Source organism: Sylvia atricapilla, chromosome 6, assembly GCF_009819655.1.
Source record: "Sylvia atricapilla isolate bSylAtr1 chromosome 6, bSylAtr1.pri, whole genome shotgun sequence".
Lineage (NCBI taxonomy): Eukaryota > Metazoa > Chordata > Aves > Passeriformes > Sylviidae > Sylvia > Sylvia atricapilla.
The window spans coordinates 17974706-19124251 of record NC_089145.1 but is presented as its reverse complement, the minus strand read 5'-3'; the positions used below and the strand labels follow the sequence as shown (position 1 = coordinate 19124251).

At 41.2% G+C, this 1149546-nt stretch overlaps 16 protein-coding genes, 1 long non-coding RNA gene and 1 other non-coding gene across 46 annotated transcripts; 7 read left to right on the top strand and 11 right to left on the bottom strand.

Moving 5' to 3' along the window:
* The first annotated feature begins 3833 nt into the window (after positions 1-3833).
* Positions 3834-81241, top strand: SLC1A2 (solute carrier family 1 member 2). The gene is given in 14 exon segments (XM_066321040.1): positions 3834-4286; positions 53353-53492; positions 54612-54640; positions 54642-54717; positions 54720-54764; positions 55335-55585; positions 58992-59151; positions 62050-62180; positions 64550-64782; positions 67061-67255; positions 70836-70970; positions 76446-76481; positions 76483-76675; positions 80113-81241. Coding segments are annotated over 14 exon segments (1716 nt in total). The 5' UTR covers positions 3834-4269; the 3' UTR covers positions 80188-81241.
* A 16708-nt stretch (positions 81242-97949) lies between these two features.
* CD44 (CD44 molecule (IN blood group)) lies at positions 97950-145597 on the bottom strand. The gene is given in 22 exon segments (XM_066322175.1): positions 97950-98770; positions 98773-98902; positions 100813-100892; positions 102147-102269; positions 105261-105446; positions 106323-106556; positions 107727-107819; positions 107822-107862; positions 107864-107885; positions 109020-109181; positions 110747-110923; positions 112576-112717; positions 114284-114492; positions 115164-115292; positions 116444-116566; positions 117246-117374; positions 120633-120725; positions 121643-121873; positions 122507-122578; positions 123969-124105; positions 127236-127401; positions 145389-145597. Coding segments are annotated over 22 exon segments (2862 nt in total). The 5' UTR covers positions 145453-145597; the 3' UTR covers positions 97950-98651.
* Positions 145598-197658: 52061 nt separating this feature from the next.
* On the bottom strand, positions 197659-228942 carry PDHX (pyruvate dehydrogenase complex component X). Of its 2 annotated transcripts, none has more exons than XM_066321020.1 (11): positions 228824-228942; positions 222427-222510; positions 217745-217845; positions 212935-213134; positions 211583-211681; positions 206796-206967; positions 205191-205338; positions 203010-203068; positions 201737-201895; positions 199475-199539; positions 197659-198227 (listed from the first exon to the last, which is right to left on the bottom strand). In XM_066321020.1, the coding sequence occupies exons 1-11, from the start codon at positions 228846-228848 to the stop codon at positions 197963-197965; spliced, it is 1377 nt and encodes a 458-aa protein (XP_066177117.1). In that variant the 5' UTR covers positions 228849-228942; the 3' UTR covers positions 197659-197962. The 2 variants fall into 2 exon arrangements, with proteins under 2 accessions (XP_066177117.1, XP_066177116.1); XM_066321019.1 differs by lacking the exon at positions 228824-228942 and adding an exon at positions 228554-228725.
* A 15-nt stretch (positions 228943-228957) lies between these two features.
* Positions 228958-758269, top strand: APIP (APAF1 interacting protein). 3 transcript variants are annotated; one of them, XR_010743805.1, is made up of 9 exons: positions 228958-229080; positions 231343-231443; positions 234324-234372; positions 235689-235806; positions 236827-236962; positions 239558-239725; positions 240265-240387; positions 241533-241770; positions 758256-758269. XR_010743805.1 is itself a non-coding variant. In XM_066321028.1 (8 exons), exons 1-7 carry the CDS (start codon positions 228976-228978, stop codon positions 240362-240364), a joined length of 777 nt encoding a protein of 258 aa, XP_066177125.1. In that variant the 5' UTR covers positions 228958-228975; the 3' UTR covers positions 240365-240387; positions 241533-241955. The 3 variants fall into 3 exon arrangements, 2 of the variants coding, with proteins under 2 accessions (XP_066177125.1, XP_066177126.1); XM_066321028.1 differs by lacking the exon at positions 758256-758269 and having other exon boundaries at positions 241533-241955; XM_066321029.1 differs by lacking the exons at positions 228958-229080; positions 758256-758269 and adding an exon at positions 229094-229327 and having other exon boundaries at positions 241533-241955.
* EHF (ETS homologous factor) lies at positions 294753-327812 on the bottom strand. Its single transcript, XM_066321005.1, has 9 exons — positions 327714-327812; positions 309206-309305; positions 306500-306745; positions 306119-306178; positions 303558-303626; positions 303399-303467; positions 300326-300385; positions 297738-297933; positions 294753-296960 (listed from the first exon to the last, which is right to left on the bottom strand). The coding sequence occupies exons 2-9, from the start codon at positions 309300-309302 to the stop codon at positions 296861-296863; spliced, it is 897 nt and encodes a 298-aa protein (XP_066177102.1). The 5' UTR covers positions 309303-309305; positions 327714-327812; the 3' UTR covers positions 294753-296860.
* CPT1A (carnitine palmitoyltransferase 1A) lies at positions 385133-424026 on the top strand. Of its 2 annotated transcripts, XM_066321003.1 has the most exons (19): positions 385133-385185; positions 398468-398622; positions 399638-399777; positions 400188-400359; positions 403485-403586; positions 404300-404437; positions 405297-405374; positions 406041-406148; positions 406984-407071; positions 409393-409588; positions 410132-410320; positions 411284-411389; positions 413174-413290; positions 414145-414309; positions 415018-415152; positions 416186-416338; positions 417403-417507; positions 419346-419438; positions 420920-424026. In XM_066321003.1, exons 2-19 carry the CDS (start codon positions 398482-398484, stop codon positions 421004-421006), a joined length of 2313 nt encoding a protein of 770 aa, XP_066177100.1. In that variant the 5' UTR covers positions 385133-385185; positions 398468-398481; the 3' UTR covers positions 421007-424026. The 2 variants fall into 2 exon arrangements, with proteins under 2 accessions (XP_066177100.1, XP_066177101.1); XM_066321004.1 differs by lacking the exons at positions 385133-385185; positions 398468-398622; positions 399638-399777 and adding an exon at positions 401272-401320 and having other exon boundaries at positions 400283-400359.
* GAL (galanin and GMAP prepropeptide) lies at positions 450298-458264 on the bottom strand. The gene is made up of 6 exons (XM_066321002.1): positions 458131-458264; positions 457892-457972; positions 457205-457259; positions 455730-455816; positions 452671-452748; positions 450298-450608 (listed from the first exon to the last, which is right to left on the bottom strand). Exons 2-6 carry the CDS (start codon positions 457970-457972, stop codon positions 450556-450558), a joined length of 354 nt encoding a protein of 117 aa, XP_066177099.1. The 5' UTR covers positions 458131-458264; the 3' UTR covers positions 450298-450555.
* LOC136363180 (uncharacterized) lies at positions 458480-467525 on the bottom strand. 2 transcript variants are annotated; one of them, XR_010743918.1, is made up of 3 exons: positions 467363-467525; positions 465564-465645; positions 458480-458898 (listed from the first exon to the last, which is right to left on the bottom strand). It is a non-coding gene; the product is annotated as an uncharacterized lncRNA (long non-coding RNA). The 2 variants fall into 2 exon arrangements; XR_010743919.1 differs by having other exon boundaries at positions 465580-465645.
* Positions 483425-534492, bottom strand: PPP6R3 (protein phosphatase 6 regulatory subunit 3). Of its 8 annotated transcripts, none has more exons than XM_066321009.1 (24): positions 534354-534490; positions 520475-520646; positions 512460-512692; positions 511293-511479; positions 510304-510441; positions 509717-509782; positions 508710-508822; positions 508129-508242; positions 507472-507601; positions 506276-506428; positions 504237-504386; positions 503673-503737; positions 501078-501193; positions 500599-500684; positions 499301-499387; positions 497611-497708; positions 495568-495622; positions 494772-494902; positions 494050-494168; positions 492576-492729; positions 491417-491523; positions 490318-490468; positions 486957-487079; positions 483425-485062 (listed from the first exon to the last, which is right to left on the bottom strand). In XM_066321009.1, exons 3-24 carry the CDS (start codon positions 512684-512686, stop codon positions 485011-485013), a joined length of 2622 nt encoding a protein of 873 aa, XP_066177106.1. In that variant the 5' UTR covers positions 512687-512692; positions 520475-520646; positions 534354-534490; the 3' UTR covers positions 483425-485010. The 8 variants fall into 8 exon arrangements, with proteins under 8 accessions (XP_066177106.1, XP_066177107.1, XP_066177104.1 ...); XM_066321010.1 differs by having other exon boundaries at positions 520475-520558; positions 534354-534475; XM_066321007.1 differs by lacking the exon at positions 520475-520646 and having other exon boundaries at positions 534354-534492.
* Positions 559937-660458, bottom strand: LRP5 (LDL receptor related protein 5). Its single transcript, XM_066321034.1, has 22 exons — positions 660058-660458; positions 645951-646148; positions 642228-642424; positions 639989-640120; positions 624353-624749; positions 623656-623827; positions 588099-588315; positions 586323-586612; positions 584097-584323; positions 583602-583786; positions 581048-581371; positions 580058-580260; positions 579548-579759; positions 577508-577698; positions 573888-574097; positions 572043-572168; positions 569116-569352; positions 568457-568567; positions 565244-565480; positions 563824-563963; positions 560900-560997; positions 559937-560391 (listed from the first exon to the last, which is right to left on the bottom strand). Exons 2-22 carry the CDS (start codon positions 646142-646144, stop codon positions 560130-560132), a joined length of 4362 nt encoding a protein of 1453 aa, XP_066177131.1. The 5' UTR covers positions 646145-646148; positions 660058-660458; the 3' UTR covers positions 559937-560129.
* C6H11orf24 (chromosome 6 C11orf24 homolog) lies at positions 729555-750388 on the bottom strand. 3 transcript variants are annotated; one of them, XM_066321021.1, is made up of 6 exons: positions 750234-750388; positions 749302-749424; positions 745769-745865; positions 733662-733900; positions 732518-732634; positions 729555-731359 (listed from the first exon to the last, which is right to left on the bottom strand). In XM_066321021.1, exons 4-6 carry the CDS (start codon positions 733816-733818, stop codon positions 730206-730208), a joined length of 1428 nt encoding a protein of 475 aa, XP_066177118.1. In that variant the 5' UTR covers positions 733819-733900; positions 745769-745865; positions 749302-749424; positions 750234-750388; the 3' UTR covers positions 729555-730205. The 3 variants fall into 3 exon arrangements, with proteins under 3 accessions (XP_066177118.1, XP_066177120.1, XP_066177121.1); XM_066321023.1 differs by lacking the exon at positions 745769-745865; XM_066321024.1 differs by lacking the exons at positions 745769-745865; positions 750234-750388 and adding an exon at positions 750005-750145.
* Positions 758270-814094: 55825 nt separating the features above from the next.
* On the top strand, positions 814095-841779 carry KMT5B (lysine methyltransferase 5B). Of its 8 annotated transcripts, none has more exons than XM_066320996.1 (10): positions 814095-814208; positions 821004-821240; positions 821865-822012; positions 831224-831389; positions 832589-832698; positions 834597-834763; positions 835408-835427; positions 835586-835722; positions 837456-837643; positions 838963-841779. In XM_066320996.1, the coding sequence occupies exons 2-10, from the start codon at positions 821087-821089 to the stop codon at positions 840426-840428; spliced, it is 2556 nt and encodes an 851-aa protein (XP_066177093.1). In that variant the 5' UTR covers positions 814095-814208; positions 821004-821086; the 3' UTR covers positions 840429-841779. The 8 variants fall into 8 exon arrangements, with proteins under 8 accessions (XP_066177093.1, XP_066177090.1, XP_066177095.1 ...); XM_066320993.1 differs by having other exon boundaries at positions 837456-837652; XM_066320995.1 differs by lacking the exon at positions 814095-814208 and adding an exon at positions 814601-814880 and having other exon boundaries at positions 837456-837652.
* A 30800-nt stretch (positions 841780-872579) lies between these two features.
* On the top strand, positions 872580-895121 carry CHKA (choline kinase alpha). Of its 2 annotated transcripts, XM_066320991.1 has the most exons (12): positions 872580-872956; positions 876230-876341; positions 883275-883328; positions 887086-887199; positions 887838-887971; positions 888241-888345; positions 888705-888768; positions 890885-890967; positions 891840-891948; positions 892423-892529; positions 892860-892941; positions 893719-895121. In XM_066320991.1, the coding sequence occupies exons 1-12, from the start codon at positions 872646-872648 to the stop codon at positions 893776-893778; spliced, it is 1335 nt and encodes a 444-aa protein (XP_066177088.1). In that variant the 5' UTR covers positions 872580-872645; the 3' UTR covers positions 893779-895121. The 2 variants fall into 2 exon arrangements, with proteins under 2 accessions (XP_066177088.1, XP_066177089.1); XM_066320992.1 differs by lacking the exon at positions 883275-883328.
* A 24999-nt stretch (positions 895122-920120) lies between these two features.
* RNH1 (ribonuclease/angiogenin inhibitor 1) lies at positions 920121-933004 on the bottom strand. 2 transcript variants are annotated; one of them, XM_066320989.1, is made up of 10 exons: positions 932928-933004; positions 929460-929565; positions 927652-927822; positions 925560-925730; positions 924765-924935; positions 923824-923994; positions 923162-923332; positions 922052-922222; positions 921118-921288; positions 920121-920909 (listed from the first exon to the last, which is right to left on the bottom strand). In XM_066320989.1, the coding sequence occupies exons 2-10, from the start codon at positions 929543-929545 to the stop codon at positions 920822-920824; spliced, it is 1371 nt and encodes a 456-aa protein (XP_066177086.1). In that variant the 5' UTR covers positions 929546-929565; positions 932928-933004; the 3' UTR covers positions 920121-920821. The 2 variants fall into 2 exon arrangements, with proteins under 2 accessions (XP_066177086.1, XP_066177087.1); XM_066320990.1 differs by lacking the exon at positions 932928-933004 and adding an exon at positions 931068-931166.
* A 5436-nt stretch (positions 933005-938440) lies between these two features.
* On the bottom strand, positions 938441-938513 carry TRNAA-AGC (transfer RNA alanine (anticodon AGC)). Its single transcript has one exon. It is a non-coding gene; the product is annotated as a tRNA-Ala (tRNA).
* A 91-nt stretch (positions 938514-938604) lies between these two features.
* Positions 938605-1014478, top strand: LOC136362469 (USP6 N-terminal-like protein). 4 transcript variants are annotated; one of them, XM_066321015.1, is made up of 17 exons: positions 938606-938690; positions 950689-950770; positions 983249-983531; positions 989249-989322; positions 989843-989928; positions 990760-990799; positions 991530-991610; positions 999454-999561; positions 999759-999845; positions 1002513-1002622; positions 1003205-1003253; positions 1004335-1004455; positions 1005356-1005450; positions 1006955-1007020; positions 1008407-1008506; positions 1009709-1009861; positions 1010051-1014478. In XM_066321015.1, exons 4-17 carry the CDS (start codon positions 989257-989259, stop codon positions 1011334-1011336), a joined length of 2448 nt encoding a protein of 815 aa, XP_066177112.1. In that variant the 5' UTR covers positions 938606-938690; positions 950689-950770; positions 983249-983531; positions 989249-989256; the 3' UTR covers positions 1011337-1014478. The 4 variants fall into 4 exon arrangements, with proteins under 4 accessions (XP_066177115.1, XP_066177112.1, XP_066177114.1 ...); XM_066321018.1 differs by lacking the exon at positions 989249-989322 and having other exon boundaries at positions 938605-938690; XM_066321017.1 differs by lacking the exon at positions 999759-999845 and having other exon boundaries at positions 938608-938690.
* Positions 1014479-1021947: 7469 nt separating this feature from the next.
* HRAS (HRas proto-oncogene, GTPase) lies at positions 1021948-1062006 on the bottom strand. 2 transcript variants are annotated; one of them, XM_066321030.1, is made up of 7 exons: positions 1061666-1062006; positions 1041268-1041335; positions 1032283-1032436; positions 1027471-1027649; positions 1025100-1025259; positions 1024259-1024383; positions 1021948-1022240 (listed from the first exon to the last, which is right to left on the bottom strand). In XM_066321030.1, exons 3-6 carry the CDS (start codon positions 1032391-1032393, stop codon positions 1024264-1024266), a joined length of 570 nt encoding a protein of 189 aa, XP_066177127.1. In that variant the 5' UTR covers positions 1032394-1032436; positions 1041268-1041335; positions 1061666-1062006; the 3' UTR covers positions 1021948-1022240; positions 1024259-1024263. The 2 variants fall into 2 exon arrangements, with proteins under 2 accessions (XP_066177127.1, XP_066177130.1); XM_066321033.1 differs by lacking the exon at positions 1041268-1041335.
* Positions 1062007-1081887: 19881 nt separating this feature from the next.
* On the top strand, positions 1081888-1140070 carry LRRC56 (leucine rich repeat containing 56). 2 transcript variants are annotated; one of them, XM_066320988.1, is made up of 13 exons: positions 1081888-1082023; positions 1091546-1091661; positions 1101283-1101370; positions 1108089-1108149; positions 1125394-1125490; positions 1125887-1126084; positions 1129972-1130149; positions 1132232-1132435; positions 1133775-1133839; positions 1134921-1135051; positions 1135771-1135934; positions 1138291-1138651; positions 1139382-1140070. In XM_066320988.1, the coding sequence occupies exons 1-13, from the start codon at positions 1081990-1081992 to the stop codon at positions 1139572-1139574; spliced, it is 1890 nt and encodes a 629-aa protein (XP_066177085.1). In that variant the 5' UTR covers positions 1081888-1081989; the 3' UTR covers positions 1139575-1140070. The 2 variants fall into 2 exon arrangements, with proteins under 2 accessions (XP_066177085.1, XP_066177084.1); XM_066320987.1 differs by having other exon boundaries at positions 1081983-1082023; positions 1091497-1091661.
* The last annotated feature ends 9476 nt before the right edge of the window (positions 1140071-1149546 follow it).

Sequence of the window (1149546 nt, the reverse complement as noted above, 5' to 3'; positions counted from 1 at the left end):
TACATAATGTATTTTAAGTATTTTTTTTTCCAAGTGGGTTATTTCAAAGAACTATGAAAACCTCAGGAAAACTTTCAGTTCCCATTAGTTCCCATACATTTGTGGTAAAACTACTCCTCTGTAGCTTTTCAGGGTAAAGAATAACGTCCAGGTCTCACACTTAGCAGGCATTTTTCTTGAACTGAGGCTGATTGTTCGACATCAGAGGGTAAGATTCTCCCAATGGGCATGTTGTCCAGGGAGACATCTGGGTGTCCTCATGGTCCTTAGTCACTGTTCTTTCACTAAGTCATTCTCTCTTCTCTATTCAGTCATGGCTAAAGACTAGGAATTAGTCCTATAAAAGCTGGGGAGAAGAGACAGTAATGACTGTCTTCCATCGATAATGATTTCTTGGTAAGTCATATATGACACCCTGGAGTTTTTAGGACCTTCAAATTATTACAGTGCCCACACCAGCTTACAGCAGTAGCTGGATGTGAAGGCTGGGAATCTGATGAAAAGATTTTGTGTTCTTACCAAGAAGGACTCAAGATTCTGAAGTTGTATTCAGTATTGCGTGGCTGTGGCAATTTGAAGTTAGCTAGTCTGATTTCAGCTCTGATTCTCTGATGCTGTAAAATCTCATTAAGAGTTTCTTAGCATTCAGTAGTTTCTACCCACTTTTGAATCTGAAAACTGCTGCTAAAAGGACAATTAGTATTGGACATCATTCCATGTAACTTCTTTTTTATTTTCTTGGAAGAAATACTTACTGTGTTATGCTTTTGCACTTTTCTTGTTTTCACTGGCAATAGGACCACATGATGTTGCTTAAATCAAAAAGTTTAAGGGCTACAATCAAAGTTTATTGCTTCTCTTTATCTTGTTTGTCTGTCTTCTCCTGCCAGGAGATTATGCTTGGCCGACAAACTGCATGGCAACAACAGCAACAAAAATCCTGAATTAAATGTGAAAAACATGATGTGTTCCATTCCTCTGCCGGGAGGAACACACGCCAATGAATGTGTGGTACTCCCCTGCTGACAGAATGGGTTAGAGCAAATTAGGTGTCAGTTTTGGAGAAGCACAAACTTGCAGAAAGTCAACATGTGTTTCCTCCTAACACTATTGACAGGGAAGTGAAATGAGAAAGCTCTTTCATGATTACATAAAATGAGAGTTTCTACACTCTAAATAATTATTGTATTATTTAATGATAAACAGAAATTGTAAAGACCTTTGAGCTGATTACCTTCTCAGTTATCACACCATGACTGCATTGCTTTCCATAGCATTATTGCTCTCTGCTGTTACATCTGAGAGACGAGGTCCTAAATGCTTTTTTCTCCCTTTAAGATTTGTCCAGTCCAAACAGACTGCAAAAGTCTGTTGTCCAGACTGCAAAAGTCTGTTTTAATTCCAGCCTTAGACCTCACTCTTCTCCTTTTACTAAAGATCAACCACATTTTAGTATTTACTGATCCTCTAACTGCTCCTCAGTGTTGAATCCCACCCCCATTTGGCTTCAAATCAGCTGAAAGTTTCTGGGCTTGGACAGCAACAATATAGCTGTTCACTAGCTGTATATCACACAAAAGTACATTCTTGAAGAGAAACTTGTAGGAATTCATGGAATTAAAATCTCAGGAGGTTGATATAGCTGTGCATGCACAGCACTATTCAACCCCTTCTTTTTACAGCCATGATGCTCTTCAAAGAAAGTAGAAGCAAGAAAATAGCCAGACACATCTCAACCCCAGGATTCAGATTTAGCACTGTCCTTTACAGGAGGAGGATGAGGTTGCAGCATTTGCTTCTATTTCTGGACTTCAGTCATGTTTAAACCCTAGATTCAAAACTGGCTATTTCTAAATGCCCACATAATGTTTTATTTCTCTGGTTGTATGACATAGGTATTCACATGTACAAGTGAGCAGTCATATCAACATTTCCAAGCACCTGTACCACATTGAGTATTCCCAGGAATTACAAGCCAGCTTGTCCATCCTTTCTGCCAGGCTTATGCACAGTAGTTTCCTGTTTACAGACTGAGCAGAACCATGCAGGGGTTAGGATCTAATGCCTATAATGTGGAAAAATAGGGATAAGTGTTTGAAAAAAAAGCAACGTGTGACCTGGAATTATTAATCTCTTTGATAGCTTGGCTCTATTTTTAAAATGTAGAACTATTTCAAACATCTCTTTCTAAACAGGTGAGGATCTGTGCCATCTGTTGGAGAAAGGGTGTGAAATAGCACAACACGGATAGCAGCTCGTTTTCTCTCCAAGAAAAAAGAGCTGTGCATTCTGGAAAGGCCATAAGGATACTGCCATGGAAAGAAGAGACCAAAACACTCTCTGCATTCTTATTCACTCCAACGAGTGTATGTTTTTCTTTTGTATGTTTTTGGGGCTGCATTAAATTACTTCCAAAAGCCAGCGTCCTTAGCTGAAAAATAGCACTGAAAGGAAATGGACATACTGAAGTACAAGCTCTTTTCAGGATTGAAACAGGCACCCTCAGTTACTCTCACAGAATTGCCCTTGTAAATTATTTCCATTGAAAGCCTACGTCCATGGTAAGACTACAAGAAAAAAAAAATGTGTATTTGATTAGGACTTAGGATTGCGTGATAGACTGCATCCTGCCATTTTTTAAGGGCAAGTAACTGGAATTGGCTTGGTTGCAGGAAAAGCATCCTTGGGGAGTGGGAGTGGTGAGGAGGGTCAGGCAGGCTTTGCTCGGCTGTGCAATCCCTGCAGCCTCCCGGCTCCTTACCGTGTCAGGGGGCTTCCGCATGGCTGCTGCCTTTCTGTGCCACCTCCGCGGCGCAGAGGGAACGAGCTGCGGCAGAAATGTTTGTTCCCCGTGAAACGGGACATCAGGTTGGTCAGACTCGGATGGACAGACAGCACTGAGGTTGGCGGGCAGAGCCCCAGCTGAGGGAAACGCAGCGAAGGTGCGCGGCAGTGTCTGGGCGTGACACGAGCGTTCGGTGTCCCAGCACCCGCGTGCGGGTACAGAACAGAGCAGAAACACCCTGCCCCGCGCCGCAGAAACGCCCTGAGCGACCCCCGCGTCCGCAGGGCCACGGCCACGCGCGGCGCCCCGGCGGTGGCGGGGCGGGGCGGCGGCGGGCGGCGCAGGTAGGGGCGCGGGGCGGGCCCGGCCGAGCCGCGGGGCGACAGCGCGGCCAGCAGCGGGCCGGCGGCCGCAGTCCGGGCCGGGCCGAGCCCCCGGGGCCGCCGGCGGCAGGTGGGGCCCGGGCGCCGCGCCGCGCGCACCTGCCGGCAGGGGGCAGCACCGCCCCGCGCCGCGCCCTGCGCGCCCCGGCCCCGCTCCCGCGGCCCCTCGGCCCCGGCGGCAGCGAGCCCCGGCCGGCCCGGGGGCACTGCACGGCGCGGCGCGGATAGGGGCCGGGCGGGCCCGGCCTCCCGGGAGGCTGCTGCCGCCTCGGCGCGGCGGGGCAGGTGCCGCGGCTGCGGGGGCGCAGCCCCTGGGCCGGGCTGCGGGACTCCGCTGCCGCCCGAGCGCCGGGACACGTGCGGGTGTGCGGCGGCGGCGGCCGGGCAACCCGAGCGGGGCTCTGTGCGCCTGTGTGTGTGTGTGTGTGTGTGTCCGCGGGATCGCGCCTTCCCGCTGCTCCCGGCCGGCTCCCCGGAGTCCCCAGCCTGCCCCGGGAGGCGGTGGCGGCCGCGGCGAACGGGGCAGGTCGCGGTGTGCGGCGCCCGGCCCTCCCCCTGCGAGGGGCTCGCCGCCCCCCCCGCTGCTGCCAAGGAGCTGTTGGGGGGGATTTATAGGAGTAACAACGGCTCGTGATGTCAGCCCGTGCCTAAAATAGAGAGGGATTGACTGCAAATCCACGGCTCGAGGGCTAAACCTTCCAATCCAGCCTCAGCCAGCGCCGCGCCGATGTGAAGTCGCCCCCCAGCTCTCGCACACAGCCGCGCATACACGCACACGCTCCCCGCGGCGAGGGGAGGGCGCCGGGGATCGCAGCCCAGGTGCCAGCGCCTCCTCGCCCCGCCGGCCACTGCTGGGCGGCCGCGGCGCAGCAGCGCCGGTCCCCGGGGCACCGAGAGCCTGCTCTGGGACGGCGGGGTGGGGGAGAGCCGAGGAGCGGAGCTGCCGGATCCTCGCCCTGCGGAGCCCCCAGGATTACAAGGAATTGCCTGCTCCTTCCCCAGACGTGAGCGAGGGTTATACCAAAGAGCCAACCTCCTTCGCGCCCTGCTGTCCAAATTATTCCCTTGGACCCTTGAGAAGACAGGGTTTTTTTCGGAGCCATGGCATCGACAGAAGGGTGAGGGGGACCATCTCTTGGGTGGGAGGAACGGGAGGATGGGGGAGATGCCCGGCATTGTTCTTTTGGTAACAGTTTCCTGTCATCTGCTTCATTGTTAATCCTTGCCCCTCGCCATTCCCTAACAGAATAATTAGGGAGCGAGAGGAAACGAGAAGCAGACGATCCACATATAGAAGAGAGCGAGGGAAAAAAAATTCAAATATGAGCCACTGAAAAGGTCTTGGTTTTCCTTCCCATCACTTCTTTATTTAACCCCTGGAGGGCAGATCAAGCTTAAACCACCTGCCTGAAAGAAGAGTACGAGTGAATGGCTCACTCAAAAGGGAGGGGAAGCTTCTTCCTGAATATAATAGCAATTTAATAATAATAACAATAATAATTAGTATTATAATTTCAAAAATAATCGAAAACCTGTCCCCCCAGCCAGCCCTTTAAAAGGCAACAAACAAAATCCAACTTCTTGAGGAGTTGTGCAATTTCGCAGTTCTGTGCCAAATGCGTTAAAGTTCTAGCAAGAGAAATGCTGGGAAGGGCAAAGGGTTCTACAAGAGGCTTTAAAGAAAAGCAAACACAGTTCAACTCTGATAGTGTCCCTTGGAAGGAAACTGTAGTCCCTACCCATGCCAGGATTGCAGGAGTTGCTCACTTCATCGCTCTCTGATGAGGCAGGGGGCTTGTTCAGTTTACAGACTTGCTGGTAGTAGGAAAGAAAAGAGAAGATTTCATTGATCTCTGCTTGCCCTCTTATAACACTGCCTAGTATTAGACTGCGTTTAGTGTGAGCCTCCCCTTTATCCCTGGATGTTGTCATGTTGTATCAGCATGATCTGCTCAGGATAGGACTCTCTAAGGACAGAGTGCAAAAGGAAGCTCTGTTTATATTGCCTTTGTGTCTCTCAGGCTAAAAGACTTGCTGAGCTGATTTAAATAACCCAACACATGTCTGGGAGGGTGTGCACACAAGTGTCCCATTACCTGGCCAGAAGAAGCTGGCTGGCTGTGCAGTGGCCCCCAAGCAGTTGGCTTGGGAGGAATGGAGGGTTTGAAACTATTGGTTTGGGTTGCTTTGGAAAAGAACAATCCCTTAGTCTAACAGAGGACAAATATGTGAGGCTCTTGGGCTCTTCATAGGACTGTGGCAGAAGTCATTAATTTATCTTTTGCTGTTGCCTTACCTTTGCAGGGAATTTCTGCACTGAATTTCTACATTTTTGTTTTGGTGGCAGCCCAGCAGTTTAATCTGCCCTATGTAGCTTTTCCTCTATTTACCTAGATACTGTAAACAAATGATCCTTCCTGCCTTGAGGAAGAAGCTTAGAGGTGGAAGGACCAGCCTAGGGTTGCAGCTCTTTCCCTTCTGTATCCTTGGACTACCCCAAATATGACTCTCCTTTGGATGGTGCGGTCATCTCTCTTTGCATTCCCGCATGAGATGGTTGTAGAGGTCTGTGCTTGTTTTGGACCAGTGGTGGAAGGTGGGATCAATTGTACAGGAGTTTAGTAAGAAGTGGCCGTGTTAGAGACATCTGTCAACTTTGGATGAAAGGAGGTTTTAAATGTGTGTAGAAAGAGAGGTGCTTTTAAAAGAATTTGACTGAATAGGCGGGCTACAGAAGATCAGAGTGCCAAAACCAGAAAGGCTTCAGTAGATGCATGCTTTTGTTTCTCTTATGGAACAGAGCGAAATTGTCAGGGTGAGAAAAGAAACTAAAAGTTTAGGCCTTGTTTTCAAACTTTGTAGGAAATTTACCTAGACTAAGACAAGCTGAAATTGTTGTTTGGTATGATTCAGTTAGCGGTCTGTGACAGCTGAAGGAGGTGTGGGAAAAGAAGTTGTGTGGGATGCATTTCAATTGTCAATCCGTGTTTACCAGTAAGATTTTCTTCCAAAACTGAATTTTCATCTTTCTCTCCCCTCAAGTGAAAAGCTGAGGGATGAGATTAGCTTTCACTCTGGCATAAAGGTCAGCAAACTGAGGCACCAGAAGGATCATCAGGGAAAGAGAATATTGACTGGACCTTGTTCAAGAATTGCTTTCCACTAGCACTGGCACAATGTGAGAATGGTGGCAGAAACACTGCTCTGCTTGCAGCAATGGGCACTATCTCAGGCACACACAGGTACATGGAGAGGGACCTGCTGGAGTTGGGAACAAAGGGATACTCTCCATATTTACATCTGGTCACTGTTGGGATGTTCAGCTAGATATGTTAGTTGAGATCAGAAGTATATAAAGGTTTTATTATGTGGTGTTAAAACTGCTCCAGCTACAGTCATTTTTGTAGTGACTTACTGCTTTTCTTACAGGGAAGCTTATGTAAAATCTTCAGAGTGAGGATGTCAGGTGTGTGACAGGATGTTTAATGAACAACAAAAGGCCCTGCTGTATATACAAAGGAAGGTAAATCTGTGCTCCATTGTTAAGAGTTAGTTGTTGCTCGCAGACAGGATTTGGTAGGAAAGATTTCCTTGTCTGTGCCTTTCCGGTTATTATTTTCTTTTTCTTTCAGTATTTTATTTGCTTAAGCTTATCCATGTATGGAAATTTGCTGCACAAATCTTTCTGTTCCAAGAGGATGGTCAACAAGAGGAAACTTCAGTTGGAAGAAAATGAGAAAGGAAACATTCAACAACATGGCAAATTCAGACCCATGTGCTCTCTGGGTCTACCTTACTGTAGTTCCAGCTAGTGGGGTTTTGGTTTACGCTGTCTGTATATTGAAGGTTTAGTCTTTCTTTCACAAAATCCCCTGATCTCATTACTAAGATGGATTTTTGGTGTTTAGCTGGTGTTGAAAATGGAAAATAGCCTGTTCAAGGAGGAAAGGCTAGCACCAAGTAGGGATACAGTTCAAGGTTTCTTGTTTTTATGATCTCTTTAAATGTCCTCTGCTGGCCATGACTGCAGGTGGGATGCTGCTGGGAGACCTGGCCTTCTGATCTGTGCTGGCATCACCTTTCACGAGTGCTTAGCGTGGTTCAAAGATCCCAGGACATGCATCTGTACCCACAGACTGTGGTGTCTGGTGTAGGGCTCAGTATGTGGTGGGCTGATCTATGGAGATTTACCAAAGCAGAGCATTTCAGCATTTCCTTTGCTTTTACAGGGTCTTGATAGGACCTAAATGTTACATGAGATTGACTTTGGTCGATTGATGCCCATGCTTACCTTCAAACCTTCAGACCTCTGAGCAAAGTCCTTGCTTCCCATGGTTTTATTATGGCTCTTGTCTCTCTCTTTAGTCTTACCAAAGACTACTATTTTTCTGGTTTTTTATTTAAAAAAAAAAACCAAAAACAAACAAACAAACAAACAAACCCAACAAAAACACCACAACACCCTTCCAGAGTGCTGATTTAGATACTCTAAACATCTAGAGATGTGTTAGTATTTTGTATGATTGTAAAGAGTGGGAGTTTCAGGTGTGAAGTTTGGATTAGGATCTGCTCCTTCAGGAATACAGCCACTAGGAGACACTATCACTGCATCTATAGAAGCAACTTAAACAGAGGCAGAGCAGGTGTGTGAGCTGGGAGCTCAGCCCTGTGTTCAAGTCAGCCCTGTGCCTTTGTCTGGGCAGCCTTCTCCCAGTCCATGGGCATGGATAGGGAGTCAGCATGGGCCAGTGGCCGTTCCCAGTGGGCACTTCGAGAGTGATCACTGTATTTTGCAGAGGTTTATAGTACTGATGTGGGCTCTTCCATTTCCATTAGTCTCAGTTCTGGAGAAGAGGTCCCAGAAAAGTTTATGAAAAGCACAGAGATGTCACCTGTTCACATTTGTGGTGCACAGTTAATGGGCACATCTGTATGTGTGTGTGTGTGTGTATGCACCCTGCTACAAAATAAATCAGTGAAGCGGAAGAGTGTGAAACATCACTTTGTTTGAATAGACGGAAGTGTGGTAATTGCTTAGTGTTATGGTTTGATTAGTGAAATAATGCTTCTCAATTCTCTGTATGCAATATAAATGGTGTTCATGTAATATGACATGGCACAAGTGCAGTGCTCCTGTTCTGCTCACAGTAGCATGGCAGGTACAGAGATCCCCACCTTGGTATTTGACTCTATCAATGTCTTACTTAGAAGGAAACAAACAAACAAAAAACTCCTCTCCAAACTTGGTTGTTTCTGCATTCTTCTGTAGATACTCTTATTTTCATTGGAAGTTGCACTGTCTGAAACTGCAATTCCACCATCAGGAGTACTATTTTTCAGTGCTAACAGATCACCAAACAATAAAAGTTTGGTCCAGACCAGAGAGCATATGATTTGATTTCTCCAAAATTAGCCACAGCTGTGGAACCCACATCGGTTTTATACTAGCTGTAGAGGGATGGTTATTAGTCAACACAAATTAACACAGGAGGCAGAAATAATAAAGCATAAAGCTCTATGAATACGGCTTACTGGCATAAAGCTCTATGAATACAAGTTAACCTGTCAACGTTTTTTAAACAGATTTAAATGTTAGGAATTCATTTACTACGGAGGAATATTTTTTTAGTCATGCAGCTGCGATAGTTTTGGATCTTGGAGCAGGAGTCATAAGCCATATGCTGCATTGTCAAGACAAAGCCTGAAAAGGAGATTGCCAGCATGTATTATGCACCTAGCCTGGAGACAACATGAAACACCTAGGTGAGACAGGAAAACTAACTTGGCATTTCATCATAGGGTTCAGGCACCTACATAGGAGAGTGGGTTTTCAGGATCTGCCACAATATATACAACAGGCACACCCACACATTTCTTGTCATCTGAGTTCTTATTCTGTGATTTACCCACAAAATTCCTCTACATAGAAACTTGAGGAATTATTCTGGCATGAATGTTTAGATATTTCAGAGGATGAAATCTTCCAAGTGCTCTCACTGTTATTTTTGTGCAGGATTTGATGAGCATCAGCATAGGATGGAGGTGTTTACTCTATGCTCTTTCTTAGATATTTTGTGGGACAGATGGAGTGAATGTAGCTTGGTAATTAGTCATATCAGCAGTGTCTCTGACCTCATTTCACTGTTGTCAATTGCAAATCTCTCATCAATTTCAGTAAAAGACAGTTAGGCTTTACAGAAGATAAATCATGATCCTTAAACAGAGCAATAGTTCTCATAGCCCCAGCCTTCAGTCTGGCCTTGAGATACCCTTTCAAAAAGTAGTTGTCACCTAGACAGTAACTCCATTTTTATACATATTCAGGTCATTTTATAGACACACAGAGATTAATATGTTTCCTATAAAGTCTACAGGTGCATATTTATTTTGAGCTTTTTGGAAATAGCAGGTTATATTATTGGATTAAATACATGAAGCCTGAAGGGGATTGTGCTTCCTTATAAAATGACTGAAGTTTTCAAAAGCCTTATCTTACCATAGGTTTCTGTGAGATAAATGTGTATGTACAGCCTTCTCCGTGGACATACGTGTAGATGTTTGTATACAATGCACTAAGAAGTCAGCATACAAAGCAGTACTGTATTGCTGTACTAGCAAATTACTGCATTTATTTTCTCTTCTTCATTTTCCTGTTTCCCCTTGACCTACAGGCTGCCCCAGTGAAGACTGGTAAAAACTGTAAATTTGTGAGCAGTGTTTAAAGGGTCACAGTTTTTCAGTTTAAAAAGGCTAGCATTAAAACTCTGTCCTCTTTCAGAGGCATTGTGGTTGGCATGTGGGTTCCTTCATGGTATAGGTGGCAGTGGGAATGCTGGGACTCTGTGTGGACGTGGATCCCACACTAACAAGAGTCTGCAGTGTTGGGCTCTCTCCGTGAAGAGCTGTCTCCATACCCAAGCAGTCTGTGTGTGTGAGGATGTGGGATGAAGCCTCAGTGCTAACCCATGGTCCTTTATCTTCAGGACCCTCCTGTGTAATACCTTCCCATTTTCTGTGCCATTTAATCCCCTTCTCCGGCAGAATAGTACAATGGCTGCTATTTAGAGCAATTTATTGTATGATTTCTTGAACACACTGGCTGGATGTGTCAAATCCATCATCTCTGTAATCGTCCATCCACTAATGAAACTCCTCTTTCGCCAACTCAGTACAATGCTTCACCCAATTTTAGCCTCCAGCTCATTACTTTAAAATGCTATTACCAGAGGCATACAAGCAATAAAAAATAAGTGTGCTTTTATATACTTAATCCTACTTCTGTATTCATTTAAAGGCTCTCAGTGTGCTTAAAGTTTTAAGACAACTACAATGCATTTCAGTCCTTAGGAAAGAAAACAGACTAAGTTCAAAGCTCATCGTATTTTCTAACTTCTATCTTCAACATCTTTGATCTTATGTAAACAATTCCAAACTGGGGATCCTTACAAGGAAGAACTAAAAAAGGACCAAGGCATAAAAGAATTAAGGAATACTCCTGCTAATTACAGGGATCTTTAGGAGAGAAGTGTGGAATTTAAGAAAATTTAATATTCCATGTTCACTGCTGTGTCTGAGAAATCAAATTAATTGAAACATTTTAAAGCAAAGAAGATAGCATGAGTTTCTAAAAACAAAAATCATTTAATTTTTACTTTTCAAAAGTAAATTCTTATTTTCAGCTTCAGTTAACAACACTAAAATGGTGGGGGTTCCAATACAAAGGAAAAGGTTTCACTGTTTTGTGTAGAGTAAGACAATATTTGTCTTTGTGTTTTTCAAGATGCCAGAAATCTCCTCTTAGAGACTTGTAGAGAGCAATAAAGTCCCCCCTCATCCTCCTTTTCTGCAGGCTGCCTAAAAAGGCGTATCTGATTCTGTCTTCAGCTGGTTCAGTCATGTTGCTTCCAAAATTTCCAGGAAGTTTTTAGCCTTTTTTTTTTTTTTTTTTTTTTTTTTTTTTTTTTTTTTTTTTTTTTTTTTCTGTCAATGTCACACCCTGCAAGTATATTTTGCAATGTTGATTTTCACAACTGCAGTTTTGCAGTGTTGGTTTTTAGTACTGGTAACCATACCAAGGCATAGAGGCTGCCTGCCTGACTGTTCAATGAGCAGGATGCTGCTGCCACTCCCAAAGTCATTGAGTCCCATCCCTGAATTGAGCTTTTTCATATTCTCTGATAGCTCACTATCAACTGCATCCATAAGAGGATAATGGACTGCACCTCTGAAGTAGGTATTTTGGGGCAAGCTTAAATTTAATCTGTCATCTCTATGGGGTATTGAGAATAACCAGAGATGTATCCAAATATAGAATCTGTGTGAGTGAGGAAATGGTCAGTTTGGTACTAGAACACTTACAAAGGTTAAAAGTAAAATCTGCATTCAAACTGATACTTGTCAAACGTGTAAATGCATTCATTTATCCCAGGGAAAACAGGTAAATGGGTCTAAGGGGAGTTACATCACCTGCTAGTTCACATTTCTGTGTGATTCACGTTAGTCTCGCTTAGCCCTACTGCCAAATTTGTGCTTCACATCTGCATTTCTGATTGACATGTGGCCTCCTCAAGCCATACCATGTGGTTTCCAGATGGTGGACTTCATCTCCCTTGAGGCAGGAACCCCTGGTGTTTGCCTTTCCAACTGTTCATTGTACTTTCTGTGCTGTCATTTACCCAGCAGCTGAATGAAGTTTAGATCTTGGAGATTTGCTTTCTCGCAGGGACAATGACAGAGATCACTGCTAAACAAGTCACATGCACTGCTAAGCTTCTGACACTGAACATCATTCACAAAGGCTGTCTGGCAGGTGCAGGGAATAAACCTGCTCATTCCTGCTCCTTTGGACAGGTATGTCTGATGCAGCACCCTCTTAGAGGGGTTGACAAACACTTCTGCTACATGTTTCCAATCTGGAGGAGCAACGTGACCAGGGACGAGTTTAGATCCTGAAAGTGGTGTAACTGTATTAGTCTGGTGTTGTGTCCAGGCTAATGACAGCCTCTAAGTACAGCTAATTATCTTAGTGCAGAAGAGCACTAGTATGGATCTGCCAGGCTAGCACACATGCAGACACAGGTACCCTTTGTATCCCAGGGTCAGTCCATAACAGAGCCTCAAAGCCTGTTTCTCAAGACAAGGGAAAAACAATCAGCATAATTTATGAGTACAAAAATTAGGGCCAACATTTGTGGGTTTTACAAACCACCAACTGCCTGGGGCCACAGCTTCCTTAATTGAAAAAGTGACAACACATACGTAACATGTAGCTGGCGATATGAGAGTGGAATAGAGGCTCTTCAGAGGTCCCATCCAACTTTAACTGTTCTGAGATTCTGTGCATGACAAATACATGGTATACAGCCATCTCCATGCAGTACCTTCGTATCCTAGTTCTTGGCTCTGGCTGTGATGCCATGTAATGCTGGCACACCATCCTGCAATACACTCATCCATGTACTGATTTTTCATGAGGTTGGATTCAGACTATGTATACATGAATAATAATACAACCCAACAGAGATAACTGGACCTGGTAAGTCCACACTGTGCTGGTTACTATGTGGAGAGCCTTAGGTGTGCTAGAGAACATTCCTGGTGTAGCTTAATCCAAACGTAATTCAGCTCCTTAACATGAACCAGAGCACAGCAGGTGGGCATCTTCAGGAAGGTCTCTCCAGAAGCTCACTTTGGACTAAATTGCTAATATAAGTTTACCCTCAGCTGGTCACTGATAGGCCTCAGGTAAGTGTTCCCCAGTGGGCAGGTGTTCCTGGCAGGTTCTCATCATCTCCTGGCTGCTGATGTGCATGCTGGCACTATGGCTTCTTCTGCAGCCACAAGCTGAGGTGCTGCCATGGCCTTCGAGTCGTTACCTCTGTAAGTCACTAATGAACATGCTTGGCCTGCTGGCCATGAGCAGCACAGACTGCTGAAGGGCAAAGCATGGCTGGAGATAAACCATGGGCTCCAATCACATGGAGTGTGGAGGCTTCTGTTGCAAACTCATGCCAAGTGTGCGGAGGGTTCTGGGCTGCATGCAATGGCAGAAGCAGCATCTCAAGTATACATGGTTTAGTACACTTCCTTTGAGGCAGAAAGCTCTCTCATTAATTAAGCATCTGGTCTTCATCTGTGTAAGACCTACTTTTGCTGTGGTAACTGAGAAAAGATTTGTCCCAAAAAGCGCACGTGTATATAAACACACGTCATCCACATACACGCGTGCATATGGGAATTAATTAACACCTGGTTGCTATTTATATCACAGAATGTAGGTTACGTAGTGGAAAACAGATCAGAATCTCTCACCCAACATTTCAGGAGACCTTAGAACAGTGTCCCATGCTGGAAACTGTCAGGAAATACTATTTCTATTGATATAAAAAGTGCCAGAGGAACCTTCACAGCTGTGTAGGGCAAAAACATACAAAACATGTCTTACTGTAATACCAAAGCATTTTAGTAGGAAAACTTCTGCTGCTTCCAGGATTAGCTGTTGCTTTTCTTCTTGTTTTTGTTTCTGTCCCATATGCATGTGTCTGTTCCTTGGTGGTCTCCTGAATGGGGCTCCCAATAAACCTTTCCAAGCTGAACCTGGGGAGGATCTCCTGAAAGATTTTGTAATGGGCTCAACATTTAGGGCAGAAGGGCCTCATCACAGCAGTCACCATCTCAAGTGAGTTGCTGGAGTGCCTTGAGGAGAACATTCCTGTCGCCTTTTCTGGTGACAGGTTTGTGTCACACGGTGGCACCCTTGCAAGCCAAATAAAGCTTGAACTCCCACTGCAGCCTCCCTCAGGGAGGTCTAGGAAGGCTTCACTCTCACTGGGTAACTGAGGCTTCAATGTCTTTTGAATGTTGACCCCCCTAATTGAGTGTGGCTTGAAATCGGTGAATAGGTGGAAAGATTTACTGGGCAGCAGAAAACAGATAAACCCACAGGGACAGTATGGTTGTGTAAGCCCCATTTTTTTTTTTTTTTTTTTGGCAGCCTGGCAGTAGAAAAAAGATCATAGTGCAAAGGGGGAAAATCCTCATCCGTCGGTTGGTATTTATGGTGATTATTTTTTGGCAGGACACTTCTTTTTTTCCTCAATAATATTTAATAATGATAGTGTTACTATCAATTGCAGTTAAGGATTTTGTGAAACGTAAAACAAGAACATATGTAGCTAAATTCATACTTAAGGAATCCCATTCTGGCCACCTGAATTCTGAACAGCTTCCTGGTTTAGATGGAGGTATTGTGTTACCGAGTGCTCTTAAATACTTACATTTTTTTGCCTTTCCACAAAGGAGGTACATTGTTGAGTTTAGGTATTTTGGTTTTGCAGTTGTGCATGTTTTGGAATCCTCTGCATCTTAGGAGACCAATCCACTCGAGCCTTTTGTCATTGTGCTGGCAGTGTCCAAAAGCCCAGGCTGGGAGTCAGAGCCCAGCTGTGTGTTGTTACATACATTTGCAGTAGGAAGACAGATAGTTGTCTCCTCTGGACAATTACACTCTCTTACAGATCTCCAGCAAGCTTCTGCAGTAAAGGTGTGGCAGTGTTTATCACCAGAACTCTTTGTGTGATGCATTTTTTTGTAGCTAAAAAAAGACACCTTCAGTTTTATGGCCCTTTGATGTAGTGCTGTGGTGATGGCAGGAGTAAGGTGGAGTCCAAAACCAACTCAATTTGTAGGAGTTATTTATTCACTAACCTACAGATAAATGTTTCTAATTCAAAATATCAGTGGTTACTTAATTTGTATGTATTGTCTAAGTCAGGAGAAAAGAGTGCATTACAATTGAGGGAATAGTATAGATGTGGTCTCGGAAAAGCTCAAATACCTGTGTCTTTATTTCTGTCCATTTTTAACTTGCTCACAAAATACCCTGTGAAGCCAGCATATGTAGCCCCTAACAATAAAACCATAAAAATCAATAATACTTAATTTGCAAAGTTTTCCCATGTGTCTGGATCACTCAGTCTGGGTTTGCCCTTTGTTTTGATAAGTACAAATGATTTTCTGCTATATGTCATGCTATTCAATGTGCATATAAAACTTCCTTATTGCCTAGACTTCCTTGACAAACTGATGAAACGACAGTGTAAGGATTGATACAATGAACTTGAAAAGTGTTAAGTGACAGTTTAATTCCACTGGGTGGAAACAGTTCATAATATTTTCTAGTCAGGCTCTTCATTGAGGGTACAAAATCACTGTGATGCCTGAATCAGTGTAAGAGCTGACATATTCCTCCTCCTCCTGCAAATACAAGAGGATTTAAGCAGTCAGCACATGTCTGAGATTGCTAGGCTGCTTCTGACAGCCATAGCCTGCTGAGTGCTGGAGATGATGAGAAGAAAAAGCTGGAGCTCTTACATCAAAACCACTGGCTTTACTTCTGCAGAGGGAGCACCAAACAGCGTCACTTGGAAGCTGGTCAGTGCTGATGAAAGGACCCTGGCAGAATGGGGATGGGTTGGACAGGCACATCAAACATCAGACTGAAGCTGCAGAAACAGCACTTGGTGCCTGGAGGTCAGATGTGGCGGCAAGGTTGAGAACAAAAAAGAGTGGCACAAATTAATTACCATCTCTTTTACCTGTGTGTTAATGCTTGGTAGTTGCCCTGGGTTACTCACTGACCATACACCATCCTGTAGGTGTTTTCATAATTTTGGACACCATAATGACATCACAATAACTTCCATATACTGTTTCTTCATTATTTCCAAGGAGGAGAGATAGGACAGAGAAGGAGGATTTTAACTTCTAGCCAGTTACGCTCTATTTATACTCTCTCTGCCATCAAGAAAGATGATAATTTGGTCAACCTCCCACCTCATCCATGATATATTGAGTGGCTACATAGAGGTGGTGTTTCTCCAGTCTGTTTATTAGTTATGCTGTGATACCAGTGGGCTCCAGATGTGCCTCTTTGTGGCTAAAATGACATGTACAGAAAGAATAATATCTCCTGATTTATCTTCCTGTGTTCACAAAGAAATCAGAGACAGCTTAAGAGAAGTAACGTACTCTCATCTTTATAGATGGAGAGTTAAGGTGTGATGTTTGCTCCTTGTCACAGCTGTGGGTAGGAAAATTTCATGTTGCCATGGGCAGTCAGGCAATGCAAACTCTCTGTGTCCCATATTTTTCCTCCCAGGTGATGTTGGTTATGCCTTTTCTCTGCTTGAGTAGAACAGATGGAGACCAGATGAGGTGCTCAGCTTACTTCTTTGTGTGGACCTGCAGTGGTTTCCCTCCTATTAGGAAAATACCATGTTGTCTTCACATTTGTTGAATTGTTTGAGAAAGCTTAGATTCTCCTTTTGCTTTCTCTCAGTTTTGGTTTTTTTTTTGTTGTTTTTTTGTTTTTTTGTGTTTTTTTTTTTTTTTTTTTTTTTTTTTTTTTTTTTTTTTTTTTTTTTTTTTTCCCAAGATGAAGCTTAAATTATCTATAAACCTGAAAATCATGATTCATTTTTAAAGGCAGACTGCCTTTCTCAGAACTGCTGTTTATAATTAATGCTGTGAACTGATGAGTTTATTAACAGTGGCTGATTTGTAAATCTAGGCTTTTACACATCAAGAGCACATACCTGAAAGATAGACAGGACATTTCCCAGTGATGGGAAATACACTGGCGCCAAAGGTACATCAAAAGCTGGAATGGAAAGATTGACAGGTGATTGGGTTATTACATTTTACTAATCTTCTGTCACTGTTCATTTTGCCGACTATTACAAAAGAGTACTCGGGAACAGGAAAGACAAAACCTGTCTGAATCTAGTTGTTTCTTTAACAGTTTCCTGTAATAATGTGTCATGTGTCAACATATACTTTCTTCCTAATAACTTACTCTCATGACATAACTTTAGATTCTATCTAGTAGGGCAGAGTAGGAGGAGACAGAAAAGGTAAGATATCAGTTGAGTAAGCAAGATCACACCCTACAAAAATCTTTTTTACATGACAAAGAGTAAAAGAACAGAATAGTGTGTTTTCTTGAAATTGACCATAAACAATTATTGTGAATTTAAAGAAGATGCCCTCATATCTACAGAGACACGAAAGATGTTTTACAGACAGACACGTACTAAAAGAAACACATTCTAACATGCTGTCACTGTAATGTCCCAAGTGGTAATCTGTCACTAAATTGTCAGGTATCTCTAGGACATAAATGACAAACATGGCAGAGTTGTAAATTATCCCACTGGATATACTGCAAAATTTACATTAAAGTGAAGAGGTCCTAGCTATCATTTGGTTTGTGAGTCTGAGTATTACTGACCTCAAAACACCTTTCTTAAAGTTTTATTGTGAAATTCTCTTCATCATGGTCCAAATTCAGTGTAAAAGAAGTGTTTGGGCACTGTGGAAGTGATCTTCACTGTCCCATCCTAGTATAAATTAGAATATTCTAGCAGGTGTTTTAATTTTCAATACTTTGAGATTGCTTATAATGGCTAGTGCGTGCACTAGACATCCTTATCTTGTATTTTCTCCTCAACATTTCCTTTGTCCAGAGTTTGGAGAAGGTGCTAGAGAAGCGGCTGAGCTGCGTCTTTACCTTTCTGTTCTCAGATGAGTATCCTTTTGTTCAAGAATTACACTCATAATTCCTTTTGAAATACTCAGATTATGTATGTGGAACAGAAAAGACTCCAGGTTTTAGCCTTAAATCCAGTACTTCTTTAAAATCGCTCATTCACATATTAAATTGAAGTTTTGTACAGCTTGTTTAGTGCCTGTGTGGACAGACTTTCCTTCTTCTGAAGACCCTCCCTGCACTGCACTCCTTGGTGGTTCTTGGCAGACTCATAAACAGACTGCCTCATGTGAGTGTGTGTTCTCTGTGGCTGTGAGTGCAAATATCCACTCTCACATGCACATCACTGTTCTCATTCACTGTTCTCATGTCCCACAAGTTTGCCCAGACATTTTGGCACTCTTCAGACCTGAAAATTTTTCGCTCCCCATTTTTTTGTACTGATCAAGTAGTGACCCTTGACAAAAACTAGAGTAAGATTTAACAGTGCTGGCTACCAGCTCTCTTCTGTTTACACTATAAGCCTCTATGTCATATTTTTTTTTCAGACTATTGGCAACAGTTGGTCACTTGAACTAGAACCAGGTAGTTGCTAGAACTAATTCCTTCTACAAGTGTCAGGTTTTAATTGAAAAGGAAGTGAGGAAAAAAGTTTGTTCTAGGATTTTCACAATGATAAACAAGTACTTCTTTTAATAGGTGCAAGGTAGGTATTCTGCCTGTTAGTTACTTTTTAGATCTTTACTCTTTGCAACAGCAAATAAAAATTAATTACAAAGGAATGTGAGGAAGGTGATGCACATTTAATTGCAGGTCTCTTGGCCAGCTTTGTATAGTTTACTGGGTTTGCCGGTACAGATTGTTCTGGATATTTGCCCATGTTGTGGCAATCATTTCTCATCAGTTGTAATAGTGGAAAATTTCATTTCAGGCTTACTCTTCCTTCAGCGAGGCTATTGCCAGTGTGGCTGGCAGCAAAAAAGCAGTGTCAGTGGAACATGCTGGTCTTGCTTAAGCCCAGACTTTCATTGAATACGTGAAATGTGTCACATGTAAATTCTAATGCTTTACTGATTACCTGTTACCTAAAAGTCTTTCTTTAGAAGTCCTTCACTCTCTCTGGAAGTGAAGTGTATGGGCTTGTCTACTGTGAAGCAAGTTATTTGCCAATGTGCTGTGCATGAGCTACTCTGCAGTAATTCCTCACAGATATATGATTACCTCAAAGCAAGGGGAAAGTAACTGACTATACCTTGAAAGTATAGGAGACCCGGCATGCTACCTTTGCCTGCACCACAATGGATTACCAGTGCAGGCAAGCCTTTAGAGCTGGAAAGGCTTTGCTGCCTCCTTCAAAAAGATCACATCTTCTTTCTGTGCACTGTGAGTTTCAGCAGCTTTGTTTTCCTCAGCTTGGTCCTAAACGGGACTGCCCAGATGAGGCCAGGAGATGGGGTTGAAGAATTGATTTTGACTCTGTTTGTTTCTGACTACCAGCTAGCAGTACATGAGACACTCTGCAAGTTTGAGCCTGGCAGCTAGTAAAACCACTGGATAGTGTGCATGAAATGAATTTGACTCATACTTGTCTTAGAAACAGTGTCAGAGCCACAGGCCTTTCTTTCCATGTTTCTGACTTTGCCTTGTTCCCTCTGTGGCACAGTTCCCTTGCACTGTAGGTGTAAAAGGAGCAGGGCACTTAAAAAACAAGTAGTGCATGATTGCTTGTGGTTCAGTGGAAAGAAAAAAAACAAAAAAAAACAAAACAAAACAAAACAAAACAAAAAAAAAAAAAAAAAAAAAAAAAAAAAACCCCAAACCATGTGAAGCTCAGTAACATTTATGTGATATTTCCCAGTTTTCCCTTCACAGAGCATTTGTTAAAACTAAGTGCTGCCGTACAGTAATACATAGCCACAAGGACCCAAAGGGCTGTATGGGAAGGTGTAATTAACACTAAAAAAAGATGACTTGAGAAAATAAAGACAAGCCAAATAGATGCTTCTCAATGAGGCTGTGAGGAAAGTGCTCACATATGGTAAGTGGACTTTTTTTCTGTAATGAAATACAGTAAATAGGCTAATGAAACTCCATTTAGTAATATGCTGATAATACAACTTCTAAGTTGCAGTTGTGGAGTGACATTTTTTTCCATATGAAATTACAAGCCTGGAATTCAATTCTGTTAGCAGATGGAGAGCAAAGATTTGCTGTATTAGAAATATATAATTCCAAATATTCAGATCTGCTTTATAATAGAAAATATGGCATAGTTTGAACTTTATGTCTGAATTTTTTTGTTTGCTTCTCAAAGCAGAGGAGAAAGATGGTTCATATCATCAAACTCAGCTAATCACACTTTTTAAGAAGTGAAGAAAGACGAGTCACTGTTCCTCCCTGTTTGCTTAATGCTGCTGCTTTTAGGCTAACGTGCTGGTAGAATGCGGATTGGGATGTATAGGTGGATGCTTGAGGTACAGAAAGAGGTGAGCTTGGTCAGAAACGGATTTAGAGAGCTGAAACTTAGCTATTGCCTCTTCATTCAACTAGCCTCAAGGTGCAGATCTTTCAACCCCTTGCTGTGCAGCTGCTCTGGGCTGGAGGGATATAGGGCAATTCCAGTCAGGAGAGCTGGGCTGCTGCATTAGCCCAGTGTTTTGGCTGTCAAATTAGCCTGTGCATGGTGCCATGGTAACCATTCTGGTCAGCCTGAGCAGGGGCGGTCTGTTTCTGCTTGTCTTATGATGTTGAGCCCTGGAGTCAGGGCTGGGGTGCAGCAGCCCTTCTGCAGGCTGATGCCAGAGCACCTTGTCTGGTGGAGCAGGAAGGACATGCTTGTGCTGACCTGAGATCTGATCTCTGCCAGGTCTTCAGACAAGAACCTGAACTCAAAGGCCAACCTGCCAAACTAAAATTCTGTCTAGACAATTAGATACTGTTGTGCACTTAAAACGTTTAGTGTGGATTGTCATATTCTTGTGCAATATAAGAGATTATTAACCTCACCTACCTGTTACTCTCTTCTTCCTACTATCTTATTCACAGCCCATCAGAAATACGGGCCTGCCAAGCTTCTCTTTACTCTTCATTTGCCTTTTAGATCTTACTCATACGTGGTTTCTCTGAGTTTTGTTTCTTTCCTAGCCTTAGATTTTAAACTGAACCTAGTTCCCTGATGGCTTTACTTTATGTTAGCATGCTTGTTGTCTCCTCTAGGTCAGTGTGAATTCAATGCTCATGAAGGATGCTAAATGATCAACCCAGAAGAATGGATTTGGGTTGGTATTTCTCAGTGGGTAGGAGGTCTCAGTGCTGCTGCAGTACCGTCTTTTAAAGAGGCCTCCAAATGTACAATGTACAATGTCTGATTTGCATATGCTTGAAAAATCTGATCTTGTCTCTTGCAGGGAGTGAATCCAGTAGCAACAGACATTTATCCTTTGGCTTCTCCCTGTTGTGTCTGCCACAAGTAATGTTTTTATGGTTTGTGGGACTGCTTTGTAGGAACTGAAATCACTCCTTTTACATATATCACAAAACTGCCGTTCGTGGTGGTGTGTTTCGGTCACAGCCAAGTCAGGCTGGACTGAGTCCAAGAATGATCCAAATTCCCCTCCCCTGGGCATCCAGTTCCACTCAGTTGCAACACCAACACCCTCCACTATGTAAAATTAACTCTGCCTCTCCCAAAATAAAAGACATTGCAATATTATACTGTGCTGTTGCTCCATCCATCATAGGGGAGTGGCCCTATTAGAGAAGCAAGGCTGACAACATGTGTGCAACTCATGCAGTAGTGAAGTATGTGTTGTTATAAATAATAATTACTTCAAGCTCGTAGAAATGGCCTTAACTACAAGAGACTCCTTCTGAAATCATGGTCAGCACCACGAAGCAAAACCATCTACCTGTCACCATTCCCTCTGACTTGCTTTTATGCTCCAGGGAGCTGAAGGAGCTGTGTAAAAATGTGACACAGACTTTTCTGGCCAAAGAAGACAGATTGAAGCTGTTCTAACTCAGCATTGGAGGTGGTTGTGTGAGTGCATTTGTGTCCATGTACAACTGGTCCTTCACTAGGAGAAGCAGATCCTATTATACTGTAAACATGAAACCAAACAAGGCGTTTCTAGGAAGTGCGGTGAGCGAGAAAATGGAAACAAAGAGTATTTCTTGTTACTTTCTCTCAGGCAGGTGACTTTGTGGACAGTGAGATATATTTTCTGTTTCTGTCCACTGATCATCACTCTACTGACTTCAGTACAGTTCTGTCAGCTTATGTCAGCAGAGATGTGACCTTCTGCTTGCCTTCAGTTTATAAAGATAATCCATCATTCGGTAGTTGCAGGCTGTGTTTATGGGGCAACCTCAGCTTCAGTGCGCACACATCTACCTGTCCTTTGTCAAGATATAGACTGTTCAAATTATTAGTGGTTTTCAGCAGCAGAAAATGCTAAATTCTGTTCCTGGTGTCTGTAGTGTCACGTGTTTTAATGAGAAAATAGTGCAGGAGTTTGGTAGCACTGGGATTTCATAGTACATTATGTAGGCTATAAGATTTTTTTAATATATATACTTGGAGCTTTGTCTCCTGCTCTAAAGCTTTAAGCAGCTCTAACAGTTTTTCTAACCATTAGGAGACAGAATGGTTTTTGTTTAAAAAAGGAAACTTCTTCCTCTGAACTTCAAAATTCCAATGCAAAATTCACGTGGTTTGATTTTTTTCATACAAGATACCTCCTGACAAAAATATTAAAAATTATTAAAAATATTAAAATATTAAAAATATTAAAAATATTGAAATCAGGTGGTAACTATAAAAATCAAAATTTAGGGGAATATCTGGATGCCTGCTAGTTTTTGATAAAGCTTTTCTATGCAGAATTGTCATGGTTGCAAAAGTATTGCAGAAGATTATAAGGGAGTTTTTGTATATTCAATAATCCACAAAATATTTTTTGACCAAAACATGTGTAAAGAAAGATTGTAGTGTTCTAATATTATAAGAAAATGGAAGCTATATCAATGAGCTCTGAAAATCTGGTATTGCACTATTTATTTAGTGTTTCCATAGTGGGTTTTAGTTGCTCAGATCTGCCTCTCCCAAGCATACTTCAAACATTTTCTTTTATAAAATTTCCTAGAAGTTCTTTTTAGGGCTTAGTATGAAAATTATCATGACGATAAGGAGATAATTCACTTGGAAATGAAACATGCCAGTGGCATGATTTGAGGACAGAGTTTTCCACCTTTAACAGCAAGATCAAGGTGTACTTCTGTTCTGGGATTGGCATGGGCAGCAGCTGTTCTCCAGAGGGTCTATTTTAAAACTATTTTAAAACTATTTTAAGCTTACAGAATTTGTTTTCACAATGCTTATTTTTTCAAAAGGTTCTGAATAACTTCTATTGTGGGTCTTTACTTCTTTAAAACCATTTATTGGTGTGATCCTTCCTACCAGTTTTTCTCAGTTTATGTACAGTCAGGTTTATTTTCTCATTCAGATTTGTCTTTAGTCTTTACTCCCTAAGGGATTTGTTTGGTGGCTCCAGGTTAGAGACCTTTCTTTCTCACATGGGTAGCTGAAGTAGGGTGCTGTGCATCACCCTTATGCCTCGTGAACAGGAATTTGTGTCTTTGGGTCAAATTCAGAGCTTGCTGTAGGGCTATGCAGCTTAATCAGTCTTACTTCAACCCCAACGCTTCACATTGAGATGTCTGGCATTCTCAGACATCACTGTAGGCTGATAATTATTGTGATCTTTATTAGCGCAGATTTTTCCACAGCTCTTCTTATCCTTTCTTAACTCTCCATCTAGGCTTTGATATGCAGGAATGAGACCAAAGACAGGTCTTACGTGCAGGGTTTGAAATCTGTACCTGATGGTCTAGAACAGATACTGTAACCTCATCAGCCAAAGAGACAAGAGCTGTGTCTGTCTGTCCATCACAAGCCCTTAATGAGTCCTTTGGGGAAAAAAAAAAAAAAAAAAAATCAGTAGTGTAGGATGCTTCACTTTGCCGAGACACCTGGTAGGTGGCATTGATCATTTCTAGGAAAAGCAATAAACTGAAGAGTAGGCAATTTTCTTGCCAACTATTCAAGTCAGATCATGCTTCATTGCAACTCTATAGAGGTAAACGTGTGATCCCATTTCAGAGGCAGTAAGGGAACTCATCTGTTCAACAAAGCTGGGAGCAGATCAGGCCAACCAGCTGGCATCAATGAGTGGCAGCACAGCAAGTTTCTTGGGTAAACTTATAGTTCAAAGCACAGACTTCTGCTCTTTGTCAGGTTTTTGTTAGAAATAAATTGTCTATCCTAGGCTACAAACTTAGATGGAGAAGCAGAGCTACTGTTACTGCCATGGGAAGGAGAAATAGTGGTATTAATGTTATTAGTAAGTTGCCTGTGCTTATCCCAAGACATCCTTCTATTTCTAGGAAAAGCAATAAACTGAAGAGTAGGCAACTTTCTTGCCAACTGTTCAAGTCAGATCATGCTTCACTGCAACTTTGTAGAGGTAAATGTGGGATCTGGTTTCAGAGGGAATGGAAGATTTCAGCTGTTCAGCAAAGCCGGGAACAGATCAGGCCAATCAGCTGAACTCAAATGAGTGGCAGCACAGTGAGTTTCTTGGGAAAACTGATAGTTCAAAGCACAGACTCCTGCTCTTTGTCAGGTTTTTTTGTTAGAAGTCAGTTTTCTGTCCTAGGCTGACAGAATTAGAAGGAGAAGAGCTAGTCTTTACCATTACTGCCATGGGAAGGAGAAATGACTCCTTTACTGTTTTAAAGAAGTAGCCTGTATCTATCTGGGGATATTCTACTGCTGGGTTCTGAGCTGAGAGATAATACTGCAGGTTGAGACAAATATTTCTACTGTGAAGAAAGGAAAGAAATTAATTTCCTTGGTCCTCATGAGATATAAGCAGGAATATTCAGATTAAAAAAAAAAAAAAAAAAAAAAAGAAAAAAGAAAAGGGAAAAATAAACTTGAATTTACTGGAAAAAATCCAAATGTATGCATGTTTTTTTGTATTAATGACAAGATTCATTAGACAGTTTTGGACATTTTTCAGGGGAAACAGTAGAAGATGAATTTCTTTAAAATTTTAATAAGCAGGCTGGACAAGTGACTCTGACATCACAAGGCATACCACCTGAATTGCTCAGGAAATGCTGAGATAACCTGCTAGACATCTGGTTTAGAGTTTTATTTGAGAGAAGAAAGGTCAAATTAAAATATATCCAGCCCTCCTTTTTCTTCTGCAGTAGGATGCTATTGTCCCTAGGGTTTTGAGACCTTCCACCACACTTAACATATTCAGCATCCACAATAGAGAGGGGAGCACTTGCTTATCTTCAGTTTCTTCATCACTGCATTATCTGTACCTCTGCCCCAAGGCCATCTCTTAGCAGGAACCAAACTATTCCTTCCCCACATGGAGTGCAGTCCATGGCTGGAAATGATCTCTTTACTATGGCCAAGGAGTGACACTGAAATGCGATCCACTGAAAACTGGATGGTGGGGAGGGAAGGAGGTGGCCTGTGGGGAATGTGTGTGGGACCATAACATTAGCAGTGGGGTTGTCCTTACCAGATGTTTTAGCTATTCAATAAACCCTGATAAAATTGTGATTCAGGAATATTTGAGGTAGCTCCCTCTTGCTTGTGACTTGAAATGGCAATAACATTTAAAATGTTATAAACAATGTTTTTTCAGGTTGAAAAAAGCAAAGAAAACTAAAAAAAAGAAAAAAAGGGGAAGAAAAGGATAAACAGAAGAAATAAAAATCAGTAAACCTTCATGAAAATCCACAAGGTTTGGGAATTATATGTATTTTTTGCTCTGTGTTGATTACCACTCAGCCCACAGGGGCTGGCTGTAATAAACACATACTGGTTTGGACATAGTCATTTCTTCATGACTGAGTTAAAAATAGAGAAGAAGTTCAGATTGTAACAAGAGCAATGCTGCTTTTTGCTAGTCTCCACCCATCCCTAACACTTGTATATTTTCCTGTGTCCTGCAGCCAGTTTAGCCATCCCTTGCAGATGGCTGATGGCCACCGGGCTCCCTGAAGGTTACCATGTGTTAAGTCCTACCCCACTCAGCTGATTTCCCTGCAGAAGCACTAGGAGGACTGGCCAGGGGATTTAAGAGCCAAAATTTATGCCCCAAGAAAGGCAAAAATGCTACAGCTAGTCTGGTTTATAAGATTTAGTCAAATATTTATAGAGACCTTTACTTGCACTTTCAAGGCATTTCACTGCCCAGAGTTCAATAAACATCTCAAGCTGAATAGTACATCTAGGTGTCATTTCACCAAAACCTGAATGATCCAGTGTTTTCTTGTACTTGTATCTTAGTTCCCTCTGTGAAGTGGAAAGGAAATTACTTAAGCATGGGGCAGAAGAGTTCAAGCCTTATTTTGCAATGCCTCCTCTTACAAGCAGTCCCTGTGAGATTACTTGGAAGAATAAAGACTGCATTCTTCCTGTCTGCAGAGCACATCAGGAAGCTGAAGCCAAGGGTTTTTTCCTTACTGAAGAAAATCAGACTATGGTCTGTGCCCAGAGACATGGTGAAATGGAGAGGTGCCTGCCAGAGCTCCCCTGTTTTCCACATGGCCATTACTCCAGCACAGATTAGGAAAACATATTTGGGTCTTTACCTCTGCCCAGCTGGGAGTAATCCAAGGTCTAGGCTGTCACTTCCAGGACAGATGGACTCAACTATTTGTCCTTCTTGTACCTCTTTAGTTTTAGTGTGTGAAATACTTTTTCTTGTACCCATATGTCTACCGTGCATACATGTGTATTTCTGCCTCTGGGACCTGCCTCACAGCAGAGGAATTCCTCCTAATTTTTATTGCATGGTGTCCAAGTGACCCTTCCATTCATGCCACCTGCAATACTCATAGCATTATGTTTCCTACAAGGGAAGAGGGCACTCAGAATTAGCAGCTACAAGGCTGTGAACATGAAAGAGGTCTCTCTGTGTGTCTCTCCATCTCTGTCTCATAGGCTCAGACTGCATAATTGCCAGTCACAGACTGCAGGAGAAATATTTCTAAGACTGTTGGTGGCTTTGATACTGTTTTTATTATGTAATAAAACTCCACAGTAATATGTATCCAGAATGCACCATTCTGTTAATTGAACTTGTTTCTCCCTCAGCTGTTTTTTTCCAACATCCTATTTAGAGAGCTGTAAGTAAGATAAAAGTAAGAAAATCTGTGCAAGTAAATCTGGTTCATGTTTTCCTCTCTCTTTGAGATGCAGTCAGTAATTGCAGACAGAGCTAAAAAATCATCCATTGTAGAGCTGCTGAAAAGACTGTGGTAAGAAAGAGAAGACAACTAAATGCATGTGGCTGCCCCATCTTTGCCAGGCTGCTCTAGGATCCCAGGGAAGTGTTGCATGCTGTGTGGTTCTTTCTGTGTCTTCCTTACCCTCTTCTAAAGGTAGATATAAAAGAGGATTGACTGAAAAAGCACTTGGTGTCGCCTTGCTCAGCCACCAATCTAAGCAGAGATTTATCAAGAGATCAGCCTAGTCTGTGGTGCAGCAAAGATTAGTCAGGCTTTAAAATAAAACTACTTGGAAAAAAAGTTCACTAAAAATAAACTGTCGTGCTTTTATCCATGAATAGGTGCTGGGACTACAAATAGACACCAGTGCTTAAAACAATGTGGAATCACAATCATAGAGCAAAGAACCTGCTGTCTTGTTTTGAGATATGACAGAGTGGAATTTTAATACCTCTGCACTGGGCTGTGGTATCCTGGGTTTTTGAAGAAATTAGGAATCTGGCATTATTTTAAATTACTAAATGGCATCATGCTATTGAAGAAGCATGTGTACAGACCTGTCAGTTGGAATCTTCCTGCTAATGAACATCACTGAAATTCTTGGTGCATAAAAATGCCATATTATTTGAAAAATGACAGAGCGTTTTAGATCTCAGACAACCCAGACACCACTGTAAGGGACTTAACACATCAAACCTGGTTCACAGAGAGCAGCATGACTCCTCTTCCCAGAATAAACTGTAAAACACTTTCACTGTCTGAGGCAGACTGATAATTAGTAGGAGATTAAATGCAATCAAGTAATCAAGGCCCTTTGATCACAGAAGCAAAGAATGGTTTGGGTTGAAAGGGACCTTAAAGATCATCTTGTTCCAATCCCCCTGACATGGGCAGGGAAGCCATTGCTAGATCAGGTTGCTCAAGGCTCCATCCAACCTGGCCTCCAGCACTTCCAGGCACAGGAAATCCACAGCTTCTCTGGGCAATCTGTTCCAGTGCCTCACCATCCTCACAGTAAGAAGTTCCTTCCTAACATCTAATCTAAATCTCTCCTTAGCTAGTTTTCAACCATTCCCCTTGTCCTTTCGCTGTCTGCCTGTGTATTAAATCCCTCTCCATCTCTGACTGTTTTTTGTTTAAACTAGAGGGTTAGCAAAGAGCACCTCCAGCCTCCACAGTTTACTTCTGCTGAGTAGAAGAGCTTTCGTAACACCTAAGCTTAGCCTCCTCACTAAAGGGTTTTTTTCCTTTGATCTACTACAGCCACAGATAAAAAACAGTTTCTGTCTCACAGAGCAGTCTGTTTCATAATGGAATGCTTTTCTGATCCCCACTTGGTGTTCTATCTTAATTTAAATACCTAATTTTTAATGGGAAGAGTTACCTTTCTTATATTAAAGCTTACAAGAGTTGCAGTACAACCACAGAATAAAACTGACTTTTGTTCCAATCATAATAAAACTATCAGTTACTTGGGTTTATAAGATGGTATTTTCATGATAGGTTGCTATATTCAGCATAACCGCTTTCCATTTCACCAGTGGGCTGGACTTAGGGCCTCTCTTGTGGGGCATTTCGAAGAGAGCTCTTGTCTGGTGAGAGCTCTACCTTAACATCTCTTCAGAGAGCCTACTTTAACTCCCAGCTTACAACTGGAAGTTATTTTGCTTCTTACTGAAAGGTGTCAAGACATCTTTTGTGACTGGCCTCATTGAGCTCTGTTACAGTGTTTATGTGTCTGGTGCTTTGGACCAAATGAGGTTACAGCCAGTATTCTGCACTTCACTGTGTGCTTTCAAAAGCATTGACTTGTGTCTGGAGAGAGAAAAATGGAAAGTGAGGAACTTTGTCTGATGGGATGAATAGCACTGTTCAGTGGGTCAGGAAGTGTTCTGCATCCTCACCAAAGAGAGTGTTGTTATTAGGACAGTAAGGCAAATGATGTTCTCTTTCTAGAAAAATCTTACTTCATTTGTCTTTCTACATTATAATAATATGGCTGCATTTTGAGAAGAGTCTTGAGTTGAAACATGATGATTTTCATTGTGAAGGGGATGGCAGAGTTTAACTTCATTTAAGCTTTTGCAAATTTAGGTGGCATATTCTGATTTTCTAAAAAGTTTCATTTTTGTTATTCTGCTTAACCACAAATGGAATTTAATTTGCTAGATTATCTTAGTTTCCTCTTTGTTTTCCCTCTGCAAAGACACCATTTGGGAAGTGTAATTAGAAGTAAATAAGAGTTTAGTATGTTGTCTGGATTAAAGCCCTGGTTTTTGATTAAAACTGTCTAGAATCCTACAATAGAAGGACAGTGATTTATTAAGTCTGTGGTAAAGCATGAAAGGAGAATGTTGAGGTGATTATCCTTGGCAGCTAAGTGATCTAATTAAGCAAACAGCAAAAAGCTGCACTGTTGATCACTTTAGTTTTATGGTGTTTTAATTCTCTTAAGCTGAGTGGTATAACAAAATATAAATAGAGGGAATAAAACCTGTGGTAACTCTGGCATAAGAGTGCTTTAATTTTCATTTAATGTGCATTGTTACAATCCCAGGAGTGAATCCAGTAAACTGATGGTCCATGTTCTCACTATAGATCTCATTTGACTCCAGGATGAATTTCTGATGCCAGCCTAAGGCTTAGCAAAATCAGACTTCTCTAACACTGATGTAAGAAACCTGAGGGTCAGGTAATTTTTCTAAGGTCAATATTTTTAAATGTTTTAAAATGCATGAGAGAAATTTATATGTCTTTTCTCTGGCAAATGCCTATGTATTCCTGTCCTTGTAACATAGTTCCTGAAAATAATTTCTGATTTTTTGGGGGTGGCTGGGACCAAGCAGCTTTAAACAGAAGATGCTGGATGGATTGTTGTGGAATAAAGTTACTAAGAAGTACATCAAGGTTGGCACTAGCTTCTCAGTATTGTGTCTAGGGTTCTGCTTTGGAAGAGAGCACCCAGAGAAGGCCACATCTACACAATAGTGCAAACTGAGGATGTACTTACACTCACATACTCACCTTGCATGACCTTTCCCATTGTTGATGATCTTTGAGATATAAGGAATGTGAGGAATATGAGTCTAATATTAACTTTGTAAAATTAATGTTACCTAGAACTGATGCCTATGTCAATTCCAACACAGCAAGCTGAGATGGAAGAAGGTGAGAAATGGAAAATTATTCTTAAGAAGCATCAGAAATTCTCACCAGCGTATATTGATAAAGCATTTTCTGTACAAGCCTTTAAGTTTTCCCTCCCAAGGCAAAAGGTGGGTAGTACAAAAGAATTTGGATACAAATTTGTAGAGATCATACCTGTGATTGAAATGAGTAAGATGTACTTCAAGCTGATTTGCTTTCTGGAGGACTGCTGGGAGGAAGAGGAAGGTAAAATTGAAAAACACACTGGCTTTTAGTTTGTACAGCCAGAATCATGAAGGGGTGCCGTACAAGGACCTTGAAGTTGTAGTAATGAGTAATTGGAAAACAGTCTGGAGAGAGCTCTGGGCTAGGTAGGGACTACTGAAACAGGTACCTTGTCTACTACCACCTGCCCAAGATAAAGGCTGTGCTCCTGTGCTTTCTCCTGGGATTCTGTTCAGAGGCTCTTATTTGTGTCATTTTCATGCTCAGGAGATTGTCTATGAGAAGAAAGTGGTAGAAGCCTTGAGGCTCTGCTGTGAGTCCCTCAGCATCTGGTGTGTCACTGGCTGGTTTGAGTCATTGCACTGCTGGGGGCTGGCATTGTTCCCCAGGGTGTGTGCCTGGCCTCCTCTGCCAGGGAGGGGCTCCTCCTGCACCCCCTCAGTCAGAGTTCCATGTTGAAGCTAAAGTGAAACAGCAGTGGAACCAGTGTAATTTTGTAGTGGCCTCAAGCATGTTTCAGCATCTTAACAGCTCTGTTGTGGGAAGCATTTAATTTATTCACTGCACCGGCAGGTGAATGGAGGTACAGGGAAGTTTGGCAAATCACCAAAGTAGCAATGATCTCGTGACAGAGTCAAGGACAAGTCTAAAGGAGTTATAACTCTTCAAAACGCTGGTAAACTAATTAATCATTAACCGGCTTATCTCCACTATTGCAAATGAAGCTGAGATGGTTTATTCCATTTAACTTTTTCTTTAGATGTGCCAAATTGTCCTTATAGTTTCCAATAGCATTTATATCCTGATTTAAATTCATAGCAGAGGAAAAACACTGATAAAAGAACAGTAGTGTGTATCTGTGTCTATTAGCAGCTATCTTGTCTCCTGTAAGGCAGTTGGTGATGCCTACAATGAACTGGCTTCAGTTGGGCTTCTGAAAGAGTTGCCAGGTGTCATAAAATTCTTGCCTGTAGTCAAAGATCAGCCTTCCTATCAAGTCTGTCGCACAATCTCTTTCTGGATGGTTGACATTTTTTCACAGGGTTAATCAGTTGTGAGCTTTTGTGTGGGTGGTTTTTTTTTTTTTTTTCCTTTGGCTAGATTTAAAAAGACTGCGCTGATGGGCAGAGCTGCCACTAACATTAGAGGGAAGAGGATATGATCAGAAATGCAAATCCTCCTTTCCTATAGCCATTGTAGTTGTGCCTTTAAAACATGTTTGAGTAGAACATGGAACTTAGATTTTTTTCTGGACTGGTTGTTTTTATGTGTTTTTCAAACTTGCAACTACATATATATATATATATTTTAGAAGGGTTTTTTTCCCAGATTCTCACGAATTTTATATTTTTTAATGAAAAAGAAACAAACAAGTGAAAACAAACAGAAATCCTGTTTGTTTTTTCAAACCCAGACTGGAAAATCCAGAAAGAAAGAACATATCAGCAAAAAGCTATGGTGAAAAATATTTCTAAAGGCAAATGTTTTGAAAAACCTGCGCACTACATGTGTAACTAAATAGGATTTAAAGAACAACTAAATAGGATATTTTCAGTGTTTGTGACTTCCTCTTGTTCTGTTTGCAAGAATGCTTCCTGAAATGAGGGGACTGATGGTTCTCTGGGGTTTATTTCAGTTTACGTTAATATTGCATGCTTTAAAATTAAATCTGTTTCTTCATTTGAAGTTAGCCCATACATTCCCAAAAAGCCAGAAAGTATTTAGCTTAAGGAAGTAATTAGTTATTTGTTTGACAGTATTGTATGGAACTCTTTTTTCCCCCTAAGACATTGAACACTATTTTCAGTATCCCCAAAAGGAATTTGTATAACAAATTATTTCCATCTCCAGTAACAAATGTATGGAGATGGAAATATTCTTTGATGGCATTGTAGATCCTAACTGCTGGGGTAAAATAAAAGGCTTCAAGCTCCCCTCTGCAGCATATCAATACCGAATGATTCTAGGTTTTTCTTACTTGAAATCTTCATCTCTGAGCTAGAGAAAACTGAGCTGGGGAGTGTAGTTTAAGTCTTTGGAAGATGCGTTGCAGAGAGGAAAAGTATGGGTTAGTATCTGTGAGATTGTAGAGAATAACTTCATGCTTGACAGGAATAGAATTGCTGCTCCTACCAGTTTAGTATGTCTACCTCTTTGGACAGACATGTAATGAATGAGATTTACATCTACAAAAGCAAGAATGGGGTAGCTCCTTCTTCCTACTCAGGTGAATCTTTTCTGGTGTGTAGCTCAGTATTTTCAGAGCCAGGAGCCCACATCCTCCTATCCGGCAGCCCTGAGGTTTGAGTGCTGTCTCCGAAAATTGCTAGAAGAAATAGGAATCCCCCATTAACTTCAGTATGGTTTGGCTCAGGTTCAAAAGTATGGAGTCTTAGAAGAACAGCAGAGGTCTGGGTTCTGTCTCAACTTGTCTAACCTTTAGCAAACCTCTCATGTTAGAGCCCTGCAGCTCTAAATGATTGTGCAATTCTGGAGAACTGTATCCAAGGGATGCATGCTCTGTTCACACCTGTAGGAGGATGCATGCTGAGCTGCCTTCCACACCTGGTCATCTCACTTGGCTGGCAGAATAATGGGGGCCTTCCTTCTGCTTCCTTTCTGCTTCCTTTGAAGAAGCTACTGCTTGAAATAAAGAGACCTTGTATAACTATAGCTTTAGATTTTTCATCAAAATATGATCTGATCATTGTCATGCTGCTGGCTCAGAAGGCAAATCAATGTCTGGGTAATGCAGTGCTGTGATGGGGCTTGGAGGGGCCTAGCCCATCCTAGCCAAAGATGGCAAAATCTGCATCTCTTATACTCCTATAATATTTTAAAATGTATCAAATGCCCTAGATCTTGTGCAGTTTTCCTGACAATCATCAATTCTGATCACTGTGGTATTCAGTTACTTTTCCTGTCTGTACCCTTTTTATTGGCTGTGGAAAAGGGCTCCTGAGGCATCTGCTAAAAAGGGATTGATAGCTGAATGATCTTTAAGGCAGTTTGGGTCAGGCTGAATAACATGACAAGCTCCTTTTCTAAAACCTTTAACATTATCATTTCAGACAAGCATGTGAGACCATGACACCGTGTCTTATGTACAGGCCTCAGCATTAGGAGGCTGCACATAGCTCACAAACCAAGAACTTGAGTCTCCACCTGCTGAGTTCAGTCTGTAATGGCTGAGTGTAAGGAAGATCTTTCAATGTTTCTTTTTTCTTTGAAACCAGAGGTGAGACTGTGCTATGGGCATGAGCAAAAGTGTATAAAGTGGATAACAGTGCAAAAGCATCCTTGTAAAAAACATCTTTCTTGTTATTTATCTCTTTACCCTTTGAGTGAACCTATAAAGGTCTGTAGGAGAAAAATATGTCAGTTCTAGAGCTCACCTGGTCTGGACCAGGGCAGACTCAGACTTGAAGTAGTTTGCATCAACTCAGAGCTTTCAGAGGCGCTAGCAAACTGTTTTCAAACAGCAGTTGTTTTTTTCCTCATGTTTGTTTTTTCTCTTAGTTTTGAAGTGTGAATCAAGGTTGTACCTGTTTCTCTATGAGTAACCAAACAAGAGAAGAATCTGCAAAAACCAACAGCTAAGCACAGAGAGTGACCACAGTGTTGTTTGCTGTCTGCTAACCTTTATCCTGAGTGCCAGTCAAAGATGCACCTCCTGAAGCATTATTAAAACAGGAGCTAAACCAAAGCTACTCCATCATCGAAAACATTTTGTACTCTGCAGCCCTTTTAATTGCACAATAGTACTTGCTTTGTGCCCTTCAAGGTTTTGAGGTTTGATTGTACCCAGAGTAGTTTGCTTTGGGGGAGTATTTTTCCCCTTTGTACATTAAAGTTAAGCAAGAGAAGGTGTCTTTCGTTATGAGGTTCTGTCCTTATCTTTAGAAGTTAATAGCTCCCATTAAAATTTCCCTCTTTCTGTTTTCCTTGTGTACACTCCTTTTATGTCAGAATGCAAAGTTATGAAACTGGAGTAAGGACATTCACTTGAATGGCCTTTGCAAAGAACAAAGGTGGTATTCATTCAAGTTGTTTGTGGTGTTTGCTTTCTTACTTCTATATTTCTTTATTAATAATCTCTCATGCTGCATCTTTATCCCACATTTCATACATCATTTTGGTTACAGATTGTTTGGCATAAGTACAGCAGATTCAGGTGTTTAAAAAAATAATTGACACCACGACCATCACCTTTTCATGACTGATTGCAGTAAAAAATGAATGTTAATTCAGGCCATAGAGATATTAAGGTGGAAAATCCCAGGCAAGGAGCAAGAAGAATTAAATACATGGGCACTGTGAGACTTATAGGTAATGTAGGATCAGACCAGACTTCAATCTTCCTTCAGATCTATACAAATACTGAAGCCCTTGCTAGCCAGATGTTACTCTTCCTGCTTCAAATACCACCTCTGTTCTAAAACTCCTCAGCTGAATGTGTCTCATCAATGAGGCATAGTTTCAGGATGATGCCTCAGTAATTTTTTTCAAAGCTGCTTTTTTGCCCGCTTCTAGGTGAGTAGAAAGGGAAGAGAAGGCATAAGTAAGCTGCTTCTGCTCATGCCACTGTTCTCTTGTCTGGCACAACAGGTGTCTCAGAACTCATGCCATAAGAGACAAAAGGGAAGAAAACTGGCTGGAGAGGAAAACAGACTTTGCATGACTCCAGGGCAGTAGAGTTGCAGGGCTTCTGTAAGACCTTTCTCATCAGTGCAGTGTCCTACATCTCTTCTGGCAAAGGATTTTAGGAACAAGCTCTCCTGCCCCAATAGCACCACATGCAGGCTGATGTGAAAAGGCTGCATATTTGCTCATTGAAAATGTCAACAAACAAGAAATGTCTGGTTATTATATATTCATAATATATAATTCCCTTCATATATATGTTTTCTTCATACCACTTGTTGGAGCCATGCTGACTTCATTGGTAACTGGCAAACGACACGTTGGGGGAAGTTGATGTTCTGGCCAAATTCCACTTCAAGTTTTATGCTAAGGGTCACTTTCACAACACCAGTTGTCATTTCACAACTTTTGTGTTGAAGAGTGTGAATGTTTCTATTGTCAAGATTCTTTTTCCCATTCTACATTGAAGGATATATGAATAGGAAGCATTTCATATTCAAAAGAGCCAAACCCACAGCATGCAGGTTGGGCTGCTGGAGCTGTGGAGGCAGACAAAAGCAAACAGTGAATAGACATACTGAACACTTTTTTTAAAACTCTGATTGTTTACATCCAGCACAATCTTCTGTATGAATTTCAATTTGCTGGACTCACATGAGGTTTAACACGGTAGATTTAAAAATATGTATTATATTTTTAAATCTGAATTACTATTGGCATTTTTGATTTGGTTTTAAGTTCATAACTATTCTATGGGCTAAATCTAATAAACACAGAATGGATGCAGCATTTGCTACAAGAAAGCACATAATCCAGCACAATGACCATGGAAGGAATGGGTAAATTAGGTTTTTCTGTTGCCTTTCTGGCAGGTAGTGGTGTGCCAAAAGAAGCCAAAGTTTTGGGTTTGGTTGAATCCCATTTGCTCTTCTCTACAGCTGCTGCTTGGGGAAAGACTTGAAGGACCCAGGTTACCATTATGTAATTTAGCAGCATGCTTCCAGTGTTCTTTCTTTCAGTTACATGTGGAGTATTTATTTTGCTTTACCTTTATGTAAGAGATATGTGTGAAAGAAACTGCCTGCAAAAAGTAAGGGTCAAGTACAAATTGTAGGAGAGGTGGGGAAGTTTGGCTGTCAAATTGTAGTTTTGTGTTGAATAATTTTCTTGCAAATGAATTTTCATCTTTCCTGTCCACAGTCAAATGCCACTTGAATACAGCTCTATTACATGGTTCTTTCTAGCTCATGCTTTTCTGAAAAAATTCTTATGACACTTTATTCTGCAAATGCAGAGTTTCAGAAGCTCTTAGAGAAACTGCAAATGCATTTCAGCATTAAAGAATCTTTTTTAACTTGTATGCCTTTAATATTTCTCAACAATGAAAGTCTTGGCTAGGAAAAAAATGTTCAAAGATGTGGACATGGGACACTATTGTATTGCACATAATTTGAGTTATTCTATTTGTTTGTTACAGATGACAAACACGCTTATTAGTATACTTTGGACATATTAGCATTCATTTTTATGTCTCTTCCTGAGTTAACCTGGTTTAACAACTTCTAGTACTATCTTTTTTTACATAAACATTTTTGTGTTAAGGCTGCTAAAACTTTCCCACTGTTACTTTACTTTTTGTTTCTAATATGTTTTGCTTTTGAGGGGAAAAAAGTAATAGATTTTATGCGCTACCATATATATGGATGTTCATAATATGTATCTATAATATATATGTATTTGCAAGAATAAACAAAATGAGCAGCTGTAATTTTCTTTTTTTTTGCTTTAGTATAAAGATTCACACTTCAACCTTTGTAATAATTCATGTGACCCCTAGTTAAGACTCTGCAGAGTAGAAATTGTAAATCTACTGCTAGTTTAACTCCTCTCTGAGGTTATACACTGAGGAGTGGTGTTATGAGTATGTATCTTGGCAAGTAGTGATGACATGCTTGTTTTGGTATTGCATATTTGCATATGATAGATCTCCTGGGATTTTTTCTTGCTTATATTTTATTCAAAGAGCACACGAGGACCACATATATATTGGTTTATTTGTGTTGAACAGCTGAGGGGCTTATTATTCAAAAGAAAAACATTAAATTGTATTAATGATGCTGTCACAAACTAAAACATAGGGTCTCCAGAATTCTATGTTTCATGTTTCATTTATTTGTCATACAAATGTGGCCCAGAGATGAAGGAAGTTTAAGAAAATTGATGTAATTTTGTGAATCTGATTTTATAGCAAATGTTTAAGCTGCCTGAAGGATCTGTGTGAGAAAGGAATGTGTTGACAGTTATCTTGGGGCATGCTTTCTTTTCCTTGTGTGGAAATCAATCACTTCAAGCTAAACTCAGATCAGAACTCCCCTGGCTGCATTATCAAACTGTCACAATGTGGTATTGCTGTTGTCTTGCCGTAGTAGTTGGGGTATTATATAATAATTGGGGTACCCAGAGGGTTTCCCATTCTTCTTAATAGCCTGGGCTAAAGTACGCAGTATGTCTGGTGATGGGAGGAGTAAATCACGTCGATGTGTCTTATGAAGAGGAAAATATGTGTGGACCTTAGGTAATCACAGACCTTTGTTTTAGTGTATCTAAAAAGGGAATGTGTTCTCAACTTTTGCTGGATTTTTCTCAAGTCTTGAATTTTGACTAAGCTCTGAACTAGGCATAAATAGGCCCTCAACTTAGGGTAATGTCCCACATGATAAATTCCTTTTTACCTGGGGAAAGATATTGCTGAGCTTTATGCACTCCTAATTTTGGTCACTCATAGAGCCGGGTCTTCTATTCCCATATTCTATACCTGTACAACCAAGAGAACGAAATCTGTAGAAGTGACAGAAAAAACAGAAAAGAACCCAAGGCAATTCCTAAGTTGGCTGAGGCCTTAAAAAAACTGTGTAAATATATATCCATCAATGTGTGAGAGGTAGCAGCTCAGAAAATAAATTAAACATAAGGAGATTAAAGGGGCAGGCAAGTGAGAGACAAAAAAAGAGATGTGATGACCTTGCTTAACTTGGAAAAGCTAATTAATAAAGAGGAAAAACACGGTTCAGGATTCAGCATGAAGGTGAGATTTCTTTTAGATGATGCTTATTAACAATCTGGGACATTACTGTACAGAATAATGGTCTGAAGGGCTATTATTTGTAGTAGAAGTAAGTGAGTCTAGACTGTAATATTCTAGTTCAGTGACTTTGTAGAAAACCTGTGAATTACTTTGTTCTCAGACTCTTTTAAGCAGAAAAGTTCTCCTTGGGAGGCATGGAGGACCAACCTTTTATGTTGCAAGGTAAGAGTAAAGGGAATTGAAATGTGATCATTGGCACACACATGAATAAAATAAAGGACATCTCCTTTCAGTTAGATGATGTCCATCTTATACAGTTGTAATGACAATAACAATTCTTTCCTATAAAGCAGGAAATGAGAGAGACAAAATAAGTAGATGTTGCCAGGGACATTGAAATGAGTGACAGAAGACTCATTTATGGAGTAGTGGATACCAAGTGTGTTGTTTTACTGTTAAAAACTGTAGTAACATTCTGGTGAATTTTCCCAACCCTCTCCTTCTTTAATTGCTACATGCAGATAAACCTTATTTGAAGGTTAAAACAGTACTGGATTTAACAAGTTTCACAAAATTGTGTCTGTACCATAAAAATTCTGTGTTAACGAAGCAAACCAATTTTCCATTTCATGACTTTAAAAGTAAATTTTCTGCTAGTGCAGGTGTACGTTTCATCATACCAATCTATAACACACTTCTGCAAGTGCACTAACAAGCCAAGTTGTTTTTAACCAAAGTCATGTGTGAGAGGAGGCAGGGCAATCAGAATAGTGGGGTTTTTCTTCATATAAACAACACAGAAAACTGTAACAGGTTCTGGCATCCTGTGGCCTTTGATATTAGTAGTGCTATCAATACTATCAGAGTGGATAGTCAGGTTCCATGTTTCTAGAGATGAGTAACTAAAACAAGGAGATAATGAGAAGATTTTTATTTGTTAAAAATATACAGTCAAAATGCACAGGTTCTGTATTTTCATTCAAAGGTCAGATTTCATACATGAATACAACAGGTTAAGGCCTTGTTTTATAGCTTTTCTCTCATGTATGTTTTCACACTTACCTGCCTATACCATCCTTACTGTCCATCCTTACTGTTCATGTTTCATGTTTATTTTTAACCATAGGTGAAAAATGTATTTTCTCATCTAACGCCTGTGCTGCCTGTTATAAATAATCCCTTGCAAAAAACCTGGAAGTCATTATTTGCGCTAATAAACTAGCAAGCAAGGCAGTATTGAAATGCGTGGAAAAAGTTAAGTGTGTAAAAACGTTTTGCATTAGTCTTTGCCATGGAAGGGATCAAATGACAAAAACTGGGAGCCAGAGGCAGACATGCAGAGGTCATTAACTGTGGTTCTCACCAGCTGCCTGGCTTGTGAAGGCAAGGTGGTAGGTGACTTGGGGTTGTGGCACCAGCAAGAGTGGTAGTGTGATATGCTGCTCTGCCCGAGCCACTGCTGCTTTCTGCACCAGCTCTCAAACTGCTGTGGGGAGTCAAGACAGCTGCAAGAAGTGTACCTCCAGCATAAATCTTATTATCTAGCTCCTGTCACTCTAAAAGTGGGTATGTCAGAGCACCTGGGTCATTTCAGATGAGTCTTCTTCCTTCTGAAATGGAGCTCTTGGGCTGTTCAGGTTTACTAAAAAATCACAGCCTCCTGCATCAGTTGAATTTTTTTTTTCCAATAAGTATTTTAAGCTTCTGTTGCTGAAGAGTCTAATGCAGAATAATGAAGAAGGCGGCAGAATAGGAATAAATCCAAGGTTAAAATAAAGTGATGTGTTTTATAAAATTATTTCATTGCGACCTGTCAATTAAAGCCCAGAACAGAAAAACTATAGAGGAGCTCATGGGTGTCCCCAAATTTACATTGGTCTGGGACAAAATTTAAGCTCCATGAAGTTCTTAGGAAACTGGATTTTACTTCAGGCCCGATTTGTCTTCTGATACTATACATCAATATATAAAGTGCTTGTTTTAGAAAAAACGCACCATTTGTTTTTACCAGCAAAAAGTGTGCCCATTCATCTCCAGTAGACCTCTGCTGTGTAGCATGAGGGAGAAGAGATCTTTCTCTTTGTAGGTGATGCTGTGATTGCCAGGCAAAACCCTTCTGAAATCTGGTAGAAATAAAACTTCATAACATGTTAGGAAAGCTGAAGACAGTATTTGTTCCAATGGAATTTATCTTTACAGCAGCTGGTAGGGAGAGTTTGCTGCAAGCAATTGAAACAAACTGTGCTTTTGCCTCTTGAAGGTTCAAGTGAACCTGTCAAGAAATATAAATGTAGTAATTATAGTAAGGGGAGTGATGCATTGTTTCTGGCTTGAAATTTTTCAAAATGTCACTCTCATACACTTCTAGAAGGTGACTTTTGCCTGAGTTCTGGGAAGCCTGCCTGTGTGTGCAGCATGGCACAGCTGGAGTCTCTCTGCAGGCAGCTGGTGGGGGACAGCAAGGAATGGGAACGGCCACCTGCTGCTGTGGAGGAGAGGACTGGGGACAGATGAAGGAGATAAGACAGGGAGAGAAATTGGTCAGAGAAAATGCTGAGGGCTCCTCTTCGAGAAGTTAATCTTTTGATATTTTCTCTAGAGAAAAGACTTTGATTTTGATGAATCTTCTGGTTTCCATCAGCTGAAGGAGCTTGCTCATAATTTTTGGGGATGGTCACAGTGCTTGTGTAAATGTCCTAAGGGACACTGGTGTATTCTGAAACATTCTCTGACCAGTGCCATGTGTAGGATGCAGTGGACAAAAGGTCACAGGAGATGTTTGCTTTGGCCACTCACTGAGCAATGGAGCAATATTTGGGCTGCACCAACAGCTTAAAGAAGCATTGACGGCAGAAGAAACTGAATTAGGTGATTCAAGAACTGTTTAATTGCATTACAGTAAATGCAACCGTGAATACATATAGTTTTAAGTAATTGGAATATAGCAGGGTTAGTGTATGAGACTTGAGCTGGGCACTGAAAGAGAGGGAAATAGAATTGAACAAAAATATGAGGTAACTTCGAGTCAATGACTCCATGATGCTTCAGGAAAGACACATGAATGCATGGTCACAGATTTTTCATTCCCAGAGCTTTTTAAATATTTCAGTAGTACAAACTTTGTGCTTTGATTGGTGTCACCTCTTAGTTAATCTGGCAGAAAAGTACCAGAAATTAAACAGATGTGTAACTGCAGGAAACTTGGGCAGGGCAACAGACTTTTAAAGAGCATTTGAAGAGAATGCTTCTTTAATAAGGTTTGTTGTGCATAACAATGTTTAAAACTTTCCCATTTAAATCTATATACTAAATATGTAGCCAAAGACAAGCAATTAAAGTAGTACATACTGTATTGTTTGCAGGGGTGCAAAGCAAGGTCATGTACTCTCTGGATCTTTAATAGCAATTTCTTCACAAGCCTGAAAGCAACAGACAAGTGCTATAAAACTTTGCATCATCATTTCAGTGCATGACTAAATGGATGCAACCACAGAATTGCTAGTCCAGTACATTTTTATGTGTCCGCTTTTGTGGCCGCTTCACCCCCTTGTTTTTGAAGGAACGATCTGCTGGTGAGGAAGAAGCTGTAAATGTAAATGATCAAGAAGACATGCACTGGCTTGCACTGAGGACCCCTGTGGTCACTGTAGAGACAACCAGAGCTTGAGTGAGAGTGCCAGGAATCAGAAACAGTATGGCCAGCTGGGACTCCAGCTCACTGCTGGCTACAAACAGCAGGACAATGGCAATGAATCATTGTTTCAAGCCTCCTTTGCTATTCAAGTTTCCAAGCAGCTAAATAAAAATGCAATAAATAAAAGCAATATAAGCTAAAGCCTCTCTAAAGTCTCCTAACTAAATAGTTAGAATTTTCTAGATGATCTGCATGTAATAAAAGTAATCATTAGGCCCTTTCAAAGCAGTATTAGCTTCAACGTCCGTAAGTACTTAGAAACCTAATATTTGGTCATCATTAAAAAGATAAGCTAGGATATGTACAGCCATTAGTTGTAATTTGATATTTAGGCATCAGTTGTTTTCAGTTTAAAACTTTTAAATTGGGTTTTTTTATGAGAAGTCACCTAGTAAATTCTAGGGCTGTATCTTCTTGTGGTTCAGTGGTTAGGGACCAGTTCAGTCAACCAGATAAACATGTACTTAACTTTAAGTACATGTGTAAGATCTGCCAAGTTAACACACAGCTGTGTCCCAGGAGATCTCTTTTTATTAGATTAAAAGACCAGAAGATTGTGTTTGGGTGTGACATGTTGTAAAGTGAGCTTCCAGTTGTGTGAAGTTCCCCTAATGTTGGCCTGGGGATGAGCCAGTGACAGCTGAGGAGTGTCATGCATCACACAGCTTTTCAATCCTGTTTCAAATTCGTGTAGAGACATCCATTGCTTAGACCTTAAGTAGTGTGCAATTTTTTTATTTCTTGACAATAATTTCCTTCAAAAGAAATGAGATTTCCCATAACTCAAACTTTATGTAAACACTCAAGTGACTTTAGTAGAAATGTCAGTAAAAACTCAGCAGAAACCTTAGGATTTACCTTATGGGAATTCATTATGGGGCATTAACTTTCTATTCCTTGGACTAAAGCACCCTGCCATACATCACCGTTTTGCTGGACGTGATGTTTACAATATATGCTTTGGAATTCACTATGGAAAATGTAGATATAGCGCATGTGGTTTGGGTTAAGACCATTCTGCAATTTATGATTGGAGATGTAGATGAGTATGATTTAAGCTAAAAGTCTGCAATCTTTCTACTTGTACAGCATGTTTTACAGAGGTTCCAAAAGCTATCTCAGGCTTGGTCACTCCTTAAACAATCTGGATTGTAAATCTCACAAGGTAGAATGGGAAAAAATTGCTTGTGGTTTGTCCTTTTGCTTCCTTTTTCTAACTTTTTATTGAAGGACTCATACAATTATGTCTGGATAACATTTGAAATCCTCAACCCACAAACCAATGAATGCTCTGGGGAATACTGTGCTACCTGCTTGTCTTATAGTCATGTCCTGGGTATCTAGAGCTGCTCAGTGCCAGAGATTTCAAACCCAATTAAATGACCCCTCTAGTTTTACCTGCTTTACTCTTTGTGTTAAAACACCATGGAATAAATGGAAAATTAACCATTTTAGGTTTTCACTAAGTGAAATATTCAAGTTTCCATATTTGAATTTGGCCAAGATTAGAGAGTCCATCCTAGTTTTGCCAGAAGCTCTTGGATCCTTATGCAGTGGCCGTAGTTGTATCATGCAGAAAACCAACTTCAGCAGCTCACAGAAATGCAACCTGCTGTTGAGCTTCACAAGTTTTGGATATAAAGATTTCAACACTATCTCATATTTTAGTTGAGGCTACTCCAAGTGGTGCTACAGTCCAGTGGACAGTATTAAATAAGCAAGAAAAATAAAGTGTTCAAGAAAATGCTTTGTTAGGATGGAGACTTATAGTATGCCAAAAATAATCTTATTCTTGCTGTTGATTAAATTCACTCAACTCTTTTGCATCTATAAAATGAGTGTAAGCAGACCTGGAGGAGACAGGCAGATCCGCTGATGGAGTGCTGCATGCCCTGAGGGCATCACATGTATAGGGTAGAAAGCAACCCAATCACCCATCTTCAAGTCAGTAATCCTAAATATACTCTACTTTCTGAAAGCTGTTTTGTATTTATGAGTTCCCAAATCGATGCTATGGGTTTTCTGGGTAAAAAAAAAAAAAAAAAATTCCAACAGACATCTCTGTTATGTTGGTAAGAAGTAACAATAAAAACAGATCACCCAAGCAATCTATTTAGCTGAATGTCCATTCCATTTCATGCAGCTACTAGAATAAATTACTAGTCCATGTGAATAGGAAGCTTTTCCCTCCTTTCACAAGGTTGTGGTCAAAGTGTGGTTACTACTATTTTTCATTTACTGTAAAGGCACAGTATAAAAAAAAAGCTCCAAATCCGAATTACAGAGGCACATGAGACAAAGAAGAAGGTGGTTTACACTGGGTGAAAGTCGTTGCTGCTTTTTTAGGATTTCCTCTGTAAGAAGTCTTTTTGATTCCAGTAGATGGCATGCACTCTTCAAAGCTTGCTGTGTGCAGTCACGAACACTGCTCCAAGGAGCACACGGAGCTCTCTTTTTAAACTGTATCCCAAGTGATTCTGCTGTGCCACACGTGATTTCTATAGTCTCTTTAATGTACTACAGGGAGTTAGTATGTCTTCAAAACTAAGTTTCTTCACTTTTTCAGGGCTCAGCCCAGGTAATTTTTGTTGAGATGTTTTTCAAAGAACATGAGCAGTTTGGCCAAAGCAATTTTTTTGGAGCAATAGTTGTGATGAAAATGATCTGAATGTCTGGCTGTAATAAATGTGTAATGGAATTAAAAGAGAAGCAGGCATTCTAGGTAAGAAAAGCTAAAAATAAACAAAAAGAAAAAAGGAAAAGAATGGCAAGATGTTTCTTGAATGGGACACATTTTAAGCTAAGTATGTCATATGGTGAGAGAAAAAGCTTAAAATGTCTTTTTTTTTCTTTTCACCCTGTGAGGTAATATCGTACTGGTGAACAAATGCAAACTGTGTATAATGTTATGCTATGAGACTTCTGCACTTGCATAGAGGTTTCTGGCACTCTGAGATTGCAGTAGTAAATTACTAGCTTTAGAGATGTAAGTCAGATTTTGGAGAACAGCTGAGAAAGACCATTATCTGTACTCAGAGGAGAATAAATATCCATTAGGGTATGTAGGAGCAAACTGGGACTTTTGAGTTTTCATACACTAATTCAAAGTCTGACATTTTCTGCATAGAAGTTCAGCTCTTTTCTTGGAGGCTTCCTAGTAGTTATTCTTTGTGCAGTTTCTGACTCTATCCACAAGAGTTTCCAGAAGAGAGCTTTTCCCCACAGGAAGCACTGAGGAATGTTTTCAAACAGAATTAGTGCTGGATGCACTGTTACATGCTACCTCATTGACAAACATTTCATGGAAATGAATGCATTTTTTGTGCTTTTTTGGTTGCTTTTTATCTGAAGCCTTGTCAAACTTGTATCTACCTGTGCACTTTGCAGGGTTTAGAGGAAAATACTGAAATGTGAAAGGTCAGCTATTTCAGACCTTTGCCACTGGCTGTCAGATTGTAGCTCTGATGGTTGGATTTCTTTATCTTGATTTTCCTAGTCTTCTGATTGAATGTGTATAGCAAACCTACCACTGTTCAGTCACTTCTCAGAAACCATTAAGGCCTTTTAGTACTCTGAGAAGCAATTTTTTGGATATGTAGATTCTAAAGCATATTGGAAAAGAAATGCAAAGTTTTGGTATGAATGGGAACTTCTGTTTGCAGGTTAAAGCAGTAACACCCGTGGTCACTGTTTTTAGCTGGAAGATACTTTGAACTGTTTTGAAATCTCTTGGAATTTTACAGCACAGCATGAGTAAGACTCTTGAGACATTAGATGGGCATTTTTGTGCTGGTGTGAAAACTACCATTTTCAAATTTCAAAGCAGACGCCAAGAACATCAGTCATGATGGGATGGGCACAGAGGGTTCTCCTAGTTTTTTGTAATTTTTCTTCTCATTAATACATATCATACATTTAAAATAAATAGTTAATACACAGATTTCGTGAGAAAATAAATAAAGCAATTGAGATTGCGTCCTTTTATCCCTAATGGTGTTAAGATGGGTGGTAAGATCTGTGTTCAGATTTATTTAAGACTTGCTTAGTTGTAGAGTTCTGATGCAGTAATTCAGCCAAGTCTGGGGGGCAGTTACATGGCAACTGTTTTTCTGTGTGAATGATGTGGTGAAAAATCACTGGTGAAGCCACCTGCAGTCACAAACCTGTGACAATTTGCTTCAGGAAGAAAACTGTTTCAAGAGCCATTACTCAAGAAGTAAATTCATGGGAGAAACTGCATTTTTTTTCCCTTGTCATGACAAATTAATTCTTTCTGTCTATCTCAATCAGAGCTCTTTGATCAGTCTTTCTGTGGACTATTCTGAACTATACACCCCCCCCCCCCCCCCCCCCCCCCTACTCTTCTACTCCTTTTTGTCCCTAGCTAGCATGTCTAGGAGCTGCTACATTTCTGGTCTTCTCACACTCTCACTGGCTTAAAATTTGCTCAGTGCCCTTGAAACTATGCTAATCTCCACTAATTTCATAGCCTTTTTCTTTGTGCTGCCTGGCACACCCCAAGTAGAAGCAAATGCAAGGTCATGATTTTACTTATTTCAGAGTTCAGTTCAGCCCTCAGCTGGATTTAACTCCAGTCACCACCGTCTCTGGGCACAGCCATCCAGCCAGATTTTAACCCAGCAAACTGCACCCATTCAAGCCATCAGCAGCCAGCTTCTCCAGGAGGATGCTGTGGGAAATGGTGTCAAAGATTTTACTTAAGTGCATGAAAAAAACATTCACAGCCTTTCTTTCATCCACTAAGTTGGTCACCTTGTCACAGAAGGAGATCAGGTTGGTCAAGCAGGACCTGTCTTTCCCAAGACCATGCTGGCTGGGCCTGATCCCCTGGTTGTTCAGATATGCTTGTGATTAAATTCACTCATATGATTACATTAAACTCACAGAATGTACTCAGAGGAAACAACATGGCTGTAAATAGTAAAGAAGAGTACTTTTTCCTGCTACAAAAAGGCAAATCATACTTCAGGGTGTTGCTTGTAATACCAGTGCCTAGGCCAAATCAGGCTCCATAGTAAATTTCCACTCAGAATTCATTACAGTCTCACAAATAAGAAGAAAAAAGCCTACATAATGCAGTTAAAATTCAATAGAACAGCTTAGTGGCAGCAGGCAGCTTAAAACCCTTGTTAATGCAGACTTTCTTGCAGGCTGAACCTTATGTTACTCTTATTTGTAGGAGTTTTGTGTGTTTGGCTTTGCACTTTTTTTTTTATTTTTGTGCAGAAGCTGAGACCTGACCAGATTGTTTTACTGATATATAACGCAACATTTGACAACTGAACATTACACAGCAGGAGTGATACCAAAGCTAATGTGTGTTTTCCACAATAAAAATATTTCACCTGCATGGCCTGTCATATTTTGGCTCTATATGCTGAGCTTTACCAGTTCCAGTGTGGTTTGAAAAATGTATCTAATACAAGAAATGAAACCCCCAAGCTATAGCACATGGCATGGCACAGTGAGACTGTATAGTCCCAGACTGGCTCCTTAAAGAAGCTTAGCAGCTGTTGTCATGATATAATTAATTTAAACAGCAGAAAACACTATTTGAATTCTAACTAGAAGTTTCTTGGTGAGCTCATGCTTGTGCCCTAATTTCACAAGAGTTGTGGCAAACAGTTTGGACTTCTTCCGTCCAGCTAGTGAAGTCCCTTTTGTTCTGGTGATATTCCATAGGTTTTCCTAGTCACTCGTCTTATATCTGGCAACCAGAGCATGCCTTTTCCTATATATGAGACAGGAGTAAACTGATCATGGGGTGAGGAAGATCCATACTCCCTCTCCCTGTCATGAACACAGCATGTAATCCTTAATAATCAATGTTATACCATCTCTCCAGGGAAAGGGGGAGAGATCCAACTTTCTATGCCTCCTCTTCTTTTCTTCTTTCCTTGAGAAGACCAGTCCTTCTAGGAACAATTGGACTTTCATAGCTGCTGTTCACTCGTTGCTTCAGAAGAGACCAGTGCTTGGTTTCACAACAAACATGTAGCTCTACAGATGTTTTTAAACCCAGATCTTTAGCCTGTCTGTCCAAAGTTGTTTTCTTAAGAACAGCTCTTGCTACCTCGATTGAAGTAATTGCTACAAAACAAAGCAGACTTTTATACTGAGAATACCTACTTGATTAACTGACAGAGCTGAAATACCTTGAACAGAATAAACACGATCTCTGTTAATTTACCTTGTCCCTAGCATCTGTTTTCACTAGCCTTGTTATGGTCTTTGTCTACATTTTTCATTTAAATGAAAGATTATTTTTTCCCTCTAGTCTGTAATCTAGGTTTATGCCAAACTGGGGGAGTATTTGAGAGAATGGAGAGTTCTTTCCCTGACTGAAAATAAAATGACTTTGTCACTCAAGCACTGTGTAAAACATTAACCCTTAAGTTTTGTGAGAAAAGGAGTTACATTTGGTAGCCAGGACACCGAGCAAAAGCCAACAATCCCCCCCAGCTTAGAAGCTTCAGTGTGAATACAAGAAAGAAAGAAAGAAGTTGAAAAGACACAGAGAGCAGACTATTCCAGAGAAAACTGAGAGAAAACCTAGAGAAAATGCTTGGAGGAAATAGGAACGAAAAATACCGGGGACCATGGTGCTTTAATAAATTATTTTCCTGCATTTTGACACCTTATGTATAGCAACCAGCAAGAGAAACAGACTACAGCCTAAAAAGTGCAGAAAAATAGATTATCTCATATAGCACAGTGTATCTTACATTCAAAACTATCTGTAAATATTTAGATAATGGAAATTCAAATGTTTATAGACAGATTCTTTTTCTTGTACCTTGTGCACACTGTGAAGATGAGGGACAGTAGCTAACTTCTTGATTATTCAGGCAAGAGATTGTTTCTTTGCTTAAAAGGGAGTAAAATTGAAGTTTAATTCTGATGTCAAGTTCTGTAAATGCACTTACATATCACCTTGTCAGGGTAAAGCATATTTGAAATCAGTGAAAATATAGACTGTGTTCACTTTGGGGAAGTTCTATACTGTACTAAGGTGAATAAAATCAAATCTCCTGGATCAAAGGAGTTTCTTTTCTAGGGAAAAGTGCTGCCTCAAAAAGGAGAAGGGTAGGTAACACAGCTAAACATAAGATCCTACCAAATTATTCAAAAGCTACCACATAATGACTAGCTTTTGGTATGTGCTGTTTGGTATGATCTACGCTTTCATGTGACTACTTGACTACTTATTTTCCAATATTTGGTTCGTTTTTCATAAACCCTGTCAATGTTTTTAAGCATCTGTAGTTAGCAGTAAATATAGTCTTTGAGGTTTCAGGACTTCTGTGTGGACCTGCTTTGAAGCTTAGCTGTTTGGCTGCTTGTCATACTGACACAGGAAAATAATGAGCAGAATTAATTTATGTTCTGGCCTCAGTGGAGTTGGACTAAAAGATGTTTTGGTCGGATGGGTTTCAGATAAGCATTCAGAAAGGATCCTTTGTTTGAATAACCATTGAAGCTCAGCACAATGGAATAATGATTTCTTTAACTAAGGTAATAATTTGCATGTTTGAGAGATCACAGCTGCTAAAATGCATTTTTCACTGTTCTGTGATTCTTACCTATGTACAGAAGTACCATTAACATTGAGATTAAATTAAAGGTTGTCAATTGTGTAGGAGGGCCTCTGGTTGTTGGTACACCTCTGGCTTTGTACTTGAGTACTCTGCCCATGTGCTGGGGTGTAGTCAAGCTCCACTCCATCATGCATTAATTTTATTGCATCAGCATGAAAATGTAAAGCAGAGGAAAGCCTTATACATGTTTAAGTCCCTTCCCTGAACGCTTTAACGTGGCACTGTGGCCTTCAGGGTATGAAGAAAGCTGTTCAAGTGTGCAGTGTCAGCAGGAGACAGCAGAGGAGTAGAACAGATCCAGGGTATCTGGTCCATAAGGGCCATACTCTGCCCTGACTCATATCTGTGCATCTTCCACTGACTGCAATAGGCACTTCTTACAGTTATCTCATCATATAACAGCAGGTGCAAAAATTCTGCATTCTTCTGGAGCTAAGTATTTTTTACAAGATGCAAATAGAGGCACAAAACCAGCACAAGGAAGATGTCTCAGTCAATAAGGCAAAATTTCTGAGATAATGAGATTTTCCTCTTCTAATAATTGGATAGAAAATTTCTGTGGCAAAATTCAGATTTTGTCAAGTGCTACACAAGAAGCTTCTCTTGCCCTTCACAGAAGGTATATATTTTACTATTTTTTCTTCTCCTCTACTCCCACAATATAGTCAAAAGCCTGGAACGATACTTCGTCTCTGGTCCAGTGATAAATATGTCATTATTGAAAAGCAGTACTAACTCCTTTATGGTACCATTTTTCATGTTCTGATATTCATCTGTCATCACTTTTTGGAGCATGGATGCACAGTTAGTGTATTTTCCTACTATGTTTTTTTCTTTAAAAAGCTCATACTCATCAGAATTTCAGTCCATGCTGAATGTTCATCTATAAACTTGAAGAGATGGAGAGCCTAAACTTTGAAAAGTGGAAAAGGTTCTGGAAACCAAACTAAGATTAGCCCAAATTAAAATCATCATGTACTTCTGTTCACTGATCCATTTCAGTTCCACCCAATTATTTACTAGTGAGCAAGACTCCAAGGTTTTCTTTTGAATTAGTTTCAGCTGTCCATATTTCAGAGTTTCTAAGGAATATATAATCAACCTGTAGTGAATAAGAGGTCAGAACAAGTTATATATTCATGTTTGGAATGCAACTGAAACTAGTTGTAGTCCTGAGTTGCAAATTTTGGATCCCAAGTTCCTTGGGTTTTGGCACATTTCCATCAGTGATTTCATGGCTTTGGGGCCCATGTGCATGAAAACTGCAGACACTGTCTTATCTTCTTGTAATTCCTCAAGTTTTGCACATTATCCCCTGGCTAATCCTCATGTATCTGTGATCTTTGCATGGATAAATCTTCAAGAAATAGGCAAGCCTCACATTTGAGCTGTCAGAATGTGTACTGGTATTCTTTGTTATTTCACTGTCAGCAGCACATTTTGCTGTGACCACTTGTGCTGTGAAATATTTTTAAAATTGCAGAGTAAAGATTACAGCACTTGGAGGGATTTTCCCCCTTAAAATAGAAGAAGGGATATTCTCTAATGTGTTTTAAATGATTCTTTTTTTCTAACCATCAAGTGTGTTGGAAAGAAATGCAATTTCAATTTGAAAGGGAAAATTGTAGAAATATTTTCATCAAAATTACTGGATTTTTATTTCAAGTCTAATAACTTCCTGTTGGAAAAGTTTACAAAGACAACAAGCTGTACAATATAAAAAAATGTTTGGATTCATTGGAAATGGCTCAGTACTGAGAACACTGGAAGGTTAGCTATCTTTTCATACCTGTTTGAGGTCTGTAAACCTCAGTCTACTGTTGTAGAGGAAGATTTTCTAAAATCTTGTCCTAATCTGGCAAAAGCCTAGATCGCAAAAAATAGTAACAAACAAATAAATAATTTTTTTTCCTTTACCTATTCCTCATGTTTTCATAGCCTTAACTTTTAGGGGAAATGTTTGATTCATATTAGCATTTTTTTTTCCAAAAATTTTAATATTTTGTATATAAAGAGGGAGTCTATTGCTAACAATTTCTCAGCTATTGAGAAAATTAGAGGCATGACTTTTAGAGTCCTGCACTCATGTGTGTATCACTTTGTATTGGGTTTGCATGGCATGCTTTTGGTAGAAGGGGGGCACAGGTGTGGCTTTGACGAGGAGCTGCTGGAAGCTTTCACCATGTCCCTTTGGCCAATCCCTGGCAGCTCCAAAGATGGACATGCCACTGGCCAAGGCTGGGACAATCAAGAATCATGGTAATGCCTCATGATAGCAGATTTAGGAAAAAAGAAAAAAACCTTATTGCACAGACATAACTGTGGCCAGAGGACAGTGGGGTGAGAACATGTGAGAAGAACTGCTCAGCTGACACCAAGGCCAGTGGAGAAGGAGGGGCAGGAGGTGCTCCGGCCACTGGAGCTGAAATTCCTCTACAGTCAGTGGTGCAGCCCACAGTGAGGCTGTGCCCCTGCTGCCCATGGGGATCCATTGGGATGCAGAGACCCAGCTGCAGCCCGTGGAGGAGCAGGTGAATGCTTGAGAGGTGGCTATGAGCCCATGGGAGACCCGTGGAGAGAGGAGCCTTGTTCCCATGCTGAGGCAGCCTGTCCTTGGAGGACTGCACCTGTGTAAGAGGGACCCACACTGCAACACTTTGAGGGGCACTGTTGCCCCTGGGAGGGACTCGTGCTACAGCAGTTTTGGAGAGACTGTGTGCCCGTGGGAGGGACTCACATTGCAGCAGTTTTGGCAGGAGTGCTGCTTGTGGGATGGAGCCAAGCTGGAGGAGTTCACAGAGAAGTGTCTCCTGTGGGAGGGATGCTGTGGTGAAGCAGGGGAAGGACTCCTCTCCCTGAGCAGCAGGAGAAGCCTTGGGTGATGAACTGACCATAGCCACCATGCCTGTCTCCTTGCACTGCTGGGGTAGGAGGGAGGGGTGGCAGGAAGGCGTTCTTGACTTACTTTACTTCTCATTATTTTACCCACTCTTTGTTAGTAACAAACAAAGTAATTTAACTTATATCCCCACGTAGATCCTGTTTTTTCCCATGATGGTATTTGATGAATGATTTCTCCCCTGCATTTCAACCCATGAGCCCTTTGTTAAATCTTCTCTCCCCTGTTCAGCTGCAGAGGGGTGTGTGAGAGCAGCTTTGGTGGGTGCCTGGCATCCAGCCAGTGCCAACCCACTACAAACTTCCTCAAATATAAACCAGGACTAGTAAAAAAACTTCTTCCTCTAACCACTGCCAATTCAATGGAACCAAAGGTTTTCTTGGGAAATGCTTAGTTTTCTGACCAATTTTCAGTGGCAGTTGTTCAAATCTCATTATAACCAAGTTTAAAGTATTCTCTTGATCTCATCATTCTGATTATATTAAAATAAAATGTTAATGTTGAAATTAAATGTTTTCAAAAGATTAAGCAAATGTATTGAATGCTTTATTTTGCAAATAAATCCTAATTTTTAAACTATTATCAGTTGGAATTAAAGAAGGTATTAAAATCTACATTTCCTGCTATTAAAACTTTGTTCTTCACTGTCTCTCCTACATATGTAAACAGCCATGGTCTTTGGGGAAACTTGAGTTTTCTAGCTCCACACCAGTGGTTCAGTCCATGAAATATTTGGGATGATATGTCCAGTGAATTAATTCTGATTGTATCTCTACCATTTGAAAAATAGCTACAAAAAATACTGTGAAGGCTACACCTTTAGGAGGACACACCACTGCCATTTCAGAGACTTTTTCAGAGCAGTAAATATGCAGTGTTTATGAAATGTGGGAGGTGGTGGAATATGCGTCAGATTCCTCTCTTATATATGATGGAAGTAATCCAGACTTCCCCTTTTGGCATCTTGTGCTATAACTTCTCCTTGATTTTCGCTTTTTATTCCAGTGCCAACAATATGCCTAAGCAAGTAGAAGTCCGGATGCATGAAAGTCATTTAAATCCAGTGGAGCACAGATCCAGGAACATATGTGTGCAGTTCTGCCAGTCCCTCCACAGGAATCTGCTCCTGACTCTTACTGTGTTTGGTAAGCTACCTCTGCTGCTCTGGACACTGTGTGTATCTGCATTTGTTCCTGTGGCACCACAGCCCCTGTCTGTGGTCTTCAGCTGTTCCAGCTGAACAGCCAGAGAGTAAATAGGATGCCCATGGGCACTGCTTGTGTAGTTCAGGTGAGCAAGGTATTCCTGACACAGCACAGAGCAAATCCACCCCACTGAGGTATCTGGTTTGGACAGGAATGTGATTTAAACCCTAAGGCCAGTTAGGTCAGTGCCATCCAGTAGAACTGAATCTGTTACACATTTTTTCTCTCAATGATTTGAAAAATAGAAAAGGCAAAAATTCTTCAAAATTTTCTTTTATCTCTCAGTTTACACTTTACTGGTTTTAAGGTTTGTATTTCCTCTCCATAGCTGTAAGCCAGTGCTCCATGATCTCATCCTGAATATTGCCTCTGGCTTTAGCAGGGTCCAAATACGGAACAGTTTGACATTTTATTGTGGTTCCCTGGCTCTTTGCCTGTTTCTTTTTCACTGAAAGCCCAACAGCCATATGCAGCAAATTTGTAGACATACTCTTGTTATTGTTTAAAAACCAGCTGCAACTGGTCTTGAGCTGCAAATTTCATCTTGATATTTTCAGTCTGTAAAACCCCATACTGCTGAATTGTTTGTCTTGAATTACCTCTCAAAGGTGTACCTGATGCTGTCCAAGAAAAAAAAGTTTTAAATACACATATATTTTTCATTATATCTAAGAGATACTTCATAGTCATTGTTGCTGCAAATCACAACACAAGCTTTGCTATCATGTTTTATTACACTTGGGCTTGGGATCAGGAAATAAAAGGCATCCTGGATGTAAACATAAAATACCTGTTCACAAAGATCATGTTATGAAAGTAGACATGGCCTTTTTTTCCCTTATCTATGCTTTAACAGCCTCAATCCTGAGTGGGAGGTTTGAGTTTTATCACTTTATCCACATAAATGATGAGAGGTTTGTTTGTGATTTGAGAACATCAGGACAAGGAAGGAATAAGACATGAGCCATAAGAATCAAGGTTTTTTTTCAAAGATATATGCAGTATTCCACATCAGGCAGTTCCTTCCAAGGCCCACCTGCTCCTTTGTTTTTCTTCCAGGTGTTATCCTGGGTGCAGTGTGTGGGGGCCCTTCTTCGTCTAGCAACACCTATTGACCCTGACATCATCATGTTAATAGCCTTCCCAGGAGATATACTTATGCGGATGCTAAAATGCTGATCCTCCCTTTAATTATTTCCAGTTTAATCACAGGTAAGGTCCATTAGCCATTAATACTTTCAGTTGCTTTTTACAGGTATCACCTGGTTTCCTTTTTGTGATGTAGGAAGAATAATGGTGTGATCCTGCAGCATTTTGCAGTTGCACGGGTATTTCAGAGTAAATTTCTGAATAACTTGGTTGGCTTTAGTATGTATATGCTCCAGTGAATTTATTTCCAAACATGTGTGCACGTGCTACCATCAGAAATTTCTTAATACGCTGCTTGATCTAATTTCTGGATTGACCATGTCTTGACCATGACCAATTTGCAGAAGTCAAGGCTAAAAGGTGGTAGAGATCATCTCTATTTTTCAATGTTTCCTCTGCAATTAGATGGAGATTTAAATGCTTCTCTTCAAATTATTAGCAGTAGACACTGCACACATAAGAACCAGAAGGAGAAACATCAGTAATTTGTCTTGTGGTGAGAATATCAGAGGGATGAAAGTAGGCACCCATAGGTAGTCATTAAACTTTGAAAATTATGAAGGATTTTGTTTTATAATTACTGAATTGGATATTGAGTGTCCATATATTTGTTCACATCTTAAACGCCTGCAGGACTGTCTGGATTAGATGCTAAAGCAAGTGGCCGCCTGGGGACGAGAGCCATGGTCTACTACATGTCCACCACTATTATTGCTGCTGTGCTGGGTGTGATTCTGGTTTTAGCCATCCATCCAGGGAATCCAAAACTCAAGAAACAGCTTGGTCAAGGGAAGAAGAATGATGAAGTATCTAGTCTGGATGCCTTCTTGGATTTGATCCGAAACTTGTTCCCTGAGAATCTGGTTCAAGCATGCTTCCAGCAGGTAAGTCCTTCTGCTCCTTGGTAATATTCTTTACATCTTTTACTTGTTAGGGTTGTCTGTAGAGTTAATGTCATTCTTTAGGTTAATCAGAGAATGATGATTTAAAGAGGGGTAGAGGTCTAAAGTCTTGAGCAGGTAAATGAAAGAACATTATTTATAGTTGCTTTGGTTATTTTGTAGTTATTATTTAAATTCATGATTTTTTTACAAAGTTTATTTTAATTTTCTTATTAAGTAAACTTTAATTTTCTCCATTCTTTTCCTACAGTATCTATGGTCATAAATGCGGCTCGGTTTTTCCTCCAGGTTGAATTTTAACTTGGCTGTTAGTTAGAGAGATGATGGTTCTGCAGTGCCCTGTTTGGAGCAAATGGACAATCATCATTCCAGCTCGTTGCCAAAAATGTACCCCGAAACCCAGCCTCTCATAACCTCTATTGCTGTGTTAAGAGTCCAGATGAGATGGGGATAATAGATCCAAAGGGCTGACCCACCTACAGGTGGCTCCATCTCATCACCTTTGGAGCATGCTGGGAAGGAAGGATGCTTGCACAATGTGTTGCTTGCTTTGTAGGGAGATAATTTTGTCTGAAAGCATTTCACCAGTGCTTAATCAAAACAGCATGACTTTAAGAGGTAAAATAAGCTTAAGCATATTTCTTGTATGTAAGGGGCTTTCCATTCCAACTGAATTGTTTGAAAGTAATGCAGACAGGGTTTTTTTTGGGGGTGGGGGTTTTGGTTTTCTTTTTATGTAACAGGATTTGCTGCCAAACCTGTTCTTAAGTGTTGCTGTGTGAAATGGTGTGATAGCTGGTGCTGTGGTTATAGCCGAAGAAAAAAGTAAAGAGAAGAGGGGGGAAGGGAGGAGAGGCCATGGGAGAGTGGAAGAATGGAGGGTGACCTAAACTGCCAAAAGGGCTTGGATTGCTTCACTTCTTACATGGACTTAAAAACATATAATCCTTGGGGATTTAGAGAGAGAACATTCTCAATATTTCCAAATCATCATGGGAATGTCAGTCATGTGGTCAAGCTGGTGGTGGCTAACATCACATGGAATGCGAAATGTATTTTTGCAAAATTGAGTGAGGGAAAGCAGGGTGCTTATGGCTTTTTCTTCTTCTCCCTCATTTGAACTGTGAAAGAGAACAAAAATCAATTTCTTGTTAGTTGAAAGTGGTCAAAGGGACAAAAAAAGCAGAAAAAAATAATTAAGGTACCTGTGTCAGATAGAGTTTTAAAAAACATTAGTAGTATTTTATCAGCGTGTATAATACCAATGTTCAGGTTACTTCACTAGTTATGGATCACCAATTTCACTGATTATTTTAAATTTAGTTTTAAAAAAAGATATTTTGGGCTTTTTATTGGTTGACTTTAGTAGATTCCAAACTAATTTCTGGTGAATACTTCTGCCACAAAGCTACGTTTCATTTGTGAAGTGTGACTAAATGGAACTTTGCTTCTCTTAGCCTTTAATTCCTCTGTAAGTAGTCAGGCTTTACTTTTCTCTCTCTTTAGGAGGAAAATTACCTGCTTTAATGGTGTGAGCATGTATTTTCTGTCCTACATTTTTACAGTCTCTCTCCTGAGACACTCAGAGTTTCCAGGTAGCCTTAGGAGGAAGGAATGTTTTGCAGTAATCTTGCAAAGAGTGGTTCTGAGGGATGTACAGCAGTGGTGCTGAACAGTGTGGGGGGAGGTTTTTTGTGCATTCCATTGCCAGGAGGAGAAACACAATGAGGAGATTCCTGTGCAGCTTTGGAGCTGTTCATTTGCAAACTGGACTGTAGGGCTATCATGAGATTTCAATCTCTCCTGAATTTTAGGATAAGAATGTTTAAATTTATAATGAAAAATGCTGTCTAAGCAAAAAAACCATGGGACCATCTGTAAATTGGCATTTAAACAGTTTTTTAGTCTATGATGGGGTCAGAATCTAAGCTTTATGTCAGGCTCAGCATTTTAGAGACTGTGGCCTTGTGCAAAGGACTGCTAATGACCTTGACTTCCACTGTAGTGGAATTTTGAGCATGAAGAGTCTAATATTTTAAGTTTAATTTCTATTACTCAGTTCTTACATTCTGAATTCCTCACATAAAAAAGTACTGTGTTGACAACATCCTCAGATAAAATTTAACTCTGAAAAAAAGTAGGCATGCAAGAATGTTAGGTGGTTTCAGGACAACTGAAGAGTTTCCTCATGCAAAGCTATGTAGGTCTTCTCTCTATATCCTCCTCTCCAGATTTAGGCAGCAGATTTTAGAAGGAGAGATGTAAGGTATTTTAAAACCATAAGTCTTTAAACCATATGGATCAAATCTGGATCATCATCCATAGTACTACAATGTCCATGTCAACAAGAAAGAGGTGCAAATGTTCTTTGAAAAGCTAATACACAGTTTTTGTTATCTGCTAAGTGTTTCTAGGAGCAAGGGCAGTAGGGAGCAGGTGGAAAAAACATGGCAAGCCAGTCATAACTTCCAACTATTTTGCCTGTCCCTGGACCACGAAGAGGCAGAAAAAGGGTCAAGGTGTGAAGTGGGCGGAAAAGATCCATCTAAAAGCAGCAAATCTTTTTCTACTTCCTCCTCCCTTTTTTCCTAGCTGTAACCTCAAGCTCACTTCTCCTCCTACTGCTCCTTCCCATCTTTTCCTTTACTCTGCCTTTCATGTGCTGGGAGGGCTCAAATGCATTTAGAAGCTGAATTTTTTTCTTTCTTTTTTTTTTTTTTTTTTTTTTTTTTTTTTTTTTTTTTTTTTTTTTTTTGTGGTCAGATTTATATCTGGCAACACTGGTAATTTTTCTGTTATCTATCCCCCACAATCATTTAATTACAGAGCTCAGGGGACTGTGTATATTCCATTTTGAGTTCTTGCAGTCAAGAGCTCAAAAATTGTAAGAGAAGTACTGAAAATGTCCTGAAATGTCCTGATTCAAGTTAACCATCAAACTGGGAAGATTTGAGCTGGACAGACCATCCTGAATAACAGGCCTTACTGCAGTGTTGCTGCCATGACTGATCTTAAATGCACTTGGCTTTTGGTACTAAACAAATGGTATCAGCCTGTATCCCAGACTCTGGGAGGCACCCTTTGTGAAGTGCCTGGCCAAAGGGACTATCTGTAAAATGTTTAACTGTAGCGATAAAAAACATGCATTTGCCATACTTTTTGCACTAGAGTCATGAGGAAGACTGCCAGTACTTTGTAGTACTTGTAACTGTTGAAAATAGAGTTCGTTTTGGAAGAATGGTTAAGAGGCTGTGGAATGCATATGTCCCATCCTTTAAAAATAAGTTCCCTGGATTTCAAGTGAAGACTTTTTATTATTATTCCTTATTTACCCTATGGATGCATTCAGTCCTTTTCCATTCTCATCCTCCCTTTTCATTGCCTTCAGATCCAAACTGTCACCAAGAAAGTGCTAGTGCCACTACCTGTTGAAGAGCCACCTAATGTCACTGATTCTGCTATTGCTATGGTGAATGAGACAGCACCACCTGAAGCCCAAATGGTCATTAAGAAGGGGCTTGAATTCAAGGACGGCATGAATGTCCTGGGTAAGAAAGTTTCCATCTGTCCAAATATATACATCATATTTATGTCACAGCTTTTTGCTGTGGCTGGGTAGTCAGTGTTGTCTGATCTGGTCTTCAGTGCGCATTTAGTCTTCCAGATAATCACCAAGGGTTATCACCTACTTGCTGTCCCTTGGTCTCTGAGATATCACAGAAACTCAGCAGTGAATTGTTCTGGATTGGCAGCTTTGTGGTTATGAATTGGAGGAGTACAGTGGCAGAGCATGTAGGAGGTACCCAAAATATCCTTTCATCCTGGAAGAAGCTGACCTAGGCTAATACTAATGTGTACTGGCAAAACAGTATGTGGGAGGGCTCCAAGAGCCAGTGCTTCACACACCTCCTGATGGATCTGAGCTAGGTTGTTTCCAGTAGGTGTCTCGGGTGTGCTGAACTAATTTGGCTTGAGCAGAGCCTGAAGTGAGAAGTGGAGTGTGAACCACACCACCCAAGAAAAATCCCAGAAAGGCTTGACACATTTTGAGTCACAACTCCCTCTCCTTTTATCTTGGCTGCTGACCTTTACCAGCTGCAAATGCATCATGCCATCTGTCAAGCCAACAAGTGGAGGTGGTAGGAAAACTTTCCCTATCTCCCACCCTTTCCTGAAGCAACTGGGATGGGGGCACATGAGAAACAAACAGCTTCCACGCCACTTCTATTTTCTCTTCTGTGTCTAGAGTCCCTGTTTTTGTCAGCCCAGAGAGGAGTACTCCTCCTTCAAATCCTTCCTTTCTGCATGTGGGTGAAGTCAGTCACAGATTAGCTCTCAATTCGCAGCCTCACACCGACACTCAAGATGCTCTGAGGCTGACACCTCGCTGTCTATAGCGTTGTCCTCAAAGTGGGACAGTATGTTTGGGGTACCTAATCCCCTGCTTTCTCTCACCACTGGGCCATAACCTTTGAAGGGCCAAATGGCCTCTTACAGCTGGTGAACAGCTCTTGCTGGCACAGTGGCTGCTGTGTCCTGCAGACCTTCCTGAGCTGTTGGTGAGCTGGTTGGCTGCTTTGCTTAGATATAGGGGAGAAGATAGCATCTATAAGCTGCTCTTGTTTTCTGTGAAGCAGCCTGCTCTGCTAGAGCTCTGTATCCTGCCTGCCTTCATGGCTCCTTTTCTTTCAGCATCTGTGGGCAGAGGAGCCACTTTCAAAGCTGCAAGTTGCTTTTTTGCACCAGGCATTTTGCAGCAGCTTGTTGCCAATGCCAAAACCCTCACCTGTTTTTTTTTTCTCTCCCAGACTTACTGCTTATGCATTAAAATGAAACAGTTGTTCTGACATGAGAGATGCATTACATTTACTGTTGGGCTTGTTTTGTGCAGACTCTGTCACAGAAAAGAAAAAATCCAGAAGGCTGAATTACAGTTTCTACAAAAAAAGAAAGACACAGTTTAGCTCAGGGATTTGCTGTGGTGTTTGACCATGACTCTCAAATGTTCTTGAGTTTTTTGGGTTGGTTTTGATGTGGGTTTGATTTTGATTGAAGAAATGAAAATGTTGTGGGAATTGCCATCCAGTTTGGATAAGCTGTACACAGCCAGGCAAATTCCTGCAAATAGGAACCAATCTGACTCTCATGACTAACGTAACAGCTCATTTGGATTAATGAACAAAACTACCTATTAACAGTTCTAATGCAGATTCTGAATGTCCAGGAAGGAACTTGGTCTTTGAAAAGCTTTTCATCATTTCTCTATGCTCTGCAGCACACAAACATATGCTTCACTTCCCTATTCAACTGACTCAACAAAGATAGCTTGGTTCTAAAGAATGACTTTGTATCCAGGAAATTGGATTAAAAAAAGAAGAAAAAAAAATCTTGTTGCTAAACCCAGTGTGAGGTTATGGGACAGCCTGTCTTTTCCCAGGGTATTGGCAGCTCATATTCCCTTATCTTGAATGTGTCCCAATAATTTCTTCCATGGAATTTCCCAGATGAGTTTACACATTTGTTAAATACTGGACTCATGTGATGACTGAAAATTTAGCCTCAAAGAATGACAGAGGATTCAACCATCTCTCAGTCAGTTAATAATCCAACTCTGGACACTGAAAATTTCTGGATGCAGAAGGGTAGCATTGAAGAAACAGCTCCAAAGTAATCCATGATGGATGCATCAGTTGTTTTTGTCAATTGATAGTTCAATGCTACAGATATTCACACCTTGGCATTTCCATTTAGGAACAAAATATTACCCATATTGAATGCTACAATTTTGTATCTACTGATAGCCTTTTCAGTGAGGTTAATCTGCTTATTGGGAGTTCTGTGGTTACGTGCAATACCCACCTTCTTCTCTCACATCTACCTTCTTTATTTAATGGGAATTCTCCTAGCCTACAAAAGTTCTTGGTTTTTTCAACTGTTCTACCAGCAGAGTTACTATGCAGCCCTGTGTTACCTTTCCCATTTGCCAGGGCTCTAAGGTTTTCTAATATTTCTTGAGGTTTCTAACAGCTGAATAGCACTGAGAAGATTCCTGTATCTGTATTTTTTGATGATCTGATCAATAAAGGGAAAAAACCCAAAAAAACAGTAAAACCATGATTGGGCTGTGAAATTGGAATTTAGTAAATCTTTGAAGAATCAAAGATTTTCTTGATTTGATCATGATGGTTAAGGATGAGTATATATTAAAGAGCCCTAAGACATGTGTAATCCCCTATAGTCCTGAAATCCTGAGCAATGTGCTCTAGGATGGCTCTCCTTGAGCAGCAAGGTTGACCCACAGATGACCCACTGTAGTCCCTTCCAAATTTACCTAAACTGTGATTCTGTGCTTCTGGGAAATCTGGATTTGCAGGTAGCATCAAGACATTGACTAGGTGCAAAAACTTCCTAAAAGCCTTTTTTTTTCTTGAAATTTTTCCCAATAGGTTTGATAGGATTCTTTATTGCTTTTGGCATTGCTATGGGGAAAATGGGAGAACAGGCCAAGATGATGGTGGATTTCTTCAACATCCTGAATGAGATTGTAATGAAGTTAGTAACCATGATCATGTGGTAAGTTTGTAGTTCTAACTCACGGAACAAAAAAGTCATTTTTAAAAAGCCCTTATAAAACCTTAATATAGTGATGCCAGTTTGTTAGCAAACAGTATATTTAAATAGTTGGCTTTTTAAAGCCTTCCCAGGTATATTAGAACCACAGCAGCATTATTTCTATGTGGTGAGGATTATTTAGGATCCATTTTGAAACATTTCTGAAGCGAATCTGTTCTTTGTGTGCTGAAATACAACACGTGCATGTACCAGCAAAGGCCTTCAAATGCTACATTGACTGTGGAAGTTCATTATATAGGAGAGCACCTAAACAAGCAAGAATGGCCCACATAAGAACATCCCAATCTTCCTGGGACATTAGCATAAGCCCAGGGTATTACCTAAGAGGTATAATTACAAAAAAGGCCTGTAGACACCCCTTATTCATTGCCTTCTTTGGTAAAAATACTTTATCATCAAATAAAATTCCATTAGTTTTCAGTGATGTGTAATCCTTTCACTTAAAATTTTTGCAGAATGTGTCATACAACCTTGCTGCTATGGGGTCACTGGAAGATACCTGACCTGTGTCCTTAAAGGAAGTGACTTTCCCTAATTAAGTCTGAGCCCTTATTTACACTTCTGAGAGAGGACTCTATTTTTTTATTTTTTTTTAAAGTGTTTCTTCTGAGTGCTTCCCCAGAGCTTTGTATGTCAAGCATGGTCATCTCACATAAAGCCAGTTTTCCAGAACATACAAATGCATTGTTGTGTTTGGCATTGAACTACTGCGTTCCCTAGGTCTTTGAGAGCAGAAACAGTCACTCCAATGTAACACATGTATCCTGGCTGGGATTCCCTGGTGTCCCTGGGAGAGATTTCTTGCATTACAAGACTGCCCTGTTATCTAGAGGTCGATGAACACAATGTAGAGGAAAGGGAACAGGGTGCCTGAAGCAGCAGTCATCAGCACCATAAGTGTTTCAGAGGGACAGTGTTAGACAAGAGTGATGCAGACAGTAACAGCAGTGTGGAAATGTGCAGAATAACAGAAAGAACTTCAAGCAATGACCTTGCATTCCTGCTATGCTTCTGCTTTTCTGGAGATTATCTTGCTGCATAAAACCAAAGTTGTTTTTATTCACAAAGCTTTCAATATTTACTCAATCTCCACTTGATAGAGAGGTAGTGAATATACTCCCATAACCCCCCAGGAGCTACAATTTACTCTTACTTAACACCATTTGGTAGAGCCAAGACATAATACCCTGCCTACAATATAAACGTTCTCTAGTAGTCAGTGTTGCAACAGCAGGAAATCTTTCAAGTTTCAAGAAATTCACTGTAAATATTTCTTTTTATTGATGTGCTTTTTATTTCTCTTCTCATGAAAAAAGGAAATTGATGTTGGGAATTCCTTTTGTTCATTTCTGTTTAGAATTTTTAAAGATTTGTTGAGGCCAGAAGCAAGAGGGTTTTAGTGTGTTTATAAAGAAAAATGCTGTTCCTTGTGCTGAGTTGTATTTTGTTTGGTTTATGATTTCTCAGAACAGACATCCGTAACTCCCATGGCACCTACAGACTCTCAGGAGCATGGCATTGCTACAAGAAGCTAAAACAAAACAGACATCTGGCTCTGACACCATGTAGCTCTCTATAAGAACTGTATTTTGTCAAGTGCATTGAAACGTGGCATTTTCTGATAACTGGTATAACAGCTGGCCTTGGATTTGAAGTGATTGAAGGCTTTCCAGGCCTTGGGCACATTGCTTGAGAAACCATGAGATTCTAACAAAAACCAGGAAGCGCTTTTATTCTGAAAGTCTTTGTATTGTTTTAATGATTGAGGAAACAAAAACCCTACTGTAGGTGACAAAAGCACATAATTAATGAAGACTCCATAAATTAAAAAGCATTTGTCTGAATTATTGAAAGAACGTAGTGGAAACATTTTCGGCCTTTAAGATATAAACAGTTCATTTCAACAAATAGTTTGACTGAAATAAATAATGCAACCTCCTGAAACCAGATAAACAATGGGTTGTAAAAGTTATGTTTTAAAAAAAATCTACACCATTCTTTATAATGATACAGACCTGTGTAACATTATCATGTTCTCGTACAATGTTATTTCAGGATTGAAAACTATTCAGGAAAGGCATATTCCGTTTGATAGGATGGAAAATGAAGTAGTTGGGGAATTTGCTGGAGATGGCCATTACTTCTAAAGAAGATGTGAAAACTATCCCTTGAATTTCCATCAATTCTTGACGTGTACCTCAGTGTTGAGCCTGAGTGCTCCCTTCTCTTCTCCAGTCTGTATTTTGTTCAGCACAAGTTTTTATGACTGCACTGCCAAGATGAGTTCTGTCTATGCTTGTTTTCTTTCTCCAGGTATTCCCCATTGGGTATGCTTGCCTCATCTGCGGAAAAATCATTGCAATCAAGGACTTAGAAGTAGTTGCTAGACAACTTGGCATGTACATGGTCACTGTGATTGTGGGTCTTGTCATCCATGGAGGGATCTTCCTGCCTCTGCTCTACTTTGTGATAACAAGGAAAAGCCCATTTTCATTCCTTGCTGGGATTTTCCAGGCATGGATCACAGCACTAGGCACAGCTTCCAGGTACACCTGAGAAATACCAGTGTGTTTTAGTTTCTAGCAGATTATTACCTGCTGTTTTCACATGGCACATCTGCTGTTCTAACCTTCACTGCAAAATCATTTTATGCTAATGAGTGAAAACTATTTTTAATATAGCTGTGTTTTAATAAATCAATATACCACTTGCCTTCAGGATTCTCTAGAGAAGCTGTACAGCCACCTGCAGGCATCTGAGACACCTACTTTTTTGCCATATGCCTAATCCCTGGTGCAAATTGTGTTAATTCTGTGCTTGTTTCCTCAACTAGGAAAAAGTGATAATTCTATTTATTTTTAAAGCATGGTAAGACCAGTCTCATTTTGTTTAAGAAAGAAAAAACAAATATTGTTAGGTTTCACAACAGAAAGGAAAGAAACTCTCAGTTTGTATTTTAATCAGTTTTGGCAAAATAATTGGACTTCAGTGAAAAGCTGAGCATTTTAGAGTTGTTGATGCACAGAACAGACTCAGAAAAGTCTGTAAGTAACACAGCTCTCAGCAATAAATTTAAAAAAATCAAAAATCGGTGTTTTGCATTGGGGTAGTCAGTAGATCTTGAGCTGAAAATGTTTTTCAGTTAAATACCTATTTTAAAGTGTTTTCCTTCAATAAATGTTTTATTTCTGAAGAAAATTTAGTCTTCCATTTTAATTAAAAAGGGGAAAACAAAAAACCCTAGTTCAAAATGGACCACCAGAAAACTGAGCATTCTTGATTTGACGAATGCCTTGAAAGAACTGTGATCCATCTGTCTCTTTGGGTCAACCCAAAGCACTCTGCTGAACAGCTTCTCCTTTGATGAACAAGTTTCTGGGGGACCTCAGTGATATGTATAAATATTTAATGGGACATGCTGAGAAGATGAAGTGATGCCCATTTTCAGTGGTGCCCAGTGTCTGGAAGAGAGGGAGTGTGCACAAGCTGAAACACAGGAAGTACATCTGAACACAAGAAAACTCTTTTTGCTGTGATTTACTGTGACAATGCATGAATGCTGACACAAGATACCCAGAGGAGTTGTGGAGTCTCCATCTCTGGAGATCCATTAAGCTGTCTGGGCACAGTCCTGGGAAACGTGGGAAACCTGCCCTAGCTGCTCATGTCTTGACAAGGTGGTCAGGGTGGAGTGTATCCAGAGATACACTCCAACCTCAGTAATTCTGTGGTCCTGTGATAAAAAATGTTGGATTATAGGAGATCTGGTCTGGCCAAGAGTTTTCATAAATTACAATTTACTAATGGCTTTTGTTCACTGAAGTGTTTGAGTTTCCACTTCAGCAGTATTTTTGGATGGCGGTGTTTTAAATTGAGCAAGTGAATGTAATGACCTGAAATGTTCCCACAAAAGCAAGGCACTGTGTGTCTTTGCAAAGAGCTGTTTTTTCCAGCCATCTTTTGCATCTTTTCCTATCCTCCTACTGTGTTTCACATCCTTTCTTCCTGTCCTCCAGTGTCAGGGAACAGCATGGGTTGTATTTTTTTGCCTGGCTTTTTCAGTTCTTAATGCCAAACCAATCTCTCCATTTAGAGTAAATTCATAATCAAAGAAATTTAAAATTTGTCCCTACACTCAGAGGGCTGTGTATTGCGCTCAGAGGTCTGTGTAGAAGTGCTGCGATTCAGCTCTTAAAATTGTTAAAAAAGCCTCTGCACAAATTAAGGGGCAAACAAGACCATATGCCAAAGTCAGTAATATGGATTTTATTAAATGGTAAATAGGAGAGAGAGATAGAAGGCAAGGAAGAGAGAGAAAAGAAAAGGGATGGGGAGACAGAAACAGAGTGACAGGTTAAAGAAAGTATCACCACTCTGTGGATCCCACCAGCATCTAATTGACACTGTCCATCAAGTCCTTGTGGTGGTGAAGGTCCCCCAAAATCATAGAATACGATGGATTACTATAAGTTCAGCCAGGTGGGAATGCCCTGCTACTTCCCCCAGGGAGGGAGCAGTTTGACAGTCTCTTGCAGCAGACTCTAGATCTGTTGTATCATGTGCAGTGGGTCTGAAAAATTCATCTAGGCACTCTCAAGCTCTCATTCTGCATCAAGTCACATTCATGTCTTGGCCTCAGTCCCACTTCCAGCTAAATGTAAGCCTAATTTAAAAATTGTCTAAAAAAGGCTTAAATCACAGCAGAAAGTGGAAGTAAAAAATGTAAACAATGGTATTAGAATTTCTGACTTTTGCTCCCTTATGTGTATGTGGTATATTGATTTTAATTATGTCTTCTTTATGTTATTTGCTTTCTCTCCCTAGTGCTGGAACATTGCCAGTCACATTCCGGTGTCTTGAAGAAAATCTTGGCATTGATAAGCGTGTAACAAGGTTTGTTCTTCCTGTTGGAGCAACTATTAACATGGATGGAACTGCCCTTTATGAAGCTGTGGCTGCCATCTTCATAGCACAGATGAATGGAATTGACCTGGATGGAGGCCAGATAGTTACTGTGAGGTCAGTTCAAAAGAGTCCTTTGTTTCTACGGACTGTAAAATGTGAATGCTTTGGGTTGGATGTCTTCTCAGTAGCTGAGTTGTCTCAATTGGATTCAGTATGAAATCCATGGATTTCTAATAATGATATACAAATGAATTTTTATATATAGGTCCAGATTCTCTGGTGACGTGTTTTATATCATTTGCAACCTTAGTGCATGCTGGTGGTGTTTTATACTTCTGCAGTTGACAATTGTCATGGTTTAACCCTGGGCAGACACCAAACACCACACAGCCATTCGCTCACTCCCTCACCAGCAGGGTCAGGGAGACAATCACAAGGGTAAAAGGAAACTCATGGGCTGAGGTAGCAGTAGGTCAACAGGGAAAGCAGAAACAGTGCACAGAGCAAAGCAAACCAAGGAGTTAATTCTCTGCCTCCCACGGGAGGGCAGGTGCTCAGCCATCCCCAGGAGAGCAGGGCCCCATCAGGTTTAACAGATTATTGGGAAGAAAACTGGCATCACTCCAAACTCCCCATTTCTCCTTCTTCCTCCCACTTTATGCACTGATGACATATCATGTGGTGTGGAATATCGCTTTGGTCAGTTGGGGTCACCTGTCCTGGCTGTGTCTCCTCCCAGCCTCCCATGCACCTCCAGCCTCCATCCCAGCATGGAAAGCAGAAAAGCATTGGCTCTGTGTGAGCCCTGCTCAGCAATAACTAAAACATCTCTGTATTACCAACTTTGTGTCCCGCACAAATCCAAAACACAGCCCCATACCAGTCACTGTGAAGGAAATTAACTCTGCTCCAGCCAAACCAGCACACAATGTCAATTGTAATATAAAGCATTATCTGTCTAATGAAATGCCTTTTTTTTTTTTTTTTTTTTTTAGTTTAGGAGTATGCTACAGTTCATATATGGGCCATTAGCTTCCTAGAATATATTTGTTTATATACTCTGGAAGAAAAAAGTAAACCTAAAAAATCTTTCTATGTGTTTATATTTGCCTGTATTTTTCCATGGCTTCGGTGAACAGGAAAAAATAATGAACAGAGAATAGACCTCCTGAGGGTGAGATTGTCTGTGGCATGGTCTGGATCCTCCCAGACCTTTTATCTCTAACCCAGCAAATACTAACTGTAGTCTTTTCATATCAAACTGTCTTATCCAGAAGAAAGCTGACCATCTGTAAGGAAAAAAGAATTATCCATTAAAAAAGGATAAGAGTGATTGAAGACTGTTTACTGTAAGGGAGTTTTAACTTGATGAAGACAGCAGGTCTAATATTTTGAATAGTTAAAATGGAAACCACAAGTGACGTCTACCAAGTTTGTCTTCTTCCTGTCGTTTTCACCCACACAGTTTTCTTTTATTAAACCTTTTTAACACTAAAGAAATTCCTGCAAAGGATGTCTAATTCTATGTTTCTTGCCCAGCTATACTAGTCCTACATTTTCCATTCCTTTATTTCCTGCCCTGACTCCTGAAATAGTAAAGCCAAGTTTGTAAAAGGTTTTCAGGGCTGCTTCTAATGAAGGCAGATGCTAGACCTGCATGATCCATATTTGTTCCTAAAACTGAAAACAATCATTTCAGAGATGCCACATATTAAACTAAATTGAGACCAGGGAAATTCAAATCAGGAATCTGCTGTTGTCTAGGAGATTTGGTAGGCATTAACCCCAGTTACTCATCTTCTCTTCCTCTGAGGGATTGACCAATTGCCTCTTCTTGATCTCACCATTTCAAGGCTGCTGTATCCAGCTTTGTGATTGACATTTACAAAGCAAGGAGCAACTTGGTCGATTTGTAAAACCACTGGTTTTCCTCTTCATGCATTTTTGCAACAGCAATATGACAAGAACTATCTCTTGAGGTGATAATACAAATGAAGGAAAGGTTATTAGGTTTTGTCTGATATATGCGCTTTGTGATACCAAGAATATTCAAATGATTCAGACATAACCTCATAAAGTCTTAGTTAGCCTTTTACCAGCCTTAGTTTCTTCATACTGGTCGTTTAATTCCTCTGGTTTTCTGTGTTCTTTGGGAAAGGGTGATTTGGTAGCTATGACAGGTTCTGTTTAGTTCTGAGCATTCCCCTCCAGGTCTCCCAAAGCTCTGCTGTGGGAAGGTGGGCAGGAGCATTTCCTCACAGAGCTTGAAGGAGTCCCTTATCAGTTTAGGCTGGAAGTGCCTGAGGATCTGGCATCCCATGCAAAGCCTGAGAGCAGAGCAGAGCATCCTGCCTGCACACCTGCTGGACCTATCTGAGTGTTTAGTAAACCAGGCTGCACTCTAACCCAGACACCTGACAAACACTCTGCAGCCTGGATCAGACCCAGCCGGACACATCTGGCAGCTCTAAATTGGGCCTAACATCCTCTAATGGGCAAGTATTTCCTGTAGAGTCTGTTCTCTCCTACTTCTGTATTGGAAGCACTTTCAGATTTGTTGGGTATGAGGGGTGGGGTGAGCCCCCGCACCCTCCAAGAAACACGGAGAAAATGGCACCCATTGTGGCACAGTCACTTCATTGCTTTTATGTGCTAAGGCTCCACCCACAGCCCAGTTTCCTGGGCATTTTTACCTGGGCAGCCCAATTGTGGAACTTTCCTCTGCTCTGGCTGGCTGCCAGATGAAGTCCCCCCAGAGACAGTGCCTTCCTCCGTTTTCTGCCTCCCTAAAACCTGGCATGTGTTAGGGCTTTCAGCATGCATACAGCCACTATAGTAGTTTTCCACCTCATGTATAGCATATGTGAGGCATAAAAAATAATCAAATTGGTCCCCTCTCACCTGCTTCTTTTTTTTACCCTCCTCCTCTCCCTCTCTGTTTCTCCCTCTCCTCCTTCTCTTCCCTGTTTTCTCCCTTGACTTCCTCTCTGACAAATTTATTTTCCATTCTTTATAGGGCTGCCCAATGATGTTGATGTTGTTATGGTCTGTATGTATTTCTACAAACATTTGAAGCTCAGACGTTCACTCTACTGATCTTCATCAAAATGTTAGAGGCAAAACAGACATAGTTTGGATTTATGAAACAGTCAGATCGATCTTGTTTTTCATCTAGGGTGAATTGTATCCAGGCTTGGTACACTTCTAGCTTGTATTTTGGGAGTTTTGGATACCAGACTTTTATTCTTCGTTTAATAATAACTGTTTTCTCTCAGCCTTTACCTCACCATTCAGTCTTCAGGTAACATAAATAAACAGAAATAAATCACCCTGAAAATTCAACCTGTAGTCACTAAACTTTGACATATCTGGATGGTCAAAACTCAGGATTCAAAACCCTGGATGAGTTTGTCAAGTTTAGAAAACACCACAACACATATTTGAATGTCACCACTAGCTTACAGACAACCCTGTTCCAACTTTTGGAACAAAACCCATAGATCTGGCCTCCCCTAATAAATATTACTAGAGAAACACAAGAGTGAAAAATATGACCTGAGCTGACCTTGATTTATCATATAGTTGTTTTATGGGAAGAACACACTAAAAACATTACCTTCCTAATGGTCACATGAGTATGCAAGTAAAGTGTGTGTTCTCTTCCTGCTACTCCCAATTGATTTTTGTTTTGCAGTTTGACAGCCACCCTTGCAAGTGTTGGAGCTGCCAGCATTCCCAGCGCAGGACTTGTCACTATGCTGCTGATCCTGACTGCAGTGGGTCTCCCTACCCAGGACATCAGTTTGCTTGTTGCTGTTGACTGGCTTTTGTAAGTTGTGCCGACTCCACTGCTCGGTGCTGAATAGGCAGTGAAGTAATGTTTGTCCACAGTGCTTTCCAGCCATTGGTATTAAAGAACTGTAAGTCTCTCCTCTAGAGATAAATCAAATGAGGAAATGGGCTGGTATCCTCTACAGATAAATCAAAGGAGGAAATGCAACCAGCCATGTAGAAATGGAAAATTCAGTGAAGTAGGAGATACTGAAAGCAGCTTCTCAGCTGTTACAAACTGTTACAGAGCTACTGAAGTCAGTTTCCATGCGCCAAGGGTCTTCCTGGCACACTTGTGAGCTCACACTTTTGTATTATCTTCTTCCTAATGATGCCTTTTGATGACTCAAGAGCAGTTTTCTAATCTTTGCTTTCATATTTCCATTTATTATAGTTCTGGTCTAAAACAAAGGATGAATACTGAAAATGCAAGCTCCATCAAAATGTTGCCAGCAAGTTTGATTTGGGCATTTGTAGTATGAATTTTTTTATACATGTTGGGGGGGAAAGTGGTTTCTTTTCATATATAAGAAAGTAAAATACCTTTAAAAAGAGTCTGTTCCAGGGCAGGACAAAGACCAAAGACAAGTAAGAATGAAAACTGAAATAAAGAAGGTAATTCCCTGGTTTCATTTTACTGACAGATCACTCAAACTAGAAAGAATGGCTTTCATATCCAAGAACTTATGATCAAAGTCCTCTAGTGCCACTGCAAGATGTCCAGCAAAACCAACCCACATATTGTTTTCTGAGGCTACTGGTATTCAACACTTGAATACAGAAGCCGTAAATACAGACAGAGGGTGTGCCAGGCCACATAATTTCCTTGCTGTCATTTGACAGCTGGAATATCCTTCTGTCATTTGTGCAGAGCTGAAAGAGACTCAGTAGCCCTTAAGTTGTACTGGCCTCTAGAGACATTTTCACATTGTCCTGTATTGCTGCAGCACAGTATATTCTGGTATATTCTGGTCAACAGCCAGCTCTCCCCTAATATCCTTTTAAGTACTAAAGATATTTGGTTTTGTTGTTCCAGCTGTGGTGCCCAGAAAGGGAGACATAAATATAACTGTACTATTTGTGTTTTCTCCTACACACTAGCAGCCTTAGCTGCCTGCTTCTGGTAGCTTTCAGTTCCAGACACAACAACTAAAATTATGCAAGAAGAAATAGCAGAGTTGAGAGTTCTGCAGATAAAATAGAGGTTTAATTTCCTGTCGTTATCTTTTGGCTTACTGAGAAGAATTCAAGAACTTAATCCTCTGACATGTATTTTGGGTCTACTGGCATGGTCTATCTGTCACTAAGAATTTTGAAGGATAACATGCAGTTCTGATTTCTGCTTCAGGGAAGAAAGAGGAATTTACAGCTCGAGTAGGCAAAGGGAAAACTCGACTTATATGATTTATATATAACTGAATTTCATGATGTCATGATGCAGAATGGTGAAATGAGAAGGTGCAGCAGGCATAGGGAAAAATGTGATATGCAGTGGGTTTATTATATATGATGTCATAGTTGAAAACAGGAAAGTGGTATAGGAATATGCAGCTGGAAGAAGGAGGAAAAATTATATAAAAATATATTTTTAATATCTTTTTTCTTGGCTCTCCAAGTAAGGCAAATAGGTAGGTTTCTGCAGCTGGTAGGAGGATGTTCAAAATGAGCCTGTGGTTTGTTTGGGTTTTTTAGGGAAATGTATTTTTAAAATATTCCTGTGGACTGAGAAGCTCTGCCTACACTAGCAAGCCTCAGAGCTGTAAGTTTATCAGCAGTTGTGATCCACTAGTGGGTGTTGCATTTCAGCAGCATTGTCCCTGCTGGCTAATCCAAACTTGCTTAAGAAATAAAACTTCTATACTGTGAGGCTGAAACCATGATGACTGTAGGAAGAGGAAGGATAGGAATTCTGAAAAAAATACTTCGAGATGTCTTTCCAAATGAATGGAAGGCAAGAGAACTTTCAGCTTCAGCAATTGGGTTTGGATCCTCATGGCCTACTGATCAGCAATGCCAGTGCAGCGTGATTCAGACCTGAAAGGTAAAAGGAAAATAGATAAAGAAGAGGTGAAAAGCTCTGTTTCACGCCACTGGTGCTGCAAAGTCGAGATGCTGTTTGTTGGTGAGAGTGCTGTAGTTACTAATCTATGTTCAACTACTAGTACCTTCATTTTCCTTCTTCCAGTGGCTGTATTGTGGTAGCCATAGTGATCTAATGTACTATGAAAAACGATGCTGCTGATATTGCTATGTTAAGAAAAGGCCCACAGGCCAACTTCTGAGCAAGCTTTTGCACACACAAACCAGACCTAAAGAATATCTGAAATGAAATGTCATATAAACACATTTTCTTTACTTACAAACATTAAATAATGTTACAGCAGTATTTCTAAAAGAATGTAGCACAAAAAGTTAATAAAATATTTAAGACCCAATTCCAGCCACTTTTCTGGAATCCATGAGTAAATGCAACCAGCCATGTAGAAATACGTGGAACAGCCCTTCAATTACATTTCAATTCAGATAAAAAAGGTTTTAAAAATATTCTACTTGATTAATTTTTAATTTTTGATAAAAGCAGATATCAGAACATAGGTGATTTTACAGTATTTCACCATCTGAAATTGTGGCCTTAACAAAACCAGTTCTGCATGATTTGGTCATTGTGCAGCACAAAGATCACTTATGTAAAATCCTTAAACTTGGCACTCTCTCCTTCAAACTGGAGCTGAAAGGTTTCCATCTCAGTTTTTTTCTCAGGCCTCTCCAGTATCTATTGTGTTGTTCACTCTTTCTATCTCCCATCCATACACAGCCAGTGTAAGCTCTTTCAACCGGGCAAGTTTCCCAGGATTTCATAACTCTTACAGTCTCTTACAGCTTAAAACCAAGCACAACACAGCAGTGACATTTATTAGGACAGTAATTATATGCCAACAGATGGAATAAAATGAGCTTATTTTGCTTGAGCCACAAACTGGGTACTCTCCAGATGTGAGCTGACAGGCTTAGCAATATCAGTGGTACCAGATTAGTGGTATATTGCAGCAAAGAGAGAGGAATTAGGGAAAACGAGCTTGGGCAGCTGATCCAGTACTTAAACCTTCATTCAGTAACTCAAAAAGATTGCTTCAGTTCTGACTCTGGGTCTGAATATTCTGATCTGATCTAAGCCGGCTTAGATCTAGATTCAGAATATTCAGACCCAGTTGAAGTCTGGATGTTATGGACAGGGTCGAGGCTGCAACTTTCCTATACTTGTTTTGTTTACATCATCCCACTACCTGGAAATAATTGGTTTGTTGGTTTTAACAAAAGAATAAGTGCAATTTTCTTTATTCTTCAGAGGGTGTTCTTTGCCCCCAGAGAGGTCAGTGGCACTTTGCTGTTGATCCCTGACAGCTGAGACTTTGCCATTTCTGTTGTAGGGACCTTCCTGGTTTCCTTTGGATCATGCAGTGCAGTTTGTAGTGCTGAATCTCTCAGCTAGTAGTACCTGTGCATGAGCTGGAGCATCTCCTCAAATGACCCTTTCAGAATTTGAATTCTGCTTCAATTATATTTATGTATTCTCTCCACCTTGTTTTTGGCATCCTATACTATCCCTCTGTCATCTGGCATCAGTGAATTCTTTCAGAATTTAATACCACTCATGCAAAAAAATTAAGTAGGTGTGTTTTTTGGTAAAGTTGCATTGCGAGATTCAGTGTATTTAATGGTCTTAATTAAAATCACACCAGAAAGTCTTGTTTTCCTATTCTACCACTCTGACCAGTTTAAAATTCTTCACAGGCATTGGATGACAACTGTATAAAGCATTTAATTTTTGTGAAGCAAAACTGGAAGGACATTTTCCTCCTATAGGTTGTTGGCTTCTTTCTCAGGAGAATTACTGTAGAGTTTTTTCCCTTCTGGGTATTCTTTTGAAGCCAAAAAAAGAAAACTAACTGCTTCAGCAAAGATATTACACCACAAAGTCTGTAAATATGTAAGGATGATAATGTTGAGAGAGAGAGGAGAAACTGAGTGGGACTATAATTCCACAGCTGAAAGGCAGATTTACCAATGTGTAGAGCAAAGATGTTAAAATGGGCTCAAAAGTTTATGTGGTCATGAATAAGCATGACTAATGAATGTTTATTAGTTGAGATTTTATATATTTAGATATTTTCTTCTCTGTTCAACAGAAAAAGGAGATTTCACACAAATCTAGTACTAGATATATTAGAAAGATCGTTTTGAAATTAATCACTGTCTTGGGAAATGAGGTCTTACATTCTAGCTTTTGTCACTTGGCAAGTGTTCACACTGCTCAACCTGGCCATTTTGTGTAAACGAATCTTCATGAATATACATCTGAGAATTAATCAGTGTAATCAGTTCTCTGACCTATTTGGCAGAGCTAGACTCAGTTGCTTTCAGTCAGTTTAATGTGCAACCCTTGGTCAGAAGGTTTTTAGGAGTTTATGTTTAGTGCAGATATGAAGAGGCAAATGAGGTTGTAAATGATTTTAACACATGTGCTGCAGCAGGAAAGATAGGAGGACCCGGCTCCCATTTTTGCAGAATTTTGGTTGGGTTTGGGGCAGAATTCTGAAGTCAGGGAAAATCCACAACTATGACTTCTCTGTTGACCGATAGAGCCACACTGAAGACGAGACAGGAGAAAGGTGGCATGGCTGTTTAATGGCATCCTGTCCAGAAAGTGCCAACAAACATATTTCTTTGTAATGATGCATGTTAGCATGCTTCTGTTGGCACTCTCCTAAAACAAGGGGCACTCTTTAGTGAAATGCTGTCACAGGCTCATAATTTTGTAGGCCATGACCTATATTTGAGTTCCTCATATGCCAGGCTCTGGCACACGTAGTGTGAGTGGGCATGCTGCCACACCAACAGATGGCCATCTGTAAAGATAGTGCCAGGAGAGGAGCTTCAATAGCCTAGCATCATGGAGATATATCAGGCATTTTTGTTCCCCATGGTTTGCTTACTAAGAGTAAAGGGAGAGGCCTTTGTTAATTCAAACTAGAAATGAGAGCAGCTCATCAGAACCAAAATCCATTTTTCTGGCTGCAATTAAGTTCAGTGCTCTGATAAATTTAGATTAAACAAAGGGCAGGGTGTGAGCCTGGCATCCTCATATTGAAACCTCCAGCTCCAGAAGCAGGCACTGGGGTCTCTCAGTCAAGCACAGCTCTGCAGTTTGGCTGTGATCTACCATACATTCTTTGCCAAACTTCATGAGAATAAGCAGCTGGGACATGAGAATTTGAACATCCTCCCCTATCTGAATAAGTCCCTTTAGAAAGCAGACTTTTCCCATTTCCCTTGAAAGCTCCCATGTCTCTGTTCAAATGATACCTTAAGTTTCCTGAAACAAATGCAGTAACTGTACCATAAACAGGGCTGCAGTGTCCTACTTTTTCTTCCTCTCATGCCATTCAGCCTCTGTCTTTTCCTTCTTTTGTAGGGACCGGATGAGAACGTCAGTCAATGTAGTGGGGGATTTTTGGTGCTGGCATTGTTTACCACCTTTCCAAGGCAGAACTTGACACCATTGATTCCCATCACAAAGGGCATGAAGACATTGAAATGACCAAGACTCAGTCAATCTATGACGACATGAAAAATCATAGGGAAAACAACTCAAACCAATGTGTTTTTGCAGCTCACAACTCAGTCATGGTAGATGAGTGCAAGGTACCTTTCACATTTATGGATATTGAGACATGTATAGCACTGCATGCTTTATTTTATCTTATTTTTTAACCTGCATGTATTTTTCAAATTGTTCTGCAAATAACAATGTGACAACAAGGTCCATGAACCCCAGACATTTTGAATGTGTTTGAGCAGTTCAAAAGATGGTTTTTTTGCACTCTTCCTAAAACTTGTCATTTGATGGGAAAAAATCATGTACTTTGTTTACATATCAAAAGGCAAGATGCAGCGTATTATGGAATATGCCAAGGCACAGAGAATATGGCATCACCTTCTGTGGACATTTACCTAATTTTCTATGGCAACAGAGAACTTAATTGCCAACCCAAATGAAGGATGGCTGCAACTCAGATGCAGGTGTTGTCACTTGCTGACTGCCTTCATGATATGCTGTTCAGAGGTCGACATGTTGAATGCGCTTTAGCATGAGAATGCTCCTGCACTCACACAGCACGCTTCTGTTTCTCCTCTGTCAGCCTTCCTTCCTGAGGCACCAAGGCGCACTCTCTTCCCTCTGTAACCCTTGCTGTAACTAACATGCAATGTTAATACAATAATGATGTCTTGATCAGAGTGAAGTGAGCTTGAGCAACCTCACCAGTTGAATGCGAAGACAGTTCGGGAGGTTAGTGGTTAAAAGTTCACTCAGAACCCACCACTGGGATGGGGCGGTTTAAAATACAAAGAGAGCTTTTGAAAAGGAGGAGAAAAGAAAATAAAACAAGGTGGAACTTCTAATTTCATAGTACTTTTTTTTTTTTTTTTTTAAATTAATGTTCCGGTCTGATGCTGCTGAACAGTGGGTTTGCCATTCAGCCTACCTTAGCCATTTATCCAAGCAGATTCTCTTCTATCTTCCAGTTGCCACAACTGAGCCAGTATCTAGCTGTGAATGACTGCACTAAGTCCATTAGCAGACTATCATTTATATTGAAAGTATTATCCTATACTGTAATTTTTACTTATATCTAGCCTGGCTGGAAATGTTCTTTAGAATTCTTTTTCTAATGCTTACTTTTGAGAATGCAGGCCAAACCTGAATTTTTCTGGGGAAAAAGTAATGCTGCATTCAGGGACAAAAATCAAACAACATTCATCTTATCTTCAATTTTCCCCTGAATTTTCCAATTTTCCAATTTTCAATAAAATTATGTTTTTAAAAAAATAATATGTTTTTTCTGACATGGCTCTCCCCTTTCTTTTCAGACACTCTTTTTCTATTTAAAAATTTAAAAAATAAGATCTGAAGCGGAAAGAGAATACACGCTTACACAAAATTGAAAATTGTCATTAATTTATATTTCTTTAAAAAGGGAAGGACATGAGATTAAAATGTGAAGAAAAAAAAAGAAACTCTCGGGAAAGAAAGATAGAGAGCATGTGCACACACACTTTTTGGATAACTTCTGGAATTTTTTGAAAACTGTTTTCAAGTTAAATAGCCAATGATGGGTTTAAGATTATGTTTATGGAACTGAATATGATAATTTAATCTCCTCCCAGTTTCTCAGATTTGCAGAGAGATCCAAATCAAGTTAAAAGTAGTAGCCTGTTGATGCAATCAATGCTTGCTGCACTTTCTTTTCTCCTTCAGTTTCTCGTATCATTTCCCTCAGCTGAGGCAAGAGCTTGCCTCAAAACCATGGATTGATTAATGATGTTGTATGTCATCCAAAGCACACCCTTCAATTCAAATTTGGGACCAGTGATTTATGAGCTAGAAATGTTTGTTCTCTTTAATTGTTTTAGGTTTTCTCTGCTGACAGTCTCAGTTTGCACTTTTAAACTCGTGAAAAGGGCCAGGCTTTACCGGATTGAGCACAAGACTGACTTGGAGCAGGTCACTTCTCGTCTGTCTGCAAGCTGCCAAAAGGATGTGTTGTTGTGACCTAACTGATGAGCTATGAATATATGCTGGCACTTGCAAAGCATGTGGATCACGTTGAAGTGGTCTACAACTCCCAAGTGTTAGACTTGCAAAGGCAACAGAGAGTAGGATCTGGGGCTTTGAAACAGGCAGCTGTTAAATTTGAAAAGCCATCTCTTCATCCTGTCCAATGCGCTGGGGGTTGAAAAGCTTACTGCAACTCTGGTCAGGATATGGAAAAGCTAATCCACTAGCATTCCCTTTCTCTTTACTTTCTGTAATATATACCATGTATAACACTAGTAGTTTATGATTTTGCATGGTCAATGTACATAATTAACAAGTAGTTTACCTTTGTATGGGGTTAGAGTGGTTGTTATTGCATGATATTTTTGTATTTTTTTTAATATATTTCACATGACTCTGTGTGATTTTCATTTCTGAATAAGCTGTTCATTCCTGTAGTTGCATGTTTTCCCTTTCCAATTATCTAAAAAAAAGCTTGACTTTGTTTCAAAAATCAGTGCATTTTGTCATGTTTCCATGTCCCAATGCTTCCATGCATCCTGTTTATCCAGCATGGGGAATTTCAGCTCTGTCTTTAAGTTTTCATTTGAAGCTGAAGATGTTAACTGACAAGGTAAGTTAGGAAAAAGTAAGCCATCCAATTAGAATTAAATGAAAGATTCTCTCACATTATCAAGATCTACATCACTTTTGTAAAATTAATTTGACATTTTACCTTTTTGATTTTTTAAAGTCATTTGGCTGGAGATATCTTTCTTGAAACTTGGGTTCATTTATACTGCTGTCTGGAATGGAACATATTATCCACTGTTCACTGTGAGTTGGTAGATCTCTATAGGTTTTCTACCATACTTCATACCTAAAAATTCCAGCATCACTCTCTACAGGAAAGAGTGAGGTTTGATCTACATCATGTAGACCAGTTTAGCACTACGGTGAATTTTAAATTGGACTATAGTCAAAACCTTTCACTACATTGTTATAGGAGTATGAAATACTTTCACAGCATGTCTTTTTCTTCCATTTCTTTAAAGGTGATGTAATTGTAGGTGAGTTTGTGGATACACATCTATGATTGTTTTGGCCTTGCATATTTTTCATGTTGTTGCATCAGGTATGCAGCTTTGTTAGAGGAATTCCACTGAAAAAGTATGACTTTCTACATTAAAAAAAAAAAAAAAAAATCTGTTTTTGAAATAATCCAGAGAAATCTACAAGAGATAGAAAGGGGTAGAATCTGACATACTTACTTAAAAAAGAGACAAAAATAAATGGCAGTGAAGGTTAAGAAAATGTGGAACATTTTTCTACTACTGATGTTTTCTAGTCATTATAATAAATAAATGAACAGGAGTCTCACTGTTTGGGAGTGTTGTGAATTCTGAATAAATACATTTTATTTATATAATAAGTAACAGTGTATGTAATTCCTGTAAATATCATAATCTTCCATATACAACTCACTATTTTTCTTGTCAAAGTGCCTTGGCCTTTAAGTCGCTTGTTGGATAATTACTTGCAGGTAACACTGGCAACCAATGGCAAATCTGCAGACTTCAATGTTGTTGAAGAAGAGCCTTGGAAACGTGAAAACTAAGCGAAGAGATTCCTAGCTGCATCTTTAATAAGTCCTGAAGCTATCTTGTGACAGAAGATACCATGATTAAAGAAGATTTCTCCTTTTTTTTTTTTTTCTATTTAACAACTACAGTTTCTGCTTAATTTTGTAACTGAAACTTAGCAAAGATCTCATCAAGTCATTGTAGTGTCTTTGCCAAGCCATGATCCACAGCCATCTGTCTCCCTTGTGTTACTGTTTGGATGATGCACCTGGAGAATGCTCCATGCAGTGCAATGTGCTCTCACCCACTTCCCCTTTCATTCAAGACACAGAGAATGTAAATGCTGCAAAATGGGAAGATCAAAGTGCCAGTACAGTTCAACAGGGACTCAGGGTCACAGATACAAGAGAAACATAACACCACGTAAGCCTTCCAGTGTTTTGGTGACTCTTGTGGCATACCTGATCTGTTTGTCACTGTATGGCTAAAATACCTTTGGAAAACATCCATAAAGATTTCTATTTGTTTTGATAATAGCAAGCACTGTACTCTTGTGCCTAGTTGTACTTTAAACTGAGCTTAAATCTGGGGACAGGATTACTGCATAGAAGTCAATAAATTATCTCAGACATTTTGTTAGATCAGTACAACTAAAACTTAGCATCAAGAGAAGTCCTTAGATTTGTATGTGCATGCCATGTGTTTTTATCAGATGTCGCAGGGCAGGTGCAGCCTTTGTTTTATGCTGGGGCTGTGCTATTTTGTGACCACAATGCACCATACATACAAGGCAGTATAATTACAGGGGTGGTAGTTCCTTCGCTAAATCTATGGCCAATGTGCAAAATACAGAAAACCATGGACTCAGTTGTGCCATTTTTAATCAAAGTAGGTGGTACCTTACTATTCACACTGCTCCACTGATGTCAGAGGGGTTTCTCACATGGATGGGATACTCAAGTAAGGTACTACTAAGGTTGATTATGGATGTCATCACTGGGTACTTGATAATGAGCTGCAAATGAGTTCTGAATCTTACAGAATTTTTGAATGTGTTCATCAGTAGGATTTGCTATGAAGTGAAAGCCATCTTTCAATGTTTCAGAGTGGCTAAATCCTGAATTCATTGCTAAACCAAATTGCATATAAGGTTAAGAGAATTTGTCCAGGGTTAGGACTGAATGAAATGAAACCAGGATTTCAGGATTTAGCCCAGTATGTTGAATTTACTCTGTCTCTTTTGCAGAGTAATAAGTATGTAACTCCCTAATGTCAGGGAAATGTTTATTTGAGCTCATGGCATCTGAATTAATGAGACAGTGTTTGGTCAATATGGTATATCTGACTCAGCCTGTCAGAAGAAATTGCAGTGAGAATAAACACCTTGTGAAATTTTTTTAAAGGTGCTTGTTAATACTCAGCAATTTCAAGATACTGATGAATACCATTATATCGTTAGCAATGTTCCATAGCAAAGCTGAGCCACATGACCTTGGAAGGTTCTACTCACAGAACAAGCTTTGTGCGATTTTGGGGGGAACTCTCAGAAGTTTTCAGAATGAATCAGAACATGAGCATATGGTGAACTTAAAAACGGCAAGAAACAGGCCATTCAGTGTCTGTGCTCAGACCTGTCATGGGTTTAAAGGAGAATAATGTGTTTAACTGTAGAGTGCTATTTGGCTCTGTAGAAGCTATTAAAGTAGAAATATAATCTGCTTTTGTTCATCTGCATTCATATAAATATCTCTGAAACTGCACATGGGCCTAAGCCAGCCAAGGCTACTTGCATGATTAATGATGTGCAAGATTAAGTCCATTGTTAGAGTATCCCTCATTTAAGCATTTATCATGGAGTACTTTTCTTACCACTGTATTTTTGTCATCACTTGAATGCCATGGCCAAGAAAATCCTAAGCAAAATGGCCTATATGATTTAACCGTACTGAACCACTGTGAATTCTGTAGGCCTCTAACATCTATTAGAGGGGGCAGCCTTTCCAAAGGCCTCTTGAAGGATGTTGAGGATTTAATTTTTTTTTTTTGTGAAAGATGGAATTGTAGGTTATTCAGAGAAGTGGCAGGCAGGTTGTATTCTCTTTTCTTCGGTCATTGCTATTAGTATATCCAGAGTTAACCTCTGTCTAACTATTGCTTCCCAAGTAGCATTCACTGGGTTATGTGCCAGAAATGTGCCAGGGATGGTGTGTAGGTACTGTAAAATGTTCCCTGCTGTGAGGGTGCTGGCTCTCATCAAGGGAAATTTGCTGTCACTTGAGTGGTAGTTATATCCAAGAATAACACACAGCATTTACCCCGTTTTATATCCAGCATTCTTGAGCTGTTTCATGGCACAGCTCACCCATTAATAGATGATTTTTCTGCCTCTTCACCACACCACGGTTTCTTAGGAGCAGCCACTCTGATTGCTTGCATTGAAAGTAGCTTTAGAAAACTGGTCCATATACTTTTAGCTGTCATTTGAAACTGTTCAGCAGTTGGAAACAAACAGGAATGTCAGCAACATGTGACTAGGCAGCTCCACAAAATTACATATTGAGAAACACTTAGAATATGCTTACAGTTATCCACTTGGGATGTAATGTCCTTTGAAGAGTGCTTCTTTGGATGTAGACTAGGGAAGGAAGGAATGCAGTGCTAGAGAAACCCCACCCACAAACGGGAGAATAAATTTGGATCTTTTGATAGGATTAGAATAGCAGACTGTGATTTTAAAGTGGTAATTGTGTAGATACAGTAACTCAGGGATTTTTCAAAATATAATTATGATGGTATTTCTCTATTTAAATGTGGATGTGGGATATGGAGAAATGTTGGGTTTCGTCTATTCCTCTGCTTGTAGTCTGACTGAATATTTAATATAGTGTTACTCCAGTGCAGCACTGTATTAAATCATCAAAAAGCTTTCCATTTCTGTGGGAAAATGTAAGTCACTCTTGGCTTTCATTTCTTGATTTGCTCATACCACGAGGCTGGGTTGCTACTTAACTAAATAAACAGAAAATAACCCAGAGACCGTGCGCTTCAGCTAATCCAAGGTTCATGTTTCAGCAGACAGTGGTGGAAAGGCCAGCCTCCTTTTGCTTTCACTAGGCGTCTCAATGCATTAATTTGCATCTGGCAATTTTTTTTTTGTATCTGCTCATAGTGCTGAGGTGGCAAAGCTAAAGAAAAAGCTCAGTGAAAAGTCATTTGGTTTCTAGGTAGTTCATATTAACGTTGTTTTCTGCATTTGGTGCTCTGTCATTTGTCTGTGCAACTGTGGTATCCTTTGGCCTTTGGATTGCTGGCAGCACATTGGCACATGGAAAAGTCTAGACCAGGCAAAGCCTCAGTTCATTGCATACATGCTTACACATTTGCTTTATGCATTTGCTGCTGAAGTTGGGTCAGCATTCTCTCATAGTATCTGTTCACTGAAAGTAAAGCATGCTGTATGTTAGAACTGCAGGAGAGGTGGAGCACTTTGCCACATAAATTGTTTCTTCCTTGCTTCCCTTGGAAAACAATGGCTGCAACAGCCTTTGGAGAAATGTGTGTAGGTCTTACACAAAGTTTCTTCAAATAGGTAGGGCAAAAGCCACTTGTTCCTATTACAGTATGTGCTCTTTCCATTTGAATTGGTAAGAAACTCAGTATGTCTTTGAAAAACGGTTTGCAGTAGTAAAAACTGTGCCTGCGATGCTTTGGCTACGTGAAAGCCCCATTGAAATCTGTGGGAGTCACAATGTTCCAGGAAAAGTCAAGTCCCTTCCTGGCTCTGTTAAGTTATAAGGCATTTCACAATCCTAGGGAATAGTCTTTGTCTGCTATTTATAATGAAGTTGATTCTCACATCCAAAGATTTCTGCCAAGATACTTCTTTTATACTTAATTGTTTCAGTGCTACAAGTCTAGCACTGAATTTGAACTCAGCACAAAAACAAGGATCACTCTCATTAGAGATTTTTCCCATTTTTTTTCTGAGATATAGCTGATCTCCATTTCTTTCTCAAATCACATGGAATTCCAGACTTTATGCCACTTTTAAAAGTAGGGGTAATATAGATTTCTAACTTGTTTCCATCACTCTGAGGGTCACTAGTTTTCCAGCAGTTGACAGGCAGAAGAGTAGACTGTTCATAGAGAAGCTGAGACATCAACATATGAACAAATTTATTCTGGTGACTTGCCTAGATTTTCTTTGCTTCCTTGCCTTCACTTGTGTTATTGCAGCCTTGTTGTAGCAACACAGCAGCAGTTGCACAAATCCCCTTAACTATAGGCAATATTAAACCTCCCCTCTAACATTCATTTCTCTTTATCTTTAAAAAGGCTCTGAGCTTCAGTACCAGGCTCAGAAGAATCCTTTTGTGGAGATGTAAAGGTGTAACTGTTTCACATCTTTCAACTTCCACTCAGCTCTTTTTGTTGCTGCATTTGAATTAATTTACAGAAGGATAAATAAGGGCACTTTATAAAACTGTACTGTAATATTATTCTGTTATGAGCCTGAAGACTATCTTGATTTTATTACTGTGACTTTTAAGGCCACAGTTAAGATATTTTTCATATTAGCCATTATGATAGGTATAGTCCATTGGGACAGTTCACCTCAGCTATAATTCCCCTTATAAGATTATGTAAAATCTCCTGTTCCCAGCAGAAAGCATTTGTGGGAAGATGAGTTATTTTCTTCTCTCCAATAATATTGGTGACTTTGAAGGGAAAACTTACCAAGTTATCTTTGCCTAAGGAAGGATATAGAGAGTGTGGTTTCACGTACTAGAAAGAACAAAGGATTTACAGTGAAGTGTCAAAGAAGGCAGTCAAGCTGTAAATGAATTGTTCAGCTTTGCCATGCTGTTTTGGAAAATGTATTCTTGCTCATTATTTTCCTCAACAATGTATTTAGTGCGTATTCCTTCTAAAGTCATCAATCTTTCTTCCCCCATGGGCACTAAGGCTGTGTGTCCCCTCCAGACAACGCACAGACTTGAGGCAGGACTCCTGGCAAAGCCCCCAGGAGAAGTGCCTGGCACAGGCTCTACAATGGGTGCCTCCCTCAGTTTTCCCTCCTGGTCATACTTCATGTCCAATGGAAATCTGCAGCTATGAACGCTGCTGATGCCCAGGTGCTGGTAATTCTTTTATTTCTCTTTTGAGTGGCCTCCCTGGCACAAGGTTCCGAAGAGCTGTCCCTCACAGGTGCCCACCATCCTAGAGACATCTTCCCCTGTTTAGGGGGAAACCCAGTGACTCTCCACTAAGGGGTTGATGATACGAAACTAACAGATAAAGTGGTTGTGCAGTTGCAGCTATGAGTCTTACACAAAAAGGCAGGTTCAAACATGGGAAAAGCCTAGAGCACATGATTGAGCCACTGAGTAGGTCTCTACCAGTCCAGGATGGAAATAATCAACAGCCTAATGCAAGATCTGGGGAGGCAAAAAACAGACTCATTTCATGCAACCTTTGATCCCCTTTCATTTCTAACCCCATCCTGCTGCAGAGCCAACGTTGATCATGCTAGAGCATCCAGTCCTTCTAGTCTTCTACTCAAAATTCAGGAGTCCTGCAACTGTTTTTAGTGATGCTCTGTGACACACCATTGCACGAAGGGAAGCTGTCATAGGCAGCATCATACAACCTGGATTGTCTCATACTTGTATATTGCTTTGTACATAAATAGTGTAGTCTGCTGGAATTTTTGTATCGTTCTTTTCCATTCCTTTTTCTACAGTTTTTCAAAGACTGTATGCAAAATGGCTTGCATATTGATTTTGAAGTCAGTATTGTAGATTATAGCATTTCCATGTTGGCATTTTGTATGGACTTGTGAGTTCTTGTATACTATAGGTTGTCCTTCCTACTTAAAGACAACTGCATACACTTCCATCCTCTATATCCTGCTCCTTTCTTAAATATATCTTATTTCCTATGACCCAGTATGAATTCTCGCTTGTAGAACGCATCAGAAAAAGCTGAACGTGTATTTATAGTGTTAAATATTGTGGTTCAACACTGATTTAGGTAAGAATAATACAGGTTTTAGGGGTTTGTACTTGTTCTCTGGAAACTACAGTGTAGACTGAATTAAATTATCTAGTATCTGTAATTTACAGACACACAAATATTTTCTTAGAATGTTTTCTATGGGATCATATAAGGTAGGGAAATAATCCTTTTAAGGTGATCAATACCTTAGAACAAAAACAGTTTTCTTATGACATTTAGAATCAATGAAATATTTTTGTGTTATGTTTGGTGATGGAGTATAGACAAACAAAATGCAAAAAGCAAATAGGAATTTCAAGATGTCCTTAAATGCTGCAGTCCATCATGGAACAATACTATAATAATCTGAGCAATCTTCTAGATTGACTGTCTTGGGCAATCGTCCCTCACTTTTGTAATTTTTCCTGATGTTACCTTTGCCAAATCCTGCAGTTCTTCCTTGGGACCTGTTAATGTATAACTGACTGGCTGAGAATGCCGTTTATAGAAAATAGATCTGGGTAGGCAAAAAATATGTTGTAAGGTACCGCATCCACCTTGCTACAATACATTGTGTGTGAGTTCAGCCTGTGGAAAAAGTTCAGGATTTTGCCACCTAATTTTGCCTTCTTGAAAAAGGACCAACAGAACCACCATGGGACCAATGTAATTGGGTAGCACCCATGCAAATACCTCCTGTTTTCTAAGTATTTTTAAGAGTAAAACCATTTTTCCACCCAAATGACAGTTACTTCTCATTTTGGTAATTTCTTCCCATTAGGCAAATACCTGTTGGCATTGAGGCCGTGGCTATAATAATTTCAACTTAATTAATAAGGAACTGTTTTTAGGGAATAAAAATAAAATAATATAAATACTCATAACAACTATATAACAAAAAAAAATTCTATGGCCTACTAGCTCTTTGACTTTTTTCTTTCAAAAAAAAATCATCTAATAGGAAGGACTGCTGTCCCAGTGTGACTGATACTGGGTATCTGGTATCTCTTCAACTATTCAGAAATCTGTGGGGCCACATTATTCTGCTGAGGTTTTGGACCCTAAGTTTCTAGTAGATATATATATGTAGGAAGTGTGTTGATATACCCTTGTATTTTGATCTATATTGTATTTTAAATCAGATGTAACAGGTATTAACTTAATAGGAATCACAGGTAGAATAGTGCTGAGTTACTAATAGCTGTAAAACCTTATTGATACCAGTTTTGACATTTTGTTGAAGCATGATGTCCAGTGCCTCTCTGCACTTAGTGTAGATAATGTAGCTATCGACATGTAATTTCAGTGAAATGGTGTATACAGTATGTGTAGCTTTAAATTAATTTAATTGGTTTCTGTGTGTTGAGCCATAGTAGAAAATTAGACTGTGTTTTAAAATTTTGTTCTACTTTATGTTTTTCATTTGTATCTGGATTTGTTTCTTTTTGACTGTTCAACTGATTATGTTCCACAGCTTAGTAACTACTTTATCTGTCTCTTATGGAAGACTCAGTTTTCATAACATTCAGAATCATGTATGCAGCCAGCTCATTGTAAATATGTTAATTTTAGTTTTCAACTATCTAACCAGTATGGTGTGTGTTAGAAGCTGCATGTTGTGGTTCCCTGGCAGTGAGTGAAAGTGATCTCAGCATAAATTCCCTGCCTGGTGAATACACTTGTTATGACATAAAGAATTAATGTTCACCTGGAATGATAAGTTTCTGTTTTATTTTCTTCTTGTTTGCTTGAAATGTTTGGGCTCTTTATCACCAGAAGCTTAGTAAGTCACCATTTAAATTGGCACAGTGAATGAGGGGAAGTCCATCTAACTGCATTCCTGTTGGATGCTTGGGCTGCTTCTGGCTCTGTGCATCATTCAGCCCTTAGTCACATCACGGCATCACAGGATCCCTCTGAGTCACTTCCAGTTACTCCTTGACCACAGATGCCAGGAAAGCAGTGCAGTCCCAGGGCTGTGACTGGGCAAGCCTGCAGGCAGCAAGGGGCTGCCAGTTCTCTCCAGAGTGCCTGAGAAGTCCGAGTAGGAACCTGCTTCATCCCTTAGCAGGAACAGTCTCTGAGAAAGATGAATACACGCACAGGCAAAGGGGCACTGTTTCTTTTGTTGTTAAAAAGGGATATTAGCAATTTTTTGGAAAATAAATACCAAACTAAATGCTTCTAAAGCAACCGTGGATGTTGTACAGGCCTGTTATTTACAGAAGTATGTCTGATCATAAAAAAAGACAGATCAATTACACAGTCAGTGGCAAAAATCTTCTGAAATCAAAGCTACAGTTCAGATCTATGAGAAAATAGAACCTTGCGTCAAGAAGTCGATTCATTCCTAGATACTCTGGACTGGGTTCTTATGAATATAATCATCCCCTCTAGGCAGAAAGAATAAAGATTAGGCCCCAAAGCACAGAAACTGTCCTGCTTGGTGAGCCCCATTATGCTTCAGGATGAATTGCACATTGGACTACTCTGTGCTGCCTGCTCATCATCCCTTGCTCCTTCTTTAAGGTGACCAGGCATGAACTGGAATGTTTTGCAATGTTCTATTGTAAAAAGAATTAAAAAGAAGAGGGATAAGGTTGGTCTTTTCATTCAGAAAGTTCTAGAGACTTTGAAATACATACTGTACAGTATCTATAGCACAGTTTGTTTAGAAATTAATAAATGCAGATGATAAAATTTCTCCCAACCCTGATCTCTGTTCTTGTATATTGTAGTTGGAATGCCTTGTTGACTTACTCTATTTTTGTAGTTCAGATCCTTTCCTCCTAACAAGGATTATTAGTCATTTGCTTAATGTTTTCTTACAGAGTGGACTGATTTCTGTAACTTTCATGTATAAAACAAACTAGACATTCTTTCTATACTGGAAATAGTCATGAATATAATATTTCACTAAGTGTTGTACCTCTTATGTACATATCATCAATAAATGTTGATTCATAATTTTCATGTCTTACATCTGTGAGTTTTAATTTCAGCCTGGCTCAATATGGGAATGCTTTGTGTGGAGTTTAGATAAAGCAGTCTGATGATGAACAGCAGACTGCCTATTCTGAGAACTATATGTAGGGTAGAAGATGGACCTGACTTTGCCAAAGAGTTAGAAATCTGCCCCTCATTTATCCTCCAAATATTCCAGGATGCTGGCTGCAAATGAGCTCATTTCCCACAAAGGCCAGGATTCACTAACTTCAGTTCTTGGCAATGAAGCCTAGAGAAGTGAAAAGACATGTTAGAAGAGTAGGAGGACACAAATCAATGGTTGCAGTTGCTTTAGAAACCTACTCCCCCCCCGGCTGCTAAAAAATAAATCTTTTATTCATAGCCTTTCTAAAAAAAATAATAAACAAAGCCTGTAGCGGAACTTCGGGAGTTCTTTATAAAGAAATCAACAGTATTTAACACATAAATTAAGAGATCCCATGGAGTGCACCATGGCCCAGTGGAGTGGCAGTTGCCAAGTGTGGAGAGAAAGCTCCAAGGTTCCTGCATGCTCGGAATAGCAGGCGCTACGGAAATAGCACAGCTACCGGTGTGTGATAAAGGCACAGCCGAAACCTCGGCTCTGAGCACTGACTGTGTGCACAACCCTGGGCTTATTTCTTCTTAATCATCCACTTGAGAAATTTCCAAAGAAATCCAGGCATGGCAGGAAGTGGCTTTGGCAGTGCCTCATCTGGCAGTCTGCCCTCTGAGTCAGTAACGGACTAAGTCCTCATGTGGTGGCTAGGAGGATCTTTGGGCAAAAAGTAAATCTGATTTACTGAAAAAGTACATCTATCTGCTGCCATTTTGTACCAGAGAAAAATGTCCTGATCTGGCCATCCAACAAGTGTTGTTAATAAATGCATTCTGCTCACATGAAATTCCTCACTGAGGTTTTTCCAAGATTCTCATCACACATACTTCATGTGCACTCTGTACAAATTCCTTCCATAAAAGGAATTTGTCTGTTTTTCTGTTACATTACACAGCAGAATAAAAGTTTAAAATTAAAGGCTCAACACCAACCTGTGTATGTTGCTTTTTTCAAAGCAGTGTTTCTGCAAAATGACCTAAAATAACCAAGCCATGCAGGAACCAGTACTGCAATTATGTGAAGCTGATCCTTCTAAAAAGGCTGATTCTCTAAGCCCTTGCAAGCCCCTTGTACCCCTTTTCTCCATGTGTAGCCTTAGAGAAAAAGATTTTTTCAGGAGTGTGTTTGTGTCTGGAATGTGCTCCTCTCTACAGGAAAGAATCTGCTAAAAGGGGCTATAAAACCAGTGAGTTATGAATCACGGACCCATATTAAGAGATATTTCAGTATCTCCTCTCAGGCATGAAAGAAAAACTGAGATAATACTTCAGGGTTGTTAGATCGGAAACAATCTTCTTTGTATTAGACAGTACATGTGACCAGGACAAGGTTATGAAAGAAGCAGGTGGCCCCAACGTACAGTGCCTTAGGAGGAAAACAGCACAAAATTACATTCAGTTGGGCTGGAAGGAGTTATTTGCAGCAAGCACTTGCTTTGCAATTTTGCTTCCAAAGCTGTGCCAAGCCCTGTGCAGGCACCCAAAGCTGAAGCAGCTTCCCAGATGACTGCCTGCTGTCTCTCTTGTGCAGCTTGCAATGAAGGCAGGAAGGAAAAGAGATTGCATGTAAGATAAGGTCTTGTGGCTGCAGTGGTTTGGCCAGGCAGGTTCTCTGGTATAACAAGATGTGTCTGTGGAGACAGATAAATGACAAAACTGACTGCTGCCCACCAAAACTACAGGAACAAGTTCTGGACAAGCAAGACGTCATACTCTTGGTAGCGCTTCTTAAGTGCAGGGATGAGCATTTAGAAAAACAACATAGGGCCTGTTTTACAGTGTTGTGCTCTTCATTCTCACTCTGACTGAACTAAAAATGTATGCTTTTTTGTAGTCATTTGTAAAACAGATCTAGCTCCCATTTGGCTGTTTTCTTACTGAGGATGCTGCATGGATCACTCTCCTCTGATCCCTTGAGAAATGCTGCTCTGCAGATGTGCAAGGGAGAAAAGGCTACTGACTCCCAGTGCAGTGAAGGGACAAGAAGAGGGACCAAGTTAGGAAATGCACTCAAAATTCATTCCACTATTTCACCCAGGTTACTGGTGTTATCTAAATTGACTGGATCATTTCAGCTTTGTTTCTGACCAGGCTTCTCCCATTTTTTACCAGCCAGTAAACAATAGGCAGGCTTTATATTTGTCCTCTTCATGGGCGAGGGGGGAAGTCAACCTTAAACAAAGGGTAAGTTTGTGTTTAAGTCACTGGCTGAACAAACAAGCATCACTATCTTGAGTTCATTTCAGACTTTCATTTGATTAATGAAAGAAAGATTAACTAGAAAATAAACCACTAAAGAACTGCAGGGAAATACCTGAGAACTATGAAGCTTGTGAATCTCAAGACCTATTGCTGGAAAACAAAACAAGCTGAACTGAGGGGATGATTATGAAACAGTTTTACAGGAAGGCAAACTCCATGTACTTGCACACTAGGTTACAGGTAGACAGGCAATGCTTGAACAAGGCCAAAACAGAGATTAATTTGAGGATCCAAAAAGTAAAAGGAGCCCAACCTTTGCTCTGATGTTTGTATTATTGATGGCTGTAGTTCACAGCATGTGCAGGAAGACTCTTCTCTCCCTTGGTGTGCTGTTGTCAGCTGAGATCACTGTGTCCCACGAATGTGTCTCAGCTGTTGTGGACTCACCTGAAATAACTCAGCTGCAGAAAACTGTCTCCCTAAGTTAGCTCTGGTAAGGTTCTGCTAGCAACCTGCAGCAGCAGCAGCCCTGAACAGGGTGCTTGCTGATGCACTTTGATAAAATATAAACTCAGACTTCAAACTCCCTTCATGGGGCAGAACAGTTTATTGCTGTTTCTTAGGAGAAAATAGAAGTGTGGAGTCTCAATACGTGCAAAGTAAAATGTGGTCACTGAAAATGATCTGAGGAGGTTTTTTAGATTTACCCAGGGAAGAAAATCCTTCTGTCCTGACAGAAGATAGATGATGTACACCAATGACTACAAGTAAATTTAGAATTAAACTCAGCTGTACCAAAGCCGTTGGTAACAAAAGGTACCAAACAATTTATGCACTTCTACATGAGACTGACAATATGGGTGTTAAAACTGACTCCATCCTACCACAACGGGCCAAGGCAGGGCTTTCAGATGCCAAGTACAAAATTTAGAGCCTCCAGAGAAGTGGAAACTGCCTTATTGCATCCTCCTGTGCCCTGGCTTTCTCTGGGAGTTATAAGGACTTCAGGACAAACTCAGCAGACCTGAATGTTTCTGGATATAGAGTCTCCGCTGCCTATGAGCCATATGCTGATTTAACACTGCCAGCCTACGTACCCCTAATCTCAGCTGTGCCACAGCACCAGCAGAAAGCTGCTGTTGACCTAAATTGAAGTGGTTGTTTGAGTGAGACTTTTCCTAAATTTTCTAAAAAATGCTGGAGGTTCTTCTGATAAATACACTTAAATTTGTGACATCTTAGACTTGAACAATCCTGTTTTGTTGTAGATTTGTACATACTTTTTTATTTTTTTTTTCAGTGGGATCATACATTACTTCTAAGAATTTCATTTTAGTAGAAAGGGAATTCCCCTCCCACCTCCCCCAAAAAAACAACCAAAAAAGGGGAATTTGTGCAGCTCTATTGTGTATCTGGAATATTAAAACCAACAGAAAATATGTCTGTTTCTGAGAAAAAAAGTCATCTTCTTTTTGGATAGTTTTTGTGGACTTGTTTTGATCCAAAACTTCATAATTCTTAATTTTTTTAAAAGAAAAGTTAAAGACATTCACATCCATGTTCAGTGCACACCTATTTGTGGCAGAGAATATAAAGATGGATCTCATTCCCCCACTTTTTCATCCAAAACCCTTTTGCCTGTAGAGTAGGATATAAATCAATAAATTCCTTTTAATAAATCTTTTCTAATAAAAAGCCTGAGACTCCTTGAAGGTGTCACTCAGACAAAACCCTTCTATTGCTTGCTGGAACCATCCAGACAAAATTGAAAGAAGGCTGTGTTTAAAGCCTGTGTAAAGCTTTCACTGCCCCTGCTTTACCTGCACTTTAATAATCAACTGCCTTGAGGTCAGGAGAGCTGCTTTGATGGTGGATTCTGTTCTACAGCTTTAACTTTCAAAAAACCCCTATTCAGCAGCTCATTTGAATAATGTGAAGATCTGATCAGATAAGCAAGAAGCAGAATTTTCCTGTCCCACTGTAAGGAGAGTCAGGGAGGATTCATTTTGATTTCTCAAATGGAAATGCCCCAAAGCAGCAAATATTGTACCTGAGAACCATTTATGGATAGAGAAAGAATATGGTTCTGACCACAGTGGGATAGAAAAGAGACCAGAGAGAAAAAGAGAGATGGAGAGAGTAGCATCTTATCTGCTAAGGCTGCTCCCACAGCTCCATTTCCATTTTTTCCCAGGCATCCTTAACACCTGGCACATGTTAGGACTTTCAGCACATGTACAGTCCCTACAGTAATTTTACACCTCATGTATAACATATGTTAAGACATAGATAAAAATCAAATGAGTCCCTCTCAGAAATGTTTTTGAAATCTTGCCTTTACTAGCCTTAGTCCAAAGGGATGAATAAGAGGACACAATAAGTGCAGTCCCTGTGCTGTACAAAAGACACTGTTGCTCATCCTGGCTAAATTTTCCTCTCCTCTGCCACAGCTGCTTGTCCCCAGTATTGGGGATGCCACATGCAGCACGGCATAGCAATAGTGAGAAATAAGCTACTAGGGGAAAATTCAAAATCAGTCTTCAAATGAGGTGTTGGATGTAGAGGATGACTTGGAGGTGGGGGAGGTTCAAAGGAAAAGGCTCTTTTTTCCCACTCAGAGTTGTGAAACATTTGAGTGCCCAAGTCCTGGGGGTTTTGAAGGTACTTTCCCAGTTGTAGTAAAGACATTTATGTTGGAAAATATGAATGTTTACAGGAAAGTTTTACAGATATGATTGTTTAGCAGAAGGCTCTCTGAATGTGGAACCTGTAAGTGAATAGAAATGAAAACAAGTTTTGATACAGAAGAATAAAGGATGTCTAAAGCTAGAATTGCTGAGCCAGTTGTTACTGGACAAGTAAGAAGGCAAAGGTTAAGAGGAGTTGGAAAGAGGTTTATGGCTAGAGCAAAGGATATGTTGACCACAAACAAAGAAGATGTTTTAACAAGCAAAAAGAGGTCTCAAGAAAAGCAAAAGATACTATAGGCAAACAAAAAACATGATTTTATCAAGTAGAAAAAAGGTCTAAGAATTTTCCACTGCAAGAAAACAGAAAAACAACTTTAAGCTTAAACCGTAACATGATATGGTAATGATAGTAGTTATGATAGGCTAGAGGTAGTAGCAAAGGTATTGTGAATGATGCTGATTGGCTTTTTTGTATTAAGATATTTAGTAAAGAAAACTATATAATGCATTGTAACCAAAGCTAACTTGGCTTTGGGTTTTGCCCATAAGCTGACAGCAATAACCTTGGCTCTGTTACCCACGGCCCATGACTGCTGTGACTTCAATCTATGAAATAAACAGCACCTTTAAAGAGCTGCCTGGAGTCCCATAGCTCTCATTCAGGCTCTTACAAATTTCACTTTCCTTTTACATCCTTTCCCAGAAATTGCGTTCTCGCTCGGTCCTGAATCCCACAGAGCTCCACGCCCAAAACACCTTTACACAATTCTTTCCACCCTTAAGGAACAGGAATTTTATCACCCACTCCCACACAGCTGGAACCGCACCCCAAGGAAGTGCCCTTTTCCTGCCACCTTTGTCCTTTCCCCCTCCACAGAGAAGTACTCACAACCTGTGGTTACTAAAAGGACTGGTATTTCACTATCAGAGCTCTTGCAGAGACTCAGAGGCATCAGATCCTTGAACTGTTTAATAAAGATTAAGAAATAATTGTTGTCTGGTGGCCTAATATAGCTTAAAATAAATCCATTAACTGCTGACTTACAAAATGCCCTGGCGTTCTTTTGTATGTGGAGGCAGAACACTGTTGTCAGAGGATTTATTTCCTTCATCTACAGAAAGAATGATTAGGACCAGCCCATAACCAGAATGATATGTGCTAAAGAGACACTTGGCAATTGTCTACCTAAAAATATTCCAGGCAACATGCTTCAAACGAATTAGTGCAGAGGCTGTTGTTGTTGACAAGGGACACACAAAAACCATCCCTATCATGTGACAAACTCTGAGAGTACAATATTTGGAACTGTACTGTGGAAAGGGTTCACATCCACAACGGAGACATGACAGTGCACATCCTTTCTCTGCTTTAATCAAATGTTCCTTTTCAGAATCTCAACAAATACAGATGAAACAACCAGCCTGCATTGCTTCATGAAATATTACATCTCCCATAAACTACAGAACCTCTCTTAAATTATGCTTGGCTGCTTTAGACAGATATTCCACTGGTCTAGATCACATTTATGTTGCAACTTTTCAAGACAAAGGAATACCACAAGCCGATCGCCAGGGTCTGACCCTTCCTTAGCATTTTTAGGAGAGAGAGACTATTCTTCTTAGGCACAAGGATAGACCAAGACACCAGTTGTCTGTCAGCACAGGCGGAAGGCTGGATCTTGCTCGGTGCTGCACTCTCCAAATGCTGTGTTGGTTCAGTGAGCCAGGAATGGTCGTCAAGATCTTACTGGGCTGATCTTAAATGAACCAAGTTGTAGCTGTTGTCTGCTTCTGGGGAAAGCTGAGTTCATCACTAACTCCAAGAGCATCTGCGGAAGCCCATGGGGAGGCCAGCAGAGCAGGACAAGGTCACACAGCATTCAACCTCAGCCTGGCTTGGGATTGCAAGCAGAAGAAATGATCACAATATCCACACAACTATCTGTTGAATACTTCTTTCACACTAACAGCTGGACTTACATTTATCCTCAGTGTGGAACTCAGTTTATTTTGGAAGCTTATTTTAAAGGTCCGATTTTTTTTTTTTTTTTTAGCAATACTATTTCTAGTTACAATTTAGAGATGGCATTTTTCTTTCAGTTCTGATTAAACTGTTAAATAATAGGCAAATATATCAAGTGCTCTATATAAAAATACATACACACAACAAACAACCCCCTCATAATAAAAGCAAGATTAATAAAATATGTACTGTATTACACATGAAATGGCTGTTCTAGTTTTGAACTGTAATGAAACAATTACACATAAGCACAGGACATAATCTAAAAGAATCAGCATATATTAAAATGATGGCATTGCCTCTTGAGCATCTCCCATTTTAAAAATATACAAAGAAGCCAACCAGTGTTGTCTGTGCTTTTATAGCTACTGGACTATAAGACAAATTACAAGAAATTTGTGGATTTCTTCATTCAACATCTGAATAAGGAAATGAATAACACACCACAGATTTTTTTAAGAGAAATTTAGCCTCCAAGACAATGAAATACGTCCTTCTCCTGAGACCTACATTCAGTTAGGATTTAAAGAGAGGAGTAATTTTTACTCTGCATCTCCACACTTAGTGGAATGAGTACCTAACACCAATCTAAACACAGTCTTCAAGGGATCGTTTTGATTTCTAATGATAAATAGAAATGTGGGCTAAAAACATGAACAAAATCAATGCACGTTCACAGATGAAATATCTGACCTACATAAAGTCAGAAAACATCCTATATGGATTTTAAAACATCACCTTGTCTTGGGACCTTTTGCCCAGGTGTAAATTGCCCTGAGGAGATCTGCCTGCAGACACCAGGGCACTTGAGCCTTTCCATGAAGCATGAGGGAAACTGCTGGAGGGCTGTGACTCAGAAATATAATCAACAGTCTTGTGCTTCATGTTCTAGTAAAGATAGTGCTAGCTAAAGTCAGTATTTAGCCAGCTGAATATTCATCCTCCAAACTGCTTCAGATGAGAACAAATAACATACTTTAGCAGAACAGTATCAAAGATAGGGGCTATGGTCAGTGAACAGAACTCCTGAGTACCCTGCTACAGCCCATCCACATCCCACAGCTGACACAGAGACCAACTTTTTCCCTGCATTTCTGGGGGCAGTCCAATTAGAAGTTACAATTCTCCCTCCATTCCAAGAAGCTCTCTCAAAAAGGGCACAGACCACTAGTAGTAAATATTTTTTTCCTGACAATTCTTATCAATATAATGCACAGCATCATAGCTTAATACAAATACTTTACATAACAGACACAAAAGGACATAACAAAAGCAGGTAACAATGCAGCTTAGCTACTCTATTATATTACATGGCTGGGAAGAGTTTCCTTTCATTGCTTTCATATTTTCCGTAGAAATTGAACTTCTGCTACCAAAAAGCAAGCATGTTTCTTTTTGGTGTTTTTAAAAATCAGATGGAATAAAAGGTAGATGAAATATAATTCTGAAAGAATGAATAAGGTCATAGAAAAGCAACTTTTAAAATATCAGCAATCTCATATAATATAATAGCTATAGGGGAAAATTTTAATAGGCTCAGCATCTCCTTAGTAAAATGGAGCACAATATAGAGACCTATTTTCAGGGACAAATACTGTAAGCTTCACCATTGATCTCAATTGCTTGATTTGTGCAATATATGATAGAGCTGGGGTCATTTTGTTTTATTCATTATCTTAACTAACAGGCTCATTAAAACATGCACAAACTTGGACCAATGATAAGGGGGGGTGGGGGGAGAAGAGCAATGAACATCTCATAAACTGCAGGATAATTTTACAGGTTTGCTGAGATATTAAAGAATACAAGTTTATTATGTTTCAGCTCATGTTTTCATGCCTTTATTACCCCTCCCGAGAAGACTTGCTGTATGTCCATAGATATTTAAAAATAGAGATAAATAAATTTTATCCTTCTGGGTTTCCCTTGTTGCAGACCAAGGCACATATAATTATAAAATGTCACTTTTGTTTATATGGCAGATTCTGAATGTACCCACTGCTATTCCTGGCTGGGAAGGCATTTCTGAAGGATTCTGATGATGCAGACATTGTAGAAGATGCCTTTGGGTTTAACTTGATTTTTTACTCTTGACATTTTTCCTCACTTACTTCTGTACCATGGCATGTTTATACTTTAAATATCTGTAGGATGGAGTGACTGGATACTTCTTTAGCTCCACACAGTGAAGATGTTCCATCTGGGGAATAATGATATAAACTTGTATGCCTCCTAACATCCAGGACACAGTGAGAGTCCTCTGTGAAGGGACTGGGAACTGAAAGCATTATGCAACGCTTGGGGGTGCAATTCAGAAAGCACATGTCAATTTTAAACTCAGACATCATTGCAAAGTGTTTAAAAAGAACAGAACTTATGTTTATGTTCAAAAGACATCAGTAGCACAGTGCATCTGTGAATTCCTGTTCAAGTTCCACATGATTTTGGTTTCCCCAGCCCTGATCTGCTTGGCAGTGTGGTACCATTACACTCCAGTCTTCATGTCAAACTCGTGATGGTTTTGTGTTTCATTAACAGTCAGGAATTCATCACATGCTTGTGTTCGGTCATTTGACTGTTCTTTATGAACCAAGTGCACCATTCTTGTGATTTGCTGATATCTCCGTTTAATTCACTTGTCTTCCTGTCCTCCACTGCCCCTTTGCCATTGTTAATCACTAGCTTTTTCTCTGCCCAATCTAGAAAGAAATAAAAATAAAATAGTATAAATAGAGTCTAACAAAAATAATAAAATACTGAAGGTCAATATTTAGGAAAAGGTGATTGGAAATTAGCTTGTGTTTGCCAGTGCAGATTTCTACCATACAAAGTGTAATGTTTCTCCATATTGCATATTTATTTTTGAAAGTGTCCACCCTTATATGCATAAACTTTATCAGGAGCTCGCTTATCTAATTTATATTTACTGTTACTACATATAGCAATAACATTCATTACTGAACGCTAGAATTTTTTTTCTATCATTTTAGTATATCCACATTTATGAACTTTATAAACACCCCCACTATAAGGATACCATCTAAATCCAGGCTTGGGACCACAACTTTGAAAATGCATAAATTCTTAAGCAAGCAGAAAACCTGGATCGAGCTCTCACCTCATTAAGGACCTCAGTAAGGAAATATGGAGAACTACTCTTGCTGCTGTCTGCAAAGAGCTCCCTGGGATGTTCAGGTAGGAAATAAGTACTGTGCTTTTAAAGTTACACTTGTTGCAGGGCTGCCCAAGAAACTTTATATGTAGCTCTGGATTAATACACACACACAAACAATCTTTTAAAGAGTCACCAGTCCAAAGCTGATGCACACTGGTTATCATGGACTGGGTATTCTTCACTGTAGGAAAAACTACTTACACAGCTGTCAGATTTACTGTTTAGATGACTCTGGCTACACAGGGCTGGACATCCTACTTGTCCTCAAATAGCCTTGTGTAAGCTGAATATGCACAACCCAGCATGCCTAAGAGGGACAATGTGTCTGTGAAGTTGGACTTTCAAGTGCTTTCTTCTTAAATAAAGGATATCTTTTCCTGAATGACTAATCTGGCTGTTCAATTTTACTATTATGCTTCTGAAATACCATTTTTTTCATGTCTACTGACTCATAGATGAGGGTTATTTTATCTGAAGTAGCTCAGTTCACTCTGCTAATGTTACACATACCCTTGGGAATGATTTCCTGCTCTGCAGCCATAAAATGCCAAAAGACTCCAGCAGGAGCTGTGGAGCTCCACAGCCTCTTAAAAGAGCAGCTCAGAGCGCTCTGCACCAACAGAGTAGGAAAAAATGTGCTCACTGCTTCCTGAACAAAAATCTCCACGTATTATATGGTCATTCTGATAAAAAAATACTTAAAATCCAACATTCAAGTAGCAGATAGCTACTCTGTTTAAAAGCTCAAATTTAACATTCAGGTAGCAAAAAAGCTGTTGAAGACAGTTGGGAAGTAGCCTCAGAACAATCCCCAGAGAAAAGAAAGAGGTTAGAATATTATAGCCTATCCTTTAGGTTAGGATTTTTCCAACTTCCCAGCTAACTCTGCACAGATCACAGCATTACTTTTCACTCCTCAGCTTCCTCATCTGTAAAACTGAAGTACATAAAGCTTCTGAGAACAATGCTAGCATATATGCTTGTGACTGCCAGCTGTGGTACTGGCTCTTGTTTGGAAGGAACAGACAAACAGGTTTTCACAGAATTGCTGTGATTGTCAGACAAGCCCTTCACACTGCACACACACAATGCTTCAACGGTGGAGGATCATTCCTGGCTCATCCTGTGGTTGTCTATGTTCATCTCACAACTTCCAGGCTCTGTGAACACGATTTTCCCATTAATAATTAATAGACAGAGGGGTAATTAACTTGCTGTGATCTATATACTGTTAGTTTCCATCTACAAGACCAAACAGTGCACATAGCTGCTGACTTCATGTGAGTGTGAAGGCTGATACGTGACCTGTGCAGGATATGGTGACCTGGGTCCCCACACTCCAAGCCACAGAGCCTTGTAGAGGATTCTCTTTCCTGTGGCTTGCTACTCTGCTCTTTGACAAAACTTTGGAGGCTCTCAAGGAAGAAAAAAGCAAGGCAGTGTGTTTTGGAAATGTAAAGGTGTGGCCTTACCTTCTGCGACTGTTAACGGCAATGCACACTGCAAGGATCAGGGCAAGCACCACGAGAGCTACAACGATGATCAGCCAGTCTGCAGGGACAGATGAGGGAGGGGAAGAGACCATGTGAATGTATCAGAGCATGTGAATGTATCTCATGTGGTTTTGCCACTTCACAGAGCTGCTTTTCTACTTCCTTTAAGCTATCAGACTGTTCCTAGCTTCCATGAATGTTTGCTTGGTTTACAAAGTCTTTCTGTGCAAATCAAACACATTTTCATCATTCAGCTATACGCAGGCAAGCTCAGATTAAGTACCCCATCACCATTGCAAGCACTTTGGTGGGCGTAGGTGAAGAGGAGCTGTTTCACTGATTTATTCCACTGACAAAAGAAAAGGTTGAGCATGACAGACCTACAATCCCAGGCACAGTAGCAGGATGACTTAAGCACGTTTTTAGTAAAGCAAGTTTCAAAACCTTCCCAGTAGCCTACTCTCTACTACCATTATAGCTCTGCTATCATTACAGATGGGGGTCCTCTCCCAAGTGCTATGTCCTGTATCTTCTTTGTTTAAAACAACCGTCCCTTGTTTAACAAGACTCACACATTTCATTTAAAGCAAATTACCTCTTCTAATGAATTAATTATTAGTGCTCCATGGTGAAAAAATTGATAGGCATTTTTTTCATAGCATGCTCTTCTTATATATCCCTTCAGTTTTCCCTGAAAATGATGAGTTCTTCAAAAGGTGCTTCAAAGGTTACCTTTCCAAAAATTTCTGTGTGCTCGTCTCCATTTTTTCCCTATGTGGCTAATGCAGTGCCTTGAACTGAACACAGAGTTTCAGCTCTACACTTGCTAGGCCTAAGTAGAGTGGGATAATTACTTCCTCTGTTTTAAAAATTACTTTACCGCTAATAAGTTCCAGAATATATTTGCATTCTTTTGCAGCTGTATCATGGTTGGCTTCTTTTTATTCTGTTTTGGTCTGCAAGCTCTATTCTGGAGAGCTGTCTCAGCTGTTATTTTTGCTGAACATTCTCATGGATATGATACTATGCATATAACTTTACTGAGTTTTGCCTCATTTAATTTCAATTTATAGAAGTTAATTGAATCTTAATCCCATTCTCCAAATGTATGGTTTCTCTCATCCTAATATTGCTGAAAAATTAAGTGAGTTACAATATGCTCCATTTTTCAGACTACTTGCAAAATGCTGAATATTATCTGATTCAGAGCAAAGCCTGAACAACTGTATTTGACCTTCATTTTCATCTCTTCAGTTCACAGGAAGACAAATCTATACTTGGATTTTTAAAACATTTGACTTCAAAATCCTACCTGGTACAGGGGATGGCGGCGGTTGTGAAGCTATTTTTGTTGTTGTGGCCTCTCCAGGGGAAGTCGTGGATTCATAATGTCCCTTGTGTGGTCCTTGGTTACCATACTCACCAGAGGCAGAGCCTAAAGAACAAAAAGCCCCACCCATTAGGCCAAATATGCTTGATGAATATTTAACAGCAATGTGTGAAGACTGTGATTTTAACAATGTAAAAATCATACTCCAGGAAGTCCATGCTGAAGCAATTAATGAGTGTTTATACTGAAAACTATCACATAGACTATAAATGCTCATCTGAACTATGGCTAGCTTTAGTATTTTGAGAAGCAAAACTCATGGCTTCCCCCTCTTGTCTCCCTCCTATGTTTCAATTCTATTCCCACCCAGGATAAAGCTGAACACCTAAAACTCTAATGCTGTGATAAAATAGAACAATAATTCTCTGAAAGTTTATGATTTTGACAGCTACAGAGTGGGACTCTAAAAATTAAAAGTATTTTTTCCTAATATGAAAAATTGTTCTCTGCAAACTTAGATGTGGATCCTCTTGTCCTTTTCAATAAGGTGTGTAATTTGGTTCCAAAGTGGTATTATATCTTAAATCAGTCTCTTATATTTTCTCTACTAGCCATACTGCTAAAACTTTTATGCAATTACATTCCTGGACCATGCTATTACCATAAGGGTAACCCAAGTCAAAAATTATCAGCAGACTACAGATACAGTAATTTCATTTGGGACTACTGCTTCATTATCATCACAAAAAATACATATATTACAGGTTTCCACCTCTCTGAATTCTTCCAGACTCTAAGAAATTAGACACTAACTCTAATCAGCTGTGAAGTTATTTTTCTTTAACACACACTAGAACTAATTTCTGTCCAGCATTTCTGATCTCATTTCCTAATAACAGCTGGAAACTGCAAAACTGAGAAGCGTGTTTAATTCCCTCTGTGAAGTATAGCCAGCAAGCAGTTCATGAATTTTCCAGATGTTTTCATTATTTTTATTAACAAGAAACTTATTTAGGGGAGTGTTGTTTATTGCTATCTCACAACAAAGGACAGAGCACAAATTCAACAAGAGCCTTGATCTACTGCCAAAGAATGCTGACCAAGAGGGACCTACTAACTTGTCTACACTACATCTCAGCAGACTGTTTTTAAGTGCTTTGTATCATCTTTGAAAAATGCCAGAGCTTTTCCTCCAGAAAACCCCTTAGAAAGGCATTCAGATACTTACTAAAATGTCAGTGCTTAGAAAACTGCTACATTTGCTGCTTCCCTGAGCACTGAGAAGAAGAAGCAGGGGTCAGCCACATTCCCTGCTGTTCTGGCTCTGGGGAGGTGCTTGCAAGTGTCAAAAAGACATCCTCAAAAGCTCTCTACAATTAGTTTTGGTTAACATACTAGATGTTTTTCTTTATGGGCAGTTATTTTTTGTGTTCCTTCACTGGGCTGACTTGTTATTCTATGGACACTTGGACACAGTGTGATGTCAGACCACAGGTCAAACACTGCTGTAGAAAAATAGCAAGTGAAAAAAAGTGGTATGGTACATCAAACCATTCATTTGATCAGAGAAGGCCTTTAACAATACATTCATTAATCTTTTCCATTCCATTTCACCTGTATTGGGCAACATCACAAATGAATGAACCCTTCAATAAATAAGCTTTTTGGTGACAATGGTAGTCTTAGTAATTCCTGCATACTGTGTTCTTAAAGCACACCAAATGAATGTAAGTGAAAAAGGGAAGAATTTCAAGAAAATTGCTTTCTGAGCCTTTTGCCAGAGTACTGACAATGCAAAGATTCAATGCAGATATTCCCAATGAAAAAGATTCAAACCAGTTCTTACAGGTTTTACGTGCTCAAAACAGAAAGGTAGCAAATATTTTTTTGTAGTGTGTAATGTCTGCACATAAAATTAAGAAGGCAGCTTAGATTAATTAAGTGAGTAGGACCTGTGAAATTAAAAAAAAGTTTTAGTAGGAAGACATTATTAAAAACAGCTTTAGCTGTCAAATAAAATTCTCTCAAATAAGTATTTTGCATCTATAGTACTATGCCTGTGTCAAAAGACTATAACCAGGCAATTCTATTAGAGTTGAATTTACTGATTTATAAAAAAAATATTGAAAAAATAATTAACCCTAGTTCTACCTTACAATATATTAATTAAGATTAATGAATTATTAATGAAATTAGATTTCAAGAGTTTTCTGTATAATGCTGTAAAAATATAGGTACATAATCTTGTTTATGTGCAATGAATGCCCACAGAGCATTGGCCAAATTCTACTCTGGAATGGTTCCACTAACTTCCAAGAAAGTGCCTGAAAACAGTGTTTGGACTAGCTGAATTGGGAAAAACCCCCTTGCTGTTAGGATGGTTATTTGTATGGAAACTACATTTGGGAATAAGGAAAAGTCCCTTCATTTCCTGTATTATTTGCACATGGCCACACAAAAAAGAAATACCAAAGGCTATACGGAGTATAATAAGCAAACACTGTTAACTGCACAAACTTGATCAGAAGAATGACCCTTTGAAAAACAAGGCTGTTCACAACTGAAATGTCAGTTATGGCCCACTAACAGCTACAATTAATCACTGGAAAGATACCAATAGAACATATAGCTAGGGAAAAAATGGTGTCACAGAGCATTATCGTTCTTCTATACACATTCAGCTAATGTAGAGGCATTACAGATGGGGAAGAAGTGACAGATAGTTAAGGATTACATAGCTGTCACCTGTGGCCAGCAAAAAAAGAAAGACAAAATGCTCTCACAAATGTATGGGCACAAGCAGAAAGTTTGCACTTCTCCATTTCAGTAATTGTGTTACCACATTCTGACAACAGAATACAAAAAAAGCTTATTTGCAAACCACAATTTTCAGCCTTTTAGCTAATGCTTTTACCGGAAAGAGATACCATTCATGACATCTTATAAGCAGGTTAAAACCAATAACAAAACCCAAAACGGAAATCACATATGAGAACCATTTAAAATTATGTTTACTACATATTTTTGGACAATAGCCGTTGTCCTCAATAACAACTGGATGGATAAATGAAAATGGTTATAATTCATTGTTCTTACTGGTAGTAAGAGGAGTCTGTAAGGGAATAAAATGGTCCTCAATGTCTGAAGACACTTCAGGTATCCCATGGATGTGGGAATCATCTGTGGTGTTTGCTGGTTCACTTTCCCTTCCAGGTGCAGTACCAGGTGTCAGTGGCTCCTCGGTTGCTTTCTCTTCGTCGGCATCATCCATGGACTCTACGACTGCCATGATGGTGCCAAGATCAGGGAGCACTCACAAAAACCACCACCCACATCATTCCCTGGGCCACAGCAAGCCAGAAAGCACCTTCACCTTCCTCATGCAAAGCACGGAAGGAGGAGAGAAGACATGAAGGCCTCTCCTTCTTCTTCCACACTGTCACTGGCTTCTGAGAGGCCCTTAAGCTCCGTATCTGTGCTCAGAAAGTTGGAGCAAGATGCTGGTGACATATACAGATCTCAGTGACAGATGGGAAGGGGAGACCTTTAGAAGAATAGACTTCAGCAGCAACAACCTGACCCTGTAACTCAGGAGTGAGCAGAGCCTCACCTCTGTCGGTCTTGCCTGGCAATACACAGGGGAAGAGACATAAGAAACTGATGGCAGAATTTAAGGGATGTAATTCTTCTACGAATGCCCTGCCCTCACCACTGGGACACCACTCCCCAGTGATGGCGCTGCTGCTGAGTTACAGGAGCAAGTCATCTGATTAACCTGCCACAGCACCTCCACCACACCAGCCATGGGGCCAAAGCATATCCAGCCTGCTTCCACTGATGCACAGGAAAGTAAGAGGAGACTGGGGATTCAGAATCACCAAAATGCAGGTCTCGTAGAACATTTAGATCACCCAAAAACATGCTTCAGCAAAGGACAGAAACCACCAAGTGCACCAGCAAGGAGTCCCTTATGCCTTGTTCACAGATCCTATGACAGATTTTTCACTGCAAGTCCACACTAAGAATGAAGATCCCCAGGATGAGAGAGATAGTGAAAGAAGACATCTTCAGCAGAGATAATGCCTCATTTCACACCAGACATGAGAAATGAGTATGATCCATTATTCTTGCTGGTACCCGTCAGAAGAGAGTCATTACCAGTTTTGGTCACACCGGTTGTGGTCCTGTGGAGGACTTCATCTGTGGGTGTATCCGTGGGATTCGTGATGCCACCAGTGCCCTGTCCTGCTTCACCATCCCAAGGCAAAGGTGTTTGAGTTGGCTCTTGGTGGTGGGCACCATCAGGAGAGGAAGCAGCTGTTACCACAAGGTGAGGTGCCCATGCTTCCTGGGTTGTATCTTCTGGTGCCAGAATGTCAGTGGAGGCTGTGACTGCTGTGATGATGGCTAAGTTAACTTCAAAACCATTTTTAAAATGCACCTTACATATTACTACCTCTTCATTTTCGTAATCTCTACCTGTTTTGTTTATTAGCTGATGTAGACTATGCAGTGAGAAGAAAAACACAAAAAACCTAAACAAACCCACAAACAAGGAATATTCTCTGCATATGACACACTTTTTGGGGTGTCTCTTCCTTCACTAATATTCACAATTCAGTCTGAAGTATTTGTTTTGAAAGCACCTAGTGAACACTGTTCAAAAGCAAGAAAACAGCAATATTATTTTCAGAATGAGTATAAGAATTCCTGTTGGTACATAGGAATTAGATTAGAATGACTTAATTTAAAACATTTGAACAAATTGCAAAATCATATTGGGTTTTCATATTTGCAACTGACCCATTCATATTTAGAAAATATGAGTAGATGATAGAGAACACAACTATATTTTAATCCATAAACTGTATTTATAATCCACACAACTTGTAGTTTTTATAGCTCTCAGTCAAGTCTAAGTGTTGAGGACTAAATAATCCAGATAAAAATGGATTTTGAGGAAGAAAAGCAAAAGGATAACTGCTAATTTTTCCTTATAATTTCTTTCCTAGAAAATTCAGGAAGAAAACCTGTGAGAAGTTCCAAACAAATATAGTGTGATAAAAAACCATCATATTGTATTAAATAAAAATCAGTATTTTGAATGAGGATAATTTTAAATGGATAACATGCAGAGTCTGGGAATTTAAGTTAGAACCTTGAAGTACTACATGAATAAACTCCAATAAATTATTTCAAATTTTACAGTATTAAGAGAATTTGTTGAAATATTAAGACCAGGAATGACCAGATATGAAAAAGAAACATTTACACTACCAGCCACCTCCAAAAAGCAACTGCTTTCTCAGTTAAAAATACAGTTGAGGAAAGTCAGAGGACGCAGGAAAAAAATCCTTAAACAGACAGGAATTCTTGTTGTGATATTCACATGCAATAAAATCATAAAAAATGCAGTTTCACAACAAGAATGCACACTTGGAAGATGAGAAAGACAGGGAAAGGACTCAGTTTCAGAAGAAATAATGTCTCATTTCACACCAGATGTGAGAAATGAGTATAATCCATTATTTTTACTGGTGCCCATCGGAGGAGAGTCATTACCAGTTATGGTCATAGTGGTTGTGGTCCTGTGGAAAACTTCGTCCCCGGAGGCATCCATGGGATTCATGATGCCTTCGGTGCTCATTTCTGGTTCATTATCCCAAGGCAGAGGTGTTTGAGTTGGCTCTTTGTGGTGGGCGCCATCAGGAGAGACAACAGCTGTTGTGATGGTTTAATAACAGATGATTTAAACAGATTATTTAATAGCTGTGAATTCCACGTGTGTGCTGCTGTGGCCTTCCCATAACCATCCCATCCAAGCCTCCTGTTCCCCTTAAAGCACTGTTACCTTTTTCTCTCCACAAAAAGGGCAGAAAAGTGAGACCTCGTGTCCTGTACATCGTCACTGCTCTCTCACAGTTTTGGTTAGACATATCCATTTGCTATTCTTGTCTGCTTTTTTACTTAAATAAAAAGATTCCCAAGGGCAGTGGAGACAGGGAAAGACACAGAGGCAGCAGTCAGAAGGATTCCCTGACCTGCATTTCCAGGCTACCCACAGAGTCTCAGCTTTCTTGGCATAGTAACTTGCTGTTACAGTGTGTTTCACATTACAGGTGTCAATACTGACAATCAAGAAGATAGGAAGGCCTCTGCTTCCTCCTCCACACTGTCACTGGCTTCTGAGAGCCCTTAAGCTCCACATTTAAATTCAGCATGTTGGAATGAGATGCTGGCAACCCAGTGGCAGATGGAGAGGGGAAACCTCCAGAAGAAGAGATCATACCATGTTTCTAGAACATTATTTTGATGTTACAAATACTGCGTTATATGAGAATGCATCCTGATGCTGTGTCATGCCAGTTTTATAGATTCCTGCCTTCATCATTCTATGAATGAAACAGAGGGATAAATATTTTAATGAAGTCTATGAAAAGAACATTCTTTTACCAGGTGAATATTCACAAGTTAAAAGGTTTAACCTCTTGAGGTACAAATATACATAAGTACGGATTCAACTTTATGATAAAGACAGTCTGGCAGCACCAAATAATATAACTTATGTAATGAGCTGGATGCAATTTCACAGCCATGCTTCACTAAGGAATGAAAAACCCTATAAGTGGTGTTGGCAAGTGAAGAACAAATGTTTTATATGGAGCTAAAACTGAAATCCTGTGTTTCACCACCATTCAGACAGAGCTCAGAGAAAATGAATCACTCTACAGCTTGTCATTATTTTAAGGGATCAGTAATTATTCCTGTCCACAAGTTCATACAATATCTTTCCAGGAGAGGCCATCTGAGAGACAGAAGTGATGCAACGTACATAACAGACATTATTACTAATACCTGTAGTGGAAGACTCTCTTTCATGATCGCTCTCTCTGGAAGGAATAACTCTATCCGTTACAGCAGGCTGTGTGGCATAATCCTCTCCCTCATCCCAGCCCGGGTACACCAGTGGGTCTTGTGCTGAGTCGTTCTGTTTGGCCCCACGGCTGGGGACCACAGCTGTGATGATGATGGTGAAGCAATTATGAACTCAGTATATAAAGATCCATTTCTCACATTATTCTTCTCTTCAGTTCTTGTCTCTATGACAGGCCTTGCTCTCATGTTTACTACATTTAATGGCAAAGAGAAGTAAAGTAGTTTTGCTTCTCATCCTGGTTTATATTTAGGAAATCTGCCTACTGTCATAAGTAGGACCAACTCCTTCCTCAAACTGAGCATATGCTTTTCAGAACCAAGGTGTCTTACTGTTTTTCAAAAGTATTTCTCTGAATCTTGCTGTTGACTTTGTATTGTTGAATGTCAAACCAAAATTCACTGATTAAAAGAATTAAAAACTCAAAGACATAAATAACTGCAAGGATATGACCCATCAGTAAGATTTTAATCACATAATTTCAGTGTGTTAGCTATATCAAATTTTTCCCCTCAAAATTTCACTGTTTCATTAGTTGTAGCATTCCAGGAAAACAGACAAGGAAGTGTGACAAAGGGGAATGCTAGGTCATGCTACAGATCTGTGGATGGTGCACACAATGAATAAGACATCATTCAGCTGGAGAATAATTTATAGTGTAGTTATTTAGAAAAACACTATCCATATCAACCAACCTGCACTTTTTATTAGACAATCATAGCAAAAGAATATCAAATATTGTAAAAAAACATAAACCTTCTTAACCCCTTCAAGCCAATAAGGGGAAAAAGAAAAGCAAGAAATTTGCCACAGTGTGTTACAATTTTTCTTGCAATGAGGTCATTATGTATTGCTATAGTACTGTAGTATAACAGACTATCAGACCTGTATTTGATAACCCACAAGAGCAGATGATGACTGTGGTGCACTCACTGTTGGCAGTGCTTAGTACAGCACATCTGTCATTAACTCCTAAGTTTGGTATGTTCGCAAGAACAGAAATCAAAATATACCAGTTTTCAGTTACCACCTTTACAGTATAATTTGATCTTTTATGTTTCAATTGATTCAACCAATGAAAGACAGAAGCCTCTCTCTTATTCTACATTACGCTTTGTTTTCTTCCCTTCATCACCAGTATCATCTTGCCATAGTTCAAAAGTGGGATAAGTAGATATTTTAGATAATTTTTTTAGATATAATTGCCATTAGTGAAAACTGGAAAAAAATAATCTCAAGTCCAATAATGGCTTCCAACAGAAGAGTGAACACAGTCCCCAAAGGAGTGAAAAATGCAGCAAACATTATTATTTTTCCATTTAAACCTTCTCTGTTTCCTACACACAAAACACAGGTAGATAGCTTGATGAAAGCTTGTGACTACACAACACACAACACAAAACATAGGAGACAGTTACAGAATTAACCTACTAAAGGTCTTGACACGCAAGACAAAGAGAAGATAAACATCTAGGAACAAGTCTGAAGAATAGACCAGTTAAAAAAATATATACAGCATCAAAATTGCTCAAGTTTATTCATAGAACTTGTGTTATGGCCTCCGTATGCAAAAATGTTAGTAAAAAATCCCAAAATTAAATCTTTAGAAAACCCTGAAAATTTACTAGAATGTGACCTGTAATATTACCTGTAGAAGTTTCCTTTCCAAAATAATTTTCACCTGCAGTAGTAAATTCATGTTGTTCAATAATGCCAGTGGTATTTGCAGGGTTTTGCTCTTGACTGATCTCTCCAGAATGAATGCTGTGTAATAGTGGATGTCGAGTTGGTTCTTGATGTTTTTCGCTTTCACTTGTAACTAGTGCTGCTAAGATGATGATTGAATCAATAAGGATCAAAATACTCAACATTATCCTTATCATCATGGTCTACATAACAAGGGTGTTTGGCTTTTGCATTTTGGGTTTTTCTTGGTTTTGTTGCATGCATTTCATATGAAATGAAAGATGAAAGAAAACAAAAGTCCTTCAGACACTTTGTCACACAAAAGCAGTCCCAGGAGCAGCAGAAGATTTAAGCATACTAAAAAGGATCCCAATGACCAGTGGAAGATAAAAGATACCCGAGAAGCAGAAGAGCTCACAGAAACAACAGCTTGCATCTCTGTTTAATATTTATTAATACTAACTTAACTGTTGAGTTTTTCTGGGTTTTTAAAGTAAAACACTGATGAACTTCCTCTTTTGAGTTATCTCAACTGCCCAATTACAAAGCTGGCCATAAGGAAATTGTAATTTCTTCTGAGATTGGATGAATTAAATAAGTAGGTTCATATAAGTAGATAAGCATATTTATTTTGAACTCAATAATAATTAAAGCTCTTAAAAATAAAATTAATTAATTGCTTACTCTTTAACTTGCTGTTCTCTACACAGCAGAAGATGCAGTCAGAAATCAGCTGAAGAACCACCACCACAAGAGATGTTCTAACAAAGATTTGGAAAAGATACATCAATAAACCTAAGATGAGCATAAGAACTCAGCTGGAAATATATTTGCCTTAAATTTCAAACATTTCCATGAGTGGTATATAAAAGTAAATCTAAGGTCCTTAATCAGAGCATGCAAAGAGTGAACTGGATGTGTTCTATATGTCATAAGTCACCAGATAGAGAAACTATGCAATTTCCCAAGAAGAGAAAAACTGGAAGAATATTTATCTTCACATTCAGGCGATGAAATACTTGTAAAGAGAGAACTCATGCAAATGTAATTCATTATTCTTAAATTAAACCTAATGCATATATATAGTCTTACAAAAAAAGGAGGTTATATTAATCAATGTATGAATACAACTGATCTAACAATACTTCACCACTAAAAGAAAGTTATCACAAAAACCATTTCTGTGTGATTATAGAACATGTGCTAATGATAATTGTATAAACTTCTGCTGTTCAAAACAATCTCAGAACCAGAGAGACACAGAAAAATAGCTCAAGAATGCACTCTGTAAGCTTTTGCCTACAGAAGATTTTAGAATTGAATGTTTTGGTATCTCAGTTGGCTACTGGCGCTATCGCTGGTAACAAAATGTTCACGTTCATCTGGAGGTAGTATATTATCCTTTGTAAGACACTTTATGTATTTGAAACACTAGCTCCCTTTCTTGTCTTTTGTCTTCAGATTTTATGATAGAAATTTTTAAGTGGAAAAAGGGAATTATTTTCTCACCAAGGTTATAGTCTGCTCAGTTTTATTGAACACTACAGGCAGTGCAAATTTTAAAATACCAGAGATGTGAGGAAAAGTGGCAAGAAGTGAACTTTAGATGTGCAAGATAGACTTGGAGTGACAGATGAATGTCACAGATGCCACCTCTGAAAGCTCCAGTAAAGGTGTACAACAAACTGAGGCTAGTGGTATGGGTATCACAAACAGTCACATCCCGGGTATCATACTTCACTGAATTATATCAGAAATCTGAGTATTATCTGAAATGCTTGGTTGCTTTACCCTTGCTAGCAGAGCTAGGATACTGCTCCTCTTCATCTGTAAAGGTGGGGTTCCAATGGTCTTGTGTGGTGATTTCCAGAAGTGTTTCATGTTGTGAGTCCACAGCTGTTGGGACAACGGAGGATTCAATGCTGACTGTGCTCTAGATCTAATGTTCTTGTGTGCCATAAAGGTTATGGAAAATGGAAGTTCTTGCATAGTCTAGCTATAGTCTCTTCACTCTTTTATCAAATCCCTTCACATCAAACAGATGTTCTTTTCTTTGCATTTGATAGATGCAAAGTTTCCCAAGAAAAATGGGGGGAAAAAAAGCAGCAGAAGAATAATGTACAGTAGAAACAATGCAAAACCATGAGAGCAGTTTTGCAGTCTGCAGAAATGCAGACTTATGATTTAGGAATAATGCTGGACCTAAGGAATATGGCAGATAGCTCAAAACATGTAAAACATGCTTGCTAAGTACTCAAGAAGTACTCAAGAAGAACCATGTTAGAATATCCCCGACTGAGCAAAAAAGCGATGGTCAGCAAAAAAATGAGAGCACCTTGACAACCACCAGGAAGCCAGTATTATAGAAAGAAAGTTATAACAGAATTAAAAAGATAGAACTTCTACAAGAGTCTATGACCAGAGACTGAATACACTTCACCCATGGATCATGCAGCCACCACTAGCCATCAAAGGTATGGAATGCAGTACACCTCTGGGACAAGTTACTAATGCAGAGTCTCAAAGATAAACACCAAAACTATCCAAAGTATAGGAAGAAAAATAAAAAGTCCCAAAGCAAGATGAATTCCTGATTTTGCAGTTTCTACTAAAATGGAAACCACTGCTGAAAAAAACACAAATACTGCACTATCTTCAAAAAAATAAAAGGCTTATGAACAGTGACTGCTGAGTAAATAAGAGCACAGACAACAGACACATTAAGATGCACTTAAATTAAATAAAATTACAAAGAATGGAATAGATTACTATCTTTGTACAAATAAGAACATTAGAATATAGTCATTAACAGCAATATCTATGCTAAATAAAGCCCCAGGCTGGGGCCATTCCCTGGTCATAAAGCCAATTAGCAGTTTGTGTACTTCAGTGACAACACAGCATTTAGCTTTGACCTTAATATATGGTATTTTTCTGGTTTTCAGACAAAATCATTTAATCTATAGATGGCTTTTGAATTAAAAAAGAGTTCTCAGATAATCATTGAGGGACTATTCTTATCAGGAAAATAAGGCTCTATAATAAAATATCTCAATTGTAATACTGGATGATGCCTAGACATCTGAGGTCACAAAACAAATGAGATAATATTAGAAGACTGCATGGAAAGTGTACAGAAGGTAGAAAAAATGATACTGTTTTGTTGACAGTTCCTAATGAAAAAGAGACGTGGGGTTTGACCTTTTCAAATTGTGCCTGAGCATCTGCCACAGACAGGAGGTCTGCTATTGAGTGGCTGTAGGTTGCATATAACATGAACTAGAATTATTTTAACACTTAAAAAAAATTAACAAAATAGAAGGTAAACTTTCTTTGTCTTGGAAAATCATGAGTAAATGCAAACATGAAGCTAAGATGCTAATTTTAAGTAGTGAAATGAGAGACATTATTTTAATCATAGGCACCTGAGATAATTTTTCAGTCACAAAAGAGATATTTCTGAAGGGAACAGCTGATGAGAAGATCATCCAATTTTCACACAATATATGGCAAAAGGAGGATGAGCATCAGGTAGGATAGGAAAATTAAGGAAGAAACCATCCAAAGACAACAGAAATTCCTTACTCAGACTTGGAGCACTCTCGTCCTTGCCCACACTCCTGCCCCAGCCTGGAAACACTGTGGGGTACATCATCTCCTCAGAAGAGTCTTCATCATCTGAATCACTGCCACTGGAGGTCACATCTGCTGTGATGATGTTAAATCTGCCATGAAGCCCTAACCCACAAGGCTTTCTGCTGGCAGCAGTTCAGCTTTCCTGCCTCCCCTACTCACAGCATAACAATCCCAGAGGAGAACTCACAGCCCCGTGTTTCCCAGGGCCATAGCTGCTCTTGGCCTTTTCACTCACAAGGGGTGCTCCACTCTGACATGGCCCTTGCTGAACCTGCCCCAATAGGGATTTTAGATACATTTAGGACCCTTTGCACGTTCACAGCACTAACCATGCCCTGTCCTCTTCTAGCAGGTAGAGCAGAGTGTGCTGGCTCGAAAACCCATCCTTCCTCTCTCCTACAAGTACTTCTCACTGGAAAAGTCTGCTCCTAAATGGCTTCCAAACAGGAAAAAAGACAGGCCCAGGTACATGCTTTACAGAATGACTCATCCCTTGCAGAAAGGCAGGATGCCTCCACAGCCCATCAACCGGCTGGACAACTGCTCCATTGCTACCACATGTCCACTCCGTGAGAGAGAGCCCAGGAGTTTGCTTTTCCTACTTTAAGCATGACGTAATGCACAGCAGTGATAAATGCCACACATTTACTCCCCATTCCACTTAGTGTTTGTGGACCTTGCTGCCTGGGTCTCTGCTAATTCAGCCTCTAATCAAACCAGCCTCTTAGCATGGCATTCTTTACCCTTGGTTGCTGCTGGTGTGGATTCTTGTGTCTTCTCTCCAAGATTCGACCACAGCCAGTGGTTTAAGAGTGGATTCCACCAAGCTGCGGTAGTGGTTGTCTCCAGGTTGTCATGATGAGGCCCAGGAGCTGTTAGGACATGGCTCATTTAACCAAGATCTTGTGATTATTTCTTCAGAAGCAACTTTTCCTCCAGCAAAGTCAAGTCCCCCAGCACCAGCACCTTGAGCAGGCTCATGCCCAGAGATGGATGTGAGAGCACGGCGAATGTATGAACCCACGGTGTCATTACATTCCTCCAACACGTAGCCAGATGCAAGCACTGTGTCAGTCCCAGGAAAGAACACGCTCCCTTGAGAGCAGCCATCAAAAAGCCCTGTGGGACTTTTCAGCCCTCCACGTTCCATAAGGTTAAGGAGCTCCTCACAGGCTCTGACAGCAGGAGAGAGTAGAGAGTCTTTGAAATACAGTCCAGAATGAGGAACACCCACCAAGGTGACATAAAATCACTTTCAAAAGATATAGTAGGTATCCATGATAGGCAAGAAAGGGCACCCAAGGATAAGCACACCCAGAGAAGAAAACTGGTTGTCTACTGAGAGCCCCATGAAGCCAGTGCTGCCAAGAACCTGAGCTCAAAACTGAGGCCAGTCCTCTCAAAAGGCACATGCACTCCTCTTGACCTGATGCTGTCAGCTAAACGCACACCAGAAACACCTTTCAGAGTAGGCATTAGCGCAGCATGAAGAGGAGCAGTTTTACTTGTATCCCATTACCAATGCACAGCTTATTCTCAGAACATAGCATATCAAATAGCAAGATACATAGACATATGCCCATTATTTACATTATTTACAGATGGAAATAGACCTCTGCATAGAAAAATCACAGGAATCTATAGCCTTTTCATCTACCATGCTAGGCAAGCCAACTAGTTGTTGGCAGGCAAAGAGAAATCATTATGCCAGTTGTAGGAGGTTGGAAATTCCCTCCAAAGAGAAATCAGTTCTTCAGCCCCAAGAAGTCACAAGGAAAGTCAACAAATCAAATGAGAATGAAGACAACAAACCAAAAATCAATAGAAGGTGGCAATTTTAGATATATGGAGCCCACACAATCTAAAATGGGGCTTTATTGTGACATGGGAGATGTGTTTGAAAAAGAGCTGATATTATCAGCCAATATTCAAACAACAGATGCGCAGCTAAGGAGAGGATGAGCATCAGGTAGGATAGGAAAATTAAGGAAGAAACCATCCAAAGACAACAGAAATTCCTTACTCAGACTTGGAGCACTCTCGTCCTTGCCCACACTCCTGCCCCAGCCTGGAAACACTGTGGGGTACATCATCTCCTCAGAAGAGTCTTCATCATCTGAATCACTGCCACTGGAGGTCACATCTGCTGTGATGATGTTAAATCTGCCATGAAGCCCTAACCCACAAGGCTTTCTGCTGGCAGCAGTTCAGCTTTCCTGCCTCCCCTACTCACAGCATAACAATCCCAGAGGAGAACTCACAGCCCCATGTTTCCCAGGACCATAGCTGCTCTTGGCCTTTTCACTCACAAGGGGTGCTCCACTCTGACATGGCCCTTGCTGAACCTGCCCCAATAGGGATTTTAGATACATTTAGGACCCTTTGCACGTTCACAGCACTAACCATGCCCTGTCCTCTTCTAGCAGGTAGAGCAGAGTGTGCTGGCTCGAAAACCCATCCTTCCTCTATCCTACAAGTACTTCTCACTGGAAAAGTCTGCTCCTAAACGGCTTCCAAACAGGAAAAAAGACAGACCCAGGTACATGCTTTACAGAATGACTCCCATACTCATCCCTTGCAGAAAGGCAGGATGCCTCCACAGCCCATCAACCGGCTGGACAACTGCTCCATTGCTACCACATGTCCACTCCGTGAGAGAGAGCCCAGGAGTTTGCTTTTCCTACTTTAAGCATGACGTAATGCACAGCAGTGATAAATGCCACACATTTACTCCCCATTCCACTTAGTGTTTGTGGACCTTGCTGCCTGGGTCTCTGCTAATTCAGCCTCTAATCAAACCAGCCTCTTAGCATGGCATTCTTTACCCTTGGTTGCTGCTGGTGTGGATTCTTGTGTCTTCTCTCCAAGATTCGACCACAGCCAGTGGTTTAAGAGTGGATTCCACCAAGCTGCGGTAGTGGTTGTCTCCAGGTTGTCATGATGAGGCCCAGGAGCTGTTAGGACACGGTTCATTTAACCAAGATCTTGTGATTATTTCTTCAGAAGCAACTTTTCCTCCAGCAAAGTCAAGTCCCCCAGCACCAGCACCTTGAGCAGGCTCATGCCCAGAGATGGATGTGAGAGCACGGCGAATGTATGAACCCATGGTGTCATTACATTCCTCCAAAACGTAGCCAGATGCAAGCACTGTGTCAGTCCCAGGAAAGAACACGCTCCCTTGAGAGCAACCATCAAAAAGCCCTGTGGGACTTTTCAGCCCTCCACATTCCATAAGGTTAATGAGCTCCTCACAGGCTCTGACAGCAGGAGAGAGTAGAGAGTCTTTGAAATAGAGTCCAGAATGAGGAACATCCACCAAGGTGACATAAAAGATGAAAGAAGTATCCACAAAGCCAGTGCTGCTAAGGACTTGAGCTCAGAACTGAGGCCATTCCATTCAAAAGGCACATGCATTTTGACATGATGCTGTCAGCTTATTTTACACCAGAACCACTTTCCAGGTAGGCATTAGTATATCACAGGGAGAGAGATGAAGCTTTACTTGTATCACATTACCAATCCACAACATTTTCTCAGAACACAGCATATCAAATATTACATTCTACATGTTTGTGATAGATATTTCTGAATAGAAAGATGTTTCTGCTTTGAAAAATTAAAGGAATCTGCTGCATTTACGTCCACTGTGCATCCAAATAGGTATTGACATGCAAATAGATATAAATCTGTCTATCACATATGGATGAAAAAAAATCAGTCAGAGTTACTCTTCATGTAAATAGCTTATTAATCAATAGGAGTCCTATATCTGATTGATAGCACACTTCGGGATGAAGCATAATTTGCTAATAACAAAGGGTAAAACTTATTTTGGCAAGGACTGGTCACTGGTAAATGCTGATGGTGTGTTATTATGGACCATTAACTTGATGGAGAACACTACCAGTGATGTCCAAATCCACAGAATTAATACATGTGTTTGAATACATGTGTATGAAGAACAAGGAGCTGTGCCAGTTGCTCATTTCAAACCATAGCAAAGAATTCTTTAAATTAAGCTAGATTTTTTTTAAAAAAACTTTAATTTTCCAAATGAATTGTAGTACAGCTGGAGAGCCACCAATTTTGTTTCTCACTTTAATTTTTTAGCCATCTATCTGGAGATATACAACAAATACTTTACTTATTCCTTGATTTTCTACTTCCTTGTCTGTGAGATTTTTCTCTGGGTAATTAAATTGTGGCCAGGATATTCCACTAAGGCTGTACTGCAATACAAGCTAAATAGCAGATATGGGGCATGGCCTTATCCTGTTTTTTGGACTGCTCTTCATGTCACTTTCTCCTGTGCTACTCAATATTTGATGACTTGTCAGAGAGAGGCACAGCTCATGCTTTACCTCTTTCTAAACGGCGTGCTAGGCTACTAATTCATTTATAATACAGTAAAATTAAACTAAATGATTTAAACACTTCGGCATTAAAGTGATGCTGCTGGATAACAGCCAAAGCTATCAGAAAAGCTCAAGTGCATTATTTTTATTCTCTTTTTTTTCCCCCAGAGAACCAGTTATCAATCCTAACCCTGTAAACAAATATGCTCAAAGCTATCACTTCTGTGATACACATTTGTCAGTATTTGACACACTTTATCACACTGCTCTATAGTTTCTTTGATCTTTTCAGATCTTAAATATCTCCACTTTTCCCTCAGTAAAACAGTCTTGCCCATGACATAGAACTGCAAGCAACAGGAAGTGACACACGTATTTAGGACCAACACATTTGACAATCAAGTATTAACATGAAAGCAGAAAGCTTTCCTGTACAGAAACAATGTACAAATTTTTACAGTGGGTACAGAAACACCAATACAAGGAAACACTAAGTCACATGTGCACATAAAAGCCAACTTATAGGAAGGAAAAATCACCATCAGAGTCAATCAAACTTCCTACTGTTACCGGGTGGGATTTTCTGCACCCTCCACCCCTTACAGGTAACATTTTGTAACAAAAGCTTTCACTGGAAACAAGCACCAGAAAATTCTCTTCTTTTTTTCAATGTTTGGGGTAAAATCAACCTAATATTTCTTTTTCCATCTACATACTTGCAAGGTGTTACTAACCTTCCTGTTTTCTGAGAAAAGATGCTTGAGTTTTATAATTTATGTCTTTTAGCAAAGCTTTTGCTAACTGTGTAATGCTGTGTAATGGTGATTCTTCCTCTATCCTGTGATTTCTAAATACAGGGACAAGGTCACCATTTCTCTATGTCACTTAGACCATTTGACCAACTATCAGCAACCAATAGACAATCAAGCAAATTCCTCATGGATTCCTCTGATGGGAAAAAAAAAAAAAAAGAGCCAGTGGGAAGAAACTTTCATTTCTATCAGTTTGATCTTTACTACAACACACCTCTGTAGATTTCCTCTGTATAATTAAAATGTTCTCCCTTTAGGTTCACTTTATTTTCTGAGGTAAAGATCTTTATCACTCTAACCATAAGAACTAGTGTGAACATATGTACATTATTTCCACTTTAAAATGTGGAAGAGGACTTCAAAAGCTTTTTATTTATTATAGCTGCTGTGCACTTCATACTTGATAAAAACATCACAAGCAGTTTTTCCAACTCAGTAAAGCTATTTAAGGACAAAGAAGAGAAAATGGCTACTGTTCTTTTGGGTCCTCAAAGACTGTGGAGCCATCACAGTCCCCAGGTTTTTTTCTCATGTATATTGCCAACAGCAAGGATGAAAATAGTTTTTGCAGTGCACAAATGGCTTGGTAGTTGGAACTGCCCTGGTTAGTAAGGCCATGGTATTGACAAAGATTACCTACATTCACAACCATAAATATATTAGAATAACATCACGAATCTACAAAGGTATCTTTTTCTACCTCAGAAATAAATTGACTTCAAGTGATAATAGGTTGTACTAATTTGTGATGCCTCATAGACTAAGTAAGTGTGATAAAACACCTGTGGAAAACTCAAAACCACAATCTTTCTGAGCTCAGGTACAAGTATTGAAGCAAACATACTGTAAATGATTTTGCTCCTCTTGTCTCAGAGAGTGAAGTTCATTTCCCATTTAGCCAGTCTGGAAAGTAGTGTATTTCAATGTCTTTCCAATTTTTGAGGAGTTGTATACTTCACTACTTACCAGAATGCCCTTCTGGAAGAAGAAAGCAATTTTAATGTGATCTACATGCAATGTAGTTATTATGAAACATAAATCTTACTAGTACTTGCAGGGTACCATCCACCATCTTCATGGAAATCACCAGCCACCGTCCCCAAAGAGATGTCAGGTGACATGGATGGAAATTCATCATCTGTATGGTGATGTATAAATCATTACTATTTCATTAGCACAGCTGCAATACAGTACTCATAAATACTTCAACTATTCTACCCTGCAAGCTTAATTCCTTAATTTTTTGGTCTAGCAGAGAATAAAGATGCAGACCCCACGTAAGCTTACCTTACTGACACAGTAAGGTTACCACTCAAACAGATCATTTGAAGAGGAGGATGTATTACAGTGATAATAAACAGTCTGGCAACCACCTGTTCATGTGATACAAGACCTCATTGTAGCTGTATGCCATGAGGACAGAGATCCTAGTGCAATGAGTGAAGTTATTTCTATTTCTCTCTGCTGAGATGTATTCTGAGGTTTAGTCCAAAAATCTAGACTATACATGCAAGCAGAGCTCGTAATTGTTGCAATGGTAACCAACAGAAATACACAGCACATACCTTGAGGAATGTAGGGAATGTTTCTGATACTAGTTCCTTAGCAAGAGAATCTTAGGATTTATCTTTCATGGTGCTAGCTACACGTCAGAACAAGCACAACCATGCCATGAGTATACTACCAGTGAAAACTAATTTTATAATCCTAATGCTCTTGTTTTTGGTGGGGGTTTTTTTGTTTGTTTTTTGCTTTTTTTTTTTTTTTTTTTTAATTTCAGTATGTCTTGAGGATAGTGATGCAAAATATTGGTATCCTTCACTGATAACTTACTAGTGATTTTATAAAAAATCTGTAGTCACACAGTAAGCGTTACTGTACTTAGAGGATGACTTACATTTGTATCCCTAGTGTTCAATGGGAGCAAGTCTTTAAGACCTCTGATAATTTCAGCCACAAAAGCAACATAAAAGATTAAATAAAATAAGTAGACAATAACATGGCATTTTTATTTGGCAGGGCCCAATGAAATTAATGTCAACGTACAGTCCTTACCAGGAATTTCTTTTTCACCTCCTCCAGAAGTATGATCTGGCTGCTGTGAGACTGGAGTAGGACTTCCAAAATACGAGGGGCTGGATCTCCTGATGGAGGCATCCATGGGAGTTGTCTCGTGGGTTGATCCACTACCTGCATTTTCATCATCCACCCCTGAGGTTGAGGACTCCCCACCGGTGTGACGTGTGCCATCCACATGGTGGCGAGAACCGTCTGGATTGTCAATGACTGTGGAAATGAATCAAACAGCCAATATCAAGGAGCTATACAGCTAAAATAAAGGGTAACACCTATGGATTAATACCACTTCACCCATTTTTGCCCTCCTATCTAACCTAGATAATACATCACTAAAATATGTTTAATGGTTATATGCTAATTTAAATACTTGTTGCATCTGTAGGGCCTGACTCGCATCACTTATTTTTATCAAACTGATTGATTTTAACATGATCTTGGCATTTGTAAAGTCAATTAGAATTTAGAATTGGAAGAAATTATTTGTTATGTGTCTTTTTAAAGAAAGCTTCCAGCAGCTTTCCTGACAAAGAACTCAAATTAGATGTAGGAAGGTTGCAGCCTTAAGCAAATTCCTGTATGTCAAAGGGATGTTAGCAGCTCTGAGGTGCCAAAAATGTCAAATACCTATATAAAAAAATGCTTGGTACCCTGATATATACCAAACTCCATAGGCTTTAGGAGAAGACAAGTGAATAGTTGCTTTAATTTCTATCGAACATTTCTTAACTTCTTTTTCTTATGTTTGGCTTGTCTTTTTCAACATTAGTGAATTTTATGTAAAAATAAGGTAACCAGTTACTAAAAATTGAGCAAGTGCATTCTTTCTAATCAGTACAGTACCTGTTTCATCCTGATTACTGAGTAAAGAAGTATCTATTGTTACAACTGGCTCACATGATTTTTCCTCTGTTTCTGTGAAAGAAGGAAAATAGAAAGTATTAACTTGAAAAAAATGGATTAAAAAATCACATCAATTGTACATAATGACAAAACATCAGCTTCAGATGAGGAGGATTGAAAACAAATTTCCAAACATACGTTATTCACTGATATACCACCTTCCCAGGTGGGGCAGTTCAAGATGGTTCTGTGAACTAACAAGGAGATTCCCCATTTCCATAACCATTCCAGAAAATGGCTGCAATCAATGCCAGTTAAAACAGCCTTATGACCCAGTTTCAATGCAGTCAGACCCACTGTCATTGTGGCAGTGGAAACTCTACCCCTTGGCAAGGCTCCGTCCCCTCCATGGAGGGCTGTGCAGAGGCAGTGTGTGCCCTGCTCAGGTGAGCACTGCTGGCTCCTGTGGGCTGAGCTGCCCCACCTGGGGCTGGTGTACGAGCTACCTACTCACACTGATGGTAGGGAATAACACTTGGGAGGAGTTATAAATATCTGGAGGGGATTGACATCACCATAGTAGTCATCTGTGAATAATCATCTGTGAGTGACAGAAAATGGCAACTCACATGATACTACAACAATGCAGAGATTTTTCATTATATCACTAGCAAGAACAAAATCAAAAACTATCACTGCATTCAAATCATCAATGAACTTTTCCTACATCTCTGTGTAAGAACTCTCTGCTTCCACTATGAATGTCACAATCTACTGAAATTAAAGATTCTTGAAGTTAATTTAGATTTTATTTTCAAATACTGTGTTCAGCATCTGTCATCTATTCACATTTTCCTGATAATTTACTATAGTATGTCCAACTATTAAAAAGTTCAAAACCTTAGGTGAAAGCAGTCTGCTGCTGATGCACATTGCTGTCCAGTTGCCTCATGTCTACATGGAGATTTCCCTGAGCAAACACTGAATGGATCTGCAAACAGGAGAGCAGCAGTCATGTCCCTGGGCCTGGGGTGGCCAGCACAGGCCTTGGAGCTGCTGCAGGTGGCAGCCACCCCTAAAACACAAAAAACTGCTCTTGGCTGTAAAGCTCATGTCTGCAGGAACAAAAAAGAGCTGAGTGCAATGGCTGACAACAGTTATATCTTTCAGATTCACTGCTGCAGTGGTTCATTTCACTAAGCCATTATAATGAACTGTTCTGAAGCTGCAAAGTTTATCCCAAGGCCAGAAAAATTATTTCATTCAAAACACACTGATGACAAAATGGTCACTGCTGACATGACCGATACACATGTAGAGGCTGACAAAATGCATTTCTTCTCAGTTGAAACCAGGCTATGTTTATTTTTTAAACCCTCATTCCACTACCTTAAATAGGAGATTACATATGTTATTTTTAGTTAATCTGTTTCTAAAATGCGTCATAAAATCATCTCTTTACCTGTTGCATTGTAGCAGTATGCATCATACCGAACAGTTGCATTCGCTGAAATTTTGAGGATGCCAGTGTTATTTGCTGCACAAAGATGATAGCGATTGATCCGTGGGATAACAACATGCCCCACCACAAAACCATACCTGTGAAGAACAGAGGTAAATAAACCATATTACTAACTCTAGCAGATGGCACCTTAAACATTAAGAAGCTACAAAGAAGCCATTACTTTTTAAAAGCACATGCATTTATTCATACTGTTTGGTTGCTTTTTTGTTCCTTTTTCATTTGAGTGCTTCTTTCTCACATGCAGCTACATCAGCCTCTCGTCACTCAATATTATTTTGTGCTTAATTTCTAGACCTAAACCCATTTAAATTAAATATACATCTTATTTGCTAGCTAGGGGAATCAGTTCCAGAGCAAGGGACTGAAAGTGAGGTAGGTGAATGCACTTTTTGTTCAGTGTGAATTTGTATTACCTGACACTAAATTCCCACTCTTTAGGGATTCACATTTTCATTGCTTTGACATAACACACTGCTCAGTGACACTTCCCACAGAAATGTTGAGGGCTCAATTTATGGTACCTGAGCAAGTTTAAAGAATGATTGCAACACACAACATTTTCTGCAAAGACTGACAGCCTAGTAAAATATTTGAATACAAGAATCATTCATCCACAAATTCTTACTGTGTCTTTCAGTTGAACAGTGTGATTATTGTGCACAGAGCTCACATAATTCAGTGAAGACTGCAGTTACATAAGACACAATACATTATTACTATTTTGCAATCCTGTAAGACCTGATTGATTCCAATGTATTTAACTGGAGATGTGATAGCACGGTAACAAGAACAGGGGTTTGGTTTGGGTTTTGTTTTACCTCTTGAGAAGAATAATTTATCAGGGAGGAGTAAATGTCACAGCTTTGCAGTTTTTTATCTATGAACATCATTCCAGTTTCATGTCTAATGTGCAGATACTTGCAATTCTGAAACTCTCTTGTAGGTGGAATCATAAATTACTTTACTCACACTCCCAACTAAGCTTACAATGCTGACACTTTACGAACCATTACTGATCTACTTGTGTTATGATCTGTTGATTCATCTTATTCACATATATTTGGATGGTTATATGCAGCATATTTTTCCTCTCCTACTCATGTTTAATAAGAACTAAAGCTTACTGTTAAGGACTACATCTAGCACAGGATCAACAAATGAAAATAACAGGGTGGGAGGGTTGGCCAGAAGGAAAGGAGGAAGAAATCCTATCTACATGGCTTACATGTCCAAATCTGTCCACTGGTAAATTGTGAATTAGGGAAAATTGTAACACTAATTAAAAATTACAGCTTCTCCATGAGGAAAAAAAAAGTCCCTCTTCTTCTTTAAATTGCCTTTGTATTTTAGCTTTAGAAAATACTTTCCATAATTTAGAATACACATAATTGCTTTCATAGAACTCTCCACCCCTACGCATTATTTAAGATTTGATCTCTAAATATTGTGTAGTGCAGGGCAATTCAGCATGCTGTGTATGTTCATGTGCTAATGTCAGAAAAAGAACATGCCTACTGTGTTATGAAGGATTTTCTCCTCAGAGTAAAGAACTGTTTCTAGCCTTTACATGATACAATTTTAAATTATATTTCACTTCTGATGGAAGAATCCTCTAAAAATTCCCTGTTTACATATTCCACCGCCACAATATTTTGTGAAATGAACATGCCAGAACAGAAAAGAGTTGCAAGCAGTATTGGTGTCAGTACTGTTTCTCATGGTACCAAAAGTGAAAGTCTTAAAATTTTGAAGAAATGTGCATTGCTGTTTAAGTTAAACTGCAATAAAGGTGAAAATCTGCTGACATTTATTTAAACTCCAAAATGATGTGCAACCATGAATCTCCTGGGCTGCAGTGATCATGCAGCGGTGGAGTTTGCAGTCCTGAGAGAAATGAGTGAGAAGAGTAAAGTCGAGACCCTGAATTTTAGGGAAGTAAACTTCCAGCACTTCAAGGAGGTAGTCAATAGGCACTCCTGGGAAACTGCCCTCAGGGACAAGGGTGCAGAACAGAGATGGAAGGTCTTCAAGGATTCCTTCCACAGAGTGCAAGAGCTCTTCACGCGGTTTAAGAAATCAGGAAGCCAAGCCAAGAGACCTGCACGGCTGTGTTGGGACTACAGGACAGGAAGGAAATGCACAGGCAGTGGAAGCAGGGTACCAATACCATCTGGGATATCAACACACTGAGAGCAGCCTGCCCAGAAAAACCTGGGAGTACTGCTGGGAGAGAGGCTGGACTGAAGCCAGCAGTGCCTGCTTGCAGCCCAGAGAGCCAAGCACACCCTGGGCTGCACCCAAAGCAGCATCCGAAGGAGCAGGTCAAGGGAGGAGATTTTCCTTCTCTGCTCTGTTTTGCTGAGACTCCACCTGAAGTGCTGTGTCCAGCTCCGGGATCCCCAGCACAAGAAGGACATGGACTTGTTGGAGCAAGTCCAGAGGAGGGTCATAAACTTGATCAGAGGGACAAAGCACCTCTGCTATGAGGAAACACAGAAAATTTGATTTTTCAGCCTCACATATTTTTATATTAGTATTCACTTAATTTTTTTTAATTAAAATTTTCTGTAACTTCTAGTCTCCTAGACTACAAGTTATTTTTTGAGAAACTGGGGAGTATGTATCATCCACATTGTTGCCCTATACATCATTAACTGTAGCAGGTTATTAGGTCACTTGACAATGTGATTTTGGGGTTTTTAGTAACAACTGTAGCTGTCATTTGAAACATCTCCATTCACAGACTACAAGAACACACTAATACTGTGGCCATTTTGTCACTGGGATGTTGAGTCCATCCCTCATTGTACAACCTGCTGCTTTTTACTGTTGCTTGGCAAGACCAAGTTCCCATACACTGCATTCTCAGCCTTTGACCTCACATTGGGTCCTTACTTTTGATGTATTTATCTTACCAATTGTTCAGAGACACACTGGGATCTGAATATTTTCTTAATTAGCTAATTATACTGTCAATCTTTTGTGACTTTTAGATTTTATCTGTGAGAGGTTATGATTTATTTTTAAAGATAGGTGGTAAAAACTATATGCATCAAAGACTTAGAGCAAACATACACATGCACAAAGATGTTATGTTCATTATAGAATATAACTTATTTAACTAGTCTTGACATCGACAGTAAATCAAACATAATTATTACACTCATGTGTCATGACATATTATGTTTTCAAGAATTTCTTTACCTGCAAGTTTCAAATCCAAGCTCATGAGCTTTTTTCACCTGCTCTAGTGTTGCCAAGGTACTGTTGAGAGCTCTGCAGAGTTCAACTGCTTCAGATCGTGTGAGACTGTAGCGACCATTTTTTTCAACATGAAAAACTCCTGCATATCTGCAACTCACATTGAATTCTGGTATCAAGGGAAAAGAAAAAAAAAAGTTAAAAATTTAGATCTAATGCTTCACTGAAAACCTGGAAATTATTTATTTTCAAGTATAAAGCTTTCAAAGCAAACAAACAACAAGTAACAGCTACCAATTCATTCAGAAAAAGCACTCCACTCTCAGTCACCTTTTTCATACTTCCCCTATTTGGGCTGAGGCATGAGCCAGATCCCTAACCTTCCCAAAATGAGCAACACAACATGTTTTTGGGAGGTGTCTATGACTTTAAACATATCATTAACAGTAAAGAGCAGAAGGGTTAATAATTAAAAAAATAATAATATCAATACAAATAAAAATGATCATGTGCATAGAGAGAAATGGGGAAACAACAGGACACTTCAAAGCAATGTGAATTAGTTTGCTTCTGCCCCACATGTCCCTCGAGAGCAAAAAACAGTTGGAACTTCTGACTAGAATGACAACAGAGAAGCACACTTCACAGGAGTAGCTATTATTTCCAGTGCGAAGAGGAGCATGATTCATTTTTATCTTAATTTTAATGGAAGTTCCATATACAAGAAAGGGAAAAATGGAGCTCCCTTTCCAATATTAAAAGGGTGTGTCCTTACCATCTATTTGAATAGAAAGATGACACATAAAAACTGTTCTTCGAAATGCAATTCACGCACATTTGCATTGACACATTATAAATAATGAGCAACTTTCCTAATGCAATTTTTGCTTGACAGCCTCTTTTGTTCTATAGCGTAGATGAGAAAGCAACTGATAGTAACCAAGGCATGCACTCTTTCTTTAATTACTTTTGTCCATTCAGAAATTGAAGGTATGCTATGTACAGGGTATCTAGTCAGTGTAAACCACAAGGAACTTTCCTTTCCATAGCTCAGAGGAAACACTCAAGGAGATAAAATACCCGATTAGATGCAGACTGGCTGATGCATGAGAAGACAACCAAAGCATAGGTAGGAGTTCAATAGTACTGATGCTTGCTTGTCCAAAGGAGCTCAAAAGCTATGCATCCAATCTTGAATATTTATAGCACAGGCAACAGAATTAATTGTTACTGTTATTTGGATAACCTTTCCACAAAAAGAACAGAAAAAATACCCCTTCTCCAATCATTTCCCCCTCTCCCAGTATATTGGCTGACAAAAACATTTAATTTAAACAAAATCAATTTGTATTTCAGAGTTGTTTAACAGTCTTGCTGATTACAGTTCTTAGCATTTTTAGTATTTTTATTTTCATATGTCATAAAAAAACATATGGCCCTTCTGCCACTCCTTGACTACTGCTCTCACATATGCCATGCAAGTGACTTCTACTTTGGCCCCAAATATTTCATATTCAAAGCCTAACATTTTCTTGGAAGTTGTCAGTAGCTGTATTAAGCATAAATGACCAAGACAAGAAAAAGGTTTCTCTTGAGTTTTCCCTTCTTGATTCTCTCTTCCTAAAACATATTCTGTGAGGCTCAAGATTTAATATTAAATATGGGGATCAGATAATGAAATCATATCTGATTAATTTAAAGTAACGAGCTCAGTGATTTTGGAGATAAATTTTCTTGGAGCATCAACATCTTTTCTGATAATTTTAGGGTAATTTCTAAAAGGTTTTTGCCTTGAAAGCAGTACCACATACACTTGCTTTGGATTCCATTTGATTGCACTTAATCCTAGATTCACTGAAATATAAAGTGAAGTTCACTTTTGTTTAGAGTGAGTTGATTTAGCTATCATCAAACCTCAGCCCATTCCTGGTTTTAAACACTACAATTTATGCTCCATTACCACTCTGAGGTTCAGTCATAGTCAGAATTCCACTTAGAGAGTCAATTACTTAGACTTCTGCTGTTTAAAAAAAGTAGGCTTATTTACACAAATAGGCTTAATGGAACTACACGTGGGCTACATGCCTACACACGTGTCCATTTTCCATGGAAATGCTCAGCCTGAGTAGACCCTGCACACCAGGACACTGCTGGGAGACACCAGGCTTACTGCACGTGTGCTGCCCAACTGCACTGCACTGCATGCACACACAGGAAGCCTTGCTTGTGCAGCCTGACAGATCATGTGGGTGTCCAGGAAACCCCAGGAAAAAATGTAGCAATCCAGTTCTCCAAACTGGGTTTTAGGCCATCCAATTCACTGGCACTGTACCCTAAGTAATGCTGAGACAGCACCTTTGTTTTCACTTTGATGATATCTTTTACGCCTACCATTCCAAAAGTACCACTGCTGTAGCAGAGACACTCTGTTCATGAAGAGCTGAGTACAGAAAAAGGACCAAAGCAGTGCCCAAAACTCACGTGGTATTTCACAGTCCAAGCAAATTGCGTAAATTCAGCATCTACTCTTTGAAGGAAATAATTACCACATTTTAAAAATGACAAAATACAAACCCAGAGCTATCAGAGAACACAGCATTTTTACTGTATTATCTCAGATTTCAAAGTTCACACAATGGTGGCCCTTAACTGAATTAACAAAAAATTTCTGATTACAACAATAAATACCATATAAAAATAAATGATGGGATATAAACTGAATTAACATCTTAAATCTTTTTTCCCATGCTAAGGCTTATAATTTTGAATTAAGGAAGAAACGTGACTGTCAAATTTAAATCAAAACATATTTCACCTTTTACCATATGGCAGGAAGGTCAGATTCATTAATTTTATGTTGATGTTACTTAGCTGGCTTTAACACAGTTATGCAAAAGTTGGGTTCTTATTGTGTTCCAAGAACCAAGACAATGTAAAACTCATTCTGCGTGATGAACTATTGCTGATGCTTTTAACATTTTTGAAGCTTCAAAGGGGCTGACTCAGAGTGGACTCACAGTGAAATCACCAATGGCACGCAAACTTTCCCTCCTTCCTCCTCTTAGAGCTGTCTGCTTTGGAGCCTGACAGGACACAATCTTTCTTTTTTTCCTTCATCCACATGATTTGCTACAGCTGTTTAATAATAGCCCTTGAAGAACGCAACAGTATGAAATATGTCTGAATTGTCATAATCATTAATCTCACCCAGACCATGAAATTGAGTGACACAAACCAAAGCCATGGAATGCTCCTTCGTGCTGAGATTTATGAGCATGGAAAACATAAACTTCCATATAGGCCATTTCTCCCCATCTTTGCTGGGATTTCTGGTGCTCTCCCTCAAGCAGCTGCATGCAAACCTTTCTCTGCTATCCTCATTCATGTATCTAAACCAGGTTCAATTAATATTTGTCAGCCAAAATCACTAACTTTGGTTCCCTAGACAATGTGCTAGCTAGAGCCCACTGGTGCGGTAGAATCGCCTCACACAGACTAAAGAGCATTGTCCTGTCAGAGAAGTGTGAGTTACACCCTGATAATTAATAGGAGAGGCTTGTTAGAAACTGTCACTGTAAGAAACCAGGTGCAATTTCCATTTCCACCCTGATTCTGCAACCTTTATGTATAATGAGTAACACTGACTCACGCTCCCTCTTCCCACTGGAATTGATTTTCCATGAAGATTTTTGGTATACTGTATGGATGTCTCATGCACTACTCCCTGCTTTTCATTGTTTTTGAGACACCACCTGGGGGTTTCATGCTCAAGGTGGACGCTGTCTTGTATTTGAGGGGGAAGAAAAAAAAGCAAAGCAGCTCTTTTAGCAACTGCAGAGATACATCAAAGGAAACCAAGAGGACGATTTTCGAACACCCCGCCCACTTGAACGAAAGTGTGTGTAAGACTCGTACGTGTTAACAGACTTCTCGGTAAAACCGCACGCTGAATTGCATGGCAACCAGGAAATGTTGGGGGTTGTTTTCGTGGGGATTTTCCTTTTCAGTTTGCGGTTCTAGATGATTGATAGGTCACCAGGATGTGCTAAACTGGGGCTGACAACAGAGACAGAACTAGAGGTTTGACAGTGCGTGGAGTTTGCATTCTCCTTGTTTCAATAGAATATTGGATTTACATTTACTGTAAGAACTTGGTTCTAAATTTATTAAACTGATTTCTAGCTCTCGGCAGATTTACTTGGGTAGATGTTTCCTTATAATCACAGTTTATTTAATCTTGTACTGACATTTCAGAACAGGAACAACCACCAGCCGAGCACCGATACTTACATTTTGGATATTATCACCTGCTTTAAAAGCATGCTAGTAATGAAGTAGGAAAAAGTAACGTACTGGAAACAGGTTAAAATACATTTAAAAGAAAATCCAAGTAATTATGATTTCTCTTCAGGCAAATCCATGAATTGGGCCATATGAATCCTAAAATCTGAGGAGGTCCGGATGATCCAGATCTCATCATGCAGTTCAGACCTATCTCTAGTTATGCCTGGTTTTTCATTCTTTCTCATGAACACTACCTCATGGCTAAATAAGAATGCATATTTTATTTCTGACTTGAGGAAATGGCGTGGGAATACACAATTTCATATGGGATGGATTCACGAAACATTTAAGTATCCAAAACATTTTGTCAACGTGTGTATTAAGTTAGTCTGATTACTGCCATTTTGACATCTGCAAGAACTTAAATGTACAAAAAAAAAAAATCATTCAGCGATTATCTAATACAGTACAACACACATGGGTCTGGAAGGCGTTATTTGCTGATTATTCTACCTTTTTTTTGGAGTCTATTAGTAAAAATCTTCACTCAAGCAACTTGCAGCCCAGGCAACTCTAACAGGATACAGAGGCCTTTACCTTTATGTCAGAAGCTGGACTAAAGCCCAAGTCAGTGATGAAAACCACTGGATAGCTGTTTGCTAGGTTATGTAAAATGATTCATTAATCCCAGCCACAGTCACTAACAGACACGTGTCGACATCATTAAAACACACCTATACTTGAATCCCTCGGGGCTTGATGAGGAAAGGAAAACCCTGCTGGGAAAGTAGGACTCAAAACTAGGATGACCACACACTGATCAAAATTCAGAAGTCAAATTTGCAAGATCCACGTGAACGAAGCAAGCAGTCCTTTACCATCCCAACATACAAGTGCCAAGGATCAAGCCACATGTACCATCATTAAGTGTGGCTGGTTTTGTGTTCTTCCAGTTACGATATTCTTGTTCTGCTAAACACCATGCTCTAAAATAAGTAGAGTAACAAATCTAGAAATAGACTACCTCCACCATAAGGAAGGCTTTTCCAAATATTGACAGTGAAAATGAGTCTTCACAGATTCTTGGGGCCTGTCTGATGAAATACTTTCCTTGGAGTATTGCCAAGTTGTGAAACCTACAATGATTTATAGGAAATACATTTCCAGATTTAGTGGCAATAAACCATAGTTTTGGTTTTTGAAGTATCCCTTGTGGATACTTAAATAAAGCAAAATAAGGGGTTTGTTTTTTCAGTTTGAAACTACCCTTAATTCTGAAATTCAAATAATTCATTTGCACAAAATAAAATAAAATCACTTAAGAAAGTTAGGTTTAAATGTTTACATGGCTGCAATACATGTAGGTGGTTTAAGGAACCCAGACAAAAGTTTGCCTCAGGGATTTTTTTAAAATGTCATATTTTCATTTTTGTTTGGCATAGAAGTATGTTTTAAGCTATGAAAATTTTAATGGGAGAGAAAAACCTTAACGTAATTATATTCCTAATAGATTTTCAGAGAGTGAAAATGCTCTGCACACCTGGCTTTTTAAAGACAGCAATGTCCAGGAAAACACTTTAAAAGGGATTTACCTGCATGTTTGCAAGGAGTTCCTGCTATAAATAGAGACAACATATTCTTAGTAGTTGGGTGTGGTGACAAGAAAATGAAGATGACTCTCCATAGATCCAAAGGTATAAAGTCCTAACTTTCTTTGAAGTTGTGCCTAAGCTATTCCTACTACCCAGTTATATTTGGGTACCTAGTAATTCAGTCTGAAAAAAGCAAATAAGAGTGTAGCTTTCCCACTTTCCTGTGTGCTGCTCATTGCATGAAAAGTCATGAGACAGCCATGCTAACCTTGAGGTCCAAGGCTGACGTGGATCTGTGCAGCAAAAAAAAAATCAGGCTGGAGGCATGCACAGAGGCCAGAGCAGGATACAGTGCTGCGGAAGGTTCTCCTTTCTCCAACAAAAATTAGCAAATGTTCCTTGCATTTCTGTCTTACTCCTGGGAGTGCACGCTGGAAATGAGATGTGGGACAAAGCCCAAGCTGCTGACTTTCTCCTAAATTATTGTTCCTAAAGAACCTATCTACTGATCATCAAAGTCATTGTCTCTTCATCTGTTTACTGATGGACAAAAATCTCCAATCTCTTAACTGACGACTCTCCTGGCTACTGCTTTAAAACAATGGGTGTGGGAGTAGTGCTATTAATAAATCAAGAATTCACAGAGTCACTCAAAATACAAGTAAGTGCAAGAAATATGCTTCAATCCTCAGCAGTTGCTGTAGGAAGAAAAGAATCTGCTAATGCATCTTCCAATCATACTTTATCTGCATGGCAACTGTTGCTCTGGTAAACATCCTGAGTGAGCCCATACTGTGTCATCACTTATGATAAACCTCCTTGCTGCTGACATTAATATTAGTCTTTTTGTAATAATCTCACCCAATAGGGAGCTGAAAGTTTTCAGACTCCAGCAGAACGTAGTACAGCTGCGTAGCACCTCGGGGGAAAAATTGCAGGCAGTGATATCACAGTGTGCAATTAGTTATCTGATATGCCCCCCCAAAATGATGAAAACATAATCATTATTGCCAATACAAAGAGAGCTCCAGGCTGTACAGTGAGTCGTCTAACCCCAAAGACTGAGTAATATGGGCTGTGAGGACAATCAGTTGGGATCAGTTCCATGCAATCCAGGTGAAGAAACACATGAAACAAAGCTGGAGAGTAATAGCTGGAGTCTGATTTTCACTGTTTGACTGATTTAGTTATTTGGGACAAAAGGATTTGACACACAGAGTGGCTGAGGAGACAAATCCTCAGTCTGGAGCCCAAAGGGCCTTTATTCCTATTTGCTGTTCTCTCACTTATCCAATCAAAGAAAGGAACCTCAGGAATCTTTTCAAAAGCTCTGCCAGTTAAAACAAAGATAACGTTACTCTGATAGACATACTGGAAAAAGGAAGGCTGCTCAGAATATGCCTTGCAATGTAGAACTTGATCTATAGAAGTTAAAGTGAAAGTTCTTACACAAGCTTCTGCTGATGGAAGAGAATATTGTCACATCCACTACCCCCTTTGTTTTTCCTCTGATACAAGAATGACAGAATCCCATTGCCTGTAACCAGATTGCCTAGGTCAGCAGGTAACTTCTCCTGGAATTTCTGGTGGCAAAATATTTCCATTTTCTGGACTCTTTGTGACTCTATCCACCCATATACTAGGGTTTGAAGAATCTTGAGATTTATACTGAAAATGCTGACTAGCAAGTAACTTTCCTTAGATGTATGCAGGCTATTCACACACTAAGCTACATGAGCAGTTAAATTGCTTTAATAATTCTTACAGTCTTACTTATAAATCTTTTAGAAGTGGTTTAATAAAAAAGCACATTTAATAACTAGAGTTTGCAATAAACATTAGTATGTACACAATGCTGTTGCTATCACAAATATGGTGGGAATAGTGATATTCTTCCTTAAAAAAATTTTAAATTTAACAATTCATAAAAGGCAGTGAAGATTCTCTTGTTTGACGGAAGAATGGGAAAGAAGCACTGGCACTGTGGCCTTGATATTCTGTGATTTCGAATGCTGCATTAAATCCTACATGTACTTAGGCAGCAGAGATACATAAAGGAAATCCACTGTTGCTTGCACGTAATCATCATCAAATAGTGAAGCATCGTTTCCCAAAAGTGCTGGAATCATTGTGAAGCAAGTGATTTTACTGTGATGCTCATTGATTCCAGTAATTTGTTTTAATGAGATATAGCTGGATTTTACAAAAATATCCAGAAACTAAATCCACATTTGAATCGTAGATGATACAGTGGCAGACCTCAGTTCAGCTATAGAGTTCTATGACACTGGATTCATTTTGAGCAAGAGTCAATTCAAACATCAGTCTGGGAATATGCTATCTTAATAAATACAAAATTTGAGACAGTTACTAATCAATAAAGCACCACAACAGTTTTTCCCCACCTAGGATATTACTTGAAGCAAAATTCATCAAGTGGTTTATGAAGAGCACTAGACAAAACATCCATCCAGGACGTGAGTACAGGCTGGGAGAAAAACTCATTGAGAGCAGCCCTGGTGAGAAGGATTTGGGACTTGCCATGGATGAAAAGCTAGATATGAGCCACTTGTGCGTGCTCGCAGCCCAGAAAGCCAAGAGCATCCTGAGCTTTATTCAAAGGGATGTGGCCAGCAGACTCTTTTCCTCTACTCTGTCCTTGTAAGACTCCACCTCGAGTGCTGCATCTAGCTCTAGGGTCCCCAACATAAGGACATGGACCTGTTGGAGCAAGTCCAGATGAGGGCCATGAAAATGATGGGAGGGCTGGAGCCCATCTCCAACAAAGAGAGGCTGAGAGAGCTGAGATTCTTCAACCCAGAGAAGAGAAGGCACCTAGAAGGCCTCACTGCAGCCTTAAAAAAACCCTAAAAGGTTGGGTTTTTTTTTTTTCCAAGAGGGAGAGTCTTTTACACAGGCAGATGGTGATAGGACAAGAGGAACAGTTTTAAACTAAAAGAGAAAGGATTTAGATTTGATGTTAGGAGCAGGTTCCTTTCTGTGAGGGTGGGAGGAACTGGAACAGGCTGCCCAGAGAAACTCCAGCCCAGGTTAGATGGAGCCCTGAGGAACCTCATTTAGAAGGTGGCATCTCTGCCCATGGCAGGGAGTTGGAATGAGGTAGTGTTTAAAGTCCCTTCCAACCCAAGCCATACTTTGATTCTGTGATGTCTTAGAAACAGCAGAAGTAGCTGATGCAGTGAGAAGTCACTTTTCCAGGTGATTTGCTACCAATCATTGTGGATAGATCCTCTTGTCTTCCTTGAACAGCCTAAAAACATGTCTTAGACACACCTTGCTATAACAAACTGCTAATTCACCTGACTCATAAAACCACTTTCTCTGAAAGGCTGGAAGATATTGGAGTACTTCTCAATACAGAAATTAATCCAAGATGCCAAAACCAGTAAGTTAAAAAGGAAAAGATAGGTTTCGATTAGACATGTTGCCATGACTATCGTGGATATACTTGTGGCTATATTCCATCAGGAGTGGAAAAAAGGTGTCAATACATTGCCTTGCAATTGCTGTGAGTCAACAGTAATGTGATTGTGACTGTGTTGATAAAATAGCATGACCTGAGCACTATGAGTAATAAAGCCAGACAGAAGACTGATACTGTTAAGAAATTCAGTGTAGGTCTACAAAAAACTGTTTGCATGGGTGTTTCAAAAATTAGGAAAACACTTTCTCTTACTCATAAGGAGTATTTTCTCACACGTATTACTTGGCTGAAGGAAGGGTTGCACAGCCAGACTCAGTGATGGATTGCCAAACAGTAACTGAATGAAGCTTCCTGTTTTCAGGGTAACAGTTTTCAGAGAATGCTCTGGTCCTCTGTGCTCTTGTTCACTTCTCATCCAGTAGAATAATATTTGTACAAGAACATTTTTCTTACAATTAATCATAATGCTCCTTTCATCTGAAATAGCCCTGTATGTGAAATCATACCTGCTTTCTGAAACTGAAGCAAAAGAGGCACTAATCCCCTTGGTGGGACAAGGGGTTGAGAATTTGGAGAAGAATTCACAGCTGCATCACTGTCTCTTTGTTGTGCTACCTGTGAGCTGGGGATAAAAAAAACTGGGCTTCCCATGGGCTACAAAAATCACAAATCATTCTTTTCTGCTGGCAGCATGTTTGTCAGTTCACTTTCTGCTCACTAGCTGGGAATATTCTTTCTCTGTTAAATACTACTAGGTCTAAGCTTCAAATTTTTGTTCTAGGGTAATTGAAATACATTCAGCCTGACTCCAGCTCTGCTGAAGGTGTTGATGAAATCCACCAGATAAGGTAACTCACTCTTGACCAAATGTGGTAATATTTATGTTAACGCTGTGCAATGCAAGGAAAAAACAAAAACAAAACCGAACAAAATTTCAACAGAGACACTATCTATTTCTGAACTGATACATTCAGAAAGATGTCAAATCTGTTTCAAGAATTTAAGTTCTTCTACAACAGTCACAAGAATCCAGCAGATGACAAACAGAAGGAATACATCTCAGCATGTGCTGGTGTTGAAATGTTTGAATGTTTAAGGCACTGTAGGATATATTGAGGAGAGATCACTTGTTTTTGCTACTAATGTCCACCTTGGCTTTGAAGAAGTGGATGTGTATCAAGTAAATGTCATCAATAGATACTTTTGCAGGTTATTAATGGAGATAATCCTTGCTGGGCCCAAGATTTCCAGTGCTGTGGCTATGCTGCTTTTTAAAGTAGATTTGTGATAACGCAGAAGCAATTGAAGCAAATATCATTGTTTATATTTTATTTTGAAGAGTAGCCTAGTCAAGCAGAGAGAGCTTTTTAAGTTTTTCGTTTCCTCAGCAAAAGAAATTAATTATAGACTTTATTCATTTGCAAATGCAAAATTCTGGACAGAAATTCTACTGTTCTGTAAGGGCATTGTTGCAACATCTTACCAGTCTTGCACTGTTCTTTATGCAATATATTGTTTATGCTGCACTAATTTACAATAGGTCTGGTCCCCACTGGAATAAATATAAGTAATAGGAGTTCTTAAGAATTATAAAAGAAGAAGAAAAACCATCTCTGGCTCCAGAAAGAAACATAAACTACTTGTTATATGTACTACTTAAATGAAAATAAAATCCCATCAAAACATTATCAGAAAGCAAGCTCAGATTTGGTCTGGTTTTAACAATCTCCCACTCATGGGATATGCTTCCTCCTGGAATACTGGACAATTGGGCTTTTTCTAATCCACATGAACCCACAGAGACAGAAAACACTTCCTAGCCTACATGCCTAGATATGCCCTGAAAAATCACCTGAAAACCTGTGCTGATCTTGCTCTCCCACGATGCTCTAAGATTGCCCCTGCTTCACTTTTTAAAATAACAGCTAATGCTCTATTCAGTGTGAGCACAAACAATATCACAATTGGCTAATATGTGAGACTTGGCAGGTCAAAAATATACTGAGAAAATAAAGCAATACTACTGTAATCTTTTCTCATTCAAAAGCAGCCAGGAAATTAAGCCATAAGAATAAAAGGAGAAGAAGAAGAAAAAAGAATGACTAGAAGTGATCTTGTAGAAATGTCACAAGACAAAAAATCATCATAGACACTCTTAGAAGAGCTTTGCAATATTTTATACCACAATAGGGAGCAAATGGATGCAGGGTTTTACTGAGGCAAGCCACAAAAGCAGGAAAGAAACTTCTCTCTAGGCAGTCACCATGGGAATGTGTCTCACATGCACAAAATGTCTGGCAGTCACTACTTTAATACAAGAATTGTCAACAGGATAAGTGCTTCTCTGAAACCTTAGCTGTGCATGCTTGTGATGAACTGGAACCACCAAGTATCTCTTCTCAGTAGGCTATAAAATGATTTGGTTACATTCTGGAAAAGAGGAGTTTAAAAGTTTAGAGCTCAATATGCAATTTCAAGGAGGACATTTTTATTTTCTGTGCTAGGAGAGATTTTGCTCCTCACAAGAAGACAGGGTTGCTCTGACTGGTGCAATGGAAGACTGGTATTTTGTTAATACCAATCTTCCAAAGTCACTGGACACTCCAGCCCAACAGCCTTTCCCAGAGCATCAAGCCTTAAGTACAAATCCCTCCAGAATCTCAATAAGACAGTCGATATTTATCACTAGGAAGTATTGGTTCAAACAAGAGCAAAACTTGACTAATTTAAGGCATTATTCTTCAGCTAATTATTAAATAAATTTTAAAGTTCTTGAACCTAAAGAAGTGTTGACTCTCACAGTAGGACAAAAGATGTCAGTTCTCACTTGGCAAACTGCTTCAAAGATCCCTAATCATAAATCTATAAGTAATGAGTAAGAACTCTTTAAGGAAGCTCTACTTGGCATTTACTGTTGTCTAGCAGGAAACAATTGCTATTGAACTGAAAAAAGCAGATAGTCCTCAGTGTGTATATATGTAGAAAACACACAAGTAAACAGGATAAAACTGTCAGAGAAATAAAGTTTTATCTGATTTTCATAGTACTGCTACTGGCAAAATTGATTTAAACAAAATATGTATTATTTCACTTCCATGTTCTAAGTATTCCTGTTATAAACATAAACAACATATAGGAACATTTATAAATATTAGCAAAAGAAGCTTGTTTCCTACATTTGCACACTTGTGTAAATGATGGAAAAGGGAAAGGACATGAAAATAATGAAGGACAGCTAATCAAACAGAAGGGGGAAAAATAAGGAAGTGAGTGAAAGATGCATTCAGGCCGCACCCTCAGTGTCTTCATTCTTAATGGATCATGTTTCTTTATAATTGGCAAATACGACTTTCCCTTGAACCTGCCTGGTTAACTTTCCATATTCCTTGTGCAGAAGCTTTATCCGGAGCACCAGGGTGGAGCTGTGAAGACCTGGCTGTCCTTAGCAATGACATATTGTGTCACTCCCCCATCTCCTCACTCCGTGATAGGGACACTCCACCTTGTCTCAAAGATGCGAGTTGGCCGATGGCAAAGAGTAGGTAAATCACTCCCATCACAACCACCCCTGCAGCAGGGCTGAACTATTGCATTTACATGCTGCAGGAGGAGCATATTCCAGTCTGTTGAGTGTGTTTTGAGTGGGCATGTGGGCTGGGAGCTCTCCCTGCAAACAGCCACAGCCTCGCTGCCCTGGCACGCACCATCCCAATCCCTGCTGATACGCCTCCCTGCTCTCTCTGAGAGACTGCCAGTTTAAGGCTGGTGCTCGGCTTTTAGACACCAGTTTGGTCAGCAGCTTTACTTGCTGCCTGTGAGCTGGCTCACATCTGCTCACAGGGGTCTGGGTGCCCAGAGAACATCCACTGGGCTTCAGTTAACCTCTCACTTTTGTATGGGAAATCTGCAAGAAACTATTCATTACAACCACCCACACACACCACACCCTGCTTCTTTACAGACACCTATCCATTAACAAAAATAACAATAAAAAAGCCCCCTAGGGAAATGTACTTCTGAGAACCTGTTTTGCTAACATGCTGTCACTGTGAGACATACATAATTAACAAAAGCTATGCCATGGCAGGTTTCTTTTCACTATTATACGTTCTGTCAGAGGCAGCATCTTATTTACGAAAGCAGGTATTCAGTAAAACAGACATTAATTGTGAAGTTGAGGATTGCAGGCTAATGCCCTTTTTCTAGGCAGCTGTCAGTATGTACCCTGGCAACCTCTTTTATAACCCTCTCACACTGCTTTTGGAACAGTATCATTAGCAGAAAGAGAGATGGAAGTTCTAACACAGCTGCTGCATGTCTGGCGGTTTTTCTTTCTTTCTTTTTTTTTTTTTTTTTTTTTTTTTTTTTTTTTTTTTTTTAAGACACAACACAGTCTCTTAGAGTTTCCAGCTACTAAGCTATATCAATCATCAACAGAAAAGGAAAAAAAAAAAAAAGTGAAGCGAAGTATTTTTCAAACTCCAAATGTAAGTAGAATTCAGGCCTTCTCTGTGATTTTTACTTTGAGTTAGCATACCCTGCTTGTGCTTTCATGTTTTTAATGGCTAAAACTGTAGATTATTCTTCAACTTGGGTTTTTTTGGTTGGTTGGTCGGTCTTTTTGTTTTGTTGGGCTTTTTTTGTTGTTTTTTTTTTGCGGGGGGGGGACTTTTTTTAATGTTTTACAATATGAGAATTTAAGGTTATTGTACCAAAATAAGACTGCTGTGTTATATAAAATTGCCAGTGTTGTCATGTAGAGGAACTGGAAAGTCCCAAAGCCATCGCTTGCAAAAGAAAGTTCAATTATGTTCCTAATTGAAAGCACAGACTCAAAAAATGACTGCAGGTTTCGTTAGGCAGGAAACAGTCATGGAGGTTTGAACTTTAAATTGAAATTAGCTCAACTTTCTGTCTGACTGGAAAGATTCTCCAAGGAAAACCCCTCTTTTTCTCAGTTGCCACTTCATATTACTGCCTGCAAACTCTTTATTCATATGATGAGCTGCTCTGCCGTCCCTTGGGCGGGGGCAGCTCTGGCAGCTGCAGCAAGGGAGGGAAATCACAGCCAGCTGCTACTGATATTACTGCCGAGGCACTGCGGGGAGGAAACTGATAAACACACAGCACTGACACAATCCTCTCTGTCACTGCTATTAGCAGCACCCATAATGGCCACTGATAATTACAGTGTCTGATAGCTTTGACATTATTATTACCTCTCTGGGAGGGAGACATGACTGTCTGTTAAGAGATGATGGACTCCTGGAAAATGACCAGCAACTACACCAAGCTGGCTTCCCGCCTGCAGTCATGGATAACACACAGAGAACGGTCCAAACCACCAGGTTTGTCGCTAGAGAAACCCTGAGAGGTAAAGGCAAAACACTGTGGATGTGCTCTACTTTCTAGCAAGTTGGAAGTTTCCATTTCTCTATTTTAAGAATTCAGTTTAACGCTGACAAATTAAATCAGCGTGCTCCCAGATGCCAGCTGATGCTGAAATATTATGTGTTTTGAACATCATTAATTGTTCCAGTGCGATGTTGCATTGTTTTCAGCAGGCAAGATCACTGTGATGGCTCATGTTTGTTCCACAGTTTTCCTCTCTGTGCAGTTATATTTCACAGATAACTATATACATTTAGCCTTGGTCCTGGAAAAACCAATTTTAGAGGGGAGCTTTACAGAACTCCCTCTCTTGTTCTCTCACATAGTATTGTCTTGAAATAAAAGACCAAACAGTGATATATGAAGGAAGAATTATCATCTTCCATATTGACTATCTTTTCAAACATTTATCCCTTAGTTCTGGAGCAAAGATGTGATGCAAGAAGACCAGAAAACAGATGGAGAAGGCTTTTTACAGCATTTGGAATGTCAAAAAACTTTTAAAGTCTTTGATTTACCCTCCCTTTATAAAGGAACTCTACGTTGCTTTTTCTTTGCTTCTCTGCAAGGTGTCTTACCACCAGTCAACTACACTCAGAACTAAGATTATCAAATATTATCACATCTTTTCATTAAGTATTTTAGGAGTTATGAGCTCATGGTTCTCTCTTGTGTTTATCTGTCTATCAGCATGTCGTGATATCTCCGACTGCTGGCACGTTCTTGATACAGTCAAACCTCGTGCATGTTTAGGTGATAGATGAATAACTGCAATATTCACACTATCTTCAATTCACGCCCATAAAACTCATGGGAATTCTTCTGGAAAGAGATACACCACATATGGATGAACATTTTGTTTAACCTTGGCTAGAGCTGCCAGTGGTTTTAAAAGCATTTACTTAGAAAAGTTCTTCCTGAATTGTATGATGCTATCTGTCATCATTAAGCCTTTCTCCAACTTCCTATTTTCAAGGTAATGGCTCTTCTTTGTGGTGAACACCAGTACCTAAAGAATCTTCAAACATTTCTCCAAAGACTGCAAAACAATCCCCTGCCATGGTTTGTTGGCTCTGTGTGTGCCAGTGTTTCCAGCGCAGCTCCATTACCCTTCCACTAAACAAGGATGGAAAGTTCAAGTGAACTCTTAATAAAGTCTAGTTACTTTGTAGCTTTGGAAAACTGCCAAGATACACACTGTAAGGATGGAGGGGAAATAAACTAGCACAAAGAGCTTCTTCAAACTGTTTTATTTACAAATTTACATGATAGATGTGTAAACCAAGGGGCAGGCAGGTCTCTTCCTCTGTGACCAGCAGCTGCAGGAGCCCTGTGTCAGAGCCTCACCTTGTAATGGAGCTCTGGCAACCTCTCCAGACCTAACAGCCAAGCTCCTTCCTCCCACGGGTAGACTCATTCTCCCTCTTTCCATTTCATCTTTACCACTACTACTTCTGTCCCAGTTTCTTCCAGTTTGTGGGTCAAAATTCTAGGATTCACTTCATGTTAATCGAAGAAAACTTTGAGAAAAATATTTCTACAAATACATAATGCTCACAGGAGAAAATCTCCTCCAAAAACATCATTAACAAAGATGTCAGCATCTATATCCTCCGGGATCCAGACTCCTTAGACAAGTCATGTCAACACCATGAGTAAGAAACATATCAGTGACAGTATAGTCACAACACCACAGGAATCAGGATGAGTAAGTTTTTCAGCTTTCTCTGTATCTCATTTTTCCTTCTGAAATCACATTAAGAGTAATTCCGGGTCCTCTATAATTCCATAAAATTCTATACTAAAAGAATCAAAATTCCAGTTCAGGAGTTTCCCAACAGCAATAACCATTATTCTGTGATACACAGCAAAAATCACTGGCTAAAAAAAGAAAACACCATCATCAACTGCTGTTTTGAAATCATTAGTGACTACAAAGTCATGCTGGAATGTACTGTACACCAACTAAAATATACTGTAGCTATAGTCTAATACCTTACTAAGCCAGTAAAGAAACTTCCCTGGAGGGCATATGTGAAGTTTGACACACTTTTTGTAATTGTGCTGAAGGCTCTATTATGGGGCTTTCTGTCTCGCTGTAAAATCACATTACTCCCAGAGTCAGTGCAGACCCTGCTCTCCAGGACACTGCAGGCAGCTCATAGAAGTAAAAATCAGTTGAGCGGGTATAATATTTACACAGTGCACAAACATGGACCAAGCCAAGGATTTACACACGTCTTAGACCTACATTATTTGCCTACAGTAGCCCTGTCCTTTCTCTTAAAGCTGTGTCTACATACCTGATCTTAGCAAGAGCATTTTGGTACAATGGACACGCGATTTTAGAGAGAAAAGCAATGAGGCTGCTTCAGCTATCACAGAAGCACTGGGAACTTGTTCCCTCTGACACACCCATTCACAGCCTGGCAGCGCTGCAACCATTACAGGAGTATCCCCTGCTGCTCAGGCAAATGAGACATATATTTACCATACACACACACACACACACAGAGCCGTTGGGTAACAATGGCCATAAAATTGCGTTTTTTAGACTCCTGGAACTGATGAGCACAAAACCAATATAGAAGCACAACTGTTATCCCTAACCACAAAATGCCTCGAGGCAGTTGCAGTCACAGTAAGAGTCTGCTAAAAGTACATTCGTCCCCCTAAAACACGGTTGAGCCTGCACCATGTAAAATTTCAAAAGCTTTTGGACATAAATATTTTTTTTTCTCTGTATTAACCTTAGATTTTTTTAAATACAAATACTTGAAGCAGATAACTAAGCTGCAGGAAGGTAAGTGATAAACAACTGAATATTGTCACTTCTCACCCCCTTTGTTCCAAGAGCTCATCAGTCAGCCCCAAAGAGACCTCAGAAAGTCAGGAGCAAGCATGCTTGGCATAAAAGCTCTCCAAATTTCAGCAGAGATCCCTGCAATTTTTCTCCTGTTCAGCAAGGCTGTGCCCAAATGCAGTTTGTTTCAGCTGTTGGTTCAGCTCACATAAACTCCAGAATGCAACTATAAGCTGGAGGAGGCTCACCCCTTCCCTCTGCCCCCCTTTTCCCTGCAGTCTGAAGCGGAGCTGGGAGAGCAAACAACGTTTGTAACAGCAGTCACATTGTCGAGCTGAGCTTTACCAGAGCCATCCTGAATTCCCTAATGTAGTTCTGCTCTTAGTTTAGACTTCATTCTTTAATGTTCTGCTATTTAGTTTTTTATAGATCTGGAATTGCCCTTTACAAGCAATACACAGCTTTCTGTGATTGTACAGACCAGCACAACTGAGATTACACTTCAAAAACATCTCTGATAACACCTGAAATAATAAAAGTATATAGATGCAAGAAAGCTGTTAACTGTCTAGCAGAAGCTCACTTGCTGTCTGAAGCATTAACTTAACAATCACAAATGTTTTCATTCATAAAAATCTTACCTGTTTCTGCTAGACAGAGCTTCAGCAAACATAATCCAAAAGTTGCCCATAAGAACTTGGCCATTGTTTTCTTGGAACTGTTTTGCAAAATCCAAAGATCCTTGCAAGCTGCAGAAAGGAGAAAAGCCCCGACGCTTGTTAAGCCTGCAGTCAATGAGTCTGAAGTTTGCTGCACTTTTTATTCTGATTCAAAGGAACTGAAGTAATGACATAACTGGGAGGGGGAAGCTCCATCAAAAGTCACACCCATATTGCAACAAAAGTTACCGAGCAGCAGAAGAAGGAGGAGTGGAAGGAGAGCTAGTACTGACTAAGCAGGCACTTAACTTTTAAAGAGCCACTGAACCTTCTCTTCTTACACAAGTCTAGTCAAAAGTTATACTTAGTGTGCTTGTAGGAAAATTTGTGTAATCTCCCCTGAGTTACCTCAGAAATGCACTGTTTGTTATAAGCTTTTCCTCCTGCATTTTAAAATGTCTCCATTATTGCAAACAAGTGAACATAAAAGCACTAGAGTTTCTCAACCCTGGTAAAGAATTTCTAACATCCAAAATTTCACAAATATTTCCCAAAAATATTTTGCTTGTTTATTCCTATCTCACTATTTTCTCTTTTTGTGGTTCAACTAAGAGAAAGTAAAATGCCTGCTCTGCAGTGAAGCTTTCTGCAATGTTTTTTTTCACTGCTGGAGGATAACATCATGCAGAAGGTAAGTTGAGGCAATTCAATTTCCCACAACCTGTTCTACCCTTGATGTCCCTGCACAGGCTGCTCCAACAAGAATAATGACTGAACAAAAGTAATGAATAATGCCAGTGCCAGAAGTGAGTGATACTGAAGACTAAGGCTGATATTTTATTGTATTGATGGCATAAGGTACAGAAGGAATTTTTCCTCCTATTCCCAATTCAGAAAGCAGAGAAACAGGATAAAAAGGTATGAGATCTTTGAAGTTCAGACAAGGTCTCAGTTCCTGAGGGACATATATTCACTGCAGTGTGTGGTTTTGTTTGGCTCTTCATGAAACCCCTGGTGAAAACCTCAAGGCCTCTGTAGATAAGCAAAAGGCTTGTCTCTTGCATGCCTTGGAGATTTCCCGTGGTGTCTCCATGCACTGGCTTCTCTTTAGAGCTGGAGAATTCTAACAGTGGTTCCTGCGCCGTGGGGTGAGGGGTTGGTCAGGCATCACCAAAGCCACCACTTCTCACCTTTAACCACCAGCATGTGGCAATGACTGACAGCCAGAAATGCCCTGATTTCAGTCTCCCTTGCCAAATCTGGAATGAACAGTTCCATATCAGATTACCATTTTGTCGGTCTTCCCACTTGAAAGAATTTTCTCATTAATTTAATCTCCGTTAACACAAACGTTGGGAAAATACAGACAGGTCTCCCCAGCCACAGGCACAAGAAGGTCACATGAAGAGGTTTTGAGGACTTTCCCTTTTTTTTGCTTTTTGACTTAGAGATTGCTGGCTATCCTTTCCTCAACCAGCCAAATTTTCAGCAACAGGTTCCAACAAGCTTTTCCTACAGGTATAGAGTATCTGATGGGACAAAGTTAAAGTGAAAAATCTATCCCTTAAACACAGGGAATCTTTTTATTACGAAGCTAACAACTTTGAAATTATGAATAAAACATTTTCATTAGCAAATATGCTACTCTTTTTTTTTTTTAAGAAATGTCTTTCAAAGCAATTAAAAAGCAATCTCCTATATACCTTATTGTCTAAATTGGAGAGACAAATAGCTCTGTAAAGTCCTGTACATTTATATCTATAATATTTTTGGCATCAAAATCCATGAATAAAGTTTAGTGAGATTTCAAAATGCTGGCACACAGTTAATGAAGGTTTTAAATTTACTAAGTATATCTTTTTCTTCATTTGCTACATTACTTTTAAAATTCAGGTCCTATGGATGAAACAGAATAATTCAACATTTAATTAAAATTCAGGAAATTTTGCATCCCATTTTCAATAAACATAAATTGCCTCTCCATTAATGTCTTGTATTCATGATAATACGGAATTTTTAAAAAAAAAAATTTCTTTCGTACAGGTAGAGGGAGAATAATGTCCATTCTAGGGATAGAGGCAGAGTCTTATTTAACCAGGAGTGGAAATTCTAATCTCTTCATGGTCTGAAATTTCTAATTTTAGCCCTTCTGACACCTGATTATGAATAGGTTGTTTTCTGGATACTAAAATACTACTTCTTATTCATCTCAGTCTTTTCAATTCTTCTGCATTTGTTCAGCAAGGGTGGGTGGTATTCCGCTTTGGAAAGACTCTGTCTTGCTTGTTGCCCTGAAAAATTGGGCTAAGATTAGACACATTTAGACCACCTGCATGGAGGTGCTAGTACCTAATGCAAAGGGAAAACACAGATCTGCACATGAAAAATAATTGAAAACATTAGGTCATTTCATGTGCTAAATCACAGAAACAGGTAATGAGCTGTCTGTATGTGGCATGTGAGCTTGGCCATTCCTTGTGCCATCTGCCTGCTTACACGTCTAGGACACACACGTGGATTCCAACAAAAAATGACACAAAAATATTTCCTTCTTTCCCACACAAACACAGTCAGTCTCGGGTAGACAGGAGTCCCAATTTAGCCTGGATGCGGGGCATAATGCTGCTTAGAAAATTCAGTCAAAGCAGATGTACAACTCTTGAAAAACTGCTGGGTTTGGGGGCTGGATTTTGGGTTTGTTTTTGGGATTTCCTTGTGAGAAATATATAACTTCTCCTTTAGATTGGGGAAACCTTATTACACAGGGACAGAAAAGTTGTGAAGCAGGTCTTCTTCTGAAGGAGAAATGCAGCAGAGCATCCCTTTTGAGCATGTCAATAGAGTTAAATACCTGAGATTTGGAATTTGCTTACCTCTTTAGCAACAAGGAAAACTACTGGCACCTAAAATTTGAAACATGATTAATGAATTAAGTTTTCAAAAGAGAATGATACAATAAGACTGAAAAATCATAAAACCTCAGCATTTAAAAGAGCGTTTTTCTGTGATGCCTTTGATACAGTGAATACTGACTCTGTGATGGTAAAATATAGTACAGGAACCCCAAAATAACTCATTTGTGATTTTATCACATATGTGAACTGTAGGCAGCACTAATTAATTTTGATAAAAATCCTAATAGGGAGTACATATGTTGGAGCACTAGAAAAGGAACATGCATGGATACAGTGATATAAAAAGTTGGGGTTTTTGCAGGAATTCACATAGAGGATGAAATTCTGGCCTAGCTTAATTGAAAGACCAAAATTCTACTGAACTCAGTGGTGCAGCCTCTCTCTAAAACGAATATTTATATTTTATTTTGTGGACAGACAAGAAAATGGAGGTATCTGAATGAACCTGAACTTATGATGTAAAAAACAGTATCAATGGAGATTGATTTCACTACTGAATGAGAGAAATTGAAAGAAGGGTAGAATGGAATTTTGTTTCTGTGAAAATAGCTGGCATTTGTCTTCTGAAATCCCAAAATTTCTAAAAATATACAGCCCCTAATTTAAATTTTTTTCTATTATCACTAGAAATACTATTTTTTTAATTAAAGCAATAATTTTCTGAGCATAATTTGGTGCATATTTCAAGCTTGTTATGGGGAGCTGAACAGCAACTGGTCTTAGTGACTATTAAAAGCACAAATGTCATTAGGTAGTTCTAGTCATGTATATTTTATGTAGACTACGGGTGATCTGTGAGACTGGCTGAAAATCAGATTACGGGAGCAAGGAGGATTTCATACCCACTTATCTGTAATATCAATAAAATATGCTATTTTTAATAAGATTTCCTCCATGTCCCTAGACTGCAATCTAGTTTCCTGCATTTCAGACTGAATTCAATTTCAGAGTAGATTTAATTTTCATTATCAATCCTGAAAACAGGTTTTGTAATGGCAACGGTTGTAAATGCTCCAGCGTGGCAAATGCTGAACTGCACACTTGTCTTGGGCTCTGAGTGCTGATGGGAAGGCAGAAGAAGAGCCTGTGCTGGTTTAAGCAGAAAAGCTGCTCCTTTGGCTGCAGGGCAAAGCACTCCCTTGGGAAGTTGAGCGCCCGGTTCTGCTCCCATCCAGCTTTTGTTCCTAGATGTAATTTACAGCCCGTGTCCTGCAGAGAGTTAGGAAGATGAACAATGGCTCCTAGTTGTTTACTACTGAAAAAGGCAGCAACCCAGATTGGCACCTACAGTGTGGACTCATCAGCCTGTTTTACTGGTTTGCCCCAGATCCCTAAACAACTCACCGATCCAACAGAGGCAGAAACCTTCACAGCTGGCATGGCTTGAGCAGGCTTTAAGGAATTCTGTCAGACCATGTGGCCCCATCATTTTTCTTGTTCCCAGCGCAGTGCACGTAGGCCCTGGCTGACCCTCGTGTGGCAGCCGTGCACAGGCAGCAAATCCCAGTCCCCAGGGACAGCTCTCACAGCGCTCTCCCCCCTCAGTCACTCAAGTGTTGTCGGAGATGGAGCTGGAAACCTGCCCCCAGCCGGGCCAGCAGCTGTCCCAGCCCGCCTCAGAGACACGGAATGCGACAGTGACCCACCGAGTCACCGGCAGCTGTGTAGCCGGGGGTGGGGGAATACAGGGGAAACTGAGGAAAGAAGGGCACACTCATGTTCTCTGTAAGTGATCTCTGTCTGTCTCTGCCCCCTGGCTGGCCTTCCCAGCACACATCATGCCAGCCCCTGGAACTGATACATCCGAGCAAAAGAAACGAAAGTGGGAATACAGGATGGTGAGCATGAACTCTTTGTGCTCAGCATTCCGTATTCACACTTTCATTTCTTTTGTTTGCAGCTATATAAGAGGTGAATCAAGCTTATACTAAGCTATTTCCTCGATGTACTCTTTCCTCCCTGTAATCTCTCCATTTTCTTCTACTTCATTTTGCTCTGTGACTTCTACCTTGATTTCTCTCTGTCATCTCCACTAATTTCTCTGTTTTCTTAGCCCTCTCTCTCTTCTTCTTTCTCATCCACTCTCTCTTCCATATAGCATATTATTAAATCAAAAAATCAAAATTAATTATAAAATCAAACATTTAAAGCCCCAGAAGAGTAGGTGAGCTTTACAAAAGCAAACGTTCAGGAAACTCAGGAAACACTTCATATTTACATAACCAAACTTTTACATATAGATGAACTCTTAGGGGCCCTTGTGTCAATTCAGACCTGACCAGAGGAATCCAAAGTCAAAGGAGGTTTTTCATTGATTTTGAGAAATTTTGAATCAAGGCAGCTGCAAACACTGTTTACTTCAGTCCCAGTATCTCTATTATGATAGATAACTGCCTACTGCATTTCGTTTCCCCTGTGTGTGTGTGTTTGTGTATATATATATATATATATATATATATATATATATATATATATATTCTGAGAGCATAGAGGGATTACATCAGATTTATAGCCACTGATAAAGTATTTTCCCATCTAACGAATTTAAACCCCAAATTTTAGCTGGAACAATTTCTGTTCACATCAGCTCTGTTTGGGCCACTCTTGCCACAGCCACACATATCCACAATTAGACTGTGTCTTAAACATAGCAGCGTGGGAATGAGCAGCTAAGCCTATCTTTTTCAGTTACAAAGAGCACTAAAACCAGACCCTGTCTGTATATAAACAGAAACGTACTAAATTTCAGTAGTCTCCCTGTTAGTCAGTTTTATGATTCCTTTGAAAGTTGGAAGGGAAGGAAAAGCATCTTAATTTTAGACCATAATAAGCATGTTTGTTCTCAGAGGCAAGGGTTCCAGCTGTTTCCAGCATGGCTCTAGGAGGGAAGATGCAGGTGTGCACACATCATAGGATGAACAGGGTGAGGAGGCTGACAGGCACAGAAGTGCTAGATTTTGAAATGCTGAACTCGCTGGGTAAAATACACACAAAGCAGTCTGGCCCTCATGGACTTTTAGGGACTGTATTGCTACAGCAATGGCATCTTTTCCTCAGATGGGCAGTCTTTTTGCCTTGTTGGATGTGCAGGCATCAGCTGCAACCCCTAAACCCTGTAAGTTGTGCAGGTTAAACATAGCCAGAAATGAATTAATTGGTGGAACAGCAGCACCTTGTTTCCTACAGTTTGATTCTTTCCACCTGGATATACCCAGGCAAAGCCAGGGCTGCTCTCTCTCTGAGCTCAGCTAGAAAACAGGGAGCCTGAGGGGGTATCTCATGTTCTGGTGGCACCAAGTGTCCCTTCATGGATGGAGAATGCATAAGGCAGGAAAATCTTCCTGATTATTCCCCTTGGAGCCTTACTTCTGAGCTCTACATAATTGGAATTGTCAAGTAGAAAAACCTATGACTTCTGAGGGAATTTCCCTTCTCTGTAGTGTAAACAAGTGAAAGAAGGTAATTCTGGGTGACTGAAGGCAGGAGTTTTGTGTGAGGCTGGGACAGAGGCACAGAAAATAGAATTTATAAAATTAGTGAGACGGAAACTCTGGTTTTGCACATCTCCATGTGCCTGAATTTCTGCTATAGAAATAGGTAAGGGAGGACCTGAGCTGTTACAAGACAATGAGTTTTTCTTGGAACTGGGAATTGTCACACTACACTGCATGTTCATTGCCTACTTAAAAACTTGGCTTAAGTAACAATGAAAGCCAACATTTTAGAAACTAAAAATAAATACCCATTTGAGATATTCTTACATAGTTGGTAAAAGTTCAGTTATGGATTAAATTTCTCTCATTAGCAAGAAATTCATACATAGAACAACACAGCTGTGTTTGAAAATGTACCTTCTTTACTGACCAAAATTTGGTTTATTTGCTTGGTCTTTTCTTTAGTAAGATTGAGTGATGATAACTAACAAGTTTAAGAAAACATATTACTTTCAATATGATTTTGAAAACGTGCTTCCATTCAGTTGCAGTCCTTTTGGGTTACTTTTTGAGGGATGTTTGGCAGTATTTATCAGCAGCAGATATTAACCAGACAGAAATTCTATATTGAAAAAAAAAAAAAACAAATTCAATGTTTTTTATGCAATTGTACACTACAAAATTTGCACTATGCTGGTGAGTTATATAAATACAGTAATCATCAATTTACACACATGATCATCATAGCCAAGCAATTCCGTATCATGTTTTGGTTCATGGAAACACCTTTTTCAATAATTTGTGCTTCACTGATAAAGAAAACATTACTTCATTAATTCATCAATTCTTAAGAGTAGTGCATGTCTAAAATACTTGCAATGTGTTCACAAGCATTTTGTTTGCAGAAATACAAGTGGTAATAAATACGGGTTATTAGTTCACCTCTGAAACATTACTTATATTGTCTAAATATTTTACTGAAGTGTTGGAAGAATTAAGCAGGTCATGTCTGAACAGCTTTTTGAACAAGTCAGATCTGGAAAGCTATTAAGACTCCTTCAGATGTTAAAGTTTCAGCCAACTTGCACTGAATTTACAAGAAATTATCTATGTCTGAGTCAACTGATATTTCAAAGATACACAGTATGAGACCAAATTCAGTGATATACAAGTAGATATGAAAACTAGCAAGAGAATCTGTAGTTTATCTGCTGTCCATTGTACCCAAAGTCTCATCAGTACAATTTCCCTCTTCCTCTCCTTTGAAAGAAACATTAAGATAAAGAAGTACACATGAAGATTTATCTGAGGTTCATACTCCCCTCACTTTGTTTTCTATAACCAACCCATCCATAATTGTTGCAATAACTTAATAAAAATTTTCCCTAGGGGAATGGGTAGAGAGGCAGAGATAATAGAAGGAATAAAAAACTGTTCTGTCAGTCTGATAGATCTGGTACTATAATAAACTCCACACAACCACTATCTAGCAAGCAGGAACTGCTAGACAGTACCACAGGAAGTGAATCATACTAAACAGTTTTTGAGAATCTTGAGACAAAATGGAATGTGTTGAGTGCACTCCTGTAAAGATTTTTTTCCCATATACAGGAGAGTCACTGTTTGCTGGCCCAGGAAGGATAGATCTACATCAACATCAACATGATCTCTGACAAATATATTACTCCTTAAGTGATTAATTATACAAGGCATATCTCAAGGGGCACAGATGTGAGATAGGCTATGAATGTTCAAGAGTCTCGTTCAAATACAGATAGAAGGATACCAAAGCTTATCTCAACTATTTAAGGATTCCTTTTTAACTTCTCCTCCCGTATTCAAATTTGGTTCTTCAATCCCAGTCTAGCTAGTTTTTCCTCTCTTCTTAATCACACAGTTCTGTACAGACAGATATATCTGAAATACAGTTCACATGGCTCAGTCCCTGCTGAACTTAGCAGTTCCAGAATACTTCATGTTTTTCTAGCTTTAGAGAACTAACTGAAACACTCATAGAAACCTGGGTAATAAAAATGCAAAAATACAACACACACTGCTAGTCACAAGCAGCCAGAAGCCCTTGCTGGATGCCCAAGGATGCTGAGGCTGCCTTTACCTGCTGTAAGCATCCCAACTACAGCTGCTAGTGGACATTTGGTCCCCTGGGTGTCTCTTGAGCAGTCACGTTGAAGTTGCTCCATTTTGCTCAAACAAGAAATATTAGGCCAAAATGAGAAACTGAACCTATGGCTGATGGCTTTGTTTGACACTCTTGTATGAGAATTGAGATCCTCCTTCCTTCAGGGAGTAGGCAGCTTAGCATGCATTTACACATCTGCATAGCAAAGGCAGCTCTAGCCTGCTGTCAGCTGAGCCTGCCTCAGAGCTGAAAACACTGTAGCCTCGCTAGTTTGGCATTGCATATGAGCTAATTAGCCTTCCAGATGTACCTAACTAGCTAGGACCAGCTACACTCTGGTAGGGATCTATGGCTTTCAGGAACTCGTGTCTTTACAGACCTGGTAATTACAGCATGTGGAAGTACCAGCTGGGTACAGCTCTTCACCCTCTTCTACTGAAGTCATGTCCCCTCATCCCTTGAGGTGAGCTTACCTAAAGAACATGTCTCATTGCAGGATTTAGTCACAAGTCACCTGTCAAGACAGCTTGTTACCTGTTAGATAAGGAAGAGTCTATCAAAGAAGCTGTCTGTGCTTTCCCCACCTCTCTACTCTTTTTCTTTGGCAAGGATTTACAGGATTTCGGATTTTGGTGGCATGGATTTTGACTGAAGCCAAAATCAGTAACAGATTTAAAGCCTAAAGCCAACAGATTGCAAAGCCTATTCAGTAACAGATTTTGGTCTTGCCAAATAAATTCTTTGCCAAGCAGGAAGTCTGGCCAAGCAAGACTAGGAAAAACTTCTCCTGAGGCTTAACGGGAGTAAGTGGTAAAATTCAGACAGGAAAGGAATTAATCTGAGCATTAGGAAGGTCCTGTTGTGAGACCAGCAACACAGTGGAATACCTTTTGAGAACATGCACACTCTTGCAGAGGAATAGATGAAATGACTAGACCCTTTTAACTATGACTCTGTGATTCACTTTAGAGGATCCCACATCTCAAATGCTACACTTGGATCATCTGAACAGTCATTGAAACCAGTATTTTGAATTAGTCACACCATGGTAGGATTTGCCACTCCTCAGAGACTTTGCTGCAGACAAGGGGTACTTTCAGTCACACAGTTTTCAGACTAAAACTCAGCTAGTAGCTTTTCCTGTTTCTTGAAACACAGGTTTTTTCCTTATGGGTTAATTTCTTTATGGGAAGGAACACTTGTATTTTAATTTTTCTCTTCTCTATTTGTGTTATTAACCATCTCACAGACATCCTCCTTTTACATTTTTCAATTATCCATTTAGCAACCCTGATGGATGGGATATTATCAGTAGAATTACTGACTGAAAAATTAGAAATAGTCTGTGTATGAATTTATGAGATTCATTTTTAATTATCTCTTAGTTTTTTGCTCCAACAGAAACACTGACTTATTTACACTTTACTCCAATCAGTGCCATTGTCATGGAAAGAAGGTATTATGCTCTGGGTACTGCAATGCCATCAGAACCTCATAGGATCAAATAATTTCTGCTCCCTCAAAGATTCAGTAATTGCTTCTAACACAAGAAAAAACATGTGGGTTGATGCAGGGCTGAATGGAGAGTTCAAGACACAGGCATTTTAAAGAAAAACATTTGTACAAAAAAGAGTTCTCATAAAGAAATGTATAGTGATCTCCTAGGTCAAGTACACACTCATTGCTGTGCTATTACACATTCCTCAGTGCTTTGCATGCTGAGCCATTACTTTGCAAATAATATTTGCTCTTTAGAACGGCAGGCAGTGCTAAAGGAATATTGGGATTAATAACTGTGCAGCTCTGACTTTTTTCAGAAATTCCTGTGAGTGGAGTGGTACAGAGTGAAAGAAACAAGGGAATAAGGACTGGGCTGAACACATTCTTTTCTTATTAACATTATTCTACTGAGGTCAGTGAATCCCTTCGGAGCTGGAGCTCAGAAACGTGAAATATATAATGATCTCTTGCTATAAGTATGGAAGTGGAGAAAGGAAAAATGAAAGATCTGTCTGGAGAGGTGTTGTCACTGAGAATATCAAGTCTAGAGACACAGAGATCTGAAGCAAAACGTACTTATATAATGTTCTTCAGATGACTCTTTACAATGATCATTCATGAACAGTCTCAGCCGTGCAACACTGATCATACAAGTAACACTGAAGAATCTTTGTAAATCTGGGAGTCACAAGAGAAGTTATAGAAAACGGGAAAAAAGGGGAAATTACAGAAGTTCACATGATGGTGGCTCCTTTTTCTTGAGATAGACCACAGCCTTACACAGCAATACTCTCCTCAACCCTTCTTTTCTATAGGCAGAGACCCAAGTCCACCAGATTTTTTTGTTCCAGCCTGCTCCCTCTCTATTCCAAAATAGTCCCAAAATGAGCCAGAATTTGATCCCATCTATGTTTAGGCTCTGGCTCCTGAATGTAAAAACTTCAAGACAGATTTGTCTTCTCAGAGGTAGAAAAGTAATTTTTGGTTCGAGTAAAAGTTCCTTTTCTGTGTCAGTGTAAAAATACCTTTTTTCCAGGACAAACACCATTTTTGACACTTTGACTCTTTTTTTTACTCTTTCAGCATTTTGAGATCTGGGTACTGTTTGTCAGCCAGTTTCCAACTGTGGAAAGCAGTTTGAATTCAGATGTTCAGCCCATCTTCAAAAAAATTACGACCAATCCAAAAGGCAACCAGCTGTATCTGTCAATGACCTCAAACTTAAAAATAAAAGGAGAATAAGATGCAAATTAAACTCTTAGAAGTTTGGTCCCTTCCATGCTGAAAGTATTGAAGTCAAGGAGCTTGTTTTCCCCATTTCAATTGTAAAGTATAGCTTTGTTTAGGAATTTAAATCATGCCTAAGGCTGAATACTTACAAAGGTAGGACTATGTTCAGTAAACCAATCTGCTTTGCTAGACAAAACACTATTTTGACTTTTCGCCCTATGTATACCCTAAAACTTGAAAGATTTTAGAGGGGAAAAGAAATTCTAAAGTCTCAAGAGTTTCTATAAATCTCATTTTGCCTTCTCTCTTAAATCAAAGACATGAGTGAATTTGCATCTCTGATGATTGCTATGAGGTGGAAAGACGTGCAAACCAAAGCAGTTGTGCTGAGCAGAGAAAAGGGTAGCCTGGAGAAAATTCAGAAATCTTCTACAAGTCATAAAATCTCAAGCTTTAGGAAGGAGACAAAAGCCACGATATGAACAGAGAACTCAATTCCAGCCAGCAATTAGGACAGTGTTGCCTCAATCAGTAATCATTTGCATGCAACCACCTCCTACCCACTTTAATTCTGGATAAACAGAACTTCACTTAATAATTTTATTTTTTTTTTAATTTGGCATCGAACACATTTGCTTAATTATTTTAAAAATTTTTGAATTGGAATCAGAAGCCCTGTGTGGGGTTTATAAATGAACTCCCATTTCCAAAGAAATAAATACTTATTTCTCAACTTCCACCTTAGTCCAATAATTTCTTTCTTCTGCAAGTGGCAACATGAAGAGTAAAGGAAAGTCATAAATAACATGCCAGGTATTTTGCAATGAACTCTCTCCATTACAGTCAATAAATTGCACATCAGATGAGAAGCTCCAGAACAATGTGTTACACCAGGTTTGGGCTTTTTTGTTGGGTGGTGTTTTTTTAGTTAGGTTTTTGTTTGTTTGCTTATTTGGGTGGGTTTTAGTTACAATTTACTTTAAGAAGAAATCCTCAGCATCCTCTTAAGGGAGACAAGAGTCTCAGCTATGCAAGTAGATTACAGAAAGAGCCAGACTGGCATTCAAGGACTGATTGGTTTAAATATTGTTCTATATTTCTCTGTGCTCATAGCACAGTTACTATGCTGTTTGAATTCCTATGCAGATATTAACGGTGTTTCACTTTTGTGGAAACATTTCTTTTAAAAGGAGATAAACTATAAGAAATATAATTTCTGATTTGGTTGTAAATGTCCATCATATTAATGATCCTTAGAAATAAAAAAAAAAATACCTTTTTGTGATACCAGGTTTCTTCATACCTGTTTTCATTTTGGGATGCAAATAAAGGCTGAAACCTCTACAGTAGCATGTAGTTGTCCAAATATACTTGTTTATGTGTGTATATATATGTATTTCTAGAACTGTGTATGTTTGTGCGTGTGTGTAAAACTAGAAACTTTGTGAATCACCCATCACATATTTAATGAGCAAAACTCTAAGAAAAGCAGAAAGAAGAAAAACGCCTTCAAATCCTGAAGGTCTTTATTAGAATCCAGCATTAATCCAAATCAAGGAAACACTTCTTTGTATCTGTTGTGACTCCCCAGTTAGGATGCCAACTATTCCAATTTGTCATGAAAGAGTGGGTTAGTCTTGCTCAAATAATCACTGTCAAAGGTATTAGAAAAAAATATTTTAAAGAAATTTGTAAAAATGCAACCCAACAAAGCTGGATGGCAAGGTTCCATCAAGTGCTTACTACATTAATGAAATATACAAAGGAAAATTGATTTAGCATTGATTTAGAATTTACACACAGAACAAAAGATGCAAAAGAGTAAGGGAGACCTTCTCATTGAGTCACAAGGTTCAGAGTAGACCCCCTTGCTTTCTAAACTCCGGATGTAACTTGGGTGTGGCTTGGTCCAATCTGCATAACTCAAGGAATTATAATGATTTAGTCTTTATTTCTGCCACTGACTCAAAATACAGTAAAATAAGTTTTCCTTTTATAACACCGCATTACTGCATTTTCCTGCTGTCAGAAACTGAATGTTTAGTGCAGTGGGAAGCACAGAGAATGTCCCCATGTCTCAGGGTCCTGTCTCTATCTCAACAGAATCTATAATGCCACAGCAGCCATATAAACTACAGAGAAGCACATGTTTGGGGTTTGTTTTTTCCCTTTTGTCTAAGAGGTCTAAAATATGCATTCTTGTCCAGTGACTTCTCTTAATAACTCACTGAAGGAACTTCTGACATCTCATTATTTTGATTTTTGAATTTCCCCTTTCTACTCCCTAAAAGACCCCGTGACAAGTAAGACGAATCTCATCACTTCCATCACAAAAAGTACCCAACATTTTTGCCTAGATTTTAGAAGTCAGTGTGTCATTATTTTTCGGTCTTCAGTTAGGTTTTACCAAATTTGCATCAAACCTGGTTTTTTTCCTGGCAGAAAGTTAGGTTAAAAATTGAGACCATATAAATCCTCTTTGAAAAATTCTTTCAAACTCTTAAGAGAAGATGTGTTCAACAGTGAGCTACCCATAATCTCTGGTGTTCCCACACAGTGAGCAGCCTCACTTCAGCATGTGGTAATCCTCGGGATATCTGCAATGACTGATGGCACATCATTGCAGGTAGTGGATACAGAGACATGTTCTGTCACATTCCCTCTGGGGTGCAACTTCCTGTATTACTGTGCAGTCATCAATAGCTCATGATCCTGGCTCATTAAGTGCCTATTTCATACTCCAGGCAGCTTCATTTATTTGTAACTGCTGCTGGGAAACCCTTGATGACTGCATACATTATTCAAATAAAAGTTCTCAAGACAAAAAGAAATTTCCAAAGAGAAGGACAATTGTTGACCTTCTAAAGAATCTCTGAAACATAACTCTTTGCTACCTTTCATAATATCACCTTGTACAAGAAGGTACTGTACTTCCTGCTTGTGGTTCCACTCCAACAATGGCACAATTTTTTTTCCAATTTACTCATTGGATTAAGGAGAACTATGTCAAAACAGACAAAAAAAAAAAGAAGCTGTGTTAACATGTCAGTTCAGAGAAACTTTCTGCCCAGTCTGTTGCCTTTTTATCTTCCTGATTAACTAAATTTAAAACCTAAATTAACTAAATTAAAAAAAAAAATCTTCTTGCATGCTCTCACTTTTTTTTAGAGATATACACAAAAATGTATCTTTATGATTTGGGAAACTTGTAAATATTGAATAGTATAAAATGGGATCCCTTCTTTATCACTGGTCAAAATAATTTTTAGAAAGACAATTTCCCCCCCGCTTTATTTTCTCACAGCACTTCAGGGCAGACCCAATTACTGTGTTAGCAGAGAACACATGGTCCAAGCAGCAGTTACTGGCAGTGATGAGATTATTTCCCTCCTCACTTAGCATATATAAGACATGTACTCCCAAAGCAGCAATGACTGCAGCTTTTCCACCACCCATGAGATCACAACCAGAATTAAAGAATTTCCTTTTCCATTACTTACAACATTCTTTCTTTTTATTATTTCCTCAATTCTTCTGGCTTAAAGCACAAAATCTAAGCGTAAAATATCTCTTTCCCTAAGCACTTTAAGCAAAGTGGATATTAATCCCTCCCAGGGATCTCTCAACTTAGAACTCTATTTTAAGGAAGTTTGAAATTCTGACCTATATATTTATAAGAATATATGTTTACATTTATGTTCCCATTTATGAATATTCAGATCTTAATGGAAGAAAGTATTAAATTAAACAGGAAATTAAATCAGTGATCACCAGTGGAGAAATGTTATTGCTGAGCCTAATAGTTTCTCCTTCAAAGGGCAGGCCTAGATATTAATCTGTGCAATGAAAACAAAACTATTCCTCCAAAATGGATTTTCTCATTTGAAGAGATGCATTTAAATTTATTTATTCATCAGCTCTCTCTTACTATATTGGCCAGAGAAAGGAAATTATATTCTACTGCAATTAGAAATAACTGGATGGGTCAGTATTACAAAAATCCTTCACAGCACCTTTAAAGAGGAGGAAATAAATGATTTTGTGCTCTATGCTGATGTATGTGGCCCCATTGGCTTGAGAGGGAGTGCACATAGGGACAATATTTTCACAGCATTTGAGAAAAAATTTCAGACATTGAGAGGTGATTTCTTACACAGTGGCAAAGGGAATGATAATAATAATAGAGTCCAGCGAAGAAATGGGTAACGCAGAATACTGAAAATATTCTTCCTTGCCAGGACCAACAGATTAATTTGCTTGTTTAAGCCACATTGCTTTGGCCACATGTGGAGATGACCAACTTAAAAATGAGCTCAAATAGATAGACTGCTTTGCTGAGAAAATCTGAAGATGCACTGCAGGGCTTACAGGAATTTTGCCTTTATGGTAATGAAGAAAATTATTTATATAGGGTCAGAGAAGATCGGGGGCTTATAAACAGACAATGTTATCTACATAAATACTAATGCAAATGATGATTTGACAATCTTCATACATTTTTTTCTACCAGCCTACATTAGGCAAAACTAATTTTTTTCCGTGACCAAGGATGCAAACATTTTTTCAAAAAGTCTCAGGAACAAACCTGGTCTTTCCACAGTAAGATGTTCTTGGAGTTAGCTGGTATTTTTCTAAATAAGAAGAGTCAGTAATGATTTTAAAATTCTGTATGTCATCCACTGAAGGTGTAGATAGCCTTTCTTATATTCATTTCAGGAAAAACAACAAGCAAGCCCACAAAAATTTGCTTAAGCCAAAAATAATAGGTTTTATAGGGAAATCCAATGTTTGCACCAATTTCATCACACATGTTTTGGTCTCAAATAAAGTGGCTGCCACCCAGAAAAAAACTCCCTTTTAATATATACATCCATTTGGGCTCTTAAATTGAAGAATCAAAGCTTCTTAAGGTTTTAGTCAAAAGATCCTGCAGTTACCCAAAAGAGCAGCAGCAGCTGAACTACTGCTTCAAAGCAGCTCTCATAGTTTATATGGCCATATTTTTGCTTTTCTGTGATATTTGTTTAGCATTCTTGTTGAATATAAAAAATGCTTGTGCTACTGATACATTCATTTTCCCAGAACATTATTAAAGTTATGAGTTTAACCAGTTGCCGTAATTACATCATATTTGCTTTCTGTCAGGTAAACTGAAGTAATTTGAAAGACCATATTACCAATTAAACAGATTATTTGTAAGGCTTTCTTTAGTCACTCTAACAGCAGATCTCAGAAGAGTATTATGATCTTTCTATTTGAAATTTAAAACAATAAAGATGAAAATAATCTACTTACATGCTCAGTTCCAGGATTTCTATATTTCTTTTTCAGATTAGTTTACTCTACCTTATTTATTTTCACATCACTCAATGTCAAGTGAATGCATAATGTATTGCTCCTCAGTCTTGATACATCAGTGCTCATTTTCTGTCCATCATTAATTATATCTGATGGTCTGGGAGGACATATACTAGATAAAAATTTGTTCAGCTTTTATTTTCACTGAATTAAATACTGGGACAAGGGAGTAATTTTCCACCAAGCCAAGACCTGTTAATGGACACAGCACTGCAGTTGTGGCCTCACCAGTGCTGAGCAGAGGGGAAGGACTACCTCACTTGACCTGCTGGCAATACTTTGCCTGATGTAGCCCAGGACATCATCACCTTCTTTGCAGGAAGTTGTTCTGGTTTCAGCTGGGATGGAGTTAATTTCTTCTCAGTAGCTGGTACAGTGCTTTATTTTGGACCCAAAATTATGATAATGTTGATAGTACACTGATGGTTTGGATATTGCTAAGTTGTGATTATCTGAAGTCAAGGACATTTTTTGTTTGTGTCTCGCTCTGCAGTGAGGAGGTACATAAAGGAAAAGAAACTGGGAGGAAGCATAGCCAGGAAGGGTGACTTGAACTAGGCAAAAGGATGTTCCACACCATAGAATGTATTTTCCAATACATAAACTGGATTGGGGCATGACCTGGAGCGAAGGGCAGGGGGGAAGGACAATTTGGGTTCAGGAACAGGGTCTGGCACTAGTCAGTGGGTGGTGAGCAATTGTATTGTGCTTCACCATTTTTTGTTTTGGCTGGTTTTGGTTTTGTTTTTGTTTTATTAAATTTGGTTTCAGTTACCAAACTGTTTCTATCTCAACCTACAAGCCTTACTTTTGGTTCTCTGCTCCATTCCTCAGGGGCGTGGGGGGATGGGTGGTGCTTAATTTCCAGCTGGGCTTTAAACCACAACACAAGGGCACATTACTGTCTCACGTATCCAGTCTGCCCATCATTTTCAGTGTTTGTTTCTGTTGCAATTCCTGGAGAAAATATTATGTGGTCCAAAGGTCAGCTTAAATGCTACCTGGACTGTCAAACAGGGCATCAAGCATCTCCCACAATTAGAAGGAGATGGTCCTTAAGAGCTACTAAGTTTTTGGTCTTGTTTTTGCAAGCAATCAGGGAAAAAGAATTTTAATGGTTCAGCCCTAATAATGGAAAGTTACAGGCTCACTTCTAAAAAAGTGATAATTTTACATTAGAAGTAAAGCTAATACTTAATTGAGCAAGACTTTGAGCAAAATGAAACAGCTGAATCAGTCTGGAACAATGTAGTGTTGAAACAGGAAGGAAAAAAATCAAAATATTTACATTTGGAAGGACAAAACAATTTAAATGTCTCTGTGTGATTTTTTTGTTGTTGTTGTTCGTTTAGGAGATCCTATTATCAAAGCAATAGGAGCAAAAAAAAAAAAAACAAACCTGAAAAGAGAATAATTATTTAGCTGTAGGTGTGGTCTAAGGCCAAAATTATACCACAATCTCATTTCCAGTTAGTTAGTCATCAATCATAAAAAAAGAGAAACGCACATTGCTGTTTGTGGGATTCAGTTTCCTGTCTAGTAAACGGTTCTCTGCTCACAGCTCTAAAATATCACATGCAGCTGTACTAAAATATAAGGTACAGGCCAAACATGTGAACTATAATGGAATCTGTATAATGGATGTCTGACCATTTTTTTACTGCACCCTCTTCTCCATAAACTTTATTGGAAATGGCTTTATATTCTAATACTCATTAAAGAGGAAAATATTAAATAACAAGTGAGCCAAGAAAACAAAGACCTCTAGAAACCTTTCCATGTTCTAATGATTCTCTTTTTACAGTTACTTTTTTCTTATACCTCAATTAGTGAGATTTTTTTTTCACACATGTGCTGCATTTCATTTTCTCCCAAGTTTTCTCATTTTTCTCCCAAGTTTTCCTGAAGTGGTTCCTAGAGATCTCAACTCTATGTGCTTTTATGCTGTTCCTGCTATTGTCAAAACTCCTCACCACCTGCTAATGTAAGAGCTGGATGGTACCAGCTCTCTCCCATACTCAGTAGGTACCTGGGGAAGACATAGCAGATTCTTTCACTCTAAAAGTCACTGAAAAGAGATTAGCAAAGGTTGTATTAAAATTGTATCAAAGGGATTGAGAATTCAGTTTGAAAATCAACACTGTTACTTTATTAAAATATCATGATAATATAGATTAAAAACATTTTCAAACTATTTTTGACTGCTTTTATGCACTAGGCCTTCAGCAAGTTCTCAATTAAATTGTCCTTAAATACTGTTTATGAGGAAGTAATGCAGATCAGCTTTTTTCCTGCCAGCTATTAAAGTAAGCCACTCCATTCATACAATTCATCTATTCAACTGCAACAGGGATTATTTAACTAAAACTTTTCTCTTTGACTGATTTCTATGTTTCAGTTCCTCTTCCTTTCCTTCCTTTTTTCTTATTTGTTCTCTTCAGTTGTTGAATTCACAAAAATTTATTGCAAGAATTGTCAAACTTACACATTTGAGGACACAATTTAGATGGTTTGCTTTACTCTGTGTATTTATGTTTGACATGATCTCACAAAAAACTCTTATCATCAACAAACTGCTCTCAGATTTTGGACTTCCCATTTCTGTGGTTTGTAAAGCTGAACAGAAGGAACCAAGCAAAAGAAGTTGAATGACGTAAAGACTATTTGCTCCTACGATAAAGAACACCAAGCTAGGGAGGCAATGAACTTGTGAGGTTTCCTGAGGAAACTACCTTGCCATAGCAACCAAAGGCTTTTTAGGGCTAACGGATGAAAAGGTTGATTCTTGACATCTGAGGTGTAGCTCTTATCACCCCTCTCATGCCTCTACATCAAAGCGCTAGATCATTTAGCTCTAGAATTCATGGTTCTAATCATTGATTAAAAATCTTAGAAGAAACTTAAAAAATGCCTACAGCAGGCAAAACAATAGTGACACACCTGAACAACAATGGCTTTCTCCTAGATTTCCATGAAGAAATGCACTAGATGTGTAATCATCAGAACTCTGTCACTGCAGTCCTTCCCAGCCTAGGAATGACCAAGTACCTTTTCCATGGAGCACTAATAGGAGCACAAAGATGCAGCTGAGATTTAACTAAAGGCAGACAATGCTCTAAATGAAGACAGAGAATGTTCCTGCATTCTCTCAGTAGTCTTTTTGTTTTCACTCCACAAATGCATGAAAGAGCCGTTCATTGTACTGGTGCTGTGCCAAGGAAGAAAGTAATTCATGTTTTTGACCTTCAGTGGATTGGGACCATAATACTTAGGCTAAATCTCTCCTTCACCACATGACTGACCTCCCACGTGCTACCCAGCAAACACTGAACCTTTACACTGTGTTTTCCTATTTAGTTCAAGCATAGAAAAATACTGCAGAGTGTGTTCCTAGTTAAAAATTACTGGTGAAAAGAGTTACTGTCTCTATCAGGTCTGATTAAATGGGATTGGATTACTAAGAAGCTGATAAAGGAAGAATAAAACTTCATGCCACATTTCAATTTGTACAGTACAATCTATATTAACAATCTATATTATCTCTTCTGTAACCACAAGCCCTCTAAGCCTCACACTTATATTGCCCCATATTAACCAGATTTTAGTTGACTATGCTTGTGCACTTCTGCAACTACAAATTGTTTATGCAAAAATATAAGCTATAAAACTTAAAGGATTACTATCCCGAGGAGGAACACACTATAATGTTCTGGCAGCAGATCAGAAGTTCTTTGCCACAGTTGCATTAAAATAAAAAAAAAAATAAAATTGTCCTCTGTCCAAAAACCCACCCAGAAACAACAGAGGGTTAAGGTTAAGGGTAGAATTTTTAGCATGTAATAATTGCTTACCACATCTGTTAGACTAGTGGGGAAACTTCCAAATTTCAGATATGTTTTGAATTCCAATGAATAATATTACAAATAGTATTCAATAGTATGCCAAAATGTTCTTTCAAAAATTACTGCAACTAGGAAAAAAAAAGCAGCGAAGTTTGCATGCAAAACTCCTTCGAATAAATTACATTAAAAATTAGTTCAGGTCAAGACTGGAAAGTTCTCCCTTAACAACTATATACAGGAGCACAGTCTGGAAACCAGAAACCACTATCACTTCTGGATCATGTCCACTGCTGCATCTTTTGAGCTATTCCAGGCTGATTTCAGACTGGTTATCAGCAGGAAGTAGAACTAGCTTTATGTTTTATTCAGTCTCTTCTACTGTATTTTGGTGATACCTCCACTGCCAGTTTCTTTCAAGCATTCTGTTGCCTGTGTCTTCTACCCTGCACTTGTGCTGCATCACTTCTGGGAAGTAGGACTTTCAAAGAAGAACAATTAGGTTTCTGCCCAGTAGGAAACCACAGGTATTCCAGGTCTAGGTAATGGCAGAGGGATTTTAGGAGCAAGGCATGCCTTGCTCACCCTCGCTGCTCTGCACCCAACTGGCACTTCTTAATTTGTTAACCCTCCTGCCTGGCTCTTCATGTTATGTCTCTTTATATGCAAATACACACCATCATAGATATTTTAGGGGAGCAAGGCGGGTGGACTAAATTATCTCAAGAGATCTATTCCAACATCAACCAGGTTTCTAAAAAAGACCAGAAATGCAAAGTCTTTTAGGATACCAACTCAGAGATGAGTCTGAATGTACTTTATGCTTCATTGTCCTATGTCAAATGTTCTAGAGAACAGTCACAGTCCATGCAGAAGTCCAAATTTATACCAACATAATCAGATGGCATTTAACCAAGGCACATTTAAAAAGAGATTCATATGACATGAACAGGCCAGAGAGGATATGGGCAAATTCTATCAAAAATGTATAGTAAACAGTTCTTTCAACTCTTCTTCTGGACCTGAGAGAGTGACTGAAGGTCAATTTTAAACCACAAATGGTTACTTGTACCACAGAAAAGTAAAGCAACCACTTTGAAACAAAGCCAATAAACATGTCTGAATGCAGCAGCTGAAAGTATGATCAAATCCTACTGCTATGCAGATTCATGCAAAGAATTGAGGAACTATTTATAAACATAAACCCACTGAAATTGTAACTTATATGTTCACAAGAGCATCTATTATGTCCCTCTCACTGCTTACTCCCCATGAAATCAACCTGCATAAGTACTAAAGGCTTTTGAGAAAGCAAACAAAAAAATTCATGAAGGGTAATATAGAATAATCAGTCTAGAAATCATTCTTTCTGCATCAAACCTCATCCACTTACAAGAAACCTGAGAGAATCAGCTACATCATCTGCAAGAACTTAATTTTTTCATTCCTCAGTTTTTGCCACACCTCTATGGACTCATCATATGGTCTTAACCCTGGACTTTATAAGAACCTTATTGCCTTATTAGAATGGCAATCAGAGACAAAGAAATGGAAACACTTTTTTGTTGCTGCCTTTTACTTCTTCCACTCTAGTTTAATCATCACCTGTCACTTAGGAATACCATCACATAAGATTTGTATCTATAACAGCAAATTATCTTGTAAAAAATTACTTTGTGGGCTTTACATGTCGATTTTGATGTGCTCCTTCCAGAAAAGAATAACATCATTTTAGTTGATATTATATGTGCTTCCTATGGGGAAGTTTCCAATGAGCAGAAAGTTGATGGCTTAGTTTCATCATTCAAAACCTCTAATATGGTTTCCAGAATTTTTTTAGTAGACAGATGAAAAATTATTGAATTTCTGATGCAGCTTTTCTCAAACATGCAAATTTAGTTATTTCTCCTGTATAAAATTTATTAGACTGAAACCTGAGGAATCTCAGGATTATCAATGTCACAGAGAGAAAAAACAATTTTTAAGGTAATTCATACTCTTTATGAAATGAGCAATAACTATTGCTTTTGCAGAAGTAAAATGCCTTCTAAAAATGAAGATATTTTTCTAACTTGGGGCTTGAAGATCTAAATGAAGAAAATGCCAGTGAAATTATTCAACCCCTTGCTGGGCTAGGACACATGAAGTGAAATATCAAAGTAGTTGAGACTAAGTACATTGTTCTGTACTCCCTCCCCTTTATCTATCCTGCATTTTTCAAGCCTCTCCACAACCATCCTAGAATGTTTTCCTTTGATTATCACTTTCCTACATAATAGGAAGCAATTCTATTTGTGCAATTCTACCAATTTCTCATCTTCTGACAGCCACAACTGTCTCCCCCACTCAGCATCCAGCACAGCAAAACTAAATTGTGGCTATAAATGCATGTCCACTTTCTGACAGTGTAATGCACTGACAAAATAAAATCTTCAAAATAAAATTGCAAGATTTTTCTGAAGTGAGCTAAAGAACAATAATGAACAATAATGTAATATTTACTTTAATAGATCAACAGTACATGTATTTTATTATTTCCTACATGATATATCATTTTATGCACTATTTACACATAAAAATTCCTGGCTGACGTAGCCACTCTGGATACTCCATTAACTCAGACACCAAGAGTGGCAAACTGCCCTTGGAGCCCCAAACACCACCTCTGAGCTGACCCTGAGGCACTGGGAAAATGAGTTTTTTCCCATGGAAAATGGCCACTGTTCACACCCAGTCGCATGTGGACAACAGTGGGGTGCCACCTCCTCAAATCACAAACTTTGCTGATTTTCTCCCAGACCAAAGCTGCCAGCAACCAGGACTCTGGCTGCCCTTGGAGCCCCAAACACCACCTCTGAGCTGATCCCGAGACACTGGGGAAATTAGGGTTTTTCCCGTGGAAAATGGCCACCATTTCTCTCCAGTCACACGTGGCCAGCAGCGAGGTGCCACCTCCTCAAATTGCAAACTTTGCAAGATTTCTCCAACCAGGACTCTGGCTGCCCTTGTAGCCCAAACACCACATCTCCCCATGATATTGTACATACCTACACTAGCAAGATAAATACATGGAAGATGTGAGACAGATCTTGGTCCATGGAAGGCAAGAGTTTAGCACATGATTTTTATGCACTTCAGCCGTGCAGAACAGCTCTGCTGGTGCAGCAAAGCCAGTCATTTCACCGTCTGTGGATTATACACAGTGATGTCCTGTGCCACACATTGACGTCTTGGAGGAGTAAAAAAATCTTTCCAATTATGAAATGGGGGGAGAAGGAGATGAGTAACAGAAGAGTAGTATAAAATAAATAAATAGTTAATATTTAAGAGGGGCATTTTTTGCTTGTAATTTAAATAAGCTCAGCAGGATGAAATTTGCATGTTCCCCCCTTTCTCAGACTTTGTCCTGCGCAATTCCTCAGACACAGCAGGCCAGCAGTTCTTTGAGGAGACTTTTTGTTGTTTTGGTGGCTTATAGTATCTAAAATGAGGACATGTCATTCAAATAAAGTAAAATGAAAGGGTTTGGGTTTTTACCTGCAGGATCTTCCATACCATTGATAGAGGTGAAAAAAGAGTAGCTTTTTTTCCTTGCCTACTACTGGAAATGCTACTTAACCCATCAAATTTATGAATAAGTTCATTGTTGTGTTAACAAGGATGAATCTTGGGAAACACTTACGGAAAAGTGTGTTTATATGGAAGAGCTAAATAGCTCCTGCATTGTAGACTGAGTGAATTGGAGAGAGGAATCAGAGACTAACTATTCACAATTGATTTAATACACATTTAGACTGCAAGTTTAGGAAGATTTTACAAGCTCACCCAAAGCAATTTCCTGTTCAAACAGTCACCTAGGCACAAAAGTGATTTTTCATATTATTCTGATCTCTATCTTAGAAGTCCCATGAGTACTTTGGACTATTTCCAATGAAGGGCTCCTCCAGAGCCTTCTTGTTCTCATTTTCAGATTCCATACAGACAAAGCACCTCTATCTGTTTGATCATGTGTTCTTTGGTGTAAGATGTCATCTCTTGCTACTGGTTATCCTCAGCATTCATGTGCAGAGAGAAATATCCCCTTTTCCTCTTTGTCTTTCTAGGCCAAGGAATGGAAATTTCACCTGACTGTCTCCATTCCCTTAAGCATCTGTTGTGCCCTTAATTGCACCATTTTCAGCTTCCATCAGTTGTTCAAATGCCCACTATCCTTACTAGAAATGCTTTGGATGATATCTCCCAAGACTTCTTTTCTTTTCCCAGGGTTGTATATCTTGTCAGCAACTGATAGCTGTCCATTCTCTCACCTAAATTCTGCAATACTTGCCCACTATCCCTGTGGCAGTGCCAATTCAGAGTTGTTTTGTGATTAGTCTCTCTGTTGAATGCTTTTCTCTGCTGTACTGTTGAATTTTATCTCATTTATCTTGCTCCAGTATCCAAAGCAACCAAGCTTACCTGTGTAATTGTGATGACAACAGATTAATTCCTTTGTCATTATCTGTCCAACTCTTCACTCCCAAGGTGCTCCTTTATCTCTCTTCTCCTTTACCAGCTTCTTCTCCATTTTAAGTTTTGTATACATTTTCTTCTTCGTGGATAGCCTCCAGTCTGGTCCTATATATGTTGCATTTAATTCAGATAAATCAGATTCTCCCCACTGCCAAATAGTTCCCTGATGTTCTAGAGAAAGAGATAAAAGATTTATGTGGCACAAACTTCTGTTTGCAAAATCATTGTTTGAATTATTTCAATCTTTGAGTAATCTTGTCCTCCAAATTTGCACTTAAAGGCTTTTTTCTATTCCAGGTTAAACTAATGCACCTACAGATATGCAGATATACCCCTTCCTCTGTAGGTGCTGATAAAAACATATGTGTGTCTTTAATGTTAACTTGACCATTGTATAATAAAACAATGCAACTTACAGTATCCTCACAATTTTTTGCATGCCGGTCAACTGGGAAATTTGTGAAAGATTGGGCACTGATTTAGGTTTTGAATCATAATAGAGAAATAGCTGTACTCCTGACCACATCCTCACTGCATTGAACATTTTTCACTATAAACCTTTCAGTTCATATGGCTAAAAGATCTCTTGAAATCTACTCTGTTCTTCAGAAGGTCTGTCTCAGCTGGCTTATTGTTGATTTTTCCACTAGCCATATACCTCATGTCTAAGACATGGGATATTTTTGGCAAAGAGACTATTTTCCATTCTTTCCCAGCTCTACTTATCTCTCTGGAGGTACCTATAGTCTATTAAGGTACAGAGTGCCTTAAGTTTTTCCTGGCAAAACATAGAAATTCTTGATGATTCCACAACATTCTAATTAAGCAAGGGTCAGTACTGTCTACATGCAAGATTCTCAGCTTTCCTGCTCAAATAATTGACTAACTCATCCCCATTCACCATACAAGAAAATTATTCAGTTTTGTCTCTCAAAACTGAAGGCCTTATTTACAGATGTTCTTTTATCGTTCCCTTAATTTACAGCAGATCAAGCTGACATAATTCAAATTACAAGTAAATTCTGTGACCAACTCCTCTAAAGTATATTTGTAGCATATTTTATTATGCACCCAAAAAAAGCTAAATTACATCACTCCTTTCTAATTCAGGTATGTGATGAGATGCATTAACTATCAAATCTTATAATTTCTAAGGCTCATCATTGTAAGTAGGACATATTTTCCAACTCTTATCAGGAAAGGCAAACATATCAATCATGCAATTTCCAAATGTATTTCCTAACACCATTAAAAATCTGAAAAAATCTATACAGATTTCAGTATTGGCACACAACAACTTTGATTTTACTGTTTTAAAATGGATTTAATTTTGATTCAAACCTATTCCACTAAAGCCACGTTACTTCTTTTTTGTTTATTTCTGATCATGTTCTGAATACGTTGCATTCTCCATCTGCCTTAACAGTGAATAAAGAATGGGGTTTGCATATGGCACGCATCTCAGTGCCAACAACTGGTACCAACATGATTCTTATTCCATGTTCCTCTTGTCCTCCACTCGTCTAGTTTCATTTCCCCCACAGCTCAACTTCCTCCCTTGTGTTACTATGCTGTGGTGTTGGTGTATAAATATTTGGTTTCTCACTGACTACACCCAGTCTCTGAGATGACATGTAGCTTCTTCAGTACCTATAGTGTTCCCTGTTTTTAACTGCATATTCCCCTTGCTAACTTTCTGTCCACTGGTCATAATCCTTTGCATTTTATTGTATAGTTATTTACTTGATTTAGGCTCTTGGTGAGTAAACACTGAGCCTCGAGATCACACAAGTCTTTATTTCTCCCTCAGTTTAAAGTTCATATTTCTCATTATCACTGCAGAGATTTCTCCTGGTATTGGATTAAAGATTATTTTTAGTAGGTCAACCTTTAGGTCTTTATCTTTTTTACATGGCTTACCACAGAACAGTTCATGATCAGTAAAAGAACAGGCAGAAGGGCAACATATCAGTTCTCTGTGAGTGTTAAGGTCACTGGCAGAAAAACACTGCGGTGGTAGGAAGTCTATAAGGCTCAGATATGACTGCAGAATATCCAGGTCTGATGTTCAGGCTGGTTCCTGAACTATAATTTTTAGACATGTCCCCACTCTTGTTTTTTAAGTCTGCTTTAAAGCATTTTGCAGTCTCATAGTTATACTTCCTCGAAATTTTTCAGGTCATTAATTCTTATAGTACTTCCTCTACATCATCATAAATTCTTCTCCTTTGGCATTAATGTGCTTCAGCTTTTGAAGAATCTTATCACTATTCCCTCTGAGCCATCATTTCACTTTTTTCCTTCCAAATCCAGGCAATAATAATTTTGCTGCCATGGCTTACTCTAGGATTTTTGCAGTTTATGTGAGGCTTACCAAACATGCATTATTTAAAAGCAATGCTGATTTTTTTTTGCTGTCATATTTATGATTTATAGTCTCTTTACTGAACGAAGCCACAGAATTGTAACACTCTTCATGACAACTGACTTAAGCACTGCTTGGTTTTTTTGCCCTCTCAAGGTTCAGTCATGCTTTGTCTCCTGCAGTGCGGTGCATCTTTTGGGGATGAGAAAAGATGTTTTTCTGTGATGTCTCTGTGTCTCACATCATAAAATGTATACATTGATACATTAGGGGGACCACAACCACTAAACAGAAAAGAACATACAGTGGCCACATGAAAATATCTTGTATATAGCTATAAAATAAAATACTGGTGACTTTTTTTCTTGAGTTTCTTTCTTTTCTACTCCTTGACATGGAAAAAGGTACAAATGGTTTGGTACCTACACAGTATAATGAATCTTGAATGGTTGGTTACTATGCAATTATCCAAGGTTTCTAAATCTGCACTTCAACTCTCAGAGGTTGTTCTTACCATGAAGTTCTAAATAATTATAATAATGACACTCAAACAAATATTAGGTGTCTTAATGAAAAGTCAACACCGGTGAGAGAAAACTGGCTTTAGCAGCATTGACGAAGATCATTTCACTCAGAAAAAGAGGGCATATACACTTGCATTAACCTCCAACTGCAGTGCTGATTTGTAGATGAAGTGTTCCAAGTGTCTTAATCTCAGAAAAAAAGACTACAAATAGGAATTAATTTTCCTTTGCAGAGACATTGGAAGAGAGAGAATATTAGAAAGGCCCTCTTTGTCCTTTCCTCACACAGCAGTTTTTGTTATGAATTTCCTTGCAGTTCTATTACTGTGCACCCAAGACCTGGAAGTCACATTCTAAGACACTCACCATGAAGTGTGTGGTCGTCAGCTGTGAAAATACAAATATAGCATTTTGAGTCTAGTTTCTTCCAAACAAGTCCATCCTTTCCTTCACGGACACGAAAACAGATGTCACATGTGCCTCCCTGTGAATGGGATAGAAGGGATTAGAAATTCTTCAAAAGCTCTACAGGGAATTTCTACATGGTGGAGAGGGGGGGTTTTTCCTTTTTAACAAAGAGATACTCTTTTGATTTACAAGTAATGACATACAAGCTTAATAATCTAATCCATGATTTGACATGAGCAATAACATGAGTAGTATAGAGGAGATAAAGAGTTGTGGAAAAGAGAGAGAGAAAAAATAAAAAAGAAGAAATGTAGGAGAATAAGAAAAGGGGGGGGAAAATCAAGGGGGAGGGAAAGTACAAAATCTTTCCTGTGACTTTTAACACTGGAGTATATTTAGGTACCAATAACTGTGCAACAGACACCAGAGCTATGCACTATGAGCACTATTGTATATTTGACTTATTTTGGTACAAGGGTGTACAGCACTCCCTTGAAAATACTTCAGGTAATCCAAAGGGAACATTGGCTGCTCACAGAAATCCTAAAAAACCTGGAGAAGTTCTAAGACTATTTTTATCTTTGCCCATCACTTTAAAACAAAATCTACCAAAGGAGAATGAAATCTGGTTCATTTCCTCTGCCTGTATGTTTCAGAACTTTGCAAGAATATTTCCTTTTTCTTCCTCCATTCAAGAATCTAGAATCTAGTTGTTGTTTTGTTTTTTGTAAAGTACTTTTAGGTTATGTTATTACAAAAAATAAAAGCACTAAAAAAAGACAAATTACAGCTGAAAAATAATGAAAAATTCTATATATGAGGTTTAACTAATAGGTCCAGTATCCTCCTACATCTCTCTTTTTGAAGGATGCCTGGCAAGACTCAGTTTAGTTTCAACACTGTAGATCAACAAAAACAATTTATTAGAGTAAGGAAGGAGGAAGAAAAGGGGGGAGACAAGACTGGCTATGTTGTGAATTGCCTTCTAGTGAGGAAAGAAAATCCTGAAATAAATATGTTTTAAGACTCAGAGATTGGAAATAAAACACATAGTCCTATAATTTTAGATATTTGCTTGGGTTCCAGGTCAGTCTTTTGTAGATAGAGGCATAGTTCCATTTGCTGGTGGCTTAGTAGCTACCATATATGTAGCTCTACCTATTAAAGTCATGTACCAGTATCTATTTTAAAAATCATATTTTTAGGTCTAAAATTTTAGGTGCTAAATTTTGAAATGAATTTTTTTCTGTGTGTGCTGTGTAAAGTAACTTTAGGTTTTGGAAAAATTCAACCAGAATAGCTGGCTTTTTTCAGAGCATAACATTTGAAAAATCTAGTGTTTTATTCAAATATCCATACTTCTGACAATTTTTTCTCCCAATTCTTCTAACACCCACCTACTTTACAGTTTTACATGATAGCGGTTGTTGCACCAGGAGTATGACATATTCCAATCCTCTGACTGCTGCTAAAATTCTAAGAGTAGCCGACTGCCATATACTCTCAGTGGCTCTTTGCAGCCATTATCAAATATTCCATCTCCACAGGGCATGCCCAAGCACAGGGCTAAGCACAACTATCTCTGAATCTGCCAAAATCCACACAGCCACACAAACTCCAGGGAAATAAAGAAGCTGCCAGAGTTAAGGAGAGGATAAGAGTTGACCTATATGCAAGTAGACTGCAAAAAGAAGCATGTGGAAAGATCTGGCAGAGAGAGAAGACCTGGGCTGACTCAGTAAGGAAGAAGGACAGAGAACAAGAGGGAGATTGCAGTGTAGAGCAAAAGGAATAGAAAACCTTAACTCCTTTGAAATAAATAAATAGTGCAGCTGTGTCTACACTCATACCATTTCTGTCCTGCCAAAATCAATGTCCCACTGGATGTACAGTAAATGCCTTCCAAAAATATGGTCACTCTACAGTATAGCCTCTCTGTCAGATACCACTCTCTCATTTTCCCTCTAGTGATGGTCTGGTTGCAATCATCAGCTTACCACAGGTAAAGAGCACTGTTAATGCAAAGACTGATAAAAACTCAACTGGAGGAGGAAAGGTTCCAGGGGGATCCCTTAGATGCCTTCTGGTACTTAAAGAGGGTTTATAAAAATAGGGAGTGACACTTTACACAGACAGATGATGGTAGGAAAATGGCTGAAAATAAGAGGAGAGATTTAGGTTTGTTATTAGGAACAGGCTCTTAATTCAAAAGCTGGCGAGGCACTGGAACAAGTTGTCCAGAAAAGTCGTGGATGCCCCATCACTGGAAGTGTTCAAGGCAAAGTTGGATGGAGTCTGAGCCACCTGATCTAGTGAAAGGTGTCCCTGCACATGGCTGGGTGTCAGAACTGGAAGATCTTTAAGTTTCCTTCCAACTCAAGCCTTTCTATGATTCTATGAAAATGGGGAAATAACAGTATTCATTGGTGTATATTCATAGATCAGTTAATGCATCAGTTCTTTATACACATAAAGAAACCACCTTCACAATTTCACAGTTAATACTTTATTCAGCATGCAGGCTACAAAACACTCTGGGAAGACAGGAAAGTTCCAAAGGAAGTTATTTCTCTGCCTCATATTTTCTGCCTGAAACTGGAGAAGTGGCTTGATCTGATATTTTATTTTTTTTAAACAAATGAAATCTGCATGTTAGTTTCTGGGTATCTGAACTGCAGCTGCAGCTCCAGTGAAAAAAAAATCTCATTGGCTCACAGCTGTAAGTGAAGTTTGAGAGAACTATACTTTGAAAGTATGAAATTCAGTTTACTCCTACACATTCTTAAACAAGATTTCCTGCATGTTTCAGATTTGTCAGTACTAAACTGTCTCAAATCAAGCTAATTGTTTCTTTTAATCATAAAACCTCCTGGAGGTGATAAGATTTGCTTGTCTCAGGGACCTTTGTGAAGACAAATTGCTTTTGAAGCATCCAGGCCCTATAGAAAAGCACAAGTCATCTCAAAGCACATCTTGGTCATCAGACACAGCCTTTAACACCAACCACAGAAAAATGAGGCATAAGCAAAATACTGAAATTATGATTGTTAAGTAAGCAGCACTGTGTATGTCATGCAGTAAGCATTTCTGGGGTCCTGTGAGGGTTAGGAGGGAAGAATCATGTGGTATGCATTGAAAAAGAGAAGTGTAATCAGAAGTATAAAGAAGCTAAAAAAATGGAAGCACAGGTAATCCTGTTTCTGCTACTTCCTTCTGCTTGAGTATTTGACTTTGGGAGTGTCTCAATGTTCTCTTCAGACTTCATGTCTATAATTATCAGCTTATTTCCTTTTCTAGTTCATTTCAAATTGTTTCTTGGGATACTTAACGGGGCACCTTGGGTCCTCTACTGCCAGGTTAAAGACCGTGAAAATGGGGAAACCAGAAATAAGCAACAGTGAGACAGCGTGATGAGTTTTAGGCAACTGAGATGTGCATATTCACATATGACTAGTAAGGAGAGAGATTAATATAGAATCCTCCATTTTCCCTGGAATTTCTGGATTATTTACCAAGCTCACATTTAAGCAAGAGAACTTACCCCAGTCAAACTGGTTGTGTCCTCTAAGAACCTCTACTGACAAGATAGAATTGAATGGATACCACTTTTACACGTTGGAGCATCTCTCACCAACAAACTCCTTATTTCCTTCATCTAGAATAAAGTACAATCTTTTGCTAAGGGGCTAAAACTGCTCTGCCTGCACACACCCATCTCCAAGAAAGCCTAGAAAATTCTGCTGTGATTTTCTCCTCCAAACACCATTTCACTGTGAGGCACCACTGCAGGGCAGAGCAGCAGAGGCCCATTCAAATGAAAATGCCACTTTAATACCTCAGCTGCAGTACTTTTAGGCACTATCAGAGCTCTTAAAAAAGATAAATCCAGTAAAGATATTCCTGCTGTACTGCTCAGTGGGAGGAAATCCTTGATAAAGAAATAAACCATGCCTCACTGTGGAGGATTTTTCTTCTCCTGCTCCACAGTGGGCATTTTCCAGTTCTGACATCCCGTATCAACTGGGGAATGCCCTGATACAATTAGCACGACATTTAATCTGAGGGAATCACAAGGAGCTGGAGACAGCAGATCACATGTGCCCAGAGAGAAACAGAGAGAGAAACTAAGGAAGGCTCTGTGGACTATTAATAAAAATTTTATCTGATTGCACATTAGCTGATTCTTACTACAGCAGATTGTAACAGAATGATCTTAAGTTGACAATGGGAAATTACATCAAACTGGGAAAATCCTAAGTTCTGCAGGTGTTTTAAATGCTTTCCCCATAATTAGCATCCACTAAAGGCAGATCAATCAAGTTGCATATGAGTGATAACCACCCAAAACGTGAACTAGTAAAGATTCCTATGATTCACATATACAAGGACTTTAAAAAAAAATCCTGAAGGGCATATATAAAAGTTTGACGTTTTAAAGGAATGAAGGAATTAAGTTAGAGGGTCTTACAATGTAGTATCTTAAGTGAGCAAAATGTGGCAGTCTAATAGGGAAGAGAAGAAGACCTGGCAACATATATTCTTTCAAGCACCAAGAATCAAGTAATCCAGCTATTAATCTGTTCTACTTATAGAACTCATCACTACTGATCTTTAGATCAGTACTTTCAGTACTTTTAGTAAATTAAAATCAGGAGTATTTTACTTTACCATTTCTAAAGTACTGTTCAAGTGAGCAGGATTTTTTTCTTAATTAAAAATCCCTGTGCATTCCAAGCTGCCAATCCAACATTATTCATCAGAAATTTAATAACATAGTAGCTTCTAATAAGGAATTTCATTTTCCTATTAGGTTTACTTTCCATTCTAGCAATATTACTTTTTTTCTTTCTTTTCTTTTTTTTAATTTCCTGATCACTATGTTCCAATCACTAACATTTTTGTCTCTTTAAGAGACCTGAACTTTATCTTAGTATCTTTCTTATTTTATACCTAATGAATCACAGGATTTTGCTGTTACCTTTTGACTGGCATGAAGTAAACTAACTTAGGATGCTGTTTGGCATTCATATCAGATATACTACATAATTCACATCTCAACATTAAAACAACCAATTAAAATATAAACCCCATCAATTTCATTTTTCTCAATCCACCAGTTTTTTTACACAGCAATATCTAGTCAATGTTTATTTTATGGGTACTTATAATGGACAACAATTCCTGTTTATCTGGCAGTCCATCATCATTAATTCACTCTAACTGCAGGCTACATTTGAGGATAAATTTGTCACTGCAATACAGCAACTGATTGAAAGCATATTGTTGTGACAACTGTTTATTTCAGATAAACAATAAAGATATGTTAGAATCTAAGGAGGAAGAACATGGTCACTTGAAATCTGATAGGAATTCTGGATCCTGCTCTTAAATGCAAAGAAATGTTCATTGATGTTCATTGTAGAGCTACAGCAAGTTAATCATCAGCATTCTGTGTGCAGCTGATTTAATCCTGGCCAAAACCAGATGCCCAGCCAGATGGACAAAATATGTGGAGAACCTTTCTCAGAGTCAGGGGCAGGATGCAGAGAATGAAATTAGTTCCAATGTTGGTCATCTACACCCCAAAACTTCACTGTCCATTATTCAACAGCTCCTTATTCATGGGTGGTGATTGCCACACTTCCATGGCATAAGCCTTCTCTTCCCAGTCACACCCAAAGCTGTTTTTCTCACTCAGGAAATAAACCAGAAGCAGGTTGCTTTGCTGCTTTTCTGGTTTCAACAGTAACTTATTTTGTAATGCATTATATAATTACTGCTTCTTTCTGGACTGTTCCCGTAAAGATTAAAAAAATGTAAAAAAATTCCAAAACAAGGTTATGATGCATTGAGTGGGGAAAAAAAGGAGAAAATATGTAGGAAAGAAGTGATTGCTTTCTCAAGGGTTAAAGATCCTAACTGGTCCTTTTCCACAGAAAAATATTTTAAAACAAAGTTTGCTTTGAAGAAATACAAACCCAGCCCCCAGACATATGCATAGACATTTTTGTACCTGCACTCCCTATGCTATTTTTTTCCAGCTTCTTTTTTTGTCCTCTTTCAGGCTTGCATCAGCAGGATTAAAGCTCGTGGTACCCTTCCCGTAACAAAACCCCGAGAGATTTAACTCATGCTTTGCTCTTTCAATTGCTCTGTGTCCAAACACCAGCTAAAAGTGATCAATCAATGCCTAGAAAAATCGAACCATACATGATTTGCATGCAAAATTCTGTGGAGGTACTAGACATAGTACATCCTAAAGCAAATGTGAATAAATGCAGAAAACAAACTGCAGATGTGTCTATCATATAAAGTTGGAGTACAGGGGAGACAAGATTTGTGAGAGTTTTACCCAGTCAATTTATATTTTAAGAGCTCCACGTTGCCAAAACAGCACCTATGTGTTAATTATGAGCTCTCTGTTGTTATTTTTAATCTTGACCTACCTGCAGTTAAATGCCAGGCAGACACCATATAACTGTGAGCAGTTGCAACTCCTGTTTCAGGTTTCACAGGTGTTTGCTTCGTCTGATTTTGTGTAAAAGCAAACAGAAAAGGGTGTTGAGAATTTTTTTTTAAAAAGGGTCGTATAATAAAATAAGAGTTCGAAAGAACAATTTAATTTAAAAGTTTATGTGTATTTTGAGATTAAACTGAAGCCCCAAATGTTCCTGTTTGCTGCAGCAAGACCTGCCTTTGCAAGCAGGAAAGCAAAATTAAAGGCAACCCAGCAAGCTGAGGCATGTTATTTCTTAGGAGCTGGTTATGGTTATTTTGTGAGGAGAGCAGCCTTAATAGCTGAGCAGTTATTAATTCAGCTGCTGCTGCCTGCTGTGACGCTGAGCAAACCTCCTACTTGGTAGCTCCACACTCAGTTATAGGAATGTTTACAGTGCCAGCAGCACATCAAGAGTACCCCGAGACAGCAGTGGTCTGCTGGCTCCAAGCTTGCATAACGCAGTTTTCCAGAAATGGAGGAGACACTTTTTAAAGCAATTTAAATTAAGGAAACCAGCGTTTCTATGTTACCAAGCACCAAGGCTGGGGAATTCCCTGCTGTTCCCTTTCCATACTGTAACTCTTACCAGCTGCGAGACAGTCACGAGCCATTCCACAAGTACTTAGGCTGAGATTTACCTGAAACTGAGAAATACAACAAGAACTGCCTGGATTCCTCTTGAGCACACCAATTTTTTTGTTGCAGAATAGTTTTGTCAGTGAAACAACAACAGTATTTAAAAATGAGTGCCTATATTCTTCTTAGAGCCATTTTAAGATAATACTTTTTTAAAAAAATAAACCTACCCTTGCCTCATTCTAATTTTTGTATTTTCCAGTTACAAGAGTATATCATTGTCCATTTACACACAATCATACGGGCAGCACGCAGGCAGGATTGTTTTCAATTTACCCAGTGGGATTTGTTTATCTGTTTGTTTACTCTGATTTAAATCAAATGACTACTGCATTTCAATACTGATCAATCAATACTGATTTTGTTGTTTCATAAACATGAAAATCTGTCTTTTCTGTTAAATAGCACACACAGCAATGTGCTCTCATACAGATAGCTTTCTATTATAAACTTCTCCAATAAAATGATACATACACAGAAATACATATAAAACCAAATCCTTTTGATGACATCACATAAAAGCTTTAGCTAAGAACTTTCAAAAAAATCAGAGAAAATACCCTGGACTGTATAGTTATAATAAAAAAAATTTTTGAAATAGACGACATGATAATCAACAACCTCATATTTTAATCATATCAATATTTAAAATTCTTTAAAGCTTACTGGCTATGATTTATCTGTTGTGATACAAAGTTGCCTTTTCATAAAGTATAAAGAAGAAGTACTTGGACTTCTGCCACGGAGTTACTATGTACCAATTTAAAAATTATTTTTCCAAGCACAAACAACCTGGAAAAGTCTTTTGAGATAGAGGAGTTCTCTCTTCCTTAAAGGGCATTCTTCAATTTACTAAAAAAAAAGACCAAACCAAAACCACCCACAAAAAAAACAAACAAAAAAATTTACTGGTTTGCTAAATTGTTCTCTTTCCTAGTTAGTATGTGCATGAATAATACCAGCATGTCATACAAACCAGGTATTTACTCGGTACTTTCTGCCAGTAGACAGACGGACCCCAACAACAGTCCTTCAGTCTCACATTCTCCAAGCTTACTCAGAAGATAACCAGACACATCTGGAAAAGGGAAGACAGTTAAATGACTCAGTGAAAATTATCAGATTTCCAAAAATTGTCTCCCTGATGTAATAAAAATGTCTTTAAAAGAACAAATGAGTCATGTTGCTAAAGCAGGACAACGTTTGCGTGGATTGTAGCTATGTAGTATAATCATGGAAAACTTTGTGGCAGGGGGATAATCATCCTCATGTAACCCATGCACGCAGGCTTTGCTATTATCTCAGTCTAGCTCCTCACAATCCAAAGGTTCCCTTGGCTTCACTTGTTGTGAACCATCACACTCAATATTTGAAAAATTCCTTCACTTAAACACACGTCATCTTTGGCCAGGATTGTTCCACCCAGACAGACTGATAGTGAAGCCACAGTGTGCTGTAATTCAATTGGCACTTTCAAATGTTTACCTCTCTGATGCTACATTTAATGAAGAAACACGTGTAGAAAGTGGTGTCAATCATCTAGAAGACAACACTTCCACCTTCTCCCATTAAGTATTACGACTGGAAGAAAGAGGATAAGATATTTACACTTTCCTTTTGGAGGAGACATCACTTCCCACTGAAAGCCAGGCTGCAGGCAGGAGGGTTATGTCTATTTTCTCTGAAAAATATTTGGCTCTTCTTTTCTCTAGGACCTGAAATGACAGAACACTGATTCAGCATTAGACAGCAAACCCAAGAAATGTATGCCTACAAAGAATCAGACCAAAACAGACTCATAAAAACCAGGAAGGATTCAGGGAGGTCTCAGCTGAAGGCTGTGACTTCCAACAATCTAATTTCAGCTTTGAGAGACATTAGACCTATGGCTTGTGTCCTTTAAATGATTTTGGTTCCCACTACTGAATATGCTCAGAAAGACCAATTAAAAAATTCACCAAGATCATGAGACTTAAAAGTGTGATCAGATTTCTTAACACTGGTGGGAAATATTGATTTTACTGTTCAAACAAAACTGAACAGTAAGATAATTTTTATTTAGAGGAAGTAATAATTAATAAAGTATAGGTTTACTCCTGAGCAAGTCTAAATCAGATTTCCTTTCAGAGGAATGCATGTTAAAAACTCCACCCCACTGAGCCAGAATCCTGACTGAAAAAGCAAAATGGGCCTCTGAACTCCAGAAGGGGGTTTCTAATCAGGAATTTCAAGTTTTCATATACTTCTAGGAATGACTAAGGTAGAATTCCAAGCACAGAAAAAAAGGTCAAATTTAAGAAGTACTTCTCTACTGGTGAGAAGTAGAGAATATAATTCTCTATTATTCTGCCTTAAACAACCAGACTGACTTCTAGCCCAATTGTCCATGTATTGCAGGATGCTTAATGTCCAGATGTTCCTTTTACATCTGAGACTTCTCTCATTAGCTTCCAAGATTTTCAGTAATTTTGACAGCCCAAGAGACTAAGAAATCCTAGGGCATGAATTAGGAATATAATTGTTAGTACTGGGACAGCTGCGTGCAAAATATGTGGGAAAATCTCTTACAAGAGCATGTACCAAGTTTCTTTTTCTGAAAGAAACAGTAAATTGATTGCCTTGCTTGATCATATATTCTCTCAAAATCTGTAAAACAGAGTGTTGAAAGTCAAGAGTGTCTCATTTGCCCCTTCATAATGTTCAGATGCTGGATGGCAAGAAAATACCAAATTCTGGGTTCAAAGTTCACCAAACAGGACCATTACAATCATAACAAAAACATGACCTGTATTCTTCCCTCATTTGTAGCTAACATTTACTTCACAAGATTTCATTGGAATGAGAAGCCTCCTTGCAGGCACCTGTGATCCCAGTCTGAGGAGCGTTACATCCTGTTCTAAACGATGAGTGGATTCTTCCTCTTTACGCCTTTGAGAAGGAAAAGAAAAGCCTTTCTGAGCTTTGTCAGCTTTCATTAAATACTCTGTTTCCCTCTATATCCACAATCAGGGGCAATTTCAGGTGAGAACTCAAATAATATCACTAGAGTGTGCTCTCCTGATTATGATCCCATAGCTCTATTAAGGCACCAGAAAACACATCATATAAGCACAAAGACAGCAGCAAATGTTGCATTGTCTGAATTAGAAATGTCCATGTCTGGAAAGTAGGTGAACTGCTGCAGCACATTTCATCCTGAAAATATGACTTCTGTTTGCTAAAATGCAGTTAGTCCAGCATGACATGAAGTCAGTTGGGAGGATTAACTCATCTCTATTTCTGTCCTCATGTTAATACAGGGCTGCAGTCAACATTTCAAATAGTTACTTTCAAAGGAGATGTGACAAGCATAAAGAGGAACTATTAATGTTCTACTTTTTTTCTTCTTGATTTCACTCAGTTTGCCATGCTAGGCTGAAGTCTTTACTTTCAGATGGAAAAATATTCTTCCATTAAGTCTCTAGAAATGTGTTTAGAGCATCAAAACAAACACCAAAATAGAAGGTCTTAAAAATTATTTTACCACAGAGATTTCACACTAATTGACCTGTAGAGTTTGGTGTTGTCAGGAGATTACCTGCTCTGTGTACTGAACAATTTATAGTCAAGATCACCATGCAAGAACACTACCATTTGCTGATCTGTTTAAAAACAAACTCAAATCTAGGTGACATTCCAATTTAAGTTTTGGACAAAAAGGTTGGTATTCCAAAGAGGTTTTGCCATTTAAACTAGTGGTTGTGATAATTCTGTCTTTGCTTACAATGCCAGATTTGAACAGATGAATTATGCAAAGAGGTGTCACAGCCGAATAGGTTTACTCTGAAAAAAGCTGTATTTTAAAGATGTTATAACATGGGCTGAAGCGTGAGCTAATAACTTGTACAAGGTATGTATTGAAAAGGAGAAAGAAACTTCTGTAGCAGATGAAAGTATCAAACAACATGAAATTGAAAATTCAGTTGCTGAACACAGAGCTTGATTCTCATAGAGTTTGTTTCTCAGAGCCTGTTGCATTTAGGGAAATACGGTATTTGTCACCTTCGGAAGAAACTTACACAAGAAATTCCCTGAAGTGGAAAGAAAGACACAGACCTCCTCAGAACTGATCAGGGGAGTTAGCTATGCAAACAAATTTCATTAGTTATCAGACTGTTTTGGATAATTAAGTCTCATGAGCCAGGGTGTAATCACTGGAAAATTCCCTCCCTCTCCCCACCTCTGTGTATAACTTAGAATAGATTCCTCATGTGTCTTGTTCCTGTTTTACTTTAGCTCATCTGTCATACCACACTACAGAGGACAGGATGCAGAGGTGAACTTTCATCTCCCAGACTAGATTGCTAGACCAAATCAAGTGACTGGAGCTCCTATTCTAGTGAACCTAAGCTCTCTGCACCTGTGTATTTCTGTATTCAGAAGAGTCCACAGAAATAACTTAATTTACCTCTATACTCAGAGACTGGGAGGGACATACAGAATAGTGGTCTAGATTGCTGTAGGTGAAGGTCACACATAGGCTTGGATGAATCCATAGAACTGGCAGCACAGCAGCAGGCAGATCATTGCATCAGGCTTTTGACTGCACCATGAGTGAGCTGCAACACAGTGGAAGGCTGCTAACCATTCCCTGGATCAGCACTGGAAAAAAAGAGCTTTGAATGAAAAGAGCTTAGCAGTTCTGCAAACAGGCCCAGTCGTCAGAAAAGAAGGTAGTGGAGAGAGCATAAAACAACCACAGATTTGCATGGTCAGCTAGGTAGGAGAACACCTGAAGGTGCCATTGGCCGTTTGTCAAGGCAGCTGCATCCACAGCAAGCTGAAAAAACTTGTTTGTCTTGCATCTGCTAATGAGCTTAAGAGAAAGAGAATGTAGGCCTGAACTTTGGGCCTACTGCCATTTTCACATTTTTATTTGAAAATCCATAATTAAAAACATGTACATCTATGTACATCCAAAGGGTCTGTTTCAGGAGGTAAGCTACCGACAGCCAGGACCAAGGTCTGTAATCTGCTTTTCCTAAGAAATTACTTCCTGCAGTCTGGGAAGCTTCACGAGGAATTTAAATCATTCTGGAGCTCTTTCTCCAGGTAAGGACTTTGCTGCAAGTAACATGCTCAACAGGATTATTTTCTGCATCTTTTCTCTGTACTGACTCCATGGTCAGTCTGAGGCTGTTGCAAGGCAGTGCACACCCTCAGAAATTTATTTAAGCACTCTAAAAAGGGTGGTTTTCCTTAAGAGCTCTCTTCTGCACAAATTTATAAAGATGATGTCTTTTGTTGAAGCCCTCTAAGGGTTTCAGCAATATTGCATATATGATTTACCATGGTTCCTCTGGAGGTACTGTGTCACCATAAGACCCATCCAGCAAAATACTTACAGATGCCAAAAGAGAGCAAAGGAGGAAAACTGCCTCAAGAGAAGCAAGTAAGGAAAGAGATATGAGAAAAGTTGAGGCAGTCTGGAGTAAACACAGCTTGTTGGAACTGGAAGGGTCAGCAACAGGTAGGACAGGTAGATTCTGCAAAGCAATTTTCAAACAGAGGCCTTATGGCTACTTCCATACAAATAAAACATTAACTACCAAAGAACCCTTCTCTGGTTGCATTCAGCAGAAATGTGCCCCTTGTTCTGGCTATCTACCCCTGACTTCAGGGACCCCTGAGTGGAAGATTGAGTTGATAGCTCTTGCCTTGTTTTAGTTGCAGTCATCAGTCACAACGCCGTGGTTTACCACCACAGGTCTACCCAGCACAGCAAAGCTCCTGCTCTTCCCGGAGTCTATGAAAACTGCAAAGAGGAGCCTGGTGTTCACAGGTCATAGTGCATTTGTGCTGCTAGCAACACATTGATTGGCATGTTATAACAATTCTGCTGCTGAGACAAAAGAGCCATGACAGCACTTTTCTTCCTCAGAAACAGACGGCAAATAATGAATCAGTGAGACACAGTAACACTGTAGTAAACATTAGAGATGGAGCATATTATTTATTAAGCACAATGGAACTTTTTTCGATACAACACAGCAGTGTTGACTCTCTCTCTCTAATACACTGCTGTCTTTTCCTTAGCTTATTTACTGCCATAGAAATTAATCTGCTGTTTTGGGGATAACAGTTACTTTGGTGGTTTGGCAGAGGATGTAAATATCAAGGATGGAAACCCTGACATTCTTAAAGCTTAAGATAGTAAATGTTTTTTTCTATTATGAGTTGAAGATTAAAAAAACCCTGTGGAAAATTCAGATCACAACAAGAACCAAGTTTCTTCCAAATCTAAGGGACAGCTGTATTACAGGCTCTGATTCTTTTTTCTTTCTCCCCACATTAAAACTTGAAAACTTATGAGTGATGTATCTATGTCCAATACTTAATTGCAAATGACTCATTTTTCAGACATCCTTCTCTGCATCACTCCAGCTGTTATAAGGTTATATAGTAAGTTAGTAGGTGGGTTTTTTAAAACAGTCTTAGGTATCAGCAATTCTCTTCCTCCTATGTAATTCTGTTTTCTGTCCCCAGTGCAGGCATATTTAGACAGTTTTCCACACCCTTTGGTGCATTCCAGAAAACAGAGCTTACTTTACATTAAATTAAACTGGACTTGCTTGGTGAAATAGGTGCTAAAGAATATTTTAACATCAGAACATGAGGGTACACCTGCTTAAAATTCTGGCAGATTAATGATAAACAAAACACTGTTGAAATGCAGCCTGGAAAGTTACAACCATTTCCAAAGTTCCAGAAAGAATGAATGATAACCCCCCCTGGAGGGTAATCACTCTACCATAGGGATGACATACAATTACATGTATGTAGCTATTATAGAGAAATTCTTTCCTTCACAAGTACCCACCCTACTGTTAATAATTTTGAAAAGATTGTCTTCGGTGTAAAAATCAGATTATGTTTTCTTCCAGCTAAAGAGCAAGAGCAATTTTGTGAAAGAATCTGCCATATGAGGCATTGATACCTGGATAAGAGACTTGACTCTCTGAAATGCCAGAATTAAATAAAATGGCTGGAGAAGGTAAAGGCAGAAAATCTTTGAAGCACAGTGTTCTCATGGGGAATACACAAGTGGACAGTGAACAACACTAAAGCAAACTTCTTCCTTGGTTCCCCAGACCTGCTCTGCTTCCTACAGTGCCAGCCAGGTCACCTGCACCTCTATTTTTGGTATTCATCTCTAGTTTCTGGCATAGTTTCTCCAATTGGAAATCCATAACCCTCTTCTTAGCATGGTCTCCTTCTGGAATCTTCTATCTCAATTTCTGGCAGGTACTCCCCCTCCAGATAATTTATCTTCCTTGGAATACAGTTGGAATTGCATTCTCCTCTGTTCTGAAAATCAGACCTAATTACAGACTTAATTACCTAACTTTGAATTACAATAATGTTAATTAATTGTTAATTCTTATTCCAAATAATCAGCTGGGATGGTGGTGGGGAAAAAATTCATTGTGTGGCATTTTATAGCAATTAATTTGCTTTGGTGTTTAAGATCAAAGGCATTGGTTTGATGATGTTCTTGGTTTAAGACAACAAAGCTGGTGTGTTGCAATCAGCACCAACATGTACATGCATCTCTTGCTTTCCTCCCATGCTATGCTCCTGCCCCAGTGTTAGCCTACTATTCACTAAAGAAACATTTTATTGTGTACATGCAAGTATTTAAGAGATGCCTAGCTAATTATCCTTAGGTTTTGGAAAGTGATGCATGCTGCAAAAAAGTCTGTATACTTTTAGTGAGATTTTTTTGTCTTTTTTTATGTCTAGCCTGAGGGCTTTTTCATTTAGGAAAATAAAAAAAAAATTCATACAGAAGAAGTATCTATATTTCATATTAATTTACTATGCAATGCACTTATACTGAGGAGAAGTATTTAATTTAAACTTATTTCTACTCTACATACCCAATAAAGAAGATGATTGTCTTCTTGGCTGGATGTATTAAATATGAAATCAGAGCATATTTTTAATTTACTGTTTGAACATACCTTATACAATTTTAGTAGCAGTTACGTGTTTTTCAGTTCCTGATTTTCAAAAATTTCTGTGTTTTCTTTCATATGTGTCAGTATATCATCTGGTAAGTACGTGCTGAGCAGGCAGTCCTTGGAAATCTGGGGTGATACTGCATTTGAAGTTTGGAGTTTCCTGGGCACCTAAAATTAAAACTCAACAGTCATCTGTACACAGTTAGTCTTGTGCCAAGGACTATCTAGACAGAACTTTCCTCCTGTTCGAGTCATGATCCAAATCTCCTACCTAAAGATAACAGTAGCTGATGATGAAGATTGGATGGGATTTAATCAAAAGTGAAGACAAAAGTGTCTCCTGTTTCTATTTCATTGAAATTCAGTTCACTGCTATGAAAGATCTGAGACCTACCAGAACAATAAAATCGAGCTGTTTTCCAGCAAATGCTGTGTCATCCAGTTGAGAATAGCATCCAAAATTACTTCTTACCTTTTATGGTGAAAGTACAAAGGTCCTGTCAAAAAAACAAACATTCAATAAAAAAAAATCATTCAAGCTTATTCTCTAGGGAAACAAGGAATGGCAAGTCCAAACCTAACAGTGGTTTTTCTCTGTGCTTAGTGATGTAACTCAGCTATGAGTTTGTTGTTTACATGCAAGCCTCTATGTTATTTCACACACCTTTGGATATCCCACCTGGTCTCCAGCTGCTACTGCAGAAAAGCAACTATTGTCCCCTATTCCTGTAGCTTTTTTTTGCTTTTTTTTTCAAATCAGATGTAAAGAGCCACTACATTACAACATGGCTTGGGGGGTAAAGAAAAATTAAAACAGTAAAAGAAAATTATAAACCTTGCTAGCTTCAACAATTTATTTTATATATTAGTCAGTGAACAATTTCTAACAAAGTGATTTGGCAACAGTCAGAGGTGCTCTACTCTAAAATGTAAAACACATTATGTTATTAATGAGCCCTACTTTCGTGAATCTAAAAGAATTAAACGGTTCATGGATAGACAAAGGAATTCTTTTGAAGGAGTGGCAAATCCTGCTGGATTACATGAACAGTTTACAAAGGAGGAAATAAAGCAATCTTAATATTTCTCCCTGCTTCACAAGCTTTCAGTACTTAGCTCAAAACAAACCATTCAAAGAGTTTTCTGGATAGGCAAATGAATACAACAGCACGCACGTATACACAGAAAATAGTCACCAATTCTTACTTAAAGCCACTGCTTTACTCCTTTTGCAGAACTGTGAAGATAAATATCAACCAGTTTCTGCCACAGTGCTGGTTAGCACAGGAGATAGCTTCAGGGAGAAACAGCACAAGCAAGGATCAACTAGAGCCAGTGGTAAGTGGACTTAATGACTGAGAAGGGACAGCAGCCTGGGCTTACAGAGGAGGCAGCAGGGCTGTGGGGGTTTTTGCCATAAGATTCCCAAACTGGCTGAGATTTCAAGACCTACATCTAACATGAATCAAGTACCTCTAGATCATCTCAGTCACAAAAAGAATGAGCTCAACACCAGGAACATTCAAACCTCACATTTATAATGGTGGAAAAATTGTTATTACTTAAGATACAGTGTACGAGGAAAACATAAATCTAGTTTCCTGTAAAATATTTCTCACCCTAATTTCTGGAATCTTTAAAATGTCCCCAAGTAGCTGAACTAGATCATAGAATCATTAAGTTTAAAAAGATCCTCAAAATTATCAAGTCCAAATGTAAATCTGCCACTGCCAAGTCCAGCACTAAACCATGTCCCTAAGTGCCACATCTACATGTCTTTTAATACCTCCAGGGATGGAAACTCTATCATTTCCCTGGGCAACCTGTTCCAATGCTTAACAGCACAGATGTAACTCCAGTCACCACCATCTCCAGGCTCAGCATCCAGTCAGCATCCTGTCCAAGCCATGAGCAGCCAGCTTCTCCAGGAGGTTGCTGTGGGAAATGCTGTCAAAGGCTTTACTAAAGTCAAGGTAGGAATATCCACAGCCTTTCGCTCATCCACTGAACAGGTCACCTTGTCATAGGAGATCAGATTGGTCAAGCAGGACCTCCCTTTCCCAACCCATGCTGGCTGGGCCTGATCCCCTGGTGGCCCTGCACGTGCTGTGTGATCACAATCAGGATAATCCTCTCCCTGACCTTCCCTGGCACTGAGGTGAGGCTGACAGACCTGTAGTCCCCCAAATCCTCCTTCCAACCCTTTTTTATAGACGGGTGACACTTCTGCTGAATTCCAGCCAGCTGGAACCTCCCTGTGTTATCCAGGACTGCTAGTGAACATTTGAGAGATGCTTCAGCTTTCTGCTGTGTGGTCAGTTATTTATGTCTTCTCACAGTTTGATTACTTGAAAGAGGTGGAGCAGCCTCAGGAGACTTGAAATACATGAATACCAAGGGCTTCCTCACTGATATTTCACATTATCACTGGAAGCCAAAAGAAGCTTTCTAAGATGTACTTTGAGCTGCTATCCTAATCATTTCAATCTCTGGGCACCTCGGTGGACAGTCCCAGCACTATTTTTATTTCAGAAATCTACATTATCTTTGCATATTAGCAAGACTGTTAGGAACTCATGATGAGGTGAGTCAAGGCGAGTCAAGGTTTTCTGGGATTGTCGTAAAAACCTGTTTACGCATTGCCAGATAAGAAATTCCTCAAATTATTTAAACAGCTGCCACATAGATGACCTCTTACTAAATGACCTCTTACTTTAAAAGTGGTGGTCAGTACTAAAATAATCTTTATGTATACACTGTATCATTTACATAAACCTACATCTCAAACAAAACTTGTGCAATTGAACATCTTTGGAATGTCCTTCGGAATTCTAATGAAAACATTTTTATGCATAGACATAATTCAAAATTTTGTAAAAACATCACTGTGTTTATAAATGTTTTGATTAACAAGGTCACTAATTCTGTCAGTGCATTGAAACTAATTTTAACTGGGGAAAAAAAAAGGAAATTCAGGAGGAAGAAAATTAGATTTTGTTTTCACATGGTTGAGAGCCTTTAAAAAGGCCATCTTTACATCTCCTATTGTTGGTGACAGGGGCACCTCATCCAGAAAACTTACCTAGCACTTGCATACTTCAAGCAAAGAAAATTGTAATCTATGGTTGCTTAATTTGTTCGCCACTTATGAAACTCCAGCCAAACATTCTAAATTACCACAAAAATAATGGCAAAGCACATGAAAACAATTATTTTAAATACCACAAGAACTTCAGAAGAAACTCCTAAACTTCCAGAGTCAAAAGAATGTATTCTAGAACTTTTAATTAGAACTTGTGCTTGCTATAGGGAAAAAAAAATGTCACTTATAACAAACCCACATTTTTCTGCATTTAATTCATCTAAAACTGAAAAAAAGAAAAAACAAACACTCCCCACAGTCTTCAGGTATGCAAGAATCCAGAGGTCTCTTGTCACTGAGTTCTCCACAGAGTTATTGTTTTCCTGTCCTAATGTCACTTTCTGCCATTAGTTAGGCAAAGTCTTGTCTCAGTAGAGCATTATAGCTGTTCAGGAGGGGGTTTTGGTTTGCTGTGTTTTTGTTTTGCTTGTTGATATTTTAGAGATGGCCTTTTGTGTGGCATTGATGCCACAATTCTGAAATTAAAATGCCATTCATGACTAGATCCATTTAAATGGTATACACAGACACACACCACTGAGCAGTATATAATGCACATCCACAGGAGGACAATTACCATATTAGACAGCTTAAAAATTAAACTGGAAACTTAGAAAACCTTGAAAAGCACAGAGGAAAATAATGCCTTAGCCTATATCTAAATCAATCCCAAGACTTGTTTTCTAGACTGTTAAATTTATCTGTAAATTAGTAACTCTGCAACAAATGCAAGTTTTACTTAGTTAGTTGTCTTTTTTATTACTTGACAGCAACAACAAAAAAGTTTAAAACATCTTCAAGTGCATTGGACAACTTATTCTCACATAAGACAACTCTTCCTTCCTTTACTAGCCCCAAAACCCTGTAATGAGGTAGGTACAAGGGAAGGCTGCTTTCTCACCCAAAGATTGCTTCACAGATTCCTCAGGGTATTTCTCTTAGCCAAGAGGATTTGCTCCCAGCTATCATTACACCTGTCTCATCACTCGTGTTTGAGCAACAGATTCGATGGTGCAATTACTCTCTTCAAATGTAATCAGGGCAGGTTTCTCTCAGGCCTCCCCCAGTGTTGTGCCTGTACACACACACACACATACACATCGAAACATGAACATTAAAGCAGAAATGTTGAAGTCTCAGCAGGGGAATCCAGAAGCCTGCCCCTGTTCATCCTGTAGCCGAAATCTGAAAGGCTTTAACAAACATGGTTGAAGAAGCAGCAGGTGGTTTACACCGGTCCATCTCTGCACATACAGAGATTGGGAATTATGCATTTCCTTTAAAATGAGGTCCAAGAAGTAAAATTCCCTTTCGAAATGCATTAGGGAATATTGAAGTTTTGAAGTATTATTTCCTTCAAAGTTTGCCTGTGACAATTACATAGTCAGAGATCATCTGCTTATATGTTATGGCTTAAAGAAATCCAGACACTCCTTGATAATGAATAAAATACAGATAATGCTACACAAAGAATGCTGTTCAAGTATAGGTGAAAAAGACTCCTTTCTTTTGACTTTCTTTCATCTCTTCTACCCTCCACAGTAGGGATTTTCTTCAAAATTAAAGATATCTTCCTGCAACTGCTTTAATGTAGTCTTTGCCTAAAATGCCTGTCTCAGCTCAGACTACACTTAAAATTTCAGCCATGTGAATATCTGAGACAGCCCTGACAGGTAAATTTCAAATATCACTCCTCTTCTATGAATATTACCCACTTCATTAAGAGGGCCTCGACCCTCTGTTTGTGGCCCCTGTCTGCAGCTGTCAGAGAGCATACAAATACATACAGATAGCAGCCAAGGAGGTACCTTAGAGCATTGTTTCAGACAACTTTGCATATCCAGAAATGTTTCTTCTGCTCTAGCCTGGGAGTCACTTAGAATCATTAGCCCTTGTTATGAGCTTGAGTAAGATGCCGCCTGCTTTGAAGACTATGATAGTTATAGTAGGTTCAAAATATGAAGCACAGAGGAAAGACTCCAAACCTACCTGAAAAAGCTGTAATTCCTCTATATTTGTCAACAGGGAAATGCAAGGTATTAAAACATCTGATGAAATTTCCCTGGGTGCAACCAATTAACTTCTGAATTTACTCCAAAAATAACTGCAAATTAGTTCTCTCTCTAAATACTCTTGGGGGTGGGGGGTGTGGAACTGAATGTTGTTTTCATTTGAATCTGCATATTGTTTGTACTTTAAAGGAATAGTAAAGGTGCTGTAGAATTCTTTCCTAGTATCCTAGAATGAGGTTGAAATTTACACCCTAAGCCAGAAGTTTCAAACCTCAGAAGAGTTTAAGATTTCTTTTCCTGATCAACCCAGGGATCTGTGGTAGCTCCTACTCTTCAGGCAAGGAGGAGGAAACAGCATGTTGCTGTCTGCCAAAACCTCCCCAAAGTCAGTGCAAGCTGCTAATGCAGACTGGGACATGACACAGCATGTAAAAGCATCTGCACAAGCAAATGGCCTCCTCGGATATGTAAGCTTAAAATTTATTTGACAGAGAAGAAATTAAAAGTGTACCAAAGCTGCAAAATGAAACATAATTATATTTCTTAAAATAGGCAACTGAAACAGGAATTAATTGATGGCTAGGTCAGTGGAGAGAATCCTTCAACTGCTCAGATCCCTGCAAAGTGAAGTGAAGAGTGTCTTGTAATGCACATCACATAGATAACACAAAAATCATGAAACTGCAGGAGAGATCTACTGCTCAAGCAATTCACTTCATTTTTCATACAACAGTAAGCAGAAATAAAAATGTTCACAGCTGCCCTTTCTTCATGTCTAGGTCTAAGCCATGAGAAAAACTTCCAAAGTATAAAAGGGAATCTTCTCTTGTTCTCTTATCCTTAAAGGAGATAAACAGCAGCATTCATTAACGTAGCATGAATCATTTTCCTTACTACAGGTACCGAACAAACAGAAATGTCCGTCATTTTCCAGCTAGTTATTTTCTCATAATAACACAAATGTTTAACTTGACAGGTAGGGCCATTATTAAGGAGAAAGGGAAGAACAGTATGGTTATTGTGTCTGAATGATGGTGTACCATGACACCTACAAGTTGAAACAAAATTGACGTAAAAGCGAAGGAGCGCAAACTGAGTTCAAGCAAACAGTGATGGTTTTTCACAGATAAAGATGAAAGATGTAGATTTGGTAAAGCAAACATGCAAAGTAGCCTGTCAAGCTTCCCGTAAGTGATTTTCACTCCGGTTTAATCAACATGTAATTTCACCTGAATCCTTTCTGTGTTTCTTGGACATGTTTCTACACGTCTCTAGCAGGCTACCATGAACATCCTCCTGCTTCACTCAAGCATGACTAGAGAGAAAGAAATTAAGTTTAAAGTTCAAAACTTATGCTTAACTAAAGAACATGCTGAAAGACACTTTTAGCTTATCAGGTTTTTTTCCTGTTTAATCTATTATGGATCTAACTGCTATACTGGCTGAGAGGAATCTGCTTTCTATGCCTTCAACATTTTAGGGACAAACGGAATAGAACATGACTGCATATGAGTCAGCAGTGTGTCCTGGAATCCAAAAGGGCCAACTGTATCCTGAGGTGCAGGATACAGCATCAAGCGGGAAGATAAATTACAGATATTTTATTTCATAAGATTGTAGGAAAAATAAAAAAAAATTCCCAAAGGTCAAATGTTCTGACATTACAATTAGGGATTAAAGTGCGACATACAATTCAAGATTTGCCAACAATCACAGTCAAAAATAGATACCTTTATCTTTTTTTCCTAATCATGCCTCTTGTAATGGGAAATGATACAAAGATATTAAGTATCCTAAAGGCACACATTTCCAGCACATATTAGTATACTCCATTTTTATGTTTTTAAAAAAAATACTCAAGAAAGTAGACGTTTTCATTTCTTACTTTGGTATGTAAAGAATAGGCTGTCAGAAGGCATTTGAAAGAATAAACCACTGAAAGTTAATTTTTCATCTGTGAAAATTTCACTTTCAGGAAAATTTGCTTCAAAAGCAAGCCTACCCATTACCAATTATTCACTTTTCAGCAATTTAGCCATTGTTCCTAACCCAAATCATCAAGAAGATACCGAGTATTTAATCTGTATGGGCAGGTATTTGCTGTCTCACTCCTGCTGAAGTCATAGATGTTGCCAAAGGGTACATTTCCTCTGAATTAGGGAGATCTGACTGCTATCACACGTCTGAATTCCACGTGTTTCCTTCACAGGCTGATGACTGACAAATTATATCCACTTCAAATAACAATGCTGGCAAAGCAGGCAGGTGCAAAGATACTGCGATTCCAGCTTCTATTAGCCTTGCTCAGCTCCAAAGGTTTATTTAACCTGGAGAAGCTGAGCTGCCTGCCGAGACAGCACAATGGACGTGAGCACCCACACTGCTGAGACGGGACACACATCCCATCCCATGCTCACATGCAACAGCGCCTTCCAGTGGCTCCGAGGGCGCAGGAAAAGCACTGGCTGGCAAGAAGGGATTGCAGTGCATGCAGCGCTGCAGCGGCACAGAGCAGCCATGCAGCCCTCACCTGCGGGAGCACCACCTCGGGACGCCGTGGAACACACAGCACCACTGCAGCAACACGCGCACGAGTGAAAAGCAGGAGATCAGATTTACCATTTCCCTGAAGAATCTCCTGGGCAGAGCAGATTCAGCCAATAATGAGAGCTTCTTGTACACTAAGGACAATATAGAAATTGGTCCTTTTTTTTTTTTTTTTCCACAGGAATATGAGGTTGACATTTCGGCTTTGGAAAAAATGGAAGCCAACCATTTCAGATTCCAAATTAATTCTCAGGAACCAATCTTTAATATGGTTTATCAGTATGAAACTCTTGGAAATACAGAACGCGTATGTTCATTCCTGCACAGTAAATTATATCTGGTAATCAAAATCTCTCCCTATAGTCACACTAATAATTTGTGAAATTTATGATATCAGAAGAAGATAAAAAAGCAAACTCATTTAGCAAAAACTCTCATCTCAGTGTTAAGTAAAGGCTGTCTTGCAAGTAGCTGTTTACTTGATGAGCTGCTGCCATAATTAATTCCTACAAATCATTAGGAAAAAGCAGTTGCACAAACCAGAATAAAACAAGCTCCATAATTCTATTGACAATTTATATTCTCATGAGGTCCTGTAAACACAGTTATTTTGTAACATTTACATGCAATACGTGGTTCCATATTTATATGTAATAAAGATACCAATTTAATTCTGTTAATCTAAAATTCAGGCCACTGCACTTGAGCCTCCGAGTTACATTTCAATATACACTGATGATGAAACACTTTCCACTTACATCTACATTCCGTCCATGCAAAGAACAGCATTAGTCAGCAACTATTCAGTGTGCAAAATTTGACCTTTCATACTGGGACCTCTATGAGAACACTGCTTGCACAATTAAGTTCTGTGTTTTTCAATACTTAAAGGAGGCTTTTAATAAAGATTGAAACAAACATTTTAGCAGGCCCTGTTGCAGTAGAAGAAGGGGTGATAGTTTTAAACTGAAAGCGGGTAGATTCAAACTCAATATAAGGAAGATTTTTACAGTGAGGGTTGTAAAAGACAGAACAGGTTGCCCAGAGAGGCAGAAGACACCCCCCATCTCTGGAAATATTCAAGGTCATCATGGGTAGGGCTCAGAAGACATCCCTGCTCACTGCAGGAGAAGCTGAACTAGACAACCTTTAAAGGTCCCTTCCAACCCAAATTATTCTATTATTCCCTTTTATATTTCATAAAGTTTTATTAAGTTTTTTTTACAGATGAGATTGACTTTCCTATGCAAACATGTGCCATTGGTGCTATGTATTTAAAGAAACGTGGTATGTTAACTTTAAGGTCTTTTCGCTTTACAGTACGAAACCTGGTTATTATAGAAGACCAAAATCATGAGTGTTTCACATTAATTCATAAATTAAATATTTTAAACTGTCCGTCTTCAACTATTTACTCCTCTATACAGAAAAACAACCTTAAGTATATAGTAGTTATCTATGTTGTCAAAACAGGAAGCATTCTTCACTGAGTTTAATTTAAGGCCAGTCGCATTGGATTCTCTATATTGGCTTTCAAGGTCTCCAGAAACTTTGAAGCCAGTTCATCATCTACCACCCGACCATCACTCGAAAGAGTCACTGTCATGAGTTGACGCTGCTCAAGTTTCTCATTCCCTTCTTCATCTTCCACAATCTTGAGCTCTGGTCTTGCTCGGCCCACAGCGAGGATGCAGGCCTGAGGAGGGTTTATGACTGCTGTGAAATCACTGATGCCAAACATGCCCAGATTGGAGATACTGAATAAAACAGAAAAGTTTCAGTAACATCGGAAATAACATATTCCCTACAAGAAATAATCTATATTCAACAACTACAATGATTAAATCTCCAAGGCAAAGCCATTAAGTTAAAAATAGATCTGAACTGTTTTCAGTTGAGCACACTGAGGCTCTCAAGGGTTTGGAATTTCTGCAATTAAAAATAATGTACCTTTTAAAAAGTCCCATTTCTTTACAGCAATATATTCTTGCACTGCACACACTGAAGCCAGAAAGAAAGCCAGCAAAGCAATGTCTTTAAATATATTTTGCCTATCCCTGTTTCCAAGCCTAATGTCTTTTAGACTGAACCTCAACTGCAAGTTACAATGGCTGCTGGTACCCACTAAGCAATAAAATTTGGGCATCTAGGCATCATTCAGGCACATGAAAACATTTCTGTCCATGTCACCACCTGAGAAGCAGTATATTAGGAAAGGCTTGGACTCTTCTGTGACCAGTGGTCTGTGGAGAAAGCTGGCCCACCATCTCCTCCTTTCTGGTTATAGTTAAAACAAAGAGTGGACAAATGATCATATGGCACAGTCCAACCATCAAATGGCACCACTGCCATGGTCACCACTACACCAGGTCCTTAAGTGACACATCCACCTGCTTTTTGAACACTTCCAGGGATGGTGACTCAACCACTTCCCTGGACAATCTGTTGCAATGCTTGGAATTTTTTCCTAATATCAAATCTAAACTCCCCCTGGTGCAAATTGAGGCCATTTCCTCTCCTGTTACTTACAACCTAGAAGAGACCAACCCACACCTCACTACAACTACACTCCTTTCAGGCAGAAAGAGTGAAGAGTGAAAAAGTACCCTCAGAGACTCCTTTTCTCCAGACTAAACAATCCCAGTGCCCTCAGTTGTTCCTCACAAGACTTGTAACTCAACAGCTTTCACTAGCTCCACTGCTCTTCTCTGGACACACTCCAGCACCTCAATGTCTTTCTTGTGGGGATGGAACCAAAACTGAACACAGAACTCAAGGTGTGGCCTCACTAGTGCCAAGCACAGATGAAATGAACCTGTACCAAGATAATTATTTCTCCTTGATACAAGATATTCAGTCTAGGTTTGACCCTCAGAACCATCACACAGAGTATCATCCTAAACAGAGCAGGATTTTAAAAGCAATGCATTAAATGTCAGCGGAATAGCTAAGGATAAAACAGTTCTGAACCCATGCTGCTTGTACTAAATGCTGCTAGTTTTACCTAAAAGATCCTCCCTGGTACTCTTCTGGTAACAGTTTTCCATCTCTGGCCTTCTTTGCTAGAGCCTAAAGAAGACAAAACAAGGAAACAGGCAAAGAAAAAGAAAGAAATTAGTGTGTTGTAACAGACTAATTCATTTTATTTCAGTAAGACATTTTAAGTAGCACACACATTGAGTCTGTATAAGTCACCTGCTTTTCAATTTAGGGAAGCACCTCAGCAACACTGTTGTTGTACCTGCAGTCATTTGGCAAAGAGACTAGGGCAAAAATCTTCATTTTCCCACCAACAGTGGCAGTTCCATAAAAGCTGTTCTCTCATAAATATTGTGGCAGTTCCATAAAAGCTGTTCTCTCATAAATACTGTTCCAGTTTTTACAATGGAACCACCATTCTCCCTGGTGGTTTTACATTATCTAGCAAAATACTCATGAGATAAATTCACTAACATATTTGTTAGGAGTATTCCTAACATATTTGTTTAAAGAAACTGACATGCACCGTTTCAGAACTTTCTAGCAGATTGAAAGAATGTATTTCTCCAAGCTGAACACTCAACTACCTTTTGAAGGCTGCCTTTAAGGCCACTTCTGTGATCTCCATGATATTTGTGAGACTTTTCTTTGAAATTCAACAGAAGAAGTGTTCAAATACAGCCCAAGAAGTTCATACTAAGTTCCAAAATAAGACTGCAGAGTTACCAAACTTTAAAATTTATAATACGCAAGTCAAAGGGTACACTGAGCTTTATTTTAGGCTTTTTCTCATCTCTGAATAATTAGTGAAGACAATAGCCATGGGAACAGCATTCACACAACAGGGTCAATATCAGCATGATGCATTTGTGCAATTGCTTTATTTGAATGATGAAAATACTGTGCTAGGATGCACATGACCTGGAAAGAAGTCAAAATTAACATGCAGCAGAAGGGGATATATAAGCAATTACACAAAGAAATGCCCAACAACAGGAAGACTGACAGAGAAGCAGCTGCAATTCCAGTGTGTGCCTCCCCCTTGTGCATGTCAGGTATGTATTTATTTAAGTAATTCAGTGAAGAAGTTGAAAAGCAAAATGATGTTGGTGTGGACACCTGTGTCACACACATTCCACTTGAAAGGCAAGGGGAATACTCACTATCATGGCCCCACTGAATGCAAATCAAGCTGTATTTCCATCATGGGAACTCCAGGATATTGATTTGAGGTAAGAGAGGTTTGCAGTACTGCACACTATTACACATAGTGGGGATGCAAATGAAAGCACATCACTGAACAATGCTTTTCTTTGTGTCATTCTATCACTAACCTCACAACAGTCTCAGCTGACCTTCCTCCTCAACTGGCTACTAGTGCAAGGAATTGTTTTCACAACACATTCAGCATAAAGTAAGCAATATGGACTAGAAAAAAAATCTTAAAAATACCCATTTATGAATGTTTTGTGGTATTTTTTCAGCTACAACCTTTTGGCTGTTCCCCTTTGTCAACACAGATTATTATGCTTTCTGTAGTTTTACACAAAAGGCAAGAATTTACTAAGTGCAGTGATGTCTAGTTTGGGGACAGTTTTATGCCCTAAGACCTCCTTCTACTGCATTCCTCAGATGCCACAGGCTTTGATTAGCACTCATCAAATGACAAAAAAAGGCCTGTTTTGGGACATTTCATCATCCATTCTACTTTTGCCTGCCAAAACGCACTCCTTTATCTGGCAACAACTGCCAAATGTCACTCTGAATGGCACCTGGTCTATGCAAAATACTGCTCATTAGACTGAGGAGCTTAATGCTATATCCTTAATTGAACTGCATATTGAAAAAAATGCAGACAGAAATATGTTCCATAACATAACTGCAAAGACAGTAAAAAAAAGCAGACATGAGACATTTTCTGGGAAAGCGAAAAAATACAAAAAAAACCAAAATCTCAAACCCAAGACTGGAAATACTAAAACAAGCATTGAATAGTTTTCTCTTGAGGATTAAAGAAATACAATTATATTAAATTGCAAAAGTCTGTACAGGTTTATTTTTCAAGCAGTCTAGCCACCATTCAACTAAATAGCAGGATATTATTGTAGATTAAAAATGAAGAAAATTGCAAAATTAATAAGAATTTTGAAGTGTAAGTAATGATGCAACTGCTTTAGATGCACTGCCTTTGTTATTACTGATGTGTATCTGGGTCACGCTACATTTTCTGCTACAGAAAACCATACAGCTGCTCTATTCCTCAGCCTGCTGCACATTTCAGACCCACCTTTGCAGAGGCAGCAATTTCCATTATTCCCTTGGCAGCAACATCTTTTATGATTGGCGTAATGAGCCCTCGGTCCGTTGCCACGGCAATGGAGATGTCAATGGACTGCAGCCGCCTGCAGACTTCCCCATCCCACGTTACATTCACATCTGGCATTTGCTAAAACACAGACACACAATAAAAAAACCCCACAGCTGTTAGAAGAATAACACTGCAATCAGTTATTAAGGAAAAGGAAATTCCTTTAAAACACATAGCTACACACAGGCATTCACCAAGTGAATTAGCTTGCACTGATTTTATTTATATTTACTTGTCAAAAAGCATGAAATGTATGCACCAAAACCTAAAAATGGCAGGACACACAGAAGTTTGTTTGAGGTTGCTAGGAAAAACCCCAAATTACTACAATCTTCATTGATTCCACCTTATGATGGCCCAGCATGCAAAGCTTCAAAGCAGTGCAACTTCTCCCACAAAATAAATTACAGGATGCTGAATTTTAAAGCATGCCTAGAATCCTATTTTCTGTCTAAACTGCAATTATACTTAAATTAAACATTACCATTAAGCTATACCTCATAAAATTATACATCAACATTTAGTACATGTTCAGCTAGAAATCTGTTAGGTCTTTTCCATTCCAGTGTTCTCTCAATTCCATATCTCCATAGGAACAGAAATAGTCCCCCAACTTAAACATAACTTCCTCTCTCAACTTTTAAATAGTTCAAATTATCCTCACAAATGAGAAAAACAGCTCTCACATCCCTTCCAACATTTTTATAACATTGTGAGGTAATCCAGGCAATGAGAATTCCTAGCAATGAGCAAAGAGTGGTTGCCAGAAGAATTTTTATTTCAAAGTGGGTATCACTGAATGCGCCATCAGAATACATCTGAGGTAATAATAAGGTTGGTATAAGACTTAAATAAATGGTTGTTTGTAACTAAAAGAAATAAGATGTACCTAAGACTGGATGAATGATCTCGACAATGGCTTTAGTCTGCTGACAAAGCAACTACTGTGATTTGCAGATGTTAACTGCAGTAAGTGGATCTTCACTAAGATGTTCTCATTTTTACAGTTAACAGCATAGACAAGGAAGAGAATTTTACATAGAAATCTAAAAAAAACTGACAATAAGCAAAACAGAATTACCAGCTTTACTGTGATCCCATTCATATCTCCACATAGACTCACAAAATACTTTTCTTGTCTCTTTGGCAGTTTACTGTTAAAATGTATTCTTAAAGTCAATTATTTGCTTACCCTCAGAGTAACTGCTGTTGCCTTGATAATAAAATCATTTACAGATACTTTAATGTCATCTGCAAAAGGAAACAGAAGAATTTTAAAAAGGGTAACAGTCATTGTTTGTAAGACTTGCTTTATCAGCATTTGTGTGATGACAAGATTCCAGTGATTCAGTGATTTCCCTCTTGGGACAAAAGGCAAATCCATCAAGAAAAATCTCATGCAGAGACACTCAGAAGGGTTTTCAGGAGAATGAAACTGGTAACTAAAATCAGGAGCGGCAGCAGAAGCAGGGATAATAGATACAAAGCAGATTAGGCCATAAAATTACCCTGAAATGCATGACATTTACACAATATTAAACACACTGTTCTCACAACTAAAAAAAAACAAACTACAGTACCCTTCCACCACCATCACTACTGTCAGCAAAACTGATCAAGCAGCAAAACTGCTTAATTTTCAAATCTGGTTTATGGCATATAACACACACCTTTAGAAATATTCTTGCAAAGGAAAATAATTTACAGATAATTATATCAAGTGAAACATTCTTAAGTCATCACAAATTTAGAGGAGCGAACCAAGTATCCACTTACCTCATAACTGGCCTGCAACATTTGCCATGATTAGTAATCTATGTATAAGAAGAGAGACAGCATTCCAACAGAATATAATGGAACTTGCAATTACCATGCTGCACTGACAGAATTTCGTATCAGACAAACCAGTACCTTGGTCATAAATATACACTGGTTTCTGTTTACCTACTACATTCCTAATCCTTGGCAAAAATGTCACTGTCCAGTAGTAGGACAGGAATACAATTAAATGATCCACATCTCATAATATTTTACCCTGCATCACTGAAGTTTATAATAGAAAATGAGGTATAATAAAGTTTATAATAGAAATTACAGTAGAAAATACCGCAATTTCCATATGAGGAAACACAAATCTACCAGGACAAGCTCTGCAAAGCAATTTCATGCAAAGACATATGGCTTTGCCACCTCTGCATTTAAAGGAAATATTCATCAAGAACCAACAACAGCAGGAGAGGTGTGAAAAATTTCGAGTGAGTATTCCTAAGATCCTTTTTTGGCTCATTCTTTAAGAACTGCTGCTGTTGAAAGCAACTATCAGCATCAGAAAATGTCATTGACATTCACTTGTGAAAAAGATAGCACTAGGAAAAATAACAGGTAGAAAAATTATCTGGCTAATGTTGCATTAAAAATTAGTCACTCAAAACTCTAGTGGAAGGAGAAGCAGCTCCTGCATCATCACCTAGGAAATCTGAATATACCAAGTCAAATTTCATTTTAGACCACACAAACAGGTAAACAAACATGGGCTAGTCACTAGTACAGAACAGCTGGTCTCAGTTTCTCAACAGTACAGCAATAGAAATGTAAATTAAAACCATTCTGCTGTTTTATTCTGAATGTAGAGCTCTCATGGCTTAGGAAAGCCACCATTTGAACCTATAAGCTTTCAAACCATGACAGCAATTGTGAAACTTTACATCAAAACTCGAAGTGTCTTAGACCTAAAGTTATTCATTTTTCATTCTTCTGATAATGAGGCAATGAGGAGAAATATCTCAAAGCTGAACTACTGAGAACAAACGACACAAATGGTACCAGAAAAAATAATTAATGGAACAACACAAAAAAAATCCACATGAAATTTTTAATGTACTTTTCTCTTGTGCAGACAGCTATATTCTCCCATGAATGTCTTCAGCCTTTAGAACTAATCTGTGGTCTTAAAAAAAAAAAAAAAAAAAAAGTAGGAGAAAAACCACACCATTGTTTCTTCATTCTATAATGTAACAGGCCTTCAGATTTTTTTTTACCCAAGACACAGACTTAGTACCAGTCTAGGAGGTGCATATCTCCATCACCAAACAGACCATCACTACTTATTTACGCAGCTTGGTCATTGTGGAAAATAAGACTTCAGAGTGATGTGTGAATTGGCAAAGTAACACCTCAGTTTTCCTGTATCCTGAAAAGTTGTCCAGTTCAATAATTGCTGGGAACTACAGCTTGACCCTAACATACAGAACACTGAAAAAAATTACTTGAATGCATAGTGGTCTACCTATACAAAATCTACACCTCCTGGGGAAGTTTATGTAAGCAGGACAAATTATACATTAGTATAATCAAAGTAAATCATACTACTAACCTTTGGCCAGTTCTTTTCTTAATTTCAAAACAGCATCAATGGCACAGTCAGCAGCAGCATATGCATGAGGTATGGTGGTTTTAGACTCTGTTAATCTTTTAGCAATAACTCTTCGGATGTTGCTAGCTGGGATTTCTGTGAATGTGCCCTGAAAGAAATCATATGCTGCATATTAAATATCAGGACAGCAAACACATTTCCCCTTTGCTGAAAGTACTCCAGCATTTATGCATTATCATCAGTGACTCCTGCCCATGCCAACTCTCCCCTAGGTATCCAAAAATGATACATTCCAACAACTGAAATTAATACGACCATAACCATTGAGTGTTCTAGTGTATTCCTATTAACTGATATCAACACAACAGGCTTTACAGAATAATTCCATTTTACAGCATAGGATTAACCTTGTTAAAAAAAAATCTGAATACTGAGGCATTTATTTTCAGCCAGAGTATCTAAGCACTATTCCATCTTCCAGGCCTGGCATATGGCTCAGATTATGCTTTGATCCATTTAAATTATAAAAGAGTATTTCCCCAGCAAACTACTGCTTTTTCAATTTCCTGTGTAGTCCCTCAAGACAAGCTTTACTGCATCTTTTCTGTTATTCTCCTCTTTCCTTCCAGATATATCCAGTAATGTTTCAATGGCCAACTTTGTCTTAGAAGCAGGTCAACTTGCAAGAAATCTCTTAAAATACTAGTGACTATAGAAAGCAAGAAGATAAATGATTCTGTAAAACATAATTTTGTATACTTAATTTTTAGCACATATCCCTTGAACATATAAGGATTCATAGAATCCTTAGTACATATTCAACAGTACTCAACACACAATAAATTGCAATATGTATGTTCTGGTGCAATCATAAAAATTTTTTATTCTGTAATGGATCTAAGTCTGAGCTTTTGAGTTCTTTGTTTGGCTCTTTGTACCGTGCCCCAAAAAAAAAAAAAAAAAAAAAAAAAAAAAAAAAAAAGGGAGCATTTTTTGATTATTATGAATCTTAGCTACATTGTAAAATTCAGCCTAAAAAGAGACATCAAATTTAGTTCTAGAGCCAGAAAATGTTTTTCACAAAAGCTTTTCAATTCCTACTAATGTATATTTCAGCAAGGGCATTTATTCTTTTAAAAAATATTTTCTGATATTTCTAACATTTCAATTTAACATAGAAATTTATTTAGGTTCTGGAGTTTGCCCAATTACTTTCCAAGGAAACCACCAAAAAGCCTTTTCCTTCCTCACTTCTTGACAACTCATTAATGGACACTTACATCTTGCAGTAAAACAAACAAATCAAGTATACTAAAAAATAAATACTAATTCTAGTTTCACCAATGCCTGCAATATAAATTTTTTCACCACTTCCTTTTGCAAGCTACACAAAACAGTATGCAGCCCATCATTTCAAGGGTTTCACAGTTTTAATTACACTGCCTTAGAATCACTGAAACATAGTCAAAACTGCCTATCACTGAGCTTGACATGTGAGTGGCCTTAATTTCCTTCCTCTCTCCAGATCTAGAAATCTCAGAGCTACTGAAGCAGCTACTGCACTGTTCAGCTGCAGCAGTGCTGAAGCCTCAGCAGAAGCGTTACCGGCGCAGGAGGCTGTCCTGGTGTGGAAACTGGTGGAATCGCTGGCCTTGGATAAGAAGTCGTGGCTGTTGCTTGTGAAGGAGAAGGCACTGCAGCAGGAGCTGGAGAAACCACAGGTTTCAACTCACCGGGTTTACCTTTCTGCTTCTCTTGCAGAAGTTTGAGAGCATCCCTGGTGATTAAACACAGTGAAATATTAACAAAAACTATTTAACAATTACTTAAGCATTACTATTCCATCACTTATTCTGCTTTATTCTGTACATTTAAATTTCTGTTATCAAACCAAACATTAAAAAGGCAATTATACTAATTCTGTGTTGACTTTGTGGTATCTTTTTAGTAAATTCTCACGATTAACTTAACTTCCACGAATAAAAGGGCCTGAATATGCAGCAACAGAAAATTACTGTGTTAAAGAAGCATAACAATCATCATCACTAACTGTAAGCATGCAAAGTGATTTTTGAGTTGCACTAACAATTCTTCTAAATAAAAGTATACATTTATTCAGGCTATAAAGTCTCAAGTAAAAGCTGTTTCATTGGTTCTATTTGTAATAATCTGAATTTAATGTAATTATTTAGAGGTGCTAAGTGAAAATTGAGTAATACATTTATCACTCACTTCTCTGCACCTTTCTGTCATAAATTTGCAGAGTCAGGTGCAGACGTTACATAGGCCCATACTTCCTAACAGCACATACTTTGGAAAAACAAAGTCGAAGCATTCTCCAAGGATTTTTTACTGATACAGCTACTACCATAAAATTTTGCTGTTGTGGGCACAGTATGACAGACAGGAGAGACTCCCATCTCTAAGCCATGACAGTGTGTCCGCTCCGGGTGCATTGCATTCATAAAGCAACAGGCTAAAGACCGGCACTGATGAGGCTGAACAGAAATAATTGCATTTCCACCACACTGCCAACTGCAAGGTGAATCACTAGCAGATCTCCTCTCTGTATTCTCCAGATCTGCTAACAAAAGCCTGTGCCATGTAACCTAGATAAATCTTTATCACTTCACGAAAACACAGCACGTACACGAAAGTTCAATTCCACAAATTGGCAGAGGAAATTAAAATAAGTTATAAATCAGACTCCTTACAACCCTACAAAGGTTTTAAAACACAAGGCATAAATACTAAACAAAGCTATCTAATTTCAGTAATTACTGCTTGAGAGACTATTTTTGAGTGACAGCCAAGAGCTGGTTACTAAATTTTTACAGAAAGAACAAAATTTCAGGACATTATACATTCTTAGTTCTTCCTAAAAGGTAGCACTCCAGAAACAAGAATTGAAAATTGAAAAGCTCTACAGAATTCCTTTTCCCATTGCTGACTTGTTTCAATTTATTCTTACCTTCAACACATACTACAACAAATGATATTGAAAGAAAAAAAGTGAATGAGCTTAAGATAAATTCTTTTCTAATAAAAAGTTATTACTTGTTTTCCCAAATTAACATACTAGTCAAAATTTGTTTTAAAATTAAGTGTTTACTATTTGACACAACTACTCTACAAGGGAAAAAAAAATTAGATTTGTCAGAATGACCATCATTCACTACTATGACAATTTCAGACATAAAAAGTAACTGCATGACATAATGCAAGTTTTTTGGTTAACATATTAGAAGCTACCAAAACTTTGTTAAGAGTTTTCACTTGGCAGTTATAGGAGAGACCATCTGGTTTTGGTGGGTTTTAGTGTGTTAATTGGAAAATGTGTGTTAATTGCCAAAATTGAGCTTATTTTTAGATTAAAAGATTCGCTCAAGACTTTCTGAAACTAACTTGTACTGTATAAAAGACACATACATAAAAATCAAAGTTCACATATATTTGTTACACATACATATGAATAGAGATCCCCACATCAATTCCAAATGATTTAACTGGTTAAGTAAAACAGGTACAGCAAAGTTATGACTGTCATAGCTGCAACACTGCAAGCCTGACCATAAGTAGAGTTAGAAGATGCATCAAAGCAAATAAAATTAAACAGGTTTATGTACAAGTAGGTAAATAGATATTTTATTACAATTGGAAAAGGAAGCATTAGTCACATCTTTCCAACAACTCTATAAACTTCTATCAACATGGATCAGCAACAGAGAAAGAGAGGTAACTAACATGAAAGAGCAGCCTGCTTTGCAAAAAAGATTTGCGAGTTTAGTAAACATTTATTAAACAAAAATATGCCTCATCAGATTAGAAATATGCAGATTCTAGCAACTCTTTTACAATTCAGTTTACCATTACTACAGAAATGTGTTGTCTTTTCACTTCATGTTAGCCAAAATCCAAAGAATGGTGAAAGTAAACTGAGTATTTTGTGTTCAAAATATACTTTTCTTGATACAGACAGGTTACACAGACACCTAAGAATAATTGAGGATCCAACGGTGCAACAAGAGATGCATGCATTGATACAAGCTTCCTGTGGTGGCAGTGACTGTTATTAAATTATACCCAACCCCTTTCCTATGATTTATCTACCCCTTTCACATGTTTACCCCTGTTTACTCAATTCACAGATTTCCTGGAAGAAGGCAAATGGTTAGCAGAGATTCAGAGGAAAACTCCCAGGTATCAGACTTACTGTCTGTCATTACAAAAGGAACTCATTCCTCCCACGTGGCAGCTAACATATTGCACACAGCAGAGATGCCACGGTCAATTCATTCTCAATACATGCATGTGGATTTAATCTTCAGAAAAACAGCACTCCATGTGTTCTTTGGAAGCTGAAAATGCCTGAGCAGCTCAGAGATTCCAAGACACACTGACTTAACAACAGCTGGGAGCAACACAGCCTCAGAAAAACACGGTTCTCAGTAACCTGCCTTTTCATGGCTGCATTTATAAATCCCTAGACCACTATGAAATAGAATGGGAAAGGGCAGCAGTAGCTGAAACAATCAATTTTAATACAGCCCTCCCAAATAGTGTCTGAGCTGATGAGTAGAAACATGGTACAATCTTTGACAGAATTTGTGAGTTACTTTGTACTGGCACACCAATTTTCTAGGGCATTTTTGAAGAAAATTCTATTAGGTGATATAAGAGGATATTACTCAGAAATAACAAATAAAAAAACCCTGCCACTTGATAAAAAAAAATCACACACAAAACCAACAACAACAAAACAGGCAGGAGAAAGACAACACTAACTCAACCTTGAACAGACACATAAGAGGAACAGAAATAAACAAAGTATACAGATCAATAAAATAAAGAGAACACCAGTAGAGTAGAAGTTCCAACTACTGTTGCAAGTTTTACAATGAATTGAATCTAAAGATAGAAAGTTAGGGGAAAGAATCTTCCTTGCTTACAGAATTCGCTACCTTTCTTTCTTTCTTGTAATCTGGTAAGTGCAGCAAAGGAAGTATTTCCCTGAATATCTGCAGCAGCTCTCTATAAAAATCTGCACATTTCATTTCAAACTGAACATAATAGCAGTCTGTAGGCATCTGAAAGATTAACCCCATTTCAAAAGAATGGTTAGAAAACCCCAGACATTCATCATCTAAAACTGACATTTCATAGTCAAATCTTCTGTATGAAAAAGAAAAGTTTTAAAAAGAAATTATTTTGCTAGATAACAGTCATAACTACAGAAAAATCTTTGCTCTATCTCCATGACAACTAGGAAATGTTAATTTGTTAGCTCAAAGTCCTAGAGAGTTTCCACCTGCCATAGCCTTGTTACACACCATAAATTACCATTACACTTACATAATTAAGAAAGAACTCTCTCTGAGGATTTGCTGTTACATAGCATATTCTATCTATCCAATTCCTTATTACATCTCAACTAGCCAAAGTCATAATAAAGCTTTGAAAAACTGCCACTTTTCTGGGTCCAGTTCCAAGTTCCACTGACCTGGTCCTGGTTATCTTTGAATGGAACTAAAATAACAGCAGCCAGCAAAGTCTGTGTAACTGAATAACGGCATTTGTCAAAAGGAATAATTTTACTGAGAACAAAAATATTTATTTCTGCCAAAATCCTCACTTTCAGTAACATACATACTCATGTGAAGAGAATGCATCATTTCGAGGCTAAATGCACTGGATCTACCACATCTTTTATACTTGACTTTCTCACTCAAAGGCTTGAGTGCCAATCATTACACTGGAATACTCAAAAAGGTATAAAAAACTACTAGGTCACAACAAACCACAGCTTTGTAAACAAACATTCTTTAAATCATAGAGAGGAAAAAGAAAAATGGGAGAAAAACAGAATTCTGCAATTTCTTATCCTCACACTTCATTCCTCCTCCAGCCTAATAAAATAGGAAAAAATGAAATCCTAACAGATTTCAGAACAGAACTGCAGCAAAAAAAATAAAAATATCTGTACTCCTTGAAGAAAAGGAGTTGACGAAAATAGGCCATTGGTATTTTATTTTGGCTCTGTATGCAGCTTGAGAAGTAAAATTCTTGAGATCCACAGTGGCAGCTAATAATGGTGCTTAGGAGGCAACAGTCACCATTAGGCTGAGCTGCAGGAAATGTGACAGCAGCACTACACAGGTGTAAGATGGGACTTTAAAAATACAAATACATGTTTTGGTCTTCTTCTAATTAGGGGTTCTTCCAGTACTTCCTAACCCAGTCTCTCTATCTTCTCAACAGGTTTTTCAAATTTAACTAAACCCATCCATACCAAAAAATAGAACAAAGACATGGCTTTTTTAATAAACAAACTTTAATCTAATAGAGGTTGCTCTAGTATCAAAAGTTGTAGGTTTACCAAATTATCTACATACTCTTTAGTGAAGATTCCTCGAGGCCCAGTAGGTGTAACATTGCTTGGATCTAGTCCATGTGTCTCCAAAATGTTGCGAGCTGCAGGACTTAAGCGAACCCTGAATAAACAAGGGGGAAAAAAGGAATTATTTAAATAGTAAGGCTAACTTCTTTCATTAATGCACATCACGGGAAACTACATTTCTCTCTGGTCAACTAGAAAGCACAGTACATTGGTACTGAGTACCCAGTGCATCTTCATATGATTTACTTTCCAAAATGAGGAGAAAAGCCAGCCACAGAGAAAATGTTTTAGAATGCTTAGATACAAAGCAACAATACACTCATAAAATAATAAATACTTGGTTTCAAGTTTTTCCACAAAATCTCCTATTCATTATTTCCTAAAGGAGACATATTTGCACCTCATTGAATTTTAAGAATGGTCCATTAAGCCCTTGCAAAAAAAAACTCCATGTCAAAAATGATCATTTGGTTCCTAACATGCTGATCCATCTCAAACAGTTGCAGTGAAACAGCACTTCTGATGTTCTTTGGTATTAAATGAACGACCTAATCCTTTCAAGGATCCTTTTGTGGATCATCCTCCTACTACAGGTAATGCCTGGGCAATGACCTCAGTTGTCTTCCGCTTGCATGAGAAAAGCCTAAATGCTGGCAGCATTTAGAACACAGCAAACCAGATAGAAAAGGTAATGAGGTTTGGGGGGGGCTAAGCACAAATAAGGAGTGATACCTGCAACAGGACATATCCTGGGACACCAAGTGATTATTGTTACCTGACTAACGCTCTGGAGCTGACCCCTCCTCCAACATGTTTGCAATGCTTAGAATACCAACAGATCCAAACCAAATTAACAAAGAGCACATAAACCGACTGTTTTAAGTTTTTTGCTCTTCACTGTTATGAAAATACTAGAATAATTTTTTTCTAATATCAAAAATGCAAGAGCTTGGAGCATGCTATTTCCTTGTTTATTTTTTCTCCTCAAATAAACAGAAAACAAGTCATAGGTACACTTAGCAACTGATGCATAAGCACTATTGTCCATCCTGTATTATCACAACTTCTTTCCCTCTGGAAGCTTAGAATCCTTCAAAATTCAATTGGAAGGCAGAATAAAAGCATATTTAATTCTAATATTGTTTGAATTGATTTACTGGGCTTATGAGCAAAGAAATAGTCTGGGCCTGCAAGGTTTATCACCTCACTCATACTAAAACACTCTCCAACTAACAGCCTATTACTAGGAAAAAAGGGTCAAAAAATATTTCTTGGTTCAGTTCTACTGATCTAATGTTCTACTGATCTAATGAAGAGCTCCATCTCATAACAAACATAGAAACTTACTGCAATTTCCCAGGTTGATGTTGTGGTTTAGGAGGGGCTGAAACTGAAGGAGCTGCAGGAGCTGAGGCAGGTGCTGGTGCAGCCACAGAAGATGGATCACCAGTATCAGCTGGTATTTCAACTTGCTTCCAGTCCTGTCCTTCCTCTACCAGCAGACCAATTAGTGAGCCCAAGCGAACATTTTTGCTTCCTTCTTCCATCTAAATTAAGAACATTAAGTTACATATCACACTGTCTGCCTTCATATGACTAAAACCAGTAGACGTCAAAGTTTCAGGCATATTAATGACAATTCATCAGAAAGATACATCCCATTTTATTGCTACTATTAATAAGAAACTTCAGGACTGAAATTAATTATAATTGCTATTATAAGGAGAGGAACATTAAATTATGCCCCAAATCCCATACACCTAAAGTTAGCACTCAGAAATCAAAGTAACTTTTTATACACACAGCCTTTACAACCCAGAACAAGACTAGAAAAAGAAAAATGGTTACAATTTTGATTAACTTTTCATCTCCTGGATTTTTGAGTCACTGCTACATTTTCATTACTCACAATAAAAAAAAAAACTCTCCATAAACCCCAATGAACCCTAGAATCTCAGATGTAGAAAGAGCTGAAATAAGTAGAAGGACTTTAGAGTTCTGGGATGAGAGGCTGGACACAAACCACCAGTGTGGATTTGCAGCCCAGAAAGGCAAATGCAGGAGCATGGCCAGCAGGGCAAAGGAGATGATTTCTGCCCCTCTACTCCACTTCTGTGAGAACCCACCTGGAGTGCTGTGTCCAGGTCTGGAGTCCTCAAAAAGACATAGACCTGTTAGGAGTGTGTCCAGAGGAGGGCCACAAAGATGACAGAGGGCTGAAGCACTTCTGCAAAGACAGGCAGAGAGCTGCGACTGCTCAGCCTGGAGAAGAGAAGGCTTTGGAGAGATATTATAGCAGCCTTCCAGTACTTAAGAGGGTCTTATATGAGGGAGGGACATATATCTGCCTTTTTATACAGGCAGGACAAGGGGCAATGGTTTTTATAATCAAAGGGGGCAGGTTTAGATTAGAAAGAAATGCTTTACTCAGTGGTGGTAAAGCACTGGAGCAGGTTGTCCATAAGGATTGTGGATGCCCTGTTCCTGGAAACATTCAGGGCCAGGTTGGATGGGGCCCTGTGCAGCCTAAACTAGTGAATGGCATCTCTGGTACAAGATGATTTTTAAGGGCCCTTACAACCCAAACCATTATATGATTCTATGGTTCTACGCCATAGAACCTTTAAATGTCTTGGGTTTAACTCAGGAAGAGTCAAAAATATCCTAGTTTTGCTGACAAACCAACAAGGCACAGGTGACCATGACAGGGAGGAAAAATTAAGAGATAACGTGAACAGAGAAGTAAAATTCCCTTGGGGCTTTTGCAACTGCAGAATAGTGCTTTATTCACAAACAAATATATACTAAAGTAAATATTTATTTCCTCCACTGGGAAGAAAAGGGGACAGAATTTATGCTTTGTCGCCAGATTGACCCTGGGTTTCCCATAGCAGAATCTCAGACACCTGGATTCCTAAAGCAATTTTAATTGTGGCCCAGTAACACAAAGCCAGCTCGAGCTGGGCCTCTGGAGAAGGGCCACAAACAAAGGAATCCCTGTGCTTTTATACTCTCAGTCTGTGCTGCCAATAGTCTGGGGTACTCCTGCTGAGCCCTTGACTCCTGCTGTGCCCCAGTGTCTGGTCACCTGGCCAGTGCCACAGGTCCCTGTGCCCTTTGCTGTACAAAGGGTCAGCACCAGATCAAGGCCCCTTTTCTGGTGCTCCCACCATGTCCCCCACCCCGGGCACAACCTGCAGCTCCCACTGCAGCGGCACATCCAGTACCTGCTCTAAGTCTATTCCTGAACAATTAATCACAGTTCTTAAACAATCATTCATCATCTGTTTTGTCCAAATTGAACTGTAAAGTATTTTAGAGAGAAAAAAAAAAAATTAAAATCAGTGTTAATTTCAGAAGCAACTCTGCTGAAAGAATAATCATCATTCTGAAATAACCCTTCTAATATTTCATTCAGTTACTTAATCTTCTACCGCATTTTACACTGACTCAGATGTGATCATTAAAAGACCTATTCAGATAGAAAAGAAATATATATGCATGAGATCCTATTTTACTGTTAGCCTGCTCTTCCTAAACCATACATAGATTATACAGTCAAGAAAAACCAAGAAGGGTTACAGAAGTTGATTTCATTTAACCTAACGAACCTCCTATATTTAAATGCAAAACCCAAAGCATTAAGCAGACAGTGAGCTCATTTGACTTAAGTTTTCCATACTGAACGCTGTCAAGACGGTTCAGAATTGTAGCTGGCATCAAAAAGCACACCATTTTTGTATTATTTCTTTTAAGAAGTGAGTGAAATTCAGCAAGATGCTAGCTCAGAGGCACAAAACATTCTTCAATTCCCATCAACTACATCACATGTGAAACTTCTGAGTGGCCCTTGGAAGGACAATCTTTTCAATAAGTAATCATCACCCCATCCACAAACCTGACATAGCTCATTTTATAATGAGCCTTACACAAACATCTACTGAACACAGAAATATCCACCAGATACTGCAGAAAAACCAAGGATCACACCTGAGCTAGGGAAAAAAAAAAAGAAAAAAAAAACAAACTGAAAATTTCTGATCTTAGTGCTCTTCTTGTTATTTTAGTTTCTGAATCATCAGTTTCTTTCTGTACTTTTTAGGAGACTGGAATAAAAGCCAATCTATTCTGTACTCTAATTCTCAGGCCCACCATTTCTAGATTCCAAGGATTAAAAGAATTCATTAAAAAATGGGTTTGCATAATGAGTTGTCCACATTACTCCAATAAAGCTGCCTCTCTCTTCTCTTATTCTGAAAGATATAATAGTTATTTTATAACTGCTGGCATCTCCTCAGGTTCAGCTCATGGCATTGGATTGTTACAGGATGATATGGATATAACTAGGGCTGAATGTCACTGCTCCATGACACTGATATCATGCAGCTGGAAAGTCTGGCTTTGATGTATCAAAAAACGTGCCACAAGAGCAATACACACAGTGAAATTTTGAAATTTGCAATGCATTTGAAATACAAGAAAGGAAATAAAAAACCCACAGCTTCTGAAACACTAATATTACTTGTAGCCATCATTAATTACTATTAAAGAAATTTAGCAAATTTCAATTTTTTAAAAACCTCTCTCTAGGATTAATTCTTAAATACTTTTGACAGAGAGAATCCCCATATCTCCCCCTCACATTATCTAACAAAGCAGTGTCTGCAAATGCAGAATAGGTTGCACAATATTTTGTCAAGGTTGTTAAGGGCAAGCTGATTTTCAGAAACATTCAAAACTGAAGAGAGATTTAAAAATAGTGACAGCATTGCCCAACAATTGTTTAAATAACGACATGGAGACTAAACACAGATTAAAAAATGGTTCTGATGTGAGACTTTATCCTGGCACAGCAGAATAGATCCTGTGAAACCTATTAAACGTGTTGTTCCATGGTTGAACACAAATTTAGCAACGCAATTAAAAGAAAGAAAAAGATTTTAAAAACTCTAGTCTATATACACTAGTGCTTAAATGCAAGTTATCCTGTAGAAATTGAACACTAATGACAGTTTTTGTAAGCCCTGACAGAGTTCATTTACAGCTGAGTTCCATCTTACACCCCCTCTCCTCCCCACCCCAGCCTTCTATCTCGAGACTTTCACTCTTGCAAAGGATGTTGCCTTTGCTTATACAAAAAAGGAAGATACCAACCAGAGCATCACTTCTCAAATGCTGCCACACAGGAAACTACTCCCCCTTTTCTATTTTTACAAAGGATAACTGAACAAATACATGCTGATGTAAGAAAATGCAACTGTAGCAGAGATAGGAAGTCTAATCCAAAAAGCTTTTGTAATAGCAGCAGAAACACATGCCCCACTGTACATAGCGTAGAATTTTCTCACAGCTCCAGGAACCAGTTTGTACACATGCTCATTCTGCTGTTTCCTAAATAGCTGGACTGCAATTAATACCAGTATGCCTAATTTGAATAATGATGTGATCCATACCACATGGGTAGATAGTCCTCAGATGAGACCTCCCTAACCAAATGACACAATATTTACTGAAAATACACATCTCTCATATTTTTATTTATTTTATTCCAAATCCTTCCAATTCAGCCTGTTGTTTAATTACCGTGGAGGGAGAGAAGAAACAGCTGCAATACACCACCAGCTGAGACTGGTTTAGAAAATTTCCAACTCATCCCAGTTCTTGCTCTTTATATTAAGCTTAATCAATCTAATTTTGATAGAGGAAATGATTAACTCCAAGAACTATTCTCTACGTCAGCCCATCTTGTATAACATTCTACCCTGAATGACTGGCACAAGACAATCCAGCACAGAGGCAACACATCCTGGGTAAAGTACCAGCCAAAATTCCATATTGCAACTGATTGTTAATTGTTTTCCTGTAACTCAGAGTAAGAGGTGTCATAAACTACAATACTCGCCATGGACATAATTCACCAGGTGTAAAACAAACCAAACAACCAGGTTAAGTGAAAATCCATTAGCTGTATACAGAATCATGTACCAATAGTCTGGTACATGCATGGCACAAATACAGCAATTATTTCTCCCCAGGAATGCAAGCAACTGCGTTTTTCAAAATGCTGAGCAGAAATTTAGCTATCTAGTTTTTGAAGCAATATGCTAAACAACAGTCTGACGTTACAATACCCTACTGAGAAATGCAGGATTCCTACCAGTATTTTAGCCAATATGCCATCCTCACTTGATTCCATGGTAACCACTGCTTTGTCCGTTTCAATTTCACACAGAGCATCACCAACATTCACTGTGTCACCTGCAAAATAAAACAGAACTTAAGAATACTTATCCTAAACTTCCTTTCAGATTTAACCGTTGAAGATCGATATTCACCATATAATATAGTCATTTTCTATTCTTTAAAGTCGATCCCCCATCATTACTTATCACATTGTATCTTTCCTTCCCAAATAAAAACACCAAGATTCAAGAAACACAAACTGCTGTGGCAGAACACTGACACATTCCAGGTACTGATGTTTACAGTAGGCTTCCCAAGAGGAAGTACACGCACAATGAAATTTATTTCCAGAACCTCACACTCAGTAGCACTGCCATGAATAAAATACTGAGCCTTCCATATTCACTGCTAGCCACCAGTCAGAGCAAGCTATCTAAAACTGCTTTGGACAATGGTATCATAGTTCTGTAACTGGTGTCTACATGGTTAAAGACATTCAAATAAAAATCTCTGTAATTTCAATGTCTTTGGGAAAGCATAGCTGCAAGCTTGCTTAACTTCCTATATATTTCAGAAAGGTATTTTTAAGCATTCATTCATACTTCGTGAAATAAAAATATGCGCAAGTGCCAGAAATTGCTTTTGCAACATTACACAAATCCGAGATTAATTCTGAAGCATACTCTTCCTCTGCTTTTGAAGAATATCTGTATCTGCTAGCAGACGATAAAGGTATTATATGTCTGGATTATTTCAACAAATCAATACTGACTAGATGTCCAATATTAAACCTAATGTTACGTTAAAAGCTATGAGGTAGTTGAATGTTTTGGTTTCCAACAGAATACAGCTTTTTCTCCTTATAGAGACAACACATACAAGCCTAAAACATGCCTATAATTTTATATAAAGTAAAATTTTACTATTTCCCCATTACCAGAAATGCTTGCAACAGCATTACCTGTCTAAGCATTTAGCTGAACTACTGATATCACCCTGCTTAAGTAGCAGAATTAAAACCTAGTGCAGGTTACCACCTACATTTAGGTAAGAAACAACACTATTTAAAAAAAATTCATTTCCTCTTTCAGGATTACATGAATTAGAAAGGGAAAATTAGGTGTGTACGTCACTTTTGTTGAATGAAAACATCAAAAGCTCAGTCACCTGCATCGTTTTATAAGTCATAAACGTTCCTGTTACAGAAATTGGTAGAGAAATATACTTCATCTTTTTAATGTAATAATCTAACAGCCCCATTCCACTTCGCGATAATTAGAGCATGAAGAGTTTATAAGAGGAAGTCTGTACAAGTATTTTAATTTCACTGGATCATTAATTCAAGTAGGCCATATATCAGATCATTAGGCAAGTCTTTCTCAGCTGTTAAGAAATCAAATTGTTGGGCAAATTCTGTAATTTACAGAGTTAAGACTGGCAAGCAGTAAAGAGGTTAATGCTGTATCTTAATCTGCCATCAGACTGTAAGCATTCTGCACCATTAAAAAGAAATCTCAGTGCTCAGAGACTGAGAGCAATACTTCCAGCAGGGTAGGCCAGCCAAGCAAATACCTTCATCCATGTGTTTGTCACATGTCACATCTCAACATGGTTACTTGAGGCTGTTCATGGAAAATTAACTTTGTCTTGCACAGGGAGGGCAACAGAAAAGTCTTCAGACATTACTTCTCCACTATTTTTTTCTTTCCTTTCATTACTGCAGCCATAAAGTTACCACAAATTTGAAAGGCAATTGAATAAACGCAGTATAGGAATTTGTCAGAATTCTCTTCACTGCAGCAATCCAAGTCCTGTGTGTGTTTCAGTACCCAAATGCAATAGAAAGGACCATAGTTATTTTCCTCAGAGATTGCAACACTTGTGATCGCTCCTAACTGATGTTCAGTTTGATGTCAATTACAAATCAGCTTTCCCAATAATTCAAATTGGAAAAACCACTTTTGCAAAGGCTATCTTGGCTCTTACACTTTAAACTGAGAGAGCAGTATTTGCCTCAACCAGAGCTCTCTGAGATTTTATATAACGCCCTCAATTTTTGGGTGGAGTTCAGGTTCTTTTGTTTGTTTTTTGGTTTTTTTGTTTCTTCATTTGTTTTTAGTTCTAATGATTAAACTCCCATGGCTATGCTGAGTGGTTAGGATCTCTACTGAAGCAGTTTCCTTCCAGGACATCCAATTGGCATCCAATAGCCTTGGTGCTCTGTTCAATTACTGACAGACAAGAATACAAATTACAAGATACAAACTGCATTTCTTAATGCTGCAAATAAAACCAGAATTGACTGAACATAGATACTGAAGTCCCTGGAGCTGATCTCTCAAAAGGTTACACTGCGTGTAGATGCTGCCAGCACTGTTGTATCTTCTGTTTTCTGCCCACATTAACAAGAGGATTTTGGTCTCCTGGGCTGTCATTCTACCATCTTTCATCAACATTAAATTCATACATAATAAATGCAAGTTTTTAGAAACATAGTTTTATCTTTGTGAGAATGACTTTATTACCCACAGGAATCAACATGAAACTGCATTAACAATGAGAAGGAAAAGTAAAGCTATCAATTAAATTCTGTGCTTTCCCTTCTGCAGTGATGAAATTATCTGTCCATCCTGTGAAACGGTAAAATGAAAACATTTGATATTTACACAAAGAACAGAAAGATTATCAAAATAGTATTATACTGACCTCTTCTGGTTACACAGTGACAAAAATATTTCATATGCAAGTGGCTTGCTTCTGTCAACTGCTTAAAAATATTTATTTTCTTGGACATTAGATTGTGAAACATTTATATTCAGCAATAACACTACTTTTACATGGCAAACACTCTAGAGAATTAAGTAGTTAAGAGCATCCCTTGCAGAGAGGTGTATAAGCATTAAATCACTTCACTATTTTATTAAAAACTTATCTTCTCTTTTTTTAAATATTGTCTTTATGTTTACTGTCCAGACTCTTAGAGGAAACAAAAGTATTGACAAGAACTAATTATGGTCATAGATATGGCCAATAAAATAAAATACTATATTTGGGTTTGGTCTTCTTTCTCAACAGAAAACAGTCAAAATACTAAAATATTCAACAATCAAAATACTAAAATAATTTTCTTTCAAAGTCTAATCATCAACTAAGATGTGATTTTGATTTAATTAAAATAGGCATAAAGCTTTCTTTTCTTTTGTGTTAGGATGGAAGGCTAGTGGAAAGACTGAGAAAAAAACTGTATCACTTTTACTTTCTAACACTTTTTTATGAGGAAAGTGGATTCATTCATATTAGGGAGCAAACTGGAATCTACTTCAATTCCTACCATGCTCTCTCTGCAATTTTCTGTAGTTACTGTAAAGCAGGCTACTGTTGATATTTAATGTTTTACAATTATTGACAACAAATATAAAAAGGACTTTGGATCATTCTTTCCTCTCTGCATCATCTTGGACTTCATTAACTGAAGTTTCAAGAACAACAGTGCAATATTTTTAATAGACAAACTTCAGAATTGCTCCCAGTAAATTCTGCAGAAATTCTTATTGAAAGTTTCATGAGCAAAAGGCCAAGTCCATGACCAGAGCAAGTAGCTGCTTTCCAGCCACCTCTCAAAATGAATCCAAAATGTAGGAAAGCAAAGCACTCCAGTAACACAATAATGGAAGCTGTATCAACACTTAAAAGGGTAAGCCAAAGGAAAAGGCTTATCTAGGCACAATTGTCAGAACACATTTAGCTACCCAAATTGTGTCTGTCAAAGATAATAAGCTTTAAGATATTTTCCTGCAGATGTATTTGTCTCTTTAGGAAATCTAAAAATGCCTGTGAACAAGATATATATTCCTAGTGCTATCCAAAACCCTGCAACACATCCTATACCAATGGACAAAAGCTATGTGGAATCCAAAACTACAGTCAAAATTCAGGTTTAATATTAAATTGGAGAAGGGACAGGGTAGGAGTAAACAGGACAAAAGTGTCGTGACAGAGGAGGAACTGCTGACTCTTCTACAGATCATTTTTCATTTACATATAACCTATGTAAAGACAAAACTTGACAGAGTTTTTATCCAGTTGCTCCAAAATATTTTAACAGAAGCACATAGTAGTCAGAGCACAGAGTTCAGGCTTTTTTGGATGAGTGGTTGGTTTTCAGATTGGGGTCTTTTAGGGAAAAAATTCCTCATTTGGTACTACGAAAGTAATGAAAGTAATTTACATTTCTCTCAGTTTTAACTGTAGCCTATAATTAAGATATTAAAGACCATATATTTCATGGTATTCCATACCACAGCAGAAAAATGAAAGAGAGACCCTCCCCAAAGTCAGTGGCCCTCAGACTTCCAAAGCTACTGAGCAGCATGACAACACTGAAAATTCAAAACAGCACACACACACCCTGGAACAGCCTAATGGAAATGTTTCAAAAATATGATCAATATAACCTTTTGGAAGACAATTAAGCAAAAAACGTTTCAAGAATGAAAAATTTCAAAACGGGTATAGTTCATTATGACAGCATGCATACACAAAACACTTTGTTTCAAAATACTGATCTATAACCAGGAAGAATTATCTTATTTTTACAGAACAGATTTACATACTGAAAAATTACAGAAAATGTGACCACAGCAAATGCTATCTTACCTTCCTTTTTTAACCATTTCACAATGTTTCCTTCTTCCATTGTTGGAGAAAGTGCAGGCATAAGAACTTTGATACCAGGTGTACCTGCAAAACAAGCACATGGCTATCAACTGAGTATTCTTTCAGTATAATTTTTTTCTCAGTTAACTGCTTAACACAAATGAAACTAAAAGTGCATGAATCTGAAAGATAATTGAACAAAAGATTCATTATGAAGCTCTTTTTTTAAGCTTACTTACAAGCATGTACCCCAAAGAGCTCAAAGAAAAAAGGCATATTAGAAAAGAAACTGAAATTCGCAAACTCTGAATTCCTAGACCTGAAGTTTTGTTGATCATCTTGAAATCCACCAGAAGCACTATATCCTCCTTTCTCCTGTCATCCTTCTCCTCCTTGACTCAGGCTGTGGAATTTTTTCCAGATTAAACCATGTATTTTAAATTAATAAAGCCTTTGTGATTCTAGTATTCCAGACTGATGATTTACCCCTTTCACTGATGAACTTTTTTAATGTTTATTTCTTCTTTTTACTAGAAAACTGTATCTACTTTGCAGAAATTGCTTGATTTCAACTATCAATGATTTCATCTTGGCTCAGTAAACCCATATGCAGATGCAGCACTGTGTAAAAGCAACTGTGTGCCATGTTAGTGGGATTCTTCTGAGGGCAGAGCTCAGGATACAGCATAGTCCTTGGCTTCAGAGCAAATTACACCTCTTGTCATCTGATCCTCTATATCAAAGGAGCATTCTGACATTAATATGAGAGATACTACCTTTCTGAACTTTTAAATATAGTTATGAAGCAAAATAAAAAGAGCATCTTTTTAGACCAGTTTTGTAAAAGCAGCTTTCCAGTAGCTGATTTTTGAGGCTCTTTCTTGAACTATTATGTCTGAATTTGTGTTCAGTTACAGAACAGAAATAGACACATAGAAGGTGCACTGTATACAATGGCAAAATTCATTTCTGCTTCATATTCCCCTTTCTCTCACACCCAGAATTAAGGATTGCTATCATTCAATAGGAAACACCACCACATTTCTCCCAGATGTTTTACTGCTTGGAGTAGTTAGAAAGAGTTAAAAAGAGACACTTAGAAATTAGTAATTTTTTCAGTTCTTTCTTTATTATCTGCTTTTCAGCTCAATAGTCTTCTAGTTTTTTTCCTTGCCTCCTTTGTTTCCCAAAAGTAGTACTAAGGTACATGGAGGACAGGGAGGTGATTCAGGACAGCTTCACTGAGGGCAAGTCCTGCCTGACCGACCAAGTGGCTTTATATGATAGAATGACTACACCAGAGAACAAAGAAGGGCTATAGATGTCACCTCTCTGGACTTCCAGCACTGTTCTCTGTAAATTGATGAAATAAGGATTTGCTGGGTGAACTGTTTCATGGATGAGGCATGGGTTTGATCCTGGGGAACTTGGTCATCATGTCAATGCCCCCATGGCCATTGGTGACAAGTCTCTTAGAGGTACTGGCAGATGAAAAGCTGTCATGTGGCAGCTTGTGGCTCACAGAACAGAAGGCAAACATAGCCTGAGATAAATAAAAATCAGTGTGGCCAGCAGGTCAAGGCAAGTGATTCTGCCTCTCTATTCTGCTCTGGTGAGATCTCACGTGGAAAAATGCAACCAGCTCCTGAAGCCTCAGCACAGGAAAGACATGGATGTGTTAGAGGGGGGTTCAGAGGACAGCCACAACAATGATGAGGGAGGGAACGCCTCTTGCATGAAGAAACATCTAGTGAGTTGGGGTTGTCCAGTCTCAAGAAGAGAAGGTTCCAGGGAGACCTTATTGCAGTCCTTCAATAGTTACTAAAGGTGGCTTTTCAGAGGGACGGGGACAGACTTCTTAACTGGGCCACTAGCAACGCAACAAGGGCTAATGGTTTGAATTGAAAGAGGGAGGATTTAGACTGAGTGTAAGGAAGATTTTTACAGTGACAAAGGTGAAACAGAAATAGGCTGCCCAGAGCGGTGGTGGATGCCTCATCATTGGAAGCATTCAAGGTCAGCTTGGATGGGGTTCTGAGCAACCTGGTCTATTTGAAGATGGCCCTGCTCATTGCAGGGGGAATGGACTACATGACCTTTAAAGGTCCCTTCCAAGCCAAACCACTCTATATTTTTTTTAAAATGTGAAATGGAAACATTGTAGTAAACCTCTAATGATCTAAGCAGCCATCAATGATCCTGACATTTTAAAATGTACTAACAGCAGAAAGTGAGTTAGTTATTCCCTAAAGCCCCCAAGACAGCAACACAATCAGGATCTTGCTGCCCGAAACACTTGAGTTTTGTGGAAACGAGCTCAATTGCATGGCTGATGTTCGCAGAAGACTGCATAAGCAAATACACTTTTTTTTTGTCTGAGTCTTTCCATGGTAGTTTCAGTTTAATATTACTCATGACTGTCATGTTTAGAAATATATCCAGACAATGTTCTTTGTAACACTCACAATTCCCATCTGAATTACCCCCATGCACTTTCTTTAAAAAGTTTCTTGCAACTTCTCATCTAGGACTAATATACAGAAAAATTAACTATGTTATGTATGCAAATGCTTATCTGTGTTCATTTACCAAATAAAATCTTGTAGTATTAGACAAATGATTGACAAATTAAAGCACGAGTTAACAATTGTCTTATACTATACATATTGACTCAAAAATAATTTCTCAAAAACAGCAAGTAGAAAACATAATACATTATATGACACATTATAGGATGCAAAAAAGCATTCTCAGTTTCATTAGTATAACTTGACAAGTCTGACTTTCACAAGCAAAACATTATTTTGAAGTCATATCCCACAAATATCTAGAATTATTGAGAATTAGTGGGCAGACCTCATTTCAAAAAGTGAAAATAATCCACAGTTTTAATGAAGAAAAAATTAATTTTTAAACATGGTGGTTCATATTTCTCTTCCCTAAAGAGCTACTTGATCCATTTCCCAGAACATGCTTCATACTTTGGCACAAATACAAAACTGAGCAACAAATTTGTGCCACTGTTAACATTTTCCCTTCAATGTTATGAGCAACTAGCACAAAACATACAATCCAATCTGGTCCTTTCAACAACTTAAGAGAGGAATTCCAGCAGCAAGCAGCTATGAAATGGACAAATAATTAAATAAAACTGGATACAAAGTAGAAGACAGGACCTTGTGCATACATTTAATGCTTATCCCCAGAGAAGTTCAGTGCTGCTGCAATTAAGAGCCTTGTTCTTAATTGAGAGACACAAGAACACCAGCCACAACAGCCTTTCAAAGCTGTTTTAGTTGCTTTTTAGTTCATGACCACACACATACAAAAACCAGGCTTAAAGAAAAGCAACCTTACAGTGTAGAATTACCTCCACCAAACGTTATTTGCCCTCATTCAATTAAAAAAAAAGGGATAGTAAAAGGAATTGTTAATTGCACTGTACATGGAGCCCTTACAAGCACCTTGGGAAGTAAACACTGTCACTTTGCAATTGTGGGTCAGCAAAAAGTTCTGGCAATTTGCACAGAATGTCAAAGCTCATTGGCATATTAGAATTTAGAACCATAAGCAAGTAAAACTTCTAAACTTTCAGTCACCATCCACTGATTTTTACTTCCATCAACAGCAAATATGTTATTACACATCAGTTATCTGAATATAAAAGCAGGAACATTTAAAAAGAACCCAAACAAACTTGACATGAACAAGACACTGCTATTTTCATGACAGTGTATCTCTGTGTATCGAAGAGAATTTATTCTTGGTGACATGTTTTAACCATCAAGTTGAATCTGGGAAGATTTCTGCTGCTTTCCCTCTCCGTGAAGGGATTTAGTGCATTTTTAACCTGTCCCACCAGAGAGATACTTCATAACTTCCTACATACACTCTGTAGCCAGTAGAAAATTGAAAAACTTACTGCAACTTAACACTAATGATAAGATTATAAAACAACAAAAAGAAAAATTGACAGACCTCTAACATAAAGAGGTCATTCTATTATTTCCATTTTCTCCTTTTCCCCTTTCTCTGTGACCAACAAACTTAGAATTCCATTCTGAATTAATTGTTTTAAGTATGCAAGACAACTTTTCCTCTACCAACAACACAAACAAGGACAAAGATAGAAACAAAAAATTCACATGACATGAAAAACTGACAAGTGGCTTTTTCAGAAACAGAAAAGCAGAGAAATAAAAGTAACACTAAAATAAAAATTACTTATATTTACATTGTCAAACTAGGAACCAAGAATGAGTTTTATGTCCAAATGAGCTGTATTTTGCCAGAAAAGTTAAGACTTCTTGCCTTTAATTTTCAAGGCAACAATAAAGTTAAGCAAAATGCTGTCACCAAAATATACACCACCTTGAAAAGGTGTAAATACACTAGAACGGTTGCATGAGGAAAGCCTGAATGAGTTAAAGGTGTGATCCTTACTGTAAGGAATTAAAAGATTTTAGTCATTTGCATGTCCAAATTTAGTAATTTAATTCCAGATATATATTAAGTACTCTCAACATAAAAAACACAATAGATTGTCTGGGAGGACTATAGAGAAAAGCTATTTAAGGAGCTAAATAAGACAAATTTAGGAGTAGTTTATCCTGCATTATATTGTATTTGCATACTGTATGTAGAAAGAAGCAAACTTTTTCTAATAAAACTTTAAAACAAATCACATTTATTTCAAGAAAGGGATAGACTTCGCCGTATTACCCACAACAGGTTTTACAAAAGAAAAGATTTTCATGCTGCAAAGCAGCAAAGGCAACCAATGCTGGAAAGAAGGGAATGTTGAGGTCTAAATATGATATTAAACTGTCTCTGAACTGCTACTGAGTTTTATTCTATAAGGTTAATGAAAGCTCATTTTTTTGTAAGTGCTCTTAAACCCCAAAGAGTTCAGGTATTTCATGCTCAGCATCACAGCAGGACCTCATAAAAATGCGCCTTATCACTGTTTAAACGTTTTACAAGCTGTAACTCATAGAGCAAGTAGGGAAAGATCACATTTCTTTTCAGGATCGGTAAGTCCCACATCTCTTAGAGACAGAAAAAAACATGGAAGGGCAAATGATCTGCCTGATAACCGTGTAACAACAAACCCCTGAAAAATACATCTCAAAAAGGTGTTGTCATGCACACCTTGACTTCTATGTAGGAAAGGATGCTAGGCATGCAACTAATAAACCCTGTTTTTCCATTAAAAAAATCAAATATAATTACATAAAAGATACATCACACACCCTTCTCCAGTTACTTGAAACATTACCAGGAGAGTAAGATTACAGAAAAGTAGTGGAACTGCGAAACACACATCAAAATAACCAAATAAAAAACTTTCTTTTTCACTGTTTAGCTATACTTCTACTTAAAAAACACACTCCTGTTTTCAACTTTTTCCTTACCCACAACAAAATACTTTCACATTTGAAGGCTTAATTAATGTCCCTCTCTACATTTCCATTTGTTGCTTTCTAGACCTTTAAGAAGTCTCTCATCTCTCCGAGTTTTCCCCTATGAGCCCGTACACACCCCGATGTGCTTTGAGCGCCTGCAGAGCCCAGCCCAAGCACAGCCCCGCGCAGAGGCTGTCACCGCTCTCCCCGCTCACTTCCCACACCATGGAACCCGCGGGAAGGACTGGCGCTGCAGAAGGTCATGGAGAGCCTTCTCCCGTGGGAGGGAGCCCACGCTGGAGCAGGGGAGAGACCCCGACTCCTCTCCCTGAGCTGCGGCATTAACAACACGGGATGAACTGACCGGAACCCCTCATTCCCGTCTCCCTCCGCAGCTGGAAGGAAGGACGTAGAGCAGGGTGAAGGAAACGTGGTTTGGGGTTTTTTTCCCCTCTGTGCATTATCCTGCTCTGATTCTGATTGGCAATAAATTCCATTAAGATCCCTAAATCGAGTCTGCTGTGCCCATGACAGTAATCGACCAGTGGTCTCTCCCTGTCATTATCTCAATACATGAACCTTCAGCTCTATTTTCTCTCCCCTGCCCAGTTGCGGGGAGCTGTAGAGGGGCTTTGGCCCGACATCCAGCCAGGGTCAACCCACCGCAACTACCGCAGCTCCCCGCAGACACCCCTAGAGCAGGGCACCCGGCCGCCACTCACCCAGCAGCTCCCAGGTGCCGTGCAGGTGCCTCCATCCCGCCCGGGCGGGCAGGGAGAGCCCCGCGCCCAGCGCCGAGCGCCCGGCCCGCAGCAGCCGCAGCACTCGCTCCCCGCCGCCGCTCAGCCACAGGGACGCCGCCATCTTGCTCCCCACCCCCCGGCCGCGCAAGGGCTGCCCGCTGACTGCCTGAGCAGAAATAACCCGGCACGCCCCCAGCGTGTGCTCGGCTTCACCGAGCCTCCGTGCCCCGCCTGCCCTTCCTGCTGCACCTGCCGTGGGATTGGCCGCCTCCATCACCCCAGGAACGGGCAAGTGCAACCACGCGGTCACACGCGCCCAGCCCGGCTGCTCGTCCCCAGGGCGCACCCGCGTCTCCTCTAGTCACTGCCGGTTCCCTCGGGTCGGTGCCCGCGGCCGGGAGATGCCCAGCGCTCCGCAGGCAGCCACGCGGGCCCCCAAAGAAGGCCCCGAGCAAGGACCCCGCGCTGGCCGTGCTATGGCGGCCGCCGGCGGGGACGCGGCGCAGGTAACGGGGGCCGGGGGGCGGCGGGGCCGCGCCACCGCTCCGAGAGCCCCCCGCGACCGCGGGGGTGAGGCTGTTCTTGAACCCTGGCAGTTAGGCAGCAGCTTCGTAATGGCTGATTAGTAGGGAGGTCCTGGGAGTGTTGGTGGATGGCAAGTTGACTATGAGCTGGCAGTGTGCCCTGGCCGCCAGGAGCAAATTCAGCCAGCAAGATCCAGGTGGACTCGGTGTCCAGCATTCCAGGAGCAATGTTCGTAAGCTAAACCACAAGTTCCACCTCAATACGGGGATGAACTTCTCTACGTTGAGGCTGGCAGAGCCCTGGAATAAGCCGCCCAAGAGAGCCGTGAAGAACTCTGGAAACATTTCAAACCCAGCTGGAGGCTTTCCTGTGTCACCTACCCTAGGTGACCCTGCCTTGGCAGGGGGATTGCGCTGGATTATCTCCAAAACTCTCTTCCAACCCTAACTATTCTGTGCTCCTATATAAACATGTTACAAAATTTAGTACAGTTTCCAGAATGTTGCCAGCTGTCCGTCTGGCTGCAGCTACGGGACTCACGGCTCTTTTTTATGTTAACTGGGGTTATTTGGGCTTGTTTTTCTTGTGGTTTTTCTGAATTGGTCTTTGATTGAGGGTTTATATATCATCACAGCCAGAACATGAGCTGGCAGTACTGTGTTTCATCAAACACAGTAAACATTGGGCATATGGAAGCATCACTTGGACAAGGCTGAGAGCACTTCTCCAGTTTGTAAGTGACACTGGTGGAGAAACCAGCCCATGATTCAAACCAGCATGAACTGATGGCAGGGACATGAGAGGTATCAGCGGCCTAGATAATGTGGCCTGTCAGGAAAGAGGGAAAGAATTTAGTTCATCATAAATAAAACAAAGTAAAAAAAAAAAAAAAGAGCAGCAGATTGAGTTGTTCTAATACATAAAACATTGCCACAGAGGTGAAAGGGAAGACCATCCTCTGCATGTCCGTGATCTTTGGAAAGAGAGATCAAATCTTGTGACTCACTGCCATTGGAGGTTGTAAAGATGAGGTTAAAGTAGGAGATTCTGAACCTTGTCAAACATTCCCCAGGCTGCCATCTCCAGTCATTCGCCTTCCCAATCTTGTGTCTTAGAACCACTGCCTCATGTTCCTATTCCATGCTGCCTCCCCTCCCTTAGTTCTCCAAGTCCAGCACCACCTGGAAATACTTCCTTCTAAACATTTCAGCAAAGGTATTGGCACCAAGTAACCACCTGCCTACCATTTTTGCTGTGGGCTGCTTTTGCTTTGGTTCTCTCTGTTCTGTGGTGTTGACAAAATACTCCCCCCAAATGTGGATTCTTGCTGCTAAACAAAATATTTTTCTTGGAAATATTATTTGATGGGCTTAATGACCAACGTGAGCAGTAAAGCAGCTAATCATTTGTCATTTAAGAAAAACTTTTAAAGCTTCTGGTTACTGCACTAAAAAAAAAAAAAAAGAATCCTATAAAAAAGGCGCACCATAAAAGCAGCTGTTTTACTGTGGTAATGTAGGTAGAAATGTTACTTCTGACACCAGAGATACCTTTGGCTAATATACAGATATAGATATTAATGTAATAAACAATGGAATATAGAAAAGTACAAGATTTTTTTTCCTTCTAAAGAAATATTAAAATAATGCAATTTGCCTTCTGACTAAACTGCCTGTAAAGTAACTTTGTGTTCTAAAAATGTAGGAATGTAAAGTTCATAAAATAATTTGCATGTATTTTCTGTGGTGTTTTTGAATGTTGTTTAAAAATATGTATTGACTAATAAAATCTACTGAAATTTGAAAATCAAGCAAAATAAATCTACATAAAAGCTGATGTAATAGGAAAACTATTAGTCAAGCTTTTAAAAATAGATAATGTTAGTTGCATTTATTTTCCCTTTTTTTTTTGTGCAATAGTCCATTACATAACCCTGCTGGTGTAATATCTATGGGCCACTGCACTTGAATAAATTTTGGATGGGACCTTTCCTGTGAAGGATAGTCAGGCATGCACCTTTTTTGGAGGTTTTGTTTGTTTGTGCTGTCCCTGGCAGAGCATAAAGGGTATTGTGTAAATACACAATTATTTTGTAGTTAAAAGTTCACTGGCATAAATTAGGCCATTTTGCTGCAGTGTGAAAGGTCTAATCCTTTTAACTCAGTTTGAGAGCTTAAATACTTAGGTTTGAGGTGTTTCTGATGGTTTCTCGTACATTTATTTTATTTTTAATTCCTTTTTAGGATGAGTTACATCCAAGGAATCTTATCCCAGAGCTTTGTAGACTCTTTTATGGTTTAGGCTGGGTAACAGGAACTGGTGGAGGAATCAGCTTGAAACATGGGTAAGTAATGATGGAAGAGAAATAATGTGATGGTGAGAGAGAGGCTGGCTGTGTTTAGTAGTTGGTGGGGGCGTTTCAGTTCCATGAGAAATGTTTGCAAGTCATCAATGAGTAATAAGTTAGTGGGGGAAACAAACAGTATGCCAAATTTAACCATACAGGAGGGAGCTGAATAGTCTGAATGAATCATTGCAGACCCTTCACTTGAGAGAGACAACTTCAGAGAGCGACCTTATCCCGTCCTTTTCCTACCTTTGTTTAAGGTACATGAATTGTCTTTAAAGAACAGTTTGTTCCCCCTTTTTCATTTCGATGACCGTTGAATTTAGAGTGGCTTACATCAGGCACACAGCTTTCAAATGCCTGTGGTTAAATAAGATCAGTCTCACCCTGGACATTTTGCATGCCAGATATTTCCTCTGAGACAGAAATTGCTGTTCTACTGAGGTGATTTTGAAGGAGACTAATACTTTACATGTAATGAAATCACAACAGGTAACAGCAACAATTTTTTGTCTGTATCTCCTACAGAGAAGCACCACTTTGTGTTTTAATTTGCTTGTCTCCCTCGTATTCATCATCCCCAATCCTTTTAGTGGAAACAGAGCTCCTCTCAGTGGCCACTGAAAAAAAGTCCTCATTCTGCAAAAAGCCTTGCACATTGCCTGCAGTTCTGTACCCAGTCACAAGTTTGTGACATGGGTCTTGAAGTATCTGACCTGTCATTTTTCTGATATATACTTGCATGCCTGCCATTGCTATTTAAATATGGATTACAAATATATATATGAATAAAAGGCCCTAAATGCTCATACTTGTGCTGTTTGAACTTTGTGCAGATCATTTCACCTCCCTGCTTGATTTTGCAAGCAAAGCAACAACAGTAATAACAATGAGATTAATGAAAACAGGGTAAATTCTTGTTTTTAAAGTTGTCTGCAGGAAGATCTTTCTAGCACTAATTTGTTATCAGTAGCTAAACGTAGCCTATTTTCTTTATCATTCCAGTGCAGCTCCTATTGGTTGTGGCAAGATAAATGGCATTATCAGAAAATGCACTAATATAGTAATATAGTTTTCTTTAGTAGTTCTATAACTTATTTACTTGGCATTGTTAGAAAGGAAAATGTAAAAGAACAGTTGAAAATTGATATAATTATATCAACTGTTTTTACCAGCTGATCTTAATCAACCCTACTCACTGTGCAGTTCTTATCAACTATCAAGAAAATAAAATTCCAATTTGGACTTGGCATAGCATATTAAAAATGGATGTAGAATTCTTTGTGAGGTATCTTGTATTTGAAGACTATTTTGTCACCAGATCTTCTGGTTAGGTTCTAAAAACTATAAAAATCTGGTTGGAGAAAAATTTTATGTCTGTCATAAGTAACTGAATTTACCACTTGATTTCTCCTCTTGCTCATGCATATGAATCAAGACTAAATTAATGCAATACCAGCAGTGTTAATTCAGGAATATCATAAATTACAAATATGCCAAAGCCACATTTTTCTGTGCTTCACAGACATTTTAACGCTGTGAGTAGTACATCATCTTAAGAGTTTTATTTCTAGAAGAATAAAAATCACAGTATTGTTTAGGGTGGTAAAAATCCTTAATATCATGGAGTGTCCAACCATGAATCTACCACTGCCAAGTTCTCCACTAAACCACATTCCTAATCACCAGGCCTAAATGTCTTTTAAAAACTTCCAGAGATGGTGAGCCAACTGCTTTCCTAGGCAGCCCATTCCAATGCTTGGTAACTCTCTCAGTGAAAAATTTTTCCTAATATCCTATTTAAACCTCCCCTGATGCAAATTCACATCATTTGCTCTTGTCCTGTTGCTGGTTACCTGGGAGAAGACACCAACCTCACCTTGCTGCACCCTGCCTTCAGGCAGTTGTAGAGAACAGTGAAGTCTTCCCTGAGCCTCCTTTTCTCCAGGCTAAACACCCCCAGCTCCCTCAGGTGCTTCTCACAAGACTTCTGCTCCAGACCTTTCCCTGGCTCCAATTCTCTTGTCCAGAAGTACAAACATCCCATGGTCCATAGGAAATGTACCTGTAACTTGACTAATTACTCACTAGATGTCTCTGTGCTCCTGAATTTAGTACGTGACTGCTGAAGCCAAATAGTGATTGCAGTTCAGGGAGAGAATCTAGTTGGAGGGTTTGTGCTGATAATGAAAAATGCAGTACCATCTTGAAATCATTTTAGTTTCGGTCAGTTTTTACAGTGTTTTGTTCATATAGTCCCTGCAAGAATTAACGCACTTCTACTTAAATTTCAGTCATTTAATTTCATAAATTTCATAGCACTGAATTAGTGCTATCTATTTATCAACACAAATAAACATGGAACTACACTAGAAACCTAATCTACACAGTTAAAAAAGAAAGTATTTACAGCATTGAGTGTTGCAGATAGTTATTACTGTTCATAGATAGTTCATGGATTTTTATGCAATGGTTTTGTCACCTGCCTTGTCACACATCAGTATCTGCTTGCAATTTCTCATTTAATTTTCATTCTGAATTCTAGGAATTTGATATTGAGTTACTGCAGGGAGAGACTGTTTCGTTTTGTTGGGAAAATAAGGCTGCACTTCTTACATGTGTTTCAGCTATCTGTCAAGCTTAAAGCAGGGGTTTGTACCCCTGAAAGTTAGAGATTTTATTTGTCCTTGTACAATTTGGTTCTATTTTGAAAAGTATCTACCTGTTGGTGTATGGAAAAGAGCAAGAAAGTTTTTAAATTGTGAGGGTCTAGATTTGGTATTTTCTTTTCAGTGGCTCAAGAGCTTGAATGCCTGTACAGTGGAACAGTCATCTCAACTGTGTTTGTTGACTTTTCTCATCTGCAACTTTTCCTAGGGATGAAATCTACATCGCTCCTTCAGGAGTCCAAAAGGAAAGAATACAGGTGTGTTAAACTGCACTTCTATCTCAGAGCTCATCTTGAGATGGATGGAAGTGCCTTTCTTTAGAGATTCATTTTTGCTTATGTGAAGTTACAAATTTGTTATACATTACTGAAACAACTGATGATTTCTCCTAGTACTCCACTATCACAGGAAGCCAATATGTGTTTCAGTGGCCAGTGTAGATTAGTCTTGATGTTCTCCTTGCTTTAAATTAAGACAAAGCAGTGTGAGAGTGGGGCATTACTCCAGTCTGTTTTTATTCTTTGTCAGACTTGGTTGGCTGTACCTGTCTGGCTACAGTTTCAAGTTACCCACGTAAATAGACATTAACACCTCATCGATGTGTGTTTTCATTTGAGTGATTGCAAATATTTGTCTTAATATTTTCAGTAAATAACTGGGCTCTCCCCTTGAAAAGGTGACCTTGTCTGTCTGTCTGCTTTCCAAAAAAACCCAAAATGTAAGAGGAGGGGAGAACAGTAAACAATACCTATTTTATGACAGCAGGAATTCCCCCAGAATAGAGTAATGCATGGAAAGGATTTGTCATCTCATAAATCTGAGGATAAATAAAGTGAGGAGTGAAAGGAATTTCTTCACTGATAGAAACTTGGGGTCCCACAGCAGTGTTTGCTGGGGATGTGGAGAACTAAGGCAGACAAAGGTGTTTGAGATAACCACGATGGTCTGATCTGTGTTCAGAGTAACAGAGGATTAAGTGCACTCAGAAAGGAAATCTCCTGCAATTGTATTTTCTGCTGATTTTTAAAATAACATTAGAATTCTATTATTGTCCTGAACAATTCTTTGTACTATTATGAATAGCTAATTGATGCAAAGGTAATATTCATGTAAAGCTACTAAAAGCAAAGTTTAAAAAGAAGTAATTCTACAAGTTAAATGTATCATTGTTAAGTTTAACTCATGTTGTTTGCTGATTCTTTTAAGTAGGGAAGGAAAAGTACATCTACGTTTCTTATTTTGAATCAGTTGCTACTTTTCCTTTTGATCTATTGTTATTACTGAGCTACACTATCTCCTTTCTGAGAAAATTGTAGATTTACAAATACCTACATGGCATCAGTCTGAGGAAAAAGAATACCTAATATTAATTTCCTTTACACAATGTCAGTAAGTACTATTAGAAGCCGAAATAAATGTGGAGCATTACAGCACTTTTATAAAGTTAAAATCACATTCTGTATTAAATACGTGGTTTGTATATATTTGTTTCCCTAGAGGGAAAATAAAACTATTTGAGGTCAAATATCAAACAAAACTATCACAGATCAAAATAATTTGTTCTTTCTTACAGCCAGAAGATATGTTTGTTTGTGACATGAATGAACAGGACATCAGTGGTCCTCCACTGCACAAGAAACTAAAGAAAAGCCAGTGCACGCCTCTTTTTATGAATGCCTACACTATGAGAGGTATGTAGCAATGTTTGCAGTTCAGCAGTGACTGAAACACTGTAAATGTACATTTACAAAATTGCTATTCAGTACCATATTCCTTATACATAGAAGTTACAGTGAAATAAACATGAAACTATAAAATAAATTGATTTGCAAAGGTATATATACAGTGGGATATAATCCATAGTAACACCCTGTCGGTATCACTTGCAATTTCTTGTAGCTATGCCTGTGATCATGTTTTCAGCACTGATTTTTAGTGCAGAATACTGGTAGGTTACAGGGGAAGCCCAGGATTACAGCAGTTTTATATCAGTGGTTTTGCCATTTCAGCTATTACAGTTTAAATCCTTCTGCATCCATTTCTAACAGTTAGAAATAGGTGAAAACAGTATGAAACTTTTCTTTTGCAGGTAGACAGTAAAAGAGAGCTTTTGATGTTGTGTAAAATTTACATCTGTTATTTTAGAAAGGATTTGAGGAGTCTCTTCCTGCACAAACAGCTTACATGTGTACTCAAGAAATAGCAACACTGCATCTTTATAAGTAGATTATAATTATTGTTTACCTATCTTTCCATCATGACACAATAAGATAATGATGAATATTTTTTCAGAGAATCAGCAGATAATTAAAACATAAAAAGAAAATAAAAGGCTTTAAACTTCCATCTCACAAATTGGGAATTCTGTATAATCTCAGAACTCTGATAAAATTAACAGTATCTCAGACGTTGCAGAATGTAAAGAAATGTACAAGTTATGTTTCTGCTTGAATGTGTACAAGTAGTGTCTCTCCTGGAATTTGTCACTAACTAAAAGTTAACACAAGTGTCCTAAGACAATCCATAATTATCCCTTATATATGAGTAATTGCCTCATACCTTCATTTAGGTTGTTATATATTTTTCCTCTCATACAGCAGATCACCATTTGCTAAGATACCAATCAAAGGAAATTAATCAAGTATGCAAATAAAATTTTCATCATAGACACATTTTAAAATTAATTCTAAAGTTTCTTTTTCTGTTCTTAGGGGCAGGTGCAGTGATCCATACACATTCCAAGGCTGCTGTTATGGCTACCCTTCTTTACCCAGGGAGTGAGTTCTCTATTACCCATCAGGAGATGATAAAAGGAATCCGGAAGTGTACTTCAGGAGGCTATTACAGGTACTTCTCCATATTTAGGAAAAGAGGCATGATATTTGATCATTTGTTTTCAGCAATATAAATACAAGTTATATACTTGAGTATATATACTTTATATACTTTGAGTTATATACTTGAATGTGTATAATATAAAGTATTAGGAATAAGAAGTAGAAAGACTTCTGGAATGAATGAGTCACCACTGGCTTTCTGTAAGATCTAAAGCCTATGGAAGAGATCTGAGACAAAATCTTGTAATGTCAAGGCTGCTGTGGTCTGTTGAGCTACAGGAAGAAGCCAAATAAAGAGCTACATCCTGAGATGTTACCACATCTGTACAACATTCAGCTGAAACTGGAGCCAGCCAACACCAGGTTGGATATATAGCATGTACAAACTACATTTGGGTGGACTTCACATATCACTGCCTGTGCTAGTTTAGGGCATGTTAAGAGAGTAGAGGATTTCAGATTTACTTGACAGAGTTTGAAAGAAAATTCAGAATAAACAGCTCATTAAAGATAATGTTATTACTTTTCAAGGATGAGCTCTGAGGTAAGTGCTGAGTTATTCCAAATTATGTGTGATGGCTTGTTTTGAGGTCTCCACCCACAGAGTGTTGAATTGGGATCTGCAAACAACATTTATATAACATGTGACAAGGAGATGAGAAATTGAAATGCTAAATTCTTTCTACTTTTTGATGTTAATTTTTGTATCTAACTATTGCCCTTTGGCAAGGGAGCAAGCCATATGTGATTTTACGCCCAGGCATATTTTATTCCATTTTGCTTGACTTGCCAACTTTACTTTCTTGTCACCATTAGCATGTGCATTTTTAATGTGGTAAACTACAAGCCTTTGTATTGAATTGTCTAACAACACTGGTTTTTAAAAAAATCCACAACAATTTTTTAATATGCATTTTGAACTCTCAAGCACTCCTAAACATTAGTCAGGAAACACTGTATTTATGGGGTTCCATACCTCCAAGTTTTCCTGTATCATTTTATTAATTTACCAGAAAAACTCAAGAAATCAAAGCTCCAGGTTATATGGCTCATAAGCACATATTCATCCATACTAGACTGATTCTACTGACTTCCCTCACACAAGTCTCCCTATTGAATTCAAAAGAAAAGTGAGACCTTGGGTTCAAAATACAAAACGGAACTTTTCAAAAAAGGGATTGCAAGTTGTTTCTAGTCACATAAATATTTTCTGGAATCTGTCCAGGAAAATGCTACAGATAGAATAATCAGAAGTATATGTTGGCCTAAATATGACTCCAGTGATCTCAGACTAGGTTTACCTTTGATTACCATAAATGGAGAATTAGATCAGTAGTAAACTTTGAAAGTCAGATGGTCACAAGGTATTTTACATCAAGGTTTGACTAAATGTGGGCTGCTTATGTTTCAATTTAAGAAAGAGATCCCACATATTTAGTTCATTCACAGTCTTCTGGACATTTTTTAGATATTAGTTCTTGATAGAAAGCTTATGGTCCTGTTTAGGAATCAGTTATGGTATTTATAGCCGTTTCCAAGCCCAAGCAGAAAGCAGAACCTAGGAAGTCAATCGATTAACTCGATTAGTCTCATTAGTAACAAACACTCCAAGTGTAATTTTAGTGATCAGAATTTATAAGAGTCAAAGTAAAGCTTCAAATACCACCTTGCTTTCTTCATTCACTGTTTTTATAGCCTTCCTTGAGAAAGTGTCAGCATTGAGAACTGTAAGGGATGAGACTTTATCTTCTGAATATTTGATTTAAAATACAAACTGCTGGTGTTGAGTTTTTTTACCATTGCTTTCTTTCTGTGTTTTACAAAAGAAAGTACTACTAGCATCCGTTTGTGAAATATCTATGTGATCTCAATGATAAATCTGAACCTGAACTGGGGACTTATTAAAACTATTTAAACAAGTTTCTGCTAGTGTTAATTAAGGTTCAAACAATGCCAAATATCCCAGTCCTCCTTCAGAAGAAACTCTTAGGCAAGTTCCACTGAGTAACGTGCATCATCTTGTCTTTGGAACTGGGATTCTCAGGCTCTCTTAAGATCACTTGTGGCCCACCAATGACTCCATCGCAGAGAATTTATTTTTCATGTGTTGACTCTACCTTCTATTTATATGCCTTAGCAGGACAATCTTCCAGGGGCTTTCTGGACTACCTAAATTAATTTTTTCTCTCTCTCCAGCAAACAGCTTCATTTCCGTCTTCATGATATGATTCTTTTAAATAATTTAATCTGAGGTAAAGCTTGTAGATGGATGCCAGTACAGGATGAAAAGTTTGAAGAAGTTGTAAAGGGACCCAAATACAAAGTGGTATGGGAATAAACAGCTACAGCTAATAGATTAAAGTGTTGTTTTCTTTTTGTGCCTCAAGTGTAGCTCAGGTATTGCCAGCGTAATATATGTTTGGAAGTGAGAGATGTTCCTGAGAATTCCTATGATACAGCATGACTTAGGAGAAAAAAGCATAAAATCCAGTGCTGGGAATTTAACATTTCACACAGTCAGAGGATCATCTCTTTCCTAGGGAAAAGCTTCATACATCCAAGCACAGGGGTTTTCTAAGCACATGAACATGGCTTTTTTTTATAGATATGATGATACCCTAGTGGTTCCTATTATTGAGAATACACCAGAAGAGAAAGATCTCAAGGAGAGAATGGCACGTGCAATGGAAAAATACCCAGACTCTTGTGCTGTCTTGGTCAGACGTCATGGTGTTTATGTATGGGGAGAGACATGGGAAAAAGCCAAAACGATGTGAGTACACTTCAGGAATATGCTATCTCTTGCCTCAACATCTTCATGAACTTAATGCTGTGATATTTCCAGCCCATGGACAGTAATTCAGAAGATTAAGGCCTCACTGCATATATAGGGAGATTTTGGGAAAGGATTTATCCATGATTCCATTGCTTGATTTTCCTTTCATATCAGTGCTGGCTGATAGGGTTGCCAACATTTTCCTTTCAGACAAGTCAGCAAGTCCCTCTTCATATGAAACATGCAGGCAATCTCTGCTTTTATATGACACCTGCCAGTACTGTTTGTGCAACCCTCCCTACTCCCATTTTTGGAATTTAACTCATCTGCTGATGGAAATGCGGCAAATCAATATTAGGTAATAATGGCAAAATGGCACTTTCCATTCCACAGCATTGGAAATAAACAATAATAGAGCTGTCCAGTCAGATTGTCACATTGGTGATAAAATCTTAAGGAAGGAAAATACTAATTTTCATGAAACGTGGTAAGACTTGAGCTTTACTTACATTGCATTTTTCCCCTATTTATTTTAGGTGTGAATGTTATGACTACTTGTTTGATATCGCAGTGCAGATGAAGCAGCACGGGCTAGATCCTTCAAAACATCCAGCAGGAGAAAATGGGATCCTGTAAATGTCAACAACACTTATATTCAGGTGTGAATTTATCTGTAAGGATGATCTGTTTGGAGGGAGAGACTACAGATGACACCATCACTTCAGTCTGCTTTCCCAGTCAGGAAACTTCAGTACTGCTCATCTTCCCCCAGTCTGCTCCATTACCACTGCAGTTGTTTCTATGCCTGAAATAGTGCTCCTTTTCCACACAATGCAACAAAAAATATATGTATTAATAGCTAGATATGTCTGTTGTCTATATTTAGTACCAATGTACAGCATGGAATGTGATTTCTTTTTAAAACAAAATAAGATCAAGCATTTTCAGAAAAGCCAATGAACTAAAAAGGCCAGAGCCTAGTGAGCTGATCTGTGCAGAGATGTCTGAGCACCCACATTTGTTCTGCTTGCAGGATCAGGTTTGATTTCAGACCATCTCAGTGATATTATTTATATAATGGGTTTGTTTTAGAGGATTTGTTTTTTTTTACTTCAGCAGACTTGACTCCTTTGAGTTTCACTGATTAGTGTCACTTGTTTGCCTTATGCAGGAAATCACATTGACTTTGTTTTCTACTGTAGCAGTGATCAGTTTTGTAAGTTTTTGTAAGAAATTTTTGAAGTTAAAACCCATAGATAACCCATAGATCAGGGTGTACTTTACATAAAGGGTACCTGAAACAGTTCTCACATAAGTAATGTACAGATTTTAATGTACAGGCAAAGCACAGTGGTAGCATAACATTTCAGAGTTGGAAAATATAAGCTTAAAGGTACCAGTACTGTGATTATAAAAGAATTTCTTCACCAAAGCAGTAGTATAACACAGGATAGACTAATGACAAATGCTTGCTCAGGCAACATGAGCCCAGAACAGACAGGGACTTGGCTCCTCAGTCTTTATGCCCACCTTGGAGGAGGAAGCAGTGGGACAGGAGGTTTGCTGTCAGTGGCCTCTGCCTTAGCAGGTATTTAGGGTGCTGCCACTGCCTACAGTGATGAAAACACGCAGGCTGCCACATCTGCACAGAGCTACCTCATGGCCCATGAGAACCATTCTAACATTACTCCTCAGCCCCTGAAGTTGGATAAGTTGGGCTACTGTAGTGGCATTAATATTCCTTTGCCTATTTAGAATAGAAGTTTTAGAATATTTTTGCTTTTGCTTTGCTTTTCCTGTGCAGGTTTCTTACATGATGATGGGAGTTCCAGCTTTCACCCCACACTATTGAAGCCAGAAGGGGGTGCTGATCCTCAGCTGATTGACAAATGTCAGAAGGAACATATAACTGTTAAACGTACCCAAGAAGAAAAAGAGGGTTTAAAAAACTCCAACTGCTGAACAATCATTGCAATTTACTAGTCCTGTGGAATGCCACGGTAGGAGGAATGAAAATTCAGATGCAAAAAGACTTTGAAAATGTCGCATTTTGGTTTTGTGCCTTAAAAACTCATATTGCGACAACCTACATTTGTTGATCCTGCTCTAATGCTACATTATTTAACTTGAATTAATTCTCCATTTCTGAAAGTTATTGTAGTTTTTATTCTTTGGGAAAAAAGTGAGGAGAACCCCTTAATTAAAAGAAAATAAAGTTTAAAGCATTGTTTGGACTGTTGATTCCTTCATACCATGTTCATGTTTTGGGGTGGTTTTAATTTTTTTTAAATTAAGCCTGTGGCATATGTATTTTTAAATTTTCCTAGTTGTCATTATAATGAGAAGATTTTAGAGTATGTATTTTGTAGTTGTTATTGAGGGACTGCTCTGGGTCTTACTACTTTGAATAACAGCTTTTTATGACCTCTGCTTAGCCCCCCCAAGGTAGATTTAATCAAAATGCTCATTAAAATACAGTCTCACATAATTATGACACTTAGTGACTTCTTTCAAAATCAGGAATGGCCCACTGGTGGCATCAAGTGTAAGCCTGGAGTGACCAACTTTCTAATTGAATGTTGAGACCTCAGTCCCAAGGGTGAAGTGAGACAAGCTAAGTGCCAGCTGACCCTGTTTTCTGCTAGGGGCCATGCATTTCCACCACTTCCCCTTCCATCATCTCTGGCACTTTTTTTTGAGGTTCCATAAGGTGAATTAACTCTTCAGCCTAAGATAAAACTATTGTGGGAGCGGGGGAAAAATGTTTTAATTATTTCCTACTAAACCACTGGTAAAAACACTGACTCAAGTCCAAGGTGGGTCCAAAGAACCAGAGCCAGGGCAAGGGGAGATGGCAGATGCCAGAGATGGCAGACACCACTTCCCCCTTTTCCTGGGGATGACAATTAAAGTCAGTGGTTTGTGTACCTTAGGCATGTTTGCCCTTCCCTCTTGTGCATAGCTCAATGCCTGCAGTGTGCAACCTTTAACCCTTAGGGGGACCTTGGTTATTGTGAAATAATGATTATCACTAAGTAACTGCAGGTTGTTGGCTATATGTTTACTGATGTGTTTTTTCATTATTAGACACTTGTTTATCAGTGTCTTTGCAGTGATTCCACAGCTTCTAAGTGTATGTGGATTGCAGTAAGATCTTGTGTGAAAATGCTATTTTTGGACCAGAGAGTAACTGTGGACAGGCTGCTTCACTTAAACATAAAATATCTCTGAAGCATGTTCAAGACTTGAGAGGTGCAAGCAGAAGGGAAAGCAGACTGTAATACTGACCTGAAGGAAAAGCAGACTGTAATTCTCTTAGCTTTTCTTCCCTGTGGTTGTAGTAATAAAAATACTTATTCGTGTGACAGTCCAGTTAGTCTTGAAATCTAGTTGCCATCTATTCATTGTGGCCTTTAATTCTTTATTTAAACTGCCTGATTTTTGCAAAAAATAACTTTTTTTGTATTCTGATGTCGATGTCAAAATAGGCAATAATTGTATCATTCCATGATACTGAAGTTTCATAAGGATAAAGAACATTTTGCATTTGATGGGTTTTTTTTGTTTTGCATATAGAATGGCAAACCATAAAAGAACACTCATGAGGAAAGGTATTTTTCGCCAAATATATTCCTCTGGGGTTGTGTTAGTTACAATATTCACTTGCTCGTGCAGCTACAATTTGCCACTCTGTAGCCTTTCTAAAATCTGTAAATCATCACACTTCTACAGTAGTAGTTAAGTTCTTTCATACAGGATTCAGAGTCCCATTCAGGTGTTTGGAAATGGATTAAATGCACCCTTCTCATATCTTCTCAATTGAACCCTCATCACAGAAATTAATTCCTTCACAACTTTGGTGGCTTCATAATCCTGTGAAATGATTCTTGTTTTCTGAAGTGCTCAGAAAGCTCTTGCCGTTCAGCTCCAATTATGTAGAACAAAAATAGGAAAATGTCTTATACGATTCAAAGCTTCCTAACTCACATAATTTTTAAGTTTATCTCTTTTCCTGATGTGAATAGTAGGCTTATAAGACAGTTAGGTATTTTTCTATGTTTGCAGCAAAGACTTGATCTCCATCAAAGCTGATTATCTAGGTTTAGTATCACCAGATAGGCTTGTGGCAAAATGACATAATTCCCATTTAAACGGCTCATCCAAAAAGCTAAGTAAGTTCTAGCATTTCTCAATAAAAGTAACTTCCTAGCAAACATCCTGCTTGCTTTCCAAGAAGGAAATAAAACTGCAGAATACAGGATCTTGAAATGTTGAAGAGATAGAACTCTTAACTTACTGTAAGCAGTTATGATGCCAATATATGTTCTGTTGTGAATCCTGCAATGCATGAACAATTGGCATTGTCTTCAACTCTGAAATTAAAATTTAAAAATTAACGTTAAAAAGAGCCCACTGACTAGTAGAACATTACAAATATACCAGTAGCCTTCCTCTAAATTGTTTTGGGTTTTTTTGCCGTGCATTTTGGTAAACAGGTTTGTAACAATTTTTTTTACTATTTTACAGAAGATAGAAAATTGGAAAAAAGATCCCTTGAACATTCTACTTGGATTACTATCATACTGAGGAGTAGAAGAAAATATATAGTTTGCTATTAATCCTTCCTGATTTCAAAATAGTTTAAAAACCTCAAAAATGCTTCATTTTTCAAGCCAGTTCATATTTGTATCTAAGTTTTGTTCTAAGGGGAGGTGAACCCTTGCAGGCTTTGGTTTTGTTTTGTTTTCCTACCTGTTAGATGAAATAGAAATTGTGCCTTGCAGAGCCAAGTTCTGTCCAAGGACAGCCCTATGAGCCGAGACATACTTTTGAAACAGCACATAGAGGAGCCTGTGATTGCACTTTTCTACCAAATAATCTAAGCCTTCATGGAGCTGGACATTTTCTTAAATTTCAAGTTGGCTTAATGTTAAAGTCTTAATGTTACTCCAAAAGAATGCTGCCTGACCTGATTTTTAAAAGAGTGAATTTCTGGGTCCCTGAGTCTGCAAAAGAGCTCTCAGGCAGTTGCCCTGGTAGTGCTCAAGGTTTTGCTGCGTATAATGGATGGTAAATAAAATCTGGCTTTTGGCTGACTTGATTAGCACAAGGTTGTGTTTTTGCTAAATATTAGTGCAGGGATTTCAGCATGTACTGAGTGGATCATTGCAAAATTATTTTAGAGGTGAAACCTCTAGTGGAACCACAGCCATTGCCCATTTCTTAGGATTTTAATCTATTAAAATCAAAAGCAATTCCAAATATTAAATTTTTTAATTTTTCTATAGTCTTCAGACTTAATCTAGCATCTGCTAGTTTTTGGCTAGAGCAGTCAAAGAAAACCAATGACTGCCTAATGCTCAGTACAAAAAAATGGATTGAGTATGTTTGTCTGGATGGGCAATCATGGAAGTTCATATACTCTGAGTAGCATCGACAAACAATCTCTCTGTACTTAAAAATGTGTGTTGGGTTGTTTAACTCTTGCTGTTGGACTAGCAAGTTTCTCCCATCTATGACAGATAAAATTACAGGTTAATCTCCAGAAACCAGATCAACAAGAATTTATTTAAGTAGTTAAGCATAAATTCTTGCTCCTTAATGAGCCTCAGATTAGCTTCAATTTCTCTAATGGTAATTTCTGGTTATTACAAACAGAATATACTGGATATAGAAGGAAGAATAGGTCTTATACTTAAAGAGCTGGAAGTCTAGATTTGTGGCTGACTGAACTGTTACCATAAGGTCATGCCTTGAACAGTTCACTTTGATGGGAGTTTCAAAAGACCTTGAATGAATCAGATACTACCCTAAATCCCATTGGAAAGTTAGGGGATTAGTTTCATTAGGCTCCCCTCTTAACTCCAAGGATGTAGGTGTCTTTATTTCAATCAGGAGTAAAGAAGAAAAAAACAGAAGGAGTCACCTTGAGTGCAAACTGCCAATTTATCACTGCTGTATCCCAGTTTGATCTCAAATACCTAACTGGTATTTTTTTTTCCATACTTGAAACTTGTAGTTAAGAAAAAAGTTACGTAACTTGATTTCACCTAGAAGGAATTTACAAACTCGAGAAATCAGGAGCTGAGCTGTCCTGCTTACTTCAATGTACATTAATACTACCAAAAGTAACACAGCACAAGTTTTGTGACTCCAACCCCTCCCTTCCCAAAAGATATGAGCACTCTCTTTCCAGATGAAACATCTGTTTTATAATGTCATTTTTTAGTTCCTGTTCTCCAGACAAAGCAGGTTACCCAGACACCATTTCAGGGCAGTTCCTGGGAACACTGCAGTAAGGAATACGTGTGAATGATGACTGCACATTACCTGGGCTCAACAGGTTGCTGGGCACTTAACATGGATGATTTCATTTCTTTTGTCTTTATGCTTTGTCTAATTTCCGTGTTTTATTCGGTTTTAATCCTGCTTTTCTGTAAGATTTTCTTTCTTCTGGTCTTTTCCTTACAGTCTTTGAAACCAAATGTATACTTAGTACCATTTGCATTCTGGTTGAACTTTCAAACCCAGGAATATTTTTGTGTTAGCAAACATCTCTTTCCTGATTCATCTGCTACATCCCTGACATATCTGGGCATGTCCTGTTATTGTCTGTTTGCAAAATTTTGGTACTTAAAACAGTTAATGTGCCTTTTGTATCTCAGACACACTAGGATTTTGCAAGCAAGTGTCTGTTGATTGCAAGAGCATATGAGCAAGTATGAGACTAATTTCCTGTTAAGGAGTCGCTACATTAAAAGGATATTTGCATAATCATAGGCCAAGATAATGTAGGGAAAACCCCTGATATCATTCTGCTGCCAGGATTAAACCAAGCCCAACATGTAATTTATTTGAATGCATGAAAGCTGCTTCTTATCGTTCACTTCTATCTCGAGTCTCCAAGCACTTTAGTTGGCAGCAGCAGGCTCTAACTCCTCCTGGGTAATTCATTATCCTCAACAACTTTTAAAAGGGTTATTTTAAGTTTAACTTAACAGTCCCTGCAACTTAATTAATACAATAAAAAAATTATTCCTTTTATGACTTTTGTCACGTGTTCAAAATCAAGCTGCAGCATCTTCTTGGGTCATCATTTTATTTGATGCTCTCGCCTTCAGGTTATGATAACTTCAGAAATATTGCATGCACCACAAAAACAGGGATTCAGGACTACACCTATGAAAAATGTAGGCAAAACCAATGAGATTTCTTAATGCAGGTACTTTTTACAACTTGTATATAAATAAGGAAGTGTCCACATAGGAGTTAAGCAGAAGGGCCTCAGAAGAAAATACACTAGCAATGAAAAATCAAGGCACGTACTAGTGCTATTTCTGAACAGATTAATACGTAGGGCTGGAGGTTCTTGATTTCCATTTTAAATTCAGGTGCATGCTTGAAATTTTACTTGGAAAATCTCATAGCCAAAGTAAAGAATTTGTCACACTTGCCACCTCGTACTTCCTCCAGGTAAACAGGCTTAGAGCCTTATGGCTAGAGCGCTGTAGTGGTGCCTGAAAGGTTTGGGGTTTTTTTGTGGTGGTTTGTTTGTTTGTTTGTTTGTTTGTTTGTTTGTTTCTTTTTATTCGGCTTGGATAAGTAAGTTATTTGAACCCAGAAGTCCAATTGCCAGGAAAAAACCAAAAAGGCAAAAAAATTCCAAGGCTGCTGTCATGCTTGCTTGCCATGGTTAAAACAAATGGCGATACAAAGAGATGTGTAGGTGTAGCAAGAGGGCAGCTGCTGTTTGTGAAAAGCAACTGAGGGAGGAGAGCCCATCCAGTGGCATTTCAGGGACAGCTCAGGCTATCAAGCCTCGAGCCATAGCACAAGAGGGAAGTAACGTTTCAAGTGAGCAAAGAGCAAGAATTATGACAACAAATTAGTAAATTGTAGGAAAGGCAAGAGGAGAGAATATAATTAGGTCTCAGACACCTAAATAAAAAGCATCTAGTAGCAGTGGTAGCACCATTAGCAGATAAGCAAACAAATAGTATGATGATCACTGTCCATTTCAGTTCAAACACTAATAAAACACTTCCACTCTACTAGAAAATTGTACCATGATTTACTATAACTATGACTAAAATAGCACAGCTCTAGTAGCCTGAGTATTTAAATATTATTAATAAAAACATTGTATATTAACCTACATTAAGATGTATTGTCCTGTTTGAAACTTCTACTCCTCAGTAAGGAAGACTATTATAGATGAAAAAGAAGGTCTAGGCATTTTAAGTAGTTCATAAAGCACAGATTCCTACTAAGTTTTTGAAAGGGCAAAGCAAAACTATCCAATACTGAAAATTAGGAACTAATTCCATTCCAACCAGAAGGGACAAAGGCTGATTGAGTAGACAATAAGTGTAACCTGAGTGTAACCCTTGGTGTAACTCGAAACTCACATTGCACAAAATGAATTACCAAAGAAAACAAAATGACAATACATTGCAACCTGTTCCCATAGGGAGACAACAGACTGAAGACAGTAATCCCGGCTATATTTAATGTCTCTCCGTAAAATATAGCCTATGTTTAACTCTAACTTGATAAAGGTTCCCAAGCTGATACACTGAGAGCAAAATTGTGGCATTATGCCATATAGCAGCATTAAGCAAGACATGAGCTTTCCCTTATCATCTTCCTGTGCCTTTGGAAATCTATGCAGAAATTGATATGAAGAAATTTATCAGAAGGCTTAATCTCTGGGGGAAAAAACAAAACTGAAAAAAAATCCTGAAACTACTTTTATTATTTCCTTTATTATTAATGATAGGCCACTCACAGCTTCACTTTCCAGAAATCCTCCAAAGCTCTGCAGCATTCCAATCTGCTTTACCCATCTTTACAGGTCTCTGATTTTTTTTCCCCTCTTACCATATCCAGAATTGATCCTAACAACACAGGGGACAGTTCTACAAGGACTTCCTCATAGAAGTGCTCACACATGAGAACAGCTTCAGGATTTAAGAAGAAATACAGAATATTCATAGGTAAAAAAAATCCACCATGAGCATGAGATTCCTGGACAGAAGAATAGGGTGCAGATGAACAGGAAGGAGCATGCTTAAAATACCAGAAAATCAAAGTAATACAGCAGGGATCACTAAAATGCTATTATCCAGGAGAGGTAAAAGTCAGAATAGTTTCATAAATTGTATGAAACTATTTTTATATCTTGCCAGCTCTGCACTGAAAATGTACTTTTGGATATAACTAATTAATTAGATGGACTAATTCAATCCATAGAGAAAATTATCACCATTTTCTGCACCTTTTAAATTGACTAGAAAGACTAAAGCATTAAAAGGCTAAGATCAGGCCAGGGATAATTTCACCAGGATAAAAAAAAATGTAAGCAAGTAAAGACTTCCTTGCAGAACTCTTGTACACCCTCCTTGAGGGGCTGAGCACAGACAGTGATTTCAGGAGCAGGAGATAGAACACTTCCTCAGGATTTGCAGATGTCATTGGGAATTAGCTTATATAGCTCTTATAGCTTCTATAAGAGCCCAAACAGGCTCTTGGGATTACCTAAAACATTTAGTCAATTCAGATTCAAGAGCACAAGAGCAGTATAAACCACAACATCCTTCTCCAAACTATAGCTTCAACACTTGACTTCTTAGAGGAGCTCTAAATTCCTGTTGTGGTTTAATCCCAGACTAAGCCCCACCCAGCCACTTCCTTACTCTTCCCTGGTGAGCTGGGAAAGAGAATCAGGATGGGAAAAAAAGAAATTCCAAGCATTTAGATGAAGACAGTCCAATAGGTAAAGAAAAAGCTACAGGCACAAGCAAAGCAAACCAAGCAATGAATTCATCACTTCCCATGGGCATGTTGAGCTATGCCCAGGAAAGCAGGACTCCATCACACAGAATGGTGACTTGAGAGGAAAAATGCCATCCCTCTGAACGTGTCTCTCTCCTTCCTTCTTTCCCCAGATTTATATGCTGACCAGGACACCATATGGCATGGGATATGTCTTCAGTCATTTGGGGTCAGCTGTCCAGGCTGTGTCCCCTCCCAGCTCCTTGTGCACCCCCAGCCTCCTCGCTGCTAGGGTGGGGCAAGGAGGCCTCACTTCTATGGAACAGTGCTGAGCAATAACAAAAAACATCCCTCTATTATCAACAGTGTTTCCAGCACAAATCCAAAACACAGGCCCATACCAAAGAACCATTAGGAAATCTAACTTTATCCCAGCCAAAACCAGAACAAAGGTGTGATTTCCAAGATGGGTGCAAATCAATTCCTGTTCAGAGAAGTGATATCAGGTGTTTGACTCCTCTGTGATTTACCTAAGCTCTGTAAATGTTTTGTTCTTCCTTACACATCTTTCAAGCATTTATAGCTTGAAAGTGGTATCCAAAAAAAGAGGTAGGTTTCTGATATCTGTAATGAACTGCCTTGTAAAAATTTTGTATTCAAAGGTAGAAGAAAATTTACATTTTTAAAATGCAACCTGTATGTGAAGTAAAATAAGAAACCAGTAGCACATAACGAGAGCAACAGTAGGTCTTTAATCTTGAGCCATATCTGGGTGTTAGACTGAACAGAGCAGAATAGCAGCCTCCTCCTATTTGAGAAATCTCAATCTAGAATCCATTCCTAAAGTGGATGACTAAGCACTGTCTTTGAATATAATGTAACCAGGGATTTTTTTTTTTTTTTCCTGAGGAGAAGGAAGTACCAGTTTCATCAAGTTGCATCCAAGGCACTTATTCAAAATTATGAAAACCTGGTACCCTTTTGTAATGAGGAGGTACAACCAAGTTTCTCCCATCTCAAGACAAGAGCTAAATCTTTAGTTATTTTAAATTTGGTGGGAGTGCTCTCATTCCTTTTGGCTGAAAATGCTGTGAAATTATTCACTGGCTCAGAAAGAGATAGCAGTGAGTACCTATGAAACCTCAAGCAACCGATAGGTCACTTATATGGGACAGAGGAGTCTTGAAGTCTATTCTGTGTTTAGTTTATAGATAGGTGCTTGAATCTCTGTCCTAATTGTCTGGTTTTGTTTTTTTTACCTTGAGCTAGAGGAAGATGAGTAAGCAGAAGGAAGCTAAAGTACTGTCACCCAGCAAAGCTTTTGTCATGGGAGATGCAGGAATGAAGACCCTCCAGAAGGAATCAGAAGGAATCCCAGTGTACTCCATACTGGAGATTTTTGAATGAGTGTCATTTATCTAAAATGGAATTGTAAAAGCTTCTTTTCTGTGTCAGTTATGAAAAACATTTCATTCAGAGCCTGACCCAGATGTGCTCACACAAAGACTTATAAAGATTTTGGTTCCTGACAGGGTCCAAGTTTAATGTATGTCGTTGATTATTCAAGGTTTTTAATTATTGCACACAGTTCCAGAAGAAATTCAGACCACAAGGAAAAGAACCTATGGATTAGGTATCTCTAATACGAATACTTAACAAGCTTGAGAAAAGTCCTTGATCTTGAAATGGAGGTTTGAACAGGCACTTTAGAATAAATCTAAAGAAATGAGCAATTACAGATTCCAGGCCACCCTTTTAACAAAAACCTCTTTTGCTTTCCATGTTTCTTATAATCTTCCTTTGGTCCAATCATTCATCTCAGCAAATTTTTCATTTTTCAAATTAGTAACCTTTAATAAACACACCCCTGTAATTTGCATTGATAATCCTTTTCCCTAGAAGAGTGGGTGTTGCTGCAGGAACATGTCCAGAAGTTGCTCTCCAACCAGTTACTACGCAAAAAAACCCTGTGCCAGTAGCTATTATGACTCAATAATAGATTGAAATCTCTTGTTATGTGTTAATATGGGATAACAACTCCCTTAGAATTTCCATTAATAATGAAGCATCTTAACAAAATACAGACAGAAAAACAGCTGCTGTGAACTTCTAGTAGATACTATACCTGCAAGATCTCTGTATTACATTAGCATTCCAGACACTGAATCCCAATCTTCCAGACACCCAGAAAAAAAGATATCTGGCCCAATTCAACTGCTGACATGTGTAAAAATGAGTAAATGTACTTTCAAGATAATGCAGTAACAAAGGTAGAAGATGCCTCTGTGAATGTGGTAACATTACAGTGTTAAATGCTGGGGTTGTTCTGAATAGAAAGGGGTTAAGTTCACCTGAAATAAAAGCAGAAAAAGGCCGCTTTTATGGTATGAAAGCAAGGGAGTTTGTTTTACCCATGTAACATCATCATTTTAACTGATTTAACTGGAGTCTTCTGTTCTAAAAGAAGCGATTTAATACAGGCAAGTTTTTTTTCTTGGAATACAGACATACACTTAGGATTTGAATAAACAATCTCTTATTCATACCCTACTTTATTTTGATGGTGACCCTTATGTAGACTTGAACACGATTTTTTCTGTTAACATGCAACCATAAATGCTAAAATCCACTGATTTTAGTCTATTCATTCAAAACTTCTTTTGAGAGAATTGACACAAAATGGCCCCTTCCTTAATTTTTGGAAAGCCTAAAGATCAAATTTTCTCTCTTATCAGCCAAATATTCATTTCCAAGTTAGAAACTTCAAATCTAATTATTAGATCTATTGCATATTCCATTTCCACTCCCATTAAATTAAGCTGATTCTATATTGCTCTCAGAACTAGAAGTTGAGGTTTTGAGAGTTAATGTCACCCAGAATAAAAGGACAATAGTCCTTTTGCTTTGTAAATGAGATCGAGCATAAATTTCACCATGTAACTCAAAAAACCTGTCCTCAACCAAATCATTTGCCACATAAGAGGACAACAAAACCAAAAAGATTGTTTGATCTTCATTTATACATGTCAATAAAGTACCTCTCTTCTTCCTCCTTTTCCCCCAGTTGTGCACCTTTCCCTATTGCCCTACAGCAGTACATGTGTAAAATTAAACAAGGGTACTCTATTTTTTTCCATTTATTTTTAATAAGTTATTATAAGAGTTGTCAGTAATGTTTAGAGAGGTAGTGGGAGTAACATTTTCTTGCCGGGTTAGCTTGGGATTTTTTGTGCAAGCATTCCTCCAAAATATCATTTTGAAATGTTTAAATACCAGTCAGTTACACGATTACTGGAAAATAACAAGCAGTGAACATGTTATCTTAAGTTAAACATGCAAGTGACTGCCATTGCTGATAGAGCCACAGAATAGTTACTACTAAATAATTAATTTCAGTGGAGGTTTTTTTCCACAGCAACTATGCAATTAACTTGTGCGTATAGTGTTATTTCAAGATGGGTGTACTGTTCAACTTGCTTGAGTTATGCAATACAGGTGTTCTGTATTTGATGAAACATCCTGTAACCTGAGATCATTGCTACTGAATGGGTGGGAAGGTATCCACTCAGCAAAGTGGCCAGGGGTTAGTGCTGTTCGCTCTGGAAAAGTACAGAAGAGAAAAGAAAGTGTACACAGAGGGTGTGGTTAAAAAAAAAAAAAAAAAAAGGCTGATAGCTTTGTATCTTTGTATCAGTGGGACTCATGAACAATTTGGGTTTTCTGGATTTTCCCAAGGCTTTTGATACTGTCCCTCTCAGTATCTTTCTGGACAAGTTGTCCAGCTGTGGGATGAGTAGGTACACAGTATGCTGGGGCAAGATCTGGCTGAAGGGCATGGCCTCCAGGGTTGTAGTGAATGAGGGTTCATCTGCCTGGCAACCATCCAGCAGCAGCATTCCTTGGGGCTCAGCTCTAGGATCAGTCTTGCTCCATATTTGTATCAATGGTCTGGGTGCAAGAGTTGAATGCATCATTAGCAGGTTTGCTGACAGCACCAAACTGGGAGATGCTGTTGACTGGCTTGAAGGACAGGAGGTCTTGCAGAGGGATCTGGATAGATTGGAGCTTTAGGCTACCTTTAACGGGATGAGATTTATCAAGTACAAATGCTGGTTTCTGCACCTGGGATAGAGGAACACCGAGCACAAGTGTAAATTGGGAGAGGAGTGGCTTGAGAGCAACAGGGATCTGGGGATGCTGGTTGGCAGCAGCTCAGCAGAAATCAGCAGTGTGCCCTGACAGCCCAGAGATCAAATTCCATTCTGGGGTGCACCAAAAAGCATCCTAGATGGTCAAAAGAGGTGATCAACCCACTGCATTCAGCTTTGGTGCAGCCTCACTCTGCTCAGTGCGGGCAGTTCTGGACCCCACAATTTAAGAAGGATGTGAAAGTGCTTGAACATAGCCAGAGAAGGGCAAAAAAATCTGATGAAAGGGCTGGAAGGAATGTCCTATAGCAAGGAGGCTAAGTCTTTGGCTTTGTCTGTTGGGGAGGAAAGGAAGCTAAGCTGTGGCCCCCTTGGTCTTTACAGCTTCTTAAGGAGGGGAGGTGAGAGGCAAGTGCTGATCTGTTCTCGGGTATTGAGTGATAGGACAGGCTCAAAGCAGAGTCAGGGGAGATAAACCCTTACTCGATATTGCAAAGCATTTCTTTATTGAGAGGGTGGTCAAATACTGGAACAGGCTTTCTAAAGGGTTCATCAGTGCCCCAAATCTGTCAATGTTTTCAGAGGCATTTGGGATTTTCCCTAACAATATAGCCACTTTCCCTAATAACAGATTTTTACTTCTCGTTAGCTCTGAAAGTGGTCAGGCAGTTAGACTAGATGATCATTGCAGGTCCCTTCCAACTGAAGTATTCTCTCTTATCCTAAAGATCTCAACCCCAAAAGCATCTGGTTTCCTTTCATGGGTTAGGTCAAGACACTGACTGGACAGAGCCGTGTTTCCCTTATCTGTGAAAAGAGGATAAAATTCCTTTCTGCTATGCTTTGTAGATTGTGACCAGTATAATATGTCCTCATGGTAGAAGGTCAGTTGTGGTCAACTGAGGCAGCTTAAGTGCAGTTAATAAATAAATATAATACTGGGGGAAAGGGAAAGGAAAATGGAACAGAGAATAAAGGGAAAAAAAAAAAAAAAAAGAAGGGAAAAGGAAACCTTCTGAAAAAGTCAAATAGGATAAAACTTTAGATGCCAAGGGGACATTAAGAAACACATACATGGAGAAAACACTGGGGAAAATATGGGGTGAAGAACTTAGAACAAGAGTATCTAAAGGGCAGAAAAATTGTAGAGCTTAGAAAAACATTTACTTTATAAAAGTATTTGATAACAGAAAAAACAGTGGCTCTGTGATGAAACAATGAGCACTCTGTGGCACACCATGCATTTTCCCCACGCTGGAAAAACAAGTTTCCTTCCTCTGTAATTGGTTGCATTCCTCTGTGATAGATGGTCCATGCATCTTGGACCCTTCTTGAGAGGAGAGCTCCACAGTGCAGACTCCCAGAGAACTGAGCTGGTGAACCCAAAGTACTTGCAGAGAAGGGCTACTAAAGGAAGTTGCCCTGAGGGCTAGTAAACTTTAGCACTAATTAAAGTGTCTGTTAGCAGCTTTGTGGTTCCAGTCTCCCACAGGATGTCCAGAGACAACTTTCACAGTTTATTTCTGTGTATGTAGTGCAGCTAACACACCACTCCTGATCCCCTGGAGCAAAGGCAATTACTTTTCCTCCTTTTCCCTCTCTATGGAAACTTCTAAAGTTAAATGGAGTCTAGGCTTTTTGTTGGTGTTCTGTAATTCACCTGTACTGGCCCAGATACTACTGACAAACATCAGCCAGCCATGATTGAAGTGATTTGGTTTGACTTGCATTCTTAACCTTCGTGTTGGTGTTGACTCAGCTCAATCACCCTTCCTCGTGCAGGGTAAGCTTCATGCTATGCTAAAAACAAGCACAGGGAGATGCTACCAGCCTGCCACCAGCTCCCAAGGTAGGGAATGGCCAAGGGCTTTGAGCTCAAAATATGTCTGTGAGCTGTAGGAACAGCACTCAAAGATGGGAGAAAAGGTAGGAGTTTTGAGGAGCAATGAGCTGGAAGAAGCCTTCCATGCCTGGCTGAGAATTATTTACAAGTTTGGCATTGAATTATCTCAATCTCAACAGGAGATTGAGACATTGATTTGATAGAAACCTGGTGGTTCTCCCGCGAAATTAGGTTCAGGAGTTTTAGAGGTTTTTTGGTTTTTTGCCTTTTGGTTTTTATTTTTGGGGGTTGGAGGAGGGAGGGGTGTGAAGCTTGTTATTTGGAGGGTGGGAGAGTCAGGGAGGGGACGATTAAATAAAAAAAGAATCCTGCTTTGCAGAAGAAAACCCTAGAGTAATTGCTAGTATTTCCCCTTTCTCATGATGCTGCATTATTTTCAGACAATTACATTAATGTTTTCCAACATGACATCTGCTTTTATTTGCTTATGTCTCATTCCACATGTCCTCTACCTGTGTTAATTCACAAAAATTTCTTGGTGCAACAACTACACGTGTGGGACACATACAAAAGCTACACATATGTTTTGGGTCAGAAAAGTGATCCAGTGAGACAGTGTCTGTAACAGGCTTCTTAAGGCAGAAGGCCAGCTTCAGTCCACTGAGTATATAGTTTTAGCAAAAATGACTTTGTTTTATCCCTGTGGATGTCTAATCCACAGCCTGGGGGCAAAGTCAGGGCCTTGATTTTTTCACCAGGTCCTACAAGACTGTGAGATGGAATGATCAGGCCAGCTAATTTAGAAATACTGAAATGTGAAATGGGGAAGGATGAAGCCTGTTTTCTGAAGGGTTTACCTAGTTTCTGCTGCACTGTGCAAACATGTCAGTATCTTGCTCCCTTCTACCAGTCTACGAAGAAAAGTGACACCCAAGCATTAGGAAAGGGACTGTCCTCAATTTGTGCAAACAATTACTAGAAGCAGTCCCATAAACTGGGGTACTGAAGTACAGAGTGCAGGTATTTTTCATACAGGGTAAATATATGAAGGAATTATTCCTTACTTGACCTAGGGAAACACCACTCCCACTCTGCACACAATTACATCTTTTATGTTCTGCATGAAAGAATATACTGCAAATGAATCTTAGTACAAAGTTTAAATAAAGAATTGCCAAGTAATAATTAACTCAGTCTGTCATTTATTATGATTAGGCACTAAGGTAAGGTCAGTTTCCTTTAATGCTTTTCAAAGAATGTGCTCATTTTAGAACAGGTATGACCAGTTACACAGACTTCTCAAAAGACATAGTGTTCTCCTCCTGGCTTAGTGTTGCCCTGGGTATTCATTTTCATTGCCAGTTTTGACTTAATTATCAATATCACAGCCATGTTGACATGCTAAAAGCCCAGTCACACAGAAATGACCCGGCACTTTTCACCTGTAACCTCTCCTGTAAGGTTTCACTTCAGTGATGAAACACTTTTCACAGCAGGACAAGATATGCTATTATGGCCCCAGTGTAAGGAATCTCAGGTTACACTTTATTCCTAAGCTCTGGTAATGTGGGAGGCTCTTTGGGCAAAGGTGGTCAACCAGAAAACCAATAAAACAGAACTAAGTATGTGGAGAATATCTTGCTGAATACTACAAAATGTCTTACAATGGAAATACTTCTCATTCTAACTTCCTAGTTTGGATGGCATTATGAGAACAAGCTGTACAGACTTACACATGCACAGTTCCACAAATCTATTAACATTCCCCCACATTAGTGGGCAGGATTTTTCTGGTGCTGAGATTCTGTTGTGGCACCCCAGTGCATTGCACATCATCTACTAATGAAGCCTTATTTTAAGATTTTTGGGCTAGAGATAATGATAATCTCACAAAGTTATTATTTACTGTTTATATTATAGTTGCAACTAGAAACCCCAAATGAAAGGATTCCATTTAATTAGGCGTTTTGCAAACAATAATAAGAAAGAGTTCCTGCATCACAGATCTAACAGGGTTCTTATCGGACAGGATAAAAGCAATGGATGAAAGATATGAACAAGGTGGGAGTGGATTGGAAAGACTGCCTTACAGTTGTAAGGCAAACAGACTTCACTACAGCTCACTACTTGCCTAACTGATGGGAGTGGTTCATGAGCATCACAGCAGAAAAAGGTTTTGAGGAGGGATTTAGAGGAGGATAAGGCACAAGGCTTTATGGATTTTGGCAAGGACTGGTTTCCGCTGCTAGGCACTGCAGCAGAGAAAAGATGTGATACTTTTGCTTATCACTGAAAGAAGCACAACTGCTTAAGAAGTTGCACTAGGTGACCATCCCTCAATTTAAAATTAACTGCCATAACGTAGGTGAAAGATGATTTTTCTAATTGACTCAAGCCCATTTGACATCTATAAACTGGAAAAGAGTTTTAATTTTCATCTCCTGTGAGTACATGTAATTATATCCTCTCTTTGTTGTTTATCCTGAGGTTGATCATATTCCAGTAGGGCTCAAGTCCAGAGAGCATAACTGTATGTTGAAATGCAAATTGCACAATAACCATTGTTATAGAGACTTAAATGGAATATTATGAGATTTGTTATGATCTCGTATGGCTTTAGAGGCTATTTTAAACAAAAAAACAAAAAAAATCATTTTACGAAATAGAAAATATGACCACATTTCACAAAAATCTCAAGCCTTTTCCACTGCAGATTCAACAAGATTGTTTCTTTCCCATTTACTTCTATGCTTTCAGTGGAGGCAACCAGTGTTAAATACAGTTATTTGGGAGTAAGTAATAACATTTTATTCCCAATGCTATCTGACTTATGTTGAATTAAAATAAATACCTAATTTAAATCAAGATAAACCCTTAAGAATATAATAATTGAGATCTCCTAAGACTGATGTGTGTGCTATTGTCAGCTGAAAATCCTTTCTTGTATAGTATGCCCCACTCACACTGTTCAGGGTTCCTGGATGCTGCTCTAGGTTTGGCTGTGCATTCATTAGCTCCTCATCCCTGGCAGGAGCCTCTCTCTGCTACCAGTCAGGAACTTTCACTCAGCCAGTCATCCTTAACCACAAACTTAAACCCAGACCAGATTTGTTGCTTCGGTTCCCTGTGCTGGTGGAGCTCAGAAACTAATGAAGCATGATGCCGGTCAAGCTCTCAGGCAGGTGAGTCAAAAAATTTGTATGCAAATCTCTTCTCCCTTGCTCTTTAATTACATCTAATCTGTTTGTTTTGATTTTCCCCCTTTATTCCCTGCTGCTTAGCTTCTGTCATCAATCTGCAAGGCATTTTTCAATTGATTAATGGCTTACCCATACAATATGTACCCATGCTAACTCCAGTCATTTTCTGCACCATGGGCTCATGCCCTAAGTTTGATCACTTCCTAGCTTTCATGTGCTTACTAAAACAAATACAGACCCTTTGATGGACTAAATAAACTGGCTAAATGATCTCTAAATCACCCCTTGCTACCCAGTCAACCTCTCAAGCACCCCATTACTTTTGCTGAGCGGTTCCAATAATCCAGTTTTCTATTTTTTTCTAGGTCTCAATCACATTGTTTTCACTGACACCTATAAGGTCTTATTTCAGGAAACTGGAAAATTAACCACAATCACTATTTATTTACATCCACATAAAATAAATCCTAGCTAGAATTGTTAAAACACCTGGCACAGATTTAGAAACATAATTACAGTATCATAGAATCAGTCAAAACACCAGCTGCTCTTTCTCTCCTGTATCTCTTCCATCAGCTACATATCATTCATTATTTAGTAAGAAGATTCAGTACAGATTAAAACTCATCCTAAACCATATCTATTATGCAATCATAGCTTTACCTTGCTGGTATAGTTAAGCGTCTCTTGGATAATCTTTGAAAAGAGGTTATGGGGAATAAACAAACAACTTCTAAAAACAAAGCATTCATGTTGTCTTCTCGCATGTAGCTTGGATCACTACACCCATGGCACAATCCTGCCACTTCTATTGCTCAGAAACTCCTTTAATATAATTTTGAGAAATGCATTGAAGAAGTCTACCCTCCACACCACGTTGAAGAGCAGAGAATTAATCATCCACATAAGATCTAAAATAATTCCTACTATATGCTATTATCTGATAGATAGCAAAAAGTATTTTCAAAGGTCATTAGAGAGGTGGAATGCAGAATTAAATACTGATTAGTCAGGATAGCACTGGTGGTTAGAACAAGAGCAAGTTAACCACCTAGTCCTGTAAATAATTACTACTCTTGTCAATTTAACATCTATGAGTACAGCAAGAGAGGCATATGTTTAAAAAAAAAAAAAAAAAAAAAAAGCCCATTTCAATACACATGGAAAAAAAAGTATTCAACAGTTTTCTTCTAGACTGTCTGGCAGGGGGCATGTAACAGTTGGGTATATAATACAGCCCAGGTATATAAAGGTAGCCTTATAGTTTCACCTAGGAGGACACTTCCAGGCCAGCCAAGATATCCCTGCTGATCCAATCTGAATTTACACCAGATTACATTTTGTCTGATATATGTTCAGAAATGCAGGGAAGCCACAAGATTTGAATTGTCAGTTGAATACATAGGAATGTGTATTCTGTACACTCACTTTCAGATGCTCTTCAGAGGATGGGAGGTTGGAAAAGGATGCTCAGGTTCACATTTGTGCTATCAGGATGGAAAATAGGCATGATGTGTGAAAATGTGTACCTGAAAAACACAAATGTAATCCAGAAACCTTAATAAATGCCTGCTACACTAAATTTGATTAATACAGCCATTGTAGATTATACTTAAAATCAGCTTTTTGTGAAATATTGGATACATCCTACTACACATTACACATCCTATTGTTTCTTTTATCAGAAAAAAAACCTTATCCTGAAGTGGGATAGTTATGGTACTTACCTGTAAAATACTTTCCAAACTGCCTAACCATTCTCTGCATCAGCACTAAATTTTGTTATATTTTCTTCCCTTTTGCTGGGGGAAAAGGCTATGCAAACATTTCTCAGTAACATTAATAAAACCTTGAAACCTCAATGCAACTAAAGATTGGAGTGTGAGCAAGTGTCTCCAGGCCTGCAGTTGGACCATACACTCTGGGTTATCTCAAGAGCCTGAGAAATTTCATTGATTGCTTGGCTGGCTGTTTTATTTCCCCTCTTTAGTTTAGCCACATCTCTACAAAATCCAGGATTCCCCTCATCCCTTATTTTTTTAAGGCAGCTAAAAACTAATAAATATCTGTCAGCAGGGAGTTCTTCAAATAGCAATGAGAAGCTTTGGTATATCAAAGGACAAGAGATCATAGAACAGGCATTTGTCTAAAATGTAGCCAGAATTTCCAAAGAGCTCAAGGATAATTTTTTCAAGTTCTCAGGATCCACCTCCATAGGCAAATTTTCAGAAGTGCTCAAAGCCATATGTGCCACAAGTCTTTAAGAACATGGTGAGTTGATTTGGTTCTTAAGGCAAAGCCAAGTTTTTGAAAATCCTGTCCCCTTTGAAATATTTTTGCTAAAGGCTATTCCAGTATCCTTCAGTTATTATTTTGGATTCTATGCATATCAGTACATCTCCTCAAAAGAATCTTATTGTCAACTCAATATTTTGTTAAATGAAAAATAAACAGATTTGCTTTAGAACATAACTCTTTCATTTTGTTATTTTTGAAACAGTTTCCTAAGCAGCCTTTGTATGAAATACGTCATCCTTGAGTTTTGGAAACTTTTTATCATAAAGATATATCATTTTTCCCTTGCAATAACTTATAAAGCAGGCATTCTTTTTTGTTCCCTTTACTGATATATCTGTTCCTAAACTAATGCCTATTTTCCCCACTACAAATACTGTGGCTTTTATATTTTTAGTGAAATTATTCTGCTGATGTATGGGGCACTACAACTATATTTTACAAACCCCTTAACTCTGAATAAAATATGGAGAAGAGCCTCAGAAAAGAGGCTCTGATGGATACAACTACTGTTGTAGTTCTCGATAAGAAAATCCAAGAAACTGGAAGAAAAACAGATTAGAACTTGAAAAAGGGTCGTGTGGAAGATGCTACATTTGCACAGATGTTGTTCAACTGAATCAAAAGAAAACAAGGAATGACCATTTAAAAAACATTTTGAGTACATGGAGGCAGGTAATCTACCAAAGCCCAGGCCACATTTGATTAAAGATTATGCTGCCACAACCAAAAAATGAGAGACTGACATCACCCTTGGATGTGTGAAGCAGAGCACAGCCTGACAGACACATGAAGTATCTGTTCTCTGTGTTTGTAAGATTTTAGCTGGAATACTGAGCCTATGGAACTGATAATCCCACTTCAGTTAATACGACATCTCAGAATGACATAGAGGAGAGCAAGCAGGGATCTTCAAAAGACTGCAAGAAAGCAAGAAATAGAGGTTGTTAGCTAAAAACCAAAAGTGCAAATAAATGTGCCCTACACTTTCTGCTGCAAAAAGGATAGGTATCATCCATTTATCAGCAACACATCCGTCTGGGAGGAGCACAACTCCCAGGTGATAATCAAGTCTGCCAGAACTCTGAGATTCAGCAATATATTTCAGGAAGGGAACCAGTAGGTGACTCAATTATCCTATGCCAATGGAGATTAAAAAGAGGAGGTTTGCACTGGTGAGATGGAGCAGGAAGAGGCTCAGTTCCTTTTCAGCAGCAGGAATGCAGAGAAAACAGAGGAGCACTGAGCAGGAATGGCAGTTTGGTGGCAGAGTCTGTTGTACACCAGGCTCTGGAAGCAAATCCCCTTAGGAGATGTCACCAAGGGCATCTGATGTCAATATCATGACAGGAAAGAAGAGTATTCACTGTAGGAAATTCCAGTCTCCATACAAATAATGCAGAAAGACTGCACAGTGTGGCGACCATGGTCATGTAATGTGAAGTATTTTTATTAGAAACTTATCAACACTTTATAAAATTACTCATTATTATAAGACTAAATTTGAAGCAGTTTAACACAAGCATTTGAAATAAGCTTTGTTAAGATGCTACTGCAAAGACTTTTTTTTTTTTTTCCCCAGGTTTGACATTTAAACAGATTATCAGTAGGCTGGAAAGAAAGAGGGAAGGTAATTTGTCAACATCCTGCTGACCCAAAACTGGAGAAGTCTGTTCTACCTTTCAAAGCTCATGAGACAATTTTTGACTGCTGTTTCTGCTCAAACATAAAATGAATCCTAGAAGACTACTAAGTACAAGATTAGTTTCTGGCTGTGTGCAAAGGGAAAAAACATTTCAATGACAAAGTGAAGTGTCCAAACAGGTCACTGAGAAAGGCTGGGGAGCATGTGGTTTTGAGAGCTTTTGAGATCCATCAGGGCAAACCTTCTACACCATGGTCTTCTTTCATAGATTGCCATTCTTTGTGGTGGAAGTCAGACCAGAGACCTCCTGGGATCCCTCCCCACCTTTATGATTGTGTGCTGATCCTATGGATTCACCTTTCCTTGAGGTTACCAGCCTCGGAGGTGACTTCTCTTCTAACTGCAAAAGAAGAATCCATTTTCAAGAGAATATTGATGGGTCAGTGGGCACCACGAGGGCCCTGTCTGGGGTAAGTATTTTGGGAAGAGCCATCTCTGCACACAAGCGTGTCCAGGCACAGACACTCTGGACACACAGGGCAGTGACCAGGGGCTGCCTTCAGACTTGTAGGCTCTCCAAGGCCGCAGCGTCCATCATATAGATAAACTTCAATGAAAGATTAAAAGAAGTACTTGTGTATGGCTTGGCTCAGAACACCCAGGAAGGAGAGGAGCTATCCTGAATTGCCTGTGGGAATTTATGACTAGGAGCAATGGGGGTAAAGTCAGGTAAAGAAAAACAGTTTGAACATCAGTAAAATTTTCTAACTGTGAGTGTTATTAGACTGGAATAATCTCCCCTAAGGGAAGCAATAAAACCAACATCATTTGCATCTTTGCAAACTAGACCAGACAAAGCACTGGGAAACATACTGTGGGGAATAATCCTGTAAAATGATTGCACTAATTTTTCTCATCTATTCTTTCTTCATAGGATTGCTTCATACATGGAATATGCCATACTCTTTTTCCTGTTACTTTATTCCCTTTCCTGTGGGTTGAGTAAAAAAACCCTGAAGGAAATTATACCATTCTAACCAAAAAGTAACATATTAAGACAATTTGCATTTTATTTAAAAAGACATATTTTATCTTTAAAATATAACCAGTGATAGACACAAGAGCATAATCTCTAGGATAATGACACACTTCAGTACACTAGGCAATTAGGTTTGCCTTTAATTATTTATGGTTTGACATGCTGCTCATACAAGTACTCTGTGTAACAGGAGGAAGTCAGTTTGACCTTAATTATTGCCTGTAAATAATTCCTGAATTGTAACTAAGTAGTGCCTTTTAAAATGTAATTATTGTAATACCAGAGTTACAGAGCTCATTGATTTATAATTACTTAATTGTTTCTACCCATTAAACCACAGCTGTGATAGGTTCATCACTAGCCTGGAAACAGAGGAGTTACGGCCAGGAACTTGGACTAACATTATCTCCCACAGTTAAATGGCTGAACAATCATTCCAGTCTGGTCAAGGTTAGTAGAGGTCATCAGATGGCTGAGAGATCCTGGGCAATGAGCTGGGCATTTCAGTACACATCCTTCAGAACAGCAGTGAGAGGAGAAGGAAATACAAAACATCCATACCTCCAGGGTCTTGAGGTCTCACCAGGTAAATTTGACAAAAAACTACTTCTTCGTGACTCTGATTTTACAATTTTGGGGTCATAATGAGCTATTTGGGCATACTGCTAACTGTGCTGCTGTAATGTAATTTTTTTCTCCACCTATCAGCACAGGTTATCTAGTTGTTTGCACATTTGTATGGAAGGGAGAGACTGTCATTTTGCTTCCTGTGACTTGCACTTTAATACTGTAAGAGCACTTCACAGAGAGAGTTCAACCCATAGTGTTGTGATTCAACGCAGCCACTAAACCCCACAGAGCTGCTTGAGTCCCTGTGTTATCAACAGTTCTTCCAGTACAAATCCAAACATAGCCCCATTTAGGCCACTATGAAGAAAATTAACTATCCCAGCCAAACTCAGCACACACATGATGCTCTTGTCTTTAAGACGTTCAGTTCTTTAGTTCTTTGTGTACCACTGTCTGGTAATCTCAATCCAAACCACTCTGTTGTCACTCTGTTGTATTACATGTGTTTCTCTGACAGGGGAAAAAAAAAAGAAGAAAAAAAAAAAAAAGGAGATATTAATAATGAAGCATTTTAAAGTAGTCAGCATGTGACATGCTTTCACTTAAATTGTGAATCTCATCCGCCGGAGGAGCAGAAATGCCAGCACGTTTCTCAGATGTCAATTCTGAGAAAGTAAAGATCCACATTCTACTGAAAAGATCTACTATATTTTGCTCAAAATAAAGCAGTATTTAGGAATAATCTCTGTGGATTTTAAAAGCATTAAAACTTTGATTTAGTTCAAGTAAGGCTTGGTTCAAATCTTTTGCTGTCTTACAGTGCAGTCAAAACCACTGGCTAAGAAGCGTGTAAGTTTTGTGTGCTAGAAGGAATGTTAGAACTGTGATCTGACCACTCAAATAACCATTCATAAAGCAGGTCTCAGGAATAGGAGATTACTACTGAGTAACACAGTGAGTATGTTCTCAGTATTAATACATTTTTAATGCATTTCTTAGAAATGCAATGGATATTGAATGCCTGAGAAAACCTATTCTGTGTTAAAGAACACAATAAAACATAGAAGTTAAGAGCCATTAAAGAAGTTCTTTCTATGAATTTCATTGGAGTATGCTCAAGACCCTGAAGCTGAAAATGAAGATTTTTACGCAAGCTGTAGATACACTTTAGGGTTTAAAGCAATTAACCCTTTACGGATGTGTTCCAATCTCAGAATTTTATAGTCTGTACAGTGCGGAGGGAAAAATATACCAGCATGGTTCATCTCAATTTCTGCATGCCTAAAAAAAGGAATATTAATCATGTAGGTTCACCAGTCAGGTTACATCTAAATTCCCCGTGGTAAATGAGACTAAAGAAATGCAAACTATTCTAGTGCTGTACAGTCCAGATGTAGTGATAATGCCCTGCTTGTTATTACCAACATTCCACAGCAATTAGGGAATTGTGGAAGAATGCTAAATCTATAGGAAGAAAATCAGATTGCCTCAAAGTGTGGTCCTGTCCCATCATGTGACTGAAAGTGTAGGATTAAAGGAATCACTATCTCAGTGTTTCTTGTGCACTTTTTAGTTCATAATTGAAAGCGGTCTTTATTCAACTGTCAGTTATGCAATTACAAGACAGGTTCTTGCCCTCCTGTGTACCCTTCCCAGTCATCCAGGCTTTGCAGCCAAACCCTACTCTCAGTTCTACCTGCAGAGACCTATTCCTGTCAGTCTGTCTGTGATATACCAACAATAGGCAAAGAACAACTTGCTCAAACGTAAGAACCGTCCATTCCGTTGGAAGTGTTGATTCTCTTGAAAATGTGATAAGTTTCTCTAATCTATTCTGCTTTTTCACATATAGCATGAAGAAAAAGCATAAATTTGGAAGCCCTGTGGTTTGAGTACATGCACAGAGGTACTTTAAAAACCACAGTTTCAGAGATTACTACTTGATACTAAAAAAACAACAAAAACCCAAATATATCAACACATGGGGACTGTAAGCACTCAGAAATAAAATTTTTCAGGTCCCTGGTAAACCCTTATACTGGGACAAGGTAAACAAGTAAAACCTCCCCCAGCAATTCCTAATAGAAGTAATTTATTAATTCATTCCATGATTTTTATTTTTTCCCCAGTAAACTACAGGGACATAGCAGTGAGGTATTCCCCAGTTCTGTTATCAATCCCTGCTCCAATATTTAATGTGTATCTAGGAAAGTCTTTTTGCTTCTCCATCACCCTGCCTGACAAGGAGAAAACCTATCTTCTTCCTCAACCCACGTAGGCACACAGGTGTAACATCCTGCACCTGCACCATCCATACTGTTAATGGAGAAAACCAACAAATATATTGAAACTGTCCACTGATGGTGGTCAGGCACATCCTTAAAGAGCACTTCCATAGGAGGGAAGCAGGCAGCTGAAGGGATGCCCACAGCCAGTAAGACCACATCATACAGTTCTAAGCTTGTACATCGCATGTCCTAAAGAGACCTGCTCTTTCCAATTCACTTGCACAGGCTTGCTTTCTTCTCCTCCAGTACTGCATGAACTCACTCCAGTTTTCAGAAACATTATATATATATAAAAACAACATGTGCACAAAAAGTTACCAAGAAAACAATTTGAATTATAGTAGTACCAACAAGGTAGGGCTTTCTTTTTTTTTATGCGTTTATGTACATTAAAAAAGGATAGCTACTACAGGAGAAAAAGAGTGTGATCAAAGAATAAGATTAACCTTTATAATTGACAGTCTTACTCGAGGACTCCTAAAACCAAACAAATAGAGACACCTCCCTCTATTTCACATCTCACTTTATCATCTCAGATGGGAGGTTCTGTAGGTATAACATCCTTTTCACACGGGCCTATTAGTACATGGTCTAACATATTTCTTACCATCTTCTAATTGAGACCTGTAAGTAGTGAAATACAGATTTAATACCCCTCTTTCCACCTAGAGAACTTTTCTGTCAGCTTGAGGGAGCACCAAGAACTGTCAAAACAGACACCTTGAATTAGCACAGAAGTCACATATGTAATGCAAGCAGACTGTCCCACTTTTCCACCCACTGAATTTTTGTTGCTAATTTAATTAATACCCTCTGATTATTTCAGATGGTCACTTGGCAAGTGACAGCAAAGATAAAAGGCTGGGGCATGTTGTGACATGTACCTCAGTTTTATCTGCTGCATTTCCAACACACTTTCTTTGTGTATTTCTCTCCTACTCTATTACTGTTGTTACTGTTGACCTCCTACAAACATGACACCTCTGCTTCCCAGGTTTTGGGAGTATTGCAACAAAAAAAAAACCTGGTTAAATTGGACAGCAAATCCATCCTTTTGTTTTCCCTACATTTTTCAATTTATCACCTCTGTTTTCCTATGTGTCCCCTCCCTTTTTTGCACCCCTTTTCACCTCACCAATACAACTTGGCCCTCATTTTGCCTACAGGCTTCTCATGCAGCTCTTGCCAACTCATCCACCACCCACGGGTACAGTGTCAGTCCAGAGGTGACAGTGAGGGCTGAGGGCCATGCTGGGCTGGGTAGTATTCACAGAGCAGGAGGACAGCCCTCACCTCATCCTGGAGATCCAAGGGGTAAAGCAAACAAAGAGGATGCACATTTGGTACAATATTTGCTTGTTATATGTTTGGCCATATTCAGGCATTCCAGGAACAAATAAAAGGCATTGAAGGGGCAGGATGGTGGCTCCTTTGTCAAGGATAAAGAGGATATATTTTCTCCTCCTCATTATCCTACTCCTTCACCTCAGACTGAGGCTAAATAAAGCCATGAACAGCTATAGTGAAACAAAAAGGGAAACTACTGGAGTTTTTGGACGTGAGATGGTTTTGAATTTTTTATTTAGCATTGACATATTTTCAGTAATAAGAGAAGATGCACAAATACACACAGAAAAGAGGTGCCTTTCCAAGAGAAATGGTGTAGCAAAACTCTGACTGTAATTCAAGAATTAAAGTTAAGTAGTATGTGATAGATCTCACAAAAGAGGATCTCTTGTGACGTTCTGTTACAAAGGGAACAAGAAAAGCTGGACAGACACAAGAGCAGCAGAGAAAAGAAGAGTGTCTGCAGAATGGATCAGTTCATGGAAAACTGAGGGTGTACCAAGAGGGATGAGTGGATCAGAGTACTCTGGATGCAAACGTGGTGGTTGTCAACCTTTTATATCCACCATTCTTACACTCCTTGACTGACTCATCTGCATTGAGAAAGCACTGCCCACATAACTAACATTGTTCTTATAAAACATCTGATTCAAATTCCACTTTACTCAGCTGGAAAAAAAAATAAGGAAATTGTGAAGACATCCCAAAAAGTTAAGTAAGGCCCACTACATGAGTGCAGATAATAAATCCAGTTTTAATTTTTTTTTACCTGAATTTCCCATGGCAAGAAAACAGATAGAGTATGACTAATAAGGTTTGTATGAAAACATAGCCCTTGTATTATAAAAATTTCTCTCCTTATTTAAAGGGGAATAGTATAGCTATATATTTTATTTTCTACAAACTCGACTAGAGTAGAGCAGAATTCCTTAACAAAAAGGCTCAAGAGTTAAACTGTACTAAGCCAAATATTTCACATAGGCCTCATTATGTTGGAACAATTTAACATACTGCTGGCAATAAATACAATAATTGCATTCAGTCAGACAGAAAAATAAAGACAGAGGCCCTGAATTCTTTATCAGCATGGGTCTTTTACTATCTCAAAAACATTCCATCATTATTTGCTCCATCCCATTTTCTCTTTAGGAAGTCACTAGAGGGCATCATCACCTACCCAATCCTGCCTGCAGACCAGGTGAGATATGTCATGCCCTACCCTCCAGAAGCTATGCTGTTCTCTGTAGGAGTGCCTTCTGTAGAGCTCTGCAAACTCAGATTCCAGTTGTTCTCATAGCCCTAGCAGAGGAGGTCATGCAGGGGCACAGTAAAAATGGTCTACTTTGGGTTACAGCAAAGAGGAGAATTCTTAAAAATGGCACTAGTAAAGAGACCTGTCCATTGACTTCCTTCACTTCTTTGTGGGATTATTTGTAAAAGTACTCACATACCAACTCTTCCAAACTGGCCTGACCATTTGGAAAGACAAAGTGCTGACCAGAACATGGGAAGATGAGTAGCTTTGTAAGACCCAAGGTAGGAATTGTCTCCCACAGATTCCCCATGGATGCATCTACTATGCAGCACTCCTAGCACAACCCAGGTCCCATTTTTCCACAAGGGCTCTTACAGTGAACACAAGACTTGAAAGGTCTGGGTGTTGCATTAACTAAAACCATAGAGGAGAAGGTCCATCAGCTCCATTCTTTATTTATCCTTTTCTCTCTTGCTTTCTGTGCTTCCCAAAAAGTCCCACAGGGTATCATCTCCACAGCTTTGAATTTTTAACCATGAGCACACCTCCCCCACTACCCCAGAACCCTTAATAACATCACTACTTGGACAGCTTTCCTGTTGATAAAGCATGCACACACAGCCTGGGAGTCAGGGAGATTTTAATCCCTTGAATCTTAGGACAGTGCTACACACATACACTCACACCAGAATGAAACCCAGGTACAGGCTGCCCCTTGCTTATCATCCTCATGTCCCAGTCCCACAACTCAAGTATGGGGAGGATGTGACAGGGTCACAGGACTTGTGTTCCCCTGTCTGTGCACAGGGATGGCACAGGGAGCACTTCCTGCTCAGCTAAATGCAGGCAGAAGAATTTTTGTCAGTATGAGGCCTCACTGCTGGCATTTTCCAAATTAATCTCTTCAGTGGGTGGAAAGCTGTAGTACCTTGAGAAAGGTTTTCATCTGTCAAAGGACATGGAAGGAAGATCCATTTTTCATGAAACTATGGAGCTCAGAGGGACTGTGGACTAGTGACACATTGTCTTATGGCATGCAAAATACACCTGTCTCACAAGGGTCTTCCAAGAGCAGCTTTGGACCACCTCCAAAGCCTGGAGCAGCACAAAAAGCACTTGAATTTCCAGTGTTGGAAACACCTGTTATACAAGAAACAGGTCCATAGGTCATAAAGAGTTTGTTGCATATTGATTTTCACCTGGGATTTTCCCTTCAAAGGGTGGGTACTTGGAGCTGCTCTATCCATGCTGACTCCCAAGTGCATACTTCAGTATGGAGGGAATAAACAAGCAGTAGGTGAATAAAACCCCTGCTCTGCACTATGAGCCATGGTGTACCTGGCACAATGTGCAAGACAGCAGCTTTATCAACTTGTTTACCAAAATAGATCAAATGTTGGAAGTACAACAGGAACTGGAAGGGACATTGATGCCTACCACTAAAATTGTGGAGGAGCAGTACTGTAAAAGGCAAGTAAGGTAAGTAGATAGGTAGGCATGAAAAGAAGAATGGGAAAACATTAAAACTACATCCCAGTTAAAGAGGTAAAACATTCAGACTGAGGCACAAATTATCTCAACAGCTCCATTTTCGAAGGCTTGGAAAAGATAACACATTTGTATTAAGAAAAATTAATAAGCTGAGCTCAAGTGGAGTCACAGTTTTGGGCATAAGAAACTTCAAATATGGTTAAATACCTCCGTGAACATTTCACTAATTTTTGGGGGATAAAAATTATCAACATTAAAATCACACTAGAGTCAAAACTGACTGTTTTTCCTATATGTACTGAGAGGCAAAGGTTTCTGTGGACAGGAAAGAGTGGCTCCTACTTTTCTGTGTACAGACAATGGGAGGACACTTAGCGAGTATTATTCACCAAAGCAGAGGTACAGTCTCAATCATTCTAACAGAAACCCACCCATTCCCAGACCTATAGTGCTTACTCGCAAGCCAGCATTTAGATATGCAAATAACAACATATTGTTATCAGCAGTTTGTCCAATAATATTTCCTTTGTTTCATCAAAAAGGCGTATCAGTTTTGTGCAGTTGGCAGTGAATATGCAAAGAGGAATTTGAAAAAGCAAGACCAGCCAGAACAGCAGCCTCTGCCAGTCTGATTGCAGGCATTGCTGATGTCAGACAATGCATCAGAAGGTTAGGGTGCTAATGACTTGTTGATGTGTTTGACATTATGCAGCTATCTCTGAGCAGGTATTTTCACAGTAAGTGTTGTTTTTATAGATGTTTGCCTATTACTCATGAGCTGGAAGTTTCAAGGGAAAATTTTGAAAACAAGATAAAAACTCAAGGGGGCAGGGAAGAAGAGAAAAAACTTGTCTGAACCCTCGCATTACTTAGTCCAAAAGAGAAATATGAAATACCATGTCCTTAGTCACAAGCTTGTTAATAAATCAGAAATACTGGACACAAACTCATCTTCTCAGCTAGAGTAACAGAGTGGTTGAATGGTTTGGGACCTTTAAAGGTCATCTAGTCCAACCCCCTTGCAATGAACAGAGAAGAGTAATTTGTTTATATTCATGTATATGAATGTATACATAATCAGCTTCAGTCTTTGAAAAGGCATTAGAATGCATTCAAAAGAGAGGAAAGAATTTGAAGTAATAAATCTTGAAGTTATCATCATGAAATAATCCAGCTAGTTTATCTTTGGGTGGTTTTCTTTTTTTTCTGTCTTTCCTTTGGAGATTTGCATGACAGTTTTTAGAGCCTAATTAACTTTTTGCATGAAGATGAAGTCCTTTCATTTTAGAGAATTAATCACATTTCATCTGCAGACACTAGCCATTATAACAAATCTGTCTGTCCGCTGTAACAGCGGGATTATGAAAAAATAAATGGAAAGTGACATTCACATTAGCCTAAGAGTGTTTTTGGCAGTCATCAACTGGCTTTTCTAGTTACTGTGACTTTAACCCATCATCACTTTTTCATTACAAGTACCCAAGCAGTGGAGTTGGTTAGGCTGCCAGGCGGCTTTTTCAGGCATTTTCTGTGGCAGCAATGTTTATGTTTGAAATGATCAAGCCCCTTCTGAGTGAGTTGTTGTCTTCAACGCAGAGTTTCATGCTGTCAGCCAGAGACCAGCTGTGCGGGGTGCTGGCAGAGGCAATGTCCTTTAGGCACAGAGGAGCGCAGAGTCGATGGCAAATGGGAGCTTCACGAGCGCATTTTGAGCTGCATATCCAAAGAACTTTGTTCCAGGACAGAAGGTGCTGGAAGAAACATTTTCATAAGGGACTTTGCATAGAAAAAAAATGTGTGTATCTGTATGAGAAGGCAACTGAGCAAAAATACCAGTGCAGTGAAATATGTCTAAGAAAGGGGGGCAGGGGCTGAATGGAGGAAGGTGGAGGGGGAAAGAACAAATTCTCTGTAGATAAGAGGATTAAGAACTATGGAAAATATTGCCATAACCATGCCCAAGAAAAAGAGATACATTGTTATATTTTGCACTTCAGCCAGAAGTGCAATCAGTACTTTGCAGAACACATGCAGAAATATGGCTGCCTAGGAGAGTATGTGTTCTGGGGTGATTCATATCAGCTAAATAAAGGTAATTAAAGATATAAAGGACTGAAGCAGTAAAAACAGGACTGAGCTATTTAACCAAGTGTGACAGCTTTGCATGACTGATTATTCATGAACTACTCCTAGGCAGTTAAGAAACATAAAATGTGATTCATTATCTTTAGAAAGAAAACAAGCTATTTATTTAGAAATCTAACTTCGTGGTGCTCTTAAAACTAGCATAAATATTTGAATTTCTGTCTAAAAAATTTCTCAAAAACATGAATAACCCATTCATCCATTCATGTAAGGCACATATGTATACACACATCAATTTCTAAGCTGGCAGTTAGCAGGTAGGCATGAATATATGCAATGCAAATGCATATCCCAAATGCATTATGCAATTAGTTATTATTTCTACCTAGTTCTTACCATGTATTTTTATGGAGATCAACTCTATCAAGTAAGAAATGCTAAATCAGCAGGCCTTTATGAAAGAGAAATGATCCACCATATTATCCTCTGATCAGGCTGAAAGCTCAACTCTTCCCAGGTTTGTAATTGTGCAGTACACTAAATTATGATCATAAAGTGTATTAAAAACTCTTCATTAACTCTTCACATGCAGTAATTTCAGCTCGTTAACTTCATTAGTTAGCTGCTAATACTCAGTGCACTGAAAGCACATGTACATGGGGGGGTTAATGTGAGAGCCACTGCACTACTATGAATTCCCAGCTCATGGCACAGCACCGAGAAAATCCCTAATTACAGCTCACAAGCTCATAATGAACCAAACATATATAATTCTATGGAATAATCTGTTAACAAAAAAAAAGCTTACACTAATTCTTGTTTATTATCTGGGCATCACAGCTGGATAAGAGATAAGTGCTCATTTACATGTCATTTGGGCTTTTTTTTTTTTTTTTTTTTTTTAGAATTCTCCTGCCCTTTCTGCCACTAAGCATGACTCTTTCTCTAGGTTTGTTGGGATTTTTCTTTTCAGTTGTTGTTGAGGTAGTACATAAATATACATATTATAAGGAGTCATGCCAGTAGAAGCATGCTTTATTATGAGCCTGCTTTAAATTAAATGTAAAACAAACACCAGGAAATTGCTGTCAAAGGTATTTGCCATAAAATAATGTTGCTTGACTATTGAGTGCTGTAACTGGATATTGCTACAGTTGCCAGTGCATTTGCAGTTGAAATATTTTCGTATTATATGGAAAGGATTTTCCTGGAATGTCCACCTCAATCAACCAGTAAGTTTCACAGGCTAAAAACTTAAACCAGCTTTTCTTACAGGATAAAATAAAGCAACAGCTTCTTTAGGATCACTTTTGGAATCACTGTGTCTTAATACGGTTTTCCTTCATCCCATGCAACTCAAATTGAAGAAGAAAAATAAGATATTTTATACAAGCACCAAAAAAACCCCCACCCCTACCTCTAAACCCTCTTCACATTGATTTCTAACATTGTTTTCCACCTCATTTTTTTGCTACAGTATTTCATTAATAATTTATAGTAATATTTCTATTGTATTTTGATCATGACTACAAAGTTTCCAGGAACAAAACAAAGCTTATATTAAAAAAAATACTTTATATCATATGAATATGGAAATTACTTTCAGAAATGGAGTGGCCCTTTACAAGGTTGCTGCTATGTCTGACTCCACCACAGCCTTACTCACTTTTCTTTGCCACCAATTAATACCTGCAGCTAAGAGAAAAGGACAGATTTTGCAAGGAATCTGCAATGCAATGTTCAGCTTTCTCTCCTTTCATTGGCTAAAGTTTTGTTTCTCTTACTATAGCCTGAGGATATAACGGCATATTTTCTCATTTTCCTCATGGAAATTTTGTGGAATGTAATGTTTAACTTTTCTGCAAAAACTTTAAACTCCCTATGCAGCTCTGCTACAGCAATATTCCTCTTTAAGGGTGAATTACAACATCCTATTGAAAAAAAATTATTTATGTATGACTTGAAAATATTTTTACTGGACTTTGCAGGATTTCCTCCCTTCATCTGTTCAAGATGACTTATCCACAGACATTAAATGCAGTTTTGAATCCATGTCCTTGGATGTACTAAGAGAGCTGTAACACAGTGTAAATAAAATAAAGGTAGACCCATTTCCAGAAAAACATGAGTAGTTATGCAAAGCATAAAATAATGTTATGCTTATGGGATTAGATGTGGAAGATGGAGGCTGCTTATGCTGCCTCTCTTTTCGTGAGGGTTTGAAACCTCTAGAGACAAATGTTGCCAATACCAAGGACAGTATCTGTGGTTTCATATGGTGCCTGTCACTGGACAACAGAACATCTTGTTTTCTGAGCACCTGCTCTGCATTATCCTCCAAACCTGCTTTGTTTCAAGAGGTCTTTGTAATGGTAGAACAATTAGGCTCAGTGTTTTTATAGTGCAACATCATCAGCCCAAGAGAGGAAGATACACGATGCAAATGATGACCTGAGGACTCGGGAATTTAATATGCAAAAAACACCACATGCAAACTTCAGTGGGTAGAGATCCTTTGTAATATGTATGAGTGCTGGGTTTAGAGCAAGATGGAGTGATCTTGCTGGAATAAATCATTGCATAAGTGTGGAACATCCTTCTCTGACCTTCTGCATTCAGGCAGCCTGGCTCTGAACATGCAACACTGACCCCAAAATTACTATGTGGATAGTCACAAATACCCTGGAAGAAAGCCAGTGGTCTGGGTTTTAGCTGGAGTCAAGGAATTTAGGCTATATTACATAAACGTTTTCATTGCATGATAAAAAGAGTTTGTGGCATCTAATAAACTCATTATCTGGTTCAGGCAGATACTCACTCCTGTTATTATTCTTGTGGTTAATAGCAGCAGTCCTAATAACAATCTGCCAGTCTTAGCAGAGACTGGGCTTTGTGGAAGAACAAAAATGGGGAGAACAAGTCTCAAAGGATTTATGCTGGAAATAAAATTTCAAAATCTAATTATTTATTTATCGGGGGGGGGGGGTCATATGTCACTGCTACACACTTTCTTAAGGCAGAGTAGCATAAAACAAAAGCAAAAAAGCAGCTTGTTTGTCTTTATCAGTATATGACCTGGAGAGTGCACAAAGCTGACACTCTGCCTTTTCTGTGGCACTGTTGCAGGGCAGTAACAGACAGACAGGTGTGGCAGCCCATCATGCTGTTAATCTCTTTTATCAGCCCAGCATGAACGCATAGAGCTCATGAATCAGAGTCCAAAGGGTGGATAGGAGAGAATTATCTTGCTGCTACCTGGAGAAATGGAGGTGGCATTTCTCCTGTAAGCAGGACCATTTAATGCAAGCTGCTCCTTGCCCTCCAGACTACAGGGGCCTCCTTGCCTGGGAAAAAAGGAGCAGAATAAACTCAGCACTGCAAGGACAAGGAGCTATCTATTTGAGATGGGAAAAGAATCTCAAATTCTCATCATAAAGGCAAAAACCACAGTGCTGCAAGCTCACCAAGGGCTCAGCTAAACAGGCAACTTTCAGCCTGGGGTGTCCAAAGGGCCAGGTGGTTTTGTGACCCCTGCAAAGCCCATTCAGTTTGCAGATCCTGCCACAATGTCCCTGCAGGCAAACTAAACCCTGCAGTCCCCAGGACCATTGGATTGCCTCTCTCCATGCAGACTCCTAGCAGGGAGCAGCCCATCCTAAAACATGCTGGGAACCTCTGGAAAAGTGTGCCAGGGATGTTGTGAAAGTGTAATGGCATAAACAAGCAAGCAAGGAGTGTTCCTTCACTGTTCAGTTTAGCAGCTCAGATATAACCACAGAGGCCATACGTATTTAGTTCCCATCAGAGCTTCCCAGAATGATTATATCCAAGTGTCAGCTCTGTGCAGAATGGACCAAATCCACCTCTGCTGACACCTAATTCTTTTCAGCAGAATTATAGGAATTTGGTCAGATATGAGAAATCTTACTGGCTTGTACTTTCCCAGTTCTTGAGACTTTACTGGAAATATTGACTGGGAAAGAGACCTGATACTGGAAAATCTTTCATAATTCTCTCCCCGAGTCTGGGTTAGATGTGCTTTCTGATGTCCTCCGGACAGAACTTTAACATTTTGCTTTTTTATCATTTTGTTTCAGCTTGAAGTTAAAACCAAAAAAAAAAAAAGGTTAACTTTTAGAAACAGATGAATACATAATGCTTGAATGGGTAAAGGAAAAGGAACTTTTTCTTTTACCAACGCACCAAAATTAATTTTGCAGTGAAATTATTCTTCCCTCAATTCTGACTTTACTTATTCAATTGAATTCACACTGAAATAACACTCTTAATCCCCAAGAAGCATCAATATTTTTGCTGTAAAGCATTGCACAACTTGTGGTATGGACTAATGCCATGCATTAGCCATGAAGCAAGGTTTGACGTAGCTAAAGAACATCAAGTACAATACCATGTTTTATCAAAACCAAACAGCAGAACAATGCACACAAGGCTCTCACAAATATACCAGACCCATCAGATTTCAATCTGATAAAGTCAATACAGAGAAGAAATATAGGGTACAGTCAGTCTTCATTAACACAGGAATAGGCACAGCAGTTCCACTCTCCCTCTGCAGCATGCCCTTAACCCAACAGACAGGGATCAGCCTCTTAGCCTGAAATATTGGGAGTTTAGAAGTCGAAGACTTGTGTTTTTCCACCAGAGCTCACATCCCTAGGAAATGCCCTGGAAGGGGCTCGCCCTCCCCCAGGCAGCATTTTGTTTCCTGGGAGCACCTGTCCAGAGACCTTCAGCAAGGGACTGACCTCTATCCCCATCTCTGCCTGTAGCTAAAAGGGAGGCACCCACACAGTTCATCAGTTAGCTGGCAGAGCCTTAACATCCATCCTATGGCCTACTGTGGTTTAATGTTCCCCTTGTAACAAGGAAGAAATACATTAAAAAAGAATGTGGGGTGCACCACAGTGAAGAGGTGGAGAGCAGCAGAGGCTGAGTCCTGGCCATCAGAGTTGAAGCACAGTGGCTCAGCAGTGCCAGAGCACAGCCATCCCTCTCCTTCCTGCACTGGCTGTCAGCACCAGGAGCATCCAGCACACTGGGGGTGCATCCCAAAGGCTCACAGGAGGCAGCACAGTGGGGGCAGACCCCAGCTGCTTTCACCCAGAGCTTGGAGACATAGCTGTGGTTGAATGGAGTGCTGCACAGGTTAATTGCCCAGAGGTTTCTCCCATTTCCTGGGAAGGTTTTGCTGTTGGCCACACAAACACAATTCAAGTGCCACCAGTACACGAGCACAGTAAATGAAAGCCACCTCGAGTGCATCTGCATGTCCCCCTGGCATACTGTCATATCACATGGGTTGTCTGCCTTGCCAAGATATGTGCATAAATGTCCATGTGCCTTTCATTGGCCAGCACAGAGGCAAAAGATCTGATCAGATGTTTCAGTTTGCATGTTCAGGGTGACAAGCAGCACCATGCAAAATTGTGCAAGCCAATCCAAACACCAGAAACAACATCACTCTTAAAACAGAGATCCACCTAATGATGTAAGAGGTGAACCCTGCTAATTAAGGAGCTACAACAGCCCTGGGCAGCAGGTGAGAAACCACAGGGGATGGATTTCTGCTGCACTGGGTGCTGTGCACAGGCAGTTCAGCGGAACAGCAGTGCTAATTTTGTGGCCAGCCTAGTTCCACAAAAGCCTTCACCCAGCTTGCTTGCTGAGGATGACCCTGGGCACCTCAACACTACACCCTGTCCTGAGTCACACCTGAGCTGAACTTGCTGGCTCTTACATGGGGGAAGCCATGTAAGAACATCAGAATTGTTTTCCTAAAAACACAGCACTTACCGGCATCATCGTGTTCCTCACACAATTTTTCTACTCATTTTTTGGGAAAGATGTATGAGATGAACCTTGCAGAGGGCCTGACTGCACTGCACAGTCCATGCTGGGGTAGAGCATCCCTTTGATGGACACCAGAGTGTTGGGGTTACACTCCCCAGAACCTCATTGTCATGGTTTGCATTCTGGCTCATGCCTATGGTGAGGGCCCAGGGGGATGGAAGGAAAAGCATTGACTCTCAACACTGAAGCTTAAATAACTCACCATTGACATGTTTAATAAAATAAACACCAAACATCCTGAGTGTTAGGTACATGGTGGTTGAAAAGTTTAAGAAGAGAGTGAAGTGCTAAAGTGAAGATAATTAAAGAAGCAAACACTGCTGAAACTCATGTTATGACTAGTTTACAGTAGACACAGGGTTTTTCTTAGTCCAGTAAATATCCTAATTTAGACACCAATCCAAACCTCATTTAATGAGATGTATGGAAATACTCCAAGAAGAGCCTGTCAGTTCTCCTGACTTTGAAGAGTTTGAAAGTTATACTGCAGGACTGATTTTCCCCACCATGTTTTCTCTTTCAATCATGATTGAAGCCAGATAACAGAAAAGGTAGGTTCAAATGTTTTTAAAAGGAAGAATTTTAAACCCTTATTTCACTTGTTATGGGTGAAGATCTAGTCTCCCTGAACAGGTTTGTTCTATGTAAAAACCAAAATTAATTATTTTCTCAAGTCTCATTTGAAAGGGCAGGGAATGGACATTTTGGTTTTTCATTAAAGAAGAAATGCACAGAGACCTCAGGCTGCTCTGATTTACAGCCGGGCTGCCTGGTGTATGTTATGGCTTGGATTGACATGAAGCCACTGGGACTTAGAGTAAACTAAATAGGGACCATAAATGGAAAATGTTTAAAAGGCCATTACATAACTGACTAAATGGGCTGAAAATCTTGTCTGCATGCCTCTCCCACGCATATTAGCTGGGGATGATGGTTTCACCTGAGATTGAATCTCATCTGTTGCCGCTATGTGTACTGCCAGGCTACAGCAAATATTACTAATCACATCTAATTATTTTTTAAAGAGCAGCGAAGGAAAACAAATACAATCAGATAAACTGATTTTTTTGCAACTTCACCAAGTTTGTTCTTAGCATCATTACATGTAATGTAGACAAGAAAATGTCAGATATAAAGAAAATTACAATTTTTCTGTGCAGAAATTGCAGGGGACACCAGGGCACAAAGCTTTGCCTCCCAGGCGCTTGGCTTAGCATCCACATTTCAAGGGAGCCATTGGGTTATGCCACCAGCCACCAGTAGAGAAGCCAAGCATTTTGGAGCTGACATGGAAGGAAGTGCTGGGTCAGAACACAAGGGACTGAGAAAGAAAGCCATCAGCCATGCCTTCTGCCCAAAGCTGTGCCCTGTCACCTCTGGGAACATGCATGACTACAGCATCTAAACCAAGGGAAAGAAAGTCACTGCAGGAAAAAACTGCAGCTACTTTTGGCTACTTGATTCAAAGCAACCACAGCATTGCTGAGCAAGCACCTGGGGGAGAGGGGCAAGCTTGTGTGACCAACAGGGACTCTGCCATGGCACCAGCAAGTGTCCAGCCTCCACCAGGCACTGGTTTACTGCTGAGATATTGTTCAGAGGCATTGGGAAGGCCACAGAGATACAAGTGTTATTCCTCGGCAGCTCCCCAGTGACCTGCACTTTTTTTCCCAAGTCTTTCCTCCAAGCCTTTAAAAAGCAGTGGTTGTGGTATTTTCTTAGGAAAACCTCTCAACTACTTGATCACCTATGTTTATTTATAAAATTCTTCCACTGCTTCAACTACCTCAAAAATTTCACCCATCTGCCAGGTCTTTGTTTAGACTGTATTCTTCTATATGATGAACAGAAATGTATTGGATTAACAGAAACAAGCCACAGGAATGTCCTCATCCTGGTGCTGCCTGTGTGGCCTGGGACAGCCCCTGTTGTCCCCTGTGCCAAGGTGCAGATCTGCCCTCAGATCTGCTGTTTTTCACTGGGCCAGGCTCAATTATGTGATGGGTGCTGTGATGATGGTTGCAAGGTGCACTGTTACCAACAAGTGCCATTTAGGGATGCTTTTTTGCTTTAAATTCAAGTATCAAAGCGCATTGCCTGGCATCTCTGTGCACCCCTTCTTGGCAGCTTCTGGGAAGGGCTTAATGTTTCTCCATCAGCTGTGATGACTGATTCTCCATGTGCCTCTACAACTCCACTTTACAAAAACAAAGTAAATCTGTTATCAGCTAATAATTAAATAAATATTAGTCTAAGGTACTTAATATAAATGCAAATAGCTGTTTGTGAAGATTTCTCCCACAACCAACTTGGAATACCTCTTAATTTTGATTTTTCCTGACAACTTCATTTCAGTGAAAAATTCAACTGAAATGCAGACTGAAAAGTTGTATCACATCTGAGATTCTGTAAATAATAGAGAAAACTCTAAGTGGGAGAAGTTTCAGTTTCTGTGCCACAGTGATTTTACAAAGCTCTCAAAACACGGTTGAACTATTTGGTGTGGCAAGAGGCAATCCTATTGATTCATGGTTAACAAATTGCCCTCTTTCCAGAGAATCAAGATCAAAGTATGTTTTCGTTAGAAACTTAAAACCTTGATGGGTGTTGGATAACTGAGCAGTGAGTAATTGGGATATGGAATCTTGCACCTGCAGCAGTCAACTACTATTCACAATTCATGTTAAGAATGACTAAAACTTCTTGCTGGATGGTGCCTATCATCCCTGGTGTACAAAGCTGGTGCCTAACAGGACTGCCATCTCCAGAACCATCTCCCCAGCCCTCCTCCTGTATCCTGCAGTTGAGAAGCGGTGACGCAGGAGCTGATTTTAAAATGACAAAATTTACAGAGAATCATAAGCAAAATTTTACCTTAGCAGTTTCTGGAAATAAAATGTTTCATGCTGAAATATCATGACTGCTTCTCATCTCAAGGAGAGGAGGACAGAGTTATTCACAAGCTACAGATTTTTTTTTCCCAGGATGATGGAAATATTCAGAGAGTCTTAAAGCTCTGAGTATCATAACTATAAGCAGATTGTTCCGCCACCTTTCCTACATTGCTGAAATCAACAGTGTACCCATGAAGTGAAACAGCAGTTCTTAGAGAATTTATATATTTGTGATAGCTCTGCTTTCTTTTATCTTTTAAATACTTTTCATTGACCTTTTAGGATTTCTGTAACTTTTTTTCCCCCAAGAGTAAGCATATGCAAATTATTTTTCTGCTCTATTTCCCTCATTAGTAATATGTAACTTTACAGGCTTGTGTGTTTAAATGCACACCTATATCATAGCTTGTGGTCAAGATGCCAAGTCTTCTTCCATATGTATTTAATTTCCTGGGATGAAATGCTGATTCAAGTGGACTTAATAAAGAAGTAAATAATTTAAGCATGGAAATGAAGCTGTTGCTTGTGAGAGATCTTCTCCAGTCATCTCACCAGTGCATACCAATGGCGCAGTTTAATCTCTACATCTGTTGTTTGGTCTGATTAGGCATAGCCCAGTTCTTATTAGGCATCAGGAAGAGAGCAAGTCACCCTCAGAAGATAGCAGCATGAGACTTAGTCCTTGCTTCCTGATATATCCAAGCCCGACATCATTTCATGTACCTGAGGATGACAGTACCAAGTGCCAAATCCATTTTGCTGTGGTCTGGCAAGTGCAGTAAGATGGTTACTCTTGTTAACTCTTGGGTCATCATCTCTCTTTTGATTTGCACTGGAATTCTCGAAATGCCAACGTAGAGAGAGCCTTGTTCTAGGGAATAGAACTTAGTAGTGCTAAGTAAATTAGTCATTAGGACTTATCTGTTGTTGCTACAAACTGATCTGATCTGACACCACAGCCGGCATAGGCTTGCTCTTTCTTTGCATAGGATTTTTACTCTTCCTGCAATGTCGTGCAGAGTGTGCTGCTGACCTGCAATGTTTGTCTGCTGACTCTCCCAACACAGGCATTGCACATCCTGCATGTCTCAAACCCACATGCAAACAGAAAAACTGCTCATTCACTACAGACAATCCTCAGACAAGCAATCTTAGTAGGCTGCAGCCAGCCTTCTGCTTCTACATAGCAAGGATAACTCAGCTTAGAAGATGGACACTAACGCATTTTGTTTCTATCAGCTGCATGGCTAGATCTCCTTTCCTTGTTCCTTTTTTCATAGTGATATGTAAGTTCAATGGTAAAATTCCTCAGCTTCTCTCTTAAGCTGAGAACTCAGCTGAAGACTAAAACTGGAGAATGAAACCAGAGAATGAAACTGTTGCAAAAGAGATGATCTACAGGTGAAAGAAAAAAAAAATAGCACAAACTCCTTTAACTTGTTCTGTTTGTTTTGAAACAGATTATACATACTCACCTTTCACTGAGTGTCTACCACTGGTCAACAAGTAGAATGGGATTGGCTAAAAGTTTAAATTTCCATGAAACAAAAGCCAACTAGGCACGCTGATTAACTGGATGAATGGATTAACTGGATGGATGACCTTTTCTGTCAAAGCAGAAATATCTATACTACCTTTCATATTTTAAGGTTAAGAATTTAATTTTTTTCAAACAAATAAACAATATTTATTTTCTAACACTTTCAGCAAAAGCATTTCAGTAGAAATGAGAGCGCTTCATGACAGCTAAATGAAAGAAAAGGACAATCCCAGTGCAGCTGCTTGCATCTGGCAGATGCATTTGCATTCAGGATCTATTCATATGTCATTGAGGAAGCTGATTCAGCTCAAGTCTACACAGGCATGTACATACACATCTCAAAAACATCAACTAGAGACTGGCATTCTTCTGTGTATATAAATGGAGTGAGGATTATTGTACTCCTGTTTCTGACAAAACTATTTTGGAGACAGGATTGAAAGGTATTTTAGGATGCTGCAGCAAGATGGCTGATGAAATTGTGTTATATGCATACAGGAACTTTTTTGTTGTATCTTTTTGTGGATAGGAGGGCAGTTATCTGCAGCACATGATGCTGCCAGTGGAGCAGTATAAACCAATCTAGGTTAATGCTCCCCACAATCTAACGAGAACAACAACCTCTCAATTTCTTTTAACATTTGAACTTTCATTATCACTCACCTGCAGGGAAACAGTACACAGTAAACAATTTCCTAACAGGTTAGAAAGGTGAGACTCAAACATGACTCAGAGTAGGTCACTGTGAGCTGTTCTCTCACTTGTCCTCTGCAGCCAGTTTGAATACTGCACATATTTCAATTTAAAAGGTTTGTCTACCTGCTACTCTTCTGTCCAAGAAATGCCTATAATTTCTCACAAAATATAGAAAAAATGGCCAATTGCAACAGTTAAATCCTTACAAAATCCAACTTTATGAACTGTCAAGGCATGTTGCTTTGTCAGAAGATTTTGAAAAAAAAATTTTATGGAGATATTCATGTTTTATCAATGCTTACATGATTCACAAAGACATATTGCAGAGTCATAAAAAGCCAAGCTGGAAAAGATCTGAGATTATGCCAGTTCATCCCTCACCCAAAAGAAAGATTAACTGCACTTATGTAACTCCCCAGGATGTTGGTCTAACTTGTTCTTACAAATGTCTGCTGTTGGGATTCCTATCCACACAATCATGAATCTCTTGCGTACATGTAACTCAAATTTTATCCATTATAATTTTGGCTTGTTATTTCTCAGTTTTTTCTCATTAATAACAGGGAAATGTTCATTTTTTTCCTCACAACTTTTTACATGTTTGAAGACTGCTACCATTCTTCTGTAAAATAACCCTGGTTTTCCAGACTTTCTTCATAAAACATCTTTATTAGCTCTCTATTCCTTCTTGCTGCTCTACCAGGCAACTGGTTTTGTTTGGGTTTTTATTTTTAATTTTAGAAGATGTCCAGTGTCTAAAGGTGAATTTGTTACTCTATCTAAAGCTAGTCCCACTTCTGCTGAGTAGGCTGGAAGGGCTGTGTTATTATCTCACAGCTGTCACACCTATTTATATGTTCTCACCTATTTTTCCACAGCAGCATGGCACTGCCAACTCGCTTATAACCGGCGACCCACTGCAACACTGCATTCCTTCTTTTTACAAAACAACCATCCAATAAGTCATTTACCACCTCATATTTGTGCAACTTGCATATTTGTGCAACATATTGAGCCATTGCTCTTGCCTTTGTTTGTCTGGGATAGCCTCTTACTTATTTACTTATCACTTCTCTAGTGTATCGCCACTGTTCTGAATTTTCATCCTTTCCTTCAAAGAGCTGGCTGGCATGACCTACAAACTCAGCAAACTGACTGTGTTTTTTCATAAGCAAAGTCATTAATGAAAATACTGAATAGCACTTGGCCCATGAAAGATCACAGTGGAGTCACATTTAATTCAACTTAGTTTGACAGTGAATCACTAATAGCCACTTGTGGAGTACAATTTTGCAACTAGTTTGAGCACAGTTTAGAGTAATTTCATTAGGATCCTGTTTCCATACCTTGTTTATGAAAGTATCTATGAAGCAGTCAAAAGACTAGCGCAGTAAACCCTAACATGTTCTCTCTCCTGTGTATAAAGAAATGTCAGGCTGTCATGCTAACATAGTATAAAAGTCAAGGATTGTTCTTGGAGATCCATCATGGCTTTACATGTCTATGGGTAGCAATTTTGGAGAGGTTGAAGTTACACTTTCTGACCTACATTTGAATTGGTCCTCTTCTCCATCCCCTTTTACAGTACAGTTTCTGTGTTTATCTTTTACTGTTTACCATAGATCTGATTTTTTTGTTTTGTTTTTTTTTTTGAACACACAGTTGACAACTCAAAGATCACCTCAAACACCTTCCTAAGCCTATTGAACAAATCTTGGAAAGACCTGCTGATGTGAAACTTTCAGTTCATATGCTTTTAGCATTCCATTCTGAGATGTCATTTCTTTTTCTCTGATCTTAATTTGTGTGGGCATCCTGATCAGGAGTCCAACCAATTTCCAGCAGGAAAAGTTTCAAAAGGCTCTCACTAGTCAGATGGGTAGAAGGAAAAAAGGAAAAATAAAAAGAAACCTATTCCAAACTAAAAAACAGGTAGTTTTTATATTGTGGTATATATTTTTTTAAACTTTCAAGGTATTTTTAAAAAAAAGCATGCTAAAATTTTAGGTCATGACTGCTTTTATTATTTGCAAAATGCCTTCTGGATAAAAAATAAGTTTAAAACCAACCCAACACAAAAAACCATTTTGATTAAGAGCCTAGTATTTTTTTCCTGTTTTTTTCCCTGAGACATGCATCAAGGAAAACCTATTAGCATAAATTTTCCACTTGCATACCATGCTCATGTACAAATATACTAGCCTATAGTGTGTACATAATGAAATAAGACTGACAGGCCCAAAGTAGAGTTAAAAGCTTATGAGCAAAAACTCCAGAGACCATTACCCTAGCTGTCTCATCTGTGGGTTATACTGGGTCCCTGTGGCAAACTATTGCTTTCCCCATATTAGAGCAGAAAATAAAGCTGTAAAATAAAGCAAAAGCACTGCAGAAACAGTCTTTACAAATATATCACACTCCAGAAACAACTCAGTGAGAATAGGTGCATCTCCCACGTACATATTTGTAATAAGCCAGCTTTGTGCTTCAGCTGCAATCACCTGAAGCACTGAGAAAGATCTATGTCTGAATACAACATGGCTCTGTGATGAACTGCAGAGTCTCCGCCTGAAATGGTTGGCATCATCCACTGCGCAATCTCTCCAAGTGGCCAAAACCAAAACCAAAACCAGTTCTTTTTATATTCCTGTGCATACAACAAAGTCCCTTAATAAGTAAGCACACAGCCCTTCACAGAGGTACAAGCACACCACTATCAAAAGCAGAAGTCAGGAGAAACACATTTGCAATTACACTAAAGGAAATAAGAACGCAGCCTCCAATTCCATTATCTCAAAACAACAGCCAGAGGAAAAAATCAGACTTTGCCAGTGAGAAAATGAGAGAATGCATTGTGAAGTGATTGGCAAGTTTGGACTCCATATATAGGACAATTTCTCTGGGAACACTCTTATGTATGAATCACATGTGTGACACGTGGGTCATGGCTACCTTTCCACATGCGGGTAATGATCCAGGTCATAGTTAGCATTTATGCTTTATGATTTATTGCATTTGGTAGAGTAAAAACAACATACTCCAGGACATCTCAAGATAGCAAAACTTGAACTCTCTCAGTGCTATCCCTTTCCACTGCAGTGAGTGTACCTGTCATTTCACCAGGACATAACAGGAAAGAGAGGATGGGCACTGTTACTGCAGTATCTCGGCCTTCCCTAGCTATAAAGAGATCCACCCCCACCACACAAACATTTGGACCATAGACCTCATAATACCTCAAGCTCCTTAAGTAGGATATAAAAGGATACTTGTAACTGTCTTGCTTCTAATAAACCCACAAACTTACTCTAAGTCACATTTTCCTTCTTAACTTTTCCTGGTATGAAGTAGCAGCATCTACTCCCCACAGGGCAGCTTCCATCTCCCCTTATCCACCACCTGAGGCAGAGAAGCATTGCTATTGCACCTCTGTGCCCATGCTCATGAGTGCAGAAGAGATGTCTGTCCTGGACACCACACCCAAAATGAAATTCATAGTTGCTGCTCAGCATTAGGTAGGAGATGCATTTTTCTGTTTCGTTCCTTTGGGCAGGTGTGTAAGCCCTGGGAATAATCTAGCCAAAAGAAATCAATTTTCTGCAACCAAGTCTTTTCAGGGTTGTGATGATCCACTTGTGGTTTCTCAGGGTTTTTTTTAACCAAGCATTTTCAATGGGCTGAGGAAAGAAGGTGTGGGAAGCAGAGGAACTGAGCTGTGTGGGTTGATTACAGAGTATTAAAATATATATATATTTACTGGTATGTCAGGTGAACACAAAGAGCACAATCCCAGAAGACTGAAATGGAAAAAATACATAACAGGTCACGGCTATTCTATCCTTCTGCTCGCACCAGATTGTTATCTGCAGTTTATTTTCCGTCTTCATTTTTCACAGGATAGGTGATTGTTCACTGCCTCTGAAAATCAGGCCCCTACTGGTGCTCAGTGATGGGGCCTCAGCCATTTCCCTTAGGAGAGATGAGGTAATTGTTCTCAGATATTAATAGGCAAATGCAGCATCCAGAGTTCAAAAGGACTTGATGCCTCATACTGCAATTCCAGTCATAACAGTTAAAATATTTTCTGATTCTGATGGTGCACTGCAGAATAGCAAGCACAGAGCAGCTCTGCAGACCAAGCACCTCCTGTTACCCAACCTGCCCTTCAGAAGTACAAATTGCACAGTCAAGAAGTAATTCCCAAAAATCATCTTCGCAGTTTCTCCTTTTTAAAATTATATTCCACTACTTACATCTCTTTATCTTGGTGATACGGATAAAAAACACCAACCCCCCCAACCCCAATTATCAGTAGTTTGATTCTTTCTTCCCTTACTCCCCAGGCATGGCTGTCAGAGTTTCAGAGATCCTTGTGACTCATGTGACCTCCTCAACATCGTGTGAGGACACTCACTAGTAGGAGGTGACTTTCTCAAATGAATACCCTGTGTTACTGACTCCCAAAAAAACTCAGCTGTGTTGCTTGGCAGAGGAAGTATGCAATACCCCTGGATTGCCACATTTTGTGTTAGGAGAGTTTCATGCCCCAATCTCACTGGTCCCTGGAGATTTGTGCTTTTCTAAGCATACAGAAACTCTTAAGGCCAGAGAAACATCATCACGAAAGTAAAACACAAAATAATCTCATTAACATACAAAATTAAAAGAAAGGTGTTGCTACTTTATGTATTTATACGTATCATAGGTGCTCACACACACACACACGGGAAGTTTCTCCATGAAACAGGTGATCACCTGAGGTTTCACAAATTGGCTTACACTGATATAACCGAAAGAGTTGCCAAAGGGGTAGGAAGTTATCTCCCACTCCTGTTCTTCTGACTGCAGGTTTCCAGTTGTTCCCTTGAGTTGGGACTAATGATCCTGTGGCCTCAGCATATGGAGATGTAACAAAAAGACTTACCCTTTTTTATTTCAGAATAACTTCTGGATCTGGCAGTGCTGGTACAAACACTAGTCAACCAACAGGCAGAGAGAAATAAGATGAGGGAGCCAGAGATGCCCTTTCAGCAGGATTTCAAGTCAGCTTGAACAGGCTGTGACTATTATCTGCAATCAAGTTCAAGATGTTTCACATGGTGGATGAGCTGGGCTATATGTTTGTGATAAGGCTTAATTTCCAGCCTTGCCTTCCTGCAAGCTGAGGAAAGGCTTGCTGGTGTACATCCTTTTTGGGGTGGGGGGATCTGCTTAAAGCCTCTGTGGCCACAGGTCCTCAGTAACTCTTCATCTTGGTATCCAAACAAAATATCAGTTTTTAACAGCTTTCTCACAGTGTTGCTGGTTTTTACAGTGTGACTTCTTTTTCTGAAACATAAAGAGTCTTTAAAAATGCTAATGACCCTTGGGCGTAGCTGCATGGAGTTATTATCTTGTGAAACCATTTATTTAAGGTGACAGCAAAGCTTATTAGCTGGCTTTGTTCTTAACTTGAGTATAAACAAATGGGTTATCCATGCATAGTGAATTAAATTCTTTCTACACACCAGGAAAAAAATGTTTTAACACCACCACATAATTTTTCCTTGTATGTGTATTTAAAAATTACATCAGATGAAAAGTCTGGGGAGGTAGGAGGGTGAAGTGTGTATGTGCCTTACAGCGGCAGCAAACTAAAAAATTGGATTAGCTTCATCATCAAACTCTAAACTTTCTTGAAAGTAAATAGAACTTTTATTAACCCTTCACCCCCAAACCTACTGGAAAAGTAAAAAGTGTCCATAAGGCAAATGTGATTGCATGACAGCTGCTGCTATGCCATGTGTCCCCATGCAGGGTGCCCTTCATGAAATCCCTCCTGGCATGCCAGTGCTTTCAGTCTGAACATGCTGAAATGTTTCGCTCATGAACTATAAAATACTGAAAAATATTGGTTTGGCATGAATAAGTGATGAATCATCGGCATTTGTAATTGTTTGGGGGTATGGAGGTAGTCTTGGCTTATTTGTATTCTGATTTCACATGAGAACATTGATATGAAACAGCAGTAATTGAATCTGATAAGCTGTGGTGAGCCTTTCCCCAGGAGAGGAGGTATGATTTAGAGAGAGATACAGGAGTAAAGAAGGAATTCTAGAAGGATGCATGGAGAGTTGCAGGTTGCCTCACATCACAACTCATAGATTTTACACACTCCTAAAATGAGCGATCATCATCTCAGGCAAAGCTAATTACCTGAGACATTATGATTCTATCTGCTGTGAGCAGAATGAAATTCAAGGTGATCTTTTTTTTTTTTTTTTTTTTTTTTTTTTTTTTTTTTTTTAATTAATTGTCTATCTATTTAAGCTTTCTTTGAAAATACAGGGATCTTAGACAGCATAAGATTCCAGTCTGTGAGTATTTGGTGGTGAATGTTGTTTCTCCTTCTGTCGGTGTTTGGGCACAGGCTTCATGGGATGACTGTGTTGAGAAGCACCATATTCCACAGGAAGCTGGGCAAGATCAGACCTGTGGTGTGAGCCTCCATCCTCTCTGAACTTCACTGACTCCCTACGAGAGCCCCTGGTTACAGATTTGGGTTCCACTTTTGAATTTCCCCACCTTGGCAAATAAACAGACTATAAAGATGTGAACTAGAGCCAAAGGGTTTGGTCTTAGCCCACGAAAGCCAGCTCAGAAGACAAACATTTTACATCCTCTTCCAAGGAAAGAGGAGTTTCCATGAGTACAGCCCGTGATGTTACAACCATATCACTTGGGAAAAGGGGATGTGAGAAAAAAATGGAGACAGAAGCTGCCAATGGAGAGCAAAACTGGCAAGATTTGAAGAAGAGACAGTCCCCTCTCCCAGACTACTTCAGTATCTCCAGCTGGCAGCTGTGTCTTAGCATCCTCATGGCAGCATCACCTCCAGGAAATTTAGCAGTGCCAGTAATCCTCTGACCTTTCTGCAGCACTCACAAAAGCCTTTGGGATGCATTCTTAAAAGTCTTCTGCCTCCTTTTGCCTTGGCACACCTGAGAAACGCAGATGAAGGTGTACAGTGGCCCTAGACCTCAGTACCGAGTGAGTGGATTCATACAGAGCATTTCTCCTCACCCACAGGCTGCGATGAGGCCAACCTGCGCCGTTCCACAGTGAGCTGGGAAGTACAATAATCCCCTTGCCACACAATGCCAAAGGCTGCATTATTGCCCAAAGCTCTCAAAACACAGGAGCTTTAGAAAGCAGTTTTTATTCAGCCTCTCAACATACTCAGGTATAAGAAGATGGCTTTCATAATCTTCATGCTATGAAGGTCTCTTCACCACTCCTACAGAGAGACAGGGGGTTCCTCTGCAAAATTCACAAGATCTGTCAGTGATACTGGTATTTTTCCCCAATTTCATATTTTGTTCTCAGGAACAGTATAAATGCTACATAAGGAACCAAAAATTTAGAAAGAAGAACCTACAATTTGCCTATTTGCTTTAAAATACTTGCTACAACAATACAGATCATCCATGTCCTTCTTCATTCCCCCTGTTGAGATTGAATCTTATTGTTAAATTTCAAACCAAGATGAAAGCAAGGAGGGTATCACACCATACTGAATACAGAGGGGAGAAATTCTTCAGCAGAAATAATGCTTCAGTCATTTTTCATAATTGAATTTTTTTTAGGTACACAAGATGATGCAGTACACACATTGCTATAATTTCTTGTTCTTCTAAAAGTTATAATTAAATTTGTAAACAATAATTTATGTTTAATTTTTGCAACCAACCCCTGATGGAAAGACTATAAATAGACTGACTTGGATATTATTAAATTTTTTACACATCCAGCCTTTGTATTTCCAACCGGAACTTTTCATGCATTAAGACCTGGTCATCGACTCAGTCTCTTCCTCCTGCTTTATTTTTTTCTTTTCCAATTATATTCTCTAACCCTCAAGGACTGAAGGAGCTAAATATCTGGGGAAATGGTGGTTGTTGGAGAAAATTCTTGGCTTGCACAAAGTTTAGGACTTAGACTGCATTGTGCAAAGCTTCATTGGCAAGGGAGAAAATACTGATTACCTATCTTCCAAATCATTGTATAACCCATTTATTGGAAGCTATTAGTATTGGTAATCCTTAATCATCTTTCTTTTTGGTAGTTTCACTTACCAGATTTCACTTTCACCAGATTTCCATTACCTGAAGCAATTCTCTCTTGTCTTTGATGCAGACATGCACCCAAATTTATATTACATTAAAATGTAGGTAGACTGTTTACTGCACTGCTCTTATGTGTTCTTAATTTACATAGGATTTGTAAACTGAATTTTGCCTTGAATTTTTATTTCAGGCGGCCTTAAAATAAAGCTGAAAGTTGAAGTTTTCATCAATTTTAAGTGATAACCAAAGAAGAGTATTGGTTTGCTTGAGGTTTTTTGTGTATTTTTTGTGGGGGTTGTTTTGGTGTGTTTTTGTTGTTGTTGTTGTTGGGTTGTTGGGGTTTTTTGAGGGAGGGAGTTTGTTTGATTTTTGGGGGGGAGGGGGTAATTGTTGGGGTTTGGTTTGGGTTTGGTTTGTGTTTTTTTGTAGGGGGAGTTTATTAAGTGTATGCTTATTTGCATGTTTCCAAATAACATTCTCATCTGTTTTTGTCTCAAATATTGGCCTCAGCTTGCTTGAAACAAAAGCCCCAACCATTTACTGGAAAACCAGCTGTGCTTATTTAAATCTAAGTCTGAACTTGCCTGAAATCTAGTTCCAATTCCTTTTGAAACCTAGTATGGGACTCCCAAGTTCTCAAACTATCACCACTCTTTTGGGACACTGATTTTGCACGCTAAACACAGTGTTTGTACCTGTGTTCAGAATTCAAACCCATTCTCCTACTTATGTGTACACAATATTGGAGCCCCTTTGAAAGTACAGGTTCAAAGACAGACTGATTCAATATAGACTGAGCACTCCTAGAGTGCTCAAACACCCATATGCATCACTTCAAAGGCAGGGGAACCACTCACTTACTTAAAATTATGCACATTTGCAGATTATAGAGCATGATGCTGTCACTTGTCCTATTGCAGTGAAGCTCCTGATTGAGATTCCAGCCCAACTCCAGATGTGCTAGCACAGCAGATGGCTCAGCTCTGTGGGTCAGACTGGCTGCTCAGCTCGTGTTGCCAGCCTGGGACACCCAGCAGGGCACCACAGGGGCTACAGGGTGGCCCCTCACAGGCCATACACAGCACCCTTGCACCCAGCTGGCACAGCCACGGCCCCCAGACTGCAAATGCCACAGGAATCTGCCTTGACTTGCTTTTAATTGTAGGTGTTTTCACTTTTTTACCTCAAGCTACAGAGTAAATCAGGAGAGATGTCCCCTTTTTGTAGCCACCACTTAGATGGAAAAATAACGTGAAGGACAGGATTTCATTGTTTTAGCTGCTTTGATTCGGTAAAGGAAATGCTCAGTGTGAGTAATAGCATCCTTAATCAGCCTAGCTCTTGCACACACTTCAAAATACCTTGAAGTTAAATCAGTGCTGAAGTAAGGCCTTTGTTAAGTTTAGCAGCCAAACAAGAAAGACAATCTAGCTGTGTTGACATAATCCATTATTTTGGTGAGGCCTGTGAGACATAAAACAGGTTTGGAAACCCAGTATCTTCACAACAGATCGGGTATTCAACATATTAGTAAATATAAGCTATTGAATTTTTTGTAGCTACAGCAGACCTTTCATCAATATTGAAATACTCTTCAGTACTGAAAGAATTCACATTAGTCACTTCCAATCACAACACATAAAGAAAGGGAAGATAAACATTAATCAAATAATTTCTTTCATGAGTGTTTTATTTGAATTTATATCATATTCACAAAAATAGAAACGCTCTTTAGAAGTATTTTGTGAATACATCGTCTCCAAGCTGAGATTTACAATGGCAATAGTGAAATATCTAACTTGCATTTGTTTCCACATGTAGACATTGAAGATGATGCTGTGAGAAGCAAGCAGGAATTATGCAATGTGCCGCAGAAAGAAAGATGAAAATGTAACTAAACATTTTAATGTCTATGTAGTTCAACAGCCTACATACAGTTTCTCAGGATGTTTTTAGAGCAAGTTGCTCTAATTTTGTGCAGAAAATATTGAGAGTGCTCATGCCAACCCTTTGACATTGTGATTTGCATGTAACTGTATAAATACAATATACTTTCCTATCTAGAGCTTTATACATATGAAAAATTATGGTACAATAAAAATCTATACACATGGTGCTACCAGTTCAGCAGCTGCTAACTTAAAGGATACATCTAAAAATATGATTGCTCAGCCTCTGAAATACAAAATAAAAGAGCAATCAGAAATGCTTTTTGTTTAAATAGCAATTTACATTAAAATTCATCTCTTCATTTTCTCCGTTTGCTTAGGCCTGGTAGAAAGACTCTCTTTGGTTGGTTGCATCTGTCCTTGGCAAAAACTGTAGTTTTAAACAGTCCTTTGTGTTTGTCTTAGGCAAAGGTTAATATATTTGTAAAACAAAGTAAATGTTGGCTGGTTTCTATTCCAACTTTGCGTTACTGTAATGCTGAATGACAAGTACCTACTATACTGCAAAGTTCTGCAGGGTGGAAACAGAAACTTGCATGATTTCCACGTGCTGAAAGATGTGACAGTGGAAGACCATTTATACTGTACCCCAACATAAACCACTCTCTCAATTTACACAGTATGCTTCTAAGTACAGTTTTATCTTTCAAAACCTTTAAAAGCAGGTTTAGCTGCTGCTCAGCAAAGAGGCAGCAACACGCGTATATCACAGGTTCATTTTATCTCCCAAGACATTTTGTGAGAGATCTAGAAAGCAAATTCATGAAGTATTACAATCCATTGCTATAAGATATATATTAACCTGAGATAAGGTACAACTACATTGCAGATCTGTGATGGTATCACTGATCTCAGATTCTCAGTCAAGGTGTGGAGGTGATGTGAAGAGCATAGAGCAAAGGGCTACAAATAACCATCAGGTATGGGGGAAGAAATGGTCTTAGGAGCAAAGTGAAAGTGCTCTCCTCCTCTGGCGGCCTGATTCTTACTATATGAACTACAAAATGATGGTAAAGGAAGTGAAATGTAGCATATTAAGCTAAAAAGGTAATTATTGAGTTGCACAAAAGCAAGCAAGGTTAGCACAGACAGTCAAAAAAAAAAAAAAAAACACCAAAGAGAGATAGACTGAGGAAAAAAAAATGCTTTGAAGTACACAGGCTTATTATTTGATTTGTAAATAAGATGAAGCTCTCTCCACCCAGGTTATGAAAAGTAAGAATTGTCATGTATGGGTAATTGATGGTGACAGCTCCAGCATACACAGTGTAGGAGGTGGTGTTATTGTTTAACATGCCCTACATGTGTAGATAACAAGTCAGGCTTTCATGTTTGCCTACAAATTGTTGCTAAGCACATTTTATACCCTTCATATTGATACTTCTGTTGGTTTCATCTCTATTTCCTTTTAAGACAAACAAAAAGGGAATATTCTGCAAACTCCAGGTGTATCTTGCTGTATTTCAAGCTAATATGGATTCAAACCCAGAAGATGCCTCAGGAAATAGATGATGGATGGATTTAATATTCTTAATTTTCCTTTTTCTTTCTTTTTCTTTTTCTTTTTTTTTTTTTGATCTTGGACTTCTCAGTCCCTGTTACTGTTTTCCAAATTCCCCATCCCTGAAAAAGTGATTTGAAATTGATCTTGGTTTCACCTCTGTTAACATCACCAAGACAATCCTGTTTCTCGACTCCCACATCTCACATGCTCAATGACCTGGTGAAGTGCTGCCTCCTCTAGCTTTTATTTCCCTACGTTCTGCATATGCTCAGTGCTGGCAGAAAGCATTTGTGAGCTGGAGAAAGGAAAAGCTGCCAATGAATGCTCAGCATCTGCACAGAGTTGCTAGAGGTGAACGTAAAATACTGACCCAGATCTAAATGTCCCTAAAATCTCAGTGCCTTTATGTTGATGGTGTTTTTCCTCCAACTAAGAATCCCAAGCACAACTGACAAATACCAGCACAGTATAGAGTTCGACTAGAGGAAAGCAAAGAGAACTAATATTTTACACATGGTTTAGCTTTGCATTTCTCAAAGGTTTTTTGAAAGTATCCGTCCAAGTGAGATTTGACCTTCCAGGAGGACCACACAGCTTGAAGTACTTGGGAAGACTGCTTCCTCATGTCAAGGGATTAATAAATGTTCTGCTTGCCCACCTCCTCACTGCTCCATATGGCACAGCTTTGAAAGCTTTAATTAGATGTGCAAGAGAGTGAGAGGATTATTAACATTCCTACTGCGAGACCAGTGCCTTTTAATAAGTTTGCCCAGTCAGAAAACAATCTTCCTTCAACACCTTTTGGTCCCAAAGATTGTCACTCTTCCAGCAGTTCACCCCAAAGATATTAGTTAACAAAAACCAGCTTTTTCCTGGGGTGAGCTGAATGTTCATTGGAGGTTAGGGAGGACACTGAGTATCAGATAAGGTCTGGTCCTAAACGTCTGCCCCAAAAAGGACTCAGTGGTGGAGGTAGTATGGGTTCTCCAAAAAACTGCTGACCGCCACCTTGCAGAGCCACTGTTCATGTGGCTGGGGTAAGCCAGCTGAAGAGGAACCCACTGTCTAATTCAAGAAAAGCAGCTGAAAGCCAGAAAAGTATTAAAACACTCAGAAATCAGAGGAGGGAAGGAACAAGTGGTATTGGCCAAGGAAAGCTATAAACCATCTGACTATGGAAAAAGGCTACTTGGCTCAGAGATGCTTTACTGTTTCCTCCACTTATGTTGCCTTCCAAAGTGGATTGTCCTATTCCCTAAATGCCCTAATATTTAGCTCCTTCCCTTTCTTTACATGACTCATAAATCACATTATGCCTGTATGATTTAAAAAAAAAAAAGAGGAAAACTTCACAAGAAGGGAAAAATAATCATAATTCTATAATGTTAACTTATATCACAGAAAACTGTGTACATTTTTTCCCCATACAGGACATACTTCAAATAAAATAATTTTAACACCAATAATGATAATGTTTTTTCTTCCCGACAGAAGCAGAATTGTTTTTTCACCCCAGTTTGGTACATAAATATAAGAAAATAGTCTTTGAATATTTACATCCATGTGTTTTAAATGTTATTTCTTGATATATATTTAATTTTCATTTTCTCTCCAACCACGGGCATTCTTTCCAAATTTATATACTAATCTCCGACCATCCACACGCTCAAGGATTTCTCTTTTGTAATAGTATCTGTTAAAATAAAAACAGAAAAAGATATGAGTAAATTCACCTATGGTCCTAAAAGACCACTGCCAACTAGACGATCCCTTAGCTAGCTTAAAAAGTCTTCATTTTCTATTGAGATATATATAGTATCTAAGATCATTATAATTGAATGACAGAGAAGGAAAAATGAATGTTTTATTTTTCCTTTATATTAATTAGCTTCTGAGTTTGAATTTCACCATGTTTCAGGTCAAAGCATATTGCTAGATTTATCACACACTCTTATGAGATTTCACAGGGTGTTCTATCCAGATAAGACAGATCTGGAAATCAGACTGGGAAAGAACCTCAGAACCCTTGCAAAAATACATTTTGAAGTTTCAGAGATTATGGAAAAATTCTCAAAATGTTGAATCAAAGAGGAAAGAAAATCCTAACATCTATTTTAAGAAAACGGATATGGGGCATGCCTAGTTTCTGAATGTTGCTGGAAATAACAAGGTCTCCAGCCATTACTGGGCCATTTAAACATTCTCAGGTTTCTGCAACTCTATTCCCTTCCTACACTGGTTGTTTGGATGGAACAAAACAAAATTTATAGATATATGTAAACAATTATTTGTGTTATATGCATCATATAATCTACAGAAACAGAAGAACAAAACATAATGCTACAGTCTCAAAACTAGTCTGACAGACTGTCAAAGAAAGCAACTGCTGCTGTTGACAATAATTTTCAAAATTCTCCATCCAATCGGTCTGTGTTTGCACCACAGTCTACCTCAGCAACATCCAGCTCACCTCATAGCCCGGCTGAGTTTCTCATAAGTCATGCTGCTGTTGTTTTTCTTCTTTCCCCACAGCTGAGCCACAGCTTCAGATTTTAAAAATCTGAAGACACCTTCTGACCGGTCTTCCCACTTGATTAATCCTGGGTTTTTCTCAGGATTGAGAAGAATATCTCGAATAAATTCCCAAAGATGAGTTCCTCGAGGGTCTGAAAAAGGCAAGAGGGCAGGAAGGAGTGTCTCAAGAGTTCTCTGGGCTGTGCTTGCAATTTTTCTTGTCATCTACAGAGGGTGAACACTCAGGCCATAGTTTCTGGAGCACAAGACCCCCACCTCAGAGATACACAGGTGAAAAACACTGGCAGCCTTTCAACTGCAGGTAAGTGTCAGCCTCAGGCGGTCTGAGCCCTGTGGCACTCACGTAGGAGCCCCAGCTACCAGGGGAAGCAGAGTCCAAACCCACCCACTGCTTCCTTCTGCCTTTGGCACTGTTTCTGCCCTGAAGAGAACATGTTTAAGCCTTCCCCTCATCTCATTTGCTCATTTCTCCTGATCCCTGCCTACAGTACAGCATGTAACATATTATTGTGTGGCACATGAAACAGCTGAGATTACCGTGAAGCAGGCACTGAACCTCCATGCATTTAAAAGACAGACAGAAGGCACGGGAGGTGAACTGCCATTCTGCATGAATGAATGAGTAAGAAGGTGTAGAGTGGGTAGGACAGTGACAAAACTGGCCGGCCAAAATTGTATGTAAAAAGGAAACCAAAAACAATTTGACCACAGTGTAGAAAAGATGAAAACAGATCTCCAAGTTCAACAGGTAGACATCTCAGTTTAAGCATAAATATGTCTCACAGTTACTGTAAAGATAGCATCAGAAAGTCCAGGTTAAAAAAAAATAAAAAAATCCACCAAGTCAGATGAAGTAGTTTACAAATGAAGAATAACAAACACAGTGACAAGGTGAGCCAGAAAGACAGCAGTCCTTTGGTCTGACTTCAAAAGCATGCAATTAGACCAAATTAAGAAGGAAACAAGCCAGTCAAAGACGTGAAGGTAACTTGAAAATGCTATACAGTGCAGTATAAGTAGAATTAGATTTCAGTCAACTAATCCAATATTTTTCTTTATTATTATAATTGTTTTCTGGACCAATCAAAATGTGGTGGACCTAGTCTATCAGGACATCAATAACTTATGGTCATGATAGAGAGCAGGACTGAAGAAACTGGAAATGAAGGGGATTAGCCCAGGCTGCCAATGTAACCTGTTTTGCATGCCCAAGTTGTGACTGAGATATTAGAATCCCAGAATGTCTCAAGTTGGAAAGGACGTATAAAAATCATCAAGTGTCACTCCCTGCTTCTCGAAGGACATCCTAGAACTAAACTATATGACTAAGAGCATTGTCCAGACACTCCTTGAACTCTGTCAGGCTTGGAGCTGTGACCACTTTCCTGCAGAGCCTGTTCCTGTGACTGACCACCCTCTGGGTGAAGAACTTTCTCTATTGTCCAGTCTAAACTTTCCCTGGTACACCTTCACTCCATTTCCTCATGTCCTATCACTGGTCACTAGAGAGAGGAGATCAGCACCTCTACCTCCACTGCCCACCCTGAGGAAGCTGGAGACTAGGATACGTCAACCTTAAGCCTTCCCCAAGCTGAACAACTGAGACAGATCTCAGTTCTTCACAAGTCTTTCTTCAGACCAGTTGTGTCTAATCCTTTCATGAACAACCTTTTTATACACACACAAATCACCCAGATGTCTGTGTACAGATATGAAGTCTGGGAGTTCTGTTGGGGCAAAGTGACAGAACAAGAGTAAAAAGAGTCAGGAAGAGATAATCTGGAGGTCATATTGAAACAGGATGAACCCAAACACCGTAAAATGCAGTCAAAGACCAATACTAAGCTTTCCTGATATAATCAGGGAATTAAATAGGATGGAAAAGACAGACATAGAACATTTTCAGCATTAAAAAATCTCAGTAAAGTACATTAATTGAACTATGTACAGAAATCACAATTATGGTATCTTGTCTTCAGAGTCAGGTTGAATAAAAACAGCAGAAAATTCAGGTGAAGGGAGTGGAAAGACTGTCATATCAAGGGTTAAGAAGGTGGCAAGACTGAGGCATAGGTGCTTGCTTGTGATGTTGTGTGAGAAGTTCTGCAAGGAGATGCTGAGCAGGGTCTGTGGTGTGTGCTGCACCTGGGCAGGCACAGGCACGAGCATGACTGTGCCCACGCACAGGCCCTCCTAATTTAATCCTGGGTCTTCCTCATCATTCCTTTACTCCACTCCACCAGTCCAGTTCAACACAGGGCAGAGGAAGCTGGTTTCTGGTTGCTTCCCCATAGGCCCTCACTGATATAAACAATTTGAAAAGTTTGACAACACTGAGTCAAAAATTATGTAAACAAGCAGTACTAGACAGTCAGATCCTTTCAGAATTCAATCACAATAATGATTTAACAAGTTTTGCATTCAAAATGCTTCCTCTTCCCTCCCAAATAAGATCTGATTTTCATTTGTTTCTTTTTCTATCAATCAACTAACCGTCCATTATAAGCATGGATGTTGACTTACTGTGCTTCTTGGTGTGAGACTTTGGGGTATGATCTTGCGATTTTTTTGCATCTGAAGAGTCTGCAGAGAAGGAAAATGAAGCCTATTTGTAATTTTTATTAAAGGCTTTCCATTGACTAGCAGGTTGAAAGAAATAAAACCACAAAAAAGAACAAATATCTCTTCTAAAGATAATCACTTTTCAGAAGGTAATCTAAGTGAGGAGGGAGAGTTTTGATTTCTGTACTATATGTTAATCAGCACACTTCTCAAAGAGACCATTGATGAATAAAGAATGAATGCAGAGGTAAACATTTGGCTTTTGAAAGCTAAATTTGATTAACAAATACCTCACCTCATGTTGTGTGTGAGAGAGAGAAAAATAGGATCATCACATCTGTAAAAGGAATCCTGAATTGTCCCATTATCTTAGTCTTTGCTGAAGCACGTATCTTTGGGGGCTTATTTGTTTCTGAAGAGATGATCTAATGGGAAATGTATGTGCTGGTACCAATGCACAGAACACCTACCTGACTAAAACATAATGAACTGGCAAAGCACTATTGTTTAGGGGGGCAGGGTGGGGGAAAGGGGCTGCGCTGGTAGGAGTTTTTGGCAGCAGGACAGGCGTATATTTTTCTGTGGCTCAGAGCCATAGGAACAAGCCATTTCTCATCAATGGTACTTTATCACCTGCAGCCAGCCAGAGGAGGAATAGGGTTTCTGGCACAAGCATTTCTTCAGAAATGAAAAAAAAGAAGTTCTGCCTGTTCATGACTGTAACTTACCTCGCAGTCTGCACGTTCAACCCTCCCGCCCCCAAACCACTGCAGCCTGGCTCTGCTCTTGTACTTAATGAATAGCTTTCATCTGATTGCTCCAAGTCTCACAAAATCTGTGGGATAGACCTGAGAGGGAGCCCCTTCTGTGTTTGCTTTTCAGCACGCCTTGTCCCTGAATCCCATAAAGCAAAGCTTAAGGTCCCACGCATGTTTTCCCAGCTTCTATGAATGCACAATTATCATACTTTTCATGGAAACCAGGCATTTGCATGGGAAAATGACTCACAGGAAATATTTATTTGCATAGAAACTTGTCAGATTTGCACAAGCTACTGCAATAACTGCATGTGAAAAGGTAGATGCAAAGTTATTCACACACTTGCTTTATTCATACATAACTGGAAACATAAACTGAACAAGACCGTGGGGATAGGCCAAACCTCTGCTATTCTAAGTCTGATAAATTACTGTCCTTGACCCCCAAGCAGCAAACGTGCTCTGAGTCATTTTGCCTTCCCACTCTCAAAAGAGCAGGAACTAGCCTGAACCTCACTGAGCTTGGAGGGGAGTGTGGGGGAAGTAAAATGAGCCTGATTTCATTGCCTTTCCTCAGATTATGATTCCCCATATGTTATTAAAAGCCTGTGGGAACTCCAGGTAACGACTGCAGGACTCGGTTCTTTATTTGCCCTCATATAAATCCTTCTCATTTTAAAATCCCACAATTCGCTTGCAAATGTTTGTTATGCTCCACTTAGCTGGAAATTTATTCTTGGAAGTTCAGTCGCCTTCTGCCTAGCCAGTGATTTATTCTGGATTTCAGCTGTGTAAATAGCCTCCTGCTCTGCCACAGCTCCTGCGTGGAGACTGGTTTCAAACATGCCATGTGAGGAGGCTGGGGCCTGACAGATGAAAAGAGTTATGATGCAGTTTCAACAAAGCCGTCTTGCAAAACTTTTGACAAAAGGTTACACATTATTTGCATATGATTCAGGAATGAGCCATTTTTTTACGGGATATACAAATTTAGTTTTTACAGCAGGCTGTGCCCTCAGTGTGCCACCCTAGCTTTAGGCTTAAGCAGTCAGCAGATAAACACACCGTGCCAGGATCTGGACAGGTCCCCAGCCCTGCCAGAGAGCCCTGAAATCCTGGTGGCCATCTTGAGAGTGGGTGGAGGTGGTGGAGAAAGCAAACAAGGTGTTTGGTTGGGGGAGGTTTTTTAAGGTTTGGTGGTTTTCTTCTACTGGTCAAGTTTTCTTTCTCTCTCTCTCACCTTTTTTTTTTTGTTTGTTTGTTTTTTGTTTTTTTTTTTTGTTTGTTTGTTTTTTTTGTTAAAATGCGTGGCTGAGTGCATTGGTTTAGACTGAACGCCACTTGGCAGCCCCGCTCAGGAGGCTGAGGAGCAGGGCATGGCAGGGCATGGCAGACACAGGCGCTGCTGCCGCTGCCCCCATGCAGCAGCGCAGGGCTGCCCCCAGTGCAAGGCTGCGTCCACAGCAACCTGCTCTCCTTTCTTATCCTCCCAGGACTCCCACTGCTTTCCCCCTCAGGACGCTGCTAAACACCCTCCTAAGAAGAACCCGCCTTTCCCTCTGTGCTTTACTCTTTTCCCACTGCCTTGCTGTCCTCACCTCGGTCCCGGTGCCAGCCCCCGGGGACAGGCCCACAGGGCCTCCGCACGTGTGCTGAGGCTGCACTTTGACCAGCACTACAGCAAACAGGTTTGCTCTGCCTTCTGCTCTTCAGCATTTGAGCTCTCCCTCGCGGAAAGGAGAGGAGGACCGGTGAGCACCCCGCTGTCGGCTGAGAGAGGCTGCGGGAGGAAGCCCTTGTGCCGGCACATTCTTGGGCACAGCACTTGGTGTCTGCCCCACGGCTTCCCCAGGCCTGGCCCCAAACCCAGCAACCTACTCAGCATGAATCACGGGGAAACACGGCCACTTCTGGGGAGGAATGGGGCACTTGTTTGCCCATGCCCTTCCACACCACAGAAAAGCGTGGTGTAGCTGGAATGTCTTGTCTCTCTGACACTAATGTTTACCCCTTTGACTCAGTCACTTTAAAAGATATGTGAAGATCACAGATTATTTGATCATCTTCCTCTTGACAGAGAGAAGACAGAAGCATTTCTTTAAAGAAAGCTATCGAAATAATGACAGCTAATAAATCTGTCAGAATCATCATTGCTTGGTTTAAAATTACTGGAGGCTCAGATGCAATCCTACAACAGAAGACCACAGAGACTATTACATGTCGGTAGCTCTGGGACAAGTGACAAACAATTAAAAATATAATTACAAGTTTCTTACCAGAAGATTGGTGACTAGGTGTCATCATGGAAATCTGAGCACGACAGAATGTTTTACTGTCCAATAAATCTGGGAATTAAAAAGAAGACGTTTAAACTAATAGCCTCAGACAACAATAAAGCCATCTCAGAATGCATGAAGTATTGTGATGTTAGTTACCTACTGTGCTACCATAGCCACTGTCATAAAGATAATTCTCTTCTTTCCAGGACACCATTAATGACGGATCTGAAGGCAAAGGACCAAAAGGAAAATCAGATCACTAAAAGAACGTTTTTTTAGCACAGAGGTAAATATTGAGCACTGAAAGAATTAAAAAAGTGGAAAAAAAATAGCTGACAAGGGAACCAAGAAGTGAAGGAGCTATGTACAAAATTACTTCCTTTCACTCAAATTATGCATGGAGCTTTTCATATTCAGGCAAATGTATTTACACAAAGCACTGACTTTTAGAAAAAATGTGGTATGCTCTTCCTTTTCCTGACTAGTATATAATTTATGCCTGGCCTTGGAGGAGGTTTCCTATGCCAGATCAACTCTAATTCTACCCAATCCAGTCCTGAATTCTCAGTCCCTGATGATTATGACAGTGAGTTGGAGCCACAGAGATGAAAGTCTTCTCAAATATCTAGTAAAACAGAAGGATGCTTATGATGAGTATTTATTTCTACAATGGTAGAACTCGAAAATCCTCTCTGAAACATGGCTTCATGTTTAAGCACATAGTGAGAAACATCAAAGCCTGATCCTAGATGAAGGGCCATTTTATTCCAGGCACACTAAGTCCCCATCCTTAACCTAAAAACCACCTTTGTGACTGAAGAGGAATAATTTTTAGTGACCTTCTGGTCATATGGATCAATATAAGCAGACCAGAAGTACTGTCTTTATGACCTATACACTGGTCTGGAAATTACTTCCTTCACATCGCATTTTTAAGGTCAGAAGACTTAGAAATCTCTTTTTCTTTTGAAACCAGATCAGAAGGGATGACATAGAAGGTTCAAATCTAGGTTAAACCTAATTTTTTTCATGTTCATATAAATGAAATCAAAAACCCCAAAATGAGTTACAGCTAAATAATCATGTTTGGCCAAGTTACCACTTATGACATAGGAATTTAGCAGGCATGCTAACTAATAGCTGCATGTTTGGGCACCAGAGCCTGCGTTCCTACAATAGCACACACCCTTGGCTTGCTTGGACACCTGATCTGCCTAATGCTGCCTCTGAAAGCAGGCCTTAGCCAGCCAGAACACGGGGACAGTTTCCCGTCTTGGCCTTTTTCAATACCCATGTTTTTGCAACTGTGATGGTTTACTGGCGTGAGCTGGGCTTCCCCTCAAAACCACCAAGCCTGTCCCTGCTGCCTCACAAGAAGTAACTTTCTCAGCAGCACTAATCCACAACTCCTGCTCCCCCACATGCAGAAACTTAACCCACTCTCACTGGCCATGGGTGGCACCACCAGAGCCCCACCAAGCCACTCCTGATCCAGCACATCCAGGAGAACCGTCAGCCAGTTAGTCCTTTCCAAGATGTGCAGCTGAGGTACTTTGCCCTCATCTCTAGTAGGAGGAGGAAATGATACCAAAATCTCACAGATCAGGACTTAAAGGATTACTGGAGTTACCTCTATGGAAAGCAGCAAAGCTGCCTCATGCACAGCTCGCGTACCATGCAGGCACAGGCCAGGAGTGGATTGCAGACAGCAATCCTTGCCTGATGTAAGGAGAATGTGGGTAATGTTCCTGGCTGGAGAGGCTGGGCTCCAGCAGGTTAGGTGCATAAACAGACTGACAGTATTTGTTGGAGACACCCCATGCAACAGATCTGTATTTGTTCTGCCAGCAGATAACAAAATGCGGCTCATGGACACACCTACACACAAAGAGGCTGGACTAGTGGGATAGAGAGTGTGTGGATATGGACAGGCGTGATCTGGCAAAGGAACAAGGAAAATAATTGTGCTTGAAGAAGACAGTTGAATCAAACTGAAGTTTTTTTCTCAGTTAAACAAAGCCCTGGGAGGAAAGGGAATCTAGCTATAAACACTCTTAGAAAATGAACTGCAACAGCAAAATTGCAGATTTGATAAAACCAAAGTACTGTCTCAATTTCAGTTTCGTTGAAACCTGTGAAGAAATTAAAATGTAACATTTTGTTTTCTCTCCAAGCTGTCTTTTTTTTTAAATCTCGTGTTTCAAACATTAACAGTACTTCACCACAAAATATTTTTCTTCCTTCCTTTCTTCCTATTTTTTTTAACGAAGAGAGCCAGTAAGAAAATGAGCAATAAACTAGTCCCTTTTGCAAGTTCAGCTTTTTACAAATGAAGTAACAAATGAAGACTTTTCTTTCGCTAGGGCTAATTTACTGGAGTTTCAGAAGTGAATTAGTTCTACTGAATAGTTGTTCTGAAATCAGCTGAATGAAGCATAGAATGAAGTCCTCTACAAAGCTGCCTCTGTGGAGCACCTCAAACTATTCCAACTCTGAACATCAGTGCAGACTGCTGATACTGCAGAGGTCTCCCAGGAAAAGTTGTCACATGCGTGTGGTATCACCTGAAACTTCAGAAATAGACACTGACTGACATTTGTATTACTTCTTTAATTCTGCATGATACACTTTCCATTTTATTTACTGCCACTTTTACTTGTCTCCCTTGGAAGGAAGGTCCCCCCTTTTCAAAAGAAATTTACCCAACTGCTACTCACCTGTTTGCTCTGTCTTCACAATGACATTATGAGGTTGGTACATGTCACTTCCACACTGACCTGCAAGACAGCAAATTGGCAGATAGGAGGTTTGAGCATGAGCACAGAGGAATCAAATGTATTAGCTCCAAGCAGCAACTTCTACACCTGAGCCATAGGACTGATTTTGGAGCAGAAAGCATTCCCTCTCCTCCTCAACCTCCAGATTTCTGCCTTAAGTCATATCCAAAAAATTTAGAAATACAGTAAATGAGCTATAAGCAAAATAGCAAACATAGCAAATATAATCTGCCAGGCAGGTTTCTGGGGCATGTAAATGGCTTCTGAAGATCTCAATATTCAGACCAATGTACACATTGTCTCTCTCTAATATCTATTTACCATTCCATTTTAGGTGCTGGAGGTTGCTGTAAAGCAGTTGTCCTGCTGTCCCAGCTGCCTGAGTGAATTCCTGCAGGCTCATACTACACAGATGTTCCCCATTGATATCAAACTCCTGAAAAGGTATGCAGTTGGCATCCAGTTGGTTGGTATCAAGGAGGTGCTGCAGCCACTCCCAGACTTGAAACTTAGTCCAGTACTGTGGGTGTATTTCGTGCCACTGGGTTCCATAAAAGCTACTGGATACTGGAAAAGAAAAAAAAATATTTACTGTCTCTGATAACATCATAGTCATCAACAATAAGATCTATAGCCAAACTGCATGTCTTGGAAGTCTACAGATCTAGGCACTTTTCTGAGTCCTTAACATTGGCTTAGTAGCTGTTGCTAGAGAAGATATTGTGGGGGTTTTGGCCTCAGTTAAAAAAATTGGGCAGTATTTCATCACACACCTCTTGGCTGATTGATTTGCAGGAATTAACTCATTAATGTTGGCTAAATGCACCAAAATTCTCTGAGGGAAGATACTTTACAGAATTCCTATTGAAAAGGGGTGTGCGGGAAAATCATTTTATTGCATCAGAAAATCATGGAAAAGCCTTGCAAAACTTTCATAAGGTGACGTGAAAACTTCCTTTCAATAAGAACTTAGTAGGGCTGAACATGAATTGTGGAGCTAGAAAAAGGAAGGTTAAAAGCACTCTCATACTCCTCCACAGTAAAAGCCTGTCAGTGTGGGTCATGGTTTCATGACAGAGTTGCCATTCTGATGGTGCAGATTATTGCTGTAGTCATGTAAGGTGGCTTCTGAATGTAGTTGTAAAACTCATCTTTAGTTATGGAAGCTGCCTAATTTTCTTGTTAGAATGTCTGAGTCTTTTCTTGGCAATCTCTTAAACTGCTCTCAGTTGTATGTCATTGCACGACAGTGGTTTGCATGTGCAAATGGAAGAAATTGTACATGGGATGGGATCATTATGTAAGATAAGAGCAAAAGCAGGACTGCTTTGGTCTGTCCTCACAGAGTTCAGTGCAATTTATTCCCTGGGAAAGGAGGGAAAAGGCTGTCTATGACTATGCCAGACAGAGGTGGCTGTGAGATAAAATGTTCACAAGTGCAAGAAGGGTTTAAGGAGGGAATGAGAGATTACAGGAGGAGAGATTGCCGTGGCCTAGCTCTGCAGTGACCCCGCTCCAGGATATGGCACCAGTCTGTTCCCAGTCTCCTCTAAATAAAAGTTAACCACACAGTGAGAAATACTGACAACAGTGGATATCACTAGAGGACCACAAGCACCAGAATTGGCACATTTTAGGAAATCACCTTAACTCAGGTGCACTAGACCTCAGGTCTCTTCAGCTGAGGTACAGGACAGTTTCCAGGTAGCATAAAAACAATCCCCACAGTTATTTAGCTTTCTTTATCAATATTAGCCAACAAGGCTTGTGTAAGTAACATAGGGAGTTTGCAGGACTGTTCCTCATCCTCCCATTAAAGGATTTGGGGAAATTATTAAAAGTATGGTATGTTAGAGAAAAATGTTCATTGGAGCTGTCAAATATCCCCTGAAAAGGAGGTTGATTCCTATTCTTATCACTTCAGAAGAGTAAAGTGATTTCAAAGGCCACTAGAATCCTAATTTTAGCAAAGATATTTTAGAGAGAGGAGAAAGTAACTTAGGTAAAAATAAGTGAAGTGGTGAATTACTGCACAGGCTGGTCTAAGCTTTGAGCTTCCTTTTCCTCTAAAACATAAGTGAATGCTGAGGAGTTTCACCCTAGAAATTCAGTATAGACCCCCACCATTTCTCTTCATGAAATCCTGTGGAAGAGTGAAACCCAGACATGACTTTTTTTTTCTGTATGACACTGTAATAGACAAACTGGCACATTTATTAAGCACATGTTGACATATTCCTGCATGTTTAGAAATTACACATAAAAAAAGAATAAGCATTTCATTAAGTGGGAGCTTTAATTGTAAGTTTTGTTGTAGTATTATTTGGATCAGAAGGACAAGAGCAGCATGTGATTGTCCGCTTGGATTTTAAGTTTTACCTGTCCTTTGAATAATAAAAGAATTCTAAAATTATGTCTTACATTTATAGAGATATAGGTTTATATATATACTTTTATACTGAGAGAATATTTATGAATATATTTTAATATACACAGATATATAACCAGAAAACAGTAAGAAGAAAAAAGGAGAAAAAATCAAAAGCCACAAGCTGTCTAGTGCTCTAATGGCAGTCTAATTAGAAAGCTATCTAGTAATTTAGGCAGAAAAAGCAAATACAGCAAAGGAGCAAAAATACTACTCCCCTGGAAAGCCAGAGGGGTGATTAGCATTAAGCAGTAATGTTGGTTCAGAGGAAGCACAAGGGGTAAAGGTACAAGAGAAATAATTCTGGACTGAGAAGAGAGAACTTCTGGCACCTTCAACACCATTAAATTTTAAGAAAGAGAGCCAGTAAGGAAATGAGCAATAAACTAGTCCCTTTTGCAAGTTCAGCTTTTTACAAATGAAGTAACAAATGAAAACTTTTCTTTCGCTAGTGCTAATTTACTGGAGTTTCAGAAGTGAAACTCCAGTAAATTAGTGCTATTGAAAAATAATACTCATACATGCTTAAAGGTGTAGCAGCCCCTTTCCCCCAGCCTCCCATGAAAGAATATGGCTCAGAGCAGTTGAATTCCTCCTACCGTTGCATGTGGAATATCCGTCTGTCCAGGAAGGCTGCTGGTGGAGTAGATTGCTGCTGGAATTGATACTCATCCTGCCAGCTCCTTCCAAAATCATGATCTGTAAGTGAATCAAATAGCTTGCTTAGTGAGCGGTGTCTAGTCCGAGAGGTAAATGGCAAAAAAGGCAAAAAAAAAAATCCACTGAAGGTAAAGCAAGGAGGCCAATTCCATTTGTAGAAGAAGATACAACTGAAATCAAGAACATGTTGACACAAACCCTTTTCCACTGCCACAAAATCTCCTTATGATAAACATTACCATGATTAATTTGCATACGCAAGAAGCAAGTTTCTACAGCTGCCCATCCATAAATGAATAATCTGTAATCAGAAAAGAAGCCGAATGAAAAGACAAGGCTCCTGACAGAGCAATACATGAAAATTGCCAAGCTTTGAGAAATGAAATATTAAATGGCTTTACTTTTTTTTCTTTTGCTTTAAAGAGAAACGTGATTTAAACATGTTCTTCCTTTTTCTTTTATTTTTTTTTTAAGAGAGAGAAAGAACTTCCCAATAATTGAAAATGAAACTATACAGTAGACTACAAGCCATGCTCAGAAAATCTTTTACACAGGAAGATACACATAATGTTACAGGGAGGTAGCCTTACCAAGGGAATATCTTGTCAGCTGACCCAGTTTCTTATCTGATCTGTGTCAGCAGTGTCTATAACACTTCTTGGTAACAAATATCACAGATCATACATTTCAACTCACAAAAAAAACAGATGGTCAAAGATCTTGTAAATGAGACTGCCATGGTTGTAACAGAATCAATATTTTGCAGTGACGCCACCCCCAAGACAGCATTCCCTGTTTTAAGCAAACTTTCCTTTACATGTATCTTAGCAGTAGCACCATGAGCAAAATTGTCCTTTACTTTTTTATATTAAAAAAAAAAATCCTAGTTGCATGACATTGTAGAAAAATGTTACATTTATCACATGCTTAATCATTCCAATGAAAGTATACAGAATTCCCCAGTGATGGATATTTCTTGATGTTTTACATTATCTTTCAGAAGTGTGAAGTTGTAAAGTTTAAAAATATACATTATAACCAAAGATATTATTGAGGAGACTGGGAAGGTAATTTGTTAGACATTACAAAGGCTTTGGATTGCAATTCTTATAAAACCAAACCCCTCTTCAAAAATACTGAATGCCGCAAAGTCTGTATAAAAACAAAACATTAGACATCAGGATGGCATGTGCATGCAACAAGACTTCACCCTAGAATTAAAAAGGTTGTGAAATACAAAATGGACTTGTGAAGGGTAAAGTCACTGGTCTTGGCTGTTTATCCACTGAGGCCAGCGAAAAAACATCCACTGAGAGCACATCTCTACCTCCTACCAGTTCATGCCAGCACCCTTTTTGGTAAAAGAGAAGGAGTCAATAGAAACGCATACAGCCTTGGTTTTAAAGGAACAGTCTAAAAATGACCTAGTTTGGTATTTTCCTCTGTCATTTAAAATAAATCATGTAACTTAAAATTTACAAGTATCTATTTCTTCCCCCTCACCTCTCTACCTCCTTATGTATCTAGAGAGTGAAAGGGAGAGAGAGGTTACTGACAATTGCTTAAAATGCCAAAACCTTAGGAAGTTTAAGGAGGTTTGTCACAGGGAATGGTGCTTTACAGTAGCACAAACAAACTAATGTAGAGCTTTTTTCTTTTTCTTTTTTTTTTTTTTTTTCCTTTTATTTGCCTTTTTGTTGTTTTTTGTTTGTTTGTTTTTGTTGGGGGTTTTTTTGGGGTTTTTTTTTCTTTTTGTTTTTTTTCCAATAGCTACATGGAATGGCAAAATCAAACTTGGATGATTTGGCAGTCGCTTTCCACTCTAAATTCTAGCCAATCTGTGACTCAGTGACTGCTAGCAAGAAGGATTTAATTTCTCATAGTAGGTACAAAACATTAACAATTCAGATACTTTTTGTCCTATTCTGGCCAAAGGAAAGATGACCATCACATCAGTCAGTACATTTATATAAATTAGAAGAAAATTTTTTAGCCCTGTGTAAAGGCCAAGTGACTTAGTATTGTGAGTGAGTTGTGAAGAAGCATTCAAATTCAAGCTCATGATTATAAACATGTTCAACCTATAACGTATATAAATTCTGTACTTGATGTGTAAGAACTTTTAAGCGATAATCTATGTTTGACAGTCAATACAAACACTTCTGAGGTTGTACAGGTTGATGATGCATCAAGTTATTTCTTTAGATTTGGTTTAAATTATTAAAACAATTAGTTATGACTGAATGAAATATTAGTGAAAAAGACCTTATTACGGTATCAAATAGTGGTGAGGTAGAATACTAGCTATTCTGGGAAAACAATCAAACTTGAGGTTTAGGAAAACACGCTTAGAAACTTAGTTTGTTGAATTCACTTATTTTTAAAAAAATTATAATGTGCACTTCATATGCACTTCATAACTTAAATCCATTGATCTGAAGTCACATTTACAGAAATTATCTCAGAATTTACAGAATATCTCAGAAAAGTACTTGTTATGTGTTCCAGAACACATAATGCTTTCGTGTTTGTATTTCACAGCTTCTGTAGTTTCTGGAATTGTACATAGATTTCATAACTTGTGCAAAATGCTTACAAGTATGTCTGGGAAAACATGTGCATATGTGAATTTTTTCTGTGTAATTTTGCCCTGAAAATCCAGTTAATTTTTTCTTCTTCATAAATAATCAGGTGAATTTCCAAACCAAAAGATCCTATGACAAAAGATCCTATGATTCAGCAACTGAAGTTATGGATAGTTAAATAAACCAAATCATGTGTCTTGCATAGTTTTTCCAACCCAGCAGTAACCAAACCCAATGTACATTAACGATCTGAAAAGAAGAACTCTGACAGCCTCTTCCTGAGATCTGGATTTTAGATTTTTTCTTTTAAAATGTCCTCTCCCTGTCACAGTCCAGCAGACAGTTGCTCTTCACCATATCCTGAACAACATTAATATTATTTTCAAATAATGTCCATGGAACTTGCTTTACAATTTAATCAGTCAATCTTCCCAGTTTTGGAAGTTAAATAAATTATCTCAAGCTCAATAACTCAATTAATTTCCAGTATCACCTGTAGGAACAATTGTGCCTAAGAGGGAGAATTTACGGTATGACATTAATCACAGAAGGAGGACTGGATTTAGCTTTAACCTAAGCTTTGCCGAAGTTCTGCGTATTACTCAAGGAAAAGGTTTTTTGGTGCCTTGAAAATTTTCAGGTCACCTCCTTTATATTAATGCAAGGGTGTTCCTTTCTTGGAAATCATTCTAGTACTTTGTTCAGGAGGATTATAAAGTCCGACTAACAACTTCCACACCTTTGCTTGGAAACATACACCATTACACTCAACAATATTTTCTGTTTGAAAACTAAACTGGGATTTTCTTCATGTCATCCTGTTTATGCCTTTCTTTGCTAAAAATTCATGGAAGATTTATGCTTCTACCAGTGGCTCATCCTATGCTTGAAAATATTTTGAGTCAGGATATTAGAAGCAGTTTGTTCCTCATTAGTCCAGGGCCAAATGCTCAAATCTCCCCAGTGTACAGACAAACCTGGTTGAAGGGTGTGAAACCTCAAGGGGAAGGACACATAAGATGTTCAGTTTTCTTTTAATTATATTCCATGTATCAAAGTGAATTGTGGAACTAATGAAGCCTGGTTTCCTATGAATGTGTATCTTGTGGTTGGATTCTCTAGTGTCTAGTAAGATGTGAGTGCTGATTGAAGTTTTTCCCACGGTTGGGGCATTCATAATATCTCATTGTTTCAAAGCAGTGAGCTCAAGCGTCACTCTTTCTTTCAGATCAAGTATTAATGTATTTTCCTTCTGTACTTGGCAGCCAGTTTTCATTAATCCTGTAAAAACTTCATATCTCTGGGACTTCTACCTCCGTATCAAATTTAATTAAAATTGGCAATGAAACTCTAAGATTGTTACAGGCCAAATGTAAAAGCCAAAACACAGAATTACCACAAAAGCCTCATTTCCTCTGGAAATCATATTAAAAGGGATTCTAGCTGAGGTGATATTTTGGAAAAAATATAAAAAGTCTTGAGATCTATCTCTCTACTATGACATGGTACATTATAAATGAAAGCATAGATGAAATATCATTTAAGCATATAATTACATGTATTTTTATAGACATACATGCACACATGTCCATGTCTGTGCATGGCAAGTGTCTGTACACACAATCCCATTCTGTTCCTCTGAAGAGGTGCCATCTCTGGAGTTATAACACTACACAAATAACACTACTCAGCCAGCACAGTTAAATGTAGTTGTGTGCTGGTGTTTAGCAAAATTCTTTCTAGAGAGTCCCATTAGAAGGGATTAATGAGTAAAAAAAAAACTTTCATCAACATCAACATTCATGATATGAGGTGGTATTCTAAGACCAAACCCTGAAGGCCTCTCTTAGTAAAAGCTCTCACTGGAGTCTGAAGCCACAACCCAGCAACTTGGCAGTAGCAGGAGGTCATTTGCTCTGCTCTTCTTCTCTTCAATGACCACCTGACTACTCTAAGTAAACAGCGGTAATGGAAAGAGCAAGGAGCCACGTCCTGCCTATGGAGCAAATCCAGCATTATAGAAAAACATATTTACAAATCCTTGAACCTTGAACACTATATAGTGCACTCTATGCGAATTATTTTATTGCACTACAGGTGTGCTCTGAATATAAATTACTCTGACCCCCATTTCCACATTCAATGCAATGAATCTTAACATCCATATAGAGTTTCTCTTTTTTTGAACCAGAATCTTTCAAGAACAGCTTTTACTAAATGACACGAAAATTCCAAACACAGGAAAGGTGAATAAGCAGTTCAGAGAAAGCGACTGAATCCTGGAATAGTACAACCAGAGTGATTGTTCTGATAACAGTTTTTATAGTTGCTCATGGACACAACTCTGAAGTGAGCTAAGGGGGCATGGAAGGAGACCCCATAAGAGCAAGGAGTCCATAGGGGAAGGGGCTCCCAGCCCTCCCGCTGGTAAAGCTGTGCACTCTGCGCAAAACACAACAACGATGTCTAGGGCAAAACACACTGAAACTACTAAGCCATGACTCCACCTGTAAGCTATGCAAAGTCTAAGAGTGACTTCTAGCTGAGACAAGCTCTATGCAGCTCCTCCTGGCGTGTCCAAAAGGGTGGATCTCTTTTGGCATATTTACCTATGGGATTCTTCCCCATTTTTCCCCTTTTACCATCATGGCTGAACTTCAAATGTAGATTTCACCTGGGCCTATTTTCTTTGAAGTGTGTTATGTACACAGTGAAGACACAATCCCTGCTTTTCAGGACTTGGAGTTTATGGAACAAGTATCTACAGAGTATGTTAAATATTTTAGATCATTACTGCATCTTGGATTACAGTCAAAGACTTACACAGTAATCTAAAATAAATAATACCAAGTGATAATTGCAACTGAAGAGGAACAAAATCTGGATTTTTAATCCTTTTCTTGAAAAATCAAAAGACTACCAAGTGGGCAGACTTTCAAGACGTCACAAAGGACAGCACGTGGACTTGTTCTACACATACAGCTACTTCGGAAACATAAATGGCTTGTACTTTTAATGTATAAGATCAATTAGCTGCTTGGCGTTCCAACCAGCTCTTTTACATCTCCAGTGGTGGTAAGGGCAGGCACAAACTGCATATATAAATGTTGAAAGCCTGTTTGCATGTTACTGTGAGCTTTGGGTCCTCTGTTATGGGGTTTTTCATTCCCCTTCATTTAACGTGCATTGCTACCTGGGCTCCAGGGTCCTAGTTTGGGCCAGTGTGTCTATACACACAGCTATGGCTGACCTAAAGATTGCCCTGTGATCTTTATCTGTCTAATTTGCAAAGGTCTCAGGCTCATCCCTGGTGTCTGTGCCAGACTCCCACATAAGATATCATCCTTGCCATGGCTCACTTTCAGATGTGACCTTTTCTGCAGTATGTTAGCATCTCTTTTAGTCATGTAGATTCAGTTGTAGCTAGCACACACTGCCTTGTTTCCATACCTATAGTGCCTATAGAGCAGAGAGAAGCCTCAAAATAAACGACTCATCTGCAGGCTGATTACTCACAGGCATCTGCTTTACAACAAAAAGCTCAGCTTTGCTTTGGCATTCAGGTGGTAGTCTATGCAGCTTGACCTGTTTGATGATAACCTCAAGACATACTACTAAGAGAACAGAAAAACTCAGCTTTGAAGAAAGTTCATATGAAGAAACACTCTGATCACACTCAGTATTTCCTGTAAAACATACCTAGCATTTGATGCGTTTCATTTTTAGTCCATCTCATGTGCCTTTGGGCCATAGTAACAAAATCTGTTTACTAAATCACATTATGACTATAAAGTTCAAGAAATCATTTTTATAAGAAAATTTTCTAAATAAATTCAAAATTTGTAGTATCCAGAATTCTGGTTTGGGTCTTTGGGGCTAATCTTATTTCCTACTACACCTCTCTGCAGTGCACAATTCTATGGTTACGTGTTTGTGGAGTATAGAGCTGTGGTTCATATGCATAAAGCCAACTTTGTATGTGCAAAACTGGTGAGCTCCTGGTGAGCTTTCAGAGACTACATTGAGACCTTGATCATTTACTGTTGTGGGCTTTTGGAAAGGAAGACTTTGGTTTATTCTTTTGTTTCTTTGAACCTTGTACATTAAATGTATACATGAAGGTAAACTGAAAGACTAGAAAAAGGAAGATGAATAGGAAAGGAGTGTTTAACATATACCTACATTACAGATAGGATTGTGATAAACAAAATCAAATAAAGCTTGATTGGAATATTTTATTACTAAAGATCGTTTTTCATGATGCACTACAAGGCAACTTTTGTAAGAGATATGTGGTGGTTGTTTAAACATGTTCATATGGATGCTTCAAAATCTTGCATATATATTTTAACTAAAGAGAACCTTGGGTAGAAAAGTTAGTATCTAGATCTATATCTGAGCTATACCCTCTGCTCCAGGCTTTGGGTTTGGTTCTTATCTCTCTTTTAACGATGTAATTTAAAGACAAAACCATAGTTCAGTTTCCTTTTTGAGAGAGAACAAAGTTCACTTTATGAACGCAAAGAAAAAAAATTACTTGATGATATGCAAAGTTTCATAGGTTGTTTTACTCTGACCCCTTTTTTTCCCAATAATCTTCATATGAACTGACTTCAATTTTCAAGGTACTCATTAGTAAAATGAAAATAAAAGGAAGAATTTTAAAAGAGGATTTTGTTTGTTTGTTTTTCTAAATCAGAAGCAAACAGAAGGCAGATTGTGAACAGAGTCCTCAAGGCATAGATGTGTCTGACAGTGTTAACTACCATGGGTTTATACTTCAAATTTTCCCCACTGTCATGTTACTTTAGCAGAGAAAACAGTGAAATGGAACCTGCTACTTAGCAAGGATATGGTGTTTCAGATCCATGCTTTCCTGCCACATCACAGGTTAGATGGGCACCTTCTTGCCATGCCACTAGTTTTTCAATATGAAAAGGATAATATCATCATTTATTTTACTGTCAAGAACTTCATCCTCCTTTTTGCAGAAGTTCTGTGCACAGATCCATATAATATTAGTGAAATTGATATAGAGCTGAGACAAAAGTGAGTCAAGAAAACGTTTTATTTCTTGTGAGAGACATTTGGATTATATTTGCAGTAATGTATTCTTAGAATGTTTGGAACAAGTAGACAGATTCACTAAAAACTGTCCTAAAATAAAGTGGGCTATTCTTTGTTTTTCAGAGTTGGCTTTGACTGGTATATAGCAATGCTTTCATTACTGTCTGCACCACCTCAGCAAGTTCATGATAATTTGGGTCAACCATTTTTTCCTGAATATTTAGAAGACATTTGCCATAGATTCATCAGGCTAGCCTCAGGGATACAGTCTTGGAAACACAATAATGGGAAAAACTGCCTTTGCTCTTTATTCTTCTTTCAGCACTTAATACCACACCTCATGGAACAACTCCACACCTCCTTTCATGTCCTTCCTATCTCTCTGGTACATCCTTCCTCTAACCAGGAGCCAGCTCATCTCCCTAATCTCCTTTTGCTAAACACCTTTCTTTTGCTTACAATACACTAAATATACAAATGGCCAAAAAGCGCTCTAGATGGCCCTGTAACTTGACAAGCCACACGTCTATAATTACGCATGAACCTCATCAGCTAACAAAATATTACCATAATGTTCTAACACCTTCTCCTTTTCCCTTGGCTCTGGTTCCCCAACCACTTCCCTCTACCTTCCATGACAGCTTCTTTTTGTATTGTTTTAAAGACTAACAGCATATTGAGGGAAATGTTTTCCATACTGCTAATACAGCCTGTGTGACTGTTCAGTTGTTAGTGAATAATGACAATAATAACAGTAATAATTGTGTTTGTATTCATGTTTGGCTCTCATTAGATGCTGACTCGTTGCTGACATAACAGCCACTCAGATATATATTGCAGCAGCACCCAGTATTTCATGTGGAAGTTCACTTTAACCACTATCACCACCAACACTTGTCTTTTGTTATGGGACTAGTCTGGTTTTCAACAGTAACAACCACTAATTTGCCTACTTAAAAAAAAAAATCAATTGTGTTTTTTCTCTTTTCCTTTGTGTAAACTCTGTTTCATATATTTTGTTTTAATAAAGGTCATCTACTTGGAAACTACAAGGTTCCTCTTTAGGGCTGGTTTCTGAGCGAGAAGCAAACAGAATAAGGAAATTGGGATGGAAACCCAAAACAGCAAAGTGTCTTGGGGAATGTGCAAATTTTTCCCACTGAACTACTGTTTTTTTACATTAATTGATTCATTCAATGAGCAAACTGATTGTGCTTCTTCATTAAATACATGAGGGCCGCAGCACAAATTAACTAGGGCAGAGAAGCTGAAAATTAAACATAAAGACTTTTATGCTAAACTATGCAGCTTTCTGGGTATTCAACCTAGTTCATAGAAGTATTTATACCATGTTACAACCCACTGCCTGACTAACCACAATATGATCATATTTTTTGCTGATGGAATAGGAGAAGCATATTTAAAAGAGGAGATGTAACAGAGGCAATGCAGGGTTCATGATGGGAAGAGTCATTCTGCAGAGGTGACAGAGAGGTTTATTTGGCTATTAACTCCTCTACCACATTCCCTTATACCAAGCTGGAACTTGCTGATCCCACCTATGAGAAAGCTTCATGCAGGATGCCTGCTTGCCCTGCATTCCTCCCCAGACTACCAAATATCCCAAGGTGAACCTCTGTCTGCAAAGAAGTTGTCCCCACATGGGTGGCTATCACTGAAACACTGACCCTGTTTCAGACAGCTGCTGTCAGACCATTCATGTTACTACCATTCAGTCTTTCATATTTGTGGTTTTGGTAAACATTTACTTGGAGCCCAGCTCTATCCATGCAGCTTCTTCATACTGTATTTGTTGAGGAAAGAGTAAGAGATTGCAAGAACTCTTCTTTGGCATCCCACTCCAGTGGCTGCACAAGGGCTGTCTGCTTTACCACTGGTGCAGCAGCTTCCCCTCTGCTCACAGGACTGAGAGCCTCCCAGACCCACATGGCACTGGGACAGTACTTTACACATATGCCACCACCTGTTTATGCTCACTGCCTTTATTAAAAGCAACCAGAAGATGGGGGAATGAGGTTTCCTTGCTCTGTAGCCACTTTCTACAAGTAAGTCAAGAAGTTGTGGGAAATTGTCTCTGCACTTCTGTAAAAGCCAAGAACACCTTCCCACCTTCCTTGTCTCCCTCCTGCCTGTGGTTAGAAGAGCAACGCTTCCGTGGCGTCACTCCTTCTCACCTGGCACAGCAAGAGCTGCCCATCCTGTTTCCATTGATTTCTCCAGTGGTTGCGTTAAACAATACAATGGAGTATTTATGTGTCAGTGTTAGGAGCAGGTTATTAAGTAAAACCCACCGTAAATAGAGCCGTTAATTCAGTTGCTGGCATGGCTCTCTGTTATCTCCTCAATACCTCCCAGAGGGTATTAGTCTTACCCTTTCGTTTGAGTTGGCAGCAGAGTTATTTTTTTGCACCTGCTGCTCTACTCCGATAACAACACAGGTCAGCTTTGATTTGTTGGAATATAAACAAAAAAAGCAAAGCCAGGCATCTGCCTCAACAGCCGGGGCTGGTTTGACGGTAGAGCTGTTCCCTTTGGGTTTTGTACAAATGTGCTCTTTCAATTCTTATGTGAACTCTCTCCTGTTTCACAAATAGTCCTTTGCTACAGAATAACCTGGTGTCAGAAAAGAGCTTAATACTATTCCATCAGTGGAAACAGTGAAAGCAACACTCTGTCCTAAGACTGCAGTCAGAAGTATCATGCAAAATACACAACGAAAAAGCAGCTAAGACGCAGTGGTTCAAAAATTACTAGGAAAAAGCAGTAAATTAAGTGTAAACAGTAAAGGAACTTTCTTGAGAGATAAAGAAAACCTGAAAGACTGGGAGGGTTTGCTTTCCCATATGAACCCACACACACTCCATCTCTTAATTTACTATTTCACAGGAAAAAAAACCCAACATTGAGTCCATGAGAAGTAGGCACTCATCTGGGAACTGAGCTACTTTTAAGTTCTTCTGAAAATTAAGCCTGCAGGGTTCATCTACTCTAATAGCATCTATGGTGATGGAAGAACTGTAACACTGACAACCACTAAGCAGAGAAGAAAGAGTCCACGCACACAGCAAAGGCAGTAAATGGCACAAAACATAGAAATGAAAGAAGGAACCAGCATTGCCTTCACATTACAAATAGGACAACGGAGACACCAAGCTGAAATTATTCACTTAAGTCACATAACGAGTCAATGGAGAAGTCAGTCCAACTCATCTCTTCCAGCTCAAGCTCCATTGCTATCCATTGCATCACATCTCTGGGAAATCTTTCAACATGCAGATGAGTTAAGTTGAATGTGGTTTTTTTGAGGGCAGAGAGAAGGTATTAAACAAGAGAAAGAATTCTCAAGAAAAAAAGGAGACCTGTTCAGACTGAAAACAAGATTCTTCTATGCATCATGGCTATTATGTGACTAGTAGAGATTTGAATGATAAGTTAGCCAAACAATTAAACCTACACTTGAGGTATTAAATCAAAAAAGCTGCCCTTGACCTATGTATGATCCTGAAAATGAGCTAGAAATTCCTAAGCAGAGCTGGCTGAAATTCAAATTTCTGTTCTATGGAACAGTGGCTATCTCTACAGGGTTTTTTCCTTCCTTTTTGTTTGTTTGTTTGTTTGTTTGTGGGTTTTGGTTGGGTGGGTGGGTTTTTGCTGCTTGTGTGGTTTAGGATTTTTTTTTTTTGTTGTTGGTTGGGTTTTGGCTTTTTTTTTTTTCCTCTTTTAATCACAATCAAAGAAAGGAATTTTTAAAAGAAAGTTCCCTGGCAACAGGGAATCAACTGACATGTAAAAATGTATATTCAAGTTGTTCAAGGATCAAATGTTCAACCCTGTTATGTGGAATTGTTTGTGAAAGACAGAAACGTGAAGCATAAAACTGTGGTACACAGGCAGTAAAATCACCCCAGAGCAGCTGCTGCTGGGAGCAATAAACTCACCTAACATGGCTATTGTGCATATGGTGACCAGGGAACCCTCTGCAGAGCCCAACCACGCTAATCCTGAAATGCAGGCAGCCTCAAAACCAAACTAGGATGGGAAGGTTGTGATCCCATTCATTCTTTTTCACTGAACGCCTTTATTCTTCATCTTCCTGCTTATTTCTTTCACTTTTCTTTTTAAAATTTTTCTTTCCTTTTTTCCCCTCTCTCTTTAATTTTTTGTCTTTTAATTAATTAGACTGGTTGACCAAGACAAGTAATTTTTCTTCAATACCTCATAATCCTGTAACCAGTAAAACAGAGTAAAATATTATCTTCAAGTATCTATCCGTGGCACAAGAATGCCACGTCTTACAGCAACTGTGGAGTATGTAGCTGGTCTCTGGAAAGGAGGCTGAAGGCACCAAAAATGAGGAAAAAATTTGCTTCCTCCAGTCCTTTTTGCTCCCCTGTACTGCTATATATCTCAGTCATCATTGTAACTGGAAGAGAATTCCCCAACAAAATCAATGAAAATATTTCCAGACTATTTCGAACAACTACTTTCCTCACAAGTAGTTTTTTTACCATGAAATTGTACCTATTTTTACAAAGTTCTGAGAAACGAGTATTATCAGAGATCCTTGTAACAGCTTTTGCAGGGGTTGGAGATTTTTTTTTCTTTTCTTTTTTATCTTTAATGATTAAATCTTCATTAGATTTTTAAACATTGAAAATGTGTCATAGCATAAGCAAGGCTGATGCTTTGATCTGCTGCTTGGAGTCCACAGTTTGGGGAAGGGCAGTCCTGGGCACCCCAGCTCTCAGGCCATGCATGTGTTCCTGCAAAAAAATCCTACTGCAGCACAGGGCAAGACCCACAGACATGGAAGTGGAAAGCAGCTCTTTCTAGGACTCTTGGCATGAACAGCCCCTCACTCACTACAAGACAATGCCACTTATGTTATGTCACTTACACCTATTGACATAACAGATACGCCAAATCCCAATAGCTGTGCATTTTAAAGGATTAACTCAAGGAGCTATGCAGATTAGAAAATAGACTTGGTTGAAATTGGGAAAAAAAATTTGAATTCCTCTTTTAAAAGTTATGGGAAGCCTGTGAAGGAGACCAGGAATTTCCAAGTCTTTTGACGAGCATCTGAGGGAATTGGGGTTTTTTAGCCTGGAGAAAAAAAAAGGCTCAGGGGAGACTTTATCATTCCACAACTACCTGAAAGGAGTCTGGGTGTCAAGTCTTTTTTCTCAGGTGACATGTGACAACATGAGAGACTATGGTCTCCAGCTGCACCAGTGGGATTTTAACTGAATATTAGGAAACATTTCTTCACCAAAAAGATTAGCAAGCATTAAAACAGGCTGCCCAGGGAAGTGGCAGGGTCTCCACACCTTTTAAAGATATTTAAAATACACAAAGATATGGCACTTAGGGACTTGGTTTAATGGTAGACTCAGCAGTGCTGAGTTAATGGTTAGAGATCTTTTCCAGACGAAATGAATCTATAATTTCATGTACTAGAGCAAAGTGTTTGTTGTGACTGTTGGAATCAGCAGCGGGCAGACAAAGAAATTTACGTGATTGACTCTCGTCCAAAAATATTCAATCATTTAGGATTTTAAAGAAGGAAGGGAAGTTTCTGCCTGTAGTTACAAAGTATTATAGCTCGATCATTAAAAGTCTTAGAGAGGGTAAGGATACCTGCAAGTCATAAAATGTAGGAAAAATCCTGCATCTATTTCATTTTGTACTTTCCAATTTTGATAAGTCTGTAGGGATATCTTACTAATCTAATCACTTATTAATTCAGTCTTCTAAAATTTTTTCATCCTCCTCTGTCAGGGCAGGTGCCTGGGAATATTAAGAGTCTTTTATGTGAGTACTGTGTTAGATCTCACTACAAAAGAGATGAGAACAGCACCCTTGAATGTGTCAGAATTTGACTCCCTGATAAAGCCCCTCCAATCTATGAGACAACTGCTTAACCAAGCATACTTTGAAAATGCATCATCAAGATGCAAGCTTTTAAACTATTGTGTAATAATAATTACATGTTGCAGAAAAAATCATTAAGAAAGTTTGGGGGTAATCGCTATATCATGGACTTAGTCTGATTCCCGATCTTGGGAAATTTTACAAGGGTTCTCTAACTATACAGCAACAAAAATTAGTTAATTGCTCATTGTTAAATGAAAGAAAACCTGGAACAGTTTTAAAAAACAAAACCAATTTTTCTTGTCATGGCACTACTAATTTAGGCAATAGGATATATTTTTACACATAGTTGCTTAATCCGTACAGACTTACAGGCACTCAGGAGACTATTCTGGCTACATCTGATTGTCAGTTGAGAAAATATCTCAAATGTTTATGTCTGTATCCTTCCTCCATAATGGTTCCAAATAGGAACTTTTATTCCACATTTTTGTAGCTCCTTTAGATAAAATTACTTTGTTTCCACCACCACAAAGTAATTCTCTTTTATTACCCCATCTCATTGGTCTATAACCAGTGATTACCCAGCTCCACTTGGCCGTTCTATCTACTAGTTCTCATACTCTTTCCTGTGAAGCACATTTCACAAGATCAGCAGAGGAATAGGTAATGATAACCATGTGCAATGTCAGCTTTTGGAAAGGCAGCCTTTGAGGGCTCTTCCTCAGAGGGAGACATGCAAAATGCCAAATGCCAGTCGATTGCTCCACTGGCTACATGACTCCATGTTTACTCATTCTCACCTGTCTGTAGACCAATGATCAACAAATGCCCCAAGTATTCTAGGCATTCAGTGAGGGATTTGGGGCAAACTGCAGCCCCACTAGAGCTCAAAGGAGCTCTCATACTAAGAGTCCTCAAAAACCAAATTAATTCTTACTTTTTCACATACCAGTTGTGAGAACAAATCTTTCTTTCCTTAGCCTTTCGATCAGCAGTGTTACTTAGGAGTTTCACTGTTACCAAGTTTACAACGTACCCTTTTTCTTGAAAACTTACTGAAATACTTCTGGGATCACCAGAGACAATAATACATATAAGCTGCAGAGTGTGCCGAGGCAGGGACAGTAGAGGGAGAGATGCAGCCATTTGTGGTTAGAGGTCTTGAAGTGCCCTTGGACACTGGCTGAGTGGCTGAAGCCAGAGCACTTTGCTGAAGATGGTGTAGGGCATCACCAATGTTCACAAGGCACTTATTATTAGGAAGAAAATTCCATGCGCTTATCGCTGAAATTCAGTAGTAGTGAAGCTGTGAAATGGGACAGAGACTTTACTTCATTAAACATCACAAACTATGCTAGCTACAAAAATAGTGTTTCTGTTCATTTCCTTGTGGACAGCAAAGCCATTACATTTCATTCTACCACATCCTAATATTGTGTGTCATTAGTAATGACAAATGACAACTAAGTTTGTCGCTGTTTTCTTTTATGTGCTGCTTGTTGCAGGTATGCCTGTACCTCAGCAACACCTACTTTAAAACCATAGGAAGGCTGATGAGAAAGAGAGCCCTGTAAGACCACAGAAAATCCTACAGAGGGTGGGCACACTATCCCCAGATTAGGAACGGGTCATTCATTTCTATCTGTCTCTTGATCTCAGCACTCTGATGAATTTTAAAGCCAGACAGGTCTGTCCTGGAGCACCCACTTTCCAACCTGTTTCTCTGTACAGTAGGTCATCACCCCAGTTCACAGAGATGGTATTCATAGTATTGCAGAAAGAGGTCAGACAATTTTGTGAGGATTGACTCTGAACAAGTTAACAGTGACAGAAAGCATATGACTGTAGACTCCACTGAACAGATCCAGGCTACATTATGGTTAGTGGGAACTTTTCCCAGTTTGGTCTTGTCACTAAGTTAAACATATTTATAAAAAAGCATGGAAGGGGTGAACAAGGAAGGAAAGTTAAGCACTGACTCTGGAAAGGTGTCATGGCTCGTGGGCAGTTCTCTGAGTTTGCTGAGTCAATAAAATCATTAATCCTTTTCTGTGAGAATTGTACATAAATACACACTTCTTCAGCAGGTGTAGAATTCCATCCTCACAGGAGACTTTGGTGCAAATTTCTGTGAGACATGCAACAGACTAACATGTCAACTCTGTCCGAACACAGACGCACCTACAGAAATCCTTCTTTTTCCTCTCTAATCTCTCTCCATTTGTGTTTCTGGATGATTCTTTTTTTTTTTTTTTTTAAGTTTTATCTTCTGCAGTTTACTGCCTTGAATTTCCCAGACAGAAAAAGTACACATTTAACAAGAAAATTCGTTGGGAATGAAAAATAATTAAGGAAGTTGAGTGGGAGCCAAATTATTTAATTTTTCACCTGTCCAACTGTTCTATTGTCTGTTTCCACCGCTGCTGAAAACCCACAACACCCTGAGAATATCTAAAGTAATAAGAAATTCGTATGGCAATACTACAGCAAATTCTCTCAGGCGACAAGAGGGTAGTAATATCCCATGTTAAACAGACCACATTCTACTCCCTGATCTCACCACGACTGGGGTAAATATACAGTTGTCACTCTATAGGTTGCTGTGAAGCACAACCTAATTTGTGCTGGGGCAAGCAAAGTGATATTCTGATTTATAGGAGAGCCTTTATAATCAGGACATGGGGAAAGCATGTATTTTTACCATTGTTACAGGCTTTACAAGTGACACTTGGAGTAGAAAAAAAATAGAAATGCTAAAAGGAAACATCGACTCTACTAATGATAACCTCCTCTCTGCATATAGGACCAGTGCTCAAGGGGGAGAAGGTGTCTGGAGAATGGCGGCTCTAAGAAAGCCTTGGGCACACTTCATAAACCCCTGAACTGGAATTCCCAGTATATTGACTCATAATATCTCTGTTTGGCACTCTACAGGCTCTGATCCATCCTGACATCCAAATTTCACAGCTAATGTTGAAAAATTAGAGGAGAGCATTGAAGTGATTAAAGGATGGAAAAGCTTACAGTGAAACAGGGTGACATCCTTCACTGTGCTCTAAGTTCCTCCATGAAAATGAACAGGCTTTTGGAGCTCAGACTAGTGCAATTATCAGAGACTAGGCTAAGAAAGAACTTGTCCCCAGCTAACTACACAAGGAACACAAATTTCCTACCCAGGGGAACTTCTCAATAACCATCAAAAGACAACAAAATCAGGTGGCTGAATGTTAAAGCAAGACCATGTCAGACAGAAAATGAGATAAAGTATTTTTAGAAGAATGGTATTTAATTTCTGGGGCACTTAAAAACATTCTGGGGAATTTCCCATCACTGGACTTCTGGACTTGTTTTTTCAAGATTGGAAGTTTTCTAAAAGATAAGCTCTACTTGAAATCATGTAATTATCTCTGAAAAATTCTGGCAAGTCCTCTGTTGTTATTGCAACCATCACTTGGTTTTGAAAATTGTATGGGGCAGGAATTAAACTGTCATTGTGATATTTGTAAGTGAAACACCTTAATCCTGTTGTTTTTCTAGTTTTAACTGCAGCCATTTTCTTTAGTTTCTGTATTGCCTTAAATATAAAACTGCTATATTTTTCCAACTCTGGTATTTTCTACAGTGCAAAATAGATGTCAGACAACTGGCTTAAACTACACCCTGCAAATTTCCTATATAAAAAAAAAACAAACCCAAAACTTAAAGGAGCGCATTTTTTAATTTCACAAAAGTGTTCACAAATTGCAGGAAATGCTGCTGCATGTTAGATCTGTTTAACATGGTGCCAAGTGAGACAAGTATAAATAAAATCATTAAATGAAACTTTTACCACAAGGTACATTTCTGTCATGAGCTTGTTTAATTCTAATAACTGTTTGGTTCTAAAAAAAAGCAAAGGTAGGAAAGAAAGGATAGTTGGATGTACTTTAGAAGCAAAGGCAACATATACCTTTAGATGAAGTTATCAAAAAGCACATTAATGATATAATTGAATATAACAATATACACACAAGTATGTGCCTAAAATGTCTCACAGGGTGAAATGCAAACATTTGTCACTATGCCCATTACACGTATTTTGCAAAATCAACAGAGATTTGGAGCAACTTTTTCTATACATTCTCTTCTACAACTACTTAAACAACTGTGTCTATACCTTAAGGGGCCAGTTCTGGTTCTATTAAAATAAAATTAACATTGGAACAGAAACAAATTAAACAAGCAAAGACACTGCGGGCCTCACACTATGTTTACCTACACAGTGCCTGAGCTGGGTTTTGTGCAGTGTTTTTGCTTAGGCAGAACTAAGATCAGCAGAACCTCCTTCACCACACAACTGCCAAGAAATAGCCTTGAGGCTGAAACCAAGCCAAATTATTAAATGTACTTTAGGGGTTTTTGTTGCAAACATCATGTCCATCAATATCCTCATGACTAAAATGAACTGAAACACGATCATTGTGGAGGGTATCCCAGTTCTGTGACACAAGCACTCTCAATACCATTGAGAAAGTCCACTTTTTCTCTCCTTGTCTTACTGAACAGATGACAACTCTGTTGACAAAAGTAGCCAATTTAGGACCCAGAATATTATTAGATACATCATAATAGAAGCTATTCTCAGGATCTGGCCCCACTCAAACATAAATACAGCAGAAATACTTAAATAGAAAATACTTAAATAGAAGTTCAAACCAGAAAAGCAGAAGTCTTTATTACAACATTAAAAAGCCTTTTGATTAAATGAGTTTAGATGCTGTTCCAAAGTGGGAAAGGAGAGGCTTGGTATAGTGACCAGGAGTCCAGAAGACATTTTTTTTTTTAATTATTTTCACTGGTGTTATTTTAAAAGAAGTGCATTTAAGGAAAAAAAAATAACAAAACCCAAACACCTTACCTCATTTAGCTGCAAATTCTGGAGTGGAAATCCTGAAGCAATGGGAAAACTGTATACAGAACAGTTGGTTGGGTAAGCACAGGTACTAGGTTATGTCAACTACAGACTCCCAGGAGTGAAGATAAATGGATATGATACTAATTTTAAAACATTTTGCTGAACAGTCAAGTAGCCAATAGGGGAATTCCTTAGGTCACTTCCTGTTCATTTGATTGGATCTGCAACGACAACAACCAAGATGAGGTTGAGAGCGTTTGCATAAGGCCAGCTCAGTCCTCGGCATTCAAAGAGAACAGGTCTAACCGGGTTACACGCGTGGCTCCAGAACAAAAGAAAAACCTGGTAATGGATGAGGGATTGATTTCTTTGTAGCTGTTTTTGTTAAGATCATCCCTTCATTTTTAATTTTTTTTTTAATGGAGGTTATTTCAGGTAGATAGGGAAATCATAATTAAAATGAAAAGCAGGAATATCCTAAATTAAAATTAGTCTGGAAATAACATTAGGAGATGATGTATGGTGTGGAGTAACCCTCTGCTGGCAGGGAGGTGGACTGGATGAGCGCATGTGATCGGCTCAATCCTTTCTTTTATAGATTGAATATCCTGAAAAAATGCATGAAAGGGAAGTTTATTGGTCTTTCAGCTTCTCTGGGTATTTAAGAATAGGTAAGAAATAAAATGAGGAAAAAATCATCAGTGTGGGTATATGAGGTTGAGTATGAAAGTTCAGTTATATGCAGGTTAACAGGGCAGAGAATCAGTAGATGTGCTCAGTCTTAAATTTTCCTTGGCCATGTGTGAGTTACTCTTCCAGCCTGCAACCATGAACTTGAGCAGGAAACCAGGTGCCCAAATGAAAATAGGAAGCCTCATCTGCTTCTCTTTATTTCACTAGTCAAAAAAAGGCACCAACATGGAAACAGTTAAAAATGCACTAAAATGTGGGAAGGTTCTGAGGTATCAATAATTTGTATGCATAAAACAAGAAATGCTAAATACTATTATTCGGTGACTGTTCAGTGATCTGTATGAAGTGAATTTTCTAGTCTTTGCTCATTTTTGGTCCCAAGTCTCATCATAAATCTTCCCCTGACAGATGCTAACAAGAGTTCTCAGTGCTAGACTTAGCAATGAATGAATTGTCAGGGAATGAATTGTCCTTCAACATCCAGAGATACTATTAATTATTAATCAAGGCTCATTGTCAATGTAGGGGAAATATTTCACAAATATTATTTATGCTGAACCTGATTTCAAGATAAATAATGGATCTCAGACTCAAGGAATGTCACCTTTGTTCGTATCATTCACACTAACACCAACTAAAAACTAAGTTCCTTTTGTTCACATAGATAAGGTGCACCTGTGTCCAAGTGTTGCTTGGGAAGATTCAATTATTTCTCACCCAGGTTAGGTCATTTCCATGGCTTCATTGATTCTCACCTATGAAAGAAAGTTGTCCTTGAGGAAAAAATGAAGACTGTAAATACCCATCTTGGAGAGCTTCATTGTCTTGCAGTTACAACACCAAGGGTTGAAGTTGTTCGTGCAGACAGCTAGGCAACTATTTTGGTAGGCCTAGCACCTACAAGATTTCTCTAAGCATTCATGTCACTGAGTCCAAGTATTTGCATACCAGGTCATGTCTTGGTAGGTGTTTATAGCTTTCATCACCAAAATAACGCCTTAGTACAATATCAGCATGAATGATCAGTCCAGAGCAGGAAAAGCAAAGAACAAGCAAGCAGTAAAGAACACTTCCCAGGAAGAATACCTTTAGCAAGAAACCCAAGTGTTACATTATATCACTAAGCAAAACATGGGAGATTAAAGAATCACACTGAAATACATCTTATCTATATGCTGCAGAAGCACCACAGGAGGATGCGGCCACTGGATCTCAATACAGACAGGGAAAGCAAAATTTTCCTATTGCTAAATAGGACATCAGCAAAAGCAGAAGAAAAATCGTTCCAATGTGGTACTGAGACTGGAATGTCACTTTCTGTTTGTGTGACTATTGGCCTTTTCTGTTTCAGCTCCTAAGGGCAGAGACAGCTTTGGTTGCTAAGACGCAGAATACTTCCAGACAGACAAAAAAGCACATTGTACCAACAGGTCTGGACAGGGTGAAGCTAGCTTGGTCGGCACACCAGCATGCATTATTTATTACTGTGCTATTTTCAAAGGCAGGGTGCCACACAGGGTGGTGGCTCCCTAAATTTACTGCCCTACCTGGCCAACTATGCTGCCCCCATGCTCCCAAGTATGCTTATTGACACTTACATGTGGTTCAGCACAGAGAGGATTACGGGTGGCTTTCGGAGACAGTCAGACCTTTCCCTCTGCATATCCTTCTTTAGCACTGCAGCCACAAAATTAACATGAATTTGGTCCCCACACAGTTCTAGGTGGCAGAGAAAACATTAAAAACTTTATAACTAGAAACTTGGATGCCACAATCACAGTATGACAGAAGTGCCAGAGCAGATTCCCAGAATTAATTTAATTATAGGCATCAAGGAAATTACCTAAATCTGTCTAGATTCTTAAATTGGCGTCTCTTACTGTAATGTCTGACACCTGATGAAAACAGAGAACAAATGTATGGTAATTTCTATTTTTTCATTAATATTAATCTCTGCTTCATTTGTTAAATTCCAGTGGAATATCAAAAGATGGGTATAAAGCTGATAGGTAGGTTAGACATGCCAAGCAATTTGAGAATACAGAGTATGAGATTCCTGCCTTCATTCTGCTGCAACAAAATCAGAAGTGATTCATAAACTTTGATGGAAAATAATATGCTTTCTGTAAAAACATCACTAGAGAAGCCAGAAGAAATAGGACAGATACAATTTCCAAGCTGTGTTCTATGTTGCAGGCAAATGCCACCTGTTGCTAAGGTTGCCCATTACTTAGGCTTGCAAGACCTTGTAATTTTTTCTTCACAATTTGCTAAATTTTAGCCTTTAGCTCTTTGGCTAAATTGAAGTTTTCCATCATGGACATTTGCTTTGCGACTGAATTTTGAGTAACTGTCACCCATACTGGTAAATGTTTCTCTGAAAAATTCAAAAAGGCTAAGTACTGTACTTTGTATTTATAGTAATGAACATTACTGTCTTTTCTTTGGAAAGCTCAGGAACATTTATGTTTGAAGCACGGATTGATTAGAATAGGCTGTCAAATTAATAGTGTACTGTTAGCCATTCCAAATAAAATCCAACCAAAGTTAGCCAGTTTAAAGCTTATCAACAAATCACAGAATCACGAATGGTTAAGCTTGGAAGGGGTCACAGTCAGTCTTCTGGTTCAACATTCAGGGTCCATCCCTAGAGCCCAGGGCACAGGATTGTATCCAGAGAGATCTTGAGTATCTCCAGTGAGGAACACTCCACACCCTCTCTGGGCAATCTTTTCCAGTGCTCGGTCACCGGCACAGTAAAGATGTTCCTCCTCATGTTCAAGTGGAACTTCTGTGCATCAGTTTCTGCCCATTCCTTCTTGTCCTATTGCTTGGCACCACTGAGAAAGGCCTGGCTCCATCCTCTGATACTCTCCTTTCAGATACTGATAGACATTGATAAGGTCCCCTCTGATTCATCCCTTCTTGAGGCTGAACAAGCCAGACTGCCTCAGCCTTTCCTCATAAGTGAGATGCTCCAGTTCCTTAATAATCTCTGTAGCCCTCTGTTGGACCTGGTCCAGAAGCCCCCAAGTCTCTGTTGTCCTGAGGAGCCCAGAACTGGACACAGCACTCCAGATGGGCCTCACTCACCAGGGCTGAGGAAAGGGGCAGGATCACCTCCTGTGACCTGCTGGCAATGCATTGGCCTTCTTGCCCAATGCTGGCTCTTGGACAGCTTGTTTTCCACCAGGAGCCCCAGGTCCTTCTCCACAGACCTGCCTTCCAAGAGCTCAGCCCCCAGCCTGTGCTGGTGCCGAGGGTTATTCTTCCCCAGAAGCAGGACCCTGCACTTGCCTTTGCTGAATTTCAGAAGGTCCCTCTCTGCCCATCTCTCCAACCTGTCAACGACCTTCTGAAGGGTTGCACAGCCCTCTGGGTTATGGGCCACTCCTTCTGGCTTTGTGAGGAGGCCTCTGCCCCTTTCTCCAAGTCATTGATGAATTAGTTAAACAGGACTGGGCCCAGTATTGAACCTTGGGGGACACCACCAGTGACTGGGCTCCAACTCGACCCTGTGCTGCTGATCACAACACTCTGGGATCTGCCACTCAGCCAGCTCTCAACCCACCTCACTGTTCACTCAGCCAGTCCACATTTCCTGAGTTTGCCTATGAGGATGTTGTGGGAGACAGTGTTGAAAGCCTTGCTGAAGTCCAGGGAGACAACATCCACTGTTTCCCTGAAATCATACTCCACATAATGGATTCAATGAGGCAAAGCCTCGTTACCTCAGCTTTCTTTTGCAGCAAGTGTTCTCCACTTCCTAGCTTCACAAGGCTTTCCCTGCAGATAAAAAAGCCTATTCCTGTACATCCACCAACTTGAAAAAGCAGATTTTCCAATGAGTCCTCCATTTGGTCCAGCAGCTACTCTCAGTACAACTGGCAGAGGTCTGTCGGGGGAAGCTAAAGGCTTCATTCATGGGATTAACCCACAGGCTACTCAAGGCCGAAACAGCCATCTCTGCATGCTGCTTATTTAAAACCTAGAAACTGCACACAGGGAATAGAACTAAGAGAACATGATTAACATTGTGACAGTTTGGGAGGTGCAGTACTTAGGGCACACACTATGGGGTACTCATTCAAAGGGAAGCTGCCCAAAACCAAGCATACAGGGAGTGGCCCTGAGATGTATTTGCTGCATATGAATCAAACTTGTGCTGAAAACTTCTGTTCATTTCCTCATGAGTTTTTTTATGCTATTCATCCTCATGGTATTTTAGGTATTATAGTTACACATGTATTCATAATGTAAATAAACACTTAATATATGTAGATTAGTGTATTACATTGTACTAATGCATTAGCACTAACATTGCAATATTAACACAAAAACATATATTGATCTTTATGAATCCCTAGTGGGGTAAGAAAGTAATCATTTATTGTCCTTATTTTAATGGAGGATCCTAAAATGATCAAGACAGAGGTGTTTATTAATTCAAGGTATCCATTTTGAGCTGCCTGAGCACCATGTATTTAAAACGCTTAGTATTCTATAGTTATGTAAAGTACTGAAAGCACAGCTACCATTCATTCTCATTTCAGATCTTAGTAGTTAGCAGTTCTGTAAATCAGACTCCTTTTCACCAAGAAAAGAAGGAAAAAATGGACTTTTTTTTAATATTACCAAATACTGTCCTGAGTCTAAAAAACAGCCTAAGCATTTTGTCTGCATTTTTCCAAATATAATCAATCTCAAGAAAAATCCATTACAGTTCTGCCTATCACTGTCTAGATAAATTATAAGTAAAGAAAGTGATGATAAGGTTGACGATGGTCACAGCAGAATATGAGCTTTGCAGACAATTCTGTGAAGATTCAAATTTTAAACCAACACAGCTACATATCTTTGTATTTCTATAGCTTCTTCACACATATAATAGTCACCAAAGAGACCCTGACTTTCTGTTAGTTGATTTGATAAACTGAAAATCATTGAGTAACAAAGTTCTTTGGTTCTGTATATTCTCCCCAGGAGAAGGATGTATCCTGAAAATAAAAGATATGCCTCAAAAGACCTACTGGATAACCTGATGAACAAAGGGATAAAAGCAAGCACCCTCAAAATCCTTTCCCAGAAATCCATCTGCCAACCAGAAAATAACATTTAAGCATCACTTCTCCTGTTCCTAAGGAGAACCCCTGCTACCCTGACCCCTTGGTATCCTTGCCACACATCTCAGTTCAAGAGTTGGATTTTTTTCTTGAAAACATTACAGCAGTTTCTCTCATCATTTCAGTCTAAAGGTACAGAAAAGGCAAAATCGAGTGTTCATCCATTGATTGAAGGACTTTCAGAAAAAAAAGTCACATAAGAAATTTTGCAAGGATCACCACAAAACTGTCCATGCTCTGAGAGAGATTCTTAAGAAAAAACACATAGACATCTGCACTGAGAAATAGAATGGGGATAGGGTAGAAAGAAAAAAAAAAAAAAAAAAAAAAAACAATAACATATTAAGTTTTCCATGGAAAAGATAAGGGTGATAAATTGTCAGAATGAACTGCCAGAGCAAACGCAAATTGCTTATACAAACACTGAAAGAAAGAAATGCAAATCCTAAAGATAATATAGGCTTATAGGTAGTTATTTATTTGTTTTAATCTCCTCAGTGCAGGTCAAACCAACTCAATGCACCATTGTTGCACAAACTATTGGGAATAAACTTGTATGAGAAACAGGGAGACAAAGATTAATATTAATAGATTATGTCTGTGACAAATTAAAATTATGTAGCAATGGGGAGGCCATTAAGTGCAGGGCAGCATCAGTTATGTTATGCTCCTGATTTGAAGGAAAAATGTCAATAAATTTGTAAGGAGTCAACACTATCAATTGGTAAGAAACTATTATGAGACTATCTTTTGCCCATATGAGCTGGCACACTCCTCTGGATTTCTGGGAGATTTTGACAATGTATATCTAATAGCAGTTTTGTATAGCTGTGTGTACTGCCTTCTTAGGACTCCAAAAGATTTAATTTATTACGAAGCAATACTAACTGTGTAATGATGTCTCAGAGGAAAACTTCAAAACTATGCAATAGAGGATGTTAAAAAACAAGCAGGCCAAAATGACCTAATGGATCTTTTCTATCTGTTGTGGTTTGAATCTCTTAGCAAACACTTTGAAGCTGCCGGAGCCAAAGCAAAATTATGAGAACATAAAGAAGGCAAACACAAAATAATGCACAAAGATTAAGAAACAAAGGAGTACAGATATTGTGTGATAAACTTTTAGTAGGCCTCAAATACTTCTGCTGTTACATTAATAAACCAGGACATGATAAAACTACGAGGAATGAGGAGAGGCATAACCATTCCTGCATGTTGCACCTCTCACTCCCAAAATTTGGTGAATATAGAAATTAGAGATTTGTGCTAGGATCACAGAGATAGGAACTGGAGCACAGCTCCAGTTAGAAGAGGTCTTGTGTCATATGGATACCTTGACATTGTAGTACAATTATAAGGAAAGGAGGAGTAAGCACAGTAAGTAGCGACTGTATTTCACAATATACAGAATATATCAAACACTTTAGGAAACCTGCAAGTGGGTAAATGGCTCCCAGACACAAAGTGCTAATTCTTATGATGCACTGTGTATTACCAAATTAAATTTTTCCCAGTTTAAGAGTGTTGGAGTCCCTAAGAGCCCTATGGAGGCATTTAAAATCTAAAGGGTTTGAATATTCCCAAATTTAAAAACCGTTAAGAGGAGAATTCAGGTTAAACTAATCTTTGGATTAGCTCATTTTGGTTGTAGGTTTCTAATCTCTAGAAGAGACCTACAAGGAGCATGCAGAATTTCTGTTATGTGCTGGGAAAATAGAAAATTAAAAGAATAAGGAAAATAAGATGCTATGAGAAGGCATTAGGAGCCAAAAAAATCAGATTGAAAAGGAATGGCAGGTCCAGTTACATGAAAAACTAGGAATTGTTCACAGTGTAATCAGCTACTTGCAAGGCTGTCACCCTTGTAATCCGTTCAGCATGGGAAAATGAAACAGAGATGAGGAATCAAGGACAACCCTGGACACAGTTACCCATGTCCAGATTTAGTTCAAAAGCAGTTTAAGGTCGGGATGGCACAACATGTGTCCTAACTGAGAATATAGAGACAGACAAATTGAGGTGCAGAGCAACTAACTGAGAAATTACAGATTTGACTAGTTATGAGGGATCTAAGGGAGCACTGCTACTCCCCTGGGTTGCTCAAATAGGAATATGCCCAGCAAAGACCCACGATAGCATGAATATGTGGGTGCCCAAGATCTTCAGCGTGAGTTTCTCACTCTTCATGGCATTGAGGAGCAGGATTCTGGATGAGTGTATTTTCGTGCACATCTGTGTGCGTGTGAGTGAGTATTGCATGACTGAATGACTGCAGAGGGGATAGACTGAGAAACTTCTTATGCACATTTCTGTCTTGGTGTATAAATGTGAGCCGAGTGAATTTAAAATAGTACATTCATATGTTTGGGAAAGAGTATTAAACAAGATTCCAAGATTTCAGCATTTAGAGTCAGGCAGTGGATATATCTGCCATTAGGTGAAGTTGGAATAGCTTCACAGAAATGAATGAGGGGGGGGTCTAAGAACTATATAGGTACAAAGGACAATAAAAACCCAACCCTTCATGGTTCGAGTTAGCCTTAGGAGTCATATCAGAAGAGATCTTTTGAGCACATCTCAAAGCAAGCAGCTACCTGCAAAATGGAGATGTGAACAATTCATAGGCTAACTTCCAATCTTTGTGATTATGAGAGGATTTCCTTTGCCAACAATCTGAGCAGGGGTGTGAGGGTTAACCCTTGAACATAGCTACAGCAGGCAAATCTTTCGAAACCAGTTTATCCCAGTTCCAGTAACTACACAATGTTCAGTGCCTGTGTGATGCAAATATCGAGTTTATGATTAACTGTGTTAAAATTCCATGGAACTGCAAGTAGTTTTATTTGTTTGTATAGTGAAATTGAGACAATGCACCCTTTCCTTACTATGCTTTAACTTTAATAACATTTAAAGAAAATCTTTCACTGGATGCATTCACTATATCCCTATATGTTCAAAGAGTTTTCTTCACATCCTTTAGTTGGAAGGGGAGTTAGTTAGCACACTATCTGCCAGGGAATATGCATTTCTGATGCGTGTGTGACCAGGGAAAATATCGTTCTAAGGAAGATGTGGGATAGAAAAAGCAAATATTTAACACTGACCTCATTGGAAGCCAGCTGGTTCCCACTACAAAACTTGCACTGTGGAGAGAGACAGGAAAGAGAGAGGACTTCAATGGCCTGGGTTATTCCTCTGGGTTCAGTCAGAATCTTTCAGCAGTTTGTCTCCCGAGATCTCTCAGTCATGATGCTAAGGAGGCTACCCTTTCTTTAAACGGTGTAACACTATAAAGATGAATACATTCTTGTTCATGAGGCATTCCAAGTTTCAGTGGTTATGTCTGGAGATGAAGACTCGGCAGAGTTTATTAGTGATGCCATAAAGGGAGATCTTGGATATATCAGACTATGTACCAGGCTATTGTACTAGCACTTACCATGCTAATTAAACTTGAGGGCCACAGAAGTTCAGCCTTTATCCTTGTAGTTCACCTGCATTAGCATTTGAGATGGGCTGTCCATATCTGTTAGCCCTGATATTTTCCAGATGCCTTTTACTTGGCAAAGATTTCATGTTTCTTATGGCACCTTGTTCTCAGATCAAAGCACATGTACATCACTTTTTCCATGAGAAGTGGACAATTTAATTCAGTTCTGTAGGTGTTTGCACTGAGGAGCTTCATCTGCCTCTTACAAACCAAACCACTCAATCTGGAAGGTGACCATGTGAACAGCATCTTAATTTCTGCAGTGAGGCACACTGACTTGAAGCTGGCACCCCATCACCCCTGTATAGGGTTACTACGCAACATTGCATTAGTCATAATTAATGACTTGATTCATTTTAGAAAGAAAACCCTTCTCCCAGGTTTCTCCCATGCCCTTTCTGAAATGGCTTTTAGTAGCTGGCATTCTGCATCTGTGGGAGGAAAGGATGAGAAGAATTGTAGTGACTTTAGTAGGATTTATTCTGTGGCTTGCCAACAAGGCTCAGTGACCCACAGCAAAACAGCCATGAATTTCAAAGGAGTGAGTCTCTCCTTGAACCGCTCCCTAAGACAGTGAAAGCCTTGGAGCTGGAGTTGTGATCTCCAGGAAACTCCATCACTGCTCTCATGCCCTGCAGGAGATCCTTCTACCTACATGGAGACATATTAACAGGGAACAATGCCTCTTGCAATCATCCCAGTGGTGGGAATCAGTCCCCCACTGACTGACACAGGTGGCTTTATCATGCACCCCCACACACTGTGCAGAAATACTTCTCCAGAGCATACCTGAGGGAAACACCTACTGGGGCTGCCAAATCTGGAGGAAACAATAGACACAGACACAGATCTCCTGCACTAGGAGATTGCAGTATTGCTACTAAAATGGATTGGATATTCTGGGGTTTTTTTGCCAAGTACATAATTTAGGTAATTATGGCACAAGACCTATAGATCTGAGCATTGTTGCATATGGACAGAAAGAACACAAGAAGCATGTTCTTGGATCACAACACAGGAAACACAGGAAAATATGTTAGTATTTCCAAAATTTACAAAAGAAGAAATGTGGTGGAGAAGAAAAGGATAGAGGTGGAAAAAAGGGGGATAAAACAAGATGTTTCAACTTCATAGGAAATGGTACAGTCAATTTCCATATTTTTTTCTCCACACTGAATTTGATTGTTTGTTTGTTGCTGTTTTTGGGGGGGTGTTTTGGTTTTTTTGTTTGTTTTGGGGTTGGTTTTTTGTTTTGGTTTTTTGGGGGTTTTCTTTTCTTTCTATTTTTATAGATGGCCTGCAGTGGTCCTTTCTGGCCTTAACCATTCTGTGATTTCATAGGACACTTCAGGCTCTCAGAGACCTCAGAATGTGTCTAGTTTAGCCTCCTGTTCAAACCAAAACCAGGTAAGTAATCAAACCAGGTTGCTATAGGCTTTAGGGCTTTTTTGTCCCTTTAAAGCAGTTTCTTGGTCAATCAAGTGTATTTCATTAATTGAAACTGCTGTTATAACTATCATTGTAACCAGTCTATCATCCAGACTAGCTTTAAATGTTCCTCAGAATGGTGCTCATACCTCTTCCTTTACAGACTCTTCAGAGGTTTAATCACATTCTGGCTCAGTTTTGTCCTGATCATGTTGAAAAATATACTCCAGTTATAACACACTGTCATAGTCCTCTCACCATGTCACTTCATATTCTAAACTGTACCTCATATCTCTTTTCACATCTCCAATAATATGGTAGATAGAGGCGCAAAAACACCATAAAATCCATTGTCCACAAGGATATGAGTTGAAAGAAAGTATCCACCTGTTCATGTGCAATTCTGTGCATTAAAAAAATAAGAGAAGCAAATTCCCTTGAAAATAATGGTTAATTATATGTGAGTCCAACCATTGTTAAATATTACCTTCAGCATTTTTCTCCACATAGCATAGTTGCATAAAATAGATTCCATTCCCAGCATCAGGTCTCATCCCTGGAAAATCAGTGGCAGTGGAGGCAGGTAAGCCATGATATGTTCATGCATGGATTCATTGAAAGATACAACAAAAAAGAAATTATACTAGAACTCAAAGGCATATCAGCCATCTTACTATTACAAACATTCATCATATAAATATTGTAGCACATTAATTTGATGTGAGTTTCTAATGACATAATTCTTCAGGGAATGTGATTTGTTTATAATAAGAAATACAGGATGTGTCATAGAATCCTGGCATAAAATAATTTGGTATGCAACTTCTAAGGCAGGAACATAATGTTCCTATTTGCTGTCACTGAACTGTCATTTTTTAAATACTGAAAAAGATGGGGGAAGTAAGGGAGAGAGACTGGCAGTGATCTGTGAAGCACCATTTGCTAACTATTACTCATCTTTGAGATGCAAGTTGAAAACCGCAATCTGTGTATAAAACGAAGACCACATTTTAGAATCACCATCAAGATCAGATTTCAATAATTTAAAATTCAAATTTGATTTCTATTTTATAAATAGGCATATTTTATATATATATACATTTTTTGACTGAAATTTAGCTGAATAGACATGACCATTTACAATATTTGAAAATTAACAAAAGCTTTAAACTATACCATGTTTTTGTGGAGAGAGACCTGGTAGAGAAGAATTATTTGCTATTCACTTCTGACCGAATATGCTGTTAGTAGCCAGGCTAGCAGATTCAAAAATTCACCTTCATTGGCTTTTTTAAATGCCCTGGTAACATGAACTCTCATTCCCAGTCATGGGTTTCACAACCTGGTTGCCTGGGAGTAGAGGAAGGAGCCTGAAGAGTACACCAATGCTCTGATGATACTCAGTTCAGCCCTGGGGCTGGCTCAGCTCTTGGGTGCTGCATTTGTCTATTTAAAATCAGCTCCTCTTTACCAGTACCCAGTGGTGTCACTGCAAATAGCTGCATCACCTGGCATTTTTCAAATCGTTTCAACTGCAAATTTTATAGACAGATGTGTCCCTTGGACATAAGTATGAAAATAACAAATCTCCTATACGAAAGGACAATAAATAATGACTCAGGTGACTCACTCCCTGCACAGAGGATGGAAAATGAAAGAGTAAGCCCTTGAATAAGAACTGACTGAGACCTGAGTGAGACCAGTTGCTGAGATAATTAGCAAAGGTCTTTTCATTTGTACATTAATGAAGCAGAAGATCAAAGAGTTTGGCTAGGCCTGTAACCACGACTGCAACATTGTCTTGCTATGCAATAATGAACTCATTATTAGCTGCTTTCATAAATTACATGTGGTAGACTATTTTATTTTTAATACTGTATATAAAGCACAAAAACAACTACAATGCTGTTTTAGAAAATTTTAATTGCTAAGCATGCACTTTCATGTAATAAGTGCATTCTTACTTTCAGCTGATTGCTGCTACCAATTTTGTCCTTTCACAAGGAGTTTCCTGACAGGTGGCAAACCTTCTCTTATTTTGTGGAAGAAAGGGGAAATAAGTGACTGAATGACCAAAGTGAACTTGAAGTATGTTGCATCACTTCAGAAAAATCTGTAAAATCTACCTCAGAGGTAGGAAAAACAGATTAGCATAGTAAGATTACGTAAGATTGAGAAAAGTAAATATTCTAACAATCAAATTCACCCCGTCTTTTTGTGCCAGCATGTTTCTGCCATTTAACATATTAGGGACAGATATGTCTAGACCCATGACCGCAGAGTTGATGTTTAGCTTGGGAAATTATGTACGTAAGGCTCTGGAGTTGATCTTAGGAAATCTGGAATGTTTTTCTCTTTCTACTGTAGACTTGCTGCAACACTGAAGGCAGGTTATATGATATTTATCTTCCAGGTCTGGAGCTGTAAAGCTGCTCACATTTTACACAGCTGCTGGGAGAATAAATGTATAAATGTTCACAATCATATCAAAACGTTCACAAAATGTTGAGAAAAGTTTACAAGCACGCATCTGATTGAAACTTCCAGATAAAATCACAGCAGTTCATGAAGGAAGTTGCCGACTGTTACTGTTGGCAGTAAGATGTGATATGGAGAAAAACTTTGTCACAAATGGACAAGTTATTATTATGTGGGCATGTTAGTATATGTTCTCTTTTAAAAAGGCATAAGAAAGAAAGGTATTTTATCTGTTGGCAAAGTTTCTGATGCAAAAATGATATATGTATTCACATTTATTTATGACCCACTCAGAAGATCTGACACTGCTGGGGAGAAGTTTAAGCTTAGGCATTAAGCCATCAGTTGCTACAGTAACAGCAATTATTCACTGCTCTGGGACATAGGGTAAACCTGACACATTGATTGCCACCCCTCCTCTCCCCCCTGCCCCCTAAATTTTTTTACTTAATGATTTACCTTCAAGCCGATGATCAGATGATTCACAACTCAGATGAAAATAAGGTTGAGTGGAATCCCAATATCGAACAGTTTATTCGAAAACTCTTCTAGCCTGGAAATCATCCACAAGGTAACATTTTTTCATGTGCTTCATTAATTTGAATTGCTCTGCAAACTTATGTCAACCCCCACAGTTCTCACCAAGTATTCACCAAAGCTTTTGTTTCCAGCATGACTATTCATAATGCCTTATTCATCTGTGACCTCAGTAACATGTTATGGTTGTTTTTCTCCCTAACTGGATGACTTGAAAACCCACAAAGAAGAAGGCTGCAGGAATGCTTCCACTGAAAATACTCGTGCATGTCAGAGCATGTCATTGCAGAAGTGCAGCAAGGTGGATGTTTATGGCTTGTCCCTATTTCACAAACACTATAGTAAACAAAATGGCAAAGCCAAATGCAAAGCCCAGCAAGTACGGTCCTGGGTTGTTATTAAAATATATGTTCCCAAAGCTCTTTGAGTGACTTCAAAGTTCCCTTGAGAAAGACATGGAGAAACTCATCACTGCTTCACTAATGTGCAGGACCTGTACAGCACAGTTTTGGTGTGCTCTTCTTATGTCCTCGAGAGAAAAAGGGATGTGGTTGAGAGACCTTCAGCTAGATGTAGTTCCCCAGGAAATGCTCACAGCCTCTAAAAGATGTGTCAGCCATAGGAGCTTTAATGTCTCTGTGGGTGCCAAGAGGTACCGTCACTGCCAGTGCTGCAGAGTACCTTCTATACTGCCTTTGGAAGCCTTTTGTGAGGATTTTAGTGATGAATAAGAACTTGGTCTAGACATTGAGCTCTTTTTGCTAAACAAACAGAATGTTTACTGCAGTGTCTATGACAAAAAAAAAAAAAAAAAAAAAAAAAAAAAAAAAAAAAAAGAGCCTCCTAACACCCAAATCTAAGTGCAGGGGGCTAAGTCAGAAGACAAAGTCAGAAGACGAGTGCCATCAGCTTCAAGGACACCTGCAATTGATAACATTTGCCAGGAGCATTGCCCATCTGAGCTGCATAGCTGGAGGCTTTCTGGAAAACGTTCTTCTTTTGTCAGTTCAGCTCTGAATCACAGCTGTTCCTTGGTTACCTTTTGGAGGCAGAGTCCTCTCCTTCCTCAGAGGGTCCTGCTTCACCTCCACTCCAGCAATAGCTTCTGTAGGCTGCTAATTTTGGTGTTGAAATAGAACTAAGATGTTAGGTTAAGCTGACACTCTCTTTGTCAGTGCAAGACTATCTTCATTATATATGTGAACCTATGAAACATCAAAAACTGTTTCACTCTGTAACTTTTAGCCCATTAATAATCACTAAGCATGAAGAGTCCACATTGCTCCAGCCCAGCAATGGAGTTATGCTTCCACTGTCCCCATTTGGCTGGTGCAGGGAGGAAGCAGGATCTCTAGACCTGTTCCAGATTTTAACATTGCCTTTTCTTCTGCCTGCCCATGCCTGAAATTGGTAATGAGAAAGCTATTCATTCCTTTGCTCTCAATACAAAGCATTGTATTAGCTTGCTGTCACTTTGAGTGCTAGCTTATCTCTCTCCACCTGCAATTAAAATGTCTAAGGAAGGGCAGCACAGTCTTAAACTGTGCCTTGAGATAAAACCACTTTTTGTTGGATTAACTCTTCTGCACACACACTGCACAATTTGTGTTCTTGCATCACAAACAAGTATTTCCTGCAGTCCTATTGTCCCATCCTCATCACAATTTTGACTGTTTCTAAATCAGTTTTCACACCAACCACTCAATATTCAAATTGTCCTCTGGCAAAAATCATTCCCAGAGACATGTGAATCAAGCCATTCTGAATGAGAAAGAAGAAATAGCTTTAGCCACAAATACTCTAAAGGTTTGTTGTTCTTTTTTTCTCTTTGGTAGTGAATCAGATGAGAGCATAAATTCTTCTAATAATTTTCCTTCTCCTAGAAATGCATCATACTATTAAGACAGCTAGAGAGTGAAGATGAGAACACTCCTCTGAAATGTTTCTGAAATGAAGCAAACTTCTAGGTAGAAAAAGACCAAAGTGAAATAGGCTTTCCAATCCATACTGACATACTTGAGCCATAACATTTACTGTCATTAATCCTTGAAATACTTGGCACAAAGGCATGGAATGGCTGTATTACTAATCATAACTGTGGGAGTATATCTTTGCTCCTTTTAGCTTAAAAAGTGGATCTGACTGTGAAGGTTAGAACATCCAGGCATTTTAAAATGTAGGACATACAAACCTCACAACAGAGGACACGATCTGATGCATCACCAAGACATCAAGGAAAACTAAGCTTAGAATGAGTCTCAAGGTCTGTGCAATCAGTCACCATTCCTGCAGATTGGCAGACTGTGAAGAAGCTGTTACTAGGATTCTGCTGCTTGACAGTGAGTAAAGTATAACGCTTTTTGCTATTAAAATTAAATATCTAAGATTGCACATAAATAAGGCAGGTAATGAAAAAACATGTAATCATTAAAAAAAAAAAAAGGAAAAAAAAAAGGAAAGTAAAATTTTCACAGTTGAAAACCTTTTTTTCCCACTAAGTAGTGAGGGAAAAAAAGAAAGAAAGAAGTAGAATAGAATTTTAGTTTAGCTTTTAGCAAAAGTCCTAACTGTGTTTAAGCTGGGTCTTGATCTATGGATGTAAGGACTTAGGTGAATTAGCAACATCCGGCAGGAGAGAATAGGATGCAGCAGTTACAATGCTTAGGTTTGTTATAGGCATCTGGTTTCACTGAGGTTTTCTTTACTCATTTTAATTCTCTTTTAAATCATCTGTTGTTACAGAGTCCCTAAAATGCACTATGGAATTGCAAGCTAAAGCCAAGGCATACCCATTCAACAGTGACTCACTGTGTAGCCTGGGCAAGTGTCTGTCTCAGTTCAGGAAGAGGTGAATGGGGCAGTGATAGTTCTCAGTCTCATAAAATAACTTCAATAACTTCCTGTGAAAAGGAGTAGCTCTGTCACTGCAATCTCTTAACTGCCTCCTTCCTAGTCCAGTAACATAGGGAGAGCAAAGGACAAAAGCCCTGCAGAAAACAAACTCCTCCTGCTCAGCATCTGTTTATATCAGACGTTGGAACCCATACCCATCCATTCCTGACACATCTGGTAAGTGTGTCTCTTCGACAAGACCAATAATGTACCATCATGGGGGAGTGGGAGGTAGGGTGGGGACTAACAGTAGGATAAATATACTGAGAGGGAGAAAGAAATTAAGGGAAAGTCTTACAGCAAAGTATATGTTCAGTAATTTCAGGAGTTTTCTTAATAGCAAGTCCATGAAAAAGGCAGAGGGGAGGGCTATGGAGGGCTGTGAACAGGCTGAGGATACTGACAGCTGAAGGACAGGGCTGCAGCTGGTCCTGCTGTGTCCACTATGCATCCAGTGGCTGGAAGCTTGTCAGGTCCCAGGAGCATTACTTGTGGGTCAGTGCCTTTACTATTCTGTGCAGCGTCACTCCATACATCTAAAATGGCAGAGAAAAAGTAATTGGATTTTATCTAAACTTTTTATGCTTTTAGTAGAGATAAAGGAGCTTTTACAACATCCTTTTCTGGCTGTCTTCCTGGTCCTAGATAAAAGTAGAGGTTACAAGAGTACTTTGGTGATCTGCTTGGGGTGAGCCAAAGTGCCTTGGCTCTAGCTGGTGCAAGATCAAACCCTCCGCAGGGAGCAGGGTCAATGTAAGAGTAGCAAGTGCTCTGGAAAACACAGGATACAGACACTGCAGAATCAGTTCTGTGTCTTGCTTGACTCAACCTTTGTTTTTAATTTGCTATTGTCATACACTTGTTTACACTGATACAGACCTAGTCTGGAGAAACCAATCCGTGATTTCCAAACAGCTAACACATTCCATCAGGGGTCATAATCCCACGCTTGACTGATACATCACGGCCCATAAGTCATGCCAGTGTGTGCAATTGCGCCCATTCCTTGGTTTGTTACCACCATTCACATTCACCTTTGTGGCACTGTCTGAGACAAGCAAAGCATTGGGATGCATTGATGCAACATGATTGGACTCAGCTGCAATATCACAGTTTCATAATGCAGAAGGCTTTGAAGAACCAAACAGACCCCAAACATCCTGTGAAGCACAGACACAGGTCAGAGCTGGGAAAGCAGTGTTGGCCAGAGGGAGACACCCAGAGCAATGTATCCAGGAATACAGGGTGGGTAGAGACAGATGCAGAGGGTCTGATACCGACAGGCGTTACTCGATAGAAAGAACAACCTCAGGATAAGGGAAGGAGCACCATCTGGTGGAAAACTGGTCAAAATTAAAAAGCAGTGATTCTCCTTATCTTTTCTTTATCATCACCTGGCGAAGAACAAAGGAATTGCTATCGCTTCTAACTCACTTCATACAACTCTGGGAACCCCTGATTTACTCTTCATGGACTATCAGATCTGTCTCAATACATTTAATCTGTGCAGCTCATCACATGACATGAAAACAAGTATGTGAGTCTGGGGAAGCTTGAAGATTTAGGATGGTTTTGATCTGAATTCTTAAGCAGAATGAGATCCAAGTATGACATGTTTTGTTTTTTTAAAAAAAAGTCTCCTCTTTTCTCACTTGACCATTTCCTTTCAACCTGTGGTGTCCTTGCGACTCCTACTCATGTATCAAATATAGTTAAAACAGGTCAATAGCTAAAAAAGGTCCAAGAAAGCAGACAGAAAAATGTGCATGAACTTAGACACACACAACCTTTATTAGGAAACAAGAGTTCAAAGAAGCCAAATGTGAGCCATTAACTCATCTGCTTTTTCTGCAATGAATGGATCTCAGTCTAGTAATTACAAGAGTATTTCTGTAAGAGTATTCAACATACCAGCAAAAGGACATCAAGCAGCAATTTGGTATACAATTCAAAAGAACTAAGTGCAACATTCATTAGAATTAATGGAATTAGTTAAAAATCAGGTCAATTCCACTGATTCTGTAATTTGGAAAAGAGGAAACATGTAGCAGTAGTTTCAGAGTTTAATATTGAGCAAACACCATTTAAAGTTTCTGCAATAGTGAAGATCCAAGGGTCACCTGAAAAAACTTCAGAATCAGCAGCTTTGCAAATTACATTAGAAGGAGGCTATACCAAGTTTCTTAAATGGTTTCCTCAACTGAGGTCAGTTTCTTTTCCTCCCTTTGATTTTAACAGCGTTTAGCTGTGTTGTACTCTGTCCATCAACTTGCTTACTCCCTCTTGGTGGGAAAAGTGAGAAAACTCATTGACTGCAATAAACACACTTTATTAGGTAAAGCAAAAGCTGCACACACAAGCCAAATAAAACAAGGAATTCATTCACCACTTCCCATCCGCAGGCAGGTGCTTGGCTATTCCCAAGAAAGCAGGGCTGTGTAACAGCTACTTGGGAAGACAAATACCGTAACTCTGAACATGCCTCACTTCCTTCATCTTTTTGTGGATTTATGGATGAGCATGATGGAACCTGACCAAAGGTGGGGTCAGCTGTCCTGGCTGCATCCTCTTCCAGCTCCTTGTGCACCCCCAGACCGCTCATGTGTGGGATGGGGAGCAGTGAGGAGCAGAAAAGCCCCTGGCCCTGTGTAAGCACTGCTCAGCAGTAAGGAAAGCATTCCTGTGTTGTCACAACAGTTACCAGCACAAATCCGAACTTAGAACCATGCCAGCTACTATGAAGAAAATTAACTCTATCCCAGCCAAAACCAGCACAATGCTCTTTCAGAGCATATGTGTAATATTCTGTAGAACAGAATATTACACAGACAATATTTAGTCAAATATTGAGTTATGAAGGTTGTCCTTGATAAAAGGATTAATGATGCTACGCACTCTTGGGTTTTCTCATAAATATTAATGATACCCAACCCTGCACATACAGTATCAAATCTACTTGTAGTTGCACTCACCAAAATGGTATTGACAAATAAATACATGTTTCTCCAAGCTATCTGTATCTCACCATCTTACCTTTGCTGTTTACCATGCTGGCAACCACTTACACAATAGTTACAACTGCACAAGGAAACAAGCCTTCTGTTTTTTCACAGTTCTAACAACAGACATATGCAGTCCTTTAAAATCCACCCTCTAATTTGGTTTAGGAATGTTTCTTTTGCACTTGTATTCCTTCACTAAAAAACAAGACCCTTTTTTTTTTTTTTTTAATTGTTTTTTAACTGGCAAATCACAATTCAATGGAGGAAGTATTCTCTTACATGGATTATAATCTTGGACATCTTCTGCTCTGAGAAGCTGTTTGCCCATCCTGCTATTACCACTTAGCTTCACATGTTTGAACCAAGTAGAATTTGTAACTGTCTGTTTTGACCAAGAATGTCATTTCATGTAATATTCTTTTGAAGTTGATATATTTTCACAAAATATTACAGATTTGAACAAAAGGGATTTTTCTGGTGGAAAAAATGCTGCCATGGCAGATTCCTCACCAGCACTGCGTTCAAGTACTTAGAAAAAAATGCAATGAGTATCTAAAAAAAAATTCCTAACCTCTTCCTAGGAACTCAAATCTTCTGTCTCAACAAGGAGTCATAAGGAGGGTGGTTAACCCTTGAGCTAAATTCCTCACTGAGAGTGCTGATACAGGATACAGGATACAGGGCCCTTACAAGGGGCCATGCAGCTTACACCACATCTGCCAAGCAGCAACTGCATATTCCAATGAGAAATTTCCGGAACTAATAGTGAACTCAGACCCGGAGCCAATGCTAAGAGAAGTAAGAATTTGACTCACTTGCTGAAAGTATTAGATCAGTCCAGCCTGCTCCTTGTTTCAGCCTGAGACCCATGCCTGCCTGGGTTTGTTTAATGTAGTCATCTTGCTTTTTTGCAGGTAGTTGTGGGTTCAAGATATGTATGTGTCCTCCCAGAGATATTCTCTTCTTTTATTGTTTTTATTTTTAAATAGAAATAGAATTTAAACAAGGAGCTACCTTTTCCCACTCTGCAGTTAAATGTTAAGGCTTCATAAGTTTAAGATAGGTATATCTTGGTTTAAAACTTTAGGCTTCAGGATTTGTATGTAATTATATTATGATCTCAGTGAACAATCTGTTTGCTTATTGCATTCTTTACTGAAAATTCTCTATCCAAATTGAGTTTGAAGTTTCTCATTGCCACAAGATATTTCTTTGTCTACACTCTTATTCTTCTGCTTGTTGTTTGGGATCTTTTTTCCATGATGAGCTAATAAGAGGGATGGTTGCAAAATGAGTGTACAGGTTTCGTGTAAAGCTACTGCAGACAGTCAGTTGAAGCCATTTGTAGCTAATTGATTAAGATACATGACAAGTTTCAGATCAGAGTTCCGTTTTTTGAAGTAGTTACATGCATTTGCAGATAGATTGATAGACAACACAATTTTAATGGAAGGGTATTCAAACCCTTGGAGCTCTATCCTGAACAAGCAGAAAGGAACCTTTGCCGTTGATAATTCTCCATATTTTATCCTTGTTCTATAGGCAATTATAAACAGGACTTTCAAGCAAATTGAGGTATCCAAACCTGCTTTTTGTTGAGGTTTACAAACAAATTCTCTTCTGAAAATTCTAAGTCATGGATGGTTACTGTATTTTTTTCAAGAAAAAATATTGAGATGACAGGTGAATCACTTAGAAGATACCTACCATTTTATACTTAGTAATGCACATGTCTTAAAGGAGTTGATTTATCTTTAAGGCAGCGACACGCTAAAATGTACCTCATCATGTGTCTAAATGAAGGACTGCAGCCACACTAAGTACTGAAGACTTTTTCTAGGCATAATTTACAAATAAAGGGATTGTTCTTATTTGAAAACTGAAATTGCCATTAAAAGTCCATTAAATGCTAGAGATTCCTTCCAAAAGGTAATGTTCACAGTTTTACAGGAAAAGAAACCCCAAAGAATAGTATTAACTGGGGACTAAAAACTGAAGTAAGAATGACAAATGGTCCTTGTGGCTGTAAAGCTTACACTGTTGAACATTGCAGAAGCACTATCTGATAACTCTATCCCACTCTCACATGCTGCCTAATCTATGTCACAGCTGATGCTGTTGTAATGCAGACTCTTGGTTATCCCAAAGGGAAATCTGAAGGTTTGAAAACACCATTGCACACCCCAACACTAAAAATATACAAACACACTTCCCTCATTTTCTAGGGGTTTGGCACACATACAGGATGGCAGCTCCCCATTGCTCCCTGCCTCTGCCCTCCCAGGGCACCTCCCTGGCAGCTCTTCCCTTACAGAAATGTACAGACACTTATTAGAGCAAATGTTCTTCAAGCATGACAACTGATTACTATCTGACTTGGCTTTGATACAGCTGAGCGTGTTAAGACCTGACAGTATTTCAGTGTTGTAAAAGGAATTCAATGTGCAGTGAGGACATGCCTCCTAAACTTCACTAAGAGTTGATTTGGGAGAGATCTGCAAGCCAGCATAACAGAAAATTAATGCATGGTAATAGGAGGAGTAGAACATGTGTAATCCTAGACAAATTCATAAAAAAAGAAAAACATAGCAATTGTTGTAGAAATTAACCTGGCACTTGCTAGCTCTCAGTTCCACTCTCTGGCTTTCTGGCTGACCTCTGACTGTCATCTGTGTATTCAGAAAAGTGGACATGAATTAGTTAAGTGTGTGAAGTCATTATGTATATCCTAAAGTAAGTTAAACCTCCAATTTAGTCCTCTCATGTAGCCTTAAATCACTATAGCCCAATCCTGAAGAGTAAAATTATGCTATTTAACTTTCTTTTAACAAGCATAATTTATCCTAGCCTAGCTGTCATTCTATCTTCCATCAAGTTTTTGCAGAGCTCTAGTCATATACTCTTGGATTCTGATCCTTTCAGAATGTGAGGCAAATTAGAAAGTTCAGATGTGAATCCTTTTGAATGGAAAAGGAAAGCCAAATGCCCCTTCCCCAATGCCTCTTCCCTGCCCCCCTAGAATATGCAAATGTTCTTTTGGGGTGTGTGAAGGGTTAAGAATTGTACTTCATGCATAACAATGTGCATTTATCTGTTAATCCTTTATGCTCTATTCCTGAAATGTCAAAAGATTGTTTGAGCCAACAACATCGGCAGCATTAAGATTTTTGTATTGCCCAACATTCCTGAGGAACAGCAGACTCAGAAATGTTCATTTCTTTCTGGAAGCTGTCTAATTAAGGGTTAGTTTCAGCTGAGTGCTGCACCAGCAGCTTTCAGGGTCATTTCAACATGAGAGAAATTCAACAAAATGAAACAGATAAACAGCCTTAAGTGACCTTTCCAAGTAGTCATGGACTCCCACTACGCTTCTTTACAGAATGAATTACTGCTACCCCAATTTTCAGGATTAAACCAAGGCAAAAGGTCGAACGTGCGCATTTCTACAAAGAAAAGCATCACAAGACAAGAAGTCAGGCACCAGTGTCCTGGTTGCTGGCTGCTCTCAGTGGTTCCTGAGCTGTACTTCGAGTTGTCCTTCTCTGTGTTCCAAATGAAACATGCATCCCTCTGAGCTTCCTGAACATAGTTTGAAAGGGCTTTTGAAGCAACACTTTCTTCCAAGGAATTAGTGTGCAGTCTTAATGGCTTTAGGAAGAAGAAAGTTTTACAATGAAAAGAGGCCTACTTATGTGACCCACCATCTAGACAGCCTAACTTGGGCAGAACAATTGGTCTTTTCCTGTCATGTCCTCCAGCTGGATTTCAGTCAGGATGAGTGAACATTTTGCCTTTCTATCTTGTACCACAGAAGGTGACAAAAACCTTGTAGAACTCCAACTGGTTACTTGGTTAGTTCCATTCATTTGCAAGTCCTTTGGTGATCACAGAGTCATGCAGGATTTAGTAACTCTCATAATTGAGTTTTCCAACTTGTGCCTCAAGTGGTGAACATTCCATGAAGTTTGAATACTATCAAGAGAAAAGCCTAAGAAAGATATTATACTTGTTAGAGAGCACAAAACACCTTGTGTTTCTCATCCATAAACAAGAGAGGGAAGAGTTTATTTAATTGGAACAGTTCACAGGTCTGTGGTTGAGACATATTTGCTTTTCTGGTCACTAAAACATATGAGATCCTTTCCAGGCAGTGGCGAAGGCATACACAGGTTTGTGTAGCAACTAAAAGGTTACTTTTCTGTGCCTTTGAGTTTCAAGGATTTTGAAACAGGTTCAAACACTTTCTGAAGTTTCATCTTTCATTGACTCCCTTAATCCCCCTAAGCTTGGCACCATTTCTCACTCATGTTTATATTTTAATCTCAAGTTTCTCGCTTGAGAGCTATATTGTTTAAACCTTAGCCTGTCAGTGATGGTGCATCTGGGAGTTTTGTTACACATTTTCCAGCAGCTTCTCTTGATTCAGGGTGTGTGTGTGTGTGTGAGGAGGCTGTGTGTTCAGGGATGATGTGCATGATCATGTTCATGATAGCTCATTTAGCTTTGCATGTTTTGTCACTGGGCCTGAATGCCTGAATGCCCATGAACCAACATGGCAAGTAATACCACTAAACTCTCCAGCCTGTTACAGTCCTCTGGATATTATCCACTGCTGTCTTTTCCAGTGGGCAGTGATGAAGAAATCTTAGGTCAATCAAGAGAGACCTCATGGCCTAGTTGAAGGATCTGAAGTGCAAATGGTGTTCTCCTCAATCCTGCCAGTTGCAGGGACTAATGGGGGTAGAAACAGGTAAATCACACAGATGCCTACAGCCTCACCTGGCTCTGAGCCTGCTGTTAACAGCAGAATTTTTGATCATAGGTCAGTTTACATGACACCAAGCTTTCTGACACCAAGCAACAGACAGAAAAAAGAGATCTTTGTCCAGGAGTTAGAAGGTAACCCAGACCTGAAGAGAGAAGGAGATAAAACTGGGATCAGTATGGATAACCACCACAATTTCTGCTCGTTTTATATTCTACCCACCAAAATATTTCCAAGCATTCTGCCTATCCTCACTAGGACCCAGAGGCATCCTTTCTCATGGACCATGCTGGAGGCGTGCAAACCCAAAAATGTCTCCAAAACTTGCCTAGCACAGAGGGCTTCAGCCAAACCTGCCACAGGGCAAACTGTTCATCAGACCAGGTTGCTCAGGGCCCCATCCAACCTAGCATTGAACACTTCTAAGGATGGGAGCATGGACTTTACAACAAGGGGGTCTCAAGCTTACAAAGCTACAGAATCTGCAAAGTGAAAAGAAAGGTGTAGCTTTGTTCAGACTTACCTAAAGCTTCATTTTCATGCATTATGCCCTTCTAGGCTCTGGTGAGTAAGAACAAAAAATTTGGCCTCAACTTAAAAAGATTAAATGTATTTTTCTAAGACACAGACAGATTTGTTAAACCAAGAAACCTATTGTGTGTACACATCTCTGAATCAGCCTTTCATATTGTCCCACATTTTTTAAACAGAAAAGTGAAAACATTTTCAGGGAGCATCAAATGATGAGTAGCACAAATTAATATAGATCATGGTCTCCAGGTCAGAATAAATATGAAATTCTTTACCTTTGGATACTTTCCTTATTTGCTTTTACCCGGGATCCTTACTTCCATGTAAAAGTTGTAGTGAGGTGGGTGTCAGTCTCTTCTCCTGAGAAGCAAGTGACAAGATGAGAGGAAATGACCATAAGTTGCATCAAGGGAAGTTAAGATTGTGTATTAGGAAAAATTTCTTCACTGAGATCTTCTTCACTGGCTGTCAAGAATTGGAACAGGCTGTCCAGGTATGTGATTGTATCACCATCCCTGGAGGTATTTTTAAGAGCTGTTGATGTGGTGTTTACAGACATGGTTTAATGCTGGACATAGCAGTGCTGGGTTAACAGTTGATTTTAGAGTCTTTTCCAGCCTAAATAATTCTGTGATCTCCTGTGTAAATAGGAATCAAATAATCTTCTTGAATATTGGCCATCTAGACTTCTGAGAGAAATAGGCACTTTTATTTTGCCTTTTTAATGGGCCTTGTGTATTAAGAGATGAAAGGTATTTTTAAATGGTGATAATTTTTACAGCACTAAGTTGATCTCTCCTGTTTTCTAACCCTTGAGCTGTCTCAAAGGGTTAGATCAACCCTATTGTTTCCTAACTTCTCTGACCTTAGTCTGTAGGGGAATTCCCATCATATTTCAAAGGTCAAAGACACACCCTTGATTTTTCATCCCCTTTAAAAAAATAACAGAAGGTTGTGCAAAGCGTTTTGACCCTCATTTCTGCTGACATGAGAAAAATGTATGTCACTCCACCTGATACCCCTTAGCAGGGCTATATCTGCATACTTTCATTTGTTGGAGCAGCTGCCCACTCACAGTATCTGAAACTGGGAGGCAGCTAATGTAGCTAGAAGAGTGGGATCTGAAAGTTGAACCATTTCACATCCTGGAACTGGATTTTGGGTTAAGAGACCAGTGCCTGTGGGAAGTCTGTGGCCCTGCTTCCTTTCTGTCAAGTAGAAGGCAAGAGAGAAAATGAGTTCTCCCATAATGCAGTAAATCAAATTTCTTGAGTTAAAAAGGGCACAAAGTCTTTTTGGCCCAGTCAAAGTGAATCCAGAAAAGCATCCTTTTCTGTAGAAAAGTCAAAATCATACCTAAAGACTGGCTGGAGAACCAGAGTTTCCTTTCCAATCCATCTCCAGCTACAAATGTAAGCAACTTTTGCCAAACAAACTCAAATATCTCCAAGTGCTGCCCATTTGTCATTACCAAAGCTCTAGTCAGACTTTGCTTTTTCTCAGTGTTTCTTTCTGTAGTTTTAATTTTAATACTAAAAACTTCCAACATTGTCTTCTCACAAGAATTTCTGAGAGCAGAAAATGTGCAGCATCTGAATCTTTAACATACAGTGATCATTCCACATAAAGCCAACAAGAATGCCAGTGGTTCCATCATTCTCCAGCCCCACCCTGTATGGTGTAGACTATCTTTAGGATGTAAGGGAATGGAGACCTGGGAACTTGTTCTATGATGCAGCCTTGTTTATACATGTTCCTGGTTTCTTTCTACTTATGGACTCTCCTGTCTCTAGTCAGCAACACTGTTTCTGTCTGGGATCACACCAAGGGAAAAAAAAGTGGAAAATCTTTACCTTTTCAGAGGATGGAAAACTTGTGGGTGTGGCTTCTACAAAACTCAGCAAAAGCCTGGATAAATGCTGAGTGTGGTATGATTGTTATTTAGAGGATTTACATGTGTAGGGGTAAAGACATAATGCAGTGTGTTCATGACATCCTCTGCTATGATTAACGTTGAACTGTTGGGTGTTCATGAGTTCTGGACAGAGGCAACAGGGTTAATCAGGTTTCTCTGCTTCTGTAGGTTAAAAAAAAGGAAACTAGATTAGTATTTATGGTATTATCATCCCCACATTTCCTACATCATATAAATCAAAGTCTCGGGTCACTCTTATGATGGTGAGTGATCAAAAAATAATAACAGGTTATAAACTAGGAAATATCAGATGGAGCCAGTTTAATAGACTGTGAACAAAGTCCAGTTTTGCAAATCAAAATCAGAGATGTATCTAAATCAGAGACATCTCACTGTGAAATTCTTCAGCGTCCATTTGCACACACCAGCAGTCTGAAAAGCTCTGTGATTGACAATTTTATTAAAATCTGTGAAAGATTGTGTCATGGACTAATCCAATGATAACTTTTTCCTGCTAATCCCAAGAGTTTAGTCAAATTTATTTAAATCTGTAGGCCTTTGTTCATAAGCTGAGCACTAAGGTTCAGGAACTTCTGTGCAAAACCAAGTACACAGCATGGACTAGGGCTGACTTGAAAATTCACAAGTGCAGAAGCACATCTATAAGACTGTATCAAAAGAGAAGTCTTTTCCCACTTAAGAAATGAGGATTTTATTTAAATATCTGCATGGAGTAGCAGAGAAAGGAGAGGAAATATTTTTTTTTTATGGCTGATTTCTTAGGGTTATACCTGTACATATACATTTTGCTCATAAAGCCTTTGAGATCCCATCTGTAGTATGCAGAAACTCCCTATTTATACAGTTATTGATGTTTACGAGGTTATGAACAATTTCCTGTCTGGATTATCCCACAGTTTATATGCTGCTTTATCAATGCAAAAGCCAGATTGCGAGAAATCGGACGGTTGCTTTGGTCAAGGTGATAAACTGTTGCACAACCTTACATGTTTGGTCTCACAGACTGCAAACTGAGTTTCTGGAAAGATCTTTCTGCAACAGAACTGCCACGGTATACGTGCATTTTCCCTACTAGTAGAAGCAAATCACATCATTTTTCCATTTTGAAGGAAACGTGAAGAGAGAAAGACAGAAGAGAGGTATGCAGAGATTAAGGTATGCAGAAAATTAAAAAGAAGCACAGAGTAGAGAGGTTAGTCAATTGAAGGAGAACAAGGAGAGTGCAGTGGGAGATGGAAGGAGAGTCCTCTAGGGCCAAAGCTTTGCCAAAAAGGAGCCTGTAGACTTTAGTCATGTTTGTCAGCCATCATCTTGTGTAACAAGACGTAATTCTGCTGGGACAATGTGCTGTTCTGAAATGGCTGGCTGGAACACTGCACCCGGGTGGCCCTCAACCAGCTCCATTAGCAGTGTTCCTTGGCATGGCCCCTGTTGTGCTGGGGCGGTAGAATGTGGCACTCCCTCTGAGTCACCTCTCCTTGTCTTCACACCATGCAACATCACCTTGCATCAGAGGTGCTTCTCTCTACCACCATATCACACCACCAGCATGAGCTGCACTAGACAGAGCATGGTGAAGCTCATGAGGCACCTTGTAAGCACATAATGGAGCAAAGAAATGCCTCCACTTGAAGTGATACATGCCTATTTTTTTTTGCTCTTGCTGTTTATGCAGGCATCCTCAAGAGGCTGCTAATTAAGATAGAGCTCCGAGGCACAAAAATCAAAATTATTCCTATTTTATATTTTTGAAAGTACCATATTATGTTAGATTTATGGTTTTCATTCACCAGTTCATTCTCACTACCTCTAGTGTCTCTTATCTGTTGCTTCTAATCATGCCAAGCATCCGATCCATTAATCCTATTCAAATATCTTAATGATCCTTTCAGACCTAAAAGCAGCTGCATCTGGGCTAGAACCCAGCAGGCTTTTGTGAGTCTAACAGGCATGGTGCTCAGGCAGAGATGTCACCTGATCTCAGGTGAGAATTGTTCATTTTCTAGCACCCACAGTGGTTTGCTGTGTTGCTTTAATCCAGTTACTTTTCTTCATCCTGGTCTTTGCCAGATGCAAACAGTGAGAACAACACCTCCTGGGCCTTGAGAGCTCTGAAAAAAATTTGATAGCCCTTCTTACATGCTATGGTCATGAAAGAAGGAGTGAGACTCTCCTTAGCGAGTGCTTAAACAGCAGGTTTGCTTAGGTGATCCATAAGCCACACTTGCAGAAATCAACAAAGAGGAATTAGACAAAGAGGGGGAAAAATCAATACAGGATAAAGGTAAACTTTCTGTAGTTGAGAATGTTTCTCCCCCTGTCTTTGGGCCATGCTACAAAAGGGCTGTGTGTAAGAACCTGAAAAACCAAACCAGCCTGTCTCTGAGGTGTTCCACATATCACAGTCCGCAGGTGGCTTTATTCCTAAAGTGCTGGGCTGTGCTGCTGTTGAAGCCTTCTGCTCCCCCTTGCTCCCACGACCTACTTCTGGGCTCAAGTGCTGCATCAGGAGTAATCACCTACCTAAAAGTAAGATCCATTTCTTTACTGAAGTCATTGTTTATAAAAGAGCTGTAGGCTGCCAAAATGCTTTTGTTGTGATGATTTTATCAGGCACTCAACTGATGTACTTACTCCCTGCCACTCTTATTTCTGCATCACCAGTTTTCTCAATGATAAACAGCTGACTTTGCTTCAATGAATTAATTGTGGAGACAAACATGAGCCTCAACACCTTTTAATAAATTAACAATCTCAGCCTGTATCACTAAATCAGAAGAGATTGCAATGTGAAAACTAATTTATAGATTTTGTGAACACTGCACCAGATGGAGTAAAACTGAGAACTGTAAAGCTCTCCTGTTATTTGACTCTTCCACTTTCTGTGTCTCCTAAGTGTATTTAAGCAGATATGTGCACACATAAACAGCATTGGTTAATGGTGAGATACAATTTGATGTGACCCAAACCAATATCCTATTTGCATAAAATGCATAAAAATATATTGAAATATATATATTTCTAATAATACTAATAATTGCCATTAATTTCTGACACATCCCGAAATTAATGGTAATTAATAATATCTTTCAATATGAGTAAAACAGGGTTTTTCCTTCCCAAATAGCTTTTGCTGCCTGTAAGGCATGTGGTCAAACCTGCTGATAGGATTTGAAGCTGGCAGCTTTACCACACAAACTGTGAGCTCAAATCTAGTCCTCAGCAGAGACTGAGGGTGTCATTCCACTTCACAATTTCCCAGCTTAGAGAAATAAGTTATCTTCACAATAACTACAAAATCAAGCCCATGCCTAGTTCTAAGTTTTGGTTTTATATTTTAATCCAGTGGCTTTGGAATTTTTTCACACCCTTTGCTTGTAACAGTTCATCCATCTTCCCAGATATTATTTCAGCTTTATGATATCTACTTTCCATGGTTTGGAGATTCTGGATTTCATTCCAGACATTAACTTGTGGAAAATCCTACATACTTGGAAGCAGGTATAAAAAGTGAATGAGATTTTTTGAGCAGGTTGTCTTCGCAATTGTTCTTAAATTGTGTCTCTCCAGTCATCTGTGGAGATACTCTTCTCTCCAAGATGGCGATTTGCTTTCAGGTGCTTATTTCTGCCCACTGAGCTGGCAGCACCACACAACACAGCACTCCAGCTATTGAGTATAAGTGTGAGATTTAGTTCCTAAAATGCTCTGCAACTTGGCAATGAAAGCAGTGACCAGGTAAATACCCACTTGGCCTTGCATTTCCTGTGGGGAATCCCAACTCTGTTTGAAGAAATTCATTCCAAAGGTTCTGGTGTCAGGTCAGATCCATATTCAGAAGCTAAAGTAAACACCGCTTGTTAGAAATCTTCTGCTTTCTAAATAGCTGGTTCATATTCCTAAATGGTCCTGATACTCTTCTCTGCACTCAGGCTGAGTCATTCAAGGGGCTCTGAAAAGGGAGGTAGTACAACCCACTCATGTTAATGAACCAAGCTTTTGGTCAGAACCGGGGAAAAATTATGACTGCATGCAACAGTTTTCTCTTCCAAAGCTACTTTCATTCTTTTACATGACAACACTGCTGGTCTTATGGAAAAGATCTTGCCTGCCAATACACAGTTTGAATAATAACAGTAATTTCTACATGACTAATCCAAGACTACCAATCACATACCATTTTTATATCACTAAGTTTGACATATGAGGTAGAATATAAATTTTCTTCCTTCAAGGAAATAGTTGTTTTTAAAGCCCTGAAGGAATTGAGGTTTTTTAAATCATATTGTTTTAATATTAGTTTTCATTCTGTCCTAGAATGCAATTCCAAATTTAATTTAAGATTACAGAAATCACAGAAAATGTTCTGTTCTAAAATGTAAACTTGCATTTTAAATATCTGATGTCATTCATTTGAGGTTAATTTTGGATCACACAGATGAATTGCTTTGATTTTTGTTAAAGCTTTGCCTATTATTTATTTACTCTTCTTCCACTTCTTTAAACAAACATATAAAAACCCTAAATACAAACTCCACAACACTGAAATTGAAATAATCCCTAGGGAACTTGTGGTATCAGCAGATCAGCAATTGCCAAAGGCAAAGCAGCCCAGCTGAGGCATTTTGGCAATTTCTAACTTTACTGAGGACTGTCACTTGTTATCAGTATAAGGTCTGTGACACAGCAGCTGCATAGCTCTGACTTCATCCAGGTGAACGGCACTGCAACATCTACATCCCAGAAAATATGCTAAATTGAATTCCATGTGTGGCTGAGCATAAGCTCCCTCCACTCTTAAGAGATGCAGCTTTACTCAACAGTCAGGTCAGGTGCCTCTTGCTAAGCAAAGATGAGCTGAGGAAATAATGAGCCTTCTGTAACCAAGGAATGCTTCTTCCTCCACCTGTTTTCTGTTGCTCACTTCCTGATGCTTTTAGGCTTTCTAGGAGTCCTTCACGGTTACAGTAATTTCTTTCCAGAATCAAATTGAAACCAACCTTGGGAATTCCCTTGTAATTTCTTCCACAGTAGTCTAGAAGTACATATGACATGTTGAGCACACACACACACACACAGATAAAGCCACTACATCAGTGCTACCAGCATGGCACCGGCAGCCCTTGAACAGATAAGTGCTTTGCTGTGCAGCCAGAGAAGAATGTAGGTCAGCATAATAACATTCGACCTACACTTTCCTCTGGTGACAGTAATAAGCGTAAGGATTGTGACCCTGATGCCTTTTGAAAACCTGTTTTGTGTTTGGTAGAAACAAAGTAGAAGGTCAATTAAAAGAGATGAAACTGTGGTAGCAAGACTGCCTAGAAAGAAATAGATGAAGACAAGTCCACTGATTTACAGGCTATTGCTTTCTCTTCTAGAAAGCACACTGCTCTTTGAATTACATGAGCCCAAAGCCAGCTTCTAAAATACTTTCTGCAAAAATGTGAAATAGTTCTGGCACACCTCATCAGACACAGGACCCTGGCTTTAGAAGGACTCTCATCTGGGCCACTGCAACCACCCTCCATGTTCCCATGGGATGAAATACAGGGTAAGTTTGCTTTCCATTCCCCCACTGGTAATTTTAATGTTTTTATTTTCTGGAAATCAGAATATATCAACATTTATATTTGGGGGCATTTTTTTCAAATACTAACTGGAGTATGTTAAAATTTGTGACACTAAAAATATGGTGTAGTTTTTCATTTCTTCTCTTTGTTTTCCAGCACTGGTTGAAAAGAGGAAGATCACCTTTAAAGGCTGGAACAGGAAAGGTCTGAATTTTATGTTTTTTCCTCCATCCTCAGCTATTCATCATCATTCTGCCAGGTATCTTGCCCCACACACATCGAGCTGTACTTGAACAGAATTGTACAAGAACAATTCTGGCATGTTCCTGTCACAAGGGGATGTACTGGCTCTTATGTTCTTGTACGGTGGTATGAAATTCTACTTGCCCCTTTCTTTTTCTCTAAAAAAAACCCTGAAGTCTTTCATAGACCCTTTGGCTTTGGCTGATCTTTCCCTCCTCAGTGGCATAATACCTTGATCAAGTTCATCATTTACAAAACAGCAAAGCTCCCTGAATTCTTTAGTCTGATAGGAGATATAAAAGGTATGAGCACATCTGAAGGTGAGGTCTCAGTGTCAGAACCTTTAAAATGCTCATCAAACACACCACTACTACAAGGGCTGTGAAATATTTGAAAATAGTTATCTGAGTCTTTCCAAAACCAAAGCAAAGACAGAAACTGGACCAGGTGAGTGCTGCTCTATGAATAAAACATGTCATCCCATTCATATATGACAGTACAAATATTGCCAGAGAAAATATTTATCAAAATCAGATTGAAATTTTAAGCCTAATGGAGAAAGTATTTAAAGGTTATTCACTGTACCTGTGGATTGGCAGAATAAATACTTCTGCTTTTCTCTCATATTACCTTTAGACAGAAGAACAAGGAGCAATCCAACACTCGTGTATATAGAAAAGCAATGTCATGAACTTTTCACTTGGCTGTGTATGGAAACACAGATAAAGGGAAAGGGTCTGGACTGGCCTGTGACAGGAGCTCACAGGGCAGCCCCTGAAACACAGGCTGGATTCATGCCCAGCCCCACAGGGATCCTCATCTCCTCTAAATCTGTCTCATTGAGGCTGTTATGATATTCTAGTTTTCCTAAGGGAGGCTGCAGGCTGTTGGCAGAGGATTAGAAAAAAGAAGAAAGAAGTATGCCTGATTCAGAGAGGGGTCGGTTCAGCCTTCTGCTTTTCTTGAGCAGCCTCTAACTGTAGACTTAAGCTTAATTTTAAAGCTTTTTATTTTTTCCTTGGCAAAAGACCTGTGGCCTGCACTCCCATTCTCCCCCACAGAAGCCTTCAGACCCTGACATAGCCAGGTGTGTTGAGTCTGCAGGGCTTATAGAGCTGATCCAACATCAAGCTCATCTGATTTTCCTTTTAAATAAGGAGGTGAATGAAATCTGAGATTCAAATATCCTCAAGGTATGGGTCTCAAAAGTCAGGCCCAGAGCTTCTGCCCACCTCTTGGCTTTGCTACAATGTCACAGTAGCATCTCAGGGTTTAAAACACAGCATGCAGGGTATTACATTAATTCTGTATATGCATACATATGAAGATATTTATAGCATGGGAATGATTCATGAAAGCAACCACAAATTCCTCTGTAAACATTTAGGAGTTGTAATTAAAGTAATTAGAAGTATTAATTACTTTACAGAAGCCATGTAGTATTCAAGATCCATATTACAGTTATTCTGTCACAATTTCAAGCCCTCTGAATTAATATTACTCTGGAAACTCCTCCAGCCTATTTGCATCATTTTGCACTCACTGTCTAGACAGACACTCTTCACTTTGACATGCAGTGCTATCATAAGCCATTTGGAATTACAATTTCATATAAGCAATGCCTAAAATCAAATATTCTGGATTCATTTGAAACTTACATAGTGAATAATGGATGACTGGACTAAGAAACTGTGAAATACAGGTCAAGTGTAAGATGCTGTGAGATGTGAAAATAGCTAAGCATTTTCAGATTTCTTTAGACTACTTTCATTCACATCCTTGATGGCCTTCCTTTCTTTTGCTATTTACTGTTCTGCAACTGCCCCACTCAAGTGATATAAAAAATATTACAGATAATATATTCAAAATTAATTTAGAATCCCTAAAGCTCCTAAAGCAATAATTCCTCAAGTCTTTGATTCCTGTAACTGCTTAAGAATCAAAGCTGAGAGAAATTACTAGTCATCCTTAAAAAGTGAAATACAATTAAAAAGCCTGTATTTTGATTCCAGGGGGGGAAAAAATTCTTGTGTCAGAAATTGTTTGTTAGCTGCAGTATATATGTATCATGCCAGGTCTAGATTTTGTAGTTAAAATATGTTTTTCTGGGTGGAAAAAAGTTTATTGCAAATATATACATATTTCTACCCATTTTCCTGGTAACTGCATTGCTGAGGAGAGAAGCCTGCTAAAAATTTTGGAATTTAATTAGCTAAGTACTTTTAGGCTATAATTGGCAGGGTTACTTGGATGCTCTTTGTCCAGCGATGTGTGGTAAGAGTAATACATTTTTCCTTTTGTAATATAACAAAAAAAATCCATATGATGACATTATTTTAGATTAAATGAGTGATAGAACTTGCTGGAATTGTATGAAAAATTGTATAAATTAATGTAAGTTATCTATCTGCCATAAGGCATAGCTAGGTGGCTTTGACTGAGTACTTTCCCATCTAAGAGTCAAGTTATTTCAGTCTAGGAACACATCACTGCTTTTATTAGAGTTCTACATTCTCACAAATTCTCTTATTTGACCTTTTAATTTTTTTTATTCCAGTTTTAAGAGGAAGTTTTTATTTCCAGGTGACACACTTTCTCTTGAAATATCTCACACAAAATGAAGTACAAAAGGCTGTACAATAGAAAGCAGAAAAAGGCCAAACACAGGGCTTGATGTGCTCTGGAGGAATAAAGAAGGAACACTGCAGTCAGGAGAAAGCAAAGGGATAAGTTTTGCTTGAAATACGTTTATGTGAATTTTTCATGGTAGTTTTTCTTTCTTGTCAAATTTGTTACAGATTCTAATTCTTACTGGACATCCATCCTCTCACAATACTGGAGTGAGCACAATGTCTGTGAGTGGTTGCAGTTTTGCTGTGACCAGTACAAACTAGATGCCAAATGCATTTCCTTTTCCCACTTTGATATCAATGGCTTGCAGTTATGCAAGATGACCCAGGAATAGTTTGTGGATGTTGCAGGCCTTTGTGGAGAATATTTGTATTTCATCTTACAGAATAGCAGGATACATGGTTAGTGCTCCAGAAATCAAATGCAAAACACAAAGCATTGCACTTTTGTGTGAGTTTAACAAAAAATGTGGAATCCTAAGCATTGAAAAAAGATGAAATACAGAGGCCACATAGATGCTACACAAGGAGTATGCAGAAATAGGGCAGCAATCTGCCCTATAAGAATAATAAGAAAACAGCAATCTCACTGCAAGTTTTGGCCTCACAATCACACACAGTCCAGGCTCATCCTTGGGAACCAAAGATCTCCAAAGGGACACAAGCTCTGCTCTCTCCTTTGGTTTTTCTACTCGAAATTACCAACCTGAATGCTCCAAGGGAGGTTTGAATTCTGACAAGATGTAGAAAGAACAACACATTGTTATTCCTGTAACTCAAAGTGGTGAAGATTGGTCTGGTTCTTAAAGAGTAAAGGAGAAGTTTTGTTTGATGGTGTTATCGTGCATACTGCACTGATAATCCACCTCATTGTCTTGAAAGATTTTTTTTTTTTGCTTAAATTACCTGAGATTCAAAAATTAGGCAATTGATTGTCCACTGCAAGTGAAATAGAAGTGCAGTTGCTGCCGCAGATACCCTTTCTTGCTATTCACTCCTGCCAAAGATCAATTAGTGTGCATGCCAAGCTTTGGCAATTCTACCCAGCTCCATTGTGGTGATACAAACAAAAGAGTTTCCACTAAGCAGGGAATTTCAGAAGGTCATTTCCCTATGCCCTAGCAGTGAGAATCTGAGGATCATTTTAGCTGCTCAAATCCCTCAGCAGCTCAAGCCTTCTCTGGCTTAGGGGAGTATTTGACCAAACTGGAGTTTTATGACTGCTGGAAAAAGATTAAAGGCTTAGGCATGCAAGTCCTGGAGGATCTCGTGGGAGCTGACACTGCCAGAGGCTCCCAGTGGTGAGCACCTGCTTAGTCACAATGTGCTGGAATTTATCCATCCCTCACTGGTCCACTACCCACCTTTGAACTGCCCAGTGGGGAGTGGAGGCTGGCAAGGCAGAATGAGAAGCAGAGGGTGACCTGGGTACACAGTGAACAGGGAGAGGCAGGCTGAAGCTGAAACAGGATCACTGACAGACTGGGAAGACCAGAGGCAAAGTAGAAAGAAAATTTGTGGATAAGCTTTGTCAAACGGCAGCAGGGCTGTGCAGCAACTGAGTTGTCAATAGGACAGGTAAGGCTAGGAGAGGTGAGCAAGACTAGAGGCTTTCACAAAAACAAAACAACCCTGTGTTTAGGTTGGCACTGCTCTGCTGTGGGACTGACCATCATCACTTTCTTCCACACAGTGTTCATATATCTTGTCAGAGAGGCCATTCCAAAGGCAATTATTAAATGTAGGAGATAAGGAAGATATTAAGGGAATTAAATAATACAGAGCTGTAAAGAAAATCTTATTAAGAAAATTAACTTGTTATAGTCTGTAGAAAGATTGGACACTTGTCAGGAAACAAACTACAACACCTCATGAATAACCTAAGGCCTGTGAGGAAAGACAGTGGTCCAGCAATGCCAGAGCTTACTGCAGCATAATCAGTGGATCAAACCATGGCTTAATTCTAGTTTTTCCCAGTTTTGTATGCCACACTCACAACATGAATTAAGTTCCTCGAATGCAGATTTGTATATGCAGTCATTTACTTACGTTTTGTGGATGTAATTACTCTTTTAAAAGGTGATACTGTCCTAATAATGTAGACAAGTTTCAGCCCCGTGAAAATCTGATTTCTAGCATTAGAGATGATTTTTACTTAGGGAAAGGAGGTAGGGAAGACTGCAAGAGTAATTTTCAAGGCACAAGGAGCTGAATGAGAAAGAAGTAATTTAACTGTAAAGAAAGGGAGAGAAACTGTGATATCAATGATGGCACAAATGATGTGCCAAGGGACCACAGGGCAAAGAAACAAACTCCATCAATCATAAGAACAGAGACATAGAGATACAATGCAAAGGGTAAGAAAAATGCCCCAAAAGTTTTAAAAAAACCTAAAACACTGACATAGCACCCCCCCCCCCCAACTCCCAGGTTTTCAGGATAGTTATGAAAGTTATGTCAGGATGTCCTCTCTTTCATAACTTTCCTGACATAACTTTCATAACTTTCCTGAAAACAGGAGTTGGGGGAACAGTTGGGTCGGTGGTTATTTTCTTCATGTTTTTTTCTATAGGTCATGAGGTACTACACTGAGAAGCACTAAATTCTGCCCTATTTCACTGCTTTTAAAAGAGATTGTTTAGGTACATTTCCCAGTTAGGTTCCTATACTTTGGAGTAACACAGAAAATTTTGTTTCATTTCATAAGGAAAAGCTTTTTGATTCATTGTACCCTAAACCATTGCATTTCTTAGGTATGCTAGAATTCAGTATGACATCCAAAATGAACATTTCAATCCTCTCTATTTGTCTGGATTGAATCTGCTACAGTCAACCAAGTTAACAAATAAAAAATACTCTATTCTGGATTATCAAGCAGCTATCTTCCTTGCCTACTAATCTCATCTATACAAATTTATGAATCCATATAAATGTGGCATATTTCGGTTTTTAAGCCAAAAAAGCATTCAATGCAATTTATCACTCTTCTTTGTGCTGTACTGGGGAGTTGCAATTGCTCACATGATGTCAATTTTGTTACAAGGCAGAATGAGTATAATTTTTATTACAAAGAATTTTCAGGGAAAATATCCACATCACCAAAATCCAAGTTCACTTTCTACAACTTCCCATGCATGTAAGTTTGAATTTTCTTCTACTAACCCTTTTGAAGCTGGATTCAAGTAACCTTTACATTTGGAAGAAGCAGTTTTGGAAAGGGTATAAGCATTTGCTGAAGTAGATTAATTTTGAAATGCAAATTATTATTTGTGGCAAAGTTTCTTAAGAACTTTTGCCCACATCTATGCAACCATAGTTTTAATTCTTCAAAGCAGTCTATGACACAGTTTTACATATACCAGTAACAATTAGTGTGCAGTAAGTGCTCTCAGCTGCTCCCTACATAAACTTCACAATAAATACATTAGTTAGAATGAAACATGATATATGAAAATTCAATTATATTTTTTGAAAGCATCACAGCTGTTTGGTAGTTTTTATGGACACTGGTTTTTATACTCTATAAATTAAAGCAACAGCAGTAAATCCATCAACAATTTTAGGCTAACCACAGGTGACTTTCTGGGCTCTGATCTTGCTTTCCAGTGGACTTCTTTGCAGCATGTTATTCCACATAACCTCAGTTCATTGTTGAGTTCCTTTCTTTTAGTCCTAAAAATCTCATTCTTGAAAATCAGAAGACTATGGCCATACCTGGAATAGCAGTTCTGTTTTACAGAAAACATTTGGTTTAAGAAATGGATTTATCAAATTAAGTGCTGCTGCAATAACATTTTAGGCTGGTACCATATCACACAGGGTTAGTGGGCAATGACCAGCATGGCTCTTACTGACTGTAACTACACCTGCATCACATCCTGGCTTCATCCCTACTGACGAAGTGTTACAGAACTCAGAGAAGTAAGGGGGATGTGGAGGGCAAGAGGTAGCGAGAATGAGGGGGCAGGAGGGAATAACACTATAATGTGTTAATCTCTTACATTTTGTGTCCCTTTCTGTGTGGATTTGAGAACCAAGTGCCATCCTGTGTACCCTATGGTCCTCTGAGTGCCCTTCTTCACAAAGCAGGGACCCCCATGTACACTTTGGTTCACTTTTTATCCCTCAGATCACTTTCTGCGCAGACCTAGAGCCAGCAACAGCTCTCTGTCCTGGAGCCCTTTTTTTGTAGGGAGCAGTCGCTGGACATTTTCCATTTCGGAGCTGTGTTTGGTTTGATTTGGTGCCAGGGTACATTTCGATTGCTAGGCAAGTGCATCGCCCCATCTAGTGGTGCTGAGGAACAGGAACAGCAGGAATGTAAAGGCCAGCAAGGTCTGTCTCTCCGGACAAATTTTGTGTGGTAGCAATGCCTGGGCACTATCAATCTGGGAGCTGGGCTCTGATGAAAGTAAACGCTGTGATAGTACATTTAGGTGGGAAGGAAGGCACGGAGTGCCAGTGCTGGTCATGCCGTTTATGGGCTGCAAGGGAAGGTGGAGGTAAAGTAACAGCTTTCTGTCTGGGCAAATTTTGTGTAGGAGCAGTCACTGGAAGTTTTCAAGTTTGGAGCCATGCTTGTGGTTTTCTTAGAGAGTGTCATTGTACATTTATTTGGTTGGGCAAGTTCACTATTTCTGGAGTTATTTTCTGAAGTGTCCCACCAACCCGGGGACTATATGCCTTCCTTCCCTCATACTCTCATTCTGGAGCCCAGCTCTGAAATTGTAAATGTTCAGTGGCTGCTCCCACAGTGAAGGTGTCAGGACAGAAAGCTGTTGCTGCCCTTCCACTTGTAATATCCCCAACAGCCCTTCCTCCCCACACCAGGCCACACCCCGTGTGCCCCCACCCTGCCCAGAGCAAACGCTTGACCCACATATCTGGGGCTCTACTATGGAAAACTGGAGGCTGAAGGAAACCTTGTCTGACTGTGTGAGTGTGGGGAGTCAGGAGGGGCACCCATGGGATCATTGGAGCCACCCTTTGTAAGGGGGCCTCAGTCCCAGCAATTAAAGTATCTGGAGCTGGGATCATGACTGCCAGAGTGGCTGCTGGGTGGTCAGACAAGAAAGTTTCCTAACAGTAGATTTAGGTGGGAAGGAGAGCACATAACCACACTGTTTGTGGTGCAATTTATGGGCTGCAGGGCAGAGTGAATTCCAGCAACAGCCTTCTGTCCTTCAGCCTTTTGTGTGGGAGCCTTTGCAGGACATTTTCTGGTTTGGAGATGGTCTCTCTCCAGAGTGATCATGTGTGATGATTTAGTTGGCCAGGGAAGTGCATGGTCCCCAGTATTAGTCGTGCAGTTGACACTCTACAACAAAAAGGTGCCAGCAACATCTTTCTGTCCTGGAAACTTTTGTATGCGAGCAGTCTCTGGATGTTTTCAATTTTTGAGCTGCTGAGAGTAAATAACGTGATGATATGTTTAGGTGGGAAGGAAAGCACATATCCCCAGAGCTGCTAGTGCAGCTTATAGACTGCATGGAGAAAAAAGGCGAGCATCAGCTTTCTGTCCTGGCACTTTTTGTGCGGGAGCAGTTGCTAGACTTCTTCAATCGTGGGCCGGGCTTTTCCTGGAGTGGAAGTATGCGATGGCACATTTTTTGGGAAGGAGTGTGCAGAGCCTCAGATTTGGTGCTACAGTTTAGAGAGTGCAACGGAAAAGTGCAGATGAGCAAGAGCTGGCTCTTTACCTTCCCCCGATGCCATTCCAAAACACCACTAGATGGTGGTATGCATCTGCCTAACAATCTAAATGTACCCTGGTGCTTTTTCACCAGCTCAAGTGCAGCTCCAAAAATGAAAAAGTCAGGCAAATGTTCCCACACAAAAGGAGGCAGGATAGAAAGATGTCGATGGCCTTCAGTTTCCCACTGCAGCCCATAAGCTGCATCACCAACATTGGAGCTAAACATTTTCTTTCCCACCAGCAGTTCATCTTTCCATGTCTAGATATAAACATCTCCTGATGGAAAGCTGTGGACAGCCACATCCAAAGGAAGAGAGAGTCTGCCGATTGAGATACCATGCAAAGAGGACAAAACCCATGAGAGAGAGAGAGAGAAAGAGAATAGATAATTTCTCGACATATTATGATCTTTCATATGCATTTGATCACCTTTCATCATCACAGTATTAATTGGATGCAATCTGCCATACAGAATTTACGCCCCCTCTAGCACAATGAATAATGTGGATTCTCAGTAAAGCAACATATAATACCTCTACCTAAAATTTGACAATTTGTCTTGATAATCTGATTCAACCTCTCTTCTTTTTCATTAGATTGTTTTCTCCAGGGGGTGTGTAAATGCCCCTTAAACCAAAGGGAATAAGACAATCCCTGAACCACTTCTTCAATGAAATGGGGTCCATTGTCTGAAGCTAAACTCTCTGAAATTCCAAATCAAAGAATTCTTTTATTAAAAATTTTGACAACCTCCCTGGCTCAGCTGGTGCAGCAATGGGAAGCTTCTGCACATCCAGAGAAAGATCCTTATAACATCTACATTTAGATAACTCAGAGAAATCTATTTGCCAGTATTCCCCTGGAGCTATTCCCCCTTTTACCACTCCTACAGAGGTTTTAGGATCATTTGCATGGCAGATTGATTTTCTAGTGGTTGTGAGAATTTGCTGATTCAAAGTGCATGATTCAAAGTTCACAGGCAGCCAACCATAATACCACAAACCCATAGTTAAAACCCTTAAAAAGAGTAAATCTGTTTCTGTCGTCTTGCTAACTGGGGTATCCCCAAAGCGACACACAGGCACTGTCGAACTTTTGCACGCTAAAGCCTCACCGGCCTGCTGTTCACTCTGCTTTATCAAGGATTATTCCCAGCTGCTTGAGCAATTGACAATATTCCTCACCTTTAACCCATTCCTCCCAACATAGTTATCCACCAAATCACAGAAATTTATTTTGTTTTTTGAATGTCTCAGTATTTCTGCCAATCAACCTTCTTTTATTCACATATTGGGATGGAATTATGTTGTCATTGTTACCTAACCACTGTTCCAGTTCTTTTGCAAATACATTACCAAACAGAGTAGATCTGTTTCTTGATCTCTGCGGTAGAACTGCCCAGCATAGCTGCATCTTTCCACCCATTGTTGGATTTCTGCTCATCCACTAGAATGCAAAAGAAAGCATCTTCTAAATCCATAACAGTCAAATAAGTATTTGCCCATTATTTATTTGATTTTCATTTGGATTATTGCTCTTAAATCCTGCACCAGCCTATGCTCTTCAGAATGTAGAACTATTAAATTCAGACTTACACTTTCTAAGCAGCATTCAATACCACATCCAGGATGTCATTCTCAGGTTCCTCCAAGCTCTGGTTCATTCATTAACAAGATCGAGCCTTCCATGCCTTTTTCTGTGGGACCTCAACTATGCGGAATTTCCCAGCTATATGAGGATTTAATTTGCATAATAAATCACAACCTCTTTTTCTATCCCTGCCTCAATGTTATATAGGGTGAAAAGGATAGAATTAACATTTTCACATCTCCTGGCTCATTCTCTCTGTAACACACCACAACACATGTTGTTGTTTTTACTGTTCTCCTTAATACAGGGCATCAGCACAACTCCTCCCAATTCGCACCAGTACCCTGCTTCTCCCCTGTCATCTACTCAGCCACCAATGCCATCATCAAAAGCTGGAAGAACCCTGCTTCCTGCTCTCACACAATCACAACAGAGCCACCAGTGAGACTGTAAACACCTGCCAAACCCAGGATTTCCATTCATACACAAGCAGCTATTTATGTTCAGCAAGGACATCACAGGCAGCTGTACAAGGCATGGAAAGCACATATAGCCTCCGTGTCTGAAGTGCAGTTTATAGGCTCCACAGAGAAAGGAAGAATAGCAACAACTTTCTCTCCTGGCATTTGTTGGGGGTGTTTTCAGTGGCAGATGCTGAAAGTTTTCAGGTTTTGTGCTGTAATCTACTGGAAGTATATAACAGCATGGTATAGTGAGGTAGAAAAGAAAGCACACAGCATTGGGTATTTCATTTGTGGGCCACAGTGCAAAATTGAAGGCCTGCAACTGCTTTCTTTCCAGATACCTTTTGTGTGTGAACAGTCACCAGACATACTCAGTTTTGGAGCTGTAATTGTAATAGGTTAAATTGTGCCCTGGTGCACTTAGTTTGTTAGGCATCTGCTTTTTCCCATCTACTGGGTTTGTGGTTGGGCAACATGGATAAGGTAAAAGCCAGCAGCAGCTTTCTGTCTTCCATACTTCTTGTATGGAAGGACTGCTTGAGTGTTTTTCATTTTGGAGATGGGTTCTGTGGAGTGTAAAATAATGTGATGGTTTGTTTCCTTTGGATGGAGAGTGCTTAGCCACAGTGGCAGTGGTGTAATTAATAGGCTGCAAGGCTAAAGAGGTGAGCAACACTCAACATTCCCTAGGACAAGGTTGTTGAATAGAAGGCACCAGGAGATAGGTCTGCTTGGGAAGACACACCAGACATGCAGCAAGTAAATTACAACAGGTTGAGATCGGTTCTAGTGGTACATGGCACATACCAGTCTTGGTCTTCCCTCTTTTAAAGCTTGCCAGGCTTTGATTGTAACCTGTGGAATTTTCTGGGTTATAGTTGACTTGTTCTGCTAAAGTGATAAATGTTCCTGGCAACACTTAAGTACTTCCAGGAAGTAGATAACTACGCAGTTCCTGTAGTTTATAAACACACCTCAGTTTAATAAGTCATCAGTTACAGGGAATTCTTACACAATCTTTTGCCTTTGGAGCTGAGTCTGCATGTCTCACAGCAACTTGTCCCGTACTTCATGCTGTTTTGCTTCTTATCCCTGTATATTGGGGAAAATTACTTCTGAAAATTAACTGGTGGTGGCATCTAGCAGAGAAATATATTTCAAATACCAGACATCCATCAAAAATACACATTGAATTCTGTCTTATTTGTCACTCCTGATAGTGAGATTGGTGGTCTTGTAAGTTGAAGGCCAGGTTCCTCTCTCTAACGTTGCAGAGCCTAAAAGGAGGCTTTAGAATAAAAATCACTGCTGAATATAGCTGTTTGGGCATGGATGTCGCTCAGGTGGAAGGCCTGAAAATCTTAAAAGTGAGAAGTTTGAATACCATGTTTTCGTTTAATACTGCTCTTGTTGTTACACGTCACCCAGTATGTCAAGGATTTGTTCTCTGCAGCAGCCATCAAAATGCAGGCTCATCTCCAAGCATGTGAACACTGACATAAGATGCACGTATAAATGGTTTGAACGCTTTGCTGGATTGGAGCCAAGGACTCAACACCTCACAGAATGGACTTCTCTTGGGAAGATGGAGGATCTGCAACTGATTTTGGTTCTGTCCTTGATAAGATCCCATCACTACAGTGGAGAGGGTCTGCCCCAAGAGTCAGGACAGGACTATGCTTATTTAAATGTCACCAGGATGCAGGTGCAGTAAGTACAATTAACAGTTTTGATGAAATGCTGTGGTTATTTAGGCTGTGTGTGCACTATGATCTATAGCCTAGAAGAGCATGGATGTGCCTGAGTGTGCTACTTGGCACAGTCAAGATAATCAGCTGTCAGAGAAAGGATCTCAGCAGGCTAAATTAGCAATCTTTCGGTGTGGGTGTAAATCTTTCTACAGCAGAGTTTCTTCACCCAGCAAGTCAGTGTCTTTCATGGAGTGTCATTCACCTAAGCATTCCCACACCGTGTCTCTAGCTAAGAGAAATAAGTATACTGGGCTGCATTTCAAAGGAGACTGCCTCAAATTGCAGATATTTCTTGGGATCCCTTGTCATTTAAATGAAGATAAAATGAGTCACTGCAACTTTCTTGCTTCATTAGGGTAAAATATTTTGCTTTAAAGTTGATGTTGTGAATCACCTCCTTTTCTAATTAAATGTTTCACTATTTCAGTTGCTACATAGACACAGTACAGATTATAGTCAGAAGACCAAATCTGTAGCTCTAACCCCCACAGCAAAACACTTTGCTCAAAATGGAAGAAATGGACTTAGCTGCGGTCATCAGTGGGAGCAGGCAGCAGTATCTGGCCATAAATAAACATTATTGGACTAACTTATTTGAGAAGGAATCCATCTCACTTCATTTTAGGTGTCTAAGAATTAATTTTTAAGTGTAAGATAAGTGTTGTGGGCTCCTCTCTTAGCCTGGAGAGTCATTGCAATGCCTGTGGGGCATGTTCCAGCTGCCTGGAAAAGGATGTGCTGCCACTGCTCAAAGGAGGACCTGGGATCAGATTTAGTTGATTAAGTATCAGAGAGCCACCATGAGGTAAGAAAATCTCTGTCATGAGGGCAGTGTGCCTGGATGTTGGCAAATTTTCACTAAACTCAGTTCCTCAGCCTAAAAAACACCTTGGCTTTATGTACCCTCCCTTTCTAAAGTGGGAGGTTTTTCACTTAGCACCCTGTGCTTTCTCCTTCTGAGGCATAAATCATAAACTCCCCATGTACTTGAAAACACCAGTGCCCTGATTAATCTGGGTCTGGGGCCATGAGAAAAACCTGTGCCACCCTGGACTGCCCCTGGGAGCTGTGGCACCAGCAGTGATGCTTCTCTAGTGATTTTCCCAGCCAAGCACGTAGCTTCATTTTCTTCTTCTTTTAATTTGTGTGAACTTGATCAGTTGTTAAGCCACTTCTACCATGACTGGTTTGTATTTGGTGGGATTTTGCTGAACAAGATGTGATTGAGCCACTCTTATCCATCTTTTCTGTCAGCAGGCTGAAATGTAAACACTAGCATAGGTGATAGTGTCCTAGCACCAGTATTTACAGAGAGAGAAATAAATAAGTTGCTAAACCTCAAACCATGCATCTTGTCCAGTTCAAGAGTCCATTTTGGGCAAGGGTGCCAAGTGTTTTCATGCCTATGGACTTCTCTTGAAACAACAAGCTTTTTGAGAAAGACTTCCTCTGTTTGTCCCCACCACTTGTTTTTAAAGGATGATTCAAAGGTCTACTGTTTCTTGTCTGCTGCAAGAATCTATGTGAGGGAGGGGCAGAAATGGAGAACATGTCCGAGTTTTCCCAGTAAAGCCAGGTCTTATAGCTGATATTTACCCTACAGGCACAGGGACATATGCATAGCACATGTGCAGCTGCAAATGCTGTAATATCCAGTACTTAACACGCCTGGTAAGGAGTATGGCCAATGTCAGCATCCTACACATGAGACTCCAGGCAAGGACATCTTTGGTGGGTAATGGCCCCTCATGCAATGCTGCAGTTTGACAGGTGACATTTTCACTGGAAGGCTGCAGGTGCAATGTGAAAGGTCAAGTGTGAGCTCATAGGGCTGACACCGTAATCAATGGAATCACCAGGTATTAGAGGAAGGTTATGAAGGTGTGCACCCTGTGAAAAAAAATTGAGATTTTGAAACCTTATCTCTGTTGCAGCATTGTTATTGCTATTGCTATGGTTATTTGTGTTGGTATTGTTACTGTTACTGTAATTGTTACTGTTATTGTTATTATTGCATTATTATTGCATGAAAAGTAGTGATGCCTATAGCCAGAATCCCCTCCACAGAAAGCTAGTGATGAAAGGGGGTGAGGGAAGTTAGCTGATATCTCCAAAATGTCCAGTCATATTTTCCTCAATATTCATGCTCCTTGTACACTATCACAAGACACCCAGAAAAACTGCACACTTCTATCTCTGGAAATCATATCCAACTCAAATCCCATGAGAGGGGTGAGAACTGCAGATATCTGTGAGAAGCGCGCATTGTGAGGGACTTTTTACCAAGATAAAAATGAACAAACAGGCAAACCCCTTTGGCTGTCAAGGGGCTTTGAAGAAGTACACTCTGAAAACGTATGAAAGCAGAGTAACTCTGAGTTTAGCTAATTTCTTAAATGCAGTAATCCAAAACTATTTAAACATATCTCATGCTGCGATTTAAGAATACTGACCTCCATGCAGGTAGTCCTATGCTACTGAGAAAATGAAATAACCAAAGATCAGTCACAAAAGTGATAGGATGAAAAAACGAGTCCACCATTTCCTTCTTGTCTCCAATCAGATGAGCTAAAATGCCTCCTCAATACAGAAGAGTCCAGGAAAAGGTAAAGGCCAGACAATGTAAGGTCAATGGGTCATCTAGTCAAGTCCTTCTTGAAAGCAGCTGCTCAAAAGGCAAGAGAAAAAGTGAGAAAATGATGCAGTCAGTGTTCTGGGAGTGCCTCTTCTTGGTAGTTACGTTGCATTAAACTCTGAAGTGTACACTTTCCCAGGCCTTTATTTATTATTTATTTTAGCAACAGCCACAGGACAGCAGTATGACCTATTTTCTACTGAATATGTTGCACAAAATGCTTGTTCAATAACATATGCATTGATACTTGCACTCTAAAGACCTAATGTGACATAGTGCAATACCTCACCAAGTTTTCAAAGTGAGGATCATTTTGAAATCCTGAATTAAATTCAGGATTCATGAAGATAAGTACATTTAGGGACATGGTATTATGGCCTTTTTAAAATGCCTTTACTCTAGAGCATGTAACTTTCTCCAATGCATCATTTCCAAAGTAATTTTCATGCAATTATTTCTAAAACCAAAATCTGCTTGGCATCAAATTGATGATTCAAATCATATTTTATTCCTAGAAGCCACATAAAATCAGTCACTGGCAGAGTCATTCTCGCTTTGTTACAAATACTAGACCTGCATAAGATATCCTGAGGAATAGCACTCTATTATTTTCATGATCTTTGATAGAAAGCACTCTTTCCTTGCATTCTGTGATATTGGTTTTCTCTACTTTTCTTAATTTTAAATCATTAAAAAAGTAGAGTCTTTGAAGGAGAGATGCAACTGCTCTCCCTTCTCTAACCAGTTGATTTTCTTTTATATTGTCTTCTATACAGAAGACAACAAACTTCTGAGCTTTTGCTTTTAATAATTCCACGTACCCATGCCCTTTTTTTTTTTTTTTTAGCCATTTTGCCCTTGACCCTAAACTGCAGATATTATTCGAGTCATTCAGCAGTTCATCTGTGCCATTGTTAAATTCATTCACTTTCCAGTCGCAAATGCAAACTAGGCATGTTCTCACACACAAAACAAGTGTGAAGCTCCAGCAGGGAGAACCCCGGGATTTGCAATAGTCACACCCTGGCTGACAGTATTTTGACAAGTAGCCTGGCAGACATAGATTACCTAGGGAACTGACCTGCCTTCAGGTGCATAAATAGCCCACACAGTCGGGCATATTGTAATTGTTTAGGTCCTGAAAAACTTGTTTGTGAAACAAGTTGTTGATCTGTGCTTCCAGTCACTTTTACTTATCTGTTCTCAGCTCTTTATGTGGTTATAATATGTGTTTTAGATCCATGTAGGAAGAATCTGTGCTTTGTGTATGACCACAAAACTGAGCAGAATTACACGGACGAGAACTGTTCAGTCACAAACATGAACAAAGTCCACTGGATGCTTAGGGTCATTCCACATACCAGCCAAACAGCAGTAAAGGACTTGTGCACTTGGTTTACTTTCTGCTGCCCATCTGGCTATGACCTGAACTTAATTTTGGTAAATAGATTAGTCAAACATTTTGCTTTCTGTAACAATTCTTATTGCTCATTGAGATGTTTTGATAAACACAGAGTCATTAAACGTGACTAAATAATTCAATTTCTCCAGAAACTGAAAAGTATTATGGTTCACTTCTTAGCTGTTTACCCACAGAGCCAACCTTTTACCTGCACACGTTTAGGTGAATTGTACCACAAAATTCACTACTTCTGCACCCAGTACAAAACACCTTTTCCAGACTTGCTTTTTCTTTTCATGCACATAGATTCAGCAATGTTCTCCAGAAATGTTAAATTACAAAAATATGAAGGCAATACATTTTGCCTATTAAGTGAGGAAGGAAGACCAATATGACAATTTGATTGCTCTGGGAAAAGCAGGGCTTATAAATCAAAACAGTAAAACAGACAACTATAGAGCAAAAGAAACTAATACCCAAAGTAACTCTTGCAGCAATTCTTTTCCTTTAAACAATTTTGCTCTCTAATGAGACCTTGGTGGTAAAACTAGCCATTGACTTTGCTGGTGCTAGTGTCAACTTCTGATGAGGGGAAAAAATGCAAAAAACCCATCTTGCTTGATGTCAGATATTCCGTGGCAGATGTAAGGAAGATTTTCACTTCTAAGTTAAATATTCATGAGCGGTAACCAAGATCCTGGTTTAGAAGCACACATTTCTTCCCAGTAAGGATCTAAGAAGTTTCAACACGTCATCAGGGACATCAAAGGCAACAGAACACAATAGAAGGGGAGGAATGCTTTCTAATGCCCAGTTTCTGAAGGATTTTTTTCCTCTTCTTAACCATTCACCAATCTGCTTTGCTTGAGTTAGTGGTACTATAGAAGCTAAAGGAAACACATCACAAATAAATTGTGCTTTATTATTATGGCTGCAAATCTAAAAAGATAAGGAAATTCAACAGAAAAGGTACAAAGGTGGATTTTAATCACATGTGTACACTCAGCCTTGACTGAAGATGAGACTTGCATACACTGCAAATCTACAGGGCCTTAAAATCTGTTATGCATTATACATCTGAAAACAAGTCTAAGGAATTGAGCTCATATTGCACCTTATTTATGGAAATTACTGTTGTGATCTGAGAAAAACTGAATACTTTTACCTTTTCTGAAAGAGTGGTTGAGGAACAGTCTTTATTAACAGTAGCGCTGTAGATCTTAGTTTGATTGCTGTGACCATGATGTTCAACACTGGGTATTTTATCTGGCTTAGTTTGGAAACAGTTGTGGCACGGATACTAGATGCCAAGGGAATCTGGATGGGGCACAGTTGCTGTGATTCAAATTTCCTGTATTTTCTGGGAGGTATTCTGAAATACAGAGCCAAAAAATCAGAAAGCTCTAGGCAGGATGGAAGAGTACATCCTCACACTGCTGTACTCCACACTAAAGAAGGCATACCTGAGTGAGAAGGAAATTTAGTAAGGAAGATGTGTGGATGTGCTGCAGTCAGGCAGGCAGAGATGAACTCTGGGGTTTGAAGAGAAACAGGAGGCTACAGTGACACAGAAACGCTATGTAACCAACAGTAGTCCTAGAGAGTGTTGCAAGGCTCAGAGGCTTTATTTTATCAAAAAGTATGAGGAAAGACACTTCAAATCTTTTAACCCACTCAGCATGTAGTATTACCCTGAGCATTTCTCATTCTGTCTAAAATGGCAAACCAGGTGAAACAAATGGACTTTTCCTTACTCCCCATACGCAGAGATGAGATTTTGCACAGCCTTCCCATGTCCTCTGTTTAACTTGAACTAAAGGATGAAGTCAGCTGATACTCTTCGACTGTAAATTAGCGTAGCAAGGAATTGAACTCACCTCCTTCATTTAAAGTTTCATCCCTAAACAGCAGTTCAATCTACTTCAGCCTCTGAAACCAGTCTAAGAACTACTGTAAGGCACGTAATTGGTACACCAGCTATCAAGCAAATAGTCAGAAATAATTAATATTACTCTCCTTGCAGACCTAAGTGGGTAACAAAGAGTTCTGCTTCCATCCAGGAGACTGGAGTAGAAAATAGTACATATAGTATCTGTGGCCCAATGAGCAAAAAAATTCAGCAATGAGAACCCCTTCAGTTTTGGCTGGCATTTGAAACTGTTAAGGAAAACTATGTGATCAGTTTCAGAGTGACTGCTAGTCTGTGTTCCAGATTTTCTATTGACAGTCGATTACTTTAAATATTTTATGAGTAGACATAACAGTGTCTTTCCAAAAGTATCTTCCAGATCCACCAATCTGAAAACCAAGCCTCTAAATAATTTTCAAAATAATCTCTAAATACATCTCTAGTCTTAGCTAGAAATGATGATGTGTATTTTCAGGCCACAGAGTTTTCTCTCTCAAAGTTATGCAGAGTGTCATAAACACAATCACCATTAGGTTGCAAAATTCACTGTGGCTTTTTCTACTATACAGTAACCTTTAGTACTGTATTTTTGACTTGTTCCCTTACCTTAGAAAACTTCCAGCTACATATTTTCTTTTCAAAGCTTGGAAAGGCTCCATTTTGCTACTATTAACATAACCGTAAGCATATTCTCTGAGGCTTGTATGTAATACCCTTTAGACACAGGATGTCCTCCATCTTCTCACATCCAGGATGGCGTCAGAAGATCTGTATTCCACAGTCCAGTTAATGTGACTGTGAAGGACAAGGTCAGGAGCCATAAACACATAAAGCAACAGATAAGAAGTGAAACATCAGAAGGAGAGAAATGAAAATCATGAGATCTAAAAATCTGCATGTGATGCACATCTGTCACTCATTGCGGGTGTTGCCACCAAATGGCCTCTTGACCCATTTTTCTGAGTGGAGTATCCTCTATGAACTTGCCCAGCAGGGATCTCTCTTCTGTGTGCTACAGCAGTGCTTCCATTCTGGTCTTACTGGTCAATATGTATTGAAAATAACTTGGAGGAACAGTGAATTACTTGGAACATTGAGTATGCAGATGTCACTTAATTTCTTTTGCACTCTTCTGCCAAAGATGCTCAGGCACTTTTAAGAAATCCCAATGGGGTCTACTCATGTTTAGTTAATTAAAAATTTAAACATTCCTTAAAAAACTTAGGTACCTGTTCTGTTTATGGACATTTTGATCAATAGTGTATTAGACCTATGCTTGCCCACTTCCCAATGGATATTGATTAATGCTTGTGTTCACTTGGTTCCCGGGTTATCTCTTTGGAGGTATTGTTACAATAGGTGAGACTATCTCAGCTGTTCAACATAGTAATACCAGAGACTGGAAACATAACCGTGGGTGTGGAGAATTATTAGAGAGGATTTAATTTCTAAAGCAATAATGTGTTGCTTAGGGGTTAAAAGGCACCTGCACTTTGGAGACAGACTGCAAAGTCTATTTAGTTTGACAGAGCACTTGTTTAATTTGGATTTAAACTCCCATCAAAAGTTGACGTGTTTTCAGTGATTTTGCCATTCCTCAAAAACGAAACACCTGTCTCACTCAAGAAAATGAATAAACTAAAAGAATTCTAAAAAGGATCCTGGTTAGGAGAAGAGAGGCATATTTATTTTCCCAAAACATCTTTCTGTTGTTGCAATCACAGATGCACCCCATATGTTCTACGCCAGATCTGACTATCACAGGGTAGTCTGATAACCTTGTTGACAACTCAGTCAAGTGAGGTTAATTCTGGTTAAGGAAAGCAGTGCAAGACATGTCAAGACACTCTGTTCTGCTTAAATATCTGCTGAATTGCTACTGCATCTTCATTAGAAAGTATTTAAGAATGGAAAAAGATAAAGCCAGCTCAAAGTCTGAGACATTACTGTGCTGGCAGAGATTGGTGTTACTCAATATAACAACAGTGGATGAGATGGTTGACTCATACCAGTGAGGGCCTGGGAGACAGGATTGGTCTGGAACATATAAGAGAAGGAGGATGTGGCAAGGCATGGCCAGTATTTGTGGTATATGAAATCACTAAAAGATTTTTGCTGGTCAGTAATGTGCACTACAGTTTTGCAACTTTTTGATCCTGACAAAACATCTTGTCCCTTCTGGATACTGATTTTGTAAGGACTTTCACAGAAGCATTGTATATGCTGAGTTGGAGAGAGACTCATCAGGATCATCAAGTCCAATTTCTGACCCTGTGCAGGCCACTCCAAGAATCCCACCAGGTACCTGAGAGCATCGTCCAAAGACATCTTGAATTCTGTCAGGCTTGGTGCTGTGACCACTTCCCAGGGGAGCCTATTCCAGTGCCCAACCATCCTCTGGGTGAAAAACCTTTTCCAAATATCTAACCTAAACTTCCCTCAACTCAGCTTGATGCTGTTTCCTCGAGTCCTGTCACTGGTCGTGAGAGTGAAGAGATCAGTGCCTGCCCCTCTGCAATGAGGTGTCCCCTCAGTCTCCTCCAGGCTGAACAGAGCGAGTGACCTCAGCTGCTCCTCATGCAGCTTCCCCTCAAGCCCTTCACCATCCTCATGGTCCTCCTTTGGACACTCTCAAACAGCTTCATGTCATTTTTATATTGTGGCACCCAAACCTGCCCCCAGCGCTGGAGGTGAGGCCGCCCCAGCTCAGAGTAGACCAGGACAGTCCCCTTTCAGTCCTGGCTGGCCATTCTGTGCCTAGTGTCCCCAGGACAGGGTTGGCTCTCCTGGCTGCCAGGGCACTGCTGGCTCAGATCCAGCTTCCCACAGACCAGGATCCCCAGGTCCCATTCTGTGGCACTGCTCTACAGCCTCTCATTTCCTAATCTGTACACACAACCAGGGGTTGCCCTGTCCCAGGTGCAGAATCTGGCACTTACCCTTGTTAGACTTCATACTGTTGGAGATTGATTTACCATCTCTCTAATTTGTCAAGGTCTCTGCAGGGCCTCTCTGCCCTCCAGGGAGTTGACAGTTCTTCCAATTTGCATTATTATTTGGAGAACAAATAAATTAATATTTTCCTTGCATCATCTCATGAAAGGTAAATGCGGCCATTTGGTGAGACTGCACTCATGTATTTGCGTACATTGTCAGGGCCCTGAGCATATCCTCCCTTCACCTCTCCCAGGCTTTTGGGTGCCAGACCTCTTGGCCTCCTTAAAAAACGGCGCAGGTGTCTGGATTTTAAATGAGCTGTTGGAAGAATCTGCTCTTCAGGGTCCCAGTGGGGCTCCCTGGTTAGCTTTTAAGCACACAGTTTCATTCTCAGTGCCTTCCTGCAGTTGAGTTGTGTCTGGCTGTTTTCCACCTTGACAGCCTTGGACTTGCCCCACTGCTGAAGACTCGTCTAATGATCTGGCCAACCCAGTTTTCTGTCAGAGGACCTGTCCTGCTCATCTTGCTCAGATGACATGTTAAGATGCTCTTCTCAGGGAGGGTCCTGTCCAGCCTGCTTTGCCCTCACCCTTGGTTCCTGCCATACATGCATGCATACACTTATTTTTCTCTGCAAAGTTACATTTTTGAGCTGTTCTTCATTTCATTTTCTACCACCTTGTGTTGCCACTCAGGCTATCAGTGACTGGAACACTGACTTACCTGTGCTTACATTCTAACTATGGACACCTTCATTTTTAGATGCCATGGGGGATAACACGAAAGGGGAAAAAAACCCACGTGTTTTTGGCCCTGCTTAAAATGAAATTGCAGTGATGCTTTCACTAGCAAGCAAACTGGAAAAATATCTGCTCAAGAAACTGAGACTGTACCAAATAAATCTGAAGGTGTTGAATAATTCAGTTGCAGTGATCAGACTAATTCTGTTATCTATATTAAACTGCTTCACATAAGCAACTTGAGAAACTGAAGTAATTTTTTAAAAATACACAAAACAAAATTGCAGTGGAGATAGCCAGGCTTCCAAACCAGATCCAGGCTTAGGGTATGATACTTTGCCACGTCTTAAAAATAGACAAAAGTAAAAATAATGAAAGGTAGATACACTGAGTAAGAAAAGCTGCTACAAAGAAGTCATGCTGCATGTACAGAAACCAAAATGTCTTGAATGCCTGGGGTAAGACAACCAAATATACTTAGGTCAATTACTACATAACCATTGTGGTAAACTGATATTATTTCATTCTGACAAGACACAGATTATCATGACCTGTCATTGATTATTTTGATTTCTTTGGATTATAAGGATCAGAATTAATTACAAGAAGTCTTACAGCACCAAGTATGTGGTCTGTGCTGCTGATACTTTTTAGATGCTGATTTTTTTAGAAATTAAAAATAGGCCAATTAAAGGGGAAGAAATTGAGTTAACTTTGCTGAGCAGTGCAAGATTGCTACAGAAATACAGGCCATGCTGCAGACATGCAGAAAATTGCAGTTGCAGCCATGGGTGTCAGAATCACCTTGTATCTTATCACCTTCTTAGCTGAAGAAACACAGTTAGCAGAGGAGATAGAGCATTTCAGCAGTCTGCACTGCCACAATAAAAGGCACAAAACGTTCTGATTAGGTTGTTCCTACAGAAGTACCAAACTGGCATCTGTGGGCTAATAAATAGACTCTGATCTAGATGTCAGTGTCAGGACCAGTGGCAATTACTTGCAGGATTATCTGTGACATTTACACTTGCCAGCTAAACAGAGCCAAGTTGGTCTAGCTAAGTTGCAATCATCACAGCTTTATGTAAGGCAATAGTTTCCATGTCTTTACTAAGGTTATCTGCATGGGGCTTAATCATGCTAAAGTAAACACTATGTCATGATGCTCCCTAATTTATGACAGCTTACACAATTATTTGGAGAACAAAATAATTAACATCAACATATGTTCTCAGCTGACTGATACTCTCCTGATTTCATATGTAGGTGAAAACAAGGATTGGAGATGGATATATATATATATATACACAATATATATACTGGTAGAATGAACGAAGGCAGATTTGTTATTTTTTGTTCTTTTCTTTTTATACAAATATCTTGATAGTAAATACACGTGCAAGATACAATAAATAAATAAAGGCCTAACAAGATGGTTTAGGTTGCCTTTGTGCCTACTGAAAAACACACATGATTTTTCTCACCCAATCATCTTATTGTAACTGTCCACTTTACATTCCTATCCACTATTCCTCTCCTAGTCAAATGTATGTAGATATGTGTGCTGCTGATGGGTGTAGCTGATGATTTATTCTTTTGTTTTCTTTCTCCCTCTGCTGATATTAATAGAACTGAATGCTTCTGCTTTTTCTTCTCTTCGCCTTGCTTTTTTCTAGGCTTTATGTTCCTTCTGAAAGAATAACACCTTAAAATTGCATCATTAGGCATGCAACACTAGAATGGAAAATTCTGACCAGAAGTGGTTGTTGGTTTTTTGGGTTTTTTTTATTGACACTGCGTGATCTTCAGTGTAAGGGAAAGATTTAGTCTGTAGTGTCCATGCTTCTGGATTTCGTCCCGTTTGTGTATTTGGAAGCTTTCAGCCACATCCTGGAAATTGCAGCAGGGAGGACTACATGGCTGGGTGGGTGTGCCCACAAGAAAAAAATGTAGGAATCCCAGCTCTTAGCAGCTCGAAGGAGAGACTCCATACTGACACCACTGTAGTCAGACATGCCACAACCTCCTTTTGGGACAGAGTAGTCTCCCAGCTGTTATCATGTCAAAATCAAACAAAGCATCCAATATCCAAGCTCTTGAAAGTGGCATGCTCATTACAAATTCAAAAACTAGTCCTTTTCAACCTGACAGCCATTCTGCCCCGAGACTGGCACCTTTGCATTTAATTTACTTTCATGATTTTTGCATTTTTAAAAGAATGTCGTCTCTTTTACCGAGATGTATTGAGTGTACTTATTTCCCTCCAGTCCCACTATTTGCCGGAGCAGAGTGGGCTGGCTGGTCCTTCCCGGGGGCGCTCCGTGCTGGGGGTCTCACACAGAAGGGGCCAGGACTGAAACCTCTTGCCCTTGCGCTGCCTCGAAAGGATATCTCTCACCTAATGCCTTGCGCCAGTCAGAACCCAGGCTCAAAAGAGGAAACTCTAATGACCCTCCAGCCAGGGCTCCTGAGCAAAAGCAACCAGGAGGGAGAGCTGTTGTTGTCCTGCGCCTTCCCTTGGAAGCTCCTTCACACCCCCATCTGCACTTGCTCTAAGATCTGATCCTATCCTTGCCAGAGCCCCGGAGAGCCATTGCCTCGGGCTCACAGGGGGGCTGCGGGATCCGAAATCTCAGCTTTCCTTGGCAGTCCCTTCACCACCAAACAGGTGCCCCACGCGCAATGCTCCTCCAAGGAGCACGTTTCTCCCCCCTCGTTTACTGTCCCGGATCCTTTCCTCGCAGTCTCCGAAGCTTCTTTCCCGCGGACGCTTGCGAGGCCACAGTCTCCCGGCTCCTGTCGCGACCCAGCACTGCCACCCCCACGGCCACACTTCCACGCGCGTCCGGCTTGCTGCGCCCCGCTCCACCGCCCAGCCCAGGCCGTGCCACCCCTCCCAGGCACCTCCCCGCCCATCTGTGCTCCGCCTCCGCGGGGCGTGCCGGGGAGCGGCCGCCGTCCCATCGCTGCTTCCCGAGCGGCCGCCGCGGCACCCGGCCCGGTCACCGCCCGTCGCCGCCGGTCTCCGCAGGTGAGCGGCACGGGGCCCGGGCTCCGGGGTCGGGCAGGGGCCGGCGGCGGCCGTGTGCCCGCCGTGCCCGGCTGATTCACCGCGGGCTGCCGCTCCCCTCCCCCTTCAGCCGGGACGCTCCCGCAGCGCGCCGCCGTCCCCTTCCTTGGGGCTGAGGAAGGGCAGCATCGGGGACAGGCGGACGGGCTGGCTTGCTCCGGTGTTAGCCTAATTATTGTTCCCGTTGGGTCGAGCGCGAAGTTCCGTGGTGCATGTGCGAGTGCGCCGGGCGCTGCTTCCTAAGCGGGGGTCGTCCTCGCTGGAGAAAAGGGTGGAAAGGCAGGGAAGGGTGGCGAGCGCGGTGCTGGCGGGCACTGGAGAGTCCTGGAAAGGCGCGGTGTCCTTGGCATCGTGCTCGCCATTTGCCCCGGCTTGAGGGCTAGTGCCTTAGTGCCGCAGACAAGGGCGGGGATGGGGGCAGGGAGCGGTGTGACACAGGTACACCGGGAGATTCGCTGAATCTGTGCCGCCGCCGAAACAAAGGTGACACTGGTGACCCCCAGCTTCGTGGGTTTGACTCGGACCCGGGAGAAGTTCCACGTCTGTGGAAGGGTGCACAAGGCGTGGCGTCGGTGGTGGGTTTTCAAGTGCGGAAACGAATTTATTGTGTGTGTGTGTGTGATAGAGAGAGATCAGTCTATACGTCCGTGTGATTCCAGCCTGTAAAACCTATAAAAACTGCAGTCACTACAAACACAGGAAATGTAGTATCTTTTTCAAGGCGTGACAGGTTTACTGCGTGAGAATGCTAATTAGACTTCTTGTAAAAAGGTAGATAAAGGTTCTTGCACCATCACGAAATTACATTTTCTCGCCCCGTATTCCCACAGCCTTGGTCTTTGCGCTGTGTTCTCTGGTTTAAAATCGAAAACTGAATCTAAAATATTACTTGGGCCGTGATCCAGCTGTAATAGATGTGTACTAGTGTTGATGAAACTGTAACAGGAAGCACCATTTTTTGGAAAGAGAAAAGTGCAAAGTGGGACCAAGACAAACGTCTCATTCTTCCTCGTAACCTGGCAGTTTGTCAGCACTTAGAGGACAATCTGCAGTCTAAAGGAAATTACAGTACAGAAAACTGCTCGTTTCCTTTTCACGTGTGTGTGTAGGGGTGTAGCACTGAAAATGGAGATCTAATGCCTTCGTTCTTCTTTCAGTATGTTTTCCCGATTGTCTGACTGATTTCCAGATCTGCTAAATCCTTTATGCTTTTTCTGACCATCAGGACTGGATGTTATTTAAAACAATTGTTGAGGGCTTCCGTGATAACTGGCGGGTTCCTCTTGTAAGCATATCGCTATAAACTAATACAGTTTACAAGAGCACAGGTGGTGTCGTGCAGATCTTTGTTAGCCTAGGAACTGTAACTTCACATGGTTTACCCAGGTATCGGGCTCTGTCACAGCCGTGACTTAGTTTGAAAGTTGAGTTGATCTGAGTGCTTTATAAAATTTTGGGCTGTTTCAGCCCTGCCTGAAGAGCCTCTTCCTGGAGGAGATCACCATTCCTTGTTCAAGAAAAGCGTAACCTTGAACAACTGAGGCTTTTTAGCGCTGAGAAGCTGACTAGAAGTCGCTGAGCCGCACGAGCTGAGCACGCCCTTTTCCCCCCGCCCGCCGAGAGATGCGCTTGGCTCCTGCCATCGCTTGCGGTCCTCTTCTCTGGGAACTTTTGTTTGGCAGCGCCTTCCCGGCGCGCGTGGAAAGGCCTGGAGCGGCCGGGGACGCGCGGGCGGCGCGGGGCGGGGCCGCGGCGCCGCGACCTTTCACCCACTTCTCGGGAGCCGTCACGTGAGCGCGCCCGGGCAGGGGCGGGGCGCCGGGGGCGCGCCCGCGGCTCGGGGACGGCGGCGGCTGCCCGCGGTCCGCGCTGGGGAGCGGCGGGCGCGGCTGGACCCTGTGCCCCCCGGCTGGTGAATCCCAGCTTTTCTCTCCGAAGGCTGAAAGGCGGCTTAAGCACGTGTTCGTACCAAGAAGACAAACAAGTAACACCCCCACCCCCCGAAAAAATCCACAAATAGAACCCCAGCCAGTCATCAAAAGTCCAAAACTGTGTATTTTTATATTTTTTAACGTTCCAAACGCATTGTCTTTGCCCTGCAGATGCTTGTACTATAGTCCTGAACGCCACGTGTTTGGAAAAACACGATCCGAATGACTGAACCCTCTTTCTTAAGTCTGGGTTAACTTTAATGTGGATGTCAATTTGAATATTTTTGCGAATCTTTGGAACTGGTTCTTCAGTCTTAGAGCCTCGTGCAAGCTGAAAGACTTTATTGAGGTCTTTCAACCTTGTGCAGTATACGGTCACTGAACTAGTGTGAGTGCAATTAATTCAGTTTGCTTTTTCTTAACTGCTTTGTTGTCCATCTTCCAGCATCTCCTAAGTCCTAAAATGTGACATCTTTTATGTCTTGTAGAAGTCCTGCCACTCCAGAAACATTTGTTGTCATAGGGAAGATAATAACTTTTGATTACTGCAAGAGCACAGAAGCTCATTAAGAGCTAAAGAGAGAGAAGGGTTCAACTTGTATAATCTAAATGCATGGGTATGTCTTTTATAGCAGTTAAAAAGAACTACCCAGGTCTAGAGCCTAGTTTTTATGAGGTTGGGGAGGTTTCTGCATGGTATGATAACTGTGCAGTGTTTTAGCAGAGTATGCTTCTCTCTTAGATTATTCTGGATTTCTAGAAGGTCAGAGGATGTAGCTTGCTGGGATGTGGACAATATAACGTGTATTGCAATACAGGCTAGAATGATCTAAGAGGCCTAGGAACAGTACAGTATGGCCTGTATAAGGAAAAAATATCTGAAATAATCCAAGAGCTGTAAGTTTCTGTTTTGATTTTGGAGAATGCTGGTCGTTTGTGTTCTTTAGGGATTTTCGGGGGTTGTTTGTTTATTTGTTGAAGTGTACATTTTGGAAGCATCTTCTACAGGAACATGCTATTGGGAAGAGGAAAGAGATCATATGGTCCAGAAACTGTAGGGATTAATATTCCTTAGGGTTAGTCTAGTAATTAATTAACAGATTGTTTGCAAATCTCCTTTGTTTTGCCTGTTTCCAGATCAGGTGAGAAGACAACTTACTAACTGTGGCTTTTCTCCTTGAAGTGAAGAAAACAGTCTGTTCTCCGAACACCTCTCTGAGAAATCTTGATGGCATCTGTGTTGAGTCTAATGGGAGTTTAAAGCCTGCAGACAAACACTTGGTTGGATGTCTTAAACTGATTACTGAGCCTAACACTGGAGTCCGGCCCCTGAAATTAACTTGCTTGTCAGAGGAGCTGGCAGTCACTGCTGGAGCCCTCAGAAATAACTGAGTAGGGAGCACATGAACTTTCTGTCACTCCACAGTTCCTCACCATCTTGGACGTGTCCAGTGTAAACAGCGTCATTCATGTAATGGAAAATAGGGTTTCAGAACTGCTGCCTGTGACTATTTTCTCCATTGGCATCAGTTTTTCTGAAATGGTTCCAATCTGATCCAGCCCCTCTGAGCAGCTGAAAGCTGTGTGTGAATCAAAGCTCACACTGTTTTTCTTGACTTTCTGTTTGACAGCTACAGCTGAGTGATTGCCATTGCTGTAGTGTAGTATCTGTTAGGAGCTAGGAGCATTGGAATGAGCCTGCCTCTTGATGTGTCCTAACTTATTCAGGACCCCAGGGGCAGTGAGCTTCTGGGATAGAAGGTTTGCGTGGTGACAAATAGATCTCAAGCCTGCTTTTAAGGAGGTGGTGTTCAGGTATGTTTATGTTGTATTCATTGGTCTCTGTCATTATCTCTTTCCATTCATATAGACCTGTTGCTCCAGTTTACCATCTAGGAAGAGAATAAGAAAATTGGCCCAAGATTCCAAATGAGATGTCTGCAGAGGGTGATGAGTATATTCACCCACAGGTGATCTTGGAAAACTGCTGAAGTCAGTATTTGCTGTCCATGGGACAGCAAGTTACTGAGGAGTTCTTACCTGTTCTGATTTCAAACTCTCTCCTGTGGATGAGGTTTGCTGTGGCTCCCAGTGTTGCTGTAGCTGGGCAGATACATGTATTCAGCTCTCCACCTTGGCTTGAGAGACAGCATTTGTTCATCTCTTAGTTGTGAGAAATTCTTAACGACATTCGCAATTCCAAGAGACCACACCTGTCAGGTGTAGGTGAGGGTGGGAAGGGTTGGTGCCAACGATTAGCAATAACCAAATATGAGAACTTGTCCCAACTAAAGTGTCATTAGAACACCTGTCAGGTTAATTTGGTTTTCATCAGTGCTATGTTAATTCAGCTTTTAAGGGAGAGTGAGTCTTCAGTTTCTGTTTTATTTGTGTGCTGTAGTTAATAGGTTCACCTAAGAAGCCTTAAGTGAACTTAATCCTTGTGGCTAATTTTTGCACAGATACGATTTGGCTTCACTCCTCTCATATTCCTCATAGAGATTTTGTGTCTGTAAAATATGATTAGTCATTGTAAGATAGCTGAGTTATCCCTAAGACTTGAAGGCAGTGAGTATCTGTGTCATTCTGTATACTGAAGCATGATTAGACATTATTGAAGATTAGTAGGCAAAGAAGCAATTTAGAAATAGAAATTCTCAAGCGAATAACTGTGTCTGGTTAATCTTTGTAGTAAGTTCAGTAGTCAGCACCTTGTGGAATGTCACATGAGCTAAGTATAAACTCAATGAACTGCTCTTTTTGAGGCTTTGGTATCTTGATACCTTTTTGCATAAACGCAGTATACAGGAAGGTACCATTAACTAAGAGAATATCCAAGAAACAGATATGAGAGACCAGGAAGTCATTTTGTTCATATGTTTAAATGTTTCAGCTGCATATTTTATACTGTTTACTGAAGATTCTGTAGAACAAGACCTGAATTTCCTTTGAAAGGCATGAAACTCTAGACAAATTTTCTGCTTGTTTAGATTTCTCTTAAACTGAATGCTTTTTCTATGCTTTAGTTTTAATTTTGCCCAACTATGCATCAAAGGAGCACCACGTGTAAATACGTGAAAGCATTTTTGGCATCCTTTTGGCATTCTCTGGTTAGCTGCCTTACCTTATTGATCTTCTTGCAGCAGGGCAGAATTTTGGCATTAATGTGAGTGACTGCCTCCCTGCTACTTTCTGACCCAAGAGTATAGGGAATAGGGCCTTGATTTACTGAGTCAGTGCTGGATGCTGCTGTACAATGTATACTTCAGTGCCTGAAATTATTGTATTTATAGCAAACCCCTTGGAAAACCTCCATATACTTTACTGAAGTCACATCCCTTTTCTTACTGATAATTTTTAGCTTGATAGGAGCGGTCAGTGTTTTCTCTAGACTGGTGTATATACATGTAACATTGAATTGCAAGCTTATTTTTTTATTAGGACCTTCCAGGGTTTCCCATCATATCACTGCAAAATACAGGGCACTCAAAGTCATCTTCAGAAATCTACCTGCTGTCTTAAGACTGGCAGAGTTCCACTGGGCAAGGTAGTGGTGTTTAAAGTACCAATATGCATTTGAAAACCTGGTATAATGGCACTTTTGTGCTTTTCAGCAAAGGCAAAGTTACTGGAGTATTTCTGAAAAACTGAGCTGAATCATTTTCTAAAGGGTTTTTCAAAGTCCAGTTCTTCTTCTATCCTCCAAACTACTAGCATATTTTTGTCAGTTGCAGAAAACTTGCTCTTTTCGAATACTTGGCTGCTAGTACCCATTTGAATTTCAAGGTATGCTGTTCATTTAAAGCAATTGAAATGCAAGATTTCTTGTTCAGACCTTAGTGCTCTGTAAGTTTATTTCTTGCAGCAGATGTATTACAAAAACTTCTCCATTCAGTTTCTTAAAGCATCTCTGCAGTCTTGATAATTCAAGCCCTTAATCCTCTTACCGGCTCTTCGCTGGACTCTCTCCAGTAGTTTAATTTCTCTCATTGAGGAGCCCAGAACAGGACAGAGTTTTTGAGATGGGGCCTCTCACCAGCACTGAGAATGGCAGAGTCACTTCCCTCAACCTAGTGACAACAGTCTTCCTAATGGTTCCCAGGATTCTGTTAGCATCCTGTGCAGCCTTTGCTGCAAGGGCACCTTCTTGGCTCATGTGCCACTTGCTGAGCTTTGATCTCCAGCCAGGCAGTCGCTGGTGTGTGGGGTTAGTCCTCCCCACCTGCAGGACTTTGCACTTCTTGTTGAACTTCATGAGGTTTCAGCCTGCCTGTTGCTTCAGCTTGTAAAGGTCCATCTGGACGGCAGTGAAGACCTTTAATTTGTCAGCCACTGCTCCCAGTTTCAGTCCCTGTACTTGTGAATCCATCAGAAGTTTTAGTTTGGGTTTGAGGGTTTTTTTTCCTCTGGTGAGTGGGGGTTTTGTTGGGGGGTTTTTTGTGTGGTGGTGTTGGGGTGGGTTTTTTTTGTTTGGTTTGTTTGTTGTGGGGTTTTGTTTATTTGTTTTGTTTTTGTTTTATTGGGGTTTTTTTTGGTTTTTGTGTGTGTGTGTGTGTGGTTTGCTTGGTTTGGTTGGTTGGTTTGGTTTGGTTTTTTGGGGGGGTTTTTTGCATCCGCTTCTGGCATGACTGTAGAAGTCAAACTGTAGCAGATGGCAAAGTGTGGAAATAAACTAACAGGCTAGGAAGTTATCTGAGGATGTTGGCACTGGCTTTGTTGTGCTTCACTATATATCATTTCGTTGCAGACACATTGTCTAGGCAAAGTTAGCTGCCACAGTCTCATCTGAATACTCTGTGTAGGTGGTACTGAAAGTTTGGCCTGACAGGACCATCAATAACAGAAATCCAAGTGAAATGTGATGTAGTGCCTGATATGAAATCAACAGATTTGAGCATACAGAGTTCTTTAGTGGTCTGTCTAAAACAAAATACATTCACAGTTTTGGCTTTCTGGGAGATAGAAAAGTGCAAATTTCCATAATAATGGCTTACACAGCTGAGAGAAAATACTTGGTCACTGTCTCAGCACAAACACAGTGGTGCTGTTCAAGTGTTTAAATACTGGCTTTAATTTCATTAAGTCTGTCCTCAGACTCTTAAAATTCAGTGACCTACCCTAAAGTGTCAAAAATATACGTAAACATACAAAATAAATCTTTTGAGTTCCTGTTTTCTTTTAAAAGCTGTAGCAAGCGCACCTCCTGAAGGGAGATCTGATGTGTGGACGGCAAAATACTGGATAAAATTTCTTTAATATTTTCAATATTTAAAGAAGTTTCAGACTTAAAGTCTTTTACGAGAACTTTTGAGAACTCCAGAATTATGTTCTAGTTCTCAGTAGCTGCGTTTGACATTCAAAGAGTAACACTTGCTGATTTGCATGTTAATAGAAATAGATTCCCTCCCCCACACTTTTCTCTTTTAAATAAACTGGTTTGGGGTCAGACCAAAACTTTGGGGTACTTGTTTGGTTTTCCAAAACCATTCTTCATTCAAGGTGTCTAGCTTTAAATGGAAATTTTAGTATAGTTTTAAGGAGGTTTACTAATTAAAATTGGGTTTAATGTACTTTCGTCTGATATTTTTCTCCACGTCCCGTCTTGAAAGCTTCCTTAAACAATGTCATTTTAAATAGTTTAGTGTCACACTTTTCTCCTTACCAGTCTCTATTTGAAACTGGAGTGCCAAACTAAAATTTGAAGTTGTAAGTTTATTTTAAGAAAGGAATGAAGAATTCTTCAGGGTCAAGTTTCTGTTGTGGTTCGTTGGGGTTTTTGTTTTGGGATGTTTGTTTGGGTTTTTTTTTCCTTCTAAGCTTGCCCAGTAGGAACTTGGCAGGAGTTATAAGACAAAGACTTTGTCATAAGATGCTTGTCATTGCTTTATTGTTGGTGCTTTGTGTCTGCCTGAAGTTATAAGGACTTCCAGGTAATTTTGAATTCATGAATGTTGTGTTACAGGAAATTCTGATTTCAGAACTACCATCGTACCTTTAATGCTGCAAGTCTACCCATCATCTGTGAACACTCTGTGGCTTGGGGGCCAAGGATGTCTGTTGGAGAGTATCAAACCTCTGCGTGGTGGTACATAGCCATGTTCTCAGAGAAACTATATGCAGCAGCCATTGCTTCTTGTAGAAAACTGTCAATTTTTGATTATCCAAGTAGAATAATTGGAGAGAATTGTTTTGTGAGTTTGGTGACTGACAGTCATATGCCCTGTGTATAAAAGTTAATCTATAAATAGATGTCAGAAACCTGTGAGGAGAAACTCAGATTATCAATGTACCTTGGAAGCGAGAGTCATAGAATTAAGTCTTTCCTCGAGGTTTTTGCTGTTTGGCTCATCAGGTGAATGAGACCTCTTCAGTTTTCCTCTGCATTTGTTACCTTCCTTTGCAGGAAAAGGAGCTATTGTTGTGAAGACTGTGTTTAAGTAATGTCTCTTTTTGTTGGATGTTTAGAATCCTGAAAAGGAGAAATGGCAGGGGTTTTTCTATTAAAGAGGAAGAAAAAATGGGGGGAAAGTGAATTTCATGAACCAAGCAATGTATAGGAAGCAAGTGACATCCTCTAAAAGCCTAGATTTGCGTTTGTTTTGAGGTGTAAGTGGTGACTTTTTTTCTTTTCAGCACTATCACGTTATCCATGTAAAGTGTATGAAATCTAGAGAAAAATTAAAAGATTCATACTCAATAGTGTTTCCAGGAGTAACTGCTTCAGTAATTAATACCTTGTTTTGTGCAGTGTGCTGTAATGCAATCAGCTTTTGTATCATGGCTTGTTGCTTTTTAAAATGCACATGGCAGTTCTTTCACTGAGCTTCACAGAGACGTTGCCAGGGACTGGTAACTTCTTGCATGCCTGACTTAAATGGAAGCATCCTGCACACAGAACTTCTCCCAGCCTCAGATTTTCCAGAGCTGAAGCTTTTATCTCCTTCTGTGATTGTGGGAGCATGTAAGCCCTAACACTGACTGTTCAGTGTCTGCAGCCTGAAATCATAAGGTCTGTGAGTGAAACCTCAGTCTTTGTGGTGTGAAATGTCCTGAAACTGCAAAAATAGCGCTGTGAGGATGCTTTTTGCCTAGTAGATGTAGCAGCATAGTTTTGCTGACCATCAGCACATAGACTTTCTAGTGTGTAATGTGTTTTCTTGACTTAAAAGTGACATCCAGCCTAGCAGTGCTTGTTTATAACAATGAGGGAAAAATTGTGCTTAGTTTAGTTTGGCTCAAGCAGAGGTATGAAAAAGGAAGAGGAGAAACATCTGCAACTGTTACAACATGTTTGAATTTAAGTAAAGCCAGATAAGATCAAAGAACAGGCAGCTTGCTTCTTTAAATAAAAGTAAAAAACAATCAAAACCCAATTTTTAAGGGGCAAATGTATGGGGTTTTTTTAAGGCACATTAACATTATAAGAGAACGCTGAAAGGAACGAAAATAGCAATTTTCAGATTAGTTGTAGAAATGACTGTGCTGAGACTTGGGTTGGTTTTTTTTTCCCTTTGAGTAAGACCGTGCCAAGCTGCTAGGAAAGTCAAAAGCTGTTGTTTATGGCTCTCTGTGGGGAAGGGAGTTAATTAGTATATGCTGTGCAGAAATATGCTGCAGACCCAAATGCCCGCGGTTGGAAGACGCTATTGTTTCAGCGCCGGTGGAGCGATTGATGTGGGCGCTGCCTTAGGAACAGTGGCAAGTCAAGTTTAAAAGTCCAAGGCTCCGCCTGTGCCCTTTCCCCTACTTTCCTGGCGAGCACGTGGCAGCGCAGGAATGCAGCGAGGGGAAGTGTACCGAGGCTTATGATTAAATTGGCCTTTAAGGAGGAAAACAAGTGTTCAAAGGAGCGGACTTCGGGAAGCCTTTGGTATCCCGCCGTCATAATTCAGGGCAGTTTTAAAGGCTTATGGCTTTCTTAAGTAAAGGAAAAGAATATGAAAAGAAACAAGGCATTTTATTGTTTCGTGTCTGAATGACAAGCAGTACAGTCCTAGAACTGGGCTGTATTTGTTTTCAGGGCTCCTTTGCGAGATTCAGGATTAATACTTGCTGGATAAATTTATTTTTTTTTCATTTGGGAATAAGGAATATTTTCCTTAACGAAGCTTATTTATTTTTATAAGAATGCTATATTTTAATTCATTCAAATGTCGGGTTGACTGTTAATGCTTGATGCTATTTATAATATTTTTCTGCCTTGGACAGTAAAAAAAGCATGTGCTTAAAAATCAGAAGGTTCCTGAAATTCTTTCCATTCAGAACCAAAGAGGAGGTTAATTACAAATTTCCAGGCTGAGAAGTCACAGAGGAGTTGAAGGGTAATGGAAACTTGCTGGTCGTATACTTAAGACACTGGCATTCCAGAATACAAAATTCCATGAGTGAACTGAGCAGAACCTGTTGGTCCTTCTTGAGACAAATCCAGGTGCCTGATTCTCTGTGTGCAAATACAGTTGAGTTCTTCGTACGTGTTTGTTGGAGTTTTATCTTAATAGTGCCACTAAACACATGATAAATGTTTGACTTTGAATGCTTTTGCAACCCCTGTGGAGTTCAGGTTATATTATTCCCTGTATAATATACCCTGTATTGCTGCTGCCTCTGCCTGTTTTATTACTCTCTTGTCAGCTGGTGATGAACAATTTAAATGAATGAATAGACAGCTGACTTGAACTTCCTCATACTTGCCTGCAGCAGAGCCCATATAAGTAGTTGTTAGTGACAGAGTCATTAAGTACTACAAATTGCAGTTGTTACTCGGGCACTCAGGGCTTGTGTTAAAGCTTTTGAAACTGGCGTTCAAAGCTGATTTGAGTTCATCTCCTTTGTTCTTTGTTATTCTAATCAGACACCACACACACATAAATCAGTTGCACACTATCTCTGTAGGATACTCTGAGCTTTAGGTGTCTTGATTCAGCCAGCACACAGCTTCTAAAACCTGAGCAGTGGCTGATGGATTTGTGAGATCTGTGAATTACCATTAGGCACTGTAACAGTACTTGTACTGCAGAGGTGGATCACTGTAGGCTGGTGCAGGAACAGACACATTAAATATTGCAAAGAATCAATGCCTGTTGGTCAGCAACCTTAATAGATGATGTGCAACAGCACTTACCTCATTCATCTCTGCTAAGTGTTCCTTTTCTTCCTATATTGTGTATTTATTTCCTAAACCTACTGTTACTGCTGCATTCCAAGTGCTTGGTTGTCTGCTCATACACCTTGGCACCCATTCTTTGTGTTTCAGATGACTTTGATTAAGTAGAGTATTTATAGACCAGAGGAGCAGAACTCCAGTTATAATAAACTGCTTTTGAAATACCCACCTAAATTGCACTGGTTAGTCCTCATGTGCTGTTCAACAGGGGATGACAGTCTATAGGAATTTAACTAGCTTTAGGTTTGCAAACAAAATGTAAATTTTAGCTTTTAGGATTTAAAAAGGGTAAAGTAGTTGTACTTTTTTTGATTTTGCTTACATGAAGATGCCAATGCAAATTTAAAACACTTGGTATTGATAACCTGTTTTGTACCAGTGAAAATCTCAATCTAAAACTTGCCCTTGAATCCTGATCCACAGATGGGGTAATAAATTCCACTACCATTTAGTCATACTTCTAGAAGGGTATTGTTTTTCAGGCTATGCATAAAAGATTTGGTAAGCTAGTAAATTCAGTTGGACATGACTTTGTTGTAATCATGATGGTCTCCTCAGGAATACATAGTTTTGACCATTTCAGTGTTATACATAGTCTGTCTGCAAACATCTACTTTCTAATTCTAAGTGCTCAAAAAACATTAGTCTGAATCAATACTTAGTAGGAGTAACTTCCAGGGTGTTTATGTGTAAGTTCTGGTTACAGAAACTAAGAAAAGCTATGGAATTACCAACAAGTTTAACGAGGATGAGTGCCAGATTCTGCACCTGGGACAGGGCAACCCCTGGTTGTGTGTACAGATTAGGAAATGAGAGGCTGTAGGGCAGTGCCACAGAATGGAAGCTGGGGGTCTGGTCTGTGGGAAGCTGGATCTGAGTCAGCAGTGCCCTGGCAGCCAGGAGAGCCAACCCTGTCCTGGGGACACCAGGCACAGCATCACCAGCCAGGCAAGGGAGGGGACTGTCCCCTTTGCTCTGAGCTGGGGCAGCCTCACCTCCAGTGCTGGGGGCAGGTTTGGGTGCCACAATATGATATAAAAGAGAGAAGGGACTGAGGGGAGACCTCATTGCAGTTACAACTTCCTTGTGGGGGGGAAAGAGCAGGGGCAGGCACTGATCTCTTCTCTCTGGTGACCAGTGACAGGACCTGAGGGAATGGCTGAAACTCTGTTGGGGAAGATTAGGTAAGATATTTGAAAAATCTTTTTCACCAAGAGGATGGTTGGGCATTGGAAGAGGGTCCCAAAGGAAGTGGTTGCAGCCCCAATCCTGACAGAATTCAAGAGATGTTTGCACAACACTCTCAGGGATATGGTGGGACTCTTGGGGCTACATTGGATTTATATTTCTGTTTCAATTTCCAGTGGTTTCTGTTTGAGTCTTTTATACCTGCCTGGTATAATTGTCTTCTGAGTATATTGGCATGGTTGTTGGTATTTATTTGGTCGGTTGAACTGAGCTACAACTTCATGAAATTTTATTATAATTCCAGATTTCTTTGGGAAGGTAATTTTTCTGTCACTTGTGGTTTGGTTTCCTTAACACTGCATGAGTTTGATTTTTGCATTTATTTGCCAGTCATACCATGGAGCCACAGGGAATATAGTCTCTTACTGCTTTGAGTAATCATCTTAAAATTAGGATATGAAAAAATTTTGGGAGAAGATATGGGCAGAAGCAGCTTTGTTTTTCTAGCTGAGGTGGAAACTTCAGATACCTTTTCTTTCAAATAAAGCATCTTCTGAATCTTCTTTAAAATGTGGGATACTCTGTACCTGTGATATGCTTTTTCTAAATGTTTTGGCTTTCACTTTCTGTTCTGCTCTGATTTTTTTTTAATGTATTCCGTGTAGGGGTGATATGCAGCTATCTGTGATGCTGCCAAAATGCCCAAGTTACATGAGTGTTTTGTTTCCATTTGCAGCTGTTTTGGTAAAAAGAGGAGCCTTAAGTTAACCTTCAGGACACTCAGACTGAAGTGCAAGCAGAGCCTTTAAGGAAAAGGCAAGTGCTATGTGTAAATATTTTATACTTAGAAATCTTTGCCAAAATTATGGTGTAGAAAATATCTGGCTAGGAATGGACTAACTAGCTCCTAGTTCCTTTGGACAAGAAAGAAATATTTTTTTTGAACTTTGTTTTTTGACAGAACTCTCTGTGAAAATGGCGGAAGCTCATCAGGCAGTAGCTTTTCAATTTACAGTAACTCCAGATGGGATTGACCTGCGTATGAGCCATGAGGCACTCAAACAGATTTACCTGTCTGGTGTCTATTCATGGAAGAAGAAGTTCATCAGATTCAAGGTATGCTAAACCAGTCCAGTCCATCAAACTTCAGGGTTATTTAATGTTTTATGAATTTATTGAAGTTTTTTTTTAGGGAAAACTGATTTTCTTTTTTCTTTATAGTAAATGAAGTTCTTCATTGTGAAAGACTTACGGGGGTTTTATTTAAGACAAGGGGAACTGAGGAAGGTGGCACAGGGTGATACCATAAAGACTGAAAGGGTGCATCTTTTTTATTTATTCTATGGAAGCAAGATGAGGCAGATGTAGAAATTAACTGACTTCATTCTCTTCATAATTCACCATATTATTATGTAATCTTTTAGCAGAAGTCAAAAATATGACTAGTTGTGATTTTTAGTGTCATATGTCTTAGAGGTACAAGGCTACACTCTTTACTATAGCTAAGTAGTATTGTATTTCATGAGGTATTTGATGTAGATTGCTGTGAATTTATTGTTTTGTTCATGGGATAATTGTAAGCATCTGTTTCATTAGTAGCAAACTACATAAGCTACATGCTGTCTTCAACATCTCTTTCAAAATGTAAATGTATTAACAGAAATCTTACTAAAATTTTCTTACAAAGCCATGAGAAGAACTGTTTAAGTTATATAATTTAAATATATATTCTGGTTCTCATTGTCTTGTTCAGTAGGATATTTTTGCCATGTATTCATGTAGAAGGGTCTAACTCAGTGTAAGTTGAAATTATTGAAATGTCATTTGTCTTAGAGTTGTTAGTTAGTTTCAGTATTTTTAGTAAGACTTGCAGCAGGACCAGTGAAGTCTACAAGAGAATGTAAAAATTACTTTCATTGTTGATATCATTATTACAATTTTCTGTAGTATTCAAACTTAAGTAAATCCATTCCCTACTCCTGAGATAATCGCATGTAAGAAAACATTGGATAATCTGAACTACTTGTTTATAACTAAAGGACTTAAATGTGTTGATTTTTGTTTCTTTCCATGGTAATATGAAGTCAGTCACTTTGGTACGAAAAAATTATGTGAAGGCTTTTCTTTCCAGAATGGAATTATCACTGGCGTTTATCCTGCTAGCCCATCTAGCTGGTTTATTGTAGTTGTGGGTGTGATGTCAACCATGTACGCCAAAATTGATCCTTCCTTAGGAATAATAGCCAAGATCAATCGAACACTCGATACAACGTAAGTAGACTGAAAGGTTACTGTTCCTCCAAAGGGAAATCAGTTTTATTTGCCGCTAGTCTTAAAGCTATTCCTGTTAAAATGTATCAGGTTTGGAACGCTACCTTTGTGGCATGGTAGCCAAATAAGCAGATGTATGAGAATATGAAATAGAGAGGTTGTTGTACCAGTATTGCTGCAGTTTTCTGGGTATTTGGGAAGCCCGTTTGGGAACTTTTATGGCCTTTGATGTTGCTGCATGAAAAGGTGTTTGGAAAGTAATTTATGAAAGCAGGATAAGCAGGCATAAAGCTTGTGTAAGGCCTTCCTGTTACTATGATTTGACTTACATTTGCAATACCTGTTTCTCTTTGGAACTTAAATGTTCTAACTGGCACTAACTGGCATATGCTTGCTTTTGTTTTAAATAGTGGCTATATGTCAAACCAAACACAGAACATTGTGAGTGGAGTACTTTTTGGCACAGGGCTTTGGGTTGCCCTTATCGTCACAATGCGCTACTCCCTGAAAATGCTGCTCTCCTACCATGGTTGGATATTCTCTGAACATGGCAAGCTTTCTGCTGGCACTAAGTTTTGGATGGTAAGGATATGTTGGCTTCCTTTCATCTTAACTGATCAATATTCAAAGCCTTAAAAGAAAATCTTGTAGTTTTATTCCTTTCTTGTGTTTTTTTGTGTCACGGGAAAGGAGGCTGTTAGGTACCTATTTTTGCTGTCACCCTTCTAATGCTGTAAAGAAACTATTCATCGTGGTCTTCTAGAAGGAAGAGTAAACACTTCAAGAATAACTTCTAAATTTGCCAACACCCTGGCAAATTAAGTGTGCAAATTATTGTACACTTGGGAAATTATTAAGTGTGACTCAATACCTACTTTTTCTCTATGTGCAAGTACAGCTTAAAGAACTTCAGCTGCAGCACCAAAGAATCTTGTCCTCACAGAAAGTGCTCCCCTAATTCTCTGTTGTAATGTTAGGATTTCTAGTCATCCATTATAAAATTATTCTTATGCTTGAAGAAAATATTAGAGAGTGTCCTTTCAACTGATTTATTGGTATGCCTCCAAAATGAGTTGGGGAAGAAGCATAAGGTGTAGGTAGCATGTTATGCAGCTTTCAGAAAAGGAAAAGGTGAGAGTGGTATGTCTCCTGTGGATTGTTGTGGTGCTTTGGAAAAGAATGGTTAAAAGACAGGTATAAAGTGAGGAAATGTAGATGTTGGTGCTGCAAGACATTAAGTGGGGTTTTTCTACTTGGGCTCAGTTGTTTAATCTTACTTTTGCCTGTTTGTGGTAGAAATATCTTGGTTTCGGTACTGTGATAAAATTAGTCTCTGCAGCCTCAAAAATTAATGGATGTGTGTTAAACTAAGCACAGGTCATGATTTACTATGGGAGCTATTCAAGGACAAGTATCCAGAATGGTGTACACTAAAATAGAGTTTAATGTTTGTCTCTTACAAATGAAATTCTAATTGATGGTTTCTCCTGGAAGCGGTGTCAGCCTCATGACTCAAATTGGTGCAGTCCAGAGGCTCTGAATGGTAAGGCCTTCTGTCAATTGCTTGGAGCTGTAGCTGCCTTGGTTTTCAGCATGCTCTACCAGATAGATACTTCAAAGCTCTTAATATTGCCTTATCAGCCCTAAAACAGTATGAATTGTAATGCTACTTACCATGCTTTGTTGCATATTGTATTTCTCAATTTTTTGTTTATCATATATATCGCATATGTATTTTGTTGTGTATTGTATATGTTTTGAAAGTACAGAACATTGAAGATGTATGCCCAACAGTGTCTCATCTATACTTAATATGAAGGTCTATTTAACTAGACCCAGCAAAAGAGAAGACTGGCTTCACCAGTAAAACAGCTCCAACTACCTTAGCTTTCTATTTTATAATACTATTTTTTTCTTCCAATGATCATGCAGACCAAAACCTGAACTCTAATTTCAGTCACAGTACAAAGTGATTTTTCAGACTGGTTGGAAGTCTGGTGGCACTGTTAATCAGCATATTTCACCTTGTAAAGTCAGAGTTCCTGTATCAGTTTATGGGGGAAACCCAAATATTAGTTGCCATTTTAAAAAATTGATTGAAAAGTAGTAATCATGTGTGAACAGATGCGTCATATGTCAGAATGACATTATTTGCTGTGTCAGCATATGAAATCAGAGGTGTAATGAAGTGTGTGTGTCTGTCAGAGCACTTTGTTGGTCTCAAGCTATTATAAATTCTCTATTACAAGTTTTCTTAAGAGGTAGACACTGTGAAATGTGTTTGCTGGGTTTTGTCAGTTGAGCAGTTACTCCCTTAAAATATTTTTAGCCTTTTCTAGCTTAGGAGTTTCGGAATAAAATTATCTCCAAGTATGAAATTAGATTTCCAGATGAAAAGCTGAACTTTTTCTTTCCCACCTGTTTCCAAAGTCATCTTGTCCTGAAGCACAACTGGATTTCATTGGGCAGATCACTTTGGTGCATCCCGTGTACATCTGATGGCTCTGATACTGATCCATTTGCAGAAAGGTCTTTGTTGCTGCTAATACTCTGCAATTCTTAGTTGTTTTGTGCTGCCTAAAATTATCTCTTTTAGCTGTGCTGACCCAGGAAACTGAGAGGGAGGAAAAGCTCTACATTCTAGTAGTTTTGTTAGGAGAAGTTTTCAGAATTTAGTAGTGAAATGACATAATCTGTTTTATACTGTCTTGTCTGCTGGCTTGTATATACTATCCTGTGTATTGGCCCAGGATTACACTTTGACAGTTAAAGTTCCACTGGATTGTTGGTATAACACTTCACTTGACTTTCATGCTGAAATAGGGTGGCAGTGTCAAAATCCTTTCATGACTAGCCTAGAAGTTGCATGGTCTAGAATTTCAGCTTAGTGTGTGCTGCAACTGAAAAGTAGTGGTGGACAGAAAAGCTGCCTCTGTTTTCACTCTCCTGTGGAACACAGGGGATTCTGTAATATCTGAAGCTAAGTTCTCTCTGGCTTTTTTGTTTTGTTGCTGGGAGGTTTTTTTGTAACACAAGCACTGAGTATAACACTGGCATGCTTGCACAATTTGGTGTGTTGAAATCATGCAGTAGACTACCTGAGATTGATTCATGCTTGAATTAACTCCCTGTAACATTGCTCCTATTATTGATCTTGAGCTGTAACTTTGGAAAACATTAAACCATGATACAAAATCAGAATTACTATTTTTAAAGATTACTGTAGTTATCTAGAAACCTTAGCTGAGTCACAGGCTTGATAATGATTGTGTTTTGAAGCACAATTTAGAAACGTTTCTAGTATCTACTTTGAAATATAGTAAAAGGTCAGCTGGTGATATTTTTAGTCTTTTCAGGGGGAATGGATGAAGAAAAGAAGTGCTAAGTAACTGTGTTTGTACTGAGATCAAGGTGTGCCCTACATAAACAGCAATATTGTCTGTGACAGGATGATGACTGGGAAGTCAGGAATGACCATGACTGTCTTGCTCTTCCACTGACATGTTGTTTAAACTTTGGGAAGTTTGTTTCTGTCAAGGCCTTTTTCTACTTGTGAAACAGTGATAAATATGGTAGCTTCCTAAATCTAGTACAGTATAATTTACCAGTGAAAAGGGCTGTGAGTTACATTATACATTTACTCTGTCATTTTTCTTTCATTGAACCTAATAATTTGGTGTGTGTATTTTGTTTTTGCTTCCCTTCAGACCCTTGTAAAACTTTTCTCAGGGCGTAAACCCATGTTATACAGTTTCCAGACATCTTTACCACGATTGCCAGTTCCAGCTGTCAAAGACACAGTTAATAGGGTATGTACATTCACCAGTTTATTTTCTTCAGTAACACAGAAATCCATACCTGGATGCCTTTTTGGGGTGTTTTTGCCATTCCTCACAAAAAACTGCATAGTGGTATTAATATGGTGTAACAGATTCCAATTTCTGCATGGAAATCAAAATAAAGGCTGTGACAAACCGGTGAAACTGGTGACATTTTGAAGCCAGTGTGATTCACATTGGATGACATACGGCCTGTTGTTGTAAAGCTGTGCCACAAAGTGTGATTTCCAGGGTTTTTGGAGCACATCACTTCTGTTCTCTTTCCCAGTTGCATAGTGTTATTAAATGTGTGTGTTATATATAACACAAAATCTTGTAGCAAAGTGTGTAAATATGACAATATGTCACAGAAACTGAGGGTTTAATTTTTCGAGGAGAAAAAAATAACATCTGTCTGCTACTGAAGAAGCAGCATGTCTTACCCTTTGGAGTGGAAAATCTTTAGAAAAGTTACCTCATCCACTTGTGTTTTGCTGACAAATGTCTGAAAAAGTATTTTATTTTTTGAAGTTTGCAGCAGATGTTTTGAAGAGCATATACTCTTATTTTACAAACATGGTATTTGCAGCCTTGTGGTTTGAGACTGGATAATATTTGTTTACTCTTAAAGGGCTTTATGTAGGAATGCTGAGAAGCTATGTATCAGTTGCTGTACTGATGCTGATTCTTTTGTTGTGTTCTAGTATCTGGAGTCAGTTCGACCACTTATGGATGATGAAAAGTTCAAACAAATGGAAGGTCTTGCCAAAGATTTTGCATTTAATTTGGGACCAAGGCTTCAGTGGTATTTGAAGCTAAAATCCTGGTGGGCCACCAATTATGTAAGTAGATAAATAGCAGGCTCGGTTGTTCAAATTGCATTACTTGTTCCCTGGTGTTCTTTTTGGCTTAAATTCCATTATTTCTTAAATGTAAAAGAAGGAAATTGGAGCGACTTAATATTTTTTTAAAATATGTATGATTTTGCATGTAAATAATTTGTGTGATTTGGTAAACAGCGTGGTGAGCAAAGATGAATGAAACTTGAAAAAGTGAATCCTTATTTTGCATTTTGTTATTCTGGAGAATTTTGTTGTTAGGATTGCTTTTGGGGTTTGTTAATTTGCTTGTTGAGCTTGATAACTCAATAATGGGCCTAGATATCCAGGTAGCTTAGAAGAGTGATTTAGAACAATTCTTTTAATACAGAGCAGCTAAGGCATATATAAGAAAAATAAAGAACTGTATCAATTGAGCTGTTGGTATATCTTTTCTTTTTTTCTTTTTTTCGTACCAAAAATCAATCCAACCCTCAACAGCATAGTGATAACTGTAATGTTAATTCCTTATCTAACATACCTGTACCCAGGCAGCCTAATCTGTCCTGGCAAAGGCTGTAATGCCTTCAGGAGATCTGATACATTTTAAATATCACGCGGAGATCGTGACTTCTTTGAAACCTTATCAGAGACATATAGCTGAATTTAATTTAGTTCTCTCACCCTTTTTTTCCCTGTTTTCCCTGAAGTCTGATTAAGAAATTAGCAGGGCAGGGGATATTGCCTTTTTGAAGTAAGGAGGCAAACTAGCAGTTTCCTTCCCACTTCTGCATGGAATGTTGTCTTGTGGAGCCATCAACATGGAAGACAAATTGTGGAAATGACGAGATTTTACTGACTTTGTTTTTCCTTCCTGCTGCAGGTTAGTGATTGGTGGGAAGAATATATCTACCTTAGAGGGCGTGGACCAATTATGGTTAATAGTAACTATTTTGCAATGGTAGGTAAATCCTGTGAATATCTTATGTGCCAAGCACTGTAATGTTTCTGGCAGGGATCTTACTTCATGGGGTCTTTCTGTTTAGAAATCCATTGCCACTGAGGATGCAACCTTTGTTTTTCTTCCTTCTTGTATAATCTGCAGCCAGTGTCTACAGATACCTTCAAATATGTCACATACTTGAAGTACTTCAAGTACACAGTTCTTAACAACCCTAACACAGCTGCCATTTTGGCAAACTCGTGCAGTAATGACTTAAACAGTTTTTTCCATACTGTAAAAAGCAATCTTCCAAAAGGTCCATGTGAAACTTCATGGGTAACACAGCTGAAGGAGGCGTGCACTCATACTAGCAAACGTACATACAAGAAGTAAAATTGTAAAAGACTGAAAATAAAAAGGAAAAAAGAAATATGATTGGCTTGGATCAAATTTTATATAGCACTGTCTTTTCTATACAAATGATTAATAATGTGTAAGGAGATTGTGACTGCTGAAGGAAAACTTCATCAGTTCACTGCACTTGTCCGCTTCATAAATTTTAAAGCCTTTTTCTACATTGTGCAGAATAAACTTCTAAGAACATGGGTGAGAAGTACTATCAGGTTTGTTTCTTTTTAATGTAGCCTGGTAATCATTAACTTACAATTCCTATCTACTTTGCAGGACTTCCTTTCTTTATGTCCCACAACCCTGCAGGCAGCTAGAGCTGGTAATGTTATCCATGCCATCCTGCTCTATCAGAAAAAACTGGACAGGCAAGAAATCAAGCCAGTATGTATATCAGTTTAAATGGCTTTTGATCTTTTTCCAGCACAACCTGTGAGAAGCTGACCAGTTTTCTGAATGGGAGAGGAATGTCTTATTGTTGTGAATTTTTGTGGTCCAAATTATCTTGGCAATCATTTGAATTGCACATGGACAGAAACTAACCAACTGTCAAAAACACAGGATTGTATGGATACAATACAGGATGGTTGCGATAAAGGTCTGGAGGCCACTTGACAGGACGAGCGTGCCAGCAGGAGCTTAAGATGATGATAAAATCCTGTATTGCACTAATTTCTAGGTAGCAAAGATAGGCAATTCCTATTTGAGTTTCTGTACTATCCAATGGCTGTGTATTGTAGTAAACAAATCCTGTGGAAACGATTAAGTAGGTTTTTTTCAGGATCTTTGAAGGGATGTGATTCATTGTGTGGAACTACAAGTCTGAGAAATGTGAACTTTTGTTCTACACACCCATAAATTGCTTAAAAGAATGAATTAAAGGGTAATGCATGCTACAGGTGTAAGTTTTGCATCCAGACGAGCCATGGAGAACTCCTTGGATTTCAGGTGTTAGCTAGCTTCAGGCTTCCCTCCTGAAGGGTGAGCTTTTGATAGAAGGGGAAAAAATAGGGTTTCTGGAATGTGTATGAATATTCACATGTAGTTAAAGGAAAGACCATGAACAGGGAGGAAAAAACTCAACGCTGCATTAATGTGTTATAAATCTTACTATTCTGAAGCCTTTGTTTAACCAGATCTTGGGGGTTTTTTTCTTTGCTTTTTAATTTTCTAATTGTGTATGTGCAAAATTGCATTTTAATGTACGTTTGCTTCACAGATTCTTCTGATGGGATCTACTGTTCCACTCTGCTCAGCTCAGTGGGAAAGGATGTTCAATACTTCCCGTATCCCAGGAGAGGAATCAGGTAAGCAAGGCCAGCCAAGAAGAGTAAACACCTTCATGGAATTCAGGGCTTGGTGTCTTTTCTACTAAAAATCTGGTTTTCCAGATAAGGATCTGACTGGCACAAGTGTACATCAATACTGTGTTTTAAGACTCAAGATGTAATGGATTGTAGAGTTTTTGTAGAGCCTAGATGTTTTTCATTTTAGGGGAATTTTGAAGCTTTTTTTAGTGATTTTTCTCCTTTACTTAAATTAAAAACCAACTTAAAGATAATATTGTCTGCCCTGTTTTTTTATTTATAAATAACCTTTACTTTTATTTTCCCAAGTTCAAGATGATTTTTGAGGTCTTAATATTAAAAGTGGCATCTTTTAATTTTATTTTATTTTTCCTTAATTTATTTTTCCTAAGTTTTGTCACTATAAATGAAGTCAGATTGCATCTAGAAGAACTTACCATTTCTAATCAGCAAGTGGAAGAAAACATTGCTGTTCATTTTCCTAGTCTCTGAGAACTTCACAACAGATTTTGGTGGAAACATGTGCTCTTGTGTTTTCCTACAAAAGCTTAAGCTCTATCTAGGCTTCTCTGATCGTGTCATGTGCTGAAGAGCCTCTTAGAACTGATTTCACATGTTTACCCAATAGTGCATCATTGTGGCAGCATCACAGTGAAATACAAGCAAGAGTTACTGTTGAGTCACCTCCTTTGGGAGCTCGTATGGGCTGCTGCTTGAAGACAGGATGGGTTTTTCTTTTACTTTCTGTGAGGCCTGTAACTCACTTTAATGCTTCAAACTGCCTTCAGACTTCTTACTCCCACTCAACTACGGAATTCAAAACAAAGAGCTTCGAAACAGGCGCAGGGATCTGCCCGCTCTTCCCTGCTGGAGGGCTGGCGTTTGCTGTGCTGTAAGAAGTTGGATAAGGGGGACAAGTGGCATTGGGTAGTGGATAAAGCAGTAGGTGCACATGTCAGATAAGGACTCTGCTCTCAGTTCTGCTGCTGACCTTCACTAGATTGTTGAGGAATTTTTTTCCAGCTATGCCTCAGATGGCTTTATGTGCAAAGTGAGGGCAAGGACATCCCTCGTGTCATTACTCTGTGTCATATTCAGGAGCTTAAATAGACAAGCAGGTTTTTAAATATCTATTGGACAGCTTTAGTCTATGAGCTACTGTTTAGAATACTGCAATACTTCAAGTACTGAGAGTGTAACCCTTGCCCCTTCCCTGTTATCAGTAAAATAAAAAGTATAAACAGTTTGCATTTAGCCTCAGATTTGGTTTTCTTTCAGTCTAAAATGAATTTTGCACAGAAGTGTAGAAGTAGCTCATTCTAACTAGCACATGATTAAAATACATCCTGTATATCTTAGTGGCTCTCCTCAGTTACTCCTGTTTAAAGTCTTTCAAATTAAACTACACTCGATATAATAATTACCATATTTTCCTCCTAAGCTTTTCACATTTCCTATTATACTTTTTCCATTTTTCTTTGTTTCTGTTTTTCTAAAGGAAAAACAATTGTGTCATTCTGTATATGTCTAAGTGAGTTCCAAAAACATTTTAGCATTTTTTTAAACATTCTCATGAGCAGCTTGACTCCTTGTCCTCTGATTTCAATTACTTTATGTATATTATAGTTCCTAATGAAAAAAAAAGTTGTCTTCATACTAATTGGTGGTAAAATCTTGATGGACACTGGATCCTGTCACTTGAGCAGTTGTTAAATAGTCATGATTTTTGACAAAACATGCTATGGAGTGAATGACTTCACCTGTGGTTTGATACAATGCCTTCATGACTAAATTTAGGCTTATCCCAGTTAAGCCATGGGGATAGTAAAAGGAGGAAAAAAATGTGGCCTAGTTTTGCTTCACATAACATTACACGTTTTGGCCATATATAGAATATTCACTCTACATCTGCCAGGAAAAACATCAACAAAAGCTGATGGTATAAATTTTGAGTTTCTTAAGACTTTCCGTGAGTTGTCTAGCACCTGAATGCAAATGATGTAAAAATACCTTTCCTGATACTCATCTAGGTGTTCTTTGCTGACTGCTTCACCAGACTACACAACTAGTGCTCATTTTTCAGATAGAGAAATAAAGATTTAGTTGCTTGATAGTGGCCTCCAGTGTGGAAACTGGTGATGCTATATGTGCAAATGATTGCCAGATCTGGGTATTTGGCTGTTTCATGCAGGAATCTTTATGATGAAATAACATGGGGTGCTGAAATAACTTTCAGTGCATGCAATGGGTGTCTGTGTCATTTAGTGCATTAGTGTTTTGAGACTTCAGCTTTGTGTTCACATAAGTGATTGCAATTCTAGATACTCTCCAGCATGTGAAAGACAGCAAACACATTGTTGTGTATCACAAGGGCCGTTACTTCAAAGTGTGGCTGTACCATGATGGCAGATTGTTGAGGCCCCGAGAAATTGAACAGCAAATACAGAGAATTCTTGATGATAATTCAGAACCTCAGCCTGGTGAAGAGAAACTTGCAGCTCTTACTGCAGGAGATAGGTATGATGATTATTACTTTTTAAATAAGTTTAGTGTTTAGAAATCATTGCATAACATAATCATTGAATATTGGCTTTAGAATTTTAAAGTAGTCTGCGGTCAGTTGTATAATTGATTTTGTATAATGATGTTGTGTAACAGTGCTTCAGTCACTTGTAGTTGTGTGGAGTTAAAAAAATTTTGCAGTTGCAGTTCCTATATGTGGATTATTATTTTTACTCTTCTCTTCTTCCTTAAAATAGAGACTTTATTTTGTTTCGTTTTAGTTGTAGGTGATCTATGCTGTAGGTATTGCATGTGCAGAAATGTTGAGTTTCTGAGGATGAAGTTTTGCACCTCATGATGATGAGTTGAATTGGTTCTGAGGCTTCCGCTGTAGAAGTATTGTCAGAGCTTTTCACAGCTCTCATAGTTTAAATGCAAGGAAAGTAGTTGTGTAAAATTCCACAGACGTAGGAGGAATGTCTCATAGTGATTTTAAAGGTAATCAAACATTGACAAATTTATGTAATCTGGCTATAAACCAATTTTTTTTTTTTGCAGAGTACCATGGGCTAAGGCTCGACAGGCTTATTTTAGCTGTGGGAAGAACAAACAGTCCTTAGATGCCGTTGAAAAAGCGGCATTTTTTGTGACATTGGATGACTTTGAGCAGGGGTACAAGAAGGAAGACCCGGTGAGATCACTGGATGCATATGCCAAATCACTGATCCATGGCAGGTGTTATGACAGGTGAGGTATTGATGCCTTGGAAAACGCCTTCCTTTTTTTAGAATTTGGCCAATGCGTATGAATTAATGATGACTTTTAAGTTAAATTCCACAGAATCACAGAAGGGTTTGGGTTAGAAGGGACCTTCATCTAGTTCCAACCCTCTTTGCAACAGAAAGGGACAAGTTTCTCTACATCAGATTGCACAAAGCTCGGTCCAACCTGACCTTGGACATTTGCAATGACAAGGCATCCACATCTTCCCTGGGCAATGCTTCAGTGTCTCACCAGCCCACTGGAAAAAATATTTCTCCATTATAGCACATCTAAATTTACCCTCTTTCAGTTTATATCTGTTGCCTTGTGCCCTGTCACTATGAACCATGACAAAAAGTCTTTCTCAGCTTTTCTTATAAGCCCTCTTCATGTATTGAAAGGCTGCAAGAAGGTGTTCCCAGAGCCTTCTCCAGACTGAGCAACCAGCCCAACCCTTTCTTCACTGGAAAAGTATTCCAGCACTCTTGCCATTTTCATGACTCTCCTCTGACCCAGTCTAACAGTTCCATGTCCTTCTTGTGCTGAGCACCCCAGAGCTGGACGCAGCTCTCTAGATGGGATCTTACCAGAGTGGAGTCAAGAGGCAGAATTCCCTCCCTCACCCTTCTGGCCACACTGCTGCTTTAGCAGCCCAGGGCATGGTTGGCTTTCTGGGCTGCAAGTACACCTTCTTTGCAGGGCTGCTAAATCCATTCATCCTTCAGTCTCTTGATACTGGGCGTTGTCTTGACCCAGGTGCAGAGCCTTGTAGTTAGCCTTGTTGAACTTCATGAGTTTCAAATTTCTGTCTATTTATTTGAATGTTCTTAAATAAAAATGGATAAATTCAGTGCATTCGAATGTGAATTTTAGAGAGAGAGGAAGTTACAGTACAAAAACGCTTTTGAAATACACAAAACCAAAAAGAAGTCTTGATTTCTTTTGTAGGTGGTTTGATAAGACATTCACTCTTATAATATTCAAAAATGGCAAAATGGGTCTGAATGCAGAGCACTCCTGGGCAGATGCTCCTATTGTTGGACACCTGTGGGAGGTAGGTGTTTGGTACAAAGAGCTCACGCAGAAGAAAATGTGATACAGTCTCAAAGCAGCCCTGAAGGTCAGCAGCTGCTTTCAATCCCTTCCATTCACGTTGCTGATGAGTGACTAGGGGCCTATGTCTACAGCAACTGTAGAATTTGAAAAAGATCTCAAACCCTTGCTTAAGAAGCTGCTATTTTTTGAAGGACAGCATTTTACTGAGCTTAAATGCCTTTTCTGCAAAGTGATACAGCTCCCCATCGAACCTTAATGTTTTAAATCCACAGATTATTGCCTCTTTAATAACGGCATTGCATTTTCATATCTACATGCTCCTAAAGCTCTTAAGCTTTCTTGTGCTATAAAACTCCTATGCTTAATTTCAAAATTTGAAAAATTGTACACAGTTTAACTTTTTGTCTCAGCATTGTTTGCCGAGATGAAGACTGATATGCTGTTGACATTATCTCTTGTATTTATTTGCAATGAATACAATGAATTCACTTTGTCATGTCTGTTCATCACATGCTTAGTTTAATTTTTGAAATCCTATTTGATTTTTTTCCTTTTTTGTTTTGAAGCTTAAGCCTACACACAGTTACATGACTCAATTAAAACTATTTTTTAAATATTAGTTAATTTTGATTTTGTATGTATTTGTGCAAATGGGTCTTGGGTCTAACTGGTCTCCCAAGTAATTTCCAATTTTTGTTATAGAAGTGTTTTATTATAGAAATATTTCCATGTGTACCAAAAAAAAAAAAAAAAATTGCATTCCCCACCCAGGGAAGAAAAAAAGGCCAAACTGAGAGTGACATGACAATGCATTGTAGACTCTCTCAGTGAAAGAGGGGTACTTTTTTTGCTTTTAATGAATGATATTATATGCTTAACTCATATAACTGTGCTTAATATTAGTTGATACATTTTCTGCTAAGAATTAAGATGACTGGAACAAGATTTAATTTTCTAGAAAGTTATCTGTTGTTAGCTCTTTAAAGATTGTCTTATTTTTAGAATAGAATGGACTGAGCTTTATTTCATAGTTGTCATGTTCTGATCATTAAGTGAAATCAAAAAATGAAGAGATAATTAAAGTAAGAGATTAGAAATCATCAAGCTTTTTTTTTTCCCATATTAAGCAAATTCAAATCTTTTGGTAATTCTTTGTGTTTTTATGTGGGTTTGTTGTTTCTGGACTTTTTTGTTAGCATTGAGGATGCTTGATACCTTGTAAGACAGGGCCTTTTATGTCTGTTGGACTTGTGTTGTTCATCTTGGAATCATTGTTCTTTCTCACCCAAGAGCTCTAGTGCACATGCAAAATAAACTGCAGTTTTGAAAGGGATACAAATCTTACAAAAATAATTGAGTTCTTGCAGAGATTTGAACTTACTTACTCTGCAATAAGTTATTCCTTGATGAATAAGTTTTGACAAATAACAAACTTGAAGAAATTCTCTAGAATCTAAATTGAATGAAGGTTGTGAAATCTGAGACTGAGTTTAGTTTTTTACTTCTGCTTAGTTTGAGGTGGGTTTTGAATTGAAAAATTTTTGGTTAAATCAGTAGCATCTAACAAGATGCACCACTGTAATTGAATAAGTGTTTCGTTCACATCTGGTGTTCTTGTAAAAGTGGGGGCTTCACTTCCAGTTGTTTTCACTATTTGGAAAGGGACTGTATATTTTCTTTCACTGTGTAGTGAAAATGGGTTATATTGCTTTCACAATGAAATCCTAATTCTGCGGCAGTAAGTAATGTGTTGCAATTCTGAAGAAGTATCGTTTTTTGCAGAATGTGATGGCAACTGAGTATCTTGAACTGGGCTATTCTGTAGATGGACATTGCAGAGGAGATACCAATCCAAATATTCCTATTCCTACCAAACTGCAGTGGGAAATTCCAGAAGAAGTAAGTACATAAGATTTAGTGGTATGAGGAAGAAACTTCTCTTTTCCCCAGTGGTCAAATCATTTATGTGATTATTGATAACCCTATCAATCAGCTTTAAATTCCTTTGAGTCATGTAGGTTGTGTCCTTTATGTGTAGCCATTGCTTAGTTTACTTCTGGGGATTTTAATATCAATCTTTAAAAATTCTGACTGGGAAATGCCAGCATTTTACTAGAATCTTTCTTGGTTGGTAGTATGTCAAAGATAAGTGGCCAGCTCTTTTAAATAATGACTGTATTAAAATAAACTTACTTGCTGGGGTTTCATTACTGTAGTCACAACAAATACTCTTGTCTAATAGTTCCTTTAGAATAGCTGTCTTTTTTGTGTGTTCATAGTTCTGTATACGTGCCTAATAACGTTTGATTTTTAAAGGGGTTTTTTGCCTGAATTTCTAGAAAAAGTGCCATCACCTATTTGGATTTTAGTTTTGAATTAAAAGCTAATGGTTGGTGATGTATCTAATTAAGCGTGTGTGGAAGCTTGGAAGCCACACTACTATTGCCTTTCTGTAACTAGCCCATTCGTTTATATTTTCCTGATCTGAACAGTTTTAATGCTGGTGGGTTTTTTAAGAGTTATTTTTGGATGGGAAAAATTTTATTAGCTTTTGAATTTTAACTTTCTAGCAAAGATAGCTTCTCTTCTTTCTCTAAAGGGAAATCATTTAGGTAATGATGTTCCTGGCATGCCTAAAGGCAAGCATTTCCTGTTTATCAGTTAAAAATACTTGTACTTTGTCAGTAGTTCTCTCAAATGCCATGAATGCATGTTTGTATACATACAGGTGTGTGTTTGTTTGTTTGTTTAAGTGCCAAGAAGTGATTGAGAAGTCTCTGAGTACTGCTGTAGCTCTGGCAGATGATGTGGACTTCTGTTCATTTTATTTTGATACTTTTGGGAAAGGACTAATAAAGAAAGTGAAAACCAGCCCTGATGCCTTTGTGCAACTTGCCCTGCAGCTTGCTCACTATCGGGTAAGAACAGACTGTTTCTGGCTTACAGAACCTCATTAAGTTGGGTGTAATGGGGTTGTGACTAAAACATGTGACTGTGTGATCTTGCACTGGTTGTACAAGGTTGCTAATGACTTTCAATGCAAATTGATACAAACCTTAAGCAGATTTTTAGCTAGAAATCAATTCTGCAATAGTTCACATATTGATACACTCCTAATTTTTTCTCTTCTGCTTAGTTGGCCGATCCCTAGGCACTTTGGACTAGAAAGAAGACATGGAATGTCTAGTAGCTTTGTTTATAATCTAAACAATGTTAAATTTACCTTTTAGATTTGAGTCACACGGGATGCTGTAGTCATGGACACTCCCTAAGAGGATTAACAGAAATGCTTGCCTGTGTTTTCTTCTGTAATGTGCTGTCAGAAAAGACCAGTGTAGCAACATTCAGCTTCTTTTATAAACTGAAGCAAGTTGAATATGAAATGCAGAGAACAGTCCTTGCTAGTCTGGTAGTTCTGTTACTGTTTATCAAGTCCTGCTGCTAATCTTATTTTTGCCTTTATTATCTTCAGGTAAGTGGGCTAATGGTGGGCTACTGAAAACTTAAATGTTGGATTTTATTTGTGGAGTGATTCATAGCCTGTGTGCTTAGCTTGGACTGTTGATTAAGAAAGAGGGGCCAAGTCTCCCTAAACCTTAAAGTTCTTATTTTTTCCCTGTTTCAAGGACATGGGAAAGTTTTCTTTAACGTATGAAGCGTCCATGACCCGCCTGTTCCGGGAAGGCAGGACGGAAACGGTTCGCTCGTGCACTGTGGAGTCCTGTCGCTTTGTTCAAGCCATGGAGGACCCAACCGAAAACGTGAGTTTGGTGCCTTGTACAACTGGGAGAACAGGTTTGGATTGGGGATTAGGAATAAATTCTTTGCTGTGAGTGTGCTGAGGCACTGGGATAGGTTGCCCAGAAAAGCTGTGGATACCCCATCCCTGGCAATATTCAAGGCCAGGCTGGGTGGAGCTCTGAGCAATCTAGTCTAGTGGAAGATGTCCCTACCATGACAGGGAGGTTGGAATGAGATGATCTTACAGATACCTTCCAACCCAGTCAACCTGTGATTCTGTCATAATTCATAAGGCAATCAGTTACCACGAGATAACCATGTAAGTCCCCAAATAGTTTTTCAGCATTTAGAGTGATGCTTTTTTTTTTTGGACGGAAGAGCATGAGGTAATAGTCCACGTTTTCTGTCAATAAAGCAGAAATTCTGGGCCATACCAAAAAAGAATTAGCCAAATATACTCTTATTTACCTGTTTCTAAACTCCATTAAACTGATTTCTTGTGAAATTTTTGTGACTTGTAAAACTCAGACATAGATTTGTCTAATCTCATACCAGTTAAGCTTTCCTTTCTGACAGGGATGCAAGAATAATTCACAGGAAGGAACTTCTGATGTGTTGATTTTGATAACCAGCATTTATGGGCCTCTGTATCTTCAGTGTTGGCAGTTTGGCTTCTAAAATAGTTTTGACAGTTCTTAAATCATGTTGACATTTGCTCTCTATAATTCTTTAAGACCAGTATCTATAGTAGCTATAAATAATGTAGTAAACTTGACTTGTAATCATGTTTAATTGTTAGATAACACTTAAAATACAAATTAGTTTTCATTATGCAGCCTACAGTAGGCAATAGCTGACACTTGCTAATACCTGAAATTAAATCCATGAGGTTGAAAAGCCAGAGGATACTATTTGAGATCGGTTGTCTTGTACTTGACCTTTAAGTGCTCAAGGCTTGAGAGTTATTGCTATGACTTAGTTTCTGCACCTCCATCCTTAATGTAGTGTAGTTCCCTTAACTGAGTTTCCTGAATCTTTTTTTTTATTTCTTAGAGAGAAAACACGCTGAAGTTCTTTCGGCAGGCAGCTGCCAAACATCAGCACTTGTATCGCCTTGCCATGACTGGGGCCGGCATTGACCGCCACCTCTTCTGCCTCTACGTCGTGTCCAAGTACCTCGCTGTAGATTCTCCTTTCCTCAAGGAAGTAGGTGACTTTTATTGGGAACTCTTCATTACCATGAATAGTCCTTTGGTTAGTTAGTGTTCTGTGGTATCTGCTCAGCACACTTGTACAATTCCAGTTTTCCTAAGAAAAAAGGTAAAATTTCAGCCAGTGCTGTTTAACATCTGCTGATAAGTTAAGTTAGTTTCGTTTTCCTTTATGTATACATTTATTGATTGACTTATTTATTGAATGCTTTCAGTGAGTCTTTTAGCATAATAAATGTTACTTAAATTTGCAAGAAATATATAGTCAGTATTGAAAAAAAATTTTTTTGCTTATGGGTTTTTTGTGTTTTTAAGGGAGTACAGCAGAGGCTGTGTGTTTTCTCTGAGAACTTTCTTGTGAAACTGAGAAATTGAATTCCTTTCAAGTTACTAAGAGTTAAAGGAGTTGTATATGGCATTAATGTCATTGTTTATTACTTTGTCAAGTTATAGTTAAACTAGATTTTAAAAAAATAATTACACTGCACTTGTTGATTTTTTTCTGATTGGTAAAAGATGTGTTCCACCTTGCCTCAAAATTAAGCTGCTCACGCTTGTCTGCTTGCTCTCCTAAATATGGCAAGAATAAAACAACTTTCTGTGTTTTCCACAAACTGTCAAGATGTGCTGTTAAGAGATTTTACAAGCTTCTAAATTGATGTAGGATCTTCCTGGGATTTGAATATGACTAATAATGGTCTTGCTAAAACAAGACCTTTTGTGTGTAAGTTACAAGGCTGTAGACCAGATAATCTTGTTTGAAGTAGCATTTCTATTGAAATTCTGTTTTATTCTCTTTGAGGAATTGACATCACTTCCTCATATGTTAATGGTTTCCATATCAGGACAAGTTTAACTGTTTCATTTAAGCTTCTTAATTTTTCATTCCGTTGAAATGGGAGTTATCCTTAATATTGCTTTATAAAGTGTTTTCTAACAGTTTATAAAGCAATATTACACTTGTTATAACACTTGTTTTCTTGACTTTTTTTTTGAGAATGCTGCATATTCTTAAACAATATTTTCTACTTGTTTGCATCTCTTTCATATCTAATAAAGGTTTTGTCAGAACCTTGGAGGCTGTCAACAAGTCAGACACCACAGCAATACATTGATCTGAAGAAGAACCCGGAGATGTTATCCTCTGGTGGAGGGTTTGGACCGGTAGGTTTCCTAAATACAAGTACCCACTAAAACAGTTTTATTTTCAAGACACCAGTAAAAAATTTCAGATCTGGAATCCCTCATTGTTGCATATCAAAGGTGCAGCTTGTGCTTTTAGATGCATGCATTTAATACTTTCCTGTGGCTGTTCTCAGAAAACTCTGTGTCACCTTTTTCTGGTGTCCCACTACAAGCATGGATTATTCTTAAGGAAATACACAGTTGTGAAGTGTGGTACAGGGCTCCATGGCAAAGAGATCTGATGAAGTTGGGGTTCTCTCTTATCACATTACCTGTGCCCAGATCTTCTGTACATCAGGCTGTTACTGCAGTGGCAAATGCCACTTGATTACTTGATGACTTCTTTATATTTCCTGCTTGATTAATAAATGTGTTCCTACATTACTCCAGATTAGGCTGCTCACATTGTTCTGCTCCTAAGTGTGAATAATGGCCAGCTCAAGAATACAGCCATGTTCTGTGGCTTCTGTAGACTTTGAGGAAACCAGTGTACTGCTGACAAGCTGCTTACTTGCTGTGATATTTTATTGGTATTTGAGCTTGGCCATTGATGAGAATATTGGTGTCAACAAGACCTCCTAAGCAGCCTTTATGGAGCTGTTGTACTAGATTAATCTGTTTTCAAAAAGTGTTTCTAATAAATGAACAATGAGAAGAGTCACAGGACTGGTCTTTGCCCCACAGAAATTAGGGTGACTAGTCCAGTGTATTTTGGCTGGTTTGTCAAGCTGGAAGATGGGGGTGGGAGGTGAGGTGTGTTGAATTGTGGTTTATTTACTCATGTTTCTGATACAGCTTTCAGTACTTTTTGAAGTTGGAATGAATTTGACTTGCTATGGCCATACTGCTTGTTCTTGAGAAACTGACTTCCTCAAGCAGATTATGAAGTCGGTATTCTGAATGCCCAAAAGGCAATAGAAAAGGGTTTTGGCTGCAGGAATTGCTAACACTGTTTTCCCTTTGTTCTTGTTTACAAAACCTGTGCTTTGGTTAGCTGAAGTAGCCCAGGGATTCAGTACATCAGCTTTCTGTACATGAGTTTTTTGTTGGTGTTGAAGGGTTTTCTTTTAGGCATTCAGTAGAGTTTATCTCTGTGGCACTAACTCTCTGTGAGGAGAGTGAGAAGATTCTCAGACTGCTTAGCAGCAGTGCCAGCAAAGAGATGGAAGGTTGTGATCTTTTGAGTTAGAGAAGATGTGATGAGGAGTGACGTCAGGATAATCTGTGTTTACCAGGCATAGCTTGAATATAACATCAGACTGAAATTTGGGACAGTTAGTGCTGCTAATATTGAAATTGGATGAGACCTCTGCTCTTGTTACAGGTGTTCAGGATCACATTTGCTGTAGAGTCAGAAGAAAACTTATATTTGACAAGTTTTCATAATACAAGGCATTCACACTGTGTTTGTTTACATCTGCAGAATGATCCTAGTAGACTGATTTTTTAGGTATACAACTGAACTGTTTGATTCCTTGCTGCTTAAGCACTGAAGCTGTATAGCTGCTTAGGACCAGGCCTTGATAAGAGAAGCTCTTTGAATAAGTATTTTATTTCAAACTGTTAAAGCTGGGAAATATTACAGACAAATATTGAGAAAATGGTTATTCCATGCACTTCAGATGAGGCTAGAACTATTCCTTCTGTGGAGCCAGTCTTCAGAAATTATGCATTAAATGTAGAAGTTGAAGTTTTACTTGAGGAAATTGCAACTGATTTTAAAAACGGTAACAAATTCTTCATTGTGCATAAGTTGATTGAGAATGAAGGAGAAAGAAAAAGTTTAAAATGTGTTTTCCTCTTCTTTCTTCCCCTAGGTGGCAGATGATGGTTATGGTGTTTCTTACATCATCTTGGGTGAAAATTCCATCCACTTCCATGTCTCCAGCAAAATATCTTGTTCTGAGACGGTAAGAGTCACTCCTTTCCTATGGTTTAATAAATCTGTTCTGTTGTGTGCTCACAGAGCTGTTCTACTCATTGTCTAAAATACATAGTAGAACTTGCAACATACTGTTATAGTGTGTTTTTTCTTTCTCAATATAGGCTGTTTTGCTGGAGTTTTGTGCCTGCAGTTGTGTAAATTTAATGTTTCATGAACCAAGGATCCCATGTTCTGTTTCACTTACGCTTTCAAGCCTAAAGAAAACACATGGCCGGGGATCATCTTTACACATGTGTAGTTCCCTGCAACTCATGTGAAATGAAACAGAAAGACAGGCATATCTTGGGTTTTCTTTTTACAGTTTTGATTGGTTTGTCTCGGGCTGCAGCTGTAAAGACAGAGTAAAATGTATGCTCTCTAATTTAAGCCTTCCGAGTTTGAATAATACTGAATGAAGATGAACAATAAATTATAATCCGTGCTTAAGAAACATAGCTAATCAAAAATTTATTGAAATAACACCCATTATTAGAGTATAGTAGGTGTCATATGTTGAATATTGTGCTGTTGTGGAGGCCTGCTTTGAGTTCAATTCATCCTTCCCCTTTATATTTTTATAGCCTTACTGAATATACTGAGTTCATTCAGGGTTACATAGCTGACCTAGTTTTCCTCTTTTGACCTTAACTTGTCCAGGAGATCATGGTGCTTCTGGTTAATCATTAAAGATGAGGAAATACAGCTTTGTTTTTTTCATAGTTGAAATTGTTCTTCATATGCCTGTTAGCTTGTACTTTAGATTTCACTCTGTTCTATTTACTTATTAGTCAAGTCAAAGGTCCATCCAGAAAAGGCAGCATTTTGTGTGTGTGGCCTTGATATTAGTAGGGTCATTGTAGTAAATCCTGTAATGTGGCTAATAATTTACATCTGTAATCTTAATTTCTTCCTTGTACCATTCATGTAGCACGTTAAAAAAAACCAGAACAAGTTCCTGTTTTGTTTACACTTAAAACGTTGTTATTTTCATTTTCAATACTTTTTTCAATGGCAAATGATGCAACATTTCTGATAGCAACTCAAAAATAATTTTCCTGCTTATTTCAGTACTTCTTGGTCATTAGTTTCACACTCACTGAACGATCCTTTGTTTTCTGAAAATGAGCTTTTGCAAAATTTTGTAGGAAAAGCAATATCAAAACCCAGCAATTTTAAAGTAGCAGAAAACTATGCATGCATCTGATTTCAAAAGGATACGATCTCATTTTTGACTGTAGGAAAGTAGATGCATAATGAAGAACTCATTGGTCAGTAATAGCATAAACCTGGGTTAATCTGTATAGCATGAAAATTTCTGTTACTAAGATCCCCATTGTATGGTAAAATACATGCCTGAATTCCATAAGCTCCAAAACTACGAATTAGGAAGTTTCTTCTTTTGCCTAAAAAAATAACTGTTGATGGACAGTACAAGTATTTGGTTTTGGTTTTTGTTTGTTTTTAAAGGATTCTCATCGCTTTGGAAAGAACATCCAGAAAGCGCTGGTTGACATCATGGGTTTATTTAACCTTAGTAAAAACTGTACAAAGTGATCTGCTTAGTGCCAAGCAAACTCCTCTTGGTGGAATGAGAACTCTTCTGCACAGTGAACAAGAGCAAGGCTTGTCCGAGAGTAGCTGGAGAAGAAACTGAGTCAACACCTCCTTGATCACCTATTAAAGCCTTAGCAGTATATTAAATGTGTCTTTTTTTTGTTGTGGTTTGTTTTGGGGTTTTCTGGGGGTTTTTTTGTCAGTAGTATGGAAGAGCTTATTTCGACAAAGGATGACTTTAAAAGCTTCTGTGTTTCTAGGGAGAGGAAGCACAGTATCATTGCATGAAGTCATGTATATTCTACCTTCTGCAACTTTCTCTTAATTTGCATACACTTTCTCTATTTTTTTTTAACTTTAAATTAGTTTACTTGTTTCCAGAATCAAAGGGATAAAACACACCGACTTAAATACTAGAAAAAGTTAGATTTGCTATGTATTGATAGCAGAATCTTTTTCAATGTATCTGCTGCTTTATGTAAATGAGTGACAAAACTTGTGGCCATTTGCCTTCCTTGGTTTCTTTTTAGAGGTAAATTCTGTAAAACATACCAAAAAATCCCTTGTGTAACCCACCTTAACACACTAAGTTGTAGAAAATTTGTGGTTTTTGAAAAGAAAAAAAAAAAAAAAAAGAAACCCAACCATTGGATAGTACAATGTGTCCCCTCATTAGCAGGTATCACATTTTTCTTACTGCTTCCAAGCCTGTTCTTGACGTTGATTTCATTTCTGTATAAATAAATGGACCTGTGTGCTTGTTCATGCAAGTGCCTTAGAAAAACAAAGATCCTTAGCCCAGGAAAAAGGCATATGCTGGGAGTTGTTTCAGTGGTGAAAGAGGTAAAGCTGTAGTAATGCAGATCTGGGTTTCAAATTACTAATTAGGATGAAGTGCAGAAGCTGAGGTGAATATGTTCCCAAATGGTGCCATCAGGTTTAAAGTTCTAATGAAATGCTCCTGTCTTAGATAACAAAGGTTGGTCCTTAGGAAGGGCAAGACTAACTTTTTTTGGGATTAACAGATATTCATTTATTTGCTTTGGTGAGTGGAATTGGTGGTCACTTGGGTTTCTGGGTCCTGGGAAATGTGAATTGAGAGTCTGCAAAGCAAGGCTGCCTGTGTAGGCTCATGGATTGCAGTTTGCCTGCTTTCAGCCTGGAAGGACCACTACTGACTGCATTGCCAACCATCTGCATGAGAAGGGCAAACTGCTAAAGCCATGGGAAATAGCTCCAGAGTGGGAAAAGCATGGCCTGCTCAAAGCCCCTCCTTGGAGATGCTCTTGGTCAAGCAGTTTCTAAAGGATACCAGGAGGAAGGGGAAAGCTTTTGCACTCAGAAAGGAGCATGATGTTTCCAAGTGCAGAAATTAAATGGCTGCTACCAAATGGAGTAACTTTTCCATGATGCTTCTGTTCCCTAGGCTTTATAGGTGTGGTACCTTTTTTACATCCTGCAGTGCAGTAAAGTGTACTTGTTAGCACAACCATTTTTTTAATTATTATTATTTTATATAAGGTACATAATGGTTACTAATACAGTGAATGATGCTCCTGAGCTCGACCGAGTTTAAAAGACCCTTAGGGTGGATAAAAAACTTCTCATTAGACTTTGTTTTCTGGCCAGTATTTCTAACTTGCTATGCCTCTTCATGTTTTTTTTTACTCTGATCTAGCTATTAAAACACCTGTGTATGTATGCTCGAGGTTGGAATCCTCAAAAATCCAAGATGCATCCTTAAGTGACTGCATGCTTACATATGGGAATCCTCACAGGGACTGATCAAAGACACTCATTATTTGATTAGGGTACAATGTGTGGGAAAGGACACTTGGAAATGAGCCTTAGTGCACCTGGCAGGCCTGGCACTTATCAAGCTATTGCAACAATTTTATAGTGATCTATTTTTGGAGCTGCGGAAGTAATGCACTGGGGTTTTGGGGGGTTGTTTTTGCTGTTGGCTTTTTTTTTTATTGACCACTGACCATTCTGTGTTTAAATTAACATAAGGGCATATTAGCTTGTGGGATTTTCTTTTAAAAAAATAAAAAAGGTTTAGATTTGACTCTCAGGTCTTAAGTGTTTCTAGTCTAATTGTAGTTAGTGCAATTTTGGATTCTTGGAGAGTAAGTATGATTGGCACAGAAAGCTGGTTTTTATTGTAAATGTTTTGTGGTGTTAAATGTATCTTTTTAAATTTTGGGATAGATATAGTTCCTAAACAGATAATATTTTATTTCTTTTTCTTTAAAATGTCAGCAGCATGTAAATAAAATATGTTTTTTGGATGTAAATCTTAGAAATCCACAGTGAATGTAGGTTATTAATGAATAATTTAAATCTTGATGTTCGATATTGTGTACATACAGTAAAACTGCTTGGAGGTTTTTTTGCTCAAAGCCATAGGAATGTAACTGAAATTACCTAGATTTGAATGAACCTTCTAGTATAGTGTATTTTATTGTAAAGTTAAATGTTCATATTCCAGTAAAAGTACTAATTTGATACTAAAACCTTGAGTCATTGATTCTTAATTAGTGATTTAGGAGATCAGACTTAAGGTTGAGGAGGTGGCTAAAAGTCAGGTTGGATGATGATAATTTTTTCTGTTTATTAAATAGCAGTGTGGAATTGGTGGGATATACCTCGAATGAGCATTTCTCAGATTTATTATTTCAGCTATTTCATGGCAGAAGTTAGGAAAGCATGAAGTCCATTTACAGGGTGCCATTGTTCAGGATTGATACCATTCACAGCTGAATATTCTTTTAAGGCTTGAGGCTTTTGAAGGACTAGGGAAGTGTGTGCCTGACCTTGAAACTCATGGTTCTAATTCAGCCTTGGTACCAATTGTTTTCTCATGTAAATTGTATTAATTTAAGGTAGCAGATTTTTTTATCTAGTTTAGTTACTTTACATCTGTTGTTGGTTATTTACATCCAATACTTTGTCTCTATTTTCTACTTTCTTCTGTGACTTTAAAAAAAAAATGAAATAAAATTTCACGATTACCACAACTTAGAACGATGTTTAATATCTTTTGTATCTTCTTCCAAGTTCCCTTGCTGTAGTCCCTTGACATTTAGACTTGTGAAACCACTGCTGTTAAGTCCGGTTGGGAACAGTAGCAGTGAACTATTCAATTTATTTTAGCAGTGCTTTAAACATGTCTTCTAATTAATAGGGAATGTGTTAATGAACAATTAAAACTACAAAGAATTAAATCTCCCAAAAGAAGCTGAACATACAGATTCACCCTTGTCTGCCATCAGATTGTGTTCACTTTCTTTTTTCTGTAGTGATGCCACATTAAAAATTTCAGTGTTCTGACTTCAAGCATTCTCTCTGCAGAAGGAGCAGTCATATAGATAATGAAGATGTGATCAGGTGGAACAGTTACTTTCTTGAAAGTTGAAGATAATGAAAGTTTGTTAGTCTCTGTACGAGGAGCTAAAAATGGGATTTAGAAAAACCTTTCTGACCAGCTCCCTTCCTCATATCCTGACAGTTTATCACACTATATATGAATGTTTCCTTCCTTTTTCTTGAAGGTGCTAGAGCAAAATTCTGATCAGGTTAAAAATAATCATATTGAAGTAAAACTTACTGCTTGTATCTACATTGCTTGCTTACCTTCCTAAACTGCTCGCTGTATCAGGAGGAACCACAGCACACAGAGATGGTGAGCCAAATGTCAAGTTCAAACAATTTAAATTCTGATTTGAAACTAGAAAACCCAGCTGTAGTTGGTTTCTGTCTTTGTTCCATTTTCTGTTTGGTTGGTTTATTTTTGAAAACACAAATGTAGGTTTTAAGTGTGATGCTATTATAGTTGTAAATTCATCTGAACCAGAACTGTACACTGAACAGAAAAAAAAAATAATACTCAAAATGTGTAACAGTATCTGGCAAAGCTGAATGGGCCACAGCATTTATATCCCTTGTTATGTCATGAAAATGTGTGTAGCTTCCCATTTTAACATCACTAAGTCATATTTTTTGTTTGGTCCTTTGGCTTTTTAAAAATGAGTCATTAAATACATAAAACAGTTATAAGTAAAAATTTATTTTCTTCAGATGTTCATATAATTCCTATCTCCAGTTGCAGGTCAGAATAAATATTTTTGCTTTAAAGACATCAAACAAACTGTTTCTCCCAGCAAGTCTTTTACAAAAGAATATTAATATTTCTTTCACAAGAATGTAATGCTTTAGTGACATCAAAATCTTTTATTTATGTTACAAGGGAGTTCTTGGTTAAAACACTCATTTTCTCATTTTTTTATAAACAAGACATGCATTATTTTATGTACTAGAATTCCCTCAGTGATCTCTCTGGTTTTCCTCAGAGTTGTGCTTCTGTGTATGTTTAAATAGTAAGTATGCAGGCAAGGTTTTATGCTAATTGACAGAATCTGTCCAACCATTGACGGTCTAAAATGGGCTTTATTCTAACTGCTGGAGGCTAAGAAGTTTTCAAACGCTGTCCTACCTGATCTGTTCACGAAAGAGAGGTGAAGAAAAATGTTGCTCTGTAAATTTCCTCCATTGTGGAGCAAGGCAAAATAGATCTGGAATTTTTGCCTGTTTCTGGTTCTCAAGGCTCAAGTCTAATTTGCTCGTGTCTTTGACTGGCACGTTCTGATTGCAGTCCAGGACAGTTAGGTAGGGGTCTTCTCCTAAGGCCACCTGAACCTGAACTGCCACATGGGACTGCACCAAATAACCCAGGGCAGCTGATTAATTTGTGTTTGAGCTATTTTCCCATGTGCAGTGTACGTAAAGGAACAGGGCTGAGCATTCAGATCTGCCTCTAACATCAGCACTCCCTACCTGTGCAGAGATGTTTATTACAACTTAATTATTCTCGTTAAATTATTGGGTTATTCAAATATAAATTCTGATCTATGTGCAAGACAAGTTATAGAAATTTGGGCTTTTCATGAAAGATGTTTCTGAAGGGTACTGGAATTTTGTTAACAGGATTTTTAAGGTTGTCTATTCAAGGATTAAAGTGTGTACTGAGAGAGGCAAGGCTTAGTCTAGAAGTGTGACTTCCAGGAATATGATACTATAATCACAGAATCATAGAACATGCTGAATTGGAAGGGACCCATCAGGATCAAGTCACCTTGTCCCTGCACAGGCCACCCCAGGAATCCCAACCTGTGCCTGAGAGCATTGTCCAAACACTTCTTGAGCTCTGTCAGGCTGATGCTGTGAGCACTTCCCTGGGGAGCCTGTTCCATCCTCTGGGGGAAGAGCTTTTCCCTGATACCCAGCTTAAACCTCTCCTGATAGTTTTCATGATGTTCCCTCAAGTTCTGTCACCGTGGAGAAGAGATCAGTGCCTGCCCCTCCTCTTCCCCTCAGGAGGAAGTTGTAACTGCAGTGAGGTCTCCCCTCAGTCTCCTCCAGGCTGAACAGACCAAGTGACCTCAGCTGCTCCTCATGCAGCTTCCCCTCAAGGCCTTCACCATCCTCATGGCCCTCCTTTGGACACTCTCAAACAGCTTCATGTCATTTTTATATTGTGGCACCCAAACCTGCCCCCAGCACTGGAGGTGAGGCCGCCCCAGCTCAGAGCAGAGGGGACAGTCCCCTCCCTTGCCTGGCTGGCGATGCTGTGCCTGGTGCCACCCTGAGGCACCCCAGGACAGGGTTGACCCTCCCGACTGCTCTCTCAGATTGAATTCCCATTACTGAGCTGGTGGATTGGCAAGGTAGGTGAAAGATGGGTTTCCAGTAAGTGCACATGGCACCACATCTGTGCTGGAATGCCACGGCACACAGTTGTTCATTCTGGAACGATCTGATTTATGGGACAGCTGACTTTATTGCCCAGTTTCAGGTGATTACTTCTTACTTAGACTAAATCCCAATTAACCTCAGTCAATTTATATAATTCAAGATAAGGTATTTTTATACATACTTAGTTGTGACTATTGCCTCACTTCTTCAGGGCTATTTAGAAATAAGAGGACGCTTCCTGGTGCTGAAAAGAGAATATGAATGCCATTGTTACTCTGAAGTATGTCACTGTTCATTGTCATTCTTTAGGAATATTTTTACTTGAAATACAAGCAAAAATCATTCTGCCACTGACAATTAAATTAACTATTCACAGTGTTACACTTGAACACAATCCTTGCTTTAAAAAACATGATTTATGCAGAAAAAAATATGGAATTTATTGTGTTTCTTTGAGATTTAAAGTCAGTTTTAAAGCACACCTCTTAAGACTGAAAACTTTATATTCCAGGCTGAGGTAAGAGAGGCAGTCAGTATTGTCACTGAGACAGCAATTCTTCAGAATACAAGTGTTTACAAGTCTGAATGCAAGTTATTAGCGTTGCACAGTGTAGCAGAGGAATCCAGATGTTCACACAGAAATCATTCCAACCCTGTGGTAATTACATGCTGTAACTGATAGCAAAATTATATGCTAGAGAAAATTGCCTCATTTGTACCATGCTAGCATAGAAAGTCACACTTAGCAAGTGCCAGAGCAAGAATAATAAGGTAGTTCCTTGACTCAATCTAAATTTTATCTGTGCTATGCTGCTACATAAAATAGAGTGCTATTTTATATATATAAAACGTGTTACTTTCTATTTAACAGCAGGAAACAAACAAAACAAAAAACAGCAACAACAACAAAAACCCACCCAAACCCACAACTATGTGAAGATTGCTTTATCCAAAAGAAAACTTGATTTATCAGTCACAACTAAATAAATGAAATGAACTGTTACAGTGGCATGTTAAAGAGCTACAGTTTTAGATCTCAATAGGTACTTCCAGAAATTAAGAGTGAAGAAGCTAACATCTTAATGCACAGTGATCCATTTGTTTGAGAGGTTCCAGTCTGTGATTATGAAGCTTTGTAAGATAGGTGGTATTCTTAAGAAAACCTTTATATGCTTGGAGTTACAGCTTTTTAGATTAATCATTAGTTATTCATTCCAGGTTATCTGCCAGTTGGAAGTAGGCACTCAAATGCAGTTATGGCATTTATAAAATAATATAAACAATTATGGCACAGAGAAGCTAAAATTAGTTCATCTAATTCCTGACTATCATGACCAAAATAATTCTCTTCAACCAGGTATAATAAACCCAAAAATTATCTCTGTGTAATTTGAAATTATATAGATACGGATTTATTTATCTGTCTAGATAATATACTGCCAGGTAGTATATCACAGATTGTTAATTTGCAACTGCTTGTGTTTGTGTTCTTAAACAGCAATGGGCAGATGAGCCAAAGGTAATGCAGACACCAGCACTTATTATTTTAATTTATTTTTAACTGAAAAATTGCTAGGCACTCTCCAGGGCCATAAGAGCAATGGATATGTTAAAGTCATTGGAAGTTTTAATATAGATTATTTTCCATATAAATCACATTTAGCACAAGTTCCGTAATACTTTTGCATTTACCATCATTCACCAGCAAGGGACACTGTTTCTCTATAAATGAAGAGAAGCCTTGAAGGTTATGGGATTTTCTTTAGTCTTGGGACTTGGAATTCTCAGAAATATTTAGATAATTATGTGATCTCGAAATCCCATCAAGTTGTTTAAAAAACCCTGGGCTTTGGGGTCCTAAAGTTAGTGCTATTTAGATGGAGTAGCACGTCTTCATTTAAGCAGCAACAAAGTACTTGAGTTTCAGTTTTAATGTACATAAGTATTGCTTTACCTAAACATAACCTCCTCAAAATATTTTTACGTGCTTTATTTCCTTATTTATTATTATAATAGTATATAGTCTTGTATTTTGATGGAAGTTGAAACACAAAGCCTTTTCATGTTAAGCACCAAACAAGGACAGATACTGCTCTCAGCAGCAGCAGGTGCTGAGTGTGGACATCTCTCAGCAAATGCTCCAGGTGTGGAGCCTGCTTGCTTTTGTTTGTCAGAAGCCGTCAGAAGGATGACACAGGCACATTCGAGTTAAAGGTCGTGTTCCTCTTGAAAATCCAAATTTTCGTGTATTTGCTGTGATGGTAGAGAAGAAAAACCTGAGGGGGAACATGCCAGAATATGTTCTTCGGTTTTTAATTGCTTGAGCTTTTTTCTGTTCTGCTCATCTTCACAGCAAGTACAAAAATTAAGACAAGGAATTAAAAGTTTCTCAGGATTATTCTCTTCAGATTTTGAGTTGTCCTTTGGTTCCCTTTTTTTTTTTTTTTTTTTCCCTTCTTCTTCTTTCCTTAGATGAGAAGAAATTAAATGCAAGTTCAAGATTCCTCTCATCATCTTACAATGTTAAGTACAACATATATTCCTTTTCCTCTTTTTAAGACAGGTTTTTAAGGCTATAGTACTGGAAAGTAACAATACTGGAAAGTGTGTACTTTCTAAGCACTTTAACTGGCTCTCAGCATACTTTCTGCATATAATTGTTTCTGGTTTCAACATTTGCTAGAAGTAACACCAGAATTAAAAACAGAGTTTTCAGTAAGAAAAAAACATTTATTTCACTTGTGAACCTTTAAATTTGGTATTATATAGATTATGCCGTTTCTGAGAACCCTTTTAAGACTTTTTAGGGTGAACAAAAGCACATTGACTTTTACCAAAAAAAGGAGAATATTTTCTTCCATTAGGATTTTTACACATATTTCTTTTAATTCAGGTTTCTTAGTATCAGTGCAATCATGCAGTTCATTTGCCTCAAAAACATTTCATTATCTTGCTTAATTGAGATGTTTCTAAATCTAATTAGCATGTGTTTAGCCTGCATTTTTAGCACTAATGATTTCCTTTAATATTTAATTGCAGATCATTTTTAAATAAGAGGCAGACTTGTTAGGTAGCAGCAATTAAAAAGAAAGATTAAACGGTACTTACTGTTTCAAAACTGTAGAATAATTTCCTTGTATTTGTGTATGTTTTTTCTTTTGGTTTTTTTTTAGCCTGTGCAACTTATCTTTTGCTTTAGGGAGTACAAAGTCCAAGAAACCACATAACTGCACAAAATCTCAGCACCTTAAACTGTAAGTAAAAATATACTTACAAAAAATATAAAAATATACTAAAAACTCTTAAACATTTAAGAGTTACTAATTGCACTGTGTAGGTGAAAGGACAAACATACAGGATGTGTGCTTTAAGACAAACATTATGTTTGAGTTAAAAATTATTCATCTGATACTGAGGTAAAGATCTTCAATTGATGTTGATTTTGTGTCACAGGAGCTCAGAATTTTTTGCAGGGCTGAAGATGACTCCATACAATTCATAGCATGAAAGATAAGAAGTGAATCTGGAAGTATGTTTGGAAAATCCTATGTAGAATGCAAATGCTTTATACTAAAATGAAATTTCTCTGTCTTGATGATGCTTTCATACATGAATAATATGCACAGAGATGTGTGTGTATAATGCATACAATAATTAGGTTTGATTCTTCGATGGACTAGGTGTATTTTACAACATGTAAATTTGATAGAGAGAAACCCTGTGTCTATATTTGGATGTGGTTAAGTTACATAGAAACAATCCTTTTTCTCTAGTAGAAACTGAACATTCTGCCTAAAAGTAGAACTTAAATTTCAAAACTTAAACCAGTTAAACTTTTTTTATGTTATTTTGCATGGTTAATCATAAATATTGTGATTGCTTTCCCAGTGGTGATTTTTGCAACAACTGAGTTCATGAAACTGGATGATCAAAAACCGGTAAGGTAAAAAAAAGGAAAAAGAAAAAGGTACAGTACACACTGGTATCAGCTTCATGTGTAAAAAATAGAGTTTTTTCTATTCGTTAGTATTTGAAATAGGGGTTTTTTAGCCTAAAGAAGGGTAACCATTGCCTCTGTATTATTTTTACATAAAGAAATGTAGGGATGTCTTTCATTCCCTTCATAGAGTGTTGGATTAAAACCAGTCGTATGTTAACTAAATGATAATTTTTATTCTTTCAAGGAAGCATTCTACCCCAAAGTTAATTTCCAGAAGTTTTTTACTTGAATGGAAAGATATAGTCTCCCAAAGTCAGACAATAATTAAAGGACCTGAGGCAGGATCTGACTGTTGCATGCAGATGGAGTAAGAGACTTTTTGTTTAACCTTTCCCTGCCTGCACCCATTCAGCAGAATTGATACAGTTTAATTATGTAGTGAGAACACAGTCTTCCATATGATAAACTAGGAAAAACTCAGAAGCAATCTGTTAGAAGCAGAAGCTACTCAGTGTAGAACAGAAATCCACTTCCTAAAATTCCCAGTACAATTGAATTTCAGTAGGATTGTTACCAGTAAACAAGAAATTAGGGTTAGGACTAGTGACGCAAACATGGATTAAACGTAGAAATTAGGAGTATAAAGTAAAAATAAAATTTAAAATTACTGAGATAGTAGAAAAAGAGAAATACATTAAAAGATGAACTTAGAATTCTTGAAAAACTGAATTTGGTGTAATACACTCTCATTATCAGATACATCTTTATTTGAGAACCACAGCAGAGAACAATGCCATAATATAAAGTGTAAAGTTATTAAGTTCAAAAGACAGACGACCTCAAATGATGATGGGAAAAAAATAGGAATTTTTCTCATCAAGAGGTAGGAAAATAATAAAGAGATAAAAGATCACGGGGAAAACTTTAAAGAAATAATAGAGAGAATTAAAACATAATCCACTCCATTAGATATTTACATCAAAATTGAAAGCTGCTATTAGCTACCCTCCCTGAAGTTAGTCCCTGCTTGATTAGACCAGGTGACATCAAATCTAGTCAACTATACTTAGTGTTCTTAGGGATTAAATATTTCCTTTTCAATGTAGAGATTATAAAAAACTGTAACACATTCCGACAGGATGTGTTCTCTTTTTACACTACATGGTCCATTGGAAAAACTGACATATATGGACAGAAAAAGAAAATGGTTAATGTCAAAAGGGCCCAAGTTTTAATAAAAAAGCAGAATGCAGAGGAACATGAAAGGCAATAGAAATATAAGAGACACACCTCAGGAGGAGTGTCAGCTGGAATAAAGTAGCAAGATGTAAGAAAGAGCTTCTAATTCTGTATTAATTTTGTACTGGTTTGAGGCAAGGACAGGTAAAAAGGAAGATGTGAATTAAATGGTGAATCAAAAGATCATCGTCAGCTACCACTCTTTGTTCATATCATACAGCTATGTAAAAGCTTTATCTTGTTCTAGGGAATACTGGAAAGTATATTTTTAGTAGAGGAAGGAAGATATTTGTAGTATTTTATAAAATGCTGGGAAGTCTCCATTTGGTTTACTGCGTACAGTTCTGGTCATCTGTGCTCACGCAAAAGAAACTGGATTTGGAACAGATGCAGTCCTCAAAGTCTCCTGGGACACATGAGAGAATGGAATATGTGTCTTTAATGGAGAGAACAGAGGAGTTTGATTTAGTCTAGGCAGATTAAGTCTGACAAGATAGATGCTTCCTTTTCATAACTGAATTCAGAAAATCAGTACTGAAGAGGACTAGAAGTCATTAAATGATACATATCACTTAAATTTAAAATGGAAAGGAAGTTTTCTTAAGTGCTCAAAGAGTAAGGTTCTGAAATGTTCTTCCAGGGAGGATAGTGTGATCCAGGAACCTAAACTATTTTAAAATGGAACTTCAAAAATTGTGTCATTAAAACAGATTTCCTGGAGACATTAATTCTGTGGTACAAAGTTTTGGGTGTCTGTACACATTGGTATATTCAGAGGATTCTGAAAGGAAAGACAGAAGATGAAACCATTTTTCCTTGCCTGAATCACATACTTCAAGACTTTTACTAGTCACCCATGGTACTCAAAAAAACACTTCACTGATATGTCATTCTTAGAACCAGTAAGTACTGAACACTAACAGATGCTGAGGCAAAATGCAGGCAGTGTGTATTCACCTTCCTGGAGATATTGAATAGTCCTGTTTAAATGCTAAGCTTGAATTGGTCACACACTCTTTTGGATCATGAAGAATTTTCAGCTACAACTTTTGTAGCTGAAATAGGGGGCGTTTTTGGTTGCTTAGTGGTTTGGGGGTGGTTTTTGGTTTGGATTTTTTCTTTTCTTTTGTTTTATTTGGGGGGTTGGTTTGGGGTTGGTTTTTTTTTATGATTCTCTGTGAAAGAATTTGGAACAATGTTAATGTTCTGCCAATTTAAAGATTTACTTGATGTTCTCACTTTTACACTTTTAATACTACCTGTTTTACTAGGCTTTGTATTTATTTTGAAGCTTGTTTTCCTTTTTGCTGTTGTTGTTTGAAGAGCTGGGGGTTGCATCCTGACTTTGGTCAATGACTCCAGTAAATCTTTTCTTTCTTCACTCAGAGTTCAGGATACTTCTTTCAGTATTTTTAATCTAGACATTTTCTCCTTTTAATGTCATATAAATATGGCCCTATATTGGCCAGCTTCTGTTATCTGCAGAATCTGATTCTTTCTCACAGCCTGTTGTGTTAACCCTGGCTAGGTCTGGCCTTCTGTATACACACCTTTGTAATTAATATTGCTGAAAGTGACAAATTTGGTACTGATATGAAATCATTACATTCTTCTCATTCTGTTATGCTACACTATTAGGGGGAGCAATCATTTCTTAATGAATGACAAAACTCTACTGTCACCTTTTAACCCCTGTGTTTAGGTGATTTTAGTTCATGTTTTCAGTAGCAGGAGCAGCAAAAACAAAGGAGCGGAAAAAAGACTTACCATACCTGTGGTAGTGACAGTTCTGTGCATGTTTGGTGCTCTGGGTGGGTCTGTGTTTCTGCTTCTGCAGTGAAGACATTCTGTAGGGTCAGCTCATTCTGTACAGCTACTTGTGAGCAGTTGGTCTCTACCCCAATGGTTTTTATTCCAGCTGTTGCAGTGTGGCAACCTGCTGTGCCATATTTTATAGTGTTTATTCATGATGGTGGTGTTTTTGCAATCATAGTCAATAACTAATTAAGCTATGTCAGGCCTTTTGAGATGTGCTTCTAAGTTTAAAAATTTACTAGTTACTTGCACGCTACAGACGGAAATTATGTGGTGTGTGGAAAAGGAGCTAAAGAGGGACTTTGAAGATCTGAGTTCACTTTTGCACAGTGTCACATGCTTCTGGGCTGGTCTTGAGATACTCGCTGAATTTCCATGGCTTTGACTCAGGAAAATATATTTGAGTGAATGCTGAATAATAAAGTCAGTCATGTTGGCAAGAGCCTTCTCAAGTTAGGACTCTTGGAAGTGGGATGACAGGCCCCTGCCTCCACCTTGTTTTCCCTGTAGTCTGTCATTTAGGAGTCTATAACTCACCCAAACTCTCCCTGTTTACTTCAGCAAGCTTGGGCTTTACTTCAGTGACTTGGGCTTTTAAAAGAATAAGGAATACCAGGTCCTGACCAGGTACCTCACAGAAAGGCACCCTGAGCCCAGCTGGGGTCTCAACTGGAACAAAAATTATATGTTTGGAAAGAGAAGAGGTGTATAATTAATTTGCAAAGCCCAGTCGCTGTCCTGTAACTACATGCCAAAATAATGCTTTCATAAATCTTCATTACACAGTGGATATTTGCCATTCAGTATTACCCACTTCAGAGACCAAATGTGACTCATTATTAAATTACTTCAATCTGTGCTGATGTAGAAGCACCCCTGACACATCTCTTTGTGAGCCATTTCTTCAGAGTAATTGCATTAGTAATAGCCGATTACACAGCAATCTTATGTTCCTGCAAAATTAAGGTAATTACTGTAGCTAAAAACACATCCCTCTGTATTCTGTCCTAGCAAGGAAGCTGGTAAAAGGCAGAGTAATGTTTCAATTCTTTGTAACAAGAGAAACATTAAGGTATAATTACATTATTGCTGCGGAGTAGGAGAAGTTTTCATATTTGAAAGGAGCATGGAAACAAAATAAGAGTTTGAAGCTATAAAATCTTAGTCTAGAAAGGGAGGGGAAGATCTTTTGCATTTAGATGCCTTAACAAGTATGGAGGACATGTATTTGAAATACATGAATGAGTTTGTCTTCTCTACTTTGAAAGTATTAGATGTCTGTCTTGGAAATAGATTTTGTCATGCAAAAGTGCAATTTTCTTGGTTCTAGAGGTTCCAGAGAAACTCATATGGTTATATTTTTTATACAAAATAAATGGGTTTTGATTTTTTCATTTGATGGCAAACCTCCTGAATGCTGAGGTCATATTGTAATTAGACTGAATTTGATTTGTATTTTAATTTTCACCTTTCTTTATGTCTTTGAGGGAAACTTGACACTTCACATTTTCTTAAATACAATATTAGAAATTTAATACAGCAGCTGAGGGAGAACAGACAGGCCATTCCCCGTACACATAGCTAAGTAATTAAAACCTAAATATTCTAGTAGGGATATTGAGAAATTAATCTCTTCGGAGGTATTATGCAGTGTCAAAATTCATAGACAGAGGGTACCACTGGGTCATGAGAGAGTGGCAGTTTGTGTTTGGCTGGGGCTGATGAGAGTCTGTTGCATGGTATAAGTACTCCTTGCAGATTTTGCTTTCTGTAGGATCAACATGCCAGGGTTGAAATGCTGAGAGCCCTCCAGCGGAGAAGAAATGTTCAGTTGGGGAATGTATTTTGCAATATATCATATGCAAAACTCATAAGATTAACGTGGCGGTCAGAATTGTTTTGATTACAAAGGTAAGTCCTAGCAACTAAACATGGATTTTTCAATTGGCACAGCAGAATATGAGAATGTGTCAGGTTAGGGTAAATTACTTTTATGCAAGTATCTTAGCAACTGTTGTATATAGTTTACACCTATTAGGAATATTCATGAGGAAAGAAGTGGCTCTTTTAAAATGTTTACAAATTAGAAGTCTTGTGGGATCAGAGTAACAACTTCAAAGAGATTTTTTTGCAGGAAGAGAAATTATGGAAGGTAATACTGTATTTTTCTGTTACATGCCACCAGCACTGGGGACAAGGGACAGCAACTGCAGCAGGGAGCTTTCCATAGCTACGTTTTTAAAGACAATGTTATCACTCCCACATGTTGTGTTGTGAAAGGTGTTTTTCATCTGCTGTGTCAGGTAATCACAAAGACAGTGTGTACATGGAGACACCTGCAGCAGTTCAGTTCCTGATAGGCCCAGGAACAGAGAGAAGCTACATGTAATTAATCATGGAGTTGAGTGGCTGTTGTTGCATCATATGACAGGTTTTGGAAGGAAGCTCTCTGAGCATGGCAAAGACATATTTATCTGATATTTTTAATACTGGTGCTTCCCACAGACAACTTTGGAAATTAGATGGGCAACTATAAGCTTTTAATTTATTTAATATTGTCTCATGCATAATGTAGGGAGAAGAAAAGATGAGCAATATTAGTAAGCCTCTAGCTTTCATAACTCTCAGATGTAACTTTAATGAGATAAAAGGAAGTTTCAACCTGGAACAAATTGATTTAACACTTTCTGGTCTTTAAAGAAACTTATACTGTGACTTCAAAATAGTTACATTCAGCTGACTTTTTTGATTACTGATTTTCAGTGTGAGGAGGGGTTTGCAGCAAACATCAGGAAAGCTTTATTTTATTAAAAGCAGCTTATGTATGTATACTGTTCTTTAAATCTTCTTTTGATGTTCAGAACTTTCCTTGGTGTTGAACTCAGGTTTTTTAGTCTAAAGCCCAAAAGTGCAGGTGTTTCCTGGGCATTCTGCAGAGACCAATGCTTAGTATCTATGATTAATTTTCCTAACCTATTATTGCTGCTCTGAGAACAAGAAGTTTCCTCTGACATGAGCAGATGTTGGGTTTGGGTCCTACATCTGTACAGCAGCTGCTGCAGACATCCAGCTGTTTATCTTACAAGCCTGGGGTACTGTTCTTGCTAAGCTTTGAAAGAATCTATTTATCTAGTCCCATACCAGGAGATGAAACCCAAATCATTCCATGGTTCTGTGATAATTACACTGCTTCACAGCATCCTTATCTTGTCAGGGATGTTTCTGTTTTCTGCTTGTCATCCTGCTGCTGTTCTTTAGGATGTGGGAAATGCATTAAACTGCTGTCAGCCTTTTCTCTACCTCAGATACACAGAAAAATGACAAAAATTTTAATTTGGTGAGGGTTTTTTTTCCAAAAAATAATTGAATTCTTAGAATACCACTGGTTTTGGAGAGAGAGCAGCAGTGTGCTGAGTGCATTATGCTCTTAGAGAACTCAGATTGGGACTGCCAGCAGAGACAGAATAATTCAGACTGCTTTGAAAAATCCTGACCTCCCTCTGCTGTCCTGTAGATTTTAGTTGCCATACCAAACCAAGGAATGGATTCTCTTTAGTGTGAATAATCCTGTGTACTTAGAACTACTTACACCATCAGAAAAGTATTTTACTTTTCATGTGATAAAAAGCAGTGAGTATGTAGCTTGTATACTGGTAAATTACATAGAGTCTTTCTTTAAAAATTGCTTTTGAAAAGCAAAAATCCTCCAGAATAAGCTTGTAATATTGTCCATCATTATCAGAAGCATATCTTCTGCCATCTAGTAATAATGAGAGCAAGAAACAAACAATTCAGGAAAACTATTCCATTAGCACAGCACCCAGTTCAAGGCAACAGGTATTAGGCTACCTGCTGTTGGCCTGCACTGGTTTTCTGCCAGCACAAATGATTCAAAAGTGTAGAGAAGATTATAACTTGCTGCCGTTCCATACAGCTTTTCTGACACCTGGGACAACTGTGGAAGAATCATTTACTCCTTATCTTGGCATTCACTGTTCCAGTGAGAAAAAAAAACCCAAACAACTGGAATATGGCATTATGAACATCTCAATTCTAGCCAAAAATGGTCCTGCTTTGACAAATGGCTGGTTAAATTCACCTCAGGATTAACGCATATACACCTTCAAAGTATTTTGATTTTTCAAAAGTTGAAACAAGTTGAACTGCTCCATGGTCATTGTAGTAATGCCTCAATCTAGAATAAAACTTCCTAGGCAAGACTGACCATCTTTTGAAAAGCCAGAAGATATAGAGTATTACAGGGTTGACTCCTGGATCATCACTCACTCCTTGAAATTGTTCCTGAGATATTGTACGTAAATCTTAAAAGTCAACAGTAGGTCAGATATAATCCCCAGTCTCTAGAGTAAATGCCACATGAATAATATCTGAAGTAGGTGTAGCATTCTCTGTTCTTTAAGTGACTTTTTAATTCAAATGTCTTGGTTTCAAAGATATTTGTGGAGGGGCTGCCTACTCAGTGACATTCTGTTGTCAAGAGGCAGCAAACTTCACATTCCACTCCATCATTGCTCACAAGCACCTGCCTTTTCTCAGTTAATATAATAAGAACCTTCTTCATATAAGAGGAAGGTTGCATATCATGTAGATTCCTTTAATTAGCAGTAAAAAATACCTACTTACTTTTTAGCCTTAAAAGTCCTCAGAACTGGTGTTTTAAACCCTGCAATAAGGTGCATAGGTCTGTTTCCTGGTAAAAAAAACAGGTAATTAGTTATGTTTGTCTGTTTTTGACAGCTTGACTACAAGCAGAAACATAAGATAAAAGGTAGGCTTTAGCTGTGTGCCAACAGTAATCTTACCATTCTATTGCATCTGCTGGCACTCCCTTCTGTCATTCAAATACTGCCCAAGTCTTTAACCTGTAAAATAGCTAAAGCTCAAAAAATATATAAATCTCAGCTCAGGTAAGAACTTCCCAGATTCTGTCTCACAGTGTTTGTGTGCAGATTAGTTTGTGAAAATTAGATATAAAATACTAACCTACTTTTGTGATTATGTGCCAGGCTCCATTATATCAGGGTAGTTAATGATAGTTGATCCCAGGAGATCTGGAAAGAATCTGTAGCTGAAAGGAAAAAAAAGTCACAACACAGAACGTCTAAATGTCAGGTATTCCCTAAGTGTTTCAAGGATGTTGTGTGCTGATGTACAAGATGACTCTCTGTGCAGTGATAGAACACTTGTAAACAGTGAAAATGGGATCACTTCCTATGTCTTAACTGCAGCAAGTGAAACTCAGCACAGCTTACATTTTTATTTCTCTGTTCGCATGCCTGGCAACAGAGAAAATACCAAACTGAGGGAAATACAGGAGTCTCTTCCTCCCAAATTTCCCACAGAAGTGTTGTCTCTAGCTGAAGATCTGAAAGTGAAGAAAATAATTTTATTTCTTGCCTGTCTTTTCTTTAGCAAACTGTAGTGATCTGTAACAGCTTGTCCAAACAAGCTCCCACAGGTCATTTCAGTCCCAGCTTTGATAATTTATTAAAAATTTAATCCCATTTAAATCCATCCTACACACTAATGATAATCTAATTAATACATGGAATTGGCAGGACTTTCCTCAGTATCCACTCACAAATTCTTCTTTAGGTTAATTCTCTTTTTGATATTCTTAATGCAGGATTGAAAGGGAGTTGATTATGTTACTCTGATGAATACAGAAGGAACATCAGAGGAGGTATGACAAAGGAAGACACAACTTTTTAAATTGATTTCTGTGAACTAGATATTTCACAGCATCTCTATTGGGATGACCATTTCAGGACAATAAGAACTCTAATTACATAATGTGGCACAATACCAATGTATTCACTGCACAGAAGAAAGATGTAGCATTTACCTATACAGAATATGCTTTTATATTGAAAAAGCTGAGGGCACCCAAATCCCCTTTAATCTCTGTCAGAAATGTTGCATCCTGAATGAACTCCACAGAGCTGTTTTTTGATTTAAAGTTTTCCAGGTAGTCTAATTTGAGTATGTATAGACACTGTGAGGAATAACATTTCTGTTAAAGAAGTCTCTACCTGAGCAGCTGCACACAGACCACCACAGACTTCACCTGCTGTGACCTGAGTCCATTTGCACTTCCTTCTTATACAGACTTGACCCTGGGTCAACAGGAGCAGAATCTCAGGTACTGGATTTATAAAAACAAAAAATTCAATGGCATGGTACAGCAACAGGTTAGCTTGAGTTACCCTCAAAACTCATGCAGCCACCCCTCCTCTGCTCTTTAAGCCCTTTGCATGTACCTCTTGGTGGAATGGTAATTTTTGGTCTGGGGGCTTTTAACACCTTATTGCATTTCTTTTTCTCTGCAGGTCATGCCTTGGTCTTATCTTGTCAAGTTGCAGCTCCTGCTGATGTTTATAACTTCTTCATCTTCTTGTTTGTTCCTCTGGTACAGCTGCTTGCTGGTACAGCATGGGAAACTATCAAAGCCCTGGGTTCAAGACAAACATAACTTAGCAGCCACCAAAATGTGTGCTGCCAATTTCCTTCTCGGACTGAAGACAAAACACAGCACTGTGCCAGATAGTGGGAAACTTAGTAAAAAAATTAGCTTTATCCCAGCTGAAAACATATCTGTGTGTGAGCTCACAGTTTGCAGCCTAAGGTTTCAGAAAATCACACTACTCCTTAGTCTGCAAACAAGTAAAGTTAACAAAGAACATACCAAATCACACAGTACGATAATCTATGTAACTCATTCTACTTAAAACTTACTTATGCTGAACTTTTTTCATTTATCAGCATATGGGCAGCTCTGTCCTATTAACAAGCAAAGGGATTATATGAGGTCACTGTTATAAAAAGCAAAGGACTGAACTTGGTGGGCTAAGAAGTTTTTGGGTTTTGTACCATCCCTGACAGTAAATCTGTGCTGTGCAATTCTGCATGCCCATTGCCCAGTACTAATGTCTGACTCTGCCTCAGCCTACCTAGAAGTTGTTTATTCTTGCTGCAAGTGACACTCCTGAGAATAAGAGGTCCTTGCTCTGACAACTAGGCACAGAGTTCAAATTCAAGTGTTGGACACAATTGTCTGGTTTCTCCCTGTTTACAGGCTTGAAGGCCACTGCATTGTTACCTCTTTTGCAGAAAGAGGCATTGTAAACCTTAGAGTGGTTAAAACCAAGATCTTTAAATGGGTCAATGAAGTCACAAGACAAAAAGTGGTTAGAAAAATTATAATTAAACTTAAAAAAATTATTGAAAAGCAGCACATGTAAGGTCTTTTTAAGGAGACAAGGAGAAAAATGAAAGCCTTATGATAAAGTAAACTAAATGCTGTCCTGTTATATGCTTAAGGGAGAATCTCTTTGTACCAAGACAAAAGAAAATTGCTGTGGGTCAAGGTAGTGTGATTTACTTTTTTTCCCTCTGATTTGCTACCTTCTGCAGAGATGACAAGCTTAAAAGTCACATCATTGCAAAGCCTGTTTCTTCAGACTAAATGAACTCCCTCACGAATGGGCAGCGACTTATGAGTTGAGTCCTTTTGCTGAAGGGTGCATAAAGAGCATTCACTAACCATGGATTAGACAGCCAGAAGATGAGTGAACTATTACACACATGATTCAATGATTTAAACATCACAGGTAATTGATGCAATCCTTCTTTATTTGGTCATGGATAAAAGGCCTGATTCTAAAACTTTCAGTGAAAGCATTATCTAGTTGTGGAAATAGTGCCTTGACTTAACATGGGATGATTTAAAAGTCTGGACTCAGAAGTGATGGTAAAATTCAAATTCTTACTTTTCCTTTTGTTGCAGCCTGTTCAGAACATTGTGTGTAAAGTCTGCCATGGCTAGCAGGGTTTAACTGTAACACAAGAAGGATTACTGATCCTTTGTGAAATGATGTGAAATAAGTTTTAAATTGCATTGCAATAGTGTTCTTCAAGTATCATCTTAGAGTAAGTAAAACCTTGTAATGGAATTGCTTGCCCACATAATAATTGCAGAGCTGTGTGATTAGAAATTGAAGTGTCACTTTGCATGTGTCATAGTCTTTCTTCTGCATGAATATAGCTCACATCCGTGGTCTGGAATTTTTTTTCCATGCAATTTTAACACCAGGGTGTTCCTTGGAGTCTACAGACATATGCTGTGTTTTAGAACAGTGTTCTAAATCAGTAATGTTTCTGTTCATTAATGTGAATGGTCAGGCAATTGGTTTATGCCTGGGACTGATACACTGTCTACAAGCCCATCTATCCAGATTTACTATTCTCTAAATCAATAGGTCCATCTTACATAAAACAAATGTACATAAATAAACACATGTTTTATATATATAGGATATTTTCTTGTGCTTTTAAGCATTGAAATGTTAAGCCCTGCTCAGCAATAACAAAAACAGCTCTGCATTATCAATCCTGTGTTCAGCAGAAATCCAAAACACAGCCTCATATTGGCCACTGGGAAGAAAACTAACTATACCTCAGCTCAAATCAGAGGAGCTGTGAGCTTACTTATTTCTAATGCAAAACTTATGAGTGTTTTTCCCCCATTATTTCTCACTAAAACCTTGGCAATTTACTCAGACAGCCACTGCACGACTCTTGTGGATTTTATCACCTGACTTGAATCCCATGATGTTCTTAATGTTTGTCATGCTACTACAAGAGCACTTCTTAAATCCTAGTTTACTGTCAGTGTGTATCACTGAGCTAGGGCATTTCTCTCTTAGCCAGCACACAGTGTTCTGCTAGAAATTTTCACTTCCTCATTTCCAAATTACAAGTTCTTTGTAATTATCATTCTTAGCAAATCAGACATCTCTATAGAGTTCACCCTGCTCTGCTGAACACGCCTGAGCTTTGCCATGAAGAGCACTATTACCACCTTGTGGCTACTTAAACCATCTATTACACTCAGAAGAATGGTGCTGGAGTATTTTGCAGCCTTCTAAATTGTCAGCCTTCTCTGCATTATCTTTGACTTCACCTGCATGCACAAGAACTAGAGAACCAAAGCATTAAGAACAAAGAACCGTAACACGCGCTACATAGTATTTTAAATCAAAGAAAATAAAACCACAACAACAAAGCTGTAAGCCTTGGTCCTCCAAATATCTGAAACTTTTCCTCTGGAAACCCTTACCATTTTTTCTCCAAAGTTTACCAAGTTGTGTTTTTTTTACCTTTTGGAAAAAAGTCCAAAAGGGTTGTGATGCAGGTCATAATAACTCTCCTGAAACATACTGGTTTAGTTAGAGCAAAGGGAAAAATTATTCCCATGTTCATGGTCAACAAAATAATTGCTTGGTAGAAAAGGCACAACTGAACAGAAAATGACCCCAGGAATACAATGTACCTGTCCCCTCAGGTTGTGATTTTGCTGGCAAATGGCACCAGGGAGCTCTAAAGGGAAGTGCCATAATACCAGGCAATGAAGAAAGATCATGCAGAGAGGGTTTCCTGGCTCTTTTCAGAACATACAGGTATATTCAGTGTTCATCTTTTTAGTCACACCTTCCTTCTTCTAAAGGGAGGTCCTTCGTGTTGCAAGCTACAGTTTTAGCTTTTAGGATTATTAATCCTAACAGGAATTGAAAGTTCTGTAAAAATTTTTCCCAGTCTGGATAGCATCAGGGTAAATTTTTCAGAAGGTGATGCAAGTCCCTAGCACAATTTTAAGCACTGTGCTGCCAAAGTCTTATAATATTTGAGAGTAAATTTAGGTGATAGCATAAGTTAATAGTGTTCTCCATGCTTTCACCTATAGAGGGGATTTATTTTGGCATTCTAAGATGTTTATCAAGTTGGATTTATAAGACCACATAAGTTCTTGCTTTGATAATGATTCATGTAGCATATAAATAATTAAAATTTCAAATCTTCTTGGTAATTCAATACTTGACTTCCTTGTATGGTCTAATAGATCCAATCAAGTGTGTTTCTGCATCGCAAAGTAACTTAACACCTCCAAAAGAAATAGTCCTCAAATCATTCTTGAAAATAAAGGATTAAAATCTTTTATTGCTTTAATTCTTCTGAAGAATGTATCCCAAGTCTGTCAACAGATGTGACTCCACTGTGAATTCACAAAAGGTAGTGTGGTAAAAAATATTAGGGTTTTTTTCCCTACAAAGGAAAAAAATTCTTTCTTTTTTTTTCTGCCTTTCTGTCTGGCTGAGGTGAAGAATAGTGCTTATGCTTAATAACTACTTCAGATGATAGAAGGAAAAAGCAAGTTACATCTTCCCTTTATCCAGTCCACAATATCTGGTTTATGAACAGTGTCACAAATATTAATTTTCAGTAATTACTATGTTTTATGCTAGAACATAGCTAGTATGGGGAGAAGAATATCAAAATAATAATTAACATTCCAAAATTATTATGTCTAATTAAACAGATGTTCGAGGGCTCTGGTGAACAATAAAATACCATCTATAATGTGCACTGCGAAAGGAATTCAAACAAAAATAGACTAGACGACAAAAGAAAAAGTAAATATTTTGGGGGGAAAGGATCCTATATATTTTGAACTACATAAAATTCATAAGAATTTCACAGATGTGGAGATCTAAACAATATTCAGAGTATAATTTCTTTAATGGCTAGAATCAGTAGATGGTTCTGATGGCACAAAGTGACAGTAGGAATTAATGGACAACTTGCTTTGCAGCAGGTGGAAGAAAGGGGTATTGTTGATGGACTAAGGGTGAGTATAGTTTTCTTTCTGAAAATTTATTTTTTATGTATGATCTGAGATTGGTTAAAATTAATTTATTTTAAAAGCATTGCTGCACTGGATAAAGCCAAACCGTAGCTGATATGAATAAATGTACTTTCAAGGTCAACAGTACCAATGCAGTTAGTTTCATAGGTCAGGATTTAGCCCTTGTATGTCATATTTGATGAGCTTTATTTTTAAACAGTGGCTAAGTGGGTAATCATCAGGAAAGTGAAGCAGGCATAATTTGCAAAACTGTGTTTTGAAAAGTGGTGCAAAAATGTAACATCTAGCTGTAAAAACATGGCTCTTTTTCCTGACTGCTTTCACTGGTTCTCTAAGCCTTAGGGCCTGGGTTCATTCTGCTTCATTTGAAGAAGGAAATCCAAATGCCTCATTTAAAAGGTGGTTCTGGATTCAGGGCCAGCACCCATGCTCTGCTAGCAGGGAGCAGATTCAAATCTTCATTTTTCAGAGCTGCACTCTTCAGTTCCAGAGGTGAGAGTGCCCATGGAGAGCCCTAGAAGCTGTTACTCAATGTAAGTGTCCTCAAACTCTGATTTGCAGAAAAATTTCACAGAAACCTTTGGAGAATACTTTAAGTAGGATTTCAATTGCTGCAGAGAGCAACAGATATGAAAATTATCAGAAAGCTCATGATTCCTAAGTCTACAATCTTTTAGATCAGAAGTTGAAGAAGAATTAGGCAACATTATCAAATTGCAGAAATATCTTAGGGAAGCAGGGTGTGATCCCCCTTCACTGTTATCTGAATGAATAGTAAGCAAAGAATACTCCAAAAGACATGACATAGGAACTTACACTGATGTATATAACTGAAGTATCACTTGTAGATTTTGTCAAGAAATGCTGCCTTTAATATTGATAAATGTAAATAATAGCCATAAGGGTCATAAATCTGATAAATTATTTTCCAATAAAATGATTTTTAATGGAATGGAATAATTTCAAGGAAATGCATTATCTTGTGAATACTCTGAAGGGGAAATGATAGAAGCATTACGTTTTGAATTAATTATATATGTGTTGGTAAGTGATAAATAGGCCACATATATTTTAGAAACTGTAAAAAAAATCCAATCTGAATGTAACAGGTATTTTAGAATTTCTCCTCAGCCAGACTTTCTGTGTAAGTCTCATGTCTCCAGAACTCAGAAAGGCTGTACGATTTATATATACTTAATTAGGAAAAAATCCATGGAGATCAATTAAATTTGAAAAACTTGAGTAGAATCTCAAGGGAATTTGGTAAAATTTTAGGAAATAAGTTTTTTGCTAAAGTTTTTGCTCCTTTACAAGCTCGGACATAAAATAATTTTCATCTTTGGTTCAACTCTGTCTTTTCACAGCTCATCTCTGGGAGTTTCTGAGTGTGGCACATGATTGACAAATGTCCAGTGCTCTGAGGTATTAAAAATCTTAAAAAATTGATATTTGTATACCCAGCTACTGAATCTGAATAGTAAAGGGATCAGTGAGGTGCAGTTTTTTGTGGCTGGGTCATGTTCACTCCTCATACAATTAGGTATCAGAACTATTATTTGCATTTATTTGGAAATAAGTGATAGAACACAAAATACTGACAGAAGTACTGCACTGTTAATGTACTCTGTGAATTGCTGAAAAATTGTTCTGCTAATAACACTTGAGTCTAAACTTTCTTTTAACCCTTTTAAACTTAGAAAACTCGTGATGCAGTCTGCATTCTGGACTAACTGCAAAATACTTCTCTAGCTTGCTTCCATTTTGTGCCACATATCCTGAAATAATGTTGGGGGGAGTTGTTAACGTGTTTCTCACATGCTATCTTGTGTCATATCTCCTCATCTCTTTGGCAAAAACAAAAGAGCACTCTGAATGTGTCAGAATCTTTAGTAAACAGACTCACACGAAGCTTCTCTGTGACCTCAGGCAAAAGGAGCTGTAGTTTGAACCGTGGTAACATTAAACCTGGAAGCAGGATTCTGTCAACCCCAGTATCAAGCCCCCTCAAACATCCTCAGTATACTGAGTCCTATCTAATTTTTCTATGCTAGTGTTGCAGTCTGACCTTTACCTGAGTAGACAGGTGGGAAAATACATGTATCCTGTCAGCTCCCTAATGACTTCCTAATCTGAATAGACTCTTCTGTGCCAGCTGTGCCTCCAGAAATTCCCCCTTTTATGCTGAAGTGATTTGCATTTAAACAAGTTTAATGAGCCTACCACGCAGGTAGGTGAAACACTATATCAAATTATAGGAGGGGTTGTTATAGGTAGTGCTCAGAATTCAGCATTTCTCCAGAATTTTTAGCCAAATAGATGTGATTTCTGAGTTTCTGTTGTGAACTGGCATCAAATGCTGGGCAGCCGAAGGAGTCCTGTTTAATTAATCCCTGGATCAGGTTCTAAGGGTTGTTTTATAGCTCTGTGCTCTCATATCCCTAATTTGGTCTGAAAAAAATTTAATTTAACATTTGGACCTTGAAGGAATTTTTTCCATGAATGTAACTGTTTTAGAACCTATGGCTTCCACAAAGTCCTGTGCCATAATTTCATCAGGAGATGTATGGAAAGGGCCTTCTGGGTTTTTCCAGGTGTGAAGTTTAAAAGTATTACTTGATAATTTTGTCATCATTTGGCCTTTAATCATCATACCTTGGGTTACAAGAAAAAGCACTTTTAGCACAACATTTTGGATTCTCATCTCACACCTATTTAGTTTCTCTGTGTATGAAAATCACTGTAAAAATATTTGTCACTTTTGCCTATGGCTTTTCTGGCCGGACAGTGATTTTTTTCTCTGCAGTGAACTGCCTAGAACTGCTGTAGGTACCAAAATTTGGAATGGTATATTTTCATTGTAATTCCTAGTATTCCCTTTGGCTTTCTATCCACTATTGAGGTTTAAAAAACATATTTAGAGGACTGTGTACAATGAATCTGAGTTCCATTTCCAGACATAATTTGGAGCATCAGTATGCGTATGTAAAATTAGAGTTGTTTTTCTCTGCGTACATAATTTGCTTGCATCAGCATTTAATCTCATCTTCCATTTTATTGTCCAGTCATTGAGCATCATGCAAGCCTTCTGTTCATTGTCAGAGTTAAATTTGCATGAAGGGTAATTTCATACCACTGGCAAACATTACAAGAAATGTTTATTCCTCCTTTTTTTTTTTTAATTTGGCTTTTGTCTATAGTCTAAATGTATATGAATTTGAGCTAATCCTACACAACAGTGGAATAGAATATATGCAAAAAAGCAAAAAATGATACAATGAGATGGAAAAGGGGTTTTCTTGATTATTATTTTCTACTGAAATGTCACAGTCTTTTATTGTCCCCATTGCCCCATTGAAACTTACTGTTTTCAAATTGTGGATTGAAGGACATTGGACATTTTTATCAGGTGTTTGTCCAAGAGGTTGATTATAGAGATGTTATTCCAAATATCTGCAGAACTTTTGCTTGAGATGAAGTGATTTAAGACATACTTTAAATAAAATGAACATTAATAAAATAGCAATGTTACTGGAATTGCAAAATTGATCCAGAAAATGGCCCCTTCCTGTGGTTTTCCCCCTTTGTATTTGCCAAGATGAGAGGCATTACAAGGGTGAAGAAGCAAGCTGAAAATTTTACCTGTCTCTATTTCAGAATATTGTCAATATGTGTTTGAATGCAGAAACTATGAAATGAAAGTATGTGGACTGCTTTTGGTAATTTAGGTTTATTAATTTAAGTTTAAATTAAGTTTATTATATTCTGATTTCTATAATATTTAGAAATATATACAGTGCAGCACAATGTAAAACCTTGTGAGCCTCCCTGTTTAGACAGTGCTGTAAATAGTGAGTTTTCCACTATTTCAAATAATCTCAAATTTCAGAATTTTGAATAACCATTCTAACAGGATGACTCCAACTCTAAGGAGGTATGCTGATTTAATATCTAGGTATGAAAGTATGCTAATTTAATCAAAGTAATAAGTGTTTTCAAATTCTATCCTATTATTTCTAATTTCTTACCCTTTCTGAAAAGAAAAGAAGTTCAATGCTAAAATGAAATTCCTTTTATTTGATCATGGATTCAGCTGCTTTGCCAGAGATGGATTTCTACTGAGTTCCTCAAATAGATCCTGGATTTTAACAGTCAATGAACCAAAGTTCATGGGAGTCAAAGAAAAGAAAACCTTGATTTTAGTGAGCTCTGCTTCAAGGTTATGTGAGAAGTGTGGACATGTGGAAATGAGAGTTTGGACTTACTGAACTCTACTAATTCAGAGGGTAAATTTCACTCTATTCTTTTTTTCAAATTTTGAGAAGCCCACAAATTGCCAAATACGTATATTAGCAGTGTATACTTTTTTCATTACTTTTAAAAAACAAAAATAAATCCAGTAAAACACAGTATGACAAGTTTGCTGGGAGGCTCACTGGCTCTGATGTAAAGTGTATTGTCACACTTTGGAAAGTGAAAACATCAGACATCAGCTCAGAGGCTGAGTGATTATTACAGGAAGAGCACAGCCTGAATGACAGAGTGGGATAGCTGTGTGGGTACAAAGCACACACTAGTGGCTTGGCTTTTAGAATTCTGCTAGGCTCAAAGTGAAAAACAGATTAGATAATAAAGGTCTGCAAAATTTCTGTCAGTCTGTGCACTCCAGTGCACGTCAAGCATTCTGAAGGGATGATATTTCATTGCACTGTGAAGAGGCTGAAAATCATCTAAATATGAAAAACCTTTCTAAGGTTCTGTATCCTCTCAGACCTTTCCCCAGTCTTGATCTGACATTTATTGTGTGCAGGCCTAGCATCCTGGTCCAGTACATCAAAGCTGTTCTGCATGGATTAAACATGGATCCGAGTGCTTTGCTAGATCACAATAAAGAATCTCACGAGGTATATTTTTAATCTTGCATCAGCCAGGAGCATTTCCTCATTAAGGCGTGCAGCCCCAGTGTTCTCAATGACATGGGAATCCTACCCCTAAGATTTGTGCAAACCTGCACAGAACACTTACATTTGCATTGCTTCAAGGTATGCTCCAGCCAATGGGCCAGTGTAGTACAGGTGAACAACATGGAATTTATTATGAACAGGAGTTTATTTCATGTCCATGAAAATATGAAAAGGAAGTAATGTTTCCTTGATGCACAGAGGTATAGACAGATCTATGACTTCAAACGATTCTGCATGGCAGCACTCTGAAGTCACTGTTGTTTCTTGTTGTGACAGGTAGAAGAATTCTAAAAGAAAAGCCTCATAAAATCAGGCCTGCTCTATTAAATTAATAGCTGGCCTATCATCTCTTCTAAGTGCAGTCAAGCAATTGGCAAATTCCCATGTGAAACCAATCTTGGTATGAAAGGTTCGTTAACAACCTATTCTTGGGTTGAAAAATAAATGCATCTGTGTAAACAGTAAGATCTATTCCATGAGACCACATAAAGGAAAAATGTAACCGACCTGAATCTTGGCACATGCTAAGATTCATATTACTGCTGTGATCATTACTGTGATCACCTTCTGACCAAAAAATGAAGCAGTAAGAAAACTACCAGCCAATAGGTGCTGTGAAAACTGTATAAAATCAGTGATGTGAATAAAGAATTGGCTTTTCCCACATGAAAAAAATGAAGTCTCTGCTAACTTACTACAATAGTTTCTCTGTTTTTTAAAGTACCCAATAAATAGTGGATATATTTTATTTTGCTCTAATATTGCAGAGTTAAGATGCAGTGTAATCTTACAATTTATCCCGGGCTTTGTAGATGATGCACTGTGTGCTGGTCTGTACATAATTTAGAAATGAAACAACTTAGTTGCTCTTTATTTTTATTTTCTCATTTACCTACAGAAAAATTTTACCAAAGCAAAATTATACACTATAACATTGCAGGAGAGGGAGGGAAGGGAAAAAAAAAAAAAAAGGGCAAAAAATAATCAAACAAACCAACCAGGGGGCAGAATGCTGTTCACCATTTATGAGATAAATACTTCTTAACTTCAGGTCATTTTGGTATTTTGTTTAGAATTCAGTCTAAATCTACACTGCAACAAAACAGAAATGCATTCTTCAAGACTGGTTCATTTCCTCTGGTGTAGGTAGCTTGTCAAGTGCTCCCGCCTCTGCAAAATAAGAGAAAAAAGGATAATTAACACCTGCATATTTATCTTAAAAATTAAGTAATGAGATCTAGTTTCAGTAATATAATATTTTTAATACTTTTCTCAACTATAAGAGACGAATCTTTGAACTTTTCATATTTTAATTTATAAAAAAACTGGGCTTTTTTGTTTTGAATGTCAGTAATATCTTCTTGATACTATTTCAACATTTTAGAAACAGCAGTGACAGAAGAACAACTATATTAATTTTATTATGTCAATTGATATTGCTGGATCCCAGTATCTCATAAGACTTAATATTATCTAATTACAGTTGCCATCCTACATGTTGCTCTTTATGAGAAGCACTTAAAGCTGGAGGGAATAATTTCCAAGAGAAAGAGATGAAGGCCACTTTTAGTTATTACCAAGGTACTTCCTAGCAGTGAAAATACTGCCTTTTTCTTGCAGATTAAAATGTATATCGAATCTAAAAAACTATTGCCTGAATCTGAACCCCATGTGTGGGGTTTTTCCCCTTCCCCCACCAAGGAATATATCTAAACCAATGAAGCTAATGTAGAAAGGTTTCATTTAAGCAAACATGTTAAAGGATGGCTTGCACTTGCTTAATTAACACTTCTGGGTTTGTGTAAGAGTTTGTACTAAGCCTTTCCAATAAATATTCTTAAGAGATAATATGTGATAACATTCTGTGTCTGTTGAAACCTGAGACTACAAGAACTATGTCTGGGAGAAGCCAGATCTGGAGATTCATTTTTTCTTTTTTCATGAGGACATGGTAATACCAGCACCTTCTCTGAATGAAAACAACTGTTTGTCATCACCATCCTAAGAAGGGAGCCTTCTCAGCTCATTTGTTCCAGGGAAGAAGTAATTAGTAATTCTGTGAGAGGCTTTTTTATTTTTTTGTCTGATTTAGCAGCTTTTAGCTTACACAGGGTGTATGTGCTTTAGCTTGTTTTACATCCTTTTTGCTGTGTCCAAATATTGATTTTACTTCCTAGGCTCACACAGCAGAGTAAAGGAGGTTTTTGGGCTCTACACAGTGGTACAACAAACTACTACTTTGTCCACAGTAAATATGTATGCTAATAATCTAAATATGTATTTGAATTATTTCAAGCCCTTAGGACTAGCTATAAAGAGGTTTTGTTTTCAAATGCAAATTCAGTTCAATAAACACTGGGTTCACATTTTCAGTAATGAGAATTATTTTCCTTGGGTGGATACAAATAATTCAGAAAACAATGAGGAAAAAGCATCCCAGGTATGCAGAAAATGAGCCAATCTGTTGAAAGTCTCTTTTAATAATGAAATTAAAACACAAATGTACAGACAGTTCTACAGCATACACTTGCCACAAAGTTGCTTACAATTCGTTGTATTCAAAAGTAAGAGTATAGAAGTGACTAATTTATTGAATTGTCTACTTTTTGAGACAGGAACACTCCTCAAACAGTTTGCAGCAGAATAACTTTTGTCTACTTGTTGCTTTCTTTGCAACTATGTATTACGGTTTTATACATTTTATAGACAGTTTTAGAAGAGCTGAAAAGGTTTTTAAAAGCTGAACAGTTTTGTTTGGGATTTTTTAAACAAAGTTTTTTGTTTTGTTTGGGATTTTTAAAGCAAAACTAATGAAAACTCAGAAGCAGATAAATTTCTTCTTCACTGAATTCCATCGTGAACTATCATTCCTACAGAATCAGCTCAGCACTACAACTCTTGTCACACTGTACAGAGTTTTTACTTCAGAACATTCTGAGCTGGTTGCCAGTGTTGTTGCAATTCTATCATGGAACTCTATTGTAGAATACATGCAAAAAGGGAGATGTATTTCTTTTGTCACAAGTGATGGAATGGTATCAGAACTCTGCTATATCAGATCTCTGCTGAGCTGCAATTTTTCAGGATCACTCTGTGTGTGTGTGATGCCAGAGGTGCTATTCCGAGTCTTGCACACTCAAATCTGCAGCAGATGTGTGCATTAAGGGATAGCCTTGTCTCCTCAGTAAATTTCCTACCAGAAACTGTGAGAGATTAAAAGGTCTTCACTAACCTTTCAGATGCAAGTAAGTCAAAAATTCAATGACTGTGCGCACGATGTTCTCGTCAGCCATGGGTCTTCCAAGGTTCCCTGTAAAACAAGCTGGTTGTTACTCAGAGTTAACATGGTTCAAAGAGACATCATATGAGATATTGTGGCTAAGTTTATGAGTATTCTGGGGAGGGGAAAAAAAAAAACCCAAAACTACCTGAAATTACTTTTTCCTTAAAATCCTTGATGGAAAAGCTCATTTCATGGAAGGGCAAAGCCCCTCTAAGGTAGGTAACTGCAATTCTCAGAATCAAAATCCCCCATCTTCATATGCCATTGCTGCTTAGCAGCTGCTTTGACACCTTAATGGTTGTGGTCTTGTGAGATCTTTTGCAGAAGAGAGTTATCCTCTGTTCCCAACTCTCTCCCTTGTGTCCACCTGAGCCTGCAGTGATGGTTAAATTTCAAATTTTTGCAGCAAACAAATTCATCAGATTTACAGACTAGTTAAAATTTGTTCATGTAGCCTGACTTTGTTCCAAATAAGCATTTCAAATGATATAGTGATCTGTAGTGATCTGTAGCCCAAAACCTAGGCCTGTGTGTTTTTCTAAAAGTCCAGAAAGCTATGGTTTTACATAGGTATCTAATCCAAGACACTTTGAGCTTGCAAAAATAGCTATTGGATGCTATTTTGATGACCTAATGGGTGCTTGTTATTGCACTTTTGAGAAGGAAGATTTCTGCATCTGTTAATGAGAAAAAAAAATAAGCAGGGGCTTGGAGGAAGACACCTTGCTACTTTTAGGAGGATGGAGAACTGCTCTCTATTAAGAACAAATGGTAAGTAATTTCCCCGGGATTTTTAATTCTCTGCACACAGATGTGGGTACCAGAACCAACAGTCCATTATTACATCACTGAAAACATTATCAGATGGGTCAGAAGGCAGACTGAGCTCTGTAGCACAAATGAAAAACATTGCTGAGGGTTGCAAGAGACACAAAGCTTTCTGGTACAAAGAGAACAAGGATTTAAGAATGCATTTAATAGGCTTGCACCTAAAAATCTTGTCTTCCAGTCTTTGAACTCACACAAAGATGTTACTTTTATTTGCATTATTAATACTCCTTTATTTGAATTTTTCCTTAACGTTTATTCCCACCAAACCTGCTATGGATTTTATTATTATTGTATGACTCACATTTTTATGTGAGATTTTATTATCCATGTGATATTTATTGGATAAATATTTTTCCTCAGTGACTGGGAAATATTGTGCTGATGTATTGCTCTGCTATTGACCTTAATTCTGCAAAGTGGATAACTTGCAGATTTCAGTAAACAAACCATTATGATCTTGTAACTTGAAGATTTGACTAATGGTTCTCATAGATGGTTGTAGTTTTGTTGTGGGTTTTTTTCCTGGACCTAGTGCTCAGTCCCTAATACAGCTTACAAATTTTTCTAGGTTAGCTGGAGAGCTCATGCATTTTGCAGCATTCCTTCAAGGAGAGCACAGTCCTTTGCATGAACTCTTTTTACATTAATAAAGTAATATGTGCATATATTGCCATTTGAAGGGACTTTTGCAAATAACCATGAGAAATCCTTCATTTTCAATTAAAATAATATGCTGATTACCTTATGCATTTTATTTATATATATATATGTCTATATTTAAATCTCCTTTGAGTAAGAACTCTAATAAACTTCAGCTTCAAAGACACATTTGGTGAGGGAAGATAATGAAGCTCATAGCAGAGGCAGCTGTACAGTTTCGAAGTCTCATTCTGACAGGTTTGGTTGGGTTTATCTGCAATTGTGGAGGCTCAGCAACACCCAGCAAGAGTGTTCCATACATCCATAAATTCATACTCCTGTAAGGGACCTAGTATATGCACAAATGGCAGCATGTTGCAATGTGATCTCTACTGCTGGACTACAATTCCCTTACTTGTACATTGGTTTTGACTGGCCATATATTATTTTAACACTGGTATCTGAGACAGCGGGATTGGGGTTTTCCTTAAAGACCGACAAGATAACCAAAGCACAGCACCAAAAAAATACCCCCACTCTGTAATTGTGTACCAGAATTGAACTGGTCCTTCAGGGAGCATTAACAATTAAGAAATGTATTAATGTTTCTCTTCTCTTCACAAAGTACGTATGTATGAGATTGTAATTAAGCACATGTCCTTTATTTATGAACTTACTTAGTGTTAACTATGTTTGCACTGTTCTGGGTGTATTTCAAATAGGCTCCAAGACCTTTGTTTTGGCCGCATTAGTGCAGTGATAAATGTACTCAGTAAGTACTTTTATCAGCCTAAGGGTGAGATTCATCCTAGCTCACTTTAGATGTCTGCAGCAGGTTCAGTTTCTCCCTAGGAGATAAAACAGGTTTTTCTAGAAGTTTCTGCACCTTATCCTGAAATAGGTGTTCAAAATAAAGCCTAAAAATTGTCAGCTTCTCTTCATCAAGGGAGTCTAGACACATATTTTAGAGACCCAGCTTTGGATGTCAAATCCAGAGCAAGGCTGCACCCTTTTCATTGCCATTTACTAAATTCTGGCACATCCAACATCTAAGCATTTTGACTTCAGTTGCGACCAGGTTCTCAATCTTTTAATGAACATAATCCACCTTGCTTAATCATAGGAAGTACTGAGACTTGGTATATGCTATAGCCTTCATAACTGAAAGACACCTTTATGGACACTCTTCTTTGCCAAAAAGAATTAACTCTGGAGTAGCTAGAGTGACATTTGAAATACCTGTTTGAACATATGGAAAGAGAAATAAGCCTAAGTTTTTTCAAAGCAATACAATCTATTACACATTTAAAGCAACAAAATTATGATACATTTTCCTAATTATTTACATGTTGTAATCTATGACCATACAAAGATCACACTGAGTGGCCAAATGTCATTTTTCTTCCTTTCATATGTTTATTAGGATTTCTGTTGAAATGCAGAAATAGTTTTGTAAGCAAGAAGTCAGTTCAATAGTAAATAAATTACTTAACATTAAAAAAACAGTTTAAAAATGCTGGTTTCCAGACTTTCATTACCTGCTTTAATATCCTCATCAGGCGGTATTTCACGTTTACCAGTGAAACCATGCTTGTCATTAAAAGATCTGTGGTTATCTACTGCATCTGATAAATAAATTAAAAATCAGAGGAGTTAATTGACTTAGCAACAACCTTCCCTATATTGCTTGCTTTCATTGGATTTGAATGAAAAGTCATGATGGGCAGTTTTGATGTAACAAAATAAGTTGGTGTGTCATTAAATACAATAACCTTTCTTCTAAATTTGTGCTTATGATTTATCTAAATTACAGACCCAGTCCTGTGCTACATACTTGCTGAAACTGTTACTGGATTCAGAAGTTGTAAAGAAAAACGTAAGTATATATCTGCATACAAACTGGGAATTTGTCCTTACTACTCTTTTCTGTGTCTTTAAGAGAGTGTTGCTGGTGAGTGTGCTTAAAAGGAAACTGCAGCTAGTTTACATGAATAACCTTCAGAAACTATCTTACATGCCCCTGGTGCCTCTTCTCCCACCCTTGCAATGGGCATTTCCTTTGTCAGTAAAAGCTGATCAATATGACCTGCAACAAAGGATGATTCCAAATATCCACTCTTAGATGTAAAATATAAGTCTTTGACAAGCACATTTCCCCACAGTATTTTTTCTAATATGCTTAGATCTGCTTTGGGTAAATATACTTCCAGACATTTACAGTTAATACATTTAAGATGCATTTAACTTCTTTTCTATTTTTTATATACCCCTAATAGTTAGCTAAAAAGAATGAAGAGTGTCAGTGTCAGTATGTGTACTATTTGTCTATGTGTTACTGAGACTGAAAATATAAAAACACTGGTGATGAATTTTACCACATTCACAAGAATTAATGGTAAAAGGACAAATATTGGAGATAGCTTAGTTCTACAATACTTTTCTTACAACTTGCATTTGTTATCTTCATCTGTAAACCAGTACTACTGTATTTTGAACACCATGTACATTGATTTTTCACACAGTGAGCAGTCTTGAGTGTGCAAGTTACTGTTTTAATTAATTTTGCTTTAATTAAAAAAAAAAGTAGTATAATAATTTCAAGTAGTGAAAGTTTGTAAAAAGATTTAAAGGTGAAATCTGAAATACATGGAGAAATATCAAATGCCACATTTTGTCGTTCTGCCCTTGACATCTAAAGATGCTGTAAGATTTTTTAGCACTTCTCACGGTGACGTATTTGTCATATGAAAATTACAGTTCAGAAGCACCAAATGTGAGCAGATATATTTCTGGGCATAAGGCCTCCCATCACACTTCTTTAGAAAAGAACAGCTGTTGTCTAAGACAACTCAGTTCTATGATAGGCATGTAACAAACATCTAAACGAGTGTTTTCCCAAATGAGTTCCTTCAGTCTTGCAGGTTTAGATAAAATTACTGTCTTCAGAGAAGTGAATAACACAATTTTTGCATTTTGAAATAATGGGGGAAAAAAAAAAAAGTGCCTCACTTACGTGGCCCAAGCAGATAACCAGCACTATTCAAAGTCCAACCCCTTTTGTCTTTCGCCTTAAAGAAAAGAAAACGTATGTTATTCCATGACCTACGCTCAAAAGGACAGACATTCTCTTAGCAGAGTCCTCTGAAGGCTCAAAATCAAGAAAAAATATTTTTAAAATAAAGCCAAACATATTGAAGTAAATATTCAGGGTGAGCTCTTGCCCCTCCCTGTGTAAGTCTTTAGTGTTGCTATTGACACCCATGTGGTTTGACAGTTTCACACCACAGAAGTGATGGCTGCAAATCACACTTCGGATGCAGAAATTTCTACTTGATACTTGAAGTTTATATTACCGCCTGATAGCCACCTTAGCAAACAGCAATGCTTCTTTTTATTGCTTGGATTTACATAACAGCCTCTTCATAAAAGAAGTCCATATATACATCATCTTTTCTGAGGCAGGTGATGGGACACCCATTCAATTCTGGTCTATCTACCGAACTAGACATTCTTAATCATAGTAATTTCTTACAAGGGAGCTAGTATTTAAAATCTCCAAATTCTCAGCTGGAGAAAACCAAAACCCAAGCAAACTGTTTATAGCCCGAAATGGTTTTGAGCGCTGCAATCCCTCTATCTAAGAACAGCGTGTATCCGTGGAAGGTTCACGGCTCCTCGCTCCTGAGACACGGATACTTACTGAGAAAACCAGCCCGAGTGTTTCCGAGAGGGCGGCACAGAGGATTAAAGACAGAAACAGGAAACTGGTGCACCTCTGCATCTGGAAGAAACCGCAGCGGGGTAAACGCTTTGCCTGCCCCGGCCCACGGGCGGCTGGCTGGGAAGCGGGGGCGAGCCTTCTCCCCACTGCGGCTGCCGGGGCTCGGCAGCCCAATTCCCGCCGGGAGAAGGGCCGGGGGTGACGAGGGGGGAAAGTACCTTGATCCGGGGCGGCGTGTCCCTGGCAGAGCTGCCGTGGCGCGGCTGGAGCGGGGTGGTCCCACGGCGGGCTCTCACTGCATGGCCGCGGCCTCGCCGCGCTCCCGCCGCGCTTTATGGGCAGCGGAGCGGCCGCGCCGGCGGAGCCGAGAGCCGCCCACAGCCTCCCCCCGCCTCCCCCGGGCCGGCTCCCCCTCGCCACCCGCCGCTTTGGGCAGGGCAGAAATCACGGCAATCCAATTAGGGGCCCATGGAAGCACGAGGCAGGGAGCCGGGAGCTGCAGCGCGGGCGATCGCCCCTGCCCTGTGCCCGCGCCTCCGCCCGCCCGCGGCATCGGGGACACGGGCGGAGCGGGCTGCGGAACCGGGACGGGCATCACTGTACAGAGGCTCAGGGACGGGAGCAGCGCTGAACACGCGTGTCTGCCTGTGCTGCTGGCGGCCAGGAGTCACGGCGCTTGGGGACGGCGAGGACTTGACACAGCTCTGCTCTGCTCTCTGCAGCTCCCTATGGCTCACTCCCCGCCCTGCGAAATCCCTTTGACTCGTGCCCGGTGCTCCAGCATCAGTGAGAGGAGCTGCCCAAAGTCTGTACTTCCTGCAGCTCTGCACTCGAGACAGCACTTCTTTCAGGGTTAGACATAAAAGCCACGGATTTAGCTCTCTCCAGTGACTAAACTAGCCCTGGCCTGTGCTTTTACAGCCGGTGGAGTTTCATCAGTTTGCTTACCTTAGTTGTGGTTACAGCTGGCATCGGGATGTGCAAAACTGAATTAAAAAGCAGAGATTCCAGTATTAGTTCCATTTCCCAACCCACCCCGCCAAACTGTACTTTCTTTACAACAAATTAGTTTGTTCACTGCAAGTCCCTCAAATTAATTTCTCCCACAATGAGAAAACATCGCAGATGTTGCACAGAATGTTATACTTACAGCTCCTTTTCCAGAAACTGCTAGAGTCTCTGCAAACTTTTGAACAACACACTTATCATTCACTAGTTTAAAAGCAAACTTTCTTTTACTTTAACGTAGCATAATGTCCAAGCTAGAAGCAGAAGCTGTGTCTTGTATTTCTATTTCCTACCCTCTTTTGTTGGATGCAGTAGGTTTATTATAGTCTAGCTTTGTCTTTGGGTCTCTGAGCAAAAACTGCTAGGATAAAATTTATATTATTAATTCTTAAATTCTGAAGTACATGCATGGGAAGGTCAGCTTTGCAGATTTTATTCGATACCTTTTATTATTTGCTGAAGGTGTTGCATGATCCTCACAATTCAGATTAGATGGATATGGAAAACAGCAATATAATGTTTTCCAGGTGATGTTTTCCTTTACCCTATCAAAAGTGCATTTTTGGCTGAAATTCCCTAGCTTTCAGCTGTTACCTTCCACTAAGTATTTTTGAAACATGAACCTTCTTTGTGACACAAAATGTTTTCTTTTTATGTTATTTGAAAAAAGAAAACAAAACATGGAAGATGATTATATCATGAGATATCCAACTTGGCATTCAAGAAATGTTACAAAAATGTGTTAATTCTGTGAGCTTTGGCTGATTTTATTTTTGATGTCCCTTTAAAATATATTTGAAACATTTTTGAACCTGCAGATTTTATTCTGATTTTTCATCCACAGTACTTGCACCTTCCTGTCAAATTAGAGTGAAATGATCTCTTCATCTCCACTGGAGTCAGATGCAAAAGAAAGCCTTCTTGTATACCGAAAAGCTTAATCTATCATTTGCCCATCATACTTTTTTGTCTAAATCTATCTTTATGTTAGTGTCAATTAAATAATTTTATCAGTCATTCCTACAATTGATGCTCTCATTCCCACAGTTTTCTTTCTCAAGAATACTATTAGCCTTTTTTTATTTTGTTCCATGGAAATTTCAAATCTCGCTGCTCAGAGAAAAAAAATGAGTATTAGTCTGAAGCCTGCCTTTCCTAGTTTAGCCTGACTAATGGCCATCTCTGTGACTGCACAGCTTGTTTTCATTGAGGAGACCCGTCAGTGTACTAATTTCTCCATTGATTTATTTATTGTCTGGTTCATTGTAAAGGCTAAATGCAATTTGCAGTAGCTGTTAGGTTATGCCTAATCCTCACCAGAAGCCCATTATCAGATAAACTCACAATGAAGCTCATCTAAAATTCACTCAAGTCAATGGAACAAGAAGCATTGATAACAAAACTGTCTCTGATGTCTCTAAACTCATACATGAGAGACAGGATTGGCTGTCTCACACAGCAACATGTATATGCAATTTTATAGATGTGATTGTAACTGCAGTTCAAAAACAATTAAAAGAAAAACAGGGAAGAATACTGTTTGGAGCCAGAGCAAAAAGCTTTGAATTTTTAAGGAAATGCTATTATGGATTAAATAAATTAAAGTATTGAAACACTGGACTTGGGAAATAAAATTATAGCATTTTTGGCACTGGAGGTTTAATTTTGAGAACAAACAGTAAATCCTACGGATTCTACCATGTCTTTAATGATAAAAATTTCTCTTGGCTACAGTTGGTGAGGTAGGATGGACCATTCAAATTTTAATTAGAAAAAAAAAATAAACCATACAGAATGGCTATCTTGTATAGTAGGAAAAACACTGGACAAAAGTGGATTTTGCATTATATTTCCAAAGGGTCTGGAGTCTACAGTTGCCTCCTTTCACAGCTGAGATTACTGAGAGATAATGAATGAAGCAGGAAAAAGCATGTCTGCTATTTCTGTGTTGAAGTTGTCTAATAGGGTTGTTTTCACCAACTCACCAATGAATATTAAAATATTAGAAACTTCTGCAGTCACAGAGATGTCCATCTGTACTAAAAATAAGTGAGGTTTTTTCCTGCTTCCCAGGCAACATCAAGTTTTCTCAGGTATGTACACAAAACCTCTAATATTACATGAGGAATTGTAATGAATTCTAGGCTTGGGAGATAAATTATCAGAAAAAATATATGAGTAATTCAGTGAAACAATGACATTACAGAAAGTAAATGCTTTATTGGAGGAGTGTCATCATCCAGCTAACTAGAAAAGATTGGTTGCAGAAGTTTCAAGATGTCTATTTTGAATCCTAGTCAATATTTACCAGGTGATCACTAAAATGCAGTGACACCAGTAATTTACATTGCTGTCTTTTCTGCATTGGAAACAATTCTAAATTTTTGAGATCAGCGTTTCCACCCTGAATAGAGAGATTTATTTTGACTCAACATGGAGAACACAAATGCAAGATTTTCTGTGGCTAAATCTGAGTGGGAAAGGCACAAATCTCTTTCTGACAAGAGTATGGACACAGAGATCTGAGTATCCAGAAACAAAGAGGCATTCCAGTTGCCATCAAGGCTGAGAATTGCTTCACAGATCTAAAGACTTATTGCTGTTCTCGTGATAAATGGATCTGGTGGTTCTGCCAATGCTGAAAAGTTATTTAAAGTTTTTCTTTGAGCACAAAACCCTTACCCCAGCCCTCAACATTTGCACCTCAGCTGCTCATTGCTAACCTAAGCAGGGAGAAGTTGCAGATGATGCTGTCTGCATCTGAAGATGACAGAACTTCAATATACAACTATCGTTTTGTAAGTAGTTTGCTCTTAAGTCTTAAAGAAACCTCCTGATTATTCTTTCCTGTACATGCATAGAATTACTTCCTTCTTTAATGGAAGTACAACAGAGAACTGGTTGTGTTTTTTGGGTTTTTTTTTAAATAATAAGGTAATTTCCTTCATCCTTCCAAACCCTTTGCTATTGTTTTTTCCCATTTTGCAATTTCTGTGCAATGTAGGCAATTTTCACTGAGTGAACCTGTTGCACGTTTTACCACCTCAGCATCAAATAGAACTAAATATTATAGATTTCTTCTGAATGAAAGGTTATTTTCTGTTCTGAATTACACTGATATCAACCAACAATTTCCTCTTATTACATCATTCAGTGTGCTACCAGAGCTGTTATTCACAAACATATACCATTGCATCAAAACTGTGACTACCACATGTTAGATCATCTCCTGTATTTTTAAAATGGTTTTTGATTCAAGAAGCATGGTGATTTTTAGACTAATTGTGTAAATATAAAAAAGAAACCACAGAATAAACACTTCAGAGAAAAAGTCTAAAAAGTTAGGTACTACACACATCAATAATATTGTGATATTGTGAGAAATGATAAAAAAAAAAAAAAAAAAAAAAAAAAAAAAAAAAAAAAAACCACTAAATCTTGATTCTTGATTCCTTACAGGCAAATAACTTGTCAATTTGGGTAAGATAAGCCAGTAGGTTCAAACTTGTCATGGACAGATTTCTCACCAGCACAAAGACACAAGCTTCATTTCCTAAAGAAGTCAGACAGAACCAGAGGCTCTCCTGATGACAGTTTATCTGAGTAGAGCATTGAGAATTTGAAATACTCTAAGAAATGCCATTTTCAGGGGTTTCTGGAACAAACAATAGTGGATCAATACACATTGCACACCCTACTGCCATTCCCAGTCTGTGCATCCCCAGAACACTTCTATTTGGGCAAAGAGGATATATGCAGAAGGCTCACTGAGATTTCAGATTAGCCACTGCTTCAGCTATTTCCTTTATAGGCCAAGAAGGATGGGTGAAAGGCACTGCTTCTCTCAGAAGCAAACACAGCTTTATATATATCTCAGCTCTGTAAGGGACTGAGTTTGGCACTCAGCTCCTGCTAACATTAGAGCTCAGCTTCTCTGACTCTCTCTGAGTTCAAGTGGGAACCTCTGACTCAAAGGGCTGATTTAGGATTTATAGTTGCAGAGGCTCCTTTACCAAACTCTGAATTCTGAGGGTTGTCTGAAGGAGGCTGGTTCTTGGCTTAGTTTTCCATTTAATTCCTCACTCAGCAATGACTTCCTCCTCTTTGATCAGCTTCAGGGGAAGCTCACACCTACCGAACACAAGGGAGTTTCAGATCCTGCAAGATCTCAGGAGGAATTCCTGCCTACCCAATCCCCTTAGGGCTGCATGCTGTTTCACATCCTCCTCAATGGTCTGGATGATGGGATTGAAAGCACCTTCACCAAACCTAGTGGTGGCACCAAACTGGGTGATGCATTGAATATGTCAGAAGGGATGTCTTACAGGGAGAGCTGGACAGGCTGGAAGAGTAGGATAGAAAGAACAGTATGAAGTTTAACAAAGATAGGTGCAAGGCCATGGCCCTGGGATGGCCTCACCAAAGTTCCCAGGACAGGCTAGGATCCATCTGTCTGAGGAGGAGCCTTGGTGAAAGGGACCTGGAAACCCTGGTGGACAAGATAACATGAGCCCTCAGTGTGCTACTGCAGCAAGGAAGGCAAATTGGATCCTAAGCTGCATCCATGGAGCATAACTAGCAAAGACAGAGTCATGATCATCCCAGTTTAGTCAGAACTTGTCAAGCCACACCTGTAGTACTGTGCCCAGTCCTGGTATGCACCATTCAAAAAAAGCATAGACACACTGAAGATGGCTCAAAGGAGGGCCACAAAGGTGATCAAAGAGCTGGAAAACCTGCTCTGTGGGGAGAGACTTAAGGAGTTAGGTCTTTTCACCCCGGAGAAGAGAAGGCTCAAGGGAATTACATCATCACTTTCCAGTTCCCAAAAGGCAGCCACAAAAAACATGAATGCTCTCTCTTCACAAGGACACACATGGAGAGGACAACGAGCAAAGGGCACAAGCTATACTCAGAGGTTTCATTTTGATGTAAGAGAGGAATTATTTACAGTGAAAACAATCAATGTCCCAGGGCCTTAGTGGAGACCCCATCATGGAGGTTTTAAAGTCAAGTGGTCAGGGTGCTAAACAAGAGATGATTTTTCAAGGTCCATTCCAACCCAAGCTAAATTACAATAAGTGCTTTACCAAATTATGTGTACTAAAATGAGACGCCAGAGGAAGGTAGGTCAGCGCTTTCATGGCTCCTATTTTTTAACAGGACACAGTGCCAGCTGCTTCATTAGCAAGTATGTTGCAACCTTATAATACAAAAAAGCCTCACAAGCAGGCATTTCAGACATGAAATGCATTCACAGTGATTAAAAAAGGAGCTATAGAATAATACTTACATCACATATTTTCCAAATGTACTTTTATATTAAGTTTCATTGAAGTGTAAAAAAAATAGGCAGACCGTTACAATAGATATTCAGCTACAAAATGCGCTTCTGCGTTTTGCTTGTTACTGGTTTTTATTTTGTTAAAGCCTAAAATAGAGTTAGCAGGATGATAATATGCAGCCTTTATTATCATACTGTAAGTGCACCCTGTTAGTCTTTTTCTGCTATGATAAGAAATAACCCATTCCATCTTACAGGCTCACTGTGTAATTTGAAAACAGGTTATAGAAAATTGGTTGGAATACCTCCCTTGTTGTCATCCCTTACTATGTTTAATTCCAAGTGGTCCTCAGCATTCCTCATCACATCTCTGCACACTCTGACAATGTTCCTATATTCTTCCCAAACAGCCTGCCCCTTTTTCAGCATTTAGTAAACTTTCTTCTTCCTTTTGGTTTTTGCCAGAAGCTCATCCATGCAGGTCTCCTGCTCTGCTTTGTGAGATTTCTTATTCATAGGGATGCACCGGTCTTGAGGTTGGAGGAAGTGATGCCCGAGTACTAACCAGGTCTCTTGGACACCCTCACCTTCTAGATTCCTAACCCATGGGATTCCTCCGAGTAAATCCTTGAGGAGGCCAAAGGCATCTCTCCTGAAGTCAAGGGTTGTGAACCTATTCATTGCCTGGTTTCCTCCATGCTGGATCCTGTACTGGATCCATGGCACTGCAGCCGAGGCTGCCCCCAACATTCACTTGGTTAATGGTTGGACATGATGAACCTGGAGGTCATTTCCAACCTTAGAGATTCTATGATTCCCCAGCCTGCTACATTATATGAGCATCTTGATTCTATGCCCTTTTCAAAACTACCTGTTATCACTGGTAGCCAAACATGAATTTGCAGGCTTCCAATTGAGTGTTTCCTCCCACTTCTATCCAAGGAAAATAAATGTTTTCATATACATATATATATATATACACACATGTACATGTACATACACATATATATATAATCTTTTCTGATACAATCTATACACTTTATACAATTTTTTCCAATATTACTTCAAAGGACTTGAACTCCCAGAAGAAGATGACTCATTAGTTTTGAAGGAAAGATTAGAGATTGCTATTAACTACTAGCAAATAGTTGCAAACTCTTCAAGAAAAAAGCAAAAAACAGTATCTCGTTGAGTCCTTTGGATTGCCATATTTGGAATTATTATGACTGTTTATTATGTAGCACCAAGTAAGTCCAGATAAAGCCTGCATTTTATCCTTCCTATTTTCCCCATCCACACCCATTTAATTATTTAATGCCTTTTTTTATGGGTAAAAAGGAATAAAAGTGAAACACTTACCAGAGAAACATGTTACCTTGTTTCTGATTGTTGTCTTCGTTCTGTGTTTCCTAAGAGTTACTTGGGGATATTTTGTTTTTACCTGAGGGAAAGAAATATTTCTTTTATTTTTGAAGTAACGAAAATCATTATTGGGTTGAACACTTCAGCAGGATTGTAAAGTTTAGAAGTACTGTCCTATGGGTGTATTTTAATCAACTTTTGCTTCTTTATTATCAGTGTAAGAAGGCCATCAGAAGGTTTTTGGATTGTTTTTAAAGAGTTTGAACAAGCAGTTAATTTTTAATTTCTTTTGCTTATACATGTAAACATGTATAAGGCAAAAATATTGAATTTAGTACTTACCAAGTCACTCCCACTGGATCACTTCTGTATGTTGCAACTCAGAATGAAATTATTACCATCTTAGTCAATGATATTATATTGATTTGGGAAAAAAAATACTTCATACCTCTTTTGGGACTACTATTTCAAACTGTTTATAGGCTCATAGAGGCATCATCGCAGTTCAGGTGTATAAGTACCTCAGTCAGGGATCACTGAGGTCTCAGGAAAGGGATTCTGCCTATTTGTTAGCAGTTTCTCTCTCTGCTGGAAACATGAGCAGCTAAGAACTTGTATTGAGATTCTTGGTTAAATTCTAAAGATTAATGGTGTAAATGCCTCTTTATAAAAAAAAAAATTACACTTGTCTATATTACCTAGAAGCCTTTAAGAAGAACAGATTAAACAGAACTTCAGCTCCCAATACCTGATTTTATAAACCAGTCTTCACTGAAAGATTATACTTCTACTCTTTTCACAAATAGCAGAAGTTCATCATTCACCTCAAAATTTAATTCTCTAAATGTACAAATGCTGAGGTAAAACAAATGGGTAGTTTTTCTTTAGATTGGTTCTGTGTGTTTATTCTTTCTTTCAGCACAGCAGTTCAATTATTACTGAAAATTTACAGACTCCATTTTCCCCAAATAACTGAATAAAGCAAATTAAATAAACCAGAAAAAAATCAGAAATATGCCTGTCAGGCAGGTACCTTACTAGTTTTCTTGGATAATTTAATAGTATTTATAAAATAAGCTTTGCAGACATTGAAAAAACAAGAAGTACTATAAACTGTGAAAATAATTTTGCCTTATTAGAAATATACAGAAATTTCATAAAGGTTTCTGTAATGAACACTTGTGTCAACGTAGACTTTCCCAGCATGATAAAAACAGCAATATTTATGCTTATTCTTTTTGCAGTTGGTTTTTCTCTGTGTGTCCTGGGTATCACTAATATATCATTGCAAAAAGAATTAATATCAGTAGCTGCAGACCCATATGTTAACAAGTAAATGAATATGAGCAGTCCAAAGCTTTGCCTCTTTGGGTAAAGATATGCACACATGCATAAAATAGACTTTGCTTTTCCATCTGTTTTTGGCTAACCAAAATGGCTTTTTCTAGTCTTTGGAAGTTAGTAAATACACACTCACTCTGTTGAAGGTTATAAGGAAATGTTTCATAATCAAAGCCTTCATATTGAAAAACTACACATTTTGACAGACATCTCAGTAGCAAGATGACATTCTGTGGGCAAGAAGAGTGTTTCGCCAATAAGAGGTTTTAAAATACTGAGAATTTTGAAGGTTGTATCAGGTTTTTTGAATTAGGAACAACAGGTAGGTGAAGAAAGGTGGATTGGGGCAGGGTAAGAGGGGACAAAGTTGTCTTTTTACTTGCAAATGGCTCTCTAGGCCACAAAAAAGACATTTAAATGAGTTTAAATTTTAAACATTTATTTTGCCCACCCACCTTTAGGCAGCTGTGCTGAGCTGCTCAGTTACCTTAGTTCCATTGAAGAGACTGCTTCAACATTGGAACTTAGAATGCAAATCCATCTCTAGATAACTGTGTACTTCAGGATGGGATGTATCATTTTCTGAATTCCACTGGCTTGCTGTCTTTCAGATACAGTGCCACCTTGAACAACGTCTTATGTAAATACGCTGCAGGGTGGACATGGAAAGTTATTTACTTACCCAGTGGTGGAAACGTGCCAGTTCTAGTAACTTTACAGAAAATGAGAATGCCATACTTGTTTATAAAGGGAGGACTTTTGTGCTCCACCAGCTTTAAGTTGTCTATTCAGACTTGTCACCTTTGTAGGTGTACTGGTTTGGGCGGGCATAGACTTAATATCCTTCATAGCAGTTCACATGTTTGAAAGCACCCCAGTGTTTCAGCTATTGCTGAACACCATCAAGGCTCTCATTGCTTCCCATTGGAGTGTACAAGAATCCAGGGGAGGGCCCAGTTGGGATACCAGTCCCTTCAATAGATGTTCCATGTATATCAGTATTCTTTATATCTGACTGGTGTGGCAGACTGTCTGCTCTGGCTTCCTCACTGACTTTGCCAGAAAATTTGTTTATGTCAAGCAAATGTAGCCTCCTTTCAAAAATTTATGCTGGAAACTGGTATTCTAGGCCCTTGTAAGTAGAATCAGCACAGCAGTCAACTGTGCTAGGGAAGTACCTTCTGCATCTTTTGTAAGCACTTATCCTCACTGATGAAGTCAAGACTGAGGTGAAATTGGACTTCAGCTGAATTTAGAGAAATAGGATGAAGTAACAAATTTGAAAAGAATGTTGTCACACTTTAGCTTATAATCTTTTTCAGTTTCTTGTACTAACGTTAAAACAGTCTCTAGAGTCTCACAGGCAAACAGCTGGCAAAGGCTTGCCATTTGTATTTTAAGAGCTAAACTTGAAGCACCAGTGGTTGCAAGATGTCTCTGCATGCCGTGGGGAAACAAAGCAAGTGCTTTCTCTGCCTTATTTAGCAGCAGACATCTTTTGAGTGATTGGAGAACTTCCCTTGACCTTCCTGCAAGAGAAAACGAGGTCAAGGGAAGTTCTTCCTTTGCTCCTCTCATATATACCAAGATGTATCATATACACTAAGATTAGACACTAATCAAAATGACAGTGTTTTCCTTATTTAAATTTTTTACCATGCAAGCAAACGGAAAATGCAAAAATAAGTAATACCTTTGCCAAGGCATTCTGAAGAATATTACTTTCAATTAATCCTTTTTCTGTTACAGACTTCAATATGAAGAAAACTGGTTCATTAATAAAACAAACCCCCTAACTATGAAGCTGAAGAATTATTTTATTGTTTCCATTCATGAATGTGGTTCCAATTTTCAAATTCTGCTTGTTAAAATGTGGTTTTTTCCTTTTTCACTTGTAACTCAGGTAAGAAAAAGTCAGTTAATGGAAAAAAAAAATGCTGAAAGACTGTGCACACAAGAGCACAACACACATTAGAACTGGTTTCTTCTATTGCAAAGGTCCTATAGATACTGTGCACATAATACTTTTAAAATGTATTTACTGTCATTTTTGAAGGCTAAGAAAAGAACTTATCCTGTGAAGTGGCAGTTCTGTTTTTTTCTCACATGAACCACAGATATTAGAAATAGCTAGATAACTTTCTCTTCTATGATTTCTGTCACCACAGAGATCTTCCTCTTGGTTTTTTTAAAAAGCATCACATTTTTCTGTCAGTTTGCACTGTGTGGCCTACAGTTAGAAAATTACATTCATGGTTTATATAAATGAAATTTACTCATTTTGTGTATATTTATGGTTAGCTTGCTTATTTTATTAGCATTTTATTCCTGCATTAACTCTTATTTGAAAAATGTATGTGATATTTAGGGAAATTTTAATGCTTTGAAAGACATTTCAATACTTAGAGTTATCTAGAATATTTTTTATTAGACTTTTGTAAACTAAGACCTTTAAAATGCAATTGGTGTCAACCATGATGCCTTGTGAGTCATTCTGGGCTATTAAGAAGCGGATTCATCTTTTCTCAAGATGGCATTTTTAAAATAAAGTACTAATTCATAGAATATTCAGAAAATACTAAATAGCGAAATAGTCCTCTCATTTGCAAAATAATCCCACTGTAAGCAATGTGAATTACATTTGTTTTTGTGCACTTCCATGCATCCTGATCACTTTTCCAGACACTACTTTATTGCTCAGTCTGATTCATTGAATATTCTCCATATTGAGTTTTGCTGAAATAGTTCTCACCCTTTGCCTCTTTGTTTGCCTTTTGTTTGTTCTGAACTTCTCCCTCCCCACTCTGCAACCCCACCCTGGCAATGAAACTGCTCATAAAGCTTCAGGACTTGGCTGAAGGCTGTATTAACACTCCTTGGGACTGTAGAACTCTTGTCCCAGTCATACATCAATCAGTTCTTTTAAAATTAGCCTTACCTGTACAGCAAATGCAATATGGAGAGGTGTTAACCTCCAAACTTCCTTATTAAGCCATGTTTAAATAGATTTCAAAAAAATAAATCCATCAATTTAGGGTTTTAACTCTGTATTAGGGTACCTTAATATATTATTTGATTACCTGTGAATTCTGATTAGCCTCTTTGCATCCACTTGCATGAAATATTATGGGTTTGTAAATTTGTGATGGTTATTCTTTGCAGCTCCACATTTAGTTGAGATGGGACTAAGAAGGTCCAAACTGTCAGTCTATATCCAACCTTATTTAGGAAGTATCTCCAAGTAGCTTTACCTTATAACACTCATCAAGCATTTTTAATTAATGCAATTTAAAACTACTACAGTCAGATTTAAGAAAAAAATTATATAAGATTACTCTTCCTTCTCAAAATATTACTTTGGAATGACATTCATCATAACAATCTCCCATTCATCCTCACTTTCCCCTCCTCTTTGCTTACAAGACAAATAAGGAAGAGTGTCTTTAGTTATTAGCATACATAGGGTCACAAAAATTAATCCAGTTTCAGTCCCTGTTAGGATCATTCCTTTGGCTTAGCTCCCATTTGCTGCATTCCTTTCAGCAGAGCATGACCACAACACCTCAGTGCCATTCCATCCCTTGTTCCACATCTCCCTTGTCACAGTACACAAAGCTCCCTCTGTGTTTCTGCTCCTAGGCTGTGCAGACAGTTTGTCCCTGATGAACCACATCCAACACAAGCATGACCTCTTACTGAACTTTGTTTTTCAGTATTTTATCCACAGCTGCCCAGGGAAGTGGTAGGAACATATCTCCTGGAAACATCCAAAGAATGTGTGAAGGTGGCACCTGGGGACCTGGTTTAGTGGTGCTGGGTGGAGAGCTGGACCTGGCCATCTTAGGGCTCTTTTCCAACCTTCACAATACCGTTAATGAATTGCATTCACTGGTGTTGCTTTTTCAACCACGACATTCACTGTGATGCAGTACGTGAATAAAAGCACATAATTTCATGTGTATCTTTGTTAGGCTAACAACGACCGTGTCTGAGTGAAAACAGGAAAATTGGGATAAACTATAATTACCCAGACTGGCCTTTGAACACAACACAGAAATCTATGGTGCATTCACGCAATGAGTATTGTGAGATGTTGATGAGTGCAGGCACACAGACAGAACAGCTTGTTTGGGAACCCAGCCACAGGAGCTCCTCCTCTTTCAGTGTCTGCCCAGTGCTTAACACAGCCCTAGCAGGCATTCAGGCTTTAGCTTTTGGCCTTGCAGTGGGTGTCAGTATGAAGCTCTCCATGTACCTTGAGTACAGATGCTGTGCAGGTTGTATGGTCTTGACTTCCCTCCAAGCCATTGAGCTGTAGGGCAGCCTTTCTCTTAAAACTGCCCTTACCCTACACCTTCCATTTTTTGCTGGATATATTTCCTTTTCCGTGATTTTTCATTTATTCCTTTGCTTGGGGGTTGTCTCATTACCTATGTATGTTTTCAAACTTTGCCTGTTCTGTCACGGGCACATGCCTGTCATAAAGGTTCATCCTTACTCTGTATTGAATAAGTAAGGATTTGGATTGAGATCCCCTTCAGGTGCTTTAAATCTTAGGAAATTTCAATGTTCTTGGTACACATTTTGAAATAACCTTTTTAAACAGTATCTTGGGATGTAAAAGTCAACAATCCTTGGCACCAGTACTGAACCCTCTTTAATTTTTACCTGATTTCCTGCAACTTGTAGCCCAAAGTGGGCTGACATTCATGCAAAAAGGAGACAAAAAACCCCAGTGGGTCCCGAGGAGCTCCTTCACATCACTGTAGAACGAACCTTTAACTCACAGAATGGTTTGGAAAGGACTTTTAATGAACACCCTGCTCCAACCCCCCCTGTTGTGGGCATGGACATCTCCCATTAGATCAGATGGAGCTCAAAGCTCCATCCAGCCTAACACGTTCCACCCCTCAGTGCTAGTTCTTCCACACAGCACAAGCCACAGACTTGTTACTCCTCCAGAGTACTGCTTCTGCAAGACCTGAGCCTGAACAGAACAACAGCAGCACAAAAGCCAGCAACTGATATGGACTCTCTTTAAGACCTCTCTAAATTCATTTTTTGAACAGTGAATATCTTGTCCAAAACAAGATTTGCAACAGGAGGATTAAAAGAAAGATTGCAAATAGTTATTGGAAAAACATGGGGAATATGATTCCTGATCCAAGTTCAAAATATCTACAGACATAAAATATAGGAGAGGTACGTTCTGTCTCTTGAATCTATTACCTTTTGAATCAAGAAATACAAATTTCTGAGATCTATAAAGTCTTAGGAGAAACTATAAGGGAAAAAAAAAAATCTTATTTTGAATTCTTGCTTCCACAACATAATGATTTTCATTTGTGCAATTGCTTTGTGAGCCAGTGGGGTAGTGTCAATGCAATCAGCTCATAATACAGCTCTGTTTCATTTGCTACAGCAATTTTGAGTAACATAATTTTCAAAATTACTCTTTTTGCATTTTCCTAATGAAATGATGCATCCTCCACTCTCTGAAGACTGTATTCCAATATGCAAATTTTTACCTATGTCACAGATAACAAATGTATCTTTATATGATATAAAAAGGACAAAATAAGCTTCTTGTGCAGCTTGGAGTCTGGATTGGGGTTTTTCTGTCCTAGATAACTTTAGCCTTATTTTTCCCATACACTTTTACAAGATGTTTTTTGCATTGCAACCACCTAATGGTCATAATGTCTTGTCTTAACTCTAATGGTAGTAATTTTGTCTCACTCATGTCCAGCTTTCAGACAGAATTCATACAATAGCTTTTGTCTTTTTACAAAAAAGTAGAATAGTAGTAAAATACTAAAATTACTGCCAGATTTTCATCACCTATTTTTTTCTATTTGCATGGCAAAGTCTTTTTCCTCAGTGTTCCTGAAATTCTAATGACAAAGAGGGTTATGATTAATTTGTAGGTAGAATACCCCTTTTGTAAAAGCATACTGCTCAATAAATGAACAAGCTGCTTACAGTAATTAATGTCATGCTGTGCTCAAATTGCTTGTGCTAATAAAGCTAATTGGCAACAGCAAGCATTAACTGTGATTAGTCATATGCATCTAATGTCATCACCAGTGCCTATAATTCTCTACACACAGGGAATTTCACATCTGTTTCAAATCACTTGTCTGTTGACTGCATTGGTGTTCTTTCTGATATTATTAAATCAGAGATTCTTTTACTACAATAGACGATAAAAAAGTGGATTTTTTTTTCAAAGAAAGAACTGCATTGTAGAGGGTAAGATATGAAGCCTTCCCAAGTAATTTATTCTAGAATAAGTGCTCGATTTCAGTTAAATTAGCAAATTTGCATTTTCCTTCTTTTTCATACAGTCTGATATTCCCTTCAACAGAACATAGATTATTTGCAACAGAACATTCATTTTCTCAATTTAGAATGCACACTGTATTGCCCCATAAAATGGATGAGTCAAAAGATCCATTTTGTATTTGTTTTGGAAATTTGCAAGCAATCATTATCAGGAAGACAACCTTTTGCACCATACAGTAACTCTTAGCTGTAAATAGAACAGTAATTATTTGCTGTGTCTATCCAAAAAGGTAAACATTTAATTATCAAGAATCAGGGGGCTGAAAATGGAGTTTTAGAGACCAGTTATCCAATAATTCATACAAGTGTTTTTCATGAGTTACATTTACTAGACATCTCCAATTTGCATAGCTTTTTAAGTTCTCTTTCCAAATGGGTACATTTTTCTACAAACACAAAAGCATTCTCAAAAGCTGAGGTTTTTTCCTGTGCTGAATGAATATTTCATGCATTAATCTGTTTGCTACAGTTCTTAGTTTGCTTTTGTCCAGCTGCTTGGATTTATTGATGTCTGTTTAGCTGATGTCCAGCCTTACAGCATACAGTTTCATGGACTATGTAAAAATGTGGAGTTATCCCATCACCTCAGGATCAGCAAAGGCAAACCAATCCACCCCAACTTACACACAGAGTTATCTCAAGGAAAGTAAAGAGAACATGTGCTCTATAATAAACAGCTCTAGTCATCCTTTTATTTTTTTACAGTAATTTGCCTGACTTTTTCCATTTCAGATTTCAGTTCTATGTCCATTATTTAAAATGCTACCTAGCTGATTACAATTTCTTTTTTTCTATCCCATTTCAGAGTATGATCAGGTCAGGACTTTTTTCATCATTTTTCATTTTCTAAGACTAAGTTCCAGACGTACTCACAAAAATCTTCAAAAATTTGGTATTTGACATGATTATACTCATATGCATCACTGTGACCCAACTCTGTGGTAAATGTGATAGTATCAGCACTCTTTTCATAGAAGAATCTTAAGTTTTGCAATGTAACTTAATTGTAAGGAGGTAAATCTTTACCCATAACAAAATGTGCAGTTTTGAATCAGCTTCCATTTTTCAGATTGCTTTTGCTTATGTAGACCACAAATGGTTTCCTTCTGTTGGGGTTTTTGAGAGATCCAGTAAAAATCAAGGATAAGCATTTTAAATCACATCTAGAACCGCAAGTATTAACTTCCATTTTATCAGATGACAACATCAACATTATATATATTTTAAATTATCTAAGCAACTTGTTTGTGAACTCAGAGGACAGTTATCATATGGCTCACTTTTACCTACATGAGTGAGCAGCTGCGTGGTATTTAGTTGCTGGCTGGAGTTAAGCCATGACAAGCCCAAAGACTGCAGGCTTTTTTGACAGCTTGGATAACTTTGCTAGTTCCCAGAGCCTTGGTGATGACAGCAATACTTGTATTTTAGGAAGTAGTAATTCTGTTTGCTTAAGCACACAAGATCAGTAATTGACCTCTCTAAAAAAACCCCAAGGTTTTACCCATGTATACCCAAGAGTATTCAACATTTGTTTTTTGAGCTCATCAGCACCACTAAAAACCAGTTCACTCTTTCTATCGATATGGTGAGCTCAGTTACTTACAAACCCTGTCCAGGGAGCACAGTTAGGACTCCTGGTCTTGTGTGTGACTGGGCACAGGTGGGTAGCAAGAATGTCTTATAACTGAAGATTTCAGGACCCCACTTCAAATGCTCTCTGTTACAGAAGTTTACTATGATTGAAAAGACAAAGAAAGCACGTGATCAAATATGATGCAACCACAAAAATAACTGAGGTTGAGACTGATCGTGAAGAGACACTGCTTAGTCTGTAACCAAAACTGACACTGCAGTGACAGGGGAAAGTTGAAGTTTTTCATGTTTTTTTTTTTTTTTCAGGGGGTTTGGGTGGATACTCTGCATTGGTTAATACAGTGCTGTATTTGTTGTAATCTGCCTTCAAAAGGGTCAAAATTCCTCTGACATCAACGCTGTCTGTCAAGGGCAAAATAAAGAGTAGCTAGTTTGGGCTGATAAATACTACTTTGTGCTAGAGGAGTGGAAAACCACACAATAGGGCCTATTTTTAATGGGGCTTTAAGGAGACCAAGCTAATAACAAGGAGGCATAGATTGTAATAAGGAATAAAATTAGAAAATAAGCAGATAAATGCAATCTTTTCGGCAAACATGTAAAGTTAAAGGGAATTTGTTCCTCACAACTGTGAGATTCAGCACTACAAATAGGGTTGTGACCTTTAAAGCTAATCCTAACAACAGAAATAAAACATACATTAAAATAATTTTTTAAAATTAGAATTCATATGCATCTGAGGTGCTTGATTTGTCTGGTGCTACTTTAAGATGTCACAGGAGAGTTACTTAATTCCTTTAAACTTTTCTAGTCACTGATTCATCTTGCCACTCTTCTCAAAAGAAAGCTTTAAGGTTTTTGCCCTCACTTTGGATTTAATATTCTACAAAGTTACTCACGATCCTAACAGGTAAGTGGAGCAGTAAGGGGCAAGTTGACCTACCTGAGAAGGAAATGCAGCACACTGCTTCTTATGTAAGTGCTGTTCAGTGCTAAAGAGTATCACTTATATTTTATTGGTACTTAATGTTATGCTGACTAGGAAGCAGGAAATTTGAAAGCATGATTGCAAAGCTGGTCTTTCTCTTGCCTTCCCCAACACAAAATCAATCTATTGCCACAAGGATGGAGGAATGGGAGTAAAGAGCATTCTAGGGAGAGAAAACTCAAAGTGTTTTTGTGAAAGGACAGTCTGTACCACTTAGTCTTAGTTAATGTAATTACACCATGACACATTAAAGATATTTCCCTAGGCTTTCCTGATAATCATTGGAGAACCAGGTTCCTCTAGAGGATCACTCAGGATCTACTTAGTGCAGCTCAGGAATACTGCCTTCTCAAACATTAAGCCCAGTTAAGTCACTTCTCTCAGACTAAATAAATATGACAAGGTACTAATAGATGGATATAGGCAATCAGGGTTTTAGAAGTTAATCTTACATCAACTAATAATGTTTGCTGATGCAAACAACACACCAGTCATTCACAAAAAGTGTTATCCTGGGCATTGTTCAAAAGTTTTCTGCAGAAAATTTTTCACCAATACAAAAATGCCCTGTTCTGACTAAATCTCAGTTTAATGACTTGTCAGATGTTTTCAATTTTAACATATGGGGAGCATTATCAATTCCCTGGCAGTACTTCAGTACTTACAACCAAGACTTCTGAGTTTTTCTTTTTGTTCTTTAAATATGGAATTAGTAAAATTATTCTGGTGTACTTCATTAAGAATTTTTTTAAAATTCTTCTAAGATAAAATTGTCCATCTTTTTCATCCTTATACTTCCACAGACACAAGAGTCAGATTTATATCAGCGATTGCAGCATGATGGATGATATGTGCAGGTGAGGAGTTTTACTATACTGTTTACTGTGTGTCCTCAAATTGTGAAAAGGGGCCATTTTTTCCCTTTCCTGGTTTTGGCATGACTGCTGTGTCTTTCTGAATCACATGAACAGCTGCTGGAGAACATGCCACTACTACTGATTATCTGAAGTTGTAAATAGCTGTAAAACTTGATGACAATAACAAAAGCTTTGATCTCAAACCCATTTAAGCATTCTTATTTTTATTTAACAGCTCTAACCTATTACAAATAAGTTGGGATTTTTAACTTAACAAATGCCTTCCTTTAAAGATACTGACAGTAGTAAAATATACTATAGGAAATGATTTAGAAACTTTTAAATACTCTTAAAAATGTGTAGAAATGCATCATGGAGGGAAAAAATACGATGGGTGAGCTGAATGGTCATGTTTTCCCTTTTCACTGCATTATAACTTGGCTGTGCAGCTCAGAAGGTTTTGAAGTATTGGCTACTACTATCTAAGCAAATTGAACTGTACAAACAAAGCCTCACTGAACTTCATGTCATCCCACTCCATTTTATTGAGGGTTCAGAATTTCTCCTTCTTTTTACTAGCATTTCATTTCTTCAATTTCTTCTCCTGTCATTTAGTTTCATATTCTTCCCTGAATCCAGCATCTCAGTAAGTATAATTTTGGTAAGTTTTACTTATTTTCAGTCTCCCACAGAGGAAAAATACATTCTGTGTGGATTTCTAACATTTTGTCACTTCTCAAGAAGTGAGTGAGGGCAGGGAGGAGAAATAGAGTAGGAATTTAAACATCAATGATCTTGATTATGCTGCATGAAGTCAAGTTAAGTGGAGCTTTTCACAGCACGTGACAGACCCACAGTTCAAGCTGATCTAGAATGAAGTGAAATTCTAGTCTTTGTAACAAAGATTTGTATAAGAGATATTTTTAATTACCTCTTGCAGCTTTACTTAGCAGACATCACATCTGTTGAACTTGTAGCATCGATGAAAAACGAACTTCTATTTCATAAACACCTATGCCTTGAATACGTGGTTCTTGCAGCCCTAGTAACAATCCATTCCACCTTTCCACAATCCCAAACGGTTCTGTGAAATCTTCATGAGACATCAGGCAAAAGAGAATGACAAACGCAATACTGCCAGGATTGTTAATGGAAGAAAGTAAGAAAGAGCTTCCTGTAAATAATTCAAAATCCGCAAATATTTATCTGTCATCCTCTGACTGAAAAAAAACCCCCCATTTCTAGCACTGGGTTTTTTTCCTTTATTTCTGTAAGAAATTGTCCTGATAAAGCATTTGGAGAAAAAGGATACAAGCCTCTTCTAATGAAAAGCATTGGGAAACAGTGACATGGATTCTGTTCTCCCCTTTGCTTCTTAGACTAAGAGCAGTTTGTTTCAAAGTTCAAGTATTATTACTGTAGGATTTCATCAGTCTCATCCTCAGCCACCACAGAAGCTGCTATGGCAGCAGCAGCGAGTGACTCCTAGACACATTCAATAAACTGAACACCTAATAAATGCCTGTCAGCTTAGCAGTCAGTCTCATTACCTTTATTTCTCAACAGAAAAGCTGTAACTAACAAAAATGCTTATTTCTGAGTTTCTAAGACACTCTTAAGAGTTTTATAGCACACACCAAGGCCATACATTGTTTATAAACAAGTCATTCTTGCTCCATTACCCTTTCTGCTCCGAGGTCAAAAAAGCTTTTTTTGTCACAAAAACATACAGTGAGGATTGTCAGAGACAGTGGTATTCAAGCAGTGAAATAAATACTGGCGTGTGTCAAAGCTGGAGCAAATCAGAAGTCCAGAGGCCATACTAAGTCCTACAGTCAGGTAAGTGCCTGTGGAATACCTGGATGACAGATATGGCTGAACATTATGATAGTCACAAAAATAATCTTAAAAAATTAACTTGCTACTCTTTCAAGCATGCCATATTACCAGTTGTATCTTTTATGAGTAAATGAAGACTAAATTCACAGTCCTCACAGCAAGTTTAGGCAGAGGAAGGTTTCATTAGACAACCGATGTTAACACAAAACCAATAACCTAATTTTGTCTAGCAGCAGCAGTCATTCAAGTTTCTGAATCTTCCTATTAAGGGCCAGATGTCACTACACAACACACAGCCACACCATGAGTATGAATTCCGACTTCATCACACAACTTATTCAGATGATTTTGTTTGTGTGTATTCTCTTCTCCTACTGCAACTCACAACTTCAGTCTTTTCCCTTCACGAATAACGTGCCACAGGCATCACTGCCATGAATTATGAAAAAGAATTCTCCCAGGAGCCCAAGGCCATTTGAGGATTCTTGTTAAGAGCAATGCATTATTTCACAGGCAGGCAGCCAGAAAGATTTCATCTTTTTCTAGCTCACTGAAGTATTACAATGACCAAGAAGTGAAACGAGGCCCTGCCTGAGATTAAGAACTTGAATTTGCCTTCCCCTGCAATCAAAGCTTTGCCATTTCCCTGCTTTATTTCTTTCAAGCCAGTATCCTGATACTTGAAAGCAATCACCTTTCCATTTGAGGGTTGCCTACCTACAACCTTTTTGCACACTTGTGAACACGCGGACTTCTCGCTCCCAATAAATGTCTTGATGCGAGTGGATGATCTGGTTTCTGTACAAGTGTCACACTACACCACCATCACTTTCTTAATTTCCTTCCAGACACTTGGCCTGAATACATATCCAGAAGTAGCATTTACTCCTCTCACTGGAGGAACTGGTTAGTCACTTAACACATAATCCATACCTTCCTACATGACAAAAAAGGATACTGGAGAACAGCTCAGATGGAAGAGCACCAAGCATGCATATATATAATGCCATGCTTAACATAACCCTTGCCCGGCATTCAGTTTTACAATCCAAGTCCTTCCCTGAGTTACTCCATTCCAGATGGCAACTGAGATTGAAAAAGAGACTCCCAGTTGGATATGCCTTACCACAGGCTCATATCTATCAAGTAGCTGGACTAAAAGACCATCAGAGAAATCATCTGACAAAAGCTGAAGTTTGCCTCCAACACCAGAAGCACCAGTTCCTCTTCCCATCAAGATACCTTCAGCCTGGCCAGAGACCACTGACAATGTCTACACATGCAGACACAAGCCTGAAATGCTTTAGAATGGGCTGTAACCTGTTATTCATCCTTCCTGGTATTCTACAGTTCAGTGCACTTTGGAAATGCCCCAAGGGCACTGCACCGGCCATGTTGAGAGAATGTATCCTACACACTGATGTGCATGCACATAGGGGTGAATCTATAAATATTTATTTAAATAGTTCAGCTAAAAATTGTTTTCAGTGCTTGTACATAGAAATAGGTATGAATTCCACATGAATTGTGTAACTAAAGCTTGAAACAATTTACTTACCAGGAAGTCACCCACCACTTTGCAGGTTCAGAGATTTATCTTTAGAGTAGTTCAAACCAGACAAGCAAAGTAGCATTAAAAAGACAAGTGGCACATTTCATCAGCCCTTTTATCTTTTCAAGCTACTTTACTTTGAAGGGACTAACGAGAAACAATAGGGCCCAGCAGCCCCCTGAATATCTCACAGTTCCTTGTTACTACCTTGTCTGTTAATATGCACAGTCCTCCACGGCTCACTCCAAAGCAGAGCCCTTCTCATCTAAAAGCACAACTCAGAATTCTAAGCTTAGCAGTGACTAAAGAGATTCAACCCTTTATAACAAATACAGCATTAACAAATGTTTCTATAAAGATTTAGAAGGAAAGATGCTTTAGAGAACCTTCAACAACAGAAAACAAGGTCACTTGAGTTTTAGCAGTTCTAGCTTATCTTAGCAATCTCGTGCCTCTGTCTGATATGAGAATCAGTAGAAGACAGTCAACATTTTTTATCTTTCATCTGAAAAAAAAAGCAAAGTGATTTCCCAAACACTTAATTCTGCTTGGTGTAAAGAAAAGCAGGTCTTATTTACAATGTCTGCAGTCAGGCTTCAGTGCTTCTGCAAAAGACCCAGACTAGTGCATTACCCAAGGTGAAATTGTGACAATCTTTGATAGGTAATTCATGTAGACAAGGGGAAGGGAAGATAGAAGTGTGTAAGGTGTAAGAAACGTAAGAAAGACAAAAGTGTGGCACACAGTGGAGTTTAAAAGCAGACCTAACTAATCTGTAACAGGTCCAGGTATCATCTGAAAAAATTATGTCTGTCAGACCCTTGAGAATCAAACACCCATCTACCTAAGTATCATCCACAGATCAAAAGATTGAGACAACCAGATAAACTTCCCCTGTGCAAATGGGCAAACATTGTATTTCATGGGACATCAGCTACAAAATCTACACAAGCACAGCTAGGCAAGGTGCAGCTTTCTTACTGGTTGGTGGCTGTATGCCAAGACAATCATCAGCTAAATTACAGTCTTCAGAATCATGATTTGAGAGACAGAAAACACAGACCAGAGGGAAGCACCCACATCATACGCAACTCAAATCCAGAATGAGGCCCTACAATCAGAATTACAGTATCTAAGCTATGGCCAGAGAGAGAAAGGGAATCCCACCTCAATTTGCAAGGTACTTAGAGAAGGTAAAAATACATAAAAGGTTCCCCACTCCAATAAAAAATACAAAAACACTAAGCCCAGACTCATCTGAAAGAGAAACTCTGAAAGACACTATCAGCAAAACAAAAGGTAAAGTTTGGGTCCGAGTGCTTTAGCTTGTGACAGCAGAATAAGAAGTACACAGATTTCCTCTGGATAGCATTAGAAGCGTGATTACATCCAAGTCATTAACCAAGACTAACCACAGGGCAAATCACAATTTGAAACAAGTAACAGAACCTGGTCTGAGCAAGTCCAAAAAACGTCATGAACTGTCCTACCTAAAGGAGACAGAAAAATGCCCCTTATCTTTACAGTAAGAATATTTTTTATTTTAATTTTATTGCCTTCATCTCCTTTCATGCCCTACATACTCAAACAATAATGGAACAGCAAGATGCCAAATCCTTACCTGGTGGCAAGTAAGATGCAGAAACTAAAAGACAGATGTTAAAATTAAAACCTTGATCAAAAAAGGGTGTTTTGCTGCCACAGCAACAGTCATTTTCCATCCTGGTTTGGAAAACAATATAGACACTTTCATAAAAAACTCAAAGCACTTATACTACACTGGAGAAAGCACTATTTATTCTGAGACAGCCAGAAGTGATTAAATCTATTAATAGCACCAGTTATATACAGTAAGTACTTCCTGATATAACTGTATGAGACATATGTCAGAAAACAAAATCTCCAAGGAAATTAATGCTTTAAAATTTAAACAGAAAGGTAAGTTTATAATGAATGACAGGAAGAATCTGATTCATCTTCCTCACAAGTCTCCTCAATGGATTTCACACAAAGAATGAATGTCACAGTAAGTTTCCACAGAAGTATGCAGATGACAACACAGAACTCACTGTTTTCAAGAGGTAGATACAAGGTTTAATAGGTGCAAAAATGTAGACTTCACTCAAGAGCATGGTCACACGGGATTCCATGTACAAAGACATAATGAGATTGCTTCCACTATCCTGTTATTGTTTCAGTGAATTAAGAGCAATGTTAGTCAAGATGATGACTTACGCTTTTACTTAAATGGAATAATCCTGCTATAAAACTAACTCAGGGCTTACACTTAAGAATAATGGTTTCACTGGTCAAGAAGGCATGATTCATCCGCTCTGCCAGGTGGGAAGAGGCAATGCACTACTATAGATAGTACTGGTCTAGCCACTTTTGAAACAGAATCTTGCTTGAGTAAAAATCCTTTACCAGAGAAATCCTGAGGGTTACATCCACTGCCCACCGACATCAACAGACACCATTATTCAGTTTCAAGTGACTGAGCCTCTAGTCATTTTAGAGAGCACTGTGGAATGTGGCAGCAGGCAAGTCTTTCAAAGCAACCTCATTTCATCCTAATTGCTGCTAAAAACACTGTAGGAACTCAAACCTGTACAAAGGTATTAGACTTCAGTCCACGCTGCAAATGCATTAAAATACCTTTTCATAAAGACGAGTCAAATCCCATTGCATTCAAGTCAAATCTGATGAGAGAGGCTGGGAACAGCTTTTCAGGACTCTCATACCATGTTCAAACCTTTGTAAGGCTATGAGAGCAGCACAGCAGCAGGGATGATAAAAGATGGCAAAAGAGCATGGGTGTTGTTTACACACACCCATACACCCTCCCCTCCCCAAACACACCTCCAATGCTTTCAAGTTCAGGATTCCTTGTGCAAGTCATAGAGTGGGTAAAACACACCCTACACTGCCTCAAAACAGTGGACTGATATGACAGTTCGTGAACAGAAGGACAAATACAAGACTCTGCTGAACTGAAGGCAACAGGGCCCAGATTCAATTTCATCTACTGTGTTCTCTGTTTTCACGGCTACAGAACTAGATAAATCAACTTTTTAGCAAGGGACAAATAGTTCCATGGGAAAGGACTCAAGTTTTTCTCCTTACAAACTTAGGCAAACCAACTTGCTGCTTGCCTGTATTTGGAATTTCTACTTCACTCCAATCCTGTGTTGAAGTGAGCAGTTTTGTTTCCAAAGCTGCTTGTTCAGTAACAGATCAAAGTGACAAGAAGACAGCTGCCAACCTTAAAGCTAACACACAAAATGGTTTTGGTCAAGCTGATCTGAAAGCAATTCTGAACTGATAAAGAAAACTTCGAAACTGACTGGATTCCATCATTTATAAAGTACAAATAAAAGGGCAACCATAGTTACCAATTCCACTTATGATAATTGAGGTTTTACATTTTCACACAACTGATCAGTTTGCAAAAACTTCCAAGGACAAGTGCACTGAACCTTGTAGAAAATGCAAAAGAGAAAGCAATAAGGGCAGTGACATACACGTGGGATTTTTATTTCTGAATGCAATGTAATGTTTAGGCACGTTGTTTGGGACGCCTTCTAAAATAAATCATTGGCCATTGTTTAGAATATCCTTTTGGCTTTAAATACTGGTCAGGAAAACAAATTATGTAAAAAATAAATGAATATAACTATTACAGAAACAAAAATGGTTTTGTGTCTAAAAGTGCAGGAGTATTTTAACCCTTTCACCAGACAATGTGGCAATATACAGTATATTGCTTCTGTTTGTTTGAGAAGGCTGTTGGAATTTTACACTGACATAGAAAATTATAAATTACACAGAATTAGTTTCCATAATCACTATATATATACACAAACCAGCTGTGAAAAAACTGGTTTAGAACATACAAATGAAAGCCTCACACAGATCAGTACAGTGAAATTACCAATTAACATGCTCTGCTGCCAAAATTTGTATTAAAAACACTATTTACTTTTAAAATGCAGGTACTGTAATTATATTAGCAGCATGAGCATTTCTTTTACTTGACTTGTCTAAAAGGATTACAGCGTTTTAAATACGCAGATTGTTCTGAAATGTTCCATTGTATAATGCTTGGAATTAAACTAAATCCTGGTGAACTGTTTAAAGGCAGGTGAACCACTTAAACACAACAAGCCATGTGCACTCCAAATATTCTAGTGTTTCACCCAGAAGGTATTGTTTCAAGCAAACTAGACTTAACAGAACATATGGCTTTACAGTAACATCAATTTGTCAACTAAGCTGTTGCAATAAATACTTTAAATCTCTACCAATAGACTTACATTTTTTGATCTGTTTTGAACAATACAGAAAACAATTACCAATTAAAAAACCTGTTGTAAAATGTTGAACACCAAAAAATTCTTATTTAAATCACTTTTGTAAGCTAAACCAACCAAAATAACATTTATAGGGCATTTCAGTTTCAGAAAAAACATGAATTTTCTTTTTTCTTTTTTACAAGGTGAAAAATGTAAGAAAACTGCTAAATACTTTGGTCACACTAATCGTCAAATAGTTATGTCTCAAATACATTAGATTTTTGTATTCACTTTTTTATAAAACTATTCTTACAGCCATTTTAACTATAGTAACACTACTGTCATCATTACATGGGTAGCAGGATCTTATTTCACAGGCCCCCCGTTATTTAGAACAATACAATATAAACATACGCAAAAATTATTGGTATTTCTCAATGTGCAATATTTTTACACTTATGAATTTCTGTACAGTGTCTTAAAATCTAGAATATAAATGTTGCTGGTCCTGATTCCTTGCGAAATTAGTGCAGCAGTGACTGGCTTCAACAGGGTCTAGATGATATCCTCAAGAAACACTCAAACACCTGGATATCAGTTCTTTCTCTTCAGCCAAGGTAGTAGACATCACATATCATACAGGGCCATTAACAGATGCCTCTCCTAAATGGGTGTGTTGATCAGTCCTAAGAGGCCAAAAAAAGAGATATAAGTACACAAGAAAAATTCAAATCATATTCAAGTAGGTATAATAAAAACCAAACCAAAAACCAACAAACCCAGATCCTGTGTGGCATAACCCATGAACCGAAGGAAGGAAAAGTGCTAATAACATGCGCATTCCAATTATCTTCCGCACTCCAGCATTTCTGGAGTCCTTATTTCCTAATTAAGCACTCAATTAACTGAGCACACCACTGAAGAATGTGTGATCTTCATTAACTGAGATAATAAGTGATCTCTAGAGACGTGGTATCTCAGAGAATTACTAATAAAGAGCACATTTCTGATACTTATCCAAATCTTATTCTGTGAGGCAAAATGTGATACCAGGAGTATTTAAGGTTGCACTGGAAAGCCAGCAGCTACGACACAACAGGAAAAACAACAGCATCTTAAAAAGTTGCTTTAGTTATTAATCTAATCTACAAAGAGCCTTTCACAAATACTTTCAACATCAGTCCATTAGGATGAAACATTCATGAAGTATGGAAGAAAATGGAGAGCAAACCTACAAGAGTGAAAACAGTAACAGTATATACATTTCTAGATAAAAAATTTAGTTTCAACATGGGCTCAATTGCTCTGGACTGGCACAAAGAGATCAAACCAATGCATGGGGACATGAGAAATATGCAAGCAACAGAGGCAAAAAAGTCTCAGGTTCCATTCAGTGCAAGTCTATGGAATACATCTGAAGATTCTGTTAAAGAATGCAAATACTGCTTGAAACTACAGATAAGGAAAGTTACCTGTAACTCCTGTTCTCTGATGGTGGACATCACAGAGAAGCCACTCTGGGGTCCGTGCTCTACATGCACATGACCAGCAGGAGCCCCCTAGCTAAGTCTTTGGCTGCTAAGCTCTAAAAACACTTTTTAAAAAACATGTCAACATTAGAGAAAAGACAGAACTAGACAAAAGCAAACTCTTTAGAGAAATCTGGAAGGCAAGAAACAAATGTTGCACGGACAGGAAGTGTGACAGTCTGCACAACCATCACTCCCTTATTAACGGAAAAGAAGTCCATGACAGAACAGGGCTCCTAGCAGAGATTACTCCTGCTAGCCACCAGCCAGAGACCTACCTAGGGGACCCCTTCCACTAGTCATACATACATGGAGCCCCAAAAGCACCATTAGGTTTATCTTGGTATTTATTCTGTGCTTATGCGGATCTACTGCAACAGCCACCTTTAGAGAAAGTTCTGAGCTTTGCTGAAGTCAGCAGGATTCAGTGAAAGGAGTTCCTTGAGATTTCCCACAACCTAAAGGCAATCTAGCAAACTGCTAGCTCTGAGAACCCTCTGTTGGTTCAGATAAGCATCTTTACTCAAAAGATAATCACCTAATACCCAAGGACTTCTTCCCTACAATTTAATGTTTATCAGCATTATAAAAATATTGTTGTCTTGATAAAGAATGTCTAGGACAATCTGTGAAAGAGTTTTTGAGTTTCCCCACTTTAAGTATCTTGATCAAGTTTAAGATTTATGCAGAGCAGTAAGTTAGAAGAAAGGACCTAGTTAAATACTGGCTCATAAACAAGTCTTAAAAACCAGAATCTATATTTGTCAAACATGCTAATATCTTTTTAGCCTATATACAGTATAATCAGAACATGCACTACACTTCTGTGCAGCTATTCACTATTCTAAGTTGGTAAGAGTGTCACAAAACAGAATGGGGATATTTACAACTCCCTGCAGGAAAAGTACACCTTTGATGACTCAGGAGTCAAAGAATCAACTGAAAACTCAGCTTGTGAGAATCACTAAACTCACTCTTTTTAGATCAATCCTATTAGAAAAGCACACAAACTGCTATTTAGAGAATTGAAAACATTATTGAATGCAGTTACCTCTGTTCTGGACTGCTGTTAGTAGGCTGAAGACCTGAAGGGACCTCCTCTGCAACCTCTGTATTCTCTTCTACTACATATTTACAAGAAGGATCCTGCGAGGTAGTCAATTTTCCTTCCTCACTTAAAAAAGAAAACAGAACAACAGCAAGTTATTTAATGTATTTAACCTTGAAGTTTATTCACAGGGAATTTCAGGCAACAGGAAAAAACTGAGACTGGTCCATATTTCACATGCAAATGGATTTTAAGTTATGATTGCAACATGAAGATCAAGCACATGGCTCTAGACTTTACAAACACCTAATGATGCACTGGTGTTTACATCCATTAAAACTTGACTGGATAAAAGAGCAGGAAACACAGTGATAGCAAATAAGATCAGAAAGAAAAAAAAAAAGGAATGTATGTGATGCCTGAAGTGATAACAATCACAATCCTTTACTATACATACCGATAGGATTTCAACACTCTGAAGCCAGAAGTATGCAAAAATGGAAGAAAGTATAAAAGAAATTCAAGATTCCCTCAGAAACCGGCATTAGTAATGTCTGTCCATGAAATATACCAGCAAAATCATTAACTCATCACTATCTTACATAATAAATTTCCTAGTAACTCCACAGTGAATACTATGTATGATTTACGGGGTACAAAGACTGCAGCCCAATCTACTTCACAAACTTCCTCTTGCAGACAAAAAGTTCAGTGAAAAAGCTGTACACTCACACTGTGTAAAAAAGTACCATGTAACCAGGCAGCCTCAAAAGTCATTAGCTAACAAATCTTCTGGTTTGCCTCTAAACCCAAACTTTTCTGTCTCTCTACTCCACCCTCTTCCACCTCAATCACACCATTATGAGCAAACTAAAATATAAATTTGAGCATATATACCTGCAAGAGATAGTTATAAAGTAGCTCTGAAGTAGACAAACATCAATCTTATACCTCTGTGGCAACAAATCTATTTATTCAAGAAGTGCCAATCTCCTCTGCTGGTTTTCTTCCTATTCTCACAGTTCTCCTTTCCATGGGTCCTTTAAATTTCAATGAATCCTTCTCTTTTCTCCTTCTATCCTGCAGAGCCTGCAAAAATACTGTCTTTTGCATTGCAATCTCTCATCAAGTTTTCCCCAACTACTCTCCCCATCTCACTTGCCTTGATACTTTTCACATTCCTTCCAAATATAATACCTGTTCCCATCACCACAGAAAGTGATGTCCTGGTTTTTTCCCTACTTGTTCTTCACTCTGAACTAAGTTCAGAAATCATAATTTTGTCCTTTGCAGCTTTCCACAAATTAACTACTGCACTTATAAATCCCCTCAATGTTGACTTCAATCATCAATTTTCTATTGACAGTAACCTAGATAAAACTGAAGTCTGGAAGCATCCACTTTTAAAGATGCATCCAACTTTTTATCCAGTTCATACAAACAGGCCAGAGTAGGACTTCCCATCACTACTCTAAATGTCCCTTAATTTAGACCTTTTCCCAGCAAGTTGGTTTAAAAAATGCCAGTTGAACACTGACTCACTATGAAGCTGCACATCTCTATCAGAGTACAACAGTCTCGACATGTAAGACCTCATCTTTGAGCCCCCATGTGTGTTTATTTGACATTTATTTCCCTCCCAAATCAAGACCTCGGAGTCCCCATTACTAGAAGTTTTCAATACACAGTCGGACAGAGAGCCTGGTAATCTCATCTGGGCTCCCTTTCCCATAAAAGACTGGCCCAGATAACCTTTCAAGGTACCTTCTGACTGAGGCAATTCCATATTGCCTCCCTTTGCACCTCTATGTCCTTTTAACTACAGTTCCAGCAGGTAACTCCATGGACGTAAGCAGGAACTGTCACTAGATGCTGCCTCCTCATGTCACAAGTCACACAACTTGAAAGTGCATGTAAGCTAAACTAGGTTAAGAAGTTTAAAGACACCAAGGATAACTAAACCAAATTTGTAAACATCTAAGAGTGAAGACCATGTAAAAGCATTGTGCAAAAGACAGAACAAACTGGAGAGTAGACACATTGTTTACTGTATCAGCAACGCACTATGGATAGCTTAATGTCACATCGATCTGCACAGAGACCTAACACTTCTCTAAAGTGCTGTGGTGCATTCCTCTATCAATGCCATTCGATTTAGAAGCACTGTGCAGTCACATATCTTCCCTCCTCTGTGCTGAAAAACCATACAACGTTAAGTCACTCAGGTAATCAAAAGGATGGAATCAAAAACAAAGGAAAGCTGCTTGGTTTTCAATGCCTATTAATTTTGGATGGTTCAGGAATTATCTCCTACCACTAACGAGGTAAATTAATTTAAACAACAGGCAATGTAACGAGTAACACTGGAAAAGTTTCTTATACTGGAATCAACTTGGGTTTTTTTTTTAAGCAACTTCCAAGATATATTGACAATTTCTTTCTAGTATATAAAGCCAGAATAGGGACAGATATTAGGAAGTTATTCTAAAAGAAGAAGAAGAGAGTTGCATGCCAGAATTCTCTAGCAATGTATTCCAATTTGTCAACATCAGGGTGGAGGCTGGACACACCAGCTTCAATAAAGGCAAAATTTTGCATGTCATACTGTTTTTGTAGCCTCTGTTTCCCTACATAAATATTTGATACTAAATAAAAAACACTTGGTCATTAAATCTGAGATCACAATATCTTAGTAGATAGAATGAAGTAGACAACACTGAAACGCGCTTTACTCTCATAAAAGGATCACAGTGTTGATATACATATAATATACAATTTGACTGTGTTCTAAGACACTTATTCCTTAATCTTTGTATTAGAAGATAGCAAAATTAGGAAGTTATTCTTCCAGTTATTCTAGAATCCCATGTGCCACCTGCAGTCCAGAACAAATTTAACACCATCATGCATACCACCAACAGTGATCACCCCAGTGTCTCAAGAGCTGCACTCAAAAGCAGTGCCTGGCTGGTCTTCAACTTTTGTCTTGCATCTCCTCCTGGATGAGAAGAATGAAATCCCAACCCAAATCTAAGAATTCTGTGCAAAATTTTAAAATCTAGTTTTGATGTGCAATGTTAAAAGATCTGTACATGAAAAATGCACTATAATGTGCATTAGGGACAAAAGCTAACTCAGTCTTCTGCTAGTAATACTCAGTCTTCTTCCACTGAAACTAAGTGTTGATATGTAAAGTCGCACGTTACAGTAACTAACTAGAAGTCAAATTTCAAAACAATTACTTTGAAAGGTTTCTAGTTAAAGCCTCAGGAATTATAATTTAAAAAGAACTCTCTGATGATGCAGTGTTCCATCAACAGTCTTCTGTTTATATGGTGGGAAGACAATAAATAGGCATTTTCACCTTTTGAAAACGGCGGTTTCAGTTTTGGCATCTACAGTTAGGCTCAGTGTCTCCTTCATGCTGCCATTCATGACTGTCTCTGTTACCTTGTCTGCATTTTCCACATCATCCTCTCCATCTGAGCTGGCCTCCATAGCAACACTTCCTGGGGCTACAAGTAGAAATAGAAGCAATTTAATACAAGGCTGGCTACGTTTTTATTTCATGTGAAAGTAATTAAGCCTATATATCAAGAACAGTATTTCTGCAGTTTTGCACACTTCTCGAATTCTACCTTACAGAGAATGTCACCTTTCTGCAACACAGAGAGCATGAGTATAACTTACAGATGGCTTAAAAAAAGCCACAGTCTCCAGCTTTTTTCCTTTTGATACAATGGTTACTGCAACAGTTTTGCCTTAAGAGGGCCTTTGTAGGGTTACTGCGAGGAATTATTTTTCTGTAGTCAAATTCACAACAAGTCTACACAGTACAAATTTGACTCTAAGCTTCCAAGCACTGGAAGATCTTTGGGATGCCCAGTCTGCCTGGACTTCTCGCCTGCACTTCTTACTCTCTCTGGTAATTATAGACACAAAAAACGCTCGTGAAAATATTTTGGTCCAGTTCATACATGTAGAATAAACAATTAGGGCAGGCATAGTGAAAATGGCTTCACTACTAAGAAAGGCATGAGCAGGAAGGAGAAGCTTGAACACAGTGAGGCTACTGGCCTCTTGCCACACAGGACAAGATTGGAGGCTACCATTCTTTTTGGGAATCAGCTCAGCTAAATGAATACACAAGTGAGAAGATTCTCTAACAGAACAAACTTGGTTCCTTTGTAATGCTCTTCTGTTCATGATATGCAGACCTTTTGTCTGGTATCATCAGTATCATCAGTGAGTCAGGTATCAGTAACACTGTCTTTTGTTTTAAATTGGATCCTATTTAAAATGGTTTATAAATTCTTTGAGAAGTCACTTTTAATACCTGTCAGAACAGCATCGGAGCCAGAGAAGAGTCTCTGGAAACCTAAAATTTTAGAGTTCTAAGAGGTTTTTCTTATGTACAGCTCCTACAATCAAGCCCTTTGCATCTGGGAATGCAGTTTACTTACTCTCCAGCTGTGTTGTCAGAGTAGTTGCATTTGCACTCAAGGGATCACCTGGATCTGTGTTTGTCTCCATTTCCACAGGAGAATTACTTCTTAAAGAGTCTTTTGAGCTTAAAGTAGATTAAAAAAATTTTAGAAACATTTCTGAACAGCAAAACGAAGTGTTCTTAAAACAGTATTAGTTTTCTATGAAAGCTGTAAGGACTAGAACTATACTGAAAATTAATTACAAGTTTGTTTCTAAGAGTGCTGGAAACACATGCTAAATAGAAGTTTATTCATGCAAAATGCACCAGAACTGAGCTGATGGTGTTTGATGGTCATTTTATTTTTACTTGATTTTGTTACATTACCAGTACTATTGGACATGCCCCTCACAACTAAGGCATACCTATATCACCAGCACCTAGCACAGTTTCCAAGTATTTTTGACTGTTATGCTAAATGCATTTTTCCAACTTGACAGTTCTCTGTTCAGACTGCCAGTCATGAACTGTTACAGAAGTGATTTCACTACTTGATTTTATATACAGTGTAGCTACAAGTTTTTAATTTTAAAGAAATTCAAGTGACAAGATTTGGCCACTTGAAAAACATCTCACCATTTACAGAATGTCTCTTCTATCCAGTTACGTGGCAACTCCAATTCTTCATTTTCTACACCCTTAATTTGATTATCAAATTTACCTGCCTCAAATCATGAAACAAGACTGTTTTATGCTGGAAAATGTCTTACATCTGGGCTGTTTTAATGCCCAGACAAAAGCTAAATGTCTAAAAAAAAAGTCTTCCATTATGAGGTGGAATTAGTTCTCGATTGCCAATATTTGGCAACTTAAAATTTACATCTATTTGATTAAGTACACGCACAAGACTTAAGCAGAGTGTAGAGTTCAATCCAAAAAAAGAACATCATTATTTTGAGTGTTCTCAAAATCACGCAAAACTACTTAATCGAGTTATCACAGCTGCATAACAAAATGAAGTTAAAAACCCCAAAAGACTAATACCCACTCATCCTGGAAAGGGAGATCATACAGACACATGCTGTTAGAACACACGGCACTTTTCAGACACTTTATATACACCAGCAACATAGGCTTGTGTACAGATGGACACCTCAAGAAAACCAAACTCACCCTGAATAACTAAACATTCTTACCTCAAAGAGGATGTGAAGTCAGAAAAGGAAGCCCAGCCAGTTTCTTTAGCTGGCACAGGTGCTTCAGTACTCCATACAGCAGAGCCAACAGAATCCAGACTGGCCCCGTGTGCAGTCTCCATGGGTACATCGAAGTTTGCTGACCAGTTAGGTGCTGAAAAGCCATCATGAAGTTCATTAGAAACAAATTTCTATAAAGAACATGAGTGCACATATGCCTAACACACTGATTCTCTCTATGTACATTCCATAAAGAGAAGCAAGATTTGTCACTAGACCTGAAAGCACATGCAGAAAAGTCCTGTACAACCTGTTTAAAAAATGAATATATTCCCTAAAAGGAAAATTCTGCTAGTAAGGCAGAATTTCAAGATCAGTAATTCAGAGTACTCTGCTAAAAAAAAAAAAAGTTTATCTGAAGAACAAAACTAACAAAACACATGAAATCACAAATACAATCCTGCTTTATCCTTTAAATTAACCTCAATATTTGCTACAATTTTTCAAACTAATTTCCATAATAATGAAAATCTTAAGAGTTTTCATCCCTTTTTCAATTTCTTCAAATAATTTCTCATGCACTAACACCACTGCTAAGTTTCAGAAAAGTTTAAGGCTTTTAACAACTTAAAATATTTATTGATATTTTAAATTTGGGAGCAACTGTGAATAGCATCTAATTTAGGATAGGTCAACTCAAAATACTTCACCTACCCAAGGGAAACATGTTTTTCATTAACACTTACATACAAAAAAACAGGCTGAAAAGGAAGCTCTGACTAGCAATTAGAAATTCCAACCCAGGCAGATATGGGAGGAGACCCACATGGATCAAAACTTGTTTGACACACAGATGCCAACGACACCAATCTGACAAAAGAAAAGAAAACCCTTAACTTTTCCTTCTAATTTAACTCCTTACAGTCTAGATAAACACAGGGCTTTTACCTACAGACATTGCCAGTTTAGAATGACTTGAATGTGAAAACTTGTCAACCTATTACATCAGTTAAGATTCCATGTAAGAGTCTTCTGATGCGTATCTTTCATTCACATTTGAAACCAAAACAATGCAAGTTCACTTAGCTTCTGTAGGAAGTCTTCTAAAAGAGCACTGTTAGACAAAAAGCTGGTCTAAAAGGCTTCCAGTAAAAATACCATCTCTTGGGTTTGGATAGTAATGTATTAGGTCTTTGTAAGCACTCAGTATTTATAAATGAGTATTTAATCCTTCCCTTTCTGACCACTCTTCCTTTTTAACTCTTGGATAGTAGAAACATGAATTTTAGAAAGAGCAAGCAATTTAAGACATGCAAGAAATTCAAACTTCACAATATGTGCATGCTCTCTGGCAAATGGGAAAGACTACTTTAAGAGAGAGTAAAAACAGTTAGCAAGGGAACTCCTACAAAATCAGGCTCCTGGATCTAACAATTTCCTATTACCCAAAGCAGCAGGGAAAAAAGCTACATACGTTCACTTAAGTCTACTTCCATTTTGTCCTCTGTATTGGTGTGGGATTCGAACAAGTCTTGTTTAGTTCCATCCTCTTCTTCTGAATCTGTACTTTCTTCACTGTCTGTACTGCCCGAACTTCAAATACAAAGAGAGAGTTTACATTCTGTTTTTAGTATAACACCCTGGGCACAATGAAATACTGCAGTTTCAGGCTAGAGAGAATTAAAATTATTTCTGACAGATTACTTGAGGTATAATCTTTAGCTCTTAATACTCCCCTCATTTCTCTCTCAAAGAAACAAGGTTTAAGACTTCACTTGATCACATGAAGAGGCTTTCAGCAGATATTGAGGAAGGCAGCATAGCCCTGAGTTTAGGGGACTAGATGCTCCTTCTACCCAATGCATTTTCATTTGTTCACAGCCATACTGGTACTGCAGTGAGGACAGCAAGGGCTAACAGAGGTGTGGAGCTGGGCTGCCTTGTCCAAAGCAAGGACAGTTGGGCCAATTTAAAAAAAGAAAGAAAGAATACATAGCGGGGAAAAAAACCAAAACCAACAAGCTATGAAAGCCAAAGAGCATCTTTTGCAAACTATGGCTGGTAAACAAAGCATTAGAGCCACATCTCCACTCATTTCTCCACAGAATGGAAACACCTAGTTATGCAGAGAGAACCAGAGGACAGGTGCGTAAGTGCAGGCTCACAACACTGCTGGATGAGAAACACCCTTCTCACCTGGAACGCCTCTGGGACTCTGGTGCAAATGCAATATGTTTTTCTTCCCAAATGTCTTCTTCATCAGAGCCACCATCATCAAACTGCTGTATCCGCTCCTTACAGCAGGCCTCAAACAAGGCTATATTCCCCTAAACACAGCAAAAGTATAAAATCCATACTGCATTAGTAAACATCTTGAAAATACATATTCTGAAGAGAATCTAAAGCATTTCTCTAAAACCACCAGGAAGCCAGAATGTCTTAAAGCTTGTCAAGAAAATATGCGGTGCTGCTTGTTTTACTTGGCTACTAACAAGCTGAATGGACCAAAGAACACTTAGAAGCTTCCATCACGTTTAAAAATGGGATATGGGACCGCAAAGAGCTTTCCACATAACCAGAGCACAAAATACTCCAGCTTTATTTTCTGTAGTGGGGGGTCATTTTAGCTCAACCAACCAATAAACATCGAGGTTCAGTGATTCTGTCCTTATTTTCCTGTCACTACAATTGCATGAAGATTTAAATAGCTTCTAATCATAAAACACAAGTGTGCAACATGCACAACTCAGATCTCAGCGCAATTTTAGACACAGTTATACAAATCAGAAGCAATTCTGCTTAATACTAATCAAAAAGAAAAATAACAGTGTCTTCCAATTAGCAAATCTCATTATATGGGAATACGGTAGGATAATTATTTTCCAGTGATTTCCACATAAAAGGAGTAAATATAACCACTGCCAAAACATTGAGGTCATGCCAAAGTTTAAAAGACAGTCATTTTTCTGATACTATTGGAACACATACTTACACTTTCATTTGTATTGAGGGTAAAGTTGATGTCCGAAACTCGATCAAAAGAAACACTACAAGAAAAAAAGAAATGTACTCAATAAAACAGGATTTTCTAGTGTGACATGAAGACATTTAATTTCTCTTTGGTTTCTTATTTTCCAGTAATCTAAAAATAGAAGATAAAAGACAAAGTAGCCTCCAACATAAAACAGTCAAGAATCCACACCAAGGAGGCCTGGCATTCCTGTGATTTTTTTAACTGTTAAATATTTTAAACAAAAACAGAACATTACCATCTACAGTCAGATGCAAAGATGCAACAAGCCTAAACGAACATAACTGAAATTACAGACCCAAATCTGAAATACTGTATTGCCATGCACTGGAAAAACTTAGGCTGAAAGAATGCCTAACCTGACTATGCTCTACCATGATGTACCTCAAAATCCTGCAAATATCTGCATATGTAGTCCTTATATATTTTAACTGATTTCACCCTTCTATCAAAAGACCTTTTCAACAGGAAGGGACAAAATGAAAAATATTCAATTCTGTTTCCTAACAAAAGAACCCCAAAAACATACATTTTAACTAATCACTGAAATATTTTCCCAAACATAATGCTATATATTAGGCTTGATGCATCTTTACGTATCAGAAGAGTTCATATATTCTGTCTAGTCAGGAGTGCATTCAGCAGAACACACACTACTCCTCCTCTAATATTCATTGCATTATCAAGTAGGGAAAAAGGTGAGCAGTCTAAAGGAACCTAAGTTGCAAGTGTGACTGTATTACTATGCAAGACACCATCTGAATTACTATACTATTGACACTACTAACTACTGTGCTATGCAGGCAATTTAAGAGTGTAATTGATTCTTGGACAGAGGGCATAACTTCAAAGTAATTTCACCTACAGCTTAATTCAACTCATGAGTACATCTCAGTGTACCTGTCACAAGTCTTGAGACCTCTTTACATAAGTAGTCATCTTTCTAACCAAGAGAACAGACTTCCAAAGGCATGAACTTAAAGGAATTCCTACTCCTATCCTTGCCAAAATCCACTTGCTTCTGACAAAGTTAAGGAGTATCTTGTGTCACCTCCTGTACCATTATATCTTAACCTCTAACCTCAGCAGGTTCTGTGGTGTAAAAAGGCAGCAATGCCTCTTGGATGGAAGATACAAGCTTCAGTCAGACATCACTTACTAAGTATGCCTTACAGAAGAGCACTGAGATTATTATAAAAATAATCTTCTAAAAACCATCTTGACAGAATGCTTTTTATTCCTACCTGCATGTTCTGGCATCCCAAGCCATGGAATCTTATAAAAAAACATTATCAACTCTATGATCAGCAAGAAGCCCTATTCTCTCCTCTTCCCTTTACTGTATCCATTTACTTATGAAGAAAGATACTTGCTTTTGTGAGGGGTGTTTTCTGTTGTGTGCTGGGTTTTGTTTAGTTTGGAGGTTTTTAACCTGAGAGAGACTGTTCTCATATCTTCATCTTTCACCTAAGACTATTCATAGAAATCAGACTTAACTGCCTCGACCTTATAAACAAAGGTAGATTTACAATGCCCTTCCTTACTCTCCCCTACAGAAAGCACACTGAGAAACCCATTGCTCCTGTTATCTTTTCTAGGAAACCTAGCAGTAGAGCTAATCATCTGGTCATCAGCAGGGGAAAAAGTCCACCTTGAGTCAAAGTGAAAGTGACCCCAACAATGGCAGGTCAACAGAGAGCCATAGCTCTCTGTTAAAAAGACTCTGGTAAAAAGCAGAGCTATAATTAATTTTTTGTTCACAAGCACAGCATTCCCAACACTGGAACAACCAGGAGATCTGAAAAAGAAGAGAAGCTGCTGCTTTCCCCTGTTCAGAGAGGTTTCTATCGATGCAGAGAGATGGCACAAAAAGACAGGACTGACTGGCAGCTGCTTCACATCAATAAATGTTTGTACTTACCATCAGCAAAATGACAGCCAAAAACACAGCAAGACAGAAAACTCACAAGACTATAGCCAAATTCAGTGTAATATTATACTCACTTGCCAATGTCATCTTGATCAGCAAACTTCTCATCGTTGAAGCCAAACTGGTCAATAAAATTGGACGTCATTTGTTGCATCTGATAATCAGAAAAGGCCTGGCAACCCCAGGACCAACGACAGTGATATAATGATTCTACTAATACTCTAAAATCTATTTGCCCATTTTGCTTCAAAGAAATAAAAGTCTTATCTAAACTAAACATTAAAGGACAGGAAAAGGATTTGTCTTTACCTCTGAATTTTGAAAGGTAGCATCAACTACAACCCTACTTACATTTACTGACTTGAAAGCCAATCTAACAGCTTTCAGTAAAAATTTAAATGTGTAGTTTAACCACATTAACCAGCACCTTTCCAAATGCACCCCAAAGAAAAAGAGAAACACTGTATAAAAGAAAAAGCTGTATCTGCTCAAAATAACATGAAGTTATAAATAGTAAGAATCAGAAAAGTAAACTATATGTAGATACTAAAGCACAGCTGCATATATATTATGCAGGTACCATTAGCAAAATCATTCTCAGGCACACACACCAGCAACATCTATTAAATATTAGAAGAATGAAACCATTGAACATTTTACACCTCAGTGCAGTGTCAATGACACAACCGTGCTGGTTTTTTAAAAGAAGATGACAGTGTTAAGTGCCAGCAGATCAGTAAATACATTAAGGTACATGTGGGCATCATCTATCCATAACAATAGCCTCTGTCCCTTATTTCCCAGGACTAGCATTAAATTATAAATTATTACACATCCTCCAGGGACTTTTAATAACATTATTTCCATGTGTAAAGTCAGCCAACACTAAGATATTCTAGGAAATAAAGCTGTCATGTCAACTTTTGGTTTCTTGCCCAGGTAGCTGAGGAGACACAGTATGGTAGTAAAGTTGAACAATGTGAATATGGAAAGAAAACAAAAGAACGATTAAAAAACCCCAAGTTTAGATTAAGGCATTATGAAAACTGAAGGAAAAAGAAAATATATATATAAAAGGAGGAGGTATACAGCAAGACAAACTTGAAAGAAGCAGCACTGGACCATCTGCATTTCTCCAGATTAACTACCTGGAACTGCTGGGATTGCCTAGGCACAGCAGGTCACTAAGGGGATGCATGAAAAGCACAGAGATATTAGAAGATCTTACTTTCTCACTAAAGCTGCTACAGATAGCACCCAACATATCAAGTTTTTGTACAGGTGCACCTTACAGGTACAAAAGCACTTAATCAGACAAAAATGCATTAGATTCTAAGATTGAGCCACCACCCACAATTCAAACTTAGACAAGCAATTACTTATTATAAAAACTACAGAAAATGTGTAAAATACCAAAGTCAGTATTAGACTAGGTAGTTACTACACAGCTGTTAAGTGTGATCTGAAAGATTCTGGTTAGTAACCTAGACAAATAATGCCATCTAAAACAACTGATTCCATCTAAGTGATCTATTGGCAATCTTGTGCCACAAGGCTCCCACTTGTTCACTATCAGCAGAAGAATTCAAAGAAATGCTTATGAGTCTGGTAAGACACAGTTGTGTGCATGCACACATGCCTAGGTTTTAAATTAAACTAGATTTATATTTGCTTGTGAGTCAAAAGTTCCACTGCTTTTTAAAAAATGTCTTAATTTACTTTTACAGAAAGAGCAACTTAAGCTGTTAAAAGAATTCAACTCACCTGCTGCAAAGAAGAATCCTGTGAGAAGCCAGTTTCTTTAAAGTCAATTTCATCATCACTGGAAGAATGAATGTGGCAGGTAGTAACCTACAGAAAGAAATTGGGTCATTGGAATAGTATATAATGTATTTGTTTATTTCAGATAAAAGAAATTGTTTTAGTGCTCTGTCTTTCTATTCTACTGCAAACTGAGGCGTTTGGAGACAAGCTTTCAATTTGGTTATACTGTTATTACATCAAGTACCTCCAAGTACATCATCATATAGCTGAAGAACCAATTAGTGCCTTTTTTTATAAGCCTAAAATTCTTCCTCCTTATATGATCCTTCTTTTGGTCTTGACCAAGAAGTAGTTTCTACACAGAGGAAAAATAACATTCATCTGCTGGCTGTACACACTTCTTTGCATTCACAGGCTCAATAAAAAATGCCTTATATATATATATATATCTTTTGGTCCTGTTCACAAGTTGCAGAGTTTCAGATGAACTTTCTACTGGTTCTATTGACACCTGTTAACATCATGCTCCAGTTAATATTTATGTTGAAATAGCAAATTAAACAATTATAGTCCAAATAACATAGGACTAGCACAAGTTAATGAAGCCACATGCAAAGTACTGCATTTCTGGAGAAGTCAGGTAAAATAAAACTCATTAATTGGTCTGTTGACATCAGAAACTGCCTCTGCTTATTAAAGTCTCCAAGTGATTACTCTTGGACAGTATTTGTAATATGATTATACAAACCTCCTCTACTACTAAGTGTTCTTCCAAAAGTCTAATTGCTACAGCTGCATGCAGAAGAAATGTGGCAGGTGCACAACAGTAAGCAAAGTTACTTAAGCAAGGCCAGTAACATGAGCAGTGGAATGCAGGTAGCAGTCTTCTGTTAAACTTGTACTGGGTCATTTACATCCTGTAGATAAAGCAATCAACACCAGCTCTTGCACTTTTAGTTTGCACTCTCAAACAGACAGGAATTTTCAAGGACAATACCTTGAAAGAGGTACCTTCTTTACCTTGAAGAGGTAAAGAAATCCTCCTCCTTGCAGACTGCCTGGGATTAGCTACACTAGGTAATGAGCCAGTTAGCTATTACAAGCTGATTGTCTGCATTATGGCTGCATAAATATTAATGATATGGCTTTATTTGAGAAGTACACGGAAGAATTATCAGTTCCACAGCTCAGCAACTAGAGGGACTCCTTACAAGTACAGTGGATCTTGTAAGATTGACAAAAAGAAACTGTCCAAGTAAAGCAGCAGCCATTTTCATACCTTACCCATCACTACTTACCAGATCCACTGTATTCCTCTTGTTGGTTTCTCCTAAAGAGCTTGTGCAGAATGTTTCCCATCGCTCTCTGACCTCCTCTGGAAGCTCTAGCACAGGAAACAAAAAATCCCAAACCAATTAGAAACTACCGACAATGAAGCATCACTTCATTTTCAAATATTTTTTTCTGCTCTACCAAAAAGACTGGTAAGAACATATACATCCTCTTAAATCCATAAATGTAACTCCACCTAGCAAACAATTCCAAATTAAGCAGATCAGCACCCCTTTGCATCTATTTCAGGGAGCTTTAACACTGTTTGAAATGAAAATAGTTAAACATTTGTTTAAGGATGATTGTTTTAAATTGAATGCTTCAGAAGTAATCCAGTCATTTTCTTCTTTAATTCAACAGCTGCCTTCTAATTTAAATTTGCTTAATTTCCTCAGCATTTGATAATGAAAGCCTTCAAGATAAAATCAGGACCATAAATGAATACCTTTGATGAGCTGCTGGACTAGTGTGCTGTTTGGCCCCTTATCTGTACTGTGCACAATGCAGTTTGCTATCCTTGTCAGGTGACCCATGTAGCCATGCCTTCTTCCTCCTTCAGCCCTGCAAGAGACCAAGAGCTCAACTGCTGCACTCACAGCAACTCTGATGTTGGTGTAAAACACTGCCAGAGTCAAGATGCCACACAACACAATGAACTGGGGTTCTTAAGTTAGAACTGCATCCTAAAACTGCAGGTTCACAAAAATACTTAGAAATTTAGATGAAAAGTAAACGAAAGAATTATCAGTTCCACAGCTCAGCAACTAGAGGGACTCCTTACTGGTTTGACTTCACTGAGCCAGTTTAGGAGACTTAACAAGCACATAAAGTACCAAGAAGGACATACGAGCATTTGTACTGCTTGTATAGAAAGCAAAATGCACAGCATTAGTAAAATAATGACAGAATTAGCAACAGAATCAGAGCTTTTAGGAAATTTCTGTTGCTGAGAGTATTTCAGAAAACCCCAAACCATCAAATATTCCCCCATTTTTCAGCCTATGATCAAAAGGGAAAAGCATTCTTAACTACGCCTTAGTATTTCAGGGCTTCTTAGCATACCCATTTAAGTTAGGGTCATTGCTTTCCTAAAGTTTAGGAAAAACATTTATGTGCTTACCAAAGCTAAAATTACAAAGCCATTTAAGTATTTCACACAGAACTGCTCTGCAGAAACAGGAATTACCAGATGTTAGAATAGTGCTCTGAATACCTACTGCCAGCTGGAACCATTCTAAATCTGACCAAATAGCCATCATGAGAGATCCAGCTTGAACTGACTCTCTAGTATTTGGCTGCAAGCCAACCAATCTTTTGTTGCATCTGTTTAAGGTTTTGTGTTTTGAACAAAACCCAAGAAAGACCCCCTCACCCAGTTAGACAAACCTCCCATGAGTGAAAACTTTGTAAAGTGACAGCAGCTCATGAAGTACCTTATGTTATGCAAACACGGATCACATGATTTTATTTTCCATTATCATCTAACACACGAGGTAACTGAAATTATGTCTGTGCAAGATACCATGAGTAAACTACCACACTGTTTACAGCCTGCTTAGGTAACAAGCACTTTCAAAACAAGCAGCATGTGATAACAGCCAAGGTTATAGTTTCTAATACAGGATATGACACAGAGCCCTTCTGTTTGACAAACAAGACTGACTTGTCGTTGCCTAGCCAGAAAGTCTGGAACACAACTGTACATTTTGTTAGCAAATGCTCATTAACCCCAGAGAACCAAACAACTCTTGCTATGTCAGATTTTTACCAGCAGAAAGCAATCACCTTTAAGCTTCTAGAGCTGCTTGAAATACCATTATGTGATAGAACACAAAAGGACTAAAAAAATACCTATTTCCTGAAACAGCTAAGTTAAAAGTACCCTTAAAGATTTATCTTTTACAGTTGGAACCACACCTGTACAAAACTGGATAAAGGAGTGAATTCAAGTCTGTTTCCAGCAAAAGCACTGCCCAAGGTTTGAAACACTATTTTTTTTCATTAGTATTGCAAAACAAGATTAAATATTTAATTAAATCATTCATATGGTAAGCACTGGATCACAGTCTTATCCAAATAAAATATAAGTTTTAGGTTGGAATTACGAGAAAACTTTTCATATTTCTCTCCTATGAGACCCTAACTGCCAGTAAAGCTGGCAATTCTCTATAACCTCAGGAGAATTGATATAAAATAGAAGACATTCAGGAGAGCATGTTTTCTACAGTAAAATTTAGCACATTCCTTTTTTATTACCCCCCCCTTTTCACCATCCTTATTTCCAAGTCAATTACATTAGCCATATATTTACTATCTGATTGACTTAAGACAGGAACAGCAATGTTTTGGGGACTGGAACTGTCTCAACATTCTATCAAACCAGCAGCACTTCCCCAGCTGGTTAATTCAATATTTTGACAGGTCAGAACTAACATTTACTGCTCAGTATCTCCAGAGTTAAAATTATTTGGCCTTCATGAGAACATTTTACCACCTCAGGCGACGACTGAAGGATTTTTTTCTCCTGCTACAAGAACAGTTTCAGACAATATTAGCCACTTGAAGCTTACATCCTTTCAAACACCTAATTTCAAAAGGTATTCTACTGGTGAGGAATTGGCTTTTGCTATTTAGGAGTCTGATGCTCCCTAGTATGTGATAAGCTTTGATGTGTTCACAAGTAATTCTTAACTGCTTACTGGGGAAAAGTATCTCCTGTCCCCTCAAAACTCACACACTAAGCTTCTGTATTCAAACATGGGTAAACTTTAAAGATCACAGTAATCTTACACCTATATCTTGCCATGGCAGGATATACATATATCTTATACATGGCAAGAATGGTACCTCTTGTGCTCTCAAATGGTCACAGAAAAAAAATAGAATGCTACCAAAAAGTACAAGAGAAAGCTTTAACCCAAATATTAACGTACAAGTGATTTTACAACTGGCTAGATCACTTCTGAATTGGTTATACATTCATTTCACAACTCAAGTCTTATTTAGACAATTGCAGGGAATGAGGAAACTAATTACTCACTGTTTCTTCTCATTCATCTCCCACGCTTCAAGTATTCTTTCTATTAATCGGCACTTAAGGAAGAGCTGTCAAAAAAAGCAACGTATGTATGTGCTTAGTAGCAGTAAAATGGAACACTCTTTATGCATTTTACAGTTGATACTAAAGTCTGCAAGACTATTAATTTCACATTCAGGATGCATACTTTCATTGAAGGGTTGAAAGCCCAGCAGTCAGAACACAACCTGAAACCTAAAAACTAAAGCTGTATTAATTCTACACCTCTTTCCAAGTACTGAGTTGTTGTAGTAGCATAAAGCTACTGAAATACCAATTTTAAGCCTTAAAAATAGAAGGAACTTCAGGGAAAATAAATACTTGCAGCTCCCCAGCATGTTCACTTCGGGGCAAAACAAAACTCACTCTATGGCAGTTTCAGGGTTAACACCTTGAACTAACATTTTAAGTAAAACCAGAAAGACATTCTTTTCCATTCTATACATAAAGCAGAATTGGGGCGCATTTTATATAAAATTAACTGCACGGAAACAGGAAAATTCAAGAGACTTGCAAAACACAACTTACATGTTTTAGTAAGAGATTGTCCCCACTGGACTCCTGATCTGTAATTGTGCCATTTTCCGTGTTTTCAAGAGGACTTGCAAGAATCAATGCAATACAGATTTCTACTTGAGTATGCAAAAAGTTATTCCACGTATACTTAAAAAACATGTCCTGAAAAACAAATTCAGCAAGGTTTACACAAATTAAGATCTTTTCATTAAACATGATCAACAGTCCCACCCATCTAATCATTTGACTAAGTACACTGGAAGAAATCTTTTAGTTTTACACTTATTATTGTACAAGAGAAAATTTGTGACCCACAAAACCAGTAACTTTTGTGCTTGCCATTATCTGAACACAAGGAATACTATACTGGATCAGAACAAGAATGCAACTAAGTGGATTTACTGCAGGGGTCACCATTAATGCACTTTCAGACTATGAAGAAAGGGAGAAATAATGCTCCCCACTTACATGCCTTCTGCCACCTGCAGCCCAGAAAGTCCCAGAGTCAGGAGTGTTATTTATGACCTTAGAAGTCCTTGACTTTTTTTAGTTCAGTTAACATTCCTAGTATCTATAATACCCTTTTATAAATGTGCTCCTCACTTCAGTGAGATTCCTTATGAAATTTCATCTACCTGTTTCAAACCCATCATCCACTACCTCAGATAATCTAGAAGCAGTATAAGATTAATAAAGCACCAAACAAATACTGAGATTGAGACATTATCATCCATCATAAAACAGCATCCATTTAGTCAAGTTCCTGCTTCTCCCCATCTTCTCTCTTATACACAGGAAAGATTTTTGTGGAGACTAGTTATTTTAGGCTACTCATTGCAAAATTCAAATTACTGTTGTCACTGGTAAAATGTAATGAGTTCTGGAAATACATGCAGTGATTAGAACAGTATTGAACAATGTTAGTCTCATTCAAAGTACAGCTAAGTCTTCAATCTATCTTCAGTCCTCCTGACCTAATGACATTCTCCCATAACTTTTCCTACGTCAAGTCTGCCCAGTAAATCATGCTGTCTCAGCACACAGCTTGAAGCACTGAGATTTCTATGGCTGTAATTACTTTTTGTCTTATGTAAAAACCTGCAACAGAAAAATGTGTTCAAACCTCACTGAACTTAGTTTACAAAATAATCTATTTACAAGAACGTGCATCCACAGTGTGTATGTTCCCTTAGACAATGGATCTAGGAAAAACTTCAGCGACAGTGAAGTCAGCTACTTGTATAAAAGTTAGTACTTGTCTGCAAACCCAATTGTGAAGAAAATTTGAGATGAAAACATTTCAATCACACTGTATTAATCAGTCACAAGAAAAAAGGCTTTTGGCTTAAAATCAGGGAAGAGAAGGTATTTACACTTCAAGCTTGCAACTGCCAACTTAGAAGTTTACATACTGTTATTCAGTAACTAAGTTAAGTGCTACATGATTTGCTAGTTATTTTTAATCAACCAACATTTGGATTTCTTGAGTGAACCTAAGCACAAAGAATACATCTGTTATAGTAGGAAGTACTCAAAAGTACATGTTCACATTAGCAAAGCTATGAGTTAGTTAACTGAGTTTGTTGTACACCACCTTGCTTTGAGGTTTGAAGGAGTACAAGCTACCAAGAATAATTGTTCATTTACAAGACATTGCTGAGATACCATTTTGTAGGCCATATATTAAGTGAGAAAAAAAGGCTTTGAGGGAACAACTTAGGGAAAAAAATTAAAATAGAAATGAAGCCTTGACATGGCTGAAAACTTGAGGACATCCTATTGAAAATAAGCTTATTGAGAAAACTATTTCATGTATTTATGAAGGTGTAGCAAGTAAAAACCATTCAAACGGTCAGAGGAAAATGCCAACCTCAGATTGATTAACAGTAAAATCCAATATTAAGAGTTCTTAAACCAACAGACATCACACTACAAAGATGCTGAAAAGTCAGGATGGAAAATAAGTTAGACTGGAAAGTTACCTGCAGAGTCAGAAAAGCAGACAATCTTAACAGCAATCCATAAAAATAAAGACAGTGTAACGTTCTTACCAGTATTACTCCTATGCTGTTAAGTTCTATAAGCTCCTGATTCACACTGCTCGTATTTGTCTGTAAAAGGCTAGATATTAACCTAATCACATTTAAACGTGTGTTTCCTACAGGTGGATCCAGTACACCCCAGGTTGTCTTCATGACACTTTTCTAAAAAAGAAAAAAGTTTAAAATATCTTTTGAGAAAAGCAGCTTATCATTACCACATACAAGGACTGGGTAGTGCTTTATATTTAGTCCTTGAACAACTGTCTTGCCTTCATCCTGCAAAACCACCCTATTTTTAATTCTAAATACTGTACCTTATTTTAATTCCACAGACTGGAAGCACTAAAACTAGTCACATGAAAGCAACAGCTTGGTAAAAAAATGATTGCTAGCTACAGACATGACCTCAAAGTAGATGAAGTCTACTCAGCCTTGACATAAATTAGGAGATAGTTCTCAGAAATAATTCTCAGTCATTAATCCAGCTATATTCTACATTACTACAATATACACAGAACAGGTAGGTGGACAGTATAAATGTATTATATAATGCCTCAGCAACCCTAACTTCATATATTTAAAAACATTTTCAGGTTCATTTCTCTGTTAAAATCTGCAGCACTGAGTGAGGTGCTCCAACTGAAAATCTGCCAGTGAAAATGTGAGTAGAAAATACAAATGGATCACAGGTAAACTCCCTATTTACACTTTTTTTTTATCTTTGGCAAGAGCATGACATAGGTAAGTTGCTTAAATCAGTTTAAAAGCCCAAGAAATTTAACAAGCCTGGAGTCCAGGGATGTGTCATGGAGCTAATCTACTTGGGTCCTAGGAAAGTCCAGAGAATCACAAGAGACTAATGTGGGCCATTCCCAAGTCTCAAACAACTGCAGGATCTATAGCCTGTGTTTCCTATCCAGACCAGATTCCCAAACAGAAAATAGGACCTCCCTTGAGAATATACAGCAAATGAAGTACTGCTCCAAGGTTACTTGCCTAATTAAACAAAGTTTGTGCTGGAAAAGCACAAAACATTGCTGTTCATTATTACTGTCTGCCTGGACCAAAGCTCACAACAGGCTACAAAGCAGCCTGGGTGTTTGCCTGAAAGCTGTCAGACTGGGTTTTGTTTGTTATAATCTGCCTAAAACAGACACGAGGTAAGTTTTGCTTCAATTAATTTGTTAACACAAGATTTCACTCACTTTTGGAGGCTCAAGTAGGAGCTCATGGAAGGACGAAAGTCGTGCTTTTATGGCTTCTAAAACGCTTTTGTTGACAGAATATGTGGAATTGCTCATGCCTGGAGGACAGATCTCTATATGGCCTTCAAATCTAAAATGCACATAACCCAAATCAATAATTAGTACCAAAACTAGTTGTAAAACATCTCTGACATATGTAACAGCTCTGAAAAGGTTTGAAAATAATAGAGAGGCAAAAAATGCAAAAACACAGGTTTACATACATGTAAAAATTAAGTGTGACATAATGGTTGAACAAGAAATTGTCCCAAACACTAATCCTCCTAGATTGTCCCAAACACTAGCCCAACATTACAACTAACTTTTAAAAGGGTCAATATTCAGTCACTGCACTAACCATATTTACTCTATTCCCTGTATCCAGAAACAAACTTATAATGTAGTTAGTCTGATCTTTTTATTGGTACACACACTAGCTCCTAGAAAAAGCTGCAGAAAGACCAGTCATTTGGTGAAAGTGTAGTAATGCCAACCACAATCAATTGATTTGCATTTTTACTCCTTCAGCTACAACAGGTCACAGAAATGGTCTGGTCACAAGCACAAGGAAGGCATTTGCTACTGCAGGCACAAACCAAGTGAAATAATAATACTTACGTCTGTCGTCTTGTCTCAAGTAAGGTCAATAGGATTTGGATTGCACTGACTATTGCAGATTCATTTTTTTCTTTATGAAAAATATTAGACAGAAGCTGCTCTATGATTTCTTGTCTGAAAAGAAAAGCATTGGCAACAGATGAAACCACTGCAGGATACAGCTGTTAGCAGAAGTAACTACCATTTGCCTACATAAAAAAGGGAGAAAGGAATACAGGAGAATCTTTTCTGGCAGAAACATACACTTCACTTAACTTAAAACAAGTAACAGAACAAAGCTGAAGTCGCCCGTATTTAGTCTGCACAGTATGAAGTTGACCTCCACATATAAGATATCACTCAACTGGGCAGTACAGGAAATAATGTAATGAGACAAATTCTCCCCCACATTCCTCACTAAAAAATCCTCCAGGTGTGCTCTGCTTACTTGCCAAGTTATTTTTCATTACACAAACAAAAGATGGGCAGTCAAGAAAATTCACCTGAAAAGAGCTTGCCATTTCTGAAGGTTTTCAAGGTCAAAAGTTAAAAGCTAGTTTCTTATAAAATGATAATAAAATCAAAAATTCAAGCCAACTTACTTCTCTAAACTTGCAAGCAGTGGATCTGGTTCTGAACTGTTCTGTACTTGTAGCATCTGGTCTCTGCTTAGACGAATAATTTCACAGAGCGACTGTGATGCATTTGAATGCCTCTGAAACAGAAAAACAGCACCTTTCACTACAAGAGTAACAACATGCTGCACTCTAATTCTTCAGTTAGAAAAGGTGAAAGCTTCAACATGGACAAGAGCTCTCCTACCCAAAAAACATTCAGGTAGTAGCTTTATGCCATAACTAACTCTGAACAAAAAAAAAAAGAAAACAACCTTGAAGCATGAGGCAAGAATTTATATCCAATATTAAGGTGACAAAACATGAGAGCTGAATCTTCCAACAACTCCAAGTATGCCTTATCTTCAATATGGATCTCAAAAAGGGGGGGCTGGGAGGTGAACGAAACCACACAACCTCCCTCAAACAACCACGCTTAATATTGAAATCAGCTTACTGAAAAAAACAAGCAGAAAACAGCAGAACTAGAGATCTAGCACCATGTTGTAGAGCCAAACAGACAGATCCAGGAGAGTGCCAGTGATGCCTTAAGTTTCAGCTTTTATATTTTTCAGATCCTGTACTGCATTAGTGTGTAACTCTGAACTTCATATAAAATGTTAGTAAGCTCTCTTCACGTTTTGGTCAGACAAAACAATTCTTCCAGGCCTAAGAATCAAAGTCCCCATCACAGCTTCAGGCCCAAAAAGTATAAACAAAAGTGAAGTGGGGAGAGAAGCAAACCAGGGCAATGTGACTTCATTACCTGAAGCTATAACCGGACAATTAACCTCAGATATGCAAATAGATCAAACTTACATCTGTCTGAGAAAACTGGTGACCACCTTCCACGTTGGGTGTAGCCTCTGCAAAGCTCCTGCACTGGCCAAGGTGTATCTGTTCAAGGCCTTTAATAAACACTCACTTTATTCTCTAACCCTGTCCAGCCTCTGTTCTAGGTAGCCAGTCCAAGGCATCATGACACCTATACTTACATCTTCATCTTGAGAAGGGTGTACAATTTCCACAAGCCGCTGGATAATTCTCTCCTCATTCAGCCACTGTAAAAATGTTTGTGGATGTTAATAAGAATTTTTCCCAAGTGAATAAATTAAATGAACTCACAAAATTGAAAGTAGCCTTTAGACAACTGCCACAAGTCATAATGTCAATACTTCTAAATAAAGATTAACAGTACTTCAGAAAAAAAAAGACAAAGTAAAATCAGCATTTCGGAGCCATAGTAAAAAAGAAAATCTTAGGTTAAATCTCAACAAACTTTGATGCCAAAAGTGTGTTTGGTAAGGCTCAAAGCAATTTTAAAATTGCATCTGTCAGGTATAAGTTAGATATTAAAGACCACAAGAGACCAGCCACTCAGGTTCTAAGCTGTCTCCAGGAGCACCGGGGTTTCATTGGAAACGTACTGGCAGCTCAGAAAAAGAAACAAAACCAAAAACACACAAACAAAACCCCTCACACCTATTTTCAGTCTATTCAAGAAATAAACTTAGTAAAGCCAGCAGAAGTTAAGCCAGCTCAGAGTTCACGTCAGACTAAAGTTCCATGACATTTTACTTACATTTAGCACTTCTTGCCGAGGCTGAGGAGGTTCTATGCAAGTCAGTAGCCTGAGCAACAAGTCCATGATAGCAGAGGTCCCTATGTGCTTAATAATGAGGTCTACAAAATCATGCTTCCTCTTTAAAAAATCCACAATCTGGAAATTAAAAAGTAATATTTGCTTTAAAAGTATATTTTCTTTATATATTTTACATGATAAATTACATGAATCACTTTTAATTTCACTCTCCTACCAAATTGACAAAATAGATGAGAACTTCTTAAAAACTTCTGCCACTTAAAGCCTGCAGTACAAGACAAATAAAATAAAAACCAGGCAGAGAAGAGCAAAAGTGGCACAGGGTAGATCCATACTACATGCAGTGTGTCCTGTGTCTCCTCTCAAATCCAGCTTGGTGACCATCGCCTACTTATAATCCAACAAAGAGTCAGGTTTTCTTTTTAATATGAATCAGTCTCATCTCTACTTAGTGGGCAAAGCTCAACACAGCCAATCTCTTAATACAAACAGTATCTCAGGTTTGAGAGTCAAGTCATTGCAGCTGTTACCAGTATTGGACCACATGCACTGAGTACAAGAGCATTTCTGAGCAAGGATTCCAAATGTTTCTCCCCTTGTTCTAAATAGTTCTTCACACCAAGTCAGAACCACTATCACTGATTCAAGTAATTTACATTCGCCTTTAACAGCAATAAATTCAAATGTGATCATATAAAACACTGAGCCCAAAGTAAGGCAAAAAAGTAGGAACTCACACACTGATTGCATAAATAGCTCAGGCAAATCTGAATCAAATACATCCTACTCATCCAAGTGTATTTTTTAATTGTGTGCATAATGAAAAGGTGTCCTCAGCTAGGATGGAACCCAAATGCTCTCTTTTGACTCTGCTGCTATCCCCCAATCGTGTAGTCTTAAAGCAGAATTGCTGAGTACTACAGCTTTATCTGAGCACTTGTTACATTGGTAAGTTTGCAAATAGTTACCTGTTCTGGTTTTCTGCTGATAAGAATACTTAACACCTTGCTGAAGAAACTGGCCAGTAGAGGGTTTAGAGGAGATTCATTTAAGAGGAAGCTGTACAGTTTCAGGAGTAAGGATTCTTCTTCTCCCAACCTATCATTGATCTGTGAGACATCTGATGTAAGCAGCTCACATGATATGTTTGGGTATCTGGGGAAAGAAAGAATCATCCATTACTCATACTTCGGAGTTCTCATACTTCCAGCTCTGAATTCAGAACCTGGGACTAAATTTTCAAGCAGAATTGGTCTATACTAGAGTAGCAAACTAAGACAAAGTAATAAAACCACACATTCAGCCTGTAAGCTCTGTTTTCATTTAAGATGGGCACTATTTCAATCTTCAGAACACCAGTAGGGAAGTTGAGAAAGCTTTCATGTCAAGATCTATTGTTAAATCAAGTACTGACTTCTTATTTGCTTCAATTTCCAACTCTAGTAGAAACATTTACAGGAGCTTGGTTTACCAGAAATCGACAAGTTCTGAAACCAAGAGGGTAGCTTATTTCACATTATTTAAATACACCATTTTAAGAAAAAAAGCAGCTTTCTGTATAGACAACACTAAAACAGGTCAAAAGTAGTAGAAGTGCTTTTCTACAAACTGCTAGATGGATTTTGAGTTTGAATCTTCTCAACAAGCCAATAGTCATAGCCATAGTCCAGAAAGGAAAACCCTTTCATTTACACACAGCATTTCAACCTTAAGGACATTGTTCCAAGGACTATCACAAATCTTCTAAAAGGCATCTTCAAAACATCTTACAAGTCATCAAAACAAAGCTAACCATTCAGTTATTCTACCCAAAAAGGGTTTCTCATTCAATTATTTTCTTAATCACAACTACAGGATTCTTAATTTGAGTTCTGGCTGAACCTTTTTCGTCAGCTCCTTTGGACATGAACTGAATTTGGAAGCATTTGCAGATAAAAAGCTTCCATTTGAAAACTATGCATATATTACAATGATTTATTTAAAAGTTCCATGAAGCCTCTTGAAAACATACTTAATCTAAAACACACCAATATTGTACTGGACACCAGCACACAGAGATTCATGCTATCCAATTAACTAGATTTTAGTTCTCTTTCCACCTTCCAAATCTCCCCCAACCCCAAAAGTTTTCCTACTTATATCGAATTTTTTCATCCATGTCTTGAGACGGCTCTTCAATAATAAATGAAACTAAGTCTTCCAAACATTCTGACTTCAGCAGAAACTCTATAAGTTTGCGATTCTGAGCCTTGCACTCCTGTAGAACATCCTCTTCATCCATCAATTCCTTCAGTGTTACATCTTCTCTCTCTAGAAGTGTATCTATGTGCGATGATGAATGGAGATCAAATTTCCAAAACATGCTGGTCTGTGTAAGAAGAAATGCAGTATATTAGCAGTAGGCATTATTCTAACATCCAAAGGTAAGAGTTAGGCAGGGTTTTACTTACATGAAAGGAACATGCTGATTTGCATTAAAGAAAAAGGTATGAAATTTGCTTTCCCCGTTTCTTGTTTTGAATCTATGCATTGAGTCAGAGATTTACAATGATTTGCTCAGCAATTAATCAAGCTGGGCGAAGATGAAATGGTCAGAGAATAACTGCACTAAAATACCACCTCCACCACTGAAGAAAACATCCAAAAGTAGAGGAAATAAAAGAATTTTAGCTTGCAGGGAGCACACTTCAGAGTGCAGGAGCTAATTTCAGCACTAAGCTAATTGTCCCTACCTCTACAAACTTGACAGAGGAGGAATATCAAAGGTCAAGATGTGTTACACAAACATGTCAAGGGCAGTGGCCCCAACCACTGAAACACCCTAAGAGGCTGTAACAGGTCTGTGAGAATGAACAACTTCATCTTTTCCCATAAAATGTTTTGGCACCTCTATATTAACTCTGTTTCTCCAAGACACCTTTTGAACAGTTGCTACTGAGACAACTGTGCTATCAGAAAAGAGTATTTCAGTCTACAATATATCCAATAAATTCTTGCTTTCACCTCTTGTTAAGCTCCATACAAACACTTCATTTCCCTCCAGCCCTGAAAACAGGGCTTTTACATGACATTTGACCTCTGACACAGAATTAACTGGGCTTATATGAATGCAGATTTGAAGTGGACTGAAAAGAGGGCAGAGACACTAAAACACAGCAAGAAAAACTTTCCTTTCCTAACAGTTGAAAGTAGCAGTTTTCAGTAGTACTCAAAGAAAGAAAGAAACACTCCTTTTGCTCCGTTAGTAAATATTTTCCAAAGGTGAAAGATTAGTTCGATGTATTAGTTACTGCTGTGCATTAGCAATATCAGCTGTGAGGACATGTAGTTAAGGCAGGGAATTTCAGTGAATAGTATTATTTTAGTAAAGACACTTCCGTAAACTGTACGCTATATACAGGAGCAAGCTTAAAGGCAGTAATCCAACCATGCTGTTGTCATACACTCAAAACACCCCATAAAATTAGAATAGAAATATCCAATTCTTTTGTCACTAAGAAGTAACATTTAAGCACTTATTTCCAAGTTGAAATTGATTCAGCATGCACAATACAGCTACTTAGGACAGCTTTGTGTCAAATTTAGTACTTAAGCAGCTTGGAAACAGAAACAAATTCAAGGATCCAGCAAAACCTTTGTGTGCACAATCTTTTGACTAGCAAGACTTTCAGTATTCAGCCTAAATATTTTAAAGCTCAGTATATTCACTATGGAGACATTTTAATTGCTTTGAGGGTTTTAATTGTTGCTTTAACCACTACATACTGATCACCTTACTCTGCTTAACCTTTTTTCCCAAGTTATAACATTCGTAACTGGCCCTAAATTACATAGCTTTATGTTTATAAAGACATGGGGTTCAAACAAAATCAATCGGGCAATGTACAGATTTATTCGACTGCCATATTGGTACTAATCTAACATCCCATGCAAGTATTAAATGATTAGGAAGCAGAAAAAAATTATTTTGTACTAGAAGCATTAGTAAACTTTCAAGCAGGGTTTAACACACTTGCTCTTACAAATTAGCTTAAATCAATTTACACAGTTATGAAAAACACTAGTCTGTGGGTAATGCAAGCTATATATACTTATTGTAAGGAAGTGTAACCAGTGCATTACTAAAGACAGAGGATATTTTTTGATAGGGATTTTTAAACCTTTAGAAAGTAGATCAAATCCCTCGCCTTGGTCCAATCAGTGAAAGTACCATGCTCATAACTAACTACTGTCAATGCTAATTCCAAATGTAAATACCTCTGTAGTGATTAAAGCTCATTTCAGTAGCTTCAATGTATTTCTCAGTCAGTTATTTCAAGAGAAATTCAGCAATGGAAAAGAGCAATAACAAAAAAAGAGGCATACTACTGCAAACATGTTACTGCGTTATTTCACAAACTGTCTCCCAGGCAAGCTCTTTTAGGGGCTGCTCCCTCAACATGTCAGGTGCCGGCCACAGATTATTCCATCACTTCTCAACAGGAGCCCAGGTCCTTTGAAATAAGGAAAAATAAACAACATAAACTGTGCCAAAAGGAAAGTCCAGGAACCCTGAAGAGAAGAGAATTTTCTTAGGCATTATTACTGACAGTAATCTGAAATCAGCCTAGCATAGTTTTGATTGGAAGTTTTAAAATCAAAACATGTTACTGTTATTTTTCTCAGAGCCTACAGTTCTACCCTCCCTCCCAAAATCTACTAATTCAGAAATTCTGAATCATCATCATGCTTTTGCAGATTTCAGTCCCATTAACAGAGTCAGCATTAGGCCTTCTGCCTAAACTCAAAAGTGTGCTCCTTCCAAAACTTCACTACCTGCAAATTTACAGAAAACTCCCTGGGTCAAATGTATTACTCCCAATGTTACTTCATTTTCAGTCAGAGCAGAAACAGACATTTGGACTCAATGCAAGATACAAAAGACTTCCAAATACAAGACATGCTCAAGATTAGAAATTACAAGAAGCAAAATAATCCAAGATGATGTTAAAAACTCTCAGGTATGGAAAGACAAAATGTGCTAAAATGGTAAAGATGCTGCATGTATTTGACTGTCTTTTGTAACATGCTAGTTTTCTATAATCTCTGGAAGTTCCTGGTCAGCAAGACTGACATCCAGTTTATTAAACAACACTTAGGAAAGTTTAAATCAACTTGCTCATGCACAACTTATGCCAATTCAAGATCCTGAGTAACATCTAATATCCAGAAAAATATTGCTTTGTTTTTTCTTAATTAATATTGTTAACAGATTCTTCTCTGAATGAATGCTGAATAGCATTCCATGTAATAAACAAGTGACTTAAATCTGAAAAGACAAAGGCAGTTCAACAAAGCAAAGAAAGCCTGCTTTCAACTGCTGGTATACAGGTAACTGAAATTTTCACTTCTATTATGTGCTAAATGGAAGAAATAAAGCTTACAAACAACAGTTTCATACCAAGAAAAATTAAATCTTCTGTCTCTTACAGGGAAATAAAACCCCACAAGCATTTTTAACAGTAATTCATCAGTGGTTCTTTCTGAGGGTCAAGTGCTTAAGTGGCATTTCCATCAAAAAAAGCTGGTAACAGTTGTATCACAAAGTCCCTCTGTAGCTTCAAGTCATGGCAACTGTCACACACCTTTCCTGAATAGACACATTCCTGTCTTCAAGCTACCGGACTAAGATGTGAACTCTAGTCAGAAAAGCGTGTGGTTTAATTTTGGACAATGTCTCCTTGAACCTTTCACAAAACAGACTAGCAAGTCTTTAAGGCATCCAGAAGTCTTTTCAGTAAATAAGAAAACTAAAGTAAGCTGTTCCTTTAACTTTTAAGCATCATACTTTGGTTAAACAAACATGAGAAGGTTTTTTTTCACTGAGCTCCCTTCAACTCAGTACCTCAGATTTCCACATAAAAGTTGAGTATTGGCAGCTCCAGGCAGACATGGGCATCTAGACCAGTGTAGAAGGAAAACCAGAAGGATTTCAGTAACCAGCTGAAGGTTCTTTACCTGACAACTACATAGATGTCAAAGGCAAATACACAGAGCTTCAGGTAGCAACTTCGCAGATTTTACTGCAATGCCCAGTTTCATTTTTCAAGCAAGAGAAACTTCAAGTGTATCAGCGTCAAGCTGAAGATGCTGTAGTATGTGAAATTCTGAGAAATGCTACATATAGAGTTGTAACAACCACTGCATTAGAAAAAAATCAAACTCAGAATCTGTCACTTTTCTTTGTGCACTATTATATTTTCTTTCTATAGGGTTCAAGTACACAGATGGAAAAGAAAATCAGTTACTTTTGCACCAACAAAGATTTCCATAATTGAAACACATCTTAAGTGATGTAGCCTACTTCAGCAACACAGGATTTATAATTTCTGTGCAGCAACAAGCGAAAGACAACCTAGTTGTTGGATGCAAGGAGAAAAACCACCAAAAGAGTCCTTGGTTTTAAGAGAGTCTTGCACTTCTTAATGATAAAAACATTTCCAATGCAAAGAATCCCTTGCCTCTTAAACACCAAGTAAGGAGGCAAGTCTAAGGAAGGACAAAGTAGTGATGAAGATAATTTATTATGCTTTTATAAAGAAAAATTTTGGTAGATTATCTTCTAAGACCTTTATACATTAAGGGATGTATTTCAAATGCCAAGCATGCCCTTCTGCCAGCTTCACATAACCTCACCCAGTTACTATCTAGGTATGTTTAGCTAGATTCCAGTTTGGGGTAGATGGTCCCCTTTCTCCAATCAATGAACAGTAATAACACACTGTCCCAGCATTTACGACGTGCTTATTTTGACACTGAAAGTGGACCATCTGTTCAAAACAAGCATAAAAGCATGTCTGAAAAAAATTCAGAGCTAAAGAGAATTACCAGTGAATGAAAATGACAGAAGATACTCTAGTTGCTGCTTTTTAAACTGCCTGTTGTACTCAGCAGAGCATCACCCATTATTACCCATAAACTTGCTGTCTACAACTGCTGTCCTAACCTACTTGGAATAAATTTCTTTTCAATCAGAGCAGTGAGGTTCACTGAGTGCTATTAGCTAGAAAGATGTAAGTGGGTGTTCAAAATCCCTAGATTTAATTACAGTACTTTACAATTATACCCAGCATTCACAAAAAAATAAAGGCAGTAATAAAAGAGAACTTTCACAGTACAGTTGCTACATTTCTTACACAAAATGTAAGATCAATTTCACATAGAATACCAGTCTCAAGGAACACAAAATAACATGCAACTGTTTCTTCAGTGTCAGAACAGCCTATTCACATCGCAAACCTGAGACCTAGTGGAAAAGAAATACTTCACTGTTTATACCAAGCTAGTGAAGTTTCAAAGAAACTCTGTGGAGAAAGGAGTGAATAAATGGTTTGAAATTAACAGGAATTAAATAGAACAGAAAATAGAAACACCTATACCTCAACAATTTAATACATACTTCTAATACCATGTACATTCCTTCCTAGTCCACAAGGATAACAAACTAGAAGAGATACTAAAAAGGAAACAAAACCAACCAACAATTCTTTCATGGAAGGCTGGGAGATCTTGTGCAGGCTGGCTGCATTTCCTTCCTCACAGCAGGATTTCTGGATGCCTCATCCTCTTCTCAGCCACTGCTGGGCACAGGGAGGGGGCTGCAGAGTGGGACATTACCAAGGATCTCTGACCCTTCTGCAAAATTGCTGCACTGTCTCATGCAGGGGACCCCAGACTGAGGATGAAGAGCAGGCTGAAGCTTAGGCACATGAGGGGAGGCAGAGGACAGTCCCTGTGCCCAAGGAGGGGCAGGAAGGGGGAATGATCCCTGGAAAGGGGCCCTCAGTCTCCCTAAGCCTCCTTCTCCCATGTGAGCGCATCCATCAGGCCACAGCCTCCCCGGCTCCCAGGAAGGAGCCATACATTGGCCCATACACTGCTGCCACTGGCCCATACACTGCTGCCACTGTGGCCTCCTGATGTCATGATAAGATTTCCTTCCAGACACCATACTCATTCACAGCACATATGCTCCTCTGCTAGCTACTAATACACTTTCAGAGGGTCACTAAATCCTCTTGAGAGAAATGCAAGAGATGCCATGCGGCAGTCTTTTTTGACTGGGAGAAAAACATGCCAGAAAACTGTATGAATTCAGCCAGCCATCTCCTAACACACTCTTTAACAAGGTGCCACCTCCTACTGAGGCAAGTTATTAAGCAGGGACTTTAACTCCCCCCTCAGACATGAGAAGGAGGAGCCTGCTATTGTTACAGAACAGTTAGGAAGCAAAGTGAAATCACTTCCACCCTTACTTATCAACCTAGTCTCCCTTATTTGTGAATCCCAGCTGCACTCCTACCTAGATGAAAACTATAAAAACACGTGTGTGGATGAGTCAGCAATGTACCCTTGTGGCCAGGAGAGATAATGGTATCCTAGGGCGCATCAGGAAAAGTGTGGCCAGCAGGTGGAGGGAGCTGATCCTGCCCCGCTATTCAGCCCTAGGGAGGCCACATCTGGAATGGAGTGCTATAATCAATCTAGTCTCCACAGTTCAAGCAAGAAAATGAACCACTGGAGAGGGGTAGTCCAACAGAAGCTACAGAGATGGATTTGAAGTCTGGAGCATCACTAATGAGGAGAGATTGTGGGAGCTGGGCCTCTTTAGTCCAGAGAAGAGAAGACTGAGAGGGCATCTCATTCTTGGATACAAATATCTAAGATGGGTGCCAAGACAATGGTGCTGGACTCTTTTCCATGGTGCCCAGCAACAGGCTAAGGAGCAATGGCCATAAACCAAATGACAAGAAGTTCCACCTCAACAGGAGGAAAACCTTCTTTACACTGAGGGCGACAGAGCACTGGAACAGACTGCCCAGGGAGGTCCCGGAGTCTCCCATTTAGGAGACAACCAAACCCCACCAGAGCATGCTCCTGTGTCACCTGCTCTAGGTGACCCTGCTTTGGCAGGGGAGTGACCTAGATGATCTCCAAAGGTTCCAACCCTAACTATTCTGTCATCCTATGACCTTTTACATAATACATTATATAGCCACATAATATACATCATGGGCATATACACCCTCCCCACAACTGAACGCCTCAATAATCAATAGTTTTGACATGCTGAAGTATGCAAATAAATCCAAACTAGTTAAAGTTCAATCCAAGACACCAATCTCCCAAAATTCAAGAGGTCATAACTGTTCAATTGAAATAGAAACATCAGGTGACATCTACAGTCCTCAGTAAATTTACAAGAGCAATTTTATACCAAGCAACAACTATATCCTCATCAATTCCTACACTATCTCAAACCCCAGGTTACTAAGTGTTCATAAATAAAGATCTTAATGACCTGCAATAACTACAAATTAAGATACTACTCTCTCCTGCCCAAGTAGAGAAGATTAATAGTTTTCTAGTAATTCCACATCAACTGCCAATTACAAATTTAAAATATTCAATGGCCACAGAATTCAGTTAGATTTTTCCTATTCTGAATTCTTCCAATTAGCTTCAAAACAAAAATGAAGATATCTTCGCTCTAAGAAATGTACATGATTCCATAACAATATAAAATACAAGCTGAACAGTGCATAGCTATCCAGAAGATACTTCTGCACTAAAACTTTAAGTTTAGTACCAAAAAACTCAATTGCAGAAGACAGTATTACTTCAATATACTAATCTATAAACATCACTCATACCTACTATATGTCAGTTCATGAACACATTTGCTTTGAAACTCTTTCAAAAAGCTTGGGCAGCAGAGACTTCCTGGCACAAAAGCAAAAAACTGTCAGACAAACAGAATATCCACAATAGCATGTCTGGAATACCCCTGATTGTCATAGTAAACCAAAGCAGGGTGGAAGAAGACAGTGCATGAGCAGGGTAGGTTAAAAGACCAAGTTAGAATCAGCCAGCTAGAAAGTAGTCAGAAAAAAGCTGCAAGCAAAGGGAAGACATGGCCACAAAGCCTGAACTGAAGAAAGAACTGCAGCTTAGAAAGTGGTAAATGTGAACCTACGAAACCAGGTAACTTTAGTGGACATCAGGGACGTGAAAAGCTTAAATTTAAGTTGTTTCTGAATGCTTTACGATAAGGCTTTATAGATGCAGAAGCTAAATCTACTGCTGTAGGTGAAGTTTAATAGTTTCTTACCTGTTAAACACAAAAGTTTTCTAAAAAATTAAAAAATCAGAACGTTTTGTATTCTCTCAGGCTTCTTGCCCATTACAGGGTATCCTGGCAACAGCAAAAAATCTTTCAATCTACAGTACTAGCAGATTAGCAGGACTGAATTAGCACTGAATTAGATGAAGCAGATTTCTTCCTACAACGACAAAAAAAAATTGTATAATTTAATATTGTTAATGGGTTCAATATCTCAACAACTGCATGAACACTAAGGACTGTTTTGCAACAAATACAACACGTGAATAGAGGAAGGAAACAACTTGCTAGGAAGAAAAGTGTCAGTTCAGCGGAGCATACACTGAAAATAAAATGAAACGCAGCATGTCATCTGAAATACTTATTTACTTTTAAACCAATTTTAACATCTCTCTCCATTTTTGGGAGTCAAAGGAAAAAACATCTTTATCTCACACTGAAATGAAACTGCCTTTCTAATCTGCATTTCACCAAAATCTAACACAAATTCAGACTTTTAAAAAAGAACTATTAGCAATTTCCCATAAAGAAGCATCTTCATATCTGGAAGATCTGAAATACCCATTACTAGAGCTTTCTGCAGTAGTTTTCTTCCTACCTTGATAACTATTCCCTTATATTAATGTCATTTATCCACAAACCAGCACGGAAATAAACTGAGAAGCATTAAGAATGCCTATAATGTTGGCATAAGTCTATAAAGAATTCAGCCAGTTTCAATCTGAAAACAGGTCAACTTCAAAAAACCAACACAGACCACATCCAGGCTTCCAAAGTAATAAGCTGAATTAAGACAGCATTCAGTCACCATTACGAAAATCTCTACTTTTGATAGTTTAATGTTTCTTTGCTTTACACTGGAAGAAATGAAGAGCTTTATTAGGTATCCTTAACTGGCTTCAGTCTGACACTTACCTGTCTGTGCTTTAGTCAACACTAAACAGGCAAGAAAAAGCATCCCACGAAATAATTATTGCTTTCAATTAGCTCTTTGTAGTAATTGCAGGAAGAATTTCTACAACAAAAATTAACCTTCACTTTCCAGCACTTTGAGGGGCTTTTTGATTTTGCTTTTTAACACAGGTTTCAAGCAAGACAATACTTTGGTTTCTTTTGGGAACATGGGTAATATCATCTATGGAAAATAAAGTACTAGCAACTAAGAAGGGTAATGAAATCAGGGCAGGCTTATTAACTCAGGTTAGTGACTACACCCAGTACTTGGCTGAGAAGCTCTGCTACCAGTTTGTCACAAGTGTATCTTCAGCTAAAAGCCTCAAACTATTCACCTCAAAAGCATTTCAAGTGTTCTGCCAAAGAGAAGAAGGATTTTGCACCTTCCATATTAAAGATAAGGAGATGTGTCTTCAAAGCTGTTTTTTGATCTTTGCAGATGATTTAACAGACTGTCTCTGACAACCTAAAGATCATAGATTCAAAGAATAACTTTGGGTTGGAAAGGACCTTAAAGGTAATTTCTTGGGTTATTTTAGTAACCAACACAGACGTGAACTGAAGCTCAGTGTAACACACCGACCATAATTCTCCTAAAGGCCTTTTAAACGCATTTTTTTTCACCCACAGACCTTCAGGTCTCCATGCCTGACAGATCTGCCAATCCCCTGTGAGTCAAGTGATGGACTAGAGCAGAAAAAGTAAACAAATCTTCTGGACTCAGTTCACTTTACTGAAGTTTTCTAGGTTGTTGTTTCTGCATTTTAAAAGTATACTTATGTTCCAAAGCAGCCCCCAAAAAGGGAGAGAACATCATTTCCTCAGTTATGTCATGTGGAAACAAAGTAAGAAGCCTGCTTAGCTTAATGCACTTTCAGAAGAGTTTACACATTCTTGACATGCACAGATTTCAATTGCTAACAGAACTATCCAAATGAAAACCACTATTATTACTCCCCTTACAAGGATGTCTGTTATTTCTCTACTCTGTTTCTTCGAACTCTTTCTATTTGAAGACTTCAGTGTCTAAATACGATGGCCTAGCACTTGGCTTCTGAATTCAATACAGTAGGTTTACATAGTAAATTAGAGACACCAGTGTAATCAAAATCAGCAAGATACTTGGCGTGCATGTGTTATAGCATACCCTGTGAATGGTGTGCCACCAGAATCCTGCTTTGATCAATCAGGACTTTTTCAGTCCACCTCAGAATCTGCAAGAGTAGAGAGGCTGGTCTAAAGATTTACACACAGTGATACATATGGTTTATTAAGTCAGACTGTCCCTCTCTGCAGTAGAGATTAGGTATTGCATTATGAACAAAGGGAGAAACCCCCACCCCTAAAAACCCACAGAAGTTCTTTCCATAAAATAATGTAAAAAAAGAATCACCTGGCTGGATGAGGTTCAAGTCCATTTAAATCTGACTTCCCTACATCCAGGGACAGCTTACATTCAGCAATAGTTCAGCCAAGTTAATACAGTCCTGTCATAAAGAAGCATCAAATGATGGAAGGTCAAAACCTTAGACCTGAAGGTAACATGCAAAGGCAGGATGGAAATATTGTCATGTGTACAGACAGATTACACTCAAACACAGAACTATAAAGACTCACAACCAGGACCATGCCCACATTAATGTTTATCTGATATACCCAGAAAATAAAGCAAGACACAACTACCCAGGGTATGATCTATCTTCACAAGAAATGCAATAGCATGGCAAAGTCTGTTCTAAGTATTACCTAACAAACTCTGTTCACACATTTTTGGATAAGAGAACTACTACATGACCAGTTGCCATAAAGAGGACTAAGCTAATTTTATTAACGCTGCATGAACTGGGCCATGTCAGTTTCTGAAACCATTCCCACGCATTTCTATTGGCCCAAACACTCAAACCAAGCAAATGTCTCTATAGAAACCAATGCAACATTTGTGCATCCCGGTAAAAAAGTGCAAGAACTGCAAGTTCCTGAACAGTGCTGCTCTTACAGTAATTCACTGCATGGATTAACTTATATAACTTCATATATCTGAAATAAAGTTGTTACATAAACTTGACAAAACCACTAGCAGAACACCAGCATCTGTTCTGGAATGTAAGGGTCCGTACTGCAATTAATAAAGGGAAGCACAGGGCATGGGATGGTTTAGTTCCATCACCTCTCTGGCCCAGAACAAGCCCAAGAATTTTTATGCAAAACATATGAAAGACAGCTGAAGCACAAAATAGTAGAATCTCTTCCCTTCTTCCACTGGCTTACTAGCCTATAAAGATCCCCCAGTAAAATTACAGCCTAGCAATACAAAATTGTTTAATGTAATATTGTGCAGAGCACTGTGAAATTGTAATTTAAGACTCAGCATTGCTTCCTACCACACCTCTCCAAATGTCAAGTGAGAAAAAGCCAAAGTACTGTGTACTCCTTAGAACACTCGAGTTACCACACAATCTGGAACATCTCCTCCCGAAAACAATTAAGTAACCCCTTGGAGAGATGGTTAGCAAAGAAACTTGACCTGAAAGTGTTGACTACAACCATCAATTTGGTCGTGGTGAGAGCTGAAGGGCCAAGACATCGGGGCATCTGAACTAGTGTAGAATTCTCATTTGTGAACTAAGTTCACAGAAAAGTCTTCATGAAAACCAAGGCAAATTTTAAACACTAAGAAGTGTACATCACTTAGGTCACACTTAAACTTTGAATGGCTACCGGTTTCCAACACCCTGCTTATAGGATACATTTGTATGCTGAAATGTCATCATCCACGTTCAGAATGAGGACTGAAATTCCTCATGGTCTCTCACAGCAGTGCTTTAGGATGCTAAATTAGCTTATGCAAAGCAGCTATGTTCTACCCCTTGCTGTGCAGTCGTGCCCTGTTGTCTCCCCAACACTGATGAGACCTCTGCCAAGACATTTCCAAACGAAAAAACCTACCCCAAAAGTGGCAAATGCAGGAGGAAGAAGGGAAGAGAGTTTTTCTGCCATGCCCATGAGATGAAACAGCTCAAAGGGTCAATCAATCACCAGGGCCAGTGCAGCCAAGGAAGAGGGACAGTGCACCATTAGGGACAGTGCAGTCAGGATCTGACTGTTCCATCTTTGCCCTAAATTGTATCACCTCAAGCCTGCTCAGGAATACAGAGTAAAAGCTCTCCTGAATCCAATAAATAAAATGAGTGATGTTGAATTTGGACAATTCAGCATCAGTTCTACTGTTGTCTCAACCACTGATAATTTGCAAGTGCAAAAGTGTCCTGAATTCCTGTACTACTACTCTGAAATGCAAAAAACCCCAGTAACACTGACTCACTGCTCTAGCAGTAAACTTCTCTGTTTGAACATTTTAGAAACAACTACTGCAACTCAAAGACACAGCCTTAAGTTGAAAGGCATGAATTTTACCAGAGGTTTCTTTTATAAGCGTGTATTTTATTCTGTTCACTGCATTAGTTCAAAGACAGCATGGGTTTGGATTTTTTTTCCTCAAGTTCATCCTCCTATTCCCCTTGTGGATTAGGCCTTGAAAGTTGGACATAAATCAAATTTTGAGGCACATGAAAAATACATGGAGGTAAAAGAAGGCTACTTCAGCAACTTTTAACCAGGACAACAGAGTCTTTTCTGTATAGATAGTATATTCATGCCTATTATTTCCTTCATTTTTTTTCATGCAGAATTCCAGTCTTGCTAAAAAGAATACTTAAAGACCATGTGCAGTTCAGAAATGGAAGTCAGCAGCTTCTAGGAGCACATCAGTGTTTTGCCTCCTGAAGCTCCAGCCAGCTACAGCTGCTGCCAGAACTGGAGTGAACTCTTGCACTAAGATAGCAACTTCAAAATTAAATCCAAAGCAATTTGTAACTTCTCACTTAACTCTTCATTTTCATTAAAGTTTTCTGGGACCTGTTGTTCAGGTAACCTGAATTTTCATTTTAAGTTACATGAACTGCATTAGTTAAAGGTTCTGGGCAAGAGTATCTTCCTAGTTTTCCTCATGCTAAGCTTCACAAAGCCATTTAAACACGTTTTGACAGCTGCAAGTTCTCAAGGTCCTTTAATTAGGATATCAAGAAATGTTACCACATCCTGGAAAAACGGTAGAACTATTCAACCCACCCTACATGCATACAGAAGTTAAATATTCCCTTAATGACAGTATCATAAAAAAGTTTTGCTTTTCAAAATGAAAGTTAGAATGCCTAATACTCTTCAAAGAGTGATCAAATCTAACATCATGAAAAGAAAAGCTGAAGATATTACTTCTTTTAATCTTTAATTTAAGCAAGTTAAAACATCTTTTATTTTGATTTGCTCATGGGCAAAGACGATTAGAAGGATTTGATTTACCAGAGCTTAAGCCCCATCTATACTTTTTCTACAATACCAGCATTTTCAAGTTTAACAATACAATCCCTAGGAGAAAAGTAGAAAAGTTCATCCAATGCCAAACAAGAGAAATAAAACACAGAAGCAGCACCTAGATACAAAGGGAGTGATGCTACTTTAGCATCTTCACTCCTCTAGATTTAGGTATCTGCATTTAACAAAATGCTTTAGTGCCACCTGGAATCTTCCCCAGCCTAGTGCCAATCTTACAGCTTTATCTGAGCCTTTAACCAAAGAAGAACACCACTTTCCTCCACAGAACACACCCTATATATTCAAGGAAAACAGTTTCCCCACCTCTCCAGATATCCTGAGGATGAAGATAAGAAGTTAGAAAAGAAAATTATTTTAGAACATATGGAATGTCAATTAAGTACTTGATGCCAAACAGTCAAATTAATCACTCAAAGACTAAGACATCTGAAGAGTGACTCAACATCCTCCTTCTGTAATACAGAGTGCTACAAAGACAACTGTCGAACGTTACTTAAAACAACGAGTATTAAAAAAGCATGACCAGCTTGACTTTTCTGAGACTCATCTTAGAAAACTAAGAAAACAATGCTCTACATGGGAAGATTTCACCAATTCTCACCTACATAAGTTTAATGAATTACCATCATTTTTATTTAGGTACTGGCACAAATATGTTCCAGAAAAGAAATTAGAAATCCAGCAAGATTATAAAACTTCAGTACAAGCAGCCTTCAAAGTGGAGTTTGAAGTGATTATTAAGCTGATGTTTAATCTTTCTTTCCTATTCCTCAGTCCCACAGGCAACTTATATTTTGGAGACTCCAATAATGTAAGCTTTGCCACACTGTGCTTTTACAAACCACATGTCACAGAGAGTAATCACACATTTTTTAGGCACAGGTGCCTCTGATGTCTCAACTGACCAGAAGTAATGCCTTCCCCATGGAACTCTTCTATTTTGCTGGACAATAGTATAGCAATCAAGATTGCCTAACAGAATAAGACACCTTCTTCCAAGTGCAACACTCACCCTAGTTTAATGAAGAAAGAAAAAAAAAAAAAAAAAAAAAAAAAAAAAAAAAAAAAAAGCTGAAGTTCCATTTAAAAAATGCCAAATCTACTATTTTCCCTGTGATCTTCAAAACAATCTTTTTAAAAATCTACTTCAATGCTTCTCTCTGCAGTATTAGAGAAGCAGATCTGAGTGCCTTTCAGAATTCTACTGCAGTTGCAAGTGGCAACAGTGGGGCAAGTCTGTCTCAAAGATTTAGCAGCAGTTCTTAATAATATTGTTTCCAAAGGGTGATTAGTCTGAATTTTTATACTGAAGTGATCATCAGCTGTGCAATACCATAAGGACACTAGTATGTACTTGCAAAAAGAGTTTAAAAAACCCATTCAAGCAATATGCCACAGTTAAGGGACATAGTGTCCTTTTGAAATGACTCTTCTTCAGCTGGCTGTCTTCTCTTTCATTTCCTTTTGTGCCCTTTCAAGAGAGGGCTACCACAAAATAACTCACCACAGTACTTTCAGCATCCATTCCCTCCTACAAGTTCTTTCTCTTAACTACCAAACTCCCTGCCAACAGTTTTCTCCTGCAAGAAGAGCCTCAACCAAGTGTTACTTTTCTAACTAGGAATTACTGAACACACACTGTTAAAACTAATCCCAATGCAAGACTGAAAACAGCACTGATAGGTTACAGTTACACAAAACTACAGCGATACTTCTGTGCCCTACGCCTACTCAAGGGATTTAAAGCATAAAGTTTCAAAGAAGCCAAGAAATTTAAAATGCAAGCTCAGAACTTAAAATGGTATTTATTACAGCATTACATGATAGAGCCCTAACGAGAAATACCCTGCTGAGCCAAGGACTTAGAAATCAATTTACTTCAGACCTTAAGTCTTCTATCCTTTTCAGTAACATTTAAGGGTCCACACAGACTTTTGTCAAGACAGTCTTATTACCACTTCAAAAAGCCAAGTTACTGCTATGCCAAGTGGCACAGAAATTAACTTAGTTTGAAATGCCTTGAAATCTGTAACAAGACTTCTTAAGTGGCTTCACTCAATGCTCACTACCTACGATATTTTTTTTAATTACACATTTGGATAACCTATAACCAATCCCTTCTTCTTATGAGGATGAGATCAGTACCATATTAAAAATTCGTATTTTTCTTATAAATAATTTCATTCCTGGCTGCATGGGGCTACAATTTCAACCTGGGAGGGAAAAATCCCAACCCCACTGCATTCTTATCTCCAACCTTACAAGTTAATTAAACTTAGAATTCCCAAGTCCAGAAGAGGGGAAGACTGGACCAGCGCATTCCAAAGTAAAAAAATCTTACACAAGTATTAACATCATTGCTTTCCCTTATGCCCTAAAAGGCATCAGTTTCCCATAGTGAAAAACATCTGAAGGTGTTTCCTATAATAAATATATAAGTAAATACATAAACCCCATGAGTTTTTCAGACTTTGAATTTTTTTTCCACAGACACCCTCATACATAAAAGATTCAGAATTATTCTTGTCTGCCTTAAATATTCTACCTCTCCAATTCCAATCTGGGCAACTAAATTCCCTACTCAATAACCAAGGCACTAGGGATTAATTTATTCTTATAAAATAAGAATCTTGCATCTTTGAAAATTATAAATTTGCATTTTTGAAGCAGAGCATCCAAGCCAAGTGTAGCCGGTACTCAGTCCTGCTATGTTTAAGTTTTTTGGGTTTTGGTCTCAAAACAATTCAAATTTAAGTACAGCAGGAGGGCATACTGGACATGGCAAACACAGGGAAAAAAAAAAACAAACCCAAAACATGTGCCAATCTATGACTGAAGTCATATTAAGATAACTGCACCTGGCACAACTACTGAGTAATTAAAGCAATCAAGCATTAATGGGTCGAGAAACTGTAAGTTCATTCTTCAATCACATATTATTTGTATCAGAAGAATGTATAAACTTTTATATTGTGACTCTAGAAGAGAGCCTTAGCCCTTACAGTGCAGGCAAGAAGCCTGAAAAGACACGTTTAGTTTTTTTATGTTGGTCATTAAGAAATGCAGATCTTTCATTAACATTACCTTTACCATCTCCTTTTATCAAACAAATTTCACTAAACACAGTGTTCAGTGAACAATTTTTCGCTATTTAGATGTGGATTAAAGCTGTAAAAAAAGCCCGTCATCAGCATCAAGTACGCACTGAGAAGGATCCTTTGATGAATGTTTGCCAAAAGGAAAAACTGATACTTCACAGCCAGATCACTGTACCTTCTACAGCTGTCCCTCAGAGACCTGAGAAGACACCTACATGTCATTACCCCTCAGAGCCGCCACGAGCAGTGACAAACTCCTTTGTAACAGCCAGAAAGAACAGAGAAAGACAAACATGGCAGATGGGAACAAAACCCTTGTGCTGTTGCAACTTGTAGCTGCACTTCCACCTAGACTGCCCAACACTGACATGAAATGGATGCTGAGTTCCCAGAGAAAGGAGATGCTCACATCCATAGGAACCCCCCTTACCCAAAAGTGGGTCTGTTCCTGCCAACACCACAGCTTTATTTTACCTGTCTCTGAATTTTCCATCCTTTTCCAAGAAGTTTGGTGACAACAGCTGAAGTTGTCAAATGTAACATACTACTTTTTATTTTCTAGAAGACTCCTCTTTCAGTTACATCGACATCCAGCAAGAGTCCATCAAGACAGCAGCAGAAGAAATAACATGAATACAAATTCTGCAGTTCAAACCAGACCTAAAGTTTACAGCTGAACTCTTAAGACTGGGAACTGCTCACAGTAGTAGGTACATGGTAAGCAAGAACAGAATACAGAGAGCATTACTTCTGCAAATCACAGAAAGAATGAGTTTTCTCACCAATACCTCACCTATGATCTTTGCCTTAATGAAACTTAAGAGTAATTGGAAAAAAAACCACACCACAAAAAAACAAAACAAAACAACATAAAAACCCCCTTTCCCTGCTCCCTGCACTAATTATATCAACACAAGACTTGGTTTTCACTACACTTACAAAAAAAAAAAAAAAAAAAAGCAAATAACACTGTATTTTCACCATTTCTTTGGGAATCACTAGTTGTATAAGCTCTCTGCTACAAAGATGCAGAAATCCACCGTGCGGAGGCAGTGGTTTACCATCCTTTCACAAAACAAACAGTACTGAAATAATATCAACTTGTAGCAAGGCAGGCCTTGAGAGTATCTGCTACTCCCTTGTTTTTTGTTCTAACAAAGGCTCAAACCAGTTACAATACAATGGAAAATGCAATCACACCTGAACCAGCATTGCCTACAGCCACTGCATGAAGCATTACTTGAAGCTTTTAATCTATCAATTAGGTTACTCCCACAAGAGAGAAATGTGCAACACACAACTGAGGATTAGAGTCTCAGGCTTTGCTCTTCTAAAGGAACATCATACACATTTACAGAGTAGTTTAGGAAAAAATGGGATTCACTTCAAAAACCCACAGCAGAAGTTAAACTTAAACAACAAAATCTTATTTTATATACTGGTATCCAGTTACAAATCCTGCCAATGGTCACTCAAGAAGGGAACTCATCCACTGTCTAATAGGGGTGGGAGGCCTGGGATTCACTTCTGTAATTAACAATCAGAATGCTTTTAGTACTGAAATAGCTATTCTAGAACATATTAAATTAACTCAGAAACTACTTTTTACTAAGAATTTTTAAGTTTTCATCCTCCATCGCAACTGAGCTTTGTGACCAAACTGGAAATCACATGGCCATCTCTCAAGCCTCACCCAGGATGGGCCTGGGCATCCTAAAAAGGCTTTAGAGATTTCTCCATGTTTAAAAGCACTTTTTGGCACAGGTAACAAGAGATGGCCTAAAGTGTTCCTGTGCCATTTTCAAGAAGGCCCAGTGGACACAGAGAAGGCCCAGAGACCACGAGGCCACGTCCTCCACCTCCTTACAGATGTACAATCTAAAATGCAGAAGTGTTTGGAACCATCCCATTCAAAATGAAATTGGATAAAGTTTTAAGAACATTCCAAGGAAATTAATCAATCCTCAAATCTCACCACTAGGCAGTTTCTGCTTGTGCACATACACATTTTTTTATTTTCCTTTTTTTGTCTCCTTCCCTTCATTAATCAAATCCCCACTATGTATTTCCCAGGCACTCTTCTCTGCCATTCTGCCAACATGCCTAACAACATCAATCTCCCCTCCAGTGGAGTGTTACAGCTTCACTATGCTGAGGTGCTTCTGCTATTCTTTTCCACAGCTGACATGCAACATACCCCACAGATTTGTCACTGAGCACTTCAAGTTTTAGAGGAAAAGATATAACCATTTAACAGAATTAAAGGATGACTATGTATGAACTAGCAGCAAGAAGAAAAAAAAGTTAAAAGGTTAGGCAGGAACTTTTTCACCTACTCCAAATCACATAGACCATTTCAAATGTGCTTCCTGACATGTTATATAAGCCATTAAATAATCATGGGTCCCGAAAAGTCTTGTATTTCATACCAACAAATTTTTTTGCCAATATTATGTGAAGAGCTATTCCATAAACAGGCAAGCTTAAACCACACGTCCTCCCAATCTTCTCAAATCAGTCTACTCCACTTCCTGAGAAGTGTCCCAAACTAGCTATAAAGCTACATATAATATCCAAGAGTAGAAAAATATTTTACTTCAGTTGCTTAGTAGCATATAGTTTCTAAAACAGATGCTGGCACCCTGACACACTACAGAAACAATTAAACATGCTATGCAGAGCTTTCAACACGATGTTCATGTTCTCCATGTGTCTTCTCCTTGATCTTTCAGGCTTGCTTCCCACCCCAAAAATATCAGAAACACTAGTTTCTCAAGTTCTTTGCTCTCTTCCTCCAACTTCCCAAAATAAGAATACACAAGTAAGACATTATTTCTCATTTACCTGTACTTGTTTTATTACTGTGAAAGGTTTTACCAGTAACAATGGCTCTACATCCTGCTCTTAGGACAACCCAACCAGACATCTGTTCTTCTAGAATTTGGGTGTGAGATTTTAACTTGAGATAACACAGTATTCCTAAGCCTGGCAGATGAGATAGAGTGCACAGCAAGCTTAAGGATCACAGGTGAAGGTGCTACTACAAAAGACTAATCTAGAGGGCAGACAGTGTGCTGAAGCCATCCTACCTTACCACAAAAAGAGATCACTATGCTCATACCAGCACCTCTTCTGCCCAAGCACAGAAGCCATGGTTCCCACCATGCTTTCAAAGGCCATAAATTAACTCAATTACCCAAGAAAAGTGAATACTAAAGTCTCCCACCTACAAAGATACTGTGTACCATGCTGAAATGCTGAAACACTGAAGCTAAAAAATGGCTTATTGCAATATAGTTACAAAGAGCAACCTTTAATGTAGAGTTAAGTACATACTTCAAGGCTTTTTAAGCACTTGGACTAAAGAGGACTTAATGGACAGAAAGGAGAGTGGACCACACGCTTCTTCAACACATTTCTCCCTTCTGTCTCAACCTTCTGACTGGTCGGTTTTGAGCCAGCTCTTCAGCATTTCACAGTACATGCACACTAAGCTTAAGCTGAGTAAATAAGCAAAGATGTTGAGCCATAACAATAGAGTTCACTCTCTAAACATCTGTCACTACTAAAGCCACATACACCGATTTTTGCTCTAATACTGCTAAATTCAGGTTCCATCTACTAACTCACTTGAATTTCACTCTCAGAACATGATCCGATTCTCTGAGTGGTACACAGGCTATAGCATCATATCCCTGAAGTGCAAGACAGAAGCATTCCAAAGGAAAAAGTCACTTCTGCTCACTCAGCAACTCAGCAGAGGTGAGCAGCATGCAGGCAGTATTGTGAAGAGACACAGAAACTACTCAGTATCTTTAATTCCATAGGGGCATAACAGGTAGTTGAACTGTATTTTTAAAAAATCCGAAGCTGTGATGCTCACAGCAGTTTACATACAAATCTAACTGGCTTGTAAAGAAGCTGTAATGCACTATCCTACTTAAAGGCATTCCTGTTAAACAGGTTGTTTTTCTGGAATTTCTTAACTACAGCTTTCACTTAACTCAACGTTTTCTTTGGTCATTGTAAACAGACCTCATCAACAGTTCTTCTGGCCCAAACAGTATTTCCAAATAGTTTTAGGAAATAAATTCCTTTAGTAACACAAGACAGTGCAGGATTCAATGCCTATATATTCTGCTTTTCAAACAGAAAACAAATAAGAAGAATCCTTTATGTTCAAATAGTATCATAGATGGACAAAATAAGTAACTTAAGTGAACACAAACAATTACTTAAAAACACAAACTATCAAGAAAAACATATAAACTGGATATCACTTTCACACGACATCTCATTAACAATTTACATATTGAAAGGTAATTATGCAGAGTTATTTTCTACTCGCATAATAAAGGAACTATTGCAAGCTTCAGTTAGCCTATGTCGTGCTACTGAAAACAACACAGAGCTAAGTAATCAGAGTCTTATTTGAGTGTATGTTGCATTGGAAATACACCATTCAGTTCAAATAACAGCAGCAATCTTTCTGGAACACTGAAACAGAGAGACTTCCCATCTTTCAGCATCCCGGAGAAAAATAAACACACAGGTATTTGTGCAACCCAAAGACACAATGCACAGTTAAGAGTACATTTAGACTCATTTTACATTTTAAACCTAAGTAATACCAGCAGCAGTAATTTTTCATTTTTAAGTTGCCAGCATCTCAAAGGATCCCTTCCAAAAGCTATCCACCTACTCCTAAGTTTTCCTCGCTCTTCCGCTCAGAACACTTATTTAAAATAGCAACACACTCATTCAAAGTATCCCATTGCTCTGACTTAAACAACATTTATGCTGACAGAAATGATCTTTAGCCTCAATTGCACTTATGTCATACAAGATAGTCTCATACGATACTAAGTAGACTAAAACACTAATTCCCTCATACACTTCGGAAAGTTCTTAGCAACCAACACAAAACAAAACCAGAAAAACTGGCAGGTTCTAAGCGAGATTTTGCCAAACGTATTTAACAGCAGTTAAAGCTTACCCAAACACTGCTACGCTCTTAAAACATTATAGTTCAAAGAAGCCGCCTCGTTAAAACCCCAGAACAACCCAAGCGTCCCAGCAGAGAAGCCCCGCGCGGCACCCGGGGGCAGAAGAGGCGGCGGGCTGGGAGGGCTCCGCGCTGCGGCCCGGCCCGCCCGGGCCTCCCCGCCGCGCCCCGGCCCCGCGTCCCGCGGCCGCGCCCCCGCCGCTCCGGGCCCCGCGCTGCAGGTGCGGGAGGCCGCGCACCACCGGCCCCGGAGGCCCCGGCAGGGCAGGGCCCGGCCCGGCGCCGCCCGAGCAGCGCCCGGAGCCCCCGCACGGCCGTGAGCGGGCGCCAGGCCCGCGCCGCCGCGGAGGAGCCGCCGCCGGAGCGCTGCTCCCCTGGAAGCGGAGGAACGGAGATCACGGCGCCGTCCCGGCCGTACCTCGGCAGCGCGTCCCACACCACAGGCCCCGGGTGCCTCCGCTCAGGCGGGAAAACCTCCGCTCGCCACCATCACCGACGCTCCAAGATGGCGGACATGGCAGCTCCGGCGAGCCCTCCTCTGCCTCCGCCTACCTGCCAATCACTTCTCCCCGGCACCGCCCTTCTCGCCGGTTCGCGCCTCTCTATTGGGCGCTGTGCGGAGCTCGGCCTCTCACTGGCCGCCTCGCCAATGTCAGTCACCCGGCTACGCGGCTGCGACAGGGTGGGACGCGGCCGGCGGCGGGCTCTCGGCTTCTCGTTGGCCAGTCAGCGCATGGGGCGGGTGCACCTCGATTCCCACCTTCCCGGCCTAGCAACAAGGCACCGTCACGCTGACAGGCGTCTCCCTCGGCCAATAGACGAAGCTGATTCCTTTTAAAAATAAACCCGTTCGGCCCAATCCGGAGCCGAGGCGCTCGGAGGCCGCGGCGGGGGGGCGGGAGCCGGCGGCGGCGTCCGTCCCGCAGCTTCACCCGCCGCGCCTTGCCATTGGCCAGCGCGCCCGGCCACGCCCCCGGGGCGCGCGCGGGCGCCAAACTGCCTGACAACAGGCGGCGGGGGGGCCGGGGGATGGGGCCATGGGGCTGAGGGGGGGCCGGTGGCGGAGGTCCGCCCCTGGGATGCGCCAGGTAGCGGGATCCGTGCCCGCTTCTCCACCTGCGGGATTTGCCTTTTCCTGAGCCTGCCTCCGGGCAGGTGCCCGTGAGGCCTCCAACGCCGCCTAAGACACGTCAGAGTGTGTTTTATAAAACCATAGGATCGTTAAGGTTGGAAGTGACCTGCCTTTAAGGTGATCAAGTCCACGCGTCAGGCAGCGACACCACCTTGCTTACCACTAAACCATGTCCTCAAGTTCCACCTGCCTTTTGAACACTCCTAGGGTTGTTGATTACACCACCTCCCTGGGAAGCCTGTTCTAATTCATGATCATTTTTTTCAGTGAAGATATTTTTGCTAATACCCAATCCAAACCTCCCCTGGTACAACTTCAGGCCATTTCCTCCTATCCTGCATGTTGGCTTGGAAACGAGGCCAACCCCCAGCTCTGCCTACAGCCTCCTTTCAGGCAGCTGTAGAGAGCAATAAAGTCTCCTTTTCCCCAGGCTGGGCACCGCCAGCTCTCTCAGCTGCTGCTCACAGGACTTGTGCTCCAGACCCTTCTCCACTGCCCTCCTCTGGACACCCTCCAGCCCCTCAGTGTCCTTATTGCAGTGAGGGGCCCAGAACTGGACACAGCGCTCAAGGTGTGGCCTCACCAGTGCCCAGCACAGGGGGACAAACACTGCCCTGGTCCTGTGACCGCACCGGTATGGGGAATGTTGCTAGGGAATATTCCCAATACAGCCCAAAGTGCTCTGGAATGAACGTGTGGAGATCCAGGGTGGGTGCTCAGCCGTGCCAAACCTCCCTGGCTGCCACCTGAGGAGGTGCTGGCGTGGCTGCTGCGCTGCAGCCCTGCTTGGCTGAGCACGGCGGGCAAGGGCCTCTGCTGGAAAGCTCAGGGGACACACCCCCGACCGGGCAGCCTCTTGTGCCCCACAGCTGGCACAGGACACCCACCGTACGTGTTGAGCGCCATGTGCCTTAAAGGCATGAACAAGTCCTGGCCAGCCAGGATGCTTTTGCCTTCTGTCACAGAGCCTCCTGAACCACCTCTGCCCAAAAAGGTGGTGACCCCTCTGGCTCCAGCCCCTTGGCCTCTCAGGGCAGCCATCCTGGTTTCAGAATGTCACTGTCAGGACGACATCCTTGTCCCTGTTGGAGACTACCCAGCTGTGGTCAGCAGCACATCACCTGTGGGCAGCAGGTTACCGTCAAGTACCTGCCTGGCCTGGTGTTCACAGGTTTTGTCTGGTTTTGGTGGGGTTTTGCCTGGCTTAAATGGGATTTTGTCAGGTTTCAAGGTGGTTTGGGCTGGTTTTTTATTAAGAGGGCATGGGCTAGTTAAGGCAAGGACTCATTAATTAATTTATTTACACTGGGGGAAGAAACAACAGATCTGAAATTATAGTTTAGCATTAGGGTAGTTCTTGCAGGCCCCTGGTGTAGTGGATGTGAAAACTGGAGGGTAGCACTGTGTTTATTTCATGTACTGAAGGGAGGGGAAAACAATATATTTCTTTAACTTCATTATGAATCAGCAGTCTAGGATAAAGCAACTTCACTGCAAATGATGTATCTTCACATCTTTCACATGCTCATCTGACAAAGTAAACTCAGTACAGCTGTGCTTACATCTTACTGAAAAACAGTCAGCAGGTCCGCTCCCATTAAGACAAAGCTAGGGATATTACAAGGAGATAAATATTGAGGATGCTGCTGCAGAAAGCAGCACCTTTTTTAGGAGAGAAACAGTGATCTGAGCTAGAAATGGGCTCAAAGCTTGGTATACAAGAATAAGGTGCTAATGGGAGCCTGTCTCTACATAAAACATCTTGGGGTTTGGACAAAGGGATAGTGTAATAGCAGTGTAAACGCTTTACACCGTTTGCTTACCTTTCTGTGTGTGTCCTTTTCAGATCAGAGGGACTCCACATCTTCTCCTTCACAATGGTGCTCTGTTCAATAATTCCAAAATAGGATATAGGCTTCTTGGGCTTTCTCTAAATACAGAAAAATAGGTTAAGACTCTTACTTCTAAGGAAAAGGTAGCTACCAGATTTATAATAGCTGCAAACAGGCTAACGTGGCCTGGCCTTTGTGCTTTGTCCAGAAACTCTTGCCAGCTGCTCAGGTGCTTGGTTTCGTAATGCTGATTGCATAAAAAGCTGGCCACAGTGTCAGCTTTCTTTGTGCTCCTGCGTCTTTCCTACCAGTTGACCAAGCTTTGGCTCCTGTCCTCTCTGCAGGCATTACTGGTTCTCCTGAAAACTGAGTTGCAGCGTGCCTTATCCTACTAACTGTGCCTGTGCTTGCTCCCCTTCAGTATATGATGGCACATCCCTGTTTTACAAAACCTCTGTGAACAGAAGCCCTCCCCAAGCCATGAGCCTGGTGGGTTGCTTCTGTTCATAGGATATTGTTGGCTGCCAGCACAGGCACATGATCATCTCATTCTGCCTGAATAAGTTAGTGGAGCTGCAGCAATTATAGATACATGTGATTTTAATGTGTCACAAACACATGGTAAAAACTCAGCAGTATGAAATGTATTTGCTGTTATCTACTGAACAGAGTTACACAGTTAGGTCTCTGAGTACAGAGCCTGGCTTTTGCTTTCTTTTTCATGCAAGCAGATTTATTTAGTAAAATGTACCAAAAAAAAAAAATTCCTCCAAACAATCAACATGAAATGGGACGTTGTTTCTTTATTCATCATTTCAGCTGGTAGTCAGTCCAGAAAGCTCTCTAGACTGTGTTTGTTCCACATTTATTTTAGCTGTCTCCTTGTTGTTTTCTTTCCTTTCACTGTGTCTGTATTTTGGGTTTTTTTGTGGGGTGGTTTTGTTTGTCATGCCACTTGCATGTTCCAGCAGAGAGTACCTGCACCACCTACAACACATGGAGATTTCACAATATAAAGTGTGTAGAGGCAGTTCTGGTTGTGTTGTCAATTGCAGTGTGTAGGAAAGACCCTGGAAATTGTGAGTAGAGACTTAACAGGAAAGAATGGGTCTAAACAATGGATGGATGAGTGTACCATGTTAAGTGGCATCCCCAGGACAAACAGTGGGTTGTTAAAACGATAATGAGATTGTAAAATATATAAAGTAGCAAGCACCAGAAGTGGTATCTGGAGAGGAGATTAACAGTTTGAGTGTAGAACAACTACAACAGTATCATAGATACCTAGTCTGGTTTCTGTAAATATTAATTATGTCCTTACAGACAACTAAGTGTCAGACTGTGCTGCTGTGGACACATCCTATATCAAACGTGCCCTGGCAGCAAGGAATGCATCTCAACTCAGAAGAGGCAGGATAATATTTGCACTGGCACATATCTGATTTTCAAGGGTCTTACCACCACCATCACAATTCCAGAAAAGTTTGGGAGTTCATAGGCCTTGTTTTTATCTTAGAGCTTTCCTATCAATATATTTCTAAGTCTTGATTTTGTGCAATTATTTTTTGAAACAACTACTGTCCAGGTGAAACTGCCATTACCCTGTAAGTTGCTAATGCCAGGGCACTACTACCTCAAGGTAGAAACACTTCATGTCTACAAAGGGCATCTCAAAACACTAATGAACAGCGGGGGGAAATGAGAGGGTTATGTGGCTTGCCCAGCATCACACAGTAAACTGAACCAGAGGCAAAAGAGTAAAATCCCAGCCCTTTATCCCTGGGAGTTATGTACAAATCTGAAGATCTCCTCACCATTCCTGTGCCTGTGACTACAGGCAAATCAGAAACAAAAACCTAGCCTGCTTCAGGTGACTGTCGTATTTTATTGCTGGCAGGGGAACTTTTACTTTTTGGCAATGGACTCGAAGCTTGATGGCATTTTGATAAATCACTGGGCTAGGGTTTCAAGTTCCAGTATGTTAACTTGGTGATATCCACTGCCTGTTGCACTTTGAGAGACAGCACTTCTGATGAATTCCTCTACTCACTCGAGGAAGCCACTTCCTCAGCATAAAGTGATAGGCAAATTAAAAAATTACAAATAATCAGCCTGCTCAGTCACTGTCATCCCATCAAAGGATGCTGAGCATGTTTCCTCAGTGTGCACCTTAACCCCTCAGCCATAGCTGTGCTCTCTCCAGGAGCTGGTGGGCTCCCTGCAGCTGCCAGGGGAAGCATTTCTTAGGGCTTGCTGTGACTCAGCACCTCTGCCACACCTTGGAGAACAAACTTGTCTTCCCAAGAGTGGCACAGCCTGCCAAGCCAGCTTGTCCCGTGGCTCTGCAATTGCTGGATGTGACAGCAGAGGAGAGCAGGCAGGACTGTAGCCTTTCAGCAGAATTTCACCATTAGCTGCTGCTTCTCTTACAGAGCCATAATGTCAGACCATGAGCATTGAGGTGTGTTTCTCCTTCAGCTTTGCCAAGTCAGCCACAGTCCAACATGTTGTCTTCCTTTTGTCCCCCTGGGGCAGCTGAAGGACCCTATGAGGGGTTATTTGTTTCCAGTTTACCCAGGTTGCAGGCCTGGGTTTCCCACAGGCACAGGGAAGCACCAGTGCCTGCAAGGCAATGGGAACACCTGCACACAGGTCTGGAGCTGAACCTCCCCACTGGTGATACCTGTCTGTTCAATCAACTCAGGCATAAAATGAAGTCCTAGCTTAACCTCTTCTAATCTGGTTGAGGTTCACTCTTCTGAGCACTGTTCCCTGTAGGAAACAGACTTAGAAAACCCAGGACAATTGGGTGGCTTGCACCAGAGTCCCCATCTCTGTTAACACTGAATGAATATTTGTAGAGTAAGGTCAGCCAAGACAGAAACACCTCTGGTTTGAACATAGCCCTTACAAAATCCATTGTTCATCTTATGGTTCAGGAGAGAATAAAGTCTATTAAAGAATTTTAATGATTTAATGTTTAGCCCAACATCTTATTAAAATTACGAAAACTAAGTAGCTTTAAGAAGAGAGAAGGAGCATTTTTGAACAATAACTTCATGGTTATGCTCCTGAGGGTGAACACGGATGTTTGACTGCACCAGACCCACAAGTTAATCCATTTAGTTGAAACAAAATGTTCAAGTTCAGTTTTTTAATCTCATTTCAAGCATTGATCCTATTAGCATTTCTCAGGCAAAGCTGCTGGGGAGTAGGGTAGAACCTCCATACCGTGCTTGTAGCCCTGCTGGAAAGAACGTAGGGTTGGAGGGAAGTTTTGGCACGCACACACTCACTTGAGGGCTTTCACCATCCCCCTTCTATCTCCATGGGAGGGCATATATCAGTATTGGTCATCCTTTTCTCCTACCTGCCCAGTACTAGCAATCAATGGCGTATCATCTGAGAGCAGAAAGCAGACAGAACTTGTTAGCTTTGCTGACCTGCCAGCAAAGTGCACAGTGTGGGCCCAGCATGCAGGTGTGGGAGCCTGCTGGGTGGCTGCACAGGAAAGCTTTCCTGACTAACCAACCCCATCCCTCTTGCAATGGATCCTCTCTTTTTCCGAGAGGATGCTGAAGGCTGGCAAGTGTGTCAGCAGGATGGGCAAAGCAATGATTTCTTCCCCTTCATTTTCTAAAGGAGCAGAGGAAACAGTGGTTGGTGAGGGCATGGTCAAAAGGCAGTTTGACATAACTTGTTGGAAAGTCCATATACCTTATTACATAGGAAAATAGGTGAAGAAATGGAAGCCTAATGATTCTAAACATTAGGTCCTGGTGCTGCCACTGTCCTCATAAGACCCATATATGCAGGGTGGTTTCCCTTGAGCCTTTAGGTTATTTTGTTCAGATAAAAGGGTTGGAGGCTTACAGTTTATTTCCCATCCAAACATAACACTTAGGAATCATGGGCAACAGGGGAAGACCTGGTTACATCAGTTATTAACATCAGAAGCAAATTATGCTCTAGTAATAAAACAGGGTGTGTACTGTAAGCAGAAGAAATAATGTATAAATTCCAACAAGTATCTGAGGCTGAAACTGAAGTCTAGGGATAAAGGTGACCAGAACTTAATTTAATATCCATTAAACAACATACACGTGCAGCACCCAGTGCAGGTACAGAGAAGTTGTCCTGGATGACTGGCGTAAAGCACTGCTCTTCCTTCTCTGGTCCTAATGACCTCTCAGGAGCCTAGCAGCACATTCCCACCCCAGCAGAGCTTGTAATCTGGTGATTATAAGTACATTTGGGAGGTGCAACTTGAAATTTCCATGGCAAAAGAAAGGAATGGGAGCTAAACCACAGTCTCATTAAGACTCGTATAAAAGCAGCACCCATGTCCATTTCTTTTCCCTCTGGCTGTGCTTCAAAAGAAAACATACCTAAGGATTCAAAGAGTCTGGTATCCTGGCAGTAGGCCTAGGATTTAGGATGCTGACCAAACTGAACTCCTGGGGACTCAGGCCAAATGAGTCTGCACCAATCTGCACCATGATTCAGATGTCACCTGTCAACTGGGAGGGCCCTCCCAGTGATTTTTTGATACCTTAAAGTTTACAGAGCAGCTGAGCAGGAGGATTGCGAGGTTGCAATTTTAGACTGCAGTGTCTTAATCTCATTTCAAGTAGTTAAATGCTTTTGATATAGACACTAATATGACAGAGGAGAAAAAAAGAGAAAAAAAAGCTGCTAGACAAGTACTTGAATACAGATCCCAGGAGACAGAGTGTTCATTTTTCTTTTGCTTCATTAGACGTGCACTGGGTACTGGTTTTGTTATGTAGTTACCCATTTAAAAATGTCACACTGTTCAGCAACAGTGCTAATTACCAGCATAACCACATGACCACTCTGGTCTAATGATAGTCCTAAGCCCATGTTATCTTTTAATAGCTAAGCTGATTAAACTAGCACAGAGGAAAAACAAGTTAGAGAAATTACCTTCATGGTAGTTCTCCTAGGAAAATTAAGGTGCTTTTCAAGTGTGCAAAGTGCATGTATTGTGCTATTTCCCAACCAGCCATGATACAGCTGCCTAGTAACTACTGAGTTTCTATGAAATGGTAGCAGGGGACTGAAAGAGATGATAGGAACAGGCTGGATTACCCAGGCAAACTTGTGAACACAGTCATCTAATCAGGTGCATGTCATAAGCAGCAGTTGCAGGTTATTTTTGCTTTAAGCTTTTCCTTTCTCTTCTCTTTCTTCCCCTTTAACTCCACCAGTTTGGGAGTCATTCCCCCAAACTGGTCAAAGTGAGAACTTGTACATAGTTTAGGTACTGCAACATTGAAATACAGAGGCAAACTCTGGTTTCAACCCATTGTTCCACTGGATAGGAAGGAACAAAGGCAGCTGTTTCCCTGTCTCAGTGCCAGGAAGGACCACTGTGATCAGCAGACCCATCTTTTGAGAACTATGGTGACTAAAGGAGCAAAGAAAAAAACAAAGTGGAAAGATTACCATCACAGTACTTCAAGAAGAAATATGATGCTTTCTTTATCTCAGCCCCATTCTCTTCCCATCTGACCTGCTGCCCTCATGGTGTGGAACATGTATGCAAAGATGAGGAGTGCCTGTCAAAGGGATTAGGCTCCTAAAAAGTCTAAGTGAGTGCAATTAACTCTGCAGGTAGTTCCCATCTCTAAGATAGGAAATGTCTTGCAGAGACTTTATGACCCACTTGACAACACTATTTAAGCCTTTTTAAATTAGGAGAGTGGCACAGGCACACTAAGGATGCCATATCCAGGCTGAACAGAGCTTGAACTAACCTTAGGATGGATCAAGACAGATGCCAGAATCCAAGGGTGGTTCTCCAGCCCCTGCTTGAAAACCAATACCTCCAAACTCAATCGATCTCACCAAGGACTTGACTGTAGCAAATGTGTAACACTCCCTGAATCCCCCTCCAAGTCTGGATTTTAGAGAGCTGATTTAATTCCTCGTGTATGAGGATTTCATCTGACAGCTTCTTTCCAAAGAGGAATTTCATTTCACTGCTGGTGTGAAAGAGATCAGACATCAATGAATAAGTTTTTAAATTGTGCTTGGAAACCCCACACCAGAGAGCTCTGAAGAGTCCCTGGTAACTGTTCTGTGACACCCTCAAACAGATAAACCCACCACCTATGTTTTCTGCAGCATTTGAAATATTTCAGAAGTTTCTCATCAAGGCATTTAAAAATCTATAAAAATTAGGAAATATTCTGTTTTCTGAACAAATTATACAAAATAATAGAAGTCCATTGTTTTTTCCTACCTGAAAATCTTCTGTGTTACATTGAGCCCAATAGCTTTCATCCTTTGGGGATAATGTGGTGTCAGGAATAATCATTATGTGCTGGGACTGCTTTTATGTCTATCAGAATTTGTCCTCAATTTTATTTTTTTTAATAAGTTAGAAACTATAAAAACTGAATGACTCTACCCTGACCTGACTGGAGAAACCCACCTCATTTCCTGTATCTCATCCTCTTTCCAGCCCATCTGTCTTAACCTTCATTCCCCCATAGCATGATTAGCTTCCTAAAAAGTATAGGTGATTGGAATTAACTGTTCATGTAATTTCAGCATCTGAGGAAGGGAATGCCTTGCAGAGACCACCTGACCTGCTTCAGTCATGCTATGGACATTTTTCATGTTAAGAGAGATACAGGCACACTGAGGACCCCAGCCTCAGAAGTATTTGCAAGTGTCTGTCTTACAAGGTTGCACAAAGACATCAAGAGGACTTAGTACTTAGCCTTGGGAGTCTAGGCCTAAATAATGTGCATAAGGCTGCTGAGAAAAACCTGGAACATCTGTCCAAGCCTTGCACATGGATAATAAGAGAAATTCTGCTTTTATTGGGTGTTTTTAATTCCATTTTTTCTTTTTCATTTGCTCCTCCTTTTATGTGATTGTATATACGTTTGTGTGGGTAAAACTGTACTAATTTTTAATTAGTCTTAAATAATAGCTCTGTATAATGTGTTAGAAGAGCTGTGTGTGTATTTGGAGGATTTCTGTCAGGCTTCTAAGGCTGGTTCCTTGCTGTATTACTTGGCTTTATTTGTGCATTGATGTAGTGTCGATTTTCAATCACTCCCCACCCCCGAGGCAGAAATAGGTGACCTACTTTTTAGCCCTGGACATCTGCTAATGCAGCCATCTCTCCCTCTGTCCTTTAACCCCTTCTTCCCTCCTTCCCTCTCTGCAGAGCCTCCCAGGGACCTGTGGCTGTCCTGCAGACTCCTTTAGGACCGTGGGGGCCACTCAGCAGCAATAGGCAGACAATCTAGGAGGCAGTGCTGGGGCAGGACTACACACACGACATCCAAGAGGGTTACAGCTCTGCCTCTATGCTACAGAGTGTCATCTCAATAGCATCCCAAAAGCCATCCAGGCCCAGGTACCAGCTGAAAAATCGCAGGACACCTCACCTCCTTCTCACAGCCACCCAACCACTTCAGGGCTGGCCAAAAGTTAAAGCATGTTAAGTTTTTAATGGTGTCTCCATTGGGGATTTTCCCTTTCACAGAGGCAGTGCTTCCTCCCTGAGGCCCCCTCTGTTATCACTGCTCTTACGAAGCAGATATTGGGCGTTGCCTTGTAATCTGCTTCAGCAGCAGTCTTACTGTCCTGGCTGGACCCTTCCTTGCCCCGTTAGGACCTTTCAGCTGGAGGCAGCAGGGGAGTGTGCTTGCACTGTAGGTTTTTTTAGGCAGTGCCAATTTCATGCTTTGGCTCTGGATGGTAGGCAGTAGTCTGCAAGGTTGTCCAGGCTCTGACCCTGCTGGCTCACAGCATTTGTGGATTTGCAGGTCAGAGGTGACAAAGGATGTGGAAAAGAGAGTGCTACTTAATGCCTTCTTTGCCTCGGTCTTTAATAGCAAGACCAGTTGTCCTCCAGGTACCCAGCCCTCTAAGCTGGAAGACAGAGATAAGGAGCAAAACAAAACCCCCATAATCCAGGAGAAAATGGTCACTGACCTGCTACCCACCTAGACATACACAAGTCTCTAGGGCCTGATGGGATCCACCCAAGGGCACTGAGGGAGCTGGTGGAAGCATTTGCCAAGCCACTTCCAATCATCTGTCAGCTGTCCTGGTGAACCAAGGGTGTCCCAGCTGGCTGAAGTCAGCAACTGTACTGCCCATCTACAGGAAGGGTTGGAAGGAGGGTTTGGGGAGCTACAGACCTGTCAGTCTGCCCTTGGTGCCAGGGGAGGTCATGGAGCAGATTGTCTTGAGTGCCAGCATGTGGCATGGACTGGACAGCCAGGGGATCTGGCCCAGCCAGGATGGGTTTCTGAAAGGCAGCTTGACCAGCCTGATCTCCTTCTATGACAAGGTGATCTGTTTAATGGATGATGGAAAGGCTGTGGATGTGTCTGCCTGGACTTCAATAAAGCCTTTGACAGCTTTTTCCACAGGATTGTTCTGGGGAAACTGGCTTCTCATGGCTTGGATGTGTGCACTCTTTGCTCAGTAGAAAATTTCCTGGATGGCTGGGCCCAGAGATGGTGGTGACTTGAATTAAATCGAGATAGTGGCCATTCAGAAGTGGTGTTCCCCAAGGCTCAGTGTAGGGGCCAGTCCTGTTTAATATCTTTATCAATGATCTGGATGGGGGGATCCAGCACCCTCAGTCACTCCACAGATGCCATCAAGTTGGGTGGGAACATTGATCTCCTGGAGGGTAGGAAGGCTCTGCAGAGGAGTCTAGACAGGTTGGATTGAAGGGACAATGCCAATTGCATGAGTTTCAAGGTGAAATACCAGGTCCTGCCCTTGGGTGACAATAAACCCATGTAATGCTACAGGCTGGCGGAAAATTGTTTGAAAAGCTGTCAGGTAGAAAAGCACCTGAGGGTGCTGGTTGACAGGAGCTGAACATGAGCCAGCAGTGGCCAGGTGGCCAAGAAGGCCAATGGCAGGCTGGCCATCAGAAATAGTGTGGCTAGCAGGACTAGGGAAAGGATCTGTACTCGGCACTGGTGAGGTCACATCTTGAATCCTGAGTTCAGTTTTGGGACTCTCACTTCAAAAAGACATTGAGGTGCGGGAGTGAGTCCAGAGAAGGGCAACAAAGCTGGAGAAGGGTCTGGAACACAAATCTTATGAGGAGCAGCTGAGGCAGATGGGGATGTTCAGCCTGGACAAAAGGAGGCTCAGGGGGATCTTACAAGAATAGAGAGCTTGTCACAAGGTGATAGTTGATGTCTTCTCCCAGGTAGCAAATTGCTCCAAGTTTCAACAGGGAAGGTTTAAACTGAATATCAGGAAAAATTTCTCACTGAAAGTGTTGTCAGGCATTGGAACAAGCTGCCCAGGCAAGTGATGGAGTCAACCATCCCTGGAAGGGGTCAGAAGGCATGTAGATGCAGCAGTTTGGGATAAGGGTTTCGTGGTGAACACAGTGGTTCTATGCTAATGGTTAGAGCCGATTACTTGCAGGTCATTTCCAACCTTAATGATTCTATAATTCTGAGAGTGCAGTGTTGCCAGGTGATTTTTGTACGAGGGCCAAGTTCAGGCTCTAACCTGTGGCACCCAGGATTTTGACTGGTTTTGCAAAGCAAATACAATTCCAGTTTGGTTAGTTTATGCACCGGCTTTATTGACTATACATGTCTCCCTTCTGACAAACAGCAGGTGGCATGTTTTGATCAAGAATATAATTGCTCTATCAGACTCTGGGAGACAGGGGAAGATGCAATGTGATAGGGAAAAAAATAATGCAGTAGAGATGCCCTTTCACTAATTTGTCATCTTAACTTCAAGCTGCCACAAAAAAGATCTATTCTTCTGGGGCAGTCCTACCTCTTCTTGCTAGTGATGGTCCAACAGGAGGGGAAGTGTAGTGTTCCCCTTGCAGCAGCCCGGATGAAGGTGCTCAGTCACCTCAGCCTGTGGGAAGGATTGAGAATATAATAGGTCCATGCTGACACACTGCTGCTGCATTTTAAACATTTGTGAAGTTCAGTGGTGAAAGCCCACGCAATGTACAGAAGGAATTAACAAGGGGGCCAGGAGTAGACACTGAGTTCTAACTACTTACATGTTCTCATTTAGGTAATCAGTTGCTGCACTCCCATATGCCTTATGTACAGAGTGTGAGTTCACAGACATTTCAAACGTCTGATTTCCCATGCAAGGAGGAGGAGGAGGTCTTCAGGTATTTCCTCAGCTGCAAAGAGTAAGGTCACTCAAAGTAAGTCTCTATCCTCTTGACAGGAAAAGCAAAGCAGCTCTAGAAGTTGATCTTGTTTTTGTTGAATTAAACTCTGAACTTCTGCAACTGATAAACAGCACAGTTTGGAGCAGGCTTGGCTTGGACACATTATTTGCAAGCACCCAACCCTGAGTCTGGCTCTTTCCAGCTCTGCCAGCTCCTGCAGCAGCTTTGGGACCCTAGAGAATCATACTTGTGTCGCTGAGGTTTGATCTGCCACTTGAATGAAGCCTTCACAAAGGACAGGAGGCTCAGCACAGCCATTTAAGCCTGTGGCATGGAGCAAAGCTCAAAGATGGGACAGTACACAACTGATGAACAGGGGAATAAATGTACGTTTTCTACACGGGAATCTGGCTTGACTTGGGATATACACAGATGTTGATTTCAATTCAGCAGAGTCAAGGATAGTTAGTTAATTCCTACGATTCCCAAGCATTGACATCTAAGCATATGTAAAAATTATAAATATATATCTAGAGAGATATAATACACATAGCGATTTCATATACATAACCTCCAAAAAGGGAGAGTACAGAAGTGAGGGGCAGGGAAGAAAATGTGTATAGATAGGTAATTATTTTCAGCAACACCAAAAGGATCAGTTGTCAGAACTTTTTAACACCACACAGATGTGTGTTATTGCTGGGTGTCTTTCTTTTCAGAATAACAAACTCAGAAGTAACAAAAGCGAAACACCGGCTCTTCCAGCCCAAAGGACCAGGATGTCTGTGGGCAGGTTGGGCACTGGCATATTTCTTGTTAGACAGAAACAAACCAGTCTACATGAGAGAAATTTTTCCACCTGCTGTCGAACAGCACTCAGCCTGCAAACAGAAGTAGCTCCAAGTGTCTGCACTTACTCCGTGGTAAGCAAGAAGAAAAGAGAAAATGGTAGATATGCTGATGATTCCCTTTACTATGCTGCTTTTTTCTGGTGATGCTAAATCCTCCCTATGCCCTTGACAAATGCAGGTGTCTATGCAAACAAGTGCTATAAGGACATTCCCTTTTTTTTTTTTTTTTTTTTTCCCTTCTTTTTTTTCCCCAAAGGTCATTTGTCCCCTCTGGGCATTCTCATCCTGAGATGAGAATCTGGATTTTTCCAGATTCTCATCTCAGGATTTTCATACCTTCCACATTTCCCTCCAAAGAAGAAAATAAAGGGATAGAGAAATAGATGGATTAACTTGTTCTGAAAACCTGCGTAAGTCTCATGATATTAATGCTGAAATCAGGCACCAAACAAACTGTTGCCTAGCAGAGATGCTGCTTCCATCAGCAAAAAAGGGAGTTTACTCTTACAGATTTTCTAGGGCTGAGAAAAATTAGCAGAAGCAGCAAAATATTGCCATGTAAGTATTTCCATAGTAGGGTTTTATTATATAACAAAAATCTCACTCTCAGGAAAGCTACACCCACCATCAGAGTTTACTCTGGGAAATCGAATGCAGGGGTGGAGAGGCTGGGTGGTTCCCCCTTGAAAAGGGAAGCTCTGGAGCTGTGTTTACTTCGGGAAATGAACTTGGGTGAGCAACTCTTCAGAGCAGATGACTGTGCCACCTTGTGGCTTTGCTTAGTACTAAGCTCTGAAGTATTTCTGCATATTTTAACATGGATGTCGCCACATAAATGTCGGATGTGCCCAGGAGACACAAACAAAAACCCACAACCCCAACAAACAAACCCAAAAAAACCCCATCACTAACCGACCTTCAAAAGATACTGTAATTTAAAGTGTTTAAAACAACTTCAAATGACATAGAATATATGAAGGAAGTGAAAATTCCTTTGAAAATTACCATCACATTTTTCTCTAGGCAGAGAAAAAGGAAACTTTTAGCAAAATAGGAAGAAATTATACTGTTCCTTTGACATCTGCCCTCTCTCTTTTTTATTTTGTGAGCAAACTGAAAAGCCATCCTGTGCCTCTTCAGGTCTTTCTTCCCCAGCCTTAAATGCAGTCATGGCAATGAAATCCAATCTTCTGTTGTAAGACTGAGAAGAGGTTGTGCCTACACCTGCTACTGTCTTTATAAGACCTAACCTCTGAGAAGTACTTTTGGAACAAGACTGAAGACAGGGTTCTAAATGTTTCCTTGTTGGCTGCACCTCTAAAAATCAGCACGTTCTGGAAATAAACTAGACTCTTCAAGTGCTCAATTCACGAAAACCTCCCTCAGCTCTAGATGGAAGCAAGGTACGAACTTCTAAAATGAGACAAAGTACAGTATCTCTCACAAGGCCCGTTTAGGACAGGATACATATATTCCTCGATCTCATTCATCACCAATTCCTGATATTTCAGGTCTGGTCCCCAAGCAAGTTTACAAGTAAAGACAAGTGGATTCCCATTCAGCTTTCAATTGAAGTGTGCTGCTCCATCCTGCACAGATAAAGCAGTCAGCTTTCTACATTTTAGATTCTCAAACTTGGAACTTCCCTAAGCCCTGTTTAATTCTTTCAGAGTGTGTTCCCACCCAGCATTCATCCCCCAGGTAACACTGCTCCCCAGGAACTGGCTGTAACAGGTCCTCTGACCACTTGCTTACCTTACCTCTAGATTTTAGACTTCAGTATTTCACGGATACAGCAACCAAAACTGCAGAGGAAGGGGCTAAGAATGAGGACTGAAATCCATGAAATATTCACGTATCTGCCAGGATTCCTCATTAACCTTCCTGTAAGGGCTAAGCTTAATATTCAGGTTGAGAAATGTTAACCACCTGGGCTTCAGTTAATTGCTGGCTCCTGTTGTATACCAGGCATTAACAAGAAGGAATGGGAACTGAATGGGAAGGGAACCTTTTAACCTTTCCCCCTCACGTTTGAGAAGAAAGGGTTTCTTTTCCAGCTGGGGAAAATTGTGGCAAGAAGAGGGAAGCCTTCCACCATTGGTTTTCATTATCTCGGGCTTGGCGAGCATTGTGCATGTAAATCACCCTCTCTTTGTCACATTTTTACACTTCTGTTACAGTGTTGTTGCTGTCCGGGTGGGGGCACTGAAATGGAGAGAACCATTCCTAAACCATGACGGCACCTCAGCTCATGAGCTCCCATCTACCTGAACATTTCTGTCTAGTCTGGATCCAGGGAATCCAACTACTGAACCCTTGCCAGTTGTTGGCAAAGTATTGTTCCCAGCATCTGGGCTTTTGGTACAGCCACATAAAACAGGAAAGAGAAGCTAAGGATATTGACCCTTCCAAAAGCTGCAGGCTATGTATAGCTTGGGAAGTGACAAACTTTTGAAGCCTGTTGTCCAAATTCTATTCTCATTTTTGTGACTGCTTATGTACAATGTCTACAGTAAAATGAGCATAAGCATTAAATCTGTTTCCTTACAACCTAGAAGGAATTCAGATTGCTATGAGAGAAATTGTCTAAGAACTAAGTCCTAATTAAATCTGTAACAATAGCCTGTTAAGCCAAATTCAAATACAAGGGAAAGCATTGTCCCTGTTCTCATGAGTGTTTCTTATACCCTTGTAGGCCATGCAAAGTTCAGTAACAAACATCGCTCCCCAAGTAATAGATTGTCAAAGCTGTTTCTGTCCCTTAAGTCAGATTTATTGCCAAAGTAGCTCTGCCTTTGGGAAACTGTAACAGAAGGCATTAACCTCAATTAGGGCAAACCCAGATCCTGTCTTTGCAGGTTGTCCAGAATATATGTAAACTGTTGATATTTTTCTATTCCAAAAGCCACTCTAGCTTCAAGCTTATTTACTATTCATGTTAATTACAAGAGACCAGTCTCTTAACTGCCAGAGGAAATTCAAGACCTTATCCTGCCCTTGCCATGTCTCTTCCAGCTGTTGTGTTCTGTGAGGAATCCATTAAAACCCAAACTGGACAAGCCCAAGTAAACTGCTAGTCCTAATCTTCACGGTAGCTATGATCTTAGCCAGTTGATCCAGCAATAACCCTTGCAGTTATGATCCTTGCCTCATTTCTTCAATATACTCAGAGTCCAGCAACTAGCCTGGCTCATCAAGCCTCCATTTCTCAGATGCTACCCTTGTCTCCAGTCTTAATTATCCAGAAAGCCTTTTTGTGATGCCTACAACCACAACAGCACTGGCTCCTGTGCCCACCAACCCTCCTTCTATCTGTCCTTTCTGAGCAGATCCCAGCATCCACCTGCCCTCCTCAGTGGCAGGTTGTGTGCAGCCCCGTGCTGTCAGCAGGGGTGTGGGCAGCTTGCTGCAGTGCTGCTCCTGCAGAAACCACAGAGCATGCACTGCCTGCCCTCCGCCCTGCTCTCCACAGCACCACGCACAGCCTCAAAGGCTGCCCCACCATTCCCCAGCTGGTCACTCAAAGGACAACCTGCAGTAAACCCCTCAGAGCACAGGAGGATGGAAAGCAGCCATTATCTGGGCAATACCTGTCCTAAAAAAGGATTAGTTTCACATGAACTCCTCCCCATAACTCTGTGTGACCTTTTTGGCAGCGTGTGGGCACAGTTAGCTCACTGTATTGGCTCTGCCTGACATGGAACTCATTTTCCCCAGACCAGCTCTCATGGTGCTGTGATTTGCATTGTTGGTAACACCCCGGTGTTTTGGCTACTCCTGAGCATTAGTGCTGCCTCTCCAGCATTAACCCCTCACCAGTACATTGTGGAGTGGGCAGGATCTTGGGAGGGGGCATCCCCCACACTAAAGGGCTATAGTCCATATGATATGATGTCTGCTCAGCAATAAAAGCTAGGAGAAAGGAGGAGAAAGGAAGGGCAGTAGTTATTTATTATGTTTGTGTACAGAAGCTTTGAGGCTGGCATAAAGCATGGAAGGAGATCCATGGAGCTGAGCAGGTTAGGACCAGGCTGTTCTTGAGTGCTGCTGTGGCAGAATGCATTTCAAGCGCTTTAGCCACCTCCTAGCACATCCAGACACAGTTGTTCGGTTCAATCCTCAGTGATGCTGCACAAAATCAGCCAAACACCTTGCTCTGCTCTGCCACAGACAGTAACAGCTGGGGCAATTTCATAAAAGATCAAGACCAGTGGATATGGATTTAGGCATCCTTCCCTGTGACCACAGGTTCAGCCCTGGGAATGTATTCAGATCACATTCAGACAAATGATGTATCAGAGCTTTATTTCTCAATTACAACATTAAGAAATCTGTAAACTGTGGGAGTGTAAGGCAACAAAGATCCATCCAGACAGCTGAGCAAGCCTTTCTGGAGCAAAAAGAAAATACTGTGTCCTCTGGTTTCAAGAAAAATCTGGGATTAAGGCACTCGAGGAGTCGGAACGATAGATATGCTGTGCAGAGATCTGTATTATTGTGTGGGATACATGTATCAGACACCTCCCTGCAACCCGGCAGTGTCAGACAGAGTCCACTCCAAGAGGACCTTGTGCATCTTTTTAGGAGAGAAGCCTAGCTACAGCCAGGAGAAAAAAAGAGTGGGACTGTTCTGCTTCAGGCCATATGAAATCCTGAAACTCTTTCTGTACTTCTGGATAATTTGGTCCAACTTTTTTAACACAACAGGATGATGGAAGGCTTGTTCCAGGCTGAGAAGAACACCAGTAGTTCACATTTGTCATTTTCCTTCAAGCTAGAAATCCATCCTATCAGCAATGGTATAAATCACTAGGTCTAGGCAGTCATCATGTGGCTGCTCCAGGTTCTATTTATAGTAGAACCAGGTTCTACTTGTATTATTAGCAAGAATAATGTGGCTAAGAGGAAAACTCTTTTGACATTTTCTGGTTCAGTTTACTGCAAAACCTGGAAGAACTGTAGGAAAGAAGCAGGTCTCTGAATGTATGCTTTTTTTTTTTTCCCTCTAGCCCAGAAAAATCAGAAGAAACAGAACTGGACTTCACAACTGCTGATGACTGCTCAGGAACACTTCAGTCCGAGTCCCATCTAACCAGCATGCAGGAGAAAGGGTATCTCCACTAAAAATCATTTTGACTTCTAGGTTATATCTCACAAATCTGAGACCACCAACACTGACTGTACAAATAAAGACGAAATTAGACTCAATGGAACTACTTCTCAATTATGTTCACCATTAAAAAGGAAGTCATTACTGAAAGTTTACTAAGACATCCTATAGCATGTTTAAAAGATATCATACAATTAAAAAAGAAATACAGATCAGATTAGTCAGAACAATTGAGATTTTTCCTACGGAGTGTACCAATTTTTGTAAGGTCATGATGCTTGTGGTAAGTTCTGTAGCTAACAACTCTAATTCTAAAGGTGATTTGCTTTCCAGCTCTCACTGCTATTGTACATTTTAAAATTTAAACCAAGGAGACCATGCACAATCCTTATCTTAAATAGTATCTAAAACAGTTGTGATACTGGCTGGTTGTCTCTACTGTAGGTGATAAAACAGCTTTGCTCATAAAATGGCTGCTAAGCATTTCTTTTTAAAGCATTTATTATAAAACAAAATCCACATAATCTATAGTACAAAAGCAGAGTCTGTTATCTGTACAAATATTTATACAAAATACCAGTTACTTCAAACAAGCCTTTGGTTTTGTTAACATAAAGAAACACTGCAGTTTCATGACCAGAAACTTGTTAACATACAATGGTCTGAAGTGATGACAGCCTGAAAGATTTTTTTACAACAGTATTACCAAGTCATTTGTGTACTAGAAGGCCATGTTTAGAAAAATAATTGATAAAGACATTCTGTAACACAGTAAAGATTTTATGGCTCTAATGAAAATTGTGACATGCTGAAAACAGCATTAATTCAATCCCCAAATATGTGAATATTAGTTACTGGCAGGCATTTTTTTTAAATGCTACGTATTTTTGATGGGTATTGGGATGTCTGTTGAAATAGCTATGAACAAAGTTAACTTGAAAGAATGCATTTGAGAGAAACGCCAATGTATTACAAATTCAAAACATGCATGCTCTAAAAAAACCTCCAAAATTGTAAGCTTTCAGTTAGTTCCACAACTCATGGCTGTATGTATTTTAACTGAAGAGAACCCTAACAATAATACAAAGCTTTGTTAAAACCAGCGGAGTACAATCTACACTGTTTTCCCCCTCAGTTTATATGTTAATCTGTTTAAAATACACAAGGCACTGAAGTATTGGTTTGGTTGTCTTTTGAGGTAACAAATGCTACAAAATGATACACATATAAAGCTGTAATTATTAGGCTGTTTGCAGAATACATGATTTAATATAAATATAAAAAGATTACATGTGGGTTATATAAAAATTCTTGGTACTCTTTGTATATTCCTGTACATTTACAATAGCAGCAATTGCGACACAAGTAGGTGAGTAGGAAAGCGGTCTGGGTTAGAGTTGACTTTATGACACCCCCCAAATTTCACACAGCCGTCCTCCTGCTTTCAACATTTTTGTTTTACCTCCACAGGCTGATGAGTTCCACGTACAACTATTTACAGGCTGCAGGATCTCTGTACAAACCAAACAGGAATATGGCTCCCTTTGTCAAAGGCAGTCATCCCTGGAATGCTGTCACCAGAGCAGCCTCGTTCTTATTTACAGAAAGGTGCATCAGGGGCAGCACTCGCTTTTCAGAGGTGTCAGTGGTGCTGAAATAGTCTGTCACTGGAGCTGTCAAATTTGCTTTTCTCTCCTGACAAGCCCTTCTAAGCACATTTTCTGCATGCATTTTTTCAACAAAAACCAACCTGTTAAGGAATTGTCATTGTGGTCTTCTATCCACCAGGATTCTGTGTTGGCTAGTGAGGACCTAGCCTTGACTCCAGAAGTGGGCTGCAACAAGGGCTGTGGTTCATGCTGGGAGCAGCCAGGATGTGGCAGCTTGTCACAGGTGGTTGGGAGCACTGTCAGCATGTCAGGACATGGCATTTTGAAGGATTTTGTTGTGGAATGCAGAAGACATATCAGACTGGTTTCCATCATTCCTATCAGCAGGCTTAACATTGATTTTAATTTTTTTTTCTTCCTTGCAGAGAGTATAATTCTATGTGAAAAAGCCCATAGCATAGCTGGCCAATCTCAAATAAACAAATGAAAGAAAATCACCTTTTAGAAAATCTAGAATAAGTGTTCTCAGGAAGGAGAGGTAGAAGACCTAACAGGATTGAAAATACTTCTGCCTATTAAATATTTCTTTTAATGTGCAGCAAATACCTTAAGCTATTTAGCTAAACTTACAACTGCTGTAGAAAGGGAGTTTCACATATAATGATGAACGGAAACTGTTGCAGTACCTAAGGGAACAGCAGCAGACACAGCAATCACCTCTCAGAGTTTAGGATTCAGCCTTCCATGAATCTCTTAGACATGACAAATTTACAAGGAGTACTCTATTTATAATCCAAAATTGATTCACAACACAAAACAGCCACCAAATGACTGAGCTGTAAACAGTTATCTTTGACTGTTGTCTAGCTTGTCTAAGGCTCTGTCCACACATGGACCTTTATAAAATGTCCTTCAGCACTGTAACAGCAAATATATTCTAATTCAGGGCTCTGTGCCAGGCAGTCGTGCATGTTACTAATTACTGGGAACATGTTTGCCTTCTGTTTTCATTTCCCAACATGAATGGATATCATTTGTTGTACAGTTGTAAGCACAGCTACTCATTTGGACTGACTCAACATAAACCCCAACAAAATGACAGAAGAGATCTGCTTCCAAAAATGCTTGAGGCCAACAGGACACACAACTTTTGTGAGGTTTAACTGAGCACACTTGTGAAGTAGCACAACATGCTGGAGAGAATCTAAGGAAGGGCAGCACAAGAGCCCTCCCCCAACAAAGGGATCTGCCCTGCAGGCCATGGAAGAGTGACATCAGCCCAGTGTGACCAGCTCTTACTTGAGTGCTCCTGCTTCCAAATCCTTTTTCACTGCTGTGCACAGAGTGTCAGAATGTCAAAACCCCCAGAATCCAAGAGGCACCAGTTGGTGTAAAAATGGTGAGAACATCATGAGTCCTGGACCTTGCATGTGACATTCTAGATACCAGATGGAAAACAGATCTAGGGTTAACAAGCCTGGAGATTTCCAGAAAGCCCATCCTAGGTCTGTAAAACAGGTACTGAGGGAACAGACCATTTTATTGCTACTTTGAAAAGAAGCAGAACTTTTTAGGGAAGTGCCTGTACCTTTGCAAACGACAGAAATGAAGGCTTATTACCGAAAATCAATTCCATTATTCCAAAAGAATTTTGTTTCCCCCTCATTTCTGCTGTTCTCTTTAGAATATGCTGATAATGGCATAATCTCATTTTTAGACACAGAGCATTTTGTACTATAACACTATCCTGAAGAAATTATTATTTGTCATACATACAGATTTAGCCTAAGTGCTCTCTAGTGATCCGTCCAGACAAAAGAAATCTGAGTAAGAAATCTAAGTAAGGCAGCTGGGATAGTGCTCATGAAGTTTCCTCAGACTCATCCAGAACAAATTCACTACCTCTACTGCCATTTTAAAGGTGCAGTGGCTATAGACCAGTCTAGCTGAAGTCAAGCTGTAATTTGCACAAACTGTTCCTTGAAATGAAAGAATCTTTGACTGTCAAAGATGATCACTTGTCCATTTACCTTACAGCCTCACATTGCTGCTACACCTCCCCTGCAGATGGGACAAATTCTACAGGAGGGAAGACCCAAGTGGCTGCTTTCATGACAGCACTGCAGGACAGGTAAGCTGCTCTCTGCTGGGCCCTCTGTCCTTTAAATCTAACACAGAATCAACCATATCATTTGCCCATTACTGGCTGCTCTCCAGACACCATTCCTTGTAACACCCTGAGCTGTTTTAAGTGCTAATATGCAGTCACAATGGGCTTGGAAAATAGTGGTTGAAAACACTGATTCAAGTACTCACAAGCTCACACAGGTAGCTGAATCACATGTATCCCTCTGCAGGTTATTAGGGTAGAACTTTTTAAATGTTTCAGTCAGCTTTCTCACAGAAAACTTCTGCGTTATTAAAACCATGCTTAAGTCTCACCAAAATTCAACTTCCCATCCCCCCATTTGCTATTCATCCCTGAACTGCCAGAATGTCTCATATGCACTCACTAATTTCCTGCGAGTCCTTCTTTCATCCTTATATACAAGAAAATAGCACCTATTTTCAATGTTTTAGCCTGAAAGTTCACAGGATGGAAACCACTAAGAACACAGTGAGGATATTCTGGAAAGAAATCTGTTGCTCAGATTTTCTTCCTGGTCTTTTCTAACATTAGGAGTGCAGTAATCCTTTTAAAGTATATAGTCTACAGCAATCAAAAGTAATATTTAGTATTAATGTCACTAATGTGGAGCAGTGTGGGGCTTTGATTTTCATCACCAAACTTCAAGTGTCTCAAGAGAAGGCAATTCCTCAGCAAACATCAACAAGAGACTATGAATGTTCAACTGAAATAAAAATGTACACTTAATCCACCCAATTCAGCAAGTGCTTCCTTCCTTCTTAAAACGTAAGGTCCAAAACAATGTGACTCTTAAGATAGTTCAGCTCTCAGTAAAAATGCTAATTTTCTTGGACTCAATTCCAATGTTTGTAATAGGATATAAATCTTCAGATAATGTTGTTAGGATTCTTATGATTATGGCTCTTTAAAAAGATCAGTGGTTTAATAGAAAAAAAGTAATTCTGCCTCCAGTGTCATCACAGGAATACAGGAAAATTAGTGTGGTACATCTCTAAGGTAGAAGTGTGACATGAAACAACTAATGAATTCATTATAAACAGTGAATAGTTACGAAGCAGAAAATTACATATGATATGAAATTGGACTACCAACTGCTGTAATACAGAACAAATACTCTTTTATACAATTCACGTGGCACATAAAATATCCTGTGGATGGACATTCCTAATTCAGTTAATAGAAACATGATCACATGAGAATTGCTTTCTTTCACCAAACTATCAGTTCAGGGACTGGCTAAGTCACTCCAAGAGTAACAAACTATGACCTTGCCCATCACAGTATAGTAAAAAACTGCTAATGTTGATAGGAAATGAGGAAAGAACCCATTCTTAAACTCCACTTCTGTACTTTTCTCTATGAAAAATCATCTCCTTTGTGCTTAATCTCTCAAGTAAAAATTTAGACATGAAGGTAGTAAAAGCTACTTTAGGAGTTTAGTAACACACCAGTGACAGCACAAATCCTATCCTTGAACTATGCAGACAGGAAGAACAGATCTGGACTAATAAATCTCAAAACACAAAGTGGATCAGAACACTGTGGTCCCAGTCCTTCCACCACCACAACAAAGACCTCTCCTGGAGTTGCAGGGTTCCTCTTATGTGCTCTCAAATAACTTGCTAAAAAGACCCAAAGCCAAGTACAATTTTAGTTCAAACGAGAAAAAAATTTCATTGTTGCCATCAATATTAAAGCTGTTGAAGGCCCAACACATCTGTTACTGAGCAGCTGCAGAAACAGGTGCAAGTTTGCATATTCAGAACTTCCCTCAGATGCCCCAAGCAGGCACTCACATTATTATCACCGGCGCTGAATTTATAAAGAGCCATACAATACTCAACCCTTTTTGCTACAGAGAAAGAGCAATTAAAACAAAAAATTGTCTTCTGAATTTGAAAGGGACTGACTCTAGTCCCCCATTCTCTAATGGGGTTTTTTTTGTAGGAATGGGAGCAAGGACTTTGCTGATCTTGATGTCCTGATGTTACAGCAGTTTCTATGAGTTATTCATTTTTATACCAACATGAATAGAAAAAATGTATTTGTCTTTTCTCCCTCCTCTATTCTTTGTTCTACTTATTTTTAAATCTGAATCAAGTGGCAAATTTTTATGAGGTATGACTAAACTGATTTTTCATTTGAGCTATGCAGATACCATTTTTTACAAGCACCATTTAAAACCAAAATGATTTTCCTCATTTGAATACAAGTCACCATTTCGTTCCACTTTGGAAAATGAGTATTAAGAGAAGCAGCAATTCTCTGATCAAGTCAACACGGGTGAACACCTCAGAAATCTGGCACAGAGATTACAGGACTTTTGAGAAAAAGAAAACTAGCACTGTGTTTTAAGAAGCAGCTGACTGTTACAGCTTCTTCCCAGTCACCAAAGCTTCACAAGGAAGGATGAAGGAGCTTGGTTCCATTACTATTAAAATGGTGAGCATGACCAAATCTGCAGTTTGTTGGGCATTTCTCTTAGATTAAATATCACTTTAAACTTGACCCTTGCTCTCACCCACAGGTCAGTACAACTGCTTCTGCTACCACTCAGCCAGTCAGGTGGGGAAGTGGTTGGTAATAAACCAAGTTTTTTAGGACTGATCTTATTTAGCCTGAATCAGTTACAGAACTGGCCATGTGCAGAGTGCCACTGGCATGAGGTAGGACATGATGCCTGCGGGTTTAGTTAAGCTGGAAGGTTTGGCCAAGAGAAGTTCTTTCAGTTCAGTGCTAAGCAGATGGAGAGGGAGGTTTGAAATTCAGGTCTTGGCACTCAAGTTCTGCTGGGAAGCACTCAGCTCACTTGCAAACAGGAGCATCTAAGGGTTGTGATCCTGCCCTTTTTTTTTTTTGTTTTTTTTTTTTTTCCAGTGGTGATGAAGGGATGATACTGACAGTTGTATTTAGAAGGGTTTTTCTTTTCTAGGAATAAGCCTGCATCTTTCTTTAGACGACCTCCCCTTCCCACGAGCCACTTAGTTTTCTTGTCTCACATTAACAAGAAGAACTACATACACTTTTTGCATGTAAAAAGGAGACCTATAAATGCAGAAAGTTTCAACATTCCCTCCCCAAATCCTTTGGAGACTGAGTCAGTTACATGACTTCAAAAAGGCAAATATGGCACAAAAGAATGGAAATTAAGTTAAAAAAATCAATTTTATAAATATTCTTCCTCTGTACAATTTTTCACAGCCCCACCCCTCCCACCCATTTTTATTCACATTTAGTTTTGTTTAATTCCCACCCAGATTTATTTTTAAATCATAAAATATATATTTTAAATCTGTTCATATTTTAAAATATTTACAGGAAAAGTTCCTTCTGTTGAGGTCATGAAGAGTCTGTACAAGGAGAGGGTGGAGGGGGGTAGAGGTGAAAATAGCTTCGTTCCGTGGCAGGAGATGGAGGGCAACTTTCTTCTGCCGACATGTACTGACTGCGAGGTGTGGGTGGAGGGGGGTAAGGGTCTGAGTCTGAATTTAAATCTATATAGTATTTGTTGGCCTTCCATCGACTCGTAGTATAGTCACTGTCACAGACATCTGTGCTGCATGGGGTTGTGGGTGGAGCTATCCCTCGTATAAGGTACGGCCTGCACGAAAACAGAACAAAGAAAAAAAGCACATGCATTAGTTGCAATCTGGGGGGGAAAAGAAGGAAGAAAAGAAAGAGATTGAACAGCTCTGTGCGTTCAGTCAAAATCTCTGCTCATTAATACTACATGAGCCTTCATTCAGACTCTCAGAGAAATCCGACAAAAACTACCTGAACTGTGTTAATTTTGAATGGCACAATGACCTCAGCCAGTGGCACATTCTTCCAGCCCCGAACTACCAGAGCAGACCACTATGACCATTTAGCCCAGTCACTAATAAATAGGTTGACTCATGAAATTGTTTTAATATAAGCTTAAGGGAATGAGCAGAAAACACCAACCTCTATACAGGATGCTCAGGGACTGCTACATAGCAATATAATGTACATAATTGGAATGGTCATTTATTAAGAGAGGAAAATATTTTTAAATGAAGTCTGAAAAAGAGCCAAAACTATAGGCAGAAAAATAGAAGATTTAGCAAACCTTTTTTTCTGAACTGTACCTGTAAGATCTTGTGTTTGAAGGAATGTTTGAGGAATAGAACATCTCTGCATTGTATAAGGAGCGATCGGTAGCTGGGGAGGGTGGTGGGTTTAAAATCTAGAAACAACAGGAAAAAGAAGTATGAAATTTTAATTGTATTAATTATACAATTTTACTTAGTTTGAAAATAGTATTTATGCCTTCACTCTGTCATTCATCCTTATTCTAGTTTCCTCTCCTAGCTGCTTGGATGTGTTAATGCATTTCTTAAGATCACAGATGTTCATTACAAGTCTTTACTTTGGACTTAGGTATTGTGCAGGCCTTCAAAGTTTTCAGTACAGGGAATTTTCTTCCTTGCCACATCTGTTATTATGCTGGAAGGCTGGAATAAAGCTGGAAATGAACCCAGCTGGGCTGAATCTGAGTGCACTTCCCTGGACATAAGGACTGACAGCATCCTCAGCAGATGCTAATGCGAAATAAAGTATGTGCCACTCCCAGACCCTAAACATGTCCCTAGTCAATAGCAGGGTCAGGAAGCCAAGTTCCTTTACTGTAACTATACTAACTTTACTATAACTCATTCTTCCCTGAATGCTTCATTTTTACTCTTGTTCTGTAAACACGCTATTTTGGCAGAATTCACAATGCAAAAAGCCTGTGAGCTAAAATACATTTATAGCCTGTCTGTGTGTACGTACATACAGACAGCATACACACATATGGCTCAGCCACGAGTGCTTACACATGGCTACTGGTAGCCTTCACACAAGGAAGAAATTTAGCAGGCTTCAAAATTATTTAGGATTCTTCCACCAGCAAGAAGCTGAACCTCTGACACAGCCATTAGGACATTGGCCTAACCCAAGAAGAGTATTTTATCTCTTCCAGTGTGGAAAATTACACCATTGCTACTGATGTGCACATCTTGTACACTGCCTGTCCTGGGCATTTGGCCAACTCATGGCTTGCCCCATTGACAATCCTTCCTCTGCCTCTGCTCTTCTCCCCCAAAAAAACTCTGAAGTCACTGGAGTGGGGAATCACTGTTTGGGTCTTTACTGTGCAGCATCCAGCAAAGTGATTCCTGGCCTTTGAGTTGAGCTCACTGTTACTAATACCAACAAGCCCTGCACCCACATTCATCTGAAGGGAGACAAGCTTGAATTTCCCCCTTTGCCAGCTGTGTGGAGTGATGAGTAACTGCCCCAAGAGCATCTTTCAGACATTCTCTTCCTTAGAGGAGCGCTGCATGCTACTTGTGGATTCACTCCTACTGACACCCTGAGCTGCATCAATACCTCTTCGCACTGAGACTAAATACAGCCAACAGTGTCAGCCAGGATGCCTGTATCCAGGTTCTCAGGTATATAAACTGGCATAACTTCATTGACACTGATTCCTTCCCAGTCTCTATTCACTGGAGCACCTCTCAGTATCACTAAGATGTGTTAAACAAACCAAAAAAGCCAAGAAAACTAAGATGCTCAGATCTGTCCTTTCAATTATTAACATAAAGCTTGGCAATTAGCTACCAGGCAGAACTCACCAAAACACTTGGATTAAGCAGTACCTTAATGTAACAAAGCCCTTGCAATTTCCCTCCTTCTAAGAATCCAGCATGCCTTTCATGAAGGAAATGCTCTATCATCCCTGCAGGCCCTGGCTGACATAAGGAAAAAGAATTCCAAGCAACAGTCAGATTAGTTTAGGCCAGAAGTCAAATGGAAGAGTTGATCTTTTGGCCAACACAGATCCCATAGAATCACACAGGCAGATGAGCTCTTGGGCTTCTTTTCTCTTCCAAGCTTTATTTAAGTAAGTGTTTTTTCTGTTCATCCTTTTTAGTGTGGTGCTGACACATCAATCAGGTCTAGCATGAAATTGTTCAGCACATTACAGAGACACTGGTGATGCATGAGACAAGCTAAATTAGGAGGGCTGCTGAGTTCCAAGCAATACAAGAAATAAGTACCCAATTGTTCCTTGCCAACAGATAAGCTCACAAGCCTCTCTTTTCTATTTTTTGCCCTTCTTAAAGGGAGAGAAAGTACCTTGGTAACTGGGCAAAATGCTATCAATCAAAATGCCAACACAGAGCATAACAGCTTATGTGTAAACACAAATGTACGTATACCCACACAGCATGTGGCCTCCTCCTTCAGTACTACACAGAAATCCCCTCCATAGCTGGCAGATCAACTCTGGTAGCTTGTTGTGCGTACCCAGAAGCCAATGGAGGTATTGCTTAGAAGCACAATGGAAAAAAATGTCATGACAAAATATGCTGGCAAACAGGAACCTTTGTATGTCTCTCCTACAAATGCAGAGAGGACTCTTTCCATTCAGAACATACATCTTGGAGTCTATGAAACTGTCACTTCCAACACTCAAAAATCAGAAATGGAGCTAAATTATAGCTGAAAAACTGCAAGAAAGTAACCTCTGCCTCAGCCTGCTGTACCAGTGTTTCCTTCCAGTGCATGCACTTGGTTTTCTAAATCAACGATCGACACTTTATCTAAACAGCAAGTCAAGCTTATTTCCTACACGTTTGCATTCCAGTTCTGTTTTGGTTGCCTTATTACTTATTCCATGTGTGCCTGCAACATCAGGCAGTGCAAAATGTCATTGGGCCACAGCCTTCAGAGTTAACAAAGAACAAAGGAGATGGCATCTCCAAGGGAAGAACAGAAGTATCCAGGAACAAACCAGCTGAGTATCACCCTGATAACCAAACATGTTGGACATCACAGAGCACTGTATAATCCTGATGGACTACAACAAAGCCCTTTTATGAAGTTCAGCAAGTGTGAAAATGGGCTTGCATGTAATAAACAGTAACACTTGTTAACATCTACTTAGCAAGCACGAAGTTACACCTTTCCTTTGCTCAGAAGCAGGAGATTCCTAACTCACCAATGTACTTCCAAGACATACCTGTGGGTAGAAAGTGGCTTTAGTGCTGGATGAGCTACTTGAAGATGCTCCAGTAACATGGTTTCTGTCATACAAAGGGGCACCACTGCTTCCTCCCATGAGACTCATGGAGCTGATCATGGACTTTCCACAAGAGATGCCTGCATTTAAACAGAGAGGAAAACAAGGTTAGATAAACCACAGCATTATCTATCAATGCCAAACAAACCAAATCCCTAGCTTTGCAAACCCACACAACGATAATGGTGATACTTTGGTAGTGATAAAGAGTGCTTCATGTAAAAACTTCAGGATTACAAGGTAGGACACTTAGTAAGGAAGGTATTTCACCCTCAGACCACCTCTTGTCTCACTGCAGCACTGAACTCTTCACAACCTATTATCACACTGCTGAGAAAGGAATTTTCAGAACAGCTGATCCAAACTGTTCACCCAAATTCACTAAGAAATTTTCTAATCAAACAAACCTAGGAATCTGCAAAAAAAACCCCATTATATAATGCCCCAAAAAACTAAGCTCGAGGCCCCCAAAGTTTCAATTTCCATCACAAGAAATTCCATCTAAAGTACATGAATAACTGCAAAACCCAATTATTTTTATTGAAAATAAGCACAGCTAAAATTAAAAATCAGCAGAGACAAAAGGAAGGAAACCTGAGTTAGAGGAAAATGGAAGACATCGTTCTCCAATCTGTTTTACGACAATATACTCTTAACTCAGATAATTAACTTTCAGCTTTGTGTCAGGCCATTCAGTGCTAATGTAAGAGTTAAGTCTGGGAAGTTTTCAGAATCTTTTTTTTTTTCTTCAAATGCAGGAAATATTTATTACAAGTAGAGTAAGTATTTATAATCATCATTCATGACTCTCTGTCCTTGTCAGAAATGCCATGGTATTAGAAACATTTCTTTCCTTTAGAACTAACACAAATAGTAAGATTTTCAGCCATTGTAGCTTGTCACAACAATATGGATTAGAAAAAGCTAACAAATATGCATGAGAATCAGAATGACAGCTTGGTTTAGCACCTACAGAAGTACAGATGAAAACCACTGATACTTGCTTTAATTAAAAAAGCTTTAGTGTGAAGTCCAATTTAAAATACCCCTGTGAAGATCTCACCTGCAATTATTTCATCCTCTAATTTTATTTCCTACCACAAAAACCTCTTGATAACCATGGTAATATAATTTAAGCAGGAATAGCTGACCATAGCCATTAAAGTGCAAGAAAAGCTAATAGATTTTACATATTTGATTCAAATGACAGGTTCATCCCAAAACCATTGAGCAGACCAACACCTAATTTCTGCTCTTTGAAAACTCTACAATCCAGCAGCCTTAATAACGTGTGAAACTTGAAATCCAGACAATGCAATGGTACTGATCAGATGCAAGGTCCTTAGCACAGCACCCTTACCAGTGAAAGTGCCATGTTGAGAACTTCCTGGAGCGATGAAGTTGAGAGGGACATGGGGGGTACCACTGACATACTCGTGTGGAAAAGGACTGTTGGGCCCGGCGTAGCGCTGGCACACCACCCGCTGGCAAACAAAGTACATTCCTCCCATGACAAAAAGGGACAGGATTATCCCAATGACAGGACCGATGGCACTGCTGTGGGGCTGGGACTCATCTGAGGCTGGCTTTGATTTTTCTGGAAAGAGAGGAGAAGATTAAATGTGGTCATTCATTGCTATAGGACACAAAAGACTGACTCCAAATATTTCAGAAGGCAAAGAGCATAGAAAAAGAAGGCTTTATTTTATAATTCTTACTACCTTTTATAAGTTGTTCCAATAACATGATTGGTGAATAGGAACAACACCCCCCTAATCCCATTGGTTAGCTAGAGAAACACCAAAACACCACCAGGAGAAGGATTGTTTTGAGAAAGGATAGTTGTTTGCCAAGATTGTTTTGAGAAGAAACTTTCTTGAGAAATTTTTCCTTGGGAAAAAGTTAGCAGCTGCTAGCAGGCTAAAAATCTTTCAGACTCTGAAATCTCAAGCTCACAGTCATTAAACATGGAGCAGTGTAGATGGTGCTGTCCTGGAGCTCATTTAGCAAATCAGTCAGCACACAGCCATTCACAGAGTGCCTTTAAAAGCATCTGTATCACACTCTGGAGTCAGTAACTCCAAATATTCTGATTCAATACACAAGACTTCGTGCCTCCTCTTCCCCTCCATAAAGCAGTATGAGCAAAGTACTCTTCTTTTTTGTCTAGCAATTCATCTTTTAACGAGATTACTTATCTTGATAGAACAACAGTCAAAAAGTTTCCTTTTCTTCTCTGCCCTCCAAAATCAACAGGTCAAAGACAGAGGATACTTATAAATATTAAGTCCTTAATCAGAGAGTATTGCTCTCTCAAAAGCCATTTGGGCTAGCAATAACATAAAAAATCAAGAAAATTTACCAGTAGGGAAGCTACCAGATATAGTAAGCAGTGGATGTCTTCCTAGCCAATACAGGTCTTAAAACAGAATACTTTTCCTTCCTAAAATATAACTTGCTTTCAAAGAAACCCCACCTTACAAACTGGAAGGAAAACAAAATCCAAAATATCTCAAATATTATCTACTCATTTTTTTTTCCTCCCTATGTAGCTGAATGTTAAATAATAAAAAGTGCTGCAGTATTTGACATAAGCTATACCTCATATCTCCCTGTGATTATGGGTAACACATTCAAAATTCTTGCCAGATAAACCTGACACCTCTCTGTTTTTCACATATGTGATGTTCTTCAGGGAAAGCAATTTTTTCCACATGATTCACACGTTTGTAGTTTTATTCTTTAACATACACTAATAGATACATTAAAAAAGTGAAAAAGTCTAAATATACTTGTCCTAATTTTACATGTTCAGTTTAAACTATATGAAGTTGTAAGAAGTGAGAGTTCATGTAACTTTCAGGCCTTCACTTGATAAAAATTTTTGACAGTGGTTCTGGTTTCCACTTCAGCGGAAGGGAATGAAAAACAACTGAAATTTGAGAAAGAAGATAAAGTAAATACAAAGATCTAGCAATAAACTGTTAACAGCTCAGCAGCAAGAACTTATTTCTGTCTTAAAGTCTTTATGTTTTTTTCCACACTTACTAGTGAAAGACAACTTTTATGTCAGCTAAGGTCCTAATTTTCAAACAGATTAGTTCAGCCATGATACCAAAAAAAAAAAAAAAGAAAAGCCAAAACTAAAATATGTTCCCAAATTAGCTATTTTAAAATACACAATTCTCATTTTGGTAAAACCTAACTTCTTTTGAATACAAGATCCTTATCTAGAAGGTAGTGACCATTTTTATTCCCTATTTGAGTTCTTTTCCTCTGTCAAGTGGGAAACCACAGAATGCTCTGTTCCACAAAGAGGTTCAGAGGACACAATCCTGTGTCTGCATAAAGACACATTTAAATCAGTTAAGACCTAATTGCAGGACTGCAAACAGGAAACAGCTGCATTAACTTGGCAGAATGTAAGTTTGCCAAGTGCACAAAGAAACTGGGGGGGGGGGGGGGGGGGGGACGACGGGGACGGGCTGGGGGACGAAGCAGTGGCCTTATATTATCCAGGAAACTGGAGGAACTGGATGAAAGCTGAAGAGATAAATGGAAGATGTGGGAGAAGCATGCTCAGTCTGAAATTTCTAACAGCTTCTGTCTCCATTATTTTTGCCTTTTTTCTTTTTTTCTATTCACAGCCAAGGCTCCTTTCACCATTCTTACTCATGAATACATGAGTATTTCCTTGCAGTATCCACCACAAAGATGAAAGGAAGAAACATGGCTACCTTGGACCAAACCTGGTGAGCCCTCCTCTCATCCCAGCAGTGGCACAGCTTCTGACAACTGGTGCTTCAAAATGTGACAAAATCTAAGATTAAAAACTTCACAATCTGCTAAGGTTGGTCCTACAGGTAATGTAAGTGCAGCACTTCTTTAAACAAACCCAGTGCAAGCTATTTGTTCAGAAGGAACTACAGACAGACCAGCACATCTATTTGCTTTTATTCTAAAATGCTTTGTTCCAACTATTTTGCTAAATCACTTGTGTGATTCTAAATGCTTCTTCCATTTGCCCCATTGCCTGAATACTTCATGCTCTAGTCAACCCAATGGTGCAAAACAACAGAAATTGCAAGAAGAACAAAAGTAAGTGAATTTTAGTGTCCACTTTGGACTGCAAAATAACAGACTCTCTAAGACTAACACAACACCTGCCATCAGCATGTCTGTAACTTGCATATATCTACTACCAAGAGAATTCAAAGTTACATTTTTCCCAGAAAAACCAACATCTCTCCATATATTCTTTTCACACCTGCACTGGTTTGTGGTCTCTTGTGGACACTTGCTCATTGCACGTTAACTCCTCCACATAATTAGCCTCCAGTTATCGCAGTGGATGGGGCTGCACATTTTTAAAAGCCACTTCAGGCTTGCCAGCAGCTCTGCTAGCTCCAAGGTACTGAGCACAGTCAAATCAGGTTTCTCTAAGGATAGTTCTGAAGGCCCTTCTGAAGTACTCTTCCCTGAAAGAATATTGCTCTGCAAAGACCAGGGCTCTGCACAGGGGTTTAGAACATGCCCAAACACAGCAGCTGAATGTCAAGAAAAGACATCTCACCACACATGAGCTCGTCAGAGCCGTCGATGCAATCTGGAAAAGAGTCACACTGCTGCTTCAGGAGGATGCACTGCCCACTCGCACATCGGAACTGGTTGGGCAGACAGATTGCTGCACAGAAAGAAAGGAAAAATCAAGTACTGACAGCACAGGAGCATGTGAGCCTCTTGAGAAAACTGAAAGAAGTGAGTTCCATATTATGATCAGGTAGGCACCACAACACTGCTGTGGGCAATTGCAAGCCTGTATATCTCCTCTGGTTCTTCCTCGTTGTTGTTATACATCTTACTCAGTGGAGCTAAAATAAAATTCTGGCCCCAGTAATTCCCAATCCTCTGTCAAATCAGTCCTGCAGGGGCAAAACTAAGATCAAATCAGCATGAATCTCTTAAAATACCTAATAAAGTGTAGTTGAACACCTGATATGTTAATAAAATGTAGTAATGTGGCATATTATAAAACTTACGTACTCCATACCTATCTTATGTATGCATAATAGATATATTACGTGTAATATATCCTTGCTAAGTAACTGCTAAATTTCTTATATTCAGGAGCTTCTGTCAACAGAAAGGACTTGTATCTACACATTTCAAGAACTGTTAAAATCCCAAAGGGATGCTTGTGTTAGAACCATGAGTTCTAACCAATGATCTTACTATCACAATCTGCTTCATCAGATTTATCTTGACAGTCGATTTCTCCATTACACCGCAAGTGTGCATCAATGCACTGTCCCTTCTCACACTGGAACTGGGATGCAGAGCATATGGGGCAGCTATCTTCATCACTCTGGTCATCACACTCAGGGAACCCATCACACCGCCATGCCATTGGGATACAGTCAATCTCGCCAGTTGCACATGTAAACTGGTCTGGGGAACAAGTTGGAGGTTCTGGAGAAAGAGAAAACAGATCAGATTTGTATAATCAATCTTATCCCTTTCAACAGAGTAAAAGTATGACAGAGTTTTTCAAGAAAAAGCACACTTATTTCTTCCCTGGAGTTCTTTTGTGGCTACCTTAAGATTCCAGTTTAGAGGAAAACATGATTTTGCATAGGAATGAAATTTTACCAACTTCGTAACAAAAATTGGATGCATACTAATAGAAGAAGTTCGCTTTAGCAGTCAAGCACTGAACTAAGGACGGGAGCTACAGATACCTACTCTGTCTCTAACAGACACCTTTTGACACTGTCCTACACATAAATTCAAAAGAATAATAATTTTCTGATTGCAAACCAGATTCTAAACAATTCTAATCCCTGCAATTGCATTAGCCTGGACCAACTCTTCATTAAAAAACCTGACAGATTGCCATTTTTATGTTTTTTGGACCTAAAAAACCTGGGACTTCCTTCAAGTTTGACTTTTCATGGACCTCAAGATTCTGGTATCACTCCTTTTTACGTCCATACTGTTGTTCAAGTTGCAGTGAGGCACTGGATAGCATCAGGCAGCAGCTACAACCCCATATAGAGATGCAACAATTATGCTCTTATGAGGCATCCATAGTTGCTTTCTTCAGAATGTCAGGAGACAAACACAGTCCAGATCAAGAATCTAATGCAAAAAATGCTCCAAACTCTTACATACAGCAAAGTTAGCACACAATTTTCCACCATTGTTATCAATGAAAGAAACAGACAGTGGGCAAGTCCACTCAGTTGTTATCAGTAGCAACTGATATTAGTATTGACTGTATTAGTTATGGTCAAAATGTGGGGGCCATCTCAAGACACCCCTGCAGCAATCACATACATTTCCATACATTTCAAAAGGTGCTGGGTCAAAACCCTGTGACATAATTAAATCATTTAGCAGAGGCAGCCACTCCTCCCCACAGCTGCTGTTGCCCAGTAATGCTCTGAGTAGATGCTTCTCCCCTTGGATGAAGAGAGAACCACATCATACCCTGCCTATAACAGCAGTATGATCAAGCTAGATCATACTGTTGTTATAGGCATGCTCTGGCACTGGATGGTAACATTCCTCTGGAAGCCCAGTGGGCTTTTCTTAAGATTCAGGCTCAGGAATGGACTTCACAACATAAGGAAACCCAGCATAAGGAAAGTTTCTTAGCTGTATGAGTATTTTTTCTCCTGAGGGTGGTGTTAAAATTCTAGAATAACATGCAAACAGTTTTCAAAGTGCTGCTGTTCTTTATCCATCAGGGAGACAAAGTTCAAGGATGAAACAAAATTATAAACAAGAGCTTGAAAAGCAAAATGCAAATAAAAATCAAAATGTGCTTGGGTTCTGAAAAAAATTAAAGTTCCTCATTTATGATTATTTGGAGGAGCAATATGAGAATTACAAATGTAGCCAGTGACCTGACAGCTGTAGATAAGATAAAGATGCCAGACACACACATTAAGGTAATTCTTGAATTAAATTTTGATACAAGTGTGCTGCACGGATAATTCAACAGACAGATCACTACTTCTGCATTTAAAGGCACATTTAATGTTGCACTATGGTCGCACTTGGCAAGCACAAGCTTGGGTTAAAAAACTTGACAAAAGCATTCGTAAGGATGGCCAGAACACAGGCAAATGTTCTCCAGCCAACTAAGCTATTTTGAAACACTGGGCAGTGGCTGCTACTAGGACAGACAAGATGGGTTAAAAAGTAGTTGCAGGCTTAGTGAAAGATCAGAATAAAAAAGACACTGAAATGAAGGTCTCTGAATTTTTTAGATTTATAGCTGAAGGTCCAGAGGAGTGGAATGTGAGACTCTCTCACTGCCCACATTGTGCAACAACACTACAGCAAGAAGTATAATTAGATTGATCCACCCTGCCCTCCCCATGTAACCACCACTACTCCAAAGCCACATAACGTGTTGTGGTCATGGGAAAGAAAACAGTTTATCATGGAAATGACTGTCCCATGGGAGTTCAGAGTTCAGCCAGAAAATGAAATCCACAGCAAAATAAATACATGAAAAGAAGTTAAGAGGACCAACAGTGCCAAACAACTTAAGATATAATGCCTCCCAAAAAGAAACAATGTTTTGTTTTGAATTCCCTCTGCAAGTGTAATGTTAACAGTTTTTTAAAATACTAGTATGGTAAAAGGGAAGGCTAAAGGAAAAGTCTACCATGAGGAAAGAGGAGAGCTACCTTAATTAAAAAGAATCACAATGGAGCCTACATTTGATAAGTAGCTGTAACAGTGTTTCAGGCTACAAGGCCAAATTAATGTCAAAGACTGGAGTCTCATACTGTGGGAATCACAGGCACAATTTCTGCTGCTAGGTCATCACAGGTTGATGCAACATCAGCTTATAAACACTTGTTTAAAGCACAAACCTGTCACATCATACAATTATAAAAAATCTCAGTAGAAAATGCAACTATTTTAAGGTCAAAGACGAACATTCTGCTCAGAACGAGAAGTCACATGTGAGCAAAACCTCAAGTAGAAAACAGCTGGTAAAACTACCAAAGACTAATTTAATACATTGCAGCACAACATGTACAGAAAAACTGCATGTAAATTTACAGTTTGGATTGGAATGCAACCCCAGCTGCCACGTTTTTGATGCAAATTGATTAGCAGCGCTGTTAAACATAACTCACCTCCACACGTTAAGAGATTCTGTAGAAGCACAAGGTGCTCAGGGCATGAACATCTCGGAGTTCCATCCCCTTTGGCAATGCAGATGTGTGAACAGCCACCATTGTCACGGGAGCATGGATGGACAGCTGGTGAAACAGAGAGAAAGAATATTATGTAGTGTAAAAGAAATTATAACTATTCCTTGATAGGGCAAAATCAGAAACTACTCACAAACCACCTCTGTCTGAGTGACCAAGATTTCCCAACAAATTATTAGGAAGATATATGCAGGATTTTTCAGTTTAGTGCTTGAAAGTGGATTTATTTCTTCGTAAGGACTAAATTTCTCCCAGTCATAGTAATAGAGCAACCTGATCAAGTCAAAGATGTCCCAGCCCATTGCAGGGGCTTGGAACTGGATGACATTCAAAAGGTCTCTTCCAACCCAAACCATTCTATGATTCTATAATATAGAGACCTTTCAGGAACTTCTAAAAAGAATTTGAGAGCTGAAGTGAATTGAAAAGGAAGTTTGAGAAGGCTGCATTTATATCTTATCTAGATACCCCACCTGCATTTCTAGGGTAAGCATCAAGAAATAATATATGTCATTGCAGAATGCCAACCTGCAAAACTCTCAGGATTTCTCCTTAAAGAACTCTTAATATCTAGTTCCTCAACTTCCCTGTTCCTCACAAAACTGCAATATAAGCACAAATATTTTTCTGTCTTTTTTTAAAGATAGGAAGCTACACATTTGTGTTCCAAATCAGTTACCCAGAAGCACTGAGAGGTCCTAAAAGAATGATTTTTAATGAACATTAGGTGGATACAAAACAGGCACAGAGATGGGAGGTCACTGTCTGATGAACCCAGCCCAATAGAGTCAGAAGAGACTCAGTCTCTTGTCTATTTATTCAGGTTGATAAGTGAGCATCTGCTACAGCAATTTGTGGGGCTACAGCCTGTGTTATTTGTGATGCTGCTCAACAGTGCATTCTTTCCTACTGATCAGGAACAAGAAATTGTATAGATACCATAATTTCTCTGCCAAAGTTGTTTTCCAACTGTCCAGGCTTCTCAGCAACCTGCTTTCTACGATTAACAAATTTAATAGTTTAATACAGTGTTTGAGGCGTGAGTTGTTCACAGAAGTGCATGCATATATACCTGCATGTGCATATGTATATTTACACATTTTGTTTGTGATTTTGTATTCTCTTTTACAATCCTGTTAAGCAGGAGGAGCTGTAGGTTGTCACTTTGAGGAGTGACTACTTGAAGAGGTTTCTGTACTCTTTACAAAGCAAACCACAGTAATTTGGACCACTAGACCAGAAAAAGAACATCCTGCATCCATGATCCCTTTCAGATGTGAGCACCTAAAATGCTCCACCTCTGTTGGGAGAAAAATTCCACATCCACAGTATAACTCATTGTAGGAGCTTCCTCCCCACTTTGCCTCCCTCACTGCAGGCTTTTACATCATCCACTGTGCTGAGTCAAACCAGTATTTACACAGGAGTCTGAAGCACCTGGAGACAAGGCAAGTACAATCCTTTTGGTTCTTATTAGAGGTTTTTCCAAGACCTATTACTTGACTGTACTTAGAAAATTAATAACCAGAATCTTAAGTAGCTTTTAGCTACTTAAGCTTGTACAAAGCTTGTACAAAGCAGGTAACTCAGTGCCACAATATCACATGCTCTAGCTGTGCAGCAATAGTCCCCTCTCCTGCAATCCCGACTGGTCAAGTTGAAAGCATTCCATGGCTTATTTGAAGCCCACGAGCAACACTATTACAATATCCAGCTGGATGAGGACTTTGAGATGCAATGACCAAGACATCAGATACTGAAACTCACAGAATTCTTCCATATCAAGCTCTTCCACAGCATGGATGCCTGTTAGGTGAGCAATCCGGCCTTGGATTCTAGTCCTTTTGTACCCATTCACTTTCTCCACTCTCTCAATCATCTGCTGCTGACGATCAATCCAATACAAGTGATTCCCCAGCACAGTGAGTCCCATGGGCTGAAGAATGTTGGAGTCCTCCAGGGTCACGCGGTTGGCACCTGAGACCAACAAAAACAAAGACATCAGGCGACTTCAAAGTTACTCCTTAAAAAAAAATCACAAAGCAATATCCCAGCTAAAACCAAACCAAACCTTGGAGAACCAAACCTTGGAGACAGCGAGCTACAAGGTCACTGACTTCATCTGTCTCTGCAGACCAAGGTTCTGCTGGTTCAGTCTGATCTCAGGTAAATGCTACCAGGTGCCACATCCTGAGGGCAAGCAGATACAACATGAAACCCAGCTCATCCCAGCACAGCCTGGCTGGTCAGCCAGCCATGCCCAGCCTCACACTGGCATCTCTGAAATGTGCAACTGTGAGCACTCCCAGAAGCTGATACAGACTCAGCTCTTAGGCCAGAAGTTTTACAGTGCACTCACACACGGAGCAGTACATTTTTTCTGGAATCTATAAGCAAGAGTGAAATACAACCAATTTAGTTTAGTAACTGTTGTTACTCAAATAAAACATATTCAGCATGCAAAGCAAGAGGCAAGTACCAAACACTGTCACAGCCTATGTGACAACCACAGATACATGATCAAAAAATAACACCTCTTAAAAAAACTCCGACTTTTTTTATTTAGTAACCCATCAGAAAATTCAAAGTTTAAACTCAATATGCTCTTAAATAGGAACACTGTCAAATGTTCAGGCTTCCTGCTTTATAAAAATGTGTAAAAATCTGTTTTAAGCGAGTGAATAAAAAAGAGATCAAGTAAAAATGCATTTATTATCAGTTTTCACTTTAATTACTTGCAGTCCTCTACTGTGCACTGCCCTATACTTAGAGTCACTTAATAATTGCTTTTATTATTCTTCTCTAGAGTGAAGATATTCCAAATTATTCTATGAATCCTCTGAAACTATTCTGACCCTGTGTATGCCTATGTAACTGGATATATTTGATTTTAAAAATGAAAATTTAAAACAAAATCATAACTTGGTGCTGCTTCTGCTCTCAAAATTGATTTTGGAAATATGACCTTATATCTGCCTGTATATAAAAAAAATACAAGTTTTTAGTATCTACACAAAATGAGATTATAGAACACACATAATAAAAATATTACAAGAATTGGATTCAACTAATTTTCTGCTATTATATAATAATAAATTATCCAGACCTCAGCCAAACACGAAAATGTAACATTAGCAGGTTCTATTAGTTTTGCACATGGACCTGTTAGAACAGCTCCAGGAGGCACATGAAGATGACCAGAGGGCTGGAGCACCTCTCCTATGAGAACAGGCTGAGAGAGCTGGGGTTGTTCAACATGGAGAAGAAAAGGCTCTGGAGAGACCTTAAAGGAGTCTTTCATGATACTTAAAGGGAGCTTAAAAAAAGAGGGAGAGTGACTTTTTATAATGGCAGATAGTGATAGGACAAGAGAGAATGGTTTTAAACTAAAGGAGTTTAAAACCAACTTTTGGTCTAACTCCAACTGAAAACTTCCAGAACCTTGTGAAGAAAACTGTTACATGGGTTTATGGTTCTTTCATCCCACTCTGAAAGTTGAGCACTGGACATCTGAGGCTATGCCCTGATTTAGCAGGATGGTGTTTTAATTAGGGTACAGTGCCAACTTCAGGAACCTCCATAACCGTGTCACCTCTACAAGTCTACAATGGAATAAGGGTGTCTAGACCAGTCTAATCGGCATGAAGGATGCTATACACAATTTTGGTCCCATTTATTCAGCAGCCTCAGTTTATGCTAAAAACCTTCTCCTGACATGGGCCCATTTTAAAGTATTTTGCTCAGAAAACACTGTTTAGAGGAAGTAATTCAGATCAACATCACTTTGGCTCTCAAATTTCTTCTGAAGTTGTGATGCAAGAATGAAAAGCATTTTAAAATAAAAATATGCTGCTAAGTCATTAAAAAAATCAACATTTCAGTGAATCAAATTAATTTCAGTGAGCTCAACTGGATCAAATATAACCACAGTTTTCTGGCCACAGATATATCACTCTCTAGTTCAATAAACACTGTTTTTTTCTAACCCTATAGCTTCCCCCTGTGTTTATATTACTAGAAGCTTTGATTCTTTGGCTATTACTGGATATAATTTCTATATAATTTTACCTGGTGCCTCTTGGATACCACTCCAGCATACCTGCATAACATGAAACCTTGCCATCTTGTCATTTCAATTTTAAATGTCTTCCTAGAGCACTTATTTTATCACTAGGAAAGCCCCTCTCAATATCTCTGATGCATTTTGTGTTATGTGTCCCAATTTGTCACCTTTTCTTCTCAAATATGGTTTGTTTCATAGGTCAAAGTCTTGTCTTCCTCTTATCTTCTTCTTTCCTACAATTTTTTGTAGGTTCTCTGATGCCTAACCAGGACTGAACATTTTGTGGCTGCTCAAGCAGTTTGACAATGCTCTCCTATTCAGCTTGGTAACTGATGAAAGACATGGGCTGCTCTACCTTCCCTTCTGCAGCTTCATTGTTTTTTATCCCCTCTTTGTAAGAGTCCAACCTTGAGTCAGTTTTAGGTGCTCAAAAGCAAACTATCTTTGTAAAATGGTGAACAGCTCTGTGCTGTTTTAGTTCATTGCTTCACTGCAACACAAGGGAAGGATGTGACTACATGGCAAGAAGAGTCACCAAAATTGGAGATTCAACCCTCTATCAGTATAACAGCCCAGCTTCTATTGCTTCACACTTGTCCCTTCTCTCTGCACTTCATTTATGGATTTCACTTCTCATCATGGATGATGATGATGAGAGAACAAATCAGGAGACAGAAAGCAGGGCCATTGCACCCTCTGTTCTATACTGCTCACCAGGGCAAATTTCTCTACTTCTTCAGCATTATCAAGTACTTTTAAAAGTCAATGGTGAACAGTGGTCTTTAAGATCCATGAGGTGCTATTGCTTTGTATGTGGAGTAATGCCTTACATTACTGATGTGGGAAAACTGTGATGAGTTGACATCTCTCTGCTGTGTTGCAATGATGCTATTTTAGATGAGCTGTCTTACCACCCAGATTAGAAAAAAAAACCAACATTGCCCTTTCTTCTGTTTGCTTTTTTTTCAAGCTACCTTGATTTACTAAGCTGAAATCTCCAGAGAAAGAAAAATTGAAAAGTATGCAAACTTTTCAAACCACTAAGAAAAAATAAGGGGGACAGAGGAGGTGATTCAGGGGTTCCATGACTAACAATCCTTTGAGAACACATCAAAAGTCAAATGGCTGTTTTGGAGGGTGTCAATCACTGCAGTCATGTCTATTCTAATTACATCAAAGATGGGAGCCCACCAGCACTCGCTGTCTGTGACTGCCTACACAGAACTGGCAGGAGTGGAGATGAAAGTCACCAGGCTCAGCATCAAAGGGGGAATGATGTCCTGTACATGCTAACACTGCAAATATTTAACTTCATACCACATACCTGACAGGTCACAGCTTTCGATGCGCTTCAGATCTGCATCCACCCAGAAAAGCTTTCCAAGTTTGTTGTCAACCACCAGTGCCACGGGTCGGATCAAGCCAGTTGTAAAGAGCACTTCTCTCTCTGTGCCATCCAGGGCTGCACGCTCAATCTTGGGAGCTCTCTCCTGCATGTTGGTGAAGTACATGTACCTGAGAACACAGACAGCACCGCTGAACTGGGAGCTAAAGGGACAGGCAATGCCCTTTTGTGCACAACGTCTTGTAACCCACAGCGTAAGTGAGAATGGTTTCACAGGCGTGGCTGGGGTGACTGCTCCAGCTGCAAAGATCCAGAACCAAACATCTGCTAACTGACCACTCAGCCTGAAATTAATAGGATTTATCTCCAGGCCATAATGTGCCTCAGCAGTGCTGCACCAGCAGCACTGCTCCTGCACAGGATTGGGGGTTTTAAGAGACTAGCACAGAGCTTCTCCAACTCTCCCTGGGTAAAGCTGTCCCCACTTACAAATCAAAGTCCAGAAGTCCTTTCTGACAAAACTTAAACTGCCACCTCCTCTCCTTCTAGGTTACCTTCCCTCCTCAGCAAGTAAAATTTCCTACCAAACTTGAGAAAGGATTACAGAAGAACAACTGAGGATGGCACGTTCCTGACATCTCATTTCCATGAATTCTTTGTATCTCTCTAAGCCAGTTCAGTTGCAAACAAAAGCAGTCACTGCCCTCCTCATGCACAGAGACAAAAGGGTTTGTGCACCCCCACGATGAACTGAGACCTCTTTAAAGGAATAGTCCACTATTTTTTCAGTGGTGAGTAACATGGGCAAACTCTCCAACACCATGGGCTGCATTGCTGCACAATCTTTCCTTATAGCACAAGGCGGGGAGGCAGCAGTCAGAACATGCAGCCAAGGAAGAGGTGGAAGAAGGAGTTTCTGTAACCGTGGCAGAAGTTGTTGAAAATCACTCATTCAGCTCTCCCAGACAGTCACAGCATTTAACACAGTGTCCTCCTTATTTTTCCTCCTTTAATTTTTAAATGGATTTAGTGTTAAGTCACTTGAAAACCTGACTAGAAAAGTTGAGAGTTTTAGAGCTCAACAAACCCAAACTCCCATTTTAATGGAAAAAGCAGATAAGCTTTTATAAATACAAACTATATCCAAGTGACTTAGTCCCAATAAGATTAGAATCTTTCCTCTAATCCCCCTCTCCCCACAACAGCTTTTGAACTGTGCAGAGTACATTGGTATAAAACACCAGTCCCATAAATGCTCCAGACAGTCTCTGAGTACTACTGTATCCATGCAGTTGTGAAATACTGTGATTCAACATCTGCCAAGCACATGGTAAGCCATTTAGCAGTAAATTGGGATTTGAGAATCTATCTTACTAAACAGAACAGTAAAGGACCATATTTGACATCAATCTACTAACTACCAGAAGCAGAGAGAGTGTCTGTTGAATCTAACCAAAACTGCTTTTCAGCAAAACAACATTTTCCTCCTGTGGTAGATCACTCTAGTGCATCCTACCTGCCTCGATTATTTCAGATGTTTTAAAGATACACATTACAGCAGAACTAACTTAAACATAAGGGGTTTAAGTGTTTAAGCTTTATGCTGCTACATTAGCAGGAATAGTCGTACCAAATTAGAGGCTCGTTCCTTTACCCCTGGAAGTATTTGGTTTATGATGACTAAACATTTTTGACCCAGACTCTGAGGTGATACAGACTCTCTTGTTTTTCCTGTTAGGTGGCAGGGCTGTGCATTCACACAGAGAACAGGCCAAGGTGGTTTTGCTTTGCTGTCACCACCTGGGTGAGTGCCTCACACATGACTGTGAGAACAGAGGCAAAGGAGAGAACAGGAAGAGATACCTTCAGAACCCAGAACCGGATAAGCAGTCACCTACACCCTGAACAACATTCTAAAGTTCTCTTTGTGAAAACAGAAGATGCAGCCCAAGATTCCCACACACAGAGCTGGCACCCGTCCCTGGAGGGCTCTGTGCCAGGTGTGGGAAGGACGCTCACCCTCGCTCTGCGTTCACCACGATGGCTCTGGGCCTGTCGTGGTCCCCGCGCAGCACCATCCCGATGGACTCGCCGTTCAGCCGGTGCACGTTGACGGAATTTGTGGCCTCGCAGGTCCAGTACAGGGTATGGCTGTATATATCAATGCTGAGGTCGTGTGGCTGCTTCTCCGGGTTCTGACTTTGGTTTGGGGTACTCATTACAGTGAAGGGCTGCAAGACAACACACGGGCAATGATTTCCAACCATTATTCTGCTGACTGACTGAAGAAAGAACACTGATTGCACAGAAAGCATGGTTTACCTGCCCAATGGTTTAGAAACCCCTAAAACCACAATCCTAAAATATTCAGTAATTCTCACATATAAATAGAATATCTGTGAGTACATGCTGACAAGAGCAGTTGACTGTGACGATCCATTGGTGTGGCAGATAGAAGAGGAAGATGAAGTATAAAATAAAAGCAGACAAAAAGACTGACACTAAACTATATACAAGATGTACACTTGCCTGGGTGCCATCATCTTTGGCTCTTTTTATAATATTCTGGCGTCCATCCACCCAGTAGATCAATTTATCTAAGGGATCGTAATCAATAGCCTTGACATTTCTCAGACCATGCATAGGTAGGATGATATCTGGGCTTTGCTGATCATCAGGAATCATCCTGCTGATGGCAGATTTCTGGCTAAATAGCAGGAAACTAGCTGGGGCTGAAACAAGTGAAAACAGAATGCCATGAGAAAGTACAATTACCAAAAATATATCCTCACAGAAGAAAGAGAACATTTAGAACAAAGTCACAAAGAGACACTAATATTCACAATGCAACTTAAATAACTCCTATTTGCTATAAAAAATGTTTCTTTCTATAGTTATAGAAGATCAGGTTAAATCTGCAGGACTTGCCTTTCAAAAAATCACCCTTTCATTCAGTTAAAATTGCCTTATATGCTACTATGCATCCATTTTCTATTCATGTGCCATTTTTACTGGACACTTAAGCCCTGTTGGACAACCAGTCAACTGGCAGGCTCATAATATCACATGCAGGGAGAAAACAAACTTACATGTATTTCAAGTGCATCTGCAAGTTGGGCAGACTACTTAGGACTTAGACTACTTTACTGAGTGTTATTTTAGCTGACTTTATCAAGCATGTAAGAAAAAAAGACATTTTTTTGTTGGAAATTTCTTTTCCACCCACCTACACACTTAGGTAAGGAGTGGGAAAGCTTCACTCACACTGAATCACCTAGAAAGCACTTCTGGTAAAACAAGAAAGACCAGATTTGATAGTGCTGTCATTTCTAAGACTAGAAATACAAATCTTCATGCCTAGTACATGTCACAAAAATAGATATAAAATCCCATACTCTGTCTTCATATTCAAAGATGACTTTTAAAGCCAGAACCTTTGAAACACACTTAGGACCCCATTCCTTTTGCACCTGGGAGCCACAAACACTGAAGAAAACAGTAGCAAATAAAAAGGCTTACAACTACAGTTCCTGCTGTTGGGATCCAAGGTGTAATGAGCAGCACAGCCACACCTAAATCCATTTGGGATGGCAAGGCACAAGTGACCACAATGGCCATTATTCTGCACACAATCATTCAAGCCGTCCTGACGAGAAGAATGGAAGACCAATATATCCATCACAAAATCCAGGTGGCCCTGAATAAGTGTCCTGTTCTTCCCACTGGTCTTGTCTGCTCTTTCTATGCTGTGAAGATTCCAGTCTGTCCAGTAGATGTAGTCACTGTACTGGGTTAATCCAAATGGATGAGGTAGATCATCTGCTATGATTTCTCGTTCTTGTCCTGCAAAAACAAGGATAACCAACTAAAGGACAATTCCTGTGGCATAAAATGAAGAGTGCAACTGGCATGCAGAAAAATATTTTCCTTCTTTTTAAAATAAAACCTAATTTTCCAAATCAGCATCATGGGATTCTTTATTAACTAGCATCTGTTCAAGAGGTAACAAACAGTTGCATTGAAAAGCACTACCTTGATACCCTCTTGCCTACAGAGCAATTTGAAATGATGCCAGTCTATTGTAATCTAAATAAATACTACTTCATATGTCTCATGCTTATCAACCCAAACAGACATTGAAAAACATTTCCAAGAATACTATCAGCTCCAGTAATCACTTAGGCCAATAAAAAAATCCATTAATATGCATGAAAACAACAACAAATTCGAGATTCACAGAGAAACTGCTATGAGAAATTATGGTGCTTCACTCAAGGAACAAATCTTTTGCAGTGCCATTTAACATACAGCTATCCCAGGAGTTTAGGAAACCATTTGTTTGGCAGAAATCTCAATACTCCCACACTCAGTGGCTCAGCAACATTTACAACAGATTTAACACCATCTAGAGGACGGTCTCTGACAGAGATGCATTACTGAAGTAGATAAAGTCTTACTTTAAACCACCTTCCTGAACATTTTCAAGCATAAACCTCTATGAATTTCTGCCATCAAAGAAGACATAACCTTTAACAACACCTTCTCCTTCTGTCTCAAACATCTAATGCTAGACTCTAGAACACCTCACTTTTCTTCCTCTGCTCCACTTCCTATTTCAGCAAGACTTGAAAAAGAATAAAATAACCATAAATCAGAACTTGAGGCCACTTTCTTATAACCCACCAGACCTAAATATACAGGTAACCTTCCCATGGAACTTTTGGACATCTAAATTCTCAGAGTTAGGGGTACAGATATCCTGCAGGCTCTCTTCTTAGAGCAATTCTGGTCCTTACTGATGAATTCAGGAGAAAGACTCTTTTGAAGGAAACAGATAAGTTGTATAATTGAATTTTCATAGTAGATGGAAGAAAAGCTCCCAAAGGTGTGATTTTTTCCCCCTGCTATTTATAATGTCCAAGATTAAGCTGGGAGCAGCATTCCGTCATTCACTTCAGAGTGCTTTGCTCATCCCTTAACTGATGAGCCCACTTCTTACAAGTCTACCTGAGTCTTTATAATCTGCCGATGACAAAGATGTTGTACCATATAAAAGTGAATGAGCACAAATCTATGGGGCCTGATGGGATGCATCTCAGGGTCCTGAGGCAACTGGCTGATGAGGCTGGCAAGCCACTGTCCATCGTATTTGAAAAGCCATGAAGTTGACAGTGACTGGAAAAGAGGGAAACATCACTCCTGTTTTTAAAAGGAGGGAACTACAGACTCATGAGCCTCACCTCTGTGGCTGGGAAGATCATGGAACAGATCCTCATGGAGGCAATGCTAAGGCACGTGCAAAAGATGAGGAGGTGATCTGACACAGCCAGCACGGCTTCACTACGGGCATGTTGTGCCTGACCAACCCTGGGGGCATTCTACAGTGGAGTAACTCCAGAATCTCAGAATTCTGAAGACATGCACACATAATAACACCTTAAAAATCTCTCTAAAATATCTTTTCACAGGTTAAAAAAACCAACCAAACAAAAAACCTAGCTGCAGTGAAATTATGCATACTGTCAATCAGAGCACACCCCTTATATATATAAATGAAATTACAATGGAAAACATGAGAATGTGTAAAGTTGTATCTGTAACATACACTGCAGAAGTAGCTGCACAACCTTTCAGCCTCCACGAAATGCAAGAAGTATTTTGGTTTAGAACTAATACAACTGATCTGAAGTCAGAAATAAGAGGTAGTACTTCAAAAGAATATTAGTATCCAGGCTAAAATGTCAGGGATGATTTACAATGAACCTGTAAGTTGTCCTCACCTGGAGTACTCAGGGGCCATCTCCGCTTTGGTACAACACAGACAATTTCACACCAATAGAGAAATGACATCTTATCTCACCACCATTATAAATCATCATATGGTTATTAATTTATGAAAGGTTTTTTTTTTTTTTAATTTTCTCAAACACTTAACCCTCCATTTGCAAGAAAACATACACACTGATTTATTATCAGTTATACTGTTCAAATTTCATATTATTCAATCACTTTACTATGGCCAGCACATATTTCTGTATAATAAAACATTATATATAATAAAACATTAGATTACCCAGCATATTTGATGACTCAATCATGCTTGTGTCCAAGTCAGTCCAGTAGAGCCTTTGGTCCACATAGTCAATAGTGAGGTCATTGGCACGCCCCACTTTGTCCACCAAAGTGATGCTGTTTGTCCCATCCATGTAGGCTCGAACAATCCTGGGTTTACCTCCCCACTCAGTCCAGTACATATACCTGCAATGAGAAGTGCAACAAAAACAGGACATCAGCCAGGTATGGCTGCACACTTTGCCTTTCTAAATTTCTTGGCAGCACTTGAAAAAAACAAAACAACCCACATGGTTATGTGCAGCATCTCAATACTCCTTTCTTTATACAATGGCAGAATAGTATTTTGACAATTATTAATTTTTCATTGTAATCCATGGGACTGTGGAAGGTTTACTGCCTTTTCAGAGGCTCTGAAGACACAGAGCTGTGCCAAACAATTTGTTACACGCAAGAACACACACACAAAGCTTTGAAAAACAACAGAGTCCCTTACCCTTTGGTGGGATCAAGAGCCAGAGACCTTGGGTTGTCCAAGTCCTTCCACACAAGGACCTGCCTATACTGTCCATCCAGGCGGGCGACTTCGATGCGATTGGTTCCAGTATCTGCCCAGTAGAGGTTCTTTCCCATCCAGTCTACAGCCATTCCCTCTGGATAATCTAGCCCAAACTCAATCACATGTTCAACAGAGCTCCCATTCATGAAAGCTCGGCTTATGGTCTGGAAAACAATGGTGCAAAAATATTACAATGCTTATGGACATCCCAGTGAAATAAAAAAATAATTATCATCATATTTGGTGTATGAAAATAAATTAGTACAAAAAAACTCCAGTCACTTTTACATTTTAAACAACTAATTTCTGTTGTCAAAAGTTACATAAAAATTCTCAAGAGAAAAACACCTGAATTTTCAGAAAGGTAGTGGTTTCCGATGGCCAGACTAAGACATTTGAAAAGGACATGATTTTCAGAAAGCAGTATGTAGCTGCAGATTCTTCCTTGAACCCTCTCCCTCTCTTCTATTTGCACACAAGAAGCTGTTTTTAAAAATTATTTAATTTGCTGTAATGTTTTAAGTCTCAGAAACACATCTCAGTGACATCTAAATTAAATTGTTTCTCATAATCAGTCACCTGGAGCACATTTACTGATCCCATCTGCATTTCATTCATCAAAGTAGGTCATAGGGCAAGGACTGCACACATATTAAGTCATTCTTCGTAACACTGAAATAACCCCCAGGTAAACAGTAACTTCCAGGACCAAATACCCATCCTTGCTTATCAACACTGAGCTATCAGTCTGCATGCCTGCCAACATTTCAGTTATTGATTTCTCAGTAATTTGATACATGAACGTATCAAATTATTAAGAAATCAATATGAATGAATGTGTAAGGGTCAGAGACATTTTATACTTTTGAAGGTAAATGTCAAACCCTGAAATCACGTAGCGTAGTTTTTGAAAATGTGTTCTCCTATAACCAGAGGCAGGCGGAGATGAGGGAAGTGGTGGTCACCAAAGAAAAGAGAGATGAGCGTGAGCTCTGAAGTTATAATACCTGCTACTAAGCAGCTAGATGTGGGGGACAAGGGGAATGAGAACCTAGAGGTGCTGGAAGATATCTGGCATGTATTTGAAAATACAGTATGCTGGAAAATTCAGGAGGCAGCAAACAACTAAATGTTTTCCAGTCTTGCATGAAGTGAGATGTACTCACTGATGCAGCTGAAGTAATGTGCTCTCCAGTACAAATGGTGAAGATGCCCATAATTCCTGCTCTCCACGTGCTTGTGTGAGATTTATTTAGTAACTGTGTCTACACTACGCTAATTTATGACATTGGCACTCTTCCTGAAGGAATGGTATCCACACCAAAAGCAGCACTGTTAACACTGAAGCACAGCCCTCATTAGTCTTCACAGAGAGGCTACGGAAACTGCCCTGCAGGCTCCAAAAGTGACCTTTGCCATGTTATAGCTTGGGCACACTAGCAAGGAAACTCTGACTGCTCTTGGAAAACCTATTAAGGGTCTAAATAGAATAATTTAGTTCCAATGAAGTGGATCTGTCATTTTCTACCATATACTTAGTTCACTTCAAGAGGCCAAGTAACTATACTGATGAAGACTGTACTATAACTGCAACCCTCAGTTAGCATGCATGTGGATATGTACCAAACATCACAGGAAATGGGTTCTGAGGAACACACTGAGCTAGAGCAGGGGGCAGGTGGGCCCATAACACAGTGTGGACAAGTTCCTTGGCTTTTACTGTGCCAAGCTGGAGCCACAGATTAACAGCAAACAATCCAAAGTCGATTTGTCAATTGAATACAGTTGCCTTTCAAGTCAAAACTGGAAGAGGATAGAAAACTCAGGGGGCTGCTGAGCTCAATGTTTAAATTACTCTACTCTCTGACATAAAATCAGCTTTTCTACAGCAGATACATATATGGATGCAACACATCCAGCATCCAAGATTTAGGCATTTGTAACGAGCAGGCACCACTGTGGATTTTTATTTGAAGCAGGAAGATGCCTGTCATCCTACTGTGCATTCAGCAATGCAACTGTCTTCATCTCCAAGGGTCTCCTTGGATGCAATTCAATGACAACACTGGCAACTGCAGGACAGATCATGTAACAGAGACCTTTGTTAGATCAAAGCAACTGCTCTGTGGCTTTATAGTCAAGGAATTCACACGTCAGTAATACCTTCAAACTAACATCAGTCCAATAGATTCTGTTATCAGAGACATCAAAATCCAGAGCAGATGCTTCCTTGACTCCAGTAAGAGGAATAGCAACATCATTATTATTGGTTTCAAGGGAAATCCTATGAATTGCTGCTCTGCTTGTGAAAACTAAGAAGGCTTCAGGAATGATGCAAGTCTTCATGTCACTCAACAGCTCAAGGCCAATGGGACAGGCACACCTGGCCTCCTGGGGTGTAAAGAAACACAGATGGCTGCAGCCTCCATTGTTCTCTGCGCATGAATTAGTTCCTTTAAAAAAAATAAATAAACAAAACAACAAACCAGAACAGATATTAGTTCATTGAATTAGTTCCTTAAAAAAAACCAACAAAACAAAACAAAACAAAACAAAAAAAAAAACAACAACTAAAACAAAACACATATTAGTGTGTTGTGAAGGTAAAAGGGAAAGGGGAGCACAGGAGGTTGAGCAGAAAACACAGTATAATTTTCCAAAATAAGTAACACTATGAGTTGTCAGCAGGGAATTCCAAAAAAAGACACTCCAAGTGGATACTTTCTGTCTACCCAGGATTACAAAACTGGACCTATTCTTCCTATTATACAAATACCATCTACAAACAGATCTTTCTTGCCTCCCCAAAAATTAAATTCATCCACTGAAGACAGATAATTAATTAGCTATTTTCACCAAGTACTCCATCTTTGTATCTCTTTGAAACCACCAGCTTTTACAAATGTTCAGTGATACAAAAGGGTGAGAAAAGAGCTGGATAATCGCAGTTCTTTCCCACCTGTTTAATTTAAAGCTGAGAAGATTCATTAGCAGAAGCAGTTCCAACAAGATCACCACAATCTCACACTTATTTTCTCATGTGATGGGGATGGAATGTGTAGGGGAAAGTAAGGACCAGCACACAAATGAGTGCCTCTCTCCATCTGCTGGAACCAAGGATTTAGGTATTTTAAGAATGCTACCACACACACAAAAAAATTTCTCAAAGATCAGTGTCAAACAGGGTTCTTTTCATTTTCCCTTTTTTTGGGCATACACACTTTAGATTGATGCTGTTACTCCACTGCGACCCTTCTCTGTAGTTTTAACAGCTGACTAATGAATCTGTTTATTGCTATGCCCAAATTCTGGTGTTCCAGGTAGCTGGAAAATCTGTGGTGAACTGAAGCCAGGAGGTCCTGTAACACATTTGCTGCACAGGGCCAGCAGAGGACCTGAAACACTGGCTGCACCTTTCAGAGATGCAATGGAAGGACTTGGAGATCCAGCTGCTGATACTTTACTAACAGCAAGTTTTAGTTGTTAAGGTTTAGGTACAAATGAGGTGTTAAGAGTTAATATCTATCTAAGTGCTACATGCTTTGGGGCAACTTTGTAATGGTGACTGACTGTGCCTATACCACCCAACAGTGAAAAACATTCTGCTAACTGAACATCATGGGACTTAGCTCTGGAGAGAAGAGCAGCAGGAAATAGAGCATTTCTGTGAGACTAATGATCCCTGCAGCATAGAGGAATAAAATCCTAATAAAAATTCAAAGAGTGGAGTGAAAGCTGTGGAAGATTTATGTCACTGAAACTCGGGAGCAACTTCTTTTACAACACTGTATTTTCCCAACTTTAGAAACAATAGGTGCCATTTTCCTTTCAAACCCACCAGATCTCAGTTATTCTCTTAACAAGTGATCAACAGCTGCTTAATGAAAGCAAGGCCATATAAAGACTCCTACAGACCTGTGCTATGCTGCCCATGCTTACCAAACACTTTGGTGACACTCGTTGCCTTGAGGCCCATTAAATCGGGCAGCTGATCAATAATGATGTCTCTGCTGGCCTTTATCTTGTGAACTCTTTCAATGCTTCGTCTCTGCCAGTCAGTCCAGTAGATGTAGTCCCCAAGCAGTGTGAACCCAAAGATATGTGGAAGCTTGTCTTCTAAGAGGGTTTTCCTCATTGTTCCATCAACATTTATGACCTGTGGGATGCCCAAAGAAAAAAAGGAAAATATAATCTTCTCTAATGTGGGTACAATTAAAACGGCAATATCAATTGTGTTTTGAACAGCTACTGCTATGCAATGAGCTCTTGAAACTCCCAGAATGTCCTTCTCATGATCTGTGATTGAGATTTTAAATAGCCTCCTCTTTGCTATTATTTGGAAATTGTTTATTCAGACTCATATTAAACTTGTACCTTTAGGTGATTATGCTTCCTTCACCATCCAGTGCTTATATTTTCTTGTGATTTAAGGATCTAACTTTTAACTAAGTGTTTGAGTAATAATTATTTTTTATTACAAATATGTGTAAATATAATGTAGCATAATATTAAACCATTAAATGCCTAAATGTGGGCAGTCAAAATCAACCATCATTTTTACCACAATTTAACAGAGTTGTAAGGCTTTGTTCACATGCAGTAAACAGCAGAAAATTAATTTTTTTAACATGGCAAATGATAATTACCACATCTTTCTGCACTAGCATGTGAATTTCCGTACGTTCATACACACACAGTAGATATCCAAATAAATTTAAATATGAAATCGCCACTTTCAAACCATACAATACTCTAGAGATTTGTGAAAGCAATATGCATTTTAATTTGACTGGACGTAAATGAAAGTAATTTCCCCAAGTTGAGCCTGTTTTGCCTATGACAGTAACTGCTGAGTGATGTCTCCCTGTCCTTATCTTGATCCATGAGCCTTTCATTCCATTTTCTTGCCCCTGTCCTGCTGGGGACTGGAGTGACAGAGTTACTTTGGTGGGCACCTGGCATCTAGCCAAAGCCAACCCACAGGAGGGACATGCACTGGATCTTTCACCAGCCAAAGAGCAGAGGTGAGCAGTCAGCTACTGCAGCTACTGTACCCACCTCTGCTGTGCAGGGAAATCATGCTATAACAGATGTGAATTTGAACAGAGGCTACAATGTACACCTCTGGACTCCTTCCAGACAAAAAGCCTCCTGCTGGAGACAGTTAAAAATAACACTGGCATTCCTGCAAACTAAGTTTCAAGGGAGCTTTTTGTATCAGCCCATCAGCTTATGATTCTTCCACTACTTGATAGAGTAGCAGAGACTGAAGATTAATATTTTTATTTTGTTAAGCTAAATAGAGTACATTTAAAAAAAAAAAAAAAAAAAAAAAGCTGCATCAGTGGTTAAAAGCCAAATGGTTCTGCAATTATGTCACTACATCATGTCCAGGCAAACCCCAAATGCTGACTTATTTAGAACACAATCAGTCCTACAGGCAACACTGCAGGTTCAAAAGTTCGTCATGCATACTCAGGTGCTGGAGCCAAACTGGTGCCACACTAAGTAAGCAGGATACCATTTCCCTTACAACAGTGAATCAGCAGGATGAGGATGAAACTCCCACATTTCCATCTACTTTTACAGAAATGGACAGTAGAGGTATAATTCAAATACTAGAGCTCCTGACTAAAATGTATAAGAGAAGACTGAATTCAAGGATGAAGACACCTCCCATGCACATCTGTGGATGTTGCAGCCAACACCAAGCTGTTGAACTTCAGGAATCTCTTGAGATTCAACAAGACCAAGTACAAGATGATGCACCTGGGTCAGGGCACACCCTGGTATTGATACAGGCTGGGGTGTGATGGGATTGAAAGCAGCCCTGCTGAAAATGATGGCATGCTGGTGGGTGAAAAAAATCTCCATAGGCCAGCCATGTGTGCTCATGGGCCAGAAAGTCATGTCCTGGGCTGGATCCAAAGCAACATGGCCAGCAGTAGAGAGAGGTAATTCTCCCCCTCGACTCTGCTCTGGCAAGGCCCCACCCGGAGGGCTGCATCCAGTTCTGGCGTCCCAGCACAAGAGACTGAGAGTTCAGAGCTGGGCCACAAAAACCATCAGGAGGCTGGAAGGCTTCTGCTTTGAAGAAAGGCTGAGAGAGTTGGTGTTGCTCAGCCTGGGGAAGAGAATAGAGACCTTACTGGTGAGACTTGACTGCAGCACTCCCAAATTATAAGGCTGCTCAACACAGTGGGAATGGAGGTCCAAAATGTAGAATCAGATAGCAGTAAAATGTTTAACAGCTTACATTTTGGCTAAAAAAATGATGGAATAAATGTTTGCTGCCTTCCTCTCCCAAACATTCCTCCCCAATGCTACAGGAGGAACACCTACAAACCCAAGCAGGCTTCGCTTGGATGCAGAAAGGGCAGCTCTGACTTGGGAGGATTTTTCTGAGCTGAGACCAATTGAGCCCTCTAAGTGGTGGTTACTTCATGGCAACAATCAGGGAATGCTAACTCTCTCCCTGAGATGATCTTACAGTAGGAGCCAAGGCAAAGCTTCAACAGGGAGGTGTCACATGCAGGTCAATACAAGTACACGTACACAGTATTTACTTCAAATTTTGCTGCCGTCCACCTTTCCAGAGATACAGCTCCACTCTAGCTAGCAAATGAAATCACAAGGATTCAAAGCAAAAATCTACAAACAGGCCTCACAATATGACCAAAAGCACAATTCCTGTTCTTAAATCAGCACTCCCCAGTTCTTCAAAGGGACGGAATAATCCTGTAAGATCTTTACCCTCTCCTTTCCAAATTCAAACATCTTCTCAATCCAACACACCACTAAAGTTCTGTGGAAATAGCACATCATGTAAATATTTACCATGTTGTTCTTCTGCTGGTGATATTGGGACTGCAAGAACCTTTATAACATACATGTACAACATGGAGGAAAGACAAGAAAAGACAGTAAAATACCATATTAACTCATCTTTTAATATCTGACAACTAAGCCCTGCTGATTGCAGACAAAAAGGAAGACTTTAAGGTGCAATCCTTATAATTTAGCACAAATTGACTAGAATAGGCTTTATTCTACTCAGGGTTTTCTTTCTCTCTCTGTAAGTGATAAATGGATCTCAAAGGATAAATGAAACACTAAATGTGTTGTGCTTTACACACGAAACACTGAAAGGTCCCCTTGAACAGCGTCACACGCTGAACGCCCATGATTAGTCTCAAGACTTCAATGACAAATCTCCTAATGAGGCCTTGCCAAGCTCAGCTGAAATCTGTTGTGGGCAAAGTGAAATCAACATCAAACGCCTTAATGAACTGAATTACACAAAAAACACAAGGAGGTGGTAAGGTGTGATTTTTTTTTTTTAGATGCTGCTGCAATGTATGCAAAATGATTTTACAAATATTTCTAAATATAACACTCATAAGCTCTTGCCTCTTTGAAGAAGATTAAAGTAAAACAATGCAATTAAATTCTAAACATCAGCATGATTCATGTAGTCAAGCCGTATTTCAGGTGCATCTATGAAAAAAAAAGCTATTCAGCATAGATACAGGACATCTTTTGACAGAACAACAAAGAGACCTCTAAGACCTTACCCTTATATTTCAGTCACTAAGATAAAACGAAATTTATTCGGTTGCTAAAGACAAAGATGTAGTCAAATGGAAATCAGTTCTTGGGCTGAGATAGATCAATACGTGAGCAGACACAGCAGGCTGGCAACAGTAAAATGACGTGACTGGTATATTGTGGTGGGCTTGCAGATCTGTGGGTCTAGCAGATCTTGTGGAAAGCTACACTTTGGCTGTGAAGGTGACTGAGAACTGGAACAGGTTGCTCAAGGAGGTTGTGGAGTCTCCACCGTTGGAGCGATTCAAAAGTGATCTGGTCATGGCCCCCAGCACCCATCTCCAGGTGACCCTGCTTGAGCAGGGGCTGGACCAGCTGAGCTCCAGAGGTCCCTTCCAACCTCAACCCTTCTCTGAACGGCTTCTAAGGATTCTCACCAGCAGACTCTGAAATGGCAACTCAAGTGAGCATACCCAGCCTTCTCTGGCTCAAGAAAGAACTTGTGAGCCAGACTAGGTAGGCAGCATGGAAAAGAAAACAGGAAAGTCAGCAGGGTAAGAAAAAGACAAAGAAAAATGGAATGACATAGAAGACTCCTATGGGTAAAGAAACCTGCCCCAAAAAGAGAAGAGTGAAGCAGCTGTGAGCAGTTTATACCACAGCCTATATTCAGCTGAGTGTAAGCCATTAACTAATATTTCCAACTGCTGAAACAGTCACCTTTTATCGATGCTTTAGGATAAAAGTGAGAAAGTGAGCACTTTTTTTTTTTAATGTCTGAAGGGGCTTAATGTCAGGCAGATACTGGCAAGTAGAAAAGGGAATAACATTCAAACAACAGTACCAGAACCCATGTATCAAAAAAGAGATGGATGGTCATTCTCCAAAAGGATGAGCTCATTGAGTCTCCCAGCAAACTGTTGCCTTCAGTATACTCAAGCATCTGTAAAGCAGTCCCTCATCATTGTCCATAGTTCTGCCTCCCCTGACAATATTTTGACTACCTGGTAAAAGCTGCCTCATAAACAACATTAATCAGGTTTCTATTGCTATTATTTACATTTCACGGATTAGTCCTACATGGACTATTGTGGCTCTTTTGATGATGACATACATCTGTATCATTATTTTCTGAATTCTTACATTGCTTGGTTGGTTACAGTTCCAATCTATCATCATCACCTACATTCAGAGAAAGCTATGAACCAAGAGAACACAGAGAATCAATCCCTACAATATGTGAGTGCAACACCCCTGTTGAACTGTGAATAACCATTTGTTGCTTGCAAATACACGTAGTGACCTATCACAACCCTTTTCTCTCATATTCTTTTCTTTTCTTGAAGAGACATTTCTCACTTCTCACTGAAGAACATGTCATTTTACCTTGCTGAAGAGACAGCACCACAACATACTCCTCCACGGCTACACAGATGGGCCATATTTTTACTCATAATACAAAAGCCACTTTGAGATGCTCAGCAAAGAAAATTCCAAAAGGATCACTGAATGTCAATACTCTTTTTTTCTTGACAATCGCCCTTCAGAAGTACCTTTGCAGTCTCCTAGAGCTAAAACACAGCAGTGGTGGCAAACCATTCCTGGTGCTTGGCTCTCTCTTGAAGCTGTGGTGGTGGCCTGCCATGGTTGTCAGGGCAGATGTGCCAGTCCTTAGACAGGCAAAGCAAAGTAGGTGGTGTGAAATACCAATTATAGCCATTGGTAAAAGAGCCCACTCTCAAATGTTTTTCTGACAGTCTTACAAACAAAATTCTCTACTATCTAGCAATAGCAGCTACTTGACAGAATACACTAAAACTTTGCTCCAAAGGCAACGATTCCAATGTACTTTATCACTTCGTAATGTCTCATGCAAAATTAAATCTAGGCTTATAAATTAATGTAAAACAGTTAAGTAATGACTTGTTAATAAGCCATAAACCAACCCAATCATCTACAAAGATGACAGATGCAACAGAATATAAATCTACAGGACAAAAAGTGGTAGTTTATAGTGATCCACCATTTTCTCTGGGAATAATATAAACAGAACAAACTCTAATCCTTGTGCTCATATTATCACCATGTGAAGCAGTTATTTATTTGCAGTGTTGAGCTGTTCATATTTTTCCATACCAAATCTCCATCATATCTAGAGTCCTTTTAGGACTTCACAACTTCACAATTTTTTTAGCTCCACAGAGAGTAGTGCATTTTCAGACAGACTTTCCAAAATACGAGCACATGAAATAGGCTCTAGCAGACACTGATAGATTAATGAACTTCCTCTTATTGGAAAGGCTGTGTTAACATGATTGTGATTTTGAACCTGCTTATGTTTTATAAGCTCCTCTACGAATAGCTAATGTTCTTCATGATTTACATCAGCCTGGCATTTCCAGAACATTTTTTCTGCTCACAGGGTATCAGAGGATTAAGGGTGCAGCTGGTCAATTTTGTAACTTATCTCTCATAAGCAGGAACATGATCACATACTTCAAAACTACTTAAAAGGGGGAAAAGTTAAACACAAAAATAATTTATGGCAATTGGTGGCTAGACCCTAAAGCATGCAGAAACTACTGAATTAGTATTCCAGTTTTATTTTTAGGTAGAAGTTGCTTATTTAATGCACCTGAGGGAAATTTTACCTTCTGTAAATACTTTTTCATTCTCGAATTCTGACCACTGAGTTTTAAGGGGCATGCAACAACTCTGACATTTAACCAACACCCATTATGAAAACAATATGCCTTTCCAACTTCCAGATAACTAGTCTGGGAAAGGTGAAGAAGAATTTAAACTTTTTACAGGAACATTTTTAAAACTCATGTATCTTAGTTTTTTCCCAATTCTCTCCTGATTTCCCAGTACTTCCAAGGGACTGGAATAATCCCGTAAGATCTTCTCTCCTTTCCAAATTCAAACATTTTCTCAACTCAATAGCCCGCTAGAAGTCTGTGGAAATAGCATATCATGTAAATATTTACCATGTTGTTCTTCTGCTGCTGATACTGGGACTGCAAGAACATCTCTAATGTATATGGACATCATGAAGGAAAGACATGAAAACAAATGAAACGAGCTTGATGTGAAAAAAAAATAGCGGTAAACTTTTGAGTCCAAAAAAGCAAATCAGCAATTTCAGCAGCCAACAGGAATTTCTTAAAAAGTCAAAAGGATGCCAAGAACAGCAGCTACAATAGACCTTGAAGTAGAAAGTGGCACCAATACTGGTCAATCTTTCAAAAAAAAAAAAAAACAAAAAAAAACAAAACCTCTGTCTCCTGTCCAATGTTAGCATGCTTAACATTAGCCTGTAACAAAATATAAAGATAAATGCAGTATGTACTACTGCTATTTTAATCCTTTTTGTTTCCTTAACCCAAAATACATGGATTTTAGTGGGTTTTTTTCAAAATAATCTTTTATGTCACAGACAATGAGAGGTTCCTGAACAACTGATTGAGAAACACTGGTCAAATCATGCCCCCCCTCCCAAGGCCTTACAATGCAAGGTCTCCTGCAGTCAGCCTCTGTCCACAGCAAACTGAGATTCAGCTACTGGTGTTTTGTCCAGCACAGTGGGAACTCTTGCCCAGAACTCAGCTTCTTAGCATTGTCCTGGAGAATCATAACAGGTTCTTTTTCTCAGCCTCACCACAGTGCAACCATGTGAAGTCACTTGTAGCTCTTCACACCCTCTTCATACCGTGTTAGGCACGTACAGTGCTTCAAAGAGCTCAGTAATGAATCCCTTATGCTCTAAGTCACCACAAGTGTCATGCACAGAAATTCCACTGGAAGTCAAAGGCTAAAGAATAGATCCTAGATTAGCTGACATGTCCATTTATGGCACCACACCTGGAAGAATGGATGCTTTTATCCTCATGTAAATACCTATCAGCCAAGCCTCATGTACCTTCCTTCGTTATTCCTCAGAAGCTAAATCAAAGCTCTCTCATTAAATATTTCTGTTAAGGGAGACATGAAATATTAATCCAGTACAAACACAACCAAAGGCAGAGGGCATGCAATGCCACCTTGGAGGGAGGCAGTGAAAGTCTAAGGACTCCTGTATGCATTTATGAACATTCATTCCATTCCTCGTCTCATGAAGCTTCCTGGCACAAGTAAACAACAAATGCTAATTATTCCCTTCTCTTTGTACCATTTATAGAAACTATATTGCAATAGACTAATCCAGTAAATCCAGTCTCACATACCACCATGCAGGGTGTATGTCAACAAAGCAGAAGGAAAAGCCATGCACAGAAACCCAAACCAGGTTGTCCACAGTCAGCTGGAGTATCTACAGCTGCATAGAGGCCAGGCTACCACACAACTTCATTGCCATCTCCTGCAGAACTAGCCCAGGTGCCTCTGACAGCTGAAATGGGTCTCCCAAAAGAGCAGATAACATCAAGGCCTCCTGCCTTGATAAGAGCCTGCACTCCACTGTCACTTGGTATAAGCCACACCATCAATCATATCTAGTTGAGACACTTAATATTAGTAAGTTCTGCAAAGTAGTATTCAGAGAGCTTATGGAAAAAATGCACTTACTAGATGGTCTCCACTCCCTACAAATGGTTAAAAAAGCAAAACCTTTAACTTTTAGCCAGCACAATCTTGATCTGTTTTCAAAAGAAAGCTACCTTCCTCATTGCCAAGCCTGGCAAGACAGACTCTTAGAGGATGTTCTGAAGCTCAGCCCACAAGGCTCCCCACAGGAAACCAAGTCCTGCAGAGCTGAAGGTCCCGTCTCTGATGACTGTGGTACAGAATGTTCTGTGGTGTCACATACCGAGGGCGCAACTACTCCTGCAGCCAAAACGTGCAAGTCTCTGGTGGGGTAAATGTAACACAGGAAGATGCTCCATTACATTGCTATCTCTTCATCAGCTCTCTCTGGAGGCCAGACCATCACATAAATTACCCAGAATGTTACACTCTTCATGTAGCTCTCACAGTCGTATAATCTAACTGACCCACCCTGAGGTGGGTTCCTTAACACCCTGAGGCTCCTGACAGAAAATTCCAGTAAGGTTGTTCATGAAGAGCTTCCCAGATCAAACCAACATGAAATAGTGGAGTCAGAAGTTTAGTTGAAATTCAGCATGTCCTTATAGCCTACAAGACAAATTTTTAGGGCATGATTCCCTGCACCTCTATGAAAGTAAATAGAAGAGCTGTACTTTGCCTCTACTGGTAAGAGAAGAGCAGATATATGCAACACCTTCAGGCAGTCAGCTACAGTCAACTGCAACTTGCAAGCTGCTTCTCTGGCTTTATCAGGCTGGTCTAAGGTTACACTTAAGAGTTCTAGTCCAAAAGAAAAGTACCTAAGAGTTCCTTCTATTTGAAGTTCAACAGTTAACTCAGGTATCAAGAAGATGATTTAGTTTTCCAGCTCAAATATTAGACAAAGAGAGATCCCAGTGTGTACCCTCAAGTAAGTCACCCCATATCTCCAAACATTATTTCTACACATGCGTGAAACAGATAAATTCTCTCCCTCTCTTCTGAACCTTGCCTTGTCTGTTCAAACTGCTAAGAATTATACCAAATAAATACCAAAGAAAGGAGACAAGATAACATATCTTTCAGAGCAGTTTAGAATGTGCAGGCAGTGCTGCTCAGTCCAGTTCAAGCAGATGCCACTCCACCTCCAGCCCCTCTCTACCCTGTTCGCATTGACACCTTCTTTGCCATGCCAGCACAACTACTTGCGTGGCAGAATAAGTATTAGACTTAAAAATATAAACGTTTTTGGCTGGTTATTTTTCAGCTGGATCAGTTCCCTGCTCTGTTTTTCCACATGGCTGCACAGACTGCTATGCCAGCCAGGACAGAGCAGGAACATGCCATGAAAGAGGAAGGGCTGGGACTACCTCCAGGTACTGATGTGAAGAACTTGTGTAACAACAAACCCGTAAATAATTGATGACTAACATGTTACATAGTTGACAACCTTACCTTGGAGGGCTGACATTAAATTAGAAACATACCATAAAGCTTGTACTCTCTTAATCCTATGCAAATGCCCCAAAAGCTCATATTTAATGTGAAACCAGCATTATCTAACAACACTTAATCCCAGGTAAAAGGGGCAAAACACAACCTGTGCACACAACTGAGTCACCCACAGAGTAAGTCTGCAAAGCCAAGCAATGAAAACTGACCCAACACCAATCTCATCTGTAATCTCCCAACTAATGACTTCCTCTCTGAGTAACTAAAATCCAACATGCTACACTTGCTTTCACATTATTTGTTACGCATGAAAGGTGAGGACCCCAATGACAGGGAGAAGAGCACAGCTATTTCACCCTGAACTTGAAGAGGAGGCAACGATTCCACCTTCTTGCCTTCCAAGATTTGTCTTTTAACTCTGTATTCCCCTGACTGTGCAAACACTGGATTGGGGTAAAACCTCATCTTACCAAAGATTGCAACATGATGCTTCCTGATGGCAACATGAAGTCTAGAAGGCTTCAGCAGAAAACCAGGATTCAGTTTTAAAGAGGTGAGGATGGGAAATCTACATTTTAAAAATAATTAATTAATTGCAGCATATCCCTCCCCTGAAGGGCAGGACAACTGAAAACCTGCTACTACAGGAGACTGGATTTCTTATCGGAGGACAAAGAAACATCAGTAACTACATTTTCACTCTTTTGGATTGGAGGGCTTGTATTTTCAAGGATGTTTATTTCTAAAAGAGTTCTTTCTGTAGCTGACAAGCAGCTGCTCAGGCTAGAGCAAGAGTGATGGAGTAGCAGATGAAAAAAAGAAAGCATTTCGTGTGAGCCACAAACACACTCCTCTAACAGTGTATTTTAATGTAGGTAAAGGCAGAAATGCTGATGATTCAACTCGTATCTCCCAGGCACCCAAACTATACGGATTAACTGTTGCCCTGCCATGTGAAGGGAAAGCCCCTGAGCTTAAAATTAACTGAAAGATGAGAGAGCTTTTCAGGTAAATAGCATATGGATGCCCAGCTTCTCTTCTTCTATAGATACCTGGGTTGATTCACTGTTGGGAGTTAGAAACTAGGACCAGATGGACTTTGGCCTCAGCCCACATGCCCTTTTAAAGTTCTAAGTGGGTAATTTAATAGAAAGTCCTGAAAGGAACAAGAAGCAAAGCTGACTTAGAAAGAAAGGCTACAAATGATCATCTGAGGAAAGTATTTCCTACCTTCTGATACTAATTAGGAGGGGAAGAGTCTCCAAACTGGAATCCTCAAGGCCCCTGAGGTCAAATATGATTTCAGCAGTATTCAGGCTCTTAAAGGAAAGAGAGGCATCACAGGAGATCACCAGCTACACCACTGCTCCTTGCCGAGGTCTTACAAATGTCTCTTCAAACAACACAACTCTCAAGCGTAAGAGGAGAGAGAGCTTGAACTGATTAATGCCAACCCAAAACTGCATCCCACATTAACAGTAGAGAGAGTTCGCATCTAGAATGGATATGACATTTCTGGTTCATAATACATTCAACAGAGAGAGGAATATGAGGTGAAAAGGCCAAGCCAATGCTGTCCAATACTCGAGGCTTTGAAGAAACTCCACCAAATATGATATCCATATGCAGCAGTGAGTACAACAACATCCAGCCTGGATGCAACTTGCATCCGTTAAAGTAACACAAAATCACAGAATGGGAAGGGTTGGAACATAAAGACATAACTCTACTACTGCAGTCATTCGTGTCATTATCATTAGGAATATATGGCATGCACGGCCGCTTTCTTTTGTTTAAAGCAGTATAAAATCACATATTCTAAATTAAACAAAACTATCTGTAGTCATGTTATCAGTCTACTTTCCAAAACTTGTACAAAAAGTTTTCAATTAATCAGAAACACATGCCTAAACTTTATTTAAAACTGATGGACCTTCTGACAACAATAAAAAAACTTTAAGGAATCACTGGTAAGCTGCCTATAAGAAGACACAAAAAAATTCTAAAATACTGCATGAAATTCTTGAAATCCTGAATGAAGGCTTACACAAAAACAAAAAACTCCAAACAAACAAAAAACAAACAAAAAAGAGCAAGCAGTTCATTTCTCAGTAACACAGAATGAAGGCAATGCAAACTTTTTTCTCATTCCTTAAGGAATTAGAGACAAGTTTATTCTCAGCTTAGAAGAGGCCAATGGCAGAAATGAAAGATGCTGCAAGAGTATTCACAGAAACCTCCTCAGCAGTCAGATACCCAATATTAGAAATCACATTCTACTGGAAAATTAATTTAAAAGCTGTTTCTGTGAAAACAGTTATATAATCAAAGAATGCTTCCTGAAAATACTTTTGTGTAAAAAGAAAAAGGAATCTTAGCGTTTTTCAGCCAAGAAAAACCGAAGCATGGTAATTCAAACAGTATTATTTCTTCTCAGGTTAGTACCTCTAGAAATGCATATGAAGACTTCTAGCTCTCTTTGCTTTCTTCTTAAAGGCAAATAAAAGAAACTGGTTCTCCCGGATCTTGTTGCTACCAGTGCAACACTATTTGATAAGCCTAGGAAAAGTTCTTAAATTTGATTCTCCTCTTGCTTTCAATCAAAAGCTGCAAAAGCCAGTGTTGTTCCACAGGTATCTAGAAGAAGTGTTAAGTCTTCTTTTCCCCAGGTGGATGCTTGGCTCCTCTTGAGAAAACTGAAGCCAGTAGTAAAGGTTTAAGATGCTTGTTTGCCTCTCTTAAGACAGCCAAGGTTATAAATTTATTACACAATAGCCCAGCAACTTCATGATCATTTTCAGCTGCTCAAAGAGTCAGTTCAAGAACCTTTCCTACCCATCAAACTTTGCAGCTCATTCTGATTTCCTCCTCTGCCAGCACATGCCTTTCTGTGACTGCACAGCCAGACTAAGAATTTGATTCAATGTAAGACCTGAAACTTGTCCTGTTCTCTCTCACCTATAGTGCTGTGTGAATGAAGTCCAGGTTAGGCAACGCAACCTAAGACTGAGCCCCTCTGAAACACAAGAATGGCACACTTGTCTCTTGAATTCCAGTTTCAGACTTCCAAAACAACTGAAAAGTTGCTTAAAATGACAGAAATATGGTTAAGAACTACATCTACTGGCATTCATTTATTTTTATGGGTGTAATGCACACTAAATCTTATGAATACAGGTAGCTTGATTACCCTTGGACAACGCATTCACACAGAACTTGAGGCACACAAAACACTAAGTTTTCATTTACCTTTTTTTGTGGCAAGGTCAATGACTGTCTACATAGACTGTACCAAAATATCCTGCACAGGAGAACAGCAATGCCAAGGCAGCTGCACAAGCTGGGTGCCATCCAGCTGGAAAGCAGCTTGGCAGAGAAGGGTCTGGGGGTCCTGGTGGAGACCAAGCTGAATATGTGCCCTTGCTGCAGGGAAGGTGATGGTAATCTGGCCTGCATCGGGAGGAGTGCTGCCAGCAGGCCAAGGGAGGCAATCTCTACTCAGCAGTGATGAGGTTTCCCCTGCAGTACTGTGTCCAGTTCTATGCTCCTCCACACAAAAAGATGAAGATGTGCTGGTGGGAGTATAGCAAAAGGCTACAAAGCTGATTAACATCTTTCTTATTAAAAAAAAAAAAAAAAAAAAAAAAAGCTAAGAAAAGAAGGAGGTGTGTCTGTTTAGCCTGGAGAAGGCTAAGGGGGAAATCTCATGAATTTATGTAAACACCTGCAGGAAAGGAGTAAAAAACGCAGAACCATACCACTTCTCGGTAGCACCCAGTGACAGTGAACTCAGACCCAAACCCAGGTGGTACCCTCTGAATATCAGGAAACAGTTTTTCACTGTGAGATTGACCAAGCCATAGCACAGGTTGCCCAGCAGGCTGTGGAGTCTCCATCCTTGGAAATACTCAGAAGTTACGTGGTCTGAGCAACCTGTTCTGGTGGCCTTGCTTGAGTGTAGGGGCTGGACATGACCTCCAGAAGTCCCTTCCTGCATCAACCATGCTGGGATTCTGTGTGACTGCTGTTTAACAAAGCCCTTTTAAACTAAAAAACAAGGAGATGAGTGCTTCCCACCTCCACTATTTGCACTCCAACTTGTACTCTGTAAATCCCTTCATGTTGTGGTCTCCAGCACATATGGAATCCATTGTGAACAGACAATCTGCCAGCTCTGAGAACAGCAACGCTGTTATAAAACAAGAAACTTCAACCCTGGTTTTGGCACAATTATGTTAGTAAGTCTCAAACATAACCAAAAGAGAGGGAAAAAAAAAAAAAAAAAAAAAAAAAAAAAAAAGAAAGAAACCCATGCTCTGCATTTTTTTAAGTTTGAATAATTAGATTAAGGCAAAAAAAAAAAAAAAAAAAAAAAAAAAAAAAAAAAAGCTGAACTGTGGCAAGTTATAGAACTTCTAATTTATTTTCCAGATTAAAAAAAAAAAAAAAAAAAAAAAAAAAAAAAAAAAAGTACTTCAGTACTTAGTCTTACAGTGTAAACTTAGGTTTCAGATATATTTCCAAGCATTGTTTAAAACTAATGTACAATTAACAATGTAAAATTTCTGTCTGGTTTTGCTATCTAGAGGTAATTACCACTCCACAGAAGTAAAGTATCTCACATGTAGCCTAAAGCTGCATCTTTCTAGATAGTCTTTGTAAGCATATTCTGAAGTCAAAATAGGTGACAACCCACTCTTGAAATCCTGTTTCTCTTCCTTGCTCCACACCTTCTCATACACTTGACAGAATATTTAGTAGTAGAAGAGGAAGAGCATCTGCAGTATCATCACAGACTACAGAAGACTTTTTGTCAGATCTATGTGGTTTCATTCAATTATAAAAACCTCACTGCAACACATTAGGAAAATCTGAGGAATTGTTGTAGTTGGGCAAACCTGCATGCCACATGTCAGACTCGCAGGAGACTTCACACCAAGGATGTCCTGGATCTAAAAGTCATTTTGACATAGTAATGAAAAAACCTTTTGACAACGACAGACTGTTACCAAATAGAAAAGCAAATACATTTCTCTCATTCAGTACTACATGGGTTCAGGAAACACTTGTGATCATAGTCTGAGACATGGGTCAGACCCCGCTTTTGATATATCAAGAAAACACACTACTAGTTAACAAATATTTCTCAGATAGTACATTATTACCCTCCTCTTAGTCTACATTCATTTTAGGAAAGCACTTGCATGTTTTAAATTTGTTCTTCCTAGAGCTTGTGGTGAATGGAAGCAAATGACTTAGCTGCCTTGTCGTTTGAATTATTGAAAAAGCCTAAGACTGGAGGCACAGGAGAGCTTCCTAACCAAAGGCCATGGTTTCAGTGGCTCCCAGTGCCCTCTTCATGGCACTACGTATTTCCCTCAGTGTCTGCAGGCTCATGTACCTCCTCTAAGCATACACATACATTCCATTTTCTCTAAATGCCATCTCTCCTCACTCTACGTGGACAATGCAAAAATGCTTCTCTAAGAGGTTACTTTTTACAATGGAATGAACAACAAAAAAAAGAAGCATAACATCTGATTTTGGTGTTGCGGTCACTGTCTTCTCTTTGCAAACTGAGTACAGTTTGATATAATTAGATTAAGGCAAAAAAAAAGAAAAAAAAAAGCTGCACTGTGGCAAGTTACAGAACTTCTAACTTCTTTTCCAGATTAAAAAAAAAAAAAGTACTTCAGTACTTAGTCTTCAAACTAAGTATTCAAACACCCTTTTTCAGCTGTGTGGTCAAGATGCAGTCTACCTCAACATACCACAGCTAATATTCCACTCACTCCTACAGCCAACTTTAAAACAAAGCAGCTCATAAAAAGGCTAGACAGTCTGTTTTAGCTACCTTCTGCCTTTTCATTTAAGAAGTCTCCTGCAAAAGCACAGCAAATACTCAGAATGAGACACTGTGCTGCATTCATAGTTCTTAAGTACAAACCATTCCCTCAAACCTCTTACTCAAGGGTCAAGTCCAGCTCCAGAGAACCATGGCTGAGATGCGTGTCTTGGAAAACATCCCACCTGCAAGGTTCTAGGTATTAAGCTCCCAGTACCAGCTGAAACATGACTGGACTGTGGAAATACCCCCTCTACCCTTTACCACAGACCTCTGTCAACTCTGCATGGTATTTAAGTAATTTCTTATCCATCAATTTCTTATTTAAGAAATTATTATTATTTCTTATTTAAGCAATTTCTTATCAGTAATTGCAAGTGTTTTTTTATTTTCATGATAATCTCCACCAAGACTGCAGGCCTGCAAATGGACACAAATATTCAACTTCTTTTCTAAAGTTAGATTTAGACTTTGGCTCAAAGGGCAGGGCCCCCACACTTGTGAAGCATTCTACTCCTGATCCAAAAAGGGCTCAGCATTCCTGCTTTAGCTCCAGCTATCCTTTTAATCTCATACCTTGCACAGCACTCCTGGCTTTATGGCTGCTGTCCCATTCACTGGAAAGCACAGAATAAAAGGGTGTGTTTCAGGGATGAGACTTGCCTCATCAAAAAACCATGTCCTTGGACGTCCACCTGCACATCTGTTTTTCAGTCTGCTCATGTTTCATTTTTATTTATTTATAATTTGGTGAAAGTCATTAATTTGTATACACCAATTCATCAGTTTCCCTTGTGCAGGATCTCCCACTGAGGCACTCCCAGTGCCCTCACCACTGCTGATGGAACAATGGCAATGGGGAGCTGCGAGCCAAAGACCACCTAACAGGTTCTACTCTGACACAGAGGGAAAAGCCAGCCCTCTCAGCTGCGAGAGTTAATGCCAATCACCTGATTTTTGGAAAGAGGAAGCAGACTTATATGTTCAGAAACAAACAACCTGTGGATAGGCACAGGGTTCAGTTCCAGAAAACAGAAAATACCTTGCACTGCAGCTGCTCTGTGTCCCAGTGTGTCCTTCCCCACAGAGCACAGAATTCTCAAAGTAGCTGTGAAGCATCAATAACCCCTGCGTAGTTCACTGCCGCTGTCAGCAGTGCAGATGCACTTTTTTTCTCTGTGCAGATCTGGACTTCAATACAAAGTTTTGCTGTTTTTAGACTCTATTAGAACATGGCACGTTGTGGTCACTGCTCATAAACAGCTCAAGATGGGATCTGGATGGTTTGCAGTATCTGAGAGGGGAGCAGCTGATACCTGCTTCATGCGTTGGGGAGAAAGGAAGATCTTTTTGCCAGTTTACAGCACACAACACCCAGTCAGAACCGTGGGATCTGACTGTGCTCACCTTGGCTGCTGCAGGTCACAAGATCTTTCTCCTCTTCATCAAGCCACTGCTGATATGACCACAATCCACATTATACCTTCAAAGTTTGGTAGAGAACCTTTGTCCCAGCAGAGCTCAATGAAAGGAGCAAAGCAGAACCAGGGTGACAGATGTAAAAGTGGCCGACAAAAATGAGCCTACAAGTCTGGTTGGGGCAGAGCAGAATGCAGCTGGGAACACAGCCAACATTAAATACTTATTAAAAAATAAGCAATCAAGAACTGAATCATTAATTGTACCTCCTGTGTTAACATTCATTTTGTCTAAATGCCATCTCTCCTGACTCTACAAACTTCTGGAGACTCACAAGCCTTCTGTTTTACTCTGCGAGGAAGAAGAAGGATGACTTCTTCCTTTGTTCCTGCTACTGGCCACCTGCAAGACTGAACTAGTCTCTTCATTTCAGTGCTTGTGTCTCTTCCTCTCCCCTCTCGTTTTGCCTATTTAGCTATTTAGCTTTGGGGCTTTGTGGGTGGTTGCTTGGGTATTGCACTAGGTTTGTGGGTTTTGGGGGTTGTTTTTCCTGGTTTTTAAATTTTTGGGGGGAGGGGAATGTGTTGTAATTTTTATTTGGCACTTTCCTTTTATCTTCAGTTCTCGGGACACACTGACTGGGACGGAAATTTGGCCTAAATTGAAATATAAATGTTTTAAGTACTGTGGGTTTCAGAGAAATTCCAAAAATGTAACATGAATCCCTGAAAGGCTTCAAAGATAAGGGCAAAAAGCAAGCTACAAAAAGTCATTTTAAGTCCCCACTTTTAAGCAGATCTTTAGGAAGAAGAGCTGTTACACGCATGAGCTGCACTGCCTGGGGCAATGGGACAAACCCCGGGTCTGGGTTTAGCAACACTGGAACACCCACACACTGTGTTTTCAGGCTGTCACTGGCATCAGCAACTCAAATTTTTAAAAAAACAGACCTTCAATTTCTCCCTATCAGGAACGTTCTCAAGAAAACACACCTTGAGTAAGGGCTGAGAAGTTTCAGGATCTGGCTATATCTATGCATGTGCCTATGTATCCACACAGATACACACACACACACACACACACACACACACACACACACACACACACACACACACATATATATAATTTTTTTTTCCTCTGTGTGTGCATGTATGTGCACGTGCGTGTTCCTACTATGTTTGCAGAAATCCCATTTCCTGTTGGAAGATTCAAAGACACGAATAACCCACCCATGGACAAATCAGTTTCATATTCTTTACTTCTCAAGCCAAATTTTCCTGGCGATACATAATGAGATTTTACATTCTTTGTGCTTCATTGACTAATTAGATCAATGCAGGCTACTCCCCCTGTCCCTCCCTTTTTGTAGTAGGGACTTTCATCGCCTGTAGCTACACAAGTGTGGTTGCTTTTGCCAAATACTTGGAGATACTGCTAATGGCTTCATTTGAACTCTGCATTGCTGCATATTAGCATGGAGGAGGGTGGGTTGTGTATTTTAATCCATACTGTGATTGCTTTGATGTTGTTTGTAATGAGGAATATGGGTTTATTTATACATATCAGAGCTGTTATAGGAATTTGTGCTTCCCAAAGGATTAGATTTCCACTATCAAACAAAACACAGTGTATACTTAGAAGAAGGGGGAGGCTAACTAGAGGTCAATTTTCCACTCACAAACTACAGCGCTTAGCCTCTCTCAGTTCTTTCCATCCACGGATCCAAACACTTTGTACAGAAAGCTATCGGTTACCCCCACGTTGCATGCAAGGAAACAGTCAGGACACACACACTACTGAAGTTCACAGGGATGGTTAATGCAGCATGAGTGAAGCCACAGGAGCCACTGCTGCCTCCAGATTGACACTGCCACGCATAGATTTTTAAAAAACCACACAGGAACTACCAAAAATAAGGACGTAATTTTTACATCCTTGTAAATTTACATCCTTTACATTCTACATCCTTGACAGACAGTGGATAAGAGGTAGCAAGGCTAAAGCTGAAGGGAAGGGTTGGCTGACCATGTTTTTAAAGGGAATACAAAAAATTTAACCCAAAGACTATGTATGGCTCCTGCTACTCCTTATTCCAAATGCTGAGACCACAAAATGACAGAACTACTATCTTCTCCCTTCAGAAGCTCAAAGTCAATGTACAAATTAATTGCAATTATTTAATCCTGAAATTAGGCACTTATGCCAGAGGCAAAAATGAAACTGCATCTCCACAATATAGAAAAATGATATCTCACTGCTAATCTCCGGGGTCTAGTACTTAGTACCCAAGAGACAGAGATAACTGTTCCAAAAAAATAAAAATAAACTCACCGTTGCACATCTACAAACTCACTATTCATCTACTGGAAATGTATGGGGGGTTTGAGCACAAGGACATGGGAGGAGGCAGCCACTGTGACTACAAAAATATCAGTTTCCTGTTTAAATCTGGGACTGTATTTAGACTTGATGGCTTATCATAGTCTCAGAAGTTTCTCTGGATATAGGGAAGGTTGGTTGGTTTGTTTATATTAAGGGTAACACAGTTTCCCGACTTGGATCACAGTGTTTATATTTGCCAATTTCACGTCAATTGCGAGTAAAAAAAATCAGCTAATTTACTCAAAGACTGCCTGTGGTGAATTTGTTCAGAACAACCTTGATTCATTTTATAAAAGAGTTGGCCATTTCTACACAAAAGGTATTTCAAATTTTGGGAATGCCTGGACTATGCAGCTGTTATGCAGTAAACTACTAGATACTTAGAGGAAATTCCTCTCAAAAAGGAAGCTAAAGTTGGTTTGATCATAGATAGGAGAATTCCCATGACCTTCCACTGCCTGTATCTTAATGTCTGTGTCAGAATCCCAACTCTATATTCAACACATGAGACTCTTTACCCCCTGACCGTGAACAGCTGGCACTGTCTACTTCATTGGTTCTCTAAGGAGCTGCCAAAAGAAACTGCAACAAAGACACAAAAGTAATTGCAAAAAGCTTGGGTGAAAATTTTAACTCACTTATACAGAAAGATACCAGGGTGAGAAGCTGACAAGCGAGATGCTTTTGGCTTGCCTAGTACTCACCTCTCCCAAGCAGAAGATATCTAAGAACTTACGGAAATTAATTTCATTTCACTCTTTGCTGAGGTGCCTAATGGAGAAGCTCGAGTCAATTTACTTTAAATCACCAAGACTGAAAAAGACAGTGGTTCTCAAGTTGATTCACCAATGGATTTGTTGCTCAAGAACTCAAAGATGAGCATGGACCTGGATGTTATTGGAATAAACTGTCTGAGTCTCATGTGCTGACATAAACCTGTCAGATAGTAACAGCATACAGATGCAAAGGGCCTCTTCATCTTCTCATACAAATGCTTGTTTTGGCATAGAAAATTGTGCATTTATACCAAGTTTAATCCGGAGAAAAAGAAATTAACTCATAGCATGAGGTATCCCATTCCACTTTGGAGATGAGACTTACCTGACATGTTTAAGAAGTCTGTCTGCTGCTCCATTACGAAATGATTCATGTTTTATTATCAACTTGTAGCAGCAAATTATCTTTGACCTCAGCCATTTTCCCCTCCCAAACGTCACTGACAATCTTTTGAGAATCATTTGTCATGTGTTTTCAACTTCTTTGTCAAGATGGGATATCCACCAACAAAACTTTAACTTTGCACTGACAAAGCTGTCCTGTGCTACTGGGTGCCTTATCACAAATCCAAACTTTCAAAAGCTAGGAAATAGATAATGAAGGCACAGACTGATAACCCTTACTGTGTTCTTAAAAATGGTAACAGCCAGCACTGATTTTCATACATTGTAGCACAATCAACAAGTAATTGATAATTACGAAAATAGGAAGGAAAAAAATTTGGAAAGAAAAAAAAAAAAAAGGAGAGTTGTCTTACAGATGTCAGAAACAGAAGAGAACAAAAACCATGGATGAGAAACTCTTGACCACATAGAGATGACATCAGTGCACTGGTTCTGTGGAACACATGGGATTCCTCCTTCCTATGAACTGTGTCCACAGTGGGTACAAACAGGTGACAGACAAGGTAGAACAGTCCCAAGGATGTTATGTTCACAAAAAAAGAAAATCTCATTCATGCATAAGCACCATACAAAGTCGACAGACCACATTCCATAATGGCATGACTACAAAATGTCAAAGACAAGGAGAAGACCATGCTGCTTTTCTTGCTTGCATGGCCATGCCAGAAGCAAAAGGCAAATGCTTCTACCAAGAACAATTGTGACATTTGGTCTGCTGGTGGATCCTCAAAGGTGGATTCACAAGGTCAGAACATTAGAAGAGTAAACCATAGAGAAGAAAGAGCAGAGGCCAAAGGAGAGGCTGTGGCACTCTGCAAAGACGCCTTGAATCTCATCTGCTGGCAACACTAAGTTTGTATAAATGTAGCATTTCATATACCTTAAATTAGTAAGGCTTTAACAAGCTGGAAAACACTAACCTTCTTCCACTGCAGGGGCACAAGATGCTGAAGCACTCAGCCAAAGGTCTTGCAGCAAGTCAGTACAAGTACCACCTACTTTTGTCCCCTGGGGATCTACTTTATGCTGGAAGATTTCCTCAGTGCAGCTCTGCCAGAAACTCCCACTAGCAGAGGAACATCTCATACTGAAGGAAGGAGGAGTGATAGTGCTCTGAGGACAACACAAATGCTCTGAGCAAGCGACCTTCCTGGCCCTCGCACAATCTGAGGGATACGACTTCTTCCACACTCCTAAACCTTCCCAACTCCTAGACCTGGCCTGAGTCCCACATCTGACCACCTCCCAGCAGTTCACTGAATGTCTCAATTTAATAATCTCTAAAGTTAAGCAGGGAACATCACTGCCCTTCATAAGAGCTCTTCAACTTTGTAGAACTGGGTAGTACAAACTTCAGTCCTTCTCTAAATGGGAAATACTAATGTTTCATTGCCTCACAAGAATCTCTAAAGAGTTGCTGCAAAATGCAGTATCTTCCTAGGGAAACAAATCCAAGGCTGGACCTTATTAAACCTCTTCTAAACACAACCTGTATATAAGAAAAAAACCCAACAAAACCCCAAACCCAGGAGTCTTGCAATTACAGCTCTGGGAGAATCTTCAGAAAGTTCTAGTTCTGACCTCTGTCACCTCCAAGATTCCCCAGTGAATCTGGCCTTAATTGCTCATTCTTCTGCACCCAACATTTCTGAATCACCAAGGTAACGTTCCACCTTAGACCAGTTTTTAAGGGCCATTTTTAAGTAGGAATTCAGCAGGCCAGTGCACATTTCTTGTACTTTTTTTTCTAGTTTGGACTAACAGAAATTTCCAAAGCACAGCACAGCCTCTGAGAGTAACTTCCAATCTAAGTATAAATTCACAGGCATGAGGTTTCCCAGCTGCAGTGGTTTGTACACAAGCTGTCCAGGCAGTGACAAGCTGGGTGTTGAAAATTTGCTTAAGTTGACATTATTTTTGTGGGAGCTGTGCAAACAAACCCAGACAATTCTCTTTTTAATTCTGATGATAAATATTTCACTTGCATTTTATCAAAGACACATTTCTGTGATTCTAGTCCAGGTCCTGCTTCATGTTGCTACATGCAGGGACTACTGGTTCTACATTCAGCTGCTGGTTGCAGCTTCTCTCTAAACCATTTTTATTGATTTGATTTAATAGTATGCCATCTGTTAATATTCTGATCTGACAACAGACATGGGCAGTTCTATTATTCCCAGTGAGGATGAACCTGCACCAAAAATTTGAGTGATCAGAAACAGCTAGAACAAGGTATATATAGATTATCCTACGTAGCTGTACGACAACACCATTTATCAGTGGAAAGCACAGAACTGTTTTTTGAAAAATAAACACAACTGCTTTCCCTTCCAATGAAAAAAACTGACACCTGCCAAAACACCAATTCATTAAATGGTTCACAGATGTCCATCTCAAAACCATTTAAGAACATGAAGTCCAGGTAAATTCACACACTTCTCCACACTGAGGTCCCTCTAGTGGCACTGAATGTCACCCATTCACATGCCACAAAGATGCATAGCTCCCACTTCTATACCATGGTAACGGGAATAGGACCATAGATCAGGGGCTGGACAGCAAATTATAGGGAATATTCCTTCCTAACCCCAATCCTTCCGAGTCTGCATAAACATTAAAGCACACCAAGTACCTCTTAGGTAAGAATTTTCTGTATCACCTCAGACAACAGTGCCAGGCCTCCAGATGTGGCCAAGGTGAATAGTCTTCTTGGTTACACACATGACACAGAAACCTTCTGACTACAGGAATGCAGCCGGAGCTGTGAGAGCTAACAATACTGCTACCTCACAGGGTCAGACTGAAGAAAAGTAAAGCAAAGACAAAACCAAAGGAACACAGAATGATTCAGTAAAAACGGTGTTAAAATAAAAGAAACATTTTTATTTATATATTTCCTCACTGGAAAAGGCAATTACATCACTTTTATTGTTCACAGGTAGCACATAATTTGGATGAGACAGACAGCCATGGTTTCTGGGTTAAGAAACACATGTGAGAACAGAGAGGACCAGAAGGTAAATTACAGGACTGAGCAGAATTTGTAAAACCATTCTAACTGCTAAGGGAAGTGAGACCTGAAATCAAACCAGATCTTTCAGCACAGACATTCACGAAATCGATGCATGGAGGTTATTAATTCTGATTTTCTGACAAAACAAAGATGCACTCTGAGATGTTTTCAAGAGGCATGGTGTTTGAGTGGGGACTTTGCTCATGTAGACCTGTATTAACTGCTGGGGTCTTTAACAGATGGGCAGGCTAAAGGAAAGGCAGGTGACAGCAGGGTAGCTGGGCCCACAACCTCACTGGCTGAACCAGCCTGATAAGGAGAAACCCCAGAGAAGAGGAACAAAAACCAGTTCAACTCTCCTAGAGACTGATCTCACCTGACCTCTCTCCAGCTTTTGTGACTAGGGACTCTCCAGCACTTCACCTGCCAGGTGACAGCAACAGGGTTTTCAACATCAGACTAAAATATTAATGTGTTTGACAAAAAGGAGGCCAGTTTTACATTAGAAGCAACTACCTAGGTTCTAATGTCCTATGGGTTCGAATGTCTGATATCCTTCCTGGAAAGTTTCTTCTTGCCTTAAATTTGCCAAAGAAGTTTGATATTTTAACAAGGAGTAAAACCAGACCCATAACTACGAAAAAAATGCACTTTGTCCTTGCCACCCATTTTAGAAATCACCATGTTTTACTTTTAAACACATAGTATCATCTTATCAATAAATTTAAAAAGCGCGTGATCCAAAACTTCATATAATCATGAGCTAGTGGACAACATAATTAAAAACAAACCAATGCAATATTTGATCTGGGAAAAAAAAAAAGTGGGTGGGTTTTTTTTTTTTTTGGTTGGTTGGTTTTTTGTTTTTTTGGGGTTTTTTGTTTGGTTTGGTTTTTGGGGTTTTTTTAGCTGAAAAGTAACTTTAAGTCAAGTGAAGAACTCACAGGCAACTCAGATGAATAACTGGCAAAATATAACCTGAGTAATCACTTGTCTGATTGAACTAAGAGCTCTGCTCAAGGACATTTATAAAGGTAAAATATCCCACGAAGCAAAGTCAGTTCAAATTAAGAAGCAGGAGAAAATTTACTGTAAAAGTATAATCTAAGATGGGAATAGTACCAGGCAAATTTTACAGCTGTGAGTGGATGATAGGTGACATCTACAAGGTGGCCTTAAAAGTTGGACTGAAGTCCCTAGAGGCAGGGCAAGATGAAAAAGAGCACAATGCCTCACAAGAGGTTCCTGGGAACAGCAAGGTGACAGAAAAACCTACACCAGCTGCAAATGCAAGAGGACATTAGAGGCCCATCAGAGGTGAAGTCAGCCAGACAATAAAGGTGACAAGGGAAACACACAGCACCCCAGACAGAAACCAGAACACAGACAGAGGTGAAATGACAATGATGAAATGACAAGGATCAAGATGTCCTGGTAGTCAGAATCAAGAGAAGGAAAATTACCAACTCGACTGTATTTCTCTACAAAGTTTGTTATTCATTTGTCCAGCTATGAAAAACTCAGTTGAGTGACACTGACCATCAGTTTGGAGCTAAGAAATTTACAATTTAGAAAATTACAACGAAATTAAATATTACAGAATCTCCTATCTCCTTAGTCTGCTTGGTGACCGCTTAAAAACTGCTTTCCTGGTCTTGCTGAAGAGCACATTTCTTTTTCTGCTTTTCCTCCCTCCTACTAGAAGTAAGACCAGTACTGACATACTGCTCCCCTTGTTTCCTGTCTGTTCGCTGTTGCTCTCATTTTTACATCAGCACTAATGCAAAAACCACTGCAAACCATGCACAGGCTGGGCTTTAAAAACACAAGGTATTTGTCAACCTTTTAATTCCTCTGTTAAACAAAGGAAGAGAAAAGCCACTCACACAACTAGGTTTCCATAAGTAATGGAAAGAGCAATGCAAAGAATCTATTGACCCATTCTTTCAAAACTATGAACAGGGAAAAGAAGACTATGAAAAAGGCTGCCCTTGCTAGTTTTTTGAAGGTAGAAAAAAATGTGAAACAAAAGGTCTGAGGAGAAAATAAGAAGCAGCTTTTAAAATAACACCACACAAAACACCACTGTGTTAGGATAAAAAAAGGGGAAAGGGTGGAAGAAAAAAGGAGAGGAGAAAAAGAAAAAATACAGAGGGGAAAAAGGAGTGAAAAGAAGAAAAAAAGCCAATCCAACAGCTTGAGTGCTAGGATCTTTAGCAGTGCCAACTCACAAACCTGTCAAACATTTTCCTGCCCATCTACTATGTCTTTCTTCAATACTATAGTCCTTCTGAAAAGAGGAGGCAGAAGAAAAATGATTGCACTGAATTTACATAACTGCACAACACGGGAGATTTATCAGCATATTTTTACAGCCAAACAAATTGTCTGTAGAATTGCAACAGTAACCTATTGCAGCTCTCACCATCGGCAACATCACAAGTGTGTTGGGAGAATCAAATCTTTTATTATAAAAATCAATCACAATTCCCATTCTGTTCCTCGATCCCTTAAAAAAAAAAAAAAAAGCCACAAAAACCTGAGTGCTGCTAATTTAGCCTTCTCACTAAAGAATGAATACCAGATAAAAAGGGAGCCGACAGCTGGCTCAGAGCCAAAAAGAAAGCTTTCAGGCACAAAAATTGCCGAGAACAATGTTCTGCACTCAGAATTTTTTTTACATGCAACTCTGTACAGACAAGACAGGCATATCTGGCAACGTGGCTAAGAATATACATTTATGATGGAGTACACTGCCTTTTAAAAGGAGAAATAAATTAGAGATTAACGCCTTTTATGCAAGCTGCAAGGAGAAGAATTCCTGGAGCAATTCATTTCAGCTCAAGGAACAAGGCTTCTTTCAAAAAGTCACCCTTTAACTGGGAAGGGCGCTTCTTTGCAGGGAGTCTGAACTGAGAAATACGCAGCTCCTTGCTTCCTATTTATAGTCATTCAGGCAGTGAATAGCCTCATTCCAAATGCCACAAGGCATACTCACAACCTTTTATTCCAGAGACCTGATTTGTGTTTCATTTCAAAAAGTCCAGCCTGATGAGGGGGGAAAAAAAAAAAAAAAAAAAAAAAAAAAAAAAAAAAAAAAAAAAAAGAGTGAGAGAGAAAATCGGCAAGGCGTCTTGCAACAGAAACACTTTTTTCCCCCCAACTTTTGCTTTATGAAGCTGGTGCTGGAGAGTGTGGAAAAAAGGGTGAGTTTTCATTTCGAAACTTCCCTATGCGAAAGGAAAGAAAGTGCGAGCTTTGGAAGTGGATGCATTTTTAGTCATTTAACACTGAATGCCAGTTGCCCTGCAATTTAAGCAAGTCTGGGGGAAGGAGAAAAAGGAGTGAGGGGTGAAAGCATTTCAATTACTTGGCTTTGAAGGACCCTTCTGAATGAGAACGAGACAGAAAACACTTGTCAAATGCAAGTTCAAGTGAAAGCCACTTCTGCCAATGAAGTGTGCAGATGGCTGTGGGGGTTCCGCTGAACCCTAACTGGGCCTCTATTATGTCTTTATTGCTCACAAAAAGGCCAGGGTCACCTTCAGTTTAGAATAAGTTAGCATCCTTTCCCACAGAATGACTCTGGTCAATCAAGCCAAGCAAAGGAAGTCTTCCTTTGAGTGACTGCTATCCCATCAGCGCACTGAAGAATTTTTAGAAAGGATAAATAGACACAAAAACCTTTGGTCTCATCCACACTACCGACATTTATCAGAAAAATTTCCCACCACTGCAGGCAATCTTGGGAGAACTAGGGTAGGCTGGTGGTGGCTGTCATGTATGTCTGTTAGATTTCTCTCTCGTCAGGCCTGGATCATACAAGTCTAAAAATGGCACTGACAGCTTTCAAAATTTCACTAATAAGATGTGGCATGAAAAGAAAGTTCCACACCTTTATTTGTAGTGCGAGTTCTCAGAAACATGGGAACTTCACCAGGCCAGCCCAGCATGCCAGTTTTCCTCTTTCTTACAGCATCCACATTTCACGTGTTTCACGAGCAAAAACTGCAGAAATTTGTGCTGACAGGCACCTGTGGTACCATCACCTGCCCTCCCAGCGCTGCTCAAGACAATCCAGCTGGAACATTCCAATATGAGGTTCTGTGGTGGGGTGAAATGCCATCACCAATGCAGATGGCCTTCAAAAAAATGACCCAACAAAGCTGAAATAGGAGGCTGGAATTTGTGTTGTGGCAAAAACTCTGTATTATTCATTTAAGAAGTTCACACCTAAGATCACTAAACACCAAGAAAGGGTTCAAACAAGAGCAGGGGGAGGACTTTTTCCCAGTGAAAGGTTAGTTCCCTAACTATGGTGACAAACTGCATGTCAGCACAACTATCTTCAAAACATCAGAGAAACAAGTCTCTTTCAACACTTCTACAAGACAGTATTCATGGAATCACAACTGCTGGCAGCAAAAATCACCTTCCCTCTAGGTTAGAGGTAAATTCTATGGCAAATTCAGCATTGTTCTTGGGAAAATACAGAAGAAAGTAGAAAAATGAAATCATAAAAGGTAACAGTATTTCAAGGAAATCACTCATTATATGGCAAACAATATAGCAAGCAACTTTGAGAAAGTTACTAAGTTAAAACCTCTGTCAACTATCCAACCTGCTAGTCTGACAAACTCAAAGTTACTCCAGCTTCCACAGAAGCCAATTTTTTTCTCAGCAACTGGAAAAACACATACTTATTCTGTGCTAGAATATACACCAGGTCCTCTTAAAGGGGGGCTCATTTTCACACTTCACAGGTACAGAAGCTTTTGTATCACTACATACAAAATCCCTCTTTTAAATACAGGAAGCTGATGCCAGCAATGGAAGTAAAGCAGAATCCTCTCCCTAGCAAGAGGAAAAGGGTGATTTGATATCAGATAGCCTAAAATAATTCTTCAGGGAGAAAGGAGAGGCCCAAACATGTAAAACTCAAATAATTCTTCAACTTTGTAGTTTAATACATCCTCAGGATTTCCTCTTGATAAATATGGCAAAAGCTGCACATACAGATGCAATTTCTGAGCACTCCACAAAGACTAAATTTAGAAGCTGCCTGTCAGTTGCTTCTTTTTTAAGCTGTCCCTTTAAAAGAGTAGTACAAGACAAAAGAGTTCCTGGATAATTACACAAGATTTAGAGGGTTTTATGGCAATACAGCAGCTCTAATAAATCACAAATTGTTATAGATAAATGTAAGTTCATACTGGTAGAAATTTGAGTGTAGAATGACTCAAAGGAGTATTTAAACTGGAGGTATTTAAACTGTATTTTTTTCCACTTTGAAGCTATTTGATACAGTACCAAGGGAGGCATATAAAAGTTTAACAGAATCTCTGATCAAAACCATCCTATGGAGGGACCTCATTCAATCAAAACATTATTTGAAAGTTTTCTACTAGTGCTTTAAGTGACATGACTAACACTGGCCACATCATCTCCTGTATCATCTTGGTGGGACAAGAAGCCTCTGCTGCAACTGCTTCTACACAAGGGGGTTTTGCTGCAGGGCTGGCTTTGCTCTACTTCTTTATGGATGAGAATTTCTGGTTACTTATGATGCTGAAGGCAAGGTCAACTAATATGAACCTTGCACTTGGAACAGAGAAACAGAACTCCTTGATGTTTTCCAGTTCCTGAAAATTGGGGAAGGGGGAAAGTGAGAAGGTTAATACAGTATTTCAGCAAAACCTCTAAGAAAAAATTATCTTTACCACAGAAAAGATTTGCCTTTATTGTGGAAAATCGATTTATGCTCAACAGTAGCCCAGACAACAGTCTTCACTTCAGACACGTAGCTGCCTTTTCCATATGTATGGCCTAGGCTGCGAAGAAAAGAACTGGCATCTTGAATTTGATTTGAAGTTAGTTATCTGGGAAATCTCAGCTTAAAGAATTAAGAATGCACTCATGGCACCTCATGCTACCAAGGAGACATGGAACATACCTTGAGGACTGAAGTCTCCACACTCTTGTCAACTAGGCTGCTGCATTTCAGCCAAAAGGTGATAAAGACCAGACTAATTGAGGTTAGGTCATCATTCACCTGCAGAGGCACTCCACCATCCCATCTCATCCTGAACAGCAGAAAAAAATTTTCCCAAGAAATATTTGCTGAAGAATGGAAAGTTTTATGTATCTCCAAGAGCACTACTGAACACAGGATGGAACCAGCCATAGCTTGGATGTGTTTCTTAAAATAAACACTTTCTTCTTCAACAGTGTCATACCTTTCACTTGCTCAGGGCTCAGATACAAGTTCATCTGGCAGCTAATACTGAAAAAGGACAGGAAGAAATTCACTTTCATAAGTTGATCTTCTTCCCTTCGGTCAATAAGTCTCTCTACTCTGCGAACACTTCCTTTCTGCTTAGCTTAGAGCAGAAAGATGTGACCCTTCTGTTCTGATCTAAAACATCTCAATTCTGTGGAACTGGAGCTGACCTTCTTCAACAGCTTCCACACTCAGCAAAAGCCCTCTCAAAAGTAAACAAAGCGCATGTGGTGCAAGGTATAAAATAACATACTGAAATGCCTATTAAGCAGTAAGTAAAACACAGACAAACTGATTTTGTAATCAGGAGAGTGGAGCAAGAAGGCTCTATGCTTCTGAACAGGCTATGTGCATTTTTTGTTGGCAGGTAAAGGCTGGCTATATTTCTGTGTTCCAGAAAGAGGTAGTATCACACCAGGAAATCCTGAACAACCTAACAGAAGAGTTTAAATTCATTAAAAGCCATTAAGATCTGAAATCACTCACCAGTCTGACCACTGAACATAACAGATCATCGCATGTCATCTCAGCAGTCTGCTCCACCCTACAGACTGGTGTTGCACAAACTGCAACATCATTTCTGTGACAGCAAATTAGTCAAGAAAGATTACTCCAAATATGCATGAGTAGAAAATTCTTCATTGCAGAGGAAGCTGAAACTCCACGAACATCCCTGGAAGTCTGAACCAAGGCGCTTACTCCTGACCCCAAATCTGGTGATGAGTCTGGTGTTGCAAGCAGAACACAGCCAACAGGCAGATGAGAGAGTGAGGATTCTTAAACAAGAGAGAAAACAAATCCTCTTCCCCTGGCCGCCAGGTTTCTCTCTTCTTCTTACAGGTGCACACCCCTGTGAAGCCTTACACAATTTCGTAGAGCTAGAATTTGTTTTTGTCAAAGATACAGCCCTCTTCCCTCCCAGAAATTCTGTGTTCCATCCCAGCAAAGTTCCTCTGGGAAAAGCAAACATAACTGATTTGTCACCAGTCTAAACAGGAACTAAGAACTGCCACAGAATTCACATAAAATGACTAGGTTAGAAGAGACATCCAAGATCAGAGAGTCCAACCCATGCCCAAACACCTCAACTAAACCATGGCACCAAGTGCCACATCCAGTCTTTTTTTAAATACATCCAGGGATGGTGACTCCACCACCTCCCCAGGCAGACCATTCCAGTACTTTATCACTCTCTCCAAAAGAAAAGAACCTTGTAACAACATTTTAAGGTAGTCCTTCCGCCAAATGACTCCTCCTATCCTTTCTACAATGGCTGTGTGGCTCCTGGTGTAAATCTGGTCCCAAGCTCAGCAATAGGGATTATACCCCTCCAGAAGTTTAAAGACAGTTGGTTATACACCAGGCCTTTTGACACTGCTACAAACCAAGCTCTCATGCAATAAAGTTTGCTGAGAAGCTCTCAGCAAGTGAAACAAAAAATCCCCATCCACCTACAACAGCATTCATGCTTGCTGATTCCTCAAGCTATTGCAGAGCAACAGAGAGTAGCAACAGCAACTTCAGATATTAATCTGAAAATTAATATATGAATACATTAATATGTAAAAATACAGTGGTATATAATGCTCACAAACCACACAGACAATCCCCAACAAAAAAATATACCAAACAGCCGCAAACATGCGCACATGTCACTCCTCCAACAACACAGCTTAGTGCCAGTCAGAACAGCAGTGCACTGCAGACAGAAAAACTAGAAGTGGAAGAAGAACTAGCATCCAAAGGAGCTGAACAGAGGAACTGCAGGGACAAACATGAGGTTTGCCAGCCCAATTCTGACATGTGTTATTCAACATTAACATAGAGTATGTCAACATCATGTGATGCATATACCTTCAGATATGTAGCACTTGAAGCTGGAAAGGATGTAATTTACTAATTTATCATGAGTAAAAAATACAAGATGTAGTAAAAATTGTAGGAGATACATATCTTGTTCATCTAAGGACCACAGTGTAAGCTTCAATTAATAAAATTTCTTTGCCAGTTTTAAATTGAATTGAACCAAATGTCACTGAAGTTCCAAAAAAAAAAAAAAACCTCTCTGAAATGAAGGCTCCCTCACTATTATAAATCAAAGTGATTATATTAATGCATCTGCCTATTTAGAGTGATCTAAGACTGTAGATCTGTTCTTTCAATTAAGAGGATCCCTCATTCCTTATTTCTATATCCATTTAACTTTTCTGTTTTCATAAGTTAATATAAACATGCAGTGTGAGAATTATTTACATTAATATAAGTATAAACTAGATCTTCTGAAATGCATTTATATTTATAGAAAAACAATGCTTTGAGATTTTTAAAGCTAATTAGCACGTGGCAGTAAGTTTAAATTAGTTGTTCTGCCTGTAAGATTTGCTTGTTTCAGTAAACTAGTCCAGGATATCTTCCAAGTAGTTTATTACACTACATAGGTTTTTTTTAATCCTTTGCTGAAAAATGAAACACACACACAAAACCGTTTCAGTTATAGGAGAATGTCTCATGTATAAACTAAATACTGGATCTTTTAGGTCAAACAACTGGAAAACAAAGTGTAATATGTGAAGTATACTTGGACTTGTTTAGAAAAAGCAGCCTTAAATTCGTTTAATTATTATTTTTTCTCCCTAGTACAGCTGACTTCTACAAATCCTACTCCTATATTTAAGTTGCAAATTTTTCCAAATATCCTTTTACATTATTTATGGAGAATGTTATCAACAACACACTAATTATAAAGCTTGTTTCCTGAAAATTCAAGGACAGCCCACACAACCACACCTTGGAAAGAAATTTTGGTGAGCTCCATGATCATCATCTGGTGCTGACTTACACTTTAAACTGAAAACACCCAATAAACTCGCAAAGCCTTACTGTATGTGATATGCTATTGTGCATGTGATGGTTATGTGATTATGAATCTCCCACAAAGAAAACCAAACTAATGACATTTGTCAGCAGAGGGGAATGGGAAGAGGGGGATGAGGGAAGCTGCCAGAATGGATAGTCTGCCGAATACTTATTCCAAGAATATTGCACAAGCTCAACTAAAATGCATATGTAATGACAGGCAGCTGAAAATTTCATAATTGCTCATTATGCAACTATACCTCAGGCACTTTAAGCAAATACTGAAGAAATAATACATGGGAAAACCTGGCTTGCCACATATTTTTTGAAAGGAGAATCAGGAAACTATACACGTGGGTCTTTGCTTCTCTCTCTGCTGGAACCCTGTAATCCTTATTAATCTGCTGTTTGTTCCTGGAAAGTAACTTTTCTCTGTCAGTAAAATCCAAAGTTCAGTTGGATTGATCCATGCCCTTTACTTGTAGCTGAGGCTGTGCGGACAAACACGATTTTGACAGACGGGACTCAAAATTTGCTATTTACTTTCTATTTGCCATACTCTTTGTCAAAAGTAATTTTAAAAAATAAACTTAAAACCTGGGAACAATGTTACCACAGGGTGCCAAATTTGCAGCCAAAGCCCTGTAGGCTCCTGTCACGCAAAATTTTGACAAGCCTTGCCAAGTGGTTTCTTCAGGACGCAAACTGCTTGCAAAGTGACTGGGCCCTTTGTGTTGCAGCTGAATGCTGCAGACAGGAGGGTTAGCAAAGGGGTTTTGACAGGAAAGGGTAACTGCTGTTTTCACCCTGTGAAGTTCTCCACGCACACATAAAAAAACACAGTCCCCTGGTACAGGGTGATGCTTGGTGCACCCTCAACAGCTCTGCAGAGATTATTTTCTAACTGGGGAAGAGTACACTCAAAAGTAATGTCACAGTGTGTTACCAGAACTGAACAAAACCACCCCTGAAACCAACCAACCAACCCACCCAGGGGCACCCACAGGACAATTCAAACCCAAGGTCCAGGAAAAACAGGACAGATGCCTTCAGCCTATCAAATTTCCAAGCTGTACAAAGTTCATTCACTGTTTAAGAACTTTAAATTCAAACAGGCCTTCTCAGTGAGAATAAGATGACTCCCTGAGATCTAAAATACCAGAAACCAGAGCAGAATACCAAGCAGGGATACACACAAACATGCACAAGTTTTATTCGCTCTTGTGTTATTTTTTATGTAGAAAGCAGCTGAAGTTATGTCATGTGATAAAAGCAATTCTCAATTACCATCTAACAGGAATTTGGGACCTCATCTTCAGCACAGACAAGGCAGCACCTTCTTTGCCCTCTACAGCACAATGACGCTGCTGAGTGCAACTTTCTGAACTGTGTAGGGGCAAAATACTTGGTTGAATGCTTCCTTCTTCAGGAGCACTCAGCATAAATCTGGAAGTTGTTTAAGAAGGAGCGAGAACTCCCTCCTTGCAGTGGAGCAAAAGAGTAAACCACCCAAAACATCATCAGCTCTTTTTCTTCTCTTTTCCTACCTAATGAGCTACAAAATAGTGAAAGCTTCCTATCTACCATCCCATTTATGCTGGTTTTAGATGATAACAGAAATTAAATTTACCCAGTAACATCCTTCGAGGTAAGAATCCCAAAAAAAGAAAAATCCCAATGCCCAGCTGGGTCAACTATATTATAAAACAGAAATACATATCCTCGACTTGAAGTCAGCTTATTTTTGTTTCTGACAACGTGCGGATGCAACATACATCCATCCATCCCTACAGAACAAATCACTGAGACACAGGGGCTGCTAAAATGGCATGTTCTTGGCTACTAAAATGGCATGTTCTTGGCAACAAGACACGTGCGCGGGAAAATGAGTTTAGGCCAAGTGACTCCAGCAGCAAGTGAAACTGGAAATGTCCCACCTCAGACAACATACAGTGAGGTTTAGTGTGTATTAGGATCAGTAGAGTAGCACAAAAGACAAACTGAGTGAATCAAAAGCCCTTACATTGGTTTCTCTGGTTTTCCTAGACTTTGATGTCAAACCAAACAGGATCGCTGGATTTGCTGCCTGACAGCGAAGTGAGACAGACTGAACAGATTGCTTAACCCCATGAAAAACAAGGCATAACTTCTGCCCCAACCATAAAAGGTGGCATCGGGAATAATCCCTTATCCTGCAAGCTGAAAGGTAAGGGGAGACAGGATCTCCCTGGTAGTCGTCAAACTCAGTATTAGCTACTGCTAAACACTGAAGTTAAATTCCTGGAGCTATCAGACAGTCTGGTTTCCCCTCTTCCTGATGGCAAAATCTTTACAAAGCAGTCATTCCTCAAAATCTATTTATCTAATTTATTTATCAAAAAAATGTTGCATATGCTACTACCCCAAACAACATTAAAATGCAACTGATTTCACAGGCGATGACTAAGGCAGAAATTTCCCTCCTCAAATTCAGGTGCAGACTGCCTGTATTTGTTTTCAAAGCAGTAGGTACATTAAAAATTACTTCTCGTCCACAAATCTGGACACCGCATTATCATTAACATCCTGAAATATGGCCTTCCAGGGCCCCCACAGCCACTGGCTCCTGTACATAACCTTGCACTGTCTTTTGCATCCCACAATTTTAGATAGCAGTTCCAAGCACCACAGACAAGCTGAAACACCTTTTAAACAAATTTTACCTGAGTGTCCCAATTTGTTGCAAAAGCCTCAGGTAAAACCCAAGATTTCAAGCAATTAAATTGCACTTGAAGCAATGTAGACATAACAAACATACCATTTCTTGCAGAAATTTCCTGAACCACATGAATGTACTTCCTTTCTTCTCAAATATGTCTTGTTATGCTAAATACCATTTTAATATTAATGAAACAACAGACTCTTCCAAAAATGGGTAAATGTACCCAAGACAAAGCTGCATATGAGCACTGCACTTGTTTTCTACAAATGCTCCCAAGTATGGCTCTGTTACTCACCTCAATTTTATCTGTTTTTGCATCTCCCCAGTAAAGCTTGTTTTTTTCAAGATCCAGTGCCAAGCCATTAGGCCACCCAAGGGATGTATTCACCAGAACTCGCCTTTCTGAGCCATCCAAATAAGCACATTCTATCTTTGGACTTTCACCCCAGTCCGTCCAATACATGTAGCTGTAAAAGAAAGAAGAAAGAAAAAAAAGAAAAAGAAAAAAATAGAAAAGAAAAGAAAAAAAAAAAAAAAAAAAAGAGGGGAAACAGTTAATGCATCCAACAGGCAAGACAAGAGTTAAGGTTTGTGTTGCTTTTGAAAGAATTTGCTTTCTGCTTCCCCAACAGCAGCAATCAAGCCAACTCAAACTCTAACCAGTGAAGATATTATAAAGTTGGAGAAGTAAATAAATTAAACTACTGAAAACATGCAGTGGCCCAATTCTTTCATACTTAGAGGAACACTGAAGATGCATAGAAAAAAAAATTCAACCAAACACTCAATGTATATATTCACTATATTTAGAAGTCACCTTTTATGTACATATACAGTTATTTAAGGGATGAATCAAGGGAAAATCAGTCATTTCTTGAATATCTGACAAACGGTACACATATCATCCTGCAAGTTGCACATTTTCAATTTTAGGAGACCATGAACTGGATCCCAAGACCTGTCCCAGGGCTCTCCCTAAACACAACACTTACCCCATTACAGGATTGAGCACTATGGCTCGAGGTTCATCCAGGTTTTCCGAGATGAGTATTTTCCTTGACGTCCCATTCAGCCGGGTCACTTCAATGCGGTCCGTGCCAGTGTCAGTCCAGTACAGGTTCCTGGCCACCCAATCCACAGCAATACCATCTGGATGGTTGATCTCCGTGGTCACCAGAGTCTGGGCTCCAGAACCATCAAGATAGGCCCGACGAATGGCCCGGACATCATCATCGGTCCAGTAGATGTAGCCTTCCACAGGGTCATAGTCAATGGCAATTGCATGTCTGATGTTGTCTATCTGCAGAATAATGTCAGTGAAATCCGGCGTGTCCAGGGAAATCCTCCTCAAGTCAGTTCTTCTAGCGAGCAGCAAGACTTCCTCAGCACCTGGGGAGAAAAGCATTCACTGCATCATTTCCATTGCTACTGATGTGAAGATTTCAGCAGAGCACAGCAGACTGTGAACTGCTACTGTGGCTATAAGAAAAAGAGATTTCCTTAAATAAGGACATCAAGCTTTCATGGAACTACAGACTTGCTTATATTTTAGATGACAATTTCTCCCAGCCTTCTAAACTAATACTGCCTCTATCTGTCTCTAGAATCTAAAAAAACCTATTTGGTGGGTGCAGGTCCAAATATTTCATCACATTATAGAGACTTGCTCAGCCAAATGTCTCACTAGCTCTATCAGTGCACTAGACAAGTTTTCACACATGCCCTATGCAATAAATGACAGGGGCTAACAGAAGACTGGAGTATTTTGTAAACAAATTCCATTAATCATTTACTCCAGACAGTCCAACAAGAAAACAAGTCACAACCACAGCATGCATTTATCATTTGGCCCAGGCTGATGCAAAACAATTTTAAGGCAATAGGACTGTTGTTCTTTTCTCTCCTCTATTCTTTCTCACCATTGCAAAGTTTTCCAGCTTGTGGAAAGGGTGCCAAACAACAACTTGGAGTACATTTCAAGGACAAATGGCATCTTCAGTGTTTCCTGACAATGAAGTGGCAGCTTCTTTTATTAGTGATAAAAAGAGGACAGACAGCAAAATGTGCAGTTGCTTAACGAAGTTTTCCCACATCCACCCATGTATACTTCAGTATAAAAAGAGAAGTATATGGGGTTTTTTCCTACTTCTGTTACCAGGCTGATGCTATGCATTTTGAAAACTGACAAGGAAAATTTATTGTTTAGCAGTACTCCAAAACTGGAAACCTGAATAAAAGTCATTTGCTGTATTTCATCCAGACCAGCAAACACCATGAGGAATTGGCCATTTCCAGTTCCCCTCAACAGCTGAGATTGAATGAAAATGGGCAACATGGGGACATATCATTTGAGCCAACTGAGAATAACAGAAATTCAAATCCTCATGAGAATATTCTAGAATATTTCACACCTAGACATCCTAGTGTAGCTCTGGAGACACAGAAGTTGAATCTAGTGTACAACACAACCAAATTCACATTCACTATGGGTGCTGGTTTTCATTTTGAGTTTGGAAATCGTGGTTTGGCCTCCACATATCATCTCAGAAGCTCTGAAAAGAAGTGGTGCTCAGGGCACAAGTGTATAATGACAGAAAGGATATAAAAGAGCAGCATTTTAATATCATTTAAGCACCTCGAACTACCTCAAGCCATCACAACTCTTGAATGAAGCAGTGCTGCTCTCCTCCTTGCCATGGGCTGCTTGTTCTCACTTCTGTATCACCTGTTCTCACATGCAATGCAAAGTATGGCCTTGTACAATGGCTGTGTGCTGCAAACCACACCAAAGAGCTGATCCAAACGAAAACTAACCCAGCAGAAATAAAACTATCAGCCTGAGTTAACAACCAGACCTGCAGAGCTCCACAAACACTTGTGCTGGCACAGTGAGGGGCTCCAGCAAGAATGCTTCTCCCAGTCAGCATCAGCTGACAAGGTCTGATAAGGACAGCATCACTTTGAGGGAAGGCTTAGATAGAAGGAAACAACTCAGAGCTCAAACCCCCCCAGAGAAAAGGGAGGAATGAAAGCCCAAGCACTCATGACAGCAACCAAAAGAGACACAGCAACTACAGCAGAATCAAATACCTCATGTAAAAAAGTTTCATGTCTAGCTTCTATGCTTCTGAAATATTTCATTATGGGAGTCCAAATAAAAACTGTTTAGTGGAAGTTATGAAAAAATTCAGGCCTCAAAACTGAAAATAGAAAGGGGGATGTATCTGTTCATGTAAGTGTTGTACAAACAAAAGACAGGCAAGATACTGGAGTTATTTTTTAATTAAGGGAACATTTGGAACGCATGGCACTCTGTCTCAGGGAAGAAGATGAGCGAGTCAAGACTTTGTGGGTTAGGATTAAAGAACAGACCAGCCAGGGTGACACCGTTGTGGGTGTTTGTTACAGGACACCAGATCAGGAGCAGCAAGAGGATGAGGTCTTTTGCAGACAACTGGAAGGAGCCTCACAGTCACTGACCCTGGCTCCTATGGGTGACTTGAGCCACCCCCACCTCTGCTGGAGGAACAGCACAGCTGAGCACACACAGTGCATGAGGCTCCTGCACAGCACTGATGACAAATTTCTAACACAGGTGTTGGAGAGGCCAGTGAGGAAAGATGTGCTGCTGGACCTTGTACTAACTGACAGCAAAGGACTGGCTGGAATGTGAATTTTGGGAGTAGTCTTGGCTGCAGTGACCACAACATGGTGCAGCATAGGATCCTGCAATGAAGATATGGGGTCCTGAGTAAGGTCCTGGAGAGACAACTGATCTCTTCAGGCATCTTCTCGAAACAGTCTCATGGGAACATGCCCTAGAGGGAAGAGGGGTCCAAGAGAGGCAGTTAATACTCAAGGAAGAGCATGGCAGCTGTTCATACACCACGAGCACTCAAGTTTATATCCACCTTAATTTCTGAATTTCTACTATAGCAATGCGTCTGCAATCATAACCTTAATATTTAAGTACACGTACTGTGAAGCAGAGGGCCATCAAATACATGCCTAGCAAGTGATAACACAGCAATTACCAATATTACATGTATTTCTAGGATAATCAACATTACAAGCCTCATTGCATGGGAACAAACAGATAAGAATCAAATGCATATGTTTTGCCTCTGCACAGAAGGGATTGCAGGTTCACCTCGGTTCACTGTGAACAAGCTCTGAGGAAGGAACCATCAGTCTAAGGCACAGATTATGTCTAGAAATGCTGACTAGACTATAGTCTGAAAGACACTGTTAACACCCCCTAAAATTCACAAGTAGTACCAAAACAGCCTTCACTTCCTCACAGCAGCAATAATTAGACTCAGATTTCCCTCATCCAGCTCTGTGACAGGTTCACTTCTGCATAAGATCACATATTTATTTGCACACATAGTACTATTTTGACCAGGAACAGGACAGCCCAGACACCTTGAATCAACTACATGACTAGAATCTTCTTGCAAACCAAAAGAAACAATTTGTTTTGGACACACTCAGCTGCTCTGATTTTTTCTCTAAGCAAACACACTACTGTAGATATATTCCCAACCTCAGTTCTGTCCCATGGACATATATGGCTAAAAATAAACCAGAAGAAGAAAACTTATCCCTGCTGATCTAGGAACAAAAATAAAATCTTCAGTTGACAATTGGGATGTTTTGTTGGCAGCTGAATGGGATGCCTCTTGGTAATTTCTTCTATTTTCTAACATACCTCTAAATGAGGCTTGTGGGGGAAAAGAAATAACAAGGGGAATGAACTACCTGGCCGATTTTGTAGGGATGCTTAAAATTAAGTGAAATATTATGCAAAAAGACTCTTGACAGACATGCACCTACATCCTTGAACGTTTAAAAACACGTGAACAGAGAAAATGTTACCACAGCATGTATCACTACACTACAACCCCTTCCCCTTGGAAGACCCTAATAAAATTGTTATCATGGTAATTTTTGATAGGTGCAAAAAATCCTGTCTTCTTTTACAGCAGTTTTAAATTACAGTTGGTTATAACTGTATTTGACTCCATTTCTGCTAGAGAGAAAGAGCTGGCAGCAGGCTCTGAGCACATCACCAAGAGATGAGAACTTGACACTGGTTCTTTCTAAAAACCTGGACAAACACGCTTGTCTGGCTCATTAGTTTTATCTGTATCATGGAGGTATTTTGATTATTAATGTTGGTAGGAATGTTTTCAAGGCTGCAGAAGTGTTGTGCTGTGACTTGCCCAGTGTTATCCTAGATACCGTAGAATCTGCCTAACACATTACAGCCAGCTATTTACCTAGTGCTAAAGTGATATAACATATATTTAATTAACTTCATCTTCAAAAACCTCTCTCACTGCAGTCACTTCTCTAACCACATGATCAAGAGATTCCCAACAGAACTGCTAACTGTTACAGCATGGTCATTTATAACACCACACAATGAACAAAAGCCTTTTTGGAGGGGAGTGAGTAATGCAAACTATTCCAACATAACAATTGCAGCAACCAAACACTTCAGCAAAAGTTTATGGGAAGTTTTATATGCAAGCCATAAATAGAAAACCAGGAGAAACTAGATCGATCTAAAATTTCCATTCAGAAAGTATTTTAAAATATCCAAATTCAAACTGTTTTACTTTTTCAACTGGTTTAAATTTTGAACTGCTAATATTTCTCTACTCTGTTCAGCCCAAGCTTTCTGCAGACCTTCAAGAGAAATTTTCAGTAGACCTAATAACCGTAAGAGCTGATGAGCTGTTCTGGCTGACGTACAGTCACAGAAAGGTTTGGGTTGGAAGGGACCTTGAAGATCATCTAATTCCAACCCCTCTATCATAGGCAGGGATGCCACCCTGGAGATCAGGTTGCTCAGGGTCCCATCCAACCTGGCCTTGAACTCTTCCAGGGATGGAGCATCAGAACAATATCTGAGTTTACAAAGAAACCAAATAAGAAGACTCTATACTCTATTTGCAATTAATAAATCCTAGAGAAGCAGGTTAGGAGACCTTGTTTTTTTACACACTTACACAAGATGCTTTCCTGTCATACCCAGAAATCAGTATTTTTAATATCTATGCTAGGATATCATGCTTGCTTTGATTTGGTAGGTTTGTGCTTTCATTATTAAAAATTCATGTTTCACTGCTGGAAATGGCAACTGTACTCTATTTGCAAAATTAACTGCAATCAGAGCTGACAGCAGCAAAACAGGCCATCTCAGCAGCTTGACAAGACCCTTTTTTATTCTTCCCCTGGCCCACTTCACATTTGACAAGTAACAAGACATCTATAACACAGTAACAAATGCTCCAATTTATTCACCCAACCTAAACATGTGGACTGCAGTGGCTGCCTCTGTTAATCTTTGCCAGAAAAGGCCATGCTATTCCTTTCCCATTTGTCTGTCTGCTAATTAGGCTAGAACAATGACCCATTGTAGGACTCATCCCCCAGTTTTATGTATATGCATGAGCACGCACCTGCATGCACAGACTCAGTCTCATGAAATCAACTCTGGAAATCTCTGTACTTGTGGGGAGAAAATCAGATACACTGTAAAAACAGGAAAGATTTTAGCTCTGCTCCCAAGAACAAAATGGTGAGTGCTTTTTGAAAGGAGTCTGTTAGAAGTACTTTGACTGCAGGCAACTCCTTTACAAGCTGTTCGAGCGCAGCTACCTCAGCACTCTTGATAAACAAAAAAGATTTATCAAAGAAGCAAGTGATTTTGTTGGTTGCTGCAGTACAGTGAATTACCTGGCAAAGTTTCAATGTATGGCAAAAGGGGGCCAGAGTATGGTTCTGGTAGAAAACATGGAGCATATGAGTACTGGTAACATGCCATGCTGTTTAATAAGCTTTCCAGTATTCAAAACAACTATGACACCTTGAACGTTAGTCACTCTTCACACCAAAAGAAAAATGATGTAATGAAACTGACTGGATTTAAACCAACAAAACTTTGTAAAATCCCCCTCTTGTTCCTCAATCTCCCTAGAAAAGAGTTAATATTTAAGGAGTTGAAAAAACTTTAGCAGTACCCAGAAATAAATGGAAAATCTTTTTATACATTCTTCTTGGTTACCTTACTGGAGCCAGTTGCAACATGAACAGTACTGTGCATTCCAGTTTAGGCCTTTATTTATCTTTCAGACTGAGAGGAAGACAGGACTGCTTCATCTTACTGTGTGACAGTGGTGGGCTGTGAAAGGCTGGCCATGTACTCTCCAACTGGACACTGCACATGCAATTTAAAACCAAGGGCTGTGTGCAGTGGGAGTGTGCAACCAGCAAAATAGAAACAGGAAAGGTTTCTTTGAAAGAATGTTTTGAGTGGCCACATTCAGACAGGGCTTGATTTAATTGAAAGGTAAGTAAGCATAAGGAAAACTAACAATTGTGACAAAGAAAGGAAATACCAGAGCACTTACATAACTCATAAATTACATCATATCTGTCTGCCTGTTACAGTGAAAAGCTATTGTCTCCTGTTTCTTCCACTATCATAGCAGCAGACTTCTAACTTTGCCTGAACCAGAAAAAACACCTACAAATCAGAGTTTTGACACATTCACACAGCCACCAAAATGAAATCCCACAAACGGAATCTTAGTTAAACTGCACAGCTGATAAGATCATTAGCACAGAGCAGCTGACTAGGACAAAAGTAACATTTCTTCCAAAAAAAGCTGTTGCAAGACAGATATCACAGTTACTCCGTTCCACTTAAGGACAGAGCTTCTGTGAGACATATTCAGTTTTACATGCCCAGAACTACACTTGTGAGCACAAAGGTTTGAGAGGAGTAGATAACTCTTAGGAAGATTTACTCAAAGCAGCATTAATGTAAGTCATAACTCCATTGGTATTAAGCAGAATCAAAGGTCAGCACAGCCACCTGGCTACTGCTGTACCAAGCAAAGAAGCTGCCCTTACACACAGGTTTCATCCAAAGACCTCAAAGCGCTTGAACAGCTAAGTCCTATCCTGCCCTGGGGTCCATCTATTCTTCATGTGCTTTAAAGAAAGAGAAGAGAAAGCTGGAAATGTTAAGTGGTAAATCTGACTGTTACCCTACAGATATCATACTCTCAGCTTCTAGTCTCTATTAAAAAAAAAAAATTAACATTCCTTTGCACAGAATTCTTAATAACAGCTCACTGCAAGCCATAGGAAAAAGGATGGGCCAAGAAAAAGTCTGTCAGAAATCCCTGCTGCTAGAAAAAGGGTAGACTTTGGATTGTGGTGTTTCCTCATAAAGCAAGGTTTTAAAGTTTAAATGAACCTGCTCTCTGCTGGAGATACACAATTCCACTGGCTCAGAGTAAGGAACCACTGACTTTAGAACTGACATCCATTTTGACATCTATTTTACCACCTAGTTTCTCTTAAACAGAGTTTTGCAGTAACACCTCAAATGCACAGAGGCAAGAATCAAGAATTCATCACAACTCAACAAGATATATTATTAATACATTTAAAAAACGAAGAGAAATACAGTAGGTTTTCTACAACGCCACTTCTATTGACTTCTAATTGCAGATGTTTCCCATTCAGCAAGAGACCTTGAACATATTAAGTTTTCTCTGCAGTGCTGTCATTGTTTACACAAACAGAAATAAATACACCCCACGAGCCCTCTCTGAGGCTGAAAACTGTATAATGCTTTGAAACATAAGCATTATTTATTATGTGCCAAGTCTGATGGAGCCCCAGAAAATTCAATTCTGAGCTGACACAATCAAGAGAAAAGCAAAACAGCAAAACAAAACAAATAAAAAAGATACAAACAGCAGCAAACGGGTTCAGAAATCTAGGGAGAGTCTCAATCTCACACTGATGCAGTAAAACAGAAACTCAGCCACCCAATGCTGAGAGAAGCAGTCAAGCCACAGCTTAGGCAGTCATCACTGCGTCTTGGTGACTTTGCCTGTGTATGTTCCCAGCACATAGTGAATGCTAGATAACAAAGTTTACACATAAACTTTTTCAGCGGAGACCCAGGGTGTGGTTCTTTTGCAGCATAAAACTAGACTCAATCTGGAGACTCAACAGAGCTGGAAAGGGAGAGCGTTGCTATTTCCTTTATACACACACATGAAAAAAAAAAGAAACCAAAACAAAAAACCCCTAACCACAAAAATAAGCTCTAACTAGACAGTGTTTCAAAGTCCTGGAAAGTAGTCATCAATTTGAAACATGCACCAACAAAGCCTGAAAAGAAAGTTTCATTCACCATAGCCCAGGAAAACTACCAACAACAGAACCAGAAGATGATGTGGCAGACCTTCAAGAATGCTCCTAACTCCCTCCAGGTTTGTTTCTTATGGCATGTTTCTAATGGCTTTTATCCAGTGAAATTATAAAGCAAGCCATTTCCATATGAGGCTATATCATTTTGTCACTACACAAAGTAGTCTCCATTGAGTAGCATAAAAATTGCTATGAACAGAAAATAATTTAATCTTTTCATATACATCATATAAACTCATCAACATAACACACTAAACAAAGCAAGGGGAAAACAGACTCAAAACAAAGATCTACACATGAATGAAAGGGGAAAAAACCACTCACAAAATGGAGTAGAACAAGGAGAGGTAGATTTCCCTCTAGATTTCCCAGATGCTCAGGTACCCATTACTGAACAGTTTTTAATTACAAACTTGCAGTTTCAACAATTTCTGGATAAGCAAAGGAAGCACAATACACCTTTGGGAGTACAATAGGGAGAGAGGGAGTGAAGAAAAAGTCCTCCAGCTTCTGGATAACATCTCCCTACAGTAGTTAAACACCAGGCACAAGACAGAAGACACCGAAGAAATCAAAGCATCTTGCAGCCAAAAGCCCATAGTTTTCCACAGAGCTGTCAACAGGGAGAGACAGACATCCAATTGGCTGTCAAGGTTCAAGGAAATAAGGTAAAATACAGTTTTGGTTTTGCTTTTTTTATCTTGTGACAAACAGATTAGGACCTGAGTGCTGCTTCCCAGTACAGCTCCAAATCAATACTAGAATGTAATCAGAGTTTATCTACTGATACACCAGGTTTCTCTCCCAGCATCATCCAAGTGCTAGAATACTCCAGTTACTTACACAATGCCAGCAGAAGCTTTATCAGGCACTTGAAAGAACTGATTCTACAGCAGTAATCCCAAATACCAAACACCTCCCTGGCTCCTCTCTTTCTCAAAAAGGCTGTCCTTCTCAAACCAGTGGCTGATCTACTTAATCAGAAACTCTGGATTAATTCATACTGTTCCCCTTTGTTACAGTTTTGCCTGCTAGCCCCTAGGGTTCCAACACCCTTTATTTATCAGGAAGACATACTAGCAAAGAAACCACCTCTGGTGGTTATATGGCAGGAGGTAAGTACTTCACCATGAGACAGTACTTCACTGTCAGCTTGTCTTGCTTGGAGGCTTAGCTGCTGTAATAAATTCATGATCGCTCAGCAAGGAACTGCAGACAAAACTTTTAAAATGTATGATGTGCACCAAGAAATACACAGGAGATGAGAAGAAATTGAGAATAAAGTGCCTTAGCATTTCTTCCTTCAATAGTCTTCTATCTCCTCCGTATAAAAAAAACACTACATGCCCTGCAGTATCAGGCAGCAGGTCCCAAAATCACTGTTTTCTATTGCACAATGTGCAGAACAGCAAAGAGAAACAAGACACTGGGAATAGCAGCCAACCCTGATCAACTGCCTCAACAACAGGATCAAGGATAGAAAAGGGTAGCTGACTCTTCAAACACCTGAGGCAAGTACTTTCTCTTCCAGTCATGAAAACATGGGGGCTTTTTTCTGGTTTTCATTTGGGAGAACAGAATTTCCTCAGTTATTTGAGAAACTGCAGCTGTCACACCTTCCTGGCAGAAACCCTACAACTTCCAAAACCACACCTGACTAACTCACAGCCAAATTCTCCCATTTTCAAGCAAAGAACAGTTGCCTTCCACTGGAGAAATGCCTCTGGTGAATTGAGGTCAATGTACCATGTCTCAAATGGCCACTTATATTCTAACATAGCAGAGATGATATTATTACTAAAAGCAGCTGGCTAGTTACAATATCTAGACTGAGATGCCTAAAAGGAACCAGGTTTCTACAAAGTACCTATCAACTGAGGTACATTTGAGGAGCAGGAGCAGAAGAGGGAAGAAATTCTCCTTGCTACCACTTTAAAACAACCAAACTCCTGCCACTGAATATATAAGTTTCTAAAGATGAGTAACTTTTTCGTTTGACTCATGTTATGCCTAAAGCTCAATATACAGCAGTGGTTCTCATGTTGGCTTTAAGAAATGCTCATGCTGATGCACAGCAAGAGTTCAATTCCTGCATATCAAGCAGTGTAAACCTCCTTTTGTGTAAGGGTAGATTTGCTGTGGTAAAGAAGCCACTAAGACAATTATGAATTCAGGTACCTGTCTCACTGTCAAATCTGCCAGCCACCTCAGCATTAAGGCAAGTCACTGGCAGGAGTCGATGCAATCTTGGATATTTATCCCTAACATACTTTTTGCACAGCCTTCAGAAGAAGACCCCCTATAGGAGCAATCCATTACCAAGCATTGCACGGATAGCATTAGCTCACAAATCATAAAATGCCAGTACACAGGCATTTACTTTTTCTGAGTGCAGTAATAATATCTGTGTAAGCACAAGCTAAAGTGCCATAACTATATGGTTGTTTTTGCAGCCAAATTCTTTGTCTTCAGCTCTGGCAGAGGCTCATTTATGTTTCTATTGCCCTTCCTAGACAGAGTTTTGCTCAGTCTACTTAGAATCATAGAGTATCTCAAGTTGTAAAGGACTTGAGTCCAACTCCCTGTTCTTTCCAGGACCACCTAAAACTAAACCCTATGACCAAGAACATTATCCAGACACCCCCTGGCTTAGATCTATACTTAGATCTTTAATACACCGAGCCAATGCCTAGTGCATTGAAGGAATACACTTCAGTTGGCACTGCCCTTATTTCCAGGCACCACTCCTTTGTGAAAGCTTCAGAATATCAAAAGTGTTTCTCCAAAACTATGGCAAACTTGGATATCACATTTGTCACCTACTCTTTGCATGGCATGCAAATATCCTAGACCTCAACCATCCTTATGCCTTCTTACCAAGAGGCCTCTCACATTGCTTTCAAACATGAGAGAGGCAACAGAATCAAGATCTTTCCCAACACAAGTGGAAAGAGAATAAATCAGAGTAAAATTAAATCGCCAAGAGATTCCAGTGTCACAGAACCGCTTGGCTTGTTTTGGTTTGTGTTTTTATGTGGAAGCAAGTAAAAAAAAAAGGTTCCTCTTAATAGAGACTTAAATTTGGTTAGAGAGGAATTTAGATATGTAAAATGGATCAAGAATTAATGACACCCATGCCATGTCAAATTGCTACAATGAATTTGCATAATGAGTAAAGTAAAATTCTGTAGCATTAACTGAAATATTTTATCTATACAGTGCAGCAAGCATTACATATTTAATGAGAAGTAAAACAAAATCCCCCCAAAATTTTTTTTTTAAACTAGGGGTACACAGCTTTCAGCAGCTTCCAGAAGCTGCATGGATTGGGACAAATCTGGCACTGTGTAGTTCTGAGTATCCTTGCTGAAATTAAAAATACAGAATAAAAAAAGAACATTAGCTGAAGTCCAGTTTATCCTACTTGTTAAAGCTTCACAGCCATAGAGCCAAGCTAGTAAAGACTTGGGAGAGCTAAGTGTATAATGTTGAAAATATTTTTCAGGTATCAGCCTTGGATAATAGGTTTTAAAATGCTATCCAGCTAATTCTAGTTCATATACTTTAACTAACTTGACTAATTGATACTACAATATCACAAAATTACGTGCAGTGAGAGTAAGAACCTTTGGGAATGCAACACTGACAGGCAGAGGGAATTTAGGAAGTCAGAGTGATAACTTACAGGCAATATATCCACTTAGAAAAAAGATGAGGGTTTTGACATTCCTTTAGAAGGCCTGCAGTGATAGCTGTATGCCATTGACACGGAACACAGCAGAAATAAATTACATATTTTCCAGAAACTTAAGAGAAAACATGCTGCTGAATGCTGTTTACAAAAACCAGCTCAGTCTTGGAAGGATGCACACACATAGCTGCTGTACAAGAGACTGGGATCAGGGTTTAATCACAGTTAGCTGGCAAGATACACAAAAAACATCCAGACTTCCCTGAATGTCATTAAACTGAACCACATGGTCAAGTCACAGAAGGAAGAAAAAAGCAGGGGGAGTCATCCAATATTTTGAGACTGCAGCTTCACCCAGCAAAGCAAAACAAACCTGCTCCACAAAAGCAGAACAGGGTGCTAGGATCCAGCTCCATTTTATCTGGAAACGTTCACTTTAAGTAGTACAAATTATACCAAAGGGGCACCAGAGCTGGAGTGAGAAACAGCTAAATTCATGTCATTCACTGTGCACTGTGGAAAGTGAGAAACATGAGGAAGGTCGATCTACCCCAAAGAGGTGACAGATATCACCTGAAGTCTCTGCCCCACAAGGTAAAAATGGAGCAAATAATTTACTGTTGGAGACAAGACAGTAGCCCTTAATACATTTGTCCTTCTCACAACACTCCAAAGCACCACTGGCCCAACAACAGAGCTCACTAAATACCAGGAAGGGAACCCAATGAGAGGAGGAGAAGGAACAGGTTCTTCAAAGGAGACATTGCACATGGACAGAAGACTCATGAATCAAAATATTTCTGTTCATGAAGAAAATAAATGTGATCCTTAAACAATGAAAGAAAGAAGAACTTCAGGATAGTCCTAAATTAGCAAAATTACTAAGACAAGGTTCACAGAGTTCCACCCTTTTGCTCTGCTTTTAACTGGCCTATTTGCTGGTAGAATTACACAACCCTTCTAAATCACTGCAACCAAATTTTGGTTCCTTTCTCAAATATTCACACAATTGCTCAAATCAGCTTAGGAAAAGCTTTCAAATAAATGAACAAAATAAACAAAAAACCAAACAAAATACAAATCAAGAAAACTACCCAGTCTAAGAACTGAAGCTCCATTTGGAGACATGAAATTTCACAAGTCAGTTATTCTTGAAAGTTGCAAGGTGATACCAGATACTACTGAGTAGGCCACCCTCCACAGGCACAACTAGAATAATCAGACTCTGACAGGCTTTGCTTCATTACCTTCTATGCCAGCAAGATTAAGTTCAGACACCTATCTAAAATCATGTATTTGACACATCCAACAAGACAGCAGTGGTCTAACACAACCTCCTAAGTAATTTCAAAGACCAAAGTTTGAACGTTCACTTTGCAAAGAGTACCTCCACGGTCAGGAGCAGCTGATTTACTTTCCAAATTTGTAACTCCCTTGCTTGTTGATATGGGAACTTCAAGGAAGTGCAGAACATTTTCAAGCCAATAGAGGAAAACAGGCTTAGCACCACAAGTCTGCAAAACAATAAATTTACCTGCACAAGACACATATGCATTCCCAGAGGGGAACATATGCTTGATGCCAGTTGCCTGCTATCTATCTGTCTATCATCCATTAATAGTGATGGATATTTACTGCCAAGGTAATTTTTTTATTTATTCCGAGCAGCTCTTTAGAACCAGAGAGAAAGCAAGAATGAATCAATACCAAAAACTAAAACAACACAAAAATGAACTTTTATTTTAACACAGGCACAATACTTAAGGTTCCAGCATATCAATGATTAGTTTAATCAAAGTATAAAAATCCAGAGTTTCAGGGTTTCATTACATACAGATGTAATTCAGCAAGGCAAATACTGGCACAGCCTGCCCTTGAATTAATATTTTTTGTTAATTACTTAGGCCCTTTAACATTTGTAAAGAGCTACAGAGGGCTCTCATCTGAGCATTACCAAGGTATGTATACTTCAATATTCAAGAGAGCTAAAATTCAATATTCAAGAGAGCTACCTAAGCACCCCAGGGCTTTTCTGCTCAAGAATTCTTTCTGACAGATATATACAGTAATATTAAATAGTTATATTTGAACGAGTAAACTCCCCATGTGGACAGGGATTTTGAGAACAGAATGCTTTTTCCTTCTGCAGATAAACCCGCAGCAGCTTTTGTGTGATTCACTTAACAGCCTGAAGTCAAAGAAGCTCTTGTGCCCAAGTGACTTTGTGCTTTTGCACCTCTGCCCAAGCCAACAGGGAACAAAATGAAGAGGTGGTCACCACCCGTGGATCTGTAGCTCCTGCTACAACATCACTACAAAGGGCTCATGTGGAGAACAAAAAGTCAGGTCCTTGCAACCAAGGAGTTAATTAGTAAGATGGGAAAGAGAAGCACATGGATGCTGGCATAAAGCAGACAGGGCAACAAAAGATGTGGAGCTTGGGAAAGAAATAATCCATAAAACTGAACCAAAAAGCCACATTCTTATGCAAAACCAGATTTCCTGTTCTCATCCCACTTTTTTGCACTCCTTTGACAGAAAACCCTTGGCAGGCTGTCTGGCCTGACAATGGAAAGGTGAAAGCACAGTATAAGCAGTCGGTCCTGCTTGTGCTATCTGCCAAAGTGCCAAAAGCAGGGTGAACTTAATTTCTGCTGCCAGAAACAGGAGGTCAATATGAACGTCTAAAAAGGTTGTCCTGAGCATTCAGTGAGGTTTTCTCAAAAGCTGTGAAAGGGAAACTTTCCAAAGCTGGAAGGAGTAAAGGGAAAAGTCTTTTAGCAGCTGCAAAACTACCTTAAAGCCTTTCAATTACAGCAGGGTGAGCTAATAAAGCCGGCCCTTAAACCCTGGAGATTCAGTGTTTAAACTGTACTGCTAGTTTTCAAATGAAAGGCATCTCTTATGCTTGCTCTAGTACACAGAGGAATCAAGCCTCATCAGAAAATGATTATATTATTCGACTAGACTCAAAAGAACACTGGAGACAGGCCGCAGAGTCAGAGAACACTCTCCAAAACCTTGCCTCCTAGTGTTCTACTACCATATCAGAGTTAGTTGCCTGCTTTTGTAAGACGCATTTTTATAAGAGACTTCTCAATCAATGCAAAAAAAAGCTTTCAAAATATACCACAAGGGTCACTCAACCTGTGGATATAAAAGATGCATCTATTTACACTTTCTAATTAAAGGACATAGTCTAGCTATTATTCTCTAAACAGCTTTTTATTGGCGATACACAACCCTCTCCTACTTCTCAGGGACATGGACAACTCAGCTAGAACAGTATTTTCTCAGTTATCCCAACAACTCAGCCACCACCACTTTATCACAGATCTCTTCTGGACAATGAATGGGAGGGAGCAGAAGTTTCTCCACTATCCAAATGGAAAGATGTCCTACATGAACTTACTTCTAATAAAATGCTTCAGCAATGGGTTCCACATACTGCTTTGTTCCTACAGAGAAGTGGCAACCCTAAATACAGACAAAATTCTCTGATTTCTACTACAAGGGATTAGTTTAGTTCATAAAAATCATTGTCTTTGGCAGCTTGGTAGAAGGTTTGGATTCAAAACGACATTTCAGTATATCAGGCACCTCCTCTCAACCCCCTTCCTCAGTGATCAGCACTGAAGCAGTGAACCCAAAACATGCCCACTCTGTGACTGTAGAAAAAACTCCAAGTTCCTACCTGCTTTGCATGTCCTGCCATCATCTTCCAGCTGCACACCAGTGGGACAGGCACAGCTGTAGAAGGGGTCCCTTGGAGACAGCAGGCACAGATGGGAGCAACCACCGTTGTTTTCTTCACATGGAGTGTGAACTTCAAGAAACAAAACAGATTTATTCTAATTGTTCTTGAAGCCCATAAGCCCTGTTTTCTCCAAGAAAAAGAAATTATAGATTCCCAAATCACTGGCATAAGCTTTAGTGCTAAAAAACAGATGAATCACAATATAAAATGCTTGATTTCCCCCTCTCCCCAGCATCTTAGCTCTAGGGGCACTTAAATTGAGATGCATGCAACTGATGGGATGACCAGATCTATGAAAGAAAAGAAAACATAACAATTTGGACAATTCCTACATTACAATACTGCTGCATGTACAGGACAGGGATGGACATACAACAACTGAACACTCCTTTCTCTTTTAGATGGGGAAAAAATGGCAGCAAGACATGAAACCATATTAATAAGTAATTATGGATAAATATTGACACTTAAAAAAATTTGCAACTTTTGCAAGATTTCTGCAAAACTGTAGTTTGAATCATTGTCTGAAATATAATTCTTTATTACAAGAGCACAAAATGTCTGGCTAATTTAACTTTTGTTACTTCCACTGACACTCACAGAGCAAAAAAAAAAAAAAATGGTGAGGAAGGAATCCAAGCCTGATCTTAATGAAGTCAATGGCATCTGAGCTATTTTCAGCATATGCTCTTTCTCTATGTGCTGTATTTTCTTTGTGACTGACTCAAATACTATGACCCTAGGCTGGGACATTCCTGGAGCTAAAAGCAATGACAAGAATTCAGCACAGACAAACTCTTATCTGGAGCTGTGAGATAGACCAGGGTGCTGTGCATACCCAACAACCTCAAGGAAAACGTGCACACGTCCACCCCCAAGATGATCTCCAAATTCCTTTTGTTTACTTTCAGGCCTATTTACTCATATCCTATAAACTTCATTGGAATAACAAATGTTATCTCTAGGGAAGCAGATTTTACACTTGTCATAAAGAAAGAAGCCAGTCCAAATGGCAAGAGTATGTCCTCTGGACAAGACTTGATTCTTCCCAGAGCTACTCAGTTATATGCGTTTGACAACATTGCTTTTAAGTCCCATTCTCACAGTCCTAAAGAAAACTCCAAAACCTAGAATCACATGTACATACAGCATATATGCAGCTCTGCTCTATTTTCAACACTCTACTTCCTTTCAAGTAGCACCAAAGAATATACAGAAAAATAGAGGCACATATGTGTTCATATGAAATATCAAAACTAAAACCCTTCCATACTAAGACATTCACAAACTATTTGATGCGTATTGAAGATAACCATGATCAAGTCTGGACTGCAAAAATGGCACTTATAAATACAAAATGAACATTACATATCTTGTGGCAATTGTACTTATTTTTAAAAAGGTACTTATAAGCATTTCTTACAGTTGTCTTTAAAGCAATGGCATTAAAAAGATGCCAGGTAAGTCGGTACCGTTCTTGTTCAAATATTCCCAACCAAATGAAGGCACTGAAGTACTGCACTGGATTCTGGGTTTTGCGACCAACTGGGACAGTGAGTGAGTTCACACCAATTTGGGCCGGAACACTCAAAGCAAGGTACAGGATTCAAGCACTTCTATCTTTAGCAACTGATGCCTTGGGAAGGCTGACCTGAAACTGAAACTGGATAGAGCTAGAGAATAAAGCAGATATTTATTGAAAGGCCTTCAGGGTACACCTTGGGCAGTATAAGAGCCTGACCAGGGCTACACCCAAGGTGGACTAAAAAATGGACAACCAGTCATGAGGCCTTAAAATTTTATAGGGTTTTGGTCCGTTAGCATCTTGGGGTTTAATTGTCCAATTGCAGCTTCAGGTTGTGAGGTCCCATCCTTCTTGTTTCTCTCTTCAGCCCACTGTTGTTTGAGCTTTTGAGCCTGAAAGTTTGCCTTAGTCTACAGCAGGATTTGTTTTCTTTACCTACTCTGTGAAGAGAGCTTACTGGCACTTAATATGAGGCTCAGAACTACACCCCTAGGCAGCATAGAACCTGGAATAAAACTTTAGCCATCACAACCAACCCCCAGACAAATGTGCAGAACTTCGGAACGCCACACAAACAGCTTTAGTGACTAATGTTTTCCCTGATAGATAAGCAGGAGTCATGCAGGGGGTTTGAGGGGAAGCAGGACGTACAGTAGGGCTGCCGCTCCGGGCTCAGGACCTGGATGTCCATGGGTGAGTAGAGGGCAGACAGGATCTCTCTCCTCTTCTCTCCTGTCCGTTTGTTACAGGCGTGGATGGAGCGCGTCTGCCAGTCCGTCCAGTACAGAGTGTCCCCCGACAGTGTCAGAGCAAAGGGGTGAGTGAGGCTACCTTCAACAACCTTTTGCCTTTTTGGGAGAAACAGAAAGGATCAAAAAATTGATTGGTTCCTGTTGTTAGCACACATTAAAAAATTTGGCTCTGTAGTAGCTTGTGTAGGAACTGTTGTCTTTCAACAAATTCATGGGACCAAGAGATTCACTTGGTGATAAAAGTGAGAAGCAGACTGAAAAAGGTAAAATAAGGTTTTATCCCTTCACAGCAATAAGGACACAAATATATGGGTTTTCAGAGCATCAAAGTATCTGATTCAGGCTCTACACTGATCCTTTAAGTTCCTTAACCTCAAGAGCTGTGCATATACCCAAACACAAGTGACTTTTCAAGGAAACTTAGGTCCAAAGAGTACTCCTCTGATTAAAGCAGTATATGACATCTTTGCCCTGAACTTCAGTTGCACTCAGTCTCTTCTTCTAGCAGAAAAAGGCAGAAATTACCTATGAGTCTCATTAAATCACGCTTCTTAACTTTGTCTGCAGTAGAAGTAAGTATTTTTCAGATTAATTTTTTATGTAGAGCAAAGGTCAGTTACAGTTTTCCTAAAATTAAATATTTATAATTAATACAAATCAGAAACATTTCAGATTTTTTTTTTCAATTACATACAGCCACACCTCCAGGAATTAGCTGAACTGAAAGCCAAAGAATAAATAACATTTCTAACATGTTTTCATGGGATCCCAAAATTTATACCTGGTGCAGTAAGTGTATATAATTTAGATTCAGTAGTTTTGAAGATACTTATTAAGTCAGAGGAAAGATGCTTGACAATTCCTCAGTCAAAACACTGGTACTCACTTTTCACAAAATCCATGCATTTTATGTATACACAAAGCTATGCACAGACCTTTCAAACCAGTGCTGGGACACAGCAAAGCACTATTCAAAATTTTTCATCATACAACTTTGAGAAAGCTTAAGTCCCAGTGTCATCCTGAAGGAAAATGACAAACTTTATTTTCTTATACCTACATTAAATCTGCATTCAATTTATTTCCACTGAAGATATTTAAGGAAAAACAAGCTAACATTTGGCAGGGAAAGGACTCTCATTTTGAGCAGCATAGGTGATTATCTCCATTTTCCAGGGTACAAGAGAATAAAAAGTACCCCAAAAATTCTTGAAATATATTGAGACACAGACAAGTGTAAAACAGACTGACACAAGCACACAAGTACCAGCATATAAATGAGAAAACAAAATTAGTAATAAACTTTCTCTTCTAGAAATGAAATTGAAACGGTTCTAAAAATTCTGTGTAATTACCACTACTTCTAACCATAAAACACAAAAGAATAAATACAAATACTAATTTCACTTTCTCCTTCCACTCTCACCACTGCTCTTCCTCTTAACTAATAACAGCAGTGATTGTATCCTAATATCGTAACAGCTGTTTTCCACTAAGTATTGCCCCTATTTCCATCATTCTTAGATATCAAGTCTCCCTTTCTCCTGTAATTACATCCCTTGAAATAGTTCCAGAAAATGTGGTTGCAAATTGAAGCTTGCTAAGAGGCAGATTGCTCCAGTAACATTAATCCGCCAGACAGAATGCAAATTTACCTTTTATTTGAATTTTGAGGTAACCCTTAATGGATTCTGGGATGGGAGGGGTGGAAGCATCTGAAACATCAGAGATTTCTTTATTGTCATGTATGAGTGAAATTTGTTTGCTCCATGTTTAAGGAACAGTTACCATCTAGTCTGAGCCCTTACTGAAGTACACCTTAGCACCAGAATCTAGGAGTCCCAACTGCACAGACATCTGTTTTAACACTCATCAGTGGAATGGAAAAGGGAATAAATAAAAATTTCACTTAAAAGGAGTTATGATTAAGACCAATCTTCATGGCATTTTATCAATATCCGTAACACTTCAGAAGTTTTTATGTTGGACAATATCTAAAAGTTCATGTGCAGTCAGAAATCAGGAACTTCCAGAATGCACCCTGTACAGGGATATTCTGACCTCAAGCATGCATTTACATGCTCTAGCAGCTGAGTAAAATATGCAAGAGGGAGCCAATTTTTTCTTAATGTAAAATACATTATTTTTCCTAAAATACTACTTGATTTATGGTTCAACGAAAATCTGTTTGGGACATGCAGCACTGATCTATCATGAAGTAATTTGGACAGATTACTGGAATTAGTGTATTCAAAGTCTTGCTCCCTTTCAGGTGGCCTTTCTCTACCTTAAAATGAGCAGAATATATTTTACTTGCCAATTACAACTTCAAGATTTACACACATGTGCAAGTAAAGTCTGCACAATTTGTATGTGCATGAAAACCACAGAAACAGCCCGGAAACCTCAAACTCTGCCACTTGCCCCCAAATCAGACAAACATATTCATGCTGAATTATATGAAAATCTTTCTTTCTTGTCTACAAACCTGCAGCCAGACTTGGAGCTACCACTGCCTTCCACAAAGGCCTTTTCCCTTGTCTCTACTTTGGACTGTCAGTCAATACTTGTCACTTACTACAATGCCACCATTATCCAGCTCTTACACAGTGCTCTCAAAGGAACTTCAGAGTGTTTTATAAAGGATGTCAATATTGCTATTGCTCTTTTATGACTGTGAAAATCAGGCATAGAATGCATCTCAGTAAAAAAAATGAAAAACACCATGGAAAATGTTTTTTTTGGGAGAAGGCATATTCTATGACACAGAAATGCGTAAAATAGAGCTCCTCCAACTTTTCACCAAGGCAAAAACAATTTTATTGACAAAGGCATTTAAAATGTTGTAAAATCACAAAAATGAAAATGTCATTTAAAGCTACCTGAAGACTAAATCCAGACAACAATGCAGAGATTACTTTGGCAGGACATTTTACTGCATGTGACACTCCACCCTCTTCAGGAGCAACACAACCTGCCCATTGAGCATTGCACAGAATTGAAGATGCAATCTCAAATGCCTAAGTCTGCCCTGCCTGAAGTGTCACTGCTCAATGTCTACAAAAGCCAAAACATAACAGCACACTCGGACAGCAGCTACCAAAAAACTTCCGCACTGTGCTTTCCAGCAAGCTTTAGGAAAGTCTGCTTCCTAACTGCTTGTTGTCTGAAACAACCCAAAATCAGTTAATTAATAGGCATAACATAAAGGACATCTCTGGGTGGGGCCACAGACAAGTGTGTCTCAATATGTATTTCTTGTTGGTAAAAAAAAAATTAACAATATTGTAAAATCCCAGTTACAAGTTAAATGTTATACTGTCTAGGGTCAAAAATAAGCATCTCCAAGTATTTTCAAGACAAGTAAAAAGAATCCTGCTGTACAAAAAGGACATGAACAGTCTATAGTGAAACATTGATACAAACAGTCTTATTATTAAAACCAGTTTTATAGTATGTGAGGTTATTTTTAGCAAGGCTATTAAGAACTGCATTTAAAAAACCCAAATTTTTGTAGGTATTTGCGTTATTCTAGACTACTGAAGGAAAAAAGTCTCATTTCAAAAGGAACACAGGAAGTGAGAACTAACTTACACCTTTACAAAGATGAAAGGAAGCTTACCTAAAGGAACCATCCAGATTTGCCCTGTGAATGAAGCTCAGTTTTGCATCAGCCCAGTAGAGCTTCTGCTCGTCGAGATCGATGGTGAGTCCATTTGGCCAATAAATATCGGAGTCCACAATGATCTTCCTCATGCTGCTGTCCATTCCTGCCCGCTCTATTCGGGGCGTTTCACCCCAGTCAGTCCAGTACATGTATCTGAAAGAGACACACAGACACAAATGAAGCCACAAGACACGCTGGGATAGCGGCTCTTGGCAAAGCCTGCAATGGTACATACATACAGCAGGGTACAGACACTAATGTTTACTCCCAAAAATTTAACAGACTTATTAAAGTAAATCAAACCCCACGCCCACAGGGCACAAAATAAGTCCTTCATGAAATCAACTCACAAGCTTTCCCTCTGTGTAATGTATTTACCAGTCCCTTCCAATGCTGAGCAGTACCTGATTGTTATAAGCATTTACAACTGAGTACCACCCTTGTGTGGTCAGTTATTACAAGTTAATGCCCTAAATCACATTCTGAAGCAACTGGTTACCTATCCAAGCAGACAGTGACCACAGCTTAACCTCCTTTTGCAAATCCATTGAGGCAAAAAGAACAAAGTCAAGCATCCTGAAATTTGTTTCTGTCAAAACAAATCATGAATCCACGAAGACTTAGAAAAGACATAAAATTTTTGGATGCTTTATATCCCCTTCCCAGGCAATTTAAGTAGCCTGAATAGACATTAACAGCACATACCAATTGGAAAGGATCAGATCAAAGTGTGGCAAATCACACAACATCTGTGTGAAAAGTTGAGATTGTACAGCTACAAGAGAAATGATCTAGTGAGAAGAGGTCAGCCAATTCACAGCTGGTAAACATCACGAAGCCTCACATATCCATCCTGAAAGTTTGACATGCAAACACAACACAGCCAACTCTTAGCACAGCTGCCTCAGGCCAGTCAGAGAAGTGACGCTGCTTTCCCAATGCCATTACAGCCATCTGGGGCACGGGGCTGTGTGAGAAAGCCTTTGCCCTGAGGAAGCTCTCAAACAGAACCAGGTGTCTGTGCACTGGACCCATCACCTCCCCAAATTCCCCAAACAGTGCTAGATCAACAAGAGCATCAGCTAGGCACCAGCTGGGCAAGGGCACTGAGCTAAGTCCTCCTAACACTGGAGCTCCAGAAAAGCATGGTAAAGACACATCTATTCAGTCCTGCACAATGCTTAGCCAGATGTTTCATAACCTGGATTATCCCAGACCCTGAGCTGCCCTGAAGATGACAGCACTCGCTATGCAATCACAGTAGGAACCATGCAGGAAGCAAACAAATGTGGATAGTGAAAACACACTTATACAAAAAAAAAAAAAAAAAAAAAAAAGCCTCGTGCTTTATTTTATGAGAGAGAATGTGAGACTATATTTGTAATTGCTGTCATGTTCCTCTGCAGGGGGGTCCCCTTCACAGTGCAATTTCCTGCTGCAAACTGCAGAGGCTCTGGAGCTGCTTTACATGCAGCTGGGGCCATCATTTCAGCCAAGAAGGAACAGGGAGCTCTGTAGTAATCACCAGCAAATGTCCCTACCAACACACTTGACCTTAAAATACTCTGATCTCCGTGTGCATTCTCCACCCCAATTTGGGCAGATCTCCAGTTCCAGGGCAGTCACAGCACCTACACTGCACCATATATAACATGAGCAGTTTACCCCACTAAAGAGGGGAATATAGATAACCATATAAATAGAGAGACAGATAGAAATTGCTCACTTGTACCACAACACATACACCTGAGCGTGAGGGTCAAACAAGTTTTCTAGTTGAAATAAAAAACTTCCACACAGGTGAGTCCTCATCAGGTTCTGTGATAGCTCACATGGCTGAGGCACAATCATGTCCCCAGACGCCTTCCCAAAGCTTCCTCAGCTTCAGCAACCAGGATAGAGTGACTGCTCCTGAAAAAGCAGCAGCAGTAGCTGAGAGCTGCCCCAGTTCACAGGATAACCTATGAATGTAAACTGCCACTCATTTTGGTTTCCCTTAGCAAGTCAGGCTGTAATTTGTGGCAACTCAGACTGTGTGGGGAAGCAGCTATTGACAAACAACTAAAGATTGAGAAAAGCAGACATAAAAAACCTGTCTGCACAACCAGCTGCTGAATCACACTGTGACACTGATATGGTCAAATACTCATTTTTGGTCGGGTCAAATCAATTGTCTGATCCAGCTCATCTGCACTAGCTTGCACCACCTGCATCCAACTCCACGGGAATAAAGACAGACAAAAGATAGACTGTTAAATGAGGAAAAATGTGGCTATTAGAAGTGATTTTGGGCCATATCATGTGGCTATTGAAATGTATTAAGTGCAGACTAAAAAGGAGCTTACACCAAAATGAAAAAGCCCAGGAAAGTTACCTAAAAGAAAAAACAACGGAGATAAAACTACCTAAGTCCTATTAAACCTTTATTTAAAGCAGGTTAAAAAGATGAAAAAAAAATCCCTAAATTGTCATGAAACAAAATTCCTCTCCTCAAGCCTTCCATAAAAATTTCAGCCCTCACTCTCCATGCATTCAGATGAAGGAAAAGAAAATAAAATTCGGTAAACCAAAGGGCTCTCATGGCTTTTCTATGATATTAAAGGAGCTCCAACTCAAGAGCCTCTTCCCAAAATATAGTGCTGTTTAATTTCATAGGTGATGTGTGTTTACCCTTGGCCTCACAGAGACTGCTGTACAAAAGCAATACTTTGAAATTCACACACAAACTTGTCACAGGAAAATTGCATCTCTACATTTCAGCTCATGAGCAGGCACCAAGCTCAATGTTACCCAAAGGTTCAATACTACGTGGGTATCAGCAGAGTAACTGCACCACAAAGGAAGGGTTGAGCAGGATGAAGATGCACTTAGACAACATGGAGAAGAATCTGAATGCAGCCTTCTTCCAAAGCACTTCTCTCCCAGCTGGACTTTTTTAAAGCAATATACTCTGTTCACCACCTTGTCCTGACTACAGGGTGTCTCTGCAATCCCTCCAGTATCATGAAGCTGATCTTCTCAGTGAACTTTTCAGAGTATATACTGAGTCTCTGCACTGATCAAACACCTAAGCAGGTAAAGGTTTCCTTGCCTTTGTGTGCTCCACAGAATTCCTGTGGTCCATCACAGGAGTCCATACCAAGCCATGGAATAGCAAATACAATTTTTGCCTCCATTTAACCCCCCTCTCCTTTTCAAAGAGGCTTCTGTCCTTTCATCAGGCAGCAGGTGCTGATTTGCCATGAATTCTAGGAAATTTGCTCTGGTTTGGGGATCTCTCAGCACATCAAGACCCTAAACTGAGAGTCTGGAAATCAATGTGAGAAGAGATCAGCTGCTCCTGCAGCAGGACTGATCTTTTCTGGTCTAAGTGAGCCTATTTATAACCATGCCACTGCCAAATGGAGCACTTCCTCCCTGATGCCCACTCCTGGTGTTGGCATCAGCATTCCACAAGGAAACAAAATGAGAAAACCCAAAACCTTTCAGTCACCTCTAGCAAATGATCAGTCTTACCAATATTTCTGCAGCAGTGGTGCCTAAACAGAAGGACCAAATGAAGGCAGCAATCTGCCAGCTGAAGCCACCAGAGAAAGGCATTTCTCATCAACTCCCCCTAGGCAAGTCACTCACCTTTGACTCCACAATTAGCTAGGGCAATCCTTTCCATCCCTCTTCTTCCACCCTTCTCCACCCTAATATCTAGGCTCTATTGACATTTTTTGGCAGCACAAGGCACAACACAGCACTGGACATGAGACTCTAACAGGCCACAAAATGTCATGTTTTAACTGCATGCCTGTGAGGGGTTTTCAAGAACACACAAAGCATCAAGTTTTCTCTTCCTTTCCCCCCTCTATTTTGAGTGACAAAACCAGTTCAAACCAAGTTAAAAATACAGTGTCCTGGCTGGAACAGTAAGTCACCTGAAGACAAATTTTTTTTTGCACAAGTTTTAAATCCCAGAGAAAAGAAAATCCATGGTTATTACGGAAAGAATGCCACAAGCTTAGCTAAACCAGCACAGCAAACTTAACTGGAACAGTGATAACAGAAAATTCTGGGGCAGCAGGAAAACTTCCTTGATAAAATTTGGGATGAACAAAAAGATAAAGGTTAATTATCCTTGAAATAACCATGGATCTGATAAAAATACTAGCCTCCTGTCAAAAATAACAAAATCAGCTTGCACTAGCTGGTTCATCAGAGAAAGAATAGTACAGGAAAAACAGTGGAGAAATTAAAGAATTTAGTAATGTCCTGAAGTAATCATTAGGCCTTACAGCTTGCATGTTCCAAATGCCTCCAATATACAGGATCAATTCTTATACAAAGAGCAGACACTTTTGACTGGAGCTTTATGGACGGGGGACAAAATGGCAAAAAGTTCCAAGTGGCTTCTGAGACAAAGAAATCAATCTGCATACTTTAACAGTTTATATGCAGGAACTGATTTGATTCATCCTGATTTAAATTAACCTTAATCCAGGAGCCTGGAGGGATAACTGACATAATATTTCTGTAGGGGGGGGGAAAGGCTTTCCCAATTTTATTTTTTAAAGCATGCCTAAGAGTCCACATCTCTTATTGATGTCAATAAAAAAAAGCATTTTCAAACAGTCATCAATGTTCCTGGGACAGATGAGAGTTCAGGACTGGGGTTTTTTTGTTTTTCAAATAGAACCTATTTTCAGGTGTCCAGTCTATTAACAATCCCTATTGTTTTCACTTCACCATTAAAAAAAACCCCAGTATTTAGCCCAGATAACATTTCAGAAAAATAAGTAGACTAAGCAAAGAATCTCAGTCTGCTACTACCTGTATTACGCCTCCTAGTTTTTGAAGCCAGCTGAAAAGATGCACACTGAATAACAATGAAGAGCCCAAGGCAGGCATTTGGGTAGTTTTTTTTGTTTGGTTGGTTTTCTTGGTGGTGGTGTTTTTAAATGTAAATTACAGAGTTTTAAATACCCCTGGGCCAGGGCATGCCATAGCAATTGTAAGACACTAAAAATATCAAAACCCAGGATCTTTGTACACATTAGATCAATCACATTTTAGGACTGAGAGCTGGCATCTGAGGAGTTTTATATCCTGCTTGTATTGCAACAGTTCAGTAAGAGTCTAACAGCACTGAGGCTGTCAAAGAAAATGAGAACATGAATTCCTAAAGAGCTAATGAGAGAGAAAAAAGCCCTTATGAGCAAAATTCACTGTTAAGCAGCTATCGCAAATCAATACTCTTAAAAAAAAAGTAACCAAGCAGCATTGCAGAAGCTCAAAACAAAAAAGCAGACCTTGGACAAACTTGTGGGTTACTTTATTTAGTTCTTCAGAGATGTTTAAGTGTCTTCTCCCCATCGCTGGTTTTAAACCATAACTCCAGACCTTCAAGGCAGAAAGGAAGGAGGGGCAGGGCTAAAAAGAGACCAACATCAAATAATAATTTCACTGCACTTGCACCAATTCTGTCCCTAAACTGAACTGCACTTTGCTACACCAAAGAAACCAGCTGGAACAAAGTGCTTTTGCCAAAAAAACACCATCAAAGCTATGATGTAAATTTATATTTTCTCCTGAACACACAGCAACTAACAGTCCATCCAGTCCAGCAGCCAGAAGCACCAGACCCAAGAGAGCACATAAAATTCAGTTACTGCTCTGTATGTAAGCACAGTAGCTGCAAGCTTCACAACCAAGCTTTCTAGTCAGAACTTAATTAAATGCAATTGAACTGCAGTCAACAAGTCACTGGGTTTTGGCACATAAATTACCACATTGCATTAGGGCTTAAATGGTGCTTCCCTCCTGTCAGAAGAATGGGACTGAAATCCACCTTGCAAAAACAATCAGATTTTGAAGCTGGCAAACTGCCTCCCAGTGGGGTTTTTTGTTGGCTTTGTTTTCGGGTGGGGTTTTTTTGTTGTTGTTGGTTGGTTGGTTGATTTGTTTTCTTTCTCCTGCTTAACTCATTTTAAAGTTCCAGGTGCAGGAGCAGAATCAGGATGAAGACCTTATTCCCCTCAGTTTTAAAGCTGCAGGTCATTTCTCATTTCCTGGTGCTTCATGTATCTTGTCATCATTTTCACAAAGATCAGAAATCAGGGCTGTGCCCTCCAAGAGCAGCTGATCAGCCATCTGAGCTGGAAGGTATCACAGACATAATAAAAAGCAGCCAACGTTGCCCAAACACTTTTTCCATCTCCCAAAATGCAGTACAGTTGCCAAACCTTACATAACCTGCTTACACAAAAGGGGCCAGTTGTACAGATGATATAAATCAGTACAAACTTCTCCAATTTCAACAATGCTCTTGAACTTATACAAGCCTGTGGCACAAAACAGGAGTTTACAGGAAATTGCTATGAAGTTTAGATTCCTGCACATTTAAAACTTACTTCCCCCATCCCACCTTTAAAGCTACAAAAACTCCACTGTGAAATTAAATATCACTAACTGTTTACAGAAGAAAAGAATGTCTATCTTGCATAGCATTAAGCTGCAAATTGCTTACTCAAATTACCTTTTTTTTTTCTTGTTTTCAAGCACTCAGTTTTGAGACCTGGATGTTCTTGACAAAATCATTACATCAAACCCAAAAATATGCCACAGCAGGTAATCATTACAACTAACCACACAGTATGCAAAAATGTGTACAAAGCAAACAAAACCCTTGAGAACCAGCCTTCTCCATAACAGTTTTCCTACAACGGCTTTTATTCTGATTTATTCTTTTTAAACACACTATGATTAACGTGCCTGTATTGGTCTCTGTGGCCCTTTGATGGGCTCACACCAGCATGTCCATGTCTCTCCCCTGCTGAGGAGCCCAGAACTGGGCTCCTTCACTTCAAGGGTGGTTTCACCAGCACTGAGCAGAGAGGGAGGCTCTTGATCTGATGGCAGCACTCCTCCTGATGAAGCCCAGGAGTGCTGTTGACTTTCTTGACAGCAAGAGCCTATTGCTCTTTGATATCCAGTCCACTGACCCCAGGTCCCTTTCTCCTTTGACAAAATGTGATTTATTTTAGGAATGGGAAAAATACTCCAAACCTCACTACATTCAACCCATTTTAAGACACACTGCAGATACTCAAAATTCAGGGTATCCTTGTATGAAAAATTGCAGAATGAACTGCTGAACTCTCCACCAGCTTGTGAGCTAGACCCAGTCATGACTTAACTACATGTACCTAAAGTTAAACTAGATTTCTTCCTCTCTCCCTTAGGAAACACTGAATTAAAACATCTTGGGACAGTCAAAACAATTGCATCTACACACTGTACTGACTTAATGGATGATGGGGTATAGCAAATGCACTGAACAACAGCAATCCAACTGTGTAAGTTAGGTGCTGGTGGCTCTCTTACCCACAGATCTCACAATTGCTTTTAAACATTCAGCTCAAAGTAATGCATTTTACATTTCAGTGTGCTGATGCACTTTAACTCAATGTTTAGGGAAAGGTACACTCCAACTACAGACAGGAATTTGTCAAGGTATGCAACTCAAGTGTGTTCATTGGCATCCTTTTAATTTCAAACACCATAACAAACAAAACCCTAAGAACACCCTCAGCAGGTTGCATGTAAAAATTCTTACTCCAGTTTATACTAATGCTTAATTTTACATGGAAAAAAATTAGAAACATGTTTTGAGTTAAACCAAAGCAACTCATCCATGACAAAGAGAATAGTGCCTGTCCAGCCAGACCAACATGTTGTACGTGCAGCTATAAAATGCACCCAATTAAGTTGTCTAATCAAAGAGTTTCCATCACCTCTTTGGTCCCAGAGCATTCCTGACTTCCCCCAAGAAACCACTGCAACACACACTGGCACTATGACAATTAAAGCCATCCTGTTGCTCCTTCTGTTCCCTCAAGAAAGGGTGTAGAAATTTAGAAGATAAGAACACAATTCCCAAACTTAATGAGACTAAATGTGTACAGGGCAAAGAAGTGCCAGTCTCCAGGACCCAGGATGGAGGAATCACAGAATCTGTAGTGAAAGAAGAGTGCAAACAGGGGAGGGAGTTCAGTGGGGTTTTTAAGGAAGTCTACATGTTTCCATCTCTTTCCCATGCAATTCAGGGGGGTAGGGGAGAAGTAAATCACTTTTTTCCCATCATCTCTGAACAGGCAGGTCTGCTCTCAAATGAAGCAAAAGGTCTCTGAATAATACATGCCCTCTGGTCATATCTATGAGCAGGAAAAGGGAGAAAAAAGCAGAGGAGACTAATTACCTACTTAAAGAAAGGCTATCACCATCAAGGACAATCATCTGAAAATTAGAGTAAATAACAATTACCACAAAAACTTCAAGTTTCTTATGCATGAGACTATTTGCAGCTACTTGGAGACACATATCAAAAGCTTTCCAAGTCCCAAAAATTACAGCCATACCAAGATACTGGATATGACTGTGAACCAATTTTACAGTTGAGTACTTTTCTTTCATTTTAAGATAATAATCGTGCTACTCATATATTACAGAGTTTCAAATAACTAACCAAAGGCTTCAAAATAATTTTATACTTGAAATTAATTACTAAGTAGAAGCACACAGGATATAAACTAATCTCTAGCTTTCAGGCAGCAATAAACATGTTTCACTCAAAACCCGGACATCTTCTGCATTTTAACCAAACAGCCACGAGTTAGGGTTTCTAAAGGGTACAGTCTTTACTCAGAGGATGTTTCTTGCTTTTCTTCTCCACTGCTTGCAACACTCACAATTTTTTTCAGTATTCCCTCTCCTCTATTCCAAAGGAGATTAAGACCAGAAGATGTACTGCTTAAAAGATATCATCATTCATGCTTATTTGTATCAAAAGCCTCAGTCTATTGCAGCACATACAGATCCCAGTAATTTCAACACAGCAGGCCAATATGCTCAACCTCCAGTACCTGCCCTGCTGCTGTGTGGGACCAAGGTCCTGGTGAATCATCAGTAAACACCACTGCAGTTTGAAGTGCTGATACAAACAGCTGTGAGTTAGAACAGCTCCAGGTCTGGTTCGTGGCTTTGCTGTGACACAGAGGAAACACTGGATTAACAACTAGGCATGTCTGAGGCATTTAATTTTAGACTCTGAACTGAAAGCTTTTTAATTGTAATAGCTGTCCCTTCTATATCCATTTTTAATATCCCATTTGGTTCATTTATCACCTAATCCTTTCTTTGGTGCCAAATATACTTAAGGTCAATGACAGCCACTGCTTGAAGATTTTGGCTAATTTGCCATAAAGCAACCTGAGGCAATGGCTAAGCTAGGCTATGGTAACTCCCTTAATACTGTTCAGACAAGATTAGACTTGTTTTAATCTCTAAACTAATAGCCATTCTGCAGAGTGCCAAAACAGATGACTTATTTTTAGTACTCAGTATTTTTCTTTTCTTATTGCTGCATTCTAATTTGTATCTTATTTCCTTACCCTGAAGCTTTGCTATTCCAAAAGGGGAAGATTGCTCCATAAGTGAAGTCAGCTTCTGTGGTGGTCCACTGGCACCAGCACTACCTCTGCCCAAGAGCCCCACACCATGCCATGGAAGACTTTTTAGGAATTGAAATGAGGGAGGAAATGTAGACATCAGTTTGCAGCTTTCCTTCAGTCAGTCAAACCAGCTCAAAGGTCCTTATTCTCCTCTTTCACAAACACCATTTCTACAGCTGAGTTAGCAGGCTGGCTCAGCTATGGCAAAATCAACAACCCCAGTGACTACACCAAGTGACTGTGGTTATACCCACACCAAAAAACTCACAAGACAGCACACCTTTTCTTGAGGCAAGCAATTTTTATCTTTCCTTAAAATAATCATTTCATAGACATTTCACAAATGTCTCATTTAGCTCTTTGTGCTTCAGCAAGCAGAGGGGGCAGAAATTTCTCAAGTATTACTGTCTGCTAAGTGAGTCAAGCTATAGAAAATACAGCCTATAGAAAATACAGCCTGAGCTTGGGCAGTAAGTTCATTCCAGAAGGCAATACAGCAGCCATTACACAAATAGGAACAAATTCAAGATTTATACTAACCAAAGTAAATATCTCTAATACATTGGATACTTTAATAGTGTGAACTAACTACTTCATTAAGCACTTAGTGAACATCAGATATGAGGACTATGGATATGCTACAGATCCTCAGAATCAGAGCCCTGTGTCACATGGAGAAGGTAGCAAGCCTTGAGATTTTTATGTCATAGATTTAATGACCTTTGTCAACACAGATTCTAGAGTGTTCAGATCTAAGACCTTCACTACAGGACTGAGAATTAAATCATTTGTTTTGGCTACTCATTCATGCATTCTTTTGAAGATTTCTTTTCAGGAAACTTGCAGTTTGCTTGCCATGACATGTGATAAAAACTTGTTTTTCAAATACATTCCTCCTTCTTCAGACAATGTTCATGAAACTTAAGTTCTTTGCACTGCATTGCAGGGAATTTGAGCTACCTCTTTTAGCTGGGCTTAAGTAAAATCTTTACAGTAAATTCAGCTTTGTTATAAGTTGCTATCCAGAAAACATATAAAAACTTACGCAACAGCTGCAAAGTCAAAGTTAATAACACTATTGAATCTCCCACCAATGGTCTACCTATCAAGAATGTAAATAAATGCTAATGCTCTACAAAAACAACACCAAGAATTTTAGCCTAATGTCCTCCATGTTATAAATTCAGCTTAACATAACCTACAGAAGGACTTGGATCTAAACGTTCAAAAACACACCATCAACAAATTTGCAGAAAAATGTTTTGTACTCTCCTCTGTCTTCTTCATTTATCCTTCATTTCAGGCAAGAATAATTAGATTATCATATATGCTGCTTGCTTTAATTCCTAGAATATACAGTGGGTCCAGCAAGAAACTTTTAATGTTTATAGGAAAGAATGACGTTACATATTAAGCTGACTCTTGTTAATTATGATACTTTTTCAGATTATCAGAAGACCCTGTACAAATAATGATTTTCACTAGCTCTGGAAAGAAGAGAGACCCACAGATAAGCTTTAAGTGTCTCACAGCTTGCCTTAAAAAAATTAAATTTTAGGAATGTACTGAACTATCATCAGGGGAGAGGAATCCTTCTTTCTCAGTCATAACCTTAAGATAATCACTGCATTTAGAGAAGGAAGACAGGCTGAGTGTGCAAAAGATGCAGCTCTCTTTAAAAATGTCTCTACACCACAATCATCTGATTTGCTACTTAGGAAGCCCATCAGAAAAATCACACTCCTTGATGTCAATCGGAAATCACAGAAAACTAGGCTTCAAAAGGAAACTCCAGAAGTCAACTTAGCCCCTCTCCCATGTCCTAAGACTTGGTGATTACACTTCTGATGTTCCTGAGAAATGATGACTGTATATTCAGTGTGTTCTCTATTCTCACAAACTACTCTAAGTCTTGAAGAATTGCATCAAAATGAAATGAAACTATTAAGCAAACTTATTAAGCAAACACCACTCTGGGCATAACACCCCACTGCAAATACCACAACACAGTCCTCCATCTACCTCTGCAGAATAGCCTTACTAAAGCTAAAAGACAAGAGAAGGTGTCACCATTCTGCACAACAACATGTCATTTTCTCAAGAGAGAGAAATTAGATTTGTTTGACCTGGAGCATTCTAGACAAACCCATGTTTGGGTACTAATAGTATCAGCTAAGGATTTGCAAACTGCTTATTTGTGCCATTTTGCTTCTGGAAACTGAAGTTGACTAATGAAGTTGTCTTCCTCATTTTCTAAGATTCCCATCCACACTTCTTTAGTAGAAACTGCTAAAAGGACAAAATCACTCCTGTGAAACAGAAATTCTTCTAAACTGAAAGCAAATGACTAGCCAGCGACAGATTGCATCAACCACTTTTAAGAACCCTAGTCTGAACTTCAGGCTACGAAAAAACCCCACAAACTTACTCAGGTGCTCTGATCTAATACAATTCTGACAGTTGTGGGAACAATATTAGCCACCTGATTTCAAAAATTTATTAACAAAAAGATAAATTAAAAGTATTAAATGGTTCTTTTCTGCTGCTGTCACCCACTTTTCTTCTGCTGAGAATATCTGGAAGAAGGAACATATGGTTCTATGGGCGCTCAACCCCAGAGCCTGCTGTGCCAAAGTCAAATGTCATGATCACTATTCCACAGATGCACCCAGGAAATATTTCAGAAATACCAGGTGAAATAAAGTGGTTGTAAAAGCAAACCTGAATGTTTTATTCCCCAAATATACATGACTTTTAAAATTTTCTGTTAAGTTTAATATATTAGTTTTTTAGGCAAACCTGTCTTTGATTCAACACTTAAAGAATCAGTCAAAAGGCAAGGAACTGCATCTACTTATGAGAAGTAAATCTGGCACTGGCATTTCATGCAAAGTGCCATACCACTGTCTGTAATCCACCTCACCATGAAATACTCAATTTAACATCATATTCTCTCTTTAAATGTACTACTGAACTCTACATCTAATTAATCAAAGTTAATTAATTCTGCATAGATTACTTGCTGTCAAGATACAACAGGATTCCTGTTAAATTATTTAAAACACCTCTATGCAACTATTTGCTCTGGGGAGAATCATTTCACCTAAAGGCATCTGTAAGGAAGGCAGGATTAAGAGGGTAAGGACCCCTCAGGAGAAGTCAGTCCTCTGGCCCAACAAAGTCACTCCACTTTCTTTTTTACTGGTAATGGTTGTACTTTTCCAACCATTATCCAAACGATAGAGGCAGCTCCAGCATTTGACATGTCAACAAAACTACAGATTTTGTTTCTTTGCGTACACACAGTTTCATTTAGCCTTTGTATGTCCTTTATGTATTATTCCTAAGTGTACCTGTAACTCCTCACATTCACCTGGAAAATCTTACACAGGAAACACGGCAAAACCAACCAAAGTTCCAGTTTGTGGTGTGGAAGATGCTAACACGGGGATCTTAAGTTGCCCTCTGTTGCATAGTTTCCATTTTCACTTCTTGCACATTTGAAGTAGGTAGTTTCTCAAGAAACTGTCCATCTCCCAGAGCAGGATAAACCACCAAAACTTTATTTTTATGGTTTATACTCTTGCATTAAGTCAGGAATATTTTGCAAAGAGGACAGACTCAGTGAAAATATCAGTTAATGTCAGATTTTCCTACAGATGAAAATCCTACCTATGTATACCCCTAGAGGAAGATAAAGTGATCTCTGAGAAAGTATTGTGAAAATGGCAGCAGATCAGTGCCAAACCAGCTGCTTGTGTGGATCTGTGCACACAAGAGAAATACACTTCAGGTGCCCATCTAGCACAGTACATCTTCAGTCATCACTGCAATAAATGGCCCAAAAGACACAACATCAGCACTACGTGTGCACAGGGAGAGCAAACAGCACATGTGAAACCCTGGGGAGGACAGAAGGGGGAGAGAGGAATCATACACATGCATTTTTAGGAGCACTAGAAGCAACACATATGCAGCCCACACTCTTCCTACTACTTAACGTGGTCACTTCATAGCACTGAGAATCCACATTTTCACCTGGATGCTTTCCCTTGCTGGCAAAAACATTATTATTCAACATCATCACTTAAAAATATCCTAATTTTGTTTACCAGAGCATAGCAAGTGAGAATTCCTGTTTCAACGCATGCAGACTTGCACATGTTGTTGTCTACATTAAATAGACATCACATATAAAATCAAAGTTAACTTACCAGACAAGATAACTGAGAAAATAATAATAATAATAATAATAAAATGCTTGGAAAATTAATTACTTTTCCAAAGTGCAGCAGGATAAGCCAGGTAATTATACTGGTTGGATATTTGGCTTGGCACCTAAGAACCAGCTGTATTTTTCTTTCTGGCTCAAGGCCTGAGCTGCCATTTCTTGCCACAAAATATTTAAGCTCAAACATATGTTCAGTTACAGATCTTGAGAAAAATACCTCGGAAAAATGTGAAGTGAAACAAAAGGCTATGTGTTCCTTTTCTTTTTAGAACTAAGAACTCAACATAAATCACCACCATATCCATTTAAGCATTTAAGCCAAATTAATATTTACCCATGAGCCGGATCCAAAGCTATTGCCCTGGGCTGATCAAGGTCTTGCCAGAAGAGGACTTTTCTAGATGTTCCATTGAGATTAGCTACTTCTATCCTATTGGTTTCTGAATCCGTCCAATAAAGTTTTTTCCCAATCCAATCACACGCCAGGCCGTCCGGGGAAACCAGACCAGAAATGATGACATTCTGCACCACATTCCCAGTCTGGTTAATGTAAGTTTGCTTGATGGCTTCTTCACTCACATCTGTCCAGAAAACGATGCCTTGTGAGTACTGGAAGTCAACCGCAGCAGCATCCTCTAAACCACTGACCACCACTGTGGACTCCAGCTTGGTGCCTCCGGCATCCACGAGCCGAACATCCCGCCGGTTGGCAAACAGCAGGAAGGGAGATGCTGCAGAGGGAAAAACATGAAAGCATGTTAGCACTATAGTCATCTACAGATGTTCAAGAGCTGACTCTGTGTGTGTGGCAGAGGAGGATTTCTTCTCCCTGACCAGCAGGGCAGGGAGTACAGAAGCGCCACAAGTACCCAAAAATCTCCTCCTTCCCTATGTCAGACAGTGGTGTAAAAAGAGATGGAAGAGCAGGCCCAGTTCTTCATCTATGGAATGTGAATTGCATCTTCCACATAGTTAAGAGTTCAAATCAAGACCTTTCAACAATACCTTCTGTCTATTGTTCTAACAACAGACAAATTAGAACAAATTAAGTCTTCATGGCTTAAAAGCTTGGTTCAACCAGCCTAATTAGTAACAACACACAGAAAGCAAGCTCTGATGCCTTTTGGTAGCAGGCTGAAAGCTAACAGCACTAGACACAACATCCTGAAATGCTCCTACCAAGCACCCTCCCAAAGGGCAAAAACTGAGACAGAGTTTCAGAACTCCTGTGTTCTCTCCTGCACCACAGCAAGAGAAATTCAAGATGGGAGTCTGAACGCAGACCATGACATGGGTTGTGGGTGTTTGTGAAGACTGCTGTTAGCTGAAAGAGGCAGCAAGAGCAAAAGGACAAACATTTCCCAGCTTCCCCAATCCCACCCCAATTTTTCTAACTCAAGCAGTAGCTGCTGGAGTTCTACACCAGTCACCTGCTGACTCCCAGCAACCCTCATGTGCAACCATTTCATTCGATGTGCTGCCTCCAGTGCACAGTCAGCACAGGCCAAATCACTTGCTATTCAAGGAACAGCACACAGAATAGAGCAGCATGTATTATATCTCCTATGGTTCAAGCCTGTCATAATAAATACCTTTAGGTTTAAATTCATGTTACTGCATCTAATATTTGAGTTACTTCTTGATATTGTCTTTCAGATTCAATTCCTCCTGCACTTCTTAAAAAAGAAGACAGTTTGTACAGTGTCTGAATTGCAGGTCTGCAATGCTGGCAGCCCTGTCAGATGCTATTGCCTTTCTCATAAATTCTGGCTCTGGCTATGTTTTCATTGGAGAGTGTGTGCCTCTGTGCATCCTTGACAACAGCTAACGTGTTCATGTGCAGGCCAAGGACCTCAGTCAGAATATACAACTCAACTTCAGATGAACTCAAAAACATGCATAAAAATTCAGAGCTTTTATTATCATTCAGCATGGTCTTTTTTTCCCTCCCTCTAAGTCAGGAAAGAGATTGCTTTATTATGATTTTTGAAGGAAGAGTATGTTGATGTAATTCATATTACCTGATGGTTTTAGTGAGGGTCTTGGACAGCAAAGAGAACCAATTGTTATCGTTAGTGTTTCACTGAAGATGCAGTAACTTTGTTCTCTACAATATTTAACACAAGAAAGTTTATAGAGCTTGAAGAGAATTACTTACTAAGAAAAAAGTCTCAGTATCCCACCTATTTAATTTTGCTGGCTTGCCAAGTCCTTCTCTCAGTCATCTTTGAAAACACTAGGAATAGTATCAGGAAAGTCTGACAGGTTAGTTATTGCAAACAGACAAAAGAATCTGAAGTACCAAATCCTTGTTTTCTTCTCTGCAGCTCACTGGTTCCCCATAGCCATGCCTGTTTTAAGGAGCACTCTATCAAACCATTTGAAGACTTGGGCAGTTTTAAGTCACAAAGTTTTAAGTCTTTGGGGCAGAGACCTTCTCAAGTTCTGCACACTGCCTCACAAAACCAGCCCCACATCCAGTCAAAGATCAAAACTGTAAAAAGCTTATGTAATTTTTAAAAAAAAAAATATTGTCCAAAAAAACATGTTCAGAGGACTCTGAATAGATGGATTTTCATCTGGACGTTTCCATGCTGAAGGCATTATTAATGCTATTACAAAGGAAAAAAGAACCTGAAATATCAAGTCCAATCAACAGCAGAGGAACTCAACAGCTTCTTAGCTGAAGATCAGACATGAAAAACGTCTAATCCAATCAGTATCAACATTATCCCAGCTCCCCCATCCCTTTCAACAGACTTCTTCCCCGCTGATGTACACAGTGGGACAGCAGCAGGCAGATAACACATTAACTATCGTGTTCTCTGTCACTTCTGCTCTTCAAAGATGTTCTGACTCAAGCGCAGCCTCATTGTGCTGGCCAGGAGCACCAGGCAGAGAAACCACACTGCCCCTGCTTGCAACTCTGTTAGAACTTCACTGCACTGTACATTCATGTAAAGTGACTGATGATTGAAAATGGCCGGGATTTATCTCCTTTAAGGACAGGTGAGTATTCCACTTCCTTCGGCAAAATGCAAAAAGAGAAGGCAGAAGTCTGATTCTGAAAACTATATTCATTTCTTTGCTCCTCCCCACCAGCCTATTTTTTTGATTCCAAATTTTATTTTAAAAATGGTTACAGAGCCCGTTTAGAGCAATACTGGTTGGGAAAACAAACAAACTAGAAAAAGACAAAAAGTCCAACAAAAAACAGTGATCTGTTTCTCTACAGTAACTCTTGCCTGAAATGCTGCTGAAGAAACCGAATCTCTCTCATATAAATAAAAGAAATAAAGCAAAAGTCAGAAAAGTTATTAAATGCTCTGCTTTCACTGTCTTGTACTTATCTCTTCAAGTCAGAATGTGATGGCTCATGAGCAGGCAGAGCAAATTCTGGTAACTCTGCAGCTTCCTCTAAATACAATTTTCAAGATGTCCCAAGAAAAGTTCATAGAACTTTTCAAATTTTGCCCTTTCCCAGTTTGTAAGCAGTAAATCTGAAACAGGCAACCAAGACATCAAATGTGTTTCTAGAAAGATAGACACAGAGCATTCATTTAGTTTCATAAAATTACTAAACTCAAAAGATGCATTCATACTCTACAAAATGACAACCAATAGGGTCTCTAAGGCATGAGAATGGGAAACAAAGCTCAAAAAGCATCAAGACAAATGGCATTGACAAAACACTTGACTTGCTGTGCCATCAATAAACCATGCTAGAGATTCAAGGTCATCCCACCCATATATGATAGAAGTTTATTTTGAATCCCACATGAAAGTAGAATCAAAACTTAATTTCTAAGAATATGAAGACCAATCTCCTTCCAAATCATGCTGTCTTCTCACTCCTGAACTGGGCTTGATGGTCCACAGAACACTCTTATCCTTGATGCATTTAATTCTTTACTGCACAACTCCTGACAAAGGCAAACTGGAAGGCAAGTTAACAGGAGTTTCTGAGGAGAGGGACGGGGGAGACCCAGAAAAAGCAGCAATAACTGACTACCATTAACCTTCAAATGAGCTTATTTGTTTCACATGAGGAAATACCCCTTCCTTGAGAAGTTATTCCATGGTTAGAAGGTAAAGAGACTCAAAGGAACACTGAATGTTATGCTCTATTTTGATCAACAATACTCCTGACAACTGAAAACTGCTTGAAAAGTTTCTATTTTGAAAAAATAGAAGAATAAACAGTGAAAGGATGAATACTGAATGTGAAGGATAAACTGTTTATATCCAGTCTATTATCACCCAATTGAAACATTTTAATGTCGTCACAAAATAAAAGTATTCTTTTTCAGTAAAATTAGAACAGTTCATATTTTTCCATAATAGGCAATATTTAAAATGTCTGTACATAGCTGCAGTTCCCAGTCTTTGGACAAAATAAAAAAAAGAACCTGAAATCCCCTGAAATTTTCAAATAAACTCTAAACAGATAACAGCCTCAACTGTACAAAGTTACAGAATTTCTTCTTGCAGTAATTCTACAGTCTTACTTGGATCATGCAGTACTTGATCAAATCCCTTCATCCTAGAAAGACATATTATTTCTGTGCAAACCCCCACCAATTTTCCTATGGTTTTCTGCTAACTGGAAAACACACCCTTGACTTGACAATGTAGTGAGCTATCTACACAGAAGCCTATTGTACAACTGTGTGAAAACAGAGCTTCTCATCAGTCTATTAACTGCAGAAGGGGAAACACTCCTGATCAGGCAGGGTAGGAATCAAGCAAGGGTTCAATTTCCATTTTTGCCTTTGATCCTTTAAATGCTCATTCCTTGTCTATGGTCAATTACTGAATTTTAATTGTTTCACCTGCATCAGGAAAGTGGGTTTGTGCAGACATAACATAAGACTGAAGGATTTGTACACTTTTGGAAAATTCATTTGCTTGATCACCATAAACAGTATCAGTTTCTGAATTCAGTCATTAACTCCAATTGTTTTAATTGTGCCCATTTAGAGCACTTGAATTTTATTAAGTTCTTCAGGGGTACCCCTTAGCCACAGTAAACTCACATGCAACAACTAAAAAATGCATTATATGGTCTTTACTATTAGTTTCAGTAATAGCTTTCTAAAAACCAGTTTGACAAGGCTCAACATGCATATTAAGACTAAGATGATCACAAATGATAATCCACAATGCATTTGTCATCAGTGGTTGGGTTTTTGCAAAGCTGCAACAGTTCTAAGACAAGCTGAGCAAGAGTTTTAAAACGTTGTATTTATACTACTGCTTCATACTTGTTGACATGCCTACATTTTGTCTGCTTCCCCTAAAGCCAAAATAGAAAGACATGAGAATACTGAGGCACATGCATGATTTTCACCCTTGAAAGCACCAGAAGCACAGAACAAACACAAATCCTATGTAGAGCACAGAAGAAAAGCCTAACTCACGAGTTCTTAAACCAGTTAACTAGGCTGAAGTTCATGGAAACTGTGATTTTAAGAAAAGCAACTGAGGATCTTGGGAACCTGGCACACAACATAAAATGAGGGTCTCATTTTAATAAGCATACAAGCGAAAATAGCCATCCGAAATTACAGCATGTGCACCAACTTATATTTTAAATATTATTTCAATCCTTAACAGGACAATTGCAATGGAGACCTCTGTGGTTAAGCCATCTGTACAGCTGGACAGAGAGAACAGCATAATTCTTGCAGCAGTCAATGTCCCAAACCACAAAAACATTTATTACCAAAAAGCAAAACACCCCCACCACAGGCATGCAAGATGGTAAAAAAACAAACATGTCAAAACTTTTGCACCCAAGGCTGCACCATGTTATGGAAACTCTTAGGGAGGATATGGAATTAGCATGCATCAGCTCTCTACACTTAAAAATAGCTGCTATGCAGAAACAAGACAGTGTAAGTAGGGTCCTAACAGCCATAAACTAATTGGAGAAACAACTTCTACAACACAAAGTGATCCCTCCCGTCCAGCTCTATCTCTCTGGAGCACTTGGAGGCTTAGACTTTGGATGTCATAGAATGGCTTGGGTTGAAAGAGACCTTAAACATCATCTATTTTCAATTCCCCACACCATGGGCAGGGAGACCTTTGAATAGGTCACTCACAGCCTCATCCAGCCTGGCCTTGCACTGACAGGGATGAGGCACCCACAGTTTCTCTGAGCACCCTGCTGCAGGTCTCACCACTTTCACAGTAAAGAAATTTCTGCTTCCTATCCAATCTAAATCCACTCTCAGTTTGAAGCCTTTCCTCTTTGTCCTGTCACTACATGTTCTTGTAAGAAGTCTCTCTCCATCTTGCTTGTAGGCCCCTTCAGGTACAACTAGGTCAACGCAATGCCATTTTTCTCCACGTTGAACAACCCCAATTCTCACTGCCTCTCCTTGTAGGAGAGGTCCTCCATTCCTTCGATCATCTTGGTGCCCTCCTCTGGACTCTCCAACAGGTCAATGTCCTTCCTGTGCTGGGAAATCATCAATGTCAAAAGACAAGATTGAATGTTGATCTTCCTGTACTAACTACATATACACAACCCAAGTTTCAGCTTGCCAGGTAAAGTCCTCTGAAGACTAAAGTCCTCTGAGGGCTATGGCTGTCATCCTCAAAACACATTATTGAAAAAAAAAAAAAGAATTTCCAGAGTAATAACTAAATTACAAAATATTCTTGCTCCAACACAGAGGTAGGTGGTAGCAGTTTTAGGGCACAAGACTTAAAAAAATCAGGACTCCTTGGTTTCAGTCCCACACATTTCCTCTCCTTCAGCAAAGAACTTGAGCAGGAATCTCACCCCGACAATTTGTAAAAATCATTCCTCCTGCTACAAACACACCCTTCTTTCTGCTATTAATTATCTCAAAGGGCTGCAGTGAAGCCACTCATGCTCAAGCAAGGCACTTGAAGATATTCTAACAAAAGGCTCAGTGATGCACTTAGCTTTTCATTCCTGAGTGGCTAAGACTTCTCTGTGAGCTGTTCCACTCAGTGATGGCTGGTTTACAGCACTACTTGAAGAGGAAAATACAGTCCTTCTCCAAATTACACTCCATTCCTCTAACGCTCCTGTTCAATCCATTTGATAGGAATTTTCCTTTCCAAACCATGAGGTGTTCTGGTTATCAAGTAAGGAGGATTAATTTCCATTTAATCTGATTTTACTTAGAATCAAGATCTGAAATTCAGGATGAGACCGCTAAGAACATCATCCATTTACATACATTGTGCACAGCAGGCAATTTCTGTAAACCTTCCCCTTTACCAGCCTATATTTTAAATTATTCACACGGTCACACCAGGCATACACCAGTGTGCAGTAACCCAGTCCACACTAATATCTCGTACTATAAAATGCATTTGATAAAAGTTTTGTTGATATATGCTAAGTATTATCTCAGGTATCACTGCAGAATACCAGAAGGCAGACAGGATCTCAGTGCTCAGATCTATTTACTCTCAGGCTACAGCAGAAGCAAGGCTGTTCATCCACTAATGCACCTACAAGAAGTGACATGGCTTTAGCCACAAATGTATTTGGAAGTGGGTTATGTAAATAAATTACACAAGTTTAAAGGACATCTGGTTTAGCAGCAGCAAGCTGGAAAGGGTCCACAGAAAGTATATAAAAAAGGTTTACATGGGTTTAGGAAACATATGAAGCTTGTTCTTCTCATTAAGAAGAGGAGCTGGGAAGGCTGTGAGAGAAAAATATAGTAAAACAACAGATGAATCAGCAAACACTTTAATGAGAGGCTGAAGTTCAGTTTCTCTCAGCCAGTGGAGAAAGGACACACTGAGGAAACTAGATCATGTTAGGCTTTGTGGCCCTCATTGATGGGGAAGAGAATGCAGACACAATGCAGAGAGGAACATGCTCTAAAGATACTGGAACACGCTACAGAGGCCAAAAAACTGCTCACAAAAGATGACTTTTAAGAGCAGTTGGATTGCCATTCCCCAGGTATGGTTTTTGTACAGTTAATTCCTGCCTCAAGAAAGGTGTTTCTTTTATGTGTCTTGAAATAAGAAAAAAAAGAGCTCAGTGGACTGACCTCCCCATACCGCTTCACTGAAAATTTTGATTAAGGGGGTCTGGGATTGATTGTGTTTATGCCAGGTTTTACACAACATAGTTCTGAACTTCCCAGCAACTCACATCACTGTTTCTGTTGCCCTCACAAAACAGGGAGCTTTATCAAATAGTAATGTCAAAATATTGTTAAATAAACTTCGAGTTACTTTTGTTTTATTTTTTTAATAAACAAGCAACAAGTCTTTTGAAGATCTTATTATATTTTTCACATTGCATAGGGTTCCCACACACACACAATAATGACAGGGTTTTAGGAGGATGAGAGTTACTTCAGACCACTGGTTTTGTTTGGCAGCCTCGTTTTTAAATAATGTTAGCAGTAACAACAAAAAATAGCACTGATTACATACCATTTCATCTTCACTGGCCAAAATTAGTTCATTACCCTTGGTCAAGAGATGCCAAAGTATTTCTCCAAAGAGCATGCTCTGAAGAGCTCCAGCAAAGGTGCCTTACACAGATTATAAAATTTAGGATTTGCTCTATTTAGCTGGGTGACAAAGATTTTTAAAATCTCCAACAACATGCCCTGAACTTATTAATTATTCTTCTGTCCTGTTTCTAGTTATACCACCTACTTCAAGTAAAAAAAATTCACATGTCAGAAAAGCCAAATTATTGGATTCAGTGTGCATGCTCCAGTGCAATTGCATCTCTGCAGATCCTGGAAGGAAGCTACACGTGTTCAAGACCACTTTTATATGGACACATTATTTTAAAGAGGGGATTTCTCAAACTCTCTCTTTTCCCAAGACCACCCATTATGCACACCACACAAATGCCTCTCCTGGTGCACCAGGCAATGGCCCTCTCAGACTGCCCTCAGTAGTGCTGTAGCAAATACTGAAATTGGTTACATAGGACAGCATATTTCATCTTCTAACATAGCTTTAGCAGCTGGAAAGGATGACAGCCAAGCCCATGTGAGCTGACAACACTACAAGGACCACCAAGCAGCATACAGAACACACGTAAAAGATCCACTGAAAAACTAAACAAAACCCAAAATATCAGCTGTGATTCAGGGACACATCAACTTACGACGAGATACTCATCAGATAAGACTCACAAGCACTTTAAACATTTAGAAAAGAACATGATTCACTAGAGCATAAAGCAATTTTTATTTGGTCTGTATTGTTAGAGGAAATTTCTAAACATTATTGCAAAACTGGTTCTTGGCAATCTCTCTCTGTGCAATGCACAACTGGTGTTCAGCCAAACAGTTTTAAGGATTGCAGCTTCATGCAATCCTAACTAGCTAATGTTAAGCAGATAAAATCTCTGCAGTCTGAACCCCCACATCTTCCTGACCTCAGGAAAGTTCTCACCCGAACTTTTTACAGAGGTTAAAATATGCATGTGATTTTCCCAAAAGCAGTATACTGTTCACAACCACTTGTTTGTTCTTCTTGGGCTTCTGCTGCAATTTGCTATTCAAGAACCACAATGCAAATGACAGCTTAAATACAAATATACCATCTACTGGGGATTAGAGAATTGGCTTCAGACAGACACCACCAACAAGCTCTGGAATCTAGTACTTTGAAAATGGCTGCTAAACTGAGCATTCTCCAATATCACAAGTCAACTTTTACATTTGGTGCTGGCTGGAGACGAGAACCTGCACTGAACTCCAAGGGAGTTTAAACTGACAATTTCCATCAAACTTCAATGATGATGGCCAAAGCTCCCAAGATACACTGAAAACCCCACTCTAAATGAAGACAGTAAACCCCACAAGGAAGGTGAAAATTTCCCTTCTCTAAGAACAAGTAGGCAGCAGTACTTCACAGGTCTGCATTGGGAGGTTTGAGTCCAACACAGTGCTGAAACGCAGGATTGGAAAGCAGAGACCCATGGCATACACTTGGGTGATCCACTGGCACCACTGCCAGCCTCCAATCCTCCTCTGTGTTAAATTAAGAATAGTGTGACACAAGGAAGGCTCTCACAGATCCCACACAGCACCTGCTATTTCAAGATGTACCAAGCAGCTTCTGCAGAGCCATGACAGACTCCTGCACTGGATGCTCACCTCCTGCAGCCGTACAAAGCCATGGCCTTTGTGCTGCTGCCCCTAAGAGTGAAAGATGCTGCAGGCATTTACAGTTTATAACCCTGGGCCAAGAAAACTAATGGTGTGGGTAACCTTTAATGACAAATTACTCGCACTGAAGGAAGAGGAGTACTGCTTTATAGTGTTTCTCATGCAGAAGCCCACAGGCCCCTACCTCTGCCAGAAGCTCAGTTCAGAAATCTCTGACAACCATGTTCTGAGGCAAATCACTCAGCAAGTCACTGAGAAGATATCATCATAGAAACAGAGATTCTTATCACAGGCACATTCACTCCAACAGCAGGTTCATTGCTTTGTCAGTGGGGTTTCACATTTTGATTAAGGATTCTTTAAAGTACAAACCTGCATTTTGCCTAATATCATTAGCTTCATCAACAGCTTCAATTCCACAGCAGTGTTCACAATATTCCACACAAGACTCATGACAGTTTTCTTTGTGAGAATTAATATGCCACAAATGTGGGAAACAGCCTGTCCATTGAGATTTCTGATATTTTCTGATTTTAGAATAAGCAGAAGTGGCACTGAAGTAGTCTCTTACACAATACTGCTGTTGGGCTTTGCCAAAATGGGTAAGTGCAGAAGGCAGTGCTTAAAAATAGGGTTGGGGGATGTGACAGGAAAAAAATATACTTGGATGTTTCACATTCTGTGATGCAGAGTACATGGCAACAATTTTCCTGTTGTTATTCTAAATGCAAGAGGCGTGGATTTCCCCCTGTCTCCATGATATGCTCAACAATTTTAAAACTGCAGAGGAAACTGAAGATTTGTCCTACTTCTGCATAAACTGGTTTAGAAGAATGCAGACAAAAGGGTGACTTCCTTGAACATCTAAACATGACTTTTTCTGGGAATAACAGTTCAGGTCAATCCATGAATGGAAAAAAAACCCTGCAGTGTCCCCTTTTTAGATTCTGGATGCCAATGGGAGCAAGGTTCTTTTCTGTTGTTTTTTCTTTTTCAGTATTCCTCCTTGGTTTGGCAGACAGCTGTCTGGCCAATAATAGTAGATTACACTATGATGAGGGTTCCAAACTTTTAATGGATAAAATAGTGGTTCTATATAATTTGGAAAACATGGCTTGCAAATTTTATCCAAGACTTGAACAAATACAGGCTTGACAAAGGTATGCTTGTTTCTGATCTGAATTGTTTCCAATTTTTAGTTCCAGTTCCAGATGTTAACTCCAAAAAACACAATTCTTTACAAAGTTGAAAAAAAGATATTTTACTTCTATTTCCACCAAAGGTACAATATGTACTGTATTTGGAAATTGCAGAAAAAGAGACTCAGAAATAGCATGAGCTGGATTCAGCTGCTAACAAATGTTATTCATTTGAACAAAAAAACGCAGTCAAGTCTCAAATGTAGGTTCCACAATTTGTCGTGGTTTTCTTCTAACAGTTAAGAATATTCCCAAATAAAACCACCTTGTTAAATGGAACCTGCTACATGATACTGAGCTTTAGAGGGTGTAAAGTTAAGAGAAGTTTGTAGAGCCAAGCTGTAGACACGACTCCTGTTTTTTGTGCACATTATGTTCCTGTCAAATCTTCAAGATTTAGTTTCTGTGAAAGCTTGTTAGTAAGCAGGGAAAAGAAAAGATGATAGTAAGCAGGAAAAAAAAGATGATGAGGTGAAAAAGGTTATTTCAGATAATGAAATCTGCAACCTTGTGCTTGTACTTGTATCACTGGTAATACTTAATTTACCACCTTGAAGGCAGCAAATAAACAGAGCAACCTGTTCCAAGCTTTGCAAATCACTCCTTGCAGAAGATGACTCTGCTTTAGCCAAGAACATTGATGCAACCAAATCAATTCCTTATGGCTCCTTTTATCTTTTTAAGGTCAGTATTTGTCATGCAACTTATCTGTACCGATGGAACTACAAAAAAGGAAGCTCTTCTGCTAGCTTAGCTGAAGAAACATAAAATGATCATCTGTGTTATTTGTTTCACCACAAAGTAGAATTTAAGGACATTTCCAAAAAACATAGTTGTCATCTCAAATCCTCCAGAATAAAAGTGCCTCCACATTTGGAGAAGTGTTGATAATATTCAGAAGAAAGAAGATTGCATTGGCTCTGTATCTAAATTTATAGACTGGTAGTTTGTGTGTGCAAGAAGGGAAACATTTTAGAATTCAGCCCCAGAATGTCTCATTTGGTATTTGGAAAAGGTTTTGAGTCTAGGTAATTATTTAAAAATTAAGAAAATCTGAGAGGCAATGGAAATTAAAAGGTAGGTTACATAGGAGCTATTTAATATTTTTGTTTTGCTGTTTTTACATTTCATTACTGCTCTGTATCATCTCAAGATTATTAACCGGTTACTCTCCTTGGTGTCTGTTGAATTCTGGTGTTTGCAGAATTGTGTGACATGCATCTACTGATAGTGTGGTATATAATCAAGGATAAAGAACCCAAAAAGGAGACTAAAAACAATATTAAAAACATGCTGGCGTGGTGCACCAAGGGAAGGTTATAAAACTGCAAAAAACCAGAAACTGTGCAAATCAAACTGCAGCTACACTGTGTTAGGAGAGAACTTGAGTTAAATCTGCCCTTTGCATTGGGCTGGGTCAGATGGGTTTTGTTCTGCTGTCTGATTGAATTGGCCACCCATTCCTGCCTCTCCCCAGTGTTATTCCCCATCCCCCAGTCTCCCACTACACCACAGATGTTTTGGTGTCCTGAAATGTGCCCTTTTAACTGCACACACAGTTGCTTTCCTTGAGCTGATCCTGCCAAAAAGGATCTTGCTTTTAAAAGGCATAACGATTTTATAAAAAGCTGTAAGGCAACTTCTTTGCCCAGCTCAGCTGCTGACAGAATATTGCAGATAGACCTGCAGAGCACCTTCACTTGTGCTGCTGTCTTGTCCACACAGTGCTCAGGAGAAGGAACTTGAGAAGAGGTTTTGTGCTTACAAAAAATAATACACTGGCATGCACAGGTCTCCTGTACACTCTTACGCTCTAGGCATAAACCTAGCCATGTACAAACTCCAAAACGAAAGATTTTTAAGTATTTTCTTGTAGAGCTACAACAAATTATTAGCTATTTTTCATGTTAGTCTTATTTGCCTCTTGAAATTTTCATGTGAGTCTCAATAACACCTTAGTGGCATAAGAAATTAACTGCACTGCATAGGCAAGAGAAGCTGCCAAAATGCTGTTGAACACTTGCGCATTGCAGAAACACAAAGTAGAAGTACTAGAAAAGCATGGCACACCTCAACTTTGACAGCAGGTTAACTCCAGAAAGAGCTAAGAAATAAAAAGAAAAAAAAAATATTCTTTTCTTCCCAGGTCATTTTGAGACTTAATTCTTCCTTTTCCTTCTACACATGATTTCCCCACCTGTATAAACAGCCAAGCCCAATTATTGTTTTAACCCAACACATATCTGCCTTTCCCAAACAAGAAAGGAAATGAATGCCTAAAAAAAACTGAAATTCATTATAAAGGGGGGGGGAAGGGGAGGATCAGAACAAAGTCAATTTTGTCCCTGCAGAGAAATGAGGTAGGGGGAAAAAAAAAAACAACAAACTTCACACAACATGCACTGTGGTCATTCATACTATGGAGATACCTACAAGCCAGAATTGTCACCTGCACCCTGCAAGACTCAGTGTGGACACACTGGGAAGGACTGTCACACCTGACAAACTTGCTGTCTATCAACACAAGGCAAGGAATGAAAGGCAACCCACAGAGGACCAGGATTAAGGGTCATGCAGTCCACGACACAACCAAGGCCAAGAGCCCAGCATGCTAATCAGGACCACAGGAGAACCATAGCCAGTGTTTCTTTACAGACAAGAGTGACTCCTATCTTTTCATATCTCAAGATCCCTTGCAATTATTGTTTTTAAAAAGGCATAGATTTTACTATGATGAATGGTTTAGGAATGATCCTGGCCACCCCAAGTCTCCCATTCCTTTGGAAGCCTAGACAAGGTGCCTAGGCAGCCTAAGCAAGTAAGAAACAGGATTTCTGATAAACAACAGGATTTCTTCAGAAGGAAGGGCCCAAACCTGTTAGCATTACACAAGGAAGAAGTATCATGGAGGGCAGAACAAAATGCATTTGTTTATACTATAACAAAACTAACTCAAGCAATGTGTGGCCACGAGTGATCTGATCATCCTGTTTTATGCACCGTATTTCCTTTCTCCACCCTGCATTTGCACCACTTGGCTGTGTCCACATTGCTAAAGAGAAAGATGTAAATTTTCCATTGAGATAGCTATTTTAATGTAAAGGTGCCTGAGGAGAACTGGAAAATTTACATTAAGTAAGGAGCCAGTGGTATTATTTCTCTCCTCACCCAAGATTTCGTAAGCTGCACGGAATTGCACTGACTCTATGGGGAATTTTACGTCAAGATTGCAGCACCAGTGTAGCAATTACACCTGTTTCAGCAATGAAGACATGACCCAGGACTTTCACAGAAGGAATGTTTCTCTCTTGGTGCCTGGAAAACATCCAGGGCATTTTGGATGAACAGTATTCCCAACAACTATTTCAACCACACACGACAGTTGACAAACATTAACAAAAACTGCAGTCCTTCAGTCCCCAGACTGGGAGTCTGAGGCAGAACACATGCAACACACTCACCACTGCAATGCTCTGCCCAGCACTGAACATGCTCAAAGCTGGACTAAGGATTTGTGCCATTTGTCCTCTGCCTGGTGAAAGCCTTTTAGCACAGTAAGCTGATTACAACCAGTTTTACACCTCTTCTATTTCCAGCTGTTGCAGACTGTTTCGGAGTTAAAATGTCCTGAATCCCTACTAAACATGTGCATATCCTTTTACTTATTATAAACACCACAAAATAAAATGGTTAATACAAAAAGCTATGTATGATCCATAGCCTAAAATGTTTCCAATTCAGAAATGTCAGACACTAGCACAGTGTCAAGTAAAAACTGCATTTTAACTTTTTATAACCAAGACTGTGCAGCAGACTGTTAATAAACATGAAGTGCATGCAAGAAATGAACATTTGCATTTAAGTAACTCCCTCCAGGTATGAATGAAGTGACTAAATAGAAAACAAACACCTACATTATCTCTTATAATACAACAGGGGCTTGTGAACCCAATTTAACCCATAGATTTACATGCACAGGGAAGGGCTTTTTTCCCCTACATACTGAAGATGGAAGAGTTGCTTAAAAATATATTATGCCCCAAATGTAAGGCTTATGTGAACAGTTTCAAAAGCAAACAGAAGACACTTTAAATTCCATTTGTGAAATGCAAGAAAATTGTACATGTTGTCTACATTCACCTAACCTTTTTGGTCTCAAAGAGAATGTTGAAACTAGAGGAAAAACCTACCTTCTCTAAAACCTAGATGTAAACTAGACCACAAAAGCATTCACTTTTTATGAAAAACTGCTTTCTCCTCAAAAAGACCAAAAAAAGCACCCACCAACAAAACCAACAACAAGAACACCCCAAGCCACACCAAACAAGCACTAACTTGAAGCACAGCTGACAAAGACCTTCACTTCTATACTAAACTTAGGTAGCTCCTGTAAGTAAATAATCACTCAGATTTGAGGCAACCATCACCTTGTCCTTACAGAAAATACTGTAATATTGCAACAATAGTAGTACCAAGTGGAAATAGGAAAGTCCTTTATCAAGCTCATCTGGCACACAAATGAACTAAAATGCAAATGAAAATTAAAACTTTCTCTCCTTTACAAAGGAGACCTAAATACATGTTTATCACCTCTGCAGCAAGGAGACTCAAAACCACCAACTTACTTTATAAAAGCCACCCAGGGGCTAGTAACTACAAGTCATTATCACCCATTCACTGCTGTGCATCAAGAAGCTCTGAAATGAGAAGATGCTTTATTTCCCCTCTGATATTATCAACATATGAGAAACATCAACTTGCTTAAGTTTTACTTGGAGGAAGTTAGGGCATCTAAAATCTCTCAAGAATGTGTTCCACTGATTATAGCATTAAATTGTTTCCTTTATAAAACCTCAGAATACAGAGGACATTTTTATATAGATATACACGTACATACACACATGTATATAGGCTTAATGAGGTAATAAGACTTGACATCAAATGACACCAAACATTTCTAAAGGCTACTTAAGCTGAAATTTTCAAACCAAAAACTTCAGCTCATGCATTAATTGTCCACGGACACCACAACATCAAAGGAGAAAACATCTATCTACTCCAGAGAACAGTTAATCCATACAATTAACCCTCCTTCACATCACATCACACCATAAATGCGAACACATGCTCCATTTCTGCATTGCTCAGAAGATTCTCCAAGATGCTATTCTTGTCACTAATGAGGTGCAGCACAAACAATTAAAGACTTGCAAAAATAACACACAGAGTTTTAATTTTTTTTTATTTAAAAGAGAATGCCCAACACAGAGAACCATCACATCACAGGCTGTACAACATGTGAATTACACAGACACATGTGGCATCATCCTTCCTTCCAAGCTGAATCTGTTAGACCCATCAAATCCTTGATCTTTCAGTATCACAGTTTTATTAGACTAGAGAAAATTTGATTTAAGTCATATTTTAGCCTATGTCATTGATCAGTCTTGCTCTTTCTCCTCTCTGATGCAGGAATTTATTAGTAATATGTTTGATGGAGGAGGGAGAGTGGTGACAAAGAACAGAAGGAAGTTAAAACAATAAAATAATAATTAAAACAATGAGTAAGGATAAGACATCCCACGAAACAAAAGATAACAAAGCAGGTTACTTTCAGGCCTAGTTTACTACATGGCCACACATTTTTGTGCTGTCACTAGAAGGAACATGGAACTGAAGCAGAATGCTGCTTCAGCTAAAACCACTGGACAAAACAGTCCATTTGAAACACAGCCTTGTCCTAATCTACACCAGCCGTTGCCAACAAGCTACTTCTGACTTAGTGTAACACCACTAGTTCTAAAAAGTTCCCAGTAGGCACTAAAATATATAAAATTGGTAAATTCACTGAATGGCATTACACTGTTGCAACTTTATCTTCATGATCTGTGCCTATATATTGTATTATGGGGGAAAAACCCACACAAACAAAAAAACACCCCACACAACCATTCTTTATGGATTTAGGAAACAGCAAGGGAACCAGTTGTTGAGTTCTGTGTCAAATAAGCCTCTGGGGATGAGTCAAAAAATTACAAACACCTAAAGAACAAACAGCAAATAAATAAAATTCAAATTTTCTGGCAGTGTGAATCTTAAAACTGTACAGAAAGATGTGCTTTGAGGTAGTCAATAGAGGTTTCAGGAAATCTTGGTTTTTTTAACATGCATTTGCAGCTGTCAGAACTAGGAAGTTTTGTGCCATTTCAGACACTGGGAAGAATTTTGAAACCATTACTGCTTTGCCAGTGCAACAGGTGGAGCTGAAGTTGGGAGATCTGTAGTATCCAGCAGGGTCTGACCATACACTTGGCACATGCTCAGCCAAACGTGGGAGAAAGCATTCTGTGCCTGCCTATTCTGTACACTGATCTATTTGGCAGGGTTTTGGGATCATCCCAGAAAATCTTAGGTTTAAGCAATATTTATGACAAGGCTTTGAATAAATTAGCATTCCATGTTTCGAAGTCTTTCTGAATAAAGATAATAAAACACAGTCATGTCTGGCTACATACACAACAGAGATCTTACAAATCACATCATACATATCAAAAACTGCAAAAAGTCCCCAAAAAACCCCCCAACCAAAAAATTAAAAAAAAAATCCCACACTGATTTTTCTTCCCAGTCATCTTACCTTCCCGATGAAGGCCAAAGTTTTGGAATTGAATTTGAATAGCTTAAAAACTAAACTTTCATTAAAAGAAATGTTGCCAAGCACACTAAGCAAACACAAGTTACTCAAATACTCACAGTAATCTGTTCCCAGTGTCCTGCTGAAGTTTAAATACGAAAATAACCCTGTGAAGTCCATTCCCTTTCATAAACAGCCAACATTAGTTCAGACTTTACAATAACAAACTGGTGCTAAAATTTCTTTTTGCAGTTTTAAGTGTGTGCACATAATGTTTAAACATCCCCCACTGTGCTTGACTGCTCCATTCTTGCATACAAAATATTTCAATTTAAAAAGAAAAAAAATTATCAAAATTAGTTCCTGGAGAAAATCAGAGGTGTTTGTAGGATTTGGCATACTGCTTCTGCCTCACAAAGTGGAGGACAAGTCACAGAGAAGAAAGCACTGCATGCAGCTGTAATTCAGAGCACAGCAGCTGACAAATTATATTTTTATCCCTGCAATCTCTCCACAATCTCCAGTTGATGCCCAAGACTTGAAAAACCATGCAAAAGCTTTTCATTAGTACTGGAACATTGTCCCTCAAGTGCTGAGAAGCTTTACTGACCCATTGATCAGCTCCTGCCAACACAGTGGTTTGCCACAGCGATGGCACTTGTGCATCAGCAAAGGGGCACCTGAAGTCATTTTAGTTTCTAACAGAGACCAAGGTTTTATTCATAAAATTTAAAAAAAGTAAAAAAACAACAGCAACAAAACAATTTAAAAAAATTTAAAAAAAACCCAACCACACAACAAAAACCAAACAAACCTGTTGCTACAGTTTCAAAATAAGCAGGAAAGACTGTATAAAGCAGCTTCCTCACAGCTAATGGTCAGGGATATAAACACCTGGAGAATTTAACAGTCATTAAAAAACAGAACAGCAGAATTTACAAGTAACTGAATGAATTCCTACCCCACACTAGTACACAGGAGCTGAGTGTACCTGTCCTACACCATGGCTTCCCAAGCAAACCGGAATTTTTCCTGTTGTCCATTCAAACAAGTCCTCCCATCTACTTCTGCCAATCAAGGGCCAAACGTGTCTGAAAGACACTCTTGCCATGTGACCCAAAGTGTTCCCACAGACTCCTGGAAGGCTTCCGACCTCAGAAACGACCATTTGTGGACAAAAGGGTCCTAAGAGTCTATCAACAAGTGTGTGGAAATGGGATGTGTTATAAACAACCATGATAATGAAACAGTTTACATCAAGATGTGACCAGCAGATGCTCAGATTCAGTAACATGAGCCTGTAACTCACTCTCAGTCCCCACAGTGTGAAATGAGTTCCAAGACCAAGACAAATATAAAACCATAATAAAGTATTCCAGAACTAATCTTTGTGGGGAAACCATTCCAAAATACAAACACCCCAGGGGAAGTAATTGTGGAATAGCTGTTAGATTTTGAATTCATATTCTACCTCAAACAAAGCAAGTTTTGTTACCCTACAAAAGCCACATAATCTGTACAAGGAAGGAGATTCTAACAGGCCCCAAGTAAGTTCCTCAAAGTTGAGCACTTCAGCACGTCTCCTTCAGAAAGAAAACTTTCTTCTATGGCCCTGCAATGCTGACTGCAGACTCCCCAGAGTCAGAAAAGCACAGAAGACAGGCCGCCAGAATCTTTACCTGTATCTACCAGGTGTCTTTTACAGAGGCAGTAGCAGGCATTTTGCATCCATACGAGCACCAGTGTCCAGAGGCAAAGACTGCCTGGAGGACCAAGTCAGCTGTATCAAGAACCTACAGTACTCCACATCCTCCCTCAATGCACACAGACTTCCTCAGGAAAAAAAAAGGCAAAACAAAAACAAGCAAAAAAACACAACCAGGCAAGAGGCCAACACTCACAAAGATCCCACAGCCATTGTTCAGAGAAAACAAGTCACTTGCATCATTCCCCACACGCAATAAGCTCTGGGCTGGCTGTATTCTGCCTCTGAGGACCAGCACCAGATGTGCTCTATCTCCAGATGCCGGGAGTTCTACAACCTGGGAATCAGCAACCAGAGTTATTTTCCAAGATCTAATTCAATCACAAAACGGTAAAGGACCAGATGTGTTAAGGTGGTTAATACCCAAGGTAAATGAATCCTAGATCACTCGCATCTTTTGCAGATAACAATGAAAACCTTAATTTGAGCCATGCAAGTTGAGCGATAGCATCAACAGAGGTCACAAGCAAAGTATTTCCACATGCTCATCTTTCCGTTGTGCCCTAGACTGAATGAAAAGCAGCAATCCTCAAACACTCAGCTGCAGCTTCCCCAGTTCTACCAATTCTGCCATGGGCAGACAATGTTCGTGGAGCCACATGCTGAAGGGACAGCAGGCAGCTTTTCCAAACTGCCAGAAATAGAAGGGTGGTTTGGGGCTGGCTTTTTGTTTTGTTTAGGGTTTGTTTTTCTGCCTTTCATTCAATGATGCTGCCTCATCATCCTACTTAGGGAAGCAACCTAACAAGTTCCCAAGAGCTCTCTTGACTACTGGGTAATAAAAATTACCCACCTACAGACATTTCAGACTTTAGCAACCCTGGTTCTTCACACAGTCAGGGGAGGGGGGGGGGGACAACACAAAGGAAACAGGTAAAAGTTTTAAAAACAATATACAAGATCACTGCCTAGAAGAGCTCTCAAGTGAAAAAGAAATACTACCAATATAGGAAAGTGATACAGCATGCAGAAATTGTAAAGACAAGACTGCAAAAGGTGTGGAAAGCATTTATGCAAGGTCAAATATTTAAGTGCAGAACATTGATCAGGCATACAATTTTGATTAATACAACATGCATTGCCCTGCCTTTTAAGGAATACCTTACCTATCACCCTGTCAGTTTGAGGCTTCATTTCTCTCTAGTGCAACAACAGTCATTAAGAGAACAATGCAATGGAGGCAAACAAAGCAAGTTTACTCCTGGATGGTTATTTAAAAACCATATGCACGGGAGAAGATGGCTCTGAGGTGCTTCTTGTGCAAAACACTCCCAAGATGCATTCAGAGACCATCTCTGTATCACTGTCACTTGTTCTCAGACAAAATGCTGAGAGTTCACAGCCTTCAGGGCATGCTTTGGTAACACCACCAAAACAAATCCAGGTATACTGAAGTCCCATACTTGGCAACCGTGAAACTCTTCTCCTTAAAATTCTGTATCAACACATAACATCAGGCATTCAAGTCTACCTAAAAAGTACATTTGTGGTTTTTTGGCTTATGGAGGGTTTGGTGGTTTTGGTTTTTTTTCACAAACAGGAGGTTATTCAATAATACAGCCATTAGAATGAAAGGGGAAAAAACAGAGCAGGAGAAACTGGTTAGCCAAGTGTGTAAGCATGTGAGAACATAGATATTTATTGTATACATGCTCACACATAGACATACCAGGAACATCTCCCCAAAGTCTCACTTACTGGTGAAGTAAATACTTCACCATAAACTAGCCGGGACCTTGCAAGAGATTACTTCTGCCTAGGTCAGCATTTTTCTAAACTAGGAGCAACTCAGTCTCTGCTGGAGGAAAACTGAATGGTCTGGTAGCTACACACAAACTACAAGAGCTCACTTGAGCTGCCTGCAGCTCTTACAGAACACCTGCAGATCATGGTTTATTCACTGCAAGTATATCCAACACTCACATTTTTGCTGGTGTCTGTACACTTCTCCAAATTTCACCATTAGCTACCACGTTCACAGAAACTAAGTTATGAGAACCCTTAAGAATTCAGTTAGTCTATTCAAAAAGTCTCAAGGAATATTTCCCCACTCTTTAGAGGATGTCTGGTTCCTTCTGTTAGTCACCATACCTGGATTTTGCAACTGAAAAAGGTGAAAAGTGCACCTTTTTAACAGCATCATAGAAAACCTCCTCCTCCTGTGTACAGGCTCCAAAGTCACATCTGACATCGAGTCAGGGGGTTTTGTGGCTCAGGATGGGATGGGTGTTGAAGATGGGCCAGATGAGATGAAAATCCATGATCATACAGGTTTTTAGGGGCAGGGAAAGATTGCAAATGATTCCATTCCAATTTATTGAGTCTCCACTATAATTTTGCCTGCATTAGCCACACCCTACCTGCTCTCACTAAGCAGCTTGCCTAAGTAAGTCCAGATGCATAACTGTTTCTGAGTATGTCCTTTCTATCACTGAACACCTGCAAACTGGAGATTTAGAACATAAGTAATAGTCTACCACGTTCAGACAGTAAAAAACATACTGTTAAAGCCCAGACAGACCAAAATTCCCCCTATGTATATCTTTTACTCAGCTTTTGAAGATGCAGACATTGTATAGATTTTTTTTTTAATCATCCACAGCTGGGCAGACTTTCTAAGTGGAAAATGCCACCCATGTGCATTTCCATCCACTTAGCTCTCGCTTGGGAACACAACTCAGCAGTTTAATTTGCTGTTTTATCTTTTAGGACAGACATATCCAGGTAAGTCAGCAATACAGATTTCTGAGGTTAAAACATTTTCCCTTTGGAAAAAAAAAATAGATGCTTAAACACCTCATACTTCAAGATGCTGAATTTCAAACAGGGGAAGCAATCAGGGTAAAAACATAAAGCAAAATTATTTGCATTTTTATATCATATTTTATGTCAAAATTCATTCCTACAGGGCAGGGCAACTCTATTCTGAGCTTCTTCTAAAACCAGAAAGTTTTCAACAACTGAAAGCAAAGCAGAAGGTGACAGAGAAAATAAGAAACTTGATGGCCCTAAGTAAACAAAGGGGACAGAATATGTAAGCGACACTTTATTTGAAATAACTAGTTACACAAAGCCTCCAAAGCTCTTGCAACAATATGCACAATGTAAGTAGGGACCAATATACATCTAACACTGGGTAATTTATGATTCAGTGGCCAAAGGTGACACCTTCTATAAAACAAAGGATTAGGGTTTTGGTTTTTTAAGTTCCACTGCTTTGAGAAGTTCAGGAAACAGCAGATTGACTCTTGTACTAGCTTCAAGTGCTACGAAAGAATACCAAGCATGTTATATAGACATTTCCTAGTTATACCAGAGAGAATAAATCTCATAACCTCCCATTCCTTTTCTTCCTTGAACCATTCACTGTCATCAGCAGACACAGCTTGTTATCCAGGAGGTAAACTCTCACTTTTCCTCTGTAATGAAATGTATACCAGATAAAAAGATAGCTCTATTTCAGAATATATCTTCCTGGCATCAGCAAGACACTGGTAAGTGACTGAGCATGAGTATTGGGTTGGAGTGGCAATGTTTTGGTAATGAAGGGGCTACAGGGGGAGTTTCTGTGAGGAGCTGCTGGAAGTTTCCCCCATGTCCCATAGAGCCAAGGCCAGGCAGCTCCAGCACAGACCCACTGCTGGCCAAGGCTGCGCCCATGGGTGATGGTGGGAGTGTCGCAGAGGAAATTAACACGGATAAGAAAGCTCTTGTGTACATAACAATGCGTGGTGAACCGACTGCAGCCCTCTTTCCTTGTCCCCCTGCACTGCTGGAGGGGAGGAGGGAGAAAATCAGAAATAAAATTAAGCCAGGAAAGAACGGAGGGGTGAGAGATAGGTATTTTTAAGATTTTGTTTTACTTCTCACTATCCTGCTCTGATTTGATTGGTAATAAATTCAGCTAATTTCCCCAAGCTGAGTTTGTTCTGCCCATTACAGTAACTGGTGAGTGATCTGTGCCTGTCTTTACCTAGAGCCGTGAGCCCTTCCTTAAACTTCCTTAAACTTCCTCTCCCCTGTCCAGTCAAAAAGGAGAGTGATAGAGCAGCTTTAGTGAGCACCTGGCATCCAGCCAAGGTCAAACCACCACAGAACTAAAAACAGTATTGTGAAGACAAATATGCAGCTGAAACATTTCCAAATGCCACGGCTTTCTGATTGTCCTTCTAAAACAATCACTTTTTGCCCCAAAAATCTTTTTTTTTTTATCTGCACTTGTAGAAACTGTCCCTCACTAGACATTTGAAAATAACTCTTGAACAATAATAATGACAGTAAAGACATAAGGCCTTTCACATAACCTTGAGTATCACGTATGTTCCAATTCTAGAACTAAAACTAGAGGAATCAGCTTAGAAGACTTTCTAAAATTTGACACACTGAGATTTCAACACTCAACAGCCTCTTCAGACAAAGTCTGGTTACACAGGAACATGCCACAGCTTTCACAACACCCGAGAAATGATGGGCTGAAGGAAAACAACATGACAAAGTGCCCAAGCACCCCACTGGGTGCAAGGAAGAGCAAAACCTCATAACAGTAAGGCAGCTGGCAGATCACTTACTGAGCGTCACAAAAAATACCCTTCAGTCTTACGTGAAGGAACACATTTAAAGCACGAGTTATTTAGGAAGCCTGAGAAACAAGGAAAAACAAAAACAAACAAAAAAAACCCACAAAAACAAAAACAAAAAAAAACTAACTACAGAGAAATCAAGATTCAGGTGGCATAAGCCAGAAAACCCCCAGAGATGTGTCACAGTGGGAGCCCTGCAAAATCTTTACCCACCTCGTGCACAACCCAGCTGTTTGCTTCAGGAACACAAAAAAGCACCAACAAGGGACTTCTGATGACCACTATCATAGAAAGTCCATTGAAAAAGCATTTCACCTCTTACAGCAAGGCCAAAAGGAAGCAACTTAACCTTGATAGCCGTACTCTACAGTGTAATGTTGCGTGATAACAAAAACCAATCAAAACCAAATCACACCATTTATTTACATTTCTTGTGTTCTAAAGATTGTTTTTCCCCTTCTTAAGCCCAGCTAGTACAAGTTCAGTCTAGAAGAATAGAAAATTATGTGTTTGTGCAAAATTAATGAAAAATAGTATAAGGACTGGAAAAAGCATCCATGAAACTGGAATCACAATTTCTGCAGAAGGCATGCTAAAGTAATTGACCAGGATTTAAGTATATTACTGCAGTTAGGCATAATCTGTGCCTAATTCAAGGCCTGGAGTACATGGCTTAAGCCATAAATACATACAGAATTCCACAGAAGTTCTCATATGATGTATCAACAACCAACAGATTACAGCAGCATAGTACACTTTCATCATCTGAGTCTTCTCAGATTCTCTACTCCTTTTCCTTTTGATTTAGTTAAAATCAGCACTGAACAGCAGAAAACAAAAAGAACATCTGCAAGATCACATTATAGTAACAGTATTTGATTCCCAAAGCCAAGAAGTTTACTAAGCAGGTTCATTCTATCCACTGCTACTCCTTCCCAGAGGTGCAGAAACACAAAACAGATAACACTCCTTCATACTCTCTGGCCTTGCCTTATGCTTAAAAACACTACAGAAAGAAAGGGTCAAGCTTCTGTCTCTACTGACTGTCCCCTCCTACCTCCAGTCTAATTCGTGAAGGCTGAGGATCAAGAATCCCCTAGGACTAATTTATCATCTTAGCAGACATGTGTAACAAGTCACTTGCAAAAACCTCTATTAAAAAGGTATAATGCATCACATTTAATGCAACAACACGGTGAAATAAACTAAATATACAGTCATGGCATTTAAAGAAAAGGCAAGAGATGACCTCTGGAATCACCATCACAAAATGTTATTATTTCTGAGCCACATGAAGAGATGTCAAGATAAGTAACTCAGTCATTTATCTCTTCCTCAGACAAAACTCAACGAAACAGGTGTCTTGTGAGGACAGAACTACCAAATTAAAAGCACTACACTTTCACAGAACATCATATGCCCTTTAACAAGAATTCATGAGAAAAAAAATGAAAATCAAGGCCTTTGTGTAACCACATAAAAACCAGAAATACAATTTCCATCTTGCTACATCAGAGGGAAGAGTTACACCCAACACACTTGCAACTTCATTTCTCCAGCTGCATCACCTTTCCCCATAGCTCAGGAACACCACACTTGTTTTACTGAACAATTACCTGGTTTATGTCTGTAGTCTCAACAAGAAGACCAGAGTTCAAAAATTCTGCCTGCCACAAAGACAACTTCTGTCACTGTTTAACGTACATGAACTTTAACTGGAGAAGCTCAATTTCCTTATGTATAATAGATAAATAAAAGATGCCATCCTCACAGAACATTCAGAATTAGCTAAAAATGCATACAACATTTCAGAAAGTTAAAGTGTCAAACAGAATTCAACGATTATTACATTGTTAATCAGGCATTTTTAAACACACATGCCAACATTTGAGCTTCTCAAACTACTGACAGTCCCATCAACAATTTACTACTGCATCTGCTGTCAGTGCTGTTTATTGCAATAGCAAAAAGCCTTCATACTGTAAAATGAAGACAATTCTGTAGCTGATTTACAGTAAAGAAATCTCTTTTCCCAGTAGGCTGTTTCCATTAAGTTAATCTAACACACGACAAATTTTTTATTGGTTTGAAAACAGTTTCAATTGCTTTAACACTTTTATCATCCAGAGCAAACACACCAACTTAAATCAAGCATATGCCAATCAATTTATTGGCATCCTTGCAAAAGTCACCCATGGATTTAATATCAATACAAAATGACACCTTACATCTGTCTGTGCTGGCAGGAAAAGTGTGAATCAAGCAAAAATAAAGGAAAGAACAGCAAAATTAAAAATCTCGTTTATTACAAAGACCCTCAACACCCTTACCAGCCCATCACCCATTCCTTACACTCTTCGGAGCTTCTCAGTAGAACTGTGTGGCTTAACAGATATTTTCAATCTTTAGTAAACAGAAACCACAAAGATGAGACACTGGTAAGTTCCACATTCCAATTTTTCCAAGTGAGACAAAGCCAAAAGAATTGTTGGCCCATAAGCTCCTAACAAACAACTGTACTGAACAATACTTTGTGGGACATAGTTCCCATTTTCTTTCCTGCTCTCACCACAACTGTTTCATCACACAAAATCTCAAGAATTGCTAAAAATATCCTTCGACTCTATCATAAGCTTTTCCATAGCCTAACTTAAGGGCAGTAGGACTCTCCAGAACTACTTTTTCCAGTTCAGAAGTCCCAGATGTGAGCTACCTTTGAAGAAGGCACATCTTTGCCTTCTTCAGAAAGACCTCTGTGTCCTTCACAGCACATGGATTTGGCTAAGCCAGCTTCCCTAGCCATGATCTTAAGTATTAGCTCCTGTCCTAAGTTAACTTGCAGTGCTGTTAGACATGTCCTGTCAGAAAGAATAGGGGAAAAAAAAAGAACAATCCAAATGCCTCAAAATCTAAGGAAAATGCTGTTTTCCACCATGCACAGTAGAGCTGCATTGTTGCTGGCCTGTACCACAAACCTGGGAGGAGAGTTGTTCTACTGTCATTCTTCCCCTGAAGCTCAGGCTGGTACCTATTTGAGTTCTCCACAGAGGTCTTGAGCAGAAAATATCATCCATTTCTTTCAAGTGTTCTCAGTGCTGTGGGGTTTTTCAGCCACATCAATGCCCAAGAGAAATTCCGAATTTACAAAAGCCACACATTCTGAATGTTTAATAGCCCTTGGGTTAAAACATAAGGAAAAAAAAATAAGAGGATTTCTTAGAAAGCAGGTATTGTAGGTAACTTTCTCTTCATTCTAAGAAGGAATTTAAACCTAATTATTGTCCTCAGTCTCAAGATGGCAGGCTGCTTTCATATAATACAGCAAGTTCACAAGAAATAGTGATCTAACATGAAACTAAACCTTGTCATTACAGCTGTTTCTGAGCACCACCGATTGAAATTCACCAAGTGAAATTTCTTCTGTTTTGACAAAAAGAGAGACAATTGCTCAGAAATGTACACTGCTGGTTAATTTTTAACTAGAAGCAGAGATACAGTAGACACCCTTATATAGGTAGTCAGGTGTGTCTATATTCCAGGAGAGGTTTTGTAACCTTTACTTCTTGTTGCGCTGCCAAATCTTACCTTAACACTAAAGGATAACAAGTTCCCAGAAACAATCTTTGTTTGCTAAAAAGTTACCTTGGCTTGCCTTATTCAAGAAAAATGCAGGACTGAGAAAATTTACAGCTGGGACAAAACCCATAGCCTTTTTTACTAACAATTACATTATAAACAACTAAAAAAATTCTTAAGCTGAAGCAGCAAGAGACAAGGGTGGAAATTATGCTGGGGTATCGATGAAATACGTTCATGTTCTTCTAAGTACTGACTTGGAGTGTCATGCTGATCTACATATTTCAGACATCTACAGTATGAGTGATTTTAAAGCATCTCTGTGTGCTTTAAATTAAATATAAAAAAATTAATTTAAAATGAAATAGTAACAAATTACTTCACATACCATACCTAAAGAGAGCTGAACCCATTTAACTTTCCCTGGAGAGAGAAGACTCAGTATTTTGAAAGTACCAACTTAAACTTCAGAGTCAACCTGAACTTTCATTATTTCCTCACTATTTCAAGAGGATTTATGACCATAATTTGTGACAGACCCTCACATCACATTAGTAGTAGTTACTAGGAAAATAGCCCCCTAAATCAATGTCAGACTGACTGAAATGGCACTGAAATGCACTTGAGGACTCCTACACAGCACATTTCTCTGTCATAAAATTAGTAAGTGATTTTTCCTGCTACGTTCTACATTTAACAGGTTTCACTAGCTATAGGTTTTTTAAGGAAACAGAATGGAAATAAAGTCATTTTAGGGTTGTGCTCAAATGCATTTTTTATTTTGTGCTGCATCCCTAGTTTCAAAAATTTGTAACTCTCCCACTTCCCTGTGTTACACTTCTTTCTTCACCTTTCTGTATCCTGTGTTGGTTGGTATCAGGCAAATAGTTGTCACATAAACGAAAACAAGGATACAATCATTCTGTGATTCCGTGAATCTCACGATTTTGGGAAACATTCAAGTGCATGACACGACACAGTCAAGCAAGCTTTTGCAAGTTTACATAAAGAAAATTCTTGCTTGAGATAGTTCTCAAACAAGAATTATCTCAACTTACTTGAACATTTAAAGAGGTCCCCCCCCATGAAATACCCACTGTGCAATAGTAAGACTCCAGAACTTACAGTATGTTCACAAAAATGAAAAAGCATTAAATACTTTGCATGAGCAAGAAATTCCCTCCTTCAAGGAAGGATCAAATGCAAGGATCATTTTGTCTTTTCACAGTGAAATGAGTCAAGTACAAGCCATATCTGAAACAGGTTTACCATCATTTCAAGCCACATAAATAAAACCACTCCTGACACCACCACATAGAGAGCAAGAACTTAGCTCTACAGCAAAATTATTTCACAGCCAAAGTATTCAAGATCTACTGCAACATGCCAAACTTCAGTGAAGCTTTAGCGCTGCAGAAGCTCCAGCAGATCCTCAATGGTGCAGAGATGCATTTACATATTTGTAAGATAAGCACATCAAAATACTTTTAATAGCTAAAAGTCAGGCATCTCCTTACAGAGTAGGGATTCTCAGAAAGGCAATTAAATCCACGGAGAGCCTCTCATAGTACATCCATGCTCCTTCTAAAAGGACAGATGAACTGTCCTTAAAAAGTACTGTCCAGTTCAACACAGCAAAAGTAGGCAGGACAAAGGCAATGTCATTAAGACCTCTAATTAAGACTCCTTAACTAATTATTAAAAATGGTACATTTGTAGCCGAGTTCTTCCATGCATATTAAAGGTGACTGTTCATACCAAACATACACTGTATTAAATGAATTGCTGTCTCTCAAACGAGGTGAAAAAAAAACAAACTCCAAGTTAGAACTTTTTCCTTAGTCTGATCATGAACTCTTATTTTCCTAAGAATTCCAAATGCAAAGTTTTCCCTTTTTAAAAATATCCCTTTCTATTAGAGCCTATTAAGTAAATGTAAGGAAATCCTTTAAGGAGCCTTCATATAAGAATCCCAGAAGCCGATTTCCACCCTCCAACCCCCCAAAAGCTACATTAGCTTCATTCAGTCAAGCAGGAATGTGGAGACATTTACACAAACATAAGTGTTCAGAAAGGAACAAACCACAGTTCAGGTTTTCAGAAACATTTTTAAAAGACTGTGGCAGTGTGTATGGAGAAGGTGGACCCTGCGATTTGAAGGGTATCTTTCTGATATAATCCAGACAGAATAAGCAATACATAATACACACCCACACAGAGCTCCAACTAAAAATATAGAATGATGATGCCAGCAGAAAACGGTTGGTTCTCTCGCTCTAAATGACAGTTCTAATAATTACAGGAGGTTTGAAAAGGTGGGTGGCCTAATAAAAAGAGGCCCTGAGGTGATGTTCTGACAGCCTTGGCCACACTGCCGAGTTTTCTAAACTACTTAGGAAATCGCAACAACCAGGCTTCGGCTTGCTCAAGCACCGGGGTGATGTATTCATGCAGACCACATGCAGCAGCAAAAAACCCGAAGTCTTGCACTTGCAGCCCGAACTCCCGGTCTCGGGCGAGACAAAGTCTGGAGCGAAGCCGCACGCAGAAGGAACGGTGGCGAACGGACACGGGCCCGCTCCCCACGGATGCTGCCGGCACAGCACCGCCTCCGTTTACTCGTGATTTAAAAGGATTAGCAGACTCCAAAACCGGCCGGCCGGGAAAGCGGAGGGCAGGCTCCGTGCCCGGGACGGGGCACCCGGACTGCAGCTCCGGCATCGCCCGCGGGGCCGGGCCGGACCCCCGCCCGCCCGCAGCCCCACATCGGAGCCGGGCCGAGGGGGGAACGCACAGAGCACACACACCGAACTCGCTTCCCCCCACCCCCTCCCGGCCCGGCCAAGAGTTTGAGCGACACCCGACACCGACCCCTCCAAACTCCACAGAAATCCCTGCCCGGGACCGCGGAAGGACGGCAGTGGGGGGGGACAGGGGGGTGGGCGACTTTTGTCTCTCTTTTTGCAACTGTGCGCGTTCACCTGAGCCGGCCCTGAGGGGAAACCGCCTCGTCCCCCCAGCGGGATATGTCCCGAGGGAACGGGGAGGAGAGGCCTCCCTTTCCTGCGCACCCTGTTTGCAGGAAAGAGGGGCGAGGAGCAATAGTTTCGGGGGTGAACCGGGGCAGGCAGCCTCCCGTCCTCCTCCCGGCCCGTCTCGTCCATGTGCGCGTCCTCTCCGTCCGCGGGAGCCTGGCCCCGCTCCCGCCCCTCCCCGCCGCACTCCCGGCGGAGCGCGGGGGAAAGTTTGCCCAAGTCCGACAACAAAAGGGACAGCGGCGCTCGCCTCCCCGCCGGCCCGGGCCCCGCGACGCCCCGACGAGCTTACCCCCGGCCGAGCCCGGCTCGCAGCGCAGCACCGAGGCGACGAGGAGCCGCAGCAGCAGCAGCAGCGGGAGCGGCGGGGCCGCCGCCGCCTCCATGTTGTGCCGCCGCAGCAGCTGCCGGAGCGCACGGAGCGTCTCAGGCAGGCTCCATGCTCGGGGCGCTGCGCTCGGCGAGGAGGGAGGCGGGGAAGGGGGGAGGCGCTGGAGCCGACCCTCCTCCTCCTCCTCCTCCTCCTCACGCCGCCGCCAGGGAGGGGGCTGGGATGGAGGATCCCGGCTCGCACCGCATCCCGGGAGCGGGTGGGGGCGCACCGTCCCGCCGCGGCGCGTCCCACGCGTGGGAACACCTGGCCGCGCGGGGAGGAGGTGGGGCTTTCTTCTTGATCTGGTTAACTCCTTCCTTCGGGAGCAATTCCTCCAGAACCAGGCGGGAAGGCTGGAGAAGATGGCTCGCTGCGTGTTCAAAAAGCAGCCTTTCGCTGGTGTATTTGGAAGTTAACTGCGGGGACGCCCGCCCATTTTTCTGTGTCCAGGAAAAAGAGTGGTTGTTTTCTTCCCGAATGGAGGTTCGTTGCTGCCTTTCTCCTCCCCCCAAAACAAACATTTTGTTGTCACTCTTCTTCAATGCACTAGTTTTCAAAGAAAAATGCTTCAGCAGCAGTCTTTTGTTGCTTCCCCCCCCCCCGTTAAGCATGCCACCTGCTCCTGTAAACACATTACCACCAGGAAAGAGGCAGAAACTGCCCTGTGTGACATGCGGCTTGCGTTGTGCCGGGGACAGGTACAGAGGGCAGAGCAGCGCTCGGCTCACACTGAAACATCCCGCACCTTTCACAGGCCAGATACTGTCCCTGCCTCCCTCAGTAGGGATAAAACCAAACGGCATAAGGCAGGAACTTTCGTTTAAGTGCCCATTTTTGGGCATCAGTGTTCTTGTGCTGACACGGATTTGACAATAATAAAAAGGATTGCTAGATGGCCTTGTATAGAGGTGGAAAGCACAAGGGTCCGCCGGCCATCCCCTTTAAACGGTTTTTGCAAGTCTCAGAGCAGGAACCATAAATCACAAGCAAGTACTTAGCAAATGGATGTTACATTTTAATAGTTTCATTACATTTCAGAGATGAGTGACTTCCAGGTTGCCTTGTTGCCACGTCCTAATTTATCTGCCTTGCTGTAGGTGATAGAGCAGCAGCTGAGACTTCTTATTGGTGCCCCAGGGACCCCTACCCAACTCAAACACCAGCAACAATTATTCAAGTATTGTTTTAGGTCCTGTCGGTTACTCTGTTGCAGACATCTCCTGCAAGGGAAAAGGCCGAGTGTTTTGATTTGGTTTGTTTCTAAAGTCAGAAATATTCAACTCAGTTTAAAAATTCAAGGGGTTACAAAAGGCTTATAGTGCTGACATTAAAGATCAGCTATAAAGGGAAAATGAAAAGTTTTCTCTGTCTTGCTTCTCGTTTAACATATAGAGAACATGCATTTTAAAGAGGGCTTATTTTAGGTAGTATTTAAAACCTAGAAAAATCTTAACTTCCTTGAAAGCAAGAAAAGCAGATGTTGGTCTTTGGTGATAGATCTGTAATAAACTGGAACCCAAATCTAGGCTGCTGTAAGTCATTAATGGAAAAACTTTGTGCGAACACCAGCTGAATGAGGGTTTTGTTTCGTATCTGCTTAAAGAAATTGCCCAACACCAGACAAATAACTGGAAGAAAGATTTCTTTGTTGAAGACAGTGATTGGACTTCACTTTTGATGGGTCTGACCTCCTGCGTTGTGGAAATTACCCAGCAGTCCTGGCATCACAGTAAGTGGGGTTAATTGAACTTAGAGGCAGAGAAAGGGCACATGAAGCAGTTGCACTTGCAGCAGGCAGTGGGGAACAGTGGGGTACATATCCCATCCCAAACCCTAATCAGCTTGGGGGCCATATATAATATTGGTTTGTGTGCCTGCAGGGAGAGGCAGGCTGTCCTGTGATGGCCTCAATGGCACCAGGGCAGTTGGGTTCCCTGCCCTTCCTGCCCTTGGCCCTAACCATCAGGGATCAGCTTCTGAGATGACCTATCCATCCCTCCAATGCCAGCTCCAAGCCATGTGGAGGGGTGAGTCAGCCCAAAGGCTGCTGGAGGGCAGCAGCAACTTCTCTTTCAGCTTGCAGCTGCTTCTAGCACTTGGTAACTTGGGTCTAAGGTCCCATACTAGGATGCAAGAGGTCTGCTGCTATCCCTGCTCCATCCAAGAGCTGATTATCCCCCTATCTGACCCTGTCAAACTGCATGGTCAAGTTAGGAATTGCAGCAGTTTATACCAAAAGGGAGAGATAGCAGCATATGAGCAATTAGCAGATTGGGTAATAGACTGACTCACAGTCTAAAACAAAATGAGGAGAGATCAGGCCATGGAGGCAGGCAACTAGGGAAGAAATCTTACCAGAACACATCTTTGGGGCTTTGACCATAACACCTCTGCTAAAAAAACAATGAAGACATTCATCTGAAGCGATGGCAAATGCAATAGCAGCCAGGAACACAGTCTTTCTCCAACCGAAAAGATGCCATCTTAAATTTAGACAATATGTTGTAAGGGGAATTTGGAGGAAGATAAAGTTGTGCAAATCTGAAGTTATGAGCTGAGCAAGCTGCCTTCCATCTATTTTCCAGCCCTGCAAAAATTCCTCCAGCAAAACCAGGGGAGACATAGCTGTGACATTCCTGAAATGTCCGATGTACATATTTTTGCAAGAAAGTAAAAAAAAAATGTAAAAATAAACAATAACCAAAAAAAACTTCACTTATTAGGATAGCACAAACATAGTTCTATCCTTCATTTTAACTGAAGAAAAAGAGATCTCTTTTCATACTGCTGCATCTCACAGTGTCCAAGAATGCAAAGGCAAAATAGCCAATGCCCCATTTCATCTACTAATTGCGTGATTCTGGGCAAGTCACAGTCTAACATTTCCTCCATTTCTCTTCCTACAATAAAAGGAGCAGAGAGAATAATTTTCCTAACTTTCATAATTTCTCTTTATAGTTTGACAGAAACTGCAGCAAGTTTGGAGCCTGATTGTAGAAGGCAGGAAAGGGAGGAAATCCAGACTGGGAGCCCAGCCTTCCTCTGCCAAGGTGTAAAAGCAGGTCAGTTCCTGCATTCTTGCATTGCCATCTGTGATGTGGAAAAGAGGGACATACAGATAAAGGAGGGAAAACAGAGCTTTGTCTGAGCACTGAGATAATGTAGCCATCCCACCACAGCTGGGGAACTTGGTTTGAATGAAATGCTCCAGATGTTTCTGCATGTTTACTCCTCCTGGATTTCTCTTTCCTACCCCAGTTTACAGTATCCTTCTCTCCCAGCTGCCAGAGCCGTCTGAGCTCCTGTGGAGCTAACATTTAATGACAATTGCAGAAGGCCCTAAAGTGAATCTACTGTTTTACAGCTGACACCCAGGTTTATTTCATGGTAAATATCAGTACCAAGAAACACATCTTTATTCCTCTGGGGCCATGTAGTTTAGTCAAAATGAAGTCACTAGACCAATATAGACTGAGGCTGCTCTTTGGTGCTTTGCAAAGGAAAGGTAAAGTGATCAGTAAAAAATAAAGACAGCAAAACATTTTCCTTCTTGACTTCTAAGGCCATATGACAAAATAATTTTCCTCTACCCACATCCCAAATACACTTCTTCACCCTTTCACTACCAGTTTCCAGTGAGAAAGCAGTCTCCACCTCATTATGTGTAGGGACCTCCATCCTCTATCACCCTGTATCAGAAGAGAAAATGTTTACAGGTAATCTAGAAAAAGCCAGAAATTATAGCAGAAAATATTATCTGGATACAGGTTCTCTCATCTCAAAAAACCAGACACACTGAGAAAAACATATCTATGCATTCAGCCATAGTTAGGATTACCCCTCCTGAGCAGAAATCTGAAGTAGTCTTACTAAGGTGTGGGTTTGGTTCTGAGGTTGCATGGGGCATTTAGGTGTTGCTTTGAAAAATGTGAGGTTTTAGGTGCCAAATAATACTTAACATTTAAACCTAAATCAGTGCACTGGCACTCATTTAGCTGCCTAAAATGGTGGAAAAGTGCCAGCATCACCGTCTTCTTTCATAAAGAAAATGACTGTAAGAAAAATATTACCTTTGTTTGTATCATGCAGTTTCCCTGGCATTGCATAAGGGCAATAGCCTAATTTTTTCAAGCTCATTATTCCCTGAAATATTCAGCAACCCAACCTTGTGTGACAGTTTTCTTCCCCTTCCTTCTGCTCTTTCCCCAGATCAACTCTGACATGAACTAACAGTTAAACCACCACAGTGTGCCATGCAGACACAGATTAAAATCAGTGCTCTTTCAGCCTTGTGGGTTGTAAGGCCCTTTTAAGGCAGTCCTAAAAGAAACTATGAAAAGGAAACTTCAGTGCATTTAAAATCTCTATACAGAACTTCCTACGCTTATTCTTACGCAGAAATCTTTAGGATTGAAAAAGCTTGAAAATCTTGGGATGCACAGTGGGTTTTTAGAATAGTTATAGCATGTTTTAAGGGAAGACAGTGCTGAAAGTAACCTAGGTGGGACCACAGAAAGAACGAGAGAGAATGGTAATCTCTCAGCATTTGCCAGTGCTTGAGATTTTCTGCAATACCCAGAGCCCATCTGCCAACAGTTTCTGCCCCAAGGGGGATAAATGCAACACACATACCAGTAACTCAAATACAGGGAAATCAGGAGACACTGCAAGCCAAGGGAGCAGAGTGCTACAGGACAGAGGCTTCCTGGCAGAAATGGGTTTAAGGAGAGAAACGGCTCACATAGGTCTGCAAGAGGAAAATTAATATTAAAAAAAAAAAAAAAAAAAAGGTCTGACAAATGCCCTGCTGCTATGTCACTTAAAAATCTTTTAAGTGAGACAGTGAGTGTAAAAGAGCCTGTTCCCAAAGCCTCATGCTGGCTACCAGTGTCAGGAACAGAGGGGCTGACACTGCCTGAGAAACATGTCACCATAAAAAGTTCTCAAAACATAAAAATAGTTCAGTGGGTTTTTTTGGTGGTGATTCTTGGACTCTGAATGCTTTTCTGGTTACAACTACACTCCCTGCTACAGCTACCAGAACAGCACTCACTGCATTTCCCTGCACTGTATGAGCTAAAGTTTTTCTTTAAAACCTCCATGACAGCAACATTTACAAAGCTGCTTGAAAAAGTAACTATTAGTTATCAAAGTTCTTTATCAAAATGAGGAAATATTGTGAAGGAGCATGGAAAATGATTTCAGGGAAGAGAGAAGATGACCATCTTCAGTGTCTCAAAGTAGGAGTCCTCTTCTTTGCCCTATAAAGGCAAAGTTGTGAAGGATATCTTTTATTACAACCAACATCATTATTTCTGTAGCAAAAGAATAGCAAAAATTAAAGAAGTAATCACAGAGATAAATATTGAAGAAACACTTAAAAAAACCCCTATATGAATCATAGAATTGTTTTGGTTGGAAGGGATGTTTTAATAATTATCTACTCCAATACCCCTACAATAAGCAGGGATACCTTCAAATAAACCAAGCTGCTCAGAGCCCCGTCCAACCTGACCTTGAATGTTTCCAGGGACTGGGCACCTCCTACCTCTCTGGGTAATCTGTTCCAATGTTTTATTACTCTCAGTATAAAACATTACTTCCTCATATTGTGGTGGTTTAATCCCAGCCTGCAACTAGTATCATGCAGCTCATTTCCTCCCACCACCCTGTGGGGAGGAGAATCAGAAAACAAGAAAAACTCATGGATTAAGATAAGAACAGTTTAGTAAGTGAGTTAAAACAAAGCATAATAACAACACTAATAATAGCAATGAGAAGGAGTGAGAGAAGTAAACCCCAACAAACACAGGTGATGCACAGTACTACTGCTCACCACCTGCTGACCAATGCCCAGCCCATCCAGCAGTGATTGGTGGCTCCAGGCCAACTCCTCCAGTTTATATCCTGAGCCTGATATTTTAAGATATAAAACATCCCTTTGGCCAGTTTGGATCAGCTGTCCTGACCATACTCCCTCCTTGCTGGCAGAGTGTGGGAAACCAGCAAGTCCTTGAGTTAGAGTCACACTATTTAGCAGTAACTAAAATATCAGTGGTATCATGCTGTTCTCATAATAAATCCAAAACAGAGCACTGTATCAGGAAGAAAAAGAACTCTATGCCAGCTGAAACCAGGATGCTTATATCTAGTCAGAATCTATCCTCTGTTAGTTTAAAACCATTACCCACTGTCCTATTGCAACAGGTCCTGCTAAACAGGCCCCACTCTTAGAAGACCCTTTAATATTGAAAGGCTACAACAAGGTCTCCCCAGTCTTTTCTTCTCCAGGTTGAACGACTCTGCTTCTCTCATCCTTTTCTCATAGCAGAGGTGCTTCAGCCCTTTAATAATTTTTACAGCCTTCCTCTGGAGCCACTCCAGCTGGTCCAACAGCTTTTCCTGTGCTTGGGAGCCCAGACCTGGATGCAGTACACCAAATGGGGTCTCACTACAGCACATAAAAAAGGGTAGCATGAGGAGCTTTCTCTGAATGCTGTACTCATCAGACAGAACCACCTTGAGGATACAAGAAAAGATGCTGAATGGGTCATGGAAAACTGATGTGATTAAGGGTAGCATATTTACATGCCCCTGCACTGCTCCAAACATATCTGCACTTCATAGGTGTCTGGGTACTGAGGAGAACAAGAAAAGGTTTTTCTGAAGGAAGAGTAAACAATTTGCATTCATATAACTGTTGGGTTCTGCCTCACCAACTGTGGTTGATGCACACATGTCACACAGCAGTGTATGTCACGAGTATGTGACTGTCATATCTATTCATACCTTCAGTGACAAAGCTCACTTCCACCATTAAAAATATCAACCAAGTAGGATTGGAAGATATAGAAAGAGTATCAGAACAACCTGGTGGTGTTGTGCTCCCTGAAGTAGATTACTGACAAGATCACAGACTGAGGTAAGCTTTTTGACATTCTCAGCATTAGAAGTTTCTTTTTCTTTTGAAAGCTGCTCTTTTACTTTTTGAAACACAAAATATGTTGTAGAGTAGGGGTAAAGCCATGCTCAGCTCGTTACCATGTGACTAATTTTTGTGGGTGGTTAAGATGCCAGGCAAGACTTGCTCTGTCCCAGCAAGATGGAAATCTTTCCACTATATGCAGTGGGAAAGGCCCTTATGATATGGCTCAGTGCCATGACTATTTAGATATTAAAATGGATGTCGAAACCAACCTTGAATGCAGTTACATCAATTCTACCTGCCATCTGCTCACTGACAATGCTGGGAGCAGTTCTTTCTGGGATTACACTGCATGCTCCTGGTGGCTGCCAAACAAAGTAGAAGTTAAGAGAGGAAAAAAAAGAGAAAAGTGACCTGTGGGACAAAAGTTAGAGACTAGTGTAACCTAGGGGGAAAAAATTCCTAGAAAAATCCTTTTTTCATACAAGATTTATGTGTTTCTAGATGTCAATACACATGAAAATTGCATTTAACATTGTCTTGAACAGTACCTGGTCTGCACTTCGTAACAAATAGAAGTATAAAGAATCATAGAACAATGTGGGTTGGAAGGGACTTTAAAGAAGAGATAGTACCAATCCCCCTGCCGTGGGCAAGGACACATTCCAATAGACCAGGTTGCTCAGAATCCTGTCCAGCCTGGCCTTGAACACTGATACAGATAGGGCACCACAGCTTCTCTTGGCAATCTGTTTCCAGTGCCTCACCACCCTCCCAGTAAAAACTTTTTCCTAGTGTCTAAATTAAACCTACTCTCTTTTAGTTTGAGAATTGTTTTTCCCCCCTGTCCTGTCACTACATGCTGTCATAAAAAGTCCCTCTCCATCTTTCCTGTAGGCTCTCCTCAGGTACTGGAAGGCCACAATTAGGTCACTCCCGAGCCTTCTCTTCTCCGGGCTGAAAACGCCAAATTCTCTCAGCCTTTGCTCATAGGAGAGGTGCTCCGTGACTCTGATGAAGAGGTGACCCTCCTCTGCACCGGCTCCAATAAGCTGATGTCCTGTCTGTGCCGGGGCCGCCAGAGCTGGACACGGCCCCACAGCAGGCGGGCCCTCAGCAGAGCAGACGGGCAATCGCAATCCCCTCCCTCGCCCCCGCTGCTTCGGCTGCAGCCCAGGGCGCGTTGGGCTTTCTGGGCTGCGGTGCCCATCGCGTGTGCGGGGTTTGCTGTGTGGCAGCAGTGACACTGCCCGCACGGCCGGGCCGCTTCTCCCCGGCCGGTGCCGCAGAGGCAGCGCCCGCAGATGGCGGCCGCGGGGAGCAGCCAGGGCTTCGGGGCCAGGCCTCGCCGCGCTTGGCCCTGCGGAACACAGGGAGGGTTCGAAGCATTAAGGTGCTTTTCACGTGGTTTTAAATTTTTTTTTTCTCTTCCTTTTTTTTTTTTTCCCCCTCTCTTTTTTTCTTCCTCTCTTTTTTTCCCCCCCTCCTTCATTTTTTCCCCTCTCTTTCCCCCCTCTCTTTTTCCCTCTCTTTTTTTTCCTCCTCTCCTTTTTTTTCCCCCTCTCTTTTCCCCCTCTCCTTTTTTTTCTCCCTCCTTTTTTTCCCCTCTTTCCTTTTTTTCCCCCTTTCTTTTTTTTCCCCTATTTTTGATAATATCTTTTTCTTTTTTTAAAAAAAGTATTTTTGTTTGTGTATAATTAGTTTTTCCCTCTCTCATCCTTGTTGGACAAAGCACACTGAACCAAATCAGACCTGTGTCAGCAGCTCGAGGGAACTCCAGTCAGTCATAAGGAACTTGCTGCAATGGGCAGGATCCAGCTGTAATAAGGATTGCTGCTACTCCTGGAAGAGTCAGAATTCAAGGTAGGTTAGGAGCCCAGTGGTGAAAAACCAGAGCTCCTATTGGTCTGTCAACACTATTTAAAGAATGTTTATTTTCTTTTGCAGGCAGTCCCAGGATTAATTATAAGATTAACAAACTTTTGTTCATACAGAACTACAAAACCTTTTCTCACTTCAGAGTTAGTTTGAGTTTCAAATTCTCATGTGCCAGCAGGTGGCTGTTGAATTTCTGTTGTAAACAGCATGGGGGCACTGAACAGGTTGGACTGCATGCACCATGATAAGCAAATACAACAACACTATTTCTGTGAGCTTCTCTACCCTCTAAGCATCAATTCTTACAAACTGGTCTTGGGGCTGGATTTTCTCCATCTGTTCAGTTCTTCATGTAGTTTGCACCTTACAAATCTATAGCATCCAGAAGAGAAGCCTAAAGCCATGATCAGGGCTATCATCCTGCTGGGAGACTTCAACAAATGGCATCTGCTGGAAAAGTAGCAGAGCAAGCTGTGGAAGATCCAGGAAACTCTTGGAATACATTGAGGGTAAATTCTTAAGCCAGGCAAGCCAAGTAAAAGGCATCCCTGCCAAAGGAGATGCGTGTTATTCACCAGCACAAGTGAACTTGTGACATCAAGCTCATGTAATTGGTGACACCAAGACTGGAGTCAGCCTGGGTGGCAGTGATCCTGCATTGGTGGAGTTCATAGTCCTGAGGAATATGGGTCAGGTAGAGTAAAGTCAGACAACGATTTTAGGAATGCAAAATTCCTAAGATTTGCTTCGTAAATTCAATTCAGTAAGACCCCTTGGAAACTGCCCTCAGGGACAAAGGAGCAGAGCAGAGCTGGCAGATCTTAAAGGACACTTCCCACAGACCACAAGAATTCTGGATCCTCACATGTGAGAAATCAGGAAAGGATGGCAGCAGATCACCATGGATGAGTCAAGACCTGGTGATCAAAGTAAAAGAGCAAGAAAGAATGCACTGTCAGTGGAAACAGGGAGAGGTATCCTGGGAAGAATATAGGAATCTTGCCTGTGTATGTAGAGATGGGGTCAGGAAGGCAAAGATGTGGCTGGAGCTGAACTTGGCAAGGGATGCAAAGAATACTCAGAAAGGCTTCTACAGGTATATCTGCCCAAAAAGAATGGCAAAAAAATACTACTTCTGATGAACATGACTGGCAAACTGGGAACAACAAACAAGGTGCTCAATTTTTTGCCTCATCACTCCTCCCACACCTCTTGAGTGGGGCAAGGCAGGGACTGAGGGAGCAAAGTCCCTCCCACTGTAAGAGAAGATCAGGCTTGAGACCACCTGAGGAGCTAGCTGAAACACATAAGTCTATGGCACCCGACAAGATGCATCCTAAAATCCCAAGGGATTTGGCTGATGTGGTTGTCAGGCCACTCCCCATGATAATTGAAAAGTCATGGAAGTCAGGTAAAGTCCCAGGTAAAAAAGGGAAATACTGTGCACATCTTATAAAAGGGTAGAAAGGGAGATCCTGTAAACTACTGACCTGTCAGCCTCACCTCTGTGCCTGGGAAGATCATGGAACAGATCCTTCTAGGGCTCAGAGCAACCTGATGTAGATGAAAATGTCCCTGCTCAGTGCAGGGATTTTGGACTTGATGATCTTGAAAAGGTCCCTTTCAACCCAAATAATCATATGATCAGATACTGGGCATATTCTTGACCTCACAATTTTCCTCCCCCCATCTTCTTCTGATAACAAAAGTACATGTCAAAAATACAATATTTGCATAACACAAATACATATTAGACAGGATTTTTGACAGAATAATACAATAGGCACACACAGGCACAGGAACATAAAGCTGAAACATCACTCTGGAGATCAGAACTTATGCACAAGAATTTATGTAAGGCTCATAGTTGTACTAATGAAGTATCAGCATGGCCTCAATCCAATTAAAATAAAGAACACATTATGTTCTGCTTAGGAAACAGAAGGATTAAAGTTTCATTACTTGTTGGACTTCTATGAGATGAAAACAACTGTTTCAGCCAGTGCAGCAGAACACTTTGCTGAAAAGGAGAATGTGATTGAGTTAAAGTCTTCATCCTCTTCACTCGAGCAAAATGGGATCTTTACAAGAAACTTCTATCAGCTCTATCTTCAGTTTACTGACATCACTTCAGAAACAATCTGTCCTTGAAGTTAACTTTGCTATACTGATTTTCACAACCCTCCACCACACACACATCCACCACGTCTGAGTCTTCTTCCCTGAGGGAGTTTGTGAAACAAGCATTTTAACTCCCCAGTGTGGCTGGTAAATTGGAATAAGATCTGACAGAGAGGGCAGAGATGGCTGGGGTAAATTCAGGCCAAAAGAAAACAATTTAGAAACCAAATTATGAATATTTAGCCAAACTGAAACATGACAGTGGTTACCTGTAGTAATCAGGGGAAGCAAGGAATGAGATGAGACAAGAGCACAGGCTGCTCCACAGGTTGTTCAGCCATATGCAAGAAGCAATACTGTAGATGCAAAATCTCTGAAATCACTCAGAGGAGTATTTTATGCTGACAGTAGTGAAATGCATTGAAACAGAAAACCAAGGAAGAAAATTGGTAGAGAAGGAGCAAACCATAAAATCTTAGAGTCTTCAGAGAAGAAAAAGTGGGAAGAGCAAAATAAGTTGTTGAATATGTAATTAAATGAAAAAAAAATTCAGCGTGAGGAAAAACTCCACAGGAGCCTCCAGTCCTTAAACAAAGCACACCTAACTCACAAACTGTCCTAATGCAGAAGTGGCATGGACAAAGATACTGAATCTTATGGTTCTTCAGCAATCTCCTCCACAGAGAGGAAGCATGTAGATTCTGGAAAAAGATAAAAATTACAAGCAATGATTGTACAGATGTATAGAGATGAAAATCAGAGAGGCCGTGATGGAAAGTAACATACAACTAACAGAGAAAAGACAGAGAAAAATGCTAAGGCTTGCATTTGTACAATATTAGTAAAAGGAAAACAAGTGATGAACAGATCTATTAAGAGGCATTGGAAGCTTTTATTAAACGTCACTAAGCAAGGAAGTGTTTCGTGAATTTTTGCTTCAGTGTCTGTTAAAAAACCACTACAGATCAGGAAGTCAACAAAATTAATACCAGTGATATCAGTAATATTTAACCTCAGGTAGAATTCATAAAGAACAAAAGAGATAAGCTATATAGTTTTTAGTTGGATGAAGTGAATCCAGAGGAATTTAGAAGACTCCTCAGAGCCATCAAAAGTGGTGTCTGAAGCTTGAGCAGGACCAGGATGCTTCCAGAAGAGTTGTAAAAAGGACCATCTTAGAAAAGGGGAAAGGGAGGAGTCAGAGTTATGGGTTGCTTTGTTAAACTTCAACTCTGAGAGAAAACAAAACTAACAAAACTGACATGTTGGAGCACCTACCCAGTATTTAGGAGGTAGTTAAAATCCTGCCCATATCTGTCACAAACAGATCCAAGGAAGTGCGTTTCTTTCTATGACAAAGACCTTGTATGGAGACCAGACAAGCACAAAAAAACCACATACATTGACTCTGCCGAGAGCTTTAACAGTGTTTTGTGTGACCTTGGCAAAAACAAACTAGGAAAAATATGCTCTGGATGAAAATATTACACAGTAATTTGGGTATTATTGTAAAAACTGCATCAGTAACTGCCATGTTCATCAGCACTGGCAGCCTAAAGGAAGGAGGACTGAGAGGAGAGATGAGAACAATATTAGCTGCTGTAAAGAGGAAAAGAATAACCTACTCTCCATGCCCTTGGTAAATAGCTCAAAGTACAGGCATCAAATCACAGCAAGATGGAGGCCTGAGGTTTATATGAGGAATAACATTACAATGTTACACATTCCAGTTCTTTCTATTTTTCTCCCCAGTTGCTGTGTGAGCCTTGGAAAAAAAATCAACAGATGCCAACATTAGCTGCCATGAAATAGCCTAGTCAAGGCATAGTTTTTCGGCATTTTTAATCATGCTTGTGCATAAACCCTCTGCACTCAGGGAAAGGAGAAGCCACAGGTCTGAGAGGTTGGAGACTTATATTCTGGTTGTAATCTCAGGTCAGCACCTGATCTGCTGAATAACTTTTTCATGTGCTTTGGTTTTCCCACCTATAAAAGGGTGGGAATTCATCTTGCTGCAAAGCCTGAAATGCACTCGATTCTACCAGAACAGGTACACACAAGATCCATCAGTTCCTCACATGAAAATCAGCCTGTCTTGGCCTTTTATGGAGTAAAGGAATTTCATGATGCACTGCCAGCTCACAGGAATGGGCACTGTGGGCAATACTGTTTTGTTTTATGCAGTCTGTGCCACAAGACAAACCATGCTGACATCTGCTGCTATTGTGAGAAGACACCATAACTCAGGAAGTACCCAAAACCAATTGGCAATAAGGAGAAAACACACAACAGGAAATAAGATTCTTAGCAATTGGGCAATAAAAAGCCAGAGTGGAAAGTTTAAAGTGGCTACTCAAAAAAAAAAAAAAAAAAAAAAAGAGAGAGAGAAAGAAATCAATCAGCCTCAAGAAGGCATGCCAGGAAAAAAGCATCTATAAAGGGGCAACAGCTTTGTACCTGAGAGTATGAGAGTATTCTAAGAGTATTAGTAGGTGTAGGCTGTAACAGATTATTAGGCAGCTTGGCATAGAGAAAAGCCAAATGTTTATTTCCAGATATCTAAAAACTGCAGGCTGTACATATGACCATGTATCTACTTACTATAAAATATGAGGACTCCTGGGGTTTGAACTAAAAGGTATGTCTTATTCTGTGAATAATTTGAAATTAAAAGAAGGCAAGTGATGGGCAAATCTGTGGCAGTTAACTTAAGCTAGAAGCTGTGAAAAGAGCCCAGTGTAGGGCTGCTTGGTCAAAGGGGGAAAACAGAGAAGCAAGCATAGGGAGATCTGCCTGTACCTCCTCTCTGAAGTGCCTGCATTTGGAACATGAAGGTTTTGTTTGAGGACTAGAGAGGCAAAAATGAGAAGCCACATCCTGTGGCATTTCAGCTGACTGGGAAGCAAAAGCCAGACCTCCTCTTCTTTACAAGTATTTCAGGCTGGGGAGCCAAAAGGAAGAGAGATCTAGAGAAGCAACATCCAGGGTCAACTGAGCAGTGCTTTATCACCATCTTCTCCTCTGCCACTGTGGCTGGCACATCCTCTGCACTATTTGCAAGAGCAAGGACACAAAGCCCATTGCTTACCTTGTGCTCCAGCCCAAGGTGAATCTGAATGTGAAAAGTAGAATACTTGTTCCCATTTCTCACCTTTATTTTTAGCTCTTGTAAGTGATTAATAATGGTGATTTGAGACCTAGGGGGAAAAACAAGAAAGGTTGAAAGAGGAGGGATGGGGGAAAAGAGAGAGGAAAGAAAGAGGTCACCTGGGCAGATTTTTTTGTTATTGCAGAAATGAAAAAAGCTAAAGGCCTTAGCACTCAAATTTCTGAGAAACCCATGGTGTTACAGAGGCAGTCTGTGCTCATCAGCCTTTGCTAAAATATTTACTTTGGCTCCATGGCTCCCCTGACCCAGGCTCTTGGCACCGTGATGGCACCATAAGGATCCAACACCAGACCCCTGGTAGGAGGGGTGCGCATCAGGCTGGTTTTCTGGCACTGCCCTGGCTTAGCCACTGGCTACTCTGCTCCCCATTATCTCACCAGCATGTCCACAGCGAGCAGAACAGCTTTTGGCTCTGACCTTATTTCTGCAGTAGGAACTCTCCTTCATTTGCTCTGTAATAATAAGAAAGTATTCAAAAGGATTTTGGCGGAACTTAGAAATCGTGGGCACAATTCATTTTGGAAGAGGTGGGAGCAAACAGCTTTGTATTCAAAGACCGAGCTCATCAATAACATGATTGTCCCTGTATGTTGGGCTATTATCACTGCTAAGAGTGTCACTTCAAGAACTGGCAAAAGTCATTCACCCCTTCTGTCTAAATCGGAGGAAAATTAGGAAAAGTAAAACATCCTGATATATCGTACAAACAATCCTAGAAACATCATGGCCCTCTTAAATGGCCGTAAGTGCTCAGAAACAGAACCATATGTTCAATTTACATGACAGGGCTCTACCTGTGCCTGTCTGCTGCCCATAATTTTCTCATTACTCCTGAAATCTTTTAAGACTGTCAGTCTTGACAGAAGAAGTGATGGTTCAGACATACCAAATTTGCACGAGTTCAAAGACATAGAGGCCTAGTAGTCCCATAAAGAGGAAGGGAGAGGCAGGACCGAAACTCTTCTTAGATACCAGAGAATCTCTACTGGTCAAGACCCTTTACTGGACTCCCATGTCTAGGTAACTTTTCATATCAGATCTTCTCTCTTATTAGGCACTGAAGGCTCTAGCTGATCCATAGGAGAGCAAATTCATTCTGATGCCTGCCCAGGCAGCCACAAGCTAAATATCTTACAAACCACTAGCTAAGAGTTGAACAAACAATGTTCAGAAGTGCTTCAGCATTCTTTCTTGAGAGCAGTCTAATTTAAATTAGACTGGAAGTCAGAGAAGTATCAAAATAAAGGGCTGAATATCTTAAACATCTGAGTGCACTAAGGATAGACAGATTGGTCCTGGGGGTAACATCTGGGAAATGTGAGCCATGAATGCTTTGCATTCATAACATCAGGATTGCTGACCCCACTCCACTAACTTGGGCACAGGGAAGTGTCCCCTTTTCCCCTGGGGAAGGTCCTTCCAACAGCCTAAGCAGCCCAGGCTTGCTGAGGTGAGGGTGGCTCAAATCTGGGTCACCACTGAAATCCAGTGAAGCAGCTGCACAACAGCTCATCCAAGATGTCCCATCCAGGAGGAAATGCACAGCACAGTTAGAGAATGTCTCAGCCTTGCTAGACAGCTTTGTTCCAAAACTAGGACAATGCACCAAGAGCATCCTCTGACTGCAGTACTGTAATTTCTGGTGCCCCTGACCCTCTCCTAAACTCATCACTGGTATTACTGGTACAGGACCAAACCTTCTCAGTTCTCTGGGGGGGAAGAAAAGGATGATGGTGTATCTGTCTTCTGTTTTCATTGCAAATTGTATTCAGTTTACATGAACACATCCTTCAGAAAAAGAAGCTGATGCTCCACGTGAAGGAGCAGGGAATGAGTAGGACAGCTTATCCAGAGGAGCGCAGAGTCCAGCAGGAAGGGCTGAGACCTGGCTGCAGTGCTCATGCTTTGACAGCAGCCTGTTGCCTGGCCCTGGACACATTATTTCACACCTCTGCCTCCTGTGAGCAGCAGGTGATGATGCTGCCTGTGTGCTGGCACGTTTCTAGATTGGAACTTACAGAGTCCTCCTGCATGCCCCTCACCTCCCCTTTTACCCTCACTCCCTCTGCGAGAAATCTTGATGGAAACCCAGCAGAGGAGCCATAAATACTAGCACTTCTTCCACAGTACAAATTCAAGCTGGCCTGAGAGCAAAATTTAGAAGAAAATTTAAAAAGCAAGCATCACATTCTTAAACACAGCCCATGAAAAACAAATGCCCAGCCCCTGGCACAGCTGGGAATTGCACTGCAGTTACTGCCAGGTGAGGTCAGCAACTTGCTATTTCAGTGGAGATGGGGAAGAAAAGGTAACCTTATGCCAAATTCATGCAGGTGCCCCCTGGACTTAAGAGATTTCCAGTGTCCTCCAGGCTCCCTCCATACTCATCTCCGCCTGCCTTCCTGCACCTTCTACACCAGCTCTACCATAGTAAACAAGGTTTCCTTGTCACCAAGTCCTCCTCTTGCTCTTTTATAATGAAAAACAGCTGTGGCAGGCATGTCCAAAACAAAGCTTTACACATTCCTGGTGGAACTGCCTCCTCACCGCCAAAACCCCCAGACTTTATATTTACTACAGAAAATTCAAAACACAACCACTTTTCCTCCTCCAAGCTGTAATTTCCTCCTTGACAGGCCTGTCAAATTTAAGATTTCACTTACTATTCTTATCTCAACTCTCTGCTTCTCCCCTGCCTCACCACTTAGCAAAGTTGACAGCTCTCCAGCACCATGAACATTGCTATAAGTAGCTTCTGTGGAGCAGAGTAGGACATTCTCCCTTCTCCGAAAAAAACTGCAGAGGGTGGTTTGAAGTAGAGATAGGAAAATCATCATGACACAACAAGAATTCTTCTGAACTGTACTAGACCTTCTCAGCAGGTGTTTAAAAACAGACAGGTGAACACTTCTCTCATGCATTTTACTTTGCATTCTGTTTTCTGATAGCTCTTTTGGAAACTAGTATTGCAAAATTCAGAGGGAAAGCCTGGACTTTGGATATTTCAGGCCTAGTTCTGCAAGTTGAAGCAGTCTGGGTAATTCAGCTTTGGTTTCAACAGAAATAAAAGGGTGTCCTGTGAACCAATGAACATTTTACCCCTTTGGTTTGACTGCAAGAAGTCAGGTCTTGAATTTGGCCTTTGCACACGCAAAAGCAATTAAATTGATTTTTGTAGACTGCACTCTGAAAATCTTGAAGACAAACATGCAAGGACCTGAATGACTCTGTAAACCCCCCGAGTGATCATCTGTAAATCTTGCTACTCACAAGAGGAAAAAACACTTTATGTGGCCAGTGACATGGCCAAGGCATACAGAATGAGTTCAGGCACTAGCAATACCTGTCAGTGTGTGCTGTTGCAATGAAGTGGCTTTAAGTACTACAGTGATCTTTGAGTGAACTAGTCCCACAGAGCCCTCGGCTACAACAGAAGGGTTTCAGTCAGGTCCTAGGATACCCAGTGGGTTATCTTTCCATGGATGATGAGTGGTACCCACACCACCATTCTGCTCCTCTTCCTCCCCCCCTCCAGCTCTTCTCAGTCACTGCCAAGGATGAGGTTAGTGATGGAGATCAGCAGAAGCCTCTCATGAGCAGGATCCAACTCCACCAGTCACAGGCTGCAGTCTAGAAATGGTGAAGGGAGCACAGGGGTGTATACTGGCACAGTCTGTGCAGCCCTTTGCCAAGAAGGTTTCTTATGCAGGCTGTGCTCACCCCTCAGTCTGGCCTGAGCTTTAATACATGCTCCTGCAAATTGCTCCTGAGGTCTTATCTGCCTTTTGCTGCTCAGTTCTCTCCTACCCAGCAATCTTTGTTACAAGAACAAGGGCAATCTGCGCTACCAATGGCCTCAGTGATAAGGAGAAGGAGTGGTCACCTTCTTTCACTAGGAGAAAGTAGTAGCACCATACTTTCTTTCCTGTACTTTTTTGCCAATAGTTTGAGCTCCAGGCCAGCAATTTCAGTTATCAAAGTTTGCTCCAATGTTATACAAACAAGCAAGGGAAAGTCTGAAATCAAATCCAAGCAGAGGAAGGTCAAAAAGCAGCCTCTTCTCCCATCAGACCTTTAAGAACGTTATTTCTTAAACAGCCAGGATGTATTAAGACTATCACCACAAGGCTTGCCCTCCTTCAAGCTATCTTCAGGCAACGATTTCCATAATGCTGAAATTCTTGAGGCTTAGAAAGGAAAGTCTTCTGTCAGCCTGACTGCCAAAAAGCAAGTTTTTCTGCCTTGAATTCCTACCTGGTTCTCCTTCTCATTCCAGCTACTTTGCTACATAGGAAGCATGGTAGATTACATGCCATGGAGAGATCAATCCCCTGCCACCTCCTCCTTGCTCCAGATGATCAGGACATCACTCAGCTATCCCAGGAAGCTCCATCTCACCAGAGTACCTAGAGGCCATTCACAGCAAACACCAGCCTTCATGGGACTCTTCAGAGCTTGTACCTACAGCTATATTTTTGTTAAGTAGGGCAATCCCAGCCACATCCACAACCGTCTCAAATTCCTCCTCCCAGTGAGGCCCTTGGCCAATTTACTGCAGTGAGCTGATGAGTTTCTTGGCCACAGTCCCCAGAGGGAAAGTTTGGAAACACTTGCTCCTACTTACCCTCACAATAGATTTTCACAAACTACAGGCAAGCCCAGATACCTGCACTCTTCCAGCAGAAAAAGGTAAATCAGTATACCCGACTCTTCAGTACCACAGCACACACACACAGCATTCCGAAATTCTTACCTAATACAAATCTACCAATAAGAAGGAATCAGCCCATTCTGTGTTGGCAGGAGATGCTCACTTGACCTTTGGCTAGAGCATTGCTGTGGCCACAACCAGTCTGGCTGCTCCAGTGCCTCTGAGGCACCAGGTGGGTGGCCTTAGGGAAGAACTGAATCAGAGACAGCTTCTGGCCACCAGTTGGTAATCAAAGCCAATCTCGGCAAAATCTACATAGGATGTGGTTGCCAATATTTGGTCTATGATTTCCTGCCTTACACACAACTTTATTACCCTTTAGTATAGATGCAGGGCCACTGTATGATTTCTACACCACCCTACACTTACCAGCTCCAGCACCCAGTGGTGCTCTCTGGAAGATTCCTTGTAATTTCCCTAAGTAAGCTAGGGAGAATAAGTAGGAAAAGGAAGAGAAGAAAAACGTTCTCCTGATATCTATAGAGATGTCTGTACAGCAATTCCTTTTTTACCAAAGCAGACCTGTAACATTACTGAAGCAGGACAATCAGGGTGGATCTCTTTTGGGAAGAAAGTGCGTGGGATACTTCTGTGCAGGAAAGAAGTTTTAGATAGGGTCATGAATAGTCAAGACAGGGAAGAAAAAAAGACAGTTTTGGTGATTTCAAACTATAATCATAATATGCTTCTTGATCTTTCGTTACTCTCATGAATTAAAAAAAAAAGTGCAACCTCTTTTCTAAAACCTCATGAACCCCATGAATATATTTACTATGCTCTTCCAAAAACAGTCCAAGTAGCAGGACTTGGTTTGGCACAGAATGCTGTAGCACTTCCTCCAGAGCAGCATTAAACCTTGCAGGTCACTTCAGTCCAGCCACAATCCCACAGAGCCCCAGGTCTTGCCATCCTGCTGTTTTGGAAAACTCTATGTATTAAATACATTCAAGTAAGAGTGAATGATAAAACACACATAAAGAACAGGAAAGACCCACTATTTTCAGGAAGAAAAGGGGTTATTACATTTTTCTCACCGACAGCCATGCTGCTTTGTTGAGATGCAAGAACTCTCTTTGACAAAGTGCTAGAGGTTATATGGTCACACCCAAACCCATTAATTCAGGTCATACTTGGAAGAGAGGCAAGAGATTATGGTAACCTTTGCTGAGGACATTGTGGAGCTGTAATAGTTTTAGGTTTTAGAACTTGACATGCGCAAATACATGCAGACATGCAATACCTGCAGCAGCAGAACCCCTGCATCCTTGGAGCACCATGAAGAGGCAGTCCTCAGCCTACAGCAGTGGCCTGGAAAGCTTGCAGACAAGCAGGAGAGCCAAAATGAGATCCACCAAGAAATTTTCTCTCCATCTTCCTGTAGTGGCACAGCATAGCACAGGGACACCAAGGCTGAGCATGCTACCAGGAGACAGATTATCTTTCAACTCCCAGCCAGCTGCTGGAACCAACAGCCCATATGCCAAGCAGTCACTGGCTCCTGGTAGTGAGACCCTGCAAAGAAGGATTTAAGTGATTTACAGCACACTACTAAAAATCAAATTTTTGCATTACCTCCTTCCTAAGATTTCAAGAAATCAAAGATTTCCAATTGTTGTTTTAATTGTTATGGGTCATATTTCCCAGCACATCTACTCATCCTTAAATTTTCAGATGAAAGCTTTGATCCTTAAGTGAGCATCTTCTTTGTTTAGTTGGATGGAGCTGTTAAGGTGAAGAATTAGCAGACTGATTTGGCCAGGGACCAGCATTTAATATTTACTTACTCTTGAACCATGAAGCAAAGCAGATGAAAGAGCTTCTTGGTCTCGCCTAGTGGAGCCAGTAATAACTTCTCTAAGTTCATGGTCCATGTGACAGGAATGTGCAGTAACTGTCCAAAAGTGTACTCTCATTCCCTGCCACAGATGAAATCAACCTGTTTAGATCCTTAGTGGAAACAGGCTGCTGCTTCTGTTCCAACAAACAAAGATACAGGACAACTCCAAGCTGGAGTGGACAACACCAAAGCAAACTTTTGGTTGCATATCTTGTTAGACAAGAGCCAGGAGTGCTGACCAACTATCATAGTTTTTCTAGAGAAGGTCCATTTTATTCTAGGACTTCGGGAGTGATATACTTGTGTTTCTAGAAGGAAGCCACTGCTGCCACAGGTCTATGCAAACATGCATGATATGGAGGACACTTGCTGTTTCTCAGAATGCAAGAGCTGATGAGGGATAAAAGGGGTGGGAGCAGTGGTTAAGCTGCCAGGCAAACACATCTGAGACAAGCTGTGGGAAATATGTTTTTCTTGTGCATAGCACGTAAATCGAGGAACTCAGTGTCACCAGATGCTTTGAAGATTAACCATAAAATTTGTCTAATCTCTTTTCCAGTCAATTGAATTAGCCCATCAGGGTCTATTAAATGTGATGATAGAAATGCAACCTCCAGTTCAGGAAGTTTTTAAACCACTGATTGCTGAAAGCTGAGTGTGCCTTATGAAGGAAGCATATCCCAGCTTTTTAATTTTCCCTATTCATTACTGGACATATGACACCCACCACTATTTTGTCTGAGTTGGTATTAAAGGGCTTTCTACAATTACAGATCTTTACCTTAGCAGAGTTTTAACCTCTCTCACTCAAAATGTGATCTAGTTAAAAGAAAATGAACAATATTGGTAGTTTAAGAATTATGACCAAGAAAAAAGTTAGAAAGGACACACTTGTTTTGCCTTACAAAAAGAAAATTAGGACTATATGGTAAAACACAGTAACTATGAACTTTTGAAACTAAATTGCATTGTCCAAGTTGTTGTCTGCCTGGAGAAGAATATGAAAGGCTACATCTATAAAAAGCAGGACTTCAGTTAATAATTCCAATAAAATTTCTTAATTATAAAGTTTGTTAACTGTTATAGTAGTAACAGATATGGAATCCTCTTCATGTAGGATCTTCGGGAACAGGTGTAGACAAATCATTGTCAAGATGTCTTGATAAGGTCTACAGGGTGGTCCAGGCATGTTGATCCAACCTCTGCTCATAGGAAGAATTGCATGATTTATCAAGTCTTTTCCAGCCCACATGTCTAGGACTCCCATGGATTCAAGATGCCAAGAATGAAATTAGCAAAGACTAAAGAATGCAAAGTATAGAGGAGGCAATACACAAGGGGAGTCAGAGTTCCCCTCAGAAAATGATACATTTTATTACATTGGCATTTCTAAAGCTTTGGGAGAAGGTTCCAAAGAATTACTTTACCCCATTTGATAAAGACTCAGCAGCAGGAGAGGAGGGAAATCTGCACTGATGATGATAAGCTGCTCTGATAAGAGCAGAATTGATACAACTCTTTTTCCAGTAATGTATGTCCAGTCCTCGCTGAGATACTTTCACAGTTAAAAATCCTTCACCTCCCCTGTTTCATGCCCACCAGGCAAAAAAATATTGCTTTGCTGCTAGTTGAGAGTTGTGTGTAGGCTGAGCATCTGTCTAGCACATGTGCTGGGCTGGCCAACCCACATCGTGTTTGTTTGGCAAAACAGATCCTGGGGCAGTGTCACAGCTGAGTCCTGCCAGTCTCCTCCCTGCTCAGGGCACAAACCTGTGCTCCTCACTTCTGCCCACCCAGGAGAGCCACTGAATTTGCAGACATTCAACTGCTACCCTTGTTCCAAGTCCTCTGCCTAATTTGTCATTAGTGGGCATCACTGGAATCATCATAGGAAATTAATTATTCAAGTAGCGATTGGTTCACCTACCGCTTTCAGTGGGATACAACTTTCCTCTAAGCTGTTTAATGGAAGATTAAGAAGGGATATGACAATAATTTAGATGAACCTATGTCTCAAAATAGAGGGATTCCCGCCATTACCAGTGACAGGGATATAATAAACACAAGTTGTCACATACTAAAATCTTAGAATTGTTTGGGAGAACCTTAAAAATCATCTAGATTGAACACGTCTGTCATGTGCAGGGTCACCTTCCATTACACCAGGTTGCTCAAAGCCACATCCAACCTGACCTTGAACACTGCCTGGGGTGGGGCTTCTCTGAGCAACCTCCTCCAGGGTCTCACCACCTTTAGAGTAAAGAATTTTTTCCTACTATCTAATTTAAACCTACCCTCTTTTAGTTTAAAACCACTTCTCCTTGTCCTATTGCAACAGGCCCGGCTAAACAGTCTGTCCTCATCTCTCTTATAAGCTCTCTTTTAATATTGAAAGGCCACAATCAGGTCTCCCTGGAGCCTTCTCTTCTCCAGGCTGAACAATCCCAACTCTCACAGGAGAGGTGCTCCAGCCCTCAGGTCATTTTTCTGGCACTCCAGCCATTTTTGTGGCCTTCCTCTGGACCCACTCCTGCAGGTCTGTCCTATGTTGGGGTTCCAGATGCCGTACCCTGCCGCAGTAACCTGACTAGCAGAGGAGTGCACATTTTTAACTTTATCCCAGGACTTTTTATATCATCATTTCTCCCTTGCTCTCACTGCAAATTGCCTTCAAAGAAATATGCACCAGACTCAAGTGGACATTCTCCCTGTCCTTCAGCCACTTCCAGTTTCCCAACATCGGAAATGTCTCATTTCTGGCACAGGTTTCCTGGAGGCATGTTGGCAACAGTGGTGCTTGTAGGTAATTATCTATTAGCTATAATGAAAAAACAGGTGCTGCCTTGGGAATTGGCTGCTATAATCTGTTGTATTAAAAGGATGAAAACATCATCTTGGTCAGACAGTTTACAGGAGAGGACATGATTTACAGGACAACAGATTAAATTATGTGCAATTAAATAGCTGGATTAAGTCTCAGGGCTGGATCCAGAATGTAAAGCAGACAAGCAAGCAAGAAACCTTGTCACGCTCCCTCTCTCTGCACGATCTGCCATCTCTACTTGAGGCTGAGATCCACCTAGATTCCTGCTCATCCAGAAAGGAAGATGTCAAAAATTGCCGTGGGCAGTGGTGCTCTGGCCACTTACAACAAAGCCTAATGTCAGGCAGCTTTAGTTATTAATGGCTACAGACAAAGACCCTCTCACCACTACTGTGCTTGGTGCAAATCTGTATCATCCTCTGCCTCCTTTACTGAGTGCAGGAAGGATGTGGTTCACCAAGAATCATTTCCCAAATTCATCCCAATTGCTCTATTAATTACCCTTTAGCTTCAACATAAGGAAACAGTTTCTACCTTCTGCAGCAGGTCTATTTTTAGTGAAGCATCAATTTGCTTCAATTTTGTTATCCCTCACTGTTAATCCTGCCCACACAACAAATCTGGCATTGATCACTTGTGGCAGGCAAATATTTATGGCTTAGGCCATGAAAGAGGCATGAGGAAGGGTGTAGAGAAAAGGAGTCTTAGTAACCAGAAAGAGTATCATTAGAAACCAGAATTCATATGGAGAAAGCAAAGCTAACAGAAAAAGGAAAAAAAAATAAGAAGGAAGGGTGGGACAGAATGTTCTTAGTATGTGTTTGTGAATATAAATTTACAAAAGTGACAAGAATCCCTCAGCCTCCTCAAGTGCAAATTCACATCAGCAAATTCAGGTTGTTGGGAAAGGAGGTTTCAGTGTTGGATAGCATTCCTGGTGTTTCAAAGACAGCCCTGCCTGCTGCCCAAGACCATCCCTTCCTACAAAACCATGGACCTAGCTCAACAGAGGAGGCAAGATCATTTTGCTCACGAAAATACTGCTCTGAGAGATGAGCCTGCTAGTTGAAAGGGGAAAAGGACAGGACAAAAGAAAACATCCTCCTTTGTCTGCATTCACCCACTTTGTAGTCTCAGTCCCTAATTCCATGTTCTGTCCCTCACCCAGCCCATCTGACCAGACCTGCTTTCCTTAGAGAAGGTCTGAAGATGAGCTGCACTAGACGCAACTGATGAAGCAGCATAAACTGTGTCCACACCATAGTGCTTCTGTTCCATCCCTGGGATTTAATCATTAAACGATAGAATTGCTCAGTTTGGAAAAGACCTTTAAAATCATTGAGACCAACCATCATCTTCACAGCTCACCTTGCAACCTAGATCTTCTTTGAGACTGCCAAACCAGGGAAGGTGAAAAAATCAGCATGGCCAGTTCCCTTTGATGTGTACGCTCTGTAAAGGTGAAGGGCAAAAGACACAAAAAAATGATAGAACTAACTGGAAACTTGATCTAAATCCCTGTGTTTGTGAGCTCAGCCTGCTTTACACAAGCCCATCCACAGCACTGGCTCTGTTATGAGCTGTTAAGAGTTTGAGAGTCTTGGAGCTCCTTGAAGTTATTGCTGTCCCTAAACCCCAGCCTCTGAGAAGAAAGGGGCCTCTCAAAATTAGGCAAGCCAAAGAAAGCCTGAAACTTGATGGCTGTAGTTTATTGGACTCGGGACAGCAAGGAGCAGACTCGGCTCTGCCTGAAAATATCATTAAAGCTATAGGTCCTGTTATAGACTGAGGAATCCATAGCACAGTAGGAGGCAAAGACAGAAGCACCAGGAAAGGCAGAAGGGACAAAACTATTCATAAACTGGTTATTGCTGTGTGCATACATGCACTTTTACCCTTCAGTGCTAGTCTGGGATATGATCTCCAGCCATGGTGAGTGCAAGAAAGAAAATAATCCTCATTTGATCTGGAAATCTCATATTCCTGACTGACTGCTGAAAGAAACAGCTCCCAGACAGGCCAGGTGTTTAAATAGCTTGGAACTGGAATTTACTGCCCTGAGCCACAGTTTAGCAGTTGGTAAACTTGGACATCTGCCAGTGCCCTAGACTATTAACCATTCCTGTAACTCCATCAGCATTTTTGTCATCTTCTTCTGGAAAACTGAGGAGCTTGAACCAGACAGAGAAGCAAGAGAAACTAAATCTCAGAGATGCCTATGATGAGTCCAAACACACCAGCTGTCTACAGCTAGGAGTGTGTCCACCCCTTCAAATATAAACCAGAGGGAAACTAAACCTTGTGGCAAGACATTTATCTTAGTGCTGTGGTCCAAAAGAGTCTTGAGGAAAGAAGCACATTTTGGGAGGCAAATTAATAACCCAGAACAGCTCCCAAGACTGCTGTCAGTAGCTAGGAGGAGCAGGAAAGGAAGGTTATGAGGCTCCACCTAGAAGTCTGCCCCAGAGCCTCAGGCCAAACGCTGCTGCCTCCCCTCCACTCCCCAAGGTGTGGCCAAGCCCAGCCCTCGCCAGCTCTGTGCAAGGTTCATGGGCACTGCTGGAGCCCTCTCCCGTCATCCTCCCCTCTGCAGCAGCAACAAAAGCCCTGAGATAATACTGGCACATTTCTCTTCTGGATTCCCAAGGCCCTAAACTTCAATTTAGATGGGTTTTGTTGTTGTTGTTGTTGTTGAATTAAGGCAGAGAAAAGCTGGCCTGTTTGGGATTCCTGCAAAGAAGGGCTGAACCCAGTGGAAAGTTAGAGCAGAGAACTGTCACACATGGAGGATAAGCCAGGCCTCTCAGTACAGAGGTAGCACATGCTGTTTAAGGGAGGTTGCTCAGAGGCCTTCAGTTGAGTGTTCCTCCAGTTATGGTCTCCCTAATTCATCTTAGGTATGTCATCAGTTCTTCTTACATCCTGTTCTTCCTAATCTGTGAAACAGGAGTAGAAAAATCTCTTATTTCTCTACATTGGTTTTTGGGGTTTTTTTGGGTTTTTTTCTGTTCAGATACTATATCCTAGAAAAGCTCAGGTTGTGGTCTTAGTTAAGACTTGAGGCCATGAGTTCACAACAGAGCTCAGTTTAACCCAACACCAAGGGAGGCAGACAGAAATCCCTTCTCATCTTCAGATTTGCATTTCTATTCATCCCAAGAAGCAGCACCATTGCAGATACATCCATTCCCACAGTGCTATCACAGCTAGGAGGAGGGAAACTTTCTGGAATTGCTCCCCCCTCTACTTCAGCAGGGCAGAGATGTTTAGTCTTTGCTTCCTCCACAAGCACCACACCTAAACTATAAATCATATTCCAGAAGGGGGAGGATTTTTTTGAGTTCTTTTCCCCCCATTTTAACCTTTTGCTAGGGTGTGGAAAGTGAATAATCCCAACTGAGCATTCCTTACTTAACAAATTTACAGTTGGCTGCTTAATTAGGAATTTAATAAATGTGACTTAATTATCTCTTAATTAGATTGCTTTATTAATGCCCATGGCCATAAGCCCTTAGGGCTCTCAATCTTGTTAGATCTCAAAAGCTAGGCTGAGTCAACACTTGAATAAACAGCTGCCAATAAAATAACTTGTGCTGCCAAAGGTGGCATTTGAATTTTACTTGATGATTCCCTTCCCAGGTTGAACTCTGTACCTTTGCACACTGCCAGCTAATCTTTGCTCTCAGAGACTTCTTTTCTGTGTAAGATGCAAAGTAGAGAATAGACCACTTTTGACAGAGCTCACAGCAAGCAAAGTTTTAAAAATCCTACTGGTCAGGCCATATTCCAGCTGCAGTGATTACAATTCCCTTTACTTAATTCAATTTTCACCAGAAAGCTGTTTTCTCCACTTCTGAAGAGCTGTTGTGCAATGCTGTCTTATACTGTTAAGGCCTGTCAACATGACAGATTTTTGGCATCTTCTTAGGTACCTGAAGTACCTATAAAACACTCCTTGACCATCTAGAACTCTCATTACTGTTAATATTAGAAGAGAAGCACATATGGACAACTCTCACTTCTATTCCCAAGTGGCTCCTTTCAGTTGTAAGCAACTTCAACCTTTTCAGGTGGAATTTTGCCCTTCTGGTTTTTACCAGAAAACTTTCTGGAAAGTTTAGTTCAGCTGTTTTTTAGTTTAAAGACAGTGAGTAGGCGGGGAAAAATACAACTGTTGCCATGATTTAAAAGTTAAAATAAATATTCTGTCACCTTGTCTTGAGCAATCCCTCACTTCACCGAGAAAAGGGAACCTTAAAGTTGGCTCACAGATGCACTTGTTACTTTTCCAGTGAAAACATATCTCAAATTAACTGAATCACATCAATGCCTACTGAGCTAACCTACCCAGAATCTGCTACTTAAAATCCAGGAACAAATCCAGAGAAGAGTGTCTTAGGCAATAACCACTCAATAGCAGCAATGGTGATAGAGGTCATGGCCCTTGAATGCTAGAAAAGACATTTTTTGGAGCCTGCTCTCGAGGTCAGAGGAAGGTGAAGGAAATATTGCATCCAGCTCCTGAAGAGGGGAAGATGATGCTGGAAAAAAAACCTGTTCCTGATTTTGGTTTGAAAAAGTAGAAAAGCAATTAACACCTACCCCCAAAAAATCCTGCTGCTAATTCAATACAGAGTAGAGCAGCAGAAATAGCTGAATCAGTGCACTGCAGATGAGGCAGCAACACCTGGGAACAAACACCTGATGAGGTGACACCTCAAAAAGGGCCTGTAGCTGGCAGAACAGCAGCATGAAGCCACAGGTTCAACACAAGTCTCTTACCCAGCTAGCAGAAGGAGAGGGGATATCAGACAGTGAAAAGTCCCCTGGTTTTGTGATGGCTACCCCCACTCCAGAAAAGGTTAGAAACAGATCTTTATAAAAATCCATGGATTTTAGGTCCTTGTACTCAGCAGACCATCTCTTGTCCTTTCAAGGCATACTAGGCCTTGGTAGCATGTTTTCTCTCCTGCAGTGTGAAATATCCATTGTTTCTTACATGCAAAAGCACTGCAGCCCCGTACACACTTTCACCTGGCCTGGCAATAAATAAAGGTTTGTTTCCTGGCAGGCACTTTGCTTCTCTTCCAAGCCACCCTGAGTGGTCTGTTCAGCTTTATAGCAAACATGGACTGCTGTGGCACAGCACACTGAGAAAACATCCTGAACAACTTTGTTTGGGGTTGACATCTCTGACAGGGAGCCAGTGCCTTGTGGAAAGCTGCAATGAGGGGCTGACACTACCTCCAGAGCAGGACAACTTCTGTTTCCTTCCCCCCTTACCCCAGATCCTTCTTGTGTTAAAACAGGGGAAGCTGTATAGTCAGGAATGGACTGGGAAGCAGGAAACTGGAAATGAGAGGCCCAGCCACTTCTCTTTACTTCACCACTCTCCTCCTCTGCCTCCCTAAGTTGGTTGCCACTTCTCCACACCCTTTCTCTGTTGTACCCCAAAGCTGTCTAGGCTGTACAGGTCACAAGCCCTTTAAGCCATGGCAGCATCTCATCATATGTATGCTTCTAATGCAATGGGAAGCATGGCCAAAATATTTTAAACATAATATTAATAAACATTAAATATTTAAACATTTAAAATATTAAACATCAAATAATAAACCCCATATTTTACAGGGTGGGTTGGTCAGCTTTTCTTTTTATGCACTTGAAGAGTAAATGCTTTGTAGCACAATTCTGTGCCAGCTAATCTGGGAAGTGCAACATTAAGGATCTCTTACTCCTTTTTCCCCAGATGTAAAATACCTCTGGCCTTTGTGTGACAGCCACAGAAGGATGGAGGACAGACCCCGCCAGTAAGGTGTTTCAGGGCATGAGCAGCAAGGCTGGCTCTTGTCATTGGAATTCACTTGTCACCCCTTTTCAGACACTCGCCCCTCCATGCTCTCACCCACCCCACAGCTCCTGCTTTGCCAGCTGTCCACACCCACATCTCCAGCCAGTCTCACATGCAAGGGAACCTGGTGCTCTTCATCAGCCTGTCCATGCAAGGAGCACTCTCCCTGAGCAGGCAGCCAAAATTCAACTGATGGGGTGCTTGACACAAAGCCTCAAGTACCTGCCTCCTCTTCCTCCTGCTCCCTACTTCTTCTACACAGCTTGCTGAACACTCCCTTTTTCTGCCCTCCCTGACTCTGGTGGATAAAGTGATGAGCCACAGAGCAAGAACAGCCACCCCTCAGCTTGCTTTCAGTTCTCTAGCCCCTTCTCTTCTGAGTCAACAGAACGAAACCTTCCCTGACAACAAAGTTAGAATGTTAGTGACTGCCCTTCTGCTGCGTGCACACACTGATTGCCTGGAAAGCAGTGCCAAGGACAGCCAGTAGCTCTGGCCCCACAAGTGCCAGGCCACCAGCACACACACACACACGGGGAAGAGGAAGTTGTTATCAGGCCCCAGTAACACAAAGCAGCTGTGCTGGGGTAGGGCAGCCACGGCTCACCCCTGCTGGGGGCTGAGCAGCAGCTGTGCTCCAGAAAGCTCCTGCTTCAGCTTGTGGTCCAAATCCAATGAATAAGGAGGCACCTCAGGAGGTCCCAATGAAATCAGCAGCCAAAGTCTTTATTTGCCTGAGCTGTTGCAGCAAAGCAGCCCACAGACCTTACTAGCAGGGCCTTTCTCTGAAGACACTCCTTTCTCCCTGAGTTTTGCTGGCTCAAAAAGGTGATGCTGCAGCACTTCCCAGTAAGTGACAGCTGTAGCTAAAATGTATTGGCCAGGCATGTTGGAAACCTTAAAAAAAAAAAAAAAAAAAAAAAAAAAAAAAAAAAAAAAAAAAAAAAGCATCCACTGACCTGCCTTGGCGCCTCAACCCCACCTCAGCTTGCAGCACAGGTTGCTCTCTGTCCCACACCCTAACTCAGCTCCAGTGCAATTCAAAGCCAGCTGCTAAAGGTCTCTTGTGAAGCCTACATAAGTACCCAACAAGAGGGATCTGCACTGGAAAAAAGTCTTCAACAAGGCTGTTCTAGCTAGATGAACAAAAGATAAGGTAAAGTGATTTAAAATGCACCTTCCCCCTAGTGGTATTGCTGTCTCCTACCCAATAACTGTTTACCTGTCAGGAGCATGGGAAACTTGCAAAAGGACTCATGCCAGCACTCATGCAATTTCCTCTCTCCCAGAGTACATAGGTGGCCCAAGCCAAAAGGTTGTACAGAAAATCATTTTCTCAATGTCAGAGGCTAAAATTATCTGTGTAAATATTATAGCAGTAGGTTAACAACACAGGCTGCATCCCCACCCAGCCCACACAGTATCACAAGGCAGTCAGGTCAGCTCCAGCACAGGTTTCAATTAAAGAGCACATTGAGGTTTTAACTGTCCTGCCTGCTTTGGGGTTTAAACTTCCTCCAAAATGCAGCTGCTTTTAGTGCAGGTTTATTATTAGCCTCATCTACATTATGGCCTCCTCAACCCACTGGAATGACCAGGAAAACCATGGAGCGAGAACAAACAGATACCACATGGCAGTCCTGCAAAAAGGTACATGGTCATTTGATAAGTGGAGCTTAGAATTAACAGTGCTAAATGGGGATTTGTAGTATAATAAATCTCAGAATAAGAATTAGCCTCCCTCTGGCACCTTGCTGGCCATTTTTGGCAGGAAATGGCAAGACATGAAGGAATATTCAACCTCACAGTTCAGGACAAGAGCCAGATTCAGAGATGTGGAGGAGACATCTCAGACTTCTTTTTTGTTGTTGTTGTTTTTTAAACAGGAGAGATGTTGCATTTTCCTTTTAAAAGAGCTGTGACATCTGTGTTGGCAATAGGTGAAGAATATATACTTCAAAGTTGTTGTGGGACAATTCCTAGACCAAGACATGCCCACATGAATGCACACATTGAGGGTGGGAAGGAACAGGCACAGCGGGCATTCACACACCACAGTGGGGACAGGAGGCAACCTCACCTCACTCTGCAGCACTCTCTCCTTAGTGACAGGCATCAGAATAGCTCCAAAGCTAAGTTAAGAAAAGGACATGGTAATGCAACAAACCTTTACCCTGTGGCCAGAAACCAGCTCTGTGACTCTGCCACATGGATCTGCTCAGCCCAGTGTTTTCAGCCAGCAACTCAATGGGGAGACAATTGACTTGAGCACAAACATCACATACCTCAAAGAATGTTTCTGTTCTGGCTTTTAATTCCCTCTGCAGACAGTTCTGTACAAATGCATTCAAAGGTATATTTTGCTTTTATCTGGCCATCAATCACATACACTCAGAAACATGAAAAACAATAGTCCAGTCATAGAAGGACTGTTCTTCAGGACTGCCTGATCTTCCTTTACCTTTAGTGTGCACACAGATCTCACCAGCCCACATCATTCATTACTTCTCCACAGAAGAGTTCTCAGGTCATCCTTTCATTGCCAGGACTTTTCCTGTACTACATTAAGTCTGTAAGTATTTGAACTCCTGTAGGGATGCTAGTCCTTCCCTTGGGAAATCATTACAAGGCTTGACAGCTCTCACTAACATTTTCCACCATTTCCCGCTGTCAAACAAAACTGCAAACATTCAACAAAAAGTACACTCTACCAAGCCTCTCCCACACTGATGGCAGAACCAAGGCTCACAGCTGGAAAAAACCACATGGGCTGTCCCACTGCAAGCCATGTGCATCTGCTGCCCACATGGAGCCCTCCATCCCTGTCAGCCACTGCTCCCCTTCCTGCTTTGATTCATATGGATGTGATTTTCAACAGGTGAGATCATCTTCTGAAAAAGTTTTATGTTTGACTATAAACAGGCCCCAGGACTGTGTGTGATTCGGGAGAGGCATGGAGGCCGTGCTCATGAAGCTCACCATGCCCTTCCAAATGGGATGATGTTCACTGTGTGTCACCAACTGCTGGTGTATGAGATTGCTCTTTCTAGCAGAAGAGTCTCTCTATTTCTCCTTGCAGACTGAAGTAGGATGAAAAGTATAAAACTTTCCACAAAAGTTCCCAAAGCAGTTCTGGACCACAGAACCTGCATGGCCCTCTGAGAGCTGCTGGGGACTTAAACCCCAGCTAAGGAAAGCTCCATTGAAAATTGACCCACTCCAGGGTGCCATTAGCAGGGAAGCTCATGGTGTTCTGAAGATCTTTATCCAAATACTACTTCAGTTTACATACAGTTTAAATGTAAAACTCAATAAATCGGAGAAAAAATGCTAAAAATAACTTGCCTTGATCTCTAACAACATCTCTGCAGTACACTTTGACCCAGCAATCAGGAGAATGAGATAGGACAGCTGGCTTTTTTTCCTGCAGATCAGATAGCTTTTTGCCTGGAAATTTTAGGCACTGACTGTAGCCCACACAGCACTGCTGCTGCTCTCTGTCAGGAATACTAACCAGATTGCATGCACGAGGAGTCAGTTTAGAGCTGTCTTCTACCAGCAGCAAGTGCCCATGGCTGAACTGGTCAGAAGCACACAGTTCATCCAAAGTTGCTTCTATTTACCCCCATCCCTTGAACAACCGTATTAGCACCTCCCCACATAACAAGCTTCACCTAGTTCCAGTAAAAGTCATCAGCAAGGATTTCAGCTGCTCCCTAACAGTACTGCCCTGTGCACCAGTATCAGCAAAGCTTCCTCCCTGAGCACACTCTCATTTCTGGTACTTTACAGGCTCATCTGCTCCCTGCCATCACACAAGGTGCCACACCAAAGGATATTCTTGTCACTGCCTGATGCCACAAAGGTGCAGGACCAGCTGGCAGCCACTATGCTCTATCCCCATCCAACTGCAGTAAAAGGTTTCAGTTTTGCAAGAGCAGGGAAACTTCTGCCCCATGGTATAGCCCATGCTGGTCATCAGTCAGCCGATGACTTCAGCTTAACTGCAGTGACAAAGGATGAACAAAGTTGCTCAGGAAAATGCCTACTGTGGGTACAGCACTTGTGAGAAATCGCAACATAGGTACTTGTGAAAATTCCCAGTGTTTAATCTGCAGCGGTGACTAATCTCAAGATCTGAGAGCAGAGGTTAATTTCAGCTTTAGAATGGGGTAAAACCTTGATTGGTTTTTTTGTTTTAACTAGTCATGATAGTCACTTCTAAAGGTGAGCTTTTTCCAGCTGAATAAATCCCCCCTCCTTTCTTTTCTGTTCCTCAATATTATGAGTTATGTCAAAGATGTAACAGTATTCATACTCACAAGCTTTGCCTACATCATCTGCAGTAAAGAACAGGAACAAGTTGCCTAAGTCCATGAAAACAGTGTAATTGGTTTCACCTGTCCCAGCTTGAAAGAGTTAAAATTATTTAGCACTTTTCATGAAGACAAGTTATTTGTTTGCTTTTTCAAACAGATTGTACAATCCAGTCCAAACAGCTTTAGCCCTTTTGATTTGGACCAGCAGGATGCTGGGCCAGTTCTGCGTGCTTGCAAAGGACCTCTCCTTCAAACATCGTAATACAAACACAAATCCAGCCAAAGCACAAGTTGAACATCACCCAGGGCTAACCAGGAAGCCCCGGATCAGGCGGAGAGTTTTTCCCAGATCCTTTGGGGTTTCCCTGCCAGAGGGAGGCTGAACAGACAAGCTCTTGTGGAGCCCCGCAGCACAACCTGCTGGCATTTCTCAGCCAAGGCAGGGCTGCTCTAAACACATCACCCAACCCAGCAGCAGCACAGAAAAACAGGATCCAAGGATGTGAGACTACAAGGACATCGACCCCAAACGCTGTAGAGCCAAAACCAGCTTTCCCCACAATAACCAGCTATCCAGCAAGCCCAAAAAGTCAAAGCAGTCCCTAACCCTGAACTACTTAGTCCTTCCAGCAGGCAGGAATCAATGCAGCTTTAGGCTCTGCTGTTCTTCAGCCTGGTTTCTCCTAGAATAGCACAGTCTTACAGGCCCATACTTTGTGCAAGATGAAAAAAATTGCTTTTGAACCCAGGGCCAACTTCAGCCAAGCACAACAAAGGAAATTAAGTTTCATGAGACTCAGAGGCCATGGAAAGGAGGTAGCTGGAGTTGCCCTGGTTGGGGAGATGTCGCAATCTGAACTTGCTGTCACAGCTTAACCCCAGCTGGCAACTAAGTACCAAGCAGCCTCTGGCTTGCAACAAGTAAAATATCAGAGTATTCTCAACGCTTTTGTCACGTTAAGTCCAAAACACGGCAAGGTACCAGTTACTTAAAGGAAAATTAACTCTCACCCAGCTGAACTAAGGACACTTGCCTTTACTGCATACCAGAGAACCCACAGTGGAAAAAACCCTCAGAAAAGCTTCAGCAGAGAAGGGCTCAGGTTTCCTTTTTGATGCCAAAAATAAGCAGCCACCAGACAAATCCAGAGAAACCAACTTCACGATACCTCCATTTCCAGACCTTCCTGAGCATTTTCCAACAACATGAAATAGCTGCTTTAAAGGTCCTGCTAAAGAGTTCTGCATATGCTCTTTAATTCTCTAGACACTACATGGCATATTGCAAACTCATATTTGCAATTGCAGAGCTCTTCTCTCCTACTATTCCTTTAAATGTTTAAGTATTCCATTATTTCCTTTCTTCTCTTCTGTCTAGAGCAACATCCTTCTAGTACAAGCAATTAAACAAAAGGGAGGTGGCATTTAGAATTAATCTAATCTAAATTTAATTCCAGGATGTTCCTGTTTTAGGCCATACAACAGGTTGAATCCCAATATGCATCAGATATGCTTCACAGCAGCAAGAATGTTGTTCTTGACACTTCATAGGCAGATGTCTTCTAGATAACCTGGTAGGACCCCATCTATTGCTATATTGGGAATTCTGCAAGCAAACTTCCAAACGTGTTGCATTTTCTCCCTTAGCATACTATTAACTATTTCAACACTACAACACGAAATGCAGTAGATGGGCCACCACTTGTGGCCTCAAAAGCAAAATAAGGGAAGTCATTCCAGGAGGGTGATTTTAGCCCAGAGAGGAACAACAGGGTAGAGGTAGAAACAATCAAGTGGGTGCTTGCTGCTGGTGACCTCCAGGTCAAAGAGCCAGAAGGGAAGAAATACTAATTGCTTTAGATTTGCAGATCAATTCACCACTACAGAAGAGCCCTTCAGAAAATTGCACATGCAACCCATATTTCACACTTCCACTGTTCTCCTTCTTTGAAGCTTACAAGTAGCTAGACACAATCCATCAAAGTTGACAAATCTTTACAACTGGGTCTCAAGGTACAAGCCAGAAAACACCTAGACTTCCAGAGCCAAGGCTCCAGCCCACATCTTTATGATTTGGGGTTTGTTCGTTTGTTTGTTTTTTAAATGCCTAAACTGAGCTATTATGAGACTATTGGACTGCAAAGAAAAACCTACTTCAGCTGGCACTGCAGCGTAAGCACCATTGAGATAGGACAAGCAGTAATGATTTCAAACCAAAAATGGTAGATCCAGACTAGATATAAAGAAGAAATTTTTCATTCTGAGGGTGGTAAAACACTTGAATAGGTTGCTCAGAGAGGTGGTGGTTGCCCCATCCCTGGAAACCTTCATGGTCATGGTTAGACAAGGCTCTGAGCAACCTGGTCTAGTTGAAGATGTCTCTGCCATGGCAGGGGGGTTAAAACTAGATGACCTTTAAAGGTTCCTTCTGAGCTAAACCATTCTATGATTCCATGGCAAAGAAAGATCTCCACCTTGTATGCAGGAATGCACTGAGGTAAGACTCATTCTGGTGCTCAGCCTTACACTAAAAGGCTTGGTTTCTGTTGAGAAAGTAATTCAGACCTAGAAGTGCAGTAACTCAAATAAGAACAAAAAAGACAGGCTGTGCCAGTATCTGATGAGGAGACCTGGATGTAAACATACCAGGGCTGTGGGAACTGCATCAAGATTCTGATGAGTACTCATCTTCCTGTAAGGACCTGCTAAAAACCCACAAAGATTTTTATAGTGGTGGTTTCATTTGGCCCTGGTGTAATATTCTTACTATGTCCATGAGAAATTCCCCAAGACTCTTGTAAATAGAGTTGTAACTCAATTCCAACTCTTGTAATTATATCATACCCATGTAAATTATCCCTGAAGGGTTTTATTTGTTTTTAATATACCAATCTTCAAGGTTTAGAAAAAACTCAAGAGCTTCTTTTAAGTAATGTTACTTTCCTCTCCCTTCCCTTCCTAGTCTCTCAAAGAAATCAATACAAGAGTCTAATACCTCTTGAAAGAGGAAAATAAATAACAATGCAACTTCAGAAATTTTCACTCCACAGAATCTGGTGTCCAACTTCAGCTCTGTGAACAGATCCAGAGAGACCAAAAGATAAAATGCCACAGTGAGTGCAAAGTTCATCAGAATTTCCCCATTTCCAGGATAAGCAATTACAAGTCTGATGATCATAGTTTGTGTTTGTGGAAATGGCTCAGGCAACTTCGATAAAAACCCAAAAATACTGGGGAGAATCAGGACAAGAGTTACAACACTAACTCTTTATGCAGGAAGGCACTTCCTAAAGGCAGGAATTCACTACATAGGCAGGGAAGGAGAAGCACTATTACCTGGATTTGTCCTATCAAAATGCACTTTATCCTAGCTGCTTAAACGAGGAAGAAAAGAAGTGAGCTGAGTGTGAGGTAAAGCTCATCTCCCTACTTGAGAGATGGCAGGGAGCCAGCAGACAGCTCTTATCTCAGCATCTGGGGCAGAGCTCAAGACCACATGCTTAGGTCTGTGGTTAGTGACTCACCTGCAATTAAGGTGAAACATGAAATCACTACATAAAGATAAATCTCTGGACTTGGTGGATGTAGAGCAGCATAAGCCAGACACCTGCTAACTGCTCAACACAATCCCAAGCAGGGATCTCAACGGGGTGCAACTCCCAGCTGTGCTGTGGGGATGTTCCCAGCACCTTGTTTGCACAGATGCTTTACACAGGTGGCTCCTGGACAATGGGGAAATCGGCATTCAGTCCCCTTCAGCTCAGGGCAAACCAATTAATAGCAATCTTAAAATACAATAAAAGTGAGACCCTCAAAAATTCTGCCCCCTCCTCCCCCCCACCCCGGGAAACATGGAGTAAATTTTGTGGCTTATACTTAAAACTTTCCAAGGAGGCAGACTCCCCAGACCACCCCTTTATCCTGAGATGCTCTAACCTATTACCTAGTGGCATGCAGCTGAAGTCCATACAAAAGTACTGCTAAACGCACCCTGATGTTGAAAACCAAGTGATCTCACTTCCAAAGCAATCTCTTTCCTCAGCACACTTTACTTGCTGAAGTTTTGCCCTCAAAATTTGTGTTGGGTAAGATTCAGGAAAATCTCCCCAGCCTATTTTGTTCAAACAACCCCTTGGCTGTGCTGCTGCTTGTGCTCTTGGCAGCTGTTTTCACAGCACTCTCAGCTGACAATGAAGTCCTCTGCAAAGTAGCCTCTTCCAGGGTAAAGGCTGCCTCTGAATTCTGAACAGCCCAAGAACTTGAATAAATAATCAAACTGAAACTCAGCAGCTCAAATTCTGAGGTTTGCTTATTATCACTCTCACTCAAGATTACATGCAAGCTGGATTAAAGAAGAGCCAACTAATTCAAAGTGGGAGACAAGCTATCAATACAGCTAAAGAAACCTCAACACACCTCAATCCAGCACTCTGCTATTGGAATGTACATGTCATCTAAACAGGATGCATCATAATCACTGAAGAATATTTGCCTAAAAATCAAGTGTTTTCTACACATTCTTTCAACTGCAGATCTAGGGAGGCAAGTTGCAACTGCATGTGCAATTAAGTTTCCAAAATACTAACAACTCCGTGCTGGTCCTAAAAGCAAAAGAAAAACCAAAACAGAGGCTGATGCTCTAAGCATGAAAGATAATAAGCAGTAAGTGGGTCTGCATACCTGGGAGACTGGCAGCATAATGGTTTTAAATTATAGAAGCAGTACTCTGGAAGATGATCAGTATCTTCTGTGACATGTCCGTGCTTTCAGCCAGGTCTTCAAAACCTCCACACTTGGAATACTGAAGTGGAGTTAATTTACTTAAGCCCCAAAAGCCCATTTGCTTGCTTCTGAACTGGCAGAGACAGCAATGAAACGAGAAACACAACATCTGCCCTTCCAGGGCCCTGTTTATTAACTGAATATAAAAATAAGATCATTTAAGTGCAGAGGCACAGTAATCCACTCCGTGGTGAAAAGATACCTTGGGTTAGCAGTAAACAGAGTTTACAATACCTTGTAAACAGACCTCTTCATAAGCAAGAAGCACACTGAAATATGACACACACTGGATTAAAAGTCCCCTGTTGCAACAGTACTCCACACTTCTCATCTGACTATTTGGGAGCACTTCACAAAAGGTGACAGCATCCTTTGCTCTGTTTTCAGAGGAGCACATGTGAAACAAATAAAACACAACCTGCACTGTCAACAGCTGAAAAGCGCTACAGCGTTTTCAGAGGATGGCAACTTACACCTTGTTAGATTTGTTTATAAATTAATTATAATGGCCAAAGCTACTGTACATTATGAAAATGTTAAAAAAATTATTCCTTTCTTATGGTTTTACAGCAACCCGTTGCACAGTTGAATAAAAAATTAATTTTTTTCTTAATACAGTACATGGCATTTCTCCTCAATTGCACTAGAAGTAAATTTGGAAGCACTTTCAGTTTGTGTTACAGACCGACAGAATGGAAAAACAAGTCGGGCAGACTTTGAATCTCCTTTCCATCTTTTGCCCACTATTTATCCCCACCTCTTCACATCTCTGAGTCCACATACATTCCATTGATCAGGTAATCCACTTGTGTGTAATCTTTCTTCTTGTAGCTCTCATAGGCCTGCATGAGGAAAAGAACTAGAACGGTTATGAAAAAGAACGTACCAACTAAAAGCACTGCAAGTAGTGAACTTTTATCCACTAAGTACTGAGTCAGCGGCTCGGCAGCAATAAGAAGATACTCATTGTCTGTGTCCTGAGTTTCTGTGAGGCCCGAAGATGTTGTTTTGGCTGCATCTGTTGGAGCCACGGTTGTTGAAAAGATATCAGATATTGACTTTATCCCATGTTCAGTCGTAGTTTTTACTGTAGGGGCTATAGTTGATACCATGGCACCTCTTGTAGAGCCCAAAGAAGAAGTTGATTCATTCAAGGATGCTGTGGTTGTATTTGCTTCTGGCATTAGATCTGGCAATGTGCTAGCATTCCCTGGATTCCTGGAGTGAGAACTCTCTGTTGGGATGGGTGCCATGGAAGCGTTGGAAGGTGTTTCTGCATCCTGCGGGATGGAGGTGATCAGTGTTGTGTTCAGTGTTGTGTTCAGCCCCTTCAGGTCAGCTCCAGCAGTGGTGGGACTGTCAGAGGGCGGGGCACTGGGGCTGCTGGTACCTGGCCTAGGCAGCTGTGCTTGGGCACCTGCTTCAGAAGCAACAGTGAGGGGAGCAGAAGGTGAGGGTGATACTGAGACAGAGCTACTATTTCCTGATTTATGGCTGGTGGTCACCATCTGGGTGACATGCTTGGAAGTGGAAGTAGAGATGGTACTTTGAAGGGGAGTAAAGGCAGAAGACGACATGGCTTCAGTAGAGGTATCAGAACCTCCAGAGGTGTTTGAGGCTTTGGCAGTTGTTTCATAAGTGGTAGAGAAAGTTGCATTTGTAATGTTTGTTGTTGTTATGGCAGGGGTAGTGGCGGTATCATTGCCTGCAATTGAGTTTCTTGATTTTCTAGCTGAGATATCTCTCTTCTCAACCTCAGACAAATGCCTCAAATGAATATTGTGAGTCTGAGCAGTTAGAGAAAAGTTGTTTTCCATACTGTGTTGGTCAATCCGTGCACTCAACACCCTCTCTGTTTTCTGCGGATGGCTCTGGTGGTGAAATAGGGCTGTTTCCCATCTGCCGCTGACAATTCCTTCCAAAAGACAAAACAAATTACTTTTGTAAGAATAAAAAACTCTCAAGCTCAAATCTAACCTCAACCCCCCAACATGCAAACCAGAACACATTCTGCAGTACACACAGTACAAGTGGAATAAATCAGTCCTGAATTCAGCAAGAACATGAAAACTCAAGACCCCCCTGTCTTTATTGCACATAATCCCTTTGAGGCTTTTTGGTTTGTTTTTTTCTGCCACAAACCTCTAGTATTTGCCCAACCAGGGAAGAATTAATTTCACAAAGGGGAATAATAAAGTAGAGAGCTACAATGCAGAAGCACAGTATCAACAGGAGCAGCCTTACAAATGTCAGCTCCTGAGAAGACAACTCATGCTTTCAAAGTTACACATCATCGACAAAGCCTTTGTGCCTAGATTCATAATTTTCACTTGTCAAAACTGAGCAGAAATTTCTACTTACACCTTCATCCATCAGGATAATTTCCTTCACAACTAAATGAGCTAGATTTACAGTGACATAAATCCCATCTGCTTATCACAAGTCCAGTTGTACCATTGCAGAGAAACCTTTGTCAACCCAAAAGAACCATGAGCAAATTCGTGTTTTTAAACTCGGGTACAGTGAACTCTTGAAACAAACTTTAGACGATTGATTTCCCAATTATAAATATGCTCCATTTTGTTATTGTGTCACTTTATTAAAATTAAATACCCTGTCACTGGAAAGTCACCATGAGCAATTGCTGCTCTGATTAAAGAAGCAGTCTGTTAACTCTGGAACAAAATCCTGGCAATCGGAGAGAAAAACAATGCCAGGACATTTTCCTTTCTCTGAAAAAAGATATAAATACATCTGTTATGCCTTTATTTTCACTAGGACAGCATGTGGCATGCAAATGGATTGAATGAATGTTGTCTTCAACAGGGAGACAAACTGTTTCTCAGTAAGTGTTACAAAAACTATTCAAAGACACATCATGCACTCATGCAAGGGCCAGAGTCCCTAGGACAAAATGAAAGTTATTTCAGTGAACTGTACCTACAAAATCACCCTTCAGGCATTTCACAACCCATCTTCCTCAGCTGAAAGCCTATCAAGGGTTAAAATGTCGGCACTGAAAGCAAAAGAATCAGGATTCTGGATTTCTCAGAAGCCTGAAACATGGCTTTACCTGCAAGCAGATCTTTGATGTCTTGTTCTCCAGCATTCTGGCACACGCTCAGCTGGTGACACTGCAGGAGGAGGCAGTGATTCTGGTAGGGCACAGACCAATTACAGTGATGGCTCCCTGAAAACAGCAAAGAAAATGGATTGCTGCACACAGGATACCAAACACACTGCTTCATGCCTCAAATTAAAGAATTGATGAAAAAAAAAAAAAAAAACAAAACCCCACAACCGAAAAAACCCCAAACTACACAATATCTAGAAGGTCTGTCCTTAAAGGATCCTGACTCAGCCTTAGTGCAAGTAACGCCAATGAAACCAACACTGCCAATGCAGCCTACCCACCTGTGTCTTCCGGTACCAGCACATCCTGACAACAGCAATTCACTCACCCAGAAAGGGACAAACAAAGTGCACTACAGTTAGGACCCATGTAAATTCATCTAGATGTCTTAATGAGGAAAATGACCATTAATGACCAGTAAAAACAGCATCTTTATTAGGTTTCTAACCATCTGAATGTCAGATACTCATCCACCTGAGCCAAGGTCTCATCTTCACCATAGCATCACCAGCTTTTTGTAGGAACTACAAGCTTTCTCATCTGGCTGGACAGGATTGGGGCCTTCGTAAGGACAACTAAAAGACTCTTTTAGAAGTTTAATTCTTTATAGAGACACCTCAAAGGTAGTGAGACGGCTTTTACCTCAATTTAACCCTCATTTAACCCTGTGCTGGGTTGCAGGACAAAGTGGTTCCTTCCAAGGCAGAAAACACACACAAATACCAGGGAGCAAAGATTACTCGTTCTAGTGCAGCTGTCTACAACAGCACTGCTCACTTGCAAACATCTGGCAGCAGGGAATAATCATTCTTCAATTCAGTGACCTAACACTGTTTGCACGCTATCAGTGCACACCAGCAGCACATGCTGTTTCTTATGGAAGCTTGAAGGGCCCTGGGAAGCAGTTGTCCTGGATTCAATTTAACTAAAGCTGTCAGAAGTTATTCAGCACCACACAGAGAAGCTGTAACTACAAATGCCTGTAAACAACTGGTATTAAAAAAGAAAGTCGTCAAAGGAGCAGCTGAGACCTTCAAGGAGCAGGAAATGCAGCTGGAATTCCATCCAAGGGACAGAACCTCACCTGAAGCACCTGGGCTCTGACAAGCCTGCCTGCATTGCTCTTCACTTGTAAGCCTGTTTATTTGCACTACATGGACTCCTCTCCCTTTCTGGACAGAAAACTGGTGTTCACATAAACAGATGGAAATCAGCAGGAAGAACACAATGGCAGTCCACATCTTCAGGGCTGGCCTTACAGGGAAGCTTCTCTTCCCAGAAGAAATTCTCTCTTATATCAGCTTCAGATCCACTGCAATATACCTAATAAAAAAAAAAAAAAAAAAAAAAAAAAAAAAGGAAAAAGAACAATTTATATCCCTATGAGCAGGATGAAAACATACAAAAGGCAGGCAAGTATGATTACACTCCACAAATAAGCAAGGGCTGAGGCAGGAGGAGTAAAGACCTTTCTCAACTTCCCAGTGAGTCTCTTTCTTTGGAAAATGTACTTTGCTCTCCTTCCCTCATGTCCCAGTGGAGAACAACTTAAGTCAAAAGCCATGTGTACAAAGTCAGTCTCAAAGCCCAGAAACATGTGGCAGCACAGACATGATGTCTTTGGACACCTTCTGGGACTCTTAATGTTGTGCCCAGGCTCAGCAGAAGGGTTTTCACCAGTTTGAGCACACTGATAATAAGGGGAACTATAGCCCTGGCTCTGCCTTTACACCAAGCCAGTCAAAACCAAGTAAGCAAGGTTGATTTCTGCTTTGGTTTTCCTACTCATCACAAAAAGCTCAAAGAAATTTTGATTGAAAACAAGCAAAACCCACTATTTCAGGTCTTCTTTACACAGACACAGCTGTTACTGAGGAATATGCACACCAACAGTAAGCCTTCATTTCACCACATAAAACAACAGATAATGTCTTTCCTTCATTATTAATGCACACATGTGACTTTGACCCAATGGAGGGGCTTTCATCACTGAAGACACTGAAACAGCTCCCACAGACATCAGAGCACATTAATAGCTTCTATCTGGATTTACCCTCTTGTTTTAGAGGGTTTTGGAGCTTTGTATGACCTTCCAAACAGTTCAGTCTAAACTAGACCTATTGTAAACCTCTTTCCTAAGTAATTTTTAGGGGCAATCCTCTTCCTCATCACTAAGGCAAGCTTTAGTCACCATCCTGAAGTTATGAAGAGAAATGTGACAGCCTTCCAAGAGTGTTGAGATTCAGCTTTGTGTGACATCTCCGAGATGGATGTGATGACTGCAAAGGCAGTTCACAACACAGAATGAGCAGCATGTGTGAATGGTATAAATACCACAGTGAAGAGCATCTAACAGTCCTCAGTGATGTGCGTAAGACCCTAATTTAGCCATCCAGGCTAGAAGTCTGTTTCAACCAGGAGAACTTCAGCTTCAACCATGCTTGTGAATTTAAGACTCTATGAGCAATTTCTCCTCAAAAAAAGCCCCAAAATTGTTTGTAAGCTGTGACTCAGATTACAATATTTTGCTGCTTTGTACCATTACACTTTTGTTACCAATTTTTCCTTCTGCTGTATCCTAAAGCCCCAAACAGGGCAACAGAGTTTTAGCTTCAAAACCACCCTATCTGAAAAGGGGTGAAATATAAACAGCTATCCCAAGCTTCTCAGAGGACACACAGTATACAGGTTCACACTGGAGCTAAAGACGGGGACAAAACTTGATATAAAACGCAGTGCCTCAAATTCAGTTTTCCTAGTCAACCTTCAAGTTCCCTGAGTAACTAAAGAGCCTCCTCCCTGACTATTTATTCTGGTAAAAAGAGTTATTTTACCTGCTGAAAATAGATGGAACGTTTTCAGATCTTCTGCTCTCCCAGAGAGATGGGAAGCCCAAAATGACTGTAGGGCCCTTGCACTGCTGACCTCAGCTCATGCAGCCCTCTGCAGCTTTTTCCCTGGAGTGAGTGTACACAGCATCACACTCACTTTGTGTGAGCAGGTTTCTCAGTGCAGGCAGAAGTTCAAGCCTGCGTCATCTCACCTGGCAGCTGGAAATGTTTCCAGATCTGACCTGACAACAGAAGCCTTGGCAGGGAGAGGCAGCTCAGCAGCCCCATCTAGTCCTATGCACCGTGACTATGCCCAGTGCCCAGCCAGCACCAGCTCCACCAGGGCCTCTCTCCCATTACACACTGTGCAAACACAGCACCACAGACTGACTTGGTTCTTTCCTTATCACTTCTTCCAAGTGCACCTTGGCAAAGTTGAAAGAATCAGGACAGGACAGGAGATGACCTGGGCAGCACCAACACAACCTTTCCAACATGCTTCATCAGCTGCTGAGGAAAGCAGTCCCACATTCTCGTCAGGCAATACTAACTTGTGTTGTACAGCCAAGCCAATTTCCAATACTTTTCCCACTGTCCCAAACTGCAAGGCACTTTTACAAGTTTGTCCGAGTCTTTATCACACTCTTACTGTCACTCGTCACATATGTTGTAGATTAACCATGGAAAGCTGCAGTTGATAAGACTGGGAGCAAGGGGAAAAGCAAGGGAAAACATTAGATATTCTGCCCATGAGAGATTTTCTTAGAGCAGACAGCAAGGACTTCCTTTGGACCCCAAATCCTTCAACTTAAAGCAAGTGAATTGGGTTCCCTCAAAGACATTACAGGTACCTCTCCTCAGAGCACTGTTGGGCAACCCACCACATGGTGCCAAATTAAGTGACTAGTTGGGAAGTTCATAGGCAGAGTTTCAGAAAGCAGTACTTAACCCACAAACAAAAAGGAAAAAAAATCATTAATGTATTTTACATTTTAAAGAGTGCAGCTTATGTCCCTTTTCGAGATCCAGGGTTTATAAGGAGCATCATTTTACAATCTAAAAGTGACCCTGAGAATGAATTACCTGTAAAATAATGTATGCATACACTGCTTTAAATAAACTCGTAAGGAATAACAGCAATGAATACAAACACTAAACATTCATTACAGAAGGTTTTTTAACACCTTTAGTAATAATTTTGCAATTATAATAACCACCCTCAAAGAAGAAACAACTTGCATTGCATTTTGAAACTGCAGATATAACAGCATTATAGGTATAAATAAATACTATCAGTATTATTATTATCATTAAAATCTCAGTTTTAGGACAAATAAAATAATAATATTAATCTCAATCAACCCAAGAACTACATATATTTGCAAGATCAAATGATCACACCAGTAGCTAGAAGCTGTTGCATTAATATGCATCTCCTATGCAAAGAGATGTTTTGTATCCCCAACTACATCAATTCACAAGAAGTCCTTCCCATCACAGCTGACTTTGGTCCCACTTGACTGCAACAACTGGAGAGCAAAACAAAATGCCAGGAAATTACTCCCACCTCTTCCAAAGGCAGCCTTTCTGGATGAGGCCAGCACTGGTTTAGGGGAACATGGGAACATGGCAAGCTCATGCACAAGAGATTTCTCTCTTTCCCTCTCACTAAACACGGTCTCCTCAGGGGCCAACTGGCAACACCTCCCCTAAGGCACTCAAGACAAGATTACAAGCTTAAAACACTTTTCACTGTCCTTTAGCCAGTTATAAAAATCCATTTGCAGACTGCAGAGTGAATGCATGAAGCAGACAAATAAATGCACAGACTGTATCAGACAAGCAAACAGCTCCTTTCCAAGACCAGTGAGAGGATAACCAGTTACAGCCATACCTTAATGCAGTACAGATGAGGTTTTGGATGCTGTATTAAATATCAGAAACTTCATCTAGAGGTGTGGTTTTTTGGCCTCTCCCACCTTAGCCAATTCCATTCACCCAGAACAGGAGTTACAATTACTTGCAGATCACTTTTCCCAAGTTAACAACTGCCCTCTATTATCCCAAGAAATAAGCTGTATTTCTGACTTCCTGTCACACTTCTAGCCAGTCCCACAAGGCTCCACCTGTACCCAGAGACCCCTGTGAACACCCACCCCCACACTTACATCCCAGAACACTAACACTAACATGTTGACCCCTGCCCAGATAACACAGTGCAATGCTACTGTTCCCCTCAGAAGTCATTTTCAGAAATTTGGCCAAAATTCACTCAAGCACTACCGTCTCCACCTATAGAATATCCCCAAGGAAATTCAAAGCAAAACCAAACCACAAAAGAGAGCAACAAATAAAATCTAGGAAAAGACTACACTCTGAAGAATACAAAGTTCACTTTTGTTATCTGTGGCTGTAACTCTGCAGGGAACAAGCATGCTGGCAAACCAGAATAACTTTGAGTCAACAACTGAATGACTGATGACTTTGCAATGTACACACATATCCAGAGGGCACTGCCTGCTGGGTTTCAGAAGAGTGCCTTGCTTCTTGCTGATCTCACAGTCTTCAAGCCAAGGAATTTATACAAGTAAAAAAAAAAAAAATCATTATTTCAAAGAACAATGATCGGGATGTTGCAAGAGCAGAGAGAAGCCCTTGGAATATATAACCCTCCATGCCCCCCCCCCCAGCCTCAGCTGTTCCTGGTTAAGCAGCTGCAAGGTGCATGCAGTAACTACACCAGGGCGAAGAGAGAGACAGAACTAGACCAAAAAAACCACAGAAAGAGACAATGTGGGTGTTAGAGATCACAGGTACAAAGTGTGCAAAGCAAATCATTTAGGGCAACACAACACATGCTCCTTCGAGTTGTCATTGAAGAGCCAGGAGATACTGCCTCAAAATTCATACTCACAAGTGTGCATAGACTAGGTATGAAATTAAGGTCACAGTTGCAAAGAAATATTCTATCTTCAGTATAACAACAAAGCAGCAAAAACAGGGGTGGAATACCTTTTGCAGACAACAATGCTACTCTCTCATCAAACTGAGAAGGCATAAGGCCTGTTTTCCAGTTGCATTTGCTGCTAAACACTTGACATGCTGTCAGCTCTCTAAACAAGCGCAACATTTCTCTCTTTAGAAAAACAGAATTAAACCAGATTTTGCTAAGGCAAGACAAGCACGTCTCATGTTGTAAATCGAAGCAAGAATACAGGAGACAGGGAATTTGCACTGCAATCCTCAGATGCATTTTACTTCCCAAGCTTCTCTCCAAGACTGAAGATGCACATGTAGATAGGTTTGGAGACAGAAGGGGCAACACCAAGGCACATGAGGCTGAGCCAATGTCAGCTGAGTATGCCCAGATGAAGTTAAATGTTTCTCTGAACAGCAGCTTTAGAGCCATTAAGCTCCTTTGGCTCCCCAAGAAAGTTACTGACAAGCTGCAAAGCTGTTTCTACCATCTTTATCCATCTCGATCTCTCTGTTCCTTGGTTGCCCACTTGTTTCCTCCCTCAGGGCACAAGGCAGCTTATACAGTTGAGGACAATCCACATTGTCACTACTGAGGCTTCATGACCATCTCACTTTGCCTCTGAAGAAATAAATGTTAAAGCCTAAAACTCCTAAAGCAGCATCACCCATCCATCATCCTTTCTCACCCATATTACTGCCATGTGCTGCAGTTTTGATGCTCAGAAGTACTACTCAGCAAAACATTTTTCTGTGAAAAATGATCAGACAGCTATTTGATTTATGAAAATGTGCCTTGTTTTGAAATATCTGAAACAATCTAGTTTTAATATACAGAAAAGCAAGCTGCCAAAGGCTAACTGCATAAAGCTGTGACTGAACAATAAATCTGTCAACAAAAATACCTTTAAGCAATAAAAACGTGTACTGTGGCTCAACTGCAACCTTCCCTATTCTGGTCTGCACCCGAAGCAGATAGAAGCTTTCAGAAGTGCTGTTGTCTCATGGGAGCTGGAGATCATATGCAGGGCATTTCACACCATGTGTTTCAAATTAACCAGCTTTCAACAAGACCCTCAAAGGAGCCATCCCAGTGGGCTCCCACATGAGCCCTGCAGCCCTTGAACTAACACAGAGCAAAGTTCATCAAGAAGGGTGAAAGGCAAGCTCCCCATGTTGGTTTCCCTAAGTGCCTGCAGAAGCAGGTACTCTGCACTGCAGGTGCTTCCTGCTTTGCTGAGGCATGGCATTGGAAGCTAGAACCAGCACATTCCACAGGCACAGAAATAAACTGTGCCTGAGGTGCTATTGAAGCCAAAACTGACAAGTGTGGAGCTAACAGAGGCTTAGCGAGCAGCACTTCAGCCTGAAGTACAAATAACCAAATGTTACTTCTGGCGCAAGTGCCAGTGTGCCAAAGCCTGGTCAACCCACCCACCTCCTGCCCTGCAGAATTTTACCAGAGTCAGCAAATTCTTGGCAATCCAGATCAATTCGAGTTTCAGTGAAATGCTATCTTCCACTCCAGATATTTCTGAGAAATCATTATGCTCCTCTATAGGTTCATGTAGCTGAAATACTAGTTTTAGGCTAATGGAAACACAGGACATAGCTCCATCCAGAACACGAGGTTCTGCAACTTTGCTCAGGAATTTAAGCCTGTGCATGGTTTTCAGCAGAGTTACACATAGCAAAAATGTCACCTGTTACAAAAGTATCAGGCAAAACTGTGGGAGCTCAGAAACTCGGGGAAAGTTCAGTGTTTTGGCTGTTTGGAAACAGCCAAAACACAACCCCAGTGCAATGATTGGAAAGGAATGCCAGCTCAACCCTAAAACGACTGGAAGAAAGGGAAACATTTTTGGCTATTTCTGCATTCTTCAAGGAAGTAAGATCTTTGTGCATATCCTGAAATATGGAAAATAAACACAAATCTTTAAAAAATCCAAACATATGTGGCTTTACCTCCAGTTATCCTCACAAGCAAAACTACCTGAAGGCTCCTATATTATAGGAGTTTTCCTCTACTTAAGCAAACAGCTCAGATTAAAAAACAAAGGTAGTTTCATACGGAAGATCTCGCAGGTGAGATGCAGCCAAAAGACACTCCAGCTTATCTCAATGCAATATGATACGTGGGGAGGTTTTCACCATACACATGTTAGGACAAAGAAGAGATTCTTCCTAAAGTCTCCAACCCAAGGAATACACTCATAGTGATACCAAATAAAGTTTGTTGGCACATGCATCCCTGCTTTGTGATTTTGACAGCTTGAAAGGTGTGGAAATCTCAGGGCAGGGTGGGTGGGAAAGCCTAGCCAAATCTATTTTTTTCCAAACAAAGAAAGAATCAAATGCAGTAGCAGCTCTCCTCATCCTTGCTGGTCTTCCCTGTGGCAAGTTCTTCTTAGCCAGCAAGTCTCCAGGTCACACACCAAGAATTTAAACCTATCTGTTATCAGAACCTAGAGGAAAAACATCCTTCCCTCTCCTTACTCGCATGGACTGCTAAGGCAGCATCTGCAGAAGCGCTTGAGCCCAGCTCTTGGGTCTCATCTCCTACACACCAACAGGGCGGCAGCTGTGCTCTCCTACCTTCTCCCAGGTTCCCTCTCTTCCATTCCAGAGTAACTATTACAGTTTTGAGTCTTGATACTCAAAAAACTGACTAACAACTCAAAGTAAAATAAGCTTGGTTTGAGCACCTCAAAGGTCCTCCAGTACCACAGAGCCCCTCATTCATGGAGGAGGGACTACACAGGCAGCAGCAGGTTCTTCTGAATCCTTCTGAGCTCGATAGAGAAGTTCTGTCTGTCTGCTGCTGATGTGGCTAACAAGAACTCCAAAACTATTCCAGGGGATCACCTGAGTGTGATGGGCATCTACAGAAAGTCAGCAGAGCAGCTCACCAAGAGAGATTACAGCTACCACAAACATAAGTTTAACTTGTACCAAAGACATAAATGTGAAAAGTGTTCTGTATTTTACTGGACAGACGGGGTCACAAATACAGATATTTTCAGAAGCCATCTCAGATGCCTCTGTGCTTGTATCAGTCTTCAATTTTTGCTCAGCAGTACAGCAACAAACACAGAAAAATCCCCGAAGTTGAAACCTCTCTCAAATTTTAACACCTGAATTTGTAACAAAACCAAGAGGTTATTCTTACTCCTCCAGAAGCTGTGGCCTAAAAGCAGCAGGAAGACTGAATCTATCAGAAACTTCTGGCTACTAATTTTATGCCAAAGATGCTCTAATCCTGTAATGAAGGGAACAGTGAACTAGAAAAGCCAAACTACCAACACGATATACCCTAGTTACATCCTGGTTCAAAGATGAGCTCACCATACACTAATTATCTAGGCCAAGAGTTTCCCTGAAAGAGGCTGTCCAAGCTTGGACAACAAAAATAAGGGAAAGGACAAGTATTTGAAAACCACACTACGAGCAGTAATTCTTACTGCTTGCTTCTGACTGGTGTTCTGAAGGCTTCAGCTCCAGTGTACCCCAGCACAAACCTGTCCAATATCATCAGATCAGCAGAACATCATTACAGGTCAGGAATCAACAGGTGGAACAGACTGTGATTGAATGAAATCAGATACAAAACAAAAGATGTGCCAAGAATTAAATAATTTACACTTGAATTAACGTGCACTTCTACCTATCAAACAATACCTTTTGTTTCAAGTTGTTTGCTGCTAGAGACTCTGCAAGACTGGAATGAGAAATGACTATAAATGCAGAAAAGTGAGAACTCAGGCAGCCAGCACTGAGGTACAGCGCTCCTTCAGCCTCATCCTTTAAACAAAGTTTAGGACCCTCAGAACTAGAGCCCAGACCAAGAAGTCCAACTTGAAGGCTGAAGAGTCCCACTAGATGGCTGTAAGGACCTCAAACCTATAAACCTGCCCCTGCCCTCTCAGCTGCCCTTGCTCCTGTCCAACTGTAATAAAGCAGAGGGGTTACATCCCACCAGTAACTTCCTCAGAACACAAGGTGAAGTGGCACCAATGCTGCTTTCCTCAAAAGCTGCAGTTTGTACTAAACCAAGCCCTATAAGCAGCAGAGTCATCCCTACAGAATGTCAGGAATGTCACAGTGACACAACGCACGTTTGGCATCACAACTGTCAACTACTGAGAAGTGTGTTTGCTTCTTAAAATTATCCAGGGATCTGAAAGTTTCCAAAAGAGATTAGAGAAAACTCCAGACAGCAAAGGGTCAGAGGACCAGAAGTCTTTTATTCAGGTTCCTTCTCCATTTTGGGCAGTTTAGAACCAGCATCATCTCAGGATGTAACGGAGAAGGGGACTTCCACTTCAGCTGCGTGGAATTGTATTGTGAGGTAAATCTGCCCAAGCTGACAACTGAGAAGAAAAACTGCACTGCAGTGAAGATCACGTGTTGAGGATTTTGGGGTTAGTTTGGGGTTTATATGCCTTTTTTCTCTGACAGTCACCTGAAGAGGATCTTGCTTAGCAAACCCTCTTGCACTTACAGGCCAAGATCAAAAACTCTCTACCTATGCAGATGCATATTAACATCAACAAAATCAAACAAACTAACCATTTAAACTGCATGCCCACCATTTCAGTCTTGGCTTTTTAAAGCACTTCCCTCCAGCAGTAACATTCCTGGAGATGAGAGAAAAATACTGAAATAAATTTGTAAATAGTTTATTTACAAATTCTCTCCTTCCCCCAGACATCTTTTATGCAGGTGATGTATTTTCAATCTCTGTATGAAATCCTGTGTTACAGCTCTATGTTCACTGGATGGCATTCACTGTATCTTGCCAAGAAGCAACTGTAAATGTGAATGCCTGAGTCAGCTGTTATTCACAATTCTGGAGCATGTACTTTAACTCCAGAAGGGACCTCTGCAGGTGTTATCTTACTGATTTACTGCAAACAAATTTGTCCCAAGACATGTAATAACTTAAGATTTCATTCAGTAGAGGGGTTTGTTTTCAGTCAGTTCCCAGGGGACAGGTTGCCTACTCCATGGTTTGCTTTACATCTGTTTCCACTTTCAGAGAGGTCAAAGACCAAGTGCAGAACATACCACCCAGAAAGAACTGCTTACAAATATTGCCAAAACCTTCAGGAAAAAAAAAAAAAAAAGGGGCAACCAAAATCCCCCAGCTCATCAGCATTTTCTGTTTTTACTTTATTTTTAACCTCTTTCATTCAGATATTCCTTAAGAGGGTGGATCATCAGCACTGGAAATCCACTTTTGCTACAGCTGTTAATTTACACATTTCATTGCATCAACATATAGCCAGCTTCTATGCATTACAAGATTTTCAAAGCCTAGAAATCCTTGCAACCTTTGCAATGGACAGAAAAGCAGGAATGTACAAATACATGGGATTCAGTCAAAAGCTATTTGCTAAACAGCAAACAAACACAATTCCTGCTTTTGCTTACCAAGTCAGCTGGTAAGAAAAGCCATCTGCATTAGGGCTCAGACCAGGCCACGTGCTTCTCAAACTCAAGCAAGTGTCCCTGCAGAACATTATCAGCTGTTTCCACATCAGCATATCTGTCTTAGGCAGTAATTCACTCACACAAAGCCCATGTTTTAACTTGATATGTGAGAGTAAGTTGTGTAGCCACTGGCAGGCTCATGACATTGCATTCCCTTGCTGGCTTCACTACCCAAAATGTGCCCACTGGAATCAGGGATATCCCAGACAGTCAGTGATGCATTTCAGCCACAGCACTCCAGCCACCTCAGAGATGGTCACTACAGCCAGAACAACGGGTCCTGCCACTTCCACAATGCAAATATAAACTGCTGGCAATCCCTTAAAAAAAAATCCTAGATGAAGATATAATTTCTGTCTTAGCAATGCACACTTGAAGCCCAGAAAGCCTGGGCTGCATCAAGAGCAGTGTGGCCAGTAAGTCAGGGGAGGGAATTCTGCCTCTTTACTCTTCTCTGGTGAGTAGTCCACCTGGAGTGCTGTGTCCAGCACCTCTCCTATGAAGAGAGGCTGAGAGAGTTGGGGTTGTTCAGGCTGGAGAAGACAAGATTCTGGGGAGATCTCATTGTGGTCTTTCAGCAGTTAAAGGGAGCATATAAGAAAGAGGAAGATGGACATTTTACAGAGGAAGACAGCGATAAGACGAGGAGAGATTTAGATAAGATGCTAAGAATAAGTCCTTCACTGTGAGGGTGGTGAGGCAGTGGTACAGATTGCTCAGAGAAGCTGTAGATACCCCTTCCCTGAAAGTATTCAAGGCCAGGTTGGAAGAAGCCCTGAGCAATCTGATCATCTCTGCCTGTGGCAGGGGGGTTTGGAAACTCAAAGATATTTAAGGTCCCTTCCAAACCTAACCCTTTTATGATGGGAATAAATGCTTTTTGCTTACACAGAGAATTTCAAGATTACACTGGGCATTTCTCAGTGATTTCATTTCACCTCTCAGAAATCCTCATTCTTAACCCCCCTTAATAAGCTGATCTCTGCTTATCTTATGGGGAAAAAAAACCAAAAACCAGAAAGCTTTCTTCCTCACCACATTCTCCTTTTTTAATTAGATACAGGAATTTCAATCTAGATTCTACTGCCAGCAAGACAACACACTGATGATGTAAAGTTTCATCAAAAGGATTAATGGCAGAGAGGAGTTTTGCTGACACAAAAACACCAGTCCAACCTTTGTAATATGGGTTAGGTCCACAGCACACCAGGGCATCAGTTCAAAGGAGCAGAGCAGAGGCAAGAGAGATCAACCCTCCCTTATCTCAAAGGGTGGGAAACGGGGTGTGAAGACTGAGTCATTTCTGTATAGCTATAGGAGGAACTGGTCAGAGATGGGAGTGAAAACAAAAATCCAGTCTCTTGAAATACAGTTTAGTACACAGCCACAAGACAGCCAGCTTCTCCTATGAAAGCACATACATAGTAAGTGTGTCATTAGGAGCATCTCAGGAACATCCAGAAATACCTGCTGAGGGATTTGTCTTTTCAGATGGAGAGAGGGAAGAGGAGTGTTCCTATAACATAAATTACAAACAAATCAAATTCCTGTATCAATATTGATATTCAGGACATGATGTATGCTGAGAAATGTGGAAGTAAAGAGATTACACAAATGCATGAAGCAGTCTCCTCTCCAGTTAATGGCTGCAATGTTTGTAACAAGCGTCAACCACTTTGTATTCAGACCACTTCTGCCTTTATTTCCTGTTCTCTAGTTTATTCCTGGTTGGTGAACAGATATTAATTTTGCCCTCACCAATATGCACATGCTCAGTTCCTGCTGACTTCTACAGAGTTTCCCTGTACTAATTGGCTTGTTTCACAGCAGTTTCAAATCTATCCAGAAAATCTTAAAGCAAAAATTAATGATTTTGAGTGTAGAAACTTACCATGCAAACACTTGTAACTGTTTTCTTGCTGTCAGGAATTATTGCGCCTTTAGGGAAAGCAAAAGCCAATAAAAGCCTGGATACAGTAGGACTACAGCTGAAAGCATAGGGAAAAAATTTGAAAAATGTTATTGTATGCAACCAGAGGGACATTTCTGTGAGACTGTCAAAGCATTTTTACAAAGAGGTGGAAGAGTGGAAAGGTTTATCCTGCTTTCTATACAGAGGAGGAAAAAAAAAAAAAAAAAAAAAAAAAAAAAAAAAAAAAAAAAAAAAAAAAAAAAAAAAAAAAAAAAAAAAAAAGAAAAGAAAAGAAGACGACTCAGCAAAAGAACATGCTTAATCCTATTAAAATTAATGAGATTTCATCCTGGTCTCCACACACTGGTTGTAGTAGGAGTTGAACTTAAATGGATTTAAAACCAGATTTAGTTAAAGTGCTGCAAAGTCTCCTCAAGCCAAACAAATATAAATCCAACACAAACATACATGTAAAATTCAACACAAATTGTACCAGCTACTCTCCTCCACCTTTTTTTTTTTTTTTAATAAAAATCTGTAACTGGGACACCCGAACTCAAGAGAAATATAGACTGACATGTTTTGCTGGACAATTGCATAAGTAGTTCTCTGGGTTTGGCACAAAGTCAGAGTCAGGTGGAGCCAGGGAAGGCAATCTCTGCTCTCCTGGACAGTCATTGTTAGCAGAAGCAGTGAAGGGGACTTGCTGAATATCTCAAGAAGTTAATTAAAAGGTTCTTGTACACAGACAACCTCCCCCTCCCTCTCTGTGTACTTGGGGAATAACAGAGATAGCTACGGGGGCTTGGACACCCCATGGCCATATCTGCAGAGCACAATTTAGTTGTCCTTTAGGGGACACAGCCCTCCTGAGTCTCTCCAAGCAAAAGAGCCAGGAGCCGTGGTGATGCACAGAGATAATCCAGGCACACCCCTGCAACCCATACTGCCAGCAGAGGCTAAATTTCCTGCTCGAATGGGGGACCAACTGGTTCCTCAAGCAGCTGCAAGATATACACACGGACTGTGGGTCCTGCCACCCTGGGGGACAATCCAGCTGGCTGCAAATAAACAAGTACCCATATCCCTGGCTCTCTGCCCTCTGTTCCCTTCTTCACAGCAAATCATCCTGCAAGAAAACAACCAACCAAAGAAGCACCCAGCGTGCTTTCCAAATGGTTGACAAGTTATGTGAAACAGGAGGAAAGGACATGATGAAGAATCCAGACCCACACACTGTCATTCCAGAGACCTCACATTCTGCAAAGGGTGTTCAAAGATCAGCCTTCCCACCACGGCAAAGCCACCACTGGAGACATGGTTTCAGTCCCATCCACTCCGAGAGCACTACACAGCACCACCTTGGTGCCAGTGCAGCAGCACGCCTACCTCTCAGCACTAAAACCCAAGATCTGAGCCTTGAGGAGGCTGTGCCCAGAACAGCAAAGAAAAACAAAGCCAGCAAAGGAAATGGAAGACTGTCAGTCATTTTGGCACCCATGGTGACGGGCATTCAAAACTGCCCCGAGGAAACCTCACTCCAGTGAAATGACAAGAGCAGCAAAGCAGAGCCCTCAGCTAAATGCAAGCTTTTCACCTACAGAAATGAGCAAGCCAGACAGCAAAACAGCAAGCAGCCAAGTGCTACTTTACACACCAGCAAGACAATCATGTGGTTCCACTGAGCATTAGAGTCCACTTCTGCAGTTCTTGTTAGTTTCATTGGATAAGTTGTTCACAGGAACATGCAGGAATGTCCCTGCAGACATCCTTCAAGAAGGGAGTCTCCATACCATGGCAGAGAGCAGCTCTTCTTCCCTGAATGAATTGCTGCCAGCGCTCCGAGCACCCTACCTGCATGGGGACTCTCCTGGGTTGCCAGCAGTCAAAAGCTGGAGGAGCTGTGAACCCAAAATGCACAACCATGTCCTGCCTGCACTAATTTTCAGCACTGTCACTGTCCCTGCAGTGCCAGAAGCATCCTTAGACTCCAGCTGCCAACTCACAACTCCTTCACCAACACCCCCAGTCTAAGCTGTAGGAAGGGAACCAGAAATGACTGGAGGAATGAACACATCAAATGCTTGCTACCATCAAGCAAGAGAGGGCTGAACAGCAGTTTATTTCACAGGACTTCTCGGCTATCAACAAAGCCAACAGCCCTCTGGGAGCCTTTTCCACACCCAGACAGACTGGGTGTCATTGACATGTGGGGTATGACAAAGGATTACACCTGCAGAACAGGCTGAAAGCTGGGAAGGGAACCAACTTTGCTGAGCCAGAGCACACAGCGTCAGATGGCATCCAGCAACAGCACACACAGCAGGGACACTGCCCTCTCAGTCCTTTTAAGAGTAGGAGGAAAAAAAAGTCATAAAGATCATCTTGTCTGGCTGATTCAGCACAACCCATGGAGTTTCATCCAACAATTACTGTGCTGGATAGGGGTGGGAAGGGTATCTCATGTACCTCACAAATGAACTTTGAACCAGCTGCATACATAGATAAAGACTTCTTCAGAAAAGCATCCCATCCCAAGGGAAACAAGGACAAATGGCCAGCTGGTGTGGGTTGTCATTGCTCTGCAATGCATAGCAGCTGAAGAACTACCTGCAAGACCTGGTGAATTGACTTTTTCCTCCAGCTTTCCCATGCACAAATATCTCCATTCCCTAATGTCCCTGCAACATTTTCCCTTGAAAATTTAGCCAGTAACATACGAGTGAAAAGTCTGCTAGTACCTTTCCTGTAATCCAGGGTATGCATGCAGACATTTTAAATACATCATCAGGTCTTCAGCATTGAAGTTTTTCATCACCAAAGCTTGAAATTTTGCTTGCAAATTACTCCCATAGCCTTCAAAAAACCTGTGCCAGGAGACTTCCCTGAGAAGGCAGAGGCTTCAGATTGTGTGGATGTGCCAATAAGAATTTCAATAATAGATAACCAGATGCATAGTCTGTTTCCTGGCAGACAGGTTTATAAATCCAGCAGGAACTTTGCAATAAAAACAAAAAACAAAGATGCCCTCACCAGCACATTAAGAGCCATGTAGCCTGGAATTTCTTCCCCAAAAATACTAAAATAATATATGTGTGCATATATGCATTATATATACATGAAAGCCAGATCCAAGCAGCAAACATGCACAGCACATGCACAAATCTACTACAGACACAAAAGCTAATAAAAATTTATGGATTCTTTCAAAATTATCCATTGCCACAAAACAGACTGCATTAACATACATGGTAGTGGTTGATTATGGTAGATAGATTAGAATAACACAAAAATACATGTACTTTTGAGACAAAAACATTGCATCAACCTGCATCCTATAGTCCAGTTTCCAAAGCTACTTTGTTCAGTCGCAAACCCTCTGAGGACTAAAGGGCACCAAATGTTCACTTATCAGCAAGTTTACAATCTTCATCAAAACTGCACTGCAATCTATCTTAAGGTGGGGAGGATTTCTAGGGTTTGTCCCTTCAGTAAGCGGTCAGATAACTCACTTTATCAGGAAAGAGCAGTGGTGTTGCATGACCAAGTCTGGCAGAGATTCAGTCAGCTAACATGTAGGACATCAAGGCACATTACTTGACGCGATCCTGCGACAGGAGTTTTCTCTGCCAATCCTAGAAAACAAAGTTTGGGAGACAGAGGGGAAAGTTAAAGGATTTGCTGAATCCACCAGATGAAGATTCACTGCAATAGGATATCCCCACAAAATGCCGTGTTTGAGAGCTTGGTCAAAGAACGGTATTTACTCTTCCTGCCATTTCCTGGACTCCACCTGACACCTTGCTAACACTGCCCAGGGTACAGTTAAACCTTCTGAAAACCTTGGCTTAAGGTAGGATAAACTGAACAAGATTTCAGTGTGATACCACAGGATGCCACTTAGCAGCGTAACCTCACTTGCACACATGTAACATTATTTATTCAGACACACGATAGATTTACATATCAGTGATGCCATGCCTAAGGGTGGCGACTACTACAGACACCGGATCCTTGAGGTGGTCCATAGGGCCTAAAAATGTTTCACTCGGCGGTGAGTTTAGCTGCTGAGTCAATCACCTCCTCCCCGCAATGAAACCCAGTTCTCCCCGCTCCCGCCTCCCCGCAGACAAAACCATCCCCGAGCGTTCACAGACCGCAGGGGAGCACAGCCACCGCTCCCTCCGCTGCTGCGGGGGCAGGGCTGCAACTTACTGCAAAATTTATTCGCAACTCGTGCCACAAATGTACTCGCAACTCATGTGGCGGTTCACGGGAACGGCTGCCCAGCCGCCGCTGCCATCTCGCGGACCGCGGCTCCCCTGGCCCGCCGCACCCGCCCGGGCTCCGCGCCCCCCGGAGCCCCCGGCACGGCCGCTCGCCCGGCACCGCGTCCTCCCGCCCGCGCTCCCTCAGGCCCAGTCACCGCCCGCCCGCAACTCACGACGTGGCGGGGCCCGCGGCAGGACGCGGCCCCGAGGCGGGAGCGGCGCTCGGCCGGCGCTGGCGCGGCCCCCGCGGGCAGGGAAAGGCAGGGAAGCGCCCCGGGAACAGAAGGGAAGGAACGCCGGAGCCCCGCGGCCCCGCCACATGCCACGGCCGAGCCCCGCCCCGCCCGCGTCCCCATTGGGCCGCCTCCTCCGGCCCCGCCCCTCCCGCTCGGGCCCCGCCCCGGCCCCGCCCCCGGCGCTGGCCCCGGAAAGGGCCCGGAAAGGGCCCGGGGGCAGAGGGCGGGCGCTGCCCGCGGAAGTGACGAGACACCGCGGCCCGGCACCCACGGGCGGTGGGGGTGAAGTACGTGGGTCCCCGCAGTTCTGTCTAGGGCACAGCAGCCACAGCTGTGCTCACTCAAGGCTGTTTCCCTTCTCCTCCTGGGTTTTCCGCCGCGCGAGCTCCGGCGTCACCGGCTGCGGGCCGTGCCGCTGGACGCGGCTCTGAGCAGCCTGCGCTAGTGGGAGGTGTCCCTGCCCGTGGCCGCGGGGCTGGTGCTGGATGAGCTTTAAAGCCCCTTCCAACCTAAATTATTCCATGGTTCATTATCACCACCCAGCAGGAAAAAAAAAAAAAAAAAAAATAGATGGGTGTACTGACTAACAGCGTCTTGCTATCCCGGATTATGAGAAACACACATTCTACCATAATCCAGACATAAGTGTTCTCATATAACCCCTACACTGTGTAAATCTTTGCTTTACTGGACGTGCCAGTCCACTGCCCACAGCATTGCTTTAACAGAGAATGCTGCGGAAATAAATACCAAACCAAAGACCAGAAATCAGCTCTTCAGCGATTGTTCTGTTGGTTTGAGTGCCGATGCTTATGGAAAAAGTTTGCACGTCGTCAGCCCCCAGCTGCTTGGTGCAAACCTTACCAGCAACAGAGCCTTGAATATTTTATATACCATGTACTGCTCGTGTATATGCAAATACCTGAGCTGCACTCTGAAGTGTAGAGCTGGCTCCGAGAAATGGCATCAGTTGAAGGACTTCAAGAAACCATGGGTGCCCATTTTTGTGCAAGCACACTGTCTCCTGAATTCAGCTCCTTTGGGTTATTTCCAGATTCCCCAAAGAAGAGAAGCATTAGACACTGGAAGAAGTTCTTTACTGTGGGGGTGGTGGGTCACTGCATCAGTTCTCCCAGAAAAGCTGTGGATGCCCCATCCCTGGCGGTGTTCAAGGCCAGGCTGGATGGAGCCTGAGCAACCTGGTCTAGTGGGACGTGTCCCATCCATGACAGATGGGTTGGAACTGGATGATCTTTAAGATCTCTTCCAACTGAAACCATTATGTGGTGCTATGAAAAAAGAGTCATCAAAAAAACCATGCAGAAACCAGCCTTGTGCACACACAGACACAGTCCAGACTGTGAGATGCTTCACATATTAACTGTACCATTAAACAGGTGAGGAAGGAATCCTTGTTTCTTCAAGTCATGTATGGATTTGTCTGCTACTGCTAATATGGCTGTAGATGAAAGTGATGCCAAAATCATTCACACATCCCAATGTAATTTTAGAACACAAAAATTTTCTTTTCAGAATGAGCAGTGAGGAGGAGGAGGCGGAGGAGCTGAAACCCTGGTCCATCAGTTAATTAAAAATAGACATAATGCAAAGTTGGCCAGCACCCTACATTAAGCAGTCAATTTAAAGCATGTCTGTCTGTATACATTGTATAGATCTATCATTCCATCATTCATATAGGATATCAGCATTTACTGAAATATTCCCTCCTTTCCAAAGGAGGAGGAAGGGAGAAGGAAGCTCTGCAAAGTAAGAAAATTAGGAGAGACAGTTGAAGGGGGGAGGGGGACTGTCTGCTGTATAACAGATTATCTGGCAGGACCAAGCACAATGGTGGAGGAAATATTGTGAAGCTGTTGGCATGTGGCCCTTAAGGTTGGTGTAGTGTAAAACGAGCACATTTCTGGGAAAAAACAGTCCCAGGAGAAAAAAAAGACCCATAGAGAAGTCCAGATAGGCAATGGGAAACCACAGGGACTGAAAAAAAAGCTGTGATCATGCAGCCAAAGAGAGTGGGATGTCATGAATGCGCCCTCACTCACCTGTCTCCTTACGATGCATGGAGAAGGTCAGTTGGGTTGTTTCATTTGAGGCACCCAGAGGACAGTCTTGAAGTGTTTGGAGATCTTTGCAACTTCACATGTCTCGTGTGAAAAGCCAGGGTACTAAGACATGCTTGCAATAGCAGGTTTTCACAGAATATAAATGAGCTTTCTGTTGGTTTGCATTTATTCCAGATTGTCAGGAGAGTAGAGATTATGGGATATAACAAAATGCTATCCAAGGGTTTGGGACTGGAGGTGCAGGAAAGGAGATTTTAGGATATTGGTTTAAACACAAATGGCCTCAGTACAGTGAAGCTATGTCCCAGGCATTAACCCATTTGGGGACTTTGCACTGGCTGAGCTGGAGACCAAAAGGCAGATCTGTGTTTAAGAAATAACACGTTTCTGTTTTAAGAACAGATGGTGACTTGAATGGGGAATATTTACTCTTCTGGATTATTCAAATAAACGTAGGCAGTTAATGCAAATTATACTCATACATCTCCTATTATGTCTAAGAAAATGTGGAACTACATTAAAACATAAAAAGGTTGAAAGTCCCTGCCCGGCATTGTAATGGCCCATTTTGTCCAGTGCCAAGAGAGGCTCCCACCCTGCTTGGGGAAGCTGTCCCCCCAGGGAAGCATCATCTTTCCAGCTCTGTGTGTGGTACATACAAGCTGCTATAACAGAGTTTTAACTTGGTGTACGCCAGATTCACCTCTGGTGTAAGCTCCAGTCTTAATTAAGCCAAGAACCTATTTAGCCTGCTATTATTTTTTTCTGATAACCATCTTCTCATGGAGGACATGCCTGTGCCAACTCCCAGGCTGCGATTAGGGAAGAATCTGGCTAGAACTGTTGACAATATGTTTGCACAGTACTAAATACTATTTAATATGATCTATAAATATTTACACTTGGAGGAAGAGATTTGCTCTTTGCATAGTTTGCAGGCTGGCATCTGCTAGACTGAATAAATTACTAATGAAAAATCACATTGTGGAGAAAAAAATTCCATGATGATTCTTTGGAGCTTTTATTTTTAAAGACAGTGGTGTGCTAAGGAAAAAAATTCCTTGGGAATTACATTCTCTGCAAAATACCAATGCTGGAATAGGCACTATTGCTCTGTGCAACTGAGGCAGCAAAGACTGCAGGAACACTGGCTTTCCTAGGCTGACAGAAGAGACATTTTAGCTGGGGAAAGAGAGTCCTTGTTCTCCAGCAGTCAAGTGTACAGTGGCTGGCTTTAGTATGGCAGTCTTCAAGGGAATTACATTTCTTTCTGATCTCATATCTTTCCCAGCCCTCAATTCAGTCCCACCAAATCATGAGTCTGGCCAACTCTTCTAATTTTTGAACGTTTTCAGAGCCTTTTAGCCTCCTCAAGCAAGACACTGCATATGAATCTTGAATATCATTCTAAATTGGTTTTGGTGCATGTGAGAAAACATATGGAAATGTGAAACAAGTGCCCTTAAAAGTGATAATGTGGATAAACATATCTAAATTTCACTGAGATTAACTCCTCATATTTGAGCAGAGGGATTTCCATCCACTGATAGCAGTAACTTAAAAAATTTCATAATTAAATCCCAAATGCTCTTTTTAAACTTATTTTAAAGCCAAGACTCTGATGTTATTTAAATTTAACAATATACATCAAATTAAAGAACTGGTCACAAGGAGAGAACATCAGATTGACTGGATTTTTAATTATTATAAAGCACTAAATGTATGCAAATAGCTATGAATTATCTTCTCACAGATAATTACAACATTACAACCTCGGATATAACATTACTGGGGACCCATCAGGATGCTCCTGTTTATGTTCAAACTCCCTGTGCCACCAGCATCATGCTATTGCAGCTTTGCCATGAAAAACGCATATCACACTCTGCCAGAAGTCCTTCCTCTCAGAAGCCATGGGAATCTCTGAAGCACGAATTAAATACACATCACCTCCTCACAGAAACAGCCTGAAAGATATTTCTAGCAGTGCCTTGTCAGATGTGTGTTGTACCTGACATCATGGAGCAACATGTTGCCATGTCCTGCACTCATCTGTCTTTACTTAGCTGTCCTTTTATCCCTTCCATCTTTTAACTAAGTCTAGCTGAAAAGGGAGAGTACCTGGGACCAAAGAGAGCCACAAACTGTGCAAGAGGTAGGGCAGAAAGGGGATATCAGAAGACTGCTAAAATTGCTTTGGGGTAATGGCACAAGGCAGAGAGCAGCTCTGGAGGAGTTTTTAACCACAGCCCCACTGTTTTGCCCTGCCAACACACTGCAGCCAGGAAGATCCCTTAGCCAGGCACAAATGGAGGCTTCATCCGTGGAAGATGTTGTGAAGTCTGCATGGGAGCGCTGTTGTAGCTCACCTCTGGGCTGCACTTGGCAGCTGTGCTCCATTAAGGTGGCCTGGCACACACTTCAGCAGGCAGTGCTGCCGTCCTGTACCTATGCATCCTGTATATACCTATACATCCTGTAGGCTTATATAACAAACCAGAACTGGAGCTTGCCAGATGAATTCGTTCCAATTCCCAAGAGTCCAAATCCACGTTGTTGGCTGTCCTGGCATTTGGATTTCTCTTGACGCAGAGACTCCAACATCACCACAAGGGGGAGAATGTGATGCTTTCTGCTTCTGCTTTGTAAATGTTCATGTTGAGAGAGATGCGGCACTTGTCCGATGCTTATTGTACAGACACACACAAGAGCTGCTCCTCATATGCAAAGCATCCTTCTGCAAGGGAGCAGACAGGCTTTGCTTCACTAATGGGGGTAGAAAACACTTCCAGTAGTAATTGATTATTTTTTCCTAAGAAAAAGTGAAACGAGCTGTCGCTGGTCAGTACAACCTGCCTTGTCCACAAAGATTTTGTGCACGCCCCTCCTGGCATAGGTGTGACCGTACAGGGGAGTAGAAGGGCTGAGAGGAGGGATCAGAATGGCCACTCCAGGGATAGAGCGAAATTCTCATGAGAGCTGCTGCTGACCTGGTTTCTGCTCCGCTCTGTTTAGCTCATCCATAAGGATTTCTGATTCATGCTAGAATGCTTTGCACTGGCTGCTTCCTTTATTTTGCAGAACAGCCCAAGCTGGTGGAAAGAATGTATTTGGGAACAAGAGGTAACCCATTCAGAAGGTAATGCTGGAAAAGCAACATAAGCAAAAATCCATACAGTGGGAAAAGTGGGGGTTTGGGTGGAGGGGCAGAGAACAGGGAACCGCCATTATGAAAAGACAAAAAAAAAAAAAAAAAAAAAAAAAGTGATAATGACAGTAGTTACCAAATCCCATCTTTGCCTAGAGCTATGCCAGGAGATTTTTAATTTGAGGGATTAGGAGTGCATAAAAATAATAACCTGGAACTTGATCCTATATCCTTTATGCTTAAAGCAGAGGTTTTCAACCTGAAAACAGGGTTGAAAAGATCATCAATAATAACGAGTCAAGCTCAAATGCTACTTTCTCAATCGAAGAGATGGCAGACTGCACCACACCTGATTTGGAGTGCAACGTGTTCAAGTCAAACACAGGACTTCCTGCTTCAGTCTTCCTCCTCTGTCCCTCCTCACATCACAAACCACGATCTTAATCCCATGCCAACAACATCTGAGGATTATGTACAGGTGAAGCCAGAACCGGCTGAATGCTCTGCAAATATTGCTGGTGGTAGTTTTTTTGCTTTATTTTCGGCCTCTCTGTGTGCAAGCTGTGGATTTGCCAATGAATTTTCCATCATTTTCTCTCTACTCACCACCTTAACAGCAGCCTCCATTGAGCCATCAGCCTTCTGGCCTTAGACAGGCACAGAAGGAAAAGGCTGTAGCTCTTTGCATAACTCAGAGAAACAAAAATCATTAAAGCCATGCCTCACAATGTTGCTGTCCACCTTGTTTCTGGTGGAATTTCTGCAAGTCACCATTCTGACCACCACCTTTCCACTCCAGGGTTTATGGCTGCGATATTAAAACACGACGTGATCAGGAGCCTGCACAAATTAACTCAGTGTGGAGCAGATGTGGTTTTGGTTTGTTGTGCTGCAAAAGAAAACAGCTGGCTATTTTAAGATAAAGCCTTTTGACTGGATTCAGACAAATTGTGAGGCATCTCTGCATAGAAAGAGGCACTGTATTTTTACCAAGCTATCACAGTCTGTACCTTAGATTTTGCTAAGAAAAGAAAAAGCAGCCTAAACAAACCACACAACAGTCTAAATGGTAGAAATACTGATGGAAGAACAGGGTAGCTGCTCTAATGATACAGTACATGCATGATACACCCACATTTTTTAAACAGGGGTCTATGGAGTGTCCACAGGGGCTGGAGGACACCAAAGCATGTTGTCAGTCTCCTCCTGAGATCAGGTACAGACAGAGTAGTTAACCATTAACATACTTTCTGGTGCTTCATTTCCTAAATAATCATCTCTTTAGTGAGCTGAGAGCTGACCACTAATGGTGCCATATGAGGGTTTCCTGCCCAGGACGCTGAGGCCTTCCCAGCCATGACCCAGGACTGACAAAAAGCCTCAAAGAAGGAGTGGGGTGGTGGAAGGAGATAGCAGAGATGGCCTAAACACCCCTGGGGAATTGGACTGAAAGCCTGGAAAGCAGACAAGACTAGCAGGCTTAAGGGCTGATTCCACTTTCCAGAGCCTGTGAGGAAGCAGAAAGGGTTAAAGCATCTTCTGCTCACTGCTTTTTCTGCTTGATTAACCTATTGCCATCCTGTCAGCCAAAATGAATGTCTTTGATAAAAGCCCACCCTCGTGCCACTTTGGTGACAGACCATCTCCTCCTGCTGCACAGATCTCCTGCACATCTCAACAGAGCAGCTGCTGATAAGTACTTGGAGGCTGTCCTGGGCCAGTGTAATGTGGGAGCAGGCTGGCAGGGGAGCCTTGCTCAGTGCCCCACCAACTGTTGCACATTTCTGAGGCAAGATGAGGTGGTTTGTGCCTGTCCCACCACTGCTCTGCAACACGGTTCCGAAACAATCTGAGTTTCGGATTGCAACTTGTGCTGCTTGCAAAGTTCCCCAGGCTGCTGGAGACAGGGAAAATGGGCCTCCATTGATACACTTCACACAAACAGTGCAGAAGAAGAGACTGTCACCAGCTACTGCTTCTGTTACCTTTCCTTCAGTTTGGTGTGTCCTTTTGCCCCTTTGCTCCTTAGTGATACCTTCAGAACTAGCAAAGCGTTTTTCAATGGACTTCCAAGTGCTTGATCTTACAGCTGTACTACAATCTCTGGTCATAGCAGTGTCTCTTCTGCCTTTCTCAAACTGACAGAAAGTGTGTGCTGCCTCCATCCTTACAACTAGGTCATTTAATTCTGAAACCTAGTGGTAATCACTTTGCAATGTCAGTTGTTTAGAGGTGGCACCCATTTTCTTACCCCAAAACCACACACCTCGATAATGGCAGAAAAAGTAGAAATGTTTCCAAAACCACACACACTAGAGTACATCCATGTACTCTAAATCATCAGTGGACAGATATATGTCTTCTTTTGGCTTCACGTCTTTCACTTTCATTAAGATGACAGATTTGATGTAAATGCAGAATGTGGTGCTGCCTAACACAACGGCCAACTACAAGTATGCAAAAATGTCCATATTAATGGGGTAAGTTTTCTGTTGCCCTTTATAAGCATAAGTGTTGCTTTCTAAACGGTGCTAAATTGGGTGTTCTTGTACTAAAACCACTCACATTCACTATACCAGAGATCCCCATCTGTCAGCATCCATGATCAGGCCTTCAGAGAATCACCTTGAAAACAGAAAACAGCTACGTGGCAAACACTGACTCATGCCAGCCCTTGCTTGTCCACAGGGCAAATAATTGCCTCTGTCTTGTGTCTGTGCAGAAACCCAGTCATCAGAGATCTGTCCCTGGTCATCTCTTTTTCATGTGGTCATCCTGTCTCTGAGGTCTTTCTGTTCATAACCAAGTTTAAAGTGCCTTTGCAATGGCTAATCCTGTTGGCTCCTTGGACATAAATGTAGAGCTAAGACCCTCCAGAAAGAACTGCATGGAAGGGGAGGTGTGTTGTGGTAAATGTAGATCCACGGTCTCCAAACCTTTTTGATCTTGCATAGCACTATCAGGAAAAAAAGTTTTGAATAGTCTTGTACACACATCCCACTTTGGAGACCACTGATCTAGTCAACAGTTAAAGTTTCCTGCTTGTTGCTCTGGCCTGACCCCTTTTGTAATCTCTATTCCCCAAATCAGAAGTGTGGAAACTCCCTTGGTTCAGGTTTGCTTTCCAGCAATGCAAATTGGCTCAAAGGGTATTTGCTAGATGGAATCCACTACAAGGAGAAGTAAAGGTGTTGTATTATGGAAGGGGAGGGAAAAAGAGTTTAAGCAGGAGCTCTTGAAAGGCTCCCTGAGAGACAGTCTTACACCAAATTCCACCAGGTCTCATTGCAATGGGTGCACAGTGGTACTCAGACTAAATCTGATGGTCTTGTAAGAAGAAAGAGTATAGAAAGGAAAGAAAAGGATACAAATAATAGAAATAATTATACTGTATCATCTGACAGCTGTGCCTAAGGGCAGCACAATACTTCCAGGTGGTTTAACTCTGCACAGCTCCTTGCTGGCTCCATAGAAGTACCTTCCACCATCAGTCATATGGCATGGGCTGGATTACTTGGCCATAGGCCCATTCAGTCTGAGTAATTTTTAGTATAATAATGTGGAAGGATAAACTCCAAGAAGTAAGGGTTTCATCCTAAGCTGACGAGAGATGGCATAGAGAACAAAAAGGTACAGGCTGCATCTCGAATAGGGGCATGGTGAATGTGATGAAACACAAGCTGAATACAGATGTATGGTGCCTTGCAACAGACTTAGCAAAAACAGCTAATACACCCTAATAACTTTAGTGTGAGTTAACAGGAGCTGTCTGTTGGTGCAGGGGGGAAAACTCTGTTTTGTTTGGGTACTAAGAATTAGTTTTGGGCCGCAGAAGCCATATGCATATATTGATATTGACATATGTATATTGATCATTCTTGAGGGAAGGGGAGACGCAACAGAAAGCTGACAATTTGAACAAAGCTTCTTTTCTTGCCTCTTAGTCTCATGAATGTTCCTCCCTTGGAGAGGAAAAAATTAGAGCTAGGTTACTGGTCTCTCTGTTTCCCTAGCTCCTTTCTCTGTGGATAATAACCCAGTTCAGCAGCTGTTAGGTCCTTCAGGACAGAAACCTTAGCCAGACATTTCATGCCAAGAGAAAAAGGAACAGCAGGTGAGAAGAGAGCAGGTGGCTTGGGAGCTTGTCTCAAAGATCTGTGTACCCTGGAGAGCTGTTTATAGGAGGAGTGCAGGAAAAGGAGCCTGGGAATTATTCAAGGCTGGCAACTGGCAATCAGATGTAAAGCCATGAGTCATATCTCTATGTTAGGCACCTCCTTGGTAGTTTACAAGTATTCCATCAAAAGAGAGAGCAAGAGGATTCAGCATCCCTGATATTGCAAAAGCATAGGGAAAAAAAAGTGTAATCACATCAGAAAAGATAAAACCCTTGAGCAAACAAATATATTTACAGGCCTTTTTTTTTTTTTCCTATCAAGATGAAGCAACATGGCCACATGCCACTCCTCTGCTCCTTTGGTCGTCAGAAAGAACTCAACTAGAGGAAGCTTCTTCAGGGAAAATGTTCACAGTTGTTGGCGTAGAAAACAATGCAAACAAACCCCTGACACTGCAGGAGGCTGTTAGTTCCCCTTTATCTGAGGCTGGCAGAATGCTATTTGAATTAATAAGTCCTTCTAAACCCTGAGTGGTTGCACAAGTCATTGAGCAACAACATAACACAGTGAAAAAAATCTGCCAGTGCTGGCCCCTGAGCTCAGTGGCCCTCCATTTGTCAATGGCTGCACACAGCCACTGTTTTTCCTTACATCCTAAAACCATGACAAACCTTCAGCAGTCCAAGCAAGCTAGGCAATACTTTGGGCAGTTGACACAGTTACCCAAAAGGCCAGAAGAAAACTTCCCAAGATTTAAGTAGATCACAAATCGCTTTTAGTAGTGTCTAACTTACCTACAGTAACATATTATCTCTGGTTTCATAGGGTAGAGAGCAGAGGAGGAAGTGAAAACTGGAGTTCCTGCAAAAGAGGGCCAGCAGCCTTGAAAGAAATAACTACATTTCAGGGATCATATTCATGGATTGCAGCCACAGCTTGCAGCCTTCCCTTTGAAAGGACTAGAGTCTCTAAAAGAGCCAGGGAAGACACATGCCTCCAGAATGATCACCTGATCCCAAAACCAGGATTATTCAACATCCTTCCTGACTTCTGCTAGCTTGAGGTTGACTGCTTGCTAGGTGCCAGGAGACATTACTCATAACAAGAGAATTTGTTAATGAATGAGGTTGTTAATTTGCCATATTTTTTGCAGATGTGCTTTCACATTGGTTTCATTTTGCCAAGGTTTGAGCTGCCAAGCTGCTTTTCTCCTTTTGGTTCACGTTCAGTTTCATTTGAGCTGGTTGTCACTGCATACACTGAGGGTACTTGTCTGGGTGTGGAGGTGCATGTATGCCATCAGTCCGTCCCTCTGGACATTCTGCTAACGTTGCTTCTCAAGTATTTCCATTTTGCCTGCACGCATTGCTGCAGGCCAGTACTGACAAACACATACACAGCCCATTTATTCCCAGTTCAGGAGGTGCTGCAATCTTAAAACTGGTGGTAGAGCCCAGAGTCAAAAAGGCCATGGAATAATGGGCTCCCAGCATGGCACTGAGGAGCAAAAAGCAGCAGTACTGTCTGTACAAGTGTGTCAGGAGGGTGTTGAGTGGTTGCTGGTTGGACCAGCTCCTGCCAGAAGATACAGGAAGACAGAGCAGAGTTACATTGGCAGTGGTTCAAGGGTTTGTTCAGGATGGAAGGGAATAGGAGAATCCTAATCTTGACTTGTGTATGAGAAGATTGGAAAATCAGCCTAAGGGAGCAGAGCAATGCCATTTTATCCACACTGAGGACCTGTATTACTGCACCCCTACCTCTACCAGCACTGAAACACATCTGAGCAATGTGAATAGAAAACAGGGGAGTGAGCTAATCAGGGCATCGTTTCATCCAATAGGATATCATGGCTCTTATATAAATTACCATAGCAAGAGCATTTAGACTATGTCTGCCAATACAGAGCTGACACAAAGGAGGTTCCCATTCCAATCATTTTAATCCTCGACTGCATATTTGCTGCTCTGGCTCCCCCTTGAAGTGAAGTTTAAAGTTGTACTCTCCAGAGTAGATGAGGCCCTTGGGACAGGATGTTTGTGTTCTCTGCTGCTGAGGAGCTGAGACTGTAAGGAGCCAGGATCTCATCAGTACTTCTGCTGAGGAAGAGGAGATGCAAAGCCTATAACCTGTCATGAGGCAGAAGGGAGCCATACAAGACGCCTGTTGCTCCAGGAGTCCACCAGAACCGGCCTTCCTACCTAGCTTTTTATCTGTCTCATCACAGCACCATCAGGATAAATATACACCTCAGGAGAAAACCATTTGTTGCTTTATTGAACTGCCCCTAGGGATTGATGCTGCTTTTGCCTTCTTACACATCTCTGCATTATTAATCAAGATCACCTGCATCAGAGCAGTCAGGAGCCTTTAGGAAGAGGAAATGCAGGAGAGGAACCTTTGGAAATTAACTCAGATGCTTTGGACCTGAATTATCTGCAGCATTGTCAACTTTGGCTATTTTGCAGCCTTGAAATAGGGTTTTCAGATGGTGCATTTCCAGTTTCGTAATAGTGATTTAGATACCTGAGCTTTCAGCCACTAAGCAATAAGACAGATCTATAATTCTTAGAATCAGAGAAAAAAGCTTAAGAGCAAGTGTACCTTGTAGCCTACAGTAACCAGCAGAGTGCTGTGTTTTTAGGAAAAAAACCACAAACCCATAGTATTTCAAAATGTTTAACTTTGAACTAGCACATATTATGCTTATGGTCACTCTCTCCATCCCCCAGCTTTACTCTGAATCTTAAAGTCATTTCTTGAATCTCCAGCCAGATTCCCACTGGGCAGGTGGAGCACCTCCTCCCAACCTATTTGTTCACTACCACTGCCAAAGGCCACCAGCCCTGCTTTACCACCGAGTGACAGCTGAGCTCAGCCTTTTATCGCTCTATCTGTATCCAACAACTTTCACTAGTCCAGCAGAGCAGAGTGAATTGATATCTAATTAACCCCCTCTTGGCCATCCACAACTTATACTAGAAAATATTGGCATTTCTTGGCAAGTCCTGGGCTCCCAGTGACACAGCAGGGCTGAAAGCCCCGAATCCAACAGGGATTTACAAATTTTACTCTGTCTTTGCAGCTTGTGTCCTGGGTGGGTGTCCGTGGGGTGTAGGTTGTGGGGTGTCATTTTGCTGAGGGGATCCAATCCCTTGCTGAAAGCTGGCAGGAGGAGTGACCATTTTACCACAGAAAGCTGGTTGCCTGAATGGACAGCTCTTCCTCCTCCCCACAGGTTTTGTTTCTGATCCAATGGAAGGCAGTTCACATTACATCAAAATCTGGTGCTTCTTTTGCAGCTGTTTCTTCCTGACTCTGGCAGTCTTTATGCACGGCCATGCATTTCAGATGCATAATGCAGGATGTCTGTATGCCCTAGAGTGTGCTGGCTCCTGCCAATACCATTCCATATGGAGTTTTTCAAGTGTAACAGTGTCCCAGATTTGACCTCTACCCAATGAACATTTCTGTTTCCAAGTAAACTCTTCAAATATTTCTTTTGATTTGGGGATGACAGATGGTTTGCTCCCATGCTTGGACACCCCCAACATCGAAGGAAACATTAGCAGGTAGATGAAGTTCAGAATTTACCCTTGTAAACCATCTGAGTCAGCATCAATGCAATAAAACCACATTCCAAGTCAGCTAGCAAGGTCCTCCCTCAGGGCTGGACTGCAGAGGCTGCCAAAGGAAAGCAGAATGGCTTGAAGGTCCCCAACAGCACTGTCAAACTTCAGAGCAAGGACACAGATCAGTGGACATCCTGACTTCACCCTTTGCCAGCCAACCTTTTCCCTCTCTGCTGTTGAAAGCAAATGTAGATTTAGCATCAGCTGGCAGAAAAAAAAAGGTGTACAGACAATACAAGGTCAGAGATTCCTGTATTTCCTGTGACCTCAAGCCTGCAGGGTTTTGTTAGGCTTCATCATTTGCTACTGGAGTCACTGCCTTTAGTACCATGTTATAGCTATTGCCAGTCCCTCTTAAGGTGGAAGTTTTCACTAATGGCAATAGCCACAATAATAGACAACTTTCTGGGCATCTTGGGTTGCAGCATTAGCTGCTCAGGCTATGAAGACTAGTGACTGATGGAAAAGTCCACCTAAACAGAGAGGTACCTCACAGGGGTATCATATGCAGAGTAACATGCATGTTTTTTTCACTGCAGAGTGCTCTGTATTCACACACGAGATCTGGGTGGAAATAAAACAATCTCAGCCTCCCAAACTGCATCATATTCTCGTTTTATAACTACTGCAGTCAATGACAAAATGTCTTCTCCCCCCTTTAAATCTGATCACTTGCTGTGAAGCAATTAATACTATCTCAAATAGTGCTTATACAGATGAAAAATATCCTTGCAAATTCCCTTCTTATACCTAAGTTTGCAGGGCAGAGGTCCATTTGTGTCAGTCTGAGACTGATTCATTGCTGCAGGACCCCACTGCTGGCATTGCAAGCCCTGTACCAAAGGAAACAAACCTCTCCCTTTCCATTGCACACCAGCGTGGATTTGTACAGCTCCACGTCCCGGGCAGCTGCAAACAAAGCCCAGGGTGCGCTGCAGGTAGAAAGAGCCCAGCTGCCACCATCAGGACTGCTGGGGCAGGATAGGTGAGCGCAGGATCTGCTCAGACCTCAGTCCAAGCGAGGAGCCAGGAAATCTCTCCTCAGGAACATGCAACAAAGGAAATAATTGAGTCTGCACGATTTTAAAGACTGTTAGATGGAAATGAGAGGTAAAGGGGGAAAGATGCCAAACCGTATGTAAGTGGCGGCTTGCAAACTGCTGTGAAAGAAGAGGTCTCCAGGGGAATGCGCTAAGTTTTGCTTTCCCGGAGTGGAGGGGAGACAGCGGGTGTTTTGTCCCACAAACCCCTGTAAAGACAGCGAGGACTTGTCTGCAAACCGAAAAGGAAGGATAAGGCAGGAGAGGGCGCCACTGGTTTGCTGGCATCTCCCACCTCAGCTGGCAGGCTTTGCTGTTCTCTGCTGACACAGATGCAATCCAAAGCTGACTGAACTGCTTCCACCGAGTGCACCGAGCTCGGGATGAAGTGGACGGCAGAGAAATCTGAGTGAGACACGCTGAAACTTCTCTTCTAGGCGGGGCAAGTGGCGTTGTAACATCCTTTGTGGGGTGTTATCCCAAGGACACATTTCTCCTCACGCACACCCCCAATACCGAGCTGGCTTTAACCCAGAGCCACGCAGAAAACACGCTCGTGGTCGATGCAGCACGGAGCAGCTGCAGCTCTGAGGCTCTTGGGGGTCCCTCAGGACACACTGTGGGGCGCTGTGCCCTCTGCATCCCTCTCTCTCCACCTTCCTCCTGCCAATGGCTGCAGGAAACAAGCCACAGCCTGGGCACCAAGGGAGCGAGGAGGCAGGATGGTGGGCAGATCCATAAGGGCTGCGAGTCCCTTTGTGCTGCCACTTCCCACTCACATTGTGACAGCTCGGCTCGAAGTTCCGTCAGGCTGCTGCTGCTGGCAGAGGAGGAGGGAACACTGCCGAGGGATCTGCGCTCATCCTCCCCTGTCCTGCAGAGACGTGTCTGCCCAGCAAGGCAGCCTTCCCTCCGCGTAGGGGAGGAGCAGTAGGGCTGTCACTGGGGAGGGAGAGAAGCGCAGCGGGAGCGGAGAGTCCCCGTTTGCAAATAGGGTGTAGGACTGACTGCTTTTCCCTGCTTGGGGCACACCGAAGAGCTCTCATGTCTCGCTGCACACTAGCCGCACTCGAGGTGGTGAAGAGGAGCAAACAGGAGTATTTGGAAGCAAGAACTGGAGTGATTTGGACAGGGAGGGCACTGCAAATAATCCCCGAGTGTCCCTGCAAAGCGTCAGGGCCATTTCTGAGAGGCTGCGCTGGCACTCCGGCAAAGGCACAGCAAAGGCAGCGCTGCGAGCGGGGAAGGAAGGAACGGGGTCCAGCTTGGAGCTGCATAGTGACCGGGGCTGAGCATGGGGCAAAGCCCAGCAGACAGCCAAGCTAAAGGACTAAAAGAGCAAATTCTCCCCGAGGGATTCTCCTGCTCACCAAAGCAAGGCAGAAGGCCTGGCAAAGGCCTCTGGATCAGGCAGAGCTCTGGAGAGGACTGAAGGTTCCAGATACTGCAGGAGGCTTGGAGGGAAAGAACAGAGGGGCTTTTCTTCTAAGGAACTGTGCCACCGCCTGCCCACTTTTCCTCACCCACTGCAGGCTACTGGTTGTCCTCACCATCTGCAGGGCACCCAGGGCCCTCCTCAAAGAACAGCTTCTTTGGCTCACTCTCAAAACCAGCCTGACCCTTGAAGAGCAACGATGTTGTTTCCTCTGAAAGTAGAAAATTATTCCAGGTGGGAAAAAGCTCAGTGTGACTACAACATGACAGTTTCAGAAAGTATACCCAGCCCTGGTGTTTTTCCCCTTGTCAAGAGATGCAGCAGCATCTCCCAGCTCCTCTCTGCTGTCTCTCCTTAAAACCTGCAGGTGCTGTATTATTTTCAAGCTGCATTTCTTTCCCTGCTGCTTGGTACCACCCCACCTCTTTCCCTTCTACCAACCATTCTTTCGAAAGTGTGGGCATCCAGGCAGCACCTGGGTGTGTCCCACCCTCACATACACCCTCCAGATCACAGCACAACAGTGGGGTAGGAGATCCAGCAATGCAGGGGTTAAGCTATTCTGCTCTGGCTATCCGGGTCTCTCCCTCCCATCTTTTCCCATGAAATAATCAGCGGGTTTTAGCCTTGCAGGCATGCAGAGGAGATCCAGCTGCTCTTGTGCAAGCAGGAGTATCCTCTAAGCTGCTGGGGACTGGCTGTCTGAAGGAATAATATCCAGGGACATATTCAGAGTTGAAGGGTAGAATTGAAAGAATAAGCAACTGGAGAGAGCAGAGAGGTACAGCTCATTCCAGTGACCTTTAACACTGAAGCCAAGGTCTCAGTGTTTATATATCCCAGCATTTTAGGGACAGGAGGGATTGCTTTTTTTAAAAAGTCAGGTCCTCAGGGAAACAAACATATAAAGAAATACTCATTTTTGTGAAGGAGATAAGAGCACAGCTGAATGTCACTCCCTGTCTTAGACTGAATTTTCATGGCTCAGAAGATGGGTGGCACACAAAAACATGGACCTGAAAAAGTGCATTTTTCAGCATCAGGTCATAGCAAGCAATGAGATGCAGTGGGATTTCATCTGCCTCGCTGGGCTGGCATGCAGCCAAGCTGGGATAAGGCAAGAGAAGCCATGGTTTCACAGTGCTGTTAGCTCTCTTTTGTCTGAAAGAGTCTAGTAGTTGCAATACTAGAGAGAAGCATCTGCCTGGGTACCTCCATCCCTTTTCCTCTATGCCATCAAGTTACTAAAATCAACTCATTCAAAGGCAGAGAGAAGACACAGAGTCTGCTACCAGTCCACTGCATGCTTGCTGACCATGTTAGAGCACACAGAGTTTGCAGCCTTCAGCCATTCTGTGCCCATTGAAATAATGAAATCACTAGTGCAGATGGTATGGAAGAAATTAGCAAAGATAGCTAACTTCTGCCTCCTCTGATAAAAAAGCTCAGAGAACTCAAACAAAGACAAGAGACAACAGATTTACAGTGTCCAGGGGGAACAGGAGCATTTCCCATGATGTGCTGTGACACTGCAGAACTGCCCACAGCAGGATGTGTTAGATTCTGGACCAGAAAGAATGGACAGATTCAGGGCAGACAAAGGCACCATAAAATACAGAAGCCATATATTGGTGGAGGCTGTGAAAACCCTCACACTCTGGGCTTCATCTGTTCTTGGGCTCTTCTTCGTGTGTCTGCAATTGCCACTGCCAGGCACAAGTGACTTGGAGGCTCTCACTGTATCCAAGACTCACTCACAACTTTCACAAGTGCTCATTTTCAGCCGTGTCAGGGCCTGGAAGACACAGAATTATCAAGGTTGGAGAAGACATCAAAGACTGTGAAGTCCAATCATTCACCCAGCACCTGCCATGTTCTCCACAAAACCATATCCCCTGTTGCCACATCCACACACCTTTTGAACACTTCCAGGGATAATGATTCTGAGTCCTCCCTGGGCAGTCTCTTTCAACATCTGACCACCCTTTCAGTGAAGAAATTTTTCCTAGTACCTAATTTAAACCTCTCCTGCACAACTTGAGGCCATTTCCTTTCATCCTGACACTGGTTACCAGGGAGAAGAGACTTACCCCCAGCTCCCTACAACCTCCTTTCAAGTAGGTGTAGAGTGACATCTAGAGATCTGAATTGCTCCTGCTCCAACACACAATCTCTGCCCATGGACCCAGGAGCCCCATTTACATCCATCCTGGGCCCTTCAGTCCTGTCCTGATATACATTGCAGGAGCAGGCAGAAGGCTGAAAAGCAACCACTGAGTGTCAAACTCACACTGTAAGGACAAACTCAACAAAAGGGCACAAGAGCAAAGCCATGGTAGTTTATGAGGGCAACAGGCCTGAGAGCAACTAGCCCTTGAAGAGGAGGAGAGCCCTGCAGCTGAAACTACAGCAAAATTTGTCTGTCAGTCAAACATGAGACACTATGGGGCCCACACTGCTTCTGTACTGGTAAGGGGCACTTCACAAGAGCTGGATTGCTTCAGTTAGGTCATTCAGCCAGACAGGAGAATGAAATTACCTTTCTCCTATAGGGATGGTGTATTTACAGAAACTAAAAACTGCTGTTTTGAGTTGAGGTGTCAGCTGCATCTACAGATGCTATTTTGTTAGAAGGTCCCTGCATGTTTTAGACTGACCTCAGAGCCTCTAATCTTGCTAAAAGTATCTACTGCACTCAAGTCAGCTGCTGGAAATGCCAAGGGGCATTGCAACTGATTGCTGTAGCTTCACTAGGGCATCCTTGAGGCTGACAGCCTCAGACTTCTGTGAAATGTTCCAGCTGCAGCACCCAAATAAAATGACCAAGTAACCAAGGCACATGGAGCCACAGGCACAGCAAGAGTGGTGGGAGATCCCCCATGGTTCTGGATAGCTTGTGACCTCTTTTCAGAGTCTATTCTCCCAGCTCTTTGTTGAAAATATGAATTGATTAGGTGTTGACAAAAGAAAATATGGTTGTGCCTTTTTTTCCTCATCAGTACCCTTCAAATGAATTCTCTTGGCATCTGTCATGTTACAATGGTATTAACTCACCCATTTCTGCATCACGTCAGAGGAAAAGCCAGGTGGTACTTGGCTTTATTTATAATGAAAAAAAAGCAATCTGAGGCAAAAATACTTCATTCCTCATTCCCCCCCCCCCCCCCCATCCAAACATCCAAAAAAAGGACAAGACTTCAGGCCTCCTTTTTTCAACTGATTTAAGCTTTCCCCATGACCCAAAAGTGCACATCCTTTTTTTCCATGGGGAGCTGACCTCTCAGGAGGGAGATGGAGTTGTTTGAGGAGGATGCACCTTTTCTTGCTTGTCAGAAGGGCAGCTCCAGCCCCTCTTGCTTGTTGTGCTCCAACATGGTCAGAACCCAAGGCCCACATGGTGCTCTGCATTGTGCAAACCACCTGCACAGGGCAGGGAATGGGGGATGCAATAAGTTTTGCTCAGCTCACCAACTTCAGCACTGAAGGGAGAAAAATTTTCACACAGCTGTTGCCTTTTGTTACCAGTCCTGTGGGGCTGAAATACAGCTGTCTAATTAGCATTTGCTCCAGAATTTGGGCCTACCAGCTCCCCAGAGGCTAAAATATGGATTATCCAAGGCAGAGAAAGTGCTCAGACTTGTGGGTTTTTTACTGGAGGACTGGAAAATTGGCTGTTTGCAAAAGTCAGTCATATCAGCACGACACACAAAAATTTTGTAAAAACTATTGGCCACATGACCAGTTTGAACCCCATATCCTCCTTGGAGGCTGGTGACTGAACTGGAGAGGAATCAACAAAATCAAGAGTCCATTGATTGACATCACCATTAATTCAACTGCTGTTGGAGATAAGGAAAGGGTATTGTCTTGGCCTTAGCCAGGAGAGAATTCTTAATGTTTACAAATGCATCTCTCCATGGCTGTCACCATCTCTCAGCAAAAAGAATAGCAGAAATAGAAAATACCCTTCAAACAATGGCAGTGAAGTGATTTTTAAAAAAATCTTAGCAGTGCCGATTGTGGTGTCCTGCAGCATCCCTTTGGAATTTGTTTAATAAAGGCTTTTAAAAGGCTGGGCTGGCAGGATACACAGCTCTGGACAGATGAAGCCACCCTAAAATGAAGGCTGCCTGGCTGCAAAATGCCACTTTCTGCAGACCTTCCACAGACCAGGCTCGGCTCCCTACCAACAGTCTCTGGAGACTGAGGACCTACAGAATCCTAGGTCATGGCTAGACCTTTGGTTTGCTCTGTTTTCTTAAAGGAAAAAGAAAACACTGTATAGGGGACTGAGTGAAAGGCTTGAGCATGTGGGGGAGGTGATCAGTCATCTGTTTCTCTCTGGGGTGATAAACTCCTAGCCACTTGCTGGTTTCAGATTTGCTGACATCAGACTGTGAGATTATTGGTAATTTGAGAGGCTGGGAGAGGCAATTTATAATGTCTGCACCATGCCCAGTAAAATCGTTGATACCTCTAATCATTATTGTAGTAAAAGAAAATATTAGTAATAAAACTCTGCTCAGGACTTCAGCACCACAGTGAGGGGGGTTTGCATGATATTCCTTGAAAAAATTGACTTCTCACTCTCTCCTTACCCCTTTTTTTCCCTCTCCAACAAAAACAAAATCTCCCTGAGAAGTTTGCAGCATGGAACACGTGACAAAGATGAGCAGTCTGATCTCTCTGAAAAGCAATGATACAACCACACACAGAGAGTTGCAGGAGCTTTCTGCAAATAGTTTATCATTAAGCTATGAGGAACATCTCAATTGTCAGTTTGTGAGACGTCCCTTAGAAAGTTAAATGGCGCACACTTTGTTCATAACTGGATGCAAATTAAGATACCACTCATGAGAGGGCTGAAATCCTGGAAGGGCAGATTACATGCAGTAAACCTCAGGATTTGAATAGTGTTGGAATATGCTGTTCCTTTTTACAGTTGTTTCTGTCCTTTGCCACCCCAGCAAAGTGAATAAATCAGTCTCTTCCCTTTTCCTGGAAAGTAAAAGGGAAAGATTCAACAACTGCTGATGAAGAGCATTTGAGTCATTCACAGTCTGTAGATTGGAGCTGTTCAGTGCAAAATCTGAAATGCAGGGATGTCAGCAGATCCATAGGGCTTGGAGCAGGGACAACCAGCCTGAGACCTTGTGTCTTACTCGGCAGGCAGCCTTGCCACATCCTTAGTGGCTGAAGAAAAGCCCAGGATCTGCCCTTGGACTGAGCTCTGAAGAGGGAGACAGCATTAGGGAATAACCATCCTTATGCCTGATGTGGGGTCGGACTCTGAGAAGAATATGCCCAACCTCCCTTGTGCCCTGAGGAACAAAATGTCCTGCTTAGAAGCCATGAGTGAGCAAAAGCAGCTGGAAGAGATTTCCCTGGGTTTTTCCTTCCCAATCAGTGGACCACAAGAAAAGGGTTTGTGCCTTTCTCTGCCCAGCCTTGTGGATGCAGACTGGCAGATCCCTCCCTTGTTTCCCTATACACAGAAATGCCTTTAGAGGGTGAGAAAATGCAGCAACTTTCTTTATCCTAAGGGAGCCTGGCATAAACAAGAGAGGAAATTCAGGCTTGTCTCAGCTTTCATGGAGTAGACCTTGGCCAAGGATATGTTGCTGACAAGAGACCTCTGAACTGCTCCAGAAGGAATGGTGGGATTCCTTACTTGGCTCTACTCCCAAAAAAAAAAAAAAAAAAAGGTTGAATTCTGCAGGCACTTCCATTATAAAGATAGGTAATACAAAGGTGGAGGCCTCACTCAGAGCGTCTAGCTGGTCTCTAATCAGTAACTATTTTCTTTCATGCCTTTCACACCCCTCAAAATGCTCAAACCCACAGCCATCATGTCTTCCTGCCCTGATCCTGTGGCTGGACTGTCAGCTTGTATGTGTATCCAACCCAGCATGATCAGTCTTGCCATCACTGCCATTCTGCTGTCATTCTCCAGCACATGATCTCTGGATTATTTCAGAGGTGGTGGAAAAAACTCACCCCAAAACCTGTCAGCCACAGTGCTACTCACACAGAGAGGCCAGGGCAAGAGCATGGTCACCTTAGCAGGACAACCTGAGATAAGACTGGTCTGGAGAGGGTTTATAAGGACATCCCATCTGTAGGGTAATTTCCTATCTACGGATGACATCCCATTGTTCTTTGGGATGGAAAACAGACTCTGTGTTGGGCTCAGAGGAAAGGAAGCCAGGTAGGGAGGAGGATGGTATATCCATACATGTGTGTAGAAGAAGCTCCTCAGAGGGATGGGAGAGTTTCATAGCCTTCAATATCAGGCTTCCCTCAAGCAGAATTATCTATTTAGCAGTAGAAGAGAATTAGCAATAAATGGAATTTTTGCTGGAAGGCAAAACAATCCCTCTAAGCAAGCAATGACAAGTCACACTGGCTCGTGCAGCCTGGGAATAAATGTAAAAGATGGAGAGGTGCAACACTGATAGCTCTGCAAAATAAGGAAGCTCCTCCTTATTGCCTTGGATAAATACTGTCTTTTGGGGAAGTTTTTTTGCTGTGTTTCACTGCAACAGCTGCATCTCTTGTGGCTTCTTTTTATTAACAGGCTGAGGGGATTATAAAGCTGGAAGGGAGCAGGGAAAGCCCTCCCCACAGCACATGCACAAAGAGCTTGCAGAGAGATCAGGACCAGTTTCTGAATACTAACCACTTGGAATCACTGGGAAGATGCTTTTCTCCCAGCTTGCTGGAAGAACCTGTTCTCCTGTGTGTCTAAGCCCCTTGGGGCACCCTGGCATCTGGAAAAGGGTTGTAGGCAGAGGACAGTATGTCCTCCCCTGCTGCCTCTTATTTTATGGAAGCTTAACTAAAAATCTAAATGTAACAAAGCAGCTCCAAAAGCACCTAAACCTTCCTTGCTTCACGAACAGCATAAACACACTGGTGTCACACATCAGCTCTCTGTGACTGAGGTACCTTGTTCCTCACTGCAAGGCAGAAGCTGTCCCCTCACAGATGCGCAGAGCAATTTCTCAGAAGAGGCTTCATAAAGGGCATCACCTCCTCCAAAAAAAGGCAGTGCTGTCAAAACAGTACCCTCATGGATTAGGAACGAGGAGAGGCACAGCTTTTACCTTCACCTGACATGTGGAAGCTCAGCTCCTCCATGTGCCCTGTTTGTTTTCCTGTGCATCACTTCAGCAGGGTCTGAGAGGGTCCCTGCCCCCTCAGGAAGAACAAACTGAATGGCAAAGAGCAAGGCCACTGCCAGCTCACTGTCTTTGTTTTCCCACAGCTCAGGCAAGACAGAGGCATGACTGCAGCTGGCTACCCAGACACCTTGTGTTAGCGAGCCCACAGAGGGAAATGTGGCCACAGGATGGACACCATACAGGAACCAGGTGTCAGACACCTCCTGCACAGAGCCTGGCTTGATTTCCCTCCAGATGTAGGGCATGCAGAGGGAGATGTGCTTGTTACATTGCTTCTCTGGAACAACTGTCCATGCAGCACTGAGCATTTCCGAGGGAAAGGGTCGGGGTTCTGTGTCATACAGGCATTCAGACACAGGCTGAGAAAAGGGGTGATACCAGTAACACCAAATGAAGCTGTTGGAGATATTTGTTCTAACTCCCTCTTTCTCTCAGTCAGCTTTATCTAACAAGTGTATCTCCTCTATAATAGCTTCCAGAGCACCACAAGCTCTCTTCTTTTACCTGTATTACCTTTGTAACTTGCCTTTTTTTCTGCCTGTAGAAGTAATCATGGCCTTCCTTTTGACATGGAGAAGGTCTCAAAAGAAGGATAATTTTTCAAATTTATGTTTTCCTCCTTTTTCTCTCTAGGTTTCCAAACATTCAGGACTGACACTTGGAGCTTTTACCTAGTACAGCCACCAAATCCTGACTAATAGTTTTGCTAACCAAACAAGTGAATAGAATTTTCCTGAGTAAATTGATTGAATTCTAGTATCTCTACAAATATATGGGGTCAGGATTATTTATGGCCTGTCACAAAGCAACCAGCTACTCATTGGGCAGCTGCAGGTCATGCTACAATCCCATATTATACTCATACCATGATGAAAACAGGAGATTGCTCAGTAGGTAGCATTGGTCAGGTTCAGCTGATTGTTGTAGAGAAAGAATTACAAAGTTTAGGCATTTTAAACTGCAACATACTTTTTCCTTGGTTTACCAATAAGCAGATTTTTATCCCCCTCTTTTTGCCCTGCATATGAACCAAAACATGAGTTAATGTTAGGGTCTACACCTGGGCCAATTGTTAACACTGTTGCTAAGAAAACTCTATGCAGAAACCTATTTGTAGAGCAGTTGCAAAAACTGAAAGAAAAAAATATGGAGGGGCTGCTAAAGACCAGGTTCTGCACAAAGCTCATAAACCTGAGTGTGCTGGTGAGTGCATGAAACCACACTGTGATGACAAAAAGAAACCCCAGCTTCCTAATAATATTCTTACTAGCACTGAAGCGCCAAACTTCAGAGAGAAAGGAAGAAATAAAGGTTTCTTGATTTACCTCATCTTGTTGGCAGTTCCATAAGTGAAGAAGAGCAGCACAGTGAGTGAGAGCTGGCTGGAGTTTAATAAAGGCTGCTTGAGTGCCAACAGGTGTTTCTTTTTCTAAATCCCACTGAGGAGCTACCTGGCTCTCTTCCCTGAGGAGACATTGGTTATCTGAGCTGATTGACCTTTGCAGTTCAGATTCTAGGAAGCATTGCAGACAAGAAGAAAAAAAAGAAAAGCAAAAGACATACTCTGATGAATGCATTTGGGTGTTATTTAGAGAAACAGTAAATGCATATTCACCTCTGTTGGCATGGAAGTGGATGGGCAGCAGGGTCTCAAGACAAGACCCCATCAGCACAACTTCTAAAGCCACAATATATTATCTATATTCTGCTAGGACTTTTTGTCATCTTCCCTAAAATAATTATTATTGTCATCATACTGGTTGAAAAGCTTTACCACAGATAGAACTTTTGAGAAATGGTGACAAAACTGAAGTAAATTGCAGTAAGTCTGTAATGAGCAACTGTAACCGTAGCATTTTGCAAACAGTGATGGCTATATTATGGGAGGAACTATCATGATACTGAGTTTATATGCATTTATTTTTAAATGGTTAATTGAATACCTTCCAGGTTCGTGGCCATCATTTGGTTTTGGGATTAATGGCTGCACCAAGGGGAATGAGGTTGGAGGTGTGAGGTGGGACTGTGCAGATGCCCTGGCTGCTGCTGGAGCCAGCAGCCAGCTCAGCACAGCAAACAGCTCAGCTGCACAGCAGACAGGGATGAGATGGGAGCTGCAGATGGTCTGTGATGGCAGGAGACACTTCTGCCCTAGGCACACTGAGTGATGAGACGTCCCTTTTCTGTGCAGAGCTGCACTGTGCCTCACCTGGGCCAAGGAGCCCCAGGTCCAGCACTCCCATGGTCAAAACATGATCCCAAAGGATGCAGGGCACTAGCCAGTGCCCCTGAGATGGAGGAGGAATAAGTCTGCAAGGCAATTGATAGATGAGTAAGAGCCCTGCCTAGGTCATCCCATGTAGTAAAGGCAGAATGAGGTTTTGTGTGGACTTGTCTCCTCTGCAGGGCCAGGGAGTCAGTAGCTCATTTTTCTCTCTCAGCTCTTTTTTATATGTATGTATTTGTTTAATAATGTTCGAGAATTAAAAACAGGAGAAACCACAATGCATTTTCTGCTGCCAATGAGCCAGTGACTTACCTGTAATTAAAGAGGAGGTAAACTCATTTATTTGTTGATTGAGGTTGAGCAGGGAGGAGTACATTGACTCTTCCGTGCCCAAAGTGGAATCTCAGTCACTGCTGTGGAAAGAAAAATTGCTCTTATATCTTCACTTAAACTGTAAAAACACAATCAGTCCCACAAAACAGATGACATCTAGGAAATCTCTGAGAAGACAAATTCTACTCTTTGCAGCATTAAGTCATAATGTGTTGTTTCTTCCCACCCTCAGCAGGGAGGGAAGTCTGCCCTACAAATCAAAATTCTTACAGGCTTAATCCTTAATACCACAAGGCAGTCTCCATCACGTGAACCTTTGGTCCAAGGAATATGCAGTACTGCAGATAAAGACAGAGAGATCCTATTAAAAGTTAAATCCCCTACTGTTCCCTGCTGTGCTCTGGGTAGAGGGCATGCAAAGTGGCAGTACTGCAAGTGGACAAGGCTGAGGCAGAATCTGTGGTCTTGAAGGTTCATTTAAGATAGGGATAGCAAGCAGCCTTTGGGATTCAGAGGTTTGTTCCCTTTTTTCCCTTATAAGCTGTCAGTGTAACACACCAATCCATGATTCTTCCTCCTGGAGAACCTGACTGTAAGAGGTCCTGGAAAGCATAGTTAGAAAGGTCAGTTCACTACAACCTACCCATTTCACTGGAAATATGTCCACCACTGGAAAAGGTTGGAGAAGGCTGGTGTTGACCAGTTATGTTAGGTTTGGTTTAGAAAAAAAAAAAAAGAAGAAAATAAAAGAGCATGTATATAAATGCTACTGCTATATCTCTCCCATTCCTGTTAGTGCTTCTCCTTGCTTTGAATGGAGCACCCCTTTCTCCTCAACAATACACACACATTCCTGTAAGGAAGGGCACACTGCAGGACCTAACCAGAAAATATGCAGCAGGTGGGTGTGACAGATGGGGGACAGCAAGGTAACAGTGAGATAATTAGGATTAGAACCATAAACAGCAGTGGTGGCAGACACTATGAGAGACACTTGAATTAAAATTGGATCTTTGCTTATGAAGAGTTCATTGCTTCCTGCCTGTTCTCACCAAAAAAACCCAGGTTGCTTTGACATCACAGTTAGTTGCTATGGAAATGCTGATGCTACCAAAGATAGGACTGCGCTGGAGGGCTATAAAAAGTCCTGGAGACCCAGCTGAATCTGTACATATTTAGGAAAAGCCAGCACAGCATTTATTTTTGGCAGTGGCACAACAGCCCATTCATGTGACAGAATGTGACACCAGAAGTGGATAAGGGGACATCACAATACAACAGAATACCATGATGCTGAGGTTTGGAGGGAGGGGTCAGAGTTAGGACTACAGGGAAAGTAGAGTACTCAAACCAGTACCACCCTGGCAGTAAAGAATAGAGCTCCTCCAAAAAAGAAAGTAAATTTTAGAAAAAGGAAATGCTACAAATGGAACTTCTCTGTTCCCAGAAAGTTATCATAGGCTTTAACAACCTTGTGAGAGATGTCTCCTAGTTAATTTTAAATCACAGTAAACACAGAGTCATAGAATCATGTAGGTTGGAAAAGACCCTTAAGATCATCAAGTTCAAAGCTAATGCTGCCAAATCCACCACTAAACCATGTCCCTGAGTGCCACAAGTACATGTCTTTTAAATACCAAGAATGGTGACTCCACAACTTCCCTTGGCAGCCTCTTCCAGTGAAGTATTTTTTCCTAATATCCAATCTGAACCACTCCAGTGCAGCTTGAGACTGGATTTACTCTGGTGTTGTTGCTTGTTACCAGAGAGAGGAGACTGACCCCCATGCAGATATACCCTCTTTTCAGACAGCTGTAAAGAGTGAGGAGCTCCCCCCAGCCTCCTTTTCTCCAGGCTAAAGAACTTCAGCTCCCTCAGCTGCTCCTCATAAGATCTGACTTTGCTAACAAATACTGTGGCTGTTGTTTACAGCTGAGATGTCAGCAGGTCATCATCATCATCATCATCATCATTATCATTAATACTTTTAGACCTGGTTAAAAAAAAATTTTCCCTTTTCAACTCTCTTTTTTCTAACCCAACTTTAAAATAAATAAAAAAAAAAAAAAAAAAAAAAAAAAAAAAAAAAAAAAAAAAAAAAAAAAAAAACCACCATAGCTGAGCTTTTCTGCCTCTCAGCTATTGAAAAATGAGAAATGATAACCTGAGCAAAATTTATCTGACGTTGTCATCTCTCTGAAGCAGATGGATACAGAAGCATTGTCCCTGTGAAAGAAGGAGTTCACCACAAACCAGCTGCTCACCAAGTTTGCTGGGACACTGAGACGCATCACACAGGCAGAATGGACCTACCAGGGACATTTCTGCCCAGGTGTCTGCTCCCTGTCTGCCACACCGCTGAGGTCTGTCCATGGATGACAGCTGGAAGCACGCAGGAAGTCTCTGGTGCACTGCTCTGGCAGGGCAGGTGGGCTGTACAGTGGGTCAACCCAGGCTTCAGAGATGATTCTTGATGCTTTTGAAATCTATGCCATGATTATGGCCTTCAGGGTAAAACATTTTTCAAAGGAGCTTTCACTCCTGGACCGATGCACCTTTACCCATGTGAGGCTTCATTTGGGCTCCTGTCTTTATTCCTGTTCCAGAAACTAAATGGAAGATTTGCCTCCACAAAGCCTAATGCCAGCAGCATTTTCATCTTCCATTAAAGTACCCCCAGGCTATTGATATCAGCCTATTGATAGTAGTAATGAGTGCCCCTTCCCCTCCCAGCAGAGCTCTAACACTTCAGCAACCACAGAGTCTTTACTCATGTTCTGTGTCCCGTCCAAAAAACAGGACAGCACTTCTTCAAACACCAGTTCGTTCAGCACTGAATGAAAAGGGACATAAGGTCAGAAAACACTGCTTGGGCTTGCAAGCACTGTCCAGTTTCACAGACAAATCCATCCCATCCATCCATACTCCTTTTAGGCTTCATTTAAACTAGGCAAAAGCAGGGAGAAATGCTACAGTCACAAGGATGTTTCTGTAGTCCATAAACCCACATTGTCTGTGATATGACTGAGCAGTTATGATAGGGATGCTGCAGGAAAGCTCCTCTGGTCTCCTTCCATCTGCTTTGTTTGATGCCACAGCAGTTTAACAAGGGCAGAAATTACTCTCTGCCCCTGCAAGCTCAAGACAGACCTGTGGCACTTGTATACACATTGAGAGTCCGGGGGGGAAAGGCAAGAAGAAAACACACTAGATTAAACCCCATTTTTTTCATTTAAGAAATTGTTGCATCAGTCTAAGATGAAACCTTGTAGAAACAGAAGTCAGTGAGCACAAATTGCTCCAGTGCATATCTTTGCGGGAAATGTTTTAGGACATGTGCTCTCGCTTCTCAGGGAAAGACAAATAATGCCTTTGTTGTAGGCTCTGGAAAGAAAAGCAAAGGCTTTTATTCTAAAGCTGCCCAGCAGCTGTGACATCCCTGAAACAGTTAAAAGCCTTATAACTTCTTGCTTGAATTTAGACATACTCATGTAAATCCCAAATAAATGTGTTAGGTTTTGTGCCAACATGTGTCATTATTTTCTCTCTTCTCAGCTAATGTGTACATAGATGCAGGATTTACAGACAGGAATCATCTCTCCTCCTCCAATCCTGATTACCTGGCTGAACAGCCACAGCCATTCTGATTTATTCACGTAAGATAGGATCTTGACTCCTTGATCATCTCAGTAACCTTTTCTTGTGCATACTCATTACAGCCTGAATTAATCCTTCTTGGAAGGGAGAATGGAACGTGGGGGGCTGTGCCTTCACAGAACAGTGTATATTTCTTTGCTTCCTGCATCCTTAGAAATAACTGCCCAAGGATCAGGAATCACTCTCCTCACCTTATGCTAAGGACTGGAATGTTCCCATCTGAAGGAAAAAAGCGAGTCATGCCACTTCCTACAGAGGCAGGTAAAGATTCCTGGTTGGGTAAAAGGCAAATGCCCCTGGCAATCATGAGCCACAGATGTGCTGTCATAATGATTTGGGTGGACACAGACCTTACTTTATTGTTTCTGTTTCAGAATTGCAGTAAATCATTCAGATGAAAAATGGGAGGGTTCTGATTTAAGCAGGAACCTGTGTCACTGAAGCAGAGAAATAGGTCTGAAATCAAGCCATGAGTTGCTGTGTTTTTATCTCCTCCACCTTCTCTCCTTTCCATGTCCTGTTGACTTATGAATTACAGAATCACAGGATATGCAGAGTTGGAAGGGACCTACAAGGATCATCAGGTCCAATTGCTGTCCCTGCACAGCAGCATTCCCAAATCACACCATGTGCCTGAGAACAGTGTCCAAATGCATCTTGAGCTCTGTCAGGCTTGGTGCTGTGACCATTTCCTTGGGGAGCCTGTTCCAGTGCCCAACCACCCACTGGGTGAAGAACCTTTTTCTAATATCCAAACCAAATCTCCCCGACATGACTTCAGGCCATTCCCTTTGGTCCTGTCACTGGTCACCACACAAAGTCACACAGTACAAGTTCATTTATTGCTTGGTCCCATTTGCTGTCAAGGCTGCTTGCCTTTTAGGTGATGCACAAGCCAGGTAACAGCATTGCAATTTCTAAAGCATGCTTGTTGAAACAGAAGGAACTGTCAATTCAAGGGTAACTCAGCCAAGCGTGTAGCGCCTTGTCTACCCCTGATCTGGCTGGCCATAGTCTCCTCACCACCAAGGCCAGGCCTAGATGATCCAGGGAAAGCTGCAGGACCCCTGCTTGCTGTTAGCAGACAATTCATCTTCCTAACACAGTCCTGAGCAACTCTGCCCATCCTGGCAGAACCAAACCACAATCTCATATTTGCTATGTCCACCCAAATAAATCCCTAAAACACCCAGTAAAAACAAGCACGGGCTTCCCTTTGAGCTCCTGCTCCCTGCAAGAGCACCACACAGAGGACTGCTCTCTCCTGCAGTGTCAGCCCCCTTGTGTCCCCACACTGCCAGGCACCAAGGGCAGGAGGAAGGGTGTGTTGGAGATACAGCCAGATGCTGCTTCCAGCGGAGGAAGGGCTTGCAACTCCACCCATGCTTCTCTCATGCTAGAGTTTTTTCTGTAACAAAGCACTAAACAAGATGCTTTTTGTGTCCAGTGCAGATTCCTGCCCCCCAAATCTCTCTCAACTCCTCTCTGTAACTCCTCCTGCCCTTAGATGGAGAAGTGACTGACATCTGGTGATGCTAATTGAAAGGAGCTCCAAACTTTGGCCAAAAAGAGCCAGACCTTTTTGTCTCAGAGGCATACAGGGAGGCACAGAGCAGACAGAGGGAGACACACTGTTCAGCAGGCTTATAGCTCACTTATCTGAGATCAGATAGGCCTAAAAGACCCTAATTCAGGGATGTACAATAATTTTCTTCCAGAAATCTTCACAGAAATTCAAATACACACACATACACACACACACACAGAGGCCATTTACATGATAAAGTCTTTATCTTTTTATATTTACTACTGGTACACTGTAATTAGGTTCTCTTATTTCATTCAGAAGCCCCCTGGTTTTTTTCTGAACAATATAAATGCTTCTTATGTGTGTAATGGCCATGTTGCTCTTGCTTCTGCAATTCTTTTTATGAAAAAAAATTGTGCAAGTTTTACCAGCAGTAGTGAAGTGTGCCTTACACCCTGGCTCCCCTGAGAACCAGAAAGCATGTTAACTTCATCCTGTTAACTTCCACTCTGTTGTTCACAAAGTATAAAGATATAACCAAAAAAATCATTCAGCTGCTCAAGAGTCACAAGTTCAAGGACCCTTAATTCAGCTCCTTGGATGAGAAGCATTCTTTTCCTGCAGCTTGGTGTGTCACACCATAACAACATAAAGCTTTAGAAAGGTAAAGTCCTAGACAGGAAACCTGACATCATGCAACTGCTCAGTGGGCCAGTGTACCAAGCAGAGCACATAAAAATGCAGGGAATTTCACCACAGAGAGCCAAGTGAGTCGTGCCAGGCTCTTTTAAAGTCATTAGCACTGTATTTCATGGTGCACAGACCCCGACACTGTGATGTTGAAATGTCACAAGTGGTGTTTGCTTAACAGACAAGACTGATCTCAGATGAACTTTTAACTAAAAGTGGAAATTACATACAAAATAAACTAACAAAAACTTCCACCAATTTTGTACTTAAAACTTGAAATGTATTCTGTACCTCCCCAGTCTTCCCTTGCCAGCAACCAGGTTTTACCAGATTTTCAATCCCACGCTGTCCTGTCAGCATGCAAAACTTCCCCCCTCAAATCAGATTCCCCACCCACCCGCTAAGTGTATAATACAATACTTGAGGTTCTTGAGACAAGCACTTGCCGTTGTGCTCATGTGTTATTGGTTTTTGTCATTGTGCCAGTCAGATGAAAACAAAGCAATTTTAAGTACAGTGGGTGCAATTGTTACAAAAATAGTTGAATGGACTATTATAGGCACAGTGCTTTCTTTTAAAATAAATGTGTTCTTGAGATATACTGTAGGATGTTTCTAAATTTGAGGTGATTTTCCCAGTCTGAATACGTGGGAATATGTTGCGTGGGTTTTAAAGAAAATAAACTGATAATGCTTTGCAGCCTACCTCCTGATGTCTCATAGACAACAGATTAAAAACTACTGCTTTATATCAAACCATATCACTTTTTAAAACCCATTTGAAATTTCCTTTCTTACTTAAAAACTTGTAAAGATAGCAACCTGTAAAAGACAAAATACCATAAGCCTTCAGGTTGCTGGAAAATCATGGTAAGTATGGCACTTTCTGGAATTTCAGTCAATCTTACTAATCTGCTCTTACGTAACTTCTTTTAGATAAATCCATACTAGCAACAGATTGTTCGGCTTTGGAACTAACAAGGAAATAATTCAGTGAATAATTTCCAACCTCTGAATCTGATCTCAATTTCCTTGTCCTGGCCATGCACTCACATTGTGTAGAGTTCATTTTTTCACTTTTTTATGACTCTGAGCAAGATGCAAGGGGCCACATGAGCCAGCTGATATCCTTATGTCTGTTGACAGTATCTATCATTTCCAATACTGGATGTGACTGCCAGGGGTAGGCTGGGCACATATGTTGTCTCAGGAAGATAGGTTCTTACACACCTACTCCTGGCTGACCTGCTGCTATCTGTCTCTCTATCTCCTACATCTCTTCAATCAATCAAGTGTCATCCACCCCAGTCCCATCCCATGGTCTCTCACAAGATACAGCCACAGGCTGGTCACATACTCACGAAATTCTGTCTTTCTCCCTGAAACTGAGAATTGTTCACTGAGAATCTCAGTCCTTTCTCCTGACAATCTCTGCTCTTCTGGGCTGGTCCGTGCTCGACTGCTTTTCTTGCATTTGTGTTGTGCCTTCATTTTCTTGCATTTGTGTTGTGCCTCTGTCCGAAACAGAACTTCTTTGCCTCTTTCTTCTGGATATAGTCATTGCTCTTCTGCTGTTCAGTTCAGTAATTTCTCATCACATGAAAAGAGCAATCGGGGCTATCACAGGATATTTTTGCTGCCAGTTTAGTGTTGTGCTCTATCCTGACAATTAGACACAGGAACAATCTTTGAACATGGACAGAGGAAGCAGGGTCAGTGGCCCCTTGGCCATCCTTGAGGGTTTGTGTACCTGCCTCTCAGTGAGACCTCATTTTTACAGCAGAAAATGAAACAAAAGATTAAGGGGTGAAGCTTTGTCTCCTTCCTTAACCTGTATCAAGCCTTTTTTTTCTACCTTATTCACACTTGAAAGCCATATGGCCAGAGAAACAGATCTAATGGCCTTATCTGAGTGTGAAATGTCTGGTGCAGACAATATCATTGTGTATTGACAGATGGAGCATGTACTGTCACACATAGTTAGGTGACTTACATCACCACACTAAATTACTTACATCTTAATTTTCTAACCTTTTCCCTTTCTCAGGGCATGCTCTGCCAGCTCAGGCACAGTTCTTCCAAACAGCAGTTCATTGCAGCTTTGTTTGCAACCTTTCCATTTTGACATACACCTCACACTGACCGTGGTATTGCCAGTAACAGCATGTTTGCAACTCTTAATTGAAAAATTCTTTTCCAGTTTGATGCACTGTGATACAATCCTAAGAACATCTCCCATGATGTAGGAATCTCTTTCCTTGCTCTCTGTGCACAGTTTTCCTGCATTTTGTAAATGTTTTAACAATGACCTGGGTCTGTTACAAGTTCTACATATTTCTTGCATCATTTGCACTGATTGCCACACCGCTGATATTGTTTTCTGCTTCTCATATTTCTGCCCTCCATCAAGTTTCATTCTGTTAACTTTTTCCTCATACAGACAGCTATGAGCACCAAGTGATCTTTTCAGCACCTTTATGTTTAGGAAAGACAGAACATCCAGTATCTATCCAGTCAGTAAACTTTTTAATATCCCTTAATGATAGAAATAACCTCTTAGTCCTGAACAATTCACTGTATTGTTTTCCCTTTGCTGTCACCTTGAGCCCTTCCATGGTAAATGACTTTATTTTTTCTTTTTGGCAAGAATACTTTAGACTTTTCACAAAGTGTCCTGCCTTACTCCCACACTCCATCACAGTGTGACAGTCTTATGTCACACATCTGGGTCTGCACTGTGGAGCAGTCTTTCCTGCTCCTCCAGATCATTGTCCCACAAACTTTTCATTTCCATTTTCTACAACCACATCGTTTGTGTGTCCCATGATTCCCAAGGCTGCTCAGGCTCAAGAGCGCCTTTCAATATTACCTTCCTTTCCCAGTCTCTCACATTTTGTACTGATGTTTTCTTGATGAGCAAGACAGGTTTCACGATAAATCCTTCATGACAAATGAAAACAATAAATGGAATAAGATTATTTTTTTTTAGTATCTGCTTTTTGCTCGATGCAGGTTGTCATCACACTCTGTCCCTGAGCTCTTTTGTTTGACATTTAGCATCTTGGTGTGCTCAGAGACACAACTGAAGCCTACCCATATGCCACTGCTGGATCTCTGCAGAACGTCTTATCAAACATGTGCATCTCATTAAGTTCCAGGTTTCAGTGCAAACACACTGTTTCACTGAATTATCTGAAACCTGCTCACTTTGAGAAGCTTTTGGCTTGACTGGAGTGGTAACTTCAGGTGGAAAGTTTGAAAAATTTGAAAGTTTTGCTTGTATTCACCCCAATTTGACCTCAAAAGCTCAATTCTAAGCTGAATCTTAAAGGGTTTAAGATAAAGCACAGTAATCTGAACTCATGTGACATTAGAGATTTACAGTAATGGAATAACACTTGAAGCTTCATCATATATATGTCGCTGTAATTCTGCTCTCCTCATGTAGCTGCAGATTGCTGTATAACCAAATATAAACATACACATTTTTCAGCAGTATATGATAATGAAATTCTGAACTGATAGTTCACACTTGAAGAAACTGTTATTATCAAATGACTGTAATTCTACCTTCTCAGATTGACTGTTGGGACTGGCCCTTGCAATATTGTGCTCAGCCAGTTCATCTTGTTGATACAAATCTGGTTTCCCTCAGTGACACATCCATTGACTATGCACCCCTTATACAGAAGAGAGAAGAAAAAATCTTCCAGATTTCAGACTTTTCCCTACCTTTCTTGTATCAAATAGGTCTGTGTGTCAGAGTGTTCCATGAATAAAACCTTCACCCAGTGCCATCCTGTCTCTGTTTAAAGTCAATATGTACATGCTCATGGCTAAGGGCTCTGGGAAGAATTGCTGCCATCCTGAACAGATTTCGCAACATCAAAAGATTTCCGCATGGTTGAGAATTTTCACTGCTCCAGGAATTTCATTGTAACACAAGTGTGGATCTGTCAAACCAGCTCTGCCTCTCCTTTAGCATATTAGTGTCCAAACACCAATCTTGGTAAAATACAAGCCAGTGTCAACAAAGCTCAGAGCTGAAGAACCAGCCTTCCTCCCCTCACTCCTTGCCTGCAGCTGTGCTCCTGCTGACTATGCTCTGGTCACACAGAATTTTGTGTCCTCAGGAGGGGCAGCAGGGGTGCTAACTTACACAAAACTCAACTGCTGGGGGGCCAGAGGGGTTTTGTGGCAACAGGGGCTTTTTTGGGCTCAGCCTATATTTCCATTCCCTGTGAAATTCACTCTCCATGTGGCTTCAACACAAATGACACTAAGTTAAGCAATAATGAGGGCAATCTTTTTGTCATGCTGAACTGGATGAACTGTGGGGGTTACTAGAAATCTCATGCCACCCTTACCAGTGGAGAGATTGTCCCCAGGCTGTGATCAGTTCCCCCCCCTAGATGCTGGCTTCTGTTTCCTACTGTCTTCCCTTCCTTTCCTACTGTCCTTCCCTCTTCTGCTCTGGCATCTTCGGTTCCCCATTTATAACACTGAGGGTACAAAGAACACCAGTGCCAGGGCATATGTAAATACGTATGTAGGAGGAAGAAGGGTGGAGCACTTCCACTTTCCAAAGTGCTTCTAGATCAGTCTGTGGCAAGTAAGATCCACATTTAATGCTGCTTATATATACACGCATGTGTTTATGGGCAATTCTGGATGCACAGACAGACTGGGGAATGAGATGCTGCAAAGCAGCATTGTGGAAAGGGCCCTGGGGATCCTGGTCTGTGGGAAGCTGGATCTGAGTCAGCAGTGCCCTGGCAGCCAGGAGAGCCAACCCTGTCCTGGGGGCACCAGGCACAGCATCAGCAGCCAGGCAAGGAAGGGGATTGTCCCCTCTCCTCTGAGCTGGGGTGGTCTCACCTCCAGTGCTGGGGGCAGGTTTGGGTGCCACAATATAAAAATGACATGAAGCTGTTTGAGAGTGTCCAAAGGAGGGCCATGAGGATGGTGAAGGGCTTGTGGGGAAGCTGCATGAGGAGCAGCTGAGGTCACTCGCTCTGTTCAGCCTGGAGGAGACTGAGGGGAGACCTCACTGCAGTTACAACTTCCTCCTGAGGGGAAGAGGAGGGGCAGGCACTGATCTCTTCTCTCTGGTGAGCAGTGACAGGACTCGAGCAAATGGCCTGAAGTCGAATGAGAGGAGGTTTAGGTTGGGTATCAGGAAAAAGTTTCTTCCCCCAGAGGGTGGCTGGGCACTGAACAGGGTCCCCAGGGAAGTGGTCACAGCACAAGCCTGACAGAGTTCAAGAAGACTTTGGACAATGCTCTCAAGGCCCATGATGGGATTCCTTGGGTGTCCTATGCAGGGCCAGGAGTTGGACTCAATGATCCTTGGGACCTCTTCCAACTTGATATATTCTGTGATTCTGTGATGTATATGCAGACACATGAATGCAAGGTCCATATCCTCTCATTTACATGACTACTCTCATCTTCAGACTATCTGTCTCACAGTAATAAAAACATTCTTCTGAGTTAGGATAAAGGGGCATCTTCCCTTTCTAATACGCTGCAGAACATAGACGTGTGAGCTTTATCTACGAGAATAAGTCTCCCCAGCCTAATTTGTAAGTATTGATTGAAACTGAATAATTGAAACCACTGTAGCAATTTTATAGAGGCAAGCTTATAGACTCAGGTGAGAAAAATTCATGAATTCTTCCTGGGGCAGCCTACTATACCACCATCCTTAGGTTTCTGCTATCCCTGCTGCAGCAGGAACACACCTTGCAGCCCAGTTGGCAGAATGGGAGAAGCTGCCAGGTGCTGCAGTTCATGGACTCATGTCTGAGTTCAAAGTCCCCTTTACCTGTAACTGAAGCTGAAATGTTTGTGAACAAGGGGCAAGCATACACTCCCCTGCCTGCATTTCAGGCAATGGACAGTCCCATCCAGCAGCCACACACTCAGAGTTAGTGCTGTCTGAAACCTGTGTGAGCAAACATGAGTCAGGACCTCATGTAGGATATCCATGATGGTTAGACTCTGGAGCTATGCTAGTAGCAGGGTGTTTCTGGACCCCAGATTGTACTGTGATCCATGAAGACCCCCATGGCTGTCCTTCAGGGCAGGGGATTTTCACCAGGCAGCATTACTAACCTCTTTCGCTTCAGAAAACTAAACAGCTGGACTTCTTCACTGACCAGTCTGTGGCTTAAGTTATTTTGCACTCCACTGCCACAGTTTCCTTACCTCTAAACTGGCATGTGCTGCCAGGCAGAAAAATACACAAATACTCCCCTCATTCACATCTCAAAGCAAAGGATCAGCAGCATTCTGGTTCTTGTGTCCAGATGAAGACAACAAAAGCAACAGAGCAGCAGCCCCACCATCCTTCTCTCCCTTCCTCCCATCTAACTGATAAAATTTACAGCCTTAGTATTTGGAAATGCCCCAAATGCCTTTCCCTTGGATACCACGTGCAAACTGAATTAGGTCTTAGTTTAAGAATGTTGTTAAGAAATCTAACAGCTCTGCAGAAACAAGTGCAAATCACCCAATCCTCCACCTTCTTTCCCCAGCCATTGGGACAGTCATGAAAATGCTATGAAGCTACCACAGAAGCAAATCTGCTGCAGTCCCTCTAGGTGGAATTCAAATTTTGGAGACAACATTTCAAAAATGTAAAGGCTTCATTAACCAAGGAAGACTCAACAGGCAGGAAGGAGGGACAATAAGATGCCCATAGCTAATGATAAGGTTTGTGTTACTGTGGAGATCATTGGTGTAAAATGGAACCCAAAGCACACATTAATTTTTGCACCCCCTGCACTTGAGAGCAATAAGGAATCAAACTATGTCAAGCTGCTTTTTCACCTTGACTTCCCACTTGTCTGCTAGAAATTCTCTGTGGCCAACAAGAGCTGTGATTCAAGTTGTCTCCCTGTTCCCTAAGAAACCTTTTTTTGAAGCTTTTTGGGCTAGGGAAAATGAGTCTGTGATTCTTCTGTCTTCCTGTTAATGATGAGATGTGACAGAGCCAATCCATGGATTCAAATTCTAAGATTTTTAAGGCAAGGTTTTAAGGCTTGAGTGGAAATCTGAGCATGCCTTAAACTGCCATGGAAACCCAACAACTTGTCAGCTCAGGAAGGATCACTGCACTTTCCAGAGACCCAGTCCTCTATGACTCCATAAAGGTACAGGGATGGGCTGAGTTTCAACGAGTGCTGAAGTAAGCACACACTTCCCAGTTCACCCCAAGGGTCATTGAACTTACTGAGGTTTGGCACAAACCGTCGCAATCCCATAGGTAAGGGGAATTTACATTATCAACTTCATCTTATCAACTTCTTCATGAGGAACACCTCTTTGCAAAGGGCATTAGGAGCATTTTGTGTCTGAGGGCCTTGAAAAAGGGAGTGAGTCACAAATCCTTTTTCCATCATGCTTTGCAAGATGATGGAATGTTTCTTTTTCTTCCATAAAGAAGACTGAAGCTTTGGGTCATGGCAAGTTGAGCTCATTGTGAAAAGCAAGAGGCCAGCATGGCTTATTTTCAGAGCATAAAATTAAACCCAGTGTTAAATAGAGAAGTTTATTGCTAGTCCTAAAATTAAAATCATGTTACTCAATGCTTTGATTTTGTCAATGAATAGACTATTTCCCTACAATGGTTTTCTAGATTAGATTGATTCTGTAATTGAAAATAAAATGATGCAGAGAAAAATCAATAACTCTTCTATGAGGTTCTGGTATTATCACCACCCTATGTCAGTCAACAGCTCTTTGGTTTCACAGTCCAGTTAAAACTGGGATCCTATTGGCAGAGCTTGTGTTGTCTAGGAGTGTTTTAGGAACAGGGCTATGTGATTATATTTGTGATATTGTGCAAGGGAGGCAGAAGGCTGGTTTATGCCTCTGGGCCAAATTCAGTTCAGTAATTTGCCCCGCAGGCACAGCAGATATCCCTCATGCCAAGTGAGACTGCACATGCTTGTACTGGGGAAGATTTTGAACTTGTGCACACCTCTAAAATAAACTCCAAAAGACTACATTGCAATTGAGATATGTCATTAAAAATCCTAAGTAGAGTTTAGAATTGCTGATGTTCACAGATTCTTGAAATAATAATGCTTTTCCAGTTTAAATACTACAATAAAACCTCAGACCTTGTCACCAACACAGGACCAAGTGTTGAGGAGGTGACTTTGTTACATGAAAAGCACAGTGCAGGCTGCTGTGTACCCATGGTCATACTCCAAAATAGGGAGTTCCAGGTGCAGCATGTACCAGATGTGAAAATGGACAAAAACATCCTACCTGCACCTCTCAAGGGATTGGCCCAGATGTTGTGGGTAAGTCTGCACAAAGTAAGGATAGATAACAATGTGTACACTGGCATGATGGACTTCGGCAACTTCCAAATTTCTATGCTAAGATCTTACTTTATGCAGTACCATTCCTGTTTCTTGTCAGGAAATAGCTCATGCCAAAATCCAAAAGTATTATGATCAACACCCTATCCACAATTTTGCAAGTAAAATGTTATATCATTTGCCTTTGAAGTGTTAATTACCTTAGCACCTAAGAAAATATGATTCTAGGGAAAACAAACTGCTGATCTGATCCAGAATTTGCTCTGCTATCCTCTCTTGGTGGAGACAGGTATTTAGGCAATTCTATTCTTCAGCCAAAAGTTACAAGATCCAGCTCAAGACTTCCAACAAAAAGCTTTGTGCCCTGTGTTAGATGGCAAGGGTGGAGCTAGGCAATAATAGTGATCTTTTCTGATTTAATTTTGTAACCGAGCCTTTCTGCAGTGGCCCCACGGGAACCATCACACAGATCTCTGAAAGCAGCAGAGCTTATAAAAGAAGTAGTGGGAAGGCAGGATGGTCCTCATGGCGGAGCTGACAGTGGTGGCGGCTGTTGCTTAGGAATGCACAGAAGCAGCAGAATTACAGTGTCTGGGAGTGCTTTCAAGAAAGCAATGGCTGAGGCTTTGCCACAGAGACTTAAAAAGCTAAATCCTAAGGGAAGAGGAAAGCAAACTGCTAGCATACACTAAATAAGCCCTTTTGTGAGTGGGGGGTTTTTGGTGGGTTTTTGTTTGGTTAGTTGGTTTGGTTTTTTTTCTTTTGAGGGTTTTTTGATTTTAGTTTTTTTTTGGTTGGTTGGATAGTTGGTTTTTTAGGTTTGGCGTTTGGGGGTTTTATTGGTTGGGTGGGTGTTTTTGAGGGGGTTGTTTTTTTCTGTTTTTGTTGGTTGGGGGGGGTTGTGGGTTTTTTGGTTTTTTTGTGGGGTTTTTTTGTTGTTGTTGGGGTTTTTTTTTTGTTTTTTGGGTTTTTTGGTTTTTTTAGTTTAAAAAGTAAATTGCCTGAGTTTTAGAGCAGGTGGTGTTCGTGCCTGGGCAGTGCAATCAGGGAGCTGCTCCATCGGCAGCTCAGCCCGAGCATTACAGTGCAGCAACAACAGAGGAGTTGAAGAGAAAATAGCGGGGAGGAGGCACAGTCTGACTGCACACAGATTAACTCCTTCCCTCCACTTCCAATCTCCCTGCAAAATTCTGCCGGAGGGGGAAGAGAAAACTCCATTTATGTCGCTTCCCCTCCTGTATTTGGCCAGAAGCACACTATGCTGTGACTCATATGGGACCTTCTGCGGAGGGACCTGCAGGTCCCGTCCTCACCTCCTGGCATGCTGCGATGAAACCGATCACTTGCAGTGGAGATGACCATACAGTGCTCGGAAACACAGCCGGGTTTTCCTTTCAGCTCTCATCAGATACTGCTCGGTCCCCTTAATTCTTTGGGTTAGTTCCCGTTTTCATTATCTCTGCCTTTGTCCTGCTGATGGTGGCTGCATCTCAGTCCAGCTGAACCCGGGCTGTGCAGAGCAGGATGGCATCCCAGGCACAAAGGTTTTGAAGTTGTTTCCTTCCGCTCTTTCAAAAGCGGACAGGAAAGTATTTCTCATCCTAAGGAACAACCTCGGGAGGTGAAAAGCCGATCAGGTGATTCTGCCGTTTAACTCTTTTCTAGATGGACGAAGAAATCAGTGTAAATTAAACACCAGTGTTCACACACACATCCCCACCCCAAGCCCACGCTTCTTGTTTGCCCTTTCTAAGCACTTTGTTCCAAAGGTTTTTGTTTAGCCGGGATGCTCGGGGAATGGCAGCATTTCATGCCAATAGCTGCATACTGATACAAACAGAGCAGAAACAAAGGAACTGCCTTTTACTCGTTCACTACAGTCTTCATGGATTAAAACAAAAAACCAAACCAATAGCCATCCAGGACACCAAGAACCAGAACAAACCCTCAGCTAACTGGCAATTTCTACAGCTTTGAATTCTAGGTCTCACTTTCTTCTGTCATTCTCTGTGTTGCATTTTGTAAGAGCAAGTTTGCAAGAACAAAGCATTGCAGAGAAGCAAATAATATGCACATACAGTGCCTTCGACTTGGCACCCAAGTTTTTCCCCAGCTGTACTGGAATACTAGTAATGCACAGAGATTAGTCAACCCATGATAGCAAAAGCAACTAGAACATGCTAAAACAACTTCCTAGAGAACAAAGTAAAAACAAAGTAAAAATTACACATTTTGCTTAACAGCCGCAGCAACAACACCAAATCCATCAGCAAGTATGAGATTTAATAGCCAGGGCATTGTCTCTTTCCATAAGCAGTATGAACCTCTATCAATTGGCAAGCTCAGGATAGAATTCCTTGAGTTGGGGCAGCAGAGGTCTAAAACAGAGGGTGGTCAGCACTTACTTGAGCTTTCTGCAGTTGCTTCAGTTTCTCAACTGTAGCAATTCCTTACGCTGTACAGGTCGGGTTTAGATTCCTGTGGGACCCAAATTCATGTAGGGCTGCAGATTATGCATTCCTGCCAATGATTTGATGGGATTGCCCCTGCTGTGTTCCCCACAGAATGCTTCTGCATCATACCATTGAGTATAATCTGACTGCACAAGGCAAAATTAAAGGATGATATGACACTTGACTACTGCACATTCAGCTTCAGCTTTCAACATGTGCATGTGTGCAGGTGTGGGCTGATTCCTGAAATAAATGGAAAGTGAGAAAGTGCAAATATTTAATCACCTTTTCTTGCCAATCCTGCCCCTCTGTAGGAAAAGTGGTGCAGAACTAGGACTGAACATTTTCACTTTTTCCATATGAAAATCACAGAGGTCTCAATGTAAGAGAAAGCTGAGAAGGCTAGAGGAAAACAGTAGAATTAGCAGGTAGATCCTGTGAGAAAATGAGACCTTTTCTATCCTGCCTCTGTAATCTAGCTGGAGCATCTGCTATCCAAGTTGACATCAGCAGTCTGGCTAAAGAGAAATGCCTCCTGTCCCTTTACAGCTCCTGATGTATTGCATCAAATGCTGTCAGTTCAAATTAAGCACTGCTGTTTTCTCCCTGTGTCCTGCCTGCTGCCTGACTGTTGCACTTGTGTGTGCAGCTGCAGTGTATGTAGCCTGGCAGAGGCTGGTAACTGCCCTGCTCCCTGGATACTTTGAGGAAGCAGGATGGGCAAGTTGGCAAATCACCATAGTAAGGATCTGACTTTCCCAGCTCTGCACATCTCTGAAACTGGTCCTTTCCCTCCCTGTTTATCTCCAGCTTTTTGTTTAGAAAGAAAGATTGCAGTCTAGCAGCCATTCAGGAGTCTTGTGGAGCCCCCAAAAAAGAAATTTCCAGACTCAGCTAAGTACATTGTCTCAAATGAAATGGAGCAGCCCTGAAAATAGGCAGAGTGCACCCAGCTTCTGCTGTACTGTTTATTTAATAGTGTTCCATATCCAGATGCTTCTACTTTCTCCAAAGACCAGTTTTCTACTGATGTCAAACATCAACAGGAACCATTCAAAAAGTACAAATAGATACATTACTGAAGCGAGGATTTTTGGAGGAGATTAAAAATCTCAAACTGTCAAGACATAAAATCATATTCTCCTGAAAAGTGGAATATGCAAAACCCATACTTAAGTTTTTTAGACCCTGTGGCTTGTCCTCCCAATTCTTGGGTTAAATATCTTTTTGGATCTGAGACTGTCATGGTTCAACACCAGCTGGCAACTCAGCCAGAAAGAGCCACTCACACCATCCCCCACAGTGGGATGGGGGAGAGAATCAGAAGGGTAGAAATGAGAAAACTTGTAGGCTGGGATAAAGACAGTTTAATAGGGAAAGCAAAAGCCACATGCCACAAGCAAAACAAAAGAAATAATTAATTCACTTCCCATGGGCAGGAGTTCAGCCTTCCCTAGGAAAGGAGGGCTCATGTTTAATGGTGATTTGGGAAGGCAAATGTGATCCAACCCTTCCTTCTTCTTCCCCCAGCTTTATGTGTTGAGCACAGTGCCACATGGTCTGGAACATCCCTTTGGTCAGTTGGGGTCAGCTGTTCTGGCTGTGCCTTCCTAACTCCTTGTGCACCCCCAGCCTCCTTGCTGGTGGAGTGGTGTGAGAAGCAGAAGAAGGAATAGATTCTGTGAAAGAACAGCTCAACAATAACTGAAACGTCCCTGAATTTTCAGAGCTCTTTCCAGAACAAATCCAAAACACAGACCCACACTACCTCTTGAGAAGAAAATTAACTTTACCCCAACAAAATCACTCTTCATTTCCTCTCATCTCTTAAATGACATCACTGGACTGTTGAGCAAAAGAGATTAGATCACAGCAAACACAAATTTTCCCTCATAACACACTGAAGATCATATTTGACACCATGCCAGACTCTTAAGGCTACTAAATTAATGGCAACCAAAGGCTGTTTCATCTCTACAAACTAGCAGGCGCTGAGACTCCAGGGCTTTACAAACTATGTGCACAAGGTTTCAGACTGGCTACTTCAGGAAGACAACTAGAGGTTAGGAAAAAACCCTTTTGCTCCAATAATATTTTAGGGCTTCATCTGTTGGACAAAATGACTTGCACAGTCCAAGCTTTCTTCCTACGTTCATCCTGGAGATGTTGCTCTTTTGAACATCTTACCTAATATAAGCATTGAGTCCAGCTGCCATTATGCCCCTAAGTCCATGTAGCAATGGGAATGTCATCCCTACATCCATCTCATTGGAGCAACTCCTTGCCAGGGCATACTTTTGATTTGTCAAGACACACACTTCACTGCAGAGGTGTCCTTTGTTTAGCAATAAAAGGAGGCTGCCTTCTCTTGCTAGTACAAAACAAGTGGCTCAGAAGAAAACACCTCTTCTCACAATTTATTCACAAAGCCTGCCCAAAAGAATAAAAAAATAGACAAAAAAAGTACAGGTTTAGGTCCCTTAAAGTGTCCTGAGAATTATACACACTCTCTTTTTGATTAGACTGTAGTGTGATATAATGGGAAACACCACTGGAGCCATAATGAATCCACAGGACATCCTGACAAGTTTCCAGACAACCATAGTCTCTCAACTATTTAATTTGTGTTCCTTTTCCCCTTGCATTTCTTCTCTGGTTCCCAGTGCATTAATTTATCTTGTCCACAGACCTGAAAAATATCCGAACACTGTGAATCCTGTGCTCTTACCTGCTCTCTGTCAGGCAGAGCATTGCCCTACTACTGAAGGCTTCAAGAGGGTTTCCAGCCAAGTAAAGAAGTGCAACTGGCACTTGCTGGGACTTGCACATGCAGCCACACCCTTTCAAACCCTTGGGAAGGAGTGTCTCAGAGCAGGTTTTCCCACTGAGAGACGTGATCTTCCACCTGTTGACCTCTGGAATGGAAATTAAGAAGGAATGTGTCTCAGTAGACCATGCAAGTGTTGTGAGAAATCCTGCTCCTGATACTGCTGAGAAAATCCTCTACTCCTCTTTTCTTTCAACTCTTCTTCCCAAATTGAAGAAACGCTTTGCATTTGACATGTCTATTAAATTTAGAGACATCCTGCTGCATAAGAAAGGCTGATGCAATGAAGGATCCTGCAGTCTCTTTCCAGCACCTCATGGTGCTAAAACAAATACCAGACATTCACCATGGAACACCGAACAGGTGAACACAACCCAGCTCAAACTGGTCATGCCACAGGGAAAACCTCACTTACAGCAATATGGAGACTGAAAACTGGTGGGCTTCCAGTGTCATCATAGCATAGAGTATTAAAAGAGCTAGCCCAGATCCTGAAAACCCTAAAGCATAGGCAACAGATTCATACAGGCTAATTTACACCTGCTACTCTGCGGTTAGTTTGAGTATCTCCATGGATTTTCCTGAAGGCAAACACAGAGAGAGAATGTCAAAAATTTAACATACTTTGGAGTGTTGACTGTAAGGACAACTAACAATGATCCCTCTGTGATCATACAGCAGAATAAATTGATTGGAAAGAGCAGGGAAGAAGTGTTTGTTAAAGCAAAGAATCTACTGAACTTCATTCTTCCCTCCTAATTTTTCCAGAGTTTTGGCACTTTTATTTACCAAGTGTTGTAGTGCCTCTCACTGAGCAAGAATTAGGTGTTAGAATAATCCTCTGCCAATAACGCTGACTAAAAACTTGTGATGCTGAGCAGATGGAGAAATGCAGCTGAGTGGCATCACAAGCATTTTATTAATTTCTCCTTTCTTCTTCTATTCTAGTCTCTACTATTGAAATAAAGATTGCTGCACCTACCGAGTCCTTACTCCTATAGGGTCAATATCCAATTGTTTCTGTAATATGTTCTGCTGCTTTATCAGTCCAGTCTTACATGTTAAAACAATGCTTTCATCATTTTCCTTGTGAGGTAATTCGTCAGTCTCCTAGACAACATGACAGTACCACATAGGTCTGAAAATGAGGCAAGAGAAGTTGTATTCTAGTTCCTCTGTAAGACATGTGGTAAACAAACCTGGCTCCAAAACTTCTCTCTTCATGTATTTCAATTACCACCAGATAGTTATCAAACCTCTGCAGCATAGCCAAGTTCTTCTTCCTTGAGTCCTTTCTTCCCCTTGTTCTCTTGTTTGAATGTAAATGCAATGCCTGGTTACAACCAATAGCTGAGTACTATCACTAGGTAATTTTTAGTCTTGTTCCACACACACTGAAGTGACCAAGCATTTAATTTTAATCCAGATGTTCCCAGTTCTTTACTGAAAGTTTGACACATTTTTCTAACCACTCCAAGTTGCTCTGTTTTTTCTTAGCTTCCTGTGGAGATCCTTCTCATTCAATAAAGCCCTTCCTCTGGCAGAATAAAGTATGTTGGATCAGACATTATTATTTTTAATGTCTGGCACTTGCCCTTGTTAGAACAGAAATCAAATAAACCCATATAGAGAGCATTCCTAATTGTGTAATAAATGGTCCTTGTTTAACCCAAGGTTGTATGTATAAGCAGAGCCTTCTACACAGCTGAAGTTGCAACAAGTTTTAAGTTTGCCGGTAACCACAGATTTGTTGGAAGTCTTCAGTGACATCTACACGGATGCTCAAATCCCAAGAGGTTGCTTAAGCAACAAAATGGAAATTAGAAAACCTGTTACTCGTGAATTTGCAGTGAAATAACATATTCAGAGTGATGACCAGGATACGCATTCAGCAACTCTGAAATGCCACCATGCTCAGGAACTTCAGGCCAAACTCTACTGTAAAACAGGGTGAATCATGATGAACACAACTGCCTTGAAGATCTCTTAGAGACCACTGGGAGCTTGCCACACCTGTGCAGCAATAATCAAAAGTAGATCCATCCTTGTCAAGATTTGAACTGGAACTCTGTCATACTTGAAACTTGAAGTTAGTTCATAACTATTTCCGTAGGCAAGCAGTAGTGTGTTAAAATTTTATAATACGGGGACTGGAATCAATGTAATAGGAAGAAGGTAGCAACTAAGAAGAAAATTCAGCAGAGAATTTTGAGGGGATAGTACCTTTTCTCATATCTGACTTATTACTGAAAGAAATGCACTGGACAGGCTGGGAGGAACCTGCTGGGAAGCAGCTCTGTGGAGAAGGACCTGGGGACCCTGGTGGACAGCAAGCTGTCCATGAGCCATCAGTGCCCTTGTGGCCAAGAAGGCCAGTGGTACCCTGGGGTGCATTGGGAACAGCATTGCCAGCAGGTCACAGGAGGTGATCCTGCCCCTTTAGTCAGCCCTGGTGAGTGAGGCACATCTGGAGTGCTGTGTCCAGTTCTGGGCTCCTCAGGACAACAGAGACATGGAACTCCTAGAACAAATCCAGTGGAGGGCAAAAAATAGGGTTAAGGCTCTGGAGCTTACCAGAAAATGCTGAAGGACTTGGACCTTCAGCCTCAAGGAGAGAAGACTGAGAGGAGACCTTATCAATGTCAGTAAGTATCTGAAGTGAGGGTGCCAAGAGGAGGGAGCCAAGCAATAGGACAAGAGGCAGTGGGCAGAAACTAATGCACAGGAAGTTTAATTTGAACACAAGGAAGAACCATTTTAGTGTGTGGGTGATCACGAGGTGGATTGCTCAGAGAGGGTGTGGAGTGTCCCTCACTGGAGATATTCAGGATCTATCTGGACACAATCCTGTGCCCTGGGCCCTGGGATGGCCCTGCTTGAGCAGGAGAGTTGGATCAGATCACCATGGTCTCTTCCAACCTGACCCATTCTGTGATTCTATGAAATGGTCCCAAATAGACAAATATGGTTATAGACTTCTGACATTGTGGATCTAAAGAAACTGAGATTCAGTGCTAAAGCATGAATCTGTAACACAAAGTGCTTTTTAAGTAGAATTTAGCACAATATTTTGCTAAATCAGGAAGCTAACTGCCTGACTGTTGACTTTGAAACATTTCCATCACCTTTTTAAGAAAATTTAGTGTCTCAGTGATTCCCCCTACTCCTGAAATACTTTTCTTCTTTAAATGGGCCATCACTAATAATTGCTCAGAGATGCAAAGGGAATGAACAAACAAGCAATGGTGCAATGCAAGCAGGCGTTTTGTTCTCCCTTTAAAACATACTACCTATTAAAGATAGAAAACACGTCTCTTAGTTTAGCTCCAGATCATTCAGAGATGGATGAAATATTCATTCAGAAATTGAGGAATTAGTTCATGTACAAGAGGAAAGAACAAAATGCTGTTGCTTAAGGGAATAAAAAAAGGGAGGGGAACCTCAGATACGAAACATAATATTCCTCAGGCTATTATGTTACCCACTTGTGTTAACATTCAATATTTCTTATTTTAAATTGCAACTTGTATGGCCTGTATTTTTAGGCATCAAATTATACTGTCATATTGAGGATTATTTAAACAATCCCAGTAAGTAGGTCAGTCAGTAATTTACTCCAGGCTTATTAGAGGGTGCTAAAAGAAAAGAGCAACACCGTTATTTGTTAAATGAACAGCTGGACCCAAATTGTTGGGGGAGAAAAAGTCAGTAGTTGAGGAAGTGTTTTGTTAGGATTTTTAGCATAAATGAGAAGCATGGTACAACCTTTGTTTACCACAAAAATTTGTGTAGCGAGCAAACACAATTAGAGCAGCCTCCTTTGCACAGCAGGTTGGATTAAGCATCAGGAGGAACAAAGCAAAGAAGAGTTCTGATGACCCAGGGGACCAAGCTGGGGGATGCATTTGGTCTTGTGCAGCCTCATTAGACCAGGTTTTTCCACAACCAGAGTGGAAAGACTCCAGAAGCTGCCACTGAGAGAAAAAAAGAGAAAAGGATCTCAAGCAATCACAAGCAAGAATCATTCAGTTATGATTTTGACATACACAAAGGCAAAAAATTATTAAATTGTGCTTATGAAACCAGAACCGCCTTCTGGCACCAGACCTCAGATATTTACTTGGTAACTAATCTCCAATTTCCCAATGTTCCCAGTGGAAATTCTCTTCAGTACTGTAATGCATCAAATGAATTCTAAAGAGAAGGTATTGATTTTGATGTGTGGCTGTAAGTAAATATATAAGGCTCAAATAAAGCTTTTAAGGCTCAAAAAAAGGAACTAGCTGAATGGCACAGAAGGGGTGAAAAGGGCAAAGATCTGGTCTTAAAGCTGACAGATCAAGGCCCTGACACTAATTCTTCCTTCTGAAAGCAGCATCAGCAACTCTTCCATGTGAATACTGTGTGGTGAGGGATGTTCATGGGTTTGGATAGAGATGGTGGTAACGTCCTGCCTGTGCCTCGTCATCCTCACCGCCACCCAGAATGGGCAATTGTGTGCACTAATACCCACCATTCATAATGGAGGTAAACATTCTTTTGTTTCTGCTCTTTTACATCAGTATAACTGTGACTGGGGTGTGGCAATAAACCAAAAGTTTTGCTGATGTTGGCCTCAAGAGCTTCCTTGAATGCTGGCTCTCAGTTATGGTTTGTCTTTTCCTTTGCTTAGAAACCTTGCTCCATAAAAACAAGTTTTATTCATGAACCTAGCTCTAGCTGGCCTTCTTCAGTGCAAGAGACTGATTTTTTAAAGTTCAGCTTCCTTCCCCTCCCTCACAAAGAAATTTTTTTTCATAACCTCTGAAGCAAAAACATAATTAAATTTCCAAATCACTGCTACAGGATTTTATGGGAGGCTTAACTTTCCAGAAGAGTCTGCAATAAATCAGAAAGGCTTTACTAAGAGCTAATTTAAAATATCCTGGTAATTTTTTTGCCCTTACAGGAACATAGAGAGCAAGTAAGAGCATCACATTGTTCTGCTATAGAAAAGAAGTAATTTGGGGCAGTGAGCAAGAAATGGGTAGTCAGAAGGTCAGTACTGGGACAATTCCTGGTCTCTATTTAGTTCTCAGTTTTCTAAATTCACAGCCTGTGGAGGGTAACAGGATCTTCCTACTAAATACTGGAGAATGTTAAGCAGTTACAGAATACAATTTTGAACTTTTTACAGGAATCAGCTTTCCACAGAAGGCAGTATATCCAAATTCCCACTGTTCAGAGCATTAGGAAACTTTGGACAAACGCATACACACAGGCATCTGCATTTTTAAGGACTCAGGAAAACAAGTATGGACATAAAATATGAACTGAAAATCAATAAATTAGGGTACCAGCCTCATGGGGGAAAAACATTTAATCAGAAATTAGTTTTCAAGGAAATCCCTAGATCCTTGTCTGGCACCTGCCTTGTGACTGAAGAGTTTATTAGCCCATATACCTCAGAGAGTTGTAACCAGCAGTATCAGTTCCTCTTCTCCAGGTAACCAGGAATCAATCCATTTAGGACATCATGCATCACATTTCATCTGGCAATCCAGAAGCCAGCAAAAATTGCACAGCACAAATAGCTGTCTCCTGAAGAAAACACTCTGCCCTTTGACTCTTGAAGCTCATGGCTAATCCTGAGGCACAAGCAGTGTGAAGTGCACAAAGTTTGTGTGAAATCCTCCAGGTGGCACAAGCATGGACTGCTGTTTTCTCCAAATTCCTAACCTAAATTCATTCCTGACAGCTGTGGTGACCTCATCTCTGCCCAGCCCCATGTCCTGCCAGCAGGATAATGCAGAGCTGACTAAACAAACTCAAACAAGAAATTCAACACCTTGCAGATGGCATGGCCTGCATAGTCTCACTGTTACCTTGAAATGGCTCTGGCACTGAGGAGAGGCTGACAGAAAAACTGACAACTCTCAATTCGCTTTGAGATGAAGAGGATGATAGAGTCAAAACAGGTAAGCCAAGCTTACTCGTGCTTTTTGCCAAGGGGGTTAGAGAACACGTGTGTCCCTGCCACTATGCCTAAGCATGTCAGTATTTCCACGGTCAAGGGAATCAGAGAGATGACCCGAAAGGATCAAATGTTGACCAGAGAAAGCCACAAAACGAATACAGTCACCCAAGTCTGTACAGGGTACACAAACTATCCAGGCTCCAGAGTCAGAGGGTGTCAGGCATCATGAGGGATGAATCACCTTTTTCACAATTCTCTCCTAAAATAGGAGGACTAAGAGCAGACTCATAAATAAGACTGCAAACAGCAGGAGAGCAAACAAGGATCCAGTAACCCCTTGTCTGAAAGCAAGCTTGACTCTGTGCTGTCCTTGCCCCCACAAAAATGGCTTTGTCAATCTGTCCTGTCTATACCTACCATCTCACCACAAGAGGTTACAAAGACACAGTGCATTAACAGATTTCCTCAGCAAAATTCCACTTCAGAAAACTTTTTACTTCAAAAGAAACTGGAAATTCACATAAAAAATCAGATCATCTGACCCAAGAGATATAAGAAAACTTTCCACAACAAGAAACAGATAGATGAATGGCTAGACTAAGGCAGCCAGATTTTGCAAAATGCCTGCTCTAGAGTGTGTGTCTGATATCATGAATCAATAGATTACTGGCTTACGACATGTGGAATTTCCATTCCTTTACAGAGCAGAGAGGAATATGGGCTAGGACATGCTCTAGCACAACAACTCAGCAGTCCAGCACTGAGACATTAGCTCCAAAATGCTGATGAAAAATACACCAAAAGTAGAGCCCTTCCTGGAAATTCCACTTACTAGTATTTTAACCAAACACATTTTTCTGCCTTGAGTAAACAAGCATACGAGGAAAAAATGAACAGCTAAGAGAGGCTTCAATTTTTTTTTTTTTTTTCATTTTTTAATGTCTAGCTTAAGTAACAAATAGCTGGCTTCTACACTGATGACTTCTCACTTAGGAGGGGCCATTTGGCTTTTAGAAGCTTAACAGGGGACTGTAACCAGACCACTGCTGCTTATTTGTCAAATTTGTTATCTAAAATTCCATCCCCAACACAAAGCAATTGGAAGAGGAATGCAAAAGAAGTGGCTGCATTTCTGTGAGAATGCAGAAAGTGTGGCCTCAAATCCACACACAGAGCTCAGGTTCAAAGATGCAGCAGCCTCAGGAGGGGTGTCCAGTGCCCAACCCAAGCACAGCCAGATGGTCAGAGCAGCTCTGACACAAAGCCTAGGGGAGGGGGCTTTGCAGGGAAGTGACCTCTTTGGGCCGAGGATGCTGAGACTGGCAAACCCTGTCCTACATACTCTGCCTGCTACACCTAATGCACGGATACTGGAAAAAAAGGATAAAAGCCTAGAGAACAGGCTAATGTTTTTTTGGGTGTAATAGGACTGGCAGACTGGGGATCACACACAGACTGTGTCTCACAAGAAGCTGAGGCAGGGTAGGATCTTGTAAGTTAGAATCCTGGAGTTTATTTTAATATTTAAAAAAAACAACAAAACACGTAATTGAAAGCATTGATCTGTTCTGTGTATCTAAGTTTCTGGACAAAAAAAAAGGATAGCAGAAACCAAGAGCATACCTATATCAGATGTTAGGTGCTACAATGAAAAAGTCAAAGTGTATTTATATTATACAAACATAATGAAAAGAAGACCAAGACCTGTGAGGGAGCTATAATTAAGAACAAGTTCCAATTTCAGTTGCGGAGTCCTTTAGAGACATGGCTCTTACCTACCAGGTCTAAGGCTTTCTTGAGGAGAGGAACACACTACCAAAAGAAACGCTGGACTGGAAAAGGAAGGTTATTCTTCTGTACTTCTCAGTTTCAGCACAGAAGCTGTTTCAAAGTGAAGAATAAAGTCGCTGTATTTCTTGAGGCAGCTGAGGAAAACCTTCAGGCTTTGGTGTGAAGGTGCAGTAGTCTCTGCATTCAGCACAACACTGCACATGCAGCAACATCTTTGGCAGCTGGGCCTTACACACAGTGCCCTTTATGCACAGGAACACAAGGCAGTCCTTAATGCCTGATCTCAAGCCTGGAATTCTGTTCATAAGACAGAGTCTATCAGACTACTTAGACATTTAATAAGACACTGCTCTTACCCTCAAGGTTCCTCAGTGAAACTGGGGCCTTCCCACTGACTTCAGCTTTTCCTGAAGAATCACTGCCTTCTGCAGCCACCTAGACAGCTGTTCCCTGGCATCTCTCTGCCGTGTCACCTACAGATTTAAACCTAGCAGCCTTTTCTTGGGACTAATAATTTATTAGCTGCCAGCAAGTAGCTGTTTTTCCAGAGTAGCTGGGATGTGAAGAAGGCTGTATTGATAAACTGAGCTCTGAGCCCCTGAGAGACAGAGCAGCCTCACACTGCTCATGGCAGGTCAGGCAGATAGACAGGACCTCTCATGCTGGAAGCAGCTTTCTGACACGATGACACATCATGTTCCTCTTTGTGTGAAAACACATCAACTAGAAAAGCCAAAGCTCCTTAAAAGAAAAAGGAGGTTCCCATCAATATTCAGAAGAATCACGGAAAATTTTCCCTATGATCAGATGTCCTTTTGCATTCAGGTAATAGGAATGCAAAAGGACAGCAAAGCAGAAGCAAAACTGATTTGCTTTATGTAAACATGTGCAAGCATCTACTCTGGTCACTCCATTCATGTTCTCACTAACTCTGAACAGGGAAACTCCTTTTTTATCCTGGTGTGTCACTGACCAAGTTTCCCTGTTTGCCTCCACCTCCCCTCAGAGGCATCTTGGAGTTCTTCAAAGAAATAAATGGCTTTGGCATTTCAGGGTCTGGCCTTCAGCTACAGACTCAGCACCCTGAACCACGTGAGCCAGACTTGCCCTCAGTCCTGAGCACAGGCTCCTTCTTTGTCAATGCTTCATTAAAGCAGTATCTGCACACTGGGCCTCCTTGCTCCCGCTGCTGAAAACTACCCTCCTAGAAAGCTGATCCAGATCTTTAAAACCCACAGAAATTTCAAGAAAGCCAAAATTTCCAATCAGCCTTCATCTTGCAAGACCTATCACTGCACTGCCATGACCATGGTTACTTCTGTCAGAAGGCCGAGAAAGATGTCAGAAAGTTACAGCAAATCAAAAAGAACTTTTTTTCCTAGTTCATCTAGAAAGCTGGACACAAGTTCTTTCTTCCTCTAAATAAAGGATAAGGAGAAAAATGTGAAAGGCTGAATTCCAGGACAATCTTTTACTTCACTGCAATGCACTTTACTTTTCAATCACATAGCAAACCTTTGGGGTAGACTCATTAACTTACTGATAGGGTATAAAAAGAGAAGATTAGAAAGATAGTGAAATAACAGAGGAAGGACAGCAGATTAGTGAAATGTTTCACATGCAAAACTAGAATTGGATTGAGGAATCTGTCATCCAGCCTTTCCCTATCCTCTACTGGCACCATTTCCAGTGAAGGATTTTGTGTTTTCATTATGCTCCTTCTATAAACTACTAGTGAAGTGGTACAACTAAAAGAAAAGCAGACAGCTTCTGAGACTGACCAAGAGGAAGGGTGCTGTCTGCAGAGAAACAAAGAAGAATAGGCAGGCACGTCTAGAAACATTACATCCCCTCTTTTCTGATTCTATCCTTCTGCCATTTAAAAGTACCAGCCCACTCACCAACTCAGAGCTTGCAATCCTGCCTCTTGCATCTACCACTTTGTGGTTTCACACAAATGCCAAAGTCATCAGGATGGAGTCTGTAAAGGAGAAAAAAAAAAACAAAACAAAACAAACCCAAAACACAACCAAACCCTGTCAGGCCAAAAAAAACCCTTGTTCCCAAGGCAAAGCCCAGGTCCAGATGTGTTGGTAATTTCTCACTTGCCTGTATGAAAAAAGCAGAGTACAGATAAAATTTCCATCTCTTACCTTCCATCTGCCTCCAGGAATAACACAGTCTTTCCATACCTTAGAAGAGAGGCATCAAGCCTCCTCCATGTACACTCATGGCAGTAACCAAATTTTTGTCCATGCTTCAGTCCCAGACAAAGCTGAGAGGAGAGTGAAAAAGGCTTTTTACACTAACGTATTTCAATGTTCTTTACAGCCACAAGGAAGCAGGTCAATTATGACAGTTCCTGAAGTGATAATAACTGAGGCAGATTTACTGCATTGCTCTTTGGAGTCCAGCAAGACTTTCTGTCATATTTAGGGAAGACATCTTATCAAAGCTGTAATTCCATTGCACTGAGATACACATACTTATCACAAGCACACCAAGGGAAAGCCTCAAAAGTAAGCACAAAAAAATGATCTATTTTTCTTTCCCTCTGAGTAAACAAATTATTTATCAGAGACTTTAGCAGAACTCACCATTACATGAACAAAGTAGGCAACTGGGCTTTATGACCAAAATTTTGAAAAGCAGTCAGAGTGCCCACTTAGTGACATTTTACAGTGATCTCTGATTGCCAAAGAGCAGAGCAACAATCCCTCTCAATCAGCCTAAGCTTGGTACCTTAAATGGATAATGACTTTGAAAAACCAAAGGGAAAGTCACTGAAAATTCCATCTCTACAGAGTGAAATTGGCTTAGATCTTCATGAACCTCTCCTGAGGCTGATCAAGTAGTTTTATGGCCAACATCATGTAAAATGGTGTGGACACTCCCATCTTCAGAACTGTAAGGGTGATACAGCAAAGCAGAGATGTTGCACTCTAGAGTTGAATCACCAGAGGAACACCAAGACTCCTGTATACCTTTCAACATCAAATAAAACCAAAGTGGTTTTTCCCATATAACTGATAGCTGGTACTGTATCCAAATGTATAACAAAAATTGGCTGGCTTTGAAAGAGATTTTTCTGGCTTCCTTCCAAACTGTTCTCAAAGCCATCTCCATAAGATGCAAGCCTCCAATGTAACAGACATACAGGAAAAAAAAGATGCTCAGTAGTTGCATATATTAAATCCTGAGACATTTTCCACTGCTGCAGGTGTTGATGGATCATCTGGTCCAAACTTATTCCACTTCAGATTTTTTTATTCTTCCCCAAAACACACAAATAAAGCAAAAGTGGACAGTATTTTTTTTTAACTCCTCATCCTTCCCGCCCCCAAATTAACCTCTTGCATTCTTCCAAAATGTGTAATCCCGTGATAGAAGACATTATTCCCCTGTCTGAGCAAGTAGTGAACAAGCAAACTCGATTTTGCTTGATGGAAATGCTGCAGAGATGCAGTCAACTTATTTTTTTATTTTTTGCCACTTGACAGAAATTCTCTCTCTCTCTTTTTTTTTTTCTTTTTTTTTTTTTCCTTCCAAGGAGGGGAAAATTTCTTGTGCCAGCCCTGGGATATGAAATCAAAATCACAGGCACACAAATTACCCATGTTACTGCACCATTGCTGGGTAAGGCAGCCTCTCTGGAAACAATAGCTGGGGCTTGAGGTATCCACAGGGAAAAGAGAATATTGTGCTTGATTTACTGCCCTTCTCATGGGATTTACTCTTGGCAAAGTGCCTGTGTGGTTTATGTCAGAAGGGATACATGCTTTGCATGTGCATCCAGTGCTCACTGTGAGGTAACTCTTTAGAGCTGATGGAGCATAAAAGGACTGAGCATCCCATAAATTAAAAAAAACCCCAAACCAACTAAAAAAATCAACCAAAAAACCACCTGAGAACTATCCTCCACCACAAAAAGCCTGACAGGCTCTGGTAGGAGAGGGAGAAAGATGAATACCCACATATCTCTCCAACAAATCCAAAAGCAATGATGAGAAGAAATTACTGTTATATTCCATAATTAGATTATGGCAGAACAGTGTCAGTGCATGAAAATCTACAACAAGAACTTAAAACTAGCACATTTCTGGATCTTTTTGGCCTTTTCTGCTCTTAAGATCATTTAGAAACAGACATTACTTTTTTCCAGGTGTGTACTGGTACAAGTAACAGATAAATATAGATGGACAAAATAACACTTTGATCAGCATACTCAAGTGGAATCAGATCAGTTTCCATCAGAAATATTCCACGATGTTTAAAGACAAACCAACCAACAAAAAACCTCCCCTCAAACTCAAAATAACTCCCTCCAAGAAAAGAAAAGCATCCACTCAAAAACTTTTTACAAGGACAAACCTTGCAAGGTGAAATCTGTGGTCAGAACTGCAAACGCCATCTCTTTGGATTCAATCTGTAATGGATGAATTAAATTCTTTCCTCCCTTCTAACAGGTATGGTCCAGGCAGCCCAAAGAGTCTGCATGTCAGAACACTACTATTTACTATGAGAGATAGCAAGCAGTCTTTGTTTCTTCTGGTGGCCACTCAGGATTAGGTCAGCTGTAACAGCTTGTCTGCTTTGTCTCTCTTTAGACGACTTGGGGGACTGAGAGCACCAGGCATTTTGCTCCTGTTTGTGGAACAAATTGTCTCAGAACCTGCAGGATTATCAGGAATGGGGAGAAACACTCTGTATTATAACACCCTGGGAGTCTGTAGTCTCGCACTGATTTGCTTGTCTGTGCAGGGAGGAAAAAGGCTGGTTATAAAAAAAAAAAATACCTACAGAATTAGCAGCCTTCCTTGTTGGTATGGCAAAAACAAAACCAACCAAACCAACCCCACAACCAACAAAAACCAACCACAAACTCATGCCAATATAATGGATGTCTGGGTAACAATGGAGCTTTTGGAAGTCAGTGACAATTCCTCCCTCCAAAGCCTGAAAATCACAGAGATCAATACAGCTTAAGGGAGATACTTGCCAAGCTCTCGATGTTTTTGCAGAGTAGCCTTCATACAAACTGCATCCAAAGTAACAAGCAAAGCAAAGACACATTAGAGACAAGGTAAAGCAACCCCAACCAACCTAAGCTGAGTTTGAAAAGGAACGGGATGGATTCAGGTACAATTCAGGAGGAAATGAAGGATGCTCTCCCAGCTTCCCTGGAAGTTGCAAATCATGGGCCAGTGGTGCTCCAGCTGGTCACCTGCTGTATGTACAGTTCCTGTGAAGTCAAAGGTGAGCCAGGAGAGTCAAGCTTCCAGAGATGTGCTATTACAAAACCACAAGCAATTTTAAAAGGATTCAGAAGCAAGCATTTCATTCCAGGAAAAAAAAGAACAAAAACCCAAACAAACAAAAACCTCAAACCAAACCAAAACACCACATTTTTATTTAAAATACCTTTTTGATACCTTTCTGTGTATTTGTATAATACCTAACATTGTGGGTCCCTGATGTGATTGGGCTTTGTCCATGACACTGTAAGAGCAATAACAGGCTCACTGAAATTAGGAAACTCATAATGAATAGAAAGAGCTTTGCCTCAAGGCTGTGAACAATACCTGGAGCCTGTTTTTCTTCAAGTTCTAACCTTTGTTTTCTCAAATTTGTATTTGTACAAATACCACTTTCCTTCTGTCCATACCTCTTACACAGAGATGGGCCAGACAGACAGACATTGGTGAAGGAAAGCAGGAGCAAAGCAGTATTTGCTCAACAGCAAATCAGCATTCCTTGCTGAGGACAATAACTGCAGCACTACTCCAAGGACTGGTGAAATCTAACTAACAAACAAAACTAATCTCAGAGAAGAGAGAAAACTGGAAGGGTTTTCATTGGGTTCTAACTGGCATCCAAACATTTGCTGTGAGTTCTCTCAAGAAATTCTGCATCTTTAGCAAATGTCATGTGCGTAGTTATTTGCAAATGAATTCTGACTGTTCCTTCCTGCCATACAATTCTTCATAATTTATTCTCATCTCCCTCTTCCTCTTCAACTCGAATTACATTCTGGAAATGCATCCCTTGTTTGAGAAACAGGATTTAATATCATCCTAATCAGCTCCAATTTTGGGGGGAGGGGGAAAAAGGAATTGAAATCTCCATTGTTTCATTTGCTTGTGTAGGTTCATATGTTAGAAGGGTTTGATAAATCTAGGATCCATATTCAGAAAATTTTTATTTTCACCATTCAAGGATTTTATGGAAGAAGGGAAGGTTTTCTGCCTGAACAGGGAGAATCTCCTCCCTGTGTATACAAAGACTTTTGGTTTTCAGGCACCTTTTCTAGCCTTCTGTGTCTGTTGCTTTCTTTTTAAACAGCAAAATCCAGTTATTATTAGAGATAGCACTTACAGCTGAACTCTGTTTAGCTCTCAACCCTCTCGCAGCTTTTTGTGCTGGACACAGCCCAGTGTGTGCAGTGACTGCAACACTGAGTGACAGAGGTTCCTGTACCTGGAGATAATGACATTGTTTATATTTGATGGTGGGGGGAAACAAAACCCAAAACAGGACTTAGGTAAACCTCTACAGATATTGATTAGCTGATTTCAAAAATAAAGAAAAGGGATGATGTTGATATGCAGGAATGGAGAAAATCTGCCTTTAATCACAGGCAGGCAGCTGAGCTTCTATAGCCAACATTTCTTCTCAGTGCCCCTGTATTAGAGTCACAGAAGAGATCCCTATAATCATCAAGAAATTCAAACCTACACATTTTATAAATAAAAATCTGCAGACCCTAAGTGAATACAAGGATGTAATTCAGTCTAGGATTTCTGCAGCTGTTAATAAATCACTCAAGCTGCACTCTGGCAGCTTATGACATCAGCAGATCCCCTCAAGTGAATTACAGCCATTAATTTACACAGAGGAGGCCATCTATCATCTATTATTGACCATCTGCTACTAAGAATATGTACATTTTTTGATAAATTAATAAGACTTCGGCAGGAAACGTCTTTTATTTTCTTCCTAAGTATAGTCATTTGGGATATCCAGCTTTGGGTTTGTGACTGTCCGTCAAAACCAACTTGTGACATTAGCCAGAGGTGGTCACACCTTGATGGCCTGGGTCCACCTGCCAGCACCTCAGGCGAGGCACAGTGGCTGATGCTTAATTTCCTGCTCCTGCACAGAGGGAAGGGACTGATCCCCTCACAGGTACCACAACAAGGTATTTACTCACCCAGCACAAAAAGGAAACAAATTCTAAGTGTGACCATGCCAACAGAAGAGTGTTGTCTGCAATGTGAAACCTGTAACCTCTTTGCACATCATTTCTTCCCAGTAGTGAAAGTGATGGCTACAGAGCATCTCCTTGCCCTGTACAGAATATAAAACACCACTATAAATGAAAGATCAGCCTCATTGTACCTGATGAGTTCCTTTGGCTCCTTCCTTGTAGCACTCACCGCTTCCTCATACTTCACCTCCACTCGGTGGTACTGCTGGGCTCCTAAAACTGTCAGAACTGATGGTAAGGATTTGGGCACAGTATTTCCAGTTTGGAATTCCAACACAACTTCTACATAAGACACAGCACAAGTCATGGTGTCCTTTAAAACTTTTATGGCATGAGAGTGCCTTAGAGCCTGGCAGGCATGCTAAAGAGCCAGAACATACATGACAACTCGGCTTTGCCACTGGCACAGAAACACTCCCAGATGTCTGTGTCACAGCTGCTGATGCTGGGTCTCTGTAAAAGCACTGCAGAACACAAGTTAGAAATAAAACCCCAACTGCATGGCAGAGTAGAACTGTCAGGCAGATGATGGACCTTTCAATCGCAGTTGTATGTTTGCAGTTCTCCAAATTACCCACTGCCACGGCCTGTAAATCAGATTTGCAAATAAAGTCAGGGGGGGCACACAGGCACAGAACACCATTTGCTCAGCTAGAGCTGTATCTTTTTCAGCTTAAGCTGGATTTGGCTTCATTTCAATGGCAAGGTTTTGTTGCAGGGATGGTTTGGAAGAGGGAGGCTCAGGGCTGGATTCTGACCCTGCAGCCATGGGCAGAGGTCTGGGCCCACACAAAGCCCCAGAAATCACAGTGCAGCAGCTTCTACACACAGCTCAAGTCTAAAGTTCACCTTCTGCTGCTTAAAAGATACAGCTTGTACAAAACCACTCATCACATGAATATTTTAATAACCACAAATTTTCCGTAAAAAGTGGATGACCAAAAATGTTTACAATATTAGAGCTGTGCTGTCATAGCATATATGGGATGCTGAAAATGTAAAAACTATTCCCAAAGTGGGAACATCTATAAAATCTGCAAAGAGCTAAATTTTTTTACAACTGTAACAATTTAGGAAGACTACTTTGGGAATTTAAAATTACTGATTCTTGCCAACACACACTGAAACTTGTCTAGGGACTGGTACATGCTGAAAATCTTTTGGTCTAATAGTACCAGAAAAAAAAAATATCTCCAGAAGTCACAAAATCTACACAGGTATCTTGAGCAACATGTGCCTGACTGAAATTTTTACACCTTTAACAAATGATTCCATCATTCCCATCCTTTGATAACTAAGTAGAAAACAACAGAGATTTACTACCTGAGATTTTTCATGTTCTGGTGAGGGTCTAGGCTGATGTGGTAACACTAACTTAGTAAGTAAAACCAATGTTGGAACTAACCTAAACAGTTTCTAAATTGAAGTCTGAACATACTACACAGAATATAATAAATTACCCAAATTAGATTTAGTGGGAGATAGTTGCCATGTATCTGATGGTTTAAAAAAAACAAAACAAAACAAAACAAAACAAACAAACAAAAAACAAAACAAAACAGAACAGAGAAAAAAAAAAAAAAAAAAAAAAAAAAAAAAAAAAAAAACCAAACAAACCCACCCCCCAAACCAAACAAATCAAAAAGCACATATAATATAGTAAACTTATATAAGCATCCTATCACAGTTTGACCATGGTTTGGTCACCCAACTTTCTTATTTTCAAAGACAGTATTTTGTTCTATTGAATCAAAGGCCTGCAACGCAAAACCACTACAATGCAGAAGAAATAACAAACCCAACTGTAACTGAAGTGGAAATAATGATTATTTTCTCATTTAACTTTTGTAATTGTTACCAGAAGAACACGTGAACTAAGTCTCAGATAAATGAATTCCAGAACAAAAAATAAAAATCGTCCTTTCAGATGTAGCCAGGGCTTTGTCACCAAATCACCTGCTGGAGTCTAGAGAAAGGAAGTAAATAGGTTTTTTTTTTTTTGTTTCAACCACACTAAGGATTCACCAGCCATTGCCAGAGCTATGGAAAACTCTTGTTGCCATAAAGACTGAAGCCAGCATCTTGCAATCTAGCAATATCCAACCTTCCAAGAGGACTGTGGCCATCCCTGTAAACCTACAGAGCAACCTGGTGTACTGTAAAGCAATATACACACATTGCTACTAATATCATAGTGCCACTGCTTGCAATGTTGCTGACAGTCCATTCTGGTTCCGATTAAATCTTTTAGATGTTTATAATTCACCTGTAAAAGCCGATGTTAACCTGGTTTAGCAACCAGGCAGGCAAAACCTCAGCTTCAGAGGCAATTTCTTGTTATCACATTAGAGTAAAATCAATTTGCCTAGCAATTTGGCTTGTTGAGACAAATGGCATTTCCAAATATGGTCTCCCTGGTGTTATTAAAGCAAAATTAAACAAAGTCACATGCAAAATTATGTTCAGTTGAAAATCTTTAGCATCCTACTATGCATAAAGCCGAGGATTTGGTCTTCTGGGTGAGTAACTGTTGACAGGATAAGGTGTCACACAGAAAAGCTTTCACTCTTCCACAGACGTTTCTGGTTACCTTAGAACGAGTGCAAACAATCCAAAAGCTTCGGGAAACTTATAAAAATAAAGCTCCTATTTGAGAATAGTTTGTACTGCCACAAGCTTATCTGGGACAAAATGCAGAACATGAAATACCACGCACAGCGTAAAATTCCTGCACTTCCAGCAGGAAAACCTTGGCCTCTGGGCTTTTCCAATGTACGGTGGGGCGCTCAACAGCTACTGCACCAACAAGCTTTTTTTCCCCTCACAAACGCGTGTAATTGTGCCGTTCCTGCCCTCGGGCGGTATCCCAGGCGTGGCGTCCCGCCCCGCTATCGCGACAGGGCGCGACACTGACGCCGCCACCTTTGTTCGGGCGCGGGGGTAGGGCCGTGCCCCGCCGCCAGGGGGCGCCCCCGCCGCCGCTCCGTGCGGGCCGCGGCCACCGCCCGCCGCGGGCCCCGCCGCCTCCGGCCCTGCCCCGCGGACGGGAAGGGAGACGGGGAGGTGCCGTCCCAGCCCCTCCAGCGGGAGCCATTTTTAAATGCCTCTGTCAGGCAGCGGCGCGGGGGGGTAGCAGGTGCCGGAAGAGCGGAGTTTGCGGTTGCACTCCCCTCTCAGGCGGGGCAGGGCGAGCTGTCGCCTCAAGAACCCCCGAGACCGGCACGGCAGGGGAACCGCGAGGCGGCACAACGAGACGCATCCCAGCTCCATCCCGGTGCGCGCCCCGCGGCGGGGAGTCCCCCGCGTTTAAAGGGCAGCACCGCGCGGAGGGATCCCGGAGCGGGACTTCTTCCCCGCACACACCGCCGTGCGGGGCGACCCGGGCCTCGTTCCCCTCCCTCAGCGGGATCCCTCCGCCGCGCCGGGCGGTCATGGGCCCCGCGGCCGCCGTCGTCCCCGCTTCGCGGCCGGACGCGCTGCCCCCGCGCCGCCCGCGGTGAAGCGGAGGCGGGAGGAGGCGGTGGCGGCGGCGGGGAGCGGCGCGGCCGGGGGCGGGCTGCGTTTCACTGCGAGCGGTGTATCCTTCCGCGGCGGCAGGAGTGCGCGGCGGCGGGTGTCCGCGGTGTCCCTCCGCCGCCGGGAGCGCAGGGGCACTCGGCGTCTCCCCGGACGGGGCGAGGAGGTCGCGAGCTCCGCCGGGAGGAACAAGAAGAAACTTCGGAGCGCGGCGACCAGCGCGGCGCTCGCCTGGCTCGGCAGGGCGGCGGAACGAGGGCTCCCCGCAGGAAAAGAGGAGAAGGAGGAGGAAGCGGCGGCCGGTCCGCGCCGCCACCCCGCGGGGTCTCTGCCGGGGAGCCCGGGGGACTCTTTCTCGCGGGGCGCGGCGGAGGGATCTCCAGGCGGCTCTCCCCGCCGCCTCCCCCCTGCGCCGCTCGCCCCTCGGCGCCGCCATCTTGGATTTTAATCCGCCATTTTTTTTCCTCCCCCCACTCGGAATTATTTTTTATCACTATCGCCGCTTTTTTTTTTTTCTCCCCCCTTCCTTAGTTTTCCTCCCCACTCCGCCCCTCCCTGGCTCGGTCTTCACTTTCCCCCCTTCAGCTTCCTCCCCTCCCCCTCTCCCCCCCCCCGCACCCTTGCCTTTGATGATTCATTTTCCCCCAGTGGCAGCGGGGGCAGCGCCGGCGGCGGGAGACCCCAGCGCGGGGCGGTGAGTTTGGGTCTCTGGGAAGGGTCTGCGTGTGCTCTGTGGGGCGGGGGAGGCGCCAGGGCTGTGAGGGGGCCGCTTCCCAGAGCGCGGGGGGCCCGTGAGGAACCGCGCCCGGGGTCCGGCAGAGTGCGGGGCCGCCGCGGGCAGGGCGGGGGCGGCCGTCGGGGCGCTGACAGCGGCGGGCGCAGCGGGGACCCGCGGGCGGAGGGGCGGCCGCGGGCGGGGCCGGGCCCCGGGGCCGGGGGCGGTGGGGGCCGCGCGGGGCAGGGGCGTGCGGCGGCGCCGGCGCGCGGAGAACGCCAGGGGGCAGCAGCGGGCGCGGGGGCGGCGCCGCCCGGTCCGGAGCCGGTACCGCTCCCCTTCCGCCGGCCCGGCCCGGCCTCTTGCGCCGGGAGTTTCGGCCGGTTCCAGTAGTTCGCTTCTGGGTTGGTGGTTTTAGTGACCCTCTCGATCTTGCCTCGGTTCGATGGAGTGGCCGGACTAGGTTGCCTTGGGAGTTTTTTCGGGTTTTTTGGTGGTTTTTGGTTGGGTTTTTGGGTTTTTTGTGTGATTTTTCACTGGAGGATACATGCCGTTGGGGAAGGGGTGAAAGGCACGTCATTATTCAACATTTGTATCTGAAACTTTCAAGTGAAGTTACCTTTAAGACGTTACTCGGGAACGCGAGGAGCGGTGAGTGAGGGAGAGTCCGTGGTGTTCTGTCGGGGTGTGTCACAGGCAGTGTGAGAACCTCAAGTGCACAACTTTGTGGAGTTTTCTGGTGCGTTGAATTCAGTGCAGACGAACATGTCTCAGGACAAGACGACAGTCTTAATTTGTGCCGGGGGAGGTTTAGGTTGGACATCAAGAAGAATTTCTTCACAGGAGGGTTGATTAGACGTTGGAATGGGCTGCTCAGGGAGGTGGTGGAGTCATCGTCCTGGAGGTGTTTAAGGAAAGACTGGACGTGGCAGTTAATGCCATAGTCTGGTTGAAAGGGTGGTGTTCAGTCACAGATTGGACTCGATGATCTCAGAGGTCTTTCCCAACCTGATTGATTCTGTGATATGAGATGGCAACCTGATCAGTGTTTAATGGAGTAACTATAAATACATACTGGCAGGTTTTTATCAATGAGATTAAAATGTATTGTAAGATAAGTTCTCACGGAGCCGTGCCTTGTTTCCATAATCTGACTACTATAACTATGGATGCAGCTGCTTCAATTTTCATTAATACTGAACTTTTCTCTTCAGTTCTTTGCTTTCTTCCTTGCAAGTAATAATGTTGGAGGAAATCAAGGCTTACTTGGTTGAAAAGTTGGATGTTTCTTTATTGGCGGTTTTCTCATTAGGACCAGATAGACGCAGACATCTCTGCTTTATACCCACTGGTGCTCACAAACTGGAAATTCAGACTTATTTAAAGCAATTGCTTAATGTATTGCATATAAAGTGAATGAGTGGGATGATGTATTCTGGTGTACTCAGTAACAGGACTGATTAGGGCTCCTGAATGCTTTTTTTGCTCTGTTAGCACTCTCCTGTTGCAGGACTACACTTCCCAGTATGCCCTTCGCTGCAAACAGCACATGCTTCAAGGCAACAGACGGTTGCTCAATTCAGCCCGGTAATTGTAAGGTGTGATACTCCTGTGCCAAACCAGAGCTGTGCTTTGAGGATGCAAAGAAGTCCCAACTTAAGTACTCCTGACCACTTCCCTGACCTTGTGTGTTCCCCCTGCCCCATAACATCCACTAGGGTTGGGGCCAGGCAGGTTCCGATTTGTCTGGTGACTCCCCTGATTCGGTGACCAAATCGTTGGGGTCGCTCGGCTCTGCATTTGTTTTGCTGGAGCAGAGGGAGGATGGTGTGGAAATGGGCACAAGCCGGGGGGGGCAGCAGCAGCACTTTTGGAGTTACAGTGGTTTGGAGTCTTCATTCAACTGTTTGATTCAGCCGTGTTGAGGCTGCCCTGAACTGAACCTGAACCTGTGTAAGTCACACTATTAACACACAGAGTTAATTTGGGTTATGGAGAGGTCCAGAGATCGCTGGAATTGGTGGAAATGTTTGTGTGAATTGGCAAGTGGGAGGAAGGAGCTCTCCCTCCTGGAAGCAGCGAGCTTTTATATTGTCTCTGTGATTGCCGAATGCTGGAGTTTTGCAGTGACTTGGGAGAATTACACAGGCTTTGGGGTGCTGTGCTCAGCCTCACCCTGAGAAAGCACCCAGTGGAGGACATGGTAGGGCAGAGGAGAAGGGGCAGGAGCTGCTGAAGTGTAATTCACTCTCTGACACTCATTTTTGTGCTGGTACTGGATTGCTTCTGTGCCTGTACTATACTTGGATTAGTATCCAAATTGACACAAAAATCATGTGGCTGCACGAGAGAAAAGGGGAATGTACAGGCTGAGCTATTGGTGAGAGACTGGAGCCTGGGTTTGGGTCAGTTTTGGATCCAGATGTGCTGTCCCAAACCTGGGGACATCCTGGGGCTGCAGTTCTGCAACAGTCTGGACTGACCTGAGTCCGTTTTGACAGAATCTTACAGCCTCCCAATGCCACTATTAATCCATGTCCAGTTCTGCCCTGAGCTTACTCACAGCACTTACTAGCTGAACAGAAACACTCTAAAACCTTTTCTGGTGATCCAGTTTACTGAACCAAACACAGTAACCAAAGTAAGACCTGAGACTGTTTTGAATAGCTCCTTAGAGCTGTGCAGGTTTTCCTTCAGCTTGGATTTTCATCAGTCATCTTCATTCTGGTGATCCCACAGGAAAACTAGTTGCACAGTTTTGCTTTGCTTCCCAAATTCAAAGGTCTGTTACTTTTTGTCGGGCTATTAATGATGAAACCTGTGTCTTTTCTCTTGGTACTTCTGATTTGTCCAGAAGAGCTGAGGCTGCATTTTTGGGGTTTTTTTTGCAGAGGTGTTTTTTGGGGTATTTTGAGTGGGGTTTTTTTTGTTGTTTTTTGGTTGTTGGGATTTTTGTGTGTGTGTCTTATGTTGGCTTTAGGTCACTGTATTGTTGAGGAAAACTTTCTTGCAGCTATTGTTAATTAAAAAAAAAAAACAAAACCAACAAACAACAAAAAAAGGCAAGACAAAATGAAGGTGTTTGAGTTCTTAAAAATAATTCTAAAAAATCCGTAAACTATATTTTAAAGGAGGTCTGTTGCCTGTCTGTGCTAATTGTGTTTGTGCTTCAGTTGTTGAATGCTGCTTCTGAATGTTACTGACATGCAAATAATGCTCAGGTGTTAGTAGATTTAATAAATTTATAACCAAGTAAATGAAAATCAAGTTTTGATTTTTTAAGAGTACTGTTGCAGTGAAATGCCAGATACCTCAGTGAGAGGTACCAAATGCAATTGAGCTATATCTTGGCATTTGAGGAAATGTGCCTGTCAGACTAGCATAATAGAATTGTTAAAGGCAGTGTAATTTAAAGAGTAGTGGTGTTTATTAATAAAGAGTTAAAACAGCAGTGTGGTCATTTATATTGAGATACAAAAGGTCCCTTGGAAGCTCTAATTGTGCTGGTAAACTTCACAGTTACAGGTAAACCTGAAGTCCTAAATGGTCCAGGTGTTGTGTTTGATTTTGATGGCAGAGCTCTGTAGTAAGAGTTTGAAAGTATGTGGTGGTGTAAGTATATCTGAGTTTGTTTGAATGGGAAGGTCGTGTTCATCTCTGCCTTTTCTCCCTCAGTTCCTAAAGGACTTGTTTGTATGAACCTGATGTAGAAAGCGGTGAGAACAAATCACGTGGGAAGACCTATTAAGTACCACATGGTGGTGGTTAGTGGTTCATCTCTTGCTCCCTTTCAGGTTTTCTGTTGGCATTAGCAGCTGTGATATTCACGGGGAAAGGAATCCTGGCTGTTGTTTCTGCCTTTTGGTGTCGTGTGGAAAGCAGTTTTTGGGTACTGGGAGAAGGAGTCACAGAATGCGTCAGGTTGGAAGGGACCTCAGTGGGTCCTCTGGCCCAACGTCCCTGCTCCAGCAGGGCCATCCCAGAGCCCAGGGCACAGGATTGTGTCCAGATAGATCCTGAATATCTCCAGTGAGGGACACTCCACACTCTCTCTGGGCAATCTGTCCCAGTGCTTGTTCACACACACAGTGAAGTGTTCAGATGGAACTTCTGTGTGTCTGTTTCTGCCCATTGCTTCTTGTCCTGTTGACTAGAGGCTGAAGAAGCACACTTGCAGTCTTCAAGTTTGTCATTTGGCTGACAATAGAAAATAGAGGCAGCAATAGATGGAGACAAAGGTTTTCTTGCTCATTAGGCTGATGACCCCAAACAAGTAATGATTTTTCACCGGAATTTAGCTATACATCACTAAATTACCTGATTTTGCTTGAGGAGGACTCATGTTGCTGTCTATATCAATCTGTTTTGGTGCAGAACAAAATATTTTTCCTAATGTTTCGTATAGTTTGAGTATCATTTTGTGGTCACGTTGCTTCTTACCTTGGCAGTGGTATCTTCCTTGTCATTGCTGTTACTGGTTAAGCAGAAGTGTGTTAGCACAGACAGTGCTCACCCTGGCAAAGTGCCCTTGTGAGAGATGGGAGAGCACCTTTCCTTCGGCCCACCGTGGCTGCTGGACCTGGTGATTGTCGGAAGGCACCACAGGAAGCTTTTCCCCCAGACTGCTGGATACGATACAGGATTCATCTGTGCTCAGACTTCATGGGAATTTCATTCACCTGTGCTGCTCTTGAGCTGTAGCACAGCGCAGCATGGAATTCAGTCCTGGTGTACACAGAAAGACACCAAGATTGAATTTCGTGCAAGTCTTTAATGTGGTTTCTGTTTTAATGCTTTTCATTACCAGTGTTACAAAACATGGCGGAATGAGGGTTAATTAGAGTATATAGACCTGTAAAATTAATAGATTGAGAAGTAAGAAAAGCAGCGTTTGGGAGCGGGTTTGTCATTAAGTGTTTACATCAGACTCAGTCAGTGGCAGATCTTCACAGAGTTGGTCTTCTGACAGAAGTTCAGGTGGGATGCTTAACAAGCAAGTTTAAGGGAGTTTGGTTGTTTTTGAGGTTTTGTTGGGTTTTGGGTTTCTTTTTTTAAAGAAATATATTATCATAAACTTACATGTGTATGTTATCAGGCAAGCTCTGTGAATTAAAAAAAGTCTATCCAAGGGTGTTTTGGAGATAGTTTTTAAAAAGGGCTGGGTCTGCCTATAGTTGAATGAATAGAATTAATCTTGAGGTTAAATAAAATCTCTTCTGTTACTGGCAGCAAGAAAATTCTTTGTCCACTGACAGGATCTCTATTTTTTTCTTGATATTGATGCAGTAACTGTGCCAGATTTGCTCAGTGTGATTCTGTTACACGTTGTTGATAGTCTTTACTGCCCTTCTGTAACAATTTGTAAAAGATTCTAAAACCTGTCAGTTTCTGGGTGATGCGTTCTAGTAAGATATTTGAACCAGTGCATCTGTTAATATACAATACTCTTGTCTTTACTGTGTTTCCCTGATTACCTCAGTCTTCTGCATCTTTGTAAATAACTTAATTACAAATCATCTGGCCATAAACATTTCTTTAGGTAGCTGGATCACATAGGTGTCTTACAGAAATCTAGTCATTTACTATCTGTACCTGTTAAAAAGCAGAATTTCTACAAAAGACAGTATTTCAAACATCTGTTAGTTTGTTGTGACTTTCTTCTACCAGTTTGAAATGTGTGTTACAATGGCCTGTTACCAGCTGTGAGCAGAGCATTGATTTTTTTTTTTATAATGACAGTAAAGTAAAAAGGCACAATTTATTTCTTTGTGAGGAGGCAGTAGGGAGGAGGGTGAATTAAAATCAAGTGAATGAATTACTAAGGTATAAATGCAATTGTAAAAGAATTGTGTAAATCAGATCTTTTCCAGCAAGTTGTACAGAGTGAGACACAACTGTGCACAAAAACATTATTAGCTTTCTTATCATTATTTATGCAAAAGACATTGAGGCTCCAGACAAAAACTAGCATGTGCTTTGCTAGATACTTATGTACTGTAAAATTTCAACTCTACTTTTGACCCCACTTAGTACTGGCATGTTGGACCAGGTGTGTTGTGACTGGTTTGTTTTGTAATAAGGAGCAGTAAGAATAGTAGCCTGGGTCCTCTAGGTCATCATTTAGGGTTTCTTGAGCTCTGATTTTTGATTAAAGATTTAACATCTTTCCCCTAACCCCATTCCAAAAATGTCTGTTTTCTAGTTGGGTTTTTTCCTTTGTTTTTCTAAACTCATCTTCAATTCTTGGAGGACACTTGTAAAATGGTCTTTGCTATAGAGTTCCCAATAGGTTATGGGGTTTACGTATTAGGAGATACATATTCAATTAAGATTCTATTTGAAAATACTCTGGGTCCGGAATCACACAGCTCTGGGCATGTTTATCCATGTGTGTGTATGCCTGTACAGATATATCCATGGGTATAGTCCAGCTCTTAAAAATGAGCTGTCATTAGCCATTTATCAGCTTTAGAATTCTGTCCTTGCTGCCGGATGCCGTTGTAAGCTGTGGGACAGTACTTCACCTGTGCACAGTTCCGTGTGCTGGTGCTAACGAACGGCTTTTCTTTCTTCCTAATGGAAATGCAGATTGCCATCTTTCCTCCCACCTTTCCCCACTTTCTCTTTGTCAGGGGAACAGGTGGGGATGTGTTTCAGCTTTCTTTTACTATTGTTATTAGTGTTGGGGTATTATTATTATTTTTTGTTAAACTCTGTGTCTTGAAAACAGTTTACCAGTAAGTTCTAATCATGTTTATGTTTTACTTCCTGTAGGAATTGGAACTGAATTTATTCATCCACTTCTCCAAGCCTTTTGAAAAGTGACTAAATGCAACTGAGTCAGATTGTCTGTGGGTATGAAGTGGCTGGGAGAATCCAAGAACATGGTAGTGAATGGCCGGAGAAGTGGAAGCAAGTCATCTAATGACCACACACAGACCAAATTGCAGCATGCAGGAAAGGAGAATCCAAAGACGGGCAAAAATGGAGTTGAGAGAAGATCAAGCAGATGTATGTACATGTTTCTGCTGCTTAGTGCTATGATCCACTTCCTAGTTTGCAAGCCAGGCTTCTGTCTTACCTTAGTTCACAAGTGAGGTCTGCAGTTAGCATAGAGCTAACATCAGAAATATTAGTTATGTATGTATTTTCTGGGTATCTTAACTCTCTTCAGGAATACAGATCTCTTCAGATCAGTTTAAAAGTCAAGAATAACTGGGTGCAAATTAATTTTGAACTGTTGTAATTATAAAATACATGATTGGCGCTAAGTGACAAATAGTATGATTTGATGTGGATAACATAATTTGAAGTACTTGGCCAACTTTCAGTGAGTACACTTGTAGAAGTAAACTCCATTGTTTAGTCAAGTCACTTACCTCAATAGCCATTCTGCAGTGGTTTCAAGGAATATGGGTTCTTATTTTTGCTATTGGTCTGGGATAAAATGCAAATTAAAGTCCTTTTTTCAGATGTTCTTTAAAGTCCTTTATTCTGCTTCTCCAGGTATTTCATCATCTTCTTCAACTGTTCTGTATTTTTTGCTCCCAGCCTGTGTGTTTGTCTGTCCCCAAATGTAGCTGGGCTCTATAATGTCCCTTAATTGATATCTAATTTGTGTTCTCTTATTTGCAGGTAGTGGTGCTTCAGGATTTGAGGGTCAAAGTCGTTACGTGCCTTCCTCTGGAATGTCTGCCAAGGAACTCTGTGAAAATGATGACCTAGCAACTAGTTTGGTTCTTGATCCCTATTTAGGTTTTCAGACACACAAAATGAATACTAGGTAACTTGTCTTTATTTTTCTAGAAAAGAATTCATCTTAGTTGGTGTAAATCAGCAAAACCATGGAATTTTGTGCATGTTTTAAGAAAGTGAAAGAATACAAATTTGTGAGTAGCTTCTACCTTTAAAACAGTGTTGCATGTGAGTCTGGAACTCAGCACCACAAATGCAGCCTCTCACAGTGCTCCATGGTAGGACTTTGCTTTAGTCTCACGTATTTGTGCTGTAGAGCAGGTTGGTAATAGGCACCATTTTCTAGCTTAAACAATTAACTAATTGTAAATTTGAAACCACTAGTCATTTGAAATATTTCAAAGGCAGAAGCCAGTGTTTGGTAACTTTTCTGTTTGTTCCACGTGCCTGGATGATTTTTTTTTTTCCTTCTTACTCCTAAACATCAGAAGAAAGATGTAGCTCCTGAGCAGTTCAGTGTTGGCACTACTTGATCTGAAGTTGTTGCAGCCCCTTGCTGAAGGAGTTGCTACTCAGACATGTCTGTATGGATAAGATAAATGAATGTGCTAGCTGGAAACTTGCTTACCAGAGTTGCACCTACTTTTGCTCTGTTACACATCTGTCTGAATGCTTTGGTTGTGAATTCTGTGTGGTCCCAGGGTTTAGCTGTTTGTGCTTCTCCCTCTGTCATAGATGTGCCACTGATGATAACTTGTGTTCTGTAGGTCTGTCTTAAGCTTGTTTGCATACAAGATCTGTATTGATAGCTCAGTGGGGAAACTATATATAAACTATAAGTTTCTAAGGACAGGAATTGCGTGCTTACTGCTGTGCAATAATAAGAGCTGGAGTTTCCAGGCAGCACATCATGTGAAACAGACTCTCAGCCCTTCCAGCTGTTGCTGTGACTCTTTTTGAAGGACAGTTCACCTGTGCAGCACAGTCACATACACACTATATCAGTTAAGCAAATTGTACGTATGCAACAAACTGATTGATTCAGATGTGACTGCTAGATGAAATGGTGTTGTCATGTTACAGAAACAGTTGGTGTAGCCTGACAGCATCAGCTGCACGTGAAATTGCAGCATGTGGTCCTGATAACTGTAAATACTTACCCCAGAGCGATCTTTCCTTTTTGCTGGAAAGTGCAACATCCACCTCTAAGAAGGATGTTTGGAGTTTTTCCTGTTCCCACCCCGCAGTTGGTTACAGTAGCAAATTGTCCAAATAGATATTCTTACAGTTAATTTTCAAGTGTCTTTGTATTTTCATCAGTTAATCAAGCTAAGAATATATGCTGAAAGGAATTTTTTGGTTTGTTGCATGAATGATAGTCTGCAGGTTATTCACAGGTTGTTAGTTCTTACACTTTTTCAATGGAAATAAAGTAGTCATTGTTTAATAGTTGGAGAAGCTACTTTGAGAATTTGTTTTTTATGTTGATAGGTTGTCAACTAAAATACTTCTTTAATTACTATTTTGAAACAAAAGGCTACACGAAGGCCATCATCATGTATTTCTTCCTTTCTCAGACTTGGAGAACAGTTACAGGCAGTCTTCAAGTTAATAATCTTGGACCACTATGGGAAATACTTAGGCGAGGCTTACAACTCCTACCAGATGCACACCTTCTGCCTCTGTCATATTGTCCCATTGAGAAAGTTTCTAATGTTGTAATAACTGAAGTCTGGGCATCAATATAGTTCTTCTTTATCTTTTTGGTGCAGAGGACGCCTGCTTGGTACTGCGGCTGTGATGCTTAGATTATCTTTTTCCATGTAGTAAACTTAAGTCTTTCTAGAGCCCCTGAGGGCTCTAGAGCTCCTTTCTGTTGTTTCAGTGGCTTTGAGGGATGGTGGGGGGAAAGCAGGTGTGTAAAAACAATACTACTTCCAAAATGCCAGGTGCTAGTACCCAAATATTATGATGTAGTAGAAATGAAGATTTGCAGCTTATGTTTGGGCATCTTCTGCTTCCATGCCGTGGAGTCATAAAGGTTACATTGTTGGTGTATGGAGGTGTGCTTGAAATGAAGCAGCCAGTTATGGTGGCAAGCAGAGATTTCCTGTTCCTTTGTTGGGATTCATTTGAAGCTGCCCTATGAACGGTGAACGAACGGTGTCTGTGCCACCGTTCTACTGTGCTCTATTGGAAACATGTCAGAGGTTTGTATTTTTGCAGCCCATTGTAAGTTGATGGGCACTTACTGAAGTTCTACTTCCCTTTACCTCTGGAAGCCAGGTCTTTATTTTTGTATGCATGAGTGTCTTCTCTGTAAGCACTTTTTCTATTTAATTCTTTCAGTTGAAGAGTTTGTAAATTTGATTTGTCCAGAATATATCGATAGAAGAAAAAAAAACCTTCATAATAAAGTATCTAGATTGATGTCAAAATGTCCTTGTTTTCCATCTTCTGTACATTGAGTTAATAATCTTATCGTAGGGTGGTGACAAGAACAGGACTGTTACTTTACTTGCTGGGTTTCTGTGTTTTGGTTTGGAGGTTTTTTCTGGGTGCATAAAAATAAAGTCCTGCAGTTTGTGAATGCCCACTATCTTGGGAATTGGCTCTATAAACTGTCAAGTCAGGAATGTCTGAAAGAGCTGAAGACTGTTTCTTAAAAGCTTACAAGTGAATCCCCTAATGTGTTTGTACAGTGTTCCTCTGAAATGTTTCCTTGTCGCTAGGGATTTGACCGACAGTATATATAAAATGTAGCTCTGGAAATGTCCTCAGTGGCCTTACCCAAAAGTATTTTTTTTCATCCTCTTGGATTTCCAAGAGAAAGCAGGTTGTTTTCAGAGCTTCCAACCCTCTTTACAGGCCCAGTTGTCATTCTTTCATCAAATTCGTAGCTCTTACCTCAACAGAATAGTGTCTTAGCAGTTAATAAAAGAAACTCCATGTCTTAGCAAGTATGTCCTTGTCAAGTATTGCTGTTCCAAGATGTTTTATAGCTTCTTGAACAAATCCGGTTATATCAGCCTTTGTTTGTTTGTTGTAGTAAAAACAGAAGTCATTTTGCGAGCTACACTTCCCGGGCTGAAGGTTGACAAACACTAGAGATTAAAACAGATACTTGTAAAATGCCAAGTGAATTCTTGCCTGTCTTACAATCTCTTATTTTTGAGTGTTTTTCCCTAGGCTGAGAACTGAATCTTGTAGTCACATGCTTTAGTGGCTAATCTGCTCTTTATACTATCTCCCATACAAAGGTGTTACTGTTTAAACCTTAAGCCAGACTCCTGATCCTTTTGCTGCTGTTACCAGTCAGTGTTGTTTCCTGGTTCCCTGAAGCATCATGCTAGGGAATACTGAGAGCATTTCCAATGTGTCTCTAAATTTGTCTCTAAAATTTGTGGTTTAGGAAGTCACTTATGTCGTGGTCTTTTAGCTGCTTTTAGTGGAGTTACAAACAGATGTGTGATGTGGGTGGTTTTGTCTCGTTACATGGGACTAAAGGACTAACTTCAAGAATTTCCATGTTTTCCGTTGGAAAGCTTGACTGCTTGGGGATGATGTACAGGAAGCTGGTTTTCTCAGCACTGCCCCAACAGCAGTCACTGACTTAAGTGACTGAACTTGACAAGGTACATCACTCTTCATCCCTTAGAGTCACCACCAGGCAGTAGAGACAAAAAGCACAAAGCAGTTCCATGTCATTGCATTTATGAGCCTGTGCTGAATCTCCTCTGCATTCTTTAACTCATTTCAATATAATAATTCAAGAGTTCAGTATTCATCTTGAGTGAGGTCTGGAGGCTGAAAAAGTGATGTGGGTTCTGGTAAATAAGGTTATGTGGCCATACAGTTCAGCTTCAGTGTTGTGGTGCTTTGGAGATACTGGATTAGAGATACACAACTCTTATGTAGTGATAACCTGTTTCAAAGTGAAGATTTCACATTCTTCAGACCCCAGTGTCTGTGTACTTCATGAAATTGCTTTGTTTGAGTTTTGCATAAAATCTGATTTTTTCCTTTTTTTCTAGATTTTACTGATAGCTTAATTGAGTTGAGTCCTTTACCTTGCTCCTGGTTGTCTCTCTTCACACAGTGACTACACTGGAATCATTTTGCTGTTCCAAAATGTTTTGGATTTAAAAAAAAAATCACAAAAAAAACCCCACCCTTAACAACCATGCCCTGCCCCTCAACCCAACACCCACCACCTTACTTTTACACTTTTCTTATTTGCACTTTTAGCTTCAACAAGAAGTGTTGTTGCATCTTCAAAACATGGAGTGGCTTGCATCCAGTGGTCATGTTAACTGCTAAATTAAATTTACCATGTGGAGTGTCAGAATAGGATTAGAGGACGGTGTTAGGTTGTTGGTTTGGGGGGTTTCTTGTGTCCCCCATACGTATTTTTTAAAAGTACTTTATTGTTAATCATATTAAGGAGAAGAAAATTGTGTGTCTTAGAATTTTCTTTATTTCCATTCTCAGCTATATTGGAGTTTTGAGCACACTGGTGTGTATTTAGTGTTGGTTCAAGAAGTTTAGGTAATGTGGATTACTTTCTTCATTGAAAGTGCTGCTTTTAAATTCGGCCTTTAAAGAGCTTGAAGTCTTTTTTTTTGTATGAAAACACTGGCAGTAAAAGCAGAACAAGTTGATCATAACTTGTATAACTAGCTTTGAGGAAAAAATACACTACAGGGTTGGGCAGGGAGGAAGCCAAAATATATGTTAATTAAGTAAGTTGTTTATGCTTATTTTAAATAGATGATTTTCAACTCTTGTTCTGATGTCTTGAATGCTTAACAGGCTTGCAGTTTTACCTTTTGTGCTCAATCTCTGGTACCAGTGAACAAAAACTTGCTGTTTTCCAGAGCTACTAATATAGAAATACCATCCAGACAAGGTGCCTGTTGTTAAAAGGCTAATGGGTTGATAAAGTTTTGATAAATTCACTCTTCTTGATGTTCCCTAGTCAAAAGTTAAGAAACAAGGTTTGGAAGTAAAACTCTTTGTCGTGCACTGGTATGCTGTATGGAGTTTCATACTGGATCTCTTGCAGGATCAGTTTTGGTCCTTTTTGTTCAAACTCACTGCTCTCAGTGACTGAGACTGAGAAGGTACTGTGCTTCTGAACTTACCAGAAACTCTCCTTTAACTTCCTTTATAGGCAAGCATCTCACTGAACCTTTGGCTTTATACCTTGGAGTTCCAAGAGTCTTTAAGTACTCCTGAGGTAAGAGAAACTTGAGAGAGAAAGAGCTTTACTTCCCCAAGCCATTTTCCGTCTTCCTTGTTGAGACCTTGTCAGTTTGCCCTTAACTGGGATGATATCATCTTCTATCTGATTTTGAAACTGCAGTAGCCACAGCTTTATCAGATCTTGATAACTAGGAAAAAATAAGTATTTTCAAGGGAAGTGTGAAAAGTTTCTGTTCTGCAGGTTGTCAGGAAGAAGGGCTGATGATATCTTTAAAGACACTGTCATAGCTGAGGTTTTCATTCTTTGCTCACTTTTAACACCTGACTGTCTTGCAGCAGACTTCATGTCCCATGAGACCTGACCTGTGAAGCTGCTCGTAGGGTGGCTCAAGGAGTCTGTGCCTGTGAGCAGATTCAAACACCATTGTGTCTTGTTCAGTTTCCATGATTGAATTTAATGAAGGTACTGTTCAGAGGAGGAAACCAAAACTCTGGATAAACAATTCTGATTTTAATTGCCTCTGTTCAGAGACTGGGTTGGCTGGTTTGTTCTGTTTGTTTCCTTGTGCTTTCTCTATCTCTTTTCTTTGAACTAGTCTCTTGTTATACTGATTCTTAAAAGTCAGTTTCTTTGGCTCATTTTATATGTATATATTTAGCTGTGGGGCCTTTTCAGGCTCTTTTCATGATGGAGCTCAGAAACAGTTCTGTAGACTCTTCCAGCACATGTGTAGGTTTTTTGGGGTTTTTTTTTAATGTCGTGTATAAATGTGGAAGCTCTGTTAACACCAAAATGGTAGAATGTAAGGTTGCTTCTCAAAAAATTGGCTTTCTGGTTGCAAAAAAATAATAAATAAATTAATTATACTCCTGGGAGAAGTGAATCTATCAGCAGACTCAAATTCTTGAGGAACACTGGACTTCTAGGCTTTCTTGGCTTCTTCAGTGTCTCAAATGGGAAGGCACCTTTTTTAAAGTATATATGGAGATACACCTGTGAAAGACTGAAGCTTTCATGAGGAGTCTGGACTGTAGTAGTCTGAATTTGCTTCATACAAACTTCGTATGCTTTCAGTGCAATTTACATGTGCTGTTGATCTGTGAACAGCCCTCTAACTCAGGCACAGTGTGCACAATGTCATTCTGTTTCATCTGTTTGGGAACCCTTGGAGTGAAATATTGAACATAATGTTGGTTTCCAGCATCTTTCCACGCACTTGTGGATACTTCTTGCTTATTTGGATTCCTTTTTATCTTTTCTCATGACCTCTGTCTTCTCACTAGGTAAGAGCAACATTTTGGTAGAGGTGCTGAATAGAGTCCTTGGTATTAATTTTGAAACCCCTGGGTGCAGAGAGTCATGTTCTTTGAAAAACCCAGTTCCTGTTGAAATGCCTACCACACAGTCCAGCATTCATCTGACCTTGTAACATCTTGGGAGTTCTGCAATCTCTTCATCCCTTTCTTGTTTCCAGCTGTCTTTTTGGCCTTTGCAGGGCTTGGGCATACACTATTTTACTTCCTAGGAATGGAGTTACAGAACTTTCTGCTAATCACTTAAATGAATCCCACCAGCAGTGTGGTACCTGAGACAAGAACTTGCTGAATGTGATCCATGGAGGTGTGCCAGTGACTTTCAAGGTCTGGGCCGGGTTCCAAGCTACCAAAGGTAGCTGGTTAGGTAGACACTGAGTCTGAGAATGTGTTGTGAAAGTCCTAAAATGCGAGCACTTGGGGCTGTAAGATGTGCTTTGAATTGCTAGAAAACGTAGGGTGTTGATTGTTTTTCTGCAGGTCTTGAGAGCCACTGTTAAGCATCTGGCCTTCTTTTCTTCCTTCTTTTCGACACTGGTGGTTCAGTTGGGATCAAGCTTCTTGGTGATAAATAATTATAATGTTCTCTATCAGTACATACATTGCCTGTCTGAGGTGCTAATGCAATTTCAAATGTGATGGCTTTCCATCCATCTTTGCTCCTGCAGGTCACTTAGCTGAAAAATTATTTCAACATGTAAAATACAGTGTAATGGAGAGGGCAGTCACTTATGTAGCCCACAAGAAAAGACATAGCTGAAGACCAATTTTATCTGTAAATCCTGTGGGTTTTTCCCTCGTGTATGTTTGCAGATAGAGGTGTAAGTGATACATTACCCTTTCACGTTTGTGCAAATTGGTGAGCTCTCTACTTCTGGTGTAAGTGCAGTTGGCTCCTTGCTGGAAAAGTTTCTGCTTGAAAGTGAAAGTGAGTGCAAGTCATGTTCTGAAACTAGTCAGGTTCAGTTCAGGCTATATGATTTTAAATTATCTTCATGTATGAAGAAGCTTTGTGAGTTATGACAGTCAAATCTGGGCAAAGTCTTTCTGGTTTGGGGAGAGCAGAAATATTCATGTGTGACTGGCAAGTTGAGGAAGACATTGGTGTGCTGGGGAACAAAAATAATTATGTCATCTCTAGTCTGAGGGGAGGTTTCTTGCATGATAGGGTCTCATCAGCTTGTTAAGTAGTTAGTTTTTTGGGATGACGATACAAGTATATTCTTTATTAAAGAACTTGATTTGAAACTTCATGGCATGGTGTGTGCTGCTGTTGTAAGCAGGCAGCTGTTTCTGGCCGATTCCTGCTGTCTTGTTCCATGTCATATCTCAGCCAGCAGAGAAATGAGCCTGATGTCTGCTCAGAACTCCTTACTGTGCCATGTCTTCTGAAAGCCCACAGGTTTATGCTGATAAATTTTGCTGGATTCAAAAAGATCTAAAAGGATGCTTAGTTGTTACGTGACAAGGAAGTCTTTCGCATGGACATTTGAGAGATTTATAAAACCAGTAGCATGGAATGCTGATAACCTGCAGAAGGTGAATCTGCACTTAGGAAATCTGTCTTCATTGTATCAGGAGCGTAAATACAGCTTCTTCCTTCTAAGGAAGGAAATTGAATCCTTATCCTTGTTACTTACTTCTGATTAGACTCTTAGTATTTTTCAAAGGGAAACAAAATCAGGAGGTAACACTTTTTTGTTTCCTTTATACAAGTTGCATGGAAGAAGCAAGTCTTATGTGGTCGTTAAAAAGAAGTTTAGCAACTTCAGCAACATTCAGCATTCTGAGGTGACAATAAGCCAGTTCATGTGGCAATTTACAAAACAGGGTATCAGTGAGGAAGTTGATTAGGTTTCCTTCCATCAACTTCAAGAATTTTTTTCTCCCCTTGTTAACTTTGGTAATGAAATACAGATTTCATTTGGCAAGTAAAAGGAAATAAAATCAGCATAGTAATGCACTTCCAGCAGCAAGTAACGGGGCTTACACATTTGCTCAGAAGCTCATTGTTTGTTTAGCACTTTTGTCATATGCTCTGTAAGCAAAACATCTCAGTTGTAAAAAGAGTTGCAGAAAACTGTTTCTCATGATCCTGGGAAATTTTTATCTTTGTGAAGAGTCCCTTGGGGTGTGGCATACATTTAAGAATACTCACACCCCACCTCTGCCCCAAAGCAGAGCATATGTGGGTATGTGCTCAGTCAAAGGCAATTTTTAGGGATTTGGCAAAATCTCTAAGTGCTGCTTTCTCTTGGTAGTTTTGCAGCTTAAAAATGGAGCTTCTGATTCTGGTAGTCATGCAGGTTTTTTCTGTTGCTTTTTCCCCACTGAAGATATGAAGGGTAGCTTTTCTTAAATCTCAGGCTTTGGGAAGAAGGCAGAATTCTCTGCTAATGTACAGGTGTTTGTTTTCATATTTACATGCCCAAGATTTCCTGTTTGGGGGAAAAAAATCTTAAAATTGCACTAAGTTGTGGAACCTTAACCTTCCACAGATGTAGCATCTGCCATGTGTTAGCATTTGTAGATAATTCTTGTGTGGTCATTAAGAGCTGTACTTTATATGAATGCACATGTTAAGTTTGCAATCTTCATAAACTCATGTAATGAATTTATCAATATAAAAATGCTTTGGGTTTGGTAAAAGTTGGTCAGTGTCTTTATGCAGGAAGTTAAACATTTATATGGGTAGCAAAAGAATTGTGTGCTGTGAGTAACTGAAGAAGAATTGAGAATGACTGATGGTGGACTGGAATAGCTTTATTTTTTTATTTCAGATTTCGACCTATTAAAGGAAGGCAAGAAGAACTCAAAGAGGTGATTGAACGTTTTAAGAAAGATGAGCACTTAGAAAAAGCCTTCAAGTCCTTGACGTCAGGTGACTGGGCCCGGCACTATTTTCTTAACAAGAACAAAATGCAGGAAAGGTTGTTCAAGGAACATGTAGGTGGATTTGTAATTAATGTGCTTTTTCAGATGATTGAAAGGCAAAAAAATGTAAAAATTCCTTAAAAACATAGCAATAGTAATACAATCAAGTGCTGTGTTATATGTTTGTTGTTTCTTAAGAGAAACTTCCTTTGTTTTTTAAAGCCTAATTAGACACACCCTTTTTTTTTTCTTTTCTTTTTTTTTTTTTTCTTTTGATAACTTGCATTGACTTTTACTAATAGAGTGTAGAAAGGAAGGGGTTTTTTCCCCTTCATTGTTTCTTTGCATTGTGATTTGGTTGGGGTTTTTGTTTTTGGGGGGAGTTTTGGGGTTTTAGGTTTTTATTTTACTTAGAGCTGTTTTAAATCAAATTGGATGATAAAGGAAGATAAAAGGAAAAGGGAATAATAGCCTTGTTACCTCAAAATACCCCAGTTATTATGGGTATAGGGGCTTTCTGTGGGAGTGTTATTCCTCCTCCACTTCCCACACCCCAAATCTATTTTGTAAGTAGCATAAAGGTTTTTGGTTCTCAAAGTTGAAAGGAAAAAAAAGAAAAAAAAATGCTTCTTCAGGAATGAGTCTATTGCTTCCAAGCACAGCCAAAAGGAATTTGGCCTACTTTAAAATGCTTCAAATCTAGCAATGCAAGAAAGAGTTAGCAGAATAAGTTCTGCTTTGCTAAAGTGGTTTTTAGAGTAACACAATCACACCTCAACTAAAAAAAAAAAGGTTCAACAGTCCCTTAATTCAGCATCTAGGTTTGTTGCAGAAGTAATACCTTTTTTCAGAATATCAGATAATAAAATGGATTCCTATAGATTTTTAGATCTCAATGGTTCTTAAAGATACAAGAAGATTTCTTGGATGCAACTATTCTGTGATTTTAAGAAAAAAGTTATCCATTTTCATTAGTTGAACCAATTCTGTACCAGCTATCTTTACTTTTCTTAAACTCTTTGGATAATCACATTACCTGTGTGAAGATTCCTGCAAGTCACGGTGAAGATATAAGATCAACATAATATGTATAGTTTTAAAATATAGAAATATTATAAAAGGTATAGGAACCCATTTCAGCAGACAGTATCCCACTCCAGTATCCATTTCGTGTATGCTTTTGTACAGTTCACTTTCATTATTTATATAAGAAGCTCCTCACTGCTTTGGTTTTGCATGTAACAGACAAGTACTGGGCTTTTTCATTGCAGGTATTTATTTATTTACGAATGTTTGCAACTGACAGTGGGTTTGAGATACTGCCATGTAATCGGTATTCTTCAGAGCAAAATGGAGCCAAAATCGTTGCAACAAAAGAATGGTAAATACAGTTTAGTATTGCATTCTGTTCCTGGCAATTATTTTAAAGAATCTATGAAAATATACTAAAAAGTGTGATTTAGAATTAAAACTGCAACCACTGAAATAGATAGTTTTGTATTGTTACTTGCAAACTGAATTTTCTCTCTGTTTTTGCTAAGTACTTAATACAGGATCCATGCCTCTGGAAGATACTCCTTTGTATATTTGGGTCTATGCATATAGTGTTCATTATACTTTTTTTTTTTAATCTTGTTTTCAGACAGATAATTGTTATTTCATACTCAAGAGTTGTTAGCCTTCCATGAGAAACATGACATTATGACATATTGGGCAGACTTGTTACACAGCAAATAATTGTGGGGGAAATTACTTTTTTGCCTTTTTTTAAAGGGGTGTTATTTGCATATTTTGATTGTGCAAGATAAATCCCTCCTGGTAACACAAGTCTGGGACCCCAGCGTATTTCCCCATCTTATTTTGGCACATCTGAGTTTCATTATGAGCCTGTGTGTGGCAGCACCAGCAGATTCTGGCTTAATTCAGATTTAATGTAGACACCAATTGTATGAGCTTTGCCTTGTGGCAGTACCATTCATACCAGCACACCTGAGGTGAGGAGATGAGATTATGTTCACACTGGGATTGAGTGGCTGGATGCCCTGCTGGTGACAGCACAACCTCCACGTGTTGTAGAGGAGGCTTTAAACAGGCTAAAAGGCCATTTTTGGCTCTTCGTGACCAGAGCTGAAAGTTCTGCAGTCATGATACAACCCAAAAACTACTGACTGAGGGTTTTTTTCCTTGGGTTTTTTGTTTGTTTGGGGGTTTGGGGGGTTTTATTTGGTTGGTTGGTTTATGGTTGGTTGGGTTGTATTTGTTTTTTGTTTGGTGGTGGTTTTTTGTTTTGGTTTGGTTTTTTAGTTGCTGGGGGTTTGTTTTGGTTTTGTTTTGCTGTTGTTGAATTCACCCCTTGGCTGATTCTTTGGGGTAGAAGTTTTGTATGTGTTGAAAATAGATTAACTTTTCATGCTCAAAATCTTGAGTAGCCCTGAGAAGTGAGCAAGACAGGAGGGCTGCATCTTAACCCTGCTGATACCTAGAAACCTGTCGAGACTCAAAGCTGATTAGAGTTCTTAGTGCTCTCTGTCACAGGAGAAATTTGCACTTAAAAGGCTTCGCTTCTAGTTCGTGTCCTTTGTGTACCTTTAGTGTCTCCATATTCATCTCTGTCGGAGTAATCCGGCCAAAATATGGGATGGCCACTCTGAAGAGCAGTGGAAACAACACCCATGTGAGAAAATGGAGAAACTCTGTGTTCCTCCTAGGCTGAGCATTCAGTGCTCTGCCCTGCTCTAGTCATGGTGGTACGTTGGTTGTCCATACACAAAGGCTTTGTGGTTTTGTTGATTCTTGTAGGTGTCATTCCCTCTCCTCACTCTATTTCAAAAACCAGCTTCATGGTGAAGAACTGCTCATGAGAGAGGAAAGCATCTTGCTTGAATTCCAGTCTTTGTTTGAGTCACTACTGGGCCTCATTTATAAAGCCATGGAGCTTTAAGAATTTTCATTATGCTGGGTTTTCCTGGCCACAGGAAGAAGTTTAGGAAACACAAGCAAGAGCAGCTGGAGGAAGTCAAAATTTCTCAAGTGGTGATGGGGAGGGAGTGTACACAAATGAAAAGATCTTGCTTTTGGTTTGAACAATTGCAGAAGCTGAAGTAATCAACTCTTGCAATTTCTTGCCTGCAGTCTCAGGAAATTGTAGAAACAATGGTGGTAATTGTTTCTGACGTCAGATTTGATGTAATTGATTCTATAACAACTTTTCTTTCTGTTAAATTATTTTATGATTCTGGCACGTGTAGTCTTATTTCTGATACTCTTTTTACATTAAAGGAAACGGAATGATAAAATAGAATTACTTGTGGGCTGTATTGCTGAACTATCAGAAATGGAAGAAAACATGCTGCTGAGACATGGGGAAAATGACTTCAGTGTCATGTATTCCACACGAAAAAACTGTGCACAACTGTGGCTTGGTCCGGCTGCATTTATCAATCATGGTGAGTAGTGAGTATAGGAGGCATGTTGAAGGGCATAAGGAATTCTGAAGTGTTGTATGTGAGCCAAACAGCAAAGAAACGTGGAGAAAAATGTTTGAATCTGGCATACTGTATTACAGTAGGACAAAATCATGTTAAGATTTTCCCAGCCACAGCTGATCAGCTGTGAAACTCGGAGAAGGCTCTAGGAAGTGATGCCTTCTTCCTTGAAAGAGACTTTGGAACTGGCAGCTAAATTAGTGGAGCACATTGTGGGTTACCTTGAATTCTTTGTGAGCTCAGTCAACAGTAACATATTTATTAGGTGAACTTCTTATGGCTGTTTACCTTTTGCACAGAAGCTTAGCTGATTGTGTTGTATTTGTCTGCCAAAAGAAAAGCAGGTAGGATTTAAAATGAAGTGTTCACCCTAGAGGGAAACTGGACATTTGTGTTAGCATAAGGAAGAGCTCAGAAACCCAGCTATACCAAAGCAGGAATCTTTTGATGTATGACTTTGTGCAGTACTAACCTAACTCCCAGTATTTAGTTGAGATTCTGCAGTCATTGAAGTCAAAGTGAATCCTTACTTTAGATATCTACAACTATTCATGTTTCAGGTCTTATCCACAGTTAATTGACTTTATCTTTTGGACCTTTTTCAGATTGCAGACCTAACTGTAAGGTAAGCAAGAAATTATAAATAAATAAATTACCCCACTTCTTATTTTTTGTCTTTCTGACTTTTCTTCCCCAACTGTTTTGCTTTTATTTCTTACTCAGATACTGTGCAGCCTTAATGATGAACCTTTTTTTTCCCCTTCCTGTCATCTCCTTCTCCAGTTTGTATCAACGGGCAGAGATACAGCATGTGTAAAAGCTCTAAGAGATATTGAACCTGGAGAAGAAATCTCTTGTTACTACGGAGATGGGTTTTTTGGAGAAAATAATGAATACTGCGAATGTTACACCTGTGAAAGGTATGCATGGATGTAAACAGCCCTCAAATGGAATCGGGCATATTCATGACCTATTTTGTGAAACTGGAAGTCCTTGATTATGAGTACTCAGATTTTTGGACACAAAATAATTGCTTCCTACCTATTTGCTACAATGATTTTTCTGTGTTGTTACAGAATAGTGATGATTCCTGAGAACTCTGTGCTTTCTTAATCTTTCGATTATCCATTCTGGAGATCAGCCCAAAATGAAACAGAACAAAACAGGGATATAGATTCTTTAAAATATTTGTACTGAATAAAGTAGAATTGGAAGGAAAAGCTTCTACAGGACCATTGGGAACTGATCCCCAACATTTGCTCTTCTTAGCACCTGATAAAGCAAATTCCATTAATGTTTTATTTGTGGACTTGAAGTTCCCTTCTGCTGGGAAGGGGCAAAGTAGTTTTTCACCCAGTGGTGTTAGAACTTGGGGGTTTGTGTGTTTGTAAATATCTACTGCTTTGGACAGTATTTGCTTCTCTCTGTTCATTACTCAGTATTTGTTTTTCACATGTGCTGTCCCAGCCTGTTTCTTCACAAAATCAGTTCCGTAGTTGTTTTTTGCCACGTTGAAACTTCTGTTCATTGTGAGCAGGGTGGCTCAGCATTATCTGAGACCTTCACTCAGTTCCAAGAGGAGAACTCACTGTTATGTTTGATCTAACTGTAGATCAAACTGAAGAAAAACCCCTATAAAGGACAAAATATTGCTCATATTGAGGAATAGCTTAGTGTACCTGCATATAAATAGTTTAATAATCCTACTTTCATTTTTATTGGCTACTTTGGTCACTAACAAATCTTGAAATTAAAGGGAAAATGCTCTGGTAAGGACCTACCTCCAAGCTCATGTGATGTTGGTAGGTCATTCCAAGTGAAGGGTGCAGTCACAGACTTGATCTCAAGAGCTGCTGGTAAGAATGTACTTCAGTCCTGGAGACTGTGAAGTGTTGAATAAATAGGCACCAGAATTGTTCTTCCATTGTTACATGGAGCAATGTGGGGTTTTTCTCAAGTTCTTTTCATCATTGATTTCAGTGCATGCTTTCTTTTTCAGGACAAACTAGTTTCGTGTGTCTGAACGTTTTCATTAACTTGTTGTTTTTGTCTTTTAAGTACATGGAAATGTTTGTTTTTGTTTTTTTTTTAATGCTGATGTTTGGGTAATTCTAACTGTAGGAATCTGCCTTTCAGTTACAAACTGTGGTAGAGGCAATCAAATATATAAGATTTTATTTTGGGGAGAGTTAGCAAGCACTCATTTTTTGCTTGTTTCAAGACTGTTGAGGCAACAGTCACTTTTTACAACACAAAAAAATCACATTTAAATGTCTTAATTTTAACTATGCTGTAAAGCGTGCAATGTTAAAATGCTGGGGTCTGAGGATCTGTGGGTATATTTGGAGCACTGGGAGATTTGGCGCAATACAATTTCTTTCAAGCCTCCAAAAGTCATCACCAGGAAAATTGGCATCTCTCTACATATGTCCATGAGCTCTTCCTAGGTGATGCTACTGTTCTTGCTGCCACCTGAGACATTTAGGCACCCAAGAGGACAGGTAGAAGACAGAACAGCCCACAGAATGCCGACTCTGTGGCTATTGGTGTCATTGATCCAGATACACCTGGGATCCAAACATCTGGATATGAAACTAAGCTCTAAGTTTACATGAAGATTTATTAATACCTTGTGTCATCTTTTTATTTGTAGACGTGGAACTGGTGCTTTTAAATCAAGAGTGGGATTGCCAGCACCTACTCCTGTGATTAACAGTAAATATGGACTGAGAGAAACAGACAAACGATTGAACAGACTTAAAAAATTGGGTGACAGCAGCAAGAATTCAGACAGCCAGTCTGTCAGCTCTAACACTGATGCAGATACCACTCAGGAAAAAGGTAATGCAAGTAAGTAAGGGGAAGAGCTTGGAGTCATTAAAGGCTTCACAAAAACATGGAAAACTTTCACAGTGATGGAATTCTGCTCTGGTGTTGAGATGTTTCTCACGTACTGGTCATTAAAACTAATTTATTCAGGAATCTGAAGGCAATTTAAACAGCAAATCCGTGGTTTTCCACAAGTGTTTGAAGAACAATAGGTCATATGTTCTTCTTTTGTTTCCTTTTTTTAATACCAAAAGCAAACATTTATAAACATGTCAGTTTAAGTCCTGCCAATAATTTCTGTATTTCAAAATACAGTAAACTACCACAAGCAGTAGTATGGTTTAGGAAAGAAAACTTACATAGTTTGAATTCTTAGGAAAATAATTTTTAAATAAATACTCTTAGTAGATATTATTAAACAAATAGTTGTTTCCTGTAGACGTCTTATAAATTGGGCAGCTCTTCCCTTTCCACATCCAGAATTTATAGTTCAGGCACCTCTTGTGCAGTGAAAGTGCACAGTTAGTAATTTCAGAGGAATTGGAAGGGATTTTTTCGTTTGTAGTTTTCCTGCAAGACTCTTCTCAGTGGAGTAGTGAGTATGATTTATTTGCTTTTCCCACTTCCCCCCCTCCACCACCCTAAGTATGGGCAAAATACAAATAAGTTAAATTTTGATTTAACTGGCAAACAGATTTGGAGCTATATAAAATACTGCAATTTATTTGTCTCCTGTTTGCTGCTGTGATATTAAAAAAACCAAAATATAAAAACCCAACCAACCAATAAGAAAAGATCCTTAAAAAATGTCCCCAGATCTTTTTATGGTCTCTAATTACCAGTATTTAGAGTAGCACCTCTGTTGAGCAGACAAAACTGGTTGGCACAACAGGCAGTAGTTTCACCTGAAACTGAAACCATTACATTAGATAAAGGTGTTTGGGATTTTTTTCTCCTATTTGAAGATAATACTAGATCATGCTGATCCTCAGTTTTTGCTGGAATAATACTCAGCAAAAGCTGTGGATGATGTGAAATAGCTTTTTCTTTTTAATTGGTAGAAGAAGAAATTCAGTAAAAACACAACTTGGTATACTGGGGGTAGTGAGGGGAAGTGTTCCTGGAAATATTGATGTACATGTGGCCTGTTTGGCAGTTCCCTTCATGTGTTGAGTTACAAGTTAAGCAGTCTCATTTCTTATTACATACTACCTATCCTGTCTCATGGATTTTTTTGAATTGCCCCAAATAAATGGAATAACTGCAGTATTTGGGAGTGGGAAATTCAGGATATAGCAGTGTCATAACAAAACTGCTTTTTTCTTTTTCAGCTAACAGAAAATCTTCAATTGGTGTAAAAAAGAACAGCAAAAATAGAACGTTAACCAGACAGTCTATATCAAGAATTCCAGCATCATCAAATTCTACCTCATCTAAACTAACTCATATAAATAATTCCAGGGTACCAAAGAGACTGAAAAAGCCTGCAAAGCCTTTACTTTCAAAGATAAAGTTGAGAAATCAGTGCAAGAGGCCAGAGCAAAAGAATGCTTCTCGAAAGCTTGAAATGGGAAATTTAGTTCTCAAAGAGCCTAAAGTAGTTTTGTATAAAAACTTGCCCATTAAAAAAGATAAAGAATTGGAGGGACCAGTCAAAGTTGCGGTCTCTAGCGGATGCTTAACGAGGCATGCAGCGAGAGAACATAAACTGAATTCTGTGAAAGGTGCTTATGAGCATGGTGATATTGCACCCTGCACATACATCACGAGGAGGTCAATGAGAACAAGGATGAGTTTGAAGGAGACCTCTGACACAAAGCTTGAACCAAATACATTGGATAGCTATAAGAGTAACTTGACTGGAACACAATCGGACATTGCAGAGCAGCAGTCTCGTGCGTTAAACACCAACGATGTGGCTCATGGACCATCACATAAAGGGGAGGGTCGGTGCCAGAAAAGTGATGCAGGCACATCAAAAAAGAAATCTCGACAAGGAAAGCTTGTGAAACCATCTTCAAAAACAGAGGAAACTGATACTATGCACAACACGCCTGTGAAGGATGAAGTACCAGATTTGATCAGTTCTCATTCAGAACTCGAAGAGAGGAATAACGTGGTGGACACACCTGTTGGCTTTAAAGACTGTATCCCTGGATCTGGTGGCTGCTCTGTAACAACTGACAATTTTAAAGCAAAAGACAGCTTTAGAACTGCAAAAAGTAAAAAGAAAAGACGAATCACGAGGTATGATGCACAACTTATCCTTGAAAATAGCTCTGGGATCCCTAAACTGACTCTTCGTAGGCGCCATGATAGCAGTAGCAAGGCAAATGATCAAGAGAGTGATGGAATGAGTTCTTCAAAAATAAGCATAAAATTAAGTAAAGACCATGAAAAAGATAATAATTTATATGTAGCAAAGCTAAATAATGGGTTTAACTCAGGATCAGGCAATAGTTCAACAAAGTTAAAAATACAGCTAAAACGAGAGGATGAAAACAGAGGGACATACCCAGAGGACCTTCATGAAAATGGTGTGTGTTGTAGTGAAACTCTCTCCCTTTTGGAGTCAAGAATGGAAGTAGATGATTATGGTCACTATGAAGAGGAAACAGCAGATGAATCTTCATCAGAAGAGGATGATGAAGAGGAAGATGACTATGATGATGAATTTGATGACTTTATTCCTCTTCCTCCAGCGAAGAGATTAAGGCTTATTGTTGGCAAGGATTCAATAGATATTGATATTTCTTCCAGGAGGAGAGAAGATCAGTCTTTAAGGCTCAATGCATAAGCTTATAGGTCTTAAACTGACCTGGATGTCATTTCTAAAAAAAAAAAATAAACTATTAAAAAAATAATAATAATTAAAAAAACCCAACAAAAATTCCATTTGATTATTCCTCAACTAAAGAACTTTCTGAAAAACTTAGTGGCAGCACTTCTTTATTCACCTATCAACGTAATATTGTAGAAAGTGTACAGCATACTGACTCTTCTTAAGTCTGATTTGTGCAGATTTTTATTGTACTTTTTAATAGCCTTCTTATGTGCAATTCCAAGTTAGAGGTAATGCTCTGTTGTAAAATAAAGGCTCAAGCAAAGTTACGAAATTGCATCAGATCTTTCCATGCAGGACAATGAGAATACAGTGTGGCTACAGAATTATTTTTGATCAGTAGGAGCGTTAGTTTGCTCTTACAGTATTTGACTAAACAATTTACAAAATCATAGTAGCAGCATATTAAGGTTTTCTAGTATATGTTAATATCACCAGCAATGATCTACAGCTTTCTGATTTATTTGCTAGATGGTTTTTCCCCCTTGGAGTTTGTCAGTTTTAACACTGTATGCTGTCCCAGACGTACTGTTTGTGGCCTTTGTTATAGTAGCAAACCGTTGGTTGGAAGTCAAATTGATTTCTTTAAAAAAAGAGGAAAAAAAATATTAAAAGGTGTTGACAATTTGCTGACTTTTTAGTACATTATATGTACAAGGGTAGCAGTATGCAGAATAAAGTTTGGATATGGTGTATTTATTGCTTGTTACGTAAATTAAACACCTTGTATTTAACACTTTTCAATACTTTTAGATAAAATTGTTCTTTGCAAGAATGATTGGTGCTTATTTTTTCAAGAATTTGCTGTGAAATAATGTGATTACGACGGGCAACATTTATCCAATGAACTGCGGCTATCCTAAATTGGTTCTTCATATTTTTCTGTTGCACTTGTAAAATGCTACAAGGAATTTAAAGAAAAATCTATTCACTTTAACTTATGATAGTTTTATCAAATTAAAAACAACTAAGTCACAGCTTTTGTTCTGTGGTAACCTATGATTTGTTTGTCTTTTAAGAACCAGTTGTAAAAGACTGAAAAAATATGTATATGTTGTAAATATTTGTGTGTTGTGAGAAATTTTGTCATAAGAAATTGAGATAACTTGCCAGAAGGGTTTTTAAGTTTAGAAATACATCCATGCCAATAAAATAGGAAACTGTAAACCTAGTTTTAAACTCTGCATCAGTTGGAGTTCTTTGCTCATACATAGTTCACTTAATACTTCAAAGTCTGCTTTATAACAATGAAGAGCATCAGGGCAATCTTTGGCTCTTTGGTTTTTAATAAAAGAATGTTAGGAAACTTCTGGGCACAATGGATTGTTTGTATGTATAAATCAGCTTTCTAAGCCGTTCCTTCCAAAGATGTGTGAAATGTCAGAGTTGACATAACTGTGTATCACTGTGGTGTGTGGTATCTGTTGTGTATCTACTCGACTGTGGATTAAGGTTTCAAGTTTTTGTCTCTAGGGGTGTAGAAACACAAGTTTCATCCTAAAACAGCTGCTGTTGGGTCAGCTGCATCTGCTGTTGGCTGCTCAGGATTTTCACGTCAAGTCCAACTCTCTCTGCCCTAAAGATCACGAGCTTGAGTTACATGGCCACTGTGTTAACCCAGTGATGAAAGCACTAGTAGAGAGAATTAAGTGTAGAATTAGTCCTAATACTTGTAACTTTGTCAGTCTCTGGGAAAGGCCTTGTGTCATGCCAGAGTGTGTATGTTTTTAAAACATAGGTGGATCTGTCTATGCATAGCTATATCCATGGCTCATAATCTCGTACCTTGGCTTTCAGTTCAGGGAAGACTACACAAACACTTTGGTGAGTATGTTCACACTTCTGGTGACTTGTCTTATGGGGTCTTTAATTGTACTGTAACCATAAAATGGGTTAAAGGAGAGAGATGGGTTATTAAGGGCTTGGCCTAAAGTCTGAAGTGTCCAGGAAACAGCTGATGACAAATGACACTAATAGGGCTCTTTCCTCCAGAATTCACAGGTGGTGTCACTGCATGCTGTGCTCTGCAGGCATTTCTGGCTGTACCAGTGAAAGCTGAACTTGGTCTCTGCACACTTTTGCCTGCAGCCCTGCTGTGTCCCTGCTGCTCCTGCTTACAAGTTCATACTCACTGCTCCTCTGGCATCCTCAGTGGGTGTAGTGGGTGGGTTAGTTTGCAGAAAAGTCATTCACATGGATATGTGAGGGAAAGGTGGTCAATGCAGCAGCTAAACGTTGCCCACCATCATAGGTATTTATGACCAGTGTGCTCAAGAGCAAGGTTAGGCTTGCTAAACCAGCATCAAGCAATGAGAGCAGATAACAAAACAGGGAGGAAATTGTAAGTGAATACTGCCCTTAGATTCAGGGAGAAGCTGTTTACCTGGAGTGGATGATCCTCCTAACTCATAGTGCAGCCAGCCCCTTAAACAGAGCTGCTTTCCTTTTCCTTTAGTGTGAAGGTAAGTACAAGGAATCCTGCACATCAGGATCTCTGGAATGGTCATGTTCATTGAACAGTCTTCTTGTCTTGGAGAATCTGGAACAAAAGATCCTAGTCATTTCCATGGCCATATCCTGCTGTACAGATGTTTGTGTTACAGACACCTTGAAAACAGTTAAATGTGTTCCCCTAGGTGGGTCAGGCAGGCTGGGCTTCCACAACCCCAGTCAGGCCCCTTTCCTCTGACACGGAAGTGGGCATTTTTCTTTCATCATCTCTATGTGAATTGGTGGATCTCAATGTTTCCATAACCTTGGTAGCAGGGGAAGGTGTATGTTTGGCACCTGTATGAGCACCTGACAACCTGACCATGTTTCTTGTCCAGATTGCAAAGCACTGTGGAGCTTGTAGTGGTTTGAGTGTCAGGGATCCTGTCTAGCTTTGATGTCTCATTGCCCAGGATACTGGTAAGAAAAGGTGCCACAGCTGAGTAGGTTTGGGGTGACCACAGCACCTTTCAGGAGGTTTAAGGACTGGAGGAAGCATAGATAGGCTTTGCCAGCTCGTTGTGTATTAGGTGTAACAGGTCATTCGGCTATGAAAGAAACACCCCAACCACTATGAAAACGGCAGGCTGGCTGCAGATATGGGAGCATCCTGTCATGTGCAGTTGTGCTGCCAACCCCTTTTACATAGCCAGCGTATGCTCTTGTCTCCTTCTAGCTGTGTGGTTTGGGGTTTTTTCTGATTTCTTCTGCATTTTCCCTAATACTGACAGTTTACCTTCTTTAAAATCTTGAAAGCAGAATTTCTTTGCACCCCATATTTGTATGCTTTGTTGCTCTCTTTAGAATGAAAGGTTGAATGCTTGGGCGCCATGCAGGATGAGACCTACTTAAAGTCAGCTGTTTGCCTTGTATCTTCTAGTACCATGCCTTTTACTAAATCCCCCTCCCCCATGAGTATTCTCTTGTTTGGTCTGGGTCTTAAGTAATCTCTGTTGCCCCTTCCTAAACTCTTGATTTCACAGTGTAAGGAGGTTGTGGTGCACTGCTGTTCTTTAACATCACTTCATGGCAGCAGCAGTAACATCTATTTGCTCTTTTTTGCCTGCTGTAGCTTCTGCTTTTTGCCAACCAAGGGAACTTCTGTGGCAGTTGTGCTTGAGTTCACACACCTTGTTTACAAATATTTTACAATTATTTACAGACACAGAGCTTAGGTGGTCAAGTGGTGGTGTTGGAGGACTCCTTGTTGCATGTGCAGGGATCTCAATACTGAAACAGATATGGGGCCTGTGAAACTGTTGATTTGGAATGGCTTTAGCTTAACAAGCAGAGATTTTTGTGTTCGGTAGTGAGTTTCAGTCGAGTGTGGAGCTATTGATGGATCCAACAAACTACAGGTATTTCCACTGGTGCTTTATGATGTTCGTTAGCAGTTCTATTTCATAATTAGATTTTTAGTTCTTTTTTGCTTCAGTCCCCATTCATTTAAGAGTTTGACTCGATGATCCTTGTGCATCCCTTCCAATTCAGAATATTCTGTGATTCTGTGTAATTCCCATGTTTGGCCACACAATAACAGAATTTGTGGTGAACTGGTAGATCAAATGTGACCAGCAGGTCAAAGGAGTGATTCTCGCCCTCTACTGTGCTGTCTTAAGATCCCACCTGGAGTGTTGTGTCCAGGTCTGGAGTGCTCAGCACAAGAAAGACATAGGGGTCCAAAGGAGGGGCACAGAGATGGATCTAGGGCTGGAGCACCCTATGCTCCATGGGGCTGGAGACTGGGAGAGACTATGAGGACAGGCTGAGAGAGCTGGTGTTGTTCACGGAGACCTTGGAGCACTTTCCAGCACTGAAAGGGGGCCTGCAGGGAGGCTCGAGAAGGAACAAGTGATAGGACAAGGGGCAATGGCTATAAGCTGCAAGACAGGTGGTTTGGATTAATGTTAGGGAGAAATTCTTTACTGTGAGGGCTGTGAGACACTGGATCAGGTTGCCCAGAGAAGTTGTGGATGCCCCATCCCTGTCAGTATACTTGTGTGTTTATTCATCCTGCCTCCTCGGCAGGATACTCGCAGCCTGTTTCTTTCCAAGAGAATTCCTACCTTGCTGGAGAAATGTTCTTCAAAATGCTTTTATTTTCCTCCTTCGAGTCTGTAAAGAAACCCTAAAGTGAATAAAATTCAAGGCAATACAGTCTGCAATAAGATAGCCAGCTTGCAAATATGTTCCAAGTGCTAAAAAGATAAATTTTTACTGATCAACAGCAGTGCAAAATTTTTGCAACTAACTTTGAAATACAATTTTTCACAAAGTAATAACGTCCCATTTTTTAACAAACTAGCAAAATCATGAGGCTGACTATGCTAAAGCTCCCCTAAAACTCAGTGTAGTGAAGCAGGCATTTTCAGAAGTTCAAATTTGACCAGATGGAATTAAACCCATCTTTAGAGAAAAGTCTCAAAATAATTTAAAAAGAAACAAATAAGAAATTCAAACCCTGCTTTTATATCCCCCAAGGAAGCCAGCTGGCTCCTCTCACCTGCACTATTTTGCATCTGGAAATTGCTCTGTAAAATGCTTGTTGCATTTTACTGGTTCTTCTTCCACACCTGCACTACTTGCAGGTTTATGTGTTGCAAACCGAGCTCCAGAGGGGATATCAGTAAATACTCGGCAAAATTCTGCTGTCTGAGGTGACACGGTGTTTCCTGGAATTAATTGCCTGTGCCAAGGACAGAGCTGGCATCTGCCAGCTGCAGCTATCTGTGCACAGTTACAGCTGAGGTGTGACTCAGAGCCACTGTCTGGGCTCAGGGCAAACCTACAAAAGTTGCTCGTTGTAGCCCACTTGTCCTTTCATACAAGGACTCTACCCTACGGCGGGATATTGGGAGCGATGCTGGTTTATACCAAGAGGAAAGATCTTCAAAAGCCAAAACACCTAATGGAGCTTCTCCTCCCCTTTCTTTCCTTCGCTGTTCTGGACAAACTCTTTTATCCATTGACTGTTACGGCTCTCAGCACAAGGTGGCACTAGGATTCCAAGAGAGGGACTTTCCAGCCCTGCAGCCCTGGTCCCAGTTAAGAGACCAGTGTGTATGAGTTACAAGTTGTTTGTCCATTTATTGTTTTGTACTCTGAGGTATTGCGGGAGTGCATCTGAACTTTACAGGGGAAAGGAAACAACCAGTTATGCTCGGCAAGGACAGTTTGGGAATAACTTGATGCTGAATGCTGCTGTGCTCTTGCCGATTTTAATCCTTTTGCATTCCACCAGGAGTTTCCCCCTTCAGCACTTTCCAGCCTTCTCCATGCCTGACTCTCGAGTTTCTGCTGTTTCCATTAGTCAGAACAACTCCTGCCAAGGGCAGGCCGGCCCCATGTGCTGCTGTGCCTTGCATCCTGCTGGGAGCTGCTTGCCACTGTGTTAAAGGTCCTTGTGCAAGGGGCACTACAAGTACAGGAGCAGTGGGGCATGAGGGGACAAGAGTGGAAAAAAGCAAGCAGTGTATCATCCTCCTCTTGTCCCCTGAGTCCACAGGAATTCTTTCTTGGTCGAGATCCAGTATTAACACTTGCTTCAGGAATGCCGTATGGGTTCTTGAGGGGGAAGGGTTGTTGGCTGGTCTTACAGCTCCCAAAATCAAGTGAGAGCAAGTTGGCTGCTGCCTGTCCTGTTGCTATACAGTACTTTTAAATTAGTATTTGCTATGGGATTGCACCTCGATGCTATGTGCTATCAGCAGTAGGAAGATCCTGGCCATCTAGGCAGCATCTCTTTCTGGAATACTGAACTCTCTCATGTTTGGTTTAATTGCTATTCTCCCCCACACAGTGAGGTATTTATTATCTGAGCAGACCTAGTAGAATAATTTCTGTGAAGTCGAAGTCTTAATAAAAATTATGGATTAATAAAAAAAATGAAAGATGTAGCTGAACACTACCTGACCTTCCTTCAACTCAGGCTTTGTGGCTGTTTTTCTTTGTTCTGCAGCCCTGCCTTGTTGCTCTCAGAGAAACCATGGGGTTTAATCTACAGACTCTTACTTTTGCCCATGCCTTTTTTTAGATCAAGAATTACCCAGAACAATACAGCAACAGTGTATCACATGTCTCAGTGGTCTTGAAGGAGACCAGAGTTACAGTTAGCAGTTAGTTCCTTAAGGGAACAGAGCAGTGACACACTCTGAAATAGCACTGATCTCCTAAACACTGAATAAAGTGCAGAGAAAAGACCTTCTGTAGAGGTTTAACAATTCCCTGACTGACTGGGACATCCAGTCAGGGGTGACTATGGTCAGGAGTACAGGAAATCTTGGTTGGCTATTATAAGCCACTTGTGTGCCTTTGAACTGAGTCCCAGAATCCAAATTTTACTTGTTTAGAAAAAGCAGAACAATACCCAAGTGCTGATCTGCTCTGAAGATCTGGCTTAGGTTGGGTGCTCCAGAAAGTCAGATTGGCTTACAGGAATGTAAGGAGATAGGGGGCTCTACCAAATCTATAAAATCTACCAAATCTACCAAAACAACATTTTTAGATGCTTTTAATGAGTGACTGAGTAGTCATAGTTAACAGTGGGTTAAGGGCCCTGAGAACTGAGCTTTTCCATAACTTTCAGAGAAATGCCTTTGCCAGAAGTAGCAGGCCAGGGAGGCAGAAAGGGATCTGCCTCCTCACTGCAGCCCTTCCAGTCTGCACACATGATCTGTGGTCGACGTGGGTTGGTGACAAGCACAGCGCTGTGCACTGTGGAGTCTGAGCCATCCCATGCTGCCATTCCATGCTGCAGTCCCAGCAGCAGAGGGGCAGTCTTGGAAGAAAGGAGCAGTTTGTTCAAGTGCCTGGGAATCAAGACTTCTTAGCTTCATTGCTCAGGGAAAATTGCAATGGAATCTTCTACTAAATCAATTATTTACAAAATCTATTATTTTGTATAGTCCTGAACTTTTCTACCTTATATTTATTACTTCTGTTCTTGAGCTTCCTTCAGCCTCACCTCACTAGACTTGTCATACACATCACTTCACATACAAAGCATTTCAAGTCTGCATCCTGATCTGTGACATGTCTGCAAAACAGAGATGATCCTGCCCGTCACCTAATAAAGCCTCTAAGTCCAATAAAGCTATAAGCTCCTCAGAACAAGGTCTTTTCCTAGTTATGCAAATTTTTATGCATGTCGTATGAGCCTTGAATTAGGTATCTGTATATCACATAATTAGAACAGTAAAATTATTAGAACACCTCTTTTTTCTTTTAGATAGGTAGAAGATATAGGTCAACAATGACTTTCCTACATTTCTTTTTATCTTTTGGAAAAGCTTTCACCCCTGCCCCAACCTACCATATCTGTACAAGTGAGACTGGCACCTCTTTTATGTTGCCAAGCAGATGCAGTTGCAGTTAGTAAGAATCCATTTAGACTAATTAGATGTTGAAAATCCATTATGGTTTTTGGCACCAGTAGACACAGAAAAATTCTGTGCCCCTTACAGGGCCTGACTTATGGCAGGGCTTCCCAGTGTTTTGCAGGCCGGAGTGCTGCTACCCTTGACTTCAAAATGGTGTAAGAAGGAGGAGTCTTGGCTGTGGAAAGCAGCTGTAAAGCCAAGAGGAATGGCTGTGTGTCTTGTGACCTTTGCTGATTGCGTGATTGTCTGACGTGGTATCATATGATAACTCTCAGAGACCATTAAGAATCAAGCAAGGCTTTTTTACATCCTTTCATCACCAGGATGAAAGGGAAGACTGGTCAAACTCCAGGGATTGGAAAGTATTTGTTTGGTTGGTTTTTTTACACCCTGCTACTCTTTCCTGTTTACAGGCAAGCCTATTCCCTTCTCTGTAAAATGGAAATAATTCTTTTATCATTTTTTTTATTGTGTGCATTTAAATCATTGCTTTTCCACACCAGAGGTGATCAAATGGGAAAAGATTGAAAACAAAGAGGCATCACCCATACACCAGTATCAGCCAGTACGATATATGCTGATGAGCTGTTAAGCTCAGCAGAGCCTTTTATTTCTCTAGGGCTGGTTCATGTGGGTATTTACCGGCTGCAGTAACATGCCATTTTTTACCAGCTGGTTCTAATCTTATTGCAAGATCTTCTGAGCTAGCTTCACTGCAAAGATTTTAACTGGACTTTGGAATCCTAAAGCACAAGGATTAAGTAAGTGGTGAATATTTCTCACCATGAGAGTATGTTTCAAGGTTGTCCTTCCGTTTCCTCACTCACAGACTCTAGAATTTATTTCTGTGGCTAAAAAATGTCAGTCCTTACCTGCACTAAAGACCACAGCTGGTGATTTCTATCCAATTCCCAGCAAAGAGGAAATTGTATTCCAGCATTCGCACTGAGAAGTGCTTACAAGCACTGTTCCCTGGATCCTCGCCTGTTGCGCCACTGGATAACTCCAGTGGTTTGAGAGTGGAGGATGGTCTGGGTGGTGCTTGGAAGCAGCACCAAGAAGGGAGAAGACAGTGTTGCTGTTGTCTGCACAGGCTGGAGCAGTGCTTAGCTGTGCACAAGTCTGGAGGTCACAGCTGGCTTCACCACCGGGGTGCTGTAGTGAGGACACAGCCTGCCTGGGAAGGGCAGCACAGGGGTATTGCACCTTGCCCTCTCCAACCTGAACCTGGAAGCAGGGGGGCCTGTCTGCCTGTGAACTCTGGGGGTGCATTGTTTGCTTGAGGACTGGGTTGGGTTGTGATTTTTTTTTTTTTTTCAAGTTTTCCCCAGGAGAGGGAGCAGTCCACACAAATGATGTCGAGGGGAATGAATCTGCTTATTCCAGCTCCAGCTTAACCGTGTTTGCTGTAGTGCTGTCAATGGCTTCTTTCCTCATGCTCCTCCATCATCAACTCTTTTTGCTTCACCTTCTAACTCCTCTGGCAACCTTGCAACAGCTCCGGCAGTGCTGGCCCTTTGAGGCTGGCATTTAGGGCATGAACTGCACCTCTTTCCTCTGTAAGCCACCTTTCCCACCACAGTATGCCCAAGGCTGGTCCCAGTGCCTGGTCCCACGGCCCACATCCCCATCACCGGGCCCTGAGTCAAAGTCACTTCATTCCCAGCACGGCGTCGCGCTCGCCTCCGTCCAAGCCACAGGGCAGTGGCTCAGCAGCAGCTCCTCTGGTCGCTATGGTGACAGTGGTCAGGCAAAGGAGGACATTGGTTAATTCAGGGCTGCTTTGCTGAGAATCTCATTTTTATTCTAGCAATAGTAACTTCCAGAGGCTTGCTGCTGCTTAGGTATCCATTTGGAGGTTGACTGCTTCCCTAGCAGATGATTATATTTCCAGTAACATATGCACAGAAAAAAAGAGGAAAGTTGGGGGTTGTGGAGTTCAAAACCACTGCTGCCAAAGTTCTTGTCTTCATGGTGTCTTTTGTTGTATCAGGAAAAGTTCCAAAGCACAGTAGCCTGGTTACCACTTAAGGAATGGATTGTGGTTTCTTGTTGACTTACTTCACTATTTATTCCTTCCCTTCCTTCTTTCTTTCTTAAATAACCAAGGGGGGGGGGGAAATATAACAGAGCTAACTTTGTGATAATCAAGTCTCTGCTGCATTGTATCCCAGTGCACCTGATATAAAACTGATGTGTGCTGTGATTCTTAGCACTGCTGTAAGCTGAACCGCTCTGGGAAAATTTCCAAGGAATAATGGGTGGAATTCTCAAGGACAAGATGAGGAGGACAGCATAAGGTATCTGTTTAACAGCATTCCTGGGAAACTAGTGTGCCAGGGAGGCTGTTGTAGCATGACTGGCATGAATAATAGTATCACTCTTTTATTTTGGTGTGCCACTGGAAAGATCAAAGAGGTTTTGTGCATGAAGGACCCTCAAACTGAGGGCAAAACTTGAGTAGGGAATTTTGCAGCAGACTTGAAGTTATATAGCTGTTAGGGGAATAAACTGTTTTCACTGGATGAGATCTGCAGCTGTCTGCTTGGAGATGGTCATCTCTGGTAAAGACATTCCTTGGGACAGATGCAGTCTTTTCAGAGCACATAGCTGCAACAATTGCATCTCTGCAGCATGCTATCTCTGAATGTCTGATACAAAAAAGACTACAGACACATGCTGTGATTTTTAATGCTACTGTCAGCTGAACCACTGGGAAATTTTCCAGGCAGTGTCGGGCAGAGTTCTGAAGGACAGATTGAGGACAGTGCAAGGTATCAGTGCTAACAGCACTCCTAGGAGGCTACTGTTCAAGAGCCATAGCCTGAAATGGTAAACTTTTAAGAGTATAGCCTCTTTTAAGCTAGTAGAAGCAGCCATGCTGAAGCACTTGTGAAAAACTTGTGTTGTGACCAGCCCCCTCTACTCCCATTTAACAGTCTGTAGGCCATGCTTACATCCCCTTTTTCTGTACATGAGCACAGTGGGATTTGAGATGTAAAGCTGGGTGTGTCCTTTCTTTGGGTGGAGGGGTATATTACACCTGAGCAGTGTTGCAATTCACGTGGCACTCGTTGGAGTATGATAGTTTGCTCTGTCTCTGTTGGTGAGTGTTGTTTGAACCATCAGATCATGTAGTTCATATTGATTTTGCAGCCTGGTGGGTGACACTACACAGCGGTCAGTGTAAACATTTCACATAGCAGCCAAAGTTCACTCTTGCACGTCTGAGTTGTCATCTCTGCTTCCAGGTTGCATTGACAAAATGGTATGAAAAAGGAAAGAGGTAAGTGGAAGTGGGTGAGGCATTTTAACTCATATCATTGATGTGTCCATTCAAAGGGCAACATCAGAGTCAGCTGAGCATGAGTAAATTCCCATTTATGAAGGCCTGACCTTAGACTCTGGACCTCCACAGCTGAAGAATCACTATAGGGCCAATGAATTACATTTTTATTGAAAAAACCATGACTTGAACATCAATATAGATACCATCTCCACCTCAACATTGTCATGTGCTCTAAGATAATAGCATATATTACTTCACTTTGCCATCTCACCATAAGCCTGTTGGCTGGTACCACCCAAGGGACAAGATTCTTAGATAGTTTAAAATCTCAGTCTTATAATCTTTTTGTTCAGAAGACATCCCTAGGCAAGGAATTCCTGCTTCCTGTTAAGGCTGGGTGTGCCACAGATTTTGTCTGTTGATGTTGGCCAGCCTCTTTAGGCTTCATTTTGGTGTCTTTTTAGCTCTTTGCTTCAATGTTTCATTGCCTCAATTGTGTATCTTAAGTTTTAAAGTTATTTTCAGATGTTCCTTCTACTTGCTGGGATTGCAGTGCCTGGATATGTCTATAGCTAAAAGCACAACAGCAATGCTTAAACTGTGACAGTCAATCATAGTGGGTCTCCCAGGATTTTTATTGTGTCCCATTTTGCTTGAGTGTGGGCATTTATTTAAACATGAAGAAAAACTACCAAACAGGATAGACTCTTGCAAGAAGAGAAGTTCAGCTGAAGTTTTGGATGTGGTTTTAGATGGGTTCTGACAACTGCCAGGCTCTCTCACTTTTAATGCATACAAATCTATGAAGGGGAAAATGTTCCTGTTTAAACGGTTGTGATTTTGTCAGTTTATGTTGGAGTCTGGTTAAAGGGCAGATTTCCAAGTCCTATTAAAAAGAAAAGGACATTCATCTAGATAGCTCTTCTCTGCTGCTCATCCTCTCCACAGTGCTGCGGATGAAAGATGTTTTCAATTCTGCTGTGGGATAGAGAAAGCAGCCCAAGTTCACAGAGCCCAAGGGTGGCATTTTTCAATAGTACCAGCTGCTTTAAAAGCAAATGGCCGATTCGACCCTGACCTCCATGGTAGTGGCACCAGGCCAACACTGTATGCTCCAGCAAATCATTCCCTCAGGCTCTGTAAATCCTGTGCTATTGTCCTGCTTCTGGGCCAGTAGGAGGACATCCTATGTCACTCATGCACTGAGAGCAAACTATGCAGCAAGGGTGGCGACTGCTTTGAGCTGCTGCACTCAGTGTGCAGGGAGGGAGCTGAATCCCTAATTTTGGAATATCAATAGCCAGGCCACTGCCATTGAGTGAGCATCACTTGTCTGCTTTGGCATTTGCAGCAGTGCATGTGCCATGCTACCTGCTGAACATGGGGCTGTGGAAAATAGAGGCCTCCTGAGCTGTGAATCCGAAATAGAGCAGCTGACACCATGGACTGCCCTTATTCCCAGTTGGAAGTACTATTTTCTGCAGTTCAAACTGAACACAACCTCCCAGCCCTTCCTGCTCTGTCTGTCCTCTGCTCTTACAGTCAGGGTGTACAAACCTTTGTGTTACAAACTAAGACACTGTGTGAGAACACAAGAGCAGAAAGGCCAAGTCTCTTTGCAAAGACTTCCACTTATGAAGGATAGCAGAAACATTGGTCCTGTAAGCCAGGTTTGAAAACTGTTGTTCCCTCTATTTCTACCAATTTCCTGCCTTTCAACTGTTCTGGAAAGGGATAAAGATTGGATGAGTTAGCAAGAGACAAGAGAGAAGGCATTTGCATGAAAGATGGTAGCAGGAGAAGGGGGGAGGTAGAAAGAATGGAACAAGAACAGAGGTAAGAGTGACCTTGGCAGGAGAGAATAACAGACAGCAGTGGCCCAGGAGAAGGAAGGGCAACAGACAGTGGAAAGGGGAGACCTTGGAAAGATTAACAAGACTAAACTGTGCTGAGGTGGAGGGACCTTGCACTGAGCTTTCCAGGCAACTGTGCAACCATTTCCTCATGCAGTGAAAGACATAAACATGCACACCATGTGGTAGAAAGCAGAAATACATGACTAAAGGATTTTTCTGTTTCTTCTCCCAATTTTGTGAAAAATTTTGTCCTTTCTCCAGAGTTTTCTTCTAGAAGGTACTTCTTTAGAAGACATGGTTAATTTTGCAGTTCCTGAGGATCTAGATATTAACTATACATACAGAATAATGCCTTTGTTTGAAGAAGTGTCATGCACAAACAGAAATCTGAGATTTTATGGCTGGTAGAGCAATAATGATTTAAAGGAAATTCCTCTCTCTGTACAAGTTAAGACATGTCAAGTTAACTCCTCCTTTAAAGTTTGTGGCACCATCCATGCAAGCTAGTCTGAGCAAGTAACATTTTTCATCTTCGTTGATGTTCTAGTCAGTGACAGACCAAACCCACTGAGACTGAAGGAAATCTGTCCTACCAACTCCACCACACATTTGGCAGGTTCACCAAAACCTGTAGTGTGGATGTCAGTGCACTGTTGAGTTAATAAAACCTTGAAGCTGCCCTAATATTGCTGATGTAACTCTCTCCTGGGCCCTAGAAGTGGTATGCAAGAGCTCAGGTGGCTGTTTCTTGCCTTTTTCCTCAAGTTCATTCCAGTGCGCATGGAGGACAGGCCCTACTTTCCCTTTAGCAATCTAGGCAGGGCCCCATTACTCAGCTTTGCTTCAGGGAAAAGTTGAGAATGGATTCTCTTGCCTACAGGAGTACAAAATGAACAGGAAGCGCCTAACTGGGCGCTGCCAATCCTGCTGCAGTTCAGAGCTTCTCTGGATGTGTCCTTGGCAGATCAATTTCTCCCTTTGCTCAGGATTGGTGTGACATTGGGTCCCAGAGGAATAGATGCAGCACAACAGTGGTGTTCTCTGTACAGTCTGTCTGTGGATACAGCATTTGGGAAACCTGGCCAAGGCAGCTTGCCTGGCACACTACAGTCCTGGACATTCCAGCTGGAAGTGACACCCCACCTCTCAGCAGTGCCAGGGCTGCAGCTTTGGTACCCAGGCTCCTCGGCTCAGGATGGCAGGTCTGTCTGTCTCCAACGCTGCCACTTTGGAGGATCCCCAATCTGATGGCTTTGGCAGAGCCCCTTTCCTGCTGAGCCCCAGGCAGCAGCAGCTTGTCTCAGGAGAGGTTTCATGATGCTGGAATGGACGCATCCTATCCAACAAGCCTTTCCTTGCCCTACTTGCCTGGGAAGGATTGAGCTGCCCTCTGCCAGTGCTATATATAGGTCAACAGTGACAATGAATTGGTTGAACACTGGAGGACTCTCTCCTTTGAACACCAAGATTATTGGATTTTAGTAGATTGCCAGCATAAAGAAAATTTTAGTTAAGTGAATTGATTTCTTCCTTCCTCTCATATTTATATGTTAAATTAATATTTTATATTCAGCAAGTCAATTAACCATGCCTGCCACTGTGTATGAAACACTGACATTTGCTTTAATTCTTCTTTCAGAACAGTCTGCATATCCTGCCTGTACAAGATATGTACCTACAGCTTAGTTAGGAGACTTCTATTTCCCCTGGGTGGCTAAAAGATATTTTGGAATAGCTGGTTCCATTGTTCCCGGTCGGGTGTTCCTAACACAAATCTCATTAATGGGGCAGATGGTAGTATAGAACCTCAAGTGTTTGGCTGATCATGTTTCAAGTAATACAAGTAAACCTGGAGATGAGAAAGGAGATGTTATTGACTGATGTTTTTCCTGAGGTTTACAATGCTAAGTTGGCAACTAGCCGTGGTTTCATTTCCCCTCAAATTGACACCTCTACCCTTCCTGTCAATTTAAGTCCCAGCTACAGTGATTTGCATTCTTCCCTTCTAGAAGGGAAGTTTCTTAACCAATTATAAATGAGCAAAAAATGTTTCTTGACAGTCATTTTACCTGTCCAGAAATTATAAGAATTAACCCAATGGACAGAGGTATTTCACAGTTAGAATAGTTCAGAAAGTGTTTTCAGGATGTATTAAAGAGGACTCCATACTATATCTCCCTCTTTCCCACAACAGCCCTAGACCCTGGAGAGCATGTCCTTGATATGCTGGGCTGGTGATTAGTGTGGTAGGGACAAAGGTCTTTTACCAAGCACTGGTTTGCAAAGGTGGGAAGTTTAAAAGATATGGGAAATCAGAGAAGTGCTCATCAGAAAATTTAACTCATAGTGTCTACAAGGTGTTTCAGTGTTGGATAGGTATGTAAGATAGAGACAGCATAGGAAAAATTACTACAAAAGCAGAGATGGTCTTTAAAACTGTGATAGCTTTTCTTGCCAGAAACAGACAGATGAGCAACTTCTTTTCCTGGTTGTTGGAAGCTGTTGAATTGATGGGCTGCAAGCATTTGGCCCCACAGCTATGGAGGGGAACATCCTCTAAAAGCAGCTTGTCTTCCATGGTTGTATCCAGACCCACAGCACATTTGGAAAGACACTGGTATGTTGTTGATTTGACGAATTTTAATTTTCCGTGAGGATTTTCCCTCACAAAGGGGAGCTGGGGTTAACACTGGAGCTGGAGAGAAAATTTTGATTTGTGTGGGGCTTGGAGGGGAGAAGAGGAAGCCCACTGTTACTGTCTCAGAGGGGCAGTGTGGGGGGGACTACTGCTATGAGAAGTGCAGGCATTTCCTAGAGAAGGATCTCTGAAGTACCTGCTGACTGAAACATTCCAGGCATTCCTGCACTGTGCTGCTAAGCTCCCACAGCAGCAGCTCATGCCGCTCAGGCCGCAGCAGCCTGGCCTCAGCAAGTGTGTCCTGGTCAGGGACTGACACACAACTCTTATTACCAAATTTACTGTATGGAGTAGCACTGTAAGTATTTGCAGCTGCAAGAGAAGATGGAGGTGATTTTAGTGTGCTGCTGTTGTGAACAGACCTGCCATCAGCAGGTGAAGAGCTTGCAGTGGGCTACCCATCACGGTGTTTTCTCCAAAGATTTCCTGGGCGCTTTCTGCACAGACTGGAAACTGTAGTTCTTTGTAGCCCTTACCCCTCCTATAGCTGCTCTTTCAAGTTGTGTTTGCATCTACTGTAAGGGGCAGAAACTCACACCACCTCAGTATCAACAAGCTTGTAAATCATCTACTTAATAGTCACAGGTGAGATAACACATTAAATGCTAAAGGCAGTAAAAAATCCTTACTACCTCACTCACCCTCCCCTCCGAGGACTGAATCTTGTCCAAAGCTGCACAAACAGGATTCTAAGATAAAGACCTTGGGTAAGAATTACTAAAACAAACAGAGTGTGCCGTGGTTTGTTAAGGGACTGGCTTCTCAAGGCCAAAGGGTGGGTGTGGAAGAACACATCACCCACCTTACAGAGAGGAAAGCTAAGAACCTTTACAAAGTACATCCTTGGAACAAAGCCCTCCTCAAAAGTCTATAATATTTTAAATAAGTTGTTGTAGCATGGGAGGAGAATCAAACAAGTACAATGCAAAGGATATTGTCTGTGATTTCAGTAACTAGCAGCACAAAAGCTCTCTAAGAAGTAGAGAGATTCTATTCTGCTTAGCATGATGCAGCACAGCAGAGTTAATGCAGTTCTAGCAAGGAAACTACATGCTTCAAGCTACATTTCTGTCTTTCCTTTAAGAATGCCTTGAAAGATTTTACCATTCAGCAAACTACCTGACTCTGAACATAAAAGAAAGAGCAGAAATTCCCCAGTTTACCTCTTCCCTGCCCTGCCATGTGCAGGAAACCTCTCAGTAGCAGGACAGTTCCTGGGGGCACGTTAGTTCAGTCACCATGCAGTGCCTGTCTGTTGATGGCTGGCTCCATGTCAGGGTTTCTTTCCTATTTTTGTTGTTGCATGGATGAAATCCACTTCTAGAGCATTATCTGCTATTAACAGGGGATACATTCTGATCTAAAGGCAAAATCTTCAAGTCTGTGATCTTGCTAGTCTGTCACCAGCCCCTGGGGGAAATATTTGAAGGTGGAACATGAGGAGCCACAGGACTACAGTTTTAGGTGAGTAACATCTCCAAACTTGTTCCTTTTGCAGGTTGATTTTTTTCCCCAGAAGAATATATGGTCTATAGCTTTAGTCAGTGCCTAGGGATAATTTCTACATCCCCTTGACTAAAGGCTTGTTTAACTTTCCTATGCTGCTGCAGAGCTATTGTTAGTCTGCAGATAAGGAAGTGTTATCATTTTAGCACAGTCTAAGAGAAAAGGATAGGAGAGAGCTATTAGATTCTCTCCTGTATTACTCTCTATCTTGTGGCAGGATTGTCCTTCATGCTGATCTCTCAAATGTGGTAATAATAACAGTAAAGTTTTATTTTTACTGGTTATCAGCCAAAAGCAACAACTGGACTAAACCAGAAAATACCATCCTTTCTGCCTTTGCAGCATGTGTGCTCAATCTTTCTGCTGATGCAGATACTTCTCTAGTTCTTTTCTGAAGGAACAAGGAGACACAGACATCCTCATCCTTCACCAGACAACCTGGTCTACCTAATCCTGGCCATCATCTAAAAACAGGCCCACTACCCTCTTCCCAGCAGGCCAACACACATTCCTACCCTCTCAGTGCAAATCTGCAACAGCTCCCTTCAGTCCTTAAGACATGGTAGACTTTTCACAGCTAGGTGTTGCTGCCTCTAGCAGTTGCTACCTCTTCTTCCTGCGTGTGTGCATGGCAGCCTTCTGTCGTTTCAAGGGGGCCCTATTACAAACAAGTTTGAAATCAAGGAAGACAAATGATGTGTCTGACTAAAAAGCCCCTGTAAGGGCCAGAACTGGGAAAATGCATGGACTGATCCTTGTGCAAGCACTTTGCATCTCTCTGGAGTGCAAATGCTCTTTAAGGACATAACAGAGACTATCTCATCCAAGGTGTTAAGGACTATACGGAATTTAGGTGGCTCTAATCTCATATATTTGTGCTTTAAAAGAAAGAAACCTTGCTGCAAAGATTACAAACCAAAAGGAACTCTAGCCCTCCTATTGTGATGCCTTAAGCCTTAGCTTTCATATTTGCAGATTCTATGTTACCTAGGGATGTAGTTCTGAGCCTCATATTAAGGGTCAGTAAACTCTCTTCACAGGGTAGGTAGACAAAACAAATCCTTTTTCTGCTGAGAACCAAGGACAACTTTCAGGCCCAAAACAACGATGGACTGAAGAGAGGAACAATAAGGATGAGACCTCACAACCTGAAGCTGTAACTGGACAATTAAACCCCAATATGCAAATGGACCAAACCTGATAGAAGTGTAAGACCTCGTGACCGGTGGGCCTTTGGTGTGTGGCGATTCATAGTGGACTCTGGGTGCAACCTTGGTCAGGCTCCTGTCCTGCCTAAGCTGGATCCTGGAGGCCTTTCAATAAATACCTATTTTATTCTCTAGCTCTGTCCAGTCTCTATTTGAGGTCAACCTTCCAGGCATCAACTGGATAAAAAGAGTGTGTTCCTGGAGTGCTTACCTTTCACTTAATTTGTGTGAACAGTGAGAAAATAATCAGGAGGCTGAATCCTGTTCAGACAGAATTCAGAGTCACTTTTCATGGTGTACACTATCATTCTAGATATCTGCGAAGTAGAGGTGTACACCAAGCTACCCAATCTGGATCCCTTTAATAGCCAAAGGAAAGAAACAAGAAGTTGTTTGAAGAATTTTCAGGGTTAAGTGAACCTCACCCTTGGTGCTGTTGACTGCGCACAGGAGTTTGGGCTGAGCCAAGACACAGGTGTCTGTGCTGAAATCCCCCCCTCAGTGTAATGAATCCCAGAGGAGATCCTGAGACCCAACTCATTCTGCACTGTGAAAGGAAGATGTGGATCACAATAAGAGTGGGAATGAAAAACCTATTAAGAACAAGAAAATCCTTTTCAGGTTGTGACTCTAACAAGTTTACATGAAGATGGATGGTTTTCCAATAGGGAAAAATAGGTGTAACAGACCCCTGTAGGCTTCAGTGGGGGGGACAAAACATTGCAAGCAGCAAGTATCCCATTTCAGGGCTGGCTTGCTGGACTGTGTAGCCTTACAAAACTGAAGCTCCTGTGAGGCTTGCCAGTAGATCCAAATGATGGAAATCGGATTTTCTAGGAAGGCAGGTGATGACTGGATAGCACTTCTATTTTTGTTTTTTTGAGGTCACCCTATTTGTTTTGAAGTCATTCTAATTCAGGACAGGAAGGGGCCAGGAGTTGTTTTTTTTGGCTACAAACTCAGTTTGAACTTTAACTGAGTAGTGTCTTTCTGTGGCATGCAGCCATGCAGCCACGAGGAATGATTTTGAAGGGCAGCAAAAGGAAGGATTGGCAGCATCCCTCAGGCTGCATTGACACACTGGTCATGCACAAGTGCCAGAGTGACCTGACCCAGCCTGGTGCCATCACTGCTGGACCTCTGCCTCTCACCTCCTTGGGATAACAGAACTGCTGGGGCTGTGCCAGGGAACAGCAAGGTAAGGGGACACTGGTGTCCTGAATACAAATAGAGGAGTCCCAAGCCAAATAGGCTAATGACAGGGAAGAGGTGGCCTGGTTCTGCTCTTGTGTTGACACACTATGTGGCTGTGTTTTTATCATCACATTCTCAACAAGAAACCTCCAGGAGGAGGGGAATTTTCCTCTTGTACAATTCTCTTGTCACAAGACAAGGGGGTAGCTAAACACTTCAAACCTTCTGCAGGGGGAGCATCATACTGACATCCTGCATACCCTGTCAGTGTGCTAAGCAAGTTATCCATCTCTGAATGAAACCTTTCTTAGCAATAGCCTTGGCAGCCATAGCCTTAGCATGCACACATGAAAGAAGGAAACCTCTTACAAAGGATTAAATAGGCTTTTTCATCATTCCACAAGGAAAAAACCTTACCCAGTATTTCTTCACTTAGCCTAAATGTGGGTTTCAAGGAGCCTTGCAAAACAATGTGTGGTAAAATCTATGTGTAGAAATAAGAAAACAAACTAAGGACTTGTGTTTGGAAGAGCTTATTCTTTCAGCTCTGTAAGACAGTCCTGAAACCTCCAAGTGACAGGAATCTTACAGATATTGCACTTGGAGTCAAAATTAATTTGGATTTTTTACTGTTCTTGTGCTTACCTGTAATTACAATAATTTTTCTTTTAATAGTAGATGAGCAAGAATTATTTCTCATAGCAGAGCCAATTGCTGAGATACAATATTTTGATACTTTTGCATGTCCAGAAAGCACACTACTTGTATATGCCATTGTTGAGAAGACGAGAGAAAATCCTCTACATAAAGTAATGGCAGTGTCACTGGTACAAAATTTCCCCTTTGAATCCAGCACTAGAGAAGGTTGGAGAGGGAATGACATAACAATCAATCACACCTTGCTTACTGTTGCCTCAAGTTTGCCTGTTTTTCACTTTTTGCATTTTGTTCTCACACAGCTTCAAGCAAACGATGTATGTTTTTAGAAAATAATCTCATGTTTACATTCTTCTTCTTTGGGAGGAGAAAGATGATTGATGGTGATGTTCACCAATGTGGTCAAAGAGGTGGCTACCTGTGTAGCCAATCCTGGCCTGTCTGAAAATTTGTATATATATGGAGTCAGAAAAATAAAGTAGAAGCTTTCCTGCTTGACCTCCTGCTGGCCTGTTTTGTCCTTTCGTGCTCCTAACAGCAGCCACAAGTGTGACCCTCCATCACAGCTTACAATACTTCCTCTTCTCCCATGTGGCACTGAGAACTGCAAAGTGTCTAAGGACATCTTTTGTCTTTCTCAGCAGAAAAGGTGCACACTGGGTCCAGAGCAGCACTTCTTGAAGTTAGCTCCTAAATTAGTTGTTTCAGCATATGTCTAACATAGCTGTGATTCTGTTGGGTACCACACAGCTTTGGTCCTTCAAGCTGCCACTGAATCTGCTGTTGGCATTTCTCCAAATGGCAGCATAAGTTTCCCAGGCAGCTGGGGCACAGATCCCACCATGATATGTAGAGGAACAAGTGCTGTGGTCACCCTCATCCTCCTGCCTGGATGCAGCAATGAATCACTCTATGCATCACCTGATATCTGCCTGTGGGGCATGACATATTTTGATGAGCTGTATACCTGAGATCCCTGGTGTTCTACTGGAATTCATGACAGAGATCCTATATGCTGCTGCTGGAGGTCCTTTGCTCTTCCAAGGTGGTGGATTTGCCAGGTCCATGTCAAAGTCTGAAGAGAAGCTAAGGCAGACCTCCAGCTGGCCAAATCCTGTCCCAAAAAGTAAGCTCATTTTGAAGAGGACTGGCAAACTGAATTCCTGTGACTGGGGAAAAAATACAGCTACAATGAGGTAGGAACTACCATGTTTGTTTCTGCTGCAGCAGCTGGATTGCAATAGCAAAAATGATCCTTAACACTTCACTAGTCTGTCAACCAGTGCACCAAGGAACCAGTTGTGCAATCCAGAGCAATATGCTAACTACATTTGTAAGGAAAGGGTTTAAAATTGCACAACATGCTGAGGAATGATACATGTAGAGATTTTGTCTTACAGCTATTGGAAATTAGAAGGAATGGAGAGATAACTGAATTTGCTCTGTTCTTCATTCCATGGAGCGTAGCGAGACTCAACCACAGGAGACATTGCAGGCCAAAAGTATTCAGTTTGGCATGCATGGGATGTGTCCATGACAAAGAGAGTCCGCACAGAGTTCAAGGAACAATTTCCTGCTGTGTGCAATGGCATTGTGGAAAGCACATCACAGTAAAGATGCCACCTAGAGAATGTCTTGTTGGGCTAGTTAGATATTAGAAAAAATTCTTCATGAAGGGGTGCTCAAGCACTGGAACAGGCTTCCCAGGGAAGTGGTCATGGCACCAAGCCTATCACTATTCAAGAAGCATTTGTGCAACACACTTAGATTGTTTAGCCTCTTTTTAGGTTGCTCTGCATGCAGTCAGTTGGATTTGATGATTCTCATGAGTCCCTTCCAGCTCAGGACATTCCATTATTTTAATGAGTCTGAATTCAGTGACTAGTTAGGTATTATTTACCTCCAAATGTTGTGATTTATATCATGTCTCATGTGGTGTGATGCTCTAAGCATTGATTCCAGCAGATTTGTTACAAATATTATTAAGAAAACAGTGCTAGTCTGAAAACAAAGATAATGCATAGATTTATTTTCTGTGCCTTTAAATAATAGAAACAATGAGCTATTCTAAGAGATAAAAGTAGGCCAGGTTGAGCTGTTTTTATGTAGAAGTACTTACCTTAAATTGCTCAAAACAGGAACTTCATTTCTGTGGTATAAACCCTTTTCTTAGCATCTGGTTTAGTCAATATTGCAACTATGGAGCCACTCTTAAAATGAGTATGTATAACACATGAAGATTTAGAGCACTTGGCTTATTTTATTCACAGTCCACTGATTCAGATTGGTTGGAATGGAGTATGCTCTTTTCTCTAACTGCTGCCTAAGGACTTGCCAAGACAGCAGTGCCCAGGAGACTGGGGAAACTCATTCTTGTTTTGGTATCTAACTGTAAAGTGTATCCAGAAGGATCTATGCTTGTACTGCTCAGAAGAACAGTTGGGATCCAAGGCTAAGTGAGGGAGATCACTGTATTTTAATGGAAGAGCAGATTGCTTGAGGTGGCTCACAATACTTCATGTTAGAGTAAAAACAAATGGGATGTGGCACTCCTTTTCCCTTGAGCTTCCTCCAAATGATGAGAGACTCCTATTTTCCAAAGTGTTGAAGATAGTTTTTCATTTTGATGTTCAATGTTTCCTTAGCTTCCCATTCCTTTTTCTGCTTGTTCATTTATTTTTGTGTAACAGTTATTACAGCATCTATAAGCAGGAAAAAATACCTGTATGTCCCCCTCCCCTCCTGCTTTTAGTGCCCCATAAAGAATAACTTCTTGTGTCTCACTCTCCTCTTCCCAGATGTTACATCTCTCTGGAGTGTAAATAACTGAATAACTTAGTACTTAAAACATGATGTGATACCTTTGATTTTAGCACATCAAAACTAGGTTCTGATAGAGAGTGTCAGTATCAAAAGTGAAGGCAAATGCTCTGTTCTCATGGATTCAAACTGAAGTGAGCACTTTGATGTCGATCTCAAATGAACATGGAGGGAGCAGTCCTCTCTGGAGTGGTTCAGTCGGCACCTGTAACCTCTTCAACTGCAGCCCTATCTCTCATGAGAATCAATATTTGAACCAATATTGACTTAGGACTCAGGAATGATTTATATGGGAGTCTTGGTATTGCAACAACTGCTGTGTTACTCAATCAGATTCCCAGATGACTGGTTAATACATAACAAAGCAGATTTGTAAATTCAGTCGGCACGTGTTATCATCAGAATGGAAAGGAAAAATTAATTCTATGATGTTGCATTAAATTAATAAATCAGTTGAATACCTGTAACTGAGTACTGCATGCTCTGCTTAAAGAGGCAACAGATTTTATTCTGTTTTCAGAGGGTTTCTAAGCCAGATTAATTTCTTGGTGACCAGTATTTTCTAGTCATCATGAGTAATTGTTATCATGAGTGTTTCATAATAAAATCAAATTAGGATTCAATTAGTTGCTTACAACATTTCACATTAGAAAGCTCTGTAGTGTACAGCACTATTCTGGTAACAATTATCAGTGAGCTTAATTCTGGGGTCAAAATCCAGTCTACAGCTGTTATGTTTAGGTAGTTTAGGCATTACCCTCACCTCCCAGGCATTATCAGCGACTGTTTCTGAAGGAAGGCCATTTATCTGGATGATTTTAAGTGTTCCACACAAAAAGCAACTCCACTCATTTTATGCCAATATGGCAATTAAAAGATTATTGAAATTCTAAACACCTGTACAATAACAAGATAGTGTCAGTCAAAGATAATAGGTCAGAGGTCTGACTTTAATAATGTTATTTGATCTTTTGGGAGAATTTATACAGATATATATAAACTAAATGGGCACAGAAAATTTAGTGATGTGTTTCCTCCTATAAATAACAATATGACTTAAATCTCATCAGATAGGCTAAGAAATTGTCAGTGTCTATGTTAAACAGACTGTAGTTTTCTAGGTTTCAGGCTAGAGCACTTGAAAAATCAATGTGTGTGCATGTATGTGAGGAAGAACACGGCCAGCCCCAGAAGTGCTCAAACCTCTTTGTTCTGGTGACTCTCCTGTGTTTACCCTGTCTGCCCTCCACGTGTGTGCTCCAAGTCCAGTGACCACGTCTTTGGCAGCCAGTTCATGAATAATCACACTGTGTCTATTTGGAATCATTTTCTAACTCAATGACCTTTCTTTAACCTCAGACTGCTAATTGTTATCACTGGCAAGGAACAAATGAGTCTGAGTGAGGTGAATAGGTGAAGCTCTTGCCTAGTACATGTGTCTTGCCCCAGGCAGAGTTCCACTGCTGCCACTGCTGCAGGCTTGGCTCCCCAAAGATTCCAAAACTTCCCTCTGCCACCTCCTTCTGCTGACTGTTAGAGGTTTCGTGGCCCATGAGGAAATAACTAGCTAGAAACCATTCTTTGGTTTAAATGGGAAACTTCCAGGATGCCATAAAAGCTATGCCAATTGCTTAAGCATAAATCAGCACCTGACTCAAAATTATGGTGTCTGGAATCCGTATCTGGAATCGACTTTTTTACATCCTAACATAGGAGAAAACTGCACCATGCTTGAATAACCAGCAGTACTGGAGTTGCAAGTTCCATCACAAATCAGTTATTTCAGCTTGCTATTAGTCCATTGCTATGCATGCTCAGCATAGTGAATCGTTGCATAACAAGTAAAAACAGAGAGAAAAAACCCCATATTTTAGAAGTCAAAATCATTTTAAGATTAGTCTGTGACCTACCTCATTTTTTTAAGCAATAATAGATTTTGAAATGTTTTAGAAATGTATGCACATTTCTATTTTACTGCTGGCTGGTTTTCAAGCAGCATATTGATGTGGGTGTGTTCTGGAATCTTTTTATTGCATTGTACTTAAATATAGAGCATTTGCTATCGTGGTAATGGCAGCTACATGAACATAAGGAACTCTTCTAGTTGGCTTGCTCCTGCCTAGTCTGTCCCAGTGTTCAATCAGTGCTTTTGAGTCCTTCACAGCACAAAGACTGAGCATTTAACACAAGCAGTGACAGTGCCTGGTGCCTTGTTATAGTGCACTACCTGCTCTGTCCTACATGATTCTCTGCAGCCTTTTTTTAGTGGCCATAACTACATGAACAGTAATTAATTCTGTGGCTTTTTTCTCCCTCCCTAGTCAGCACATCATACCCTCCTGAGCCCACTTGCTGTCAGGGGAACACGCCCCACCTTGTGCAGGCAATTTGTCTGTGTTGCACCGGCAGAACTAGAGGTGGCTCTGCAATGTTATTCCTTACAGCAGGTTTGTTTGGCTCCCAGGTATACACTTCCACAATGGAATTCATAATGCATAAAACTGTAAGTCTAATGCCTGGCCACAGCAGACATGTTGGAAAAGATACAATTTAGCATAGTTTAGAATTTTCTCAGTGCTTTCAGTGTTTTGTGGTAATTTTTAACCATAGGAGGAGTTGCAAAAATGTGCTGTCAAAGAAAAGAAACTGCAATCAGTTTCTTTTTCTGCTGCGATCTATCCCAGTGAGACTGCAAAGGACGTGCAAGGAAGGCTACAGATGGCAAGTGTCAGGTCTGCTCTTGGACAAGACAGCAGTAGGGTTCCACCACAAGCTGGGGCATGAAGGGGAAGCAAAGTGCCTGTCCCTCTGCAGCTCAGGTGGCTCCGTGACAAAAGGACAGCGCTGGCGACCCTCACACAGGACATTCTTCAGCAGGCAAAGTTAGCAAGCAACAGCCACCTGATGGGTGAGGACCCCCCGCCCCCTCCAGTGCCTCGCACGCATTCCTCCAGCCTGCAGAACCAAGCACAGCCCTGACCTGACGAGCTGCTTCTCGCCCAGAGCTAATAAAACCAGAGAAGATTAAGAGGGAAGAGAGAGCCAATTCCGTGCAGGTAGAGAACTGGTTACTATAGCAACTGTTTTCTTCTTTGAGCATAGGTTGGGAGGGACTCCCTTGCAAGGGGATTTCTGTGCAGTCCCCAGGCTGGGGAGGGAGGCTGCTGTAAGAATCTCGTTTGACAAAGGTTGCGTGGCTGCACTCTTGAACTCCGTTGGGATCGGGGGCGGGGGAAGCTGGGATAGGGCCGTGGAAGAGTTTTGACTCTCGTCCAAAAGTAAAGCAGATGTTGAAGAGCCTGTATTTAAAAGTCATATACTCACGTCATGGTGTATTGTTCTGTGGGTTGCAGCTACATCCAAAGCTGGTGTTGTGCCACAGCACATGTCAGAACCGGGAGTTTCAAGGCTAGAGTTTTTAAAAGACATAAGAGAATATTTAGCTTATTAGTACTGGATTTTTAAATCTGAGTCCCAAGGAAGATGCATTCCTTCAAGGAGCCCAAATTGGTGGAGAGTAAGAAATTAGGTATCTTGTAATATAATAAGCCTGGTCGATTTGACTCTGGGAAAAGTCGTTCTCTGGGACTAGGGCCAGGTAATGTTATCTTAGTGTACTGCTTGGAGTACCTGGCACTGTACAAGCTCTAGGTCTTTGTGGTTACCTTAGACCAACATAGCAAATGAATAAGCACATTATCCTTTCACTAGGGCTGCTTTCTGGTAGAACACACCCCTTGCATTCACAGGAGACACAAATACCAAGCAGTGCCTAGGGTAAATCCCTCCCCTTTACCCTCCTTAACCCTGTGTGCTCTGGCAGGTAGACTTCAAGGGTCAAAGTTGCACCTCGGTTTTTGGCCAGTATATAGTGCTGGAAAGTAAAAAAACACAGCAGGAAAATAAAACAACCTATGATTGTCTCAAACTCAGTTCTGAAATTCTGTCTCACAGCGTCAAAGCACAGAAGATGCAAATTCTTTTGGGAATGGACAAGCAAAGAGAGCTTTGGGTGAAATATTATGCTTCTCTGTTCTCCCTAGACTGTTTATTGTCTGTTTTTCCATGCAGTATTTTTGCTGGAGACACAGATTTAGGAGAATGTTGTCTGCCACAATCCCACCACCCTTCCTATCACTAGGAAAGGGGGACAGCTGTGCAGCCTCTCTCTTGCAGCTGTATCTTGTCTAGGTGTATAACACAACTGCAAACCTGCAAACCTTCCGAGTCCCTGTCTTTCAAAGCAGCAATTTTTTTTGGCCGTTGATGCAGGGAATAAGACACAGTAGCCTTCATTTTTGTTTAAAATTCAGCAAGCGTTTGGCCAGCTGTAGAACCAAGGATCGGAACAAAAGCAGGCTCCCTGCTCCACGTGCAACCTGAATGCAGGACTAGGCTGGGAGTGCTTTGCTATGACAGAGTGCTTCCCTCTGAGCAGCGCATTGAGGAGATGAGCCAAGAGCCTGAGGGACTCAAGGGCAGCCCCATACTCTCACCCAGACTGCAACAACTGCACAGTTCCCACGCCAGTGTCTTGGGCTCAGCCCAGCTTCAGAAAGGAGATTCACAAACTCAGTATCAACCTGCTACTGGTCCATAAAGAATCAACAACTTATCAACAACTACCATTATGATGTCTGCAAGCTTTTCAGCTGAAATAAGTATCTGCACCCTGTCATTCTTTCTATGCCTTGTGGCAGATCTGGCCTTAGATGGCATTTGATCTTGCCAGTAAAATCTGCTGCTGCTTGGAATAAAAGAGAGAGACTTGTGAAAGAAAGTTGAGTGCTTCATGAGTCAGAATTGTAGGCTTAGCTTTTTTTGTGAGCAGTAAGAAATATCTGCTGTAACAATGCAACTGGTGTGAATAAAATCACATAAAATTATATCAATCCAACTGCAATTCCCTTTGCTGCAGGTAGAGAGGTTTTACAGAAAAATGGGAAAATATATTTCAGTAAGCTTTCCTAAATTACACGAATTAATAAATTAACAAAAGGCTTATATTATACTGTCCTAGACAAGAGACATGATTGAATATTTCCTGATTGAATATATGATTAAGGCTGCATTCAAAGCCAATGAAAAATAGAAATTTCCATCAGGACTTGCGGAAGTGTCTCCATCACTTCAAAGGACGTGGTGGACTCACTGGTGATTATATTCTGCTCAGCCACTGAAGTAACAGATTACATGGTCACAGATTACATGGAGATGAAAGCAAAGTAAATTACAGGGGAAAAAAAGGTGTTTTACTGTGTGAGGGGAAGGAGATTTCTGTGATGAGCAGTCTTGTCTCCCTCGATGCTGACAGCAGAGTTCATACCAAGGTTCAAGGCTCTGCTCACGCCAGAAGAGGGGAGCTCAGTCCAGCTAGCTTGTACCTTGCTTACAGCAGAATTAGTCACTGTGTGCTTGTGGCCTGACCTTCCTTATCTCAGTACTTCCTTCACAGGCTTTAAAGCCAGGTTATCCAGGGGATACAGGCAGCTGAGGAACTATTCTCTTAATAGGTCTCATTTATTAGATGCTACATCAAATTAGCCTATTAGATTGAGGCAGAAACTGAACATAAATACAGAACCCACATCTGCTACAAAAGTGTGCTAATGCAGCTTGGTTGCCATGGTGTAAAATTCAACATAAGGGTCATGAAGACACGTTTGCCTTTTGCCATTACTGAAGAAGATGGCTGGCTGATTGACTAATCCATGGGATAGGATATTGCACTGGTCCTAACAACAAGGTGCTTCTAAGTGGAAACAGACATCAGCTGATGCTGAGAACGTAATCAGGCTTCACACACCTAAGTTCAGCATTTTAACAAGTCAGTCAGTCTTGGAGCTTCCGAGATACTAATTCAGTACTTCTTTAAGGTTTTTTTTCTGATGTTTTTTAGGTTTCAATATACTCTGAAGTTAGCAGAAGCCTTAGTCTTGTTAAATTTGATTACAAGCATTACCTAAATGCAATTGATTCCTCCTCCGGAGCAGGAAAATATTACACATATAACTAGAAGAAATGGTTTTGTTTTCTTTTTTCCCTAAATGTTTTATTTGAATGTGGACTTAAAACTTATACCAAGTACATCTTAGTAGCTCTGTAAGGAGAATATCTCACTCTGTTTATCTGTTTAATGCATACTGCATGAAGAGCAGTATAAATTTCTAATGCATTGCTCCTCCTGAATGCTTTGAGCCAAACTGGGGAAGTTCTTGGATAACTGCAGAAAATTTTCTTAGATAAGAGCAGATTTATTTTCCTATCTTTCCACATACTCCACTGAGTTTTGACTCACACCTTCAGACCATGCACTTCGTATCTCTGGCACTGCTGCCTTGGATTTCAGTCAGAGCAAGCTTGTGCCCCTGCTGCCACATTGCTTCCTGCCCTCTCCAGCCAACCACACTCGAGAGGTACAATGCAGGGTACCGTGGCTAAAAGAACTCCTACCCACAATGTAAACATGAGCATCATCTTAAGCAATAACAAATATTTACTTTTATGCATAATGAAATAAAAGTCTTTTTGGCAAGGAACATAGCTATTTGCCTTCATATCAACTAAACCTGCAGCCCCTTATGATTATTCACCTTGTGCATATCACAAGTTCTATTACGAGTATTTTGTTCTTGCCTTTATGGTGCTGTCCACTCTTGTGGCTCCCCAGGAGAGAGACCATGTTTACTGGAAAACACAGAGAACTGTTTACAAGTGAGTTACACCCTCTCTGTAAAATCAACAACGAATGGCTGTGAGTTGCTCACTGCTAAGAAAACATGAAGCCAATAAACGATGTCATGAGCAGAAAAAACGTCTAAAGGTAACACACATGTGGCCTTCACATGGATCCAGGCTACTTATCAAAAGGGAAGTCATTAAAAGACTGAAACCCGAGCTAAACTTACACTAAGAAAGGGTGTGTTGCAATAAAAAGGTTATAAAAAAATAGATCATAATTCTTTTTATCTCCTTTTAAATTCTCTGATACATTGGAAGAGATTATTGGAGGCTTTGAAGCAAAGCTTTTAAACAACTGTCAGTGAAATTGTCAGTAGCAATGAGATGGAGTTTTCTTGTCTAATAAAAGTGGATAGAATTGTCTATATCCAGGAAAAACAAATGTTTCTTTTCTCTGATTTTACTACCTTTTCTTTCTATACTGACAGCAATCTAGAAAAAAAAAATAAATCAGTCAAATAACTCTAATTAGGAAAAAACCCCAAATCCTGTTATTCATGCTATCATGACAAACCAGTGTGAAGCTCAAGCAGCTGGAAACAGAACAGCCTGTGTATAAGGCAAATTATTTTGCTATTTTCATCACTTCTTCCCACATGTTTTTTCTGTTTAGCTATCCAATATCAGTGATGTTGTCAAGTACTTGAGCAGGGTCCTGAAAAAGAAAGGACTCCTCTGCACTCCTGAGTAGCTAACTCCAGCAGTAACTGCATGTCTCCTCGCCAGCATCCTAATCTGTGCCCAAGTTAAAGGGTTTTATTTCATAAATTAAGAGCTGAGATACAAAAAGAAAATAACATCTCTGTCTCCTCTGGCCTGGTTTGACATCCCTAATTCATACATTGCTCTTCCTCTTAACCAGGGTCTGGTATGCCTCAGCCAAACCAGCTTTGGTCGTGCTGAAGCTGCTGTGCCAGCACAAAGCCTGTTCCAAAGCCAGTTCTGGTGCTTTCTTGCCACTTCCCAGAAAATCCGTAGGCTCCATGTGGGTTTTCCAGCACTAGAGTGCCGAAGTGAAGCATGCAACAAAATGAGAGAGCAGCCCATGCGGTGAAATAGTTTGGGGAAGGATGAGGGAAGGAGCCCATCAGGAACTCCCCCACAACCCAGCAAATCCTCAGCTTTAACAATGATCACCACAAGAACGGCAACTTTTATTACAAGAGACTGCAAGTCTTTCGTATACAGAAAAAGGCCATCAAGGCTGAACAGCTAAAAGAGAAAAAACAAAAAACAAAAAACAAAACAAAAACCAAAAAAAACCAACCAAAAAAAAAAAAAAAAAAAAAAAAAACACCTAGGGAAGTGCAGAGGTAGTTCAAGGCTTGAAGGGATTTATTGCTTTACTGCTCATTTATGACGAGGTGATATGAGATCCTGGGGACAATCCCTCCCGCTGGAGGGGCGGGAAAGCCGCGGCTCCTCCATTGGGCCGTGACATCACCGCTCCCACCCTCGGGTGCTGCGGGGGCAGGACCGTCAGGCAGGTGCTGGCTTTTCCCGAAACAGGAAAGCGTAATTCCAATGCCAAAACTATAAAAACTCCGCTCGAAAGCACTGTGTGTAGACATTATTCTTGCTCCCGTAACATTACCCTTCTGTTCAGACGCGACCCTCTCCCGAACCACGAGAAACCAGTTTACTGTGCGGATGTGAGGCGGCCCTCACACGGTAACTAAGTGACTCCGTCACTTTCAGTAAAGAGCGGACTTTAAATAAGCTTCTTGCGGGTGGCCGCAACCCACTTCGTACCGTGCGGAGATTTCCCACATATTTCGGTGTCACGTCACGGAGCGAATAACACCGGCGCGCTGTTCAGCCGTGCCTGAGGGGGTGCCGGCTCCATCCAACAGCGCATCACCGCGGAGGCAGCCGTGGCAGCTCCACAGCGCAGCGTGAGGTGCTCCCCGTCTCCCTTCCTCCCTCCCTGAGGTTTTTCGTTCCTCCCCTCTCCCCCTCCCGCTCACCTTCCCTCAGCGCTCCCCTCAGGCTCAGCCCCCGCCCCGCGGGCGAGCGCCTCGTGCTCCCCTCGCGCGCGCGCACCAATCACAGACGCCCGGAGGGGCCGCGAGCCGGGTGCGCGCGCCCTCCCCTCCCTTTCCCTTCCCACCCCCGCTCCAAGGGCGGAACCGAGAGCGGGCTCCAGCCAATCACACACAGACGGGCGTGAAGCGTGAGGCGCGAGCGGGCCCGCGTGCCGAGACGCCGTATAAAAAGGGGGCCGGGCAGCGGACCGGGGCTCACTCGCCGCCGGCGCTGACGGCGGAGGGACGCACGCGAGCTGTCGCCCCCACCCGCCGCCCCAACGGCCACCGCGCCCCCTCCGCACCGCGCCATGAAAACCAAGTTCTGCAACGGCGACGCCGACCCGTCCCCGCTCGGGCTCCTCCTTGGCCGCGGGTCCGCCGCGGCCGGGCAGCCGCCCTCACCGCTGGCTCACCCCGAACCCGAAGGGAAGGACCCCACCGTGGCGGGCAGAGGCGGTGGCGTCGCGACCCTGCCCCCGGCGCTGCCCACGCCGCTCGAGGAAGAGTCGCCGCCGCTCGACCCCCGGACGCGGCGCCGGGCGTATCTGTGGTGCAAAGAGTTCCTGCCGGGGGCCTGGCGGGGGCTGCGGGAGGAGCAGCTGCTCATCAGCCCCATCAGGTCAGCGCGGAGGGGGAGGTGGCCCATCCAGGGGGCGGGGACGGGGGCGCGCCGCGGGTCCGAGCCAGCCCCGGCGGGGGAGGCGAGGGGCTCCGTCTTCATTTTATTCTTTTAAATCCCTCCCGAATTCGGTTTAGTGGGCGGTGGGAGCGGGCTGGGCGCCGCGGGGGCGGTGCCGGGAGCGGGTGGTGGTGCGGGGGGGCGGCGGCTGCTGCATCGCCGCGGCCCCGTCTCGGCCCCGCGCCGGGGGAGGGGCCCGCGCCCGGCCCCGGGAGGAGGGATGGAGCCGGCAGAAACCGCTGCACCGCGCCCCGAGCTGCTGCCGGGGAAAAGGGCCCTGCTGGGCTGGCCCTGGCTGCTCCGCGCTGGGAAGTCATCAGGTAAACGCGGTGTACCGGTGATGTGAGTCATCTTCTACAGCGCACAGTAACGAGCGCTTGTGACTCAGCACGCTGGCAGCAGAAATATGTAAATTGAGGACGTTCTGGAAGCCATATGATGTAATGTGTTGGAGATCTTTGCAGAATTAAATAGCATCTTTATTTTGCTTTAACTAAACCGATGTTAGTTCAGAGTTTCCCCTTTACGCACCGGTTGTCTCGCGTCTTCCAGACCGATCATTCTACCTGATCAAGCATACAGACAGGGACAGTTTCAAAGGATACTGTTGTCAGATTGCTTTCCCAATGTTTCTACTTTTGTCCCTACACAAAACATGCACATATCTACCCTAAATACCTAAGGGAGCATACACAGTTGACAAAGCTGTGATGTATAAAAGTATGATTAAAACACATCCTGCTCATTTCTAAATTTATTTTAAAAGCCTTATTGAAAAATGACCAACTCACTGAAACCCAGTACAGGTGGTATTTGTTTTTCTAGATTGTTTCTCCTCACTTGACATGATCATAAGGAGTTAATAAAGGGAGAGAATTTTTACACGACCAATACAATTCCTAAAACAATTGACTAGTCTGATATGTCTAGTTTAAATCACTTTATTAATTTTTCATCTGTATTAGTGTGTACTGCTGACTTTGGTACTTACTTTCTCCAGTCTTACATTTGAGCACAGTTATCTTTGCATTTCTTGGAAGCCTCTCATGTGAGACACCACTTCAAAATGGCTTGGTGGTTTCCAAATTTGGCAGAAGAGAAGATGAGCTGAGACTTAAGAATGTATAAAGCCATGCTAATTGGTAGTTGGGTTTTTTTTTTTTTTTTTTGGTGAAAGTCTTCTCACCACTTTCATATCTGGAAGATGCATCATGTTGGTTTGCTGATTCTAGTTTCAGTCAGTGGGCATTCTCCAATGTGTCCATTAGTGTTGCAAAATCCTGTTCTTTAACAGCTGTCAGTGAAATAACTGGTAGCTTGATCTCTATGAGTGAGATGTGCCCTTTTGACCTTTAAATAAGCTGCCAAGTCTCCTGACCTTTCAGGAGAACAGTGCCTTTTATTAAGCTCTTGTATGAATTTCCTTGATAACTTTTCCAGGTAACTTTTGAAGTCTTAAATGCTATAGTGAACTTAAACTATAGTGCAACTTCCGTTCAATGGAGTTCAGCATCACTAAGGCACTCCACTCCAGCTTGTCCGGTAGTAAAAAAGGATTTGTGGGCTTTCACACACTGTGGAGGCTGAACATTTGTTTAAGTCATGTAACTATACAGATTCTTGAGCTTTAGTATTTCTTGTAAGGTAGTTTTCAGTTTGCTTAGTTTTTCTGTTTAATTATTGGTGTTCTCACAAAAGATTTCGTCAGAGGCTTAGAAAAGGTGACAAACGGTTTTTCACAAAAATCTGTCTAGCACAATTCAGATAAAGGCAGAAGTGTAGTTAGTATAACTAACCAAACCAGTGTTTGGATTGCCTTTGAATAGCTGGCTCTGCTCTTCCTTTGATATCATTTCCATCTGTCTCTTGGGGTTTTTTCCAACCTGTTCACCTTCATGGTTCAAAGTTACTTCATATCTTGTCTCTAAACTTCCTTTTTTGGCTGCCTGCCAAGCCACCTGGTTCTTTTCTGTCTCCTTTCTTAAGCATATTGTGCAGCTGCTGTTTTACCCTGTTTTGTTGAGATTTCTTTTTTCCTTCTCAGTTGTTGACTTTGGAAATGTAGGCCAGCCCCGTCTCCTTCTTGGTAGCCTTTTTTTCCAGAAAGTCTTTTCTGCTTCCCCACTGTGTTGAAAGAGAGCCCAGAAGGATATTTGAAAAAGTGTTGAAAGGAATGTCAGGTTAGGGCTGAGAACTGCATTTTAGCCACGACAGTTTGGATCTGCCGTGGATTCTTGTAATCCAAGGACATGGCAATGTATTATATGTTATAGGCAAAATCACTTTGCAGAAGGAGAGTTTAAAAATGTTAAAATTTAATGAATGAACATAATGATGATGAAAAGAATGCAGAAAGGCAGTGCAGTAAGGAAAATGTGGGTTGAGTAGATGGATCTTCTTAAAAGCTACAAGAACATCAAGAAACTTAGAATCTCATCAAGACAGACACAAACTAAGGAAATCGGTACTTCAGTCATTCAGATGATACACAAGCATGCTGGTTTTTTCATGTAATTGCCCTTCAACAGCAGTATTTTTACAGGAAAAGTGACAACATTTGTTTTGTTTTCCACAGCTTTATCAATCTAAATAGATACTGGATTCGAGAAACTGTGATTTTAGATTGGACAAATAAATGAGCAACTTATTTCAAATAAAAAACTGTTTTAATTGTAAATTTCAGAATTGAAGATATGACCCTAAGAAAGACAGCAGAAGTAAGACTTTCATCAGCAATGCTGTAGCATGGGTATTTAGGTTAAATCTTTATAGCTGAATTTTGTAGCTGCCAATCCCAGTGATAGCAGCTCTTAATTCAAACTTTGAGTTTTATATTCACTGCATGGTTTTAAACTTACTCTGCCGTTGTTTTCCTTGTGCAGCCAAGTATATCTGACAAGACTCTAGCATCACTGAAAATAATTTACTTTTATCAGCATAGCTGTTTGTTGCATTTTACATCAATTTGTTAATAGCTTGAGCTGTAATTTGGATCAGTAGCTCTGGGTGATGAACTGTACACTAAGAAGCATGAAGCTGCCATTGTTTCATTGACGCTTTGTATGTTATGAGTTATTGGTACTGTTGGAAGACTTTCTTGTTAGAGTAGACCAATTAATCTCACCAAAAGGATGTTTAGTGCACCTCTCATCTGTTGAAAGCAAAACATGTGCTTATCCAAGTTAGCTAATCAATGTATTTCTCTGTCTCCAGAGGTGGCCTCAGCAACATGTTGTTTCAGTGCTCGCTACCCGATACCATTGAGACAGTAGCAGATGAACCACGCAAAGTTCTCCTGCGTTTATACGGTGCAATCCTGCAGATGGTGAGTACATAAAGGGCTTTGGGAGTGGGAGGGTTTCTGTAGCTCCACTGTAAGATGTTTGGAGATCTTCATTTGTGACACTATGCAGCTTTATCCTTTAGGGAATGTGTCTGTGGTGGGGGGTAGGATGGCAAGCTGAAAGCAGTTTTCTTTATGGTTTGTTACTGTCTAGAACTTACATTCCTTTCTACACAGATCCCGACTGGCGTGAATTAGCTGAAGGCTCATTTGCTGTTTGTTTGGGCACTAATGTTTTGTTTATGGTCTTGACTTTGGACTGTGGTGTTTCAGAAAAACTTGTTTCTGTACAGAATGTAGGACTTTGACATAACTAGCTAGATTGCAAGAGACTAAACTGCTTAATTTTAATCCTGTAGCACTTATGAATCTTGGCGATTAGTTGAAGGTTTTGCCAAGCTTGTACACTGCTCAAGCATTTTATTAGATATCGTGGATAATTGTGCTGCTAGAAAATTTCATCTATAGTTTTAGAGTAAGAATGAAGCATGAACATCAATACAGTCATCTCATTCCAAAGCATGCTTTCCTGAATGTGTGAAATGCCTTAGAGCTGGCATAGAAGCTTAACCAGATGTGTTGTTGAACCCTTTTAATTATACTTCTATTTGGTTAGTAAAATGTAAATAGTATTGAAATTTGTCACACCTTAACTGAAGTGATTGGCAAATCTGTTTCAAATAGTAACATTTAAAAGCAAGATTATTTTGTAAAGGTGTGGTGTCTCTTAAAGCTGGCAGGCTGTTACTCTAGAACTGTACAGCAGATCTTCTCTTACCCATCTCTGATACACATTTGATTATATTGTAAATAAGCAATCATAACGTGTTTAACCTTATGAAAAATTGCAGTTTCATAACATTACATCTGTATGTTGGCAATTGTTTCTATTTGACTTAAGAGGGTCTGGGTTTATTATCCATTAATTTTATATTTTCCAGTACTCAGTCACTTGCTTTGAACAACTGATCCAATATCTGCAGAAGATTTTTCTGTTCCTGAAATTTCAGCCCATTCTTCCTGCTTCTGCTGTCTTGACCAAGTTTACTATTAAAAGTCTCATTAGATACTATTGCTTTACTGACTTTGAAGTGTTCCTTTATTATATTATGTGAATTGTGAACTTTCCCAGTAACAAACTTTACCAGAAATATGTAAAATATTCCAGTGGTTTTGAATAGCATGAATTGCTTGGCAACAGCACCATATGTGTGTTGGGAAAGTTAAATTCTTAAACAAGAAAAGTGTGTAGAAGTTCAGTAATCAAGCTTAAATAGCCTTTAGTTTCAAAGGGAAACTAAAAGTAGAGTGAAAAAAAGTGGTGTGAAACTTTGTTTTTAAAATGACTCCTAGGATTGATTCTAAGTTTGGGGTACTTTTTAAGAATTATGTAATGGTTTCAATGTAATGCTGAGTTAATATGTAGAAAGCTTGAGTAGGAACATGGGTTGTAAAACTACTGTAGTGGAAGAGCTTCTGTTTCCCAAGAGCTGTAAAGAAATATGGCCTTTCCCTTATTTTTCAAAGGAAAAATAAAGTAGACTCTAGAATTTGGCTGCCCTTTTCTTCCTTCAGGATATTTTTAAAATTGCTTTTTCTCTGCCCCTATCCACTGAAGAAATCAAAATAAATTTTTGGGCTCTAAAATCAGAACTAATTTGGTTTGAAAATTCAAAGTGTGTTCATAACTTTCTAACCTTTCTGCTCTTGGTGTTGAAGGATCTTTTGAGATGTCTAACTTCCTTTATTTCCATAGTGGCAGTGAAATGACTGCTCTTGTTGGTGCAGTTCACTAATGGTTAAGTAAGCAGAGAAGGTCCCAAGGTAAAACTTTGATTGCATTGAGGTTCACAATTTTTGTCAACAAACATTTGTCTCTTCCAGCTCCTTTACCTTAAATGCAAGTTAAAATATAAGCAAACTGTTTTATTGGGTATTTTGAAAACCTTACTTAGGATTCCTATGAGCTTCTGGGTGGCATTAGCAGAATGTTACAACAAGCCTGTTAAGTGGGAGTAATTTGACATTTTTGGTAGAGTTGTTCAAGTTTAAAATGCTGTAGAAATTAAGGAACACTGCTTAAGTAAGTTGAGTTTTGAGACATCATGCTAAAATCACAATTTAATTCTCAGTGATCTTAATTGTAACTGCCACTGGGTATTAGTAGTTACCACTTGTTTGTTTGAGCCTTTGTAGCATGTTTTAACTCTTGTCCATTCTACCCTCCTCTGAAATTGGAGCACAAACCAGTGATATCAGTTCTTTATCCCTTTACTGTAAATACTGTGTATCTATAGCAACCTGCACCAAATTGTACATACAGAAGACAAGTTTAAGTTAAAATTTTGAATACAAGTGAAAAATGGATCCCTGATTACTAACTTAAGGATGAATGATACTGGCTCCATAATTCTTTGAGCCACCTTTTAAAGAAACCTTTTTTGCAGTTTGAAAATAGCTCCAGTTTGCTTATTATGACTCTTGGAAGACACAAATGTCAGTACATGAAACTCATCCAATACAAACCATGCCAGCTGGCCAAAGCTGCCACACAGGGAAGGCTTTGTGCCTTCCTCTGTCATAGCTGATATGTTTAAGCCAATTTTTTGTGTGCATGACTGTTTTGGGGGGAGCTGGGTGGAGATGAACTGTGCTGGCTCGGCCATTATTATGAATGGTCGCACTGGCATGGATGTTTATAAATCAAGGACTTCTCTTGAGTATATCCTTGAGCAGAACTTTTTTTTTTAAGACAAGTATTGTACTTGTGACAGGTTAAAGTACTAACCACATTAAAACTCCAATGTCTGAGGCACAATGCAGATATGTCCTACTCTGAAAAAAGGGAAATGTCTTACTCTGCTTCACTTATTCTTGCTCCAGCTTAGTTGCTAAATTTGAAGGGGAGCATTGAAAGTAAAACTTGTGACAAAATGTCTTTAACTGTTGGTTGTATTAGTGTTAACAACTGAAAGAAAAGGTTATCCCACAATATGCCATTTAATGTCCAGACTTTAAAATTGGATTTTATATTCATATCACTATAGTGTTTCTACTTAAATTCAAAATAGCATTTGAAGATGCTAATAGGATTTCAACATAAGGTGGCATCAATAAAAAGTAAGCTCAAATTTTAAGGTGAAATTTAAGTTCACCTATAAAAAGGTAACTCAGGGATTGATCCCCGTTCTTTTACAAGTGTCAAAAGAACCTTGAACTCTGACTCACTGGGGCTCTGTTACTTTACAACAGCCAAAACAAAATCTTGTATACAAATGAGGAAAAACAAACCAGTATACCTAATGTTCCTTTCTGGTCTCTCAATTTCTATGTGAGCAGATGCAAAATGAGTATAAATGGTTGCCACAGTTCTGTGGTAAATTTGTTTCCATACCTGCCTTGCTGCCTTTTATTTTGTGTAACTAAATAAAATGCAGACTGCTGTGTAACTGTAATTATCAACGTCTTCTGTGGTTGTTGGTGTCCATGTCTGTCTGTAGCATGGAGTAACTACAAATCCCTGGCACTGGCAGAAGGCTTGAAAGAAACCAAGCACCTCTTACGGGGATATATTTGTGTTGGGTGGCATTAAGGGTGTTCTGGGGGTAATGTACCACTTTAGTTGTATATGCATGTGTTCTCTGCTGCAGGCTTGCCCATGCGATCGTGCCTAGAGCACTCTGGTTTCCAGGTGACAGACACGATTCACGGTATAGTATGAGATCTCTGAAGTGGAGCATTCTCTACAGCTTTCATTTTCTTTAGTACTGGATTTCATTGTTTAAAAGTAAGCCTTAAGTAGCACCAGCTACTGTCTGTGCATCTGAATGTTTACGGCAATGACAGAATATCAGACAACTGTCCCTTCCTTTTCTCTGCTCCCTCATAACAGAATGGGAACTTGAAATGGAGAGGATTGGAGTTGTGGCTTTTGTAGAGCTTGAATTGGGAGTTCTTCACATGCTAGATTTTTAGGACTTCAGCAAATTAAAATAAATTCCTTCAAGTCTGACAGGGATAAGTGATCAGTGGCAGATCCTTAGAAGCAGAAATAGTTATTGCTGAATCTAAAGCTGGTTGTGTTCCATACACTGAGGCTCAAAGTGATGTGTGTCAACAGCTTCTAGAAAAGTTTCCCCTGTGCAGGTCACCTCTAAGCTCTGAGGCAATTCCTTGTAATGTTGTGATTTAAGATTTGAATTCCTAGGGATTTATCTAATTCAAGGTATTACAGTATTTTGAAGTATTGAAAACTAAAGCTGAGTAAGCTCAGAAAAATTGAGTTATATTGTATTTAAATTTGTGAGCAGAGCTCAAATATATTTATAAATAAGTTCCTTCTCTGTACAGAATTCTCTGGCCAAGCATCATTTGGGTTTTTGGTAAGAGACTTCATCTTTCAGTTAAAAAAGAAATAAATTGGGAGCATAATTGGAAGAAAATGTTGAACTCAATTTTCTGTATGAAATTGCCAGATGTATAATCACTGTCTGGTCATCTGAGCACAGATCAATCAATGTGTACTGTTTCCCATTTATGCTGTATCCTGCATTAAAATCAATTTACATGATCATAAATTAGACTCTAAACAACTTCTGTTGAATATAGTTGTCCTCCTTTACTAAAACTGCATTGAACATTCTCAGGGCTTTGAGAATCAATCTTCCCACAACAGAAGAACCTCCGAACAAATATTTGAAGAAATATTGAAGCTGTAGAACACATGTCCATTTCTAGTGAGTTTCCACGTAAAGAGAGCTATTAAAAAGCTCTAGCAGTTACTCAGGGATGATCTTTTTCAGGTAATTAAAATTGCCTCATTTCTGTTGATGTAAATAGCTCCCAGAATTGGACATTAGTTAGTGTGGGCTATTAGAGTTACGGAAAAACTGAAATTGATTGATTTAGCCAAAACCAAGTGAGCTAAATAGGTTGATCAAATTGAGATGCCTTATTTTGGACCACTGTTCTCAGAGGTGATTGTGGAATCAGGAAATAATCGAAGTCTACTACTTCAGTCTGTTAACTCTTGAACTTCTGGTACATAATATTGCATCCTGCTTACTTTGTTCTCCTTGCCCATGTATAGTGAAGAATTGCCTAATCCTAGGCTGAGTACATGGCCACTTGTGAAGACTGATCCTCTCCAAGCTCCCATTCATATTTGCAACTTATTTACATATTTGTATTCATTTTTTTCTGGAAACTAATTCTTCGTGCTGAGGGAACAGAAAAGAGGGAAGGGATGCTGCAGAAGTCTCCTCTTGTGATGACTCTTCTGTAAAGCCCCAACTGTCCCTTTCTAATGGCACAGTAGATGCCATTAGGCTGTCTCCAGCACTAATTTGAGGTGGACTCTTGGAACTGGCTAGCTTTTTATACAGTATGACCTCTGGAAAGCAGATGCCAGTTCAGGTTCTAGGGAAAAGTCTAATGTGCTTACCTTCTGATTGAACTGAACCATTCTGAGAGCACCATTTATCAGGAAAGACTCCTGGATGGTGAGTAACTTTCTGACTGTTCAAGAAAAATCTGAGAGTGGTATTGATGTAGAACATGCTTGTTCAGAGAAGCCCTCTGTAAATGATTTTAATGCTATTGAGTAGTTACACATTTAGCTGTAGTGAATATGTTTGGACTTTATTAATTTCCTTGAAAGTAATATAAAGTAATAGTAGTTTCCATATTGTCTTGTTTTAAGCTTATACAGTAGTGTTATGGGAAGTACTTGCTGAAAGACCATCGTTTGTTGTTAACTATCCTTCTTCTATAGCTTCTGAAATACTGTAACTGCAGAGCTTGTGTAAATCATTAGCTTGTTGTATTGTACTTAAGGCAGCTGGTGTTGCTTAACTGTATTCCATTAAGTTCATATTTCCACCCTTGTTTTTGACATGTTAGAGCTTTGGAACAGGAAAGTATGCACATGGTTCTGTCAATGCAATGTTTGTGTTCGGAAGGTGGAGATGCAGGCTGCCTTTATGGGCCTCTAAAGCTAGTCTGGTTAAAACAGTCAATGGTGGAATTGCAACATAAATAGCAGCCACAAACTGTCACTAATTCTAAGCAGATATTTGCTTTCTCTTCTCCTTACCTTCAAGCCCTTTAAAGGACAAGGTTTTTAATACATCTTGAATTTTTAAATGTGCAGCTCTATTAAAAGCATGTGCCATTGAGGGTTCAGTTGCTGAGGGTATGGTTTAATATTCTGAAACTGCTTTATAATGACTCTTAACAACCCTAGCACAATACATGATGCATGGAACTTGAACAAGTTTTGCTAGTATGTTGTGATTCCTACTAAGACACCTTTAGTTTACATGGGCAATTCATTCTAAGAAAAATCTTGGATTTGCTCATCCAGTGGTACAGTGGACATATAGCCAAAACAGCACGCTCTAAATAAGGAAATTCTAGCCACAAGAAATTTGGAAAATAAGGTAATATGCAAAAGCTTTTGCTTTGTGACCTTCATAACATGCCTCTTCCAAAAGTCCTTCTAAGGCTTTTATGTAATCTCTGTAATGCGTCTCAAGTGCTTTGGCTGGAAAAATCTCATCCCAGATGTCATGCAGAGGGACTTAATTTTCTCTTAATTAAAAACGTTCCTCTGAGCTTATGGTGTATTCAAGTGTTTTGAAAGACTGGCAAACAATAAAAATGTAAGTGAAAATCAGGTATTTACACAAGTGGGTTGGTCTCGGTGGCACATCCTTTTGAACAATTTTGGAATTGTTGAAAGTGTGGTGATCAGAGGTCAGATGGATACTAGTGCTGTAGCTGTCACAGATCCAAGACAGTGTTGAGACTTTTAGTTAACTGTAGTTGGTACTTCTACTCCCTTTGTTCTGGTGGTTGCAGGTTAATAACTTCAAATTTCATCTTCTCATTGTGTTTGCTTTTTCTCATTCATAGAGGTCCTGTAATAAGGGAGAGTCTGTACAGTCTCAGATGGAAAATGACTTGCAAGTGAGTAATTAAATTTGCTTGTTTCACAGAATGTTATAGATTATAGGGAAATGTGGTGACCCTACTTGTTTTAAACCAGTAGTTGTTCCACCTGGACTGTGTCCAGAAAATGTAAAAAGTAATGAAGAAAAGTTTATTTGCTCACAGAAGCAACAATATGAGTGTCTGGACATAGTTTGGAAAGACTCAAGCATCCCACATTATGAAGAAACAGCCTCCCAGTTTTACCCTAAATGGTTTCTTATAATTTTGAATATTGGCATCAGTGCTGCAATTTCTAGTATTAGACTCTCCTTAAGTAGATGAACATCAGTTCTCTGCTTTACCAAATCCCTATTTTTTTAATACACTGATGAACTCCTCTGAGGAAAGTACATGGAGATGGAGAGAACTTGCTCTTGAACATGAAGTGTTCCTGATTAGCACTGTGCTTGAATCATCTCTGCTCTGCAAACTTTAAAGTTCTTGCATTTGGAATAATTTCTTCTGCAGCATAATGTTTAGCTGAGTGTATCTTTTCATAAAGTCACCTAAATGGGGTTCAGTAATTTAGATTTCTACTGTGGCATTATTTTTTTCAGTAAGGGATAAAATTGCAGCATGCTAGCCAGATGCCTTGGTTGTTGTGTACTCTGTTTTCAGCTCTGTAATGATCTTGGCAGTGACTAGGGAAAAGTACATTTTATTCAATTGATAAGTGCTGCTTTTCTCTCCTTGTACTTTTTGCCTTCTGTCAATGCCATCTGAAACATTTTCAAGCATTTGTTTGGTTTTGAGTTTTGTTGTTGTGTTTTTGGGGTTTTTTTGTGTTTTTTTTTTTTTTTTTTCCCCTCAGTGAGTTGAAACTGGTTTTAAATTTTTTGCTGTTGAATGACTGCTTTTGAAGTTTTGTTGAACTTTGTTTAGCTTACTGGAACAGCTTTAATCAGGTGAACAGAATTTAACGGATTGAACAGAAAAATATACTGGTTTGATACCTCAGGTTTTTTCAAAGATTAAAAATGGAAATGGCTTGAGCTCTCTTTGACTACAATCTTGTTAAAAAAAAGTTATAAAAGAAAACAAAAGTCCAAACAAGCCCCACCCTGGTGACAGAAGCTCACAGAAGTTTTGTGGTACAGGAAACAAGGTTTCAAACTTCATTTGTGGTATTTGTTGCTTGAAAATACCGATTCTCTGCTCATAGGTTGTTTTCTGCAATTAATCTCCTAGTGCTGAAACTTCACTGTTGAATCAGTGTTCTCAAGAATTACTGTCAGGATGGATTTGTTAATTTTCTTGTGTCTAGGTTATGAGAGGAGATTATATCCTTTAGAGAATAAAATTCTCTGGGTTCACTAGCAAAAGCATTGTAGTTTCTGAGCTGCCTGGTGTGTGACAATTGTCTAAACACTGGATAGTCTTGTCAGCTCATAAGGCCTTTTAACAGGAATTTATTTGTTTTACTTTGGTTTTGCTATAATTTGCAGTAATTTTCCTTAGAATATTACTACTTCATGTATTTTATAGTGAAATTTTTGTGAAGGCAGAAGCTCCAGTTCCAACTGAAGGCTTCTGGCAGAAGGCAACTGATCAGAAAGGCTCCTGGTCTCTCCTTGCCTGTATGGGAGTTGCAGGCTGGCCAAGTCTTGTAAAAGATGTGTATAATTGTTAGGTTTGAAACAAAGCATTGATCTTTTAGTATTCATTTAAAAACGTGAATGGTCCGATTTTCTCCAGAAATCTAAATACAAGTGCTTATTGATGAGTCTCTGAAACTGGTCAAAATTGAGAGCTTTAGATCTTAAAATAACAGGTTGTTGTCTTGGCAGCATGAGTATATCGCAAAGTGTTTGAAGGCACTGAGATATGTCAGTTCCTTGGTTACAGTGCTTCCTCCCTTGAAGTCATCAGGTGAACATAAATCTGAAAAGTCAGATACCTACATTTATTCCATGTCCATATGAAGTATGTGATAGATTCTTTTTTTTAATGTCCTTTAGTGGTTTATTTCCAAACCTATCCTGTGTTCAACAGCAGTGTATGCAGCGGAGACTTGGCAAAAGGTCCCTTGGGTATTGTGAAGGAGAGAAGCCTTTGTGCCTGAGATTATATGGATGGTATTGTTCCAAAACGCTCATTGGACTTGTGCTCAAATAGCCATTGGTTTCAGTAGAGGAAGTTTTTCTAGTGCATTTCTGATGCATGACGAGATGTCTTAATGAATAATAGGATTTTTTTTTTTTTTGTACCTCTGGTTATCCAAGAGTACTGAGTTGCTTTTCAGTAAGATATGGAAACAAGAAACTGATACCTTATGGGAACAGACTTAAAGCCTGGTGTTGTACCAGGTGCAGTCAAGTCGGTGTTGGTTAATAATAGAGTGGACATTCAGTAGCTTATAACTAATTTCCTTTTTTGTGCTTGGCATTAGGTTTCAGAACTGAATGTAAAGAGTTCAGACCTGTGTTGGTGAGGGCACATTAAATGATTCAAAACATATTTTTGGTGTCTTAGTGGATAAAGTATTTGGTGCTTTGAGGAACTGGGTGGAGAACATAGATGCAATACATTCGTATGCAAGTTGTCCTAAAATCTCAGTGCTTCATGAGTCTTTACTACGCTTAACAAGAAACACTAGAATTTATTGAAGATCTCAGACTAATAGGGTGTAGGACAATAATAAAAAGAATTTATTAACAGTGCTGCCTGGATTGTAGTCAAGAGTGGAACTTGTATAGAGTTATATACTGTCTGATACTGTATTGACTGCAACAATGCAGAAGGATTTGTGGTCAGAAATACCTGAGAGCTTAATGTTGTGTTCTTCATTCTTATGCTTCAGAGTGTTGTGGGTCTGACTGAGATGAGCTGCCCAAAAGTAGGCAGAGGCTTGGCAGATCTTTAGTAGAGCTGGATTCTGGAAAGCATAATTGCTAGAAGTATAGATTTATAGCTGTGCTTACTTACAGATAATCTTACCCATCCAAAAAGCTACACTTCAGTGATTTTTTAACTGTGTTTTTGAGACTAAATATTTCATATTTCTATTAATTTTTAAGCATTTATATTAAAAAGCTGTCTGCTTGTCTTGTTATGAACCAAACCCTTTGATGTAAGACAACCTTAAAGAAAAGTTATTGAAACATGAGGTATATTTAGTGGTAGAAAGGGAAGAACATTTATTCACACACACGTGTTCCTTAGCCGGAGCTTAAATTACTTCCTCACTTGAAAAAATAAAAAAGGGAATACTTAAAATGTGCTTAATGGGAGGGAAACATAAGTCATTCTTCTAAACGAAAAGTTGTTCTATTCAATAAAAAAAAATTATTATTGTTTGTTCACTTCATTCACTTGTGTAGCTAAAATGTCCTTTTCAGAGGCAGTGTTCTGAAGAGCACTAAAATAGCTGATATAGGATAATATTTGTTGTTCCTGTGTTGTGTTTCAGTGGGATGAACTCCTCCAGGAAATGAATTTGCAGAGTTCCCACAGTTTATAGAGGAGGGGGTGTTTTGGTTTTTGCAGTTTTCCTTTGACCTGGCCCACCAACAGTACCTGTTAAGTAACACAGATTTTTCCTCCCTAGCTTTAAATTTGAAAGCAAAATATTGTGTTGCTCCTGTGCTGACTAAAAGTTATTAGTCAAGAAACTTTGATTAGTAAAATGTTGAATCTTTTCAAAGCCAGCCCTAAAATTTCTCACTTGGCAACAGTTTAGCTACAGAGTTAATTTCTGTGCAAGCACCAACTAATACTTCAATTTTTTTGTTAGGGGGCAGAAGCCATGGTTCTGGAAAGTGTTATGTTTGCCATTCTTGCAGAGAGAGCGCTTGGCCCCAAGCTGTACGGAATCTTCCCACAAGGGCGGCTGGAGGAATTCATTCCCGTAAGTCCTGGTCATCGTTAGTTAGTGGGTTGCTGGAAGCTGTTTTTATTGATCGTGACAAGAAAGTCTCTGGACTGCCCAGAGAAGCAGGGATGTGGGAATGGAATACTTGGCTGCCTGTAGTAATTGCTGGCTGTAATTTGATACAGTTAGAGTGGGTGTTGGAGAGCCCCATTGTAGCTCTTGCCAGGGGGAGATATCTAAAAACTCTTCAACTCCAGCAGAGGCTAATAAATGAAGATAAAAAGCCTGTTAGATACCAAACATAGCATGGGGAAGCTGTGGAGTAACACTTCCCTTTAACAGCAACAAGAGCAGATGCTTTTGATGTTCTTAAATATTTATATTTGATCTGCTTTGAAGATATTCTTAGTGTGAGATGTGATACTCCCCAGGTCTTGAATCTAGAAGTGAATTGATTAAGTTGTAAGTAGGGCTGGCTAACAGCTTTTCCAAAGGCAATGACTTTGTAAGTTCATCTATGAGCAAAAAAGATTATTGCTTGAGTACTATGCTAGTATTTCATACTGTACTGCATAGAGCCTAATGCTTGTGTTTATAATTAATCAGTTACAGTTCTGTAACTCATCAACTAACTGTACTTTAAGAATACTGTATTTTATTATTTTATTCTACAGAGCAGGAAACTGAGCACTGAAGAACTAAGCTTACCTGATATATCTGCTGAAATAGCTGAGAAGATGGCCAGATTTCATGGCATGAAAATGCCATTTAATAAGGAACCCAAGTGGCTTTTTGGAACAATGGAAAAGTAAGTTATGTAATACTTTATGGGGAAAAAAGGTGACCTGTTGTAATTTTGATAAGCAGATCATTCTTCCTGAATGCCTGTGAAGACAAACTTTCACTGTATCTAGAAACTGTCACATGGACTTCAGTTACCGTGAAGAACAGTAATGTTTTCTTCAGTAACTCTTTCAAACTCCCTCAATTTTAATTTAAATGGTATCATAGTATGGGAAGAATAATAAACTTGTTGTTACAAATCCTGTACTATTGTCTCTTTTTTTTTTTAAACAGGTATCTAAATCAAGTGCTGAGAATTAAATTTACCAGAGAATGCCAAACCAGAAAACTGAACAAACTTCTCAGTTACAATCTTCCCCAGGAAATGAAAAATCTAAGGTAGGCTTATTTTGTCTACCACTGTTTTCTAATCTCCATGGTTTCTGGATGGATTTTTGAATACTTGTTCAGGCATGTTATACAGTATAGCACTTTATATTCATTTTACTTAGCCAGAGATTGCTGTTGGTTCTGTGACCAACCTGAGTCTCATACAAATACCAAAATCTGTGATTAAATTGCTGATCTGACATATTGATCATAAAGTCAAACTTCATTGTGCTGATGTTTTGTTCCTAATTAAGAAAATAGGCTACTGCTGGGAGGGAATAGTGTTTCGAATTCTTACAAAATTACCTGGAAGTGGAACTGAATTTAGTGATTTGTTACTTAAAAGATGCTCTGTTACTTTATTCTAGAGCTATGCTTGAAGCTACTTCTTCACCAGTTGTATTTTGCCACAATGATTGTCAAGAGGGTAAGCTGCTAATATTTCAGTGTTGCTCAGTGATGTACTATTGAGCCTTTTTTGGTGACTTGTTTGCTCTCTGAGAGGTAACCACGTTGTGGAGGTACTGCCCTGAAGCAGCAGCCTGTGCACTCTGGTGTGCTACAGCACCAAAGCAAAGTGTGGGCTTCTGCAACCTTTCAGGCTTTTTCAGGGAACTCTGGTGTCATGACTGGGTTAAGCCAAGAATGTACACATGCTCTCTTAGTACAGGTCAGCTGATGATGTGTTTTCTCTTTAGACCATACTTTGCTTGGCTGCAAATACCCTACGAGCAGAGTAGGGTATACTTGAGTTATTTTAAACGAAAGATGCTGAAGAAGTGCAGTGAGTGGCGAAAATGGAGAGGAGAGCAGTTATATGTGGCACTTTTTATCTGGTACTGGTAAAAAGCATTAGGAAAACCTTAGCCACCTTTTTTAGTGTTCTCTGAGAGTCGTGGAAGGAATAACAATTTTCCAGAGCCAGTTACTGAAAAGGATGAGGAAGCAAGGCTGAAGGTGTATTGGGTGTGCTGTGTTTGTGTGCTCTGTCACCTGAAGAGTGGGTAAGCTGGGCTGAGCTGCAAGGATGCTCTAGTGGGACTGTGTGCAGGGCTCTTTTGTTGTCAGTGGTCCCAGCTTTTGTCAGCTAAGGCTGAGGAACTGCCCTGGAGGATAAACATAAGGATAGGCAGCACAAGGGGCAAAGGCCACTAACCTGAGGTCAGTAGTGGTGGAGTTTGAGGTCTCCTTGCTGATGTGGCATGGTGCACTGCTGAAGAAGTCAGAGCATCATAGGACTGAGGCAAGCTGGGGAGCCTAAAGTTCAAAGAGGTTTGGGGGATACGTGTAAAATACCGTGCTGCTTTTTCTGTTGGTGCAAGAGTAAGGCATGGAGAACAGATGTACGTGCAGAGAGGGGTCACACTGCTGCAGAACTTGACATTACTCTCCATTTATTTAGTAACTGGTACTTGACAGAGGCAGACTTGATGTCTTTTAGATGAAATATAGTGACTATGTGAAATGAAAGAGACATAAGCAACCGCCTCAACTTCTTGTATAGATACTGGTTGTACTTATGAATTAGAACAGCAGAGTGATCTGACTGACTTTCAGGCTGCTGAAAAGCAGTTTCTGTCCCAAGTGCTGTATGATCAGTGATAGTGCTATGCTGATATGAGAGATGCTGTGAAATTTATAGATCTCAAGCTGTGGAAAGAAACAATGCAGCAAGGATTGCTAAGGTGGACAGGGCCACCTGAGCCAGCTCCACACTAAACTGGGGAAAGAGGATCCTTGGGAGAACAAATCTGCCTCTCCCTGTACAGAAAAAACTTTATTGCTTTCAGCTTTACAAGGTAAAGCTATATATCTCAACTCGCAGAGAGCTGGTGAACAGCCAGTGTAACTTGGCTTTTCCTCTTGTCATGGCTTAACTAAATCCAGCTGGCAGCCCAGCCCCACAGAGCCACTCAATCTTCCCAGTGATGCTGGGAAGAGAATTGGACAGGTAAAAGTGAGAACTCAAGGGCTGAGATACAGACAGTTAATTAGGGAAAGCAAAAGCTTCTCACACAAGTAAAGTAAACAAAGGAATTAATTGACTGCTACCCATGGACAGGCAGCTGTTCACCCATCCCCAGGAAAGCAGGGCCCTATCACACACAGCAGCGACTTGGGAAGACAAACACCATCGCTCCAAACATCCCCTCTTCCCCCTTCTTCCTATTCTATATAGTGAGCATACTGTATAAAATATTTCTTCGGTCAGCTGTTCAGCTGTATCTCCTCACAGCTCTGCCTGCACCCTCAGTCCCTCTTCAGGCTGGGGTGTGAAGCAGAAAAGACCTTGACTCTACAAGAAGCACTGCTCAGCAGTAACAAAAACATCCCTGTTATCAACACCACAAATTCAAACATAGCCCTGTGCCAGCTACTACAAAGAACCTTAACTACCCCTGCCAAAACCAGCACACCTTTAATTCTTCTGTGCAGATATAAGGGATAACTGGGATTAGCTGAACAATGTTCCTTGAGATACACAGTATTGCTTTTCTGATTTTCCTGCATTATTAAATATGCAGTATTATCTTAATTTCTAGGTAACATCTTGCTTCTGGAAGGCAGAGAGAGTTCAGAAAACCAAAAGCTGATGCTCATTGACTTTGAATACAGCAGCTATAATTACCGGTAAACACTTTTTTTTTCTCTTCAGCATGGGAGTGTGTTCCTTTCTGCCTCCTACAGGGAGGCAAAGTGCTGCACTACTGATGGTTTATCTGTTCTAGTGAATTGTGTTCTGCCCTGATGGTGGTGGTTGGCAGATATAACTAATCAGAACAGCTCTGGTTCTGATGCTGTTGAGTTTAGACACACAGCAGAGGCAAAGTTTTGGGGGCTCCTTGGTTGTTCAAACTAGAGGGTTTGCTTATGTACAAATGGCTTCTTGCTTGCATGTCAAAATTTTTTCTAATGGGAAGCTGAGAAGGGTAGATTTTATGTGCATAAGTATGTAGGACAGCTTTGCTTTTCTGTCCTTTTTGATGGCTTTTTCATCTTTGCAGATAAGAATGCAAGTTTTTCACTACATCGTTATGCAACATGCTTGTTTTTCTTCCCTCAGCCATCTAGTTAAGTGTTTTTAAGGATGATCTAAGTGTGTATAGTCACTGAGATTAAGCATCACCATAGCTGGGACATAATAAAACAGTGAATTCCAATAATGTAGAAGTGGAATATGTTGACAGTTTTGAATATGATCTCTCTGCCTGCAATAATGCCAATGTTAGAGACATCTGACTTCATGCTGAGCTGCAGTGCATACTCAAGTATTTTACTGTCTCCATTGGTAAAAAGTTTGGTAGCAAAGTCTAGTATTTCATGTAGCTGGTAGCTTTCATTCTTAACTGCTCCTCTTTACTGTTTTATAATAACCTGCAAAAGTTTGTTTTCTGGTTATCAATTCTGAGTAGCTCTCTGCTTTTAAACTTGGTTTTGGGTTTGCTTAAAAAAATCCAGATTGCTAGTTTGTGAATATTGAGGTACTTTGTCTTTATTTTCAGAGGATTTGACATTGGAAATCACTTCTGTGAATGGATGTATGATTACTCGTGTGAAAAGTACCCATTCTTCAAAGCCAGTGCTCTTAAATATCCTTCGAAGAAACAACAGGTAGATAGCAAAGGCATAGTTAAATGCCACTGTCCACAGTCTTCACATCTTAACTCTTTTCCAATTCTCTTTTAGACTTACTGCGTCCCAAGGTATTTCTTCCATGACCTAAATGTAATACTTCCTCTAATCCTGATTACCTTTGCTTTAAAAATCATAGTAACTTAATAGCTATTCTGGACAGAATATTTACTATGTGCTGTGTAGCCATCCACCACAAGAAGTCCAGTAGTTGTAGACTGCAACTATGAAATTAGTTGGCAGGAGCCATATGCTGCCTGTCATAATATTATAACTTTACTTAAATCAGACTTTCAAGCAATTGTTAGAAGCACCATTAATCTTAAAACTCAAACACTATTGATATCTGGAAAAAAATAAATGCCAACTTATTAGGAAGTCTGCTTAGGTCTGAAAGAAACAAATATATCTTGAGATAAAAAGTTGTAACTCAGTTGTTTGCTTACCTTCCAGCTTCATTTCCTCTCCAGTTACCTGTCTGCATTCCAGGATGGCTTTAAAAATCTGAGCAATGAAGAGAAGTCCCAGCTAGAAGAAGAAGTGTTGGTAGAAGTTAACAGGTAACTTGCCTTGTACAACTGTATTTTATGACTTCCACCGTGGTACCTATACTTGTATATATCTCACTGAGTGCAGGAACTTGAGCCAAGAGAGATTGAAAGCTACTTACATGTGGTAGAGAACAATCTGTCCATTGTAACATTAGATATGTGATACACACTAATAGTGTACAAAACAGAATACTACTCCATGGGGAAATATTTTTATAGGATCTTAGTTGAAGATAAGGTGTGGACATCCCCAAACTAGGGAATACTGTTCTAAGAGGACATTGAAATAAGGTGACTTAGCTGGGTATTTATTTCAATAACACAGCCTTGTAATTTCAGGTTTGCCCTTGCATCACACTTCTTCTGGGGTCTGTGGTCTATTATACAAGCAAAGATCTCATCCATTGAGTTTGGGTACCTGGTAAGTTTTTTAATTGTAGTTTTACAGAACTAAAACCAAATCCAAATAACCTGTGATACATTATTGAAAAGGCAATGGAATGGCCTCTCACAGTAACTAGGGTTTTCTAAGTGGAGTAAAGCTTTTAAAAATCCATTTGTTACTAGTTTGTGCTCTTTCCTTAAGAATGTAAAGAATATCTAAGATCATAAAAACTTAAGAAATCGTTCCCATGGTTATGTAGAGAGTGTATAGCCTTGTCAGGCTATCTTGCATTATTCAGCAGTAAGACACCCCAGGCAAGAGATGCCAACATGCAGTGAGAATTTCTAACTAAGTACTCCAAGTGCTCATGTTGTCCCATGGTGATGTTCAGTGTGTAGCAATAGCTGGGCTAGGTAGCAGCCTGTACTTAAGAAACTGATCAGTCTGGCTCTTGCTCTGTGCTCTGTGTCCTGTGAAGGGATAGCACTTGGCAAGCATGTGGAGGTATCTTACTGGAAGTGTTGCAGGAGCCAGCCTTTTCAGTGAAGTCCTGGCCTTTTTAGTACCTGTTTTTTTTTTTTTGTGACATTTTGGCAGCAGCTAACTGTATTAGAGTTGAAACAAAACTGGAGGAAATTTCAAGAAGCCAGAGCACCTCTGGAGAGATTATCCTTCTGAATAGAGCTAATTAGTGCATTGAGATGATGGATTAGGAAAGTAACACAGTTAATACCTTCATTGTTTCCTCATCCCAAAAAAGAAAACAGCTGTTTCCTGTTTTGAGTACTGAATGAATGTCCCTTATTTCTCCAGGAATATGCGTTATCCAGATTTGATGCCTACTTTGATCAGAAGAGAAAGCTGAAGGTGTGAATGTGGGAGGAGTGGCCTATTGGTTACTGTATGAAGAGGGCAGCTGGACAGAACTTTCACTGTGCTTAGGCTACTGTATCTCTAATGAAGGTGTCACTGAATTCCAGTTCCTGGGAATGCAGGTGTACAGTACTGAGGACTATAAAAATTACTTGTTTACAGTTCCGTAAATAGTTGGAATGAGATTGAGAGGCAAAAGTAAAATACAACCATGCAATATCTTTAAATCTTGTCACTCTAGAAGCTATTTTGTATTATGGGAGAAGCTTACAATTAAGTGTCAATACCACCTGCATCAGAGCAAACTTGCTGTGGGTACGTTTTTGGGGGGTGTTGGCATTCTGGTTTGTGTTGTAAGCAGAGCAGCTGTAAAAGCTGATTGTAGACACTGCCTCTTGAGGAGAAGGAAAAGTGAAGGAGACAACTGCTAAACTGTGAAGTAGGCTTAAAAACTTACTGTGAGTTTAGGTTCACCATGCCCCAAGAACACTATCTTCAAAGCTGCTGATACCTTACACCACTTTAACCAGAAGCAACTAAATGCATTGAAGCAGTGTGCTTTAAAGTGTTAGTGACACACACATGAATGTTTCTCTTAGGCTGGCGTGCCTGGGAAGTGAAGTACGAATGAGCTTTGAACTGGACATTCTGAAGGAGTTTTTGAACTGTTCATTCCAAGTTGTTCAAGAACATGCTTTAGCCCAGCCTGGTTCTCTTAAAATGCTGTGCCTTGCACAGGAAGTTCTGTGGGCGGGCAGCACTGGGAAGAGTGCCTTGAATTGCTCTAGCAGCTCCCCAGATAACTGGATTGGCATTGACAGTACTGGCAATTGAGGCATGTCTCTCTTCTTGTGTTGCCACAGTATATGGCTATAATAAACAGTAGAGCCTAAGACTGGGGAGAACACTTCAGGAAATTGCTGTCCTGCCCATCCAGTTCTTATGTGGCTTGAGAGGTGCTTTTCTTGCACCTTCAGTTCTCATCGTGTTCCAGGAATCCAGTTAAGTGGAGCATCTTGTGGGGAACAATAACATGTATATTGAAACTTGACTATAATCTGTGTACATGCCATCTAAAGATTTCTTTTGATTTTTGGGAGCTTGTTTATTTTGAATGTTACTTGTTTGTGCTTTCTAACACACTGTATTATAAACAAACTTCTAAGTTTACCCTTTTTGACTTGTATAGCAAATACTGTTTGAAGCGGCTGAAAAAATCTGCAGCATTTCATGTACTGTATAGCAGAACTTGTAAAAGCTGTTATGTTACTCTTGTACAGAGAATCATTTTCCATACATTTAGTTATTAATACTTTATAATAAATATAAAGCACTTAAAACCACTGTTGATGTTCTTGAGTCTGTTACAGCTGCAGGATGAAATAGATGCCATTTCTGGCCTTAATCTCTGTTGGATCCTTGCAAAGGCAGACTGAGAGATAGGCTCAGTGCTCTGGGATATATATTCTATTTAAATGTGTCTTCAGCATTTATTGTATAATTGAATTCTAATAGAAAAAAGGTGTTTAAAGCAAGCAATGAAAAGCAGACTGAACATCAGTTTCTAAGTCTATAGCTTTACAGGTGGGAAGAGTTTTAGTTGAAGCATTTCATTCTATCTGCCCTGTTGACTACCCTCAAAGCAAAGGTAAAAGGTACCAGCACACATTGAATTTTACTACAAACGCTAGATGTGGTGTGCCAGTATTGAACAGCCAGGTCATTTCTCTAGGCTGCTGTTACAGTACTGTTGCACACAGCAAACCCAGTGGAAATGGCAGTGTAGGGAAAGGGGTGAGAACAAACAGTTCAGAATGAGGCTTTATAGATACTTGAAAATATTTATACATAATAGGTGTCTGGAATCTTGGAAAATATGCCAAGGGTCAAACCAAGTTCTTGAGAAACCACTCGTGGATACTGACTCATCACATTTCTCAGAATCAAATAGGAAAGAGAACTCAGTCACAGTAGTTCTAACTAACAAAAAGTGTGATTGGAGGTGATCCCGTTTAAGGGAGTTGTGGTGCCTCTTAAATTCAGAGAGGAAACTCAGGTTCCCTGGTGAGATGCTTTGGGTAAGTCCCAGAACTGCAGTTGTACACCAGCACTTCTACTGTGCTCTCTCAGGGTGAGGAAAGACCTTGAAGGGAAAGCAAAGCATGCTCCAGCCTCTGCCTTCTGTAATTAGTTTTTAAAGGATGAGATGCCTCTGAATGCTGTGTGGTACACTTGGTGGGGATATAGGTAAATCAACACTTGTGAGCAGGGACAATGCTTAGTCACTTCCAGGGTTTTTTTTTCAGTCTTGCCTATTGATGGCAAGTTTCCTTCTGTTTTCTTGGAAAACTTAGAGTAGACAAAGGAACTGGAGTAAAACCTTCTCTTTACTCAGTCACTGAATGTTAAAGCTAATTTATAGGCTGATAAAGCAGCTATTTAAAATGTGTTGGCACTTTATAAGATTTTGTATAAAGGTAGTTACATATTAGTTTCTTTAATTTCAAAATGGTTCTGGTCAAGCTGATTTGCTTTTCAGAAAAGCAGTTTAAAAACTACTGATGGATCCTCCTTTCAGTTGATTTGTAAAAACAACTTGTGCTTGACCTCTTTCTTGAAACTGCTGGGTTTTATCTCCACTTTGTGAATTCTTGTCTCTGGACCTGCTATTAACTGGTGAATATGTCACCTTTGTTTGAAGAGTTAAAAGAACAAAATTTTGTACTTTTAAAGGAAGCTATTGCTTGTCTAGCCAGACAGCTCAGCTCAGCCACCACTTGGAGCTGATTTAGTGGGTAATTGGCCCAGTTTAGTGTGTACCCCCATCACTCCTACAACCACTTACTGTAAGACAAAAAATACAAATGTTCAAAGTGCCTCACTACAGCTCATTAAGGATTTTTCCTGCACAGTCTTAGGGCCTTCTCTTTAACAGGAAAAGTGGGCTGAATTGGATACAATTGATTAGTAAATTAAACATCTTTGATAGTGGTGATACTACTAAATAGAGTGACACTATTTTTGGAGTTGCTATTCTCCACAGAATTGATTAGGGAAGTTTTTTTCCAGCCCTTCCTCAGGGAACACACTCTGCCAGGAGAAACAGTGGCAAAAAGCAACAGCAGCTTTTGCTCTCTGTGGCTCTGGGGCTTTCCTCCACATGCAAAGGTACTTGCCATGGTGGGAAGAAGCTGAGATTTACCAGTATTTTGATCTCTTATTGTTTTGAGAACTGCTGTGTTTTCACTGCTAGGCTTCTGCACTTAAGGCTCAGAAGTTAACTTTGGAAAGATCCCTGTTCCCCAGCACTGAACATACTTCTGGGAAAATCTCACCAGGATTGTTCAGTGTTTTTCTTCCCAGCAGCTTGGAGGAGTGATAAGTGTTCTGAAAAACCTGGAAATGTTACCTATGCAAATCAACTCTTTCACTGAAAATTTGTTACTATTTCAGTCTGAAAATTTGCTGCTATCAATAAGAATTTCTGCTTTTTCCTGCATATTGACTTGGCTGAGGTTGAACTGCAGCTTAAATGGAATCAGCTGGATTTTGCTCCTCCAAGTGGATGTAATTATTTCTCCTTGGTGATTATGGCTCTGGAAGTACCTCAAAGGCACTGGAGCTAGCAGTTGTGTTGTTCAGGGACCTAATATGTCCAGCAATTTTATTAGGCATGTTGATGGAAAGGCAGGAACCTGCCTTAAATCTGCAAGAGTCTCTAGGACTTAGAACTGAAGAATTAATACTCTGGTTTGCAATAGAAAATGAGAGAGCAAATTCATTACCAGAATAAAGAAAGAAGACTGTCCTTAGCTCAGGTGCCAGCACCTCAGCTTTATGTATTCTGCTTTCCAACTGCAGTGCTATGAGCTCCTGAGGTTCAGCTGATGAGTGATGCTGTGTTAAATCACACTGAATCTGCTGGTGTCTCATGACACCAGCCTTGTCTTGTCTGCAGACTACATCAGCAAGTCATCACAGCTTTTCCAGCTTGGTAAAATCCCAAGTCCGGCAGTCTCTGCTGCTGTTTCTCCACCCCAGTTCAGCTATCCCACCTGATACAGCCAAGAGCTGCTGGGAGCACAGCCTTGCATTCTTTCAGTGGCTTACAGAAAGGCAGGTAGGTGAAGGATCAGTGCTTTCTGGGCCTTATCAAGACAATAAGGCTTTTCAGAATTCAAATCCTCCCTTGAAAGATCCTTGAGGCAGCCTTGGGCAAGTTCCCTCACCAGGCAGGGAGGATTGCCCCTGGTGCCAGCCTGGGTCTCTATGTGAAGCAGCAAACGGAGCACTTCTGTGGAGATGGATAAATGGCCATAATGGCTCTGGGCTGAAATAAAATACAGCATACTCTTACAGGCTCCTGGCAAGAAGCAAAAAGGAATTTCTGTACTTGGTACCCAGGCAACAAAGCTGATCGCTAAAAAACAGGCTACTTGTTTTTTCCTAATGCAAGATTCACTTTATGGCTTTCATTTTCAAAGTATGCAGAGCTCCTCTTACCTCAGCATTAAGTGCTATTGCATTATACTGCACAAGGCTATGTGTGTGTGTGTGTGTGTGTATATATACACACGAATTCTTACCAGTCTCATTAAATAGGGATTAGCTAATAAAGTCTGAATGCAGTCCAGTCTGCCTTGCATGAATACCCTGAGTCCTGCCTTTGGGGAAAACATCCTGAGCAGAAGCCCTTTGAGATGTGGTATAGGCACAGGACTGCTTGTCTGAGGAATGGTGCTAGAAAAGGCAGGAGAGCAAGCAGGGGTGAAGGGGTTTGTACAGGTCACTGGATGCTCTGGTAGGGCCAGGAGCAGCACACAGCACCTGAATTCCAGCCCAGCATACTGAACTAAATATCTTCTCAGAAAGCCTTACAGCTGCTGCTTCTGCTGCTAGTCCTAGAGAATGTTAATTTTATTTATTGTTTCCTTCTTACAAAAATAAAATGCACCTTGGGAGTCAGTCATCCTTCCTAATTTTCAAGGCCCAAAACTCTGAAGGTCCTTTAAAGTCAGGGCTGGCAACTGCTGTCTAAAGAGTTCTGATATTTTCTGTGAGGGCATCCATGAGAAGCTCCCAGCTCCCACCAAGTGAGAAATACAGCAGAGCCAAAAGGCACAGCCTCGAACAGAGTTGAACCATTACCAGTTGCCTGTGTCCTGCCGCAAGATAGAGATCTCCTCCCCAGCAGTACACACAGCCTTTGGTTGGGCAGAGGAAAAGCAGGGCCTGCAATCATCTGCAACATTTGCTGACCTCTGCTCTGGTGTTTGCCATCTGGAAACTCTCAGAGTTTCCTCTCTGCATGTGCTTTTTTCTCCGTGCCGTTGCACTTCCTCCTACAGCCTGTGAGGCAGCTGCTATGCTGTGTTTGCCTAGCTATCTGTATTGAAGGCAAAGGGCATTACAGTTTCTGTGTTCAAAACCCAGATCTTCCATGCTGAATAATCCCTCCAAGCCCACGTCCCTCGCTTCTTGCTGCACCTCACTGAATAATACACTGGAAAGCAGCAGATAATGTAGCCCTAGGAACCCGTTGCAAATGTACATAAAAGAGAACAAGGAGTGGAAAGGAGGAAAGAAGCCTGCTGTAATTACCCAACACAAAGAACACTAAATAATACAATAATTTCCTCAGGAAGAGATTATAGAGGATTGTGTGTAATGTCTCAGGTCTGAAGGGTTTAAAAATTCACCTCAGAATGAAAGTCTAATTAGAAGGCTACAGCTGCAAAGACAAATGGTTATTTCACAAATCCCTCATTAGAGTTGTTTGGAAAAATACTAGTTTGTCTTTAGAAATAAGATGAATATTTTTTTTCTTTTTTTAACCATAATTAATTTATACTGAATTATGTTTTGGATGAAGGCTCAAGACATAAACTTCATGTTTTTGAAATTCTCTGAGGTCCTTTTACTCCAGTCTGAAAGTGTGAGCAACCTAAAGTAAAATGGAAGCTTTTCTTAATGTCTTCACTTATTTTCCTTTCTGACCTCTGCCAACTTGTTTTGATTTTTTCCTATTTTTTTCTGCTCAATTTAATTAGAAATATGCAGGCTTTTATAAAATATTTACATTAAAAGTATTTGTACACCTACAAAAGTATTGAGTAACTGACAGGTAGTGATGCTTCCTGAGGAGCAAATGGATCTCATGGTTATGATCCCTTCTACTGTTCAATGTAATCGAATGAAGACAAAATAAGAACTAGTAAGTCATACTTAAGCAGAAGTTTCCCTGGCTGAATGCTCCAGTTGTGTTATATGTGAAACCACACTTTGTGTTGTCACTTCCCAAGAAAGTAAAGACAAAAAAAAAGAGGAAGGGATGGAAAAGAAAGACAGAACTGGAGAGGTTGTAAATAGCAATTTTAAAATGTCCTTGTTGCACAAGTCACTGGTCCTCACTGGGCATCCTCAGAGCCTTGCTCTGTCAAGGCCCATCCAAGGCACCCTGAGTTGATGCTCTGCACCACAGAGCAAGGTGGCAACACAGAAGCATCAATCTTCCAGGGAAGTGGCTTCCCAATCTCCAACTCCTGCTCCTTCTTCTTTTGCCTGGCTGCCTCATGGCTTGCAGCCTCCTAGGCACTGTGCCAAGAACTGCCAACAGAAGAGAGTGGCTTCAAATCAATCTGGTATGCTAGAACAGGGATGTTGAACAAAGGTCCTCCAGGCACGAGTGCCCTGAGGAAGAGGATGTCTTCAGACACCCAAACGAGGCCTCTTGCTTTTACTCGCTGCTCAATGTAATAACACAGCATCCAGAGAACTAACAACACTACAGTGTCCCACTGAAATATTTATAGTTGCGAAGAGTTTCTATCTCAGATGTCAGACTTCCTGGTAATGTTTCACTTTTATCTTCATCTGTGGGAGAGACCTGGGCTTTCAGAATTCAGCTGTAAATTAAGTCTCTGATACAGCTTTTTCTGTTGGACTCTTCCAGTATGGGTTTGCATCAGACACATTTTAGCACTCCTGCTTTTGGCACAGCAAGCAGGTTCACACTACCTTGAGGAACTTACGTTCTTCTCCTGTCAAGTCTTGGACTCCTCATGTCAAGTCTAAGTCATCACAGAACACAGTGCAGTGGACTAGAAATCTTGGCAGGGATCTGACTAAATCTGTAATGTAATTTCTTTCTGTTCTCACAAAATATTTTGATCCAGGACTAACCTTACATCCAGTACTTGTGCGTCACGGGTTGCTTCAGTGGTAGTGTAAGGCTGGCACTGTGTATCTACTGAACAAGCTTTGTTTTGGAAAGCTGCTGGTATTGCATCACTGCATGGGCTCTGGCAAAACTGGATGCTCTAAGAGTACAAGCTTGCTGACCTCTGAGAAGTGTAACAGGATGATGTGTTTGGCTCAAGAAACGTGTAAAATTGCAAAGACACTGGGCAGGACATGTAGGAAATTGGGCTTTAAAAGCACATCTCCACTGAGTCAAACTGGAGATGATCCTGTGGATCTCAGTATGCTGCCAGCTGAAGCAGCAGTAGGTGATGATTCTCCAAGAAGCTACTTTGAAAGCTCTAAGTGGTGTTCACCAGAACCTGACCTGAGGACACAGGACTCAGGGTCTAATGGAGCTCACTGGAGCTTTCTACTTGGTTTATCCTCCTCTTGTAGCTGGAGTTCAGTGGGTCAATAGCTTATTTACACATTTTTGTCCCAGAAATTGCAACACAACTTTGCCTATCCCGACTCTCCAGGAGAAGCTTTAGTCATAAGCTTTTCCTACAGTTCTCAGTGGCTTTCAGGTCACTGGGAGTGAACTCATTGGTCTTCCCTGCATCCTCCCTGAAGAATGAGGGGCTCCCTGAAAGAACAGGACCAGGCAGTTGATATAAAGGCCGGCTGCCACTTGCATAGGATTTCTAATCCTACAGAAGGGTAATACAGAAGATGAGGATGTCATTCAGAAGGGGAAAGGTTATTTTAATAGTGCTTTCTTCTCGAGCCCTAGCTAAATTACAGATCTTTTGGTTTAACCATTACCTGCCACTAATACAGAGCAGAAGACTGGTCATTGCCCTTGTCATCAATGCATCCACATTTCTATTACATCAAGATTTCTGTGAACAGCGCAAGCACTGATGAGTTATGGAAAAGCTGTTCAGCCCTGTCTCCTCTTTCTAGGACAAAGATATTTAGATGCTGCATTAAGGTATAGAGAAAGGACTGCACAAGCTCTGTCAACGTATGATAGAAGAGAACATTTTTGGCCTAGTAACCCAAACTTGTTTTCCTTCAGCTCCCGTGTGCCTGGCAACGGCTGTAGACTTTGCTTTTTTCTTTTTCCGTGCCAATTTCCCCCCTGCTGTTGCTGAAAACCCGGGGAATTTTCAGTTGATGGCACCAGTTTGTTTACAGAGCTGGCCTGACATGTCCCATGTACACACAGACATTAAAAGAAACCAGCCCTCTCTTTCCAGGTCATTCAGTACCCGGATGTCCTTTGCAGTAACTGATTTTGGCTTCAGTATTTGAAAGCAAATACTCTGTGGAGCAAGCGTGACCGACTGGAGTCAGAGCCAGAGCGTTTGTAGGACAACTGATAAAGATGCTGGGCTGACAAAGGGAGGTGATCAGCCCTTGGGGCAGCTTCCCCGCAAGGCAAACCACCAGCGTAACTTCTGTGTCTCCAGCTCTCATTGGCTCCCCTGTCCTCAGCTTTAAGGAAATCAAAGCAAACCTTGGGTTTCACTTGTTTCACACAGTGCAGCTTCCCTGCACTCACAAAAGGCCATCGGAATGTCTGACTACATAACAAAAACAAACACCAAAGCAAAAAAAAAAAAAAAAAAAAAAAAAAAAAAACCAACAAATTAGCTTGGGGATACCTTGATTAAAAATTTTGTGAGTTTTTGTGAGCCTAGTTGCTCCTTTTGGGTTTGACCTGAATTCTCCCTCCTGCATGCTAGGCGGATCAGAAAACCACTGACCTTGAGAACAGCTCAGCAATGTCTGGATGCTTTTGATTAAAATGGGATGATAGGAGGAATCCAGGGGAGAAACCTCTTTTTAAGCTGTAAAGAGACCAAACTGAGGTCCTCCTGGGATGTATATTGGAGTTCAGCCCTGTGCTTGCTGCACATCAGTAACTGGGGGGGATACCTTCAGTCGATTAAGCAATAATGCACCATGGGCTGTGAGTGGTCCCTGCTCAGTGCCCTCCCAGGCACTGGAGCTGGGATGTTTCCTGATGGCCCTTAACGAGATCTCCATCTAAACCCCTGCTCTCTGAGCTTCAGGGAAATTGTGCAGTTTATGGTTAATGATTAAGATGTTCTTCTGGGAGCCGTGACTCTGCTTGGAGGCACTGGTTTGTTCATTAACACACGTTTAAAAACAGATGTCAAGGACATTTCCCAGAAGGCACAGTTTAGTGTGGTTTTGACCCAAAAACACAAATCTCTGTTTCTCTTAGGGACGGAATTGCTTCATTTCCAGTGAGTAAGAATAGCAAATTTTCAGACTGCATGCTGAGGGTGTTTTCTCAAAATCCTACAATGCATCACTTAGGAAAATGGCTCAGTACAGCACCAGGCTACAGAAGAGATGAGGATAGTGAGAGGGACATGTCCAAAATGTCAGCCCTGAACACTCCTGAGTCCCCAAGCAGAAAGCCTTTTTTAAAAAGGCACAAAGGTACCATTTCCCTATTAAACAACCTGGAGAGTGGAATGATAGGGCCTAATCTTAGGTAAACAAAGAGAAACTACTGCATGAATTGGGCAACACACAATCTGGGGCACCAGCACTGTAGTTATTTTTAAAATCTTCTATTTCTAAACCCTGTGTGCACACAGAGCATGCTGCAGTCTGTACCACCTGAATTCAATGCAGTACTCCTCTTATTTATAGTTTTCAGTGCTCATTGAAATGTGATTCTTGCTTTACTAAAATAAAAAAAAAAAAAAAAACTGTTCAATTGCTGCTCTTGAAAATATGGGTGCAAGAAACATTTGCAGGCTTCTTTTGAGTGAGAGTAAGGAAAATTCAACATACAGTCAGATGCCTAAACATGCCACTCTAGCGAGGCTTGAGTTTTCAGGATGTACTCAAATTTCATGAGAAATTAGTTGCCCTTACGATGTTAGATGAGGTCTTTAACTGCTGGGGCACCAAAAAACACTCAACAGATTTAATTATTTTCTCTCACCCTTTCCCAGCTGTCTTTGGATGGCAGACCCCTGTACAAGCAGAGCTGGCTCCAGGAGAGGGCAACAAAAGGGTGTGTTCCCAAAGCTCTTAGGGCCACTGTCTGAGCGAACTGGTGTTTTCCTCTCTCTTCAAAGGGCAACACTGAAGTCAGTGCTTGGCCAGATTCCTGGCACATGAAGAAGACCTCTCCCTGCAGTCTCATTTGGCTCACCATAGCATCTTCTCCTTTTGCTTACATTGCTTCTTCCTCTCCCCACCTCAGGCCTCCACACTTTTTTCCAGTGTAGTTTCTCCTGCCACGTTGTTACCCTCATTGGGACCACGGCAAAATATTGCTTGGACCAGAAGCTGAATGGTGCCTGCATTTCATTCAGGAATTCCTTCCCTTTGGCCAGAGGACATGCTGCACTTGTTTGAGCTCCACCATGCTCGCTGCAGCCAGGCAGTGCCAGCAGGGGTGTCTGGAGGGATGGGTGCTGGGCTTCCCCTGCACGGGCAGGAAGAGGAAGCTGCGGGGAGCCAGTGCGAGATCTTCACGTCTCTTGGGGTAGAAGGCCAGGCTCAGCTCACTGGGGATGCTCACAGTGGGGCACCAGTGGGTCCTCAGCAAGGAAAAGCTGAGCCTCAGCTCTCCTCAGCTTTGACACGGGCGAGTGTGCAGGGAAACAGGGCTACAGACTAAGCAATGTGAGCCAAACACGCTGCCTTTGATCCCTGCACCAAATTCCAGAGGCATAAGGAACTCAGACTTCTGCTTCTCCAACCTTTTATCCCAACCTCCGTGATTTTGTTTTTGTTGGTTTTTTTTTAATCCCTCATGCTAACCCAAGATTGGAGATGTTATGCTACTACCAGGTAGCACCTTTCATCTTCTCATTTCTGCCCCAACCACAGGGTGGTTGGATAAAATGGTTTCCTAGCAGGGTCTTGGGTGAGAAATGGTTTGTAGGGAGATCAGCTGCACTCCCACACAGAGTAAAGCCTGCAGCTAATGAGCAATACCAGGGCTCCACAGGTTTCAATTCTCTTCCTGCTTTTTAACAAGCTTTCTAGGTGAGTTCAATCAATGTGCCCTTATCTCTAGCATGAAATAATACTCACCTCCCAGCTAGTTTGTTGGAAAAGGTAAATCAGTCATGAAGCCTCTTAGCTTCAGTGATGAGAGTCTTGGAAAAGGAGATAAGTGCTGTGTGGGGAAGCAGATGCTTATCTAGAGCCAAGCAGACCTTGGAGGCTGCCGGGTCAGGCTGCTGCTCTGTTCTCCAGGGGAACCGACTGCTCCTCCTTTGAAAGGTTGTTGTCTTGGTGATGCTGCCGTAGGCCCTGCAAGAGCTGACACAGTGACACAGACATGAAACCTGGACCCCTGCCAGTTCCCTGCAGTTTGGTTTTTTAAACACATATTTGCATTTTGTTTCTGTGGGGTAAATACAGGGGGAAGGAAGCACAAATTCTGACTGCTGGCTGATGGTACAACCCCCTGCTTTGCCTGCCTGGCTGGAGGCCGTGGGCCACCACCACCTGATGGGACTGGGTGAGGACCATATGGCAGTGGTGTGATGTCAGACGAGGAAGCAGACACAGAGCTGTCCCAAGCACATGCTGCTTCTGTCCTGGCAAGCACAGAAAGAATCTTAAAACACACAGAGAAGCTCCCATAGGGATCATATCCCCATGCAGAGTGTGTGAGTGGTGTATGGGGGGACACAGCTGCATGGGGGCAGGCACAGCTAGGGTGTGCTAGTTCCTGACACAGCTAGTTCCTGACTCTCTGTTTTTGACATCTCACTGCATGTGATGGTTTACTCTTGTCTGGGACTCCAGTTTGAGTGGGAGATGTTGCTTAGCATCAGGCCCTGTGTGTCAAAGGCAAAGTTTGGCATTTCTGGAGTAGAGTGCTGTATTCATAGGAAATATTTCTGAAGGAATATTGCTGCAGCTGGGAATGGTTGGCAGGGACAGTAGCTTCTGTCCAAGGTCATAGGAACTCTCCTGATGAGGGATTGTTTTTATCTGGGACTGCTTTGGCTAGGTCGGATTAGGAAGAATCACATGCTTGTTATTTCCAGAGAAGATGCATTGCTGGTTTTCCCAGCAGCAGCCACTAACATGCAGAGATGGTGAGGGAAGGCTGGGGACAGACAAGTGGGCTGTTTCACCTCACCAGCAAACACCACTGTACCATCACTGCCATGATGCTCATCCAGGAGGGTTAGAATCACTTGGATTTGATCTTTCAAGCCAACAGCAAGGGAGAATCAGCATCCAGATCTGGCTTGGTCCTCAGGAGGTTTCACCTACTCCTGAAGACGCCCAGCCCTGCCAGGGAGGGTGGCTGAGGGTACACAGGCAGGCAAGCAGGGCAAGTCTCAACTCCTTCCCATGACAGCCCATCACAAACTGGCACTTCAAAAGATCCCCACTCCAGCAGCTGCCACTGTCCCCAAGGACAGCTGCACAGGCCAGGAGGAAAGGACCCCAGCAGGGCACAGGGCAGGGAGCTGCCAGCCTGGCTGCTGCAGGCAGGGGAGGGAGAACTCATATTCAGCAGAGATTTTGGGTGGCTTTTGTTTACTCGAAAGACTCACATGGGGCATGAGCAGCACAGTCAGGAATGACTTTATGGTCATGGTGGGAGGGCTGCCAAAGGCCCAGCAGTACAGAGAACACGGGAATGGCCGGGGAGATGCCTGGGCTTGATGCACAGCTCATGATCTGGGCTCCCTTTTGTCTCTTCCTTTCAGCTGAGGAGACACATCTGCAGAGCAGGACTTGCACTGCACAATGACTGGGCTGGCAGGGACGGGGAGAGCCAGGGCTCCACTCCCTCCCCTGCCATGGAAAGCAGGTGCTTAGAGAGGAGGAGGGAGGGCAGGGTGGATATGGGAGGTTTGCCAGGCACCAAAGCAGCTGGGAGATCCTGGGGAGGAGACATGTGGCACGGGTGGGCAGATTAACAAGCTGAGCCGATCAAAGGCTGCTCAATCCTTCATCCATGTGCCCGGGCTGGCTGCCAGCACCTCTGAAATGATTTTTCCTGGCCGGCAGCTGAAGGAAGGTGCTGTTCAATGTGGCAAATCCATAATAATTTTGGCCCTGGCTGGGACCAAGTCTCGGATGCCAGAGCTCTCAAAGTGTTCAGTGACATATCCTGGCTACCTTCAGAGTTCCCTGAATGGCAGCATAGCACAGGATGCTGTGCTGGGGACTTGTAACTAAATGCTGAACTGATTTGACCCCAGAATTTGTCTCCAGAGATGAATCTCAGATTTGCCATAGTCTGAGGAGATCTAACACGAGTGTAGAACGAAAGGGATCTAAGAACTTTGGTGTTTAGGAGGTGAGCTTGAACCAGACATGGTTCTTCAAGTCCACTTACATGGTGTTTTCCAGGGCCACATAAACTTTAAATAAAGAACATCCCTCCAGACCTGTTTTTAAGAAAAAAGCAAAGTGTGTGACACTTTCGTCTTTCAGGCCACTTCAGGTGCTCAAGGTGAGAAATCCCCCTTCTTCAGCCCTCCTTCCCAGCCATTTGTAGGCGAGAGCTTGTCTTCATTGCAATTCATGAAGCCTGTAGAGAGAAACCCTGGTGATGCTGGGTGTTTCTGCTGGTCCCAGGCTGAACTTCCACTGGGCCCTTGGGGCCAGATCCTGGCTCCAGAAAAGCAGCTTTGCACTGAGCTCATGCAGATCTGCTGGTACCTGCATGAGAGCCTGTCATGAAAGCCAAGCTTGAAGAAGGAAGCACAAACCCTGGAAAACACAAGGAATAATCCCAGGTAATTAAGGCCTCTTGCTGAAGCCACCCAGACCAAAGGGAAAAGCCTTCATGTCTCTATTCTGTGCTGCTTTCAGATGGTTCCCAGTCCCTGTGTGTTTCCTGGAACTCTCCAGTGCATCACCAAAACTTATTTGCTACTTTAGTAGGGCATTCTGCTTTATAATCCCAAAGAACCTAATTGCCTGTAGTTACTACAAGTAGGCAGGAGAATCTGTGTAAGGACTTGAGCCTGCAGTTCTGTCAGAGCTATCCCTCCAAACCAGTCAAATCAGGCACCTCCAAACCAGTCAAACACAGCCAACAGCCAGGACAGGCAATTATACAGGAATGAACCTCCAATTCATGTTAATAGCTCCAAACCTGAAATTGCTAGAGGCTAATTATGGAAGCTGTGAGACTTTGAAGAGTAAAATTATCTTAATAGTTTAACTGTATAAACACAGTGACTCATTATATTGAGGGTGGAGTAACAGTCTCCCGAGCAGTGTGTTCACCTGTGAGCCACAAACTGGCTTCTCCTCCACAACTTTGCCTTGCGATAGGGAAATCTGCATGAGGAAGAAAGGAAAGTTATGGCTCTGTGGTTTGATAGTACTCTGCTCCAGTGATATTTTCCTGGCAGCTTTGCAGAGCTATTTGCCCAGCTGTCTGTACTTCTGCCCAGATTTATTGAAATATTTTTACAGATTCATAATAATATATATTTATACAGAAATACTATGTATTTAGTTATAAGCCTCTTTTTTCTTCCTCAACTCAGCATCCCCTGGCTGCATCTGGAATCATACCTGTTATTCATTCATGTGAAGGCAGCATAGCACCAGACCTGGTGAACTTCTAGTGAAATCTAATATGCTGTGTTTGGGAGAGAAAACTTGTCCACCGTATAAGAGCTGAGCAAGTGGTTGTCTTGGAGTGATTGATGATGATAATCTATTCCACGATCCCCCGTTTGTGCCCCGAAGTGGCTGTCGTATCTTGTGTGGCGGGGCGAGCGGGTAGCCTTGGGCTCCTCGGCCGGCTTTTCTAAGCCTCACTCCTGAAGGCGCGGTGCAGCCTGACTTTCCTTGGCTAGCTGGCTTTGTTAATCCAGGCAAGAAGTCCTTCCCTTCCCTGGCCCTGGAGAAGCCGCAGCAGCGATCTTTCCTCTGACGTGAACTGGACATTTTGTTAGTCAGAGCCTGGAGACACGGCACCTGTGGGAGAGGGGCCGCTCCGCTCCGGCCCCACACCTCAGGAAGCCGAGGCGGGGAGAGAAAGGAAACCGAGGCTTCCTGTGCCGTGGACACGGGCTCGAAGGCGGCGAGGCCCCAGGTTTTCATGTGTCCCCGAAGTGCTGTGTGAAGCTCCTGTTCGTTTGGGGGCTCCTCCGTGAGGGACGCGCCGCCGCCATCTTGCATTGTGAGCACCCCGGTATTTTCCCTGGCATTTTGAGGGTTTGCTCCGGTGTGGGTTTGGAGGGATAAGATCTGACAGCCTAATATCTAGCTTTTTTTTTTTTTTTTTTTTTTTTTTTTTTTTTTTTTTTTTTTTTTTCCCCTGCCTTGTGGGCATTCTGATTGTTAATGAACTGTTGGTGGGGTGGTGTTTGTGTTTGGTTTTTTTTTTCTTCCCACTTTCTCCATTAGTATTCGTTTCTTGTTGGTGGAAAGGGATTGTTGGAATCTTTTAGAGATACAACTCCTTCCAGAGTGTCTTCTCCCAGTGCCGTCTCTAAAGTGAGACAGCGGTACATCCTCAGCGCGGCCAGGGAGAGCCTCTGCCCCAGAGTGGCGGTCAGGGTGACGGGCATCAGAGTGCTGCTGTGTGCAGACAGCTTTGGAGATTGAAGCCTGGAAGGGCTGAAAATGGTCGTGGATGAAAGGAGGAAGACTCCAAAAACAACCAAATTATTTTGGGCCTCTGCAGGAAGGGGCGGACAGAGGATGACAAAAAGAGTTCTTACTTTCTGTTTTCCCCTTGCAGCTCTAAAATCCTGTTTACCTGGAGAGCTTTCACCGCCTAGAAGCCAAGCTCCTGCAAGCAGCCCTGAGCTGTCACCCAGCGCCATGGCCCTGCCTGGGCTTTGCACCTTGGAGAGCTGGACACTGTGCGCTGGGGACATCCCATCACAGCTCAAACACCCCCTCCAGCCTGCAGTGCATCACAGCCTCCCTCTGCTCTTCCTTCTTCCTGCCTGCACAGCGCCCGGGAGCCAGGCCTGTGCTGCCACCCAAAGACATTCTGTAGGGCAAGCAAACACAAGAGGAACTGTGCAAAGATGGGGTGGCTGCAGGGTCACCCATTTCAACTCAGCACCTCTCCCTCCCTCCCTCCCTCCCCTTTTCTACTGGCCTCCTTTCACTTGATTTCCACACCAACATGAGCCTCTGTGACCTTGCTCTTATTTTTTGTCATATGCTACACAAAACCCATCCACACATTTTAACAGATTTCTCAGGAGGTGAACCCTTATATGTCTTGTGACTAGAGCATAGTGGCAGGATTTTTAAGCAGTGCCACTGAGAAAAAATGCAAAACAAAGGAAGACTGGTGTTCCAACCCACACCTGCCTGCAGGCAAGTCAGAGGATGGTTCTTTTATGAGGGAATCTGCCACTTTGAAGGGCTGGGAAATAAGTCACAAGACAGGCTGGGAGTATAGGACATGATAAATAGGTCTCTTATCACATCATGACAGTGAAACAGGTGAAAGGAAATTTTAAGCTGTGAAAATCTATTTTTCTTTAATTTATTTTCCCCTATGACATGCAATGATCATGCCCCAGAAATTCCCAAGGGCAAAAATACATCAAGAGTCAGAAAAAGACTAACTAGACATGGACAGCAAGAATATCAGGATTCATTAGAATTAATGGCAGTAAAACTATCATCAGATATATTAAACTCTCTGCTTCAGGGTGCAGAAAACATTTGAGCCATTAAATCCAGCTGGAGTGGGGAGGCAGATCCAGCTTCAGCCCTCCCTGAGGATCCATTGCAGCAGGAGGATGATGTGAGACAGGCAGATGTGTCCGGTGTGTCTCACACCAGTGTTCCCTTGGACATGGACACAGGGCAGGGCCCCACAGCCACCACAGTGCTGCCAAATTCTTGCCCTGCCAGTGCAGGATGCTGGGAGGAGCTTCCTTCCCTGGAGAAATTGCTTCTGCACAGAAGTCAGAGATGAGATAGGAGCCTTGTGCCTGCAGCACAGGTAGGTGCCAGTTCTCACTTTGGGGATGGCTGTACTGCCATGGAAAGCCTCTGTCTGGTATCTCAGAGTAGAGAGGTGGAGGATACATTCCCATTACCAACCTGTTCTGTGCAAGCACAGTAGGGCTTATACCAAGGCAGTTTCACTTCAATATCCCCAAAGTCTCCACTCTTTCTGTAACAAATTTGGAAATCCTAATAAGCCAAGCCTGGCAGGCTACTAGGAAAAATAGTAGTGATGGCTTACTAAGGTGCCAGAGAGGATCTCAATACAAATTCAAGTTCCCAGCTACATTTCTTGTTTTAGACAAATCAGTCTTTTAGTGTCTTTTTATCTTCTAATTGTGCATCCATGTGCTACACAGCTGAACTAATTTAAGGAATGCTACCTGCCTTTAGGGCCTGTGTTCATGTGTTTCTGTTCACAATCATGGGCGTTTGAGGAAGTCAGGATTGGGCTCTTATGCTAGCAAAGGGGGCCCATGGCAAGAAGGGAAATCCAGGTGCTTTCTTGCAGTGGTACCACCCTAAAAACCTCTTCTGCTGTGGTCCCACCCAGTTGATGACCTAGTGCTCTGGAACATCAACTGGCATTAAGTCACTGTGACTGTGACTGTCCCCTTTCTCAGACCACCTTGAACAGGCTGTGTGGAGGCCATGACCCCTCTGACCTTGCTGAGTCCTGCCCTTTCTCCATGCAAGATTTGCCAGGACTGTGTGAAGGGTCAGGAATGCTGGAATCCCCTTGCATAAGACCATGTCCTCTTCCAGCTGCCCACACTTGCTCCATGGCAGCTCGGGGCTGTCACTGCATGGGCTCACACGTGGCTTCAGCCCTCAGTCCCCTCTTTGTGTCCCCTCTCCACAGCTGTTTCTCCAGCATGTGGCCATTTCCCACATCCAGTGCAAGCTCCGTGAGTTTCTGATTGCTTCCCCAGGAAAACTTAGGGGCCAAATCAAAGGGGCTTTGAAATAATGTGCAACTGAACACTTGTCATAATGTCTTGAACATGATCTCGGTAGCAACAAGTGGGAACTGCCATTCAGGTTCAGAGCCTCAAGCCATTTAGTCCAAGAGTGCTTTTAGGAGCAGCAATTGCTCCAAAATTGCCCACAATTGCTGGCTGCTCCTGCAAGGAGTAAACATGCCTAAGACCAGAAAAAGATTATGTGACCCCAGGAAAGCCATCAATCCTTGGCTGGTTACACCTGGAGAGCTGTGAGTTTGCACCAGCTCTGCAGTACTGGCTTGCCTTTATCCTGTTGGTGGTACAAGTTCAGATTTCTGGGTGACCCCCTTCCCTCTACATCCAGCTGAGCTCCTGGGCACCAAGGCACAATGTGGAAAGGGGTTCAAAGTACAAAGTCTTGAGTTTCATGCACTTTCTTACTGCCAGCCCATGGTGTCTGCAGATCATGTGCAGGGAATAGTTGGTTGAAAAATAAAACACAGGTTTTGGGGAGATCAGTTCCCTCCCACTACTTCAATAATGCAGTGGCCAAAAAATAAAATGCCCAAGAAATTGGTAGGGCACCCATTTGAAAGCTAAAGAGTTTTGGGGTTCTGGGCTTTCTGACCCCTCTGCTGATGGCAGATTTGGGGTCTTATTCATGTTGCAAAGGGCCAGCCTCTCATCTGGCTCTACCATGAGGCCTGGCAACTGCCTCACTCTGTTCCTCAGAGGGGTGAAAGAAGGAGTCATCTCCAGAAGCCACTACACATTTCTTCTCTGGGCAAGGCACCCTTCTTTATGGCTGCTGAGCTCACAGCCTGTCTCACTTCCCACTTCAGGATGCTTTTCTCTATCTTAGCATCCTGCTGGGAATAGAGTGATCCCAAAGACTGATCTGCTGCAGTTCTTCACCACCCATTTTTGCCCTAATGGACCACACACTGGAGTCTGGGGATGTGCGATGAGACCTCCCTCAGCAGCTGGACCCTGATGGGATGGAAGGCAGGAAGGAAGGGTAGGCTGCTTCTAGTAGTAGGCAGGAGTTCTGAACTCATGCTTCTGAGTCCTTGGTCCTGTTGAAGGATGAGATGGAGCAGGAGCATGGCTTGGTCAGCTCAGTTCGTAACAGCTCCACCTAAGGAAAATGAAGACAAGACTAAAAGAGAAGTGTGGAGCTTTGATAGTCTGGACATGTTGAACTTCTCCCCTGTTCCTACAGTGGCAGTAAGAAGAGAAGGTATGTTTAGACCTAGTGCCTTTGTAGTAGAGCCAGGGAGCCCAGGAGGGGTTGTGTGGTACAGCCAGGACCCCTGGCATAACATGAGCATCTTGTACTTGTTCAGGCAGTGGGAAGAAAGAGCTGGAAAGAGCATAGCCTTGCTCAGGAGCTATGTGTTAGCTCAGGCTGGACGGTGGATGAAATGGACAGCCCAGCCTGTGCTGAGAGAGGGAGAGCAAGCATAGGCTACTTCCCTCACCCCTGGCCATGCAGGACAAGCTTTCAGATTTTAATCCCCCTCTTGCCATGCTTTTCTTTCTGTCTGTGTCTCTTAATCAGAGAGGAGCAGCTGCAACCCTCTAATAGCCTCTAATAGTTTGTTCATAGCAGCTGTTGGTGGTATTTTGGTGCTGCCTCTTCTCTCCTGTTGCTGAGCTAGCTGTTTCTCCTCTGCAGAGCTGCCTGCCTGGGCTTTCTCCTCCCCAGTTAGCCATGGCCAGCTGCAGGAAGGTCACTGGGAACTTGAAGGATGAATTTTACTGGAAACCACATCCAGTAACCGAGACATGGGCTGGAGTGGGAGAAGAAACTGGATCTGTTTGGTCACAGGGGAAGAAAAAAGTACAGGAAAGGTTTGCAATTGCTTTTTTCAGTGAACATTTAAGAGATGAGTAAAGGAGAAGAAAGTAAATTAAAACTATTGATCAGGTCAGAGGAGAGATTTTGCAACAGTTTCCCCAGGAATTCGCTTGCCAGTGTTTTCAAAAACTTCTCTTAGTCTCATATTTCAAAAGCTCTGAAGCTCCTCTTGATGCACAAGGAAAGAAACCAAGGTCCCTGTCCCACACTGTGATACCTCTCCACCACATTTTGCTTGAATCCCAGAGAGCTCATCTCCCCACTTCCCTGTTGTGCATCTCTGTGACTGGTCTAGTCCTGGTGCACACATGGGAAGAGCTTCTGTTGGAGTGAAAAAACAAGATTTTCTGTTAATTGGACATAAATGGAAGTGCAGTGCTGCAAGTAAAATATCTTGTGTTGTGTTTTGCTCCATCCTCTTCTAGGTTATTCTATTCTACTCTGCATCTCTAGTATTCTTGGACTCTGTTGCACATGTAGTGCACACCTGGGAAGAGCTTCTGCTGGAGTGAAAGAGGAATATTTTCTATTACTATGATATAAATGGAATGTAGGAAGGGCTTATGTTTGAGGGAGAGAGCAGGATTTGATATTACTGGAATAGAAATGGAAGTGAAATGTGTAGAAAATATATTGTCTTGGGTTCCTCTCTGAGTATGAATTCCAAAAGAGGCCTGCCATTTGGCTGTGTATCAAATAAGATGGGAACCATTGGGCTGTGATAAGGCAGTTTAGTAAAGCAAAAAAAGGGAAACAAAAGTTTTCTCATTCATAAGCAAAGGAAAACATTAATCTTTAATTCCCATCAGTGAGAATGCTCTGTAAGGCCAACACTGTAGAATAACAAATGCCCCCCATTCCTTCTCCTTCCCTTAACCTTTGTATCTCAGCTGATGTCATGTAGTATGGAATATCTCTTTGGTTGCTTTGGGTCAGCTGGCCTGGATGTGCCCCCTCCCAGGCCCTTAATGGGAGAGAAGGAATGTCACAGGGACAGTGCTGCTCAGCACTAGCCAAAATGCAGGTGTTTATCAACACTCTCCCAGCTCCCATAGCCTCTTTCATTTTCTGGTAATTCATATGGTGTGCTTCTCGGGCACAAGTCCAAAACCTTCTCAGGCACCTGTTCCAAAATCTCTGCCCTCTGACCACTTCATAATCTCTTCGAGGGTTCCTAGGAAACAGGGTTTTCCCATTCGGGCTCGTTGTGTAACCAGTGCTACCCACTTACTCCATCTAGCGCTGGTTATGTGATGTGTTGAGGGGACGCTCCCTGGGAACATCCAGTGTAGGACAGGCAGTTGTGGTGCCAAAAGGAGACGCCTCTGTCCCAGCAACTCCTGAGGTGGTTTGAACTCCCTCAAAGGCTGCTAATTTCTCTTTTTCAGTGGGAGTATAGTGGGCTTCTGGTCCCCGATAACTCCAGCTCCAAAACCCTAATGGCTGACCTGGGGTTTCTCCTGAGGTCCTTTGCCAGAGGCTCCAGGTGAGCCCCTGCTCCTCAGCTGCAGTGTGTTTTGCACATCTCCATCTCCACAGCAGATTCTCTGGTTCTGAGCAAACTCTTTAACTCACTGTCATTCACCAAAGAGAAATCACTCAGCAAGATGGGAGTCGATATTGGTGAATCCATGTCAGAATGGGGCATATATGGGGAAAGGAACAAGATGGAGAAGCTGCTGCTTCATCAACTCCAACAAAACTCTAGAGGGCTGGTGGTTTGGATGAGTGCTTGGAAAATCCAGCTGTTGGAGTCACAATGAGAGCTGCTCTGTACCTGCTCCCTTGCAGGTCATGGGAGAGGCCCAGTGGGCACCAGACAGGACATGAAGAAAAAGGCTGAGCTCTTGAGGGGCTTGCAGGAGAGTAATTCTAATCCTATGCTGAACTTGGTGACACCAATCCGTATTGACTTGTGAAGTCCTTCCAGCACTGCCAGCCCTGCCTGGGCACAGTATAAATGAATGGGCCATGAGTATGTGCTTTCCACCTGCTTTTGCTATGCAGTTGTTTTAAATATACTTTCTCTATCCAAAGCAGTAGGAATTTTTTTCTTTTTGAAAAACATATCCTGTAGCAGCTTGATGTCAGTTGTGAATACTCTTTGCACACGATTCTGGAGCTGGATCCATAGTCTCAGATTTACTAGAACCATCCCATACCCTTTCAGTTCTACCAGGCCTAAAATCCAAGAACCCAGAAAGGCTAGAAACACTTAGCAGCGACAAGTCCTCTGAAAAGCAGGAGTGGTTCTCTCTTTCAGAAGATGGTGCTAAATTACTTGATGATTACAGGGCCAAGAACTCTGGAGTGAGGTGAGAAAGGATGTAGAACACCATCCTCCAGTGTTTTCCTTCCTCCCTCACGTGGTTTTCACTCCTTATCCCACTTGGGCTTTGATGAAATTTCCTGGTAAGTCTAGGTTCGGTCCCATTTTCTCTCTCCAGCCTTGGAAGCTCTGCTTGCTTTCTCTCGAGTGATCCAAATCCAGTCAGATTTCCTCCCTAGAGCATTCATTAGGTGACTCTAACCCATGTCGGTGGGATTACAGTTATCTTTGATCCTGCAGTAGTTAGGAGACAGGGCTGCATGCCATGTAGAGTGTCTCATTTAGATTTGTTTTGCATCCTGTGGCACAGAGTAGGGAATGGATCCCCTGGGATGTGTAGAAAGCAGCAAGTCCCCACTCAAGTCAGGGATGAACAAAATAGTCTTCTTTTCCCTCTTTGTGGGAAGTGTCATGGAGCAAACTCTTTGGTGCTTTATATTCTGGTTATCTCTGAGTGCAGCCTCATGCCTTGGTTTGCAGTTGTGGCACTGAGGAATGAGCTGACACCTATAACCTGGCTACAAGGATCTGCTTCAGCTGAGCTGCACCCAGAAGTCATGGAGGCAGACAGTACTTCCCAGACAATCCCAATATGGCCTGCAGAGCACTTCTGTACGCAGGAGCAAAGAGGTGCTTTAATCATCTGCCAAGCTTAACCGGGGGCTGAACAAGGTGTTTCTGTGAAGAGTAGACAAGGCAAAAGTAACCCAGAGGGGAGGTAAAGAAGTTGGGGTGGGAAGTGCTGGGTCTCTGCGCTGTCCTGATGGCACAGGGCTGATCCTGGCATGTGATAATCACCAGTAGGAAAAAGGGAGCAGCAGAGGAGGATTTGCATGAGCTGCATTTAGGGCGCCTGTGCAAGTGACAGCTGTGCTGGTACTTTATTTCCCTCTGCAGATATTGTGAACTGCTGTGCACCAGCCTGAGGGCAGCACAGCCTGGCTTGGAACTTTTCCTGAGTGTTTGCTCTGGAACATCTTCAAGGGCTTGAGGAGGTGCCAACCATTCACCTCTCCCACTGCATACCTGCCTCTAATTGCAAACCAGATAGGCTCTGACATGATATTGGCCAATTAAAGTTTCCATCCTTCCCAGCCACATGGTCCTGCATCCCACATGCCACCGATTTGCCCTCTAGCTTGGAAAGGCTTATCATCTGTGCAGTTTGTTCTTGCTGGGGGGCTGGGGGCTGCATTTCCTCTCATAGTGGATGCAGCTGGCTTTAGCTGAGAGAGGCAAGACTAACCTCACATATTCATCAACCTGGCAATTTGCAAGTCCTTGCCAAGCTGGGAGTGCACTGGACTGGCTGGCTTTTATGGTGTGAGTGGCAGAGGAGTGGGCATCACTCAGTTAGAAGGGGGGCTTTGATGCTGTGCCCCAGGAGCAGAAATGTCCATGGTTCATTAGCAGCTGTGATGAGGGGAATGGGTAAAGTAGATCAAAATTCTTCTTACCTTACGGGGAGAGGGACTTTCCTGCCTAGTAGTTTATTTGGGCTTTTCCCCATGTTTTTTCCCCTTTAGTAAAAGATGAAATAGAGGTGTGGTGGAGGAAGGGGCGACTGATGAAATCGGCGCATAGAAAGGAGGAAATATATTGTAAATGATAGTTGAAAATCACAATGATCTGTGCAAAAGAGGAATTCAGGCAAGAAGTAAGTCCCTGCTAGACTGTTTTGGTAGAGGTTTGGGAGTGACTCAGATGGCAAGCACTGTTTTTAAAGCAGGGAGCTGGGTGTGGTTAACTCTTCAAACACAGTGGGCTTGATTTCCCTTTTCAGATTCAACTGGAGCACTGTAATTGCTGTTAGCATCACTATTATTTGAAGCCGGTACCTGGGGCCTTGTTGTGCTGAACTCCTTTCCAAAAAGCCCAGGCACCAAGAGAGCAGTCAGGGGTACCAGGGCAGCCATGACTTGATATTCCAAAGCAAGTAGGAGGTTTGGTTGGGCTATAAACGGTGAGGACAGTAGTATTTGTTTAACTGATTCTGGCAATGTTAACTGGAACACTGTGACGTCCCAACTCAAGATCATATTCTGTAATAAATAAAAAATTAGATATATTGTAGAATCTGAAACTATTAGCAGAAACCTGAAGGTTTACTGCACCCTAAACCACTGTTGCTGTTACCGAGGTCCAAAATACAGACCTGTTTTCTCTGAATTGAAGACCTCTGGGGCACATCTTTTAAAGTTCTAGTACTTGCTTAAAGTGAAAGTCATACTTGTATTTCTTAATCTTCTATTTTGGCTGCATAATTTTGTCCTTAAGCTTCATTATACGAGGTGAAACTCAGTCCTTGCTGGTTGAGTCAGTACTTGCAAACTACTGTATCAAGGGGGTCCAAGCATTTTGCCCTGAGAACCAAGACGTGAGTGCAGTGTCCCAGGAACTGCTGAGTTCTCCAGCTGTGATCTTGGTATGAGTAAGGCATTGCCTGCCAGCCTACTCCCTAGTCTACAAAAAAGGTTTGTGACTCAGTTCCTGACTACTTTAGCTTAAAATGCTGCCTACCCACACATCTAAAATGGAGTAGCAAATTCCTGCATCTTTCAGCTCTCCCAAGTCCACGGCTGTGGCAAGGTTTGTCAGGGAAGTGAGCTGGATCAACAACTAGATGAATAAAAACAAATGAGTTTTTAGGAAAAGAAATCCTTGCTTGAGTCTTGTTCATGAGTAGAAGTGTCTCTTGCTTCAGTGGCTTGTTCCTGGATCCTGGGACTTCTACCTGCATTTTAGAACCAAGCACAGGACTTGCCGTTGTTGTAAAACACAGCACAAGTTCTGAGTGCACAGATTCATCCCCATCCTGAGGGAACGGTAGAGCTCTGTCAGGCTGGCCTGGCCTCAGATGCCCTGAGCTCATGAGGAGGCAAAATATGGCTCTTGTGGTTTTCCTTGCTGTGGCTGGCAGCTGGACACGTGGCATTTGCTGCAGAGACTTTCCCAAATTCTGTGTGCATTCTTGGAGGAAATGCAGAGCCACTCTGGGATCAAAGGCAGGCATGCACTTCACCTCTGGTGGGAGCAGGCTGAATACCCCCAGTGGGGCCATGGTGGCAGACCCTTCCCAATGCTCATCTGCCTCTGAGGGAGGAAGAGGCATTTTCCAGGCATTGCAGCTGCAGTGTGAGAGCACAGTGCCTCCCCTCAGGTAGCTAGGATGGGGAAAATCCACTTCTAATACTATTTGCTGTGTCTTTTTAGAGGGCTGTTTTTACACCTTCCCAGATGCGTGATTTTTCTGGTTCTCCCTACACATCCCTTTACTCTCTGGAGCCCCGTCTTCTCCCCCAGCATGAAATTAATCTTGGCATCTGTGCACACCAAATCCAGGAGAGACCAAGAACTGAAAAGCCTGTTTATGGGCCCCTTAGAATGGGGAAGTTTTTATTGATGGAGAAGACCAAAACAAAAAGGAGTGGGTTTTAACTTTTTGGGCAGCTATGGGAGACATGCCTTGAGGGAAAAACATCCAATCCTATCCTTCACACCTGCCTGAAGACACAGCTAAGTTATTTCTCATGCACTGTTTTAGGTTTGTGAAGGCTACTGTAGAAACTGCTTAGGTCAAATCTTCTAGGACAAAGAAATGCCAGTTGTGGCGTCTGCAGGATGAATGTGAGCAGCAAAAAGCAAAGAACATCTTTATCTTTGGTGCCACACAGAATTTGCCGGTGAAGGAAACACCAAGTGACCACTCCATGAAAACACACTGGAGAATCGGATTTTTTTGGCATTCATCCTGCACGGCCAGCCAAGGACAATGCCAGGCTTGCCTTCTATATTTTTAAAGTTATATTCATTCTTTTGTGGTTTAGGTGTGTAGCAGCTGCATTTTCTGTTAGAACAAGGGTTTGTTACAACTCTGAGCATGAAACCCCAGTGTTCCCTGAAAACTGAAATGTCTTCTAGGCTTGTTCTTTACCTAAAGCCTCGACTAAGATCTTCTCCTGGCATGTATCAGCTAGGTACTTACCAAAAACAAACAAGTAAAACAAGGTGTTAGTAGTACTGCAGTTCACAAATAACTAGATTGGTCTTAAAGGAGAAATATACAGATATATTTTATTTTTATAAGTAGAAAAATTAAGTATAAAGTTCCTGTAGAACTACTCTTTGCCAGATCAAACATATCAATCATTTAATCCTTTCCCATACTAGCAGAAATGCACACAGCATCTTTTGTTTGTAGGAAAATCACTATTCAAAGGACACAAATTTTGACATTACACAGCTGAACAGCTGCTCATTTCTTTTTTCTCTAGTGCCTTGGCCACCACTGCTTTTCCAAGAACTTTTAGAGAAAGACAGGGGAGAGCTCAATTTTAGATTAAAAACATACAGGTTTTTTTGAGAGCCTTCCCCAGAGACCTATCAAAAGCACCACCCAGTAACAATACAGTGGGTAGTTCTCTTGCCTTGGGAAAGGAGCTCTGTTTAAAGCCCAGCTAATTTGTTAGAAGGGATTATAGGATTAAAGAGCTCCTAAAGGCTAGAGACCCACTTCTACAAGACAGTAATTGTTTATTTCAAGGATAGTGATGCTGCAGCTTTCATGAGTCTCTGAGTTAGTACATCCAGAAACACAGAGAAGTTGAATCAGCTCCCCAGACACCCACTCAGGGAATCCACAAATGATTTTGGTACAAGAAAATTCCCTATTAAGTTAATTAGTTTTACTTATAAAAAGTTCAGATTAAGAAGAGAACATTGTTTTGACGTTCTGCAGGCAGTCACCACTCATGAAACGATCTTCAGTTCAGGCTTGGACTCTTCCATGGCTCTCAGCTCATCGTCCACTTCAGCACTCCACAAAATGTCATACAAACTACACCAAAACAAAAAGGCAAGTGAGATTTAGTGAGCATCCTCTTGTTAAGGAAAGAGAAAGGTGCATGACTGGCCAGTATGGGAAGGTCATATGCCAAGAAAGGCCCCATCTAGCTTTGAGAGCAGCCAGAAATTGGTTTTACAGCCCAAGACCCCCTCACCAGCACTAGTCTCCCACCCCTGCCAGGGCTACCACCATCTCTCACATTAACTGCTGCAGGTTGCAGCTGGGCTTCCTCAAGGCTTCCAAGATCTTCCTGATGCCTTCATCCTCCAGAGGGTTGCAGCTCAGGTCCAGCTCGGTAAGGCACTGCTTGGTGACCATGGCGGTGGCAAGGGTGGCACAGCAACGTGCTGTCAGGTCACAGTTACCCAGCCTGCAGGGAGAGGAGGAAGAGGCCAGCACAGTGAGCCCTGGCTCCAGGAAACACTCCCCACACCCAGGCAGCAGGTGTGGACATCCCCAGCGTGGACAAGAGATCCCTGTGAAGATGGCATCTGCGAGACATCAGCAGGGGCTGGCCTGTGGTCTTGGCACAGAGACAGCTGCCCTCATGGTGACTGCTGAACACCTCCAAGGCCTCCTTAAAGCATAACAGTGTGTGGCTGTGGGCGTAGAAGGAACCCATTGAAATTATTCCAAATTTCACCACCATGCATCATCATCTCTTGTTACTATATTTGAGACTTGCAACCATCTCTCTAAAGAGGGCAAATGAAACCTCTCAGCTGATGACCAAGTAGCTTTAAGTGGTCAAAAGATGTATCTTTGGACAGACTTGCAAGTCTTACTGATGTCTCCATGACTTGTCTGCTCCACTCACTCACTGTGAATTTAGGCATCAGACCACAGCTCTGGCTTCTGTCTAACAGCATGGAGAGAACAAGCACAGGGCTGAGCATCACACAGCCCAGAGCTCGGCCCATCTGGGAAGGGAACAGGCCCATGGAAAAGGCAAATCCCACCCCAAGGCTAGAGGTGATGCTCCAGCTGGCTGCCTGCTCTTTCTAGTGAGGCTGGACCACAACTTGTGCTGACACCTATAAAGGACCATGGAAGTAGAAGACAAAGCAGAAGACAAAGAAGACAAACTCTTCAGAACAGCAAGAGACAAGATGACTTCTGAGAGTGCACCTTACCATAGGGACTGGATGTTGCAGTTGGGGTGCATTAGCCCTTCACACAGGAGCTCCACCCCTGCATCTCTCAGCTTGTTCTCGCCTATGTGCAGTACTTTCAGGTGTTTGTTGGTGCTGAGAGCAGAGCTGACAGCCTTGCAGCAAGCAGTGGTGAGCCCACACTCTCTAAGCCTGCAAGGAAAAAGTGACATGAGATCTAGGTGGGACACCTAGAAACTATCAGGCACCATTCAATTCTTTACATTTACTTAACAGGACCCCAGACAGTGGGAACAGAGGAACCAGAGCTTTCCTGCAATCACTGTACTCCTTACAATGCCTGTCTGCTCAGTCCTATCCAGGCAGCACCTCTGCCGCTCTTTATGTGGGATGTCTGTCTTGGACACAGAGGAAGGGCATGCACCTAGAAAAGGCACCTGCCCAGAAAGCACAGGAACAAAGAAGGATGAAGTGTGCTGCTCCAACAATCACTGTTGGCTCCACTGTGCACTCCTGAGGCACCCCATTGACTTCCAGGCCACCAGGGCAGGGGAAGAACCCTGCTGGGGGCAGGAGCTGAGTCTGCAATGTAGGAAAGTTCAAGTTCTAAGTGAAAGAACAAATTTCCTCTCCCAGCCACCAGACCATCCTAGTCTAAAAGGTGACACAGTCAACAGGACAGGATACTGAGAAATGTTTAATGTCACTAGAGCTTTCTTTTGTCACATCAGTTGAGAGAGTTTAGCTCCAGTGGAGAACCTGAGATAGCTGATCACAGCACTCATTTTGCTATTCCATCGGGCCTTTCAAACTTCAAGTCTCTTAACTGCCATATGTTACGTGATAAAACAATTAATTAGAAACTCTGCAAGTGACGTTTGGTCTCCTTTTGCTACTAACAGGATAACTGTGATGGGGCAGATCTTCAAACTGTCTAAAAGTCCAGAAATACAAATCCTTTTAAAGTCTCAAAAAAGTCTCTAAATCCTTTCAGTCACACAACCAGCAGAAGTTGCTTATGGAACCATCGCAACTGAGGATCTATCTGGCTGGGCATTACTTCACTTACATCTTTCTTCAGTGAGGCCCCCAAAGAAGGCAGTGGGTATGTGAAACTTGACAGCAGCTCACCATAGCTCCTGAAGTTTAGATCTGGGATCCTTGAGTGCCTGACACAGCATTTCCATCCCTGAGTCTCTCAGGTTATTGTCTATCAGACTGATCTCTGTGAGGGTCTCCTTTGTACTGATGAGTGTGGAGAGATCTTTACAGCTAGCACTTGTGAGATCACAGTCCCACAACCTGCAGGGAAAAAGAAAATGTTATTTTCTACCAAGAATGACTTAGATTAGAAAACAGAGTCCTGTTTTAGTATTCTGAATTTCTGGTTATATTGTCTCATTCTCTTATATCCTTTCATACACCATACCACATGGCTTCCTCTGTTCCTTACTTTCCACTTGCTGTGTCAAAAGCTCTGCTTGTAACACATAAAAAAGAAACAGAAATATGCAATTCTAGTAGACAGATAACTGAACTGGAAGCCAAGACAATGCCATTATAAACTTCCATTTGCCCTCTCCTCAGAATTTGATCCAAGGAACTTCAGTGTGGCCCTACTTGTTCATGATGTTCTCCACCCAGTTTTTGGGAATTAAGTGATTTGCAGCTGAGACACCTTTCTGACTGTAAAGGGTAAATGAGAAACTTCCAACTTAGGAGCAAACCAGCAGCACAACCTAAACAGCTCAGAGGCTGCAGAAGGGATATAAGAAACCTCTGCCCACCCTTACCACAGCTTCTGGATTTTGCAGCTAGGATGCATCATTCCCTGGCACAGCAGAGCCAGACCAGAGTCCCCGATCTTGTTGTCCCCCACAGAAAGATCCATCAGAGACGACTTGTTCCTGAGAACAGCACTAATCTCCATACAGCTATCACTGGTTATGCCACAGTTCTCCAGGCTGCAGGAAAAAACACAGTTGGAGTTGCTGCTCCAGACCCCACTTTGTTAGATACACCCCAATACCCCAGTTCAGACTGAGAAGGGTCTATGGGCTGGTTCCTTGCTGCAAACTACTGCAGCTCAGCCAGGCACTGCTACATCCTGCAAGGTTCACAGAGGATACAGGTATATGAGATGGGACTCTGGGTGAGGCAACACACTGCTCCTGCATTTCATGAGGCTGCAAGACACTTTGATCCAGCTATTCATATGCATTAATGCAAGGAACATTCTTGCCAAACTTCCCCTTTTTATCAGTTACCCTTTTTAAGAGGAACTTTTGGCAGCATCACCCAGAGACTCCCTGCTGAGCCAACCCCTGCTAACCTCAAGGGCAAGATTGTGCTTTTCCCAGAAAGCCCTTCATGGGCTTTACCCCAGAAATCAGGCCAAACCCAGCACCTTTGTTTTGTAGCAAAAAAGAGCTCTGAATAAATACACTCAACAGGCTGGTAATTCCGGTTCAGGAACTAGAGCCACTGAGGGTGATTGTTCCTCTGCTCTGAGACACAGGTGAGCAGTCTCCCTTAGTAAATGGTGGTTTGACCTGCAGCGCCAAAAACTCCAAAAGTGAAAGGCCCAGACATTTGTGTGCAGTTTCCAGTTACATAAATCTGAGCCATCAAAAAATCTGGCCTACATTTCAACCTTTCTTACAACGATTTTTCCTGTCCTATGGATGGTATGACTAGCAGCAGCACTGGTTGCAGTTAGAGAAGACCAGCTTACTGTAGTAGCTCTAGGTTGCAGCTTGCCTCCATCAGGCCCTGGCATAGCTGCTTTATAGCTGTATCCCCCAGCGTGTTGTTGCTCAGGCTGAGCTCCTTCAAGGTGGGCTTGCTTTGCAGAGCAGCATTGAGAGCTTCCACAATATCAGCTGTGAGTTCACAATACTCCAGCCTGCAAGAAAAAAAGAAGTCCAGGCAAAAAGACAATCCTCCTCACACATCCTGCTACCACATGAATCAGCTGGGCCTGGTGTGTATTAGCCAGAGCAGCAAACATGCTAATGTGAGTTGAGAACAGGCTATGCATAAAACCAGAGATAACTGTGAGAGTTTTTAACAGCATGTCTCTGCTCATTTCAGGAGGCATTAATTCTCAAAACTAGATCCCAGGGGACCCTAGCAAGATCAGTTTTTACACTAGGCCTCCATTAAACCAGAGTACAGGCAGCTTGGCACACAGGACTGAGCTCTGCACTGCAACACCATCACGAGCCTCAATTCTGGGGCTGCCTGGAGGGAGCTGGGGGCTGCAAATACACCCAGGCTCTGCTCAGTCATGAAACAAGGACCAAGGGCAGCACAGTCTGATGTTTCCTGGGCATCTGAGAGGTCCTGCATTTACAGCCACCACTGCCAGGAAGGCTAAACAAAAGCCTATGGGAAACAGATACCTGACAGTTCCAAACCCAAAGACCCACCAGCATGAATAAGCATGACAATTTCAGGTAAAACAAGGACAAATCCAATGGCAACAAAACTCCTGCTTGTCACCAAAAAAAACACAGTGACTACTTACTGCAGTTTCTGCAGCTTACAGCTGGGGTTCATTATCCCTTGGCACAGCACCTTCACTCCATTAGTTCCCAGTCTGTTATCCCCTACATGCAGCTCTGTCAGGGATGGCTGGGCACTGAGGACAGAGCGCAGGGTCTCACAGCTGTCACTTGTCAGATTGCAGTTTTGCAGCCTGCAGGAGAGAGGCAACAGGGGTGAGCGAAATGCACTCCTAGAATTAGAGAAGCTTTTCTTAGAGAGGTTTATCTATGAGGTTGGAGCTTGGAAAGGACACCACAGCTATGACAGTGCATAACCCTCTAGGAAGTGGTTTATCCAGGTTAGTACCATTATTTTACAGGTGTGCCATAATATTTTATCTATTACACCTGTGCCACAAGCAATAGCTTGCATGCTTCCTTCAGTGTAATCACTCATACAGCAGCTCCAGCAGAGTAAGGACTCACTCTATAGGTAGACCCACAATTGGTTTATAGAAGTGGTTTAATATCAGGAGGCTGGACCCAGAGATTAAGCAAAGGGATCTTATGATTTCTTGCCTCCTGCAGAAATGTGATCCAGAGTAGGTAGAAGTTAAAATCTCATCCAACTATGGATATAATTTAGTTTAATGGTATAGCACAAGAAGGATCTATGAAGTTGATCTTTCAGCACTCAGGCTTGGAGAAGTAGCATAGGAACTGTGCTAGTACTGCTCTGGGATGTTTATAGAGTTATTGGATAAGGCTTTGGAGCAATGGAGAGGTGTTGTGCAGGAAGGTTTGACTTGGGTTTGGTTGCTCTTTCATTTCGTCTTATTCTCTTATGTATTCCTCTTTATATTCCTCTTCCTTTTTATTTGGTTTCTCTTTTATTTAAGGCACCTTATCAGAACCTCAAAAATGGACAATTTTATTTCTGTAGAACTGAAAAACCATAATCCAGGCTGTTACATGAACATGTGAAGAAGTCTGAAGCCTAGAGGAAACTCTCTAAAAAACTACTTAAGTCTTCCAATACAGAGTACCACACTTCTTGAAGGCCCATCAGAGAACTGCAGTTTCATCAGTTTCACAGTCAACTTTCTTTCTATTTGCCTGATTCCTTATTGTAGGGGGCATAGTGACTTTAATGTTTGATCTAAAAGGCAAATGATTTTTACAACATAGCGTCCTGAGGATTCCAGATTCCCCTCAGGAGCTGGAGGACTCTTGCACTCTGCAAGAAGAGATGCTGGGCAGAGAAGGCATCTGTTTGAGGCCTCCTGAGGAGCAGAGGCAGCAGCCACTGGCTCTGACTAAAGCTCCTGCACCAGAGCTGCTGAGCACTAATATTATCGTGTGGTGGGGTGCTTCTGTAAAATGCCTCTCAGGGCCAGGGAACTCTGCAGTTTGCTGCATTCCAAGGATTGCCAGATGACGACGGATCCTGGGCTGGCACCCCCACGCCACGAGGCTTAACCTCAAAGGCATCTGATGTGAGTCCTTCACTGAATTTGAGGGGAATTTTCCACAGGTGAGCACCTTGTACATACTCCCTTTAGGTTTGTGTGCTTGTGAGTGGGAATATGCTATGGAGAATGGCCTGTGACTGTTGCTGTCACAGATTATTAAGATTATTAGATTATTAAGTACTTTGAATATGTAAGGAAGTTAGGCCTGTGAGTTACTGCTGCATTATAGCAAATTCTATAAGAACCTTTGTTAAATTGTTTAACCCAAGCTATTAATCGACTGCTGTTAAGTTTAAGTGCCGTTAAAACTTTTAAGACTAAAGTGTTGGTCCAGACCAGGACAGAGTTTAGCAAAGATTCTGAACATTGCAATTCAAAAGGACTGTCTTCTTTATCCACTCTTTCCTGTCCTGACCCTTCCCCCTTCTCCCAGCCTCCATGTAGATAATTTTTCAGTTGACATTGGTTATTGACTTTAAATTTTTGTTTGCTTTTTCTCTATGTGCTTTAACCATCTAGTAAGTAGTAGAGTGAACCTTGTCAACATACTGTTGTGCTTTCACTTTTATATTAAACCTGCCTTTGCCAGTGATTCTTTAAGAGACCTCAAAACACTCATTTGTGACAGCACGATATAGCAAGACAATCACTGGGGCTTTACCATAACTTCTGTAGGCTACAGCTTGGTGTCAGCAACCCTTTACACAGGTATTCAACACCTTTATCTCCCAGCTCATTGTTGTTCAGCTTCAGCTCTGTGAGGGATGGATTTGTATTTATGATGGAAGAGAGATCCTCACAGTTACTGCTGGAGAGATTGCAATCATCCAACCTGAAAGACAAAGGAGAGAAGGAGCACTTTAGTCCTCAGAGTTGCTCTGCTCTTCCTGGCTGAAGCAATGCTCATGAAAGCCGAGTGGGCAATGTTCCTGCAGTTCCTGGGATGCCTCCCTAAGTATGTGCAGGACTTGATGGGTGTTGGATGGCACAAACCAAGGTGTGCTCAGGGCTGCAACACAGGATGGGCTGGATGGCAGCTTCCCAAGCCTTGATCCTCTTCTGTGCTGCACAGAAGATGGTACAAGTCATCCCCCTACAGCTGGAGGAAGCACCTTAATTAAAAGTGACAGTGACAAACCACCTGCCAGTTTACAGACTGTCAGACTGGTTCTGCACTGAGACAGCCCAGCTGGATCTGCAGCCAGCCCCAGAGACACTCATCAGCAGCTGGTGTCTTGCAGGTGAGTCATGCTGCTTTGCACCATCTCCCTCCAGCAGCAATCTCAGCACACAAACCCTGAGTCTGCAGCTTGGCAGTGGCTTCTCTCACTGGACATCAGCATTCTTCTAGGCACTGCTAAATTGATGGGGATGAATTGAAGAAGGGAGAGCCAAGGAAAGGATTAGGAACAAAGGACAGCAGGGAGGTATAGAGAGAGGCAGAAAAGACACAGATCAAAAGGTGTCATGAAGAACCATACAGCCCAGGCACAGCCACAGCCAGGAATGCCAAGAGTTGCCTGGTCACTTCTCCTTAGACAACAGTATGGAAAGTGAGGCTCTGTGAGGGTTCTCCTTCCCTCCCCCACCAAGAAGACATGACTTCCAATGGGATCATGTTCAACACTGATGTAACAATCCCTGCAGCAATCACCCTCATTCATTGCCTCTGGAGCAGCCCAGCCTCTGCCCAGGAGACAACCATCCCACTGCCTTCTGCCAACCAAGGCAGGCTTGGGAAGTCAAGGCCAGGCCCATGAAGCTTTGCCAGCAAAAGGCTCCTTCGCAAAACAAAAGGAAGTTGCCCTCACCAGGTCCGATGCCCTCTGAGGCACTACTGGCATGAAGTGACCCATCCTCTCCAGCTCCAGCAGGATGACACCATTCCATGCAGTGTGAATTCCCAACCAGCAGAGGGGAAATATTGCAGTAGCAACTCTTCTGGGCCCTGTCCTACACCTTATACCCCAGAAGATGGTTCCCTCACACTGTTTGCTCAACAAACAAGGCTGGTACTTCTGAAGGTCAAGTAAAGGATTAAAAGCTGATGGCATATGTCTTGTACCTGACTACTGAAGCCAAAATCACTTGACACCATCAAGCCGGCAACCCAGAGCGTGCAACCTAATAAGCACAAAGAGATGTCTTCCCCCTCTTGAGAGACAAAAGCAGAATAACCAAAATGGTGGTCAAATATTTAAATCACATTACCTAGCTGAGCCCTATGGAACACCAAGAAACAAGGCAACTTCATACCAAGGGACATTTATCTGTAGTTGAAAAAGCTTTGAAAGAGGGTGGTGGTTTATTCCCCCCTTTAAATTAACTTCCTGGATAAAAATAGGTAGATTCATTCCTGTTGCTATGTAGTTTCTAAGTCCCAGGTCAAACAGTTCTGAAGATAAAAAAGCACAGGAGAGAAATGCAACAGTTCTTACTCAAAAGAGATGATAAACAACTAGTTTCTACCTGATGGTTTTGCAGGATTTCATTGTGGTCAGAAGTTCAGCCCATCTAGATGGGCTCATCTCTTCACACTGGATGTCAAGGTCCATTTTGACAGCTGGGATAAGACCTAAAAATGGAAACAAAATAAAACCACATTTTTTAAAAATTGACTGAGAAGCAACGATGTTCTTCAATCTCTCCATCTCTCAGCCACGACCCATACTGTGCAAAGGGGACAGATCATAATTTTCCAAAACCTGCAAACACCAGTATAAGGCCAGGAGAGTTGGAATGGTTTTGTCTGGGACTTGGGAAGGCCTTCCTCTAAGAGGAAAAAAGCACAGGAATCCTGAAGAGATGTGGCAAAAGCCTCTTATCTGAAAGCTGCTTGTGTGAGAATAAAATGTTCACCTTCCACGTCCAAGGGAGGTTAACCAGAAGGAGCATTATAGGGGCACTGGTGCTACTCACTATTGCATGCTGAGCCACACAGACACCAAGTTCCATCAATGTGCCACCCCTGACCCATTGTGGAAACTCAAGCTGTACTTAAAATTGGGGTATTTTTGAGATAATTTGGGTGAATGAGGAAGATGAGCATGAGAACTAGCTGGGCTCAAATTAAAAATCCTGCTGGACATGTGTCCGTATGTGAAAAGTTGAGCCTGTGAGGATGGGAGTAGTATTCCTCCACCATTCGATATTCAGGGTTAGAAAGATCACTCTGGTTGGGCAAATTCAAGTAAAGAGAAGCTGGTAAGCAGAATATTTGTTTTGTTTTTGTTTTGTTTTGCAGTCAAACTGCATTTCTGAAGTGATGTAAACACAGCGCTGTGTAGAACGGCTCCAGATAAACATGAACGAAAACATGCCAAGGCTAGTAGCTGAACTCTAGGTTTAGTCTACAAGGGATGGGGATAAAGGCAGCGCTGTAGTAGGTACAAAACGCAGCCTTGGTCTCCTGCTTTGGCCAGCATGACTCAGACTACAGGGCATTTGTAAAAGAATTAATCCCTGAGCTGTCCCATCGGAATGTGAGCTGCAGTCACCACCGCCTTCCCTCATCTCAGTCCCCTCCTGCGGCTAATATCACGGGGCCCCCAAACTCTCCTCTCAGAGACCAGCTCGGTCCCAACGCCGCCGTCAGGTCGCGCCCACAACAAACCCCGGCACCCCCGTGGGCAGGAGCCGCGCCCGGGCGAGGGGCGGCGCTCGGGAAGCGCGGCGGGATCGGGACACGGCGCCAGCGGGATCATGAGCGCACACACATGCTCGGCCTCTGCCCTTCCCAACGCGAGCGCTGCCGGGAATCCCGGCCCACGGCCTCCGTGGGACGGCACCACAGCCCCACGTGTCGCGGGGTGACGGGGATCGGAGCCAGCGGGGACACGCGAAGGGACAGTGGCAGCCGGACTGTCACAGCCCACCCCGCGTCGTTCGGGCGCTCTCTCGTTTTACTCCCCGCCCGGATCCAGACAGGGTTCTCCCCCCAGCCCCCACCGAGTCCTGCACCCTCCTGCGAGCCGAGGGGGGGGATCCCGTTCGGGGTCCCGGGCAGCGGCCCGGTCCTGGCCCGGGCCACCGCCACCGCCGCCGCCCCTGCCCGCTCCCCCTCGCCCCGGTGCTCACCGCCCCGCCGCCTTGCGCACCGCCTCCCGCACCGCAGGCAGCGCTTCTACGTCTCAGGCTTTCTTTCCCTGCTCCCTCCGCCCCGGCCCGGCCCGGCTGCCCAGCTCCTACCGCCGCGCCGCCACCGCGCAGCTGCCGCTGGCTCCGGCCCGGCTCCGCCTCGAATCGCGGCGGGGAGGAGCAGGATCTGTCCCTCCTCCCCTTTTCCCCTTTCTTTCCCCTTTTTCTCTTTCTCTCCCTTTTTTCCCCCTCTTTTCCCCCCTCTCCCTTTTCTCCTGCCCTCTCTGGCAACAACCTTTCCTCTCTCTTTCCCAATTCTTGTCTTTTCCTTTCTTAAATATTCCTGACTTCTCCCTGCTTCCCTCTCCCCCTTTTCTGACCTTCTTTCCCCCTTTTCCCTTCCACTCTCCTTTATCTGTTTCCTTGATATCTCCTTCCTTCCTTTTTCCTCATTTCCTTCTGTTTTCTTTTTCCCTTTTCACTTTCTACTTTCCTCTCTTTCATGTGCTTTCCCCTTCCCTCTTTCTTCGCTTTTTTCCCTCCTCTTTCCCCTCATTTTTTCCTTTCCTTGCCTAGCCTAGCCTTGCCTTGCCTTGCCTTGCCTTGCCTTTTCCTCCTTCTCCCTTCTTTCACCGTTCTCTTCTGTTCCTTTTTATGCCTTCATTTTTTCTGCTATCTCTCCTCTTATTCTGTCTTCCCTCTTTTTCATCTTCTTACCAGCTTCTCTATTTTTGTCCCCTTTTCCTCCCTTTCCTTTTATTCCTATCTCCAGTTGCCTTTTTTTCCCCCCATCCACCCTAATCTCCCTGCTGCTCTTCCCCCCTGTGCAGGAGCACTGGGATACGCAGGAAACAAGCCAGGGGAAGGAGAAATCTCTATAATGAGTGGATGCACAAAGGGTAGGAGTATCCAAACATAAAATGTCCCAACCGGCTGGGAGGGCAACCTCTGCTGTGTGCTGGGACCTGAAGCAAGATGGGAATGCAGGTCACCCAGGGCAGAGGCACCATGGCAAGGTCTCAGCCAGGAGAGACAGGACTTCCCCAGGGAGCTCGGAACTAGGAATTGTTTGAACTGGAAACAACAAAAATATCCTGGCTTCCAGACGACTGTGCACGGGGGCCAGCTGGGAGGGCCTGGGATGTCCCTGCTCCCCATCCCTGTCACCAGTCCTATCCACGACGAGTATCTATCTGTCCCTCATTCTCTCGTGTCTGCGTCCCTCATTAGCGCAGCACGCTGAGCGGAGAGCTGCACCTCGCTGGCACAAAGGCCTCTCTCTGAGCTCTCTGGAACGGAGCTGTGACAGCAGTGGAGGATGGGCGCCTCGGGCTTGTGCTGCTGCCAGGCCTGCTGCCCTCCCGGGCTGTCCCCGTGCCACTGCCCCACCCGACCCCAGTGACCAGCGGCTGTCCCGCACATCCGTCCCGAGGCGGGGCGAGAGCGGCAGCGCTTGGTCAGGGCTGGAAGGCATTCGTCATCCCTTGGCTCGCTTCCTCCTCCGTCTGCCGGCTACTCCCTGTCTCCCTCCCTATTGTTTCCCGGTAGTTTTAGCCCCGGTAAAAGCTCGTTCAGGTTTTCACAAGACAGATCAAAGAAAGGTTCTGAAGTGCCGAGAGGCACTAGGCCACACCCTGACTTGCCTTCCTCCATCCACCCCCAAAATCTCAGCATCTCCCCCAGATTTTTCTTCCTACAAACACCCTCTTTACATAACCCTGGCTCACACAACAGTTCAACTAAGCACAACCAGCTGTTCTCTACAAAGTATGGCTTTAAAATGGTTCCGTGCGCCTCCCTGGAAAGCAGGAGGGAAAGTTTCGGGAGTTTCAGAGCCTGTTTTTGCCGCTGGTCCCCTACCTTGCTGTTGTCGGTGCTGTGCGGAGCGAGGCGGGCAGAGCCGGCGCCTTCCTGCTGCCGTTACCACGCAACCTCTGCTGTCGTACACATGATGCCTGCTAGAGGGAGGGAAACAATTTTGGGCTCTGACGGCTTTTTTCCTACCCTTGGCAGCTCTTCAGGGCCTCGCGGAGCAAGCACTGTGTACACAATTGTGTATGGCCTGTGACGAAGCAAGTGTTGCAAAAAGCCCCTGATGATGACAGAGGCAGCTTTAACTTCTTGCACCAGATCATGTGGCCATTCGCCGTGGCCCAGAGCAAGGGAGTAGTTGGCAGTAAAGGATCCATCTGAAAATTAGGCCACCACAGTGTTAAAGTGTGGATTGAGATGATGGAGTTTGTGTGGTTTCTCCATTCTCCAGGCAAGCCTGTCCTACCGGGCCTAGGAGCAATGCTGAGCACATTCTTGCTTACCTGTCACTTCACCTGGGGGTTCTGCATCCCACCTCCCAGCAGCGGCTGGGGCACAGGCAGCCCCCTGCTTCTGTACAAGCTGAATGCTCGCATTGCCTGGAAGGGTTCCTTGGGCACAGCCCCGGTCCTGTCTCCCTAAAACTGTCCCTCAGCAGCGAGCATGGACCTCACTCCTACACCTTCTTCTCCCAAATTCCCACTGGCTCTTCTCCTCCTCAAGGAAAACCCTGCTATCACTCGAGCTGCATTGCACTACAGTTGTGGGTTGAAGTAACTTACTTTCTTCCCCTGTTCTCAATGGTATGAAGATGAATTAATGTTTCAATAGCCTGCAAATGATCCAGTAGCAGAAAGACAGACCTGTTTTTCCCTCCTGTAGCTGCAGATGCTGACAGAGATGATGGTGGAATGATGGTGATGGCCTGGGAAACAGAGCCTTTGTTGAGCAACAGGAGAAACAATAAAGGCTTTCTCTCTGGCTCCTTTTATTAGCCTTTTCCTGGAGAAGATGGGAACCCATCACCAGGAGAGCTCAATGAGCTAAAACCCACCTTCCTCAGTGCCCAGAAGTGAGTTGAATACCAGAGAGTTCACCTCTTTTCCGTTCTCTCTCAGGAAAACAGTGTCATCCACACAGAGTTTGCTAGAACAGTCCTTGTGTTTCTGAGTCTGACCTGAAAGCTGCTGAAGCACAGGCAAGAGCTTGGAGATGGCCTGAGCTCCCAGCTCCTGAGCTTGGTGCTTGTTAGGATGCTGGCAATGGAGGGGATGCTGTGGCTGGTGAAGGATGTCTCTGCCCTTCTTGCTTGGCGTGATGCTTTCAGGAAGACCACTAGTGTTAGGAAGAAAGTTATTGCTGGCAGGAGATCCCCTGGTCAACCAGGCTATTTGTATGTCTGTCATTCAGCCCAACAGCAAAGGTGTCATTTCCTATCCAGCCACTGCTCTCTGCTCTTGGTTCCCGCTTTGTTGCACTTATCAGGAGTCTCTAAAAGGACAAAGTCTAGTATCTGTTAGAGGTTTCAGAGAGGTTTGTGTCACGTGGGCCTTCTGTAGACCTCCTGCCCTGGGCAAACACCCAATACACTCTGGTCTGTGTTGGTGAAATATTAGATTTACAGGCCAAATAGCCATGCCAAAAGGTTATGTGTTTCTGTCTCCTTGTCAACCCTTTGGCTGCCCTCACTGTGGGAACAGCAAAAGACATCTCTGGAAAAATCTACTGCCCTTTCCCCAGCAAGCAGGGCCAGGCCATGCTGCTCATCCAGATACACACAGATCCAGAGGAAATGATACAAAGTGGGGCTGAGAAAACCAACATCAAACACCGGTGAGAAATAGCTGTGTATGTCTTACCACATACTGCAAACAGTGGAAGACTCCTGACATGGAAGGCATGTCCATTTGGTTATTTGTACAGACTAAGGCTGATGCCTTGAAAATTCCTTGAGGAGTCTGGCAGTGTTCTGACATCTGTGTTCTGACATCTGCCCTGTGTTCCCTTCTTTATCACAGTTTCCCATTATCCTTTCTGAGTTCATTCAAATTTATCTCCTCGTTTTTTAGATCCTCTCCATCTTTTGGTCTTTGTAGCAGGGAGGGTGAGTACGGTGCCTGCTGCCTTCGGGCACAGCTGGCATGAACACATGAGGTGCAGGTCTTGTGTCCTGGGATCTGAGGAAGTTCAGATGTGCCTCTGCAATTAAGATGACTTTATTTTAAAACTGAATTTATGCACATAACCTAGAGAAAACTTATGAAAGAATACTTAAATTAAGGCCATTAGTGTAAACTGAAAACTCTGCCTTTTCCCCTTCTAGAGGTTTCCTGTTCTGTCCTCTCTGCTCTCATGATACCTCTGTGCATATATTTAATGGTAATTAAAGACAATAAACTTCTAAGAGTTGTGACAGATCTTTTTTCTAACTTGACTATATGATCCCTACCAGAACATTCATTCATAAATTTAGCTGTGGAGATCAAAACAGTGAATTGTAAGCATGTGCCCAGCTCCATTTGTTGCAGTGAGTGATTTGTTTATATCCTACTTGATCCATTGCTGGAAGCCATTTGTTCCTTGAGCTTGTGTGCAAACTTGAAGTAAGGCTTTGTAGGGTGAGGAAATGCAAAACTTGGGCCATTCCTGAAGAGTCAGTGGGCTGATTAAGCAAAGTATCTGTGGAGCTAGAGTGGAGAAGAACCTGACACTGTCGCTTAACTGATTCCTCAGGAGATGGGGGGAAAAAAAAAAAAAAAAAAAAAAAAAAAAAAAGAAAAAAAAAAAAAAAAAAAAAAAGAAAAGAAAGAGATCAGTAAACAGGTGCTGGTAGCAAGCTGTAATTCAGGTGTCTGAGCAAGGTTTGGGTTTTTCAGAAAATAAAGGCAACTGCTCGCCTTTACTTGCATGCGTGCACACACACATATAAATGTTCCATACTGTGGCAGCTCATGATAGATTCCCACAAGAAAACCATTAGGGAGGAAATTCTTGCAGTTCTGATGTGGTCGCCTTGTTCTTGTAAAAGAAAAACTGTTGTTTCCATTTTGCACTGGTTTTGGTTTTGAGGGGAGTGGAGAGCATTATAATGAAATGGTGCTGTGAGTGTATGTGTAATATTTTATCCCTGTGGATACAGTCTTTCACAGTGGGTCCAGCGAAAATGGAGCCCCAAGAAAATGGAGCTTTCCAGATATGTTCATCAACCAACAGAAAGATTATGTCAGAGGACTTTTACTCATATCCCTGCTTTTCTTCTCCATCTTCCGCCTCAGACTGCGGCAGTGTTTGTCTGCCCGTCTGCAGAGGGCGATGCAGCATCAGTTTGACCAGACTTACGGTCCTTTGGTTTTCCCTCATCCCGAAGTTGCCCTTGGTCACCAAAACATTGCAGGGGTTGAGGGTTGAGCTAGAGGGGAAAATGAGAGGACCAGACCAGAAACACAGTTGTATTTCACAACACAGTCTCTTCATGCCAGCTGTGTAGCAGCTGATGAAATAGGAGACTGCAATGGATTTCACTTTCCTGTTAAATCCTGCTGCACAGAAAGACTTGAATAATTTGCTGAAACTTTGAAGGCCTCTGTAGGGACAGCTGGTTATTTCATGACTTTGTACAGGACTCAGAAATGTGAGTTTAAATCATCTTTAAAAGGCAAGAATGAAATCTTGAAGCTTAAATAACCCCAACAACCATACACTCATCTGTTTTTCAGACTTCAGTTTGCATGTTACCATTGCCTTTTTGCAGAAAGGAATAGTAGATGTCCTCTGCCAGTAGGGGCATCTCTCTCTAGTCTCCGTGAGAGAACCCATGAGAATTCATGGGTATTTGTGGCCCAAAAATTCACTTTATATCCTAGAGTCGCAAAGGTTGGAAAAGACCTCAAAATGATCATGTCCATCCATTAAGTCAGCATCACTGTGTTCATCACTAAACCATAGCCCAGAGTGTCACATCCATATTCCTTCTGAACACTTCCAGGGAAGGTGATTCCAACGCTTACCGAGGCAGCCTGTTCCAGTGCCTGACTATCCTTTCAGAGAAGAATTTTTTCCTGATATCCAATCTAAACCTCCCATGACAGAACTTGAGGCCATTTCCACTCATCCTGTAACTTGTCAGCTGTGAGAAGAGACCCCCTCACCTCACTAAAACTCCTTTCAGGTAGTTGCAGGCAGTGATGGGGGCTTTTCTGAGCTTCCTTTACTCCAGGCTAAACAACTCCAGTTCCCTCAGCTGCTCCCCATAAGACTTGTGCACAAAAAAACCCCACTGCATCTTCTCTAATCCAGTTCTTCCTTGGGCTATCAGAATGAATTTGCTGCAAAGCTTTGGGGGTGGGATATTTTGCAGTCTCCTCAGGTATAGGCTGGGGCCTGTGAGAAGCTTGAAAGTTGAATCTCATTCTTTGTCATTGAAATTTGCCATAAGGGTCATTTCCTTATGCATGTAATTGAGGAAAACGCTCAGAATTTTTTCCTCCATTGTTTCCCAGTTCAGCTTGTGACAGGGATGGAAATGCCAGCTGAGTGTAATCCTGTGAGCTTGGGGTTTTTTCCCATGATACACCATCAGTTTTTAAAAACTGCTTCTCCTTTTTTTAAAGCTTTTGGTTATTCCTTGTGGCTTGTTGCAGTAGAATAGGAGCTGAATCTGACGTACTTGCTTGAACTTTGCATCTGGATAAATTCAGGGAGCAAAGTCTTGACTTTTTTTTAATAAATGGCACCTACATCAACAATCCCTTGAGGTTGTTTGATTCCTTCTTAAATTTACAGAAGGCAAACAAGTGTTTTGGCTCTACCAGAGGCCACCAGGTGAAGGGATCTCTAAACGCTTTTCTGCTCTAGGGTGGGATGAGAAAGGGAGGGCTGGGGCCAGAGCTGTGTGGGAAGAACTGGATGTAGTGGATGCTGTTCACTGTTGAGGTCTTGTCCAATGTTTAAAAGGAAACAAAAGATCCTCTTGCAGAGCCAGGAATACACAGACAGTGTTCTGCCTGCCTTAAGCACAGGAGAGGCAAACATATCTGTGTATCCTTACTGGGGGCAGGTGAGGTCACTCACTCTGTTCAGCCTGGAGGAGACTGAGGGGAGACCCCATTGTAGTCACAGCTGCCTCGTGAAGGGAAGAGCAGGGACAGGCACTGATCTCTTCTCTCTGGTGAGCAGTGACAGGACTCGAGCAAACGGCCTGAAACTGTGTCAGGGCAGGTTTAGGTTGGATATTAGAAAAAGTTTCTTCACCCAGAGGGTGGCTGGGCACTGGAACAGGCTCCCCAGGGAAGTGGTCACAGCACCAAGCTTGACAGAGTTCAGGAAGTGTTCGGATAATGCTCTCGGGCACATGGTGGGACTCCTGGTGTGTCCTGTGCAGAGCCGACAGTTGGACTCCATAATTCTTGTGGGTCCCTTCCAACTTGGCATATTCTGTGGCCTTTTAAGAATGTCAAGGGAGCAAATAAGAATATAACGAATTTAAAAAGGCAAAACCAGTAAAGTTCTGGTTTGCAATGGAAGCCGGCGCAAAGCTGGCAACAGCGGGTAAGAAAAGTAGCTGGAGAATGCGGGCATCGATCCCGCTACCTCTCGCATGCTAAGCGAGCGCTCTACCATTTGAGCTAATTCCCCGCACTGGCTTGTGGTACACCCTGTGCACACATAGTCACTTCTCGCGAGACGCCGTGCGCCGCCGGCCGTTACACGTCCCGCTCGGGGCTCCCAATGCGCCTGCGCGGGAGCGCCAGGGCCGGGGCTCGGCGGCGGGCCGGGCTGGGCGCGCGCCGGGAGAGGAGGATGCGCCCCGCGGTGAGACCTGGAGCGGGAGCGGGGCGGGAATGGGGATGGGAGTTGGAACGGGGACGGGGCGGGAATGGGAACGAGATGGCAATGGGAACGGGAACGGTGGGGGGCTGCGAAGGGCTGTGTGTTTGGGGGGCAGGATGCGTACGGCTGTGTGTGTGTGGGGCGGCGGTGCGTGTGGAGGTCAGAGCAGCGGGCTGGAGCACCCGTCACAGACTCTGCCAGGGGCCTGGGCTGGTCCTTTTTGAGTCGCGGTGGGGCTGCGTTGAGTTCAAAACAACGAAACAACCAAACAAAAAAAAACCCCACCACAAAATATCGAGCCCCCCTCCCAGCTGATGAAGGGCGCAGGAGCTGCCCGGGTGACCCCGGTTACGGTTCTGGGAGGCTTCGCCTGCCCGGCCGCCCCTCACGGCCCCAGGGACACGGAGCCCGCGCCACCCTCCGCGCCCCGCGGGGGCTCGGGGTGGCACTCGGCCTGCCCGGGCAGCCCCCAGCACTTGCTGCCGTCCGTGCTGGGACATCCGGGCCGGGTCTCTGGCGTGGCTGGGGCAGCTGGGATGCCCAAGTGCCTGGATGAGCAAACCTGCTGCGGGCAGTTGGTTCTCCCCGCCTTGCCTTGCAGTGTCTGCTTTGAAAACAACACCCACAGAAGTGAAATCTGGCACCGTAGTGAATCGTGAGGTCTTTTCCTTCAAGAAATGGTTCCGTTTTGTCTTGTGCTTCAGCTGGAGTAGAGTTAAAGGCACCGGTTTCCCTGCTGGACAAGGAAGGAGATGCTGGCTCTGGAGCAGGGAACTTCAGGTACCTGTCGAAATGGCAGGTGGGAGCATGTGCTGGAGTCTTCTGGGGAGCTGCATTGACCAGATGGGATTTTGGTGCCTGTTTTGGATGCGGGAAAAGGAGATGCCCTCAATCAAGGAGGGCATAGCAAAGCAGATGAGAGCATTGGGTCATTTCTCTGTGAGCACTATGTTGAGGAAGACAAAGCTATTGGTGGGCTTGCAGCGTTTAAATAAAGCTGTGTTCAACAGCAACGATATCCAGGGCTCAGTTAAAAACATATCGTTCTGGTAAATGTCTTGCCTTGTGCTCAGTCACTTTTCTTGCCCTATGATGTTCTTGAGTCAGACAAGACAAAACCCAAAAAGTGTTGGTGGCCAGTGCAAAATACTTTCTGAACCAAGGCAGTCACCAAATAACCTTGTTGTATTATCTCGGTGGTGGCTGCTTGACACCTCGCTGTGTGGGGAGCAGCAGAGTCCTGGGCTGAGCTGGCCGGGCTGCAGGCAGTGATCTGGTCACCAAGTCACTGCAATTCACTGAGCTGAATTTGGTGAGAGTGATGGGACTCGCTGTGGCTTTTGCTCCATCAAGTTCCTGGGTGCTTTACACTTTGCTTTTCTGCAATACTTTCCTGCTTCTACCTTGGCTGTGTTCAGGCTATCATTCTGTTGGATTCAGAACCATTCTCTGCTCAAATTTACATGTTTCCTGAGGGATTTGTCTTAGTTCTGCCTCTGATATACAAGTTACTTTTTTTGGATGCATTTGCTGAGCTATCCTCCTCCAGACTATGAATTTGTGATTAAATACTCCTGTATATCTACAGCTTTGCAAATGAAATAGGTGCAAAACATTATTTATTTATTTTACTTGACAAGTTTCAGGCTCTGTGAATGGGGTCTGCTTCCTGCAGAGTTTGCTTAATAGGTTCTCTGAGTGATATTTTATTGAAATACTTGGAATTTTAAATTTACTCCTCTTTTGTTCTTTTTGAGATGTTGCATGTTACTTTCAAGGGCCTGTGAAGCATGACCTCAGAGCTCTTCGGAAACTCTCCTGTCTTTCATTTATCATTTTCACGGTTGTGAGCTTCCTTCTGTGTGTTTTTTTTTTTTTTTTTTTTTTTTTTTTTTTTGTCTTTTTGTCAGAGAGAAGATTGGCCAACAAACATGTTCTAAAAGGCATGTTTATCTTTGAGAAAAAACTCAACAGCGACCAAACAAGCAGGCAGCCGCACCCATCCAGCAGTATGATTTCTTATCTTGGAGCCTGACTCATGATTTTGATGGCTCCTTACCCTTACTGTTTTTTTTGAAAAGAAAGTTTTTGTAGCTGTTTCTCTGGGTGCTACACTGGAGAGCATTGCACTTGTGTAATTTTTTTTTCTTATATCCTCCTGTCTTTTTTACATTACCTTGAGCTGCAGAACCCCACAATCTTACCCCTGGCTTCTTTTTTTAAAAAAAAAATATATATATTTAAATTATTTTTTATTTTCTGATATGGTGAAAACAAGAAGATGCTTGAGAGTCTCCCCTGCTGAGGAATCTCACCTTCAATGCATGCAACAGCATTTCACCAGCTTGGCTTTGCTTAGTATCAGGCTGACTCTGTGGGGCTGGAAAATATGTTTCAGGCTGTGTTTTGCATAGATGCTCTCAGATGTGAGGTTTCACTGCCTGGTGTTACATGTGTTTTTCCTGTCACGGGGCAGTCTGCCTCTGAATTGTGTTGCTGGGAGCTCCTGGCAGAGCAAATGCAGGGGCAGGGGGAAGAGAGGCCTGTCTTCAGCTTTGCTTGGTCAACCTCAGCCACAGCCCTCCCTCATTTGTGCGTTGTTTGGTTTAATAACAGGGTTGTACAGCAGCTTTTCCCACGCAAAACCTCTTTTCTCCTTTTTTTTTAGAATTAAAATTGCATCAAAGAATGTGTTAAGGTGGACTTTGAAACTCAAAGCTTCAGTTCTTCACAGTCATGCTGGAGTAATTCCTGTGCTTTCCTCTCCTTCATTTTAATTATGGGGGAGAGTAGTTCAGCTCCCACAGCCCAAGTTGTTGGAAAGACATGTCTATGCTCTGCAAATAAACTTTGGCCTTGCTTTCCTCTTTCTATCTTCCACTTGCTCTGGCAGAGCTGTGCTCCTGAGCAATGCTGGGCAATATTGTTCAGGTTTTGGTGGATCTCTGTTTTTTCCTTGTGCTCAATCCACACTGAGATTATAGAAGTTGTTTTGCTGAAGACTAGGAATATGCCACCTAAAGAAGCCTACAGCTGCTCTGTGTAAAGACCAGCCCCCACAGATGCTGAAGTTGTAGAGCTGTGAGTGCAGCTTTGTCAAAGCGTTGCTTGTTACATCCCCTTCGGCTTTTGGCAGCCTGGGACATCCCAGTTGTCCATTTTACTGAGTAAGTGCAGGGGTTCTTTAAGGGGCTGGTTCATGCCACGCTGCAGATTGCTCAGCATGGCACTGCAAGAGCTGCTGTGTGGTGGAAGGCAGATTTACAGAATGTGCAAGATACTCTCGTGTGCTGAGGGTGCACTCTCGGCTGGTTCGCTATTGTACACACCTCCCTGTTTGAAGTAGCAGTGGGTATTTCTGAAGCAAGTATTCAGACTGGAGTGCTTGCCCTGATTTTCAAGCTGGGTGGATGCTCTCGGTAGCTGTGGGTTTGCTTTGACACCCTCCGCTTAAGGTGTTTGTAGAGGGACCGGTGTGGGTTGTCCCCCCGAAGTGTCTGTCCGAGTGCCAGCAGCGCTTGCCGGCTCCGCATCCCGCCGGGCTGCTCCTGCGCGTGCCATCCCCCCTGCACTGCAGAAGAGCTAAATCGGGGCTGGAAGAAAGCTGGCGAGAAGCCTGGATGTTCCTAGAAAGATATTGATTGCCCTGGACAGTTCGGGGTTGTTCCTTTTGTTTCCCTGGTTCTCGTCACGGGGTCGGGCTCGTTCGGGTGGCAGCTCGCTGGAGGATGGAGAAACAGTGCCGGCTTTGCGGGCTGAGGCTGGAGCGGAGCCATCCCGGCCCGCCTCTCTCAAGTGTTAAGTCTGAAGCAGCCTGCCTGGTAATTCCATTAATGAGAGCCTGGTGCCAGAGAGATAAATGTAATTCCATGGTGAAGCTGACGCTCGGGCTCAAACAGAGAGGATTTGCTGGTTCTCCCGGGTGCACTGCTGTGAGTAATGTACTCCAGTATTACCTGCAGACGATGTTTAACGTCTACATATCGCTGCAAAGACTGGGCAGTGATAAAAAATCTGCTGTTAAATCTTCATGTGAGGAAATACTTGGCTCCAGAGCGTAGCTGGCTCTTTGCAATGGGTTTTACAGGGAATAAAAGTTTCCTGCTTAACTCCTGACGTGCAGGGTGGCACCATGCTGAGCAGCCAGCTGATCCAGGAGACAGCTTGTATGGGCTATAGCCAGAACGAGCTGTCTGTGTATAGTCAGTGCAGAACAGAAATTATATACCCTGTGTGTGTCACACCAGAAAGCTTGCAAACACCTCAGAGCCAGCTACCATAATTGCAAGTAGCACAAGCTTCTCTGCGTTTTTGGCAATGAGGTCCGTGCTTGAATTCAGAGCTTACAGTCCTGGCTAGCTGTTTGCTCAGTTTGATTTCTTTTTGAAATAATTTTTTTCTGATTTCTCACTTTTCTTAGTTTGATTTGCAGATCACATCTTTCTGTTTGTAGTTGTATAATACTCTTGTGGCACCATCATCAAGTCTTATGTTGAAAAGGAATGGTTAACTGGAATATTTTTAGCTCTCCTTGTGGCTTGGATCCTGGAAATCAAACGCAGGAGCCAGCACCATTCAGCTTTCTGCAGAGGAGCTTCCTGTGCTGCAGGCAGCAGCTGAGCAGTTTGTCTGGCAGGGTGGGAGCTCACAGTGCCGGTGAGTCCCAGTGCTGTGGTAGCCCAAAGTTCAAGAAAACAAATCACTTGCCTCATCTTTTGGAGCTCAGTGAAGGATTTTCCTTGTCATCGCTCCAAGGTGGGGGGAAAAATCTTCAATGAAGAAGAAGCAGGGGCTGGGGCTGCTCAGCCCCTTGTGTGTCCCTATCACTCCAGCTTTGGCGGAGTGTCCATCAATACACATCTGATCTCCTTAGCTATGACTCAGTTCCCTGGTGTCCTGACAGCAGAACTAAAGCCAGCTTGCTCAAAATGCTTGTTTGTTGGTCTATTCAGCAGCTTGCTGGTGCCTCCTGCTGTAAGAGGTGTGGGAGAGAGTGGCTCCTTGAGCAAAGTGAGGTGCATGCTTTTCTGGTGACATAGCAGCAGCTGGGACAGCCAGCCTGAGTCTGCAGCCTGCTCCTGCACCTCTTACTACTCTTTGCAGCAGCTGTGCATGTCTGCCTTCTTCATGCACATGCTGGGCCTCATCAGAAACCTGGATCAAAAGCAGATTGTCTTGAGTTTTTGCATCTCCAGCCTCCTTCCCTTCAGTTTTGTTCATTGATCAGTGAGGGTCATGCGTGTGAGGGCCACATCTGCTGCTCACCACCACAGCGGCAGGATGTTGGGGGGATACAGTATCAGTCGGAGTTACTGCAGTTGCTTTAAAAAAAAAAAATTCTCCTGTTTGCATCATAGTTAACTACAGCAGTTTTAGCTTACCAGTGTGGTTTTCTCACCCTAAGTTAAAATTTTTGAGTGTTTCCTTTCCTTCTTTTAAAGCTCTGACATCTGATTTGGGCTTGAGTGGAGCGAGGTTGCACTGACAGTGAGTTACGTGTGTTGTCAGACACTTCGATACCAAGTAGATGAAGGAGCAGGTAGGAAAATGACCTGCATATTTAGAAATTTAATTCTTGAAAACTGTGGTGCCTTGTTCTTAACGGTATCTCTCCTCCCTCCCCTTTAGTTCCATGAGTCAAAAGTGATCATGAATGTTGATCTATGACTGGGGGGGATTTATCAGGAAGGAGGTAATGTGTTCATTCCTCTGGTGGTAACAAAGTGGGTCAGAATTGTTACCTGTGCTGTTGCTGCTGCTGCTTACAATGCTAACCAGATAAGGTTACTGAAATTAGTTCAAAGCCTCACTATTTGCTTTGCTTTTTGACCTGCTGTATAAGTTTCACTGGGAAGCCTGTATCTTATCTGCAATGCATTGATTTGCTTGAGGGCACTTGTGGCCTGGGTGCACAGTTGAGCCACCTTGGTGCTGCCACAGTCTGGGTGGCCTGGCACTGGATTTTTTCTTTACCAATGTATTTTTGAGCCACAGCTGCCTTCCCATCTGGTTTGCTGCAGAGCTGACCAGGCTGATGGTAGCTATGGTGGACAGACACCCAGGACCATCACTTGACCTCCCAGAAATGCTCTAAATGTCTGGAGGCTGAGCAGAGCCTGATGCATTCTTCTGCCTGCCTTGAGCTTACCGTGCAAATCCCACAGCAGGCTTGGCAGGGTGACCTGATGGCTGTGCTTTGATACCTCTGTATGGTGAAGAAATCTGGCTGGAGTTTGCTCAGGGTCTCCCATGCTGTGAGGGAAAGATGCCATGAGGTACAGCAGGTGCAACTTGAACTTGCAGTGGGAAGGGGGCATATGTAACATATAGCTGAGAAAGCCAGTAAGCTTCACAAGATCTTAACCATTGAAGGGGCTGAACTTGTTTCCAGTTGATGTGTTTAAAATGTGATTAGTCACCTCCTAAAGTAGGGTGCTGTAATCCAGTTTCTGTGGAAAAAATTGCACCATACAAGGGGTGGACTCAGCAAGTGTGTGTGTGTTTTCAGGCTTGGTCTATGAATCCCTTCAGCTATTCTAGCCCTCTACAGACATGTGAGAACTCATAGTTTCTTTCCTGTGGTGTTGTCCTCACTATGCTTTTTAACATCCAACGGTCTGGATGGAAATCGTTGTCGTCTCACCCTCTTATGTGCCAGCACTCAGTCTGATGGCAGGCAGAGGGTCCATGGCTGCTGGAAGGGAACAGGAGGGAGAAGGGACAGGGGGTATCTCTGCCCCTCTTTGGCAGTGGGCTGTTGTCAGCCTCCTCTGTGTCCAAGGAAACAGTTTTTCAAGATTTTTGTCTGGATTTTACAGGGATCTCTTCCCTTACTGCTTTCCTGCCTTGGGCATGGGTGCTAGCTGGATCTCCACTGACCTCATCCTGTGGCATATCCAAGCAGATCAGTACTTGGGAGACCACACATCACCTACAACAGGGTGCTGGATCTGCCATGGGGGCAGCTGAATGGGCAGAGAGGTCCCTTCCCAGAGAGGCTGGGCAGGAGGGGTGTTTGCCCCTGGGAAATGCATCTCTGGTCTTTAGTTTGTGGCTCAAACAATGTTTCTACTCCATGTCCTCTGACTGCTGAGGTGGCAGACTGAAATGAAAAGATTAGGTTAGCCGGTATCCTGCCCGAGCTCCCAGAGAATGAATTTAGCTGTTCTTGTTTGATTTCAGGAGATTGCATTAAAATGAGCAAGGAGGCTGTGCGCTGGAGGCTGCTTCTGCCGCAGGCAGCTGCTTGCAAAACTGTGTTTCAGAGAGATTCCTGCTGGTGCTGCAGAGCCAGTGGAGAAAGCAGAGCTGTGCCACGGGCCAGGAGACCTCTGTGGAGGTGCAGCTGAAGGGCTCTGCTTGCTTGATTGCTTTGGCAGCTCATCTGTGCTTAGAAACAGGTGTGGGCATTGCTTCAGTCTGCTGTCAGTGGTCACTGGTGTCTTGGTCAGTGCAATGAGCTGCTTTTCCCTGCAAGCCGAGGAGCTGTGCTCTGCCCCAAGTCCCTGCTGCTGGAAATGGCGTGCAGGCAACTGGAAGGTTCCCAGCATGAATGTTGGATGTGTGCTGTGATGGCTCTTGTGGTTACACCAAGCTGCAGCTGACTTCTGAAGCTCTTCTCGGTAAAAATTGATTTTTTTTTTTTTTTTTTTTTTTTTTTTTACTAAGATACATTTCTGCAGAGGTGAAAGCTTGAGCTATATTACAAAGTCCATGATTTTCTTAAAGATGCTTTGGGATATTTTGGGGGTGTACATGTGGCCTGCATGGTAACAGTTATAAGGAAAACTGGGAATGGGTCAGTTGGAGATGTGTAGCTGTTTAATTGACTTTACTGTCATGGAAAATCAGTTTGAGTCACTTGGTGCTTTTTCTGGTGGGGGGAAAAAAAGAGCTGTGTTAAGTGGAGGGGAAGCTCTGCGTATTTCTGTGAGAGGTGTGTAAAGGAGGCTCGAATGTGAGTTTTTGAACTGTGCTTGTCTGTTCTTGTTGAGAGTTGGTGGTTTCAGTGGGAGCACGCAGCAACCATCGACAGCAAGGCTTGCCTAGGGGCCCTGGGGCAGAAGCTGGTGTGACTAATGTTGTGTAACTCAGAAAACCGAGGCAGAATTAGCTCTGCCTCCTTCCCCTCTGTAAGGAGCCAGTGGTGGGGAGCTCTTGTCAGACTGCTGCTGGGATGCTTGGATGGGACCTCTGGGCAAGCTGATGGGTCAGCTCCCTGCACTCAGCGTGGCTTTGTGGCATGTCCTTTTCAAGTGGGGACTGTGTCTCTTGCTGGTTTCGGAGGTGAGGTGACTGGCTGGCGTTTGAGGGCTTGTGCTGGCAGCCCCCTGACAGCTGAGCTGCACCTGTGTCTGCTGCAGCCCCTCCATCCCCACCTGTGCCGGAGGAGAAGCAGGGGTGGGGGTGGAGGGGACTCAGGCTTTCCTGTGCTGGGGACAAGGCAGCCTGTGGGGACCATGTGGGGCTGTGTTGTGATCCTCCCTCCACACTCCTGGTCACGTGTTGGGATGAAGGTCTGGCTTAGAGTTTGAGCCTGTGCTTCTACTTTTCCATCATTATTTTCCAGGGTTTCTCTGCAAGGAATTGGAAAATCCCCTCTATGGGCTGCCGTGACAGCCTTAGAAATATCCAGATGGATTTGAACTTTGGTGCTGCAAAGGGCTTTGCGTATTTATTTTCAGCTTCCTGCTGTCTGCTTTGCTTAAGAGCTTTTGCTAGATCCTTTGCATATGCTTGTCCTTGCACCTCTGCCCCTGGAAACCATTTGAGAACACCCTTCAGCTATGACAAAACATCCCCTCCCCTGCCCCAAAAAATATCTCCAGACCTTTTGGAGGACTTTTGTTTTACTGCTGTGCCTTGGTAAGCTGCAAGGCTTGTATAGCTGTGGTGTGTTGGGTGCATTAGCCTAGTTTGGAGACCTCAGAGTGCAAATCATCAGCCTGTTTTGGATGGGCCTTTAGAAAAGTGAGTGACTGAGCATGCTCAGTAGTGAATGGAGGTGTTAAACTGATTTTACATGACTTACCCCTGTGCAAAGACAAACATATGATAGGTTGAAGCCTCAGCTAGGCTTCCACAAGTACCACAGTGCCATATTTCTGAGGTCATGCTTCTCATCAGCTTTAGCTGATCTCAGGCTGTTCTCCTGCCAGAAATTCTTCCCCTTTATTTTCTTATTTCTGGGATGGCTTCCAGTTGGATCAAGCAAATGATGTTTGCTACCTCTAGTGTAGAGATGACTGGGATGTGTAGAAGTGGGGGGAGGGAAAAGGCAGGACTGTGTTGTGGCAGCAGAGGGTAGTTTTGGATCAGTTGAGCTGATGAGTGTGTGGGAGTGGGCATGGCTTGCTGAAGAGCAGCTGTGTAGCCCCTGGTAGAACATCTCCTACTTCTACTCCAGTTTCCTTCCATGTAAAATGGTGATAAGGATTGCCAAGTGTGTTCATGTGTCTGGGAGGCTACAGTGTTGGAAAAGTCCTTTGATGGCTTCATTGTACATGCTGCCAGTTTGGCTTCCCAGTTAACCCAGGGGAGGTTTCCCTCTGGGAGGACTTTGAGCACAGCTTTTAAGTAAAGCTTCCTGTTGGATGTATCAAGGAGAATATTAGGTTGAATATAAGGGAGAAGTTTCCTGTGATGAGTTTGGAACAGGTTGCCCCCAGAAGTTGTGGATGCCCCATCTTTGTAGTCACCCAGTATCACTTGCTTCAGAACCTTTTTATGAACTGGTGAATCTTTGTTTGCTGCATTAGATGAAACAAGAGGTTTTCATGTTTCTGCAGCACAGCTTCAGTCTGCAACAAGCAAGGAATCATCTTGGCCAAGGACAGAGGGTCTGCTGGGGTGGTGACACTGAAAAATACATATTTTGATGGACAAGTTGGAGTGCAGGAAGGCGGCAGAGGAGCTTAGCTGTCGTGAGTGTGTCATCCATTCTCTGCATTGCCTGGAGCCTGCTTGTGTCTTGGGGAGGAGCAGCCCTGGGACAAGTGACTCTGCTGGGCACTGCGAGAAGGAAATTTGGGAACTGAGGGGGAGGCTGAGCAGTCTGATTCTCTGGCACTCTATTGTGTTTCCAGTGTATTTGTCTGTTGCAGGACAAAATGCTTTGTCTGCGAGCTGCAGTTACTTTGGAGAGGCAAGCCAGGCCACCTTCATATGGCTTTGATTAAATCCAGCAGCGCTTACGAAAGCTTCAGGCATCTCTTTCTGCCTTGCTTGGCAGCACTGGGAGCGAGGACTTAAAACTTTGCCAGTGATGTTTCTGCAGCGTTGTCTGAGAGGAGGAGTTGTGTTGAGAAAGTTGTTAAATGGAAAAGGAAGGGAGGAGGAGGAAGGAGAAAAGGTTGTCTCTATGGCTGCAATGTTGATACTCCCCATGTGCTGAGCCCTGATGCAGGCATGGGTCAATACCAGTGCAGATGAAGTCCTGCAAAGCTAAAGCAGCCCCTCTTCAGATTTAAGCCATGTGAAGTTAAGGAATGGATTTCCTTGCTTTCCATACCTTTATACATAAGCTGCCACTGAAGATTATTGGCCAGGTTGGATTTGTCCAGTTATTTCTGTCCTTCTAGAGCTGCTGAACAGTGTCCATTTACTGCCTTCAGAAGCACAACAGAAGACCCTCCTGGAGGTGCATAACAGGAGTAGATAACACTTGTTTTGGTTAATGTAGAGCAACAGGGTGATGGAAAATTTGTGATTGAGACTGGAGTCCAAGGTCTGTGCTGTGGTCTTGTGGTCTTCAGCATTGTTTCCATCCTTAGAAATGCCTTCAGCCCTTCCATAATGGGAAAAGAGAAAGGGGAAGATGAATGAGGGGGAGCCACGAATGGATTAGACTTTTTCTCAGTTCTTTAAATACCAGCTGGCTATGACAGGTCCCTGAATCACCTGCAGAGACTGGGGAAAGCAAGCAAGTCTCTCAGTCCAAGGTAAATCGATGTGCTGCATGAGTAAGTTTTCTCACAGTACATAATGAGGTCCAGTTGGCAGGAAGTACATGAGACGTTGTCAGGCTGATTCTGTACCTTCCTCTTGCTGGTTTGGTGTTTTGACTAGAGACATTGTCTCACTGTTTCCTTACCTCCCTCAGCTTCCAGATCCTCTCTATGTCACAGTGTGTTTGAGGATGGTCCCTCATCCACCATGTTTCTTGCTATCCCTGAACAATTGCACGAACAGGATGGGAAAAGTAAAATTACATTAGATGTGGTGACCTTTGCCTCAGTTGTATAATCAGAAAAATTTCTTATGGCTGCTTAGAATTGTTTCCAGTAAAACATTTCTGCTATCTTTTCTTTGGCATGCAGCAGGCACTTCAAATGCCCTCAGTGAGGTGTTTTTGCAGCCTGCAGAGGTGACTTCTGTCACAGCTCTTGCTCAGCGCTGGTTAAATGTCTTCTGTGTGGCTAAGGTACAAAAGCTTTATACAGCCATCAGTGGCAAATATAAAGCCTTTTTTATTATGAAACTATAATGATGAATCAATAATGATGATGAAAAAATGGAAGCAGCCTGGTTCTGACATCATGTGGGATTTGCTACCTCTGCAAACTAGAAGAAATTGCACAGGTGCTTTGGCGCAGATCTTCAGTAGCATCTCAGGAAGCACAGTGGGGCATTGTAGGTGATCCGTTCATCCCGTTTACCAGCCTCTTTTCTGCCCCTGTACGTAGATGCTATCTTCAGTTCACTGGCTGTTGTGGAGGCTTTACTGGATGAACAGCCTTGGTTTGGGATTTGTCATCTTGCCTTTTACTTTGGCTTCCATCTGTGGTTTTGGAGAAGTCCCCTGACAGCCTCATGCCACATACCTCTGCTGTGATGCCAGGGCAAGACAGGAGTGTGTTCAGGGCAGGGATCTAACACCCCCCCTGATTCTCGCGAGATTGCTTTGGCATCCTTCCTTTTCACCAGCCAGCTCTTATTAATGTCACTAATTACTGTTCTCTCTAATCTCTAATGCTTACAGGATCTGCCAGCTCCTGTATGCCGATGGGAGTTGTGTTCTGGCTCTTTGTCAGTGCTATAGGAGAAGCTGATGCTCTGAACAGGTACGTTTTTCATGTTCCTGGTGAGGGGAAGAGGGGCTGCATGTGGCCAGGGGAGAAATGTCTGCAGGGTTTGCCTGATGGGTGTGGAATGGATCCTGTGCTGCAGACTGCTCTGCAGTGAATAGTTATTTTTTCCATCCAGAGGTTTTGTGAAAACACCCAGGCAGAAGATAAGGTTTGCATTTAGCCTTGCTGACAGCCCTTTGATGAGAGGGCTGGAAAAAAGCATTGCTGCAGAGCAGCTCCTGGGAGGCCACGCTCCTTGCTGACACAGGCTCTGCCTTTTCCTTCCCGGAGCAGCAGCTGGGGAATCCCGGCCGAGCCCGCGGCTGCGCAGGCGGCGGCTCCGCCCTCCTGCTCAGCTGGCCTTTGGCAGCTCCCCCAGGCGAGCGTCCGCCCGCATCCCGAGCGGGGTGGGAGGGAGCTATGTGCCTGTTGGTATCCAACCATGAACAAATCTGCTCTTGTTTTCTTAATGTATGGCAAGAACAGCCTGTAGCAGCTTATTCCTCCCTGGATAATTACTGCTCTGCTCTGCCACTGATTGCTCTCAGGAGAGGTGGAGTAGTGCCTCCTCTGCGCTGCCCTGTGCATCCTTTTCCCTGAGTTATTTGATTTGTTATTGCTCTAAGGCATCAGTGCTCAAATGAAAAATCTAATCTGCACTCTTTGCCGCTGTTTGACATTCTAAGTGCATTGCTTAAGTCGGTTGAAGTCCCTGAGATGCCAAACATGCTTTCAGTCATGCCCCTTGCTATGCTACCAGCAGATCTATTGCATCTCAATTTCAATTTCTGGATTACTTTGAGGAGGGGAAAATATAAGGCTGGGTTGCAGTCTACTACTGTATTATCTGGAATTGTGTTCCCACCTGATCAAGGGTGTTTATGCAACTGGAATTGGAGTGGAATATTTTGCCATCTGTGGTTCCCTGGGGGAGGTCTGAAAACCAAATGGATGATCCTGCTGTGGGAGTGTTAATGGACAAGGGGGGTTGGCCTGGCATGCTGAGCTTGAACCTTCAGCTTGCCCTAGGAGCAAAAGAAGCTCCTTCTGCAAACATACATCCCTCATGGATCTCATCAAAATTGCATTGCCTTGCATTTAGCTTGCCTGAATGGCCCATTTGATTGTATAACGATATAATCATAACTTGCTGCATAAAGCTTTCTTGATCCCTAAAAACGTGAAATGGATTCATTATGGAAAGAGATCTTTCTTGAAAACCTGGTTGATCCAGGACTGTCTGGGCGGTGCTGCAGGCATGCTGGAGGAGTAGGAGTCAGGGTGGAGCTGTTTCCACCTAATTCTCCTGTATTTCCCGGGGTTTATCAAAGCATGCAAGCCAGTGTGCCCTCCACTTTGGAGCTGAAAGCAGAACTGGTTGGTTGAGCACTGCCTGTGCTTCCCATGCCAGCCTTCTCCTTATGCTTTCCTTTTCTTCAGTTACCTTTTTGCTGTGAAAGGCCTCTTCTTAAACGGAAAACCACAATAAGGGGAACAGCAAAGGTAGGAGTGCCTCCATTTGCTAGCAAGCTGTTGCAGGTGTGTCTGAGTCGAGGGAACCAGCTCTGAGTCAGTGTCCGTGACTCAGGTGGCAAAATCCCGGATCATTCCTTTCTCATGCCTGAATTGCAGCAAATTTCCTGTGACAAACTCTCACCTTGTGTAGTGACTATGCAGGGAATGCCATCCTCTCCCTCCTGTATGAGTTATGACCGGTTTGGTTCACTGGGGATGCCGGCAAGTGGTGGTGGTGGCACTACTTCTCTTCCTGCCACCACAGATGGAAAGTTGATTTATCTCAGCACCCCTCAACCTTACCTCTCTCCTTTCCCCACCCTCCCTGGCGTGGTTTTTTTGTTAAGATGGGATAAGTCACAGGAGTTGGAGCTGTCTATTAAGCTTGAGCGGATTCTTGTGCAAATCTGGAGGCTGTGTTCTCCTGGCAGATCTGCTTGCATGCATTATCCACTACTTCATTGTACTGCAAGGAGATCTATTTTCTGAAACATGGTTTATTTTTAGTCAAGACTTTCCCTGTCTAACTGGCAAAAGTTCAGCATTTGCAGTGGGATTTGCAGAAGAAGTAATTTTGCCAAATCCTCGGACTGGGGGAAGGGAGAGGAAATGTTATATTAGCTAGCAAAAAAGCTAAATGCTGACTTGGAAAACAGCTTAGGACACTGTTGTGAGAGGATAACGGCTGGGTAATGCAAGTTGGGCACAGTGTTGTGTTGCTGCAGTCTGGGTTGCTCTTGCTTTTCCTTTTGATGGCTGCCGCAGAGGTTAACCAGCAGTGGGTGGGAAATGCTGCTCAGGGGCAGGTGGTCAATGAGCCAACCTTTTGGCCTGACCCTGAGCTGCAAATTATCAAAGTCACTTCAAACCTCAGCATCCATGGGAAAAGTTCTGTCCCTGCAGTGCATTGCACTGTCCTGTTGCACCCGTGTTTGGGGCCACTGGAGGCTCATCGAGGGTTGAGCTTTTTGATGCTGTGGAATATATCATGGCCATGTTTGAGTACCCTTGTCAGATAGCCTGAAATGAATAGGGTGGCACATGGGATATCCTGGGGCAGTGCTGCAGCTGTCTTCTCCTCTCTTCTGCAGCTGCTGCTTCAGGGACAAACTGTCTTCACATGCCTCATTGCTTTCACCAACTGCTTCTAACCACTCTGGGTCTTGTACTGGTTTCTCATGTGAGCAGCAACCTTTCAGAGGTGCAGGGATATTTTCTTCTTGGTCTTGGACTCCTTTTACAGAGTCATCTTTGTCATCATTAGCTGGTAGTGCTGCACGCACCAGACATCTGAGAATGACACCAGAGTGTTTGACTGTTCAAAGCCTTTGGTACTTACTCTGAAAAAATGAGAGTTGTTTCCACATGTGGGCATGTAAATGATTTGTTTCCTGCTGCAGGTTAACTCCAGCAGTTTACTTTATCTTTCTTTTTCTCCCTGACCTGACCTCCCAAGAGACAATTGCTTTATCTTTCTTTTTCTCCCTGTCCTGACCTCCCAAGAGACAATTGCAGAGCAACTGTGTCATGGTTCCATTAAAAAAATAAGGAGAAATCCTTCAGTTCCAAATTTTTTCTGAATGTTTGGAAACCAGAAAAAAGAGAGGAAGTAATGCCAGGAATTTAGGTTTATTCTGCATTTGGTCCAAGTGGGTATATGTTACCTGCAGGTAACAGACCTGCATCTTTGCAAAAAGACTGGGGATGAAACAAAATTTTAACTGCTGTTTCAGTCATTGGGGTAGAAGCACCATGACAATCAAGGTAGGAGCACTCATCAACTGCCTAGAGAGGTAATCTTCCTGAAGGAATTAATCTGATTTAACCTGATAAAAGAATTTATGCAGTGGGGGAAGTCTCTACCATTTCCTGCCGAGCTTCCTGAGAAGACTAGGAAAAAATAAGTGCTGAGATGACACTCTCCTCTCCATGAGGGAGGGGCTTATGTCTTCCTAAGGCATGTTATTATCTTTCTGTTTTCTGTTAAAAAACATCTGTATTAGCTAACAAATCAGGATTGTTTTAGCTATTAATTTTTCCCTAGTTTGCTGGGGATTTTCTAGTTGCAAACCTAGTTGCAAATGCCCTATCCATGTGGGATGCAGATGATCTTGTGTGCCCCAGTGCTGATGCACCAGTTGGCCCCATGCTTGCCATACACCTGATGGCCTGTGGATGCAGAGACTTCATAAGTTGGAAGCTTTTCCTTGGGGAAAGTTTGTGGGTGGTTGGGTTTTGTGGTTTTTCATTGCTAATTATTTCAGGGAAATTCCTATCTTATTAGTGCTTTCTCCCCAAAAGCAATTCTCTTCCTCTCTGTCTCTTGCCTTCAGAGGCTGGAAGAGCACTGATGTGTTAGGAAAGCCAGTCTCTACTTTAAATGGCCTTAAGCATGTCAATGTTCAGCTCAATTTCCTCTTACAGTGTCCTGCTACAAAATGAGCAGGAATCTCAGGGCATCTCTGGGTCAGCTTTTTTTCTGATGCTCAGGAGGGTTTCATTCCAGCCGGGTGATTTTATGGAGATGTCCAACTTGAGTTTTGAGTACTCTGATATGAAAATATTTTTTCTATCAGTGAATTTTTGTTGATATCATTGATCGATGCTTAAAGTATGTGGGCATATGTTGTAATTTGCTGGCAAAGTCACTGAAAACCACTGTCCTGGGGTGGCCCAAAGGTGCATGTAATGCTGCTGATATCTGAATCAATACTCTGTCTCCAGTGGTGTAACAGGAGCTGCTCTGGAAAGGAGTTGGATGGAGGCTGAGCAACTTAATTCAGTATTCCATCTGCTCTAGCTTGGTCCTGTGCCTTGCAAATGGGCTGGGTTTTAAACAGGCTGAGATCTGAACTTGGCTGGTAGTCACCAGTCCCAGGTACCTGGGGCAGGTGAGGAGCTGCCGTGTCTGTGCCTGAATGCTGGAATCCATGTCTGCATGGCAGGGTCCAGCAGTGGGAATTCTGGCAGTCTCTGGGTTACCTGCAGCAAAGAGGGGAGCTGACTTCAGATTGCCACTTTTAAAACCTTTGTTTACTGCAGGTGAGCAGTTCCGTGGGCATTCCATAGTTTGTGCTTACCCAGCTCTCCCAGCACAACTGTGCCAGTGTCCCTCAGCTTGGCTTCACAAGCAGAGACCTCATGGAGGGTCAGCATTTGGTGGCTGCCTGAATTCCTGCTTATCCTCAAAGGTGTTTCTGCTCTGTAATTACTTTCCAGGCGTTGTGTCCTCCCCAGCAGCCTTCACCACAGTTTTTAAAAGGGAGGTTAAGGAACAGCGGACAGATGGACATCTCGGAGGACTGCTGGTAGTGGGGCAGGAGGAGTGGTTTCAGCCTTGGTACTTGCATGTAGCATACTCTCTAGGCAGATCCCACTGTGATTCTTGATGAAGTTTCCCTTTTCTTGGCTGGCGCATTGTAAAACCCATTTCACTCCAAGTTTTGTTTGGAAAGAGTGACACCCACACAGATGGCTGCTCTTCAGTTGTCATTCATGTTGGGATTTTTTATGTTCCTTTTTGCATTACCCTCAGGTGAAATCCAGGCTTGCCAAAAAAACATATCCCACATTTAGAAAGAAACTAAACAGTAAGAATATTCTGCTTATTCCCTCTAAGCTGGGAATGCAGTGGGCTATCTCATATTTTATCAGTTCACAAGGGATTGTGTTACTTTTTCTTTTTAGCTGAGTTTCCAAGTAGTTTGCTTGTTTGTTTTCCTCAGAGAAAAGGTACAGCTTTCATTAAGGGTGGTTTTGGCTATGTTTTGCTCCTTCCTTGAGACTGTCTGAGTGGTTCCACTTTCTCTAGACAAGTGCCAGTGCTCTGCCTTGGAGTCCTGCTGGTCTCATCTGATAAGGGTTGGGGTGTTTTTTTCCTCCTAAGTAGCCCTCAGAATTGCTGGATTGATAAATAATAAGTGTTTTTAGGTCTTTGAGATATTGTGGCAGAGGGGAAGGGGAGGAGAACAGTAGCATTGCTGAAAAACATGGGTTTGGTATGCTGTGGATGGTGCAGTCCATAAAACCTGAGTGGTCTTGCATTGCTCCTGGCCTTTTAGCTGTAGAGAAGATGCAGAGTTGAGTCACAGCTGGCCATTGTGCAGCTGTGGTTGGACTTCACTCTCTAGCTGCCCTGGAGAGGATGGTGGAGGGTCCCACACCAGAGTGTCAGGGTGCAGGAAGATGAGGCTGAGAAAAAAGGTGAAAATGGCAACCCGAAATGGCAAAGGTTTCTATTGGGTTCCTAGAACTGTGGCTTGCTGTCTATTTCCTTTTTTATTTATCTAACCCTGCAAAATTGCTGTGACAGGGCTGGTGGTAGGCTTTGAGAGGCTGGAAAGATGCCAGTACAAGGAGGTGTCTAGTGCTTCCTTCCAAGTGTATTAACTCATCCCTGAAATATGCACTTTGTCTAAAAAAGATAGTTTCTAGGGTAGCTGTTTTTGGGGCCTCAGTGGTCATGCTTCGAGTGGAAATGAGACTGTCAAAGCATTCTTTAGGAGGGCAGGGCCAGGCACATGCATAGCCTTGGATGGTGCTGACAGTATTGCCATCAGCCACACGTTTCCAGACCTCTGTGTTGCATGGTGAGGAACACACCAAGGCAGAAGTGTAGTCCCTCAGGGATTAAGCAGGTTGTATCTATATCAAAGAGTTCGGTTTTTTTTTAGGGATTGACAATCCATCCTCCACTCTTTGTTTTCTGCCCTGGCGTGGTGCCTGCGGCCCAGGTTTGGTGGCTGGGCTTGTCCCACATGCAGGTGGAAGTTGTGGGAACATTAGAGTGGAGAGGATCAGGGGGTGGAACCCTGTATGGTGTGAGTGCCAGCAGCTGCCAAAACCCCTGTGCCAGTTTTCTACTAAATGCAATCCTGGATTAAACTGAGTAAATACCTGGCTTATGGGAGCTGGGATAAAGGGCTCTACCATGATGATTTTCTTGTTGGTCTTTATTTACTAATATGCAGTTGCTGTAATTCTTCTGTGTTACTTTTATCATACTCGATTTCTGAAAGTATGTTTTCCTTTTTTTATTCTTTTCCTGAGGGTTTTGGGCAGTGTTTTCCAAAGCTATTGTGGAGGGTATTTCCCCTTCTCTCTCAGAAGCAGCTTTCATTTTGGAATGAATAGCTCATCACTGTTCACATTGTATTCTACTTTTATGGGTTTTTTTCTCCCTTCTGATTTTGACAAAACGTGAAAGCAGTTTCCTAAATACCTCTGGAGTCTTTTGGGTCACTTTGCAGAAAATATTTCTTTCCTGTTATAGAAGGCCTCATATTCAAAGCTCCAGGTAGGAAAGCTGTTTGCAGCACTCACATTGGAGTTTCTGGAAGCATGGTTCTTGTGTAGCTTTTGCTTGGGTTTGGCCAGTTTCAGTTAAGATTGTGCTGAACTAACCTTTAAGCAGGACTTCATAACCTTATTGGAGTTAGAAATGTTTCAACAAAAGTTATCAACATAATCTGCTACTACCAGTTTCTACAGAGCATCCCATGTGTTAAACCTGTTCTGCTCTTCCAGACTGTTTATTTTCAAACTCCTCCAATTCCCTGCAGAAATAACAGGTTATTAATAGGATCTTTATGCATATGTGTTTACCAGACTTGACACAGCTTTGCACCAAAGTGTCTCTTTACCTACATTGCACTCAGAAGCTGAACCCTGTGGTCAGCATGGCGTACATCTGCAAACCTCCCTTAGTTTGTTCAGAGCATGAAGATCTGGCTGTGCAAACAATTTTGCTTCTTTAATTTAAAATGAGTTGCAGTAAGGAATTTATCCACTCAGGTTCTTATGGAGCTAAATATTGTTTGAGATGGGGGTTGATTTGCATTTTTTGGGTTTTCCCCTTTCCTCTGCCGCAGCTTTGGGTTACATCAGCCCAGGTATATGATACTTGCAGCATAGCAGTGATGTTTCCTAGGATGTGTCTGACTTCTTTCCCTCTCCTCTAATGATCATTGGTCTTGCTGAGTGGGCACAAGGTCTCCTGGCCTGTTGGGTCCTGGGAGTCTGCTGATCCAGCAGTCAGAGGGCTGTGGTGAGCCAACTGCTCAGGGACAGGATGTGAGGCACCAACCACAGCAAGTCACTGTGATCTTCTCAGCGGCCACTTGTTACCGTGACCTTGCAGCGTTTGCAATGTGTGATCTGATGCTCAGGAGATAGGTTTTGAGTGGTAACTGAACAGCCAATCCCAGTACTTGTTGTATCTGACCAGCCAACTTGGATACTTGACAAAAAACGTGCTCCTTTAGTTCCTTGGAACTATAGTGTGACTATAGTTCCCCTTAAGAAGGGGGGGGGGGGGGGGGGGAAGGATGGAGGGAGAGAATGGGGCACATGTTGAGATTAATAACCTCTTCTGAAGTCCATGTTCTCTGTCATCCTTTGAATTAGCTTTTTTCCTCCCTAGTGTGACAGCAGAATTTTGTAATAAAATTCACGTGGGAGAAACCAGGGGTGTGTTTTCTAGTTAAAACAGCCTCCATGTCATCTGACTATTCAAGAATTTATTGGGACTATAAGGATTAAGAGACTAGAGGCTAACTGCATGTTGAACAAATTAGTTTCTCCCCTTTAATGATGTAATGATGACGCTGTTAGAGAAACCACAAAAGAAGGACATTTGTCAGAGCATCTCTTCTGAGTTTGTTTCTATAAACTGCAAACTCAAGTCCTTTTAATCACAGTTAAAACCCTTGGGGTTTTTTGGGAGATGCTTTTTCTTGGATAGGTTTTGTGGTGGGACAGCAGATGTGTGCTTGGGTTGGCCTCAGAGCAGAGGAGCTTGTCCTCCATTTTCAGCCCTTGTTCTCCTTTCAAGTCATGCCACAGGGTATCAGGCCCTTTGAGATTTGTGATAGATATGGAGGGATAATAATTATTTCTTTTCAAAGCAATGTTAAAGTGTGAAGTACAAAGAGGACCATTTTCTCCACAACTCTTTGCTTATATTGCCATGGAGTAATACTCCAAGCATGGGGATGACTTTTATTTCCATAGGAAAAAAATGGACTTTATTTCCTTCTTTAATCCAGTTTCCCTTAAGGTTGCTTGAAGTAGCTGTTCCTTTGACTGTTTTCAGATACCAGCCAAAAATACTGGTGTTCAGCCTTCAGAAGGCTTTATGTGTAGGTTTAATGAAGGAGTAATTTCCTAAAGGACCTAACCCTGGCACTGCAGTATCTTTTAGGTAGGTGCAGTCATCATTACCTAAAAATTCCTAAGGTGTAATAAGAACTTGATGATGCCCCTCCTTGAAAAATCTGGCTAGAATAAGAGGTCAATTTAAAAAATGTCATTTCTAGAAGGATTCATATTTGACATTTTAAATATTATTTCTGAGTGAAAATGCTGTTTCCTTCTCTTTCTGCTGTCAAAAGGGAGATCCTGTTCAGGCATCCAAGGCAAGAGGACCAGTAAACATCTCCATGCTGCAGTAGTTTCTCTCTTTGACTCTTGTTGTCTGGTGTATTAAAATCCCTCCAGATAGGCTGGACTGTGTTTAAATTAACTTAACTCTACCTTAACTAGAAAGCTCTCTCAACAGTTTTGTACTGTTAGTGTTGAGAGAGAACATTTTTGTCAGTAGCCTGATGCCAAGGCTATTTTTTTACCTACAGTGTTAATTGTAGGGAAAAAAAAAAGAAAAATGAAAAAAAAAAAGTCTATGCTTTAGCTTTCTAGCCTTGAAGGTTTGGCAGGCATGTTATGAGAAAGACTCCTGCTTTCCTGATGGAAACCCTTTGAATTAGACTTTCTTTGAGTCAAGGGACTTTATATGTCTGTCTATGTATGGAAAAGCCTGCGAGCGTACTTGTCTCTCGACGTCTGTGGAAAAACCAGCTGCTGTGTCTGCTTGTCAGTGTTTGTCCTGGGGATCTGCCCAAAAAGCTGTTTTTGCCATTGCTTGAGCAGAATATCAGACTTGGCACACTTTGTCATGCAAAGTGATACAGATAGGGTTGGCAGCTGGCACACCTTTTAAAGAGCCTGTCATTATAATCTTGCCATAACTCATAAATTATGCTGTTGATGTAATGATAGTGGTATACTAGTCTAGCTAAAACAACTCCTTTACAAACTCCTTTGGTTCTGTCCTTCCAGTTTGGCATGCTGCAAAGGTAGAAGGCAGTTCTGTTCTTCTGTACTTCCTCTCTCATATATGTATTGGTATCTGTGATAAAATAATCTCTGCTGTTCCTAACCAGGTTGCAAAAGCTGCAAGGATGATGTGTGGGAAAACTGACTTGGTGTTAATAATTTAGCAGCTATATCATAGAATCAGAGTGGTTTGGATTGGAAGAGACCTTAAAGATCATCTCATTCAACTCCCCTGCCATAAGCAGGAACACCTTCCACTAGACCAAGTATAAGATGCTAATGCTTTCTTAATAGTTGCAGTTGTACACATGAAAATATGATTCATGTATTGGTAAGAATATTCTGCAAAGGGTATACAGTGTGAATTTCTCCCTATGTAAAACCTCACTTGTAGATGTAACTGTTCATATTTATACCTATCTATGAATATATCTGATGTAGGATTAGATATTGGACTGCACTTGAACAGTCACAGTGGTTGTGCTTACTGAGAGCTCTGTAAAGCTGCACTGATCTGTAAATTGGGCAATCACCTCATTTTTTGTGGAAATGTGACCCTAACAAAGAGAAATCTTTAGATTAATTTCAGTGACATATTTTTCTCCTTACAAATGTAGAATTTCAATTTATGAAAGTAGCAAGGGAACAGAGGCTTATTGGAAGTTCTTGAGAATATTTTTGGGATACCTTTGCAGCAAAGAGGCGAGGAGTTGTCAGCTTTCCCCATTTGCTGAGCTTGTCCCCTGATGTGCTCTTGTCTACAGAGCAGATGCTGGAGGGGACCAGCTCAGTGCAAGCTCTGCACTAAAATGCTCTGCTGGTCTGAGGTAAGTGTAATTGCTGTGTCTCTTTCCTGGGGGCTGAGCTGTTCTTCCCTGGAAATGAAGAGGAAAAAACTCAGCTGTATTAGCAGATCAAAAAAGAGCAATCTGCCAGCCTTCCTAATGCACAGGTCACACCATGCCCGGAGCTGGGCTTTTTGTTCAGAGCAGCTCAAATAAGAAAAGCAAGCAAACCTCTGAACAAAACAGAAACCAAAACTAACAAAGGAAGCATCTGCTATTCAGATGAACTGATATAGGTGAGGGAGGAAAAAACAAGTCATCAGAGACTTCCAAAGGCTTGCTTCTTTGGCCAGGAATCTGCGGCTTGGAGATGGCAGGCACTTTACAGTGTGATGGTGATGCAGATGGTTCTATGGTGCTGTCCTAGGCAAGAGCAGGCTGGGTGATGAGAAGTGGCTGATGATGCTGAGCTAGGATGCAGGAAGGCCAAGACTCTGGTCTTGCTCTGTTTAGAAAGGTTGAGATGTGCCTCTCCGGGGCAGCTCTGGTTCTGTTCACTGTGTTTTTGATGCAATGAGAGGTGTTGTGGGAATGAAGTAAGGAAACTTTGCCCCAGCGCTGGCCTTTATTTTCACTTTGCATAGTAAGCAGAGTGTGGCACCGGTTTGTGGCAGTGCTGAGGGACTTGTTTGGCCACTCTGAATGAGCATCTCTCCATGGCAACAGGAGAGGAGCCCTGGTCCACAGGGCACTTCAGGCTGAGGTGGGTTGGTTCGTTTGAAAGTCTGGCACAAGGCAGTGATGCTTAGGTTACTGTTTTTATCACCATAGCATTTGTTGTGCTGGCTTAAGGATGCATCCCTGCAAGCACATGAGCAGGACTGTTTGTTCTGGTCACTCTCCTAGTTGCCAGAAGCCCAACTGGTTCGAGGTGAGAGAAGAAAGAAGAGAAAGGGTTGTTTTAGCTGGATGCCAAATACAAAGAGGAAGTATAATGTGCCCACAGGCTGCATCGTCGGCCCATAAACGTAGTGAACAGGAGAGAGGACAGACTGCTTGTATTGGCACTGCTGTCAGCTCTCATTTTCTCACAGCTGGGGAACCATGAATGCACAGACCCTGTTGATGGGATGTCTGGTTTTAACCTTCTCAGCTGAGGGATTTGTCAGTCCCAAAGCATAACATGTTTCTCTGTGCACCTTTCCAGTAGCAATGGGTTTCACACCCTTTGCTGAGTGCTCCCTGCCAGCCCCAGAGCTGGTTAGTGCCATGTTGCTTATCTGCACCTCTCTGTGGAGCAAGAGATGACTAGCCCACAGTTCCTAATTGTCATCATCACTCCCACTATTATTGTCTGCAGTGTCCAGAGAGCTCAGTTTTTTATTTCACCATCAACTAGTGACAGAATCCTCATGAAATGTTGGTAACTTGTAATTTTAGTTCCTTAAAATTCTTGGTTTCTTCTAGTCAGAAATGAGTAACCTGCTGTGAGAATACCTCAGTGCTCTTAGTGTACATGAACACTTTAAGCAGCTGCCTAGGATGGGAAGCACAAGAGAAGCACAAAGAATCAGAAACATTTTGTCAGCCGGATTGGAAAGTAGCTACAGCAGTGAGCAAATACTTCCTTTTATGTGCACATGCAGTATCTGACATCCAGGCAGAATGCTGACAAGACGCTATGGCTTGGAGGACAAGTTGAATGATCTGCATAAATTCCTTATAATTTCTTCTTTCAAAGCAGAAGTGGCTAAAAAACCTTCAGAAAAAGAGGCCTGTCTGATTTTGTTGTTGTTAGTTTGTTCTGGAAGGTTGATTACCAAGGAGAAAGATATATGCTCCATGTTACTGGTTTTGGATCTGCTCCTGGTTCAAGATAGAGGTGTCCTCTGTGTGAGCCATTAACCTGTTTCCTGGACCTTGTGTTCGTGCATCTTCTGACAGAGCAGCCTTTTGAGTCAAGTGCATCAGCTTCCTCCATGCAAGTGAGTGTTTCCACTGTTAATGAAAGATGTTTTTGTTTTGGCGGCAAAACACACCCAAAGACACCCTGGCAGGTTTCTATGACTCAGATACTTAGTGAAACAGAGGAACAGCTTGAAAACAGTGCCCTGGTCCTTCAGCTGCCTGAGAAGTGCAGGAGTAAAGTGGCTTAAAGCTCCTTCAGTTCAGCAGTGTGCACAACACTGCCTTCCTGTTCCTTGTGTGTGCTTTGATTTTCACAGCCTTCCAGCATCAGCTACCGATGGCGTACATGGGAAAGCTGTGGTGTAGAGAGGTGGGCGTCTTCCTGGAAGTTTGTCATTTCTGGTGGTGCAAGAGGTTAGTAAACATGATCTGCTTCTTGCAGCATCTAAGATTGCAGTGGTCTGTGTGGCAGGGATGTCCAAGTTGCCTCTTGCCCACAGATTTCCTTTACAAAGTTTATGGCCCAATCATCATGAGTGTGTGTGCGTCTTCTGATGGCTGATGGTTGTAGATGCTGGATAAATTTTCTGCCACGCATTGGGGATCTCCATCCTGGAGTTTGAGCTGTCTTTTGGTAGATGAAGGATTGCACTTGTTCGTGTCTCTTTGAACACTTGCAGCTTCTGTTTCAGAGTGTCACGCTGTGGAGAAGACAGGACATGCTGTATCTCACTGCCTGGGGCTCTGCACCAGAAAAAACATTTCCCCTCTAAATCCTCTGTCCAGGAAAGATGTTCTCTGCAAAACCAGTTGGAAGTGTCTGTGCTCTCCTCTTGCTCTGCTTGTATTTCAGAGCCCTGTCAGAGACAGTCTCTTAAGATGCCAGGTCACAGGGTTTAAAAGCTGGAGCCCAAACCTCTCCCAGCTTTGCTGTAATGCCCATGTGTGGTAGCTCAAGAGTGGAAGACCTGCCACACTGGCTCCAGCCAAGGTCCAGCTTGGCCAGTATCCCCTCCCCTGGTGACAACCAGAGTGGATCCTCAGGGAGGGAAGAGTCTTGAGGTCTAACAGCTGCACCGGTGTTGTCCTCCTGCAGTTTCCATGGTACTTTGCAGATACTTTCTATAACTCCCTCTGAGTAGTAGAACATGCCACAACACAATTGTGGGTCACTTGGAAGAAATATTTTTTCCTTCTTGTTAACTTTTTTTTGTCTGCTGTCTCAGGAACTTTCAATGGGAAGACTTGTTTTTTGCTCCTAGTATGGTTTGCATGACACCAGTGGGTCTGGCAGGTTGTTTTCTTTCTTGCCTCAGTACATAGGTACCTTTTTTGTGGTGCTCACAGTGTAATATTTCATGATGATCCACTGACTGCTTTGACTGTGCTGCTCTGGAGTCTGAATTCAGGCAAATGCTTTGTGGATGCTTTAAAAGGGGTTAGAACTGACCTGTAACTGAAGGGAAAATGGAGTAACAGCAGACTTAGTTACAAAAGCATTCTGTGCTTCTAGCTGGAAGAGTTGTTGAACATACTGAAGAGAAAGAATTTAGAAACATGCCCACATGACCCCAGATCTATTACTCAGCAGGCATTTTTGTTGCACATCTTGCATTTATTTTCTTGCTAAAACTTTAGGCAATTTATCAGCGTTGCCATGCTGTAACTGGACACCCCTTTGCACTGCCTGCCTCTCCAGCCAAAAACAAAGTGAGAGTGATGTTAGCTAACGGCATGATCTCAGCAATTCATCTAGACAAAGACAGAAGTTGGATGCTCTCTCCATTTATTCATTTAGTTTAAAGTACTGGAAGCTACAAATGAAGTCGTTTCAATATTCCAAATGCTGTGATAAGAAAATGACCAGTCCCATTTCCTAAAATTTTCCAGAGCTGATGTCCATTCACATAGAAAAATCCAACACATCCAAAGCCCAGCTCACAGATTCCTGTACAAGAGCACCACTGCTTGAGATGGCTTGATGGAAATAATGGTGCGTCCAGCAAATTGATTATGTTCCACAGTAGATAGTACACTTAACAGCAGCTTAACTTCCTGTGTTGTCTGTAGGTTTTTCTGATCTCCCCTCAGCAAAGATTTTTATATTGCTTAGTATGGACTTTGGGGACAACAGGAAGGCTTTGCCAGCTCTTGCTCCAGGTGAGTAAGCGAGCAGGCCAGAAGTTAAGTCTACAGATTTCTACTTCTCTGCTAAGCCTTGTGTTTTCTCTGTATTGGTCCATGTTGGAGGATTGGAGATCCATCAACAACATTAGAGTGAAAACTGTGTGGTAACTTGTTCTGGTGAAACTTTCCTGTACGTCTAGGTTTCTCTTTCCAATGGAATTTCCTTGAAACTCTCTCTCCATCTTATGGTTCCTGTTCCTGTAGCAGATTGAGAAGGGCCTTTATCCACGACAAGGGCTCTAAGCACTAAGATGACTAATGGATGAGTGAGCAGAAGAAATAGCTGCCTGCCTGATCAGATGCTGATTGCTTGGTGGAACATTTTCTCTCTTCCTGCTTTTTGGGTGGTCCCACAGTACCTGTTGTAGTTTCCTGTGAGACTTGTATTCACTGTGCATGCAGGATTTGTTCTTCAGCCACAACTAGAACATAATTGGTGTTTCTTTAGGAATAACAGCAGCAGAAACAGGTAGGTGTCATCTGCTCTCCAAAAAGTATTTGGTTGCTGTTTTCTCTTATGCTACAACAAAGCACTCCAGACTTCTCTGTTTTTTATTCCAAATGCAAGTAGCTTTCTTTGGTCTTTTGTTATTCCTGAAAAAACCTTGTGGCAATGCTACACTCTGCTGTTTGAGTTGTGCCTTTCTCTGAAGGGAGGAGCAGAGCTTGGACCAAAGGTGACAGACATTATGTGTTAAACAAGGTGACTTGCCACAGTGCAGCTGGTATCAGTGGTCCTGGGAATTAACTTCTGTAGGGCTTGGTGCGCCCACATGTCCTCATGTCCTTTCCGCCGTGAGATGACACTTGGCCCAGTCTGGCTTTGCAAAGCAGAGTAAAATGCTGTTGGAGAACTTACTCCTGACCCTCTACCTTCCTGCTGGAGCAGAGCCTGCAGAGTACCAGCCTTTGTCAATCTGAAGTCAAGGGGCTGCTGTCCCCCAAGGGGCAGGGGATGGAGAAGCCTTGTGGCAGGCTGGGGTCAGGGAGCATCTGTGGCTGTGTGAGCGTTCTGTGCCCACGTGGCAGAGAGTGTTTGTCAAGGCTTGGATCTACAAACAGAGGAGCTCATTAGTTAGAGCAGCCGGATGGTGTGGCAGAAGGCCCGGGCTTAGGTAAGCTTTCGGGTAGCTACTTGAAGGAGGAGGCAACTGCTGAAACATTCATAAACTTGACTGTGAGCAGACTTCCCAGTTGCCTCATCCTCAGTGGAGACAAGGGAGTGCAGCCAGGAGCTGCTGTACTCATCCCAGGAGAGATGGCAGGGAGCAGTAGGCTCCAGAATTAATTCTCTTCATTAATTCTCATAACAAATTTCCACCTTCAAAAGCCTAAATGAGCAGAGGCCTGCCAGAGCCCAAGTCATAGTTTTTCCTATTTTTTTCTCATCCTGTAAGTTTCATATGGAGGAGAATGCTCTTGGAGTCTCAAGAAAACAATGCTAAACATTGGCTGTAAAAAATGTACTTATTTGTTGCACACATTGAAATGTGACAATGGGGGCATCTCATGCAAGCCCTTTGTTATTTTAGCTTTTGCTCTTTGCCTCATGTGTAAGTAAGTTGTAATACTTTAAAAAATATTATTCCCTTATTTTTGGAAATAAGGGTACAGTATTTAGCTTCCAAACACCTTCATTCTCTGCATGTCTTCAAGGCAGCCAGGTGTGCTGTACCAGGTTTTATGGCTCCATGTCCCACACAAGCTAGGCTGACCTATCTGTTAGAGAGCATTTTCCCACGCTGTTGTCTTGTTTTCCTTTTTAAGTTTTCTCCTGTTTCCTTCCTGAAAAGTAACAGTGGATGGTGTGAGGAGCAGAGTGGGGAATTCAAAGATAACTGCTGCACTTGTCCTCAGTTCACCCTCTCATGTCTCTCATCACGACAGCCTGTGTTAGCGAAGATGACAGTGTGTTAGCCAGAAGAAATGCATTTTTTGCTGTTTGAGGAATTGGATAATCATTACACACCTCAGTTTCCCCATTTAAGAATGTGTTCTTTGAAACTGCCTGTTTTCTCCTAAGTTTGTATCTCTTTCAGACAGACATGAATTTTGTTATAAGGTCCTCTGTAGCAGTGCTGTTGTGAATCCGGTGCTGCTTCCTCCAGAGAGGCTCAAAGTGCTTCTGTGCATCAGTTAGGGAATGCCCTCCATAACAGGATAGAACTTGAAAGGGGTTCTTTTTGGTTTGTTTTTTTTTAGGGTACTTTTGCAGATGTTGTGGTTAAAGGCTTCTATTTCTAAAACTGTAAATCTTGGATTGTGGCTCCATAACAGTACGTAGTGGGATTTTGAAAAAGTCTGCTAAAATTGTATATAAGGAATAGTGAAACAGTTAGGTCATGTTAAAGTTATTAGACTTTCTGGTGCTAGTGCATGTCTTTTGGGTTTTGTTTTGTTTTAATGACTGTTTTTCTTTTTAAAAATACAAATAATGGACCTTCCATTTTAGACAAATCTCCCCTTTTTAGGATGGTGGGTTTTTCCTAGTAAATGGCTTTTTTAGTGGGAGCTGCCTTGCTCTTTCCATTCGATCTCTGTACCCACATCGACTGTTTCCATTTCAGAAAGGAGGAAGATTCTGGTGCCAGCAGCCAAACTTCAAAAGCTGCCATCCAGGGGAGTTCACATTTCTGAGGCATTTGGAATGAGCAAGAAATAAAAAAACACTAAAACCCTTAAACTTTAACTGCCATGCAAAAATAACAGAAAAACTTGCTTCTTGGTTCCTGTAGTCCATGTCATGCTAAAATACTGAAACTGAATAATCCAGTCATCCCCTAAAAAGAACCTAAGATATTTAGGAGCACCCAATAGCTTTTAAAGAAAATACAATGTTTTAACTGTTGAATGCTGCAATTGTGCTCACACTTGATGACTTAAAATGGGACTTTTGAGTGCTTTTTAGATGCAGGACACAGGTAATGGCTCTCTTTCCCCACATGCAATGCGATTACTGGTGTTTGTCACACCACAGATCCAAAGTGGTACAGGCTCACTCCTATCCCCAGCACTCAACTCCAGCCATCCTGGTGGAGCTGAGTTTGGATTAGGCAATTTTTTTTTTCTTTAAAAGCCTCCTAAGAGCCTATTGAGAGGGAAGAGGAATGGCTTTTCTTTCCAAGAGCAGCTGAATGTGGTGCCCTAGTTACGATAGTTTTTTTTAATGGAGTACTTCAGAGAATGTACAAAAGCATCTTTAGTACTTGCAGTACAAGGAGAATGAAAGGACCTAGATTATGTCAGCAGTGTAGCAGAGGCTTAAGTGAGTATCATTCATTTATTGTTAGGACATGACCCAATTCGGGTTGTATTTATGGAGTTGGAGGGCAGAATGGACCTGTTTCAGATTACTTTTGAGCTTTAAATGTACTTACAGGCTTTGTGCAGGAATTGCATTGGCTCCCGCTGGGTAAACAGAGCCTTTTGGAGGCTGTTCCCTATGTAGAGGAGCAGTGATGCATCCTGGCTTGTCTTGTGCTGCCAAAAAGGGTTGATTCATACCACTTCTCTTCACATGGCAATGTACTGGATGGGGAAAAGAATGAGTTGTCAGACAGAACTTGCCCAGCTGATTTTTATCTTATTGCATTTTTCTGCAAGGATTTTAAAGCCTCCAGTTAATATAATTTGTTGACTGGTTCCAGCTAAGCAGATCCGTAGCTGAAGGCTTTTGCCCTACAAAGGACTGGTGAAGGTAATGGGTAGTGAAGTCTGCACACAGTGGGATGCTTCTTTTGGTTGGGGTTTTTTCCCCCCTGCTCCTTCCTGTAAAACAGTGGGTGGTCTATTTTAATGCCAGCTGTGTCATGATCCATTGCCTCCTCCTTTTTACCTGTCTGTAACAGCAATATCTGCATCTCCCTCCGGGAGTCTCCTACTGCCCTTTAAACAATTTTGGTACTGCTGAGAGAAACATGCCATCTGCAAATCCTGTGAAGGATGTAATTTCTTGAATTGGGTTTTTTTTTTTTTTTTTTTTCTCCTGCAAGGGTTGCTGTAGTCTTTACATTAGCTAAACCCTGATGATGCAAACTGTTTTGAGAAGAATCCAGAGCAGAAGCTGCTGTTAAACCCATCTGTAAATTTGAGAGGGGGAAGTGAGAAGATGAGCATTGAAAACTCATAAGGAACTGAAGCTTGGTAAAGCTCAGTTTTTTGAACAAATACTATATGTTAGTTCAGATGGGCCTTGTGTGAAGAGCAGTGGAAATCTGAGTTGCACTGTAAATTTATTGGCAACTTTCACATTCATTTCAGTGGAGCCAGGGCTTCAATCTCCTGCTAACCAGTGCTTTAAGTCTGTGCTGCTTCCCCTGGAGAGGCACATCTGCCTCACATCCTCTGCAGCCTGCTTTTAAAGGGAGCCCTTTCCCCATGAAGAGGGGAAGAATCATGCATCCATCCCTTCCTACAGCTGTGCCAGCAAGCCACAGTCCGGTCTGCTCCAAAGGGGGGCTGCATTCCAGCTCTGGAGGTGTGTGGCAGGAGGGTCACTGGGACACCCGCTGGAGGAAGAGAGGGCTGCAAGCACTTGGAGACTGTCTGAACTTGTTCATTTGAAGGCACCATCAGCTGCAAGGTCTGGATGCATCCAAGCACCAGTGCATCCATGTCCAGGCTGTGCCAGCACTGCTTGGTTTCTGCTTTAAGTCGTTGCTCTGTAGGAATCAGCATCCAATGCTTTTAGGTTTACAGAGAACCTGCTTTTTTGTTGGTGGGCCAAGGTACCAAAAGTATGTTAGATGCAGGTGTACTGCACAGCTGGAGGTGGGGGCGGGCAGGTGGTCTCACAGGGCAGGGTCCCTGGGATCTGCCAGCACACCAAGCTCAGAGCAGCGCCAGGCTGCCTGCAGCGACTGCAGAATTGAGCATGTAGGGGCAAACTGGCATTTCCTCCTTTTCCTGGCTTTCTCAGGAGTGCAGATGGCAGGTTTTGATAACTAAAGGCTTGGTACAGAGAGGTCTGTCTAGTGTGGGATATGTAAACCTCAGTTCAGGCTTGGATATGATCCTTTTCTGTTTGTAGGAGGTTTAGGCTGATTATTCTGTTCCATTCCTTTTTTCCTTCCTGATTTTGGGGTTTTTTTTTTTTTATTATTTTTTACTCCAATTTTACAGTGTTGGTCCAAGTAAAGAATGATGAAAATAATGTAACTTGGCCTGCCTCTTACACAGCTACTGCTGTGTGTAGTTAGCAGTTTAATGAGAAATGAGGCAAGGCAGAGCTCATTTTGCTCTCATATAGCCAAACTGGCTGTGCAGGACTTAGGAGTAAGATGGGTTAGTAATCGAATGTGATGTTGTGGTATTTAGGGCAAGATCACAGGAAAAGCATTGTATTCCTTTGAACAGGATGGAGTCTTTTGCGTGATTTTTTTTTTTAACTTTAATTCTCTAATCTTGATCTGTTATCTAAGAACAGGAAGACGTCCTAAATTTGGAAATGTGTTTCATCTGCTTGAGGAGCAAAAGATTCCATCTTGGTCTGTCTAGGGAGCCCTGGTGTCCCTCTGTTTGGCAAATGCTGGGGGTTGCTTTGCCCAGGGCAATGCATTGAGTGACCTTTAAACTTGCATTAGGGCTGGAGGGTTTTTCATCTGTTGCTGTTGGCTCACCTCCAAGGTATGTTGTGGACTGTGCAGTACTTGCCCGCACAAATATTCCCCACACTTCCCCTTTACTGTGTCCCTCTTAACTGAGAAGTCACTCAGAGCAGCTCTTCACTGGTGCTTCCCACTTGGTGAAATCTGTCTGTATGGGCAGTCTGTCATTGATCTGGCCCGATTGGTAGGCTGACTCCGTCCAGAGCTCACTGGAGTTTCAGAAGGCATTAAAAAATAGCTTTAATATCAGTGGCCTTGCATCAGGAGGTTTGATTACTGCTTTTTTATTCATCCTGCTAGCTTTCCTCCTAGACTTAATAGGCATGTGGAGATTATAATTTAATTTCCTTTTGAATTTAATAACTTTAAAAGGACTAAAATCTGTAGCTGTTTGAAGTTGTGATAGGGGATGCAGAAACTTTCGTAACTATCTTCTGCAGCAGAAAATGCTTCAGGTGCAAGGGGGAATGGGGGGCTGTCCTGTAAAGTAATCCACTGCATGTCTACAGCCAGAGTTCTGCTTCAAGCCCTGTGGGATAATGTTGGGATACTCTTAATCTCATATGTGACCCTCAGGTTATAAAGAACACAGCTGAGCCTGCTTTTTTACCTTGGCAAGTTTGAGTCCCAAGTGCTGTGGTCCTCAAGTGACTTTTCTGCCACTGCACTTCTCCCTGATGCTTTTAACCTGGTTTCAATGTAACCTCCCTGTCTGCTTTCTCTTGCCCCATTTCACCTACGTTTGTGTGGAGTAGAAACCCTACAGAGTTTATTTTCTACTTTCTGGAGAGATGCAGTCTTAAATTAATTGAGAGAAGACAGATGGGATCTGCCAGCTTTTCATATGCCAGCAGCCCATCGAGGGTAGAAACTAAATGTCTGATGGTTTGCCAGGATGAGCTTGTTAGTCGTATTGCTACAGGGTGGTTAGGACTCGGGAGACATAGGGAGTGACCTTACAAAGTTAGGCTCCAGTAGTTAAAGTGTCCACAGAACAAATGACACACATGCCCCACGCTTCGGAAATTGCTGGGTAGTGCAGTCACCCAAGGACCCACTGCCTGGAAAAGGAGAGCCTGCGGATTGGTCGTGCTGTGACATCCTTGAGCATCCCTACCGGCGGCTGGGTGTGGAAGTTCCAGGGTTGGCTTGCTCCTCACCTGCCTGGGCTCCACTGTCGCATCCCTGAAGCCCCAGGGGGCATTGTGAGCTCTTTTCTTGAAAGACAAAAGGCGAAGTGCTACAAACCACAACAGCTTCCACGCTAAAAATACCATAAAAGGCTGCGTCCTTAGGAGCTGGGCATGGGAGCAGTTCCCACCCACATTACTGCAGGATGAGTCACCGGGCTATTGCAACTGCTCTCCAAGTGGATGCCCGGCTCAAGATGCACGGCGGAACAGGGGGAGAAAGGGGAACTGCCCCACAGCGCTGTGGAAGGGATGAAGAGTAACCTAGAAGAGGATGACATGAGGGCATACCGTGAACACTTTGCTTTCCTTTAGTTAGATTTTTGGTTTGGTTTTGGTTTTTTGTTTGTTTGGGGTTTTTTTCTTTTCATTTTTGTTTTTTTGGAACTTCCAGCAAATGGTATTTGCTGATGGTTTGAGCTTAAGGCATTTGCAGACAAGAGTCTTCTGAATATGCAGAACTCCTCAGTTTGCTTTTAGGAAGCACATTAATTGCCACATGATTAATATGAAGCTGGAAAACTCCTCTGACATGGAAGTACGTTTTATTTACTCATTGTAAGCAAAGTTTTTTTTTTTTCTCTCACTATCCTCTCTCCTCATCTTCATCCTTTTCCCCCCTACCCTGATGCCAAAACAGGCTGTGTGTCCTTGTGACAGATGGTGTAAAAGCATTTCTCCCTTACGTTGTGCCCTGCTCTTCCCTGTGCTTTTTATCCAACAAGCAGGTATTAGGGAGTAAATTTGTTTAGGTTTCTTTCCTGAGACACCACCCACCTGTCCAGGCCCCAATAAGGCTATGGGTGTTGTTTTCCCTTTTCCTTCCCTTCTGCTTGACATCCTGGCTATCGGGGTTTACCGGAATAAGTTTGTCAGTGAGAAATTCTATAAAAAGCTTCCTTTATTTAGACACCAACTCTCTAATGACATCATGTGGGCACGTCTTCCAAGTTTCTCCAGGCTGAGTGGACAGAGGGAGGTGGTGGCTCTGAATCTGAGCCCTGCCCCTTTCCCAGTACACCCCTGTGGTTGTGTTCAGTGGCTGTCCTTCAAAATAACCTAAATCTTCCTCCTCCTTATCCTTTGGGGGTGAGAGCAGGGAGCCCCCTCCAGCACACTGATGCATCTTTAGCAAATGTTTTAGCAGTAGAATATAACTGTGGTGGTTTGTCTTCCTACTCATCACTTCCAGGTTAGTTCTTTGCAGTGCTCTTTGGTGAGTATTCACCTTAATTTCTCCCTCTTAAAGGAAGTAGGAGGCTTGCACACTGAATCTCTTTGATGCTACCAAATTTTGCATCAGGCCAGTTTCGAATAACTTTAACAGGGACGCAGGTGAAGTGAAGTTAAAAATGCCTACATGGACAAGCAGAAAGCAGCAGGAGTGGGCACACGTGAGATGTACTGCTTGTTTTATGGTGGAGGAAAGGATGCATTGGGCAGAGGGCAGCAGAGCAGGACTTGGCCACCAAAGTAATGCACAGTCAAAATTTTTTTGTGAGTGATTTCTCTAAAAGGTATTGGTTTCAGTATTTGAGTGGGGGAAAGGTGTGTATTTGTTAAGGGTTATAAAGTAGTGAGTGTGACCTGGACTGGACAAGGTTTGTGGATCTTCTGGAGAAGTTATTCCTGGGTTTCATGTATGCCTTTGGAGAAGAAAGCATGCTGTGGTGTGCTAACCTTCCCCTTGTATGTGCTCAGTTTGTTAAAATGTTATCACAGGTGTTTCCTTACCTGCCTGCAGTAACTCCTGGGTGTTTTTATGTGGTCAATAAACCAGAACTTATTTAATCAATGGAAAGGTATAAAAGTCTCTGTTGAGTTAATTGACTTCCTTGATTCTGCTCATCCTGATGTTGGAAGTAAGCCCTAAAGTTGACGTACATCATGGCTGTTGCTCTTTAGAGCTGGGAGACTTTGAGCAGCAGACTAATTCAGTGTGTCCATAATGCAGATTTTTCCAGTCCTGTCTAGAATTTGGCTTAGATGAGCAGCATCTAAGCATCTAAACTTTCAGCCGTGTGCTGATACCTGCTCTGCACTGCTTCTTCACTTGTCCTTCCTATAGTGACCTTCTTAATACTCTGATATAATAAAAACTCAAAATAAATCCATATTGCACAAATACTCTGCAACACTGTATGAGTGGCCAAAATACTTTGTTCTCTTTAGAAAGTTATTTTGCAAAGTTAAGTGGTGTTAGAAGAAAATACAGATTTGCAGGCACTAGCTTCTGAGAGTCTCTCAGTGAGGTAGCACAGAAAAGTGGGATCTTTGTTGGGGGCAAAAAAGGTCTTTTCCTAGGGTCTCTTGTGGTCTCTGGGAAAAAAAAAAAAAAAAAAAAAAAGAGAGAGAGGAAAAAAAAAAGTTCCAGTGTCCAAAATACAACCTTAATTAAAAAACAAATATGTTTTTACCTCTGGGAAGTGATATCTGATAATGTTTTCCCTAAAGCTGGGGTGTGGAGATTGGGTATTTTTAGCTGCAGCTATTCTCAAGTTGTTGTTTTGTGACCTTCTTCTAATAATACATTTCTTTAACTCTTTCTTTAGGGTTTATATAATTCTGTAAGCTTTTTCAGACAAAGATGGGTGGAGAAGAAAAGGGAGCAGCAGCCCATTGGCAGAACTACTGAAATCTGTGTTCTGATGGATATTGGTGTGTAAGGGGGTATGATGGGTGTACCTTGTGAAGGACCTTTGTCAGGTCAGAGAGATGGCTTGTGCTTCAGCTTTTCCTCTGGCTGTAGCAACTGTCTGATTGGCACTGCCTGCTTCTTAAAAAAAAAAAATAGGATCAAGGTTTAAATACCTGAAAGAGGAAATCTTGGGCAGAGGAATGATGTGCAGATGGACGTGCTGTAGTGCAGGAATCCCATTGGAGGGCAGGTATAAGAAATGTCAGTTTAAATTTCAGGTCTTTATGGTTTGGGGTGTGGATGAATGTCTGGAGTCTCTTGGGATATACCTGCAAATGTCTCTGAGATAAGAGAGCTAGTAAATTCCCATTTGAAACCTCAAGTTCTTCATCATCCAGGGGCTGCTGGGCTTCTCCTCACCTCTTGCTGACAAACTGAAAAGCAAGCACAGATCTTGAGGGACCAGTGAGCTGATCTTGAGTTTTTGTGAACATCAAAGGTGCCGTGAAAAAGTTTCTCAAAGAGAGGTGATATCAAGGTTAGGAGAGAAGAATCATTTTCAGGTTGAGCTGCTGACATTGTCTGTGTCTCTGTAGCCACCCACGGAAGTGGTCTGGCTCTCCAAAGGGAACAGCAGTTATGTGTTTCCCCAGGCTTGCCTCTGGTGGTATTGTGAGAGGAAAGGAATTAAGCTGATGGTAGGTAATAAACATACATGAAAGCAAGCAAGCTGAAGGAAGGACAGGCAAGAGTGGTCTGTGCTGCATCTGTGGTGTGCTGCTCCATCTCAGAGGGCATCAGGAAAGTTCTCCAGGAAGGGTCTGATGGTGGGGCTGGCTTAGAGGTGTCTGGCTGAAGGGACAAGGAAGGTGTTTAAGTGGTTGTTTACTTGTTTTTATATATATATATATATATATATATATGTATATATTTCAGAACCCATATCAGTGATCAGTGGTTTCTGCTAATTGCTAGTAAATTAAATGAGCTGAGTCTGTTTTGCTTTCCAGCAAATCCTTTTATGCTGTGGTGCCTTTTTAATGACCAGGGGTACAGTCAGAAATGACAGCCCAGTCTACTGAAGGTGTTAAGACCACACCCAACCTTGAGTCAGGAAAAAGAAGGAGGTTGCTGCTCCCCAAAATACTGAGCCCACATCCTGTGGCCACTGGCTGAGGAGAGTGGGCTGTGTGGTGTGGGGTGCTTGCAAGTCCCACACTGCTCTGGGCCTGGGCAGGGCTTGCCACAGTAAAGTGGATCTTGCTTGAAAGAGGTTATGGATCATTCAATGTCAGAAACTTGCCAAAGTGATCCTTTCTGCACCACTCTCCCTAACCCCATATTTGTGCACCAAGAAATTAATTACTATTTTTGAAGCTCGTATTTTTGAAATCTGTCTTTGGCAGAGCCTTATGCCAAAATGAAGGCCAGAGTTAAGGCCTCCTGGGAATTTTCATCAGGAAATGGGGCAGGGCTGGTGCTGAGCTCCTGCAGGTGCCAGTTGTGCATTTTCCCTTACGTGAAATTTGGGACACAAAGTGGTTATCTGGGTAATCCTTTCATTGCAGGGGACCCCCACTCACAGATGAAAGCTGTTTGGGCTTGGCACTGGCAGTGTGGGCAGGTTTCAGTCATCAGCTTGGGTGGCCATAGTTGAGCATTTCATATCCTGAATAATACTTGGACTTTTTGTGCCCTTCTTAGGTTCAGGACCTGACATTTGGCAACTCTGGTTGCCTAAAAAAAGATTAAATTGAAAATGAAGAGTGACTGAGTAGTGCTTTTTTTAGGAACTGTAACCTGCTGTTTGCATGTCACACCTGGGTTTACTTCTTTATCACAATTCATTAGCAGAAGTGCCACGGGCTTAGTGCCTGTGTAAGAATGTCTCCTTTGGTTACTGACTAAAGGAGCAGCACCAGCAAGAGTGGAAGCTTCATCTGTGTCATTTGGGGATGAAACATAGTGATAAGGGATCTGACAGGAAGGAAGTGCAGTGTGTGGTGAGAAGAGCAGGTTCGCAAAGGGGCATATTTAGAATACAGCAGGAACTCGGGGTGGGCACAGTATCTTCTGGGAGTGGTTTGCAGCTGGAAAACAGGGGTAGCCACTTGAAGCCAGGTCAATGGTGCAAAAGTGGCCTCATGTCTTCAAGCCATGCTTCTGGAACGTTGTCTTCTCCATGGGACCTGTAGGGAGATAGAGAAGGTGCTGGAGACTGCGTGGCTGGGAAGGGGAGGACCAGTCTGGGCTGGATTTACTGGGTGGGCTCCGAAGGGCCCCTGTCTCAAATCACCCCCTGCTGCTTATTGTTGGGAGTGAGCTGTTAGTCTTCAGAAACAAGGGGGGCAGAAACAATCTGGGAAAGCAAGTATTTTCTGATAACAGTGAGCAACAAGCTTTTGTTTGCTGTCAATGGAAGGAAGTGGGAGAAACATGTAGTAGCTGTAACGCAGCACAGGCTTTACTGCTGGAAAAGAGATTTAGTGCACACCATTCCTCTAGGAGGGGAGAGATCCATGAGGAAGGGCTGCTTAAAGTGGGTGGGAAAGGCACAGCTTTTGTTTTGCTACAGCAGTGCATGTGTGTGAAGCAGATGCTAAAGGAAGGTCTGTGGCCAGGATGGAAATCCAGGTCCAAGTTTACATGGGAAGTGGGAAACAGGGCAACAAGATTGAAGCAACTGTGCTTTAAATTAAAGGGAGGCCCCTCTCTACTCAACTGACAGTGATGATAAAGTATGAACCAGCTCTGATCTCTGTTCTCTGGAAAGAACCTTCCCCACTGAAGAATTTGATACTTTGTTAAAGAAAAAAAAAGCAAAAAACTCTCATGCTATATTAGATTGAAGTCTTATCTGAAGGCCTGCGGACATGTTCTAACTCAATTAGGAATCTTATTCTTTGTGTTGGACCCATTCTTTGCATCAGGGAAGAAAAGTTTCTTTCTTATCAAAAGGCACTCCACTGCCCTTAGATGCTTATTTATTTGCAACTTCCCTTTTCCAAGCTTTCTTGCACAGTGCAGAGTCCAACTGCCCTTCAGTAGGATGCATTGTGGTCTCCCAGGTTTTGATCTTGAAACAGGAAGGTTCATTTCCCAAGCTGCTGAGGAAATCATCATCCTGCTTGCAAATGCCTTTTGTAGCAGTTAACTGAAGTTTTGTGTTCATAAGTGAACTGTTTAAAGTGAACTGTCTAGTTGTTGCTTTGTTGGGTAAATGTTAAAGCATTTTTAAGGTAAATGCACCTTTCAAGTTCAAAGTACCTTTTTTTCTCTTCAGTTGAGCATGTTTTCAGCTAAGTAGAACTACATCTTGAAATGCAGGTGATACTTGAGTTGTGCTTGTTTCCTGGAGAGAACAGCATCTGCTGCTGCTTTTCTGGGCAGCCTTACATGGACCTTCATCATACCAAGTGCTTGTCTTTATGTGATGGCCATAAGCTCTCATGTACTTAAGCTTTTCCATCTGCTTTTTATCTCATCCAAGAAAAGGTTTTGTGAGTTTTTTAGTTCTTCTATTCGTACTGTCACATCCTTCATGCAAGCTCCAGCTTTCACTGGAAAAACCTTTCTCAAGTATTTCTGTTGATAGACTTGAGCCTGCTCTGGTCCCCTTTGACTTGGTTTCATCCCATTTCCATTGCTGTCCATTATTCATATCAGAAACGCTGAGGGCATGCAAAGTAGTAAATGCTGGTAATAGATCCACTGTGGTTCTGAGCTCGGGTTTTTCTGAAGTTCCTTGTGTTGCTTTTTTCAAGCATGTTTGATCAAATGTGCTGAATGCCTCTGAAAACCCAAAAACAGAAAGGTGGCATCTGATTTGATGACTGTCTGTGTCACCTGGCTTGCTTGGTTGCACATCCCCTTGGATCCTGGGCTCTGTGGTGGCAGGAATCCAGCACCAACACATCCAGCTGTTCTTCCACCACTCCCCTGAGCATCATTTCATTGCACATAGAACTTAAATACAGAAACTGCTAGTGAAATAATATGGCTTGCTCCAAAATGTTGGTACCATTTGATTTTCCCTGTCTGGAAAGTTGTGCTGTCTTTTGGCCCCTGTGGCAGTTTTATGGTTTATAAAACTATAAAAAGTTTATATCATCCGCTGTAAAATGCTAACAGCCAAATACACAGTAAATTGTGAGATGTGTTTTGAAGCCCTGACCAAATGGCACAGAAGTTGATTTCAACAGTCTTCAAAAGCTACAAGAATCCTTGAGTTGTTTTCGTATTAACTCCTAATCTGGAAAGCTGCTTTTAACAGGGTGTCCTACATGACCGTTGCTGTTTCATAAGTTTTCCACTAAAAGAAGAGGGGAGGACTTCTTGTGTGGACAATTCTCTCAAAGGGAAGACAACCACTATGAGGAAGGAAAATGGTAATAACAGATCTGGATCAGGCTTAGAGACTTAGCAATTTCTTTGCTTTATTCTTCACTAAGTCAGGCTTTCCGCATCTCTCAGGTGGGACCTGGGGGAGTGAAGTCCCTCCCAGTGTAAGCAAAGAGCCACATTCAAGACCATCTGGTGAAACTGAATAAACACAAGTCTATGGGGGTTGATGGAATGCATTCCAGGGTTTTGAGGGAACTGGGTGATGTGGTTGGCAAGTAATTTTCTGACATTTTTGAAAACTCAGAGTGGTCAGGCAAAGCCTCTGGTGACTGAAACAAAGGGAAGCATCACATCTGTTTTTAAGAAGGGTTAGAAAAGGGGACCCTGATAACTACAGATCAGTGAGCCTTACATCTGTGGCTGGGAAGATCATGGAACAGATCCTCATGGAGGCAATGCTAAGGCACATGCAAAAGATGAGGAGGTGATCGGACACAGCCAGCACGGCTTCAGTATGGGCACGTTGTGCCTGACCAACCCTGGGGGCATTCTCTGGTGGAGTGGCTGCAATACTCAACAAGGGAAGAAGAACAACTGGAGTTGTGGAGTGGAGCTCTGTAAAGCCTTGAACTTGGTCTCACATGATGCTCTTCTCTCTCAAATGGAGAGTTACAGAGTTGAAGGGTGGGCTGCTGGGTAGAAAAGAAATTGGCTGGCTGGATGTAGTCAGAGAGTTCAGTGTAGTCAGAGTGATCAGTGGCTCTGTGTCCAGGAGGAGGCCAGTGACAAATGATGTCCCTCAGGGTTTTGTCTTGGAGCTGGCTCTTCATGAGCCAACAGTGTATGCTCATAGATCAGAAAGCCAAAGCATCCTGGGCAGCATCCAAAGCAGAATGAGAAAGGGGATTCTCCTGCTCTACTCTGCCCCCAGGTGCAACCCCACCTGGGGTGCTTTGTCTAACTCTGGAGTTGTCAGCATGAAAAAGTCATGGGCTTGTTAGAGTAGGTCCAGAGAAGGGCTATAAAGATGATCAGAGGGCTGTAGTACTTTTCCTATGAGAATATGTTGAGAGAACTGGGGATATTCAGCCCAGAAAAGAGAAGGTTTCAGGGATACCTTAGAGGACCTTCCAATACTGAAAGAGGGCATAGAAAAAAAGAGGGAGAATGACTTTTTACACAGGCACATATGGATAGGGCAAGGGTGAATTATTTCAAACTAAAAGAAGAGATTAAATGTTAGAAATTCTTTACTCGGAGCATGCTGAGGCAGTGGAACAGGTTTCCCAGGAGGTTTATGGATGCCCTGTCCCTGGAAGTGTTCAAGGCCAGGCGAGATGGGACCCTGAGTAACCTGGTCTAGTGAATGGCATCCCTGTCCTTAGCATGGGGGTTGGAATTAAATGAGCTCCAAGGTCCCTTCCAACCCACACCATTTTTAATGATTCTGTGATTTTAGTAAAATGTGTTTTGCAGACACACACAAAAATCCTGCATTTCTTAATTAGGGGTGATTTTAGGAGTTAACAACAAGCAAAAAGGAAGAGAAAAGTTATGTTGTAATTAAAAAGATTCCTTTCATATGACTTAAAAAAATTACTTACCCTAATGCTGTCCTGCATATAGTTCCAAGGCTGTTACAAAAGCTTTGGGAGACATTTTCTCAGCACTTTCCGGAGTTGGATCAAATACTTCTTGTTTCCCTCAAGTTTTCTATTATTGGATATGCTTGCATGGGGCTTTGATAGAAGAAAACAAGTTAACAAAAGCTCATGCCTTAGCATCTGGAGATGCTGTTTGAAGGTAATGCAAGTCCAGGATACTGCCAGTAAAATGGTCAGGGAGTGTCCTCAGCAGAGGCTGCCAAAGACAGATAATTTCCTACAAGGGTTCTGTATTTAGAAGCAGTGTGAGCTGATTAAACTCATTAAAGTGATTGAAGGAATGAGGGTGGTTCCTAGGGGCTGGGCATTAGCTGGGGTCAGCCTAATGGCTGAAGATCCCTCCCTCCTAAAAAAGAGGTGAAGCCAGAGGCTCTGGAAAGCAGTGTAAGACACACAATCAGTATAGGTCTCACTTAAACTCAGCTTACATATCTGCAGTGTACAAGTCATTCCCCTAAATAATTACTTTGGACAAGTTTTTCACAGACTAGCTGAATCTTGTTAGTGGATTTTTAACTTCCTACTGTTTTATTTTATTGCTGTACCAGCAACTTTATATAACGGTACATTTGTTATTTCCTTGTCTGTGTTTTAAAAAAGATGCTGCCTGTCTGTGCCAAAGAGAGCACAGGGTGCTGGCAGCATGATAAGTTATGTTTGCATCCTTGTTCCTTTGGTTTTGGCTTGGGAGCATCACTAGCTCCACAGTGCCCAGGGTGACATCTTGGGTGTGAGCCAGGACACGTGTCCTCACCCTGCTGCTTCAAGCATGTGTTGGGGGTGGGTGGCCTCTAGCTGACACTGCCAAAACCAGGGAAAGTTTTAAATAGCAAAAGGAGCCTTTGGCTTACCCAAAATTGCCAAACATAGCTGGAGGCAAGAATGACTAGGGAAGAGTAGTGTGTCCTGTAGTGTTGCTACATATACCAAAAAGAATAAAATACAGTGTTTTAGAAGGAATGCATGTCCAAGTGGAGAATGACCATCGTTGTAGCTTCCTTTAGTTTATGGTTAAAGAAATGCGAACTGCTTTTCCAGTCTTAAACAAACAGAAGAAGCCATTTACTAAGCTCTGTGTTGATATAGGTCCCTTCCAGGTCAGTGCATCACCCAAAAAAAAGAGAATTTTTTTTCCCTCTGGCTTTTCTCTCCCCCCCTGCCCCCACTGCTTTTAATAGACACTGGAATAGAAAAAGGAGGAAATGCAGAGAGAAAATTAATCTTCAGTTCCCAAAAGAAGCATGTGAACCTTTGTATTCTTCAGTTTACATATTTTTTTTTAATGAAAAATCATTTAAATACTGATGCTTTAAAAAATAACTCATGCATCTTTGATTTTTGTGCAGTCCTTTATCTGGATTATTTTTTTTTTTTGCTATTGCATTTTATGCAACTTTTTTTTATGCTATTTGCATTTTCTGGCTTTACAACAGCTGAGCTGTGCAGAAACACCAAGGCTGGGCTAACTGAGCATAAGCAGGAGGAGACCAAATCTCTTTATCAGCCCTCCTTTTTATCTCCTCCCATCTCCATCCTTGGGGAGAAGGCAGAGCACCAAAAACATGTGTGAGAATGAGAGCAAGGTGTAAGTACTGGGAACAAAGGTAGAGGGTAATGAGAGGGTTTAATTATTGGTAGTGCTGCTCATGTTGAGGAGAGTGGATAGCATATAGTTGCAGTCCTACATGGCTTTTAAATTATTTCTATAACTAGAAGGCTTGGCCAATGTATTTGGGTTTCTTGATACTACCATAGCATAGCAGCAAAGTGTTGTCATCATTGTCACCACAGCTTGCAGCTGTGCTGTAAAAGCTTGGTGAAAACTGGGAGAATAGAGGCAAATGTGTGTAATCTGCATTTAATGTGTAAGACGCATCATAACCTACTAGGTGATAACATATAAATTATAGTCTGTGTAATGGGTTGCTTGATTATAATGGTGGCCATCACCATCCAACCTCTGAAAGGGTGTGAGGCCTTCTGTACTTTAGGGCCTCCAAATCATTGTGTCTGGGTGCTGGAGAGGTGGCAATGGGAAATTCAGCACAGGACAGCTCAGGATTGTGTGAAAAAGTCCCATTTGCCGGTGTTTGTGAGGGGGCTTGGAAGAGAGGTGGTGTTAGTCAAGTGGCAGCACATGACAGAGGTCAGCTATGCTTCCTCTGCCCAGTGCTTGCTAACTTCAAGCAGAGTGTTACCCTTTGGGATGCTGTTTTGACTTCACACTTGTGGAATTAGTGTGTTGCTTCTCTGAGTTGCTGAAGGTGAGAACTGAAAAGTTGTTTTGTGTAAGTGATAGCTCTGTGTTGGGCTCTGCTGTCCTTTGGACTGTGTAGCTGTTTGGGTGTATCAGGGAGAACTGCAAGTGCTGGAAGGTGGCTCAGGGGGCACAGCTGGTGCCAGCTCTTCTGCCATGCAAATTGGTGCTTTTCCTCTGTGTTCAAAGACTCCTGTGCTGGTAAAGGATGGTGCCTTTGCTGTGTCAGGACTGGAAAACTGACCAACTTCTTATTTCCTTTGCAGTGAGCCCAGGGCACGAGAGGGTGTGGATTGTCTCCTGCCTTGCCTCTTCTCCCAGCTGCCTGTGGTGAGCTCCCGCGTGCCAGAGGACAAGGGTGGAGGGGAGCAGCCACGTGAAGCTGGGGCTGTGTGGGTGAGCCAAAGGGCATTCAGTTGGTGGGCTGTGACAACGAGGGTCCTCACCACCCTGCAGCAGAGAGAGCTGGCTCCTGCCAGGTAGATGCCTTCAGGGGAGTGGACAACTCCAGCTGAACTGATGAATCTTGGCACCTGATAGAAGGCTCAGGTAAGGGCACATTGCTTGGAGTGGAGTTGTGTTTTCATCCTGTCTTCTCCAAACTCACAAACTGGCTCTGCAGCAAATGAGAATCACACTAAGAACTGTCACATATGGTGGTTACAAATGCTGGTAAATCAGCAAGATCTCATCTACAATGATGCCGAATGGTATTGCTGGAGGCATCAAAGTGAGTTGCAGTGTTTCTCCCAGCGGTGTTACCACTACCTCTGCTGAGGGAGACGACTGTGGTTTTATACAGCACAGCATCCAGTGCACTTTCAGATGCAATGCAAGTTTACTGGACAGGAGATCGTTTGAATTTTCTGTAGCACATTTGTGATTCATCTAAAGTGATCTATGGGCAGTCATTTTCAAAGACCTCAAGACAGTTAAAACAAACCTTCCTGCAATTTAGCTGGCTTAGTGCTCCTTATGCTCTTCAAACAAACAAACAAACAAAAAAGCTTGCTGGTGTTCTTCTGGATTGTAGTCAAGGAGATAAATATGCAAACAGGATCTCCTTAATCTTGGTTCATCCTGCTTGATAATAATTTCATTCTTGAAGCCGTAATTCACTTTGCGAGTGCAGGTCTTGATTTCCTTTCTGGTAGCAGGGATGTAATTGTGTGCTGGATTTGAGCTAAGGTTGGGGATGCACAGTCCAGTGATGTGTTTTGAACATGGGCAGCTTTTGTCTGGCCAGGATGTTTTCAGTCTGGGTTTGTTAATGAGAGAGAATCTGCACATGGGGATCAGCAGAGGTCCTTGATGCAAGTGCACCGAGTGTGTTGCCTGTCCATTTTGGAGTAGAAATTTGGGATTCTAGTAAAAAAAATGCTGCAGCAGCTGCAACACCAGAGATGGGGATGCTGGCCAGTCTTGTACCACAGCCTCAGGAGCAGGTTGACTTCCGCTGGTTCTCACAAAGCAAAAGCTCTGCCTGTGGTCAGCAGCGCATGGCTGTCACTTCCTCCTCGGCTCGTCACCTTGCAGGCACAGATCCAGGCAGCCAGTGCCCATCTGTAACAGCCCACAGCCCCTCCTGGGGGCCTTGGGGGGCTTTGAGGTTTCCTCAGGGTGTGGCAATACAGTCAGAGCAGTCCCAAGGCCCAAGGCCGTGCTTGCTTTGGCTGTGCATGGTAGGTATGTGCAGTGGTGTAATGCCATGGCTTTGCCTGTGAAAGGCTTTGAGCATGTGAGAAAAGAGCCTCTGATGACAGCTCCTCTTGCCTTCCAGCTACTGGCTGTCCCCGCAGATTCTGCCAGGCAGCCAGGATGGGCAGGTTAGGCCAAGCCCTTAGCCTGTGTGGTTTGAAGCATGTCAAGGTGCCTGTTTCATGCACTTAAAAAGCCCTGATGGGGCTTACTCAACTTCTCACAGCTTGCTTTAGTTGCTTTCACTGCTCTGCATGGCCAAATGTATTCCAAAGTGTGCAAGTGCATTAATCACTGTTACAACTAGTAATAGCTCTACTAAAGTGAGTAGTAGCTTTAAAAGTGCTTTGCTGGGAAGTGGTGCAGACCACTGTCTGCAGGTGGTACCTTGTGAGAGGCTTTTGCCTCTTAGCAGATGTGTAAGCATTTTCACTTGCATAGATGTATACGCTTTTGCTTTAAAACTGTTCCCCTAAAGCAAAAATTGCAGGCTGATACCATAGATGGCTGAAGACATGAAATGCTATGTTTAAATGTGCTTTTAAAATAGAACGTGAAACAGGAACGGTGACTTGCTGTGTTTCAACAGTGGTGGGTGTGACTTCAGTAAGTATGTACCTTTTCTATTTTATTCCACAGCAGTAGTTTCACTCTGATAGAGGGGCTAGAGTAGTAGTGAAGTATGGTGTGTATTTATTTTTTTCTCCTAGCAGCAGTCTCTATTTAAATTTAAGTGGACACATTCAGAATGGGAACACACATTCACCTAAACCCATTTCTGCTTTTTCAGTGACCTGCCAAATAGAAACCAACTGCAAAACATGTAGTCTTAATCTCAAATGGCTTGAGTAGATACTGTTCTACTATTCTACTGTTTAAATCTATAAAAGATTTAAAAACTGGATTCAGGAATATCCTCAAATCCAGCCTGAGAACATGTTGCTGTGCTGTGTTTCCTAAGAAGTGATTTTACTGATATTTTCATTTTGAAAAGTCCATCTGCCAATTACTGGCAGGGTGATTACTGATGAATTGATAACTGTGAGACGTCGTGTTGTGGCTGGGGGTGACAGGGGACACGTGTGTATCCCAGGCTGTGTCGCAAGGAGCACTGCTGCCGCGCCATGGGAAACACTCAGTTCTCCTGGGCAGTGAGCAGGGCTGCAGCACTGAACTGGTGGCTGGTGGACAGAGGTTCCCCTCTCCCAGCCAAGCTGTTTCTGAAAGGTGTTATCCTATTTGGGGCAATGGGAGCTTGGCAGATCTGACTGGAAAAATATGGGGCTTATGGGAAGGGTACAGCAATAAATCTGATGTATGGAGAACAATTTTGACATGAAGTCTTAGATTTTGGTGCAGATACTTTGTTCTCACTGCCAATATTTGAGATACCAGCTGGTGAATTAGTTTAAGGGAAGTTGCTTTAATTCAAAAATTGGGCATTTTATTTTAGGTTTGCTTATAGTTGGATAGTGTTCAATGTGGGTAGGCAGTAACATGCATTATCATTAAACATCTTTAGGCTTATTGTCGTTGGTATTTACTTCCTTAAATTGTAAACTGGAGGCTGCAAGTCTTAGTGTGAGATGGCAGATTGTGGGTGTTTTCAACTCATTCTTTTTAGAAGGAGCTAGTTCATAATTTTGTTTTGAGGTTGAATTTAAATGTACATGGTTCAGGACTTCCTGTTGCTTATATCCTAGTAAATTATCTAATACCATTGTTGCATAGTTCACATTTTCTTACTATTCCTGTTCTTAGAAGCTTCATCTTGTGTATTTGTCATGGGAAAAAAATCTCTTTGCTAGGAAAATACAGTACACTCAGAAGAAAATTGTGTGGCAAGCTTAAGAAAGTAATTTGAGTGGTGTATTAAAAAAAAGGAAGTATGCAGTTATACATAGGTATATGGAAAAGCATGGCAGGTATAGCCTGTTTGTATTTATAAGCAGCCTGTTTGCATCAAGTAAAAAGAAGATGTGTTTCATCAAATCCTTCAGAAAATAAGTCTCAGTAGTTTCCATGTACACGAGGTGTCATTTCCTTCAAGCAAGGGCTATATAACATCATGATGTCAAAACTACTCTGGAATTTGAGTGTGTGCAGAATTAAATAATAAAGATACCCCTATTCAATATATGCTGTTACAGAGCTAGACTATGTTCTGTTCTCTCTCCAGAGTACTTTGGCAACCACCTTGTTGAGCGCAGCACCATCTCTGTGCTCTCCCAAGCTGCAGCACTATGGTCACACCCCAAGGCTGGTGAAGCCACTTGCCATCTCCATCCTTCCCACTGCCATCACCCATTTTCTCTACTTTCAAGCTTTTCCAAAATTTGGACTTCTCCACTGTTATAGAAAGAGAAAACAAATATGCATATTCCAGGCATGAGATGAAAGACTGGCTCCTTTGCACAAGTCTGGTGTTTCTGGCTGCAGAGAGGCTTTTGCAGAGGTGAATGTCAAAATAATGTGTTCTTGCTGTGTAAATCCTTCCATGGTACCAAGTTGCTCTTCCTTTGTTATTCTCTTATCGTGTGGTCAGAGATGCTCAGAATAGCTTTCACTTTGTAAGTGTCTTGAAAAATTGCCCATTTAATCTGACATACAGTTATTTTTCCCCTGTAGCATGCAGAATATTTTATTTTTAGGAGCATGTAAAAGGCTTAATTGGAATTTTTTGGCCCCATAACAACAACAACAAAAAAGTCAGAACTGGGGGAGTGAAATTGCTGGTAAGTTTCACAGGAGATGTGAGAAGGAGATGCAGAAGTATTAGGTAACACGGTGAGACAGTTACTCAGACCTTGCTACACTGGAAAATTAAGCTGTGATTAAAATGTACTGATCAAAGTTCACATTTGAAATAGGAGCTGCAGCTTGGAAAAATAAAAGAACAAAATACACTTCACTATTTCTGTCCTTGCTCTGTTTTGATTGTGGAGTCAATAACTGGGGAAGATACACCCATCTGTGACATGAATTTGAAGAATTTGCATTTTGCCAGTGTCTGAATGGATGAGTGTAAAGTGGGGCCATGCTTGTTCTGCTGCCTGATAAGGGGTCATAGAAGAGCCCTGATTGTATTGCATGTGATACAATATTTCTATCACATGGCTGACAGCTAGGAGAAATGACTGCTTTCAATATGAAGAGTTAGGGAAAGCTGGATTTCTTGGCCATCTCCATCCGTGCCTGATAGACACGGTGCCAGCAAGCAGTTTTGCATTAAGGAGTTGTTAAGATGAGACAAATAATGTCTTGCGGGTGTCTGAGGGTGGGGACGTGTGGGGTGAGCCTTGGAGGGTGCTGATGCTTTTGCTCCTCGTATCTGCCTGAGGATTTTTTCTCCTCAATTTATCCCACTCATCAGATAATCCAAACCTGATGCCTTTGGCTGCTCTGGCTCATTCAGTGTCCAGCAGTGCTGCTGAGATGCATCTTCAGCCAGAAGCTGGGTAGCATATCCTATTGGAAAAACCCTTCAGGTTCCTTCTGAAGAGAGGTCAGGACTGTTCCTTGCTGTCATTTAAGCTATCCATTAGAGAGCTACAGTCACCAAAAGGTTTGGATAATGTGGCCTATGGTGGCCTGGCATTTGGTGGTGCCAGAGCTGTTAGGGGGTATGAGCTGGGCTGGTCGTGGCTCCATAGAATTTGAGAGGAGGAGGACTTGGTGGACCTTTCCTGAGCCCTTTTCCTTACAGCCACCCCTGGGAACTGCAGTTCCCTGGGGGTTCTGTCTGCCTACGTTTTCTCCTTGATGTGTTAGATCCACCTTTAGTGAATGAGGAACTAGTTATGGCTTGACAGGGAGGATACTTCTTTGGGTTTGTATGGGACAACACTCAAGCTGTGTTTGATGTGGCAAGTTTCCTTGCTCATAGGTATGTGTATGGGATGAAGCAGACCAGTGGGCACAGACCTCAGGGACCTAGAATGGGTCTTGCTAAGACTGAGACTGGTCCTTCTCAGCATAGCTGGGGACATCTTGCTGCTGTTTTGTTTTCTTTTGGAGTTGTATATAGAAGGTAGTCAGCTAGAGGCAGTTCACTTGTCTTGTGCACACTTCAGTAGGCAGAAACTTTCAGTTTCTTTTTTGATGTTAAATCTGCCTCTGGATGCCCCTACAGAGCATCTCCTGGCTTCCCATCCATAGGTGGGGCAGGAGCTTGGTGGTTTGCTGTCATCCACCTGGATGCTGTGCCAAGCAGTGCCCAGCTGGCACCTGTCCTGTGCTGGGCCAGCGCTCTGTGGCTGGTTTGCATGTCTTGATTTAAAAGCCATGTCTTTCATACTGTCATGTGTGTGCCTGGGAGCAAAGACAGGACCCTCCTTCCTTGGGTTGGGCTGTGTCCCAGTGCAGGGAGCAGGGAGCTGGCTGCTCCACAAATGCTCTGTAGAGCGGCTGTGCAACCTCAGCCTAATTTTAGCTGTGGGATATGGCTGAAAGCTAAAATTGTCAGTAAATGTTTTTCGTATTAGCACTCTCCTAAAATATTTTACATGCTGTGTACACATTTACTTATCTCCTTTCCTCTCCCTCCTGCTCTTTTTTTCCCCTTACAGCTTCTGATATGAAGAAGGATATAGAGTCTTTAATAGCCCAGGAAAAAGCAGAAATCGTCGCCAAGTATGAAAAGGTACCAGCCTCATGCCTCCCTCCAGCAAGCTGGCTGGGGCTGAAGCTGTTTAATCAATTAGGAATGCATCACATAAGAACTTTTGCCTCCCTGCCCCAGTAACCCTTATGCTGTTAGGCTTCATGCCAGCTCTCTTCCTTAACATGTTAAATGTTCCACTGCATCCCTGGAGTTGGTTGAGGGTCCCATGTGTGCTCAGCATAGATACTGAAAGGTGCTCAGCTTCTGGTGCTCCAGTGCTCCCTTCATGCCAGGATGCCTTATGCCCAACAGCACTGTTTTTTCTGGTATACAGATATTCCCAGCCTCTAGCAGAGGCACACATGGAATGCTGGATAGGCTGAACTTGGCATTTTTCTCTTGCCTGCCTTTTATTTGGCTCTTCAGTGCAGGTTTTGCTCTCCTGGTTCTGTGCCTTTTATCATTTGGGAGAGAGGAATGTTGGCTTTGGGTGCAGGATGCAGACGCTGGGGCATTCCTGATGCTGGGACCAGCTCACAGGTGTCCTTTCTGCTTTCAGGGCAGACAGGAAGGAGTTCAGATTGACCAGTGGGAAGATGCTGATTTCACGCTCTACAAAGTTACAGACCGGTTTGGATTCCTGCAGTAAGTCCTCCTGCCCTCTCCTTTCCTCTCTGACCTTTGTGTGGGTGTGTGTGTGGACCATCCTTTGCATGGAGCATGACTGGCCCAGCGTCTCTCCCATAAGCTGCTCTCTGGCTTGGCTTGATCAATCCCAAATGCTGGAGGAAAGACTAAACAGGCCTCCTTCCTCAACTGCGCATGTCCACACACTGATGCTTTCAATCTGCTGCAAGACAAGGCTCAGAAATGCTTTCCTACCACGAGGCTGACATTAGAAAGTGCAGGCTGATGCTTCTGTTCCTCCATGGTGTGTCACAGAGGGAGGCCTTTGTGTTTGCACCTGATGATTCAGGGAAGTATAGGAAGAGACCAGACAAGATACCTGATCATCTTTGGTTCCCTTAGGAAATCTCCATCCTAAGGGGGACATGAATTACATACACACCCTGTGCCTGGGAAGAATGCTTAAAAAGAACTATTTTTTTTCTGATTCTGAACAAAAGTTATAATAGTGAGTGTTCTGTGTGCAGGAGGGGGGAGGTTTAAGCAATTGCTGTCTGGAAGTTCTGCTTCCCCACCCTTTAAATTGCTGAACATGTGTGCATTGAAGAGGATATATATGCACAGGATTTCCAGTTGTGTCCAGTGCTTGATTACCCCGCAAAGCTCCTGTTGGGTGGTGGGCTTTTGGATGGTGCTTCCCTTTCATACTGGGGACAGCTGTAGGAAGTCCTACACAAGTCCTCAGGACATACCCCCTCAGGTGTCTGAGGTGGTCTGTGAGCTGCAGCACCCTGTGCTCTGCCACGCCTTTTTGCCCCTGGAGTAACCAGTGACTCCTTGCTTTTCCAGCGAGCAGGAGCTGCCAACCCGCACCGCCTTGGAGGAGAAGGTGAGAGCTGCCAGCTCTGTCATCATGGATGTGGCATCCTTTTCACACCAGCTGGGGAGGGAGTTTTTTTTGAGGAAACAACTGAGCAAGTAAGAGCAAAGCAGGCAGCCAGCACCCACTGGTCACTGCTGCTCACCCAGAGGTAGAGACTCTGCACAATGCTCAGCTGTTGGGGCTTTTGTTTTGCTGGGTCAGACAACTTTCCTCCTTCACATGGCACTGAAAAAGCACCTCCTGAAGCAACATTGGGCTTTTCCCTCTGCTTTGGCACAGTGCTCAGCAGCTGTGGCTCATAAAAGGGGACTGCATGTGCAAGGGAAGAAGGTGGAAGTTGTAGGTAACCATCATCTCCACCCTCATTTCTCCTGAGATGAGAGCATGTCCTCTGTTAGAACCCTGCTAAATGAGATTGAATTATGTTTCTGCTGATCTAATATAGGATTTGAGTCTAGCTGGACCGGCAAAGATTTTTATTGTCAAAGAATACTCTTGGGAATGCTTTCTCTATGTTAAGCCTGTGTGTCTTGTAATTTTCACCAATGCTGCTTTTAATTACCAAGTGCTGAAATCACCAGTTTCTGCACACACCTGTGGATTATTCCCATTCCTGATGCGAGGTCTTTGCATCAAAGTTTAAACCTAAGAGAATGAAGTTTTGTGTTTTCAGGAGGCATCTCCTGGGGCGCTTTTTTCTTAAATTTGTCTTGTCTTTTCTTCTCCCTTGCACCAGCAAAGACAGCAGGAAATAGAACGTGTGGACAAGTGGCTTAAGATGCTGAAGAAATGGGGCAAATACAGAAACAGTGACAAGGTAAGTAGGAAAAGAAAGAGTGTATGTGTGGAAGGGTAAGTGTGATGGATCCTTATGATGAGTCAGGCTTTTGAAAAATCAATAAAAAACCGGAGATCTCTGGAGCATTGCCTGATTCTAGTTGTTAGTCTTTAATATTTTAAAGCTTTCCTAGAAATTTCTGGGTTACAAGTCAAGGTAGAAGTCCTGTTCTGACTTACATAGCTTTAAAAAGGGTTTCCTAAATGCTGCTGCCGTGTTTGCACTTCTGCTTCCCCGTGCAAGCAGGAGCACAGCAGGGATGTTTGTGTGCCCAGCTGGCTCCCTGCCCTGTGAGAGCTGAGGGCAGTGCATAACTCAGGTTGCTTCTGTGCCTCCACCTCCCGGAAATGATGTGGGTGATGTGACTGATACGGCCCAGCTGATGTTCCTTGTAATTCTCCCTGAGGGAAGAATTATTTGTCTAAAACAATACTTAGATTTTGTATTTTGCTTCTAGCTGTGCCTGTGAGAAGCCACTTGGGTATTATATTGTGTACACCTGTCTGTGGAAATCAAGGATGGAGACACCAAAATTATGTCTTGGCTTTGGTGTTAAAATGAACTCTGCACCAAACACCACTTCAAAACGGAATTGTTTTTTATAAATATTATCTGTTATTGTTCCCCTTACAAACTTATTGAAACAAAACCCCCTTTGAACCTAATGATAAGACGCTTGCTGGATAAAGAGAAGAGCGTTGTGTCTAACCCACAGAGGTGTGGCGCTCTGCACAGGAGAGGGCTGAAGCCTGGCATTACCTTACTGCCATGGCCTCTGCAGCCTTCCTGTTTAGCAGAAGGACTGGGGTGTTTGGCTGGACTGCTTCTACGTCCTGCTTGGTGTCTTCAGGAGAAATTTAAGCTTGGTTAAAAGGCTTATGTAGAGAGAAATATCTGCATAGTTGTAGGGACATCAAGCAGAGCATTCTCCTTGCTCAGCTATCAGGAGTCATGTCCAGCTCAGCCAGCGAAAGACCAGCTGTAGTCTCACTCTTAAAAAAACCAAACCAAAACAAAATAATTTTGATGACAGCAGGGATGGGATGGAGGTGGGCTTTTATAATCCTTCTGTTCACTTCAGGGTGGTTCTAATTACTTTGTTAATCAGTGCTGCTCCACAGGCAAAATCAGAGGCTCTCCTGTGACTTGGTTCTTTCTAATTAGAAGTTAGCACTAATTGGTTAGTGACCTTGTGGGTAAATCACCAAATTCCAGTGGGGTACAGGGAATTCCTTCAGGTCCTGGAGGGTGTTATGTGGGGATAATGATGAGTGATCTTACCACACCTTGGCTTTCCTGGGTCAGATGGTGAGGACAGGCAGGAGCAGTAGCGGTCTCACATCCCTGTTCTGCATTTCCATTGATAATTAATGGGGATGTTAATTTGTAGCTGATGTCACTCAGATCTGCTGGCTGGTGAAGGGTCAGAACCAGCAAGTGGGTTTTGAGGATCTTTTGGTCAGAAAATCAGAAAGCTCTTGTAGTAGAATAAAAGCTGTTATAAACAACAGCCTGTAAATGGTCGATGACTCTTGGACACAGAGATGGCATTGTCCCATGCTGGGAGACCGGAAATGGCCATCCCCTCACCCAGCAAACAGAGAAGCAGTGCTTGGCCCCAGCAGGGAAGGAGCAGTCTGGTGACCCTGGGGAGTAGAAAAGAGCTTTGGTTTCTGTCCTGTCCAGGCTGAGACCCGCTGCCTTGCACCAAGGCAAGTGCAGGCTGTAAGGTCTGTGGCAGCCACACACCGTTAAATGCAAGGAATGCTGAGAGGCACAAAAGAAGTTTGCTGCCTTTTAATAAAGAAAGTAAAATTAGGTTATATCCTACACCTAGATGTGAAACCCCCCATGCTCTTCTGTCAGGAGCATGGAAGCTACTCAGATATTCCTGCTGCCAGGGCTGAATGCAGTTCAGCTGTGGCATTTCAAGGACCTTATGCTGGGATCACAATCATGTCAGAGGGCTGTGTGTTTTGTTCTAGCGAAAGTAAATGTGACAAGCCCTTGATCTGATTTTTCTAAAGCAGAGTGGGTTGGTTTTGTTCCTTCTCTGAGCACTCAGGCTGCTACATCTGCATTGCATGTTTCCTTCAGGTTTGTTTTCACCACTTGGCTGACATGATAGAAACTCAAATGTCACAAGACAGCCGCTCTGTGTTATTTTAACAATGACTAAGGTGTCATCTTTGAAAAAATCCTCTTATTGAAAATAAGAACCTTCCCTTTGATGTTAATTTTGATATGCTGTGCTTTATTAGAGGGAAAAAAAACCTTGTTGCAAGAGCCGCAAGCAGTTTCACAGGGAAGTTGCCCTGACTTTGACTCTGCTTGAATGATATAGAAACCCATCTTATTTTCCAGACTGGGGCTTCCTGGACTCCAGGGCCAACCTTTTCAGTCCCTGTTCATGTGCCGAGCTGGCAGACATCTGATCATATCTAGTGCTTGATGATGAGGGACTTTGCAAGCAAGTCTTTGTGTTTTGCAGCATCTTAGTATCTGATCGAGGCTTAGGTTCTTGTCTCATCTTGTGTCGTGAAATGTCAGCAGGTGGAGTGACGTTGTGTACCCATCCAGGACATTGACCCCAAAGCAGCCACCTGTCAGTGGTCAAGAAAGCAGCTTTTTTCAGACCCTTGGCATGGGCCATCGCCAGAGAGCAGCAGGTTTGGCTCTTTGTTCCCCCACCTGCAGCCTGTATGCATCCTTGTGTGCTGCTGATTGCAGTCTGGGTCTTCTGACTGTCACAGATTATAGGAAATAAGACTGGAAAAAAAGAGGGGGACCTTTTACAGTTCCTTCCCTAGAATGGCCTGGCTAGGAACTGAAATAATTTCTGGCATAACCTGTTTCAGGATGAGCAACAAATAGGATTATCTTAATTAAAGTAATGCCCTGGAGCTCCCTGTGCTCATCATTGCCTTTGATCTTTCTCCATCTCTGTTCTAGACACATTTTGTAACAATCTGATTTAATTTCAGTAGCAACATTAGCAAAAAGTGACACCCAGCACAATTCCTTATATGGGTGGGGTTAGAATGATGCAATGATGCCATTTTCTGGCTGAACTTCCACAAGGGAAAGGGTACAAAAATAAAGGCATCTATGAAAGGATGAGATTGTTTTGCAGAGTTAGGGTATGTCAGCCTGCAAAGAAGTGCTAAACTGTGTTATTCAGGGTTCAGCACAGGGAGGCTCACATGGTCTGTCTCCTCTCTACTGTGATTTGAACCCAAGTTTAAACACCAGCCTGATTCTGCTGGGAAGGTTAGGAAATGGCTGGTGCCACATAAGAATCTACACAGTTCAGGCAGCACAGTTTTGCAGATAAAAAAGGCTGTGCTGTGTGCCCTGCAACAGCAGGGTAATTTATTCATCATTGCCCTGAAATGGATTTCAGCCAGAAGCATCAGGCACAGGAGGAGGCTATGACCTCTGCATCATTTGCAAGCTGCATCTTGCTGCTGGCCATGTGGGATGGGACCTTTAGAGAGGGATGTCTTTGGTCATAGATGTCTGGTTTTTAGGCAAAGCCTGCCTTTGTGCAAGGGTGAAGCCTTGTCTCTGCTAAGGTCACAGGAGTGCAGGGCACTTAATCCAGCGCATGCCAGCAAAGCAGTTTAGGATGAATCAGGGATGTGTATGGACCGACACAGACCCCCAGAGTGAACAGTCTGCCCATGCCAGGGAGGGCCAGCAGACGTTTGTCGTGCCAGGGCTGGCTGAAGTCAGGTCTCCTGCCTCAAATGCTATGGGAAGGAAAGGTGGTTGGGTCTGGGAGCTGCAGACTGGCTTTGCCTGCTTTTTTTTTTTTTTTTTTTTTTTTTTCCATTTTGGAAAGGCAGGTAGCATTTTCCTCTCATCCAAAGGTAGCCTGGGCAATAACTGTAAATGCCTGCCCACTGCCCACTGCCCACCAGCTTTAGGATTTAAATTTGCCCCTGCTTTGCTGGCACCCCATCAGGAATAGCTGCATAGGCTCCAGCTGCAGGCACAACAGCTAAGTTGGGAGCAATGATTAACCATATGGAAAGAAAGCCATGCATGCTGATGTCCAGTCTGCCAATCATCCTGCGTGGCCATATCATCAGTCGGCAGGCTTTGTGGTACTGAAAGGAAATCCTCCACTCCAGGTGAAGATTTGCACAGCACAGTTCCCCGGGTGCATCACTGGTAGAGGATGTGAAGTCCTTTCTCTTTGGAAGGATCACTCTTTGAGCCCTAAAGGAATTGAGGAAGGGGGGCTGCCCCCACTTCAGGGTGTTGGAGACATGCTGGAGATATGGAAAGGCTTGAAAGGGACGTTGCCACACACACCCAAAATTTGGGCATTGCTCCTGCAGTCTCTTGTCAGTGATCCATGCACATGGCTGAGAAGTTAACAGTGACAGACTCCAAAGTGTGAAGGTGAGCTGCAATGTGTATATTCTGCTTCAAAAACCAACCCACCTCTCCCAAATCCTTTTTAATTTCATTGTCTTTACTACTGCAAAAAGATGTTCTGTCTTTAAAGGCAGTGACTCCATCCCTCTTATTCAAGGCCTGGAACAATTGGTTGAGTACTTCTCAGAGCAGATTGCTGGTGCAGGAGGATGGAGCTCAAGTCTGTACTTCCACAGTCTTCCCCATTCCATCTACTGCAAAGAAAATATTTGGGCAGGGGAGAGATAGGGATGGGGTGATGATGGCCTCTGTGCCATGAGCTTTGTATGTTAAAGCCTGGAGAGGGAAGATGATACTGGAGCAAAATGGATCTATGGATCATCCATAGATGATCCTATGGCAAAACCTAGAGCAAGTTTTAGACGCTGGTTTCAGTCCTTGGCTGACACAACCATTCTACAGTGTCTTGAACCATTGCTTTGACCACCAACATCTCCCTTTGTGAAGCAGAATGGTGTCTGTTCTTCTTGCCTGTGGGCTGGTCTGTCAGACTGCATGAGACATGATCTAGGTGCTCTTTTTCTCTCTGTAAGGGCTGAGTGGTCTCTAAGAGACAAAAGAGACTGACCTTGAGGGTTCTTTTTGACTGTCATGTGGTACAGCAGTTATCATCACATGCTGCCTTACCTCTGTCTTTTCATCCCATCATAAATGCTGCTTGTATGGTAACTTCCCTGTTTTCCTTCAAGTTTCATGATGAAGGAGAGTTGCTCATTTTTTTCTGGGTGACTCACAGCTCTGAGCTTTTATCACTTTCATGTCTGGAGGTGGTGGGAGGAGGAAAGCCCTTGGATAAATAACAGGAAGGCATTTCATTTCAGTTCCATCTCAGCATGTTTTGTACCTCTCCTGTTCCTTTAGGACTTGAGCAAAGAAAATCATTAGAGACATTTACTATATACCACTGAGGGTTGCACTCATTAAAGTATAACAATACCAGCTCTGGAAATTCAAAACAAAATTATTTCCTTCCCACAGACCTGAGTATCATCATATGCCTTGGCAGCTCTCAGTCAGTCTCTCATAATCCATTGGAAATAAGTAATCTTCTCTGAGTTAGCGTTCTTGTCAGAATTGGTACATATTCTAGTTTCTTGATTCCGCCTCAGCTTTTGCTTCACGGAGGCATGAGTGCTTGCAGGAGCCCGGCTTTTGTGGGCACCTACTACTTTGTGGATGTGGTTCATCTAATCCTGTTGCTTTGTGTCTCTTGATGCATTGCACTTCTTTCATCCCAATTTAATGACTCTTGGGAAAAGGGTCTTTCATCTGTGGGCATGAATCTATCCCCCTTCAGATGAATCTGAAGGTTTGCTGTCCTTAGAAGCACCTTCTTATGTGAGGTGTGCAGATGGTAAATTAGTGATGTCACACTTGAAATGCAGGATGCTGTTGAACAGGATGGTGGCCTTTCCATGGGGCCTGTCTTGCTGGTGAGGTTGCTTTTACAGGGCACCTTTTATTTGGTGCATACAGAGGGAAGGACATGATCTGGTAAAGGATTTCTGCAGGATTTGGTCCTGGCTGTGCATTGGAACTTCACAGCTGGTGCTAAGCAATGCTTGGGACAGAGCAAGCATTTGGGAAGTTCTGATGATGGCATTTTAAATGTTGAATGTCCATTACACTCTCAGGAACAGGATACATCGCAAACACTTTCTCTGTCAGTGGAAATACTGAAGCATTTACTGTAATGGAGTGGAAAAGCATTTCTATAAACATCTGATTCTCCCAGTCCTACAGAGTGATCTTGCCATTTACTACAGAGTTATTTTACTTTTTTTTTCTTTTTTTTTTTTTTTTTTCTTTTTTTTTTTTTTTTACCAGGACAGTGGTGTTAGTTCTTTGCTGTCCCCTAGCCTGTCTACTTGAAGCCCACCTCCTGTCTTACCTCCTGGTCTTGTAACTCTTTAGGACAAGGGCCACCATTCCTGGGTTTTGCTCTCGGTAGAAACAATGCTGCCACAAAGACAGTAAGGAAATGAGGAGCGTCGGTTTGTGCTCCTGGAGGCAGTGAGCCAGCACAGTGCCATGGTTAGGTCTTTACGTCCTTGTGAGAGGCTGGCCTTAAAAAAGTCAGTTTGGAAATAAAAGAGTTGGTGGTGCAAGATGGGTCTGAAAGGAAAGGCAAGAGAAGCAGGGGTTTGGTTGGGTGTGGCAATGGCAGTGTGGCAGGCTTACACCCAGAAAACCTTTTGCTAGGATCTTGTGCTTCCCTGAGGATTGCAGTCCTTCTCTTACATCAGCCTGAATTGCATGAAGCAGAGCACCCTATGGAAAAAGAAGAGGGATTTTGAAGGTGGTTGGATGCATTTGTTCCAGGCAGTGACAGTAGCTCCAGTTGATTGCCTGGTTGGGCACTGCCCTTCTCAGCTCCAGGCTCATTCCCATGACCGGAAATCTGTCCCCTCTCAAGGAATTGCCTGGTTCTGAGGAAGCACCATGAGGCAACATAAATGTCCTCCATGGCTGGAGTTTGAACATGTGCCACAGGTCCTTCAGTGTACCCAAGGGTCCTCAGGAATCCAGAGGAGTGCTACAGTGGGTTTTGTCGTGCAGCTGCAAGGCATTTCACAGGTGGGATGAAGGAAGGTATTCAGAAAAGGATATTTTTCTTATGAAGCTTTTTCTTTGAATGGAAATAGTCAGCAGTGGGGAAAAAAGTGCTTTTTTTCTGTTTTCCATTGAAATTTAATAGGGGCTTTATAAAAAGAAAAAAGGAAGAAGCATCTGTGAGATGAAGTGAACAAAAACCTCTCTCCTGTGAAGACAGGTTGAGTTGTTCAGCCTGAAGAAGAGAAAGCTATGAAGAGACCTCAATGTTATCTCTCAGTACTTGAAGGGGACTTATAAAAATGAGAATGACTTTTTACACAGGCAGATAGTGATAGGACAAGAGGCTATGGTTTTAAACCAAAAGAGCGCAGGTTTGCATGTAATCACATGTAAGGAAGAAATTCTTTACTGTGAGAGTGGGGAGGCACTGGCACAGGTTGTCCAGAGAAATTATCGATGCCCCATCCCTGGAAATGTTCAAGGCCAGGTTGGATGGGATTATGAGCAGTCTGGTGTAGTGAAAGTTGTCCCTGTGCATGACAAGGGTATTGGAACTAGATGATCTGTAAGGTCCCTTTCAACCAAACTGTTCTATGATTCTGTGGTTCTATGATTTTGATGGAGTAGTTGTCTGATGGATGCAGGTACTCAGCTCATCCATCAGATGGGAGATGCCCTCTCCATGCCAGCATAGGGAGAGGAGTTGATTGCCTGGGGTGTCTGCTCAGATGGTTGATTATCTGCAGCAGCAAACCATGGAGAAAATGTGTTTGCCACCAGCCGGACCCAGGTAACTTTGCACATGTTTTCCTCCCTGCAGATGTGTCGGCGTGTGTACAAAGGGATCCCGCTTCAGGTGCGAGGCCAGGTCTGGTCGCTTCTGCTGGATGTTGACAAGATGAAGAAGGAGAATGAAGGAAAATATGAGGTATGGGCTCTACCTGGCAAAGATGGCAGGAGCAAGGTGATAAGGAGGTTAGATTGGTTGATGAAGCTGTTTTGGTGAGGACTGAAAATGCAAAGGGTGTCAACTCTTTGTCCATGGGTTTATATTAAGCTGGGGTCTTTTAGCATGTTAGCTGGCTGCTTTCTGTAATATACTGCTTCCATTTATTCTGCTGGAAGTTGGGAGTGAAGCTGCTGTCATCTTTAGAGAAAGGTGCAGGGAAGAGTGAGGGGAAGCTTTCCATAGGCAGTGTGTGGAAACCCTTGGTGAGTAATTACCTTATTTTCTAACTTGCATCATGTACCAAGGCAAGGATCAGGGTGTTGTGGAGATAATTATTTTTCAGAGGCAGGAGGTTGAGTGCTGCTTCCAACAGGTGTTTCTAAAAACTCCTGCCTATTAAGTGGGATGATGCTAGCACTCATTATAGTTAGTCAAGCGTGGATGTTACTGGCGAGGTGCCATGGGGATGGAGGCACACACAGGGGCTGGGGGAAGGCGGGCTCACCACAGTAATCACATATAAGGAAGCTCTCCCAGCAGGCAGATTCAAATTGTGCTCCCTCACTCAAAGCTGTGCTGCGCAGGCAGGGAAGCAATCCAAACAAATGAAAGTCACAAGGAGTTTATCTGTGCTCCAGAGGGGTCTGCACTGAACAGGAGCTTCAGGGCTAATAGGCTTTACTGGATGCAAACCCTCTACAAGATCATCTTAATCTGCCTCTTCTTTGGTGCTGCCTGCTGCCAGTAATTAGCTCTCCCCTAATTTCCTGCAGGAGAGGCTCAGTGCAGGTCCTGGATGAGGGGTTTTGCTTTCAAGAAGGGACTAAGCCTCAGCCTCAGATTTGTGTCCTGGAGGGACTGGTTCCAAGGCGACCGCATTTCTCCCTGGGGCATAACCCATGGCACAAAAGCCTGAAGGCTACCATGGGACATTACACGCTTGCCTTTGATGTAAGTGTGATGCTCGGCCTCCATGGGATTTGCTAGCTGCAGCTAGAGGGCTTGAGAGGAGCTTGGAAAGGTAGCAGGAGAAACATATTGGCCAGAATATGCAGAGCAGAGGCATTCTGGCTTTTACCCACTTCTTTGTACAAGGTCTTTGGGATGGGAGTTGCAGCTTTCCAGCTCTGTGCCGCCACCAGCTCGACAGAGCAGGAGTGTCTGTGGAGCCCTCAGGTTATTAACACTAGGGACAAAAGGAGAACAACCCATCCTGTGTTTCTTTTTTAATGTCTGCACAGTTAGTAAAGCCTCCTGGGTGCATGGAGGTGAAAAAGTGCTGTGTGACCTAACTGCTGTTCATGTGCAATGATTTAAAAATACCCAAAGTAGGGTATTTACAGTGTTTGGGAGATTTCTGTGTTGTTTTGGCAGGGAAAACAAGAGGGCCTTTAGCAGGAAAATTTGAACTGAAGTGACCCAGTGCACATGAATAGTCATATTCTCTCAGGTAGTTTGCCTGCTTTATAGAGGGCATAGGATACAGAGACCACAGTATTTAGAGCAGGGAATTTATGTTGTTCATCAGATTTTCCATCATCACTTTTATCCCCATTTGTCCTGTGCAGGCAATAATTTAAAATAGCCCTTGTACTGTTGCTCCTCCATCCAGCTGCTCTCAAGGTTGGCGTTAATGTTCCCAAAATGCTGTGATTGTCCTAAGTGTTGGCTGTGCTGGACACATGTGAGTGCTAATGACCTTCCCCAGAGCTGATGTAGCCACCTTGGAAGGTCAACAGCAGCCTGGAGGCACCTGGTATCAAGCTGATAAGCATTCACAGGATGGCAGCTGCTGGAGCAGATGATAAGTATCTGTGCAGATGTTCTATTTTCTGTCTCCTCTATGAGTCAGGAGGGGTCCTGACCCTAGGCTCAAGGCAAGTTGGGCTTGCTGCTCATCTCTGCTGCCTCCAACCCGCTGGTGAACCTCAGCGTGCCTGAAGACAGTCACAAAATGTATTTTCTTCATGCAATTAACCCTGTAGACATTAAAGGAGGAGGGCATGATCACTGGTGGTATCTAAAGGCTGTGAGATTAGATGTTTAGCTACAGTGGTCCTTGTCTGCAGTAGAGAGCTGAACAGTGGGTTGCAGATGGGACTGCAGTGAAATTTGTCCATGGAGCATCTTCATCTTGGGGCTCTGAGGGCACAATTGGTTCAGGTGGTCTTAAACTTTCATTTGAATTTCCTTTTTTTTTTTTTATTGCAGTGGACTTCAGTCCTTTTTCTATGTGATGCTGCCTTAAATGATTAGCCATCCTGGGGGGAACATGGGGATTCTTGGGTTTGAGTTTAGCTTCTGTTCTGGACTCTGCCAGATTCTTCAAATTTGTACCAGTCCAAGAGAAATATTCCAGGGCTGCTTTTAAGGAGTGGAAACTCCTTAAATCGAATATGATTCTCTTCTGCAGGGAAAGCAGTAGTTGGAGATCACAGAGTCTGTCATAACAGTTTGGACTTCATTATGATTGAGCCTCTGAAAAGCTGACAGTGCTGCGTACATCTGTGTATTAGTTCCTTAAGGATCAACAGTGCTCTCAGTGCTTTATGACAGACAGCCAGGCAGAGAAGTCAAAATAAATCAGAGTGGAATTAAATTGGAAAAGTTTTGTAAAGTTCTGTAAACTCAGTATCTGCATTGGAAGATGGGTGAAGGCTGGGTTGGCAGCTGCTGCTGTCTTAGCGTGTGAGTGTGGGGCCATCCCCTTCTCCCTGGGCCAGCAGCACAGACAAGGAGTCAGGGGCACACCCTTAGGCTGCAGTTCATTGCTCACTGCAGGACCTCAATGTCCCCTGCCCTGGATAGCTCTGTGCAGCTCTCAAGTTGCCACTCCTGCTGCAGGAATCCTGCTTTCTAACTGTGTGGAGAGAGGTACAGACTGAGATTGTGTCTGATTCCTGCCTCCTGTCTGCCCCTCTCCCTTCCAGCAAATGAAAGAACAAGCGAAGAGTTTTTCCTCAGAAATCAAGCAGATCGATTTGGATGTTAACCGCACCTTCCGAAACCACATCATGTTTCGGGATCGCTACGGTGTGAAGTGAGTATGGAAGGCTTATATGGCGTAATATGGGCAGTCGTAAGGCTTATATGGCCTAAGTGAAGGATGAGCTGGATGGGGCAGCCAGCAGTCCCCTGGCTCAGAGCAAAGCCATCTTTGCCTTCTTCTCAAACCATCACCACACGTGGTGACACACAGGTGCTGGGCTGCTGATTCTCTCTTCAGAGAGGTCCACACTAAGGCAGGCTCAGCCCCAGTTCTTGAGCCAAGCAACAGCCTGTTGCAGTACCTTGTTCCCCAGGGGTCACAGTGGCAGAACACTTGGTTTGGGGTGATGGGATGAGCTCCTCAGGATCTGGGAGAGATGAGGTCTTCATGACAGGTGGGGTTGGAGAGATTTGACAAAGTGACTTTGTCACTGGGATAAGTCACACCTGGCTGCCCTACACAGTCTCCAAGGAATGAGCTTTCTGGTTCTATGAGCTGTACTCCTTGCAAAAGCCTTTAGTACCAGCTGGTTGAGTGTTTTCAGAATCTTCACTCTCTGTGTGTATGTACTGGTGTGCTCATGAAGCTGGAGACCTCATGCTCAGGTGTTTTAATATTCTTCTTTCACCCCAGGCAACAGGCACTCTTCCACGTCCTGTCAGCATACTCGGTTTATAACACGGTAAGTAGTAAGCCCAGTTAACATCAAGAGCATGGTGCTTTACATATTTTTATATATATATGTATATAAAGATTTAAAGAAAAGCTTTATATATATGTGTATTTATGTAGACATACATATTTTCATGTGTGTATATGTATGTAATAAATACATACATATTTAGCCAGTGGTAATTCTAATTTTAACTCCTAATAGTGGGTTGTATGGAGAGCTGCAAGACTCTCGGGCAGCACAAGAATCTTTCCACAGTTGTTTCATTCCCTTGTTCGTTTTGTCACCTGGTAAATGACATCTGGCAGATTTAGTTTGGGCGAGTGTCAGCAGAGAACAAGGGGTTGCCCTTTGGCTTTTCAGCAACACTAGTCTTCTGGCTGGTTCTGACTGTTTCTGACTGTCTTGTCTTACACCAAATGGCATCCTTGTTGAAAACACTTATTTACTACAGCAAACCAGTCCTTTTTAGCTGAAGGACACATGCAAGATAAGCCAAAATTAGCAGCTGAACCTACTGTCTCCACCTCCTGGAGCGGACAGTTATCCCAGAAGATGCTCAGGGAGTTAGTTAAGGAGCCTCCCTCATGCCAGATAAATGCATACCAGATTTATTTACTGTTTAATTACTTCAGTGCTCATATGGCTGAAGGAATCCAAAACAGCGTTGGAACCACATGCTGTTTGTCATCCCAAAGACAGATTGGACATAAGGAAGACATTTTTTACAATGAGTGTGGTGAGGCATGGAAATAATTGCTCAGAGAAGTTGTGGATGCCCCATCCTGGAAGTGTTCAAAGTCTGTTTGGATGGGGCTTTGCACAACCTGGTCTGGTGGAAGCTGTCCCTGCCTATGGCAGGAGGGTTGGATGAGATGATCTTTAAAGATCCTCTTCCCACCCAGACTACTCCATGAGTCGGTGATGTGGTAGATGCTGTAGACATACGGGAGCTGTTAATTTGGACATAAACAGTAAAGAGTTTGAAATGGGACAAACTTTGGAAGAGGAGAGGGAAGTACAGGCAGCTTTAGCATTATAGTAGGCTCTGCCATCATGGCAGCATGTGTGCCCCTCTTGACTGTTGCAGGAAGTGAGCTACTGCCAAGGGATGAGCCAGATTGCAGCCATCCTGCTGATGTACTTGAACGAAGAGGATGCGTTCTGGGCGCTGGCACAGCTGCTCACCAACCAGCGTCACGCCATGCACGGTAAGGCTGGGCTGGGGCACGTCTGGCAAAGGAAGGGAAGATTGTTCAGGTTGGTCGGTAGAGCTTTGTTTCTCTTCACGTATTTGTTTAATTAAAGTGGATGAGGCTTAACTACTTGTGCAGCCTGACTAGGGAGCTAAACTTCACTCATGGAGGCAGACAAGTTCTTATTAAAAAAAATGAGTTTTATCCATCTGAGCTTTAGCGCTCAGTAATTAACACTTTCACAGAAGTGCTGTTCTCCCTCCAGGATACCTTGCCCTTGGCAATCAATTAACTCAAGGTTATGAGTTTATAAGAAGTCTCACAGAAGTACATCCAAGAGTATCCACACTAAATGTGGATGTAATTCTACTAAATGTGTGATCTATTACTTTACTTCAAACACATTAAAGATCCTTTCATCTTACTTGTGGTTAGCAGTAATCTATGCACAGAGGGTTTTTCATGGGCAGAGAGCTAAACCTTATGGCTTGATAACTTTGGACAGTCTTAAATGTGATGAATCCCACTAGATTACAGGGCATGCCACAAGCCTTGTGGTGTTCAAACATCTTCAGCTTTTCTCTGAACCTTGGTAAGCACTGAGATGTGTTTGGAGAGCTCTTGGCCAAGCCAAATTGCAGGCAGGCAGGCAGTGGGAGCTGTGTGGGCCTGCTCCATGGAACCGGGTGAGAACGACCAGCTGGGCTTTGTCTGAGGGTCCTGTTGTCCAGATGGGGTGAGGGGTGACCTCTGGAAAGAAAGGTGTAAAGGAGGTAGCTGGGCACCCTGTGTTTCAGCCAACTTGAACAGGCAATGCAAAAGATGAGTTTATAGAAAATCAGACTATATCCCTCTCACTGCTGCAGAGCTTTCCTGATTTTTTTTTTTTTATTTCTCTTGTCTTCTCTTGTTAAGGTTTTTTCATTCCTGGGTTCCCGAAGCTGCAGAGGTTTCAAGCCCACCACGAGCAAATTTTAAACAAACTGTTCCCCAAACTGAAGAAGCACATGGTATCTCTTTACTTTCAGTATTCCTATAATAATGCCACATTTGAATGATAAAGCAGTTCATATAGTGTTCTGCCAAATAGATGCACAAATGAACGTATTTCTAACCATACAGGACTGCATCAGCTGCAGAGGCAGGCGTTTATTAAATGGGTTGCCCAAATCTTGCTGAGGTGAATGGTAATAATTTGCTTGCTGGTCGTCATTAATGGAAGAGCTGCTGAAATTTAAAGGCTTCCCTAGGAGAGGCAGGCAGGAAGAGAGCCTGCAGCAGGAGGAACAGCAGTAAGGCTGGGCTGTGTTTTTACACCAGCTGCAAGGCCCAAGGGCTGGTGCTGGTCTGCTGGAGTCTTATTTCAGTAGTTATTAGCTCCAAGTGCTTTGCTGTTGTTTTAAGTCAAGAGGCACATAAGATTTGCTATATGTTTTGTTGCTTGGGCACATCCAGTTGCTTTTCTCTCTGGCAGATGGTACAGGCCCATTTGGTGGGAGCAGGAGCATCTGCAGGCCCACTGACTCCAGTCTAATGTCCAGGCCACTATTTTGCAGCACCTGTTCTCCCCTCTTTTTTTTTTTTTTTTTTTTTTTTTTTTGCTTTGCCCCACTTTGCATTTGGTGTAGACAGTTGGTGTTCAGTGGCTAGACAACTAGACTCCTAAAGTTTTCTTATGCTTCCAAGGGGCTTGGTGGCCCCCATCTCCAGCAAAAGGTGTTTGTATTAACATCATCTGCAACAGCTCTTGCTTCATGCTGCAAATGGCTGTAAAAGTGAAACAGAACCATGTCAGGCTTTCACTTAATTATAGTCATGGGCAGGGGAGCGGATGGGAATCACTCAGAAAGCTACTCATTCCTCCTGCTGCTGAAGGCTCTCCAGGCTTGCACGTGCACAGCACCAGCCAAAAGCAAAGGCTGGAGTTGGCCGTTCATCTCTTGAGCTTCTTTCTCTTCCCATCCCCACTCCTTTGTTGGCTTTGCGGCAGAGGTCATGTCAGCTCTGCACACATCCCAGCACTGGGCACCAGATGGAAAAGTGTTAGGCTGAGGTGGTGATGGTGAGGATTTTAAGAGTTTTCCTTAGCCTGTCAGGCTGTCCTGCTCCTGCAAGTGCCATGCCATGGAAACGAGGTGGTGCTTCCAAATGGTAGTCTGCAAGGAGTGAGTGGTTTGAGTTCCTTGGAAGGTTTTTATAAATCCCTGGAATAGGTATTAGGCCAAGAAAGCTTCTCCCAGAAATCCCTTTCCAATGCTATGGCTGAAGTCTGGCCACATCAAGGATCAGGTTCAATAGATGTCTTGGGCAAAGGACCAAAGCAGGGCTTCAACAGTGGTGTTTAAAGCAGAGGCTTTGTTGGGAGATGGGAGACTAACTTAGAGCCACATCCTGCACCCAGACCCTAGAATAAGTAAACCAACCAACCAGCCTCCCTCAAAGCCTTATGAGCTGCTTGAACCTCCAGTAACCAGCCTGGTGAAATGCCTGTCTCTCTTTGCTGTCTTCCCCCAGGATAAGGAGCAAATGACTACTGGGATTTACACAACCAAGTGGTTCTTGCAGTGTTTCATTGACCGGGTAAGGATGCTCTAGGGTTTTTTGCTGCTCTGCTGTTTGCATGCATGGTTAATCTGCCTGTGTTTTTTTGTAAATATCATACTTCGAAGATCTTAATATTTTATAAGGTGGGATATTATGCACACGCTCATAAGGCAAAAAAAATTAATAAGGGAGGAGCTAAAAATAACTGGATGTCACTGATGACAAGCCAATTCCTGCTGCCTCATCACAAGCAGTCACAGGGAGATGGCTCAGCTTCAGAAGTATAACTTCAGAGACAGGAGAGATCTTTCTCTTGCCCACTGGCACTGCTGCGAAGGCAATTAACCTCACTTTGGCTCTGGAAACAATATAGAAAGAAGAAGAGCTGGGGGCACAAACCTCAGCAAATAGCAGTGCAGCAGCTGCAGGCAAAGGGGTAGACTGGGACTGTAGATGTGTGAAAGCATGAGAAAATTACCTGATTTGTCTAGAGCTAATTTGCTAGTCCTAAGCCAAGACTACTTTATTTTTAGGGTCGACATTGTGCTTACTGGACTTGAATGTAGTGTCCAGACTTGCTAATATTCAAGATATCTCTGTGCTCCAGTCTCAATTTTCTGCTGTCCTGTGTTCTATAGAACAGTGGACAGCCTCTTCCCCTCAAGAGTGAACTCACTGCTTTTGCCACTAAAAGCTGTATGAAATGCAAAATCCCTTTAATTGCAGTAGCGTGTGGTAAGAGCTGCAATGGTCAGTTGTGCCAACTGACTCTGGGGAGTCAGTGCAGTATCCTAAATTAGAACCCAAACGTCTCAGTAGGATTAATATTAATTTTTCTGTTGGTTGGGTGCCTTAGATCTTTGCTGGGAGGTATGGGCTACTCCATCACTTTGGGTATCAGTTCAATCCTGTTTGTCAGATTGGGTCTGGGTGCAAATTAAAACCTCTTTGCAGAGGTGTTTTACCAGGCAGAATTAATCTTGTGTATAAGAAAGATGTCTTCTTTGGACACCAGGTGAATGATTTTTTTAATACTTAGTGATGCATCATTGGGCTTTCAGACCTATCCCATAAATACTCCTTTTGGGAAATCTGGATGGATACAGGAGTTGTTTTTTGCACTCGCAAGGCTGAAAGATGATGGTACGTCCTCCAGGGTGGGGAAATCCATCTGCTAGTGTGCTCGTGAGGGAAATTTCTCTTTTTTCTGCATTCATGGATGGGTTTTATATATTTCCCTGGCCACCCAAGTTCATTAGCTTTAAGGCAAAACTATAGATGATAAAAGATGCTTTTTGCGTTTTAGATGAATTCCTGACTTGCAAAACACCCTGTTGTGTGTTTTGATGCAAGGCAATGCAGTGATGGCAGCAGCCTCTGTTTCATCATCCCATGTGTGATTTGTTTGTGTGTTTGAAACAGACCCCATTCACTCTGACCTTGCGGCTCTGGGATATCTACATCCTGGAAGGAGAGCGGGTGCTGACTGCCATGGCTTACACCATCCTCAAACTGCACAAAAGTAAGGTCCCACCTGACTGCATCCCCTAGGGTTGTAGTGGCACTGTGCTGGGTCATGCTTGTGCTGCTGACCTGAAAAGCTTTGCTGGCCACTTCCATCCTCTTGGTGCCCTGTGCTGGCCAGCAAAGGCACAGTCCAGGGGAGGAAATGAGATGCCACAGGGGTTGACTTGGTGTGCTCAGCACACAGAAATCACACCTGCAGTACTCCCAGCTGCATCTTTCTATGTACTATGCCCCACAAATTGCTTTCAGGGGCAAGACAGACAGCAGCCCATCTGTCTGCAGAACTTTATGTGGTGGCTCAACTGAAAAGTCTGTAGAGGGACACATAAAGCCATTAATACACTTCTAAAATGATCAAAACCTGGTTTTCTTGCATAACATTAAGGCAGGGATGTTTCTACCTTGAGATCTTTGTAACTTTTAATCCCTTTACTCCAATAAGTTGATAGCCTTGCTGTGTCACTCTTTTGGCCTTCATCTGGGGTAGGAGTGTATGATGAGAACCTTTAGGACAGCAGAATATATGGGACTGCATGTGTTGGCTTCTGCAAACAGCCACCCTGTTCCTCAGTTAAATGAAGAACAGGCTATCCAGAAATAAACCTTGAAGTATCCTATTTGTCTGCAAAAAGTGGGAAACTGGCAGGCAGGCAGATGTTTCAGCTTGGCTGTGAAATCTTACCTCCCTGAGGAATGTGTAGAGAAGGTTGGCATCTCTTCCTACAACCCATTCCTGTCTGTATCCCACCCCTGTCTGCAACCTTTCTAAGGGCAAGCACCTCTTCCTGCATCCCTGCCTGCTGGCTGGTGCAAGTTGGCATGCTTGGCTGGTGGTGGCAGCTGCTGGCAGTGGTTGTTCAGCCTGATGCTCAGGGCCTGTCTCATGGACCTTTTCCTCCTCCTAGAGGCATTGATGAGAACTTCCAGAAATGGCCCAAAGCCTGCATCCTCGTCAGCACAGCTCTCAGCCCTGCCACTGAGAAGCTACTGCTCAGGTGGCATGGATATATATGTGTATTGATGACCCTGAGCAGTAGTGGTGCGGTGGGAGAGAGGCAAAAGCGTTCCAGCTGTCTCACTGTGGAGTGGGAGCAGCAACAGAATGCCAGATAAAACCAAAGTGTGGTGTAACTCATGCTTGTGCTACCCTGAGATTTGTCTGTGCCACTGCCATTACTCTCTTCTCCCATCCCCCAGAGCGTTTGCTGAAGATGACACTGGAAGATTTACGTGAATTTCTGCAGGAGAAAATTGCTGCTTCCCTGCAGTATGAGGATGACGCTGTCATTGAGCAGCTGCAGGTGTCAATGACTGAACTGCGCAAGATGAAATTTGACCTGCCCCCACCAGGTGGGTAGAGGGGAAGGTGGGCAGCCCGGCAGGGACCAGAGCATCCTGCTCGTGTGGCTGGGAGCCAGGGCAGCCCAGAGGGGCTGGCATCTGTTGTGTGGAAGCATCTGTCTTCCTCACATTCAGGGTGTGCAAAAACAAACTGATGCACAGTTTGGGTTTTATTTTTTTTCTCTGCTTCCAATGCAGCAAAGCCTGAGGAGTTTCCAAGGAAACCCCTGGGCCTGGAGCTCTCCCTCAACCCAGTAGCCATAAAGGAAAATGCAGCAGCCAATGGCCAGAATGGCCGGGTGGGTGAGCACACTCCAGACAGGGAGTCCCATCCCCACAGAGTTCCTGATGCACCAGGAGGAATGACAGTGGTGGAAGCGAGGATTCCCACCTTCCAGGGTAGCGAAGCAGCTGAAGCAACAAACGTGCCTGTTTCGGATGGGCAGCCACCAAATGAGGAGGGTCAGGTGGAGCCCATCGTGGACGGGCAGCCATCGTCTCTTCAGAAGGCAAGCGAGACACAGGCCCAGCAACACCTCCAGCCCATGGTCCTGCTTCCAGAGCAGCCTATTCTTGCTCCTGGCTGTGCTGTGGTGGACCATGGAGTCTCCCTCCAGGCCCCAGATGAGCACTGCTTCTTAGACTCCTCTCTCCAAAACAGGCTGGCTCCTCCTGACTCCAGCACCACTGATCTTTCCACTGCAGACCAGGCAGTCTGGCAGCCAAATCCCACTGCCCAGCCGGCGGGAGAACAGGCATCTTCACTGAGCAGAGACGCAGTGCTGGAAGCAGCCCCCTATTCTCTGCCATCCAGCTGCCAGCAGCTCTCCTGCACATCACAGAGCGATGGCTCCCCCAAGAGCGAGCACGGGGAGGAGGCGGCGGATGACAGGCACCGCAGGGTGGTGCTGCCGGACAAAACGGGCCTGGAGCGCTCGGCATCCAAAGCTGCATCCACAGGAGAGCTCCTCAGCCTGCAGCACAACGGGCTGGGCAGTGCCACCGGCATCGTGCGCTGGCCCGAGGCCGTGGGTGCGCTGCCCGCGCACAGGCAGGCGGGGGGCAGTGTGCCCGTCTTGGCCAGCAGAGAGCCAGAGGCAGCAGGGCTGGCCGAGGGCTGCCCCGCCCAGCGGGCACCGTCCCCTCCAGTGGAAGGGAACAGCCCCTATGTCGTTATCAAAACCACAACTCCACTCCACCTGGCCCATGCGACAGAGCAGGACTTCTTGAACAGAAAGCAGGTGGCATTGCCTCTGTCAGAGACTGGACATCCCCTGCCTACCCCCCCCTTGCTGCCGCCTCGTACATCAGACCCAGAGGAGGCAGAGGTCCAGAAAAGCCTCCATAAACCATTAAATGCACTGAAAGCCCCACGACCCCCACTGAGCCCCAAACCAAATCACTGCCGCAGGTTGCCAAATCCCGCTCAGAGAATAGTTTCCTTTCGGGCTCTCCTTCCCTGGCAAAGCTGCCCAAATCAGTGACGTTCTAGTGAGGATGGGGAAGGGGAAGTTAAGGGAGAAGAAGTGGGTTTTGGAGAAAGCACCCTTGCCCCATTTACAGGATCTCCTTCTGTCAGCAGGGCTGTTGGGGTGACAGCACAGCACCATCGCCCGTCAAGCTGTGCTTTGGTACGAGTGCCCAGCAAGGAGACAAAGTGGTGGCCACCAGCACTAGGAGACACCAGCAGATTGGATTTGCATGTTTCCTATGGACAAATGGGAAAATGCTTTCATTTTTTTGTTCCTCAAAGCTCCACCAGCCCCATCACCTGGGGGAAAAGACAGGGCTGGTGAGTTTGTTGCGTGTTTCCTCCTGCTCCTGTCTGCTGTGGGAACCCTCGACCAAGCAAGCAGGCACAAGGTGTTGGAGTCCAAAATACTTTCTTTAAAATGCCCCATCGGCACAGCCACAGCATTGCTTTCAAAGGCCTTTGTAGCAATAGATCTTTATTTCATTTCCCAGACCTGCAGTTGTAGGCAGCAGAATTTCCAGGCAGTGCCATGGCATCCTGGCAGGACACAGGCAGCTCGCTGCCCCCTCTATGCAATTCCACAAAACAGTGCCCAGCTGCATCTGGCTCCTGCTGCTGCGCTGGATGGTGTTCAGAAGGACAGATTGAACATCTGGGTCCCTGGGACATCTCCTTGGTATCAGCCTTGTGGGGGGCTGCCAGCAGAGTGTTTTTTTCCCACCAGGTTCTCAAGGTGACAAGGACAGTGATGAAGGTGGCGCCTGGTCTTGGGCTGAGTACCCTTTCTGCTGGCCTTTCCTTCATAGGGCCAGTGCGGCGAGCGGGCTCGCTGCCTTTCTGTTCCCCAAACAGGAAAAGGGGCTGCTGGCTCAGGAAACCTGCCTGCACTACCAAGCTGCTGGAGGTGTGATGGCATCTAATCACAGTGCCCCAGATAAGTCCACTTTTGCTTTGAGTAAGTTAAGTGTCGGAGTGGAAAGGTCATAGGAATTGGGGAAGGGAAAGCACATCACCCAGAACCTGATCTTAGCCCTTCTGGTCAAGCCCACACAGAATTAACAACAGGAAGGAAACTTGGACATGATGGGTGCCCACTTGCCCTTTATGCACTAAGGTGTAGAGGCCTGTCCATCTTTTCCCTATGCCAGGGTGCTGCTGCTGCACAGCCCAGGCCATTGGCTGGAGGTGTGCAGGGATCTGAAGAGACCCCCCCTAGAAAGAGCTGGTCCAAAATTCTGGTTCCAGCATCTACTTCACCTCTAGAGGTGAAAGGGCTTCATCAGGAAGGCAGATCAGTGAAAAAGCAGGAAGTAGTCCAGATATGCTGGATTAGACTTTGCTGTCCAGAAGAGGTAGCTGCAAGTGCCACCTTAGGTGGGACTGCAAGTGGGATTCCATCAACAGTGATCCTGGGCAAAAGCTCCTTAAAGTTCTAAGGAGACTTTGAAAACTATTTTTTTTTAATCTCACAGGCTGCTTCACTTGCATAACCTGATCTAAAGCCTACATGAAAGCCCAGCAGAAAACTTCCACTAAATTATTCTGTGGGTTCCAGGAGCTGGACTTGATGATCCCTTCCAGCTCAGTCTATTCTATGGTTCTATGATTTATCAGGGTTTATTTTGCCTTGTGTACGTGTGGTGGTTTATGTTTGCAGCAGGGAGTGTCAAAAGGATCTTTCTTTGGATGTAGCCAGCCAGACCACAGCACCCTCAGCTTTCATTGGAACCCCAGCTCTGTCCCAGGCCCCATCTTCCACTGAACCTCCAACCTTGCCTATCCTCTCCCTCTGCAGAGCAGGGATAACCCTATTAGCTACCTCTCAGGGGTGTTGTGAGGAGTCAAGTGTTGCTGTTTTAGGAAAAGTGCTCTTTGAATGTTCAGTATTTGTGTTTTGAGACACCACAGGTCCTTTCTAGGACAATGGTGCTTGAATTGTTTTTAGAGTATGTTTTTTCCGTAACTGTGTATAGTTAAAATGTATTTGTGTGTTAAAATACCTGAGCAGTATTTCAGGACAGATATCCACTGCCTTTTGCTAGCAGCCCACTGGCTGGAGGAGCTCACTGGGAAGCAACAAGAAGCATCTGAGAGCTGTTGGTGACATCTTGGCTTGGCTTCTGTAGCTTGGGGCTCTGTCCTCTCCTTGAAGTCTACACAGGATACCTTCTAATGCATCTGATGCAAGAGCTGAGACCTCTTTCCCTTTGTTTTAACCCATTCTCCCTCATTTGAGGCACACAGCCTTTGCACATCGTGTTGCTTGTGCACTCCTCATGCAGTGTGTGTCTGGGATGTTCTGCAGTATTAACATTTAAAAAGGTGGTCTGCTCTAATTTTGGAGAGCTGTCAAATGCACAGCACTTGGTGCATGATGTTCAACACGGATTTTGACAGGGCAAGGAGTGGGGGTTGTCTTTCCTTCCAAGCCCTAATAGGAATGAGCAGCAAGGTCCTCAGTCATCTTCAGGTCTGGGGAAACAACCAGCAACATGCATTGCTGTCCATGGTGTGATGCTCTCACTTGAACACATCAATGCATGATCCCCAAGGAGATGCCCACTCCTGTCTCCTCCTCTGCCTCTTGGCTGCAGACAAAGCTGCAGCCATGGTGGGTCTGTGGCAGCAAGGCCTGGCCCAGCCTCAGAATATGAAGAGAAGGATGAGGGTGGCAGCTCAGCAGTACTAATTATGTAACCCAAGCCACTCGCAGCGCTGCCCAGCCCCCTGCAACAGTCCCAACCCTTCAGCAAAACCCACTCTTACCGTGAGCAAACGTGGGAAAGCAGCTCTCCCATCTTTGCCCTTGCAGCCCTGAGACAACACTGGTCTTGCTGCCTTCCATGTAGAGGTAAAGACCAACGCTGTGGGTTTGGTTTTTTTAGGTTTAGTTTGGTTTTCTTTGTGTTGTTTGTTTGTGATAGAGCACTTTGAGTGGCTGCAGCACTGGCAGGCAGCAGGAGCCACAGGACCCAGCTCCAGCAGGGGCTGGAGGTTGAGGTTAGGGTTTCTTGGCCATGCACTTTGAGAGCCTGGCTACCATCTGCTTTCGTTTTTATTTGCTATTGTTTACAGCGTGGAACGCTTCTTCCATGACTCTTTCTAATGTATTAGAATTATTACTTTTAAGAAAAAAACATTTTTATGCCTGCTTTTTTGTTTGTTCAATTTGGTTTTTTTAAAGAAGGGGGGTTGGGCGGGGGGGGGAAGTCAATCATTCCTTTTTACACTGATCCAGACTGTCCAGAGTGTTTGATGCTGTGTTTTACTTGGTTGTAACAATGGTTAAAGAAGTTTAGCATAAATTCAGACTCCACAAGGTTTTTTACAGATCAGAAGCCGCATCAAGACTAGTTGCCTTCTCCTCATGACTTCTAGCTTCAATCACTGACTTCAGCTGTAATGGGTCCATCCTGCTCCATCTCTGCTTTCCTCCCTGATTTTCTACTGTTATTATATACAGGCATGGCCAGCAGCAGTGGAAAGAAAAATGCTCCTTTTCTCCTTACCATGGTCCTCTCCCAACTGAGCAAAGGGCAGCATCCCTTCTGACACACAGCTGCCAATCAGCAGCGCTGCCAAAGCTTGTTTTTTGGCCAAGATTTTGTGTTTGGAGTTTGTTTTCCTGCCTGTAGGCAGTGGAGGGAGGGTTGGACAGGATGGGGAGCGGGTGGACACAGCTCTTTGCACAGTAGGTGGGTGGGTGGGTGGGTGCAACTGACACTCGTGAGTCAGGGCTGAGTCACGTTTACAGCAGGCACTGGGAACGTAAGGTGGTGCTGCTGACAGCTGAAGATGCATTTTGAAAAGCTGTGAGTGAGCAGTACCTCTGACACCCCCCCACATTTCATGGCCAGGGCTTCCTGGGCTTAGATGACCGTGATACTGTTGCCTTTCAGGTGTTACATGTGAGCAGTGTTCTGGCTCCCCTGAGAGAAAGTTGCCACTTAAGTGTTAAGCAGCATGTTTATGGTAAACACAGGGTGTCTGTCTCTACCGGAGCAGCACAGAGGGCACAAAGACTGACAGCAGATGGAGGGGCCAGAATTAGCTAAATGGAACCCTAGGAATTAAGTGCCTGAAGGCAGCCCCGTGTGTCTGTCACCAACTGTAGGCTGGTTTTCCTGCTTCTATCACTGCCCTGCCTCACCTAAGAGGTCAAACAGGAACAAAAATTGCTCTCCAGTGCCCTTAAATTAGCTCATTTATATTAATTGGTTAAAACCTGGTCTGAAACACCACAGAGAAACAAAAAGCCCCGTCATCACTGAACACCACAGTGTTTCCTGGTACAGAAGCACCCTGAGGATGCAGCTCTTGGCACATTTCCTGTGCCTTTATACACCAGCACAGGGATGCAGCTCTGTGAGCAAGGGTGAGATCCTTGGTTGGAGGTGAAGCAAACCTCATCCCTCCTGTGTTCCAAGTGCTCACAAGCAGCCTCATTGCATAAACTGCCTTGTATCACCTCCCAGCCACCAGCTCCCATGAACCTGTTGGCTCTCAGGCAGTGCCAGGTGGGACCAGGTTTGAACATCTGCTATAGTTAGCTACGTGACAGGCAGTGCAGGGTTTAGATATGGCATTTATCCAACTGCTAAAACAGCATCCCTGCCAAGGAGAGAGCAGAAGGGCAGTTGTGCCAGGTTTGAGGGTTGTTTTTCTTCATTAAACAGCCCTGGTTCACTTGGTTGTTGGAAAAAGAAAAAAAGGAGTAAGATACTGCTTATTGGTATCCTTGATTCCCAGAGTCCCTGCATGTGCCCAGTTATGGCCTTACGGCTGTGGTACTCTCACCCTGTCCCTGCAGGACATGGCTCCACCACCTCCTCTGACAGCATCCCAGCAGCTAATGCAGGAGCTACAGAGGTACCCAGCCTTGAACTGGTGCTTGATGGGGCTCTCAGGTATGGTTTTCGGGTGCCAAGCACCCACTGCACAGAGTCCTTCCCAGGGGGAGACTACCCCTGGGACTTGCCCACAGGTAAGCCTAAGCCCTTCCCTCTCTTACCAGAGCAGTGTAAGACCTCAGGGTGAACATAAGCCATGCCTGGTGTCCAGCCTGGCCTCCAGCTGCTGTCAGGAACACCAGGTCATGGAATGCTCCTGCAGCAGGGAGGTGCTGATACCCCTGAGGGGATAGGAGGGTAGACATCCCCAGTGTCACTCCAGCAGTACCCTTTGCACCCTTCTGTGCCCCCCAGGGCCTGAGTGCTGCTTGCAGGGGACAAAGTGCGGGACAGTCCCAAAGCTCAAGGTTACAGATAACCTATTTGCTGGACAGCATTGGGACCAGCAGCAAATGAATGCTATAGATGGTGTTGAAGCTGCTGCTTAAATTCTAGTGGTCTTATCAGCCAGGGACTGGTCCTTCCAATGCACTTGGTATTTGCCATATCATCTATCCCCTTTTCCTGGTGGAGCCACTGCTGTTGTCACAGCAGTGCTCCAGCTCCCAGGGCTGGTCCTCAAGGCAGAACTGCAAACTCCCTAAGCTGTGCTCAGCTCTGGTGCCCTGGCAGCCCCCTGTGGCTCTAGTCCTTCCTGGCTCAGGAATAGCCAAACTGGCAATGGCAGGAGCTGGGACAGGCAGGAGACAATGTCTGTCTGCCCTTGCTGGCTCTCTGCCAAGCCCTGGCTGTGCTCATCACCATCCCTGCCCACCTCCCATGACATGGAAAGCTCATCAACCCTTGCGTGCTTCCGCAAGGCTTCAGTCAGTCAGCACTGAATAATTGATGCTAAGTGGAGCCTGGAGCAGAGCCAAACTGAGGGAGGGAGCGAGGCTTTGTGCTGGTTTAGGCTTTGCTCCCAGGATATAGCAGGGGGAGAGAGATGGGTGTGCTGTGTCTGGCAGCTTTGTGCCCCAGCCAGTTTGGCAGAGGCAGTTTGAGTTTGGCTGGGCCTGGGCGTGTTCCTCCTCTTGGGCTTGCTGTGCTGCTCACCTGCTGCTGTGTCCTACTGCCATGGTAGTACTGCTGTGCTGTCATCCATCATCTGCTGCTGTGGCACCTGTGGGAGCTGCATGCTGCTGTCACGTTGCTCTTGTGCTCCTTGTGTGCTGCAGAGGGACCATGGCAGTAGTGAATGGGACTTGGGGAGCAGAGCAAGGGCATCCCAGTCCCAGCAGCTCTTGCTAGGGGTGGTACCTAAGCTACAGACCCTGTACTCAACCCATAGCAAGAGCAAAGTAGTTGAATCTGGGGCCAAGCCCATCTGCCTCTTCCCCTTCCCACCAGTTGCTGGTGGCCAGGATGGTGGCTGTCACACCATCCTCTGAGCAATGTCACCCCCTTTCTACAGTACATCGCCAAGTATAAAGCAGCATATGGAGAAAATAACAGCATGGCAGTTTAAAGAGGCAGATCTGACTGCTTCCCCAACCATCTCCCAAATCCTACTGCCCCAGTGTCTGAGGAGCCCCACAGGGCACACACCAGCATCCTCTTCACCTAGAATGCTGTGGGCACCAGGACAGTGCAGGCGACAAACAAAGCACAGCTGAAGCATCTCACCAGGAGATGCAGCAGGTGGGCCCATCCCACAAGCATCCTTCCTCACTGGCAGCAGTTAGAAAAGAGCCCAAGATGGGGATGGAGAAGGCTTAGAAGGCACGCACAAAAACATGAGTCCAAGGGATTTGAGTCACTAAAGCCTGGCTATTCTTCCACACAGTAAAACAGGCTCCTCCTAAGACACAGAGAAAAGTAAACTAAGAAACTTCTAATTTTGTCCAAAACTGGTCTGAAGTCCCTTAGAGGTACCTGTGACTACACGGGATGCAGTATCACAAGCCCCTCTTCCAATTATACCATTAAGAGCATGGGCCACCCTGGTGCCCTGGAGGCCACTCATCCTGGCCTCACATCAGAGCCCTGTTCCTGGAACATCTGAGCCTACATACACAGATAACCTCAGGCTTGGGGAAGCTGGTTCTTGAGTGGCTGTGCTTACCTTTATGGTGACGGCAAAAAAGTGATATGGAAGTACTGCTTAGGCTGGAGAATTTTCCAGCAGTGGGTGTAGTCCAGAAGGGAAGCCTGGTCTGCTCCTCTACCCAGCCACACAGCAGGCGAGGAGGACGAGACCAGCATTTAGCCAAGGCTGCTCTGTAAAACTCAGCCTTTCATTCAGCTGCCCCCACCACCACCCTCACATCTCAGGTCTCACCCCAGCACTGAGTCGTTGCTGCCAGCTCCTGTACAGCCCAGGTCTTTACCAAAGCCCTCAGCAAGCACCATGCACTCACCTGCTTTGGAGTCACCCTCTTTGGTGTCTTAGGATAACGCTCCTGTGGAAGACCTCACTGACCAAAAGGCATGAGATACGTTTCACCGCTTGATCAGCATTGTTACGACCTGTAAGCAATTCCGGCAGTTGACTCAGCTGTGATGTCTGTGGAGCCCCAACCCCTCTGTAACAGGGTGTGGGGCATTTGAATGATGTGAGGGAAGAATGTGTATTACGTCTGTCCAGAGACATCTGGACCTGACCAGACTCGAACAGACCTCATCAGCTATTGTCATTTAAGTACGGGTTCAAAGGTGGCACTCCTCCATCATGGGATATGCAGTCTCAACATAATCAATAGGATGCTGACTGAAGCCTTCTCAAAGCTGGTTTTCACACTGGCTGGAGATCCACAGCACAGCACAAGTTTAGTTCAGCTTTGCCATGGCCAGCTGAAGAGATCACAACAGCCAGAGGTGAGCTGATGTACTCAAATATAGCAAAAAGCTCAGCTCTGTGGACTCTTTTTCCAGCTTCAGCTATACGACAGGAATAAGCAAAAGAACTGTACATTCTGCTCACCTGAGCTCATGCCTCTGAAGCAGAACTGTGGTACATGACAAAGTCCTTAACATAAGGAAAACAACTGCAATGTCTGAAAACTCCATCTTCCAGTCCAGGTACTTCTAGAACAAATGTGCCTTGAATAACTCTGGGGAAAATCAACTCCAAACCCCTCAATTTGTTCTCCAAACCTAAATTCACTCCATTGAAACTGTAATCCTGGTATTACTTTCAGATTTGAGAAGTTCAGCTAGCAGAGAACACATTGTGAGCTCATGTACTGATCTTGTGCCTGTCAGGGGCCAGCAAGATGATGTCCTATTCCCAAATCATCAGCACCAAGGCAGCAAGTGAAAAAACCAAGTCAAGAGTAACAACTTCACCTGAGAGAAGTGATACAATCTCGTTTTTGCCAACAGCAAAGATCAGACCAGATCACAGCTGATGTGCCTTGATCTGCTGTGATTCTTTTCCTGAAACAAAGATGCAGTACAACATTAATACACAATTAATATGTAGTTTTTAGAGAAGAGCTGTGGTGTCAAGCTTTTAGCACCTCCTTTTGCTCCTAACCTACCTCCAGCTTTTAGGATGGACTTGAACAATGACCTGAGTCTGAATTTCTTGTGACCTTCTAATTTCAGCAAAAAGCTCACCAGCTTCTGTGATGGTCTGTCATTGGCCAGGACTGTTCGACAAGCTTGAAAACCTTACCCTGAGTGCAGAAACCTCTCTGATGAAAGGGAGATGCTCCTACTTCAGCTTTCTGCTCCTTACCAAACTCTTGTAAGTAGTTTGTCTTCTGGCCAGTGCTGATCTAGCACACCCTCACCAAGATGTGCCAGTCTCTTGGAACTGCAGCTATTGCCTGCCCTATGAAGACACCTCGGCCCTGGTGCTCCCTGGAGCTTCTCAGCTTCCTTGACTGCAGCTTCCAGTACTTCACTATTGCATTTGGCTCCCAGCCAGAAATGAAAGGAGACTCTCAGTGGTTAGAGCCATCCAGTCTTGGAGAGAGCCTCAGTATGTTATTTCTCCTCTGAAGGCCTCCATATAGATCTATCCCATCCTTCACCAAGGGCCTGGGGAAAGAATGGGATAAGTTCTACTGCAGATGAAGAACACCAGGTTCCTAGTGCAGTAACACTACCAAGCCAGGGCCTCTGTACCATCTTCTAGAAGGACAAAGTATCCCTATTCTGCAGCCAGTTGTGCACAGGATGCCAACTTTAGGAACAAACCCCACACTTCCAGGCTTCACACTTGAAATAACTTAGAGTGGGAGGTTTTCTGGGAGTTTCTGTCCAGTCCCACCATGTAACACCAGGTTCAGCATCTTCAGCAATCCTCCAGCACAGGGACAGATGCTGCTGCAAACAGCATACCCAGCTAAAGGCAGGGCACTCTCTCCTTGGGCAACTTCTCCCACTCCAGGAGCTGATATCAACCCTTCTTCTGTGGGAACAGGGTGCCAGGCAGCTGCAGCCAGGGTGAGGGCTGTGCCCTACAGTTCAGAGCAGCCATTTACAGAAAGCAAACCATTAGCACAAGTCTGCTCTTGCCCAAAAGGCAGCACCCCCAAGGAGCATGGGAGTTGAATTCTGTTGCTTTAATTCTGGTGCTGCCTGGCATGATGGAGGATGGGGGAGCGGGATGGGAGGTCGCTTGCATGGATGTTTGGAAGCCCTGGGTGAGCTGTGGCTTTGTGCTGGGGCTGACCAGGGATTCTGCACTGATTTTGTCATGTAAGGCATGTGATTCACACACCGCCCTCACCACTCCCAACCCAGACCAACCTTGGCTGCCAAACCCAGCACCTCTTCATGTCTGGGCTAGCCCATGCAGAACAGCTCCCTGCTGCAGTTAGCTGGATCACCTTCCCCCTTTGATGCTTCTAATTCTGGATGCCAACTAAATTAGCCTGTGCAATAGCCTGGAAGAGGTAAAGACAGTGAATACCAAGCCACACGCTGTGCTGAGTACAATGCCTTGTCTTGGGGCTGCACGTGAAAGGCACATGGGTCAGAGCTCAGGCAAAAACTCCAAAGGAGCAGAGCTGAGCAAAGACAAGGTTCCCAACAGATTAGCCCTTATCCAAAACACTCTCACTCACTCTAAACCCAGAGACTGGATGCCTGAATCCTTTAGTCTTAGTTCCTGAGCAGCCAGACAACTTCTGTAGTGCAGGAGAGCCTTTCTCAACATGCTCACCAGCAAGGAAGCTGTGCACAGGGCAGACGAGGATTTGCCTACCTGTACATACTGGAGCAGCTCAAGGCATATATGCTACACAGGTGTTAGCATAGCTAGGGCTGGAGGGGACCAAAAAGTCCTACTTTTACTTCTAGAGCACAACACATGATGGAGGTCTTACGCCAGAAAGAGCTGACAGTAAAGGAAACAGGGAAGCAACAAACTGGTACCAGCTAAGGTCAACCCAGCTCTCAAATCTCCTCCCTGATGTTTCTTCCCTTCCAAGCATTGCATCTCAGGCCATAAATCCCACAAGGACTAGAAAGCAAAGCACTCAAGGGGTGCCAAGGATGGGCTTGGACTGGTTGAACTCTTCTACCCTCCCAAAACTCGTTTTGGCCAGCAGAGTTTCATGTGGGCTGGGAAGGACATGACAAAGACTTGCTGGAGACAGAGACAAGCTGTCTTGCTCTGAGAGCTTGTCTCTCCCACCCCAATCACCTCCGTGATCTACAGCATGACCTTGGTCTGTGGAAGGCAAATCTCAGCACCCTTTCCTCCCCACCATCCCACCAGTAATCCTTCTGGATCAGCAGCAGCAGCCTCTGGAAGGAGAACACAGCCATCGAGGTGATTTGTTGAGACGATCAAATAATAATTTACTGTGATTCAATCTGTGGCTTTGTACAGTTGCCGGGGTGGGAGGAGACCAAAGGATGAGGGGATGGGGATAAAAAAAAAAAAGTTGTTTGCCGCAGGCTTGGGTGAAGTGCGAGATAGTCCTTGGAGTCATGCTCCTCCTGTCCTCTTCCTCCTCCTCTCCACCCCCCCATATTCCTCCTCTGAATCCGTTTGCTTCTTCCTTTGCTTCACCTCTTTCCTTGCGCACTGCACAGTGGGAACCTCACCAAGACACGGTCCAGACAGCTGAAACACAAGAGGACTCTCATGAGCACGCAATCCCCATCAGAACCAGCAGGGCTGTTCCCAGTACTCACCCCTCACATTTTGGGATGACCCTGTTAGTGCCCACAGAGCGAAAGCAAAAGGCTAAACAGGTTGTAGATGTGTGAGCCTGGCTCAGAAAAGCATCTGCATATCTGCTGAAGGAACAAGTCTTGGAGTCACTGGAGTGATGGGTGAGCTTTGGGCACCTCACCAGACCTTCTGCCTCTTTCTGAACCTCCTTGTGGGAAGGGGCACTGTTTGGCAAGATCTTTCCACCTCCTCCAGGGATGATAGGAAGCACAAAATGAGTTCAGGGCAAATGCAGCCAAATTTTGTTGACCCTTCTTCTCCCCAAATCCCAGCATGTCTTTGCCTCACTTCTTTTGTGCCTTGACGTTCTTCCCTCTCTGCTCTTGGGCACTGCAGCTGTATTAAGTTGGGATGTCTTGTTTCCAGTTTCTGCCTGAGCAGAAAAAGGCACGGGCATAGGAGTGTTTCCAAGTGACCCTTTCCCAGCCCTTCTTGCCCAAGCTGGTGCTGCCACTGGGCTGTGACAAAGACTAGGCTCCTGGCAGTTGGTGTAAGCGAGCAGCAGTGCCTGCCAAGCCCATGCTGTCAGCTATGAGCCAGAGCAGGAAACAAGACTTGAGCTCATATCCCCATCCGGAGGAAACGCTCCTGAACATCTGGAGGACACAAACATCTGGAAAACCTCCCTTAGCAGTGATAAGTGTGCTGGGCACAGCATTCAGCTCAGCCCCCAGCCATGGGAGCAGAGGGGTGGGGTTCTGGGGTGCGTGTTTGCTCGTAGGAAGCAAACGTTGCCAGCACTCTTTTGTTGGCTTTTTTTTCCTTGGGAGTGGGGGGCAGGAGGAAGAGCTCTGCTGGGCTCATGGCCTCTAGCTCAAAAATCCTCAGAGGAAACCTGCTGTCCATCTCCACCTTCATGACACCCTCTTAAAACCATCTCTTGAAACAGTGCACTTCTCTTTAGGACTCCAGCAGTTATTTAAAGGGGTGAAGGGCCAGTCCAGGTGCTTGGGAGATTCCCCAAAGGACATTAAGGGCAATGTTTATGCATGCTTTTGTCCCAGTTCCAGACATCCTAAGAAATAGGTCTCCTTGGTGGACTCATCCCCAGTTACCCCTCTCTAAATTTCTGCCATGGAAGGAGTTGGTTACAGACAGATATTCCCAGGCCTTTCACTTAAGGCCAGCCAGCACATGAGGGACAATAATAGGAACGCTTCCTGACTGCTCTCCAGCAGTGTTTTAAATAAACTCATAATTAAAAAAAAAAAAAATCGAGGAAAGAAAAAGAAGAAAAACAGGCAAGTGAACATAAACAATCTGAAAAACACTGTTTCTGGCTACAGCACACAACATTTATAAAAGCAAACAGCCCCCTTATGGCTAATTCTCAACATTGCATCAGTTCCAAATATCCCAGAGGATTTATCTAATGGGGAGTACTCTTCTGAGGAACACAGGACTTTCCACAGTGAGATAGGTCTGCTCTAAAGCTTTAGGATGAGGCAATTTATGTCAGTGCATTAGGAGGCAATGCACCCAGCCAGCTCTTCAACTGAACCCTTCTAGAGCCAGTCTGGTGAACATGCAGTGATCTGTACACCTTTGACACCAGTTTAACTCCTCTTTCAGATCAGCAGCATGGGAAGAAGCTTTCCTGGGGAAAGCACAACAAAACAGGGTTTTAAAAAAACCTCAATTGCATAGAATTTTGTTGCACAAAATAAGGGGGAAAAAATAAACAACACTTTCCTGCCACACAATTCCTCAGGAAAGTGGGAATTTTGACTTACCTATGTTTTGACAGAAAAAATGCTACTTTAATCCGAAAGGTGTTTCATTAAAAAATACCTGCTGCTGAAATTGATCCTGCTGCATTTGTTTGCAGGCTAGTGCATCTGCACTCACCTCCTGCCTTGCTTCCAACATTCCCCCACTGCACCCCATATGCTGCTTCCACCACTCACCATAGTCACGATACCACACATTTACAGTTCATGCAGCCGGGGCCGCTCTCGTCCGGGGGATTCAGCTTGCGCAGCTTATGCTGCCGGATCTCCCGCACCAAGGTGTAGAAGGCATCCTCAACGCCCTGGGGAAAAAGCACGGCTTGAAACAACTGCCCACTCTGAGGAGGGGCAGTGGAGAGAGGAGAGGGCTCTGCTCCCCAACAAGGTGTCCCTAGCACTGTCCAGCAGTGCAGATTGCAGAGTTAAAGGTACAGAACCAAGCTGGGAAGACTAACAAATCAAGCTCCCTGAGTGTGGCCCTCAAATGGAGAGCAAGATTGAATGAGCAACCATGAGGATAAGGAGCTCTGAAGTCCCTGAGATCCATCAGCTCTCAGCAGCCTGAATGAGGTCTGCTATCCAAGAGAAAAGCCACCACTAGATCATTGAAGATGTCAATTCTGTTTCCACCTCTGTGGAGCTTTGGGAGCTCCACATGGTCCTTTCAAGCACTGGCATATTCTATTCTGCCTGTAGGTCTGCCAAAATAGGCCATGGATTAGGTTAGCCAAGCGACCTGAGCTTAGCTGACTTGCAGTGACTGTGGAGGTTATTCCAGAGCCTTGGAAAAAGCCCTGAGAAGGCATCTCTTCACTGCTACCACAGTATGATGATGGGAGGCTCAAGCCTGGACTGGGGAGGGAACATCCTGAGGGAACATTTAGCCTTGAGGAAGCAACTAAGCCCATCCCTAACACCCATCTATCTGCAAGGTGGTGCCTGCCCCTTCCTGCCCCTCCAGGGCAGCAATGGACGAAAGAAAAGAAAAAGAGCATTTTGTTTAGAAGTCTCCTCCTACCTGTCTGGTTTTGGCAGACGTTTCTATGTAGGGGATCCCATAGCTCCGGGCCAGGTCCTGCGCTTGCCGGGTCTCCACTGTTCGTGCAGGGAGGTCACATTTATTCCCCACCAGCACCATGGGAACATCATCTGAGTCTTTCACCCTCTTGATCTGCTCCCTGCGAGAGGAGGAGGTGTGAAGAAGTGAAGGGGCAGCTCCAGAACATTCTGCACCAGTTTTTTTGTTAACATTTGACAGCTACCCCTTGCTCCTGTTAAGTGCCTTGAGTTGAGCTTTCAGGAAAATGTGAATGACTACAGCACAAAAGTGAGTAAACAGCAAAACAGGGCACTTCTGGAAATTAAAACTAAACATACTTCTGCGCTTTAAATGCAGCTATTTACAAAACAACTTGAATTATGACCATCTATATTAAGACATGAGCTTAAGATAGTTTAAGTTAACTCAAAATGAATTCTCAAGCAGTTACCAATGCTATTTCCAACATTTTAGATCAAGCAATCGCCCCAAATGGGGGGAAAAAAAATAAATCACCTACAACCAGAATTTGCTGCGCTGATAAAGCAGCTTTTGGCAGCTGTAACCTTTTCTGCAGATGCACAGGCAGTATTTGCTCTCTTTCAGTTTAGTTCAGGTCACTCAAAGTTGAGAAACCAACTGGGAACTAAAAAAGCTGTAATGCTCAGTTCTTCATTCCAACATTGGATCTAAAACTAGGTGGGCGAGGATGAGATCTACCACTTCTAAAAATCTTGAAGGCCATTATGACCACAAAAAATCCATTCAATTCCCTTCTGATAGATAGTAACTTCCTTTGCTTAATAAATCATTTAACTTCAGATGCAAAACAGCTTTTTTTTTTTTTTTGCTCATGGGTCCAGAACATTTAACGTGGTTTTAATTTAACAAATAAAAGATTTTAAAATGCCAATTTCTGCATTTTAATTGAATGCAAATCTCCATCGAAAGGCAGCTGGACATTTATCATACACAAAAGAATCAATCATCTTTTTCTAACATAGTAGAACATAGAAATGAAGTCTGACTATATGCATGATATGCCATAAAGCCATTTAAATGTTCTGTGTAACATCCTGATCAGCAAATGCAAGTACTAAATTTAGTGCACAGGCTACACTTAGCTGAAAAGAGATACCTACAAATGGTTACCAACCAGAGAGAGCCAGCCTTTCTCTGGGGAATATTCCTTTAAAAGAGCAAACACAAAGAGCACAGGCTAAAGGAGATGAAAGCCAGTGATTTACATCATGATGGCTTGAAGTCGAGCCATCCTACAAGCAATTCACAGGCACCAGTCCTAGCACAAGGATGAATGCTGCTCAATCCCTCAGGTGCTTTAGGGAAAATCCCATCCTTTGTCCTTTGGTTCAGCTAAAAAAAGCCAAATTAGTGCACCTGTGCAGCTATTACACTGAACAGCCTTTTTGGATGAGACTGAAACATCTCAGCAGCTCCAAGCAGTACCTCTGACTATAGAGCAAGGAAGGAATGTGCCTGTTCTCTGAACAACAGGATTACTGGGACCCTGGTTTATGATGAGGGACTGGGATACACAGTCCTTTGTGGGCAGTGGACAGGCAGAGCCCTCTGCATCCTCTGCAAGTGCCTCCCATGGAAGCCAAGCCTCAGAAAAAGGCACAAGCAGAGCGATCCCTCCCTAAGGTAGCACACGGGTAAACAGGGAAGATTCCTGCTGTGTTTACATCATCACCTTGACTCTCCAGCTCTGCAGGGGTGACATCAACAGAGAGGAGAATTGGGACGGGTCCCTGCTTTGTCAATGCTTCCCCATACATCTTGGGAAAATCACCTCACTGGAGCTCTGACTCCCCTTCTGCTCCATCTTTGCCCTGGCTGAAACAAAGCTTCAGTGGGGCAGGACTGTCTGCGCGTGTGTGCAGGTGGCAGATCACAGCCTGGTTGTGACAGTGGATAGCATGGCAAGTGGCTCTCCCTGTCCTTCCCAGCCTCCTCTCCCAGCTCTGGGGCCAGCAGAAGTCGCTGAGATCGATTTCGCTAACAAAGCAATTCCACTAATTAGGGAGGGAAGAGGAGGGGGTCATACAGGATCAGCTCTCTCCTTAGTCACCATAAACACTTAAACATTACATTACCAGGTCCCCAAAGGCCATAAGCAATCCCTTCGGAAGGGTTTTATTGGAGTCACTGACATTAGCCGTCTGCTCTGTCTCTTCCCTGGGGAATGGCCACTTGAGCTAATTGTCTTTGCTGGCAGTGTGTGCTTCCAGCACGGGGCCTGATCTAAAAGAGTGGGCAGGAGAGTGCAGCAGCAAGGCCTCCCATTTGCACAGGGCAACAGGGAAAGGGCCCTTCCCAGGACACTGACCTGTACTGGTGAATATCTTCAAAGGACTTGGTGTTGTTGATGGCGAAGACACACAGGAATCCTTCCCCCGTTCGCATGTACTGGTCTCTCATGGCACTGTACTCCTCCTGCCCTGCAGTGTCCAAGATGTCTAACAAACAGGTCTCTCCATCGATGACTACTTGCTTTCTGTAGGAATCCTGCAGGCCAGGAGTGGGAAAGGAAGGAGGATGCATTAAGGGAGGGCCTGGATCTGGCTAAGCAAAGGATGCAGCTTAGTGCATAGAGTGCATCCCTGGGAAGATGCCAGGTCATGCTCTGCCTGTGTTCAGCTTCCATTAAAGAGACAACTCAATCTGTTTTGAAAATAGGAGGGAAAGGAAAAATAATAATAATAAAAATAAAAATAATAATAAAAAAAAAAAAAAATAATAATAATAATAATAATAATAAACAGGAAAAAGGGAGCAGCTAAGCAGCTAAGCAGGTTTCTCCTTGTTTGTCAGAACCACAGAGAAGACCGCTCCCCATTCCCTGCCTCTGGCAGACCAGGTGCAGCTTCATCTCTACCACACTACAGAGCCCTCAACAATTATTTCCTAAGCATTGTTTAGTCTCAGCTCTAATTCCTTCTGCTGGAAGAGGAAGGACACTCAGGAAAGGAGCTCTGGCCAGCCAGGGCTTCCAGTCACTATCTGTGATCCACAGGGCTGGAAGGTGTTTAGGATAACCTGGAAATCCAGTGCCTCCAATACATCTCAAATCAGGCACCAGAGGCAATATTGCCATCAGTAAGGTTTCAGGCTGGGTTCCATGGTAAACCTCTTCTTTAAACACGAGAAAAAAAAGAATAAAATCACAATGTGAACACGGTGTTTCCCACAACCAGTCTGTGCCCAGAGGGCTCCAAGAGAGGTAAGAACTATCAAGGCAGGTCCTTTGAAGTTGGGGGTTTTCCCTGCAGCAAAGACAATCACAACTTATCACAGATGTGAGATCTGGAAATCACCCAGAGCATCCCTCAAAAGGTTTTCTTTTCACGGCAGGCTCCTCATAGCACTGCTCCTCCCCACTACGCTTCTCCCTGTGCTCAGTCTCTACGCTTCTCTCAGTGCTCAGCAGGGATGCTGTGGGGCAGCCCCTGCATGGAGAACATCCCTCATCCCTCTCCAACAGCCATCCCCTGTGGACAGTGCAGCATCCTCAACTCTCAGCAAGAGAAGGAAGCCAAAATGAAAGGTATGAAAAAGACAAGTCAGCAGTACAACCACCCAGTGCTTTGCAGCCACTCGCAGAGGCTACGCTGCAATTTAAAATGAATTCAAATGTCGGCTGCTCTTCCAACGACAACAATATTATCAGATGAGCTTTGCAGGTCTGCAGACAAACAGCTGACACAGCAAAGGTCACTAACAGGACCAGCAGCAGCTCAGAAAGGGAATGGGGCCAACACGGCCTCTATCCTTTGGTTCATTACAACAGCATCATTTGCTGGGGCTAATTAAAGTCTTTCCTCACCTTGCAGAGAGGGCTGTGAAATCAGAGATGAGATCTGCCCTGCCACGACCTTCTCAGCTGTGTCTTCCCAAAAAGTGGACTGCTGACCCATTGAGAATAAACATGGAGTGAAAGGCTGGCTTCCAGCCAACTGCTCTGAAGGCAGCTGGCAGGCTGCCCTGCAGGAATGTGCTCCCATTTCTAATCAATAATGTAGCTGGAGCCTCCTTTGTGCAAGGGGACCTGAGTGCCTTCTCTGCCCCACAAAGCATCCTCCCACCTCTGCACCTTGGCTTGGGACAGAGGACCAGCCTCTTGGCACACATGTCCACAGTAAATTGCCAAGTCCCCAGTTCCAGGACGTTTCACCAGCACCCAGCATGCTGAGACAGAGAAGAGATCCCACATCTCAGCTCAGGTCATCAACAGACTACCTATAAGGCCAGCCAGCTGGCTTCCAAGGCAGAGACATAAAACAATCTTGCAGGGGTTGCTTTGCTAAAGAAGGGGACAAGCTCTTCTCATCAATACTTTGTGTACAGCTTCATTTGACCTCCTCCTCCCCAGGAAGCTCAGGATGGCAGCTCAGCTGTCCCTGCCACATAACCAGGTGGCATGGCTGCCACTGCAGGGCTAGCTGCCATCAGCCCACACCAGCACTGTGCAGCCTCAGTGCTCTTCTGCAGCCCTGCATGTCCCACCCCACCTTGAGCAGAGGGGAATGCAGCCAGACTCAGCTGTGAAGTGCCAGGCAGCAGAAACAACATCTGTTTGGGTTTCATACTCAAGATCCCAGGTGGATGCTGGGAGCATCCCAACTGTGCCAGGGGACCTGGTCAAGAGGCCCATTTGCTAAGCACTACAGTCAAGATATGACCAGAGGTTTGGGAAGCCCATTACTAGCTAGCTGCTAGGAGCTAGAAGATGAACTGAAGAGTTTCTCAACACAGTGAAACTCTTTATTCCATGGGACAATGCCAGTGGCATAACTTTTCTTGCTGCCTTGGCCCTCCTGTTCCCAAAACAAATGTCCTAAGGCTCCTTGGCAGCCCAAGAGCTGGCCTGTGAGAGACTGCTGTAGTGGGGTGGACAGTGCTGAGTTACATAGCCAAATGTTTGCACTGGTGAATCCTACCCAGGAGGGTAGGAGAGGAGCAGACACCCAGTAAGGGTCTTTGCCCCAGACAGGGGACAAACCTCCACACCTCCTGTTTTAGGGAGCATCTTTTCAGTGCACCCCAATCTGCTAGCACCCCCTTTGCAGCACAGCCTGTGCTCAATCCACATGGGTGACAGGCAACGCCTTTACCCCATACATGTATCCTCTTTCTCCCCCTTTTATCCTGCTCGTTTCAGCATTGCTGTGCTGCTTGTTAGCTGGCAGAACAGTCATAGTCAGCTCCTGGGTATGATCCAAAGCAGCTTAGTCACAGGAAGGTGGTTTGTTGGTCACATTTCAATGGCTGGCAGGTAGCTCTCTGTCTTTTAAATCCCCATAAAATGAAGCATAATTAAAAGGAATCACCCTGAAATGAATCAGTAGTTGGCCAGGGTAGCAGGGGAAGCAGGGTACAACCAAGGGAGCTGCAAAGGCATCAGGGCTGGTGGTACCTGCAGGTGGAAAAGTAGCAGGGGTGAGAGGGTTGAAGAGCAGCTTGTGGCAGCTTTTGGAAGAGGAATACAACAGAATGGGGCTGGAGCGAACAGTGGAGGAGAAAGCAGGCATCTCCCAGAGCACTGCAAAAGTGAGGAGGGTGTGCTGGGAAATGCCATGCAAGGTTTACATTCCCTGCTGCCTGTTTACATGGAGAAAATTCCCTGCAGGGTACATACAGGGAGCAGGCAGCTGGAGACAAAAAACACAGGATGCCAAAACCCAGCACATCACTGGGTAAGAGTTGCCTCTGCCCACCTAAGGTCCAAGAGAGAATACATCCATGCAGATGTCTCCCCAGGGAAGTTGCGCTCCATGAGCAGGTCTTTTGCCAAAAACAACCTGGAATGCGTCTCTTGAGAAAAGTATATGATACTACTGGCAACAGCCACATGAGGGGAGAGGAGCTGGGGATGAAGGGAATTGCATCCATAAGCAAGGAGACTCAGGAGCCCTAAATTAAATTCCAGTCTCTGCCCATGGACTTCTTCTAGATGACCTTGGCCAAATGATGTAATAGCACGTGCTTTTTAAGTGCTTTCTCTCCTTCCCGTCTGTAGGATTGTAAGACTATTTCTGCCATTCTACCAAGCCTTGTCTTGCTTGTTTATGTAAGCTGTAAGCTCTTCAGGGTGGGGACTACACAGACAACACCTACCAGAATAGATTTCTCATCCCAGCTGGGGCTTTTAGCCATTATGATAATAATAACTGCAACAACCACAGCTACATTTATACACATCTGGTAGAGAATCCTTTAGGACTGCAGACAGGGAGGTTGTTGTCCAAGAGGCGTGACAGAGCTGCAATTTCCCTTCCCAGGGTGGACTTTACTCCTCGTGCAGAGCAGTGGCTGCTGCCTGCATCTCACCCAACAAAGGTGTAAGTCATGCAGAGGCTAATTAGCACATCACTAACTATGGTGAAAGCAGATGAAGAATGGAATATGTTTTTGAAACATTAAAGAGAATAATAATAGCACAATGGATATTGAAGACTGGATCCCCCTCTGCCCCCATACAGCCTGTGAATACCACAGGGTCCCTGCCTGCTTCTTCAGGCCGGGTGCTGAGTTAGACAGGTCAGTGCTGCCATCTACACCGACTAAGACAGACACAGCACCCTTTAACTCCTTATGAAGAAGCAGAGGCAGCAGTCTGGGAGCCACAGCAGTTCAGCTGCTCAGCATGTCTTGCTCAGACTGCCAGACATACATAATATAGCCAAGCTCTGATAAAACCCATTTCATCAATAAAGCTCAAAACATCCTGCAGAAAAAGTCAATACATTTACTCTGATTTCACGGGAGGAGAAATGGAAGCACAGGCACAAAATGGCTCTTCAATTCTAAACCTTTAATCCCTCCCTATGTTGTCATCTCATTAGAAAGGAAGACTTTTGTGCTGCCTCTCAGCCCCTGCCATGCTCTGCCTGTCTCTGCTGCCTCCCATGTCACTTCTCTTCAGCAGACACCACTGTCCTTCTGCAGGAGATGTTAAATCGGTCACTGTGACCTCTGAACACACACATAGTGACTCAGAATAGCTCTGCAAAGCAGGGAAACATCCCTGCTCAAGTTCAGCCTTGAGACCAAACTGAGCATGCTCTGGGTTGGAGACAAGGTGAAGAAAAGCAAGAGGAAAAGATGCAGACAGCCTGACCCCATGCCCAGAGCCACTTACCTCTATTGTGGGGTCATACTCATCAACAAAATGGTTCTGAATGAGCTGTATCGTCAAAGCACTCTTCCCAACACCACCTGCTCCCACCACCACCAGCTTGTATTCAGTCATCTTCCAGCTGACCCCAGCTCAGGACTTCCAGGAGCACCACCACCTGCAAGGACAAACATGGTCACTATGCTAAGAGGCTACTTTAAAATAGGCAAAATAATCCATCAAACCAAATACAAAAACTCTGTTTATCCTGTGGTCTGTGGCAATCCTTCAGCCTGACCATCTGGATGCAAATTTCACAGGTTCCTTGAGCAAACTTCAAGAGGAAGGAGAGCATTACTGATGAGAAAACAAGAGGTACGGGCTGTGTGCATCAACCACTAATGTAACAAGTTTAAGAAGTCTGGTTTTGCAGAAAAGTTCAGCACTGTCTGTGCCCAGTTCACCTTATCTCAAGCTGACAATCTGAAATCTTTAGATAGATTTGAAACCCTTAGCCAATGAGGTTGTGATGTCAATTCCCACGAGTGCAGGGACAAAGGTCCAGCCCTGCCCAAATATGTTGTTATCTCCATGTCTTCACCCTGAAGGCTGCGTTAAACCTCAAACCGCACGGTAGGGTTGTGACGGTGGCACATCCACACCCTCTGCCTGTTGTCCAGCTAACGGTGCTGCCATCATGAGGGGGAGGACTGCAGAAGGAGCATCCCTGCTCCCTGAGCTGAATTTCCCCAACAAGGGAAAAGAGATGCTGTCACAAAAGGTGCTGACTGATGATGATTAGGGTCAGGATGAGCAAACCACACTTCCGCAGTGTACCTCACATGGCCCTTCAGCAGCAGAAGATTCACATGCCCCCAGCTCCTCCCTTGAATTTTTGCTCCAAGTCTGCTGAGAAAGAGGAACTAACTCAGGAAGATTACAAAACCCCAAAGGTTTAAATAGAAATCCACCCTCATTGGACTGCAGCCCTGCCCACTGAAAGTCACTCCAGGGTCAGATACTCGTTCTCAGCTACCATCTGCAAGCTCTGGGGAAGCCACCCAAAATGCAGCAGGTAGCAGGAAGACAAGCTCACAGTTCCCTTTGTCAGACATCCTTCAGTGTTCACAGGGATTAGAACCCCGTCCTCCATCCTCCCACCCCAGATAGTTAAATCACTCCACCTTCCTCCCCAGGCTTGCCAGCCCTGCTCTGAAACTCTGGAAGCTGCTATGAACTGTGCCAGCAAAGGCTGCTCTAGACCCAGACCACAGCCAATGCATTTGCTAACACAGCAAAGATCTAATGGCAAGGAGGCCAGAACTTTCTGCCTTCAATCCCCACCTGACTGCAACCCTGAACTACCCAGGTAGTTCCATCTCCCTCTCAAGCAGGGAGCAATCAGACACAACCACCTCTTGCTGAAGCCCTTTCTTGAGCTGCTGTCTTGATAGCAGAAAGGCAAACAAAGCTCATGCCCTTCTCAGCATCCAGAATCCTAAAGAAGGGCAAAGGAGCAAAAGAGCAACCAGGTAACAAATATGATACTAAGCAGGACCTCTGGTTTGCTGTGCTGGAGAAGGAGTTAAACACAATGGAAAAGTGGTGATGGTAAATGAAGTGCAGATAATGTCATAGCCTAGGTGCCTACCTGAAAGTGACACTGCTTCCCTTGAAAGTCCAATGTGCATTTGTCCTGGCAGCCAGGGAGGAGCTGCAGACTGAAAGCAAGGCTACAGGAGAGAATCTAAGTGATCTCACTAATTGACTGTGCACACACGTTACTCTGCTCCATTAATGCATGCCCTCACGTATGTCATGTTCTCACATGCACTGCTTCTCAGGGACAACAGAGATCCCCACCCCAGGCTTCTGATCTCTCTGGGAAGAGACAGACAGGATGAAAAGGGGACTGAGGAGCAAATGTTGACTGACCATCTCCACCAGCATGGCTGCCCAGGGGAGATCACTCCTACAGCAAACAGCTTCACAGCTAAACACAGAGGGGTCCTGGGGGTCTGAAAAAACACTGTGACCAGCTCCCACCTTTCATTATCTCTAATGCACTGTGATCTGCAACCCCCAGCCAAACACATGGGCTTTGCTCTGCATCTGATGCTGATGCTGAAGCAGTTGCCGCAAAGATGCTCAAGGAAAACAGCACAACTGCCCAGGCCTGAAGGACTTGCTATGACAGGGAGAAAAGCTTTGACTCAATATGGGTAGGTGAAGACATTAAGTTCCCTAGGAGGGGGTTCTCCCTGAAGTCCACCCCAGTGGAAGGCACTGCCTACTCCTTTGAAAGACCCCCAGCCCACACACCTATAGCAGCTTTATGGTCCACGCTGCAGCAGGAGGCGGGGGGACAAGGTGGTCACCCACATCAGCTTGAGTGTCTTCCCCTGCTCCAGACCCCAGCTGAGCTCCATTGCCCAGCAGAGGGGCAGCCACACACCAACAAGCCCTGGATATCACCACCTCAGCAGAGTTTTAAGATCTGGCTCCTCCACAGAAACACAAATCCACATCTTCTTGTCCCACACACACAAGGCAGTGGGAATGAAGGGGTGAAGGAGCTATTGCTACTCTCCGCTTGTGGCCCACACATGAAAAATTTACATACAAGAGCTCTGCAGTATTGGTGTTTGCTCACTGACACCATCCCTCGAAGGTGCTGTCACCTCAGCTAACTCTCCACTGCTCTTCCACCCTCGCCCCTGCAGTGGCAGGAGAGATTCTGCAGCCTGCAAAGGAGGGCAGGTCCAACCTACCTGCTCCATACCATTGCTGCAAAAACTATCCTAATGCAGAGTGAGAGCATGGGGAATGATGGACAGCTCTGGGCATGAGACCTGCCTGAATTCACGTGGCTAAAATCCGTGCTCAGGGGAGCTTGCTTCCTTTCCCCAATGCAAGCACTTCACGGGCAGCGTGCAGATCCAACTCCAGACCAGAGCAGGGTGGAAATCCCATGGATTTCCCAAATCCCATGGAGGAAGCAGTCTGGCCAAAGGCTGCAAGGAAAGCAGGGATTTCCATATGGCCAAACTCTGCCATAGAGTTGGGTGACTGGTCCTATCCTTAAGCTTACCAACACCATCTCGCAATTCCCTCATCATGCTTTTTTCTCCTAAACATGGAAAGGGCAAGGCTGCTCTTCGATGCACCCACAGTTTCAGCATAGGAGTGGCTGTTCCTCAGTACTACAGGAACATCACCACCACAGGGGGTGGTTCAAGGATCAACCATCCCAAAAGCATTGTTTCTAGCTTCCGATAAAACAGATGCAGGGAAGAGAGATCAGGGTTCCTGTTAGAGAGATGGTAACAGACACCCCAGTTTTCACGCTGGTGACACACCGGATGGAGGTTTACAGTGTGTTGGTGGTTGTGAAAGCTTCTCCTGATGCGAGGATTTCCAGTTTCTATTGCTCAGCAGCCAACACAGAGCCCACACACAGCTGACCACAACATAACAGAGGGAAACACAAAAGCACAGCCTCCTAGTCCCACACAATGCAGGAACAATGCTCCTTCCATCTTCTGCAAGCTCTTCAAGATTTGAAAGTCTGATCCAGGTCACCATCTAATGTTTCCCTATCCAAATTTATCACCTCTGCAGTACCCCACTACCACACCCCCCAAAAGCCACCCACAGGGCTGTCAAACAACAGTTGAGAGAGACAGCAAGGAGGAGAGTGGTTCCAGGAGCACCGTCTGGAAAGAGGAGGGCTGGGATCCATGTGCCAAGCCAACAGCCCCAGCGTGGAGCCGGAGCTGCTGCTGCCGTATTTCCTGACCTCGTGGATTTTCTCCTGTAGCAAGAGGGCTCCTGGCTCCCGTTCAAAGCTGTCTAGGAAAGCCTCGCTGAGTGCTTCCGCCTGGCAGCAGCAGCTGCTCCCAGCCCAGTAGCCAGAGCCACACAGCTCCAGCAGACAGGAGCCATCTGCCAGCCTTGTGCAGGAAGATGGACACCAACATCCTACCTTTGTCTTGCAGGGAGGGGATGGAGGCGTGGGTGAGGGCAGAGGGCACAGCACCTCCCCTGCCTGCACATGCTGGGTGGCATCATGAGGGCCCTGTCTGCAGAAACAAGGACCTAGATGCTTGACGGGAGCTGTCACAGGGCCAAGACCTAAGGTAGGTCTGAGCATCAAGGCTACAGGTGTTATCCAGAGATCCAGCTGTGCTCTGCAAAAAGCAACCTGATCTTCATGGTCCCTATTCTCTAGCCTAGAGAGGTGGTTTGGGAGACCTGACTGTGACTGTGAAGCCTCCAGAAACTCACCCAGCAGAGGTAAGGAACTCAAGGGGTTTGGCCCCATCAGTATGTCCCATCTCACCACCAGTTTCAACAAGAGCTCAGGCATCAAGCAAACAGATACACGGTGGGTTTCCAACACATTCACCGCAAGGGAGCCTCTGACACCCTTCCAACAGAGTAAGTCAGGGAGCTTTGTCTGTGTCCCATTTCCTCCCATCATTTTGTTTCTCTCCCAGGACAGTCACCAAGCCAACTAAACAAGTCAAGAGACAGATTTTTGCACAATGCTGCTGTAGTAAGGCCAGCCATGCCAGAAGTTTTACAATTGTTCATTATTGAGCATTCACCATCACTGCACCTGCTCACTGGGAGTTTCTGCATTTAAAAGCATCAGAAGTCAGTTTCAACTCTGCAAATCTCTTTGGGCTCATCTCAGACCAGGCACCTTTTCCTCCAAAGCCCTGTCCAGAGGAGCCATATTACCACAAATGCCACTGTGTTTGATTTTATTTCCCTTCAGCAGAGATGCCCTGCAGGCAGAAATGGTCTGCCGTCCTTTAGGAGAACACTCTTCGCCATCTTTCACCAGCAGTCATCCACACCCACGCATCAGGAATCCTACTCAGTGATTTCCGAGCATTGATAAACCAAACCTTCTTGGCTTACCCCAGTGACTGTCCAGTCTCCTCCATTTGCTCATGCGCATGACTGTCATCAACATCACAAAGCATAACCTGTGGAGAGACTGAAGGAGTCTCTCCAGTGGTGTGAAATGCCACCTTTTGTTTTCAGTCCAAGATCAAAATGCTGATGTTCTCTGTGGCCTGTCCAGCCTCAAATAGATTAGGGAACTGAGGCTGTAAAGCTGATGCTCTGTTATGAAACCTATCCAATGCTTCATTTTAATTTACTTGTTGCTTTTTAAATCAACAAGTGAGCTACAAATCTAAGCCATTGTGCCTGTTGTCAGCTTGCTGGCTGTATACCTGCAAACTCAGACAGTGCACCTCACAGATGAAAATGGAGTAAGGGATGCCAAAGAGAGAATAAAAGTTGCAAATACTGGCCTTACTTTGGAGAGATGACTTGGAGATGATAAATGTCTTCTATTAGAGGAGAAAAAAAGAAAAAAGCCAAAAACGAGCAGAATGGCTTCTTCCATCCTCTCCTAGCTCTTCAAGATCTGAAAGAAAAGGCAGTCTGTCCCAAGGGACTGAGCACAAAAATACTGCTGCAGAGTAAAGCAAGAAAAGGGGTAAGGAATGACATAATGTAGAGGCTCAAAATAGAGATGCGCATTCATGGAGAAACTGTGAGGAAGAACAGTAGAAAGCTGCAGGCAGGTCCAAGTGATAGGCATGTCTGGAAGAGAGGGACTGCCTCTCCACAGCAGCCATAAACATGTTCCAGCAGCCATGTGCAAGCTTTGCACAAAGTCTGGAACAGGCATGGACTGGTCACTGCACCAGGCCCAGCCCTCACAATTTCCAGTCAAAGCACCTCTGGCAACTCAATCCCTCTGCCAGAGACTACCCAACCACAAAGGGCTTGGGAAAATATGGAAGGACAAAGGAAAACAAGATAGTATCATTCTCTCCAAAGCTGCTACCTGTTCTCTGCTCCCTGGTTCCTGCTTCAGTTGTCAGATATTTAAGTAAAAGACAAAGCTGTGCCATCACCTGCTGTTGGCAGTAAGAGAGTGCGACTACACTCTGCTTGCTTTCCCTCTCAAAATATAAGTATTCTTAATGAAGTTCTTTGTTAGCAGGTTATTCCAAGAAAAACAACTGGTAGGTAGCTATAACTACCCAAAACTGCAAACAACTTAAATAAGTCAGTAACACAATAAACCCAGAGAACCAACCAGCTACCCACGAGCTTCCCTCTGGATGAAGGAATTGCGCACGCACCCCACTCTCCACACCCAGTACAGGCCACCAAAATTACTATTTTCCAAGGAAAGACGAGCAGGTCCATTATCACAGAAACTTCTAAGTCAGGACTGCTCATGCCCATGTCTCCAACATGATGAATGTGGCACAAGGAGCCGCACACAGTCAGGAAACTCTGGAAGGTGCTGGGATATGCTTGAGAATCATGGTGGGACCTTCACCTCCCAGCATCACCATTCTATTTGTCTCCCTGATACCAAATCACTCATCCCACTACAGTCTCTGCAGGAGAACCAATCTTTCAAGCTAACTTCCCCAGAGGAAAAGCACACTGCTCTGTGGGTTAAATTGCTGCCAGCCCACAGAAGGGGTGAAAGAAACAGGCAAGCAAATTGTACATCCTACACCACTGCTGAACAGACTCTCAAAAAAAAAAAATCACATGCAGGTGGGAGAGACCACCTGTGCTAGCACCCAAGTCACAGTTCTCTGCATCTGGCAGTGCCAGTGATGTGAAAAAACTGAAGACAGTTTTTAAATTACACTTGTGATTTATGATCCAAAGCTTCAGTGCTCTTTGAGAGTCTACACGAGCAACAGTAACCTGCATAACGAAAGAGGAGACTGGAGTTGTGTCTGAAAGTTGATAAAGACGGATAACAATGGCATGAAGAGGCCACAGTGCAGGTCAGGACACTGTGTGACATTTAAATAAAACCTGAACTCCTAGCTTGTAGTCAGGACTTAGGAGTTAGTGTTGAACATACCAACATGTGGGAAAGCAGTGTGCAGGAGGAAAAGCTCTCACTGTCAAGATGCAGGAGGCTGCAAACTCCCAGGACTCCTCCACTTTCATCGCCTCTCCAGCCTCACAGGGCTGAGCAGGTGGTTCAGAGGCAGACATTTCCCTGCCTGGGCTGGCAACCTTCCACCTTGCCCTGGAAAAGAGTTCTCTCAGGCCTCCCAGCCTGTTTCAGAAAAACAAACAGTACTTTGAACAACAGAGCTCAAGAGAAGAGGCAACTTTTAACTTTCCTTTACATTAAAATACTATCTGTAAGCATTAATGGGATGCAAGAAAGGCAGTGTGATGTATCTTGAGTATATAAAAAGATGGACAGGTACCCAGGAAATGTTCAAACAAGACCTACATTATAGATGACAGTAAATGTTAAGTGTTAAAACACGTGGTACCCAAATATGAACCCAGGCTCTGAACAATCTCTTGGCTTGCCAGTCTCAGAACCAAATTGTATTGATTTTCCCACAAGATATAAGGTGCAATGAAGTAGAAACTTGGAGCAGATGAGTATGCAGCGCCAGTGTAAGTGGATCTCTGTAATTACAGCTATTAGAGAATATCAGGCTTTGGGGAAAACACTGCCCAGTAATGGTGTGGAATTACAAGAGATGCTGTCTCCAGGCTGGTTTCCTGAGGTACCTGGTATGTTCTGCCTGGTCCTCTTGCTGATGAAAGGAGCAGCTGCAGGCAAGCTGCTGGGGAAAGGTCCAGCCTCTCCCGTGCCCAGCGGTCCTGTCATCATGCTAGGGCAGGTTGCAGCCGTCTGGCTCTGCTCCAACAGCACAAGAAGGGACAAAGTCAGATCTCACTACTAAGCTGCAGGCAATGGAGCACTCAGTGCTAGAGTTGAAGGCAGTGGCCATGCATGAACAGAAACACCACCGTATTCACTGCAGAGACAGGCAAGGGGATGCAAACAAGCCAAGGGACTGGCCCAAAGCCATCAATGGTGGTAAAGCAGGGAGCTAAATTCAGGCAGTGTGATTTCCCATCTGGGGTTTTCACCTGAGACAAAAAGCTCCCAGCATAAGTTTTGGATGGGAAAGCTGTTGGTCTCCTGCTGAGTCTTTGTGCTGGGCCGTCAGAGCTGGCAGCTCCTCCCCAGCCCAGCTTCCCAAGGCGGAGACAATTGGGGAGGCAGAGTACATCAAGTGGGAAAGCACAGAGTGCTGTAAAAGAGGCCTTGCTCTCCAATTATCCTGATGAAATCACAATTGGGTCATGGGCACAGGCAGCCAACAGAGGCAGATGCTCTGATCCACAGATAAGCACCCAGAGATGCAGGTAGAGCTGGAAGCAGAAGGGCAGGCACTGCTGTTTTCCTCACTTGAGCCCAGCTACAAGAATGAGGGAAAAGTCACTGGTATAAGGTGGCCACCTACATGACTTAAGAAAGGAGCCGATCCCAACCTGAGCATCACTGATGCACGGCAAGAAAAGGACCTCAGAATCAAGAAACACACTCTCCCTATGAGCTTTCTGTTCTCCTTCCCTTCCCTATCCTTCCTTATTCCTCCCAAACAACTGTTGACAAAGAAAAATTAAGAATCTGGTTTCAGGAAATGCATACAAGTCCCTTTCATAGAGAAGAATTTGCAATGGAAATAGGTATGGTTGTTAAACTTCCTGCTTGCTTTAAATCCTTACACATGTGTTTTACCAGCAAATACATAGATAAGAAACCAGGGTAGTTGCATCTGGGCAGTTTCAAGAATTGTTTTTGATAATGTTCTAGGTGTTTATTTTGGGAGTTTTTTTGTTGGGTTTTTTAGCACTTAATGTTTAAGGTATTTTTAAAAAGGTCACGTTTTGGAGCAAAATAAGATTTATAGGAGTACTATACTAGGTGAACTCTAGTATCCAGGAATGGAATAGCTCACACAGGACATGTCCTATTGGACTACAGCTCCTACAACAGAAAGTTACAGCCAGCCAGTGGCATTGGGTTTGGGTTATAAAAGGTGGAAGCTGCTGGCCAGCAGCATAAAAGCAGACAAGTAAGTATCCTGAGACAGCAGGAGCCAGGTCTGCTCCAGCCCATGTGGCACTCACCCTCTGGACGGCTAATGAGCTTCCACAGAGAAATAGGGTCCTCTTGTCAGGGAATGGTTCAAGTGCCCCTAGAAGAAGGAATACAGAGCAGGAATGAGAGGGATCCCTCTCTGCAGGGACAGACAGTCCTGATTGTGCTGGACTCAGGCAGATCTCAGGATACACTTGGGTTAGTACCCAAGCTGGCTTCCCTGGACAGCACTTCATACTGTACTTGTACTGAAAGAAAAGCAGAGTTAAGCCCCATCCACCCTCTCCGACATGTGGTATTTCACAGGCTGCTAATCATATCTTACAAAATTTTATCTTTTCCAGGGAAAGGTCGTACAGCACTTTTCTTCCTCCTCATTTTTCAAGACAGATTGTAAAGCAGCACAGGTGCAACAACATCTTCTCCACAGGTGAGTTGTGAGGGTCAGTCCACTTTGTGATGAGGGACAAACCTGAGTTTCCTTCTCACCCTTCCATTCCCAGTGGTACACCAATAAAAGCTTGATCAAAAACAGAGCTCAAAGGAACAGCCAAGACCAGATACTTCCAGAATGTCTTTTTATTAGTAAGCCTCTTAGTTTTTACATGCTCAAACATAACAATCATCCTCTCGTCTTCATTTAGTCCTTGCAGGGCCTTTGCAGGAACACACCCTCATTTATTAGCAAAGCAGGGATGGAGGGGAAGGAGGCACCACAGCAAAAAGCAAACCTACAGGGCTCACTTTAGCACATCTGGGAGAAGCAGCTGGAGAAAATACATTAGAAATGCAAGAGAGGTGGTATCTTAGGGAGCCAGAGACAAGGTAGCAGCAGAAAGAGAAGATAAAATGAAGCAAGGAGGCACCAGTTACTGGGACCCTGTCCCTGCTCTCCTTCTCACCAAGATACATTATTAGCAGGGTGACACAATGTTGTAGCAAACATGAATATGCATCAGTCATTATGCAGCCGATATTCAGGGGCACGCTACTGATTTATGGTCCTGGCAGCTGCGGCACCAGCCAGCCACAACCTAGAGGGATGGGGACAGTAAGCACTGCGAACAGAGGTCCACAGAAGACCTCCAAAACCAGCCCTTCAACAGCCATAGCAAATTAATTCATCACCAAGCCTGTAGCCATGCAGAGCCAACCAATGCATTGTGTGTGCAATGTTGGGAAACCATCACACAACCCAACAGAAACAGAAACATCCAAAGGTTACAGTGCAAGATTTAAGTTTGGATCAGCAGAACTTATTAAGTTATGGTCCTGAATTACCCAAGCCTCACTTTGCTGCTCATAGTAAATCTCAGCCAATTCAGACTTGTTAAATGTGATGCTCATGTCCCCTCCCTCTGCAGAAGTCTAGATTTGAAAAAATTCAAGGAATTTTGTTGCTGTGGGTGAGTTAAGTGCATCACTCTCACATCACAGACCTGCTACAAAAAAGACTGAAGATGTGAGGATTTCAGCTCTCCACAATGAAAAGGAAGGCATTTCCCTTTTGGCTCTGGAGTAATAAAGGGACACTGTCCAAGGACTCATCCTGCCTGTCTTGCAAGCATCACAGAGTGGACACAGGAGACACACCTTCGACTCTGAGTGGCCTCCACATAGGTTCACACATCCCACCCCTCAACAACACATGACTGGCACAGCAGATCAAGGAACAAGGAACTCCACCCTGCAATGAAGAACCCACAACAATTAAGTGACTTCCTGACGGTCACACAGGAAACTTATGGTAAAACTGGGAATTTCTGTTCCCCCACATTCGAGCTTTTGTCATAAAACACGTGCTCATCAGTGGCTGCGGTTGAGCGTGCAGGGGACAGGAGCACAAAGCCTTCTCCTCAGTCACAACCTCCAGCATCTGCTGGATGACCCGCACAATCAGCAAAAGCCAGGGGGGGTTTCCTTCCAGAGCTTCCTTGGGAGTCCACAGCAACGACAACAAGCAGGATTTGGGTGGGCTCACAGCCAGCATCTACAGGCCAAGTAAGGCTGAAGAGAAACCACAGAAATTCAAGACACCAAGCCTGCGTCAGATGTGGTTCCTCAACACTGGAGCCCAACAAGCTGATTCACAAATAAACACAGCCCCTGAGCAGAAGAGCTGTAGAAGTCACTCTGATAATGCCTAAAGGTTAGGTGTACCTACATCTTTGTAGAAAACCTCAACTTAATTCCAGTCCCTGAGACAACCCTGGTAGAGGCAACGAGCAGATCCAGGTCTGGCTTTGGCACGGCACTTGACATGGCCCTAAAGCTCCAAAGACTCTGCCCAACTTAGGTGTTCCTCTACACAGATCAACAATTGATGGAGAAAAGACAACTGGGCTCTGGTCCTCACTCACCAGGCACAACAGAGTGGGCAAACACTCACTCCAGTCACATTAACCAGATTAGCCTGATTGAAAGCAATACAGATAGGAAGCAAACCATGCCCTGAGCTTCAGGGATGACATCTTGCTGTGAAGAGTGTCAGAAAGTGCATGAAGTGAATAGACAAAGAGATGCAAGGGAGCCTGGACACAATCCCCTAACTGCAAACAGAAAGAAGAAAACCTGAAAGTCTTTAGATGAAGAATGTCTTCAGTAGGAGGAGATGTCAGCCAGAGACCAACACCTGCATGCAGTTGGTACGACCCTGGCAAGCACCTGGTAACCAGACACAGCTGACATTTACAAAACCCTATCCTTAGCACCTGATTTATCCTGAGAGCGCAGAAAGAGACCATACAAAGTACAACCCAAAACATCTGCAACATGAGTTGGAAGAGTCACATCTTGGGAAAAGTAAAATGGGCGACATGATCTTGCAGATGCCCTTCTAAGCTGTAGCATCCTTTTGTCAGTCATGAAAATGCAACCTCCATCACAGACCAGCCTCTGCATGGCAAAGTCCCCAGGCAAATCCCATCCAGCAGCAGGAAAAGCTCCTGCACATTTGAAAAAAAAACAAACCAAACAAACAATCCCCCAAAAAAACCCCAAGCAAAACAAGAAAAAAAAAGAAAAAGAAAACAAAAGAAAAAAGGGACTTTTGAACTTTGAACTGTAATGCACTGTAATTACTGTGATGTAACTTCATTAGGGCAGTGTAAACTTTGGCTGGGCATCAGTTACATTGTTGGGGATCCTCTACTGCCCAAAACTTTCTTCTACTCTTTTCAATGGAAATCATCTCTGGTCCCAGAGCAGGGTCTCATCCTGCCACATTACCTGAAAAAGCAAAAAAGAGGCTCTTACAACAGTTTTCTCTTTGAAATTTGTCTAGCTCTGGTTGTCCCTACTGTCCATACAACACTTTATCTTCTGAAGCCACTGACTCCCCTAACACCTTGCAGCAATGAGATGCCAGAACTATTAGCATCACTTCTTTTTATATGCATATACATGACTTCTCATCTTCTTTCCTGGTGTCCAGCCATCTGCCCCCCAGCCTCTCAGATTTTCTGGTCCTGCTGCTCAAGGACAGCTCTGCAGCACTGGGGAAGCACACATTGCAGAGATATTTAGAAACACAGCAGCATTCATTGGATTTATTCTAGGACTTTATAAGGCTCATGCAAACAGTTCTGGATTTAAACTGAAAAAAATAACCACAGAAGGCAAACTTAGAACTTCAAAGACGACTTCTCCTGACAGCCCTAAGCCATTACCTACACATAATATGGACAAGGTGCAAGTTTTCATCGCTTCCCAAAGGAAAAGAGAGGACGTCCCAAGCCACGGAGTAAGAACCAGACAATGAGTCTCACAACCGAGATCTCACCTTGAGGGTTCACCCTAAGGAAAGGGCAAAAAAGAAGAGTCTTTGCATTGACACCATTAAATCCAAGACAATCAACACTGGCTGATGATCTCACTTGGTCTATTTTAATTTTCAACCTTAGCCCATTTGGAGCACTTATCCCTCTCTGCATCTTGAGACAGCAGTGAGGCAGACTGACGTTACCTTTGAAAGCACAAATATATGATACAGAGTGCCTACAGAGCAACTATAAAACTCAGCCACCATAAAGCAGAAGAAGGAAGGAGGTGGCAGAGTTGTTTCCTCCTCCCTGAAGATGTGGCTGCCATGAGGAATTGCATATGGTGCTGGCACAGACAACTTGCTCCTGGGATCAGCAGCTGAGTGTTTTCCCAGGACCCTCTGCTAAGAGGCTTTCCCATACCACTGGCTCCTAAGCATAAACAGAACCTCCCTAACGAGTTTGTGAAACAGGGTGGCAAAAATAAGTCTGCAGTCTCTGGGTTCATTCAGCCTTGTGTGGGTACAGGCATCTGTTAGACAATGCCTGGGGACCACGGCACAGGAACTGCAGCAGTGAAGATCAAGCTGACTCACAGTTCTTTGGCTTTGGTTTAATACATAATTAATTAATAAATAAATAAACCAAAATCTGAATCTCCCTTCAGCCCACTGAGAAAAATCCAAGCATCTTCCTTCCATTCCCCAGTGCGTAATTAATATAACTTTATTATTACAAGTAAAATTATTGTATTTTCTATATGCTGTTCTATATGCTGTGTGTGTGAACATCTGTTACATGACCTACATCACTCTGCAAATCACTGAGTGCTGGGAGTATTTAATGGTATCACCCTTTGCCATCAGCCCCCAGCAAATGAGTCCTGACCTTTTATTCAATTGGTCACCCCTGCCCTCACAAGCACCAGCAAAGACAGAAGAACTGAAGCTCTGATACTTAAGCCATGATCTTTGGAAAGGGGGTTGGAAATTGGACCTCAGGGCACCTAAAACCTCGTACAACTACCAGCTGGGCTACAGCAAATACCACTAAAAGCAGCTCCAGGCAGGGTTGGGAGGACACAGAGATGGGATGTGCCCAGAAGACCTAAGTTTGCTCATACTAGTGGCTGTGTTATCCCTTTTCACACCTTCAGACTTTTTTTTTGGTCTGCTACCATAAATACAGACTGTAACAGCTACGAAGGCGCTGTTCAAGTAGTGGGAGTCTGGTCCTATGTGTGATCAGAGGCTCCTCTCCAATTTTGCTCACTCACACCCACAAAATTTGCCCTTTGCTGACCATTTGAGACTGCAACAGTGTTTGAGTAATGCTGAATGTCACTAAGGGTGGCACTAAGGCTGTTAAAGGTTTTATTTCTTTCCCCAGTGGCTTGGAAAAGCAAGAAATGGACAGGTGATGTGAACTGGCACTGTTAAAGATGATCCAGTCTACTAAGATCATGCAAATTTCCTGGCTCTTGTCATGACCCCATCTGTCTTGTGGGCTTCGAGCTGGATTAAAGAATTGCGTACAAGCTATGAAAATAATCCCCCTGAGGAAAGTCATTTGGAAGAACTACAGAAAATCTTCACATTTGGACAAGAACTTCTTTCAGAGTTCTGGTGGTTTGGGGTTTGGCTTTTGTTTTTTCTTAAGGGAGCAGAGAACCACAACAGTATCAGCAGTCAGAGGCTCTACTCTCCTCAGATCCTTGGTATGACAAAATTCTCTTTCCTGAGAATAACTTCAGAGTTTAAACTTGAACTCTGAATTTTTACTGTCTTGCCAATATTGTGAGATCTCAAACATGATCATGTACCTTCACAGGAGCCTGACAGAGACAAGCTGCCAGTTAGATTTTGAACAGGGGTGATGTGCTGATAAAGCTCCCTCTTCACTGAAGGGTGGGTAGTGGAGCTCACCATGTGTTGTTTTTCAGGGCTCCTAAGGAACATCCCGCAGTCTCTCACTCTTGTACATCATTCACACCTAGCTAGAAATAAACTGCTGCTTGGTTTCTGCCTTAAAATCCTCTTATTTTCAGAAAGCAATACCCTGAGGACCACGTGTGTCCCTACAACGAACCTTCAAGGCCACAGCATGGTGTAGTGGGTACAGTTTCCTCACAGCACTCATTGTTCCCAGACAGGAACTTTAAATTAAAGAAATGAATCAAGTGTTTGCAAGGAGCTTTTTCTAAAAATGGAAAAATCACACAGAAAACCACCATCTCACAGGCCAAGCCAGCCAACTTTAACCTGAAGCACCACTCAAGCAAAAAGACAAGCTGCAATGGTTTGTAATGTGAGTATATTAACGCAAGATAAAAATTTCTATTCCAACAGCAAGGAAAAAATAGAGCTCAGAAGACTGAAAATTTGTCAGTTTAGCCTCATAATCCATCCATCCTTAAAAACTTACAGTAGAGTCTGTCTCACTCTTAATCAATTCCCTCAATCAAAGGCTGATTAGGCTCTAGGATCTACCATTATTGTAGGCTTTAGATTAGGGCAGAGAGGATGAAGACCTGCATTGAAGGAAAATATATTTGAGGTTAATATTTCTTGCCCATAACGAAGTTGTTTAAATGGTGGCTGCCGTTCCATAGGCTTCATTTTCCCTTATGTCCTCAATTTTGATCAAACTCAGGATATACTATGTCAACTCCAACAGGAAATCTGAATTAAGCTAACAGTCAAAACCCTGATCAGATACAAAAGTTCATGTAGTTGGCCTTTTTTCCCCCCTCCCTTTCAAGTGGCTGCATGGTCGTAAGGCACCACCAGTGTGAGTGGCCAAGGTCATTGTGAAACATTCAACCGCTTGTCCAGGCTGAGTTTTACAGGGTGACAACTTCTCCACACCACTTCAGGCAAGTGTTTTATTCTTTATTCTAGAAGTATACACTTTAAGCAAGTGTTTCATCCTTTATTCTACAGCCCCAAAGGAATTTTGCTTTTGCAGAGCACAAGACAAAAATGCAAGTTCAGAGAGTATTCTGAAAAACAGAATGAACACAGACTTCATAAAGTTCACTCAAAGGTTTTCCACTGTACCTAAACATGAAGTGTGCTCTCTAGATCTAAACTAGGTATTTTTTCTTAAACCCATGGAGGCAATTTACCCTCTAAAGTAGCCACTTTTCATACAGTAGCTGAGAAGAGAACATTCAAGATATCTCTGTGAGCTGTGTGGGTGCCTGACACAGCTGTGACAAGCACACTTCATACAACCCTCTTAAGATAAGGCTGCCATAGCTAAACGAGGCAGAGAAAAGGTATTTACTTGAAACAGGTTCTCACTCCTTTGACAACATCCTATGGTATGAACTTAGCTGCTCTTGCACAGTCTGGAGCAAGGGAAGGACTTGCATGTCCCAGCCACCACCAAGTGAGTGTGGGAATGCAGTGGGAAAGAAGGATCCTGCTGCTTGGCTGGGCTGGCATCCCCTGCAGCCAGACCAGGCTCGTAGGCTGGGTACCCACAGCACCACGCTCTGTCTGTGCTTTGCCCGCAGCAGCTGCAGCGCCAGCGGACAAAAGCTCCCACAACCTCTCCGAAGCTGAATTTGCAGCAACACGTTGCTCCTTATGGAAAAAAACCACAACATGCTCATTTCAAAGTAGCCAGCTGGTGAGGAACAACAATACCGAGAGAGGAAAAAAAAAAAACACAAACCACTTAGCACCACACTTCCCTTTCTTTCTCTCACACGGAGTTGAGAAGCTTATATTAATTGCAAAGCATGAGAATCTGAACAAACACCCTCCTTGGGCAACCAAGGCCAACCTCAGGAAAATATTTGCATCTATGAGATGTGCAAGTTGTGCAACCAGCAAAATATCAAGACAGATAAGGCAGAGACCTTTCATTAGGATCTACAGAAACTCGCAACTCTGTAGTGCTGACTCAGGCTAAGACAAGCTACTTTAGTTTTCTCTCCTTTGCTCTAGCCTTCACAGGGGAAATAGTATCAGCCAAATTCATATCCAGTCTGAAGCCACTAGACAGTATTTGTAGAGCTGAATCAGAAACCAAAGCAGCCTTTCATGGATTAACTGAGGGAACTGGGTTTCATGCAATGGGAATTCTCTTCCCACCCTAAAGGTAAAAATCTTAAGGAAGTTCTTGGTGCAATAAGGTTGGGTCTGCCACGGACACAAAAGGCAACTTGATGGTATTACACAATTTCCCATGCCCAAGGCTTGATATGGCCTTTTCTGCCTAGATTTAATTACATATATGTGTTATTGGGGAGTTAGGAAAACTAGTTAGGTGGTCATATAGTTACAAAACCTTTGTGAAAGGAGTGGAGAGAAGGGAGAGATGGAGGAATGCTGGTTTCTCCCGCCAGCTTTCAAAGACCCATATGTGTGCCTGTTCAACCAGGAGAGCAAACAGCTGAATGACACTGCTGCAAATCTTCCAGAGACCTATAAACCATCTCCTGTTGACAAGCCAACCAGCATGCCATCGGTGGCAAAAATTAACCAGTAAAAAGCACTGTTTTGTCACAGTGCATCCAGCCAGCAGCAGGTTGATGCCAGCAAAAGGCTGGCCCTAAGCACGTACCTGTGAATGCACAGGAGGCTGCAAGGACCCAATGCTGTGCCAGGTGCCTCCCTGTTGGGACTCTCTTCAAACACTGTCAGCTGTTTACTGTACCAAAGGTCAGAGGGAAAAGACAACAAGGAAAGTATCAGAGAAAAAAAAACATATGGTAACTGTAAGCCCTGATATACCTTCCTTACTGAATTAAAAACCTCCTGAGTGTTTTCATACTTGCCTTCTCTGTTTCCTAGAAGCATGAAATGAAAAGTACAAAAGTTTGTGGTGGACACGTGTAGCCAGGAAAGAAAGCAGGGAGAGATCAGATGCATTGTGAAGTGAGGCAAATGCACCATATAATGGAATATAAGGTAATTTTTTGCCTTTTTCTGTAGCACAGTTTGTGTTTCCCACCTAGGACCACCCAGAAATTCCACCTCTAATAGACCTCCTGCTCTTGTAAAATTTGAAGTGACTACAGTGCACACACGAGACAGACTCTCCAGAGCAGCATTTAATGGGTGTCTAAAGTGATGGGAATTATAGCATGACTATCAACAACAACAACAAAATGGGGTATAAAACTGACTCTTCTTTTTTTCTTAAGGTTTGTAGCATTGAATCATGCTGACAAAAAAGGCATGAGATGGAGGGTAAAGACATGGTCATGGCACCATCCCCTACTGAGCAGGCTTGCAAACAGCTGTCAGCACAGGGACTCAGAGGCTGAGTTCAAGAGCTGTGGGCTCTTGCTTTGGACAGGTTTCTCACTCCCAAAACACCCAGCATACTGCATTCTGCCACCGGGCTAATTCTTCCCCAGCAAAAGGCATGATGGAACAAGTGCTCCAAATCAAAGGAGAAACTCAGCCAGTCAAGAAAATCCTCCCCAGGCTATCAGGCTTTATTCCTTTCAGTTGGCTCAACTTCATTTTTCTAGTTCCTTCAAGAACAGCTCTAGGTCTCTTCCAACCTGCTCCCTCCAGACCAGCCAGGGTCTTCAGAGAAAATATGAAGGTTCAGGTCAAATGGGATACAATCTACAGAAACTCACTCCATCATCCTCAAAGCCACAAGATGGCACTTAGCAGTGCTTCAGTGTTAAGGAAAAAGGCTCTCCCCTAACAGAAAGAGTTTTACCCACCAAGCCTGGAACACCCAGACAATGCAGCCCTTTTTGAGGCACTGGAAGGTTCCTGCTGCTATCACCTGCTGAAGTTCCCATGCCATTGTTTCAGCTCTAGATTTAGAGGTCTCATGTCTTTCCCCACTCCAATACGATACCTATTTGGGCATATGCAGGTCAGGAGCTCCTGAGAATTACCCAAGTAACCCCTAACCTATGTCAGCAGCTACTCGGCCTCAGTATGAAAGGATGAGCCAAAGGCAAAACTGTTCCATTCATACCTACACTTTCTGCTTTCACTTTAACCAAGGGTTAAAATATCCCTTGGTCCAGAGCTGGGACAGGACTGCAGCTCTAGGTGCCCTAGGAGCACCTCTGAGAGGTGCTTAACTCGGTCTCACAGTTGCTGTCTGAATGACATCCCTCCTCCACTCTTGGCCACCAAGGAATCAAAGTGAAGGGTAGCTTCTTGACCAAAGGAAGATGAACATGCTTACCAGGTCAGACAGCCAATGACAGAGCACATTCAACAACTTGCCTCCTTTTTGTGCTACCCCAGCATGCTCAGTGCAGCTAGTCAATGTGGGGCTCATCTCACCTAATGCACAGATATGTCCACAAGAGCCCATCACCCAGAGCCTCTCTATCATCAATGAGCAGAGACAGGCACATTCTGTCCAATAGTTTCAGGCATCCACCTGCATTACGATGAGGTGGAAGTGCTCATTTCCTCTGCTGCACGTATAGGGGGACTGAGGGGCTGGGATGTTAGATGCCAACATCTGCACAGGGGACCTGCACCCTGACGATCCCCATCTTGCACTTTACTGGTAAGCTTTTCAGAGAGAGACTATCTCACCCTGCACCTAACATGAAAGCACTTCAGTCCCTAAAGCCTGAGGGTAACATTACACTTGAAGTGGGAGATGAGAGGCCCATGCCCTTAAGTGTTTACCATCAAGAAAACTTCACAACACTTTCCCTGTAATGATGTTCCAAGTGGCTCCAAATAATTTTGGGGATGGCTGAAGAGAAGGCAGAGCTGCAGGTCTCAGCCTGCCTCTGTGTTAGCAGGTGAAGAAAGAAGAACAGCCCAGGCACCAAACACTTCACGCCATGAGAACTCAGAGAGCCTGCAAGGGTCACTTTGTGCCTGTCAAGAGATGCACCATGACAGGCAGGGAAGGAACACATGCAGCAGGGCTGGGTCAAGGACATGGGAGAGGACTGCAATTTCTTCTAGTAGAGAAACTTGGGATTTACAGGCCAGACTCGAGGACTCCTCATGACTTCTGATATACAATCCTTTGGGGCAGGTAACACAGGAGCTTGATGCAGACTACTGCAAAATAATGAGTCTAGGGGCAGGAAGCCAAAGCAGATGGCACACGTTAAATAGAGCTGTCATGCTGCTGAGCTGGCCAGGGGAGAGATGGAGGAGGTGTTCTGAGATTTGTGAAGCCATCAGTCCTTGTGCTACAGAAAATAACAAAATTAAGCTCAGATGGGGACTGCAGGCAGAATAACTTCTCTGATGACAGGATGCATGATAGAGAAGTTGCTACAAAGGGCCCTCAAATCAAGTGGGGGGGGGGGGGGAAAGCAAGCATAGAAGAGACTGCACAACATTTACCCAAGGTAGGACTGAACTGAAGGGTTCAGAAGAAAATGAGAAATTCAATTCAGCTCTCTGAAAGGGTGACTTACTGTTGGCAGAGCTTTTTCTTCCACCCCAGCATTCAGTTGTCACCACACTCACAGGCTCCTACCTCAGATTTTAAACATTATCTCTTTGCATTCTAATCCCAACAGTACTTGCTCCCCATGCCCCAGCAGAGCAAGCCATGCTGAGAAAGTGTGACTGCTGGTTGTCCACCTCCATGCAGTAGCTGCCAGTCACATCCCAGTTCCTCAACACAACCCATTTGATTATTTTGATCTGTTCAGGTGGTAGTGTTCTTTTTCTTTTTCTCCTCCCCTGGGATTTCTTCTCAAATTGCTCTAAGCTGCAAATTGAATAAACTAATTACAGGTGCAGAGACTTTGCAACAAAGGAGATGAAAACCTGAACTGACCTGAGAGATGCTGCACTGCTCACCAGCCCAGCCACTGCAGTCAACAGAGTTCAACCAGCTTCAGCTGAATCTGAACAAGACCTCACAACCCTGATGCAATACAATTGCAGGGCTTGCAAAAAAAAACAACCCCATGTACTTAGCAGCATGCTCTGAGAAAGCCCAGCCCTCTCCCAGGCACTCAGCTTCCCACCTCTTCACAAGGAGCACACTTCAGATAAGCAACCCTATACATCTTTTTTCTTTTTTTTTAACTGTACCTCTTCCACTAAAACTCAGGAGCGCTTTCCTTAGCCTTCTCAAGAGCATCCTTGTTTCCCCTTTCCAAGGCAATTGCCTTGTTTTTCCTTTAAAACAGTAGAAACTTCAAGCCAGCTTTTACAGCTCAGTTTACATCCATGGATTGGTGACTACAAAATCCAATTAGCTGCCCTGGGCCTTTACAAATCCCCAGCCAGGGACCTGTACCTTATGGTACCCTCATCTCTAAAGCTGGCTAGTACCAGAGACTCCTCCCTCAGGGAATCACCACCAAAACCTCCCTTGTTGCTGCAGCAAGGACTCAGCAACAACTGCCCTGTTTAGAATATTTGAACAGGCTACAGCCCCATTAGATTCAAAGGATGAAGACAAACCTAAATCCCAGGAATTATACCTCTGCATGGGCAGTTTCATCTCAGGAGCCTCCCTTTGCTCGCCGTCAGTCCTGAAGAGGTTTATCATCCACTCCACGGTTGCTCTGAATTACCCCAGAGGTGAGCATATTTCAGCAACAAATTAAACTGTCATGATACATTCCTTTCTACACTGTTTTTTAGAACATGTGAGCCCTGGCTGCCAAAGAATTGTTTTGGAAAGATTAGATTAGGTGCCTCGGAAACTGCTTTGGAAAAAAAAGTAAAGGGTTTTTGCTTCTTGAAGAAACCGGTTTTTTTTTCCTTCTCCCCCCGCCCCCCCCCGGAAGTTTGTTTTAATTTTTAACTTCAAATTTTTGGTCAATTAACTGCATCTTGTTTTTCAGATCTTTCCACAAAGAGGGCCTCGGTGCAGATGACCAATAGGGAAATTGCTCATTTTGCAATCATCTGCCATCAACACAAATTAAGATCCTAAAGCCCTCTGATTTTAAAAACAATTCCCATCCAGAGGCCTCCAACAAATCTTCTTACTGTTTTTCCAACTCATAACAAGACACTCACTTTAGCAGGGGATGTCTATCCATGTCTTTGGACACAAATCCCACTGGAAGATTGACATGCAAAGGACTGCCATCCCAGCCCTCCACTCACATCACTTCTAAGACCAGACACCTAAAACATTAAAATAACAGCCTTGCTTGAAATCATAAAAGGAAACAAACCCCTACCTTCTCAGGGTTCATTATGATAAGAAACCATTTCTCTCATCAGAAAATCAGATTAGCAACACGTCAACAGCTGGGTGCTGAATCTTTTGACACTCATCAGTTACCAAAGGAAATGGGAAGCTGACCTTGCAGTCAAAGTGCCAGACTAGGACAACAATTTCTGTTCTCAGCTCTGCTCTAGGCTCCTCCTGTTAATGTGAATTTTCATTCCCCAGTTCCAGCTGTAAAAAAAGGGGTTGTAATAATGTCTCTCCTCTCCCTACCCAGTGTGTACCCCAGCTACAGGCACTGGTAGATACTTGGCCATTTTTCACTTTCTAGCAGATATGAGGGGCAGCCAAGCCTGGACACTTCATAGATTGGAAAAGGGTGGCTGCTTGAGATATACACCACAGAGGAAGAAGAACAGCAGAGTTATAAACCAATGTCTACTGAACAGAGATTAGTGTGTTCATCATAGAAGGCATGTGAAGCAGAGGACATCTTATCAGGCCCCTGATAATCAGATGCAGTAATTGTGGGGATCAGATGACTATAATTTGCTCATGAATCAGAGATTTCCACCCTCATCCATGTACCTCCCTGCTTTGCCACAGACCTGGTGAGACCCTGCACATCTCCCTGTGACTATGAGCCACACTAGTACATAGCCTTGTTTCTGTGGAAAAGCAGGGTCTGAAGCACTTTTCCAGTTCTAGATCTGACTCTCTCACACCTCTGTTTCCTACCTCCACCATAGTCATGGTAGTAATTTCTTTCCAGTGCATATGCTTTGAGAATCAATACCTTGATATTTGGAAATTACAGGGGCCACCAGAACAGCTACAGAGCCATCAGCATCAACTGAGTACCACAGAATGGAGGACATGCAACTGTACACTTAGGAGGAGAGAGAGCAGATCTGACCCTTTAAGACATCACTACAGCCACCACACACCCCAGGAGAACAATGAGGCAGAAAGTGAAGCAGGGATTTGCGTGCAGCTCCTCATCCTTCAGCAGCTCCCACTGACTGCCAGATGGGAGGTGACACCACCAACCAGCATGGCAATGTCGTCCCCCTGCCTAGCCCCCAGCACTTATCCTCACCCTGCCTCCCACATCAGCGGAGCAAGAAGCCAGCACATGCTTGTCAAAGCAGGTCAGGGAGCGGACCACTCGCCCAAGGCTGCCTGTGTGGAAAGTGGGACAAGCCCTCCAGAAAAAGCCGACTGGCCTCTTACAGTATCATGCAAATCAGGAAAAGGCCGGGAGAAACAAGAGTGGGAGAAACCTTGCATGACCAAGGTTACATTGTAAGGTTATATATTCACCCTCTGCACACAAGGAGGGGAAGCAAGGGGTGTGCATGCACACACCAGGCAGGAGGTATCTCCTGCTTTCACCAGTATTTGCTAGGTTTGCATTCTACAAAGCAGAGTTGGGCTGTTCACAGCAAGAGTCTCACAGAGTAGGACCCAAAAGGAGCCATTTTATCTGCAGACAGAGATCCAAGGGGAGACAATGAAAAAAATTAATCACAGAATTAGCATACACACAAGCCCAGATCAGTCCCATACAAGAAACAGTGATGTTTTATTTATTTAACATAATCAACTACTGTTTTATCTATTTATCATACCAACCAAATCCTGGTTTCTCAGGCCTAGCCTTTTCTTTGAGAATGAATTCCAGTCCCTCACATAAAATTATGTCCCTGACATCCAATGCAAAGCCATCAGAAGGGAAGGAGAACGGCTGCTACAATCACTACAGAAACAGAGGACCTAGTGCCACACCAGGAATACTGCTCTGGCTGCTGCAGTGGCTATCTGGGGTGGGATGGAATCCATCAATTGCAGGCTCCAAATTTATACATTCAAGCTTATTCTATACACATAGTTTGAAGCAGGCTGAATAGAGCTGGATGTAAGCCAGGATGTAATCGCTGAAGATAGCACGGAGTGTCAGAGCGCTCAAGATAGAGTGTGATCCTGGAGCAGGCCGACACGATGGCTGCCTGTTACCCCAAAAAACTGCTGATGAACAGAGCTCACTTCTCAGCAAGCCTCTAAACAAGATCCCAGCTTGCCTCATGCACAAGCACTTGCTGGCCAGACTCTCTGGAGATTTTTCACTGGTTTGCCTTTCTCAGGGAATATGGCCCCATGCACTTCCACTGCCAGCCAGCCATGCCTCGGTTCAGCCCTGACCAGCAGGAGAGCCAACACACCACTGCAAAACAGCAGCCTCCACAATGTCTTTTTCCACTGATCTCCTCCTCGCTTCTCTCTCTGCAGAGCCTTACCCAGGGAGAACAGGGCAGCCTGGAGCAGCCCCCGCTGTGCACACCTGCATCCCTCATTTCACTCCTACTCCCTGGCTTTTTAGATCTTGCTCCTCTTCTTCTCCCAGTAAGAGCACAACATCCTCTTCATTTCACAGGCCACAGCTTCTCCCTCACGTCTGCTGTTCTCTCAAGGATGCTAAACAAGCAGAAGATGTACAGGCATCTTCCCAGAGACATTGCAGCAACGTCTCTTTTTTGTATTCGTCAAGTTATTGCTCCCACACACACACATTTAAACTCGGCTCCACCAGCTCTTGAATTTAGCTTGCATACGAGCAGTCTGATCTATAATACATTTAGCTATGCAAAAGGAAAAATCCTCCTAAAGTTTGGCCCATAGCACAGCAGCATACAAGCACAGCCCATACCTGGGCTGCCACTACCTCTGCATTATCAGAGTGCCTCACCCAGAGCATCCTACCCCTTTAGCAGATAGCTTGCAAATATCCAGCCTATCTGCTAGATCAGTATCCCTCCCAAAGAAAAGTCCAGTGAGATAAGCAACCAGCTTAGCAAAGGCCAGATGGGGGGTCAGGACTCCCCAGCTCACAGTCCTGTGGCTTTAAACACAAAATCATCTCTCAGCACAGAGATCAGCTGTTCCAAGAGCCCACATTGCTGTCAGACAGGCACCACAGGCAGGTCATGGATTAAGACAGTAAGCATGGAAAGACTATTCCCTCTGCAGACATTCAGGTCAGTTAGCACCACACACAGGAAGCTACAAAACCATATCCCACTGGTGAGAAGTTGGTAACAGGGTTTTGGTTTTACTGGGCCAGTCATTAAACAGTACTAGTCCCACATTATAGAGAAATAGGTAGCAACACACAGAATAAACTGCATCACCCTGAAGTATTTACCTCTGGATATCTGTAATTATAAACCAAACATCATCAGCTTCTCTCTCTCCCTGCAGTAAATAATTAACTGCAAAAGAATAGTCGTCTTGGCTCCATTCTCCCCAATCAATTCTGCTTTGCAACAACGTGCTGCCTGGATTGCTCACTGTATCAGTGCACCCCAGTGTTACCCAAACCCCCTCAGAAGACAGAGGAGAGGTGGAGCCATTCATTTCAGTACAGCACAGACCTTTCCTTCAGGGTACAAGGGGGCATCATGGCATAACTCCCAGTACTTCAAGCAGACAGCTATGACATAGACAGCTTAGCTCATGCACTGCTGCAACATCACTGCAACCATCAGCGGAGGCAAATCACGCACTCTATGCACTCCCATCACACCCCTCTGGACTGCCTGAGCTTTATTTTCAAGGCAGAGCAAATTTCCTCCCCGAAAGACAAGCTTTTCTATTCCTTTCATTGTTTTTGAATTATCCTCTCCAATCCTAGATTTTATCCAGAGGTAAAAAAAACAAACAAACCACAAAACAAACCAAGTCTTCTTTATAACAGAAACCTTGATTTTTTAAAAGAGACTTTCATTTTTGAATACTAGATCAAAGTTGAATATTGTGACTACTCGGTCACGCACAATGACCTGTTCACCTCTTGCCACCTACCCTCATCAACCTGAATTTCATACAGACTCTGCAAGTAATATTTAAACCAGAAAATGTACAGAGCACTCATTCCTTTTGCCCTACTGAAAAGACACCTCCTGGCTGTAAACCCAGTGGGGAGGAAGGATGGTGCCAGGAGGAAAGCAAAACTGCCTGGCAGGAAGGCTGGGTTTGGTCAGGCAGCAGATGGAAGCAGGTTACATACAGATACACAACCAGGGAACAACACAAGGGCTGCCATTTGATCTGGTTGCTTTCTTAAGATTCAAAGTCAAATTCACTCTTGAAAGAGGCATAAGGAGAACACAAACAAAAATGAGAGCTGGGGAAAACCTCCAGAACTGCAGAAACACCCTTCCTGCAACAGCCAGAAAACATGGGGAGAAGCAGAGAAGCATTACCACCAAGCAAACATCTTCATACTCACATACAGTCTGGGTTCAGTTTTACATTTTTATGAGTTTAAACACATACCAGATTTAGTTGCGCTGGCTACGAAGTGCTCAATAAAAAACTCCACCAGGAAGGTACAAAAAAAGAGGAAAAAAGGCTAATTTAGACTCAGAAAGCATGGAAAGAGAGGTTCAATAAAGAGACACAAGAAGGAATGGAAGGAAAACCATGACACAAAAAAGATAAATGAAACAGATACCAGGGACAGTTCAGGAAAAGATAAACCATGCAAAAATGGAATGAAAACTGGAAGGGAAAGATAAGAGAACAAGGAACATGCCATGGCAGATCAGTTGAACAGCAGTTGGGAAATAGATCATTCATTTAATCTCATCCATATTTGTCAAATAATTTGTTTGACTAACACTCTTTTGTGGTCTTCAGCCAGGTATAGAGCTGATCAAGTATCATGTCATAAATATATTATTAGATTAATACATGTAAAATTCGAACATACATTCAACATTTTTATCTCCTGCTTAATAAGCACTGATTCTAAGTTTACAGTTCAAAAAGGTTAGAATAGAAAGCTGGGTATAAATTACAACTCCAGATTACTTAAAGCACAATCATTTTGCTTTTCCTAGACTGACAAAAACACAGTATACTGTATAACTCATCCTGAGAGACAGAAGAGAATCACCACCCTCCCACAAGGAATCCCTGTCTATAGTACTTTCTGTCTTGTTTTTATTTTGTTGCATGTTTCCCCAGTATTCAACTTTTCTGCTCTATAAAGGTTTTTCATCCCAAGAAAACCTGGTAAGCTCCAAGGGCAGCCTAACAGAAAGGTAAATTTGGGGTGCACTGGTAGCAGGAGGGAAGGCAGTGGGAGCCATATCTAGCCTGGAAGCAAATGTTTATGTTTGAGCTGAGCTTTGCTCCTCTTAAAGGGAAGGGAAGTCAGGTGAAGATGGACAAGGATGCCTCAAGATCTCTACTCTCACAGGGAAAAGTTTCCCACATTATCAGCAGCCTTCTCTAAACATACCTGGGCGGACCGGGGGAAAAAAAAAAAAAAAAAAAAAAAAAAAAAAGCCAATTGGCAATTTTTCAGCCTGTTTTTATCCCCCTCCCCCAAGAGAAGAGCAAGGTCCCCTTGAGACTCCGCAGACCATGGGGTGAAAGCTATTAAAGGCAGACCATCTCCACACGTGTGGTGCCAGGGAGCCCTGGGAAGCAGAAGCTCAATAAGGAAACCGTGGCCATGGCTTTCTAGGCCGACATCAGAGGAACACGAGGCTACTCCCACTGCTGTTCCACCTTTACCACTGGCAGCAGCCAAGAATCAAATTCACCACAGGAGAGAACCACAACAAGGGCAACTCCCTGGGGCCGGAAAAGTGTCCCTCAGGTCATAAGTCCCGTTTAAATATCTGAGCAATATCTCAAACTGAGATAATTATTGCTAATTACAATATCATTTTAATGTAAACATGAAGGGTATTACCACGCATACTTCATCTCTTTTTAATTAAAAGAAGTAAGAGGTTCACCAAGATAAAAAGAAAGACATGCTGACAGCTCCCACCCAAAAGCAGACTTTTCTACAGTGATAACACCCATCAGCCTCCAGACCCACCAAGAAGACTGAACAGGGAAATCAATCAGCATCAGCCTCCCCAGTGCTGAAATGAAGCAGTTGGCACATTATTAATCACATAGGAAAAACATTTTATGAGGAGAAGGAAAGGACCAGACACATAGAGGGGAGATACACATGGATTCAGACATGGCTGTCTAAAAAACACTTAGGAAAATCACCAGCTGTAAAATTAAAATATTTCAGATCTGTGAAGGATAAACACATCAGCAGTTCTGACTACAGCAACTCTTTAGCTGAGCCCACACCAAACCTCATGTGCTTTCCTCCATTCAGAACCAGTTCCTGCTCCAAGGTGCACATCCTACCCATGCCAACCAGACTGAAGTACATCGTGACACAGCCTCACCAGGAGATTATACCCTTTCTGCATTTCAAAGATCTACCCAGGAGCGACTTGCACATCACAGGCTACAAGAGATATGACCACCCAACTTAGGACACTGAAATAGTCAATGGCTTGACTTGCCATGCAACGGCTTAACAAGCCATTCCTGCTGCACAGTCCTGTTTTCAGCTGTCCTAAGCATTTCCCCAGCAGCTCCAGAGTTCGCCAGTCCACTCTGACTTCTCATCGTCTCTTTTGTCTCCAAACACGCTCAACTGCTTGAGGCAATTTAAAACACATCCCCAGTCAGGACCTGTGTGGGCCAAGCGAGGCATCAGATGCACCTTCACTCGGGGTGAAGACACTGCAGCCCCGGACGCCGCGACACCCTTTGCAGGGCAGCAGGGCGCGGGCACCTCGGCACGCCGCAGAGCCCCGGCGGCGAGCGTCCCTCGGAGAGAGGGAGGTGTCACCCGCTCCGCAGAGCCGCATGCTCTCGGAACGGCGGACCTCGCTCACTTGCTCACGGATGCACACAAATACCTGCGCCTCCGCCACCTGCCTGCCCCCTCCGCGCCTCGCTCCGGGCCTGGCGACGCCTGGCACCGCCATGGAGCTGGTCTCCCCTGAGGCGTGTCGGAGCCCAGCAGGTACCTGCTTTGGCAAAGAGTGGGGAGTCTGGTGCTCCCCCTTTGAAGCATCGCTGGAGCAGTGTGAGGCATGCAAGGGGATGAGGGAAGACGGGTGCAGTGGGCTGCAAACTGGGGGTGCGAAGAAGAGGAGGCGAACACGGCTGCAGCTAAGGGAAATGAAGGGGAGCGGGACGGCAAGGGGGGGAAAGGAAAAAGGGCTGCAGCTTGGCAGGGTGAGGACAGGACGAATGTGCAGTAGGTGCAGAAAAGAAGGGCAGGGGATGGAGGGCAGAGGGGTACAGAGATGGTGGCTCGGTGCTACCCCACCACCCTCCCACCCCGGCGGCCTGCCGGGGCTCGGGTGGGCAGGCAGCGCCCAGGCAGCAGAGTCATGGCGCGGCCAGGCGAGCAGGTGGGTGGCCGCCACCGCCCCCAGCACCCCGGGCCCCGCCGCCGCCCACCGGGCCGAGGGTCCGTCCCTTTTCACCGCCGCCCCGGGCACGGCGGGGGCAGCCCCAGCACAGCGAGGGTACGAACTTGGCGGCGGAGGGAACAGCCCCGCTAACAGGTGGCGGCGGCGCTACCGACCCGTCCCCGCCGAGCCGGTGGGCGCTGCCCTTGCGCGACGGCGCGTCCCACCCACCCCGACCCAGCGCCAGCCCGCTGCCGGCGGTCACTCACCGGCTCGTCCACCCCGCCGGGCGGGATGCGCGTCCTGGAGAGCGGGGCGCGGAACTTTAAAGCCAGGTAACAGTATTATTCGCTTTTGCCCTTCCAACGTAGGAAAAACCAAACTAGACGAGGCGCCCCCCCAGGCGGGCGAAACCCCGCTCCGCTCCTCCCCGCCGGGGGCTTCAGCCGCGCGTCGGCCCGGCGGCGAGGGGAAGTTTCCACCGCGGTGGTGGAGGCGCCCCCGGCGTGCCGCGCCCGCCCCGCATTGGCACGGGGCGCCGGGGCGCTGTGCCGCCGCCGCGCCCGGACAATGTGCGTGCGGGGAGAGCGGGAGCGGAGCGGGAGCGCGCCCCGCCGGCGGCCGCGGCACACGCCCAGCCCGCGCCCCGCCCTCCAGCCGCTCGGCGCCCGCCCGCCGCCTCTGATTGGCGGCCCCCGCCGCCTCCGCCCTCCGGGTGGGCCGCGCCGCCTGTCAATCACCGCCGCCGCCCGCCCGCCGCGGCCCGGCCGCGGGGCGGTCCCTGGGGCGGTCCCTGGGGCGGCGGCGGCGGCGGCTGCGGGGGGGTACGGGCGCTGCCTCGGCCCGGCGGGTGACCCCTGCTGCCGCCGCTCCCCGCGTCCCGGGAGCCGCGGGGAGCGCGTCCTTTCCCCTTAGGGAGCCCTCTGCGCTTCCCGCCCCGCGGCGGCCCCTCCGCAGGAGCGCCCCGCAGCCGAGGGGAGGGGAAGGCCTGGCGGCCGCCGCTCCTGCAGCCCGCCCTTCCCCGCGGGACTGCCCGGGGCTGCGCTGCCTTTGTCGGCGCCCCACGGAGGCGTTCTGGCGAGGAGGACCGGAGACCCCTGAAATGTGGTATTGGCTGCCAGTCACGGTCCTGCCTGATAACGCGATGCGCTGAACTCGCCTCGCAGGGTGTATTTATTTGGCCCCTGGAAATGCCTGGAAAAATAGATGACTCCAAATTATTCAAGTGCAATTTAAGGCCACAAGAGAAAAGACGCCTGAATTGGCTGTATAAGGCAGATGGGGTTCAGTTAGGCTTAGCAGCAGAGATCTACGCTGTCTGAGCAGAATTACTGCAATTTCGGATGAAGGTCCAAGCGTGTCTAAAGGCTCTTGTCTGATCCTATTTGGGTCCCACAAGGAGCAGTGCTGAAGCAGAGCTAGTAAATATTGATGGATTCAAGCTTCATGTCCTGAAATTGGGTCTGTCAATGCAGTGCTTCCCGTTCTTTCACAGCACACCAGACATTTTCTACTCTTGGGCACTGTGATTCCCCTATTACTATTTGGAAACTGGATAGTGGATTGCATAGTCACTGTATTATCCAGCAGCTTGCAGAAGTAATCAAAGTTTGATGCAGAATATGATGTCAAATAAAGTACACATTCCTGGTAATGGAAAAGCACTGTTCTCTCTGATGTATGTTTCAAGCACATTTTCACAATTTATTGTTTCCATTAGAAAAGTATTTAGTAATCTGGAAATTGATCTGAAAACCATTGTTCAAGATACTACACTTGACACATAATAAAAAGAAAGCTCATGCCCTGCAGAGCTTGTAGCAAGAGCAGATTAAACATGTTCTCAGGATACCCGTTGAGAGAGTTGTGCAGGTTTTCTCAGGTCTCACAAACGTGTTGCACCAACGCAAACAAACCTGCCAGAGCACTTTTCCAAAACTCAGCACGCAAACAGACAGGTCCAAACAAAAAGGCTGAAGCTTTAACCTACCTCGAAACTCTTCCCTTGCTTCTAACAAGCCCTCCTGACTCTGAATGACCTCTCAGTTCTCCGCAGAAGCGAGGCCCGCAGCTCGTGGAAAGGCAGCATCTCTCGCGGGCGAGGCGAGGGCAGAGCAGCGGCGCACACAAAGGTGATGGGTTTCTGCACAGGCAGACGCACGCACGCACCGTGCACCGCCTCTCTGGCCTACCTGTCTCGTCTTGTTTTAGCAGCTTCTAACGAGCAGGCAGGCTACTGGAGCATGCAGAAGTCTTGCTTTTTGAAGCACCCTGGAAAAAGGCTTGTATTTTTTGGTACGTAGGTGGCCCAGAGGAACTTGTCAGGAAGCAAGCACCAAATAAGTAGTCAAATAGCTATGGCGGAACCTCAGTTTCACGCTTCTTGGGCTTCTCAGTGACCTATGAGAACCAAGAAACACCAGAAGAGGAGGCTGAAACTGCCCCTCTCTTGCTCATTCTTCAGTGCCAGATCACATCAGGCTATAAGATACCTGAGGACTATTTGTTTGCAGACTGCTGGAAGACAGAGATGGAATCACCTATTGGTGAGTCATAACCATGCAATCACAGAGGGGTGATGGCACAGACTTGCAAAGACACAAAGAGTGATAATAGCTTAAAAGTGTCTACTTTCCTCTTCTTCTTTTTGATAAAAAAAGCAAAATACTGGGACTAGATCCTCAACTGTGGCAAAGCAAAGTATCTCCATTGCCTTTGTGGGAGTACAGATTTACAGTTTCTGAGATCATTCTGTTTCTAAAACATTGTTCATCCTGAGCAGATTATTCCTTCCTTTCTCTAAACTTGATTTTAATTCCTGGAAAATCTCTGGCTTGCAGTGCTCTAACTCTTGCAAGCCTTGCTTGACAGGAGAGGAGGGCTAATCAAATACTGGGTCCACTGGCATGCAGAGCAATATAAAGGAAAATGAGAGTATCTTAGGTCCTTGCTGCCGCAGTAAAACTCCAAAAACAAAATGTGCAGTGGAGTTGAAAAGCTGTTCCATCATTCTCATACCTTCAATTTTTCATGACTGTTTTCACCAAACTGTATGTAGCTTGCAAGTTGGAAGGCCATAACTCATAGACATGCTTATCTTGTCATGGCTTTTTGTACCAACACTCTAAATTCAATCTGTAAAGGTACATTACTGATTTTTGTAGGTGCTGTGACCCAAAAGTAACTCCTCGATACTTTCAACCCCTCTTTAACTATGTAAGAGAGGAATTGTAGACAAGACATAAACTTAGCTGTCTACTGTGTGACATACAGTCATGCCAAGAGCTTAGTGAGCAACTGAACTTCCTCATCAGCTACAGATCAAGGCCACATTTTTAAAATTAGAGTCCTTTTTTGGAGTGATTTCTACTAGAAACATCTAAGTTGAATTATTCTCTCTTTCTCCCTAGTAAAAAACTCAAAAGAACATGAAAAGGTCTTCTTGTGATCATCAAAATCATCAGCAAAGTAGGTAACAGTAATTTTTTAGCTTGACAAGGATACATAGTTAAATACATCCAGATATGCACATATATTTTTGATATACTGGAGGATTTATCAGTTCTCAGCAAACACAGAGAGTAGATTAGTGGTGTCGGTTGCTGTTGTTGTTCTGGGTCTCCTGTTCTCACTGTATCTACAAGTTCACCTGACTTTTAACAATGCAGTTTGCTTTCTGGTTCTTTCTATGGTTTTTGAGCTCACCTAGTCCATTTTCCTGTATTCACACTTTTTCTGGTAACCAAAACTTTCTTGGAAAGTGTTTCCAAGGAAGGCTTTGTCACTGTGCTCGCTTTAACAATGAGAGCATACTGAGAAAAGCAGAGATCTCAGTGAGTTTTGCTTCCCCATTGTGCCATATTCTTCAGGATTTTTAAATTTAGTCCTCCTGCAGATACACTAGACTCAAGAAACCTGCAAGTCCTTTTCTCATACTGGGATGTTCTCTCGCTCACCTCTCCCTGAGCTTAGTTAGAGGTTGAGTAGTGTCATGGCAGAAAGCAAACTGATAAGCAATCGACTTTTAAAAATTTCTATCTTTCTAGAGAATGCAAATTGTTTCCTTGTAGGTTCTGACAGAGTAACACAAGTAACTTGCCATGGTAACTAGCTTATGGAACAGAAAAAAAAAAAGTATCATTACAAGGTGCTTTGTTACTACGACAGGGAAAGAAGCTGAGACCTTATCAGTTTTGCTCACTTGTGTGTCATGCATCATCTAGGTAGCAGAACCTGTCAGTAGAAGTTTGTGTTTGATTCAGTGCAACTCCTCTGCCTTGTGGGCCTATCTGATACTTGGATCAAAGCTGAAGTGCAGTCAGAAGGAAAGAAGGAAGTGTTCAGAAGAATTGAAACAAGGCTGGCTTCTCAGAAACACAAAGACAAATCCATTTCCTCAGCAAGCTGATGCAACTCTGAAGATGCCAGTAAGGGATGAACTAATTCTGAAATTAATTTGGCTTGCATTCTCTGACAGTCTCCATTATTTTACTGTCTTCCTTTTTTTTTTTTTTTTTTATGTGAAGTAAGTCTGCAAATCTGTAAGTATTTTGGATTTACCTGAGACAAATGATGGAATAGGCTTGCAAAGTCTGTCCTCAAACCCATTCTCTTTACAGGGATGCTTCTGGGAAGGACAGACCCATTGCCACTCAGCTCACTTGGGTGAGTGAGCCAATTTAGAAATGGCAAAGGGAATCAGCTGAGGGTAGAGAGGGGAAACCCTCGTAGTTACCACTTTGGGAGGAAATAAAAACTGAGTTTTGTTAGCTCAGAGGAGGACAACTTTGAAAACTGTTGTTTGTGCACGGAGGCCAGTGGAGCTGCCCTGTGCTGAGGACAGGCTATTTTGTAGATCTGGAGTGGATCTAGGGTATGCTTTACTCCAGAGCTGGAAAGGATGTCTTCTCTGGGATAGATCTGAAAAGTGAAGAAAAAGCTGAAAGTTTCTTAGTCCCTTGACTACTGATTTAGGCCACAAGTAACACAGCTCCGTGTGATGGACTGAAGTGTATGCTCTCCCTTCTATTTTAAAAACACTCTCTTCAAGTTAAAATTTATGCTGTTCATGCACTAGTACTAATGCTTGAGAAACAGTGGCCAGCTTTCTGATCTGCCTGGGGCCTAGCTGAATTCACAGGTAAAATTCTCATGACTCATGGATAATTCTCTTCTATCTTTCTGGTAAGGTTGTAGAGAAAATACTGCTACATTACAAACCCTGACAATAGCATGACTTGGAAATAAGCCTTTGAAAAGAAACTCTTAATGTATCAGATAAATCTATGTGAGATGCAAAGCTAGAGTTCATTCTTGACAATTAGTTCTTATATTGTGAGTGACTGACTATAAAAAGACTTGGGAAAAATCTGAGTCTCCTGCAACACAAGGAAACCATGAGATGCATGGAAGTCATCTCAAAGGAGCCATGCTAAAACTGTTCAAAACTATAATTTAACACAGTCTCCTAGAGACTGGGAAAAGTCAGCAGGCTTATCCTTACTGCAGGCTGTACCAAGAGAGATATAGCCACAAGAGACATTACAAGTGTTCAATGCCACAAGTGTTTACTGTCATCTCAGAGGCCTGGGAATCTTAGAGATACCTAAATCTTGGAAGCAGCAGTCTAACGGCTAAACAAAAAGACCAGTCAGTCTTGGCTGCAAAGTGTTTTTAACACTGACACTCAGCTGGAAAGATCTCCTGAAATAATCAATGAACAAAAGAAAACACTGAATTAATTAATCAATCCTCAATAAATCAACACAATCTTCATCTATATAATCTCCAAAGACATGACATTGCTTCAGATGATCCAAGCAGTGAATGAGACCACTTTGCTTTTAATCCCCAAAATAATGACATTAATATTGAATTAAATTCTACTAAATAAGAGTGCTCAGTCTTCCTTCAACCAAACCATTTGAAATGTTGCAGAAGATTCTCGGTGGGCAGAGCAAAGTTGTCACTTCTGAAGGGTTATCTGATCCAGGACAAGATCTTTCTTATGATGGATTTCATTTTTTAAATAAACAAGGCAGCATCTTGCTAGGTGCCTGGCCTTTGCTCCCCCAAAACTAGAGAGAGAAAAGATTTCTGTCGACTGAAATAAATTTTGCTAACAGTTGGATTTGGTCAATTTTGAACTGAGAATAGAAACTTGCAGAGAGGATGCTCTGGAATCGCAGAAATGAAAGGCTTTGTAATCAGAGCTTGGAAGTGGAAGGAGATTCATGTTCCATAGTTTAAAAATACAGACAGCTGCTGATTCCTTTTTTTGCTATTAAAAACCCCACAACCCAAACACATACACACACAAAAGACATATTTCAAAGACTGGTCATTTCCCAGTCAGCCTCCTTGTAGAGACACTGTGGGAATGAACAACTATCACACCTCCTAGATGTGGTATGCAATAGTTGGTAACATGAGGCCCTCCCCTGAGTGAATAATGGGATGGTTGGACTTCAGATTTTGCTGTGTGGGGTGAGCAGGGGGAGAGATGAGATATGGGTTTGATCTCTGGGTATTTACAAGCAGTGTGGTTTTCTACAACTGCTTGCTAGTTCCAGTCTGATCTGAAGCCCTCTGCCCTCTGCAGTGTCCTGTTTGTTCCTGTGGGTGTTTGCTTCAGTCCCCAACAAATGTTCTTTTTGGCTATTTGTGCTTTTTCCAGGGAGTTGTAGCAGATCATGTGGTGAATCTGGAGCCTGAGTTACTTAGATATGATACTGATTCTTTCATGAAATACCCCCACCTCATCAAAAGTTACCAGGGTTGGTGAGGTCCTGTGTCGCCTTCCACTCTCTGCTGAGCCTGACAGCATAGATAGCAAGGGTCAACTACCGTAGGAGGCCTGGTAATGCAGAAATCTGCGAGTTGGGAGCCACACTGATTTTTCCTGGCAGTGGCTTGCTGGCATATGTACAGGAGCTTTTGTTAGCTGTCAGCCTGAATGGAATGTCAATCATTCCCTTGGAGCCTAATCTTCGGATCACTGCACTCTGAGAGAGGGCTTTGCCTTCGTCTTCATACAGCAATAACTCGGGTCTTTGGAAGCTGGAAGCTTTATTTTTTGTTAAGAAGCCCTTGTGATATTTAGTCCCCATGTGATTTTCTTTTTCAAACTCTACAGCAAAGTTTGACCCCTTTGCAACTGATATGCTAGCAGGGTTTTTTATGGGACAGTTTGGATCACTTGCCATGGTCTGGGTCATCTGTCACTTTTGCTAGCAGGAGTTAGATTTCCAGAGTGGAAGCAGGATGAGTTGCTAAGGGATGTGTTGTGCTCTATATCATTTCTGCATTCACTGATGTGCAACAGATTTATCTGTATAGTTCAAGGCTTCTCCTTACCAGATGAGTTTGTACTGAAACCTCAGACCATCCCACATGTTCTCCTGGGGAAGACACTAAGATTATTGGTATTCTTTTTAAAATAGTCTTCTTCTTCTTCTTCTTCATCAGTTCATGCTGATTTTCTTCCCCTGAGCATCAAAGAACAATTGCTAACTATATCTCTTTCTTGCAGAAATTTCAAAGCAGTGTTGCACAGCATGATTCAAGCATGCACACATGGTAGAACTAGATAGAATTAAAGACATTTGTGTTTATCCAGTTAAACTACTGGTTCCTTTTCCTTTGACTGTTTTTTAATATACTGGCCACACATTGTCTCTAACCCTGCCATGCAGCCCTCCTTCTCATCATCATGCTCAAGCTGCTGAGACTTCTCTTCTGTTAAACCCCTCACTAAATTCTGGTTTTCCCTATACTGTAAGGAGATGCCCTGAGCCTTGGTTGTTATCTATGACAGGCAAGTAAACCTGATGTGAAGCAGAAATAAAATAAAATAAAATAAAATAAAATAAAATAAAATAAAATAAAATCACCCTGTAGACTGGAGAGAGAATAGAATCCAGCCTTCCCAGCATCTCTCTGCTTCTTCGTGCACTTGACACTCCAGTATATGCTCTATTCCTAGCCAAGCTTAGAAAAGCTTGCTGATCTGGTCCCTTTCCATTACAGACAGCTGTTTTGCTCTGCAGCAGCCTCTTCCTGATGCTCTTGTGCAATGTTTCCAGCTCCCCCTTCATCCCTTTCTGTGATTACCTCAAATATGTGCTTCTGCAGTAACCAAGTCCATAGGTAACCTCAGCCTTGAGGTTATTTATAGCCAAGGTAGACACTGTCCTGCAGTGCAGCTGCTCATTTTCAGAGCTAAAGATCCTGAGTTGTAGAGCTCCCTGGGAGCTTACGGTGGTAGTGGTATTCCCACATCAAGTGAGATCCAGGTTAGATATTGGAAGGTTTCCTTGGCAGTTAGGCCCTGCTCTTGTGTCACTGTCCTGTCTAGGCTGTCCTGAGAGATCCCTAGTAAAGGTGAAGGGCATAGCCCTCCCATACTAATGTCTTCAAGAGCAGCACAGGACTAGAAATCATCCCCTCAATCAGAGATATGAACATAAGTGACCTCTCCAGGGTATTTTTACACCTATTTCACACAGATTCTCTTCTTGCTGCCAGTTACCCCTTTACTTATTACAGAACATTCCCACACTGAAGCCATAAAATCAACCACAGCGTCTTGGGGTCTTTGTCCGCAGTTTGGTCACCCCCTTTCTTCTGCTGCTTCTCCATGAGGGAAAGTGAAAAGCAGAAGAGGACCTGCAGTTACTTGCATCTTGCAAGACTACTGCAGGTCCACTGCATGTTTCTAGGTAACTTTTCAGGCAGATGTTCATGAGCTCAGCAGTGGTGTGACTCTGAGTGTGTGTATGCATGCACGCAAATACTCTGTGGAGCTTTCAAGGGGCCAGTGCTAAACATTTCAGGAGTCAGACCTCCTGCAAGATTCCTAAGCTGAGATGTCCAAAGCAACATATTGCAAATTTCTTCTCTGGTTTCAGACTCATGACTTTGTATTTCCCACCATCAGTCAGCAGACTTCAGCTGGGGAAATTCTGAGGTTAACGTACAAAAAACACTGATCACGAATGTTACATGAATCCAAGTGATTGATGGAATTTCAGTCTTTGACTATCACAGCTTGTGTTAATCTACAGATGTTGTATTAAATCTGAGCGATTTCCCAGTTCTCATGAGCAATGTGCTTTGATAGGAGTAGAAGGTGTTAGGTATATTTTCCCTTCAGTGAGCCGTTTAATCATTGGAGCTTACTGGCAGTGGGATTTGGGGGACTTACGTGATCTCAAAGTGAATTAAGAGTAGAACAATACCCTCCCTCTGGCTTCTCTGGGACAGTGCACAGGGGAGGGAATGGGTTCAGAGCTGCTCTGTTTCCCCATTTAAGCAGCACTGGTGTGTTCCAGTGAGGAGTAAGAATGAAGCTGCTGCCTCCTTAGTCAAGATCTTCCTGGTTTTCAGGAGCACACTCAGACCAGCTCTCCTGCAGATCAGCACATGCCAGTGAACTTGTTGTAGCATGTTTAGCTGCACGTTCTTGTTGGCTTACTGAGATCTGATCCAAAGCTTACTGCAGCTACAGGGAGGATTCATTGACTTCTTCAGTGGCGTTTGGTCTGCTCCGTGGAGGCAAAAATACAACTGTGATAGATACATGGGTGAGTGAACCCTACATTACCACCACATTTCTCTCTGAGGAGATGGCAAAGGGATTCTGCAGCCCAACCTTGTGCATCCCAGAGCAGTAAAACCAACATGAATCTTACTTAATAAGCAATTCAAAAGCACTTTCTGGTTTGTGAATCATCTGCATCCCAGACTTTCTGAGGCTCTTGGGTAATGAGACAAGAACAGTGCAGCTTCTGTAGTCATTTCTACCTGCTCACTGGGCTGCCAGGCTGCTCTGGTCCTAATTTTGAGCTATTCTTTTTAACTGTTCTGTGCCACTAAGCAGTTCTCATCCAGAGATCTCAGACATGAAGTAATCCTCCCAGCTTTTATATAAAAAAAATCCAATTACCATTAAACCTGTTTTACAGGTGGGTAGGCTGAGCTCCAGTCTGCCTGAAATCACAAAGTGTTATTTAGGGCCAAACTGCCTGGGCTGACACATTCCTGCAGCAGGACTGACCGCTTTTCTTAGAGGAGAAGAGTGTCCAGGTAGAGGGAGGGTTGGCCTCTGTTTATGTGCATGCTTGGCACATGACTATAAAGCACATAAACCTCAGTGGCTGCCTGGCTGGAATCCAGCTGTCCCTCGGATGAAGATGCAAGTGTAGGGTAAACTAAAACGCCGTGCTCTGCTCTTTGTGCTGAGCCATCCGGCAGGTGGGAATGCACAACTCTGCCTGATTGCTTATGCCTGAGTCACCTCCTTCAGCATTTGCCATTGCCTAGCATGTTAGCATGCTGCCTGCTGGATAATAAATGATTTCATCTGCTGCAGCAGTGAGGATACTATTAAAAATTAACCCTGGGAAATGGTCCTGCATATTTTTTTCAGTCAGACCCAGACAAGGGGGAAGAGGAGAGGCATGCTGTTGAAATGGGATTTGCAGAAAAGGCAAGTGGTGAGTTTTTAGTAATAGGGATGGTTCAGGCTTCATTTTAATCACTGCAGTTGTTGGCAATCAATGGTCAAAATTCAGAGGGCTTAAGGCACTTGATAAAGTTAAAAGCAGTGCAGTTAGAAAAGACTCAATAGGCATACTGTAGAGGAGGTCAAAGAATGGGATAAATGGGGATTACTGTGCTGACATGTAATTTATGACTCGTTTGAAGAAATAAATGAATTTATCACGTGGATGTTATTACCACTGGTAAGGAATGATGCCTGTAGATGAAACACTTCCCAGTTTTGGTTTATGCATTGCACACTTTTCTCATAGTATCACGCTTAGAACCTCACCCTACCTATTGCAGCATGCAGAGTATATTTACAGAAGTGAAGGATTTGTATTAAATATTTCAGGAAACAGACCAACTGACAGACAGATATTTCATTTTCTTGGCTTCTCTTGCCTCCAGCACCCACACAGTATCCATCAAATTGTCTGGAGTCAAATCCTCAGAGGCTGCATTTGAAGCTTGGGCAAGGAGCCAGCCTGGTTTAGAGAGCAAAGTCCTGTCTGTCCGCACACACTTACCACTGTCTGTGTGCTGCAGTCTGGAGCAGGGGAGCTCAGCCTTATGCTCAACAAAAAATACCCCTTTAACTCCCTTTGCATTGTTCCAAGAAAGGGATTTGGTCTGGAGCCTGCAGGCACATGTATTAATGATTCCATTGTTGACACAAAAATTGCACCTTGTCCCGAGACGTCATTCAGCTGGCTTTGGTACAGCAGCAAGCAGCACGTCCCATCCTGAACCCATCCTGAGGGATGTCCCAGCTCCTTGAGCTGCTCTGTTCATGGATAGGTGGTACCTACAGATGGTCTGGATGGCAACACAGGCTGTAATGCCAGGTGCATTGACTGTGCAAGTAGATCTGCCCCCTGGCTGGCGTGCTTTTTTCCAGAAGCATATTGTGGCTGCTGATTTCACAAATGTACTGTGATATGACAGCACCTATCCAAGGGCCAAGCTGAGGTCTGCATGTTTGCCCTGAGTCACCTGCTCATCTCCATGTGGCAGATGTATTTTAAAATGTTGGGCTTAAGCAACATTTCCTGCTGCAGCAGGAAAAATGATATAAAGTTCCTTCATAAATAGTATTACAAATTTGCTGAATGAAAAGTACTCTGATATTGCTGTGTCCAAATTGGAGACAATTCCTACTCTAAGATCATTCCTTACCTGTGATATTTACAGAACCGTGGTTGAAATATTACTCAGGCTAACTCCTGCATTTTATTTATTGTCTCTCCTTTCTCTCTCCATCCAGCCAGAGCCCTAGTCCCTGGTCCCTATGTACAGCTCCTGCTGCAGCCAAGCATGCTGCTGGGACAAGGATTTTATTTTAATGATTACTGACCAGGAGTTATCACAATGGCTGTCATCAACACAACACCAGATTATAAACATGGTCTTCGTGGAGGTTTTGGAGAGCCCAATAGCTTACAGTTAGTTTGGCACCTCTTTGCCGGGTAGATGGTGCGTGTTGAAATCACTTCCTTTAACTTCAATAGATTTGAGATCACACCCATGGTGAGGTTATTTATTTCCCTCCCCTTCATTCCCACACCCTCCAGGTCTCTGTATTTCACTCTCCAGGTTGCCAAGGGCTGTGTATGTTGCTCATGTGTTGTGAGGTGAGTATCTCAAAGAAGAAAGACCTGTGCAAACAGCTGTAGGCATACGTCCAGCCACCCAATTCTCTAGAAAAGGAAATTGTGATCTACACCTGGAAAATCTGCTTCCACAAACTAGGAGTTAACCAGTTAACAATGAATATGCAGTTGCATCCTAGACACTTGTGTTTCCACTGGCTTTTAAGGAGAATGAGATGTATTTTTAACACCAGTTCAACTTGTAAGTTGATCTGCTACTGCAGGGAGGAATCAATTGATAACTTAGATATTAGCCAGCTGCCAGTGTGTGGTACACAAGATTACTTGGAATGTGTTTGGTACACAAGATTACTTGGAAGTTCTGTGTTAGTACATTCACAGCATAGGATAGGAAGTGACCATTGTAGGGCAGGACAGGGGAAGCTCGTGTGTATTCCAAGGAAGACAGGTTCTGCCAGTGGTGATGTGTTAGGAGTTGTTTGGGCCATACACATTTCACTTTGTCAAAAGTCCATCTCCATTTCTAGCAGTGGGAAAGTCTAGGAATGGAAGGTCTTTGCTCAGACTGTGAAGGAAGTGAATGAAGGTGAGTCCCAGTACTACAGGAGCTTCATGGCTCCTACAGATAGCAGAAGTTTGTGGACGTGTGAGGATTCCCATTCTGAATTTCTGTCTTCTTCTGAAGGGCTTTGCTCAGCCATATGCCCACCATCCAGCTTAGGCACTAGGAGTTCCTGTTCAACCTATATAAAGGTTAACCCAGGGTCTCTCCTAAGGGGTTTCAAGAGAAGAGGATGGAGTGTTAAGCCGAAAGTGCAGGCATTCTGGCCAAAGAGCAGTGATAAAGTGCAGGTTTTCATGGCCAAAAAGCTGGTCTACAAACACGACTGCAGTCCCCTGTGGAAGACAACATGCCGTATTCACTGCCATGTACTGTCATCAGACAGTGGGGCTGCTCACAGATCCAGCCTTGAAAACTGTCAAACAAGGCTTTTGAGGTTGTTGTGAGATTTGTGGAGACTGGGATGTGTTTTATGGCTTTCAATACTTGGAAACACTACCTGAGCATCTGTCTGGGTCTTAGCCAGCAGGCTGAGTTAGGTAATGAAGCTGAATTTTTACTGAAACTTCTAGACAGTGCATAAAACATACAGAAGCATACCAATAATACATCTTTTCTCATCACTAATCTAACTTAGCTGCTGGAATGTAAGTGTGCAGTCCTTTTTCTAAGCACACATTATGCAGAATTGGAGCCAAGGCTGTAAAGAGAGTGCCTGGAAATCAGGTCTCTCCTGTCATTTTGGGAACAGGGAAACATTCTTCATTCTCTGTGAGGATGGGATTCCTTCTAGTAGTCTAGAGGAAGTTATACATGGCAATGACCCAAATATAGATGAGTCCCAAGGCTTTCCAAATAGGCTATCCATGGAAAAGGCAGCCTGAGCTGCCTAAATTCTAGGAAAAATCTCAGTATGGTATGGTGGTGTGTTGCATCACTTTTCATTCCTGTATAGTATCTGCTGAACTCAACTCCAGGCTGCCTGCTGCAGAAGCAGTTGTGTAGACTCAAGGGTTCCTTCAACAGAGCAGAGAGAACCATTTTTGCCTTTGCTCAGTTCATTCACTGATGCTGAGCCAGAGGGAAGCACAAATCACCTTGTAGACTGGTGAGCAAGACTTGGCTCAAGGCACTTGAGGCAAAAGGAGGACTTTGGTTCTTGGAATGTTAATACAGGGAGCCGTGTCTGCCAGGCTACAGGTGCTGGCCCTAGGATTATGTGGGTGAGCACAAGGATGCACAGGGTATATACACTGTTCCAGTCTGCAGAACTGCCTGGCCCCATTTATCTACCTGCTGATCTCCCCCCTCCACATCTGTACACTGCACTCCAGCCACCTTATTTCCTGCCCTGCTGAACAGGGTTTTGTTGAGGACTTTTGCCAGAGCTGTTGTCTGTATTGTGGCTCACAGTGGTGCTGTTGCTGTGATGGCTGAAAGCCCCGGTGTACATGAGTTGCATTCAGAGTAAGCTTTGAACTGTGCAAAGTGCATGCAAACTAGTGGTGTAATGGCATGCAAACTGGTGCTTTGACCTGATTAAGTTTTTTTAAAGCCCCAATTTCTCCACCGCTTTACATCATGTGTTGTCACACTGATGGGAAGTGAAAACAGCAATCCCTTTCTGATTTGGTGACATTTTATGGTGGCTTTGCATTGGCACAAAAAGCAAGTATTGGAAAGCTGCTGTTTTCCTTGTCTAAAGACAACTAGATAAATTTCACAGCTAAATCTTGCTTGGGAAAACAAACCGAGAAAGCGCAGTGTGCCCACATGTTCCTTTACACTGCAGCAAGGGATGGAAAAGAGCAAATGTTGCTCCTGAAAAACTGTGGAGAAAGAGTCACTGACCACAATTCCTTTCCAACATCAGTTCATTTTCCCCTTAGTTTAATGTTGAAAACAAAGTTGTAGTTCAATCATTAACCATGGAATTCATCCCAGAAGAAATGCAAGGACCACCAACAATGTGGTCCAGGTGTAGATTATAAATATCATCAGGAAGAGACATTCTGTGTCCCAGGGGCATTAATCCTGCAGCCAGTGCTCTTCCTTTCATATTTTGATTTTAAGCCTGCTATTTTTAAGGCTTTTAAGCAAGACTTTCTCTTGCAGAGGATTCCTACCAGAACAAGCACTGTGATACACCTAAACTTAATGAAGCCCGATAGCGGTGCTACAGTTGTAACCATGTTGGGTTTTGTACCTACCAGTTCTTTAAACTGGTAATTTAACTGGTAATTAAAGTTCTTTAGTTTAATAAAAATTACCATCTGGCAGCTGCAGAGAAGTTTTGGACTTGTCCCATACCGTGGGACAGGATACCATACAGTGGAAAAGCGTATGTGTGCAGACAGCATCCTTGAGCTTTCCAAAACCAGGAAATAGTTTGACCCAAAAGAAACTGAGAAAGGTAGAGGGCCTTGAACAGAGGCACAAAACAATAATAATTTATACACAGGCATTTCAAGTTTTACCATTGATTCATCTTGAGTCAGGAATTATGTAAACAAAGGAGTATAAGCATATTTTTCTGGCTCTCAGTATTTTTTCAGATAATAAGCTTTTGTTTCCTTTTTCCTGTAAAAATGTAAAGTGAGAAAAATATTACATTTACTAATTTATTTATTTACAACTTTTCATTATAATTAAGGCAGAAATAGGAAATAAGCCCTCCTGGAATTAGGCAGCCCCGGCTCAGTGGCTCAAATATTAATGCAGTGCCCTGTCTCACCTTTGCTACCCCATGGCTTTCATCCCAATCAATCGTCTTGACTGCACAGTAATGCAACTACTTCTGAGTAGAATCTCTTGGTCATGAACCAGAATCTGCTTTTCTAAAGTGGTAGTACAAAGGAAGGAAAGATCCCTCTGGTGTGGCATCTGCACTGGGTATTGCTTGACAGTAAGTGGGATTCCGCCAGAGTTCTTCTTTCCCAGCAGAGCTGAGTCAGGGTTTAGCTAAAGAGATACCCCAACACAATTGAAGCCTATCTTAAGCTTACCTTTTCCCTAAGAGATCCTACAACATGACAAGGTACCATTTGCTGGTTTTACTGCCTTCGAGTACCCCAAAAATTTACCAAGCCAAGGAGGGTGTTCACTTTCCTTGAGCAAGCATGCAGCAGTGAGGGGAGACAGGTTCTGGCACTCAGCACTGGTTCAGGACTTTGGAAGTGCCTGGTCACCCTCAAAGGCCACACACAGTTTCTGTGCGACCTTGGTGACATGAATAGTTTGGTTCACTTGTTTATAAAAGCAAGGGCAACATAAAACTATGAATGTCCATCTTTCAGTGTGAGTCAAAATACTCTATAAAAACTGTAATCAAAAGTTTTTCCAGGTCTAGTTCAGTTTGAAAAGATATGGTTGTTGTTTTTTGGGGTTTTTTTTGTACAAAATGCCAAATGTTTCCTGACGAAGCTTTCCTTTCTGATTGCAGTTTATGAATTCACATAAGCCTGTGAAAAGGAGCCATAACAAATGCCCAGATTCACTGAATCAGAGAAGATGTTTTATTAACTGGATTCTCTCATTGCCCTTTCTTTTCATGCCAGGTGCAGTGACAGAAAAATAACTTCAATTCATTGAGTCCTGTCATCTTCCGGATCTTTGGATCAGTTGTTTTTCCCTCTCAGCCTCATTAATTGCTTCTGAGGATGAGCTTCTAAACACCTGCTGTGGTCGAAACTGTTCTTACATCATCTCCTGAACACAGTGACTTCAATCACATGAAATCATGAGGTTAATGCCACAGTCGAGGCTTCAAAGCTGTTTCTGCAGACCTGAGCTGATTTTTTTTGGAAAATGCTACAGTAGCTGCTATTTCTTAACCAATAGAAGAATTACCAGAGTTATCAGTGTTCTGCTTATCATGCAATACAAGAAGATGGGAAAATTTTCTAGCAGAACCACAGTACCATAGGATGAGTTCTGCACTTGATCTTAGATCAGTTTTGATTTTTGTCTTTTTGTATAAAATGGAGATGAATATCCTTGTTCTGTATTACCTACTTGAACCAGATGACCTTTAAAAGGTCCCTTCCAACTCAAACTGTTCTATGGTTCTATGATTCTATGAAATTGTTAGTTGTGCTAGAAAGGGGTTCTCAGAAGAAAAAAGGTGATTACAAGGCTTACTAACGAGGGTAAGAGATCAGGCTGCAAGGGGAACTATCAGAAAGACACCGAACAATCTTTCAGAAGGGGGGAAACACTGACGCATATCTAAATTACTCTGATGGGTTATGTGCAATAGCAGAAAACTTTCCTCTGACCAGAAAGTCCCCTCTGGTTCTGTGTTTCTGAGTTGTAGGACAACGAAATTCTTAAATGTAATTATGCAAGTAGCAACACTGATTATCTATTGATCAATAATATTAATAATAGACTGGATTGATTAGATGTTGCTTGTGACTGGATAAAACCAGAAGAACAGACAAATCTCTTCTTGTAAAATAAGACTTCCAAAGGAAAAGCATGTTTATCTAGGCTTGGCATTCAGAAGAGGCTTCATCCAATTCCTGTTCATTTGGGTAGTACCAATGGAATTAATCCAGAGTAATGCATTTTGTGGAGTTCCTGTAAAGGTGAGATCAGAATCGGGTGCACTGTCTCCAGGTAGGCCCAAGGTATGCTAATTGTCAATATTAAGATTCTAAAACTTTCTTGGATAAACTGAAGCATAACTTCTTTCCTATAAAGCTTCATGAATGAGCAACATGGTTCCTGGATAGAGATCACATCAGCTCTACAGTTATTAATTTACGGATTTCTCACTGACCTTAGCTCAGCTCTGGGAACGGTGCCAGCACAATTACAGTAACTCTGAATAAAGAGACATAAAGCTTCTGTATCTGTCTACCCTGAAATTGTGCCAGAATTTTCTCTTCCTCAGTGATGGAAAGATCATTTTTTCAATTGGTTTCAAATTGTTCAGACTGCGTTGACCATAAGTAGATTATTTCCAGCAAAACAAGGAAAAGAAGGAAACTACCATGCAGATGTGTGCATACACAATACATGTACTCCAGAGATAATCTTTGGGAAGTGTGTCCTAAGAAGGTGTATGTCGGGAAACTGAGTCAAGGTGATTTGAGATAGTTACCTGGGAAAAAAACGGCAGAATTGGGAATAAAATTCCAGGGACAGATGCTTGATTCAGTATTGTTTTCACTGAATCACACTACCTTCCTGGAGCACGTCAAGGCCCATTGCCTTCCTTCCTGTGAAGATGGGCAGCTGGATTGCAATGACACCAGGTGGAGCAGAGTGTGCTCATCACCTTGGAAAATCAGGCCCCTGGTGATTGTCTCTGATGTTAATTGACCGTCAGACCCTGCAAGAGGGGAGTCAACACATTTCCTGACCCATGGTCTAAGTGTGTTCCAAATCCTAGAGTAAATTGAATGTAGTTATAGAGGAAATGCTGATGCAATCCACCACCAGCTGCTGCTCTCCCACATCCTCACAAAGAAGTGTGAGAGAGTGAGTTGCATGCAAATACTGCAAAACCCCGGCCTCTTCCACATGGCAGGCAGGACTCCGTGCCTTCCCTCCAGACCTCTTCCCTTCCTGCCTCCAAGAGAAACGCTGCTAAGGGCTGCTCCCAAGAAAATGCTGTGGACCATCCTGAATGTAAAACCCCTGAAAAAGCAGGCTTTTCATGTGGGATCACTGAGCATACAATGACATCTTCCCAGGTGCCTGATTTACGAATGCTATACTGAAATGTGTAAATGTAGGTATCTTCTAAGTGTGAGTGGGAATGGTAAGAACTGCACTAGAGTTCCACTCTTGCACTGAGATGTTTCATGATGGAGTTTTTCTCTTTGTTTGTTTGGGGTTTTTTATTTTGTTTTGGGGTTGGTTTTTTTTTTTTTTTTTTGGGGGGGGGTGGGTTTTTTGCTTTGTTTTGGTTTTTTGGTAGTTTGTTTGTTTGTGGTTTTTTTGGCAGTTTGTGTTTTGGGCGGGGTGTTGTTTGTTTGGGATTTTGTAGTCGTTGTTGTTGGTTTTGGGTTTTTGGGGCTTTTTAAAATGCAAAATCATTCAATGAAACCAGCCTTGTAATCTGCCACAAGCTGCATTTTTTCGTCTTTAACACACTGTAGGATCACCTTTGTGCATGATGATGTCATTAGTTTTTCATCGGCCGGCAAAGGTTTTGGCTGTTGTGTTGGAACAGAGATGTCCCCAACCCCTTCTTCAGCTGCGCCACCCAAATCTCACACAGGGTCCTGCTGCCTTTCCCGTCCCGTTCCTGTCCTCAGCTCCGTGCCCACCCCTGCTCCCCCCGTGTCGCTCCTGCTGTTTGACTCGCCACTTTTCCCAGTGCAAGCGCGCTCCTCCGCCGTTCCCAGCCCTGAGCCCTCGCTGCCTGGGGACACTCCCCGTTCTGTCCTCCTCCCCGCGGCGCGGGCGGCGGGCGGGGCGCGGCGATGGGGCGATGGATGGGCGGGCGCGGGGCCGCTCCAGGTGCCGGGGCCGCGCCGTTGCCGGGCGACGGGCGGCCGCTGTCGCTCCCTCCGCGCTGCTGGCCCGTTCTGCCCGCGGCCCCGGCACGGCCGGCAGGTAGGGACCGGCCCCTGCGGACAGAGGGAGGGGCGGTGGGAGCCCGGAGGTGTCTGTGTGTCTGTGTCTGTGTGTGTGTGTGTGGTGGGCGTGGGGCTGGGTTCCCCTCCTTTCCCAGGGCTTGTGCCCCCGGGTTTGAGGGGCGTTGAGAAAACGCCGTTGTGGGACACCCGGACTGGTGTGGGACACATCCAATGCTTCCCACAGTTTGAAGACCGCACCAAAGCATGTGCATCACTGTAGCAATCCAGCCTATGTGCAGGTGGAAAGCACCTGAAAGTCTCTGTTTATGTTGTGGTGGATGTAACAGAGTGTTTAGTTTTTATGTTTTGGTGGAGCTCTGAGGAGAGCAAAGTTGATGAATAAATAATCCTGGGCAGGTGCAAGTTGTAGAAGTAGCTCCAGGTATTTCACAGTGAGAGAACAAGCTCCTCCATGGTGCCTCAGCTTCTCTCGAAGGGCTGAAAAGACTTGCCGCGCTTTACAACTTAAGGGTTTTAAGCTTCGTTCAGGTTCTTGCAGAAAAGGTTCAAGTGTGGTCCCTGTCCTGCTCATGAACCCTCTGTGGTATGGAAAATGGTTTCTGTCAGCAAGAAATTCACTTTAACCCCTCATAGTTTTTAGCAGTCAGTAATTAGTTAATTGGAGACCTTCAGCTCTCCCTTTGCCTTGTCTGTGAGGCCTGTGCTATCCTGGCTGTCTTCTATAGCTATTGATTCCTGATATAAATGTTCCTCCTATTAATTTCCATTTTGACTGCTTTTACATGGCAATGTTTTCTGACAAATGATGCAGTGAAAGTATGCTAAATACTGACATTAACCTTTTATCCCCTGCTACTCCAATGGTGACGTCTTCTCTAACACAGAATTAACTTACTCCTGCCAGAAAATCAGTGTTCTTTTTGTTCAGTAAAAAAGTTCTTTTTCCCCAACTACACAGATTCTTCTTTATCAAGTCCTTCACCTTCTCGTGGTCTCTTTGGGAACTTTAATGAGTTATACTTTCATTAAGCTCTTCTAGGCTCTACTGCTTTGTGTCCTGCTCCACTTTTAAGCCCTGTTGAGCATGGACTTCTGCTGCTACAGTGAATAAAGTACTTCTCTTTATTAATTGCTAAGTGCTCAGTATGTCTTGGGATTGTTTTGTTGTTATGTTTTTTGTTCTCTTGAAGACTGTGTTCTTACTGTTGTTTTAGCAGGACATGGAACAATTAAATAACACTATGAGCACCTGTCAGTCAAGATAAATGAAGATAAACGGCTGTGACTACTAAATTAAAATCTCTGTTGGAGAGGAATGGGAAATGATGCAGAACAACAGGAGCATTGGAAGAAAAGGTAAAATTTCAAATGTACAAATTCCTGAAAATGTTTCAAAATTTCTTGAAATTATCCTCCCATTTAATGGTATTATTTTTCTTCATGTTATTTTGTCTGGTTTCAATTCGCCTAAAATCTTGGATTAAAAGCACAGTGTTCAGCCATGTCAGATCTCAGAGTTGCTGACATTAACAGGTTTTGTTCTGGAGGTTGCGGTGATTTTTTTTTTTTTTTTTCCTGGACTTTGTGCTCTCTGTCTTGGCTTTAACACTGAGAATGACTCTGCTCCTGCAGGGCTGACCTCTCAGGGGATTGATACATAGGTACATCTACCTGTATCTTAGTTTGGCAGCTCAGTTTGTTAGTTGTACACTGCTGTCACTAAAAGAACAGGCTCTGTCCATGGCCTGGGATGCCATGTACCTGTTGCACAATTCAAAGGACCTGATCCTATATAAATCAGGATACAGATTCCATGTGAGACCAGATGCGACTTTAGCACTGGACTGGAATGATATTATTGATGATGATGCAGGTGCTTTGCTAACTGAAATTCACTAGGGGACACAGTTAAAGAAATCACACTTATCTTCAATGTTTGAAGTAGTAAAAAAGTGCTGCAAAATAGTCACATTATGTAATATCTCATAAATTTGGGATCGCTACATTTTTTCACTAATGGGAATGGATTTATATTTATTTGTGAGGAATTATGAAGAGTTTTTTTAAATTGGAAAATTATTGAGCTTTTCACAGAAATTAATTATTTAGAGATATCTGCATAATTTTAGTTTACTATTATAATGGTTAGTGTTTTTATACCTTCTGTGGAGTCACATGTGGGCTTGAAAAAAATTGGAAGCAAAACTTATTTTATATTAGTAGGGTCACGTGTACTTGTTGTAATACAAGTCAGAAGACCACACTTGCCATGGCAGATGCAATAAATACTAACATGTCTGTATTAAAAAGAAAAGATTGTGGACTCTGGCTAGTTCAAAGAAATATTATCTGATATTAAAAAAAGAATTAGAAAGCACAAGTTTCTTTGAGTACGGCTTCTCACATCTGGAAGCAGTATTCAAAGTATAGCAAGCTGGCTGCTAGTCTTTCATACTTTGCATCTACAGTTTTAAATTACTTTTTAAAATGGAGCTCTAAAACTACCTTAGTTTTCTTTTTTTTTTTTTTTTTTTTTCCCATGTTCCTAACCTATGTGGTGATTGGGCATGTTTTTGCTTTATTTTAATGGAGTATCCACCTGAGTTCAAAGTGGGGAAAAGAAACATATGTTGAATGTAAGGGCTTAAATAAATTATTGATACTTGGGAAAGAGCATTCAGCTATTGTGCTTGTTATCTGAGAATATAATCTTGCAGCTGGTCAAACAGAAAAACAGTGTTAAAACTTCTGAGAATAGGGGTAGAAAACAGTGGAGGTTCATGTACTGTCTCTATGGCCATATCTTGAATTTCATGTGCAAAGCTGATCATCCTGGAGGGTAAATGGCAGAACTGAAATTCTTTCCATTAAATGCTTCAGAGAGAAGAGGGGATGAAATTAGATGATGCAAAAGAAAGCTATAATCTAATGAATGGCATGGACAGTTGGATGTATCCTCCATAACTCTAACTGCTGTTGACCTAATTTCTAATTTTAGCCTCCCAGCAGCCAATGCCTGTCTTCAACTATTTGAATAAACACAATGCAAAAATGCACTTTCTCAGCTTTTAAAATTGTTTCCTGATGAAATTTCTGTGTCTTCTTTAGTCATTGGATGACTATTTGTCATGTCCTGAGACATGACAAATAATTGCTTCCCCATACACCTCCTCAGTGTTGAACATAAATCACCTTTCGGACTGGGAAGATACTGATTCCCAGAAATTACAGCAGCATGCCAGGGAAAGGATCACTTTGGACTATCTCTGCTTCTGACAGTGTTTTTAAAGGATCTGTTTCTGACTACAGTAGATGCCTTGGCCCAGCAGGATGGTTGCAATGCCACCTCATCAGTAGCCCAAACTGATTTCCAAAGGTTCCTTTTCACTGTGGGTGTTCTGCCCTTGCTAAAATTTTGTCAGCGTCTGTTACTAAATATGCTCCTGTGGCATCACCCACTGGTCAATGTTTTTCTACAAGTTCATCTAGAATCCCTCTTTTTATACAATCTGTCCCATGTGAGCAGCATGTTGGAAATTGGAAACTTCCCAGTGACTCTTCAAATGGCTTTGCAGGTCAGGAAGGAATTTCTTGCTCCGAATACCTCGATTACCAAACAAAATGGACTGAAAATTGTTTGAGGACAACCAGAGTATGTTGAAACTCGGGAATGCTATACATGATGCATTTTCATCTTGCATAGAAGTTTTTATTTCAAAAGGCTCATAAATGCAACGCAATAGTAACTGAGGAAAAAAAAGGTCTGTTTTAATTGTTCTTTTCTTAGCTGTAATCTGGAAATACTTCAAAATGGTGGATACCTAAAACTGCTGTGAATACCAAAACCATAGAGTTTTTCTTCTCTGCAGCTTTGGGCTGTCACTCAGTTCTGAGTCCATGGGTTAGAATGTATTCATTCATCTTGAAAAGATACTGATTCTGCAAAACCTTGCTTTGCTCATGTCCTTTTTTAGTATGCCTAATAACATACCCAGCATCTGAATTTTTAAGCAATTGCTGAATTATGCCTTTTGAATGCAAGGTAGGTAAATACATCTTCCAGTGACATCTACATTTAAGGCAGGATCTCTGTGTGTGACAAGCACAGATATGTTGATTCCTGTGTACCTTGTCATTAGCTATCTGATGGACCCCTACCTAAGGACTAGAGGATTTTAGCAAGGCTAGCCTTATTTCTCCCTTATTTAACACCTGAACACTGATGGATAAAAGCTTGGGGCAACTTTGTGGCGCCGTGAAGGGCTAAATGTGGTTTCCTGATCCTTGGCTACCTTGATAAAATGGTGAGGGACTTACTGTTATCTAGTCCACTGAAACAATTGGAAGTGCATTTGGCAATCCTGTGAGTTAAGGTTTTGGTACCTTGGAGCTCTGTTTTTCCGCAACCACTGTTGTCCATCTGACATCCCCATATCCTGCTCTCTGCTTTGCTTGTCTGGGGCTCATTGTGGGGACAGATAGTAGAAGAGTGTGTTGAGACATTTTCTTTTAGCAGGAAGTTTACCTGTATATGAAGAAAACCCTTCAATCTGTAGCATTTTGCAGTTTCATCCAAGGATTTAGATAATCCATACTCATCCATAGCCACTGTCTGGAGACTTGCAGTACAAAGAGAATCAATGAACATTTGTAGCCAGACAGAAATTACCACTGACCACCTTCCACCACAGGACTCTAAAAACTAAAACAAATTGATTTGACTTCAGTTTATTTTTTCTTTGACATATAGCAGGACATATACGAGAGAGTGACCTGCTTTTACATCCTGCTATGAGGATGTTTTGTTGAGAAATACACTTGGAACAGATGGCTGGGTGTGCAGCTGCAGGTTTGTGCCCTGGCTGGGATCCGTGGTGCTGACCCTTTGCACAAGGACCTATGTCACTGGCCGGGTGACTGGACACTGGGACACAGCAGGAGCCAAGGGCTCGGCAGAATGACCCCAGACTATCATAGGCAGGGAGGGTACAAAACCTGGGGATTCCTTTTTTGGGGGTCCTACTGCAGAGGCACCAGCTTGAGCAGTTTTTGTGTTACTGCACCATGATTTAGTTACTTAGAGGATCCAGACATCTGAGACTCTGCTGAGGGAAACTCAGGGCTGAGCCAAACCTTGTCTGACTGTGCCAGCGTGAGGTGTGCAGGGCCCAAGAGGGGCACCCATGGGGGCACGGGGGCCACTACTGTGGAGGGATTTGGTCCCAGCAGTGAAAGACTGGGGCAGTGGGAATGTGACTGCCAGAGTGGCTCCTGGATGGTCAGACAAGGAAGTTTCCTTAAAAATTTGGCAAGCTAGCTCCAGAATTATGCAATATAGGGGCATTGCCAGCTCATATGATAAAACAGTTCTCATCACCCTGCTCAGCAGGATCTCGGGGGAAAACGATTATATATGCAACTTTAACTATGAAATTATTATTTTATATATCTACATTGAATCTGTAGATATATAAAGGCGAAATGGGTGGCATTTAAAGGCATTGCCTTTTTATTATTACTGTTATGTTTTTAAAAAATATTAGACATTTTTTAATCTCGACTCTGTCCAGGTTTGTAGCATGCATTTTCTTCTCTGGGTTCGCTGCTGCTTTGAGTGACAGCACAGTGTGAACTCAGCTCCATGCGTGGGGGTATTACATCGTCCACAAAGCTCCCAAGAGCTCTCCCTGAAGAGTCTGTGGGACAGATCCCAAGGCTTACCTGCCATGATTGTGGAAATTGCAGAGCAGGATTTATATTTAATAGCGAAGAACTGTCAGAGCACTCTTACAGCTTTTAAAACCATAAAATAAGGAAGGTAAACAATGAGATAAATCAGTACACTTGCTTTGTATGCACGTTTGGATGCTTGAACCAAGTCCTCAAATTGACTGAACAGTTACACAAAATATAATTGTAAGCATTCAGTCATTAAAGTCAGTGAAATTTTAATTATATTCAATGGGATATTTTTATATTAATAATTCAACTTTCCCTTAAAAGCTTTTTTTCTTTAGTGGGGCACAGAAGCGGAATATTTATGAATGCTCTTTATAGTGTTTGCATGATCCTTTGATATTAAAGTAGCATTACTGAAGTATTTGTTATCTTGTTCTGCTTAACAAAACCAGAAGATTAAGATCAGATTGTGTAGCCATACACACAAAAAAAGAAGTTATATTAATAACAGGACTGGTGTCTTATTTTTCATCTTTTTAGAAGCTGCACCCACTAAAATAGACTGATGTGTTGCAGGATGCTTTATATTACATGAGCGTTGCAGGAACTGTTTTTGCCATTATGGGTGGATTATTGTAACAGTAGTTTCCTGATGACATCATAGTAAATTCCAGCTGCCCAAACAGTTATTTTCCAGAAGAGGTTATCTGCAGTGCACTTGTGCAAAATTACTTAGGGCACTCACAGTTCCCTTGGGACTTGTAAACCAAACATTTTGTCAAATCCATAGTAAATACAGAATTCTTTGTTTTCATTCTGTGTCAGTGGTAACAGTATGGGCACTGCTGTAGTTTTTGATTCAGAATTAAACAGCCAAAAATTACATTATGCAATACAAGTGAAATGGAAGTCTGCAGTTCAAGCTTCTTGTCATGAAGGGATAGATAGCACAATGGTTCTCATATAGGTGTTTTTTCTAGAGAATGTTTTGGCTGCTGACCAAAAAATATAGATATGGGCCCAGAGACTGCAGTGCCTCCACTGAAGTGGCACCCTTTGTGTTACTCATGCATGAGTAGCCACAGAGCAGGAGAGGGTGCTGGTTGAGAAGCTGGCCTGAGGCAGTAGAGATTCCTTTATGTATGGGATGTTAATATTAGAGGTATTTGCCTTTCTTAGAGTAAATTTTGATTAATTACATTGTTTGGGGTGGTTTTGGTTTTTTAAAATTTTGTTTTTAAACAGTAACTTAATTGCTTGGACAAGATGTTTAGGTGATGTGAAGGCTGCATTAGAAATTATCATGCCTAGTCACACAGTTCAGAGATTCTTTCCCAGTCTTAGGAAGCTGTAATTAATATTAAGTCAAACATTTCTGGCAATTGCTGAATTTGAAATGTGTATTAATATATATTTAATGAAGAATACAGAGCCCTATCACTGACTCTTCAATAAATCTTGTAGCAGGAAAATAAAATCTTGGAGTCTTACCAGACTGTCAGACCCTAAGAACATCAAATAACTATTCTCGGCCAATTTCTTTCTAGAAAATTACAGTATTCTGAGGGGATTTTAAATAACACGTTGTTCCAAGGATCATTTAATTTTAATAATGGTTTTTATTACTGGTATTTATATGTTGAAAATGTCCTGCAGTTTTTAATGAACTGTCACAACATGTCTGTGAATTGAATAACTTACCGTGATTACACACGCTCACTCGGGTAAGGAGAGTGGCAGCAGTGGAGAAGGCTGGCAGGTTAACTCTTTGTAGAATTCAAAATCTTCCATCTCATTGCTCTGGTCATTGATTTCTCCTGCATTCTATGATTGTTTGCTTCTAGTTATCCAAACAAGTAAGAACCTGCCAAGTTAAGACTTTTGATGCAAAACCTGCAGAAACTAATTCATTGGTTTCTTTCAATCTTTTATTCTTCTCAGTGTTCCCATGCAGTAAAAGACTCCATTATTTTCCAGCCATTTTCTCTTCCCCTGACACACTTATGTGCTTACTGGTATTGCTGTGCTGTCCCCTGGATTCACTGGAGGTTTTTGCTAGGTGCAGTCAGCTTCCATCCTTGTGTGTCCCACGAAGAACTGAGGGAATGGTTCTTTCCAGGAAATGGATCCAACATACAGCCAATGCAACCATCTTCGCCGTGAAGATCTTGATGTTCGTGACTTTTCAGACCTCTTTAGTGACAACAGAAGTCTTTGCAGTCCCTGTGAACTGTCCCACTGAGGCTGACACTGCTCTGGGTCAGCATTGGCTTGTCCTGTGTGTTTGGCAGAGCTGAAGGTTTATCATATGGACCCGATGAAAATGAACAATGTAACTCCTGTGTTTCTAGGAGGACAAATATTGTGCCAGGCACCCTTCTTGCTCCTACACAGTGCTGAAGATTTCAGAGGTTCATGGATTTTATGGATTATTGGCACCTCACCACTAGGATTCCTGCACTCTTAATTTTTCTACAATCTCATTTTGAGCATGTTATTTTGATCAGGAGGGGATTTTTTCTTCTCTGAAGAAAGCTTTGAAGTGATAGAAACATGTAAAAAATAGTTTTGCTTGCTGACAATAATTCAACTTGATCTCAAACAGTTTGTAATGAAAATACTTTTCTCCTCACTAATCCAATGTTACAGTAATTACAAGAGCAGATCAATAGCAGGAAGTATAAAACAAAGTATTACTTCAGATACTAAGCCACAAATTGATCTCCTTGTCAAGCCTAAAGCAAATGCTGTATCAACATGTTTCAAAGATTTGGGGATGTTCTGAAATGTGATGGTGATGGCCTAACAGAGGGAGAACAGTAATTTGCTTTAAGCAAGTGTGTTAACTCTTTTCAGCCTGCATCTACAAAATCCTGCTGTTACCTCATTTTGCACTCACACGTTACATCAGTGTTCTCTGACTATTGCTCCACTTTGTTCTGATAACCTACAAGATTATCTCTGGATAATAACAATCTTCACTTGAATTGGGAAGACCCGCCAGTACTTGCACACAATCCTACACAAGTCTTGTGAAACTGGCAAAGGATTCTGGAATTTATGTCACAAGAATATTCTACTCCAAATCGGTTATTGACCAAAATAATTCTTTCTTAGGAAAATAATGACAACATCAGAAGGTCTTCATATCACAGAAGATTCTTTAGTTTTCTTGAACAACTGATGACTCTTGTGACTCTATACTGATTAAATCATACTGACCTGTTCTAATGAAAGTAGAGGGAAAAAAGTCTGAGAAATTCTAGAATTCTTTAGAAAAAGAAACAGGTACTAGAAATTTATGTATTGTAGCTTTTCTTCTAAACTGCAAGACACAGTGTTGTTGAGGTCTGTCTTCCCTCCTAATGGGCTGAAATATGAAAGTTGTCTTTACCCTACTATAGGCATATTGAGGTTTTAGAAGCTGCAAATATCACTACTCAGTTCACTTTATGGTGGTTCTTTTATAAGCCAGTAAGAAAGATTGAAAGGAGTTGTGTGACACCGAAGAATTTGTTACTCAATATGTTTTTTAGCTATTGAATATTGCTGTGGCTTACGTGTAACACATTTGAGCAGTCAGCTTCTCCTGCAGGAGTACCTGCCAGGTAGGTGCAGTGACCTGGAAAAAATAGAGTTTGCCTTCTGTGAGCTTCTTCTGCCCTGATGAATGTACAGGAGCTCTTAGGAGTCTGAGGGTTTGGTTCCTCCCTTCCTAGTATAGGAGATATGCCAAACTTCTCCCTGCAGTATCATCAGTTTTTGTTGCTGGTTTTGTTTGGATAAGGGCTGATGGTTTTTTTCTGACAGCACAGAATCTTCTGAATTTCTTTTTCTTGTTCAAGTGAAGAATTTTGACTGGACTTGAGTGGTCAGAGGAAGAAGTCTTTGATCCAAACCTCCAAGTCAGTCCTCTCAAGTAGAGATGACCAGCTGAGCAGTCAGAACTCTTATTTGTCCTAACAGAAGTTACTCTTGTGTTTAACTGTTTATTAGTATGAGGAGGAAGGAAAGTGGTAATTCTCAGGTCTTGGCCACCACTGATGCTTTGTCAGCCAGTTATGATTAGCTTGATCATTTAATTACTTTTCCAGCACTAAGAATAAATATTGCTTCGCAGTGGAGAACAGAACAAAACTGCAGGTGTCCCTTCAGCAGAGCAAGATGGCTTTTCTCTAGTCTAGCCTTTTGTTGTTACAGCAGTGTTTCCAGCTGTGACACTTCCTTGTTGCCAAGTAGTAGTAAATAGCTGTATAAATCACAGTAATGCTTGTACCATTTGGGTACAGCTGATTGCTTTTTGACTCTAATGGGTGTACATATGCTTACTCTCATATTTCAAAGTTAATTGTTAATATTTCTGTGAAAATGATATCTTTGGGAATTGAAGAATGACCACAGTTGGAGTGCTTTATCTTCAAACTTTGTATTTCATTTCTCACTTGAAGCATACACAATTTTATTTAAGTTGTATTTTTAATTTATTTTCTCCAAGACTGCCTGCAGAACTAGAAGTCAGTAGCCATTGCTTGCCTAACCTAGAGTCAGTAACACTGCTGGGGTGTTTGATTTAGGACAGCAAATACAGATGGATTCTGTTCATGCTACCTGCAGCCGAAACTCAAAATGCTTGAGAGAGGTGGGGTTGTGTCTTGGTACTGGCACTGGTACTTGCAGTCTTGAGTCCAGCGGAGTTTTACTGAGTGTTGTTCATGTTTCTTAAGAGGAAGGGGGTAGGTAGGGAGCCTGTGTGGATGGGAAGCTCACTGACACTGGAGAAGGGAGAGTGGAGTAGTGAGAAGGCTGGAAAGGACGAGTGTCCTGAGCCGTTTGTTCTCAGCTTTCTTCACTGTACAAGAGCTATAGGCATGCCTGGCTTCTTGTATACCTGCAAATAACAGTTTACTGTGAAAGCTCGCACTCAAAGCTGAATGAGGCATGGGACTCAGGTAGCTCTTGAGGGTGAACAAAAGGAAGAACTTGTGTTACCTAATGCATAGCTTTGGGTTCATGCTGATTAAAGAAACCAGAAACCTGTATCTCCGTAGGCATTTTCTGTCTTGGAATAGAAGTCAAAATAGATTTTGCTGACAGGAAAATAATAAATACGGGTAGAAAAATCAGACTGCTTGTTATCCTTTTGTTCAAAGCATGTTGAGATGGACCTGAAGTGGAATCCTGACAGAGTTTCTCATCCAGGCTCATCTGAAGACCAGGAGACTGATTTGAATTGGCAAGGCAACCCAAATCCCAGTCCGCTGATTAAAGATGATGGAGAGCTTCTTATGGATGAACATCTTTCCCCCAGGAAACTGGTGAGCAGACATCCAACTTTTTAATGAAGTGGAAGAGGCAAACTGGCATATACAGAGCTGTATTAACCTTCCAACTGCTATTGTACTGATTGTGGATTGTTGCCTCTCTGACATTTAGATTTCTACATAAAGTAGATTTTGTGTAATGAAAATATATCAAATATTTGTCTTCCTTTCATCTTGTTTCATATCAAAAGTATTCCCAGCATGAGTGTGACTGTGTTTATTGCCAGGGTTCTTGAAGCAGCATGAAAAAAAGTACAGGTAGCATAATTATAGTCTACACAGATCTCCTTAATGCCATCTGGAGTACCTTGAATCTTAGCATTAGTAAAAGAATTTACATTAATCTTGTTCTGGAGGTTGGAAATGTAACTTTAAAAAGCACTTTTTTTCCCCCTCTGAGTTAATGAAATCCTCTGTCTTGCTAAGAAGCCAATTAAAATATTCTGGAAATGATTGAAGTACTTCCTATACATGTCAAAGTGGAAGGAATTTCAAAGCACATTTGAAAGCCATGTTTCTTTTAGACTGGGGGAAATGATTTTGGTATGTAGCCTGTTGAAAGAGTAACATGCTGAAATCTTCATGATGGAATTCACTTTGTGAAATATTTGTGAAAGAGTACTTGGTTGCACATTGTATTGTGCTTGCTCAGGACTAATTAAGGGTGAAATCCTGTGGGCTGTGTATGAGCTGACCAAATGTCACTCTTCTGTGCTAAAGGAAGGGAGAGTTGAGAGCAGGACGTGAGGAGAGAGACTTTCTGTGTTGCAGACCTACAGAAGAATCTCTCTTGTGCTGGGGAGCATTTGTGAAAGACAGATGGGGCTGCCAGGCTGTGGTTCAGGTGCTCCCCACAGCCAGAGGGGTGATCACAAGCATCCATAATCCCCCGTGTATTCGCTGCACCAGGGGAGAGGCACGAGCTTCCGCAGGGAGCATATTCCAGCTGCGGGTTTACACCACTCCCTTGCCACTCCCAAACTACATTCCAGCTACCATTTTGACCATGTGCTGTAGGTTAGACACAACTATTGTTCCCTAATTAGCCAAGTCTTCTAGTGTTTATAAAATGGTTGGAGATGCAAAAAACCCCTTTCTGCAGAGTGGATATTTTAAGCTTTCTGGAGAAAAATTGTTGCATGGTTGTATGGTCTATGCCATTCACTTTCCATGTGAGAACCTCCAGCCATTTCTTGGTCTTTTTTTAAAACCTGGCATAGAACTGGAGCAGTCTAATGTGTTTGTGGCCTACAATAGCCTGTATAAATCTGATGGGAACCTCTCAGATTAGTCTGTATTGTTAGGGCATGAACCAAAGCCCATTAGAGTAACCTAAACAGCTGCTCTCTAATTCAATCAAGTCTGAATGAAACCCTTAGGAAGTTCTTTCATTGGCATGAAGTTCTCTTTCTGAACCTCTGCTGCTTGTAGTTCACAGCAAACCGTAAGCAGAAAAGTGTATGTAAGGCAATGTTACCTGCATCCCATGAAGCTGCTGTTTATTATTGTGTAACTTCTTAAAAAATACAGATAAGCAGTTAAACAATTGAGTTTTGCCTTTTATGAGATTGTGGGTGTTAACATTTGTAAGGAGTCTAATTTCAAAGATTCTTTCAAATTAAGTACATGGTCCTGGTAATTTTTCTGGACACAGTTACTTCCTGCCCTGGAATCTGACATTTGTGTTGGCATAGCTGGGATACTTCCTGCTCAGAGGAAAAATTACATGACATTGTCAAGGAAACATTTACGGTGTTTATAGCTTGTTTTAATAACATACCCCCTCTGTCTATTCTCTGACCTTTTTGTTGATCAAATGGAAACCACTGCAGCCATAAATGTACTTTCTCTGGATTTGCAAATGTTCAGAGTGTTCAAATATTTAATACAAAGCAGGTTTTCACATGCATAATTGTTTAAGGACCCACATGTCATTGACAGTCAAATGGTTTGGAAGGTTGCCTTGCTTAAATCAATACAATCGCAGTATCTTTTTTATTTTATATTGTTGTGAATATTTTAGGAGTTATTGATTGTATCCATTGCAGTGCTCTGAGAAGGAAACTAATAGACTTTTAAAATACAGGCTCATTAAAGTAAAGGGCACGGGCCACAGTTCTGTAGTGTTGTGTAGGCAAATTTTTGGACACCTTATGGATGTTCCTGAGGAAGGTTTTTTCTGAGACACATACTCATCTTAGACCATTGTGAGGACAAGGAATAGTCTTGCACCAGTTCGATTTGAGTTTGGGGAAGCTGCAAAGTCTAGTTGAGCAAACTCTGTTAAGATTGGGCACCTTGGACTGCGGCCTGCTGCCTCATTTCTGCCTGCACATTTGAGTCATTTTGCCCCTTTTCCAGGGGGATGGCTGTGTATTTTGTAGTGAAACCATTAGCAGTCTGCATTATTAAGAACTCTCTAAAACTTGTGACATTTGTGTTCCTTCACTTTTTATTCACTTGATGCATTGTTTTCTTCCAAAGGGAGTAAAGTTTGGCTTAGACTGATTTTTCTTTTCTTTCCTTTTTGCCTTGATGGACCATGTAGAACAAAAGACAACTTCTACAAAACCATTGGACCATTACCCATTTTCTTCATTGTAGATCCCCTCACTTAGACTTTATGCTCATTCTCCACAGAGTTTATAGTCTTCTCTAGCTTTGTTTCAGCCTGGAGTTCACTTCAAATCCTGTATGATTCCATATTTTCATTATGTTAACCACATCTTCCAGTTTCTTCTTGCTGCCAGCTCTCTTGCTGCACTATCATGTAACATCTTTTTATGTTTTAATGTCCTTCATCCAAGCTACAGGTCAAAAGCTTTTGATGCAAGGGTTGGTATCGTTAGATGTGATTTTTATTCTTTCTGCCAGTATCAATATAAATTTTCTAGTGTACTCTTTAATCTTCCTCTATATGGATAGGCATTCTTGCTTTTCCATTTGCACTTGGCCTATTAATATTTTCAGCTCTATATTTTCCTAGTTATTTTCCTGTTAATATTTCCCTGCTCTGCCCATCCTTACACATGGTTGTCAGATATTGTAGAATACCAGAGTGAGCAAATTCTCACTTTGTTCTGAAAACTGGCTAACAATGGGCAATTAATTTTTAACTCTGTTAGGACCGTGGCACAGATTTTTCATTAAATGTGGAGAAACTGAAATTAAGGGTGCCACCTGTCTTTAATCAGATTTTTATTTTGTCTTATCAACGCCTGTCCTCTCCCTGCTGTTTGCAAAGGATCTTTTCCTGACTTCCACTAAAAGCATTCCACTTCTCAGAAGAAACTCATTTTACAAGGTCAAATGATCTTCCAGACATTGTCACATTATAAAACCCAATTGCGTTTGTGTGTGATCTTTAGAGAAGAAAGGAAGTATTCTCTAATTTTGCTTTTTATTGATCCTGCTCCAACTAATCATGTTTTCCAAACTTAGGAGCACATGTTCAGATGTGGTGTTTAGTTTTGTTGCTCAGGAGGTTAGGGTGTATTTCATATGGTATGCACTCATCCTCACGGGAAAAAGAAAATGCTGGAGGGTCCAGGAACAACAGATTGGATTCTTGCTGAAATGGCTCAATTGTTTCCTTCTTTCTTTTGCAGCAAGTTTTCCTCACAGTTGTAAGATAAATGGATTTGAGGAAGAAAACTAGACATTGAGAAAGTGCAGAATCTTGATAAATTAGGTAGAGTAAGGGAATGGAAGTAACTGAATTTGCCTGAATTTGGATCTGCTGAATCCGTCACTGGAAATGTATAATTTTTTTTTTTTAAGGTTTGAGGGGTCCTCTGGAGGTCTGCCAGTTTGATCTTCTGCTCCAAGCATATCTGGTTTCAAAGTTAGATCAGATTGCTCAAGGCAGCAGATAGTAGAGGTAATACTGTGAACTGGAAAAAAAAAATTACAGAGCCTCCTTTAGTTTCAGAGCTTTCCTTTTATGAGTTTCTCTCCTAACACTAATGCCTTTACAGTAGTGAAGGCTTGTAGTTGCTATATTAGTGTTCATTCTGCTACTTAGGCATCTGACATTTTACATTGAAATTTTCACATCAGGAATCTTTGAATTTGTATGCATGCACACACTCCTGCATGCTTTTATATGAAAAAAACCTCAGATATTCATTTGCTTACAGCCACCAGTGCTTAACTAACATAAAATGACATTACAGTCTTGACTTTTCCATGTCCAGTGACACAATCTTAAGCAATGATTGTAGCTACTGTCTGTGCACCTAATTTCTAGACAGGAAAAAGAATTAATCTTGGGGTATACCTTTTTTAATGTCTCTGTGAGGGAAAGTAAATCCTTAAAACAAATCTAAGCAAAAACCTATGTAGGAATGTCAACTATCCTGTCCGCTCCTGACTGCCTATTAGTTCAGCACATACTTGAAACTGAATATTTTTCCTCCTACAGAAGTGACATGGGCTGTTTCTGGGAGATCAGTAAACTTCCCATCTTGTTTCTGGTGCCCTACATGCCTGCTGAAGTTTGCAATAGTTGGATTTCCCAGCAACTTGCCACATCAGATCCTTAATACTGGTTTAAAAAAGGGTGTCAGGATCGTCAATCCCCAGCATGAGTCAGTGAAGGGCTGATGATAGCAAGACTAGGCAAGGGCTCATCCCTTGGATGAGGATGTGGATCTGCTGGTGTGACTTGGGGCTTTCTGCACAAGAATAAAGACATCTTTATTAATGCATCCACCACTACTTAAATTTCGTATCTACTGCCCTCATCTACAATTCCCATATAAGTCAATAAAATCTCTTTTGATAGCACCTAGCTAATCTCTTCATCTGAGATGAGAGAAGAATGTATTTATGTGTATATGCAGAAAGTAGTGAAATACAGCTAAATATTTTAGTTATGGGCATCTGCAGCATTCAGCCATTTTGAAAGGAAGTTTGGATGTCGGGCTACAGAGAAGTTCTGTTCCCTTTCATTGAATCACTTAAGGCCTATTAATTTGAAAATATTTTTCTTCTTAGAAAAAAAATTGTCATAGTTTTAGCCTTTTTGTTTTTTTTTTTTTTTTTTTTTTTATGAAGGAGAGATTATAATTGAGTTGGGAATTTGAAAAAAAAAAAAAGCAATAAACACATGAATGGACATGAATCTAGAATTTGCATACAGGTGTAGTATTCAAAGAGAACAAACTCACCACTCAGGAATTCCTGTCTTAGCCAAATTAACCAGGATCAGCAAAATAAATGCACAGCTGGAAATATTTCTCTGACAGCTGCATGCAACTTGTTCTTCAGCAACATGCCTACTTTTCTTAGAGTATGTGAAAAATCTGGGGAAGAGAGAAGACATCAGTTGTGTATGCCAGTTTTGACTGAACAGATATTATTTGCCAATTAAGGAATTTCCAGATAGCTGCAAGTGGGACTTGAACTGGATTTCCCAGCATCCCCAGGTGACTGCTCTGCCAGTTGGGAAGCTCTGCAAGCACAGAAGTATTTCTCACTTGCAATTTTTTACAGAATACTTACTGGCTTTTCTTGTCAGTCAGAGAAGCTTTCCAAACCAGTGCACAGTCCCCAGCTGGCCAGACATTTGGCCAGGCATTTTGCATGGTGGGGATGATTTGTGAAACAAAATCATGGACTTGCTTCTTAAAATATCATCTAAATTATTTACCAGTAGCTTCTTCATAAAAAATAGTTTTACTCCCATTTTGAAGAAGGTGAAAAAATGTAAAGTGAACTTTATTCATCTTTGTTTTACTTACGCTGTATTCAAAGTATCTTCAAAGACTTGTGCAGCACTTTACCGTGGAAATATCTCCTTTCAAATAAATAAATTTACAGTGGAGTGTAAAACTGCTGCTCAGAATCAACCTTTCAGGCCACCTCCTTGAATGAGATGTGCCAGGAAGATTTTGATGTTTGATTCTTCAGAAAACATCTCTGTCTGACTGATACCTCCCTTGCAGGGCTGCAGAAGGGTGGCAAGCAGAGCCCTCTCTGAACACCAATACTCAGCTTAGAATTATATTTGTTTTCTCAAGGTATCTTTTTGACCTAGAATAACTGTGAATATATCCCACTCTTTGCCTAGAACTGATTGTTGGTCCATTTCTGTTTGCTCCGTGTGGAGGCTGAGCAGCTGGAAACAGCCAAAGAAACACCTAGATGGTGCAGTACCTCCATGTCTGTGAGCATTCCTGGGGCACAGGCAGAGACATTCTGTCCCTGGCTGTCAGAACATCCCATTAAGCTATGAGAGGCAGTCATTACCTGAAACCACAGTGGGACACCTCTGAATTAGGGCAGGAACCTGTCCTAGACCTGGGATGGCCCTAGGAATGAAATGAGACAGAGCACTGTAGCATCGCTTCTATCCACGTGGTGCCATCTCTCTGTCCAAGCTGATGACCCCTTCTGTGTGTTGGGTCATGATTTTCTTTTCCTTTTGTAGCAAAATTCATCCAGAATGTCACTCCTTTCAAATTTTGATGAAGGTTCCCATGCTTTGACATTAAACAATAGCATAAATAGAAGATCCTGCTAAATAGGTTTCATCTTTGCTTAAATGTTTTCATGCTCTTCCCTAAATGACCTCCATTCCTGGTGTCAGAATTTTAGCTGTGACATGAGAAGTATCTTATATGCAGGTGCACCAGCATGCCAAGAATGGTGTCTGCAGAGTAGTAATGTCCTAACTATCTTCCACAGGAACCATTCCCCGTGTATCCTCCTGTTGAACTGCCATCCTGGCCTTTCCTTGCTGACCCACTTGCGATCAACACCTGGGGTCTCAGTGCTCTAGTGCCTTTAAATAAGCTCATATCCTCCACCTGAGAGCATTTCCCATTTCCTTCATGTACTACACTGACTTGTGCATTCCACAGCAAACTGGTTCCAGCATCTCCTCACCATCAGCAGATGGAAGGACAGTGAGTGTCACAGAGACTCTTGGAAATGCAGAACAGGGAGATGGGCATCGAGAGTATATGGAGTTTGTTGCATCTGGTTAGCACATGCTTCAAGGCAGCTATCTATAGTTCAAAGAGCTGGTGATGACAGCCAATAACCCTTTCCAGCACTGGAGTCACAGTTCTGCCTGTTGCAGTACAAAAATACTGGTGCATTAAGCAGCTCATCTCTCCGATAGGGGAAAAGGTACAGATAGTGGATCAGGGAGAAGAAAAGGAGGGTAAGGAATGACATTGGTAATCCCTGGTATGAGAAATACAGAACCCTAGATGAGGAGAGACTATAACTTCATGCAGGTTTTATATTTGGATTTTGAGAAAAACATCAGGGAGCAGAACTGTGAAGGGGGGCTGTCTAGAATACAGCAGGGGAAGGACAGCATGCAGGGAAGTTGCAGACAGCAAAGGAGAAAAGGACAAAAAAAAGGAGCAAAGGCTCCTTGGGGTATCAAGACCTTTTGCTACTCAACTGACAAAGTATGTGACCCTAAGCTTATTACTTCTTCTGAGACTTCTTCCTGTTCTGATGTAGTCTCTTAAAAATATTTTGATGGCAAGTAGGGAGGTATTTTTCAGAAGCTTCTTCCTTTAATGACAGTGAACTTGCATCCAAATCCAGCAATCTGAGTGCATGGTTTGATGCCAGGACATCAGCTAGCTCTCATTTCACACATAATCTCGTGCTATGTGACAGACAGTGTCATCTGCTCAAAAGGGTTACTGCAAAATGTGTCTTGCCATGAGGGATCTTGTGTTCACTTGGAGAGAAAAAGCAGTCTGTAGCTGTTAAATTCGCTGCCTTTGCAAGAGCAAAACACATTTTGTGGTGGCTGCTTGTGGGGATAGAGTCTTAGAAGCGTTCTTATGTTCAGCCTGCTTAAAATCACAGTTTTAAAAGAAAATATTTAAAATAAGATTAAAAAAATAATTTTAAACATAATGTTTTAAAAATAGTTCAAAAGCAGTTGAAGCTATTGGATAATTCTGTTTCTTAGGAGTACAAGCCAAGACCTTATAAAGGGGGACAGTTTTTCAAGAAGGAATGCTCAGCTTTTCCTGGAAACATTGTCCTTTTGGATTGCCATCTCAGTTACACTCAGGCTGGTTTTGGTCCTTTGTAAGAGGATGTGGAGCCACCAGCGGAAACTGCAGCCACTTGAACACAATAAAAATGTTACCTAATGAGCAGGAATGTTGCAACCATCATTTTTTTCCTTGCAAAATTAACTGGATATTCTCGTGGTTATTTTTTCTTCCCAAAACTCATAAGCAGAGGTCATCCTACACATTCCCTTCTAATGAGTAAGTTCTCCCTTATTAAAAAACCTAAAGAATGTTGTCGCTTTTTAATGGTGTTGTAGCATTTTAATTTGTCTCCTGTACGTGGTGGTTACTGAATTACTTTCTGCCTTCACCTCAAGAAAAGGCCCAAAAGGTCTTTCTTTTTCAACCCCTGCTCTTGGTTGCATCATTGAGGAGGAAACTCTGATGCCAGGATCAGGCAGTTCTTTGAAGTGGACATGTTCAGCCCCACATCTTAACTGTTTTGACACAGAAAGGTGAAAATATAGAAGTTTCATCAACAATTTCAGGCAGTTAGTGTCATAAATAAAACCTTGCTTCTCATTTCTCAAGAATTGTTTCAGACTCCTCCATGAGCCACTAACCAATGAGGAAGAAAGGATGCAGTTCTTCTGGTCTGCTTTCTTGAATTCATGCAACTAAAGTAAAATTCGTGCAACTAAAGCAAAGGAGGTGGTGGGATATGCACCCTGAATGAGAGAAGCTGGATCATAGGAAGAAATAGGGGGTGAGGACAGTGGTAATGTGAGATTGCTTCAGCTCCTTGTGGAGTCACAGCCTCACATCTCAGGATTTCACAGCCTTGCTGTAGTTTTCACTGGCAGTCTTAGAGCTTCTCTCCTTTGTGTATAATTTCTGCTTGTTTTGTTCCTCCTGCTTACCTCTGCTGAGGCAAAATATTACATGTATCTGTCAACACATACTTTTGGATATTAGGAAAGATTAGAAGAGTCTGCGTTCACACACATCCTTGTTTAATGCAATGGTTCATCAATTACTACAACTCTGTAAAAATAATGAAGGATTTTGAAAGTTCTATTTGCATTGCTTAGCTATTTCTGAAGAAATTCATAATTCTTGTAATTAGTGTAGTCTTCTTTCAGAAAAGTGAGCTGCTTGAGCTAAAATCACGTTTCTTTTTATTATTTTGGGTTAAAAGGTAAACAGCGTGTTTTGTTAGGTTTTACTTACCAGCAGCTTTTGGATTTCAGGTGATGTTTAAGGTTACCACTTTCTGTCTGCTGAGGATTAGTGCAGAACTAGTGCAGGTCTTAAACCATGGACATACTGTTTAAATGAAGGTAGCTGGCTTGTAGGTCTGTTTGCAGCTTGAATGTAACCCTGAGACTTGACTCTTTAAGCAGTGTGTAAGTTTTGGGAGACTAGATTATTTTGGGGCTACAAGGAGGAAAGGTCTTCGAATACTACATTCATTTCAATGTAGTTCATTTCATTGCACATCTAGTCTTGTTGAAATATTTGTTGGCAGAACACTGGTTGAAAATCTGTCTACACCTTTTTGCTACTGTGCTATCTGGTTTATTGCATGAGAGTATACATATATTTCTGCTTATCTTAACAGAAAAAATTGGCAGGGGTAGATGATCTGAAGCAAGTGAAGGCTCTAGAGATGCGAGTAGACACCAGAGAGATCAGCTTGGGCAACTTTGGTAAGAAAACACTTTATTTTCTGCTCATCATCTTGAATGTTTCTTTATGGTGTCTTGACTGGGGATTCACTAACAAACAGCCAGTGAAAAGTACTGTCCTTATCAAGAGTTCTTGAAATGGGATCTCCTTGTACCTCACACTCCTTGATCTCTGTCTTCTTGTGTGAGGCTCTGAATAAGACTGGAAACTCTCCCCATGGGATGAGTACTGTCTAAAGCCCATTAGTTTGGACGAATTTTTCTTGTATGAGCATTTACTCGTCTCTAGCAAAACAGGAGCCAAAGGTCAGCTTCTCTCCACTGTGAGATTTCCCTGTGGCTGAGGAATTGCCAGTGCTATCAGTGGCTCATGCTTCCAGCAGCCTGTCTTTGCACCTTGTATGGCCTCACTGAACAGCTCAGTGAGGAAAACGAGCTGGAGGCAGGTCCTGTAGATAGATCATTTTGATGAGCCCCAAACAACCCTAGCATTGGCATTTGTTTTTATGTCATCATCACTGAACTAGGGAAGTACAAAAGGAATTCCCTCTGTAGAAGAGTTAACACTGAGAATATAAAGCCTTGCATTTTTTACCAGTACTAGCAGTCATTTTCTGTCGTGTGGATTCCTACCACGCCCGCGTCCATCTTCTGCTACATTGAAGCTGAGTAACTGCTTCAGGGTAGTATTTTCTGTGCTAAAAAGGAGCTGTGTCCCCAAAACCGTGTACTAGTGCTTTCAGACAAGCAGTTAATTTTTCATATGCAAATGACTAATGCAACAGCTAACTAGCTTTAATGGGTCTTTTGATGTCTATTTGTCAAGAATGGTTGAGCAAGAACAGTGAAAGGGGCTTTTGTTTTGTATATATAGCCCCTTTGTATTGGTTATTCTGTTTATTTAATGAATAAGTCTCTTTCTCATAGGCACTTGATAATTTAAGGTAAGTTATGTCCATTTCTTTCAGAGATCATAGTCTACTCAATCATGTTTCCTCCAGTTGATAAGGAAATCCCATTAAGCCATTTCTATGATGCTCAAAAGTGTGCTCCCATTCCTATGCCATTTTACATTAGCTGTGACAGGCCAGCAAAATGTTTCACCTTCATCACTCTATACTTCCTTTTCATTACTGGAATAAATCCCTTCTCCTCCCCTCTTTAGCCCATAGTTGGGCTTTTGCAACATTTACAGTATGTGAATTACAGAACACTATGTCCACAATACAAATAATTTCCATCTTGTTTATCTCCCACTGTTCACACCAACAGTTGGCCCTTGAGGGCCATAAAAATCAGCACCTGCAGGTCCCCACTGCTTTTGAGAATAACAGAACATCCAGACCAGTCTGAATTTCCTTCTGTTCTTTTTTTTTTTTTTTTTTTTTTTTCTTTTTCTTTTTTTTTTTCTTTAAGGTGTGTTTCTGGGTTTTCTTCCTGTGAAAATCTCTTTGCAAATGTCAGTAGGTGGCTAGGGTAGAAAGCTTTCCTCAGTTTCATATGTTTTCATATGGCAGATGATTTTTAGGCACATGGAGTAAGGCCTAAATGTTTAGGGGTTTTGCAGAGCAGTTTGCACCTCTGCTGCGAATGCAAGCAAGACTGCTGTTGAAGATGTTGGGCTCATTGCTTGCTCCCTGCTGGCTGCCTGCCCCTGAACTGTGCTGCTGACCTGTTCTGTGGTCACAGAGGTCCGGAGAAATAGCCTGAGGAAAAGAGTAGGGTAAGAATCAGGCCAGCTGCAATGAGAGACGTCCAGTGTGGCAGGATGTAAAGTTTTCCCCCTATTAGGACAGTCAAGCAATAGGAGTATCCAGAGAGGTTTGGAGACTTCATCTCAATAGGTTTTCAAGACCTGAGCACCCTGATCTCAGAGACAGCCTGGGTCTGAGCGGGATGCTGGGCTTGAGACCTCCAGCTGTTCCTTCCAGCCTGGACTGCTCTGTAATTTAGTGTTCATTTTGCATTTCGAGCCTGGCTAATAAGTTTTCTTTATACACATACTAAACCGCTTCGCCTTGCTCTCACTGTATTCCTTAGTTGTAGAAGGTGGGACTTATCATCAGCAAATTGTTTGGATGATCAGTCCACACTCAGTAATCAATATTGTTTTGACTGGTTTTATGTGTAAGGATAAAACAAGCCATGCAAGGTCTTAAACGACCAGGTGAAAGTGTTAAAAGCTGTGAGACTGAACATAATTCTGAGTCACTTGGGACCTTATGGCACTCAAATCCCAAATTTACACCACAGTTTTTACTTGAGAAACATTTCAAGGTTCACAGCCTGTGTTACAGACTGTAACACAAACACTCAGGGCCCAAAGATTTCTAGAGTGATTTAAAACTTGTTGCTTGATGTTTTTCTTGAGACCATTCCACTTTGGGATGTGCTAAAGTTTAAAGCACCATCCTGTTAACCTTGCCCAGTTTGTCGTGTCTGCCTCTATAAAGTGGCATGACATAGTAAGGAGGAAGAGTTACTTTTCTTAGGGACAAGGTGTGGGCTAAAACATGAAAAGACTGATATTGAAATATTTTCATGTGATGAGTTTTAAAATTAAGGAAAGGCTTTGTGCCAGAGCTTAAATCTGAATCTTTGCAGGGCTTAGGGTGATTGCTGAATTCTCTAGCTGTTTTCAGTGCACCTTGCTGAGTGACAGATGGAACACTGAATGCCCTGGCGAGTCTTGTATCCAGCTTTGCATATCTTGGAGTCAATTTTTGTGCTCCTCAGCTGCATGTAGACCTCAGTTCATATTCAAACAGAGGGACTATTTCCTTTTCATTAGCTTATTCCTTCAGTTTTGATTCTTGACAGGTATGGAATTACATTCATGACCGGCTTATAGAAATTCCTGTTGAAAATAACGGTGGAGCAGAGTTATTTAAGACACTACATAGTCCTCTTATTTCTAAGTAATTTTAATAGCTCCAAATCAAGTTACCCACAGTGCTGTTCGCTGGTGCTTATTGAATTGTTGCCTGCTGGTGGCCAGACTAAGTTGATTACGTGTCTTGAGATTGCCACTTCCCTTGCAGGCGTTTTATCAAGGCAAAGCTCTGCCAAGGGCTCAGGAGTAGCCATGTGCTATTTCTCATGCAGGGTCATCATCCCTCTTTCCTCTTGCCCTGTTTGTTGGCACTCCTGGTGCAGAGCTGGGACACCTTTGCTGGCAGCCAGCACGGCAGCAGCAGGTGCTTGCATGGCCAGGGAGCAGCACAGAGACTGGAAGAGTGAATCTGATGTGGGTGTTCCTGCCCAGGATAGTCTTGGCTTAGCTGGTGCTGACAAACTCACTGAGCAAGGCTTGGACAAGCCCTCCAGCAGGGCTTGGGCAGGGTCTCCAGGAGTCACAAGTATGTACTGGGGCAGTGTGCTTATGTGAAACCCTGCACTGATGTGTTTTCTGTGAGATCCTCATCTCAGGTAGCTCGACTGCAGCTGCCGTGGGTTTGCTTGAAAGGGCTGTGCGCTCACCTCCAGTTTTATTGCCCAGTTCATCCCAGCAATGTGCAAAAAATGCACGTGTAGAAATAGCATCAAAGTGATGTATCTTACTTGATCAAAAACAGCTCAAGATTAATTTGCATATCAGGTTGGCCTTGCTAGAAATGTACAGCCTGTTTTGTGTTGTAGGATCAACAAAGCACGGTGGTTGGCTAATGCCAATGCAAGCATTTGTCAGTTGTTTTTCACTAGTCCATATTCCAAAAGACACCACAAGTCCAGCCAAAATGATATTTTTTTTAACAATAAGAAACCCAAGATATATGATGCTACCAAAAGAATACTTCGTAATATAAACAAGTGTTAGAAATAGAAGTGTCGTTACTTGTAGCATATAATAAAACTGGAATTTTGGCTGCTTTCTCTTTGCTCCTAGTGAGTTTTCTAAATGTCACCTGCTGTACCAAGGTACCTTGGAAAGACATCTGCTTTGCTACCCTGCTTGTGAAATGCAGCACTTCAAGCAGTGTTGTTGAGTGTGTCTCTTTCTGCCCTTCATTTAGTCTTGCTCCACTGGTACAGTAGAATAGTTTAACACTAGTACATTGTTGGTGGTTAGTAATTTCATAGCCATGCAACAAAACCGGTCTTTAGTGAAAGGGAATTGTAGACAGATGAGATAACACTGCCTGTCATTCTGAATTCTCAGCCTTGTCCTGCACTCATCAGCGTTTCTGTGCACCATTCTTGTTTTTAAAAATCAAGATTATTCAAAGGAAGGCAGTTTCAGGATAAGGAATATACCACCTGTACTTCTAAAATTAATATTAGAAATTAATACTGTTGTATTTTAGAGTATTTTTATATGTAAGTATAACATGTCCTTGCTCTGAGGAAAGATACCATGAGGGTTAAAATAAAAAAAAAATAGAAATACACTCTTACATTGGGATAAGTATCTTGTCACCCTTATTTTACAATTTTCTCTTCCTAATTTAAACTTCTGGCCTCTAATCTATTTATAAGGATTTGGGACTCTAAAAACCAGCAAAATCAATGGAACAATGAATTCCTAGCACCAAAGAACAATTACATGTGAATATGAAACTTAAAGGAGGGAAGAACTTGCAGACTTGCAGGAATACATTGCAGAATATTCCTGGCAGAGTTTTGTACCACCACACATTGTATACTTCTATTTCAAGCTAGTAAACCACACATTAAAGTGTAACACTTTACAAGTTCCCAGAGATAGATTGCACCAAAGTGTAAAAAAAATCTGAGATGGAGGATCAAGTTACAATAATGAACTAACCAGATGTGAAAATTGCATTATCATCCTGTCACTTTGCCTCTTTGGATCCTTTAATAGTTGCATCTTTCCTGAACCAACCCTAACTGCATTCAGTAAAAAGCTTTTTCTTGGGCAAGTCTCTCCATTTCCCTTGACTCCTCAAGAAGATTCAAATTTTCTGCTTAACATTAGTCCTTAAAATTCCTTTGCCTTTTAATGCTTTGCGGCAGCCTTTGCTTGGTAAGCCTTTTACCTCTCTGACTGAATCCATGGCACTATTGCTCAGTTTTGAGCTGGGACTGGGGAGGCTGCCACATCCCTCTCATTTTTTCCTTTAACACTTCAGGGGATGTCATTTAATCTCTCCATCCTTGTCAGAAACAGGATAGAAAATTTTTAGAGTCTAGATTTTTTTTCTTTTTTTTTGCAAGGGGGAGGTAGAATTTCTTGGGGCGTGATTTATATCTGAGGGAGTCTTGCTCAGTAGCTAGTAGGAGTGCTGTGAGTAATTAACAAAGATGCTAATATTTCCTCTGCCAGGACTCCAAATTATTTTGTTGCCATACAAACATATAAAACTTGTTTGACATGAGAAGGCATACCCTGCAGGATGAGGACTGGGTGTTCTAATTTGTTCTTCAATTTTTGTGGATTGTGGAAAATGATTGCAATTTTTCTGACCTTGTTTGTCACACTGTGTTTCAAATTTTCATATTTCCAAAAGTTCTTTGCAGACATGAACTTAAAAACTAGCAGTACAACATGAAGATCAATATGTGCATTATGAACACTCCAAAATTACATGAGATGTAGATAATGCTTCTATTAAGGCATGATTTATTGAGATGTTTTTGCCATAAATGCTCTTGTTCTGTTTGGGGAATGAATAACATGACCTCCTTTCTTGCTTTTGAGATCCCACTCGCCTTTTTTTTTTTTTATCCTTTGCAAAGCACTCGACTGGTGTCCTTCTGGACACTGGTAAATCACCCTTTTCAGACAGTGATTACTCAGAGAACTTATAAAAATATTTGCTGAGAATACATGTGAATGTTTCAGCAATGATCCAATTTGTCTAAAATTGGTGTTACTTCTGCATGGTTGCATGTTATACTGGAGGATGCTCACCAGCCTTGAGTAAACTCTGCTAGTGGGGATGGGTAAACATTTGCTACTGTCCATAAGAAATGGTTTCTGAGACTTGAGCTTATGTCTAAATTATTCTGTAGCTCAGAGGGATTTAGTGTATGATTTTGGTTCAAAGATATCTTTAGAGTGAACCAAAAAGGCAAATGTCTTTCAAGGATGTGAAACCCACCCCACCCCCCATTAATTAGAGTAATAGCAACAGAATACTGAGGCTTTTATAGGTATAAAACTTGTACAATTCAGAGGTAAACAATTGCATCCAGAAAATTAAAATAAGAAAGCAATGTTTTGCAAAATGTAGCATTTGGGGGACCTGTGAACTATGAAAGATGATGTTGTGACATGAAACATTATTTTTTTTTTTGCTGTTTGACTCAAAGTTATATTTTGAAGATGTGTTCCTTGGCTGTGTATCCAGTAAGTCCATCACTGCTTGCCATTAAATAGGTCATGGAATGCTCTACTCTGAAGTATCCCTTAGCTCTGCAGAGTATCACTCAGTTCAAAGTCAATCAGGATGGGGAATCAGACCAAAGAAAACAGACACTCATCAAGCCAATTTCTTTTGTTGTCTGTCTGGCAAGGTGCCATATCAGAATTTCCAGAGGGGTTCAAAAATTGTAATTGGGTAGTCATGCAGACAATACATATATGTTTCAAAAATGCAAAGGATAAAATTTTCTTTGAGTGAAATAATCTCATTGATTTTCTTAGAAGTTCAGCACAGGCCTGGCAGAAACAGCTAAGAAATGCTTGTAAAATTAGATGCTTCAACTTGTAATTTTCATGAATTTCCTTTACTCTAATCCCAGGTCTTCAAAGTGATTGTTTTTTCTGTTCCCACAGGTGTGCATCTGCCTAATCTGAGAGAACTGAAGCTGAACAATAGCTTGCTTGCATCTGTGAGGTAAGAAATTAATCATTTCATGAAATAAATATAAAGAATAACAGCCCTCAATTTTATTTAAGTGCTAAAATCTTCATTTATGCTGCTTTCACTCCTTCCATTTCTCCATGCTATGATAATGGACTAGGCCATGAATAATGCTCTACTAGCACAGAAGTTTAGGGATGGGACCTGATCTGGAATAAATCAGTGTAGCTGCAACAGTGCCAATGAATTAGCCCTAGTTTGCCGCTAGGGAAGTTCCTGCTATGCTGAAGTCCATGGAAATTTGTTGCACATTTGAAAGGAGCTAAAAATTCCCCTCTTATCTATGCCTAGGTGCTTGGATTTCAGTGTTTCAGCCTTTGGGCTTTTACTGTGCGCAGTAGCCTGCTCTGTACGGGTCAGACCAGTTCCTCAGCTGATGAAAATCACTTTGGCTTTACTGAAGTGAATGGGATCAGGTTTATGAGAGCTGCTGTGAAGCCTGCATGTCCCTCGCTTGCTGAGCTACATGAAAACATCACGTTTTCTTCCAGACAGCTGGGGGGGAGTTGGTGGGTTGGAAAGATATAAGTGAAAACCATCGCAGTGGGGAGGCAGAGCTGTCTTCTCTCTCCTGTGCTGATATCTGTATTACCCTTGCTAATTAGTGCAAAGTGGAAAAATACAGTTCATATCAGAAAAGGGCTGTGTAAAAGGCCCTGTTTTAAACAGGGCTGCTCTCTGGCTTTGTATGGCTAGCTGCTAAACTCGTGGGGCAAAAAGTAGTGGGCTTGCCAGTTCTTGTTCAGAGAACATGTTCTGTCATAAGAAATGGCAATAAAATCTTCTTGGTCTCTCTAAAGTATCTAATGAACTTCAGTTGTTACGCTTTGATTTTATTTTCCCTTGTTCTGGTGATGAGCTGAAGGATCTGCCATCTAAATTTTGTTTTTCTCACCTTCTAATCCATAACCTGTAAAAGTGGTGATTCTACACTGCTGCAACTATTATAATAGCAACCAACTATTGTCATAAGCATGAAATTGCTCCATTATTGCAATGGAGGAGTAAGTAGTGGGTGAAAAAAATTTGAATTTTGACAGTATTAAGATATTTGACAGTATTAAGAGATATTATATTAAAAAGAAAAAAATCATGAAGTGGCTGTTAGTTTCATCAAAGCTCCATGTTCTCTTAAAGTGTGCCAACAGAAAACCTTTTGATCAGTTCTGTTGGTACTGAACATAAGAATGCAGTTCAGGAAAACTAAACTGCTTGACTCATGATTTTAGCAGGATTTTGCACCTTTGTATTCTGAGATTCTAATTTCTCAATGGCAAACCATTTTCTTTGACCTGCCACCCTTGTGGACCTTGATGCAGGGAATGCTTGATCTCAAGCTGAGTCTTGATTTGCCCTAACGTAAATATGTTTGGCCTTGGATATCAAGTCTAATATTTTGATGATTCCCAGGCACTCCAGCCCCAGAAGCTGGAGTGACCCACTCTGGCAGAAACCTGCTCCTTCTTCTGTGTGCCAGTTAAATGCAATTGCCAGGGAACAGGTAAAAGAAGAAGATTTTGTTGGCTCTCCCAGACATGAACTCAGTCTGGATAGTTACAGCAGTAGCTTTGCTTTATTAATTCCCATCTTTGACAATCTGTCATTGATAAACACAGATCATTTAAGGGCATATCCCATGCAGGCACAGCCTTGTACTTGAACTTTATTTTTGGATGTCTGCATCACATCAGTTTAATGCCCATTAGAGCAACATTTCTGCCACAGCAGTAGTGATGCCTGCTATACCTAATGTAACATAGCTGCTCCCATTCTAGAGCCTGCTGCCATTTACTCCAAAATTCAGAATCTTATTTCTGAATTAATCTTGTTGATATCTGAATTCTGTCCAAAAAAAGTTATTATTTTCTTTTATTCAACCAAACCCTTGCAAATGAGGCTTTTGAGGATGACAGAAAAAAGTGTTCTTCCTTCTTACTGAAAGTAATTCCCAAAGATTTTGCCAGCCATAAGATCAGAATCATTGTGGTGGTAACTTGAAAATGGGCAGCAGATAATAGGAAATGTCTTGTGAGGACCAGCTGGAAGACTGGTTTTATGTACTGAAAAGAAAGCAAGGACAGAAAAGCAGAAAAAAGAGGGTGCTTTGTATATACTTGAGATGCTAAAAGCAGTCATTCTTCTCATTCTATTTTATGTTATAAAAACATATTCTGGTGAATGATTATGAAGAAAAGGCTGTCAGTGTGCATGCATGAGTTGGTAATAAGATGGGAGACTATGTTTTGTGTTTTGTCACTATTTTTGTTTCATCTTGTCTTACAGAGTACGATTACCTAATTATTTTGGGATGAAATGGAATTAAAACTTTTCTCTTTTTCATTTTGAAAATGAAAGAAGAATTGACTTGGTAGATACCAAAATGGAGGTTTATCATCTTGACTTTAGTTACTGATTTTTTTTTAGGGTTTTTTTTTTTGAGACATTTATTCCTGTCAACCTGACATAGGATCTGAAGTTGTGAGAATGCTGAGGGGTGCATTGCCATGCACTGTTCAATGGAAATGAAAGGAGTCATGTTCTGACAGTGAGGAATCAAGGTGTTCTTGTATTGCAATTTTCTATGAGAGCAAGGCTTGCTAGGTCAGTGAGTTTAGATATTGGCTTTTCCTGGTAGTTCCTCAAGAAGCTGTGATTCCTTTGATGGGGACGGTGTTTGAGCTACCTTACCTTGTAAATTCATGGTTCTTCCCCAATCCTCCTAAAGCTTGCATTACTTTTGCATACCTGAAACTTTGAAAGGACACCATTATCAACTATTTAATTTAATCCAAAGGTGGGGGGGGAATATCAAAGTTTATTTGCAAATAATCAATCTTGGTGGTTAAAAGGAAATTTCTTTCTTGGCTGTTTCTGGGTTTTGGTTTTCTACTGGCCCTTTGTTAAAGGGAACAGCTCTGGAAAATCCAGGGTACTGTGAAAAGAAAATACTTCATAGTGCTGTTGATTTTCTAAACCACAATAATTTCATTATGTCCTTGTTTGGTGACCTTCACCGATTTGCTAGCAACTCAGAACTTCTAGATTTATGAACTGATAATTGAGGATGAAAAGTCAAGCCTATTCTGAAGAGTGCCTGCTAAAATCTGCCTTGTTTTTTTGTTTGGGAGCTTGCTTGTTTGGAGGTTTTTTTTGTTTTTGTGGTGGCCATGGTCCTCATTTTTGAAATGCTTCCAGTAAAAGAACTATATTCCAAGGCCAGTGAATTACTACTTCTTCTTTGGCATGAGGCCTGTGTATTTTTTTATCAGATTGCTTTTATTCTCAATTCAGGGATGAATGAAAGGTCTGTTTAAAAATGTTTAGATAGATATCTTTATGAAAGGGCTTTTAAATCAGATAGGGGAATCTTGGGACCTGGTTCACATAAGTTTCCAGAAGAAGCTGTTTCAGCAGCTGAAGTTAATTTCCTCCCATTCAGCACTAGGCATTGTAGCCAGCAGAAGAGTGATCTACTCTCAGGGCTTCTCAAGCAACTGTTTCTAACAGAAAAGCTGTCATATTTTAAGTGAGATTAAATGCAGAGACTGCAAAGTGTGGGGGCAAAAGTGAGTATGGAGGATATAGGGAAAGCAGATTTTCTTCATCCAGATTGAGTTAACATTTCATTGCTGCTGTTCTCTAATTGGTCTTGCACTATTGCAGAAGCATCCCCCAGAAAAAGAGGGAAGTAATCCTGGTCTGTTTCATCTGGTAAAATCATCAGGAGGTTCAAATGAACAAGGTGCAGAGTACATTCAAAATCAACAATTCTTACACTTTTATAAGCCTCAGGGGTTTTTTTGGGGTTTTTTTTTTTGTTTTGTTTTGTTTTGTTTTGTTTTGTTTTTAGCAGCAGCTCCTGGAGAAAAGACTAGCAACATAGGAGTCTCTGTATTCACCTTTTGGAATGTTTTGAGCCCTCTTGGCTGTGAAAAAAATAACTGTAAATATGAGCCAAGTGATTTGAGTAAAGGTTTTGATGATCATTTTATGACTTTAAGAGTCAAACTAATTCTTTCTTAATTCAGGGTAAGGGCTCTAAAGTAATGTTAAAAAGTATTTTTTGAGACTTTAGTCAGGATCTTTAGGTATTTCAACTTAGCAATAAACCTCTTTTTTTTTTTCCAAAAAAGAGTTTAAGGAAATATAATATCTCATGTTTTTAAAGCCACAAGAAGTTTGCCTTCAGTGGCATTGCTCACAAGCTGAAAATTAAGCATTGGTCCAATTGTTTTGCTGGATCTGAATCAAGTTACGCCATCTTGTATAAGACTGAGCCATGACACAGATCACCACAAAAACTGATGCAGTGCTGATAGTGTGTCTGGGCACCAACTATTTTCTGGATAGTTTTCCCTCAAGCAGGAGGAACAAGAGGGTATCATTCCCCTAAATTTACTTTTTGCTCTTGTAATTTTTACTTATTTCTTTCTATCTCTTTCCCCCTCCCTCCCCCTTTTCTTTCTGCTTGTCATTTCCAATCTTTTGCAATTACTGGATTGCTATGTTTGATATACAGTAACGTGTACATAGGCACACACATATCACATGTAAAAGCAAGGATCAGCATTGCTGTTATGATATTTAAAATCCCCAAATAGCTTCTAAAATCAATTCAGCTTGCATTACAGGTGCAAATGTTTGTCAACAGATGGTGTATTTGTGTTACAGCAGTTTCTTACTGTGTTTAGAGAGGAATCGGGGTGCTCTTGCTCTAGGTTGTTCTTACAAATGCAGTCAGAGAACCACTGCTCTCATTTGGTTAGAGTGAATCCCTTCATACCCTTATTTCAGCACCCAGGGCATCACTGTTTACTTTCATATTCACATTTCAGGATGGAGAAAGCATTTAATTTCAAATGCAGGCTAGTTTCTGTAGAAAGTGTTCCTGTTAATTCTTCTCTGTAGCTGGACTGAAAGTCCTTCAGCAGTTAAAGTTGCTATGAAGTCTTTTTAAGAACATATTCTTTGAGGACTTTGAATGCTTTCTAGAAGCTAGGAAAGCATTTAAATTGAATCTTAATCTCTGTATTAATGAATCTTCTCTGTATTAGTGCCTGCAGATCCCTGGGAGTATTACAAACCTGGGCAAAATTGCTGTGACCTCAAGTTTTATTTAGCATTGATGGTTTTAAGGATATTCATATTATTGATAAAAGGTAATGCTTTGGGGACAGAAATACAGCTTCTTTTAGTTGAGTGGATTATTTTCAGAAAAGCACAATCAGCCTGTTTGCCTTTGGCCCTAGGGAAATCTGATTGCTTTGACCACTTATCTGTCCTGGGTAGACCTCTGGTTTAATTTCACCAGGTCAGGTGCCCAAAGTAGAAAATGTGTCTTTGTGACCTTAGATATCAGGGAATCTGACAGGCTGATTCCCCAGCAAGGGAAGCCGAACTCCTTCTGCACAAATGCACAGATGGAGCTCAGGCTCCATTCTGCAGCAAGCACAGAGGACACCAAATCAAGTTTGTGGCCTCGCAGTGTCTTTCCGTTGTTCTCACCATCAGCACCCCGTTTTCTGAAGCCTTCCCCAGCTGAAAATCCCCTGCTTTCTGTTTCAGACTGTCAGGCACAGGGTGTGCCTGTGAGGAAGGGGATGATGAGGCAGGGCCTGCCCTTGCAGCTCCAGTTTTGAGTCTCCTGGCCATGACAGGGTAGTGAGGAGGGTGCAGTGCATCTCTCTCCTCACAGAGCAGAGAGGATCTGCTCTCGTCATCTGAGCAGTTCCATGGCAGCAGGTTTCTTCCAGGACACCACTATCACGTTTCTATTTTGTGACTGCCATACAATGCAGGGCATAAAAAACATCAGAGGATCACCATAGACCACAGCAACACTTTTTGCTTGCTGAACACGGCTAGTGAAAAAGCAAAGTAAATAAGTAATTGCTAATGTGTGCAGGAAGGCTGCCAGTAAACTCCTGCAAGGTAAGACAAGCCCATTAAGTAATTGTGCCCTTTCTCTGCCCACTATCTGAATAGGCACTCCACTTTGTGTTTGATTAAAAAGTGGCCTTTCCTTTCAGGATGTTTTCTCATGCCTTGCACCTATCCAGCTGAACCAGGTCTTTAAAAAAACCATACAACTCAGCTCCTGAGTTAGCTGTATAAATACGCTGTATTTTCCATCTCAGTTTCTTATTTTATCCTGGGTAAACACAGTCTTTTGAATGAGTTGTGTATAAGGCTTTGCCTAATGGTATCATGATCTTACTTATATTCTCTGGATGGAAATGATAAATAAAAATGTCGGTAATAACGAGTGGATTTCTGCCAGCAAATAAGTACTTATGTGCCTGGCTATTAGGCAGTTTGCAGCTGCTCTGTTTCAGCTGTCAGCGTCAGGGTTCACTCTACGAAAATTTACTCCTAAATATTAGTTTTAGCCAGTGATGAGGAAAAAATGGTTATAATCACAGTGTGAGAAACAGCAAAGAACAGGGTTGGGAAGCAACAGTAATTAGCCCATTGCCAGTGGAACTGTTAAGGAAGCTTTCCTGTCTGACCATCCAGGAGCCACTCTGGCAGAAACACTCACACCACCCGAGATTTTCACTGCTGGGACTAAAGCTCCTTCACATTCAGCAGCTCCAGTGACCCCAGGGGTGCCCCTTTTGGCTCCCTGCACACCCCACACTCACAGTCAGACAGGGTTTCCTTACTGGTTAAACCCTGGGTTTCCCACAGCAGAGTCCCAGATGTTTGGATCTTTAGAGAAATTTAATTGTGGCACAATAACACAAAAAACAGCTCAAGCTGGGTGCCTCCTTCCTGAGTGATATCCAGCTGTGAAAAGATTGTCTTGATGGAAATAAGAAAATAATCAGCATTAGTTTAATGGGTTTGTAGGTTGTTTTGATTCTCTCCTACAAGGGAATTGCTTCTCCGCAGCTTGTTTGGTATTTTTTATTGAAAATAATTATGTTCAGTGGGAAAATACATTCTTGGAATGCAAGGTAAATGCTGATTTTAAAAAAGGAAAGGAATCAGGTTAGAGGGGAAATTATGCTAATGGTTGTATTTGTCAGTTGTAACTGCCAAGTGAGAGGAATAAAAATGAATAAATAGATAGAGTTTCAGTGTACAATCAGTTTCATGATTTAATTTTTATAGCATATTCTCCACACAAGAGTTGATCTAGCTGTTCTTATTTTCTGCAGACGCGTTGCTGCACATGAAGGGCCTGTTGCTATTTTTCCCCTAAAGTAAATGCACACTTCTTTTTCTCTAGCTCATTATTTGTGTGGCAAATTTTTATCCTTCTATCATGAGATCTTTAAAGGATGTATCAGATCTCTCAGATGCATCAACAGCTGGATCAATAGCTGCAAGAAATAAATTCTGAAATGCCTTTGTGTTTTAGGAGGTGAAGTTGTGATTTCATCAGCAGGTCTAATGTATGCCCATTCTTCACCCTTTGCAATAGCTGCACTCTATGTTCTTCTTAGGGGGTAAGAACCTGAACACAAAGGTCTGATAGTGAAACTTACCTCCTACACTTTTGCTAACAAGTTTTATGAAAGACTGTGTGTTTGAAAGACCTTTTGTGGCATCTCCTGGTTTGAACTTCATTAACCTCACAATTCTACCACTCCACTTTCTACTGTTTCATCTCACCGTAGGCAAGAATTTAGAGAGATTTGTTTTACTCTGCTTAGTGTTGCAACTACAGTTGCCTCAAAAGCAAGGTCAAGATGATCTACATCCAGTTAACACACCTGCCCCAGATTTGGGATGTCTACTGGTGTGCTGTAAAGGAAATGCTGAGGCTCTGCCTTGTCCTGTTTGTCTCAGTAATCCTATGATGGGCTTTGAGGTCCCCCAAACTTCTCTTCTGCACCTTGTTTGCTTGTTGTAGAAGAGCACGTGGAGGTCAGTAGAAGCAGAGAAAATCTCACTTGAAGCTATTGTTTAAGGAAGAAATGTTGACTTGGGACATATGGAGACAAGTCTGTCATCCCAGATCTGTAGTGAACATTAGAGACTGAGAGAGGAAATAAATTTGGAGGAAATCAACAGCCATTCACAGGTCCAAGTTGTACCAGTATCTGTTTCTTACAAGCTTCTTTATTTTTTATTTTCTTATTAGATGTATACACAGATAAGAAAAGAAAGAAAGAAAAAGTTACTAAGAAGAAATGGCCATCAGCCTCAGAAGCAAATCATTAGTGTCATACAAATGTGCCTGATCTAAAGAATCTCAAGAACCTGCATTTCCACCATTGTATATGCAGGCTGAATCATTTTAAATTACATTTTCTCTCTAGGTTTTCTTATTAAACCACTTCTGCAATATTTCAAGTATTTTTTACAGCAGAAACTCTATAGCCATAATCATGACAAAAATTTAATAGCTACTCCAAGGTGATCCAATTCTGTAGTTGTGTGTGGTCAATTAATCCAGAATTCCGGCAGTTTTTTCTTATACATAGAAAAAAGAGGTTTCAGGGATTCAGGGACTTTTTTTTTTTTTTTTTTTTTTTTTTTTTTTTTTTTTTTTTTTTTGGTATGTGTTTTAACACCACTGACTCTGTCAGAGGATTTGGCTCTTTTACAGAATATTCCTTCTGCTTACCCTGAAGCATTAGGAGTTCTAAGTGTTGATTTTGAAGGACGAGATCTATATTAAAGCAAAGTTGGAATAGATCTGTCTTACTCTGCCAAAGCTCAGACCTGGAACATACTGTGAAACAGGCACACAACATGTGGGAGACTGAAAAGTTATTTATGCAGGAAATTTCAAAGCACTGTGGGATTCAATTCTTCAATGTAAGTAACTCATTCTGTAACCACAGTTTCATTATCCTTTATTTTTTTTATATGTAAGCTTTCAACAGTGAGAATGAACAATTGCCAAAGCTATAGGAGCTGCCAGTAGCTCTGGGGTTAAACTGAGGGGCAATGGATCTGTGGGTGTGAGAGTTTTATTTACTGTGTGTCTCAACTTTTTCCTGTTTGAGAATCCATTTGGTCTTGTGGAAGATGTAGTGCACCCAGTGGGATGCAGCCATGGTGTGTTGGGTTTCTACAGTTTCTCTGGGGTGCAGCTTTGTGCCAAGGGCTGGAGCTGAAGTAGGGCAGAAAAAATGTAGTCAAGGGCACGTCTTGTTTGACAGGACCACACTTTGCCAATCTCTGCTCCTTTCAGATTGTGGGAGCTGAGTTAAAGCAACTGTTCTTTCATTGTGAGAATGCTATAGCAGTAACTGAGTTGACAAACAGTTTTAATGATCAAAAGGAAATTAACACAAAATTACGTTATCCTTCCCACACATGTTGTATATTCGTGTGTTAAGGAATTGCTGTTCCTGACTCCATCAGCGTTGATCAAGTCCATTATTCTGCTCTAGGTTATTTTTTTGACAGCAACAAAAAATGAGAGCACTTGAAATTAAAGCTACATTTCATATGTATTAACTTTAATAGAAGTAAGCATCTCAGTTACCTTAGGCACAAGTATGACGAGTTACAGAAGTGTATGTATCAGCATTCCCACTTACAAATATCTCTCTCCTGTTCGTCTCACAAAGCACTTTTTGTTTAAACGAGGTATAATCTGACATGGAAAATAAAGTTCTCCAAGTAATATAATGCTTTATGGAATATTGCAGTTGCTACAGTGGTTTCAATGAGGCAATGAGAAGCAGCAATGACAAGTGAAAAAGTTATAAATCAGGAATAGCCCAGCGATGTATCTCACTGGGTTTGGGTTTTTCATATGTTGTCGTCATCTGTATCCAGATGCCATCCTTGCCTGCCAGCACTGGAGGGGGAGGCAGGGAGCAGTGGGCACTGGTATTAGTGCAACAAGGGTTTTTATGCAGTGTCTCTGGTTGAAGCATGGCCACAGATGTGTCCATGGCAGAGCTCAAGTACTCTTATCAGGACCACCAGAGTGTTCCTTAGCTCCTGTCCTGGAAAACAGCCAAATTGCCTTGGGTAGTCTGTGGTTTTGGCTGCTGTAGCCAGGTAGTCTCCTGTCCTTGTTTTCAGGCTTTTGCTTTAGTGAAAATGCTGGCCAAAAGCACATGGCTCCTTGATAATTGTAATTTGCCTAAGTAGGCCCACAAAAGCTGTGGCAGGTGTCTCTCCCTTTGGCATAATAAAGATGAAAAGGCAGAGTCACGAGATGGATGAAGCATGACACCTTGAATGTTCTCCCTGGTCTATTTACCCCTGGTGCAGCACAAGGCAGATGCATGCATTTCCTCCCAGATGCCCATTTTGCTGTCAATGAAGCGTTCAGCAGAGATCCACAGCTAAAAAAAGCAATGTACGAGATCTTTCCAACTTAACATACAAGCAACCAACAAAAAAATCCTCCACAACTCTAGAATGAAATAGTGAAATTTGTTTGTTGGGACAAATATTGCCAGGGGCATTAGCACTGCAGCCCATTTTGTAAACAGCTTCTTATTCATAGTAAGGTTGCCTCAAAAATTTGGGACCACAGAGACATGCTACTGCGAAGACCTTTGACAACAATAGCTTTTTGTTCACACAAATTCTACATTTGCATGTAAAAGGGAGTTATGAAAACAGAATTTCGTAGGCACAATTTTTATTTAAGAAGACATTTGGTAAATGCTAGCTTTCTCTTCAGCCTAAAACAAGCTAGCCTTCCTCTGATGTATTTAAGAATTGCCTAGCAAACTCGCATTTTACTTAGTTTTTGAAGTCTCCAACAACATGTCTCAACAGGATTAGGAACTCTTTCTGTTGAAAAGTTTTGCAGTTCAGAAGGCGGAATGAGACCAGGTTATTAGGTGCTACATTTCCAAGGTATTTCAGCCTAAAAGTGGCCTTCTGGCAGCAAAAGATGAGACATGATCCTTGTTATCTTGCACCTTGCGCCATGGTTCACTCTGGCACAAGGGAACATAAGATGCTGAAGGCAACTTGTGTGTCATGGTGATGTAAGGCGTGAGACAGAGGAGCACCAAGCCAACAGTTCTCAGCATATTGCTACTTGAATTTTGAAGAGCGAGTACAAAACCAACAAAGACTGCAATGCTGCAAAGCAAGGCAGGTCATCACATTCACATGGTATTTGTTCAGCTGTAAAAGGACACTGCAGGGACAATAAGGATGTGGCCTCAGCACTCTTGCAGAGTTGAGGGCTGTGTCGTGGATTTGATCAAGTACGAGGAACACATGCATACAATCAGTTTTACAATTTTGAATACAGCTATTTGAGAACACAATGAAACTTTTATGTAAGCTTCCTATTGGGGCATATGTTACTGATTAAAATAACATTCAGGCTTTAAAAGCTTTTATTTCAGATGTCAGAATTATCTGTACAACCAAACCACTGTGTGATAATATTGACCATATCAACATTATCACAGTTATCATGGCTTGATAAATTCCACTTGATTTCTGTAAATTAGAATAGGATTCTTTTATTCCTTTATTTTATAAGACTGTAGATTTCTCTATTTACCAGTGCGTTCATTTTTCAGAGCAATCTTTAAAATAAATAAAATCTGCATCAATGGCTGTTTTAGATGTGTTGCTTCTGAAGATTTATTCAATAGATGCAGGTGTGCTTTGAGATACTGCTTGCAAGTTCCATGGATTTTGTGCTTTATTTCTAGGTAAATGATTCAAAATTGACTTCAAGAAGAAATGATGGGGTTCAAACTGACAAAAATGTTCAGAGTTTTGTTGTTGTGTTTACTGGGTAGCTTGAGCTCAGTGGAGCTATTCAGGATTTATTGTCATGAAACCAAGAGTAGGATTTGGCTCTCTAGGTCTGATATTCATCCAGTAAAAATTTGGATGGATCAAATCAGTCCCTGAAGAACAAGTATGTTGGATTAATGGAAGAACACATTATTTCTCAAACTTGTTATTAGGTACTGTGAGCCAAATTGTTCATTGCTCCTCTGCTCTCTCCCCAGCCTGGGGGAGTGATGACAAGATGGGAGCATCAGATTTCGTGGGAAAAAATACTAAATGGTTGTGCACAAGTGGGGAGGGTGTTGCCAAGACCCTCACAGAAGCGCTGGGCTGTTTGATGAGTTCCCATCCCTGCAACAGTTATCTTGAGATAGTTGGAACCCAAGCTTCATACCCTTCAGTTTATTAATATTGTTTTCTCAAAATCAATCATAAATGCAAATTTTGGGGTTAAAGTGACTCTATCCTGACGATTTGTTGGTTTCTTGGCACTTTGGGATACTAAAAACATGATCTGATATTGAGTGTGTGTTTTGCAGGCAAGCATGTGTGTAGGAGCACATGTGGAGTAATTACTCAGGAGGACTCTGGTTTGGCAGCTTCAGGGGCTGTAATCCTCTATTTATCACAATCAAAGGTTATGATATATACATCCCCAGCCCATGCTCCATCTCTCTGCCTCAAACCTATCTTGAATGAACCATAGCAGGGGTGAGCAGGATATATAATGGCTTTGGTTATTAGTTCTTTGCCTTTACTGTAAAGTTCCTAGCTTCCACATCACTTGGGTCAGGACACTTTTCCACTGGATTGGAATTGGATGGGAGCTATGTTTCCTCTGTAGTGTCTTCTCTTTCATTCTATAAGCTCTTTGTCGTTTGCACGTCACTGGAGCACTCATCCAGTGCTGCATCATATAACCAACTGCCACCAGCCTTGTACAGTGTCTCATCTTTTTCCTTTCAGCCATCAAACTTTTCAATCCTACTTCCTATTTTTTTGGAATGGGTGCTGTAATTTTCTGCATGTTTATATCATGCCCAATACAGGAGAATCCTCATCTCTAACATGTGTCTCATTAATTTCAGTCTTAGTCAATGATTACTTTGAGGAGACTGTTTTGTTACACTGCATGTATAATTATAGTGGATTTTCTCTCTTACTACCCTGATAAATTGTTATTAAGAGTTTATTATTACATTAAGATAGTCTACCCTAGTAAATCATTATCAGAGTGCAGATGCCATTTCAATGGAAGTCAATAGATGTATCTCCCCTTTTTGGGCTGATCTCACCCTCTGCACTTAACATAAATGAAAACATGCCTGTGTGTACACTTGCACGCCCACGGTGGTCATGTGTGCTCAAACAACTCCTCACTTTGCTCTCATCCCCTCCAAGGTGGGTGTGCCAGATGCTCTAGAGCTGGTCCCAGAGGAGACACTCCCATCTCTTGCAAGCTCATAAGTTCTCATCTCACCAGCCAAAATATTTCAGAAGAATTTTCAGAAATGCAGGTGTGTGCCATTGTGAGGAGCAGCTTTCTTTGAGCTCCATGGCTGTTTCACCTTACAGCAGCCATGCTCTCAAGGGCAATTATCTCTATAGTAATTAACAAGGGAATTTTCTCTGATGCTGCAGCATGAGTCATGCAGCTTCCAAAAGATTAGTTTGTTAGTTACTGAATAAAATGTTTGCAGATGTACTTTGCTGTGATAACATCTCTGACTGGGGATGACTCATTACAGATGCAGGAGTAAAGATCTGCAGGGCCAAAATATGACTGCATGATCCAGAATTTTGGGCTCTTCTAGCAGCTAGCATGACCCCAGTGTCAGCAAGAGGAATTTGGTTCTGCAGTAGGGCCCTAAGGGGAAAAAATGTTTTTGCCTCTTCTCCTCACTGCCTCTACATTAGCAAGGAAGGAGAGGTGGCAGTCATTTGCTTTTTATGAGAGCTGGAGTGTCCTTCTTGAGGGGCAAGAGAATAGATACCTTGGTCTGCTAAGTTTATTCCCTGAAACAAAAGAGCAGAACTGGGCCAAGTCATACCAAACAGTGCAACAAAGTTCATGCTTTCTTAGTGTTTTGTTTCTTCAGTTAAAGATGAGCTTTGGGACAGCCAACTTCAGCCTTGTAAGAAACCACTTCCCATTAGCTTCATTATTAGCTTCATATTTTTTTCTATTCTGAAGTGTCTGTTTAAGCATTTTTTAATAACAAGACCCTGTTATCAAACACTGGGTTGAATTGCAAACGTGCAGTGGTTCTGCCTTCTGCAAGTACCCAAGACACGGGATGTACAGCCTAACTCCTTTGTCTGGAATACAAATCTTCATCAACTTTGTTTAGTATTAACCTTGAAAGTGCTATTCCTGACTTGTGCCAGGTCGCTGTAGGAGAGTCAGAGCTGCAACCCATGAATGAAACTGGAATGGATTTGACACTAAACTTAGTAGCCCAAATTGTGAAGAGTAAAGTAAGTAGTCTTTAGAAGTCATTTCAGTTAAGGTCTTCTTCTGATGGTGTGCACAGCAGGAGAATGCTTTAAGGACTTGTTAGCTGATAATTCCTAGTGAGTGTGCACCATGCATGAGCTAGCACACAGTGTGAGTATGGACTGACCCTGTCTGTGTGCACTGGCTTTAACCACTGTCACAACAGAAAAAACACAGTTTTCAGCAGAAAACTCTGACAAACTAAGAGAAGTAGGATTTAACTGTGGAAGTCTTAGACTTCTGAGTGTGAGCAGAAGCCTGCTTGCACAAGTGCTTGGAGAGATCAAGGACTAGAGGGAATAACTGTTTGTTCTTGGGGCCCTGTGTAAGAATTGCTTGGGAATTAATTCTCTGCTTTGCTTTGGCATTCTTTATATTGACAGACAAACAGTAGGAACAAGCATATTACTGCAATCTCCCTCTGTGGCAAAAACCTGTCAGTTAAAAATTCAAGACAAAATAAAAATGGAAATAAAGTCCATTCACCATATTTTACTCTACATATATGAAGTAATCAGGTTAGGATTGTCTTCAGTTTTGCTGGCCTAATAAACAGGGCATCTATCAGAAACATTGTTTCAATGACACAAAAATGAGAATGACTACTTCCCTTTATCTCTGTTCAGTGGTTTACAGAAGAGAAAATTCTGCACAAATTTGAAAAACTTCCAGAATTTGAAAATCTCATCAGTGCTTAAAGAGGGTCATGAAATGAGCAGTGCAATCCCTTCACATTATTCCTAATGCCATATTTGTGTTTATGGCTGTTGGCCTTGCTTGATGGTAGGTTCTGTTTTTGTAATTTAATTTAATTTCTTTCTTATTATAGGCATGCAGCTTGCAAATCTAATAATAAATTTTCTGTAAATATTACTTTGGGAGGCATCTGTTCCTTAAGGAAGCCTTAGAACCAATTTTTGTTTTATTTAGACACAATGTAAAAAGGCCCTGGAAGATCTTGTCCAAGGCCAGGGAGGTGGGAATGTGAATTTGGCTTTTTTATCTTTGTGTTACTAGAGGCAGGCTTCCTGGGCAGAATTCACTACAGGTATTGTAGCTCATATCCATTGAGGGTTTCCTCCTCAAGGGAAGACTAGCCTTTGATGGAAAGAGATTTTCAATGAGACTGATGTTTTTCTTTTTTGCTTAATTCTGGCAATTGAGTCAGCTGCACTGTTTCTACCTCAAAAGCTATAAAACGTATGTGTCTGTTTAAGCATTTTTTTAATAACAAGACCCTGTTATCAAACACTGGGTTGCATTCAAACCTGCAGTGGTTCTGCCCTCTGCAAGTACCCAAGACACACGGGTACACCACACATAAACGCATTGTGTGGAGTATCCATTGTGAGCTTGTTTAAATGGGCAGCATCCAGGGAGGGGGTAATAGAGTCACCCAATGCCTGCAGTGCTAGAGGATGAAGTTGGATAGGTCTGAATGATGCCCATGCACATACCAGTCCCTAGGAGGCAAAGAGGTGAAACCCCTCAGTTTCACCTAGAAACTTCCCCTCAACCCTGTGTTTAGCCCTTCACCAAAGAGAGGCACCTGGGGATATTCCTTGTACTCAGCTTTTTTTCAGGCTTACACATGCTCCTTTCTCCTGACAAGGCCCTTCCCCAGTATTCAGATGGTAGAGAAACAACAAAAATACAGATAAGAGGAAAAGCACTCCTGAAAGTGCTTTTACTTACCACTCATAAAAGCACTCCTTCCTGACCTCAGGGACTGGCTGGATGCCCAGTATCCCTGAAGCAGGCAGCTTGACTACAGGGGTTTGCTGCAAAGCTACATCAAAGCTGCATAAGGCTCTCAGAGGGCAATGCTGTTCCCTGTCATTCACAAAGAGAAGACATGAGTACAACTGTTACCTTGATATTTCAAGATTACAAGGGCCCTCATGACTTCTATCTTCCACAATTTTCTGAAGGAAACTTTCTATTCTCTGTATTATAAGAATGAATACTCTAAGAGATAGCTTAATCCAAAATTCTGAGGTCCAATAAACTCTTACAACTATTTTAGCTTTTTATGTGGTCCTGAGAAACTGCCCCGGCTTGAGTATGGGTTTTGGACAAGATGATCTTCCTTCCAACTCAGCCATTACTGTGTTTCTGTGAACTCCATGCTAGTCTCTACCTTCTCTGATAAAGTGTCTTTGAATTTAGTTGTCCACTGTTTAGTTCTTCATTATTCAGGTACTCTGATATCATGGCTACAGTCAGGAATTCTGAGCTTTAGGTTGGTTTGGGATTTGATAAAGTGTTGTATTTTGTTTGTCTTAGACTAGTGGCTTTATGCAACTTAATGTTACCAAAGATGGCAGGTGATTAAGCCCCCAGTTTTTGTGTTATCTTTGTATTGTGCAGCACTGTAAGGTCAGTCAGGGACATTGCATATGTGTGGACTCCAGCAGGTCAGTGTGTGGTTTTCTGGGTTATGACCAGAAAGTTTAAAATTCATATAAATGATCCCTTATTGATATTTTGCTATTCCCAAAGGGTGGGGGAAATGGGATGAAAAGGATTATAATTTTCTGCTGATTCAAAAACTGTTATTTGGCAAAAGTGTTATTCTGTTCAACTGCAAAATCAGAGCAGAAGTAACTCTGTAAGAGGGACAGAGTGAGACTGACCATGCAGTCAGCTCAGATATGTTAATTTGGTGTGGGAGTGGGCGGTATTTGGGTTATATAAGTACAGCCACTGATGCCAGTGTAAGAAAACCCCACTTAATTCTTAGCAATTGCCTGTGATTTATGGCAGAATTACCATGATGTAGCTCTTGGAATAATCTTAATCAAACAGAGCTGGGGTGACACGTTGTCATACGGGAACAAAGGTGACAGTGGGATAAATAAATAGGAGTAAAATTTTATTCCCTACTTTCGAGGGTGAACATTTTAAAATGGAATTTCGTGTAAACAATGTGAGATTTGAAGAAAGTAGCAGTGGCCTAGTCTTGGGAAAAAGAAAGCAAACCTTGAATTTTTTTGCTCATTCAAATAGAGCTTGAATTGTTTTTTTGTAAGGGATCTTGGAACCTCATTGTCCCATCTTCGTGTCCTGTGGATGGCCCGTTGTGGGCTCTCAGATTTAGATGGGATCTCTTCCTGCAGCACTCTAAAAGTAAGTATAGATGTGTCCTGCCAAATGACAATCTGAGAATTATCTTCAGTTGATATTCTTTACTTTTAGTCGTCATTCTCCTCACCCTTTACTTTTCTGGCTGGTTTTGCTTTGATGCCTTGAATTGTGTGAATTAGTTTTAAAATGCTACAAAATAGCTTTTTAAAATGAGGTGTGACATTCAAATCTGATCCTGAGTAGGCCTAAAGCAGTATATGGCGAAAGTAGTGCTTGTTTTTTAAGACTGCAACAGCCACACTTTATAAAATGTTCACTTGCTTGCCAGTTTCATCCCGTGACATTTAGTATTTCAAATATTAGAAAACATTTTGCAAAGCTTCGGTGTTATTGTGCAAGGCCGTAGTTTACGTGTTTATTCTGTTTACTTCTCCTGAGGAACTCTACATTGCTTATAACAATATCTCTGACCTGAGCCAGCTGACCTGGCTGGATCACCTTGAGGTTTTGGACCTGGAAGGGAACAATATTGAGGACATCAACCAGATGCAGTACCTGCGACTTTGTTGCAAGCTAAGCCACCTGACAGTGGAGGGCAACCTTATTTGCCTGAAGCCAAATGCAGAATCTGCAGAGGTGAGGACTTGGTTTGCACATACTGTGTTAATTTTTTGTCAGTGCTTTTGAACTGTCAGTTGGAAATGAGAAATGTTTCTGCATCTTCCTATTGCATCATTCTAAATGATGACATAGGATACATTCCCACCTTTAATTTCTGTTGATTTTGTGGTCTCATCAGTATGGTCTCCAAGATGACCACAAGTTAAATACAAGACTGCCAGTAAAGACTTGGGCCTTTTCCCAGAAATATGAGGAAAAACTTCTTCTTTTGGAGTATGAGCACTGGAACAGGCATCCCAGAGAGGCTGTGGAGTCTCCGCCTCTGGAGATACTCAAAACCTGTCTGGATGTGATACTGTGCAACCTGCTCCAGGTGAATCTGCTTTAGCAGAGGGGCTGGGTTAGGTGATCTTAAGAAGTCATTTCCAATCCCAACCATTCTGTGATTCCGTGGTGAGATACCAAATTTTGAGGGTTTTGCATTTCTTTTGGAGGCTCTCCAGTCTAAAAGCAAGTCCTCCAACACCACCATGCCTCAGAAAAGCAGTGCTTGAGGTAACTAGGAAAAGCTATAATTTTGGAACCACTTGTTACCCTTTCAGGGCAAAGGTTAAAATCAAATGACCAAAAAGACCTTCAGAAAATGCTGAAGATACAAAATACAGTGATTCACCTCCTACACTAAAATGATAGAATAATTTCTGCTGAGGTATTTTGTTGAAGGCATGGAAGATCCTCTGTGTCACAAAGATGAGAACACACCAATACATGATCTGATTTGGGTTTCAGGACACTCAACAAGCAAAGCAAGGGAGATCTAATTCTACGTGAACAGCCTCAGAGCTTTATTACTCTCTTTCACTTTCTCCTGCTTCATAAAAAAGCATTGTTGGGATATTAAAAGACCAATATATACCCATCCAGGTTTTTTGGAAGGTCTATGGACACAAACAGAGTTATGTAAAACACAGGTCTCACTAAGGATGGTACAATTCCCAATGGCACCATAAACAGCTGATAATGCAGGTCCAAAATGAGAGCTGAGGCTGTTATCCCACTGCAACATATTCCATAGCTTTCCTGTGTATTTTAAAGAAGTTACGCTAATGCTGGTAATTTGCCTAAAAGGTTGGGTTTGATATTTTTCCCTCACTTAGCCTTAAAAACAGGTGCTAACACTATAACTCAATCATGCAATAGACATATATTTTAAATCTTGGCATTTCTGAAATATATGAGTTAATAACATTTTTCAGTAATTGTTGGCTTGATCTTATTGTTCAGTAAAAGGGGCCATGGAAGGTAGCTCTTTAGCTATCATAATTTTCCTTTCTGGAATTCAAAAGAAAATATTATATACTTGCCTTTCTAGTTTGAACTGGTGGAATTTTCCTTAAGGGGCCACATTGTAACTGCTTGTAACTAAAATGATTTCTCCATTTTGGTACATTTCTCCTTTATGGAAGATGCAATCATGAGGGGAAAAACATATTCCTGCAGTAAGGAAGCACTGCCTGCTTGTGATGGATAAGGCATGCCTGCTTACTCATGCTACTCCCATGGAGATAAATACAGCTACTGACACTTCCTTTCATAGCTTCCTACTATAGAAATGGTGCAGTGTATCCTAACAACACAGAAGGTCTGGTTCTACTCTCTTGTTGTTGTTCTTCAATGAAAGTGGTATTTTTGGAGGATTTGGCATCTTCGGTCCTTAAGTGTACTTGTAATGGGTAAATGTCAGATTTGCTTTGGCTTGTTCAGGTGGGGAAATCAGTCCTTGGGATACTCTGCATGTTGTCCCGTAATGGAAGTACAAAGAGCAGTAGTATGTGGTGGTGTGCCCTCCTGCTCTTCTCCATGCAGAATGGTTGTCTTTACTCCTGTGCAAGTAGGTGTTAAAATCTGACTAGTGAGACATGCCTCTGCCTGAATTACAGTGCAAAACTTATGCCAAAGTCAGTGATACAAATTTTATTTAACAGTAAATGTGAGGTAGAGAAATAAAAAGAAATAGAAAAGAGAAGAGAGAGAAGAATGTTGTCACCACCCATGGATCCAGTGGCATCCCTGTTGATAATTCTTCAGCCTGGGCTTCTTGGTGGTAGGGTCCCAAGGTCATTCAACGCTTTTCATTCTTTATACATTTTAGCAAACAAAGGAATTAATGTTCATTGGCTACACAGTTCTCTTATGCTATTTGTTAAATGATTATCTCTTGCCTCTAATGCTAATTAGTCCACGTGCTTAGTCTTCCTTTTCTTTTGAGCTGGTGATCACGATCTTCCCCTGTCAAAATTACCTTTTACCCAGTGGGAACTGATTTCAGCAGAGTTGCTGATTTGTCTTTCCTTGTGGCCTGTAAATTCTGCATTTTTTCTTTCCATTATCAGTGATACCTTTTTCTTCTCAGCTTTACTAACCTCCACCTAAGTCTGAGATAAGACCCAGACAATGGTACAACCTCTATCTTATCTACAGTCCAAGTTCCAGGTATCCACAGAGGAATATCTGGGGGGCTTTAGTGGTCTTTGTTGGTTGCAGATGTGAATTTGTCTGGAGAATCAGAACAATGGTGTATTTTACACTGAGTTGTAGCAGAGGCAGATTGTGAGTTCTCTGTAGTCTCTCACCCAATATCTGTGTTGGAAGATGCTTTGCTCTCAGTTGGTTACAAAGTGGAGCCTGCCCTTGGCTGCTGAGAGCTTCTCCATGGACTCTGTTTCTTTTTTGATTTCAATGGATGCTTGCTCTTTTTTTTAGTGTATAGAAAAGCCATATAGAAAAGAGTAGATGTGGACTTACTTTGGTGTGCCCTTGATGGCCAGCTCTAATTCCTCAAGCTCGTTCTTGTAGTCTGGCCCTTGCTAAAGGTCTGTAAAAGCTCTCCTATTTATTTACTTTTAATCTACAGAATGGTCCAGCTAAATTTACTGCTCTTTCTTCAGATGGCCTGTCTGCTCCCTGTAATTTGATTTTCAGATGAGCTCATCTTCCCCTGTTATCTATACCAAGAGCAACAACTTGATGATAAATTGTGCAGCCTCTGTTGCTGTAATGTAACATGAGCATAACATGATTCTTCCCTCCAACAGGACATGGCTGGGATTTGGCTGTACCTGAGAATGGTTGACTTATTTTTAAATTAATATTAAAGACTTAGTTTGAGAAAATTAGTGTCTACCTCTTAACTACAACTAACACATTTTATTTGGTGAGTTCCCTCTGGCAACATCAGTGCTGCATTGTGCAGAGGGAGGGAGCAACAAGCCAGCCAGGACCCACAGATTGTTTGTGACCAATCTGTATTGAATGAGGACTTGGCTTTGTGAGGTTTCTAATATTTCATGCAATGTCCTGAAAGGCATAAGATTTGCCTGAGTGAAGCAATTGGTTGGTGGGTAGCTGTCCATTTGTATTCTGCCACTATCGGTGCACTCTTGCTTTAGACATTTTTTACTGTGTGCCTAAAAACACAGTCCATGGAAGTGCTCTTTCTTTTTCAATCAGCAGGTGTAGCAACACTCATTACATGTTTTCAAGTCTTTCTATCACCTGAGTATTGATGCAAACACCAGAGAATCACAAAAGCAGGGAGACAGATTGGCTGAATGCTGTGGGTGCCCAGGCTTTCCATGGGTATCAGTGGCCTTCTATGCTTTTGCACATTGTACATAATATAACAGAGACAAATGGCAAAGCCATCGGTGGGTAAACAGCAAAGGAGCCTTTGGGTGAAGGCCATGTCTTTGAAGTCCTCAGGACATTTTCATGATCAATTCAAGTAGAAATTATGTGAGGAGCATTTCAAATTATATGGCGGTCATACAAATTGAACAGTACTGTGCTACTGGAAGTCCACAGACTGTTAAATAAACTGATCACTTTCTCAATTTCTCCAGGACCCAGACTATAATTACAGAGCAGAAGTAAAAAAACTCATTCCCCACTTGAAGTATTTGGACAGAATACCAACAAGCCAGACTGCTCTCCTTCCTTCCAAGAAGATGCATGAGGATTCTCTAATCATCAAGGAATCCATCAAGGAAGGTGGTTTAGCCAAAGACATTTCATGGTTAGGTATGACAGGTTTCCTGTTGGGGTTCATTTTTCAAGTTATGATGTGTAAAAAAAGAAAGATGAAGAGCAAGCCGACCTCTTTAAAGCCAAGCTTTACTCATAGTGAAGGGACAAAGGATGTTGTCTTCTTCACCTGGGAAGGAAAAAAGCTGTAATTCAGCAGATAACAGTGCAGATTTAAATGGAAATTGTCCTAAGATGGGCATCAAGATCAAAAAATGCAGACAACTTCTTGAGCATCAAGTAAATAGAACAGTAGCTGGGAGTTTGTACTTAGAGCTCATTTTGCAGGATGGGAAGAAGCAAAGCTTGGAAAAGAATGTTTCAACTACAGCTGTTCACAGCTCTTTCCATGGTAGCAGTCAATCCCATGTAGCATGGATGTAGTAGGATTTCCTATTCCAGTTTAATAATGGGAAAGGCAATCTGGTTACCACCCTTCAGTGGTAGCAACATTGCAGGAAGATTGCATGGTCTTGAAGAAATCTGTTCCACTTTGTTACTATGATTAAATTCCTTACATTCGTTAGTATAGAATAAATAGTTTGAAAATCTGTTTTCCTCTTGCCTGCAGCCTTGGTAATAGTTCAGATGTCCATGCTTTTACGTGTCATGCTACATGCACTTTACCACATACTATTAAATATTGCAAAGTATTTCCTATAACTGCTCATGTTGCTTCCCATTAGTGTGGGCAATGTAGTTGGCTTCCCAGCCCCTTCCCCAGGTTGTGGTTTGCCTGCCAACTGTACTCCATTAAAAATTTAGTTTCTTTTGGAATAAGAACATACATTTGTCATTTATTAAATCCCTATGGGTCCAAAACATTAGTTGTAATAGTAGTCATGGTAGGGAAAATATCCATTAAAATCTGATCCCTCAGTGATCGTGCTTTGGCAACATCACCTGAGGTTCAGAAAATTAGTTAACAAAGTTTGCTGACAGAAGCAGTAGGGGCAGAGCACAAAATTGTGAATTCGTGTCATTTCCTGGTGTAACCAGACTTATATTCTTGCTGGCAGCTGTAAATCAGTAAGTTCATCCAGTCAGGCTCAGGCATCCTAGTACTTTTTTCTTTCCAGTAGCTATGTTGATTTGGATGCTTTTCACATGGTGTGTGTTTCATGGGTTCATATTAACAGCTGTGCCCAAGATACATTAAAGGTCCACAACACTCAACTGTTAAGGAAATGGCCATAATATCACAGTGCTGATGCCTCACTTTGGAGCTGGGAGATACTCAACAGTTTAAAAAGCACATTATTGATTTGTGCACTGAAATTAAATTCTCTCTCCCATGGGTTGTTGGCTGCATATGCTGCTTTTAGAGCTGTGCTGTGCTCCCAGGACAACCAGCAATGGGGCAGGTAAGAGGACAAGGCTCTGTCTGGCTTTGCTAATTTCTCTATAAACCTTCCTGTCCTGTAGCATTACAAAAACAGTTTTCACCTTTCTTTCTGTGGTAGAGAACTATCTGTCTCTGAGGTGATACTGGAAAAATCTATCACTGCCATTCCCAGATTTCTGTAACTCCTGGTGTAGTTTCCCCTGCTTGATTGCTAGCTTGGTAAGGTGTCCATCACCATCTGAATTATGCCAAGGCATTTAAGCAATGTATTTAACACTGGGGTCTAGGCTGTGCCTGCAGCAAGTCTGGAATGATTCCCCTGTGGGCAGCAAATGAGAGGAGGCAGTTTACCCTTATCCTGGGCAGGGAAAGTAGCAGAGCCCTGGATGTGTCCAGGCTCACCTGTGGGACAGTCCAAGGTGGGTCGTGAGCACAGAGCAGCTCCTGACCCGTACCTCCAGCAGTCTGTCTCTGGTGCCTAGGAGTAGAAGGGTGGGAAGGGATATCAGTTTAGTTAGGGATCCCCAGATTCTGCCAGGACTCTGCAGCACTGGAAGACCTCTGTCTCTGTGCTGGACCCATTCCAGCATGTTTCTTGTAGCTGCAGTTACATATTTTTCTGTCCCCTCTAGCTCCAGGTGTGCCGCAGTAGTCACCATATTGGCAAGATACAGTGATGATGTGGTTTGAAGCCTTGCACAACTCTGCTTACACTAATGAAATCTCTCTTCTAGATCCGTATCTTGGGGAAGTAGCAAAGCAGTCTGGATGCAGCCCAAAATCCCCAACAACTTCCAGACCTGGAAATGCACAGTGTTCTGCTAATGTAGGAATGTGTAGTGGTGCCAGCCTCTTGTCCAGTAACTGTCCTCTTCCAGATCCCACTGTTTTTCCTGATAAGCTGTTCACAGAAGATGACTCCAGTGATTTGACACATGGTAATGTATGTTTTTTTAATCCTGTTCTTTCCCACACCTCCACCTCCTTCTGAATGTTATTACTGATGAAAGCCTGGGTGCTTTGAATACCACCCACCCATGGCACTGCTAATAAGGTTCAGCATATGTTGTCTTCCATGAGACTCACCCGCTCTAGTGTAGGCTTTCCTTTATTTCCCCCTGCAGCAGAAGGTGCGAGTCACCTGGGCTGCCCACTCCTCATCCCCCTGCCCCCATGCACCACGTGCATGTCCCTTTTCACAGCCCCATACTGCAATGCTGCTCCCCTGCTGGCACTGTCTTTCAGACCTCACCCCAGCTGTCCTGCTTGAGTAACATCAGGCTCATCCTGTTCAGCTGTGGGAACGTGGTCCAAGGGAGTCCTCTAGAGAGGTGTGGTGATGCACGTTCACTCCCCACTGGATCATGTGCTCAGACTGTCTGTGCTGCAGCCTCACACTGCAGCAGCATCACTGCTGTCAGTGAGCTCTTTGTTTTGGGTTTCCAGAGGTTGGTCCCTCAGCAAGAGAAGTCAGTTCCTTAACTTCCCATCCTGATCTACAGGCTAGCCAAAAACACAGGGCTACCATTTCCCTTCTTGCCCTAGTCACTTGGAAATACCACCCATCCTTCCCTGACTCTTGGAAACAGCTTGATGGTGTAACCCCACCAAGCCCACAGACTGCAGATTAGATAGGAAGATGGCATTTGTTTCCAGGCTGCTTTGTGGGCTGCTTTTCTCAGATGCCTGTCTCTCTTCAGTTCCCTGCTGATAGGTAGGACTCAGGATGATGGATTAGATTAGGCAATGCAGAGTCAACAGCTGAGTGCACATTTGGAAATGTACGTGGAAACCAAGTACAGCTTGTCAGGAATGAGACCATAATTTTACATGCACTTTTAGGCAGCTAACACGACTGATGGAGACAGTTTCACCCAATGTTCACTGCTTCTTCTGACCCTTTGCTGCCTTATGTTATTAGCCTGATTTTGATCAAGGTCCAGCTGAAAAACAATCCAGCAGAACAAACAAAAAAGACCCCCCCAAAATAATATATATTTTTTTAATCTGAATTTGTTCCCTGATTTGACTGACCATGTGTCTTGCACCAGCACAACTAAGGAGGCAGAGCAGGAGCAGAAGAAGACAGATTCTGGTAGAAGCAGAGAAAACTGCCTCTTAGCAGCAATGTCAGGCCATGCCAGCTGATGCTGTGAACCTACACCATTAAATATTACAACTTCCTGTCTGTGGGAAATTATATTGACTGACTTCAACAACAGCACCATTTCTTAGATGCTGGAGTAAAATGTTTTCTTTTTTCCCTGTTTTTCTTAGGATTCTGTCAAGTTATATGTGGGAATCCTGCCAAGGCCCTCCATATGAGGAGGCAAAAGCTGGGTGTAAGTTTTTCTTGTATACTTCATATTCCTGTATGGTGACCCCCTAACTCCTGGCATAAACTGAACTCCCACTGTGGCTTGTAGCAGCTCACTCTCTTCTGTAGCCCAAGAACCCCCAACATTTGAGGAGGACAGAGGGTCTCCAGCCATGATGTTGCATGTGCCCATGTGTTTGCAGCTGTGGACCATGAGCTGCAAGAGAACACTTGAAAATCACTTATCAGCTGCTGGGGGCAGACTTCCTATCATCCTGCAGTGGGCAAAGTACAAGGCAGGATTGCAAAATTTGATGGTATTTCTACAACAGTATTTAGGAAAAATACTTTTTTCAGCAGTGTGTTTTTGATGATGGTATAAACAGTCAGCCTGGTAATACTGCAAGGTCATTCCTATTACCTAAACAAACACAAAGCCAAAGTTTGTTCCTCTTGGCAGTGGGGTGGTACAGTCTGCTCATTTCAGCACTAATTCAGTGAGAGGATACCCTTGTGTGTAAGGGGGAGCAGCCTGGCTTGTCATGGCCAGCTTTTGTGGGCCCTGAGGTTCAGCACAGCACAGCTGAACATGAGTAGATTTAAACAGGCTGGGCTAAATCAGGGAGATGCACAGGACACGGACTTAATGCTGAACAAGAGATGTTAAAGAACTACAGGGAAAAAATATGTACCACCCTTGTCTTTCTGCTGCCACTGCCTCGCATAGGAAGCTTTTCTGAAGCAAATTTGAACATTTTAGTGAATTATTGTGTGCTAAAAGCTGGGATGTGGAACCAAACTCTGGTCATATACTGAGTGATGCAGTTTCTGTGGTACTGGTCTTAATATTCTTATTGGTATAGGTGCTATAGGTTTATATCCAGTGAAATACGAATCAACAATTTTGTGACTGCTACCCTGGGTTCCTCAGGCTGTAACAACACATGACTGGGGAGTGGGACTTCTTAAAACTGAGGAGTTAGAAAATTATGAGGGATGATCTAAAAGCTCAAAAACAACAGTGGGCTTTGATGCATTCTAAAATATAGAAAGGGAGCTGGGAAGAGTTCCCAGGGATATCTACATAGCATCTGCCATTTCCACAGCCGCCTGCTGTGAGCCTTTTGAAGCCGTCTGGTCTGACGACAGAAAACCTTTGTGGCTCTGGAGGAGGAAGAGATCTGCACCAGGAAAAGGTGTCCGCCGACCTGGGAGCGTGGACGGAGCAGCACAAGGGGTGAGACCGCCGGGGAAATCTCGCCGTGCAATAAAGTGTGCATTCGTTTTCTGCAGCAAAAATAAATCAGCGCTTTGGCCACCTGGTGGCGGATTCCAGGGTAGTGTCGGCCTCCTGCCTTCCTGCGCCTGCTTTGGGCGGTGATCCTCCCGCCTGGAGCATCTGCGGGATGGCAAGGAAGGAGAATCCTCTACCTCCTCTCGGGGGCACAGGCAGGATGGGCTCACTTCCTTAGCAAGAGCAAGAAAATGACTTCTCATAACTGGTGAGCCATTCTTGGCCCTGACAGTGTCTACCTTCAGACAATAAAAGAGCTGAAAGGGGATGAGCTTTTCTGCAAGCAGCACATTGGCCTAAGCAAACAAGAAGCTGAAATACAAATACCACTTTGCTGAGATTTCATAGGTCTCACATGCAGGTAATGGTTATTTTGGAAGTAAAAGTGGTTTTATTTCTCTGAGCTTACCTCACTGGGTAGTAAAATCTGCCCCACTTCACCTGGTTAACTTTAAGATGCTTGACATAATTAGACACCGACATCTTAGATGGCTGATCCAATTAGAATGATTTTTCATACCTCCTGGAAGGTGTGAAGTAGCAGTGGGTAACTAAATCCACTGTCTGAGTGTTTGTCTGAGTGGCCATTCCAAGCTGCACTTGACCAGCTGCATAAACACACTCAAAAGCTAATTAAAGGTGTGATACTTGATGTTGTCCAGGTGCCTGCAAACAGATCAGCAAGAACAAACCAGCCAAGCTCTGAAGGTGAAGGAGGGTAAAGACTGGAGCCTGACTGACAACTCAGAGGAGGAGTTGAGAGAGGCCTATGATGATGACCTCATGGCAAGGATTTCACTTGACCCTCCTTCCCACTCCTCCTCAGGTACTGGACCTAAACCCCTGGGGAAGAGTTGGCATTGGGCAGTAACACATGGTGTTTGTAGACAGGTGCATTGGTAACCCCAGTGTTTTATGAGATCTGGTGTCTGTGCTCTAGAGCAGCAGTTGGAAAATGCCATTGCAGAGCCAGACCCTAAGCAATCCTTTCCAGTTTTTAAGCTGGACATTGTGGCCAGCTGTGTTGACCATCAGTTGATATATTTCATCATTAATATGTGGAATTAAGAGGAGCAAAGGTGATCTTACACTGGCTTAGCATCAAGTCTAGTAGAAGGACATGTCTCTATCTTTTACCTTCTGTCATTAATTTATGACAGTGCCAGGGGAGTCTAAAATACTGTCATTCCTACTGAGATGTATTTGAACTCAGCTGGCACTGATGTAAATAATGACTGAGCTAATGATTAAGGTTTAACTGAGCAACTGGGAATTCTGGAAAGATATGCAACCAAAAGGATGTATTTAATAAAAGGTTTAAAAATGGAACATGCTCTTCTACTCAGGAATAAAGCCAAAGGCTTCTCTGAAATTGCATTTGCATCAATGAAAGCAGAATTCCCACTCTTCACTACTTGTTGAATATTGTCTGTAACAGTATTAAAAACATTGATAATGGTTATTCCAAACACAAATAGAGGACCATACCTAATTACAATTTCAGTATTTTTCTATTGTTAATAAAAAAACCCTCTTTTTTTCTCCATAAGTAAAAAAAGCATGTGAGTTTTCATTTTTTTGAAGAGCAAAAATGGATCTACTAAAATTTTAAAAAAATATAGTATATTTTGGAAAAAAAAAAAGGAAATGTCATTAAATTATTTGAAGCCTCTGTGTGTATTAATATTAACAGTACTAGAAACAATATCTCCCTAACAAGAATAAAAGCTGTTTGGAAAAATCTAAAGGAGTGGCCTATTGTCCAGTGACCACAGAAACCTTAGGTTATAATCGCATGATGTCTTTAAATTCAATCTGATCTTTTACAGATTTTTTTTATGATTTCTTTACATTGAGTATGATGGTCTCATCGTCTTTGTAGATTGACAAGACAACGTCACGAACATCTCACAGTGTACCTATAACTCACAGTGTCATGTCCTATAGCACTGTGGGCATGGATCCATCTTCTAACTAAATCTGCTGGATGATGATGGAGTGGTTTGAAATCTAGAATTGTCTAAGGTGGCAGGGGGGACTGACCAGGATCCCAATCACACACAGAAGTGTGTCCAATCCAATGTGAATTTCTCACAGAAGATCTTGTTGCTAGAAGCAATCCTTCTGACCAGAAAAGGACAAGTCATCTGAGCAAAGCCTCTCATAAAAATGTTTGCAGCATCAGATCCATATAAACTGCATTTTTTGGAAGGCATTGAATGTTATTTCAGGCTCTTGAGTCAGACATACCAGTCTCTCAGAGTGGATGTACTTAAAAACAAATACGAAGTTTAGACATTTAAAAAGCATATAGTGTGATATAAACTGTTCCATGAAATTTTTTATCAGCTTTACCTAGCAGTAAAATACATCCCCAACAATTGGGAGCCACAGAAATGAACTTTCTGGGCCTGAGTTCTGGTGGCACATTCTTTAGATTATGTTCCTGCCCTGGACCCTGCATATCAGGCACTTAGGTACAGTTGGTTCTTTTAATAAACCAGAGCAATTGGATCCCTGCTATTTATAGAATGGTTGGTTCTTTCAATAGGCAGGAGCAATCAGATCCCTGCTATATTTAGAATGGTTCTAAGCATGTGTGCATGCTGGTTATATTTATAAGGCAGCAACAAGTTTGTTGTTTTTATTTTTTTCTCTGTGTGTTGCACATATTACATGGAGAGAATTGCATGGCTGGAACATGAACAGCTAGAAAGTAGCCCTACATGAAATGCAGTATTTTCCCCAGCAGTCAGGCACTTTTTATGAGATTGCATAATCTCTGCATCTGATTTAAAAAGTGGATCCACTCATCTGTGATTATTCCACTGCCTTGCATTTCAGATCACTGGAAGGAGTCCTAAGGTATTTAGAGCAAGTCAGAGCAAACACTGGCAGGGAATGATGCAGGTGGGATCCTGCCTGAGAACAGGAGAGCAGGTGAACTCGTGTGTGCCCTGTGAGCTCTGCCTGTGAGCTGTTCCATGTTTGACACCTTGCCAGCAGTGCTGGCAGGGAGGCTGCCAGTGAATCCAGACCCTGTCAGAGGAGGCAATTCAACATGGCCAACATCTGCCCACCCAGCTCCATCACACAGCATCTCCAAAACCATTCACTCCCTGGGTTAGTCCTTTAGCAGTCAGATGAACTGGTAAATCACTGTGCTTTCCACTCTGTTTCAGGTTTGTCACAGGCTCAGGAGGATGCAGTGTTCTCCAACACAAAACGTTATCTAATTCCATCCCCTCCAAAAAACCCTTCACCTGCCTCTGCAGTGAATGTTGCAGCAAGACCCTGGAGAATGAGGAACCACAGGGGCCTAAAAATACCCAGCCAAGAGGAGGACAGGCAGTGTACACAGCAATACAGGTCCAAGGCTCATCAAGAGAATTCAGCCCAGCCTCTGGACAAAGAACCTGCTCTCCTGGGCTTGCACAGCACACTGGCTGCCTCTGGATCCCAAGGGTGGCACCAGCCTGTGGGCTGCACCAGCCAGCAAAGGCCCATTCCAGGGCCAGCAGCTCTTTTGTCATCAAGGATCAGGTATGTGCACTGGAATGCATCTGGGGGAAATGGAAGCGGCTTCACAGCAGGAAAAGGCAGATTTGTCTGTTGTCTCTCAGGTCTCCTGCTTCTTCTCTTCTTGTAAAAACAATTCCTTTTATTTGTACTGACATTTACCTTTGACTGTCTAGAGCTAATGAAGCATTTTCCCATGTTCCTTATAGCTTGAGTATTGCAAATTTTGTATTTTCTTGAATCGCAGCCCAGAATTTACTGTATTCTTACTGCTCCATTCTCATGGTCCCCACCCAGAGCCAATACTGTATCTGTTGCAAAGATCTTGTGGCACTTGTTCAAAACTCTCCTCCAGTACATTCCAGGAAGGGTTCCTGACGTCCCACTTGAGTTTTTTCCCTGACACAAATCCATGTTAGAATGATCTCTGGAAAATCAAGTAGGCATTAGAGAAGTGTCACATGCACCAAAACATGTTTATTTTTCAACCTGTTTCCTGTAAATTTAGCACCATGTTGTTGCTTCTTTGAAGAAACACAGCTGAGGACCTGTGACATGACAGCTTGGGTTTGAATTAATGTAGTCACTTTGGAGTCAGCATAGGCAGAGAGCATGTGCCTTGTGTGGGAAGCTCATGTGCCTGGGGCTTCTTCCAGGCCTGGCAGCTTTTGGTTCAGTTTTCAGAGCTGGTGAGGAGAGTGCAGATATTCAGATCTGGAGTGCAGTCTCACCACAGTTTTCCTCTTTTTCTCAGGCCCATCGTGGATGAGAGCCCTTCTAAAGAGATCAACCACAAGCACCCAGCTGCCTACTCACCCACAAAAGCCTCACAGAGGTTTAGGCCGATGAATTCAGCTTGGCCCCTGACTGCCAGGTCCATTCTGCAGTCACTGCCAGACAAATTTACTGCCACAAAAACATCTCAGAACAGAAGCCCTCAGTCCTAGAAGATACCCAGTTGCCAGCATGTGTTGGAGCCATGTACACATTGCGGCCATGAAGGATCAGTGCTGTCTTGCAGCTTCTTCTGCAAGCTAAAAACACAGAGCAGTTCAAACAAATAACATGATTTGCTGCAATTCAGGATACAGCTGGTCCAGAAATATTTTAAGAGCAACCACTGATCAACCAATGAGCTAATGAACTTCTTATCACAGAAAAATGTGGTTATTTTTGCAAGCTATACGCACTAAAACAGAACAAATCCTATCCTACTTCCTCTCGTCCTCACCATGCCCAGCTCTGAGTCAGGCAGGAACACCAAATAAAGCAGAGCATGGAGCCTGCTGTCTCTGGAGCGGGCTGGAGGAGGTGACCTACCAGCAGCCAGCAATGTGTCTTTTGCAGTCCTGGATGTTTAACATGTGAGGGCCAAAACCAAGGGCTTGAGAGGAAGTGTTGACCAGAGCAGGTTCCAAGGGAGGGGTGCATTGCCTGAGGAAGAGCCCACAGGAGCTCTCTATTCACAGGCATTGGAAGTTCCTGTAGGATGCATTGCTATGGGAGCAAATGCTGAACAAGTGTCTTATCCCAGTATTAATGTTTGTTTGCTCCATAGCTACTAGGAATGTTTTGTCTCACTACCTCTGAATAGACATTGCATTCCAGAATTTCTCTAGCAGAGCTGACTTCTGTCACCAGGTGTCAGAGCATTCCCTGCATGTGCCTTTCACCTCCATCCCATTTCTAGCATTTTCAGATCAAATAGACTTTCCAATTTATTATAATTTGATATTTTTAAATGATGATGCAGCAAAGCAGGGAAGTAAGGGAATAATCTCTTTTTCAATAGGGAATTTTTTTCATGTTCAGATAAGATCCAAAACATCTGTTTTAGTGACTGCAGTCTGTGAGATGCTGTTCCAAATGACTGTGCCTTAAACTTTATTGATGTTGCAGTCTGAAACCAAGTGTCATCACATTTTTCCAGTTTAAATTACTATGTTAGATTACATTTTTAAAATCATTTTATAAAACAGTAATTACACAATGAGTTAATGAATTGGTTTATGATTCCTTCCTACTGGCCATCTTAACTTAAAAAAGCAGAATAATAGACAAAAACCTAAAACTTTCTTTTGTCATGGTACTCATTGCACCACTTTATCTTACAAAAAGGTCTAGAGCTTGAAGCAAGTTTGCCCAGTTTTTGGTGTGTCCTAGCAGAAATCATCTATCAAAATTAATTTAAAACTATGTGGTATGTGATTTTATGAATACTGTGGATGCGGGCAGGATTTCACTCAGCAACAGTGCCTGGGTCCTTATATAGGCTCCTAAATTTGGCCGGTGCAACTGACCATATCATCACACACACAAAAAGCTGACCTTGTAAAAGAAAGAAGACACTGAGAGCAGTGACCCTTCTCTATAGCCAGGGTCACACCAGGGGGTGATGGGTAGGACTGTCTTCTCCAGATAGTCAGAGCCTTCTTCATTTCAGAGGGGTGGCAGGAAAAAAAAAAAATAACGATCTGTGGGTGTGTAAACTGGGTCTGGACATGCACATCTGCAGAGACAAAACTCTTGGTACAGATCTGGAAAGTCTCTCAAAAGCACCTGTGGTCTCATCCTAGAGCAAACTCCACTTGGCTCTGTATGTGCACAGAGCAAGGAGCTTCTCTGAGCTCACAGAGAGGATGTGAAGGAATGGTCAGAAAAAACCAGCTCTGCCCTCCTGTGTGGGAAATCAGCGCCTAAGGGCTTCATCAAAACCATTAAACTCAGGGATTCCTGTTGCACCTTCCCATCAGGCACCCCAGTGGTAACCCTCAGGGCTGCAGGCTGGATGTGACCTTCAGAACAGCCACTCCACCCCTCATTAAGCAGCTCTGTCCCACTGGTGGCCTAACCAGGGCAGTTACATGCTGCATGGTGATGTGTGTTCACAGGGGCAGGAGGAGACGTACAGTCTACCTTCTGATCGCTGCATCAGCTGGTGGCATCACCTCCTCCCGTGTATCAGTGTATATCGATAGGGAGGGACATGTGAGACAGGCTGGATGCCACCTGCCCTTGTGTCTGTGGGGATTTAGTGTCCAGAGCTGAGTGGCCAGCCTGTCATGCGTGGAACAGCAGAGAGGCTTGCTAAGAGAGCAAGTTTGTGATCACAGCCCAGTCTGATGGGTAAGAAGGGCTGGTAGCCTCCTCTCTTCTCTCTGCCAGTAGTGGGTGCACTTCAAGGTTTCCCAGGGCTGCCATGGTGCTGTCTGTTGCAGATTCCGGGATAAGGAAAATAAACAGGGCTATTGCTGTCTGGACAGCTATAACAGATCCACAAGGAAGATTATTGCCCTGGCTTAGCCTCTGCTTGTTCCTCTCCCACCTTTTTAGTCTAGAAAATGGAAAAGCCGGTCAGGTCTTTAATAGGCTAATTAGGAAATGTAAGGCATGATGGGCTATTTATGAGTTCAGTTCTCTTGGCCCAAAAGGGAAAAAGGGGAGTTTCATTGTGTGGGCTTTTTGTCACTGTTTCCTCTGTTAAAATTACCCTTGAATATAGACAAAGTCCTTTAATGAATGATCTTATTCCCATCCCTGCCCCTGCAGACTCTTAATATTTGTCTCAGTAGGATCCTTGCTTCCAGCTGGATGTGACCAGTTTCAGATGTACATTACCAGAGTTCATCCCCTCATTCTTGTAATGGGCCAGGAGCTGCTGATGCCTTTAAGTATCTCACTACCTTAATGAGATTTTCTGCTGGCTGCCAAATTGATATCTAGTGTGTAAGCTGGAGAGAGGGGCGAGAACTGCTCCCCTCATCTATTAATAAATCAGCACTGCAGGGAAGAGTTTTCTGCTGGGAGCCTAGTCTCACCAGTACATGCTGTTAAGGGAGGGGGTGGCTAGCTGGGAACAGCTGCCCTGCTGGGAGCTGGGCTCAGAACAAAGGGATTTGGCCCAAAGTGACAATGCTGCAGCATCAGCAGAAGCATGATCTGTCCAGGAGGCCTCTCAGCATCACTTAGCTGGTGTCCCACAAACAGCCCTTCTATAGTGTTGGTGGTGCCCTGCATACTGAAAGGCTCCACTCAGCAAGAACTTGAAAAAAAACAATATGGGAGAAGGAAGTTGGGAGATGTGTGCCAGCCAGTTATTTCAGTGACTAAGAATCATCTCTTCCCCTGAAGGGGAACATGTTTGGGACAGCATCCCACCCAGACAAATGGGCCCTGACAAGAAGAGGTGGCTCCTGCTTAGACTTGGATTGGGTTCTGCACCTCCCAGCTCTGCAGAGCCCAGCCCATTGTGGACACCTTAGCATCCCATTTAGGAACAGGCCAAAGGGGATGCTCACCCTGCCCAGTGTCCCCATGGCAGTTGCATGCACAGCCCCAGGGCTCATGGCTCATGCTTGTTGCCAAGGCCATTACTCTGATTGAAGGCCTGGGATTGCTTTGCACTTGGAACAAATCAGTCTTCATTAAAGGATGAATAGAAGATATTTTCTTTGGCTGTCAAGGAGGAGAAAACACAGGAGATGTTCAGGAAGGAAAATGTCATAGTGTCCCCTTCTTCAAATACACACAAATGACAGGCCAACTCAGGATCATTTCCTACACGGTTCCTTGGCTTGTTCAGAGCCTGACAGGATTGGGCTCCTTGCCATGGGCAGTATCTGCACCCGTAGTAGAACACAGGTACTTCTAGGGTATGATGAGTCAGGTGGCTCATGCTCCAGTCGTACCAGTCTCTCAACTGATAAAACAGGGTTTGTTATGGCTTAGATGTCTGCTTGGTACCATCTGTTCCCAGGTGAGATGAATCCTGCCCTGCAATGGCTTTTTTATTACACCAGAGAATCCTGGCCATGTTTTTTATTGTGTTTTGTTCCTCTAAAATTACCCCAGGAGATACTGGGGTATACTGGAAATGTCCTGGCTGAGCCAAAGGATCAGCCTCGGGGAGTGGAGACAGCGTGTGAGCACTGGGGCAGCATACCTCAGTGCACATGGCTCTTTGAGGCAGGCTGGGAAGGTTTTGGACCTTCCAGAGAGGCACAGGTAGGGCAGCACAGCTGCAGGACACCAACAGGGCTTGTCTTGGACTGAATTCAAGGTGCCAGAGCAGACCCTGAGCTGGCCTTGTGCAGGTGCATCTGGGAGGGCAGATCTGCTGTCCTGTCCCCAGAAGAGAGGGATGTCTGTCCTCAAAGAGAAGGATTATGGCTGGACTTTTGGAAACCTGTTCAGCCAGCTGGGAGGTGTCCCAGGTGATGGAGATCCTACCCTGGAGGTCTCTTGCTGTCACCAGAAATAAAACAACCTTTCAGTGACAGCCTTGATCCAGCCTTAGGGGCACTGCAGGAATTTTTAATCTCTGCGCTGGTTTCCTACAGCCCAAGGAGAAATTATGTGACCTGAGAGGAAGTGGAGCATGGTCTTAACACAGGCAACAAGTGCAGGGGCTCACTCTGACCCATCCCTCTGCACACTGCCATCAGAAACCTCGTGGCTGTGCATCCCTGACTGGAGTTCAGAATCATTGTCCTAAAATTAAGGTAGTAATTGAGATAATTTTTTAAGCTACCAGGAGACAACGGCCTTGCAACGGGATCCTCTTGCATGGCACAGCGTAAAGCAGAAAAAGAAAACGTCACATTTCTGGGTGGAGAGTTGTAGTGTCGTTTGTAGATATAAAACCTGTGCCTGAGAACGGAGTGACTGCAACTGTATCCAGGCAGGCGCCGCTTTTGCTGGGTTTGAAGAGCGAGAGGAACGCCTCGGAATGGACGCTAGAGGGAAGAAGAGAGTCTCACAAGTACAACTTTTCAAAAGCAAAAAGACTCGGAAACCAAATTCAAGCAGCTCCAGGGCGTTCAGGTGTCGTTTGGCACTCAGTGGGCTCAACATTTTCTTTTTGCCTATCCAGTGTGGTGCCCTAAATGCACTATGCTGGTCGTAGCTTGCTGCATCACAGCCCACTTTGGTGTATTTGGAAATATTTTTTTAGGCAACCTGCAATGCCCACAAAATGTAGTGGAGAAGATCCCAGACCCACTTTGGCACTGGAAAGCTGAGGTGCTTTTGGGGTGTTACAGAGCATGTCCATATGATAATGCTGTGTGCAACCCCGGCATGTCTTAAAGATATGATCTTTGTCACAGCCTATAGCTACAGGCTGCAAACAGGCTCAGAACCACGCTGGCTTGTGTTCAAGCTTCTCCTCCCTTGGTGACCAGAGACCTCTGATTTCTGGAACCCAACAGAGCAGGCACAGCTTCCTTGGGGACTGTGCTCCCCAGTGCCACTGGGCAAGTCCCTGCTGCCAGGCCTTCCAGTGTGAAACCAGCCCTCTCCCAGCCCGGCTGTGTCAAAGCTCTCTGCCACTTCCCTTTATCCCCACCCTTGTCTCTTCTATCCTTCCCCTGCCTTGCTCTTGGTTCACCCAGCTCAGCCACCACCTGCAAGCAATTGCTGGCACCCCGGTGCCTCCCTGGCAGGACCTCTCTGGGGGAGTGGTGTGGGGTAGGCACGGTTTGCATTTGTTACTTTTATTCTTTCTTCTCTGGCTCCATCTGTAGGGATCTTGGCCTTCTTCCTGATGTCAGAATAGCACTGGAAGACCGTGGCAGGTCACAAGGGCTCGTCCCAAGGCCTCAACATCTGCCACCACCCAGCCCATGTAATTTCTGTCCCAGTCCCTTCCCCATGTGGAAGCTGACAAAACTCAATGCCCACATTCTTACTGCTGCTTTGTGGGCAGTCAGACCATTCTTCCCCAACAGAGCACCAGCCCAGTCTCTTCTTCATCTCCTCTCCATCTTCTTCTCCCTGCTGCATGCTCCTGTCATCTGCATCATCACACCCCAGAGGACTTAGAGCCATGACAGGGACCTGGAGGTGAGTACCACAGCACCACAGTACCTGCTCTCTCCTCTCCAGCCAAAACACATCAGCCCTGGCCATGCTGCCTGTGGGGACAGTGCTGAGCATGTGCTGCCTCCTGGTCGTGCCCTGGACCCATCAAGGCTGCCCAGACCAGGGCTGTGCTGGGCATGTGCTGGCCAAGGGTACAGGCAAACATAGCTGTAAAGGACACAGAGAGATGTCAGGTTCAGGGGAGAAAGAAGAGGGGAAACTGCTGTGGGAGGAAGCAGTGGAAGCCTTTGGGAGGTCTGTCCCAGCAGGAAGGCACTTGGTGAGCAGAGGAGGAGGCACGCCCCGGCAGGCAGCATGGGGATGGACACACCGGCAGCTGGGGTCAGGCTGCGAGCACCAGCAGTCCTGTCACAGGAGGAGAGGCTTGTTCTGCTGGATCAGAGATGGAGGCAGTCACCAGGCAGGAGTAATGGATGCCCCTCCAGGCCCCTCAGGAGTGGAGGGGTTAGAGCAGATTGTGGTGTGCCAAGACCACCCAAATGACTGCCATGTCTTGCCAGAGCAAGCACCTTTCAGGGTCTGGGCATAGACCTGTCAGAAAAATGCCACACACCAGGAACAACAGTCAGGGTCAGGAAGAGGTCCTCTTGCCCAGGAGAAGGGGATTTCCTGGGATTAGTCACCAAAACTTCCCTCTTCAGAAGCTCAGCCCCAAAAGCTGCTAGGATCCTCCAAGGAATGTTTCCTGCTACCTCCCCAGGTGGGGCTTCACAGTAATAGCAAGGTAATAAAAATATTTAGAGGTTCTTGTAGGGTCAAAGCAACAAATATTTTTTTTTTTTTTCCCTGGGTGATTACTAACAAAATTAATTTTTAAATAGGGGAAAAAAAAACCTCAAACCCTATATTTTCCCTGGTTTCTCCTATCCCTTTTATCTAGCATCAGTTTTGGTGGTTTTGAAAAAGAAAAAGAGAGAGAGGTATTACTTTTCCCTTTCAACTGCTATATCCCAATCTTGAATTTTTTTTAAATTATGAACAGTCCAGGGGAAGCAGGAATCCAAACACAATCCTGTGGATTAGATTAGTGGCATGTAAAAACAAATGAGAGGCCCTTGCTGCTGTGGGAAAAGTAATTACCTTAAGATCAAGCAGCTTTGTAAGTGATGTACAGAAGAAAGGAAAGATGGACGGGGCTGCCATGTCGTGCTGGCATTTGGGAAGGTGACCAAAAATGCAAGAGGGAGATTGTATGTGTGCACCTGTGTGTGTGTGCTCCCTGCCAGGTGCTAAGCCCTGGCAGGGATGGCTCTGGCATCACTGTCACCCTGCCCTGAGACAAGAGCAGGGGGCATGGGAGGTCAGACGAGAGCTGCAGGGTTAGTTTGGGATGCAGGAGTGTTGTGGGCAGAATGGAAGTTTCACACAAGGTCTGTCATGGAGACCCTCCCATTGAGTCACAAGGGTCAGAAAGGATCCCCTTGATTTCTAAACTCCTTCTCAGAGATGAGTCTGGATCCAATCCTTGGTCAATGGTTTATGTCTAAAGAATTATAAAGGTGCAATTGGGCCTTTATACAACTTTGTGCTACAGAATTAAGGATGACTAACCAAATATATTTATATGAATGAAAAAAGTGATTTACTTCAATTGATGATGATAATCGTTAGACTAAAAAAACTTTATTCAGAATTGTTTACTACACAATACAGATAGTTTAAACTACTAGCATAGTGCATCATTTTTTATAGATATTGAAGCAATTATATTTAAGTTGGCAAAATAATTATTAAATAGAGATTGATGTTACCCATTTCAATGACCATGGTCAAATCTCTTGCTCAACCTTGAGGGGTGTCTCCACTCAAGAGAGGAATCTCCACACAGACCCAAGAAAGGAGAGGGGGGTGTATTAGAGGATCCTGCTATTAAAAAGCAGGATTGGGTTTTTATAGTATGAAGTGATTGACTGTCAGCCATATGTTTGTAGGCCATGTGTGTCAGCTCTGCAGCCTTTAGCTCAGCACCATTAGATAAGTCGTCCATACTAGCACTTGTTGGTTTCTTTATCAGGAGCTTTGTCTGCCACCTCCTCACCAGTGTGAGTTTCTGTCAGGAAACATTGTTCTTCACATCCTCAGAATGTTTTAACTTTGGGCTTGATGAGTCAGCCTCCTCTCAACATTCTCCAGCACCAAAAGCAGCCTGACCCTTCCTACTCCATTTGCCACTGATAACCTGATAAATTCTGCAAATAGGGTAAAGTCTGAGCTGTTTTACCCCCACCTAGGCAGAGCATCCTGCTACAAGGAGGGCTTAGCCCCCAAGACCCTGTTGGGGTCTGTAGCTCAACCACTGCCAATCCAGGGCCAGTGTGGATATAGCAAAGAACTACAAACACACTCCTCCTCCATTTGAAGCTCTTGGCAGGCATTTTTTTCTCCTCCTGGATGCTTGAGCCAGCACAGTCTCCCAGTGAGTATCTGGCACAAAGACTGTGAGAATTTTTTCATTCTAGAACGTAGAATGGTTTGTGTTGGAAGGGACTTAAGGGATCGCCTAATTCCAGCCCCATGCCGTGGGCAGGGATGCCCCAAGCTGTGTCCTACCCCAAGGCACATTCCCCATCTACCCTGTTACAGCCTTTATCTGCTCTGGGTCACTGCAGACAGAGGACACGAAGCCCAAGCAGCTCTGCAAATCTCAGCATTTCTGTTTGCCTGTTCTGAGGTGTCAGTGCAGTGGGGAGCACCTCCAGGTTCAGTTGTGTGGCGGGGTCACCCCACACATGTGCAGTCAAGCAGCATTTCAGCCTCATGATGAAGGCAGCAGAAGTCCTTTTCTGCCACCCATGAAGGTGTCACCCAGGCGAGCCATTGAGCAGCAACACGGGTGCCTGGGGCAGGGTCAGCCCTTCTGGCAGGGCCAGTGGGTTATAAAGTGTCTGGCCAGATTTTCATCTGGTGCAAACGGGTGTTGCCTCTCTGATTTTACCCAGGCAGGCTTATATGTGCTAGCTGCAGAGCTGGTCTCTCAATCTCCAAGCACAGTCCCTGTCTTGGCAAGGATCCTGGGGCGCTGGCAGGGTTTGGCTGGTTTATTTAACCAGTGCTGGGGCTGTTGTCTGCCACATGCAATTCACTCCTGTTCTGGATCACAGAGTTTGAACCATCTCCTGTTTCCAATGCTTCTGTTGCAGCTTTCCTTGCAGACGTTTTGCCATTCAGCACCTGCCTGTGCTGCATGTCCAAGAGGGCTACCAGAGCTTAAGGGCTTCTCCCAGGCTCCCCTGAGACCAGCAGGTGCTCAGCACCCATCTGTATCTGTGTCCTGCTCACCTCTGGGAGGTACTGCTCCAAGCCTGTGGCTTAAGTCTGGGAGTGGTGTGCTTTGGTCCTGACACATCAGCCCAGTGTGTCCAGGGTTCCCCATCTGCTGCTTGGATATATATTGGAGCCTTTCACTGAGCCACAAGCTCTTCACAATGGGATCAGGTTGGCTTGGGATGGGAGAGCCAGGGATGAGCTAGAGTTCGCCTGGGTGAGCAGGTGCCAATTCACTTGCTCTGAGTAAATTCATGATGCTGCCAGGGAGAAGGCAGTAGTAGACAAATGAATATATCTGAAAATCAGGAGAGAGGTGAGTATAAGGGACTATAAAAATCTCTCTGTTAGAGTATATTCTAACCCCTTAACCCTTTGTCCCTGGTCCTGCATCATTTCCAATTGTAGCCAGTAGCAGATGCCCAGGGAAAAGCCATCAGAGTACAGGAGCAAATGGACAAGTAACATCTTTTCCTCAGCTTGCCTCACCTCTGTGGCTACATGCCTGTTGCACAGGACAAGTAAACATCAAAATGGGCCCAAAATGCTCTCTGGCTCTCGGGAAAATCTGTAGCTCAGTGGCTGTGAATTTCATCAGTGAACTTAAATCATTGCATTTAATACACAGCAGATGTGGTTAGATTTTTCTACATTAAATCTTCCAAGCTTTTTTCCAGAGGTGTAAGCAGGGGTGGCTTCCCCTTGACACTACTTGTCCCCATACTGGGATGCAGCAGGTGCAACTGCCAATGGCTCTGCATTTCCAAGGACTT

What these genes read in the sequence shown, in the direction of transcription:
- PDHX (XM_066321019.1), bottom strand. Translation starts at nt 228,695, where the DNA reads ATGGCGGCGTCCCTGTGGCTGAGCGGCGGCGGGGAGCGAGTGCTGCGG. An exon ending in CGGCACCTGGGAGCTGCTGG is followed by an intron (nt 222,511 to 228,553) that starts GTGAGTGGCGGC and finishes CTTGTTTTGCAG; the next exon opens with GTACACCTGGTATCAAAGTT. An exon ending in CAACAGCAGTTACTCTGAGG is followed by an intron (nt 201,896 to 203,009) that starts GTAAGCAAATAA and finishes TCTGTGTTTTAG; the next exon opens with CAAATGCCAGATGTGAATGT.
- APIP (XM_066321028.1), top strand. Translation starts at nt 228,976, where the DNA reads ATGCCCAGCGCTCCGCAGGCAGCCACGCGGGCCCCCAAAGAAGGCCCC. An exon ending in TCCAAAAGGAAAGAATACAG is followed by an intron (nt 234,373 to 235,688) that starts GTGTGTTAAACT and finishes TCTTTCTTACAG; the next exon opens with CCAGAAGATATGTTTGTTTG. An exon ending in TGGGAAAAAGCCAAAACGAT is followed by an intron (nt 239,726 to 240,264) that starts GTGAGTACACTT and finishes TATTTATTTTAG; the next exon opens with GTGTGAATGTTATGACTACT.
- EHF (XM_066321005.1), bottom strand. Translation starts at nt 309,302, where the DNA reads ATGATTTTGGAAGGAGCTGGCAGGATGAGTATCAATTCCAGCAGCAAT. An exon ending in TGTGAAGACAGAGCAAACAG is followed by an intron (nt 303,627 to 306,118) that starts GTGAGTAGCAGT and finishes CTTTGCCTTCAG; the next exon opens with ATCCGTCATTAATGGTGTCC. An exon ending in GTCTCACACCAAGAAGCACA is followed by an intron (nt 297,934 to 300,325) that starts GTAAGTCAACAT and finishes TGCCTTTTTCAG; the next exon opens with ACCCTCGAGGAACTCATCTT.
- CPT1A (XM_066321003.1), top strand. Translation starts at nt 398,482, where the DNA reads ATGGCGGAAGCTCATCAGGCAGTAGCTTTTCAATTTACAGTAACTCCA. An exon ending in ATAGTAACTATTTTGCAATG is followed by an intron (nt 405,375 to 406,040) that starts GTAGGTAAATCC and finishes TCTACTTTGCAG; the next exon opens with GACTTCCTTTCTTTATGTCC. An exon ending in TTGTTGGACACCTGTGGGAG is followed by an intron (nt 411,390 to 413,173) that starts GTAGGTGTTTGG and finishes CGTTTTTTGCAG; the next exon opens with AATGTGATGGCAACTGAGTA.
- GAL (XM_066321002.1), bottom strand. Translation starts at nt 457,972, where the DNA reads ATGCAGAGGTGCACCAGTTTCCTGTTTCTGTCTTTAATCCTCTGTGCC. An exon ending in CACTCGGGCTGGTTTTCTCA is followed by an intron (nt 457,260 to 457,891) that starts GTAAGTATCCGT and finishes CTTTTCTTTAAG; the next exon opens with GCGAAAGACAAAAGGGGTTG. An exon ending in TGGTTATCTGCTTGGGCCAC is followed by an intron (nt 455,817 to 457,204) that starts GTAAGTGAGGCA and finishes TTTATTTATCAG; the next exon opens with ATGCAGTAGATAACCACAGA.
- PPP6R3 (XM_066321006.1), bottom strand. An exon ending in AGAGGAATACAGTGGATCTG is followed by an intron (nt 499,388 to 500,598) that starts GTAAGTAGTGAT and finishes TTCTTTCTGTAG; the next exon opens with GTTACTACCTGCCACATTCA. An exon ending in AGGATTCTTCTTTGCAGCAG is followed by an intron (nt 497,709 to 499,300) that starts GTGAGTTGAATT and finishes TGGGGTTGCCAG; the next exon opens with GCCTTTTCTGATTATCAGAT.
- LRP5 (XM_066321034.1), bottom strand. Translation starts at nt 646,144, where the DNA reads ATGTACTGGACTGACTGGGGTGAAACGCCCCGAATAGAGCGGGCAGGA. An exon ending in TGGCAGGACATGCAAAGCAG is followed by an intron (nt 624,750 to 639,988) that starts GTAGGAACTTGG and finishes TTTTCTCCCCAG; the next exon opens with GTGCTGAGGAAGTCTTGCTG. An exon ending in TCAACATGGCACTTTCACTG is followed by an intron (nt 563,964 to 565,243) that starts GTAAGGGTGCTG and finishes GTTTAAATGCAG; the next exon opens with GCATCTCTTGTGGAAAGTCC.
- C6H11orf24 (XM_066321021.1), bottom strand. Translation starts at nt 733,818, where the DNA reads ATGTGGACTGCCATTGTGTTCTTCCTGCTGATTTCCATCTGTTTATGT. An exon ending in TCAGAGCCCAGGTGCTTCAG is followed by an intron (nt 732,635 to 733,661) that starts GTGAGGTTCTGT and finishes TGCTGTTTTCAG; the next exon opens with GGAGCCATCACTGTAATTGG. An exon ending in CATCAAAGATCTGCTTGCAG is followed by an intron (nt 731,360 to 732,517) that starts GTAAAGCCATGT and finishes GTCTTTTGGAAG; the next exon opens with GAATTGTCAGCGGCAGATGG.
- KMT5B (XM_066320993.1), top strand. Translation starts at nt 821,087, where the DNA reads ATGAAGTGGCTGGGAGAATCCAAGAACATGGTAGTGAATGGCCGGAGA. An exon ending in ACACACAAAATGAATACTAG is followed by an intron (nt 822,013 to 831,223) that starts GTAACTTGTCTT and finishes TTTTTATTTCAG; the next exon opens with ATTTCGACCTATTAAAGGAA. An exon ending in GGCTGCATTTATCAATCATG is followed by an intron (nt 834,764 to 835,407) that starts GTGAGTAGTGAG and finishes GACCTTTTTCAG; the next exon opens with ATTGCAGACCTAACTGTAAG.
- CHKA (XM_066320991.1), top strand. Translation starts at nt 872,646, where the DNA reads ATGAAAACCAAGTTCTGCAACGGCGACGCCGACCCGTCCCCGCTCGGG. An exon ending in AGATGGAAAATGACTTGCAA is followed by an intron (nt 883,329 to 887,085) that starts GTGAGTAATTAA and finishes TTTTTTTGTTAG; the next exon opens with GGGGCAGAAGCCATGGTTCT. An exon ending in CTTTTTGGAACAATGGAAAA is followed by an intron (nt 887,972 to 888,240) that starts GTAAGTTATGTA and finishes TTTTTTAAACAG; the next exon opens with GTATCTAAATCAAGTGCTGA.
- RNH1 (XM_066320989.1), bottom strand. Translation starts at nt 929,545, where the DNA reads ATGGACCTTGACATCCAGTGTGAAGAGATGAGCCCATCTAGATGGGCT. An exon ending in TGCAACCTAGAGCTACTACA is followed by an intron (nt 923,995 to 924,764) that starts GTAAGCTGGTCT and finishes TTTTTCCTGCAG; the next exon opens with CCTGGAGAACTGTGGCATAA. An exon ending in TCTAAACTTCAGGAGCTATG is followed by an intron (nt 922,223 to 923,161) that starts GTGAGCTGCTGT and finishes TTTTCCTTGCAG; the next exon opens with GCTTAGAGAGTGTGGGCTCA.
- LOC136362469 (XM_066321015.1), top strand. Translation starts at nt 989,257, where the DNA reads ATGAAGAAGGATATAGAGTCTTTAATAGCCCAGGAAAAAGCAGAAATC. An exon ending in GCAGTGTGTGGAAACCCTTG is followed by an intron (nt 999,846 to 1,002,512) that starts GTGAGTAATTAC and finishes TCTCCCTTCCAG; the next exon opens with CAAATGAAAGAACAAGCGAA. An exon ending in CATACTCGGTTTATAACACG is followed by an intron (nt 1,003,254 to 1,004,334) that starts GTAAGTAGTAAG and finishes TGACTGTTGCAG; the next exon opens with GAAGTGAGCTACTGCCAAGG.
- HRAS (XM_066321030.1), bottom strand. Translation starts at nt 1,032,393, where the DNA reads ATGACTGAATACAAGCTGGTGGTGGTGGGAGCAGGTGGTGTTGGGAAG. An exon ending in AGTATGACCCCACAATAGAG is followed by an intron (nt 1,027,650 to 1,032,282) that starts GTAAGTGGCTCT and finishes CCTGGCCTGCAG; the next exon opens with GATTCCTACAGAAAGCAAGT. An exon ending in GAAGATATTCACCAGTACAG is followed by an intron (nt 1,025,260 to 1,027,470) that starts GTCAGTGTCCTG and finishes CTCCTCTCGCAG; the next exon opens with GGAGCAGATCAAGAGGGTGA.
- LRRC56 (XM_066320987.1), top strand. Translation starts at nt 1,091,506, where the DNA reads ATGGACCTGAAGTGGAATCCTGACAGAGTTTCTCATCCAGGCTCATCT. An exon ending in CTTCCTGCAGCACTCTAAAA is followed by an intron (nt 1,125,491 to 1,125,886) that starts GTAAGTATAGAT and finishes ACTTCTCCTGAG; the next exon opens with GAACTCTACATTGCTTATAA. An exon ending in CAAATGCAGAATCTGCAGAG is followed by an intron (nt 1,126,085 to 1,129,971) that starts GTGAGGACTTGG and finishes CAATTTCTCCAG; the next exon opens with GACCCAGACTATAATTACAG.